General features: G+C 47.2%; 30 protein-coding genes and 3 long non-coding RNA genes across 85 annotated transcripts; 14 read left to right on the top strand and 19 right to left on the bottom strand.

Annotated features, from left to right (window-relative positions):
* Window positions 1–10,877: 10,877 nt before the first annotated feature.
* On the bottom strand, window positions 10,878–13,790 carry LOC311511318. 3 transcript variants are annotated; one of them, XR_014709254.1, is made up of 4 exons: window positions 12,869–13,790; window positions 12,190–12,334; window positions 11,586–11,672; window positions 10,878–11,399 (listed from the first exon to the last, which is right to left on the bottom strand). It is a non-coding gene; the product is annotated as an uncharacterized lncRNA (long non-coding RNA). The 3 variants fall into 3 exon arrangements; XR_014709255.1 differs by having other exon boundaries at window positions 11,578–11,672; window positions 12,195–12,334; window positions 12,869–13,789; XR_014709256.1 differs by having other exon boundaries at window positions 12,195–12,334; window positions 12,869–13,786.
* Window positions 13,791–25,684: 11,894 nt separating this feature from the next.
* Window positions 25,685–33,689, bottom strand: LOC311511224. 4 transcript variants are annotated; one of them, XR_014709228.1, is made up of 4 exons: window positions 32,102–33,689; window positions 31,182–31,310; window positions 30,749–30,861; window positions 25,685–27,027 (listed from the first exon to the last, which is right to left on the bottom strand). It is a non-coding gene; the product is annotated as an uncharacterized lncRNA (long non-coding RNA). The 4 variants fall into 4 exon arrangements; XR_014709231.1 differs by lacking the exon at window positions 25,685–27,027 and having other exon boundaries at window positions 30,557–30,861; window positions 32,102–32,187; window positions 32,299–33,688; XR_014709229.1 differs by lacking the exon at window positions 25,685–27,027 and having other exon boundaries at window positions 30,557–30,861; window positions 31,080–31,310.
* A 3,542-nt stretch (window positions 33,690–37,231) lies between these two features.
* LOC311511223 (uncharacterized protein) lies at window positions 37,232–50,463 on the bottom strand. Of its 7 annotated transcripts, none has more exons than XR_014709224.1 (7): window positions 49,840–50,463; window positions 46,847–49,428; window positions 44,401–44,518; window positions 43,957–44,092; window positions 43,146–43,199; window positions 41,522–41,655; window positions 38,829–40,841 (listed from the first exon to the last, which is right to left on the bottom strand). XR_014709224.1 is itself a non-coding variant. In XM_084611641.1 (2 exons), exon 2 carries the CDS (start codon window positions 48,919–48,921, stop codon window positions 48,208–48,210), a length of 714 nt encoding a protein of 237 aa, XP_084467767.1. In that variant the 5' UTR covers window positions 48,922–49,428; window positions 49,840–50,463; the 3' UTR covers window positions 46,684–48,207. The 7 variants fall into 7 exon arrangements, 1 of the variants encoding a protein (XP_084467767.1); XR_014709225.1 differs by having other exon boundaries at window positions 41,526–41,655; XR_014709222.1 differs by having other exon boundaries at window positions 37,232–41,655; window positions 48,156–49,428.
* A 16,934-nt stretch (window positions 50,464–67,397) lies between these two features.
* LOC311511225 lies at window positions 67,398–70,693 on the bottom strand. Of its 2 annotated transcripts, none has more exons than XR_014709232.1 (3): window positions 70,628–70,693; window positions 69,185–69,263; window positions 67,398–68,471 (listed from the first exon to the last, which is right to left on the bottom strand). It is a non-coding gene; the product is annotated as an uncharacterized lncRNA (long non-coding RNA). The 2 variants fall into 2 exon arrangements; XR_014709233.1 differs by having other exon boundaries at window positions 70,502–70,669.
* A 2,600-nt stretch (window positions 70,694–73,293) lies between these two features.
* C2CD2L (C2CD2 like) lies at window positions 73,294–121,310 on the bottom strand. 6 transcript variants are annotated; one of them, XM_084612009.1, is made up of 15 exons: window positions 121,187–121,310; window positions 114,445–114,789; window positions 101,284–101,379; window positions 100,625–100,744; window positions 98,798–98,908; window positions 97,692–97,808; window positions 91,732–91,846; window positions 91,398–91,521; window positions 90,879–90,943; window positions 90,088–90,215; window positions 89,244–89,415; window positions 87,892–87,993; window positions 82,574–82,707; window positions 81,530–81,812; window positions 73,294–78,451 (listed from the first exon to the last, which is right to left on the bottom strand). In XM_084612009.1, the coding sequence occupies exons 3-15, from the start codon at window positions 101,284–101,286 to the stop codon at window positions 78,228–78,230; spliced, it is 1,698 nt and encodes a 565-aa protein (XP_084468135.1). In that variant the 5' UTR covers window positions 101,287–101,379; window positions 114,445–114,789; window positions 121,187–121,310; the 3' UTR covers window positions 73,294–78,227. The 6 variants fall into 6 exon arrangements, with proteins under 6 accessions (XP_084468135.1, XP_084468131.1, XP_084468133.1 ...); XM_084612005.1 differs by lacking the exons at window positions 114,445–114,789; window positions 121,187–121,310 and adding an exon at window positions 108,170–108,894; XM_084612007.1 differs by lacking the exons at window positions 114,445–114,789; window positions 121,187–121,310 and adding an exon at window positions 108,170–108,894 and having other exon boundaries at window positions 89,244–89,376.
* Window positions 114,212–121,536, top strand: DPAGT1 (dolichyl-phosphate N-acetylglucosaminephosphotransferase 1). The gene is made up of 10 exons (XM_084612015.1): window positions 114,212–114,358; window positions 114,906–115,415; window positions 116,530–116,650; window positions 116,894–117,107; window positions 117,795–117,941; window positions 118,280–118,364; window positions 118,779–118,967; window positions 120,056–120,143; window positions 120,561–120,716; window positions 121,307–121,536. The coding sequence occupies exons 2-10, from the start codon at window positions 115,261–115,263 to the stop codon at window positions 121,370–121,372; spliced, it is 1,221 nt and encodes a 406-aa protein (XP_084468141.1). The 5' UTR covers window positions 114,212–114,358; window positions 114,906–115,260; the 3' UTR covers window positions 121,373–121,536.
* Window positions 121,537–122,169: 633 nt separating this feature from the next.
* Window positions 122,170–124,247, top strand: H2AX (H2A.X variant histone). Its single transcript, XM_084612016.1, has one exon. The coding sequence runs from the start codon at window positions 122,553–122,555 to the stop codon at window positions 122,982–122,984; it is 432 nt and encodes a 143-aa protein (XP_084468142.1). The 5' UTR covers window positions 122,170–122,552; the 3' UTR covers window positions 122,985–124,247.
* A 2,447-nt stretch (window positions 124,248–126,694) lies between these two features.
* HMBS (hydroxymethylbilane synthase) lies at window positions 126,695–156,450 on the bottom strand. 3 transcript variants are annotated; one of them, XM_084612002.1, is made up of 20 exons: window positions 156,237–156,450; window positions 154,827–154,975; window positions 154,489–154,624; window positions 151,908–152,071; window positions 151,532–151,779; window positions 149,831–150,032; window positions 144,272–144,328; window positions 143,306–143,359; window positions 140,560–140,632; window positions 139,360–139,409; window positions 139,217–139,272; window positions 137,921–137,998; window positions 137,011–137,088; window positions 135,188–135,263; window positions 133,963–134,076; window positions 133,330–133,368; window positions 132,714–132,833; window positions 132,370–132,423; window positions 128,110–128,196; window positions 126,695–127,060 (listed from the first exon to the last, which is right to left on the bottom strand). In XM_084612002.1, the coding sequence occupies exons 1-20, from the start codon at window positions 156,397–156,399 to the stop codon at window positions 126,887–126,889; spliced, it is 2,172 nt and encodes a 723-aa protein (XP_084468128.1). In that variant the 5' UTR covers window positions 156,400–156,450; the 3' UTR covers window positions 126,695–126,886. The 3 variants fall into 3 exon arrangements, with proteins under 3 accessions (XP_084468128.1, XP_084468129.1, XP_084468130.1); XM_084612003.1 differs by lacking the exon at window positions 144,272–144,328; XM_084612004.1 differs by lacking the exons at window positions 151,532–151,779; window positions 151,908–152,071; window positions 154,489–154,624; window positions 154,827–154,975; window positions 156,237–156,450 and having other exon boundaries at window positions 144,272–144,362; window positions 149,831–149,967.
* Window positions 156,451–159,035: 2,585 nt separating this feature from the next.
* VPS11 (VPS11 core subunit of CORVET and HOPS complexes) lies at window positions 159,036–181,881 on the bottom strand. The gene is made up of 16 exons (XM_084611801.1): window positions 181,666–181,881; window positions 180,256–180,404; window positions 179,918–180,053; window positions 177,337–177,500; window positions 176,961–177,208; window positions 175,258–175,459; window positions 173,151–173,302; window positions 168,428–168,614; window positions 167,810–167,953; window positions 167,149–167,337; window positions 164,192–164,353; window positions 163,535–163,674; window positions 162,990–163,192; window positions 162,237–162,408; window positions 161,754–161,976; window positions 159,036–159,971 (listed from the first exon to the last, which is right to left on the bottom strand). The coding sequence occupies exons 1-16, from the start codon at window positions 181,826–181,828 to the stop codon at window positions 159,807–159,809; spliced, it is 2,799 nt and encodes a 932-aa protein (XP_084467927.1). The 5' UTR covers window positions 181,829–181,881; the 3' UTR covers window positions 159,036–159,806.
* Window positions 181,882–183,562: 1,681 nt separating this feature from the next.
* HYOU1 (hypoxia up-regulated 1) lies at window positions 183,563–211,930 on the top strand. 3 transcript variants are annotated; one of them, XM_084611709.1, is made up of 25 exons: window positions 183,563–183,656; window positions 185,611–185,702; window positions 186,754–186,847; window positions 188,706–188,784; window positions 189,142–189,296; window positions 190,671–190,747; window positions 191,838–192,019; window positions 192,735–192,850; window positions 194,948–195,131; window positions 195,649–195,783; window positions 197,082–197,164; window positions 197,265–197,397; window positions 197,784–197,971; window positions 198,846–198,984; window positions 199,113–199,173; window positions 201,129–201,211; window positions 201,830–202,018; window positions 203,130–203,326; window positions 204,486–204,573; window positions 205,149–205,271; window positions 205,679–205,812; window positions 206,371–206,455; window positions 206,930–207,182; window positions 208,244–208,327; window positions 209,552–211,930. In XM_084611709.1, exons 1-25 carry the CDS (start codon window positions 183,607–183,609, stop codon window positions 209,608–209,610), a joined length of 3,063 nt encoding a protein of 1,020 aa, XP_084467835.1. In that variant the 5' UTR covers window positions 183,563–183,606; the 3' UTR covers window positions 209,611–211,930. The 3 variants fall into 3 exon arrangements, with proteins under 3 accessions (XP_084467835.1, XP_084467837.1, XP_084467836.1); XM_084611711.1 differs by having other exon boundaries at window positions 183,581–183,656; window positions 185,615–185,702; XM_084611710.1 differs by lacking the exon at window positions 183,563–183,656 and adding an exon at window positions 183,686–184,119.
* Window positions 211,931–215,550: 3,620 nt separating this feature from the next.
* Window positions 215,551–238,628, top strand: SLC37A4 (solute carrier family 37 member 4). Of its 5 annotated transcripts, none has more exons than XM_084611715.1 (10): window positions 215,551–215,664; window positions 219,858–220,024; window positions 220,124–220,368; window positions 222,357–222,589; window positions 224,521–224,764; window positions 226,255–226,413; window positions 227,206–227,291; window positions 231,235–231,348; window positions 233,930–234,068; window positions 235,523–238,628. In XM_084611715.1, exons 3-10 carry the CDS (start codon window positions 220,221–220,223, stop codon window positions 235,687–235,689), a joined length of 1,290 nt encoding a protein of 429 aa, XP_084467841.1. In that variant the 5' UTR covers window positions 215,551–215,664; window positions 219,858–220,024; window positions 220,124–220,220; the 3' UTR covers window positions 235,690–238,628. The 5 variants fall into 5 exon arrangements, with proteins under 5 accessions (XP_084467841.1, XP_084467842.1, XP_084467838.1 ...); XM_084611716.1 differs by having other exon boundaries at window positions 219,858–220,368; window positions 235,523–235,704; window positions 236,856–238,628; XM_084611712.1 differs by lacking the exon at window positions 215,551–215,664 and adding an exon at window positions 216,489–216,597 and having other exon boundaries at window positions 219,858–220,368.
* On the bottom strand, window positions 237,826–242,063 carry TRAPPC4 (trafficking protein particle complex subunit 4). Its single transcript, XM_084611717.1, has 5 exons — window positions 241,838–242,063; window positions 241,126–241,300; window positions 240,784–240,887; window positions 238,746–238,872; window positions 237,826–237,962 (listed from the first exon to the last, which is right to left on the bottom strand). The coding sequence occupies exons 1-5, from the start codon at window positions 242,010–242,012 to the stop codon at window positions 237,884–237,886; spliced, it is 660 nt and encodes a 219-aa protein (XP_084467843.1). The 5' UTR covers window positions 242,013–242,063; the 3' UTR covers window positions 237,826–237,883.
* A 75-nt stretch (window positions 242,064–242,138) lies between these two features.
* Window positions 242,139–246,819, top strand: RPS25 (ribosomal protein S25). The gene is made up of 5 exons (XM_084611720.1): window positions 242,139–242,279; window positions 242,630–242,725; window positions 244,286–244,469; window positions 246,148–246,246; window positions 246,764–246,819. The coding sequence occupies exons 1-4, from the start codon at window positions 242,175–242,177 to the stop codon at window positions 246,240–246,242; spliced, it is 480 nt and encodes a 159-aa protein (XP_084467846.1). The 5' UTR covers window positions 242,139–242,174; the 3' UTR covers window positions 246,243–246,246; window positions 246,764–246,819.
* A 148-nt stretch (window positions 246,820–246,967) lies between these two features.
* Window positions 246,968–255,193, bottom strand: CENATAC (centrosomal AT-AC splicing factor). The gene is made up of 11 exons (XM_084611718.1): window positions 254,977–255,193; window positions 253,436–253,602; window positions 251,813–251,911; window positions 251,159–251,225; window positions 251,004–251,066; window positions 249,909–249,973; window positions 249,234–249,342; window positions 248,630–248,660; window positions 248,096–248,185; window positions 247,608–247,740; window positions 246,968–247,142 (listed from the first exon to the last, which is right to left on the bottom strand). Exons 1-11 carry the CDS (start codon window positions 255,091–255,093, stop codon window positions 247,067–247,069), a joined length of 1,017 nt encoding a protein of 338 aa, XP_084467844.1. The 5' UTR covers window positions 255,094–255,193; the 3' UTR covers window positions 246,968–247,066.
* Window positions 255,194–255,236: 43 nt separating this feature from the next.
* On the top strand, window positions 255,237–427,371 carry BCL9L (BCL9 like). 4 transcript variants are annotated; one of them, XM_084611706.1, is made up of 11 exons: window positions 262,585–262,616; window positions 269,998–270,098; window positions 279,150–281,398; window positions 282,708–282,877; window positions 401,171–401,549; window positions 406,117–406,239; window positions 412,530–412,740; window positions 414,186–414,270; window positions 414,494–416,882; window positions 419,007–419,267; window positions 422,371–427,371. In XM_084611706.1, the coding sequence occupies exons 5-11, from the start codon at window positions 401,249–401,251 to the stop codon at window positions 423,525–423,527; spliced, it is 4,527 nt and encodes a 1,508-aa protein (XP_084467832.1). In that variant the 5' UTR covers window positions 262,585–262,616; window positions 269,998–270,098; window positions 279,150–281,398; window positions 282,708–282,877; window positions 401,171–401,248; the 3' UTR covers window positions 423,528–427,371. The 4 variants fall into 4 exon arrangements, 3 of the variants coding, with proteins under 3 accessions (XP_084467832.1, XP_084467833.1, XP_084467834.1); XM_084611707.1 differs by lacking the exons at window positions 262,585–262,616; window positions 269,998–270,098; window positions 279,150–281,398; window positions 282,708–282,877 and adding an exon at window positions 332,144–332,756; XM_084611708.1 differs by lacking the exons at window positions 262,585–262,616; window positions 269,998–270,098; window positions 279,150–281,398; window positions 282,708–282,877 and adding an exon at window positions 348,384–348,405.
* Window positions 269,955–274,234, bottom strand: FOXR1 (forkhead box R1; the record flags this gene model as incomplete). Its single annotated transcript, XM_084611659.1, has 5 exons — window positions 269,955–270,339; window positions 270,877–271,142; window positions 271,635–271,852; window positions 272,412–272,609; window positions 274,186–274,234. The coding sequence occupies 5 exons, from the start codon at window positions 274,232–274,234 to the stop codon at window positions 269,955–269,957; spliced, it is 1,116 nt and encodes a 371-aa protein (XP_084467785.1).
* A 5,493-nt stretch (window positions 427,372–432,864) lies between the features above and the next one.
* CXCR5 (C-X-C motif chemokine receptor 5) lies at window positions 432,865–464,289 on the bottom strand (the record flags this gene model as incomplete). Its single annotated transcript, XM_084611657.1, has 3 exons — window positions 432,865–434,915; window positions 461,772–461,822; window positions 463,924–464,289. 3 exons carry the CDS (start codon window positions 464,287–464,289, stop codon window positions 433,839–433,841), a joined length of 1,494 nt encoding a protein of 497 aa, XP_084467783.1. The 3' UTR covers window positions 432,865–433,838.
* Window positions 463,193–491,082, top strand: DDX6 (DEAD-box helicase 6). 3 transcript variants are annotated; one of them, XM_084611675.1, is made up of 14 exons: window positions 463,193–463,602; window positions 467,506–467,976; window positions 470,032–470,095; window positions 470,583–470,687; window positions 472,039–472,168; window positions 472,765–472,911; window positions 473,415–473,513; window positions 476,202–476,320; window positions 476,763–476,891; window positions 477,338–477,454; window positions 478,889–478,952; window positions 482,022–482,123; window positions 483,510–483,689; window positions 486,805–491,082. In XM_084611675.1, the coding sequence occupies exons 2-13, from the start codon at window positions 467,777–467,779 to the stop codon at window positions 483,683–483,685; spliced, it is 1,452 nt and encodes a 483-aa protein (XP_084467801.1). In that variant the 5' UTR covers window positions 463,193–463,602; window positions 467,506–467,776; the 3' UTR covers window positions 483,686–483,689; window positions 486,805–491,082. The 3 variants fall into 3 exon arrangements, with proteins under 3 accessions (XP_084467801.1, XP_084467800.1, XP_084467799.1); XM_084611674.1 differs by lacking the exon at window positions 463,193–463,602 and adding an exon at window positions 463,633–463,693; XM_084611673.1 differs by lacking the exon at window positions 463,193–463,602 and adding an exon at window positions 463,931–464,056.
* Window positions 491,083–495,864: 4,782 nt separating this feature from the next.
* Window positions 495,865–520,125, top strand: TREH (trehalase). 3 transcript variants are annotated; one of them, XM_084611784.1, is made up of 15 exons: window positions 495,865–495,999; window positions 511,249–511,349; window positions 511,672–511,819; window positions 512,513–512,600; window positions 512,768–512,868; window positions 513,274–513,366; window positions 513,718–513,834; window positions 514,624–514,746; window positions 515,597–515,646; window positions 516,448–516,648; window positions 517,291–517,508; window positions 517,948–518,059; window positions 518,759–518,871; window positions 519,433–519,486; window positions 519,708–520,125. In XM_084611784.1, the coding sequence occupies exons 2-15, from the start codon at window positions 511,328–511,330 to the stop codon at window positions 519,843–519,845; spliced, it is 1,578 nt and encodes a 525-aa protein (XP_084467910.1). In that variant the 5' UTR covers window positions 495,865–495,999; window positions 511,249–511,327; the 3' UTR covers window positions 519,846–520,125. The 3 variants fall into 3 exon arrangements, with proteins under 3 accessions (XP_084467910.1, XP_084467909.1, XP_084467911.1); XM_084611783.1 differs by lacking the exon at window positions 495,865–495,999 and adding an exon at window positions 500,391–500,517; XM_084611785.1 differs by lacking the exons at window positions 495,865–495,999; window positions 511,249–511,349; window positions 511,672–511,819; window positions 512,513–512,600 and adding an exon at window positions 512,155–512,294.
* Window positions 520,126–521,609: 1,484 nt separating this feature from the next.
* Window positions 521,610–644,324, bottom strand: PHLDB1 (pleckstrin homology like domain family B member 1). Of its 12 annotated transcripts, none has more exons than XM_084611770.1 (23): window positions 644,242–644,324; window positions 631,522–631,611; window positions 628,752–628,875; window positions 625,182–625,352; window positions 592,208–592,333; window positions 570,279–571,795; window positions 561,065–561,361; window positions 560,322–560,459; window positions 559,673–559,810; window positions 553,498–553,626; window positions 550,632–550,787; window positions 550,094–550,204; window positions 549,329–549,418; window positions 547,921–548,043; window positions 545,941–546,081; window positions 540,073–540,189; window positions 539,665–539,767; window positions 535,758–536,052; window positions 533,759–533,849; window positions 533,380–533,526; window positions 532,770–533,040; window positions 532,395–532,480; window positions 521,610–523,746 (listed from the first exon to the last, which is right to left on the bottom strand). In XM_084611770.1, the coding sequence occupies exons 2-23, from the start codon at window positions 631,579–631,581 to the stop codon at window positions 523,606–523,608; spliced, it is 4,572 nt and encodes a 1,523-aa protein (XP_084467896.1). In that variant the 5' UTR covers window positions 631,582–631,611; window positions 644,242–644,324; the 3' UTR covers window positions 521,610–523,605. The 12 variants fall into 12 exon arrangements, with proteins under 12 accessions (XP_084467896.1, XP_084467892.1, XP_084467898.1 ...); XM_084611766.1 differs by lacking the exon at window positions 644,242–644,324 and adding an exon at window positions 635,906–636,036; XM_084611772.1 differs by lacking the exon at window positions 644,242–644,324 and adding an exon at window positions 635,906–636,022 and having other exon boundaries at window positions 532,770–532,989.
* Window positions 644,325–658,466: 14,142 nt separating this feature from the next.
* Window positions 658,467–675,505, bottom strand: ARCN1 (archain 1). 2 transcript variants are annotated; one of them, XM_084611815.1, is made up of 10 exons: window positions 674,920–675,043; window positions 670,065–670,328; window positions 668,969–669,148; window positions 668,506–668,711; window positions 667,288–667,452; window positions 665,913–666,078; window positions 664,389–664,536; window positions 663,865–663,973; window positions 662,578–662,782; window positions 658,467–660,449 (listed from the first exon to the last, which is right to left on the bottom strand). In XM_084611815.1, exons 2-10 carry the CDS (start codon window positions 670,260–670,262, stop codon window positions 660,360–660,362), a joined length of 1,467 nt encoding a protein of 488 aa, XP_084467941.1. In that variant the 5' UTR covers window positions 670,263–670,328; window positions 674,920–675,043; the 3' UTR covers window positions 658,467–660,359. The 2 variants fall into 2 exon arrangements, with proteins under 2 accessions (XP_084467941.1, XP_084467940.1); XM_084611814.1 differs by lacking the exon at window positions 674,920–675,043 and adding an exon at window positions 675,360–675,505 and having other exon boundaries at window positions 658,468–660,449.
* Window positions 675,506–676,657: 1,152 nt separating this feature from the next.
* IFT46 (intraflagellar transport 46) lies at window positions 676,658–690,392 on the top strand. 3 transcript variants are annotated; one of them, XM_084611818.1, is made up of 12 exons: window positions 676,658–676,816; window positions 677,200–677,296; window positions 677,874–677,950; window positions 678,904–679,037; window positions 680,215–680,289; window positions 680,396–680,489; window positions 685,278–685,406; window positions 685,862–685,980; window positions 687,450–687,516; window positions 688,014–688,074; window positions 688,822–688,907; window positions 690,031–690,392. In XM_084611818.1, exons 1-12 carry the CDS (start codon window positions 676,799–676,801, stop codon window positions 690,124–690,126), a joined length of 1,053 nt encoding a protein of 350 aa, XP_084467944.1. In that variant the 5' UTR covers window positions 676,658–676,798; the 3' UTR covers window positions 690,127–690,392. The 3 variants fall into 3 exon arrangements, with proteins under 3 accessions (XP_084467944.1, XP_084467943.1, XP_084467945.1); XM_084611817.1 differs by having other exon boundaries at window positions 685,859–685,980; XM_084611819.1 differs by lacking the exon at window positions 688,014–688,074 and having other exon boundaries at window positions 685,859–685,980.
* Window positions 690,393–691,162: 770 nt separating this feature from the next.
* On the bottom strand, window positions 691,163–705,464 carry TMEM25 (transmembrane protein 25). The gene is made up of 9 exons (XM_084611816.1): window positions 705,325–705,464; window positions 704,757–704,885; window positions 703,987–704,298; window positions 702,610–702,900; window positions 700,267–700,398; window positions 700,058–700,088; window positions 699,206–699,306; window positions 698,794–698,880; window positions 691,163–693,253 (listed from the first exon to the last, which is right to left on the bottom strand). The coding sequence occupies exons 2-9, from the start codon at window positions 704,842–704,844 to the stop codon at window positions 693,180–693,182; spliced, it is 1,116 nt and encodes a 371-aa protein (XP_084467942.1). The 5' UTR covers window positions 704,845–704,885; window positions 705,325–705,464; the 3' UTR covers window positions 691,163–693,179.
* A 1,076-nt stretch (window positions 705,465–706,540) lies between these two features.
* TTC36 (tetratricopeptide repeat domain 36) lies at window positions 706,541–710,831 on the bottom strand. 2 transcript variants are annotated; one of them, XM_084611948.1, is made up of 4 exons: window positions 710,654–710,831; window positions 708,736–708,924; window positions 707,455–707,738; window positions 706,541–706,833 (listed from the first exon to the last, which is right to left on the bottom strand). In XM_084611948.1, the coding sequence occupies exons 1-3, from the start codon at window positions 710,766–710,768 to the stop codon at window positions 707,470–707,472; spliced, it is 573 nt and encodes a 190-aa protein (XP_084468074.1). In that variant the 5' UTR covers window positions 710,769–710,831; the 3' UTR covers window positions 706,541–706,833; window positions 707,455–707,469. The 2 variants fall into 2 exon arrangements, with proteins under 2 accessions (XP_084468074.1, XP_084468073.1); XM_084611947.1 differs by having other exon boundaries at window positions 706,541–707,738; window positions 710,654–710,830.
* Window positions 710,832–712,755: 1,924 nt separating this feature from the next.
* Window positions 712,756–801,078, bottom strand: KMT2A (lysine methyltransferase 2A). 2 transcript variants are annotated; one of them, XM_084611914.1, is made up of 36 exons: window positions 800,701–801,078; window positions 769,656–769,725; window positions 763,645–766,316; window positions 762,043–762,220; window positions 761,377–761,611; window positions 759,895–759,959; window positions 757,822–758,193; window positions 757,021–757,094; window positions 756,047–756,175; window positions 754,992–755,105; window positions 751,583–751,729; window positions 751,210–751,305; window positions 749,891–750,011; window positions 748,570–748,683; window positions 747,613–747,797; window positions 745,956–746,129; window positions 744,973–745,083; window positions 744,547–744,620; window positions 743,912–744,105; window positions 742,791–742,897; window positions 741,950–742,087; window positions 740,023–740,181; window positions 739,600–739,717; window positions 739,424–739,502; window positions 738,979–739,139; window positions 737,025–737,213; window positions 731,358–735,669; window positions 728,858–728,935; window positions 724,627–724,691; window positions 723,235–723,405; window positions 722,540–722,614; window positions 720,951–721,125; window positions 720,193–720,300; window positions 719,587–719,670; window positions 719,041–719,170; window positions 712,756–717,833 (listed from the first exon to the last, which is right to left on the bottom strand). In XM_084611914.1, exons 1-36 carry the CDS (start codon window positions 801,043–801,045, stop codon window positions 717,558–717,560), a joined length of 11,895 nt encoding a protein of 3,964 aa, XP_084468040.1. In that variant the 5' UTR covers window positions 801,046–801,078; the 3' UTR covers window positions 712,756–717,557. The 2 variants fall into 2 exon arrangements, with proteins under 2 accessions (XP_084468040.1, XP_084468039.1); XM_084611913.1 differs by having other exon boundaries at window positions 751,210–751,302; window positions 800,701–801,065.
* A 16,788-nt stretch (window positions 801,079–817,866) lies between these two features.
* Window positions 817,867–824,815, bottom strand: ATP5MG (ATP synthase membrane subunit g). Its single transcript, XM_084611886.1, has 3 exons — window positions 824,657–824,815; window positions 820,310–820,470; window positions 817,867–818,055 (listed from the first exon to the last, which is right to left on the bottom strand). The coding sequence occupies exons 1-3, from the start codon at window positions 824,718–824,720 to the stop codon at window positions 817,957–817,959; spliced, it is 324 nt and encodes a 107-aa protein (XP_084468012.1). The 5' UTR covers window positions 824,721–824,815; the 3' UTR covers window positions 817,867–817,956.
* A 1,336-nt stretch (window positions 824,816–826,151) lies between these two features.
* Window positions 826,152–856,931, bottom strand: UBE4A (ubiquitination factor E4A). Of its 4 annotated transcripts, none has more exons than XM_084611857.1 (20): window positions 856,850–856,931; window positions 853,158–853,319; window positions 851,477–851,653; window positions 846,924–847,036; window positions 845,547–845,699; window positions 845,237–845,396; window positions 843,660–843,862; window positions 842,863–843,054; window positions 841,423–841,756; window positions 841,021–841,147; window positions 839,336–839,643; window positions 838,180–838,312; window positions 835,950–836,137; window positions 834,156–834,256; window positions 833,916–834,029; window positions 831,976–832,150; window positions 831,662–831,842; window positions 830,607–830,754; window positions 828,413–828,570; window positions 826,152–827,404 (listed from the first exon to the last, which is right to left on the bottom strand). In XM_084611857.1, the coding sequence occupies exons 2-20, from the start codon at window positions 853,276–853,278 to the stop codon at window positions 827,266–827,268; spliced, it is 3,225 nt and encodes a 1,074-aa protein (XP_084467983.1). In that variant the 5' UTR covers window positions 853,279–853,319; window positions 856,850–856,931; the 3' UTR covers window positions 826,152–827,265. The 4 variants fall into 4 exon arrangements, with proteins under 4 accessions (XP_084467983.1, XP_084467986.1, XP_084467984.1 ...); XM_084611860.1 differs by having other exon boundaries at window positions 851,477–851,650; XM_084611858.1 differs by lacking the exon at window positions 856,850–856,931 and adding an exon at window positions 856,371–856,559.
* A 2,090-nt stretch (window positions 856,932–859,021) lies between these two features.
* On the top strand, window positions 859,022–868,892 carry LOC311511344 (T-cell surface glycoprotein CD3 gamma chain-like). Its single transcript, XM_084611861.1, has 5 exons — window positions 859,022–860,482; window positions 864,867–865,070; window positions 866,020–866,151; window positions 867,207–867,250; window positions 868,484–868,892. Exons 1-5 carry the CDS (start codon window positions 860,428–860,430, stop codon window positions 868,544–868,546), a joined length of 498 nt encoding a protein of 165 aa, XP_084467987.1. The 5' UTR covers window positions 859,022–860,427; the 3' UTR covers window positions 868,547–868,892.
* Window positions 868,893–873,300: 4,408 nt separating this feature from the next.
* Window positions 873,301–887,411, bottom strand: CD3E (CD3 epsilon subunit of T-cell receptor complex). Its single transcript, XM_084611922.1, has 7 exons — window positions 887,345–887,411; window positions 886,462–886,578; window positions 884,895–884,918; window positions 877,870–878,073; window positions 876,663–876,815; window positions 875,798–875,844; window positions 873,301–875,389 (listed from the first exon to the last, which is right to left on the bottom strand). The coding sequence occupies exons 2-7, from the start codon at window positions 886,508–886,510 to the stop codon at window positions 875,333–875,335; spliced, it is 534 nt and encodes a 177-aa protein (XP_084468048.1). The 5' UTR covers window positions 886,511–886,578; window positions 887,345–887,411; the 3' UTR covers window positions 873,301–875,332.
* A 10,380-nt stretch (window positions 887,412–897,791) lies between these two features.
* On the top strand, window positions 897,792–914,658 carry MPZL2 (myelin protein zero like 2). Its single transcript, XM_084612065.1, has 6 exons — window positions 897,792–898,088; window positions 902,931–903,097; window positions 904,092–904,302; window positions 904,566–904,710; window positions 911,152–911,244; window positions 911,801–914,658. The coding sequence occupies exons 1-5, from the start codon at window positions 898,016–898,018 to the stop codon at window positions 911,210–911,212; spliced, it is 657 nt and encodes a 218-aa protein (XP_084468191.1). The 5' UTR covers window positions 897,792–898,015; the 3' UTR covers window positions 911,213–911,244; window positions 911,801–914,658.
* Window positions 914,659–916,831: 2,173 nt separating this feature from the next.
* Window positions 916,832–927,872, top strand: LOC311511342 (myelin protein zero-like protein 3). The gene is made up of 6 exons (XM_084611856.1): window positions 916,832–917,021; window positions 919,163–919,329; window positions 921,081–921,291; window positions 922,445–922,610; window positions 923,334–923,397; window positions 925,543–927,872. Exons 1-6 carry the CDS (start codon window positions 916,967–916,969, stop codon window positions 925,567–925,569), a joined length of 690 nt encoding a protein of 229 aa, XP_084467982.1. The 5' UTR covers window positions 916,832–916,966; the 3' UTR covers window positions 925,570–927,872.
* A 17,576-nt stretch (window positions 927,873–945,448) lies between these two features.
* SCN2B (sodium voltage-gated channel beta subunit 2) lies at window positions 945,449–957,571 on the top strand. Its single transcript, XM_084611672.1, has 4 exons — window positions 945,449–945,669; window positions 950,323–950,489; window positions 951,872–952,082; window positions 952,874–957,571. Exons 1-4 carry the CDS (start codon window positions 945,600–945,602, stop codon window positions 953,071–953,073), a joined length of 648 nt encoding a protein of 215 aa, XP_084467798.1. The 5' UTR covers window positions 945,449–945,599; the 3' UTR covers window positions 953,074–957,571.
* A 19,285-nt stretch (window positions 957,572–976,856) lies between these two features.
* SCN4B (sodium voltage-gated channel beta subunit 4) lies at window positions 976,857–986,453 on the top strand. Of its 2 annotated transcripts, none has more exons than XM_084611676.1 (5): window positions 976,857–977,167; window positions 982,223–982,386; window positions 983,997–984,222; window positions 985,097–985,226; window positions 986,107–986,453. In XM_084611676.1, the coding sequence occupies exons 1-5, from the start codon at window positions 977,107–977,109 to the stop codon at window positions 986,198–986,200; spliced, it is 675 nt and encodes a 224-aa protein (XP_084467802.1). In that variant the 5' UTR covers window positions 976,857–977,106; the 3' UTR covers window positions 986,201–986,453. The 2 variants fall into 2 exon arrangements, with proteins under 2 accessions (XP_084467802.1, XP_084467803.1); XM_084611677.1 differs by lacking the exon at window positions 976,857–977,167 and adding an exon at window positions 979,963–980,022.
* Window positions 986,454–988,282: the final 1,829 nt, after the last annotated feature.

The raw sequence follows: 988,282 nt of genomic DNA, 5'->3' as shown, positions 1-988,282 counted from the left end.
CCTCTTGTTTGGGGGGGGGGGGCAGTATTCAGTACACACCCTTGTTTCCAGCAGGACTACGATTCATGACACACTCCTTGTTTCTGGATGGGGCAGTATTTAGGAGACACCTCTTACTTCCAGAGAACATAGTATTCAAGACACACTCCTTGTTTCCAGGGGACATTGTACTCATAATATATCTCTCCTTCCCAGAAGGAACGGTGTTCAGGACACACCTCTTGTTCCCGGGGGAGTACTATTGATGACACAACTCTTGTTTCCAGAGGGGACGGTATTGAGGACACACCTCTTGTTTCCACTAGGAGTACTAATGAGGACACACCCTTGTTCCCAGGAGTCAAGAGGCTAAACAACAGCTGAAGTTGGCTTGTTACCCGGTGTGCTACACCCAATAATTACAATGGGGTGGAGAAGCAGAAAAGTTTATTTGAAGCTTCAAAAATGTACAGGGAGATTTGAATCTCAAATCCTGTACACAGAGCAGGAAGTTACACAGGCTTTATACATCCTTTTTTTTAGCATACTTATTTAATAGCAAGCTGCCCCAAGTATTTATATAGCCAGCCAATTCAGTTCCCAGGTAGTTCCCTGATTCTTTGTATTATTTGTTAAACTATACATAAAGCTGCTTTATTTAGCATTGTTTTTCCATATTTGCCCTGTGTGGCCTTGCTTAGTTTCAGGCAATCTGACTTCACAGCATATTGTTGCAGATCCACAGCAGTTATGTTGTGTGTGCCTCCAGGCGGGGGGGCCAAGGACACTTGGGCCTAGTACACAGAGCTGCTGCGAGTGCCTTCAGGCGGGGGGGGGGGGGCAAGGACACCGGGGCCTAGTGCAAGGGGGCTTCATCGACACTCATGGTCTTCCATCCCCTCGAGTTACCTAGTGGCCATGCCCCAGTGTCCTCAACAACTCCCCCCTTTGAGAACACTCAACAACCTTGGCTCTGCGTTTTTTTACTTGGGCTACTTATTTTTTTACAATAGGACTTTGCATAAGCATTTTGTGATAGCCCTGAAGAGAACAACTTATTAACTTTTGCAAAAGGGCCTTAACACAATACTGCACAGCATAATACCGGTAATACAAGCAATACAGGAAAGAGAATTTTCAATAGCAGGCTAAATAAACCACCAAGCCAAGACGACAAACCCCAGCCTGAAAACAAGGTTTGCAACCAATTGTTCTCTGGGGCAGTATAGGCAACCTGTGCTCCGGCTCGGGCATGGGCCTCAGCCTGTACCACCTTTTTATAGATTTTATAACTGCTATTATTTACATATACATAATATTGGGGCCCGACGAGGGCACAAACCCCTTTTTGGGATGCCAAGAGATAGTCCAAAGCCAGCCTGTTTTGGAGGGAAAACGTTTTGAGCTGCTGTACCTTTTTATTTAATGTTTTTATTGCTGACCCTAAATTACTAACCAAGTTTTTTAACTTTAAGGCCACCTTTTTAAGTACCATTTGCAGCCTTATACTATAGCAGCCTATGCATGCCATGGCTGGCCCGGTAAACAGTGGCGCTATTCCCAGTACAGAGCACCCTACAAGCTTCTTGGTTGTGAGGGGATTTTTTATATTGCCCTTCAATGCCGTAGTCAGTTGCCGCAGGGTTTTTTTTTGTGACTTAACAGAGGTGTCTTGGGCATTTTTAATTTTTTTTTTTGGGCAGTGTGGCAGTTATTGACAGATGAGGAACTCCATGAGCTATATAACAGCTACTTGTCCAGTTGGCTGGCAGCACCTTGTAAGCCTTTTGGCCACATATAATATAGTGACCCTGTAGGGCCCAGTAAGGACTATTTTTAAGGGGATTTCTGGGATATTTAAGGCTGCTTTGGCTGCTTTTTTTAAACAATTTATATGCCCCTAAGGGGGCATCTTATTTTTTTTGATTGGGGACAAGTGGGGGCGTTTTTAATTGTGCCGTTTAAATTATACTTGCCATAGGGACCATTACAAACCCACCATTGGCTTGCTACATTGGAGATATTAACTGGACTGCAAGTTATATTTCCAAACCTTTTTTTTTTGTGGTAAGAGTATTTGTAAGAGTTTCTTTAAAAGGGGAGGAACCATTACACCCACACTGTTGGCCTCCCCTTTTGGTTTTTATTTAATACCCATCAGCCCACTGTGTAATAACACAGGAGCTTTTTCCCACAGGACGCTCATAGTGATTAGATTGGTTTTAGGTAAAACATAACACTTCCTTAGTGAGTACTGCAACTGAATACTTCTGGTCCTGATAGGTGGCTTGCTGTAAAGAGGTCTTATTCCAGAACGGCGAGTCCGTTCTTTTCTGCTTTTTGGTGGTGGCTAATTCTGCTAGGGTCAAGGGCAGCATGTCAAGGGGCATTCCTGTTTTTGGGGGACAGTGGAGTTGGAGCACATACCCAGCAATCAGTCTGGTTTGTTAAATTAGCAACATGGTGCACAAGCGAAACAAAGGAGTTATGCTCCCGATATGCACACTTTGGAAATACCAATACAGAGAATAACAATGTTACCCAATTAATTATTACCAGAGTCTTCCCAACCCAGGGTCTCCAGTACCTGGGTGGGCCCATTTTAGCATTAAGGTGCCCGCTATTTGTGTTTTTTAAACAGTAGCTTTAGCCCGAGATCGTCACTAGATGAGGAGTCAGCAGGTTGGATGGTCCACTGTTCTGCTGACGAGGGGGTGGGTACTGCCTTCAGACGAGAGTGATGGATCCGGTTCTTGTGTCCCTCGATTTTTGCCACTGTATGGGAGATCAGCAGGACGGTATAGGGTCCTTTCCACTTTTCCTGGAGAGGCTCGTTTTTCCAGGTGCGAACAAGCACAGGGTCACCGGGCTGTAAGGAGTGAATGGGAGAGTCCAAGGGGAGAGGCTGGGAATCCTTGGTATACCTGTGAAGAGACAAGAGAACAGCAGACAGGGAACACATATACTGTGACAAAAAACATTACCCAATTCCCATTCCCCTGACAGAACCGGGGTGCCATTCACAGGCCATGCCCTTTTAAACATCATTTTAAAGGGACTGAACCCTAATCTACCCTTTGGGAGAACGGGGATACGGAGTAGGACGAGGGGCAAAGCATCAGGCCATCGCAGTGAGGCTTCTTGGCACATTTCTGAGAGATGCCGTTTAAGGGTCTGATTGGTACGCTCCACTACCCCACTGGCTTGCGGTTTCCAGGGCGTATGGAGTTTCCAGGGGATCTGTAAGGCATGTGAGATGCTTTGAATGATTTCTGATGTGAAGTGTGTCCCGTTGTCAAATTTCATCCACAGGGGGAGTCCAAAGCGAGGAATGATCTTCTTAACAAACTTGAGGGCCACTGTTTTGGCAGTGCAATTACGGCATGGGAAGGCTTCTGGCCATCCGCTGAACCGATCCACTATAACTAGGAGATATTTGAACCCTTGGGTCCGGGGAAACTCAGTAAAGTCTATTTGCCACACTTGTCCGGGGCCCGGAGTGGGTTCTAGGGCAGCTGATGGCACAGGATGTCCCGGTCAGGGGTTATTCTTTTGGCAGACTAAGCAGTCCGCTTGTACCTGGGCAGCCAGGGGTCGGAGTCCGGAAGTGATAAAATATTTTCCCATTAGTTGGATAAGTGCTTCCCTGCCAGCATGAGTGGTTTGATGTAGTTTCTGCAGCACTGGCCGGATTAGGCCCTTTGGTAAGAGGACCTTCCCTTCTGGGGAATGGAGCCATCTCTCCTTTTCCCGGAGATTGAGTTTGTCAGTTAGCTGTCTCTCCTCCCCAGAGTACTGAGGGGTTGGAAGCTCCCCTACTGATGGGATAAGGGCATGCATATGGGCATTCTCAGTCTGAGGGGATGGCAGGGTGGCAGCATGCTTTGCCTCTCTATCTGCCCGGGCGTTACCTTTGGCCACATCTTGATTCTTCCTTTGATGGGCTTTACAATGTACCACCGCCACTTCCGAGGGGAGTTGTACGGCTTCTAGGAGCCGGAGGATTTGGGGCCCGTACTTGACTGGGGAGCCTTGGGCTGTCAGCATTCCCCTTTGCTTCCATAGGCCAGCATGAGCATGCAGCACACCAAAAGCATACTTTGAATTAGTAAAAATGTTGACCCGCTTTCCTTTTGACAGTTCAAGTGCACGGGTCAGGGCTATTAGTTCGGCAAGCTGGGCAGAGGTCCCAGCAGGCAAACCTTCAGCTTCCACGGTGTCATGGAGGGTCACAACAGTGTAACCCGCCCTCCTTTGCCCATCTATTACAGTACTGCTACCATCAGTGTACCACTCATAATCTGCATTTGGGAGGGGTACATCCTTTAAATCCGGACGGCTGAAGTACTGGACATCTATGATCTCTAAACAGTCATGTTTCTGTTCCTCTGTTTCTGGCAAGAGGGTGGCTGGGTTAAGGGAGGGGCAAGGCTGTAAGGTGACTTCAGAGTTCCCTAACAGCTTAGCCTGGTACCGAGCAATCCGAGCCTGGGTGAGCCAAAGCCCTCCCTTTGCATCCAATAAGGCTTGGACCATATGGGGAGTATAGATTTGCATAACCCTTTCCAATGTTAGCTTCTCGGCTTCCTCAAGCAATAGGGCAGTAGCTGCGACCGCCCGTAAACATGCCGGCCAACCCTTTGCAACCTGATCCAATTGCTTAGAAAAATAAGCCACGGGACGTCTCCATGCTCCTAACAGCTGTGTAAGCACTCCTAGGGCCACCCCCCTTCGTTCATGTACATACAACTGAAACGTCTTAGAGAGATCCGGCAGGTCCAGAGCTGGGGCGTCCATCAATTTTCTTTTCAGGATTTTAAATGCCCTGTCAGCCTCTGGGGTCCAATAGAAGGGGTCATGATACGCTCCTTTTACACAGTCGTACAGGGGTTTAGCCCACAGTCCAAACTCTGGGATCCATATCCTGCAAAAGCCTGCCATACCCGGAAATGCCCTGAGCCGCTTACAATTATTTGGAGAGGAACTTGACAGATAGATTCCTTTCTTCTTCTTCTTCTTCTTTTTTTTTTTTGCTTGAACACTGACGCTGACGCGTTCTTGCCTTAGCTATAACCTGATCCCTCTCCACCTCAGACAACAGGGTTCTCAGGAGGATATTACAGTCGTCTCAATCGGCTTGTGACTACTGAGGCACCCCTCAAAGACTGAAATAAACCTGCTTGCATTCGTTGAGAATTCCCCAGCCTGTGTTTTAAAAGCTGCTAAGTCTATTGGATTGAATGGCACATGGGCGTAAACTTGCCTGACGTCTGTCTGCCCCTGGGCAAGCCACAACAGTCTCGGTAAGCAAAGGATAGAGTACCATCGAGGGGGCAATCTCTGTAACCCCGAGGCATCCTACCCTTATACGGTAGGGGTGTGGGGGCCGAAGGGGACACCGGCTCTGCCATTACAGTGGGGGTGGGGGTCTGGGGACTAACATTAGCTACTACCGAACCAGTCGGAGTCAAATTACAACTTTGCAGAATTACAGCTCTGTTCTATTCCTTAAAACCATAAACGCTTGTGCATACAAATATTCATTCCATTTACCCATTCACTGACAAAACAAAACTAATTGGAGGATCGTGTTGTAATTAATTGACCCTCCTGGTGGCCACCACCCCTGGTCCTCTAGTTGATATTGAGGCCAGTCAACTGTACAGAATTGTTTTAATTGGCTCTTAGTCATTGGATTCGCACCAAATACCTTCTAGTTTGCTAGAATGCACTTTAGGGGCGTACACTGTGCCCTAACCCCTGAGCTCTGTCCCTGTCCCATACCTACAGGGTAACTCTGGGCGTCCCCAGGTTCCAACAGAGCATACAATCCGGATTTTAAAAGGTTCCTACCTTATCCAAGGGACCGGTTCTTCACCGTGGCCTGCAGCTGCTTCTCCCCCATGTCTAAGGGACCGGTTCTTCACCGCCGTAGACAACTGCTTCTCCACTATATGAGTGCCTTGCACCGTTGTGCCCTCTGGGGTCGATCAAATTGCGTCTCCTTCGAGGCCCCGATGAACTCACCGGTGCGCGCTGGGCGTCGGTTCTCGCTGCAATCCTCGACCTCCAGGAAGGGTCTGGGCAAGGCTAAATTGCAGCCTCGTCGCCCACCCAGGGACGCCAAAAGCTGTTGCCGGCACCCAGTGCCGAGAGGCTGAACAACAGCTTGAGTTGGTTCGTTACCCGGTGTGCTACACCCAATAATTACAACGGGGTAAAAAAGCAAAAAAGTTTATTTAAAGCTTCAAAAAGGCACAGGGAGATTTGAATCTCAAATCCTGTACACAGAGCAGGAAGTTACACAGGCTTTTATACATACTTTTTTTTAGCATACTTATTTAATAGCAAGCTGCTCCAAGTATTTATATAGCCAGCCAATTCAGTTCCCAGCTAGTTCCCTAATTCTTTGTATTATTTGTTAAACTATACATAAAGCTGCTTTATTTAGCATTGTTTTTCCATATTTGCCCTGTGTGGCCTTGCTTAGTTTCAGCCAGTCTAACTTCACAGCATATTGTTGCAGATCCTCAGCGTAACTGCTGTGTGTGCCTCCAGGCGGGGGGGCCAAGGACACTTGGGCCTAGTACGCAAAGCTGCTGCGAGTGCCTCCAGGCAGGAGGGGGGGCCAAGAACACCGGGGCCTAATGCGAGGGGGCTTCATCGACACTCGTGGTCTTCCATCCGCTCGACTTACCTAGTGGCCATGCCCCAGTGTCCCCAACGCTATTGATGACACACCTCTTGTTTCCAGAGGAGACAGTATTCATGGCACACTTCTTATTTCTGGAGGACACTGTACTCATAACACATCTCTTGCTGCTAGAAAGGACAGTATGCTGGACATAGCTCTCGTTCTCAGAAGAACTATTAATGACTTACCCCTTCTTTCTACAGGGGACTCTATTCGAAACTCACCCCTTCTTTCTGGAGGGGACACTATTCAGGATAAACCCCTTATTCCCAGAGGAGACTGTATTCAGAACACACCTCTCTAGAGGGAACAGTCTTCGGAACATACTTCTTGGTCCCGGTGGGGACAGGATTCGTGACACACCACTTGTTTTTAAGAGAAGTATTATTGATAAAACACCCCTTCTTTCTGTGAGAGGACAGTATTTGTTACACACCTCTCCTTTCCAGAGAGGACTGTATTCAGGACTCACCTCTTGTTCCCAGAGTGAGCACTATTGATGACACACTTCTTGTTTCTGGGGGGCACAATATTCAGGACACACCCCTTGTTCCCAGAGGAGACAGTATTCAGAACACACCTCTCGGTCCCACTGGGGACAGTAATTGTGACACACCTCTTTTTCCCAGGAGTACTATTGATGACACCCCTCTTGTTTCAGGGGGGACACTATTCAGAACACACTGCTTGTTTCTGCAGCGACTACAATTCACGACATGCCCTTTGTTTCCTGGGGGACTACAATTCATGACACACCCCTTGTTTCAGGGGGGAACGGTATTCACTGATCACACCTCGTTCCCAGAGCAGACAGTATTCATGACACACCCCTCATGTCCAGAGGGCAGGCTACCCATAGCACATCTTAACACGGCTGTTACTCTGAAACATGAAGAAAAGGAGTACTTGTGGCACCTTAGAGACTAACCAATTTATTAGAGCATAAGCTTTCGTGAGCTACAGCTCACTTCCTCAGATGCATATCGTGGAAACTGCAGCAGGCTTTATATATACACAGAGAATATGAAACAATACCTCCTCCTACCCCACTGTCCTGCTGGTAATAGCTTATCTAAAGTGATCATCAGGTAGGCCATTTCCAGCACAAATCCAGGTTTTCTCACCCTCCACCCCCCCACACAAATTCACTCTCCTGCTGGTGATAGCCCATCCAAAGTGACAACTCTTTACACAATGTGCATGACAATCAAGTTGGGCTATTTCCTCGATATGCATCTGAGGAAGTGAGCTGTAGCTCACGAAAGCTCATGCTCTAATAAATTGGTTAGTCTCTAAGGTGCCACAAGTACTCCTTTTCTTTTTGCGAATACAGACTAACACGGCTGTTACTCTGAAATCTGAAACATGAGTAATACGGTTAATGATAAAAAGAACAGGAGGACTTGTGGCACCTTAGAGACTAACAAATGTATTAGAGCATAAGCTTTCGTGAGCTGCGGCCAATTAAGTGAGCTCTGAAACCTGTCATTATTAATGATACACCCCTTCTTTCGGGAAGGGACACTCTTCTAGACACGTTTCAGAGTAACAGCCATGTTAGTCTGTAGTCGCAAAAAGAACAGAAGGACTTGTGGCACCTTAGAGACTAACCAATTTACTTGAGCATAAGCTTACGTGAGCTACAGCTCACTTCATCAGATGCATACTATGGAAAGTTTAGAAGATCTTATTATATACACACAAAGCATGAAAAAATACCTCCTCCCACCCCACTCTCCTGCTGGTAATAGCTTATCTAAAGTGATCACTCTCCTTACAATGTGTATGATAATCAAGTTGGGCCATTTCCAGCACAAATCCAGGTTCTTCCCCCCCCGTCTCCCCCATACACACAAACTCACTCTCCTGCTGGTAATAGCTTATCCAAAGTGACCACTCTCCTTACATTGTGTATGATAATCAAGGTGGGCCATTTCCAGCACAAATCCAGGATTTAACAAGAACGTTGGGGTGGGGGGTAGGAAAAAACAAGGGGAAATAGGCTACCTTGCATAATGACTAAGCCACTCCCAGTCTCTATTCAAGCCTAAGTTAATTGTATCCAATTTGCAAATGAATTCCAATTCTAGACACATCTCTTGTTCCCAGAGGGGACTGTGTTCAGCACACACCTCAAGGTCCCAGTGGGGACAGTCTGTGTGTCACATTTCTGGTTTCTGCAGGGTCAGTATACATGACACACCCCTTGTTTAATGGGAGAGGGGGACAGTATTCACGTCACACCTCTTGGTTCCACAGAGGACAGCATGCATATCACACCTCATTTCCAGGAGGAGTACTATTGGTAACACACCCTTTGTTTCTGGAAGGGAGAGTATTTGTCACACACATCTTCTTTCTGGAGGGCACAGTATTCGTGACACACCCCTTGTTCCTAGAGGAGACAGACTTTGTGTCACACTTCTTGTTTCCAGGAGAAGTACTATTGACGACGCACCCCTTGTTTTTGGAGGGGACAGTATTCCTGATTCACCCCCTTCTTTCCAGGTGGAATGCTATTGACAACATATCCCTGGGGTTCCCAAGCCTGCATGAGACATTTTTTCACTGAGGGAATGTGACCGAGAAGACATTGAACATATCTTCTCACAGGAAGAATTATATTGGGGAAAATTAAAATCACACCATCTGCAAAGCAGACTGCTACAGCAGGGAATTAAACTACTTCCTGTTTCTGAAGAAGACTAACAAAACACACCATATTTTGTATTATACATAAAATGTTACTGAGTAACCGTAGATTATTATTGGTTTCTGAGAGGACAGCAGGATACTATTTGAGTGTTGCTATTAATATTTACTCCAGAAACAAGATGGCTGGGGCTGTACCCCAATGCACAAAGTTTCTAATAGCTGCAGCCCTCGCACACATTTGAATCCTGCATGGAGAAACACACTCTCTAACTGATTGCCTCCCATACGTGCCCCTCCTGGACTAGGGCAACCTCTCAGATCTAGGTTTCAGAGTAGCAGCCATGTTAGTCTGTATTCAGAAAAAGAAAAGGAGTACTTGTGGCACCCTAGAGACTAACCAATTTATTTGAGCATAAGCTTTCGTGAGCTACAGCTCACTTCATCGGATGCATTCAGTGGAAAATACAGCGAGAGTTATATACACAGAGAACATGAAAAAATGGGTGTTATACACACTGTAAGGAGAGTGATCACTTAAGATGAGCTAATATCAGCAGGAGAGTGGGGGGGGAGGGCGGGGAAGAAAATCTTTTGTAGTGATAATCAAGGTGGGCCATTTCCAGCAGTTAACAGGAACAACTGAGGAACAGTGGGGGGTTGGGGGGAGAACTAAACATGGGGAAATAGTTTTACTTTGTGTAATGACCCACCCACTCCCAGTCTCTAGTCAAGCCTAAGTTAATTGTATCCAGTTGGCAAATTAATTCCAATTCAGCAGTCTCTCGTTGGAGTCTGTTTTTGAAGTCTTTTTTTGTAATATTGCGACTTTTAGGTCTATAATCGAGTGACCAGAGAGATTGAAGTATTCTCCGACTGGTTTTTGAATGTTATAATTCTTGACGTCTGATTTGTGTCCATTTATTCTTTTACGTAGAGACTGTCCAGTTTGGCCAATGTACATGGCAGAGGGGCATTGCTGGCACATGATGGCATATATCACATTGGTAGATGTGCAGGTGAACGAGCCTCTGATAGTGTGGCTGATGTGATTAGGCCCTATGATGGTGTCCCCTGAATAGATATGTGGACACAGTTGGCAACGGGCTTTGTTGCAAGGATAGGTTCCTGGGTTAGTGGTTCTGTTGTGTGGTTGCTGGTGAGTATTTGCTTCAGGTTGGGGGGCGGTGTCTGTAGGCAAGGACTGGCCTGTCTCCCAAGATTTGTGAGAGTGATGGGTCATCCTTCAGGATAGGTTGTAGATCCTTGATGATGCGTTGGAGAGGTTTTAGTTGGGGGCTGAAGGTGATGGCTAGTGGCGTTCTGATGTTTTCTTTGTTGGGCCTGTCCTGTCGTAGGTGACTTCTGGGTACTCTTCTGGCTCTGTCCATCTGTTTCTTCACTTCAGCAGGTGGGTATTGTAGTTGTAAGAATGCTTGATAAGAGATCCTGTAGGTGTTTGTCAGCCAAAAGGCTGACAAATTGGTAACGATGTCAGCCTTCTGGCTGTTTGACTGCACTGCACCATGGTTTCGAAATCACTGCAGTGATTTAAAACGCTATGACATGGATGACTAAATGAGTCATCTAACCGCAACCCAAGCTCTACGTTATGGTTCTACAAATAAAGCGTGCACAACGATACAGAAACAATTGACAAACGCTTCCGAATGCCCAAAACAATGATACAACCCCTAACGCTGTTCTCTTGTGACTTTCATGGCTAGAACGTTTCAAGTGGCAAACGACTGACTCCTTTCAAAAGAAAGTTACTTCTTGTGCAAGTAATTACAGGAACTGCTTCACACGAGTGACTGAACAAATAAACCCAATCTCTCCGACTGGGATTGCAAAAGTGACAATAATGCCATTTCATGATATTGGTAGTTCTGCTAGGTACCGGAACACAGTGACACCAGCCCCGCTGCTCTACTACATTCTAGCCATCAAACAGAGGACCCTTCTGATCACAACCCAAAAAATATATGATCTAACCCCGATTCTTCCAAACAAAGCACACCAGTCTTCTCCAGTGACACCGATATCTTCGGACCGCAGGGACAGAAATAGCTTCCTATGAGAAATCAAAAAAAGATTAGCATTTGTTCTACAGCCATTGAACGTGCCAAACATCTCAGTTTCTAAAACAAACACAACAAAATTCCCGTTGACGTGCACCCAGTGAAACGTATTTCCCATCTTCAACATAGAACGGACTGACAAGACTACCATGATCGATAACCATACTTAACTTGCGAACCTGACGTCAAATCCACTTCCATTTTGAGAAACAAGTACTTCCGCAGCTTGCCACAGCCCGTTCCCTCGGTTCTGGACTCGGATCCCCCTGTGGCACGCAAACAATAAATGCCACGTTATTGCTAAATGCCATAACGCCAAACTCACATTGCTAAACTGACATATTCGACAAGCCAAAAGAGCCCTGACACATTCCTACCCACAAAGAAGGAGCAACCAACTACTTCTATTCAGTTACAATGAACAAGCAACATACTCAAAATTTACACGATACTCATGGCCTTTTCCCACCCTGACTGGGGCCCATCGCTAACTGAGATGCTCGCATCCTCCTGAGGAAACAAGGTAGTGGTGACCAGTGATGCGAACCCAGTGCTGTGAGAGAGAGAAGAACGGAGAACTGAGCATCTCTAGTTACAGACAGCTCACTCTGCCAGCGATCGACTTTCCCTCAGGGGAAACGCACCCTTCCGCCGTACAACCATCTCCCGCCCACCCCTCACGTGTCCATTCAGACTGGGGAGAGAGTTTACAGGACTCCCACCCCTAAACAGGGAGCCTCAACGGCACATATACTTCTGACTATCGAACCCTTCGGCACAGACTTAACTTTGACAGCCGCTCCCGCTCTCAAGATCGTCTTGTCCTTTGTACACGGCCCTTCGCTCCCATACGCTGACGTGACGGTCAGACAGAAGTAGTCACGACCCTCCGCGGAACGACACCACACGGTACAGGATCTGGACGCGCCTGCAGAGACGAACAAAGCTTGACTGCAAACCGACTGGCAAAGCGCCCAACGACACGATCTGAAACATGACCTCCCCTGCATACTGCTTTCCGAACGGAAGGAACGCCTACCACACATTACACCCCCCCTCAGAGAACCGCCCACCCACCCCAAACACGCTCATCCACATACTGGTGGCCCCCCACGTGTCCCACCACAATTGGGACCCATCGCTAACTAGGATGCTCACATCCTCCTCGGAAACCACCACCACGAAGAGGAGAACGCAAGGTGGAAGCGGTGACCGGTGATGCGAACCCAGTGCCACGTACGAGAGAAGAATGGAGAACTGAGCATCTCTAGTTACAGACAGGTCACTCTGCCAGCGATCGACCTTCCCTCGGAGGAAACACACGCTCCCGCTGTACAACCATCTCCCGCCCACCCCTCACGTGCCCATTCAGACTGGGGAGAGAGTTTACAGGACTCCCGCCCCTAAACAGGGAGCCTCAAAGGCACAAATAGTTCTGACTATCGAATCCTTGGGCACCGACTTAATTTTGACAGCAGCTCCTGCTCTCAAGATCGTCTTGTCCTTTTTTACACGGGCCTTCGCTCCCGTACGTTGACAGCCGTATGGCGATGTCGTGACACGGTCACAGAGAACTAGTCACGACCTTCCACGGAACGACACGGTACCGGATCTGGACACTTTTGAAAATAAAAACAAAGCTTGACTGCAAACCTCAGTTATAAACTCTACTCACAAAGCTCCCGACACCACAATATGAAAGATGACCTCACCTGCATACCGTTTCCTTGAGAGGGAACAGCTACTATACCCGCCACATAGGACACTCTCATCCACACGGAAAATGGCTACGCTTCTAGATAGTGGCGGCTCTCCCCCTTTCCCTACACCGCAGGGACCCATCGCTAACTAGGATGCTCGCATCCTCCTCGGAAAACCACCACCGTGTAGAGGACCTGTCATCCCAAACCAGTGCTGCGTAAGAGAGAAGAACTGAGAAGGGAGCATCTTTAGTTACAGACAAGTCACTCTGCCAGCACGCTCGGGGGAAACGCACGCTCCCTCCGTACAGTGAGCTCCCGCCCACCCCTCAGGGTCCATTAAGAATGAGCAGAGTTTAGAGAACTTCCGTAACTAAAGAAACAGCCTCAACATCAGAAACGCTTCTGACCATCGAATGCTTTGGCGTATACTTTATCTTTGGAGATTGGACAGGTGCTCTCCCTCTCGAGATTTCCTTCGCCTCGGTAGACAGGCCTTCGCTCCCATATGTTGAAATTGCTTACAAAATACAGCAGCCCTGCGACGGACGAAGAGAAAAATATGCACAACCCTTCACTTCTCGATGCGACTCGTTACCGGATCTGGACGCAGCTGCGAATACAAAGAAAGCTTGACTACAAACGTGGTTTATAAACTCTACTCGCATGGTTTCAGGCAACCAAGTAGAAGAAAATACAGGAGGGGCAAGCAGCTGAGATTAAGAGAAGAAACTCGTACTAAATATTACGGTCTCCTCAGACCAGTCCCCACCTAACCCAGACAGAAAACTTCTTTGCTTCTACAACAGTCTGACACCATGGACGCTCTACCGATACCAGATGTCTGTTTAACAGAAGCTCTGTCGGAAACAACCCCTAATGTCTTTCCTCCTAATGAAAATACAAATGATAATAGGGTAATCAAACACGCTATGAGCAACCTGAAATGAAAGAAAACCACATTACACAAAAATAAGCACAGAAAAATAGCACATTAATCACAAATACATATCATCGTTACCTCGCATCGATACTCACCCTGACTATAAACACCCCTATAAGCGCCTATGCGCATCTCTTTGAACCAACACAAAGCCGAATGACTTATTGTGACAAGACCCCAGCTTATATACTGCCTAAGCTCCACCCCTCCGTTTCCCAGCATGCTTTAGAAGCCAAAGGCAGCTATAAATACAGACTCAGACGACACAGAAACCCTTTAGTTCATTCCTAGCTTAGCGGTGGTAAGTGCTGTTCGTCTTGATGTATTAATCGGCCTTCCTTCTTACAATACAAATTTGCAGAAGACTCAAACTCTATCACCGAGTAACACTATAATTACCGTGTTTCAGGTTCGTAAAAAGAAAATGCTACCTAGAGGGAAGAGGGGACTCCACGGTAGGTCCAGTTGGGGGCTGCCAAAAGAGGTACCTCAACGGTGCTGGGGCGGGGGGTTTGTACTGTGAGAGAGTATTTAGGGGGTAATGGAAAGATTACTTGGCTGACGCTTGAGGGCATACCACAGCCTCGAGTTCAAAATGGAGGATGGTGTCGATCCCTGACACGCCGCCCAGGCAGCTGCCATGGGCCAGAAAAACCGTACCATCCCCATGACCAACTTTAGGGAAAATGGCAACCTGTGCAAACTTGTACTTTGCCCTGGGCTGCATCCCCTGCACACCCCACTGCTTCCTCCGAGTGCTTAATTTACATGGACAAAGGTCACAGAGCACTGTATGGGCAGCTAGAGAGCACTGGCTGCTGGGTAGGTGTCCAGTTCTTAAGGCGACGCCACCACCCTCAGCAGAATCGCAGACATAAGAGTCGCATAGTGTATTGCCACCCTGACACCTCCGTTGCTGCTGCAGCTTGTGATGCCTGGCACTGGGCACATGGCTCAAGGTGGACTTCGTGCTGTCACGCAGGGGGCTGCATCTTGCTGGAGCCCACTCCCGGCTCACTGGAGGCGACTTTTCATATTTTTGTGGGGGAAGGCGATTTTAATCATGATTCCAGGGGCTATTTGAGCACCTGAAAACTCCAGGTTTCTTGTACATGATAACTTAGATATAGTACTCCTGTCAGCTAAATCCTAATTCTTACATATATACAAACTCCAACGAAAGCCACATTTTCAGTTTATATTTTTTTCTTTCTTTATATATATATATATATATATAAGTTCAGAACAATCAGGAGATTGTTCCCACTCCCAAGCCTGAAGGTGTCAGTTCTGGAGCTTTAACACAGATATCAGAAACACACGTTTGCTATTTTGTACATTATCTTTAGTACAGATATATACAAAGTCAGCAAATAAGCAGATTTTAAGCAGAGTTGATTTAACACACACTCTGCATTACTACCATTATCTAGTCAAAATTAAGTAAATGCTTTTTAGTGCAGTGAAAAAAACCATTCATTAAAATAAACATACATGATTAATGTAGTGTTTTCTCTTTTACTAAGAAAGGAAATTCATTTCTCTAAATATTTTTGCATTTATGTTTACCAATAGATCAAAATCATGTATGTGACTCACTAACGTTTGACAGGTTTCAGAGTAGCAGATGTTAGTCTGTATCCGTAGAAAGAAAAGGAGTACTCGTGGCATCTTAGAGACTAACAAATTTCTTTGAGCGTAAGCTTTCGTGAGCTACAGCTTACGCTCAAATAAATTTGTTAGTCTCTAAGGTGCCACGAGTACTCCTTTTCTTTTTACTAACATTTGAGTCCATCGTGGTTATTAGTATCATACATGGAACCACATTTATTTTCATACAAACATTAAGTTATTTTACAGATATCACTAAAAATATGATTTGAAAATAAGCGACCTTCAGCTGCGGTGTCTACAGTTGTGAGTAGAAGCAGAATTTATGTTCTAGCAGGATACTATTATTTGATTGTCTGACTTTTATCATATTGTGCTTCATAGTTGTTATTTTAAATAATGAATGTCAATTGAGCAATTACAATTACTGGCCCGGACAGGTTAGGCATTTTAGAACTCAGTTCTACCTTCAATTTCATTATTTGAGTAGTAAACTTACGAAATGCACACACCACATTAAAAAAATGAACAAACAGCATTGTAACCCTTAAACTTTGAAATGCATCATGCACATATTACTTCCTTTGAAAGAATAAAATTGCAGAGACTATAACAACAACAACAACAGTACAAGTGTGTATGTGAGAGAGAGGCTGTGTGTATCTGGAGAGTCAGCACACTCTTATTTTAAATGGAGACCTCACTCATCAGAAGGCTTGTTCAGTCCAGCAGCAGCACTCAGGACACAGAGGCAACATCACAGACTCCTCACCCCCACTACCCAAGCTCAGCAGAGACCAGGTACAAAGACGGGGGATTGTGACACCCCAGCATCAGCCTCTACACAGCAGACAAGAGGTTCCTGGGACCAGCTCGGCCGGGGATTGCTCCAAGTGTGGGGAGGGGGCGAGAACAGGGGCACTGAAACAGAGGGCACCAGGGAGCCATGCCCCATTGCTTTTAATATTATTTTCTACAAGCCATAAGGGGAAGAAACATCTGTGTTTCTCGACAGGACAGTATTCAGGGCACACCTCATGTTCCCATGAGGAATGCTATTGATGACACACCTCTTGTTTCCAGAGGGGACAGTATTCAGGACACACTCCTTGTTCCCAGGAGGAGTGCTATTGATGACGCACCTCTTGTTTCTGGTCGGGGGGGGGGGCGGTATTCATATCACACCTGTTGTTTCCAGAGGGGGCACTTTTCAGCACACACCCCTTGTTCCCAGGAGGAGTGCTATTGATGACACACCTCTTGTTTCCAGAGGGGACAGTATTCAGGACACACGCCTTGTTCCCAGGAGGAGTGCTATTGATGACACACCTCTTGTTTTCGGGGGGCAGTATTCAGTACACACCCTTGTTTCCAACAGGACTACAATTCATGACACATTCCTTGTTTCTGGATGGGGTAGTATTCAGGAGACACCTCTTATTTCTAGAGGACACAATATTCAAGACACACTCCTTGTTTCTAGAGAACATTGTACTCATAATTAATACATCTCTTCTTCCCAGAAGGAACGGTGTTCAGGACAGACCTCTTGTTCCCAGGGGGAGTACTATTGATGGCACAACTCTTGTTTCCAGAGGGGACGGTACTCAGGACACACCCCTTGTTTCTAGAAAGAAAAGGAGTACTTGTGGCACCTTAGAGACTAACCCACAAGTACTCCTTTTCTTTTTGCAAAGACAGACTAACACAGCTGTTACTCTGAAACTTGTTTCTAGAGGGGATGGTATTCGGGACACACCTCTCCTTTCCGGCGGGGAAGATATTGAGGACACACCTCTTGTTCCCACTAGGAGTACGAATGATGACACACCCCTTATTTCCAGGAGTACCACCAATGATGACACACCCCTCGTTCCTGGGAAGAGTACTATTGATGACACACCTGTTGTTTCCGGAGGAGACAGTATTCACGGCACGCTTCTTGTTTCTGGAGGACACTGTACTCCTAACGTATCTCTTGTTGCCAGAAAGGACAGTATGTCGCACATAGCTCTTGTTCTCAGGAGAACTATTAATGACTCACCCGCTTCTTTCTACAGGGGATGCTATTCGAGACTCACCCCTTCTTTCTGGAGGGGACACTGTTTGGGATAAACCCCTTGTGCCCAGAGGGGACTGTTTTCAAAACACACCTCTCCTCTCTGGAGGGAACAGTCTTCGGAACATACTTGGTCCCCGTGGGGACAGTATTCGTGACATACCACTTGTTTTTATGACGAGTAGTATTGATAAAACATCCCTTCTTTAAGGGGGCGGGGGGACAGTATTTGAAACACACTTCTCCCTTCCAGAAAGGACAGTATTCAGGACCCACCTCTTGTTCCCAGAGGGAGCACTATTGATGACATACTTCTTGTTTCTGGGGGGCACAATATTCGGGACACACAGCTTGTTCCCACTGAGGACAGTAATTGTGACTCACCTCTCGTTCCCACGAGTACTATTGATGAGAGCGCTCTTGTTTCCGGGGGGATGTTATTCGGGACTCACTTCTCGTTCCCAGGAGGAGTACTATTGATGACACCCCTCTTGTTTCGGGGGGATAGTATTCAGGACACACCGTTTGTTTCTGGGGGGGACTACAATTCACGACATGCCTTTGTTTCCAGGGGGACTACAATTCATGACACACCCCTTGTTTCGGTGGGAACGGTAGTCACCGGTCACATCTTGTTCCCAGAGCAGACGGTATTCATGACACACCCCTCCTGTCCAGAGGGCAGGGTACTCGTAGCACATCTCTTATTCCTAGAAAGGACAATATTCAGGACACACTTCTTGTTCTCACAAGGTGTACTATTAATGACACCTATAGTTTCCAGGAGCAATACTATTAATGATAAAAAGATAAGGAGTACTTGCAGCACCTTAGAGCCTAACAAATGTATTGGAGTGTAAGCTTTCGTGAGCTACGGCAGATGAAGCTCCTTTTCTTTTTACAGACACAGGCTTACACAGCTGCTACTCTGAAACCTGTCATTAGAATCATAGAATATCAGGGTTGGAAGGGACCCCAGAAGGTCATCTAGTCCAACCCCCTGCTCAAAGCAGGACCAATTCCCAGTTAAATCATCCCAGCCAGGGCTTTGTCAAGCCTGACCTTAAAAACCTCTAAGGAAGGAGATTCTACCACCTCCCTAGGTAACGCATTCCAGTGTTTCACCACCCTCTTAGTGAAAAAGTTTTTCCTAATATCCAATCTAAACCTCCCCCACTGCAACTTGAGACCATTACTCCTCGTTCTGTCATCTGCTACCATTGAGAACAGTCTAGAGCCATCCTCTTTGGAACCCCCTTTCAGGTAGTTGAATGCAGCTATCAAATCCCCCCTCATTCTTCTCTTCTGCAGGCTAAACAATCCCAGCTCCCTCAGCCTCTCCTCATAACTCATGTGTTCCAGTCCCCTAATCATTTTTGTTGCCCTTCGCTGGACTCTCTCCAATTTATCCACATCCTTCTTGAAGTGTGGGGCCCAAAACTGGACACAGTACTCCAGATGAGGCCTCACCAATGTCGAATAGAGGGGAACGATCACGTCCCTCGATCTGCTCGCTATGCCCCTACTTATACATCCCAAAATACCATTGGCCTTCTTGGCAACAAGGGCACACTGCTGACTCATATCCAGCTTCTCGTCCACTGTCACCCCTAGGTCCTTTTCCGCAGAACTGCTGCCTAGCCATTCGGTCCCTAGTCTGTAGCTGTGCATTGGGTTCTTCCGTCCTAAGTGCAGGACCCTGCACTTATCCTTATTGAACCTCATCAGATTCCTTTTGGCCCAATCTTCCAATTGGTCTAGGTCCTTCTGTATCCTATCCCTCCCCTCCAGTGTATCTACCACTCCTCCCAGTTTAGTATCATCCGCAAATTTGCTGAGAGTGCAATCCACACCATCCTCCAGATCATTTATGAAGATATTGAATAAAACCGGCCCCAGGACCGACCCTTGGGGCACTCCACTTGATACCGGCTGCCAACTAGACATGGAGCCATTGATAGCTACCCGTTGAGCCCGACAATTTAGCCAGCTTTCTACCCACCTTATAGTGCATTCATCCAGCCCATACTTCCTTAACTTGCTGACAAGAATACTATGGGAGACCGTGTCAAAAGCTTTGCTAAAGTCAAGAAACAATACATCCACTGCTTTCCCTTCATCCACAGAACCAGTAATCTCATCATAAAAGGCGATTAGATTAGTCAGGCATGACCTTCCCTTGGTGAATCCATGCTGGCTGTTCCTGATCACTTTCCTCTCATGCAAGTGCTTCAGGATTGATTCTTTGAGGACCTGCTCCATGATTTTTCCAGGGACTGAGGTGAGGCTGAGTGGCCTGTAGTTCCCAGGATCTTCCTTCTTCCCTTTTTTAAAGATTGGCACTACATTAGCCTTTTTCCAGTCATCCGGGACTTCCCCGGTTCGCCACGAGTTTTCAAAGATAATGGCCAGTGGCTCTGCAATCACAGCTGCCAATTCCTTCAGCACTCTCGGATGCAACTCGTCCGGCCCCATGGACTTGTGCACGTCCAGCTTTTCTAAATAGTCCCTAACCGCCTCTATCTCCACAGAGGGCTGGCCATCTCTTCCGCATTTTGTGATGCCCAGCGCAGCAGTCTGGGAGCTGACCTTGTTAGTGAAAACAGAGGCAAAAAAAACATTGAGTACATTAGCTTTTTCCACATCCTCTGTCACTAGGTTGCCTCCCTCATTCAGTAAGGGGCCCACACATTCCTTGGCTTTCTTCTTGTTGCCAACATACCTGAAGAAACCCTTCTTGTTACTCTTGACATCTCTGGCTAGCTGCAGCTCCAGGTGCGATTTGGCCCTCCTGATAACATTCCTACATGCCCGAGCAATATTTTTATACTCTTCCCTGGTCATATGTCCAACCTTCCACTTCTTGTAAGCTTCTTTTTTATGTTTAAGATCCGCTAGGATTTCACCATTAAGCCAAGCTGGTCGCCTGCCATATTTACTATTCTTTCGACTCATCGGGATGGTTTGTCCCTGTAACCTCAACAGGGATTCCTTGAAATACAGCCAGCTCTCCTGGACTCCTTTCCCCTTCAAGTTAGTCCCCCAGGGGATCCTGGCCATCCGTTCCCTGAGGGAGTCGAAGTCTGCTTTCCTGAAGTCCAGGGTCCGTATCCTGCTGCTTACCTTTGTTCCCTGCGTCAGGATCCTGAACTCAACCAACTCATGGTCACTGCCTCCCAGATTCCCATCCACTTTTGCTTCCCCCACTAATTCTACCCGGTTTGTGAGCAGCAGGTCAAGAAAAGCACCCCCCCTAGTTGGCTCCTCTAGCACTTGCGCCAGGAAATTGTCCCCTACGCTTTCCAAAAACTTCCTGTGTATTATTAATGATACACCCTTTCTTGTTTCCAGAGGGGACTGTATTCAGAACACACCTCGGGGGGCCAGTATTTGTGTCACGCTTCTGGTTTCTGCAGGGTCAGTATACATGACACACCCCTTGTTTAATGGGAGAGGGGGCCAGTATTCACGTCACACCTCTTGGTTCCAGAGAGGACAGCATGTGTACCACACCTCATTTCCAGGAGTACTATTGGTAACACACCCCTTATCATAGAATCATAGAATATCAGGGTTGGAAGGGACCCCTGAAGGTCATCTAGTCCAACCCCCTGCTCGAAGCAGGACCAATTCCCAGTTAAATCATCCCAGCCAGGGCTTTGTCAAGCCTGACCTTAAAAACTTCTAAGGAAGGAGATTCTACCACCTCCCTAGGTAACGCATTCCAGTGTTTCACCACCCTCTTAGTGAAAAAGTTTTTCCTAATATCCAATCTAAACTTCCCCCACTGCAACTTGAGACCATTACTCCTTGTTCTGTCATCTGCTACCATTGAGAACAGTCTAGAGCCATCCTCTTTAGAACCCCCTTTCAGGTAGTTGAAAGCAGCTAGCAAATCCCCCCTCATTCTTCTCTTCTGCAGGCTAAACAATCCCAGCTCCCTCAGCCTCTCCTCATAAGTCATGTGTTCTAGACCCCTAATCATTTTTATTGCCCTTCGCTGGACTCTCTCCAATTTATCCACATCCTTCTTTCTGGAGGGCACAGTATTCGTGACACATCTTTCTGGAGGGCACAGGATTCGTGACACACCCCTTGTTCCCCGAGGGGACAGTCGTTGTGTCACACCTCTTCTTTCCAGGAGAAGTACTATTGACGATGCACCCCTTCTTTTTGGAGGGAACAGTATTCCTGACTCACCCCCTTCTTTCCAGGTGGAATGCTATTGACAACAGATCCCTGGGGTTCCCGAGCACGGAATCGACCCTGCACAGGACATGTTTTCGCTGAGGGAATGTGGCCAAGAAGACATTGAACGCATCTTGTCACGGGAACGATGATATTGGGGAAAATTAGAATTGCACCATCTGCAAAGCAGACTGCTACAGCGGGGAATTAAACCACTTCCTGTTTCTGAAGAAGACTAACAAAACACGACATATTTTTTATTATACATAAAATGTTACTGACTAACCGTAGATCATTATTGGTTTCAAGAGGACAGCAGGATACTATTTAAATATTTGAGTGTTGCTATTAATATTTACTTCAGAAACAAGATGGCTGGAGCTGCACCCCAAAGCACAAAGTTTCTAATAGCTGCAGCCCTTGTGCACATTTGAATCCTGCATGGAGAAAAGTGCTCTCTGATTGCCTCCCATACGTGCCCCTCCTGGACTACGGCAACCTCTCAGATCTACCGTAGCGCTAGCTCTCTCACTTTCCCTAACCCAAACTCATTCCAAAGGAGCAGGAGGGGGGCGAGCTGTGAGCGCTCCTCTTTCCCCAACTCCCAAAGCCTTTGAACGAGCAGTTACAGGAAAAAAAACCCTCCTCCCCATCATGAGCTTGTGTGAAAAACTCATGTCCCCAAAAACTGTCTCCTTTGACTAGAAAATGTTCCTCATTCCATCGCTAGTGTTCCCTACCCACCCAATGAAAATGGTCTCTCTTCCATATAAACAGGAAGTAGCCCTCCTTCCATAACTAAATTTATCCCCAGCCTTTAAGTGGCATACATTCAATCAACAGTAACCTGTCTGAACATAAAATGCCCCAAGTCCCGTCAATGGTGTGTTCTGTGAAAAACAAGCAACACCCCAAATCCACTGTATACCGTCCCCCACAGAAACAAGAAATAGCCCACATACCAATCAAAGTGACCCCCAGTGACATTCCCCAGGGTAGAACCTGAACCGCTCAACTCCTGTCTCCCTTGAACTGTGCTTGGCTAGTGAAAAGCAGCTTCTCCACACTCTGCTCAAACACATACATGAACATGTACAGTCGCTCCCAGCCGCTCACGAACCATGTACAGGATGACATACACACATTTTCAGTCCTGGCCTTGGACCCCAGAAATGTGCATCTTTAACTGTCCAGCACACTATTGCACAGAACAAGCTCATTATTAGTCCATCACGTCATCCAAGGAAACGATTATGCCTGAGCCTTTGTTAACCTAACTAGAGATTCCCCAAATACATCGACTGCAACACGCTGCTTCGACGCAACAAGTCTATTAACTAGGAAAATATCACTTACAAGGATAAAATCACAAACCAATTCTGAATTTTATGGCCTTACACATTTTATTTCTTTTGTAACCAATTCCTAAACATCACCAAGCTAAATACCATTTCAAAGCCAAAAGATTTCTCACCCAACAGCTTACAACAGTTCATACTAACTGGAAAGACTTCCAGCCACAACCGCCCTCCCCACAGTTCAGTGATGCTCCAATTGTCTGTCAAGCGATCTTGTTGCCGTGAGTACAGACAGAGGAGGACAGCTAACGATGAGGTCACTGTCTCTTACTTTTGGGTCCTCCTTCTCTCTTTCACAAATATCCCCGACTGGGGTGCAGATGAACCATCACGGGCATAATTGAAATGAGTACTAGTTAGTAAAACTAAGACTGCTTTAAATAGTACAAGGACCTGTGATCTTGAGCAAACTGCAATAAATTCTTGCTGATCTTAAATACAAAAAAGAAGCTTACAAGAAGTGGAAGATTGGACAAATGACCAGGGATGAGTACAAAAATATTGCTCAGGCATGCAGGAGTGAAATCAGGAAGGCCAAATCACACCTGGAGTTGCAGCCAGCAAGAGATGTTAAGAGTAACAAGAAGGGTTTCTTCAGGTATGTTAGCAACAAGAAGAAAGTCAAGGAAAGTGTGGGCCCCTTACTGAATGAGGGAGGCAACCTAGTGACAGAGGATGTGGAAAAAGCTAATGTACTCAATGCTTTTTTTGCCTCTGTCTTCACGAACAAGGTCAGCTCCCAGACTGCTGTGCTGGGCAGCACAGCATGGGGAAGAGGTGACCAGCCCTCTGTGGAGAAACAAGTGGTTTGGGACTATTTAGAGAAGCTGGACGTGCACAAGTCCATGGGGCCAGCTGCGTTGCATCCAAGAGCGCTAAAGGAGTTGGCGGATGTGATTGCAGAGCCATTGGCCTTTATCTTTGAAAACTCATGGCGATCGGGGGAAGTCCCGCACGACTGGAAAAAGGCTAATGTAGTGCCCATCTTTAAAAAAGGAAAGGAGGATGATCCTGGGAACTACAGGCCGGTTAGCCTCACCTCAGTCCCTGGAAAAATCATGGAGCAGGTCCTCAAGGAATCAATTCTGAAGCACTTAGAGGAGAGGAAAGCGATCAGGAACAGTCAGCACGGATTCACCAAGGGCAAGTCATGCCTGACTAATCTAATTGCCTTCTATGACGAGATAACTGGTTCTGCGGATGAAGGGAAAGCAGTGGACGTGTTTTTCCTTGACTTTAGCAAAGCTTTTGACACTGTCTCCCACAGTAGTCTTGCCAGCTAAAGTTAAAGTTAAAGAAGTACGGGCTGGATGAATGGACGATAAGGCGGATAGAAAGCTGGCTAGATTGTCGGGCTCAATGGGTAGTGATCATTGACTCCATGTCTAGTTGGCAGCCGGTATCGAGCGGAGTGCCCAAAGGGCCGGTCCTGGGGCCGGTTTTGTTCATTATCTTCATAAATGATCTGGAGGATGGTGTGGATTGCACCCTCAGCAAGTTTGCAGATGACACTAAACGGGGAGGAGAGGTAGATACACTGGAGGGTAGGGATAGGATACAGAGGGCCCTAGACAAATTGGAGGATTGGGCCAAAAGAAATCTGACGAAGTTCAATAAGGACAAGTGCAAAGTCCTGCACTTAGGACGGAAGAATCCAATGCACCGCTACAGATTAGGGACCGAACGGCTAGGCAGCAGTTCTGCAGAAAAGGACCTAGGGGTTACAGTGGACGAGAAGCTGGATATGAGTCAAAGGTGTGCCCTTGTTGCCAAGAAGGCCAATGGCATTTGGGATATATAAGTAGGGGCATTGCCAGCAGATCGAGGGACGTGATCGTTCCCCTCTATTCCACATTGGTAAGGCCTCATCTGGAGTACTGTGTCCAGTTTTGGGCCCCGCACTGTGAGAAGGATGTGGAAAAATTGGAAAGAGTCCAGCGGAGGGCAACAAAAATGATTTGGGGACTGGAACGCATGACTTATGAGGAGAGGCTGAAGGAACTGGGGATGTTTAGTCTACGGAAGAGATGAATGAGGGGGGGATTTGATAGCTGCTTTCAACTACCTGAAAGGGGGTTCCAAAGAGGATGGCTCTAGACTGTTCTCAGTGGTAGTGGATGACAGAACGAGGAGTAATGGTCTCAAGTTGCAGTGGGGGAGGTTTAGGTTGGATATTAGGAAAAACTTTTTCACTAGGAGGGTGGTGAAACACTGGAATGCGTTACCTAGGGAGGTGGTGGAATCTCCTTCCTTAGAAGTTTTTAAGGTCAGGCTTGACAAAGCCCTGGCTGGGATGTTTTAATTGGGGATCGGTCCTGCTTTGAGCAGGGGGTTGGACTAGATGACCTCCTGAGGTCCCTTCCAACCCTGATATTCTATGATTCTAACTTATTAAAGCTTAGAACATAAAACTGTCTAAAATAATAACTGCACCGTTGTTGCAGTCATTCCAGAACAACGGTTTTGGCCTGTAGTTAAATTACAGCAAATTAGTAAACAAATGGTTTTTAAAAAACTGACAACTGTAAAGGTTATTTACTTACTTTTTAACAACATATTAAGCCGTTAGCCATGTAGTTAATAAATATGCAAAAAACATTTTACCTATGTGTGACATTCCACAGCGTACAATCTACACCAGCGAGTCCCAACTGCGGGTCTGTGAGCTCTGATGCCCCATGGGGTAGAAGACCTGGCATTGCGCAGGGCTAAAGCTGGGAGCCCCAAGCACCGGCCTCCCGTGGGACAGAAGCCCCCAGCCCTCCAATCTGGTGGCTGAAGCCTGGAGCCCACCACAGCCCCCCGCACAGTGGGGCAGAAGCCCTGATCTAGACTGTTGAACAGATGCGTCCCCTTAGTTCTCCAACCTGGAGTGCTTTTTACACTGCTTTGCTGTGAGAAGCACCACTAGCAGTCAGTTCGTACACAGCCTCCAGGCTGTGATTTACTCCCAGCTATACAGTGTGAATGCCGGCAACCAGCCACGTGCATGTTACGCTGCAGAAGAAGAGCAGCAAATTCCCAATCTCAGACTCCCCCCACCTCCAGCAATGTGCATCTTGTACTGCCCGGGACACGAGCGGACAGTGTGAGCTCATATAAAGGCTGTCGTTTTATTAATAGAAAATGATATGCACAAGCCATGTTATCTCAAGTGGAAGGTCCCAAATGCACTGCTTAGCAAACACAATTGTTTTATTGTTAATCTTTCTTTCTGTAGTTAAAAGTCAGCAGTTCTCCAACTGGGGGTCCTGATGGCAAGGTGGGGTTGCGGCATTGCCAGTCTACCATGTGCTCTGCCTTTAGAGCTGGGGGGGCTGGTGAGTGGGGTCTGCTGGCTGGGCACCCAGCTGCGAAGGCAGCACCGCTGCCAGCAGCAGTGCAGAAGTACGGGTGGCAGTACCATGCCATGCCAGGTCAGCGGCTGCTGCTCTCTGGCTGCCCAGCTCTGAAGGCAGCGCGTAAGTAAGGGTGGCACGGTATGGGGAGGGAGGTTGTCGCAGCCTGCAATATTTTCAAAAGGGGGTCCCGGCCAAAAAGTTTGAGATCCTCTGTTTTAAATGATTGCAAGTACTGAGGCATGAAAGCAAGAATTGGTTAAAAAGAAAATAAGATAAAACGCACAGCAATACCTAACTTAGCAAGTTGAATGGATTCAAAGCTAAGCTTTTTCTTACCGTATGCTCTTCACAGTCTGTACTATCTAGAGGCCTCCAGGCTAGGACCCGTCCACCAGTTGTGTTTCTTTAGGTGCTGTTGCTGCTATGAGTGGTGAAGAGCGGAGAAGAGAGGTGATTTTTCTTCTCTCCTTATACTTTTGACTCACTGTGATTTATGCAAGGGAAATTCATTTTTACTTTGCCCGCTTAACCTAGCTTTGATTTGTTTGGTTCCAAGCATGTGTGTTCCCTGCTCTCATTTCCACTGGCTGTATCTGTCTTATATCGGGTATATTGGAGGTATACATGACCATTACTAACAAATCTGTCCCACCTTCACCTTGTAAAATGCATGGTCTCTACAGATATCAAAGATGATACACAAATCAGATTCAACCTTTAAAGTTGTGCCAACCATATCTGGAGAGCCGTATGAGCAAGAACATAATATATGTAATAAAAATGTATTACACAAATTTTGCTTTTTTGTAGAAAAGAAAACATAATCTAATCATTATGGCTTTGAGTCACAATTTGTGATACAGTTCTCCAATCAGTGGGCTTCATTATAATTTAAGGTTTCAGAGTAACAGCCGGGTTAGTGTGTATTCGCAAAAAGAAAAGGACTAGTTGTGGCACCTTAGAGACTAACCAATTTATCTGAGCATGAGCTTTCGTGAGCTACAGCTTGCATCCAATGAAGTGAGCTGTAGCTCACGAAAGCTTATGCTCAAATAAATTGGTTAGTCTCTAAGGTGCCATAAGTACTCCTTTGCCTATTATAATTTAAGGCATGCAAAGCGCCTTTCTTTAAACTTTGACTTTCCAATTTTGATTTGACTAAATAGTAGAAAATTCCAAGAAACATTGTGGATTTGAGGTCATTAAGCCATCAAAGTGAAGACATAATTTATGTGTAGCTAAAAAGAAACTAAAAACTGATATTAAGTTGTAAGACTTTGGGCTGTAAACTGAAAATGGGTAAAGATCATCATTTGTTTCACTGCTTGCATATTTAAAGCTGCACATTCATACAGACTATTAACATGTTATGCACCAATGGCTAAACTTGCTTATTTGGCATCATAATTTATCCTTGTGGAATTTGAGTTTTGGTTTTTTTTAACCATCAGCAGTCAGCTGATGTTTTTGGGACCTCTTTTTGTAGTTACGAGCCATTTCCTACACCCAAAAGCAGTTAACAGGGAAAAAAGTGGAAAAAATAATAACAGCCCAATGCTTAAACAACAGTGCATGAAAGAAAAGTATCATTATGAAACCAACACACAGAAGTGTGGTTCTGTAACTATCCTTGTAGGTCATGTGACAAATTATAGGTAGCTAACAAAACAGTAGTGTGATAGCAGCTCTGATTTAAGCTAAGTTGAAAGCCATGTGGTTAAGCAAGTAAAGTTTGGGTTTTTAATGCTTTTGCAGAAACCTTAATCACATTTTAAAACACTTTAGGGTTACTAAGTTTTACCAGTTATAAAAATGACACACTGTAATATAAACAAAAGAAAAACAAGCAAGCGTTTAACATATGAAAAAATAATTATAAATGGTTAACCCTTCAATTTTTTTAAGCAAAAGCACTCTCACAATTGGCTTTCCAATTGTAGATTTAGCATGCCACGATTCACAAGTAAATGAAAGAACTAATTTTTTTCCACACCAAGAAAAAAGCGGTTGAGAGCATTAAAAACTGCAATCGATGTTGTCTTTTTGAAAAGGGGACTTTGAGTGGCTACACAACACAAACTTAACAACTATCTGTTTCAATTTCTGTGTTTTTTGGTTTGGATGCATTTTGTTTCTTTTGTATTTTTCAAGTAATTATTTCACGAAATTTGGATTGAACCCCTGCCCCTAACTGCCCCATCCCTCCAACCCCTATCTATACCCCTGCCCCTTGACCACCACCCTCAACTCCCCTGCCCTCTATCCAACCCCCTGGCTCCGTGCCTCCCGACCATGCTGCCTGGAGCGCCGGTGGCTGGCGGCGCGGCTGCACCAGGAGAGGCAGCCGCGCTGCACGGCACAGAGACCGGGTCAGGCCGGGCTCTACAGCTGCGCTGCCCCAGGAGCTCGCAGACCCCCAGCCCAGAGTGTTGCGCCAGCGGAGCAGTGAGCCGAGGCTGCGAGAGAGGGGCCGGGGGCGAGCGTCCCAGGCCAGGAGCTCAGGGGCTGGGCAGGACGGTCCCACGGGCCGTAGTTTGCCCACCTCTGTCCTAGATCCAAAGATGTGACTCATATTGAGTACAGGACGGGGGCTTGATTCTGTGGCAGCACAGGCTCAGTGTGTCTCTCAAAAATGGGAATGAGGCTACGAGACACCGCCTATTTTAGGTGAACTGAATTGACAAGGCACAGGGACCTTTCTTTGTTTGGGAGAAATGGTCGTAACACAATATGGTGGCCATCGTGATTTGAAAGCAGGGGATGCTATTGAACAGATGTTGCTGGTTTTGTGAGAGCGACACTAATAATGGGATGAGGGATTTACCATGGCTACCCATCCCTGGAACCAAGGCAGTGACGGAACGCAGAGTGTTTCATGTTTTACGGAGAACATTATTCACCAGGTCAGAGGCCAGAAGCTTCAAGTCAGAGCCAGGCAGGATGTGGCAACTGCCGCTCTAGGTGGTGCAATGATGCAGGCTGCCAAAACGTTCTCCCATCTTGTCCTTGTACCGGTTGGGGGTTCCAGGGCTGTGGCTGCTCCTCAGTTCCCTGCTGCCCTTCGACAACTCACAGACCTTAAGAGCCGCTCGGGTGCGGGTCCCGCTCCAGCTAGATTCAGAGGCCTTTCCTCAGGGGCCAACCCCATACTAACAAATTCTCTCCACCAACAAGAGTCATAGAATTATAGAATATCAGGGTTGGAAGGGACCCCTGAAGGTCATCTAGTCCAACCCCCTGCTCAAAGCAGGACCAATTCCCAGTTAAATCATCCCAGCCAGGGCTTTGTCAAGCCTGACCTTAAAAACCTCTAAGGAAGGAGATTCTACCACCTCCCTAGGTAACGCATTCCAGTGTTTCACCACCCTCCTAGTGAAAAAGTTTTTCCTAATATCCAATCTAAACCTCCTCCACTGCAACTTGAGACCATTACTCCTCGTTCTGTCATCTGCTACCATTGAGAACAGCCTAGAGCCATCCTCTTTGGAACCCCCTTTCAGGTAGTTGAAAGCAGCTATCAAATCCCCCCTCATTCTTCTCTTCTGCAGGCTAAACAATCCCAGCTCCCTCAGCCTCTCCTCATAACTCATGTGTTCCAGTCCCCTAATCATTTTTGTTGCCCTTCGCTGGACTCTCTCCAATTTATCCACATCCTTCTTGTAGTGTGGGGCCCAAAACTGGACACAGGACTCCAGATGAGGCCTCACCAATGTCGAATAGAGGGGGACGATCACATCCCTCGATCTGCTCACACTGCTGACTCATATCCAGCTTCTCGTCCACTGTCACCCCTAGGTCCTTTTCCGCAGAACTGCTGCCTAGCCATTCGGTCCCTAGTCTGTAGCTGTGCATTGGGTTCTTCCGTCCTAAGTGCAGGACCCTGCACTTATCCTTATTGAACCTCATCAGATTTCTTTTGGCCCAATCCTCCAATTTGTCTACGTCTTTCTGTATCCTATTCCTCCCCTCCAGCGTATCTACCACTCCTCCCAGTTTAGTATCATCCGCAAATTTGCTGAGAGTGCAATCCACACCATCCTCCAGATCATTTATGAAGATATTGAACAAAACCAGCCCCAGGACCGGAGTCTTTGCAGCCCTCCCTCAATACTTAACTGAAGCAAATTTCTATTTGCTCTTACTCTGCAGATCACTGTCTGGCTTCGATCCCTGGGGATGGGCTCAGGGTGGCTGCTCCTTCTTAGGTCTCTGCCACAGGTTGGCCATTCTCTCATCTACCCAATCTCATGAGGAACTGAAAAGAGAAAGAGAGAACACTTGTAAGCTAGGCTACCACTGGTGCATGGAAGACAGACAGACACACAGGTGTAACTAACTTCTGCTCATTGGAGCCCCGTTCTTTATTCCTCTCCAGCCCACCCAGGGCCTAAAATGCTCATCACTCCCAAGGAACTACAGCCCTCCAGGAAAGGGACAATCCCAGACAATTACCAGCCATGGGCAGAGCTGTACCTTCCCCAGGACACATCCCATGGAAATGAGAAGCATCTCTCTGTTCTCAAGGAAGCACCTCACTATGCAGATACTGGAGAGAGATATTTCACAAACAAACACCTGCTCCTCCAACATCACAAGAGACCTCCTCAGCTCCATTGGCAAGTGAAATGTCTAGATTGTGCAGGTCCACTTCCTCCACATGCTCCTCCTCTGTCTGGGGCTGCTGCACTGGCCTGGAGCATGCCTCTGCAAGAACAGCAAACCACCTATGGAAGAGCCATCGCTGCCAGAAAGGCTATAGGTGCATGAGATCTTCCAGTACCTGCCTCCCTCTCCCATCTGTACTACATCACCTCCATTGCAGTAAAAGACACGGACTAAACACTTGATGGGTCAAATGGCCTTTTACGCCCCCCTTCTGCCAGCTCTAACAGGCTTTCCTGCCCCCATCCTGCTGGCTCTTATATCCAAGACTGTGAGGACACACAAACAGCATCCATGCCCAATTTCTGTGAAGGGAGACAGTACCAGAAGAGGTAAGAAGAGGGAGCATGCACGTCTGTGTTGGCCACAGAAGACAGGGAGAGAGAGAGAGAGAAACATGGAAGGAAGAAAAGCATCTCAGTGGCTGGACTGACCTCCTGCTGGGGAGAACACTCCACTCCTGGTCAGAGAAAAAAGCAGCCCCTGAAAATAAGAGCCTTGTCTCCCTCTTAACCAGAGCTTGTCACGAACTTTTTCCTACACACTAAGCGCCAGCTAACAAAAAGTCCCAGCCTGGAGCCAGGTGGACTGTGAGTAGAGCCCTCACAGCTTGCCTTCGCTTTCCCTCACATGAGGGGAGTGGACTCTGACCCGCCACTTTTCCCTTGGTACTAAACCCAACACAAGGGAGGGTGGGGGGGAGACAGTAAAATTAGCATCTCAGTCAGCAACACTGCTCTTCTCGCATCTCCCACACACCAGGGTTCTGCCCTCAACCCCCGTTGCACTATGCCTTTATAACTACAAATAGAAAACACCTGTAGCAACAGCACCTGAAATAGTGACTCTGCAGAGGAGACTTGCTTCTTCCTCAGCCTTAATCCCATAAAGCCCCATGCCCAATGAGGAAGCTCACAGCCTGTGAAGAAAACTAGAGTGAGTACAGAATGAGGAATTCAAAGCACTGACCGCTTACTCACAGTCAGTTATGCGGAAGGCAGAAAGCGGAGGACTGTTAATCTTCGCTTACAAGAATGTCCAGGCTGGTCAGGTCAACCTCTGCCAGCTTCTCCTGCAGCTGCTGCTCGACGATTCCTCTGCAAGCACCACAATTAAGCCAAGCAGGAGCCATCACTCCACAAAACTCAATTGGTGCGCAAAACCTTGCCCTCATCCCTGCCTCCCTCTCCCATCCCATCTACATCGGCCCCACTTGATGAACAGAGACTCAGTCAACACTGACAGTGATGCTCCATTCTCGCGCGCGCTCCCCCGCGTGATTTTTGTCCCCTCCTACTTCTTCAAGGCTCCCGAGACCTAGCCAATGGGGATGCACGCCTGCCCATGTGCTATGAAGGGAGACCAAAGAAAGAGAAACAAGCACAGACAGACAAAGTGTGTCAGCCAATACACTAGAGTAGAGAAGAGAGAGAGAGAAACAGGGGAGGAAGGCAAGAAACTCACCAGCTACAGTCATCCTCCTGGATCCAACCTTTTGCTGCAGTGGACACACCTCTCCTGGCCAGACAGATGAGCAGCCCCTGATAATGGGGGCCTTGTCTCCCTCGTAGCCACAGCTAGTCAGGAACCTTTTCTTACAAACACAGACCTAGCTAATGGCACATCCCTGCCTGGAGCTAGGTGCACCGTGACCAGACTCCTCACCAAACCAGACACTTATCTCACTGACAGCGATGGCTGCTCTGCTTCCAGCTAGACGGCATCACCGTAGCCTGGCATCAACAATGCTCAGTGTCTCATGGCTCTTGTACGCTTTCCATCTCACAACAGGGGTGGGCTCTTACCCTTGACACGAAGCACAACGCAAGAGGGAAAAACAAAAGTTATCGTCAGAATCTGCAATGTTGTGTCAGTGGTTCTTCTCCCTCTCCCATTAGACCTTCATAGATACAATTAAAAAGCACACAACACACACTCAACCTGTGGAATTGCTGGCCAGAGAATACTGTGAAAGCCAAGACTATAATAGGGTTCAAAAAAGAACTAGGTAAATTCATGGAGAATAGGTCCATCAATGGTTATTAGTCAGGATGGGCAGGGATGGTGTCCTTATCCTCTGTTTGCCAGAAGCTGGGAATGGGCGACACAGGATGGATCACTTCTCGATTACCTGTTCTATTCATTCCCTCTGAAGCACCTGGCATTAGCCAGTCAGAAGACAGGATAGTGGGCTAGATGGACCTTTGGTCTGACCCCAAATTGCCATTCTTATGTTCATATGTTAAGCAGCCCTTTGCACCTGTATTCAAGAGAGTCACTGTGCAGAGAAGACTGTTGTCTCTTCCCCTGGTCGTAAACCCACACCTACTCACAAAATAGGGAAATTCACACACCCAGAACAAGGAAGAAAACTTTTATGAGAAATCAAGTCTCACTTAAAGGGAAGCAGTCGCCTGTACTCAGGCTCTACCATGCATTTATCTAAGCCCTGGTCTACACTGGGTCGGGGCGGGGGGGGGGGGGGGAATTGACCTAAGATATGCAACTTCAGCTACGAGAATAGTGTAGCTGAAGTCGACGTATCTTAGGTCAACTTACCTCGGCGTCTTCACAGCACTGGGTCGACTGCCACCGCTCCCCCGTCGACTCCGCTTGCGCCTCTCACGATGGATTTATCACGTCTAGACTAAAATTGACCCCCGATACATCCATCACTACCCGCTGATCCGGCGGGTAGTGTAGACATACCCTTAGGCTTCAGCCCTGCTGCTAAAAGCCGTGAAGTGTAGCCACTGTTTGTCATCTCTCCTGCCAACAAAAAACTCCCACTCCCAACGATCGGCATTTGTATTGCGAGCAGGAGAGCGCTCCTGCCAACAATGCGTGGTTCACACTGGTACTTGTCGTGGCAAAACTTTTACTTTCGGGGTCAAGGGATGGGGGAGGGGGTTAACACTTCTGAAAGAAAAAAGTTTTGTCCTTCAATGCCAGCATAGACATACCCTTACAGGCAACTCAGCCTGCAGCTTCCCTGGAACAACAGTAACACTATGTGGAAGGGCGGGGTTATGCACAGAGGATTTTCCCCATAGAGCAACAGTGACGCTGGGTGACCACGGAGTAATCCACAAAACATTTCCCTCAAGGAGAAACAGTGATACCGGATGGCCACTCGGGTTAATGCACACAGCATTTATCTCATGGAGCAACAGTAACACAGGGTGGCTAATCCAGGTAATGCACAAAGCATTTCCTTCGTGGAACAACTGTGGATTACCCTGAGTGACCACCCACTGTCATTGTTGCTCCATGAGGGAAATGCTGTGTGCATTACCTAGAGTGGCCACCTGGCGTCACTAAAATATTTCCCACATGGAGCAAGAGTGAAACCAGGTGGCCAATCCAGGTAATGCACAAACCATTTCCCTCACCAAGGAAGAGAGGCAACGAGGGGCCACTTGGGTTAATGCACAACCCATTTCCCTCATGAAGCAACAGTGACACTGGGTGACCAGTTTTCAGAGTAACAGCCGTGTTAGTCTGTATTCGCAAAAAGAAAAGGAGTACTTGTGGCACCTTAGAGACTAACCAATTTATTTGAGCATAAGCTTTCGTGAGCTACAGCTCACTTCATCGGATGCATACCGTGGAAACTGGGTGACCAGTTGCACAAATGCACAAAGCATTTCCCTTATGCAACAACAGTGACAATCATAGAATATCAGGGTTGGAAGAGACCTCGGGAAGTCATCTAGTCCAACCCCCTGCTCAAAGCAGGACCGATCCCCAATTGAATCATCCCAGCCAGGGCTTTGTCAAGCCTGACCTTAAAAACTTCTAAGGAAGGAGATTCTACCACCTCCCTAGGTAACGCATTCCAGTGTTTCACCACCCTCCGAGTGAAAAAGTTTTTCCTAATATCCAACCTAAACCTCCCCCACTGCAACTTGAGACCATTACTCCTCGTTCTGTCATCTGCTACCACTGAAAACAGTCTAGATCCATGCTCTTTGGAACCCCCTTTCAGGCAGTTGAAAACAGCTATCAAATCCCCCCTCACTCTTCTCTTCCGTAAACTAAACAATCCCAGTTCCCTCAGCCTCTCCTCATAACTCATGTGTTCCAGTCCCTTAATAATTTTTGTTGCCCTCCGCTGGACTCTCTCAAATTTTTCCACATCCTTCTTGAAGTGTGGGGCCCAAAACTGGACTCGGTACTCCAGATGAGGCCTCACCGCTGTCGAATAGAGAGGAACGATCACGTCCGTCGATCTGCTGGCAATGCCCCTGCTTATACATTCGAAAATGCCATTGGTCTTCTTGGCAACAAGGGCACACCGTTGACTCATATCCAGCTTTTCGTCCACTGTAACCCCTAGGTCCTTTTCTGCAGAACTGCTGCCTAGCCGTTCAGTCCCTAGTCTGTAGCGGTGCGTGGGATTCTTCCGTCCTAAGTGCACAACTCTGCACTTGTCCTTGTTGAACCTCATCAGATTTCTTTTGGCCCAATCCTCTAATTTGTCTAGGGCCCTCTGTATCCCTACCCTCCAGCGTATCTACCTCTCCTCCCAGTTTAGTGTCATCTGCAAACTTGCTGAGGGTGAAATCCACGCCATCCTCCAGATCATTAACGAAGATATTGAACAAAACCAGCCCCAGGACCGACCCTTGGGGCACTCCACTCGATACCGGCTGCCAACTAGACATGGAGACTTTGAGCCCGACGATCTAGCCAGCTTTCTATCCACCTTATAGTCCATTCATCCAGCCCATACGTCTTTGACTTGCTGGCAAGAAGAATACTGGGGGGGACCGTATCAAAAGCTTTGCTAAAGTCAAGGAACAACACATCTGCCGCTTTCCCCTCATCCACAGAGCCGGTTATCTAGTCATAGAAGGCAATTAGATTAGCCAGGCATGACTTGCCCTTGGTGAATCTATGCTGACAGTTCCGGATCGCTTTCCTCTCCTCTAAGTGCTTCAGAATTGATTCCTTGAGGACCTGCTCCATGATTTTTCCAGGGACTGAGGTGAGGCTGACCGGCCTGTAGTTCCCCAGATGCTCCTTCTTCCCTTTTTTAAAGATGGGCGCTACATTAACCTTTTTCCAATCATCCGGGACCTGTTAAGGAAAAGTTAGCATATGTGACTCCATTTTGGTTTGGGGCCCATCAGTGTCTAAAAGCAAGCACATCATGCACTAGGATGAGTGCTCCTTAGATATTGCATTCCTGTGAAAACCCTCCCTCTTTTTTCCAGCCTGTCTCGATTCCCGGTTTCTGTTCTTTGTCTGTTCCTAACTCCCTGCCTCCTGGCCTTGATGTGAGCCTCCCATCCCGATAAGAAAAGCTACTGGTGCATTGCTTTAGGACCATGTTGTGTAGTTGAAGTAATGGTCTACAATGGGCAATGTACCTAGCAGGGATAGGTAGTAGATAAGGGAAGGGTTTGTCTATTGGCTAAGGTTTCTGATGCACGAGGGCAATGTGCTTTGCTAAAAGGTATATAATCTCTGTATAACCTGCATTCGGGGTCCCCTCCTGACTAGCAGGGGGGCACCACGCTCGAGCGTAATAAACTTAGTATCTTTGGGATCTCTGCAGTTGTGGACTTTGTTCGTGTGCCTCAGCCTAGACTCGACCTGTGCGTGACCTATCGGGTATAATTCGCAGCAGTTCCTGTGCGTGACCTATTAGTTACAATCCGTAACAGGACCTCCCCCGATTGCCGTGAGTTTTCAAAGATAACGGCCAATGGCTCTGCAATCACATCCGCCATCTCCTTTGGTGCTCTCGGATGCAGCGCATCCGTCCCCACGGACTTGTGCTCGTCCAGCTTTTCTAATTGTCCCGAACCGGTTCTCTCTCTACAGAGGGCTGGTCACCTCTTCCCCAGACTGCTGCCCAGTGCAGCAGTCTGGGAGCTGACCTTGTTCATGAAGACAGAGGCAAAAAAAGCATTGAGTACATTAGCTTTTTCCACATCCTCTGTCACTAGGTTGCCTCCCTCATTCAGTAAGGGGCCCACACTTTCCTTGACTTTCTTCTTGTTGCTAACATACCTGGAGAAACCCTTCTTGTTACTCTTAATATCTCCTGCTAGCTGGAACTCCAGGTGTGATTTGGCCTTCCTGATTTCACTCCTGCATGCCCGAGCAATATTTTTATACTCTTCCCTGGTCATTTGTCCAATCTTCCACTTCTTGTAAGCTTCTTTTTTGTGTTTAAGATCAGCAAGGATTTCACTGTCAAGCCAAGCTGGTCGCCTGCCATATTGACTATTCTTTCTACACATCGGGATGGTTTGTTCCTGTAACCTCAATAAGGATTCTTTAAAATACAGCCAGCTCTCCTGGACTCCTTTCCCCCTCATGTTATTCTCCCAGGGGATCCTGCCCATGAGTTCCCTGAGGTTGTCAAAGTCTGCTTTTCTGAAGTCTAGGGTCCACATTCTGCCGCTCTCCTTTCTTCCTTGTGTCAGGATCCTGAACTCGATCATCTCATGGTCACTGCCTCCCAGGTTCCCATCCACTTTTGCTTCCCCTACTAATTCTTCCCGGTTTGTGAGCAGCAGGTCAAGAAGAGCTCTGCCCCTAGTTGGTTGTTCCAGCACTTGCATCAGGAAATTGTCCCCTACGCTTCCTGGATTGTCTGTGCACCGCTGTATTGCTCTCCCAGCAGACATCAGGGTGATTGAAGTCTCCGATGAGAACCAGGGCCTCCGATCTAGTAACTTCCATTAGTGGCCGGAAGAAAGCCTCATCCACCTCATCCCCATGGTCCAGTGGTCTATAGCAGACTCCCACCACGACACCACCCTCGTTGCTCACGCTTCTAAACTTAATCCAGAGACTCTCACGTTTTTCTACAGTTTCATACTGGAGCTCTGAGCAGTCATACTGCTCTCTTACATACAATGCAACTCCCCGACCTTTTCTGCCCTGACTGTCCTTCCTGAACACTTTATATCCATCCATGACAGTACTCCAGTCACGTGAGTTATCCCACCAATGGGCGGCCTCTTGGGAGAATGCACACAGCATTTCCCTAATGGAGCAAGAGTGACACTGGGTGGCCACTTGGGGGATGCTCAAAGCATTTCCCACATTGAGAAGACTGACACCGTGTGGACACTCGGGGTAACGCACAGAGCATTTCCTTCATGGAGCAACTGTACATTACTCGAACAAAAAAAACTTCAGAAACAGACTTCAAAGAGAAACAGCAGAACTAAAATTCATTTGCAAATTTAACACCATTAATTTGGGCTTGAGTAGGGACTGGCTGGCTCACTACAAAAGCAGCTTTGCCTCTCCTGGAATTGACACCTCCTCATCAATTATTGGGAGTGGACTATATCCACCCTGATCGAATTGGCCCTGTCAACACTGGTTCTCCACTTGTGAGGTAACTCCCTTCTCTTCATGTGTCACAATATATTGCCTGCATCTGTAATTTTCACTCCATGCTTCTGAAGAAGTCGTTTTTTACCCACAAAAGCTTATGCCCAGATAAATCTGTTCGTCTTTAAGGTACCACTGGACTCCTTATTGTTTTTGTGGATACAGACTAACACGGCTACCCCCTGATACTGGACACCCAGTGTCACTGTTCCTCCACGAGGGAAATGCTGTGTGCATTACCCCGAGTGGCCATTTGGTAACACAAAGTATTTCCCTCATGGAGGAACAGTGACACCAGGTGGCCAGTTGGGGTAATGCACAAACCATTTTCCTTATGAAGGGACAGTGATAATGGGTGGCCACTCTGAGTCACGCACAAAGCATTTCCCTCAGAGCAACGGTGACCTGTCAGAGTAATTCACAAAGCCTTTTTCCCACTGCGTTACAATGACATCCACTGGCCAGCTGGGGTAACTTACAGGGAGAACCCTTGAGTAGCAGCAAGCGCAGGGGTTAGAACCCAGGAGCCTGAGCTGGAGCAAGTCAGTCCAGAGTGCTGTGCATAGCCCTGGACCCTCCACATGCCCTGGGTGGTGCAACCTGGTGAGTGGAGACACAGGCCGAGGGCTACTCTCAGACCCCTGCTCACATCCTCGACTGAATGTGGCCTGCTTCAGAGAGGAGGACTAGACTGGCATGACCAGGGAAGCTCACCCAGTGTACAGAAGGAAGATACCTGAGGACTAAGCATCTCTTGTTACAGTCAAGTTGCTCTCCACGAAGTTACCAGACTTCAGGAAGATTCCGTAGCACCTGACAACTCCTTGGAGGGCACAAAGGATTCCCCCCGCACTTATCGTGCCCCAGTTAGAAGCAGAGGTCTTTTCTCAGGGGCCCACCCTGTGACGGGTTTGACCCCCATTCTGGGATGCCACCTGATGTACTGGGATTTCTCTGAGCCTGCTGCTGCACTAGCCTGGTCTCCCTCTCCTTGTTTTGCTGACTTAGGCTCTCCAGCCTCTGGCAGCACACACACACACACACACACACACACGTAGGGACGCACCAGCTGTAGAATCGCACAGAGTCTGTCAACAGCTCTCTACGAGAAGACTCAGCTATGATATCTCCCAGCTCTCAAGTGCAGTTCCCCTCTGGAAAGTACACCCAAAATAATATTGTCTTGGGCCGTAGAGAAATCTATACAACATAAGCTCATAAATTCACCCCCTCCCTCAATGTGGAGGAAGATATACACAACTTTTGCCCCACCCCCGTTAGAAGTTGCACAAACTGGGTTTAATGAACTTGTTTTTGTTTATTATTAACTATAAGGGAAGAAGATTTTAAGTGATTGTAAGGGATAGCAAACAGAAGGCAGATTACTAAGCAAATAAAACAAACATGCAATACTAAGCCTAAGATCTTAAAGAGACTGGACTCAGGAAGTGATTTCTCACCCTAAACGTTGTTTTTAGGCAAGTTACAGGGTTTCTGTAGCTGAGATTTCCAGTTATTTCTCTTTACAGAGCAGACTGCTGTCTTAGTCCAGACTCAGCCCTGGACTTTCCCCCTGCTCGGTTCCTTTGTCCCTTCAGGTACTTTTAGCAGTCTTTCTGCTTCGACAGGAAGGCAACGGAGAAGAGACCTGTTTGCATTACTCCCCAGCCTTAAGTAAGATTTACATAAGGCGGGAATCTTTTGTTTCCCAGTCTTGACCTCCCCCTCCTTTTAGTGGAAAATTACTAGAAGTCCAACATAGCATTTAGTACCAGGTGACAGGACCACCTGACCTAGTAGCGTCACAGCTACATCCCAGGATGCGTCTCAGGAAGGAGAGAGATTAGTGTCTTCACAGTCTTATTGTTTCTTCCTAATGGCCCATCAAGGCTGATGGCGTGTTGTCTGGTGGGTGTTTCCCAAGTATACACCCGGTTGTAATTGTTACATAGTCAATATTTCCAACTTTAGATACAGAAATGATACATGCATCCAAATTGGATAATCACATGCAGTAAATTATAACCTTTCCAATGATACCTTAAAAGACTATCTCGCATAAAATATATCACTTATCTCACTGACAGTGGTGGCTGCTCCCCTCCCAAATGTATGGCTCCTGTCTCATTTCAACAAGGCTCACAGTCTCCCTGCTCTCGCTTGCTTTCCATCATACGAGTGGAGTAAACTCTGTCATTTGACTTCTTTCCCCTTGGTACCAAACCCAGCACAAGGGAGAAAAACAAAGAAGTTAGCATCTCAGACGGCAATGTGGCGTAAGCTCTTCTTCTTGCATCTAACACACCCCAGGGCTCTGCCCTCAAACCCCCTCCCATTACACCTTCAGGACTACAAGTAGAAGCACCCCAGCAATGACACCCGAAATAGTCACTCTGCACAGCAGACTCTGGTAAAAAATACCAAACCTGTGGGGAAAATGCAGAAATTGGGCTTGTTTTTCACTTAATTGGCTTGAGAGTTGCTTCTTGGCGAGTTTTTGGATGCTGGCTTGTTGCTTGTTTACCTTGCAGTTTGTTACTTCTTTTTTTTAAATTGGCTCCTGGCAAGCAAGGGCACAGGGCAAGGAGAGGCAAAGTGGGGGAGAGAATCAGGGGTGCACAGTGGGCCCACCACACTCCCAGACTGCACACCGGGGGGATCTAGTCACAGGGTGTTCGGGTTCTTACAGATTCCTTGTTTTGAAATGGGATTAGCTTCATTTTTGGTTTATTGTGAAAGTCGGGGTGCTTATTACCCCGTGAAAGATGGCAACTGTAAGTGTGATACCTTCCCCAGCCTTAAATACCAAAGAGCCCCATATTCAATAAGCAAGCACACTGCCTGTGACAAAAACAACTACAGAGGAGGAATTCCAATCACTGACTGCTTACATACAGCCAGTTATGCGGGAGGCAGAAAGGGGAGGACTGTTCATGTCTCCTTAGAAGGATGCCCAAGCTGCTCAGCTACACCTTTGCACCTTCTCCTCTGGCTGGGCTCCTGGACAATTCCTCTGCAAGAGCAGCTGCAAAAGCCAAGCATGAGCCATCAGTACACAAAGCTCTACCGGTGCTTGAAATCTTGCCCTCATCCCTGCCTCCCTCTCCAAACCCATCTACACTGGCCCCACTCGATGACCGAGTCAACACCGACTGCCACGCATGATTTTCATCTGCTCCAACTTCTCCAGGGCTCCCAAGACCTCACCAGGTTTGGATGCAAACCTAGTACCCCTGCCTGCATCCTAAGAAGGGAGACAGCACAAGGAGAGGAGAGGAGACAGAGAGCTGGCCAACACATTAGAGTAGAGAGAAAGAAAGAGAAAAACATTGGAGGAAGGCAAGCAACTCAACACATAAAGTCATCCTCCTAGATGCAACCTTCTGCTGCGGAGGACACACTGCTCCTGGCCAGAGAAATGAGCAGCCCCTGAAAATGGGGACCTTGTCTCCCTCATAACAACAGCTAGTCAGGAACCTTTCCTTACAAACCCAGCCTTAGCTAAAGGAGCGTCCATACCTGGAGCCAGGTGGGCCACGAGCAGAGCAATCACCAAAACAGTCACTTATCTCAGAGTGGCAGCAGTTCTGCTCCCAGTTGGACAGCTTTTGCGTGGCATCAACAATACTCGCGGTCTTATCACTGTCACTTGCTTTCCATCGCATGAGGGCAGTAGACCCTGGCATGCGACTTCTTTTCCCTTGGTACTAAACCCAGCACAAGGGAGAAAAACAAATCAGTTACCATCTCAGTCGGCAACATCTCGTTGGCCCTTCTTTTCCCCTCTCCTGCATGGCGGGGCTCTGCCCTCAACCCTCTTCCCATTACATCTTTAACATTACAACCAAAAAGCACCCCTTGCAATGGCACCCCACATGGTCACTCTGCACAGCAGACATGGCTCCTCCTCAGCCTTAATACCACAGAGCCCCATACCCAACAAGGAAGCGCACAGCCTGTGAAGAGTACTACAGCGAGTACAGATGAGGAATTGAAAGCACTGACCACTTACTCACAGCCAGTTAAGCAGGAGGCAGAAAGTGGAGGACTGTTCACGTCTGCTGAGAACAATGTCCAAGCTGCTCAGGTCCATCTCTGCCACTTTCTCCTCTGGCTAGGGCTCCTCAGCAATTCCTCTGCAAGAGCAGCAGCAGAAGCCATCGCTACACAAAGCTCTATTGGTGCCTGAGATCTTCCCCTCATTTCTGCCTCCCTCTTCCATTCCATCTACATTGGCCCCACTTGATGAACAGAGACCAAGTTAATACCGACAGTCACTGCTCCACTCTCGCACGCACTGCCCTGCATGATTATCATCCACTCCTACTTCTTCATGGCTCCTGAGACACAGCCTGTGGGGATGCACACCTAACATGCCTCCCAGTATCCTATGAAGGGAGAAGGCACTAGGAAAGGTAAGGACAGAAAGGTGGGGTGTGTGTTTGTGTTGGCCAACATACTAGAGAAGAGAGAGAGACAGAGAGAAAAAACATGGAAGGAAGGCAAGTGACTCACCACCTGGAGTCATCCTCCTGGATCAAACCTTCTGCTGCAGAGGACACACCGCTCCTGGTGTTAAGGAAAAGTTAGCATATGTGACTCCATTTTGGTTTGGGGCCCACCATTGTCTAAAAGCAAGCACTTCATGCACCAGGAGGAGTGTTTCTTAGATACTGCATTCCTGTGAAAATCCTCCCCCCGTTGTCTCCAGCCTGTCTCGACTCCTGGTTTCTGTTCTTTCTCTGTTCCTAACTCCCTGCCTCCTGGCCTTGATGTGGGCCTCCCATTCTGATAAGAAAAGTTACTGCTGCATTGCTTTAGGACCATGTTGTGTAGTTGAAGTAATGGTCTAGCACGGGGAATGTACCTAGCAGGGATAGGTGGTAGATAAGGGAAGGGTTTGTCTATTGGCTAAGGTTTCCGATGCACTAGGGCAACGTGCTTTGCAAAAAGGTATATAATCTCTGTATAACCTGCATGCGGGGTCCCCTGCTGATTAGCAGGGGGGCACCGCGCTCGAGCATAATAAACTTAGTATTTTGGGGAATTCTGCAGTTGTGAACTTTGTTTGTGTGCCTCAGCCTATACTCGAACTGTGCGTGACCTATCGGGTATAATTCGCGGCAGTTTGTGTGCATGACCTGTCAGGTATAATTTGTAACACTGGCCAGAGAAATGACCAGCCCCTGAAAATGGGGACCTTATCTCCCTCGTAACCACAGCTAGTCAAGAACATCTTCTTACAAACCCAGCCCCAGCTAAAGGGGCGTCCCTACCAGGAGCGAGGTGGGCCGTGAGCAAAGCAATCACCAAAATAGACACTTACCTCACTGAGGGTGGCAGCTCTTCCGCTCCCAGTTGGACGACTTTTCCGTGGCATCAACAACGCTCACGATCTTGTCGCTCTCTTTCCGTCGCATGAGGGCAGTAGACTCCGACGCTTGTCTTCTTTTCTTTTGGGACTAAACCCAGCAGAAGAGGGAACAAAAAAAAATTAGCATCTCCATCTGCAATGTCGCGTTGTCTCTTCATTTCATATCTCCCGTATCCCAGGGCTCCGCCCTTAACTCATCTCCCATTACTACTTTACAACTGCAACTGGAAGATACCCATTGTAACGGCACCCAAAATAGTCACTTTGCTCAGGAGACTCTTGTCCCTTCCCCAGCCTTAATCCCAGAGACTCGTAGCCAACGAGGAAGCACACGGCCTGTGAGGAAAACTACAGTGAGTACAGATGACGAATTCAAAGCACTGACTTCTTACTCACAGCCAGTTAAGCAGAAGGCAGAAACATGAGGACTATTCATGTCTCCTTAGAAGGATGGTCAGGTCCACTTCTGCCAGCGTCTCCTCCGACTAGGGCTTCTCAACGATTCCTCTGCAAACTAATAAAGCCAAGCAAGAAACCATCACTACACAGAGCTCTCTCGGTGTGTTTAATCTTGCCCTCATCCCTGCCTCCCTCTCCCATCTCTGCTTGGGACTGTGTTCCAGTCGTCCAATAAACTTTCTGTTTTACTGGCTGGCTGAGAGTCACGGTGAATCGCAGGAAGTGGGGGTGCAGGGCCCGGACTCCGCCACACTCCATGACACACTGCCACCAGGGCAAGAAGCTCACACAACTTTGACCTTCTTGGGTCTGACTTCGAAGCATTCAGCATCCCCTTCCACACCGTGGGCTTCCCGCAGCAAGTCTGCCCGGACGGGGCTTCTGGGGAAGCCAGAGGGCCCTGCCCCCCAGGCAGCGTGACTCTCAGCCAACCAGTAAAACAAAAGGTTTATTACTCGACAGGAACACGGTGTAGAACAGAACTCATTAGCACAGAAATCAGTGACTTTCAGCCAAGTCCACCTTAGGGAGTCAAGGGCCAGATGCCCTGAACTCCCCCTCTTCGGGTCCCCCCAAGCAGACTGCCAGCTTCCAGCGACCCAAAGTCAGACACCTCCATTGCTCCTCCTCCTTGTCTTTGTCTCGTTTCCTGGGTAAAGAGTCACCTGGTTGCATCCCATTTGTTACAAATTACACCCGATTGGTCACGCACACTCCAAGTCTAGGCTGAGGCACACGAACAAAGTCCACAACTGCAGAAAGAAAAGGAGTACTTGTGGCACCTTAGAGACTAACCAATTTATTTGAGCATGAGCTTTCGTGAATTACAGCTCACTTCATCGGATGCATACTGTGGAAACTGCAGACGACATTATATACACAGAGACCATGAAACAATACCTCCTCCCACCCCACACTCCTGCTGGTAATAGCTTATCTAAAGTGATCATCAAGTTGGGCCATTTCCAGCACAAATCCAGGTTCTCTCACCCTCCTGCTATTACCAGCAGGAGAGTGAGTTGTGGGGTGGGGGGGCAGAGGGTGAGAAAACCTGGATTTGTGCTGGAAATGGCCCAACTTGATGATCACTTTAGATAAGCTATTACCAGCAGGAGAGTGGGGTGGGAGGAGGTATTGTTTCATGGTCTCTGTGTATATAATGTCTTCTGCAGTTTCCACAGTATGCATCCGATGAAGTGAGCTGTAGCTCACGAAAGCTCATGCTCAAATAAATTGGTTAGTCTTTAAGTGCCACAAGTACTCCTTTTCTTTTTGCGAATACAGACTAACACGGCTGTTACTCTGAAACCTGTCACAACTGCAGAGTTCCCAAAGATACTAAGTTTATTATGCTCGAGCGTGGTGCCCCCCTGCTAGTCAGGAGGGGACCCCGAATGCAGGTTATACAGAGATTATATACCTTTTAGCAAAGCACGTTGCCCTAGTGCATCGGAAACCTTAGCCAATAGACAAACCCTTCCCTTATCTACCACCCATACATGCTAGGTACATTCCCCGTGCTAGACCATTACTTCAACTACACAACATGGTCCTAAAGCAATGCACCAGTAGCCTTTCTTATCGGGATGGGAGGCTCGCATCAAGGCCAGGAGGCAGGGAGTTAGGAACAGACAAAGAACAGAAACCGGGATTCGAGATGGGCTGGAAACAAGGGGGCGGGTTTCAAAGGAATGCAGTATCTAAGGAACACTCCTCCTGGTGCATGATGTGTTTACTTTTAGACAATGGTGGGCCCCAAACCAAAATGGAGTCACATACACACATATGCTAACTTTTCCTTAACACATTCCTGGGTCTCCGGTTACGAAAGGCACCGTGTGACGGGTTCAGTCACAGAGACCCCCATGGGACTGTCACCCAATGTGCTGAAAATACCTCTGAACCTGTTTTACCTGCCAGCTTGTGACTTCCAGAACCCTGTCTTGTTGAGCCAGACACACTAACCTGCTGCAACACAGACTCAGGGTCTGAACCACGCCCCCAAAGCTGCAGACTTTAAGTGAAAACAGCTCAGCAGCTTACTTGTCTCCAGCACCCAGATACCAAGTTCCCAATAGGATCCAAATCCCAAATAAATCTGTTTTACTCTGTATTAAGCTTATATAGAGTAAATTCATAAATTGTCCACCCTCTGTAACACTGATAAAGAGATATGCACCGCTGTTTGCTCCCTTTGGTATTAATCACTTACTCTAGATTTATTAATAAAGAAAAGTGATTTTATTAAGTATAAAAAGTAGGATTTAAGTGGTTTCAAGTAATAACACACAGAACAAAGTAAGTCACCCAGCAAAATAAAGCAAAAACACGCAAGTCTAAACCTAATACATTAAAAAAAAAAGGATTACAGGTAATATCTCACCCTCAGGGATGTTCCAATAAGCTTCTTTCACAGATTAGACTCCTTCCTAGTCTGGGCCCGATCCTTTCCCCAGGTAGTGTTAGTTCCAGCAGACATCTCAGGTGGTAAGCAGGGGATTTCTCATGACTGGCCCCCTTTGTCCTGCTCCACCCCCTTCTATAGCTTTGGCACAAGGCAGGAATCTTTTGTCTCTCTGGGTCCCCACCCTTCCTTCTAAATGGAAAAGTACCAGATTTAAGATGGATTTCATTATCAGGTGACATGGTCACATGTCACGGTAAGACCCCTAGTCTCCATTCCCCATGGGCTGGCCCACATGTACACAAGAAGGCTTTCAAGAAACTAAGGCCATTTACAACTGATTGTTTCTGGAGCACCCTTAATGGCCTCTACTTCATATGTTTACATCAGTGAAACAATTTTATAGCTAATTCTCCTAACTCCAGATATAGAAATAATACATACAAACAAATAGGATGAACACACTTAGTAGATTACAAGCTTTCCAATGACACGATACAAGGGGTATTTAGCGTGAAGCATATTCCAGTTATGTCATAAGCATATTTCCATAAAGCATATGGAGTGCAACGTCACACACCGGTCATGCAGGCAGCCTCACCAGCCCCAGAGGTCTCAGCCAAAGTCACACATCCCTATTCCCACCACCAAGGTATTGGTGCAGCACACAGGGAAACTGAGGCACCCGCCGTACTCATGAAAAACAGTAAGACTCACTTAAAACATAACAAGGAAAAATCCCCACTTTCTCACACCCTCTATCCCTGCTCCTTCTCTGTTATATTTACATGGAAAAAATGGTAAAAAGCCCAACTGCTATTCAGCAGAATCCAGTGCAACGTGGCAACAACTGGGAATGAGGCAATCTGTCCCTAGTGGGGGAACCTGGTGACTAACAATCACTTTGCAGAGGGAGAAAAAATTATAAACGTGATGCTCCAAATTTGGTTAGACTAGAAAAAGTGACGGAGCTTGTGTCCAGTGGTAAGGAAATTTGCTACGTTACCCTGGACGCTATATGGGCTATTTTCTTTCTTGAAAAAATAGTTGTGTTTTTATATCAGGATCGCGAACTCCATGGAAAACCCTAGTGGTGTCAAGGCCCAGATAGATTTAACCTCCATGTACCTAGTAGAGATCACTCCTGGTTCCCCCACCTGGGACTGATGGGCATTCCTGTTGGAGGGACGCACATTTCCATGACAGAGGACGAAGGAGTTGATGAAAAACACTGTGGGCTTCACTCCAAGGAAGGGTGAGCTGCAAAAGGGAAAAGCTGACAACTCACCTAAAGGAGCTGAGATGCCACAAATGCTGCCTTAAAGTACACTACTTGGGAATTAGGAAAAAACAATGTTTTCTGAACCCGAGAAAAGATTTTCATGGTGTTTATCTCCCTTGCAGCTTCTCTGGTGATAAATAAGAGAAGAGTTGTGATGGAAGAATTTTCCACATTCACAGCATTCATGGGGTTTCTGTCCTGTGCAGCTCCTCTGATGTGTAATAAGGCCTGAGCTCCGAGCGAAAGTTTTCCCGCACTCACAGCATTCATAGGGTTTCTCTCCTGTGTGGCTCCTCTGATGCGTAATAAGGTTTGAGCTCTGAGTGAAGGTTTTCCCACACTCACAGCATTCATAGGGTTTCTCCTCTGTGTGGATTCTCTGATGATGAATAAGGGTTGAGCACTCAGTGAAAGTTTTCCCACACCCACAGCATTTATAGGGTTTCTCTCCTGTGTGGATCCTCCGATGTTTTATAAGGGCTAAATGCCAAGAGAAGGTTTTCTCACACTCAAAGCATTTACAGGGTTTCTCCCCTGTGTGACTCCTCTGATGTGCAATAAGATGTGAGTGCTGAGTGAAGGTTTTCCCACACTCGCAGCACTCGTAGGGGCGCTGGCCTTTGTGGATTCTCTGATGGCAAATAAGGTGTGAGCGCTCAGAGAAGGTTTTCCCGCACTCACAGCATCCATAGGGTTTCTCCCGTGTGGATCCTCTGAGTGCGAATAAGGTGTGAGCACTCAGTGAACATTTTCCCACACTCACAGCATTCATAGGCTTTTGCCCTTGTGTGGATCCTCTGATGTTTTATAAGGGCTGAGTGCCAAAAGGTTTTCCCACACTCACAGCATTCATGGGGTTTCTTCCCTGTGTGGATCCTCTGATAGCAAATGCTGAGTGAAGGTTTTCCCGCACTCACAGCATCCATAGGGTCTCACTCTGGTGTGGATTCTCTGGTGGGTAATGAGGTGTGAGCGCCTCCTGAACTTTTTCCCACACTCAAAGCCCGTGTTATTTCTCTCTCCCGTCAGGATTCTCTGCTGGGCTGTGATTTCCTTGAGGCCTTTGTGAGTTCCCCGATAATTAATAGATATTCCAACTTTCTGTGCTGGCTGGTTTCCCTGCCGCTTCTCTGGCCTGTGCTGCCCCTGAGAGCCTTTTCCCTGCTCACAACTCCTGGACACACTCCCTTTGCATCCTTGCAACAACGCCCCATGTGGTTCCACTTGCTCATCTTCCTGCTGAGGATTCTGCTCCACGGTCTCTCTCACCATCCCATCACTTCCTGGGACAGAGAAAGAAAAACCTTAGAAACCAGAGGGAAAAGGGGAGAAGAAACCAAGAGAATAGCTGAAGATGGAAAAAAATCAGAGACTGAATTTCCCCCAACTCTTCCCCAAAGGGGCGAGAGGAGGGAATCAATTCTGCATTCAGCTCCCATCCAAACACTCAGGGAGATGGCAGTTTGGGGAGGGAACTACTGCCAGGAGTTAGTCAAGATGGGTACCAGAGTAGCAGCCGTGTTAGTCTCTAAGGTGCCACATGTACTCGTTTTCTCTTTTCAGGATGGGTAGGAAGCCATAAACAGTATTTGCCCAGAGGATATGACACCTGCTGGGGACCATCCTGAACCCAGAGACCTCACAAGGTCTTTGCTGGGAATCCCAGCTGTCTCCTTAAATGATCCGTCACCCATGCAGCTGCCTCTCAGGATCTCTTTTTCCTCTGAGCCCTGGAGATCTGGGGCCCACGGCTCTTCCCCTCGTTCCAGCTGGGAGATGACATCGGGTTTGGAAACTGGAAACCCTGCTTAGGGGAAAGAAGACCAGTGAGATCAGGTAACAAGAAAAGAAGAAATTACACAACTTGTGTATTAACGATGGTTCTCGTTAGGATATAGATATTCAGGCCTGTCTGCAAAGGCCTGTACTTTAAGAATTTAGGTGTATTCTTATCACTTGGCTAGTTAGAGGTATAAAAGAAAGAATTAAAATCACTGTCTGCCAGTGTAAGGTCCTTCTCTTACTGTGACAGTCTGAGTCCCTGTTCTTAGGCTAAGACCTTTGACGAAGCAACAGAGGCAGCCATAAGCTGGGAAGTGACCAGTCACATCCTCACATTCCAAACTAGTCACATTGAAATAAGGTGCTATTGGGCTGTTAGGAATACACTCCTGTCCTGATAGTGCCTATCATCTCCAGAGAAAGGGAAGTGCCTAGAAGATGTGAAACGAAACTTAGTTTGATAGCATCCTGTCTGGCAAGAACTCACTTATCAATAGCTGGGGTGTGAAATCCAGACTCCAGCGAGAAACTGCTGAATTGGAATTCATTTGCAAATTGGATACTATTAATTTAGGCTTAAATAGAGACTTGGAGTGGCTAAGTCATTATGCAAGGTAGCCTGTTTCCTCTTGTTTTTTCCTACCCCCCCCCCCCAGATGTTCTGGTTTAACTTGGATTTTAACTTGAAGAGTGGTCAGTTTGGATGAGCTATTACCAGCAGGAGAGTGAGTTTGTGTGTGTATGGGGGTGGGGGGGATGTGAGAACCTGGATTTATGCAGGAAATAGCCCAGCTTGATTGTCATGCACATTGTGTAAAGAGTTGTCACTTTGGATGGGCTATCACCAGCAGGAGAGTGAATTTGTGTGGGGGGGTGGAGGGTGAGAAAACCTGGATTTGTGCTGGAAATCACTTTAGATAAGCTATTACCAGCAGGACAGTGGGGTGGGAATAGGTATTGTTTCATATTCTCTGTGTATATATAAAGCCTGCTGCAGTTTCCACGATATGCATCTGAGGAAGTGAGCTGTAGCTCACGAAAGCTTATGCTCTAATAAATTGGTTAGTCTCTAAGGTGCCACAAGTCCTCCTTTTCTTTTTGCGAATACAGACTAACACGGCTGCTACTCTGAAACCTGTCATTATGCAAGGCACTGCATTTAGCCGTATGGAATGGAAATCTATCAACTGCATGAAAAAACTTGTACAGATACAGACAGACATCATCTTCCTTTCCAAATGCAAACAGATGGACATCGTACCAAAAGGACTGAAGGTAAAAAATCCATTACAATCTACATACCACACAGACTATGCTGACAGCTTGTGCCACACGCTCTCAAAGAAACTGCGGAATCACCTGATCAACATCCTCTACAGCAAACAGGGAAAGATTAAGAATGAGCTCTCAAAAATGGATACTCTCATAAAAAACCAACCTTCCACACAAACTTCCTCGTGGCTGGATTTTACTAAAACTAGACAAGCCATTTACAACGCACATTTTGCTTCTCTACAAAAGAAAAAGGACACTAAACTTTCTAAACTACTACATGCTACAAGGGGCCACAGCAATGGTTCCCTCAACCCACCTAGCAATATTGTTAACCTATCCAACTATACTCTCAGCCCAGCAGAAGCAGCTGTTCTATCTCGGGGCCTCTCCTTCTGCCCCTCCACCCCCATGAACATGATACAGTTCTGTGGTGACCTAGAATCCTATTTTCGACGTCTCCGACTCAAGGAATATTTCCAAAATACCTCTGAACAGCATACTAATCCACAGAGGTCTCCCTACCAACACTACAGAAAGAGGGATTCTAGGTGGACTCCTCCTGAAGGTCGAAACAGCAGACTGGACTTCTACATAGAGTGCTTCCGCCGACGTGCACGGGCTGAAATTGTGGAAAAGCAGCATCACTTGCCCCATAACCTCAGCCATGCGGAACGCAATGCCATCCACAGCCTCAGAAACAACTCTGACATCATAATCAAAAAGGCTGACAAAGGAGGTGCTGTTGTCGTCATGAATAGGTCGGAATATGAACAAGAGGCTGCTCGGCAGCTCTCCAACACGAGTTTCTACAAGCCATTACCCTCTGATCCCACTGAGAGTTACCAAAAGCAACTACAGCATTTGCTCAAGAAACTTCCTGAAAAAGCACAAGATCAAATCCGCACAGACACACCCCTGGAACCCCGACCTGGGATATTCTATCTACTACCCAAGATCCATAAACCTGGAAATCCTGGGCGCCCCATCATCTCAGGCATTGGCACCCTGACAGCAGGATTGTCTGGCTATGTAGACTCCCTCCTCAGGCCCTACGCTACCAGCACTCCCAGCTACCTTCGAGACACCACTGACTTCCTGAGGAAACTACAATCCATCGGTGATCTTCCTGATAACACCATCCTGGCCACTATGGATGTAGAAGCCCTCTACACCAACATTCCACACAAAGATGGACTACAAGCCGTCAAGAACACTATCCCCGATAATGTCACGGCTAACCTGGTGGCTGAACTTTGTGACTTTGTCCTTACCCATAACTACTTCACATTTGGGGACAATGTATACCTTCAGATCAGCGGCACTGCTATGGGTACCCGCATGGCCCCACAGTATGCCAACATTTTTATGGCTGATTTAGAACAACGCTTCCTCAGCTCTCGTCCCCTAAAGCCCCTACTCTACTTGCGCTATATTGATGACATCTTCATCATCTGGACCCATGGAAAAGAAGCCCTTGAGGAATTCCACCATGATTTCAACAATTTCCATCCCACCACCAACCTCAGCCTGGTCCAGTCCACACAAGAGATCCACTTCCTGGACACTACAGTGCTAATAAACAATGGTCACATAAACACCACCCTATACCGGAAACCTACTGACCGCTATTCCTACCTGCATGCCTCCAGCTTTCACCCTGACCACACCACACGATCCATCGTCTACAGCCAAGCTCTGCGATACAACCGCATTTGCTCCAACCCCTCAGACAGAGACAAACACCTACAAGATCTCTGTCAAGCTTTCTTACAACTACAATACCCACCTGCAGAAGTAAAGAAACAGATTGATAGAGCCAGAAGAGTTCCCAGAAGTTACCTACTACAGGACAGGCCTAACAAAGAAAATAACAGAACGCCACTAGCCGTCACCTTCAGCCCCCAACTAAAACCCCTCCAACGCATTATTAAGGATCTACAACCTATCCTAAAGGATGACCCAACACTCTCACAAATCTTGGGAGACAGGCCAGTCCTTGCCTACAGACAGCCCCGCAACCTGAAGCAAATACTCACCAACAACCACATACCACACAACAGAACCACTAACCCAGGAACTTATCCTTGCAACAAAGCCCGTTGCCAACTGTGCCCACATATCTATTCAGGGGACACCATCACAGGGCCTAATAACATCAGCCACACTATCAGAGGCTCGTTCACCTGCACATCCACCAATGTGATATATGCCATCATGTGCCAGCAATGCCCCTCTGCCATGTACATTGGTCAAACTGGACAGTCTCTACGTAAAAGAATAAATGGACACAAATCAGATGTCAAGAATTGTAACATTCATAAACCAGTCGGAGAACACTTCAATCTCTCTGGTCACGCGATCACAGACATGAAGGTCGCTATCTTAAAACAAAAAAACTTCAAATCCAGACTCCAGCGAGAAACTGCTGAATTGGAATTCATTTGCAAATTGGATACTATTAATTTAGGCTTAAATAGAGACTTGGAGTGGCTAAGTCATTATGCAAGGTAGCCTGTTTCCTCTTGTTTTTTCCTACCCCCCCCCCCCCAGATGTTCTGGTTTAACTTGGATTTTAACTTGAAGAGTGGTCAGTTTGGATGAGCTATTACCAGCAGGAGAGTGAGTTTGTGTGTGTATGGGGGTGGGGGGGATGTGAGAACCTGGATTTATGCAGGAAATAGCCCAGCTTGATTGTCATGCACATTGTGTAAAGAGTTGTCACTTTGGATGGGCTATCACCAGCAGGAGAGTGAATTTGTGTGGGGGGGTGGAGGGTGAGAAAACCTGGATTTGTGCTGGAAATCACTTTAGATAAGCTATTACCAGCAGGACAGTGGGGTGGGAATAGGTATTGTTTCATATTCTCTGTGTATATATAAAGCCTGCTGCAGTTTCCACGATATGCATCTGAGGAAGTGAGCTGTAGCTCACGAAAGCTTATGCTCTAATAAATTGGTTAGTCTCTAAGGTGCCACAAGTCCTCCTTTTCTTTTTGTATTGTTTTGTCATTATAGTTCCCACTTCGTTGTTGTTTGTCTGTATAATCTCTGTCTGGTTCTGTGATTGTTTCTGTCTGCTGTATAATTAATTTTGCTGGGTGTAAACTAATTAAGGTGGTGGGATATTATTGGTTACATAATCATGTTACAATATGTTAGGATTGGTTAGTTAAATTTCAGGAAAATGATTGGTTAACGTATAGCTAAGCAGAACTCAAGTTTTACTATATAGTCTGCAGTCAATCAGGAAGTGAGTGGGTGGGTGTGGGGAGGGGAAATGGGAACAGGGAATGGGGCTGGGGAAATTGGAATCATGTTTGGCTAAGGGCAGGAATGGGAACAAGGACACAGGTGTAAGGCTCTGTGGTGTCAGAGCTGGGAAGGGGGACACTAAGGAAGGAAACTGGAATCATGCTTGCTGGAAGTTCACCCCAATAAACATCAAAAGCACCTTTGGACTTCGGATATTGTTGCTCTCTGTTCATGTGAGAAGGACCAGGGAAGTAAGTGGGTGAAGGAATAAGCCCCCTAACAGTTCTTTGAGATGTGTCTCCCTATAGGTGCTCCACTGTTGGTGCTAGCCATTAAAAATAGCTGTGTAGACTGGTGGCTTTCCACACTACTGTGCCCCTTTCAGGAGTCTGATTTGTCTTGCGTACCTCTGAGTTACGCCCCATTTAAAAACTACTTGCTTATAAAATCAGACATAAAAATAACAAAGCGTCACCTATCAGGGGGTAGCCGTCTTAGTCTGTATCCACAAAAACAACAAGGAGTCCGGTGGCACCTTAAAGACTAACAGATTTATTTGGGCATAGAATTCAAGGTAACATTTACAAATTGGAGAAGTGAGCTGAATGAATGAGATGAAATTCAATAAAGACGAGTGCAAAGTACTAGACTTAGGGAAGGAAAACCAAATGCACAAACGACCAAGTGGGAAATAGCTGGTTACGAGGTAGTACTACTGAAAACGATCGGGAGTTATAGTGGATCACAAATTGAATCTGAGTCAACCACGTGACTCAATTGTGAAAAAAAAGTAATTAAGCACTGGAATAGATTAGCAAGAGAGGTGGTGGAATCCCCATCATTAGAGGTTTTCAAGGTCAGGTTGGACAAACACCTCAGTGCTGTGGGCTGGACTAGATGCCCTCTCATGGTTCATTCCAGCCCTACCGTTCTACGATTCTATGCTGGGGAAATGTTTGGTCACTAGATTACAGCACTGACTGGTCCCTCCCACTAGCACTAAACCAGCGAGACATTTTGAAACCCTCCCAGTAACAAAGACTGGGAACTGAATGGGAGAGAAGAGCAGAACAAAAGGAGTGATATTGGGGGATTCCCCCTGACATTGTCCCCAAGGCAGCAAACTCCTACAGGAGTGTGAGAGAGAAAAAATGGTAGGACAGCAAGCAACTCACCTCCTGGAGTCATCCTCCTACATGAAACCTTCTGCTGTGGATGCGACACCGGTGCTGACCAGAGAAATGAGCAGCCTCTGAAAATGGGGGCCACCTTTCCTCCCTCGTAACCACAGTTAATCAGGAACTTTTCCTTACAAACCCAGCCCTACCTTATGGAGCTTCCCTACCTGGACTCAGGTGGGGCGTGAGCAGACCCCTCACCAAACCAGACACTTATGTCACCGACAGTGGCGTCTCCTCAGCTCCCAGATGGACAGCTCTTGCCTGGCATCAACAATGGTCACAGCCTCGCTGCTCTCACTCACTTTCCATCGCACGAGGGCAGTAGACTCTGACTCTTCACTTCTTTTTCCTTGGTACTAAACCCAGCCGGGGGGGGGTGGGGGGGAGATGGGGAAGAAAAAATATTAGCATCTCCATCTGCAGTGTCACATAGTCTCTTCATTTCACATCTCCCGTATCCCATGGCTCTGCCATGAACCCATCTCACGTTCCTACTTTACAACTGCAACTAGAAGGCGCCCATTGTAATGGCACCAAAAATAGTCACTTTTCTCAGGAGACTCTGGTCCCTTCCCCAGCCTTAATCCCAGAGTCTCGTACCTAACGAGAAAGCCCACGGCCCGTGAAGAGTACTACAGCGAGAACAGACGAGGACTTGAAAGCACTGACCTCACAGCCAGTTATGCAGAAGGCAGAAACATGAGGACTATTCATGTCTCCTTTGAAGGATGTCCAGGCTGCTCAGGTCCACTTCTGCCATATTCTCATCCGGCTAGGGCTCCTGGACAATTCCTCTGCAAGAGCAGCTGCAAATGCCAAGCATGAACGATCATTACACAAAGTTCTAATGGTGCATTTAATCTTGCCCTCATCCCTGCTTCCCCCTCCCATTCCATCTGCATGAGACCCACTCAATAAACAGAGACTGAGTCAACACCGACAGTCACCGCTCCACTCTACTATTCACTGCCCTGCATGATTTTTGTCCCCTCCTCCTTCTTTATGGCTCCCGAGAACAAGCCTATGGGGATGCACACCTAGCACACCTTCCCGTGTCTTATGAAGGGAGACAGCACAAGAAGAGGAAAGGAGAGAGAGAGTCCATGGTGCTGATTGATGGAGAAGTTCTGAGGAGGACTGAGGCTGAGGGGCAATAGGGGAGCAGGTGGGGGATAAGCACAGGGATTGGGGCCCCTGGCAGTTGTGGGATGTTGAGTTGTGGCTCCACCCGTTTGGGTTGAAGTGGGGGCATGTTGCTTTAGGACCTGCTCAGGGGGCATGGGAATGGGCAGGAGCAGGAGGGCAGGGCATACGGGAGAATAGGAGATTTTGGATGTGGAGGGTTAGGGTGCAGGTCCGCCAGGGGGAGAGAATGAGAGGGTATTAAAGAGGACTTTATCTAGGTGAGTGGTGGACGGTGTGAGTTCCTGGAAGGATAGGAGCAGGAGATGAAGTGGTTTCAGAGGAGGAAACTGAGGCACACAAGCCAAGGAGGGAAAGCAAAGTTGATGGGGGGTGGATGGCAAAGGGTGCCCCACTGTAACCTACTGTCCCCAGTCATGGGAGGGGTCACCTATGCCCCTCACTGTGAGGTTGGCTGCTCCCACTGGCAGCACAGCTCAGGGATGCTCCCTCTGTGACTCGCTGTTGGACATATAGAAGGCACTTCTCATAGCAGCTTGTGCTTCTCACCATGCCCTGGCAGCTACAAGTTTCTGGCTCCTCACTTCATGGTGGGAGAAAGCACAAGACACTCCATCTATCTTTTTCTCCTCGATCCAACCCCCTGCTTAGTGCCTTGCCTCTGCTGTGACATCTCAATACAGAGATGGGGCAAAAGGGTACCTGCAAAACTCCTGGGCTATCTCCCCTCCAGCACGGTACATGTGGTTCAGAGTGAAGGGGAAAAGGGAGTAGCCTGTCCTCTCTTCCCATATGTTTAGTCATTTATGATGTAAAAAAACCTGCTGTAATGATACAAATGGAGAAACAGATCTTACTATACACTATAACAGAGTTTAAGTGGTAGTTATACAAAGGTGCGTTAAAATTAGAGCTGCTAGAGCATAGTCCCCCACCACACATTGTTATTTAAAAAAACTACTACCAACCTATCAGAATACATCCTTATTCCTTAGAGTAGGCTGCCAGCGGATAAGCATGACTGAGATACTAAAGAACTCAGAGTTATATGTAGTTAAAATTTTCTGTATGTTTCGCAGTGTGACTGTTCAGCCTCAGTCGTGCTTGTTTCCCCATCTGTAGAAGGTTAAGGATTACATCCTCCTCCTCCCAGCCAGAATCTAGTGTCTAAAGCTGATTTCAAGGCAGTAGTAGACCTTTAGGATCACCGCTTTGTTGTAGGTTTAAAATTAGAATTTTGAAATAAGTAAAAGAATGGAATAATTGTTTTATCCTGCATTGTAGTTTGGTGTTCCTGTTCAAATAGTCTGTGTAAATCAATCCTGCTTTGTACATCAATGAGGAATGTGTGTGTTAGAAGAAAAGCATTAAGGCCATCACCGGACCAGATGTTCTAGGGAGGACAGACATAAAGGCGTGTAGCCAGACAGACAGCCCCCCTCTCAGACCAGCATTGCTGGGAACACAAGGGAGCCAAAACAACAGGGCACTTAACATCAATTCCAGCACAGCCTCTGAAGCTGTGAGAAGCACAAGTGTGCTGCTACAATGTGCCTCTGGGAACATATACAACGATTAGGCTCACAGCAGATAAAGAAGCTGTGACAGACATGGCTCTTAGCCCCTACTAAATAGCGTGATGCACACACCCCAACATCCTAGGTGGGAAAATATTTACCCTAATAAAAGGAATGTCCAGTAGTCAAAACTTATTGTTTCTCTCCCTTGCAAGTGTAAACTACTCTTGCGAGAGCTGGCCTCACCCAGACAGACCAGCCCCAATTTGGCATAAGAAAGGAGAAAGAGAATAAAGGAGTACAGAGGTATAAGTATGGGACCTACAGCACCATGATTTTTGAGTGCTTTTCACTATCAATCTGCTGGTCAGATAAGTGACAGCCTCCCAAGGCTTCTGCAGCTAAGAGGGTCCCTAAGCCTTGTCCCTTATTCGTCTTTCTGCGGAATTGAGTGACCGATCCTGGCTTGGCACCACTGGAATCGAGAGATGCAAGGAGGGTAAGAAGCACCCACACCTGATCTCCTATCTTTAGTGTACACATATTTTGAAATAGAGCTCTATACTTTGTTTTCTTTCTTTGGGATTGTGGCTTCAGTTTTGTAACTTGTTTGTGTGTGTAACATCTCTAAATTTAAATAAGTAGGCACTAGCAATTTTGTAACCACATGATTAGAATCTAGTTTAATAAATTTTGGTAACCATTTGTGCATAAGCCTGACTTGTTTCTCTGGTTTACTGTAAAGCAGCCAACACAATTAAAGAACCTCAGCTGTTTTGGCTATAAAGCCTGGCCATTAGGTGAGAGTACTAAGAGCCTAGCGTTGAGTTGTGCCGCCTCCACGGGGCAAACTCTTGGGGCGCCTGTCAGTCAATCCTGACTGCCCACTGCGAAGGAGCTCTGAGCTCTAGCAGTTAAAGTCACGGGTGTTTAGGACCTTGGGGCATCCATCAGCCTAGCCCGGGCTGCCCAACGCAAAGGGACAGTGTGTCCTAGCGGTTAAAGTCACGGATGGTATAAAACGGGCATAGCTGGCACCTCACCAAACATCCTTGGCCATCGGCCAACAAGGCGCCAGGAGATTGCAACACGCCCCTATTGAGATATCAAAGTTGGGCACATTGATGACTGAAAAATAAGGCAAGCACCTACCAATTGTGACAAGATAGCTGTGATCAAAACCAGCATGGGGTAACTCCCCAAGAGACTGATGAAGGAATAAAATAAAAAAAATAAGAACAATTTAAGAAAACAAGCACTTGTCAAACGGCAATTCATTACAGCATGATGATGCAAAACTCATTGGTCCCAATGAAGGAAGTTCACTATATAAACATGGTGCTTTGCCATGAAGTTTTGGGTTCGTCCTGCCAAGACTTCCCCAGAGCATTGTGTCGTGACTGACAGAACCTGGTTCCTCCCTACCCGTGATCAACCTAGCTGGCCACTCGGTTGCTCTGAACTCTGGACTGGTAACACAACATAGACTGGCGGGACAATGTGTGTGTGATTGAATGCATATGCTAATTGTTGTATCTCCAATAAACGCAGCATATTGCCTTTTCCCCTGAAAAAGATCCCATGAGCTTCTCATAAGCATACCACAGTAGGGGTGGGACAGTGGAAGAAACGGGAATGGGGGCATTCTGGGGAATAAATTTTCAGTGCCCAAGTGGATCTTTGCAAACTTGTCTATATGATGAATTTATGTATTTTTAATCACACCTCCAGCTGCACCAAGTAGCACATAGGGCACCACATTCTGCAAACAAAGGTAAGAGACTACAATTCCTTTGCTGCATCAAGGCACACTGCACTAGAAGCACACATGAGAAGCAGCAGCAGCTTTAAGTCCTTGTCCTGTTCTCCCCCTCCCCCCACGCGCACGCACACACACACACACACACACACACAGTAGATCTGCACACAGAGCTACAGCCATCTCTGTCTCACTCACCACGGGACACATGCAGGTGAACATATCTATAAAGGGAGGCTGTTGACCAACAGGCAAGGAGAGCGAGCATGTTGGCCAACATTTTAGAGACAAGTCATGAAGGAAGAACAAACATCAGAGTGGTAGGCGTGTTAGTCCGTATCAGTAAAAAAGAGGAGTCCTTGTGGCACCCTGGAGACTAACAAATTTATTTGGAAATGCCCAAATAAATTTGTTAGTCTCTAAGGTGCCACAAGGATTCCTCATTTCAGCACCTGTAGTCACCTTCCTGGTTCCAGGCTTCTCCTCAGGAGGACATGCTCCCCCCTGCCCTGGGAGATCAGCTACTCCCAAAATGGGGAAATTCTCCTCCTTCACCCAGAACGAGCAGGAAACCTTTTATTAGAAACCAAGCCACAGGTAGAGGGAAGCAGGAGTCTGTACTCAGCCTTTACCACACATTTATCTTCAAGGCCAGTCAGGGTAATGCACTGGTGGTGTTCCCAGGAGCAACAGTGACACCCGGTGGGTGGGCAATCAGGATAATGCACGGACTGCTTCTGCCCTGGAGCAACAGCGACACCCAGTGGCAACTCAGACTGTTTACTCAGGAGCAGCAGTGACACCGATGGCTAGTCAGGGGTAATGCATGTACTCTCTCTTCTATGGAGCAGTGGTGACACCCAGTGGCCAGTCAAAGTAATGCACAGAGTGTTTCTCAGAAAAACCAGTAACACCCTGTGGCCAGCAGTGGGCAGTACCAGCCTCTTCTGGTTGTTGGGGAGGGGTGGGGACAGAAAATTGTGACAGCAGCAACCCGCCTTGCCCTGCCCTGCCCCTCCCTGTGGCTCTACCTCCTGCTCCTCCTCAGTGAAGTGCCAGCCCCGCCTCCTCTCCTCCAAGGCCTTGGCCCATGGCAATGTCAGAGGCCAGAAGCCAGAGTCGGGTAGGGTGAAGCAGTTGCTGCACTAGCTACTGCCATCTTGTAGGCAGCCACAGTACTTCCCCATCTTGTCCTTCTGCTGCTTCGGGCACCGGGGCTGTGGCTGCTCCTCAGTTCCCTACTGCCCTTTGACTGCTCACAGCCTATAAGAGCGTCCCTGGTGTGGGGTCCCGCTACGGGACCAGCATAGCCCTCAGGGAGCAGGACCCAGGAGCAGGACCCAGGGCCAGAGCACATCAGTCTGGGATGCTGTACTGAGCTGTGGACCCTCCACCTGCCCTGGGTGGTGCACCCTTGTGAGCGGACGCACAGGACAAAGGCTACTCTCGGTCCCCCCTGCTCATGTCTTCTGAAGCAAGCCAGAGTCAGTAGGGAGGAGGACTAGGAGTGGCGTCACCAGGGAAGCTCACTCAGTGATGTAGAAGGAAGAGAGTTAAGGACTGAGCATCTCTGGTTACAGGCAAGTTGCTCTCCACATAGTTACCATACTTCAAGAAGACTCCATAGCACCAGGCAAGTCCTTGAGAGGGGACCAACGACTCCCCCAAGCTTATTGTGCCTCACATAGATGCAAAGGCCTTTTCTCAAAGAGCCACTCCATGCTAAGAAGAGTCTTTGCAGCCCTCCCTCATTACTGAGCAAATTTCTATTTGCTCTTACTCCACAGATCACTGTCTGGTTTCCATCCCCCAGGATGGCCTCAGGGTGGGTGCTCCTTTTGGTCTCTGCCACAGGCTGGCCATTCTCTCATCTACCCAAAGTCAACAGGAACTGAAAAGAGAAAGAGAACACTTATAAGCTAGGCCACCACTGCTGCGTGCACACAGACAGATGTACTAGCTGGCTGCTGCTCACTGGAGCCCCCTTCTCTATTCTTCTCCAGCCTATCCAGGGCCTAAAATGCTCATTACTCATAAGGAACTGCAGCCCTCCAGATCTCTGCACACCCTCAGCCAATGACACCCATGCCTGCCCAGGATGGTTCTCTGAAGAAAGAAATGGTTGAGTAGGGAACTGGAGAACAATGTGGTCTCCAGCGACTCACACCAGATCACATGGAAAGACAGAGCAGAAACTACAAAGCATCTCTACTTGCTCGCAGGTCACCCTCCTTCACATTTCGTTAGGGGGAGGAAGGGGACACTCCCAGACAATTACCAGCCTATCAGAGTGTGATGAAGCGGGACTGTTCTTAATGTTTCCTCTGAATATTGTGGGGATGCCTCAGTTTCCCCTATGCAGCTCTTAAGTATCTAGGTGGTGGGATAAGGGTGTGTGATCGTTGCAGAGTCCTAGAGTGTGCAGGGGTCTGGACACAGAGAGTGGCCCACACCCTGTTTCCTGGCAACTGATGGCCTGGCCCCTTCCCCCCTGCAAGGTGAGAGCTAAAGGGTTGGAGAACAAAGGAATCAGGTGACTTCCTGGCCTGGGAAAGGGACAAAGCTCAGAGGAGGAGGAACGGGAGAGAGTCACTTTGAGGCTGGCTGGGGACATGGAGTGAAGTGCAGACGTGGTTGTCTGGCTCACTGCCCCCCAAAAATGGAGCCAGCTGAGGGGTCCTGGTCTCTGCATCTACAAGCTCTGTTTTAGATCATGTTCCTGTCGTCTAATAAACCTTCTGTTTTACTGGCTGGCTGAGAGTCACGTCTGACTGCAAAGTTGGGGTGCTGGACCTTCTGGCTTCCCCAGGAGCCCGCCTGGGCGGACTTGCTGTGGGAAGTGCACGGAGGGGCAGAGGATGCTGAATGCTCCGAGGTCAGACCCAGGAAGCTGGAAGTTGTGTGAGCTGTATGTCCTGAAGACAGTCTGCTCACAGAAAAGAGACTTCCCCAGAGTCCTGACTGGCTTCGTAGGGAGCAGTTCCAGAGCATCACCCAGGGACTCTGTGACAAGTGGTGGTAGCAGTGGGATGTACTGCACCCCGTGGGTGACGCTTCCTGCAGTAAATGACTGGAGAGCAGTAAAACGAAGGGGGATTGATGAGGACCAGGTGTGCTAAAGGCTCAGAGAGGAGCTGTTTTGGGGGCAATTAACCCCTGGGAGTGTGTGACCAACAAGAAGGACTGTGCAGTAATGGGGTCCCCCTGGGGACTGTGGTGAGCAGTCTCGGGGCAGATGAGCCTGCGGCTTGGTCCTGGGAGAGAGAGAAGGACTTTTGCCGTAACAGGGTCCCCCTGGGGATTGCAGCAAGCAGTCCTAGGGGCGGAGGAGTCTGCAGCTCGACCCTGGCAAAGAGGTGGTGACCTCGAGAAGGGCTGGCACACTAGGGGTTCTCCCTGGAAACCGTGGGGAGCTAAGAGCACAGGGGCCTGTGAGTCCACAACAACTTGGCAACAGCGGAGAGACGGCCTGTCACCGTCTCCTTAAGAAGGACATTGTAACCCTGTGCAAAAAGAGAGGGTTGAGCTGTGGAAAGTTCACCAAAGCAGAGTTAATCGTGCAGCAAGCGGGCGGACCTGTGAACACCGACGGGCCCTGCGGCTTTTCGCCAAGCAGGACGGCAGCGCCCGCTGCTGTGCTCTCCGCTCCTCCGCCCAAGCAGCCGGAATCAGCGCCGCTCGGCCCCAAGCTACTTCCCGCGGGCGTCCGCTGAGCTCCGACTGCACAAGGCCATCATGTCTCCGCCCCACATTGCTCTCAGAAAACGTCACTTGGTGACAGCCCAATGGGAGATTAGCTCCGTCAGAAAACGCCACTTAGTGAGGACCCTATGGGAGATCATCTTTCAGGAAAACGTCACCTCACTAGGCCCAATGGGAGATCAGCTGTCAGAAAATGCCGGGCAGGCCGGCAGCGCTGCTCTTCTCAAAAATCGCGAGACAGCGAGCGCCCCGCCCCCGTCCCGTAGCGGCTCTTTCCGAGATCTCCCGCAGACACTAACCGTTTTCCAACCTCGGAACTGCCGCGTGCCCCAACCGCTGCCCGCGCGCTTCTGTTCCAGGGCCGCCGTCACGACAGCGCACATAGGACGCGGGCAATTACACCCCTCACCAGACTCCATCGGCGGCGCATTGAAGAGAGAAAAGAAAAGCGACGCAGCCACTAACCCCCCCAGACAGAATTTTAAAATACCACCCAGCTCCCGCCAGCTCGTCTCTCTGAAGCACCTGGAGCGCTCAGCGCGCCTTCCCCAGTCGGGCAACGGGCTTCCCAGTCAGGGTGACCACACTCCCAGCCGGGGCGGGCTCTGCCCAGGCGCGCTTCCAATACCTTACACTAAAAAATATGGGTCCCAACCGCAAAACTTACTCAAATTTTACCCCAGTGTCCCCAAACTGCCGGCTTTTATTATGCAAATAAGATCCTGCCGCGCTCAATCAACTCTCCGTGTTCTCCAGGGGGAGCCCGCCGCCAGAGACCCACGTTAATATTTAAAATTAGCTCGTGCCTCGCTCCGTCAGTTCTCTCAGCTCTCCAGCAGCTGACGTCGGAGAGCTCCGAGCTCGCTCCCTTCACCTTTCTCGCGTCAGCTTCAGGCCCCAGGTTCACAAATGCATCACCCGGGCGGGATTCTAGCAGAAGAATATCACTTACTCACTTGGTTAGCCGTTGAGGAATGCGGTGCTGCTCTGAGGGGACGTACTTGCATACTTGGGATATTATTGCAAAGATACCATTAGAATTTCTGTTAGACCATTTTAAAGGCAATTTATATTTGGTAAAACCCGTTTTTAGTGAAAGAAATGCTGTCCTGACAGCACGGTTACTGCGGCTACAGAACACTTTCCCTCCTGGGTGAAACAAGAAGTTAGAATTCGAAAATTACATAGTTTGTTGCAATGTTGGTATAGGTTTAATTTCGCTTATGTGCAGGTTTGTTTAAGACTGACTGCTTTGGTTTATTGTTTTGGTAGGGTTACCATATTTGAACATTCAAAAAAAGAGGACACTCCACAGGTGGCGGTATTTGCTCTTGCCCCCTTCCCCACCCCCATTCCAACCCCTTCCCCAAAGTCCCCATCCCAACTCTGCCCCCACTCTGCCCCATTGGTCCCCTTCCCCAAATTCCCCCCAGGCCCTGCTTCCTCCCCAAGTGCTCCCCCTCCTCCCCCATCCCTCCCAGCCATGTGAAACAGCTGTTTCACAGCGCAAGTGGTGGCAGCTTGCCCGGAGGGGGGGGGGAAAGCAGGCACTCTCTCAAGTGATCAACATTCACTTTCTTTCTTGAATGATCAACTCTTCTTTGGGGAAAATAATGGCTAATCCTGGACATTTAAAAATATTTAAAAATTCCTCCCAGACGGTGATTTAAGAACCAAAAAGCCAGGCATGTCTGGGAAAATAGGATGTATGGTAACCCTAGTTTTGGTTTGTTTGTTTTTTTTTAGTTGAAGTGGAGTTTTTAATTGACGTTTACGGGACTGGAATGTCTGCCATGCAATACCAGTATTGCAGTATTCAACTATTGCAGTACCAGTATTTTGGCCAGTATTCAACTATTCAATTGCTTTATAGGTGGTTTTAATAGTAGGACTTATTTATGTTATGTTATTTTATTTTATCATCCTGCTATAGCACACTTCTTTGATAATTTATAGCATGTGTTGTTTTTTTTAAACAAAATAGCTTTTCTTAATGTTTGGGTTTTAAATTAAGCATTGTTTGCAGTTTCAAATGTTGCTTTAGATTTTTGGTTTCTGATGGGATATTTAAGAGGATTTCGGATTTAATCCTAAAATTTGGACAGATTTAGATTATTTAGATGGACTTGGAGTAAATCCTGTTTACTATTTTATTTTAATAAAGGTTATATTGCTGTAAACCCTGGCCAAGGGGGAGAGGAGATGAGCTGGCCTTTAACAAGGAGCAGAGGCCTGGCCACCATGAGGAGTGGAGCCAGGTGATGAAGGGGGCACAGCTCCCCAATTTTTTTTCTCTAGCCCACCTCACCCACCACCCGTCCACCAAACGGCAAGAGACTGATGCACACCTGCTGGCCATTCTGCTTTACCCCGACAGGCCACTGGGTGTCACTGCTCCTCCCAGGGAACCACCTTCTGTGCATCATCCCGACTGGTCACTGGGTGTCACTGCTGGTCCAAGGGAACCACCTTCTGTGCATTTGACCACAGGATGTCATTGCTGCTCCAAAGAAATGTGATCCGTGCATTACCCTGACTGACCACTGGCTGTCACTGTTGCTGCAACGGAAACACACTCTGTGCATTACCCCAACTGGCCACCTAGTGTCACTGCTACTCCATGGACAACACCACGCTCTGTGCAGTACCTTGACTGGCCGCCGGGTGTCACTGCTCCTCCATGGGAGACCCACAGTTTTCATTCGCCGAACCGGATAGCTCTCTGGCCACCCAGCTCTGACGACAGTGCCACCACCAGCAGCATCGCGGAAGTCCCCACACACTCGTATGCGCCGCCCAGAGCAGACAGAGGGCTCAGGGTGCCCCACGGCAACCCAAACAGACCCACTCCGCCCCAGGCTCCTGGGCCCTGCCGTCCATGGTTGATGCTCCCCGAGGGCTCTGTGAGAGCCAGGTTACCCTACCAGGGCAGCTCTTGGGGGATGCAAGCAGTCGAAGGGTGGCAGGAAGCTGAGGGGCAGCCCCAGCCCCAGGGCGAAGAGCAGCAGCAGCAGGAGGAGACAGGGGACCACCCCAGTTGCCCAAACCATGGCACCAGCCAGCACCTCAGTCACCCCCCACTGGCCAGGAGGAGGGAAATGCAGGGGGTGGGGGAGGAGGCAGGGCTGGCACTTAAGAGGAGCAGGGAGCGGAGCCATAGAGATGGGTGGGGCCATGTGGCAAGGGGGGGTGCAGCCCCCCCAATTTTCTGTCTAGCCTACCTCCGCCCCCCACTGCAAAGAGGATGGTGCCACCCACTGAGGGGGAAAATTAGGGTTTGAGGGTTTAGGGTTGGGATTACAGAGTCAGGGTCTAGGGGCTGGATTAGGGTGAGGGTAAGGGGGAGTTAGGTTTAGGGTGTGGATTAGGTTTGGAAAGGGTTAGGGGTTGAGAGGGAGAGTTGGATTAGGGGGAGGGGAGGATTAGGGTTCTGGGAGGCAAGACTGAGGGCTAGAGGGTTGTGTTTAACATGAGGGTTAGGATTAGCTTTAGGGATTAGGTTGAGTAAGAGTTTGGGTTCAAAGGTGGGTTAGAGTTAAGGGGTTAGGGTTATGGTCAGGGTGGGGATTATGATGTAATAGGGTGATGGTTGGAGATCAGGGTTAGTTGAAGGGTTAGGATGCAGGGGTCAGGGTTGGGTTGCCTAGGGTGAAGGGAGGGGTCAGGGTTTAGGGTTGGGTTGTGGTGTGGGATAGGGATGGGGTCAAAGGTTAGGGGGAGGAGTTGGGTTAGAGTATTGGGGAACAGGAATTAGGGTTTGGGATTAGGGTTAGCAGGTGAGGGCTCAGGGTTTGTCTTTTTTGCTGTTCTAATTGCTTGAATTGACCATTCTGTATCATAATTTCCTGTAAATGTAGTTTAATTCCTTTTATTGACTTTTCAAAAACATTAGTTTCATTATTATTATAACATCACCTATGTTTTTATTGTGACGCAGTAAATTACAGGTTTTAATACTCAAGGTTTTTTGTTTTTTAATGTCAGGCTATTATTTGTGATCCTATCACTTCAATGCTGCCGGATTTCCTTGGTTGCCTCAGCCCTGGTCCAGAAATAGCAATTTGTGACGGATGGTATCTGCCCTGTCACAGTTTCCTACCCCATGAAATCTCTATATTAAATTTGGACCTCAATAAAACAAATGTTTTCTAACTTAGAAAAATGTATTCAATTAGAAAACTCATTTCATGAGTGTCCCAAGTTCAAATAGATATTTCCCAGAAGTAGCACATTGTGAGAAGGCATACCCATCTGTCACAATTTGCTACTCCTAGACCCAGGGCTGGTGAATTGTGGGAGTGGCAAATTGCATCAGGGCAGCAAAAACTTGTTATGTAACCGCAACTGGTAGGAAATTGGGACAGGGAGCAGTTTGTAATAGTATGTCCTGACACTAAAGAGGAGATGCTGGGATGTCTCCCCCCACCAGACATCAGGCTCTCCACATTAGGGACAGTGGCTGCCAGGCCAGCTGGGCCCTGGGCTGGGGCTCCAGCTGGGGGCTGGTCTTGGTCTCTGTGGTGAGCAGGCTACTCTGGGAGCAGGAGAGGGTGAGATCTGGGGCAGGCACTGGAGCAGGTTGTTCAGCAGCCAGGAGCCCACGTGCTTGACCGTCCCTGAGCAGCTGAGGAGCACAGTGTGCAGCTGGTCCATGCACCTGATGTAGCCACTGCTGTAGTGCTGCTCTGTGGCCACGCTCTGCTTGGTGGTGGCTGCAAGAGATGGATCAGTGTCAGAAACAGCTCAGCAAATGGGGGGCCAGGAGCTGTTGTGGCAATCAGCTACAAGCCAAACCCACAAACCTGCCAGCCTGCAGCATCACCATCTGTCCTCCATATGCCACTCACATCTCTCCATCCCTCCTCTGTATGCCAGAGATGCTCATCTATCCATCTCCATACACATCTCTGTTTCTCTCTGATTTTCCATGCAGTGCTCAACACAATTAGGCCCAGACCTGAGTGAGGCTTTTGGATGCAGCAGTACTGGAGCTGTAGGGTGACAGTGCATCTCTGGGCATCTCTAGTCTCAGCCCCTTTTCTCTTGAGCCCGAAGCCATGACTCTGAGTTCACACCTCTGGGGCCCAGACCCCATAGCCCTGAAGACACCCAACCAGCCACTTTTGCTCTGGGATCCCATTATAGCAACAAGAATCTTCCCAAAGTCCCCATGAAGATTGTGGGGGAGTGACACCTTGAGCCTGGCAGGCAGCATAAACTCTCCTCAGCATGGCATGGACCATCCCTGGGGCAGACAGATCCTATATGACCCATTGGAGACTACGGGGGGCAAGAGAGTGCATCCCACTGAGCCTGATAGGAGGTGTGGATCCTCCCTCTGGGTGGCATTGGGGCAGACAGACCCTCCCCCAAGATTGATCCTCACCAGTCCATGGGAGACTACAGGGTGCTAGGGAGTCATTACCCAGGATGTTGCTCTGTTGCAGGCTCCCCATGTGCTACACTGTGATCTCCAGCACGTCCGCTTTCTCCGGCTTGGATTGCTGCAAGGTGTGGAGGGAGGCACCATTAACAAGTGATAGCAGGTACAAGGATTTGGGGACTCAAGGTGTTGGGGTGTCACAGGTGGGACAGTGCCATGTGTGTTTCCATCCATTTCCCCCCCCCCATTTGGGCAGTGACCCCTAGTTGCTATTTCACACTTTAAGAAAAGAACCAGATGCCACTGTTTGTCACACGGTAATTTTATTTAACATAGAGCATTCTTCATCAGAAATTTACAACCCCCACCTTGCCAAGCACCTGCCCAAGCCGGCACAGTCTCACTGATGACAGCAAACATCCCAGTATAGGGGTGCGCAAACGTTTTGGCCCAAAGGCCACAGCTGGGTGGGGAAATTGCATGCAGGGCCATGAATGTAGGGCTAGGGCTAGGGCAGGGGGTTTGGGTGCAGGAGGGAGTGCAGGGTGTGGGAAGGGGGACAGGAAGGGGCTCAGGGCAAGGGGCTGGGGCAGAGGAGGAGTGCAGGGTGTACAAGGGGGCTCAGGGCAGGGGTGCAGAGTGTGTGAGCGGGTTCAGGGCAGGGGTGCAGGGAGGAGTGCAGGAGGGGTCTGGCAGGGGGTTGGGGTGCAGGAGGGGTGAGGCAAGGGGCTAGGGTGCGGCAGGGGGTTGGGGTGCAGGGGGGCAGAGTGCAGCAGAGATGAGGCAGGGGGCTAGGGTGCAGGGGGTTGGGGTGCAGCAGGGGGTTGGGGTGCGGCAGGGGGCTCAGGGCAGGAGGGGTATGGGGGGCAGGGTCAGGCCCAGCGCCGCTTACCTGGAGCAGCTCTGGGGTGGCAGCGGCACACACTGGGGCCAAGGCAGGTTCCCTGCCTCCCTGCCCTGGCCCCGCGCTGCTCCCAGAAGCGGCCGGCACCACGTCCCTGCGGCCCCTGGGGGATGAGGGGGACAGAGAGCTCCTGCGCTGCCCTCGCCTGCAGGCAACTCCCCCGAAGTTCCCATTGGTCGCGGTTCCCCATGGTGGGTGGCGAGGGCAGCACGTGGAGCCCTCTGTCCCCCTCCTCCCCCATTGGCCGCAGGGACGTGGTGCCGGCCGCTTCTGGGAGTGGCACGTGGCCTGTGGTGCCACAGGGGTGGAAATCCCACGGGACAGATTTGGCCCGCAGGCTGTAGTTTGCCCACCCCTGCTCTATAGAGCACTGAAGTTTCCCCCTAGCCAGGGTATTATCAGTCCCCAAATAGGCCACCCCACTCTGCCACTCCCACGGAGGCTTATAAGGGAACCTGGGCCAGACTTCTGCACGGGGCTCCAGACCAGGGCCCCTCAACACGGCATCTCAGGTCTTCAATCTCCCAACCCCTAACTGCTCCTTCCCCAGATGGCTTCCTATACCGCCCGCTGCCTCCGACCTTCTCCCGATGGCGGCACAGCCTGACCTCTTGCGGCCTCGCAAGGGCACCGCCCCGGAAAGGGGGGGCTCTGCAATGACCAATGGGAGCTAGAGGCCAGAGGACCCTATGTCTCCCATGGTGCCCTAGGGCCCGCCGTGGCTGATGGGAGACATAGGCCGACAGTCATTGATTACGCTGCTTAATTCTCACAGGTCATTCTCACTTCTCTGGGTTTTGGCTGCACGTGTTTATTTAGCAAAACTTGGTCCTAGAGTCCAGTTTATAAATTGTACTTTTCTCTCACTTTAAGGAACATGGAATGTTTAAGTTAGCTTTAATTTTAAAATATTTTTAAAAGGGACACTTTTGATTGTGCAATGATAGCTTCAAAAAATATCCTCCAGGTCAGTTCTATTCATGTCAGTACATTTCTTTCAAAATCTGAAAAAAGTGTGTTATGTGTTTGTGTTCTATTCAGATCTTAGCCTGAGTGAAATTGAAGCACAGGGTTCAATCCGGATTGATTTAGTAGCAATGATAAAACCATTTTTCACATAATTTGGCTGCTCTCACATGCCTAAGAATGGTATTCTCCAATCTCCCTCCCCTCCTCAGAAAACCAACCCAACCCAACCACACATTCTCTCTCTCACCACATCCCTGTCAGATATCCTAATCAGCTCCCCACTCTATTAACCTTTCCTGTATGCACCACTAATTACTTTGCATCTTTCCCCTACAACAGGCCCCTGGGGTGTTACTCCAATCACCTTTCCATATGATCCTCCCTCCAAACCTAAACACATCCCCTTTGTGCGTCCTTTACTATAACCATTTGCGCATATTCCTTGAAACTACACCTCTGCACATCCAGAGTCTCCCACGTGCATTCCCCCCAAAACTACACGCTTGCCTTCTCCCCATCTCTGATTGCATCCCTAACACCAACCATACATATTCTTGTCCCAGTGGGTTACTGCAAACTCCAAACTTCTACCTGTCTGCTCACCCAAAAGCAAGTCCCTGCTGAGTACTTTTGCAAACTTCTCCCCCTTACAAGTCTCTGTCAGCACCCTATATTCATCCCTGCATGCTCCCCCTAAAAAGTCCCCCTTCAAGCCCTCCCTAACTAAGTCTCCCTCATGTACTCCTGCTGAACCTTTTTAAAGTGTCTCCACATACATATCCAAGTGCCCTCTTCCCTTCATCTGCTGTACCAGATAGCTCCCTCCTGCACCACTAATGTTCCTGAGCTCATATCCCAAAATAGGAACTGAGGGATTCCCTTAATCATTTTCCTATGTGCTACTGTCAACTCATCTTAGCCATCTCCATTTGCAACCTTCTCCACTCTGCCACCGTACCTGCTCTTGCAAATATCTCTAGGTGTGTGTGTGTGTCTCCTTAACACTCTCCTTGTGCTCCCCCCATAGACAGCTCCTTAGATGTTCTAAACAATCCCCCATTCCCTTCAGTTGTTCATGAATGCTCCCACCCCAGACATCCTTCCTCTTTCCTCTCTCCATGTTCCAGGGGATAATAATATTACTTTTTATACAGCACTTTTTTCCTATCTATTCATACATTCAGTAGTCAGTTAAAAGATAATGGGCCACTGGATGAGGCTCAAGAATATGTAGCATTGTTCATAGGTTTTCTAGGACCAATTTGTTGTTGCATGGTGTGCAAGTGGCTTTTGCTATATCGCCATCACTCTATAAGACATTTTTACATAAAGGTCACACAGCTGCTGGTGGCCGGCTTACCCTACAGGAGGCTAGTTTTCTATTTTTTTCACAGCAGTGAAGGGCAGATATGTGGAAAACAATCATACAAAGATTAAGAGTACCATTTATTATGTATAATAACCATAACCATGCTAGAAGTGTAGGATTCTTTACCTTAGTATTAGTGCAGGGGTTCAGCACCCCGCAGAGGGTTCTGAGATGGTTACATAGGGGGTCACGAGCTATCAACCTCCACCCCAAACCCTGCTTTGCTTCCAGCATTTATAATGGTGTTAAATATATTTTAAAAAGTGTTTTTAATTTATAAAGGGGGGGGTGTTGCCCTCAAAGGCTTGCTGTGTGAAAGGGGTCACCAGTAAAAAAGTTTGAGCGCCATGGTATTAGTGGAATCAAGGACACAATGTATCCTATATAGACTTGATACAGGATATGGGACACTTGATTAGAAATAAGACATGTCTCAGTATAGGCTACATCCTATTTCAAGCAGAATTAAGTTTCCATACAGGGAGGTCTAATGAGTTGCATCACGTAACAGGTTAAAATGTCTACCAAAGCTGTTGCAGAGGCAGGTGGAAAGGAGGAGCCAACAGCACAAGGTATACAGCAGAGAAAGTAAAGAAGGAACAGAGCTAACTATTTCACGGAGGCAACTAATGCTGCTGGAGTGTTACATCACCCACACCACAAACTTGTATGGGTGCATTCCCCCCCACCGCTTGCTTCTCTGAAAAGTGGTATATTGCAGAAGAGATGGACTGATAGGACTAGTCTAGTCACACAGCAACTGCTGAAGGCTTCATCTCTCATTAACTATTATTCCAGTACTACAGTATATTGCAAATTCCATAAGCTGTTAAATTTAACAATTGGGGTTGTTTGTTTTTTGATTTCTGGCTATTCAAACCTTTTCAACAAACTGCAAGACATGTGAGGTGAGGACACAAGATACTGTTTATAACTCCCATTTAGTTTAATAAGTTAACAAGTTCAGGCCATTACACAGCAATGGAACTCTTCTTAAACATTTACAAAGGTGCAGAATTTCATTAGTTTAATCTTTAAATAAATCATTGTACTTGACTCTCTTAAATAGCTAAACAGTTCCTATTTTTCTTTGCATTGAAATCTGGGGTTAAAATAATCCACCCACAAAGAAGGCATCAAAGTACAAAAGAGCACAAATGTGGGGCACTAGCTCAGGCTCAATGTGGGTGTTTGCTCCAGAACCTGTACAAGTGAGCAAAGCAAGCAGATACCTGTGAAAGGAGTCCTGGGTTGAGGGGCACTCATGTAAAGGGAGCTACAATATCACAGGGGACACACCAGCTTTTTATTTTATTTTTAAATCAGGGGTTTCACTGAATCTCTGCTACCAAGGATAGGACACTTTCACTGTATATTTGTTATGTACAGGAAGGGAAGAAAAAAAAACACAGCTGAAAGGAACAAATAAGGTCTAAGTTACAGCTGCTGTCCCATCTGGGATCAGATTGGCTTACTAGTTGCCCACAAGCCCCCAGCTCTATGGATTTGAAATCTAACCCAAAGAAAGATGTTTTCACAGGAAACAAGTCCCTAAGTAATGATTAACTCAGAGGAAATAGAAGAAAACCTCCATATATACACACACACACACACACACATGAATATGCTGTATATATGTACATGCATAGTCTAAAGTAGTAATTAACTTAGCTGAATAAAGAGTGAACAATTTGCAGAGGTTTGTATAAAACTTTTCACTACCCACATCTTCACCACACTTTTTTGTCCCATTCTCTGCCTGGATGTAGTCCCCCTTCCATTACCTCTACTCATCTGACTGTGAATTCAACAGATATTTGTAAGAAGCACAGTTTTCTCCCTCTCTCTCTTTTTTAAACATACCACATTACAAGAAATGCCTATGGGAATGGGGAGGATTGCCAGTATGGAACACCACAAAGTCTGTAAAGGGCAGTAATCAGACCTACTGATTATACCTCTCCTTTTCAATCAGTTCATATCATAGCCCCCTCCCCTACACACACACACACACACACAGAACTTGGTTGCATTAACATGCAGCTTTTTGAAATAGCCTTCGAAAGAGAGATCTCCATAACACAGCCTGTTGTATTTAAGCCTGTATGTGTGTGTCCCTTAACATTTAAAGCTGCACAGCATTCCTTATCTATGCATGCAGTTTCTATTGACATGAGATGGGACTGCCTGTAGACTGAGGACAGAAAATGGACTTTAAATTTTTCATCTGTAGGCTTAAAAACAGCCCTGCCAGCCAATTAGAAAAGGATATTCAAATTAAAAGCTATTTTTAAAATGTATTTAATTTGCTGTGTGTTATTACCATCACATTAGACACTGACATTCATTTGCATTGTGTATTTTTTTGCACTAGTTTCAGGCTAGACAATAACACTGCAGTTTCATTTTGTTTAGAATCACTTTCACTTTTTGGTTCTCAAATGGCCAGCAGAAAGTTGCACTATATGCACAGCAGATGTGCCAAAAGAGTACAATTCTTCCAAAAGAAAAAAGAAAAAAAGCAAACCCTAAAACGTTACATTCAGTTTTCCTCCCACACACATCAAAACACTGATATCTGGTAAAGAACCAGTTTTTATTAAATGTAAGTGTTTGACCCCAGTGACCCTTTAAGGAGATGCTCTGCAGCTTTAATCTAAAAAGTGCAAAATAATCTTCATCCTCGTGGATCCTGGTGGTTATACCACAATTACTGTGATAGCACCAAGATGAGCAGTCAAGTGGTTGAGGGAATAAACAATCCATTGAGGGTACTGCAGCCTCTGTGAAAGATAGTTTACACAGCCAACATTCAAAGCAATAAGTACAAGTAGAGAAAGAAGAAGTTAGATCTTTTAAGACTTAAGGATCAGTTTTGAAAATAAAATCCTGTAGGACCTGCTTCTTAAACGCATCAAATTCTAGAAGTGTTTGGATGCAAAAGACATACATGGCCTCTTTCACCTGTAAGTATGCTAAAAGTAGATCAGTTACTTGACCTAATTCCACCTAATTGTGAGGCTGAAGCATCACCATTCCTCATATATCAAGTAACCAGAAGTACACAAAAGGCATGGGCAAAAGTCCCACAATCTATGGCTCATGCATGGTAGCAGCTATACATGAAAAATTACTGAGTACAAATGTGAAGATGCAGAAAGGAGCAGAATGTGTCATTTAACCAAGACCATAAAACGGAGCAACCCTGCTCTAAGAATATGATCACCCAATTATCAGATACTTTAAATAAAAGTTCATAAGAAAGTAAAGACGAGACTCCTAGTTTAACCCTACTAAGGAGATATCCACCATGCCCTGGAGCCATCTGCAAGGGACTGTCTGGGTGTACTGAAGTGTCTGGATTTTTACATTTGAAGAAGTATATAATGAGCTGCACTGGCATTTTCACAGCCAGGTACTCTCCAGCAGAGACAGCCCATTCCATTTGTTGTTTAAGAAGAATTTAAGCTCAAATCAAACTTATGAAACAGTTAAGTTGCAGCTCAGAAGTTGCTTGTTTCTGTTATTCAAAGTCATGTTCAGCTCATAGTTTATGTTCAGTCTAACCTCAAACATGGGTATTTTACTATCTTCAGCCTTCCAGGGAAGCTGCTATAGCATCCCTGGAAGGGTTTCACAGGTAGCTACTGGAGAAATATTGATGTTGTCTGACCTCAGAACGTTAACCACTTTTAGTCTCAAACTACCTCCCAAAAGTTGAGAGAAATAAAAACAAACAAAACTAAGAATGAGGCAGGTGGAGGATTTCCAGTCAGGTAAGCCTACAGCTTTGAGACCACAGAGGAAGGTGAGCTGTGACAGAAAAGTGGGTTATACGTCTTTCTAGGAGTCCTCCAAAACTGCCAACATGCCCCAATTGAGATCTTGGCACAGTCTCCATCAAGGAGCTCATGTTTCAGTGACAGACAGCAGGTGCTGTGGGCCGATAATGTGTGGGAAGGAGTGGCATAAGCATGATGGTTTCTCAGCAAGGAAGGAAAAGGGAGAAAAATAGAAAGGATGTTGAGACTGAACAGACTGTTCAGGACCAAAAGCTGGGGAAAGAGGAGGCTACTGGTCAGGCAACTGGACCAGTTGTTTTATACTGTGCACACCCTAGTCTAGCTGAGGTGAGCGGGACAATGCTAAAGAGCACCTCTAACTTAGGTGCCCCACTCATTAGCTTTCAAATCATAGCTGTGTACTCTGGATCCTACCCAGAACCTAGTGCTGCCCTGAGCCCAGAAACATGAATAGTTCCTGGCCCTAAACTCTTCACAGTTATATACTGCTAACCCCCTCCTAGTCTTTTGATGTGCCCCACGATCACTGTTCAAGGATTTTCCTATAGACGGGACTTCATCTGTAATTTTTACAAAACTTAATTGTCGTCCTCCTGCAATCACCCAGGAGTAATTTTTTCCACATACAAGCTCCCCCCCCCCCCTTTTTTTTTTAATGAAAAGTAAATTCTGAAACTTCTAACCCCTGCCACATTCAGGGCAAAGCGTCTGCCTGTCTACTTGATTCTCTTCCATGCAATGAAGTTGAAGGCCTCTGCATTTCTTAGCATCATTTCCTCTGCCAATACAAGACAAATTGAGGACATTCATACTACTTGAAAGAAAGATACGTAGTCAGAATCAGATTTGCAGGAGGAGTCGTCGTCAGTGCCATCAGGAGCCACTAGGGAAAGATCCATTTTAACAAGTCAAATCTTTTCTGTGGAGGACTTTACCTTTATTCTTTCGACTAAAGAATGGGGCATGTGGGCCACTAAAATAAACTTCAAGCTACATAGCAAACACTCCTCCAGCACAAATCTATCCCTCATTTTCTGAGCATCATGTTTGTCTTCAGAGTAGAGCACCCATGGACCACAACAGCTGTGCACAGTGCAAGGACCTTGCATTCTACAAGACCAAATAACATCTGCTCCTCCAGTGTCCCCAGCCATCTCTGTAGGAAAAGGAGACCATATGTACAAAAACTAGCTGCTGGTCCAGACAGCTAAATGTGGTGCACACCACATTTGGGGGAGCTACATCTATAGATCAGTTCATCTTTCTATAACACCCTGGCAATAGAGGGAGCCTCATGGCTGGCTAGCAGCTGCTGCAGTAGTGATAATAAGATGACTTTTGCAAGGACCCAGTTGTCTTGCAGAGTCTCACCTAGTGTTCCCTTCTTCTGGTAAGTCCTTTCCCTTAAAAGAAAAATCCCCAACATTCTCTACAAAACAGAGGGGCACTGTTCAAATAGCGTAACTAGTTTATGGAGTTACTCTTTTCCCTGCAGCGAACGGGTATCACTCCTCAGTCAGACCATGAACTTTGCACCATGCAGAAGTACAGTGGAGGAGCCCTGATCTTCCATAGATTAACCCCTTTTCCCCAAAAAAGTTAATCAAGGGTTTCTTTTGTCACACAGTTAAAGATTTCAGGAACTAAGGAGTTAAGTCTTAACCCTGGAGCAGACACCTCGGAGGCCCCATCCCCTTTCTAAGAGGTCATTTGGAGAAGTCAAAGGTGCAAGGCAATCAGGAGGACATGGAGTCATTCCACCAGTGCCTGGAGCAGTCAGAATGACTGCTTAGCAAGCTATCAGGGCTTCTGCAAGCACAAATGGGTCATGATATCCGGAAGAGGCAGAAACAGGGTGGCTAATCAACCTAAGTTTTGGGTTCATAACTCCCTTACCTCCTCAACCAATATAAAGGACCAGGGGAGGTGAAGTATCCACCTCAGCTGAAGGAGGAAGGAGTTGGATTGTAGTTCGCAGATACCTGGGGTGGGAAAGACACAGAGACAAAGGGGGCTTCAATGCAATCTTTCATCCCACCCTTAGTTCTCGCCCATTGATGTTGTGCTGCCGTTGGCCTTGGGTTTTGATTTAGACGTAAAGGAGAAGCGCTTGATGAGGCGCCGGGAGAAGCTGCTGGCTTTCTTCCTGGTGGCAGAGCTGGTGCTGGCATTGGACAGGTCATCATGCGACTGGCTCAGGCCTGCTTCCTTCTGCTTGTTCTTCCTCCGGAAGATAAGCTTGGTGCCGCTCCGGAGAAAGCTGACTGGAGAAAGAGACAAAATGAAGAGGAAGACAGACATAACGATGCCCTGTCTCTTTAAGGCACTCACTCACTGGGAAGCCTGGTTCAGACCTCAGACCCAACAGCTCTCTCCTGTTCCGTGTCCTCAGCCAGGCTGTCCCCTCTCCCCTTCTCTGAGGAGATAGGGTACGGGGGTGGAAGGGACACCCTGACATCAGCACCGCCCTCACTTCCCGCTCTGCACAGCCAGCAGGAGGGTCCCAAGAGCAGCTGCAGGAGCAATATGGTGAGGGGCACTTGAACACACATCGCCAGATGTGCACGGCTGTGCTAATCAAGTGCATGGCCTCTGAATCACTCCTGGACGGCCACCCAACCGCGCAGCCTAGAGGGAACACAAGTTGTGACCCTTCATGGGGTCATGAGGTTATTCTGTGGGGGTTGCGAGCCGTCAGCCTCCACCTCCAAACCCCACTTTGCTTCCAGCATTTATAATATAGTGTTAAATATATATAAAAAAATGTTTTTAATTTATAAGTAGGGGGGTCACTCATAGGCTTGCCATGTGAAAGGAGTCACCAACATAGGCGCTGGAGCACCCAGGGAGAAAAATTGGTGGGTGCTCTGCACCCACCGGCAGCTCCCCACCTGGTCCCAGCTCACCTCTGCCTCCACTCTGCCTCCTCCCCTGAGAGCGCCGCTGGGTCCTGCTTCTCACCCCTCCCTCCCAGCGCTTGTGCCGCGAAACAGCTGTTTCGCATGGCAAGCCTAGGAGGGAGGGGGGAGGAGGAACACGGCGCACTTGGGGGAGAAGGTGGCGGGGCCGGGGTGGGGATTTGGGGAGGGATCCAATAGAGGCGGGGAGGGGCGGAGTTGGGGAGGGGCTGGAGCCAGGGCTTGAGCACCCACTGGCCCTGACAAAAGTTGGTGCCTATGGTCACCAATTCAAAGGTTTGAGAACCACTGCTCTAGAGGCTGCTGCTCCTTTCTCTGCTGGAGACCGTCTGACTTGGGTATCACTACATCAGTTACATTCAGTTCACATTTTCAAGTTTTTCTTAACAACCACAAGGGCTAGAAACAGCTTTCATTTAAAAATGAAATGCATCAAAATCTCATGATAGACCACAGGCCCTCGGTATGTGTCGATTGTGCTTATACCTTAATCCAGTTCCAAGGTTGTTTTCAAACCTAATTTAAAGGGGAATCAGGCCCAAGAGGACCAGCAGAGTACATGTGATTGTACTGTATTTTGACCATCTATACAATAGAAATTGAGCGGCATCTCAAGTGGATAGAACTTGCCTTGTGTCTGCAGCCTGGGAGAGTACCACCACTTGGTTTCCAGTCTGAGCTCTGGGGATACAATAGCCTAGGGGTTCTCAACTTTTTTCTCTCTGGCCCCCTCCCAACATGCTATAAAAACTCCACAGCCCACCTGTGCCACAACAACAATTTTTTTGCATATAAAAGCCAGGGCCAGCATTAGAGGTAGCAAGTAGAGCAGTTGCCCAGGGCCACACACCACAGGGGGCTCCCGCAAAGCTAAGTTGCTCAGGCTTCATCTTCAGCCTAAGGTGGCAGTGTTCAGGGCCTCTGGCTTCAGCCCCATGCGGTGGGGCTTTGGCTTTCTGCCCTGGGCTCCAGAAAGTCTAACATAGGCCCTGCTTGGTGGATGCCCTGAAACCTTCTCGCGGCCCTCCAGGGGGCCCCGAACCCCTGGTTGAGAATCTTTCCACTAGCCTACCTCCAAGCAAGGGGGAGTGGGCAAGAGATCAGCTCAATGATTTAGCACGCCATTTCTTCCTTATCTTTTTCACCCTTCTGTCTCCATTTCCTTATTGGTGATCACTGAAGCTAGCTCTTTGCTAGTGACCACAATGCAATCCTGCACCTTTATCTCTCAGGCTCATCGATATGGGGGCAAGAGTCTCTCCTAATAAAAAAAAACCAAAAAAACTTTTCCATGGTTCATATTTTGCTGAATTTCAGCTCATTAGTTTTACATACATGACAATGGGTCTCGGGAAGTTAGGGATGAGTTCAGGACCATTTTCTTATGTTTAAACTGGGGCTCCAGCGCAATTTTCCTGCCTCATTTGCAGGCCACCAATCAATATTTAGCCTAGGCAGAAGTGTTTGGTTCCTTTACCTTAACTACAGCAGAACCTCCATCCCATAATTCACACACATACACCTAACACCAGCTCCAACTCTCATCAAAGCTTGAAAAGACACTATAGCAGGGGTGGCCAACCTGAGCCTGAGAAGGAGCCAGAATTTACAAATGTACATTGCCAAAGAGCCGCAGTAATGTGTCAGCAGCTTCCCCATCAGCTCCCCCACCCCAGTCCCAGCACCTCCTGCCCACCGGCAGCCCAGCTGATGAATGCCTCCCCACACCTCCTGATCAGCTGTTTGGTGGCATGCAGGAGGTTTGGAGGAGCGAGGGCACGGCAGGCTCAGGGGAGGGGGCAGGAAGGGGTGGAGGGGGGGCAGGGCCTGTGGCAGAGCCAGGGGCTGAGCAGTGAGCCCCCCCGGCACACTGGAATGTTGGCCCCTGTAGCTCCAGCCCCGAGTCGGTGCCTAGACAAGGAGCCGCATATTAACCTCTGAAGAGCCGCATGTGGCTCCGGAGCCACAGGTTAGTCACCCCTGTGCTATAGCAAGGTCCCCCATGAGAGAGTCATTGTAACTTATGAGCTATACCTGCAGAATACTTACTAGTGAGTTAGTCTTAAAAATTACACTATACTTTTCTGGTGTTTTGTAATATATCCTGCTCACTTACTCAGTTGAGTAATTAGCAAGATCTCCTAGCTAGCAGCGTGAATTACAGTACACAGTTCACCTTGATTTGCTCACAAGAAGTGACTGCCTTAAAAAAAACCCCAAAACCCTTATGGAAGTAGCCACAACTACTCATTCAGAACATTTCCCTCCCGCTCCCCATTACAAAAGCGGTAACACAGAATACGAGTGAAATTGATGTGACCCACATGTCGGACGCTAGAAGAAAGATGTTGCACTGCCAAAGTGTGAGACTATCATGTCATCCCCCTGGCCCTGCTGTGCTGAACATTGCTCACTCAGCCTCACCTTTATGATCTTTTAAGCTCCTGGTTTCGAGGGCTCCTGTGGAGCCAGTTTCAGATTCCACGTCCTCCACCGAAGGTCTCTCAGAGATGTCTGATCGTGTTGTCTCATCCAGCTCCTGACTAGCTCTCTGTCCTGAGAATGATGCTTCCAGCAGCTGAGATGGCTCAGTGGAGCTCTGGGGGTGGTCGCACATGTCTGCCATTATGGAATATCCATGCATGGTGGCCTCCATAGATGCAGCATAACCAAGAGAAAGTGCCATTTCATCTTGGGCAATTGGTACCTGGAGGGGATGCAAAGGTCAAAACAGAAGTTGAGAGTTAAAGTTCACAAATTACCTTAGTCTCCATTGGGCCATCTCCTCCCCTCCTTAAAAATAAAGAGCCCAAGCCATTCTTACTAATTCTCCCATCTAGGAGGAAAATTAGCTTCTCGGGCCTGGATGGAGAGGAGAAGCTACAGAGTTCTATTTCAAAACACTAAACTGCCCCATGAGAGGAACATCAGGTGGGACTCTGAGGCTCAGGACGGATGGGCTTTGCGCATGTTCTCAAGCGCTGTGAAACCCCATGTTTTGATGCTCAAGCCTTCAAGTTCTGTTTCCTCAGAGGAGCCAATGCCCTAGTGTACTGCTAGGAGAACGTATGTTTGTATAGTTGCCATTATTTGGCGAGAGATATTTGAAGTGTGTGGATCTCATAACACAGCATGGTTCTCCTCCTCCTCCAGCCAGGGACATCTGATGAAATCCCATTCCCCCTCTCTAAATCCCCCATGAAGATTCAACTGGACACTGCATCATCTTCACTAACTTCCTATCCTACTGCTGTGACCTATTGAACACCCAAAGACAGGTGCATTTCAGTGATGGCAATGTGCTTTGAGATCCTTTGTGGAGTGATACTACATGATTGCAGGTCATTATTCAGCACAGATTCCTTTGTATAGGAGATCCCCTGCAGGACCAAGCATCATGACACCCATACCCCTATTAACAACCCTCAGTACACAACTTCAGGGGAGAGGTCCCAGATCACCAGTTACCTTGGAAACTCCCGAGATGATAAGTGTGCTGCGTTTTGTCGGGGTCTTCTTGGCAGATTTGTTATTCGTTTCAGTCAACTGCCTGATTGCTGTCTCGGCCACAGGATCCAAGCCATTGGACATGTGACTGTCCCCTGAACACAAAAGAGGAAACAACCCCCGGACATGATGGCAGCACTCCTGAGCACAGATAAGTCACCTCCAGACTGAGATGCATTACCAGTGGTCCAAGTGAGTGAGTGAGAGTGAATGTGAGTGAGTGTGTGAAACAGGCCCAAGAAGAGAAGTTACCACAGCCTTTCCTGAATGACCTGCATGATGCTGGAGAAGGAAGTCTTGGAAGAGTAGATAGCTGAACTAAAAAACTTAAAAATTCAGAGTTCCAGCCACTCATGGGCATTGAAGTTCCCCTAGAACTTTTTATAAATTATTAGGAGTTTGGTTGCTTGTGTCCTGGCACAAACTACTGACTCTGACAATTGCACTTTGCCTCCTTAAATCCACCATGCAGTTTCAAATGGGTATGAGATTCTGCTTCACCTCCTGTCCTAAACTGTCGTGAAGATTTGTTTTATACTATTAAACAGCTGGTGTGTTTTATCTCAGAGATAAGAAGCAATGCATGTGTATACAACCCGTGAAGCACTTTGGGATGAGATGCCTTACAGACATACAAGATTGATGAGACAGTGTCTGGAAGGAAATTAGGGAGTGTAGTAGAAATAGAGCCTGAGACATGAGGCCTGTATGAGGGGCTTGCTGTAAGGTCTAAAAAACAGTTACCTACCTATCGTAACTTTGGATCTGCGAGATGTGTTGCTCATGTTCATTCCCACTAGGTGTGTGCGCGCCGTGTGCATGGTCACTGGAAGGTTTTTCTCCTAGCGGTGCCCGTCAGGTCAGCTGTGGAGCCCCCTGGAGTGGCACCATTATGGCAGTGAATATAAGTCCCTGATAACCTGCCACCTCTTCAATTCTTTCTTGCCAACAAAGGGGAGGCAAGTGGATCTTGGAATGGACATGTTCTTAGAGAAAATTCTTAGGAACCGGCGACTGTCTCGCCGAGCCTTGGCCCTGGGTAATGGAGGACTGCGGAAGCCTTCTCCTGTTACTCCTACCCCGCCTCTTGTGATAGTCTTTCCTCGGCTGAGAGGGGCAGAGGCTTGAAATGCTTTCTTTGTGGGGCTGGCCTATGAAACCCCAAGGACTTTAAAGTTCCTCTAGAGCAGGGGTGGGCAAACTACGTCCCCTGGGTTGGATCCGGCCCGCCAGCCATTTTAAGCCGGTTCTTGAGTTCCCTCTGGGGAGTGGGGTCTGGGGCTTGCCCCCCTCTGGTGCTGTGGCGCTCCAGCTGGGGAGCAGAGTCAGGGGCTGGGGAGCAGAGTCAGGGGCTGTTCCACGTGGCTCCCAGAAGCACCTGCATTGGCCCTGCTCCGCTGCTCCAGCTAGGAAGGAGGGTCAGGGGCCGCTCCACGCGGCTTCCAGAAGCAGCGGCATGGCCCCGCTCCAGCTCCTATGCGTAGGGGCAGCTAGGGGGCTCCGCTCTGCACGCTGCCGCCGTTCACACAGCTCCCATTGGCCGGGAACTGTGGCCAACTGGAGCTGCAGGGGTGGCGCCTGAAGACAGTGCAGTGCACAGCGGTTTTGCATAGGAGTCGGAGTGGGGACACCGCAGCTGCTTCTGGGAGCTGCTCGAGGTAAGCATGGCCTGGAGCCTGCACCCCCCATAGCCTCTCCCCGTGCCCCAAACCCCTACCCCAAATCCTGCCCTCCAAACTCCTTGATCCTAGCCCGGAGCACCATCCTGCACCCCAAACCCCTCATCCTTAGCCCCACCCCAGAGAGACTGCACCCCCAGCCGGAGCCCTCATCCCTCCTCTCCCCTCCCCCACCCACACCATACTCCTCCACCCGGAGCCCCTTCCCACACCCTGAACTCCTCATTGCTGGCCCCACCCCAGAGCCCTCACCCACCCCCCACCGCACCCAAACCCCAATTTGTGAGCGTTCATGGCCCGCAATACAATTTCTATTTCCAGATGTGGCCCTCGGGCCAAAATGTTTGCCCACCCCTGCTCTAGAGTCCTTGTGTCTATGGAGCTTAGAGTCTGTCTGCTCAGTGAAGAGACCCACACCATCAAAGGGCAGGTCCTGTATAGTCAGTAGGACCTCCAGGGGGAGGCCCGAGACTTGTAGCCACGAGCTGCACCACATGACAATGGCTATGGACATTGTACGGGTGGCCGAGTCTGCTGAATTTAATGCAGCCTGCAAGGAAGTCCTTGCCTTCCTCCAGGACCTCCCCAAAGTCAGATCGGGCATCAGACGAAAGTAGCTCCTTAAACTTGGACAGGGAGTTCCAAGCCAGGTCCTCCTGCCCCTGCCCGTGGAGGCCTGGGGCCCCAGGCTGCTCTGTTCCCCTGGCTCCCAGGCATGGGGGTGAGGGGAAACCACCCCCCAAGAGTTAAAACTATAGCAGCTAAGAACCGCCTGCTCATTAGTTGTTTGAAGCTAGAGCCCCCCGCTGGAATAGACCTTATGGCCAAAGAGATCCAGCTTCTTTGCCTCTTTAGGCTTTGGAGTGGGGCCCTGGTGACCCTGCCTTTCCCTGGCATTGGCCACATCCACGACCAGTGTGCCCAGCTGAGGGTGGGTAAAAAGGTACTTGTACCCTTTAGAGGGTACAAAGTACTTCCTCTTCACCCCTTTAGCTGTGGGAGGAATGGAAACAGGAGTGTGCAAGAGGGTCTTGGTAGTATTGTGGATAGTCTTGATCAATGGCAAGGCCACCCTGGAAGGACCTTCTGGCATCAGAATGTCCGCCATAAGGTCCATTTCTTCTGACGCCTCCTCCGCTTGCAGCTCAAGATTTTGGGTTACTCTTCTGAGCAACTCCTGATGGGCTCTATTGGCCAAAGCCGGTAAGGAGGCAGAAGAGCCCGTTAGTGCCTTGTCCGGGAAGGAGGATGAAGAAGCCCTCATCGGCATCCTAACCTTCCAACTCTCAGAGGTATTCTTGTGCAGGTATTTAATGCGCAGTGGCAGATGCGATTCCGGACGCAAACTTGGTGCCAAATTTGGTGCTGGGCTGGGCGCTGGTCTCGGAACCCCTTGCAGGCTCCCTCACCATGGCGGCAGATGGAGGTCCGTCTGTCTGAGGCAATCGAAAGAGACCTGGAGCTCGGCCCCTGGGCTTGATGATACACCCATGAGGTCCAGAATGGCCACTGAGTGGGTGCCTGCCACTGTGGTGGCCAGGGCATCATTGGAAGTTGCCACATCTCGTTATGCCTGGAGCAACAAGACCGGTGCCAGCTGCATCTGGAAACATATGACTCCGGCTCAGAGTCTGATCTCAGGCTCCATGGCAGTGCCATGTGGGACAGTGCCAGTGATCGATGCTGAGGCAAGGATGACTGGCTCTGCTGGCGCCAGGGAGTGCTGGGTTGCCACCTCTACGAGGTCCCTGGCGGCCTCAAGTGCCTCAGAAGTGGACGGCATGTCCAACTCCCTGATTTGGCTCTCCCGTCCCAGAGAGTCCAACGGAAACAGACTCCATGGTTCCGCCTGGGTGGCCGGAGTCAATGGTACCGGCTGCCCCGAGCAGGAGCAGAGTGTCTCAACGTGGGATGCACTCTGCAGGCATCCTCGCGCTCCCTTGCTCAGATTGTCGGCAAGGGCCCCCTTTCGGCTCTTCTCTGCTTCTTATGCGGCACTGGCAAGTGAGATCGGTGCTGAGAATTTGCCAAACTTGTCTTCGGTGCCGGAGAGCGTCAGTACCACGGGTATCTGGACCGGTCCTCTTCACAACGAAGCACTGGGCTTGGATCCCAAAGCGGTCTGAGCCAGCTGGGGATGGAGAGCCGACTGCCTAAGTAGATGCTTAAGTCTGAAGTCTCTCTCCTTCTCAGTCCCTGGGGGGAAGCTCCTGAAGATCCTCCACTTTTAAGCCTGGTGGGCTTCCCCCAAGCACTTTAAGAAGGAGTTGTGAAGCTCTCTCCTGGGCATAGGCTTCTGGCAAGACCCGCAGGATCTGAAGCCTCGAGACTGAGGCATACCTCAGTCCCTGGAGGAGAGTAGGAAAATAGGGGGTGGAGGGTAACCCCCAACAGAAACTTATCTATGAACTAATTATATAGGATACAAGAACAACTGTTTGCTAGGAGAACAGCTTGCCCAAGGCAAGAGAACAAAGCAGCTCCAACAATGACACTGGCAGTAAGAAGGAACTTAAGAGGCGGCAGGGACCTATATTCACCTCCATAAGAGTGCCGCTCCACAGAGCTCCAGAGTTGTTTTGATGGCTCCCACTAGGGGAAAAACCTTCAGACTATGTGTGCGCGCCACGTGCACACACTACTTGTAACTGACATGAGCAATCACTTGAAGAAAACCAAGTTTGCAAGAGTCAAGCTATGAGCAGAAGTCAGGCGCTGTTACAAAACATGCCTATTTGCAAGTTCACAGAACCTGGCAGAAATAGGACTGGTATTTCAAAAAACCACAAGCACTTCTTGGCACTAAGTATTCATGTAAACATATTCTAGAAGGTTAGTGCCAGAACACCCTAATACCAAGATATGGTGGAAACACATTCCATGAAGATGGTACAGGGACACACTGGCCCTCTTAAAGGTAAGGTCAGGACGACAGCCGTGATGGACAGAGAGGGTTTGATCTACCAACATGTACAAAGTAAAGGGTGGTAACTAACCATGTCAGAAGGGCAATAGGTAACTTGTTTGTATCAGTGTATAAAGAGGGGGTCTTTGTCTGGCTGAGGAGAGGGAATGGCAAGTCCCAGTCCTGCCATTCACTGAGCTAGTCCATTGTAACGGGCATACATGCATTAGTGGTCCTGTAGAGTCTTTGGGATACTAGGACTGTGCTTCGACAACAATAAACCTGGCTGAACGTCTTTGCTACAGAACAGAGTCTGTGTCTTTTTGGGCAGTTCGATCGAGGTCTGCTGTGTCAGCTATCTGCACAGAGCTGGGACAGTATACACTGAGAGCACGCACACACAAAGCTAACAATTGAGAACAAGGAGTAGAGGGTTGGGTTTTTAACTAACCCATTCTTCCCCTTAGAGTGACTCAGGAAATTTGCTTCAATGATCATGAAGAATTCTAGGTTTGGAATGTAAAACCATATGGAACATTCTAATCCAAGAGGCTCCTCCTGCAGTGGGGCCATGAGGATGAGCTGCATTTGGCCACTGCTGATGAGTCTCACCAACTCAATCCCCAGCTTTTCACTGTGAAGGAGGAGAGAGCGCCTTTGCTCCAGATTAGGATCTCAGTTTCCTGTGCACTTACAGCTGTTGCTGGGTGAGGCACTGCTGGGACAGCTGCTCTCTGAAAGCCTTGTTGTCGTCTTCTCTGTCACTTCCACTTTGGATGGGGACCTCGAGGGTGAATCTAGACTCAAAAAAGGAAAGAGGCACAAAATTAAGAAGAGCCAGGCCTCAGCTGAGGTCACCTGCCTTTTGAGGAGGATGAAATTAACTCACCATTTCCCCATACAGACACAGGGAGGTGAACTCTTTGGGGGACTCCACTGGACCCCTTACATCCAGAAGGACTTGTTTACAAAACACACACTGAGAGGAGTGATCGCCATCAGAGATGGGGCAAATGTATTGTGTAGCAGCCCAGACACTAGACCTAGCATACCCAGATGGCTCAGCGGTTTGAGCATTAGCCTGCTAAACCCATGGTTATGAGTTTAATCCTTGAGGGGGCCATTTAAGGATCTGGGGCAAAAATTGGGGGATTGGTCCTGCTTTGAGCAGCAGGTTGGACTAGATGACCGCTCACGGTCCCTTCCAACCCTGATATTCTATGATTCCCCACCCCATCCCAGGAAATATATATATATTAAAACAGTGACACCAGGGGAGCAAACTGCAAATCTCCTCTTCATCTGAAAAATGTGCCACAGCAGGGTGGAAGGGGATTTGGGTCTATCAAATAATATGTAATGCTCTGTGCTGACAAATTAACATCCCAAAACACATGCGTTCAGTATTATCCCCATTTTATTGATAAGGAAATTGAAAGAGAGAGGGGGAAGTGATTTGACCAAAGTCATATCAAAAGCCAAAAACAGTCCACGAATTAAAACCCACATCTCCAGACTGTCTCTATTAAGCGTGGTTGAAGAGGCTTATCATTTTACATTTATCTCCCCACGGTTAGCAAAGTGCCAACAGCATCCTCCAAGGGTACAGCGAGATTCCCCAAGCGTCCCTAGCCTCCGTTTGCCAGAAGCTGGGAATAGGAGACTGGGGATGGATCACTTGATGATTACCCGTTCTGTTCATTTCCTGTGGAGCACCTGGCATTGGCTGCTGTCAGAAGACAGGATACTGGGCGAGATGGACCTGTGGTCTGACCCAGTATGGCCGTTCCTACGTTCTTAAGTAGCTCGTAGGAAGTGAAATAGCAATGGTACCACCACCATCTCCACTCGCAGTGCCGACAGTAACCCTTCTTCCCCACTGCAAAAGGAGCGCATTGAAGGGATTGCTGGATCTGACTGCTACAAAATTTAGCTATGTACCACAGAGCTAGGCCTGACAAGGTAAGAGTTAACTTCATATTGCTAAAGCAGCCACCAGCAAAGTCTTAGACACCTGCCCCTGTATGAAGTCCTAATCAGTCCTTACCCAGCTTACAGTCCACCTTGGGCCTTGACTGGACGGTGGTGACAGTGGTCACAATGGTGCCATCAGGCATGATGGTACGGTCCATCTCGATTTTTTTGGTGGGCGTGATGCTGGTGCGCAGTGATGTGGCATACTGGGGATTCGGGGACAAAGGAGACTCATGGTAGAGCAGCTTAAAAGAGAACAGGATGCAAATAAGTCAGAGAGAGTCTACGTCTGGTGACACCCCAGGCAAGGTAAAGGCCTGACTTCCACTCAGAGCTCACGTGGTAAGAGGATTAAGCATGTGAGCTTGCACAGAGCAGCAATCTATGACCCCAGAGCTTTAGGTTGCTCTTGGGTTACTAACTGAGAGGCACAGCCCACTATCCCTTTCCCACCCACACCGCCCTCCAGAAGTGGCATATTTTCCTTCATCCCCAGTCACACAAGCAGCTTACAGGCCTCGTCTTTTATCTGCTAAGCCTACAGTGTCAAAATCTGAGAGCGTGAGCCTGGATCCCATTGCTGTGCACTGAAGGCCCTAACATACATCACTATCAGTGAAGTGATAGCTGCATAAGCAGTTTCATCAGGCCAGGAAGACGTATGCCCCTTGTTAGATCACACTGTCCTCGAACCAGGAAGGCCAACCATCCGCCATCCATTACCACTCCTTCAGTCAGCTGTAGGGAAGCTAGAGAGTAAGGGGGAAGACAATACCATTCTTCACTCTAGAAGCTTCGTTTGCTGGCACTGTATCATTCCCAGATCCTGAATTCCAGTTCCCTGTGGAGTGGCCTGTCATCTAGACGACACTTCCCTGGCAGAACACTTCACAGCTCTTCATAGGTCATATGTTTACCTCCAGTATAAGGGTAGCCGCAGGTGCGAGCAGCTGCCCAGCTCCTGGAGTCAGGGAATAGACCATCCTCCCAGATGGTTGTTTGCTGCAGGAGTCAAGTGAAACAGCAGTATGTCCCAGAAGCACATCTGTGAGAGGAAGAACAAACTCAGCCCAGACACCCCCCAAAAGCCCCTTTTTGCCTTTGGGGACTTAACTCCATGACCCCACGAGGCAGCCTCAGAGTTGCAGGAGGGTTCAGTGGGACTTTATGCTCGTACTTCACCACAAACCAATTGAGAGAGTCTCCTCGTCCTGTGAAAATAAGGTGGAGTTTTGCAAGTTCCTTCAAACTCAGGTCCTGCAACTAGTGCAACTGAACCGAAATCCAACTGCTCTCTGTAATGCTCATCTGGCATCGAGTAGCATACTCCCCTCCTCCTTTCAGCCAGATCATGCAATGGCTTGGTGGTTTCTAGGCATCAGAAGGGTGAAAAGGAAAGCCTCTGGCCCAAAATCTAAGTTTGAAGATGTCAAACCTGAGAACTATAGTAAGTGTTTTTCATTAAATCAGAAGTCCAGTCTGGGTGGGTATGTGAACATTCCCTGGGGAATTTGCAGCCCAAACACTGTGGCTTGCACTGAGACACTCAGTTTTCAATGTGTGGGTCTTGTGAACTGGCCAGCCTTTTTCCGAGGAGAAGATTTTCACTTGTAAAGATCTCAGGGGCTGTTGTAACACCAGGAATGACTCTCTTGAATCCTGTGATTTTGAGCCTTACTGGTTACTGTTTATGGCTGATCATACTCACTCTCCCCACCACTGCTCTTCTCCAGTACTCTCAGCTTCAACTCTTTACTTCGTGGCCCCAGCTCCCTGTCAAGACAGAAACAGGAGGATTGGTGCCCGGCACATGTCAAAAGACTTCCACCCAAGAACTCCTTTCCTCTGACTGACCCTATTCCTCACCCACCTGCACCTTTTCACAAGAATTTACCGCACCCTTTTTTTGGTGGGGGGTGATAGAAGAAGGCTCCTGCTCCAAATGTGAGGTGCACTTGCACAGCTGCAAAGAACGTAAGGGGAGGTGGAGCAGCAGTGCTACAAATCAGAAGTGAAATTATTATCTGGATTGGGGTGCACTAGAAAAACTACATGGGTACTCAGGATGGGAACAGCAGGGATATGAACACTAACTTCTGCCAATACAAAGGAATTTACATCTAGGATAGTTGGCATCGGAAATATACCCATCCCTAATGTACCCCAGAGACCTGGCACACTGGCTGCAACCCTCCCTTAGCTGAAAAAGCAAACACCTGCTCCTTACAGCATGAGCTCCTCATTCCACTCCACTGCTGCTGCAGTGCTGGAAATGCTTGCTCTCGCTGGCTTTGTCCACTTCTGCTGCAGAGGACTGTCTAGCTCGGCTACACAGCATAGCTTCCCACCTCCTGGGATAGAGAACACGGCTCAGGGGAAATGGAAATGAGGATGAGAGGATCAGAGTTCTACAGAGTGAATTATTAGGATATTGCTCAGCATGCTGGCATCCCTCCAGCCCACACCCTGAAGACCATCAGAGCAAAGTGTCTTTTCATCCTCTGAAGTCAAACACACTTACACCCCCTCCCCCGAAGGGAGACTGGTTTCTCCCTTCTTACCTCCTTCCTCCTCACAGCTCAAGTTGAGCACCTGCATATGCCGGAGAAGCAACTTGGACACCGTCGGGGCCACTATATTAGATGGGGACTCTCGGGACAGTTTTTCACAGGACATCTGAGGAATAAAATAGGAGGTAGACAGATCAACGATGCCTAACTGAAACACCCCCACTAATCCCTTTCTCCAACCAACAGATTGGAGTAAAAGGACCACAGTAGGCCAGATGGGAACATTAAAAGAGAAGACATAGCTCAGTGAGAAGGAGGCTGAATAACCTCAATCAACAAAATGCAGTACTGACTGTTATGCTATGCATCCCTGATTGTCCTATGGCAACTCATGGTATCCAGCATGAATACAGCAGAGAAGCCATTCATGAACTTGAGCTGGTCCCAGAGCAGCCCACAGCCTATTAATCTGTGGAGGAGCCTGTGCAGGGAAGGGACTATGAGAGCACCATTGCTTAAGACAACAAAGCAAACAGAGGAACTGACTATAGGGAACAAGTCTGCACTGCCTATGGAGGATAGGTGAAATAAGTCATACATTCTATTAGCTGGTTAATTACCGTTTCTGGGTGGTCTCCTCTGCACTCACCTGCACATCCAGTCCCCACTCTTCAGCCCAGATTCCATTTCCTCTGTTCCTTTAACACTCTAATACAGGTGTGGGCAAACTTTTTGACCCAAGGGACACATCCGCATATGGAAATCGTATGGCGGGCCACGAATGCTCACAAAATGGGGGTTGGGGTGCAGGAGGGGGTGAGGGCTCTGGCTGGGGGTGCAGGCTTTGGGGTGGGAAGCTCATAGAAGGAAGGTAATATGGATGGGGGGTGTTCAGCTGTTGTGACCTGTACTGGATGTGCTATGTTTGTCTTTCTTCCATAGGACAGAAGCGACTTTGTCTGTACAAAGTGCAAGCTGGTCTCCATATTGGAAGAGAAGGTTCAAGGTCTGGAGCAACAGGTATTGACTCTGCGTTGCATAAGAGAAACTGAAGATTTCCTGGACAGACGTCAGGATATGCTTCTACGGGCACAAGGTTCTGAAGATTCAGAGCAGACTGCACATCGGGGACAGGAGGACGGTGAAGAAATTTGGCATCATGTGACCTCCAGAAGAAAAAGGGGAACGTCCATCTACCAGCAACGCAGATACAGATAAGTAACCGTTTTCATGTTCTCTCCACAGGTACTAATGCGGAGAGTGGACCAAATGATACGTCTGATGGAAGGGAGCAGAAGGAGACTCCGCCGATTGGAAGGCATGACATGCACTGTCCTAGGGTTGTGGGTTCCACGACCACCGCTCCCAAGAGAAGGAGGCGGGTGGTAGGGGTCGGGGACTCTCTCCTCAGGGGGACTGAGTCATCTATCTGCCGCCCCAACCGGGAAAACCGAGAAGTCTGCTGCTTGCCAGGAGCTAAGATTCGCGATGTGATGGAGAGACTGCCGAGACTCATCAAGCCCTTGGATTGCTACCCCTTCCTGCTTCTCCAATGATACTGCCAAGAATGACCTTGAGCGGATCACTGCAGACTACGTGGCTCTGGGAAGAACGATAAAGGAGTTTGAGGCGCAAGTGGTGTTCTCGTCCATCCTCCCCGTGGAAGGAAAAGGCCTGGGTAGAGACCGTCGAATCGTGGAAATCAACGAATGGCTACGCAGGTGGTGTCAGAGAGAAGGCTTTGGATTCTTTGACCATGGGATGGTGTTCCAAGAAGGAGGAATGCTAGGCAGAGATGGGCTCCACCTAACAAAGAGAGGGAAGAGCATCTTCGCAAGCAGGCTGGCTAACCTAGTGAGGAGGGCTTTAAACTAGGTTCACCGGGGAAGGAGACCAAAGCCCTGAGGTAAGTGGGGAAGTGGGATTCCGGGAGGAAGCACGAGCAGGAGCACGTGAGAGGGGAGGGCTCCTGCCTCATACTGAGAAAGAGGGGCGATCAGCGGGTTATCTCAAGTGCCTATACACAAATGCACGAAGCCTGGGAAACAAGCAGGGAGAACTGGAAGTCCTGGCAAAGTCAAGGAATTATGATGTGATTGAAATAACAGACTTGGTGGGATAACTCACCTGACTGGAGTACTGTCATGGATGGATATAAGCTGTTGAGGAAGGACAGAAAAGGTGGGGGAGTTGCACTGTATGTAAGAGAGCAGTATGACTGCTCAGAGCTAAAGTATGAAACTGCAGAAAAACCTGAGAGTCTCTGGATTAAGTTTAGAAGTGTGAGCAACAAGGGTGATGTCGTGGTGGGAGTTTACTATAGACCACTGGACCAGGTGGATGAGGTGGACGAGGCTTTCTTCCAGCAACTCGCACAAGTTACTAGATCGCACGCCCTGGTTCTCATGGGAGACTTCAGTCATCCTGATATCTGCTGGGAGAGCAATACAGCGGTGCACAGACAATCCAGGAAATTTTTGGAAAATGTAGGGGACAATTTCCTGGTGCAAGTGCTGGGGGAACCAACTAGGGGCAGAGCTCTTCTTGATCTGCTGCTCACAAACCAGAAAGAATTAGTAGGGGAAGCAAAAGTGGATGGGAACCTGGGAGGCAGTGACCATGAGATGGTCGAGTTCAGGATCCTGACACAAGGAAGAAAGGAAAGCAGCAGAATACGGACCCTGGACTTCAGAAAAGCAGACTTTGACTCCCTCAGGAAACAAGATGGGCAAGATCCCCTGGGAGAATAACATGAGGGGGAAAGGAGTCCAGGAGAGCTGGCTGTATTTTAAAGAACCCTTATCGAGGTTACAGGGACAAACCATCCCGATGTGTAGAAAGAATAGTAAATATGGCAGGCGACCAGCTTAGCTTAACAGTGAAATCCTTGCTGATTTTAAATACAAAAAAGAAGCTTACAAGGAGTGGAAGATTGGACAAATGACCAGGGATGAGTATAAAAATATTGCTCGGGTATGCAGGAGTGAAATCAGGAAGGCCGAATCACACCTGGAGGTGCAGCTAGCAAGAGATGTTAAGAGTAACAAGAAGGGTTTCTTCAGGTATGTTAGCAACAAGAAGAAAGTCAAGGGAAGTGTGGGCCCCTTACTGAATGAGGGAGGCAACCTAGTGACAGAGGATGTGGAAAAAGCTAATGTACTCAATGCTTTTTTTGCCTCTGTCTTCACAAAAAAGGTCAGCTCCCAGACTGCTGCACTGGGCAGCACAGCATGGGGAGGAGGTGACCAGCCCTCTGTGGAGAAAGAAGTGGTTTGGGACAATTTAGAGAAGCTGGAAGTGCACAAGTCCATGGGGCCGGATGCATTGCATCCGAGAGTGCTAAAGGAGTTGGCGGATGTGATTGCAGAGCCATTGGCCATTATCTTTGAAAACTCATGGCGATCGGGAGAAGTCCTGGACGACTGGAAAAAAGCTAATGTAGTGCCCATCATTAAAAAAGGGAAGAAAGAGGATCCTGGGAACTACAGGCCAGTCAGCCTCACCTCAGTCCCTGGAAAAATCATGGAGCAGGTCCTCAAGGAATCAATTCTGAAACACTTAGAGGAGAGGAAAGCGATCAGGAACAGTCAGCATGGATTCACCAAGGGCAAGTTATGCCTGACTAATCTAATTGCCTTCAATGACGAGATAACTGGTTCTGTGGATGAAGGGAAAACAATGGACATGTTGTTCCTTGACTTTAGCAAAGCTTTTGACACGGTCTCCCACAGTATTCTTACCAGCAAGTTAAAGAAGTATGGGCTGGATGAATGGACTATACGGTGGACAGAAAGCTGGCTAGATCGTCGGGCTCAACGGGTAGCGATCAATTGCTCCATGTCTACTTGGCAGCCGGTATCAAGTGGAGTGCCCCAAGGGTTGGTCCTGGGGCCGGTTTTGTTCAATATCTTCATAAATGATCTGAAGGATGGTGTGGATTGCACCCTCAGCAAGTTTGCAGATGACACTAAACTGGGAGGAGAGGTAGATACGCTGGAGGGTAGGGATAGGATACAGAGGGCCCTAGACAAATTAGAGGATTGGGCCAAAAGAAATCTGATGAGGTTCAACAAGGACAAGTGCAGAGTCCTGCACTTGGGACAGACCAATCCAATGCACCGCTACAGACTAGACAGCAGTTCTGCAGAAAAGGACCTAGGGGTTACAGTGAACGAGAAGCTGGATATGAGTCAACAGTGTGCCCTGGTTGCCAAGAAGGCCAACGGCATTTTGGGATGTATAAGTAGGGGCATTGCCAGCAGATGGAGGGCCGTGATCGTTCCCCTCTATTCGACACTGGTGAGGCCTCATCTGGAGTCCTGTCTCCAGTTTTGGGCCCCACACTACAAGAAGGATGTGGAAAAATTGGAAAGAGTCCAGCGGAGGACAACAAAAATAATTAGGGGACTGGAACACGTTTGAGTTATGAGGAGAGGCTGAGGGAACTGGGGATGTTTAGTCTACGGAAGAGAAGAATGAGGGGCGATTTGATAGCTGCTTTCAACTACCTGAAAGGGGGTTCCAAAGAGGATGGATCTAGACTGTTCTCAGTGGTAGCAGATGACAGAACGAGGAGTAATGGTCTCAAGTTGCAGTGGGGGAGATTTAGGTTGGATATTAGGAAAAACTTTTTCACTAGGAGGGTGGTGAAACACTGGAATGCGTTACGTAGGGAGGTGGTGGAATCTCCTTCCTTAGAAGTTTTTAAGGTCAGGCTTGACAAAGCCCTAGCTGGGATGATTTAATTGGGGATCGGTCCTGCTTTGAGCAGGGGGTTGGACTAGATGACCTCCTGAGGTCCCTTCCAACCCTGATATTCTACGATTCTATGTGGGGCCAGAAATGAGGAGTTCAGGGTGCAGGAGAGGGCTCCGGGATGTGGTGTGGGGGGTGAGGGTTCTGGCTGCGGATGTGGGTGGGACTGGGAGATGAGGGGTTTGGGGTGCAGGAGGGTGCTCCAGGCAGGGACCGAGGGGTTCAGAGGGCAGGAGGGGGATCAGGGCTGGGACAGGGGGTTGGGGCATGGGTGGTGGGGGCGGTGAGGATTCCGGCTGGGAGTGCAGGCTCTGGGGCGAGGCTGGGGACGAGAGGTTGGGGTGTAGGAGGGTGCTCTGGGCTGCGATTGAGGGGTTTGGATAGGGGGCACGGGAGGGTGGCTTGGGGGTGCAGGCTCCGGGCGGTGCTTACCTCAAGTGGCTCCCGGAAACAGCGGCATGTCCCCGCTCCGGCTCCTACGCAGAGGCGCAGCCAGGCAGCTCTGCTGTGCGCTGCCCCATCCACAGGCACCGCCCCCACAGTTCCCACTGGCCATGGTTCCAGCCAACAGGAACTGTGTGGGTAGTGCATGGGGAAGGGGCAGCATGTGGAGCAGAGCCCCCTGGCTGCCCCAACGCATAGGAGCTGGAGAGGCGGGGGGGGACATGCTGCTGCTTCCAGAAGCCGTGCAGAGTGGCCCCCGACCCTGCTCCTCAGCTGGAGTGCCAGAGCAGGGCAAGCCCCAGACCCTGTTCCCCAGCAGGAGCTAATGGGCCGGATTAAAATGACTAGCAGGCCGGATGTGGCCCACAGGCCGTAGTTTGCCCACCCCTCCTCTAATAGATATCAGCCAGCCAGCCAGCGATCTTCCCCAATCCCCACTGCTTTCAAGGCATACGGGGAAGGAAAAGAGGATTACCAGACATCAAACCAATGTTCTTATCTAGTCTGGTTTCCCCATCTCAAAGTGGCCAGCACCCACTATTCCAGAAAAAGGTAGAAAAAGCCTATAATAGACAGTTATGGATTTAACCCATAGGGGAAGTTTCTTCCTAATTCCTGGCAGTTAATAGCCATTTTATGACCTAAAAAATGAGTTAACAGCCATGTAGTTTTAATCCCAGCAGTATAATGGAGAGTATTAACCTCCCCAAACACATCTAACGCTTTTTGATTCATGCCATGCTCTTAACCTTGGTAATCTTGTTGCAGTGACTTCCACAGGCTAATTAGGCTGAAAATTAGGAGAGGCTTACCACATTACTACCAGCAGTGCATGCCTTCAGATTCACCATCATGGCAGGCTGGGTGCTGACAACTGAGTCCTCAATCAGGTCCTTTATGGTGGACAGATCCACTTTCACATCATTCTTCTTCCCAGCAAACCAAAATGAAAAAGACCCCCCCAAAAAAACCAAAACAAGCCAAGTTACCGGAACAGTTTCCTCCTTAGAAGATAATTTGCTTTCCTGATTTCTTATCAAAGCCATTAAGACGGCCCCAGTCCACCTCCCACAGGGTCATACTCAGCCCATGCCATTTGTCTATATTGCATTCCCTCTAGGGTTCCTAAAAAGGGGTAAACCAGGTGTGTCACTCACAGCTTATGTACATAGTACAGCTTATATATACACACGGTGTACATGCACATACATCCATACTCTCACAGTGTTTCAAAGCAAATGGGTTAAGGCCAAGTGCCTGCAATTTCCCCAAGAGCTGCATTCACTCCAAATCATGACAATAGTCATTAGAGCTCCCCAAACTATCACAAGCGTGTGAGACGGATGAGTGACGAACCTGCTGCACTTTGGAGACAGCAGCTGGATTGCTACACTGAGTCAGAAAGAAGAAGCCGGGGGAAGCCAGATTCTCAGTACACACATACCACACAATTAAGACTTATGGGATTGGAGGGACTAAACAGGAAATGCTGTAGGGGGCACAAGTGCACCAGTGTCCACTTCGTTAAGCGGTTGATATTGTGGGTTGTGCTGCACTAACTTTTTTGAGGAACTCTCCTCCTGTAGCAGCTCCACCACTGGCAGCAATGCTGGGAGAACTTGTGCACACAAGCATCTCGCCCTGCTCGGAGAGCGTAGCTAGAACAGCTGTAGCTGCTGGCACCTTGTCTACACTCGTGCTTCAACTGGTGGTGCTGCACCAACGCTAGTTCAAGAGTGGAAGATCCCACTCCTCGCCCTTTAATCAAACAATCAAAAGATACTAATATAGACAAGGGTATAGAGAGGAAAGGCTGCCAGCTCCTTGCCTTTCCCAAGTTACAGCCCAGTACTGGGTTCAGTCCACCATGCCTGTTCTCAGCCCCAGCCCCACTTCCTTGCTCCTCCAGTTTGCTCACTTCACGAGGCTGAAGTTTCGGAACAACTGAAAGGTTCAAGTCTGGTCGGTCCTTGAATGTCCATGACACCAGCAGGCCCTCATTCTTCATCTCCTCCAAACGGATCTCCACCTGGCTCAGGTCAAAAGAGGACCATTAGGAATCAACTTGTTATTAGATGCCCTGTTCATTGATTTGGGATTAAATCACCAACAGGGCCTCATGTAACCTAGTACGGTGAAAGGCAAAGAGAACCATCACAAACCAATCTGTGCCAAATAGTTTGTAAACAGAGGGCTTGCTTATGGTATGCCATGCTTATGGTATGCCAGCATGATATTCAGAGTCCAGAGAGGTAAGAACCATCCCAGAAAACCTCACTGACTCAAAGAAAGATCAGTAATAGCCATCCTGATTTCTCACCTCTATGTGAAGCACAGAGATTGGTGAGAGGAGAATAAGACTATAATATGTCTCATTATTTCACAGATTGAACAGAAAGCCTGGAAGGTGACACGATGAAGAACAAATTGGCTATTAATACAGGACCTCCGCTGAGACCAATCAACCAACCATTTCCAGTTCTGAGCACGGACATTTACAGTAATGACAATTTTTGGGGGGAACTGGATTGAGAACCAACTGGGCCACCAAATAGCCTGGAAATGGGCAAATACAACCTGGGCTGGATTTGAATCTGTAACTTCAATGCAGAAGGCTCCACTGCTCCATTCCCCAATCCCACTGAGCAACACAGTCTCAGTAAAAATGCATTTCCAACAATGCTTTCTTCAGAAGGAGCCCAGACCTTGGAGGCTTTCAAGAAGGATCTTACAAACAACTCAGCAGGAAGCTATTGGGAGTTATTTTTCTTTTAAATTAATTTGGGATTAAAAGGGCTGTTCTCTGGGAAAAGTTTGGAGATACCCAATAAATGAAACGGTCAAAAGGGAGAAAACTTCTTATGAGTGAGGTAAGGAACCCTGGATCAACAGAGCTAAACACAGAGTTTCCCAATTATGGATTTATTTTCCCGCAGACAAGAAAAATCCTTTGTTTATAACACAGATGGGTCACAGAGCTCTTTCACATTTTGCAGTAGAGCCTGACTATGTGGACTCCATGCTTCCTGTCCAGCCTGGCAAGAAACAGCATGTTACAAAAACACAAATAGGCCATTACCATGCCTCAGAAATCCAGTCACTGGATTTTGTTATGCCTACATAGACAGGGTCTATAGCAGGGGTGGTCAACTTGTGGCTCCGGAGCCACATGCGGCTTTTCAGAAGTTAACATGCGGCTCCTTATAAAGGCACTAACTCCGGGGCTGGAGCTACAGGCGCCAACTTTCCAATGTGCGGGATGGTGCTCACTGCTCAACCCCTGGGTCTGCCACAGGCCCTGCCGCCATTCCACTCCTTCCTGCCCTCTCCCCTGAAGCTGCTATGTATGCCCTTGCTTCTCCCCCTCCGAGCCTCCTACACACCACAAAACAGCTGATCAGGAGGTGTGGGAAGAGAGGGGGAGGCGCTGATCATCGGGACGCACTGGGAGGAGCTTATGGGGGCTCTTACATATTACTGTGGCTCTCTGGCAACGTACATTCGTAAATTCTGGCTCCTTCTCAGGCTCAGGTTGGCCGCTCCTGGTCTATAGTAAGTTTTATATCATGATTCTCAGAAAGCAGCTCCCTGAACGCACAGCTCAGGGAAATCCTGCTAACCCCACAGTTTTGACAGGAGGATTGTTATCGTGACTCATGCCAGCTCTTCCCTCCTGCAGACTTGTAGAACAGTTAGGGGACAGGGAAAGAGGAAGTCTTTAACCCAGCAATTTAGCATTCATTACCTGGGCCTGCAGCAGAGCTAAGGTGACATGATAGGTATCCACGGAAACAGCAGCTGGAGACTGCTGAGTGACAGAGACTGGGAACTTCACAGCATCAGCTGACAGATGACAGTGCAACACCTGGACAGAAGAGAGAGGAGAGTCTGCAGCAGCCTCCCTGAGAGAATTGGGTTGAAGGGGAAACAGACAGAAGCTAGGGGAATGCAAATGACTGGAGAGGACTGTCAAGGGGTGCTCATGGTGTGACCACAGTTACCTCAAGAATTTGTTGCTTAAATCTTTGATGTACTCTTACTGAATCACCTCTGTTTTACAGGGTCCCCTCTGTTTTGAATTGTAAGGCTGTGATGTTGAGAGTCCAACAGCACTGGTCAGAGCCAAGAATAGTGCAAGATGCAAGCACTGTGTCAATTTCCCCAGCCAGCTCAGTCAACTCCTGACCTGCACCCCCACTACTATCCTAGACTGGAGCTTGCCCCTACAGCTATTCCAATATCGAGTGGCCCCCTCCTCATAGCTCTGACATCTCAACCCTGGCCTGCAGCCCCATTCCTGCATCCATTGTCCCAGTCTTAAAGGCCAAGTATATTGTAGAATATACACTAGCACTCAGTGAAAAGATACAGAGCACAGCAAAATGGAGAACGGCAGTGCCTTACCATACTGTGGTCTGCCTGGTCTGTGCAGGTCACGTGACTTATATTCACCGCTGGTGGTTGCTGAAGACTCTCTTCAAATGTGATTTGGACTGAACTCTGGGGTGAGAGAATCTAGTTAGTCCCCAAACAAGGTCAATTTATCTAAAAGCCATTTCAAGGAATGTTAGCAACTCCAACAAGAGGCTTCCAGAAATGTTATATGGCAGTCACGTGAGAACAGCGTGAGCGCAGAGCAGCATCCATACAAGAGGACAAGTGGGTGACAGTGAGAGTAGGCACATTCAGAATGAATAAGAGGAAAGACTTCCTTGCATGGCATGGAGTTGGCTTGTGAAATTCCCAGCCTGAGGAGGCCCTGGGAGATTTAAACAAGGGCTGGAGGATTCCATGACAAATAATATCTGTAGCTATGACAGCATCATGCTGAGGGGTACAAGTTCACCACTGGAGGCTCAGATAGAAATCAGTACCCAGCCGCGCACACAGCATAGGGAGAGGAACTCTTCCTTGCCAACGCTCCATAGCTCAAAGGCTTTGTTTATGAATAGCTCCTTATGCATTCAGCCCTAGGATATTACAAAAAGGTATCACTCAGGAGGTATCCGTTAAACACAGATTTCAGCATGGATGGAAATTATAGCAACCCATGATATCTGAACCCAAGCATCCATGGCTGCTGCATCCCCAAAACCAATATTTCAGAATAGAGTCTGGCAACCCAGTCGCAGCTACAAAGTTACCCCACATAGTTCTCCTTGGGGCCAGAGACACTTCAGAATCCCAAACCCCCTCACATGGCAACGTGGCTTTCAAGAAATAGCATCAACAAGAGCATCTGCTCAGTTCTTTGCTTGTTACCCATGAACTCACTAAGGGCAGCAGCAAAGATTTTTTAGGGAGAGAGAGCGGGGAAAGAGAAACAAGAAACAGACAGGAGCTGCAGTCACACTAGGAGGGTTTTGGTGAATACATAAATCACGTGAAAGAACACTGTGTCAAAGGCAGAGGGACTGCAGTGACAGAGATGGCAATGTCAGATCACATGGGGGGTTGTGGCTGATGCCAATCTGCTTTAACAATTTGTTTTTGGGGCCAAATTATTTCAAGCTGGGTTTGATTCTACCTGCCCCCCGCATCAATTCCAGTTTAGTTGCCGGTCTCCAGATTTGGAAAAGTTTTTTTTTTTTTTAAAAAAAGGCCTTGATAAAGCTTTAAGTTCATGAACCCAGCTCATGTAATGTAGACGACACTCCAACCACAGGGGAAAACTGTGCGAAATATGGAGGAGTACACAAGTGGTGGTGGGGTCTGCTACTGAGATAACAAAATGGACAACACTCCCAGAGCTTTTGCCTCCAGGTAGCAGTAGGCAAGTACCTCCCTCTCCACAGCTGCAATCTGCTTCTGGGAAGCATGCTGTCACATAAGCGCAGCGGCTAGACCTGTATTTGCATTTTGCAGTATACCCTCAGGATGTCTGACATCTCACCGCATTGAGTAAATATGGCAGCCACCACCTTCAAGTTCTGCTTCCCTTCTCCCCAGAGAATCAACATCCCACTATTTCAGCGCCTCAAGCTATGGCGCCCCCAGCTTGTTGCTGAAGAGAGGACTCCAGATCTTAATTTCTGTCCTCTCCGGAGGAATCTGAGCATCCCTGTCCTTGCATTTGTTTTTGCCACTCAGAAAGATGCCTCACTTTGACTTCCATCCACAGCCAATCTGGGGGTGAGCTGCTCTGTTCTTTTGGAGTGATTCCCCTCTGGGCCTGCAGAGATGACGAGGGTTTAGGAGAGGACAGAGAGAAAGCAAGATGCCTAGAGCTGTGCTTCTATTTCACAGCACAGCAGATAAAACACTGGGTATTACAGTGTCATGGGAGCTCACCTGCTGGGAGGCAGGTTCAGATGTTGCTCCTTATTAGAGGTCAGCATGAGGCTGGACATGTCCCCCCCCCATAAGGAGAATGAAAAACCTGGAGAGAGTACAAGAGCCAAACTGCAGCTTTTCCTGCAGCTTCAGAAAAAAAAAAAAGATTCCAGCTGCAGCTACCTAATCATGATGCAACCTTCACACTCAAAAGAGTCTCGCTAGTTATAAAGGTACCTGAGCATAAACCAAATGCTCCCTGAGCTCCAATCTGCAGACCGTCTGCTACAACAGTCCTGGGATCTCAGGCAAAAATTCTGCCAATGTTCCTCCATCCTGACCCAGAGTCCTGCTGCTCTTTCAGTGATGGGCTCCTGGCACACTAGTCTGCTGACATCTCTGTCCTAACCTGCAGCTGCCCTACAATTCCAGCTCTGAGTTCATCCAAACAAGAGCCATAGCTGTGATGCAAATGGCTGATCCGAAACATGAACAAGTGTTTAAGACAAGAAGTGAAAAAGTAATTTTTGCTTGAGACCTAATTTTGAACCGAGGCGTCCTGAGGTGAAAAGCTGGTGCTTTAACCCTTTTGCACCATGGAGGCCTTTTTGTGTCCCCTCTTCCACGCTTTGTCTCTGTTTAGCTAATCCACCCTCCCATCAAAACACAGGGTAGTCCATCCCCTTAAACGCAGTAGGGTCTAGAGGCATCCCACTCCTGTCCCATGGGTGTGGCCTCTTTAGATGGGGTACCTAAGGATCTAGGAAAGTCACAAAGGCAGATATGGGGAGAGAGGAAGTGGTCCTGAGAAATAGTCTGTGTTTGGAGAAAACGTGCTAGTATTCTTCTAAGGAGCAGGAGTCTTGTAGAGTTAGTCTGGGAACGAGAGCTGTATATATTCTGTCTCTTCCCTCAGGGCATTCACACATTAACAGGAGAAGGCTGCCTCCCTGCTGACCCCTCAGAGCCCGGGACTAATTGGAGAAGCACACCTGCTGGAGGAGAAGCTGGCTGAAATCCACAAGAGGAGCCCTGGGCCTCTGCACCAAAGGAGGGAGCAGCTTGACAGACAATCCCCAGCCCAAGAGGAAGGGCTGGAAAGACCCCTAAACCTAAAGAGAGGAGGCCAGGCACTTTTCCTTACATTTCTACAGGTATTTTACAAGATTAAAACCAGCGCTGAAGACATTGAAACGTACAGTTCCCCTGACAGATTATATCTTCTCTCTCACCCTTTGGATATAGTATCGTTGGGGGAGGGATAGCTCAGTGGTTTGAGCATTGGCCTGCTAAACCCAGGGTTGTAAACTCAATCCTTGAGGGGGCCATTTAGGGATCTGGGGCAAAAATTGGGGATTAGTCCTGCTTTGAGCAGGGGGTTGGACTAGATGACCTCCTGAGGTCCCTTCCAACCCTGATATTCTATGATATGACAGGCCATGCAACCACATCAGGAACCCACAACACAGCAACAGAATGGCAAAAAGAAAAGGAGTACTTGTGGCACCTTAGAGACTAACCAATTTATCTGAGCATGAGCTTTCGTGAGCTACAGCTCACTTCATCGGATGCATGCCGTGGAAACTGCAGCAGACTTTATATACACAGAGAATATGAAAAAATACCTCCTCCCCCCCCACTGTCCTGCTGGTAATAGCTTATCTAAAGTGATTATCAGGTGGGCCATTTCCAGCACAAATCCAGGTTTTCTCACCCTCCACCCCCCCCACACAAATTCACTCTCCTGCTGGTGATAGCCCATCCAAAGTGACAACTCTTTACACAATGTGCATGATAATAAAGTTGGGCCATTTCCTGCACAAATCCAGGTTCTCTCACCCCCTCACCCAAAAACCACACACACAAACTCACTCTCCTGCTGGTAATAACTCATCCAAAGTGACCATTCTCCCTACAATGTGCATAATTAAGGTGGGCCATTTCCAGCACAAATCCAGGTTTTCTCACATCCCCCCCACCCCCATACACACACAAACTCACTCTCCTGCTGCAACAGAATGGGTAGCCACACCAGGTACTTGCATCCTTTGTGATGCAGAGTCCATATCCACAGTAGGGCACTTAATGGGCTGGAACACACTGCTTTAAGAAAAGGAGTACTTGTGGCACCTTAATGACAGGTTTCAGAGTAACAGTCGTGTTAGTCTGTATTCGCAAAAAGAAAAGGAGTACTTGTGGCACCTTAGAGACTAACCAATTTATTAGAGCATAAGCTTTCGTGAGCTACAGCTCACTTCCTCAGATGCATATCGTGGAAACTGCAGCAGACTTTATATATACACAGAGAATATGAACCAATACCTCCTCCCACCCCACTGTCCTGCTGGTAATAGCTTATCTAAAGTGATCATCAGGTGGGCCATTTCCAGCACAAATCCAGGTTTTCTCACCCTCCACCCCCCCACACAAATTCACTCTCCTGCTGGTGATAGCCCATCCGAAAGCTCATGCTCAAATAAATTGGTTAGTCTCTAAGGTGCTGCAAGTACTCCTTTTCTTTTTGCTTTAAGACTGTTAACCTTTATAAAATGCTTTTTACCATCTCTTCTGGTGCACGGCTGGGTTAAATATATTTTTAACTAGTAACACGTGAGATTATTAAAACAAAGAATTTAGTCATGCTGCTTGTTTAGGTTGTGGGTTTCTTTCAGCTTGGACAAGGCAAGCAGGAGTAGTAGTTGCTAGTGAGTTTTCCTTGCCAGTGGTTGCGCATTACTGCACTAAAAAGTGCAATGTTTAGATTGAAAAAAAACATCAGAAAATATTCAACACACTTTCAATGGAATTATTTTTTTAAATGTTTCTATTCAATTTAGCATTTGTGAAAGTTAGACTTCACGAACCCTGAATTTTGATAGCAACTTTGACAATATCTCGTGTGGTAAAGCTGAGAGAGACTTATGTGGTCTGAACTTTCATCATACTCCTTATTTCATAACATTGCTTTCTTATTTATTCCATTCTGCTTCTTGGCCAGGTTAAAACCTATTTTAGCAACATAAACTGTGGAAGGCAGTCAGTACTGAGTTTGGGAGCCCTATTAGGCTAACTGTTACTATCTGGACAACAAAGTCATTTTAATCACTTCCTGTAACATTTCCTACATGAAACAATATGCCACATTTGTATAGCCCTCTGATATACTGTATACATAAATAATAAGCTAAAACATATACAAAGTCTACAGTCAGCCTCATTATCCTATCAGGAGATTGTCTTTCTGAACACTGAATTTCTGTGTTTCACTTTGCATTTGAAAAATCAATGGTATATTACTGTAATTTTATATGCAAATGAGAGATTACAAGACAAGTGTTTCTTCCTGTGCTGTACAGGATTTGCTACATTCAATATTACTGACTAACTTGCTGACATACACAAAACAGACTTGGGGGAAGGCAAGTTAATCACCTGAGATCTACATTGAAGCAAGTGAATTAACAACAGAATTACAGGGGAAAGTTACTTGGCTTTATGCTGTGGAAGACAATTATGGAAATGAGAGTTTAGGCCTCAAGGCTCCACTGATCAGGCTATACTTCCACACAGCTTTGTTATGCACTATCATTTCAAATGCAATCCGCAACAACATGGGGCTTTCCCCTTGGATAAAACATTCCCTCCCTCCCCAAAAATACACACAAATTTTATATCCATTTTCTTCTCTCATTGAGGCAGCAAAGTCCTGGATGTGACAAAGATAATAAACTTGTTAATCTCCTTTTTTGGTGTGAACATGACTTCGAACTAGCCTTCAGGGACTTTTGTCTCAGACTTTTAGAAGCCTATAGCAACCTCTTAACACTCTAGAAAGGCCAGGACGTCCACAAACCTTTCCACCACAGCAGGCAACCTCAAATACTGGACCCACTATACCTGTACTCTCTTTGGGTCCAGAATGAAAGTCATCACCTTGCAGGCACTGTGGGATGCTACATTTGTTTCCATGAGGAATCAATTAGGAATGTTCTTTTTTAGGAAATTCAATACTAAAACCTACGATAATGCAATAGTAAGGCTTAGAGATTAAAGTGAACATTGGCCAGGAAATTCAGAAGTTAAGATTACTGTGGAAGCCTTTTACTGGCAATGTCAGATAGTTTTACATTACTTAGAGTTGTGCGCTAGAAAATAGTTTTACAAAATTTACTGTTAAAACAGAAATCTCAGTATCTTTTAGAACAAAAATAGTTCATATTTAAAGTATTCTTAAAATACTTGTAGTGCTTACAACCGCAACATAGTATTAGGCTAGTGCATGAAAGGCAGAAAATAAAATTATCTAGTCTATTATCATTGTTCCAAATGAGCAAAAGGTAGAACTTAAAACCAGAAATGTTAAGGATAAAAAGTCTCATTTTAAAGTATGCTCAGGTTTAGTAATTATGGGCATTAGTGGGAAAGTAACTATTGTATGATAACACAAAAAAGTTCATTTATGCAAGTGGTCAGATGTCCCACAAGGAAGAGACTTGGCACAATGTGGGGATTTTCTGAAAGGTCTTTTCCATCTCTAACTTCCATTACCGTGATTGTGAAAACTTTACTTTCCATTTCTGGTTTCAGTGCACTTGAATTCTCATTATTAACACTGCATGACTAAGGACAAGCCAAGACCCCAGTTCCCAATGTCCCACTCTACTTGGGCTACAGAAGAGTCCCCCCCCCTTTATCCATTCAAAGATTATTTGGACAGGAGTCAGGGAAATCCACAGCAATTTCTGTTTTCCAGAGCACTTTAAGGTTAATCTGAGGAGGGATGAAAGCCCCTCCCTTTCATGCCACTTGCCACTTTATAGGCAACCCCGATTTTGTTCTTTGGAGGCCTATTTCACACGAGCTGGGGGAGACAGAGAATGGGGTTAACAGCAGCTATTCAAGTGACATTTCTGTGAGGTGTACAAACACCCGATCCCCTAAACGCTGACCCCATAATCCAGTTGGAGTTACTGCCCCATGCCCGGCTCCGGCCCAGCACCTCCTCCCTGCCTCTTACCCCGTGCCTGCAGGCCTGCTCGTTGAGGGCTCGCACCCAAGCTCGCTGCCAGTTCTCCCGGAAGGATCTGAAGGCGAAGAGCGAAGCAAGGAGCCCTCTGGCCCCCGCTACCGCCTCCTCGGGAGCTCCGTCCGGGGCCACCCGCAGTCTCAGTAAGGACTTCCAGATGCCTGCTTCCCTTAGAGCTCCTCCCGAGGTCTCCGGCTTTCCCCGGCCGCTCCACACGCCCCGGGAATACTGCAACAGCCAGGCCGAGACGGTGAGCAGGGAGGCGGCGAAGAGCAGCACCAGAGCCGCCCAGCCTAGCTCCAGCTCCATGGTGCTCTCTGCTCAGCAACTTCGGGGAGGCTAGTAAGGGTTTCACGGGGGTCCGGGAGGCATGATTGGGGGAGGGGAGCCGCCCAGGGCCTCACCCCGATCTCCGGCAGTTGTACGGGAGCATCTCAAGGGCCGGGGCCTGCCCAAATCTCAGTCACTACTCCCGGGAGAAACACGGATTTCCAGGGAAAAGGGAGGAGGGAAGGACGCTACCGGTCTCCCTTATGATAGGCGAGGGTGGTGGCTCCCGGTCTCTCCCCAGCTCATCCACTTGCTACATTGTATCTGCTCCGCGTTCCATGCTGGCCGAGCCGCTGTTGGGCGGCTCCATATACGCTCCTTAGTTGCACTCTCCCTGAGGCTGGTTCAGGCGGAACCGAGCTTCTACCGGGGCTGCACCAACCGGGGCTGCGTGCGCAGAGCTAATGCTGACAAGGGAGCTAGGGCGCCCCGCCTCCTGCTGGGCGGACTCCTTCAAGGCGCCGCTCCGCCTCCTCCAGAGGAAATGAGAGTGCCTTGGTTTCTGCGCTCTCTCAATGACCCCACAGCGCCACAAGCCACGGAGAGCACGGATCCGGCCTCTGCTGCTGCAATAGCAGCGGGGTTTGTTTTTGTTGTTGCAAAACTGTAAACGCAGCCACTCATTCACCCTGAGGCCAAATGAGAAAGAAGCCTCGTCCCTAGCAGGCTCTTGCAGTCCCTCCAGCACGGGAAAGGCAAAGAAGGGCGGATGGGTGTCACTGTCTCAGCTGATGTGTTCGAATAATCAGGGGTTAGTACATGTAGAAGTAGATAGGCAAGGAGACGGTCCCTTCCCTCTGGGAGATTCAGATACTGGCGTGTTGGATTGCTGTAGTCATACTTGATTATCCCTGTGTTATACAGGTGGGGAAATTGAAGTGCAGAGATGGGGAACTGCTCAAATTCATACAGGTAGTGAGTGGTACTGTGGTAGTGAGAGAAATAAGATTTTATATTTATATAGTGGCTTCTATACAACAGCTCTTTAGAGTCTGATTCTCCCAAGCCTTGCATTTTGTATAGTCATTTACTGTGGATGTAAGATGCTATTGCGATGTGAGTGGAGAATTGTGATTGGGAGGCATTTTACACCCAATCAGCCATAAGTGCTTTCAGAAGATACCCGAGCGAAGATAAGCAGGACGAATATAAAGACAGCGCCACTGAAGTGCAATCACATCTGTGCTGGGTGTCATTTATCTAACATGCAAGTACAACGGGAGGAGAAATTCTGGAAAATGGCAAAACCCTGTTCTTAAAAAAGGAGACACAGGCACTGAATGTACAAGTATGTATGTGCTCAGTTTCAAGTATGGTGAGAAGCCTAAATAACTGGGGATTAGTAAATGGGATTGATTACTCATGTAATTTGAATTAAGCACATACATAAGGATAGTACATAAGGCAGTTTCCACAGTATGCATCCGATGAAGTGAGCTGTAGCTCACGCTCAAATAAATTGGTTAGTCTCTAAGGTGCCACAAGTACTCCTTTTCTTTATACATAAGGATGTGCTGGGTCAGGCTCACAGGGATAGTTTCATGGTTAGAACAGAAGGCTGAGAGTCACACCTCTGAGTTCTAATACCAATTCTACCATTGTTCACTGTGTGACCTTGGGCAAATAATTTCACTTCTCTGCACTAAGTTTCTCCATCTGTGAAACAAATTATTCTGACTTTCTTCATGGGGAGAAGAGGTGAAGGGTGAGGCTTGAATGAGTTATGTATGTTAAGCCTTTCAGATCCTCAAATAAAAGGAGTTACATAAGTACAAAGTATTATTATGTACAATATCTTCAGTGGTCTTCCAGAACAGACAAATCCTCAGGCCCAGATCCAGGTTTCCTTCTTTTCTTTATGTTTCCCACGTTGGGGGGATAGTTTGGGGAAGACTCAACCTACAAAGAATGGTTCAGGTGTGGGACTCTCCATCACATCCTCTGCAGTGATGACTAATGCAAAGATTTCATTGAGCTTCTCCTTAATGGCCTCATCTTCCTTGAGTGCTCCTTTAGTCCATCACTCATCCAAGTAGCCCCAGTGATTGTTTGGCAACGTTCCTGCTTCTGGTGTACTTAAAATATTTTTTTGCTGTTAGCTTTTGTGTCTTTTGCTAGTTGCTCTTAATTCTTTTTAGGCCTGCCTGCCTAATTACACTTGACTTGCTGGAGTTTATGCTTTCTATTTTCCTCAATAGGATCTGACTTTCAGTTTTGAAAGGGTATCTTTTTGCCTCTGTTTCTTTTACTCTTATGCTCTAATAAATTTGTTAGTCTCTATGGTGCTACAAGTACTCCTGTTCTTTTATGTAGCCATTATGGCATTTTGGGACTGCTTACTATTCATTTGAATTTGGGGTATACATTTAGTTTGAGCCTCTATTATCGTGTTTTTTTTTTTAACGTTTCCATGCACCTTGCAGGCATCTCACTCTTGTGACTGTTCCTTTTAACTTCTGGTTAACTAGCTTCCTCATTTTTGTATAGTTCCCCTTTCTGAAGTTCAATGCTACTGCAGTGGGCTTCTTTGGTATTTCCCCCCTATAATGATGTTAAATTTAATTAGATAATGGTCTAGTCAGCTATATTCATCTCTTGGTCCAGATCCTGAGCTCCCCCTAGGACTAAATCAATAATTACCTCTCCCCTTGTGGGTGCCAGGACCAGCTGCTCCAAGAATGGTGTCTAGAAACTTTATTTCTGAATCCCTTCTAGGGTGACATGAACCCAGTCAATATGGGGATAGTTGAAATCCCCCATTATTATTGAGTTTTCTACTTTTAGAGCCTCTCTGATCTCCCTGAGCATTTTACAATGACCATCATCACCATCCTGGTGAGGTGGTCGGTAGTGTATTCCTACTGCTATACTCTTATTATTCAAACATGGAATTTCTATCCAGAGAGATTCTATGGTACGGTTTGATTCATTTAAGATTTTTACTATATTTGATTCTATGATTTCTTTCACATATAGTGCCACTCCCCCACCAGTATGACCTATTCTGTCATTCCCGTGTATTTTGTATCCTGGTGTTAGTGTCTCGTCGATTGTCATTATTCCACCAAGTTTCTGTGATGCATATGATATCAATATCCCCATTTAATACCAGGCACTCAAGTTCACCCATTTTAGTATTTAGACTTCTAGCATTTGTATGCAAGCACTTATAAAATCTCTCACTTTTTAGTTGCCTGCCTTCATGTGATAGAATTGAATGGGACTCTTTTTCATTTGACTGTTTCTCTTGAGTTCCTACCAGTACTTTATCAACTTCTATCCTCTCCTCTTCACTAGGATATAGAAAATCCCTGTTAACTTATCCTCCTCTGTGGGATGTCTCTGTCCGAACCGTGTGCCCCTCTACACCTGTCTCCTTTCCCTCAGCCCTTAGTTTAAAAACTTCTCTATGACCTTTTTAATTTTACATGCCAGCAATCCGGTTCTGTTTTGGTTTGGGTGGAGCACATCATTCCTGCATAGGCTCCTCCTTTCCCAAAAGATTCCCCACTTCCTAATAAACCTAATACCCTCCTACCTACTCTGTCATCTCATCCATGCATTGAGACCCTGCAGTTCTGCCTGTCTAACTGGCCCTGCACATGGATCTCTCTATCTTTTCCTATGTCACTGGTACCTACATGTACCACGATCACTGGCTCCTCCCCATCATTGTACATAAGTCTATCTAGATGTCTCAAGAGATCCGTTACCTTTGTACTTAGCAGGCAATTCACCATCCTGTTCTCCCTGTCATCACAAATCCACCTAGCTATATTTCTAATGATCGACTCCCCCGTTACTATTACCTGTTTCTTCCTAATAACTGGGATTCTTTCCCCCATCATCTGGAAGGAGGGTCCCAACTATGGGATTGTTTCCCTCTGCTCCAGTTTGATGTTCTCTTTCCCTGAAACTTTCAGCCTCCTCAGCAACACATAGGCTGTCAGACTGGGATGGTACCACTATACTGTGTCCCGGAAAGTCTCATCTATGTACCTTTTTCTCTCCCTTAGCTCCTCCAGTTCAGCCAATCAGGTCTCCAGAGATTCAGTAGCCACAAATTCCCACTTAGGAGATGCACCCAAATCATAACTGTCATTCCAGTTCAGATACTGAGAGGTGGAAAGACTGCCTTTCACCCAGCTCATAGTTGGGGTTTTTTTGGGCAGAAAGCGGTAAGCCTGTCAAATGCCCAAACCTAAATCTCTGGATTTGTGCAGTGTGTCAATATCAAATTCAGCCTCTATTACTCTTTACTACACTGAACGTTGCCTTGCCCCTGCTGCAGCTGGCTCAGTAATTCTGACAATTGCTAGAATCACAAACAAAATCCTGGAGTGTGGTCACATTGGTTGTTTTATTATTTATCCTAGTACCTAGCAGGCCTAGTCATGAACTGGGACACCACTGTGCTAGGTACTGTACAAATAAAGAAGATGCTATACGTTTTTATACACTGTCCTATAATAGGAGAAAAGGGGTCATTCAGTGACAAGAATAGTAGGTACATTTTAAACCAATGAAGGAAATACTTAATCACAAAACACGTAGTGATCCTGGTCCATTTCCCTATAATAGGGAGTTTAATGTTACCAGAACAATCCCATGTCCCATTTGCAGGAATTTCTTGGTCCTGAAGTCATTTCTGGGACTTAATGCATGATGCACTGTCAGCGTCTCTTGAAGTTTTAATACAAAGTCATCACACAATGCTGATGTAATTGTGATGCATCATGGTCTCTTAAGGGAATGGCTTATTCTGGTGGAATGAACTCAAAGGTGGTAACTCCTAGACAGGAGTTGAAAGAATTAGCGGAGAACTGAAAATAAGTACTATATGCAATAATTTTTACTAGGGTTTTCAAAGGAGGAAGCTTTAACTCTTAGTATATTTGAAAATACCATCTTTAGTTGTCAGCATATTTATGGATTTAAAAACTTCATGATAAAAGCATAGTGTAGTTTATATAAAACACACCCCAGACTAACTACAGAATAAATTAGAGAGGAAAAAGGAATATACTAATGGGTCTTAAAGATAATACCCCACAAGTTCGTAATCCTAAACAACTTTACCCATCCAACCCTCATTTGACATATCTCCCCTATCAATCACCATCTCTCTTCTCAGGAAAGGACTAAGAAAACAGACCTATCTTGCAGAGAAACAGGTGGGTCTAAGAAAAGCTCTCCAGTTAGGCAGACAATAGGTAATACTGACTGGCAGCATGACAATAATTAAATACAAATACACTGCTGATCTCTTGCAAAAAAAACATAATTAAATATTTCTACAGTAGCTATAATAATTACTCTAGTTACCCTCTGCAGCACTACAGGATTACCCTAGCTGTTGCAATAAGAGGAAGCAACTCCTCATAATGCTACAGTACAGCAAAGAGCCACTTCATTGACTCCCACAGAGTGATCATGAAAGTCTCTTAAAAACAAACCCCTTTGGAGAAAACTAGGGACAGCTCATAAAAATGGGATTCACAAAAAGAAAAGGAGTACTTGTGGCACCTTAGAGACTAACCAATTTATTTGAGCATGAGCTTTTGTGAGCTACAGACTAATTGGTTAGGGTTAGTCTCTAAGGTGCCACAAGTACTCCTTTTCTTTTTGCGAATACAGACTAACAGGGCTGTTACTCTGAAAAATGGGATTGAAGATCAACCCCTGTAATACTGCACCTAGCGGAGCAGAACCCTCCTCTGTATTTCATCAGCACGTCACTGACACTGAATTACCACTGGGGTCGGTGCACCTAGACTGGGTCCAATCAGAAGATGACGCGTAGTTAAAAGCAGGAGCAAGACCAAGCCAGGCACCATATGACACTGGCAGGTAACCATCTTTGATCTGGGTAATGGGAGTCCGGGCAGCCATTAGATTGCAATTAATTCACATTAACCCCCAAATTTGGCACTTACCTCGTGAAGCTGTTCTCACTGTAAACCCCAATCCAGCTGCATCCGGAGAGGCCCTGATGAACTAACTCCCAGAGCTGAGGGGGGACATTTGGATTCACCCCTTGCCCTAGATTAGGCCGAGCCAGTCTCAGCCCCCGAATGTCTACGACGGCTGAGGCAGTTCGGGTGCAGATCCACAGCTGCGCTACTCAGAATCCTAAAGTGGCGTTTAGTCGCCCTTGCCAGTATCAAAGATGGCGGTCAGGTACTCGGCCGGTTCTCTGCGAGAGCGCGTAGTGACAGGGCAGTGGTTGGTGCCATGTTCTATAGAGTCCGACTGGAAACATCTTCAGGGCAGTGAAGATTCTGAGAGGAAAAAGCTTCCGGATTTGTTGTTTTTTTAAAGCCAGCCGGGTAAGGGAAGAAGCTCAGTATTTTAATGTGATTTTATTTTGTGGTTTTTTATTTGTATATTTTATCAGAAAGCAAAGAACTTGGATTATCCCAACCTGAAGGAGAAGATCCACCCACACCCTCCTCGGGGAAGCGCCGCACTCCTGAAGCGGGGGAGGCAATTTTTATTTACATTTTTTTTAAAGCTATGAGGATCAGTAGTCAAATTCAGAATCAGACTTGAAAGCAGCTGATCCTGGAGCTGTACACCCACATACAAACATTGGAACGTATATCTAGACACACGTACTGTAACCAGTATATAAACACATGTACACAGCGTGAGTACATTAACTTTAGCAACTGAGTGACTCTTGTGGTCAGCTTTGCTGCTGCTTCCCCGCCCCAAAAAAAGTCCTCTTGTTCCTCGAGGGTGTCTCTGATATGTGGGGGTTACCAGTGATCCCTTTGCTGATTAACTTTTGTGGTGCTCTCCTGGGGTTTGTGGCTACCCTGACACTGATCCCAGCTTTCAAGGATCATTTCATTGCTGCCAAGCTCTTCGGGATAGACTTGAACAAAACTTCTAAACAGCCCATGTAAGTAACAGCTACTGATTCGTTAAGTTTTATTGTGTGGTAATAATCATGGTAGTTACAAATTACTTGACATTTAAAAATGACAAACGCATAATCTACTGATTAAAGCATGGAAAAGGGACTTGAGCTTGATGTATGATCTTACACACATCTCTGCCTCTGTCTCTCCTTCCATTTAACTAGGATATTTCTGTACCTCATAGTGTTGTTGTGAGACCTAAGTAATTCAGTTTTAAACAATAAATTACCTTGAAATTATTTGCTGGAAGGTGCCAGAGCAATCCAAACTACGCATATTATTTATTAAGTGGTATTTGGGTCCCTCGGTTTTCTAGTAACAACATTCAGACCTGTCAGAAGTAGGTCCTCCTTTGTAAAGGATACCTCTCTCAAATCTAGCAACTGATCTCATACCACTGTGTGAAATCCTCTGCTTTATATTCAGTAGCTGGTGTGATTGTCTTATGTTTCTGTGTTGATTAATCACTTCTATCTTCCCTTTAATTTTTCTGTAAACATAAACCAATCCAGGCACCACACTGGGCTTGTGTACTCATAAACCACTACAGCGTCACACCTGCTGCTGCACAGCTGTAGTGCTTTGGTGAAGACCTACCTATGCCAATGGATTCTCTTGCTCTGGACCTCTGACCTTCCTCATATATTGTGAGAGTTAGGATCTGAAATTCTGGTTCAACCCAATCTCTGTTTATAATCTTATTTGTTTTACTGTCACTTACAAGCTGCTTGGCTAAGCAGCAGCATAGGCACTGGCATTTACCAAGAGAATTTATATTCTAATCAATAGGAGAGATTTAGTAAAAGCAGATGTATGCTATCTTGTTGGGTATGGGCTTACCTTCATTCTGGACTACTATATAATGAATTTTAAGAGGCTAAAAATGTGTTGTGAGGTTTAACAGCTTTGTTGCTGTTGGATATCAGGAGTACTGGGCTCAAAACATTGCACCGTTATAGCTGGCTATTCCCTGTGTTACGACATTCCAGTGGAGAAGCAGTGAGAATACAGGACTAGCTGTGAAGTTCTCAATACTTGGGTATAGTGATTGTTGTTTTAAACCTCTTTCTCTTCCCCCCCCCCTATGTGTTTCAGTCCTGAATCCCAAGGTGTGATCAGTGGGGCTGTGTTCTTGATCATCCTTTTCTGCTTTATTCCTGTGCCGTTTCTGAGCTGTTTTGTAGAGGAGCAGTGCAAGGCATTTCCACACCATGAGGTAAGTGTCTCCCTCCATGATGCTCTTTAAAGCCTGTATTGCTCTCCACCAAGAGGTCCTGCAAGTCTCAGTGAGGATAGCTTGTGTGTAGTTAAGACTTGGAGTGAAATACTCGTATTTTGTTGGGGGTCTTCAAATGTATCATATTTCAAAGCCAAATGTGATGTCCTGTGGCATATGAAAAGGAGGACTGGGTGGCTATGTATCTAATAACCATGGTCATGTCCCCACTCTGTTTTTCAGTTTGTGGAGTTCATTGGCTCCCTTCTTGCCATCTGCTGCATGATCTTCCTGGGCTTTGCGGATGATGTTCTGAACCTGCGCTGGCGGCACAAGCTGCTACTTCCTACCATGGCCTCCCTTCCTCTGCTTATGGTTTACTTCACTAACTTTGGGAACACAACTATTGTGGTACCCAAGCCCTTCCGGGTGGTGTTGGGGATGCACTTGGACCTGGGTGAGTGACGGAGCACAAGAAGATCATCAGCTTAACACTAGCCACAAGGATGAAGTGAGCTGTAGCTCACAAAAGCTTATGCTCAAATAAATTTGTTAGTCTCTAAGGTGCCACAAGTCCTCCTTTTCTTTTTAAGGGTAAAAAGGCGATCCAAAGCCAAAGTTCCTGAGGGTGGCAGGTGGCAATATGTGCACAGTTGTGGGTTTCCTCTCAATGCAGATCATTATTTGGAACATAGATTTTGATACCAGAGAACAGGGTTGATAGTCTTATCAAGTTATTAGTTCAGCAATTTATCATATTCTCAGCTTTGCCCAGAGAAGCACTCAACACTTTTACAGGATCAGGCCCTAAATTCATGGAGTGCCAAATGCTGTTGGTGCTTAAATGTGAATGGCAAATTGATTGAAGTGCAGAACTAGGAATCTGAAGGCGTGGATTCTGTTCCCAGTGTTGTCACTGACTTGTTTTTGTGACCTCTGCCCCATCCTCTGTCTTTTTCCATATCTGTGCTTGGTGCGTGTGTGTGTGTGTATGTAATACCAACTTCTTGTGAGCAGGAGATGTTTATTAAACTGTTGTGAAATGTGCTGTGATCATTCATTAAGGCAAAGAGGTACATACTACTAAATTGAATCTAGGACCCCCCCCTTTAAAACTTGGCCCTTCTCTCTGTCTCATCTGCAGGTATCCTGTACTATGTGTACATGGGCATGCTAGCAGTGTTTTGCACCAACGCCATCAATATTCTTGCTGGAATTAATGGGCTTGAGGCAGGACAGTCTCTGGTGATAGCTGCTTCCATCATCACATTCAATGTTGTTGAATTAAATGGTAAGGAAAATGTATGCGTCTTTTGGGGGTTCTGAATCAGGGAAAAGATCCAAGGGAGCTAGGTGCCTGTACTTGGAAATGTTTGATGTCTAGAAAGATGAGCAGATCTTCAGATGAGGATAATGCTTATGTACCAAGTGGGGCCATGACACCCATTTTGTATCTGGTCCAGTGTATTAGTGTAACCCTCTTGAAGACTCTCGTGAGATACCTTCTTAACAGGCACTGTATACAAATCTAAAATGGACAGATCCACACTCTGGACATACTTCTGGACCACTGTGGCTGATGCTACATTGTCAGTAATTTTGTTCTCTCTCTCTCTCTCTTTTCTACAGGAGATTATAGAGATGACCACATTTTTTCTCTCTACTTCATGATTCCCTTTTTCTTTACTACTCTGGGGCTGCTTTACCACAACTGGTAAGAGACTACATGGAATAAAGAAATGTTCATAGTATTATAAGGCTCCCTCCCCCTTATACTTAGAGGAGACAAGTAATTTAACAATTCACAAGCTCTCAGAAATAGAACAATGGACTGCTGATCTCTATATTCTGGCTGGAGCACAAAGATTCTGGTGCGTTGATCCATTGGAAGACTTTGACTGCACCAGAGAACTGCACAATAACAGGGACTTCTGACTCGAGGTTCTATGGTTTGATCACAAGACTATCTGTCCTCCAATCCCCTACACACTAATAATCTCTCCAGCAAATAGCTCAGGCACTAGATTTAAAATCTTGCAGTAAGATTGTGAATGCCAGACTTTCCTACACTTGATCTTTAACACTAATACTATGCCCCATCCCCATTTTTTATGTCTGTGGGTTGCAGGTATCCATCCAGCGTGTTTGTAGGTGACACCTTCTGCTATTTTGCTGGTATGACGTTTGCTGTGGTGGGGATCCTTGGGCACTTCAGTAAGACAATGCTTCTCTTCTTCATCCCACAAGTGCTCAACTTCCTCTACTCTTTGCCTCAGCTCTTCCACATCATTCCTTGTCCCCGTCATCGGCTGCCCAGGTAAGAAGTGTGTAAGTGACTGTGAGATGCAATGTATTTGGAACAAGGAGATGCCTTTGGCTCTGGCTTGTTTTGGGTCTGAAGTGGGGGTGGGGATGTCTGCAGATTTCCCTAAAGGATAAAATATATGCCTCATCTGCTGTGGCTGAAGGAGGGAATGAGAAGTGAAATGTAGACCTTATTCATCACCTAGGGACAAGGGCATTTAACAGGACTGTGTGGGGAATTTCACTTGGTAACAACTACCCTCTTCTTGCCCAAGGACAAGAGAAAACTGTGGACCTAGAACGATTATGGATGCTATGATTTTATGGTTTCCAGTGTTTTTCCACAACATTTAAACTTAACAAAAAATTCTAACCTTTCCTGTTGCAAACAGCTGGGTGTAAAGAGAGGAGCTGCTACCCTGTAAATTCAGCCCAGCAGAAAACTGCCTCCTGCCAAACAGCAATAGTAATGTCCTTCCTACTGGTTCCCAGAAGGTAGAAACTGCAGAGTCCTGATGGGGCACTGTAGTACTAGCATGGCTTAATGCGGACCAAGTTTATGTCTGTGATGCAAAATCAACGTTGCTGGAGGATCTAGTTTAAATGCACCGGTCCCTAATAGCTTGGGTAAAGGTTTGTAGACTGAGTTATCACCATGTTAACAAATAATCTTGTTAACCCTGTAAAGACCAGAGCTGTAATGCTGTTCCTTAACAATGTTACAAAATGGTTGTTCCTAACCGCACAGGTCACATTGAAGTGTTTATACCATCCCTGAGGTGCTGTTATCAGAAGATCCTGAGGGTTCGAGGGGGGGTGGGGCGGAAGAGAGTGTGTGGGTGTGTTTCTACTTTGAGAATGTTGTGGCAATTGAAATACAACCAACTAACCCCCCCTTACCACCACCCCAAAAATTCTCCTGCCCCTGCCTTCTTTGAGTGGCTACACACCTGAGACTCCTAACATTACTGGGACTATTACATGCATAGGATTACTCCAGCTGTTTCCACCATTCACTTTTTAAACAACCTCGTCTCTTTTATAGAGAGATTAAGCTGCCTCTTTGCTGCAATTGGACTAATATTTCAGTGTTCTTTTCAGGCTCAATCCTGATACAGGGAAGCTGGAGATGAGCTACTCCAAATTCAGAACCAAAAGTCTTTCAGCACTGGGAAAGTATATTCTAAAGGTAACCTGAGAAAGACAAGTAAAATTTGTCTTCCGCTAGCAGCCATACACTTGGGAATTGGTGGCAGTGCAAAACTCCCTCCCCACCCCATGCCTCTGGGCACCTGGAGTCAAGTCCTGAGTAAAAGGAAACAAGTTCAGTATACTCTCATCCCAATCTCTGGTGGACACTTGTCCACATTACTAAAACCTTGCAAAACGAAGCATGACTAGCAGTGATTGCCAGGGGCCTGATCTGTCTTTCCATTGATTTCACTGAGTTTTGGATCAGAACCTAGGAGTGGAACAACAGAGGGCATTGTTGGCAAGGTGTTGTGGAAGAAACTTTCAATACATCTTCGTGCACCATACAAAGCTCTAAGCAGTAAACAACTAATGCATCTAATTAAATGGTGCTTAACACACTTCTCTTCCCCAGGTATCAGAGACCTTACATATAGTGGATGTGAGACAGGAATTGGATGAAGATGAAGAATACACAGAGTGCAATAACATGACACTCATTAACTTTGTTATAAAGCTTATTGGACCAGCTCCAGAGCAAACGCTCACTGTCCTGCTGCTGCTTATCCAGGTCAGGCAAACACTCCCTCAGGGAGGAGGACATACTCCGCAGTGGATAGATCCACACTAAAATTCTCAGGCGTTGGGAACATTTGATTCCACTCCTGTACTTATCTTTACTTCTTCCCTTCTATCACACCAACTAGCTTGCTATTGCCTGGGTTGATCCTCACCTCCCTAGGGAAGCCAAGGCTCTGCTATAAAGAACTATACTGCTAGAGAGGTGGTGGAATCTCCATTCTTAGAGGTTTTTAAGGCCCAGCTTGATAAAACTCTGGCTGGGATGATTTAGTTGGGGTTGGTCCTGCTTTGACCAGGGGGTTGGATTACATGACATCCTGAGGTCTCTTCCAAACCCTAATCTTCTATGATTCTATCCTCCTCAGAGAGAATAATCTTGCCCAGTCTTCTCATTTCCACCCCACCTCCCTTGTAAGTAAAGACATGGAAATATTTTAAATTAACTTCTGTGTTACTTACGAAGGATGGTCATATGCAGAAGTACCAGTAAGCTGATACAGGGACCTCGTCTTCATACCACTCGGTAAAGCGTTTAGCACAGCTGGATTCCAATTCTCTTCCTTGTTTTTCCCTCTGTAGGTAGGGGGCAGTACCATTGCATTTTTGATCCGGTACCAGCTAGTACGCTTGTTCTATGATGTTTGACTGAGCTGCCGGGGTAAGGGAAATGCCAGCACCTCCTGATGATCCACCTTTTACTTTCTGTGGTTCCCCTCCAAATGGCTGCAGTGATCCCGCTTTGTCTCTGTGAATCACAAGACCCCTTTCCAGATGTGAGTAAAGACTCTTACACTGGCCTCTCTGCTGAATTTTTTTTGTCCTGTGCTTTGGTTGCGCACAGAAGTAATTTGTCTGATACTCGTGTTAATGTCCCATGAGCATCAGGGGCCTGTAGACATATTAGCATTACTGGGAATAACCAGCGCAAGGAAGATTTGCAAATATGACTTGAATCTTTTGTCTAGGGAGCTGGGAAAGGAGCCGGGGAGGAAGGCACCCCTGCCCTCCCTTGCCCCTAATATATTTTTGTTTTCTCATTCAAATGATTTATTATTGAGATACAGTATGTTTCCCCTAGCATCCTGCTTTACATAATTACTGTCTCTCCATTGCCATCACTTTGCTCGCAGGGCAGGTACACCAACAGTTCCAGCCACTGACCACTCTGCAGGCTCTGAGGGGAAGGCTGAATGGGGGAATGAATTTACCAGCTGGCATTCAAGCCCTGGTCTCACTGTCCCTGCTGCCCAAGCTCTGCCTTTAGCTAGGAGCAGGGGCAAGGGGGGGGGGGGGGCTGTTCACAGGGCAGACAAAGAGCGTGGGCGTGTCCACCCTGGGGGAAGGCTGGTCTCCGCACCGGGCACTTCAACAGAGAAGGGCTAAGGCTGCTACTACCCAGCCTGGGGAGAAAGGGCTGGGGAAGCAACGAGAAAGAGGCTCCTGTGTTCCGTTATTGGCGCTTTAGCCTCTGTGCCTCTTTTGAATTTGGCGCCCTGCCTTCTGATTGGCTTATTTTAGCAGCCAATAAACGCGTAAAACTTTGCCGGCTCGTGAGGCTAACCAATCCAGGGGAGCCATTCGTCTGGGCTGCCCACCAATGGCAGAGCGCAGCGTCACTGGGCAGGGGGCTGGGTCTGGCTCTCCGCCGAAGACTATAGACACATATATCTTTTTGTAATAGAAAGCGAGTGGGTGAAGGGTCGGCTCAAGAGGAGCGCGCTTCGCCTCGCCACCAGGCAGCAGTTCCGGCTCTGGCGCTAGAGCCTGGGCGTAGCTCTGTGAGCGGGCCGCTGAGCCGCGTGCTTCGCTCCCACTTTCACGCGCCATGTCCGGCCGCGGTAAGAGCGGCGGCAAGGCCCGGGCTAAGGCTAAATCTCGCTCGTCCCGCGCGGGCCTGCAGTTCCCCGTGGGGCGCGTGCACCGGCTGCTGCGGCGCGGTCACTACGCGGAGCGGGTGGGCGCGGGCGCCCCGGTGTACCTGGCCGCCGTGCTCGAGTACCTGACGGCGGAGATCCTAGAGTTGGCGGGCAACGCGGCGCGGGATAACAAGAAGACGCGCATTATCCCGCGGCACCTGCAGCTCGCGGTGCGCAACGACGAAGAGCTCAACAAGCTGCTGGGCGGAGTCACCATCGCGCAGGGCGGGGTCCTGCCCAACATCCAGGCCGTGCTGCTGCCCAAGAAGGCGGGCGGCGGCGGAGCCGGGCCGGCCAAGAGCGGCAAGAAGGGCAGCAGCCAGCAGTCCCAGGAGTACTAGGGCCGGCCACGCGCCGCCGGCGGAGACTCACCCCCCCACCCCCCAAGGCCCTTTTCAGGGCCGCCCCCAGGGCTCAGCCGTAGGAGCTGCGGATCCGTAGGCTGCTCGAGCCCTCAGCGGGCTCCTGGGCGGGGAGAGCGCGAGCCCCCCCGCGCCTCAAGCGGGGTTGAAGGAGTCAGGCTTTCCCGCCCTCGCACGGCGCTGGGGGGTGGGGGGGAGGAGAATTAGAGGCGTAACAGCCGCGGCGTGGAAGACTCCCTTGGGTGCGAGTGGGGAAGCTGCGTGGGGGCCTCCCGCCCGGCGGCCCCTTGTACGAATCGCGAGGAGCCCCGGCTTAGGCTCCCTACCGCTGCGCACGTGCCTGGGGCAGCGCATAGCTCCAGCTTTAACAGTAAACTCAGCTGCTACCCCGAACCCCATTGTTCTGCCCCTTCCGGTGAAGCTGCTGTGTGCAAAGCCCTAGTGGCAGAGGAGGCTGCCGCGGGGTCTCTTTTGCTCTGCAAAGGCATGGTCCACCCCTGATACCCATTTGACTCCTGCCTACCTGAGCTGTTTCAACATTAGCAATGCAAAGACTCGTGCAAGCGGTATCCACGTTTACAGGTTGAAGTGTTGCCCCCTGAGCTTTGCTGCTCCTGGATCCTTTAAGTAACTTCATATGGTACCGACAGAGGACTGGGAAAAAAAAACATCAGAATGCAGCTGTAGAACTAACTGCACCACTGTATGAATTGCCTGAAAAGTGTTTTTTTTTAGGAGTTCCTTTTTGCTGTTTAATTACCTGTTTTAACTGCTCTGAAAAATTGTATATCTACATATCTTGTTTTTAAGACAGAGGGCATCTTTTGCATCAGATCATGCACAACAATCCAAAACATTGTAAACTAACAAGCTCTCAGCCTCTTGAGTGGAAGAAGGCTGTCACTTATATCAGCAGTTGTGTGACTTTATTGATGTGCTGTACAATTTTGTCTGCAATGTTACAACTATTTACTAGTTTGATTCTGCAGTGACACTATACTTTGTTTGACCTGTTTCAATAGACAGCATCTGCAACCAGAAGCTCAGTACAGCCACTGCAGGATCAAACCAGAGAAAATTCTAGGCTTTGTACAAACTTGTAGTTAACGAAACAGCAACCATTTCTCTTTCAGCTGTGTCCTTTCACTGGACACTGCTAAATCTGTTGTAGTAGCCTTTGTAACTTCCTGTACATCCCAGAAAATGTAGAAATTGTGTAATAAAATACGGGGTGACCTGCTATTTCTGTAGCATATTCTATGCACGGGTGGTTCAGTGGTCAGAAATTGTGTTAATATGTACATGCCTAAAGAAAAATAAGGCTTTAAATGGGTATGGAAACAATTCCTTTCATAAGTGAAGTACAGTTAATGGATGTTGCATACATACTGAAACAACCTGTTGTTTCATTTACAAAACACCATATTTGCATTTTACAATTTAAAAGATTTCTAGAAGACACTAGTAGTGGCTTGTAAGATGAAGGAGATGAATCACTAGTTGAAATGCATATTCTACTAATGTAAAAGGAACAGGCTATTGAGTTTGAAAGGATTAGAGTGTAAGGGCAAGGGTGGGTGAACTTCAGGCCTGCTGGCTGTTTTAATTCAGCCCTCCAGCTCTTGCTGGGGAGCAGGGCCTGGGGCAGAGGTGGGCAAACTATGGCCCACAAACCACATCCAGCCCCTGAGACTGTCCTGCCCAGCCTTTAAGCTCCTCACTGGGGAGGCTAGCCCCCAACCCCTCCCCTGCTGTCCCACCCTTCCCCTGCAGCCTCAGCTTGCTGTGTCACCAGTGCTGTGGGTGACAGGGCTGTGAGCCATGGGCCTGCCCTGGTGCTCTAGATGGTGTGGCTGGCTCTGGCTGGGCAGTGCAGGTGCCAGTCCTGGTGCTCTGAGTGGCATGGTAAGGGGGAGTGGAGGGGTTGGATAAGGGGCAATCAGGGAGCAGAGAGTGGTTGGATGGGGCAGAAGTGGGGGGAGGGTCCACAGAACAGAAAGGGGGGGGGGCTGGATGAGCATAGGGGGCCTGTCAGGGTGTGGGAGGCACAACCTACCCTACCTGGCCCTCCATACAGTTTCAGAACCCCTGATGTAGCCCTCAGGCCAAAAAGTTTGCCCATGCCTGGTGTGGGGCTTGCCCTGTGCTGGTGTTCAAGCAGGGGCAAAGGGGGTTCTGCTGTGCACTGCCCTGTCCAGAGGTGCTGCCCCTGCAGCTCCCCATTGGCCAGGAACTGTGTCCAATGGGAGCTGCAGGGGCAGTGCCTGTGGACAGGGCAGTGCACAGCAGAACTGCCTGGCCACACTTCTACGTTGGAGCTGGAGTGGGGACATACTACTGCTTCAAGGAGCTGCTTGAGGTAAGTACTGCCTGAAGCGTGCACACCTGAGCCAAGCCCCTGCCCCAACCCTGATCCCCTTCCCACCTTACAAATCCCTCAGTCCCAGCCCAGAGCACCCTACTACACCCAAACTCCCTCATCCCCAACCCAGAGCTCTCCTCCACTCCGTCCCCAGCACTCCAGCCCCTTCCCACACCCTGAACTCATTTCTGACCACAACCCTAGGCAGAGCCTTCACACCCCCACCCTAATTTTGTGAGCATTCATGGCCTGCCATACAATTTCCATTACCCATATGTGGCCCTCAGGCCAAAAAGTTTGCCCACCCCCCTGTAAGGGAACAGGTCTTATTTCAAACCTATTTTAAAAAGTCTAAGTTGATACTAACGAACTTTCCTTACACTATGTTGCACCTGTAGACACCTGTGCCTGGTTATGGTTAATTCAATCTGGCAATGAATATGCTAATGGTTTTTTAAATAAGTTCAATTAGTATTGATTTATATGGCAGTGAATAAACATTTGTCCAAGCATCATCCATAACAGATGCCTTACGAGCAGAAACATTGGTGGTTCTGTTTAAATATAAGTACAATGGTGGTCATCAAGGGCCTTATTTGGCACCTAGTAATCAGTTGCCAGTTATTGAAAGGCTCAGGATGAAGCCCAAAGGAGGTATGTGTACGATGGACTACACTCCAGGAGGAGATCGATCTAAGTTACACAGCTTCAGCTACATGAATAATGTAGCTGAAGTTGACGTGCTTGGATCTACTTACCACCGGGTCCACACTGTGCTAGGTCTCCTGTTAACTCCCCTTGCACTTCTCATTCAGGTGGAGTACAGGAGTTGAGCAATCTGAAGTTAATGTAGTGGGTCTTCACTAGACCCGCTAAATTGATGACAAATGCACTGATTACCACACACTGATCCCTGGTAAGTATAGGACAAGCCCTCAGATAAAGGGCACCCTATGTCCCTTACCATTTTAGCATTATTTCTTGTATTGAATATCAGAGGGTAGCCATGTTCATCTGTAACCACAAAAACGAGTCCAGTAGCACCTTAAAGACTTAACAGATTTAATAATAAAATAATGCCTGCATCTGTAATTTTCACTCCATGCATCTGAAGAAGTGGGTTTTTTACCCATGAAAGCTTATGCACAAATAAATCTGTTAGTCTGTAAAGTGCCACCAGACTCCTTGTTGTTTCTTGTATTGAATTATTCTTGTTACTGTATTCAAAATAGCTTGCTTATAGTTTTGGGGTAAACAAGTTGCTGAAACAAACCACCCAACTGCAAACTGGACTGTATCCTCTGAACAGGCATAACTACTCAAAATACAGAGTTTAATATTTTAAGTTTTATTTTCAGATCCACAAGTAAAGGAAAATGGGATGTAAGTGTAAAATAAGAGACTCCGCCTAAGGAAGGATGACAGTGCAGCAGCCAAGTCCATGTTTTTTTCTGTCAAACTTCTGACCATGCAGGAATCATCCAACTGCAAGAGCTGCTGCTGCGTGGGAATGATGTGTCTATCGGGCATCATTGAGCTGCCTTGCAACACTGAGGATACGCTTAGCACCCTTGCTCAGCAGTAAGCTGGCTAGTTCGACACCCAGGTTTTCTGCAGCCTCTTGAGCATGACGAGGAATCTTCTTGGCTGTGATGCCAACATACTGTGTATCATCATTGGGTCCTTCTTGATTCTAAAAATTAAAAAAAAGGTACTGAATGTGAAACAGCAGGGAAACCTGGGTGTTAAACAGTAGGTTTCCATATACATTTTTGTAAGCCTTATCAGAGAACATTGTAAAGAAGATGTCATAAAAATAAAGGGAAGGCTAACCACCTTCCTGTATACAGTGCTATAAAATCCCTCCTGGCCAGAGACAAAACCCTTTCACCTGTAAAGGGTTAAGAAGCTAAGATAACCTTGCTGCAAAATGACCAATGAGGAGACAAGATACTTTCAAGTCGGGAGGGGGGGGATACAAACCATCTGTCTGTCTGGGTAATGCTTTTGCCGGGAACAGATCAGGAATTCAGTCTCAGAACTTCTTTTAGTTAGTAAGTAATCTAGCTAGAAATGTGTTAGATTTCCTTTTGCTTAATGGCTGGTAAAATAAGCTGTGCTGGATGGAATGTATATTCCTGTTTGTGTGTCTTTTTGTAACTTAAGGTTTTGCCGAGAGGGATTCTCTATGTTTTGAATCTGATTACCCTGTAAGATATTTACCATCCTGATTTTACAGAGGTGATTCTTTTTTTTTCTTTAATTAAAATTCTTTTAAGAAGCTGATTGATTTTTCATTGTTCTTAAGATCCAAGTATTTGGGTCTGTGTTCATCTGTACAAATTGGTGAGGATTTTTATCAAGCCTTCCGCAGGATAGGGAGTGTAGGGCTTGGGGCGATATTTTGGGGGAAGACGTCTCTCAAGTGGGCTCTTTCCCTGTATTTGTTTAAAACACGCTTGGTGGTGGCAGCATAGGGTTCAACGCAAAGACAAGGCAAAGTTTGTACCTTGGGGAAGTTTTTAACCTAAGCTGGTAAGAATAAGCTTACAGAGTCTTTCATACAGGTCCCCACATCTGTACCCTAGAGTTCAGAGTGGGGAAGGAACCTTGACAGAAGACTAAAGATTTTAAGGACTGGACTGAAGGAAATATGTTAAAAGGCTTGTTTTTGTCTTTTTCATTTGACTTGAAATTTGAAGGTTAAAACCAACTGAAATTAAGAGGCATTTATTTATTTACCTGCTGTGGATAGTTAACACCAGTCTGCATAGTGTCCTTCAGGCTATCTGATCCATCCAAGCTGTAAACAGCTCCTGTCAAATACAACTGGGCAAAACACAATAAAGGTATATGGCATCTCTGATGACCAACCCAACCATCCCCTTTTTAAAAATTAAGATTTCTGGTCTGAGGAGGAAACTAATAAGAATTGGGGAAACCATTCTGCCATTGACTCCCATGTGCCGTTGGACAAATTGCATCCTTTCTGGCTCAGTATAGGCTTACAGGTGTAGTTTGAGGCTTACCAAGATCCTATGATTAAAGGGGCTAGTCATGTCACATTATTGATCATCATGGGAGAGCAATCTGTGTGCTTTAGGAAAGGTATAGGCACAAGCATGGATGTAACCCAACTGTTACATTCCTTAATGGGCCGAAAAGGGTTGCTGTTCTGTCATGGGAAGCTTGCAAGCATGTTGCCTCCACAACCCTCCTTGCCCAAGAGGTAGGAGACAAGGACCATTTGTTTGAAACCACGGTTTCTTCTTAGAGTGCTTGTTCATGGAGATTCCAGTCAGGTGTGTGTGCATGCACATGCACAGTAGCTGGAAGATTCTTCCCTAGCAGCAGCCGACGGGTCAGCCTGGGAGCCCCCGGCGTCGCGCTTTCATGGCACCCAACATAGAGCCCTGCCGACCCGCCACCCCCTCAGTTCCTTCTTACGGCCAGTCACAGTAACTGTAACTTCCCTTGCTCTTGCTCCGGCAAGTGACCTAGCAGTTCGATTCCTGTTGTACTCACCTTGTTTATTCAGATACTGTGGTGTAGTTTCGTATAGTTAGTTGTAAGTTTCATTTATGGGGGTTCCCCCCCCACCCCACCCATTTCCCTCCTTTATTTGTTGCCTCTGGGGCATGCTGCGATCCCCAGGCTTCAAGACCTGCAAGGACTGCATGAAGTGCATGCCAAAAAGTGACTCCCACACCTCCTGTTTACAGTATTTGGGCGAGAGTCTCCACAAAGACTGCTCTAAAATCTGTCAGGAATTCTGACCAAAAACCCTGAAAGAAAGAGAGCAGCAGCTTAAAATCCTCTTCATGGAGGCAGCTTTTCGACTGCAGTTGGACCCCAGTGCCGGGGATCCCACCACCAGCACATCATCTTCAGCACAAAGCGCGCCGGCGCCCTCTTCAAGAGACCAGGTGCTGAAGAAAGACACGGCCAAGGACTCTAGGCACCGTCATGGAGCGTCTTGGGAACGCTCCAGCCTTTGGCACCGGTCCCAATCGCCGGTGCAGAAGAAGAGGAGGATCAAAAGCAGCCAACCTCCTTTCCCTAGATCCAGAGACCAGCCATCAGTGGCACCAAATGCAATGAACAGCGGTACTTTGTTCCCTCCAAGGGCTACGAACATCTACACACTCACTCACAACCTGACTCTGGTGGTGGACGCTGCTAACCAGCAAGAGAGGCAGAGTTTCCAGGGCCCTTCCCCCAAGAATAGGGATGCAAAAAACTGACCCATTCAGCCAGAAGATTTATGCCACAGGGGGACTGCAACTCCACATTTCCAACCAACAGGCCATTGTCAGCAGGTACGCCTACAATACTTGCTCAATGACGGCTAAGTTTAGGGTTACCTCCCTTGGACTCCTGAGCTGAATTCTCAGCTTTGGTTGAGGAAGGGAGATTGATCTCCAGGGCAGAGTTGGGGCATTCCCCAGATAGACCTATTCTTCATGCAACACAACAGGAAGTGCCAGCAGTTCTGCTTCTTCCAGAACCACAACCCAGGCTCCAGAGCGGACATGTTCCTCCTCCACTGGGGATGTTGTCTCCTGTATGCCTTTCCGCCTATACCACTGGGTCACAGGGTGCTCCTTAAGATCTGGAGGGAACAAGCTCAGGTTATATTGATGGCTCCAGTATGGGACCAACAGCACTGATACACATCTCTCCTAGACATGTCCGTGGAAGCTCTGATCACCCTGCCGCTCTTCCCGGACCTTCTGCCACAAGATCACGGCCGTCTTCAACATCCGAGCCTCGACTCGCTTCACCTCACAGCATGGAAGCTCTATGTTTGAACCCAATGGAGCTTTCCTGTTCCGACCAGGTTAGACAAGTCCTCCTTGGCAGTAGAAAACCCTCTACGAGAGCCACCTACCTTGCCAAGTGGAAGAGATTTTTAATCTGATCGGCACAGCGCCATTCGTCTCCGACGCTGGCCCCAGTGCCGCTTATTCTGGACTGCCTCCTCCATCTGAAGCAGCAGGGGCTTCCGTTGTCATCGATAAGAGTGCACTTAGCCACCATCTCAGCCTTTCACCCGAACAAGGAGGGCCGCTCTGTGTTTGCTAACCCTATGGTCAGCTGCGTTTTAAAAGGGCTCAACAGGCTATACCCTAACATCCGACAGCCTGTCCCTACCTAGGACCCCAACCTGGTCCTTTCTAGGCTAATGGGACCGCCCTTTGAGCCCTTGGCAACGTGCTCCCTCCTCTCTCTCTCTCTCACACAAGGTGGCATTCCTGGTGGCTAGGAGGGTGTCTGAACTCAGAGCCCTAACCTCAGAGCCCCCTTATACCGTGTTCTATAAGGAAAAGGTGTAGCTCAGACCTCATCCTGGTTTCCTCCCAAACACTGTGTTACAGTTTCACATCAACCAGGACATCTTTCTCCCAGTATTCTACCCTGAGCCACATTCCAGCAGCAGGGAGCAGAGACTACACACTCTGGATGTCCGCAGCATGCTAGCCTTTTACATAGAGAGAATGAAAGCATCCAGAAAATCGGTTTAGTTATTTGTGGCAGTGGCGGATAAAATGAAAGGACTGCCTGTATCTTCACAACGCATTTTGTCATGGATAGCGTCCTGTATTCATGATTGCTACAACTTGAGAGGGGTTCCTGCACCCCCAATCAGTGTGCACTCCACCAGGGCACAGGCTTCATCAATAGCATTCCTGGTGAAGGTCCCCACTCAGGAAATATGCAGAGCAGCGACATGGTCCTCTATCTACACTTCCACCACACACTATGTGATTTCTCAGTAGGCCAGAGACTATGCGGTCTTTGGACGAGCAGTGCTCCAATCAGTGGACGACTCCAACCTCGCCTCCTGAACTTGGGCTTGAGAGCCACCTGATTGGAATCAACATGAACAAGCATTCAAAAAAGAAGAAAAAAAGAGTTACTCACTTTCTCGTAACTGTTGTTCTTCGAGATGTGTTGTTCATGTCCATTCCAATACCCACCCTCCTTCCCCTCTGTCAGAGTAGCTGGCAAGGAGGAACTGAGGGGGTGGCAGGTCGGCAGGGTTCTATATTGGGCACCATGAAGGCGCAACTCCAGGGGGTGCCCTGGCTGACCCTACAATTGCTGCTAGGGGAAAATCTTCCGGCTACCGTGCACGCATACACCTGGTTGGAATGGACATGAACAACACATCTCGAGAAACAACAGTTACGAGAAGGTGAGTAAACTTTTTTCCTGCATGACAGCAACCTGTATTTCAGTCAGGCTTCCTTTCTGCAGGGTAGTGTTTATATTTAATCTTGGGGAAGTTTTATCAATTATTTATCAAAGGAATAGGCTTTCTAGCCCCAGAGAAAGGCTTATCTACAGAATGGATGACAATCACCACTCATAATTATTGAGGGTAAATTAGAAGACTGCTAAGCCCTGTCCACAAAGTTCCATCATGTTTTCCCTGACACAGGGATTTTTTTCTTCTTCTTAGCTGTGTTACTGCTACACTTACATAAGAACGGCCATACTGGGTCAGACCAAAGGTCCACCCAGCCCAGTATCCTGTCTGCCGACAGTGGCCAATGCCAGGTGCCCCAGAAGGAGTGAACCTAACAGGTAATGATCAAGTGATCTCTCTCTCCTGCCATCCATCTCCACCCTCTGATAAACAGAGACTAGGGACACCATTCCTTAGCCATCCTGCCTAATAGCCATTAATGGACTTAACCTCCATGAATTTATTTAGTTCTCTTTTAAACCCTGTTATAGCCCTAGCCATCACAACCTCCTCAGGCAAGGAGTTCCACAGGTTGACTGTGCGCTGTGTGAAGAACAACTTGTGTCGGCCTCGGTTATTTGACACCGCCCTACACAATGTTGTTTTGGTGGACTCAGCGTGGAGATGGCAAGGCTGTCCTCAGCTGCCAAGTATGCTTGCTGGAACTATTTTCAGGTGGCAGGGAAAAAGTGCATGTTGGAAAAATGTTCAGTGATGAACTCAAATAAAATACATTAAGTTCTTCTTACCTGGGAGTCTTTCAGCATGGTACTGACTGCTACAGGAACGCTACATCCACCCTCCTGAAACAGAAAGCACAGCAAACAGGTAAAAGTTGATGTCAAGGTTCCTATGTGACCCACCATGTCAGGACCTTTTGAAAAGCCTGTAGAACACAGACTCAGCTGTCATTCAGCCATGTACAGAAGAATAACCAGTGAACAGACACTTGAATCTAGTCTGTATTTAGCAGTTGTGGTAATGAAAACTAGGAGGTTTCTGATACCATGGTGTTGATTTAACAATACTACATGAGCATTTACTACTTCTCCTAGGGAGGAATTGGACAGAAAAGTGATGGTACCAAACCTACCAAGTGTCTCATAAAGGCTCTCTCGGCAATGCAGCACAGCACCGTTTCCGCATCATGCAAGGCGGATACCATATCCAATATCTCTTCGTCTCTAGCTCGGACCTCTACTGCTAAGGCACCCTGAAGGAAGAGAGAAACACTGTCCCCAGTCTTCATGCATCTCTAGTCTGCACTCTATTCGTCCCAAACCAATGAACCTGCATGACTTAGAGGCATTTCCACTGTCGTGCTCTACCCCCTACACACACACAAATGTCATTGCTATAACATATGCATATATACATGGCAACAAGATGAGACCAGAAAGAAAAAGCTGAACATTACTAAACAAGTGAACTGCAGGATCACAGCTTCAGACTGATTCTTATCAGCTTGTTCTATATAGATGCTGACTCCTAATTGCATTAGTATGCTCTTGAAAGGCCATGTCTCAAGAGTAGAATGATCACTTATAACAGTGATGAGGTGCTAGCCTTTAATTAACAACTGCAGTACACTTCCCAAATGTAGCATGCATATAGAACAGCAGCCAGAAAAGGTGCAGAGTTGAAAACACAGTTGAAATGTTTGGTTGTTACACAGCAATCGGCTACTCAGCTGGCTTTTCATAGCATACCTGCCCAACAGCATAAAGGCAATCTTCAGGGTTTAATATCTGGAGAAAAAGCAAAGATTAGTTAATATGTTGTAATGCTAAACCCAAGATTATGCAAAATTTTTATTTAAAAAGCTCCAAAGAGCAGCAATTTAGGATGAGACTGAAATTATTTTCCATAAAGGAAGTGCAGTACAATGGTTATAGCAAGGAACTGGGAAGTAACAACTCCTGGGTTCTATTCCCAACTCTATACTACCTAGGGATGGTCATGCCCCAGCCCTGTGCCTCAATTTTCCCATCCATAAAATGGGTATAATGGTACTTATTTCATTGGAGGTTGTAATGTTTTATCAGAATTATCGATGTTTTTAAAGTGCCTGTTCATGAAGGATTTGGGCACTATAAAGGGCTCTGAAGTTTTCAGATGGACAAATGTTATTGACACGTGGAAAGAAGTGTGCTGAATGTGTCTTTGGAAGGGAACTGCAGTGAGTGGAACCTTCACTCCAATGCAGCCTAATCTCAAGATAATGCATATATGGATTCAGAGCAGATGTTATGCTCGTCCATGATGGGGCAGCTAAGGTTCCTGAAGGGGAATGGGTTAAGGGTCTGGAAGTGAATGGAATTTCCCACTATGCTTCTCCTCACCTGACCAATACGATTCTCCCAGCCCATCCTCCTCAGTCCAGCAGCAGCCAGAATTATGGCACTGAAGTTGTCCTTTTCATCCAGCTTTTTCAAGCGGGTGTTTAAATTTCCTCTCTACATAAAGGGTTAAGTGAGAAGCACAGAAACAACAATCTCCAAATTGAAAAGGAGTATCTGTGGCACCTCAGAGACTAACCAATTTATTTGAGCGTAAGCTTTTGTGAGCTACAGCTCACTTCATCGGATGCAAGCTCACGAAAGCTTACGCTCAAATAAATTGGTTAGTCTCTAAGGTGCCACAAGTACTCCTTTTCTTTTTGCAAATACAGACCAACACGGCTGCTACTCTGAAATCTCCAAATTGGGACACTTTGCTTGCAAATCTTAACTCAGCCACTGGAGGCTGCTACTGCTGTAATCACCAAGGACTGTCACTCCTGCAGCTCGTCAGCCTGCTCCCTTCCTCTCTGCTTGGGCCTTTCCTTCCTTATCTCTTGTCCCAGAGCAACAGCAGTTACTCCCCATAGGGGATGGGGTATGCAGCGTCATACACAAGCAGGTCAGACTTCTGGATCAAACATAGATCAACTACAGAACTTCCTTCTCTGAGGCTGTCTACACTACCGTGGTAAGTCGACCTATGCTACGCAACTCCAGCTATGTGTCTCTTGCATAACTGAGTTGAGGAACTATCCTGGAAAACTTGTTCAGATGGTGGCAACCATTACTGTAAGAAAAGAATGGAATTTTGCTGTGAGTTGTAAAGTAATCATTTGGACACTGGCTCTTTGGGGCTGGGACTGTGGACATGTCTCATGTAGCACTAAACATGTCAGCAGCTGACAAATAATTGTGCCTAATTAAAAAATAAGTTAAAGGGACAGAGACTGGGACAACAGAGCCTTTCACTGCTGGTCTGAATCCCACCCAAGCCATTAGTGACTGAATTGGAATGAGTTGTGTGTCTTATGCCAATTCCTCTTGTGAAGTGTATCTGCCTCTCAGATGATAGACTAATATTGGGCCCTTTCTCAGCAGAAAATACAGGGATTGAATGGGCCAGGGAGAGTAAACTCCTCTCTCACAGTAGTTTAGGAAGGCAGCATGAAGTTAGTTTGAGCAGAGGACAGGAAGCCTGGGTTCTAATCATAGCACCAAAGTGCTAGAGAAAAGCCAACTGTTATTCATTGAGATACCACTCCCGCACTCTGCCAGGAAAGGATACAATATCCCTGAATTCCAGCTGAGGGAACCGCCGTTTGAGCTGAGCTGCTCGCCGAAGTGAACTGGTTCCAATCACGCTTCAGAGGAAGCAAAGAAACAATGAAACAATTAGATTCATTCACTCACCTTTAGCTGGGGACAGGTTAGGAGCTTCCAGGGAAACACACACTACCTTTTTAAACTAGTCACAGAGCATTTGGGGATCTATCCAACATTCATAATGGCAGAAGGAAAAACTGAGAGATTTAACATGAGGCCTGACTAAATCTAGATGTAACCAGACTACCTGGTCTGCGAAACACAGTCTCTGTGGTAGGTTGTTAAGCCTTTGCAAAGCAGCCATTATGCCTTGTTAAGGATCTCTGAATCCTCAGTGGGCCACCATCTACAGAATGTAGCAATCCCCAAGCCTTATTTTCTCTTCAGATAAATGGAATAAAATGGTTTGGAAAGCAGGGACATCAGTCCTGGATCACAGAACACATGCCTGGGTGTGCAAGGTGAGGTCTGATAAACAAGTCCTGGAGAGTGCAGTGGGAGAGTTCTCTGGACAGCAAGGGGGACTGCCAGTCTGACCAGAGAGAAGACTATTTTCAAGGGATGTATGCTACTCACTTTTCTTTTTATCCCATAAAAAAGATGACAAGCCATCTCTACTTGAGGTTGTGAGAAGTGCAAATATACATCTGTGAAGCAAACAATTTCTTTTGTTTTATTTCTATTTTCTGTGTTTTAATTAAGATTACTGTCATCTGGGTAATTTCAACACAGACATCCCCAAAGAGAAAGGAGAGGGACTGAAAGTAAGTAATTTCTGGAACTTGCCCCCCCATCTCAGGGCTCATACACACTAGTGCTTATATTGGTTTAACTTAAGTCACTCAGGGCTGTGAAAAGGCCACCCTACTGAGCGATGTGAGTTACAGCAACCTAAGCACCGGCGTGGACAGCGCTGTGTCAATGGGAGACACTCTCCCACCGACATAACCACTGCCGCTTGGGAAAGTGGAGTAATCATGCCGACGGGAGAGCTCTCTCCCGTCGGCATAGACTATCTGCACTAGGAGCGCTACCGTGGCACAGCTACGTCGGTAGACCTACACTGCAGTAGCGATTCTAGAGTAGACTAGTCCTTAGTCTGAGTCATGAAGTGTGGACAGAAAAGTCTGCTCCTGCTGAATTGTGTTACCATCAGAGTGGATTAAGTGAATGCAACAGGAAAAGCCACAAGACCAAGGAGGAGAGGGAGTTGGCTGTGGTGTGGGTCACAAAAACACTGGGCCAAGTTCATCCCTGCTTTAAGTCCCTTGAACTCGGTGGAGATAGAATAAAGCTGAATGGCCGCTGTGTCAGTCAGGAAAGGGAGGAGGATTTTAGTGTGCACGGTGCTTTGAAGATATTTAGCGCTAAGAATTCATTTTGGGGCTTGTGGAGGATTTAGAAAATGTCAGATCTCAAAGGATGACTGGAGAGATGAGAGGTCATGTCTCGCTCATTTATTCAACAGCAGTAATTCTTTCCCAGGCCATAGTGATAATTATGGTTCTGGGATTCTTATTAAGTTTTTATTCCTTTATTGCTAATTCCTACAAATGGTTCACTTTAACTTAAATGAAAAAAAACACACCACCACCACCACCACACTGAAAACACCTCTTCATCTGTGCAAAGGGCAAGGGACAGATCAGAGTCTGGATGTTAAATGTATTAACACAGGGAGTTCACAAAGAATAATGAAGAGCAAGCGGTTTTGGTGTTGAGAAGTCTAAGCCTATCCCTTTTCATCACTCCATTTGTTCAACAACACCTCTCCCATCCACTCACCTCTTTTCAGGAAGGCTGTTGAGAGTTTTCCCATAGTTCTTGGGATGAAAAACGACAGCATCATGGGGATTTTCCCTTCTGCAAAGGGATACAGTGTAGACAAGACATTATTCCATAGGATGTGGCTAAATGGAAACAGTTCTGCTCATGGTCCTTAGTGGAGGTGCCTCTAACTTCCTTATCTTTAATCCACTACAAGGAGCAGGTTTCAGAGTAACAGCCGTGTTAGTCTGTATTCGCAAAAAGAAAAGGAGTACTTGTGGCACCTTAGAGACTAACCAATTTATTTGAGCATGAGCTTTTGTGAGCTACAGCTCACTTCATCGGATGCAAGTGAGCTGTAGCTCACGAAAGCTCATGCTCAAATAAATTGGTTAGTCTCTAAGTGAGCTGTAGCTCACAAAAGCTCATGCTCAAATAAATTGGTTAGTCTCTAAGGTGCCACAAGTACTCCTTTTCTTTTTACAAGGAGCACTTTCTTTTCCTTTTTCCATTTTTCCTTCTAATTAATCTAGAGCTGGTGAAGGTGCTGGTTTGACAATTCTGGACAGTCAGTTATCTACTCATCCACAGAGTAGGCACAGCACAGGCAGCGGAAGGGCAAGCTTCCCACAGGCACCACCTTCTGTCGACATGATTAAATCTGACCTGGAGCCCACCCAACCCTTCTTTAAGGAAGGGAGAGAGGGGTTCAGCCTTCATAGCCCATGGAATTTGGGCTCTCTCTCTCTCTTCTGAGGCAGGAAACAAGATGACAAGCACAGTGGCAAATTGTGCAGTACAGTTACCTACACAATGGGAAATAGATTGAGACTGACCAAACTCATCACACAGGATGCCAACAGTAAAAATGGTCCCTCTGGGGATTTTAAAACCCCTCAGGAAGTCAGGCCTCTCAAGGCACTCTTACTTGCAGATGGCCCCAATGGTGAAGCCAGGCGGGAGCGAAGTTGGCAGGTCCTTCAAGGAGTGAACAACCAGGTCAACTCTACAAGTTAGAGGAGAGAAAAGTCAGAGCATGGTGTGAGTGAAGGAGCCCATGGGGCACCTGCAGATGATCTGAGAAATAAAATTTCCACACTGGGCTTTAGTGTAGAAAGGGGGGCTGGAAATCAGGAATCTTGGGTTCTATTCCCAGTTCTTCTACTGATTCACTGTGCAACTTTAGACAAGTCTCTTCATCTCTCTGTGCCTCAGTTTTTCCATCTGTAACATTATGATATATATCTCCCGGGGCTGCTACATCATAAATATTTGCAAAATGATTTGAAGAGCCTGGTGTGGGTGCTGAAGACCTATACGCACATTGCACAGACACCCATCAACCTTGCAGTACACAGAGCTCAGTGGGATCAGATATCCCAGTCAGATTTAAATAACTATTTTTCAGTAGGCAGCAACCCAGAGCTCAAGCTGCCTGCATCACTTCATTCCACTGACATGGCCATCAAAAAAGGGCTTGAATCCTTGCAGCCTGAACTCACTGGGAGTCTTTCCACTGACTTCAGTGAGAGTTAGATCAGGCCCTTAGATGACAAGGACTCAAAGGGGAATCTTTAATTTTAATCCAAATTGAGACAAGTCCCTCGATCCATGTGCATCCCATACCCTAGCTGTAACATGAGGTAAAAAACAGCAATCTCCCTCAGTCACAACTGACATCTGAACCAAGGTTTCCCACAGAAATAAGTTACCCCAAAAAGAGCCTTAATCCTAATGCTTCCAGTTCTCCTGCACTGTTGGCAGTGAGTACAATTAACAGGCGGGAGGCTTTGGAGACTGTTTAATGCCCAGCTCTGAATCTGAGGCATCTACTGAAATTTCTGTATTCAAACTGTATGTGACCACTCAACGATGTGTATGTAACAAATAATACTGTTGCTCTAAAAATACCACAGGTTGCAGGGCATTGGTTCAACCAACTGATTGACGTGACCCATGACTTGTCATGTCATTACTGATTGACATGACATTTTTTCTTTCAGCCACGTAAGCGCAACTAAAACAGTCAGGGAAGGAGACAGACTATGGATAGCACATTTCACAAGCCTATCATTCTCCAAAATGTTCTAAAAGAAGTTTGAATTACAAACAAGCCACTAGGGTGTGAATGTTTGTCTTGATTTCAGATGCAGACAGAATCTGCAGCACTGCCTGGGCCATTCCATGGCCTGCGGTAAGCAAGAGAAAGGATCAGAGCTCTTACTCATTTCTTTCCAGTGCATTTTCCAACTCCTTGGTAAAGAGGCTCTTCTCTCCAATCTAAATAGGGAGGGAGGAACATGAAGCATATTACCAACGTAGTCACATATAGTCTCACTCAATTCAAAGGAGGAAGAGGTCATTTACCTTGGAAAGAGCCGTGTCCAGGATCTTGTCTCCAGTTGTTGACATGGCAACTGTTCAAAGAGAGAGCTTTTTAAGAGCAGCAATACAGAGAGATCAGATAGGCCCAGACTCTGTAAGTCTCTGCGTGGTATGCAGCAAAAGGGTACATGGCTGCTGCATTGTAGTGCAGGTGTGAATGCAGGCTCCATGTAGCAGGAATATTCTAGGAGTACTCTGCACTAAGCAGGAGTAAAGATTAGGTCTCCTGGAAGTGTGCTGCCTTATTCCCAAGAGCACAGAGTAAGAAAAGGGAAGGCCATGAGAGTGTATCTAAGGACAGTAGTTTTAAGCAGGATCCTCATCACACTAACAAGACACTTTGCTTTGAGCACCTTCTCTGGCCTCACTCCTGCTATTAGGCAGGTGCTCAGCAGCCGTCCAACCAATGTAGCATTGGGGTCCTGACTGCGCCCTGTCTGGTTGATATAATTTTTTACTTATGCACTTGAACATGGACATATGGTGCATCTGGCTTGGAGCTAGACTAATACATGGTTACTCTATGGAGTGACAGTATCATAATCTGTATAGAAACTCAGGAACTCAATGCTCAGCGGTACATGGAATCCATCCTCTCCTTGCTCTGCAGACATTAGCATCTCTTGCTCAGTCACGTGAGCCTAACTGGATGGAACTGATCTGGATTCTCCACTTATGCAAACGCTGCAATCTCTCTTCCTTGGGCCAAGGGCTTCTTGCATAACAGATTTAATAATTTTATTAAGATGATGTTAAAATAAAAAGAAAACGGTACAGAGTTTAAGCATAGAAGTTTCTGGTTATCAGGGAATAAGGTACAGATTATCAAGGGGTGTGAAATTCGGTTTAGGATTGGGTGGCGTAAGGAATACATAATCTGCAATATGCCCGATTGGGGGTAAAAGGTTAACGGGTCAAAGTACAGACATTGAGATATGGGGGTATGTTGTTCATATAATGGCTATGTTCAGGTGTGGAGTATAATGAGTGGATACGATGATGAGGACGGATTTACCCTCATTTGGTGAGATTTAATGTTCAGTGAGTTTATGGTTCTAGTTCATATGGTCCAATGGGAAAAGTCTCTCGGTCCCTTTCTCATAGCTGATGCAGGATGTCGTTACGCATCAAACCATCCCACTCCAGCTGCTCCTTGCCTCTGAGCAGCATTTGAACACTTACCAATCTCAAAATGAAGGCTGAGGTATCGCTTGCGAAGCATTTCCACTACACTGTCTGTCTGAATCCGGGCCAGCTGCAGTTTAAAAACAGAAGGCAAAGTCCATTGTGAGATGGCATGCGTTCAGTACATCAGCCAAAAGAAGCTTTTCTATTCTTAGACATTGTCAAATGCACCCACCAAAGCTTCCAAAACACAAGCATTAATGGAAATAAATAGAAGTCTTAGCATAGTGCTACAGAAAAACAAACCCTACCCCTGCATAATGATCACAACACCCAGCTGAAGAAAGTATTACCATCCCTGCTTTACAGATGGAGAAACAAAAACAGAGTTGGAGTGACCTGCCCTCTGGTCAGAAAGTGAGTCAGTGGTAGGGTCAGAATTAGAGCACTGTAAAGACATAGCAGACAAAATGTCTTCAGTTAGAAGTAGTGGTTTAAACAGGGGACTGGAAGTTCTATTTTCAGCTCTCCCACTGACCTGCTATGTTCTGTGGCCAGTCATTTCAGCTCTTTGTGCCTCAGTGACATTATCTTTAAAGTGGAGACAGTACTTACCCACCTATCTGTGAAGTGCCATCACTGGGTGAATGGAACTAAAGAAACACAATGATGTGCCTTTGTAATTTTTAAAGTGAGTCAGACTGAGCATTGTGCACAGTGCTAGAGAATAGGTCTTGCAGTAAGGGGCACCCATTGTTATAAGAAAGCAGACTAAATAGCCTGGTGATTCCCACCTCAATGAGTGATGAGCTAAAATGCAGCATATCTGCTGTGTGCTTTTTATGAATGCTAAACTTTAGCATTGCTGCGTGATTCTGCAAGGAGCCAAGATTAAGATTTGTCTGCAGGAATTGTGATCTATATGAGCAGAGGTATGTCCGAAAGTTGTGCAAAAGGAGAACAGACAGAGCAAACCGCAGGGTTTGGAGGCTGCAAAAGGCCCTGGTACCTGTAGATGGGACACATTTAATTTACACTCTGGAAGGGGGAGGATCACATAAAATAGTCCAGTCCACCACCACTATCCTACTCAAGCAGAAGGCAGAGGATCCCTCCATAGATCCTGACCTTGTGAGAGGCAATGTAGTCTAGTAGTCACAGCTGAAGATGAACCAGGAAGCCTAGTTTCTAATCTTTCTCTGCTACTGATGCTCTGAGTGGCCCTGGGCAAGTCATGGGTTTCCACATGCGTAAAATGAGTCCAACAAACTTCCCCTTTGTAACGTGCTGTGAGATTCTGGGTGAAAGGCACAGGTGCTATAAGTGCAAAGTGTTGATAATGATAATTCTTAACAATAGATTAGGAGATCACACACGGAGGAGAAATGCAACGTCCCACCCTTCAATGCCCATCTGTGTCATCTTCTAGCCTCCCGCAAAGTACAGAGCCATGCCTGCGCCTAACTTCCAGAGTAGGCAAGATTATCTCAAAACAAAGGCCCAAGACACATTTATCTCTCTTTGCAAACTTGCTCTTCCCAGCTGCAGCTAGATAGCAAGAAAGACCCAATGTATTTCCTATATCCTCCCTCCCAGGCCTTTGTGAGCATCAACGCACCCGAAGTTTTGCCTCCATATAAGATATTTGGTTATTGGATATAGCAAAATGAAGACACAAAGGGATTCTACTGAAAGAGGAGTGCAATCACCTCCTTGTTTCTTGAGCTACTCCATGAGCTTGGTGCTGATGGAATGTGCCAACTGACAGCCATTGGGACTAAAGTTCTGTTTATTCAAAATAGATACAGTCCAGGTGGCATCAAGGCAAGCTTGTCCCACATAGCTGTAAAAACCATGCCTCAGCCCCAACATGGAGGGATCCCCTGTAGGAGAGCTCAGTCTCACGGCCCATTGAATCTCGGGCCTTCCTATGGGGACTGCCAACAAGGAGGCCTATTACAGTGCAACTCTGATGACAGAATAGTTATTTCTAATTCATAGAAGTCACTCTTTGGCAAAGATATCGTTACTCCAGTCTAGGGTCTGAGGAGGACTTGGGCTTTTGGTTTGAGAAAGATAGCTCATCTGCATAAACAAATATAAGTAAATTTATTTCCATCTAATAATACTTTGTGCTTAATACAAGGATCTTAAGGTGCTTTACTAATATGAATGAATGAAGCCTCATGCCCCAGACTTTCTGTGAAGTATCCACAAATTGTCCCCATTTTACAGATGAGAAAATGGCAGCACAGTTAAATAAAGAGCTAAATTTTCAAGAGCGTCCACTACTTTGGGTGCCCAAACTTGAAACATCTGGATCCCAATTTCCATCTGCACCTTCTAGTGACTTGAGGTAAGAAAACTCAGCACCTCTGAAAATCAGGTGCTCGGTACGTAAGACCTGGGCACCCAAAATCTAGAAGCCACTTTTTTGAAGATGTGGCCCTAAGAGACTTGCCATAAATCACACCGTGTCAGTGGTAGAGACGGAAACAGAACAAGGGAATACTGATTCCTAGTCTTTCACTCTGACCACTAGACAACACTTCCCTATTGAACAGGAAACCTGATAGATGCTGGACTTCATTTGGGTTTAATCTATAAATAACAGAGATACACACTTATTTCCAGAGGGTAACTGCTGTACATCATATTTTTAAAGTTAAAATCAGCCACCCAGATTTTCTGCTTTTAGGAGATGCAGCTATAGGGTTCTCAAGTCACAACTGTCCCCATTGAACAGAGACTCAGCAATATGGCCATACCAGAAAAGAAGCTAATACAATAAGCAAAAACTCACCTGACTCTTCCTGGTGCCCACTCGGATAACTCTGTTTTTCAGGCCATTTTCATCCTATGAACAATGTGTTTCACATATTTTAAAAATTAAAGCAAATCCCCCAAATCCATAATTGTGCAGGTTTTCTTTCCAGTGCTGTCTGCCAACTGAAAGCTCATTCCACCGCAGCTAAATGTGTTCCCCAAGTGGCAACCGCATCTTCCTAAACTGAGCAAAATATCAAATATTTAAACTAACACACGAGAAGGTTTGCAAAGAGTATAAACTCCTGTTGGGAAATGTGCAGCACTCCCAGAAGGCACTCACTGTCTTGCAGTATTGGACCCTAGAGCTCAATTCTGTGAGCACTAGCAGACATAGCACACACTACTGTGAACAGTCCTATTGACTTTTGTAGTAAGCGTTTGCAGGATTGGAAATCATATGTGTTGTATTATTAAGTTCATAAATGTTCAGCTATTCACAAAAAGTCATTAAGAAAAACACTTAGTCCTTATATAGAACTTTTCACTTTCAAAATGCTGTGCAAACATTAACTTATATCTGCATATTTATGGAAGTCTTTACAAAATGATCAAACTTTTAACTTAATTAATACCCAGCTAGGACTGATCTATTCAGTAAATGGCAGAATTAGAGGGATAAGTGGTATAATCCCTTTACTCTCTCACCCTCTCCTTTTGATTTAAGCACTATATTTCAACTAAGACAAACAGTGCAGAGACCACAACCTTAGGTACCTTTTACTTGTAATTGTTTTCTAAAAATGGGAAAGTAATATTGTTTGATTTTTGTTTTCTCCCACCCCCTTAAAACTGTAAAGGGAAGGTGAGTAGATTTTAAGCCTGACCTATTAAATTATCCCGACAGATTTGCAGAGCTGAGATATACACATTATTTTATTACGAGATATACAATTACCATGAACAATCTAAGCCCTGACGAATGCAAAGTCTGTTCCTTTACCTGAGTGCTCCTCAGTGTCTTGTTCTCCATTGCTATGGACTTTTCCAACCCCAATGCCTGTTATGTGAAAGAGAAGAAGACGCTCCTTGAACTGGGAAAGAGGAGAGGAGGGACGTTATTGCCTCAGCTGCCTAGCACAATGTGTGCCAGACCATGTGCTAGAGAGAAGGGCTGTTCCTTTTGTGACCCAGACCCTTCTGGCGTAGCATGGACACACAGATAAGAGGTGACAGGCATGCTACAGTATGTGCTGCACTACGATATTGGGAAGGAAAGGCCTTCAGAAAGCAGGGATGGGTGTGACCAGCACTTAGGAATGGAGGTTACCAGTTCTGCAGAGAACGAAATTCAGCTGCAGGAGCTGCCTCAGCAGAGCTGTCCAGCTTCTGTACGGAAAAAAAAATTGTGCTGAATCACTAGGAAGAAAGGATGGCAGAAGGAAACCGTCTCTCCCTCAGTGACACCCGCTCAAGCCCTTTGCTACCTGTTATACCCCCAGATCTGTGTATGGCAGCTAATGCATTACCCAACAGAACAGTCACAATGATCATTTTCACCAAGATATTCTTTCGTGGGAGAGGGACACACCATGTGGCTTCGTACAAAGCAGAGACTCCAGCTCTATCACCCATCCTCAAGGCAATGGAGCACAATTTCTTTACAACTACCACAAGCTATGTGAATTGACAAAGGGCAGCGAGCCAAGAGACCTAGGTTTTATCCAGAACTTGGCCCTCGATTTGCCTTGTAACTTTGAACAATAATTTAACCACTCTTCTTCAGTTTCCCTTTCTATAAAACAGCTCCTTGTAAAGTACATTTGATTTTTTTAATTAGACTGATATTAAATAAGGCCTCATGTACTAATGGGCAGGGTTAAACGCTCATTCTTATCTCTAAGCTCAGAAGCGGTCTCAGCCCAGTGGAAAACCACTTGTGTTGAAATCTTTGACTGACAGCAGGGTTAATAAAAATACTCAACCCTTACACAAAACCGTACCTTCAGAGCATTAACTAATTTGGTTTCAACGTCAATCATTTGGGACCTATTGCTACCTTAATCTAGGATTCTGAAGAGTCATATGTTCACAGATTACAATTATTAAAATACGTACAATCTTTAGTTTTCATAGTTGGCTCGCTTTACTCCCAAGTACCATGAACAGTGTTCATTTTAGCAGGTGTATGGTTATACACCTGAAGAGAAACAGTCAATAGAAAAAGATTCCCATTTGATCACATCACATGAAGACAGACAAGTAAACACTGACAAATGTTATAGGTGCTTGTGTACAAATGCAAAAAGCGTAAACGCTAAGATGGGTGAACTTGGTGCCTGTTGTTAAGTGAGAATATTGATGTAACAGGCATCACAGAAACTTGGTGGAATGATGACAATCAATGGGACAGTAACATCAGGATACAAAACACATGGGAATGACAGAGTAGGTTGTGCTGGTGGGGTAGTGGCACTATATATAAAAGAAAGCACAGAATCAAATATAGTAAAAACCTTAAATGAACCAAACTGTACCACAGAATCTCTATGGATAGAAATGCCATGCTGGAATAAGAGTGCAACAGTAGGAATGTACTACTGACCACCTGACCAGAATGTTGACAACGGTAACTGTGAAATGCTCAGGGAGATTAGAGAGGCTATAAAAATAGAAAACTCAATAATAATGGGGGGTTTCAAATATTCCCATATTGACTGGGTGCATGTCACCCCAGAAGGGATGCAGAAATAAAGTTTCTAGACACCATTAGTGACTGCTTCTTGAGGCAGCTAGTCCTGGCACCTACAAGGTAAAGAGGTAATTCTTGGCTTAGTCCTAAGCGGAGCATAGGATCTGGTTCAAGAGGTGAATATAACTGAACCACTCAGTAATAGTGACCATAGTGTAAATAAATTTAACATCCTTGTAGGGAGGAAATACAAAAGAAGCCCACCACAGTAGCATTTAACTTCAAAAAGGGGAACTACACAAAAATGAGGAAGCTAGTTAAATGGAAGTTAAAAGGAACAATCACAAGAGTGAAAAGCCTGCGAGTGCACAGAAACTTTTTAAAAACCACCATATTAGACATTCAAACTAAATGTATATCCCAAAGGAAAAAATAAACCAGTAACAGGAGCAAATAAATGCCACCATGACTGAACAGAATGAAAAAGGCAGTTAGAGACAAAAAGGAATCCTTCAAAAATTGGAAGTCAAATCCTACTGAGGAAAACAGAAAAGAACAAACTCTGGCAAATCCAGTATAAAAGTATAATTTGGCAGGCCTAATTAGCAGCTAGCAAGAGACACAAAACTAACAGTCAATTTTTTTAAAGTACATCAGAAGCAGGAAGCCTGCCAAACCACCAGTGAGGCCCCTGAATGAATAAGGTGCTAAAGGAACACTTGAAGAAGACAAAGCCATTGAGGAGGAGATCAGTGAATTCTTCGCATCCCTCTTCACTGCAGAGGGCCACACATGAGCCACACAAATATGAGGAACTGGCCCAGATTGTGGTGTCAGTGGACAAGGGTTTGGAACAAACTGATAAATTAAACAGTAATAAATTGTCAGGTCCAGATGGTATTCATCCAAGAGTTCTACAGGAATTCAAATATGAAATTTCAGAACTCCTAAGTGTAGTATGTAATCTATTGCTTAAATCAGCCTCTGTACCAGATGACTGGAAGGTAGCTAATATAATGCAGATTTTTAAAAAAAAGGCTCTAGAGGTGATTAGGGATGTAAAAGGTTAAATGGTTAACCGGTAAGCGGCAGCCAGCCTGCAGGAGCCCCAGCCAGGCAGCCCCAAAGACCCCAGCTCCTCTCCCTTTCATCCCGACATAATTTCAATACTTTAAATTATTAGAGTAAATGTTTTAAACTGTATTTACATCCCTAGAGGTGATCCTGGCAATTACAGGCCGGTAAGCCTAACTTCAATATTAGGTAAATTGGGTGAAACCGTAGTAAACAAAAGGATTATCTGATACGCACATGAACACAATTTGTTGGAAAAGAGTTAACACTGCTTTTGTAAAGAGCAATCACGTTTGACCAATCTATTAGAATTCTTTGTAGGGGTCGACAAATATGTGGACACGGGTGATTGAGTGGATACAGTGTACTTGGACTTTGAGAAAGCCTTTGACCATGTCCCTCACCAAAGGCTTTTAGCAGTGTAGGCAGTCATGGGATAAGAGGGAAGGTCCTCTTGTGGATCAGTAACTGATGAAAGAACAGAAAACAAAGGTGAGGAATAAATGGTTCGTTTTCACAGCAGAAAAAGGTAAATGGTGGGTTACATCAAGGATCTGTATTGGAACCTATACTGTTCCACATATTCATAAGGCCATGAACAGTGAGGTGGCAAAGTTTGCTGATGGTATAAAGTTACTCAAGACAGTTAAGTCCAGAGCTGACACTGAAGAGTTACAAAGGGATCTCTCAAAACTGGGTGACTGGGCAACAAAATGGCAGATGAAATTCAATGCCAATAAATGCAAAATAATGCACACTGGAAAACATATCTCAACTACACATACAAAATGATGGGTCTAAATTAGCTGTTACCACTCAAGATAGATCTCGGAATCATCATGGAAAGTTTTCTGAAAACATCCATTGCAGCAGTCGTCAAAATGGCTAACAGAATGTAAGGAACCATTTGGAAAGGGATACATAATAAGAGAAAATACCATAATGACACGATAAATCCATGGTATGCCCACATCTTGAATACTGCATACAGTTCTGGTTGCCACATCTCAAAAAAGATATATTAGAACTCAAAAAAATACAGAGAAGGGGAACAACGATTAGGGGAATGCAACAGCTTTAATATGAGTAGAGATTAAAAAGACTGGGACTGTCATTCAACGTAGAAAGTAAATGATGAAGTGGGGATATGCTGAGGTCTATAAAATCATGAATGGTGTCGAGAGAGTAAATAAGGAAGATTTATTTACCACTTCACATAACACAAGACCCAGGGGTCACCCGATGAAATTAACAGGCAACAGATTTAAAAGAAAGGTAAATACTTCCTCAAAAACTGCATAGTTTACCTGTGGAACTCGTAAACGTGTCAGGGGATGCAGTCAAGGCCAAAACAACAAATGGTTTCTAATAGGAATTAGATAAGTTCATGGAGGATAAGTCCATCAATGGCTATTGGCCAAGATGGTCAGGGATGCGACATTGTATGTCCCTAAACATCTAACTGCAAGAAGCTGGGACTGGATGACAGGGGTTGAATCATTCAGTAACTGCCCTAATCTGTTCATTCCCTCTGACGCATCTACCACTGGCCACTGTCAGAAGACAGGATAATGCACCTGATGGACCACTGGTCTCACCCAGTATGGTCACTCTTATGTTTAACCCTCTCTGTCCCTGTGCCTCCTTTCCCTACACCACATACGGCCGTCTCCTCAAGACTCACAAACCAGAAAAGTTAAATCTCTGGAAGGAGATGTCAAATTCATTCTGTGGCAAGGCCCAAATTTAATTTTCAATTACAGTCCACAGGCCAAAGAACGTGTTCAGGACAACACGCTCTCCTCGATGCACAGACCTTCTACTGAGATCAATGGCAGGTTACCACAGAGATCAGTAGTAGAATCTGGCTTTTAATAACAGAACTGTCAGTAATTATTTGTTCAGTCCCTTATTATCACATTCAGACTCATGCAACAGGAAAATCTGCTTCCCTTCAGGTACACCGTTATTTCTGCCCTTTGTTTCTCTTCCCGCCTTATCCTCCTTTCTCTGTTTCCGTCCCTCAACTCGGTCTTCAGATATTTCCTCCTCTCTTCCCTCTGCATTTCCTTCTTAGCAGCAATTCCCATCTCCTTCCCCATACCACTCACCAACTGGTCATCAATTACATAATTAATGCTTACATTCAAGTGTCCATTATAAGGCTTAAAAATGAATACTCCATTGAGATTAATGAGAGAGTTCACACCTCTCAAAGCTACTGTGTCTCAGACTGTCTGCAGATTCAGGAAGATTATGAACTGAGGCATTCTTGTTGATTCACATTTGAAGAAGTTTCCTTCACAGCCACAAGGACTAGATTTTTTTTTTTTTTTTTAAATAAAAATCTTAGATTCTGCCACATCTGAAAATAAATCCATCACAGGGAACAAGGTGTTTGACCCTCTGCTCTAGACAGTGACATATTTCACTTGCTACGCTCCTCATCAGGTAAATGTCATAAGTGCCCGCAAGGCTAGGTGTTCCTTCCACTCAATGCTGTCGAAAGCCCTCTACAGATCTGCATAAGAGACTAAGTTGTCTACAATGACTTGGCTGTGCAGAGAAGCTGTTAGCTCATCTGATATATAACTCACTTACAGACAAGGTCAGTGAAGTCGCATCTTCTACTGGTCCCTCACCCACCTTCTCTCGCCAATATTCTGGGAGCAACAAGGCAACAACGACACTGCCGACATATAACTCACTTGTCCAAAGTGCTGTCTTCTCAACCTCTCATCTGTGGAGCTTTTACAATTCTGAAGCCATAAAACGCAGATTAAGAAGGTGGCTTGCCTCAAGTTTGGTCTGCGTATCCCTCTCCTGAAGCGCATGGATCTTCCCATCTCTAGTCAGCACGTAGAGAGACCCCCACTCTGCTAAGACATCCACCACGTCATCGAAGACCGAGCTGTACGCGATGAACTTGTTACATAGGTCGTAGACATTCAAGATTTGCTTGTCGGAGTTCTGCGGGTCGCTCCCAGCAAACTCTGATCTGGATACCAGAAGAAAGAGCAAGAGTTTAACACACATGCTCTTGGATTTCTGAGTCACATTCTCAATAGCGTCTCCTTAACACACTTAGAGCCGGGATACAAACCCCTGAACAACCATGCGAGTATGTCGTACGTTGTTAGTCCACATACTAGATGGGAGAAATCATATCTGAGTTATAAAAGGGTGGTGACAGATCCCACTGGCTCTGGAGGGTGGTGCATACCGCTATCCCAGGAGCAATGACTGGATTCTGTAGATTCAGATCAATCCATAGCAGCTTTTGCCAGAGCTCTAATACTAATCACATGCCACAGTAATGTCAGTCAACACCTGGGACGATTCTCGGGGTGCCCAGGACTGAGTCACCTTGTTACCCACTCAGCCTCCAGCTAGAGAGAGACTTGCTGCTGCTTAACTGGGTGTCAGCTCCCTGACACTTCCAGCCTGTTAGCCCCCAAACCATCTCCTCTGGGCTATGTCACCCCTTACTTTGCCTTGCAGGTTAACGACAGGTGCACTCCAGTTCCGAAATCCCTTTGAAGCCTTCCCCTGTAGCGTTCAGCTCCTTAATCACTGAACACTCACAGTAATAAGAGGTTTGCTGTCCCCTAAGGCAACAGCGTACACATCATCTTGAATGATTCTGCTCAGGAGCAGCATCCCGTACAATACTACAGCACTGAGTTCCACTTAGAGTGAAAACAATCATAAGTTTATCATCAAAGATCAAGATTTATGAGATAGTGAGTAAGGATAATGGAAACAGAAGGGTTACCTATCAAACAAAATTGTAACACCATTCCTAGACACTAACCTGAACTGTCTGACCTTCTGTCCAAATAAGATTATCTTACCCAAAGCCTTTTTGCAGGGTTTTCAGCCAAACCTGATTGAGACCCTATTTTCATGAATGTAATCGCACCACCCGATTACCTCCTAGGCAGAGGAATTCAGGATGGTTTCCTTGTCCCCAGATACAGTCTAGTAAATCGCTGAAGTGCATCCCTGGAAAAGGTTCTGAGCCCCTTGCTGTTCTGCTCTTCCTGTTAAATCTCACAATTCTTCCTCTGCATTTAGCTCAGACTGGGGATGGCGAATGAGACAATACGTGTCAACAGACGGACGGACAGATCTCTTTGTTCTGGCAGGAAATCAGTTCTTCACCGCTGCTGGGGATTAACACCTTGATACAAACTATCAGAACACATTTCCAGTGGATATACACATAACTCCTTACACAGCAGCCGTACCTACATTTACGAGGATAATCATAACCATTTAAAACCCGCAACTGGTACTCTTTCCGAATGAATACTATGAAAGCGACAGGCCTGTTAGGAGTTGCTGTTACAGACCAGCGAGCCCTCTGCCAGCTGAGAGCAATGGGGATCTGTGTCACAACAGCCTTGCACAACAAAGCGCCAGGAGAGCTGCAAAGAACAAAAACTGCACAGTGAATACATGTAAAATGGTCTCATCTGCTTCCCGGAGTCTTACTTTGGAGAGCTCTTCCGGTCCTTGGAAAGGATGACGAGGTATCCCCGATACCAGTGAACGATCAACTTCTGTCCCTCAAAGGCAAAGCAGGGGCCACGCTCATCTGGCTGGTACAGATACACACATTCGTTTCCTGCCACAATGAACTGGAGGTCCTGGGAGGGGTCGCTGAGCGTGGAGCAGCGTAAACCGCAACCATGCGTGTCCAGCTCCAGACGAGGATAATCTTTCACCGACAGCATATAGGACTGTGAAGGAAATATGATTTTTTAGAGATTACATCGAACGGCAGATTGGTGATAAATAACCAGGCGCCGTTACAATCAGTGGGCCAGAGTCTGACCTCCATTACAGCTTTGTCAAGCCAATATCTTACCTGGATGTTCTCCGTGGTGACAACAAAAAGGTGGGTGATTTTCCCAGACTGGCGGAAGGCAAGGCCAGTGACTGGGTAATTGCCTTCATGTAAGATCTGGGTCTTACTGTGTCGGTCTCGTGTGATGTCCCCTTTTGTAAGCACAACGCTTCCATCTGCAAAGCCTGTTGAAGGAAAAGGACTAAACTGTTTATGTCTATGGCACTTTCCAAACATTGACTAGTATTAAGTCCAAGGCAGCTGCAGTCAGCTGGATCCTCCTTGTTGTTTCCCAGACAGATATGCGTACCGGGGCGGTCCCACGGTCTTCTCACTTCACGGACACATGTATCAAACTCCTTTCCTGAGTAGGGTCTACCAGGACTTCTTCACGGCCATCTCCTGGCCCAGTGCAAAGCTCTCCTGTTTGAGAAAGTCCGTTTCTTACACGGACGCTTTCTTTATGGTTTATTTTCTCCTATTGCTCTTTTTTGTTTTGCTTTGCTACAACAGATGCCTGACTCGCTGGAACCAGTTTTGTGTAACAGTTGTTTTAAAGCACACAGTGCGCCTCATGTGCATAATTAGCACTATAAAAGTCAACATTGTAAAACGGAAGGAAACCAGTTGGTCAAAAGTCACATTTTTAGAACAAGTCTCTGGACAAGTTACTGATCCACGAGAAGACCTTCTCTCTTATCCCATGACTATTTAGCCTGCATAAGAGCCTTTGGTGATGGACCTCGTCAAAGGCTTCCTGAAAGTCCTAGTACGCTATATCCACTGGATCACCTTTGTCCAAGTGATTGTTGACACCCTCAAAGAATCCAAATAAGTTGGTGAGGCGCGACTTTCCTTTACAAAAAGCCGTGCTGATTCTTCCCCCAACAAATCGTGCTCATCTGCCCCTTGTGGGTTCCAGAACTAGCTGCTCCAAGAAGCAGTCACTCATGCCGTCTCAAAATTTTATCTCTGCGTCACGCCACAACGTGACATTCACCCAGTCGTCATAAGGCAAGCTGAAATCACCCATTATAACTGCGCTTTCTGCTTCTAGAGCCTCTCTCCAGCCAACCTTATCATTTCAGAATCGCTGTCACCATCCCGGTCAGGTGGTTGGTAACCTATGCCTACTGCTATACCTTTTTTTAGTCAAGCATGCAACCGGGACCGGATTTCCAATTAGGCACAGTAGGCACGTGCCTAGGGGCACTGGCGTTCTAGGGTCATGTAAAAGTTAAAGGTGGGTTAAAAGTTAAAAAGTTTGTACATATGTGGTTAAAAGTGGTTAGCGTAAGCTTATTTTAAAAATGATAGACAACCCAATGATACAGTAGAACCTCAGCGTTACGGACACCTCGGGAACGGAGGTTGTCCGTAACTCTGAACAAGACCGTACAGACTTCAGACACCGAGTGGGGTTGGGACTGCAGGTAGGGGGGAGTCAGGGCTCTGGGGGTATCAGGGCTTCTGACCCTTGGGAGCACCAGGGCTCAGGCCTTTAGATCTCAGGGGAGTGCTGGGGCTTCAGCCCCAAGGCTCCATTCCCACCTTCTGCCTGGGGGGCGGGGGCGCCAGAGCTCGTACAGCCCCGCTCCCAGTTTCAGCAGGGGAGGGTCACGCTGGGGCTGAAACCAGCGCTCCCCTCGTAGCTAAAGCCCCAAGCCCCAGCACCCTGCCCTCCGGGGCTGAAGCCGGGAAAAGAACTGCGGGGTTTCAGCCCCAGCACTCCCTCCGGGTCTAAAGCCCTTAGCCTGGTGCTCCCGAGGGTCAGAAGCCTGGACCCTTTTAACTACTGAAGGATAACTTTTAAAAAGATATGGACTGTGAGGCTATCACTAGCGCGTTTGCGAAGCAAAAGTCAAGGAAGGAAACATGTGCAGTAAAGTAGCACTTACCTGCTACCAATGTGATTGTTTTAATCACATTTATTCAATACAATAACAAAAAAATACATATTTAAAATTACAAAAAACACAAACATCAGCTGTAGGCGGGGGTGAGGAGAGGACGGCGGCGCTGAAGATGCTGTGCCGTAGGGCGCGGAAGGTATAAATCCGGCCGAGCATGCAATTTCTATCCATAGTGAGTCTATGGTACAGTTTGTTTCATTTCAGATTGGCACCTTATTTGACTACGGTTTCTTTAACATACAATGCAACTCCCCCACCAGTGTTACGTTCTTTATCTTTCCTATATATTTTATAGCCTGGTATTACCATATTGCAAAACCCATTCTCCTCCGCCTGAACAAAATCTCAATTTGGGGTCAAAATTACCCGAGTGTCCTTTTTGTTTCTGTTCTTTCCTTTCTTGCAATATAGAAAAAGAGTATGTACCTAACTTTTAAACCTCAATAGAACATTAAATCTTGTTTTATGGTAAAAATTATGGTAAAAATCAAGATTTGCCAAACTTTTGCAAGTAATTACTGGCATTCTCAACTAGCGTCAGGTTCATTCTCTTTAGGGTGAAAAGCATGTGACGTGAAAATGTCAGAACGCTCTACGCTGCCTTCTGTAGGACCAATCCATTTTCATTCCATCATATTAACTTCAGAGTTTGTTCGGCACCTTCAGGAGGCGTTTGGCTTTTCACTTACCGATAGCCATGAAGTTAAGAGTCTCATGGACAGTTATGCAGGACACAACTGTAGGTTTGTTACCCGGTATTGCTGGGAAAATCCTTGTGCAAAGAGGATTCCCACCATCTCGTTTCTCTAAGTTCCAGACTTTAACCTGCAAACAACACAGACAGAATGTGAGTAGATATGGTCTTAAGGTATATTGGGGCCACAACCTGGTCCCTTTTAAGCCCATAGGGTGAGAATTTAACACACTGTTTTTACACCAAAGACATTCCCAAACTAATCCCAATACATTGTTCTTCCTCAGAAAAGCACACAAGATGAGCTCATGTCCTCTTTGTCATTTCACTTACCAGCGGGTTAATGCCTTCTTCATCTTCACCAACAGAAGCCAAGATGCTGTGCTGCTTCAGCTGGTACAGGTGAGTCACCCTCAGCTTGTAAGCCTGGAAACTGCTCAGCTGAAGGGAGCGTGGCAAGAACCAGATCTGACCTTCCATATGTAGAGGATAGTCAAGGTACTCAGAGAAAACAAAATGAAACCACACATATCACAACCAAACCCTTCTTAAGCTACCCTTATTTATTGACAGCTGGCCAAATATACTTATACTAGCTATTGTTCCAGTCACTGAAGCGATCGCAGGGCAACAAAACATTTAGTGAACATTTTAACGTGCAGGTGACCTGGAGTTGGAAGAGGCAGACGTTTTCTATATGCCAAAGGGCAACTGAAAAACAAAACAACAGCTCGGCGCACACCTAACAGACGTCCTACTTTAGTTTAGGGCCCAATGCTGCGAGGTACTAAACACTTTTGACGACTCCCAATGAGAAGCGCCTCACGGGAGGCTTTCAGAACCTTCCTATATAGAACCCATAGCGTATTTCAAGATGAGGGTGGTCACCTTGTTTCTAGTACATAGATGAAATAGAGTACACTAAGCAAAACTTTCTAGTTCTTACCAGCAGTGATTCTCAGCCACGCAGAACACATTCACAAGTGTCTTCACGTGCATCATGCAACAAAGAAAATGGACCACACTTCCTAAAGCCTGAGCGATTCCAAAAACACACAATATGTCAGCAAAACCACACCTTGCGGTTTCAGTGAGTGCTTACCATACCCCAGTTAACTACCCAAAACTCTCTTTCTATAAAGGAGAAATATTCTGAAGTTTGACTGCATTATACATCACTCACACACTTTCCATTTCATTTCCTCACAAAACAGGCAACGCACAGGTGGTGGGAGAGCAAGTTTCTTCCACTCCACACCATCAGTGTGTCTCAGTCCCACTCAGAAGCCCTCTCCTCTAGGAGTAAGTGGGAGTTCAGGCCACACAGCTCACCCAGCCCTGGACCCGTGGGCTGAGATTAGTGGGGGACAATTTAGTGACGTGAAGCAGACATGCAAATATTTGAACATTACACCACCAGCCAGGCACGGGGAGCAACCTTGTCACGAAGCTGCCGACCCTGGATGGCGCGATCTCACTGGCCTTCCCCATCGGTTGGCAGCAGCGGCAGGTGGCTCAATCTGTGCATTTCCCTCTGACGCCCAAAAGGGAAAGGCCTTGGCCACTCCTAAATCTCATCCCGCCGCACTGGCGCCCAAAGAGGGGGAAAGGCGCCCAACCTCTCTCCTACCCGCTAGCATTAAAAGGGGGCGGGGGAATCCCTGCTTCACTGCCCGCGCTAACCTCCAAGGTGGGGGAGGTCGCCAGACGGCGTCCTCCTGAGGGAGCCCCGGGCAAGGATATCCCCAAAAACCAGGCTGCCTCTGCCCGAGTCGCAGACGGTGATGCCCGGCGGAAGGGCGAAGGGCTTCGCTCCGCCGGCTCCGCCCCCGTCGGGCCCGGCCGGCTCCTTCACCGTCTCCCTGTCAAAGAACACGAAGCGGCGCCACTGCAGGTAAGCAGCCATCTTGCCGACCAGAGCTGGACCGGGCAGGGGTCAGGTGACCGGGCCGCCGAGAACCGCCTCTCCTTGCGCACGTGACGGACGGCGGCCGGAGACCGTGTCACGTGGGACGCCGGGCAGGCGCCGTCCGCCGAGCCGCTGCTGGGAGCTGTAGTTTTCCGGCGTGCGCGGGCGCCCCCTTGCGCCTGCGGCCCTGCAAACTCCCGTGGCCTGCGGCACAACCGTCTGGCCACGCAGCATGTTTGCAGCACGTTTACAATAACCCCTACCCAGCCTCAGGCGAGGTACTTATTGATAGGCCTTGTGCTCGATGGACAGCGGAGTGATTGTCAACACTGAAATAATGTAGGAGGAACAGGGTTCGATAACGCTCATTAGACGTTCACAGGGGGCCTGGCTTACCGATGCATAATGCTTCCATGTAGCAACATTGCTTTTTTTATGTTATTGTACATACTGCCTCAAACCAATCTCCAGGAAGGGCCCGCCAGAGGACAGCAGGCCAAACGCTAGAGCTAACCATTTTAAATACCTAAAATCATAGATTCCCTAGGGTAGTTTGATGGATCCTGTTAAGGTTACAATAATGCAGACAAGGTAACAAGTAACAAAAAACAAGTATTTCACACAAAAACTACACAACACTTTTTTGTTTTAACCTAAAACCGCTTAAGTTCTCCCACTCTAGCAGTGAGTTTTCTTTGCCTGCTTTTGCCTCATTAGCCCCACTGGGCATACACACAAGGATCTTTATGGTCTGCGTTGATATATTAAAGCAGGGAGCGTGCGTGCATACAGGAGTCTTCACAGGGTGTATGCATGAAGCTTCCATACATCTCTCCACCTTAGGGGTATGCAGTGGCTCCTCACTCACCACCTGCCTCCCGACCTCTGGTGCATTCTTCCAGGGTTGCCTTAGGAGGGGAGGGCCACGCCTGGCCCATGTGAGCCAATCGAGCTGACGGGTCTCACGTGCCTCATTCTGGCTCTTCTGAACAGGGCCCAAATGGGGCTCGTGGCATCTGTGGCCCGGATTGGCTCCTCTCCTGAGCTTGTGCTGCATCCAGGCCGCAGGCTGTGTAAGATGCTGCAGCTGCTGCTGCTAATGGAACAACTGGTGGCGGACATTGCACAGCTGGAATCGACTTGGGAGGCAGGAGCCCTCAGAACAGCCCTGCAGCACTAGCTACCCCCAGGGAGTATAGGAAAGCAAAGTCACTAGTAGCTGTATGTAAACATACATAAAACAGCAGCAGGAAATAGTGTTATGTTGCTTGAACAGCGATTTCCACATATAGAGCAAAACATTAAGCACAGAAGGTCAAAGTCATCCCTGCTGAAGCAGTGGTCTCACTGCAATTACATCAGAGATGAATTTGGGCCAGTATGCTCAGTTGCACAAAAACACGAAAAGCCCATCTGAGCTTCCTAAACACCAGGGCTCTCAGAAAACCAATGTATTTGCATTAAGAACAGCCCAAAGGCCCATATTCTAGTTGAACAGGAGGCAGTTCCACTTCATCCGTTGTGTTATGTAAAAAGCAAGGGTTTAAACAAAGTTAAGTAAGGCCCTAAATTTCTGCACAGGGAGGGATGGGAGGGTTGCTGATCCATGGGTTCTGCCAGTGGGCGAGAGGTGCTAGGAGTGAGCTAATAGGGGGGCTGCCGACGGGTGCTCAGCACCCACCATTTTTTCCCCCGTGTATGCTCCAGCCCCAGAGCACCCACGGAGTCGGCGCCTATGCTACTAAATATGCATTAGGCGTAGTGTTGTCAGAATAACATATTGTATCCCTGCCTGTGTTCTGGAGGAGAGCTGTAGCCTTGGGAGGTGTCAGATGATGGCCACTGGTGATGAGGAAGATAACTAACATTTTAGCAAAAAGAAAAGGAGTACTTGTGGCACCTCAGAAACTAACCAGTTTATTTGTTAACGTTTTAGGTTATTCTGTAAGGGATGGCGAGTATAGGGCCGTTCAGATGTACGTTCTGTATTATCTCTATCTTGTAGGGTTAGAGCGTATGTGACTTTGCTAAATGTATTAATAAAACTATTACAAATACAGTAAGGTTCCTAAAGTGTGAGTTTTACAACAGCATGCATCGAGGTTCCCAACTCAACAGTAATTTTAATAATACTGGGCCTGATCTTGGGACAAGAACATGTCAAACCTCAGCGTGATAACTGGGAATTCTTAAGTGATCAATATAATCAATACACAATCCATAGCTCAGCAACACAGTACTACAGAAATAGAGACGATTTTCTGACTATTGCTTATGTGCAGCTAGTGGGACCAGGATTTGCTTTTGGGGCAGAATGAGGGACTGGAAGTTATTTTATATGTAGATAAGATTAATGTGCAGTGTGTAAAACATTTTTTGCATTTCTATAAGAGAAAACCCTACATTTTAACTTGTTATGAAGAAGTGTATTTTCTTCTCTTTTCAGATACATAACTTGTAGCTCCAGGGCAGATTATATCCCTAAATCATCACAGTCAGTTCACATTAAAAAAAGCCCATGTTCACATTTCTGAGCTACAAAACATGCATAAATTCAAAGTATGTAGATAAGAAATTTCTTATAGTAAGCAATTCAAACCTTTAAATGGAAAGACAGTTACAGCACAACTGAATTTGTGTGAGGTCACTTTTAATACAGGTGAAACATGGGTTGAGCAGCTGAAACGAGAAATTCTGAACTCACATTTGAGTTGAATTTCTATCTACGTGCCTCTTAGGCCATTCTTCATTACATAAAATAATCTCAGAGCAACCAAATGAAGCAATTACACCCCTAAAAGACCATCTGGCCCCAAACTCTGATTTTCCATCAGTGATAACCAGACTTCATCTCTGGTCTACAAGCAACTAAATTAAAAAACAAACCAACAAAAAACCCAACACAAGCACACTACATAACACTTGATCATTGGGCAAGAAACCCAGTTATTTTCATAGCCTTCAGTTCTGTCAAGCTAGTATAGTGTAATTAGCTGCAACGCTGGCTGACCCAACCTACAGGACAATCAGTTACTGCCCAGCGGAAACCTGCTGCAAAAGGCTTTGTGCTGGGCAAATGTGACACCAGAGATTGCCCTGTAGCATTGCAGACAGGTTGGTGTGCCCAGGGCTTAAGGCACTGTGAGGCTGTAAGAAGGGTGCTATGCACCCTGACCTGGACTCAAACCCTCCCAGAAAGTACACAGTTCTTTGCATCATACATATTCCAACAACACGAGATTTACAGCCACTTAGCTCACGCCCTCTTTTTAGATCCTCTCCAGTCAAGTTCCATCCCGGTTCATTGGAGAGGTTGAAAAATCAAGAAGCAACTAATTTACAGAGTCTTCAAGATAAGTATAGTACAAGATCCACAAGGGAGGCGTCCCAGGGAAGGCATGGCTCTAGGTGCTGCGTTTTGTGTGTATGAGGAGCTCCCTCTGCAGGCCAGCGTCAATAGTTGTGGCTGATTTGCCTGGGGGCAGATCCGTAATGAGAGTGAGCTTGTTGAAAACCCCACGACCAAAGTAATCAGCAACAACAGAGAAGCCATCATTAGAGCACTTGAGCTGTCAAAGACAAAAAGAAGCCTCATTAAGAGAGGGTTCGGTCCTGATCCAAAAGCACTCATGTGCCATCTGCTGCAATCTCAACCATATTTGGTCACTTGATTTTGGAGCATTTGTGTTGCACAAGCAAAGGAGCATTGTGACCCCTGGTGGAAGTTCTTGTACTAACACACACCTCAAGAAAGGTTTTCTGTAGTTAGGATATTCAGCCTTCCTAATTATCCACATGTTCACCCAAATATTCAGTTCATCTCCATTTAAATCATGTGCCGTCAAATCAAGTTGAACCCTAGGCTTTTTAACACCACCAACTTAACATATGTTAAAGTACACACTGCCTTATCTACATTAGATTTTTCAAATGTGTTTGTTGGAATACATTAGCTACAAATTCTAACATAACACTTTTAAATCCTTGCTTAGAAAAGGTCTGAAAAGAGAGAGACTACCTTTACAGTCTTAAACCTGCCTCGGCCAACTTGGTGCAAATTCCAACTTGACAAACTACTTTCTACCTCCTTCAATTTCACTATAGTTTCAGGTCAAACTGTTGTGCAGTGTTATTGTATGCTATTGCGCAGCTGTCATGTTCCACCCTACAGGTGGATGCCTTTCAGTGACAGCTGAAGGGAAATTACCTCTAGCTACCTCCATTTGTAAAGCACAAAAGAATCCTTTGGTATGGAAGGCACCTCAGACGTAAGTCATTCAGCTATCAATGCTCCAGAAATCAGGTTCAAGAAGGACATGTTTGCAAAGTAGCTTCATCCTTTCCTGTTCTCAACAAGTCTCTCAAACAGCACAGGAGCCTGAACTCCTGTATACATTAAGGCATACTGTCCACAGCAGCATGGGCAGCAAGTTCTATGGGCCCGTGGTGCCTGGGCACCAGAAATATTCCTGGCCCTGAGCCCAGCTCCAGCAATGTTTGAGGCCAGGTCTCTCCCTCAGCCCTGCCTTCCACCCCCAGGCGCTCCCACCTGGGCCATTTAAAATGGCCTGGGGCCCGCACCCACCAATGGCAGCACAGCGGAGCTGAGTGGCTTCCTGCCTGCTCGTTCCACATGGCTGCCAGCCCCTCCCTGCAGCCCCATGGTGGGGTGGGTCTGTGTCTGTGTCTACGCGTGCTGCTCCCGTCCCAAGCACCCCTGCAGCCTACAGGAAGCGGCGGGGGCAGTGCCTGGGGGTAGCAGCACGTGAAGGTCCCCCAGCCCTCCCTGCCTAGGAGCCCCAGATAAGCGCCACACCCTCCCACCTCCTCCCAGAGCCTGCACCCCCCACCCCTTTTCCACACCTGCCCCCAAACTCCCTCCCAGAGCCTGCACCCCCACCCCCAGCCCAGAGCCTGCACCCAAACTCCAGTCCAGAGGCTGCATCCCTCACCCCCTCCTACATCCCCACCCCTTGCCCCAGCCCAGAGCCTACACCCAAACTCTGTTCCAGAGCCTGCACCCTCTCCCATCCCCAAACTCCACCCCAGAGCCTGCACCCCAGACCCCCTCCCCCACCCAAACTCCCTCCCAGAGCCCAACCTCTCACCCCTTCTGCACCCAAACTCCCTCCCAGAGCCTCCAGCCTGTACCCTAATCCCCTGCCCCAGCCCAGGGCCTGCACCCCAGACCTCCTTCCCCAACCCAAACTCCATCTCAGAGCCTTAGGCAGGTGGGGGGCTCTGGGCGTTCTGGGCACCAACAAAATTTCTACAAACCTGCTGCCCCTGCACAGCAGAGGTTTAAACCCAGCAGGTATAAGGGGAAAGGGCAGTGATGGTGATACCCCTACCTGATGCTGAAACTGATCATGCAGATCTCTCTTCTGCTCTTGGGCTCGGATCATATCTGTGACCTTTCGGTTCTCTGGCATGCAGGTGGGACATTCTGAATCGCTCTCTGAGTAGCTCTCAAAGCAGTGCTGGTGAAAGGAATGACCACACAGGAAGTGGACTGAAGGCAGCTCCAGGGCACTTGTACAGATGCTGCACTTTGTCTTCTGGAAGATCTTGGGACTGAGACAATTTGGGTGTGGGGAGGGGGGGAGACAGAAAGAAAATGAAAAAAAGAGGACTACCCAACGTAAGACACCCCAGAGTCAGTGCACCTGAGCAGCTGCTGAATACAGGATTTTCCCTCTAGGTCTCCAAAACTATATCAAGCACACTCAACCACCAGCAACAGAACAAGAGGAGATCTTGGGGATGGACACTATAGTATGCTCAAACTAGATTTTTATATAGATAGGGAGAGAGAGAGACAGTGTCTCCTGCACCTGGTTTTGAGCTCTTCAATCTCCTGGCGGATCCTTGTGGTCTCTTCACGATATTTCTGAATCCTCTGCTCATCCTGCTCAATCTGGCGGCTTTGCTTCTGCAGCTTGTTGACAAGATAATCTTTAATCACAGACAGCGTGGCCGTGGAGTTATGAGCCAGAGTCTGCACAACTGAGAATAACCAGCACATTAATACAGAAACAAACCAAGAGCTGGAACAGCTATGCTGGTCTTATCTGGACTGCTCTTTTCTGAAATGCCATCCAAAGGCCTAAGGGGTCAGGGTTTTACTGAATTACAAAACTCTTGAATAAAACTCTAAACTTTAGAAGGTATTAGACAGGGAAACTGGGGGTTCTAGCAACCAATGTGCTTAGGGGATTCCAGAAAGAGGACAGGGAGGTGTTTAGGTGGTCAGAGCTGGGCACTGGGAGTCAAGAGACCTGGATTCTATTCCAGTTTTGTTACCAGTTCACTGTCTGTCTTGGGCAAGACACTTAACCAAAGGGGAAAACCAAGGCACAGAGACTGAATGGGGATACTGCTTAGCCACAGGCAGGTTGTGAGGCTTGATTAGAATTAGTAAGCCGCCCCGCTCAATCAGGGATCACTGGTATGTGCCCTCCCTACAGTGCAGACTGCTAGTGGACTAGCTACATCTCAAGCTGCATTGACTATTGCATTCCTCCAAACTCTCTGTCCAGAGAGAGCTCATTCTAGCCCTATTTCCTTGCTATAGGTCTTGTCATTACCGAGCAGTGGAGGCATGAGGTTCTTGTTTTCAATATGCTTCAGTACTGCTGTGATGTATTCCTTGCAGTCCTCTTCTTTCCGGGCAAAATAGCTGAGGGCCTGTTCCCAGAGACAGGTCTCTTGGTCTCCATACAACTCGCACACCTCAATCACCTTCCTGTACTGCTCATTCTGCATGTGATAATGCATGATCTGTTGAAAACTGAAAAAAGGGGAGCTAGGGTGAGAACAGGTCAGTTGGTCAGCCCACCTCTCCCCTACTCACTCCTGCAGGGACCCCAGCCTGTCACCTGGCCACATAATTCCCCTGCACTACTGCAAAGACCCAGGTCAGCCAGGCCCTCCTACATTACATTACACCACCCCTCTGCAAAAACAGCAGCAGAGACACAGGTTAGTTTTTCAGCTTGGCAACTGACCTAGGTCCCTGCATTGAGACCATCAGAGGATCTTCACCCTTCCCTTCCTCTAGTAGTACATAAAGGGTTGTGGTCCAGTGCCTGAACCAATAAGGCTCAGTCCCTGGAAGGGAAGCAGCACTCACAGTTTGCCCTGTTCATAAAGGTAGAGGACACCATCCTTGAAGTTGTGCATCTGACACAGGACCAAAGCCTTATGGAAAACTGTTCTGAACCTTCCACTCTTCAGCAGGGTGATGGCTTCGCTGTGCAGCTTCTCTTTGATCTGCAAAGGAGACAAAACCAAACAGAGTGTTTAGCTCCAGGAGCGTGGCAAATTCCACTCCAAGGATCAGACACCTACACTGCAGCTCTCCTGGGGCTGGGGGGGGGGGGGGGGGAGTTCCCTCTGCTCTTCTCCTTTCCCTATTAAAAGAACAGGAGGAATTCTCCTTGGCCTTGATTAGCAAAGAAATACTCAGCGATCAAGAGGATTGCTGGGAGCCAGCTTTCAGAACAGAAAGGGTGCAGGCGAGTGAGACAAGGCACTTTCCCAAAGGGTCATAATTCTCCAGTACCCACAATCAGTGAGACCCCTAGGGACAGAGTCCAGCCAAACCTAATAGAAATTTAATAGATGGACTGTGCTGGTTTGTCCATTCGTCTGTCCAGCACAGCATGCTTGGGTCATCCTGTATTAACACCACATATGAGCAGAGCTTAGAGGTTGAAAAATGATGCAAATAGAAATGGTGGGCCCACCGAAGCCCCTTCTCTAGCTACAGGGTGAAAGGAGCTCAAACCTGCAGATCCTGTTCATGTGCCCAGTTCTGGAGTCGAAGTTCCAGCAGTGTGTCATAGACGCCTTGGGGAGAGTCAGACTGCACCTCTGTCATGTGCTCCAGAAAAGCTTTGAGCTCCCGGGAGTTGTTTGCAAAGACTGGAATGAACTCCTCAGAATTAGCCTTTAACACAAGCCAGAAAGAAAGTCAGACACACTGTCCAATACCAAGTGCATGTCTCTCTATGGCACTCAGCATCCCAAAGCACCCCATATTTCCCCATGGTGATGAAATTATTATATGATTTGTACAAACTATGCATTGTGAGATATTTTAAAAGTCTTGATCTGCTAAAAATTAATAACTTGTTGGACTGTATGTGCTATCATCATATGTGAAGTTATGAAATCTTGCTATGTGGGAGTTACTAAAGTATGATGTGAGGCTGGAAGCACCCACTGCTAGTCTTTCAGGTACAACAATAAAGAAGCTAGGCAGTGCTAATGGCCCATCAACAAGGACAATAGCCATGGAAAAGGCTTGTCCTCACCTGTGGACTCTTCAGCCAGCCTATGGATAATGAAAAGGAGGACTTGTGGCACCTTAGAGACTAACCAATTTATTAGAGCATAATGGATAATGGCTGCTATGACTCGTCAGGAGAATGCAAGGGCTTGTGATCAGATCACATGATACTGAACTCCATTTTGGTACTTTAATTTTTCCACAAATTGGGCTGGGAACTTAGCTTGGAACAAAGAGGTTCCAGCCACACGGAAAAAGCTATACAAGGGGGAAGTGACATCACCACGGGACCTCACTCCCCACACAAGAGAACACCTGAGGAACAAAGACTGAACTGGGGGAAGTGCTGGTCCCAGGCTAATGGGATTTCTAGCCTGTGTATGGAAACTTGGTGAACTGCTTGTACTATCTAACTGCGTGAGACACTGTTTGATTCAAATCCTATCTAGCATATTAGGCTTAGATTGCATTTTTGTTCATTTGCTAGGTAATCTGCCTTGATCTGTTTATAATTTATCACTTAAAATCTTTCTGTAGTTAATAAACTTGTTTTGTTTTATCTTAACCAGTATGTTTTTGAGTGAAGCGTTTGGGAAAATCTCAGTTCAGTTAACAAAGGCTTGGTGCATATCTTCCCCACATTGAGGGGGAAGCAGACTAATTTAATGAGCTTGCATGTACAGATCCCTGTGAAGTGCAAGACAGTATACTTCTGGGTTTATACTCCAGTAGGGGTGCAAGGCTGGGCAATTGGCTGGTGCCTCCATTGTGGGTCCATGAGTGGCTTAGGTAAAGCACTCAGTTAGGTATGTGGTGCCACCTGCTGTGGTATTGGGTGATAACAGGGCTCAGAGGGGGCTAGCGGGGTGTTCTCAGCAAAAGCAGTGTGGGAAGCCAACCCAGCTGAACGGTTTGGGGGAACGGTGGTTCCAACGGCTTCCAGGCGTCACCCTGGGAGTACACTCCCCACCTAGTCTAAGATGAATCTCTCTCAACAACCAGCAGATCTAAACACTGGAAATTCAAACTTCTACCTTCCAGATCCAGGGAAACTTCCTTTCACGTGATCTTGGTGGAATTAGAACAGCTCAGTGCAGAACAATGATTTTTCAGAACTTCCCAGTTGTCTATTGCTATTAAATATTTTATTACAGATATACCCATGGATCCCAATGAGGGTCAGGGCACCATTGTGCACAGCAGTGTACAAATACATAAGATGATGCAGTCTCTGCCCCAAAGACCTTACAACCTAAACAGCCAAGGCAAACAGTGATGGACAGGCAAACATAAACAGGGCATCAAAATCACAAATCTTAGTTGTAGCGTTTTTTTTTAAAATCAACTTTCTCCCCAACTCAGCCCCTCCCCATTCCCTACAATATCTTCCTCTATTACAGACCCAATGGGCCCTTCTCCCATCCTTCCTACCACTCAGAAGTGGTTCCACTTTATTATTAGCCTGTCTGGTTATGCTTAGAGCCACTATTTTTGCTTATTCAGTGCCTGTTGTCTCACTTTCCTTTCCACCCCAATTAGCACCCAACCCCCACACCACTTTCTTGCACTTTCAAAGTTCAGTTCACAATGCTGCTGATGTCAGAGGACATGAAAGGGACCAAGGACTCTGAAGGAGAGTGCTCCCTTGCCCTGCTGCCAACTGTCCCCAATTCTTTCAGAGAAGCAGAGGCCTTGTGAGCCATCTCTAAGGGGGGGAAGTTGATGGACCCTCCCCAACGTTTCTAGGAAACAGAAGCCACATGGACCCTTGTGTCCCATTGTCTAGGATGCACTAGTGGGGAACTAGAGGGTGCTGGTGGGACCTACAGGCCCAAGCAATTCAGTTCCCTTGCTCCAAAGCCTCTGCCAACACATCACCAACTCCCCTTATGGTGGTGATGGGAGGCTGGGCTCTGCTCATATGTTCCAGTGCAGAGGTTTGGGAACAGAGGGAGAGGAACTAGTGAAGAGAGTTGCCTAGCGCTTAAAGCAGAGCCTTGGGAGCTACTGCTCCTGTGTTCTAGTCGCAGCTCTGCCACTGATTGTGCAGGTCACTTCACCATTGCTGCTGTTTACCCAGAGAGGAGAGGAGAGATCACTCTGGGATCAGACCCGAGGTCTCCAGCTTCTTGTTCACTCAAGAAACAATTATACAGGTAGAGGTAGTAAAGATGCCACCTCACCCATGGTCCAAAGGTGTCAGTATTTTCCCAATACAATGCATGAGTCCTCAGACCTGCCTAATACCAGAGGGTGCTCACCCTGGACTGTTAAGTCTTCAATAGCAATGGAACAAAGCACAAGGTTTCTTATGGCATCCGTGACCCCACATCTCCATGGGAAACTTCCCTTAACTGCAACACTCTCTCGTCGTATTTTGTCAGCTATGAAATCATCACATTAGCTACATCTCCACACTCAAGGGCACACTGGTTCAGTTACACAGATCTTACTTTTTTCCCCTCCAGCATCCCAGAGCCTTCACGGTCTCCTGTGGGCCGGTAGTCTGTGCATAGGATCTTCAGCAATTCTGTGGTCTCACTGGGGACATGGTGCATCAGGATTTTGCCATACCGCTTCATGTTACTTTCTGCCTGGTCAAATGGCAGCTTGCCAATGTACTGCAAGGCCTCCTGGTAATTCTGCAAGGAAGAGCTAGTGAAAGCTGGCACATGGTACCACCCTCTGTACTTCAGATACAAAAGCCAAAGCCCTCTCTGCACAGTAGCCAACATGCAGAGAAACAATGCAGTATTTTATTTAAATAAATAAATAAAAGGGTATCCCAAATGATAACTTTGTCCGCCACTGAAATGCGGCCATCTATGGGCTGAAATGGTGGCAGCCAGATGGACAACTGGCACTGATCCAGGACAAAACAGCTATCGCAGTAGCAGCACCTGAAGCAAGAGGACATTTAAGCCCTGTGTAATTACTTATATGCTTCAGAGGCAAGACTGACTATTGCACAATGCTAGCAGTTGTTTGTACTGCTAGCACAATTGTCCCATAAGCAGCTTAGACTCCCATGCTGCATGGAGGAGCATTCCTAACAAAGAGAGGCTTTCCTACCATATAGGGATCAAACAGAAATGTTTAAAGGTATCTTCTCACCTTGATGTCCTCCAGCTGGATTTTGAGGAACCATTCATGGTGTGCATGCTTCTCTGCCAGGTACACAGCATGGGAAAAGTAACCTGCTTGACGGAGCACCTTGATTGCTGTCTCCACATCAAAGTGGACCTCACTCTCACTGGTCTACAAGGAGGAAATGATGGGGCATTACTGGGGGGAGAGGGAGAGAGATAGACCTGATATGGATTTGCAGACATCTGGCCTATCAGCAAGAATCCTCTAGGCTGTTGGCAGATACAGATCAGCTTCCATGCATGAGGACCCAAAGAGTGACCGTTAAATTACTCTCATGCAAGACAAGCATTGCATGTGCAGATGACCATTGTTCTAGTTAGATTTCTAAGACTGAATCACACTAGGAACACAAACAATCTTCCACGCTCAAAGCTTAAGATGGCAAGTCAAATGAATGCTGCAGTGGTGCTGGAAGCTTAGAGATATGTGCACAAGTGCATGAGGATGCTGAGGACTAATCCAGCAGTCCTTATGTGGGCAAAGCTACTACTGGAATCAGTCAACAATTTTGCTATTACCCTTTTTCTAATCACTGTACTAACCTGATGGTTTTGCATAACTACTTTTACCTTCCCCCATTACCTTGATGAACTCCTCCAGTTTGGAGCTGTCTTTGAGTTTGGTGTAGCAGTTTAGCAGCAGGGTGGTGTGGTCTGCGTTAGCAAGGGACTGCAGGTGGAGTGTCTGCAAGTACGCAGTCAGGTTGTGTATACGCTGAGCATCTAAGAACTTCCGGATCACATAAGATGGCTCTAGCTTCCCAATGGTTCTTGGGAGAAAAGTGACATAAGATTGCTACTTCCAATAAGCCAGAGATAAAGGAATTGACAGCACAGCAATAAAGCTCTGGACACCAATAGGAACCCACCCACTAGGGATCCAGCTATGTTTCAGAAATAATGACTGGTCAGACCAGGATACCATCCATCCTCACATGTAGTGAAGCAAACTTAATACTCTGCCCCAGAGGCTTGGATTAAGGTTGGGGTGAAAACACATGATGACTTAACATCCTATTTTAAGGGGAAGGTGTGGTTTTGACACACAACTGAGTTAAGACCACCTCAAAAAGGGTTTAAAAACAAGGTTTCCTGAGCCCCACAGTCAGAGCTCTTTTCCCCACTTCAACATCTTAGCCACTATTATCCTGCTATTTCACTGTTGTGATCACAACTCGATAGTAAAATTTATGTCAACACTACATAAACCCCAAGAATCCCAGAGACAGAAATATGGGTTCTAAATAAGACACATAGTTCTAAGCAAGAACTCCTGCCTCTTACCCATACTCCTTTTTATGAAACTTGAAAAGGCCACTTATCAAGTTACTTTAGGCCCAAAAATGCAGGTTTTGTTAAAGTTGTATAAACCCTGGTATAAAAAGAAATGTATGAGATTTTTTTTAAAAAAGATATTTCACTGAATGTAGTTTTATTTTTTTTAAACATCCCCCAGGTGTTACATACGAATTACCAGATGGATCAGATCTGTGATTCATCTAGTCCAGTATCCTGCCTATGGTAATGGATAGCACCAAGTACTTCAGACGAAGGTGCAAGAAACCCACAGTAGGCAGATTTGGAATAATCAGTCCCCCCGTGAAGACCTCATCCCAAAAAATTAGATTGGCTACTTGAAGCAATTTTTGTCTGCATTAACTATTGTATCACTAAGGCCTGGTCTACACTACAAACTTAGGTCGACGTGTTAATCTATTAATGTATGTCTCTACACTACCGAGTCCCTTCCACTGACCTACGTCGCTTGTAAAGGCAACTTCTTTACTCCACCTCCGCGAGAGGCGTAGCACTTGATTCGACATCCACGGATCAACGGTGGCTAGTGTAGACACTGCGTTGTGTAATTCAAATGAATTGGCCTCCAGGAGGTGTCCCACAGTGCTCTGCTGTGACCACTCTGGAGAGCGCTTTCAACTCCACTGCGTGGCCATGGACAGGGAGGACAGGAGAGCTTGCAGGGAACAAGAGCGTGCCACGCATGATGAGATGTTGCAGATTATGAAGGAGCAATCAGACATGTTGAGGCATCTAGTTGAGCTTCAAGAAAGGCTGCTGGATGCTAGACTCTCTCAGTAGCACTGCCTGCCATCATCGCCTCCTCCCCAAAATGTCCTATGATGTGTGGGGGAGAAGGGGGAAGGAGTCTATATCCCTTCCACTCAGCACCAGGAGGCGATACAAGGAACAGAAGGCACCCATTCCCAGACCTTTGATTGTTATTGCAGTGCATCTGTAAACAAACTTTCCTTGTTTCTCCTCTCACACTATTATCAGCCCTTTTGCCCAAGGTTATCTTACTTTTCTTTGCTTTTCTCTGTGTTTGTGTGCATAATAAAACAAAATGGATTGAGGAAAAAAGGGTCTTTATTCATTCCACACATGGTGGCTGGTGGGGGTGAAGTTTACAGGGGAGAAAATGCAACGGAGGGAATAGTTTGGTAAGGAACAACACAGATAAGCGTCACATTACTCTGGCTCATTACTGAAATTGGGTTTTAAGGTCTCACGAAGACGCAGAGCCCCTCAGTGGGCTCTTATTGCCCTGGTATCTGGCTGCTCAATATTGACTGCTAAGCGATCTGCCTCAACCCCCCACCCCGGCAGAAACTTTTCTCCCTTTATTTCACAGATATTATGGAGCACGCAGCGGGCAGCGATAACAATGGGGATACTGCTTTCACTGAGGTCTAACCTAGTAAGCAAACAGTGCCAGCGACCTTTTAAACATCCAAAGGCACATTCCACCATCATTCTGTACTTGTTCAGCCTATGGTTGAATCGGCACTTACTGTTGTCCAGGCGGCCGGTATATTGCTTCGTGAGCCAGGGGAGCAAGGCATAGGCTGGGTCTCCCAAGATCATGATTGGCATGTCAACCTCATCAATGGTTATTTTGCAGTCTGGAAAGAAAGTCCCTGCTTGCAGCTTTCTGAACAGACCTGTGTTTCTAAATATGCGCGCCATGCACCTTTCTTGACCATCCCATGTTGATGTCGGTGAAACAGCCCGTGATCCACCAGTTCTTGCAACACCACTAAAGTATCCCTTTCAGTTTATGTACACTTTGGCAAGGTGGTCTGGTGCCAAGATAGGAATATGCGTGCCATCTATCACCCCACCGCAGATAGGGAACCGCATCCTGGCAAAACCATCCACTATGTCCTGCACATTGCACAGAGTCACTACCCTTCTTAGCAGAAGCCTGTTAATGGCCCTGCAAACTTGGATCACGATAGATCGCATGGTAGATTTATCCACTCCAAACTGACATCCCACTAACTGGTTGCAGTCTGGCATTGCAAGCTTCCACAGAGCGATAGCCACTCACTTCTCCATTGTCAGAGCAGCTCTCGTTTTAGTATTGCTGCGTTTCAGGGCTGGGGAAATCTCTGCACACAGTTTCTGGAAAGTGGCCTTATGCATTCACACAGCTGAATAACGATCCGGTCCCACCAGTCACTGCTTGTTTCCCAGAACCAGAAACGGCGCTCAACCGTGTTCAGCTGATGCATGACTGTCACCAGCAACCGTGAATTGCTTTGTTCTATGGCTTCCAGCAGGGCTGCTTGCGTGACATCACATTGTTCCATGCAGCAAGTCCTGTGTAAATACTGCTGGATGAGGTGCGAGGTGATTGTAATGCTCACAACAAGAGAGTGCAGCTGAGCGGCGTCCATGCTTATCGTGATATAGTGTCTGTGCAGCTAACCCAGGCTTTCACAAAAAAGGTGTGAAAAAGGCTTGTTTGTTTGCCATTGATTTCAGGGAGGAAGGTACGTGCATCATGGGAGGCTAACACCATGTTCCCATAACCACCCATGCCAATATTTTGGTCCCATGAGGCATTGCAAGCCCTACCCAAAATACCATTTGGCTACAGGCACTGTGATATAGCTACCCACAGCGCAGTGCTCAGTGTGCCGATGCAAGCGCTGCTAGTGAGGACGCACTCCACCGACACAATGAGCGTGGTGTGGACACACCAGATCAACTTGCTTAAATCAGAGGCTCGATGTCTACTTAAATAGTTGACAACTTTGTAGTGCAGACATGACCTAAGAGACAAAGTAATAACTTTTATTGGACCAACTTCCATTGGTGAAAAAGGACAAACTTTCGGGCTACATAGACCTGAAAAAGAGCTCTGTGTAGCTGGAAAGCTTGTCTCTTTTACCAACAGAACTAGGTCTAATAAAAGATATTACCTCACGAATAATTCATGGAGGATAGGTCCATCAATAGCAATTAGCCAGGATGGGCAGGAATGGCATCCCTAGCCTCTGTTTGTCAGAAGCTGGGAATGAGCGACAGGGGATGGATCACTTGATGATTACCTGTTCTGTTCATGCCCTCTGGGGCACCTGGCAGTGGCTACCGTGGAAGATAGGGTACTGGGCTAGATGGACCTTTGGTCTGACCCAGTAGGGACATTCTTATGTTCTCATCCACCTTGTCTCTCTAATATCCTGGGACCAACGTGGCTACCACAACACTGCAAACAACATATTATATCTCTGGATATTCATGTTATCCATAATAAGTGTCCAATCCCTCTTTGAATATTGCTAAATTCTTGACCGCAATGACATTCTGTGACAATACATTCCACAGTCTAAATGTGCACTATCTGAAAAAGTATTTCCTTTTATCAAGTTTTGAACCTGTCACCTTTCAATCTCACCAAACATACTTTTGTTTCGCGTGTTACGAGACAGAGAGAATAGAAGTTCCTGATCTACTTTCTCTGGGGCATTCATTATTTTATATACCTATATGACATCACCTCCTGTTTATCTCCTTTCTAAGGTAACAATCCCAATCTTTTCATTCTTAACAGGAGAGGTTTTCCAAACCCAACTACCGTTACTCTTTTATAAACTGCCCCTAATTCTGTAATATCCTTTTTGAGACGGGATAACCAGTACTGCCCACAGAATTCAAAATGAAGGCAAGCCACTGTTTATATGATGACACTATAATATTTTTTTGTTTAGTCTCGATCCTGTTCCTTATGTATCCGAACACCTTGTCGCTCGATATATAGCTGTGGTAAAAAAGCAGGAGTTCTTCATTGAGCTGTACACAGTGATGCTCAGGTTCCTTTCCCAAGGTGATGCTGTTAATTTAGAACCCTGTAAGGCTGATTGACAGACCCTTTATTACCACTACAACTCGTTACATTAGGTTTGACTTGTGTCTTTTACCCAGGGTCTAGCTAAATGCAAGGCCTCAGCAGCCCTGTATACTTTCATTATATTCCCCTGGCTTTTCACGGCCCTTCCTACCGTATATACTGCTGAATGGCTCCATCATGGTTCCCTTTGTTGTATAGATGATCTCCATATTGCCTGAAAATCTCTGATAAGCCATCGCTATCCAAGTGGTGACTCTTGGCCAGGTTAATAGCCATTTCAAACAGATTCTTTTTGAACAGCATCTATGAAATGTGAAGAGAAGATGGCAGTATGAGGGCAAGAGCTTCTCTCGCCTTCTTAACGCAGAGGTCAGGCAATTTCCCTGCCTTTAATCCCAAAGGAAACCAAGACATGCCACAAACTTATAATTTCCACCTCAGACCAGAGCGACTTGGGCTTCTCACTACTATAGAACAGAGATGAAGGCAGCAGAGGTAGAAGACAGGGGCAGAGCCTTGAAGGTGGGGTGGATAAGGAGAATGAACTCTTTATGGGGAATGAGAGAGAAGAAACTCCAGTGCAGAGATCTGAGAATGTAGGGGACTTAATCAGTAAAATCAGATTATGCGTACTGCAGAGAAGCAACATATTGACTAACACGTATCCACCTCCCAACTCCTGTCCTGACTCCTTGAGGCTCCCACACATAAGGTCACAAGTATGTGCCCTTTAATAGGCAGCAGGTTTAAGACAAACATAAGGAAGTATTTCTTCACACAACACATAGTCAACCTGTGGAACTCATTGCAAGGGGACGTTCTGAGAGCCAAAGCTATTGTTGGGTTCAAGCAGGAATCAGATACATTCATGGAGGATAGGTCCATCAATGGCCATTGGTCAGGGATACCTGCAACCCCATGGTCTGGGTGTCCCTAAACCAGAAGTTGGGAGTGGACAGGGGATGAATCACTCAGTAATTGCCCTATTCTGTCAGTCCTTCTGAAGCATCAACCACCGTCAGAAGACAGGATAATGCACCTGATGGACCACTGGTCTCACCCAGTATGCTCACTCTTACGTTTAACCCTCTTTGTCCCTGTGCCTCCTTTCCCTACACCACATACGGCCGTCTCCTCAAGACTCACAAACCAGAAAAGTTAAATCCCTGGAAGGAGATGTCAAATTCATTCTGTGGCAAGGCCCAAATTTAATTTTCAATTACAGTCCACAGGCCAAAGAACGTGTTCAGGACAACACGCTCTCCTCGATGCACAGACCTTCTACTGAGATCAATGGCAGGTTACCACAGAGATCAGTAGTAGAATCTGGCTTTTAATAACAGAACTGTCAGTAATTATTTGTTCAGTCCCTTATTATCACATTCAGACTCATGCAACAGGAAAATCTGCTCCCCTTCAGGTACACCGTTATTTCTGCCCTTTGTTTCTCTTCCCGCCTTATCCTCCTTTCTCTGTTTCCGTCCCTCAACTCGGTCTTCAGATATTTCCTCCTCACTTCCCTCTGCATTTCCTTCTTAGCAGCAATTCCCATCTCCTTCCCCATACCACTCACCAACTGGTCATCAATTACATAATTAATGCTTACATTCAAGTGTCCATTATAAGGCTTAAAAATGAATACTCCATTGAGATTAATGGGAGAGTTCACACCTCTCAAAGCTACTGTGTCTCAGACTGTCTGCAGATTCAGGAAGATTATGAACTGAGGCATTCTTGTTGATTCACATTTGAAGAAGTTTCCTTCACAGCCACAAGGACTAGATTTTTTTTTTTTTTTTTAAATAAAAATCTTAGATTCTGCCACATCTGAAAATAAATCCATCACAGGGAACAAGGTGTTTGACCCTCTGCTCTAGACAGTGACATATTTCACTTGCTACGCTCCTCATCAGGTAAATGTCATAAGTGCCCGCAAGGCTAGGTGTTCCTTCCACTCAATGCTGTCGAAAGCCCTCTACAGGTCTGCATAAGAAACTAAGTTGTCTACAATGACTTGGCTGTGCAGAGAAGCTGTTAGCTCATCTGATATATAACTCACTTACAGACAAGGTCAGTGAAGTCGCATCTTCTACTGGTCCCTCACCCACCTTCTCTCGCCAATATTCTGGGAGCAACAAGGCAACAACGACACTGCCGACATATAACTCACTTGTCCAAAGTGCTGTCTTCTCAACCTCTCATCTGTGGAGTTTTTACAATTCTGAAGCCATAAAACGCAGATTAAGAAGGTGGCTTGCCTCAAGTTTGGTCTGCGTATCCCTCTCCTGAAGCGCATGGATCTTCCCATCTCTAGTCAGCACGTAGAGAGACCCCCACTCTGCTAAGACATCCACCACGTCATCGAAGACCGAGCTGTACGCGATGAACTTGTTACATAGGTCGTAGACATTCAAGATTTGCTTGTCGGAGTTCTGCGGGTCGCTCCCAGCAAACTCTGATCTGGATACCAGAAGAAAGAGCAAGAGTTTAACACACATGCTCTTGGATTTCTGAGTCACATTCTCAATAGCGTCTCCTTAACACACTTAGAGCCGGGATACAAACCCCTGAACAACCATGCGAGTATGTCGTACGTTGTTAGTCCACATACTAGATGGGAGAAATCATATCTGAGTTATAAAAGGGTGGTGACAGATCCCACTGGCTCTGGAGGGTGGTGCATACCGCTATCCCAGGAGCAATGACTGGATTCTGTAGATTCAGATCAATCCATAGCAGCTTTTGCCAGAGCTCTAATACTAATCACATGCCACAGTAATGTCAGTCAACACCTGGGACGATTCTCGGGGTGCCCAGGACTGAGAGTCACCTTGTTACCCACTCAGCCTCCAGCTAGAGAGAGACTTGCTGCTGCTTAACTGGGTGTCAGCTCCCTGACACTTCCAGCCTGTTAGCCCCCAAACCATCTCCTCTGGGCTATGTCACCCCTTACTTTGCCTTGCAGGTTAACGACAGGTGCACTCCAGTTCCGAAATCCCTTTGAAGCCTTCCCCTGTAGCGTTCAGCTCCTTAATCACTGAACACTCACAGTAATAAGAGGTTTGCTGTCCCCTAAGGCAACAGCGTACACATCATCTTGAATGATTCTGCTCAGGAGCAGCATCCCGTACAATACTACAGCACTGAGTTCCACTTAGAGTGAAAACAATCATAAGTTTATCATCAAAGATCAAGATTTATGAGATAGTGAGTAAGGATAATGGAAACAGAAGGGTTACCTATCAAACAAAATTGTAACACCATTCCTAGACACTAACCTGAACTGTCTGACCTTCTGTCCAAATAAGATTATCTTACCCAAAGCCTTTTTGCAGGGTTTTCAGCCAAACCTGATTGAGACCCTATTTTCATGAATGTAATCGCACCACCCGATTACCTCCTAGGCAGAGGAATTCAGGATGGTTTCCTTGTCCCCAGATACAGTCTAGTAAATCGCTGAAGTGCATCCCTGGAAAAGGTTCTGAGCCCCTTGCTGTTCTGCTCTTCCTGTTAAATCTCACAATTCTTCCTCTGCATTTAGCTCAGACTGGGGATGGCGAATGAGACAATACGTGTCAACAGACGGACGGACAGATCTCTTTGTTCTGGCAGGAAATCAGTTCTTCACCGCTGCTGGGGATTAACACCTTGATACAAACTATCAGAACACATTTCCAGTGGATATACACATAACTCCTTACACAGCAGCCGTACCTACATTTACGAGGATAATCATAACCATTTAAAACCCGCAACTGGTACTCTTTCCGAATGAATACTATGAAAGCGACAGGCCTGTTAGGAGTTGCTGTTACAGACCAGCGAGCCCTCTGCCAGCTGAGAGCAATGGGGATCTGTGTCACAACAGCCTTGCACAACAAAGCGCCAGGAGAGCTGCAAAGAACAAAAACTGCACAGTGAATACATGTAAAATGGTCTCATCTGCTTCCCGGAGTCTTACTTTGGAGAGCTCTTCCGGTCCTTGGAAAGGATGACGAGGTATCCCCGATACCAGTGAACGATCAACTTCTGTCCCTCAAAGGCAAAGCAGGGGCCACGCTCATCTGGCTGGTACAGATACACACATTCGTTTCCTGCCACAATGAACTGGAGGTCCTGGGAGGGGTCGCTGAGCGTGGAGCAGCGTAAACCGCAACCATGCGTGTCCAGCTCCAGACGAGGATAATCTTTCACCGACAGCATATAGGACTGTGAAGGAAATATGATTTTTTAGAGATTACATCGAACGGCAGATTGGTGATAAATAACCAGGCGCCGTTACAATCAGTGGGCCAGAGTCTGACCTCCATTACAGCTTTGTCAAGCCAATATCTTACCTGGATGTTCTCCGTGGTGACAACAAAAAGGTGGGTGATTTTCCCAGACTGGCGGAAGGCAAGGCCAGTGACTGGGTAATTGCCTTCATGTAAGATCTGGGTCTTACTGTGTCGGTCTCGTGTGATGTCCCCTTTTGTAAGCACAACGCTTCCATCTGCAAAGCCTGTTGAAGGAAAAGGACTAAACTGTTTATGTCTATGGCACTTTCCAAACATTGACTAGTATTAAGTCCAAGGCAGCTGCAGTCAGCTGGATCCTCCTTGTTGTTTCCCAGACAGATATGCGTACCGGGGCGGTCCCACGGTCTTCTCACTTCACGGACACATGTATCAAACTCCTTTCCTGAGTAGGGTCTACCAGGACTTCTTCACGGCCATCTCCTGGCCCAGTGCAAAGCTCTCCTGTTTGAGAAAGTCCGTTTCTTACACGGACGCTTTCTTTATGGTTTATTTTCTCCTATTGCTCTTTTTTGTTTTGCTTTGCTACAACAGATGCCTGACTCGCTGGAACCAGTTTTGTGTAACAGTTGTTTTAAAGCACACAGTGCGCCTCATGTGCATAATTAGCACTATAAAAGTCAACATTGTAAAACGGAAGGAAACCAGTTGGTCAAAAGTCACATTTTTAGAACAAGTCTCTGGACAAGTTACTGATCCACGAGAAGACCTTCTCTCTTATCCCATGACTATTTAGCCTGCATAAGAGCCTTTGGTGATGGACCTCGTCAAAGGCTTCCTGAAAGTCCTAGTACGCTATATCCACTGGATCACCTTTGTCCAAGTGATTGTTGACACCCTCAAAGAATCCAAATAAGTTGGTGAGGCGCGACTTTCCTTTACAAAAAGCCGTGCTGATTCTTCCCCCAACAAATCGTGCTCATCTGCCCCTTGTGGGTTCCAGAACTAGCTGCTCCAAGAAGCAGTCACTCATGCCGTCTCAAAATTTTATCTCTGCGTCACGCCACAACGTGACATTCACCCAGTCGTCATAAGGCAAGCTGAAATCACCCATTATAACTGCGCTTTCTGCTTCTAGAGCCTCTCTCCAGCCAACCTTATCATTTCAGAATCGCTGTCACCATCCCGGTCAGGTGGTTGGTAACCTATGCCTACTGCTATACCTTTTTTTAGTCAAGCATGCAACCGGGACCGGATTTCCAATTAGGCACAGTAGGCACGTGCCTAGGGGCACTGGCGTTCTAGGGTCATGTAAAAGTTAAAGGTGGGTTAAAAGTTAAAAAGTTTGTACATATGTGGTTAAAAGTGGTTAGCGTAAGCTTATTTTAAAAATGATAGACAACCCAATGATACAGTAGAACCTCAGCGTTACGGACACCTCGGGAACGGAGGTTGTCCGTAACTCTGAACAAGACCGTACAGACTTCAGACACCGAGTGGGGTTGGGACTGCAGGTAGGGGGGAGTCAGGGCTCTGGGGGTATCAGGGCTTCTGACCCTTGGGAGCACCAGGGCTCAGGCCTTTAGATCTCAGGGGAGTGCTGGGGCTTCAGCCCCAAGGCTCCATTCCCACCTTCTGCCTGGGGGGCGGGGGCGCCAGAGCTCGTACAGCCCCGCTCCCAGTTTCAGCAGGGGAGGGTCACGCCGGGGCTGAAACCAGCGCTCCCCTCGTAGCTAAAGCCCCAAGCCCCAGCACCCTGCCCTCCGGGGCTGAAGCCGGGAAAAGAACTGCGGGGTTTCAGCCCCAGCACTCCCTCCGGGTCTAAAGCCCTTAGCCTGGTGCTCCCGAGGGTCAGAAGCCTGGACCCTTTTAACTACTGAAGGATAACTTTTAAAAAGATATGGACTGTGAGGCTATCACTAGCGCGTTTGCGAAGCAAAAGTCAAGGAAGGAAACATGTGCAGTAAAGTAGCACTTACCTGCTACCAATGTGATTGTTTTAATCACATTTATTCAATACAATAACAAAAAAATACATATTTAAAATTACAAAAAACACAAACATCAGCTGTAGGCGGGGGTGAGGAGAGGACGGCGGCGCTGAAGATGCTGTGCCGTAGGGCGCGGAAGGTATAAATCCGGCCGAGCATGCAATTTCTATCCATAGTGAGTCTATGGTACAGTTTGTTTCATTTCAGATTGGCACCTTATTTGACTACGGTTTCTTTAACATACAATGCAACTCCCCCACCAGTGTTACGTTCTTTATCTTTCCTATATATTTTATAGCCTGGTATTACCATATTGCAAAACCCATTCTCCTCCGCCTGAACAAAATCTCAATTTGGGGTCAAAATTACCCGAGTGTCCTTTTTGTTTCTGTTCTTTCCTTTCTTGCAATATAGAAAAAGAGTATGTACCTAACTTTTAAACCTCAATAGAACATTAAATCTTGTTTTATGGTAAAAATTATGGTAAAAATCAAGATTTGCCAAACTTTTGCAAGTAATTACTGGCATTCTCAACTAGCGTCAGGTTCATTCTCTTTAGGGTGAAAAGCATGTGACGTGAAAATGTCAGAACGCTCTACGCTGCCTTCTATAGGACCAATCCATTTTCATTCCATCATATTAACTTCAGAGTTTGTTCGGCACCTTCAGGAGGCGTTTGGCTTTTCACTTACCGATAGCCATGAAGTTAAGAGTCTCATGGACAGTTATGCAGGACACAACTGTAGGTTTGTTACCCGGTATTGCTGGGAAAATCCTTGTGCAAAGAGGATTCCCACCATCTCGTTTCTCTAAGTTCCAGACTTTAACCTGCAAACAACACAGACAGAATGTGAGTAGATATGGTCTTAAGGTATATTGGGGCCACAACCTGGTCCCTTTTAAGCCCATAGGGTGAGAATTTAACACACTGTTTTTACACCAAAGACATTCCCAAACTAATCCCAATACATTGTTCTTCCTCAGAAAAGCACACAAGATGAGCTCATGTCCTCTTTGTCATTTCACTTACCAGCGGGTTAATGCCTTCTTCATCTTCACCAACAGAAGCCAAGATGCTGTGCTGCTTCAGCTGGTACAGGTGAGTCACCCTCAGCTTGTAAGCCTGGAAACTGCTCAGCTGAAGGGAGCGTGGCAAGAACCAGATCTGACCTTCCATATGTAGAGGATAGTCAAGGTACTCAGAGAAAACAAAATGAAACCACACATATCACAACCAAACCCTTCTTAAGCTACCCTTATTTATTGACAGCTGGCCAAATATACTTATACTAGCTATTGTTCCAGTCACTGAAGCGATCGCAGGGCAACAAAACATTTAGTGAACATTTTAACGTGCAGGTGACCTGGAGTTGGAAGAGGCAGACGTTTTCTATATGCCAAAGGGCAACTGAAAAACAAAACAACAGCTCGGCGCACACCTAACAGACGTCCTACTTTAGTTTAGGGCCCAGTGCTGCGAGGTACTAAACACTTTTGACGACTCCCAATGAGAAGCGCCTCACGGGAGGCTTTCAGAACCTTCCTATATAGAACCCATAGCGTATTTCAAGATGAGGGTGGTCACCTTGTTTCTAGTACATAGATGAAATAGAGTACACTAAGCAAAACTTTCTAGTTCTTACCAGCAGTGATTCTCAGCCACGCAGAACACATTCACAAGTGTCTTCACGTGCATCATGCAACAAAGAAAATGGACCACACTTCCTAAAGCCTGAGCGATTCCAAAAACACACAATATGTCAGCAAAACCACACCTTGCGGTTTCAGTGAGTGCTTACCATACCCCAGTTAACTACCCAAAACTCTCTTTCTATAAAGGAGAAATATTCTGAAGTTTGACTGCATTATACATCACTCACACACTTTCCATTTCATTTCTTCACAAAACAGGCAACGCACAGGTGGTGGGAGAGCAAGTTTCTTCCACTCCACACCATCAGTGTGTCTCAGCCCCACTCAGAAGCCCTCTCCTCTAGGAGTAAGTGGGAGTTCAGGCCACACAGCTCACCCAGCCCTGGACCCGTGGGCTGAGATTAGTGGGGGACAATTTAGTGACGTGAAGCAGACATGCAAATATTTGAACATTACACCACCAGCCAGGCACGGGGAGCAACCTTGTCACGAAGCTGCCGACCCTGGATGGCGCGATCTCACTGGCCTTCCCCATCGGTTGGCAGCAGCGGCAGGTGGCTCAATCTGTGCATTTCCCTCTGACGCCCAAAGGGGAAAGGCCTTGGCCACTCCTAAATCTCATCCCGCCGCACTGGCGCCCAAAGAGGGGGAAAGGCGCCCAACCTCTCTCCTACCCGCTAGCATTAAAAGGGGGCGGGGGAATCCCTGCTTCACTGCCCGCGCTAACCTCCAAGGTGGGGGAGGTCGCCAGACGGCGTCCTCCTGAGGGAGCCCCGGGCAAGGATATCCCCAAAAACCAGGCTGCCTCTGCCCGAGTCGCAGACGGTGATGCCCGGCGGAAGGGCGAAGGGCTTCGCTCCGCCGGCTCCGCCCCCGTCGGGCCCGGCCGGCTCCTTCACCGTCTCCCTGTCAAAGAACACGAAGCGGCGCCACTGCAGGTAAGCAGCCATCTTGCCGACCAGAGCTGGACCGGGCAGGGGTCAGGTGACCGGGCCGCCGAGAACCGCCTCTCCTTGCGCACGTGACGGACGGCGGCCGGAGACCGTGTCACGTGGGACGCCGGGCAGGCGCCGTCCGCCGAGCCGCTGCTGGGAGCTGTAGTTTTCCGGCGTGCGCGGGCGCCCCCTTGCGCCTGCGGCCCTGCAAACTCCCGTGGCCTGCGGCACAACCGTCTGGCCACGCAGCATGTTTGCAGCACGTTTACAATAACCCCTACCCAGCCTCAGGCGAGGTACTTATTGATAGGCCTTGTGCTCGATGGACAGCGGAGTGATTGTCAACACTGAAATAATGTAGGAGGAACAGGGTTCGATAACGCTCATTAGACGTTCACAGGGGGCCTGGCTTACCGATGCATAATGCTTCCATGTAGCAACATTGCTTTTTTTATGTTATTGTACATACTGCCTCAAACCAATCTCCAGGAAGGGCCCGCCAGAGGACAGCAGGCCAAACGCTAGAGCTAACCATTTTAAATACCTAAAATCATAGATTCCCTAGGGTAGTTTGATGGATCCTGTTAAGGTTACAATAATGCAGACAAGGTAACAAGTAACAAAAAACAAGTATTTCACACAAAAACTACACAACACTTTTTTGTTTTAACCTAAAACCGCTTAAGTTCTCCCACTCTAGCAGTGAGTTACTTCATGAGACTAGCTATTACCAGCAGGACAGTGGGGTGGGAATAGATATTGTTTCATATTCTCTGTGTATATATAAAGCCTGCTGCAGTTTCCACGATATGCATCTGAGGAAGTGAGCTGTAGCTCACGAAAGCTTATGCTCTAATAAATTGGTTAGTCTCTAAGGTGCCACAAGTCCTCCTTTTCTTTTCATGAGACTAGAATACATTATAAAATAATAACGTTTCTGATAGTTGTAGTTTTTTCTTGCTTTCTCATTTTGCAAATGTTCGATTTCAAATTGACGGTTTCTTTATTGGAGGTTTACTAAGAAGCAAAAGCCTCTCTCTTCTACTGCATGGCAGACTCTAGGGCCGGATGACTTCCTGGTTTTGAGATGGGGAAAGAAAGGCTGCTTTTTGTTGTTAGTGTTTTACCAGTGAAACCAAAAAGAAAAGGAGTACTTGTGAAACCAGGAATTACAACACACCTCCCCATGCCTCATTAACACGTAAGAATCTTTGTTCATGTGTTGTGATGCCTGTGTGTGACGGTTACATAGAACCCAGGGCCTCACACTACCAGGCCACGGAGAAGGTATACAGACCTCGTCCCCTGAGCATGCACATGTACAGAAGACTTCATATGAAAACCTAAGTGTTTTCAGTGAGAGGATGCATAGAGTTTTCTTTGCCTGCTTTTGCCTCATTAGCCCCACTGGGCATACACACAAGGATCTTTACGGTCTGCGTTGACATATTAAAGCAGGGAGCGTGCGTGCATACAGGAGTCTTCACAGGGTGTATGCATGAAGCTTCCATACATCTCCCCACCTTAGGGGCATGCAGTGGCTCCTCACTCTCCACCTGCCTCCGGTGCATTCCTCCAGGGTTGCCTTAGGAGGGGAGGGCCACCCCTGGCCCACGTGCGCCAATGGAGTTGGAGCGTTCCACGTGCCTCCTTCCGGCTCTTCTGAACGTGGCCCAATCGGGCTCGTCGGCTACCCGGATTGGCTCGCTGCGCCCGGCTCCGTTTGTCGCTCCAATGAGCTCGCGCCGCGTCCGGGCCAGAGGTTGCGCGAGACGCCGGGGCCGCTACCGCTGATGGAGCAAGCGGCGGAGGAGCTCGCGCAGCCTGTGCGGCTCAGTCGGAGGTGAGGGGGGGTGGGCGCGGAGCCGCCGGCTGTGGGGCTCGGGAAGAAAGCTAGCCTGGGGCTCTCTGTGACCCGAGGGTGGGGATGCGGCCTCCCCCCGCAAGCGGCACGGAGACATAAAGAGCCCCAGGCTCCGAGGGGGCTTCCGAGCCCTGCTGCAGGCCGTTCTGTCGGGGGGAGCTGCGTGTTGCGGGCGCGGCGGCTCGATAGTGCGCCCTCCGCCCCGGGAATGCGGGGAGCAGCGTCCTCCCCGTGAGAGACCTACAGAGGTCTGATCCGCGGTGCGAGGGAGGGAGCGGGGCTTTTTCACAGAGCCCATCGCCCACGGCCCCTCGTTCCCTTACCCCGCTGGGCACCGACTGAATGATTCATCTCTCCCCCCCCCCCCGTCTAAAAGTCTGTGCTGTCGCGTAAAGCCAGTGTGTGAAGGAGAGCGTCAAGGGTTGTTTTTCTGTGTTGCACGGTAAGCTGTGCGTTCATGTGCGCAGGGCCTAGTGGTTACTTGAGTTCTTGCTCTGTGGGCCGGGTGTGATTCTGTTGCTAGATGTGTGTGTCTCATCCATCCGCGTGGAAGATGGTGTGTCTACATAACCAAATTTATTTTCAAATTTCAGGTTGGGTTGGTGGCTGTGTAGTGACTTGAGCATTTGCCTTTACCCAGCCCAGAAGCTACTCTCGAGAAGGCCAACTTTAATAGAGAGAGGGGGCATTGGCCCCCTGTAATATTTTTGTACTAGCTGCAGGGCTGATGGGTGCAGGAATGCTTCTGTAAGCTACGAATGTGTGATGTCAGGGTTAGTACTGCTTTGCTGAAGCAGTGCTGTGTGTGAAGAAGTGAAGGCAAATAAATAAGTAGATAGTGTGTATACTAGTGCTTCAGGGCTATCTAGAAGAATTGACCTGTCTCTCCTGCCTTCAGGCTGGGATGATAAGTGTTGGGTGTCATTTCTTTAAGGTGGTGGCTGCTTTCTGTGGTGTGACAGGATTCATTGCCACACCTGCCCAGAAAATCTGCATTGGAGTTACTTAAAAGGTCTGGTGGGGAATATTAGTACATTTGTAGGTTCCTTTTGACAGATGCATGAGCACAAGATATAGTGGAGTGGGATTTTAAAGAGCAGTTGTCGCTACAGTGGATATTTGTTTCCAAGTTAGATGCAGTTCTCTCAACAACATTTCCAAAAATTCCAAAAGGCTGTGATTAACATGGATTTAAGTCCATTGTGATAGTGTCTCACAAAATCTCATGCAATATTTTTAGATTAACCTTTTTAAAAGCAGTAGGTCCTTTCTACTAAATTGAGGCACTTAAGAAAAGTGCAGTTAAATGTTTCTAATTTAAACATTCCACACAGGTATCCATGTCAGATGTTTTATATTGCCCTCTTTGAAATTTTTGGCGATGAAATAATTTCACTCATCTTCAGCCAAAGGGCCACTTAATCTGTTACTGAAATGAAAAAACTTTCTGACAGTGCCCAAAAACTGCATAGAAGTTTTACAGGAAGTGCAGACTATCATACCAATTTAAACTGCAATTTAAGGAAGGAGATGTTAAGATGGGTTTTGCTAACAAAGTATGTGCATGTTTTGGAGAAACCTACCTGGGCACTATGGTTGGCTACTCTTGTAAGCAAGAAAATTAATATTTTGTTAAACTATTGTAAAACCAAAACTTAATATTCCAGACAGTTTTTTAATTTAACTTTTTTCTAAGAATGAACTATATTTGTAAATTGGAGATAGATATGAACTATAATCCTGGATCCAAACTCTCTGAATTTGGGTTGTGGGTAAGGCCAGATAAGAACTTTATATCTCAGGTTTATCTTTACTGTAAATATTTAATATGTGGTTTTATTTATTAGTTGTTGGCATAAAGGAGAAAAGTCCCACCACAAGCTGAGAATTTTCCTGCCAGGTTGGGGAATTAATTTTTGCTGCTTATTTTCAGCAAGATATTAACAGTTTCAATGGCCAGGATGACACAAGTGCCCTTGTGGTCTCTGACCTTCCTCCTGCTGGCCTATCTTCCATCAGAAACAGGTATGTGCACACTTTTCAGATTTTTACAACCTGATCAGTGTTTGAGGGAAGTTTTAAAAAATCTGCACATTAGGGACTAGCTGGTTCTGGGAACTGCCAGTGGGATATGCCTCCAAGATCGTGACTTGACGTCCATCCTGAAAATTATAACTATCCAGCTGCTGTTTGGGGATTTTTGTGAAATGAGTTGGTAGGTTTCGGTCCTGTTCTCAGCGAACAAATGTTACATCGCAAAAAAGCAGTTAGTATTATTGGTCCCTCATTTGCAACTCAGCAGAGAAGTTAAGCATTGACTGGGTCAAGGAGACTGTATCAAGGATCCACTCCCTCCTCACCACTTGAGGAGGTCTCTGCTGGGTTGTGGGGAGGTACATCAGCAGCTGGTGCAGGGGGAGAGCTTGGGGATAGAGGATTTCTGTCTCCACAGCTCTCATTCTAATAACCTTTCACCAGCATGAAATTCACAATATTGTCTCAGGCTTCTAGTTTAAGAGAAAGAAGCATATAAAAATAAGCAATTGAACTGCAATTTACTCAGAACTGGGGGATAAAATTAAATGGCAAACAAAATACAGAGGTGCAAGATCAAGAGATGAAGCTGACAGTCCTTGATGTAATTCTGACATGTTAGTCCTAACATTTACTGAAAATGTACGGCTTAGCACTGGTGAAGCCCAGGGAGGCATGGAACTGCCCATACCTCAGAATGTTTGCAGTGTTGTTCTAGCCATGTTGGTCCCAGGATATACGAGAGACAAGGTGGTGAGGTCATATTTTTTTTTATTGGACCAACTTCTGAAAAAGAGCTCTATGTAGCTCAAATTGTCTCTTTCTCCAACAGAAGTTGGTCTAATAAACTATATTACCTCACCCCCCTCTTGTCTTTTTCATACCTCAGAATGGTATTTCCTCACCTTCCTATGGATTCAATACTTAAGGATGACCCCACTCTTCTCCCTTTCCCAAGAGTTTGCCAAGAGAACTGGCTAACTGAGAGCAGTTTCTCATGGAAAAAGTACAGCTTCTCACATCTATTCCTTTTGCGTTGCAGACGCTCTGGCTGTCATGTCCGTGGACCTGGGCAGTGAGTCAATGAAGATAGCAATCGTAAAACCTGGGGTGCCCATGGAAATCGTTTTAAACAAGTAAACTATAATTCTTCTTCTTGGTCTGGCATGTTCCCATATCAGCAAGCCTGTGAGGAGATACAGCTTATGATGGAAACTCCTATCTCTGCACCTTCTGTAAAGGCCTTCTAGACTCATTTTATTTCAGGGCTTGAAACAGCCTTTCACTACAAGGAAACTTTTCCCAGGGAATGGAGGAGCCTATGCTGTCACTATTTGCAGGATATAATCATTGATTTAGAAGAAGTATCTAGCCCTTATGATTAAGAAAACCTTCCAATTGTGACCCACATTCAAAAGATGCAGTGTCATCTTCCTGCATCTACAGTGCCTTTACTGCTTCTCAGCTTTGCCAAACGGCCCAAAGTAATGCTAAAACTGGTTGGTTGTACTGTAACTATTCAGAAACTTGTGGGCAGTAGTGAAACAGAAAAGAATCACCTGTTTCTCTCTGCTGTTGTTGACACTGGAGCTGTTCACTCGCTTAGATGATGGGAAGGGGGGGAAAAAAGCAGAGACTGGGAGAGGGGTAGAATAGCAGAGAAACCTCCATCTTGTAGCAGTCAGCAGTCTGAAAAAGGAAGATGAGTGGATTCCCTTCCTGCTCCCCAAAGGTCAAGTGTCTGTTGGTGGGAAGAAGGAGCTCCTTCACTCCCATAGGCAGAAGGTGAGAGACTTAAGGAGTATCCGGCTTTGGAGAGGGTTCAGAGAAGAGCCAAGAGAATGACCAAAGGATTAGAAAATGTCTCATAGTGATAAACTCAAGGCGCTCAATCTATTTAGCGTAACAAAGAGAAGGTTCAGGGATGATTTCATTACAGTCTAGAAGTACCTACATTAGGAGCAAATATTTGATAATGGATTCTTTAATTTGGTAGAGAAAGGTTTACTCTAACAGGATCTAATGGCTAGAAGTTGAATCTTGACAAATTCAGATTGAAATAAGGCATATTTTAACAGTGATGGTAATTAACCATTGGAACAATTTACCAAGGGTCATGCTGGATTCTTTGTCACTACCAATTTTTAAATCTAATTGGCTATTTTTTTAAATAAGATCTGTTCTAGTTCAAACAGGAATTATCTGGGGGATGTTCTATGGCCTGTATTGTATAAAACTAGATCACAATAGTCCCTTCTGGCCTTGCAATCCACAACTCTGCTAGCCAAAGGCTGATGGGAAAGATGGCTTCCCCAATGAGGTTGCAGAGAATGCTTGCAAGAGAATTGCCTCTGAACCTCACTTGTTGGGGGTGAGTTAATCTTTTGTTTGTCTCAGGCTAGCATGTGTCAGGTAACTTTTCCAAGTTCTGACATTGCTATTCAATTACAGCCCTTCCTTGTCATGCAGTTGTCTCTTACCATCCTTCTGGAGTTAGGAGTAGAGTGTGGGGGGGAAGCTGGGTATGGTAATAGGTCATGAAGGTACTGAGAAATCAGAAGCACACTGAGGTTACTTTAGAGTGGCCTTCAGCTCTGAGCCATTTGTTAGAAATTCAGGGAAGTGCTGCCTCTGGCATTCTAACGCTTTAGTTACCGTCTTCCAAGCTTCCCAGCAGTATGGAAGCAGGGATAAATCATAGATGCCTTTCAAATAGACAGGTAGAGCTACTGTAGGTGACATTGCACTGAACTGTGCAGCATCTCATTCTTGGAGAATGATCAGTTAGCACAGCAGCCCTGGAAGAAGATGCTGCTATTGAAAAACTTCAGACTAATTAATGATGAGCTATCTCTAGCACGTAGCCTCTGTTCTTGGTGGCATCTGAGTATCCTTCCTGAGTTCCTCTGCATTAAACAGTCTCAGCCTCGTCAGTGGGGGTTGTTTGCAATGAATGTCTACCTGTCGTATTTTTAATCCTTTTTTCTTGCTTAGAGAGTCACATAGGAAAACGCCAGTGACTGTAGCTCTGAAAGAAAATGAGCGTCTCTTTGGCGATAGCGCGGTGGGAATGGTAAGACAACAAACCAACTCACATAAATTCCAGCTGCATGTGTTGTGTATATATATCTGTATACAAAACCCACATTCCATGTGTATTCTCTACACTAGTCCCTTGGAGATGGATTTCTGCGTGCCCAAGTTAAGAAATTTTACCCCCTCACCTTGTATTATTTGTCCTATGGGAACCCTAGTTACATGTGGTTTTGTCTCTGCTTTTTACCAGCCTGTAAATCTTGGCTCTCATAGCAAATATTCTTTCCCAAATATACGCACACCGTGTGAGGCTGGTTGGGAGGGGTTAAGTGAAAGTTCCCTGAGAGTCAGGACTGAGTTTTATAATTTCGGGTGACTTGCTTTCTTTCTGCAGTCCATAAAGAACCCGAAGATAGCACTCAGATATTTTCAGGACCTGCTGGGTAAACACATAGATAACCCCCAAGTGACACTGTACCGTTGGCGCTTCCCACAACACGAGCTGGTAAAGGATGAGAGGAGACAGACGGTTATCTTCAAACTTTCCCAGTGAGTGACCGACTCCAACTGCCTTCTGAGACTTTCGCTGCTGTGCTGTTGCTTATGAAACTTGCAGGGAAATGTCTCCTCTAGCATGTTGGCAGCTGACTCTCACCACTAGAGAGAGAGGCGAAATGCTGGTTTTAGCTTTCTCTGTAGCATGGCCAAGCAAGGAAAGCTTGTGCTATGTATCATTCTAGGAGAGCTGCTCCAGACAGCTACAGATGGAGGTATAAAATCTCTCTGGGAAGGAGTGGCCATTTTAAAGGCCCAGTTATTGGATTTGGAACCTGTCAGTTCAAATTCTGCCCAGGTCAGTAGTGAAAACAGTGAAGTGAGCTTGGGAGGAGAGAGGTGTCATTACAGTTCCCAGTCAGCAGGGACTGACATCCCAAATACTGCTGCAATTGGCCATTTGCCAGTCTCAGAACAGAGACCGTTAAGATTATGGTCGCTGATGCCCCAAAGGCATCAGTCCAGCTCCAAGTAAAGCACTTCGGTAGAGGATAGCGTGGGGAAAGGAGGGAAGCTTTCCCTGCCACTGCCTGCGCTGTGCTTATTCTCTGGATAAATTAAGCACTTTGGATTCCAGGACTGTCAGCCCAGGAGGAGGGAGATGGATGGCAGATTCTCTGCATCTGAAAGGCCTTTTTCTGGTCCCCTGACCATTCGTGCATCTCTGCAGAGTTTCTCTGAATGACATCCCCCAATTTTTGGGGCAGGGATGTTGTCCAGGGTTCTCTGCACAGTGTCCTGCTTAGATCCCTTGTTTTGACCCTGTGACTTGTAACCCATCCCTGTTTGTTTGTTCCTTCTTTCTTTTCTTTTCTCTCTCTCTTCACCCCCCATCTCATCTGTGATCTGTTGATTTCTGGGTTTTATGGCACCACCTCACCACCTGAGAGTATGCGCCTCTACTTCCTTTGGTGAGCAGAGCTCACCAATCCCAATGGGTTGAATTATAACCTTCTGAAATAATAATGTTCCCACTTCATATTTATGGACGCAGGTGGTGTCTGTTTCTCACGTGGTCCCTGCTGGACTTTACATTGATGGCTTATTTTTACCATTTGGTGTGTTTAAAAGTGGAGCTTTGGGCCACATTGTCCTTGTTGAGGAGAGGGGAATACTCTCCTCTCCAAGAGCCTTGTTGCCAGTTCTATCACCTTTTTTACTCTCTGGGGGGAAAAGCTTTTCCATATTTTTTCCCTGGATCCGATAATTCCTCAGGCTTATGTGATTTTTTGGGCTGTCATGTTGGTGCTTCATCCCGTACTGCCCAGTGTTTTGTGAGAATTGCTAGAGAAGCTTTGGCTTTACAGTTGAATATAACTTTTGGTACCTGTCTGATGGAGGGTTTTATATTCTTGCCTTGTGTTGCAGTGAAATGCAGTATTCTCCAGAAGAGATACTGGGCATGGTCCTGAACTATTCACGTGGTCTGGCTGAGGAATTTGCAGGTTGGGATAATTGTTGCTTTTTTACAGTATTCATACATTGTTCAGTTTATTTTGTTTAATTTCAGAGGATGTGGAATTTACAGGGAAACTGGAGGGGACTGGGTTTGAAGGTCTCAAATGGGATGTCTTGGGGAATCAGAAACAGGATGTTGAATCATTTAACCTTTGAAGTCATAACTTTAAATCAAGCTTAAGCTGCTAATTATCCACAGTTTCTAGCTGATGGCTGTTTGGTGATGTCTTAGCCCAGTTCCTTGTGGACAAGTACCCATGTGTTTATATATTTTAAAAAAAGTGCAAAAATCTGGTGGTTTTTTTTTTAACTAGCCCTCATATTGGCATCCTCTAAAGATATTAAATATAGAGACTGAAGACTTCTTTCATCTCTAGAGCTGGTTAGGGCTTGAGGCATGGTGATAGGAATTTGGCGGGAGAGCTGCAAACTTGCCGTGCTGCCATCCACCTTATACCTGCTCTGTTGATAGATGGTTCCTTTCACCAGTGCTAATTTTTTTTTTTTTAAACATATGAGTTTACCTTGGGGAATATTAATTAATAAAAGCAACTAAACCATGGACTTCTCACCGCTGTATTGTTAATCAGAAATGCCAGCAGCAATGGAAACTGCAGAAGAATTGGCTGGATCTGTTCTTACTGCTGTATTACAGGACTGTAGTTAACATACTTACAATTCAGGCAGTTGTACTAAAGGGAGTTCAAACAAGATTTTACCCCAGAGAGAATTCAGTCATCTACAGGCTGGGGTTTTGGGATCCTGGAAGACTAGACTAATTGCTGAAGTCTGAATAGATTGAACATGTTCCTTTCGCAGAAGATACTGGGAGTATGACCATCTCACAAGATGCTGTGAAGCCTGGTGGATTTGAGGTGGAAACATTGAAACAAATTCAACTCCATTGATGACTTCTTTCAGTTTCACCTGGGCTGAAATGGACCTATAGTCTCTCTCTGCGGCGTTGACTTTGCTGTCACAATCTCCATAGTTACTTGCATGTTGATAGCTGTATTATGGAGGAGTTTTTGCACTTGCCTCTCCCATGGAAAACCTCTTCTCTTCCATGCTTTGCAGAACAACCTGTAAAGGATGCAGTGATCACCGTCCCTGTATACTTCAATCAGGCGGAGAGGAGGGCAGTCCTGCATGCAGCTCAGATGGCAGATCTGAAGGTCCTGCAGCTGATAAATGACAACACTGCTGTGGCTCTGAACTATGGGGTCTTCAGGAGGAAGGACATCAATGCCACAGCACAGGTATATGCAGCTGGTGCTGAGGTGGGGGTGCTACTGAATTCCATTTGAGTGAGGGGAAATTTAAAAGTGATGAACTGTAAGGATGTGCTCATGCTGGTTGAGTGCTTGTCTTGGTTGCTTGCTTTTACAGACCTGTCTAAGTATAGACTAAGTACAGAGCATGTGTATAAAGTAGCAAGTACATTCCTAACTGTTGCGCTTTCTGATAAGATATGGAAAGCAAAGAGGCAGTTTGTAGGGCAGAGAGTGGGGAACTGGGAGTTGGGACTCCTGGGTTCTAGTCAGCTTCACCACACTCTCTTGACTTGTTTTCCCACCACCTCCCACCCCCTTGTAAAATGGGGCAATGATACTGACCTACCTCACTGGGGACTGGGAGGTTGTTTGTAAAATACTTGGGAGTTCCTCAGATTGAAGGAACTCCTGGTGAGAAAAGCATTCATTCTGTTTTCTACTTTATAAAATAGAAGTGTGGGAGAAATAAGGACGCACTCGGTAGGTCCGTTATTACAGGCTTCCAGTCCTCATGGCTATTGCTGCAAGTCTAATGTTGAGTAACTGCTTTGCTGTCTCTCAGTGGACTGGAGCAAATTTACTGAATGATCAGTGCCTGTCCCATTCCAAGCTGTGTGATCTCCAAGATCTTCTCTCCTTCCCATTCAGGGACAAAATACCCCGGAACCTTACTTCGCCTTCTCTGGTTTCTTCTTTACAGAATATCATGTTTTATGACATGGGAGCAGGAAGCACCGTATGTACGATAGTGACTTATCAGACAGTGAAAACCAAGGACTCAGGGACCCAGCCTCAGCTGCAGATTCGGGGGGTCGGGTAAGAATTTCTCTTGGGTCCCATACTTAAAAGAAAATATTTACTTTGCTGGCTCTTCTAAACACAGAATGGGCTGCATTTCGAAACTAGTTTCAAACATGAGTGTTCAGACAAAAGCTGGAGTCGGGCAGGGTGCCTTGGGTGGGAGGATTCAGTCAAAAAGTAACTTGGGTGACTTCACTTCATGCAAAGGATAGTTGGAATGTGGACATGTTGCCAAACTTTTATGTGTATCTGATAGCGACCCTTGTGTGTATAGAATACCGAACACTTTCTATTATAAAAGGTTCTTGTGACTCTTTTTTTGAGAATTATTTTTGACAGGTCTTTGAAATTTGACATGGACAAAAGCCTGGGGGTAGAGCTGTGCCTCTCCTTTATTCCATGAAATTCTGTTCAGGTTTTAGCTGAGTTAATAATTTTAAAAAATAAATAATTTCCCTTCTTTTGCTTCTGTTCCTCGGGGCCTACGCTGCTAACAAAGCAGCAGCAGCAGCACATGCTGTAATGTAAGAACACCTGGATGCTGCCAGGGCATCTGTAGCTGCGGGGGGAAGTGGGATAGCTGGGCTGAGCTGGGCTTCCCCCGATCCAGAATGTGTCCCATCATTCACTCTGGGAGTGCCACGTGGAGCAGGAGAGACCACCTCCTGGGTTTTTGATTGGGAGGGGATAAAGCTAGCTAGGCTCCCTACAACCACCTACTAGACTCATAGGGTATAAGCATCCCATCCCCCTTCTGGGAAAACAACTTTCTCCTGCTGTCAGATAATGTAGTTAGTACAGTAGCTCAAGTGGCAACAGTCTGTGCTGTAGTGCTGAAGGTATATGATTGCTATGATATGGTGGTCACACTTATACACAAGTCTCTCTCTCTCTCTTTTTTTTTTTTTTTACCAAAAAAAAAATAAAAACCCCTTACAAATTATATTTTTTTTAAAAAACTGCATTAAAATATATTTAGTATTAAAATAAAGCACTCAAAGGTTAGGAAATGCCATATGTATAGTTGCCCATGCAATCTTAATTCAGTCTCTTTGTCCAACCCATGTACAGTACCGAATGAGGCAGGGGTTCTAGGGCTGTAGGGATAGACAGTATGTGTAATTAAAGACGGTCTCATAATGTGTATGCACAAGATTCCACAGGCAACTAAGTCTGGCGTTTGCTAGCTGGATTTACAGTTGTAAACCTAAATAACACTTTTAGCATAGTTTACTTGTATGTGAGATAGTAGAAGTTGGCTCATTGGGCTGAGGAAGTTTGACATCCTTTTGGGGAGGAGATAATACAAGGCTTGGTAGGAGCGGAAGGATGACCATGCTATGGAGGTTGAGGGTGTCTAGCGGCTGAACATAAAAGACCACAGTGTCTTCCCGCCCATAATGTTTAAAGAACTAGTTGTAAGGAAATAACTTCGGGATCTGAGTTAGACAGAGCCTGACTTTTCAGGAGCTCATCACCTCAGGCACTTTTAGTGTGTCTGTTATGAAGCCCCTCTGCTCGAAGGCTGTTGGGGTGGTGAATTCATCTCGTTCAAATGGTGCATTTGTTCCTCTGAGCAGACACGATATCCATTCATAGTCACTCCTAGCTGAGTGTGTTGCAGTACTATTGCCTTGTGCTCAGTTTTCCATGGCTGATTGAAACCGGCTGAAAACAAGGTCTTAAATGTGTAGGGTTTAAAACTTATTGGGGGATAGACACCTTTAGAATTCCATGTGATGATGTAAAGAGAAATATCAGGAACAACTAGCCTCATACAGCTGTGAGGGCTCGAGTTTTTTGATCAGTGACATTAAAAGCCAAACTTTTATGTTTAAAGCCACGTTGTTGTTTATAAAGCAAAGCCATGCACTGGAACTTCGTGTGGAGAGAATTGTGTAGCATTCAGGATTGCATGCAATCCCTCTTTGCAGCATATTGTTCTTGTTATAAATGGTTTGCAGTTGAGAGAATTCTTGCATGCTCTTGTAAAATCCAGGCCAGCTCTGGAACTCTCTTCTGGGTGGGGAAGGTACTTGTAACTCCAAGTTCCATTACTGACTTAATCCATCCAGGCTAAGTGTCTGCTTCTGGTTCCTATTCTCTGCTCAGATTCGACCGCACCCTAGGGGGATTGGAGATGGAGCACCGGCTCCGGGATTACCTGGTGAAACTCTTCAACAAGCAGCAGCCTTCAAAAGATGTTCGGCAGAATCTCCGGGCCATGGCTAAGCTGCTAAAGGAGGCCAACCGCCTGAAAACTATCCTGAGTGCTAATGTTGACCATGTGGCCCAGGTATGTCCCTGTGCTGCAGGAAATCCCCCTCCCTCAGGAACCGGGATGACTTGGGTTAAGAGTGAGCCTGGGAGAGCTCTGTCTCTCTGCTTTATGTAATCTTTACACTACAATGTTCTCTCCCTCCACCCTTGCCCAGGAGACTCCAATGCTGGTGGCTTTTCTAAACTGATTTCGCTTAACAAGCAGCAAAATCCAGGTTCTCACCAGTTTAAGTCCATCATGTTACTAGTTTTGAGAAATGTTTAGACCTTTGCAGGAGATTAGAAGAAGTCTGTCCCTAAATGGCTACCAGGAGCATGAGATTTAGACAGCTGTTACATCCAAGGCACCATGTCTTGTGTCCCTCCAGCACCGGGAGAGGGATGGGGATATAAAAGGATAGGCTGCATTCTTAAGGTGCAGTGGAGTGTCTGGAACACATAAGCTAACCCAGTAGGAGTCGGAAAAATGTTAGCTTGGAGAATGCTGTGTGATGTGAAGCTGATGGCTTTTTCCTCTCTGACTTCCTGGACAGATTGAGGGACTATTGGATGACGTGGACTTCAAGGCCAAGGTCTCCAGGCAAGAGTTTGAGAACTTGTGCTCCGACTTATTCCAGCGGGTTCCAGGGCCTGTGCTACAGGCACTGAGCAGCGCAGAGATGAACCTGGTAGGTCCAGGGATACTTTGATAAATGTGGGGTCCTCTGATGCTGAGCTGCTGTTGCATCACAACCTTTGCTGTTTGAGAGGGGTCTGGTTTGGGAAGGTAACTCACCCTGCTGAGAAGTGCAGGCTTCTGTCTTCCTGAGGGCAGAGGTGGCAGTGCAGAAGTTACCACATTGCCATGTGTAATGGGGGTTTACCCCCATCACCAGCAAGGCAAGGGAAAAGACCCCCCCCCTCCCCCGTTAGTCATGCTCCGTACTGTGGGGGAGGGGGAGAGCGTTTAACTAATTACCCCCTGGACAGAGGAGGCAGAGCTAAGCTTTATAAGTAGCTTGAAGGAACTCAGTTTGGGGGACATGGAGAGGAGACAGGTCTCTCTGAAGGAGAGGAGTCCTGAGCTAGGGCCTACAAGATTCAAGAAATTGAAGTCAGGTGAAATATATTTTGTTTAAAGCTGAACCCCAGAAGGGGATTGGACTGTTGAATGACATGGACAGAGGGCTGCGTCACAGAAGACTCTCTGAAGGAGTCCAGGGAAGAGACAGGTTGGGCATGGTCCACAAGGCTGAGAAATTTGAGGGGGTTGAGGGCATGCACTTACACCATGTCACAGGTTTCCGTGATTGCCATGTGGACTGGTTGCCTATGAGCTAGGGATTCAGATCAGGGTTTTACTGACTATTAAAAAGCCCTTAATTTTGAGGACTTCAGAATCTGTCTCCCCCACATCTCTTGGAGGCATCTGAGGTTGGCTTAACTTTCACCATAGATCAGGAATCTCATCTCTGGATGTCTCTCCAGAGGGCACATGCCTGACTGGTTATGGCCAGATGTGACCATCTTCAGAGAGACATTTCATTTCATTTGTTTGATGCTTAGCTTCTAAGGTGGCAGGTGCCTTAGCCTCTTTGCTTCAGCACTTTTCATGGCTGTGGTTTCTATCTCCTCTTCTCTGGACCACTGTTTCAATAACTGGCTCCTCTGGTATGGAGCCTGATCTGGGTTTGATTTTTGTTAAATAAAGTGTGGCGTCCCAGATGCTGGAGACAGCTGCTCTGTAAATCACTCATGTCTGTTGGGCCTGATCTTGAAGTACTCACTCAGGCACAACTACTTTGGGAATTTACTGAAATAAGGACTTAAGATTTTTGGACCCCAGTCTTGTGTTGGAGAGCAGGGTTGGTAGTGGACTCCTTGCAGAGCACTAAACAGTGGATGGTGGGGGGATACTGAAGCAGTGAACTTGGCTTTTCCAAAAATACATTCTCAAGGCAGAACCTGATTGTCTGTGAACTCCTAGGATGAAATTGACCAGGTGATTCTAGTGGGAGGTGCCACCCGAGTCCCCAAAGTGCAGGAGATTTTGCTGAAAGCTGTGGGCAAGTAAGTAAATGAGGCCTCTCTGCCACGTGCCTTTTCTCAACAACCTTGTGTTTGTACTAGTGATAGAGAAGCTTGCATATCCCTCCCCCTTGCTTTGCAGAGATGAACTGGGGAAGAACATCAATGCAGACGAGGCTGCTGCTATGGGTGCAGTCTACCAGGCGGCTGCTCTGAGCAAAGCCTTTAAGGTCAAGCCCTTCATTGTTCGGGATGCAGCTATCTTCCCCATCCAGGTGAGCTTCCCCTGTTGTCTCTTTTCGGGGAGGAGGGTATAGTGTGGGGTGGCATTGGGAGAAGTGATTATAAATAAACAATGGGACCTTGAGGCACTGGAATGGCATTAGGGAAACCTACAGGTTTTAGTGCTGAAGGGGAAATGGTGCTCAGTCTGGAATCGTATGTGGAGCCACTGGAAGGAATGATGCTAAAGTATTCACCCTGGGTGCATTGGGCAAGTCTCTCACTTCTTTATCTGGTAGCATGGGGTAATGCTTACAGTCCCCATAAGGTGGGTAAAGATTGTCTACCAAGTGCTTTGGAATCCAGTGATCAAAGATACAAGGTAGGGCAAAATCTTCCTGTTAGTGTCTGATTGTCTGCCTTTGCTCACATGATGCAGGTGGAGTTCACCCGCGAAGTTGAGGAGGAGGATAAATCCAAGAGCTTGAAGCACAACAAGCGAATTTTGTTCCAGCGCATGGCACCATATCCACAGCGCAAGGTCATCACCTTCAACCGCTACACAGATGACTTTGAATTCTATGTCAACTACGGAGACTTGGCTTTCCTGAGCCAGGATGACCTGCGGTGAGTGGTGATAGGCATTTGCACAGACTTGCCTCCAGGCTGATAGGTGCTTCGCTGGAGAAGTTTGCATGCAGATGGATGGCCAAAGATGCACAATTTCAGAATCTTTGCTGCAATCCTTATATAATTGAGAAAGCCAAGTAGTTATCTAACATCGCAGTAGTGAGAAGTTTCCTCTCCGCTCTAACTGGTCCCTAGCTGGCATTTTCACTAGAAGGGCCAAGGGTTAAAGGACCTGTTGCTACTGCGGTAGTACTGTGGAGACTCAACTCCCCTCTCATTCTAGAGCTAGTACTTCCAGGTCAGGCCTATTGGGGGAGGGCAGTATGGGGAAAGCTCACACTTCCACTGCCTCAGGGCTGCTTGTTCTGTGGACGGATGATTCTAGTCCCCAAGACAGTTCTGACACCTTTTGCCAGCACTAACTTCTCTTTTGTATGTGTGCAGACTCCCTCTCTGGCTATCCCAGCTCTGGTTCTTGGGCTCACTTGTTGAGTCTGTGACCTTCCCATCAGAAACAACTGATTACCATAGGGCATTGGTGTGAAGAAGTACCCTGCTTTCTGTTGCCTGTTCAGACACTTTGCCAGTGAGTGGCATTGGAACGGTTGCAATATGGCAGATGGGGTGGGGGGGTCCCAATTTGTGTGTGTAACTGACGCTAAGTGTGTGAACCAATATGAATGACACCAGAAATGGCAGCCTGTTCAGTGTCTGGAATTTGGCTGAAGCTCCAAAGTGGGGCAGAGCTGGGAGTATATTGGGGACAATGCTGAAGTAAAGTTGGGGAAGAGGGATGGCTGCCCACTTTGCAGTTTAGGCTTCTTTGGTTGGTGTCTGTTCATTCTCTCAATCTTGCCTTGGTTCCCCCCAGAGCCTTTGGGTCCTTGAATCTCACCATTGTGAGGCTGAGAGGAGTTGGGGATAGTTTCAGGAAGCACTCAGATTATGAGTCCAAAGGCATCAAAGCTCACTTCAATATGGATGAGAGTGGAGTGCTTAGCCTTGACCGGGTAAGTGCCAGCCAGCTAGTGCCATCTATGTTCTCCTCCCTTCCTTGTGCAGTCTCCCTATCCTATCTCTACAGGTGCTGCTAAGAGACCTTTTTTTAAATATATTCTCTCATTGTGTCTACTTCCAGGTGGAGTCTGTATTTGAAACTGTAGTGGAGGACAAACCAGAGGAGGAGTCAACATTAACAAGTAAATACACTGTACTGTTCACGTTTTGTATTCAGACCAGCTGTTGCTTTGAAATCATCATAACTCCGACAGTTAACTGCACCACATTTCCCTGAAAGAGACAGGTCTGGCATCTGGGGACAAGTGACCAATTAAGTGAAGTACTCTGACGCTCCCCACAGGTACCCAGGGTTGTGAGGCACTTCACAATTACTTGCCCTTAGTGTGAAGCAGTCTTATCTATGCATGTTGTAACTCAGCTTCCTGAAACCAACAGCCTCTGGCAACACAAGCACTATAGGCACCACCCGCCCCCCACCCGCCCCCCAAGTCCTCAGAGCATTTCCTGTGGTGCCCAGCCGTTAACCATTGGCTGCTCACAGAAATTATCTGGTTTGCTATCTCTAAGGGAACAAAATAAACACAGCCCGAGTGTTACAACTTGGGATCAGGTGCTTCGTAACACCATAGCACAGAGATATATTTATAATGAAAACAATCATAAGTTGTTGAAAACTGAGATTGAAGAAGTAGCAAGAATAATAATGGAAACAGAAATGTTTCCATGTAAAACAAAAAGTATAACACGCTTGGTAGAACCTAAACTTAACTTACTTACTTAATTAAGTTCCTCATCCCTCAACGTCTCTAGCCAACCTGGCTGAGATTCCTCTATAATGAATGCAAAAAGCATTGTTTTTGCTTCCTCGCTGAGGGATAATGGGATCCTTTTCCTTATATCACACCAAAAATCCATTGTTTGTCCCCTGAGTCAGGATTACCCCGGGGCTTACTCCCTGGTGTGCTGACTTCATATCTCATGTTGATTTCATATGCAAATAGACCTTCTGTTGTGTTGGCTCACAGTGTTTAATGTACATGTGAACTGAGGCAGACAGGTGAATAGACTCCTTTTTGTCTGTCAAAAACCTGTCTGTCAAACTTACTTTGATTCAGACTTAAAATGTGTATTTTCAAGCCTATATGCGCATAACTCCTTACATAGCTACAGTGCATATGTTTTGCAATTTTATATAACTGACCAGTGAGATCCTGGTTTTCATTTAAGATCTTACATGACGTTCTTTATAGATAAATACTACAAAAGTAGTATGCTAGGTGTGTAGTGAGGTTGACAGGCCTGATGGGATTTGTTAAAGAACAGTGAATTCTTTTGGCACTGAGGAATCCTTAGGGTCGCAAGTACCTGCCTATTATGTTAGCAGATCCAAAATAACTTAATGGCCCTGAGCATGTGCTTCTAGGTGAGGGGGCAAGTCTCCCTGAAAGCGTCATGCACGCTCCTAAGGTGCCCATCAGTACAACATCTGGGTATGCACCACATGCATGAGTAATACAAGGAGCTGCATTTTCACCTTCCTCAGTGAAGGGGTGTATTTAGAAGGAAACAAATCCCTTTACTTTTGTCTTGAGGGCAGCAGTGGAAGTCTTGCACATCTGGTGCTTCGCACTCTCCCTCCTCGTTGGTTGGGCCGTGATGCCACTGACTGGAAGCTTTCCATTGTCCTGCTTTGAGGGCAAGTGCAGAGACTTATAGCTGGTGTGTAGGAAGGAGGGATGAGAGTGCATATGGGTGGAGGTTTCCTAGGGAAGTGAACAGTGGAAAACTCTATCACCGTTTGGAGAGGCAGATTCCAGGTTATGCTTTTGCAGAGATGAGGGCCCAGTAGTTTGTATACAGGAGGATGTGCAGGGAGGGAAAGAGCTAGCAATGGTAGTGCAAGAGTTTTTACAGCAAATATTGTCAGGATCCCAGGCTGCCCATGGATTACTGTTGGACCTTGGAGAGGCACTTATACAGAATTCATGATTTTAAAGTCAAGAAAATTGAGTTACCAAACCCCTGACTGATGCATGTCACTCCCTCCTGCTGTTGCTGTTCTTCCTCCTCCTCTCACACTGTCCTCCAGACTGCTTCAAAGACTGACATTTTGAGTTATTTTTTTCTCCTGCAGAACTTGGAAACACAATCTCTAGCCTGTTTGGAGGAGGAGGTCCTACACTGGAAACGGGAGAGAACCTGACAGAGACTGTTCAGGTGAGGTGCTGGCTTTGATGGGAAGATGGGACTCCGACTGGATGCAGTCCTGGCTGCAAAATAGAGGAGGCAGTAATTAAACACAAACAAAATCAGGGTGACCAGCAGGACACCAAGATTAAAAACTACACATTGTAGAAGTTTGTACATGTCTCAAAGTCTAATGCTGCGTTAAAAATAAACATACAGGCCTTCTGGTGGCAGTCACTTGGGCAAATGCTGCCAAGGCTGCTTCCCTGATGAAGTCTCTTTCTCTGTCATTCCGGTCTCCTTTCTGGATCCTCTCTGGGTAGTGCTGTGTAGGCTACACTCTCCTGCATCTCATCGTTATAGGCTCTTGGCAGGTTCTCCTGCTACACAGAACACTTGGCCCTGGCTGCTCCTGTGTTGCCAATAGGAGTCTGTTTTCTTTCCCAGGAATAGAAAAGGGTTGTGGTTCCAAGGTGATATAGTGACTTTCTTAAAGTCATCACTGGCCTGCCCACTCCCTGTTCTTCTCTTGTAGCCTTTGTGCCATGTTGAATGCCAAGCTTCCGGTATGAGCCTGCCCTGTCTGTGTGACACATCTGCATGGGATTTCCATTAAAAAACTGTGGCACTTTCCTCCCTGCTGCCCAGGAGGAAGAGGAGAGCCAGGCAGAAACAGGAAAAGAACAGGGGGAGAAACCAGACCAGAAGGAGGGAGAAGGGACAGTGAGCGAGGAGCAAGGGGAAGAGAAGCAGCAGCCATCTTCAATGCAGGATAAAGCAGAAGCTGTCCCTCCAGAAGCAGAGAGACAGGAGGAAGGAGAAAAAACAGCATCTCAGGTGAGCAGCTGACTCTGCAAAGGGAGACTGCCTAAAATGGTGACATTATGTGCTGTTGTACCTCAGGACTGGGATCTAACTGGAAATAATAGGGGAGGGTGTGAGAGATTCTACCCCATGTGTGCAGGCTGAGCACCACAGCTTTGTTCCTGCTCACTATCTCTGAAAATAAACCCTTAACCGACAAGCCACTGAAATAAATCCTTGCTCCTTAGGGGCAGAAGTGGGGAGTGACCTTCACTCAGGGTCTGAAGCTGAGTGTTGGGAGACCCCTTGCCAAAGTTCACTTGAGTTGTTGGAGTTTTCCCTGCAGAGAACCCTTTCCCTTGACATTTGCCTCATCCTCAGAAGGATGTGTTCAGTATTGCTTCCCGTTGCCCTTCGGATTTATACCAATCCACTCTCTCCTTCCAAGGCCACTTTACATTTGATCCTTATCTTGCTGTGTTGTACCTACAGTGCCATTCTGAGCTGGTAAGTGCAAAGCTGTTGTGTGTGAAAGTCTATGAGAGGCAGTCATGCACTGTTCTGAATAAAAATATGGCCTGCTGTTTGGAGCTCGGGACTGGGAGCTGAGACTTCTGGGTCTAGTCTGAAATCCCCATGTAATCTTGGGCATTTGGTTCATTTTTGTTCCTTGGCTTCCCTGTCTGGGAAGCACTAAGGCCCTGCCTTAACAGTGAAAAAAGGTACGTTGAAGGGTTTTTTTTGTTTGTTTTTTTGTTTTTTTTTTAATTCCTTAACTACTTGGAAGTAAAATCCTAGAAAAGACAGGACAGTTTGTAATTCTCACACAAGCAAGCAGGTAGAGTTAAAGACAAAGGAGAAGCCTTGTCTCCTCTAGGATTTTAGCACTATTTAACTAACTTGAGTTAAGAATATACCTTTTTCACAGTGGAAACAAGGCCTCTCGGCCTGTGAAGCATTAAGGCACTGCAGATGTGCAAATCTATTTTTATAGATGTAGAACACTAGCCTATTTACTTAACCCTGGGAGCTCAAATCTCCCTTATCGTGTTCTTGTGTGCCACTCTTCAAAATATTTGTTGCAAGTGAAATGGTACTGCAAATTGGTCTTTTTATTTATCCTGGAGTTCCTTCTCTGACACAGGATCCCAAAGAAAAGGAAGAATCCGGGAAAGAGGAAGAAATGTCCAAAAGTCCTGGTGACAGCACAGCCACCAAAGTGGAAGAGAAAAAACCCAAAGCTTCCAAGAAGCAGAAACTTGTGGACGAGATCAGTGTGGAGTTAGGTGTCAGTGATGTGCTTGACCTGCTGGAGGAGGAGTTGAAGAGCTCAGTGAAGAAGTAAGTTTGAGAAGAGCATGCTGAAGTGAAGGGAGTAGGCTATGGGAGCAGACTGGGCTGAGGCACAGGGACCAGAGTGAGCAACAGATTCTAAGGTGCATGTCTTATTGAGTTCAGGTCATGCTCAGATGACACTACCTTCTCCCACTCCCAGAATGAATCTGACTGTAGTAAACATTGCAAGACTTTGCTCACCCCCACTGCCTCTATTGACCCTTCTCTTGTCACCATCCTTCTTTCAGCAGCCCCTTCAAACAAACTAGGGGTAAATGTCCCAAAAGGTGGCAAGGCCAGAAACTCTGAATGGCAAAGGGAGGAACTGGGATGAATGTGCACAAGAAAAGGGTCAGTTCTGAGACTAGAAAATGACAAGAGCTGGAAGCGGAGGCAGCGCTGGCTCTGTGTGTGTGTGGACAGAAGGTTAGATCTGCAGTGAGTGGCTGGGAATCCCAGATGGTCTCTCTATGCCCAGTGAGGTTGGAGGGAAGCTCAGCCTGACGAGTTAACATTGCTGTAGCCAATAATTTTAATCTTTTCCATCTTCGACTCTGGTCCTGTGAGCTCCCTATGGAGTGGCACCCTAACTGCGTGAGACATTACTTAAAGATCTGTCCCTGTTGCATTTGTAACCATGCTAGTGATGACAGTGTTTACATGGTCCCCTCTCCTCCACAGTATGGACAGGGGTTCTTCCCCCACCCCCTTTGGTGATCATAGTAGCCAAGCCATGCTATCAGTGCCCAATGAGTCTAACACAGCTCTTGGGTAGGAGGAGAATGAACAGTGTTCGGAGCGGTACTATAACTGTTATCGTCTCTCTTGTCATAGTGCAGATGGACTTTTAGGGGAGGCCTTTGGTTTAAAGGGGGTTAGGGAGAAAGTTTTAGCCAGTCAGTACTCGAGGAGAAACATCCTGAGCACTGTGAATCTGAACGCTGAAACTGGGAGAGAACTCCTGACTTCCCACCTTTTGGATTTGACCCTAAGACATCTAAGTGTATCCTGTAACTGGCGTGGCCTGGGTGCTGATGGGTTAGTTAATGGTGTCTGAGTGACAGGTACTGCTGCCTACACAGATCCCTGTCTGCAAAGAGAACATCACCCGCTCTTACAGGTGCTGATGATATTTTTACTTATTTCTGGCCTCCTTGCACTTTAGACTTCAGGATCTGACAGTCAGAGACTTAGAGAAGCAGGAGAGGGAAAAGTCAGCCAATAGCCTGGAGGCATTCATCTTTGAGACCAAGGTAAGAGCGGTGAAAAGGGTTGAAAGCTCCTGAAAAGCAGGAGGGAGATGTTGTATACTGGCAGGGCTGAGCTGGCTGCCGAGGGTTGTATCTGTTTCAAGCTGGGGAGCGGTTGCTTTGAGGAGTTCATCTGTTGTCATTTTGAGTGTTCCCTGTCCCACATGGCATAGGGAGGCTTCAAGACAAGTGGGACCAGATTAGGGTTTAGGCAGCATACCAAGTCAAATCTCTACCTGCATAAAAGCTTTGTATATGCTATCCCCTCCTCTGCATGTCTCAGCATCCCCACGCTCTAGCTGGGAAGAAACACCAATTGGTGAGGGCAAGAGGAAAGCTCTTATCCTACATGTGAGGACTTGTGCAGCTTTCCTGTCCCACTCTCAGCTGATTGAAGGAGCAAGAGGACAAATCTGGGGGTTGAACTTCCACTCAGTAGCATGGAGGAGCCCAGGAGTCGTGCAGTTGGTTGCAGTTGCATTCTGTCGGGGGAGGGGGGAATTTGAGACAGATTCCTTTGCTGTTTGTGCCTTCTCATTAATCAGCAGATAAGCTGAAGTGACCTTTACTCCTCTCAGGACAAGCTTTACCAGGAGGAATATCAGTTTGTCTCAACAGAGGAGCAGAGAGAGGAAATCTCAAGAAAGCTGAGCGAAGCCTCCAACTGGATGGAGGAGGAGGGCTATAGAGCCACGACCAAGGTACTACTGCATGGAAATAGGGTGTCAGTTTGCACTGAATTGCCAATAGGTGGCAAATTGACCTAGGCTTCCTTGGTTGCTTTGATTCACTTTGGCCCTTTTGAATGCTCTGGCACTTGGAAACCCTCTTGTTAAGTTGCCCAGGACTGAATTGCACAAGAACTAGCTCTTCCCATCTGTTGCTCAACCTCTTGGAGCACATAAAGCAGTTAACTTCCCATTCTGTATACACTGTGTCTAGTGCCGCAACTCCTGTTCGCACACGAGATTTGTGCATCTGATGGGGACAGCAGGCAAAACTCCTGCAGCTCAAGCTTCTGGGATTCACAATATTTCTGGAATTAAAAGTTTGGAGCAGTTTTAGATATCTGATCAATTCAATCCTGTCTGTTTTCTCCCACTTTCAGGAACTGAAAGAGAAGCTCTCGGAGCTGAAGAAACTCTGCAGGAGCCTTTTCTTCCGTGTGGAAGAAAGAAGGAAATGGCCAGACCGCCTGAATGCCCTCGAAAATCTGCTCAATCACTCCAGCATCTTCCTCAAGTAAGAGTGAGACCCTGAGGAGAAGATTTGAAGTTGTGGGTGGTGGAAAAGTGTTGCATGTGTTTGACCCACTAATTAAAATGGAATCTGGTCTGCTAGCATGTGAAGCTAGTATGTGGCGGCTCCTAGAGCATTTTAGGGAATGTGTTAATAGAAACACTCAAAGCCCATAAATTACTCTTCAGAACAAAGAGTATGACATCCCATGTATACTGCAAAGCGCACCCATTTTCAGGAGGGTCAGGACTGCTCCCCCACCCCGCCCACACACACACAACCCTGGGCTTCCTCCTTCCTCGCAAACCCACTCGTGGGCCAATCCCATGGTAAATCACTAAATGTGATTGAGGGTTTTATATTCCATTCCCAATCACCTGAAATACCCTGGTCTTCTAGCATTCACTTTCCTTGAACAGAAGTTACATGTATGTGTGAAAAGCAGTAAGGTCCAAAAACATGAGTCAGTTTGTGCAATGACTTATAGAAATTTCAAATGCCATTGATGCAGATGTTAACCCTGAACAACAATTGGAGCAAAAATAAATTTTTATCTTTCAGGGGAGCACGAATGCTTCCAGAGGCCGATCAGATATTCACAGAGGTGGAACTGAGTACCCTAGAGAAAGCAATCAATGAAACTGTGGTAAGTGAAGGGGCTGCGGAGCCAATTCAGGATGTGGTGTTGGATAATGTGATCAATGCCACAGCTAATGCGTTTACTTTCACTTAGGGATAGGGAGCAGAGGATGTACATCCTCTCCACGCATTAGGAAAACCTTTCTCTATTTTAATACTCCCTACTACCAAACTCGATTGCATATTGCTTTGGGAAGACATAGCAACTGGAGATACAGATGGTTCATGTGCAATATGGGAGGGCTAGTGCCTTCCCAGTAATTAGGATTTGTATGGTTTTAAGAGCAGCCACTGGCACTCTTGTTCTCTGGTCTTGTGGAGCTAAGGCTGGAGGATGTGGGCATGGAAGCCTTGTTGACCACAGGCAATTGGAATGCCCAGGTGCTGTGTCTGGGATTGTGTATTTAAAAACAGTAACTCATGTAACCAAAAAATAGCAGCATATTCATGGGGAGAGATTGACCCTGGGATTTCCTTGCAGATTTGGAAAAATGAGACACTGGCAGAACAGAATAAACTTCCTCCCACTGAGAAGCCCACCCTGCTGTCCAAGGACATAGAGCTGAAGATAGCAGCCCTGGACAGGGAGGTGCAGTATCTACTGAACAAGGCTAAGTTTGCAAAACCCAGACCCAAGAAGGAAAAGAACACCACAAAAACTGATTCAGGCAAGAATGCCACAGCTCCCCCTGACAGCGAGAAGGTTATCCCTCCCAAGGAGGAGAAAGGAGAAGGTAAGGCACACTCAGCACAGGCAGGTGCTCCTATGAGCATCTGATACTATTGAACCACCAGGTGTAATGTTCTCTCAAAGCTGTCTGCACTGAGCAAAAGGAGATTGTAATGACAGAAATCTTTGATAAAAGTGGAAAAGCTGCTGATCCTCCTAATCAGGAATTACTGGACACAAAGCTTGGTGAAATATAGCATGCTCCAAGTGCTACTTCTGTCTTCTTTCATTGACATTTGTTTGAGAAGGTGTCCAGGTTTTCTAAAGTTCATGGGACGGAAAGCATCTGCCATTGTGGCTTATGTAGAGACTGGAGAGGAGACCACCCTCAGCACCAGTTTAGTCTCTGCTACCCACTGTGAGGCACAGCCTTCTAAGAGATGACACCTTGCTCTGCATACCTGCTGATTGTCTCTGCTTCCTGAGTGATAGCCAGCTGATTTCAGAGATTTCCTAGGTCACATCATTAGGGACACTAGGATTTACAGCTCTCCTAGCTCTCAAGATAGATGAGTTCTTGAGTGCCCGGTCCCTTTATAAAGATCAAACCACTCTCTGTGGACAAAGCTCCCCTATGGTAGCCCTGGTTCCTTTAGCAGGATATCTTAGTCAGGCCCCAGCCCGTGGGATGGCCTTCCTGCACAACTCCCAGGCCTCAGCCTGGGGCTCATCTTCTTCCAGTGGCCGTTGGCAAGCTCAGCACCAATACCACTCCCCTCCCCACACTATTCTGACTGCTCCAGAGTTGCCCCTGGTTGCTCTTGATCCCTGCTGGACTCTTCCATTATTGCTTGCTGCCTGATGCTTCCTCTGCTTGCTGGGGTACTTATGTTTTCTCAAAGTGCTTCTATTGACCATCCCTTTGGCTTTCCCAGGATCAATGATGAGAAATCAGTAATCTTCTAGTGATGGGCTGCAATTGGTTCACTTACAATCCACATTGGCAATTTTTTTTCCTGTCCAGTGTCATCTCTACATTTGATCTTGTATACCAGAGCTAGAGGAGGTGTTGGACTTGACATACTTGTATGACCACTTGTTGCACATCTCTCCCCCATAATACAGATAAACCTGAAGATGTCAGTCCAGTCAGGGAACCTCCCATAGTCGAGGAAGCAACACTAGGTGATCAGTCTGGACCAGACACAGGTAGGGATTAATTTGTGTAAGAAAATGGAACTCAGTGACTGTGGATGTCTGTAGCCCACTGTTTGCAAATCTCTTAATTTCTGTTGCCCTGCAAATGAACCACAGGGTGAGAAGGAGCCTCTGGCTGCTGAGAAGGTGTCAGTGTTTCAAACTTTACAACTGAGAGGGCCAGCTACAGAAAAATGTGTGGGATGGAATGGTAGCTGTGGCCCCAATAACACTAATGCCAGAACTGAGGAAGGGGAACTGGTTGTAACCCTGTTCACTTGCAGTATAGACCCACCAAAGGGGTCACTAACTGATTTAAAACCCCGAACTCTCGTCTTAGGGCTATTATGAAGACATGGTTACATCTGCTTTAGTACTCTTGGCGTGTTCCAGCCACTCTTGGAAATGGGACATTTGCTTGATTTGATGTCGCAATGATGTTCCTGTGCAGTGAGGCTGAAGGACGCTATTGTACCTAACTAGGGGACTATTATAGCTGTAGTGGGTCCCTGGAAAGATCAAAACCAAACTTCTACAGCCTAACCAATTGAAATGTTCTCTTGACAGCTTTTACATTCTAGTGGAAAGTTATAGGGGACTTTTAAAGCAATCGTTCCCTGCAGCATTTGGAAGTCAAACACTGCAGTCCTGTGCTAGTGTGCGAGAACCTGCAAGTGACGATAAACAAGGAAACTAATATGTTTCATTATCCAAACTGAATTAAATGTATACTTTAAGCAAATAGTATAGAGCGTAAAAAGTAAATTAAACTCTTAGTAATTGTTTAGCTCGAATAATCAAGGGTTTGTCAGTAACATGGGCAAGAAACGTATTTTCCAAAAGCAACTTTTAACCTGACAGTGTGACTCTAAATAATATCCATGTGGCAAGATATTTGGCCGTGCTGGTTTATCCCCCTCTCCTTAAGAAGGTCTCCTTTTTAACTCCCACAGCATGGGTGAATCTCTACCTCACCTTGGTATGTCTGCAACTGGCTATTTTTGTTCCTGTCCTCACCAGGGCCACCACCTATCAGATAGAATTTCTGGGCTACTCAAGGGCCTGATTCTGCAAACACTTCCACAACTCTCCAATCCCCTGTTGTCTGAGAAGTGTGTTGAAGTAGTTGAATATTTGTATTATAGTAGCATGCAAAAACCACATTGTACAGCATGCCTATCACTTTATAATCGTATTTATAATTTCACTTTATTTTTGTTTCTGTTTATTACATAGAACCTGAGAGTGAGAAGCCAGATGCTAGAGAAGAGAGCAGGACGAACGATGAGTTATAACATCCCTTGAAATTTCTTCTAGCATCACATCTATTTATTTAACAGGTTTTTTTATAATGGACCCATTTAGTTTCATGTTAAATGGAACATGACAAACAGGCTGACAACAAAATGCAATAGAGATGTACATTTTTTTTTTTTCCTCCTGGGAATTTCACTGTTAATTTTAGTGAGTTATTTTTGTCTTTTCATGTGTTTAAAGATGCCATGTGCTCACTGAAGACTCTGAGTTCCAGTACAGTCCAATTGAAGTCACCAGAAGTGACTTTTTTGTAGATTGAAAGAGTACCCAAAAAAAAGGCCCATAAGATTTAGGAAGTAATTTGGCACGAACACTCTGGAGCCGTGCCTCATCTAGTGAGGATGAAGGTGTTACAGTATCCCAGAAACATGTCACGGAGTTGTTTGCGAGAGGTACTGAATTAAGGAAACAGGATGCTGTGGCCAACAGGAAATACATTCTCATTTTGATGCATGGGGAAGTGAAATGGAATTTGGTGGGGAGGGATGCTCCATGCCTTAGGGTGAGGATTTCTGTTCATTTTTCATTAGACTAGGGCTGCTAAAGCCATCTATTTGCCCTTAGTTCTGTCAGGCAGAATTTAACATCAGGGAATAGGGACCTAAACTTTGGTTCAAAGTTTAAATATAAAATAAAAGGACCATAAATTGGTATTTGGGACACGAAAGAGATGCAAGGAGAGTATTTGATGGTGAATCTCTGACTGCAACCAGAACAGCACATGGGAATAGGTTTTAGATGAGGAGGCACAGAATGATGAAAACTGGAAAATATATTCTTGGTAACCTCCTCCCCCAGTGTCTTGTGAAATCAGACTGGCTTTGTTGTGAAACCTCATCCTCAGTGATGGTCTCATATCTTTTTTTGAAAACATTCATGCTGCTAAAACACACCAGTGAGATCCTGACCTACTTCATATGCAAACCTTTGTGAATGTGCATCTGACATTGGTTTCCATGGGCCTATTCAACCAAAATAAAAAATACTCTTCCTGACAATCTCTTTAAAATGCTTTTGTCTGTTTTGGAAGGTGGCTTTGGGAATTCCTTAAACTTTCTCTGACTTTTTTACATTACAGTTCAGAGCTCTAGTCCCTCCCAGCAGCTATATGTTTTTGAAAATCACTGTGCTATCAGTGAATCGTCAGGGCGCCTTTCTCAGTAATGCTGCCTTTCCAAGCCCAAACAGAACTTCCATTAACCATGCAGATTTATGGATTCTTAGTGTAGCTTTTCATCTTTTATGGTGCAATCTTGCACTCAGGAGCAGATAAGCCGAGGAAACACATTGTCTCAAGGGTTTTGCACCCCACTACTGATATTGCAAATCAGCTTGAACAGGCTTCCTCCTGAGTCTTGTCTTACGCATCTAGACAGCAGGAAGTACAGATACCTGTACCTTCCAATGCTCCCTGCCCAGGGCCACTCTCAGGCTGAACTCTGTTCTTATAAGTCCTTCTCCCAATCAACCAGGCTCCTCTCAAAAGCTAGGACCCACTTAACTTTTCTTATAGGAACTGCATCTTTCCCATCCTCCTACCTTAAACTGTCATACTTCTCTTCTACCCAGGAGAGGTCTCCCTGCCATCACCAATACCATCTTTCACAACATCTACACAGCAAGCTACTGTGTGGAAACAAAACTCCTCCAACTTCTTGGTGCACCAGAGAGAGAGAGAGAGAGCTCAGAAACTTCTCCATAACTGAGATCTGTGGAGTTCAGACACCACTAGGGGACAGCCTTTTAGCATATCCCTTCCATTTCTGATCATGCACTCTCTTGGCTCCCAGTAACGTGCTGCATTCAGTTCCATCTCATAACTTGGCTCCCCAAAAATGTCACTGCACGCAGGAGACTGCTGCAGTGGGAAGTTGAAATTAATTATATGTTGGTTAATAGCTCTTGAATACTAAAGTTTTCCTTTCAAAAAGCAGAAGAGCAATCATGCTGCAGTTGAATAGAAATAAGTGTACCTAGGGTGTGGTTATGGATGTTTGTGGCCCTTCTGTGGTCCTTGCACTGAAGTGAAGACATCAAATCTTCCTTTGGATGGAATCTCATCTCATCAAGCTGCATATATAATGACCTCTGCAGTCTGATCCTTGGTGACAGGCTTCTAGTCTCATCATTAATATGGGCCTGCAGTGGTGGTGGTAGGGAAGTATTGGGGATACTATTCTGAATTGCTGGAAGTCCATGTGTATTAGCATTGTCTGCAAATGTCTTCGGACAGTCTTTCACCCTGTGCCTGGAGTCAGCCCTTCATAACAGGGATGAATAAACCAACTGCTCTGGGTGCCCATTGCAATGTAATATTATTTTTAGCCTTGGCATTGCATTTCTCTGTTATTTCTCAACTGTTTACATTTGTGTGGGGATTGTCAAAAATGTGTCGTTTGTAAAGATGATAGCTGAGCTTTCTGCTTCTGCCATTGAGCTGTATAAAATGACAACAGACCTCCTATTTAATTTTTCAGAACAACTATGGCCCAAGAGTAGGTTAAATTCACCTTTTGGGAGCAGGGAGTGGAGCTGTGGTGGGATTTGCAGCGCATTTTACAAGTCGGTTATGATCAGCAGACTTGAGCTGCAGGATTCATAATGCTGTGCCTGCAGCAGTGTGTACTCACTCAGTGATCAGGGATAACAGCAGGATAGTTACAATGTAACAGGGCAGAAGAGTAATCTGATGGAAAGGTGCCTTTTGGGTGAAAAGATGACAGTATGGGCCACAGAAGGTCATGTTCTTCCCTCAGATACACGTTTGCCTGAGAAGAATGTGACCCTCAGTGGTACAACTTGTTTGCCCATCTTCTAACCCTGACTTTCTAAGAACAGTTAAACAGAAACATCAAGTGAAGTAAAAACTATGATGGATTCACATGCTCAATGCTGCAGTCCTTATGAAGTTAAATCTCCTGTGGGGTGACGCATGTATAGGCTGCAAGACCAGAAATCTTGTTTGGATGGGAGAAAAGACCGTTTAGAAAAATCTCTTTAATTAAAAATGGTTTAATCTCATCACCCTCTTCTTCCTCCGCTAGAATTGCATACACTGTAGACATGATTAGGGCACCAATTTTTTGCATGCTTGGTCTTGTCTTTGTTAAATTGTGTGTTGTATTGATTGAAACTTTTTTAGATGTGCAGAATTGAAAAGATTAAACACAAACAAGACATTTAGTTTTGCAAATCTCGGTGTTGACCAGAATGTGCATTCTACTGTGACGCTTGAAAAACCAGCCTGAATCAAATGCAATGTTTTAAGTCTTCAGCATTCCTGGAAACTTTTTTTTTTAAGGTGTTCCCCTCCTCAAATGTATGTGGGTTGGTGGCTGGTCTTAGCCCTGATTCCTCTCTTTTTGGGAGTGAAAATTAGGTCTCGTTTTCCACCTTCGCTGTTGTGAACTGCCTAAAACAGAACCAAGCCCAATCCAGGTGATATTTTGGGTTTATATCAAGTACTGATACACCATACCCCCATCTGTTCAAAGATTTTCAGTGCTGTGTATGTGTGGATTTTTTTTTCCTTTGCCACTTTGGTGGACACTCAGCCATAAAGTCCTAATTCTTTTTCCTTTTCATTAGCATTTCAGGTACTTGTCTGTACTGAAGTTTTGGTCAGTTTTATTTCCTCTTTTTTTTTAACATGAGAGGAAAAGGGCAAACTAATTCAGTTGAAATGTACTTGCTCCATTGTTAAGAAATTGTTTCAATAAAAGATTTTCTTTTCTACAATCTTTTTACATCTCTTAAGTTGAAAACAGTATGAACTCTGAGTATATCATTTGAATCCATATTGCCAATTGCTGTCTGTTGGGAATCTCTGAATCCATTCTGTTGCTGGCTAGCACTGTGTTTTATTTGCTACTGAACTTCTGTGCTCCAGCATGGTGTGCCATACTGCCAGAGTTGCAACCTTTTGGCTAAGACATGACTGGGTTCCACCATCTGTAGCTGCCAAAGGTCTCATAACACTTTTTTTTTTTTTTTTTGAGTTAGAATTTAATCCTGACCTCCGGTCAAATCCTAGCATGGGTGACTGATCTCCCTCTATTCTTTCTGCAATATCAGTTGGATACATTCTGTATGTGGTCCTAATTATATCTGATCAAGTGTAGCTGAAAGTGCTGTTAAGGATGAGTGACTCCTACCATACAAATCAGAGCATATGAGCTAGGGCTCTTGGATACTGTGATGAGAGGCACACTAGAATTTCATGGGTGCAGTGATAGTCCATTTAAACTATACTGCTTTTGGGATACAGGAGTCTGATGGCTGTCACCATTATAGCGTTAAAGGCTAGGATAGCTGTACTTAATTTAGTTAAGTGCAAAATCCTGTGTGGACACTTGGTTAGAAATCTAATTATTCTTTGAATTAAAATAAAACTGGATAAGAATTAGATTTAAACCTGTGTTCTATCCATTTAAGGGTGTTCACATAGGGTTTCACACGAGGTGAAATGAGTTTAAAAATCACAGTTTAAACTAGTGCTATTTTGCATATAAACAAAGCTTGATGCACGCATGCACACACACACCTGTTACCCAAATCTAATTTGATTCATAGGCTCATAGCCTCTACTAGCCTAAAACTGTTCAGAATATGGTGCACTGGGGCGTGATGTGACAAGTTAAACAGGTGCTTTACAGAAATACTTTTGTGGTTGATCTGATTTCTGCACCAAGTTTTGCTTTTACACTCTTTTGTGGTTAGGGTGTCAAACCAGTGCTTGGTCCTGTTTGTTGTTCAGGTTTGCCATAGAATTCCAGTGTGAGCTTGAGCATGTTATTTACTCTGTGCTTCAGTTTACCATCTGTTAAATGGGGATAATGCTTCCTTACCCCACGTGGTATTGAGGATAAATTAATCTGGGTGAAGCCCTGGGCTACTCCTGTGATGGGGCCTACATAAATACAGGTGTATACAGGCCTTGATACAAAGATCAATTCCTGTTGCAGGAGTGTAAAAATGTATAGTCAGTTGATGCCTATCCCCACTCCCCAAATATTCCACACTTTCCCTCATCCTATTACTTGCAAATTAGAATCTTTGAGTGTTAAGTTTGTTATTCCTGCAGCAATTTTCTTCCTGAGATAACCCTGGTTCATTTTCACAGAGCTTGCTTTTCTCCTTGAGTAGGAAAATGCACTCTTCGCCAAGATTACCAAATACTTGTCTGCGTCAGAAGGGCAGTGACAGAAAGAGTAGGGGATGAGGGTAGCAGTAGACCCAGCCCTACGTCTAAGGTGACCAGACAGCCGCCCTGAGAAATCGGGACGGGGGTAACAGGCACCTAGCTAAGACAAAGCCCCAACTATTGGGGCTGTCCCTATAAAATCGGGACATCGGGTCACCGTACCTCCATCAATGGTGGAAAGAAGCTGCTTCAAAAGTCAGGTTTGTACATGGTTCTTCGGCCCGCGCTCGCTTCCCCTCCGTGCGCTGGTCGCTGCATGGTCCCTTACTGCAGAAAGGCCAGCGCCCTGCCCGGGGCCGAGGCGCAACGCTCTCGGCCGGACCCCTCGTCCTCCCCCGGCTTCTCCACCCAGGGCAGGGATCAGCCCTTCGCGGCGGCGCGGAACTCCAGGGGCGGGACGGGTCTTCGCGCAAAGCGTGTCCCAGAGCGCGCCCTGACCCGACAAACTGCAGCGGGCGGGCCCGGGCCCGGGCCCGGGCCCGGCTGCCGCGCTGGGGCCTCCCTCTTCCTTCCCCGGCGCGGGGCGGGTCCCTGCGGCTGCGCTCCGGGGACAGCGGCCCTGTGAAGATCCTGCAGAGGGACTGGCGGGAAGAGGTAGCGGCTACGCGCCGCGGGCCTGAAGCGGCCCCAGGCGCTGTGCCGCATACCCGCCCCCGGCGGCGATTCGACGAATGGGGAGGTGTGGGCGTCCCCTGGAGCCCTATTGCCGGTTATGATTGGCAGAACCGGTGACGTACAGGGTTCCTGCCCAATAGAAGACAGCGGTGTGTGGCTGGCGGGACGAGGTGGGACTTCCGGGCGGAAGCGGCCAAGCGAAGGGGTCTAAGAGGTACTGTGTGGGGGTTCAGGCCCCGAGCTCTTCCTCGTGCTTCTCACCCCAGGGGCTCTGCCAGGCAGCCCTTGGCTGTAATGTGTTGACTCCCCCTGCTGGGGTGCTGCGCTCCCGACAACAGACACGTTCTCCGATCGGCCCCCCTGGACTCCCAGTCATGTACCCCCCCCGACAAGCCCCCAGCCTTGTGGCCTCCCGCAGACATTTACACTGACTGGCCCCCTTCAGGCTCATAACCTCCATGTGCTCCCCAGCCATATAAACACCTGTCCCCCATGGGTCCCCCAGCCACATAACCTCACTCCAGACAGACCCCCGTGGACACCACAGCCATGTAATCCCCCTTCCCACAGACACACACCAAGACCCCCTCCCTTCAGGCACACAGCCCCTCCCTCCCCCCGCCATGTAACCCCTTCCCTCATGGACCTCTCAACCGCGTAATCCCTCCACAGTCCCCCAGCCATCATACCGCCCCATGGACGTCCTACCCATGTAACCCACAGTACAGACACATACCGACCAACTCCCTCAGACATATAACCCCACACCTACCCACCCCTCAGACATACACAGACTGCCTTCCTGGGGCTGGCATGTAAGCCCCTGCCCCTACAAGTCCCCCTCCCCAATTAAAGCCGGTAGCCCTTGGCCCATGTTGCCCTTCTCCTGAGCTCAGCAGGAGTGTTATTGCTTTCTGACATTTTGATTGGTATCCATTTCCTGGGTGAGCTTTCACCTCAAGGATGAGCAGCTGAAGAGACTTCTATATTTAGTTCATGCCCCCTTCCAACCCCAGTCCCTTATCTGTATCGGTGCAGCTCCAGTTACAGTGGTTCAAGCTGCCCTGACCCCACCATTCATCTACTCCTCCTTTGGACTCTAAGCTAACTCAGTGCTTGCTCTGAACCTCACACTTTCCATACTCAGGTAGGGAAATGCTCTTGTTACCATCGATAAGAGTAATGTCTCTGTTAGAGTAAATTCCTGGTGTCAGGAACTTGTGTCTTTTTAAAGTGCCTGGTACACTTTCTGATGTTGTATATGTAATGATATCAGACTTGGGCATCATAACATGTTGTATCCCATCTTAGTTAAACAGGATGTCTTAATGTTTTAAATACTATGGATGGATTGTTAAAAGGATTGGGTGAGTTAATGAACCATTATAGGGATCCCCTTCTTCAAGGAAACATTTGTTCACAAGAGCGGTCTGGAAGGAACATCCCCCAATCCTCATTCCTATTTGTATGGCATTGAAGGGGTCATTGGGTGTGTTGTGGGGTTGCTCAACTTCTTTGGAAGCATCAGGTTTGGCTGCTGCTGGAGGCGAGATAGTGGAGATGAAAGAGGAAGACTTTTAGACTTTTTAGGGTATGGACTGTTTCTTTCTGAAGTGCCTAGCATGATGAGGCCCTGGTCATAGTTAGGCCTCTAGGTGCTATTGTAATACAAATAGTAACATGGGCTGATAGCCTTAGCTGTTGATATGATTCATTTTACATTGTATCAGTGTGGTAGCTTTGAGTACTGCTCATTTTTTGTGAATCAAACCATATCACAAAAAGAAAAGGAGTACTTGTGGCACCTTAGAGACTAACCAATTTATTAGATTTGTGCAGGAAATAGCCCAACTTGATTGTCATGCACATTGTGTAAAGAGTTGTCACTTTGGATGGGCTATCACCAGCAGGAGAGTGAATTTGTGTGGGGGGGTGGAGGGTGAGAAAACCTGGATTTGTGCTGGAAATGGCCCACCTGATGATCACTTTAGATAAGCTATTACCAGCAGGACAGTGAGGTGGGAGGAGGTATTGTTTCATATTCTCTGTGTATATATAAAGTCTGCTGCAGTTTCCACGATATGCATCTGATGAAGTGAGCTGTAGCTCACGAAAGCTTATGCTCTAATAAATTGGTTAGTCTCTAAGGTGCCACAAGTACTCCTTTTCTTTTTGCGAATACAGACTAACACGGCTGTTACTCTGAAACCATATCACATGCACCATGTAGCCCTACATACTTTTTGCTGATGGCTGTTACATACTTAATAATGCCTAGAAACCACAATGATAGGAAAAATGCGTAGCTAGAGAGAATTGAGTGGCTCTTCTTTTCCGTGTGTGGGCTGATTTTGAAGCAGGCACGGTTGTCAAGCTGTAATTATAGATGTAATGAAATCCAGTTTTAAATGTCTAATTGAAAAACACAGCAAAGCCCATCAAAAGAGCCAGATGTTTGTAAAACTGTCTGAAAATTTGAGGGAGTCTTCCCTTGCTGGGTTCTTACATTTTGAATCAGGTTTCTAGTTTTAGTTTAAAACCAAGTAAACCCTAATGAGGAAAATATGTGAGAAGTGTTTTTAAATATACGCAAAATGTTCCTCATTCCTCATGTTTGAAGAGGGGACTGCTGCTCCTTACAGACTTTCCATGCTCGCTGGGAGCTTATCTGTGGAAGTGCCAGTCTTCAGACAAGACCAACTTTTTAATCTAATTCAAAGGAGAACAATTTTTTAAAAAATGATTTAAAAGCCTATGTACGTGCACGTGTGTGTGTGTATCTATCTTCTGCACTTTTGCCGTATCCCATTAGTTGGGGTCAGTGGCACTTATTCTTTGTCTCCAAGGGTTTCCGTCAAGTGCATCTTCCAGTCTGACACAGACCTTTGTCACGTCCTCCTTCAGTATCTTGAACCACCTTTTACTGGGTTTTAGCTGTATGCATCTAGAACGTGGTAGCCTTTGCCCATTTTCCACAGCCATCAAGCAAGGTGGTTGCACGTTGCTGCCGGGGATGCTCTAGCACTGTACTGATGTACTCTTGAAGACGAAGACCCACAGAACATATATAATTGGCCCAACTTTTACAAACTGGCTGGCCAGGCCTGACGTTCTTGGTATGAAATCAGACCTTTTCTTCTCCTAGGAGGCCCACCTTTCTCATCTCCACTTGCAGTTAAGAACACTTTTGCCAAGAGAAGGTAAGTCATAGGAGTTCAACAGTCAGAGACAATGCCAACTTTTGAATATAACTCAAAGGAGAACAGTTTTAAAAACCTGATTAAAAGCCGTGTGTGTGTGTAAAAAAACAAAATACTCATAATTTGCCTAAAAATAAACACTGGAAACCCCATAAATGAATGAATTGTTGTTTGTTGTTTTTGTTATTATTTTACTATATGTTTGGTACCGACTTGGTGCTCTGTACTGTACAGTACATAAATTGAGATATTGCCCCTTTCAAAGGAATTTATATTCTCAGCACTATGTTTATAAAGTACTTTGAAGATGAGTAACTCCATATGAATGTTAAAAATTATTTTTCATAGTTCATAAGATTTTCTTTCTATGCTGCTGCTCAGGTTTTATCCCCACACTGTCAGGGCATCTTTTCTTTTTGGTTTCTTTTGAAGTATTGATTGCTCTCAAAATGCAGAATGAGCTTGAATGCAGTTTCCTTGTTCAAAAAGAGTGCAATTGCTTATGGGCTGAAGACTTGCAGAAGAACTCCATGCTTGACTACTTTTCATTGTTTTGCACATCCCTTTGCTCTCTGATTTTCTGCATTCATTATTTCTCAAGCCTCATTATGTAGTCGTAGGCAATTAGTGACCCAATTATCCTTCTGTCTCTACTAATGAGTCCTTATTCAAAATTTAATCTTAGTGTAATTCTGTTTACTTCAGTGGTTTTACACCTGGGATAAATGTCCAGTTCTTTGCTTTTTGTCTTGAATCAAGTCTTCTGTCCTGTTGCATCTGTCTCTCTTTTGCACTCCCTTCCCCAAAGTTTTTTCAGTTTCTTTGCTTTTCCAGATACAAGAATATGTTGCTCAGCTCTAGTTGCAGCACTTTCCTGGAGTCTTCCACAGATCTAGCTCTGTAATACTGAACCAGCTAAAAGCAGAGAAGGTCACAGCTGTATAATACCTGTGGAGTCACTGAAAAGGAAATCAGAAACTAAATGCAGACTGCCTGTTGAAGCTGTAGGATTTTAATCCACCCTGTCTTTTCCTTGTAGTGAATCTAGTTTAAGATTGTTTCTGGGAAAGGGATTGATTGTTTTCAGTTTGTCCTGTTTGAGTTCAGAGGTCAGAAGAGAGTTACTGAGCAAGGCTCCTCTAATCTTTCCACTTTGCGTACAGTACAGCTTATCACAAGCTAACTTTACTTTTTTCTTTTTCTGTAGGTTAATGGTTTTGTCCTATATGACAAGTTCCGTAAGTTAATCATTCTCTAGAAAGCAGCTGTAAACAAAACTGAGAAGAAAAGAGAACATCAACAAAGCTGTAGCTCTGCAAAAATATCCCAGGATGTGAATTCTGAAGAGAGTCCAGCTTCCAGTTCAGACACCCTGTTAGTTGCTGTTTTTCTTTTCCTCATTCAAAACTGCTCTTTTGTTCCAACTTTTTGTTCCAACAGCAATTGCTATTTTTTTAAAATCTTTTATTACAGCTATTCACTACAGCTGTGAGCTGAATTTTTTTGAAGCAGGACAAATCCTCCTATCAACAGGATTTTTCTTTCTTGGAGATATTACTTTGATTGTACCATGGTGGATAAGGGTTACAGTTACTACCGAACAGTGATATTCACTGCCATGTTTGTTGGCTACACACTGTACTATTTCAATAGAAAAACATTTTCATTTGTAATGCCCTCAATCATGGAAGAAATAGAATTGGACAAAGATGACTTGGGTAAGAACTTTCTTTGTGATAGAGTTTGTGCATGTTTTCTCTTGGTATATATCTGGTTATGTTGTGTTACCAGAATCTATACATTAAATGTATTTTCTATCCATCTGAAGAAGTGGAGTGAGAAATCACATACTGTAGAATTTTGATTAATTTCTTCCTAAAAACTCCATCTTTAAAATCTAGGGCCAAATCTGTATATCTTTATTCATGCAAATGCCTATAGTGCTACTGACTTCAATAAGACTGTTCAGGTGAGTAAGGCAAGTTGAATTTGGTCTATATGTTGTAGTCAAAAAATTTGAAATGGTAGTACATGCTTTGTGTGCCTGAGTTATGATATCTAAAAAGGACACTGCCCAGTTAAAAATCCATATAATTTTAAAAAGATTTCCTTCCTTGGTTACGCCACTTACATTATTTAAATTAAAGAGAAGTTTTAAAATTAACAGTTGCCATTGGAGCTGTTTCATTTGTTGCATTTTTACTCAGCTTGATCATTCAAACTAATTAATTTCACTTTGTGTGTAGTTAATTTCCCTTTGTAAATCTGAGGCACTAAGAAAATGCTACAGTGTTTGTTTAAAAAACGAACACATACAAACCTTGTTTTTGTAGGAATTTTTACAAATCCAAAGGGAGACTTCTGTTGAGCTTGAATTTTTTTTAGTAGGGTGTTTTCTTTTGGTTTGGGTTTTTTTAAACAGAATCTATATTTTGGCCCTAATTGACATGAAAGTGTCCCCTTTAATTGTTCAGAATGTTCATTTCAAAAAGTCACTTCTTAATCAACAAGAGTTGCAGAAATAGAAAATGGAAGAGGCCTATGAAGTCATTTTGTCTATTTCTCTGATATTGTAGACTTGATCTCACATGTTGGAAGCTTTTGTTATGTCAAAATAGTCTCAGAACCAAGCAATACCTACAATTCAAAGCAATCTCTCTTTGATTCATTAAGCTGGATGGACTCTTTCAAAAAATGAGTAGTGAAAAAAACACACTAACCCCAGTTACAGCTTAATGAAACAAATGTAGAGCCCTTGTTGAAATATGATCAGGGATGCCATTTGTGTTTGGGGTAAAGAAGACTGTAGCTTGAGAGAGATTTGCTAGGCAAAATGTCTCAAACATGGTCTTGTTTGAAAAATTCAGTTGTTTCCTCTCGTTTTGGTAAACCACTATAAACCTTTAATGCCTAAAAAACCTTTAAATCTGTTCAGTTTGGCACTTTATTGTGTCCTTCATGTGTCAGTGCTGGGCATGGAAAGTAAGATTAAGCTGAGGATCTGTTATGCTGATTATCAGAATTTATTGACCTAAGGTGAATATTTGAGACAAAATGTTAGCAGTGCAGGTTGATCTAAATGGGAGTTCAATTAATAAGCACGCAGTCATACATGGATTAACCCCTGGGGCGGAATAAAACTGTCAGAAGGACAACCAGTGTGGAATAGCTATTCCACGCTAGCTGTTCCGGACTTTTTCCCCATGTAGACAGGTCCTTAGTCCTGTAAACTGGCACATTTGCCTAAAAAGATTGGGAAACACTTTCTTTGGAGATGCCTGTTGGTAGCACTAATGCCTCCTCTTTTATATATCCTTCTTTGTGCTCAATGCTTTATTGTTTACAGACAGCACGGGATGGTTGGGTCTTTAGTTTAGTGAAACTATAAACCTACAGTCTCCACAACTATGGTAGAGTTAAAGAAGTCTCAATGTGCTTTGAAGAGAAAAAAAAATACTGCTTTCCATAGTCTTATGTATATCTCAGTTCAGGTACTAATCATATTAAAGTCTGTATCCTGCTTACAGGAATACTTTTCTGGAAACCAACCAAATAGAACGCTCTTGTCATTCTAATAGCTAGTGGAACTGATTTGTGCCTGAATGACAACTCCTTTGAATGTGCTCCAGTAGGAACCTGGCTGAATTAACCATCTTATTACAAAATGTGTTACTAGAGTATGCCTTTGGTTTCTAACTTATTGCAGGTCTCATCACTAGCAGCCAGTCTGCAGCCTATGCTATCAGTAAATTTATCAGTGGAGTCCTCTCTGATCAAATGAGTGCCCGCTGGCTCTTCTCATCTGGCCTTCTACTGGTGGGCGTAGTCAATGTTGTCTTTTCTTGGAGCTCTACAGTTACAGTCTTTTCAGGACTGTGGTTCCTGAATGGGCTGGCTCAAGGACTGGGGTGGCCACCGTGTGGGAAGGTACTGCGCAAAGTAAGTATACTTTGAAAAACTTTTTTTTTTTCTTTCTGGCAGGGGTGCAGTCCCAGATTTGAACACCAAGAGTAGTGCTTAATTAGTGCCAGAGCTAGGCTTGGCAGTTCATATCCCCAGCACTTCTGAGCTTGTTGCGTCAGTTATGAAAGTAAAATATTGCTTGAACCCTGGCATCTCTTTCATTACAAATTAAGCGCTGAGCAGGAGACACTGAATAGAGCATGATACAGGAAAGATTGCTTTGTGTGAAGTTCGTAGCAACACTTGTCCTAACTTCTTCCAGAATAGGTACTGTATGGAGAACACTGCAGGGGTCCTTGTGCTGGGACCATAGGTGAATTCACAGTTGTTCCAACTCCTAGCAGGAAGTGAAGTATCGGTATGGCTCCAGGCGTGCTGTCTGTGGGAGAACACTCCTAGCTGTTCTATCCCCTGCCCTTCTTGGAATAAGAGTCTCATATGCCTCCTGCTGCTTAGTTAAGCCAAGAATACTCAAGTTGGAGAGTTATTTACTCCATTCGTTTGTTTTAAGCACGAAGCTTTGGTTGTTGATTATAGTTTAATTTGTTAAATTTCCCTAGCCGCAGAATTTGTAATCATGAAAAACCCCAGTTGCTGGATTCCAGCCCCTGAGTTGTGAAGACAGAGGCACCATAGCCTCTTTGCTCTAGTAGTTGTCCACTGCAGAGAGAAGGAATGATAAGTAAAGTTTGGTTTGACCTGGCGGTGGGCTCATGAGTTATAAATCACAAGCCAGATCATGTTGCATTTCAGGATATTTTGGGAGAATGATAGGTACCCCTTCTGCCCCTGAGAAAGAAAATCCAGTCTGCCTATACAAAATATCAAGTGACATATAGAATACTGTGAGCAGGGCCCCTGCTGAATGGTGTGTTTGTTTAGACAGCCACAAAAGGATAATTTAGCAGTGTGAAGAAATAAAGCTTGATGTTATGAAGCTAAGGGCTGGTAACTGTGGTTCCCTGTAGAAATGGTCAAATGACTTAGCCTAAGGCAGGGACAAAGAAGGCACTGCCATGGAGAAGGTCACGCCCTTCCTTCCATACTAACATTAGTAGGAACCTCCCTCTAAACCAATAGTCCTATTTCTGTCTCTGTGCAAGACTAGTCCTGGCAATGGGATATGTAAAAATGAGGAGGACAGGTGCATGTGAGAGATGGAGGACTGAACAACTAATCACCTGGATACAAGGCTTCTCTCTCTCTCTCTCCATGAAGCCTTCTTGCTTCCTCTGCTCTATACTGTGGGCAATGAATGGAGCCGGGAGGAAAATGCCTTTCACATAGGGCTGTTTCTACTCAGAGGGGAAAGATCACTGAAAATGAAGACAAAATACCAAGTAACACTTCCAGAAGATTGTCAACAAAGTATTTGAATTAGATGGGACCTGCTCCTACTCCCTTTGGCATTAATGGAAGTTGTACCATTGACTCCATTAGAAGTAGGACTGAGTCACAGCAATCATTCTGTCAGCAAGGGCCCAATTTGTGCTGAGCTCCCACAACATCCACTGCAGTAAGGATCAGGGTCCTAAAGTTACAAGCTGAAAAGCTTTGTTTATCCCCTTACTTGGTACAAAGCAGGCAGACCTTTGATGACAGCATCATAAATCAGTTAGAGAACTTCCTGTACCTCCATTTCCTCCTCTGTAAATGGGAATAATATTGACCTACTTCACAAGGTAGGGGTCTGTGAGGCGTACATCATTAATGTTTGCAAAAAGCTCTGAGTTTCTTGGATGGAAGGGGATAGAAGAGTAAAATATTTTTCTATCTAGTTTTATAAACCTCTGTCTGCTAGGATCTGATCTGGCCACCAAGGGACTTAATTACAGGTTTTTGGAGCTGAGTCTAATTCCCACTCCATGGCACTTTGCTCACACTCTCTTTCTTTCCCTGTTGCACAGTGGTTTGAGCCTTCCCAGTTTGGAACATGGTGGGCAATTCTCTCCACCAGCATGAATCTGGCTGGTGGCTTCGGCCCTATTGTTGCTGCTCTGATGGCTCTGAGCTACGACTGGCGCACAACTCTGTCCGTCTCCGGCTTCATCTGCATGGTTGCCTCCTTTGTTTGTCTTGTCCTGATTAAAAATGAGCCCTCAGACGTTGGGCTACCAAACATTGGACCAGGAACCATGAAAGGGAAAAAAGGTGAGCATTAGACTCCTCATCTTACAATTAAGGCATGCAGGCAGCAGGAGGAGCAAGAGGAGATGGGACATGTTCTACCAAAATTTGATAGTCTGAGTGTCCCTCCAGTTCCTTGGTGCTGGAACAAGCCCTTCCCATTTCCTGAACTTGGTGCTTATCAGCATTTAACTCCAGATCTGCTTGCAGTCATATGCTGTGAGAACACCTGAGGTATCCTGGTTAAGGAATACGTTTTGTGTGTCATGTGTGTCTCGCAGTGTGAAAGTATTGGTGCCCTCGATTGTGCAAAGGACAGTCATCTAATGGAGTCTCGTAGGGCAGGGAAAGATCCTAACCCGCTTTCACATCTACTCCCAGCTATGCCACTGACTCTGTGGGACCCTCAACAAGTTGCTTCAGCTCTATGTGCCATAGTCTCCCCATCTATAAAATGTTTATGTTAATATTCTTCTATTTCCCTTGGGGTCTTAAATTATTTATGTCATGATCTGAGATCCTCCATGCCAGAGAGGGGCAAAGTAGAGCCTTGTGCAGGACTATTTTTAATCTTGCTCCCAACCACTCCTGCTATTATGGCAGCAGGTCCTGTGGGATCCATGGGATCCCAATCCCGCTGCAGGGCTCCACTAATCCCACGCAGGGCTCCACTGTAAAGCATTATTATTTGTTTCTTACTGAGCAGCAGAGAGAAGAGCTGCCTTTGGCATGTCTCCAATAAACAGAGAATTCTGCCTCCTGTTTTGTTGAACCCTAGTTTGAGTGGACTCTGCTCAACATTTGGTGTCCTGAACTAGGACATCTAGTTAATAAATGTTGGGTCATGTCCAATGAATTGAACCTTCTCTTGAGAGCAAAAGGGCTGGAGGGTTGTTGTGACACAGGGACTGTCACTGGATTTAAAAGCCTACAAAAACCGTATTTAAAGTAGTGACTTCTGTATCACCCTGTAAATCTTTTGCTGCTGGAATTGGCATTTGATAATTGTCATGGGAACATAATTGCTACCACAACGTATTTTTGGGATATGAGTGTTAGCAGACATAACTGTCGGGTTCATGTAAGAACTGAGCAGCTAGCTTAAATGCAATGTCCTTTGTGGGATGTACACAGCTTCTTTCACGGACTAGTGAAGAGGACTAGAAACAAAATCTGGAAGAGCAGACAGTATGTTCTCCAACATCTTCTGTCGGAAGTGTTCACTGGGAACCATAAGAGAGCAGAGTTATGGGGAGTAAAATGTAGCTTATTGATGTCTGCTTTTTAATTAAGTGGGATAAATACCATGGACAGGTTTCTTTGTACACAGCAAATGGGTGGTAGCAATGGCCGACCATTGCTAGTTCTACATTTAGAAAAGCCTTACTGTTACAAGGCTGCTCCCACTGCACACAGAATCTGCTCACAGATCATCCTACCCCCCAGCTGGGTTGATTGTGTCCTATTGCTGTGTCCAAGCGGTGTAATGGTGTTTCTACTAATTCTCCTTTCAGGCTCATCCAGAGATGACAGCACCCTGGCAGAGCTGCTACTCTCGCCCTACCTGTGGGTACTCTCAACTGGCTACCTGGTTGTCTTCGGAGTGAAGACATGCTGTACAGATTGGGGTCAGCTCTTCCTGATTCAGGAGAGAGGACAGTCTGCTCTTGTGGGTAAGACACAACAGACTCATTTTAAAGCTTAAGGCTGAGATTTTCAAAGGTGCCTTAAGGAGCAAGGTGTCCAGTTCCCATTTTAATGGGATCTGAGTGCCTTTGAAAATACCAGTCCAGATTATTCGGGTTACTGAGTGGCACAGGGGAATGATCAAGAAATACATGCACTTCCTCATTAGGTCACAAGTTTAAATTCAGCCCAGGCTTGTAGTAACCAATAGTGCTCATCGGTGGCTATTTGATGGCATATATGAAATGAGTTTGTGTATCTGACCGGTTCCTAATGACCAGGTGTCCATGGCCAAGAAACCCCAGTACAAAGGGCACAAATTGGCTCCTTTGTAGAGACTCCAGGGACTGACTAAGTCATGGTGATTGAACAGTCTTCTTACCTCACCCCAACGGATCCTCATAGATCAATGTGGGGGCACACTGGAAGGGAGACAATGTGTGGGAGAAGTCTGCCATGCTGCTGCCTGGTTTGCACCTGCTCTGTGGACAGAGAATTTCAGTCTCCTGGGCTGTTGGGGTGGCACTACCCACCAGCTCTTAATTCAAACACTATTTAACTAAAAACAACAAACAATATCAGATGCTCTGAGAAGAACTGGGGAAACTGAGAGACAACGCAAAGTGTAAGCATTTTAGGGCTAGTTACTCCATTCTCCCTGATACTGCCTTTATATTGAACTGATCCCTGTGCACAAACATAAACTGTTAATAAGAAATTGTTTTGGTGTTTCCTCCCTGGACCTGATTGCCTAACCACCCCCTTATCCTATGTTCTAGGCAGTTCTTACATGAGTGCCTTAGAAATCGGGGGCCTGGTAGGAAGCATTGCAGCTGGGTACCTTTCTGACAGAGCAGTAGCACGGGTAAGCAGCCTGGAACGTTGTCCACTCCATTATTCTCAGTAGGAAAGCTGGTAGATCTCAGTGCAATAACTGGAATGTCTGGTAACTCTGAACTTGGAAGTACCAGGGGTGAGAGAACTGCAAAGGTGAGAGGTTGTTGTGCTGAGGATGTAAAATGCAACCTTCCTGGGTTGCCAAGGGATGCTGATGCAGATTCACTGACACTTTAAAATTAGTTTATTTTTTCTTTCTAAACACTTCAGAAGATACAAAATCTTTTCTTTCTAACAGCTGGGATTTTTCAACAGACTGATGGAAGTTAAGTGCCTATCTCATTTAGGCTTCTTTGAAAATCCCATTTCACATGCTTTGTGCCCAGTGGTGGGGGTAGGGAGTATGGGCCCACCCCATACCAGAGGTGATCATTCTCAAAATTACTTTCTGTTCCCTGCCTCCCCCAAACTTCTGATGTTTCTCTAAAACCATATCTGATCTGCTGTGGTTTTGCAAAATCCAAACCAGGGTCTGCCCCATACAAAGAGTTGGGGTAGGTGGACATAGGTCCAGTCCATTAAAATGTTTGATAATTTCCAGATCAACTAGTCAACAAGCATATGGAAACTTGGCCTGATGGGTGTCATCAGAGGCCTAGGACTGCTATGCTGGAGTCCTGTACTAGTGAAGGTAATCTGGGATTTACTGCTGTCAGTAGTGGCACCATCTAGCATTCACTTGGTGTAGGGGAGGCATAACATATATTGTGTTGTGGCAAAGCTCCTGCTGGGGCCCTTTTCTAAATAATGGAAATAATAAACATTACCTTAAAGCAGAGCAGGACAAAAATGGGTCTAAACTGTGAAAGTCACTAGCTGAGACTTTCCAGTGTCACCTTGGTCTTGTGTGATTAGTAGACACTTCTGCAAAGAGATAAAGCTACTTATGAGAAATACATTAATTCACATGATAATACAGAGACCAATATACACTAATCTAGAGCTCATTGGTTTCATTCACAGAGTTTTGTACAACCCCACTTCCCCAGTTCACTTCTTTTGGGTATGCACCTCTTCACTTTTGCTCTCAGATTCTCATTCAAACAAACCCCAGAACACAAAGTGAAACCTCACCTGAAATTGTTAGAACAAACAAGCAATTTCCACCCAAAATAGTAGTTCACCTGACTCAAAACTCAGCTAGGGTAGTCAAAGGCTTGCAGGTCTGGATTGAGTTTTTTAATTAAATTGAAAACCAGGTGAATTTTGCCTGGTTTTGTTACAAGTTTATCACAGCCCTATAATTAAATCATGCCTCTGGTGTCCATAAGAGAGAAGCTTTGAGGAGATTTATATAGGTCACTCAAGACAAATTAGATTATATCATCTTGTAATGTTACCATTTTATTCCTGGGGGAATTCAATTCATCTGTCTCGCATAATTTTTAATTTTCCCGCCTAAAGAACATTTTGCCCAAAGAGGTGCTGCAGTTCCACCTTTTGCCCATCAGAGGCCGCTGTGGCGCCAGAAGAGCCTGCTGCGTTCTAGCGCCACAAAAGCCCCTGATGGGCAAAAGGCAAAACTGCAGCACTTCTGAGGTCAAATGTATTTTACGCAGGAAAATACAAAAGTCTATGCCCAGTGCGGTTGAATTCCCCCAGGAGTACAGATCATCACAACATGCTGCCCGCGGAGCCAGGTTAGGACAGAGTGGGGCACACAGGGCTGCTGTGGGGTCACAGTCAGTTTCAGAATGGCTAGTGGTGGGGACAGGTGGCGCATGGGCTCAAGAGCTAGTGGGGTGCCAGCGTTGAGCCTGGGGATGGGGGAGTGGGGCTGTAGAGACCATGGGGATGGGGGACAGGGCAGATGTGCCTGACTGAATGGGAGAGGCTTGGGGTCAGCCGGGGTCTGCATGGGGGAGGCTTCCCAACACCCTAACAATCCCATCCCCCCACCCATCCTCAACACCCTCCAGGTTCACTCCCAGGCTCCTTCCCTCTCCCTCAGCTCTTCTGTTACCCCTGACTCCGCCAAGCCTTTGCACTGCTTCTGACAGATGCAGGAAATACAGTTGTGTACTGTAATTTAAAAGAATTACACAAAGTTCTGTACTAATATGCCTAGTAAGGAATCTGTCAAAAAAAATTATCAGAATCTTTTTTTGCTCTGTATTGTTACAGACATACTTGCTGACAGATGTTTTGAAATAAATTCCAAAATAATTGTAACTGGCATGATTATATTGTGTTATTTTGACAAATAAAATATGCAGAATTTTCAAATATTGTGTGCAGAATTTTTAACTTTTTGGTACAGAATTTAAAAAAAAAAATGGAGCAGAATTCCCCCAGGAGAACTATTTGCAGCATTGGACTGCAAAACACAAGGCCATAAAAGCTTATTAATTATACAGATAGCAAGTATCCACAGGTTGTAAAGCAGTAAAAACGGGGTTATGTGATTCATTGTGTGGATTCAGGGATGGGAGGTAAAATTACAGGTTGTTATAAATCCTGTATATTTACAGCCACATTCCCTGACCTCCACCCATGTACAGAAAAGTCAAGATGAGAGAAATTCACTCCAGTTCTGTAACGATGGGCACTACCTGTGTCGCCCATCAAGTTTCCAAGGGAGATCTCCAGCTGATGAGATTACAGATATGGTTGATAGAGTAACTGGGTGGTATAATATACCTAGACTTCTGAAGGCAGTTGACTTTGTGCTTCACAATATTCTGATTTAAAAATAAACTTAGAACTATCCAAAATTAATGTAGCCAATATTAAATGGATTAAAAACTGGTGACCTGATAAATTGTACATGGGGAATCATCATGCAATGAGGTTGCTTCCCACAGATTCTATTCTTGGCCGAGTTTTATTGAATTTCTATCAAAGATCTGAAAGAATATATAAAATCATAGCTGGAAAAAATGTGCAGATGACACCAAGAATTGGTGGAGTGGCAAATAATGATAAATACAGGCTAGATTGCTTGATGATGTGGGCTCATTTGAAAAACATGCTAAATGTAGGGTCACATAACAAAGAATGTAGGTTACCCAAGATGGGGGACCATATCCTGGAAAACGGTGATGACACTGAAAAAAAATTTGTGGTCATGGTAGATAACCAACTGAACATGAGCTCCCACCTTACTGCTGTAACTAAGAGGCTAATGTGTAATCCTTGGATGTGTAAGCAGGGAAATCACAAGTAAAAGTTAGGGAGTGGTTACTTTACCTCTGAATGTGGCATTAGTGTGACCATTACCATTATAACTGGGAATTGGTCCTGCTTCGAGCAGGGGGTTGGACTAGATGACCTTCAGGGGTCCCTTCCAACCCTGATATTCTATGATTCTGTGATTCATTACTGGATTACTTTGTCCATTTCTGGTGTCCACACTTCAAAAAGGGTGTTGAAAAATTGGAAAGGATTTAGAAAAGTGCTACAAGAATTATTAGAGATCTGGAAAACATGCCTTAGTGAGAAATTTAAGAAGCTCAATCTATTTAGTTTATCCAAAAGAATGTTAAGAGGTGGCTTGATCATGGTCTACAAGTACTGTTACCTAAGTTGGGGAGATTTCTGATAGAAGAAGGCTCTTTTAATCTAACAGAAAAAAGCATAATGAAATAGAGTGGTTGGGAGCTGAAGCTAGACAAATCAACTAAAAGTAAGGTCAGAGAGGATAATTAACCACTGGTACAGTTGACCTTGGAACATGATGGATTCTACATCATTTGGAGTATTTTGGAAAGACATCAGTCTTGATTTATAGATATACTCTATCTCAAACAGAAGTTATGAGCCTGAAGCAGAAATTACTGGGTGATGTGATGTTATGCAGGTTATCTAGTCCCTTTTGGCCCTAACTTCTGTGAATCAGTTGGCATTAGTAACTCACATTTTCTGTGTGTGTTCTCTCTCTCTCTCTCTCTCTGTTCCAATATGTATTACAGGTGGGTCTGTCAAGTTATGGGAATCCTCGGCATGTGCTCCTGCTTTCCATGATGGCGGGAATGTCTGCTTCAATGTACCTTTTCCGGGTCACAGTCACAAGTGACTCTCCTAAGGTAACCCATGCACAAGGAGTTTGTTCTCATGCAGCATGTGGTGTGACAGAAGCATTCATCAGCTTCATTTAGATGGTGGTGAATGTTCTTGCACTCAGGCACTGACTAGCACAGGTTACAGGACGGGATTCCTGTGTTGTGGCATTGGAAGTTCTGCATAAAAATTGTAGAAGTTTGATGCCATGTTATTTTTTTATTTGAGTACTTACAGTATGCTCAGTGCTGCTCAAATAAAGGAAGAACCAAACCCACCTGAAGGAGTTCTATCTATCAGCAAAGCGTGCTTAAACTCTAATAATTACTTCTGGGACTCTGTTGAAACCTGTAGCTCTTCCTCTGACTTCATAATCCTTTTTGTAAATGACTGTACAAAATTCCAGGGCATCCTCTTTGACAGATTTATAAAATGGATTGTAGTATAGCTTTCTGGAGCCCTGTTTCAGAACCACCATGTCTGGTCTGGAAGTTAGGGGTTTTATCTGCAGCTGAGAAATTTTAAAGCAGCATTGACAGCCTGAAATCTAGTCAGTTTCACTAACTAGACTAAAAATAGCTTCAGGGTCCTAGGCTTGCCCCAGAGTCCTTACCCAATTTGGGCGATTTTATTTTCACAATTAGTTTTTTTTTCCCTTCTCCCTTCTGCTGTGTGAAACTCCCACAGATGAGGAGAGACTGCTTCCAGTGCAGAGTCAAACTGATTATATATAGTGCTGCCAAATGTCCAAAGTAAACAAACTGAAATAGAGAAAATGTCTCCTCTGCTCTCTTTCAGTTATCTGATGTGTTTTGTGTAATAGTGTAACAAGGCGGCAGGGATAAGGGCTCTTCTGCTGAGCCACCCTGTTGACAGGAATTAGAACCTTGCAAAAAACTGCTGAGTACGTACTGCTGCTTGTTAGCTCCAATAGGATATAAGGGAGGTGGAACCAGCTGTCAGGAGAAAGGGAATTGGGGTCTGAGACAGAGCTGTCTCTGCAGGGAAACTATAGGAACAGTCATGACAGGGAGAAAGTTTAGTTTGAGGTTTATGTTATGGTGGTGGTTCAACTTCCAATAAAGTCAAACCCCAAAGAGGTGATAAGTTTGAACTCTGACTCTGCAGGGCGGTGTGGGAACTCCACCTGTTTCGGTAGCTAAAGCGTTATCGGGCAGAAGAGTGTTTAAGCTGATGGTATCCCTTTTAATGGTGAGGATTTTGTTAGCAGCAAGTTTGGCAGTTCTCTGCACTAACTCCTGATATTTGTGTGTTCTGTCTCTCTTTCCCTGGTGGTTGCCAAACAAATGGAATTTCACTTCTACCCTTTTTAATGTTTCCTCACTTCTTCCTCAGGAAAACGACTTCTGGATTGTAGCCTTGCATCCTCTCGCTGCCCTCACAGGCTTAACAGAACAGGAGGTTTCTGCCTTGTCTTTCTCTCTCCCCTTCTGCCTGTTTCTACTTTTACTGACTCTTTCCTACTCTGAAAGGTTGGTTAGTTCAACAGGATTTATAACCAGGGCATTATGAAGAGTGCTGTAAGTTTTCTGAAAGAAGCTTCATAATTTCATATTACTAAACTAACAATCTAATAAAACCAGTACTAAAACACTGATAGGTTCTGGGGATGTTTACTCTTTAGATGAGATAATCAGTCTGGAGAACTATTAATAGAAGTCTTATGGCTAAGGCACAGGACTTGGGATTCCAGACCTGGCTTCTATTCCTGCCTCTGCCATTTACTTCCTGTTTGACTTTAGGCAAGTCACTTCCCGTCCTCCTTTTTGCCTCAGTTTCCCAAACAGTAAGATGGAGATAACACTTTATGCCCAATAGGGATGTTGACGCTTAATTCATTAATAGTTATACAGCATTTTGCAATCCCCAGATGGAAAGCGTTAAGATGGGCAAAGAATTATAAACCCTTTATGGGCCTGAGATTGGTGCCATTGTTCACATACTTTTCAATATCAATTTTTGTTAGCATAAATTCCAACCTTGGAGTCCATGTTCAGGCAGACTACCTTGTAATATAACATTGCAGGATTTTCAGCTGACAAAATAATGGGAATGCCTCAAAACAGGTATAAATGCATTGACCAACATATGTCTGAAACTATAATGCCCTTTAACCAAGACTCTTCAGAATGATTTTTTAAAAGATTACTATGCAGTAAACACCTTCTCTGTGTCATTTCACTGTAACCTAAAGCTCATTAAATAGAACTTTAAGAAAACACAGCAACTACACGTCTTCCTATTGAGGGAGTTTCATATTGAGACCTGGCTATGTGACAGTTCAGATGGTTATTCAGAACCATAGAGAAAAACAAAGTTCTTGCTTGGAAGCGGATAATGTGCTGGCCAATGCAGTCAGGGATGCATTCGATTATAAACCATCTTAAAAACATGTGGCAGAGCAGACTCTGTTTCACATGGTTAGACTTTTTATATCCACTGGCCAGGGAAGCAGTGTCAGCCGGAACAACATTTAGTTTGAAATATATTGTAGACAGGGCCTTACACACTTAGCCAATGTCTAACCAATAGCAGGGGTCAAATTTAGGGATCCTATTTCTGATTACTCTTTGCTTGTGTTGATAGCTGTGGATACTGATTCTAGGAGCCATCTTTGGGTTTTCTTCTTATGGACCAATTGCATTGTTTGGAGTGATAGCAAATGAGAGCGCACCTTCCAACCTGTGTGGCACCTCCCATGCTATTGTTGCACTAATGGCCAATGGTGAGTGATACACCCTCCCCCTCACACAAACCTCAGAACCTTTATTCTGTAGCCGCAAGAAGCCCCAGTTCCTGATGATCTTAGTCTGGCAAGATGAGATTTCAAATTGGTTCTACAAAAAGAAAAGGAGGACTTGTGGCACCTTAGAGACTAACAAATTCATTTATGATTAATTGCTACTTAGTGATATGAAAGGTTGTGTCTCAAGCAGCACAGCTGAGAGAATGGGAAGCGAATGGCTGTGCAACTGAATCTGTTTATTCAACAAATTAAGTGGGTCTCTGAAAACCTAAGACTCTCACTGAGGAACTTCCCTAATCTCATGCTTGATTCTCAAAATGTTTCATTCTGCAGCCCACCATGTAGGGCTCTGTGGGCCACGTTGAAGACTGCAGTCCATACAAAACCTTTGGAGAGTTCAGATATCCATATTCTTAACGGTTTGGATTTGGAGATGGATAAGATGGACAAATGTGAAGTGCATCTTTTGTGTTGGGCCTTCTGGGACCCTGGTCCTCATACGTCACCTTTAAAGACTTCTTTTAAAAAGTCCTTGACACTGAAACCTGGGCCTTTACCAGTCCAGTGAAGATTTAAAGATAAAAGTCCAGAGTGCAGAGGGTTAACTTATTAGGGAAACAGTCCATGCACATTGATATTCCCTTTAAGATCTTTCTTGTCTTAAAAAAACCCCCAAACAAACAAAAGAAACCCCAAAGTCAGTAATCCAGGAGTTACCACCAACATTCTGAGATCTGGACCAGGCCTGAATCCCTATAACATCTGGGTCACAATGAGAGAAGGTCCAGTTGAAGTTTGGATCCAGACTTCCCCAAAACACAGCAGTGTTTAACTCTGCAGTTTTGGATCAAACGTATTTCTGGTCACAAGTGAAAACGCTGCACTGTTTAGTTGTCTGTCCCTCTTATTCATATATATACAAATTTTGGTAAGTTTTGCCTGAGCAGAAAGTCTGTAGCAGGTAAGGGCTCATGTGTCTATCAGCTGCTTGCGCCATGACAAGCTATGACTTGTTCCTTGCTTTCATAATAAACATTTGTAAATAAAGATAATTGCAACCACAACATTTGTATCTTCTCTGATAGCTGAAGATGAATAATTTGCTCCCCTGAGTTTTCTGGCAGTGCAAATCTCCAGTTTGGAGGAAAGCGTGGCCATAGCCCATTCACTGAGGAACCCTGAAGGAGTGACCCCAAGAAAAGAGTTTGGAGCTACTGAGTGACTAGCTCGGTTTCCCCAGGCAGGGCAGAATTGCTCTCTACTGCATGTCACAGTGCTTTGTCCACTGTTTAAAATATCTCAAGCTATCTGGCTTGAAGCATTTTTATAAATGCAGGGACCAGCACAAAGAACAGTGTCAGTAGGAGAAACTGTAAAGTTCTGCTGCTATTAGGGACTCTAACTCTGCTCTCTTCTCCCCATTATCCTTGCAGTTGGTGGTTTCCTGGCTGGATTGCCTTTCAGTACTATAGCCAAGCACTACAGTTGGGCCACAGCCTTCTGGGTAGCTGAAATAACATGTGTCATCAGCACCATAGCCTTTTTCTTATTACGGAACATCCGCACCAAGATGGGTCGGGTACCCAAGAAGATTGACTAAAGATGAGCAGCAAAGGTACTAAGGATGCTCCAGATGATATCTAAGGATGGCAAGTGACTACTCGCTGGCCTGGTACTGAGTTTCCTATCAATGCAGCCTAGATCAGAATATTTATCAAAACTTCATTTTATTTTAATCATATTCCTGTTTAGAAAGGCACAAGATCTTCAGTAGCTGTTACGTTTTAATGCCTACAGAATTTTTGGTCACTGTTATAGTTTACATCTCATGACCTCACTTTACCTCTTACTTAAAGTACTGTTAGTGAACTGAGCAGAGACTTTGCAGTCTTGCTTGCTAAACTAGAAGTACTGCAGAAGACCCGTATCTCGTACCTGCCTAGCCTTCTTGCTGCTGGCCTCAGATGTAGTGTTGCTCTCAATTCACCCTCATTGCTTACAGAAATATTAGAGTTAGCCAGCACTGAGCCTACTTTCATTTACCTCCCTTGCTGTTGTCGGTGCAGCTGTGACCCAGCTTACTCTGTCATGAGCTACCTTCTGTGTCTCCCTCCCCAGAAGCAGCGACCACTTTCTTATTACTAAAGAAAAACGCTGGTCGCCCAGCTATTGTCAGAGACTGAACAGTTACTGGTCCACCTATTACTACAGATCCCTGCCATTGCAGCAAAACAGCTCCCTTTTCAGTAACAGCAAATGAGTAAAGTTCTTGGAACTCCATTCAAGAGATGGAAGCACTGTACAACAGTTACTTTTTGCTGTTAAATTAGTCACCATGGCTAGCCTCAGAGTATTAGTGAATTGCAAAACAGATGGTTAACACTGAATAGAATAGTATTTCCTGGAGTACCAAGGAAATTGGTTCAAGAGTGTAAGCAGTAACAGCATTAGACACATACACACCTTGTATAGCTCCTCTCTTTCTGCATTATCTAGAAAAGTCTTTAAGAGATTTTTATCATTAGGTTGTAATGATTATTTCTGTAAGTAACATAATCAAGGATATTGTCAGGTGAAAGCATAAATTTCTAATGTCTCCAGTTCCAGTGAACTCAACCAGCTACAGCATTTTTAGGTTAAACTACAACATAGGGTCTGCTTACTATTACGAATGCTTGTTAGCAGGAGCATTGCCCCTTGGTAGTATGTTAGTATGTCATATGTTAAGACTTTTCTTATCAGGATTCTTGTTTGTGTTCTCTGCAGAGTTTTAGTTATTTAGAATGCCTGTAGGTAAGCAAGAAGCTCCGTGGCCACCACCGCAAAGCTACCTTGACATAACAGATTGCTCTGCCAGTCCTAACGAAATGGCTAACTATCGTACAGAAGTAAACTACCTTTGATACTTAAGCATGAGTATTAAGAAATACTGTTTACCAACTGTGAAATAAAAATGTAGCACTGCACTGGCAGCATGAGACTTCTTGTGCAAAGGGACCAAGAAAAAAGGGGAAGCTCTTGCCCAGAGGCCAGTCCTAGATACAGGACATTCCTCTTTCTACAGTGAGCAGCCTTAGTCAGAAGCAGTCATTTTATGTTGCCCTTCCTGCTGCTATTCCTCAGAACTTATTTTTTCAGTTTATTCCTTATTCATTTCACCCACCTCCCCTGCTTGAAATCCATTATTCCCGTTTACACCGAGGTAAGCTGAAGTGTTGCCTTCCAATGGGGTTCTGGGCACAGTAAAGGACATCTCAAGCTAGAATGGTTTCAGATGGTAAAACAGAACACCAGCGTGATAATAACCAGGGTGCATTTTTACCCTAGTTCAGACTAGCTCTAGCAGAAGCAAATGTATCTAGTCCAAGAAATAATCTATCCACACTTTAAGGGAATGTTTATTACTTGTACATCCAAAGTAACCGTTTGTCTGAGCCATAAATTAAAGCTGCAGAGAAAAACTAATATATATATATACACACACACTTAAGAGTGAAAAAGGGGAGTATAACTGAGGTTTTACCATCATGCTGTGTCTTATCTTCCTCTGTGTTACAGTGACAGCATTAGAGCTGCAATCATAGCTTCAGCCACATATGCCCATTCTTAGCTATAATAATATTCACTGTTAGGCAAAGGTGGATTCCACACCCATGGAATAAAGCAGCATTTCTGGAGATGACAAAAGCAATTTGGGACCTCATGACCTCCTCTCTCGCTGCTGTAGCCAGAGACAGGATTCTGGAAAAGCTATCTCGTGAGGAGAGAGGCTCACTATTGACACTGGAAAAGTCCTATGATCCTGGTCCAAATGGTCCAGCTTTTTCTGCTACCTCCAAAGCAAGTTTCAAGTTCTGATCGAACAGCTCACACCTGAAATATTCACAGAAATACAGGCATGAGGATCAGAAGAGGGTGACAAAAATCTCCATCTACAACCCAAAACATATTGGTGTTTTTAATCGGAGAACTGTTAGCTCCAAGACAGCCCCAGACCTGCACTAGCTTCTCTTTCATTCCAGACTCTGCTAATGGCAACTTTTTTAATCAAAAGACTGATTAACAAAGCAGCTTGAGTTCAGCTTTCCTATTTGACATGCCAAAACCATTTCAAAAACAAAGCTTAATTGCCACTTTGACAGGGGTTAAAAGTGCAATAGGGGCCCTGCCCAGAGAGAGCATGTCATGTTGTTCAACTGGAACTCCAGAGGAAGTTTCCTCCAGCCTTTTCTAGAGAACAGGATTCAGACTGGTGTCCTTGGAAGACCTTCTCCAAGAACTTGACAGCACTGAACCTCCTTATGGAATTTAGTTTAATCATGCAAAAAGTTAGATTTTTGATTGTGCCTTAAACAAAACTAGTGTATGCGTCTAAGTAGTCAGGTGTACTACCAGAGCTCCCATCAGCAGCCCCGGTCAAAAGAGAACCCAACAATCTTAGGTTTATTTTTAGTGGATGGACTCTGGAAACGGGCGCTAAAAACATGGGGTCTGCTTCCAATTCTGTCATTGACCAAATAAACTCAGACAGTAAAATCACATGTCTTCTCTTCTTCAAAGGGGGTTGTATTAATGGTTGTACGGTGCTCTCAAAGTGGAGAGCTGAGCAAGCGCTCAGTATCTTGTTATTCTACACATCGTCTGCCTACTCCCTACCTGATTGGCATCTCCAGTGAGTAGAAAGGATTTTTCAGAGCAAAGTCAGAATAAATCTCATAGATCTTGCGCAGAAGGGACTCTATCCCAGCTTGCCGTGGATCAGCGAGCACCACAAATTTGATCCCTGGAGCCATAATGAAAGAAGCATTAGCATTGACTACATGCAAGCTGCAAAGGTAATAATACTATGAAATACATTCCCAAATATAATTGAAAAGGCCTCATTTACAGGAAGGACGGGAGAGCAGCTGACACTATCTGAAGAATATTTAAAACTTGCCTTGTTTTGTTTAAGATATATAGAGAAAGATTAATGATTGAGTAGTGTATTTTAGCAAGCTAACATTCAGGATGTGATTTTACTTTCAGGTGCACAGAGCATATTTTGTAACATTGCTAACGTGGCTATACACTTGAGCACCTCTAGGGGAATCCTACATTTCAAGCACAGGCTGGGTTTTATTTGCAATTCCTCAGCTAGATTCCAGACTTTTAAAGACATGTTGGCCAACTGAGGCAAGACAAGACGAGCTAGTTTCCCTTTCTGTAAAGGGGATAATTCCTGGGTGGTGAGTAAGAAGTTGAGGGTTAATTCATATTTGTGAGGTACTTTGTCAGTTTCTCTGCATAGAGGCCCATCAGCTCTTTGTAAATCCTTTTGTATACTTCTGGTGCTCTCTAACTGGATATTGAAATAATCATCTTTTGCCTTTTCTAGTGCCTTTCATCTTAAAATGGCAATCTAATTCAGAGAAATACCATATGAATAAAGATCAAGCACAAAAGCAGTACTTTTGCAGCAATATACAAGTCTAATAAATATTCCCAAGGGCATTCTGTGCCAAAAAAATTAAAAATTCTGTGCACAATATTTTGAAATTAATAAATAATGAAATAAATGCAGAGGCTCCAGCGTGGCAGTGAGGAGCACCCTGCAGCCTCCCCACCCTGGGGACATGGACTCAGTGGTGAGGCTGCACCCGACGCTAACACAGCACAAAGCCTGGGCCTGCCCCAGAAATACCCTAGAGCCCTGCCCCCCTGTGCCAGGCACATAAAGTGTGGGGCAGGCAGGCTCAAACAGCCAGGATCCAAATGTGGAGGGACTCACTGCAGGGGGATCCAAGTGTGGGATGAGAGGATTCTGTGTGGGTCAATCTGGGTGCAGACAGCCCAGTGGGAGGTCTAGGTGTGGGGGGATCTGGATGCACAGAGGCTCATTGGAGCGGGGGGAGGGATTTCCCAGATGTAGGGGCAATGGGACTCTGCAGGGGCTTCCAGGTGAATATGGTTGGGGCTCAGTGGAGGGGTCTGGGGTTTGGAGGGAGTCTGGAGGCAGCTAATTGGGGATCACTGGCATGGGGATTGGATGTGGGGGCTTAGGGTGGTGCAGGGGGGTGGGGCTTGTCAGGGTAGGGGGTCTGAGTTCAGGGAACTCAGTGCGGGGTGGTCTGGGTGCAGGGGGCTCCAGATTCAGGGGCTAATGTTCAATGGGGTGTGGTTTGGATATGGAGGACTAGGGGGGTTCTCAGTGTATGGGGCAAGGCTTGGTGGGGGTGTCTAGCTATGGGAGGTCCAGATGCACAGGGGTTGGTTGGATGGGGGAGCAGCTTCCTGTACAGTGACCCCTCTCCCCTCAGCTGAGGAGTTATGGGGGCAGGAAGCAGGGGAGGATGCTGAGCATCCTGCAGCTGGGGGAGATTTCTGGGCGTGGGTCTGACAGCCCCAGCCACTCCTTGCAGGGGAAGAGGAAGTCCTGTCTTCTCCAGCCCAGCCAGGACTAGCAGCTGATCCCGGCTCAGGGTAGGAGCCACTGGCTGGGGTGTCCCCAGCCCAGTGGTGATTTCCTCTCCGCTGGCTGTCCGGAAGTCATTTTTCTTCAGGGAAGCAAAGAAATCTGCAGGTGGCATTAATTCTGCGCATCCACAGAATCCCTGCAGCAGTAAATAAAGCAGTTTGTACTTGTCTTTTCAGAGTGAGGGAGAAACAGCCCCAAAACTGAACTAACAGGGATAACATGAGCAGTAAGTCTTACCTGTTAGGGTCTGAAAACAGTGTAGTTTAAATGTGTCTGTTTCTAACATCTCAATACCGGAACTCCCCAGCTCAGGAGACAACTGGGACCCAATTGCAAACAACCTTCACAAACAAAGGGAAATTACTTAAGTCTAACACAAAAGATTCCTCTTCAAGTTACTAGAGATATGATAGTGTATATCCACCCTCCATTTGTCTTTGTGAAGTGTATCTTCTTCGGGGCAAGGAATGTGTCTTCCTCTGGGTTTGGCCAGTGCCTCACAGATGGTGGGCATTACTATCATCATTAGTGCCATGGTAGCCAGGGCACAGAGAGCTAGACTTTCCAGTGCAAACTCACGAGTGGAACATGGAGGCCAGCATGAGCTTCTCATTGGAGGAGAGGCGAGGCCGGCCAAAACGGATGGACACGGGATAGTTGGTAGGATTGCCAAGGTACTCCAGTACCTCCTTCCCGTCAGCAGTGTATTTCCCATTCACATCAATGCCATTGATGGAAAGCACAGCATGTCCAACTGAAAGAAGCAAAGGGAAAAGTCAGAGCTGAGGCCCATTTGCTTTCAAATGAGCGTTGGAACTAGGAACTCCAATAGCTGACCTGACCACTGGCCTCCCTAGACGTGTCTTTAGGAGGAATTTATGGTTTAGCACAGCCACTGTTAAAGCGTAAATGCTCTGATGACACTACTGCCCGCCCAGCAAGCACAGCCACGGTGCCCCAGTATCTCCCAGGAGCACAAGCACTACGACGCCTCTCCAAAAAGAGGACAGGAGGACTTGTGGCGCCTTACAGACTAATACATTTATTTGAGCCTAAGCTTTCGTGGCCAGTACCAGCGCCCCAGCCCCCTGACAGGCATCGTCCTCCCCCTCCGGCACCCCAGTCCCTCCAGTGCCCCCATCAGGCGGTACCAGCCCCACAATCGCCCCAGGGGGCGCTACTAGGCCCCTAACGGCCGTAGCAGCCCTCCAGCGGGCGGTACCGGTTCCACAGGCCTCGCTGGATCCCCAGTGTTTCCCAGCCTCCCTGGCGCCTCCAGTCGGACGCCCACCGCGGATGCTGTCCCGCTGCCCGAACGCCACCACCACGCGCTCGTCGTGCAGCTTAAGCACCAGGTCCAACGGGAAGCTGAAAGTTTTCTCAGTCTCGGAGCGCGGCGCGTAGTGATCCAGCTGGTAGATGAGGCCTCCGGCCTTGTTCACAACGTACACGCTGAAGATGGCCATGTCGGCTCCCGTCAGCTTAGGGCACTTTGGGAGATGTAGTTCTACGAGCGGCGATACGTGCCAGCGCAGTGCATTGTGGGAAAGAGAATTGTTTCCGATTTTGGAGCGTTGTATTATGGGAATTGTATTTCTTTCTCTTTGACCCAGAAGCGGTGTTGCTGTATGCTCCGGAAGTGCAGTGAAAGCACGGGGTTTCCCAGGCTCCTTGAGCAGACTCTTTCCTTTCTCATCCGACATCTTGAAGCAGCAGGAGCAGGCGCCGCCATGGTGAGCCGGCCCCAGGGCCTAGCCCCTCGGCTTGGCCGTGGACAGGGTTCTCTGTGAGGCAGCTGGAGCAAGTGGGTGCCGGCTCCCTCGAGGAGGCCTAGCCCTGGACTCTCCCCCCGTTGGGAGGCGCCCGGGTGGGGAAGGCTCATGTTTGGGCCGCGTGGCCCGACCCCACTTGTGCTGCGTGGAAGCTGGGGAGGGGGCTCTATTGTGGACGCTTTTTCCCGCGCACTCGACGGGTCTGCGCCTGGCGGTGTCGGGTGGAGGCGGATTGTCCCAGGGCGGGCGCCTGCTTTCATTTTTCTTTTCTCTTCTCCCCCCGCTCCTCCGGGCTCTTTTTTTTTCTACAGCCCCCCAAGGATGATAAGAAGAAAAAGGATGCGGGGAAGTCCGCTAAGAAAGACAAGGACCCAGTGAACAAATCTGGGGGTAAAGCCAAAAAAAAGGTAGGAGTCTGCACTGTGGTGCGTGGGTCCATTGGGCTCAGGTGTGTGTGCTCGGCAGTAGGGTCTGACAGAGCAGTTTTGTCACTAATTATTCTTTGCATGCCCTCTGTAAGATGAGTCCGTATCATCTCCTTTGTAGCTCACGAAAGCTTATGCTCAAATAAATTTGTTAGTCTGTAAGGTGCCACAAGTCCTCCTTTTCTTTTTGGGGAGCTAGGGGACAGAGAGCAGTAGCTATGTGGTCAGTTTTCCTGTGTAGCTGAGCCCTAAACTGTGCTTAAGGTCACACGGTGAGATATTGTATTGTTCTATAATAATCTCTATTTTCTTTAATCATACTGGTAAATTGCATTTAGGAACTATATAGGAGGGTTTCTGCATTTGATATTCAACAGTAGTTGTGACTACAGACTAACTCCTTGGTGACTGGGAGTGAGGCTTCCAAACTCTTGTCACTAACTCCCTTGGGCAAGTTATTCTGTTTTAATATTTTATTTGTAAAATGGGATGTTTCCCTGTGTCATAGAGCTCTTTAAATGTTTTTTAAGGCTTGAAGTGCTTTCAAAAAAAATTATATTGCTAATTGGCAACTGTATGTCTTAGATCCCATGTAGATCATGAAAATAAGCTGATTAAAATGTTAGCAGGTTATTATAAACCCTATGGTCCTTTAGAGTTTAACTTGATATAATTATTTAAGAGGGAATGCCATGTGACTATTGAAATTAGGATTATCTCTTCAAACCTTTATACTTTTGAGTTGCAAGGGGGCAAATTGCAGCCCCTGCCCCTCTAGTATAATGGTGATCTAAAAGACTTTTCAACACTGAAGGAAGTTTCACTTCCTTGGTAAGTATAACATCCTAATCTTAAAAAGAAAAGGAGTACTTGTGGCACCTTAGAGACTAACCAATTTATTTGAGCATAAGCTTTCGTGAGCTACAGACTAATTGGTTAGGGTTAGTCTCTAAGGTGCCACAAGTACTCCTTTTCTTTTTGCGAATACAGACTAACATGGCTGTTACTCTGAATCCTAATCTTACTAATTTTGGGATGTCCCATATTGTTACACCGTAGCTAAATCCTGAATTTTTAAATGTGAAAATTGAGCTGGTGGGGTGGGAACTTTGTGATCTATAAAGGACTAAAGAAGCAAATGTCATTTTCAAGTTACACTTTGCCACTTGTGGGGATGATTTACTGGTGCAGCACTGATAGCACTGAGCAGACTGTCAAGTGGCTTAACATCCCATGATTGAATAATAGTGGTAAAAATGCCTGGTTGCTGTCTGCTCTGAAATTTTCATTTTGCGGTAGTGTAGAAAAGGCCCCTTGTGCATGTTAGAGTGTGGTGTTAATGCGTCAGTGCTGATAACATAGTGAATAGGTGTCGTCTCTCTATAATTGGTGCTCATCTGAGCAACAAGCTTGCATTAGGTGGTCATGGAGGAAATGCTATGTGACCCAATGACGCAGTTCTTGAAATTACGGCAAAGCTTTCATTGGGGTATTTGTGTTGCTGCTTTGGTGGTGATGTTCCCCTTCTTTTTATTCTTGCAGAAGTGGTCCAAAGGGAAAGTAAGAGACAAGCTGAACAACCTTGTTTTGTTTGATAAGGCTACTTATGATAAACTGTGCAAAGAAGTGCCCAACTACAAGCTCATCACGCCAGCTGTAGTCTCCGAAAGGTTGAAGATTCGAGGATCTTTAGCAAGGGCTGCCCTCCAAGAACTGCTCAGCAAAGGTAAAAACACACTGAACTGTGGATTGGGAGACCTCAAACCAGATTTATTATTTTATCTCCCTTACTTGTTGGTGATTGATTTTTGATACAAATCTATTTGCAGGTAGCTTGTATACAAAGTTCAATAATGAGCATTTTAAGTTTTTAAATATCTCAAATCACCTTTCTTTTTGTATCAGTCTAATACAGTGGTCCCCAACCTTTCTGTGGGAATAGCACATTCGTATTCCCAACAGACTGTGGCAGGCAGCAGCAGAAAGAAGCCTTGCTGCTGAGAAACGGCAATGCTCCTCAGCGGCATTTTGGTGGTGGTGTGTCCTGCGGGCACACACAACTGCCCTGGTGGGTGCCATTGTGCCCGCGGGCACCATGTTGAGGACCCCTGGTCTAATACATTAAAATGCCAAGTAAAATATCTATCTCTGTAAGACCATATCAGAATTGATATAATCTGTTCCTACACAAGTTACTTGTGTTCATAATATTTTTAAATATAATGCAAAAAATTGATGCGTGACATCCATAGTATCTGGTTGTGAACAGTAAAGATCCTACCTAGTGTAGAAAATAGTGTTAGGAGAAAACTATGTAACCAGGTCTGCTGACAACCTCAGTTCCCTCTAAGCTGCACCGGCTGCCCAGCCTGCTATAAAGTGCTATGCATGTCAGGTGCCCTTCTTGCCATCTACTGTGGAGCTCCTCCCCAGAGCCTCCTGCTTGCTATGCAGAGCTGAGGGAGGAGGGAACACTGATATCAGGGTGTCTGTCCATCCTATCCCTATCCCTCTGCCCCTGTATCCCGTTTCTGCAGAGCAGAGTGGGGGGATGTGACGGGACTCAGGAGTGGGATGGAGGGAGCTTGCTGGTGGCTGCTGCTGTGCTGATCTGCTTAAAGGGGCAACGTGTGTGTCTCACTCTCACCTCCCAACACATACTTCCGTTGTGATACTTCCTGCAATGCACATAATTCTCTAATTTAATTCTTTCAACGTGCTATTATTTGAATTTTTTGACTGGTCTCTGCATTTCATTATTTTTTCTTTCTCTTAAATTTAATTCTTTAAGTAGTGAGTTGTCTAGGCTTGAAGTAATCATCGCTATGGTACCTTTTAAAAATATATATATATATATATTATATCTAGGTTTGTGTCTACTGGTGGTGCACATTACCTTAATAATTTGGTGCACATGAATGGAAAAAATTTAGAGGCAACATTGCTGACAACAGAATGTTTTGCAATGATAACTGTTCCTGGATCATACTGAAGTCCTGCTATCCTACAAAACATTTAGTGTTAGGACTACTGTGTTCTAGACAGGACCTTTGACTCTGGTTGCTTCAAGAGGAATTCATTTGTGTTCCCACTGTAGAAGGCACAGTGGAACTGTTCTTAATATGCTGTCTTGAAACAACAGGTTATTAGCCCTCTGTCTGAAGCTCTCAATGTAGATGCAGCTGATGAAGTGAGCTGTAGCTCACGAAAGCTTATGCTCAAATAAATTAGTCTCTAAGGTGCCACAAGTCCTCCTTTTCTTTTGGCGAATACAGACTAACATGACTGCTACTCTGAAATGTAGAGCTGTTAGCCTTCAGAAGTGTGGGCCTCCCCAGGTTATGTTAACACTGTTTAAAGATTCTGCACATTTTTTTCATAAATGTTTCCTGCTTCCTTTGTAGGTTTGATCAAACTTGTGTCCAAGCACCGAGCCCAAGTGATTTACACCAGAAACACGAAGGGGGGAGATGCACCTGCTGGTGGGGAGGATGCTTAAAAAAGTGAGGTGCTATTTAAATTCTAGAGTTGCTGGTATCCCTTCCCCTCTGATGTACATGTGGTTAATAGAACTGCTAGCCAAAATCCTAATGTGAATTCCTCATGGTGGACTTCTCCAGGGCCTTGTGAAATCCCTGATAGGAATCTACTTCTGAACAGCGTAAAAACAAACAGCCATATAGTGCTGGAAGCACTAAAACTGAATTATTGCCTGCCCATGAGTGGAAGAAGGAAATAGAGGTTGTGCTATTAAATAGTAACGGATATCTGACACAAGATAGGGTAGATCATTTCTGCCAGGCTCACTCCATGCTTGCCTTAGGCCCCTGGTTGCCTTTTTATTAAGGCTTCTGGAACTTGCTCTGTAGTCAATAGCAACCAACCATCTAAACTCTCTTCATAAAAAGAGGCAGGAGTGGAGGACTTTTTTCACATTAGAAATGTTGCAGTAGGACAAACTTTATTAAACAATGAGTTCCACACAACTGATTGACTAACTCAGTATTTTTTGCTTTGCAGGTTTTCCAGTCACCTCTGCAATATTTCTTATGTATACAATAAAATTGTTCAATTAACTTTGTGTCTTCTTAAGGGGGTGAGATGGAGTAAAAAAAACTCAAGCATCTTGATGATATTATGTGATAGCTCTGGCCAAAGATGCCTTGGCCTTTTCATCTACACTGTAGGGCAGTACAGTGAAGTCCCATTTAAGCATAATTAGTTTGAGTTCATGTCTTCTATATAGCTGGATATACAGTAACTATAACAGCATTAACAACATTATACACTTTGTATACTAAATACGAGGTGGTGCGTGCTTTTTCATTGAACCTCAGATTTTGGTCTTTTTCGGGTCTTCCTTCCTTTTTCTTTACCTGATTCAGCTTTGAACTGATGTCTTAAAAAAAAAAAATCCATGAAAAAGTCAGCTTGGAGAATGCAGCATGCTAGGAAACATACTATAATCAGCAATACTTATGTGCACTTTCAGGGGGGAGTGTTATCACAGTCTAAATATTTCATAAGGATGTTTCTACTCTTCAGGTAGCTATGGCAAACAGCACCCCCTGTAATTCAGTAGCGTTCACAAATCTAAATCTGTACTTAGTTTTGTACTCAGTATTTCTGCAGTAGAGACATGATTGTTTAAAAGGTGGCATGTGAGATATTTCAGCACTAGAATTTGACAGCTCCAAGGCTTCACACATGGAACATTAACTCCTCTTACTACTTTCAGCAATACATGTTACTACTTCTGTTGATCATTTGAGAAATTCCTTTCCTACAAATTGCCAACAGTGTATATGTACAAGGAACCTCACCTCTTGAATTTAATGTCAGCCCATCATATGTATATGCTTACCTGGATTGCCACCTTCTGCCATGATTCCAGACCCGCCCAAAGGAGGGAAGCCAGCCTTCACCTGTCTCAGAGGTGTGATCAAAGTTGGCACCAACACGATCTGTTGGAAGTTTTTTCAGCTTCTGCTTCTCCTCTAAGAATCATTAGTTCAGAGAGAGTGAAGAGGTTCTATCAAACATTTTAGGTAAACTTACAGAAAAAGTGGTTGGGAGAATACTGGTCTCTTTCTGAAGAGGATTTTTTTATTTTTTTTTCCTCTTTCCCCTAACTAGAGTCTAACTGGAATTCATCTCCAGGATTATCAGAAAATCATCATTACCTAGCCTCCATGCAGAGTTTAATGTATCTCATCTACCCTGCACCACTTAGTCTTATACGCATATTTGTCAGACTTCATAGCAGACCATTCTATGTATAGTGATTTTCTTTTTAAATAAAACTAGACCTCACCTCAATATATTCAAGTAGTAATATCCAAAGCCACTCACGTTCTTTGAGAAATTCCTCATATGAAGGTCCAATCTGGTGTTTACTTCCAAATTCCTCTTCATCCTGCATCAGCCAAGGAGGTTTGGCACCTAGGAGGTAATAGGGAAGGTGCTGGGCTACTGAAATAACCCTAAATACAGACCTAGGGGGAGAGGATAGGAGAAGTACCCCCAAATTTCTGCATACAGAGTTTCCCTAACAAATCAGTGGTGAAATGGCTTTCTCCTGGAAGTACTATACTGTTTGCTTCCTCCTTTGTGGAAAAAATAAAGGACTAAGCATCTCAATTTTGACAGCTAAGAACCATGACAGTTCATACTTTGCAACCATACAGTTACAGTTTCAAAGGAGTTTCCATTACAAGCCTGATTTTGCTCCACCCAATTCTAATATCTAAAGTCAGTTAACAGTTCTCAGACTCCTGCCACAATTTTATGTTTTTAAGTTACTTTGCAGTCTTCTGTTGGATTCAGCCCAGAAACATTTGATAAGGTCGTAAAAGTGAAAAACCCTGGCAACAATTAAACATGTACCTGTGTGAATATTTCCCTTCCCTTCAGATTCCTGTTTTCAAAAAATTAAGAAAATCCCAATTAGAATTGGAGGATTTAAAAAAAAGCAACTTTTATTGTAACTTTGTACTATCACAGGAGAGAGACACTAAAAAACAGTATCAATTAATAAACTATTGGATTGCATAGATCTTCAAGTATGGACAAATAGACAAGGGGAACCTGATCATGAAAATAAGCAGCTCATGGGATTATGCATTCCATTTGAAATTCCCTCCCCTAATGAAACTTTGAAATACAGATAAACAAAGAATAAGTGTCTTTTTCTCTATCACCATCTAATAGATAGCGTGTACTAGGGATCTTTCATTTTCAGTGCATTTCTTTTAGGAAACATTCAGTTAGTGAAACAGAAGTTCCATGTTTCAGGGCGAAGAGTTTCACCCACTCAGTTGCTGAAATCCATTGGGTTGCTTTCGCAGTAGCTATGCCACTCGGGAAGCCTACAAACCATAATTCTGTTTCTTACCAAATGCTAAAAGTATGAATTCCATTCGCTATGATCTGAAATACCAGTACTCATGAAAAAAGGAAAGTGACTCTGTAAGCCCCTCTCCAACCTTACCTGGTGGCCAATAAAAGTCAGAGCATGGTTTTCTTCCATCCAATCTAAATCAGGTGTTATCTGAATCACACTTGGATCAAGGTGCTCTTCCGTGATGATGGTGAAGTCACTAGAACACAGGAGCCAAAATACCCTCTGACAGGAGGCATTTGGTATCCAGACAACAGCAAATGTTTTTCAACCTACACCATGAAATTGTTAAATACATTTTCTGGGAAACAGGTGAGGCATAAATACTTCAGTGTGTTCAAGTTTGGAGATTTTTAATGGGGACGAGGAGAGGAAATTCAGCAGCAAACAATAATTAGCATTTATAAACCACTCCGACAGTCTAGTTCTTTGCAAAGTTTAGTCCTGAAAACCCCGTTTTGGAGGCAGGACATTATCCACCTTTTCAGAAAGGGTAAAATTAATTGTTTGTTCTAGGATACTGAAGGAAAGATTAATTTGCCCACTAGGGGTTTGCAGACGGCTGAAGGTGCCTGCTGCTGCTCTTGAGAACTGTGTTAACTCAGAGAAATGGTACAGTGATAGCAATAGTCATCAATGTCCTAACTATACTGACCAGGGAAACAGTGTTAGTAACTCTCGATAAATGCTACTCAGCATTTCACCAAATTCAAAACTCCTAAGCAGAAGAGACACACACGATGATATAAAAGGCAGATTTCTTACCTTTTATGCCCTCCAGGTGTACTGAAGGCAGAGGATTCATCACAAAATTCTGTCTCGGTTTGAGGCTGAGTTTGATTCAGGAAAAATAAACATTTTTTCTGGTATTCAACAGTAAGGCCCTTCCTGTTTTATGAAACACCTCATATTGCAATCATACATTCAATGTTTGTGATCTGGAGGCAAGGAATTTTCAGCGTAGATACTAACTTTTTTTTTTTGTTTGCCCTGGCTCTGCAGTGCTAGCAAGAGAAAACAAATAGAGAGAGGGAGCTCTTTTCAATGGCTTGTGAATCACCAACAGAACTGTAAGCTAGGTTCAAATTGCAGAATATTTATTGCTGAGGACGACGGAGCCAGACTTACTTGAGAATGCCAGGGTGCTTGCAGCACCTACAGTTATAAAGTGCAATCTTTTTTATCTGTAAATGGAGCAATTTGAACTGGAGTCATTGAGTGAATCTACAACATCACAATGCCCTTTCTATGGAGTCAGACAATTTTTGCCCTTTTTAAAAAGATAAAAGGGCCAATAACTTTACCTAGTCTGTTTGAGTATAGTCAAAAAGGCCAAACAGATTCCATCCCCTGTAAGTGAAAGACTGAATTCCCAGCAAGAGGATATATCTGGTTCCAGGTGCTTCTTTAGAGAATGCAATGCATGAAGGTAACATACATACTAGTATCTTATAAACAAGGGTATTTAAGTGTCTAGTTTTCCCCCAGTGCTGGTATAATAGTACATTTTATTCCAGATTCCTTCTCTGTCACCCACATCCAACCCTATCCTAGAAGGACTAGCAAGGATAAGAAGATTTCAGTCACCACGATCACTCAAACATAAGCACTGCACTATTTGTGAGACGGATAACCACACCTGAATGAAGCCAGAGATTTGCAACCACAGAGCAGCAGTCCTATCAATTGTCACATCAGAATCTCCCGACTGGTCAGTGAGAGAACAAGTTATTAGAAATAAATTGTATGTACTTTCAACTTAAGAATCAATGCAGAAAATAGCCATTTATAAGAACTCAGAGGGCTTGTGGAAACAATCATTTGCTGGATACTGCTCAGGTGCATCCTGGGAAAACAAACCTCTAAGACAGCATGTACCATTTCCTGTCTGCTCTGCTCCACTTCTCGGATATGGGATGCCATCTGGAATCGAACAAAGCAAAAAACAGAATGAGGACAAAAGGCAAAGCAAACAGGTAAGTCAGGCACAGCACACCTAGGACATCTCTGTTCACCTCTTTAATGACCTCATCCTCTTTTTCTTCAAAAGCATCCAGAGCTTTGACAAGTGATGATTTGAACCTGAAAGAGTATTTGAGAGATCAGTCACTTTTGTGGCCTGAGTTAGACTGACAGCTGAACTGCTGGGAACACCTGAATTTCTACCTCAACCTCTGACATTGAATCTCTGTGCCTTAGTTTCCCTATTTGTAAGACAGGGATAAGGTGGCTTACATTTGCAGGGACCCTGCAAGGATTAATTAGTTACTGGTTGTAAAGCCCGTGGAAGATAAGCTATGATGAATGATAACATTTTGCAATGTATATATGACTAGATGAAACACATGGCTGGATAATATTATGACTCAGCTTTTTTTTTTAATAATGATGCTAATAGAAGGTGAGCTAATCTTATGCTCGACAAAGTGAGGTGATCACTTGGGGCAAGTCAGAAAATCATCTCTAGCACAATGTAACTAGCCAGGTGCAGGGGATGATGGTATCAGATACTGGTTGCTGCTCAAAGCAGGAGTCTCGGCTATTTATTTATACACCACAAATACACACACTAAAACATCTCTGTTCCAAAGACTTTTGAATCAACAGTTGGATCTAATGTAGCAAATCCTATACCCCTAAGCAAAGAAACAGACAAGGTGCCTACATACCGTTCATACTCCTCAGAGGAAATCAGAAACTGCTGCTTTAATTTGGCTTCTGCTTTGTTCTCCCACCAGAACTTGTTGGCTTCTTTTTTATGCTCCAGGCTTTAAAAGAAAAAAAGAAAAAAGAATAAAACCAAGTTTGATTAAATCACTTAAAGCCTGAACTCCCAATCTTAATTAAGTAGAGAGCACATGATTAATAACTGGCATAGATGTCTAACAGCTTATCTCAAACAGATATATTTATTAACTTACACTGATAGAGCAGCTTCCTGGGTTGCCCATGGTTATGTGACAAAAAATAGAGAGGTAGGGATACCAAGAGAAACGGATATTGGAAGAAGGTAAGATATGCTGTAACACTACAGGTATTAGAGTAACAGCCGTGTTAGTCTGTATTCGCAAAAAGAAAAGGAGTACTTGTGGCACCTTAGAGACTAACCAATTTATTAGAGCATAAGCTCACGAAAGCTTATGCTCTAATAAATTGGTTAGTCTCTAAGGTGCCACAAGTACTCCTTTTCTTCTTACTACAGGTATTGGTTTTCATTGCTCATTAAAGCAACATGAAAAAGCAAAGTATAGAATAAAAATTTTGCATTCAACAGGCGTGTTTGGGTGCCACACACCACTAAAATCTGGTGTTTGGTTCATGCCCTTCTCCGATGTAGAATTTTGGCTGAATCACAGAAGCCTTGAAAGAAGCAGAGAGCACGTCTGTTTCCCTGGATAGTTGTATCATGGTCATCACTGTAGTTCTAGAGTGTTGAGCATTTCTTCTTCCTATATCTCACAAATAAGTCCACACAAAAGCTAATGAAAGCTGTCTCTGAGCAAACACACTTTAATAAGGAAAGATTTATGGAACAGCAAAGTGTTATCTCACTACAGCTATACAAAGCTTGCATCTCATTTCAGTAAGTTTTTTTTAGAAGTACAATATTATACAGACCTACCATTAAAATATTATTTGTGGATAACTATACTGGAAGAGTTAGGAGTCATTTAAGTTACTAGTTTAATGTTGTTAAGGTAATTGGATTTTAAGCAGTGGGTTTTCTTTAAGATCAACACTTCCATATCTGAATTGTCATCATGTGCTCCCTAGGAGACACTTAATATAGATTCTGTATGTAAATAAGGTTGAGCACATTTTAGAAATATAAACTGAAGACCATCTTGGATGTGTTTTCTTTACTTATTCACTTCTGGAGTGGACAAATTAAGAAAGCTGCACATGTTAAGCAACTTGCATCAAACACTTTACAATTAGTTCTCACAACCTCCACATAAGATCATGGAGGTAAACAGAAGGGAAGTGACTTGCCCAAAATCACATAGCAAGTCAGTGGCAAGGGAGGAATAAAGACTAAGGGCTGTCAGAAACTTCAGCAGAACCGGAATTATGTTAACTTCTTGTCCTACACAAGCATATCAAATTGGTTACAGCAGGAATCTAGTTACTAACTCCTTGGTTTTAGTCTCAGCTCCGCCACTGATTCACTATATGGTTTGAAGCATGTCACTTCATCTCTGTGCCTCAGAGTTAAGGAGCTATGCACATACAAAGTATTATTAAACCATGTAACATCCCCCGGGATGCAGACAGGGCTGTGGACACCATACCTGGCCATGTGCTGCAGAAGTCCCCCATGCAGCACTGTCAGGCTCCCATGGCTCAGGTGCCTTTTCACCTCCTGCTTGCAGCAGAGACACCAGAAGAGTTGTTCATGCTCCCCTGCGTCATACTTCACGACCACTGCATTTTTAATCATCTTCCGAGCCAACTGCACCTGATTGAAGGAGGGAAGAGAAGTGAATTAGCTGGTGTTTACCAAATTTTTGAAAGCGGAGCCTCTTTACAAAAATTGAACGAATCATGGCCCTTACACTCCCATCGTCTGCTTGAAAAGGGCTATGCCTTTTAATGTATACATCTTTGTCTCATGCTCCTCCACCCAGCTAGTCCTCTGAACTCTCATCTCCCCTTCCCCCATACACTTTAATAAACACCAGTGCAGATTTTTGTAATATTAATTGTCCTCTCCTTTCCCACATGCTTTCATGAGTAGTAAAATAGTTAATGTTGATGTTTAGGCTTTGTCTTCACGGCAGAAAAAGATGTTGTTTACATGGCGATAGCTAAGGTGAGATACTTATCTCTATGTAAACAAGTGGTGACAAGGCCCAAGTAGATTTTACATCAATGTCAACCTTATATCCGCCATGTGGGATTTACATCAACTAGCTACATCCAGGTAAAAACTACTGATGACTCTAACAGACTTTTATATCAACATAGCTATCTCAACATAAAAACACACTTTTTCCCCCGCAATGAAGTCTAAGGCTCTGTCTACACCACACAGTTTTTCACAACCTGGCTGTGTCGCTACAGCCATGCCGCTAAAAGTCGCACAGTATAGCTGCTGTTTGTCGGTTTTCCTGCCGACAAAGTGCTGTTCACACTGGTGCTTGTCGTTGACAAAACTTTGTCCTTCGAGAGGAGTGTTTTCTTAACACCTCAAAGACAAAAGTTTTGTGGTTCAACTGCCAGTGGCATAGCTTTAGCCTTTGACTGACATTGGCATAAGTAGCCACTGAAATGAAGAGGGCTGGTCACACCTCAGAATTAGTGGTTTGGGTGGCCAAACTCTGTTGGACATCTCTGCATCATTTACACTCACTTCACATTTTGGATCTTTTCTTCACAATCAAAAAAGTTAGAAACTTACTTTAAAAAAAACCCTCAGAAAGGTGGGCTAAGGGAGAATGGCAGTGTCTGGTTACACCCTTGTGGCGCGTCTCCCACCCCTGGAGGCCCACAGTCCATGCTCTGGGAAATGCTGACTTAGTTGCCACCAAAGAGAAGTTCAAGCACCTCTATTATTTCACATTTAGCGTGCCTGACAGATCCGCAATGTTTGAGCCTCATATTTCCGGATGGGGAAGCAGAGACACAGGGAAGAGACGTGCCGCACTCCAGGTCAAACTGTGAGCTGGGGACAGAACCCAGGCGTCCTGGCTCCCCGCCCCCTCCCGCTCGACGGCGCGGCTCCACACCCCAAGCTCCCTTGTATCCCAGCAGGCAGCCCCCAAGCGCGGGCAGCAGCTCCCTGCCCAGCTACTGGAGAGGCAGCGGGAGTGCGGTGGCTCCCGGCTCTCACCTTGGCCTGCAGGCGGCCGAGCGCCTCCCGGAGCCGTCGCTGGTGGCTAGCGCTGTAGAGGTGGCGCCGACCCACAAAGGCGGTGAGGTGGCAAAGGGGACAGTAAAATACCCCCATGGCTGAGCTAGGAGCCCGGCCCGGCGACCGCCGCCATCTTAAGGCGCCTGCCTCGACCGACGACTCTGTGCGTAGCGATCGTAGAGGAGGGAGCAGCGAGCACGCGCGCCCACCCACCCCATCGTCTGGTTCCCGCCCACACTGCGCCACCGGACGCCAGTCCACACCGACTCCTTACGCAGGCCCACGGCCCGGCCGGGCGTCGACCTTCCCGCCTCAGGGGCTGCGCTGAGGCTTGGAGCGTGAGGCCGGCTTCCAGGCTGGGTGCCAGGATGGGAGTGTGTGAGGGAAATCCCACAGGTTACCACTCATAGAGTCAGGGAGTCTCTCGTCAGTTAATGGAGGCTGAGCTCACATGGAATTTCACCCAGGAATTCCCGCCTCCAGCCTATACAAATTGTGCTTGAACTAGAACATATTTTTAAAGAGACATCAGCCTTGATCCACCACATCTCTTGGTAAGTTGATTCCTGAGATCTTCTCCCTCCTCTGCTTGTGGCCTTGGTCAGATCACTTCTTTCTGCACTGCACTGTAGAATGGATAATGCTGTTCCCCTACCGCTCATGGAGGTTGGGAGGCTTCATTCAGTGATGTGACTAAAGCCTCATCTGCACACAGAAGTCGGCTGCATAGATTTAAACTGATTTACTCACATCAGTCCAAAGCCTGAGGTGGACCCTCCTAACCTCGTATAAGAGTGGCGTATTTTGGATTAGTTCAAACCTAGTCTAGTTGACTGAAGCTAACCCGAAATACGTCTGGTAAAATGAATCCACGTAGCCTTTTGCAGTAGTTTAACTAAACTGGTCCACAAATCACACCTTTAGTTAAACCAGTGCCACTTTCTCATGCAGGCATTTTTGAAACTCTTGGACAGAAGGCACTACAGAGGGGCAAAGCATTATTTTATTTATTCATTTCCACCAAATGTGCTCTCAGCACTTGCACACGCTTTATTAGTTTACTAGAAAACACAAAGAAAAAAATATTTTCCATTTTAAATGACTTGCTTCTCTATAGCTTATTTTTCTCAGTGTGGTTTGACTGTGCAGCACTATTGTATTCATTGCTCTTGTTTGTAGTGTTTTCCTACCCTTTGTAAAGCAAAGTGGTTTATATTTCAGGCCCAGATCCTGGAAATTATCCTGCATGAAAGGACACTGGTACCCACACAGAGCCCTGTTGAAGTCATTGGGGCTCTGCATGGTGTAACCTGCAGGATCGTGGCCTTAGTCAGGAAATCAATATAAGACAGCATTCCTGAGATCTTAAGTAAAATTTTCAAACATGCATAAGTGACATAGGCACATAGGAGCCTAAGTCCCATTGACCTGAAAGTCAGTTTTAAAAATTGGACATAGGCCGAGTCTACAGCAGAAAAGTTTTGCTCGTATAGCTACACTGGCCAAATCCTCCTAGGGTAGATGCAGGTTATACCACCAGAAAAGTGCTTTTGCTGGTATAACTTACATTAATTAGGTGAGCAAATTAAGGCCTTGTCTACACTATGAAAGGATTGCCAGTATAGTTACATCAGTACAGTTCGTTATACCAGCAAACCCTCCTAGTTTACACACAGCTTATACCAGTTTCCCAATCAATATAAGCTATACCAGGGTTCAAAAACGAACCAGATAACTTTGGAGGATAGGTCCATCAATGGCTATTAGCCAGGATGGTCAGGGATGCAACCCCATGCTCTGCATGTCCCTGGCCTCTGAGTGCAAGAAGCTGGGAGTGGATGACGGGGGACGGATTACTTGATGATTGCCTGTTCTGTTCATTCCCTCTGAAGCACCTGGCATTGACAGGATACTGGTCTACATGGACCATTGGTCTGACCCAGTATAGCTGTTCTGACACTGGCAAAAGCATTGTTTTCTGATAAAAGTGCATCTTCTCTAGGGTTTATATTGGCATAGATATGTCAGTAAAAAAATCACACCGCTAACTGATATCACTTTGTCAGGAAAAGTTTGTCGTGTAGACCTTACCTAAGCTGTACTGGCAAAAGCACTTTTTTGCTGGTATACCAATGTCTACACAAGGGACAAGTCTATACTACAAACTTTTGCCAACATAGCTGTGTTGGTTAAGGGTGTGATGAGGTGTGGTCTACAGTTGACATAGTTGTGCCAAGAAAAGCCGCTAGTGAAGATGCTTTTTCTGGTATAGCTTATTTTGGGATGCGGGGGAGGGACAATGAAGAGGTGGCTGACATGGCTATACCAACAAAAGCACAGTTTTTCCAGTAAAAACTAGCTGGAATTTTCAGTGGATCAAGAAGTTGGGGGAAAAAAAATTATTTCAGGTCTAACAATACGTTTAATTTCGGGGTATTCCCCCCCCCCCTTTTTTTTTTAAATAAAAGCAAAGGAAATGACATTTGGAACAAAGGGCTAGATTCACAAGTGGACTTCCATTCACAAAACCCCAGAAGAAAAGGTAATGGTGGTGGTGTACTATTTATACCCAATGGGTAAGCTACTCACCTGGATAGGAGAGACCCAAGTTTGATTCTCTGGGCTGAGCAAGGACTTAAACCTAGGTCTTTTCCCATTCCAGGTGAGCGTCCTAACCACAAGGCTTTTGAGTACTGGGGAAGGGGGACCTCTAATTTTCTCCTGTTGAAGCTGTTCCACTTTGTATTAAATATTCATTGAGCCAGAGAGAGAAAAGGCAGGAGAATGACTCTAGCCTCCTGGCTAGGGCACTCACACTGTAATATTCTCTATGGGTGCTGCTTTGTATAAAATAATGTTATTGATTTAAATAAATAAGGTCTTGATCCTGCACACACTGAAGTAGTTGAGTAAATTTACATGTGAGTAGTCTCAGTTAATTTATGGAGAGTGACTACTCATCTGTGTAAAGTTACTTACATACTTAAGTACTTGCAGGCTTGGGACCTAAGGCCTGGTCTACACTAGGAAATTAGGCTGGTATAATAGGTTGCTCAGCGCTGTGAAAAATCCACACACCTGAGCAATGCAGTTATAGCAACCTAGCCCCCCAGTGTAGATAGCACAAAGTTGATGGGGGGAGTTCTGTCAACCAAGCTACTGCTTCTCAGGGAGATGGTTTATCTTCACCAACAGGAGAACCCCTCCTACCCACGTAGGCAGCATCTTCACTGAGGCGGTGCAGTTGTAGTGGCTTATATGTAGACAAGTCTCACAACCAGTCTGTGACGTAGGTAAGTAGTTTCCTGGACCCGATTCTCAAAGGCCTAATTTCTGGAAATTAGGCACCTAAATACCTTTGAGGATCTGGGCTAGAGAGCTTGTATATTTGCTACATAGTTACTTACATCTGCCAAGTAGAGGTTTACATATATTAATAAATGTGGAGGCTTAATTAATTTGATACTTCTGTAACTCTTTGAAATCTCTGGGTGAGACACTATAGTCAACAATACAATGCTATCTTTCTCTATTAATTCCTTTCACATATCTTTATAATTTCTAGATCAGCAAAAAAGGGAACATGTCTAATCTGAGGGGTTCTCAGCCTTGGAAAAAATGGGAATCCCTGCTGTAAGCAGTCATTTTTCAAAGTAACTTTAACAAGCCTGCTAATTGGTATTTAAAGGTGCCAATGAGAGGGGAGTCAATCGCTGCCTTACTAGCTACTTTCCCATATAAAAAGGATCAAAATGATGATGATGAACGATGGAGAGAATTCAGGATAACAGCTTTCCTTTGTCTGTAGTCATGTGCTCTTTATTTTTCAAAAGCTGTTGATTTTATTTGTTCCCTTAATGAAAAATGTATTTAAACTTCAAAAACAAAAAGGCTTGGGAAAACCTTCATTTAAAAAGTGGCCTTGAGAATTGGAATATGGCTCAGGAACTTGAACTGGCTACTACCACTGATCAAGTTGATGAAGGTAGGAAACAAATGCTCAGCATCTCATTTATGTAACTATAGTTTGCATTTTTTTATATGATGTTTCTTATACTCAAAGAATAAGATAACTAGCTATTGTTACTTCAGGGACTATTCAAGCCAGTAAATATAGCTGTTACATGAATCAAGAGTAGTTCTGGACTTTCTCATTAGAACCTGTCATATGAGATGCTGGGCATCTGTGAATTATTGGGGATCATGGGTGCAGTTTGTTTTCTTCACTTGCCTGGAGTCATCTACAAAAGTTTAATTAAAAAAAAAAAAGTTGCTAGAAATAAAGTTATTTGAATGAATTTAATGTTAATTGTAATTAAGTTAACTTATTTTAAGGAAGATCATTAATACTATAGCTTAGGGTTTTTTATTAGCATTTTGTAAAATCTCTTATGTTGTCTCATGACTCTCTTCATATTTATATATAAATAACTATAAACCTTCCTATGCAACTTGTGCAGGAAAATCAATAAGGAGACTGGTTACCCTATCTTTATTATCCCATTTGTACAGAGATATGGGTAACCAAGCAACATACAGCCTGTAGAGGAAATATAACTTTACATGCTACCAGGTAGCAACAAATTTTATTCCTTGAACTTGGATGAATAAGAAAAGAAAATACTTAACAGGACAACAATCCTCTAAATCTGTTAGCTAACTGAAGTTCCTACAGACAGAGGAGAAAACCTCAGGACTAAATATTATTACCACAGGAGCCAGGACTTTCCAGTCCTTTCTCAACACTCAGTGATTTGCTGTATCGCCTTGGGCAGATCATTTCAACTGTCATGTGCCTCTGTTTCCCCACTGTGAAACAGAGATGATATTTAATTTTCACAACCCATATGAAAGACATCTAATGATTGTACAGAATTTTTATGATTAAAATAACATAAGCAGTAAGCTACAAAATCCTTTTTCTAGAATTAATCTTCTCTGAACAGAAACTGTACTGCAGCCTTAACTGTGGAGTAGCTCCTGCTCCTCCATAAAACGGACACACACAGCTGAAGTCTAGTCTGTTACCTATCACTGTAACAATGACCTTTAGAACACAGCTTAACTTCACTAGACTTTGGGAATCTCTACCAGTTGCACTGCTATGGATATAGCTCCTTTTGTAGGAGCATTCGCGTAGATATGGCATAAGCAGCTGCTGGCACTTTACCACCATGTATTGTATAGGCCTCCTTGCAGCAGGATTAGACAACAAGACACTGGTGTGGGGGTTTGGTTTGGTTTGGTTTATTTGGGCGGATGTATGGGTGGTTTGTTTTTTTGGATTTTAAACATTTTATTCCAGCATGTGTCTAAACAGGTGTTTCCACCATTGCTCCTAATAGTGGAGCTGTTGCCCAAAAGTCTGGTGTAAGCATTTTTCATAAGCTTCTTTTCCATTTTGCTCACATGCACCCCCTGAAAAAATACCTGCTAATCTGATGGCCTATCTTAATATGACTTTGTCTTGTGAGGTAAAAGGCTTTTCAGTATCTAAGCTTGGTTAGCTCCCTCCTGTCTAACCCAGGAGTGGCCAACTTGTGGCTCCAGAGCCACGTGCGGCTCTTCAGAAGTTAATATGTGGCTCCTTGTTTAGGCACCGACCCCTGAGCTGGAGCTACGGGCACCAACCTTCCAATGTGCCGGGGGTGCTCCCTGCTCAACCCCTGGCTCTGCCACAGGCCCTTCCCTCCCCCTCCCTCTCCCTCTCCCCTGAGCCTGCAGTACCCACTCTCCTGCACCACCACCACCACCCCCTGCCCCGCATGCCATCGGGAGGGAGGGGGAGGCGCTGATCAGTGGGGCTGCCGGTGGGCTGGAGGTGCTGGGAGTGGGGGCGGGGGGTGCTGATGAGGGTGCTGCTGACCTATTACTGTGGCTCTTTGGCAATGTACATTGTTAAATTCTGGCTCCTTTTCAGGCTCAGGTTGTCCACGCCTGGTCTAACCAGTGGCAACCTAGAATTCTCTGTCAGAATTGGTAGGCTGACTCCAGGTGGTGCTTCAGCAGAGCTAGTGAGGCTAAGGCATCAGGCAGGTGCAAGTTTGATTGATAGGTGTGATATGTTCTTAATTTTAGGGGCTTTTTTTGGTTTGTTTTTTTGTCTTTGCCTGTGGACCAGGTACGGAAAAGGATCTCGGCGAATACTTTCTACATGAGCCGTACAAGCATCGTTGGAGCAACTCTGTCATAAGAGAAGCAGTCCAGCCCCCTCTAGCCAAGGAGCAAGATGGCAAGTGATGACTATGGGTTGTGTAGAGTAGGAATATTGGCAGGGTTTCCTACACAGCATGGCTCATGTGGTTGGGTTGGCAATGTTAATGAGGGTGGGCAGGGTAGAAGGATACTGTGGAGTCATGCACTAGCTAGTGCACTGATGCTCAGACTGAGGCTTGGGAGCTGCAAATGTCTCTTTAATGTGTCTCTTGGAGCTCTTTGCAGCACGTGATCTTAAAACACTGATTTAATTATTAACCAATCACGATGCTTTTACTGTTAACCAGTTATAGAATTCTTGGTCATTTTGCTGTGAGAAAATCTACTATAATTAAAAATAGTAAATAAAACAATGAATTCACACTACTGTGGCTCTTTTCGGTTATGCTGATTGCTCATTTGGGTCCTGAACCACTGAAATCTGAGTATCACAGAGCTAGTGCATATGTACACCATGCTTCCTAGTGCACGGGGAATGTCAGATTTGATTAAGTGTGTGACAGTTGCCTTCTGGTGGCGACACCCTGTTGAGTCAAAGTCCCAGTACTCTAGCTCACAGGGAGTCTCCTCTAGTTCGTGATAGGACTGTAGTTTTGGATTTGGAGATACTGTTGCCTAATGAGCTGTCCAAAGGAGCTAAGCAGCTTACAAAGGGGAGGAGGGGGGAACCCCACACAACTAACTTCAACAAAAGCACAGCTTCGCTGGAGTGATCGGTCATCTTTGTTTCCACAGAATCTGATGTGCAGCCACACTTGTGGATGTGGGTGAACCCCAACCTGGTTTGCTCCATAACAGGATACCCCAATAAGGGAATCCCAGGAAAACCGGTGCATTCAGTAGCTCCTGCACCCAAGGCGGCTGTTAGAAAACCTACTTCAGTAAAACCAAGGCCCCAAGTAGCTGCTGCCCTACAGACTTCCTCTGGACAATGTGTTTCAGTGTCCTCAGTAACTGCTGCACCCAAGGTCTCCGCTAGAAAATATAGTTCAGTAAAGGCAGTGACCCTCGTCACTGCCCTGGAGACTTCTCCTGTTGCCTCTGTTTCCAAGCCCCCATTGGCGGCTGCTGGTGCTGTGATCCTGCAGGCTTCCACAGTCAAGAAAGTTCCCAGAAAACTAGTGTTCCCTGTATTATTGGCAACTGTTGCACCCAAGGCTTCTACTCCAGTAAAACCAGTACCTCCAGTAGCTGCTGCACACAAGGCTTCTAATAGAAAACATGCTTCAGTAAAGACAGTGCCCCCAGTAGCTGACACCATGCAGATTTGCACACACACACCGGAAAAAACCATGTCCCTGGAAGCTGCAGCACTTGAGGACTCCTATCAGAAACCAGTCTTAATTGACTCCAAGCAACTCTGTCCCAAGGAGGAGATGCTACTGTGCTCCAGCAAAGCAAAGGTATGTTACATGGGCTTCATGTGCACTGAACTTCCAGAACTGTGTGGTCTACTGTTATTTTGGAGGCTGCTGGCTCCTGGTCTTCTCACTAGCAGCAGCATCAGAGGAGCTAGTGGTAGGTGCAATTGAGAGGGAGCAAACAATAGGAGACCAAGCTCCTGCAGTAAGACTCTCCTGCTCTTAAAGGTCAGTCTTATTCCAGTGTTGCAGCAGGCTGTCTTAACTTATTTGTGTCACTGTAGGTGCAGCTGCAGAGAATCACACAGTTATTGAGTGAGGAGGAGATCTCTTCTACTTGTAACTATTTCTGAAACTTGTCAGAGTGCTGAGAGCAGAAGATAGGTGCTCTCTTCTGTGGTGCGGGTGTATCAATAGATAAAGGTGCAAATGGAACTCAGGCACTAGTCATTGTGATCAAACCCCCAGCCAGCCCTCTACCTGGGAATTGAAGGAGTATGCCAAGAACTGTACAAAGCTCCTAACTCACTGGTCTCCTATCTCATAGACCTAGGGCTTGCTATAGTGAACTCATCCTTTGGGTTTAGTTTGAGTCTGACAGCCCCCTGCTCTAACAAAACTAGCTAGCAGTGCAAGTACCCTTTTTGGAGGGGAAGAGGTCTAGAGAGGAAATTCTTTCCTGATCCCCATAGCAATCTTATCTCCTGAAACAGGTGTTGGTTACATCTTTCTCATGATATTTGAAAGGCACTTACTGACCTTATAGGGCCCAGAGTTGGATGGATGGTGAAGTGTGGGCAAGAAATCAGGGAGGGCTCTGCACTTCCTGCAGCTTTCAGAAGGGAGAGGGTAAATGACTGGTAGACTCAGATTCTGATACTTTATCCCAAGCTTGGAAGGTGTACATGTTTTTGACCTCCACCATTTCATTACTGAGAAATCTCAAATTTAAATGATCATGTGGAAACTGAGGGAAGGGGAGGGACATGTGAGGAACCTTCTGTTAGTAGTTCAAGGGACACAAGCAGCCAATATCTCTCCCTGTACTGTAGCTGCAGGGTGACATCACTGATCAACTGCAGGTGTCTATGGTTGGTGAGCTCCTGCCAGCCAACAAGCGGTGTCCAGCTGTCAGTCAGAACAAAGCATCAGCAACGTACAGTCAGAGCATTTATTTTTGTTATCTTATCCTTCAACTTGCAGCCAGGGTACAGCCATTAGATTCTTGGCCAAAGGGCTGCATTGGAAACTTGCCTTGTCTTCACTGGCCTCTTCTCCTCTTGCGCCCCCACCCCCATATCCCATTAAAACTTTCCATTTGCTAACATAAGTGCAGATGCTAGAGTTGCAGCTCTAGTGTGCCCCACCTTACAGGGAAACTAACCAGCTTGGTGTCTTTATATTCTTGATACTTCCATTCTGGCTATGATGGACAATAAAACCTGATCTTCTTGGGTTCAGTCTCACCACAAAACTACCCCCTCTTCCTCTTACTTTTGCAGCGCTGAGATTGATATGACCTGTGACTCCCACAGCCCCAGTGACCTGGATGACTTGACACCTGCCCTTCATCTCTTCTTTTGGCTAAATGATGCTGACTTCAAAATGACCTTTGCCAGCAAGAGGCTACTGAAGATGGGCTTTGTGTGGAAAGCAACCCAACCTTCTTCTCACTCTCATATGGAGAACAAGTCAAATGCCACTTGAGTGCAGCCATATTATGCCCCCGTTTCCACAGAAATTCTGGGCTCCTGCTGACTTCAATGGGTGTGGGTGGTGCTTGACACCTGTTTCAGACTGTGTTTGAGGGCAGGTCTGAATAGTTTTGGTTTTGTTAAATCTGTGCCAATTTAGTTAAAAGGGTTCAATACCCTATTCATTTTGACCTAGCTTGCAGTAGTAAAACTTCTAAATTGTGCTGTCAACACTAGGGTGTTGAACTGATCTAACCTGTTTCTTTTTTCCCTGCAACGTGATCTAGTTAAATTGGTGCCAAAACTGATGTAGACAAGCCCCAGGTAGTCCTTCTACCTGTCCTCTCTTAGGGAGGAAAGCTGCCACTGTGCTGGCTGGCACTACAAGTAGGGATCCCCTTGCTAGGGATCAAATAAAGCTACTTTTTTTTTTAAAGTCACTTTAGAATAAAGCTTAAGTCTGTATCAGCAATGAGCTTGCCAGGCATCTATTAAAACTTCAGTTTCCTTTTAATGCTGTATTTCTAATTCTTTAAGCGATCCTTTCTGTAGCCTCTGTTCTTGTATCCTGCTCTGGCTCCTTCCAACCAAACTCAAAGTGCTTTTGTTACAAATGTCAAGTCTTTCACCTCTGGCATAAGAACAGAGTCACCTCTGTGCCTTATCTGTAAGCTGGAGTAAAAGTAACTTGTCTGACATCATGCATTATGTCTGTGGCAGAGCTAGAAATAGAACCCAAGTGTCCAGATATTTAGTCCTGTGCTTAGCCAACAGGTTCTTGCTCTACCTCTTGAAGGGTAGTTGCTTGTGAGGTTGTCAGGCACTAGATCCAATTTAGGCCTGCAGTTTCATGAATAGCTAAACAAATCAAACCTCTAGCATCAGCAAAAATGGTCACTGCCAAGGACATGAAATCCCCACCCCAGGTAAAGCATTGTACAGCTACCAGCTGCATGATCAGAATAGGGGAGTTAGGATATAGGAATAGATGGTATATTGGTTTATTTTATAGTAAATTCTAAATTTTTCCTAGGGGAAAGAGGATCAACCTCTACCTACTGGCACTCAGAGTAACATTAGCCACTTTCTGCTAAGCAAGCATTTTTGTGAGAGAAGGGTGCTAAAGGAAGGGAAGAGCTTTTCAACAAATCCTCCCCTCTGACTTCTGCTCTTCCTCTTGCATGGATCTTTGCTGACTACTCTTAATCAGGAATATGTGCAACAGCTCCCGCTGCATCTGACTGGGGTAGAAACCACCCCTCCTGTAGAGACTGCTTGCTAAGTTTGCCCGCAACTCTTGTGCAGATTTAAGAGGCAAAACATTACTTTTGAATGGGCTTTCAAGGTCCTGCTGTACTAGAGCATTGGTCAAGCTCATTCTTATGGCTCAGTCAACTGAAAAATCAGCTTGAGCACTCTCCCTTGTGGTATGGGTGTGATTTGCTCATGTTCCTCTCTCTTTTTGTGAGGTCTGCCTGACTGTTGAAACAGTCACTTGTTTATGTAACAGCCAGTTTCAGCTGTACCAGTAAACTTCTTGCTTGCAAGACTACAGTAGGGAATAAGAGGGGCCTATCCTAGACTAACAACAGTTCACCTTTGCTGTCACGTGCTCACTGGGGACTGAAAGCATGATCCTCTCTAGGGACTGGCAGTTAAGTGCTCACTAGACTCCTAAAAGATGAGTGGTGGCAGTGGGAGAACAGAAATCATTGTCAGATTATACAAGAAGAGGATTAAGCCTACCATAAAACTGCTTCTGTTGGAAAGGGAATTCATCTGTGGGGCACTAGGAAGTGCAAGTGTTTTAGTTGCATGGGAGGCCTTGCTCCTGATGCCTTAAACCTCTCTAAAAAACAGGCTCTGTGCAGTACCCCTCCCTACCTCTCGCACCAAATTTTTTATATATAGATTAAATCACACTTTAAGGTTCCATTTACAACTCACTGACTCCAAATTTTAGCATGTTACAGATAGCATCTGATGTTAGCCTAACCCTATTAGTAGGTATTACAGGTAAACAACCTAGACACCTGTTGGACTCTGAACAATTTATTAAAATACCTTATAAATGAAATAGTCAAATAAGTGACAAGTTTTCTCTAGTTTAAGTGGCTGCTGTCTGATTAAAAAAAAAATAGTTCTTGCTGTGTTACTTTAACAACTGAGATCAAACTAAGCCAGTCTTGTCATCTTGTTTGGTTTCTGCCTTTCTTAATGCAGGCATTTAGCACCAACTGTTTCTAGGCAGTGCCAGTATGTAGACTGGATATATTGCAGAGGGCTAGGGTTTTATGATCCATTCTGCCTGTGTTAGAGGAAGCAGCAGTTGTGATGTTAAATAAGACAAAAGCTGCTGTATTGACAATGTAAAGAATCAGAGCTGCCAGAGGGGTTTAGTTTAAAAAAACAAATGTTTTTACTGCTTTATAATGAAGGCCTGTTTGTGTGTTTGTTTTTTTTAAGCTTTAGAAATACCAGGAATGGAATGTCTGGTTCCATTCTGGCTCCCTGATTAAAGTAAAGGTGTGTGGCAGGCAATCTGTTTTAGAGCAATCATCTTGTGGATTGGGGGAGAGACTTTAACAAAGACCTCATTTCTCCTCAGCATTCAGTAGGCTTTAGTATTAAATAACTAAACAAGTAAGCTCCCTTTCCCCTCAATTGCTACAGCTTTTTTGCTCATGTCACATCATTGGTTCCCTGTCTGAGATACGATCTATGTTTAAATAACAGAATTCAGCCTCTCTTGTTAAGAGGCAGGAGAACAATAACACAGTTTTCACCTTATCCCCTCCCACCCCATTTAGGGTCATTTTTGTGTCTCCTAGCACTAGAATTGAAAAGAAGTTTTGGTGTGGTCTTGTTTTGTGTGCATATTTAAAAAAAAAAAAAAAAAAAAAAAGACTCTGGGGCTAGTCAGCTGGAACTTCAGCAAAATAAAATGACAGTGTCTTTGGGATCTTTAAGTGGCTGCAGTGGAATGTCTGAACTCTGCTCTAGCTCTTACGGTCTGCTTCATGTTTCATGTTTCATGGTGTTTGGGATTTTTTTAATAGTTCAACTACCCTTAGTGCTTTTTACCTTTAGCATACTTTACACAACATTAAGTGCAGAATGAGAATAAGGAATTTAAAAGATAGACTTTACCCCAGTCTTCTTGTACAGGGGAAAGAACATTTTGCACAGAAGCAGCTGAGAAATTGCTGTTAGAGTAAAAGCCCTGAGATTCCCAAGATTATACTAAAGCTTCCTGTAATCTTCCCTCAAACATAACCAACTCTGACCAGCGGCAGCGAGTGGATCATGGACAGGATAGCCACTCAAACTGCTGAAAGGGGGAAAACATAGAAGTCAAGAGGACCAGATTTTCCTACTACCCCATACTCTCTAGTGAAAATCCTTTAGCTGAGGCTCCCTCTTAAAGTATTTGAGAGACAAAGCCTGCCCAGACCAAGCCATTGTGTATGTGTGTGGGGGGGGGGGGGGGGGGAGAGGAGGAGGAGGCAGCAGGTCTGACCCAGCTCTTTCTGATTAGAGGTCTGAGTTCCTAGAGTTTCCATTCACATCTAGGGCTCCCTTCTGAGATTGCTTGGAAGCTGACTGTAGTAACTCGGGAGGAAATAAGCTGCTTGGGAACCACATGGTCCTTATCTCGGGGGCAGCAGGGATCAGAGACTGAACAAAGATTGCATCTGTTCTGCAACAAGAGAGAAAGAAGGTGGTTTGATGGCTGAGCCTGGGCCATGAACCAGGTTCTGGCTCTGCAGCATAAGAGGGTTAAGCAGCATTCCACCACCATTGCTATCTGTGTCCTGATCTCAGGATCACTCAGCCACCAATGAGAGCTTGTCCCAACAATTTAATACTTCCATTCTGATTTTCATTGGCCAAGTGTGTTATTTAGTATCAGGTAGAGGATAGATTTCTTAAGCAGCCAGGAGAATAACCCTGCTCATAGTTGAATCTCTCAAGTACTTATCTTTTTTTTCAAATGTGCCTCTAGGCTCCTAAGCTTGTCCCCCCACAGCCATGTGTAGATCTTAGGCATCCACATTAAAATTGGCTGGCCAGAGCTATAAGGATAGCACCACTTAATACCATCTGGGTCTCTTAGTCTAAGGCATGGGAATGGTCCCTGGCACTGTTCTGCAGCGATTCCTTTCACTGGCCTAAGCACCTGCAGTCCTGGTCTCCAAAGTGCAACCCCACTCCATCATCCTCAGCAACCAGTAACACCCTCAGCAGCTTGTGAAGTACCTCATTCAGTGCTGGAAATAACTCAGCTATGAGCTTACTAATCTTTCCATGAACAAAGTTTCAAGGGCGGGGAGAGAGAGAGGAATAATTTTCAGAGAGGAGTGACCAGGAGCATTTCTATAATTCAAAAGGGAAAAATCTTACCCCTCTTCTCCTCTGGCCTAGGTTACAGCTAAATGAGGCACAGAGCCACCCATACTTGTAAGGGCTCCGCCCTAGAAGATCCATCATCTTCAGTCATCCAGTCTAGACCTCTGTATTTTCTCCTTCCCCTGGTCTGTCCACACATATACTCAGGGGTGAGCTGGAGCCGGTTCACAACGGTTCACTAGAACCGGTTGTTAAATTTAGAAGCCCTTATAGAACCGGTTGTTCCATGAGGGACAACCGGTTCTAAAAGGGCTTCTAAATTTAACCGGCCCAAAGTGGCACCTTAGGCGCCGACTCCACGGGTGCTCCAGGGTTGGAGCACCCAAGGGGAAAATTTGGTGGGTACAGAGCACCCACCGGCAGCTCCCCACCCCACTCACCAGCCCCAGCTCACCTCTGCTCCGCCTCCTCCCCTGAACGTGCCACCCCACTCTGCTTCTCCGCCCCCCCCACCCAGGCTTCCCATGAATCAGCTGTTTGCACGGGAAGCCGGGGCAGGCTGAGAAGCAAGCGGCAGCTTCCCGCTCAGGCCCAGGGAGGCTGAGGTGAGCTTGAGTGGTGGGGGGAGGGGTGCAAGGAGGGTTGCCCGTGTCGCAGCAGGTAACCCGGCGGGGGGGAGGGAGCGTGCAGGGGAACCGCTCCCCACCCCAGCTCACCTCCGCCACCCTCTGGCTGAGCAGGAAGCTGCGGCCTGCTTCTCAGCCCTCCCCGGCTTCCCGCCAAACAGCTGATTTGCAGGAACGGGGGCGCAGAGAAGCAGAGCGGGGTTGTGCATTCAGGGGAGGAGGCGGAGCGGAGGTGATCTGGGCCCGGACAGGGAGCTGCCGGTGGGTGCTCTGCACCCACCAATTTTCCCTGTGGGTGCTCCAGCCCCAGAATACCCAGGGAGTCGGCGCCTGAGGCACCACTTTTGATGTGATCAGTGGGGGAGCAGCTGCTCCCTCTGCTCCCCACCAGCTACGCTCCCCTGCCCCTAGGAGCCAGAGGGACCTGCCAGATGCTTCCTGGGAGCTGCCCCAGGTAAGCACCACCGGGACTCCCCACCTCGCCCCCTGGCAGGTGCCTCTGGCTCTTAGGGGCAGGGCATGGTGGGCACCCACTACGGTGGCCCACGAGACCCTCCTGCCCGGTTCTGGGGGCAGTCAGGGGACAGGGGAGGGGGTGGATGGGGCAGGGGTCCTGGGGGGGCGTCAAGGAACGCGGGGGAGTTGGATGGGGCAGGAGTCCCGGGGGGGGGGTGGGCAACGACCCCCTCGTGGGGTGAGGAGGGAACCCGTTAAGATTTTGACAGCTCATCACTGCATATACTCCCTCTACAGCTCTCTTCTAGTGTAACCTCACAATAAAGTCTTGGGAGAGCCTGCTTTCCAGCACCACTCGTCCTGGACTCCAAAGCCTCAGTGGGGGCTACTGCCTCTTGGTATGTACCTGGTTTGCTCAAGCTCTGGCTCACTAAGTCGAGGGCCTCCTCAGATAGAGCCCATACCTCTTCCTGGAACTTTCTGCAGCCTTCTGGTGTCAGCTTCCACAGGCGGGACTTGCGGTTGCCCTCGTTGCACACAAAGTGGGTGGTTTTTTCAAAGCTGCTACTGAAGCACAGATTGTGACGAATGGTGTTTTTCCAGCCATCTGGGGCTGTCTGGAAAAAGGGAAAGTGCTGCCTGCAGAGAGAGAGAGAGAGAAGAAGGGCACAGAGCTGGGTTCACAAGCCGGGCAAGCCCAGAGCACAGGATTGGCTACGCTAGTCACAAGGTCAATGTTTCTTGCCACAACCAGAGTGCACCTGATCATTTGTGGAACATATGTGGATATAAGAGGATGAGAGATTCCTCCCAAGCCCCTGTACCATTAGGTTACACCCTCAAACATTAGGTTTGGCTGGACCAATTGAACAGAGTACTGTTAAATAGCAACAGGCCAGAACTAAAACTCTAAGTCTGAATACTCCTGAACTTGGGCATTTAAATAAAAATCCATGTAGTCTCTAATGGGAACAGAAAGGAAGTGACTTGCCTAATGTCTCATGGTGAGTCAGTAGTAGAGCTGAGAATAGAACCATAGAACCCGGGAGTCCTGACTTCCAGTCACCTGCCCTAGCCATACTTCCTCCCTAGCAAAAGCTAGGACAATTTTGTACCCATGCCCCCTTTAAACTCCCGCTATCCCAGCATGGGGGGAGTTAGGAGGGCTGTGGGTACCGTGTGAATTGGTAGATTTGCTGCACAGTCAGGCTGCCTTCTGCACTGTTACGCAGGGCCAGGGTGATGAGGATGCAGTAATTAAGGGGGGGCCGGGGCCAGCCCCCTTTGAGTTTGGTGCTCGCCTGCAGGATGTACTTGAGCTTCTTGCTCTGAGATCTGGGGACCTTTGGTTTCCGGGGTGCCAGAGCAGCCTTAGATTTGGGAGTCTCCATTTTCTGAGAGAGTGAGATGTCCACCGATGAGACATCTTCATCCTCAGTGAACTAGGGAGAAAAAGAGGGGTGGAAGAAATGGGTTAGGCCTGCATGGAGTCAGTGAGTAGACATGATGTGTGGGAAGTTGCACATCAGTGGCCTGCATGTAATGAGTTTGGGCCTTAGTCCAGTTCCCAGTGGTGATGTGTACCCTTCACAAATGGGTACTAACTGATCCATTTCTATCTGTTTCAGCAGAAGGGTCATGTACTGAGTGGGTAATGGTAAATGAGCTCCTCCCCACATGACATGCCTGAGGTATATGCTGCTACCTGGGCTATTCCTGTTCTGTGGATAGGAAGGACTCCAGTTTCCAATCCAGCATCTTGTACCTTCTGCCAGCCATAATTTGGGCTGAATCTATGCATTCACTTCTGCTGCTCATAAAACAGGGCATGAGTAAGCTTAGTCCTATCTTGGGATGCATCAGTCACAGAGACCAAGCAACTCAAAGCATGTAATGCCTAGCACTGTCCACACAGCTTCCCCTCTGTCACATACCTTCTCTGCCTCACTGGATGACGACAGCAGATCCTCCTCAGAACAGTCAAGGTTGGAGCAATTCAAGGAAGGGTTTGGAGGAGAAAACCCTGGAGCAGCAGCTGCTGAGAATGCTGGGCTACTGGGTCCTGGCATGTCCACACTGGGACAGCTGGCAATGGGGCAAACCAGATTGGGGTTCATCCACATCCACAAATGGGGCTGCACATAAGATTCTGCTGAGAGAGAAGAAGCCAAATCACTCTAGTGACGCCATCTGAGGGCCTCTGCAACAGACAGGACTCCTGCCTCCTGGAAACAGGACTGTGCTAAGGCTAAATAGGATGTAGATCCAAAATCTCAGGGCTCTCATAACCCTAAGACTCCATGGTGTTTTACCACCCACCACCCCTGCATAGCATTTATCTCCATATGTCACAAGAAATGGATTTTTTTTCCCTCCTGTCCTGTGGCCCCTCACACCACCAGGCCGTGTCCCTTGCTCACCCTGGGAGTTTTAACCTCCCTTCCCCTGCGAGCAGCACCAGAGTTGCCTGCACTCTCACTACCCAGGAATCACCCTGAGCTACTGGTCTGGCAGCATCCAATGGAGGAAGGAGTACATAATACTCCCATTAGTGCTGACCGAAACACCTCTGACCCTTGGAGAAGATCAGACCCAGATGTGCACTCTGTTGCTGACCATCCCTCTGTAACAGGACAAATGAATGCTCCTTTACATACGCATCTGCTAATGGCATCCCTTTGCCCCAGGACAATACCCTGCTCATGGCTCACCAGGCCGTATGGATGGGAGGGTGTCGGACGGTTCCCTGGGGAGTGAGTTCCTGCGCACCTGTCGCTCACACTGCCACTTCAGCATGTGATGGTTCTGTTTTTCATCTGCAGCTGGTGGGAAATGGAAGATCAGAGACAATGTGGTGAATTGACAGCACTGACACCCATCTCCTTCCTCTTCTCCACCCCCTTTCTCTTCTGAGCATCAAGGCATTGAGACGCATCCTTAGTCTAATTTGGGTTGGGGAAAAAAGGCCCTTTTCTGCAGCATGATGGGTCACCTAGATTGGGCTACACCAGTTGCTCTCAACCTTTCCAGACTACTGTACCCCTTTCAGAAGTTTGATTTGCCTTGTGTACCCCCCAGGTTTCACCTTACTTAAAAATGACTTGCTTACAAAATCAGACACAAGAATACAAAAGCGTCACAGTACACTGTTACTGAACAATTGCTTACTTTCTCATTTTTACCACATAATTGTAAATCAGTTGGAATATGAACATTGTACTTAATTTCAGGGTATAGTATATAGAGCAGTATAAACAAGTTATTGTCCATATGAAATTTTATTTGTACTGACTTCACTAGTGCTTAAACCAAAACACCTGGTCAAAAAGGGACCCTCCCCAGCCCAGTGAAAATGAGTAAGTGAGGGTGGGGGAGAGTGAGCGAGTGACAGAGCAGAGGGGGAATGGAGTGAGCGGGGTGGGGTCTTGGAGAAGGGTTGGGGCAAGGGTGTTCAGTTTTGTGCAATTAGAAAGTTGGCAACCCTATAGCCTGTTGTAAAACTAGGGAAATAGCTAAATGAGTTGATGTACCCCCTGGAAGACCTCTGCATATTCCCAGAGGTACCCCTGGTTGAGACCCACTTGGCTACACCCATCAAAACCCTCATCCTGCAGTTGGACTCCTGCAGAATGGGGACCCATGTGGGCCTAAGGGTCAGTTTCCAGGCCTAGAGCCTAAGATTGTGACTATAAGGTTTTTAGGGAGATGCCAGTCCCAGCATTTCCCTAGCATGGTCCGGAGCCCTACAATCCATGTACTAAAGTATCATAAGAATTCTTTGAGACTGGCACATCACTGGAGAGATTCAGAATTAGACTGGCCAAAGCAGCAAATCATAGCAACAATGGTGGAGCTGGACATGAACTAGACATGACATACTAGAGATGTTCGGTTTCAGCTTTTTCTATTCATAGAGTCAAAGGCCAGAGGGGGCACTGTAATCATTTAATCTCACCTGCATAACTTAGGCCATTGAACTTCCCCCAAATTATTCCTGTTTAAACTAGATTATGTCTTTTAGCAAAACATTTTCTGTGATAGTTTCACAATGTTGAACTAGAATCATGAACAATCACATGTATCCAGCATTGGCATCTCCTCTAGCCCAGTCAGTGCTGCTACTTCTATCATATGCCAATATGTTTTCTGGAGTGCTCTCTGGAGATTTTTATTTCATTGAGCCAGTCTCGTCAGCTCTCTTTAGAATCCCCCCCGATGTCAGAGTACTTGTCAGTTATTTACAGTTTAATCTCCAGGTTCTCCTAAATTTGCATAATTTTGAAGTTCATAAAAGAGAAAATTCTAATTTAACAGCATTTAAATTCTTTGATAGCAAGACAAGATATGATTTTTAATGAATTTCCAGGCTAGATCAGATTTCTATCTCCAGCCATCAGAGTGTCTTCTTTTCACCTGGAAGTTTCACAGCCAAGAACATACACATAACCAAACCATCCAGAACCCAAGACACTCAGAACTCCTTACCTTGAGGAAACTGATCAGTGGTGGTGGTTAGCTTGAGCTCCTCCTCCATGTCCCAGTCCTCAAGGCCACTTTTTAGATGCAGGCTTTCCCAAAATGTTTTGTTTTGAAAATTCAAATACATTTTCTTATAATCTGCAAAATAACCCACAACTGCTGCATACCCTGAATGTTGGAGGGAGAACACAGAGCAAGCCACAGAGAGTTAACCACTGCTAACTTTTAACTCTCCAATTCTGCTCCAAAAGATTTGATCTCACATTTTAAAAAAAAAAAGAGAGAGCAAGAGCATAAGAGAGATTTGACCAGGTGAATTAAAGGGTGGCCTTTGATTCACTTTTAAATACCCATTAAAGACCTTTCTAGGGACTGGATGATTAGTATTAATGAAACAAGCAATCTATTTGAGAATAAAAGAGGTACCACCTGGTGGGCTTTTTTGTCTGTCCCTTTAACCTAAATTCTTGATAAGTGTTCAGCTCCTTAGTTAGGTTAGCAGAGCTTTATCCTAACATTTCTGGAAGAATAAGAGTAAAGGAATAGATTTGCAACTGTTCTGTAATACAGAATCATCCCTGGGTTTGCAGCCTTTATGGTCTGAGAAGCTCAAATACTTTTTGGAGGACATATAGGGACTTTGAGGTGAGTCAGCTCAGCAGACACAGAGAAGCTCTGCCTCTCCTCCTTTTTGGATAGTTTAATTTCTTCTCTCCTTTCCCCCACCTCTTGTTCTTTTTCATTCTCTTTTTCTCTTCAGTCCCAATTTCTTCTCTTTTCCATTTCCCTCCCAGTCTCTTATTCTTAACCCAGATCCTTCCCTTGCAACAACTTGCTACTCTGCTCCCCCGCTGCTTCTCTCCACAGCTCCAAGATAAACTCAACAGACTTACTTGTAACCTCATTTTGCTGCCAGCCCACCAGCAGATGGAGCACAGCTAGAGAATGAAACTGAGCAGGCTCTTGTCCTGTTCACTTTGCTGCTCTGCTCCATGCCTGAGCTAGGCAAGAGCTGTGGTACATGTCAATGTGTGGAAGATTCTCCTATTGGCCTCACTTTGCTACAAATTTCTTTCTAGATGAGCAGAGCAAGACATAAGCAGACTAAGCAATTACTTAGGGCCCCAAGCAGCTCAAAGGAGCCCCCTGTTAATTATGAGTATCTGTTGTGTGAGTAGGGGCAAAAATATTCCTGCTTAGGGGCCCCCAGTGAGCTAGCACCAGTACGGAATTGAGGAGGGTGAGAGAGGAATAATAATGCTGCGTATTTATACATACCTCTACATCTTCAAAGCTCTGCCCAAGAATTAAGGTTCAGATTCTCAAAAGTATTTAGGTACCTAACTCTAATTGAAATTCTGGAACTTTTGAGAATCTGTGCCTAATACACTAATTTCCTTCAGATCCTGTCATCACCGAGTGGGGTCACTACAGAGTGAGGGGAGTCTTTGTACCCTGTTTATTGTAAGGTTGCTCTTGGCATCTGCACCCTGTTTGCTGTTGTAGGGTTGCTCTTGGTCCTCCAGGGCAGCACTACAAGAGCAGGAGATGTAAAATTACAGTCTAGCTTCATTAGTGAAGAATTGCACAGACTCTGATTGGGCACATGGGGACCCTTTCTAGTGCCTCTTTGACATGGAGTTTGGATAATATTTTTTTAAAATCTCCCTAACTGGTCATGTGATGTGATGGTTCTGTGTGCCAGCAGAGGTCAATGGACAGAGGTGGGAACTGGTTTTGGTGTTACATTGGAAATGTTGAAATGTTATTTGTTAGGAGGGATCAGCATAACCAAGTTATCAAGGGAGTCCCAGAAAGTAACAACATCGGCACAAAAGGTCCTGCTAAAGAAGACCCGGATGTGCTTATTGTGTATCTTTTCCAAACTGCCACCAAAAAGTGAAGGATACACTTGAAGCTTCATTCGCTCCTTTTGTTCCTTGTAATCGTATCACATATACCTGGCTCTTCACCCAATCTGTGGTGTAAACTATGCAATTCAGATGTTCAACTTGGTTTAATTTAATCCTGCCCCCACCCACAGTGGCCTTGATGATCAGGAAGGGAGAGATTTATCTCACAGGTGAAGACCCAACAGGGGAAAGTCCAGCATGCAGTTAGTTTCCAGGCACACTACACATGTTGATGGTGGTGTAAGCAATTTCCCTGACTCAAGGCTTGTCTACACTGGCACTTTACAGTGCTGTAACTTTCTCGCTCAGGGGTGTGAAAAAACAGCCACCAGAGTGCTGCAAGTTTCAGTGCTGTAAAGTGCCAGTGTAGACAGCAGCGCTGGGAGCTATTCCTCTTGTGGAGGTGATCGATTGATGTTTATAGTGCCTGGAGACCTCTCTCCCAGCACTATGCCACGACTACACAAGCCACGTTAAAGCGCTGCCGTGGCAGCACTTTAACGTTGCAAGTGAAGACGTGCCCTTAGTTACAGCTGCAGTTTGGAGGGAGGTTCACCCAGCCCACAGCTAAGTGATGGGACTAAATTGATTATTTGGGGCAATTTAAAAAAAAATGTGCCCTGATATTGGGACAGTCTCAGGTTGAAAGCAAGTCTCCAACTAAACTTTTGTGAAGCACAACAGATACTCAGCTCATGTTCAGGCTTTCCTTTGTGGTGTAGGTTTGGGATGTGTTTTACAGGTATATACCATTTAAAGCAGGGTCCATAGGTCAAACACCCCTGTCATGTCTGTCAAGGCAACATGTTCTCCACCGGGGAGCACTGGAACCTTTTGAAACAAAATGCTGCAGCATGAGGCAGAAACCAAAGCAGACCAACTGAGGAGTTCTTTTAAGGAGAAACTTCACATTTTATTGACATATTGTCAACCTTGCAGGATAAAGGAAAGAGAAGCCCCTTGCAGAGGATGAAGTCTTTGGGTTATACAAAAATGATCTATTGATGACCAGGGGAGAGCATTTAAACAGAGAAAAAGATAGAGAAGAGGAAAAGCCCCAAGAAAACCCAATCTACAAACAGAGTCCACTCACATGCATGCCCAGAAAGGAGCAGTGAAAGGCCTCCTGGCTCCTCCAGGACCCCATTATAAGAGCAGGAGATGTAACATTACAATTTAGCTTCCTATATGGGAGCCCATCACTAGGATCTGAGCATCATAAAGACAAAAGGCCCCAACATAAACTAGGGCATGTAAATTAATAACAATCCTTGAAGGCACTGGAGGGAACAGGCAGCTCCAAATCCTCCAGAAGTAAACTCAGAAGATCCACTCCATCCTGGATCCTGAACCAACAGGAACTTTAGCTTCTAGCACAACCACCTCCCCCACTTATCACGCTCAATGTGAGACTGTGGCAAGAATCCTTGTAGAATGGGAAATGAAAGAAGTGGGTGGGGCATCCATCATCACCAATCTCCTTGTGAGTGTTTTCCCCCCTGACTGCACATGATAGGTCTATGATCTTGGAAACTAAATGGATTCTGAGTTCTGAGACCAAGTGCACACCAGAATCCAAGCCAGTTCACTGTGGCTACACTGGCATCTGGCAGTGAGAGGATTCCCTTAATCTGCTAGGAATAAAGTAGAGGAGATCTTGAACATGTGGGGAAGGTGAGGAGAAAGTAGATACAGCCCATGGCATCTACATTTCATTGTTATGCTCAATAAGATGAGGACAGAACACATGTTCTTCAGGAAGTGAATGATACAAGGGAAATCCCATACATCCTGTGGCTTCAAGCACCACAAGGGTTAACTTTGGGAGTTGCAGAGGATGAATAACATTTAGAACTAGGAATTAAACTGCCTATAGCTGGCACACTAGATCAAACCTATCTGGCCTGGAGTCCTGGCCAGTGACAATAGCTTCAGAGGAAAGAATTCCCCTTAATGTGTCTGACAACGGAGAAGCTAGATATCATGCAGTGCTATCCAATGATGTCTGGGAAGAGGGAATTTTTTTTACATCCTAGCTGGTTAGAATGTCATGCCTGGAAGTGCATGGACTGATCACTCTTGTAGCTTTGGTAGCAAATATAACATGAAGCAAATTAAACTGGCGTCTCGGACAGGGCGCGGGAAAAGTTCAGGAGGAGCAAAGCCATGAATTAAACTGAGGTTACCATATTAAAGTGACCTGCAAGGAGGGAGGGGGAAGAAAAGTGGATTTGTGCCCTTGGTTTTGATTCTTTAAGATTCATAAAGTAGGCATGAAAATTTTTAGGGTTTTGATTTTTAATTCTGCTTGGTTTCATTGTTAGGAATCTCAGGAATGTCAAGCCAGTTAGTCCCTGTTTTTGCTGGAGATCTCTTTGGAAGAGTCAGAGATTTGGCCTGACAGCTATCTCCGCCTTTCACCGAAGGGGTTTAGGGGCTGAAACTTTAACAAAGGCACTTTTTCTCCCAGGTGTCTGAGGCTAAACAGGTGTTAAGAAAAACAAAAACTGGAGTTTGAATGAGTCTGAATCGAATCCCTTCCCCCCAAATTGAAATCCCTTGACATGTGGTTAAGGCCTTGTCTACACAGACAAGTTGTGTTGCTTTAAATATATCAGAGTAGATAAAGTTGTACAAGGCTTCTTCCAAGTTTCACCAGCTGGGGTCCAGCTGGGATGCGCTTATACCATTACAGCTTACTCTTATACGGGAGGGGGAACCAGTGTAAGGTACCTTTATACTGGTGAAACTTCATCCATCTGGGGGCTTGTACCAGTATAACTATTTTAGTTAAAAACCCTAACTGAATAGTTATACCATTATAAGGTGTAGACGAGGTATCACAATCCTTCTTGATCTGCAGTCATTCGCAGAGTCCTCCAGGACAAACAGGGCAGCCAAGACCTGAGCTTCTAATGTAAAAGGAAGAAGGAAAAACTATGTGGGGGGAACTGTCCAGGCCTTTTCTTTCCATCAGAAAGAACCCAAAAAATAAAAAAGGGCCCAGCCTTTTGTATTAATTTGCATGTCACTGACAGTGTGGTACTGTCTCCACAGGGGAAACGACTGTCTGTGGGTTTCTGGGCACCATCCGGCTTCACTTGCGGCCTGTGATTGCCAGCACAGCAATGAGGCCTGCGGAGAGCAGAACCGTGATCACCACCATGACCCCACTGCATGAGATGTCCACAGCTGTGTTCCTGTAATCCACTCCTGAGGAGGAGAATTCATCAGACACCCATGAGTCCAAGGGAAATAGAGCAGACCTTTCCCCACCACCATCCCCCTTATTCAGTATGGACCCAGAACACCGGTCCGCCTCTTCTACTGAAGCTCCAGCTCTGGAGAGTGTGAAACTGTGGAATAGACAATGGAGCGATGTAGTCTGAGGCTGTGCCATGGCTCATGTATATACAGGTACAAATGAAGACCCTTGTGTCTGAGTAGGAGAAGGCCTATGGCTCTGCTCTGGGTGTGCTAGAATCCATTACCACATTCTTCCCTTTGATGCAAGGCAGCTGCCTGTCCATCCCTTTCTTAGTAACTCAGCCCAGATAAAGGCAGGAGTCTTCAGTGTGCTAGACAAAGTGGCATCACTTACGCTCCAGAGTGACCATGGTGACAGTGTTGCTTGTGGATCTAGAAGGGTCCTTTTTGGGGGTGGAGTAAGAAATGCTGCAGAAGAAGAAAATGCAGTTGAGAGACCCAGGATCACTCCACACCTGCAAACACCTCTCCAGTTGGCCTCCTGGATTTTTACCTAAGAGCCAAAGAGCCAGTGAGGACTAGGTTTGTGACCTGATAAGCATCCAGTCTTGTCAATGTGAACCCACCATTGCTGTCCATTAGGTTGACCAGGTCATGCCTGCCGCAGCATGGGGGCACAGTGAAGTGCCTGATATCTGGTGTGGGGAGGGAAGGAGCGTTTAGAACCCAGGGATTTCCTTGTGGGCCTGGGAGGAGGCCAAACCCCTGTAGAGCTGGTGTGCAGATTTTTGGCACAGATTCAGAATGGCCTGGCTTCCTGGTCCTCCGGAGCTCACCAAAGCTGCTTAGTGGGTATCTGTGTAGGGCCTGGTTCCCCACCCCTGTCAAAGCTCCTCAGCAGCCCTTTCAGAAGGTCTTTCCCCTCATAGGGAGAAGGATCCAGGGGTTCCCCATAAATGGAAATCCTATGACAGACAGCAGAAAAGCCACAAGATCACACTGGAGCCAGGCCTGCTGCAAACGTTGTGGGATTCAAATATGCAGCCTCTGGGCTCAGAGCAATGACACTCCCATCACAAAGTCACCTTTGGTTACCCTTCATTCTCTCACCTTGCTTTGGGGTATCCTGCAGTCAGGCCTGCTTGGGCTGTGAGATCTCATATGCTAAGCAGGGATGCAGTTGAGCAGTACTTGGCTGGGAGACCACCATTGAAAACCCCATTCACCATCTTGGGCAGAAGTCTCATTAGTTCATCCCCATCAAAACCAGAAAATAGGCACCACCCAGTTTGGATTTAACCCCAAACAGAACCACAGGGGTAGGCTCCAACCTGGGAATCTGAATCTGGAACTATGAAATCTGAAGGGGTTTGAACTCAAGATTTCACCCCCTCTAATTAAAATTACTAAGGTTATGCAGTGACTCAGTGGTAGGGGTGGGAACAGAACAAAGGAGCTCTGATTCCCTGCCCACACTGCTTTCACTGCTAGACTAATTCCCCTGCCAATGCTGGGCAAGAACCCAGAAATCCTGACTCCTTACTTTAACCACTAATCCTGGCTGCTAAAACTACAGCAAAAACTCCAGTTGCTGTGTGTAAACCTATGGCTGCCTGTGCTGGGGAGCTCGGGACAATTGATGGGGAGAAGGCATCTCACTGACCTGTGGTTCCGTTGAGATGTGTGATATGGATGCTGGCATGTGCCCCAGTGAACTGGCACAGGGGCACTGCCATCAAGAAGCTCTCAGCAAATGCTGGAAAGAGCACACTGGAAAAGCTGGAGATGTTGAAATCTGAAAGCACTACAGATGAAACTCTGGATGGATAAGAACCTTCAGCTCCCCACAGTAGACCTGCCTATTGGCCCCCTACTCCCTCCCCACCCCCAGCCAGGCTCCCGTGTCTGGCCCCAATCAGTTCTTCATGCTCACCCAAGACAAACCAGATGTCTCCTCTCCTTTTAGTCTAGGGCCTCTTCCAAAGTGCCAGGCCATGTTCATAGAACATCCAGATGCGAGAGCTGTGAAGCTCAGCTTGGATTTTGGATCCCCAGCATTTTCTCTACAGCTTGAGGTTTGGATCCAGCCCATCTCTGAGGTGTGTTTTCTCATAAGTTCCCTCAAATGCTTTGTCGGTGTTGTCCCTGGTGAGGGAGTGGCAACCAGAGCTACACGGAGAGGGTAACCAAGGGTGCTTAGCCTGGCTACTAGGCCATGCAAGCTGGAGCTTGGGCTCTTCCAGGTGGGAGAGCTTCTCCTGTTGGCATAGCTACTGCTGCTTGTGGAGATGGTTTGATTATATCGACAGGAGAGCTCTCTCCCATCAGCATAGAGTAGCCCCAAATCTTCAAGACACACAAAGGACCTCCAGCAGTTGCATTGATTGGGACTGGAATATAAAGGGTTAATAGCTGCAGTACTGATGTGAGGCCAACCATCTGCAGGTGTGTAGATCAGTGGGTGCTGAGTATCAGGTGGCCATAAATAGGAAGGGGAGGGAGGGGAAGTTTTAGGGCTGAAACGGCAAGAGTAGGTAAACTTACCTTTTCTGCGCAGTAAGAATGCGAGTACTTTGTCGCTGTAGGAGGAGGCCTCTCCTCTGAGGTGCTTCAGGCACTTTAAAGATGCTAAGTGAGAGTGCCCCCTCCCAGCACTGCTGGGTGTTGGCAGGATCTCCATTGTATAAATGGGAAAAGCAAGGCACTGAGAGGAGTACCTGACCTGTGCAGAGTCAACACAATGAGACAGTAGCAGAAATGGGAACAGAGCCCAGAAGTCCTAGCTTCAGTTGCCTGCTCTATTTGCATTATGGTACTGAGCTGAAATTTCAGAGCTGTCTCAGGGAATAGCTCTTCTTATTTGTTACCTTCTGAACACCTATGAACATGTTAGAAACAGTTGTAATAATTTTCCCCCCTTGATCTTAGGGGCTAATGCGTTTCAAGTTCCCTTGGAGAATTTCTGAGGTTCTGTCCATTGTGTCTGTGATTTTTGCACTCCTTCTGGGGCCCTCCACTGATGTGCCCTTACCCCTATGGCCAAGGAGAATCCCTTAGGATATCCACCCGGACTCACATTGACAAGGAGCTGGTTCCAGAACTCATTCCATACCCTGAGCAGCATCTCCCTACTCCATGATCTCTCAGCCCATTACAGTTTTGCCCAGCCAGGTCAGGATCCTCAACTATCATGTACACATGGGGACATTGAGGCACCAGAGGGGTTGGGACTTGGTCAGGGTCACACTTGAGTCCGTGACCATGTTAGTCCTGATTCCCAGTGTAAACCACAAGTTTATCCGTCCTCCCTGCAGCCATGTGTTTCCTTCTGGCCACCCTGTAGTTCCAATGTTAGAAACCTCAAGGAACCAAGCAGCAGCAACAAATGCTTTGGACATCACATTTCAGAGAAAACAGAGGGAGAAAGAGAAAACCTGCTGCTTTGGTCCTCCCGAAGAACATGCAGACAGTCAGAAAGGTCAGCAGTTGCACTGTGAGTGAAGATGAGAGCATACAGAGGTGACGGTAATGATCTGGAGGCTGCCTGGTATCTGAATGGCTGGAATCTTCACAGCCAGGTGAGTTTTACCTGCTCAGGAGACCGCCAAGGGGAGCAGCTTTGCTGAAAACTCTGACCAGATGCCCTTCCCTCACCACGCCCCCCCTGACATTGAGTCACCCATATAATCCACACCCTGGGAATCCAGAGAGGCTTTATCAGGCTGCAACTCAGAGGGATGGGGGCTTCTCCCCCAGCAAGTGGACTTCCCCCTGTTTCGCCCCATGCAGGCAGCAGGGATATGGGCTTTCAGTACAGTTGGGAAGGGATCCCTAGATTTGACAGTGAAACTCTAATTTCTGTGCAACTGCAGGTCTTTGCAAAGGCTTCCAGGCCCCTGCAAGCAGAGGCAGTGTTTGCATGCAGGAGGAGAAGAGGGAGATGGGCAGCAGCAATTGTTGATCTCAGGTGTGTCACAGATGCTGGATTCTGCCAGGTTGTGGGGAGGAGATGAGATGGAATTCTGCCTGCACTGCAGTTCAGCTGGTAGTGAGAGAATGGGAGGGAGGCACTGTGATCTGAGATCTGACATAGAGACTAAGGGGTCAAGTCCATCCCTGGAGTATAGGTGGTTGCAGGTCCAAGGGCTGAGTTTGGTCCAAGGACTCCTCTGGGCATGATTCCCCTCAATCCCAGAGCCCCAGAGGGATAGGTCAAAACTAGTTGATCTGCTCCCTCCACTCCTGGTTCTATGAGATAGAGAAGACTTGACACAGCAGCAGAGGATATAGTTAAATCATAGCATTTGTTACTGCAAATTTATCCAAACAGATCCAGACACAGTCCCTGCCCCAGAAAACTCACAATCTCAGTTGGGCAGTGGGTGCCCCTTGAGGGGGCATAGCCCAGCAGCTAGTCCTTCTCTCTCAGGTTTGAAGTCCTTCCGGACGTTTTAGACTCTGTGACCCCGCCCTCCCCCCTCTTCTTATTTTATGGTGCATTAGACAAAGTAAAACTTCTGGGATGCAAAAAATTCAACAAAAATGTATGTAGATTCCAAGCATTACTTTCTGTGTGATCAACTGCTTGTGAGTGTGTGTGTGTGTGTGTGTGTGTGTTCATATCCATGCACATCTCTGTATCCACACATCTGTAGGAGCATATCCACACTGTGTGAATTACTCCGGGAAAGCTGAGCAAGAGAAACAAGATTTGCATTTGAAACTGATCCATTTGCATTTGATCCATGGTCCTTCTTCTCTCTGGCCTAGTGAGCTCCATAGCCCAGGACCAGCTTCCATCTATGGTCTGTCTCATGAGCCTCCCTCAATGGTTGCTGGTTTCATTGTTTGGGGGAATGTTGCTGTCATGGCTGTGGAGAGAGCTGTCTTCCAGGTAGCCAGTACTAATCCCCTGGAGGGCTTGGAATAAACTGGACTCTGTTCCATGGGCATAGTTCAGAGAGCAGAGGACTGGGGTGATGTCTTCAGGGGTCTGAGTCACTGAGCAGGTGGGCTGCTGCCTCTTTTGCAAGTAATGGCTATTTCAAGGAATGTGGCTTCCATTTAAGATATGAGTTGCAGCGGCTAAGCCGGGAGATAATGAATACATGGATCAGTACAGGCATGTCCGTGTCTGGCCAACATATTGTGCACCATTCTGTCAATCATAGATGTAAGGGGCCTATTGGTGGCATCCAATAGCAGTAAAGAGTCCAAAAAGAGATTCTGGGGCTGCTGACTGACCTGGTGATTTGAAGGTAACGGTCCTTGACAGTAAGCAATGTTATAGAGGAGGGTGGGAAGTTCACCCCTCTTCCTACCAGTATCAGCTTCATCTCGGTGCTAATTTTGTCCCAGCTTTGAGAGAGCTGGAAGATGGCGCTGTGTATGTTCAGTGCTACTGCTGGCACTGCAGCCCTTGGTGCTTTGCCAGCTTTCCCAAAAGCCTAGTATAGAGGACAGAGCCTTGTGGGGCTCTGTGGGTAAAGGTCTTGGAGATAGAGGAAATAGCCCTGAGGATCATCTGGGCAAAGTCTAAGAAGAAGGAGCGTAGCCATTTCAGGGCATTTCCATGCTTCCTACAGCCTCTGAGAGGCAGCACGGTGATATCTAGTGATCAGTGGTGTCAGATGATACAGGATGTGTGCGAATGGGGTCCCCGTGAGAGATGAATTGGCTCACTGAGTGGGATCAAGATCCTGGAAGGTGGTGTTGGAGGCTCTTTTTTTGCTGTCTGCTTGATTAGTTCACAGAGCCAAGATGCTGGGTGCCCTTCAGATCATTGCCAGCTTTAGATTCCTTTCATCACAGGTCCCCTGGCTAGCAGTGGTCCCATGTGTACTCTTCTCTCTACTTATCCAGAATGAACAGGGGCCAGCATCTCAGGGGTGGCCCTGATCTCTGCCTCTGCTTCCACAGCTCCTGCTTGTGTGTGTGGCAGGAGGGCAATGTGCTCTTATCCTGGATGTGAGTGATTCTTTTGGTGTGCATCTCCTAGTGGGTGGGAAACAGGAGTCAAATCCCCTTTTCCTCGATTACACAATGTCAGGCCTCCCATGATGACTGTGACTGGAATTTTGCATCCACACTGCCACAGGAGTCAGGGGATCAGAAGTGGGAGGTGATGGGCCCAGTGCCTCTCCTCATGCCATCTTGGAACAAAGATCTCTTTTTGGCATTGCAGTTGCCTTCCATGAGGAGACATGGAGCCTGGTGCTGAGCTGGCCCAGCAACTTCTGTGTGAGGGGAGTTACTAGACAAATCCAGCAGAAAGGACAATTTCTCTGCTTGCCACCTTCAGTGCTGCTGATCAGCTCTCCCCTTACCAGCCCCTCCATTCCCCGTCTGTCACTTTTTCTCCTCTCTCCAGGTATCCTTGCCTATGTTTTTGTCTTGCTGTGATTTCTGCAAGTATGGGGTATGGTGAGCAGAGACAGGGGTCAAGCAGGTGCTAGGGCTTGTCTATACTTAAAATGCTGCCGCAGCACAGCTGCACTGCTGTAGTGCTTCAGTGTACACACTACCTAAACCGATGGGAGAGGCAGTAATTAGATCGACAGAAGAATTCTTCTGTTGACCTAGCACTGTCTACACAAGGATTTAGGTTGGCTTAACTGTGCTGCTCTGGGATGTGGATTTTTCACACTCCTGACCAACATAGTTAAACTGACCTAATTTTCTAGCGTAAACTGGGCCTAAGAGTAGCAGCTCAGCTTACTTCCAAGTTGCTCAGACGTTTGGAGATATTGGGGGAGGGTAGGAGGCCCCTCATTTTACACTCCTCCCCAACTTTCCCCCGCCGCCCCATGTGTCCAGGACTCCAGTCTCCACACTGATTGTGCTGCTCCATAATTTCAAACAAAGAGGATGTGATATGCTCTGGAGGGAAGGGAAGGTCTAACAAATTTGTGTGCTGCAGGAAGGAGACCCACTCAATAAATCACACATGTACCCTGTCAGGATTGGAGCCCAACTCCCAAAACATAGGCCTCTACCGCCTAAGCTAAACAGGATCTTCCTTAGCTGGCACTAACAGTAGGGCCGCAGTCATGCACACAAAGCTAAGAGCCTCATCCTGGCTGTGACTTATTGTGGTTTAAATGAGGCAGAGCTGCGCATTAAAACTGAGTTTTGATTCAGTTATGCTCCTCTCCAGACCTGGTTCTGTTTTGTACAGGATGGCCTAGCTGTGTTCTGTAACCAGTCTTGGACAGACCCAGTAAAGGTCGTGCCTACATTACATGTTGAGATGTGGTTACCACTGGCTCTCTTGACTCTTGTCACTGTAACGCGGTCAGCCTCAAAGACTACTGCAGTCTGCAGAGAAGGAGTCTGTCAGTGCTGCTCCTGGGCCTGTGAATTCCTGTTGGGCCTGCTTTGGTTATTGCTTGTGTTAGAGCCCCCCCCAAAAAAAGTAGTCTACTTCCTTGGCAAAGGAGGGAGTGGTCTTGCCCACATTGTTCTCGTGCATGTTACACCACAGCTGACTGGCCTGGTTGCAGGGTCATCTCCTGGTTGCCAACAGTCCCTTATTACGTGGGACATCCCTTATTTTTTCATCTCTGTACAAGATCTGGAGTTCCTGAGTGCTGTAAAAAGAAGCAAGAGATACTCCTGGTTAATATAAGTGAGTACTGCTTATTATTATTATTGATGATGATGATGATGATGATATTGGGAGGAGGGGTGGGGCAGGGCAGAGGTGCTAAAAAAACAGTCCATTATCTTTGAAATACAATGTTGGCAACTCTACCTCCTGCTCTCATTGGCACTCCCTCAGACACGCTGTGCTGCAGCAGGTGTTTGAGGCTGTGGCTCAGGTGCAGCGCTAGCTCCCAGGCTTTGTGTCTGTCCTGAAGGCAGGATCCCTGATCTGTGTGACAGTTAAGAACAGCCCTGGTGGTTAGGTTACTCAGAAATGGCTCCCTCTTCCTGATTAAACAAAGGGAGAGGGCGTGTTCAGATGAGCAGAGGCAAACTGAGAAAGAAAGAGACCATGAGGCAGCGAGGAAACCAAGAAATCAGAGAGATGCTGTGGTCCTGTCAGCACCACAACTGCAGCTACGTCGGGCACCTGGTTAAACCTGTCGGTACCTGGGCATGGCTGATATTTGCAGTGCAGATGGATTCTAATCATTGTAACTATCCAGGGCTTTACCATGACTTGAGGGCACAATGAAAACCTGGATAATGTCAAATTCATTGGTCTTCTCCATTTGTAAAGTGGAGGTTAATGACCTTGCCTTAGAGCAAGGCTGGCAGCAGATCTGGGAATAGAATGCCTGAGTCCTAACTCCATAATGCTTAAGGTCCTGTTTCTAGTGGAAATTGAAACCATGCTTTCAGTGGAACATGAGGATAGCCCTGTTTAAGTAGGTCCCTTGACAGGAGTTCTTGTTGCAGCATAGGTAGGACCTGTGTGTGCAAGTCCATGCCTATCTGAACAGCTCTGCAGAAGCGCAGCTGTACCAATACGGGTGCACCACTGCAGCACATCTGGTGAAGATGTTCTATGCTGACAGGAGAGAGCTCTCCCATTGGCATAAGAAAACCACCTCCACGAGCGGTATAAGCTATCTCAGCAGGAGAAGCTCTCCCGCTGACAGTGCTGTGCACAGAAGTGCTTATGTCTGTGTAACTTATATCGCTCGGGTGGTGGAATATTCACACCCATGAGTGATGTAAGTTTTGCCGACATAGGTTGTCTACTCTATAGCCAGACAGTGTGTAAGGGGGTAGGTGGGAGGGTGAGTGAAACACACACACATTGTGTGTGTGAGAGAGCCAAGCAATAGCCAGTTCATTGCACAGTAGCTGCACAAATTCCTAGAATAATCAGTTTTCCTCAGCTTTATGTCCTGACTTGGAGGTGTCTCGAGTACAGAAACTTTATTTTTCGGGTGGGGGAAGAGCAAATTTGCACCCCCTATGTCCTTAAACTCTGTGAACTTGCAGCAGAAGAGCTGATCTCAGATCTCTGCCCCTCCTCCAAGATTTTCAAAACTACTTCAAAGTCAAGTTGACAAGAGTATTTGGTAGTTCTGGGTTTGCTGCTCACCTTTTGCGCTGCTACCCCACTGAACAAAGCATGGCGTTTCCCTTTGATTTCCATGTTTGATAGCAATAGGAGAAAGAGTTTGAAATGTTCTGCAATCTTTATAAAAAAAAAAAGAAAGGAAGAAATGTGCTCTGATACCTTTCCAGAGTGCTGGTCTCTGATGAGGGAGGATCAGAGAGAGGCTGACTGACAATAGGACGGTGGTTTGAGGTAGCCAGGGAAAAGACCTTAATCACAGGGAAATTAGCTCAGTGACAGGCTGATACTTGGACGGAGGCTTCAAACAGCAGAGATGGCAAATATCTTAACATTTTATCTCTCCTCTTATAAAGGGAATAGCAGGTGGACTGCTTAGCAGGACTGAGGGGCTTTGGCAGAGCTGCAAGAGGAGCCCATGACTGAACTAGCATTGGGTCTGCAGGTTGGGACTGAGGGTCATTCGCAGCCTGAGGATAAGTGGAATGCAGGACTAGAAGGGAAGTTCAGTCCACATGGAAACAGAGCAGGATTGAGTGGAATACAAGGAAGCAAGATGCACCTGCACTATCTCTAGCGGTGCCTGGCACATGCAGAATTAAAATCCTAAAAAAGGCATAAAATTCTGTTCCCATGACGGGGAAGTTGTGTTATTGTTTTTAAATTTCCTTGTTCCAATAATTCTGATAATCTTGGAGCCACATGTCATCTCTGGATGCTGCAGCAAGCCTCCCTCCTCACCTTTGCTGCCACTAATGGGTTTTTTGTGTCACTGAGGAGGAAAATTGCATTTTATAAGGAAATAACAGAATACCACAAGCAAAGCAGGTGGTGGGGAAATGGTGAGTCCCCCTACCCTGGCCTAGCTGGGACACACTGGAAAAGCATATCCCCTCCTGCTCTGAGTCCCTGTTGCCAATGCCCCTCAATCCTGACCCACAGTATGCCCTGCTATCCCACTCACAGTCATCCGCCCACAGTTGTGCTAATGCCCTTCATGACCACAATGATAGAGCCTGCTGCTGCATTTCCCTTTGAATACAAAGTTGCCAGGTGTGACCTGCGAAGAGAAGGGAGAAGTCCTCTGCCTAGGAGAGAAACAAAGACTTCCCTCTCACTGGTGCGCCTGGCATCCAGGAGGGGAATGATTTCGCGACTGGCGTTGCCTGCCCACCAGAGGGCGCTGCCGGTTGCCTATCGGGAGCCCAGCCAGCTCGATCTGGTTACGTACAGTATGTAAATATGCAGGAGAAGCGCTGGGCCGTTGGCAGCAGTGTCTCACGGTCGCCCAATTAGGGCTCAGCTGTGCGGAGCACTGCACTATAGTAACCACTAATTAAATATGTGAATGGCCGGGGGAACAGGCGGCAGCCAGTGCTGGTGAGTGTTTAAAGTGACAGCACCTCCCACATGGCGTAATTGTGCCTGGTTTGGTCACAGAAGAATTACACTAAATTTGATGCTGGTTGATGGTCCCTGAGATTCTCTGAGACCTCCTGAGCCAGGCACTGCCTGCCTGAGCAATAGCAGAAGACGCTTTCCCAGACTGCCGGGGAAGAGGGACAATCCAGCTGCATGCACACCAAGCCCAGTACTTGTTTAAATGACATCACTGCTTCTGGCCGTTCAGCCTTTGTGCTCACTGCTGAGGCTGCCAGAGAAGGGGGCCAACTAGTGTCAGCTGTGCTGATTGCTTTTGTGATGTGGGCACCTCTCCTGGACCAAGACCAAATCATGCGACTGAAGATGTGAAACTGACTCGAACAATTCTCTGAAGAGGGACATATATAGAGGGACTGTAAACCCCCCTTCATAACCAGGGAGTTGGGTGGGATGGGTTCTAATCTCTGTGGAATGAATATATTCTGGTAAATCTACTATAGTAAATCCACCGGAGAAGGTGCCATATATTCCCTAGCCATTGCCCTTCTGCTCTGCTTTGTTCTGCAAAAATAATAGCATGAGCACTGAGATGGATTCAGACAGCCTTGTATAAAGGGGTGACTCTCAGGCCTCAGAGTATGACCTAGTGCACTGCATGGTGTCCCTACAAGAAAGGGAATGATAAATACTGCTCCTGTCAACTAAGCCTTGTAGCTTGCATCCAGCACCATGTGGATTTATTATGAGGGCAAGTAAATTATCACAATAGGCATGAAAACACATTCTCCAGAGTTTTCAAGAATTCATGGCTTTGACCAGGCCAAGTGTTGCAGATGGGGCTTTCCAGGACCCAAACCAGTCTGACTGCTCCATGCCAAAGTGCACTCGCGGTATGCCCTTATTTGATAACACCTATCTGTGGGAAAAGCCTATTCTGTAATCAGACTGTCCTCTGTTTTGGATCCCTTTTGTCAAGAAGATGGAGCACATCCATGCCATCAGCCTTCTCTCAGAGGGGAAAGGGAAAAGCTGGATGATGATTCTCTGTGCTGCAGCAAATGCCAAGGCACTACAGCATGTTGCCATGTAGTCTAGGATGGATAGTCCTCCTGTGGCAAGTGGAAGGGATGGATGAGGTGAGGGAGACGTTGAGAGCTGGCCATGGCTTTGTGATTTAAGTTTATGTAGAACCTAGCATGCCAGTGAAGCCTGTGATATTTTAAAAGCTTTATGTGCAGAGACGACCTCACTCTCCGCTGAAATGGAGCCACTTCTGAGGTGAAACAAATCAGTGGTTGGCCTTGAAAATCCTTGACATCACTACACAAGAGTTTAGGGCAGGAAATGAAGAAAAATTCCATATCCAAGTGAAACTTCATAGGGAATTTAGGGAGGCCGAATAGAATAATCAGAATTGGAATTGGGCCAGAACATTGGGGTTAAACACCCCTGGTCTTACAGAAGTATACCTTACATCCCTTAATGACCACAAGTGGCCAGGACCTAAGTTTTACAATATAGTGCCTTCAGCACCATAGTGGAACATTGGGTCAGTGAGAAGAACCGTCTACTGAATCATCAGCACTTCCTGCAGAACCCTAGAGGTCTCATATCTAAGTATTGACCAGGCCTGGCTTTGCTTTAACTTATTCGAGATGACAAGATCACAGCCTGAAGTGATACAGCTGCACTCTCAGCTTGTGGAGTGTTGTGTGGGAGGAGATAGGCAGGCCATGGCTGTAATACAGTGTGAAGACATCTGGGACTGGCATAGTATAGGACGTAGTCAGAAACTGGCACTGGTAGTGATACACTGGGAGTGTAGGGTGTTAAACAAGTGCTACCTTCATTTGCCATTATTATCATGATGGATTTAGGCATAGATTCTAAGGCCAGAAGGGACCATTGTGATCATCGTAAATATATTCCATCAACACTATTACCTTTATCAACCAAACTTGTAATCTCATCCAAAAAATAAATCTGAACTCAACTTTCACTGATGCACAATTGGTGGCATTTTCGTATATGTTACAGAACTAGAGGATCTGGATGAAATCACCTCTTGTCCTTTGTTTCAGCAGCACTGAGCTGGATGCCTCTTATCCCGATCCCTAAGAGGCAACATTCAACATCTAGATTTATAGATTCTGAGGCTAGAAGGGACCATTGTGATTATCTAGTCCAACCTCCTGTATAACCAGCATTTCTCAAATGTGGCCACCGTGGCTGCATGTGGCCACCAGGGACTTTTCTTGCAGCCACAGCCTCCTGGGCCATGAGTGTGTGTGTGTGGCAAAACAGCGGTCCCCTCCCCCAGGGCTGCCAGCAGTGGGTGAGCCCTGCCCACCTCTGAAAAGACAAAAGCTGGAGGAGCAGGCAGCCAGTGAGTTCCTTACCAGGGCTGATGGTGTCAAACTTCAGACCTTGAGTGGCGGGTGGTAGGCTCCAGCCGTGGGGCTTCAGGCTCTGTTCCCTGGCTGTACAGTGGCGGGCTCCGGCCCCAAGGTCACCACCACTCACATACTCCTGGCTGTCGCTGCCTACTCCAGTGCCCCTGGCTCCTGCTGCCTCCATATCAGCCTCCCCATCCAGGGCCTAATTTGTCTTCAGGCTTGCCAGGACTGAGTAAGTTTGCTGTGAAAAGTAATATTTGTATGTTTGTTAAAATAATTTTTCACAGCAGACTTAATAACTAGCAAGTCTGGAAAAAAAAAAAAGTACCCCCCAAAAAAGCAAAAGACATGACAAGAATGTGCAAAGCACCTTATTTGTGCTTCTATTCTGTTTAGGTCCAGTAAAGAATAGAGACAACTGTACATTATTTTGATTATTGAGACTGCAAAAAATAAATCCTACATAAATAAATTATAATAATTTGGACATGTGTATGTGTATATTTATTGGTTTTTCCTAAAGTTAATTAAGTATTTTAGGAACAAATTGTCAGAGTAGCCACCAGCAGGAGTTGGTGCCCTCTGAGGCCACCAAAAAATTTGTTGTGAGAGCCCTTGCCCTAGAACTTCCCCAGAATAATTCGAAGTGCATATGTTTTAGAAAAACATCCAATCTTAATTTTAAAATTCTCAGTGGTGAAGAATCCACCACAACCCTTGGCAGATTGTTCCAATGTTTAATTACTGTCTGACTTTGCCTAGTTTCAACTTCCAGCCATTGGATCATGTTAGACCTCTCTCTGCTAGATTGAAGAGCCCATTATTAAATATTTGTTCCCCATGTAGATACTTATAGACTGTAATCAAGTCACCCCTTAAACTTCTCTTTGTTAAGCAAAACAGATTGAGTTCTTTGGGTCTATCATCAAAAGGTATGGTTTCCAATCCTTTAATCATTTGCGTGGCTTTTCTCTGAATCCCCTCCAATTTATTAACATCTTTCTTGAATTGTGGGCACCATAACTGGACACAGTATTCCGGCAGTGGTTGCATCAGTTGTAAATACAGAGGTAAAATAATATCTCTCTACTCCCACTCGAGATTCCCCTGTTTATGCATCCAGGATCTCATTAGCTCTTTTGGTCACAGCATCACATTAGTAGGTCATGTTCAGCTGATAATCCACCACAACCTCCAAGTGTTTTTCAGAGTCACTGCTTCCCAGGCTAGAGTCCCCCATCCTGTTAATATGGCCTATATTCTTTGTTCTTAGGTGTATACATTTACATTTAGCTGTATTAAAATGCATATTGTTTGATTTGGCCCAGTTTACCAAGCAATCCAAATTTCTCTGAATCAATGACATTTCCTCTTAATTATGTACCACTCCCCCAATTGTTATGTCATCTGCAAACTTTATTAGTGATGATTTTGTGTTTTCTTCCAGGTCATTGCTAAAAATGTTAAACTGTGTAGGCCCAAGAACTGATCCCTGCAGGACCCCACTGGAAACACACTCGCTTGATGACAATTCCTGTTTACAATTACATTTTGAGACCTATCCATTATCCAGTTTAGTAATCCATTTAATACATGCTATATTAATTGTATATCATTCAAGATTTTTAATCAAAATGTTGTGTGACACCAAGTCAAACACCTTACAGAAGTCTTAAGGATATTATGCTAACAGTGTTACCTTTATCAACCAAACTTGTAATATCATCAAAAAAAATATCAAGTTAGTTTGACAGGATCTATTTTCCAAAATCCCATGTTGATTTTCATTAATTAGATTCCTCTGCTTTAATTCTTTATTAACTGAGTCCCATATCAGCCTCTCCATTATCTTTCCCCGGATCGATGTCAGGCTGACAAGCCTATAATTACCCAGGTCATCCTGTTTACCCTTTTTAAAAACTGGCACAACATTAGCTTTCTTCCAGTCTTTTGGAACTTCCCCAGTGCTCCAAGATTTACTGAAAATCAACATTAATGGTCCAGCAATCTCCTCCTCTTAAATTCAAGTTAACTGGACCTGCTGATGTAAAAATGTCTGATTTTAGTAGCTTCTGTTGAACATCCTCCAGAGATACTAGTAAAATGGAAAGAGTGTTATCACCATATGATGAAATTATAGCTGTTTTTTCACCTAACACAGAACAGAAATATTTATTGAATAGTTCTGCCTTTTCTGCATTATTATTGTTGATAATTCTACCATGTCTATCTAGTAATGGACCAAAACCATTGTCAGGATTCTTTTTGCTCCTAATATCCTTAAAAATACTCCTTATTGTCTTTAACTCTGTTGGCCATAGATTTCTTCTTGCGTCCTTTTGCTCCCCTTAGCAATTTTCTATATTGCTAACTTTTGATTTATATCCATTCCTATTAACTTACCCTTTCTTCCATTTGTTATATATATTATTTTTCATAGCTGCCTTCACTTTCCCCTCTAAATCAGGTCAGTTTTTTAACCAGTATGGCCTTCTTCCTTGATTGCGGCGTTTGGGGCATCTAGTAAGATATTTTTAAGTGATTCATGATCATCATTCACATTTTTCTGATTTAATTCTTCCTCTCAACTGATTTGGCTCGTAATTGTTCTGAGCTTTATGAAATTGGTCCTATTAAAGTACCAAGTATATATATATTACAGGTCTGAACTTCATTCCTCACCTAAATGTATTAGTTTGTGGATTCACGTCCCAGCCCCTGTATCCAAGCACTGGAGCCAGAATTCACACTCTGAGCCTTTGAGTACAGTAGGATCCACACATCAGGGCATTAGTGTCAGGATTCAAAGCCTTCGGGTGAGGTAGACAGTATCATACAGATGCACAGCTCCTGCTCCAAGCTGAGGGCTGTCACTCAATGGGGAGTCACTGAGATGTGTGGAATGTGTCATTTAAAGCATCACTTGAAAAATCACATTCCTTTTTATGAAAGAGACAAGGTGGGTAAGGTAATATTTTTTTATTGGACCAACTTCTGTTGATGAAAAAAGACAAACTCTTGAGCTACACTGACCTGAAGAAGAGCTCTGTGTAGCTTGAAAGCTTGTCTTTCACCAACAGAAGTTGGTCGAATAAAAGATATTGCATCGCCCCCCGTCCTTGTCTTTCTAATGTCCTAGGACCAACATGGCTGCAACAACACTGTAAACAGCAACAGAAGATATTCCTTTTACTATAACTTGAAACAGGGATATTGTGTCTTTAAGGCACCCCCTTCCCATTTTCCCTAATACCTCAAGGCCTCTGAGTGTTTCTGGAGGAGCGGATCAGTGCGAGAGTTTAAGGCATCTCTCCCAGCCCTGCTGCACTGCTCACTTACTGCTCTGAAGGCTGTGCTTTGCCATTTCCATGGAAACCATTAGTTGCTAAGCAACTGGAGCATCATCTGAGCTGAGCCCTCGCATCTAATTATCCCATCACTGTAGCTAAGAGGGGTTTAGGGGGGAGTGGGGGGATTAACTCTTCTAACATGGCAGATCCATTCACAACATTTAAAGGTACAGTGTCTACCTTTCACAGTGTGTATTGATAGGCACCTGATCAGGTGTGATTGTTTGGTTATCATGTATAATCTCAGCGTGAGAAAGTGGACAGGCTTAGGTGAGCTGCAGATACACCCTCATGTTCCTTACCCCTGTTAGGAGCCCTCAGTACCTCTGTCTACTTAAATTGTGTGTGCTGTCCTTAGATGTATGTGGACATTTGTATGTTGTGGACTCTGCCACATTTCTCATGTAGCTGCTTTCATAGAAATGTAGGGCTGGAAGAGAACTCAAGAGGTCATCTAGTCCATCCCCGTGTGCTGAAACATTATTAAGTAAACTTAGATCATACTTGACATATGTTTGTCAAACGTGTTTTTACAAACCTCCAAGGATGAGGATTCCACAACCTCTCCAGATGAGCTGTTCCATTACATGCCTTCTTGCTGTCTGTGTTGTGGTCTGCTTGACATTGGGGCACAGACACTGACATGGAAACAAACTCCCCATGATGTCATCTCTGCTAGGTAGAGTATTGTTAATTCTTCAGTCTTCAGGCATCCTCATCCTGTTTGCTTTTAGAGATGGATGGAGCAAAGCTGTCACAATACACTACAGGAAAAACACGTTATTGAGCCATTGTGAACCAGCCCAACTGAACTTCTGACCCACAGACTTTGGTCATTCAAATAAAACAGGAGCTGGATGGCACCTGCCTGTGTTCTGGTGTGTGCAAATCTAGAGACAGATTGAGGTTTTACAAAACTAATTTTAGTCCTCAGTATTGCCAGCCTGCATTTGCTTCCCATTGACATGCTCTGAGTCAGTGGCAGGGTGACCAACCCCCGGAATGATGGGTTTCCACCACCTTGATTGATGACCTTCCTGAAAGTCATGCTGCACCAAGTGCTTGTGTAAATGACATCACTTCTTCCAGTCGCACTGACTGTCAGCCAGAGTGACATCAGTATGGAGAATGTTACCTTTCAGAGCCATGGGAACAAGGGGACCTGCCAGGTAGGCAGCAGTCATGTATGTGCATGTGCAGAAACAGTCCTTACCAATCTGAACTCTCCAGATGGTTTTTCTATCTCCCTACTTTTTCCCCGTTCCTCCCCCACCTCCCTGCCAATCAAACTCCTCTAGCAGCTTTTGTCTGTGTATGGAGTGTCTTTCAAAGTCTGTAATAAATACTAGCCTAGAGGAAATGGAAACCTCATGCTCCTTAGCACAAGAACAAAGATCATAGAGTAGCACAGAGTCAAAACAGTCACAGGGGAAGGCAATGAAAGTGTTGACCAGAGTCTTCAGCTATCAGTGATGTCAGCAAGCAGCCCATAACAATATACTCCATTACATACTGTAATGAATACAGAACATGCCTTGTAGCAGGTGCTTCTGCACAGCTGCTGCTCAGCCCCACCTGCCTGTTCATAGTGTCTGTGCAAGAAGATGGCACTTTTCAGAGAACTCCTTTCCTGCTCTCCTCTGGTTAGCCAGATACTGAGGAATTGCTGCTACTTCTCCTGAGAGAAGAGCTCTTCTCTGGCTGCTGCTTGGTGGCTGGATCCTTGGCGACCTGGAGGTCTGCAAGGGAGCCTCCCAGCTGTTAGCATTGTTGCATGGAGACCATGACCAGCTCAGTGTTACTACAGAGTCTTTGGGTGGTGGTGGGTGCAGCATCTCAGGATGTAGGTGCCTGGGGATGGGATATCTTCCGTAGGAGAGCAACATGGTATAGTGGGAAACTTTTTGGGAGTCCCCATAATCCTTACACTGAATAGAGGGGAATCCCACCATATTCCCTGCCATTCACTGCACCTTTGCCCATCTTTGAACCCAGACTTCTGTCATGACTATGGCCTGCAGGCTCCATCAAGCCCAAGCGATATGCTGTGCCAATCTGTTACCTGTGTTTCCCCTCCCTTTTCCCTGGCACGATTCCAGGCCTTGGAGCTCTCTGAGGAATGAGTGATTTGGGATTAGGTGGGAGGCGGCTGCTTGGGAAGGTAGATCAGATATCTCCCCCCCTTGCCCTCAGGATGGGGAGGTTGTTATTAGAGCTCTATAATGATTGTGTGGGGGGGGCAGACAGAGGAGAGAGAGAGAAATATTTTGTCATGAAAACAGGAAATGTAATTAAAGCCTACATGGTAATTAAGAGCTGAGGATAAGGGGGTAGTTTTTGGATTTCTGGCTGGAATCTCAATGGCATTGGTAATTAGGCACCTTGCATAACGCTAATAAATAAGGAAGAATAACTGGAGGGAAGGAGGGCATGGAGTGAGCCTTCAGCAGAGGAGGGAACAGAAGTGCAGAAGTTCCTGGAGTTTGAGGGAAAAGTGTTTAATGTAATGGAAGGTTCTGCTCTTATGGCTGAGGCTGGGAGAGGGGACTAGGAATGTGGTGCCCACCTTTTCTTCTCCAGGCCTTCGGTCTAACTCAGCCAGATCGATAACAACGGGAAGCTGTTCCTGTCCAATGTCCTTGTCTTGCAAACCTGCAGCTCAATTGCCCCAGACTCAGCAGAGGGGCAAGGGCTGAATGAGTCATGGAGAATGAATTACCTTCTTGCCCTGAACCCCCACAGCTTGCAGCAATGCTGCCCATGCAGTTGCTGTCCTGTGGGTAGAGGGTTTAATTCTCCGCAGCTTTAGGCTGGTAGCTTTTTACACTTTAAAAAAAAATTGGATAAAACTTCTAAACTTCCGTCAGCTCATTGCATCCATGCAGGGGAGATCTTGGCTAGCTGCAGTCCTCAGAAGACAGTTAATGGGCAGGGCAGCTGCTACCATAGCTCATTTTGCTGACCAGGGCACCTGAAATCCTGCTAATCTCCCTCTTTTGGAAATGCGTGAAAATGCTTAATCAGGTTCAGGCCCCCAGTGGCTGCAGCTGCCTTTATTAAGGAATTTAATGCTTAGGGCTCGTTTAGACTACCACTTTTGTTGGTAAAAAGAAAAGGAGTACTTGTGGCACCTTAGAGACTAACCAATTTATTTGAGCATGAGCTTTCGTGAGCTACAGCTCACTTCATTAGACGCATACCGTGGAAACTGCAGAAGACATTATATACACACAGAGACCATGAAACAATACCTCCTCACACCCCACTGTCCTGATGGTAATAGCTTATCTAAAGTGATCATCAAGTTGGGCCATTTCCAGCACAAATCCAGGTTTTCTCACCCTCCGCCCCCCCCCCCCCACAAACTCACTCTCCTGCTGGTAATAGCCCATCCATGTATGCATCCGATGAAGTGAGCTGTAGCTCACGAAAGCTCATGCTCAAATAAATTGGTTAGTCTCTAAGGTGCCACAAGTACTCCTTTTCTTTTTGCGAATACAGACTAACACAGCTGTTACTCTGAAACTTTTGTTGGTATAATTTATGTTGCTCAAGGGATGTGAAAAAACACCTTCCCCTCCCACAAGTGATATAAGTTGCACCCAGAGAAGCACTGATGTGGACAGCGCTCTGTTAGTGGGAGAGCTCTTCCCACTGACATAGCTTCCGTGGCTTGTGGAGGTGATTTTATTATGTCAATGGGAGCGCTCTCTCCCGTCAGCATAGAGCAGCTACATGAGGGATTTTACAGCGGCACAGCTGCATTGGTACAGCTGACTGTAATAAACATGACTGTAATTAGCAATGATGACACACTCATGTGTGCAGGAGAATGAAGTGAAGTGAATGTGCAAGGGAGGAGGGGCTGCTGGGGGGGGGCATGTACACAGGAAAATTGGGTGCAGTGAGGGAGTGGGGGCAGCCCTATGGGGGTTTGCGTGCAGGAGAATTGGGTGAGGTGAATGTGCAAGGGAGGAGGGGCTGCCCTGTGGGGGTGTACACTGGAAGAGTGGGTAAAGTAGCACAGACTGCCCCATGTGTGCTCCTGTGTGCCCAAGTACATGTAACTGGTACATGAGGGCCCTGAGTCGGGAAGTGGGTAATTTAGAAGGCTGCTTGTGCTGTGTGTTGAATGCTAATGATGCTGCACAGCTTTCAGATAGAGGTGCTGCAGCTCCAGCTCCTGTCACTGAGTTTTACTGCTAGCGAGGCTGAGTCCCTGAGAGAAAGGAGTGGGGATGGGAATGGCAGAATGTGCCTGATGCCGGCATTCCTCAGGTCAGGAGAGCTGGATAGAGTAACTAGCCAGCCCTTCCATACTAGGGAGGCTGTGCAAAAATCTCCCCATTGCTGCTCTGGATTTCTGAGCGCAGGAAGCCCTCATGCAGAGCACCGACAAGGGCTCCCCATGTTGCCATGGCTGTTGGTGTTGGACCAGAGTTAACCTGTAGGGGAACTATTGGCACTATCTCCCTTGTGTGAACAAAGCTTCTACGCCTTATAGGTGAGGAGCACTTGTGTGACAGACATTGCTGTGGAAATGTGAAAAACCTGAGCATGCAAATGGTAGTTCTTTTCATCCAAGGGTCCCAAAGAGCTCAACAAGCTTCACTTACAGAGTTGTTTTCACCCACCCCTTAAATACACCTACCTCTGAGGTGGCACACTGCAACCGCTTACGCACAGAAACTGCAGGGGGAATTTAGGGAGGCAGAATGTAGCTACTCAAGTTGGAATTTGTCCAAGACGCTTGGGCTAACAACCTGACTCCCGCAAAAAAATGTCACAGGAGTTGTAGTGGCCAGGTCCAAGACCTTGGCTATAGTCTTATCTGAAAGATGTGAAGTGGGCCTTCAGAGTATCTCACACACCACTGATTCAGTGGCAGACTTGTTAACAATCGAATTGCCAGCATTACTTTTCTTAGCACCTATATGAACCCCCATCCAATTACTACCTAAAGCCAAAACTGCTTAGCTTGTGACATCTGACAGCTTCCCAACCCCTGGTGACATGGCTGTAGAGAGCAGTGCTCAGATGAGAACATGTCTGACTACACACATTCACTCCTCCTTTAACTATAGAAATGACGGGACGGTTACTCTCAACAGACAAAACACTGTCCAAATATTAACCAGGTCTCCCAACACTTAATGGTGAGTGTCATCCCCATTTCCCAGAGGGAAGTGACTTTCCCAGAGGGAAGTGACTTACCCAGGGGGTCTCAGATCTGGGACTGGAACCCAGTTCTTGGCTCCTGTGCCATGCTGCATCCAACAGACCGCATTGTCTCTCTGTTTTTTCTTTTTGGCATGTTGGTGCTTTAAAAAGTCTTTCTGTAAGGAACCAATGTTAGGAGAGCAGCAGTCAATGGAACATTGTCAAATTCTCTCTTTCTCTCTTGGTTTGACAGTGCTGCTCGAAAGCAGATGGTCACTAATTAAAGGGAGTCGAGTGAGGAGTTTGCATTGGCCTCTGCATTCTTATTCCAAAGGAGAAAAACTCTAGTAGCCTTGGATGAACATCCTCTCCTCCTCCCTTGTATCTGCAGTGTGCAGTGATCTCAGTGGTGTCTGCTGGGGATCACTGTGGAGAATCCATCCTGCTCTGGAAATGGAATATCTAAAAAAGCAGACTCAGAATGTTTGCTAAGAGCCCAGTCTTACTGCCACTGAAGCCAGAGGAAAACATCTCATTAGGACTAGCCCTAGACTTGTGATGTGAGAATACAGGACATTAACATAAGGATCTTCCAGCTGCAAAGTTGGATGGAAGTGAACGAAATTGCAGGAGAGGGGCTTGAAAAACCATGAGGAGCCTTCATCCCCCACAGAAGCTAAAACTAAGAGCTTCCCCTTCCAGTGTGGAGAACAGAATTAAGCCTTTGGGGCACTTTATATCTCACTGATCTGTAGATTCAAGCTGAGCCGTCCCCTGCTTGGCACTCAGAACCCTTTTGTGTTCATTAAAACGTTACATCTTCCTTACAAGAGTGTACTTCAATCGCAGCCATCATCGGACTTTCTGTATACTGTCTGGGTTACTTCTCCAAACCCATGTGGCTTTTTCTAATGGTACTGAGAGCTAGATGGCTGGGGTAGCAAAGGGCAACCGAAGTGTGTTTCTATCTCTTTACTGTCAAGAATACTTGGTTCCTAGAGCCAGTCGTAACAGATGCACTTTCAATACTTAATGATCCCACCTCATGTGGAAAAGATGCATATGGGGAAAAAAGTATCGGCAGCAGTATATACCTTCTTCTCAACATCCAAGAAATGTGTAGTAGCTGTACCTCAATTAACATCTAGGATCCTGGTCCTCTGTGGGTTCCCTTTGTTGAAGTCCTGATCATTCTTCCTATCAATGCTATTGCTGAAGAGCTGGATTTCCTGGGGTTTGGACCAGCCCCCAGGTCAGTGAAGCTGAGGGATAGTCATTAGCCTATCCTGTCCCCAGTCACACTGCACTGCTGTTAAGGAGGACCTTCAGGAACAGCATATTGCCCTTTTGGGTCAATGGTGCGCAGCTGAATTCTTCCACTCCCACTGCAGTGGGTGCTTTCTCATTCCCCACCTAAGTCCAGCTTGGGTAGGCCATAGGGAGATTGTTCCAGCTTTGCTGTGGTCTTTCAGTGTGATCCTTTCCCAGGTGCTGACACCAGCTGTAGTGCTGCATGAGCAACAAACATGGCAACTGCCAAAAAGAGATTTATGTGCCCCTCTGAATTGTAGAGTGACTTTACATTTGTACAGTGCCTTTCACCCAATGGAACTCAAAGCACCTTATTAACTGGGCAAATTATATAGACAGTACAGGGACCAACTCATCTGCTGCTGAAATGCAGCTGTCTTTGAGGTGGAATACAACAGCTGTTGATAGTGCACATTAGCAGTACTGATTTAAGACAGTGCACAAGGTGCCTTTGCTCCAGCCAGATTGCATCCTGCCATGAAGCATACTGCTCATAAGGGTTTTTCTCTCTGCCTTCCCATCACCCCACAGTGCTCCATTCTGGGTGAGCATAAAAGAACAGGCCTCTGCTTTGTCCCCAACTGCCCATCTCTCTGCACGTTTGTATCCTCACTTGTAGATCTGGCTCTCAACCGCAGGGGAGAGAGGTGATTCCTCTGAGTGCCTCACATATACCCAAGCAATGACCCCAAAGGCTGGAGCTATGGGATGCCTGCCTAGCCAACACCCCCTTCTTTGCTAGGTCTCTACTTGATGTGCAGATCAGATGCCTTTCCAAATCTGGGATTTGTAGAGGGGAGGGGCAGGATCATCTCTGCTGCTTGCTCCATGATAACGGGCTGTTCCAGCTCATCTGTGAAATACTGCTGGACGGACAGATCTCCACATTAGGAAATACCAATGTGCTGTACACTCACATCTACCCATGCATGCACACCCACATGCCTCTCATGCACGTGGCAAGTTGCTCATGAATCCTTGGGACCAAATTCAGCCCTTGTGTCCATTGCTCTGCCCAGATGCCCATTGTGCTGCTGTTTATTCTCCCCAGCTCCCCGGATGGATACCACTGGCCCCCATGCTGCCCGTGCCAGCTTTTTGGGGATTCCTGGATGGGGAAAGTGTATGTAAAAATAGAAAAGGACCAAAACAAGAACCTCAAATCCAACTCACCTTTTGAATTTGAGAGATTGAGTTGTATCACTGGATCTTAGCCTGCCTGCATAGTTTGGGCCTAGGTCAGATCCAGTACCATCAGGAACCTATGGTCTGGTTCCAGTTTGGTTCTCATGGATTTCCACTATTTCAGACCTAATCTGATGTGATTTTGGCGCTATCTAGCATGACGTAGCCTGATTTGACCCCTAGTTTAGCACTGAACTGGAGCACCTAATATTAAATTAGTTTGAATCCTGACATCCTCAGCCTCTAAAGGAAAATTTATTATCTGGTACTGCTGTGGCCACACTGGACACACCACCTGTCCCCTCTTTTGTAATGGAATCAGAGGACTGCAAGTTTGAGAGTGACATTTGTTTCTGTTTTCATGTCCTATCTTGGAGCCAATTAAATTTGCTGGCAGAAAGCTATCAGCTGTATGGGACTGTACTGCACCCTGGGTTGTTTTTTTTTTGTTTGTTTGTTTGTTTTTTTGCTGTGACATGTCACAAGTTGCAGGGTAAAATACTGGTAGATTTTGGCAGGAGTGACTCTAGGCACCTGTGAATCCTCCTAGTGCAGAAGCTTGGGGCAGATGCAGGTGGGTGTAGCTCTGTTCACCTTATATAGGGCCCCTGCATTTAGTGTTTTCAGGGCTCTTTATATAGGCCCAAGGAGCCTGGTTTGAGGTCTACTATGGCGAGAGCGGGAAACCCCAGTCCCTGTGTGTTCCTGACACGCACAGATCCATGCCTGCTTGGCCTCACTGAAGCATCAATCTCCTTGTCATGAAATATTCATGACTGTTTCCGAATGGGCTCCGGCAAAGCAAATCTACATGTTCCTCCCCTCCCCCTGCCCCCATGTGCATCCTACCCCTCTGCACACAGACACAGAGGCACAGCGTCTGCTGCAGTGAGGGTGTCTGCAGGCTTTGCTGTGAGTTCAAACCAGATTCAGGCAGCTGATCTCTATGTCTTTGAGGAAATAAAATAGAGCAGAAAAAAAGCAGCAAAAGCCCCAGGAGATGGTTGAGAGAATTAACCCTTTCGAGGTCAGGGAGCATCAAGGGAAAATCCAGAGTGCACCAGGCAGTCTGAACGGGGAAAGGGAGAATAAGATCTGGGGAATGGAACAGATTATGCAGGACTCGCCTAGGCTGGAGGGTGACTCTGAACTTTGGGAATCCTGCTGAAGTGCAGATCTGGCAGCACTGAGGCTAGGAATGCATCTCTTCACACCAGTGCCCTGGATCTTTATAAATGATCTGGAGGATGGTGTGGATTGCACTCTCAGCAAATTTGCGGATGATACTAAACTGGGAGGAGTGGTAGATACGCTGGAGGGGAGGGATAGGATACAGAAGGACCTAGACCAATTGGAAGATTGGGCCAAAAGGAATCTGATGAGGTTCAATAAGGATAAGTGCAGGGTCCTGCACTTAGGACGGAAGAACCCAATGCACAGCTACAGACTAGGGACCGAATGGCTAGGCAGCAGTTCTGCGGAAAAGGACCTAGGGGTGACAGTGGACGAGAAGCTGGATATGAGTCAGCAGTGTGCCCTTGTTGCCAAGAAGGCCAATGGCATTTTGGGATGTATAAGTAGGGGCATAGCGAGCAGATCGAGGGACGTGATCGTTCCCCTCTATTCGACATTGGTGAGGCCTCATCTGGAGTACTGTGTCCAGTTTTGGGCCCCACACTTCAAGAAGGATGTGGATAAATTGGAGAGAGTCCAGCGAAGGGCAACAAAAATGATTAGGGGACTGGAACACATGAGTTATGAGGAGAGGCTGAGGGAGCTGGGATTGTTTAGCCTGCAGAAGAGAAGAATGAGGGGGGATTTGATAGCTGCTTTCAACTACCTGAAAGGGGGTTCCAAAGAGGATGGCTCTAGACTGTTCTCAATGGTAGCAGATGACAGAACGAGGAGTAATGGTCTCAAGTTGCAGTGGGGGAGGTTTAGATTGGATATTAGGAAAAACTTTTTCACTAAGAGGGTGGTGAAACACTGGAATGCGTTACCTAGGGAGGTGGTAGAATCTCCTTCCTTAGAGGTTTTTAAGGTCAGGCTTGACAAAGCCCTGGCTGGGATGATTTAACTGGGAATTGGTCCTGCTTTGAGCAGGGGGTTGGACTAGATGACCTTCTGGGGTCCCTTCCAACCCTGATATTCTATGATTCTATGATTCTATGATCATGCATCCCGCTGCACTCAGAAGCACTGGGCCACAAGAATGGCCACACTGGGTCAGAGTGGTCCTTCTAGCCCAGTATTCTCTTTCAATAGATGCTTCAGAGGAAGTAAATAGAGCAGGGCAATTTATCAACTGCTTGTCCTTCAGGTCCAGCTTCTGGCAGTCAGAGGCTTAGGGACACCCAGAGCAGGGAGTTATGTCCCTGACGAAAGGCTAATTGCCATCGAAGGACCTATCCTCCATGAACTTAGCTAATTCTTTTTTGAACCCACCCAGTTATACTTTTGGCCTGGCAATGAGTTCTTTGTGTGAAGAAGTGCTTCCTTTTTTAATTTTAAACCTGCTGCCTAATAATTTAATCAGGTGACCCCTGGCTCTTGTGTGGTGTGAAGGGGTAAATAACGCTTCCTTATTGACTTTCTCCACCCCATTCATGATTTTATAGGCCTCTATCATATCCCCACATCAGTCGTCTCTTTTCCAAGCTGAACAGTTCCAATCTTTTCAATCTCTCCTCATATGGAAACTATTCCATACTCATTATTATTTTTGTTACCTTTTTCTGTACTTTTTCCAATGTTTTTTTTTCCCCCGATGGGGTGACCAGAACTGCATGCAGTATTCAAGGTGTGGGCATACCATGGATTTAAACAGTGCCATTATGATATTTTATCTCATTATCTAATTATCTATCCTAGTGGTTCTCAACCTATTTATCATTGTGGGCCGCATATGCACACATAGATGTACTACTTGTGTGGCCCTGAAGATGTCATATGGCCTGCTGCTCTGTGCTTTTTGGGCTGCAAGCAGCCCGTGCGTTGAGAATCACTGATCTATCCCTTTCTTAATAAAAAGAAAAGGAATACCAGTGGCACCTTAGAGACTAACCAATTTATTTGAGCATAAGCTTTCGTGAGCTACAGCTCACTTAATCGGATACATTCAGTGGAAAATACAGTGAGGAGATTTATATACACACAGAACATGAAAAAATGGGTGTTATCATACACACTGTAAGGAGAGTGATCATTTAAGATGAGCTTCAGAATAACAGCCATGTTAGTCTGTATTCGCAAAAAGAAAAGGAGTACGTGTGGCACCTTAGAGACTAACCAATTTATTTGAGCATAAGCTTTCGTGAGCTACAGCTCACTTCATCGGATGCATGATCCGATGAAGTGAGCTGTAGCTCACGAAAGCTTATGCTCAAATAAATTGGTTAGTCTCTAAGGTGCCACACGTACTCCTTTTCTTTTTAAGATGAGCTATTACCAGCAGGAGAGCGGGGCGGGGGGAGGGGGAAGAAAACCTTTTGTAGTGATAATCAAGGTGGGCCATTTCCAGCAGTTAACAGGAACGTCTGAGGAACAGTGGGGGATGGCGGCGGGGGGGGGGGGAATAAACATAGGGAAATAGTTTTAAATTTGTGTAATGACACATCCACTCCCAGTCTCTATTCAAGCCTAAGTTAATTGTATCCAGTTGGCAAATTAATTCCAATTCAGCAGTCTCTCGTTGGAGTCTGGTTTTGAAGTCTTTTTGTTGTAATATTGCGACCTTTAGGTCTGTAATCAAGTGAGCAGAGAGATTGAAGTGTTCTCCGACTGGTTTATGAATGTTATAATTCTTGACATCTGATTTGTGTCCATTTATTCTTTTACGTAGAGACTGTCCAGTTTGACCAATGTACATGGCAGAGGGGCATTGCTGGCACATGATGGCATAGATCACATTGGTAGATGTGCAGGTGAACAACCCTCTGATAGTGTGGCTGATGTGATTAGGCCCTATGATGGTGTCCTCTGAATAGATATGTGGACACAGTTGGCAACGGGCTTTGTTGCAAGGATAGGTTCCTGGCTTAGTGGTTCTGTTGTGTGGTGTGTGGTTGCTGGTGAGTATTTGCTTCAAGTTGGGGGGCTGTCTGTAGGCAAGGACTGGCCTGTCTCCCAAGATTTGTGAGAGTGATGGGTCGTCCTTCAGGATAGGTTGTAGATCCTTGATGATGCGTTGGAGAGGTTTTAGTTGGGGTTTGAAGGTGACAGCTAGTGGCATTCTGTTATTTTCTTTGTTGGGCCTGTCCTGTAGTAGGTGACTTCTGGGTACTCTTCTGGCTCTGTCAATTTGTTTCTTCACTTCCGCAGGTGGGTATTGTAGTTGTAAGAATGCTTGATAGAGATCTTGTAGGTGATTGTCTCTGTCTGAGGGGTTGGAGCAAATGCGGTTGTATCGTAGAGCTTGGCTGTAGACAATGGATCGTGTGATGTGGTTTGGGTGAAAGCTGGAGGCATGTAGGTAGGAATAGCGGTCAGTAGGTTTCCGGTATAGGGTGGTGTTTATGTGACCATCATTTATTAGCACCGTAGTGTCCAGGAAGTGGATCTCTTGTGTGGACTGGTCCAGGCTGAGGTTGATGGTGGGATTGAAATTGTTGAAATCATGGTGGAATTCCTCAAGGGCTTCTTTTCTATGGGTCCAGATGATGATGATGTCGTCAATATAGCGCAAGTAGAGTAGGGGCATTAGGGGACGAGAGCTGAGGAAGTGTTGTTCTAAGTCATCCATAAAAATGTTGGCATACTGTGGGGCCATGCGGGTACCCATAGCAGTGCCGCTGATTTGAAGGTATGCATTGTCCCCAAATGTGAAATAGTTATGGGTGAGGGCAAAGTCACAAAGTTCAGCCACCAGGTTTCCCGTGACATTGTCGGGGATACTGTTCCTGACGCCTTGTAGTCCATTTTTGTGTGGAATGTTGGTGTAGAGGGCTTCTACATCCATAGTGGCCAGGATGGTGTTTTCAGGAAGATCACTGATGGATTGTAGTTTCCTCAGGAAGTCAGTGGTGTCTCGAAGATAGCTGGGAGTGCTGGTAGCGTAGGGCCTGAGGAGGGAGTCTACATAACCAGACAATCCTGCTGTCAGGGTGCCAATGCCTGAGATGATGGGGCGTCCAGGATTTCCAGGTTTATGGATCTTGGGTAGCAGATCACTCTCCTTACAGTGTGTATGATAACGCCCATTTTTTCATGTTCTGTGTGTATATAAATCTCCTCACTGTATTTTCCACTGAATGCATCCGATGAAGTGAGCTGTAGCTCACGAAAGCTTATGGGTTAATAAATGGGTTAGTCTCTAAGGTGCCACTAGTACTCCTTTTCTTTTTGCCAATACAGACTAACACGGCTGCTACTCTGGAACCCTTTCTTAATGGTTCCTAGCATTCTGTTAGATCTTTTTGACTGCCGCTGCACATTGAGCAGGTGTTTTCAGAGAACTATCCACAACTCTAAGATCTCTTTCTTGAATGGTAACAGCCAATTTAGACCCCATCATTTTGTGTGTATAGCTGGGATAATGTTTTTCAATGTACATTACTTTGCATTTATCAACATTAAATTTCATCTGCCATTTTGTTGCCTAGTCACTCAGTTTTGTGAGATCTCTTTGTAATTGTAACTCTTTGCAGTCAGCTTGGACTTAACTATCTTGAGTAATTAGTACCATCTGCAAACTTTGCCACCTCACTGTTTACTCCTTTTTATAGATTATTTATGAATGTGTTGAACAGCACAGGTCCCAGTACACATCTTTGGGGAACCCACTATTTACCTCTCTCCACTGTGAAAACTGACAGTTTATTCATATGCTTTGTTTCCTGTCTTTTAACCAATTACTGATCTATGAGAGGACTTTCCCTCTTATCCCAAGTCTGCTCACTTTGCTTAAGAGCCTTCGGTGAGGGACCTAGTCAAAGGCTTTCTGAAAGTCCAAGTACACTGTATTGACTGGATCTCCCTTGTCCATGTGTTTGAGACCCTCAAAGAATTCTAATAGATTGGTGAGGCATGATTTCCCTTTACAGAAGCCATCTAGACTCTTTCCCAATATATCGTGTTCATCTAGGTGTCCAATAATTCTGTTGTTTACTATAGTTTCACCCAGTTTACTTGGTACTGAAGTTAGGCTTACTGGCCTGTAATTGCCAGGATCACCTCTGGAGCCTTTTTTAAAAAGTCCACCTCAGATTAGCTATTCTCCAGTCTTCTGATACAGAAGCTGATATAAGCAATAGTTTACATACCATTGTTGTTAGTTCTGCAATTTCACATTTGAGTTATTTCAGAACTTTTGGGTGACTACCGTCTTGTCCTAGTGAGTTATTACAATTTAATTTATCAATTTGTTCCACATCCTCCTCTGCTGACACCTCAATCTGGGACAATTCCTCAGATTTGTCACCTAAAAAGAATGGCTCAGGTGTGGGAATCTCCCTGACGTTCTCCACAGTGAAGACCATTCAAAGAATTCATTTAGCTTCTCTGCAACAGCCTTATCTTTCTTGAGTGCTCCTTTAGCACCTCAATCAGCTAGAGGTCCCACTGATTGTTTGGCAGGCATTCTGCTTGTGATGTACTTAAAAGTATTTTTGCTGTTAGTTTTTGTGTCTTTTGCTAGTTTCTCTTCAAATTCATTTTTGGTCTGCGTACTTATTCTTTTGTACTACATTTGCAGAGGTTATGTTCCTTTCCATTTTTCTCAGTAGGATTTGACTTCCAATTTTTAAAGGATGTCTTTTTGTCTCAAACTGCCTTATTTACTCTGTTGTTTAGCCATAGAGGTGGGTTTTTTTTATCCTTTTATTGTTTTTTTAAATTTGGGATATGCATCTAGTTTGAGCCTCTAATATGGTGTTTTTAAAAAGTTTCCATGCAGCTTGCAGGCATTTTACTTTGTGACTGTTCCTTTTAATTTCCATTTAACTAGCTTCCTCATTTTTGTGTAGCTTCCTTTTTGAAGTTAAATGGTACTGCAGTGGGCTTCTTTGGTATTCCCCCCCTACAAGGATGTTAAATTTAATTATATTATGGTCACTATTACTGAGTGGTTCAGCTGTATTCACCTCTTGGTCCACATCCTATGCTCCGCCTAAGACTAAATCAAGACTTGCCTCTCCCCTTGTGGGTGCCAGGACTCTGCTCCAAGAAGCATCCTATCCTGAGGTGACATGTACCCAATCAATATGGGGATAGTTAACATTTCCAATTATTATTGGGTTTTCTGTTTTTGTAGCCTCTCTAATCTCCCTGAGCATTTCACAGTCACCATCACTATCCTGATTGGGTGGTCGGTATTATGTTTCTACGGCTATTCTCTTATTATTCAAGCATGGAATTTCTATCCATAGAGATTCAATGTACAGTTTGATTCATTTAAAGTTTTTACCATATTTGACTCAATGCTTTCACATATAGCGCAATTCCTCCACAAGCACAACCTATTTGGTCATTTCTGTATATTTTGTACCCTGGTATTATAGTGTCCCATTAATTATCATTGTTCCATCAAGTTTTTGTGATGCCTATTATATCAATATGCTTATTTAATGCCAAGCACTCAAGTTCACACTATAGACTTCTTGCATTTGTATACAAGCACTCATAAAGTTTGTCAGTATTTAGTTGTCTGCCTTCATGTGATGTAATTGAATGGGACTCTTTTTCCTTTGTTTTTTTTCTCTTCAGTTCCTACCTGTACTTTATATCAACTTCTGTCCTCTTCTCTTTACTAGGATATAGAGTATCCCCTTTAATAAGTCCTCCCCTAAAGGATATCTCTGTCCCAACCATGTGCTCTTGCACACTTTCGGCTTTCCTCCAGCCCTCAGTTTAAAAACTCCTCTTATGGCCTTTTTCATTTTACATGCTAGCAATCTGGCTCCATTTTGGTTTAGGTGGAGCCCATCCTTCCTGTATAGGATCCTCCTTTCCCAAAAGGTTCTCCAGTTCCTAATAAACCTAAAACCCTCCTCCAAACACCATCATCTCATCCATGAATTGAGACCCTGCAGTTCTTCCTGTCTGACTGGCCTGGCGCATGACACTGGAAGCATTTCAGAAAATGCTACCATGGAGGTCCTGGACTTTAATCTCTTTCCTAGAAGCCTAAATTTGGTCTCCAGGACCTCTCTCCTACCTTTCCTTCTGTCATTGGCACCTACATGTACCATAACTACCAGCTCCTCCCCAGCTCTGCATATAAGTCTATTTAAATGTCTCAAGAGGTCCACAACCTTTGTGCTTGGCAAGCAATTCACCATGCTGTTCTTCCAGTCATCACAAACCCAATTACTATTTATATTTCTAATAAGCGAATCCCCCCATTACTATTACCTGTCTTTTCCTAATAACTGAGGTTCCCAAATTCATCTATTGTGTAAATGTGTCCATCTCCCATTGGCTTTGAGGGGAACTCTGCTTGCTTACACTGGGCTGCATTTGGTCTGCGAAGTGAGAGTCCTGGTTCTAGGACAGTGAGGTTTGGATGCTGCTCACTTGAGTGGGAGTGTATGAATTCTGGCTCTAGCGTTTTGTTACTTCCCTGGGATTTTTTAAGCTCAAGATGTTTTCAAACCTCCCTCTGGATTATAATTAATAATGCCAGGCAGCAAGGATTATATGTTGCCCCAATTAAATAGAAATCTTTCAAGTCAAAGAGAGGAAGGATAGTTTTGTGTCTTAAGTAGTGGGCTGGAAGTCAGGACTCCCAGGGTTCTTTTCCTGGCTGTGCCAAAGACTCCCTGTGTGACCTTGGACAAGTCCTGTCCCTTCTCTGTGCCTCAGTTTTCCCTCAGTGCAGTGAGTACAGTGATGTTTGCCTCAGTGGGAGATGTAGGGCTAAATGAATTGATGTGTGTAAAGGACTCTGAGCTTTGGCTGGCAGGCACCAGGATGGGCAGGAGGCAGCTCCATGGTGGGATTCCACTTGTTTGCAGCGCAGGTGGGCCATTGTGCAAGTGGGCTGGTGTGGCTGCTGGGTGCAGATGGCTCATCCCTCCCCATTTGTCCCCTTAATAATGCAATTTACATTCCCCTTTTCTTCCTCTGGATCCTGCTGTTACCATGGGAACTATGTTCTCAGTTGCATTTCATTGGCTTCCCAGAGAAACCCTTTTCTTTTCTTAACTTAATTTCAAGGCTTAGAGATGGGGCTGTGGCTGTGTGTTTGTTGCAGGGAGAGGGAGCTCTTGGCCACATGTGGGGGCTCTGGGGAACTGGGGAGAATGGGGTCCTCTGGCCCTGGGAGCAAGGCAAATGGCTGATGTCCCCATTGAGTGGCCAGCTGTAGTTCAGGTACCATTGTCAGGAGAAAGTGCAGGCTGGTGATGAGTCCCATAGGGTGCATGGGGCGGAGGCAGGGACTCCTAGGTAGGAATTTTCCTGCTTCATTCTGTGGCCTCCAGGTGAGAAATGGGGTTCTGGGTGGTCAGTGTCCTAACAGCTGCCTCTTTGCCCCAAGGCATGTCCTGGCCTCATGATGATTCCCACTCTGAACTGGAACTAGAGAGCCAAGGCCAGGCCTCTGCAGCATGTACCATGACCCACCCTGCCTTGGCTGTGGCTTTCTCAGCCCTGACTCTGCCAACGTCAGGCTGGTGCCCTGGCTGCTGGTGTTATGAGAGTGATGGTAGGGCAAGCAGCTCCAGGGCCCTGCACTGTCACTGTCTGCTTCCCTCGACCCAGGCAAAGGAGAGATGTTGCGGTCTGGGGATTAACAAACATATTAACTCACATCCGATGAAGTGAGCTGTAGCTCACGAAAGCTCATGCTCAAATAAATTGGTTAGTCTCTAAGGTGCCACAAGTACTCCTTTTCTTTTTGCGAATACAGACTAACACGGCTGTTACTCTGAAACCTGTCATATTAACTTGATGTAATTTATATTTCTCAAGCTGCCAGAGAGAAATCGGGGATGGGGAGGGGTAGATGGGTCTGAGCTGAGAGGGAGTTTGTTCCTCTGCTGGGTGAACAGGGGGCTACTCCTTCCCTTACCTCTTTCTGTCTCATTTATGGGAGAGGAGAAGGGTGCCTAGAGGTAAGACTATGGCACCCTCTCTCTATCTGGCCCTGCCTCCTGCACTCTTACTCCCCTCATGTCTATTCACAATGGTGCTGCTAAGATTATCTTCTCAGCTTGCCCGCATTGACCACATCAGCCCCTTGAGTCCCTCTGCTAGCTCCCACTTCATCTGCATATCAAATAAAAGCTTCTTGTCTTTACCCCTAAGAACCTTCATAATGTAGCCCCACCCCACCTGGTGGCTTAATTACTGATCGTAATGTTGACCCCTGTGTTCGCTCTGCCAGAGTTCCCAGCTTTCAGTGCCCATCAGGCAGCTTCTCCTTCAGACACCTCCATACTGCCTTCATGGCTTAGGAAAATTCCCACTGGTATTGCCTTATCTTCTTCAGGACACCAGTCTGCTGTGAAGCCTGCAGAACCAGCCAGAAGGCATGGCCAACCAAGTGACTATCTGACCCTGTTCCTTGTCCCCTTCTTTGCTTTCCCTCTGCTTGAAACTAGCCATCCACCATCTGTGTAACTGACCCAGCTGAGTCCAATTCCTTACCAGGTTAGCTGGTTTCTCTGTGTTTTTGCAGTCCCCTGCACCATGGGGCCACAATCCTGACTGGAGCCTTTGGATGCTACCAGAATATAAATATTTAATAGGCACATGGGACAGGGAGTCAAGACTCCTGAATTCCATTCCCAGCTCTGCCACTGACTTGCTGCATGGCCTTGGGCAAGTCACTCCTCCTCAGTGCCCCTCGTGTAAAGTGGGAATAATACCCACCTAGTAGGGAGTTCTGAAGTGCTTTGAGATCCCTGTACTGTAGATGCTGGAGAAGGGCAATGCCTTATATTTTTCTGTCTCAGGATGTCTGTGCCAGAAGGGATGGTTTAATGGTCTAAGCACCAGATTTAAAGCATTTGCACTTTCTAGAACTGAGGGTTCAAACTCTAACAGTATGCATCCGATGAAGTGAGCTGTAGCTCATGAAAGCTTATGCTCAAATAAATTGGTTAGTCTCTAAAGTGCCACAAGTACTCCTTTTCTTTTTGAGGATCAGCACAGTCCTCCACCTCCTGATGTAGGAAAATGGAGTGAGGATCTATCAGATCCCTCTGTGATCCAGCTGATCTCTTCACTGCCTGAACATTAAAGTTCAGATGGGGCATTTTTCCAGAGAGCCAAGATTTCTCTTGTTACCCCTGGCTAGAGCCTCAGTTCCTTGAGCAGTGTGCTGTGCCCTGGCTGCCATGCTTTGCCTCAAAGGTAGCTGCATCTCCATCATTCTGCCTGGGATGGAAGGTTGTGTGTGGTAGGGATGAGGATTATTATATCTCTGGTTCTTTCCTTTCTCTAGCTCTGCTATTGTTTCTCTGCTTACATCCCTATTAATCCACCTCTGCAAAAAGAAAGCGCACCTGTGTTATTGATGGATATGTCAGGAAGGGGAAGGAGCTGTGTGACTCAGCAAGGAGGAGGTAAGGTACCACAATAAACCCGCTCCTTGTCCTAAGTCTGCATCCTCTGTCTCTTCCTTGATGAGGCCAGGGCTGACCAGCACCAGAAGGATGGGGCTGGTTTGGTACAACAGGCTGATGCAGCAATTAGAGGGTCTTTGTCAGGTTTGACACCTGGGAAGAGCTCACCGCAGGGGACTAAACCTCATCCCCCCTGGGTATGTCCTGGAAATGGGGTGCTGCAGAGGAGTAAGGGGTATCAGGGCAGTGAAGTGTGTGTGTGTGAGTGACACCTCACCCCCGCCCCCAACCCTCTACACTCCTGTATCGGACTCTGCTCGCTTTGTGTCACTTTGCTGACACCTGTCAAAATCAAGAAGGGGCCAGTTGACTCATTTGGTTACGTAGAGATGAAGGATCTGAACTGCACAGAGTAGCACTGGGGGGCTGAACTAGCTCCCCAGCTCCCTGTGCCCTGAGTCTCATGGCTTCAGTGGGCCCTTGAATCAAAATGTCGCTGGGAGATTAATCCCACCCAGCCCTGTGTGGGCAGGACTTTGCCGAGCAGCTTGGGGTCTCCCCTCTTGGTCCCAGTCCCTAATTTCCAAAGGCTGTTAGTTTTATTTCCTGGGAGTCATCTCTGTCCCTAGGTTCCCCCGCTGCCCCACCCCAGTTGGGAAGGCCATCCATGCCCCCTTCTGCTCCACACTGGGGAAGACGGGAGCTATATCTGCCTCTCCCGACCCTTACATCCCACTCTGAAATGGCTGCCTCATCTCTCGGACCCCCCCAGTCCTGTCCTGCCAATGCTGTTTTTGGCCTGTTAAGTGAAACATTCCATTCCTGGATGCCTCAGTGGATTCTTTCCATCCCACATAAGCCACTGCTTTCCAGAGATGCTGCCAGCAGGCCTTGTGGCAGCTCCAGCGGGGGATAAACACATCTTTGCATTTTGCTTTCATAGGGATGGACTCCAAGCCCCCAGGCTGTCTGTACCAGGGACAGGGTTGCCTCCCAGTTTGCTGCATGAGCTTTGGTGATGGGCCAGGGCCTGCTGTGGGGGGGAAGTCTTTTTCTCTGCAGACGGGATGATGGATCCTTTACCAAATATGACCATCCTTGGAATCACTCACCTTTCTGCTATCTGGAGTCTGAGTCCTCTGTCTCTTCCTCTGACTGGTAATGACTCAAGGGCCCTCTCCCTTCACAGCTGCCAGTCTGAATCCAGATCAGGTTACCAGAGACCCATCTGATGGCTGTGCAGTGGCACCCTGGATGAGATTACTTTGGTGGGTCTCATTTCAGTTCTCAGGGAACCAATGCCCACATCACAAAATGTGGTGGAGACCAAGAACTGGTGCCAGTACTCCCGTCTCACTCCTAAGTTCTGCATCCCAGGGAGGGCTGAGGCACACTGATGGGGGAAAACATTCTGTCCCTGCTCTGCAGAAGCAGAAGGGCATCTGTCTCCAGGGATTCATGGATATTAGACAGTAAAATAACCAGGATGCAGGATTCTGGCAGCTGGAAGAAAACTACAGCAACAGAGAGAACTTGTTCGTCTCCACTCACCAACAAGAGCAGTGCCCAGTGTGTGCCTTGCCAAGGGAACCTTGGGAGCAGAGATATCATCCCCATCTGGGGAGCAGAGCTGCTCTCTGCCACCTAGTAATTGCCTCCAACCTTAGGGTGGCACCTGAGCTTGTGTTTACAGTGGAAACAGGACTGAGCCACAGAGTTTGGCTTCAGAGAAGACTCTGTGCGCCCCAAAGGTTGTCTCCTTGCAGAGATGAGGCTGGGCCACTGAGGTCAAAACTGGACCACGTGTGTCCCTGAGGATGACTCTAATTTGCATATTTTAGCTACAGAAGTTCTCAAAACAAAATAGGAAAGAAATAAAAGTCCTTAATTCCCAGGCCTGGTGCCCCCTTTCCCAGGCTGCCAGGAGCTGGCCGAAGGGCAAAAATGCTCAGTCCTTAGGGAGGTGCAGGGTAGGGGAAAGTGCCTTACATTGCTTTCCTTTGCCTCCTTAGCTAATTAAAACAATTCATTAAGGGGCTCTCATGAAAACTTGACATGGATGGAGAGATGGTGCCTGTCTTGGGGATGGGGAATGAATGGATAGCCCCTCCCTCCAGCTTGGCTGGAGGTGTGAGTCTGTATGTCCGTAGGCTGGTGCAGGGTGATGTGATTTATCCAGGGCCTACTCGTAGTTTTCAGCAATGGATCTTTAACAGGATTAGGAGTGGCTTTGTGGCAGGATTAACCTCCCTGACAAGCTGATTCCAGCATCTCCCCCTCCCAGTTCTCTGACCTGGAAGCTCACTGGAGCTTCCCATTCCCTCAGTATGCAATATGGGAATGTCCGGAGGAGCTCTTCTGGCAGAATGGGGTATCCAGCATGTTGTGACCCCTGCACTGACCACCATGGCAGAATTTGTGCTACAAATCATTCGCCCTCCCATCCTATCTCTGACCCTTGCCTTTCCTGCAGCCAGGGGACTAGAGATGTGACCAGAAGCCTTGACAGGTGACATTGCTGCTAATCCATTCTAGCCCACCAGATGGCACCCCCTTTTCTCCTGTACAGCCTTGCAGCTCACTTTTGCCACACCTTGTTCACATCAAACACTAGTCTCCTCAGGGTAGGGTGTCCTGTTTTTATCGGGACCGTCCTGTTTTTTGGGACTTTTTCTTATATAGGTGCCTATTACCCCCCACCTCTGTCCCGTTTTTTCATAGTTGCTATCTGATCGCCCTACCTCAGGGGAATCCAGATGATTCTTCTCTAGCAGTCAGATGGCAGCCTGTGAAGTCCCAGCTCCTACGGAGAAGTCAAACTGGGAAGGCCCACGGGCTCCATTCTCCCCACTTGATCTCATTTAGCAGTCTTCCCATCTTCAACTCCTGGGACAAATCCAACCTCAGAGCTGTAACTCCTACTAAAGCTAATGGCCCCAAATACCTTTGGCAGGAGGCCAGGCAGACAGCACCCTACATGACATGGAGGACACTTTTGGCCAAAGACATAGGAATAAGCCCCCCTTTGCTTCCCACTTGCCTCAACGGAATCTGTTGCAAGGTTTGGGAAAGTTTCACAAACTCACAGATGCTGCCTGATTTTTGTGAGCTGGGCCTAGAAGCCAAAGGTTAAAACTCCCATGTGAGGAGCTGTTTTGGGGCAGCCCTAGTCTGAGTAGAAGCAGGAAATACCAGAAATTACCTGGGTGAGCCCAAACTTTGGAGGCTTCAAGGCCAGCTCTGCAAACCCCATTGGTTCAGAGAGTTCAGTACCGGGCAACCCTGCAAGCCCATCATGTGTAGATCCAAGGTCAATGGGAGTTCTTGCAGGGGGCAGTTCTACAAATTGTTTGTTCCACCTTGACAAAGAGGTGCAGGAGAGAGATCAATTTCTTCTGCCCACCACGGACTGAAACACACCAACCTACTAGTGTCCCAGTGCATCTCTGCGGAGAGAGGGTAGAACAGAAGTATGTGAGGGAGCAGAAGCAGATGAAGTAAGCATGGGAGGGGTGGATGAAAGGAACAGGGGAGATGGAGGAGAGAAAGGGAAAAAATGGAGCTTGAGAGGAGAAGATGAGAGAGAGAGAGAGAGGAGTAAACCAGGTGGTGAAAGAAGAGGAGAATCCAGATGAGGAGAGTGGGAGGGGAGACTGGTGCAGGGAGGATGCTGAGGACAGCTCATCTTCTCCATCGAAGATGTGAGCCCCAGGGCTGGGGACCATAGGTCAATGGGTCAGTATACGAAGGGCTATGCACCCTCTGCCTCCCCAGCCTGGTGCTCCTAAAATGCTGCTTCTCGGTCTTTCCCTAAAGGCTTCACAGATGCAGAGATACTGAGTTTAAACAGGGCAGGGGCCAAAGAAAAGGTGAAAGCTGAGTGCATGGGGCGGGGCTGAGAACAACAGAAAGGAAGCGTGGCCCTTTGCTAGCTCCAAATGTCTCCAAGCGGTTCTCCGATGGTAAGGAATTTGGCTGCTCAGCACCCTCCTGGGGCACGAAAGTCTCGTTATTCCCAGTGTACAGATGGGGAAGCTAAGGCACAGAGTGGGAGAGGGACTGACCTAAAGCCACAGTGGCAGAACTGGGAACAGAACCCAGAATCCCTGATGTCCAGTCCCCTGCTCTAAACACGAGTCAGATAAGCCTTCCTCATAGCATGCAGGGGAGCTGGCACCATCTGGGCAGCAGGGCCAGGTTGGGACCCCTTTTAGCTTCAGTGAAGTGCTGTATTCCTTGCTTTGTCTTAGAGTCCCTGCCTGGCGCACAGAACTAATCTCATGCAGGGCCAGGACCTTCTCGCAGCTGGTGACTGTGGCCACATTATTAAGATGTTGTAGATAGTTGAGTAAATGACTATCTTGGAACCTGGGCCAGATAAGTCCACTGGGCCCTGGGCACAAGCAGCACTCAGAGCTTAGACCACTGATGGGTGGCCTAGCAATGCCTGAGAGAGTGAGAGCAGGAAGTCAATTGCCTGCAATGTCCAAGCCTCAGAACTCCACTAATGGTGAAGAAATAGGGACTGTAAGTGTGTGTAAAGGAGGAAGGGGATTTGGAGTCAGGCCTTCTCTGTGACCTTGGGTAAGTTCCATAATTGACTGTTGGTGTCCCCATCAGTACAATCGGGTTAATTAAACCAACCCACCTCTCCAGAGTTCATTATTCTTACTAAAGCACTTTATGATCCTCAAATAAAAGGCACAACAGAAGCGCAACACTGTTTGTCATGTATGTCTGAGTACACAGGATGCATGTCTTCATCCATGCCCTATGTATGTATTATACTTTCTGTGTGCAGTAGAACATGTGTATGTATGTATGTACTGTGTGCGTCTATTACACCCTGTGTGTTTAGTTACACGTTCAGGTATGTATTTACCAACATACCGTGTGTATGTTTGGGGTGCTCTCCCTATCAGGTTTGTTGTCAGAGGAGTTTCAGAGGTGCAGAGTGCTTGGAGGAGCAGAGCCAGGTGCTTGTGCAGGAGGGGGAGCTCAGGAATGCAATAGCAGCCAGCCAACAGCAGAGCCAACCACCTATCTGTGTGTACTAACCTGAAATCCCCTGCAGCCTGTGCAGGGCCTGTTCACACCTGCGCAGCCAACCAGGAATGTCATAGGAAAACCTCACTCCTGGGGGGTGGAATGGTGTCTTTCTCCATCCATCCACCCCAAGATCTGTCTGTCTCTCCCCCACCCCCAAACGTGCACAGCCCTTGCCCCATGGCCTGTAGCATCCACTGAAGCGAGCAGGGTGCATGGGTGTAAGCAAGGCAGGATGCACGTCTGCCTGTCCCTGGCCCACATCAGCCCCTAACTCTCCTTTATTTCAGAGGGGAGATGTGGCTGGCTTTGTGTCACTGAGGCGCTGGGATTTCAGAGCCAGCCCTGCCTGCTCAGTGTTTCCAAACCCTCACTAGGAAGGAAGGAGCCGTATCAGGATAAGAGTCCTCCCAACCCACCTCTTTCACTGCCACCTTCCCTACTCCCCAGCCAGCCCTAGCCCTAGGTGGCGGTGGGAGGGCTGTCTCTGCTGATTGCTACATTTATCACACTGGTGGTCTTGCTAAATGGTTTAACCCTTTGGTCCCTGCCATCCTCATTGCACTGTGTGGCGATCTGTGCTGACGGCAGACGAGGACGTTAGTTCTGCTGGTGACTGCTCCAGCAGCCTCCCTTGCTGCACTAGGATCCAGGTCTTACTCTTCAGGCTACTCTTTTAGCCTCTGGCTCCCAATGGTGCATTTGCTGTCCGCCTAGGATGGGAGATATCGTAGCTGTGTTTGTCCCCAGATATTAGAGAGACAAGCTGGATGAGGTAATATCTGTTATTGGACCAACTTCTGTTGGTGAAAGAGACAAACTTTCGAGCTACACAGAGCTCTTCTTCAGATCTGGACAGCTCTGAAGCTCTGTGTGGCTTGAAAGCTTGTCTCTTTTACCAACAGAAGCTAGTCCAATAAAAGATGTTAGCTCACCCACCTTGTGTCTGTGATGGGAGTGCCAGCTCCCACCCTTAGCTGGCTCCAGAACTACACCAGCTCTCTCCTGACTTGGAGCACAGGGATCCCAAGATTCCAGATGGCTGGTTTGTGTTTGCCCATGTCTTGGGCTGCCACCCAGACACCACATTGGACATCACCAGTGTGACAAGTCTATTGGCAGCAAAGCAGAGGTCTGTGTGGGGCCTTGTGCAACAAACACACCAGCCCTGGGACCAACGGAATAGGAACCTTTAATAGGAACCACTTGGCCCCACCCCTCTTTGACAGAAAGATCAGAGCGAGAGGCAGCTGGTAGCCTGATTTCCAAACAAATTCTCTCCTTCCAGCATTTGGCTGCCCCAGGACAGGCCTGAATTGCTGCATGAGTCATGCATGTTACTACAGACAAAGCACATAGCAAGGGCCTTGACCTCAGATTTGCCAAGGAGCCTCCCCTTGGTCAGTCCGGTAGGAGCTGTACTGATCTCCCTGGCCAGGGGATGTCCAGGTTCACAGCAGTGCCAGGGCTTTGCAGACAGCATGATGGATCTGGGTTTAGGGCATCCTCTGAGAAGCAGTAGGCATGTAAGATTGCAACAACACTGGGACTGCGCAGGCATACAGTGAGCACGGGAATGACAGTGCTAGGGCAGTGCAGGTAGGATTGCAGCAGCACTGGGGCTGCACAGGTATGCAGGGTACATCTGGTATTGCAGGGATACTGAGGCTACACAAGCATCGAGAAACATGGCAACCCAGTAATGCTTCTGGAATTGTGGCAGCCCTAGATCTCTGCAGGAAAGTGGTGCAGTAGCTGCACTGTGACTGTAGTATGTATGTTACTTGGGGGTGGGGGAAGACCTGCTTAGCTGGATGGGGCTCTCCTCTCTGCCACCCCAAACCAGGCCCAGACCTGTGCCTTTACAACTGCAGTATACATGAAGCTCTCAAGAACCCAGACTTGGCAGTTAGAGCAGGAGGCTGGGAGTCAGGACTCCTGAGATTTATGCGCAGCTTTGGGAGGCAAACATTGAGCAAGAGCCTGGAATTCCCAAGCCCATTCCTAGGTCATACATTAAATCACTGGGTGGTCTTCACCAGGACACTGCTTTGTGCCTCAGTTTCCCCTCAGTGCAGTGGGGCAATGATGGTTAATGAGTTAGGGTTTGTGAAGCAGACTGAGGTCCTACTATGAAAGGCGCTATAGAAGTGAAGAGGAGATCCTCATCATGGCCCTCTTCAGATCCGTCCGACCAATGAGCACATGCTGCCCAGGCAGCTGCAGAGGTGGAATAGGTAGTGCCGCTGCCTTGCTGGTCAGACTCTAATGAGCTTGCGATAAGGGAACTCATTCTTCCCTAGTCAGCCTGGAGACTGCTGCGCTGGGCACAGACCTACCTTTATTTGGATCCCAGGTTGTTGGGTGGGTTTTTTTGTTTTTTATATTTTTGACACAGCACCTTGTCGTACCATTTAAAAAAAACAAAACAAAACAAAAACCCACAGAAATGAGACTGAGACCCCAAAGAGCTGGGGAGCATGGGAGGCTGGCAAGATCTGAGGGGAGAGTCAGGAGAAGCTGGCAGGCAAAACAGCTTCATGGTGGTAGTGGAATCATCTGCCCTTCCCAGCATGGGTGCAGCCTTCATCCCTTCTCCCTTTCTGGCTTATGCCTTCTGTGCAGCAGTTTCCAGTGAGGGTAGGACATGAATGAGTCCAGCCCCACCTGTACCAGAGTGTAGCCCAAATGCCAGAGCCACGTGTGCTGCATGTATGGGAGCAGGAGGATCCAGCACCTGAGCACACAAAGCCACCCTGGGCTGGATCCTCGCAGCTGATGTCCTCGCGGCAGAGCAAAGGGCCTTCTCTTTCCTGCTTGACCCTAGTGTAGTCTGTGGAGCTGATTTCCACAGGGACTGGTGGGGCAATGCTCTGCACTGTGTGTCCTCATGTACGCAGTGTGAGTGAGTGCAGAGCAGTGCCAAGTCAGAATGGGCACATTTCACAGCACTTGCCTGCAGGGGCTGCAGTACAAGGCAGGGACTTACCCTCACCACACCACACCTGCTCTGTTCTCCAGTGGCTCTGCTGCATAGTGCTGGAATGAGAGACAAGCTGAGGAAACGCTTCACTGAGACATAGCTCCAGCTAACTGTGAGTCATGGAATTAACTCTGGTATGGTTAATTGGTCCTAATTCATGGATGTAATGAAGGGCTTTGCCCACATGGGTCTCCCTGCGTATGTTTACACTGCAATTAAAAACCCATGGCTGGCCTATGCCAGATGACTTGGGCTAAGGGGCTGTTTAATTGCTGCATAGACATTTGGGACCTTCCCACCTGTCAGGGTCCAAAAGCCCAGGCTCCAGCCCGAGCCCAAATGTCTGCACAGCAACTGAACAGCCCCGTAGCCCAAGTCACCTGGCACAGGCCAGTCATGGAGTTTTAATTGCAGCGTAGACATACCCCTGGTCACTGCATCAGGCTGGGGCTGGTGTGGAGGGGCAAAGGGGCTCAGCAGGGATGAGCAGACTCAAGACTGATTGGGATCTAGGTCCTATTTATCCCAAACTCCACCAACCTGTTGGGATCAGGATGGAGCCCATTACAGGGTTCTGGCTTCCTCCAGCATCATCCCAGGTGTCTGCAGCCCTTCTGTTCCTGCCTAGGGCTTCTCAGGGGGCTTAGTGTGAGTTCTTCAGCTTGGTTACTATATAATGAATCACAAGGCACCTGCTTGGTTTCCTTAACAAAATGCCAAGGTATAAATTGGCCTGCAACAAACCTGGTCCAGACGACAACTCTGGTTGGGAAGGTTCCAAATCTGCACCTGAATTTTGTACGCTGGGCCTATCTCTAACTCTTATCAAACGTAGAAAAGAGATTCTAAAGAACTGAGGATTGAATACCACCATTTACCTGAGATGGAAGCCAGTCCTCTGTTCTCAATGAGCTGTGTAGCACACCTGTGTCTCTGGACTAACCCATTAAACACAGGTGTGGGCTAGAACATTAGTTGCAACAGTGCATCACTTTTAAAAACTATTCTCTGGCACAATTAGCCAACAAGAAGATGGCATCTCACAGTGAGTACAGCTTAGTTCATGCTAAAACAATTAACCACTTTTTTGGTGAATTAAACCCTGTGCCAATACATATGCAACAGAAACCAGCCTGTCCCACTGTCTATCTCCATTGCAGACTAGCTCATGAAGTTTCTTTAGGGCATTTGCTTACCACCTGTCAGTCAACAGAAAATGGTAGGAAGCAACAGCTACACAGGCTGATGGGTTAGGGTCAGGCCAGGACAGTAAGAGACAATCACTCCCTGATCCTTGGAGGTTGCAGCTCCAAACAGGGTCCTTTCTTATGAGGTGAGGAGATAGGTATTGAAGCGAAGTTCTTTTCCTTCCCAGCTTTCTGCAGTGAGTTGGGCCAGTTTGTATCACAGCCTCCCTGTACAGTGGGGAAAGCAATATTCCTCCCTTCCCAACAGAGAGGAAAGGAGCTGCTGTTTGGAGCACTGGGGGAGGGACACCCCAGCATTGACTTGTCCAGCAGAGCACTTGCCTCCTCTTCCTTTATCCTGCTCCCCATCCCAGCACACATGCTGTAATGGGGACCCTTCTCTGCAAGGGAAATAACAGTGGAGCCAAACAGTCGGTGGTACAGAAACCTATGGTGAAATGTAATTTCAGACTCAGGAGATGAGGAAGGGAGTGGGGTATGGAGCCTCTAGGGTGCTGGTTCCAATCCACCCCCAGGCAGTAGTGAGTGACAGTTGTACCTGCTGATTGCTGGTCATTGGCCTGTTGGGGATGGGTTTGGTAGGTCTCTGGTGTGGTGGGTTTCTAGAGCATGGATGTATACAATTTAACAGTCCTTTTCCTGCCAGCAAAGGGCCAAGGGCTGGTTGGGCCAGGGAGCCTGAAATCTCCAAGTGCCTGGAGGGGTCCACTGAGGGCAATGGAGTGGCACATTGTTGGGGCAGCGTGGAGGAGCCTGCCCTGCCGTTGTGTGTGCTGGCGATGGAGAGAGGGCTTCGATCTACCATGCTGTCAAAACAGCACCTTTTGCTAATGCTGAATTTACTGAAAAGAAATTACAAGAGGAAAAAACCCAAATGGCCCAAAGTCAGGAAAGCTCCGTGTGTGGCAGAAGCAGGTAGCAGCCGGTCTGGGCTGCTCAGCCTTGGACTCATTAACATGCTGATGTACCAGGCAGCTCCTGGAATCAGCTGCTGGGATTTTGTTGTTTTTGGCATAGGGAGGCTGTGAGGAGCTCCAGGGACTCTGCTTCCCCCATCGCCTTGCCGTCCTGTCTCTCCTGGTGTGGGCATAATGACAGAGGAGGGGAAGGGGAGATGGGGAGTAAGAGTCAAGTGTAGGGAGGATGGCTTGCTCAGCAGATGTTAATTAAAGGCAAAGGCTCAGCAGTGAGCCAGTAGCGCCTGGTCCTCCTGCTGACCTTTCCCAGTTTCACTCTATCGCTTTCATGCGCACAGCCTGGGAGAGATGTGAGCCCAGGAGGCCAAGGAAAAAGAAAAAGAGGACAAGGGAAAGGTGGCTGGAGGGCCTGGCGAACAGGGGGCTTGGTATGCTCCATCTGGATCGGAGGCAGCTGGAGAAAGGTGCTGCCAGCATCTATACCCCTTCCACATGAGTGTTGGGTGCCACTATGCCAGACAGCAGCAGTCAGGTGCTTTTATTAAACCTCTGTGTGCCGTGGTCGGCTGCACTCATAGGGCATTAGATATATTAATGACTTTACATTGCTATGGGGAGAGAAGGAAGGGTAAAGCCGTGAAAATCCCCAGCCCCATGCAGACTGGGGGTACAGATCAGAATCCAGAGTGCTAGGGAAGTTTAGATCTAGAAGGTGCCCAGCAGGGCAGAGCATTGGGGGGAGGGATAGCTCAGTGGTTTGAGCATTGGCCTGCTAAACCCAGGGTTGTGAGTTCAATCCTTGAGGGGACCATTTAGGGATCTGGGCCAAAAATTGGGGATTGGTCCTGCTTTGAGCAGGGGTTGGACTAGATGACCTCCTGAGGTCCCTTCCAACCTTGATATTCTATGATTGCATTATCTCACCACTTGCCGGTCACGTGGGGCCATGATGTGAGAGTAGGGCTAGGCAACCTGCTGGAGGCCGAGTGAGAATGCCTGCCCCATAAGCTTTGAAAACATTTGGGTCTGACCCACATGCAGGACCCTAGGGCAGGTGCTCAGATATACTTCAGAGAAGCATCCGAAACAGGTTGTGCTGTTCCAGGGTGTGGCCCATTCAGAGCAGGGACCTTTGTGAGGCTCCCACATCTTCAGGAATTTCATAGACAAACGCTGGGCATGCTGGAGACTTGCCTGGTGTTCTGAGACAATAGTGAGAGCCAGTGTGGTCTAGGGGTGAGAGCAGAGAGTGAGGAGTGTAAAGACCTGGAACCTGCCATGCATTCGTTATGGGAGCTTGGGCTTCACCTCTCTGTGCCTTTGTTTCCCTGCCTGTAAGAAGGAGGGTTCATGTGTGGCTGTGTGAAGCAAGCTGAGATCCTCCTCCAAGGAAGGGCCACTGTTATACAGGGGTGAATAGAGATATCTGTATTATTTTGGCACTGTGGCCAGATTGTCCCCGTTCTCTACTCCAGCCTGTTTGCTGCTCTCCTCAGGTGCAAAGCCGCTCAGTGCCTTGGGGAAAATACCTTCAAAAGAGAATTTGGATCCCTTCTCTCTGGGTTTTGGGAACAGTGAGTGTCTCTCTCTTCCCTTGGGTGTCTCTTGGCGGCAATATCTGAAGTTTACTTTGGTAAATTCTGCAGAATTTCATGCATATTGTGTTCATTCATGCCACTCCAGCTTGCTCTGTACCCAAAATGCAAACAACCAAAGGAACAACGTGGCCTCAATAAGTATGATTGTCAAATGAATTACATCATTTCCTGCTCCTGTCTGGGGAGCACAGGCTGTGGTTTGCTCACCTGTTAGAGTACAGCATGAATGTTAGCGATGCCACCACCCTGTTCCCACACATTCACACGGATTCTCTTTGTCTTAGTTTATTATTTTATAGTCCAAATTAAAAACAACACCGTAGCTGTAGGAAGAGAGTGGGGTCTAGTGATGAGATTGGGGACTGGGGATCCAGGACTCATGGGTTCTTTTCCCAGCTCTGTCTGTAACTCACTTTCCCTTCCAGTGCCTCAGTTTCCCAGGCTATAAAGTAAGCTTAATACTGGCATCTACTTCATGGGAGTCTTCATTACTAACATCCCAAAATACCCTGAGATTTTTCACATGCCAGGTGCTAAAAAAGAGGAAAAGCATCATTACTGGTAGACGCAGCTGTTCCATCCTGAGATCCCAAGCTGGGTGCAAAGCCAGGGGGGCTGGAACAATTTGTTTGTATAGTGGGGGTGCTGAGAGCCATTGAACCAACCTGTAAACCCTGTATATAATGGAAACCACTTCAAGCCAGGGGATGTGGCAGCACCCCTAGTTTCAGCATGTATGTGCAAAGCCTACTGGGAAGGCAACATTGCCCTTGTTTCCACTCTTTCCTTAGCAGATTCGATTCGCTAACCTGTGACATGTAGGACTTGAGGTTACCTGTGTGACTGACGCACACTTCAGGCAGGGAAAGATGTTTCCTCAAGTAGAGGCAATGACATTCCGACTGCCTGCCTGGCACCTCTTCAGCCAAGCAGAGAGAGCTGTTGGGAATCAGCAGTTTAGGCACACTCCACAAGGGGGCAGTGGTGCACAAACCCTCAGCTGCAGTTCCTGTGAGTCAGTCGGCAGAGTGCCAGGTCTGTCCCAGTGCAGGCTGGGGGACAGAGAGAGCCTGCAGCTCAGAGTGCTTTGCACACATGAGCCTCCCAACCCCTGCCAGGTCAGAAAACAATCATGCCACTCACTGTTCTTAGCCCCAAGCCTCCAAAAATCATGTCAGGCTGCCAAAAAAAAAAAAAAAAATCACAAGATTTACGATCTGAAAAAGTTGAGGGTCATTTTATTTGCTTTCTGGTTTCTGAGACTTTGGAGTGTGCTTGGGCCACCATTCATTGCTAATTCCTACTGGGGATCTCAGAGGGAGTGCTGTCTCCCCTTCTAAAGCTGCCCACCTTGCCTGCTCTCAGGTGGTGGAAGAGGGAGGGTTGCTGAGGAATCCTATGGATAAGGCTACTGCATGCTGCACTTCTACGTCTTCACAAAAGATGGCACCTCCTGCAACACTGTACCCTGTAGCATCAGGCTGGGACACGGGTGAGTGCTAACTTGGTGGAAGAGCATGCCCTGCTGTGTTACCCACATACTTCCCTGTAGCGTAGCAATGACTTTGTGGGGAGTGTCCCCAAGTAAGCTGTCCACAGTGCTCCCTGCAATACAGTGCTCCAGTGCCTTGCTTTCACATTGGTTCTGTATGACTGAAAGCAAAGAACAGTGTCTACCTAAGATACCAGCTCCCTGAAGCTCCCTGAAGCTCTTGGGTATTCCTTTGAGGTCTATCAAATATTTTTTGACCTAGGCCATACCTGCTTAGCTCGTGAGATCTGAAAGATCATAGACCTTGACACAACAAATGCAAGGCTAGACCTGACTCCTGGATCTTTGCTTGCCAGAGGCCACATTTGCTTTCTTGCTGTGACATTCCTCCCTGCTGGCCATGGGAGGGTTAATAATATAGGGTGTCTCTCTCTCTGGCTGTGGCCACTCATGTATGCACGTGGAGCAGGAGGGAATGGTGTATTTTCATTTCCAATTAGGGCTGCTGCTTCCCATCGGCTGAGATTGGTTGTTTGTCCCTGGATCCCCTTTAGCTTTGCAATGCTTTAAGAGGCTGCCAAGTGGTCCCTGCCTCCAGCCTTCTCCACTCTCCCCAACCCACCCCTGAACAGTTAGTGTGCTGCAGACAGGAAGGTGACACATCCTGGTTAGGATGCTGCTGGCATCAGCCAAAAGTGGGTGGACTGGTTTAATAGCCTAATGTGTGCGTGTTGTACAGCTCCCTTCTGCTTGCAGGAGGCAGAGCAGGGGCCTGCAAAGAGCCCTGGCAGCCAGCTGGTCCTTTCTCAGCTGTATCTGTCATGCCTTTACCAACAGCAGGCTCCCACTTGGAATACATTTCCTGAGGTGCATGCCATCCACTGCTTGGAAGTCTCTATTCCTGGCCACCCAGCCAAAGGAAATTGTGCATTTGAAATAGATGTTATTTCCATCTGAGCATATGCCAAACTGTATCTAAGCCCCTTTGCCCCCTCCATTCCTCTGCTCCTTTTGCTGCTAGCCTGACCGTCTCCTCTCCCAGGTTCAAGCCTGCAGAGAGACTCCTTCTGTGCCGGGGTGCTGCAATTTTCAATTAGATGTTGGAAAATCTCACTTATACTTTTCTGAACTCTTCCTTGTTCAAACTGTCCCAGCTTGACAACCCTGCAGGGTTGTTCCTGAACTTATTAGGAAAATGGGCAAGGATGCACTGTTTAGATTTTGGGTGAGAGGCACTCTAAAATACCTCCACTAGATCCTGTATACAGTGTAGTTGTAGCCATTTTGGTCCCAGGATATTAGAGACACATGGTGCGTGAGGTAGTATCTCTTATTGGGCCAACTTCTGTGTGCTTTGAAAGCTTGTCTCTCTCACCAACAAAAGTTGGTCCGACTCACCCACCCTGTCACTCCCCTAGATCTTGTTAGATGAGTGGAAGAGGGGGGTCAACCCCATGGAGGGACCTGCCAGTGAGGAGGGGGATTTTATACTGGTTTCTGGAAGGGACAGGAAGCCAAGGTGATTTCAGTGGAAGGGGGTAGCTGCGTGGCCGCAGTTCTAGGTGCAAGAGAAGGGAGATGCTGCTTCATGCGTGAAGAGAAGGGGCTCAAGGCAGTCAGGTTGGTGGTTGGGAGTTGTCCAGATGAGAAGAGGTGAAGACTCAATGACCAATCTCGGCAGAAGTTGTGGGCCCAGGGGAAGGAGGAAGAAGAAAGTGGAATGCCTGGGTTCCTCATGGGAGTGAGGACCAGCAGACTTGGGTTCTGGAGAGAGATGCAAGTGGTAAGGGATTTGGATTGAATATGCGGTTTAGTGGAGTTTCATTCAGAGATGAAGCCTGGACAGTTTGGGGTGAGGATGGAGCAGAGGGGGCTGGAATTTGGGCTGAGAAGCTTCTTCTTGCCACTTAGCAGGACATCAGTCTGGGATTTGTTAAGCTGAATTAAATGGTGTTGGAGCCAGGCCCTAGTGGTGCAGAGATGCTTAGTGACTAAAGGACAGAAGCTGTGACAAGGGTATAGTCTGGGGTGCACGCAGGTACACTCCGCTCCCACACGTGTGTATGTTCACAAACATGTATGTGCAAAATAGAGACTAAACGTTAGTGATACTGGTGTTGGCTAAACATTGACCACAGCATGTATGTAAACAGACTCCTGAGTCACACACACTTCTTGCATAGCCACATGCCTGAAAAGCCACTTGCAAGGGTGCGTGACCATAGTTCGTATGTAGGCTCTGCCATTCCCTTACAGGGTGTGAACTCCCAATGCAATCATGCATGATTTTAAACTGAGCAGCAAGTGACGACCAGGGTTGACTGCCAGAAGCTGGGACTGGACGACAGGGGATGGACCACTTGATAATTGCCCTGTTCTGTTTATTCCCCCTGAAACATCTGGCATTGGCCATTGTTGGAAGATAAATTTGTTAGTCTCTAAGGTGCCACAGGTACTCCTTTTCTTTTTGCAGATACAGACTAACACGGCTGCTACTCTGAAACCTGAGCTAGATGGACCCAGGATGGCTGTTCTTAGGTTGTTCTCTGATCTTCCCGCATACTGAAGGGAGAAAGACCAGTGGAGATGTGGGTGCTCAGAACAGCAGCTTCTGACATACCTGCTAGTTTTAGGTAAAGTACTCAATAATCCCATTAGTTCTAATAGCCAGTAATTTGCCACTTCCCTCCCCCTCCCCCCATACACACACAGAGTTTACTAAGTTCCCATGATGGAGCTGGATGGTCAGACAGATTACCCAGCCCTCTTATTAACTGTACAGCACTCAGCTCACCCTGCATCTGCTTGGGTGTATGGCAAAGCCTAGTTCATGAGTATTAGCATAGCATGAGTGAGTGTATGGAGCTTGAAACTGTGAGGCCTTTGTTTTGTGTGTACTGTACCTTTACAGTTCTGCTACCTCTCCCAGACTGCAAAGACAGCCACCATTCTCTTCTGAGGTGCTGTGCCTGTTGTTGAGATAACACCTGCTGCACTCTCTCCTGGAAACTTTACTTTTGTTCTTGGCATTTTCCTCATTCTAAAATTAGTGGCTTTAGGCTGAACATTTCTGTTTTGCTGCTACTGCATGGAAATGTAACTCTTGTTTGCATAGTTACAGCCCCCTTAGTGAAGCAACGCTGTACCTTTCCATGCAGCAGCAGGATCTCTCAGGCCAAAAGCATCATAGAGCCAGAGCACTGGATGACCCAGTAGGTACAGTCCTTTAAGAACCTTCCTTTGCTGAAAAATCAAAGTCAAGAACATTTCCTCCTTGTTGAGAAAAGTGCTGGCATTTGGTGACACCTATGAGCCATGTGGAAAGGACTGTGAATGTGTAAACTGGAATAGGCCACAATCTGCTAGAATTCATACCAGGCGGGAACAATTCTGCCTTGGTGGGGAGATGGACCTGAATAAGGATTTTGGTGACCCCACTGTAATAAAACACTCAGAAAAGGAAAGACTTAAGCTTTTCACAGCCAACAGTTCAAAAGCAAATAAAGGATTTAGGGCCTGATCCTGAGACGTGCTGAGTACCCCAGTCTCCACTAAAGTCAGTGGCAGGATTGGTCTTTTAACCAAAGTAGGGATCCTGCCCTCTACTCGAATCCTGTGGAGAGTTTTCATATGATCTGATCATTAGTGAGTCAGATCCACAACAGCAACAAGGAACCTCCCTCTTCATTGTCAGAGTTTAATTCACTCCCAAGCGAGGAGTTGGTAGGGGCTTGGGCTCTCTAGGGGCTGCTTTTAATTACTGTGCCAACCAAGCAGGAGACTCAGGTGCAGATGTTTAGCTGATTTGCTAAGTTTGCCTACGTGGGGGCTGCCTGTCCTCTGTCATTAGCTTGGGCAGCTTTCCTCATATTTGAAAAAAAACCTCATTTCTCTTCTTTTACTCCTAGGAACAAGCAAGAGCACCAGTCCTGAGTGTATAACTTTGTAAGATTTGCTCTTTCAGAGTTTCCTTGATTTAAAAAAAATATATATATTTTTAAGGCTCCTCATCAATGTCCTTCGAAAACTTTGCCTCTCCTGCCATTATTTCTCTGGGCCATAAGTGCAGGTGAGGCATTTAGCAATGGGGGTTAATTGTTTCCCATCATCTCTTTTTGCAAGGTGTTCCTCTCAATCAGACCACTGGGAGGCCAGAGGAGGAGACCTAGATTAGGAAGCAGTTAATCAGTAGAAGAGGCAAACTGGGGCTTTTATTTTGACAGGGCACTGCTTGGCTTCTTGTATGAAGGCAAAGTGAATGATCCTGTTTCTCCAAATGATTATTCAGACTAAGGAAGAGAAAGAGGGAGAGAAAGGAGCACTCCATACACAGAGCTTTGCCCACTTTATAACAGCATCCTCTCAAAAATACAGAGATTCTTAGCTGGAGGGATCTAACAGACAGTTAAACAATAATAAGGATCAAGAGTGGGGAAAAAGAAAATTGTGGAGAAGGTTCCTGTAACTTCAGGGTGGCAAGAGGGAAGTTGCTGCTAAATATCAGGCAACCAGCAGCCTCCCCCACCAGAAACTGAGTCTGAATTGTCCTCAAGTGAAAGTGAAACAACTGAAGGAGTGAAAGTGTGTGCGAGAGGCAGAGTGTTTGCAATGTGTGTGTGTGCTGTGCATGTAGGTGAGACTCCAGTGTGTGTGGAAAGAGCATGATCCACTCCCCAGAGCCCCCTGCAGCTGGCTGGAAGGCTGTTGGTGAAGAAGACCATGAGCCCTGACTGCATGGCTGTCCCCCAGCAGCTTCCAGATCCTCAGCTCCCCTCTAACAAGCTTCACCGAGGAGACAGCTGCTGAAAAGCCCAAAGGAGAAAAAAAAGGACAGAATCACTATGGGAAATACCTCTGGCCTTTCTTGAGACCCGGAGCAAGAGAAAGGTAAGTAGTTTCCCAACCACTTTCTTTCAATGCCTGAGTGTTTTGAAATGAGAGAACTGTCCTACAGGCAGGTCCATTTTGTATGGTGTAGTGATAAGTCTGGGGCTGGGCGGGGGGGGGGGGGTATTTTTTCCACCATGCTGCAGACTTCCTAGGTGTTTTTCTTAAAAGATTGGTCAGAGTCCTAATCTTTATTTTCCCCAGGAGACTGCAAGGGAGGGCCCTTGTGGGAAACTCCAGTTTTGTTTTCCTCTTAGATTTGGGAGGAATGTGGTGTGCCTTATGCTTAGGATTCCTGGTAGCAAATGAAGACCTGTAGTTGCAAATGTTTAATTGTTTTGAGTTTAAAATTAAAGGTCGTCTTGCTTTTTTGTTCTTGTTTGTGAGGAAGTAAGTGCCCTCCCCTGCTGCCTGTTGGTATGCAGGGCTGCTCTGGGAGCTCAGCTTGGGCTGCTGACTTGGAGTACAATTCTATGTGTCTGTGTGTTATTTTTGTGAGAAATTGACAGTTTCTTTTGAACATCACCTCAAAGCCCAGATCTTTGATTATGGCTGTCATTTTCAGTCAGCCTAGCTGGCAATAGGCACGGGGTGATGGACAGCACAGGCATCCAGTGACTGGGTAGAAGTCACTGAATTGAATCAAAGTACAGCCAGTGTGAAGAGAGCAGGCAGGCCCTTTGGCAACTGAAGGTTGGCTGCGTGGCCCCAAAGGCTTCTGGTAGCTGTAGTCTTTTTCCTTTCTCTTGTTTGTCTGGCTGCTCAAGCAGAAGTCTTTGCTTTTCTCTTCATTTTTTTCATGTGCTCAGAAATCATGGTGGGCTGCAGGCTGCTGTGCATAGAGACTGAACACAGGCCAGTCTAAAAATGTAGCATGCCAAAGTAATTAGCGCCTGCATCTGGCTTTACAGAGGAGTAATCAGACATTGTACTACAACTCCCATGGGGCTGTTTGTTTTTAGGGGGTAGAGGTGGCAGAATTGAGAGGTTCCTATACAGAGGTGACAAGAACTTCTTGTGGAAAGGGCACTGGCCTCAGAGGAGTCTGGATGTATTAGGTCGTTTTCCCAGTATCTCATTTCTGTCCCTTCTGCTCAGTTTGCAATATGCACTTGTCTACAGCTCTGGAGCAATGATGCAGGGGATCTAGCCTTCTAAATATTCCTGTTCCCTCCTCACTGCATGAAGAGTTTTCTGACTTGGGGATGTGTGGGACATGTGCCTCCCTTTCTCTGGGCACATGATAAGCCTCATCTCCATTCTCTTTGGCCCTTGGTGCTTAGTTTTTATGTTTGGAGACTCATTCTCTTAGGCTGCAGTGCTTCCCCTTTGCAAGGGCACTGTCATTGGCAGCAGTTCCAAGAGTATTCTCATTGATGGCTCTGCTACAGGTGTGACAGGCTTACCTGCCGTGCATCCAGCCTTCCCCATGTGCTTCAGACCTGGCTTGCTCTGTCTGGGACAGATCTGGGTTTCATAAGTCTTCGCCAGTTTGGACCCTGGGGTGGCTTGGAACTGTGGCCCATTTTATCTGGAACTATCGAAGTTCAGGTAGAGTCTGGATAAATGGGTCCAATTTTGGCCAGTCTCTTATCCGTGAACTAGACAACAGGGAAAAGCTCTCCCCATTCCCTGGAATATCATACCAGGGTCTGCTCACTGTTCTCACTTGGGAAGGAAGGATACCTGGTCAGTTTGCAAAGAGCAAAACTCCTTTTTTTCTTCCGCATTAACCTTCCCTCCCCCATCCAAATCCACATTAATGTGCCCTTCACTGTTTTGTGTTGAGGAGGTGCTGAAGTTGCCCCAGCACTGCTTTGTGCTAGCAGCCACTTGCTGGGGTAGAAACATGAGAGGGCTGCATTTCTGTACATGTAAGTCATGCTACATGACAGGGCATGCTGTTGTGGTGTAGTATGCAGCGTCTGTATGCCTTAGGGAAGTGCTACATGACATGGTGTTCCGCTGTGGTGTCCTACACCTGTGTCCTGGGCACGTAAGGCAGAGCATTGCCAACACTGAAGGCACAAACAACTGCACACCTAGGACTGCGTTGCTGCCTTTGCAGAATGGAATATGAGGGTTTTAGCTGCTTACTCTTGACCTGTGGCCTAGTCTCCTGTGAACACAGCCCTGATTTCTTGCCACCCTTTCCAAATCCTGCTTCACACCAAGCAGGAAATAATGACATGCCATCAATCGCAAAGTTCTTTGCAAAGGCGGGTGTGCATTGTTCTCCCTACTTTTATAGAGTGAGGGAGAATGAAACTGAGGCACAGAAAGGGGAAGTGGTTTGCCCAAGGTCACATGGTGAGTCTGTCAAAACTGAGCATCCAAACCCTTAATACTATACAAATCTTTTTTTTACATCTAATCTACCATTTCTGCTGGACATAAATATCCTGTGATGCCCTCTCCTTCCTCTCTCGTTGTATTGCATAGTGAACTGAGGAGAAATCTATCATGTTTTTCACAGTTTTCGTGCCTTAATCATGTTTCAGTTCTCTCTAAATCCAAAACCAGAACTTAATCTTTTTTTGGGTGAGGATTTTTTGAAAGAATATCAAAAATATACTTAAAAGAATACAGGCTTAAAACCAAGGTTTTGTTTTGTTTTGTTTGTTTGTTAACCCTGTACCAGGAGGCTAATAATGATGTATACTCATAGACTTTAAGCCCAAAAGGGACCATCATCTAGTCGGACCCCATGCACATTGCACAAAATATTACTTTAAAGCTTTCTACCTATTAACTCATCTCCTATAAGATGGGTCCTATTGCCCCATTTTACAGATGGGGGAGGAAAGTGAGGCCCAGTATTTGAAGTGACTTACCCAAAATCACACAAGGCAGTGTCAGAGCTGAGATTAAAACTCAGGCATTACCGAGGGTGCTTGAATAATTTGTAATAGTGAAGATTCTGAGAGCCATTGAACCAAAATGTAAACCCTGTATATGATGGAAGCCACTTCAAGCCAGGGAGTGCGGCAGCACGCCTAGTTCCAGCACCTATGCGAGTTCGTAGCTCGCAGTCCTGTGCTCTAATAGCTAGGCAATGCTGTCTCAGTGTAGCTGCTGACTGCATAGAATGCATTGGGGCTAAACTCTGCTTTGGTTCCGCTGGTGTAAATCTGGAGTAACTCTTGACTGGGCCTGGGGCCACGCAGTGGACTTGTACTTGTTTGGGACCTCTAAGACTTCGTCAGCTCTGTCTGTCTCTTTTGCGAACAATTCAACCCAGTTTGCACAAGCTTCTCAAAGTTTGGTATTCTGGGAAGGGATCTTTGCCTTCTCTTCCCCCCCGGGAGTCCACCTTCCTGCCAGCAACCCCTGGGTTCTCACCCTTCCAGCTCTACTTCCTGAGTGAGGAGGCCTGAGGGGGTTATTCCCCTTTTATCACAGCTGCTGCTCACCTAGACAGAAAGCTCTCCCTTACCTCACCAAGGTACCTCAGCTGCATTCCTGGCCCATGCAGCCTGGAGGCCAAGGGATTTTTCTGCAGTTATTTTGTCTGGGCTTAACCCACCCCCACCCACCCACCCCCTGGCCTGATGCATCTTCCCCCGTCAGGTACCACAGCTGCAAAGTCCAAGTCACTGCCAGTCTCATCAGCATTTCTTGTGCCTGGTATTTTACTTATGGCCAATACCATGACATGTTTCCCTTTGCTGCCTTAGCTGGTGGATTCAGGCTCATCTGCTCTGGTGAGTGAGGCTTTACCCATCCCTGTGCTGTTGTCTGCTTGTTTGCTGTCTAAGTGGCTGTCCTTGTGGGGATCTAGAAGTAGAAATGAACTGTACAGGTGGGGGACTGGTTGGACCCATCCCTAGTGGGCAAGGCAGACTGGCTTCCGGCTCTCCATTCCCGTGATGTCTGTCCATTTCAGCTTTGAATGTCTTGAGTAATGGACACCTAGTCCCTTAGAGAAATGATTCTTCCATGGAATGAGTCTTCTGACAGAATCTTCCCCTCCTTTGCTTGTGCTCTTGGACCTGTCCAAGAATCACAGCCTTGTGGGCAGCAATTGTATTCCACTACCAGTCATCTGGTGGCCAGGGCAGAAAAACATAGCTCTCTTTGGCTCTTTGCTGCTGACTAACCATTTCCAGACCCTTCACTGTCACTGTTGCTCTTCTGTAAAAACATTTTCCAGTTTGGCACAAGTTGGGGCTCATTTTCTACCCATCCCACATGCTGTGGGGACCATGTGTGGCTTTGCTCATCCATTCTCCCACTCCTTTGTTCAGGTAATTCTAAGATCACAGAGCCGTGATGGCATAAGATGGCCATGTTGGTCATCTTGGATGTCTGCCCAGAAATACCCACAGCCCCCAGTTTCAACTGAACAGGACCCTGGAGGTTGCCCTACAGCTGTGGTTTTCCACATGGTGGTGGTGGTCTGGCAAAGACCCAGAGTTATATCAGCCACTGCATCCTCTCCCCAAGGTGCTGGACCCTGCCCTTGCAGGGGTAGAGACTCAAGACAGGTCTGTAATTAAAGCTGTTGCTGGGATAGTAATCTCTGTTAGGAGTGTGTGTGGTGGGGGGTTAAAGACATTTTTATACCAGCAAAAGCTCTAGTATAGATGCAGTGATGGGGGAGATATGCTTTTGCAGATATAGCTTAGTTTGTTTGGGAAAGTGGGGTAAGCTATACTGGCAAACACACTCTTTTCTGGCATAGACTAGGCCTTGGTCCCCACCAGTTTTCATCCTACTACAACCTGATTTCTTTCCCTCCTGTGGAAGGTGCTGACTGTTCAGTGCAAGTTCTGTGAGCTGTTTGTGTCTCACTTCTCCACAGGGTTGAACTTGTGAATCTGTGGTTAAAAATGACCCCAGAAGTCACTGGTTCACACACATCTCAGAGTAAAGAACCTAGGAGTTTGGCTGATGCTTTTCCTTCTCCATTTCTGATAGTAACCATAAGATCTATTGGTGTGGGCTGGGGATGAGGAGGGGGGAAGCAGGGAAGGCTGAAAATCAGGATTCCTAGAACCAAAAATTGAATCCATCTATGAGGTGCTGGTGTGACCCTTGGACAGGTCATTCCTGCTCTGGGTGCCTCAGTTTTCCATCTGTGTATACCTCCTAGGGAGTTGTGCATGTAAAATGCCTTGCGTTCCTGTCTGAGAAATGCTGGAGGAGGGCAGGGTGTCAGTCTCTGTTCTGATCTCTATTGTCCTTGCCCTGCCTTCCCTTGTGAACCAGAGCTGGCCAAGTCACATGGGCCTTGTTGGAGACTCTCTCCCAGATGGTATGTTTCCACAGGACAATCTCCAGGACACCTGCTTGGCACCAGGCAGCTCCCGTGGATATCCATTTCTTTCCTGTCCTCTGTCAGACCCAGTTACCAATTGTGGGTTTGGGTACTGAATTACCTCTATCTGGGGTCACCTCCTTGTGGAGCCTGTACTGCTGCAGGGCTATTCCGTGTCAGGAGTTGGCGCAGAGGAAGCAGTTAATGTCACTGGCACCTGCTTTTGATTTAAGGGGGAGCCACGTAATCAAGGGGCGGATTGCCAGGAACCGTGCACGTATCCAACTTCCTTGGAAAGCAGGGTTGTGTCTGTGAGTGCAGCAGGCATTCTGTTCTCCAGTGCAGAAGGAGAAGGGAGCTTGTGCAATGCCAGCCAGGCTTTGTCATGACTAACCAAGACCTGTGCCGATTCCCAGAGATCAGGATAGTGAGATTCCATCTTCCCACCAGGTCCAAGTAGGGCTCCCTGCTCCCCCTCTGCTTGGCATCCAGCTCCCTACTTTGTATGGGTGGGAGTAGAGCATTGTTGAGACCTGCCACGTATGTGCTGGTGCCTGGGTTATGATGTGGGCTGTGAAACACCCTTGGGACTTGAGTAGTTATGAGAGTCCCCCCAGCCAGTACTCCCGCCCTGCTTCCTACAGCAGGCCCTGCTGGGAGAGGCCAACATTGGAGACTCCTTTGGGAAGGGGCCACAGCCATGGCCAGTGGGGTTCTTCAGTGCTAGTGTCAATTACAAGGAAGCAAGGCAGAGGAGAGACAAGTGAGTCCTGTGTAGAGCAGGGAGGAAGTGACATCCCATTCTTTTCACAGCAAGGAGCTGGTCACTGGAGGTGTGAAAGTCTGTTGAGGCTTCTCAGACTGTGAGTGGTGGGCGACGGGGTGCCTCCTTGATATACTTAGCTGTTGCCTCCTTCTGGAGGGGGGTGGGGGGGCTTTTCCTCCTCAGCTGTTAGGGTCTTGATGTGGATAATTGAATGGCTCCTCTCTGAGCCCTGATTTACCCCCCCACACGCACAAATCCAATGGAACCATCCAGGGTGCTGTAAATTGGGGAGACTGCCTCCCTCTGTATCAGGCCTGCTGTTGGAGGGGAAGGGTGTTCTCTTGGGGAATCTGCTCCCCTCTGCCCTTCCTGGCAGAGTGGGAGGGCAGGCCAGGCTGTGGTTCCAGCAACTCTGGTTCTGCTGCTGTTGAATGGGAGCAGAGTGGGGAGGACCTGTGAGGGGGGGTGGTTTGGGGTGGCACACAGTGAGAATGGCCCATGCATCCTGCAGCACTGGTACTTGTGAGCAATGAGACGTGGTAGCCATGCCCAGGAGGCAGTGGTATTGGCTGTAGCTATAAAAGTCTGAGCAGGATCTCTGTGGTAGGGATGGGGCTCTGTCTGTTAGGAACTGTTAGTCCCTCCTGTGGCTCATTCCCTTCCTCTAACACCCCCCCCCCCCCCCACACACACACACACTTCCCTGGGGACAGACATCTCAGCCCTGGCTGTTCGGCTCCATCTGGCTTCTTTCCTTCTGCAGTCTCTGAGATGCTCAGGCCTCTGTCTGGGCCATGGGATCTGCTCCATGCTAAATCTATCAGGGCTGGGAGAAGTGAGTCTGTTCCTCAGTATATGAGGTTCCAGAAGACAGTGCTGGGACCTGCTTGTCTTCATGCTGAACAATAACAACACTCAGTTCTTCGGAAGCACCTCTCAGTTGTGGAGCTCCAAGTACTTCATAAACCTGAATTCTCCCAGCACCCCTGGGAAGGGAGCAGCCGTGCTCCCTCAGTCTTCCAGGTGGGAAAATCAGAAGTACTGAGAGTAGAGAGAGATTATTCAGGCTCACACAGAGTCAGCGACAGAGCAGGGATCAGAACACAAGAGCCTCAGCTCAATCCCCAGCTCCTCCCCCTAACTCCCATGGCCTCCCAGAACGGGGGATAGAACCCAGGAGTTGGGGCTCCCTGGCTCTTACTGCTAGATCCCACTTCCTCTCAGAGCAGAAATAGAGTCAAGGCCTCCTAATCACCAAGGTGTCTTGAACCCCAGTATGCATTCCTGAAAGTTAGGGGGCAATGAGGAGCCTCCTCTTGGGTTTTCGGCTCTGGGGCTGTGGCTGATGCTCCCCAAGGTGATAAGCAGCTCCAGGAATTGGCTGCATTTTGTACCTGGGGACGGGGTGTCTCCCTGGTTGATGAGAAGCTTCACTGGAGCCGAACCCTGGGCCAAGAGCCAGGTTGGCGTCCTGTGCCAGAGAGAGGGCGAGACTTGGAAAGTGGAGCCAAACTCCTCCTGTGTGAGAGATGGCCTGAAATACCAAGTGAAACCACAGAGTGCTCCTTGTTCTGCCTCTGCCTGCTGGTCTTCCCTTGGCCTGAGGAGTGTGGGAGGTCACAGCACTTGGCTGCTGAGGAGCAAGCAGAGCCCAGCAGAACATATGCGCCTTTCTGCTGTCTCCCAACTCTCAAAGGTGCTTGTTGGGGTGTTTTTGTTTTTAACCTTGTTACTCCTGTCTCTCTGTCCCTTGCTACTACTAGTGCAAGAGCCTTCTCCTCTGTATCTCCTTCTGTCTGAAACAACCCATGCGGAGTTGCTCTCTTACAGCTCAGCTGAAAACCTGTCCTCTTACTTGCCTCTGCCTCTTTAAATAATGAAACAGAGGGAGAGGAATTAGCTGGGAAGTGTCTTGAAGACATAGTTTGTATAAAGCTGCTGCACAAAATATTGAATGTTTACAGACTTTATGCTCCTTAAAATGTAAGCAAAGGAAATGCCAGGTTTTGCTTGGGTTTGTGTGAGTACACTGTAGCTTCCTATGTTACTGGGCTTCCAGAGACTGGCAGTGTTAACATTCGGCATTGTCATGATCCAGCAGAGAATCTTGAGTAAGCTACAGAAGTAGGCAAGGGTAGTCTCTGTTTTACAGATGGGAAACTGAGGCAAGAAGAGAGGAAATGACATCGCCAAGGCCATAGAGTAAGTGGTAAAGTTGGGGATAGGCCTTAGGAGTCCTAGCTCCTGATTTCTCTGCAGTGCTGCTTCCCACCCACTTTCCTTCCTATATGTCCCTCAGGGTCTGAAATAGCCACTTGTAACCAGGGGTAGAGTAGGGGTCTCATTGCCAGCTCTCTGAGTGTTTCAGCCCAATGATTTCTTTTGGGAAATGTCGCAGTTGCTGTGAGGCCGTCTGGCAGATCTCTGCCCTTGAGGGCTGGAGTCCTGCTGTGTGCAGTGTGGACCTTGGTCTGCAAAACCAGCTGTGGTGCTGCTGCAAGGGAGTGCTCATTAACTGTGTTCCCTATTGGCAGCAAAAAGCTTTCAGTTCTCCCCAGGGTGTATGCAGAGGTTTCCACATCCCATATGCGGCAGGCAGGGACTTGGCTACTTTGGCTCAGGGGATCGCAGTGCCTTTGGTAAGGAAGGGAAATACGAGATCCTGACTGAAGAGCTCACCAGGAGTACTGGTGCAGCAGGGTGTTCTGTTCAGTTAGGCTTAATAACCGTGGATTCTGGGATCCAAATACCTAGGTGTGTTCAAAGCATCCCAGCGGATGGCTTTGCTTGATAAGTGGTTTGCCATGTGTAAGAATTGGGTAGTATGTCTTGAAATAGTTGAGACTAACTAATTAGCTCACGAAAGCTCATGCTCAAATAAATTGGTTAGTCTCTAAGATGCCCCAAGTACTCCTTTTCTTTTTGCGAATACAGACTAACACGGCTGTTACTCTGAAACTTGAAATAGTTTATGAGCCTTCTCATGGTGCTCTGTGTTTAGCACCCTGTCAGGGAAGCAGTATGTGTGTGTGGCTAGGACCTGCATGTTGTGTATAGTTAGTAAGCAGTGATTTGGACCTCCCTGTGCCTATGTGATTTCTTCATGTTACATTTGTTGTCCATGGAGCCAAAGACACAAGAGAGTGTTTGTTGCACTGCATTCTCCTGCTGCAGAGAGGGCTGGGCATGCTCCAGCAAAATGCCAATCCCTGTCTCCAAATAAGGCTGCATCCTTGTTTGGGGGAGGAAGCTGAGTGGCTGGACTTTGCCCCAGAGCATGGTGTTTGTGGATCTGAATGTTGGCAAGCTTGTCAACTGAGCGCCATCCTCATATCTGTGTTGAGTTCCTGCTGACTTCACCCACAGGTCCAGTCATTGCATTTTTGGTGCTTTCTCATGTGAACATAACACCAGTGAAAGGCTCCAAACCCAGTCTTAGAGATTGGTGTCTTCTCTATCCGTGCAGAGCAGGAGCAGCCTGGGCAGAGGCAGGGCAAGTTTCCCCCACACTACCCCTGTCAATATAACTCATCCCAACCTGCCAGTGACATGATGTTTCCTCTAGAATCTTCCTGATCTATCAAGCTTCAACCCCTAGAGCCAAATTCAGTCCTTTTGTAAAGGGGTGTAACTCCACTGAAGCCAATGGAGGCTGCACTGCCCGCAGTCACGATGTATGTGGCCTGTCCTGGCTGTGGTAGATGCCCATGTGGTGGATTCCCCCACCTCACTTATATCCAGGAGTGATAACTGCCCTGCCAGGCCTGTGTCAATCAGCACATCATACAGATAAAGACTTGACTGAGCATTTCAGTCTTCTTTAAAAGCAAATACTGGTTTAACTTGCTCAGTGGATACAATGATCTCCTTCTCTTTCTGACCTAAATGATTGTGTGGTGTTTTTATGCAATGGTAAACAGCTGTCATAGTCCATGCCAGAGATGGCTGCATTTCAATAGTGGGTTAAGTGATCTCTGCCTCATGCAGTTGGGTACTGAAGTGTTCTAGGCTCCTTAGGGATGATATAATGTGAGGCTCTTGTCATTAGTGGGCTTGGGATTTTGAACTTGGACTAGGCAGGGCACTAAATATGCATAGTTTGAGGCTTTGGGAGACCCAAATGTCTGAGTGTTCTGAGAGCATAACTGGCTGGGATGGGGAGGAATTGTTTGGGGTGCTCCAAGGGAGAATGGCTAGGAGCCAGGGGATGAAACTCCAGGTGACTTTCTGACATGAACAGTGTAATGCCCTGTAGTGTAGCTGCCTTCATTCCTTCCCTTGGTAGGAGACCATCCTGCATTGGTCCCGAGTGGAGATTGGGTCAGACGAGACATAAGTGGAGCTAGTCTGGCCACAGCTTAGGCTCAAGCATGGGTGGTTAGACTGAGCTGAAAGCTGCTTGTGTCCAGTGTCTGCACAGCCATGTTTGAACTTCTCCCTGGCAAGGAGAGAGAGAAACTGGGGAGAGAAACAGGGCTGGATTGAGCAAGTTTCTTCTGCCCCCCCTGTCCCTTGGACATAAACAGGGCAGCAGCTCCGAACTCCAGAACTGTCACTGAGGACAGCTTGGGGGCCAGCTCGGTGCTGGTGGTTGTTCAAAAAATAAGTTTTGCCTCCAGAACTCTCTGCCTCTCAGGCTGTGATGTTTTTGAGAGGGGTGAAGCTGTGGTTTAGAATGAGCCCTCTGGATGGCAAGAAAATTGCTGAGTAGCTAGTTTCCAGGCTGCCGAGGACCAAGCCAGGGCCCAGCTTGGCTGCCAGAAGCAACAGGCTTGGAATTTCCTCTGCCTGGTGCCAGGTCCTCTCAGGCTGGCCACTGCACTTCTGATAGGGCCAAGGCTCTTCCAGAGCCCCACGGAGGGGTGTGCTCCCAGAGCAGGGTGGGTTACACTTAGAGCTCAGAACCTCCTCCCCATTTTTGGTGCCTGAGAGAACCTCCCTGCATTCTTGGGGCCTGGTTTCTATTTTCTTTTCCAGGGTCCAAGCTGTTTTGAATTATGCAGCCTGCACCTCCCGCGGGGCTCCCGGAGCAGCCGCTTAATGAGCTGAGCTCCTGACAAACTTCACTCTGGCTCTGGCTGCGCTCGGAAAATTTTACAGCCTTTTCAGAGAAAGGAAATGCCAGTAACGTCTGTCTCTTCTTATTTTTATGAGGGGGTCCCAGTTGAGTGGGGGATGGGAGGCTTGGAAAAGAAGACAGGAAGGATTTTGTATAGCACTTATGGCCGTAACCCGCTGCCCCCCTCAACCAATGTGCATTGGAGTGGGGATGCTAGTGATTGGTGCATGGTAGAGTGAAACTGTCATGGCTGCACCCTTTCAGAGCTGTGTACAATATGGGGTAAGACCTGTAAAGGGCCATGGGGGTGGGGAACATGGTGGAGCAAAGGAGATTTCAGAGACTTGTGCAGTGGGAACAGGAAGTACCCACTAAGCAGTGACAGGCCCTGGGGAGGCAGGAGTGTGAATGATAGTGGCGTGGGACCAGGCCACCAGCCTGGATTTCATGAAATACTGAGCCCCTGTGTACCTGAGCCTCTGGCTTTCTAGTGGGAAATAGTTCTGTGGGGACAGGCCCAACAGCTCCCCTTGTCCCCTGCAGCGCACAAACCACCTGTCATCTGTTGCTGTGTGCTTAGCAGAGCTGGAAGGAACAGTGGAAGTTCGCCCCCAGCTGGCATACTGCTGACTCAGTGGGAGGGAAGGAGAGGGGAGGAAAGTCTCAGGTACTAGGAATTGGGAGCCACATATGGGTGGATAATTTTGCATTGATGCGTGAACTTGTCCAAATGCTCCTCACACAGACAGTGGGGAACTCTGCTACTGGCTGCCAGGATAGTTACTAGTCATTTAATCTTTGCTAATTATGTGTTTAAATGAAATATAAAAACCAGAGTTTTATTATTTCTACTGTGGCAGCATCCAGAGGCCCCACCCTGCAGAGTCAATTAGACAGTCCCTCCCCAGAATGCATTAGTGACATAGTGCCAGGCAATAATCTCATGGGGAGAAAGGGGTTAGGAGCAGCACGGCCCTTCTTGACGCAAGGAAGTCCAGGAGCCTGGTCTGTTCACAGATTGAATCTGCTCCCCAGGTGGCTCAAAGTCACTCCAGAACCCGGGGGTGATTAGGATAGAGCATGTCTGAGTGCACTGGTGGTGAAAGGTACCAGAATACTATCTCTGGAGACTGACATCCTCTCTATTCTCAGAACATGCACAGATCAGGCTGCCCTGTGTTGTCCTTGTCCCCTTGTTATGGAGTGGTCTCAACTAGAATGAAAGGGGAATGCAGACTCTCTGGGACCTCTGTTGAGACTGCCAGCAAGGGATCAGTTGTGGCATGGTCACTATCTCCTGGAAGCCACCAGTTTGCTTATAGGTAATCATTCAACAGCTGCCGGCTGGTCACATTGGTGTTGTGGTGGGCTGGGTTGGAGGTGGCAGCCTGGAGTTGAAAGTCTCCTGTTAAGGAGGCAGACCTTGTGAACTCACCCACTCCTCTGTGAGGGGCCCTTTGGACTAGGATTTAGCATGGCCAGAGTGTCTGGGCAGGGGGTTGCCCACGTGTCCATGCCTTGTGATCAGGCTCCTACCCTCGCTGTGTAGCGGCCTGACATGCAGCTTCTACCTTGTGTGCATTCATGGTGTCGCCGGTTCCTTTCTCATGGCCCATAGGGATCTGTAGGGAGGGGATGGGGTGGAATTTATAAAAATGCAGCTGCCTGGGGAGATGCACAGCCCCTTCTCTGGGTGAAGAGGTGTTTCTGCATGATCTGTAGGTATCAGCTGTTGCCGGTCAGAGTGAATGAGCATCAGATGTGGGCAGTGCATTGCCCTGGGTGGATGAAGTCTTGTGTTGGTCCCGCTCTGAGGGCTTTGTTTGTTATTCGTGTCAGGAGCGTTGCTCTGGGTGGCTATTTGATGTGGCAGCTTCAGCAAGCCTGGCAGCCCCCAAAGCAAGTTGAGGAGTGGGGAGCAGGCACCAGAATTGTGCCCCATTCCTTCCTCTTTCAGCTGCACAGGGACTGGAGGGTATATCTCCCCAGGGCAGTGAGTGATGGGCCACCTCCCCTCCCCAACCTGGGAAGTGAGCAACAGCCTCCCACTTTCTCTAACAGATTTTATGGGTGGAATCTGGATTTTATTGGGCTAAAGCTTGGAGACTGGGTGCTCTCAAATCGCCCCTCCCTCCCCCAGCTGCAGAGTATGAATCCAGCCATCTCAATGTTTCCTCGCTGAGAACCAGCACTGGACCTCCCCCTTCAAACTTGCAGCTGCCACTGGTGTCTGGTTTCAGGGGAATAGCAGGGTGGGATGGGAGCAGCACGGGGTCCCAGGTGCTCCTGGGATGTGACGTGTTTGTTATTCTGCAATGTACCATTTTACATCAGAACTAACATGGTCTGGGGCCTGATTCTAGGGGCAGCTAAGTACCTGTAGCCCCTGTTGATGTCTGCACTTCCAGAACTAAGGCCCAAGTGACTCTCAGGTCATGCCCGGGTTTGGGCTGAGGCTCAGTACCTTTCAGTGCCACTTGGTGAAGGAATATTGAGTCTGTACTGGGTTATCTTCACATCAGAGTGACAGGGCTGATAGCGGGGGAGTGGAAAAGTTTGGGTCTGAAAAATGAGGGAAGCAGCCATTCTCTCGGCAATGTAGGTGCTTTGCTATAAAGCACAGAACTGGAGGTGTGTTTGAGGGTACTCTGTGTATGTGAACACGTGGGCGGGGGGAAGTTTCTGGATGCAAGTACATACAGTCAGGGTTGGGTTTTTTGTGTCTTTGGTTTTTTGGGGTTTTTTTTTGCATGCCATGTTGGCTTCTGGCAGTCTCTGGAAGCGCAGTCTAAATGACCTCCATTAAAGCCCAGAGTCGGAGACGGACCCTATCTGCTCTCTTGGGCAGAGCTGTGTTCACTAGGGCTCTGCTGGTTTCAGGATTCCCTTGAACATGGTGCACAGGAGTTGGTTTTTGGCCAGGAAAAGGATGGGTTAGTCTGTATCCTGGTCTTCATGGAGAAATCCTCCCTCTGCACCACCAAAAATCCAAGACTGATGACCTCCACTGTGTACATAACCAAATTCTGAACCCTGTTCTACAGGGCCTGTTGTAGAAAAGGCCTTGGAGGGGTTTAAATGACTCTCTCATTGTCTGTTACTTATAGAACAAAATCTGCCACCTGAGTTGGTTGCTGCTGGGTTTACAGAAAAGAGGAAACTCCTCACTTTCCCCCACATTGGCCTGCTTCTAGCTTTCACTCCTTGGGCAGCTACCACTGAACGTGTGAAGGGAGCTGCTAGGGCTGTGAGCCACCAGACTTCTTCCAGAATGGAAGCCTTGGTGGGATGGCACAGCATTGGGGTGGTTGGGCATGAAATGGCTGTTGGCGTGTGTACCCCAGGCCTCAAGAACATACAGACCATGTGGTTTCAAATGGCTGTATCTGTGTGCTACAGTGTCAGTAACTGCCCTGGAGACTGGGAGTTGAGACTTCTCCAGGTTGACAAATATCATGCTTTCAAACAAACAAACTAAAAATTTCAGCAGATTTTTTTATTTGCATGATGCCAGCAGTGGCTTCCCATTTTATAGTCTTAAATTGCTGAAGTGGATGTTTTGTACTTATTTCTTAGTTTCCTAATTGTTAGAAGAGTTTCAGTTTTTACACAGCATTTTTTTTCTACTAAGAAGTTTCATATTTAAAATTCTTTTTTATGCTGAAAAAGATAAGTCCAGGCCTTTCATTAGCATCCTTGCTGTGAGAACAACACAAACTCAAATGCAAAACAGATAAGCAAATAGCTTGTGCTATATTTACAGCTGATAACACTTTCTGATGTATTGAACTTCCACAAGTCAGTAAAGTGGCAGTGCTTTGACCAGGCTTTGCTCCTCCATCGGCATTTGCGTGCTAACATCAATGGGAGCTCCTATGTCACTTCAGGTGCTTTTGAAAATCTCAAGGTACCGTAGGTACCTAAATATGGAGTTAGAAACCAATTTTTGAAAATTTGGGCCTGTGTATAAGAAAAGTCACAATCATTTTGTTAATGTATTGAAAGTCCAAACTTTTCTTTGATAACACTGAAGCTGTTTTGTTTTGAAGTAACAAAGATTTTATGCCACTAAGAGAAGTCTCTAATAAAAATAAAATTTTAGCTCTTGATTGCTGCTAATGCTTACGCATGACAGTCACTGGGACTCTTCCTCAGAGTAGTTTCTACTTAAATGTTTGCAGGGTCAGGATCTTAAGTTTCAATATTTTGTTTAGCCAGTTTTGTAAAATTAAAATAAAAGCCCCTGTGAGCTGTGGCATTTAAAATCCCAGCATAAATCATTCAGTTTATTAGAAATTTTAATCTAAAGTTGCAGTAGCACAATTTTTAGATTAATTTCAGAAAGCCTCAACCACATTTGAACAAATCTACTCTGGGACTTCTGGGTTCTCTTGCGGGCTGTCACTACCTTGCTATGAGCCCTCTCTGTGCACCAGTTTCCCCATCTGTCAAAGGGGAGAATACTTGCCCCTCTCATGTGTTTGCAGGTCCTGGAAGGTGTTGTTGTGACACTGCAGCGTCTATACTGCACTCTGTATCCATCTCACCAAAACCAGCTGGAACAGTAAGTTGCCTTATGTGGTATCTGGCTGTGATTGGGGCGTGGATGAAGGTGGGCTGAGGTTCAAATTGGGTAGGGCTGCAGTGATGATTGGTTGCTTGGAAGCAGCAGGAAGTGGTGGCAGGGGTAATATCAGCCCTCCCCCTGTCTAGGGAATTTCCACCTCTTGCTGCTTAGGTTTGCAACCTAAGGCCGTTGTTGGCTGGGGCCCAGTGGGATGGCTGGGTCTGTAGTTGCTATTTGTAGCTGTATTTGTGACTGTTGTCAGGGCACTCAGTGACTCGTATTTTCCTTCTTGTATGAAGTGGAAGAAGAATTAAGCTAATAAACACACCTGGAAAATGATCTGGAGGTGCCTGTTGCTCTTATTGTTTCTTCTACCCTTCCATCACTTTATGGACAACAGGCCTTTGCCTCCTCACGCGCGCATCAGCTGGCTATGGTATCTGACTTGTTAAACTCAGCATTCAGCTCAAAGTCTTGTTTTTCATCCGTCCCAACATGAGGGTCAGATGGATATGACCATGGCCCTGCCCTGCTCCCACAGCAGAATTATGGTTGTCCAAACTCTGTTTTGCGTCTTGGTCTTATATCAGTGGGAACACTTCAGTTCACAAGGCTAGTTCCAAATATATGTCTCTTGAGTCGAGGTCTGAGGAGGAGAGAGATTGGGATCATAGCTCAGAGCAGGGGGAGCCCATGCTTTGCCCCTGACCCCAAAGGTACCCTGGCAACTTGCTAGGAATCACAAGCCCCAATTTAATTTTGCATATAATTAACTTTATATTGAGAATCCACACCTGCCCTGATACTTGCTGATGCCTCCATCTGCCCTAGGAAAAGACCAGGAATTGTTTGATATGAACAGCAGTGGAAACAAGCTGAGGGAGACCACACAATCAGTGATTGGGAAATGGGTCTGGGAGTCCAGACTCCTGGGTTTCATTTCAGGTTTTACTATGGAGTCCACCGTGTGGCCTTGGCCAAGTCTTCCCATCTGTAAATGGAGGGCAGCTATACTTGTACTCAGGGTTTTAAGGTCCTTGGGAATAATACAAGCCATGAGAGGGGAATCTGGCCTTTTTGGGCTGTTTAGTCTCTGCATCTATGGGGGCACATGGGCTAGGTTCAGGATTTCCATCACTAATGGGGGCTCTGGTGCCATGGAGTAGGCTCTCTTCCCTGGTGCTATCTCTGCTCCTTATCCCCTCTCCATACTCTCTTCTCCTGGGACTCTTCATCCCAGGTGGCACAAAACAGAGTCGAAAGGTAAAGTGGGGGCTGAGATCTAGAAGCTTCTCTCTGCCACTGTGCCCAGCAGGATGCGTTACTAGGGAGAACCTCAGTGCAAAGCTTCCCCAGGCTGCCTCATACTGCAGCAAGGGAGCAAACCTTCTCTACCCAGAAACAGGAAACCAGAACCACGTGGGCTGCCTTAGAGCCCAGCTGATACCTCACGTCTGCAGAGAAGGGACTTGGCTTGGTCTAGATTCTCTGGCTTCCTGCCAAGGAGCTGACTGCTGCATTCTGTATCATCTGTTTGAAAAATGGAGGGGGAAAACACAGGCCTTCACTCCCAAGTGTATGTGGGAGGGGTGAAATTGTAAACCTGAATAGTCCCTGACAGGGGTTAGAATTGTCTAGTGCTTAAAGTTGGGGACTGGGAGTCAGGACTCCTGGGGTCTTTTCCTGTTTCTCCTAGTGACATACTGTCACTATGTCTGGCATCTATGCCACACGACTGTGAGGTGGGGAGGGGTTTCAGTAACTGTCTGTTGGTTACGTTGAGATGGGGCAGAGTATTATCTACTAGGTCTGGGGGGGCTCAGGCCCAAGTGCAGCCCTGGCACAAGGGCCTGCAGCTCCACCGAATACACTGAGAGAGCCACTTGTGCTGTGTCTGCCTGTGATTCCTGGTGCAGGACTGCTGGGTTTTATTGTGGAGCTCTTCCCTCCTTGGATCTAGGTTCTCCAATCACTGTCCTGATCTCTTTCTCTGACCCTGAGTTCAGGGTCCTGGGATTTCTGCTTCACATCTCGCACAGCAGTGGTTATTGGAGGAAAAAGGCAACTTAAGCTTTCTCAGTACAAACTGTCATGTTTGTTCAATTACAGTGCAGCAGCAGTGGCACAAGCCCCTGCCTCCTTCCTATTGCTGGGCTGGAGCAGGGTGGGCCTTTGGCAGACATCTGCTGCCTCCTCCCCCAACCACCTCTTGGTAGGCAGGCCACAATGGCTTCCCACTGAACTGAGTTGCTCTTTACATCACTCCCCCACCCCAGCCAAAGCTTCCGTCCGCTCTGATGGGCTCCTTCACTGGACCTTGAAATGGTGGTTTCCCTGGAGCTGGCTAATATCCAAGCAGCTTTCCCTCTCATTGAATGATAGGTTAAAAATCTAGGGAGGAGGATGGAGGCGAAAGGCTTCAGGGAGCCTGGGTGTCACTTGCTCCAGTCTGGCTTGTGACAGGCAAACCTCCTCCAGGCTAGTCTCCAGTTGGAGCCCGGGGCCCCAGACATACGTGGTCTGGGACATTTGGAGCTTGGATTGGTTTGGCTGGAGTAGATACAGGTGGGGGTCAGATGTGAACTTAAGGCCACATACCAGAGTCTGGTGTCTGGCTCAAATGTATCCCGTGGAGGGTGGGGTTGCCAATACAGTGTGTTGCTGCGGCTGCGCAACCAGTCCCTTTCCCCAAGAATGAGTGTCTGTTTCCTCCTACTGTGTCTAACTGGGGCAAGAAACTCTCTCATATTCCCCCCTCTGCCTCCCGGTGGTCTCGAGAAAAGCAGTTAATGGATCTCTTCCCCTGTGACAGTGACCTGGAGACTCAGTGCCTACACAAGTCACAGAAGCAACTCCAGTCCCCCAGCCTTGGAGTGCTTTTGATTATTATTATTTTGGCCTCTTGCTGCGCTGGGTCCCTGTGTGCAAACATACAGACGCTCCAGAATGGTGGCATTCTGTGAGTATGTACATGGGGCACCAAAGGAGGGGAAGATGGTGGTAGTCTGAAGTCCAACTTTTGCCTTCTCCCCAACCTTCTCATTCCTTGATGCACATTCTCTGAGGCTCCTTAGCTATAGGGTTTGTGCTTCTAGCCTCAAAGCTCCTCTGGAGATGGGTATGTGCCTGTTGGGGTGTGGCCTACGATGCCATCCCATGTGCAGCTACAACAGAGACAAAACGTGGTGGAGAAATGGAAAATCTCTTGAGAATTCAAGTTCCCATCTCCCTGCAGGAATTTTAATGACAGGTGGGAGGAGGGGGAGTATGACCTGGAGCACTGTCACTAATCACCATTATGTAACTCCTCCTCCCAAGAGAGGGTAGGGAAGAGCAAATAACAACATAAAGGGGCAGCTGGCCTGTGAGCTTTGGGACAGCCCAGGGGTGAGATGCATGGATTGTTACTCAGAAGAAATGGTAGAGGATAAAAGAGGGTGCAGCAGTGGTGACTGTAAAGGTAGGTTTGGAAAGAAGGAGCTAGAGGGATTGCAGGTGGGCAGAAACATGAGAGTTTGGAAATGAGGAGTGAATGGATGTGGTGGGGGATTTGCTGCTTTGTGGAGGGAGTAGCATGATGTGTGTAAGAGAAAGAGCTTCAACAGGGCTTTTACAAGAAGACACAAGTCTCCAGGTGGAGGGAGATGGAGTTGATTTTGCTCATAGTTACCATCGTCTTTTCAGTTGGTGCAAGGAGGTGGAAAAGCCCAACAAAAGCCCCTCCAAGCTCAGAGAATCCACTGCTGACATACCGAATAAAGTAACCGCACCTGGCACATGAGTTATCAATGACATGTCACACAATGCCCCTCAGTTTGTCTAGCAAAAAGCCTGTGTGCGGGAACAGTGCCACCCCTTGCCAGCACTGGGCACCGGGCAGTAGCGGAGGGTGCACTTAGAGGCACAAGTGAATAGTTAAATCATACAGGAACATACTTAGCTTGGCATTAGAATGAGACCAATGGGTGGGACCATTTGGGGGAACAAGGAAGTGATGAGGTAATTAGATCCATGGCATTGACCTAAGCAACAGCTAGGGTCTCAGTGTGAGAGAAGGGGGTGTTTCTGGGCTGGCAGCAGAGGCTTTTCAAGGGAAGGGCCATCTTCAGACATGTTGCTGGGCCATGGCACTTAATTACCAGGCACCAACAATGAGTGTGGTCATGTACAAAACCAAGAAGGAGGTGCTGCCCTAAAGAGCCTTTGTTTCATTTTGACAGGGACTAGCAGGGCAAGGATGGGGCTTGGGGGAGGGGGAAGACATCTGGGCAGTTGGTGGGGCCAGGGCCTGGAGGGATCTCTTTGCAGCTGGCCAGGGCACTGCAGGGAGTCCCATGCAGCTGGCAGGATGGGAGCAGGTTGAGGTGTATTTTTATATTAACTAAGGTGCTGAACTGCAATGATTGGGATCAGCCCTATTGCATTAAGGAGGAAGTGAGTGGGCCACGGTCACACAGGAAGAGCTGGGATTAGAACCAGCCCATCCTTCTTGATGGCACAACAAGCCATGTAAGGAAGATGAGGTGAGTGAAAGAGCCTGAGGCCCCTAGGAGATGGGTCTGTGTGTGAGTTCATGTGACACGTGAGGGATGCTTCTGAAAACCATAACGGAACTCTCTGCCTCATTGTTTGCTGGCAGATACTTGGCTAAGCTGGGGGCCAGAAATGTGCACACATGTCCCTAGGAAAGGAAGTCGAAAGGCTTCATGAAGCCAGGCTCTTGCCTGAACAGGTGATCCAGGACTATAGCATTGGAGGAGTGAGATGGCAAAGCCCTTCCCACACTCAGTCAGCTGAGCTCTGTCCCAGAACCTGGAAGGAAGGGACTAAAGAGATAAGGGAACCTAGGCAGATGGTGTTTAAAACCTCCCCTTGGAAATGGGAGCGGCGTCAGCAGCCTGAGGAGAGGCTAACACACTTGTGTTTACCTGAGATGCTGGGGAGAATCAGAAAGTCCATGTAAAGGCCTGTTGCTGGTCCAAAGGGGAGCACAATGGAGCAGAGAAAAAGCCATCTTGGATATTGAAGTCACTGTGGGGGAAAGATGGCTGGTGTGGAGACACCAGGGTTAGTGCCAAGATGGCTGCTGATGTTGGCATCCTTATCTCCAAGCTGGAGGAAAGAGGGCTTGAAAGCTAGAAGCCAGGACTCCTGGGTTCTCTCTCCGGCTCTGCCTGTGCCTCCTTGGCCCATTTGAGATGCAGTAGTAGGATTACATGGGAGTTATGATTCTAAAGGTCTTTGAGATCTGGGCTAGAAGGCACTGGACAGAGCAGAGCATTGTTCATACTGATGTTAGGAACCCACTGCAGGAGGGAAGATCAGTGAGTGCACAGAGTGTGGCTGAGCTCGGAGTCTCGGGACATCAAGGGCCAGAGGCCTGTAAGAGAGTGACTGGGGTAAATTGGGGACCTGTGGGAAGAGGACTGTAACTTTCAGCATATTATCTGCAGTGGGAGAGGGAAGGCTCTGTGTCAAGGCCTAGGGGAAACAAACTGGGAACCAAGCTTTTCCCAAAAGGCTGGTCACTTAGCTGTGTTCCTGGGAAGGGAAGCATAGGCCACCATTTCCAAGGGGGACTGAAACTATTTGAGCTGGTGTGCAACGGGGGTGAAGGAGGTGCCAGCTCAAGTCCTAGGAGAAAGGACCATGCGTGGCAGGGATTTCCTTATGCAGGAGCATAGGACAATCCTCCGTGAGCGACAGGGAGGAAGCACTGTCTCTAGGGATTACACTGCAGGGTTCTGTGCTGTGCTGGAACAATGGGTCCTGACCCAGATGGGGTCTCCAGGTGCTGCTGTGATTTTAATGTGTGGGAGGTGGGGGTTTCAGGGAGCGCCAGACCCATTGGGCTGCCTTGTTCTTCTTCGAGTTGATGCAGCCATGTATTCTACTCAGCCAGTGCACCAGAGCCAGAGAATTTTCCTGGAAGTACCTGTGAGAGACAGTGCTTGCACCTCATCTCGTAGCACGTACGCAGCACTGCCTTGACCGTCCTCAGTTTCTTCTTACCGTCTGTGGCTGGAGTCAGAGCTCTGACTGGTTCCTAACTTCACAACCTCTCTCTTCCTTGGTAATTTTTTTCTAATTGTATTTAGTTAAGTAGTACTCTTAGTATAGTTTTAGTTAGACTTAGCACTAGTTAGATTTAGTTTAAATATTTCACCAGTGATGCCCTCACCAGGGTTTAAACATTGTCCGTCATATGGGGGAATGATACCCAATAACAGTCCCCACACACGATACTTGCTGTGTTTTGGCAAAGCCCACACCAAGGAGTAGGGTTCAATTTGCAAATCATTCATGATTTGTCTAAATCTTTGTCTAAAGAACTACCTGGTGAAACAAGCCATGTGACCTGCTTTGGCACCAAGGCCCTCATCAGAGTGGAGGTCACCCTAGGGTTCATAGAATCATAGAATATCAGGGTTGGAAGGGACCTCAGGAGGTCATGTAGTCCAACCCCCTGCTCAAAGCAGGACCAATCCCCAACTTTTGCCCCAACCTCTCCCTTGGTCCAATACTTTGCAAGGGCTGTGTCATTTATAGCCCCATTGGCTGAATGGGCTGCTAAACCTGTCTGTCTGCACCACACCCTGATGTGTCCCTTCCACAATTAGTGGAAGTGGGGCTGGTGCCGGGCTCTGCACAAGGAATCTCTGCACAAGGAACTTTCTCAGCACCCTTGCTGTCGGCGCTGCTGATGTTACTATGGCAGGACTCACCACCCTCTACTTCAGCAGCGTTGGCCTCCTCATTGCTGACTTCAGGGTGGACACTACTTCTGACACCAGAAACAACGGATGTGTACTCAGTGCCAGCAGTACTGTTTCCACCGTCGGTGCTAGTTCTCTCTTCGTTCTGGGCTACAGATGATCAGTCTGATTGCTCACATGCTTAGGGCTAGCTCCACCTTTGTCTCCTCAAGTTAGGGATTCCTCAGCATCCAGGTCGGGATCATCCTCCTCCTTCTCTCCATTGCTTGACCTGTATAGGCTGTTCATGCAGCATTATGAGTACTAGGATTGGTGCTTGTGTTGTGGTCTGGACAGGGACCCCTTGCCTGTGTCCTACTGGCCACCAATGTCCTATCCATGCCAGGAGCCTCCACGGAATCCATGGGATGCTCCTTGGTTGTGGAGGGCCCACTCCTCAACAAGCTCTAAGGAGAGATCATCAAGTATGTCTATGGCAATGACTATCAACACCCACTGCAGGCCCAGGCACTGGTGAACCTTCCCCTCAGTGAGCCTCCAGAATCATCCTTCCAAGTCAGTCAGTCCTGGAACAGAGTCTGGGGGTGGCACAGCTAAATGGTTTTTCTTCATCCCTGGATGATTCTACTGTGCCTGGCTTTTCCTCTCATTTGACACCAGAGGATTTCAAGGCATACCAGGACCTTTTGCAGCATGTGACTGCTTTCCTGGGTATTTAAGCAGAGTTTCTGCAGAAGAATACCCATACTTGGATATCCTGCAGCCATCTGCCTGTGGCGTGTCACCCGCCCTATTAATGATGCACTAATGGAGCCTGCTACAGTTCTTTGGAGAATGTCTGCTTCAGTACCGCCTACGGCAAAGAGCTTGGAGAAACGCTGTTTTGTCCTGGTGCAAGGATTTGAGGGATTTTACTCTCACCCAGCCCCAAATTCCCTGGTCGCAACCACAGTGAACAATAGAAGTCAGCAGGGCAAATTTAAGGCCACTCCCAAGGATAAGAACTCTAAATGAATGGACTTGATGGGTAGGAAGACTTATACCTTCTCTTCCTTGCAGATGTGCACTGCTAACTAGCAGGCATTGCTGTCCAAATATGACTTTGTGAACTGGATGGCTATGTCTAATTTTGCAGACCAGCTGCCCAAAGCCTCCAGGGAGGAATTTCGGGCACTTATCTCTTAAGGCTGTTTGATAGCTAAGACTTCATTGCGGTCTATGCTGGATGTCGCAGATACTTTGGGCAGAGTGATGGCCTTGGTGATGACCATGAGAACGGCATCCTGGCTGCAGAATTTGGGCATTGATCCCGATGTGCAGCAGGCTGTAGAGGATTTGCCCTTTGACAGCCAAGAGCTTTTTTTGGACAAGACTGAATTCCTTCGAGGACTCCAGAGCTACCCTACAGTCCTTGGGGGTGTACATCCCAACAGTGCGGAGGCGCCGCTACAGTGATCAGCAGAAGCAACAGCAGCAGTATCATCTGCAGCACATATCTGGGCAGACTGTCCCTCCCTCGAGAGGGCAGGACTACCCCAGAAAGAGGCATAGGTCCCAAAGGAGGAGGCATTCAGGTCTGGAGTTTGGCCAATCAACAAGCTTTCCCCTGGTGCCCCCAAAGCACCCATTTTGACTCCTTGGTCCAGAGCAGTTGTCTAGCCATTGCTCCCTTTTCCCTAGTTCTTCCATCTGGGGAAAAGACTGGCTTGCTTTCACAATGCTTGGGGCTCGATCACCACTGACAGCTGGGTCCTAAGCACTGTCAGATTGGACTATGCCATCCAGTTCCTTTCCAACCCTCCCACCCATCCTCCTTCCGAGTCCCTCTTCACAGACTCCTCTCATTTGATTTATCTTGGCAGAGTGCCATTTTCAGTACATGGTGCTTCCTTTCAGCCTCTCTTCTGCCCCTCAAGTTTTTAGCACATGCATGGTTGTGGTGATGACACACCACAGGAAGAAAGGAATCCACATCTTTCTGTAACTGGATGACTGGTTACTGAGGAGCTTGTCCAGAGAGGAAGACTTTTCTCACAACAACACTACACTGCACTTACTTGACTGCCTGGGTCTCATCCTAAACACTGGGAAGTCAACTCTAGTTCCTGCTCAGAAAATCGAGTTCATTGGGCCCCAACAGACTCTACGAGTTTGAGAGCTCTTTTGGCAACTGACTGTTTTCAGGTGATTTACCACCTTTGCCTCAGTCTGCAGTCTCTGCCTTCCATGACAGTTCGGATGTGCCTGGGGTTCTTGGGCCACATGCACACTTCCATGCAGGTGGTACAGTTTCCAAGGTTGGTTTTTTGCCCTCTTCGAATGTGGCACAGGACAGTTTCCTGTCTGACTGTTCACTCGTTGGACAGATTGGTTTGTCTCCCTCCACTGGTCCTGGACTCCTTCCAGTGATGGATGGTTCTGGAGAATTTTTGTCAGGGCATTCTCTTCATCTGGCCCTTACCAACCAGGTCCCTTGTCACCGACACTTCCATGATGAGCTGGGGAGCACATCTGGGGTTGCTGAAAGTTCAGGATCTATGGTCTGAGCAGGAGGTGTCACTGCATATCAACATGCTGGAGCTTCAGGCTGTCTACGATGCCTGTCACATTTTTCTGGACCATATCAGGAGCTCAGTGGTTCACATACTTAAGGTTAGGAGTACTTCTGGCACCTTAGAGACTCCTGTTGTGCCACAAGTACTCCTGTTCTTTTTGCGGATACAGACTAACGCGGCTGCTACTCTGAAACCATACTTGAAGTTGTATTAAGTTCTGTATTAAGGAGAGTGTCACTCCCATAACTTATCACTTGCCCAGGGTCCAGAATCATCTTGCAGACCATCTAATCAGGAATTTTTTCCCTGAGTCACAAGTGGTCCCTGAAAAAAAGTGTCCTCCTGGTCATCTTCGCAGCCTTGGGCATTCCAGTGATTAACCTGTTTGCTACAAAGGACAAGAAGAAATGTCTGTTCTGCTCTCGAGGGGCCCTCAGTCTGGGCTCCCTTCTTCTTTCATGCAGCTGGTGTAGAGCAGCAACTACAATTTCACCTGAAGTTGATTGAGCCAAATGGCTACATCAGGAGTAGCAGAATTTATTGCAGTGATGCGTCCTTCATATTTATAAATTGGGCAATAGGTAGTGATATGGTCGATGGTCTGTTGTGGGCAACCACGCTTGCGTGCCAGGGAGTCCTTGATTTTCCATTTGTGCATTAGATGTCCACATCTACTATGGTTGGTTCGGATTCGGTTCAGAGTTGACCAAGATGACCATGGAAGGTCAAACCCAGGAACCTTCTGCATGGGATGTGGCACAAGATGCTTATTTTTTAAGTCTTGTTTAGCCCAATCTGCTTTCCAAGCCTCTTCCTGATTGTAGCTTGATTTCATGAAGCTAAATGAATGTTCCCAAAAAGTCTTGCAGGACTTAAGACATTGTGGGGGGCATTGTCAAGATCTTGGTGGACAGGAAGACATCTGTTTTTCCTGGATTTGCTGAGCTTCGTGGAACGTCACTGCAGTTCGGCGTATTGGCGGGGGAGCGATGTTAGACAGAACAGGTAGTCATGGTGTTGGAGTTGACTGTTCCCGTAATGCAGTGCATTACTATATTAATCTGAGTGTCCAATGCCAAGGTAGCAAGATTCTGAAAAGGGCCCCTTCATCTCCATCCTTTGGTCTGAGGGCTGGTTCCTCTGTGGGACCTTAACGTGATCGTAGTGGCTTTGATGGGACCTCCGTTTGAGCCCCGACATCTTGTCCCTTTCTGCTTTTGTGTCAGAAGACGGTGTTCCTGGTAGCGATGACATCAGCAAAGAGTGTGAGTGGCAGGCTCTGTTGCCAGAGCCTCCTTATACACAATTCTCCAAGGACAAAGTGACTTAACTACCGCACCCCAAATTTTTATCTAAAGTGGTTTCTCTGTTTCGTTTGAACCAGGCAGTTTATTTACTTGGGTTCTTTCTGCATTCGTTGATAGAGGAGCAATGTCTCCGTGCAATAGCTGTCAGTCAATGTCTAGCCTTCTGTCTGAACAGACTAAACTGTTTCATCCTTGACCTTGTCTGTTTGTGTCATATGCAGATCGTATGAAGGGACAAGGGGTTTCCTCACAGATGACCTCTAAATGGATGACGTTCTGTATCAAGACTGTATATGAAATAGCTTCAGTTACACCCCTCAGCAGGTGCGAGCTCATTCTACAAGAGCTCAAGCAATGTCAATAGCATTCCTCAGTGACGTCTCCATATTGGACATTTGCAGACTGCTACGTGGTCGTAGACGCGTATTATTTACGAACTATTATGCCATTGCCACATCATCAACCGCAGACGCAAGTTTTGGTAGGGCAGTCCTGCAATTCTTTTTTAGGTAGACTCTGAGCCCCACCTCCTGGGGTTGGTACTATTTGTGAGTCACCTAAGTGGAATACATGGCTGCAACTACTCGAAGAAGAAGAAGAAATGGTTGCTTATTGTAATGATGGTTCTTCAAGATGTGATGCAGATGTGTATTCCACGACCCACCCTCCATCCGCCCTACATTGGAGTCTGGTCTCTGGGCATTTGGTGCAAAGGAACTGAGGGGGTTCAAGGTGCTGCCACCTCATGTAGCCAGAGGAGGGGCTAGGTGCGGATACTGCTAGGAAAAATTCTCATGCTCTGCTGCACTAAGTACAGAATACACATCTGCGTCACATCTCAAAGAGCCAGTTACAGTCAGTAACGGTTTCTTCTTTCACATCCTAAAATGGACTATGTCTCCTGTGGTCTATAATTGTCATTCTCTCCCATCCCTAGTGCTTGCACCTGAGCGTGACTAGTGCTGGGATAGGGCTAGGTTCTGGGTACAGCTTGATCTCTCACTACAAAGCAGATCGCTCTGGCTGTTCTCTGCTCCAGTCTTTCCCCAGCTTGGTGCTGGGCACTGCAGCCCTAACATGTCAGGCGCTCTTGGCGCCTCTGATCCTTGCCGGTAGTTATGGTTGTTGGTGAGCTGGGAAACAGTTGAGATTTATATGCTGGTGTTCTGACTCCAGGCCATGGGTGCAACTGACGCACTGGCTCCCACAGCTGGGGAGGTGCACCTCTGCTCCTGTTCTGCTGATGTCTGCTTCTGAGCTATCTCCCCTATCCGCAGGCTAGGGCCTGACTGAAATGCAAGCCAAGCAAGCAGCTGTTTGGGGTCCCCTACCACCTCCTCCACAAGGGGGAGAAAACAACTCATTGCTAGTCCCCCTCCATCTCCTCTCTTCTCCTCCCCCCCCCCCCATCAAGGGAAAGAACTCTTAGACGATTCCCCACCACCTTCCTGGTGTTTTGAGGGGAGCATATTCTAAGGCTTCCCCAGCTGAGGATCATCCTCCACCACCACTCCATTTTTTTTTTATCCCAGCGGGCAGCGTTGTGCTTACTGGGACAGACACAGCGGAGCCGTTGCCATGCAAAGGGTTAATTCTGTGCAGCAGCTTGCTGTGTGCTGCAGGAGTGGTGTTTAGCAGCTTGCTCCAGTTGGCTTCTTTCCCAGAATGCTTTGGAAAAGCACTGACCTCTGACCCCCAGTACAAACTGAGCCCAGCACGTGGGAGGGAGAAATTACTCCCAGACCTTCAGGCTCCAGAGTTAACAAGCTGCGTGCAATAAAGCAGCCATTTTTTTCCGACAGTCACTAAATCTCCCGTTTTAGTTCTACTGCTAACCCCAGCTCCCTGCCCCTCCCTGCCTCCCCCCCAATTCTTTTTCCTGGAACAACTTCTCCAAAGGTGACACCAATCCAGTAGCCCAAGGGCTTGTAGCTCTGCAGATCTTCAGGGCTGCTGGTTCTAAGCTCTGAACCAGGGATCTCATTGTGGAAGACGTTGTTAGACTTGGCGGTCAGTCAGCCTCTTGTTGACTGGTCCGGCTGCTTTCTGTATAGTGCTGTGAGCACTGGGAAGCCTGCATGCCTTGTCAGGGCCTCTCCAGAATGATTCTTCCAGGGAGTCTCTGCACCTGCCAGTTTTCTCCTCGACCCCCTGCCCAGCGTGTGCACATGTGGAATTCTGTGCCTGCTCTATGGACTGATTTCAGAGTAGCAGCCGTGTTAGTCTGTATTCGCAAAAAGAAAAGGAGGACTTGTGGCACCTTAGAGACTAACCAATTTATTAGAGCATAAGCTTTCGTGAGCTACAGCTCACTTCCTCAGATGCATATCGTGGAAACTGCAGCAGGCTTTATATATACACAGAGAATATGAAACAATACCTATTCCCACCCCACTGTCCTGCTGGTAATAGCTTATCTAAAGTGATTTCCAGCACAAATCCAGGTTTTCTCACCCTCCACCCCCCCACACAAATTCACTCTCCTGCTGGTGATAGCCCATCCAAAGTGACAACTCTTTACACAATGTGCATGACAATCAAGCTGGGCTATTTCCTGCATAAATCCAGGTTCTCACATCCCCCCCACCCCCATACACACACAAACTCACTCTCCTGCTGGTAATAGCTCATCCAAACTGACCACTCTTCAAGTTAAAATCCAAGTTAAACCAGAACATCTGGGGGGGGGGGGGTAGGAAAAAACAAGAGGAAACAGGCTACCTTGCATAATGACTTAGCCACTCCAAGTCTCTATTTAAGCCTAAATTAATAGTATCCAATTTGCAAATGAATTCCAATTCAGCAGTTTCTCGCTGGAGTCTGGATTTGAAGTTTTTTTGTTTTAAGATAGCGACCTTCATGTCTGTGATCGCGTGACCAGAGAGATTGAAGTGTTCTCCGACTGGTTTATGAATGTTACAATTCTTGACATCTGATTTGTGTCCATTTATTCTTTTACGTAGAGACTGTCCAGTTTGACCAATGTACATGGCAGAGGGGCATTGCTGGCACATGATGGCTTATATCACATTGGTGGATGTGCAGGTGAATGAGCCTCTGATAGCGTGGCTGATGTTATTAGGCCCTGTGATGGTGTCCCCTGAATAGATATGTGGGCACAGTTGGCAACGGGCTTTGTTGCAAGGATAAGTTCCTGGGTTAGTGGTTCTGTTGTGTGGTATGTGGTTGTTGGTGAGTATTTGCTTCAGGTTGCGGGGCTGTCTGTAGGCAAGGACTGGCCTGTCTCCCAAGATTTGTGAGAGTGTTGGGTCATCCTTTAGGATAGGTTGTAGATCCTTAATAATGCGTTGGAGGGGTTTTAGTTGGGGGCTGAAGGTGACGGCTAGTGGCGTTCTGTTATTTTCTTTGTTAGGCCTGTCCTGTAGTAGGTAACTTCTGGGAACTCTTCTGGCTCTATCAATCTGTTTCTTTACTTCTGCAGGTGGGTATTGTAGTTGTAAGAAAGCTTGACAGAGATCTTGTAGGTGTTTGTCTCTGTCTGAGGGGTTGGAGCAAATGCGGTTGTATCGCAGAGCTTGGCTGTAGACGATGGATCGTGTGGTGTGGTCAGGGTGAAAGCTGGAGGCATGCAGGTAGGAATAGCGGTCAGTAGGTTTCCGGTATAGGGTGGTGTTTATGTGACCATTGTTTATTAGCACTGTAGTGTCCAGGAAGTGGATCTCTTGTGTGGACTGGACCAGGCTGAGGTTGGTGGTGGGATGGAAATTGTTGAAATCATGGTGGAATTCCTCAAGGGCTTCTTTTCCATGGGTCCAGATGATGAAGATGTCATCAATATAGCGCAAGTAGAGTAGGGGCTTTAGGGGACGAGAGCTGAGGAAGCGTTGTTCTAAATCAGCCATAAAAATGTTGGCATACTGTGGGGCCATGCGGGTACCCATAGCAGTGCCGCTGATCTGAAGGTATACATTGTCCCCAAATGTGAAGTAGTTATGGGTAAGGACAAAGTCACAAAGTTCAGCCACCAGGTTAGCCGTGACATTATCGGGGATAGTGTTCTTGACGGCTTGTAGTCCATCTTTGTGTGGAATGTTGGTGTAGAGGGCTTCTACATCCATAGTGGCCAGGATGGTGTTATCAGGAAGATCACCGATGGATTGTAGTTTCCTCAGGAAGTCAGTGGTGTCTCGAAGGTAGCTGGGAGTGCTGGTAGCATAGGGCCTGAGGAGGGAGTCTACATAGCCAGACAATCCTGCTGTCAGGGTGCCAATGCCTGAGATGATGGGGCGCCCAGGATTTCCAGGTTTATGGATCTTGGGTAGTAGATAGAATATCCCAGGTCGGGGTTCCAGGGGTGTGTCTGTGCGGATTTGATCTTGTGCTTTTTCAGGAAGTTTCTTGAGCAAATGCTGTAGTTGCTTTTGGTAACTCTCAGTGGGATCAGAGGGTAATGGCTTGTAGAAACTCGTGTTGGAGAGCTGCCGAGCAGCCTCTTGTTCATATTCCGACCTATTCATGACGACAACAGCACCTCCTTTGTCAGCCTTTTTGATTATGATGTCAGAGTTGTTTCTGAGGCTGTGGATGGCATTGCGTTCCGCATGGCTGAGGTTATGGGGCAAGTGATGCTGCTTTTCCACAATTTCAGCCCGTGCACGTCGGCGGAAGCACTCTATGTAGAAGTCCAGTCTGCTGTTTCGACCTTCAGGAGGAGTCCACCTAGAATCCCTCTTTCTGTAGTGTTGGTAGGGAGACCTCTGTGGATTAGTATGCTGTTCAGAGGTATTTTGGAAATATTCCTTGAGTCGGAGACGTCGAAAATAGGATTCTAGGTCACCACAGAACTGTATCATGTTCGTGGGGGTGGAGGGGCAGAAGGAGAGGCCCCGAGATAGAACAGCTGCTTCTGCTGGGCTGAGAGTATAGTTGGATAGGTTAACAATATTGCTAGGTGGGTTGAGGGAACCATTGCTGTGGCCCCTTGTAGCATGTAGTAGTTTAGAAAGTTTAGTGTCCTTTTTCTTTTGTAGAGAAGCAAAGTGTGCGTTGTAAATGGCTTGTCTAGTTTTAGTAAAATCCAGCCACGAGGAAGTTTGTGTGGAAGGTTGGTTTTTTATGAGAGTATCCATTTTTGAGAGCTCATTCTTAATCTTTCCCTGTTTGCTGTAGAGGATGTTGATCAGGTGATTCCGCAGTTTCTTTGAGAGCGTGTGGCACAAGCTGTCAGCATAGTCTGTGTGGTATGTAGATTGTAATGGATTTTTTACCTTCAGTCCTTTTGGTACGATGTCCATCTGTTTGCATTTGGAAAGGAAGATGATGTCTGTCTGTATCTGTACAAGTTTTTTCATGCAGTTGATAGATTTCCACTCCATACGGCTAAATGCAGTGCCTTGCATAATGACAGGTTTCAGAGTAGCAGCCGTGTTAGTCTGTATTCGCAAAAAGAAAAGGAGGACTTGTGGCACCTTAGAGACTAACCAATTTATTAGAGCATAAGCTTTCGTGAGCTACAGCTCACTTCCTCAGATGCTGTGTGGGGGGGTGGAGGGTGAGAAAACCTGGATTTGTGCTGGAAATCACTTTAGATAAGCTATTACCAGCAGGACAGTGGGGTGGGAATAGGTATTGTTTCATATTCTCTGTGTATATATAAAGCCTGCTGCAGTTTCCACGATATGCATCTGAGGAAGTGAGCTGTAGCTCACGAAAGCTTATGCTCTAATAAATTGGTTAGTCTCTAAGGTGCCACAAGTCCTCCTTTTCTTTCTATGGACTGAGACGCCTCACAAAACTTGGAGGTGTGGGGATTGGTACTTGTGTTGCCGATAGAGAGGAGTATTGTCTACAACGGTCCACAAAATGCCAATTGAAAGGGCTGGATTACAGTAGCTCATGGAGTGACAATATTGTTTTAGTGGTAATATCAGGAAATAGGGAGTCAGGACTCCTAGGTTCCATTCCTGGATCTGCCACTGGCTTGTGCAATTCCTTAGCTTCTCTGTGCCTCAATTTCATCATCTACAAATGGGAATAAATATACAGTGGCCACCTTAACTCTTTCCAATTCCTTAGGTAATTAATTTCCCTCCACATTCTCTGCAGTGAGTCTAGAATTAATTCTAGCCGAGCTGGCCACTTTCTGTGAGTGATTGCTGTGCGGGAGATGCAGGAGACTTCACCAACTAGTACTTGTAAAGCATGCAATCTGTGCACCAGAAATCAGAGAGGTGCCAGCTGGTGCTCTTTCCCTTATGACTTCACTGATAGCTCCAGGTGAGACTGTAAGCTGTGTGTGTCTGGTACTGCGCTGAATACATCGGTGCTTAGCATTGCCGTACAGGTAGTTCCTGCAGCAGAGGGTGTGGGGAGTTATTCATGTTCGAACGGCACTTGGAGAACAGTGTGCACTCATTATGAAAGGCTGCCGTGCCATGGGCACTACAGGATCCAGATAAATAAAATAGGAGTCAACATTTAAAAACAATTACTTCCCTGCTCCTACTGCTTATATGCAGATTCCTCAGATGGAACTGTGGGTCTCCCTGAAGGTGGAGAAACACCCGCAGTGTGCAAGCTTTGGATCCACAGACCCGGGACCTGTGGATCATTGCACTGGCAAGAAAGAAACCAAGTCATTCTCACTTCTAGACACATGCACAAAGCCAAACACGCTTCTCAGGAATAGCTCTCCCACTGCATATTGCTTTGACTTGGCTATTTTTCCACTGTAAGATAGACATTACCAAGATTAGGGGAGCACGTATCAAACAAGTAGTACTTTCTCTCAAGCTCTTTCAAGATCTTGAGGGATCTGCAGGGGGAGCAGATGTTAGTTTAGCCTTGGGCTTTTATTTTCTTATTTTCAAACCAAGGCGTTTTCAGAGGGTAGTATGGTGGCCAGAGACCTGTGCTGTGTTTCCCGAGACCATACTGACAAAGTGTGATAGAGAAACCATTTTTCCAAATACATGTTGGGCTGGTCTACAATCCATTTGCAGTCAACAAAAAAGCACATTCATCTGAATCCCCTGCTCTCCCCTCTCTGAGAGCTGGGTTTTGTTTTTAAATCTATATGGCAGGAGACCAAACTGGCTGAGTCAGTCGGCTGGCTGGCCACCAGAAATAAAAATGTGGTTTCTGTCCCCTCCCTCCTTCTGCCATCGGTATTTTTTTTCTTCTTCACTTAGCGACAGTTTCATGTATTCATAACAAACCTCTTGCTGCCTCACTCTTTCTCAGGACCAGGACAAATGGAAGCTGGTTTTTGTTCTGAGAATCAGTCTAAAAGGAAAAGGTGCTGTGAGGCAGCTTGTTTTTGTGTCGCTCTCTCTAACCCACAGTGATGGAGTTTCTGAAAGGGTGGGAGGCTGCGTGCTGAACTCCTGGCCCCAAAGGGACTCTGGACATTTCAAATTCTAAAGCTAATGCTCTGCACTTTTCTAGAACCTTATCTGCCAGTCTTCAAGTGTGCAGCTGGTGGTGCCTCCCCACACCCATGATTACCCCCATTTTACTGACAGTTAATGGAGGCACAGAGAAGTTGCCTGAGGCCACACTAGCTAGTTGGTGTTAATCCCTTTCTTCCTGTTGTACCACAGGAGGCCCCCTGGCATGGGGTTGCTGCACCAGCCACAGGGCAGGTGTTTGGGGAATGAGAGAAGGTGAGAGGTGAAAACTGTGATTTCTAAATGTTTACAGTGCAAGTAGCCGGAATGGCACAGAACTGGGGAGGCTGTTTGAAAAGAAACTTGGAGTCAATGTTCACTCTTGAGTGTCCAAAATTAGCAGCCTAAATACAGGAGGCCTGATTTTCAGAGGTCCTGCATACCTACCCCTAGTTCCAAGTGGCTGAATGGCAGTCGTGAAAATCAGCCATTTGCTTCTGGAGGTGCCTGGCTTTGGGCACTTTAGTGTGAAACTCTTCTAGCCTTGGTGTCCCTGTGCCTGGCTTTTCCCCCAGTGCTGGGCTTCGCATCTGGATGGTAGAGGGGAGAGTTCATGTGCCAGTGGCTGGGGCTCGGTGGCGGTGCTTGTTTCTATGCCTACCCATCCTTGAGGTGCTGCGAGGAGCCATTAGTTAATGTTTGTGCACTGGAAAGCACTCCGAATGCTAAGCATTATTACCGTCTCCAACAGAGGTGAGATTGCATCACTCCCTCCCAGGCCATCGTGCCAACTCCCAGGGCAAAGTACATGAGTCTGAGACGTGCACACACACCCAACATGCCGGGGTGGGGGTGGTGTCTTGGGTTGTATATGAACAGCAGCAGGAGGGTTTAAGAGCCTCTCCCTGCTATTGACCGCATTCATAGGTCTCCCCTGGGGTCTGCTAATTCCCAGGGGAGAGCACCCAGCCTTGGAAGTGCGGCTTTTCCCCAGGGCTTTCAGAAAGGCTGCCAGCCTCTGCACTTGTTGCATACCCCCATGTTCCCTCAGAGGAGCATTCCTGCCCAAAAGGTTGTTGCTCTAGCAGGAATGGCTCTAGGCCTCAGGCTGGTTGGGTCAGAACTGCACAGCCTGCTGATGGCTTGGAGGGAGCTACCTCCTATGGGTCCCAAAATCCCACATGTGTCTCCTGCTTTTCTGACACCCTAGGGGAAAGATCCCACCTTTGGCTCACTTTAGGGAGGAATAGTAACATTCAGGATGGGGCTCTAGAGCAGTGGTGGGCAACCCACAGGCTGCATGCGGCCCATCAGGGTAAGCTGATTGTGGGCTGCGAGACATTTTGCGATGTTGACTGTCCATGGCCACGGCCCCCCGCAGCTCCCAGTGGCCATGGTTCACCTTTCCCGCCCAATGGGAGCTGCGGGAAGCGGCGGCCAGTACGTCCCTGGGGCATCCAGATCTTAGCTGCTTTGGGTACTTCTAAAGCCTGCAGCTCTATATCAGACACAGCCACTGCATGGTTCTGTAGCTGGCTAACCATAGATGACTCACCGCGTGGAACATCCAGGGCTATGGCATGTTAGATAGCTCTAGATTTGGCTGCTCTACATTGGGTGGTGAGCTAATTGTGTTTGTTTGAGTCTTTACCTTTGCTGCTCGTACTGCCAAGGTCCTTGCTCTGGACAGGTCTTTTCAGGAATCCCTTGTGGATGAGTGGTATGTGCTTTCTGTCAGCCCTGCACAGAGTGTGATTATCACTAAAGGGAATGTTGTAAAGACCTGCCTGTGATGCGGTTGTGCAGGGATTCCAGAACACATGCTCTGCTGGAAAGTTCAGTAAGTTGCTTTGCCAGCAATGGCACCTGGGATCCACAGATTTGGCTGCATTCTCTCTGCTTCTCTTGTCTCCAGCAATGAAGAACTTGCCCTGGGAGCAGAGCTGGCCATCCAGTGGAAAGCCGAATGGGCTGCAGCTCGCTATCCGCTGCCATGCTGGATCCAAAGGAGGAAGAAAACTCTGGGTGCCGGTGTGGTCTCTGGGTCCTGGCTGCTGGTGCAGGGATCTGGTCTGTGGAGCAAGTAAAGGGCTGTTCTTCTAGAGCATGTGAGGCACTGACTGGGCTGCAAACATGGGCCCTCAGCAAAGCAGGAGGTTTGGAGCCCTATCACCCTTCCTGGGCCATCACTGCAGTGTCATTATAGATGAGGTATCCGACTTACAACCCAGGGCAAGACAGTTGGGGAGGTTCAGGGCCACCTCCCTATTGCTTGTCACACCAGAGTCTCTCCCCCATCAGGCCATGAGGCAAGTTTATCTCTATGGCCCAGTCAGTCCTTAGTGCCGCTTCTGAGATGGGCAAGGGGGCCAGTTAGTACCAGTGACTGCTGATGTGGAACCCTGAAGACTGGGAGCAGATGCAGCAAACTCAGCCCTGCAAGATGATTGGGGGGGTTTCTAGTGACTATCTCAAAATACAGCTTGACTTGTCTCTGTGCTGTAGCTTCATCTAAGAGGATCATCCCAGCTGGAGCATAGACTCCATTATTAGGATTTATTTGTATTCTGGTAGCACCTAGGGTCTGACTTAGAAGGGGGTCCCATTGTGCTTTTTGCTGTGCAGGGTAGTAGATCTTGTTGCTCTCTGAGCAGCCACCGGATGCCTGGATGGGGTGCTGGAAGGCAGTGCTTTGCCCCTCTGTAGCTTGCAGGGACAGGGTGCTGTTACTTGGAATGGATGATAAGGTCCTGTCCTCAATGACCGAGTCACTAACCCACCCAAACTGGAGATGCCCTTTGAAAATAACAAGGCAGCTCCTGGATGCTCTCTGATTGCAATGGAGTGTTGGGTTTAATGCTGGCACTTGACCACTCTTGTGTGGCTCTGTTGGGGAGGCTCCCTCTGCTGGGTAACTAGGCAGGATTTTTCCGATTACTTTGGAAATTTCTTAACAGGCCACAGTCCCTTCTCCTTTCTGTGTGTCCTGCAGGAGGAGGTGCCAGCCAGGCCCATGTGCCAACATGAGGTGTGCATGTGCAGTGGCATGTGGCAAATGGGAATGCAGAAGCACTCTCTAGTGGTCTGAGTGTCCACGTGGAGTGAACAATTGCAGCAGGGAGGGGAGTGTGATTTCCTTTTCAGAACTGGGAGCCAGGACAGTCTCTCGCCCTGGGCGGCCACGCTCTGGCCATGGAAATATTCCTACCCTCACCACCCAGCTACATCTAGATGTGGGGAAAGCAGGGTGCATGTGAGGGAGGGAGCATTTGGTTCCTTGTGGGCTGTGGTTTGGATGTTGCTGGTTTGGCTGTTGCCTGTCTAACTTCAATAGTGCTTCTGTGGGCAGCCCAGTGACATGTTCCGGGGGAGTGGGGAGACAGTGGGTGGCATTGAAGCAGGTGACTGACATCTCTTGTTGCTGCCAAGTCAGCTCCTTGCTGCACTGAGTGTTCATGGCTGCCCTATGTCTCCATTTTTCACCGTGTGCTGTATCAAGAGCGGTGTTACATGCAATCAGACTCCCATTGGGGTGCACAGGAATTGCGGTGCACAGCACCTCACAGTAGCAGCGCTTATTTAACAAGCCAAGGAGACTCCTTGGGGTGTGATTAATTTTCGAATGCAAATTGGCCAGTCGGTTTCTGAGGCAGATTTTCTTCATTTGTGTGTTTGGATTTTATTATTACAAATGCACAAATGCTGGCAAATGCTTCAGCCTTACTCTGGCTTCTGTGTGCTTGAGCGAGGGGCCTGCATAAATGCAAGGAGCCGGTTGGCTGCTGTTAGCCATGCGGGTATTTGAGCATATTCATACTGGTCTGAACTAGTTTGCTGCTTTCTCACATAATATATCACCACTCAGTTGCAATCCGTACTTCCAAGGCAAGGAAGGAGAGAAATTGATTTACTGTTTTTATTTTAGCAGAAGAGGATGTGATGGGCTAAGAAATGGAAAAGGGGAAATAAATCCTCTTGTAAAGAGAATGGACTGTAGTATATTTCACTCCATTGAAATGAAGTGAACTTAAGATGTATAAAGAAGGTTGGGAATGCAATGAAGAGAAGTTGCTGGGGCTTCTCGTGGGTCTAAGCCGTAGGTTTCACCTCAGCCCCCTGTGCTGCACAAGGGAAGCTAGACACTAGGGAAATGGCTCTCCTCGTCCCTGAAGGTGTCTGTTCACATATTAAACCATTTTCCTGTTTTGATTCGATGGCCCTGGCCCTGTGCACACTACGCAATGTTCTTCTTTGAGTGGTGGTTCTTATCAATTCCAATCAGGTGTGTGCGTGCGCACGTGCACGGTAGCCGGAAAATTTTTTCCCATAGCAGAATCTATCGGGTTCATCCGGGTGCCCCCTGGAGTCACACCTTCATGGCGCTCACGACTCTACAGCGGTCTCTGTCACTAATGACGGACGCATCAGACTTGGGCTGGGGAGCACATCTGGGAGACCGCAGGACTCAAGGCCTCTGGTCTCAGGCAGACCTGGGTCTCCACATAAATGTCAGAGAGCTCAGAGTGGTGCGCCTAGCATGCCAGACCTTCCAGGCATACTTAATGGGCAAGCATCAGTCATGGCGGACAATACAACAGTAGTGTTCTATATTAACAAACAGGGGTGTACACTCCTCTCTCCTGTGCCAGGAAGTCCTCATGCTGTGGGGCTTCTGCGTAGAACATTCAATACATCTGCAAGTGTTGTACCTCCCTCGGTGCAGAATGAGCTGGTGGACCACCTCAGCAGGTCGTTTCACAGCCACGAATGGTCCCTTTGCCCAGACGTCGCGATTTCAATCTTCCAGAGGTAGGGCTTTCCCTAGATAGACCTATTCGCCACGTGACGCAACAGGAAGTGCCAGCAGTTCTGCTCCTTCCAAAATCACAGCCCAGGCTCTCACGCGGACGCATTCCTCCTCCACTGGGGAGGTTGTCTCCTATTCGCCTTTCCGCCAATACTGCTTGGTCACAAGGTGGTACTCGAGATCTGGAGGGAACGAGCTCAGGTCCTATCGATAGGGCCAGGCTGGTGCTATTGGCACTGATACACATCTCTCCTAGACATGTCCGTGGAATCCCCAATCACCCTGCCGCTCTTCCCGGACCTTCTGGCACAAGTTCATGGCCGACTTCAACATCTGAACCTCGAGTCGCTTCACTTCATGGCATGGAAGCTCCATGGTTGAACCCAGTGGAGGTTTCCTGTTCAGACCAGGTTAGACAGGTCCTCCTTGGCAGCAGAAAACCCTCTACGAGAGCCACATACCTTGCCAAGTGGAAGAGATTTTCAGTCTGGTCAGCACAGCGCCATTCGTCCCTGACACCAGCCTCAGTGCCACTTACTCTGGACTGCCTCCTCCATCTGAAGCAGCAGGGGCTTTCATGGCCATCAATAAGATTGCACTTGGCCACCCTCTCGGCCTTCCACCCTGGCGCGGAGGGCCGCTCTGTTTGCTAACCCTATGGTCTGTCGGTTTTTAAAAGGGCTTGACAGGCTGTACCCTAACGTCCATCAGCCTGTTCCTGCCTGGGACCCCAAGCTGGTCCTTTCTAGGCTTGTGGGACCCCCCTTTGAACTGTTATCAACATGCTCCCTGCTCTACCTCTCTTACAAGGTGGCGTTCCTGGTAGCGATAACCTTGGCCAGGAGGGTGTCTGAACTCAGGGCCCCAACATAAGAGCCTCCCTACACTGTGTTCTATAAGGACAAGATTTAGCTGAGGCCTCACCCTGCTTTTCTCCCAAGGGTTGTGTCGCAGTTTCACATCAACCAGGACATCTTTCTCCCAGTCCTACCCTAATCCTCATTCCAGCGGCAGTGAGCAGAGACTACACTCCCTGGATGTCCGCAGGGCGCTGGCCTTTTACGTCGAGAGAATGAAGCCGTTCAGAAAATCAGTTATTCGTGTCAGTGGCGACCAGAATGAAAGGACTGTCTGTGTCGTCACAAGGCATTTCGTCATGGATAGTGTCCTGTATTTGTGAGTGCTACAACCTAGCAGGTGTTCCTGCACCTCCAATCGCTGCACACTCCACCAGGGCGCCGGCTTCATCAACAGTGTTGCTGGCATAGTGTTGCTGGCACTCAGGAAATCTGCAGGGTGGCACCGTGGTCCTCCATCCATGCTTTCGCCACGCACTATGTGGCCTTCGGACGAGCAATGCTCCAATCAATGGACAACTCCAACCTGGCCTCCTGAAGTTGGGTTTGTGAGTCACCGGATTGGAATTGACATGAACAAGCACTCAAAGAAAAAACGGTTACTCCCCTTCTTGTAACTGTTGTTCTTTGAGATGTGGTGTTCATCTCCATTGCAATACCCACACTCCTACCCCTCTGTCAGAGTAGCCGGCTCTATTATGAGCACCATAAAGGCGCGACTCCAGGGGGCGGCTGGACCAACCCGGTGGATGCTGCTATGGGAAAAATCTTCCAGCTACTGTGCACATGGGCGTGCACACACCTGGTTGGAATGGACATGAATAACACATCTCGAAGAACAAGAGTTATGAGAAGTTGAGTAACTTTTTTTTTTTTTTTTTTTTTTTTTTTTACTATGTCTGAGCATAGCTGTGAACATGTTGTAGTGTAGGCAAGGCCAAAGTTTGCTCAGGAACTGGGATAACCTGGTGGGGATGAGGAGTGGAGGAGGCGGGAGGGCAAATGATGCAGGTGACACCTGGAATGTGTTGTCAGAGCTTTGTGGAGACTCTAGATCTGGAATCACACAGCGTAGTGGAGATCAAGAGTGAGGAGTATTGGCAGAGCTGTGGAGGGCCTGGATCCTGGAGCTGGGACAGTAGGAGGTGCTCCAGGGTTAGGATGAGAGTCCACTAGCACAGCTGCCTGGGGAAATATATATACTGCACCTGCTTGTGCCTAGCCCTAGGCCTCTGCTATCTTCTATTCTGTTTTCAGTCTCTAAGACCCAGTTCTCCCGGCTTCGGAAGGCGTAGGGAGAAAGAAGGGTTACTGCCTGTGGCTGTATGTCTCTGATCATAAAGCCCAGTCCTGTCTAGCGCCAGATTTCCTTAAACATATTTAATGGTCTTAAAATAATTTTCCTTTTTATCAGTACCTGAAAAGGCCCCCATAGCAGAGTGTGGCTAATCTGCTAATCTGATACATTCTGCAACCAATGAGATGAATTGATCTTCTCTCCAAGGTGTTATGACTGCTGGCCCAAAATGCATTGGCAGAGCTGTGGGGTGTAGGACCTGTCTGTACTATGCCTGGCAATGCTCAGTGCCTTTAGTTTCTTGTTTTCATAAGCACCAAAGTCCCCCAACGAACACAATTTGGGACTTTTTTTTTTCCCCCTCCATCTGGCTGCAGTGTTCCAGTAGTGACTCGCTGAGCTCACATCAGTAGAGCCTGGTGGAGAAGGTGAACGGGGGGGGGGGGGCCAGGAGCCCTGTTAAGGACTGGAGGAGGAGACATTAATTAGGTCAGAATGACCTGCAAGCTGCTCAGATGCATCACAGTGCTTTAGAAGTGTAGACCAACAGTTCCAGCCCTGGGCACCTAACGCTGCTGACTTCAGTGGGAGCTGTGTGTATTCAGAAGCTCTGAGAACTGGCATCTTTATCTGGGTGCTTAATAGGAGGCACCCCAGTGTGAAAACTGCAGTCTGCTGGCTTTGGTGCAAACGTGAGCTTGGCCAGTCACAGCGCTGAGAATGCATGTTCAACATGATAATTACAGTAATTACTGACGTTGGCAGTAACCCTAGAGATTGTTCTGAAAACCAGCTTCCTCCTCACTATTCCTGTGTTTTGCTTTTTGCCATTCTCTTGGAAGATTGGTTAGTTCCATGATTTTCTGGTCAGTTTCCCTTTCTGGCTCTCCTGTCCTAGCCTAGCGCTGCAATGGTTGGGTTACAAATGCTGCAGAAATCTTTAAATCCCAGTCATTCTTCCTGAAATGAAGGAAAAGAACCATGAACACGGATTTGTTACTGGCAGGGTTGTTTAAATCCCTCCACCCAAACCTCCTCTCCTGCTCCCAACCAAACTGAAATCCCTTCTAAACTTCATGGCAATCAGTCTCCCTTTGACATTTTGCACTGTAAGCGGTTGTTGCACTGCCTGATCCACTCTTTCCCACGGGGCACACACTGCTTTGTGGCCCACACTACAGCTGTTCGTGGTGTTCTTCCATCCTAGCAATTGTTTTTAATGGTGAAGGAGTGGAAGGAGGGAAGCGTCCCTGAGGGACTATTTAACTTCCACACCTGCCTTTATGTTTCTCCCCAGGCAGGTGACCGGAGCTTGGCACAGCCTGTTTCTAACATAATCACCAGGAAAGATGTTTGTAACAAGGTCTGACCCATGGGCAAACTTTAAAACAAACACAAACAAACTCCTGCATCCAATCGATACTTGGATCAATGGATTATTTTTTTCTCTCTCAGGGAAGATGCTAGGGCTGTGTTGACTCGGTCTGTCGAGGTGGCTGTGCTTGTGTGGCTGTCTACTGGCATATCCCCCTGCCAGAAGGCTGAAACTTAAGGGCCAGAATTTCAAATGCTTAGTGCCCACTATTGGGGCCAGATTTTGGGTGCATGTTGGGTGCTAGGTACTTGGGGAAAATCTGGTCTGTAATGTCCATTGCTGGATCCCATGTTTAACTGGTCCTGTCTTGGGCATATAAAATACTTGAAGGTGGGTGAGACCACTCAGTTTAGAAGCTAGAGGAGTCCTTTCATGGGGCGGGAAATGGGAAGATGTGTGGGAGGGTTCCTGAGCTTTTGGGCAGCCTGTAGATTTGATTCTGTAAGGCCAAATAACATATTAGCGCAATGGCTGTTCAGCCAGTGAAGCATCTGGTAAATCCAATGGGAAGCTGTGGGATAATGTATTTTCTACTATTTGGCCATCCCTGGCAGTCATTTTGTCTCTTAAAACGTATCAAATGGAAAGCTGATTGACAGCATGTTATAGTGAAATGCAGTGCCCCCAGGCTGGAGGGGTGGCAGCATCCACCATAGCTAGTAAGTTTAGTCCTGTTACATCTTGTTAATAAACAGCTAGAAAAGGTTCCTCCAGGTTCTTTAACCCAGCACACTTCCCAGACACCACAACTGTGTGTCTGAAAGGCAGATCCAGTCCCACATGTGCTGTGCTTCAGAGTAGCAGCCGTGTTAGTCTGTATTAGCAAAAGGAAAAGGAGTACTTGTGCTGTGGCTGATCCAGTCCATGGTGCTACTTGTGCTACTTGTGACCAAGGTTGCTATCCTGGAGATCCCTTCTGGGGCCATAATCTGAATAAAAGTGGAACCCTCAGGCCCCGTGACCTGATCCCCAGCCCTGCTGCTTTTGTAGTTTTACTGTATATGACCCCAGTCAAATTGTTGGGGGAGACATCTTCATCCTGGAGATGGCTGGAAGCAAAATCTGAGTATTTGCTAATCCTTGATTAGCCTTCACTATGAAGAAATGGGTGCCTGCTGATGAGCCTTCATTGTTCCCTTCAGTGCTTTGTGGCCAAGTGCTCTATGTTTTTATCCTGGGGTATTGGGTTAGCTAAGGGCAGGGCATGGCATAGTCTTGTGATGGTCCCTTAATGTGAATTCTGGTCAGGGTGGGTTTTTTTTAACCTGGACATTTAAAGTTGTTTGTCCGTCACCTTTCCAGTCAGGTTCTGATGTCCAAGGCTGATTCTGTTGAGTTTACAGGGCTTGGCAGCCAGGAGACAGAATACCCCAGATACCCCATCCTCCACCCCCATTTTGGTGACTGGAACCCCCATGTACTCACTGCCTGCACTCATTGTCTGGGTGGGCCCTTGTTAGGGCTTGGGGACAGTGAGGCGGTATAGGGCTCTCACAGAAGTATCCAGGTAGTGCTCAAAATGAACAGTGTCTGAGTACCTGCCCGCCACGGCAGTGTAGCTTCAACAGGAGGGAAAGTGACACAAAGAAGGCTTCAGCTTGGGTCTCTGGTTTCTACCATGCCTCCCCTTGCCACCAGAGAATTCAGCATGGCAAGAGTTACACATTCCCCATGGGCCTCTTCTGCACACAGACAGATATCCTTATGTGGGCACATTCACGTCTACACACGGTGTGGGCACGCTCACACATGCACATTCATGTGCATGCAAATAGACTCCCCCTGGCATGGGCATGCTTGTACAGGTTCACACAGATATGCTTGAGCAGGCATTCCCATGCATACAGACTTCCGTTGACATGGGTACGCTTGCTCACTAACATGCTTGAGTGGTCTTTGTCACATGCACATGGATGCAAGCTCACGCTGGTGCAGGCACACCCACACTGACACACTCAGACACGCAGCAGAGCTAAGCCACAGTTCTGGTCTATTTTTGGGAGGACTCCTAAGAGTTTGGAAGGTATTTCAGATGTTACAGTCTTAGAGGGGGGAACGCAAGAACAGATGGCTGGAGGGTTCAGAGCAGCAGCCCTGCTGGGTACTGATATTTATAGGTGGATTTAACTCCTGTGTGGTCTTTGGAACCACCTTTAAAGCACAGGCACAGAATCTCTGTTCCAGAAGTGAGCTGCGAGGACGCACACAACAGAACCAAATCCAAATATGGGTGGTCCTTTCCCTTCTGTCTCTCCGAGTCACACGGCTATCCAGATCAATTAGTGATCCAGTTTGGAAATCCAGAGTAACATGCTCCTCCTGATTCCTTGAGTGTGGGGGACGTGACTTTCTCTGCACTGTCAGCCTGGGCTGTTGGCTTAGCTGTGCTCATTTTTCTGTTTGTCTTGTTTAAATTGGGGCCAGTCTGTCTCTTCTGAGCTGCCTCCAGGAGTTAGGGCTATGAGTCCTCGGATGAGCCTACAGTTGCTGGGTTAGCAGGATTAGAGATATCCAAACAAAGGCAGGGCTAGCTTCCTTGCCCTATTTATGGCAATGGGCACCCAGACTCTTGCCTGGTCTTCTGAGGCGGGAGACATTGCAGCCTAGAGAAATATTTGCTTCTGGGCAGACTCCCCTGTGAAGGTGCTTGAGCATCTCCATAAAAAAAATCCTTTTATCTGACCTCCTCTTGTGGCCTGTGCCTGATGATTTAGATGAAGAACATACTAAGTTAGCTGAGCAAAGCTGGTCATGGAGCATGGAATACAACCTGTCAGTGCTTTGCCAGAGGCTGCAGACTCATCCCTAACCCTTCCCCTAAGAGCAGTGAGCTCCCCATTTGGGACCTGAAGTTATACTGTACTATTTATCTTGTATAGTGCATCTTATGCAGGATCCCAAGGGGCTTTTCTGAGATGTATAACTTCAGAGGAAGAGAGCAGTTAAGAGGCAAGGGAGGAAAGTGATGTCTTTACCTGAGATTTGGCGTGACAGAGGAGCTGCAGTGGAGAAGGCTCTTGGTCCAACAGGTGAAAAGTGGGGAGGGGAGGCAGGGCTGTGAGATGCTGGGCAGATCTACTTAGGCTGCTAAACATAAGAAATCGAATAATCAACTTTGGTCTGGAAATGAATGGGAAGCCAGCAGAGCTCCTGAGCCAGAGCAGGAGGCTGATACCCAAAGGGGTATCTGAGCTGGTCCGAGTGAAGGGACAGTGGAGACACTGGCCACACTTGCAAAGTTAGTGCTGCCAGATTAGTGGGTGGCACTGGACTGTAGCTGCTGATGGGAGAGGGCCTGGTCATTTAGCCTGTGTGAGAGATGAAGAGGGGAGGCCCAGGCTTGAGGTGGAGATGGACATGCATCACAATGTCTAGCTACCCATTAACCCACTAGGCTTTCTACTGCACTGTAGCCAGAATGGTGCAGGTTGGGGTCCTGGGGTGTTACTGTCTGTACTCTGAGCCACACAGGGCTGTGGTTGTGTCTCCTGTCTACACTGCATGAAACCTCCATAATGACTCGGGGAGGCCAACCCCAGCACATTTCAGTGATATGGACCAATGCAGGGTCTGGGAATCAGGACTCCTGGGTTCTATTCCTAGCTCAGCTGCTGACTCACTGTGTAACCATGGGCAAGTCACTTCCCCTTTCCGTGTGTCCGTCTGAAACCTGGGGATGTGCTCTTCTGCCCTCGCTGAAGGGATTGAGAGGGAGGGTTAATGTTGGTAAGGACTTGGTCATGCAGGGGACAGAGTGCCATTGGCTCCTAAAATCCTCACTCACCCCAGAGGGGACTTTCCACCATATGAACTTAAAGGGCACGAGCTGCTCCCTGGACCCTGCCCTGCTCCTTTTCTTTCCTGTCTGAGATTGAGATTTGTGTCCTTGGAGCTTGCATGTGTGCTGTTTGGCAATTCCCAGCACTTTCCTGGAGCCTTGGCTGGGCTGCTGGAAGCTCTAATGTACTTGAGGCAACAAAGTTGTGGTTTCTAAGGCCTGGCTCGCCCCTTTTCATTGTCCCCATCTTTCTGCCATCTCAGTCTTTCTTCTCCTCCCTCCTTTCCAGTTCAGCAGCAGTAATAAATTTAACTGACATCTCCTCTACTAAATGCCTGGTAATTGCTGCTATGTGTCCCTCACTGTTTAACATGATGATTGTCTCCTCTTCCCCCCCCTCCCCCCCCCCCCAATCTGTGCTGCTTTATCTTTCTCCTAATTATGCAGTAGCTCCTATACTGGCCAAGGTGGCAGCCGAATTTTTTCTCTTACAGTTATGCCCTGCTGGTAGCATTGAGTTTGTGAGAGGGGGAGTGAGAGTTTTTTGCCTTCTGTGGCCAACTACCTTTGCCCCACGTTTGGAATCCTGCCTTGGAATATGCCTGTGGGGTGAAGGGAGAGCCTTGTACCTCCTGTCACCAATCCCCCTGACTTCAGAATAGCTCCAATTGTGTTGCTAACCATGCTCTGCAGCTAGCAGGCAGTGGCTTAGAGAATATAGCAAGGAACCATCCTGCTGCACTCTAGAAGCTTTGAATGCATCTGTCTCTATTCAGATGTGACACTGGCTCCCTTAATAAATGATCGTTGAGGCAGTAGAAACCAGGTTGCTCGGCAGCACAATGCATCTTCTGGGGATGTTTGGGCCACCTTTGGCAGCGGATTGCTGCATTCTGTGTGGGTCTGACTACATCTAGATCTGTGTGCAGGGCCGGGGAGATGTACTCACTCTCTTTCTGTACCTGACCATGGAGGAGGAGAGTGCATGGCAGGAGCAATACACCCATTTGATAACTCCCAGTCCCAGAAATCTGTCCACACTTGCCGGCCCTCCCACAATAGCCCCATTGTTCCTGCCACCAGCAAGGAGACTTCCTGCAGTTCCCTGGGCATTGTTAACCCTCTGGTTACGAGCTGCAGAACCAGCAGTGTGCTCCTGGACAAGTGCAGAGTGGAAGGTATAGGGGGCAAATGGGGAGAGCTTCTGTTGCCCTTGCCACAAACTTCTGTTGGTCCCATTTCAGAAGATGGGTAGTAGATGTCTTTGTTTAAAATACCATCCCAGCATCCTCCGAGGAGTACTGTATCTGCAGGGATGTAAGCTGGGAGAAAGGGGTCCAGCTGAGCTCCTACATCCTCTCCCCAAATGAGAGCAGGGGGAGAATATTCTGCATATTTCTAGGGTGCTGCTTCCTGTGGTATCTAGCCAAGGTGACTTGCTATGCTGGGGGCAGTCCCAGCCTGTACCTCTGCACACAAAGAAAGATCCAGGTCATCTATCCCCTGTTACTCTGGCACTGTGTCTGGGACAGGAAGTGCCTCTGGGTGTGGGGAGATATATTTGGGATGTTGGGGTGCTAATTCCAGTGGCTTAGATATCTGCATGGAAACCATTTAAAGCAATCCCAGCTTGATCAAAGTGCCCTCTTCCTTCCTGTGCTGTAATGTGATCGTGAGCCCAGGAGCTGCTCTTGGCCTTCTCTGGTTTCTGACTTCTGTGGATTTAAAGACCGCTCTGGAAGGAACAGACGTGCTTTGCCGCAGATACAGGCATGCTGTCTGAAGCGGGACATGGATAGAAACGGGGTGTGTGTGTGTGTGTGTGTGGAGTATAATGGATAGTGAATGTAAGGCAGTGCTGCCGAGTAGTGGGCTGTGGAAACTCAGAATCCTGGGTTTTGTTCCCTGTTATGGCTGTATCTACGCCGGCCATCTTCCCACTGCCAGAGACAGTCTGCACTACTGCCCCTACCATCACTATAATGGGGTTGCTTGTGGTGATAGAGAGCAGGGCTCAGCAGCCCTTGGGGCTCACTTCCAGGTTACATCTTATGTTCCTAAAATCTCATGCTTCAGGGTTTCAGCTGGCCACCTGCAGGGGTCAAGACGGGATCTCCCCCACCCCCACAATGTATTCTGGGTTTTGTTTTAATTTTTTAATCTCCTTATGCAGAAGCATCCAGGATGTCTGTGGCTGGATATAGGAGGGGTAGGCCAGGGCTCTGAGTGGCACTGAGCATTCTCTATCTCAGGTGCTTGGCTGACAGGTTCTTGCTCACATGCACGTGGTCTACCTGATTGCCATATTTGGGGTTGGGAGGGAATTTTCCCCTAGGCCAGGGTGGCAGGGACCTTGTTGAGGGGTTTTTCAGCTTCCTCTTCAGTGTGTGGGTGTAGGTCACTTACTAGGATTATCTGGGTGTATCTCAATCATTTCCCTGCCATTGTGGGGGGCCTCCTGCACTGGTGCACTTCAGTCTCTCCTATTCGCTGCCTGTGGCTTGTAATAGTCTAGTTTCTTGAGGCTGTAATACCTTGGTCTCATTTCAGTTGTTGGGTTCAGTGTGCAGGTGCTGGATGGTGCTGGTGGACTGTGACGTACAGGAGGTCAGACTAGATGTTCTGGTGGTCCCTTCTGACTCTTTGTCTCAGGGAGGAACGGTCGGTGCTTGCACCCCTACCACACACACACACACACACGTTTTCTGTGCCTCAGCGTTACCATTTGTAAAATGAGGTTCATTCCCTGGCCTGTCCTTTGGGGTTGTGTCCCTGGAGGGAAGGGGCGAGGGGGGCTGCTCGAGGTGTTGCTGTTGTGTGTGTTAGCACAGAGTTTAGTTGTTGTTGTTTTTTTTCTCCCATGCATGTTGATTTATTGTGACTCCTCTGTGAAGACTCTGTAGCTAAGGGTCTGGCTGAGCTTCAATTATAAACATTGTAAATCCATTCAGAGTTGAAGCTTGGCACAAACTCTCAGGCCCAGAGGTGACTATTTTCCCCCTTCCAACTGCAGAGACTCAGCCCAGCTGAGGTGGGGGCTCAAGCTGCAGTCAGCTCTTTGGAACAAGCTGATACCCTCAATTCTGCATAGATCCAATCTCTGTCCTTGCCCACTCAATGCCAACTTGTGATGCATTACAACAGGACCTTTCTCAGGGTCACATGAAGGCAGAGCCCTGTAGAGTTGCCACAGCATTTCTTCTGTTACAGAATTATGCTTCAGAATGGTGAGGGTTGGGGAGAGGAAGGGGAAGGAGGTGCTGCACTAGTTGTTCCAGAATCCTTGCAGGAGTCTCTCCAACTCTGAGTTGTGAAGCCCTTAAAATGTGGAGTCTCTTCTGAAACAACAGCTCTGAGAAGTGTGAATTGGCCCATTTCTCCAAACAGGCTGTGAACTTTGAAACTTACTGAACACAATATAAATATTAATGTCATTAACGATTTCACTGACTATCATTTAACTAATGTGTTTATTTCGCAGTGACTGTCAGTAAGCTGCCATCCCACTGCCAGATGCTCCAATTCCCCCTGTGCACCTACCATACAATGTCTAGCTTCCTCCCCGCAACACATTTGCAGTGCAATAACAGGTCACTGTGAAAATCAGCCACATGTTGAATACAGAATGTATTAGGCAGAGTAAAATAAATGGAAATGACCATCCTAGTGATCAGCCCCGACCTTTGTCTGAGTGTGGTTAACTCCTGGAGTTACTGCACTAAACATAACTGAAGCTGCCACAGAATTTTTGTCTGGCTGCACCATAGCTGCAGAATCCAAGCACCTGGCCACATAGCACAGGGTTTGTTGGCTGCAGGAGTCGCTGCATACCTTGAAATGGGCCCCCAATGAGCCCTAAACACTTGGGGCTAGGTACTTCTGTGGTTGGAAAGCCATGGGGTATCTGTATGCAGCCTGCCCCCTGCTGCCTGTCTGCTGCGTCTTGACAACCCTGCCTGCAATCCCTACACACAGGGGAATGATCTGTGATCCTAATGACTCTTTCCATTCTGTGACCTGGCTGAAGTGGTGACACTGAAATGACAATAACCCCTGTTATTTGGAGCACCTTGCTTCATGCCTGTGGGGTCCAGACACTCTGCTATCACCTGGCCTCTCTGGTCTTTTCTTCTCTTTGTGAGGTGAGTGTCCAGGTAGCTTCTTGTGGCACCGTAGAGACTAACAAATTTATTTGGGCATAAGCTTTCGTGGGCTAGAACCCACTTCATCAGATGCATGGAGTGGAAAATACAGGAGCAGGTATAAATACATGAAAGGTTGGCAGTTGCCTACCAAGTGTGAGGTCAGTCTAATGAGACAATTCACTTAACAGCAGGATACCAAGGGAGGAAAAATAACTTTTGAAGTGGTAATGAGAGTGGCCCATTTCAGACAGTTGACAAGAAGGTGTGAGTAACAGTAGGGGCAAATTAGTATTGGGGAAATTAGGTTTAGGTTTTGTAATGACCCAACCACTCCCAGTCTTTATTCAGGCCTAATCTCATGGTGTCCAGTTTGAAAATTAATTCCAGTTCTGCAGTTTCACATTGGAGTCTGTTTTTGAAGTTTTTGTTATTGAAGAATTGCCATTTTTAGGTCTGTTATTGAGTGACCAGAGAGACTGAAGTGTTCTCCTACTGGTTTTTGAATGTTATGATTCCTGATGTCAGATTTGTGTCCATTTATTCTTTGCGTAGAGACTGTCCGGTTTGGCCAGTGTACATGGCAGAGGGGCATTGCTGACACATGGTGGAATGCTGATACTGACTAACACAGCTACCACTCTGAAACAGGTAGCTTTTGTCAGGCTGACTGACTCAGCAGCCCCACCTGCATCACCCACTGACTCCCAAGACTGAACTGCTGTGCTGCTCCTGAGAGACTGGCTTAGTGGTAAAATAGACGACCCCTCTTCCCTCCCCCCCCCCCCCCCCGCCACACACACACACACACAGTGTTGTCAGTGAAGGACTGGAAAGGGTTTAAGAATATTCATACCTAGGGTTGCCAACTCTCCAGGATTCTCCTGGAGGATCCAGGAATTAAAGATTAATCTTGAATTAGCTATTGTCATGGGACGAAACCTCCAGGAATACATCCAACCAAACTTGGCAACCCTACTCATATGCCCAAAAAACACACTCACTCACACACCCTCTCTCACACTGAGTCAGCAGTGTGCCCTTGTTGCCAAGAAGGCCAATGGCATTTTGGGATGTATAAGTAGGGGCATAGCGAGCAGATCGAGGGACGTGATCGTTCCCCTCTATTCGACATTGGTGAGGCCTCATCTGGAGTACTGTGTCCAGTTTTGGGCCCCACACTTCAAGAAGGATGTGGATAAATTGGAGAGAGTCCAGCGAAGGGCAACAAAAATGATTAGGGGACTGGAACACATGAGTTATGAGGAGAGGCTGAGGGAGCTGGGATTGTTTAGCCTGCAGAAGAGAAGAATGAGGGGGGATTTGATAGCTGCTTTCAACTACCTGAAAGGGGGTTCCAAAGAGGATGGCTCTAGACTGTTCTCAATGGTAGCAGATGACAGAACGAGGAGTAATGGTCTCAAGTTGCAGTGGGGGAGGTTTAGATTGGATATTAGGAAAAACTTTTTCACTAAGAGGGTGGTGAAACACTGGAATGCGTTACCTAGGGAGGTGGTAGAATCTCCTTCCTTAGAGGTTTTTAAGGTCAGGCTTGACAAAGCCCTGGCTGGGATGATTTAGTTGGGGATTGGTCCTGCTTTGAGCAGGGGGTTGGACTAGATGACCTTCTGGGGTCCCTTCCAACCCTGATATTCTATGATTCTATGATTCTCTCACCTCCTTGCCAGCTTTGTGGATATTCTGAATTAACAAGGCATCTTTCCCTTCTGTTCAGAAGGAGTCTCTGTAGGGACCATTAGGAAAAGTTGTTTGTTGGGCCTGCCCCCTAAAAAGTAAGATGTTATGTGGCACCACTGTGCTGCTGTTAAATTTCTGCCATGTCTTACCCGAGCAGGGCTGCATTTCAGTGCTGGGTGAGCGATTCCTGTCCTTAGTCTGCTGTACCTTGTAGGGTGATTGGAGAATTAGAAAAGTAGGGCACCTAAAGGGCTTGGAGACACTGGTATGATGTGCTATAGAAAAGCAGAATAACCTGAGACTTGGGCCAGCACTGTGGAGTGTGTCTCACTTATGTGCACCCACCAGAATGGGAAAGCCTGAGAAACTTCGCGTGAAGGTGGGAGGAAGGCTTCTGGGACAGGAAGAACAGGGGAGCTGGTGAAGCTGATGCCCTTTCAGGATGCTAGGTGGGGAAACCCGCAGTGGTGTCCAACCCACCCTCCCAGCAGTGCAAAACCCAAACTCTGATACAGTGATGGAAGGGGGAGTGCTCTGTGCCTGCTCATCTGTCTTTGGGCCTTTCTTTCCCCTTCCCCTGTCTCCCCCACCCCCAATCCAGAGGCCCCTGTGCTGAAGTTTCAATGCTCTCAGACAGTCCCTGCTCCTTCCGCTCTGGCAATTTCTTACAGGCAGCTGCCACTGCTTTGCTAGCAGGATTCTAGCTGCCTGCTCTGACGCTGCACAGTAAAAGGTGAAAGGTCACCCAGGGTGGAATTTCCTGCCAGGCAGATGCATGGCTATTTCCCCTTTAACCTTAAACCCCAATGCGCCTTAGTCATGTTTGCATGCAAATAAGAGCAAACGGGGGTGGGGGGAGCTGCCGGGAAAAGGAAGCGACCTCAGTCAAGGTTTAAATATAGAGCCAAGGCTTTTCACTGCATGCCGGGCCTGTTGTTTATAATCTTGGAGGAGTGTTTGGTGACTTCTCATGTCTCATTTGCAGCCCATGCTCATTCGAGGCAGCACAGTTCAAAAGTGCTTTCTGTGCAGAGTGAGAGCAGTACAGGGCAACCACCCTGCACTCCCAACTGTCTCCATCATTTCCCTGCGTGCCAGTGCCTCCCACTGGTGGTAGTGTTGTATACACGTATGTCTCTGTGATTTAAGCTGCTCACTAGTGTGGAAGGGGTCCAGCCTGCGTCCCCTCACGCTACTCAGAGATGATCCTGTCCTTTGTGCAAAGCCCGAGGGGCTCAGAAGTGGGCCATCAGTCATGTTGCAAGCTGGGACCTGTAGTCCAAACATCCGCATCTCCATATCGAAGAGCAGGGTAGCTGCTGCGTTCATTCTGCTTTATTAGTGACCAGCAAAGGTTTGGCTCCGAGGAGCCTTACATGGCGGTGAACAAGACTAATTTTAACCCAAGGGCAGGGGGAATTGGAATTATGTACATGTGCTCTGGCCCTTCTCTACATACCACACACATCAGCTGAAGCCCTGACTTTCCTGGGTAGCCTCTAAAATGTTCCTGTTTGGGAAAGATTTAGGTTCCCCTGCTCTGATGTGTATGGTATGTAGAGAAGGGCCAGAGCACACGTACATAAGTCAAATTCCCCCTGCCCTTGGGTTAAAATTAGTCTTGTTCACTGCCCTATAAGGCTCCTCGGAGCCAAACCTTTGCTGGTCACTAATAAAGCAGAATGAAGGCAGCAGCTACCCTGCTCTTCAATATGGAGATACGGACTGTTTGGACTACAGGTCCCAGCTTGCAACATGACTAGTTTACCTGGATCTGGCTGGAGCATTGCATGATGGGAGTTGTAGTCCACATGGGCTGCACCCCTGTTCAAAGCAGGAGGTGATGGCGGTTTGCATGGCTTAAAGCCTCTGTTTCTGGGAGGATTTTGTGCAGGTTGTTGGGGAGCCTTCAGCTACTCTAGGATGGGGGACTGCTTTGAGATTTCCCTGGCAATTCACAGCGGAATTCTCCATGCACTGTTTATCTGAGCTGGCATCAGCTGGGTTCCTGCCAGTGGCGCATCAGGGCTACATGGCTCTACTCGCCCATGCCGTCTACAGCACTTGCAGAAACTGCTCCTTGGAATGCTGCTGTTCCCACATTCAGGACTTGGGGCCAAGGGAAAGGGTCCAAATTGCAGGTAAATCCACTGCTGTGCTGTGTCAGGTTGTCTGCCTTGCTGGAGGTGAGTGAGTTTGCCAGTTCTCAGTGCCAGCTGTTGTAAGGCCTGGGAGTTTAGTTGAATCCCCTGGGCAGCGGTGACACCTAGTGGCACAAGATCAGAGTCCATGGGCCAGGTTTAGAGACCGACTACTTGCCAAGACGCCACTGAAAATCTCCTCAATGCAATCTGAGACGTGCTGAGGTTGGGCTGAGCTGGCCGATTGCTCCTCCATGTTGGGAGCTGAAGGAGAATTCCCTCCATTTGCTCCAAGTTTCTGGAGTTGCCTGTGGGTTTAATCCTAGGAGGCACTGACCATCCCCACGCAGGCAGATCCAAGAAGACAGGGTAGGCAACTGGTGAGGATTAACTCTGTGTGAGCGCCTTGCTGGCATGGAATGTACCTTGCAGGCAGATAGGGATTGTGAGTGGCCTGTCTGATCCCTTGGGCACAGGGTTCCCACTGGAATCGTATGTCACACCTGCGAAGGGAGAGTTTAGTCTAAGGGCAGGAGCCCCCTGGGCTTTGCTGCTCGCTGAGGCCTGACCTGCATTCTCTGACACTGTGCAGACACTGTAATGCCCCGTGTGTGAGCCCTGGGAGAACTGAGCTTAGTAGCCTGCTCTGAGGCTGCTGACCTTTGGGAGGTGGGACTGTTGTGGGAGAGACTGGCCTTATTTTTAGAGCAGGGAGGGGCTCAGGAAAGGGAGTCAGGACTCCTGGGTATTACAGGCCTGGCACTGACTTAAGCCCTTCTCTCTCCAAAGGGGATGATAGCTGCTTCCCTCATGAGTGCAGCACCGTGAGACTCTCTCTGCTGAAAAGGAGCTACAAAAATGTAAACTGTGATTGTTCCCTTCCCTTCTTGGGGCTGAGGGAAGTATTGTATGTGCCCTTTAAGAGTCTGTGCCCTGTGTGGGAGCCCTGCCCTGCCCTGCCCCAGGCACACTGGGCTGGAGGCTAGGTGCTGGGAGCTCTGCATTTTATGTTACTAGGTAATACCTGAGCTAGTCTTTATCCCCCTACCCCCAGGGGATGAGGCTGAGTCTCCGGTGAGTCACTGGCACTTCCTGAACCCCTCTGATTCTCAGGTGACGGAGTGATGGCAGCTAGCAGTGCTGTAGGCCCAGTGGAGCCCTCTGCACCCAGGCTGCCTGCAGGAGAGGGGTGTGGAGAGGAGGAATGTTTAGAAGGAGACACTGCGGAAGCAAGAAGAAAAGGAATACTTGTGGCACCTTAGAGACTAACCAATTTATTTGAGCATAAGGTTTTGTGAGCTACAGCTCATTTCGTGCATCCGATGAAGTGAGCTGTAGCTCACAAAACCTTATGCTCAAATAAATTGGTTAGTCTCTAAGGTGCCACAAGTACTCCTTTTCTTTTTGCGGATACAAACTAATACAGCTGCTACTCTGAAACCTGAGGAAGCAAGTTCACTTATAAAGCAGATGACCCACCCCATTGGCTGCTGCTGGTGATTCAGTCAGAGCTGCCTCTAGGAGAATCTAGAGAGACCAGGTGGGTGAGGTATTATCTTTTATTGGGCCAACTTCTATTGGTGAGAGAGACAAGCTTCTGAGCTCACACAGAGCTCTTAGAATCATAGAATATCAGGGTTGGAAGGGACCCCAGAAGGTCATCTAGTCTCTTCTTCAGGTCTGAGAGACGAGAGTGTCATAGCAAATTACAAAATGGAACAGATTGTTTAGCATAAGTAGTTAACACACATTTCAAGGGACCATTCAAGGTGAAGTGTGTAGACTGGTTCCTCCCTGACCTCCCAAATCAGGTGAGCAGCCTGGGCTAAAATCGCATTCACCCTTGAGCTGCTGGCACTAAGAGATAGCTGTGGTGCCTGTGATACAGGCTGTTGGTGTTGTATTGTACAGAGGCCTGCTGTCTGAGATACCCAGGGACTCCTTTGGAAAGCCACGTGGCTATGTAGGGCCTGCAGGGCATGGTGCCGGGTACCGGATGTTTGTTTGTTCAGCCTTTGGCATGGGGAGTGAAGTACTGGATGGAGCTCCTCTTGAATAGGGAGCCAGGTGTGATCTTGTGGGGAGAGGGGAATTGGGAGGGGGTGGATTTGCTGAGGGCAGGAGCCTTCTGGGATGATGGGGAGGCCAGCACTCCCTTCTCATGCAGTGCAGACACCTGCTGGGCACCACAGGCCTACACTGTCTTGGCAACACCTGGCCTGGCCGAACCTCGAGCAGCTGGACTGGGAGGGCCTCTCCATTGCCATCTTTCTCATCCCATCCTTGGCAGTGCATAGCCTTGTCACAAAATGCCCAGGCTTTTCCCCATTCCTTGCCTGGTACTGGGGGGCCTGCAGGTGAGGGATGTGGAGAGGAGGAACTTCCTCTGCCCTCAACAGGCCCCCTTTAGGACTCAGAGCACCGTGGCACATTCAGTCATTGCCATCTCTGCTGAAAAGGATCAGTTAGTGCCAAGTGCTGTGTGACAAAGTCCACTCACCGGAGCGGCGCCTCCTGCTGTCTGTTACAGGGATTAGCTCCTCCAGCCAGTGTGCCCTCTCCAGGTGGTGCCTCTCCCATCGTTGTCTCCACTTGCAAACCAGGCTCAGTCCAATTACCGAAGCATTCTCTTCATGATTCGGCCCTCCAGCTGTATCACCATCTGTTTCTTCACACTTCCGGGGTTGGGACCGTGGGAGGGAGGGAGAAGTATCTTAGTTCAACAGTCCAGCCACTTCCCCAGTGGCAGGTGAGGGGGGTGACCCAAGCCCATTCAGTACTCTGGGTCCCAACCCAGGGACCTTGTAGATAGCAGCCTCCTGCTGCCTCACTCAATGTTGCTTCTATTCCCTGGGCCACTTCCCTGTGCCACCAGCACCTTCTTCACCCTCTCCTCAGGGCTTTCAGACAGCCAGACGCTCCCTCAGTCCCTGCCAGCAACTGCTCTGTCCAAGGTGCTACCCTTCCTGCAGCCCACTAGGAACACAGTTCTTACTCCTTAGGCTCCCTGCAGCAGCTGACTGTCTCTGTCCCTGCAGCTCTCTTTTATGTGAGCCCACTGGGCATTGATTGACTGCTCTCTGCAGCCTCTCTCCGATTGGCTGATCCCTGCACTGCTTCCCTATGCTGCTTTTAACCCCTTCCTTTCTGGTGTGGGGTGAACAACCCATCACATGGTATGTTTGAACAGAGGGCACCAGATAGCTAGGAGATGGTAATGGCTTCCATTCTCCTACTGGGTTTAGATCTAGAGGCTCCACACCCCAGGACCTGCTCTTCGCAGCTGCCTTTCCTGCTCTCTAGCTGGAATTTCTTCCCCCAAAGACTAATCCTTTGGCCTGCCCAGCTGCAGCTGGTAAATGTGTGTAAAAGCACCTGTGGTGCTCCCTTTCAGGATGGGAGCACTCATGCTTTCAAGGGCCAGTGCACAATAGGCATGTAGAAAGAACATTGCTGCCACACAAAGGGACAGTGGTTAAGGTGTTAAAGCAACAGGTAGGGAGTTGGCAGTATTAGTGGCCTACCAGCATCCAGGCCTGGATCCTGATCCTGGTAAAAATATGGGTCTGCAGACTGCTCCTGATGCCCACCCTCTGCATGGGAATCTGCCCTGCCTTCTCCTGCCTGTGGCCCCTCTCACTGGCCACTCCATGGAGTCCCAGGATCATAGTATTTTGTTTAATTCTGAAGGATCCCAAAATGTTTCATAAACTCTATATGCGGCCTGCTGAAACACACTCCACCCCAGAGGTGGGTGCATCAGGCATGTGCATGGCACACAGACGAAGCCCAGCCTTGGCTCTCACATAGCACCCATGGGAGAGCAGTGATGAGCTGGGGTTTCAAGGTCTTGCCCAAGAGCACTGCACCCTTGAGATGGTTAAGAGTGGAGGGGGGGCAGAGGTCCACACCCAGAGCAAAAGCCAGAGGCTGCAGAATTCCACAGCAGGTCACTGCTCCAGTGGCAGCAAAGACATCAGTACACAAGCATGGTGAGAATTGCATAAGGGGACCCTGTTATCTTATGTAGTGGCTGGGCAAAGGGGGGCTGGACTGCAGGGCTGCGCCAGGGCTGGCAACGTCACATGGGAGAGTGGTTCAAATAGGGAATCTGCAGCTTTCCCCTTACATGCTGTAGTCCAGGTCTCATCAGTGCTCTTGCCCCCACTAAGGAGCTGCATGTCATGGCGACACAGGGGGTCCCGTGGAATTGTCTAAGTAACAGAGAATGAGGAGTAGGCTGAGGTTCTGGGATTTTTTGGGTAGCAGAATAGGGTGCTGGGGGAAGGATGAGGTCTCAGGAGATTCTGAGTAACAGGATCTGGGGCTGGGAATGTTCATTGGGCACTTTGCGGGGGGGCGGGGGTGGAAAGGTGGTTAATGTTCATGAGTATTTCCCCTACCAGGACCTGCTCTGCCTGAGCCCAGCCATGCTGGTGCTCTGTTCTCTGCGAGGCCCAGCGCTGACTGAGCAGTGCCAGTACCTCCCCTTGCAACCTAAGAGCTCTGAGATGTTTACCAGATGCTGGGAATGGGCAGCTGGCTCCCAACAGCAGCTTGTGACTCTGGCCTGTTCCGACACAGTGCGGGAGAGCTCCTGCCTCAAAGGAAATCAAAGCTCCCCAGGCCTGAATAGCCAGCAAGTGCCTTAGATATTCATGGCTTTTTTGCCTGAGCTCCCTATCACTGCATGCCTGTAGTGCTGGGAAGTGGGTAGCTGCAGCATCTCATACATGGGACAACGGGACCACTACAACTTTCTTACTGGCTTCTCCTTCCTTTTGGGAATCAGGTTGTCTGATCTCTGCATGACCGCCTGCAAAAGTCCCATTGAATAGCTGGGCAATGTGTGTGAGAACAGCATGGAGCACTGACTCTTCCCTATACATCTTACATGTGTGAGGTGGCTAGGGAGGATTTGCCAAATGGGCTGAGACCCCAAGGCAATGAGCAAACCAGGTAACTGATTTCGGGAATCACTAGGAAGGGGAGCTGCCTGCCTGGCGGTCAGAGCCATGCTCTAGCTCGGAAGTAGCATTTCCTATAGTCAGAGAACCACAGAGGGGAAGCTTCCTTTGCTGACTGGCCATTGCTGGGGGCAGATGGCATGAGCAACCTGCAGTGAAATGGGGAAGGTGCAAAGCAATATTTAGGGGAGGTTCTGTCCCTTCTCTGTCCTGATTCCCTCTGTTCTTAGACAGATCTGTCAGTTTGTCTGGGCCTTGGTTTCCAAATCTATAATGTGGGGGATATGTATCCCTAGGCAGGGAATGGAAGAGGAAGTTTGAGTGTTCATCCCTTTTAAAATGGTTTGAGATCCTTGGCCAAATAACACTGTGGAAAAGTAAAGTATTGTTCCTGCCCTTTGAAAAAGCCCTGATGGGTGTAATAGGATTCTGTCAAAATTACTCTTAAAAACCTGTAGGATCCAACAGAACATTAAGTTCTTTCTGAAGGGCTGTTTAAATCCTGCTATAGAGCTTGTGAGTCCAATACACTTCATTATTCCGTCAGATTTAAGAATGAATGGATAGTGAAGGAAGGTCAGTCTCTTCTATTCCCCTTGCCTTGTGATATAGGAATGAAGGACATCAGTGATATTGATAAGGTAGTACATTTAAAATGGATGCACTTTTTTACACAGCACACAATCAGTCTGTGGAACTCTCTGAATAAATCTGTTAGTCTTTAAGGTGCCACCGGGACTCCTTGTTATCTCTCCATGTGTGCACTCATTGGGCATTGTCATTCTGTGGGGCATGACAGCACAGCACATAGAGAGCCCAATTCTGGTTTCACCTGTGCCCATGTAACTCCGGATTTACTTTGGCCTGTTATGAGTTCTTGACCAAGTGTCTCCTTGCTGACAGGTAGAGAGGTGTCACTGACATGGTCAATCTCCTTCCTTCTCTAATTGTCTTGATTCTGGTTTTCCCTGCTTCCTTTCTCGCTGTTGCTCTGTCAGTGTGCCGTGCACTCCCCTCTTGCTGGCTGGTGTGACTGAAGGATTGCACTGCAGTGTTGTCAGTCTGCACTCAAATGTGGAAGTAGCAGGGCAGGCGGATTGGCTGCTGGGTGGCTTCCCTGCTCCTTCTGGAGGCAGGGGGTAGGGGAGCCTCTGCGTTCTTGTGGCTGCGTCAGGAATCTGTGTGTTATCATCCTTTCAGTTTGAGCAGGAGCATGATTCACCAGAAACTCCTCCGAGAATGCACCAGGGTTTCAAGTTGCTTGAAATATCAGCTAGCAATTCCGGGACTGTGACTGTGTCAGGTTCACTCCTCAGCCTGGAGTTTCTTCCTCCTCCATCGATCAGACTGAGACTGCAGGAGACTTATTGAAACCAGCTTCTTCTTTTTTTCCTGTCTAAAGGTCTTTTGATTTAAATCTGCGGCTTGTTGAATGTGCAGAGCACCAAATACTTGCCTGCAATGTTTTGCATTTAGCATCTCAAAAGGCTGTAGAGGCATTTATTAAGCTTCACTTATCCCTTAGCACACTAGGTTATCATCTCCATTTACTGATGGCGACACCGAGGCACATAGACGTGAAGTGTCTTAGTCAAGGTCACTCAACGAGACAGTGGCAGAGCAAGGAATAGAACCCAGGAGTCCTGGCTCCTTGCTTTAACAACTAGGAATGAAAAGTTGCTGATGTCTTTAAAGCTGCCAGGTAGGGGTAAGGTGTCTGCTAAACCTGCTGTCTTGTCACTAGTTGTCAAGGGAGCCACATTTCTATGCAGGCTCGTTCTTTGATGTGTGCTCTCTAGGAATATTTTGGGTCATTTGTCACCCTGGGTCCATGTAGGCACTTCTCAATGGATCTTCCATGGCCCGGATTTTGACATGTCTTCTGGACAATTTTCCTAAGCTTCTCATCTGCCCCTTCACCAAGAAGTCCATCATCTCACTGCAGAGAGACTGATGGGGGAAGGGGCTTATCTCTCTATGTATCTTCAACAGGATGCAACTGTTGCTACTGCCTAAGGCACTGTAAAAACTTGCAAGCAGTCACTTCTGGCTGCAATTCTGTTGGATCTCTCAAACTAAGAGAGGCCAGATTTAGTTAGAATGTAAGTAGGAGAACCTCCCCAGAGAAACCCTGGATTATCAGGGGGGCTTGAGTCAGGATTGGCAGTGTTGAGGGAAGGAGGAGCCAGGGGCTGAAATAACAGGGTTTGCTGATTGGTATTGAGGGGCACTGACAGAGTGGTGTGTGGGGAGCCCAGGGCTGGAATTGGTAGGGGGGCTGCTGTTCAGGATTGAGGAGGCGACAGAGAGCTGTGTGGCTATCTGTACTGTGTTTGGCTGAGGGAGATGGTAATAACCTTTCATGAGCACCAAACTCACCTGATTCTGTAACTAAGAGGGAGAGAACTGAGACAAATGCCTGATCTAAAGAGAAATCTTCTGAAGCTATGGCTTGACTAGGCAAATAGGGGCAGCTCACTGGCAATGGTGGTCACTAGCCCCCCCCCAGGGTTGTTCCAGCCTAGTCTACACTAATGTTAACATGTTAGCTAACCTGTTTCTAAATATGACCTATTTTCCAAGTTTAGGCATGGCCCGGAAGGGGCTTTGCTAATTGCCCTAGAATGGAGCTAGGCTGGGAGGAACCAGGATTCTGCTCTGGAGAAATCTTATTTACAGGGCACTTCATATCCAAAGGCCTCTCGATGCCAGTGAGATCAGAGAGAACCCAGCCCCAAAGGCAGCATGGCCTAATAAACAGCAGAAAACAGAGTCTTCTCTAACTCCTCTGCCAAACACGGCAGATAGGTCCCCTCCAAGCACACAGTCCAAGTTGTGGGAGACTCGGAAGGAAACCATGGCTACTGCTTAGACAATTTCTGTGTCTTAGTACGGTATGACAGGTTTCAGAGTAACAGCTGTGTTAGTCTGTATTCGCAAAAAGAAAAGGAGTACTTGTGGCACCTTAGAGACTAACCAATTTATTTGAGCATGAGCTTTCGTGAGCTACAGCTCACTTCATCAGATGCATATCGTGGAAACTGCAGCAGACTTTATATACACACAGAGATCATAAAACAATACCTCCTCCCACCCCACTGTCCTGCTGGTAATAGCTTATCTAAAGTGATCATCAAGTTGGGCCATTTCCAGCACAAATCCAGGTTTTCTCACCCTCCCCCCCCCACAAACTCACTCATTGGTCAAACTGGACAGTCTCTACGTAAAAGAATAAATGGACACAAATCAGATGTCAAGAATTATAACATTCATAAACCAGTCGGAGAACACTTCAATCTCTCTGGTCACGCAATCACAGACATGAAGGTCGCTATCTTAAAACAAAAAAACTTCAAATCCAGACTCCAGCAAGAAACTGCTGAATTGGAATTCATTTGCAAATTGGATACTATTAATTTAGGCTTAAATAGAGACTGGGAGTGGCTAAGTCATTATGCAAGGTAGCCTATTTCCCCTTGTTTTTTCCTATCCCCCCCCCCCCCCGATGTTCTGGTTAAACTTGGATTTAAACTTGGAGAGTGATCAGTTTGGATGAGCTATTGCCAGCAGGAGAGTGAGTTTGTGTATATGTGTGTGTGTGTCCCCGGAAAAAAAGGGGTGTGTGTGTGAGAGAGCCTGGATTTGTGCTGGACATGGCCCACCTTGATTACCATGCACATTGTAGGGAGAGTGGTCACTTTGGATGAGCTGTTACCAGCAGGAGAGTGAGTTTGTGTGTGGGGGGGTGGAGGGTGAGAAAACCTGGATTTGTGCTGGAAATGGCCCAACTTGATGATCACTTTAGATAGGCTATTACCAGCAGGACAGTGGGGTGGGAGGAGGTATGGTTTTATGATCTCTGTGTGTATATAAAGTCTGCTGCAGTTTCCACGGTATGCATCCGATGAAGTGAGCTGTAGCTCACGAAAGCTCATGCTCAAATAAATTGGTTAGTCTCTAAGGTGCCACAAGTACTCCTTTTCTTAGTGCGGTATGGACACTGTCTGTGGGGAATGTCTTTGTCTGTGCCTGGCTGGAGTGCCTCTACGGGGGAGAGGGGGGCATGATATGTGGATCTCTGTTGTGCATACAGGATGTAAACAGTTTTTGTTAACTTTTTCATTTAAACATTACTTTTCCCCTTCACTATGTTAATGATTTATTATTGCTAAAAGTGCTGTCTGTATGGCAGGGTCACTGCATCGCCCACAGAAGCCCTGTAACCACTGTGATGGTGCTGATATAGTTGTGCTGTGTCTCTATTCTTTGCAAGCGGCTCTGTCCACCTTTTTTCTGTGCTTGGCAGAGATGACTCTTGTCCAGATCACGAGTGCACTGTCCTGGTGCTGTGCAGTTCATAGGGGCAGCCAGAGGGTTAATGACTGCAGTGAGAACAGTGGGCATTTTTCTAGCCAGCTGTGCCCTTGGGCTGGCAGCACAGGCCCCAGCCCCTGTGGAGCCTGTCAGCAGAATCCATAGCGATCAAGTCAGTCTGCTCACTGATTTTGTCACCCATGGACAATGGAAATGTTCCAAGCATTGGGACTTTTATGAGAGAATCTCCCAGTTTGATGTGTCCCTTGTCTTGTCTCTAGGGACTTTCAAGCCTGCCTGGATGGGATGGTTGGTGGGTCTCAAGCACCTAGACTCTCTAGAACTCATGGGTTTGGGTTCTGGCAAGGCTGACTCAGACCCCAAGTACAAGTAAAGTACAAGCGGTTTAGCTGATGGATGTGATTTGTGTACTCAGCCTTAAACCCAAGGGCCTCTTGTCTGCCCTGGATGGTCATTAACTGTCCCCTAGCCTAGGCACATTTCCTAGGAGTAGGAGTTTACACTCCAGTCCTTGGCCACGATTCCCCCATCACTGACACATACAGTACTGGGAGTGGCTAAGTCATTATGCAAGGTAGCCTATTTCCTCTTGTTTTTTCCTACCCCCCCCACCCCGATGTTCTGGTTTAACTTGGATTTAAACTTGGAGAGTGGTCAGTTTGGATGAGCTATTACCAGCAGGAGAGTGAGTTTGTGTGTGTATGGGGGTGGGGGGGATGTGAGAGAACCTGGATTTGTGCTAGAAATGGCCCACCTTAATTATGCACATTGTAGGGAGAATGGTCACTTTGGATGAGCTATTACCAGCAGGATAGTGAGTTTGTGTGTGTGGTTTTTGGGAGGGGGGTGAGGGGGTGAGAGAACCTGGATTTGTGCAGGAAATGGCCCAACTTTATTATCATGCACATTGTGTAAAGAGTTGTCACTTTGGATGGGCTATCACCAGCAGGAGAGTGAATTTGTGTGCGGGGGTGGAGGGTGAGAAAACCTGGATTTGTGCTGGAAATGGCCCAACTTGATGATCACTTTAGATAAGCTATTACCAGCAGGAGTGTGGGGTGGGAGGAGGTATTGTTTCATGGTCTCTGTGTATATAATGTCTTCTGCAGTTTCCACAGTATGCATCCGATGAAGTGAGCTGTAATTCACGAAAGCTCATGCTCAAATAAATTGGTTAGTCTCTAAGGTGCCACAAGTACTCCTTTTCTTTTTGCGAATACAGACTAACACGGCTGTTACTCTGAAACATACAGTACTGTGCTCTCCCACCTCCCTGAACTGGCAGCATCCTGGTGCTGCTGGGAGTGTACTTGGTGAAGCACTTTGAGATCCATTTCAATGAGGTGCTGTGTCTATGTGAAACTTCGGACACCCTGCTGATCTCAAAGCATCCTGCATACTGTGCACGAGGGGATGGCTACTGAGAGGAAGGATGGCATCATCTCTCTGCCTGCCAGTGGAGCCCCAGCCTCAAGTCAAGTGTGTGACCCTCAGGACCGTAGTGCAATGTGCTGCATAGACTGCTGGCTTCTCTGGGATCTCACAGCAGCAGGCAAAGGCTCCAGGCCACCAGCAGCAGGAACTGCTGCAGGGCTTGCTTTCTGGAATGCCGTCTGGCAACAACAGCAGCTTCCAGAGGGGCTGAGGGGTCCCTGCAGGCAGCCTGTGTGCTTAATGCTGCAGTTTGCACCATATGGACCTTCTCCTCCTCTTCGCTCATCCTCCCAGTGTCTCCTTCCCTGTTCTGCTCCCCTCCCCCTGGAAGCAGTTAGATAGAGCAATTGGCCAGGCACTGGGACAGCAGCACTGACATAAATCTCTCCTGGTGTGGAATGAGGGGTATAAATATCCAGAGAGTGATGTGATCTTTCCAGCTGCTATTAATAGGTCCCTAGAGAGAGAGAGAGAGAGAGAGAGCAAGCAAGCGAGACTGGCTGACACTTAAAGGGCTAGCTACTCCCTTATGTGCTGTGAAAATTAATCAGCACCATGGCTCACCATCTTCCTCTAGGCTAAAGCAGAGCCCTCTGCTAGGTGTGTGGGGATAAGGAGGAGGAGGGAGCCACTAATGACTTGCTAGTTAGGAAGCAGTGATAGGCCTAGTGGTGCAGGAGGGATCCCACTTCACTAACTAGAAATGCTTGGGTGGGTTGTGTGCACTTGCAGGCCTCTCTCTGCTGTGTGCCGAGTCCCATCTGGCTTGGTCTGACACCCACTGGCGAGGCAGGTGCTATGATCCCACATTTTACAGATGGGGAAACTGAGGCACAACACTGTGACGGGACTTGCAGGGATTATGGGGAAACTGGTGCAGGTTGCCTGAGTTCGGGTCCTGGCTGACCTGACCCTGAGGCTGTTGCTGTCTCTTGGACAGCACAGATCTGCAGCAGGCAGACTGGCTGCTCTGTTGCATCTTGTTCAAGGTCCAACATCCTGCTGCAGTGGAGTGGGACTTGGCTTTTCCCCATTGCGTGTCCCCAGGTCCACTCTGAGCAGGTCAGAAAGGGCATCCATCCCACTGCTGAGCTGACTCAGTTCTATTTAGAGCCCTGGGGTTTGGGTTGGTGCCCAGCGCTTCTGGTCCCTGGCCGGCAGAAATAGCTGTGTTCAGTGTATGGATAGGTCGGTTTGGCATCATGCAGCAGAGCCCAGGCAGAAGGGCTGGTACCCTGGGTGTGGTGGGATGATCTCTTTGCCTATGTGCGGAAGGAAGCTCCTTTGTAGGCAGGGTGGTATCTGTAAGGTAGAGAGTTTAACAAAGCTGAACATGCAGAGAACAACACAGCAGCTTCCACAAACAGCTGGCTGGAGGGTCCCCCCAGGAAGTAAAAAGGGAGTGAAGGGGAGTGTCTGTATCTTTAGGGCCAACACAGCAGAGGGACATGGGGTATGTCTCTGGAAGATCCTGGCACAGCATGCAGGGTACTTCTCATGGAGAGTTTGGACACACTTTGACCTGTTCCTTTCTCAAGTGCAGGAGCCATCTCACACTGCTGGTGGTTTGTCAGGAGCACAGGGCAGGGGAAGACACCGCTCCCCTACGCTTGCTTCCCCTGCCTCTGCCCAGGTGACTCTGAGTGCACCTGCCTTTTCCTCTCCTCCCATTGTGGTACTGCATTTATGCTGGGATGGCTGGTGTGCCTCATTGGGGTTATTGGTCCCTGCTAAAGTGAGCTGCTGTTTGTTGCATGCAGGGAACAGTGACAAGCCATGAGGGATGCAGGCTGCAGCTGCCCAGGCAGCCCATTGAATTGTGAGTGGTGCTCGGTGGCTCCCCAGAGCAGATAATGGACCCAGCAAATAGCTGGCATCTCATTCCAGTCACCACAAGACTCTTTATCCCAGGGCAGAGACACAGGAGAGCCCCAGCGAAGGGGTGAGGGTGTGTGTGGGGGGGAAGAATCCTCTGTTAAGTCAAATAGATGCTGCTGAAAGGCTGAATCTGCATTTCTGGAACAAACATCCCTCCCACACACACACCGCTTCCCAGCCTTCCATATGTGCCCTTTGCTCCCGTCTTCCCTCTGAGCATCCTGTGGGGCTATCTAGAGAACTGTGCCCAAGGTCTGGTTTGGTGAAGACCTCACCCCATTATCCCTGGCAGCCCCATGCTGCACCACAACATCCAGCTGGAAGTTCTGGCTGGTATGGAGCTTTCCCCATCCATCAAGCATCCCTGTCTCAGGCCATTGTAGCAGGTGCTAAAGCTACTCCTTTGCCCCCTACAAGAGCAGTGACTGTTGCTTGGCTGGCTGGTTCCCCTGCCTGCTCTCACTTCTGCCTGTCTCTCACCTCTCTGCCCCCCATTCCTCCATCCATCCCACTGCCTCCATCCCCTCCTTCCCTCAGCCTTGTTCATTATTTCCTGCTCAGAACAGCCCCCTCTCACCTCCTGCTCCCACTGCATCCCTCCCCTCAGTGGGCTGGGTTGTCACACCTTGTCCATCAGGTTGAACCACATGCTGACTGGTAGGCACCATGTCTCATGTGTTTTGCAAAGCACCGGAAAGGCTCTTTCAGTACTAGCAACAGCTGGGACTGGCTGAGAAATGGGCAGTAGAATTTGGGATGCTAAGGCCCTGACGGCTCTGTATTTCTGTTCACTGTACAAAGTTGTTCTGTACTCTGGGAAACACGTGCAAAATCTTAGAAATGCAGGACTGAAAGGGACCTCGATAGGTCGTCTAGTCCAGTTCCCTGCACTGAGGCAGGACTAAGTATTATCTAGACCATCCCTGACAGGTGTTTGTCTAACCTGCTCTTAAAAACCTCCAATGATGGAGAATGCACAGCCTCCCTAGGTAACTTGTTACAGTGCTTAACTACCCTGACAGAAAGTTTTTCCTAATGTCTAACCTAAATCTCCCTTGGTGCAATTTAAACCCATTGCTTCTTGTCCTGTCCTCAGTGGTTTGTCCTGTCCTCAGTGGTTAAGGAGAGCAATTTATCACCCTGATCTTTATAACAACCTGTTACCTACTTGAAGACTCTAATCATGTCCCTTCTCAGTCGTCTCTTTTCCAAACTAAATAAAGCTCTCTCTCCCCCCGCCACCCCAATCCTTCCTTGTAGGGCATGTTTTCTAGAAACCTTTAATCATTTTTGTTGCTCTCCTCTGGACTTTCTCTAATTTGTCCACATCTGTCTGAAAGTGTGGAAGAATTGTGCTGGGTGTCCTTCCATTCAAGAGAGGACAAGCTTTGAGTGAAAATAGCCCCATTTTATTCATAACATACTGAATTGGTGTGTATATGTACATCCCTCTACTTGGTGGAATTGTTTTTCTGTGTATCATAGATCTTATACTGCTTCTAGCAAAGGAAGTTTCTCCTTTAGCTCAAGGGGTCAGGGCCTGATTTTTGCCTTTGAGAAGTCTGGTTCTATCCTACCACCTTGAAGTTCCACACAGCCAGATATGCAGCACAGTGACAGCTGTGATCTCCTGGGTCCCCAATGTAACATTTAAATATGCAACTTAGAAAATATTACCGTGAATCTCATTAGTCCTGGCAAAAAGGCCTTCAAAACTTATTTTTGGGGGGTGAAGAGGTGGTGTCATGGGATGACCCAGAATGTAGAATTTTGTGTCCAGTCTCCCCCATTTGTCCATCCCTATGCTGGGCTTTGCTAATTGTTAGAACCCTGCAAATCTGCAGGGATGTGGATACCCATGGACCATGTTTGCGGATTGCAGATCAGATATGGATACAAACTTTGTATCCGCACATGGCTTTACTCATCGTGGTAGGTGTGGGTGCAGGCACTTTCCGTCAGGGTTGGGGACAGGCGCAAGGGGTGCAAGCACCCTCAATAGAAGGAGGGGAGGAGGCACTTGGGCTGTGAGCACCCTGGATGGCTTGCGGGGAGGCCCACGGGTACTTGTGGTGGGGGAGGCATGTGGGGCACAGAGGTTTATTGGTTGCTTTCTCTTTTTGCAGGTGTTTTGACCAAAGGGAAGCAGCAGCAGGGACTTAGAGCTCCCTCCACTGTCGCTGCCAGAAGTTTTAGCCAATCAAATGCACCCTGACAATAAACTGACCAATCATGGAAAGACAGGTAACAGCAGCACCCAGTCTCAGCACCATAATGTGAGCCAAGGACCCACCTGCAACCTGGGGTCTAAGGGCGTAGGGGCGGGAAATCATGGCAGCAAAGCCAATCAGATTTCTCCTGGCAACTCTGGACTGAAAAACAGCCAGAACGCTGTCCCAAACTTTGGGTCTTTGAAGGGCAAAGTGAAACGGGAACGAAGCATCTCAGTGGACTCAGGAGAGCAGCGGGAAGCCAGCACCCCCTCACTGGACACGGAATCGAAAGGTAATGCTCAAAAACCTTTGCCTTGGAAAGATTTTCTCTGAACTGCCCCTCGCATCCTAGTGGGAACTGGGTGTGGAGCAGCTAAGAACCTTTCCTGCAGCCTGTGATCCTGCAGTGGCCCTGGTGGGCTAGCTAGGAGCTCCCCTACTTAGCCTGTGTTCCTGCACCATTGGGCTGCTCTCTCCTTTCAGGTGGACTAGAATAATGGTGAGCTCACTCATGGCCTGTATTCCTACACTACTCCTCACAGCACCTTCTGCTGGGGAATGCTTGGATTGCACTGTTTGGCAGCCTCACCCCAGACACCCTACATACCCCATACTGGGCTCCGTTTTGCACTAGCTTCTGAGGCCCCAGTGAGCTGCAGCATGTCATCAGGAGTTGTGGTGAAAATCCCGATAGTGCAGTTTCCAAGCACAGAACTGAGACAGGTTTTGTTAATTGTCTAATTGCTGTTGCCAAAGATCTGACTATTTGTGATGCCCTTGCAGCTGTCTTGTTTCTGTCCAGCCGTGGTTAGAGGGAGTTGGTGTGAGGGTCGTTTGTTGGAGAGTTAGTGGTTTTGTTTGCAATGGATGACTTCTGAGTTAAATCACATGGTTTCTGGAAAAGGGCCTAGTCAGCACTTCCTGACCATTGGCTTCCCTGTTCTAACCAGCCTCTCACAGCCTGTTGGGCCCTACAGATCACTGTGCCAAAGGGCTGCATGTGGCATTCACTACAGCAGACATGGGGGCATTTTGCCTGTGAGTTGCAAAGTGAGAACCTCCGGCAGTATCTTTGGTTCTTCTTAGGGGCCATCTTTACACCTGGTAGCCTGGAGTTGCTCTTCCCAGGAGTAGCACTGCTGCCCTGGCCCATATTCCAGCACGTCTCATGATCAAAGATCTGTTTCGTTTTCTACAGGAACATAGAAGCTGGCAGGATGGCTTGGACCAGAGCTGCATCCAGCCCAGTGTCTTGTCCCTGACCATAGCCAGTGCCAGCTGCTTCAGAGGAAGGTGCAAGAAACACCATTGTAGACTATGTCCTGCCTAAAAGGAAGGTTTCTTCCTCAGTGACAGTGGGAGGTTGGCTAATACCCTGGAATGTGAGAGTTCATAGCCCTGGCTAATGGGATGGGGATGTTCTCATTATCCATGTAAATGTTCAATCCTTTATTGAATCCAACTATGCTTTTGGCTCAGTATATTGTAGCATTGAGTTTAACAGGTGAATTATTAAAATAACTCAGTCTAGAATGCCTAAATCTCCTATGTAAATTCTTTGGCCTCCCAATTCAGCTACAGCTCACTGATGTCTGTTTTGAATCTGGTCTCTAAACACTGTTCTGTGTAAGAGGCTCAGTGAAGGAGTGATGTCTTGGGGGTTACAGCAGAGGACTGGAAGTCACCACTCCTGTGTTCTATTCCTGGCTCTGACACTGACACCCTGTGTGACTTTAGGCAAGTCTTTCCCCCCTCTCTGAGCCTCGGTCTATCCCTCTGGGTAATGGGGACAATAGCCAGTCTTGCAAAGTGCTTTGAGATCCTCAGGTGACAAATGTCATAAAATGGCAGGGTATTATGACACCAATCCCACAAAGGGCCCTAAACCTCCCTTCCATTTTCACCCCTGGAAATCTCTGCCCCGCGACCTTGGGCTTAGTGCCAAAGCCTTCCCTCACTCGCAGCAGGAGCCAAGTAGCATTTGAGTATATGTAGGGCCCTACCAAATTCACAGTCCATTTTGGTCAATTTCACGGTCATAGGATTTTAAAATCATAAATTTTATTATTTCAGCTATTAAATTTGAAATGTTAGAGTGTTGTAATTTAGGGTCCTGACCCAAAAAGGAGTTGGGGGGGGGGTCGCAAGATTATTGTAGGGGGCTGTGGTTCTGCTGCCTTTACTTCTGCGCTGTTGCTGGTGGCGGTGCTGCCTTCAGAGCTGAGTTGGAGAGCGGCGGCAGCTGACTGGGAGCCCACTCTGAAGGGAGCGCAACCACCAGCAACGGCGCAGAAGTAAGCATGGTAAGGTATTGCCACCCTTACTTCTGCACTGCTGCCTGCAGAGCAGGGGCCTCAGTCAGCAGCTGCTGCTCTCCGGCCACCCAGCTCTGAAGGCGGCAGCACGGAAGTCCGAGTTGCATAGTAGGGTGTTGCCACCCTTACTTCTGCCCTGCTGCTGGTGGGGCGCTGCCTTCAGAGCTGGGCACCCGGCCAACAGCTGCCGCACTCTGGCCACCCATCTCTGAAGGCAGCGCAGAAGTAAGGGTGGCAATACTGCGACCCTCCTGCAACTCCTTTTTAGGTCAGACCCTCAGCTGGAGAAACGTTGGTCTTCCCTGTGAAATCTGTATAGTGTAGGGTAAAAGCACACAAAAGACCAGATTTGATGGGGGGGAGACCAGATTTTGCGGTCCATGACGTGTTTTTCATGGCTGTGAATTTCGTGAGGCCCTTGGTATATGGAGTCCTTTCAAATAATAATGAAGTATCTCTTATTCCAAGCTGCTTGTGTTTATAGAGCTGCAGCCTGAGATTCATCCTGAGGCAATTGGCGAGGATGCTTACTAGCAAAGATATGTGCAGACCTCTCTCTCTCCAGGTCACATGCCATGGATACAAGGCTCCCCACCCCGCAAAAAACCCAACAACACAAAAAACATGGATGCTGGGTTGGCCATGCTGATCCTTGCTGTATGTTACTCTTCTCTCCTGCATGCTGGGTGGTCCTGGACACCTGTGGAACTGATTTCCAGGGATGTTGTGAAGGCCAAAAGCATAACTGGGTTCAAAAAAGAATTAGATACGTTCATGGAGAATAGGTCCAAAACTGGCTATTAGCCAAGATGGTCAGGGTCACAACCCCACGCTCTGGGTATCCCTAACCCTTTGATTCCCAGAAGCTGGGACCGGATGACAAGGGGATGGATCATTTGATAATTGCCTATTCTGTTCATTCTGTGCCTCTGAAGCACCTGGCACTAGCCATTGTCAGATTACAGGATACTGGGCTAGATGGACTTGGTCTGACCCAGTATGGCTGTTCTTATGTTCTGATGATGGTGGGACAGAACAGGCCAGGTTCTGAACATGACAAAGCCCTGGGAGGGGGACACACTGCTCTCCTGCCTGTTGCCTTGTTGAGAGACCATTGAATTCATTGGGCAGGAAGCCATCTCTGGGGCAAAAGCTTCATTCCTGCCCCAGTGCAGCATGTGCCTGTTGCTTTGGCCTAGCTGCGCTTCTACGGTTGTTTCTTTGCAGTCATGTCCCTAGGGGGCCCCCCCCCGCGCCTTCTCCTTTAATTCTTCTCTGATTGGAACTAGTTGCCATTTTCTGGGGGCAGGAAGGGGTGGTTAGTAATTTTTCTTGTATGAAAACCAGTGGTGCATCTCTCCCTGCCAGTCACCATCCACAGCTGCAGATTCAGGCCTCTGGGGAGAGTCTAAATGCTGAGACCAAGATGTCAAGGGAGAGCGCTCATTGTGACTGGCTGGGAGGAGAGCTGAGGAATGTGAACCCCATACAGGGAGGGGAGTTAGTGCAGGAGCAATGAGGGAGAAGAACTTGGCTGAGACTGAGAGGGGAAAATTTGGGCTGGATGCCAGGAAAGCTGCCCGGCAGTGTGATGGCTCAGGCTGGGGAATCGCCTCCCAAAGGGAGGGTAGGAGCCCCATTGCTTGGCACATTTCCGCTACTGGGCAAACCTCTGGGTGGAACCCTGTTGGGAACAATCCTGCTGCAGCCAGCAGGGAGATGGGAGTTGACAGGCCTCTAATGAGCTCCCATGTCAGTCTGTTGCACCAGACTGAGCTCTTGTGAATGGCAGAGACGGCTGGTATTGACTGAGCTTTCCCGCTCAGTGCTCCAGCAGGAGCTTTGCCTCCCCTGGCTAACGTCTGGGTCGCAGCTCTAGGACGGTTCTGGGGCTCCAGCAAAAGCTTCTGGATCTCTGACAAACAATTTCACGCTGTTGTAAACAGTTCCTTGGTGGCTGTTTGGACCCAGCTCAGGCTGTGATCCCATCCCCCCATAGGTGAGGAATGACTGCATTGGAGAAGGGGTCCTGGAGCAGGCTCCCAGCCTGGGCTCTGACTGCTAAATGCTTCTTTGCAAAGACATGCTAGCAGGGCCTCACCCACAGCACAACCAGGGCTTTGCTGCAGGCACATCACAGTTCAGCCAGTGGTCTCGGAGCAGAGATGGAAATGCTGCTTCCAAGTTGTGCACTACAGGAGGGAGACTCGGTGCAGGTCCTGCGCTATTTGGGGATAGCAGGGCTTCTGACCCACAGTCAGGCTGTTCGGCCATTGGGCAGGAGTCCACATAGCTCCGTGCTGGGTGGGATTGCTGTGGTTTAGTGCAGGAAGCAGACTGAGGCTGGCTGTCAAGGCCAGGGTGAGGCCTATCACAGGGAGCTGAACCCTTGTACATCTTCCCCTCTGTTCTTTGGACTCTCCTGGCTGGTTTTGCGAGCATGACCCTAAGTGCCAGGAGGTGGTGGGGCGGAGCCCCAGCCTACTCAGTCCATGGCTGTGCTGTGGCACTCCCTGCTTTCTGACAGGTACTTTCCCACTGCAGGTGAGGTGGCTCCCCGCAGCAAGCGTCGGTGTGTGCTGGAGAGGAAACAGCCATACAGTGGGGACGAATGGTGCTCAGGCCCGGACAGCGAGGAGGACGACAAACCCATCAGCAGCACACACAGTGAGTATCCCCTCCCCAAACAGCCCCGAGATCACTGCATGCCCAGTTCCTGCTCTGGAGTCCGTCAGAGAAGGCAGCGATGGCAACCAAAGGCTCCCAAAAGAAGCTGTCTGCTGGCTTAATAGGGCAGTTGGTGAGGCGTGTGTTGATGCTGCAAGGTTGTGGTATTGCACACACTGTGTGTGTATTGTGAGGGAGGTGTGGTGTGGTGCTCTGCAGGTGGATTTTGTGCAGTATGGTTTAGGCGGTGGAGTGCTGGAGGATTGTTGAATGCAGTGTGCAGTAGGAGGAGTCGATGTGTGATATGGGACTTGTATCAGTCCCCCAGCCCTCTTGGACCCATCTCCATGAGGGGACATTCCCCCCCCACCAACCCACATGACAGGTGGGCTGGCCACGGTGGGCTCTTGTGCATGGCTGGCACTGACTTGGCTTCAGTGCTGTTTTGCAGGCCAGTGGGCATGCACAGAGTTCATCATGTTTCGTGAGCGCTGTGCTGCAGAGAGTGCATCCTGCATAGATTTAGATCCCTGTTCACACTGTACTGTTGGACCATCCACTCTGGAGTCACTACAACCCTGTCTGGAGGCGGTTGTGCTCTGGCATCAAGGGAAATGCTCAGGGCCTGCCAAGAATCTGGACAGGGCTGAGTTAACCAGAGTGCACTGCACACTGACTTAATTTCTGATCAAGGCTTTAAATCAAGTTAAAAGCTTGCTCTGAGGCCCTGATGGTTTTTATTGTAAGTCTCTGGGGGATGGTGACGTTTTATCAATAGGTTTCATGTGACTCTTAAGCCTCTGCTCCCTCTTTCCCCCATCTTGGTCCTCCCTCCCCACCCATTGGAATCTCATATGTTAAAAGAGTGTCACTTTGTGTTTAGCTGGAAGCTGAGGCACTTCTCTCAGCCTAATAAATAGCACAGTGATCTGACATGTCTGTCTGAGGGGTGGGTTGTAAACAAACTGATGGTCCCTCCTGCATTCCAGAAACAGCAAAATCCTTTGATTTGTTGCATCTTGAATTCAACTATTTTCAAACTGTGGAAGTGAAAATATTTTTGAGGTAGCTAGGTCAGGTCCATTTGGGTCCATCTTTCACATTCTCATTCCTCTTCATCCTGCCAATGGCTTTCCCAACAGACAAGTTCCCCAGCTACTGGAAGAAAAAGCTAGATTTGTTTCCCTGGATCTTTCCATTTGCTTCCCTTTTTCTCCAGAGTTGTGTTTTTAAAATTCTGCTCACAGCAAATGGAACATGGTAAAGTCATTAAGAAAAGTGTGAAGCTAAGAGTTTGTGAATCAGAGCAATTGCCCCTAAAATGACAGATTTCAGAGTAACAGCCGTGTTAGTCTGTATTCGCAAAAAGAAAAGGAGTACTTGTGGCACCTTAGAGACTAACCAATTTATTAGAGCATAAGCTTTCGTGAGCTACAGCTCACTTCATCAGATGCATATCGTGGAAACTGCAGCAGACTTTATATATACAGAGAGAATATGAACCAATACCTCCTCCCACCCCACTGTCCTGCTGGTAATAGCTTATCTAAAGTGATCATCAGGTGGGCCATTTCCAGCACAAATCCAGGTTTTCTCACCCTCCACCCCCCCCCCCAAATTCTGGATTTGTGCAGGAAATAGCCCAACTTGATTGTCATGCACATTGTGTAAAGAGTTGTCACTTTGGATGGGCTATCACCAGCAGGAGAGTGAATTTGTGTGGGGGGGTGGAGGGTGAGAAAACCTGGATTTGTGCTGGAAATGGCCCACCTGATGATCACTTTAGATAAGCTATTACCAGCAGGACAGTGGGGTGGGAGGAGGTATTGGTTCATATTCTCTCTGTATATATAAAGTCTGCTGCAGTTTCCACGATATGCATCTGAGGAAGTGAGCTGTAGCTCACGAAAGCTTATGCTCTAATAAATTGGTTAGTCTCTAAGGTGCCACAAGTACTCCTTTTCTTTTTGTAAAATGACAGAGGAGCTTTTTCTAGATCAATATTCATGATGGTTTGTATTTCTTAAAACTCCAAACACTTTTTTAGACATGAACACCTCCCCCACACCCTTTCCAACCAACGCTCCCAATTTGACATAAGGGACTCATGTTGTTATCTTCTCCATCCACATAGCTGCAACCCTAGCTTTCGGTAAAAAGACGGCACAGGATAAAGACTGGTTTGCCACATACTCTGAAGTATGCTTCCAGTTATTGAAGCAAAATGCATGCCATATATCCACTACAACATGAACCCCTCTCCTGAAATATGTGCTCACCTCAGAATGGCCAAGAGCACATTATAACAAACAATAAGGCAACGTGCTCAATCGTACTGGCTCTATCTCTGCGAAAAGATACAAATGTCCTTTGAGAATGGAGGTCTAAGGGGATGATGGAATCAAGAAAGCAATAGTATCTTCAGCCAGGAAGACTGCCCCACTCAAATCTCTTAATGGAGACATCATCCCTTGCGGGGAGGGATAGCTTAGTGGTTTGAGCATTGGCCTGCTAAACCCAGGGTTGTGAGTTCAATCCTTGAGGGGGCCATTTAGGGATCTGGGGCAAAAATTGGGGATTGGTCCTGCTTTGAGCAGGGGATTGGAGTAGATGACCTCCTGAGGTCCCTTCCAACCCTGAGATTCTATGATTCTGTGTTCATCAACAGAAGCAAATAGATGCAGTATCACAAGCTTTAGTCACATGAAACCAGTCTTTCTGAAGCAGCGCTAAATGCAGTCCCCAGGCTTCAGACTGTCAAAGAGTTTGATATAGAACCATTTATAAATGAGCTTGAAAAGGCAATCACCTCCCTAGCACCAGGAAGGGCTACAGGAAAAGAAGGAATTCCAGCTGAAGTACTGGAATAAGACTTAAACATCTGCCCAATGTCTTGTTTGCCTGGGAAGGAGGGGTATTGCAAGATATGAATGATGCCAACATCATAATGCTGTATAAAAACAAAGGAGAATGGAGTGATTGCAACAACTACAGAGGAATCTCTTTCCGTAGGATTGCTGGTAAGGTATTAACAAAGGTCAGCCTCAAAAGACTCCAAGTTCTTGTTGAATGTATATATTCAGAGAGTCGCTGTATCTTCCATGTCAGTAGATCAACTATTCACATAGTCTTCACTAAGGCAGCTACAAGAAAAGTGTCAAGAACAAGGAAAACCTCTCTACATGGCCTTCATAGATCTTACAAAGACTGTTGACCAGGTCATCAGAATGGGTCTTTTCCAATTGCAAGATAATTTGTTGCATCTCCCCCCGCTGTCCCCAGTCCTCGTCAGTCTAATTCAATCCTTCCACAATGGCATGAAGGCCACAGTCCAATATGATGATGATCAAGCTGACTGCTTTGTAATCCACAGTGGTATCACAGGGATGTGTTTTGGCACTAACACTTTTCAATATATTCTTCTGTCTGCTGCTTTGTCATGCTTTCTCATCTAGCACTGAGGGTGTATGGAAAACACTTCAACACTGCACATATAAGAGCTAACAGCAAAGTCAAATACCTGCTAATAAGGGAACTTTTTTGTGCTGATGGCGCACTGTTGCACACAGTGAAGAGGGCCTTTAGCATCTTGATAGTAGCTTTGCACTAGCTTGTGACAAATTTGGACTAATCATTGGTCTAAAGAAGACCATGATTATGGTACACATGTGTGGACTGCACCAGAAGTTTTAATAGCTAGTACCATGCTAGAATTTGTCACAATCTCTGCTATCTAGGACCAACTGTTCTGGATAATCTACCTCTAGATGTTGAGCTTAATTCTCACATTGGAAAGGCAGCCACCAGACCCACACCAAGGTATGGGTCTACCAGCTGTGCACTTTGATTACACTGCTGTATAGTGGCAAGATTTGGACCACCTACAGTGGACATGAGTAGGCTAAACACTTTTCACACCCATTGTCTTCATCATATTCTAAATATCAAGTGAGAAACCAAAGTATCTGAGAAAGCAAAACTGCCAAGTCTAATCACTATTCTTAAACACAGTTGCTGGCTTCGTCATCTGCAATGGATAGGTGATGGACGCATTCTGAAGGATCTCCTGTATGGAGAATTTGTGGATGCTCCAAGGCCACTGTGCCAACCTAGGCTCAGTTTCAAGGATGTTTCCAGGAGTGACTTCAAAACTTTTAATATAGACACTACAGGGTGGGACGATGCAATTAACAGGCCACATTGGTGGGCTTCCCTGCACCAGGGAGTCAAAGAGGCTGAAGAGATGTGGTTGAGGGAGAGAAAAGTGAAGACAGCAAAGCACAGCAGGCCTCAAAGACTTAGTAGTGCCCTAGCTTCCTCTTCTGGCCTTGTGCCTTCTCCCTGCATTATTTATGGCAAAGACTGTTCAAGAATTGGATGTTTTAGCCACTTGCAATGTTGCAGCACAACACACAGTAACTGAACTTATTTGGCTGTTTCACTGTCCTCTTTCAAGGCTTCCATTCCATGTTAATGCTTCATAAAGTTGTGTGGGAGTCTGGCTGTCTTTGTTGCAGGGAAGTTGCCAGTTGGAAATGTGCATTTCTGCATCACCCTAGAGAGAGGATCCTCCCCTCTGCTGTGCAGGCCTCCAGCTGGGTGCAGAGCAAGGAAGGCAGGCAGTATAAAGAAAATGGACAAGCATACAAGGAGCTGTAGAGTTGCCCTTGCATCTGACTCAGTGCAGTGCAAACAGACAAGGGCTTACAGCAAGTTGTTGTTCAAGGCTCCTCCCTTTAGATCACTGGGGTTTGAGGCAGGATAGCCCAGGGCACTAGGCTGGGAGTCAGGACTACTGGGTTCTCTTCTTGGCTCTGCCACAGATTCACTGGGTGGAATCTTTGACATGTCACTTCTCCTCTGTGTCTCAATAGAAAGGGATAATACTGCCCTGCCCTTTACAAAACACTCTGTGATCCATGGGTGAAAGGTGATGGTAAGACCAACTGTTATTTCTGAGGCTGGCTATGAGCAGATTGTCAGGATGCTGCCATGTGTGACAAGAGAGCATCCAGCTGGAGAACAAATGGCCATTTTCCTGTTTAAAATGGCTGGATTTTAACAGTTCTGCATAGTTTTACCAACTCAGGCACCATGATCCCCAAAACTTGGCGAGGAGTGAGCCTTCCTCAGACTGCCCCCATGACAGAGACAAGAGCCCGATTCCCCTCCCAGCCCGGAGACTCTAGGGAGTCTTGCTTAGAGACACACAGTCCGGACAGTGCGCAGAGGAAGCCCTGGGTGAATCCTGGCCTTGCCCCCATTCCGGCCTTGTCCTGTATTTAATGCCAGAGCCTCGTAGTTCACATGAAAGCGCAGTAGCTTCGCACTCCCAGTCAAGTTCAGGGCTGGGGGGGGCGAATGTGTGTGGCTCTGGCTTCAAGGGTGCTTTCTGTAGGTGGAAGTGCTAATGCAGAATATCTACTAACTACCCTCCAGCTGTCCATAGGGCGCTGTGCAAATGCAAAGCACTAAGTGGTATTGTTAATTACAATTGTTATTAATATTAAGTAGGAGTATTAAATAATTGATAGTGATTAATTATTATTGCTCCAGTGTGCAGTGTTCCCTGAGTGTGTCTGTGGAAATGGCCCTGGAAGGGGAAGGCTAGGGGTGTTTGGGGCAATCACTCACCAGGAGGGAAAATGAAGGGGCGGAACTAAGCCCTCCCTGCTCCTCACATCTCTCTGGGAGGCTGTAGCCATCCAGGCCCAGAAAAATCCCTGCTGTGTGCTGCCATCTGCTGGAAGTTGGGGGAATGCATAGCCCTGCCTTGCTGGAGGGAAGATGCAGGAGAGATGCACTGCTCCCCAACACGTGTGATTTTTGTTCTTTCCTGTGATTTGTAAGGGGATAAACTCCAGGGTAGAATGTGTGGGCTAAAGACACTGAACCCTCTCCTCACACGCCCTCTGGCACTGCCCCACAATCCTGACTGTTAGACTCCCTGCTGCTTCAGTCTTGGGCCTCCCTGACACACACAGCTCTGCCAGTGCCTCTCATTCCCAGTGTGCAGATCCCACTATCCCAGCCCCAGGCTCCCCCACACCATAGGCAGCTTTGCCAGTTCCCCTCAATCCTGACCCCCCAGACTCCTGTTATTCCAGCCCTGAACTCCTCTGTTACACCAACCCAAGAACTCCTCTGTTATATCCACCGTAGTCTGTAATTGCCCTTAGTCCAGACATTCAGTGTGTGCTGTTTAGCTCTGGCATTCTGCACGGTGCTTCCCAGCAGTCTGTGTTACGCTGATTGTTGGTAACAGCTGCTCTCTCCTGTGTCCTCTGCAGACTGTAATGTAGCAGATCCTGCAATGTCCACAGCCCCGCAGCTTGGTCCTGGGTCCAACCCGCTGCCGAGCCTGAATGAGACCAGTTCTTCCAATGCACCACATGGCGCTGCTCCTGGCCTGCGGCCCGATGCTGGGGGCAGTGGAGGTGGTGGCACCGGAAAGCAGCCTTCCCAGTTTGTTTATGTCTTCACCACTCACCTTGCTAACACGTAAGCGGTAAACCCCTGTGTCTTCCCCAGTCCTCCCCATTGGCTCTGGCCACTTGGGGTGGTCTACCACAGCTGCCTCTTACAGTTAGCACTGCAGCCTCTGGAGAAGGTGAGGACTGGAGGTTTCCTGGGTTGCCCCTAGCATGACCTTCCCCCCACCCCATCCGCATTCTCCCTAGCATAGTTGTCAGGTGCTGGTGGAGAGAGTTCATCTTAAATGCGAGCTGCCTCCTGGTAGTGCCCTAGTGCTGCCAGCTGCAACAGGAGCCACGGAGTGTGTTTGGCCAGATGTATAATAAAGGGTCACAGGAACACTGAAACGTGTTGGCTGCTGCCAGAGGCAGGATACTTGGTTAGATGGATTTAGTGGTGTGATCTGGAAGGGCCCTGGGAGAATAGATTGCAGTGGGAGGCACTGGGTGCTAACAGTCCAGATTATTGAGTGCCCTCAACTTGCTCCCTTCATTCTTTTGCAGTATCTCAGCTGCTGATTCTCGGGGAACATACAGCTTTAGAGTGCCTACTTAAGTCATAGCTAGAGTCCTAGGAAAATTTTTTTATTTTTTATAATTTTTTGTTTTATTTTTTGGGAACTTTGTGCTGTTTTATCCATGTGGGAGGGGGCCAGGTCTTGCCCCCAGGGGAAGTGGGAGGCCCTGAGGGAGCAAAGAGGGAGCCTGACCCCACACTCACGCCATTGCAGCAGCTTAGGGTTAGGGTGAGACCTGGCACACACAGTCACAGCGCTGCTCAGGTTTGGCCTGGCTGCCCCTCCATCATGAGGACCGGGGCGTGGCTGGGCCAAATGTGAGTGAGTGGTGCTGCAACACCATCTGCTAGGTCACAATGCTACTCACTCAGATTTGGCCCGTCTGCACTCCTCCATCCCTTCCTGTTATGATGGCAGAGGGATCGCCAGGCTAAACCTGAGCAGCATGGTGACCTTGTGCGCCAGGTCACAAAGTCCAGTGCAAGGAGCTGAGTGTAGCCCCCTGCGGGATGGGAGCCACTGCTGTACAGTGAGTTTTCATTTTATAGTTTTTGCTTTTATTTTGTGTTATTTCACATTTGCAAAGAATATGGGGTTCTAGTCCTAGCATATCCCAAAGTGTCTCCCTCCCATGCTATATCCCTCTGGGGCAGCACACAGCAACCAGTGAAGAGCCCAGCACAGTGCACAATACTGGAGGTGGGGAAGGGGAAATCGCAAGGCAGATGTTTTCCTGTCAGACAGATGCCCTGAGATCTGTGCAGAACAGGTGGAAGTTCAGTGCCAGCTCTCCTGTGAGAGTCCCACGATGAGCCCAGGGGGCTTGGGCATTCCCCTAGGGGGCCAACGGGCAGAGGTAGCCTTGCTGGGAGTTCTGAACCTATGGACCCAGGGAATTGCTAAGTATTTCTGGCTTGACACTTTGCTGTTCTTGACTGGCTGCTCTCTTTCTTAGTGCCGCAGAAGCCGTCTTGCAGGGGCGAGCAGACTCCATCCTGACCTATCATCAGCAGAATGTTCCCCGAGCAAAGCTAGACCAGGTATGGCTGGGTGTGAGCCAGACAGTCCTGTCTGTGCATGCTGCTGGGTAATGTCCTCAGGGCTAGTCACAACTGGACCCTGTTTGCAGCTCACATTCTTTCAAGGGAGATGGGCTCAGTTGGCTCTTGTGTGGATTCAGGGCTCGAAGCCCACACAAGGTCTGGGGCTACACACCTGCCTTATGTGTTTCTTGCTGACTTTGGCTTCCCCTTTCTCTCCCAGGCTCCAGCTCCCAAGATGCTGGGAGTCGCTGAGCAACTGCCAATTAACCCACCTGCCTCCAGCACTCCGCAGTCCCAGCCCCCAGCATCACAGGGCAACCAGGCACAGCCTCAGCCCCCCCCAACACAGCCCCCTCCACCCCAGAGCATCAGTCAGCAAGCTCTGCCTGCACCAAGCACCCTACCCCAGGAGGGGACGGGAGAGGACGTTCGGCGGGACCTGACTCCCAACTCTGTGGGAAATAGCAGCGGCAGCACCCAGCCAGGGAGCAACCACCCCAACACACCCAACGCCTCCACCAACCCGATGCAGCCCGGGCAGGTGGACTCTTCTAGTGCTTCCAGCTCTAACTTACTGGGGGATGGTGCCAGCGCTGGGGCAGCTGGAAATGGGCAGGTAGGGCTGGGCCCCAGGAACCCCATGAACTCGGAGGGGCTCTCTAAGGAGCAGCTGGAGCACCGGGAACGCTCCTTGCAGACCCTGCGGGACATTGAGCGCCTGCTGCTGCGCAGCAGTGAGGCTGAGCCCTTCCTGAAGTCCAACCAAAGTGCTGGTGAGGGTGGCCCTGCTCCCCAGTCGCAACCCCCACCCACCCAGGCACCCCTCCCGTCTGTGGGCATGAAGAAGTACGAAGAGCCCCTGCAGTCCATGATTTCACAGACGCAGAATCTGGGGGGCCCCAACTTGGAGCACGAGGTTTCCCACCATCAAGGTTCTGACATGGGGCAGCAGATGAATATCATGATGCAGCGGCTGAACCAGGACAGCCTGACGCCAGAGCAAGTGGCCTGGAGGAAGCTGCAGGAGGAGTATTATGAGGAAAAGCGGCGGAAGGAGGAGCAGATCAGCATCCATGGTCGACCTATGCAGGAGATGCTGATCCCCCAGTCCATGGGTGGCATGATGATCCGGGGGCCACCACCGCCCTATCACAGCAAACCTGGGGAGCCGTGGCCTCCAGGCATGGGCAACCAGCTAAGGGGACCCATAGAGGTCCAGGACCCCATGCAGCTGAGGGGAGCACCCCCGTTCCCGGGGCCAAGGTTCCCTGGAAATCAGATGCAGAGGGTCACTGGCTTTGGGGGGATGCAGAATGTGCCCATGGATGCCCTTGGGCCCATGAATGCTATGCAGCGGCCAGTCAGGCCTGGCATGGGATGGAATGATGATATGCCTCCAATAGGAGGCCCAGGGAACTTTCCACAAGGGAGCCTGCCCTACCCTTCGGGGCAAGGGGACCCTGAGCGGTTCATGAACCCCCGAGCCAGGGAGGAGATCCTGAGGCACCAGCTGATGGAGAAGCGCCCGGTGGTGATGCAGAGGCCCATGGGGATGTCTGGCAGCTCCATGAGCCAAGGTTTGGAAATGGAGAGGATGATACAGGCTCACAGGCAGATCGACCCATCCATGTTCCCTGGACAGATGCCAGGAGAGAGCCTAGGTGGCGCACCCATAGGTATGGACTTCACGGGTACCAGGGGGATGTTGAGCCCACCCATGAGCCAGTCGAGTCTCCGAGACATGGATGCACCTATGGGACCTGGGAACCTCAACATGAACATGAATGTCAACATGAACATGAACATGAACCTCAATGTCCAGATGACCCCACAGCAGCAGATGATGATGTCGCAGAAAATGAGGGGTCCTGACATGATAGGCCACCAGGGCATCAGCCCTGAGGATCTGGCCAGGGTGAGGGCTCAGAATGGCAGTGGTGGCACAATGATGGGGGGGCCACAGAAGATGATGATCCCCTCACAGTTCCCCAGCCAAGGGCAGCAAGGCTTCTCAGGCACGCAGGGCCCCTATCCCAGCATGCCCCAGGAGATGGGCAGTGCCCCAGACATGTTCAGCCCTGAACAGGGTGCCATGTCCATTGGGAACATCGGCGGCACCACCAGGCTCAGCCACATCCCTTTGCCTCCAGCTTCCAATCCCCCTCCCACCCAAGGGGGCAACCTAGCCAACATGCACCCGGCACCCTCACGGGGCCTGGGCCGCAGGCCCTCTGACCTCACCATCAACATCACCCAGATGAACTCCCCTGGCATGGCCCACCTCAAGTCCCCGACGCTCAGCCAGGTGCACTCACCGCTTGTCCCCTCCCCATCTGCCAACTTGAAGTCCCCACAGACGCCCTCTCAGATGGTCAGCATGCCACCTTCCAACCAGTCTGGGCCCCTGAAGTCGCCCCAGGTGATGAGCTCCTCCCTCAATGTCAGGTCTCCCACCAGCTCACCAAGCCGCCTGAAGTCCCCTTCCATGGCCGTTCCTTCGCCCGGGTGGGTGCCATCTCCCAAAACCACCTTGCCAAGTCCAGGAGTCAGCCAGAGCAAGCAGCCTATCGGCATGAATTCGTCAGCTTCCATGGGAGGGCTGGATCAGGGTAAGCTGTTACACGGTGTGGATGTGTGAGTGGGATAGGGCCATAGAATTAAAGCCTGGTGCTCTGAAGAGCTCTGCACATAGCTGGTCACTCTCCTGGAGCCCAATAATTCTGTGGCTTCCAGACCCATATTTTCCATATACTCAGACTAGTAGTGATTACGTGGGTATTTCCCTGCAGGGCAGTGGTGGGAATCTGCCTGCCCATAGCCAGCTCTCCCTGTGATGGGATTTGGGGTTGGCGAGTGGGCATCTAGGGCCCAGCACTGAAAGTGCTGTAATAGCAGCCCAGTTCCTTTTCCAAAGGGATAGAATACACCATCTGCCTTCCTGTGCCATGCACCAGGCCTAAGGGCAATGTGTCTCAGCATCGGGAAGAAGGGAGCAAGAGCCTAGATTAGGGGAAATGCATACAGCCTGGAGAGGGACTGCTATTTCCTGGTGAGCTGAATGAGCTTGGCCTGCCCGATACATACAAGCCTGCACTCGCTTCTTCTGGGGATTAATGCCAGTGATTTGCTGTGTCCCACCCCACCCCCTGATGCTGTGCTCTCTTATTCACAAGGAGGAAAACAGTAGGCAGCCTAACATGCACTGTAGAGGTTTGGAGGGAGACACTGGACCAAATTAGAAATGGGGAGCCAGGATACCAGCATTCCCAAATTCCTCTGCTGAACGGCTCATGCTCTTCGGGGTTGGGTAGGGATGGAAAAATGGATTGATGGGAGACACAGTCCTTAAACATGTGTCCTGACTTGGAGAAGTGCCTGAAAGGAGGGGACAGTGGGGCTGTGTGTGTCACTGAGCAAACCTGTCTCGGTGCATTCCAGGGGCTGGGGAGATTGCAAGATGTGTCTGGCCAATGCCCAGCTCCCTGCATTTCCTTGTGTTTCTTTTCTCAGGCCCCAGGTCCTGTTGTCTGGGGAGACTTTTTGCAGGTAGATCAAAATTTAGTCCATTTATTTATGCAGGCAGCATTGTCTAATGGTCAAACCAGAGTCTGAGAGTCAGGACTCCAGAACTCTAAGCCTTGCCCTGTCTCCTTGGGCAAGTCCCTTCACCTCTCGGTGCTTCAGTTTCCCCTGGCCCTGACTTGAGTCTTTCATTGTCCCTCTGGTGTTGACAAGGATTCCCCATCCCCACTTTCTTTCTTCTACACCCACTCATATAGGGGTAACAGGATGGGCTAGAAAGCCAGAGTTCCTTCCTAGGTACTAGGAAGCTGGTTCACCTCTGCCCCCGTGCCTTCTAGCAAGGTTAACATCCCTCCCCAGCTAACTCCCACCCCATTCCCCTGTACAAATAGGCTGTTCCCATCCATGCCTGCTTGGCTGAGGAGGCCTTGAGTGAATGCAGAGCCATTGCCCACCAGAGTAATTTGCATCTTCACAAGTCACACTGGATGCTAGAAACCTGCCTACAGCTATATCCAGGGAAGGGATGTCAGGGTGAGGCCCCTGAGGTATCTAGTGCTGGAAGAACAGTTCCAGGTAGCCCTGCATGGTGCAGGCAGCATGCGCTCAGAGCTACTTAGCGCCGTGGTGTATCAGTCCCATCTCATACTCCTATCCAGAGCGGATTGTCAGCCAGGCCAGGCCACCAATCGCTGCATTTTTCTTACTCTCACTCAGCCCCCATGCACTTGACATGCACACGCGTGCCCCAGGTTTCCAGTCTCTGATTCTCTGTGTTAGCTCTTGAAGTTGGTGTCTATTTTGCCCCCAGGCATCCAGCAGGGACTTTAAAAAAAAAAAGCAAGTAGGGGAAAGGGGCAAAGTTTTCTGAATCTAGGTCTAGAAAAAGGCCTCCAACTCAGTGCCTTCCCCTCAGCATCCACCCTTCCCCTTCTTCAGTTCATGAGGGATGGGCCAGAGCTCGGAAGTTGGGACTAGATCAGATCTAACTCCCCCATAGTTTGGGGTGTCTGGCTCCAGTGCCAACCACAGCAGGTGGTCCCAGCACAGAACTTCCCCAGAGTCCATAGAGGGTTTTCGTTGGGGGCCAGCCTGGTTTGGGTCTATCGCTGTTCCAAGCGGAGAATTGGGGATGCTGCCCGATGGGAGCAGGCTGCAGCTTGCAGGGAGCACTAAGCTGGTCTCTCTCTCTCTCTCTCTCTTGCTTGCAGGTTCACTCCCTCCTGGGCCTAGGAGCAATTCCTCCGCGCCAGTCAGTAATCCCTCTAGCACCATGAATCCCAACATACCTTTTACTTCCTCTCCAGATCCATCCCCCTCTCAGAACCCCCTCTCGCTGATGATGTCACAGATGTCCAAGTATGCCATGCCCAGCTCCACACCACTCTACCACAATGCCATCAAAACCATCGCCACCTCTGATGATGAGCTGCTCCCAGACAGGCCTATGCTCCCACCAGGAAGCATACCAGGTACGTTCTTCTGGGACTGTCTGCACCAGTAGGGAGAGCAAGCTGGAGCTGGGCTTTATAGGGGTAAGACTGGTCTTGTGGTTCACACACAGGCCTGGGAGGCAGGACACCTGGGTGTGGTTCTGATGCTCAGAATGGGGGTCAGGAATTCTGTTCCCAGCTCTGTCACTGACTTCTTCTGTGGATTTGGACAAGTCACTTAACTTGTCTGTTCCTGTTTCCCTATCCCTCCCTGCCTCTGTTGGAGCATGGGGCTCAGTGCACTGATGACTAGAAAGTACCTGGGAGGCATGGCTGGGGGCGTGTTGTAGAAAAGTGCGCTAATTGAGCACAGGAATAGGAGCAGACCTATTTGGAGTTGCAAAGCAAGGACAAACAAAAGGGTTAATTGAGTCAGATGAGAGCATTTATCCTGTGGAGAAGAGAAGAGTTTGTTCCAGGCACGGAGAAGCCTGGGGAAGAAGTTGGACAAGGGAGAAGACTCAGTGAACCCTCTGCAGGGACAGGACAGGGTGTAATCCTTGTTGTGGACCATGCTGTGGAAGGATCACTCCTTTCCAAATGTATGACTTAATATAGTAGAGACTCCATGGCTGTATCCTTGTTGTGACCTCTCAGAAAGCCATAGAGGCAGCAGGTTAGAACCCAGGATCGCCCACTCCAAAAGCATTGGCCTGACCAACTGAGCTCAAGGAAAATTATCATCTGTTAGCAGTATGTGGCCTTGACACACAGCAAGCAATTCTGATTCCAGCCAGCAAAGGGCAACAATGCCATATACACACCAGCCAGTTGATTGCAGTATAATACAGTTGGGTTATTAATGGTAACTGTAGTCACTGTAAGTCCCACCAGCATGCGAGGGGTACAGGTTATTACAAGGGTTACATCTCCTGAGGTGAGACATAGAGATGTCAGGTCTAAGGCGTGGGTGTCTTAGTCTGTCCTGAGTGTCTTGGGCTCCCAGTGTTCTCACTAGCACAAGTAAAAGCAATGGAGCCCGTTCAGCTGTCCTGCATTCAGGTGTAACCAAAGGCCTTGGGGAAACTCTAGCTCCCTGGATACCGTTGACTAAACTCCTTAAATGGAACAGCTGTGCTGGCATCCCAGGCTGGTTTCCCAGCTTGCCGCAGCTTTGCAAAGGCATTGGGTGCTTCCAGAACCTGCGCGAAGCTGGCAGTTGTTTGTTTGCTTGCAGTTGGCAGGTGCGGTGCTGTTCTGCCATCTGCTTCTTACTGACTGGCCAGGGCCAGCTGCTGCCTTCTCCATGTGCCATTGATCTGTCTGGCAAACACAGCGAGCCCAGGAGACACTAGAGTTTCTAGCCCAGCACACAGCCAGGATCAGCTGGGGGTAAAACAGATTATGGTAGATGCAGCATGCATGTGGGTTACATGTACATCCCCATGCCCGGTGGGAATGATGTGACAACCCATAGATCTTACTTACGTCTCCATCCTCTTTGTCATCTCCTCTCTGCCTCCACATGCCTGGTGTTCCTCCCTCAACCATCTGCCTGAGTGTTGTCTCTGGGATAGCAGGGCCATGTTCTATTATTTGGCCACTCCCCTTGTTTTAGTCCTAGAGCTAGGTTTCCAGGAACCATGTTTGCCCTGCATGGAGGAGGGAGGGGGCTGTGACCTTTGGGGTGCCCTTGAATTTTCCACTCCCACCAGAGATGTCCACTATCTCCAGCACAGAGCTCTGCTGTGTAGGAAACCTTAGATGGTCTCAGCACGGTATGTCCCAGCAGAATGGGAAAGCCTGAGCGGGGACTGGGCTATCCAGTCCATGCAGGGTCCCAATCTGCACAGTCAGAGCTGTGAGAGAGGGGCATAATCTGAGAACTCCTTAGTTCCGATTTCAGAAAGTCTTTCTGACCTCCACAGCGAGGGGCCACACCTCCCTCCCATGCTGGCTGTGAGCATTGTGTAAGCCAGGCAGGGCTGTGCGCTAGGTGGTAGCTGTGCTGTCCTTCTCAGTATCCACCACTGGGTGGCACGTTGGAGCTGCACAGAGGTTGCCAACTAATGGCTGTTGAGGGTGTTTATTTGGCAATCCTTCCTTGTGCTCAACGCAGTAGAGAGGTTGCTGTGCTGTACTGTCCCAGCCTGTGTAGCAACAGAGCGGCACAGGATTGGCTGAGCTGGTAAGAGCCACAAGCCCCATGTATGGCCAATGACCGACTGAGTCTTGTGGTGACATCCCTTGAACCCCAACTATTCCCTGCCTGCACCAGGCAACCTCTGAGGTCTGGAGCAGCTCTCACCAGCAGAAGTAGAAGCACCTACCAGCTGGCCCTCTTACGGCATGTCTACACTGCATCTGGGAGTGAGCCTTGCAGCCCAGGTTCACAGACTCAGGCTAGCACTCTAAAAATAGCTGTGTAGACGTTACAGCTCGGGCTAGAGCTCAGGCTCTGGTGCCTGGGGTGGGCTTGAGAGCCCACGCTCCAGCCACAGCTGCAACTTCTAAGCACCATCTACACCGCTATTTTTAGGATGCTAGCACAAGTCTGTGGCCCCGGGCCAGAGCCTGGCTCCCACATGCCGTGCTGACGTGCCTTTACTGTCTTGGTGAGAGAGGGAGGGGCTGGACTCCCAAGGATGTGGCTCTGTGGTGCTCACCTCTCCCCTGTGCAGCCTAGCACCTGGCTGGTACAGGGCAGGGTGTGATGCTGCCATGGCAATGAAGTGCTGGGTGAGGGTACTGAGCAGGTATCAGGTTTGACAGCAGCCTGAGAGCAGAGTCCCCTGGGCTTAGGGTGGATTAGATCACTGGACTGGTCCCTGCCTGCTTGCTGCAGTGCTCTCCCCTTCTGTGCTGCTGCCAGGCTTGGCGATCATAGGCTGTGATGGGGTCATCTGTCTTTTGCTGACCTTACTGCCCTGGTGGACCCTCCATGGCAGACCTGCTCCATGGGTCTAGCAGTGAGAGCAGAGCTGAGCCAGGTTTGAACACTCCAGGGAATCTGGCTGGAGCTGATCTCTGCTTAGATGCTGATTTCAATGGAGAGAGCTGCTAGCACCAGGGGCATACTCTCTGCATGTGGTGGGAGGAGGTGCATGGGCATTGAGTTAACTCTCCTTCTCCCCTTCATTAGGTATCACAGGAAATCAGCCAAATCAACTGCACTTGAACTCAGTGGGGCCTGCATCCTCACAGAGTCCCATGGGGATGAACTTGCCTGGTCAGCAGCCACTCTCCCACGAACCCCCCACTTCCATGATGTCCTCGCCGAATCCCCTGGGCTCCAACATTCCAATGCACCCTGGTGCGCAGGGGGCGGGTGTGCCCCCCCAAAACCCCATGATGCTGCCTCCAGGACCCCAGGACTCCTTGAACCAGCCCTGTGGCCCTCTGCCAAACAATTCTCAGATGATCCCTTCCAACCAGCTGGTGTTCCCCCGCATGCAGCAGCCCCACAATGCCATGCAGTCTCCAGCTGCGGGTATGCCTATGACACCAGGAGGTGGGGGAGGGGCTGGGATGCAGCAACATTACCCGCCAGGGATGCCCTTGCCACCAGAGGACCTTCCCTCCCAGCAGCCTGGCCAGATGGCCCCCCAGCAGCACATGATGGGCAAGAACATCCCTCCTCGGATTGGAGATCCCTACCCCAGTGTGCTTCCAGGTGTGGCTTCAGTGCTGAATGACCCTGAGCTCAGTGAGGTCATCCGCCCTACACCCACGGGCATCCCTGAGTTTGACCTCTCCAGGATCATCCCCTCAGAGAAGCCGAGCAGCACCTTGCAGTATTTCCCCAAGAGTGACAACCAAGCACCGAAATCACAGCCTTCCAACCTCCATCTCATGAACCTGCAGAACATGATGGCTGAGCAGCCACCCACACGGCCAGGCATGAGCGCCCCCAGCCTTCCAGGGCAGCAAGGCGTGCAGCGGGGACTCAACATCTCTATGTGTCACCCTGGACAGGTGTCCATGCTGGGCAGGACAGGTATGCCACCCCAGCAAGCCATGATGGGGAACAGCATGCACCAGGGCATGATGTCCCCCCAGCAGAGTCTGATGGCCCAGCAGAATTTCATGCTGATGCAGGCTAAGCAGAGGAGCATGTCTGTGTCAGGAGAAATGTACGCCCAGACGGGACATATGATGTCGCCTCAGGGCTCCCTCATGGGGCCCCCACCTCAGCAGAACCTTATGGTCACACACCAGATGAGGCAGAGGAGTGTTTCACTGGACAGCCAAATGAGCTACATCTCTGGGCCTGGAAACATGGCGAACCTGCCTTTCTAATCATGTCCTGAGGGGCTGGGGCCGATTGTAGAAACTTTTTTTTAAACCTTTATTTGGGTTAGGGTCGGGAGGCTGGGGCCTGTGGGGGTGTGGAGGGGGGATGTTTTTCATATTTGATTTGCCTCTATAAGGAAAACCAGATGTGCAGTAAAATTGATGTGAATCCTTTTTGGGAGGCGGGGGTATTACTATTTTTGAAACCCAAGTGGTGACCGGGGGCTTCCAGACCCTCCGGCAGTTTGTAAAATCTTCCTTTATTTTTTCCTCGTAGTATGGGTTTTCTTTATTTTTTGTTTTGTTTTAAAGAACAACCAAAATTTACAAGATTTTGAATGAACTGTAAATAGGGCTGGGAAAGGCAGAAACTTGTGCTGGTTTTAAATTGTTCTGTATTTCTGTGTTTTAATAGAAGCCTCAATTTTCTGTTTTAAAACAACAAAACTTTAAAAAAAAATCGGTGTACAAGGGTTTAAAACTCTTGCACAGGGGGTTCTAGGGCAGCGGGAGGAGGTGTGAGTGGGCATTGAGAGCCCTCTGCAAAAGAGCCTCTTTGCCAGCCCCACATCATTCATGCATCAGAACAGTTGTGTGCGGGAATGGGTGGTTTCAAAGAGAGACTATGTACACATCTTAGATCCTGATTCTGCAGTCAGACCCTCTGGGCCTGTACTGGGTTCAGGGGTGCACCCAGTCACGTGGATCCACCTGCAGGATTGGAGCTGCTGAGATGTATCTAAAACAGTGTGGGTTGTGGGAGTCGCTGTTTGGTTGTAGGGATTGATAGTGGTCTCTTGTCTGTCTCTGCTACATGGTGAAACTGTTGGCAGCATGAGCCAGGAGAGTGCCCAGTTGTTTAGTTTAGGGAAGGGTGGGGGTGTGATCCCAACCTGCAAGTAACAAGTAACTGGACCATGAGGCCTCCACCCAATCATGTCACTCCCTGCTCCCCTCTTCACCCCCAGATGCTCTGCGTGATGTGTGCATGACACTCTGGAGTGGAGATAGCAGAATGAACGCTGGGATTTCTGACTGGCTGATTCAGTCTTGTGCTTCCTTGGTGTGTTGTGCAGAGGCCAGGAGGGAACTCAAGACACACACCCCACAGAGCATCTCCTACCCCTTGTTGGCTCTGCTCCCGCTTACCCCCTACATGAGTTCACACATCTCACCCTGCCACACTATGCCCCTTGCCTTCTTTACACTCCTTTGCCTCCTAAGTGCGCACATTTCTGTGGGAGAGCTAGCCTGATGCATAAAAACAGGCATTTTATGGTAAAGACACTCCATTTTCTCGATCTAAGAATCCCAGACTCCTCCATGAAAGGCACTATAGGCAGTTGGCCAACAGTTGTAAGGCTACCTTTATACCCTGAAACCACCTGCAGCAGCCCTGCTCTCTACTATGGATGTGCAGCCTGTAGAGACATCAGGTCCTTGCATGCAATACTCCATCTGGATACAAGAGGTCTCCTGCTCTGACTGAGCTGATGTTTTTCTAAATGAAGCTCTAGTTCAAAGAGTAATTTATTCAGGGAAGTTCCATGGCTTGTGTTATGCAGGAAGCCAGACTAGATGATCACAATGGTCTCATCTGGCCTTAGAATCTATGCTGGGAGATGTCTCCTCCACAGGTCGTTCCATGTTACTCATAGGAGCAGCTGGGACTTCATTTCCGCCACCACTCTAGGCTGCTTAAAGCATGCACTGCAAGCACAAGTTTAATGTGTGTGTGGGGGGGGGTGCCCATGTCTGGCACCCCCTTCCTGCAGAGAGTTCTCCTTGCAGTGTGCTATGACAGCTTTTTGGAGGAAGGTTGGAGATAATCCATGTGTGCATGCAGTCTCTGTGGATTGCAGGAAAATATTCTAAAGAGAGGGTGCCCCATGGTCATTTGGATCCAAACCTACCACCAATTTGAGGATTATCTCAGAAAAGCCAGCCTTTTTGTTGCCCCTCTCATAGCAAATGGGCCCCTTCCCTAAGCACCACAATGGAGGAGAAATAAAGCTTCTGCACCGCTGACCGAGAAGTTGTGAAGCACTGCATGAAAGGTGAACCTTCTCTTTGTGGTTCCAATAGTGAATCTGTTAGCAAAGGCTGCTGAACTCCACCAGCCCAACAGTCTCTTGGGCCAGATCCCAATGGGCTGGAACCAAAAAGTTTAGACAGAAACATTCCCAAGTTTGAGCATGTTTTGTTGGGAGTGGGGCTCGCTGGGAAGTCTGGATCCAAACTAGGTACAGGTGTTGATCTCTGGTCTCTTGCTTTGGGCCTGTTTCTAGGGACCCTGAGTGTGGCTCTCAGAACAGCAATGAGCTAAAACCAGAGCCACTTTTCCAGCTCTGTCCCATTTGGTAAAATGGGAACAACCCATTACTTTGCCCATCTCTGTCTGGGACAGTGCCCTGTCGAAGGGCCAAGGAGGATCCCCTCAACCTCCCACTCTCAGTAAGTGCACTCAGGCACCTTGCTTTTTAACTGGGGTGGTTGTTTACCCATTTCAGAGCCTGGAAGGGTAAAACAAATCTTCCCTATTTCTGCCTGAACTGTCTGAAAGGCCACATCCATGTTGCCCCCTGGCAATGCTTTAGGGGGTGACGCCTGCTAGCATTTCCCTTGTAAACACTATTGGGAGTTGCTCAGGACCAGCACAAGCACCATGCACCACAAAAGCCCCTGGCCCCATACGCTCGGGTATTTCACCCCCCACCATCAAGTTTGTCTATTTAAAGCCATAATATTCTTTAAAATAAAATTCATCTTTGTCTCCAGGCAGCCACAGTTTTGGCCTGAGTGATTAAAAGCTCCAGTGTGTAGACCTCCCATACCTCTACCCACCTGGTCTAGCTGAGAAATGTCCTGAGGTGTTGGGTCTCTATTCTGTCAGCATTGTCCCCACATGAGTCAGAGCCTGCAAGTTGCAATATGTCTGCGTGAGGAAAGCCAATGCGACTGTCTAGAAAAGCGAGAGACGGCTTGCAGATGCAGGTGGGAGTGATGGCACTCCAGGTAACAGAAAGGGAAGGTGACAGCAATGATGTTATTTATTCCACATTAGATTGCATGGCAGTTTGGAAAGAGCAAGGCCTACAGCCCAACTGCCCTAAATACAAAAGGGAAATTCTGGTACTTTGCAAGGCTGTTGGCCCTCCTGGGGCACTTTTTGTTGGTCTTCAGAGCAGCCAACTGGGATGTCATAATCAACCCCCACTGCCCTAGCAGCCAGTCTTCATGATTTCTGAATCTGGAGGCCGGCAATGCTGAGTGGTGCCTTTTTTTGCTTCGGGTACCATCTCCCAAACAGGTCTAGTTCATCAGCAATATGGTGGGAGCCTTTCAGAGGTGAATGGCAGCCACCCCTTGTTAGGCCTCAGCAGAGCGTTTGCTCTCAGTCACCCTCTGCTGTGCACTGGTCTCGTCTTGTGGTTTATTGCTTGATTTATTGGCTTGAGTTTTGTGTGCTGACTTCTACCCTATCATGGTTACGGATGCCCCCGTGTTTCTAACTATGATATGTCAATGTTTTTTCCTGCTCCAAACAAAGGAAAACATGTCTTTCCAATGCAATTTTAAGCAATCACATGTCCAGAATTAGCTTTCATGTCAAGGTAACAGTGACTGACCCCCTTTCTCTGTCATCCCATGGAGAAACTTCCCCAGTCATTTTGTACCATTATATAAATATATATATAAAAATATAAATATATAAATACAATATGTGAAGACATCTTATTGGTTTTTATTTTGAAACAATTTTTAGGCTTGTTTTTTGGGTATCTGTGCTGCCTGTAATGTATTGACCTGTTTTATAGGTGCCTTTTTATTAAAAAGAAATTTCAAAACCCGATCCTTGGAGCCTGTCTTCACTGGGCTGAGTTTCTTCAACATTAGCTAGTGTGGCCCATTGTAGCTGGAGGCTCATATCAAATCACATATAGCTGCTAGTTGCTGTTTGGTAGAGCCCCAGTGAAGAACTGGCTTGGACACCTGCTTTTCTTCTGGTTGTTTTCTCCAAATTATGTTTGTTGATCATAGGTGCCACTACAGCATCAGCTCCTGCTAGGAGCAGAAAACTGCTGTTGAGGTCATTGGAAAGGATTGCAGTTAAAAGCTCAGATTTGACTTGTAGTTTGGATAATCTGGGCATTAACAACATCTCTGCCCTTCACATGGCAACAACTCTCCTCATTCCTTAAACATAATCTGGAGCTCAACAAACATAATTTGGAGAAAACAACCAGAAGAAAAGCATGTGTCCAAGCCAGTTCTTCGCTGGGGCTCTACCAAACAGCAACTAGCAGCTATATGTCTGAGTCCTGCTGAGCTGGGCCACTGGCTAACCCTCTGTTGCTGCTTTTTGGGTAGTTCATCCTCTCCATTCACTTTGAAACAGCTACCATGAGGCAATAAAAGAGCCCATTACCGCCCTGGCCTGCTGTCAGCCTAGCTCTCTGCACCATAAATCATGTGTGTCTAAGCTCTCTGCTCTCTCAGAACTGCAGAGAGCCATGGATGTTCCTGAGCCAGTCTCCCTCATACTCCTGCTGGGCAGAAGCAGTGAAGGAAAGGAGCAGTGTTGGCTTTATTCTCTGGCTGCTACATTGGAGCTAGTAGTCAAAGGCTACAAAATAATCTTCACTCTCTGATTGCAAATGATGTCAGTTGGCATACGTGTGTGTGTGTCCTTTCCATGTGCTGTCCCAACTCTGCACACAGAGCTAGTGCAGCAGACTTCAATATATTGAGACACAAGTTATGCATTACATTCCTGGCTAAGAACATAGGAGTTGCTGATTCAAACCCCCTTTCTGCTTGCTGAGCTGGGATTTGAACTTTATTCTCTTAGCTCCAGTGAATGGCTTAAGTGCCAGAGTGGGAGGTGTTTTGATGTGGGAGCTCCCTTGGTCTTTCCTGGTGAAGCTGGTCCCGTAACCACTAAATAATTGGGTCAAACTCAGGCTGTGAATCCTTTGATAGTCCAGTGGTTTTGGTATGTGCTCCAGAATGGGTGAGTTCCTGGTTCAAATCCCTTTTGTGCTTGTTGAGATGGAATTTGAAACAGACTCTCTTACTTCTCACGTGAAGGACCTAAGTGCTGGACTGGGAGGTATTCTGAGATGGGGTTTCCTTAGTCTTTTCTATTGACACTAGTCAACTTTAACTACATAATTACTGGGCCAAAGTCTGCCTCCACAGTTCTTGATGGTATAGCAGTTAGAGCACTTCTCTGGGATGTTAGTGACCCTGGTTCAAATCCCCCCCTCCGCCTCAGTGGAGGGGATGTGGTGCCTGAGGTGCAGGCAATATTGACTCTGAACTAAACAGAGCAGGTCCTGCTGGTTTAATTAATGAGAAAATACCTAAATAACTTTTATCCCCAGGGGCTAGGATATACAGCCAGGCTGTGGCAGACCCTAGGTGACTCCCCTTCTCTGCTGAGCGGTGTGAACTGGGGGCTCCCACCTTCCAGGGAGAGTCAGAGGTGGGCAAGCCCTGTCCAAATCCTCTCCCTGTCCCAAGGTGGGAATGGCCTCCTGAGAAAGGGAGGGGGTTCAGACAAGGATGTCCCACTGCAAAGGGCAATCACCTGGGAGGGAGGAAATTCAATCCCCGGCCGAACAGGCAGAATGGAGATTTGAACCAGGATCTCCACCAACCCAGCTGTGAATACCCTAAATACCAGACTATAGCGTAATTCTGACTTTTGGCCTGGCCTGAAGAATTGTTAAATCAATTGGAATAGCTTCAGAAGGCAAGAGTGAGGGAGTCCCTTATCACTATCCTTCAAAGCCCAGGCCACACACCATGGCTGCAGGAGAACCCTCTTCAAACTGCTTCTCCACAGGCCCAGGGATAATTTGAACCAGCATCTCCCACAGGCCAGGCATGTAACCTAACCACCAGGTTGCAGAGGGAGTCTTGCCCACGGGCTAGCCCAAAGAATAGTTAATTCAAGTGGAACGGCTTCAAGGGGTAACAATGAGGAACAACCTCATCATGATAGCCTAAAGTTTAGGGTGCAGACGTGGGCTACAGGAAAGGGTTAGTCAAGCCTTCTCTTAACAGACCTGTGTGGGTGTTCTGACCCAGCATTTCCCACAATCTACAGGAGTCACTGGACTGGCCTAGAGAAGGAGTCTCACCCACTCACTGGCCCCTAGAATAGTTAAGTCAAGTGAAACAACATGAGGAAACCCCCTGCCCCCTTTCTGTGGGTGTAATGGGGTGGACTAGGCCCAGAGGCCCCTTGTTGGTGGCCTCAGGGGCCTGCCACACTCATCCCAGCTGAGGAGCAGTGGAGCAGTCCCCCAAGCAGGCTAGAGTGGCTGCAGGGGAAGCAGCCACCCAGGGCCCAGGAGGGCCATATAAAAAAAGCTGCAGACCAGCGCAGCAGTTAGTTGCTGCTGGAAGCTGGAGAAGAAAGGACTGCATGCCTGTCTAGCTGAGGGATCTACAGCACAATGGACAGCAAAGTGGGGGCAGGGAATGGGGGAGCGAGAGGCTCCTGGCTGGCTGCTAGGACTGAGCCAAAGACAGTTTGCTAGCAGGGCCTGGTGGCTCAATGAAGGAGCTCCAGCCTGGCTGCGGACACCGAGTAGGGACTGAGCCTGGGAAGGGCCACAGGAAGATAGTGTCTCCAGGGAGGAAGCCCTGGGGAATACAGCCCAACATCAGGGCTGGACTGGTTTAAAGACCACTGACACACCCAACCAGAGGGCAGGTGCCCACCCTGTTACAGGGGCCCATGGTATTATCAGTTGGCATGCAGAAAGAAGTTACTCACCTTGTGCAGTAATGCTCGGTCTTCAAGATACATGTCCTAGGGGGTGCTCTGCTGTATGTACACTTGTGTCCCTGTGCTGTTGACTGGCAAACTTTGGTAACAGTGCCCTTTTGAAAGCTGCCAATCAATGTGTGCTGCCAGGTTGAGCCTTGGATTCTATCTGGGAAAAGACCCAGAGGCCCATCTATCCCAGTTGTTCAGGTATGGGCTAGGGGCAGGTCCAGCTCTCAGTCTCGAGAAGCTATTTCTTACATGATCACTGCTCCTCTGCCCTGTTTGGAGCTGCTCAGAGATTCGGGCATGTAACAGACTCTCAGCTGTTACAGACTTCGCTGCATTCGATGTCCAGCTTCCTGTGTGTTTTGGTGAAGCCCAGGGGTTAAATTCTCAAAGATTATTTCCTGGAGCACCCCACCCCATTAGGGGCTCCAGGCTTTAGCCTGGTGGTGGTGGGGAGGAGAAGGGGCACCAGGGCTTGGGGCTTTAGCCCTGGTGCCTCTGCAGGTTTGAAAATATTTATCAGAGCTCCACGCTGGGGGCTCCAGCTGAATTTAAGCCCTGGTGAAGCCCCTCTTTCTTTGTCTCACTCTTTCCTTGATCTGAGTTGTCACAAGATAGCCATGGGTCTGCAAGACTGGGCTGCAGTGCGGTGCATTATCCCTATTTTGGAGATGGTCAACAAAGGCAGAAAGGCTATGTGACATGACCAAGGCCACCAGACCGCTCTTATAGCGATTATGGAAACCTGGGAGCACCAACTCTCCCTGGGCCTAATACACTGTGAGCACTTTAATAAGACCTCTCCTATGAAACAACCTCCAGTTTTTTTTTCTTAATTAATTAAAGCAGCTGAGCTTTGAGTCTAACTCTGCTATGAGTTGGCAGATCTGAAACTTGAATAAAGTAGATTATGGTAACCTATTAAGGTTAGCTGATGTCTCAGTACTGTGGTGATGGGTGCTCTAGGCAGGCCTTGTTAAAAAAACTGAGCTAAACCTGGATCTTACACATGCCCTAAAATAAGAGAGCCTTCTGCAGCACTAGTGAAAAGAACAAATTCCAGTGAGCCTCATAAGCAACACATGAAAGGCTCCTTTTATCTCCATGCAGAACTTGTCAGAAAGACATCTGACCAGCCAGCAGCTATTAATTGGTCTCTCTGATCTGTCTGTGTTTCAGAATATTGAAAACTGCAGCTGACTTTCTGCAGAAGCATGAGACATGCAACGTGGAAAAAGTACTTTATTTAATTAATCATTATAGTTCATTTAAAAAAAAGCAGACAATTTATGGTGAGTTTATAGGGACACAAGATATAAGCAATCATAAAAAAAAATAAAGCCTCTCAAAATATCCCCTTTCAGTTATGAACACTGAAATAATGTATGAACTCTAGCTAGACTTTGCCCCAGGAGCACAATTTAAACAAACTTTTCGGCATTTCGCCCTGCTTGGACAATAAGAACAACCTCATCAGCTTCACTGGGGTCCTCAATGGCTGTGCTGTGAACACTGCAGGGAATGTTTGATTGTTTTTTATTTTTGTTAAAGTTACATCCCTTGGAATTTAAAAAAAACACCATCTAAACCTTGGACTTTTCCTGTTGGGTTTAGAGTTAGTAAAAGGCTTCACTGATCCTCCATTTTGGGCTGAATTTAGCCCAGAAGTGATCCTTTAAATATGGATCATTCCCCTACAGATTCTTCTTCTGACAGATCATTTTTCTGGAAAGGGGTGAGTGAACTGAAGTTGGTCTCTTTGTTATTGGGTGACTGCTATTAGTGACCCTAGCACAAAGCTCAACCATCCACCCTGCCACATGGGCAGTTTGACAACACTGAAATTAATACTGATCAGCAGAAACAGTTTTAGTTTTGCCTAGCAAAGCAGGTTAATTTTGGAGCAGATTTTTACCAATGTATTTGTGGTTAGGTTGTGCCTGGGATGAATGGTGGCCAGTGGCTCTTTAGACAGAACTATAACATACATTTCAAGCCAAAGTAACACTTTACCTATTAAGAAAAACAAAGAAAGCAGCAGCATTGCCTACACATTAGCTGTTATCACATCTACAGGGACAGAGTCCCTTATGGCTGCTCTACACACAGACTTGCACTGAAATAACCCCAGCTGTGGGTTAAAGCTGTTGCTGTTAGTTTGGTGCATGTCTGTGTGGAGTAGGCCTGATCCTGAGAGCTGCTGGGTACCCACAACTCTGGTATGAAGTCAAAGTTCAGATCTTTTCTCCCTAAAATCTAATAAGCGAAATTTTTAAAAACACGGTCGATGCAGGTAGAGCTAGAATGCCTGAAAGCACAGTACAAAGCATAGCAAAAAAAACTTTCCCTTGTCTGCCCCTGAAAAAACACCCCACAAACCCTCCCCCCGCCCCCCAACAACTCTTCTCCTTCCATGTTCTGTTTTACTCTGGAATAACGGGAATTCTTGCTCTCAACACCCAAGAGATACAGCAACTGAACCACAAAGCAAATCAGTAACACATTCAGCCTTCTTTCCCTCCCCCCCTCCCACTAGTAATCAAAGTAGGAGAGGTCTGTGCCACCATTCAGTTACAAGGCTGGACAGGGCCTGCTCAGAGAATATTCACCCTCAAAGGAAATCAATTAGTTCCAGTAAGTCAGTAATTAGAATTATTAATAGCAATAAAATGGATTGAAAGTGAGAGAGAAAATGTGCAGCTTATGGGCAGGAAAGAAATTCCTGACAGTAAAGTCTTTGGGCCTATGGAAGAGTCTCCCAATGTGAGTCGCAGAAACACCACCATGTGGGATCAAGGCACCCAACCTGCCCAAAGTCCCAACAGGAGACAACCCCACGTTTGCTGGAGGAGATGGGCTGGCTGCCTCACAGGCCTCTTCTACTTCCAGATTCTGTGATGCAGTCAGAAAAACAGTGTCCAGACCTTTGTATTGACCAGAATGGTGAGTAACATGCAGCTATGTGCCCAAGTAACTGAAACATACTCTAAACTTCTTCATATTTTACATAACTTTCATTAAACATAGAACTGTTTCTAATTAAAAGCAATAATTGGGCTATATCACTTTCTTCTGAGCACCTTAATAAGCAGCACAGACTCTTCCATTTCTCTGATAAAAATCTCTCCATCATCTGGAATTTCCTGTTTGTCGCTTTCTAAGGGCCCAATTCTGTGGTTGGCTCTGCACACTGGGGCTCCTCCAGTGGGGAGGATGCAGTATCAGAGCTAACTTGCTAGGGTCCCAGCCAGCCCCTTTGCAGTAGTTGCTATGTAAAGTCAGTATTTGCCAAGGGCTACCACAAACCATTTCTCCACATATTTAGCACAGGAAGTAAATATGTGGTAACGGCTGGCAAGTATTTGCTGTTTTAATGGTGCCCTTTAGACCTCAGTTTCTTGTGGAAAGGAGAGAAGTGGTAGGGATGATACTGAGGCGCAGAGCTGAGTCCTGTTCCAAGGGCATTACATGCTCTGCTGGCCAGGAACACCAAGGTCTATCTCAGCCCGTGCCCAGTTCTTTCCTCACTAGAAAGTGCTGACAGAAGTGATGGTGTCCGACTCAATCCCACTGCTCTTCCTCGTCACATCAAGGATCTCCTGCAGGGTCTCTTGGCTTATGCAGCCCAGGTCACGGAGAATCCGGAAGAAGTCGTTGCGGAACTTGACTCCGACAAAGGCATAGAGGATGGGGTTGAGACAGCAGTGTGTGAAGCCAATCACCTCTGTCACCATGATGCTGGTGGCCAGCTGGTCCGCCAAGGCACAATCGCTCGGTAAGGTTTCTAGCTTGTCTAGCGTGTCCAAAAAGATGACCATGTGGTAAGGGCTCCAACAGAGTAAGAACACCCCTGTGACCAGGATGGCTACTCTCACGGCCTTCTGCCTCTGCAGCCGCTGGGACTGGCACAGGGTCCTCACAATGGCTGTATAGCAGTAGCACATGACCAGCAGGGGCACGAAGAAACCCACAATGTGATACAGGAAGCGGGTTGCCAGCCACATGTTGCTGCCATGAATCCCAACTTGCTGGAAATTGCAGACACTGTGGTTGCTCTTGTCTGACCAGACCTCCATGAGCACTAGATCGGGCAAGGTCAGCACCAGGGAGATGAACCAAATGGCCAGGCAAGTGAGATGGATGGACCTGACTCTGCGCTTCCTGTAGGTGTGGATAGCATACACTATGGCCAGGTAGCGATCCACACTGATGCAGCCTAGAAGCATGCTGCTGCAGTAGAAGTTGATCTTATGAACAGCACTGAGGACTTTGCAGAGGAAAGTGCCGAAGATCCAGCCAGTCAAGCTCTCGGCCACACCAAAAGGCAAGGTGAGCACTAGCACCAGATTGGCCAGGGCCAGATGAAAGAGGAAGTTCTCGGTGGTAGTGCGGGCACGCTTGTAGCGCTCCAGGATGATCAACACCAGGGCATTGCCCAAGGTCCCCAGAAGAAATATCAGAAGGTAGACTAAGGGCACAAAGATCTTCTTGAAAGGATGTGTGGGATCGCCAGCTGGAGACAAGACTGTATCTGGACAAAAGTAGTCCTCATAGGATCTTGTGGTGTTGTCATTGTCATAGTCACTGAATTCCCCCAGCAAATTCTGCAGAACAGGAGGAGAATCCCATTACAGGCTGCAGTTTCTGTACAGCCATTTCCCAGGAGAAAGCCCAACCATTACATAGGAAATGCCAGACGAGATTAGACCCTAGTCTGGAGGAGGATATCTTGTTGGTTTACATAGAGGCATTAGAATATTCTCCATATTATTCTCCACCCTATTCCTTGTTGACATTCACAGGTTGTTTGCTTTCTGACCACTGCTGCACACTGGGCAGAGCCCTCCATCGAGCTGGCCACCCTCACGCCCTTTCCTGAGTTGATGCAGTTAATTCAGAACCCTGTACCGTCTATGAATAGTACATTTTCCCCTCCTATGTGCATTACTTTGTACTTATCAACACTGAACTTTAGTCACCATTGTGTTGCCCATTTCACCTGGCTTGGTTGTGTCCCTCTAATTAATTTTTCTGTCATTTTCTACCATGTTAATTCCATATTCTGTTCCCAAAACTACCTTCACACACTGGCCCCAGGCAAGGACTTTCTTTGATTTGTCTGTAGAGCTATTACAAAGCATGCTGCGTCTTGAGACGGAGGGTGTATTGCCACTCCTCTGGACTCAGTAGTGTCCTGCAGTGTGACTGTCTGAGCCCCTTGGGCTGAACTCCTGCTGGGAGTTTGTGATATCAGGTCCACGCCCAATATGCAGGCTCTGATGCTGCCACACAAAGTGAGATTTGCACTGGGAACAATGCAGCAGCTGGCCAGTGGAGCGAGCTATACGTAGGCACTGGAGATGGGAGGGCCATTGCCTCCTACTTTTTAAGAACCTGGCTGAGAGGGAGCACACTGTGCCTGGCTAGCAGCAGCTGGGTTCTGCTCTGCCTTGTGGCACGTGCAGCAGCTGGTCAGGTCCTGCTGTGTGTTGTCTTGCATGCCTGCAGCTGGCCCCTCACCTGTTGGTGGCTGAAACCACAGCAGTGGCTTCTAGGGGCCGGGGCCTAGCCAGGTTTGGGAAGCAGGACAGACCCACTACCCAAAGGCCTCGGGCTTGCCAGCAAGGAGGGTAAGGAGTGAGGGAGGGCAGGGACTTAAAGAAGATCCTGCAGGTGGGGGGGCTTGCCCTCCTTGCTTTTATAGTCCTTTTGGCACCCACGGAGCTGTATCACACACCAAGTTTTTTATTCAAAGCAGAAATCAAATCAAAACCTTAGCACTAGAAAGCTGGCAGCTCTGGCAAAGCCCACCATCACCGTGGAGCATATGCTCCGACCGTCCTGTGCTGCTCCAGGCAGGCAATGGACAGAGCCTAATGCTTGCCAAAACAAGGGTGCTCAGAAAAAGAGGAGAAAAGGGGAGGGTAGAAATCAATGAGGAGAAGAGGAACAAAGGGCAGAGCAAAGGCTCATGGCAAAAATGTCAGACAGCTCAACAAATACTAACTAGAAGATGGTAAGGGTTCCCCTGCAGTCACACTGAGCGCTCTACCCCTCCCAAACACCTACTCTGGAGACTCTTGCATTGACCACAGCGGAAGTTTCTGCTCGCTGTTTTCATACCTTTCACTGCCAGCTGTAGCTGCCTGCACCTGCTGCACCTTCCCCCATTCGCTAAATACTAGTGCTGCTTGAGCTGTTTTCAGAGCTATTTTTTCTTTTTTTGGTTGCTTTTTTTTAAAGAAACATCTCAACTGTCCTGTGAAATACAGTGAGTGTGAATCCCCCCAGTCATGAGACCCAAGGCCATATGGCAGAGGCAGAAAGCTCCCTGATTGGGGACACCCCCCTGAAACACACACAAGCTATCTCTGGCTGTAGCAAGTGAAGGCCTCACTTAAGGCAATGACATGTTGTTAGCTTCTCACCCGTAGAGAGCAACCCATGGGACGTTGCACTGTGGCAGAGAGCTGTAGCTGCTGTGCACTCACACGAATCTTTAAAGTGCAGTTTTGGAAAATAGCAGGGTACTGGTGCTGCGTTACTCTCGTCTCCCCAGTGCCTCCTCTTGGGAGATGCTAATAGGCCGAAAGGTCAGGAAAGAAACCACAAACACCCCCAATCCTGTCCACACAATTGGTTGGGTTTTCTGCCTTCATCTAAAGCTACAGCAGGGCACCAGCCTGGAGGGACCAACACTCACCTCCACTAACTAAAACTCTGCAAAACCAATAGCTGTGAAGGAGGAGATATGGCAAAGGGAGTCTTTAAACTACCCTCAATTTCAACTTTTTCTGTTCCTAAAAATATGTCCTAGCAATTGCCCATCCGGCGTACATACCAGGAGTTAATGATGCCCATGGAACTTGTGCTTATAGCACTGACTATGGCAAGGGTCAATGCCCAAGAGCTAACCCAATGCTGGGGTGGTTATATGACCTCCTGCCTGACAAATACATCATTAAGGGGTTCTTGTTTCAAAGGGCCCTCAGGATCTATGCCATCTGCAGCCCACCAGCTGCTGTACTATTAACAGGTTTCAGAGTAGCAGCCGTGTTAGGCTGTATTCACAAAAAGGAGTACTTGTGGCACCTTAGAGACTAACAAATTTATTTGAGCATACGCTTTTGTGAGCTACAGCTCACTTCATCAGATCTGATGATGTGGCTCACGAAAGCGTATGCTCAAATAAATTTGTTAGTCTTTAAGGTGCCACAAGTACTCCTTTTCTTTGTACTATTAACGTGGACTGTGAATGTGCACAGCATCTCATTAAATGCATACAAGGTTCCTTCTCTAAAAAGTTAGATTTTCCCTTAGCAAAAGAAAACAGGCTCCCCAAGAACCAGGAAAGGGTTGGAGGGGTTCCAAGCATCAGAGGGAGGAGGAGATGCGCAGAACAATTTGGGAATGCAGGGTTAATCACAAGAGCGCAGCATGGTGTCAAAACAAAAGGATAGCAACCCTTCAAAACATGGGCAGTGACTGTGCAGTGCTAAACTGTTTTAACTGCAGCGAGTGGCTGTCAGTATCACCTTGCGTTTACAACAGAAGACGCTGCACTCGAGCACCACTATCTGCCACCATCTCATCTCTGATAAGGTGACAGGTAGGGTATTGTTTGTTTTTTACTGTAAGCCACTCGCCTTTGGCTTGGGAAATGTGCACAGTGCAGTGACTGAGCCGTCCTCTCATGTACATCTCAGGCTGGGAGAGAGTAGCGAGTGTGGGTGGAAGCACACAGAGATGAGTCAAAGAGACAAAGCATTTAGGTATTGCTAATCCAAGCTGAAGCAGAAAGGGGTTGGAGCGCAGCTACAAGAGTTGCATAGAGTGTGACACACTAGGGCTATTAGAACAAAGATGTGAGGTACCTTACAGCTTTCAATATGATAGGGGCAGAGATTAGTCCCCATGACTCATAGTGCCAATATGCTCTCTCCAACTCCTGCCGCTTGGCCAGGGACTCAAAATTTTGCTTTAAGGACGGATTTGCTGGGAAAACGTGTGCACACACAGAAGCCTGTACTACAGGAGTTCTCAAACTGGGGGTCGGGACCCCTCAGGGGGTCACAAGGTTATTACATGAGGGGGGGGGTTTGCAAGCTGTCAGCCTCTACCTCAAACTCCACTTTGCCTCCAGTATTTATAATGGTGTTAAATATATAAAAAAGTGGTTTTAATTTATAAGGGGGGGGGGGAGTCACGCTGTGTGAAAGGGGTCCCCAGTACAAAAGTTTGAGAACCACTGCTCTAGTAGAGGAAAAAAGGGACCTAAAAATAAGGAAGGAGGAAGGAATAGAACAGGAGGATTATGTAATATTTTCTGTTTGTCACTGCTGTGGGTATTTGTGTGTAATGATGGGGAATTACATGTAAAATAAAACAGAACGGGCAAGCCCAACATGGCATATTGTGTGTGTGTGTGTGTATCTTCCCTTGCAGGAAGATAGATAGATTACATTTATTTAATGCAATCCCTCAGGCTTTCTGCTTAAGAGGCTCCTAGAAAATAGAGATGGAAAAAACATCCCCCTATTAGTTCATCAAGTTCAGCCTCCCTCAACTCCTAGGAGGACATTAAACTAATTCTACTCTACCTCACAACTGCCCATCTCTTCAGTCCCAAAGTCATCCATGTTCCACACAGATCTGGTGTTCCCCTCACAGTTGAATATCATTTACAGCTGAGATAAAGTCATGGAGCTGAAGTTCTGGAAAGTTATTCACAACCAAGGAACAAATCCCACAGCACTTTAATTTCCTTGCAAGAATAATTTTGTGTCTGTTTCAGACTACATCCCCTATCTGGACCTGGGCAGGTTAAGCAGTAAGGACACGACACCAATCTTAGCTGTTTTTCTGCCAATAGGATAATTTATACATCAGGCATATAACTGGGAGGAGAGTGAAAAAAAAAAACAATCAGAATTGGTCTAAGATTCCACTAAGAGTTGTTCTGCAGAGCTTCCCCACTGGATTCTGTACCTTGACCACCGCCCCCCGGGCTTTGCCCCTGCACTCAGCCAGTGCTGCTGCAGTGGAGATGCTGCTCCCACTTTTCACTTTTTTCATTAGGGAGTGAGCTCTGCTTTACCCCCAGCTAAACTCTACCACCACAATTCTCCTGCTTGAGCCTTTCATTTCAAAGGAGAGGTCAGGGTGATCAAAGAATGGGAAGTATCGTTTGCCAAAAAATTGTGACAAAAATAATGGTTCATTTTGTTTTAAAGTTTTCACAGGATTTTTCAACTAAACAAATCAAAAATTGTTCTGGGGTTTGTTGTTTTTTGGGGGGAGGTGAGGGCTGCTTTTCTCACTATCCCCCCAAAGGAAACAAGGGAGAAAAAGGTAAGGAGAAAAATTAAACCTAAATGGAATTAATATGTTTTGATTTGAACAGAAACAAAACAATTTCCTTCGAAAAGTCATCTTTAAATTAAAAAAAAAAAGGTTGAAAAACTTCTGAGTCACTCTATTTAAAAGCCAGGCTTTGTGGCAAATCTGATGTGAGCTTTCCTTAGCATGGAACAATCATCTTTTCAAAGATATTATTGTTTTCAATTTACAAGGCTAATTAGAGGGTGGAATATACTGTGTCATAATTCAAACCTAGGATATTTGTAGTATAGCTTCTCTCCCAGTAAAAAAACGCTAATATAAATATGCTACAGAACTGCCCTCAGGCAGGCTCTGCAAGCCGACCCACACATAGGAAAGGATAAAATGCAGGCAGGGATGTGAGTATACAATTGTTATTGTGGGATGTAGGTCTTCCATGTTTCCCAGTGTTATTGTAGATTATCCAGTTACTCCTGTTTGTTAAAGTTAGTGGGTTTGATTTCCTATGGAACGGCACTTTGTGCACTCATTTACACCAGTGCACGGTGGTGTAAAATGCTGTCAAGTCAGAATACGTGTTTTAAACCCACTCTCTGCTTGTTTAAATGACTACACAAGGTGGGCTTCTCTCTAAGCAAGTTAACCTAGGAAGGAGACACATCTGATTCCTACCATCTCAGAATGAGCCTTTCGGCCACAAGAACAGAGGCTGCAATCCCAGCACCCACAGCAAAAGAATTATAGAGCCAACCACTGAAGAAAACAATTTAAAGATATGGCATCAGTAATCACAGCATGTGAGAAGGGCTAGCATTCTCGTCTGCACCTCCTGCAGCTGACAAAAACATCCCTAAATAGGTGCTTTGGAGTCCAACTACAATGGTTTAAAATTTTAGCTTGAGACCAAATGTATCTTAACGAAAGGGAGAAAGTATGTGTTTGCGGGTGGGAGAGATTAAAAGCCAAGCTCCTCAGCCCAGATATAAGATCTGCCACCCCCCCAGAATCCTCATCCTAAACACGTGGACATTGCAAAAACAAAGAGTCGTGCATGACTTACCATGTCATAGCTCTTCATAGAGATGCTGTAGGGCCCCATTATTTGGGAGGCACTGTTTGTCTCCTCCAGTGGTTTGGGTAGAGGCTCTGACAGAGAATATCAACCAACTTCCCTTTCTGATGAGAGCTTAATAATTTAACTGAGTGGGGCGGGGAATCTAGTTCTCATCAACAAAGTATTGAGCTTTTCAGCTTTGCAAGGCAAATGAGCTCAAAGCTCAGAATGACGTATTTGAGCGTCAGATTAGAATCTTGCTCTATCATCTTGGCTTTAAACTGTTTTTTAAAGTATGGTTTTGAATAATCAAAAGCTCCCATAATCTGCAACAGAGCAAAGCCCCCAAGTCCCTTCCCAAATCCTTAATCCAGTACAGAGGCTTTTATAGAAGACACTGCACTGGGTTTGGGCAATGTACAAAAAATATCTAAGATTTTAAGACATGTTCTACTCATGGGAAAAATTTATTTCTAACCCCAAAAATGCCCTGGATTAAGACATGGCCCTCTAACTCTAATAGCACCAGCTGCTTTAAGCCCTCAGTTTTTCTCTTCTTCCCTCTGTTTCAGCTCTCACCATTATCCAAAGTAACCGAACAGTGTGCTCCAGAAGGACATTGGCAGAATGGCTGGAGCAGGAATGGGGGAACAGATAATTAATTAATTAATATTTGTACAACACTCTGTGTAAAGTAAGAGTCCATTTGATTATACAGTCCCCTTGTAGGTACTGCATTACTCAAATTCCCATTGAGAAGGATGTCGTCTCTGCTGGTGTGCAGGGGTTGTCTGTTGCCTTGTCCAAAAATGTTGCAGTGTCAGTGGGAGAGGGAAGGGCAAATTCATGGTGCCCAAACCCAACCATTAGCTCAGCAGGACAGAGCAACATGGTATCCTGGCCTTCTTTTCTTCATCCTTGTTTTGACAGATACCATAGTGCAGAGGTGTGAAGCTCTGTCCAGGGTAATGCCTGATCTCTGCAAGGCAGAGTGCATTGGCACTGAGGCCGCCATGCTGGAGAGGATGTCTGAATGGCAGTCATGCAGAGGAAGTGGGGGGCACAATCCTTGCTTTCACTGGCCTTTATGCCATTCATCATAGGAGCAGCGAACCACTGCACTGGCTTCAGTCAGTCTGCATCCCCTTGCCTGTAAGACAATCAGCTTGAAGAAAAGCAGGCAGCTGTGATGAGAAGCACCTCTGCCCCTAAGATGCTGCATTCAGTTCTGGACACATGGCTGGTCCTACGGAAAGTATTATACTGTTCTTCCGCACCCACCCTGCCACTTCCTGCCTGCCAAAGTGGAGACAGCCAGCCAACCAGAGAAGTTGCTCCAATAAAAGATATTACCTTACCCACCCTGTCTGACAGAGACAGACAGACACACACACACCCTTGTGGCCTGTGTGGACTCGCCTTCATGCCCCAGGAGGTAAGGCTGAAAAACAGCTATCCAAACAAGAGGCGGAGAGTTCACACTCTGCTAGGGCATGCTGTTGCCAGGGGAATAGGACATAGCACTTTGGGTGGTACACTGACAGCGCAAGGCCCTATGTAGACTCATGAGCACCAGAATGCAATTGCCTGGGACACTGCAGTACCAGAGCCATGTAGTACGGTACTGGGAAGAGCAACACGCAGTATTTAGAGGCTGGAAGGACTGAGAGCTAAAGAATCAAATTTGGCTAAACGCCCACAGGAGGGCGGATAGCTACAGGTATTTGAAGGACATAAGTGTTAAGAAAGAGAGGGGCATTATTTAGAGAGGCAGGGTAGCCCCCTAGACTGTGATTCTGTAGACCGGGGTTCTATTCCCAGCTCTGTCACTGACCAGGTGGGTGACCACGGGCAAGTCACAGCCCCTCCCTATACCTCAGTTTCCTCATCAGCAAAATGGGGATAATGATACTAACGACCTTAGTGAAGTGCTTTGAAATCTACAGATGAAAAGTTCTACCAAGGAGCACACTATTATTATGGTACATTGGGTGTAACTAGAAGCAAATGGGATGAAACGGGGCAGTAGGAACTGTAGGCTGGAGACATCTTCCAAGGGTGTGAACTATGGGCCAGTCTGCCCAGAAACCCTGCATGTATCTGGTATAACCCTTCTAGGCATGAGCCTTACAAAGCAGAAATGGGCGGGTCATGCAGTCCACAGGCAAAACAATAGGTGGGCAACTCACAAAAGTGACTGGATCCCCAGACAAGCTGTGAGGGTAATCTAGCCTCTGACTTCCTGGGTGTTTTAAGCTTCTCTGGGTCTCATCAGGCTGCAGAACTTTGTCCTCCCTGGTGTCTCTGGCACATTGTCTGGGCATTGGCTCTCAGTTTGTTATCCCTTCACAGAAATGGAGCTCTTCAGCCCACCTGCCCTAGGCCCCCAGGACAAGTGCTGACACCCAAGATAGCCCAGTTGCTTAAAACACACCCTCTCCCTCCTTCATACTGCAAAAGGTGTGAAGCTTCTGGTTATGGTTTAATTGTCTCTGGAGACACAGTAACTGTGAAGCACGTAGCACACATACAGAGACACACTGCACAGAGACAAACACCTTAATGCTCTTCAAACGAAGCAGAGTACAGATCATACCAAACAATAAACCTCTTAAACTGCAATATCCGTCACTAGCTCTTCCTTTGAGAGTCCTTGGGGGGGGGGGGGGGAACGGACGGACCATTTGCGGCCAGGAAGGCAGGCAGAATGACCCCTGCCTCATGTAGAATTTTTACCTGTTGTGTGGTTTCTCCCTCATGAAGTCGTTGCCCAGCTTGCATGACCACCTTACTCTTTCCTACCCCTACACTTCCTCTTCCTGTCTGGTTCCTCTGTTCCTATGTGTTTATTAAACCTCTCCTGGACACTTGGCCATTTTTTGGTCTGCTCCTCTCTTTCCCTACTCCCTTCAGAGGGGAAAATAAAACTGGTCTCCCAAGGATGCAGCTAGTTTTTACTTTCTAGAATAATATTGTGACCAAAGTATTGTCATTAACTTTAAGTATTTCCTACTGTCCTCAGTAGGAGGAAGACATGCTGTCATGCTGGTAAGACATGATGGATACACATACATCTAGGCATTCATGATACAGCATCTTTCATAGTAACAATTAAAAATATCATCCAGAATTCATAAATTTGTACTGACAGATTCCCAAATTGTCACATCTGTACATCCCATTTGCACTCTGAATTATCCACTGAAGTTCTCACAATTAAGTTAATCAATACCCCAGCTACCAGCCTCCACCAGACATCTACTACAGGGTTAGCCTTTTGGCCTGCAGGACCTCAGTAAAAAGAAAAAAAAAAGGTTAAGCGATATTTTCACCTTCTTGTTCCATCACCAGAGACTGGCTGGTGTAACAGCGAGTTTCCGGACTCACCAACCCCTCTGTCAGGGGGAAAGGCTGAGATGGCCTGTCAATTCTGGAGTCGGCAGAGAACACACTATTATTATGGTACATGGGGTGTAACTAGAAGCAAATGGGATGAAACTGGGCAGTGGGAACCGTAAGCTAGAAACATCATCCAAGGGTGTGAACTATGGGCCAGTCTGCCCAGAAATCCTGCATGTATCTGGTATAACCCTGCTAGGCATGAGCCTTACAAATACAGAGACACACGAGGGAGTAACAAGATGCCTCTATTTAGGAACAGGCTTCTAACCTTTAAGCTTTCTGCAGCAAAGCATGGAGGTAGAATTACCTCCAAACAGGTCCAGCAACTCTCTGCTATTGCACGGAGCTGCGTAATGACAGCCTGCCCCTTGTAGTAAGAGGACGCCCTGAAACATAAAACCTTGTATCAGAGGCCTGGTATGAGGCCTAAACTAAAGAAATGGTCAAGACTTTGTTAACATAAAGCAAAATTAAACTGTGAGCCAGAGGCAGGCCCTGCTCACAGAAGCTGGCAAGGAAAGGGCTGATGTTGCAAAAATACACATACCTAAAAGGTACTGGACACTAAAGATATAAACGTGCCAGGATGGTACCAAGAACACTCCGATACTTGCACATTCCACACATAACAAGGAACAGGCTGACCCATCCTAAAGACAGGCAGAAGGATAATATGATGGCTTGAGCTGTTTTGTTTGAACCAACATGTACAAGAAGAGAGGCGGGACCTTACTACATAGACGGGTTGTACCTCAATACATCAGGAGTGACGTGTAATGTGTTTGTACCTGCGTATAAGGATGCATCCGAGTGGTTGTCTTTGTCTGGCCTAGGGGGCAGTGGTAAATACTGCCACTGACTGAGCCAGTCCAGTGTCAGGGAGCACATATGTACTAGCAGAACTGTAGACCTCTGATCCGGGGAGCTAGAGACTGTGTTTAGTTTGGCAATAAACCTGGCCGGGTGCCTTCATACCTTATCGGAGTCCGGGGCCATTGGGTTTTTCCTCATGACATCTGCTGTGCCAGCTATCTGCAGAGCCGGGGCAGCACACAGAGGGAACACACACACACATGCAGCCGACTGTTATCATCATTGAACAGAGCAGAGCACCACACTGGTGACGTCTGATGACACCCCGATAGTGTCCCACTCTTCCTTTCCCAGACTCTCAAGCAGAGTTTGCTGGGAGCCTGAAGAAACTGATGCATCCAGCCAGTTAAGATAAACCAGGATCCCCCCCAACCCCCTTATTATTTAGTGACTGAACGTCTTTGCACGCTCCCAGGCACTGTACAAAATTACAAAGGAGATAGGCTGAGAGAGGCCTTCCCTACAGCCACTGCCAAAACGCTGCGTCTCTCTCAGGAGGAAATGCATCAAGTAGAGTTGGGGACAAAAGAGTAGACCTCAAAAACTGCAGCACCGCCAATCTATTGGGGATTCCACGGATACCACGGCACACCGGCCTTTTCAGACACTGTGCCAAAAGTTCAAACGCAAGGGTTGTAGGTACTTCAAAGGCTGGACTGTAACACCGTGAGTCCCCAGCATGCACGTGCGCACACACACATACAGCTAACAGGAAAAGACTATCTGATATGGCTGGCTGGCTAAAAGGAAAGGAAGCAGATACCCTAGGGGCAAAACCTGTGCCGGTGAAAAGTTAACTCTGCCTTTCAGGGCTGGGCAATAGCAGGGGAAAGGCTAACGTGTCATGGTTTATCAAGCATCTTCAACGCTATTCTTTCCCGGGAGGACAAATCAGTTCCTAGGGCTTGCAAGACAGGGCCTGGCCCTGGTGGTGGTATTGGTCTCATGGGACACCGTTTGCATCATCTCCCTATTGGCAGGTACATGTTCTCTGCTCAACAGTCTTCAGCTTTGGGCATCACAATGCAAAGTCCCTTCTCAGACTTATCTTGTCCTCCTCTCCTGTACACACTGGCTCAGTTCTCCATTTATCATGTGTTACTCTGCTGTAGTAGGTAGCTGCACCCCTACTGGTCTCACTCTGAACCCCACTCCTCTCCCCTAAAGCAAGCATTTTCCGAGAGAGCAGGTTTGTAATGCTGCGTCTGGCTCAGCATGCAACAGCTTCCTTACACCTATCCCTTCCCTGGGGAGACTTCCCCTCAGCCTAGCTGCGTCCTCTTTCCACAACAGCTAATGGACTGCCCCTTCCATTCCTGGTTCACACTGCATCTGTGGGCTGCCTGTCAGTTTGATCTGCCAATGCCCATGCTCCCTGGCAGCTTTCACACCTGTTGCAAGCCAGCTTCGCCTTAATATTCTGAGACCCTGGAGCAGCTTCTCCTGGGCCCACTCTGCTCCCTGGCTCCTACTTTTCCCATGAAGCTGCATATCTCCATGGCAGATTCCTACTGGGCTGTCTCTTCCCAGCCTCTATCTTGCCAGGCCACTGGACTGCTACAGCCTCTCACCTCCAACCCTTTGTATGGCTACCTTTCAGGTGGGTGCTGCTGGCCTCCTTCCCCAGGAACTACATGCAACAGCCACTCTCCTTAGTGCTTAATTGCCCTGGGGCACTATAGCCATCTCCTGCCCTAGACCTAGGCCATGCCTTCCAGGGGATGAAGGGAAGAAGAGAGACAGAGCTGATCTATCTTCTGCTCTTCTTCCTGCCTCAGCTATTATAGTCTCTTTGTGACCAAGTTCTTTCAGAACATCCCAGATGTCCAACACCTACAAACTTACTGGCTTTAGGTGAATAACCATACCTTATAAAATTAAAGCAAGAGCTGACAGTAGGCAGCATGCACTTGCCCAGACTTAGCCTGGTCAAGACACTCGGGGTAATATCCTTACTTTTGCAAAGAGGGCCATGGATCTTTAATTATTTGCAAGAGAATTCAAAGGGTCCAGTGCCAAGGTTTTTGCCCAACAGTCCTTCTAAGGAGACAGCACTACTACAGAGTAAAACCATGACACTGTCATGAGACCAAATGTCACTGTTGCACGGCTTAGGAAGTGCTCACTATCTCATAGAAGTAGGTCCATATTGTGCCTTTCAGATTATTTTGAATAATTAATGAAGCCTCACGTGGGTAGGTCAGTAACATCATCTCAGTATTACAGATAAGTACAGAGAAGCACAGAGAAATGAAGTGACTCATTCCTCAGAGTTAGAAAGTGAGTCAGTGGTAGAGTTGGAAATAAAATCCTGACTCCCAGTCCCCTACTTAACTGCAGGACCACCTAGCAAATATAATCTTTGTTCTATCATCCATGATTAATAGAAATTCTGATTCATCAGGCCAAGCCAAGCTGCTCTTCTCCTGTGAGGAAGAGCTGAGAAACCTGACCCTGCAGCAGCTCGAGTGAAGGGAGATTCCTGGTAATTCTGACATTAGGAAAAGCTTCCCTCCCCTAGGGAATTTCAGTCTGTCATTGGAGCCACGTGACTATCTGGGTAGTTCTGGTGGAGAGTTAATGGTGAAGAGGTGGCAGGATGACGACATTTGGGGTATTCCCTTGAAAGGAGACTTTATGAATCTTTGCATCAAAACAAGAACTGAAAGTGGAATAGAGACAGATGCAAAACAGAGACGACTTTCAGTCTGAATAGCTTTTAAAAGGACCAGCCTGAAGGAAATTAAAAATTAGTAAGTAGACCCTAAGATGAACTGCTTGCAACCATAAGGCCAGCACAGCCTGTACACTCCTAAACCACCTGTCCAGACACTAGCCCCAATGCCATTTAGCTTGTTTTGCTAGGCCATGGCAGAAAGTAAAACTCCTAAGGGACAGATTTTTTAAAAAAGAGCCAGGCACCCAATGGTTCTTACTGACTGCATTAGAAACTACTGCATGCTGGGCTCTTTTGAAAATCTGGTCACACCTGTCCACTACTCTCCATTGCTCAGATCAACTCCAATCCAGGGAAGGAGGATTACGAGAGGTCTCACAAATGTGAAGGAGGGTTTGCCACAGTGTGGTGGCACAGTTCGAGTTTTGCAGGCAGGTAAGAGATGGCTAGAGTGGGTGAGGTGGGTAGATAGGTAAATGGTGGGAGTAGGATGAGGCTTGTATGTAGGGAAAAATCAGAAAATCTAAGGCATAAAATGCATTACACCTAGCAAGGGACATCAAAGGCAATAAAAAGGGATTCTTCATACATTAGGAGCAAGAGAAAGATGAAGGGAAGTGTAGGTCCTCTGCTTAGTGGGGAAGGGGAGCTAAGAACTGATGACACCAAGAGGGCTGAGGTGTTTAATGCCTATTTTGCTTCAGTAACACTAAAAACGTTAATGGTGACTGTCACTCAACACAACTAATATTAGCAACAAGGGGGAAGGAAAACAAGCCATAATAGGGAAAGAATTGGTTAAAGAATCTTTAGATAAGTTAGATGTATTCAAGTTGGCAGGGCCTGATGAAATTCATCTTAGGGTACTTAAGGAACTAGCTGAAGCCATCTAAGAACTGTAAGCAATTATCTTTGAGAATTCATGGAGGATGGGTGAGTTCCAGAGGACTAGAAAAGGGCGAAAGTTAGTAGCTATCTTTAAAAAGGGGAACAAAGAGTACCCAGGGAATTACAGATCAGTCAGCCTAACCTTTGATACCTGGAAAGATATGGAACAAATTATTAAACAATCAATTTGTAAGTACCTAGAGGATATCAGGGTTATAAGGAATAAAATCAAATCATGCCAAACCAACCTAATTTCCTTCTTTGATAGGGTTATTGACTAGTGGATGGGGGGGGGAACAAGAAGAAGTGCAGAGTACTACTGTCACGGTTCCTCCCCCACTCTGAACTCTAGGGTACAGATGTGGGGACCTGCATGAAAAACCTCCTAAGCTTATCTTTACCAGCTTAGGTCAAAACTTCCCCAAGGTACAAAATATTACACCTCAGACTGGCCGCTACCACCACCAAACTAATACTGGTTACTGGGGAAGAGCTGTTTGGACACGTCCTTCCCCCCAAAATACTTCCCAAAACCTTGCACCCCACTTCCTGGACAAGGTTTGGTAAAAAGCCTCACCAATTTGCCTAGGTGACTACAGACCCAGACCCTTGGATCTTAAGAACACTGAACAATCCTCCCAACACTTGCACCCCCCCTTTCCTGGGAAATGTTGGATAAAAAGCCTCACCAATTTGCATAGGTGACCACAGACCCAAACCCTTGGATCTGAGAACAATGAAAAAGCATTCAGTGTTTTACAAGAAGACTTTTAATAAAACATAGAAGTAAACAGAAATAAAGAAATCCCCCCTGTAAAATCAGGATGGTAGATATCTTACAGGGTAATTAGATTCAAAAACATAGAGAACCCCTCTAGGCAAAACCTTAAGTTACAAAAAAGATACACAGACAGAAATAGTTATTCTATTCAGCACAATTCTTTTCTCAGCCATTTAAAGAAATCATAATCTAACACATACCTAGCTAGATTACTTACTAAAAGTTCTAAGACTCCATTCCTGTTCTGTCCCTGGCCAAGACGACTACAGACAGACACAGACCCTTTGTTTCTCTCCCTCCTCCCAGCTTTTGAAAGTATCTTGTCTCCTCATTGGTCATTTTGGTCAGGTGCCAGCGAGGTTACCTTTAGCTTCTTAACCCTTTACAGGTGAGAGGAGCTTTCCCCTGGCCAGGAGGGATTTCAAAGGGGTTTACCCTTCCCTTTATATTTATGACACGCCCCCCAAATCTCAGCTAGGGATTTCTGAAACACTGGCTGGGATTTCTTCCTGGAGCTCTAGGAAAACAGAGTTAATAAGACACATGCATCTCTAAATATACTACCAAGTACATAAAGACTAACAATATTTTCCACATCTCAAGGACGATTTTAACCAGTTGATTCTGGGAAACTTTCACGGGAGAGTGCATCAGCCACTTTGTTAGAAGCTCCTGAGATGTGTTGGATGTCGAAATCAAAATCTTGGAGAGCTAAACTCCACCGAAGAAGTTTTTTGTTAGTTTCTTTGACGGTGTGAAGCCACTTTAGTGCAGCATGGTCGGTTTGCAGGTGGAAACGCCGTCCCCAAACATATGGGCGTAGCTTTTCCAGAGCGTAGACAATGGCATAACATTCTTTTTCAGTGACTGACCAGTTGCTTTCCCTCTCAGACAGTTTTTTGCTGAGAAACACTACAGGGTGGAATTCTTGATCAGGTCCTTTCTGCATTAAAACTGCTCCCACACCACGCTCGGATGCATCTGTGGTTACTAGGAACGGTTTGTCAAAGTCTGGGGCCCTTAGTACAGGGTCAGACATGAGTGTCGCTTTAAGCTTGTTAAAGGCCTTCTGACACTTTCCGGTCCACTGAACAGCATTTGGCTGTTTCTTTTTGGTTAGGTCTGTCAGTGGGGCAGCGATTTGGCTGTAGTGCGGTACAAATCGTCTGTAATAACCGGCCAAGCCTAAGAAGGATTGAACCTGTTTCTTTGACTTTGGGACAGGCCACTTTTGGATAGCATCCACTTTGGCCTGTAGGGGGCTGATAGTTCCTTGACCCACCTGGTGTCCAAGGTAAGTCACTCTGTTTAGGCCTATTTGACACTTCTTAGCCTTAACAGTTAGTCCTGCCTCCCTTATGCGCTCAAGGACTCTTTGTAGATGTTGCAGGTGGTCTGCCCAGGAATCCGAAAATATGGCCACATCGTCAAGGTAGGCGACTGCATATTCTCCTAATCCCGCTAGGAGACCATCTACAAGTCTTTGGAAAGTGGCGGGTGCATTTCGCAGCCCGAAAGGGAGTACATTAAATTCATACAGCCCGAGATGTGTGATGAAGGCTGACCTTTCCTTGGCAGATTCATCTAGCAGTACCTGCCAGTACCCCTTGGTTAAGTCCAAGGTAGAGATGAACTGGGCCCGTCCCAGTTTCTCTAATAGTTCATCAGTGCGTGGCATTGGATAGTTGTCTAGGCGAGTTACAGCATTTAGCTTACGGTAGTCCACGCAAAAACGTATTTCCCCATCTGGTTTGGGAACTAGAACCACTGGAGATGCCCATGCACTTTCAGAGGGGCGGATTACACCCATCTGTAACATATCCTGGATCTCCCGTTCTATAGCAGTTTTAGCTTGAGGAGACACCCGGTAAGGTTGGACCCTAATTGGGTGAGCATTACCTGTGTCAATGGAGTGGTATGCCCGTTCAGTCAGTCCTGGGGTGGCTGAGAACGTTGGCGCGTAGCTAGTGCACAGCTCCTGGATCTGCTGTCGCTGCATACGCCCAAGGGTCATGGAGAGGTTCACCTCTTCCACACCACCACCACATTTCCCTTCGTAATAGACACCTTCAGGCCACTCAGCGTCGTCTCCTCCCTGGGCTGTAAACTGACAAACCTTTAATTCTCTGGAATAAAAGGGCTTTAGAGAATTAATATGATACACCTTAGGCTTTCGGTTGGAGGTGGGGAATGCTATGAGATAATTAACAGCTCCCAGGCGCTCCTGGACCACGAATGGCCCTTCCCACGATGCTTCCATTTTATGGGCCTGGAGCGCCTTTAAGACCATGACCTGGTCTCCTACTTTGAAGGAACGCTCTCTGGCATGTTTATCATACCAGGCTTTTTGCTCTTTTTGAGCATCCTGTAAGTTTTCTCTAGCAAGGGCTAAAGAGGTTCGGAGGGTGTTTTGTAGGTTGGTTACAAAGTCCAGAATGTTAGTTCCTGGAGAAGGTGTAAATCCCTCCCATTGCTGCTTCACCAACTGCAATGGCCCCTTAACCTCACGGCCATATACAAGTTCAAATGGGGAAAACCCTAAACTGGGATGTGGTACAGCTCTGTAGGCAAAGAGCAACTGCTGCAATACTAGGTCCCAATCATTGGAGTGCTCATTTACGAATTTACGTATCATGGCCCCCAAAGTTCCATTAAACTTCTCCACCATGCCATTTGTTTGATGATGGTAAGGAGTGGCAACCAAGTGATTTACCCCATGAGCTTCCCAAAGGTTTTTCATAGTTCCTGCCAGGAAATTAGTCCCTGCATCTGTGAGGATGTCGGAGGGCCAACCTACCCTGGCAAAAATGTCTGCTAGTGCCTGGCACACACTTTTAGCCCTGGTGTTGCTTAGAGCTACTGCTTCCGGCCATCGGGTGGCAAAATCCATGAAAGTCAGTATGTACTGCTTTCCTCTGGGTGTCTTTTTCGGAAAAGGACCCAGAATATCCACAGCTACTTGCTGAAATGGAACTTCAATGATGGGGAGTGGCTGGAGAGGGGCTTTGACCTGGTCTTGGGGTTTTCCCACTCTTTGGCACACCTCACAAGACTGGACATAGGTAGAAACATCCTTGCCCATTCCCTCCCAGTGGAATGACCCCCCCAAACGGTCTTTGGTCCTGTTCACCCCAGCATGGCCACTAGGGTGATCGTGGGCTAAGCTCAAGAGCTTGGCCCGGTATTTAGTTGGAACTACCAACTGTCTCTGAGGATGCCAGTCTTCCTGGTGTCCACCAGAAAGAGTTTCCTTGTATAAAAGTCCTCTTTCTACAACAAACCTGGATCGATTAGAAGAGCTGAGAGGCGGTGGGTTGCTCCGTGCCGCCGTCCAAGCTCTCTGGAGGCTTTCATCTGCTTCCTGTTCAGTCTGGAACTGTTCCCTTGATGCTGGAGACATCAGTTCCTCATTGGATTGTGGACCTAGGCTTGGTCCCTCTGGAAGCGATATAGAGGATGGAGCTGCTTCTGTTGACTGTGAACCGCTCTCCGCTGGTGCACTATGTTGGGATTCAGGCTCCGGCTGAGCCTCTTGGGTAGGGTTATCGGCTGCTGCCAGTTCAGGTTCAGTGGGGCCCTCTGGTGTTGAGGTTGCAAGTACTGGATTCAGTGCTGACACGGGGTCTGGTGTTGGTTGTTCGGCTGGTTCCGGTTCTGGGACTGGTTCCGTCTGGGTCTCTGGGACTGGATCCACTACTGCTGTTGCAGACATTGGCCTGGGGTCCGGGTCCATCACCTCTGACCGGGTTCTGATAGAAGTTTCCGGAACAGAGCTAGGCCTCACGGCTTGTTTAGCCTGGCTGCGGGTGACTGTTCCCACCCTCTTGGCCTGCTTCACGTGATTGGCCAAGTCTTCCCCCAACAGCATGGGGATGGGATAATCATCATAGACTGCAAAAGTCCACATTCCTGACCAGCCCTTGTACTGGACAGGCAACTTGGCTGTAGGCAAATTGAAAGAGTTGGACTTGAAGGGTTGAATCGTCACTTGGATCTCTGGGTTGATTAAATTGGGGTCCACTAAGGAAGCATGGATAGCTGACACTTGTGCTCCGGTGTCCCTCCACGCGGTGACCTTCTTCCCGCCCACACTCACAGTTTCCCTCCGCTCCAAGGGTATCTGGGAGGTATCTGGGCCGGTGGACCTCTGGTGTGATTCCGGTGCAATGAACTGTAATCTGTTGGGGTTCTGGGGGCAGTTGGCCTTTACATGCCCCAGCTTGTTACATTTAAAACATCGTCCAGCTGACGGGTCACCGGGGCGAGGTGGGTTGCTGGAGAACGGGGTGGTGGGACGATAAGGGGTCTGGAGGGTTCTTTGGGAGGTAGGTGGGGCTTTGGGCGGCCCCCGGTAATAGGGTGTGGTCTGGGGTGGTCCCTTCTGGTCTCCGCTCCAACTGCGACCAGTTTTCTTCTTCTCTGCCACCTCCACCCATCTGGCTCCAATCTCTCCTGCCTCGATTACAGTTTTGGGTTTCCCATCTAGGATGTATCTTTCTATTTCCTCAGGAACACCCTCTAAGAATTGTTCCATTTGCATTAGGAAGGGCAAATTTACTGGAGATTCAACACTTGCTCCTGATATCCAGGCATCCCAATGTTTCACAATGTGGTAGGCATGTCGGGTAAATGACATGTCTGGTTTCCACCTTAGGGCTCGGAACCTCCGACGAGACTGCTCGGGTGTTATCCCCATTCTGACTCTCGCCTTGGATTTAAACAGTTCATACTTGTTCATATGTTCTTTAGGCATTTCAGCTGCCACCTCAGCTAAGGGTCCACTGAGCTGCGGCCTCAGCTCTACCATGTATTGGTCAGTAGAGATGTTGTACCCAAGGCAGGCCCTTTCGAAGTTTTCTAAGAAGGCCTCAGTATCATCACCTGCCTTGTAGGTGGGGAACTTTCTGGGATGGGAAGTGGTACCTGGAGAAGGATTGCTAGGGTTTGTTGGTATATTCTGCTGGGCCTTTATCCTCTCCATCTCCTCCACATGCTTCCTTGCCTCCATTTCCCTCTTGTGGGCAGCCTCCTGTACCTCGTTCTCCAGCCGCATGAGTTCTATCTGTCTTTCATGTTCCCTTTGTTTTTCCTCAGCCTGAAATTTGGCTAATTCCAGCTGTAGTCGAGCCGAGGATTTGGCCATTCTAACCTCTCTGTTTTTAACTAACTTTACACCCGAGGTTTAGAACTAAACAAACAAAACTTGGCTGTAAAATTTTGCTGTGCTGGAATAGAATACCTATTCTCTGATAGTGATTGTCAGCCTACAGAAAAAGACAATTCCCTTGTCTCTGCTCTGGGCCCAAATTAAAGCAAAAAACCTCCAACTACTTGGAAACCTGCTTACCCAGCCCAAAGAAAAAAAAAATTTCTTTTCAAACCTGTGCTCCTTGTAAAACAAAAAAAAATCAAAATCCTAAAAAAAACCCTGCCACTTTTGTCTCCAGGCAAATGGGTAGAGCACACACCCCCTATTTACTTTTAGGAAGAAAAGAAAAAAAAAAAACCTCTGGGTTGGAAGACTGTGAATTTCCCTGCAGGAGTTAAGTACCCTGCCTCCAGGCAAAGAAAACCTGCAATTCACAAGATAATCCCCTTTTGTCTCTGCTTGGCCACAAAGCAGAGAGAAACCAAGCTGCTTTCAGTTTCAAAGCTGCTTCCTGGACTTCCTAAAAATTCCTTTTTAAAATCTGTATTTCTAGTTCAAAAAACCTCAACTGGATCTCAAAATGATTTCAGGTTAATCCCACCACTGTGCCACCATGTCACGGTTCCTCCCCCACTCTGAACTCTAGGGTACAGATGTGGGGACCTGCATGAAAAACCTCCTAAGCTTATCTTTACCAGCTTAGGTCAAAACTTCCCCAAGGTACAAAATATTACACCTCAGACTGGCCGCTACCACCACCAAACTAATACTGGTTACTGGGGAAGAGCTGTTTGGACGCGTCCTTCCCCCCAAAATACTTCCCAAAACCTTGCACCCCACTTCCTGGACAAGGTTTGGTAAAAAGCCTCACCAATTTGCCTAGGTGACTACAGACCCAGACCCTTGGATCTTAAGAACACTGAACAATCCTCCCAACACTTGCACCCCCCTTTCCTGGGAAATGTTGGATAAAAAGCCTCACCAATTTGCATAGGTGACCACAGACCCAAACCCTTGGATCTGAGAACAATGAAAAAGCATTCAGTGTTTTACAAGAAGACTTTTAATAAAACATAGAAGTAAACAGAAATAAAGAAATCCCCCCTGTAAAATCAGGATGGTAGATATCTTACAGGGTAATTAGATTCAAAAACATAGAGAACCCCTCTAGGCAAAACCTTAAGTTACAAAAAAGATACACAGACAGAAATAGTTATTCTATTCAGCACAATTCTTTTCTCAGCCATTTAAAGAAATCATAATCTAACACATACCTAGCTAGATTACTTACTAAAAGTTCTAAGACTCCATTCCTGTTCTGTCCCTGGCCAAGACGACTACAGACAGACACAGACCCTTTGTTTCTCTCCCTCCTCCCAGCTTTTGAAAGTATCTTGTCTCCTCATTGGTCATTTTGGTCAGGTGCCAGCGAGGTTACCTTTAGCTTCTTAACCCTTTACAGGTGAGAGGAGCTTTCCCCTGGCCAGGAGGGATTTCAAAGGGGTTTACCCTTCCCTTTATATTTATGACAACTACACTTGTGCATTTGATTTTTCCTTCCTAACTACAAAATGGGGAATAGTTGGCTAGATGGTAGTACTGCTGAAAAGGATCTGAGGGTTATAGTGGATCACAAATTTAATATGAGTCAACAATGTGATGAAGTTGCAAAAAAGGCTAATATTCTGGGGGAGAGTAACAGGACCATTGTACGTAAGACAGAGAAGGTAATTGTCTCACTCTACTCAACACTGATGAGGCCTCAGCTGGAGTACTGTGTCCAATTCTAGAAACCACACTTTAGGAAAGATGTGGACAAATTAGAGAGTGTCCAGAGGAGAGCAACAAAAAAGATAAAAGGTTTAGAAAACCTGACCTATAAGGAAAGGTTAAAACAACTAAACATGCTTAGTCTTGAGAAAAGACGACTGAGGGGGAACCTGATCATCTTCGGATATGTTAAGGTCTGTTAAAAAGAGGACAGGGATTAATTGTTCTCCATGTCCACTGGAGGTAGGACAAGAAATAAAGGGCTTAATCTGCAGCAAGGAAGACTTAGAAAGTTTTTCCTAATATCTAACCTAACTCTGTAATTAAGCTATGGAACAGGCTTCCAAGGGAGGTTGTGGAATCCCCATCATTGGAGGTTTTTAAGAACAGATTAAACAAACTGTCAGAGATGATCTAGGTCTAGGTTTACTTGGTTCTGTCTCAGCACAGCAAGCTCAATTTGATGACCTCTCAAGATCCCTTCCAGCCCTACATTTCTATGAATATATATATTTGTTATTTTGCATCAGACCTAACAAAATCATGACAATGCAAATTAAACAGCTTCCCTTTTCTTCACTGGGACAGAGCACTGCAGTATTTGATACATTTGGGAAACCTCCTAATATAGAGTCTAAAGAGAGATGTTTGTTCAAGATTATAATATAGAGAGGCTCACTCATAAGGGACAGTATTATGAAGATAAGAATTTTGAGATATGCTCTGGAAACAGGGGGACTGAGAACACAGTGTAGATGTATACAGCCCCTCACCACAGATATCCTCTATTATTTAAATGAAAGTTGTGTTTATTTCTCATACACTGGTTTGTTATTTAATAACCCAGTATCATTACATGGTGTCAGAAGTGCAGAATGAAAAGGAGGCTGCAGTTGCAACAAACAGAGGCGAACAAAAGCGTGTGTGTGTGTGTGCGCGCGCGCACAATAGTAGCTTGGCTGGCTTTAGAAGGAAAAAAGCCAAAAATGAACGTGTTGCAACCTCCATCCAGTCTGCAACTGTCAGGCAATGTTGCAGAGAATTGGAAAAAATTCCAACAGAGATTTTAATTGTATTTAGTAGCCACAGGGGCAAACGAGCAAAATGATTAAGTGAAATCATCAATCTTTTTGCATGTTGCTGGGGAGGAAGCACTGGATATATAGAAGAACTTTAAGTTTGCTGAAGGTGAATGTATGAAGGTAAGTAAAATACTGACTAAATTTGAGGACCATTGCATGACAAACAGGAATGAGACCTTTAAGAGAGACAATTTTTCTACATTCATGCAATAAACTGATGACACCATAGAGCAATGTGTCACGGAATTAAGAAACCACAGTAAAACCTGTAACTTTGGTGAGCTGACAGATTCTCTGGTCAGAGACAGAATAATCTGTGGCATTAAAGACAATATGTTAAGAAATAGACTACTCCATGAAGGAGATTTAAATTTAGAAAAAACTTTCCAGATATGCAGGGCAGAAGAACCTGTGAAAGCACAAGCCAAAGAGCTGACTTCACCAGCAGGGATTATACATGTACTAAAAACAACAACAACAACAAAAAGAGTATAGCCAGAAAAGGTCAAATCAAAAAGTGGAACCACACACTATGAAAACCACTACTGCAGGTAGAGTGGGTACAGACAGCTATGTGGAAGGTGTGGATTGCAGCATGGCCCAAAAAAGAGCGTTGTGCCTTTGGGAAACTGTTATAAATGTGCAGAAAAAAAATATTTTTTTTTTTGCAAAATGCTGTAGATCCCAAAGGCAGAAAAGTCAAATGCATGCAGTTGAAAACAAGCTGGTTGAGGAGTTTTATGTAGATGTGCTGGGATCAAGCAAAACTGATGAGAGGGACTGCATATTACCAGTGAAAGGGGATGAAATAATTATTCCACTCAAACTGGACACAGAAGCACAGATTAATAAGAAAACTGAAACAGAGACCAACAAAAATAAAAGTAACTGGTTATTCTGCAACAAATATACCAGTGAAGGAGATATGCATCGCTAGCATCTAATATAAGACCATGTACAGGCTCCTTCCTGTTCATTATAGTACCAAAGGAGGTGACACAAATTTTGGCAGCTTGTGAAAATCTGGTAAAATAGGTGTTCTGACTACAAGATCATACTAAACCTGACTATGAGGCACTCATTTGGGAGTATCATGATCTGTTTCAAGAGTTCAGTTGCTTGCAGGGTGAACATACAATCCAGAAAAAACAAGCAAGTCCCTTCAGGTATCCATCCATGTAGAAAGGAAACTCCTAGAAAGTAAAAATTAATGGTACTGGTGTGCAGAACAGGAGGAATCATGGGAAAGTTTCATACCAAAACTGATACAAAAGCCAGTTGAAGTAGTACGCACCAAACAGGCATATTAAAATTTTCAGCAGATGCTTCACAATCTGGGTTAGGTACAGTGATTTTACAGAAACACAATGATTGCTGGCAACCAGTAGAATATACATCCAAACCACTGACTGATGCAGAAACCAGATATGCACAGACATAGAATGATAATGTGCTGAAATCTCATGACAATGAAATCATACAGGAGATGAAAGAAAATCAGAAGTGGAAGCAGAAATAATATTTTGACAATATTTATGTAATCCAGATCTCCCATCTCTTAGCCCAGATGATAGAGTGTGCCTGAGGAGTCACACCTCTAATACTTGGGGCTAAAGGGATACTGTTAAAGAACAGCTGCACCCAAGAATTTATGTAATCCAGAAAGACCAAAGGCACAAATACTGGCATCACTGAAGGGATCTAAGAGTAATCCCAGAAAGTTAAAAAACATTGACAGGAGATATGGACTCTGGCATTTACCAACCTACTGATTATTATGAATGGACAAAGGAGAAACAACCAACAAGAGAACTCAGACTCTAATGAAAGGGTGAGATACTGAAGATCAGAGAGGGAGATTAAATGTCCTGAAAGACTAGCCTGCCTAGAGAAGGGGTATTTGAGAAATGTGAGTGTTAAAGACTTACTCCACAGTGATGTGCTGGTAGCTTCTCTCTTGGTAGCGGATACATTGGGTATATGGATCATAGTTTATGGAAATGTACTAGTTGGGTTGAGAATTCAATGGATGTGTTATTAAATAGTTGTTAGCTGCTTATATAAGAGGGTTTTGTTTTTGTTTTTTAAAGGTAGTTCCCCAGTTTATTCTGCTTTGTGTGGCTTGTTTGGCAGAAGAAATTTACCTAATGAGATCAGATGGCATACCGAGGTGACCGTGACCGATGTAATGCAGGCAATGTAGGATGCAAAGCAGAGATGGGCGGGTCATGTAGTCCACAGGCAAGACAATAGGTGGGCAACTCACAAAAGTGACTGGATCCCCAGACAAGCTGTGAGGGTAATCTAGCCTCTGACTTCCTGGGTGTTTTAAGCTTCTCTGGGTCTCATCAGGCTGCAGAACTTTGTCCTCCCTGGTGTCTCTGGCACATTGTCTGGGCATTGGCTCTCAGTTTGTTATCCCTTCACAGAAATGGAGCTCTTCAGCCCACCTGCCCTAGGCCCCCAGGACAAGTGCTGACACCCAAGATAGCCCAGTTGCTTAAAACACACCCTCTCCCTCCTTCATACTGCAAAAGGTGTGAAGCTTCTGGTTATGGTTTAATTGTCTCTGGAGACACAGTAACTGTGAAGCACGTAGCACACATACAGAGACACACTGCACAGAGACAAACACCTTAATGCTCTTCAAACGAAGCAGAGTACAGATCATACCAAACAATAAACCTCTTAAACTGCAATATCCGTCACTAGCTCTTCCTTTGAGAGTCCTTGGGGGGGGGGGGGAACGGACGGACCATTTGCGGCCAGGAAGAATGACCCCTGCCTCATGTAGAATTTTTACCTGTTGTGTGGTTTCTCCCTCATGAAGTCGTTGCCCAGCTTGCATGACCACCTTACTCTTTCCTACCCCTACACTTCCTCTTCCTGTCTGGTTCCTCTGTTCCTATGTGTTTATTAAACCTCTCCTGGACACTTGGCCATTTTTTGGTCTGCTCCTCTCTTTCCCTACTCCCTTCAGAGGGGAAAATAAAACTGGTCTCCCAAGGATGCAGCTAGTTTTTACTTTCTAGAATAATATTGTGACCAAAGTATTGTCATTAACTTTAAGTATTTCCTACTGTCCTCAGTAGGAGGAAGACATGCTGTCATGCTGGTAAGACATGATGGATACACATACATCTAGGCATTCATGATACAGCATCTTTCATAGTAACAATTAAAAATATCATCCAGGATTCATAAATTTGTACTGACAGATTCCCAAATTGTCACATCTGTACATCCCATTTGCACTCTGAATTATCCACTGAAGTTCTCACAGTTAAGTTAATCAATACCCCAGCTACCAGCCTCCACCAGACATCTACTACAGGGTTAGCCTTTTGGCCTGCAGGACCTCAGTAAAAAGAAAAAAAAAAGGTTAAGCGATATTTTCACCTTCTTGTTCCATCACCAGAGACTGGCTGGTGTAACAGTGAGTTTCCGGACTCACCAACCCCTCTGCCAGGGGGAAAGGCTGAGATGGCCAGTCAATTTTGGAGTCAGCAGAGAACATTATACTACCGATTATTTTAACAAGGGATTCCCATATTTTTTTCCACATGTACCAGGATGAGCCAATGGACAGACTTGGTGAATCCATTTATATTCTCATTTAAATAAAGCTGATGAAGAAGGCAGGACTACTGGGCATCAAATGTGTATGAAGTGCATTTAGCTAGAAACATATTCTCTTTCTGAAAAAACATACTATGTTGATTAGCAGAACACAATACATGGAAATAAATAATCCCTGGAAGGGATACGTTAGCAGTATCCAGAGAGGGGATGACTCCCTCCGAGGCAGGAAAAATCAACTCTCCATGCACTTTGGCATCAGAATAATAGAAAGAGGTCCCAAGAGTTTCCTCCAGCACATCACTGGCATAGAACTGCAAGGCCCTCCAGCACCTACCGTACTTATGCCTGAGATCATCCCTTATCAAATACAAGGCTCTGTGGGTGAAAGTTTCAGATATAGTACTCATGGTCAGCCCTTGACCAAATGGTGCCCAGGCAAGGAATGTCTCCAGCGCCCTCCCCCCAACTCCATTTGTTAAACTTTTGAATACCTTATTTTTTATTGCATTTGTAGCCCATTTCAGGAGTTTGATGGATGATTTATACTCCCTGTCATATAAAATTGAGCAGTGATGCCCCGCCCCTTATATACCCACGAAGGCATGGCTGACAACATTCTAGGAGGTTCAGGGAAAAGGTAGTTCTCTGAAAGTCTAGAAGGGTCGACAAGATTCTACAAAGGTCCAGAACATTCTAGGAGGTTAGTGAAAAATGAATCTACCTACAGAATACCTGACACATTTTACTTCTAGCATTCTATTTTCCCTTTTGTCACTAACAACAAAAACATCACTCCAAGCCTGGCACCCCAGCAGTCACCTGGGTCACCTGCCCCTAAATTTGGCCCTGATAGAATTTACAAATCTGCTTTTCCTGTGTTCCCTGATGTCTTCAGAGGTTTCTTCCTGGTCCTGCCATAGAAAATTAAACATTTGTCATTTGAATGTTAATTTTTTGGTACTTAATTGACTAATGATGTGATGGTGTCTTAGTAACTAATGGTTTAAAAGCCACAGTGCAGCAAAGTAATTAAAGTGCTAATTGGTTAAGTGGGAGAGCATAAAAAGAAGGCATAAGGCATTAATAAAAAGTTTGTGCTGGTGCTGACTGATGTAAGAATAAATAAAGATAACCTTGAATTCTAAAGTGCTTTGTTGCAATAGTTATAACAAATTAAGCAGTGAGAGTGATGGACATATAAACTTGTGTACTAAATTTAAATACTTTAGGAATATATCCAAAATATTTTGCTTAATAAATTACTGTTTCCTTTCTATTTTGCAACTAAGTTTTGCAACTATTAAGACAAGTTTTCCTTTTAAATAACCTAATTTTTAAAAGAGATTTTTTTTCCTTCATGTTCAACAGTCAACTTTAGTTGTCTAATTATTTTTTTTCATTAGCATTCGATATTTTTTCCAGTTGAGATTAAATAGACTGTGTATATTGCGGGGGCAGCAAAGCTGAAATATTTTTGTCCTTTGTAAAATATAGGAGACTTGTTCATTTCTAATTAAAGGATGAAAGGAAAGTCTTGGTCAGCTGATCCTTATAACTGAGAAAATAACTTACTATACTATTAATTTGAGTAGTCTCAACCAATGTCACCAATGGTTTTGCTGTCTGACTCTTACTTCAATTTGACTCACTTTAAAGTTACCTTAACAGAATTATTTCATGCTGGCCAGGAATAGTTTCACAATCTCCTAATTACTATTGGTGTAGAAATGAGACTTAAATTTTTAAAGTCGCTAATTTTAAAACCGTATCACCGGGGAGGAAACAACTATACTATATCTGACTCTAAATCTGTTGGAATAGTGCCAGTAGTTCGGATTTAGATGACAAGATTATTTAAAAAAAGCATTGTTCTATTTCTGCACATGTAATTAAAGTAAAATTAATGAAGAGGGGGAAGCTTAACTGAGAAGATGTACCACGTCACCGTCTCACCTGGAGGGCCACTCGCTCCCTCGTCTTGGATTCATGTCAAGGCAGCTGTTTAAAGTCTCAGTCTCTCTCTCTCTTTCAGGACTGATTTTAATGTGGGTTTCACAGGGATGTTGACATCTCCTTCAGTGAATCGCTGATGGAAGGAGGAGGGCCGTGGAGACTCCTTTAAAGCAGCTGTTTAATGCTACTTCATTTATTTTTTAATGCAACAGAAGGAGGCTGGCTGGGCCGTACAGTCTCGCTTCCCTCGTTGTAAAACTCCCTCTCACTCCGCTTCACTCACGCTCGGTGTGAGGCGGTTTTTCACCCGCCCACGTGAGCGCGGGCCCAGCCCTCGCCAGGGCGGGAAAGCGGCTGCTGCTCCGCGGCCGCGTTTCGCAGCGGCCCTGGGGCGCCTCAGGGACACGCGAAGCCTCGTTTCACGCCGATTAGAAACCGCGCGCCCAGCCTCGCGGCTGGAGAGATGGCGGCGCGTGTGCGCGAAGAAACCGCGCACAACCCAGCCCGCTCCCCGCCGCGCGGTCCAGCCGCGGCTCCGGCCCGCGAGGCAGGCAGGGAGCCCAGGCTGTCCAGGGCAGGGGAGGCTTAAGTGACGCGAGGAGGAGGAGCTGGCGGGGCTCGGGCAGGCCTGGAGGGAGCAGTAGATGCCGAACGCAGACTGTGACTGTCCCCTTTAAAAGAAGCGCGGATGAGCCTGGCGTGGAAATGGCCGAGGCTGAGCTGAGGCGGGAGGGTGAGGTGGGTAAAAGCCTGACTGAGGCGGGCGTCCCCGGCGGAAAGGGACACGCGGCTTGTCGCGGAGTCCGAGCCTGGAAGCGCCGAACAGCAGGTGACGGCGGGTTCCGGGTGGGCTCCGCGTGGGGCGCTGGCAGCGGCGTGGGAGCTGGGGTGGCTGGGGCTGGGGGCGGGGCTGGCGCCGCGGGGCTGCTGCCGCCTGTGGGGTACCGGTGCGAAGAGCCGGCGTGTGCTGCGGGGGCGCACCGGCTCCGCCAGGAGGCCGCTTCGAGGCTAGCGCTGAGGTAACGGAGGCGGGCCGAGGGGCTGGGCCTGCCTGCTTACCAGGCCAGGAGGGGGAGGGCACACGGGAGGAAGAAGGAAGCCGCCATCTTGGAGCGTCGAATCGCCATAACAAGGCACCAAGCGGGCGAGTGCGAGGACTTTTATACTCGGGGGAGCGCAGCCGGCGGCGGCGGTGAGCAGCTTGCCGGGGATGCGGCTTTCGGGGCTGGGCATGGGGGCGCGCGGGCATCGGCTACCTGTACTTTGGTGAGGCCTGCGGCCTGCCCTGGAGAAGGGCTTGGGCTGGGCCGGGCCTAGCGGGCGGCCACTTCGGACTGGGGGTGGGGGAGCGCTGCGGAGGGACTTGGCGGGTCTCGTCTCGCCCGCCCGCTTGGGGTCGGTGTCCCAAGGGGGGGCTGCAGGCATGTTAGGGCACCGGGGGTGGGAGCAAGCGGTTCGCGAGGGGGCGGCGCTGCGGGGTGGGTGGCTGGTGGTGGAGGAGTGGGGCGGGAGGCCGTGAAGTGGGGGAAGACGTGTATCTGGTAGTCTGACCTTGAGGGGTGCGGGGGCGCTTGGTGTTTCTGGTGGGGGACCCTACACTGGCCTGCGGGGTTGGTGTATCTGGGGAGCACCGCCCCCTCGGTGCCTGGGTCCCGGAGGGGGCGGGAATGATCTTTTGTTTCCCCGACGGATGTTGCCGGAGTCGGGTGCCCGCTGATGTTGCGCAGATAAATTTTTAGGGTTGTGCCTGTTCCTCCAGGCTGCTCCAGTCTGGCCGCAAATAAACGCGGCTTATGTACGTTTGTTGTTAAACCGGGGCGCCCCTCGGCTGTGGGGGAGCCGGGCTGCTCCTGTTTTTGCCTGGTGAAATCGCCCCCTTCCCCAAGCTTTGCACAGACTTCTCCGGACACTCAAACTAGAGCTCCTGTCAGTCCCAGGCAGAGGCCCATGGCGATGTGGGAGTGAATCAATAAAAAGTGCTTAAGTTGCTGCGCTCCATTGTTTTTCTGAAAATGAAACGTTCCGTTATTTTTTTGTGGGGAGAAGGATGAGCATATGGTTGAAATTTCTAAACTGATTGAAGCTGCAGTGAGGTCCTTACATTAGAGGAAATATAGGTCGGTTCTGGAGCAGCTCACCTCGGCCTCAGGATTCTGTAGGACTGTTTGCTTGAACCCTAGCAAACAATGGAAGACGTGGTTCCTGGGGTCACTTAAAAAGCACCCCCCAATTTTGTGTTTCTTCATGTAGCATTGTGTGCTCTTTTTAGGCAAAAATCAAAGTTCCTCAGGGAAAGGAGGATGTTTACTGCAAAAGGGCAGTGGAAATGTGTAGTGGCAGCGGCTTCCATAGTCTGCATACGTGGTCAAAATCAAGAAAGGAAATGCTTAGACTGGGGGTGGTGAGCTTTGCTAGTAGAGGGCACTAGCTTTCAAAATGGTGGTGTTGCTTGTCCCTGAAATTTTAGGTTTGTTCAGATTTATTAAATATCGTTTTACTTTCTTACATGTTATACTTTAAAGTTTTGGGATCCTACTGTGGGTGTGGGTTAAGATATTTAAAGGCACTTTGCCAGGTAAAATAAAAAGGAAAGTGGGTTACTAACAACACATTATTAAAAAAGTTTAAAGTTGAGTTTACCTCTTGCTGTATCTCTCTGCTGTTTATCTTTTTTGTTCTACTGTCCTAGCTATATGCTTGATATTTGAGTTGTAACACAAAAGGGAAATGTCTAAATCCAAATAGTGTTTCCCTTGAGTTCTTAAAAATAAAAATATTTTTACTATGACAGTGTCCCTGTAAATTAAAGGTACTTGAAAATGACATCCATCCGAAAATATTTCACCTACTCATAACAAGAGTACCATCTAAAATGACTGACTGACAGAGATTGGAAGAAAGTATTTTTTTAAGATTGCTTTGTGCAGTTGGCAGTACTTCATATACTAATTGTTTCCCTTCCATAGTAAGTCATTTTCTCTGTCTTTACTTTGAAACACAAATAAATAAATAAAGGAAAAGGGAATGTTTGAAAAAAAATAAAAACTTGATTGTAAAACCATAAAAGTTGGCAGAAATATTCAGAATCTGGTTGTAGTACCTGAAACTAGTTTTAACTGTTTTTAAAGTGATTAGATATTGGTGTCCCTTTAAGGAATGTTAATATTTGAATTCTCTGGGTGGATTTTACCTGGGTATGGGGAGGTATTTTATAAACAACATTTGTGTAAGAGTGCAGTAATCAACCAGTGCTGCCTTTGTTTTACATTTATTGTGTAAAATGCAGCTGCTTTGAGATAATGATACTTACTATATGTCAAGCCTGTAAATCCTTTTTTGAAACTGCTATTGATAGGCCTGTAGACTTTACTTGTTAGTAACAATTCTAGGGTTACTTCAAACAAATTAATCTTACAATTTTGTACTTTGGTTACTTTCTATGAAGAGTATAGGTCGTGTGTGTGTGTGTGTTTGATATCTTGTTAGCCAAACAGTCAGCTATAGTTACTTTTCCAATACTCCTGCCACTAACTTTAAATTTGTTCTGTATGTATCTGTTTTCTGAGAGCACCAGGCGGGTTTTCCAGTGACAAACTTATTTTGAACGTAACTCAAAGGGTGTTAGCTCAATTAAAAAATTAAGAGGGAAATCTCTAATGATACATTTGTATCTGAATTGCTATCTCTAATTAGAAAACTTAACCACTGTGAGCATTTTTTGTTTTGATTTGTGAATGTAATAAAACAGGAAGCTGTTTTGATTCACTGAGAGTGAAGGACTTGGTTTCGCTATTTGAAATTAAAGTTTTATTGTTCTTTAAATTGTAGTTTACCCATTAAACCAGCTGTTAAAATAAACCTCTCCTTAAACAGAAATAGAATTTATTGCTTTCGGATTTCCAGTGTTTTTCTGATTACTTCAGATGATTTTCATCTTACTTATCATATTAGAAAGCCCACCCACACTCTCTCTCCCCTACTCCTCCAATTGAGATATTAAAGTAATTGCATAGTGTGCCCACCCCCAATTCTCCCTATAATTTAGATAATTTTTTCACTTCAAGGTCCAAGAGACACAGGCAAGGTTTTCATCTCAAGGCCAAAAGACCAAAAACATCAAGATACTTGATCACGGCCTTGGATAGGCCAAGAGACTACTTACACTTGATCTTAGCTCATAGAGAGCCGAGATAACAGTCCTATTCTTCATCTCCTGTCCTTAATTCATGTGCACCATTGCTTTGTGGTGGTAAACAGCTGCTGTGTTCTGCCCCTTGGCTGCACTTCAAGCTTGGGTGAAATAATCTCTATGACTCATACCTATGTTCCTGGGGTGTAGTTAATATTTGTAAAGCATTTCATCACATAAAAGATGTCAAGAGTGCACATTTTCACAGAGTTCCACATGATGCCATAAAACGATAGTTGTGTATTCAGTTTTAAGTAGGGAAGTTAACTTTTGGTTTATTCGTGACACTTGATCTTCTGGGTGCCTTTGTTTAAAGTACTGAGGATTTGGATGCTTGTTCAGGTGATGCTTCAGTTAAAGTATCAAAATAGTTTGTAATGATCATAGTAATGTGATATATTTTTACACCCTAAATCCATGTATTAATTGTTTTTTTTCTGCATCTTTTTCAGACTGAAGTGAGTGAATTCAGATATAATTCAACTTTGTTAGAGGGCTTTTTTTAAAAAAAAAAAAAAAGTTGTTCCACGGTGCATCAGAGCAAGTTACTACTTTACTGTTGAGTGACTTACAGGTGCTTGCCTGCATTGCAATAAAGGACTCATATATTGAGCAAGACTTATTTATCTCTTCATTTTGGAGAGTCTAATAAACTGTTATTACAGTTTCTGTACTGACTTTCAAAGTTTTGAAGTCTAAAAAGACATCTTTACAAATAAAAACATGAGCACGGCCAGAACAGAGAACCCTGTTATAATGGGTCTATCCAGTCAGAATGGGCAGCTGAGAGGCCCTGTAAAACCAAGTGGGGGCCCAGGAGGTGGGGGGACACAGACTCAACAACAGATGAATCAGCTGAAAAACACCAACACAATCAATAATGGCACTCAACAGCAAGCACAGAGTATGACCACCGCTATTAAGTAAGTATTTGCATAAATGTTAAGCAGCATCTGAAACACTTGTTTGAGCTACCAGGCGTTGGAGAGAATTTAAGATTCTTGTGTTGATATTTAAGTTTTATGTCCTATTGTTACTTTAAAATTCAGTGTAGGCTGTCAAATGAGGAATATGAAGTACTGATAATTGAGAAAATAAATGTGAAATTAATAGACTTTCTCTGACAGATCCTGGTTATTTATCAGTTGTGAGAATTAATAGTTAAGGCATTTTGTCAAGTTGTATACTATTGAAAAGCAAAGGTGGTTGGCCTATCTTAATTCCTTTTCTTCTTTTCTTGATAGCTCTTCCCCAGAAACGTATTCTCATCCTGATCCCTTGTTCAGGATTGATGCTGGGGTGAGGGGAAGATGTGGAGTCTATTGTAGTTTAATATGAATGTGTATGATTATAGGTTTTAATACAGGTGGCAAGTTGTGACATAATGGACCTTAAAGTTACTTTGTTCAGAGAACTGTCTTGTGTCCCTGTCCCCCACGCCACTCATATATACACACACACATAGGTCAATTACATGACATTTAGTAGATATTTTTCATTAAATGCTAGAACTAGAGCTAAATATTTTAAAACTGGGAATGCCAGTTTTTCATTGACCTTAAACCACTCATTTTCTTTCCTGATTGATTTGCAAAACATGATTTAAAAAATGTCTGATCCCCCAGTTTAACACTTTTTTTATACCAGTACAGGTTTGAATAAAGTGTACCTGGAACAAGTGCAACACTAAACCCCTCCCCCATTCCCCCTTCCCAATTTAGGAATTTCTGAAAATGCATTATAAAATGTGGATTTGGGAGTTGGAAATTGGAGTAAAGAACTGTTCCAGATCCAGTTTCAAGTTTTGGTCTGTATAAGAACTAGAGACTTGTGTATGGATAATTATTTTTCTTCCGTAGTGCATGAATGAAAATTATAAACATCTTTATGCTTTTAACTGCTTTAGTAATTTTGAAGAAACTGCCTGCCAGATGAAGAGAATGCAATTCACAAAAGTGGTCCAACATATAGTTTTGGTTTAAATAGTAAAAAATCTTATGAGTTGCTGATAATCAGCTCACCATGTCCTGTTAGCCCATCAGCTGGGGATGGGAAGAGAACTTTTTCTCCTTTCCCCCCCTCATGGTTTAGCATTGTGCAAATTAGATAAATAAATTATGGGTTCTTAATGTCTTTCAAGACATTAGATATGAGCACTTGACGCTGTTTGGAGCAGATACAGGTTATGATGGACCAGTACTGTGTTGTCATAGGATTATAAGAACTGTCATATCTTTTTCCAAAGATATGGTTGGCTAATATTAAGGAAACTAACCTTTTCCATTATGACAGGTTTCAGAGTAGCAGCTGTGTTAGTCTATATTCGCAAAAAGAAAAGGAGTACTTGTGGCACCTTAGAGACTAACCAATTTATTTGAGCATAAGCTTTCGTGAGCTACAGCTCCCTTCATCGAATGAAGTCAGCTGTAGCTCACGAAAGCTTATGCTCAAATAAATTTGTTAGTCTCTAAGGTGCCACAAGTACTCCTTTTCTTTTCCAGTATGTTACTTGTCGTGTTTGGCTCTGAAATAGTGAGGGGAACTTGATGAGGTGAACAGTTGTTGATCATATTTGCTAATGGTTATAAGAGCGAGTAGATAATCTGTGCTTGAGAGTCTCTTCTCTTAAAATTGTCTAAGATAAGAGCAGCATTTCTGGGTGACATAATTATGCCAGGTTCTTTGGTGCATTTACTACATTGCACCATTTAAGTGGATGCTGTTTAGAGGGAAGTATAATGCTCTGGGTTTGGGACTTGAATTCAGGGACTTCTGAGTTCTAATTCTTGTTTTGCCATGGTGGTCCTTGCCTTGGGTAAACAGTTTAATCTCTGTACTTCAGTTTCCACATTTGTAAAACTGGGGAAATAATTACCTCACAGGCATGTTGAGGTTTTGTTAGTTTGTGCAAAGTACTAATTGTTACTAAAATAGAATAGAATTATTTAGGGTTATTAACTAGTGCTTTCACATTGCAGACCTGGTGATGACTGGAAGAAGACTTTAAAACTCCCTCCAAAAGATCTGAGAATCAAAACTTCGGTAAGGATGTTTTAAAGGTCACTACAAGCAATGGGTTGTGAGTGTGAGATAAATTGCAGTGACAGTGTGCTAGCAGTGAGAAAATTCATTTGATCTGTTTTTAAAACTTAATTAAAAGGAGATAGTAATATACATTCGTAGAGATACTTGACAAATATGTTGAAACTCAGGATATATTTTTACTTTAAGAATACTACAGGATGAAGTCTATTAGTGCTTTTGCTTCAAAACGGATATGTTTTAAGTGTGTATGCAGATTACTTTGCTTGGTTCCCCAGTAATCAATATTACCTAATTATCCATGGTTGCACTACACAGATTTTTGTGAACTACTGTATGATGATGGAGGGTGGGAAAGGGCTTGTTACTGCATTTTGCCTTGTCTTTGTCCTGGTTTTATAATCTGTGTAAATTAATTCAGTCAGACCAATTTATGGGGATAATTTGTATGAACTGGTGTTACCGTTCTACTTTCTTAATTGCTCAGGATGTGACCTCCACAAAAGGAAATGAGTTTGAAGATTACTGTCTGAAACGGGAGTTGCTGATGGGAATTTTTGAAATGGGCTGGGAAAAGCCATCTCCTATTCAGGTTAGTACAGAACAGATTCTTTGTGCCACATGCGGATTGTTTCATCTTAGATATCTCCTAGTCAGTTATTGAAAGCTTTTGGGCATACTTGAGGTTTTGACACTAAGGCTTTGACCGTATAATTTCTGAAAAACTTACTTCATACCAAACTAAAAAATACCTAGTAACATAGAAATTTGGCTTTTTTACTTTTTGAAGGCTTGACATATGATTCTGTTTATCGTAGAGAGGTTAGGGGGTTGTAGGCCCCAATTTGCGAAGATGCTTCAAATGTGTAAGTAGTCCTGTGGACATCAACAATCTTTGTTCTTTTTTTATGGACAAACTTAATAGCTCTGAGTTGATCTGAGCACCACAGAGGTAGTCATCACAAAAAATCTCTGTAGAATCTTACCGCAGTTCATCTCACCCCTTAGCGCTGTGCCAGTCTAATCGCAAACCTCTCAGCAGAGGTGGGGCAAAAGGTGACTGAGATGTACTTCGATGGAAGCTAGTACAACCCCCCATAAAGTCCTCTCACTCTCTTGTTCTGATGTTTCTCTTGTTTTGTGATCTGCAAATTATTTTTAGTGGGTGGGGTGTGTGTGTGTGGTGGCTTTTTAACTGAGCACTGGAGAAGAATTAAAGTACACACAACTAGTCCATTTCACTTCATCAGTGGAGAATATGATACAAGGCATTCTGAACACTTATCTTAACTTGGGCTCTGTTATCTCTGTTACTTTGTCTAAGTGTTAAAGAATGGTTTTATACTTTTTACTGAACGGCAGAAAGAAAAATACTTCTAGTCTTTGAGTCTGGAGCTGGCTCCATAAAGGATGTCTTAAATTTCAAAAGCTAATAAGCCCTCTGTTTTCATGATGTAATGGTAAAATATATATATGATCTTGAAGTCACACAGGCAGTTTTCCCTACTACTTTTCCTGGCCTAATCGGTGTCTGGAATGGGGGTTATGGTGGAGAGCCTTTCTCTCCCCATGGTATAGTTTGAGAGCACCTCTCCCCCATCTCCTTTGTTGTACTTAATATGTATGTACTCTGCATATTAGAATCATTCCTGTGGTAGCTAGTCCATTCACTCTGCCTATGACCAGGCTAGAGTAGTAGGGCATTGATAAATGGGATACTGGGAGCAGTTTTCTCACAAGTGGGATGCTGAAATGCTCTTTCTTGATCACTTTGTTGTCTTTGTGATGAGGTTGGTGTACTTTCATGTATAGGTCTTGTAACTCAGTGTTGCACTGGAAAATTCTCCTGTCCCTTATCAGGGTCAGTGTTAAACAGGGCCTATTTTTTTAAAGTTGTAGTTGAGGTTATTTTACTGTTGCATTGCCCTGTGCTTGCTTTTCAGGAGGAGAGTATTCCCATTGCTTTATCTGGTAGGGATATTTTGGCTAGAGCTAAAAATGGAACGGGCAAGAGCGGAGCCTACCTCATTCCCTTACTTGAACGGCTAGACTTAAAGAAGGACAATATACAAGGTGAGTTGAAGACAGGTTTACATAAAGCTCCATCTAGGAACTAACATGAGTAGCCCGGTTGCTGCACACCAGTATTGGCGGGATGGGACATTAGAAGATTGTAGGTATCAGTGTAGCTTGATGGCCTGCAGATTTTTCCTAAAATTGGTGGCTGAATTTTTCAAAGCAACCTGGGGATTTGGACGCACTTTCAATTAAAATTAATCCCCAAGACTGCTTTGAAAATCTCAGCTATTACAGATTTCTCATCATCCTTGCTTATATGCCCTGAAAAAGAAGTGTGGCGTACAGGTGGCTGGGGGTATAAGTTGTGTCTGGCACTATTTAATCCTACACAAGGAATGCCAGTTAACTTACAGTGCTTCAACACAGTGGTATTTCCTTGTCATGAAGAATACCCATGTCGTTTCCATGACGAGTCATTAACGGGTTTAAGAAGGTTTATGAAAATTCTTAAAGTTTACTCATTATAGAGTTTGAGTACACGTGTTCATAAGGATGTCATTCTTTAGTGCCTTTTTGAACTGGGAGGAAGGCAGTATTAAAAGATAAAATGCATCCTTTGTGCTGAGGATTTTGTGCATCTTCTCTTTCAGCAATGGTGATCGTTCCCACTCGAGAACTAGCATTGCAGGTCAGTCAGATCTGTATCCAGGTTAGCAAACACATGGGAGGTGCCAAAGTGATGGCAACAACAGGAGGAACCAATCTGCGTGATGACATAATGAGGCTTGATGATACAGGTAAGGACACTTCCCAGTTAAGGTTGCTGCTCCTTAGTGGCTTGCACAGTACTGCAAAACACAGCATTAAAATATCTCCCTTTCAGCTACTGTTATACTAGCATTGGCCTTTTATGAGCCAGGATGAGGTTTTATGCATCCCTTCTATATTCATCTCTAAGGACTGGTCTGTGCAAGCGTCTAGTTTGCAGGAAACTGGGGTGTGAATATGTCATGTGCCAACTGTCCAGGTGGACACTACTTCAGTGCACTGTAAGTTCTGTAGTGCACTTCGATCTATACCGCTTTGAAACCGGAATACCTCCGAGCATACTACATAACTTATAGCATGTGAGAACGGGGTTCACGTAGATGATTAGTGTATGTCAGGCTACCTTGAGGTAGATTTTACACCCCAATTTTCCACAAACTGTTGGTACAAACAGGCCCTTAAAGTTGATTTAATGTAATTGTCGTATCCAAGCAAAAATTCACCCTAATGTGTATTCTTATAAAATTTACAGTGCATGTGGTGATAGCTACCCCTGGAAGAATTTTGGATCTCATCAAGAAAGGAGTAGCAAAAGTTGAACATGTCCAGATGATAGTATTGGATGAGGCAAGTCGCTGTCTTAAATATCTTTCAATGTTTCGCAAATCATTAACAGGAAGTTAAAACAATGACACATCTCGGCAGGCCTGCTCATTGAGCATTGCTGGCCAGTAAAATTTTCAGACTTTCTGTTGATGACATAAAGCTGAGATTGATCCATTTCTGCATTCTTTTCGGGGTGGGGAAGTAGCCTGTGGGGAAGAGTTTTCAGGATGTACTTGTCTCAGAGACTGTTAAAAGCAAACTGATAGGGAAAGTTTGCTTTCCCCTTACTTTGTTAACCTAACGCTCAGTGGTCCTACAATCTCTCTTCTGAAATGGGTAGCTCTTACTCTTCCATTTAAAAAGACTGTTTGTTGTAATACAAACCTTTCAGTATAAATTGATATACAAAGATCCAGTAGATTCATAGATTCCAAGGTGTCTGACCTCCTGTACAACATATGCCATAGAACTTCCCCAAAATAATTCCTAGAGCGTATCTTTTTTAAAAACATCTGATCTTGATTTAAAAAATCCACCACGACCTTTGGTAAACTGTTCAAATGGCTAATTATTCTCACCATTAAAAAAATATATGCATAATTTCCAGTCTGAATTTGTCTATCTTCAGCTTCTAGCCATTGGATCATGTTCTGGCGTTTTCTGCTAGATTGAAGAGTGTGTTACTAAATATTTGTTCTCCAGTAGAGTAAAAGCAACGTTCCTTCTAGCTTCTCTTGAAACAACTGAATCTGAGTCGGAGGCTGGGAGAGTGGGGATGTGAGAAATAGTTTGCTACATCCAATAGACATTGGGTTCGTACTGGATAATTGGCTGAACTTGATGTCCTAGTGTGATGCTGTGGCCAAAAAGGCTAATGCTATCCTTGGATACATAAACAGGGGAATCTTGAGTAGAAGTAGAGGTTATTTTCTTTGTTTGGCACTGGTGTGGCTGCTGCTGGAAAAGTTTGTCCTGTTCTGGGGTCTCCAGTTCAAGAAAGATGTTGAAAACTTGGAGAGGGTTCAGAGAAGAGCCATGAGAATTATTAAAGGGTTAGAAAACCTGCCTTATGATGATAGACTCAAGGAGCTTAATGTGTTTCACTTACAAATAGCTGACTGCGAAGAGTTGCAAAGAGATCTCACAAAATTGGGTGACCGGGCAATAAAACGGCAGATGGACGTAATAACGTCGAATTTCGAAGTAATGCACATTGGGAAAACGTAATCCCAACTATACAGACAAAATATGGTCTAAATTAGCTGTTACCACTCAAGAAAGCGACCTTGGAGTTATTGTGGAGATATCTCTGAAAACATCTACCCAATTTACAGTGGCAGTCAAAAAACCTGGCAATGTTAAGACCCATTAGGAAGGGGATAGATAATAAAAGATAAAAATCATAATGTCAGTATATACATTTGATGGTACGCCCACACCTTGTATACTGCATGCAGTTCTGGTTGTTCCATCTCAAAAAAGATACATTAGAATTGGAATAGATGCAGAGAAGGGCAACAAAAATTATTAGGAGTGTGGAACAGCTTCTGTATGAGAAGATAGTAAGACTGGGACTGATCACTTTAGAAAAGAGATGACTGGGGGGGGAATGTGATAGAGCTCTATAAAATCATGAATGGTGTGGAGAAGGGGAATAGGACAACATTATTTACCCGAAGGGTAATGTGTAACACAAGATCAAACTCCTAGACAGCATGTTTAAAACAAAAAGTAGTATTTCACACCGTCAACCTGTGTAACTTGTTGCTGTGGGATGTTGTGAAGGCCAAAAGTATAACTGGATTCAGAAAGGAATTAAATAAGTTCATGGGGGGGGGGGGGGAGATAAGTCTATCAGTGGCTGTTAGACAAGATCCTCAAGGTCACAACCCTGTGCTCCATGTGTCCCTAGACCTCCCAACTGTGTGAAGCTGGGACTGGACAATAGGGTTGAAATTGCCCTCTGAAGTATCTGGTACTGGCTGCTGCCAGACAGACAGACAATACTAAGCTAGATAGATCAGTCATCTGACCTAGTATGGCTGCTCTTCTGTTAAGGTGGGGAATTGATCAGTCTGTAAGTATGTACATGGGGAACAAATATTAAATAATGGTCTCTTCATTCTAGCTGAGAGAGGTGTAACATGATCCAGTGGATGGAAGCTGAAGCAAGTCCGATTCAGATTAGGAATATGGTGTACGTTTTAAACATTGAGCAATTAACCATTGGAACAATTTACCAAGGGTGCTGGTAGATTCTCTATCACTGACCATTTTTAAATCAAGATCAGATGTTTTCTGAAAGATATATAGAATCTAGGAATTATTTTGTGTAAGTTCTATGACCTGAGTTGCGGTCTGACTAGATGATCACAAGGGTCCCTTCTGGCTTTAGAATCTATCAATTCCAGTTAAGGAATGGGAAATCTCTTCTACTCTTCCTTCCTCAGTCTGGTATGGCTCTTAAATTGGAAGAGTTGGAAGTGAGGCAGCATAAATTGCATTTCTCTGTATCTCTGCAGTCGAAGTAAAGCTTTTTCCTAGTAGGTAAATAAAGCTGTCCATGAAGCAGTATACTCCAAAGCAAGCTTTCTACCTTACAAGTTGAGGAGAACATTAGTTATATTTCATGTTCTTCTAACTTAACATTAATAAAAAAAATCCAGAATTTGCAGGACTGGTATATATATTTTTTTCTTCTCATCACAGGCAGATAAATTGCTATCTCAGGATTTTGTTCAAATAATGGAGGACATTATTCTTACGCTACCTAAAAACAGGCAGATTTTGCTCTACTCAGCCACTTTCCCACTTAGTGTACAGAAGTTCATGGTAAGTGGCCTCTTGATGTCCGTTTGGGTATGGAGTGCATGGATGTCTGGAGACTTTGCCCTCATGCACATAAGTAAATGTGCATCATGTAAACAGGGTGGTGGTGGTTTTTTTTTTTTCTTGATGTGATTTATGCATGGGTATTCTAAGTTGCATTCTGGATTTAGTTTTGTATCCTAAAAAAACATTAAATGGGAATATTAAATAAACATCCATTGTACATAGCCAGTATTAATAAGAAAAAACTATCTGTGCAACTGCAGTCTTGGGATGCACACTCCTGTTTGGCTTTATCTGTCAGGGTTGTGCTAGCATAACTGTTGACAGGTGATGCATCTCAAATGGTAGGATAGTAGGTTAGGTAAGAAAATACTCAATTTTTGTGAGTAGACAGGCATGTCTTTTCTACCTTAATTTAATTTGAAATGCCTCTTTATTTCAGAATTCCCATTTGCAGAAACCCTATGAGATTAACTTGATGGAGGAATTGACCTTGAAGGGAGTTACCCAGTACTATGCCTATGTAACTGAGCGGCAGAAAGTACACTGCCTCAATACGCTATTCTCCAGGGTAAGTATATTACTGGACAGTGTGATGCAACTAGAACACCAGTCTGAACCACTTCATTTATCCTTCAGAACATAACTAATGGCAAAGATATGCATCCTAGCAAGAAAGGAGATTTTTCTTAACCTAGTGTTTTTATTGTTTAAAAAATGGCTTTCTTTAAATGAACAGTGATATCTTGGACTATTTACTTTGATGCTATAGCTTTGAAATTTGAAGCCCAGGATCTTTTCTGAAAATGCATATTCTCTTGCTGTACTATTAAACTGCAGTCCTCTCGATAGGAGAACTGTCATTATCTTCTCTTTGCAGCCAGAAGAGTGAGTGACTTCTTATAGCTGGAATCCCGGATACATGTTTTGCAGTTCTGAAAGGGATGCATTCTCCTCAGATTTCAAAGCTTTGTAAGTAAAATGCTGCTGCTGTTTAACGCCTCTCTCTCTGTTCAGCTCCAGATTAACCAGTCAATCATTTTCTGCAACTCCTCACAACGGGTTGAACTGCTAGCCAAGAAGATCTCCCAGCTGGGCTATTCCTGCTTCTATATCCATGCTAAAATGAGGCAGGTGAGTGTGAAGCTATACCAGTTAGTATGAAAGCAACTGATAAAAACTTAATACAGGTGTGAATTAGAATTGTAATATTTAGTCCTTCAAGAACTGTAACTCAGAAGTGTTTGTACTGCTTAATTAAAGAAATTGTGATCCTATTTCTTAGCACAGCAACTCAGTCACATGATCAAAAGCACCTTAATTAAAACCAGTTTTGATACACATTTCATGTCTTACATTTTAGTTGTCTTATGTGATTCCATTGATATGTTTCACAATTTTAGGTCAGTTCTCATCATGGGTTAGCACCAGACTTCAATACTGATCTTGTCTCCGCAAACTAGCAAACATTGGTGGTAGGCTCAGATGCCGTTTGTAACCAAATTTCATTTTAAAACCTTTTGATTCGCATTTGTTTTTTATAAATGGATGTTAGAACTTTTCAGCTGCTACTCACTGGTAAGACGACTAATCCAAATACTCCCCAGGCGGAAAACAAACTTTAATGTGTTTTCTGGCTGCTCTCAATATTGACTGTTCATTGATGTCTGAATAAAAAGTTGTTTTTTAGTGGCACAAATCAGACTTCCAACTAGCTGATCTTCACAGCACAATGCAGTGCATATTTGTTTATGCATCTCAGGCGTATCATTTATTTAAACTGGTTGATTAAGATTGATACTGCTTGAATTTTTTCAGTGCTGCCAAGATGGGGCCATGGTTATTGATATGTAAAAATACATACACTACAAATAAAATGAGTAGTGAGTGAAGACTTGAGTTAGCAGAAAGAGACTGACTTGTCGTGCATGGATTTATAACATAAATTACGAATAGATCTCTAAGCAATAAAGTAAATTGAATATTTTTACTCAACAAATAACACAATGTCTTGAAAAAGACTTGATAGTCAAAATATCTGGAATGAAAATAAGTAACTTTTTAAATTTTAGATTTTCTTTAGGACAGCTGTAATCCAAGTGTACTACTAGGAGACCTGATTTCTAATCCCAGTTGATTTATTGTGACTTCTGGCAAATCACTTAATTTGTCTGCTTCAGGCCTTCTCTAAATAAAATTTTGTGTAGCTTTTCAGTACAGAAGCTGATGTAGTTAAATTCATACAAGCCCTTTGGATAGACGCTCTTCAGTTAGAGCACTTTAAATTTGTGTACTTTAAGAGGCACTCTTAAACAGATTGTCCATCCACGGGAATTGCTTCAGTTTCTGACTAGTTTAAATATCTATACTCAAAAGTTGTACCAAAAGCCTCTTTTGTTGAAGCACTTTGTAAAATGGATGAAAGCACAAGAAGTGCTCAGTATTATTCTTAAAGAGTGTGTTCAGTTTTCATTTTTCCAGTGTTTATTCCAGCTCATGGGGGAGAGAAGTAGTAGGACCCATGTTTCAATTTGTAAAAGCTGCTGCTATTTTTTTCTGCTTTCCCAGGAACACCGTAATCGTGTGTTCCACGATTTCCGAAATGGCTTATGCCGGAATCTTGTTTGCACTGGTAAGTGTTTCCTTTCTTTAATCCTTTTTCAGTTTTAGTAGCAAACACAGATCATTTGACTCTACAGGTTGCAACTGGAACCAGACTATAGATGCAATCAGTTCACCTGCTTTTTATCATAATGAAGAAAACTATACTAACCTTCGGTGATCAGAATCTTTCAAGACTATAAGAAATGTCAGGCTGGAAAGGACCTTGAGGGGTCATGTAGTCCAGCCCCTGAGTGCTGAGTCAGGACCAAGTAAACCTAGACCATCTGACAGGTGTTTCTCAAGCCTTCTCAAAACCTTCAATGAACGGAATGCCAGAGTCTGTTCCCAGAGCTTAACTTCCCTTATAGTTAGAACGTTTTTCCTGATCCCTAACCTAAATCTCCCTTGCTGCAGATTAAGCCTATTACTACTTGTCCTGCCTTCAGTGGATGTGGGGAACAGTTGATCACTGTCCTCTTTATAACAGCCTTTAACATAGTTCAAGACAGTTGTTAAGTCCTCACTCAGTCTTCTTTTATCAAGACTAAACACATTTAGTTGTTTTAATCTTTCCTTAAAGGTCAGTTTTTCTAAACCTTTCATCGCTTTTGTTGCTGTTGTCTGGACTCTGTTCAGTTTGTCCACATCACAGTTTGTCTCTCCTAAAGTTTGGTCTCCAGAATTGGACACTGGTCTCCAGCTGTGGCCTCACCAGTGCCAAGCAGAGCAGGACAGTTGCCTCCTATGTCTTAATATGGGGCTCCCCGTTAACACACTCCAGATTAGCCTTTTTCACAGCCTTTTTCACAACTGCATTGACTCATTCAATTTGTGATCCACTATAACTCCCAGATTATCTTCAGCAGTACTACCACCTACCCAGTTATTCCCTATTTTGTCATTATGTATTTGATATTTCTTTCCTAAATGTACTACTTCACATTTATCTTTATTGAATTGACTCTTCCTGATTTCAGACCAATTCTCCCATTTGTCAAGATCATGTTGAATTCTAATCCTGTTCTCCAGAGTGCTTGCAACCCCTCCAAGCTTGACGTCCTCTGCAAATTTTATGTTTACTCTCCTTGCCATTACCCAAATTTTTAATGAAACTATTGAACAGTACCGGGCCTAGGACTGACCCCCCGTTGGGATCCCACTAGATTGTCCAAGTTTGACAGTGAACCGTTGAACTACTCTTTGCGTACAATCTTTCAGCCAGTTGTGCACGCCCTCATAGTAATTCAATTTAGACCATGTTTCCTTAATCTGTTTATGAGAATCATGTGGAACTGTATCAAAAGCATTATTAAAATCAAGGCCAGTAATCCAGACAAAGAATTAAATTTGACATGATTTGTTGACCAATCCATGCTGGCTATTTCTTATAACACTGTTTTATTCTCCTAGGTGCTTAGTTTAACAAATTATTAAACAATCAATTTGTATCTCTGTTATGTAACATTACTGTTTAAATGTTACAGTAAGATTGTGCAAGAACGCCTAAGGTGAGATTTCAGGCATATATATGCAGACTAGGGCTAAATAAGGACAAAAGGCAAATGTTAAATTCTCCTGCCCTCCTCCCCCAACACTGACTTGGAATGTTTTTGAGGCATTCATTATTTGCATATTATCGTGAACCATGTAGCATCCTTCCTGTTATGCTGAGTTTTATTCATGTCCCACCTAAACGATTGTATAAGAGTAATTTATAAAACTGCCCTTTAATTAGTCTTGCATTTGACACATGGACTGCTTTTAAGACATACTTCTTTATATAGGATAATTTTAGAAGCAGCTGAAATATAACAGAAAAAACTGTTTTCCACTGAATGCAGCCGATGAAGTGAGCTGTAGCTCACAAAAGCTTATGCTCAAATAAATTGGTTAGTCTCTAAGGTGCCACTAGTACTCCTTTTCTTTTTGTGAATACAGACTAACACGGCTGCTACTCTGAAACCAGAAAAAACTTGTTTAACCTTTTTAATAACTGTAGCATCTTCCTTTGGGGCCTCTTACTTTATCTGTTACATAGTCTGGCCAAGCTCCTAGTGTCCTGCAGAGCATCCCCATATGTTGTAGGTAGCAGTCATTACCTTACTTCATCATAAATTGGTGTTTAGTTTTTGAAAGGATAACAACTACCAGAGTGCATGAGTCATGACTAACTTAAAGTAATTTCTACATAGAGAGGTATAGCTTACTTTTGCACATTATTGTGTCAACTATTGAGGATCAAACTTGCCTATGAATCCTCCTTGTAATTTAGCCTTTGCCACAACCTTAGTATTTTTAACATTTATACAAGTAAAATATTAATTAGTTGAAAAAGTATGTAGGTACTCTATCTGCACTAATTTTGTTCTGTTACATTTTTGTGGGGGGTTTTAGATAACAAAATTAAGGTGTATTGCTGATTTCTTATTTTGAAAAAAAGTTTTTAAAGTGTTCTGTTTTAATCTCACACTTAGAGAACTGTGTGAAACTGCAGTCCTGCCTTCATTCAGCCTGTTGTCAGGATTCCACACTGCAGTAGTTGCTGACGAGTGGCGTTGCTGACTTCATCAATTCAGTACCTGATTGGAAGCTTGTATTCTAAGAATAGTAACCTCTCCAAAATGCATCAGAAGAAAGGCAAAATAGTTAAATTAGCTGGAAAACAAGTTGTATAAGCCTTTAGAGACTCAATTGAAAATGGTGTATTTTCCCTTTAAGGGAAAAGGGTGTTGTGAAATGGATGCTCAGACGTAGGCAAAATGTTAGAGGAGTTGTTCCTCATATGAAGGATCCTCAATACCAAGTCTGGAAAGCTCGTGTCTTGATGGTTCTTCACAATGTTATCCAGGCCCAAAATGGGTGAGGGGAAGATTTTTGAACAAAACTTAAATACAAAATAAGCAGCTCTCACAGGAGAGATTCACCATCCAGTTTCTTAAACATACTAACCATGTTTTAAGGGTATTTTATCATGCTCAAGTAACCTCTCCATCCTAGGTAGCCTTTTCCCCTAGCTCCTGTTGTACCCTCCCATTCCAGCTAGTGTAGTGGTTTTTGGTGAAATAAAATCCATTAATTAAATGGAATTCTGTTTCAGATCTGTTTACCCGAGGTATTGATATCCAAGCTGTGAATGTGGTGATAAACTTTGATTTTCCAAAGCTGGCAGAGACGTATCTCCATCGTATTGGCAGATCAGGTGAGGGAAGGGAAGTGTTCTTCAGGAAAGCTGTGCAAATAAATAAGTATAATTTGCTACTGCTCAGATTTACTTCTGCTTTTTATTCTGAAGTATTGTGGGTATCTCTCAAATGGCTTGAAGCGAGTTGGTGGGTTGTTTAATTTAATTAAAATGGCCTGTACAAAGATAAACTTCATTCCTTTTTCACCAAGGAAAAGCTGTGTAAAGACCTTCTCTTTTAAGGTGTGTTGTAACATTATACAAAACAGGATTAAATGGTTAGGTTATTGAAATTGGCCCAAATATCTGTTAATTTTTAAATATTTTAATCAAAATATACTTTCAGCCTCCTAAGACAGGTTCCTTCTGTTGGCAATCTAAGAAAACTACTCAAATAGCTGTGTGCATGTGCATTTTAAACACACGCTTTTCTGCGGGGAGGGAGAGAGAAGATTTTTGTTGATACTTGGGGTCATTAACAATAAGACATTACAATTAATGTCTTGACACATGTATGTGTATGTAAATCTTAATACAGGATCAACAATAGCAATATATTGTAAATTAACATTTCCCTTTTTTCAAAATAGTTCAAACACAACCATAACTTAGTATAATAGTTATACAGACATACCAACTTTTTTGTTTTTTTGAGGAGAAGCTGAATGTTTTTGGGGATTGTGGTGTGAAGGAAGTTTCAAGAGAATAGAAAGAAAGGAAAGTCAAGGGGGGAGAGGAAGGATGATGTAGTTCAGTTATTAACCGCTGGTAAACACACATTTGTAACACACACTTGTAACCATGACACTTTTTTCTTCTGTGTATACTCCAAAAATTTTTGTCAGATTTCTGAATGTCAGTGGATTGAAACTTAAAATTATTCATTCCTAGCTAGCAAAGGCACATCAGAGAGGACTCAATCTGTAAAGTATGAATTCAGTTGTGTTTGAGTTATCAGGGTGAGGGAGAATAAAAAACACTGAATTTTGCGTGCTTGCCCCACCCCCCCTTTTTTTTTTAAACAAAAACCTCTGCACACAATTATTGGCTTAACTTTTCAATAAAATTTTGTCATTGGGCAGACATCAGACAGGATAATAGCCTGAAAGGAGACTGTTCAGAAATCTGTAGAGTTTAATTGGTGTATTTTAATATGGTTCTTCTCCTTTGAGGAGCAGAAATGTCACTTTTTTCTTTTCTGAAGCAATACTAAAAAATACAGCAATAAATGGGGATGTGAAACTTGAAATAGCTACAGTACTGATGTGCTTGAGGGTTTGGATTGGTCAGTCTTGTTTGAAACTACCTTTTTATTACTGCATGATCACGTGTAAGCTGGTCATGTGACAACCTACAGACTTGTGTGATAAAACTGTTACTACTTTAGCCTTTCTTTTTGTGAAGGTCGCTTTGGTCACCTGGGCCTGGCCATCAACTTGATCACCTATGATGATCGATTCAACCTGAAAAGTATTGAGGAGCAGTTGGGAACTGAAATTAAACCCATCCCAAGCAACATTGACAAGAGCCTGTATGTGGCAGAATACCATACTGAACCTGTAGATGATGAGAAACCTTAACCATGTGCGTATATGATTGCTCAGAAAGCCACTGAACTGAAGGCTGGGTGCGTGGCAGTGGGGAAAGAAATTGAGGCAGATAGAATAAGTTGATTGTATGGATCACTTCACTTCACTTCACTTTTCTTACCTTTCCTTCCCCTTTGATTTGTCCATTCCACTCTGCATGGTGAGCTGCACTAAATAAGGAGGTAGCCTTCAGACTAGCTGTTTTGATCTAATCCAGTATCTGAACTCTATCATTCTCCTGCATACCCTCTTGTTCAGTAATGTTGTGCCAAAATGCATGAATAGGTGTTGTGAACTCAATGGATAAACTAATTAATGAATGGGCATAGCATGCTTACGATTTATTAATGTATGAAGCAGCCTTTTCCTCACTTGAGTTGCTGACTTTTGTGTGTGTTTTTGAGATAAGATAAGAGTTTATTGCCTGGCCACAAGAAACTCTGAGAAGGGAAGAGGCAATAAACGTGGCTCTCTGCTGAATTTTGGACTCTTATCCTCATTGATTTATTAGTATTGGTAACACCCAGAGGCCCTGATCAAGACACCATTGTATTAGGCTTTGTACAGGCCACTTCTTTTTTTTTTTTTTTTTTTTTTTTTTTTAATTTCAGAATTTTGAATGGAGGTGCAGACCCCTTTGGAAATCTTAGATCTAGTCTGCAAACCCCCAGGTGTCTGTGGACTACAGGTTGAAAACCACTGGTATAGGCAATACAGTAAGAGAGTCTCTGCTCCAAAGAGCTAACAAGGGAGTGGGACACAAGGGATGAGGGGATGAAAGTAAATACACCTGATTGCATAGACTAGCTATTGCAGAAAATGTATGGGTCTTGATTTCAGTTTCTTTTTAGAAACTGGCTCTTCCCAACAGAAAGAGCTGCTATTGGTTAACTGTCTTCTCACAAGCATTACAGCAGAGGTGGGTGATGAGGGAGCTGGTAATGGCCTTATGGATCAATTTGGGGAGGCTGTTGCATGCATGAGGTTCAGCAAGAAAGAAAGTGCAGAAATGGCTGTGGGAGAATCTGAGAAACAAGTGGATGAGGCTAGCATTACTGGAGTGGAGAAAGTTGAAAGGCAGATGCAATAAGGCTATTTAAATGAGTAGGGAGGGGCAGAGTTGTGAAGGGCCTTGAGTGTGAGGACAAAATTTTAACTTTGTATGAAATGGAGTACTAACACAAGGGCTCAAAGGGAGTGTGATGGGTAAGAAAAATGTCTGAGTAGCTGTTTTGAATGGATTTGTGAGGGGCAATGGGTGTATTAATTAGGGGTGTAAAAGGTTAACCGGTAAGAATTAGACTTACCGTTAACCGACCTTAACCGTTAACCTGGTGGCCCCGTGCCAGCTGGAGGAACCCCAGCACTGAGCTGGTGGGAAGGACCTCCACCATGCTGGCAAGGCCCCTGGCACTGGCTGGGCCGGAGCAACCTTGGTTAACTAGTTAAGTTATATAATTTAAATAGTTAAACCGGTTCACTTTTTTAACTGATATTTACATTGCTAGTATTAATGAGGTCAAATAGGAGGAGGTTAGAGTAGGCAAGATGGAAAAGGAGGGCCTGAACTAGAGTTTTAGCAACGTTATGAATGAAGAAATGGAAGGACTTGGATGTTGTCTGGGATGTATTAGGCAAGGGAGAGAGAGATGCCAAAGATGATCCTTGGGTTATGGAGTAATAGGAATATAGGAAGGATGGGCTGATGTCTGCAATGAGAAAGTGGGGAGTGCGGAGGAAAGATGCATTCTGTTAGGGAAACAGTAAGCCAAGCATTTCACCTATTGAAATGAACAGATTCAGACATCCAGGAGCCTACAGTCTTTCCCATTTCCTGATCTGTTGGAGATGCAGTATTTGCTTTTGTAGGCTCCTTGAAGGAGAGAGAAGCTGTGTATGTTAAGGATGGTTTATTTCTGTAATTCACTTTGGTTGCCACTAGAGGTCTCTCTGAAATGGCTTTTAAAAAAAAAAAAATCCAAAACGCTAGTCTCACTTCCCAGCACCACAGAGTGGGAGTCTCCTGCTTCTGCTTCAGCCTACCCAGCAAAAATGTTTGCAGTTGATGAGGTAAATCCCTCATGTTTGTTGTTTGGAATTGTAGTGCTAGTTAACGTACCCTGAGGTTATAATTTAGCAACATAGACCTTCAGAGACTGTGGATACTTGATTCCACCTCCTCAGTCATTGTACTATGTTTCCTATAGATGATAAAAAAGAGAGTCAATTCTTTTGTTTCTGGAAGCAGGAACCAAAACATTGATCAGGAATTTTAATGGATCTCTGAAACAATGCATAATCTGTTTGTTCTAGAAAGAGCTGCACCCTGAAACTAGATATAGGAGGAGACTATTTAACTTCATTAAACTACGCCAAGGAAAAATTAACCATTTGTTTCCTCACTGGAAATATTGAAGGGGAAACTAATAATTCTAATCAAGCCAGGCTAACTTGTACCCACTGTGTGGCTGGCAGAGCAGACTCCTTTTTGAAGGAAAAAGTTGGTGGCTAATGGTAATATTGTAACTTAGAGATTTAGCGTACAGGAATTGGTTAATTTTAGAATGCCTTCAGAAGAGAGTGTGGTGCTAGCATACCTCGTAGAGCTGCCATTGAGAGCCACTGACTGCGGAAAGTGTGTGTTGTGGGTAGTCTGAGGCATGGAAGTGTAGCCTGCACTTGTGATTTGGGTGCTTGAGATACAGGAGGCTTTCAGAGTTGTAAATAAATTATTCTGAAATCTTTGATTAAAGAGCTTAGCCACTTAACCAAACGATGGCTTCCTATTTTTTTAAAGGAAAGTTCCTTTTTTCCATGCATTCATCTTTTGGGCTGTTCCCTTTCCATCACCCAGTATGAGTGGCAGCTTCCTGTTTTGTTACTTTATTCGACACTTAGGTTTGCTATAAAAGCAGTCATCAACATATATGCTATAGCCTTTCATTTAGTAGGGAATGTTCGGCTTGTATAACTTTCAAGCAAAGTGAACAGAACTTCAGTTAGCTTTAAAAGCTGCTAAATCATAAAACTGAATTACTTTTCTGTATTTTCTTCCTAGCTTTTTTAAAACAATTTTAGAGAAAACTAACTGCAGGATCTTTGGTTTTTAGGCTTTGATTACAAACACCAGAAGCTGAAGCCCCTTGATCCAGATCTGTGACACATCGTTTCTTTGGGGATATCCTTCTCTTTTTGGGTTTTTCGTCTTCTTTTCATTTTGGAACTATGAAGACTAAAGAGCTCAGACATATTTTCTTTTCTTTTTAAATTTGGCAACAAGGAAGAAAGAAGATAAAAGAAGGAATACTTTTGTTTTTTCACTTGTTTGCACTGTGTGCTGATTGAACATTAGTTGCACTAAACTGCTGGTTTTAAAAATTTTTCTTTTGGGGGGGGGGGGCGCAGGGGCAGCGGCAGCAAGGGAAGAAGAGAAACCCTGAAAAGAGAAGAAACTTGATGAACAGAAGTTTGTCTGCAATTTCAAATTCTCCAACAGCTGACTGAGTGCATTTCAACTTCTCCCTGGTTACTCATCCGTTTTTAAGCTAAACAGCTTGTTACTTATTCGTGCAAAGTGCCTTATGCTATGAGACCATTCAGAATATCACCTTTCAGATACAGCCCGTGGAATCAACAGCTTTTTTTCTTTCCAGGTCAAAAGTTCCCAACCCGTCTCTTGCCCTCCCCCCACAATAGTCAAGCCCAGGGTTGCGAGATGAAACTATCAGTAATGTAACACTTTTTTTGTTTAACTTTTTGTTAAATTGGAGGAGTTGATATGCAACTGCAGTTCACCCACACTGTAAATACATGTATTTAAAACAAAAACCGCTAAAAATCTGGGCTGATTAGGTGCAACATCATAGCTCTAGAAGGAAAGAGCAGCCTATCATCTTTTGCAGGAGCCATATGAAAAGCTCGTATGCTCTAGCAGAACACTAAAGACTGGTTTCCATAAGTCTCCATTAGTAGTTATAGCACTTGATATGTAGACTTATTTCAGAACCGTGGCCCTCTTTCCTCTGGCACAGTGTCCCATTGAAAATTGGATGTGTATACTTGTATAAACTTGTAAATACGTTTTTTCTGTTTTGGGTTCATATATAACTTTTTTTTTTTAATGAAAGTTGCTGGGGCTAAAGGGATTAGACTGATTATGGGAGCAGCTAAAGGTGAGAGGGGCTCAGTTTTCTGCAACACTAAACATCTGAAAAGTGCTCTGACCGCTATGAAGAGCAGGCCTAGACAAGTGTCCCTTGTCAGGGTGGGTTTGCTCTGGTGCTTGCAATATTGTCTTGTGCCACTCTTTTTGGAAAAGATTACTTGTTGGGTTGGAAAAGCCTCAAACACTATAGCTTAACTTGTTTGAGGTACTCTTTGATTTCCCTCTTAAAATTCCAGGAACTTTACAAGCTCTGAGGGCAAAGACCTGTGTTCCACCTTGGCATGAGGGAAATCCAGTAGCTATTAGTGTAGCTGAGCAGAACATTGGTGTGAATTTGGGTTTAAAAGAAACAATACAAAACCAACTTACATACATAAACTGACAGTTCTGGAGCTTTCTTGGGTGTTTCACCTCCTGCAGCATTGTGCATACTCTGCCCAGAACAACCTTTATATAGATTTGAGCAGGAAAAAGCAAATCCTTTAACTTGTTAACTTTGAAGGCACAGAAAGCTGCTTGCCATCTTCTGTTTTTTGGCATGAACTGCTGTCTGTCATTCTGCGTTGTATATTACTGGAGAATGCTTTATGGTCAAGTAGTGTTGCTTTAAATTGTGCCCCTCCCAACATGCTTGATGTTTGGCCTGATCTACAGGCAAAAGGAGTGAGACAAATCAAAACCAGTAAACTTTTTTTTTTAATTTCCTTTTGGCCTGTTCAACTACAGTTTGTCAGGAGGCACCTGGATGAAAGCAATCCCTTTTGGTCAGTTGTACTTTGCATATACCGATGCTGTACTCACACTGTGCTTGTTTACCTGAATATGGATATGGGAATTAATAATTTCTCTCCATTTTGACTATAAAAAGTGAAATTGCTTTTTGTTGGGTTTTTTTGGGGGGGTGGGGGGGCCAGATTTATCCATCCAACTCCTTGAGGATCAGAAATAGAGCCAGGTGCCTCCTGGTGACAACTTTCAAGGTGAAAAGTGTGGGGGTTTTTTTTTCCCCCTAATCTACAGTGACTCTGTAATAACTGTAGCAAAAGCTGCACTAAAGTACAAACTCGAGCTTGGTCACAGGCACTCTGTGAGCCACTTATTAAGTTGGTAGGTACCAAATGTAAACAAGTAGTTTTGGGGTGCTTTTTAGCGGAGGGAGGGAGTTTGTGGGTGATAAATTTTGACCAAAAGTAAAATCTTGCTCTTGTACTGCAGCCAGTGTATGATTTTTTTTCTTTCAGTGAGACAGAAGAGGGATCATTTTAGTGAAACAAATATAAAAAGAAAAGTGTAAATAAAAATTATCTTATGACAGAGCATGCACATGCAACGAGAAAAGGATAGCCGTGCTGAGAGTCAAAAGTGCGTGCTCTGCCTGGATTTGTGGTAGGTTAGCCTGGTGCCATGTTCTGATGGTCCCTCTTGAAGCACAGAATTTTTAAATTGAAAGTATTAAAGTCTGCCTCTGAGGATTGGCACTTACCTAGACTATCAGGGGCACCATTTTTAGGTGGCTTTCTCTAGAGGAAGGAAGCAGTCTGATTCTGGTGCTAATAGGCTATCTCTAAAATGTATATGAACTTGCAAAAGGAAAGATGCTCCAAATGACTAGGCAAATCCTAGTCTTTATTTCTCCCTCATGAAGGAGTGTGTAAAACTTGACCGTCGGGTTTCTTCTGGCTTCTTATTTTTACAGACTACTTGCCAACATTTCCATGTATTCATTATTTCAGAGCAAATACCTGCTTTTAATAATCCCCAGGTCAAACATTTGTTCTGTGATCAAGTTCTTAATGGGATATTGAGAATTTTACATGCTTTTCCATATTTTTTTCCCCCAAGAAGGCAAAAAAATACATTAACCTATAAATCTGATATTAGATTCTGTATCTTAAATCCCACAAGTGGAAGGAGGTGGTAGTGAAATGGCACAAGTCTGTAGCCAGTTGAATTGTGACTAAAAATCTAGACTGGCTTTTCAAAGTGTGTTGTACAAATGCACTGCTGTAGCTGGAGGGTTTCGCCAAGGGGAGCGGGGGTGGGTTGGTCTTAAATATTTTCATTTCCAGAATGAGATGGGAGCATCTTTCCTTTGCCTTCTGCTTTGTGTCTTTATATGGAGCAGGGTGAGAACATGAAAGCTTGACACAAAGACCTTACATATGTTGGCATCAAATCATCTCATTCTGACTAACTTTGTTCTTTATTTTAGTGTTGGGGAGGGTGTCTGCACCAAGGATTTAGAAATGTTTCAGATGGTCGTATTCCATCAGTGACTGACATAATGCTGCCATGAAGAGACCATCATTCAGCCTTTGTGTTAAAAGCGCTGTTCTAGTTAGTTTTTTTACAAACATATGAACTTCTGTCTCTTAATGCTAGGAGTCTGATTCTATTGGTGTACTATCCATTGCCGGCAATGGACTTGATAATGCTGCCAGTGCCAAGGAGCTTATTGGTTCATGGGAACAGAGTGAACTCTGGTCTCAGGGACTAGAATAGTGTTGCTGCCACGGCAAAAGTTTGGTAAAATTAGTCCAAGCCAAGAACATTTGGATGCCATGACCGTTTTAGTCCAATTTTAAACCAAGACTTCTCTTTACAACAAATACATGGTCTCTGGAGTGAAAAGTATGTCAGACCGATGAAAAATCGGTACATGAGTAGGGTAGTATGCCTTGTAGCTTTGCTCCCGTCACTGTTCTGCAGCTTAAAGTGTTCCCCTATTTGAAGCATTGTTAAATTCTTGTGTAGACAGAAATGGGGATGGGAGTGGGGAGGGATAGGGTATACTAAGATACAGGCTTGCTGTATTTTAACCATTAATTGTGGGGAAGGGGTGTCTGGAGAAAAATAGTCACTGTTCCCTTTATTGAAACAAACTGGAACTTATTTAAAATAAAAGTTTTTTGTTTGCAATTCAAATAAGTTTATAATCCATTGGTCCCCTGTTAAAAGGGCTGTGTTCCACTGATAAGTGAACAGGGTGGACTAGAACTTGGAACATTCAAGGGAGGGAGGGGAAAAATTGGCTTTTTGTTTAATTGGCAAACTGTCCAGTGGAGCTGAGTTTTCCTTGGGAATGTGTATATCTGTATGTACATGCGTGTGATGGAAGGCTGTGACTATGTGAAAATCTTCACTGAGTTCAGAGTACAGAAAAGATGAATGGTAAAATCCTGATTTTGTTGATTAAGCTCAATAAATGCTCACTGGAACTCCAGATTTGTCTTGGTGTCTGTTTCCTGTTGCTTTTGTCCTTCAGACAAGTTTTCTGCACTACTGTGCAGAAGTTTCATTCCTGTTTTCTTCCTCCATCCAAATTCTGCATACATGTTGTTGCTGTGAGTGTGCACGCTTCAGGCTGGCCTGAGAAATAAAGCAATGATCGCAGAAGGGAGCGTCAATCTTTCTGTATAGCAGAAGAATTCTACAAGCTCAGCAGCAGTATTACAGCTGAAGCAAATAGCAGAATAGTGACACCTGCAAGATAATTTCTTACCTGTTAGCAGGGCTGTCTTGTGTACAAACTAACTTCTATTGAAGGGGCTAGGCTGGATGGCAATAGCACTTACTGTGCAGGACACCTACCCCGAACGAATTGCCCATCGGAGATATGTGTAGATTTTTTTTATTTTATTTTTTTTTAATGGGCCAGTAGTTTTAATAATGGTCTTGGACTACAAATTTTAACTAGCCTTCTGAAACCACTGGAAATGTGCTAGTGACACATTCAGTTACTACAGTGCCTGTTCAGTGAAAACCTGTGTTTCTGTTTAGCTTAAATCAGAGTAAAAAGTCTTGTCTCTGCACAGCTCTGTGTTTTTGTGCATATCGCAAAACCACTTTACAATTGACAGGATGCTTAGGAGAGGCATAGGGCTCGGACAGCATTGGCTGTTGCAAGTCAGGATTTTAGGGTATTGACAGCCATGTGAGGAGGAAATAAAGGACTCCACATAATACCAGTCCTCAGCAGGAGGGTACATTAGCTTGCAAAGCACCTGCCCACAGACCTGGCTAACCAGTACAATTTTTGCAAATACAAATTTGATTTGAACAATTGATTCATTGTTAATGAATTATCATGCCACCTTTGTTTTCAGGCTGGCCATACCATACTTACCACAGTTGAGTGTTTGCTGAAGCATTTATCAAATGGATATTCTCTACTGTGATTATACTAATTGAGTAATTAGAGGGAGGGTATATAATAAGCCCTAGCTCTTACATAGAGCTTTTATCAGTAGATTTCAAAATCCTTTACAAAGGAGATCAGAGGTGAAATAACTTGCCCAAGGTCACCCAGCAGGCTACTGGCTAATTGGGAATAGAAACCAGAGCTGTCCACTAGGCAACACTACCTCTTTAGCTGGAAATGTTCTGTGTGTGAAATAAGTCCATAAGTCTGACTAGTGTCTTCTGTAAAAAGAATAGTTCTTTCCATTATAATATGGAAGCTCTATAGATTGGTATTGCTGTGTCCACCTTGGTACAGAAGAGCAGTGTTTTGGGGCCATCTTTTCAAATAACACTTTGCCTTTACCACTCTTCTGTTTTGCTGTAATACTGTACCTATTTTTTGTTTTAAGCATCTTTCTAGCAATATAAATGTGACCACTGCCTTGCATAGCATTTGGTAAGAACTTTTTAATTGTGAATTGTGGGTGAAGCTACTGTAGATTAGTAATGTTGGGAACTGTTTGGTTAAAAGTAAAATAGCCAACAGGAGTGTCTTCTCAAAGAGCAGGACACCTCTCTTTAAGGGATATGAGCACCTGGTTTATCAAGGCCACAGAAGCTAGGCCAGGAATCTTTTATCACCCCTTTCTCCAGAAAGACACTTCAGTTTTAACCTTGCACAAAGAATGCTAGACATACTCTAGTTGAAAGGTGGTTTTTTTATATATATATATATAGGCACTCTAAACTCTGTTTAATGTTAAGGAAATGCATAAAAGTGGGAATTATGTTGATTACTTCTACATGTTTCCACTATAGTGGCGAGAACCTTTCTAATTCCTTAAATGCCTAAGGTGGTATAAGTTCCTTTTGTGATGGTCATTTGCAAACACTTTGTATCTATACGCAAATATATGATGCAGTAACTTTCTTATAGTACTGTTACATAACATCTCACTATTCATGTACGAATATAAAATCAAGTGACCTTGTTATAACTGGTTACTACTACAAGAAGCTATTTGACTATAGAATGTTTATATTAATTGGGGAATTAATTAGGTATCTGGTAGTGCTTAAGAAACTTTCTTACCAATGTCTGAAAAAAGAACCACATCTTCAAGTATTTAGACTACACTGCCTTTGACTCGGTTTAAGAATTACCAAAATTTAAAATGACTACTTAAAAGCAGAGCAAATTTTAAATAGAAATGTGTTTTGGAGTAATTTGAAATAAATTCAGGTATTAAACCTTGATGAATAAATATCTCCAAATGAACTAAATAGTTGACTGTAAATGGCACTGTTTTCCATCAGAGAGACCAGCAATATGACCAGGATATTGAAGATTTATAACTTTGTATGTATTAGCAGGTTGCATATTCATGAACTGAAGATGCTACTAGGACCATCCTATAAAGGTGTTGAGCCAGTAAAAGTAACAGCAGCTGATATTTGGATCCTGTCAAGCCCCTGAAAGAGAGACTAAAGAGAGACTCCACCTTCAGTGAGACTATGGAAGAAGAGTATAAATATTTCTGAATTCAGATACCAACTTACCACACTCCATCTCATCTCCAAACAAACAAAAGGTAAACATCAAGAAGAACCAACTTGTTGTTCCAGCACTGCTTCTGCAATGCAATACCACCAAGACTTCAGCATCATTGGTGAGATGTTTGCAAAAGCACTCCCAGGGGATTAAACTGTTCTTGTAATAATTGTAATGGCATATTGAAATTGTATGTTTTAACTTAACTAATAACTTCAGTTAACACTAGATTGTTCAGACTGAAAGTAAGCTAATTGTGGAAAACAACTAATGGGACTTACTTTGAATTTAAGATTCCTAATGTTAATTAATTTGCTTGTCTAAGGAGTGGTCCTGAAAGTGGTGATGTGGGTTTATAAGAAACATTATTTCAGTTGAGTAACTTTTAAAAGGCTTCTTCTAAGTAATTGAATTAAGTACATATTTCAGTTTCATAGGACTTAGTTAAGATCACTTAGCTCTACCTGTTTAGAAATGATTTTGTGATCCATGATATACCAAACAGAATCTACCAATCCTTAGATGAAAGTCATTTGCCCATCTATAAACTGTTTTAGTTATCTCATACATGAAGACAGGGGAAATAATATACTTTGGTCTTAAGTTACCAAGAGAAGAGAAGCCTGACCTAGGGAGGAATCACTCTCTAGACATTTACCAAAAAGACCCCCATTTACTGCTTGCTGTACAGGAAAAGGAAAAACTCAAAACATTTAGTTACAACTTCTTGCTTGTCTTTGATCATGGTATCCCCAATTTATGATAAAAATCTCAGGTGCCTAAAATAGTGTGTGGGGGGGAGGTTCCCACCCCTAGATCCTACCCCTGGATTGGCATTGGGTCAAATTTTAGTCATATCTTTTCTTACATTTCTCTAGACTTTTTTTGTTGTAATTTTAGGGATTAAGTTATTTGGCACTTAACTCTATAACACCTTTTCTATCTCATAAACTAGCTGCTACACCTTACCAATGTGCCGTACTTAATTATGAAACTTGATCAACTACAGTAGGGGTGGTGTTAGCCTTCTGAAACAGGTACAGGTTTCTGGCAATCTGGAATAGAAAATCTTATGTCATATCAACTGTCTGAAGTGGTTTGATAGCAATCAGTGATGTGTTACTAAAAAAAAAAAAAAAAGCACATCAACTTTGTCTCTCCTGAACTTGGGTATTGATGTGTCTGACATGGCAGTCTTACAGTACAGCAGTCTAATACTTATCTAAATGTCTTGAGTTTTGGTACAGCTGCATGTTCTGTTTTTATGGGTATTCTATAACACTGCAGTTATACTTGCAAATTTAGGACCCATGCTGCTACCACTAGCAATGGCAGAAGTTGTAGCATGGACAGGACTTGTGTTTATTTTTGTGTGCTGTACCAGTAGTGGAGAGTGAGGAAAAAGCACAATAGCACCTGAAAGTTCACTGTACCAAATCTTCTGTCTCATCTGAAATCTAAAGAATGGGGTTAGTTCACCTTCAAAACCACACTGACTGATGGGAAAATTTGCTTGGTAACCTTTCACTTTTTTCTTCTCTCTCTCTTACACCACAACTTCCTTGCACTGAGTGAATTTTATGAAAAGGAAGTGATGAAATAGTATCATTCAGTTTGCTATCCCCTCTCGTACCCTTCTGGGATGTGGGCACCTATAAACTTGTTTGTGTAAGCAAAGTACTTTGAGGTTTCCAGGTCTAGTTATAAGCATGATGAATGCATAGACAATGCTGCTTTGTGGTGGCCAGTTCTGTGCCTATTCTCACTCTTCTCTAAGGCAGGCATCTTTCTGTTCCCTAGCTATCACAATATGGTCTCTTAGTCTCATGAGGCCTTTGGTAATAGAAGTAAGATTGCTGCTAATCTACAGGCAGACCCTAGAAAGCATTTGTGGGACTCTGTGGGTTGAGCAGGATCTGCCAGCCTAACGACCGGAGCAAAGAAGTAAATGCTGACTGCATGGCAGCCAGCGTGTTGGAGGTGGACAAGGGCGGAGGCTCCAGCTTCGGGCCAGCCTGTCTGTTGGGACAGAGGGAAGGGCTTGTCTGTCGTGCAGGGAGAGGGTGACTGTCCAGCGGCAGCAGGCCCCGAGAGCACGGGCCTGCCCGCGACCAGGCCTCGCGGGAGTGAGCGCCCTCTGATTGGCCGGCTGCCCCTGGGAGAATAACCAATCAAAGCTACGCAAGGTGGAGCGCGCTCTCGTTCTCTCGCCCCTCAGCAACGCAGGCCGCCGCTGAGGGGGAGAAGCGGGGCCTGTCTTGCGCTCACCTCCGAGCAACCGCGAGAAGATGGCGGATCTGCTCCTTCCCGCCTCGCTGCCGCAGCCGGCCTGGGCAGCGCCCGAGGCTCGCGAGGAGCCCCTGGGGCCGCCCCGGAGGCCGAGGAAGAGCTGCAGAAGGAGCGGAGGTGAGGCGGAGCGCGGCTTCCCTGCGGGCTGCTGAGCTCCCGGGGGGCGGGGCTGAGGCTCTTTGGGGCGAGGGGGCGAATTTGCTTTAATTGCTGGGCCGGCGGATGGGGGCCGAGAGCTCCTGCCGCCGGGCCCAGAGTCCCCTCGCCAGGGTGCCTGGGGGAGCCCAGTTCCGTGTCTCCCTCTTACCTGCACTGGGGGTGGGCAAGGGGAGTTCAAACATCAAAAGGTAGACCAAACCCCCACCCTCGTGTGTGTAAAAGCAAAAAACCCCTCTGTGTGTGTGTGTGTAAAAGCAAAAAAAATCCCTCTGTGTGTGTGTGTGTGTGTGTGTGTGTGTGTGTAAAAGCAAAAAAAATCCCTCTGTGTGGGGGTGTGTGTGTGTGAGAAAAACCTCAGACTTGTTGGTGCCCAACTCATGGTTTAGGTCTCTTGAGGCTGGGAAGACTCGGTATGTTTCGGCATCTGCAGAGATAGCTCTGATTGAAGTGTAGCTATACCCAAAGTCTTGTCTAGAGCAACTGGACACATGGGGTGCTAAACTTGCTGGAGTATTTTAGAGGTTTGCGAAGAGGATGTTCTTTGCATTCAAGCATTTCCTGAATACTGCAAGGCATGGGTCATTGTTTTTACTGCCTGTTATGTGTGTTTGTATCATTCTGAAGAGGACTCTCAATAGCAGCCTGCCCTAAAATAACTTGATGCAGAGTATTCCACTCAGTTTAAAAAAATCTCAGTGCAGCATAGGGTTAAAAGAAACATCCCCCATTCTATTGAAATGCACGTCCCCCTCTACAAGTAGCTGCCAGAATTTGTGGGGCGGACCAGAAGGGAAGTGGCTTTTGTCTTCATATAACTAGCCCTGATATAAAATCTGTCCTGACTGTTAGTGAAATAAAATGAAGCAGCAGTTATCTTAAAATGCCATTCTAAATGTAGGGTGGGAGGGGAAAGGATAGGGATCACTACTTGCCAAATGGAAAATGTCAAGAGGGAGGGAGTGAGATTTGTATCTTCCAGTGATATTGGCGAAAACGATGATTTAAAATAATGATGGACTTAATGGGCTTGAGAGTTTGGGGGTGGGGCAGACACACCAGCACTGGAGTCTTTGTTGCCAAAATCTAGGGCAAGGATGTTAAGGACCAAAAGTTGTCCCCATCTTATGCTGTTTGGTAGCTTTTATTAAACAAATTGGTAGGTCTCAATCAAGTTGCTAGCAGACAGGTCTCCATTTTGTTCCTCTTACACTAACTGGGTCCTTGTGAGGGCAATGCCTAGCTGGGTCTAGGACAGGGGCGGGCAAACTTTTTGCCCTGAGGGCCACATGGGGTTTCTGAAATTGTATGGAGGGCCGGTTAGGGGAGGCTGTGCCTCCCCAAACAGCCAGGCGTGGCCCACCCCCAGCTAACATCCCCCCACTCTTCTCACCCTCTGATCCCCCCCTCTCCCCCGGGACTCTCGCCCTATCCAACCCCGTCTGTTCCCTGCCCCATCCACCCCTCCCTGACCGCCCCCAGACCTCCCACCGCCCCATCCAACCCCCACTCTTTCCTGACTGCCCCCCCCCGGACCCCTGCCTCCATTCAACCCCCCTGTTCCCCACCCTCTGACCGCCCCAACCCATATCCACACCCACCCCCTGACCACCACCCCGAACTCCACTGCCCTCTATCCAACCCCCCCCCTTACCATGCTGCCACAGCTGTGCCGCCGAGAGCCCCTGGCTCTGCAGCTGCGCTGCCTGGTAAGACCTCACAGCCCTGTCGCCCGGAGCATTGTGCCAGTGGCGCAGTGAGCTGAGGCTGCCGAGGGGGGGGGACAACAGGAGAGGGGCCAGGCAGGAGGGTCCCGTAGGCTGGATGTGGCCCATGGGCTGTAGTTTGCCCACCTCTGGTCTAGGAGATGGAACTCCCTTATTGGGGCTTCCTCCAGGTCAAGCTGGAGGCATGCTGGCAGTGCATCGGGTGGAAGCCTGCCTTACTGCCCCTGCTGTGTGGAGTGGGTGAATAGTAAAGTCAGTCTCCAGCGTTGGTAAGCTGGCATCTTTCATCAGCGCGAAACTCAGAGCTTTAAAACAAACCAGACTCTTTCAGGAGCTTGTTGCAAAGTGAAGTTGCCCCCTGCATATTCACGGAATCTCAGGGGAAATGCGAGAGGCCCACATGGTAAAAGGACTGAGTTCTGTTGTTGCCTGGGCCATGGACAACACTGATGGTTCTTGGGGTACCCAGGGCTGAGAATCACCTTGTTACTCTCCTGGCTCTAGCATGAGGGACATTTGCTTGTGCTTAACTGATTGTAAGCTCCCTGATACCGCTAGTCTATTAGCCACCCAAGCACACACCTCTGGGCTATGCCAACCATTACTTTGCCTTGCAGGTTAGCAATAGGTGCACCCCAGTCCTTGAGCCCCTTTGAAGCATTCCCTGCAGTGTCAAGCCCCTTATCCACTGAAGACTCACAGAAATACCAGGTCTGCTATCCTCAATGGAACAGTGTACACGCTAGCCTGTGTGAGTCAACTTAGGATCAGCACCTGACATATCACGGCACTTGTATATCTTTATAGTGAAAACAAGAATAAGTTTATTATTAAGGATTACAGATTCAGGAGACAGTAAAGATATTGGGAACAAAAGGTTACATATAAATCAAAATTACATGATTTCTAGAGACTAAACTTAAGTAATAAGTTAACCTGGAGTCTAAAGAAGTTTTTCACACAAAGACTTTTGCAGCATCTTCAGCCAAGGTTGATTGAGAATCCGTAAATGGACTTCCTGTTTCCTTCCTAGGTGCAGGGTAAGGGAGGCATAACCATCCCATGGATTGTTTTTCAAGTGTGCTGCAGCCTTGTTGACTTCACATTTCTTTAAACCTTTGTATGTAAAGGGGCATCATTGTGTTAGTTTACAATGCTTAATTTACATCCAACAGAGAGAGACTGATAAACATCTTTTGTCTGAAAGAAAACTTGTCTCTCTCCCTCTGCTGGTGACTTCTGAATTCTTAGATCATGTATCAAGGTATTCCCAGTATATATACATAACTCCATATATGGTATCTGTACATACATTTCACAATGATATTAATGATCAGTGTGACCCTGGCTTTATGTAAGATTTCACATGACATTCTTTGGTGAATCAGAATTAGGACATTTCTATAACCTCCTTGCCAGTTGGCTTTAAGAGGTTCTTGGGCCTTGTCCTTCCCTTCTCACATTTATCTCCAGACTTCTCCTTGTCCAGATCTGTTCTGCCCCCAACAATCTTCTGTTCATTGAACGTTTTGAAACTTTGCACTTTTAGAGAGAAGTAAGGGATTTACTCTGTGTACACAATTTTGCAGAGGGACAATAGGATTGAGATCCGTTATTTCTCCCCTCTCTATATTATTTATTTTAAAACATTTTTGCTGTTAAAAAGCATGTTATCTCTGGAGACACAAATCCACAGTTTGAGAACTGCAAAACTAAGCATCTCTGATGGTATCTTCTAGACTGAGCACTGAGTCCCACTGGGTAGATAGAAAGATTAACCTAAATAATCTATACAGAAGCCCCGAGAACCCCATAAAATTGGGTCCCTAATCCGTGAACTATTGGAATTCCTTTACAAAACTTTTCTTAAACATTACATGAATATATTGTCTCATACTATAGAATTGGAATTTAAAATCTCTATTCCATGATGAGATATCTTTGAGCTATAATGCATCTTAATTATAGCTATCTTTAGATAGATTTTTTCCTCAAAAAGCATTTTATCAAAAAAATCCAATTTAAATTTTAAAAAGTATTAAAAAAAAAACAATTTTTTTTTAATCATTGATTTTTATTTACCCTGGTTCCTTCGGTTTCCTCTATCCATCCATGGGTCCCTCCTCACTCACTCACTCCTCTTTTCTTTTTCTGGCCTCCTCTGCCCTCATGAGGTGCCTGATGTTGGGGCTTGGAGTAAAAGTCCCTTAACACAGGCCTTTTTCTGTAGTGTACAGTGTACTTGGACGTGTTTGTTCTGTTGCTGAACTCCCTTCCTTTCCCCCCCTCCTCACCCCATGATGGGGTGCACTACTGCCATATGGTGCCATAAGAGCTCCTGGAGCTACCCCACCCTGTGCTAGAGACTTGGACTGTTATTAATGGGTTAGTATCAAGAAAGACCGAATTTTCAGGCTGTGTCTCTGAGAGATAAAGCTACTGCAAATAGTTCCAAATAATTTTCTTTGCCAAGGATTGAAGAAGCAGCCACACCTTTTGAAATCTAATGCTAGCCCCCCTTAATGCATGCAGTTTATCTCAGACTTTGCTTCACAGACCTTTGCACAGGTGGGTGGAATCTGGTGCAACTAACTTAATGATTCAGCAGAACAGCAAACACTTCATTCTTCTCCTCTCAAATGGCTTGCTCTGCAAGGATTTTGGTGACAGCCTGGTGCTTTTTTGTCGGCATCTCTGTTTCTGTGCTAGGGTGGCAAGGACTGGTCTATGGGCTCCCACCTCCTTGTGAGAGGTAACTACTTCCTGGGTCCCTGAGGGGTTGGTGGGTCTCCTGGTGACTGATCTTGGGGCAGGGACATAGTCTAATTTTCTAATAAATTGTCCTGGACTGTGCTATACAAATAAGAGTTGTTTAGACGCACAGTGCTGGTAGAAGATTGGGGGATCAATAAGACTATGCTGAGAGCGGCATATAAGATGTGTGTGTGTGTACACTCTCTAAGATCTTTACTCTTTTCCTTTCCCCTCCCCAACCCTCCTATGGGCCCTTCTCCTCCTCCTTCGAGTGCTTGCTCATATCCATTCCAATGAGGTGTGCGTGCACCGCGTGCACGATTGTCAGAGTATTTTTACCCTAGCAATACCCGGTGGGTCGGCTGTGGAGCCCCCTGGAGCGGCACCTTCATGGCGCTAGATATATACCCTAGCCGACCCAGCGCCCCCTCAGTTCCTTCTTACTGCCCGTGACTGTCGTTGGAACTGTGGAGCTCGGCTTTGCGGCTCTCCACTCTCCCTAGTGTCAGAGAAAAACACAGTTCTCGCTCTCAGGTTGGGTGCAGCAAATCAGATACACTTTATTACCTCAAGCAATTGCACAGAGGGAGAGAGTGCACTAGGACACAGGGTTTCCCCCACCTAGGCAGGTCTCTCCCAGATAAACAATTTGAGTAAGTATTTATACCTTTATTACAGACAATAATAAGCAACAACTGCATATTGTTTATACATATTCCTTCATGATATTTTATTTTTCTTACCATTTCTCTTATAGTCTGCATTCTATTCTTATCTAGTACAAGGTCACAACAGCCTCTTTCACAGTTGTTTTCCACTCGCTTCGCACTATCCCCGCTTCTACAAATCTCGCGTTATTAAAGCTAGTGTGAGCCTGACTCCTGCTCATTTCAGAGGCCTGCATTCAAATTCCCTTTATCTACTTCCACACTAGCGATACTGTCTTCATAGTTTGTTAATTGTTATAGTTGTTGTAGTTTTAATATAGTTATAGTAGTGGGTTAGAAGGGGTCTCCTCCCCGCCTGCCGCTTGGGCTCATGCCCAAGGCTCTGGGCTTTAAACCTTGTTCATCTTGTGCTAAGCCCATGCCTACGGGAGACCCCCCACGACTCCTGCCTGAAGTGTCTGGGGAAATCCCACCAGGCAGACAAGTGCAAAATTTGCAAGGGATTTTGGCCCCGGACCGAGAAGGAGTGGGACTTTAGATTAAAACAGCTCCTGATGGAGGCGGCTCTTCGCCCAGATCCACCAGCAGCAAGCCGAGACCCGGTGCCGACCGCCTCGGTGCGCAGTAGCCCGGCGGCAGCAGTAGGTACTGCACCGCAGTTGGACTCTGACAGAGACCCGCGGCACCGAAGTTCCCCGGCACCGCAACCGGTGCAGTCAGTCTGGCACTGTTCTCATTCGCCTGGTCAAAAGCAGCACCGCAGGCCAGAGACAGCTGCTCCACCTCAGCAGTCGCCAGCGCCCCGGGACTGCCCTCGGAGTTGCATCTGGTAGTGGAGCAACCGAGGGTTCAAGCGCCGACATTGGCGCCTCTGACTCTGGCACCGAGGGAAGAGCCATTGAGTCCGGCGCACACGGGCTCCCTGACTCGTAGCGTGATCGAGCCCCAGCTCCTATCAACGCTGGATACCTTTGCAGCGGCAAGAGACCTCATTGCGATGACAGAGTCGACATCACCGCAAACCATGGCACTGGATCCTGTTCGTGCAGTACCATCCCGGGGCAAACCATCCCTGATCCGGCCATCGGCTCCTCATTTGGAACTACGGCATCGGTCCCGTTCTTGGATCCGTTCCTGCTCCCAACATCGTTCTCAGTCCCTGTGACGCTCACAGTCCTGACGCCGCTCCCTCTCGCGGCGCCGGTCGTACTCGCAATGCCAGTCGTACTCATGGCACCGATCTGACTCGCAGGGCTGGTCAGACTCCCGGCACTGCTCTACACATTGGTCACCGTCCCGGAGCAGGTCTTGGTGCCACTCTCGGAGACTATCATCATCAAGATCCAGATCGCGGCACCGGTCCAGACCTCGGCACCGGTCTCGGTCTCGGCACTGCACCCCAGCTTTGTAGCGCTGCTCCCCGCAGTCGTGGCACCAATCCCTGGGCACCCGGTACCAGTTTCCACCGTGTCCGGGTGACTTGACACAGACACGTTCGGCACTGCCTTGGCCTTCGCGATCTGCCTCACATTCATCGCAGTCTGATGCGGGCTCATGACCCGGCCACACAGCTCATAGCCTCGGCAAGGGTGATGCTGCCCGTTGGCAAGAGGAAGACCATGATCCCGTCCAAGGGTCTGCCCAGTGGCCCTTTTGGGCACTGTGGGCTTACCACCAAGCCCAGGGCACCCCATCCGGGGCCTCCCGCTCAGCCCACTCAGAGCTTCAGGTGCCAGAGGCAACCATAAGCCATCCTGCTCCGGGGGGCATGGAAACCACAGCCTCAACTCCGGGGCAGGGTCCAGACTCCGGAGTTGTGGACCCCGGACTACAAGACCCGACCCAGCAGGAAACACCACTGGACCCCCTGGCTCCCGTGGCGTCGTCCTCATGCTCCCCAGACAAGGCGGTGGCTGGGACAACGGTCTCGGGTCCCCTTCCAATAGACCTCCATGCCCACCAGGACCTCCTGCGTAGGGTGGCACGGAACGTGAACCTCCAAGTGGAGGAGGTGGTGGATTTGGAGGACCAGGTGGTGGACATCTTGTCAGCGGAGGCCCCGTCTCGAGTGGCTTTACCACTCATTCGCACCATACAGACCATGGCCAGAACAATCTGCCAAACGTCTGCATCCATCTCTCCAACTGCTAAAGGGGTGGAGAGGAAATATTTTGTCCCCTCCAAAGATTGTGAGTACCTCTATGCTCACCCTCAGCCATGTTCGCTAGTGGTGGCCTTGATGAATGAGAGGGAGCAGCACGGGCAACAGGCTCCAGCGCCCAAGTCAAAAGACACCAGGTGTCTCGATTTTGTTCGGGCGCAAGATCTATTCCTCAGGGGGGCTGCAGCTCAGGGTCGTGAACCAGCAGGTGCTCCTGAGCCGCTATGACTACAATTCGTGGAACTCTGTTAAAATTCAAGGAGCTAGTACCTCCGGAGTCCAGAGATGAGTTTGGGGCCCTGGTAGAGGACGGCAAAAAGTGGCCAGGACCTCCTTATAGGCCTCATTAGATGCCACGGACTCCGTTGCCCGGACCCTTGAGTCGGGAATAGCCATGCAGCGCATATCCTGGCTGCAGGTGTCTGGCCTGCCGCCAGAACTGCAGCAAACCCTACAGGACCTTCCCTTTGAAGGACAAGGCCTGTTTTCGGATAAGACTGATTCCAGGCTCCAAAGCCTTAAAGATTCTAGGGCCATAATGCGCTCCCTGGGGTTGCACACACTGGTCACACAACGGAGGCCCTTAAAACCCCAGCCTCAACGATCCTATCCCCCTCCTCAGCCAAGGCAGGACTTTTGTAGGAGATGTGGTGTAAGAAGTACACCAACCACCAGCCAGGGCAGAACCAAGGCCCAGCTAAACCTCCGGCGGGGCCCAAACAAAACTTTTGAAGGCGCGCCCGAGGATGGTGTACCGGACATCAGTCAGGATCCTTCCCCACTGTTCCGGAATTGTTTATCCCGTTTCACTGTGCATTGTCCCTCATAACTACAGACCGTTGGGTTCTTTGCACGATGGAAAAGGGATATTCTGTCCAATTTTCTTTCTCCCCACCCTCCCTTCCCGTCCCTCTTCAGGGACCCTTCTCACAAGCAACTCCTTATGCAGGAAGAACAGACGCTCCTAACCATGGGCGTGATCGAGGAGGTTCCAAGGGAGTTAAGGGGCAGGGGTTTTTACTCCTGTTACTTCCTAATCCCCAAAGCAAAGAGTGGGCTTCGGCCTATTCTGGACCTGCACGGACTCAACAAATTCATGGTAAAGTTGAGGTTCCACATGGTGTCCTTGGGGACCATCATACCTTTCCTGGAGACTGGTATGCTGCCCTTGACATGAAGGACACGTATTTCCACATAGTGATTCATTCAGCGCACAGACGTTTCCTTTGCTTTGTGGTCAACTGCGAACACTATCAGTTCACGGTCCTTCCATTCAGTCTTTCTGCAGCCCCCCAGGTATTTACCAAATGTATAGCTGTCGTGGCAGCTTCCCTCCATTGGCAACGAATCCAAGTATTCCCGTATCTCGACGTTTGGCTTATCTGAGGTCGCACCAGGGAACAGGTGCAGTCCCACATCCAAGCGACCATGGCCATGTTTCGTCTATTAGGCCTTCTCCTCAACGTGGAAAAGTCAACTCTGGATCCAACCCAGAGAATAGAGTTCACTGGGGCAATCTTAGATTCCAGACTTGCCCGAGCTCTTCTACCGGACGCCCACTTCCAGTCTTTGGCAAGTCTCATTCGGAGCCTCCAAAGTTTTCCTACCTCAACGGCAAGGACGTGCTTAAGCCTTCTGGGGCACGTGGCCTCCTGCACGTACTTGACCAGGCATGCCAGACTGTGGCCTCGCCCACTTCAGGCCTGGCTGACAACAGTCTATCCCCTAAGTCGAGACAGCCTAAACATGGTGGTCACCGTCCCGGAAACGGTGTTAGCCTCTCTTCGCTGGTGGTTAGACCCCAGGGCAGTATGCGAAGGAGTCCCATTCCATACACCCTCATTGTCTCTAGTCACAGACGCATCATCCATTGGATGGGGCACCCATCTCGGGGATGGCCAGACGCAGGGTCTATGGACCACAGCCGAACTCTCTCTACGCATCAACGTACGGGAGCTGATGGCGGTGCGCCTGGCGTGTCAAGCATTCCGGGAGCATATACATGGCCGTCGCTTGGCGATCCTCACAGACAACACCACGGGCATGTTCTACATCAACAAGCAAGAGGGAGCTCACTCGTCCCCCTTTTGTTGGGAAGCCATTTGTCTGTGGGAGTTTTGTATAGCCCACTCCATCCACCTGATGGCGTCCTTTCTCCCAGGGGTCCAGAACACATCGGTGGACCACCTCAGCAGGTCCTTCCAGTCCCACAAGTGGTCGATCTGTCCTGGTGTCATTCACTCCATCTTCCTGAGGTGGGGGTTTCCCCAGGTCGACCTGTTTGCCTTGCGCAGCAATCGGAAGTGCCAGATATTTTGCGCTCTCCAGGGACGCTCCCTGGGTTCTCTCACAGATGCCTTCCTACTCCCGTGGAAGGGCTAATTGTTCTACACCTTCCCTCCGTTCCCTCTGGTTCACAAAGTCCTACTCAAGGTGTGCAGGGACAGAACATGTCTGATCCTGGTCGCCCAGGCAGCACTAGAACACCACGCTATTGGAGATATAAGTAGATGCCCCGATTCCACTCCCGCTTTGGCCGGACCCGATCTCACAAGACCATGGCCGCCTCTGTCACCCCGACCTGCAATCCCTCCACCTTACGGCGTGGATGCTGCATGGCTAACTCACTCGGAGCGTCTCTGCTCCCATTCGGTGCAGCAGGTCCTGCTAGGTAGCAGGAAGCCCTCCACTCGAGCCACGTACCTGGCCAAATGGAAGCGTTTCTCCTGCTGGTGTGCTCAACGCGGCACGCCCCCCCCTGCAAACGTCCATGCCTCTCATCTTGGACTAAAAAGAAAAGGAGTACTTGTGACACCTTGGAGACTAACCAATTTATTTGAGCATGAGCTTTCGTGAGGTACAGCTCACTTCATCGGATGTATACTGTGGAAACTGCAACAGACATTATATACACACAGAGATCATGAAACAATACCTCCTCCCACCCCACTGTCCTGCTGGTAATAGCTTATCTAAAGTGATCATCAAGTTGGGCCATTTCCAGCACAAATCCAGGTTTTCTCACCCTCCACCCCCCCACACACAAACTTACTCTCCTGCTGGTAATAGCCCATCCAAAGTGACAACTCTCTTCACAATATGTATGATGATCAAGGTGGGCCATTTCCTGCACAAATCCAGGTTCTCACCCCCCTCCAAAAACCACACACACAAACTCACTCTCCTGCTGGTAATAGCTCATCCAAAGTGACCACTCTCCCTACAATGTGCATGGTAATCAAGGTGGGCCATGTCCAGCACAAATCCAGGCTTTCTCACCCCCCGCCCCCTTTCCCGAGGACACACACACACACACAAACTCACTCTCCTGCTGGCAGTAGCTCATCCAAACTGACCACTCTCCAAGTTTAAATACAAGTTTAACCAGAACGTCTGGGGGGGGGGGGGTAGGAAAAAACAAGGGGAAATAGACTACCTTGCATAATGACTTAGCCACTCCCAGCCTCTATTTAAGCCTAAATTAATAGTATCCAATTTGCAAATGAATTCCAATTCAGCAGTTTCTTGCTGGAGTCTGGATTTGAAGTTTTTTTGTTTTAAGATAGCGACCTTCATGTCTGTGATTGCGTGACCAGAGAGATTGAAGTGTCCTCCGACTGGTTTATGAATGTTATAATTCTTGACATCTGATTTGTGTCCATTGATTCTTTTACGTAGAGACTGTCCAGTTTGACCAATGTAAATGGCAGAGGGGCATTGCTGGCACATGATGGCATATATCACATTGGTGGATGTGCAGGTGAACGAGCCTCTGATAGTGTGGCTGATGTTATTAGGCCCTGTGATGGTGTCCCCTGAATAGATATGTGGACACAGTTGGCAACCGGCTTTGTTGCAAGGATAAGTTCCTGGGTTAGTGGTTCTGTTGTGTGGTATGTGGTTGTTGGTGAGTATTTGCTTCAGGTTGCGGGGCTGTCTGTAGGCAAGGACTGGCCTGTCTCCCAAGATTTGTGAGAGTGATGGTTCGTCCTTCAGGATAGGTTGTAGATCCTTAATAATGCGTTGGAGGGGTTTTAGTTGGGGGCTGAAGGTGACGGCTAGTGGCGTTCTGTTATTTTCTTTGTTAGGCCTGTCCTGTAGTAGGTGACTTCTGGGAACTCTTCTGACTCTATCAATCTGTTTCTTCACTTCCGCAGGTGGGTATTGTAGTTGTAAGAAAGCTTGACAGAGATCTTGTAGGTGTTTGTCTCTGTCTGAGGGGTTGGAGCAAATGCGGTTGTATCTTAGAGCTTGGCTGTAGATGATGGATCGTGTGGTGTGTCAGGGTGAAAGCTGGAGGCATGTAGGTAGGAATAGCGGTCGGTAGGTTTCCGGTATAGGGTGGTGTTTATGTGACCATTGTTTATTAGCACTGTAGTGTCCAGGAAGTGGATCTCTTGTGTGGACTGGGTCAGGCTGAGGTTGATGGTGGGATGGAAGTTGTTGAAATCATGGTGGAATTCCTCAAGGGCTTCTTTTCCATGGGTCCAGATGATGAAGATGTCATCAATATAGTACAAGTAGAGTAGGTGGCTTTAGGGGACGAGAGCTGAGGAAGCGTTGTTCTAAGTCATCCATAAAAATGTTGGCATACTGTGGGGCCATGCGGGTACCCATAGCAGTGCCGCTGATCTGAAGGTATACGTTGTCCCCAAATGTAAAATAGTTATGGGTAAGGACAAAGTCACAAAGTTCAGCCACCAGGTTAGCCGTGACATTATCGGGGATAGTGTTCTTGACGGCTTGTAGTCCATCTTTGTGTGGAATGTTGGTGTAGAGGGCTTCTACATCCATAGTGGCCAGGATGGTGTTATCAGGAAGATCACCGATGGATTGAAGTTTCCTCAGGAAGTCAGTGGTGTCTCAAAGGTAGCTGGGAGTGCTGGTAGCGTAGGGCCTGAGGAGGGAGTCTACATAGCCAGACAATCCTGCTGTCAGGGTGCCAATGCCTGAGATGATGGAGCGCCCAGGATTTCCAGGTTTATGGATCTTGGGTAGTAGATAGAATATCCCAGGTCGGGGTTCCAGGGGTGTGTCTGTGCGGATTTGATCTTGTGCTTTTTCAGGAAGTTTCTTGAGCAAATGCTGTAGTTGCTTTTGGTAACTCTCAGTGGGATCATAGGGTAATGGCTTGTAGAAAGTGGTGTTGGAGAGCTGCCGAGCAGCCTCTTGTTCATATTCCGACCTATTCATGATGACAACAGCACCTCCTTTGTCAGCCTTTTTGATTATGATGTCAGAGTTGTTTCTGAGGCTGTGGATGGCATTGTGTTCCGCATGGCTGAGGTTATGGGGCAAGTGATGCTGCTTTTCCACAATTTCAGCCCGTGCACGTCGGCGGAAGCACTCTATGTAGAAGTCCAGTCTGCTGTTTCGACCTTCAGGAGGAGTCCACCTAGAATCCTTCTTTTTGTAGTGTTGGTAGGGAGGCCTCTGTGGATTAGTATGTTGTTCAGAGGTATTTTGGAAATATTCCTTGAGTCGGAGACGTCGACATCTTGGACTATCTCCTGTCCCTAAAACGGCAAGGTCTGGCAATATCATCTGTTAGAGTGCACATGGCAGCCAACTCGGCTTTCCACCCAGGAGAAAGTGGACGTTCTGTTTTCTCCAACCTTAATGGTCAGTAGGTTTCTTAAGGGCCTGAACCATCTCCATCCGCAGGTACGGCAACCGGTCCCCACGTGGGATCTTAACTTGGTCCTCTTCAGACTTAAAGGGGCCCCGTTGGAGCCGACGGCCACCTGCTCACTTCTGTACCTCTCTTGGAAGACAGCCTTCCTCGTGACTATCACTTCAGCGAGGCGCGTACCTGAGATCAGAGCCCTCACTTCGGAACCACCATACATGATCTTTCCATAAGGACAAGGTGCAGCTACGCCCCCACTCAGCTTCCCTTCCCAAGGTGGTATCAACTTTTCACGTCAGCCAGAACATTTTCCTCCCGGTCTTCTATCATGCTACTAGGCAAGAGCAATGGCTGCACCTTCTCGACGTTTGTATGGCCCTTGCCTTCTATAGTGAGCATACAAAGGCGTTCAGGAAAACGACCCAGCTCTTCGTCGCCGTGGCCAACCGGATGAAAGGCTTCCCGGTCTCTTCACAGCGCATCTCTGCTTGGATCACGTCCTGTATCCGTGCTTGCTATGACCTGGCCGGCATCCCTGCCAAGCCCCTCACTGCCCATTCCACAAGGCCTCAAGGTTCGTCGGCAGCTTTCCTGGCACAGGTTCCAATATAGGAGATCTGTAGAGCTTCCACTTGGTCTTCCGTGCATACTTTTGCCTCTCACTATGCAATAGTCCAGCAATCCAGAGACGATGCGGCATTTGGTTCAGCGGTGCTGCACTCAGCGATATCTCACTCTCTGACCCCACCGCCTAGGTAAGGCTTGGGAGTCACCTAATTGGAATCGATATGAGCAAGCACTCAAAGAAGAAAAGATGGTTACTCACCTTTGTAACTGTTGTTCTTTGAGATGTGTTGCTCATATCTATTCCAAACCTGCCCTCCTTCCCCTGTGTCGGAGTAGCTGGCAAGAAGGAACCGAGGGGGTGCTGGGTCGGCTAGGGTATATATCTCGCGCCGTGAAGGCACCACTCCAGGGGGCTCCACAGCCAACCCACTGGGTGTTGCTAGGGTAAAAATTCTCCGACGATGGTGCACATGGCACACGCACACCTAATTGGAATCGATATGAGCAACACATCTTGAAGAACAACAGTTACAAAGGTGAGTAACCGTCTTTTATATCATTAGGCCTTTTTGTTTAGATTAGTTCAGTCAGTCTCCCTTCCATACCTTTTCCCATAAACATTTGTTCCAGGTTAATGTGACACTTCATGAACTTTCACATACTTTTTACTGTTGAGCTCAGAATTAGAATAAATTTGTAGGCCCGATCATCACATTAAGGTCATGCTTTCTGTGGCTGTTCAGGCTGCATCTAGCTTTCTGCTACTTCTGTGTGTCTCTTGTGTCTGTGTGGGAGAGAAACACACTACTCTACCAAACAATCCCCAGCAAAGCCCCCTGCCCACACTGAATGGTGACACGAGTCTGTTTTTTAATTTGAGGCCCCTGTTTCTTAGGCTTATTTTGAACGACGTTTACACTCACCAGTTTCAAAGTAGTTTAACCCAACCTATAACAATATTCTTCTCTCATTTCAGTGTGATTACTCTGTGCAGAGTCTTTCAGCTTCCTGTACTGTTTGCATAGGTTTAAAAAAAACGGAAAATGTGATAGAACAATCCCAGAGAGTGGCAGGGAGTCAAAGGCAGGATATGGAAGTACTTTAAACCCTAATTAACATTGTTAGAGTTCCACGTTGGCAATGTCCCTTCAGACACAGCTGGGGTAGTGCCTGGCTGGTGCATATGGCCTGCTCTGCATGTGTCAGAGTCATGCTCTAGCCAGGCACTTTTACAGGTCTGTTATGTGGTTCTGTAAATGGTTGTAACATGTTTTTGGTTCTGTTTGGCAGGTGAGACCAAGTCATAATTGATTTTGCAGTGTAAATGGTCTCTTAGGCACCATCCATGCTGGGGGTTCAAACAGAGTTAAGGGACCACATTTAAACTCCTATAGATAAGTGGGTTTAACAGGCCTTGGCTGGCTGACTGTATAACTGGTTACTTGCCCCTTTCTTCCCCCTCGTTGAACACAGCTTGGAGCTGTAGGTGTGTGGATTGGCCCCTGCCTTAAGGCTCCAGCATGTCTGGGTTGCTGTCCATACTAACAAGCCTGTATCATTCTGCAATTAATGAAGCAGGTTGTATCTAGCAGAAATAAGCTGGTTGCTTCCTGAGGAATTGGCTAGACCGCATGGGTTAGGACATGCCTGGATGTGTCTGAATTTCACTCCCCCCCTTTTTTTCCTCTCTTTCTCTCTCCTCAGCCAGATTTACTGCACTGGGGACCTCCTGAAGCAGGTCCAGCTGGCCAGGCTCTTCTCTGATGACAAACACTTTGTTGACATGCCGTTGCGGGAGTCTCCAGGTCAGCAATGGAGTATGGCCAGGGACACGGAGCTGTTTACCCTTTTCCCTCCTGCCAGACACCTGCAGTCTAACCCCACACATGCCTGTTGGTGCCAGCTGGGCCCTGTGCCCATCCTACCACACTCGTACAGGATGATTAGGAATTCTGATACTAATGCACAGGTGTGTGCTGTGCCCCAGGGGATTAGTGGGAATAGTGGCACTGTGCCCTGGTACATACTACACCAAGTAGTCACTATGCCTTCACCACTCATGGTCTTCGTGTTGGCAGAACCTCAGCCAAGGCAGTAGATAAGTGATTGCTCTTTTATTTTCCCCAGAACTAGTTCTGAAGAAGTTTCAGCAGCTGGTGAATGTGACTCCAGGGGGGATATTGTCCAAAGAGCAGCTACAGCAGTTTGTGAGCTCATCCTTCAGTGACCCTGGACAGGAGTTTGAGCAATGGGAACCTCAGGACTGGACGAGCAGGTACAAAATGGAACACAAAGGGGCCCCTGCAAGAGTGAGTGTGGAGATGAGCCTCAGGGAATTCTCTTAACAGTTCCATGGGCTGCACTCTGCCCTGGTGATGGGAGTAAGGGAGCCAGACTGCACTGTGCTGGGCTCTGTCCCACTCTGGAGACGGGGGCTGACTACAGCTGTCTTTTTTGTTTTTAGTACTTGGGGGATGTGGTAGCTGTAATCAGTGCAAGGTGTAATCAGTGTTCCCCATTCACAGTTCTGCCAATGCACCTCACCCTGACCTGCAGCCTCCCGGCTGTTTCATCTCTGCCAATGCCCCTCCATCCTGACCTGCAGACCTTGCTGATGGTCCAGTCTTCGGTTTGGCTTGGCTTGAGCAGAGACTACCAGTTGTGATGAAATGGACTAGAACATGAGATTGTTTTTTCAGGCTAACACCCTCATGCCTCCAAATCCAGCTGTGATCTACTGAGGATTGAAGGTTAGGTCTCTAGAGCTAAATTGCTGATTTAGCCACATTCTGACCTATGCATTGCGGGGAGTGGGAGCCAAGAAGGGTGCTGTGACCCATAGATTGCTGCATTATGTCAGGCAGAGTATGTCACATGCAGTTTCTGGAAGCAACCGTTGCCTGTGGTGACTAGGTGCTTGGTTGTAGCTGTCTCCTCTCTTGAGTGTGTTTTCTTCTTTATCTTCCAGCCCCCAGATTTTAGCCAAGATTTCTGACCAGAAACTCCAGGCATGGGCATCAGATCTGAATGCCAGGTGGAAATCCCTGGGGAGAAAGGTAGAGAGATGCTGGTGGGGGGTGACCATGTTTCTGTGCACTGTGTTTGAAAAGAGTGCAGTGAAGATTCGGCCCAGGCTCGCTGTGGGGGCTGGAGGAGGGGCAACTGGCTTAGGGAGCTGGGGGTTGTGGGGAGTGGTGACCAACTTGGATCATCTCTTTTTCAGATCAAAGATGATGTAAGGACTCACCCGATGTTTTACTCTCAGATTTATGTGCCGCACCCTCTGATGGTGCCCGGTGGCAGGTTCATTGAATATTACTACTGGTGAGTAACAGCTGGTGTGTTGGAGCCTTGTCCTGGTTACACCTCGAACTGACTTAGCTGCAGCCACAGCTGGAACCCTGGCTCTGACCCATGCCAGTTGAGCTGGTGAGTTTTGCTAGGCTTGGCTGTCACTGGTACTGTTCACCTGGCCAGTATGCATGGGGGTTGTTTCAAATAATTGTACTTGCTGAAATCATGTGACAAGCTGTCCTGTCGCACAGTAAGTGCGGCCATGACTGTAAGGCGTGGGTGCAGACAGACTGTCCTCAGCCCCGGCCTGAAGCCCATGCCTCGGGAGGGTATTGGGTGTGAGCATGGACTATTACAGCTTACATTTGGTTCCTGCAGGGCCACAAGCCCAAAGCATCTGGTATCGCTCATGCAGCTGCTGCTTTTGTGCTGCAGGGATTCCTACTGGGTGATTGAAGGGCTGCTCCTCTCTGAAATGGCAGTCACAGCCAAGGGGATGATACAGAACTTCCTGTACCTGGTGGAAAGGTGAGACCCTGACCTAAGGCAGGTAGAGAGAGGAGGCTGGCTGGCAGCTTGCTACCTTCCTCCCTCAGCTCTGAGCCACTCCATCCCTGTCCAAGCATGAGGAGCTGACCAAGTGACACAGCCCTAGCTCTGCCAGTGCCCTATGCTGACAGGGCGTCACTTTGAGGATGCTTGGGTGGGGACAGTTGTCATGAGGGGCATACGTCATCTTGTCCTCCCAACTTTTGCCATCTCATCACAGTTGCAGGGCCCTGCTCAGAGTGCAGTGTGGGAAGTGGGGCGGCTTCTGCAGGGCCCTTCATCTTCCTCCCCAGGGGCTGTGTAACACACGGTCTCTCCCCTGATGAGCAGGTATGGGCACATCCCGAATGGAGGTCGAGTCTATTACCTGCGCCGGAGCCAGCCACCTTTCCTCACACTGATGATGGATGCCTACCTGGCCCACGCCAATGACACAGAGTTTCTCAGGTGGGCATGAAGTTCTTCTAGGCGTCACCAGTACCCTGCATGTACCAGGGGGCAGGGGTAGATTCTCCTTACCTCTTCCTCCCTCCCTCCCTCCCCCATGGCTGGTGCCGATCCCTTGGGCTCCCCCTCAGGATCAGGTCCAGATGGCTGCAGAGGACATGAGTTGGCACCCTGTAACCTAAGATAGTAAAGCTCCCCCATCTCCTATGGCACCAATAAGGATCTTGCATAGCATTGAGGGTGGGGACTGGCTGCAAATGCGCGGACAGGGTGGGACCTGGAGTGACCATGAGCCTGTCCATTGGGTGCTCCATATTCCAGGTGTCTGTGACTCTTACCCTTGTCCCCCTTTCACAATTGGCAGAGCCCCCTCTCTGGGTGCACACATGCCCCTGCCTGTGCCCTCTCCTCCTCTGAGATTTCCAAGCATACCCAAGGCCCCTATGAGCCTGGCTAGTCTCAGCAAGAGCCCATCGCTGTAATATTGGGTACAGCATTGCCATATGCACCATCTACTGACTGGTCCCAGGTACAGCGTGGTCTGCACTCTGCTTGGCCAACGGTTTGGAGGCAGGGGGAGCATTGCTCCAGGTATTGTCTGTGCTGTGTATGCCCTTCAAAGTATACACTGAGCAACACCCACTGGGAAGTTCCCTGGAGCGGTTCATTCCCTACTGGGCTTTCTGTCCCCCCAGTTCCTGGGCAGACCCATGACTGGGTGATTTGTTCCTCATGGAAAGAGACTGCTCCGTGAGGAGGCACTGACCATGCCTGTGGTCTGATTCCCAGGGAGAATATCCATCTGCTGGAGGTGGAGTACGAGTTCTGGCAGAGGAATCGCTCTGTGAGCCTCACAGTTGGGGACAGGAATCACACTCTGAACTACTACAGCGTTCAGATTGGGGAGCCCAGGTACCATCCCAACAAGCACCATCTAATGGAGTTACACTAGAGGGGGAGTCAGGACTCCTGGGTTCTATTCCCAGCTCTGCCACTGACTCACTGTGTGGCTTTGGGCAAGTGACTCACCCGTCCCTCCCATGCCTCAGTTTCCCCAGCAACAGCGGGGGATAATCCTCCTGCCCCCCTCTTTTGGGGGCTATTGCACATGCAGGTCTCTAGAAAAGCTCTACAGTGGCACTGAGTATGTTCCACAGACAACTCCCCGTCCCGTGATGGAGACAGGTGCCGATGGGCATGGCTGTGTTGTTGTCTCTTCCGAATCCTGTCCTGTGATAGGACATTGACGTCACAGTGCAGAGTGGGCTGTCCTTCTCCAGCCCCTGCAGAAAACAAGCTGCTTCACAGAGCTGCGCCTGTCCCAGAGCATGCACAGGCAAGATCTGCAGCGGCAGGCAAAGATATCATGGCCTCTTGTTACCCTGAGGAATGTGTCCCTTGGAGACTTGAAGGTCCACTGTGCAGACAGCTTGAGGAGGCGCTTTCCAGCCCAGCAGCTGGGTTGCTGGTTGAGATCTGGAACTGCTGAGGGTGGAGCAGTGCTTTATGGGGTTCGTGCTGCCCTCAATGTCCGACAGGGTCATCATGCTGCAGTGCCTGGCAACTGGTCCTTTGTAGGACCACTGATAGGATTTCACCCACAAGCTCAGCTTCTGGCTTCCCTTGTGCAAAGCCACTGCGAGATCTGGCTCTGCATGCCAGGCATCCCAGCCTTTGCCTGCTTAGGGCCAGGAAATTACTAAGAACGGGACTGACCTGGTGATCTCTCTGCCTCCCATCCCCTGTCCACCCTCCCCTGCAGACCAGAGTCCTACAGCAAAGACTGGGAGTTGGTAACTGACTTAAATGAAGGTAAAGAGATATTTATGTGATGTGACAGATGTTGTCCCTCTAATGCCCACTAGAACAGAACAGCCTGTGCTGCTTTTCACTGACTGCACCTAAATGTGGGCACCCATGTACCAGGGGGAGGCAGAACAGCTGGGTGGGAGGCAGGGAGAGATTCCTGAGAGTTGGGAAGGGGCTTGGATATGGAATTCCCATATGTGGGAGGTGAGGCCATGGCACAGATGTGGTGGCGTTGGGGGTTAAGCTCCTTTTAGCCATGGATTCTTGTGATCACTGCTGGAGCTCTCTGCACAGAATCCTGGTGTCCTTCTTGGGAAGCTGGGTGGTGTGATCGTGCCCACCAGATGGTTTCACTCTCCTTGGACTGCATGGGTTCAGACTCCTACGTGTTCCCATGATTCAGCCAGGGAAACATCATGTGTCAATTCTGCAGGACAGGATTTGTTGGGGCTCCCCAGCATTTGTGCTCTAACAGTTCCTTCTCTCTAAGGAGCCTTGGGATGGAGCTAAGAAAGTGTGATAGAAGCTGCTTAACCCCTGCTCCAGCTGAACCAGCATAGCCCTTATGTCTGTCTGTGCTTGGGGGTCAGTGCTCAGGCCTAGGGTCCTTGCTCTAACACATGGTTCTATCCTCATTGCCCCAGTCTGGGGACCTGGTTCCAGCTGCACTGACTCACATCCCATCAGAACCTGTGTTCCCTTCTCTGCTGTTTCCTGCCAGTGGTCACCCTGGGCAGAGGTACTAAATCTTCTGCCACAGGGGACATTGAGTAGTATCTGTTCCAATCTGTGTGTGTCTTGTAGATGCCAGGCAGGAGCTCTGGGCAGAGCTAAAATCTGCAGCAGAGTCAGGCTGGGACTTTTCCTCTCGCTGGTTCCTCTCCTGGCCTCCCCCACTCCCTGCGAAACTGAAGGATACCAAAGCCAGGGCTGTAGTGCCAGTGGATCTGAATGCCTTTCTGTGCAAGACCGAGCACCTGCTGGCTTCATTCTACAGGATATTGGGTAAAGAGACTGTTGGGAAGTGCCTCCCTTGGAGATACTGATGCTTGTTGAATCTCTTCCCCCTCCACGAGCTAGGGACACAAGATGTAGTTATTGGGGCAACATCCCCTGTGTGGGGAAAGGGCCCAGCATCCAGTAGCATTGCTACCCGCAGAGCAGCTTGTGTAAACAGCAGTGCAGCCCAGTGGTATCTTCCTGCAAGTGGGAGCAGGAAGCAGTTTAACTTTTCTCTGCCCCAGGTAAAGCCACTTTGCTGCTCACTTCATTTATTTCTGTGTTTATTTAATTCTCAGGGTGCTGGGAGCCTAGGGAGGGCATCAGGTGTATAGGGGATGGGCATTGTAATGATCAGTCTTGTCTAGGGCACCTGCCTTTCCCCATCTTGGGCTGTGTCAGCAAATCGAAGCTGGAAGACTGCAGCTGACTCTGCCTGAGCTGGAGTGGGTTTCAGCTTCCTCCTCTCGAATACTGAGCAGTGGCCACAGGCCATGCTGCTCGGAGTGCATTGGGACTGTAGAGTCTGCAGTGAGCACTGCCGTGGACCACAGCAAACATTGAGGCTGGGCTGTAGTTAATCTGTGGATGCTTCGCAAGCCCCTCACTAGTGTAATCAGCCATTCTCACTCTCTCTCTCGCTCGAAGGAGACACTACCAAGGCTGCCCAGTTCCAGGCTGCTCTGGAGCGCAGGCTCGAGTCTGTCCAAGCTGTCTTCTGGAATGACGCTGCTGGAGTCTGGCTGGACTTCAACCTCCTGAAGAAGCAGCCAAACCCAGCCTTCTACCCCTCCAACCTGGCACCCCTGTGGACTGACTGCTTCTCAGACCAGGCTGCAGCTGAGAGGGCAGTGCAGTACTTAGAGGTGAGCTGGGTTCATGTGGGTAAGAGTCCGCACCTCAACAGACCAGTCAGTCTCCATTAGCCCATGACGTGGAGAGTGTTCCTTGCAGATAGTGGTGGATACCACATACCTTCCTACTGAGCCTGGCATGTGCTGTCTGCACAGAGCAGAGCAAGGTGGAGCTGGAGCCCAGTTCTCATGTAGCCCCATCCCAAGTGTTTGCCAGGAGATTCCCAGGAGTTGCTCCTCCAGCTCAACCCACTAGTGACTCCTAGAGCCCGCTTCCTGCACTGGGCCATACCTGTTCCCATCTCAGGAGCTTGGCTGGGCTAGGAGTAGCTGACCAGGTTAGCCAACAAAGTCCTCTCTCCCTAGATCCCCTCTGCAGCCTTCTGTCTCCTGGATGGTGACTCGCTGGGGACCCCAGTACCCCCACTCAATATGCTGTCTACATTTGCAGGGGAGCACAGTGCTGTCCTACAAGAATGGGCTCCCTACCTCACTTGCCAGGACTGGGGAGCAGTGGGACCTGCCCAATGCCTGGCCTCCACTGCAGCATATGGTGATTGCAGGTAAGGATGTTGCTGTGCTCATACCTAGTTTGCAGGACAGGAAGCCCATTGGAGAATTTGCTGTTTGGTACCAGACCTCCAAATTGTTTTAGGACCTGCCCCTCGTTTCCCTGCCCCTTGTTTCTTTGCACCTTGTCCCAGCCATGCTCCCGCTCTAGGTATTGCATTATGCCTCTCTCAATCCCTGTCCTCCACGCTGATGCTGCTTTGTAGCCTTGTTGATTGATTCTGTTTCTGTGGGTTTGGTTCCTGACTGTGCAGCAGCTGCAGGCCAGGCTGTGAGCCCACGTGTCACAGTGCCATCTTGGTTTGGGGGAGACTCTCCCACCTGGGCCTTTCCCAAACTGCTGCTACAGCGGGCCATCCAACCACTGACACTGCTCAGTGGAAAAGCCAGGTGGCTCCAGTAACCTTCCCCACAGCTGCTTGAGAGTCCATAAGCCCTGAGGGCCTTGATCTGTGACCTTCACTTGAGCAAAACCCACATGGTTTGGTCCCAACCTGTGGAAGCCTGCTTTTGGAGGAGGGGGTGGAAGAATTGTACAAAGCCCCTGCCACTGCCTGGCTCCCTGGGGTGGCCTTGAGCTCCAGTGAGGACTCTATTGTCACCTCTTGCAGGGATGGAAAGGCTAGTGTTTGCAGGAGCTCTAGCATCTGCTGTGACCAGGTCCCTGACCTGGCATTTATCTGTGTTCATAGGTTTGGCCAAGTCTAGCTCCTCGAGAGCCAAAGAAATTGCCTTTGCCTTGGCCCAGAACTGGATCAGAACCAACTTTGCCTTATATAAGAAGTACCAGGCCATGTTTGAGAAGGTAAAGCCATTGGTGGTCCCGGACAGCCAGGCTGCAGCCCCTGTGGGTAGGAGTTTTTCAAGTGGAATTCATGCACACATCCTCCCCTGTGATCCTGGGCAGCTGGTGGTGATTACCTCAGAGTGCCTAGTGCCTGCATGGAAAGAGACAGGGCTGCTACCCTAAAGGACCCTCGGTTTTAACCCTTTCATTGTCAGTTTGTATTCAGTGTGGGGTGCCATGTGTAGAGACACCAGATCCTATCTCAGACAGTTCATCTGAGCGGACTTGACCATTGCAGATGTGTCCAATGTGGGGGTAGGGGTGGCTGGTCAGCCATAGGTCTTCTCTATTGTGCTGGCTGGTCTTTGTCATTCTGTCTCTTCCCCCCTCTTCCAGTGCTGCTTTCTGCCCCTGCCTGATATACAGCTTCCTCTGCCTTAAGCACCTGTGCTTGTGAACACAAGAGCTGGATTCTGCGCCTGCCCCTCCCCCTCCTTCCCTGGACTCTTGGGGGGGGGGGGTGGAACACTCTAGCCCCCACTCTAATGGGGCTTTCTGAATAATCATCTTTCTCCCCAGTACAATGTCGATGGAGATGGGAAGCCAGGGACAGGAGGAGAGTACCAAGTCCAGGTAGGAGCATGTACTGAAATGCTTCAATGCCTACAGGGTCGGGATGTGTGCTTACAATCTCTCACTAGGCAGGGAGGATGTGCTTTCCTTATGTGGGGAGGCCCCCTGTTCTGCCTTCAGACAAATTGCTGGGCTGGAAGCTGATGCTGCAGCCATGTGTAAGCTCTTGCCCTGGATAACAGGAGCATGTGCCTTGCTAATGCTGCATTCTCCCCTGTCAGGAGGGATTTGGCTGGACCAATGGTGTAGTCCTGCAGCTCTTGGATCTCTATGGTGACCGTCTGACCTCTGGCTCCCCCTCCAACCCCTTCGGGGCCTGGATTGTTGCTGCTTGCATCTTCCTCCTTAACCTGAAATGAGAGGGGAAGTGGTTTGGGCTCCCGGCAGCAGGGCCAGAGGAGACAAGCCCATGTGTACGGAACAGTGCCCTGGCTTCATAGCCAGTTAGGGAAGGGGGGTGCGCTCATCAGGGGCAGCCACCTCTTTCTATACCTGCTGGGACAGCAAAGCAGCCACAGGTGAACAATAGTTGTGACTAAAGCCCTGTGCATGCAGCCTTGCTGAGCCCCCTACCTGCAATTCTCATGCTCTTGCTGTTTCATTAGTGCATAAGCTTTCGTGAGCTACAGCTCACTTCCTCAGATGCATATCGTGGAGACTGCAGCAGGCTTTATAAAGCCTGCTGCAGTCTCCACGATATGCATCTGAGGAAGTGAGCTGTAGCTCACGAAAGCTTATGCTCTAATAAATTGGTTAGTCTCTAAGGTGCCACAAGTCCTCCTTTTCTTTTTGCGAATACAGACTAACACGGCTGCTACTCTGAAACATGTTTCATTAGTGTTTATCAAACTGGTCTCTGCTGCCATGCCTGCCTTGGTGGCTACTGGGACAAGTAGAGCCCTGATTCTTGTGGAGGTCTGTGCTAAGACATCTCAGCCCCTATAGATAGACTCTGCCCTGAGAGTAATGGTCCCTGGTGTTGATGGCTAGTGCACAGGTGAGATCCCTGAGGGAGTGTGTTATGTATCCCTCCTCCATAGAGGATGAGTTGTTACAGCTTCAGTACCTTGGCTCTAAGTTGTAACAGTTCATGCTTTTATCTTTGGAGGACCTTAGATCAGGCTCCACTGTGGCTATTACACGTGCATCTGCTACAAGCAAGGGAACATGCTGTTACCTTGAAGCATGTTGCTGCTCTCTGGGTCCCTTTCCCTGTCAGTGTTCCCACTGCAGCATGCAGCCCTCATTATCAAAAAGTGAACCTGTTCTTGTTTGCGCTTCTTGTGCCTTTGACGCCCAACCACAGCTCGTACAATGCCTTTTCCAAACTGTGACGTGACCCCAGGGCCTGGGCTGTAGGCTCCCATCATGCCCCTGCATCTCAGTTCAGTGTGTCTGTGCAGCACCTGGCACAGTGACTGGAGCTCCCCTGTACATGAGGAAAACAGTAGTGCTGTATTGCACCTACCAGTCCCCTGCTGCTCTTCCACTGCCTGATGGGTTTTTGCATCACTTACGGTACAGATTCTGCACCTCAATTCTCCCAGCCACAGCAGAACAGGAGCAACACGGCCACGGGCACAGAGGGGAAATATGACTAGTAGAATGGGCTGCTACTGCTAGCAAACTCTTAAGGGGCTATGGGACACAGTGGTTTCATTCAAAGTCATCAACTGCATGCTGAGTGACCCCATATGCTAAGGCCCAGCTAGAACTAGTCAGAAACTTGCATTTCCAGGTGGGAGGAAATTCCATAATTTTGAAAGGTGGGGTTATTTTTAGTCAAAATTGGAATGGAATGAAAGATAAACATGTTGTAATAAGAGGGTCATAGTTTACTGCTGGGAGCCCAGCTCATTTCCTACCACAGATCCTTTTATCCCTTCATTCTCACCAAGCTCCCTCTGTGCCACCCTTCCACATCCCCCTCATTCAGAGAGATGTGTAAATAGTTAAACTTGTGGAGTTTGTTGAATTATTTCTTTTGTCTGGACAGTCACTGAGGCTGTCACCATTCCAAACTTCATAGGGGTAGGGCAGTGCACTATCAAAGGCAGGTGTCTTCCCAGCACAGTGCCTACTGAGAACCCTTTGGCTCAAGAGCAGGAAAGGTGGAAATAATCTCAAGTCTGTTACTCAAAAGGCTTTATTGTTTGCAGTCTGTCTACAACTACTGAAAAAGGAGAGAGGCTGGATTGGCTGCTGCCTACCCCCAGCCTAGGTCAGCAGAGGGAGGTACAAACTGGACAAAAGGAGAGCTAGGCCTAACAGCAGTGGCACTTTAGGAATTCAGATACCTAGGGTTAAAAAAGATATTTAGAAAATAAGGATTTCAAGGTTATAAAAGCAAGGTGGGATTTAAATACTCTTGTTCTTTCAAGGGATTTTCAGCTGTGTGAAACTTAACTCTTCACTAAGGCCAAGAGGAAGGCTGTGGAAATTCCTAGCTCTCAGCTGGATTTTGCTAATGGGGGTAGGTATAGTTAGCCACTTTAAAGGGGCACAAGATGGCAAGGGGCCCAATTCTTTAGCCAGTCAGCAGAGCACTTGAGTGCTGTCACTTCCACTTCTACAGCTGGAGCAGCTTCAGGCTTGGATAGTATGGGCCGAATGCTACAACAGGCTGAGCACCCTCAGCTCTCTGGGATGTTGAGGGGGCTCAGCACCTCACACCATCTGGCCTTTAGAAGTGAATTTAGGCTCTGACACCCCATGAGGCATGTGCAGACAGTTAACTGTAGGCTTTGCATTCTTCTTACCTTGCTCTCCTGGTATCTCCTTTGGGCGAGGCACTTTTTAAAGCTCACAGTGTCAGCAGAACAAGCCATTTGTTCCATTAGACTACACCTCTGTGCCTAGTGCATGAGAGAGATCACAAGCCCTGGCAGACATAAATATTCCCCCTCATTCCACAACATTTGCACACATGGCACAACTACTTCCACCTTTACACCACACCATAACCCATCAGAACCTTCCAGCCAGGCACCTTGCCTGGGCTGATGCACAGATTCTCAGACGTGGTCAAGGCACAGGAGAGCAGAGAGATGTCTGACACAGACAGACCCCTCACTGTTACAGGCAGCTGCAGTAAATCTGGCCGGACTGTCATGGTGCACATGCTGGCACCTGCAGCAACCTTGGCACTGGTGAGAATGGCACAAGAAAAGGAAACAAGTCAAGCAGACAGTGGGGCAAACTGGGGTCTGGTCACAGGTGCTGGTAGGATACGCCAGATGCATCTGTGATGCTGTTGTCATGGTGATGCCCAACAATCTCCAATTTTAAAAAGTGGCAGCATTTAGATAGCTTAGTTCCTTAATCCAAAAGCTTCAGGCCTAGTTTGCACTGGTACCGGTGGGATGGTCTTTGGCAGCTCTTCTGCTTTGTACCTTTTAGCCCATTGATGCTTCCATTGAAAAATAAAAAAGCCTGTTCTGTACTGTTTTTTATATATATAAAAAACCCTCTTGGCTGGGCCTCTGTGCCAGCCTTGCTTAACACCTCTATTCCATGTGAGAACAATTACACCACACCTGTGCACTAGCTAGGCCCGTGCCTTCACTCTTATCACCTACACTGTGTTTAATAGAAAGCACAGGGCATTTGGTGCAGGCAGAAGGGGAAACGCCACAGCGATTCCACTATTCCACAAAGAATGGCTACAATATGAAAAAATAAGGATTTTGTAACAAAAAAATCCTGGCTTTACACGGCTGATTTTTCCTGCTTTTTTTTTTTTTTTTTTAACATCCCCCCCACTGGAAAATCAACCACCCCACATTTATTCAAACATCCCAAAGCTCTCTTGGGAAAATGGCAAGATGGTACGAGTGCTGGGCCTGGAGCCAGGCCCCTCTAGTCAGCAGGGAGGTTTAACCAACCAGGGCCCAAAGGGCATGATACAGCCAACATCTGCATGTTTAACCAACCCTTATATTCAAGATCTTCTTGCTGTGGGATAAACACCCCAGGTGGCAGGAGATGGAAATGGCTGTCTGCTGTACCAGGTGGTGGTGGGGCCTCTAGGTTATCTTTGACTGTCAATGGCAAATCCATCTGGGAGAAGAGGAGAAGGCAGGTCTGGAACAGCTCCACCTTAAGCACTCCTGGTCCCCATCAATTCATGAACTGGGTGTAGCCTTCTGCTCCAGTCACAATGACATCCATCCAGATCCTCATGGCCTCAGCTGATGGTGCCACCATGTAATAGAGGCGGTCGTGGGTCTTGACGCAGAAGGTAAGAGCTGGGTTGGGACTCTGCAGAGGTGAAAGAAAAACATGAGGAGCTTGTTCTTGCAGTAACTAGGGAGCCAGCTCTTCCCTCAGTGATAGAACCCATTCCACCTAAGGGCTGCTGAGGACTTTTCTAACTACAGCTAGTGCTCCAGCAGAGGCTCAAGGCTGTACAGCTGCCTGTCATGCTGTTGCCCAGCTCCACCAATCTTAGAGAGAGGAACACTGTCTGCTGGGCAGAGGGGGAGTGGGGGGGGGAGAGCCCCTAGTGCCAACCTGCCTGAGGCTCCTCTGCCTTTGATATGTCCACCTCCTGGGGCAGGCCCTTGTGTAAGGGATATGTCAGACACTGAGTGTGCTTCTACCCGTAAAGACAAATCCTAGTCACAGTGAAGTCAATGAAAGCTTTGCCTAATAGAAGTAGGATTTGGCCTGAAGAATGAGGCAGCAGCTTGAATGAATGGAGAAGGGGAAGATGAAGTATAGGATGCCCTGAGATGATGGAAATCCAGGCACTTGAGATCTGTAGACACAACACTGGAGGAGGAATGGCTGAAACAGGATAGAGACCTCTCAGCACATGGAGAGAAACCCAAAAGCTGAAGCTACTGTACTGACTCATCATTCCAATCCAATGTTGTCAGACCAGAACAGCACTGGGGACACCAGGGTTGTGGAGGACGGAGCCTACACAGAATTAAAGGTTCCACTACTGCGTCTAACAACCAGCCAATCTGAGAGCCACTGTGACCTTACTGAATAGAGTCAGGACCCTGGGGGGTCTATCTCTGGCTCTACTAGTGCAAACATGGCCATAGCCAAGTCAGATCAGCTCTGTGCCGTGACGTCTCATCTGATAATACATTCTTCCTACAAATCTGGTAAGTAAGCCATCCACTCAGGCAGGGTGGTGCTGCTAGAATCAGACCAATCACACAGCACATTCCTGAGCAGCCAATCAGCACGCACAGATTAACCCCCAGCCAGGCTGAGGCCAGCACAGAATGGCAGTATAAAAGAGGCTCAGACCTTGGCATATGAACCTTACTGAGGGCAGAAAGGAGCTGCAGGTCTGGCTTCCGTGCAATGGCAGATTCTGTGGCCAGCATTAGGCAACTCTCATAGGATACAAATAAATACCCAGGGCATACTCTGAGTCATGCTAGATAGGGGCAGAGTTTACATGTGGTACTAACTGGAATTGGCAGCTGAATGCTAGAAACAGCCGTATTCATTGATCTCAGCCCTGGAGCTACCCCAACAATTTAATGGGGATGTTACATTCACAGCTCTCAGCCTGTTGCAGAGGCTGCTCAGAGTCAAGGCTACCACTTGTTTGGGGAGACCACATGCTGAGCAGAGTCTGATCACACAAACTCCTCATTCCATGCATGCATGCCTCAGATACCTTGAGGATATTCCTCAACACCCTACTGCTTAAGGAAAATCCAACCCGCCCTCAGTTCCACCCAAGCTGCTGCCATTTGGGAAAGATACTTGAGAAGCTGGGTGGGTGCAGAGGTAGAGCGTTAGTCTTGAAGCCTGCTGCGGGGGTCTCAGTTGTCCCTGGAGTCAGTAGTAGACAGATATGTGGCATTTTGCTAGACCTGGTCAAAGGAGGTGGTGATACCTCCTACTCTGCCCTATCTCTGCAACCCAGAGTCCAGCCACCTAAAATGCTCTCCCCATTTTGTTCAGCACAGCCCCCAAGTGCTTGTGGTTCCAACCCACACTTTGATCTCTCCTGCATGAAACCCCAATGGCAAATGCAAGGGATGCTCATTCACCCTAGTCACTATTTTTTCACAGTACCTGATGCTGCTCCTATCAAAGTTGAAGGGAAAACTTCCTCTCTCTCTCCTGGGAGCAGGCCCAAAGCACTCTAGGGCGAGACTGTATTGGCCATGCACACCATACACCCAGTCAATCTTGTAAAGGAACCCCCACCCCATTGCAGAGAGAGGGTGAGGCTCAGAGGAGCCTTAGGCTACTGGTCCAGAAACACCAAGAGCAATACAGAAATAGAGCCCATTGCAGAGTGTATTCCTAGTGAAACTGCCTTTTGTGCAGGGAGGTCAGAGACTGCTGGGTTGAGCAAGACTCTGCATTGCCAGTTAAAAACAAATGAGCACACAGACTGCTACAAACAGGCTGGGGACCCAACCAGTCAGGCAAGGTCACACCACCCCACAAAACAAGAGGAAAGAGCGAGAGGCAAAGAGACAAGTGCACTGAGACAAACCTCTCTTCGGAAGTGAATGGGGAGAATATCTGCTAGTTGCTAGAAGAAAATAAAGACAAATGCAGTTAGAACAGTTCTGTAGCCTTGCTCCCATTGGAGCATCTGTTGCAGTGACTGAAACCCTCTCCCCATGTTAATTATGCACCCTGGGAAGCATTCAGAAAATCAGTTGGCTCCATTAGGGCAAGGAAAACACTCTGTTAGGCAAAAGTATTAAGAGGTAAACGGTTCAAATGCTAAGTGTATGGCCTAAGTGCAGGACAGGTGGTATTCCAATGGAGGAAGGAGGACCTTCATTCTTCCCTATTGAAGCTGGTCCCCCTTCATTAAATAACTCAATAGTAGGGCTGTCAAGTAATTAAAAAAAATTAATCACAGTTAATTGTGCTGTTAAACAATAATAGAATACCATTTATTTTAATTATCTTTGGATGTTTACTACATTCTCAGGTATATTAATTTCAATTACAACACAGAATACAAAGTGTACAACACAGAATACAAAGTGTACAGTGCTTACTTTATATTTATTTTTTATTACAAATATTTGCACTGTAAAACAAAAAAATGTATTTTTCAATGCACCTCATACAAGTACTGTAGTGCAATCTTTTTATCATGAAAGTTGAACTTACAAATGTAGAATTATGTAAAAAAAACCAAACTCAATTAAAAAATAAAATGTAAAATTTTAGAGCCTGCAAGTCCACTCAGTCTTACGTCTTGGTCAGCCAATCACTCAAACAAGGTTGGTTACAATTTGCAGGAGATAATGCTGCCTGCTTCTTGTTTACAATGTCACCTGAAAGTGAGAACAGGTGTTTGCATGGCACTGTTGTAGCTGGTGTTGCAAGATATTTACGTGCCAGATGCACAGAAGATTGATATGGTCCTTCATGCTTCAACCACCATTCCAGAGGACATGCTTCTGTGCTAATGATGGGTTCTGCTTAATAACAATGCAAAGCAGTGCAGACCGACGCATGTTCATTTTCATCATCTGAGTCAGATGCCACAAGCAGATTTTCTTTTTTGGTGGTTTGGGTTCTGTAGTATCCACATCAGAGTGTTGCTCTTTTATGACTTCTAAAGCATGCTCCACACCTTGTCCCTCTCAGATTTTGGATGGTACTTCAGATTTTTAAATCTTGGGTCGAGTGCTGTAGCTTTTTTTAGAAATCTCACATCTGTATCTTCTTTGTGTTTTGTCAAATCTGCTGTGAAAGTGTTCTTAAAATGAACATGTGCTGGGTCATCATCCGAGACTGCTATAACATGAAATATATGCAGAATGCGGGTAAAACAGAGCAGGAGAGATACAATTCTCCCCTCAAGGAGTTCAGTGACAAATTTAATTGACGCATTATTTTTTTAACGAGCATCAACAGCATGTAAGCATGTCCTCTGGAATGGTGGCCGAAGCTTGAAGGGACATACAAATGTTTAGCATATCTGGCATGTAAATACCTTGCAATGCCGGCTACAAAAGTGCCATGCGAACACCTGTTCTCACTTTCTGGTGACACTGTAAATAAAAAGCAGGCAGCATTATCTCCCGTCAATGTAAACAAACTTGTTTGTCTTCCCGATTTGGCAGAATAAGAAGTAGGACTGAGTGGACTTGTAGGCTCTAAAGTTTTACACTGTTTTGGTTTTGAGTGCAGTTATGTAACAAAACAAAAAAACCTGCATTTGTAAATTACACTTTCACAATAAAGAGATTGCACTTCAGTACTTGTATGAGGTGAATTGAAAAATACTTTTTAAAATCATTTTTACAGTACATATATTTGTAATCTATAATAATAATATAAAGTGAGCCCTGTGCACTTTGTATTGTTTTGTAATTGAAATCAATACTGAAAATGTAGGAAAAACATCCAAAAATATTTAATAAATTTCAATTTGTTATAAGTGCAATTAATCACAATTAATTTTTTTGAATTGAGTAGGACAGCCCTACTCAATAGTAATTTGGCTAGAACCTACGTTGAATCCTGCTGTAATCCAGTGGTTGGATTCTTCCCCCAACAGGGTGGTGAATTGCTGGTTCAAATCCCTTTTCTGCTGGTTGAGATGGGATTTGAAGCAGGCTCCCTTATCTCTCAAGTGAAGGGCCTAAATGCTGGACATTCTGACATAGGGTTCCCTCAGTCTTTTCTATTGACACTGGTCCACTTTACATAATAACTGGGCCAAAGTCTACCTCCACAGTTCTTGATGGTATGGGGGTTAGAGCACTTCTCTGGGATGTGAGTGACTCTGGTTCAAATTTCCCCTCTGCCTCAGTGGAGGGGATGTGGTGCCTGAGGTGCAGGGCCTTGTAAATTGACTGGACTATACAGAGCAGCTCTTAGCTGGTTTAATGAGTAATTGTGGCCATACAAAAGACTCAAATCACTCTTGTCCCCAGCAGCTAGGATACACACCCAGGCTGTGGCAGACCCAGGTCACTCCCCTTCGCTGCTGAGGGGTGTGAACAGGGAGCTCCCACCTCCCAGGGAGAGTCAGAGATGGGCAAGCCCTGTCCAAATCCCCTTCCTGTCCCAAAGTAGGAATGGCTTCCTGAGAAAGGGTGGGGGTTCAGACATGGATGTTCCACCCTAAAGGGCAATCACCGAGGAAGCAGGAAATCCCTGTACAAACTCCTGCTAAACATTTGAACCAGGCTCTCCAAGACCCAAGCTTGTACCGTAACTACTGGACTATAGAGTAACTCTGGCTTTTGGCCTGGCCAGAAGAATAGTCAAATCAAGTGGAACAACTTCAAGAGGCAGGAATGAGGAAGCCCATGAGCACTACATACACCAAAGACCAGGGCCCATATCTGGGCTACTGGAGAGCTCTCTCCAAACTGCTTCTCCACAGGGAGTGGGGGAGGACTTGAACCAGCAATTCCCACACACCAGGCACAGAGGTTAATCACCAGTCTTTCCCATAGGCTGGCCCAAAGAATAGTTAAGCCAAGCAGAACAGCTTCAAGAGGCAAGCATGAGGGAGGTCCCCCCATTTCTGTGGCCCATAGCTTAGAGCACTCATCTGGGCAGTCAAGATCCCTCTTCACATCCCTTCAACTAACCAGGCAGAGGGGGATATTGAAGCAGGGTGCCCCACATCACAGATGAGCATGGTAACCGCTGGATAAAGGGGTCACAGATCCATAGGATCAGTGCTATGGCCTCACCTTTAGAATGGACTCTAGGAGGAACCCCTTCAGTGTGCCAGGCTCACTCTCCTGCTAGGGTAAGCCACACAGTTTCACCACCTCCTTAGGCTGGACCTGTGGGCCTGCAGCACTCCTGCCTCACCACGTGAGCTCTGTTCAGTGAGCCCACCCAAGGCAGAGCCTTGCCAGAGACTCATAGGCTCCTCAGGGATGAATGTACCTCGTGGTACCTCGCCAAGCATTTGCACTGACACTCCCACAGCGTTGTCCAAACTGTTGGCTTAATTAGTCAGCTGGAACTCCACCTAGGCAGCCCTGAAGGCCATACAGAGACCTGAAGCACAGCCCATTCTGGTAAGCCCTGAGCCTAGGCAGGCTGTAGTGAACTCTGGGTTCAAACTCTTGTCTCCCTCCATTTGACTTCCTTCCTTGGGCTCCAGGTAAGAGCCCCGCCTCCTTCCACCAGCCAGTTCTTATTGCCACCTCCCTAGTCCTGTCTTCTCCAGCTGGGGAAATGCTGTTCAGGCTCCACAGGGAGAAGCAGGGACGTCCATATTCCTCTGGGTTGTTGCCATAGCAGTTCCTTGCCACCATGCTCTCCTCAGACATGGCTTTGCTGTCTTCTGGGCTCATCCCTGCCCTGATTCCCCTTGTTCTCTGCAATGAGGCAGAGATAAGAAGGCAGAAACCGTAGGCATGATGTTTGCAGATGTAGGTCCAGGCAGAATGGAATGGTTCTTGGGCTTCAAGATCTCATCCAAGACACACACTCCCATAGAGTGACCTGCATGGAACTCAGAAGAATGAAGACCTGGAGCCAGTCCTGTGGGATTTCAAAGTCTGAGTGTTTCACAGCGATGCAAGGGCCTGATACATGATGGTTGTCCCTCAGGCTTGGATGTGATTCTTCTGTGACCCCAGGCTTGAGTATCTGAACCCTGCTCCACTACACCAGGGGTCTGAAAAGTCACTCTCATTTCATTCAGAAAGCTGTCAACATCAGCCAGACACTCCCACTGCAGCTATAGGCAGCCTCAGGGAAGATAGTGCTGGAAAGGGTTCCCCCCCCATGATGCCAGCATGGAATTACAGTGCAAGTAAAGAGACGTTCCCCTTCTGCAGCATATGGGACTCTCCAGCTCTGTCAAAGGCCAACAAGACTTTTCAATCAATTCCACTGGCAGGCAGCTCAGGGCCTAGTCATGCCTGCTCCTGGAGTCACACTGCTCTCCCTTCAGCCCAACAGCAGTGGCAGCTTCTTGACCTTCAAGGGGTCACATGCTGGTTCCAGCAGCAGGCTGCATTATCTTCAGATAAAATCGTGCTGGCTCGTGCTACTGCCCCTCCGCGACGTGCTCCCAGATACTTTAGATCCGTTTTCCGCATTTCCCCGTAGCAGATTCCAGCTGAAATTTCTCCTTTGGTGCCATATGAAGGCTGCTGGGATTCAGAGGTGTACACTGGTAGCTATTTTTCCACACTTGTTATTAATTTTAAAGCCAGCCAGCAAAACTGTAATGTTTGGGTTGAACACCTGCTGTCTCCTGGCTGCACAGAGAGAGCAGTGCAGCCCTGCTTCATCACTGTGCCATTAGCAGCATTCAAAACCTTGGTTTTAAACTGAGAAATTTCTCCCCTCGGGTAAAAGTCACATGTTAAAAATACACTGAGTTTGGCCCTTGCTCGTCCAGTGACTGGGGGCCCCAGAGCTCAGCTATGTTTATGGCAAGAGGGGACCAGGCACCTCATGCGCTGGGGCCTTGCAGCTTGTTCAGTGCTGATGGAGCATTGCTAGCTGCTGCAAGGTTCCAGGAATGGAAAGGGCCTTCACCCCTGCAAAGCCTGCATCATCACTCCCCAGGGACTCCAAGGGCACTTGCAACTTCAGCTACTTTATTGCCTCAAGGCACCCATCCCCCAGGAAGAGGGGTTTTGGGATAGGAATGAGGGAAGGGGGGCTGGTGTGGTTAGGTTAGAGAGACAGGTGGCTGAGCGCACCCCGCTTTCTGAAGGAACAAGGCTGGTTCTGGCTGCACCTGAACCCCAGGGTCCCCTGGTCCCAGGACTGGCAGCCTGAGAGTTCTGCTGTTAGTACCAACACAAAGCAGGTTAGAGCACTCCTGGCAGCAAAGGGTTAATGGGAACCCGTTGTGAAAGCAGGGTTAGTGCTTGGCACAGCAGAGCCCAGAGGGCGGGATACATACATTTGCTAGGCTGAGGTTGAAAAGTCCTTTCTGAATAGGAAGGAGGAGGGGGAAAAAAGAGAGAGAAATAGACAAAGAGCTCAGCCTGCCCTGGGTTCAGATACTGTTACGCTTGTCCAGCTGTCCATGCAGTATGATTTGTGAGCACAGGCCTATGCATGCAGAGGTCTCCAGTCAGTAGTATTGCTCTGGGGAAAGCTGCAGGAAATGAGGTCCCAGAGGTAGTTCGGCCTGTCTCCCACTCATTCCTGTAGGGCCAAGACTGTGACGTCCAGGGACATGCTAGTGGCCCAAGTGCTGGCATCATACTGTCTGCCCCCCCGACATGCTGGATTTGTATCTCCCAGCAGACAGACAGTGAGTGAGTGCTTGCTGGAGTTCCCCCTGCAGATATGAGGGAGGTGGCTCAGGCTGTACTACAGGATTCAGCGCACAGTGCTGGGCAAGCTGCCCCAGTGTCGCCCTCCAGGTGCCTGGAGATAACACCCCTTCCCTTCCCAGCCACATCCACCCCCATGCCAATTGAACCTCTGGCAGAGTCACAGTCACCCACCCCTGGGTGGAGAGCACAGCAGTGACCTGGACAATGGGCAGCACTAAGGCCATTTCTGGCATCTGGGCCACTGGCCACAACCTGATTTGGACTCCAGGAAGCCTTGGCAGTAACTAATCCCACCCATCCCTTGGGGTGGGAGAGAGGCTCTATAGCACAGGCCCTGCATTGTCCTATTGGCCCAGAATGGCACACTTTCTGGTGCCAAGGGCCTGGGCCCTGCTGGCTACAATGGGGCAATTCTGGAGTTTGTGGGACATCTGTGGCTCCCAGGGGCCCATGACACATCACAGTGCTGCAACTTGTCACTGGGGTGGGCATAGTGATGCAAATGGGCTTCTTCATGAAGCCCTGCTTCCCCAGAATGTTGCTTCTTGCAGCCCGGTGCTGTAAGGCTGTGCTTGCACCATTGCACTTGAGGACCCCCCCTATCCTCCCAGGAACAGCATTAACCAGCCAGCCCTTCCCCTTCCCCAGCCCACACCCAGGGCAGGGCCCAGGCCTCACCTTAGCAGCACTGCGGAGATGGTCATAATAAACCTCCTCTATGGCTTGGAAATAGATCACTCCCTTGAGCTTTGTCTCATGTTTATCTGCATGAGAGAGAAAGGCAAGGCACTGTCAGCACCAGGCTTCACAGAGAAGGAGGCAGCAAGACAAGAGCATGGAGGCTGGCTCCCAGCTGGAACTGAGCCAGACTCCACATGGGTTAGCTAGAGCCAGGGATTCTGGCAGCCACAGCAGGAGAGACATCCCTGAGACACCATCAGTGACATGGATATGATGAGTCCTCCTGAGGGTTAAATACACCTTTGGTGGCAGTTGGGTGGGGTATTTGTACAGAGACTGGGGGAAAGTAGGGCAACAGTGGGGTGCTCTTACCAACATAGTAGGAGACTGTGCGTTTCATACGGTCGAAGACGAACCAACGCTTCTTCCAGGACTTGATCTTGCCACCCATCTTGACCAGGTACCCCTTGCACATCTTCTCGGTCAGGATGACATGACAGCAGGTGTCCACATTGTGGCCTGAGGACTCAATATGTGTCTTCAAGTCGAAATCCTCCTTGCGGATGGGGAGATACCTGGTCAATGGCCGTGCCTGGAGAAGCAACGCAGCCTCGTCAGTGCCACCCCAATGGCAGTCGCCGCCCTTGAGAGTAAAGGAAGTGGGAGAGTTGAGCACTTAGGAGGGTGACACAACTGGTGGCAGTATCTTGGATGCTAAGAGTGCCATGGGGCCTGTGCTGGCTAAGTCTCAAAAGGGGACAAGAGACCCTGACCCTTTCCCTACCCTTCAGCCCCAGATGCTCCAACATCAGACCAAGAGAACTGCATGCCAGGTGGCACCTTCCATGCATGCATGGATGGATGCTAGGTCTATGGCTGAAACGGCACTATGCAGCCTCCTTAACACCAGAGGCAGATGGAAAAGGACTGCCCCCTGATCCCCTGCTCTGCCCTCCTCTCTGCTCCACATCCCTCCCCTCACCTGGGAGAAGTGCTTCTCTCGCATCTTGACCTCCTTCTCTATCAGCTTCTGCCGATGAGCCGTCTCATCCTGCAGCCTCCGCTCCAGCTGCTCCCGTCGCCTGCGCTCGTCCTCCAGGGCCTGTCGCCGCAGCTCCATCTCACGCTCCTGCCAAGTAAAGGACATGGCAAGATCCCCTCTCTGCCCTGCCTACCCCATGCCTGGCATTAGCTACCACAGGCTCTACTCAATGACGCAGGACTTGTGGGTGTGACAGTGGATGGCTGGCAACCCTGGAGACTGGATCCCCTCTCCATGCAAGTTTCCTCGTCCCCATAAACAGAGGGTGAGAATGCTCCTGAGTGTAGCTCCCTAGCATTGGCATACAGACCCAACTCACCCGTGACTCCATCAGGCGAGATTTCTCTGCATGGGCCTCTTTCAGCATCTTCTCCATCTCCTCAATCTTCACTGCCTCCACCCCACTGGCACTGCAAGACAAAGCTGATACCATCACAGCCTGCAATCCCCGCTTGGGCCAGGAACCTGGCTGCTCCACACAGGTGGAGAGTGTGTCCGGAAAGGATAGCAGTTAGGGAACTGGGAGTTTGCTTGGCCCTGCTGCCTAACTAGTGTCCAGGGGTGGGCGAGCATGGGATTCCTGAGAGTTCAGGGTCAAGACTAGTGAGCCAGACCTCGGTGAGGGAATGGTTTTTCACAGAAAGGGCTCTTAGGGATTAACTGGCAGTGGCATCTACTCTGTGGAGGAGGTATGATGAGTCCCTCTGCACTTGGGACACTGCACCCCCCTCTCTGTCTCAGCCCAGCAGGGGTCCACAAACACATTTTGGGAGCATGTGTCCCCCTCAGGGAGACACCCACACATGGATCGTTCACTTGAGATCCAGGGAAATCTGTATGAGTGTATTGTGGTGCTGCCTGAAGGAAGACAACTCCTGTCCCAAAGGGCTAGAATATAAAGGCCCTGGAACAGCTAAGGGAAATTCTCCCTTCGCTTGAGGGGAGGGACCTGGATCTGGGATGCAGAACACTGTAGGTCCAAGCCATGATGCCAACCATGGGTTTTATTGGGATCTGTTTGCAGTCAGGGATTCATTGTAGAGGCAAAAAGAAAAGGAGTACTTGTGGCACCTTAGAGACTAACCAATTTAAGGTGCTACAAGTACTCCTTTTCTTTTTGCGAATACAGACTAACACGGCTGTTACTCTGAAACCTGTCATTGTAGAGGGTAACCTGGAGAATCAAATGGGGCCACACAGCCTGCTCTGCCCCAGCCCAATGCCTCTCATACATCTAGAGCTGCCTCTAACACTGCATCTGCCACAGGATTGCCTCACACCACCAATCACCACAGACACCAACAGAATTAACATGAACAAGTTTTATGGGCTTTTTTTTCTGCCAACACCCTGCTGCAGCGCAGACAGAGCCAGGATGGACCTCCAGACAGACAGAATTCATGATTTTACTGACACGCCTGAGCTCTGAATTCCTTCCCAAAGAGCATACACAAGCCAGTAAATCCCCAACTTGCATGGCTGCTGTGCACAGCCCAGCCCAGTAACTTCCCAACACCCTGCGCTTAGAGCCTGACAGTCAGGCTCTCATGTTGGGCAGAGCAAGGGGAGCCAGCCTCAAGCTTCACCAGATTCATCCAACCCTCCCACAATCAGCTGGGGGTGGGGGCTGTTATTGCCCAAGGATTCTGAGACGAGTGCTGAGGAGTTTGGGGAGTCTCAGAGAAGGGGAGCGGGGCTGGGGTGTGTGGGATGGATGATGGAAGGTGGCTGCAATGAAGTTGTCAGAAATGCTCACAAATGTCTCATCTGTCAACCCAGTGAAACTCTGTAGGCCCCTGCACTTATTAACTAGCCCTCCCTCCTGCTAGTGACCAGGTCCCTCTCCCCCTGCCCTGAATGACCAGGCTCCTGCCCTCAGCTGTGGGGGCAGGGTGATTCTCAGCTCATGTAGATGCACCTGTGCTAACTCTCATCTAGCAAGTTTGCTAAAAATAGTGTTGCCACGGCCGTGTGAGCTGTGGCAGATGCTGCCCGGAGTAAACGCCCATCAGAGACCTCAGGCACCTTAGGTTCACTGAGCCCCTCCCAGTTCACCTCATACAGAGACCAGTGGACATGCTTTGCTCATTACCAACCTGGCGGCCCTCTGGTGAAAGGCTTTCTGTCCCAAACCAGCTGGCTGCTCCCTTAGGCCAGGCCAGGCATCTGGAATGTGCTCTCCTGAACGGGTCGGATTCTCTCCACATCACCTGTTGTCAGGACAGGGACCAGCCCGTGTGCACCCCTCCCCTCCGCAGGCTGCCCAGAGGGCAGGTATTACCCTGCCCATGGAGGCTTGGAGCAGGCGCCCGGATTACCTGGACATGTTATCAGGCGAGCAGGCTGAGTTGCCACCAGTGGAGATACTGGTTTCCATGCTGTCTGAGCTCTCCAGGCTGAGTGTGTCATAGGCGTGGTCCATGTCCTCGGCCCGGTGCCCGATGCCATGGGAAGGATGATGATGGAGAATGGAGTGATGCATGAGCGGAGGGTAGGAAGAAGGGGGGTAGTGAGGCTGCCCGTGCAGGGCTTCCCACTGGGACTGCGCCTCAGCAGCTGCTTTCTGCTTCAGCTCCGCCAGGCGCCGCTTCTGCTCCTCAATCACCTGCTGCCCTGTACCCCAGGGAAGAAGAACAGAGGGCAGATCACCAGGGGTAAGGAGGGGGCCTGACTGGCTACTGTAGCTACGGCCTGGGCACTGGCAGGCAGCCTTCAAGCAGCCTGCACTCTGTGCCCAGCGCCATGACTGCCTGGGGCTCATGGCTCACACAGAGCTTCTACTACTGTGCCATCTCTAGCCAGGAAGGCATGAGTCTGAATTGCCCAGTGCATCCAGCTATCATGGACTAAGTCCACATAGTGCGTGATTGGACTTACAAGTATGTGGCTGTCTAAGTGTCCATAAATACGTCTACACCTATCAGAGCATTAATGACGGTGAGCAGAGACTTTCCTATGATATCCATGCAAGTGCGAGAATACCCACCCTGCTAAACACTGTGCATGCCCATCCATTTCCCAGGACAAACATGGCCCTGTCTCCTCATGTCTGCCTGTTCAGCCAAAGGGAAAGCAGCACACTAAGTCTTCAGAGAACTCCATCACCCATGGCCAAACCTCTTTACAGCTCCTGTGGCAGCCCCTATCCAGCACTGTGGGAATGCAGAGTAAGTGGAATAGAGATAAATGTGGATTCGAACCACAGCTGTGACTGAGTCTGAAGGCAAAGGGAATTCCCTGCTGTGCATGTGAGGAGCCAGGGATAAGCCTGGTCTCTGGGCAGGATGCACATTGCTGCCATGCAGCAGCCAAGAAACCAGGACTTCCCTGAAAAGTCACTCACCCTGAGGAGTTGGAGCCACTGCCACTACTGTGCAGCTGCAGCAGCCCTGCCGCATGGCGACTTTACCCAGCTCTAATTCCCATCTGGGAGCTGGCAGTGAGACAGGAATCAGGCAGGTCTGACCCAAACTGCCTGGATGATACTGGCCACTGACGGCACACCCCACTGTCATGCTGTGTTCTTGGATCACTGGGTGGATGCACTGGAAGCTCCCAATGTGGCTCCATAAGGGGCTCCTCACCTTTTCCAGACCCATTTAGATCAGTTACCCCCACTCCTCCCTCCTGCCAAAAATGCACATAACCAGATCCAACCTTCAAGGTTCCCAGCTTGCATGGACCATTCCAGCTGGGTCTCTATTTTCCCCTGGCCTCCAGCCCATCCCCTCAGACACTCAGAGCAGACAGCAAGGGGAGGGCGCATGCTTCATTCTGGCAGGGCTGGGCAAAGCATTCATAGACTAGGCAGCCTGATACTAGGTTTGCGTGCTCAGTGGGGCTCTGGGGGGTGTAGCAGGGAGAGGGGGGATGCAGAGAGGCAGAAGGACTAGGCAGCAGGTTCCTGAAGGAGCTCCAGCTTTCGGCACTTTGCTTGGCAGGCACAGGCACCGAAAGGCGCAAACTGAGCTGCTGTCACTGGAGATGCTGCTGTGCAGGAAGAGGGGGCAGGCAGGGTCCTGCAGAGCTCATTTGACCAAAGTAGGAAAGGTGTTGGCTGACATGGCCTATGGGGGAGAAAAATGCTCAGGGCTTCCCTCCAGGCTGTGCTCTCTGATCCAGGGAAAACCTGAGCTGGTCAGGAACAAGCCATCTGCGTCAGTCAGCACCAGCCCCTAATGCCAGGGGAAAACAAGCTGGTTCCCAAGTGCAAGCTGGAGATGCTCTTAGGGGAAGATGCCCCGGAAGCATCTGGCCAATTTGTCCAGCACTGCAAGCAGACGGACTCACAGACACACTGACACCTTGGCCTTGGGTCTGTACCTCCTCCCCACCCTTGGCAGATGGCATCAGGTGTCTTCTTGAACCACACAGCCATGCTGCTGCCTAGGAGTCCTAGCCTTTCCAAGTCCTAGGGCTGATCTAGGAGTCCTAGCCTTTCCTACTCTCTAACTGAGACATCGCCTGGCTGCAATGGCTCTCTTGGGAGTGTAACAGCTGGAGATGCACTGTGTGGAGCTGGGAGTGAGGGGAAAAGCAAGAGACCATGAGAGAGCCATAATGTCTGTGTCAGAGCCAAACCAAACCTGGTAGGCTCCTGGCTTCTTCCTCTTCCTCTGGGCATTGCCTTCTCCCTGCGGCTGCTGCTGGGAAGGGTGCCCTTGTGCAGGGTTAGCTAAGGTTTTAGTCTCATCTACAGTGTTCGATCAGCCATGCTGCAGCCCAGCATGGTTACTGTGGGCAGATGGGACCTGCCACATTTCATTGTGTTGCAGGACCATGCTATTGTCTTGCCAAAGAACAGATCTCACAAGGGTCAGAGGGATTGCAACCGAGTCGCAAGATGAAATCTGTTGGGAGCACTGCTGGGTCTATCACTGATGGGAGTTCTTCCTCCGAGAATCCTGCCAAACTGCTAAAGGCCTAGCTGGGCTCTCCGGCAAGACAGCCTTGCACACATGGGTCACAGCAACTGCTAGCAACAGCCACACTGGAGCATGACCAGGGCCAAGCATGGAGAGAGCCTGGGAATTGCCAGCTGAGCTGAGCGCTTGGGCCCAGACAGGCCAATGCTGCTCACGTGCAGCAAAGCAGCATGTGACAACTCAGTGATGACATCCCCCCACCCACCTGCGAGAGTCCTGACCTCTCCCCTTCCCATGATCCTCGTGGTCTACTCCAGCTGACTTGACCAGTCATATTAAAGTCAAAAGACTGTCAAAAGGATCCTTACTCCTTCATTTCCTCTCCCCCATTAGAAGAGACCACCTCATGGTGGGCATGTTTATGGCTCCAGTGGATGGCCTCAGGGGCCAAGCATCAGCTAAGACACCCTGACTCCCGGGTAATGGATTCAAATCCCAGTTGGGTCATCTCAGCCCTTCACCCTTCGGAAGACAGGCCCAGCTACTGCTCCAGACTCCAAAGCCAGTGGCATAGGCAGCAGCCTGACACACCCCTTGGAGTGAGAGGGGCTTATAGCAACCTAGATGGTTGTTCTGTTTCAATTGTGGCCCCCCAGGTATTCTCAGGCCCCCCTCCTAACACAAACAGTTACCGATCCCCCAGCACCTGGGAGGCAGGTGCAGTACATGAGGAGAAACCATAGGCTCAGCTCAGCCCAAGTTGCAGAGGCTTGGGCATCTTTCCCCAGTGGATTTGGATTTCCCCAACCTGGGCTGGGTACTTGCTGAGTTTCTGGTAACTCCAGCCCAGGGAGCAAGAGACCCAGGACCATTCTCACAAAGAGATAATTTCTCTTCAAGCCAACCCTCCCTCCACAGGCAGATCGGTGGTAACCCTTCTTCCCTGTCTCTCAATTGTGAGCATCACCAGAGCCTCATGTGTTTGTGACGCACAGCCAGACTAGAGCATGGTCTGGGCCTGCATCATTCAGGAGGGCAGAGTAGTAAAAGCTCCAGGCAAAGAGACTGTTTGCCGCCAGCTTAGGAAGTGGGTGTTTCTCCTCCTACCACTGCATGAGAAAGGCACTGGGAGTTCCCCAGGCGGGATGTCTAATGAACCACAGCCAGCAGTAACACATAATGAGCAGAGATATTTGTGCAGGACACATGGCACAAGCAAGGGCAGTAACATCCTGGGAGGGGCAGAGCAACCCCAGCTCCCAGAGAAACCACTCAGCGCATTTTGGAGCATCTCCTTTATCGCTCCCTGGGCAGACTGAATCCCACCCCGCTGTGGGATGCCCTTGGAGCAGGCACTTACCCTTCTGCTGCAGGGCCAGCTGGCGTTTGGTCTCGATGTCCTGTAGTGTGGCTGCCAGGTTCCGTGGCAGGCTACCTGTGCCATTCTGTGGGTGCAGGGGACCCTAGGGATGTGAAAAAACAAGGATGAGGAAGCCCCCGTGGGATGCCAAGTCCCTGGCTCATGGGCTCAAACTGCAGTAAAGGGCCTTAGTTATACACAGTCTGGCTGATGGAGATATTAATAGATCTACCTGCTGTACTGCTGTGAAAGGGCATCAAGTCAGGGTTCCAGGCTGTGCCCCCCAACTATCTTCCTGCAGACCAAGAGCCCCAGAGCCCAGGCACCCCAAGGTCAATGGATTGGAACAAGCCCCTCCTTTGGGAAGTGAGTGACAATGCTGGTACTGCAGCCCCCCTCAGCACATACCTTTGGGGAGGAGCTGCGTCCCAGCGTGGCCACACTGAGCTGTGAGGATGATGCAGACCCGCTCTTTGTGCGTGGGAGGCTGCTGCCAGGGTCGCTGTCCATCTTAGCACGATAGACCTGGACACAAACCCAGACATGACTAAGAAGGGCAGATGAAGGCCACAGCACAGGACCCTGTGGACTGGCTGAGGCTTAGGGAGAGTTGATGGTTATCAGAGCCATCAGCACCCGTAACAGAGATTCATGGGATTTGAACCACTCCAACCCCAAAAGAGGCAGAGAGAGGGGAAAGGAGCCTAGGTAGCAACAGGAGAATAAACTGGGATTCTGATACGATGGCAACCTGGATCTACCTGAAGGATCTGCATCTTTTCAACATATAAGACACATGCGCAGACAGCAGCTGCCTGAGAGCCCAGCTTGTTAACAGCAGCAGAGGTAATGCTAATCTCAGTTACGTCCCTCCTTCAGCCCCAGTCCTTCAGCACAGGCTCCTTCCCTACAGGATATTCCCCATAGCTTTGCTCCATCTTGTCTGAATGTGCCCCATGCTGGCCAGCTGCTCCACAGGGTACAAAATGCCCAGGAACGTGCCCTCTCTGAGCAAACACCTGCCCTTCTGAAAACCAACTCCCATTGTTAAATTGAGAAGAGACCTTGTTACAGTGAGATTGTGTTTCATTCCAGATGCAGTGTCTGTGACTCACACTTGCTTTCAAGGGCTTAGACAGTGAGAGCAAACTGGCCTCTAGGTTGCCTTACACTCTATTCCAATAGCAGAGCCTTTACCCCTGGTGAGGAGATGGGTCCCAACCTGGAGAAAAAGCAACTTTTGGACTCAGCAGCTGAGCTCCTGTGAGCTGGACTCATCCTGTGAGCTGGAGAGTAAGCATAGAGCCCATAAGGTTGTGCTGAGTCACCTCTACAAACTTCAGTACAACCTCCACGAAGATGGAATGGCACATGCACTGGTACAGATTGAGGGCTCAGACCTTCCCACTGCTGCTGCTCTGGTTCCTCTGAAGAGCCCCAGGCACTAAAGAAGCTTGCTGCTGCATGCAGCGGACTTGGACATGAGAGGGTTAGCTCTTACTTCCTGGGGTTTGGTGCCTGGGACTTGTGGTATACTGAGGGGGCCTTTTACTGCGGGTACTTCTCTCCTCTCTATACTCATTAATGTCATTCAACAGGTTATTGTTCCTCAGCTGAGATCAAGGGCTGGTCTGGAACCCAATTAACGAAAGGGGCTGTAACCTGAACCATCAGCTCCCCAACGGAAAATCTGCATGAGCAGCTATTGCAACAGGTCTTACACTGATAAATAATCTATTTAATTCATTCTCACTTGGCACTGGGGCTCACAGACTTGCAGTGGAGTAACTAAAAGTGAACTACAAATCATTTTATTACTTTGATTCTGTGTTCTGTGGAGACGAACCCTAAATTACACAAGACAGGGCAAGTCTTAGTTATACACAGTCTTTAATGTGTCTGTTGAGCACCGTGTGCTGGCATGACATGGCATAAATTATAATAAATACTTCCCTGAGCGAATAATTCCCCCCCCAAATCGCCAGTTGCAACATTGTGAGAGTAACGGACCCAGCCAGGCAGTGGGAAATCAAAGCAACAACCAAATTCTGGGTCAAATCTACTGAGGGAGCAAATTGGCTCCATTGATTCATGGGAGCGGAGTCAATTGACACTAACTGGCAATCTGGGTCACACTACCTCTGTCTTCCCTCCATCCCAGCTGGCTTTGGGAAGGGACTCAGAACATCCCTAGCTCGGAAACTCCCTCATTGGGTGACCAGTCTCACTAATCTAACTAGCTGAGTCCAGCTGCAGCTGGCCTTGCTGCCAAGAGCCCCCTCCCTAGGCATCTCTGTGATCCCAACCCTGCAGCCTGTGAGCACCCAAAAGGCCAAAACTGTCCACCCCTGCAGGGCCTGGAGATGGGGAGTGGGTGGGGCAATTACCTGGAACAGCTTTCGAGAAGAGTGAGCTTTAGCAGGAAGAGGAGGAGGGGAAGAGTGAGGAGAGGCAGGGGAGGAGGCCTCGAAGCCAGCCATGTACCACTTCTCTAAATCCAGGGCAGAAAGCTGCACTGGGCCCCCCTGAAGCTGCTTCTCCATCTAAAGAGAGAGGGTGTGAGAGACAGGAGGGGAGAGATGGAGGATGAAACAGTAAGAGAAACCCTGCACCATCCCTGCATGCTCACACCAGGGACCTGGATGTGGGGAGAGGGAAACAGAACCCAGTGCTCCCTGCAGCCCACCAGGGGCCCAAACTGGCGCCATCCCTTTCTTCCTGGGAATTAAAACATGGGACCCTTCATCTGCAGCCAAATCCCAGCATTGTGCTGACAACAGGTCCAGGATCTTCCACCCACAACGCCATCATCAAGGAGCCAGAGCAGCAGGCGCTCCCGCGAGCACTGGAAAGCCACAGACACTCAACCGCAGTCTGCATGGCTTAGAGCAAAACCAACTGGATGTGGCACGGAAGCCCTGTAGGAGCATTGTGAGTCCTCACAGAGGGGCTGAGATAAATGAAAGGCAGCAGAGGACACAGGCAGGGAGGGGGGACATAGGCACTAACACTTGCAATGGGAGCTGTGCAGACAGCTACTCCTGCTTCACCCTGGAGCTGCAGCAAAGCGGGACAACAGTGCAGCAGGGTCGAGGTCGGGCTGGCTGGGACGGAGACTCTGTGTTCTCAAACCCCTTTTGAACCCAGGAGTGTTGGGACAGATTGTTCTGAGTAGATGCCCATGGCTTGGGGCTCAAAAGGGTGTCATTCCTTCCCCCTCCACCTATGGTATGCCGCAAGGCTCACAAGGGACCCTGCACACACAGGAAGATGTCAGACATCCCTGGCATAAACTCAGTCCTAGGCCATGAACTCTTACCACTTACCACTTGCTGGGTCTGCTCCCCTTTGCTGCCAGTCCTAGCTCCTCCTCCAGCTGAGTGTTGTCATGAGGGCACTGGGCAGGGGAGCAGCACACAACTCTGCTTTGCAGTGAGAGAGGGAACCTGGGGATCCCAGCCCATCTCCCTCACCCTGTGGGCTGACATGGCAGTGCGGGATGCTTGGCCCCTAGCGCAGACAGCCCTGAACTCCAGGGCTCTGTGGAAATTCAGCTCTGAATTCTGGAACACAGGTCCCACCGCAGACTCCAAAGATGGACCCTCCCAGGGCCAGGTGGACACCCCTTTCTTGGGAAACAAGCTCCCCTCAAGGCTGCATGGCAGTGCCCAGCAAAGGGCGCTCATTCAGACAGTTCAGCGGACCGAGCAGTACAAGAGTCCCTGGCAAAAGGATTCAGCCCCTAGAGCAGCTGCACATCTGGATCCAGAGCAAACAAAATTCCCTACTTGCTTGTGGGTCATAGGCCCCAGAGCCCCACATCTGCCTTCCCTTCTGTGGCCGGACACACCCACACAGGGCACCTTGCCCCAGGGGTGAGCCATGCTGCTCCCTCATCACAGCCAAATGAGAGCTCAACATTAAATCAGTCTGGAGGCTTTAGAGCTGGCAAGAGGAGCTGGTGTGGCACTGTGGAGGGATCATGCAGCAGGACCAGCTCTTCCTCTGCCCCATGTGGGTGTTCTGCACTGCGAGGAATCAGCCTCCATTGATGATTCAGTGTTGCCAAAGTCGCCAAGGCAAGCTAACGTGCTGATGATGCTAGTGGTGTCTGTGCTGGGCATGCCTACCTGCTAGGATTCAGACTGCATCCCAGGCCAGAAGGGATCCCTATTGCCTGGTAGCCTCTCTCTGGGACCCATCCCAAGCACATGGTGTGGGGGTGCTGATGCCCAGCTTGGGACCTCTGAGGTTTTACAAGCCCTCCCTCCAGCTAGCCACTAGTGTTCCCCTGGAAAGTGCAAAGGGTGGCAAGAGGAAAATGCAATGGACACAAACCTCAGCAGAGATGAAGGAAGAGGAGAGAGGTGGCACAGGAGAAGGAAGGCAGCCTGCAGACGAAGCAGCTTGAGGGGCGAAACCTGAAGTGGGATGGCCCCATGGGGAAGCAGGAGGGGCTAGCCCTAGGTCAGCTCTGACATTGCCCAGAATCCCTGAGAGCTGGTCAACAGTCACGTACTGGGGCAGAGAGAAGCAGCAGAGTGAAAAGCGGAAACAGGACCACAGCAATGAGAGCCAGACAGGCAGAGAGGTGAAAAGGCAAGGACCTCAGCAGCCTGAAAGCCCATCCCAGGGGAGATCATTACAACAGGAGAGTTTAACTTCCTGACAAGCTGCAAAGGTTTTTGGCTCAGCTCCACAAAGCAGCACCAGGAACAGCTGCTATTTGCATTGAGCCCAGCTGTCACCCACTTGCCCGAAGGTCTTGCAGCACATCAGAAGTGGCATCTGCATAAGCTCTGCAGGGGAATTCACTTTACTTTTTAATTTTTGTGGGAACTATTATTGCTCCTGGGACTGATAAGCACCCACTTGAGCCAGAGAGAGGCCAGGCTGGTAGCCTGTCAGGTTCTCCATGCTGCTCTGCCAAGTCACCTCCATCCTTAGTTACCTGAGTGTCGGGCTCCCCCCACACAGCTATGCCGATGCCCCTCAATCCTGACCTGCAGCCCCAAAGCTACTGCAGCCTTTCAGCTGAGACTGTCTATGCCAAGCTGAATGGCAGTTTTGTAACAAAGTTCTAATTCAACCTAAAGCTGATCCCACATATCTCACTTGCAGACCCCAGCAGCCAAATTCTCTTTAAGGGAATTCCACTGAGAACAGGGAGGGACCTTGCCCAGGTAGCCAACTTCAGAGGACTAAAGAATTAACTCATTCACCCCACCCCCAGCAATGTTCCCTCTAATTTTTTACATCCATGTGCGGAATTAACTTTGTTATGTGCACCAATATGGAGGTGAGGTGTGGTGAGGGGCTGAGCAGGTTTGGAGGGAGGGGGCTCAGCCCTGGGGCAGAGGGTTGGGATGCAGAGGGGTGCGGGCTCTGGCTGGGGGTGCGGGCTCTTGGGTGGGGCTGAGGGGATTGGGATGCGGGAGGGGGCTCCAGGCCAGAAGGTTGTTGTGTGTGGGGGGGGGTGAGGGCTCTCGCTGGGGGTGCAGGCTCTGGGGTGGGGTCGGGGATAAGGCGTTTGGGGTGCAGGAGGGGACTCGGGGCCAGAGGGCTGGGGTGTGTGGGGGTGAGGGCTCTGGCTGGGGGTACGGGCTCTGGGCCGGGGATGAGGGGCTTGGGGTGCTGGAGGGGGCTCAGGGTTGGGGCAGAGGGGTTTGGGGTGCAGGGGAAGAGGGCTCTAGCTGAGGCTGCAGGCTCTGGGGTGGGGCCAGGAATGCGAGGTTTGGGGTGCAGGCTGTCTCAGGGCTGTGGCGGTGAGAGAGGACTCTCCCCAGCCCTCTCTCAGCGCAGCAGCCCAGGATGAGGGGAGAGGCGCCTCTCCCCAGCAGCTCCGAGACTGGGGCTGGGGAAGAGGCACCTCTCCCTACCTGCATCGCCCTTGATAGCCTGCTGTGCAGCCACTCAGCTTAGAAGGAACTTAGCCCACCAGTGCTGTCTACGAGTCTAAAGCTCTCTATTTTACAGCACAAGGGAGAGAGATCCCTAGTCACGAGAAATGACCATTTCAGCCTCTCTCACCAGTCAGCATGAATTCACTGCCTGATCAGCTGCAGGCCAGGGGGCTGCACCAAGCCAAAACCAACCTGCTCCAGGAAGGCGCATTGAGGGAACCGGTGATGGTAAGGTGGCCCCATCCCTTGCACCAGCCTGACCCATCTTGAGCAATAAGGCAACCTTGCTCTCGGTGTCAGCTACTAGAGTACAGATTTTACTACCCAGCCAGAAACACTGTAAGCAAAACTCAGCGTGCTCAGGAGCAGGTACCTCATTGGTTGCAGGAGGTACAGCAGGCAAGCAAGAGAGTGGAGCAGCAGCAGCAGGGGCAGCAGCAGAAGCTTTAGTGTCCTGGCCAGGGCCGTACACATTGCAGTAGAATCTGAAAACGTCAGACAGCCTCATGTATTCCTAGAAATCCACGATGAAGAAGGAGGAGAATTAGACTCATGCACCGGTCCCATGGCACAGACCACAACACAGCAGTAAAGCTCCACAGTGCTGCCTGGGCTCCATAGTGCAGCTGGCTGATCTCTTTTACATACCGACTTCCTCTTCCATAGAGAGGTGCAGCCTGTGGGGACTACAAGTCCTAGCATGGAACACTTCATCCTGAAGAAAAGGAGTACTTGTGGCACCTTAGAGACTAACCAATTTATTTGAGCTACAGCTCACTTCATCGGATGTTGCTTATGCTGAAATAAATTGGTTAGTCTCTAAGGTGCCACAAGTCCTCCTTTTCTTTTTGCGAATACAGACTAACACGGCTGTTACTCTGAAATCTTTCATCCTGAAGGAGGAGCACTGCAGGGCAGGACTTGTCATCCCAGGTGTGCCACTTGGACGGGGACAGAGCATGCTGGGACTTGTAGTCTCTGAAGGTTACACGACTGTGTAATTGGCTTTATCTTAGGTGGTCTGGCTGTCCATGGAATAGGACATCACCATGGCACACACAGCCATTCACCTTTAGGCTGCTGTTCTATTTCCACTGGCCTAGAGCTTGAGGATTCCTAGTGTCACCCGTTGGTCGCCAGCCCTCCTGTTCTCTCTCTCCTGGAACTTGGAGGCCTGGGCCAACCGCAGCTTGGCTGCATTTACTGCCACCTGGTTGCAATATACACACCTGAGACAGTTTGAGACAGGGAATCTGGACCTCCTTTGGCATCTGAATTAGGGTCTGATCCAGAGGGATCGATAGATGGAAATGGATTCAGCTGGCCTGCTTCAGAACATGTGGTAGGCGGGTGGGAGAAGGGACCGCATGCTGCTGCAGTACTCAGCCTCTAATGGAGCTTTACTGCACACACCACACAAAACATCCAGTGCAATCCCACCATCAGAAGAGCCCAACATGCTCCATTCCAGCACCAAGGGGAGATAGCAGCAATAGGAAACACAGCACGTTGGATACTGGCCCAAGGAAAGCAACTAAATTAAGAGCAATTGATGGATAGGAATTGGCATGTGGTATTGGAACAAGCTCCCCCTTTACCAAGTAACACAGCAAAGGGGGTAGGTGGGTCAGGGCAGACCCCGAGACCCATCCATACTGCCCCCTGCTGTCGCCAGCCAGACATCACAGCATCTGGCATCTGTTGCCAAGCATCATTAATAGAAATGTTTGTTAAAGCCCCAAACTGTTTAGACACTGGCAGCAACGTGCAATTAAGAATCCCAGCCTCTCCTGCCAGTTGGTTTGGAACTGGTTCTCAGCTCTCTCACTATTTCTAAATCAAAGATTTTGATGCTATTTAAAAAAAATAGAAAACAAACAGGCAAACAGAAGAAATTAAAGGGATGTTGTTGGGGAGCTTTAAGCTTGCAGTCTGTGAAATGGGAGGGAAAAACACATTCAAGGCATTTTGTTGGGATTTAAGCCACACTGCAATATGGTGCCAATGCAAGTGAACCAGGAAGCTAAACTGGCTAGAAACGAGAGCTGTGCAGCTGAATGAAGTTCAAAGAGCATCAAGTGTGAGGAGTGTTAATCCCAGGTGTTTCAAAGGTGCGTGAGAAATATGTGATTGTTAATCTGATGGTGCCCTGTTAGTGAGCCTTTTCAATGCCTATCTGAGAGGGCCTAAGTCATTGATGGTAACACAAGCCCATTTAAGAGCTGCTGGCCTGCCTGTCGACTGAATTATTTACAAGACCCTGATAAGACGGCTGCACATAGCAGTCTGGCCCCACTCTGGGCAGAGGAGCAGAAGCAGTAAGCAAGCGAACACATGCAGTTAGTCCCGTTACCTCTTGCATCTTGGGGTAAGAGTGGGCGGAGAAAGGACCTAAGGAAGCACTTGCCCCTGGCAGGGGTTTCTGGGGCTTAGTTTCCTCTAACAGGTCACAAGGCTCTGAGATATGAAGTGTTTCCTGTTGGAGGGTAAAGGTCAGAAGGGCAAAGCAGGCACAGAAACAGGGAGATCAAAACAGCACAGAGGAATCCCTTCCCAACTGAACAGCCTCAGGCATAAAGCAGGGACATCGCCTAATGGAGCCTCCAGCCAGCCAGTCCCGGCTGACAGCACTGCAGCTTCATGGCACAGCCTTAGGGAAGATTTCACCTTGCAGACCATCTCAGTAACAGGACTGAAGGCACCAGGCATCACATATCCCATGGCTGGATTGTCACAGCTCTGCCCTTGGGAGTTCTAACCACAGGAGGGAAGAAAAGGGTCTGTGCCCTCCAGTGTAGAGCCAACCCTCCCTGGAGATGCTCCTAGTCTCCACATCAACACACTCACATCTTATGCCCACCTGGCTGCCAATTCCAATCACGCACCCAATATGGCGGAGCCTGTGGAAGGGCCAGCTGGCCACTAGCTCACTTTGCCCCTCCCCAGAATAAAGGTACTTAATAACGCTGGTGGGGGAGGGGGTAACGGGCTAATCCCCTCCTCCCATGCTGAACACCTTGGTATGTATGATCTGCACAGAGCCAGTGCCATGCTCTTCTCCTGGCACATGGAACAAGGATTCCAGCCCTAGCTGATGCAGCTGGTGCTTGCAGTCCCCACTGAGCAATGGGACGTACTGAGAAATGCTCCCGCAGCCATGCAAGATTTCCATTAGAACCCCCATCCTCACACATGCCATGCACTCTTGGGCTACAGGATGCTAGTCAGACCCTAACAGCATGGACTGGTCTGGGGGCTGGGGTGGGTTAGCCAAGGCCACCCCCCTTTCAGGTGTCCAAAGCAACACATACCCAGGGAATGATGCTCTGCTCCCAAGGTTGGATCAGGTTCCTTTCCCTGTCAGTGTTTGGGGCCAACCAGGTAAGAACCTGTCTCTAAGCTCCATGCTGCATGGCATGACTAGGACACCCAGCTAACGGCAAACCCATGTGTGGAAGTTAAACTCTGGTTCCATGGTGTTGGTGGCTCTGCCCCCAGGAGGGTTTGTCAAAGGGATACAGGATCCCCGCTGCAATGAGAGAGAGAGAGAGCCCTCTCCAGCTGAGAGGCATTTTCATTGTCAGGGCACTGGGACTTTCAGGCATTTGTGCCAAAAATCACACAAATCTGAGCACTGTTTACACCTCTTGGGGTCCAGAGGCAGGGGCCCAGCCATCAAGGTAGCCGGAGTCCCAGGAAAGCATGGCACTGTGGAGGGAGGGCAGTTCTAGTGACTAATCATCCCTCTTCCCCCTAGTTACCTCTCTGAGTGCAGATGATGTTTTGGGGAAGCTCCTGCCGCCGGTAACAAGATGGTACCGTCTCTCCAGGGAGACAAGCTTCTCTTTCTCCTGAGCGCACAGCAACAAGGAGAAAAAGGGGGAGAGCAAGAGAGTTAGTGACTGTCCTGAAAAGCATCCCAAAGTGAGGCCAACACCAGGGCAGCCACAGAAACGTCTTGGGCCCTTCCTGCCAGCACCCACATTGACAGAGACCATGTCATTGAGGTTCCTGCTCAGATCCGTTCTTCTCCCAGCCACAAGCAGAGGCAGCTAGTGACAGTCACACGAGTGGTATTAGCCCAGCCTCAGGCAAAGGGGTTCTCAGCCCTTTTCCTATCACTAGGTGAGCCTGAGTCAGGGTGTACAGCTGGGCTCCCAACTGGAACCTCTCCCCAGGACAGGGGGAGCAGTGTTTGGATATAGGCCAGCTGAAAAGTCTGGGCTCAGTACCAGGTCTATCTCCATCAAGGTGGGAGAGACATGACAAGCCGAGCCAGGACAGCGCAGCCTGTACAGTTGCCCTCTCTATTTCCAACAGGCAATGTGTAACATGACCCCATTGCTGGAGAGCAGAGCACATATGCTACATGGACTCATTTGGACTTGAAGGACATAGCAGTGCAGAGACAGGGTCCAGTCCCCCAAGGTAGTGCACTCTGTATTACTAAGCGTGCCTGGCCTGGCACACACTACCCCAGTGAACCCCTTTCCCCATCTCCATCCAGCATGATTCCAGGATGTTACCTTCTGCAGCAGCTGGAGCACGATATTCTTCTCCTTGGCAAGGCGCTCAGACTCCTGGGCAGCCTGGAGCCGGATGTGATTGGCCTGGCTTTCCAATGCAGCCACCCGCTCCTTAAAGAAAATAAGGCAAGGGTGAGCTGGCACCAGGCCCTGCAGGACAGCTTGGGAAGAAGTAGCTGGCTGGGAGGGAGGAAGAAGCCTTACCAGTCTGGGCAGGTATTTGGAGCCCTTCCATCCACTCCCAGAACAGGCATACGGCTGGCTTGGGGCAGAGAGAGAACTGTAGGAGGGGATGGTGCTTGGGAGCCAAAGGGCTGTTGTGAGCACAGGGACACCACAGGGCCGAGGGCATTACAGAAAGGGGCTAGGAGAGGAGATTAGACCAGAGCAAAGCTGGGCTGGGGAGTCCTAGGCTAAGGTGGGCTAGGAGGGGATTACAGAGGAGTCAGTTTCCCCCTCACTGCAGTGGACACTTCTGGGACAAGGGAGAGCCCAGGCTCCACAATCTTTGCCCAGGGGTCCAGGATCCTCTCCCCACCTTCCTCTTGGCGATACTGCGGTGGCACTCAGCCTTGCTCTGCAGGAGCTGCTGGCTCACGGTCTCACGCTCCTCCTCCAGGCGACTCTCCTTTTCCAGCTGCTGGAACTCCAAGTCCTCAAACAGCTTGGTTTCCGTCTCCAGGGCCTCTGCCTCCTTCAAACACACAAACATGGTTGCTCAGCTCCCTCTGAAACAGAGATGCCTCCCCTCTGCCCCCATGGCACACAGATGTACCAGGCAGGGACTGCTCTGACAGGAGAGCAGGTCACTGAGAAAGCAAGGGGCAAAGCTCCATTTGCTGCAGCAGGGGGGAAGCTCTACACGTCCCTGTTGCTTATTGGGAGGCACGGGGCAGTGCATAGCTGGTGGCTCTGACTGTGTGAGACATGGACCTCCTGCTCAACAGGGACCTGCAATCATGCCCAGCCGAGGGACCTACCCAGGCAAGGTCTCCTGCTCCACACGCACTAACTCTAGACAAGAAATGCACTCTCCCCACCAGTCTCACTGGCCTGACCCATCCTCCCACAGTGCTGCAAACCTATGTGATGCTCACAGATCAGCAGAGAGAGGTCCAGCCCAGAGAGTTCCCTGCCAACTACAGCAGAGAAAAAGAGATAATAGCTTGGGGTAGGGGATGATGTGCACCATAGGACAATGGGGACTTGTGATCTGCTAGAAAGAGGGTCAGGGCAAAGCAGTCTTGGCGGGGGCTCTGCACAGCCCACCAATCCTTGGCAGCAGAGATTCAAACAGCAGATTTGTTCCCTTACTTCTTTTTTTTTTTCCTTAAAAGTTACTTCTATGAAAGATGCCAGCTGGGCACTCTGTGGGCTTAGGTTAGTGGGGCTGTCGAGCTGGGGTCACATGAAGGTCTTTCGCCAATATAATTAGTATGGCCAAGCCAACATGTTAGTGTGCTCCAGGAATGTGACCACATAGCCCAGAGATGGATGAGACTCCCAGGGTTTGAGCTAGATCACCTCCTGGACAGTGCAGGACTGAGCTTGGTGTAAAAAACATTTGTTTTATTTAGTTTTAAATATTGATGGCATCTCTTGGGCAAGTGTGGATAAAATTCAGGGTTTGTAAATTCTACACTAACAGCAAGAGCCTTTAGTCATGTATTTTTATTTAGTTATTAATGTATTTTGTATTAATTAAACAAGATTTTGTTTGCATGTAAACATCCCTCTGCAACTCTTGCAAATCCAACAGGAGCTGGAGCATAGGAACTCAAAAAAGAAACTGACCAGGCTAGCTTTGCTGTGTAGGAAGCAAGAGGCAAACACTGCCTTGCGGGAACAGTGCATCTGATGTTTTAAATGCTTTACATTCCAGTCACTCTGTCGGTTAGTAACAAGCTGCAGAAGTTAGGGTTAGGTTTTAGCTTGCTTGGGATTTTTGCATTTTATTTAAAATACATATTTTTCAGCCTGACTATTTCAGTGAAGAATTTTTCCATGCAAACCGTTTAGCATCTATTTAGTAGAAACGTGCTTGTTCAGTGTCAATGGGGAGACACTGTTTTCCTGCTCTACATATCTCTACATGTCACTCAATGCATTAGACATCTGTTGAGTTCCATTTTAAACTGGACATAGGTTTTCAGGCTGGGATTAGCTGTGACTCCTGCGGGGACCAGGAAAAATGCTTTAATTTATTGCACTAAAAGAATTGGACATAATAAAAGGATGATATTCCATTCCCAGACGCTCCTGGAAAATCCCAGCTAATGGGAAAAAATGCTGCAGCACTGCGATATTGACATTATCTGGCCTGGATTGTATACATACATGTCCACAGGAAACAGCAGAAAACTGATATAGAGTTTAGTCCCTTGAGGCTTGCCGGCCTCTCGTTTCACAGAAGCTGGATTAAGGCTAAAGTTGTGTCCAGTATCAGTACAGCACCCAGAGGCTGGCTGCACCTGCATTTTCAATAGGCCTCTTCCATCTCTACCAATGCCGAGTATCCTTGCTGCACTGCAGTTCAAGGGGCAGAGCGCAAGAGTTTCACTTGGCAGGTCCAATCTAAGTAATCAGGCCTGGGGTCTCTGAATTAGACATTCATTCCTTTGCACCCTGGTGCAGACTCCTCTACAAAAACTGCCTGAACAGAAACCCCACCTTACATCTCTTGGCCTCCAGCCACACAGGAGTTGTCCCTGGCAGAGGCAGGTGCTTAGGAGCAGCACCTAGGTGGAGGATTTAGCTCAAGGAGACAAGTGTTGCAGGGTTGCCCATTTTCCATGCTTGACGGGAGTCTGTAGTCAAAATCAGAGCTGGCCAAGCAGCCAAATTGCTCGTTTCTGTTGGTGGGTGGGGGGAGAGTGGGACTGAATTCACATCTGGGGACAGGGGGATTTGTACTACATTGCTCCAGTGCTCAGAATTCCCCCTCCAGGCACTAATACAAGGGGGGGGGCAGGAAGGGAGCTTGCAGCACTTGCTACATTAGCACCCCCCAGAGAACAGTAGCAGTGACCAGAGAAGCGGCCGATGGAAAAGGAGGAGAGCACTAGGGAAAGAAACCTGCCCCCTCCTCACTTGCTGCCAAGAGGAGAGGCTGCTATGAGGTGTTATGGCATTCGGAGACAGGGACATGTGGAACTGGAGCTGCTTACAGTATCAACAGCAGCGGAGAGTCGCTCTGCAATCTGCTGGTGCACCAGCCAGGCTACATCCTGGGTGGTAAACTTACCAATACCATGGCACCTGGATGCCAGCCTCCTCCAGCCCTTGGTGTACTGCATTCAGTTTGGCACATGGCACCAGTGGAGTGCTGGCTCAGGCTGGAACTGTGGGCATGGAGGTGAGGGGGAGTGGGCAGTGATCCAGGAGGGTGGGGGTTAAACACTGACCCTTCTCATCTGGTCCTGTAACTGCTCCCGCATTGACTCAGGGCAGTTATCAAGCTGGCTCTTCGACTCATTGTAAAGCGCCTGGAGTTTCTCTAGCTCCTTCCTTTCAGCATCAACCTTTGCCCTTTCCTGAATCAGGGAAAAAACAACAAAACAAAACAAAAAAACAAAAGAGAGAAAACACACTTCTCAAATCCGCGCCATGCAGAAGCTGGAGAATTAGACAGTGGCTCAAGCCAGAGAGAGAAGGGGCACAGGGGAGGGGCATGTCAAAGAGGCATTTTCAAAAAGACTTAAAAAGCAAAAGCAGTTGGCATCCAGGGCTGGATTGGATTAGAACAGTTATTGCTCAGGACTGGACCTCAGTCTCATGTCTCAAGACAAAGGCTTTACAGAAAGCACATACCAGGCCACCTCTAGGTCTCGAGCAGATTAATGTTAACACGCCTTCAATCATCAGGGATGATGTTAGCACAGCACTGGGAATGGCGTTGTCAATTAGGTGTTCTGCACAATCGGTTATCAGAGGCATTTTCGTAGGCCCTACATTTTATTTTAAGTAAGTCTCAGGAACATCATTTTATAACAGATATTTCAAATCCAGGACACCATCAAATAATTGTAAAGCAGGTCAAATGCGGAGACTACACTACCAGTCAAACGTCCTGTTCCATAGACAGGGATATCCTGGCGTTCTGGTTTCCTTATGGACAACATGAAAAACAAGAGACTAAGATCCAATCTCTGCTCAGTTAATACAGGTTAACTCCCTGGGTCCTCAGGAACATTTCAGGTTTTATTTAAGTGAGTTAGTGATGGAGAGGATATAAAGAAAACACTTGTTCCTAGTCTAAAGAGAGAAAGAAATAGGTTCACCACCCCACTCTCCGACCCAGTTGAAATATGTAGTTGGCTTCAGTCCTGCATCAACATGCTGCATTTTCAGAGGAGCTGAGCCCCCTGCAGTTCCTAGGGTTCTTTTGGGGGTTCTGCCAGCATAAAAATTTATGATAAAACCCACTGTTCATGTGTCCAGGAACCCTGGATTAACAAAGCAATGCATTGCAACCAAAGAAAGCAACACTTTGGTCTCAAGACGTCCAGGGGATTTTATACTTATTTTACAGGTGGGGAAACTGAGGCAGACAGACAGCAAGTGATTTGCTTAATGTAACACAGTGAGACATTTGGAGAACCAGGACACTCTCGACTCCCTTTCCCTAGCAATAGCCCCATGACAATCCTTCCTCCCATCCTGCCCATTTTACCTCCACCTACAGGAATAAGTAACTAACTGAATGGGAGAAACCCCAGACTGGATTACCCCTAATTTGGGGTAAATCTGCATCAAAACCCTCTAACGTGAGACTCTCTCTCATACCAACCCAGAATGATGAGACCAGTTAGTGCAAATTAGAAAGAGGAAATAGGCATATTCCCTCCAATCCCTGCGTTGTTTTCAAATCCCCTGGGAGTCGCTGAGAAGTTTGCGACTGAATGAGATAACAACAGTGGCAGTAATTGGCTTGGACAAGGCACAAGTGTCTTTATTTACAGGGTGGCACCAGCAGGGCAGTACGGAATATGTTACAAATGGTTTGAACCATTAAGTTTGGACCCAAGTTTGGATCTAAACTGCTGAGAAGTTTGGGATGTTCAGATTATTGCAGTATATTATATCATATGAGTATTGGGCTCAGTACAGCAGTAACTGGATAAAATTATCAGGCTTGTATTATATAGGAGGTCAGACTAGATGATTTAATGGTCCTTTCTGGTCTTAAAATCTATGAATGAAAGATCTGGGGACTAGTTTGGGCTCAGCTCTAGAATTTATTATTTCTGGTTTTCAGCACTGAGTGCTGGCTACCTGGGCAATTGTTTTTTAAAAGAAGTATGAACCTGTGACCACAAGCATTTACAACATCTACTTACATATGGCACAATGTTCTGTGGCTTCTAGGAATCTCTTATCTGAAGAGTCAGAAACAGAAGCTGATTACCCCTACCAACACTTTAGTGAGGGGAAGTGTTATGAAACCCACTTTATGGCTAGGTAAGCTGAGGCACTAACAAGTAAAGTGACTTGTTTCAGAACACAAAGGAAGTCAGTGGTTGAGCCATGAATAGAACTCAGCAGTCCAGACTCCCTGACCCATACTCTAAGCACCAGAAAGCAATCCCTCAGAGTATCAGCACCTTATAACTTGAGTGCCACCCCTCCATACAGTAACATGGGCACAGGCCTTGGAAGGCTGTAGGCTGTCTCCAAAACAAGAGATTCATGCTCTCCCCATCACACTCAGAGGCTGCTAAATGGAGGATTTGGACTCATCCAAACAAACTCCTGCAGTTTTCTAGGAAATCTTTAACCACTAATGTTATGCTTTTGGGGTCCAAATTTCCAGTGCCAAACATCGCCAGATGTCCTGCACTACTAGACTGATGTGAGTAAGGTTCATGACCACCCAGCATTTCAGACAACACTATAATACCTATCTACACATGCGCATGGATGAGATCACACAATTCATTTCTAACAGAATAGAATTTGCCATACAAGCTCAGCTAGTTACATCCACTAAAGTCAGTTGCTTTTCAGTGACAACAGAATTCCTGGGCAGAGCTGCATCAAGTACCCTGCCACCTCCTCATCCCTGCAGTAGTCTGCTGCCTTTTAGCAATCCGCAAGCATGCCAGCATCCTCATGCCAGATGGCTTGTTTAACTTGACAAAGTGCTGCGGAGTGAGTCACGTCTCCAGACTGGCAAGAAACCCCCATGCACTCAAGGTGTCTCATGCACTCAAGGTGTCTACTGCACTTCAGTGTGAAAGCCAGGAGGCTCGCTTTAATCAGAGATGCCTCATTGCTCTGCACTGCAAGCTGGGGCAGACTCACCCCCCATTGCAAGAAAAGTCACCACATCAAAGCCACAGGCAAAATCCTCCTTAGAATTAAGGAGCTCCCAGGAAACATTACATATGCAGCTCCCAGTATGAAGTGGGGCATACCGGGTGCAGGGCACAGGGGCATCTCCACAGAACAGACAGACCATAATGAATGCTCCTGCAGTAGCCAGAGGGGAGGGAGGTGGTGACCTAGAGAGTTCCAGGCCTGACTCTCCCCTCACTCACACAGGTTTTACATCACTGTCACCCCAAATTTACACCAGGTCTGACAGAATGGAACTATGTCCTGCCCTTCATCTCTATACCTTGTGGCTACCAACAAGCCTCTTGGCAGCAAATCCATCCCTGCTCCCCAAGGTGCTCAGCCTCCAACTAGCTCTCCATGCTGAAGCCAGCATCACCCCAGTTAGTCCCATGAAAGAACCCAAGAATACCTGCAAAGCCAGAATGCCACACAGGATATTTCCTTCACCTTGGGGTGGTGGTTAAACCATCAGAATCACAATGCAAAAAAACGTAGGAGTAACATCTTCCGAGGAGCTAACCCAATCCCCCTCTCCCTCTGCCAACTCCTAGCAAGAGGCCAGGAAACACTCCACTGTAACCAAAAGAGTCAGAGCACGAGACCCTATCAACATGAGAATCCACTCTCTCTGTGCATGTCAGTGCCCCACAGGGTAGGCTACTAGATACACCAGGAACCCATCTACACTACAATCAGAAGTGGGTCATAGGAGCTGGTTACAGCAAGGCTAGAATGGGCAACTGTGTCCCCAAATTAACCTGGATCCAGGGATGTTATGCCACTAACAATTGGTAAGCAGTCACATAGCTGTCACAGAGAGGGTCTAATTGGTCAGAGGAGCAGCCAAATTGATTTTCATGCTGCTCACTCAGACCAGGGTGAATAAAGATCATGTAAGAAAGCTTGAATTCTCAACCCAAGTCAAATATCAAAGTCTATTAGCTTTGATTTTTCATCATATTTTGTGTAAAGCAAACAATATTCCCAGAGGCACATGTCCAGCTGCGGTTACTCTGACTGTCCCTAATATGCCCCCTGCACCCCCTCCTCTGTCTGCACCATGTGGTTAAATGTTGGGAAGGAAATTTAAAAACCAGGAACATTACAAACAGTGATCCATGTCTCTCTCTCTCACATGCTCCCACAGGGTTAATGGAGATCTGAATTTATACTAACAGGTGGATTTAGGTGCTAGTCCAGAAGCACCAGTTCCTGTCCCAGGGCAGCTCAGAGTACGTGTCTCAAGGAACCAGCACTGCTAAAGAACAGCTGCCCAAGTTAGGCCCAGGTGTTTGGAGTGTGCACAAGTGCTAGAGGTTATGGGGGCCCCATAGCATGCAGAGGCATGAGGGATTAGAGACACATTTCGGAGTGGGCGCCGTTAGAGAGAGTTAGTGCTGACTGATTAGGAAAGCGAAGGGTTAAGATGGCAGAGACTTTGGGAGTGTGGTTTCTTTTAGTCCCTCTCCTGACTCCATATGGAGATGGTTGTTTCACTAGGCATGGTTTGTAAAAGGGCTGTAAAATTTAAAAAAAAAAACAATCCCAGCACATTGCATCTGTGCAGGAGGGGCTGCCTGCATCCTGCCACTCACAGGCTTCACCTCGTCCAGCCTCAGAAATAGTCACCAATGAAATGAATCAGGACCTGGTGCATTTCTAGCCTTGGTGCCAGCATGGCTACACCCCACTGGGTTGCCATGGAGAGGGCAAGGACCGCAAAAACATCCATTCACTGTGTGGGACAGTATGGAATCCCTGGAGGGACAAGGGCAAAGGTTCTAAGAGAGCTGGACGAGAGTGAAAGTTGATCTCACTGTTGGGAATGTGCTCAGCTCCCACTGATCCTTGCTCCACAGAGTGATGCATTCCGGGCAAGCCTGGGACTGCACTCCAGTGCAGTCAGTTACCTTCCTGCATGGGAATGGATCGTCTCCAACAAGACTCCTTGAGATAGGTCCCTGTGTGGATATGCAGTTCTGAGGGGGCACCAGCAGAGGGTTCTGTTGCTGTGAAGGGCAGAAATCATCAGCAGGAAGGGCGGTTTTGGTGCAGTTTCTGATGGGAATGGGGGTACAGTTTGTCCTGCAGAGGTTATTGCAGGGGACATTCAGGGTTGAGTGTTGGAAGGTTGCAATGGGTACCACAGAGGAAGCTGCATTCAGATGTCTTTCTGGAGTTGTGCGCGTTTCTGCATGGGTGTGGAGGTGTTGTTTCCCCTGTTAAGAAGCATACAGCAAGCAAGACCCCAGAACTGGAAGGGAGGCTGAGATAATGGTCTTTGGAAGGTGCATTCTGGCTCTTGTCCCCCTCCTCTCCAGCATTCTGGGAACCACGTCTCAGGCAACAAGCTGGGAAATTAATGACCTCTTGGTGGCATCATGGTCAAAGCTGAATGATGCTTTAAATGGAGTGACACGAGAGTCTCCAGCAAGCTAAGCACTGCAGCTGTCATCACCACTTGCACACAAGCACCTGGAGCTGTCGATTGGTGGGACATATAGAGAACTGACAAACTCACTGCAAAACCTTATACACCAAGGCCAGTGTAGGAAGCAAGGGGGCATGACTGACAAGTAACCCATGTGCTGCCCAGGTGAAGGCTGAGGCCAACAGAGAAAGCTCCAGAAATTGGCATCTTGTGGAAAGGTTCAATGAGTGCAAAGGTGACTCCCAAAGTGCACCCCAAGCACCGAAAGGAGCTGCCCTCCCCCACCAGAGCCCCAAGAATGGACAGTTCCAACCCCAAACAGGCTGACAAAGCTCCCAAGCCAGTGGCCAGTCCGCACCAGGATACCAGACAATGGCAGAGAGAAGGGAAATGCTCTGAGTAGAGGAAGTGCTTTCTCAAGCTGGCTGCAATAAATCCAGCACCTCCTATCTGGGGGTGAACATGCCTGGGGCAGCCCCCTCCTCATGGAAATGGCACTTTAGATGCCCACCAGGTGATGGCAAATCCTTTGAGAAGGGGGGCCCAGAGGCAGATGACACAGGCTTTCTTGGGGACGGATGGCCAGTGTGTGCAGTGCACAGAACCTATGCCATTCTCCCCCAAGATCAGCAGATGACCAGATAGGTCAGTCTCTTTGGCATCGGAGCCAGAAGTATGTGCGCAGGAACAACACTTTCCAGCAGGGAAGAGACCTGGGATTCAGCAGCCCCTTGGGGGGTCTCTGGGCGTGCACCCTGCACCCATTGCTCCAAGGCACAGACAGGAGAACTCTCAGCTCTGGGGTTTACCTTGTCCCGCTCCTTCTGGATGCTGGAGTCCAGCTCGCATAGTTTCTCTTGCAGCTGCTGCACGATCTTCTGTTCCTGCTGCAGCTGTATCACTTCCGACTCCTGCTCCCCTTGCAGCAGTGCCCGCTCCATCTCCGCCTAGGCAGACACAGCCATGTCACAGCAGTGCTGTCCCCGCCAGCCCTCATCTCCCAACCTCATTGCAGGACCCCCAGAGGCACAGCAACGCCTGGGTGGGACATGGCTCTGCTGGCAGAGATAAGCCAAGGAGGGCAACTGGTTTTGGGTCAGGCCCAGATGGAGGTCAGCGCTGAGGCTAATGGCTCAGGTTCAATGGTTCTCAGACCTCACATGCTCTCCCCATGAGATCTCGGCTCCATCAAACATGGGAATTAGAGACAGGCCCCATGAAGCCTCAAGTCAGAGCCAGATCCAACCTGTCAGGGTTAGTTCTGACCCTCCATTCTTCTCTCCCCCACCAAACAAACAAAACTTTGAAGGGGTCAGATTTAAGGCTCTGGTCCGGGTTCCCTTCCCTGCCTTCCCCAGTCTAAGGGGAATGGAGCCCAGCCGGGCTCCACCTTGGCCCCCAGTGAGTGTCCTGCACTCTTCCCCCACCCCAGGAGCAGTAGAAAGGGTTTCGCTCCACCTCATGGGACGACTCCTGCAGCTGCTGCTCCAGCTCCTTGACATGGCTCTTGAGCTCATCCACATGGCCCAGCACCCGCACCCACTCCTCCTCCAGCAGGGCAGCCTCCTTGGTCTTGGAGCCCGTTGAGTCCTCGTGCTGCTTGGGAGAAACAGCGACATCACTGGGGGACTGCTTATTTGCTATTCACAGAGTAGGGAGTGCACACAACACTTCAGCAAAAAGAGGGTCCTGCCCCAGAGCTCACAGCCACTCCCAATCCCCGTCAGCCCACCAGCGACAGCCCTCCTAGGTAGGGCAGAGATGGGGGTGCATCAGGCACAATGTGTGACTCTCAATGCACAGCCCCCTCCACCCAGCGCCTGCTACCAGTGCCCCCATGGGATTCTGCTGTACCACTAGTCAACCTTGCAGTCTCATACATGGGGTTTTGTGTTGATACACCCAGAAACCCACCACTGCCCATGCCCAGATCGGGTCATAAGCACATCTGAGTCCAGCAGCAGTAGGGTCCCCTGCAGGACATCCCCCCCCCAAAAAAGAACCAACAACCTCCACCCTCCCACCTCAGGGCAGGTGCTTTCTTGTGCTGTGGACCCCGCCCACACGCACCTTGTGGTGTGTGCTCTGCGCTATGTGGGGACCCCCCATCTCATGGTGGGTGCTCTCCATGCTGGGGAGGCCCTGACCCCCCATCCCTCATGGTGGGTGCTCTCCATGCACTGGGCCCTGTCTCCCCTCACCTCGTGGTGTGTGCTCTCCGTGCTGCTACTTTCCTCCTTCAGATTCTCCTCATCTGATTTCTCCAGGCTCTCCCTCTGCTGGGGCCCTGTGGCCTCTCCAGTTTCCACTATGGCCTTGCCAAGGCCCAAGGCAGCCAAGCTGGCAGAGCCCCTGGAGTGCCTCCTGGCTGTCAGGATGTTGGTGGTGGCATCTCCGTCACTTGGGAAGTGCTGGTGCGAGTTGCCTGTCTCTGTGATGCCATCAGTTCTGGTGTATTCCGCACACAGGTTCAGGATGGTCTCCAGGCGCTGGCGCTCCTGGGCAAGGGTTACAGGGAGGAAGGGGTGGGTGGGTTGCCTGGTGGGATGGATCCTCACACAGATATGGGGGGCCAAGCAAGCAGGAACTGGAAGGCATGTGAACCCAGGCCCCACTGCCCTAGGCTTTCCCCCTTGTACTCCATCCCTGCATCACCCTGTGACATCAAACTCCCTGAAGTGACACTTGTGTTGGACTAAAACACTGATCCCCCACCCCTTGCTCCCCCGCATACTGGCCTTGTTCTTTTGGGCCTGACAGATGGGATTGAGTCCTGGGGGGAAGAAACAGGGGATACAGACACCTGCTTGGACCAAGCTTTAATACAGCTCTCCCAGTAAAGTGCCCAGACATCATGAACATTCATCTCTCCCATCTCCTGCTGCCATGTCATTTCTAGCATGCATAACCGGGCCTGGATCACATGGCAGTGAGCCAGATAAGGAAGGGAAGCTCGTTCCAAAGCCTCCCCATCTCTAACCTGGCCAACATGGGGAAAGTGTATTCCCATGCATTCTCAGGGGATCCTCAACACAGAGGCATCCAGCTGCATCTCGCTAACAGGGCTTCACCCAGGGAGTCTGGGATCCTCCAGGATGCATGTGCAGTCCCACTGAATTGCAGCCGCCTTTGGGGCAGATGACATTAACCAGCCCACAAATGATGGGAGGAGAAATTCTGGCTCAGGTGCGTGTGGATGAACCTCTCTTGCTGCCAGTTGTGCTGAGGGGATCTGTAATGTCCATGGAGAGCAGACAGGAGGTTGGGTTTAAAAACCGTGGCTGAAAGACCCACTGAGTACATGTACACAGCAATTAAACTTGGGCTCACGGGTCTCAGGCTGCAGGGCTATAAAACTGCTGCCTAGATGTCCAGGCTCAGGCTGGAGCCCGAGCTCTGGGACTCTGCAAGGTGGGAGAGTTCCAGGGCCAGACTCCCGCCTGAGCCTGAACATCTGCACAGTAATGTTTAGCCCAAGCCCCACATGCCCAGATTAGCTGATCAGGCCCAGCTGCAGCTGTGCCACAGGTCTCTTACTCCAGTGTAGATGTATGTTGTGTAGCTGCAGGCTGGTACCTAGGAGGATGAGGAACTCAGTGGACTCTGCAACTCCAGGAGCTCCCTCTCCATGCCTGATGCTCAGACCATTAGACCACACAGAAGGGAGTGCCCAGCTGCAGACAAACAGGCAGGGTGCACCAAGACACCCTAACCCCCTGGGCTTAGGCAGCTCGGTGCTGCATTCACAGACTGCTGAACTGCTGGCTTGAGGAGTCACCCTGACTATGCTCAGGACCAGAGACAAGGGGCCCCAGCATAAGGGAATGGCTTGGAACAAACCTCCCCAGGCTCCTGCAAGGGCATGGGGCAGAGTCTGGACATACATGAGAAAGTGGTACTGGGTTAGCTTAAATTGTTTGTTAAACTCATTTAGTTGAACTGGAGCAGGCCAGTGTGGATGCTCTGACTGCCATTTAGCTTAAATTGATTCCTAAGCAACTAAAGCTAAACAGAACTAAGTTTGGTTTAAAGCCAAAATAAGACTAAAGCACTTCTTCAGTTGAACCAGGGACCTGAGACAATTGCCTGTTGGTGCCAGGGGCTGTTTCAAGAGCAGGGCTTCTCCCAGGACTTGGATTTGTATCAAGGCATTGCTGGCCAGAAGGGCACCTGGAGATGTTGGATGAGCTGTGAAGCTCAATCTGAGCTTCATGCCTTGGCCACTGAGACAGCTCAGCAGCACAGCTCCACATAGCCCAGAGGGAAGCACCTAGAGTCCTCCTCTCCACTGGATGGGTGTGGAGCCAGACTGCCTATCCCTGGAGTGGGGACTGAAAGAGATAGGAGCAGCCTACACTGCTTTCAGTGGAGCCCATCCAGCTGCTCCAGGACATTTGAGGAGGGAAAAGGAAAACAAGGGAACCCCAACAAATGTCTCATCCTCTTCAAATCCCACCAGCAAATCAACCCCGACACAGCATCCCACATGCTTCTGGGGCAGCTGCTTCTGCAACAACCAGAGGAAGGGTTTGCTTCTGCCAGCTCCCTCCAGAATCACTGATTCCACAGCACTCTCCCTCCCATGATCTGAGCCCCCAGGGTCTGGCAGCATTTGCTTCCCACCGGGGTAGGAAACCAAGCAGAAGCTGGTGCCGTATTATTAAGGGGATGTTCTTAGGACAAAAGTCATACTCACACAGCAGGGATTTATCTACATTGCTAGTCACCCTGGGGAGCAGAATGCATGGACCCATCCCCTTCCCCACCTCTCTATCAGTGTCCAAGGTCACCTACAGCGTCTCAAGCTCCAGTACACTGCTGCAAATCACACCCCAGATGGGACCCCCTGTTTACAAAAGGCAAGCAATCCCCTCCCCCCAAAGGAGAAGCAGCACAGAGACAAAACAGACGTGCCAAGACCAGTCATTTCCTAATCATAGTGAAGTGTTCAACTCCTGGTAGATCATGAGGGGCAGGACTGTGCCTCTCCAAGGCCCCACGAATCCCCACCTGGTGCCAAGGGACTTGGTTCTCATTCATTAACACACTCCTGGGAGGTGAGTGGACACACGTGTCTATCTAAAAGCCTGCAGAGCTCCCCAGGTTTACCTGGGTGAACAAGTGGTCCCCGTCACTCATTAGTTACACAGTGTGCACACAACACAACCTGTCCTAACACATTCCTGGCCCCGCCCATGCCCTCTGCCAGATGTTGCTCACTGACACTCCTGACTCTGGGCCAGAGTACAGTGCTATTACTCACTCCAGTGTACAGGAAGGGGAGGGACGAGGAAGGGTTTGTTTGAACCACTTGTTTCATACAGGTTAACATGGCCACACACCAGGTCCAAGGAAAATCTGGGAGATGATCCCAGAACTCCAGGTTCTAAGTGCTCTGCTGTAACCACTAATCCGTGTTCTCTCCCTAACTGATACCCATCCCCACTGCAAGGAACCACCAGCCACACAGCACTTGTCTGGTATGCAGGGGACCAGGCTACCCCTTGAGTTGCTTTCCCAAGCAGCCCTACCCAACCAAAAGTGCCTGCAACCCCTTGTTACCACTCCCCAAGGCCTGACAATCCCAATCCCAGGAATTTATTCCAAAAAGTTTTCAGCCTCTACTCCTTCCCAACAGGCTGCTCCCATCACCTGCCTGGGCGCATGAGTGACCACCAGCTTTGCAGATGCCAGTGCTGTCCTGTGAATCAGTGGCAGGAGACTGCTAAGGAAGCAAGAATAGCTGTGTGCACACACACACATGCAGATACAAACTCACAACCCTTACCAGCTCAGTCTCACAGCCAATCTCAACTGGTCTGGGAAGCCAGTGGCTTGATGGACCCACAGAGATTCGGGTCACATGCCACAAAGAGTGCTGCCAACAATTAAACAGCTCTGCAAGTTGAGATGAAGAATCTGAAGAGCCCAGATGGCAGACACTGGGCCTTGACAGCTTTTGGGAAAGGGATGAAAATCGGGGACTGATTGTACAGCAGCAGGCACCACACATAGCATCAGAGGGACAATGAAGACCGACTCCGTCCCACAGCTCTGCCAGCGCCCTCAGTACAAACCTGCAGCCCCCAGCTATTCCAGTCCTGGGCCACTGTTGAACAATGACTCACAGGCCACAGAGCAGAGAGAGTTTAGTTTTGAAATAGCACAGCCGCGCAAGCACCCACTCCGCTCCAGGTGCATTCCCAGCCCAGGTAGAGCGAGGGAGGAGAACGGGGCAAAGGTCTGGGAGGGAAACAAAGGAAACGGGGCAATGAAAGGGAGGGAAACAAAGGAAAGCCTGGGATAGTGGTGCACAAAAAGCCTTGCAGCAGCCTTTCCAACCTGCACTGACCCTGGCTAGAGACTGAGGGGGTGAACTGCAGCAGCCACAAAAGAAGTGCTCCCCATGGCTCAAAGGGATGGATTCAGCACCCAGCTCACAGCTGCTCCTGCTAGCCCCACCCCCACATAACTTCCTCCCCCCAGGTCCACATACTCACAGAGGGATCCAGCCCCACTTTCATGGTCCGTCAGATGTTCCTCCAGGGAAGCAATTCACTTTCACCCTCTCGCCCACCTGGATTCAGCACCACCCCATGCAGGGTGCCAACCCGCTGCCCCGCGGGAGACACGTGACCGGCTGGGAGTCAGAGGTAGACTAATTACATAGGCTACAGCCCCAGGCTGGAGAGCCGCATGGCTCTCCACGCACACTACACAGCGCTATTTCTGGACGGTGAATCAGGCAGTCTGAGTGCAAACTGCAGCTCCAACCTGAGTCAGTTCTGAGTAAACAGGACTCCCTCCCCCACCCCAGCCAGATGCAGCCTGGGAGAAAGGATCCCCCATCCTCCTCTGAGCCTGGGTGAGGAGAATTATGGTCTTGTGGTTATAACACAGAACAGAGTCAGGACACCTGGGTTCTATTCCCAGCTGTGCCACTGACACGCTGCATGACCTTTGGCAAGATATACACCCTCCCTGTGCCTCCGTCTCCCCATGGGTGCAATGGCGGTTGATGATCCTGACCTGACTGGGCTGGGAGAGGCTGAGACAGGCTGGGAGACCCAGGGGGCAAGCACTGCAGGGGGCAAAGGACATTCAAGAGAGGGGTGAGTGTGGGCTCCACCTGTGGGCCAGGTCAGCTCCCTGTTGGGTGAACAGAAGGGATGGCCTCAGACAGAAAGGCCCTGGATAAAAGAGGGGGATAGTCACCTCAGGAACCTAGTGCCTGGCTGCCCCCTCCATAGCCTTACCCTGGGAAGCCCGCACCAGGCACCTCATGGCCCCTTGCACTGCGCTGGCCACCAGAAGGATTCACAAGGGGGGGCAAGGGCAGCCTGCCAGGCTCTGACACCTAGCTCAGCAGCCCCCATTCTTGCTTAGTCCTGAGGGATTACTATAGCAAAGATGATTAATAATATTGGGGGTGGATGTCCAGGCCCAAGGACAGCCTGGCCTTTGGCTCAGGCAGAGCCCCAACCAAGCTGGACTGCCCCAGACATTCCTGTGTTCCGCTGCTGTGGATTCACAGAGCTGTAGGTGCTTTCAGAACCATCTCCCTCTCATTCTGGGGACCAGACTGCCAGGGGCAAGGGCACAACATCAGCTTCCCGCTCAGCCAAGAGACACAGAAGGGGCTGGGTTGGGAAGCCAGGCCCCATGTGTGGAGTGGGTTAAATCTGAATAGTCTAAGAAAATGGGGTGCATCCCTCTGACACTGGTCCCACAGCAAATTCCCAGCACCCACCTGGCCCTCTTCCCCCTCGGCCCAGCTGTCTGTGGAATCCCAGACTCCCAATCCAGCCTTGCTCGGGGTGGAAAGTGTCTCCCTATAGCTGGGGCAGACAAAGTGCCCATAGGCTCTCGCTCTCCTGCTAGAAGGGACAGGGATATGCAGGAGCAACCTTCCCATCCTGTCTGTGAGGTGCCTGTCTCACCCCTTATGCCTCCTCCCACAACTTGATGCCTCCAGCCACTGCCTGAGGGTTTATGTACTCCCCAGCCCTACAGTGACCATCAACCCACAGGTCCAGAGAGAACAGGCGGGAGAGTCAGGCTCTCTCCAATGTCAACTCTGAACAGAGCAAGACAGCACATTAACAAGGGCGCTATAAACCTCCAGCTGGCACCGTGCTGCAGTGTTCACTATCCCCAAAGCAGGGGCACCCGTAGGCTGCTGAGCTGTGGCGTAAGCCTCTCCTGGGCTGGCATAATGAGGTACTGGGGGATGGAAGGACCATTCTCAGGGGTGAGTTTTTAGGGCTGGAATGGGCCCCTAGCATGGAAGGGAGGGGAAATCGGGGTCTCACTGCAGTGCACAGGATAGAGAGGGTGATGATACCCTGCACCAACCCAGGAAGCTGACACCCACCCTATTCCTTCCATGTTGGGTGTGGAGAGACTCTCTTACACTCCACGCCATAGCTCTGGGAGCACCTAGGAAAGGGACTGACTGCCACTTGCCAAAGCACAACAGCCTGAGCCAGACATTAAGGAGTAGAACTACTCCCTGGCCATCCCCCAGCCTTGGGCGCAGCCAGACAGCAAGCCTGGATCATGCACAGCATGCAGCCCAGTCAGAGTCATGCTAGTCAGGGACAGCTAACACTTTGACCCCAGACCCAGGCCCTCTGCCTCATATACTTGTCCCAATTCTGAAGGCAGACCTGTCTGCAAACCCTACGCTCCTCTGGGAACCCTTTGCCTTAGTCAAATCCTACCCTTGCAGTCTGAGGCCATGGACAGGGAGGTGAGCTGTGCTCCCCTGTCCCCAAGCACATGGCTGGGTGCTGGACAGCCTCCTGGGAAAACAGACCAGACACTCCATGAGCTCTCACAAAGGACAGCTCAACAGCCATCTTCGGTGGTTTTGGCTCTGGCTGCAGCAGTGACCCCCTAAGGTAAGCAGTGCAGTCAATAGGTGCCTCCCTGATCCCATTACCTGTGCAGAGACTTCTGCCCAGCAACTACCATCTGGCTTGCCCCAGCACACCACCTGGTAGCAAGGGGAGGGGTTTTGCTACACAATCTCTTTGAATCACCCTGGACTGGTCCCCTTTATTGGCGACACACAGACAAAGGAAGAGACAGATGCACTAGGCAAACTCCACCCTTCTCCCAAGCCAGGCAGCTGCCTAGTCTATAAAAACTCTATCCCATGGCCTAAATATGGGGCCTAAGTGCCCGCAAGACCTCCCATCTGCCAGGACCCTTGGAACATTATCTGCACAATACATGCAATTCAATTAAAAGGGCCCAGGCAGCTAACTACTTTGGCAGGAAGCTGGAGTACCAGTCTGGCATCCCCCAGAGAGCATACGGTCAAATCCTGAGGGCCTACATTTAGAGAAGAGGCCTCAAAGTCTTATACACACAGGCCAGACTCTGCCAGTCAATACCCTGTAGGCTCACACCCCACCCTGTACATGGAGACTCAATAATACAACCCACAGGCTCTGCAGATTTACAGTTCACCCCATATAAATGCACATCACTTAGCTACATAACCTGCCAGCACTGTCCTGACTTGAATCCATTAGGTTCCCTGTCCTATTATGATGGTTAATTGCATATTGGCTTCTGCATAATCCAGTTATCTGTATTCAGAAGGGAGGCTCAAGTGCTGCTCCTTGTGGTAATCTCTCCAGATAAGCAAGGAGTCCAGATACTCAGAGGCCTATGCACATTATTGGTATGCAGCTGCTAGTACCTGCAGCAAAATGCACAGCAGTTTGAAAACAGTAAAATTCCAAAGCCCTTTGCAAGAATACACAAGCCCTTATTCCAACTGCCTGGCTCCCTGGTATCTGGGTGCAGGTCTGGGCTTCGAAAGAGTTAAACTCAAAACATCACCGAGGGTATAAAAAATCCCAGGTCACTGTGACAGCAAGAACGTATAGTGCCAGTGAGGTGAGTGGAGAGACTAGAGAGCTCTCCAATGATGTATACACCTTCCAGTGCCGTGTGCTCTGCGTACCAGTATGTGGCACAGCAGGGTCAGGCCCACAGCAGTGTGTGCAAGCACAAGGCAGAGTCAGACTAAGGGGAGGGCTTGGCAACTGCTCCAGAACAAGGAGGATCCCAGACCCTATGCATCCTGGAGACTGTGCAAGGCCAAAGCAACCCAGTAGCCAATGCCACAAGCCCCTCGGTCATCAGCAGAGCCGCTCTCTCCCCTATCTGAGGGATAGGCTGGGCCTGTGGAGGGCACTGTGGTTGGCTTCCTGCCTCCCCTTCACAAATCCCTGCTAGGCATTTGAGGGTGTCAGGGGGCCTGTAGGTCATGTACACAAGGCAAGAGCTTTCCAGGCTCTGTAGCAAGCTACAAGCCTGGGGCTCACCAGTAAGTACCTTACTATGACCACTAATTATGCCCCCTGCCACGGATGCGTAATGGGCGTTATAGCAAGAATTGCAGTGCTATTGCTCCTATAAAGCAGCATGCCAGCTGGAACAGAGGGGGAGGGAAAAGGGGTCACTGCAGCCAGTGTCTCACTCTCAGCAAACACCGCTCTGACAGGGAACAAGGGCGACAGCAGCCCCCCAGGGCTCCAGCGAACTTGCCAGACATGATCTGAAACTGGAGGGGCCCAGGATACAGTCAGCAGATGATAGCATCTGAGCTTACAGCTGTGAGGAATGAAGGTCAGAGATGCAGCACATTAACTCCTCAGCTGAGGATGCTGTGCTGAGGGAAGCAGGCAAGGATCACATGCAGAGTCTCACCCAGCTGCTCAGCAGACTAATGAGTGGGGCAGCTCCTACCACTGCTGCCCCAGCTGTGGGACGATGCAGCCACTTGTATACAGCATGTGAATCTGAAGTGGGCAGGGCAGAAAGGACCCAGGAATCAAATCCCACAGGGAATGGATTGACCAGCACAGCTCAGGCCACGTACCCAGGTAGTTTGGTGTCCTGCCTCCCATGGTGCACAGAGGGGAGGCAAAACAGCCCAGCATGCAGCCGGCCAACAGTACCACGTGGGATGGCGGCTCCTTTCTGACCCTCTCAATGACCAACTGATGCCCTGAGACCTGATCAACCTTGGTCTAAGTCAAAGCAACCTAGCCAGCATCACAGCAACCAGTTCCAGCAACATCAAGAGCCTCTTCCCAGCTGCTGCAAGGGTCTTGGATAAACCAGATATTCCTAAACATCCAGTGCTTTACCCACTGTGGCGCTACCTGTGCTCTTCAGAATGGGCAACAGTATCAACGAGCGTGGACTAAAGAAGACCTCACTTCTCCCTCAACATCCAGTGCTCCCCCTTGCCCTAGAACTCCACATCTATCTGTAGTGCTTCCCCAGCTATGCCCTATCTCCAACTCCTTACCAGGCTCCATTTCCGTGCCATGCCCTACCCCTCACCACGCCCCGTCCCATCCTGTCCCCATGGCATGCCATGCCTCTCACCAGGCGTTCCATCTCCTGCTCACGCAGCCGCTCCTCGCGCTGGCGTCGGTGATACTCTAGCAGGTCATCCTCATTGTCACTGATCTCAGTGATGCTGTTTTTGCGCTCCCTCGTACTCACAGACAGCCGCAGATCTCCTGACAGCTTCCTCTGTGCCCGGGGGCTCTGACGGGGTGAGGGCATGACCAGCGACCCCAGGCTGTATGCAGGGCTGAGGGTGATGCCGAAGCTGGGCTTATGCTGGGAAGTAAGTTCTGACTGGAAGATGGGTGAGGGGCTCCTGGTTCTCAAATTCTTTCCCGTCAAGGAGGAGGAGGAGGAGAAGTCTTCATGCCTCTCCAGGGGCCTGGCTGCCTTGCGCCGGATGCGAGGGCTCTCAGGAACCTCCTTGGCCAGCTTGGTCTGTTGAGAGGGACTTTCTTGGGGGGTCCTTGCTTGGGGAGACAAGGCAGAGGGCAGCGGTGCTGCCCGGCGAGACAGGGAAGGGCTGAGGGGAGGCAAGTCCCTCATGCTCTCCACGCTCCTTCTGCTCATTCTGGGACTCTCAGGGGGCTGCAGAGAGCGGCTGTCCTGATTGATGTGGATGAAACCCGCAGCCTCCAGGGGCTGGAAGACTCTTGCCAACACCTGCCGGGAGGGGCTGGAGGCCAGGTGCCTGTCAATGCCAGGGGGCTCCCTGCCCTCCCTAAAGGGGCTGGGTGGGCGCTCTTGAAGAGCTACCATTTTCAACCTCTGAGCAGATGGTGACTGAAATTTGGGTGCCAGCTGGGGGCTGCTGGTAGGCTGAGCCTGGGGGCTCCCTGTTACATAGTCGCTCAGGCTTACAGACACCGGGGGCATGTGCTGGTTAGGATGGCCCAGCTGTGCGCTCTCAACAGCTCTCCGGGTACTGGAAAAGGCTGAAAGCCCAGGGCCTTCAGGGTGCAGGGCTCTCTGGCCAGGCGTGGGGCTCAGGGGAATGCCATGCCCTGCCCTCCTCTGCATCTTGGGACTCTCTGCAAGTTGTGTCTCACTTGTGTCCATGGTGCTGTTCCTCAAGTCCAGGCTGGAGCCCCCACATGGAGGTGGAAGTGGCCGCTGCTGTGGGGGCTGCATTGCATGGTTGTAGCTGGAAGATCGCACTGGCACCACTGGGGGGATGGGCGGTCCGTGCTCCTGGCTACTGGGAGAGTGACTAGTGTAGCTGCCACTGCTGGCTGGGGATGAAAGCGGGGAGAAGGGTGGTGATGCGTTGTCATAGCTGGAGCCCACAGACATGGCCCCAGGGCTCAAGGGTGGGGACAAGAAGTAGTGCCTGCCACCATTCACCACTGAGGACACAGGGGACTGGACATTGGCAGAGAGCTTTTTTCTGGAAGAGCTCGAGTCCTCCATCACCAAAGAGTCCATGATGTCTTGCAGGTCCTTCTCGATGGAGCTGACCAGGGAGCTGTGGCTGGGCCGGGGCCTCACTCCCTGCCCCTTATGGATATCATTCAGAGACAGCTGGTGGTTGCCATTCACTAGACTCTCCGATTCTGCCAGAGGGAGAGACAGGAGCACATGTTAGCCAAGGAGACAGCACCATTAACCTCACAGCCCAACCCATGCCAAACCCCTCCACTCAACCAGGCCATGTGGGCAGAGACAGGCCAGAACCAACAGATGCCAGGGAGCAAACATTCAACCCCTGCTCCACATGAGGCAAACGGCCCGTTTCTAAGGCAGGACGGCCCAAGCACTGTCCCACAAAACCCCAGCTGCAAGTCAGTTCTGGAGACTCTAGGGGAAAGACGACAACGCAGGGCCTGCTCTCCAAAAGGCTGGCGATGGAGGAACCAATGGCCACCAAAGCCTGGTGGATCAGTCTGGCCTCGGTCTCTGGACCTACCTACCTCTCCTCTATATAACAGAATCATAGAATATCAGGGTTGGAAGGGACCTCAGGAGGTCATCTAGTCCAACCCCCTGCTCAAAGCAGAACCAGTCCCCAACTAAATCATCCCAGCCAGGTCTTTGTCAAGCCTGACCTTAAAAACCTCTAAGGAAGGAGATTCCATCACCTCCCTAGGTAACCCATTCCAGTGCTTCACAACCCTTCTAGTGAAATAGTGTTTCCTAATATCCAACCTAAACCTCCCCCACTGCAACTTGACACCATTGCTCCTCGTTCTGTCATCTGTTACCACGGAGAACAGTCTAGATCCAACCTCTTTGGAACCCCCTTTTGGGTAGTTGAAAGCAGCTATCAAATCCCGCCTCATTCTTCTCTTCTGCAAACTAAACAATCCCAGTTCCCTCAGCCTCTCCTCATAAGTCATTTGCTCCAGCCCCATGATCATTTTTGTTGCCCTCCGAAGGACGCGTTCCAATTTTTCCACATCCTTCTTGTAGTGTGGAGCCCAAACCTGGACACAGGACTCCAGATGAGGCCTCACCAATGTCAAATAGAGGGGAACGATCACGTCCCTCCATCTGCTGGCAGTGCTCCTACTTATACAGCCCAAAATGCCGTTAGCCTTCTTGGCAACAAGGGCACACTGTTGACTCATATCCAGCTTCTCGTCCACTGTAACCCCTAGGTCCGTTTCTGCAGAACTGCTGCCTAGTCATTCGGTCCCTAGTCTGTAGAGGTGCATGGGATTCTTCTGTCCTAAGTGCAGGACTCTGCACTTGTCTTTGTTGAACCTCATCAGATTTCTTTTGGCGAATCCTCTAATTTGTCTAGGTCCCTCTGTATCCTATCCCTACCCTCCATCGTATCTACCTCTCCTCCCAGTTTAGGGTCATCTGCAAACTTGCCGAAGGTTCAGTCCACGCCATCCTCCAGATCATTAATGAAGATATTGAACAAAACCGGCCCCAGGACCAACCCTTGGGGCACTCCGCTTGATACGGGCTGCCAACTAGACATGGAGCCATTGATAGGGAACCGCTATTTACTGCTACCACAGCCAACCTCACCACAGGGAAGGGACAGGAGCCAGTGTCAAATCACTGTCCTCTCCCACAGGAAACATTCCAGCAGGAAGCTGCCAGTAGGAGGTGCCCATACAAGAGATTTCCACCTCCCAATCCTCCTCCTCCTCTCCTCACTTCCCACATTACAGGATACCCCTTGGCAGTTCTAATTGCTCGGCACTAGCACTTTGCATTCTGGAGGAGGCCGGAGCCACGCTGCAGGTGTGTGCTGCATATGCATGCTGGCTGGAATGCTAGGCATTGTAGGAAGTGGTGCCAGCAATGCAAAGGGGAACACCCACGGCTCCATTAGACAGGATAAGGGAAAGTAACCCTTCAGTTTCTAAGCATGAGGACTAGGTTTCAGAAGACATTTTCCTATAGCCAGGCTATTCCATACTTAGCCATTAGAGGGATGCATGCACTGCGGCAGCTGGGACTGGCCTCTTTGGGAGGGGAGAGGAGAGGAAGCACTAGAACAGTGAGTCTCTAACTTTTGTACTGGTGACCCCTTTCACATAGGAAGCTTCCAAGTGCGACCCCCCTTATAAATTAAAAACACTTTTTTTTATATATTTAACACCATTATAAATGCTGGAGGCAAAGTGGGGTTTGGGGTGGAGGCTAACAGCTAGCGACCCCCCACATAATAACCTCACAACCCCCTGAGGGGTCCTGACCCTCAGTTTGAGAACCCCTGCACTAGAAAGATACACAGTCTGAGCCAGCCTGGCAATGTCCATGCTCCTGTGAGTGCTCTTCTCCAAGCCAGTGCCTCAGCGTGGGCTGGGGCTGTGCATGTGCCATCTTCTGGATGTGACCCAAGCAGAGGCCCTGACTACCTGGGGCCAGTAGGAGACCAGGACACATCTCAGAAGAAAAGGAATATTAACAACTGACCTAGCTAAATTCCACTTCCTTAAATTCCTCCTGCAGCTTCAGTCAGATACAAGAGTCTTTTTCATCTCCTGCCTGGAGCTACTTTGTACAGAACAGCTGCTTTAGTAACCGGTCCTGGACCCTCTACTGGAGCTTTTCATTTGTGAAACTCAAGCACACAGGGCTGGCCCTGTGCTGAACTGTCCTCCCCACCCTGCCCTACTCCCCCTGGGGTTCAGGTTAAGCCCTGCCCTTATGAAGCGTTGTGATCTTCCATGCTGATCATCTCCTTGGAGCTCAGGTGCGTGGGGATTATATTCCAGTAACTATCCGGGGGTCCCACTAGCCCTATTGCCCAGGCAAGTGACTTTTGATAGCTCTTTCCAGCACACAGGCTGCAAAGCCCTGTGATGCTAATGCATCCTCTTTCTGGCTCTGCCTGTGGGCAGGGAGCAGCTGCACATACCTCACCTCCTCCTACAGAGATGGAACTGGCTGTTGTGTCTTCCCTGTTCACATAATAATCAGTCCCTGGGGCTGCCTGTCTTTTCCTCTGGAGTCTTGTAGACAAAACTGAACCCGCAGTGCAGGAAGGGGAGGGAGATGCAGCAAATGAGAGCCAACTCTAGATCTGTTATGTGGTTGAGCATCTGCCTCCCACTCCCACTACAGCAGCAGCCAGGGTGCAGAGCACTTCCAGTTTCACTCTCCCAGCTAAAATGTCACTATCCCCTGCTTCTCTGAGGCCCAGTGTCAACACTCCCTTTCCTTCCCCAGCTGCAATCAGGGACAGGGGAAGGAAGAACATGTAAGATCTGCAAAATCAGAAATCAGGCAGACCGGAGGGAGGGGCAGCTGCTCCCTGGGTGGGATTTGGGGATGGGGCCTCTGGGGGCTTGTCTTGGGGATTTAAAGAGTTTCAGGGACAATAAGGGGGGGAAGGGGAAGATAATTATATTATTTGATTGAATGTCCCTTAGAAACAATTTAACTAACCAGCATGGAGCCAGCTGCTGCCATAACGTTTGCCCGGGCTCTAGAGTTTGAACTATACAACACATCTCTAAACAGGGACAAGCAGGCTGAGCTGGGGGAGGGACCATGTGTCAGCCATAAACCAGACCAGGACACTCACTTGCCTCAGGACATGGGGGATAAATGCAAAGTGGCTCCCCCACAGTTCCTGCCGCTTGGATCTGAACTAACACCCCCCCCAAAACCCCTGAAGCTGAAGTTGTGTTGGCCCCCAATGCCTCAGGACCCTAGGGATCTCAGCAGGTGGCAAATGGCCAATTCCTTTGCTAAACAGGTGTGTGGTTATCAGCTCCTTGCTCAATAAACTGCAAGGTGGATTGAAGCTTCTGGCTCCCATTAAACTGGCCCCGTACGCCAAGCAAGAACTATCCATGGCACAGTATCTCAAGGTCCCAAATGTTGACCTCATAGAACCCACGCTCCCCACAGCTACACAGGCTCTGAGAAGCAATACACTCAATTAACCCTTTAAGCTCATCCCCAGGATAGACCCGCATCAGCAGGTGAGTTTAGACGTCTTCCCTCCTTTTGAGCAAACACTGCACATGTGAGCTGGTCAAAAGCTGCCAAGTGCCTCTGCACCTCCTGAGTACCAGCTCCCCCTTCCCATACACACTTTTCTGGGGTTGGGGTGAGCCACGTCTGGAGGCAGCTCCCTCCAAGGGCAGAGCCACCTCCAAAAGCAGCAGCAGCACCATCACTCTTTGCTGCTATACCCTTCCTCAGAGCATCTCCAAACACTTTGCAAACACCAATTAATTAAGCCACAACCTCAGGGCACCTTTCCAACTCTAACGCTCCCAGCAGCAACCAGCAACCACAGCAGAGGGAAACAAACAGCCAACTAGGTCACAAGCTTCTAGGGTGCATCCCCTCTAAACACACAAGCCATAGACTGCCTGCTGATACCCAAATGATGGGCAGACCAACCTTCCTGTCTCCACCCGACTTCTACAGGGCCAATAACAGCTACTCGAGTCATTCTAGCTGTGGAGACAACAAGGTCAAGTGGTTAGATCAGGATGCCTGACTCAAGTGCTCCTAGGTTCTATTCCTGGCTCTGCCACTCACCTACTGTGTGACCTTGAGCTAATCCCTTCCCCTTGTAGTGCCACATCATCCCAGGCTCTACAGAGGGGGGTGACGGCACTCACCTGCGGGGTGCCAATTTCTGCTTGCAGAGCTAGCTGGGCCCCCTGGATGGCCAATGCCCAACTACTTGTCTGAGCTGGCAGAAGGCAGCTGACTGGCTTCCTGGAGAAAGTATTGCTCTTGTTTGAAGCCACATAAATGTCAAGCTGAAACCAGACTGCTCTGGCCTGCAGCATTTGTCAGACACGGTTAGATCCCAGCCGGGATTGAGAGTGGCTGGGTTTTTTCCCCTTTAATAAATGAAAAGAATCATGAAGGGGAAGGACGGAGAAGCAGTAATAATACTGCCAGAGCAATAACCCAATCAGGGGCACTTATTGTCTGGCTTTCTGGAAGACTAGACAGACTCCCGGCACGAGTGGCTCACAGTGAGTGCTGAATTAATGGGCAAAGCCATGGTCTCATGGCCAGTTACTGTAAGAGAAGAGATTGATTGGCAGGTTAATCTGCTCATCAGTTCCAGGCAGACCAAAGCTCAATTTATTTCCATTAAATCAGCTCTTCCGCAGATACAAGATTCCTGACCACATCTGCCTGCGGAATTATTTCATAGGAGTAAATTGGTTATTATAATAACAATTGGTTTCAGAGTAGCAGCCGTGTTAGTCTGTATTTGCAAAAAGAAAAGGAGTACCTGTGGCACCTTAGAGACTAATCAATTTATTTGAGCATAAGTTTTCGTGAGCTTGTAGCTAAGTCTCTAAGGTGCCACAGGTACTCCTTTTCTTTTTATAATAACAATGTGCACTTGGTCTGAAGATCCCTATGTGCACTTGGTCTGAAGATTTGCCAACACTTATACAGCCTGTCGTGCCAATAAAACACTTATACAGCCTGTCCTGCCAATAAAAGCTCATTGAATAAAATTGTGTCTCAGACTCACAGATATTAAGGTCAGAAGGGACCATTATGATAATCTAGTCTGACCTCCTGCACAATGCAGGCCACAGAATCTCGCCCACCCACTCCTGCAATAAACCTGTCACCTATGTCTGAGCCATTGAAGTCCTCAAATCATGGTTTAAAGACTTCAAGGTGCAGAGATTCCTCCAGCAAGTGACCCGTGCCCCATGCTACAGAGGAAGGCAAAAAACCCCCAGGGCCTCTTCCAGTCTGCCCTGGAGGAAAATTCCTTCCCAACCCCAAATATGGCGATCAGCTGAACCCTGAGCATGTGGGCAAGATTCACCAGCCAGATACCCAGGAAAGAATTCTCTGTAGTAATTCAGATCCCACCCCATCTAACATCCCACCACAAGCCATTGGGCCTATTTACTATGAATAGTTATAGATCAATTAATTGCCAAAATCATACTATCCCATCATACCATCTCCTCCATAAACCTATTCCAGAACTTCACTCCTCTGATGGTTAGAAACCTTCGTCTAATTTCAAATCTAAACTTCCCGATGGCCAGTTTATATCCATTTGTTCTTGTGTCCACATTGGTACTGAGCTTAAATAATTTCTCTCCCTCTCCGGTATTTATCCCTCTGGTATATTTACAGAGAGCAATCCTATCTCCCCTCAGCCTTCTTTTGGTTAGGCTAAACGAGCCAAGCTCCTTGAGTCTCCTCTCGTAAGACAGGTTTTCCATTCCTCGGATCATCCTAGTAGCCCTTCTCTGTACCTGTTCCAGTTTGAATTCATCCTTCTTAAACATGGGAGACCAGAACTGCACACAGTATTCCAGGTGAGGTCTCACCAGTGCCTTGTATAACGGTACTAACACCTCCTTATCTCTACTGGAAATACCTCGCCTGATGCATCCCAAGACCACATTAGCTTTTTTCACGGCCATATCACATTGGCGGCTCATAGTCATCCTGTGGTCAACCAATATTCCAAGGTCCTTCTCCTCCTCCGTTACTTCTAATTGATGCGTCCCCAGCTTGTAACTAAAATTCTTGTTATTAATCCCTAAATGCATGACCTTACACTTCTCACTATTAAATTTCATCCTATTACTATTACTCCAGTTTACAAGGTCATCCAGATCCTCCTGTATGATATCCCGGTCCTTCTCTAAATTGGCAATACCTCCCAGCTTTGTATCATCCACAAACTTTATTAGCACACTCCCACTTTTTGTGCCAAGGTCAGTAATAAAAAGATTAAATAAGATTGGTCCCAAAACCGATCCCTGAGGAACTCCACTGATAACCTCCCTCCAGTCTGACAGTTCACCTTTCAGTATGACCTGCTGTAGTCTCCCTTTTAAACAATTCCTTATCCACCTTTCCATTTTCATATTGATCCCCATCTTTTCCAATTTAACTAATAATTCCCCATGTGGCATGGTATCAAACGCCTTACTGAAATCTAGGTAAATTAGATCCACTGCATTTCCTTTGTCTAAAAAATCTGTTACTTTCTCAAAGAACGAGATCAGGTTGGTTTGGCACAATCTACCTTTTGTAAAAGCATATTGTATTTTGTCCCATTTACCATTGACCTTAATGTCCTTAACTACTTTCTCCTTCAAAATTTTTTCCAAGACCTTGCATACTACAGATGTCAAACTAACAGATCTGTAGTTACCCGGATCACCTTTTTTCCCTTTCTTAAAAATAGGAACTATGTTAGCAATTCTCCAGTCATATGGTACAACCCCTGAGTTTACAGAGTCATTAAAAATTCTTGCTAATGGGCTTGCAATTTCATATGCCAATTCCTTTAATATTCTTGAATGAAGATTATCTGGGGCCCCCAATTTAGTCCCATTAAGCTGTTCGAGTTTCGCTTCTACCTCAGATATGGTAATATCTACCTCCATATCCTCATTCCCATTTGTCATGCTACCATTATTCCTAAGATCCTCATGAGCCTTATTAAAGACTGAGGCAAAGTATTTGTTTAAATATTAGGCCATGCCTAGATTATCCTTAACCTCCACTCCATCCTCAGTGTTTAGCGGTCCCACTTCTTCTTTCTTTGTTTTCTTCTTATTTATATGGCTATAGAACCTTTTACTATTGATTTTAATTCCCTTTGCAAGGTCCAACTCTACTTGATTTTTAGCCTCTCTCACCATATCCCTACATGTTCTGACCTCAATAAGGTAGCTTTCCTTGCTGATCCCTCCCATCTTCCACTCCCTATATGCTTTCTGCTTTTTCTTAATCACCTCTCTGAGACGCTTGCTCATCCAGCTTGGTCTACAACTCCTGCCTATGAATTTTTTCCCCTTTCTTGGGATGCAGGCTTCTGATAGCTTCTGCAGCTATGACATGAAGTAATCCCAGGCCTCCTCTGCCTTTAGATCCATAAATTCTTCAGTCCAATCCACTTCCCTAACTAATTTCCTTAATTTTTGAAAGTCAGCCCTTTTGAAATCAAAAACCCTAGTTGCAGATTTATATTTGTTTATCCTGCTGTTCAGTTTGAACTGAATTAGCTCATGATCACGTGAACCAAGGTCGTCCCCTACAACCATTTCTTCTATGAGGTCCTCACTACTCACCAAAACCAAATCTAAAATGGCATCCCCTCTAGTAGGTTCAGCAACTACTTGATGAAGGAATCCATCAGTTATCGCATCTAGGAAAATCTGAGCCCTATTATTATTACTAGCACTTGTCCTCCAGTCTATATCTGGGAAGTTAAAGTCTCCCATGATCACGCAGTTTCCATTAGCATTTACTTCATTAAAAACATTAAAGAGGGCTCTATTCTTAACCAAATTAGATCCCGGCGGTCTATAGCACACCCCAAGTACTATCACAGGGGAGGCTCTAGTAGTTTTCTTCCCCAATGTGATTTTTGCCAAGACAGACTCTGTCTTATCCATTCCATCGCTTCTTATTTCTTTACATTCTACCTCATCATTGATATACAGTACTACTCTACCACCTTTACCCTTAGTTCTGTCTTTACTAAACAGCACATACCCTTCCGTAGCTGTAGTCCAGTCATGACGACTATTCCACCCTGTTTCTGTTGTCCCTAGAATATCTGGTTTCACTTCCTGCACCAGTAGCTCTAGTTCCTCCACTTTGTTACCTAGGCTCCTCGCATTGGTGTACAAACATCTTAATTTTTGCTGTTTGGCCTCGCTCACATTCTTTACCTGATCAGGCACGGACATTCTACAGCCAGTATGACCTATTAGACTGTCAATTCCTTCCTCCAACTGTACATATGGCCTTGGCTCCACTGTTATTTAGCTATGGGTGGCAGGGAAGGAAGTGCTGGGGCTGATGGGTCACAGAATTTCTGAGTCTGCACCACATGCTCAGCCTACAATAAGCAGCATCACAGGTTTGGCCGAATGATGGCTGGGCAGTCAGCAAAGGCCAACACCTCTGAATCAGAATCGTTCCTGGTGGCAAAGTGGCTGGATTGTCCTAAGAGTGAAAGCCCTTAAGAGCCCTGCCCGCTACTGATCTCGAGACAGCAAATTCTCAGCATACCCCATCTCCAAGGGCACTGGATGCAGGAAGAGGTGAGCAGGGTGTCTGGGTCAGAACAAGACATTCTCTGAAGCACAGGGGCGGCCCAAGAATCTCCCAGTTTCCCCCAAGAGGGGCCTGGCATCGATACCCACAGGTTATGCAGGACATAAAAGACCCAGCAGGGTGGATTGATTTAAACCAAAGTGATTTAAATCACCAATTTTAATCATGATTTAAATCAGCATGCAGGAAACCTTGATTTGAATAACTGATTTTAATCTTGCTTTGCTTTTGTACTTTAGTTACTTTCATAAAGAGATGTTGATTCTCATTGTTGGTAAACATTAAAATATGTTGATTTGCAACTAAATACAGCCTGTACACTGAAATCTGTTGCTTCTTTTTGCTAACCAGGAGGATATTCTATATCTATACACATTTATTTAAGCAGTCATATAGCTTAAACATTTATTCAGATTCTTACTTTTTAAATTTTTATTAACCAGATGATGATTAATTTTTTACTTGTGATTTGGTACAATTTGGATGGAAATTCAAATTCAGTAAAAAATGCACAAAAGCAGCTTTTTAATTTTGTTTTTATTAATTAAAAACTACCTTAAATGTGCTGGATATAAAATAAAAAAAAAGATTTACAGAATATGTTTTGCATTTAAAATTAACTTATTAAACAAAAGTAGTAGTTAGGGAATTGAACCGATTTTTCTGGTCTTCAAGATTTTAGAATTAGTAGATCTCAGCCCTCTCATACCTGGTTTTTATTAATAGATTGAAGGAGGAAAACAAGTTTTTCTGCTTTTTCAACTCCTACTGGTTTTTGAACTTTGACTGAACTAGTTATTGAACTGAAATAGTTGAATAAACTGAAAAAAATATTTTCTTTGCTCCTGCAGAAAAGATACTGTTGTTGAAAGCTGGTTTAGCACTTCAGTAAACTCTGGTTCCAGGTGCTTAGCCAGTGACTTCCAGTTCTTCAAAACTTCACAGCAAATATGTACTGCTTAATATATTTTTATTCAACTGAAATTATTTTAATAGATTACAGTAAGTTTAGACCTTAACGTAGATTGGTCATAATTTCACATTTACATTTAAATAGTTTTATTTTTAAAAATAAACCTGTTTCTAATTTAAATGCAAAAATCTCATTTTTTTGGATAAAAAATTAAGCAACCAATTTTTATCCAAGCCCTCCTCTTTATACAACCCATTCTGCCCCTATGTCTCCCCAGTGCCCAGCACCATCAACAGTCATCAGTAATACAAACACATGCTAGCAAAGGACATTGCAGAGCCCTCTCTTCAAAACATCAGGGCAGAGTTGGCTACAGGATAGGTGAGGACCAGCCTTCAGATTGGAGACCATTTTCAGAGGTGAATCAGACCAGCTGGACTAGCTCCCTTTGAAAAGCATCTCCAGGTGTTGAAACCACAGCAAGCCAGAATCCAGACGGCCCCCTGGCTGACTGCAGTGCTGGGACCTGCCCCCTCAGAACCAGCACTCACTGCAGAGGCAGTCATAGGCAATAAAGGGACAGAAATCAAATTACTTAAGAAAAGTGAATTCAGTTCTGCCTGGAGCCCTCGGCTGACATCGAACAGGGCTCTGCTGGATGTATCCAATGGGAACCAGTGACAATTCCCCACTCTCATCCTAGGCTGACTTCTGTGTATGCAGGGAATGGATACTTCTATGCCACAGACCAAAATGCCGTAGTGAAAAGTCTTGAGGCTGTCCAAGAAAAGTGTAAGACCTCTCCTCTCCAATTTCTACCCAGGCATGGTTCCTGGCCCTCCTGGTGGGGGGAGGGGGGGGTTTCTGGGGTTCCAGAAGCTCTGACACACTAATTGGCTCCACATGCTCCCTTCCCTCACATGCTGCTCTAACAGGTTAACAGCAGCATGTGGTCCCTCACACACACTAGTGGGTATCAAGCTACCCCAGGCAGTAATCTCCCAGGCTTGTGACACAGGCTCTCTCCTCTCCTTGTGCATCATCCTAGCTAGTTTGATACAGCCAATGCAGGCCCAGACAGCAGTCAGGGCCCGAGATGCTGCAGCTGTGCATTCCTCCATGCAAACAGCTAATGCCTTCTGTTCTACAGTCCCAGACAAACACAACCCTGATGCAACAGAGAAAGAGCTTACTTCCATTGGGACTGCTAATAGTCTGCAAAGGGGAAGATGTTATTCTGAATTAAGCTCCCGTCCCCTGACACCTGGGGTTTAGGGGCTGTGTGTGACTGCACAGCATGAGGAATCTGAGGTCCCTGCAATACTTCATTCATAGGGAGTAGAACCCAAGCCTCTCCTGATGGGAGTGGGTCGCAAAGGACAGGTATGGTGGGCAGAGGGAAAAGAAGCCCTTCTCTTGTGAGCTTTGGTAAAGAGTGTGGGCCAAATTCTGTCCTGGCTTTGCAGGGACAGCAGGGGAGAAGGGCAAAGAAGGCTTTGCCCTACCTGTGTGCTTCCTCTTCCTGGGAGCTATGTCTGAAGACTGCCTATAGCCCCAAGGGGCCATTCTGGCAACCAGGAATAGCCAGAGCACAGCAACATCCTGGCCACGACACCATGCCAGGAGCTGCAGGGGAGGTATGGAGTGGCGCTGGAAGCTCTGCACAGCCTGAGAAGGTGTGTGGAAACAGCACACTGGCCTGGATAAAAGCAAGGCCCATCTAGCCCAGTCTCCCATCAATAGCCAGTGGGAGAGGGGGAGAACAGCCACAGAAAGTGAAGGAGACTTGCACTCCATAGAGAAACACTAAATAAAATAAGTTGCAAGTAACAATGAACCCCTGGGCTGAAGAAGCAGCCTTTGAATCTCGCATTTATTCGCCCTTACAGACAAGCGCTGCCTGCAGCTCCCCAACCCAGCTCCAGACACATCAGATGAGGCTCATGACCTTGTGTTTTATGCTGTTCTGAGGGCTAGAAGGTCTCTGGAACCTGCCCTGTGACCAGGAGAGCTGGTGTGAAATGCCAGCCAGGTTGTGTGTTCAGCCAAGGGTTCAGCTCAGGAGCTGCTACAATTAAACTCTTTGGAGACAACTATTAATAATTAACAAACAGAAGTGCAGTTGCTGAGCTGAGTCAACAGTGGGTGCAGGAACGGAAAGGCCACAAACCAGAGTAAATGCTATTCGTATTCATGCAAATAGCAGGCATCTCTTAGCAAGCAGAGAGATCATTTTAGAAACATTTCAGTCCCCAACCCTGGGATTTTTTTCACCAGCTGGAAACACAAAGCTCCTAACAGCTCCTCTATCAGGGTCCAGTGTCCCAATGGCCCTCGGCAGGAGTGGGGACGCTGGTATGTCTAAACTGAGAGATCCAATTAACGCAGGGCTTTTCTCAAGATGGCCCTGTATCTGTGCTGGGTGACATCTGCATTCAGTGTAATGGAGTTTTTAACCGAAACTTCAATAACGATCATTTATGTAATGAGCAAATAGCAGCTTTACCTGCCAAACTGCCTGTGTGTTTCATTTATTAAAGTGGAGTGAACTGGGGCAGCTGGCACTCAGCCACATAAGCACTGCTCCCTCATGAGCAGTGGGGGCTAGCATCCCAGACAGTACTGCTTAACAAGACACCGCATGGTCAGGTTCCGTGGTTACAATGTTGAGAAACAAAAAACGCAGGAGGGAGGGAGAGCCAGCAGTGCTTCACCACAGCCAGCATTTCTTACATAGAACATGCCTCCTACCCCACACATCTTCACATGGGACTCGCACCAGGCTCCCAACTGTGTCCCAACACCAAGTCCTGGGGTGAAATCCTGGCCCCACTTACATCAGCAAGGGCTCTGCTAGCAATCTCAATGGGACCAAGAATACACTCCTAGGGTTTCTCAGTGCCTCATCAATGTACTTTGCCCATGATGGGTGCTTGGGAGGAGGGATGCACTCTGCTATAAACTGCTGGTACAGGATTCCAGCTTGACCTCCCCCTTACTGCCAACCACTCAGCTCTTCAAAGTGCTTTCCAAACAGTAAGGAGTTAAGTCTCACAAGGAGGCAAGGTCACGGGCCCTATCATCGGGTTAGCATCCTTTAATGGGGCCTGGTCCCAGCCCCGAAGGTGGAGTAGCTGCTGAAGGGTCAGGTGACTAAATTAGAGAGCACCTGGTGCTCATAAAAAGTCAGGAGATGCTCAGTTGGGGGAGAGGGGAATCTGGAAGGAGGCTCCCACAGAAACCCCTGGGTTAGAGGCTCCAGGGAGAGCTGCCTCAAGAGTCAGGGCTCTATAAAATAGTGATGGAAACTGAGCAGAGCCCAGGAGGGCTTAGGAGCTGAGCCCACAGGGGATAGAGGATTGTTTTGGTTTTGTGTTTGTTTGGAGTTTACTGCCCAGGAAGGGGTGGACTCTGATGTGACTCAGCCTTGGTCTACACTAGGAGTTGAGGTCGAATTTAGCAGCATTAAATCATTTTAACCCTGCACTTGTCCACACGACGAAGCCCTTTTTTTTGACTTAAAGGGCTCTTAAAATAGATTTCCTTACTCCACCCCCGACAAGGGGATTAGCGCTGAAATTGGCCTTGCTGGGTCGAATTTGGGGTACTGTGGACGCAATTAGACAGTATTGGCCTCCGGGAGCTATCCCAGAGTGCTCCACTGTGACCACTCTGGACAGGACTCTCAACTCAGATGCACTGGCCAGGTAGACAGGAAAAGGCCTGCGAACTTTTGAATTTCAATTTCCTGTTTGGCCAGCGTGGCAAGCTGCAGGTGACCATGCAGAGCTCATCAGCAGAGTGATCATGATGGAGTCCCAGAATCGCAAAAGAGCTCCAGCATGGACCGAACGGGAGGTACAGGATCTGATCGCTGTATGGGGAGAGGAATCCGTGCTATCAGAACTCCATTCCAGTTTTTGAAATGCCAAAACATTTGTCAAAATCTCCCAGGGCATGAAGGACAGAGGCAGTGCTGCGTGAAACTTAAGGAGCTGAGGCAAGCCTACCAGAAAACCAGAGAGGCGAACGGCCGCTCCGGGTTCGAGCCCCAAACATGCCGCTTCTATGATGAGCTGCATGCCATTTTAGGGGGTTCAGCCACCACTACCCCAGCCATGTTGTTTGACTCCTTCAATGGAGATGGAGGCAACACGGAAGCAGGTTTTGGGGACGAGGAAAATGATGATGATGATGAGGTTGTAGATAGCTCACAGCAAGCAAGTGGAGAAACCATTTTTCCCGACAGCCAGGAACTGTTTCTCACCCTGGACCTGGAATGTATGTTTGCTGGGGTTCAAACAATATCCGTTCTTTATCTCTCTGTGTTATCCTCAGGAGAGTGATATCATTCATGGTCACCTGGTTGAAATAGGGTGCTTTTCTTAAGGGGACACTCAGAGGTGCCCATTCCTGCTGGGCTGTTTGCCCATTGCTGAACAGAAATGTTCCCCGCTGTTAGCCACGGGGAGGGGGAAGGGGCTAGCCACGCGCTTGGGGGAGGCAAAATGCGACCTTGTAACGAAAGCACATGTGCTATGTATGTAATGTTAACAGCAAGGTTTACCGTGAAAGAGTGTACCCATTGTTCTATAAAATATGTCTTTTTAAACACCACTGTCCCTTTTTTTTTTTCTCCACCAGCTGCATGTGTTTTAAGGATCACAGGATCTTCTCCTTCTCAGAGGCTTGCGAAGATTAGAAGGTGAAAAAAACGCACTCGTGATGAAATGTTCTCTGAGCTCATGCTGCCCTCCCACACTGACAGAGCACAGACGAATGCGTGGAGGCAGACAATGTCAGAGTGCAGGAAAGCACAAAATGACCGGGAGGAGAGGTGGTGAACTGAAGAGAGTAAGTGGCGGGCTGAAGAGAGGGCTGAAGCTGAAAGGTGGCGGCAGCGTGATGAGAGGAGGCAGGATTCAATGCTGAGGCTGCTGGAGGATCAAACCAGTGTATGGTTGAGCTGCAGGAAAGGCAGCAGGAGCACAGACTGCCACTACAGCCCCTGTATAACCAACTGCCCTCCTCCCCAAGTTCCATAGCTTCCTCACCCAGACGCCCAAGTACGCGGTAGGGGGGCCTCCGGCCACCCAGCCACTCCACCCCAGAGGATTGCCCAAGCAACAGAAGGCTGGCATTCAATAAGTTTTAAAGTTTTAAACTTTTAAAGTGCTGTGTGACCTTGTCCTTCCCTCCTCCACCACCCCTCCTGGTGCTTCTCTCCTTCACCACCCCTCACAGAATCATAGAATATCAGGGTTGGAAGGGACCTCAGGAGGTCATCTAGTCCAACCACCTGCTCAAAGCAGGACCAATCCCCAATTAAATCATCCCAGCCAGGGCTTTGTCAAGCCTGACCTTAAAAACTTCTAAGGAAGGAAATTCCACCACCTCCCTAGGTAACGCATTCCAGTGTTTCACCACCCTCCTAGTGAAAAAGTTTTTCCTAATATCCAACCTAAACCTCCCCCACTGCAACTTGAGACCATTACTCCTTGTCCTGTCCTCTTCTACCACTGAGAATAGTCTAGAACCATCCTCTCTGGAACCACCTCTCAGGTAGTTGAAAGCAGTTATCAAATCCCCCCTCATTCTTCTCTTCTGCAGACTAAACAATCCCAGTTCCCTCAGCCTCTCCTCATAACTCACGTGTTCCAGACCCCTATTCATTTTTGTTGCCCTTCGCTGGACTCTCTCCAATTTATCCACATCCTTCTTGTAGTGTGGGGCCCAAAACTGGACATAGTCCTCCAGATGAGGCCTCACCAATGTCGAATAGAGGGGGACGATCACGTCCCTCGATCTGCTCGCTATGCCCCTACTCATACATCCCAAAATGCCATTGGCCTTCTTGGCAACAAGGGCACGCTGCTGACTCATATCCAGCTTCTCGTCCACTGTCACCCCTAGGTCCTTTTCCGCAGAACTGCTGCTGAGCCATTCGGTCCCTAGTCTGTAGCGGTGCATTGGGTTCTTCCGTCCTAAGTGCAGGACCCTGCACTTATCCTTATTGAACCTCATCAGATTTCTTTTGGCCCAATCCTCCAATTTGTCTAGGTCCCTCTGTATCCTATCCCAGCCCTCCAGCGTATCTACCACTCCTCCCAGTTTAGTATCAGCCGCAAATTTGCTGAGAGTGCAATCCACACCATCCTCCTGATCATTTATGAAGATATTGAACAAAACCGGCCCCAGGACCGACCCCTGGGGTACTCCACTTGACACCGGCTGCCAACTAGACATGGAGCCATTGATCACTACCCGTTGAGCCCGACAATCTAGCCAACTTTCTACCCACCTTATAGTGCATTCATCCAGCCCATACTTCTTTAACTTGCTGACAAGAATACTGTGGGAGACTGTGTCGAAAGCTTTGCTAAAGTCAAGAAACAATACATCCACAGAACCAGTAATCTCATCATAGAACCAGTAATCTCATCAATCTCATCCCTCCTGGACTACCTTGGTAGATATCCCCCTATTTGTGTGATGAATGCATGAATGTGAAGCAACAATGACTTTATTGCCTCTGCAAGTGGTGATCGAAGGGAGGTGGGGAGGGTGGTTAGCTTACAGGGAAGTAGAGTGAACCAAGGGGCGGGGGGTTTCCATCAAGGAGAAACAAACAGAACTTTCACACCGTAGCCTGTCCAGTCATGAAACTGGCTTGCAAAGCTTCTCTGATGCACACCGCGCCCTCCTGTGCTCTTCTAACCGCCCTGGTGTCTGGCTGTGCGTAACCAGCAGCCAGGCAATTTGCCTCAACCTCCCACCCCACCATAAACGTCTCCCCCCTTACTCTCACAGATATTGTGGAGCGCACAGCAAGCAGTAATAACAGTGGGAATATTGGTTTCGCTGAGGTGTAACCGAGTCAGTAAACTGCGCCAGTGTGCTTTTAAACGTCCAAATGCACATTCTACCACCATTCTTCACTCGCTCAGCCTGTAGATGAACAGCTCCTGACTGCTGTCCAGGCTGCCTGTGTATGGCTTCATGAGCCATGGCATTAAGGGGTAGGCTGGGTCCCCAAGGATAACTATAGGCATTTCAACATCCCCAAAGGTTATTTTCTGGTTTGGGAATAAAGTCCCTTCCTGCAGCTTTTGAAACAGACCAGAGTTCCTGAAGATGCGAGCGTCATGTACCTTTCCCGGCCATCCCACGTTGATGTTGGTGAAACGTCCCTCGTGATCCACCAGTGCTTGCAGCACTATTGAAAAGTACCCCTTGCGGTTTATGTACTCGCCAGCTTGGTGCTCCAGTGCCAAGATAGGGATATGGGTTCCGTCTATGGCCCCACGACAGTTAGGAAATCCCTTTGCAGCAAAGCCATCCACTATGACCTGCACATTTCCCAGGGTCACTACCCTTGATATCAGCAGATCTTTGACTGCGCTGGCTACTTGCATCACAGCAGCCCCCACAGTAGATTTGCCCACTCCAAATTGATTCCCGACTGACCAGTAGCTGTCTGGCGTTGCAAGTTCCGACAGGGCTATTGCCACTCGCTTCTCAACTGTGAGGGCTGCTCTCATCTTGGTATTCTTGCACCTCAGGGCAGGGGAAAGCAAGTCACAAAGTTCCATGAAAGTGCCCTTACGCATGCGAAAGTTTCGCAGCCACTGGAAATCGTCCCAGACCTGCAACACTATGTGGTCCCACCAGTCTGTGCTTGTTTCCCAAGCCCAGAATCGGCGTTCCACCGCATGAACCTGCCCCGTTAGCACCATGATGCCCACATTGCCAGGGCCTGTGCTTTGAGAGAAATCTGTGTCCATGTCCTCATCACTCACGTCATCGCGCTGACGTCACCTACTCGCCCGGGATCGCTTTGCCAGATTCTGGTGCTGCATATACTGCTGGATAATGCGTGTGGTGTTTAATGTGCTCCTAATTGCCAAAGTGATCTGAGTGGGCTCCATGCTTGCCGCGGTATGGCGTCTACGCAGAAAAAAGGCGATGAACGATTGTCTGCCGTTGCCCTGATGGAGGGAGGGGCAACTGACGACATGGCTTATAGGGTTGGCTTACAGGGAATTAAAATCAACAAACGGGGTGGCTTTGCGAGAAACTGAATGGCCCCCTCAAGGATAGAACTCAAAACTGGGTTTAGCAGGCTGTTGATTTCACAGAGGAAGGGAGAGAGGAGAAAATGAATACAAAACAAATCTGATCTATTTCTTGTTTTGAGCCACTTCATCTATCTTTATACATCTTGCTGGCAGCAGACTGTGCAGTATGACTGCTAGCCATCGTCAACACCTGGGTGCTCGGCAGAAGACAGTGCAGTATGACTACTGGCCATCATCTTCTGCTAGCTGCAGATTAAAAGACAGTGCGGGATTGAATCGCCATGAGATGAAACAAGGGAAATGACCTGGCTGAGTCACTCCCATGTTTGCCCAGGCACTCGGTTAAAAGAGCAACCAGGACTACATTGATGATGGCTACCAGTCATACTGCACTGTCTGCTGCCAAAAGGCAATAAACTGCTGCTGTGTAGCAATGCAGTACCACGTCTGCCAGCATCCAGGAGACATACGGTGACGGTTAGCTGAGCAGGGTCCATGCTTGCTGTGGTATGGCGTCTGTACAGGTAACTCAAGAAAAAAGGCACAAAACGATTGTCTGCCCTTGCTTTCACAGAGGGAGGGAGGGAGGGAATGGAGGCCTGATGATATGTACCCAGAACCACCCGCGACAATGTTTTAGCCCCATCAGGCACTGGGAATTCTACCCAGAATTCAAATAGGCGGTGGAGAGTGCGGGAACTGTGGGATAGCCACCCACAGTGCAACGCTCCAGAAGTCGACGGTTGCCTTGGTACTGTGGACACACTCCGCCGACTACATGCACTTAGAGCATTTCTGTGGGGACACACACAATCAACTGTATAAAAACACTTTCTACAAAACTGACTTCTAGAAATTCAACCTAATTTCATAGTGTAGACATACCCTAAGTCACTGCAGCAACTGGATGTGCTGAAAGCTATGTAGGTTGTGCAGTAGCGTGCCATGCCACAAAGTGGTGTGCTCAGAGACTGCCCCAATACAAGCCCCATTGTACAGCTAGAGGAATGCAAGCAGGAAAGGACTAGCTGTCAACAGCCAGACTCCCTTATTGGAAAGCCTCTGTGAACTCCCTCCTCTGCTCCCTCTCTATCTCCCAGGCTGGTTCCCAGTATCGCTGTGCTGCTAGCACAGACTCTCACTGAATGCTTCCCACAGTAGGCATCAAGTCAGCAAGTCTGTATCAAGTGGCCATTAAGGAGAACAACATTTAGTCTGCATCAGCCAGACCGCCTCACTGCCCATCCCCCAAGAAGGGTCAAGCGGGTATCTTGGTGAGGGTGCTCTGATAACAGCACATGAAGGGTTAAACCAAACAGTGCTACAGGGACTAGAAAGCTCAGCACTTGAGAGACATTAAATCCTAGGTTGTGCAGGCCACCCTGTAGCTTCTCTGGGCTGGGTCATATGGCGAACCATAACTCCAACGTGTGGCTGTACAACCATGTTAGGCGCATGCTCTCACAGGAATGGACTTACTGAGCTATCATACCTCACCTGCTTCCCCCAGTCACTCACTGCCAGCCCTAATGGCATCAGCTTTGACTCAGCCTAAACAAAGGTCAGTCATGGCTGCAACTGGAAGTAGGAGACTGGGCTTGATGGACACATCTGCAAATCCAATAGACCAGTTCTGCCATCACACCAAATAGAAAGGCTTTGGCCCAGCTCTGCAGCCCTTGCTCAAGGCAAAATTCCCACTGAAGCAAACTGGAGTGCTGCCTGAGTAAGGACTGCAGACCTGGGCCACGGCATTTCCATTTGGTGTGATGGCAGAACTGGCCTATAGGAGCAGACATGTCAATCAAACCCAATCTCCCACTTCCATCAGCAGCCTCCACCTGATCCTTCAGAAGCAAATGAGTTCCTTTCTCCCCTTCCTTTACTGGTGAGAGAGGGAGAGATTCCTGCCTGACATTGCTGCCACTCTGACTCTGGACAGGCACCAAACCCAGCACTGGTGACTCACAGTAGCTCAGAGAGCGCAGCAACAACCTGGCAGAGAGTAGGAGTAGCTACAGAAGAAAAGACCACAGCACTGGACAGAAATGCCAATCTGAGCCCTGGCAGTGCCTCCTCCTCAAACTTCTCTCTCCAAGGCCCAGGGTTTGACCTTTGCCCCACTGAATATCTGGGCTCTGTTGAGCTCATTACACTGAGGCTTTGTCTACACTGGTACTTTGTGGGCAAAATGTTTGTTGTTCAGGGGTGTTAAAACAACACACCCCCTCCCCCCAAATGACAGAAGTTTTACTGATGAAAAGCTCCGGTGTGAACAGCACTTTGTTGGCAGGAACACTCTCCTGCCGACAAAGCTGCTGCTGCTTGGGGGTGGGGTGGATTATTATCCCCACATTAGAGGTGGGGAAACAAGCACAGAGAGGGGAAACTGACTTGCCTGAGTCAGCAGCAGAGTCAAGAACAGAACACAGGTGTACTCACTCCCAGGCCCTGAGCATGGAGGCTTCACCTACCTGCCATGAGTCCATATGGGGCCCCAGGACTCCTTTCTCCAGCTGGGATCATGCTTTTCATCCACTTGGCCTCAGCAGGGTGATTAAACCGGAGGAAGGTCGACTGCCCCAGGCAGATCATGCACCCTTGGGGAAAGAGAGTGAGATGGAGCAGGTTATAGCATACAGTGAACATGGCCACCCCAGTCCTTGAGGGTCTCTCTGTCCACAATGCACCCCCAAGGGATTCATCTACTGTACACACCCCAACAGTTGGGAAACTCTGGTCATGGCCAGGGAACTGGCAGGTTCTCTGTTCCAAATGTACCAGCTAGCTGTCCAGCTGCCCTGAGACAGTAGGCACATTGATGGAATCATTCTTTGTATCACCATAGCACCAGGATCCTGAGTCATGGCGCAGGAGCCCACTGAGCTAGGCACAGAATCACTGCCATTACACTTCCCTTCCTGAAGGACCACAAGGAGCTTTACGGAAGTCCCACCAGGATTTACACAGAGCCAAAGCTAAACTCCACCCTTGGACACATGAAGTGATCCCACTGCCCACACTGGAGCTGCACACATGGCTCCTGATTAAAGAGCCAGGCCTGAGGAGCCTCTGGTGGCAGAGAGACACCAACAGAACTCTTAGCCCACCCCTTTATGCCTGGCAGCGTAGCGTAAGCGAGGAGGACACGAATGCCAGGTACAGAGGGGTTGAGGGTGGGGCCTGGTGGGTTTCAGGCACATTGGAGATTTGTTGTCAGGTCACAGGGCTGATGTGGAACTCACAGAAGCTGGCGTGTCACTTTGCTCAGTGGGTATTGCAGATACTATGTGCTGTAGGGGTGCACTAGAACAAGAGCCTATGGTACAGGACCATAGCCTGTCAAGAGGTGTGAGACTATGAATGAATATCCCCTGCACAAGCCTACTGGGGGTGGTTGAGGGGAAGCCCCTCAAACCTACTTGCTAACTAGACATCTGACCCTCCCCACTGAGCCATTCGCTTCCCCTGTTAGACATTCTGTGATTGGTTATTGCTGCGCTCATCTGTGCCTCCCAAGAATGAGCGGAGGGAGCCTTGCAAAGAGGTGGCAGCTTGAAAAAGAAGAGTCTTGTGCATCTTAAAGAGAGGAGCGCAGCTGTGCTCCAGACTCAGACAATTGCTCTCTATTGTACACCCTCCTCTCTCCTGCCTGGGCTGAGACAGGAGTGTCCATCCACCCACCCAGCTTCAAGTCCAAGGGCAGCGAGGGAGATAAGAGCCAGTTTGCACAGAGACATGATGCAAATACCGTAAGACTGAAGGATCACTGGGAGGCTATTGTGCTGGGACCACCAATTATGGGTGCAGTCACTGACTCACCATACCCAAGACTTCCTACATCACCAGATCCTCCTTTCCTTTCCTAAGGCAGGTTGGGATACATGCAGCCCAGCTGTAGCACTCCTTAGACATGAGCTGGCAGCAAGACTGCATCAGTCCTAGCCAAATATTGCCCAGTGTCAAACCTCCCTTTCCTGAGCAAGCTCATCTAACTGAACCCAGCAATCTAGACCTGGCAGAATCTGCATTCAGGACAGGATGTGGAACTGAAACTGCTTTGTGGCACTGATGGATATCCATTCTCATCCTCCTGCACCCCTCTGCAGTGTTTAACATTGCTGAGCACAAGATACTGCTGTCTCACCTGAGAGAGGTGGCAGGAGTCCAGAGGAATGCACTAAAATGGTTTGGGTCCTTCCCGCAGTTTGCATCCAAAGATGGGAAACTGCACCTACACCACTACCCCTTGCTGATGGGGTTCCACGAGGATCAATTCTCTCTCTGATCTTTTTCTACATTTATATCCAACCAGTAGGTGAACTGGTCAGATCACAGGGACTCAAGTGCCAGCAATATACAGATGACACAGCTCTATCTATCCTTCACCACATACGACCATGCCACTACCAACAAGATTTCCCAGTGCTTGGATGAGATCAGCTCATGGATGAAGAGCAGTTGGTTGAATCTGAACCCAAGCAAATTCTCAACAATAGGAGTAAAGCTGGTTTGTGAAGGAGACAGAACCTTCTCGGAGGGCAGTCCAAGACTGTGTTATGAACTCGCAAGAACTAAGGACCATCATAAACCTCACCACTTTCCACTCCAAGAGCAAGGCACATTTCTTTGACTTTGTCTTGTCTAATATAAACACATAGCAACAGGTATATTTATTTAAACAAACAAACAAAAAACCCTACCAAAACAAGACACTCTTTTACATATGCTTCTCCCTCTGTGCAGAGGATGAGAGAACAAACGTGTGACAGACATGTACTCATGTTGTTTAATGCATTAGTGGAAGGTGCTCAGATGTTACAGTAATAAGCGTGATATAAAAACCTACACAGAAAAGAATAGACTCAGCCTCTGCTATTCCACACTGAGACCAGGCCTTTGCTCTTCACTTGTGTGTTGTTTTCCACCTTCCACTCATGACAGAAAGCAAAGACACAGAGAGAAAGTGTTGGAAAGAGGTAGGATGGAGCCAGAAACAGCTGGGCTTCAAGGTACGGCGCAGCCCAGAGGGCTCTTCCTAGGGACAGGCTGTTCTGCCATCTTCAGAGACCAAGGAGAGAGGCTGGAATCTAGGGTATATCTCCTCCCCGCCATTCCCTCCCCCCAAAGCATCATGGAAATGAGGGAGTAGACAGCATCTTGAGCAAGAGGGTGGGGAAACAAGTATGGATAGGGAGCATGGTTCCAGGGGAAAATGTGATTGTGTGCAGGAGGCCAAACAGCGGATTCACATTTTACTGGAAGTCAGCAACACCCCAGGGATGCCACAGCTGGCAGTCTGCACTGCAGACAAGACAGCTCCTGTCTGCATGAGCAGATCATCTTTTTTGGCCAAAACCAACTGCCTTCTCTGGAGAAAGCTGGTGATGAGCCATGAGTGTGGAATGTGGCTTGGGGGATGTGCAAACAGGCATATAAACACAGGCCCTGCACATACACACATCAGCACCAAATGTCAAACCTGTGTCACCTGCCGCCCACCAGCACACATGATTGTCATCACTCCCTAGGAGAGGGAAAGGCACTCATGGCTGATGCATGTGCACGGAGACTGCAGGGGTAAAAAGACCATCACTAAAGACTAGGAGCCTGATTTTCAAATGATCTGGGCCCGCTGACCTCAATGACAGCTGCAGGTCAGCTTCTCTGAAATCAGGACCCAAGATGAGTTCTATAAATGGATGAGGATCTAAGAGTGACTCTGCCCCTGGGCTGGATGGAATGCACTCAGAATCAGCCATCCAGAGAAGACCAGGTCCCAGCACTGTGTTTCCACGTGGAAAGTGAATTACTACCTTATTAAAAAGGGAGTATGCCTTTCCTGGAGTCCCTTGACTAGCCATGTGGCCAGTGCATTCAGCTTCATGGAGCCAGCAAACCAGGAACTAGCCCTGACCCAAGACATCAGTGCAGGCACTGGGGCACTTTTTTGGGACAGGTAAGGTGTTACAGGGTTTTGGTAACTGCTCCCTTCCAGTATTTGCTGAAAGCTCTCACTCCACTTCCCCAGGCAATCTCACACTTCCTGTTGTCGATCAAAGGGGAATTGGGGAGAGGAGAGAATTTTTCCCTACAAAGCAATAGGGCTCCTAACATGTTATTATTGGTAGCTTTCTGTTCTTATACCACTTTACTTTCTGTCTCAGGCTGTTCCCCAGTCTCCTCCCATTCCTTAACAGAGGGAGCACTGTATAGCTGCAAGAGAAGAAGATGGGTGTTTGCAACTCCCAGGTTCTATTCCTGGCCTTGCCACAAATTCACTGTAAGCTGGGTAAGTTACTGCTTTGTGCTCAGTTGCCCCATGTACAAATACAGGGGCCTCATCCAGCTAAATTAATGTTTATAGAAGTATATATTCAATGCCAAAAAACTATGTTAACCTAGAGTTAAGGTTGCTTGGTGGTACACTAGAACCTCAGAGTTATGAACTGATCAGTCAACCACACACCTCATTTGGAACAGGAAAAATGGAATCAAGCAGCAGCAGTACAGAGAGAAAAAAGAGAAGCCAATACAGTACTGTACTGTGTTAAACGTAAAACTACTAAAAAAATAAAGGGAAAGTTTAAAAAAAGATTTGACAATGTACGGAAACTGTTTCTGTGCTTGTTTCATTTAAACTAAGATGGTTAAAAACATTTTTCTTTTGCATAGTAAAGTTTCAAAACTGTATTAAGTCAATGTTCAGTTGTAAATTTTTGAAAGACCAACCATAATGCTTTGTTGAGTTATGAACATTTCAGAGTTATGAACAACCTCCATTCCAGTATTGTTCGTAACTACTGTATGTCATCCCCTTCCAGACCACCAAATTGAGTAAAACTCAAACTTATGAAAACCCGGAAATATACAGTTAAGGTTGCCCATGCAACCTTAATTCTGCCCTCTTTCAGCATTGCCCCAATACACCCCATTAACACATATAGCTTTACTCTGCCAACCCCACAATTGCTGAAATGTACAAGCTCTTTATCTCCTTTTACAATCCGTTCCTCTCACCCACTGGATTCCACCTAACACTATTAAAAGACAAAAGGGGGGGGGGAGGGGACTCAGGATTAAAGCATATAAAATGTCTGGAATGGAAACCCTTTAGCCATTTTTCTGTACTGGTGCATGGGCAGTGTAACAAGTGCACATTTTCTTCAATACTGTTCTCAGTTTCAGTCCCCCGAAAATGTAGGCCATGTCTACACAGGCACTTCCGTTGTTAAAATTTTTGTTGCTCAGGGACGTGAAGAAACACCCTCCTGAACAACCAAAGTTCTGAAGAAAAGCACCTGTGTGGACAGTGCTTCATTGGCAGGAGCTAAGCTCCTACCGATGAAGCTACTGTCCCTCGTTGGAAGTGGTTTTATTTTGTCGCTAGGAGAGCTCTCTCCTGGCAATAAAGAGCAGCTACATAGTGCACCTTACAATGGTACTGCTGCCCGTTGTAAGGTATGCAGTGTAGACACAGTCCTAGTGCGTGCCACACATTACCTTAGGTAAAACTTTAGTTTGAAACCAGGTTGACCTGCACAACTTCAATAGTTTGGTCTTTAGTGCTGGGCAAAACCAAAAACCTCATACCTAGAAGCTTTTTTTAATACAGCTGGGTTGGGAGGGGGAGAGGGGAGGAACTTATATCTCTGGAACCCGTGGCTCAAATGACTCCAAATATGGGTCACTAATCCAACCCCACACCCTCCTCAGGCACACCACATTTCACAGAAATCTGATAAAGCATGTCAATTTTAGAGTACTTTGAAAGATGAACCGTTAAATAGATGTTGTGACAGAACCTTAACGACAGTGGTGCTGCTGCACCACTACAATAAAGTTTAATTGACAGAGAGGATTTTGAGCTGTGGCCAGGGCTGCTGGAAAGGGGATTGCAAATCACCATCTTTGCTCAAGTCCCAAGCAGCGAATAGCAACTGCCCCTCACACTCATGAGGAGTGGAGACCTTTGTCACATTGAAGGCTGTGAGAACACTCTGGCTAGAACTGTCACCTGCAGTTCTAAGGTGAGCCGAGGCTGGGGAGGGCACACTCCACCACAGAGCAAGTTGGCCCTGCCAGAATCCATCCCCTCTAATCTAGAGCCGCTGCTCTCCTTGCTCTAACATGGACAGGTCTCTGTGAGCAGCAGGGCTACAACAATGGTGTCACTGCCCACTTTTTTCCAGTTACAATTCAAATGCCCAACAATCTCTGTACAATTTCATTTAATAATTCAATATACACACGAATCTCTCAACACACGACAATTATGGCAGTGGATAATATAGTAAAGGGAGGGAGGCTTGTTGGTATATTGCTCACTTCAGGACTCCTTAGGTCTATAGGCTGGGTTGCATCAGCTCTGCTACAAATTCATTGTGTGACACAGGGCAAGTCACTTCAGATCTGTCTCAGTTTCTCCAGCAGTAAAATGGGGTCAGTATCACCTTGGAAGTGGGTTGTGAAACTCAGTGTTAGAAAAGCCCATGGAGAGCCTAATCCAAAAATAAATAGAACATCTTTAAAACAAGGAGCCTAGAGTCCAGCACCTACATCCATATCAGGCACCCAAATAAGTGGTTGAATTTCAGAGGTGCTGAGCACCCACAGTTCACATCATATGCAGCAAACATGCTCAGCCCCTCAGAGTCCAGAAATAGGTGCTTAATGCTAGGTTTGAAAGTGCTGGTCACAGAGAATAGGCAGATAATTCTGCTGGCTGTAGCTGTTCCTGTTAGCTCCCTCCTGACCACGCCCCACGTAAGAAGTCATGGCTTTAAATATCTTTATGACAAGTTTTGAGTGGACAGAGAAGAAGGTGAGGGTGGCGAGTTCCTTCCTATTCAGTAGGGGCTGGTTGGGCCTCTCTGATGGTATCCACATGTCTTCTTTCACAGAAGCTGCTACATTATGCACCATCAGCCAAAGACAGGCAAGATGCGGTCTCAGCAAAGCTGCAGAGACCTTATAGTCAAGAGCATGGATCATTCTTGTAAGGGGGATGAAGGGCAGTGTGGTACTTGGATACTCATCCCAGGGGTGTTTTAGACTGACACCAGGACAGCTGACACAATGACTGTCCAGGGAGGTGGCATGGGGCAGTGAATCAGATACAGGTCTGGGGCTCAGGAGAATGGGGTTGTCACGCACTCAGTGTGGGCACACTGCCTCTCTCTGGTGGGTCAAGGGCAGGGCTCACAGGGAGCAGGCTATTTACCCACCTGTGTAAAGTGTTTCAAGGGCGACATATGAACAGGACACATACATGGCAATTATAATTAGCCACTGTTGCTATGCCCAGCCCAGCCTGTTACAGAAGCTAGTCCCTGTCCCTTCGTTCCAGGAACCTAAACAGCCTTTTCAGACCGTGGGGAAGGAGAAGACATAAATTTGTACAAGCAAATCCATAAGCATGCCAGACTGCAACATCCAGCTCTTGCTATACACCTCTGGTCTGTGAATCGCTAATACAAGAGTAGCACCTTCCTGCTCCAGCATCTCTTTCTTTCCTGACTGTTCCTGAGATGAGAAGAATCCCACATCTGTAAGCTGATCCCAGGGGACTCAGGATGTGCCGTACCAGATCAGACCATTTTCAGCAATTCCAGTTCCTAGCCTAACATGGAGGCTTCAGCAGGCAGCAGAAGAGACCACAGAGCACCTGGGACAATGCTGCACCTGGGTGGGAGGTTATTCTTCCTGACCCTCTTCAGGAACCAGCACATGCTCTGAAGCACGAGCCCCAACTACAGGCATAAATGCCAATATCAGTCAGGGTCAGAAAGGCCCAGCAGTGTTTGACTCTGTCCCTGGTGTGGCACTCCGCACATTGCACAAAGAAGGGTTTTTTTCCTACCTGCTGCTCACATCATCCAGCAACCCCCTTGCTTTCGCCACCTTGCACAGGAAGAGGAGGAGGGGACTGATCTCTCTTCTTGCCAGGCTCAGCAAAGCTGGGGGCTGAAATCTCTCCTGGAGGGTGGCAAGGCTCAGAGACTGTGGGGAATTTCTTCTGGGCTCTGGCCTGATCACAGGCAGGACCATTCCTACTCCAATTGCCTGGCATAGTCTCCCCGGCTGACCCACATGCTGAGTGTTTGTTCATGCCCTGTTGAGTGCAAAGGAGTGAGCAACCATGCTTGCCATCTAGCTCTGCTTCTGTTGCTATCAACATGTCTGACCAAGTCCCAGAGCAGTGCCAACAAGTCACACGTTAGAGGCAAGGATCTCAACCCAGAAAAGGCCAGAGCCGCTCCTAAGCAGAGTCCCACTGCTAACGCTGACTCAGTTACCAGAATAAAGAGCTGCAAAAGGGGAGCAGAAGGCAGAGCTAATGGAAAGTAGAAATAAGAAGCACAGTCCCTTCCTGGCTGCAGAGGACAGAATAGTGTCTATAGCACAGAGATCTCAAACTTGCAACCTGGCGAAGAGAGTGTGTTGTTATATATCCAACCAGCAAGAAAGAAGAGGGTGAATTGCTTCCCCTGGCTGGGGAGGAACTGAACATTCAGAGTTTGGAGGGAGAGTCAGACGTTGCAAAGGGTTTGGTATGCTGACAAATGCTGATCTATGTCCTGGTCTGATTCTCCTCCTGTTGGGGAAGTTCCCCGACGTCTGTGTAATGGCACTAGAATAAGTGAGGGAAGAACCAGGTCATGTTCTAGCTTAGACAGAGGGCGAACACAGAAAATTAGACTCATTTAACCCTTTGCCCTCCTCCTACCATCAGATGATCCCAAAGCATTTTACAAACCTTCACAAACAAGCCCCTCTCTTCCCCCCCGCCCCCCTCCCCAGTTCCCCTATGACTTACCGAACCCTGCTAGGCCCACCGGGCAGATGTTAAGCTCAGGCACAGAAAGAGGAAGGGACCAACGGCAAGAGGTGCTGGGGATCCACATCTGCCATTGACTCCACTCAGCAAGGGGTGCTCAGCAACTGATAGCCAGGATATCAGTGACTTGTGTAAGGTAACAGGGTGTAGTGATTCAGGAAGAGAACTCAGGAGTCCTGCTGCTAATTCCTGTGCTCCACCCCCACAAACTGCAGGAAAAAGTTAAGGTTGAAACTTAAAGCCAAATAGCAGGAAACCCGGTGCCCAGGTCAGCTCTCTGCCCATAGGCATGGCTCTCAGAGATGTTGTTCCAGCGCTACAGACCCAGGCTAGCACTGAGCACCAGACAGAATGCTGCCACATGGTACCCTAAAGTCATAGGCCGGCAAGCAATGCACCACCATGTGTGACCCCATCCCAGAGCACTGACGGGGGCGGCATTCCTAGGATCAGCTTCTCTCCCCTTTTCTGTGTTGAGCAAGAAACACATTGCAGAACATGTCTGTGTGACCTGCAGTGGGAGGGGAAGGAGCTGGAATGCTACTCAGACACGCCTAGCTTTGAAGCACTTTGCCAATCCCCTGGGGAACCTTGCTCTTCAGCTTCAGCCAGGGCTGAAAATACCTCCCTCCAGGGGATGGTTCTTCATTCATATAGGAGGGAAGGAACTTCTATCTTGGGGGAGTGCGATGTGCAAGGGGAGCGAGATGTGCAGGAAAAAACAATCATAGGAGAAGGAGGGGGTCTGGGATGCTCCCCTTTTCCCCCCAGTGGGTGCTGTGGGCCTGAGCAGCAGGGTTAGAACAGACACTCAATACCGCGAAGGGAAGGGAGGAAGCTCTACAGAGCACCTAGCTATTCATGTTCAGGCTATCATCGCGCACAGAACATGCCAGTGGAAGAATTCGCACCAAGGCTTGGGGCAGAGAGGAGCCCAAGCAGGAACCTCTACCTATCTGTGGCACTGGCATGGAGCCAGTATAGATGTTAACTAATCCCTTATAAGATTTGGGGTTGGTCTGAAAGCCCAGATCAAAACACCTCTGGGTCCTCCAACCCAAGCACACCAAATGAGAGAGGGCAAAATCAGCTTTCTGCCAGGAAAGTCCAGGCCAGCTTGCCGGCCTGGACTGTAGAGGGAGCTATCTCTGCAGAGCACACAAGACTTGACTGAGACTTGGTTGGACACACTGCTATGGGAGGCCAAGGGCACTGCACCCTAGTCAGAGGAGGCAGTGAATGCACCATGGGTGCCTGTCATAAATATAAAGGGAAGGGTAAACACCTTTAAATCCCTCCTGGCCAGAGGAAAAACCCTTTCACCTGTAAAGGGTTAAGAAGCTAAAATAAGCTCGCTGGCACCTGACCAAAATGACCAATGAGGAGACAAAATACTTTCAAAGCTGGAGCGGGAGGAAACAAAGGGTTCTCTCTGTCTGTGTGATGCTTTTGCCGGGACCAGAGCAGGAATGCAGGTCAGAACTCCTGTAAAGAGTTAGTAAGCAATCTAGTTAGATAAGCGTTAGATTCTGTTTTGTTTAAATGGCTGATAAAATAAGTTGTGCTGAAGGGAATGTATATTCCTGTTTTTGTGTCTTTTTTAACTTAAGGTTTTGCCTCAAGGGATTCTCTATGTTTTGAATCTGATTACCCTGTAAGGTATTTACCATCCATACCATTAAAATTCTCTTTTAAGAACCTGATTGCTTTTTCATTGTTCTTAAGATCCAAGGGTTTGGGTCTGTGTTCACCTATGCAAATTGGTGAGGATTTTTATCAAGCCTTCCCTAGGAAAGGGGGTGTAGTGCTTGGGGGAATATTTCGCGGGGGGAGACATTTCCAAGTGGGCACTTCCCCTGTTCTTTGTGTAACACTTTGGTGGTGGCAGCATTTAACCTAAGCTGGTAAGAATAAGCTTAGGGGGTCTTTCATGCAGGTCCCCACATCTGTACCCTAGAGTTCAGAGTGGAGAAGGAACCTTGACAGTGCCAAACTGCCGAACTCAGCAGCAATTACATCAGACGGACAGGCCTCTTAACGCTTCAGGAGATCCCAGTTGTGCTTTGAACCAACCCCCGATATCAGACACTAATGAGTGGGTCTCTGAAGAGGGTTGGGGAGAGAGGGTGAGAAGGTGGTGAACTGGATGGAACAGCCTATAGAAATCACCTCCAGCATCCATCTGTCCAAAGTAATGAGCTCCCAGGAAGACAGACAATGGGAGAGACGATACCTGTAAGGGTGGAAGGGGGAATAGGTGCGATGTGGGATCCAGAGAGGAAAACAGTTCGTGGCCTTCAACTAATGGGTCAAAATGGTTGTTTTGAGGATGTTGCCAACTGCAGTGTCACTGTGGAGGACGGCTCCTTTTCAGTGAATCTGGGCTTCTTCCTGTAGGGTTGTCAGTCTCGTGAGCTGGCAGTAGACTAGATGAGACCACTGAGCTGTCTATGATCTACTATATTTTTAATTTGTCACAAGTATATAAATGCCCAGTTATTGTGGTATCACCTGGGCATCTTCAGGAGAATGAAGGGACCCACCCCTGGCGCTGCTGCACAACTTAGGTCCTTCAAAGGTAAGGTCCTTGATGCATTTTGTACCTTATGGCGGAGACTGCAGCCAAGATGCACCACACACAACTACTGCCATAGCCATGGAACTTGCAGCTGTATTGGCAGCATTAAGAAAGGCCTGGAGAGAAGCCTTGATGATTTTATGGCTTTCTTTTATGAGGAGCTGAAATTGTTCCCTCTTGTTCTGTGGCAGATATTCAACAAAAGATGAAAAATTTGAATAATTCGTAAAATCATATTTTGCCCTCAGGGTTTGGCAACTGGCTCCTCTGAACTGCAATGAGGCCAAGGAGTAGCTTTTGCAGCCAAGGAGATCTAGCCATTTCAGTTCCCTGTCAGATGGTGTTAAGCGGCAACAATGTTGTCCGTTTCATTCATTAACCACCTCAACACCCAGAGAGTTAGGCGTCTGGTGAGGAGGCAGATTTATCGGAAGGAGGCACTTATTCTTCCCCAGCTGGCTCTTGCTCCTCTGTAAGCAACTCCTGCAGAAAAGGACCTGGGCTTGGTGCTCTTGGCATGACCTCTTACACAATGGAACCCTGTAGAAGAGCTTGCCATAAGGGGCCCCCTGGTTCCAAAATCCCCACTGTGGTGGGGCATAAGGGAAGGGGGTTGGACCTGAAAAGTTATTCTTGCCAGTATTGCTGGGTACACTTCCTGCTGGGAGTTTCTTCCTCAGGGTGCACTTCAAGGAGGGGTGGCTGAAATGAAAAGGTAGAGAAGCCTTGTATAGACACCTCAGAATCAGATGAGGTGTTCTCACCCATGACCATCAGGGGAGGAGGAGAAAACGGTGCCGGTAACAGTATTTGTGCTGGTAACATGATGAGTCCTGCAACTGCATCAGTACTGAGGGCTGAGGTGTTGGCTGCTAAGGGAATTCCAGATAATACGTCAGTACTAACTGGAAGACCCTCTCAGTACCCTCAAAAGGTTGGTGTGGAACCAGTGGCTGTATCAGCACCAAAGGATGAGTCGTCGATGCAGATGGAAGCGTCGACTCCAGGATGTAAGTCAGTACCAGCTGGGAATGTCATTCGGTACCGCTCAGCAATGGTAACTCACATTCCTTATGGAAGAGGACCCTGGACAGTACTGGGTACTCTGGAATCAGTACATCAGGAGATATTGAAGATAGTACCAAAGTGTAGTCCATGCGTTCTCCAAGACATTGTAACTGATGATTTCAGTTTGGGTTTAGAAGAGTCCTTGTGTTTTGAAGGCACTGAGTCCAGTACTGATACTGGTACTGCTCCAGGCTGTTTACTGGATGGGATTCTCAGTACATGGTGTAATCTTTTTATCCAGTGCCAAGATCTCAGTACCAGAGGAAATCATAATCATAGAATATCAGGGTTGGAAGGGACCTCAGGAGGTCATCTAGTCCAACCCCCTGCTCAAAGCAGGACCAATCCCCAACTAAATCATCCCAGCCAGGGCTTTGTCAAGCCTGACCTTAAAAACCTCGAATAAAGGAGATTCTACCACCACCCTAGGTAACACATTCCAGTGTTTCACCACTCTCCCAGTGAAAAAGTTTTTCGTAATATCCAACCTAAATCTCCCCCACTGCAACTTGACATAATTGCTCCTCGTTCTGTCATCTGCTACCACGGAGAACAGTCTAGAGCCATCCTCTTTGGAACCCCCTTTCAGGTAGTTGAAAGCAGCTATCAAATCCCGCCTCATTCTTCTCTTCTGCAGACTAAACAATCCCAGTTCCCTCAGCCTCTCCTCAAAAGTCATGTGTTCCAGTCCCCTAATCATTTGTGTTGCCCTCCGCTGGACTCTCTCCAATTTGTCCACATCCCTCTTGTAGTGTGGGGCCCAAACCTGGACACAGGACTCCAGATGAGGCCTCACCAGTGTCGAATAGAGGGGAACGATCGCGTCCCTCAATCTGCTGGCAATGCCCCTACTTATACATCCCAAAATGCCATTGGCCTTCTTGGCAACAAGGGCACACTGTTGACTCATATCCAGCTTCTCGTCCACTGTAACCCCTAGGTCCTTTTCTGCAGAACTGCTGCCGAGCCATTCGGTCCCTAGTCTGTAACGGTGCGTTGGGTTCTTCCGTCCTAAGTGCAGGACTCTGCACTTGTCCTTGTTGAACCTCATCATATTTCTTTTGGCTCAATCCTTTAATTTGTCTGGGTCCCTCTGTATCCTATCCCTACCCTCCAGCATATCTACCTCTCCTCCCAGTTTAGTGTCATCTGAAAACTTGCTGAGGGTGCAATCCACACCAACCTCCAGATCATTAATGAAGATACTGGACCAACCCTTGGGGCGCTCCACTTGATCCCGGCTGCCAACTAGACATGGAGCCATTGATCGCTACCCGTTGAGCCCAACGATCTAGCCATCTTTCTATCCACCTTATAGTCCATTCATCCAGCCCATACCTCTTTAACTTGCTGGCAAGAATACTGTGGGAGACCATGTCAAAAGCTTTGCTAAAGTCAAGGAACAACACGTCCACTGCTTTCCCCTCATCCACAGAGCCAGTTATCTCGTCATAGAAGGCAATTAGATTAGTCAGGCATGACTTGCCCTTGGTGAATCCATGCTGACTGTTCCTGATCACTTTCCTCTCCTCTAAGTGCTTCAGAATTGATTCCTTGAGGACCTGCTCCATGATTTTTCCAGGGACTGAGGTGAGGCTGACTGGCCTGTAGTTCCCAGGATCCTCCTCCTTCCCTTTTTTAAAGATGGGCACTATATTAGCCTTTTTCCAATCATCCGGGACTTCCCCCGATCACCATGAGTTTTCAAAGATAACGGCCAATGGCTCTGCAATCACATCCGCCAACTCCTTTAGCACTCTTGGATGCAGCGCATCCAGCCCCATGGGCTTGTGCTCGTCCAGCTTTTCTAAATAGTCCTGATCCACTTCTTTCTCCACAGAGGGCTGGTCACCTCCTCCCCATGCTGTGCTGCCCAGTGCAGTAGTCTGGGAGCTGACCTTGTTCGTGAAGACAGAGGCAAAAAAAGCATTGAGTACATTAGCTTTTTCCACATCCTCTGTCACTAGATTGCCTCCCTCATTCAGTAAGGGGCCCACGCTTCCCTTGACTTTCTTCTTGTTGCTAACATACCTGAAGAAACCCTTCTTGTTACTCTTAACATCCCTTGCTAGCTGCACCTCCAAGTGTGATTTGGCCTTCTTGATTTCACTTCTGCATGCCTGAGCAATATTTTTATACTCTTCCTTGGTCATCTGTCCAATCTTCCACTCCTTCTAAGCTTCTTTTTTGTGTTTAAGATCAGCAAGGATTTCACTGTGAAGCCAAGCTGGTCGCCTGCCATATTGACTATTCTTTCTACACATCGGGATGGTTTGTCCCTGTAACCTCAATAAGGATTCTTTAAAATACAGCCAGCTCTCCTGGACTCCTTTCCCCCTCATGTTATCCTCCCAGGGGATCCTGCCCATCAGTTCCCTGAGGGAGTCAAAGTCTACTTTTCTGAAGTCCACGGTCCGTATTGTGCTGCTTTCCTTTCTTCCTTGTGTCAGGATCCTGAACTCTACCATCTCATGGTCACTGCCTCCCAGGTTCCCATCCACTTTTGCTTCCCCTACTAATTCTTCCCGGTTTGTGAGCAGCAGGTCAAGAAAAGCTCCCCCCCAGTTGGCTCCTCTAGCACTTGCACCAGGATATTGTCCCCTAACGCTTTCCAAAAACTTCCTGGATTGTCTATGCACTGCTGTACTGCTCTCCCAGCAGATATCAGGAAAATTAAAGTCACCCATGAGAACCAGGGCATGCGATCTAGTAGCTTCCGCGAGCTGCCGGAAGAAAGCCTCATCCACCTCATCCCCCGGTCAGGTGGTCTATAGCAGTCTCAGAGAATGCTCCATCAGTAGCAAGTTCATCCTGTTCTCCCTAAGCTTTCAAGATCTGCTTTTAAAACTTGAACAGACCTTACATTTGGAGGGCACATGAGTCACCCCAAGGCAGCAGAGGCAGTTTTAATGTCCATTGCTTCAGGGCAAAGAGCTGTGTCAGGTCAGGCATGGTTTGAAGCCTGGGGTTTTTGGTATAACCTGTACCTGAGGTCATGGTTTGAAGCTAGAAAAAACAAAGGCTCAGATCGGGCAAACAAAGAAGGAAAAGGGGGAAAGCCCCCAAAGCACAAAGATTGTGTTAAAAAAACCCCAGGAAAAATAAAAGGAACAGAAAAATAAATATTAAGAAACAAAATGGTGCGGGGAGGGTAGCAAGCTGTGTGCCAGTAACCTAGAGCTGCACCTGAGGATTCCTGCCTTCTCTCCAGTGCTCAGACAGTCATAGCTTTTATATTAGTGTCCAGATGTGGGGAAATAGTAGCTAGGACTACAGCAGCATTGACACATTGTCTGGATTAACCACAGCATAGGGATAGAGCTCCCAGGTCTACAGTGCATACAGCACTTCCTCTCCCCACCTCCGCCCCCCAATGCTGGAATACTTGGGGAGCTCCCCACTATAATATCTGATCTTCCTCTTGGAAAATGCAGCTGTTCTGCTATATTACAATGCAGTGCCAAGCTGCATCCACCACAGACACAACTATTGCAATGCTGCTCAGGAGCCCCCCTCCCCTTCCCCTGCATGGTGTAAGAAAGACAGTTGCACCAGCACTATCTATGCAGAAAACTGGAGATGAGAAAATAAGACACTGCTCTTCCCCACAATCATTACACACATATGGCAACATGTCCCCCCACCGAGCCCTGGCAAATAGAGCTCACAGATAGTGCCCCATGCCTCCGACCCAGTGACTTTAATAATCCTATTACTCCAGGTCTATTCTACTTGGGAAATACGCACTCCTCCTTTTAACGACCATAATGAGAGAACCGTTTCCACATCCATAGTGCTTGGCAGAGGGTCCCAACACACTTTATGGGCATAAACTGAGATGTGGTCACCTTCACAGGGATAGGACCGAAATAGCACGTGGCAGTGGGGGAGGGAAAATGTTGGACAAAAACTTTTCAGAAAGTGCCATGGGACCTTTACTGTCCATGCAGGGCTGATCAGGCCTTGCTATTTAAGGTCTAGCGTGTTTCACACACAGCAGGCTGCATGGAACTTGATTTATCCAAATCAGGAAGACAGGCTGAGCTAGCCCTGCAGGGATTTGTGGCTTTAGGGAATCCATTTATTCCAGACCTGATGATTAGACCCTAAAACCAATTCATGCCTTAATTAAGCAAGAGCACAGATAGGCTAAGTATAAAATGGCCCAAGGGACACACAGTCAATGGCAGAGCTGGAGTCTTAACTTCTAATTTACTTGCTAGACTACTAGACTCCAGTCACTCCCTAAGTAGCGAAGCATTTCTAACACAACTATCAGCATGGTCTCTATAGCTCATGATCAGTTCAACTTGCTGCTCTGCAGTTGTCTCTGGGAGGAAGTTTGGGGTTTTTCTACCTACAAGGATGGAGCAGAAAGTCATGGTCACACCTATGTGAACAGATGAAAAGCAGCCTCTGCCCTGTCACCAGGCAGCATCTCACACAGCCTGGGTGTGAGTTTTACACTTTCTCCAATGAAGTCTCTTGGGAACAGCTAACCCTGCCTTCCCATCCACTCTCAGTAGACCCTGAAGCTCTCTCCCACCACCATTCGCATATAAGCCTCTCTGCTGCTGGTGACCAAGAAAGCAACAGCTTCCCATAATCTACTGCCCTTGGAGGGTTTAGTAAACTAACAGACAACACCAGTCCATTTTATTAAAAGTTTTATAAGGATCCTCAAATCTACTCCTGAACATATGGCTCCCACCATTCCAAGATGCACGGAGAGAAAGACATCTTCTGCAGAACTCCAACTTATAGACACACTAATCAAAGCCCCATCCCTTCCACTGGAGTCACAAGCTTATCTGATCTCTAACAACAGGCTAGAAGAAGGGGGAAGTGTCAGGGGAAGAACCACAGGAGGTGAGCAAGAAGCCTTTTCTCCAACCTGCCTCAATCCAGCCACATTAGACACAGAAAAGCGGAAACAGGGGCAGAAAGTCAGGGACAAGGAGCTTTAAAGAAACAGGTGGTTCCTACAGCAGAGAGTGGAGTTTGGGGAAATCACTTCTGAACACAGACTCCAACAAGCTTTCAATGCTCCTTGGCTTTTTAACAAAAAAAAAGTCTCATGTAGAAATCCTGGGATTGTATAAACCCTGACAGCTGGGTTTACAGATCATTTGGAGACTCAGAATTACATGCCTGGCTCTTTACTAAAAGCTCCCCAGTATGTAATCAGTGCTGTACTTGGGAGGGGGTGGGCAAATCCCGCTCTTAAAACAATCTGTTCCCTGGTTCTAAACATTCAAGGACTAGCCTGCAGTCCCCTGCCTCCCTATTCCCTGGGATTTGGATTATCATTCATGGTGTCTCCCTCCATGCTCTAGCCCCAGCCCTTTGTGTGACTTCCTCCACTCCAGGAAATTCAAAGATAAATCACCACCTTACAGAACTCTGATTTCTGGCTCCAATGCAATCCAACACCAAGAAAGATAAAAGTGGTGGGGAGTGGAGAAGGGGTAACAAAATATAGCTAGTGCCAACACTTTAGTTGTGATGATCACATTTCCTCACTTTAATTTCCAAGAACACTGGAAAAGGAGCATAGAATCATAGAATATCAGGGTTGGAAGGGACCCCAGAAGGTCATCTAGTCCAACCCCCTGCTCGAAGCAGGACCAATTCCCAGTTAAATCATCCCAGCCAGGGCTTTGTCAAGCCTGACCTTAAAAACCTCTAAGGAAGGAGATTCTACCACCTCCCTAGGTAACGCATTCCAGTGTTTCACCACCCTCATAGTGAAAAAGTTTTTCCTAATATCCAATCTAAACCTCCCCTACTGCAACTTAAGACAACAACAATCCAGACCTCCCCCAAAACATTAATGGGACACATTCCCTTTACCCCACGGTCCTGCTCATGTGGACACAAGTGTGTTTTTTGTACAACCCAGAGGCACTAAGATTCCAGCTCTCACAGCCAGGAATACAATACAGATCTTACTTTCACTTTGTTTAGAGGGGTATCATCAAATTGAAATCAAGTCAGCTAAAAAAAAAAAAAAAAAAAAAAAAAAGCCACTCAAGTTTTTTCAGGTCCCATACCTGCTCTCACAGCCACAAAATAAACAAACCTGAAAGAGAAAAAAAAAAAACCCTATGATTCTATGATAGCAAAGTGAAGGTCGCGAACAGTACTGTGTGGCAACCACTTATGAACCCAGTTTATAACGGCACTGTGATATACCATTGCTTCCCCCCAAACACAGAACAGTAGCCCAAAATAAACATTGGAATTTCCCAATATCTGATCCACAAAGCAAGGAAAACAAAGTCAATGGGGAGGTGTGTCACATTCAGGATTTGACTATTCCCAGGAGTGATGTATGCATGTCACATCAATGCATCATTTTAGGGACAGAGACCATTAAAGTGTACCACTGTGTTTAGAGGAAAATGTTTATGGGCCAAAGAAGTACAACTCTACTTCAACAAAGTTTTAAGCCACTAAACCAGAGCTGAATTTAGTACTATGTCTTTAGCAGCTCTCTGTTGTGATATGAATAGCACTGATGGCTGGGAGGGCAACTAACTTTCTATTTTCATTCATTTGGGATGACCATGTGCAACTAGCACATGAAAATAAGTGCAATTAATTCCCCTCAAGCACACATTCACGACATGTATGTGTATATATAATACACAGGGGAATATTTAGCTAGTATTTCATGCTATATGTAGCTTTTTTTCAAGTCAGTTTCAGCTGCACAGCTGTCCAGGTCTCAAGGAAAAATGCCAACACAACAGAGGGGAAATAAATTTCACCCCCCAGTGCAAACAAGACCAATTATTTTCAAACAAAGTGGCCTAAGAAAACATCCTTTTAAAAAGTCACATGCAAATACATACATCACAGATATGTAGGTACTGGTACACGAGTGAATGCACACACACACACCTGCACACAGAGATGCCATCAAGACACAACTCTGGCTAGTTTATAGCCAGGTGGGAGGAGACTTGTACCATCTGCCACGCTCCAGCGCCCAAAGCTAATTCTGGTACCACATTCTAACCTCCCAAAATAGCGGGGAGGAGGAGTTATAATTAAAGTCTAACGGCGCAAGGACCAGCCCGCGATACAGAGGCGAGCCCTGGCCTCCCTGTTGGCTGGCACGGAGCGCCGGGCTCCTTTCTCGCCGTGCGCCCAGCGCAGGCTGGGTACTACACAAGGCGAAAGCCCCACCGACTGCGGACGCGAGCTAGGGACCCAGCAAGTGCTGCCGTGAGCCCCTAGTCCCGGCCCTCCTGGCTACGTCCCTCGTCACGCTAAGCACCCAGGGCGGAGAGGGTCCGAGGGACCATGGCCGGGCCAGACACCCCAGCCCGTGCGCTCCGCTTACATGTATCCTCCAGTCCAGCCTATTTCGTCCCGTCACCAGCGCCCCCTTCTCCCGCGGCAGCCAGACTGGGGCTCGCAGCAGTAGGAAGCAGCCGAGCCTGCTGGGCCCCTCGGCTCCCTGTGCTCAGGGCCGGGGCGGGGGGTCCAGTCCCCCAGCCATATCCCTGGGCAGCCCGCCGGGCCGGGGGAGAAGGAGACTGCTCATGCACCCTACCCGAGCTGCGCCGCCAGACCCTGCTCGGTACCCGGGTAGGGGCACTAACCATGAGCGCGGGACCGGACTGGAAGTACGCGCTACGAGCCGAGCTCCGCGCCGCTGCCGAGCGTCCCGGTGCCCGCCCCGGAGTGGAAGGGTCTATTCAGGGGGCGGCTCCTCCCCGCAGACAGAGCGGCTGCGGCTCCAATGGAGGGGAGCGCACCGCCCCCGGCAGGGGAGGGGACAGCGAGGAGAGCTGGAGGGGGGAAGAGGATAAAGGGGGTGGGGGGCGCCAGAACAGGGAGGGGAAGGAGACACTGGAGCGGATTTGGCCGGGCGAGGGGCCGGGCCAGGGCAGAGAAGGGGGCTGCAGGAGGAAGCTGCGCTTAAGGTAGTTTACAGCTTCTCTCTGTTTCTCAGTATGGATGTAGCAGGCACTGCCCCTGTCCCCTAGCAGAACGGGAAAATGCCTGCCTGCTTCTATCTTCCCGTCCATCCACTGTATCCCACCTACCACGCCCATGCCTGCTGTCTGTCTCCCTTATCCCAGCCTGGCGGTGCCTGGATTTGTGCCCTGGGTAGGCCCTGTTCTCAGAGATCCACTCTATGCCCACCCCTGGTGTCCCAAACTGACATAACTCTCATCCCCCCTCTTCTATTGTCCCTTCTGGCCTTTCCTTCTCCCTCTATCTCTGCCTCCTTCTTTCCATTTATGCTATGGGGAGCAAAGGTTGCTGTAGCCCCAAAGTGTGCCCACCACGCAAGTAGTGCAGAGTGCAACAAGCTAAGCCACTACGACTCCTCGCAGGTCCCAGCACTGGGCCTCCACTCAGAACAGCCCGTGTAGGCTCCTATGGTGGCCCACACTTTCTATTTCAAAGGGAACACGCTGAAGATAAAAATAATACAGGCCCAGATCCTGCAATCCGGTCCACACTGGCAGCCCCACAGGGCTCTGCACACACGCATCAGACTGAAGGGTTGGGGACCCCTGCTCTAACAAATGTTCAGCCATTCAGAACTTCAGAGCAACACCAGGACACAACCCAGTGCTTCCCATTCCCAAAGCATGAACCCCTGCCACCCAAGCCAGAAAAATCCTGTTTTATACATTAGCCCTACAGGGCATTTGGCATGTAGCAGAGCAGTTCTGATTGCAGCCAGTAGAGGGCAGTCATGCCATTTACTACAATGTATATATAGTATCCGGGGGTAGCCCTGTTAGTCTGTATCCACAAAAACAACAAAGTCCGGTTAGTTTTTAAGGTGCCACTGGACTCCTTGTTGTTACAATGTATATAGTTACTCCTGGGGACATTCTACACCAAAAAATTCTGCGCACAATATTTTAAAATTCTGCAAATTTTATTTGTCAAAACAACACCACCTAATCACACTAGTTTCAATTATTCTGGTAATTTTTTTTAAAATACCTGTCAGCAAGTATGTCTGTAACAATACAGAGACACACACAAACATTCCCCCAGGAGTAAAATTTAAGAAACCCCTATGACAACCCAGTTCCTATTGCTCTGCCCCATTCCCACTCCCAGAGCCCAGCCAGGGCGCCAGACACCCACAACTCCTCCCCCCAAGTCCAGCCACAGTGCCCACCCAGCCTGGATACCTGCACCCCACTCCACCTCAAGCCCAGTAGCAGGGCCCCCCTGGCCCAGATACTCACACCCCCTCCACAGCCCAGCCGCAGGCCCCCCTTGCCCAGATACCTACATTCCCTCCCCTGAGAGCCCAGCCACAGGACCCCCCCTTGCCCAGAAACCCACACTCCCCCCCCCCAGCCCAGATACCCACCCCCCCTCCCCCGAGATCCAGAGGGAGAAACAGCCTGATGCGCAGTCCCAGGCTTGCATGGAGTTTCCTGCACGCAGCCCTCTCCTTCCCTCAGGGCATGATGGCAACTGCAGCTGCCAGGAACCTTCTAGCTCCCTCCCCCTCTCCTGGGCAGTGTCTTCTTCTATATGCAAACTGGGCTTTGCCAGGTCCAAAGGCCCCTAATGGTGGGCAGCAGCACTGCAGCCCATTTCTGTGGGGGAAAGGAAATTCTGCGCACACGTTAATTTCTGCAAAATTCTGCATTGCACAGTGGTACAAAATTCCCCCAGGAGTAATATAGTTAATGTCTCTTGCTTGAAGCTCATAAAGCAGTGAATTCTGAAAAGTTTACTTCCTACTGCTTCTGCAGATAGTTGTTTTACATCCTGCACTTTATGCCCAGATTGGACAATAAAATTAGCATGGTCAGTTCAGCCTTGGCTTGCAGTGAATTCCAGTGGTCTACTGCAGTTGGGGGAAGGGTTCACAGCACCACCTGGAGCAGATGGAAACCCATTAGGATTCCAAGTGAAAAAACATTTAAAACTTAGCACAAAAGCAGCATCTCTGTTTGCATATGAAACCTCACAATGAGGGCATGGGGCTGAGTACTGTAACTCCCTAGAAAGTGAGGAAGCTCAACACCTCACAGGATCAGCAAGACCATTTCTGCGGAAAAGGACCTAGGGGTGACAGTGGACGAGAAGCTGGATATGAGTCAGCAGTGTGCCCTTGTTGCCAACAAGGCCAATGGCATTTTGGGATGTATAAGTAGGGGCATAGCGAGCAGATCGAGGGACATGATCGTTCCCCTCTATTCGACATTGGTGAGGCCTCATCTGGAGTACTGTGTCCAGTTTTGGGCCCCACACTACAAGAAGGATGTGGATAAATTGGAGAGAGTCCAGCGAAGGGCAACAAAAATTATTAGGGGACTGGAACACATGAGTTATGAGGAGAGGCTGAGGGAGCTGGGATTGTTTAGCCTGCAGAAGAGAAGAATGAGTGGGGATTTGATAGCTGCTTTCAACTACCTGAAAGGGGGTTCCAAAGAGGATGGCTCTAGACTGTTCTCAATGGTAGCAGATGACAGAACGAGGAGTAATGGTCTCAAGTTGCAGTGGGGGAGGTTTAGGTTGGATATTAGGAAAAACTTTTTCACTAAGAGGGTGGTAAAACACTGGAATGCGTTACCTAGGGAGGTGGTAGAATCTCCTTCCTTAGAGGTTTTTATGGTCAGGCTTGACAAAGCCCTGGCTGGGATGATTTAACTGGGAATTGGTCCTGCTTCGAGCAGGGGGTTGGACTAGATGACCTTCAGGGGTCCCTTCCAACCCTGATATTCTATGATTCTATGAATGGAACAGTAGTGCTCAGAATTCTGTGGCTGAGTCCCATTTCCAACCATTGCATCTCTCCCCCATCCCCAGCAATATGGTGGTGTCTGTGTCTCATTGTCATGACCGTTCAGCAGGGGCTTTTCCTTAGTTTGATTTTTTCTGATTCATTCTTTATTGGCAATTTACTCCCTGAATAGCCTGACCCAGACCTAAACTCTCCTGAGTCACCTTGCTATAAGGTGACACCTAAAAGCAGCATGAAACAGGCCCCTACCCTGCAGGGTACTAGCACCCAGGCAGGGACCATAGGTGCCAGCATACCAAGGAGATCAGCACAGGTTATGAGCCTATCGTTCTGAATCCACAAGACAGCTTTGAAAAACAATTTTGCAAACAGGCTGAAGAGCCATGGTCGAATGCTGCTAGAGAGGTTTAATCTCAAGTGCAGCTCTGTGGAGCAGAGGGTAGCCTGAGAACGGAAAATCAGACTCTAGGGGGTTTGTACAACCACGTTACCATATATAATACACAGCTCTACCAAAGTAGATCGTAGAAAAGACACTCCTCCCATACATGCAATACAATTCTGGTAAATAAATTACAAAATGGGATAGTTTGTGTATATAGCTGCTCTAGTCTGAGAACCTATCCTCTTTACAGAGGGAAGGGAAATATTAACAGTCCTATTTTACAAATGCAGAAACTGACGCACAGAGTGCCAAATTCATCCCTCATGTAACTCCATAGTTTTAAAAGGAGTTATACTAGAGACAAAATTGGCTCAAAGTTTAAATAATTTAACTCACTCACTCTATGAGCTACAGTGACAGTGTTGGGAATAGAACCCAGGAGCCCTCACTCCATCCGAGCCCACTGCTCTAATTGCTAGTTTAATTAGGTTAGCATAAAAAGCATCCAGAAATACAAGATCCTACTTTGCCTTGGAGCGCAGCTCACACGTTGCAAAGCGCATTCAAGCAAGGTTATGGATGAGATTTAACTTGATGCACTGATGGAGCATCAATCACTGGGAGTAATGTCATTTTTGGAAGCAGTTTAACTTTGTGCCAGTGTAGACAGGGAAAACATTGTGCTCAGGATCCATAGTGGCAGGAATAAATAGTGCGGCCATTTTCTCCCTCTTTCCCCACAGAACTGGAAAGCACTATTGATCAGCAATGTTTTATTGGCAGGAGGGGAGTATGTGTGTGTGTGAACCTGCTAAGAAGAATTCCAATGTTACCAAATATTTCCCAGAGTTAGAGGCAATCTACGCTACACTAGAAGTCTGGTGGTGACAGTGGTGAAAATTTCCGTGTGACTCAGTAATGGAGAAAAATATCTACATTATTTTCCATTAAAATCCCTGTTAACACCCCAGGGAAGGCTTCCAGACTGTAAAAGAAAAATTAAAAAATGTTTTTGTTTTTTTTTAAGAGTATGATCAGAAAATGTGATTCAACTGGAAAACTAAAGCAACTGTGGAAAATATGACACCATCTTTGCACAAAGATATTGACTGTGGTAGTGTGAAAAGCATTACTGAAGGACAGGGTAGGAAAATAAGCCCCTTTGTCCTTGTGAAACCTGGAAGTGTTCTGAGGTGTTTTTTTCTTGTTGTTCAGGGCCTGTGCTCACCCACGGCTGCTAAATCAACATAGCACTGCTGTCCCCCCCAACCCCCACCAAGAGTGAAGTCAGCTCCTGGGATGTCCATGGGAAATTCCCATTTTGTAACCAAACAGAAGCCAGTATAAATTCGTCACAGAAACATGCTCCTCAGTAAGGCAGCTACAACCTAGAAGGTGTAAGATGTAATGCTCCAGCATGTGTGGTCCAAAGTCTGTGTTCTGTTACAGCAACAAAACTCCAGTGAAGTCAGTGGAGTGACTCCAGATTGAGGAAGAGAGAACATGCACACACGTGTGTGTGTGTGTACACGTACATTGTATGGCGCTGCCAGGGCTGAATACAATAAAACACTTTAACCATGTTTCTAAGATAAGCATAGAGTATGGGCTGGTTGGTCTTCAGTCCCTGTGTCTTCGCCTAATTAGTTTTTGCTTTCTAACAGGCCTAAGTGATGGGCCTCAGATGCTCCAGCGTTAGAGTTGCTTATAGCGTGTAATTTTCTATTCTAATGTGAGTTTTCACACATCTGGTTCAAAGTTTCCAGAGTAATGTGGAAAATATACATAATTATCAGAGGAAATGGCTGAATTCTGATCAGGAATTCTGAACAGCTTAGCTTCCATGCTGATGACCCTGCTAGCATTACTGTTGCTACATCCAGAAAATGCATTGTAATTTCCATCACAAGAGTACAGGTATAGCAGGGGGCAACGCCCCTCACAGCACAACTTGGGCAACCTGACGGGGAGGAGAATGAAAAGAATATCTTAAATGCTGTACAAAATAAGACAGCACGGAATGAGCCAGGACAGTAGATCCTTGGCCAGCAACACTGGTACACAGCACAGGGGCAGGGGATGCTTGTTAGAGCAGCATAGATAAAACAGTTTCTGCTGTCCTTGTAGACAAACTTGCTCCAAAGGAGACCCATTTCCCAGGCATGGTGCAGGAGAACCTCACACAGAAACCCCATGGGCTCACGATAGGCATGGTCTCATTCCTGTTCAGCAGCCAGATTCTGATCTCTGTCACACCAAGATCAATTTAGAACAGCTAATGAGTCTGACTTCAGGGGAGTGTCTCCAGATTTACACTAATATGAGACAGCTGAATCAAGTCTTTGGGGGGTGAAGACATAGAAGGGTGCTGGGTCCAAATCTGGGATGTCCCAGAATAACAGAGTGCAGGATTGACTCCTCTGTCTTGATTACATTGAGTACTTACAAAGGGTTTTCCAGCCAATGGCTCTCAAAGCCATTTATCATCCCCATTTTACAGATAGGCAAACAGTGAGGTTAAGTGACTCGTCTGAGGTTGCACAGCAAATCCGTGACAGAGCCAGGAATAGACTTCTAGTCTGATATCTTGTGCACTAGGTCACAGTGCCTCCCAGGGCTGAATAATTCACGCAAATGCTCCTAACTGCCTGATATGGCAAGAAGTGCAGCAGGCAGAGAGGGGGAAAGAGTGAAAACAGAAAAGAAGGGCACAATGAAGTCCCCAGCCTCCCCCAGTTCCCCTTTTCCCATGGAAATGGCGTTAAATACCTCCTGTGACAGGAGCTGGAGGGAGGATCTGGCACCCAAGGAAGCTTGTTATTGCCAGTTTCATCAAATAGAGCAGACTGCAAGTGGCAGCAGGATTTGCTGGGATGGTGTCCACCTCCAGCATCCTGAGTTCCCCCACCCCGAGGGCCCAGCCTGCCCTTATTTCTCCACTGATTGGATCCATCCAGATACAAAGCTGATGTCAAAAGCAAAATGATGAGCGATATTACCTCTCACCACGATAGATGGCTTCCAGGGCAACACACTCATGAGAATGTTCTGAACAAGGCCAGATCCATCACCTGCCTCACCTGTCTCCGTTCAAGAGCTTCTCCCTTCAGAAATCTCCCCAAGTGTGAAGGTTCTGGAAAGGTAACGTATCGGAGGCCAACAGCCTACCAGCCAGCCTTACACAGGAGCATCTGGGAGAGGCTGCCAGGCACTGCCAGGAGTGGGGAAGGAGGAGTTGCAGGAAGCGGCAGTGGGATTTAGGGGGAAGGGTCAGGTCTGGAGAAATTCTCCTCCACCACGCTCGAAGGTCTGTACCAGAGTCTGTGTCTACTGCGCTATCATTAACTGAATTGCTCCCTTCCCCTGGATACCATGTTGCAAAATGACAACACCTTAATAACAGCCCACGGTGCCTCTGCACAGATCATGTTTTGGGCTTCACTTACAGCAATCAGCACATACTGGGATCAGGTCCCAGCTCTGCTATGAGATACAACCCAAAGAAATGCAGCTCCAATGCTAACAATGGGCATAGGTGGGAGTCACACATGCGTGTGTCCACATGTGTCTGTCTGCATCTGTCTAGACTGCCTGTGGGCCAGTGCACTGTGGTATGTGTGTTTATTGTGCTATCTGCCCATGGGCAGAGAGTGTGAGGATGCATTGGGCCTCGGGATCTCACTCTCTACACGTTGCATGAACTTCCCAGACAGGCACAGAGAAGGAGCAGTGGGGTCTGGGAACAAGTCTGTTTATAATGATTGTAGTGGGAGGAAGCCTCAATTTAGAGAGAGTAAATTAGGGACAAATCTGATTCAGCCTGCCTCTATCTCTGGGATTTCATTAGCAAGGCAAAGGAACTTTCACTGACCGTGCTCCCTGGGAGCAGTCAGGCTATGTTCAGATGCTCTGCATAAGTCAGATTCCTGCAAATAAAAACTTCAGGAACCAGCATAGTGAGGAGTGGATCTGCGTGCAGAGTGCTGCCAATGACTACTAAGACATGCAAGAGGGAAAACCCTGAGATAGGTTACAGTATTGATTCTCAAACTTTTGTATTGGTGACCCCTTTCACACAGCAAGTCTCTGAGTGCGACCTCCCTTATAAATTAAAAACACATTTTTTATATTTAACACTATTATAAATGCTGGAGGTGAAGCAGGGTTTGGGGTGGGGGGTCACGAGCTGTGAGTCTCCAAAGGGATCACGACCCCCAGTTTGAGAACCCCTGGGTTAGACAAGACACAGTGCAGGCTTCCCTCACCCAGCTCTGCTAATGTTCCTCTATCCCAACTCACAGCTCCCTGCTATTCCTCTTCTGGGCTCCCTCCCTCATCACCTCTGGACAGTGCCTCTCAATTCCAATCTACAGCCCCACTGCTATCCCAGCCCTGGGATTCCCCCCACCCCCAGCTCTGCCAATGCCCTTCTATCCCAACCCACAGGTGCACTGTTATCTCAGCCATGGGCTCCCCACCTCACACAGTTCTGCCGGTGCCCCTCAGTCCTGATTTATTATACGCCCTACCATTCCTATCCTAAAATAGAATCATAAGCCTGTCCAGTGTTCAGAGTCCATAATCTAGTCCAGTCCCCTGCACTCATGGCAGGGGTAAGTATTATCTAGACCATTCCTGACATGTGTTCGTCTAACCTGCTCTTAAAAATCTCCAATGATGGAGATTCCACAACCTCCCTAGGCAATTTATTCCAGTGCTTAACCACTCTGACAGTTAGGAAGTTTTTCCTAATGTCCAACCTAAACATCCCTGGCTGCAATTTAAGACCATTGCTTCTTGTCCTATCCTCAGAGGTTAAGAAGAACAATTCTTCTCCCTCCTCCTTGTAACAACCTTTTATGTACCTGAAAACTGTTATGTCCCCTCTCAGTCTCCTCTTTTCCAGACTAAACAAACCCAATTTTTTCAATCTTCCCTCATAGGTCATGTTTTCTAGACCGTTAATCATTTTTGTTGCTCTTCTCTGGACTTTCTCCAATTTGTCCACATCTTTCCCCAAATGTGGTGCCCAGAACTGGCCACAATGCCCCAGCTGAGATCTAATCAGCATGGAGTAGAGCGGAAGAATTACTTCTCCTGTTTTACTTACAACACTCCTGCTAATACATCCCAGAATGATGATCACTTTTTTTTGCAACAGTGTTACAGTGTTGACTCATATTTAGCTTATGGTCCACTACGATCCCCAGATCCCTTTTCGCCATACTCCTTCCTAGGCAGTCATTTCCTATTTTGTATGTGTTCAGCTGATTGTTCCTTCCTAAATGGAGTACTTTGCATTTGTCCTTATTGAATTTCATCCTATTTACTTCAGATCATTTCTCCAGTTTGTCCAGTTCATTTTGAATCTTAATCCTATCCTCCAAAGCATGTGCATGGGTGATTGTAATGAATTACACTTGTCCTATGGCAGAAATATCAATTAGGAACCAAACAGGTCACCAAACCTGTAAAAAATGCAAGTGTACTAAGAAACATTTAAGCAAAAAACAAGCACAAAAATTCCCTGTGGCCCCCATCTCTCCCCCCCCCGCAGCTCTATGCAGCTGCTTTATCATAAATAGAAACATTGTAACTGTTACAAGCTGTAACTATGCTGACTCCTATGGTAACACCAGGGCCAGTGCTGTAAAAGATGTTATTCAGCCATGAAGTATTAAGGCTGACTGTGTCATTTACAGCTAAATTGGGGGTTTATTTATGAGGCATAGCATGAGCTAAATCTCCAACAGGGCAGCCTGTACAGAAAGGCAGAGTCCCCTGCAAATATTTTAGGGCCTACTATCGCCCATAGGAAATCTGAGTGTGTAAGGATTACCATTTCATCCCAGTTTGAGCTCAGCAATAGCCAGCCCTCAGTACCTTTAAAGCCTGGTGCAGATATCAACTGGCTCAGCCTCCCTTCCCCTATGAGGCTGGGAGCTGGTATCTCCATTTCACAGACACAAATCAGGGTACAGAGAGGGCAAGCCAAGAGCACCAATAGCAGAGCCAGGAACAAAAGAACCCAGGAGTCCTTACTCCCACTCCCCTGCTCCTTCCACTGAACAAAGAGGTCATGTGAAACTGTGGGCTTGCACAGCCAGTGCCTTGGGGCATCTCTGATAACTAACAGTAGCATTTCTGCCAGGGTCTCAAAGCACTTTACAAAGCAGGGCCAATGTCGTTGCACCCTTTTCTAAGTGGGGTAACTGAGGCACAGAGAGGGCCCAAGACAGTGAGTCAGCAACAGAGTCAGGTGTAGAACCCAGGATTCCTGGTTCCCCATTCCCTGTGACAACTACTAGAAAAAGTAACATACAATCTGCTTTGCACCCTGTATTGTGCTACAAATCAAGGTAAATGGGTACAAAGCACCACGTCAGCGAGATGGGAGCCTGTGGTGTTTCCATCTGGGACAACAGGCCCAACTGGGGGCACAGACCTTGCTCCTTCCCTGATGGATACACACAGCAGACGGTTTAACAAAGGAGCTTACATCACAGACAGTGTTGCTAGCTGGGTGAGGATTATGTTCCCAGTTGTACTGAGAGGAAGAGGAGGAGCCTGACAGGATGCTGGCCAGCTGTGCCATGTGTCACAGTGCCAGCCCACGCTGGAGCACACGGGGAGTAGGTACACTACAGCTAAGCAAACCCTGCTAGCAGAGAGGTGTGTTGCCCCACACGCTGCCTCACAAAACACCTTACTGGAGACACAGGTCTGAGGTGGTTGTCAACTCAGACCATCCCTCACACTAGGCCGGGGCAGCAGCTCCACCTCACAGCCCAGTGGCCATTGGCATTATCAGACAGGAACAGAACTGTGGTCTGTCTAGTCCAGTATCCCTGTCTCCAGCAGCATGTTGAGCTGAGCCAAGGTCTCACACCCCACACGCAGCTCAGCACAACTGGCCAGGCATCTGATAGGATGTTTAAGCCTCCTCTGAAGCACTGGACACTGCATGAGGATCCAGGACCCCCGGCCATATGGTCTGATCTAGTGTGGCAGGCAGAAGAATCAGGGCTAGCTCAGATTTGTCCTGGCAAATGCTGCGCTCCTCTTTTAAGAGCATTTGGGAGAAAGAAGGTCTGGCTCTGAGCTATCCCATAACACTTATGGTGCCTGCAACTCCAGAGGCCACACTGCATCATCCCTCTAGGCTGGGATTTTCTCCAGGTGGAGCAAGGCTCATGCCTCTTTGTTCCTCTTCACAGTCTTCAGAGCCCCCTCCCGGAGCACAGCCACCAGCTGGCCATAACAGTTACAAGCCTGCAGCTCATTGCTATGGCAACTCAAGCTCTAGAGAGATGTCATTGCAGCACATTACCCTGGCAATTAAAGTTCTAGAATGACCCCAACAAGAAGGCCTGTTAATATTGAGGATCCCCCCCCCCACCAAATTCTGTAAAGGGCCAAGCAGAGAGACAGGGACCCTGCCTCAAAGAGCTTTAAGTCTAAGCCAGGCAAATCTCAGCCATGGGACAAATGGAAAGGGCAGGGAAATGAGGGAGCCTGGTTATGGCAAATGAAACCAACAGGAAGTACATCAGAGAGGGAGTGACTCAGGCACACTGAGATTTTTAAGGATAGATGGGGAAGGGGACAGCCTGGGAAATGGCCCAGGAAAGCTGAACCCTAGAAGCTGAAATAATTACATGAAAAGGAGGCATCTGGATTAAAAAGCCTTGTTTGTTTGTCAGCTGGTTGGTTCTTTTAAAACAATCAGCTTTAAATTCCCCTCTTTCTGCCTCAAACAAGCCCAACCATTATTAGAGGCTCTAATAAATTCCTGGCAGCTGATCCCGCCTCTGCTTTCTGCAGCTGTCAGACGATGGCTCAGGATGCACCTTTGATATTTGACAGTGTAAACTCTCCATCAGAGAGGGGGAGCTGGATTCTGTGTTTTGTGCCAGAGACCTTAATACCAGATTACCCAGCAAAGCGCATGGCAGCTCCCCTAAAGCAGCATGCTTCTCCATGGGCTAGCAAGAAACTGGGGCACAGGTTAGCAGAGAGCCATTTCCAGTGCAATTGATGAACTGGTGCAAAGAAGTTCAGCAAGCATCTCTTTTTAAGAGCCATGCATGACAGCATTGTGTGGCAATGGGCCAATAGGGCTAGTCCATGCCAGGCTTCCAGCTACTAGGGATTCTAGCCCAAACCTGCTCCTAGTAGACAAACTGAGGATGCAGGATGGGTCACACCTGTCCCCATCTACCCCTCATCTTAGTCCCAAATTTGCCTTCCCCCCAAGACAGTCTAGCACTCTCTCCTCTTTACAGCCCTCCTTTAGACACCAGAAAGACTGACCTCTCAAACGATGATAGCCCCCTGCATGAGCCTGTAGCAGGGTTTGAACCCAAGGATCTTCAGCACCCTGACCACATAAACTAAAGGAGTAATCCCATTAGCTGGTAGCAGTAATAGGCTGTTACCCTTTAGTGCAACTGCCAATAGAAGGGGACACAACACAAGCTTGACCAGTGAGTCACACTGAGGTTCTAGAAAGGATTATTATTGCTAAAGAAATTCCCATCATCAGAGCTGCCTGTGCTGTCCTTGCCCTCTTTGTCCTCCATGGAGCTCTGGAAGGCTGAGAGGATGTGGCGGCAGGCTGGGAGTCTTGCATTTCCACAATGGCCAACCTTCCTTGCTCTGGATCTGCACACACCCATGCTAGCAAGGCAAAAGGGACCAGAAACTTCTTCAGAAATACAACAAGCCTGGACAATTCCAATTAACACTGGCAAGAAGGGCCTGTAGCATCGTCCCCCTGGAAAGAGCACATGTGCCCAGGGGAAGAGACAATCAGATGTTAAGGAGAACTGGCCCTCATCAAGGTAACAGGGAGTATGTCTACACAGCAAAGAAAAACCCGCAGCTGGCCCATGCCAGTCGACTCAGGGTCGCAAGGCTTGGGGCTTTTTCATTGGTGGGTAGACTTTCGGGCTCAGACCCTCTCACCTCACAGGGTCCTAGAGCCCAGGCTCCAGCCCGAGCCCAGAAGTCTACACAGCAAGGAAACAGCCCCACAGTCCAAACCCAGTGAGCTCAAGTCAGCTGGCATGGGCCAGTCGTGGATTTTTATTTGCTATGTAGACATAACCAGGGAGGCAAACGCAGATCCCTACAGCTGAGTCAGAGCACTCAATGGCTAAAATATAAAGGAGACTCCAAACCTACAGCAATTGTTGGGGGCACCTTCAGGAAGGAGGATGGGGAATCTCTGTTCAGCCAGGACTCAAATGAAGCTGTGCAGTCAGAACATGCCACCTGCACACTAACCAAGCCAGGTTCTGTTCCTGGTGGGACATCCCCACTAACCCAGCACCCCAACAGGATAGTTACTGGAACTGGGCTTCACCTAATTAGCAGTCACCACTGGCTCTGGACCTGCACCCGCACCCAGGGCTGGGGTTTTAGTTCCACTGAAAGCAGTGACTCGCTGAAAACACAAGCCAAGTTCACCCTGAAGCCGATCCCAGCTCAACAAAGCTTCCGTAAAACGGTGAGGCTGGGCTAAGTTGCACTGGGCTCAACTCTCTCAAGCCTAGTTACCCTCACCTGCTCTCAGGAGAACTATGATTCACCCAGCTCCAAGGCAAAGATGTACCCTAGCTGCAGAGCGGAAGCTGGCTCCAAACATATCCAAAGTCAGAGGAAGTCAGGACCCACCTTACAAAGCTAGGAAAGTCAGAACCTGACCCAAACATCACCAATCTTTGGGGACTGAGGGGCCCAGGCCTGGAGCTAGCTGAGCGGTCAGGAGTGTCCTCTTATGCATTGCCCCCACCACAGCCAGTATTGATGCCCAAGGGTAGGCACCTTACCTTGTGTCAGGCGAGTGGGCTGCTTAACCTGCAGGCCATCAATGGCACAGACATTCCCGCAGGGGTGCAGGGTGAGGGTCCCACACACATTCTCGATGTAGCAGTGCTCAGAGGCCAACCCAGTCCCCTGAAGAACAATGTCCTTAGCAGCCGAGCCGATCATGGTCCTCCCTGCAAGGAGAAACATCTGCTTAATGCTCCTTGGGTCATAACAAGGAGATCCAGTGCTTGGGAAGGGAGGCCAAAGCAGGTCAAGCACCCTCATTTACAGAGGCTGAGAGGTGACCACTCACCCTGTATTATTGGTGATAAAACCCCACTTGGTGTGCACCCCACCCTGCGTGGAAACCATGTGATAGGAAGGTGGGGGCTGGGCAGGAAGCATCCTCTGTAGTTTTTGCTAAGAGGAGCTCCTGAACTGGAAAGTGGGGAGGGGGGACACGTAACCAGCACTTCAATTGTGTGGAATAACGGGACTGCAGCCAGGGCTGAGGGCAGCTCCTGTCCTGATGCTGCAGAGCAAGTGCAGGCCTGGACATCAAGCCACCAAGTTTTAGACACTGGTGGGTCCCCTAGAGAGACTGAAACAGCCTCTCCCCGCTCCTGTAACCATCACCATCACCTGTAACCATCACCAGCACACAAACACAAACAAACCACGAACAGCCACTGATTCCCACACACACCACCTCAGAAAATGGAGGTACAAGCCCCTCATATAGGGGCATGACATAGGATCCAGAAGTCCTGTGCTCATTCCTCTAGGCCAGGCTGACTCTTAAAGCTCCAAAGGCAAGGCAGTCTGCACCCACAGGGCTGTGTGGTAGTGCTGATTTGTCCCTCCTGCCCCAGCACTCTGCAGCGCTTGGAGGAACAGGGCTGCTTCGTACTTCAGAGGAGAGGGGAGTCCTTCCACGGAGAAGATCTGGACAGCGTTGCAGGGCCCAGCACAGCGCTGCTCTCTCCTTGGCTGCAGAGATTAGCACTGGGCTCCTGTCTGTGGCCCAGACTGCAAAGGCCAGGCCAGAGAGTTGGGACCTTGCAGGTCCTCAGGTCAGAGCCTATGCTCCTTGGGGCTTTTATCAGGGCTGCTATTGATCACGCTGTTTCCTGGGCAGCACTGGCTCCCTGACAGGAATTCACCCTACAGGGTCTCAGCATATTAGCTGCTGGAAAGAAATGGGGCCACTTGGGGACAGACAACAGAGAGCTAAATGTAGGTGGTCAGAGACACCCAAAGAGCGACCCACACATCCCAGTCTTGTCCCTTGTAGGAACATGAACTCAAGCAGAGATGCAGCAGAAGAGGCAGGAGGAGGCTAGCGATAAAGAATCCTGTTTCATACTAACCACTGTGCCCCCAGGTTCCTCCTCCTGCTCCTATCTCCTTCCCTCTCTCTGATCAGACAGGCAAATTCCCATGGCCCCTCCACCTCTTCTTCCTCCCACCCCACTGCAACCCCAATCTCCAGCTGCCTCCTTGGGCAGGCAACTCCCACTCTCCTTTGATCCAGTTATCTCTAGCAGCTTCCTCTGTTGACTCTGTGCCACAAGCTCTTGGCTAAGCCCTCCCCCACCCCCCTTGGCTCCCTCCCATTTCACACTCTCAGGCCCCCGCTGACTAACATTAGACTGTGAGTTGTGTGCTCAAATAAATTGGTTAGTCTCTAAGGTGCCACAAGTACTCCTTTTCTTTTTGTCCAAAAGAAAGGCTCACTAAGTAACAAATGCATGGCCCAAGAAGAAGCTCGGCTCTGCTCCCCTTTCCTGTCTGAGGTGCAGGGGGCTCGGTAGGGTCTGTGGTTTGGGCTGGCGTGTGGGCATGTCACACATGCACAGGCGAATCCTTCCCAGTGAGATCTTGGATGTCTCCACAGGGAGCAGATCTGGCAGCTCCCTGCTTCTCAGGCCAAGGATGCAGACAGGTTGCTAACGGCAATGTCTCCAGGGAGAGCTTGGCTCTTGCTTCTCTCCGGTTTTTAATCTGATGCTGCACTGTGGCCTCAATAACAATTATTGGACACAGATGCATGCCTAAGGCCTCGCTTCCTAACACCAACTGCTGGAGAAGGGCTGACATTTGGAGGGGTTGAGCCATGAAGGAGCTGGAGTCTCTGATCCTAAACTGAGAGGCAGGGGGCAAGTGGCTCAGGGATGGGGAGGCACAGCTCGGTTCTGATCATCATGTGCTTGTCCCTGTAGCAGGGCCATTCACAGGGGCTGCCAGGTAGGGGTGTTATTGGGGATTGAAACTTTTCAGGAGCTAGCCACCCACTGTCTGGAGGGGAGGAACAGATGCCCTATGTGCCTCTCCCGCCCTCCATTCTTGGGAGCCACGGCTGGATCTGAAACACAATTGCCAACCCATCTTTAACTGGGATGTTGGTTCCATCTGGCTCTGGGCTGCTGAGCTCACATAAACCAGGAACATCGGTGCGATGTTAACCCAAGTCCCTGCAAGACGAGAGGGTGTGGCAGCACCAGCTCCCACCGATGGGGCTACAGAAGGGTGGGACTTAGTGCCTGCCCCAGGGGCTAAGGGTAGCCCAGCCAGATCCAGACTGTGCCTCCCCACCCCAATTTTCAGTGGGACTAACCCAGGTTCCGGATCCCACATTCAGTTTCTAGATGTGGCTACTTTAATGGGGCTCTCTCAGCACCCTGCAGGAAGTTACAGCCACACAAAGCGGATCACAGCAAAGCCCACACACCTGGAGGGGAAGGGGGGGAGGGGGCAAGGGCATGGGTGGCAGCAGCAGTCAGGCCAACACTGACAGTAGTCAGCAAGAGCAGAGGGAATCCCACAGGTCAAACACTGCCGTCAGTCTGTGCCTCGACTGTGGCAGAAGGCAAGTGCAGTGCAGCAGCATCTTGCGTGCCAGGCCATCAACTGCCCTGTCTTTTACTGTGCCCCTCTCATCTGGGCTCCAAAAGCACCATGTAATCTTCCACTAACTATACCCTACAATCCATGCAGGCAGAAGGTCCATATCAGATACTGGGGTGGGGCAGGAATATTAGCTCCATTTAGCAACAGGGATGGAGGGGGGCAGGCTAAGATTCTCAGAAGTGGTCACTAATTTGGGGAGCCCAACTGGAGACCCCTACGGGATGACTTTCAGGGGTGCTGAGCACCCACAACTCTAGCTGACATGACTGGAAGCGTGCGTGTGCTCAGCTCCCCTGAAAGTCAGGCCCTATCGTTTCCAGTTGGACACCACCAAATTAATGACCACTTCTTAGAATCAGGCCCAAGGTTCCTAAAATGGGCCATTCAAAATTAATGGCTAGTTTGAAAATTGGGGTGTAGGAGACTTGCCCAAGGCCTCAGAGCGAGTCTATAACACAGCTGGAAATGGAACCCCTAGGCCTCCTGTTCTACCCATTACAAACACACCCTCTCCACAGTCTGGTTTTCCCATGGTGTGATGGTTGGTCTCCACCCAGTGTAAGTTACACAGTGGGTGTCAGCCACAGGAGGGCAGGAAAAGTGACACCCCTTCCTCCAGGTAAGCTCCAAACCCCTATCAGCCTCGGCCCATCGTCACAGCACAAGCAAGGGGAACTTACCCTCTTCTAGGGGCAGGAGAGTGATGGCGGTGCTAAGCCTGCCACTGCCCAAGCTCACCAGATGTGGCTGATCGGTCTGGACCTTCAGCCCCTTGCCCATGTCTATTAGGTCCAGAGGGCTGTTCTGTAGGGAAGGATAAAGCAGAACCCCTGGTTAGAACGTGCTCATCCCTGAACTCAGGGGAGAGGTCACTGGCCTGAGCCCTTCCTAGATGCGAACAGAGAAGTTTTCCAACTGGCAGGAAATGCAGTGAGTTTGGTGAGTCACAGTCAATTCCTGGTTTCAGAGTAACAGCCGTGTTAGTCTGTATTCGCAAAAAGAAAAGGAGGACTTGTGGCACCTTAGAGACTAACCAATTTATTTGAGCATAAGCTTTCGTGAGCTACAGCTCACTTCATCGGATGCATACTGTGGAACCGATGAAGTGAGCTGTAGCTCACGAAAGCTTATGCTCAAATAAATTGGTTAGTCTCTAAGGTGCCACAAGTACTCCTTTTCTTTTAGTCAATTCCTGGTGGACCAGCATCCACAGTACAAACCCCCCCTCCCCAGTCAGTCCCTTACTGGCAGCGTCAGCAAAAAGGTGAAGGGCTGAACAGGCCATTGGGACTGCCCTCTCTTCTCACCCCTCCAGCGCAGGCCAGGTTGTGGATGCTGACCTTGTCACTGACCATTTTGGAGGTAAGCAGAGGGCTCCACAGCTGTCAGTCCGGCATCAGGACATACATATAGGGAGGCAGATATGGCACCAGCTGCTGCAGAGGAGGTGGCTCTTGCACTGGCAGCACCCCACATGTGGGAAAAGGAAGAGAGGAAGCAGGGATGGAAGGAGCCCAGATCCACAGGGACAAGGCTGATACATGTCTGGGGAACAGGTAGGGGTGTGCAAACAAGACCCCTGAAATGAGGAGCAAGGCCAGTGGGGCTTCTGAAAGGCAGGGATGGGGTATGTTCCAAGGACTTGCTCATCCATGGGTGGCTTAGTCCCTAGGGCTTGAGTGCAGGTGGAGCCAGCATTGGTGGGGGAATTCCCAATCCAGATCATACCACACTGGAGTGCTCCAGAGAAAACTCACCGGCCAAACCTTCCCCTGCTTGGAGAAGCAGGAAGTGGAAGTGGGGATACACAACACGCCAGCCATAATCCCCCTGCATCCTTGCAGGTTCTGGGCCATGCCTAACCATGACAAGGAGGCATCCACCCCTGACCCCCATTTGCTGAGGCCTCCAACTGGGAGATGCTCTCCAGGTTCCTTTGCTGCAGTGGAGCCGCTTTAGCCCCTGAAACATGCCAGTAAATGGATGGATGGACAGGGAGACAGACAGGGTCTGTGCTGTGGGTTGGCTCCTACCCAGCAGTCTGTCCACAATCAGTGATTCAGATAGGTTTTATAGCTGTTCCCACTTTGCACAGCAAAGATCGATCATAAATATTTATAAGCTCCTTATCTTTCTGCTCTATATGACACGGCAGAGCATAAGTGGAGGTCTCACAGGATGGCTGGCTGCAGCGAGCAGGGCAGGGCTCTCCCCTCTGCCCTGGGCCCCTGAACCTATTGCAGGTAAACCAGAATCCAACCAGGCTTCACTTAGACCCACCAGCTACATGTACATGCATGCAGACATGGATGCAAGCACACACAAACATGAACCCACACAAACCCACAAGCACAGACTGCTGGGCCCCTGGCTCCACATTCTGAGGGTGTCTCCCTCAGCCCTTTTTCCAGAGCACAGAGAGTGCCTTGTGTAGGCTCCAGACAGCAGGCTAGCAAGCTGAGGAGTGGACTCCTCAGATGTGGAGTCCAAGGGTTGTAAGCCTTCCCCACGTCTCCAGATCTCAGGACAGGCCGGTTGTGATCTTTGCTCTGTGCTGCAGGCTTAGGGAAGAGACTAGAAGGATGAAAAGTGAAAACAGCCCAGCCCTAGGGCAAGGGGGATTCCATGGGCTCAGGTTCTTTTTAATAGGATCCAAGGTACTAGCCATTTAGCCCAACTGGATTTACAGCCAATCCCATAATAGGATTGGGAGGAAAGACCCAATGGCACTTGGCAGAGGGCAGCACCAGCCACCCACACCCTAGTCCTGGGGTTATTTAGGATACCAAGATCCCTTCAGAGTTGAACTCGGGGAGGGAGTAGAGGGTGGGAGATGTGGCACAGAGCCATGCCATTCTTCAGCTCTGGGGTGGGGGATCATGCCTCATTGACTATAAATCATCAACAGCCTCTTAGCGTGATGGGGCCACAATTCCTCACTGGCAAGCTGTCCCCATGTCCCTTCTCCAAAAGATCCCCCAGGAGCCTTTAGGGCCAGCTGGGCCAAAGTGCAAGGACATGGATGCTGAACTGCCCAACCTCGAACCAGTGCCCCCAACCCCCATCTGGAACTGGGGTTTGGCTCATAACCGAAGCAGGGTCATGTATGAAGCCTGACTCAGGCCTGGGAGAGGGAATAAACTCTCTCTATGCTCTCAGGGGATTGCCAGGCCCATCCGCCAGCACTTGGGGCTGCTCTCTCTTGGGTTTTCGGGATGCCCTGATTTCCTGCTGGCCCCATCACTATGGGGACCTAAGCAGCCTGTATAGCCAGCATCGCCCCTGAATCCCTCTCTAGGACCAATAACCTTTGCTCATTTGTGACCCCAGTGCCAGTCTCTGGTGATGGAAGGACAGGGCATTAGCCCCCAAAGCTATCTCAGTCTGCCCTCCCCAGCACAAGGTGGCAGTGGTGATGCACTGGCTGGAGGAGGTGACCCTGGCACACACCTGGATGATTGCTTGGACTTTGCGGGTCGGGCTGGTAACATTCCTGTTTGAAGCTTCCATGGCAACTTCATCAATGTGCCTGGCACTCTCCTGGGAAGGAACCAGAAACACAGAGGGGGTGTTAGGACTTGAGAGAGCACTCCAGTAACAGGAATACAACGACAGAACCAAATCAGCACTGTACACGGGGCTATGCGGCAGAGACGCGCCTCTCCCTCCCCAACAGGGGATGCAGAAGGTTGGATCAATGAGACACATGAGATCACAGGCTGAGAGTAAAGTTCAAAACAGCCCAGCAAGCACAGGTGAGTGATCAAGAGGCCCCATTATCTAGGCCTGATCAATGAAAGGAGAGAGTGGTTTAGTGATTATAGCAGGGGATGGACAATCAGGATGTCGGTGTTCTATTCCAAGCTTGACCTTTGGCAAGTAATTTCACTGCTCTGTGCCTCAGTTTCCCTATCTGTACAGTGAGGTCCACACCCACCTATCCACACAGGCTGTCAGAGCTCATACTGCTTGTAACCAGTACTTGGATGAAGAGTTCCAAAGAAAAGCAACATGTCATCAGCAGTACACATTCTGCATCATACTGCTCCCCCTATCCCATAGACACAAGCAGCTTTCAGGCTTTCACCCAGCTTCTGCATTGGCATTATTTTCTTCTAGAAACAGGTGCGGTGTATGAATCCCAGGACTAAAGAGACACTGCATTAGGAGAGATTGATGGCTGCAGCACTGAGAGCTGAACACCAGGGGGCACGATTTATGGCCTTATAACCTTCTTTTACCAGCGGGGCTATGCGTGACTGAGTCCCTGATCCTCATTTGCTCTCTGCTGGCTCCTGCTCAAGTCAATGGAGAAATGACCACAGGGGCATGTGGCTTGGACCCCAGCTGAACTGGGTAATTCTGCACACAGGGTCTCCGCTGATGCGAAATGACAGTGAGTGGTACAAACGCCCAAAAAGCACAGTAACTTAGAGCACCTATGTACAGAATTCTACAGAACATGTGCAGAGCATGGGATACATGGCCCTGTTTCCCCATTCACCTAAGGATCTCCCAGGATCTCTTTACAAACATGAACTACGTTAGCATCATAAACCCTGCACAAGGCTGGTCAGGGGAGGTGTACAGGAACAGGCCAGCCAGCTCTCCAGCACAGCAGCTCTTTAACGGCACTCAGACTGGCAGGACAGGAAAAAGAATCTTCTCTCCCAGTGAAGGCTGGTGTAAATACCCCAAGTGAGGGAGCCACCACTCCTTCCCCAAGGAGCTGCAGACAAATCACTCAGATGGAAGAGTATTGTGCTGAAATATTCAGAGCTGGAAAGATGCACTGGACTACTGACTCCCCCACCAATGCAGGGCTCAAACAGGACTACAGAGAGAGGGTCTGCGGGGATTAGAGTTGCTTGTCGCATTTGTCTGGGGAAGAGGAAGCCCTGCCCCTCCTTCCCCGACCAGGCCTCTGCTCTTTGTAAAACGTTATTTTGCTGGTATTAAGGCAGAACTAGGTCACATATGGCTCATTAAAAGCATGCTAAGCTGTGTGACACCAGTGCACCATCTACAGGCTAAGCCTGCATTGCAGGTGATAGCATGGACTCAGCCTTCTCCTATCATTGTCAATGGAAGACAATGTTCACGAATTCAGCCACTGACACTCCCAAGAGCCCCAGCCTGCTTTCAGGAAAACACACTGAACTCTCCTCTGTTACCCCCAGGAAGCTTCCCTGGCCCTGCTTCACCCACCCCCGGTCAGCATTGGCCCCAACAGGATTTGAGAGAACAGGATGGGCTTGGGTAACTTGATCATATATATATATATATAGCTCATCTTAAGTGATCACTCTCCTTACAGTGTGCATGATAAACATCCATTTTTTCATGTTGTGTGTATATAAATCTCCTCACTGTATTTTCCACTGAATGCATCCGATGAAGTGAGCTGTAGCTCACAAAAGCTTATGTTCAAATAAATTGGTTAGTCTCTAAGGTGCCACAAGTCCTCCTTTTCTTTTTGATTGTAACACATGCAAAAGTCCCACCACGGGTCAGTGGCGATTCCTGACCTCCCAACACTGCAGTAGCTCCCTGCTGTTCTCCACTGGCTCGGCATTTCTTGTGCCTTTTCCTGCCAAGGGCTGGGGCCACTCCGAGTTCATGGAAAGATTGTTTAGTCTCTGCTCCCACAAATCCAGCAGCCCACCCATTGCAGACACAGCCAGAACAGGGTTGCGCTGCTCCTGGGTCACATTAAAGGGACCCAGATCTCACAGATGCTTGTGTCTAATGCATCGCAAGGGCCTATAGGGCCCTGGGGATTGAAATCTGGCTCACCATGCCTGACATGCATATTCAGTCCCCAGGCCTTTTCTTTCAGTTGGCCAGTAGGGAGTATGATGCTCCGGAGGCAGACCCTGAAGAGGGGAATAATTCCCATAGCACTTTTCACCTAGAAGGATCCCACAATGCTCGACAGAAACATCACTCCCCCAGGACTGACATACAACCACCTCTGGGGTGAAACATGGCAGCTGCCACACACCAGCACAGTGACAGGTTAGGGCAGACAGGGAATAACAACCTATATTCAACTGAAACTGCTCGGGGCAGGATTGGCGGAGTGTAATTACCCAAGACGGGCTTTGGCCAGGACACTGGAGTCAATGCCCTGGCTTGTGGAAAGTGTCTTGGGAACTTTATTGCTCCCAAATGACCAGGACTTCAGTCCACATCCCATCCAGAAGACAGGCCATTTGTGGGAGATGGGTTAGTAGAGTGTGAGGGCCTAGACAAGGCCCTAGTGAAGCCTGGGATCACTGCACCTCATGGGCTTCACAAAGACCCAGTGCTGCCTTCACCTATCAGAGCACCCAGGACAGTGGAAAATACCAGTGCTAGCCCAGCATGCAATGCTTCTCTGGTTCCAGCTGAAGGCAGCTGTGATTTGCTCTGCTGTACAGCATATGTATAACCCATGGCTGGGCTCTGAGAAAAATGCCAGCGCAGCCCCCTCAGATGGGCAAAGTCTGGGCTTTTCCTACTGTCCCTAGAGATAGAGCTATCTACAGGCTGCCCTGGCAATGCTAGCCCACCAGATCCTCAGGCTTCGACCAGTGCAGCAAGCAGAGATCCTCTCCCTACTTTGTCAAAGCAAGCATGGTCTGTGGTTACCACAAACCATACCCAGAGCGAGAGCACACAGCCCAGCCAGGAAGAGTGGGAACTAGTGGGTAGCTATTACACACTGCGGAAAAAATGAAAGGCTGGAAAAAGACAGCGTTGACTCCAGGGCTGGGAAAGAACAAAAACAACCATCAGCTCACAGTAAAGGCCCTGGCTCCCTCCGGAACAGGCAGCTGAAAGAGGACAGCATCTGGGAGTAAGACCAGACAGAATTCAAGCTGAAGTGCCTAGACTGGCATTCAGGGCCAATTTCCATAGCAGCCCCCACTGACACCAAGGAAAGCCAGGCTTCCCCCCTAGGGGGGCCTTGGGGATGGAGCAGAGGAGCCTAGTTGGAAATATAATTTGTAAAAGAAGCACACTGGACGTGAGGCTGAGTGATAGCTCTGGGGTTAGAGCCAGGAGAATTTATGTGGATCTGGCTGTCAGAGGGGCTGAGCTCCTGCCACTGCAAGCTGCCAGTGATCAGCACATCTGAACCTCATCTCACGATCTGGACAGTAACGCAGGGCCATTTCCCTTCACTCCCTGATTCTCATACGCAAGCCTACAGCTACTGAGGGGCAGGATTATCCCTTGCTGCATAGAGGGCCAGTGTGTGTTTTTGTGAACAAGTTAGAGAAGGGGCACTAGCTCATTACCACCAGGACTTCTCTCCATTTGCTGCCACTTTCCTATGGCTGCAGAAGGAGTTCCAACCTGCTACATGAGATTTCCTGAGTGGGCTGTGCAGCCAGGGCCTTTCCTGTGGGGTGTGGCACTGGGGGCGAGAAAGGGGGTAGAGGAAAGATGTGGCACTGGGATCGGGGGTGGTCGTGGCAGAGTAGGAGACACAGTAATGGGGTTGTGCAGGGGGAAACACAGCTTCCACACAGCATATTAATGGAGCGGTTTGGAACTCTCTAGGACCTGCTCCCCTGCCTGCTCAGACAACATTTGCTACCATGCAGCTGAGCCTGTGCCAGCCACCTACTGGACCAGAGCCACCCCTGATGTTTAGAGGAGCCCCCCCTTGGCCTGGGCTCCAGCTCCTTCAAGTCAGGGTCTGAGCCCGGATGCTGGCAGGACAAGGAGCCCATTGGACCCATGAGCACTGGGAAGGGCTAGCCTTAGAGTTTGTGATCCCCCTGCTCCAGTCCACACACGCCACACCCCTAGCCACAGTGTGGTTTTGAGGTCCGCATCTTACCTGCCCTTGGATCCTCACCCTGGCACTGGGCCAAGCACCGACCACCAGCTTCAGTGGAGGGGATTCATGTTCCTATGCTCTGCTCATCCCGTGGCCTTGGGGTGCGGCCTACCCCAGCTGCAGAAGAAGTCGTAGAGAACAGTCTGCACTGCCAGCTCCCTGCGGAGGTGACAGGTGCATCAAGGCAGGAGACCCCAGTGGGGAGAGCCAGGCCAGCAGGGCCCACAGCCCTAACCTCTCCCCAACCCCTGCACCTTCTCCCCAAAAGCAGCTGCAGCCAGCTGCTAGCTCTTGGCTGCTGCTAGGCCAGAGGAAAGGCAGGCAGGGGGCCGGACTCTTAAATAGGAAGAGAGAGGAGGCCAGGATGGAATCATGCTTGGAGATTAACCCCTTCCCACCACAGCAGGCCACAGGATCGCAGTCATATCCACAGAGTCAGTGGGAGGTGAGGGGCAAGTGTCACACTGGGCCATGCTCTGGCACCTTCCATCGATCTGGGCATGGCAGCACCAAACCCACCCAGCTCCCATGAGCCAGGTACCCCCTTCACAAATGGGGGAACTCCAGCACTGAGAGGGAAAGTCACCACAGCAGTGCAGGGCAGGGGATAGAACTCAGGAGTCCTGTCTCCCAGACTTGCCACCCCAGCTCTAACCATTAGGTGCCTGCCTCTCCTATCCCAGAGCCAGGACTAGAACCCAGGAGTCCTGACTCTCAGATTCTCCATACACATCCTTCAGCTTTAATCACTAGACTCCTCTCCCCTCCTCAAGCCAGGAATAGAATCCAGGAGTCCTGATTCCTCTCCCACCCCATTCTAACTACAAGACAAGTCCAGGTTTCCCACTCTCACACTAGCCTAGCAGGCCACCTCATCCGACCCATAACCATGGAGATGCTATAATCCTTATAAGGGATTTTACTGCTTTCCAGAGGAGGGGGATGTTGATTCCCCAGACCTCTCCACAAAGATTTGATACCATCTCCCCCATCCCAGTGCCCCAGTTGGAACTCTTGTGGGAGCCAGTGGCCGCTCCAAGGACCTGGCTATCTCTAAGGCTCTCCAAAGGGAACGCCCCAGTGCAAGAAGATAAGGAATTGGGGAGTCCCCCTCGGGGCATATTTCATGCTTCCTCCATGCCCCCCATCCCAGCCTCTCACCTCACCTCCTGGGAAGCCCCAGCACGAAGGGTGATTGCTGCCCTTCACAAGCAGACTCTGTTCTAGGAATGCTAGCGAAGGAGTGAGGCCCAGCCCAGCCGGGTGCCCCACCTCTGGCAGCAACAAGGCAGCCTTTCTTCTCTCACAGCAGCCTGCAAAACACTTCACTTGTTCCTGCCACGAAAAGAGGCGCAGGCTTCAAATGCCAAAGGGTCGGGCTCAGCTACCATGAAATAGCAACGGTCAACAGAAAAGCAGCCCCAGAGCCTTCACATACAGCAGAGACCATGCTCACCCCTCACACTCCCCCATGAGATCACTCCCCCCTGCTTGCTCCCTCCTTGGCATCCACGGGGCTCATGTCTCCAGTTCCCACAGAAATCCCAACATAAAATGATTTAAAAAGTTAAGAAAAAGACCTCTGTTCTTTCCAGGAAGGGAAGAGGTGAGCATGGGAGGGGAAGCGCGGAGGAGGACCTTACCTCAACGTAAGGAGAATGGGTGCACAGAGGCCACCCACAAAAATGAATTTCAGTCTTGCTCAGCTGGTGCCACTCAATCCTGACTCACAGCACCCCTGCTGTTCCACCCCTGGGCTTCCTCCTCCACAGCTCTGCCAATGCCCCTCAATTCCATCTCATAACCCCCCATACTGTTCCAGCACTGGACCTCCCCCTCCCCGCACACCCCACAACTCTGCCAAAGTCCCTCAATTTCAACTCATAGCCCCCCTACTGTTCTAGCACTGGGATCCTACACCCAGCTCTGCCAAAGCCCCTCATTTGGACATGAAAATTACAAATATTTGACAACTCAGGCTGGAGCTTGCACTCAAATGTCAGCTGCTGCTGTCGGATTCTTGTTGAGCTGAGCAGTCTCTGTAGCCTGGTCACAATACAGGGATGGGACAGTGAGCTGAAGCATCAGGTGGGACCAACTGGCCTTGTGGCTGAATCTCTCCTGCCCCTTTCTCTTGGGCTGGGGCTATCAGTGGCAACACTCTGAAATGCAGTGGTAGGGCTGGGAGCCTAGTTTGGCTTCAGGAGGGTTGGGGAAGGAGGATTTTTACTCCTGGGTGTCTCATTAATCCTTAGAGGTCATTCCATCCTTAGAGGTTTTTAAGGCCCGGCTTGACAAAGCCCTGGCTGGGATGATTTAGTTGGTGTTGGTCCTGCTTTGAGCAGGGGATTGGACTAGTACCTCCTGAGGTCTCTTCCAAACCTAATCTTCTATGATCAAGTTTGTTTCCCTTTGAGATCCAGCTGGTCCATTCGACTTAGATGTTGCCTTCCAAAGTGCTCACCTTCCCTTCTTCTTGTGTATCACTGCACGAGCCTCCAAATGGGGTCCCTTTGAGACACTATAGTAACTGCAGCTTTGTATAACTGTAACCCACCCCCAACCAAACAGAGGGGGATGCATATCACACCTCCAGCAGTCACACGTGGCCAAATCATTTCCCCGCTTTGTACCTGAGTTTTCTTATGGAGATAATAACCCTGCCCTGCCTCCAAGGGCACTGTGAGCCTGGGTTAATTTATTTTTATAAAGCACCTTGTAGATGGTACCTGCTGTTATCTTACTTAAAACCAAAAAAACACAAGGGGAAGGAGCACCCATCTGTGCCCCATTTAGTTGTATCTGCAGCTACAGAGGGAAGGTCGGAATCAGTCTGCAAATACACCGAGAGTATGGAAGCCTGGGTGTGCCCAAGAACAGTATTTGGCCATGTGTACATCTATACACACCATATGGAAGCTGGACAATGTCTATCATCCTCTCTAACGGCTGAATGCAGGTGTGGCAGAAGGAATGCGTAAGAGAAGGGGACTTGGGTAACCCACAAGGAGTTGCAGCACCCGATGTTACATGCCCTGAAATATAGCATCCCTGGCCTCTTTCTTCCCCCTACCCCCCATTCTCTTCAATGAGTCACTTGGAAGCAGTCAGAGCAGCTGAGTTAACAGGTACACCACACAGCATCCAGGCCCTGCATTCAACTTGGCTGTACATTCACTCCACATCTGTTAATGAGTTTAAGGCACCAAAGCTGCCACCCCATCCCAGTGAGCAATGGGCTGTTCTGCTTCCAGCCTGGGAATGTCGGAGGCGGGAGCATTGTCTTGGAGACAAACGTGGGTGGGAAGGGGACTTGCGCCAGGCAGCCCACAGTAACTAAATTGCAGCAAGGGCCCAGATTGTCGAGAGCTAATATGGAGCTGGTGTCACACTGTCTGAAACACCCCATCAGGCCCAGTCCCTGTTAATAGGCTAAACTCAGCCTGCACTTATCTCTACAACAAGCTGAAACAGTCTGGTGCTCAGGAAAGCTTGGACCCAGTGTGACCCAGTGACCCAGGCTCCCCACTCCACATTTCAGCATGTTGAGATGAGAGGGTTGGGAGGGCAGTTTGGCCTCAAAGCCTGGATTTGAATCCGCTGTTTGGGTCTGATCTCATCTCAAAGGCCATGCTCCCCATTGCTGGGACTCCAGCTACAGTATTTGTTCTGATCCCCTCTTGGCAAACGACCAGCCATGTCACCACAGGTGCAAGGCCCAGTAGAGAGGCCAGCCTGCCCCAGAGGCTCCTTCCCCTCATTCTTTTCTCCAATTGCTCCTTCTAGGCGGAAACACCCCATACACTCTCCATCCCGAAGACTACACACAGTGGAGCACTGGTCACATGTTGCTAAGGCAACACAACACGCCTGGCAATAACAGTAACATAAATTAGCTCCAAGATAGTTACATTGGGAGACAGAATTCTCTGCCCCACCCACTGATCTCAGCTCCCCAGAGGAAATGAGCTCCCCTACTGGGGTCATTAAAGTGTGCACAGCTGCCAGCTCCAGCCCTGAGCATTTCCTCAACTCCTCTTGCCATACTCCATACAGAGCAGTCAACCCCTCCTGCCCCCCAGCCCCACACAAATTCCATTTTGCCTGCCACCACCAGGTATTGCTAGCCAGGGAGATTTGGAGTCAAAATAGGGACCTGCTTTTTAACACTATGGAAATATAAAGGACACAAAGGCAAACGGAGGCATCCAGAGGGGCAGAAAGAAACCATAAAGCAAGCGCTGCCTCCCCCATCACCCACTAGGGGCAGGTCTGGAAGGGTTTATTCAAACAGACTGGGCTCAGATGTTCAATTAAATAGGGTACCTAATACATGAAGAATCCTCAGCTAAGACAGCTAACACCTTACCACAACAGAACTTCCTGTCAAAGTAATGCTTAGGAACAAGACTGCAGTCTGCAAAGAATTAACTAGATAAATCTCTATTCTGCCTCTTTGCACCATGGAAGGCTTTGAATTTAGGCAACCCAATACATCTCAGTCCCAATTCACAGCGCTCCTGCTATCTCTGCCCTATAGTCCCCCATGTTCATACAGCTCTGCTCCTGCCCCCAAATTCTGACCTGTAGCCCGCTGCTGGTATCCCAGTCCGGAGCCATGCCCTCACCCCCAGATCAGCAGATGACCTCAATCCCAACCTACAGTCCCCCATGGTTCCCCACACGTGCACACAACCCTGACTCCTAGCTCCCTGCTATCCCAGCTCTGCCTATGCCCCTCAATCCAAACTACAGCATCCCACCCCACTCCCTTTCCCAGATAAAAGAAAACAAGGCTGAGGTTACTGATCTGTATTTTACAACAAATCTCAAGGAGCAGATATGACACACCAGTACGCCCAAGGCAGCTCTGACCTGAACATCATTTATAAAGGTTGTTTGAATTCATTATATAGGAACAGGACAGTGCCCAGGTCCAATAAGAGAAGAGCAGCAGGGTGTTCTTCTACTGCCACCCACAGACACTCTGAGGAATCCCACCAAGCCAGAGCAGCAGCGCTCACTTGCACCAGCCAAAACACCAGGGCATGAGGGGACACACACTACATGAGAGTCCAACCACAGATATTTCCAGGTGTCACTGTTTTAAAGCTCAACAAACAGACATAACAAGGGAATTGAGACTATTTGCTGACCTGCCAAGCATTAGGCACCTGGTGACTCTCTCACTCTTGGCAGCATTGTCACACATCTTAGGTAAAGTATCACAAGGCAGGAAGAAGAAATTCCCCCAGGAAATGCTCTTAGGCCTCACAGAAGGTGCACTGGGCTGGAGCCAGGAGACCAGAGCTTCTGGTCCTGCCTCTTTTGGTGAGGGGTGTAAATATTACTGGCAGTTCACACCCCTCACTTCTGACAAAGAACGTGCCCGAGTTTTAAAAAGAGAAGTGCTGGAAACCCAGCACACGGAACAGCTGAAATCCAGGCCCATTCAGCCATCTCAGCATTTTTACATGAGGATGGATGAAAAAGCAAGTGGACGTTTAAGAAGAAAATCCTCACACACAGCACAGAGCAGCTGGGCAGTTTCCTCTGGGGCAGACTGGCCATCGGGCTCAGGAACCCTCAAGGAGGAGGTGAACAGGGCAGAAAGAACATATCTGGCCATAGAGGAACCTCCCAGGCATGAGCATGGAAGATCAGGATTCCTATTGGTTGGTGTGGGCTTACCCATCAGCCATCACTCCCTGCCACAGAGGGTACAGCCAAGTTGAGACCTACCAGTACCAAATCAAAGGGAACCCCAGGATTGTGCATAGACATAGACAAGGATAAGGGGCAAAATATATAATCCCCACTTCACAGGGTCCCAGCCATCATAGAATCATAGAAGATTAGGGTTGGAAGAGACCTCAGGAGATCATCTACCCCATTCTCTGCTCAAAGCAGGACCAACACCAACTAAATCATCCCAGCCAGGCCTTTGTCAAGCTGGGCCTTAAAAATCTCTAAGGATGGAGATTCCACCATCTCCCTAGGTAACCTATTCCAGTGCTTCACCACCCTCCTAGTGAAATAGTTTTTCTTAATATCCAACCTAGACCTCCCCCACTGCAACTTGAGACCATTGCTCCTTGTTCTGTCATCTGCCACCGAGTACAGCCGAGCCCCTCCTCTTTGGAACCCCCCTTCAGGTAGTTGAAGGCTGCTATCAAATCCCCCCTCACTCTTCTCTTCTGCAGACTAAACGAGCCCAGTACTCTCAGCCTCTCCTCGTAAGTCGTGCTCCAGCCCCCTGATCATTTTTGTTGCCCTCTGCTGGTCTCTCTCCAATTTATCCACATCCTTTCTGTAGTGGGGGGCCCAAAACTGGACGCAATATACCAGATATGGCCTCACCAGAGCCCAATAGAGGGGAATAATCACTTCCCTCGATTTGCTGGCAATGCTCCTACTAATGCAGCCCAATATGCCGTTAGCCTTCTTGGCAACAAGGACACACTGCTGACTCATATCCAGCTTCTCATCCACTGTAATCTCCAGGTCCTTTTCTGCAGAACTGCTGCTTAGTCAGTCAGTCCTCAGCCTGTAGCGGTGCATGGGATTCTCCCGTCCTAAGTGCAGGACTCTGCACATGTCCTTGTTGAACCTCATCAGATTTCTTTTGGCCCAATCCTCCAATTTGTCTAGGTCACTCTGTACCCTATCCCTATCCTCCAGTGTTTCTACCTCTACTTAGTGTCATCTGCGAATTTGCTGAGGATGCAATCAATCACATCATCCAGATCATTAATAAAGAACTTGAACAAAACCGCCCCAGGACCGACCCCTGGGACACTCCGCTTGATACCAGCTGTCAACTAGACATCGAGCCGTTGAGCACCTGTTGAGCCCGACAATCTAGCCAGCTTTCTATCCACCTTATAGTCCATTCATCCAATCCATAGCTTTTTAACTTGCTGGCAAGAATACTGTAGGATACCATATCAAAAGCTTTGCTAAGGTCAAGATATATCACATCCACTACTTTTCCCATATCCACAGAGCCAGTTATCTCATCATAGAAGGCAATCAGGTTGGTCAGCATGACTTGCCTTTCGTGAATCCATGTTGACTGTTCCTGATCACTGTCCTCTCCTCCAGGTGCGTTCCATGCTCAAGTCATTCCTTCACTTGACTTGCCAATGGCTAAATAACCACAAGGACAGCAGCAGCTGGCAACAGTGGCCCACACAAGAGCCCTCCTGCCACACTCACACAGAAGTGACCATTCCCAAAGCACAGACACTAAGCCTAGTTAGGGTTCAGAGTAGCAGCTGTGTTAGTCTGTATCCGCAAAAAGAAAAGGAGTACTTGTGCCACCTTAGAGACTAACAAATTTATTTGAGCATAAGCTTTCATGAGCTACAGCTCACTTCATCGGATGCCTAGTTAGTTAGCATCTCTCCATTTCACAGGCACAGAGAGAGGTGAAGCAAGTCAACACCAAAGCTGGGATTCCTGGCTCCTAACCCCTAGCCATTGGTCCATTCAACCAAGATGCCTCCCCTTGTGTGTAGCTGGACTCTGAATAGCCATCTGCACTAAGCTGCCCAGGGACTCTAACCCAACTCTCAGAGAAGTGGGGAGGCTACAGATCTGTAAGGACTCCCCTTCACTTTGGCTTCGCAACCCTGAGCTCCCTCCGCTTCCCGGGGAGAGGAGGCTGCATGCCAAAGATTTGTTGTTACAGATTATGGGAGAAAATGTCAGAAATGCAAGGAATTCTGCCAAAGCCATTTCCCTGGGACAGCACGAGCCCTGACTCGGGTAGGGGACAGAGCTCGGGTTGTTTGCAACAGCCCCTTTGGCACGCTCCCATTTAACCCGAGCACCCACCCGGGGGTAGGGGCATCTCACCAGTCCCGCGCTCCTGTCGCCCCAGCTCAGAAAAGGGCTCCAGATTTACAGGGGACATTTAGCCCGGTCACCCGCTGGGCTCTCAGTCCCAGCACCTGGGCTGTCCGCTCCCCAGCGGGCCAAACAGGGTCAGACAACGGTCACCTGGCCCAGCCCCCGCTCGGGCAGAGCCAGCGCCGGGGCAGCGCCAACCCCCCGCCACCCGCGGAGCACACACGCCACCTGCCCGGCCGCCGGGCCCCGCTCCCCCGGGCCCCGCCCTGCCCTGCCCTGCCCTGGGGGCCGGGCCCCGCGGGGAGCGGAGCCCGGCCCGGCTCACACACAGCCCCCGGCGCCGACCCGAGGCGCAGCCGGCCGAGCAGGGCACCCGCCGCCGGCCGCCCTCGGGCAACGCGCTCCGCCCCCGCCCCCGCCCCGCCGGGGCCCTGGGTGCCCGGCTCTCGGAGGGACGGAGCCCGCCCCCGGGCGCCCCTCACCTGGCCGGGCCGCGCTCCCCTCAGAGCAGCCGCTGGGCGCGCGCCGGCGAAGCTCGGTCACCGCCCACCGCGCGCGCGGGCCGCAGCACCCCGGCGGGCGGGCGCGCGCGCGCGCGGGCGGGCGGGACGCCGACGGGAGGGAGCAGGAGGCTGGGGCAGCGCGGGGACCCCGGGCAGCGGAGGTGCGCTGCCGCCTTGCCCCGCCCCCGCCGGCCCTGGCGAAAGGGGACAAAGGAACTGGCGGCGTTCACCCCACCTCCCCGCCAAGTCGCTTCACGTCCTCTGCAGAAACCAAGGAGCTAAGCCTCGCACGCCGCTGCTGCTGGGGAAACTGAGGCAGGGCGAGGGGCGTGGACTTGCCTCAGGTCAGACGAGAGCGAGCCCCACGCCAGCACAGAACGCAGGGTTCCTGCCTCCCACAGCGGTGCCACCCAAGCCCCGTTCCTTCCTCCCCCCGGTTAAAAATACTCCGTGGTCTGCACAAGCCTGGAACTGCGGGCTTCACCCAGCAATTGGGGCTGGCGCCTGTAGCTTGGTGTAGTCAGTACTGTGGAGAGAACAAATCTGTGCATTTCGAGAGCACTTCCCAGCACAGGGACTCCAAGGAACTTTGCAAACATCAGCGCCTCCCCGTGATGCTTCCAGGAGGAAAAAAACAGATTTAAAATTTTTATTAAACCTAATGTTAAAAAAATTACATAATACATCCGTTAAGAAAAAAGAGTGTCTGTACATTTGGGTATAGTGCTTAGATTATCCACCAATACAAAGTTTGTTTTTAAAGTCATACAATACATATAGTGCATAATTAGCAATAACCCAAATTTAGCTGAATAGATTTAACAATACAGTTTAGATATTAGAATCCCAATGCTCAGGTACACAGCACTCATGAAAAGTTGTACAGAAATTTGGTTGTGGAAAGCAAAACATATCAAGGAGTGGCGATTGTCCCTCAATAATTGAGAATTAGGTGGTTGTCCATTACTACACAGAGAGCAGAAGAGACTTACCATAAAGATCCAGAGACTTGATTCAGGTTCCTATCTCATCCTCAGAAGTTACTAGTTCTGAGCACTTAGAATCATAGAATATCAGGGTTGGAAGGGACCTCAGGAGGTCATCTAATCCAACCCCCTGCTCAAAGCGGGACCAATCCCCAACTAAATCATCCCAGCCAGGGCTTTGTCAAGCCTGACCTTAAAAACTTCTAAGGAAGGAGATTCCACCACCTCCCTAGGTAACGCATTTCAGCACTTCACCATCCTCCTAGTGAAAAATTTTTTCCTAATATCCAACCTAAATCTCCCCCACTGCAACCTGAGACCATTACTCCTTGCTCTGTCATCTGCTACCACGGAGAACAGTCTAGAGCCATCTTCTCTGGAACCCCTCTTCAGGTAGTTGAAAGCAGCTATCAAATCCCCCCTCATTCTTCTCTTCCGTAGACTAAACATCCCCAGTTCCCTCAGCCTCTCCTCATAACTCATGTGTTCCAGGCCCCTGATCATTTTTGTCACCTCCGCTGGACTCTTTCCAATTTTTCCACATCCTTCTTGTAGTGTGGGACACAAAACTGGACACAGGACTCCAGATGAGGCCTCAACAGTGTCGAATAGAGGGGAACGATCACGGCCCTCCATCTGCTGGCAATGCCCCTACTTATACATCCCAAAATGCCATTGGCCTTCTTGGCAACAAGGGCACACTGTTGACTCATATCCAGCTTCTCGTCCACTGTAACCCCTAGGTCCTTTTCTGCAAAACTGCTGCTGAGCCATTCGGTCCCTAGTCTGTAGCGGTGCATGGGATTCTTCCGTCCTAAGTGCAGGACTCTGCACTTGTCCTTGTTGAACTTCATCAGATTTCTTTTGGCCCAATCCTCTAATTTGTCTAGGTCCCTCTGTATCCTATCCCTACCCTCCAGCGTATTTACCTCTCCTCCCAGTTTAGTGTCATCTGCAAACTTGCTGAGGGTGCAATCCACACCATCCTCCACATCATTTATGAAGATATTGAACAAAACCGGCCCCAGGACCGACCCTTGGGGCACTCCACTTGATCCCGGCTGCCAACTAGACATGGAGGCATTGATCGCTACCTGTTGAGCCCGACAATCTAGCCAGCTTTCTATCCACCTTATAGTCCATTCATCCAGCCCATACTTCTTTAACTTGCTGGCAAGAATACTGTGGGAGACCGTGTCAAAAGCTTTGCTAAAGTCAAGGAACAACACTTCCACCGCTTTCCCTTCATCCACAGAGCCAGTTCTCTCGTCACAGAAGGCAATTAGATTAGTTAGGCATGACTTGCCCTTGGTGAATCCATGCTGACTGTTCCTGATCACTTTCCTCTCCTCTAAGTGCTTCAGAAATGATTCCTTGAGGACCTGCTCCATGATTTTTCCAGGGACTGAGGTGAGGCTGACTGGCCTGTAGTTCCCAGGATCCTCCTCCTTCCTTTTTTTAAAGATGGGCACTACATTAGCCTTTTTCCAATCGTCCGGGACCTCCCCCAATCGCCATGAGTTTTCAAAGATAATGGCCAATGGCTCTGCAATCACATCCGCCAACTCCTTTAGCACTCTTGGATGCAGCACATCCAGCCCCATGGACTTGTGCTCGTCCAGCTTTTCTAAATAGTCCTGATCCACTTCTTTCTCCACAGAGGGCTGGTCACCTCCTCCCCATGCTGTGCTGCCCAGTGCAGTAGTCTGGGAGCTGACCTTGTTCGTGAAGACAGAGGCAAAAAAAGCATTGAGTATATTAGCTTTTTCCACATCCTCTGTCACTAGGTTGCCTCCCTCATTCAGTAAGGGGCCCACGCTTCCCTTGACTTTCTTCTTGTTGCTAACATACCTGAAGAAACCCTTCTTGTTACTCTTAATGTCTCTTGCTAGCTGCAACTCCAGGTGTGATTTGGCCTTCCTGATTTCACTCCTGCAAGCCCGAGCAATATTTTTATACTCATCCCTGGTCATTTGTCCAATCTTCCACTTCTTGTAAGCTTCTTTTTTGTATTTAAGATCAGCAAGGATTTCACTGTTAAGCCAAGCCAGTCACCTGCCATATTGACTATTCTTTCTACACATCGGGATGGTTTGTCCCTGTAACCTCAATAAGGATTCTTTAAAATACAGCCAGCTCTCCTGGATTCCTTTCCCCCTCATGTTATTCTCCCAGGGGATCTTGCCCATCAGCTCCCTGAGGGAGTCAAAGTCTGCTTTTCTGAAGTCCAGGGTCAGTATTCTGCTGCTTTCCTTTCTTCCTTGTGTCAGGATCCTGAACTTGACCAACTCATGGTCACTGCCTCCCAGGTTCCCATCCACTTTTGCTTCCCCTACTAATTCTTCCCGGTTTGTGAGCAGCAGGTCAAGAAAAGCTCCCCCCCAGTTGGCTCCTCTAGCACTTGCACCAGGATATTGTCCCCTAACGCTTTCCAAAAACTTCCTGGATTGTCTGTGCACCGCTGTATTGCTCTCCCAGCAGATATCAGGGTGATTGAAGTCTCCCATGAGAACCAGGGCCTGCGATCTAGTAACTTCCGTGAGTTGCTGGAAGAAAGCCTCGTTCACCTCATCCCCCGGGTCCGGTGGTCTATAGTAGACTCCCACCACGACATCACCCTTGTTGCTCACACTTCGAAAGTTAAGCCAGAGACCCTCAGGTTTTTCTGCAGTTTCATACTTGAGCTCTGAGCAGTCATACTGCTCTCTTACATACAGTGCAACTCCCCCACCTTTTCTGCCCTGCCTGTCCTTCCTGAACAGCTTATATCCATCCATGACAGTACTCCAGTCATGTGAGTTATCCCACCAAGTCTCTGTTATTCCAATCACATCATAATTCCTTGACTTTGCCAGGACTTCCAGTTCTCCCTGCTTGTTTCCCAGGCTTCGTGCATTTGTGTATAGGCACTTGAGATAACCCGCTAATCGCCCCTCTTTCTCAGTACGAGGCAGGAGCCCTCCCCTCTCACATGCTCCTGCTCGTGCTTCCTCCCGGTATCCCACTTCCCCACTTACCTCAGGGCTTTGGTCTCCTTCCCCCGGTGAACCTAGTTTAAAGCCCTCCTCACTAGGTTAGCCAGCCTGCTTGCCAAGATGCTCTTCCCTCTCTTCGTTAGGTGGAGCCCGTCTCTGCCCAGCACTCCTCCTTCTTGGAACACCAACCCATGGTCTAAGAATCCAAAGCCTTCTCTCTGACACCACCTGCGTAGCCATTCGTTGACTTCCACGATTCGACGATCTCTACCCAGGCCTTTTCCTTCCACGGGGAGGATGGACGAGAACACCACTTGTGCCTCAAACTCCTTTATCCTTCTTCCCAGAGCCACGTAGTCTGCAGTGATCCGCTCAAGGTCATTTTTGGCAGTATCACTGGCGCCCACGTGGAGAAGCAGGAATGCAGTAAGGAACATCTGTCACACAACCTGCGATGTGTTCTTCCATCCTCTTCAGGGGAGAATTGTGAGGAGTGTGTAGTGGTTTGATAGGGTGTACAGCTGTGGGTACATGCATATGCTGGTGTGTGTTTATAGAGATGTTTATCCTCTTGGAAGAGAATCAGAGTCTGGCTCCTACTTCACCCCCTCATACTTCTCCAACCCTTTCCTTTTAATGATAAAAAGGCAGATGGCAAAGAGCGTGAGGAGCTCTCCTACTGTTGCTGACCTAGACCTAGTTCCAAGAACAGACCTTACTTTCCTGGCAGCAAACTCCCTAGCTGAGCACTGCCACGAAGACCCTCACTCACACAGGGTAGAGGGGGCATGTGGTAGTGATTTGCCTGGCCCATTCACAGACCAATCCGGGACAGGTTTGTGAAGGCGTCTCTGAAAAGCCAGGAAGGGCGGGCAAAGGGAAAAGAGAAAAATCAAGGCACAGATTCCCACAATCTTGAGACAAACGCCCTTGAAATGCTCCTGGCCCTGCTTTCTCCTCTGAGTCACTGACAGGGGAGCTGGGCCTTTGAGCCCTACCAAAGCTGTGCAGAGGGGAAACTTAGCCTGACTAGATACAGAGCACTAAATCACTGCAGCCCAACAGGTCTTTAAGCTCAGCAGCTATTTCAGTGTCTAAAGACTGGAAGCTATGGAGTGAGCAAGACACAGCACTGTGCAGGAGCAGCTCAGGACAGGAAGAACTTCCAGGCATCCTAGTCAGATTCAGTCTGACAAATGACATGATGAAAGCACAATGCAATGCAGCCTGTAGCCTTAACTTCCAGTTCCCACAGTCACTGCGTAAACTGGACAATGCCACAGGACAACATCTGCAATCTATCAAGCCCTGCATTTTTAGTTATGCAACAGACTGTACAGCTGAGACGCCCAAGAGCTGGGGGATGAGAACAGGAAGGATGAGAACAGGCATGAGGGCAGATCTTTCAGCCACTCCAGAGTTTCCTACAAGGGAGAGAAGTGGGCAGGGATACACCAGGACACACACTTGGGCCCTACCTGACACTGGGCTTTGGAAGCAGCATGAACCTGCAGTTCCAGCTAAATCAGTTCCAAACACATTTGGGCTGAACAGTATAAACTTGGTCAAACTAGTAGTTATTTTCAAAACCCACCAAGGGGACATACTGTGCATGGGGGCTGGTGAGGTTTTAGCTCTTCACATCTATCTCTAGACCTAGAGCCCTCAACCATGTCAGAGCTCCAGCGTATTAGCACTAAACAAATGCATGGTAAATAACAGTCCCTATTCCCCACTGAGCTAACAATCTAGACATAATTGCTGGGTTAAAAAACAAAAACAAAAAAACAGAGGATGTGGTAACAAACAGACTAGCTATACTCACAGTTCATAGGAGAGTTAAGCTAAATTACCCTGCTGCAGATAGCAGCAAAGCCAGCTGCTGTCCAAGAGGAGGGATAAACAGTCAGGGACTCTCTCCAAACACACTTCAAATTAAAACCAAATTCACTAAAAAAATAAATAGATCCATTTATCGTTTAAATTACATCAGCTCTTGGCCACCCAAACCCCTCTCCATTATAATGAAGCACCGTGACCTGGGAGCTCAGGAAATGTTTGGAACAGGACAGCTGAAATGTCAATGTTCAGTACAAGACCTCCCACTTTGTTAAATTTGCTCATCATTTTTTGCTTCCTGGTCCAGCACAAACACAGTTAGTTCAAGGGCCCAGGTGTGTTCATGGAACTGGACAGGAAATGATTTTCAGAAATAGCAAGCTGGTGCCCATCTTCTTTAGAACTCTCTAAACAGGGTCAATGTAGGAGTTGAACTGGGCAGTGTCTGCAGAGACACATTTTGCTGAATGCTCAGCAATTAGTCAGTGGTTGTCTAGTCTTCTGTAGCCACATTCCAGGACACATGAAGCTAGGGATGTGTCTATATAAAGAACCAATGTCTTCCTACTAATCCAATGCGCAGAAATGAGGAAGGACTATGGGATAAAAATAAAAGCAGCTTTTTCTTACAAAACAGTTTTGTACACTCTATAAAGCTACCTTTGGCAGCAAAACTGTTCTGTTTCACTGACAAAATAAAACCACCTTGATGAGACGCATAGAGCTTTTTGTGGCAGAGTTAAAGCAACAAAAGGGTCAGTGTAGGTGCTGCTGTTTGTTATGTCGACATAACTGGCCTCCCCCAGTATCTCACAATGCCCACTCTGTTCACTGTTTTGAAGTTGTCTACCCTGCATCTAGCTACGCAGGCACATGCCCCTCCCCTTTCACATCTCTGGGAAGTTCTGACATTTCTCAGCATGGAGTGCTCACAGAGCTGCTGAGGAGGCTATGGGAGAACTGAGAGGGAATCACAGAGCCATTAATGTAGAATGGGGGGGCTGATATGGGTGGAGGGCATCCCCCTCCCTCAGGATTGGTTGCTCAGGCAGCTGTGTCAATTTAAGAGACACCATGCAAACACTCTTCCCCCCTCCTTCCCCCAAAACACACAGTCTCTCTCACATATCTATTCCCCACACACACAATCTCTCACTCACTTCCCCAGTCTGTCTCTCCCACCTCACACACACACGCCCTGTCACACACTCTCCCTTCCCCCTTCTCCCCACCCCACTTTAGTTGAAAAGCAGCTGGCAATCTCATAGGATGCCCATGGCGCGATGGGATTGAGAAATCTACATCATAGGATGCTGTACCCGGCCCATGAGGCATTGCAAACCCTTCCCAAAGTACCCTATGCCCAGTTAGATAACTGTGTCAATGCAAGAGCTGCTAGTGTGGATGTGCTCTGCTAGAGCATAATGTAGACATGCAACAGTGGTTTAATGAAAGTGGCATAACTTTTGTTGACAAAACTCTGTAGTGTAGACAAAGCCTTAAAAGAGACACTTATTCTGGTATAAGAGTGTCTCCATACCAGAGGTGGCAACAACACTGTCAGTTTAAATTCACACCTTAGTTCATACAGAAAACACCTTTCCCATGTAAAGAGTGCCTGAGTTAACAGTAGGATTGGGATTGTGGGGGCACCAAAGCAACACTACGGCAGTCTACAGGCTAGGAGTTTGATTTATATCAGCTGAAGTTTTCCCATATCAGGATGTAAATAGCTGCCAGTAACTTCAGGGAAAATTACCGTACACTGCATCTGAAGACTAGAGCTGCAAGGCAGCAACTATGCTGCTGATAGTAAAGAGCCATCCCTAGCAGTGCAGAGACATCAGCTGGCATAGGCTTACCACACCATGGAACAGGTAAAGGAGAAGAGAAGGCTAGAAGCGACCCACAAAGTATTAAAAAGAAGGATGTACCATTTTTTACGGTGTTCTCTTGCATGATTTATTACCTTGGCAAAAAACAGGAATGTGAAGTCTGCTGGGGGTCTCAGAAATGGGTACTTTGAGCACTCACATCTGAACTGAAGGGACGAAGTTGTGTAGCTTAAAGAGACATCTTTTCTCCGAAGTGCAGTAAAAGAAACGTCAACAAAATACAAAGTGATTATAATGATTAAAAATCACTTCCCCTCAATCGCTGCAGCTTTCAATGTGGTCTCTGTCACAATTTCACTCATTCTCTAGTCACCACAGAATCTCCCAAGATAGACAAGATCTGAAGCACTAATCTAAAAGAAGAAGCAGAAAACACTGACAAAAACCTTTCAGCAACAAGCAGCAAAAAAAGACAAGCCTGATTCCTTCCCATCTCCCCAAGTCCTTTTTAAAGAGCAGTACCAGGAGCCAAGAAACCTAGGTTCCATTCCAAGGTCTTCCTGTGTCAGTTTCCCCATCTGTAAATTGGGATAATGCTTCCCTGTGGCAGAGGAGCATGGTGAAATGTAATTCATTACTATTAGTGAAGAAGAGCTTTGAGATGGGAACGGAAGGGGCTAGGAGAATGACAACACGTTCTCTGGGCTAGAGCTCTGCACGAGACTAGCATAGAGACCTGCAGTAGGGCTGGGATCTCGCAATAGTGGGAGCAGGTGGGAGTAGGATTAAAAAACAATCCAGCGTACGGTTCCACTCAGGGCAACTTCATCTTTTATCAGAGTTTGTTCTTTAACACACTTTCAAAATTCTAATTTATTCTCCACCTCACCGTTCCAGACTACTCTGCCATATTACCCACTCTTCACATAATACACCAGGGTGAGAGTGAGGGAGAGGGAAGAGACAGTAGCATTCACCCTTGGACTATTTTACTTATCTTTCTTTTAAGGACTCTAGATAACATGTATCAGAGTAACAGCCGTGTTAGTCTGTATTCGCAAAAAGAAAAGGAGTACTTGTGGCACCTTAAAGACTAACCAATTTATTTGAGCATGAGCTTTCGTGAGCTACAGCTCACTTCATCGGATGCATACCGTTTCCACGGTATGCATCCGATGAAGTGAGCTGTAGCTCACGAAAGCTCATGCTCAAATAAATTGGTTAGTCTCTAAGGTGCCACAAGTACTCCTTTTCTTTTTAGATAACATGTAGAGACCTGTAGCAGATTCCAGTAAGGCAAGTACTCCTCATTGGTCATGTGCTGCCTGTGTTACTGGAGACTAGGGAGACACTACGTTTTAAAAATATTCAGCTACAGGTTTTTAGGGGAGCGGGTCTCCATGTCTATAGGGGACCAAGGCTTAGCTGAAAGGGAATGTAACTGTTGCTAGAGCTGTTAGGCACCTGCTAGAGGGTCTCCATATCCGCTTAACCCAACATTAAAACACCCAAGTCCTCTTAATTTATTTGAATCATACTTTAAATGTATTCACTTGTGAAAGAAAATAAATTTGTTTTTAGGTTGGAATGCAACAAAATTAGAGACAGCTTTATTTTAGGCAATTGCCAGGGAAGAAATATAGCTGACAGAGTATTTTTGCTTCAGTTTTTTTAAAGTATAAACAATAAGCTATTAACATTTATATTTTTTATGGAATGCATTCATTAAAAAACATTTGCAATTTATGTTATGTTTTGCTTATTTTTGTTTTTATAAAATTTGTAAGATTAGGTTACATTGATTTTGTTTTTTATTTGCTATAGACACAGTTTGCTTTTTTAAGTTTTGCATTATGAGATTTTAGAGTTAGCTTGACTGTGCTTTGTTTTGATATAACTGAGGGGCTTATAGTTACATTTTTTAATTTTTGTTTTTATTTTTTTTTGTGCAGTCCTCAGCACAACTAACATTTTAAAGTTTTTAATTGCATTATGCTTTGCATTTTTGTTTTTAGTTTAAAAGGGTTAGGACTATTTTTATAAATTTTAGCTGGATATAATGATAATGCATGATTAGTATGAATATGAAAGGCATTTTTGTTATTACTTTTTTTATAACAACATTTTTATACTAAACAAAAGCAAGATAAGCATTACTGCTTTTATTGTAACAATATGCTGGTGTTGATTTATTGCTTTAGTTATATAGCACATTACATTATAACTAATACATAAAGTAGACACTTTATAGGCTGTGTGAAAAGCATGTTTTTTAATTTGATATATGTTTTGTAGCAAATGGATTCGACCCTGTAAACTAGAAATTTTTTGAACTTTTAGTAGGAGTGAAGGCAAATTTTGGAATTGATTGGGTATTAAACTGGTTTAAATAAAAGAAATTTGAAAACTAAGATTTAATTGAAGGGTTTTATTTTGCTGGCTAATATATAAAGTGATGTTCCATGGTCACGGTGAGGTTAAAATGCATGTTTAGCAAAGTAGTGGCCTTTACATACACACAGATATTATTAACTTGGAATAGTAACTGTTTTGTTAGGGTGGTTTTTTGTTTTATACCTTTTTAACAAACCTTGTTAAACGCTGTGACAACTTTTTTTTGCTTTAATTTTTTTACACATTGAAGCTGCAGGGGTTTTAAAGGCTAAAATGTTTATTGATTTTAATTTAAATATTGGGTGTTATTTTAGGAGCACTAACAATAAAATGGCTAGGCACATTAGGTGGTCTAATTTTTTAGATATTATGGTGAATATTTTAGTTTTATATGCATTTTTTTATGGACCCGGCAGGATTTGGTATGTGGGAGCCCATACCTCTTTAACCGGCCCATAGACTTGGAAGGAGCACCGTGAGTACTTGCACATTTATTTTGAAAATTTTTAAGTGTGTTTTTATGGCCACAAATTAGATGGTACTTTTGAAGCACTAGTAAGGGCAGTGGGCCAAGCCTGATGTTTAAGATTATTTTGAATGGCCATTAGCTGGTTATTTAGCAAATACTGAATTTCCGAACATGCTAGATTTTATTGCAATTTTTAATAGGGGTTATTTGGTGGAGAAAAGGTAGGCGCATCAGGGTTTGGGAAAGGGGGTGGGTGATTCTGAGGAAGTTGGTTTGGGCGTTTATTTTTTTAATGCTTTACCTGGCCACAGTAGTGGCACACAGTATTGGAGGAGGGGGGGGAAATATGGGGGACCTTTTTTGTTGTTGTTGTGTTTTTGCCCACTTTTTATTACCCCACGATCTTTGGATTGGTAAGTTTGTAGCTGCAAAGCTAAAAGTTTTGTTTTTGTGTTTTTTGCTTTAGACAAGCTGTACAGTGGTTGGCAACCGTTATTAATTTAGAAAGAGGTTTTGTTTGCCAGCTAATACAAATAGTTTTAGCTGCTGCTGAACCTTTGGCAAAAGTCCCTGAACAAAAGCAGCTCTAACTGCTTCCTTGGCATTGTTAACGGGCCGGGCTATTCCCAAATGCTGTTTAAACACCTTAGTTAGCCTATTTAAGTAATTAGCAGGGGACTTGCCCTTATTTTGTTTACAGCTGTCAATTTTTGTTTGTTTTTTGGGGACAAATTTCCGGAATGGCAGTTACTAAACTTTTTTTTAGCTTGAGTTAGGTTAGCTTTTTGTTCGGGATTAGCAGGGGGCCACTGGGCTTTAGCAAGTAGTTGTTGTTGCACTTTAGAGGGTATAACTGCTTGCAAAAGTTGGTTGATGTTAGCCCATGATAGATTATAACATTGAATTACCGTTTGGAGGTGGTTGTTTTTTAAAAAATGTTTGGATTTTTTTTGTATATTAGGGAATTTTTTAACCAGATTTTTAGGTGTCCAAAGGACATGCACTGTAACCAAATTGTTTTTATTTTTAGGCAGTTGTTTTAAGGGAGCCTGGAATAGTGCTGACTACTTTAATTAATTTTTGGTACAGTTGGCGATTGAGTTTAGTGAGATACCGGTGGAATCGGGAACAGCCCCCAACCCATCAAGGCTGGGCAGTACAGCAGGAGACTTCCCTTCCCTCCCCCCCCCCCCCCCCGAAAGAACGGCTGGCGAAGCCGGTGCTTGTATTAGCACTGAAGATGCTGAATTTTGAACTGATGATGAGGAAATAACTTGTAGGGGAGAAGCAGGAGGCGATGGCTGCCTTTGTAAAACACTACTGCCTGTTTGTAAATTATTAGGCTGCAAAACATGCTGCAGGGGAAGAAGGCGCTACCGGCTGCCAAACAGCACTAAAAAAATTCATAATATTTTTGGCTGGGTTTTTTTTTGCTTTTAGATTTAATTAATTGGGGATACAAGGGAGCTGAGGCAGTTGAAGTTGCTGCTCGGGCTGGGAAACAGCCAGATGCTTTACACCTGGTTTTTAACTTTTGCCTTTGTGTTTTTAATTTTTTTGGGGAGTCTTTTAGACTCTGCACCCGAGATTCATGGAGTCTCTTTGTAGCTTTTTTTTTTTTTAAACTAATAAACAAACTGTTTTTACTGCGCATGTGGGATTTTTGGTGACACAAGAGCGCCTTTGAGGCGGACAATTTTAATTAAATTGAAGGTACCTTTTAGTGGGAATTGTTTAGATGAATTATTACACGTGTAAAAAATTTCATTTCTGTAAGTACTTATAAGTTTTAGGACTATAATGCACAAACATTGAATAAGCAGGTGTACTTTTTGGTGGAGCAGGGACAGTTTTTTACCTATTTTTTTAAAAAAAGTTTGCCCTGCCCGCTGCAATGGCTTAAACTAAAAAAAAACCACCATACTATTTAAAAAATTCTTCCTATAAAAATAAAGATGTTTACAAACCTTTTACATCTTTTTTTGGCAGAGAGTTGGCTAGTTGCCGCTTACTTTTAATCGCTTTTAGTGAGATGTCATACCAGTCAGTGGCTCATAATCGTGGGAGAAAGGGACAAGAAGGATAAAGGCACACAACCCTAGATCCAGGCAGGGTGCTTGACAGGCAATGCCATGCAGAGACAACCCCCTTAGTTAGGATTTTTTACCGATTTACTGAGGTGCGGTCCACCGGGCTTGCATTAGAGACGGCCCTGATCACGAGCTTGTGGGTTTTGCAGGGTGCTTTGGGCGTCTTTTGGTGACCCTTACTTACACTGATACACACACCCCCCCCCCAAGGCCTATTTATTTAATTTATACTACGATGCGTTAATTTTTTATACTTGAGAGGTTACCACAGTTTGAGGGCGTTACCACAACACCTTTAATATTTTTGGCCGGACTGAACACACCTGTGTTCTTACTTGAGGGGTCACTACAACCCCCCCAACCCAAAATAGGTTTGACTTAAGTTATATATTGGCTTACCCTGGGGCAACAATTTAAAAAAATACTGTATCAGTCACCTTTCTGGGTTTAATATTTCTTGAGTGGAATAACAGGTCCAAGACCTACACAGAGTAATTGCCATGGCCTCTCACAAGTCATCCAGGTCATACCTACATAGTAGAGCTAGCAGACATTGCTGGATGTGATTCTGCACATAACATATGGCAAGAAACAGTCTGGAAAGTGTTTGTTACAGGGAAGTAGTCATCCAATTCCGCTCACCAAAATGCAACCTGGAAAGATTCAATGAGAGCAAAAATCCTTCATGAAGTTTCAGTCATTTTTTACTGTTTTTTTTTTTTTTTTTTAAAGGAAATAAGACAGAACTCTGAGATTCACAGATACTAAGGTCAGAAGGGACCATTATGATCATCTAGTCTGACCTCCTGCACAACGCAGGCCACAGAATTTCACCCACCACTCCTGCGAAAAACCTCTCACCTATGTCTGAGCTATTGAAGTCCTCAAATCGTGGTTTAAAGACTTCAAGGAGCAGAGAATCCTCCAGCAAGTGACCCGTGCCCCATGCTACAGAGGAAGGCGAAAAACCTCCAGGGCCTCTTCCAATCTGCCCTGGAGGAAAATTCCTTCCCGACCCCAAATAAGGCAATCAGCTAAACCCTGAGCATATGGGCAAGATTCACCAGCCAGATTCCCAGGAAAGAATTTTCTGTAGTAACTCAGATCCCACCCCATCTAACATCCCATCACAGGCCATTAGGCCTATTTACCATGAATATTTAAAGATCAATTAATTACCAAAATCATGTTATCCCATCATACCATCTCCTCCATAAACTTACTGAGTTCAATCTTAAAGACAGATAGATCTTTTGCCCCCACTGCTTCCCTTGGAAGGCTATTCCAAAACTTCACTCCTCTGATGGTTAGAAACCTTCATCTAAACTTCCCGATGGCCAGTTTATATCCATTTATTCTTATGTCCACATTGGTACTGAGCTTAAATAATTCCTCTCCGGTATTTATCCCTCTGATAAATTTATCACTCTTGCCCAGGAGCTGTCCCAATCCTGATTATTCCAATGAATTCCATGGAGCTGTGGTCACTTTTTTTTGATATTACTGGCTCCCCCTATCTCCCAGGGTGTGTTGTGAACAAATCAAAGCCGACCATTCCAGCACATGAATAGGCCAAAGCCTCGGCTGATTGCTTTTTATAATACTCTTTATTTGATTAAAGGATTTGTATTCTTTGTGTACACTGGAATGTGTTCTATTCCCTAGGTCATTATTATACAGGGTTACAAAACTTTTTTTTTTTTTTAAATATTACCCCCAAAGTAATTTAAGAAAAATGCTCCTTTGATGTTTGAAACTAAACTTGACTCCATTTTAAAATCATACAGACAAGCAACTCTTGAACACAACTGAATTAAGATTCATAGTCTACTTAACTACAGGACAGGATTTGCTTCCCCTCTCTCAGAACACATCACCCTCACATGGAAAGAACTGGAGTTATGTTTCCTCACTGATGCAATTAAGATAACACGGGAGAGACAGCTAACTTCTTTGGCAGACGACCCTACAAGCATTGGTGTGCACTTAGTCTGAAACAGATGTTCTCGTGCTGGAGCACAGTGCACGAGTTTCTAGGACTTCCATGAGCAAGAAACTTCATTTCCTGTCACCCACAAACCAGCGAAATAGTTATGTTTGGATAGAACCATGAGGCCTTGCTACAATGGTGGTTAGCAAGGTTCCTTGTTGAAGTTGTGCGATCAGCCAGGCACAGCTCAGATGCAGTCAGGCTGAGACCACCTCCCAATATCATCAAAAATGGTTCTAAAGAAAGTAGGTGAGAAATGTTTTAAGTGAGGACGGGGTAGACAATGCTATTCCAGCTAGTCAGAGAGGAAACACCTTTTCTATGGTGCAAGGGAGTGTGGCTGTGTGCAGCCCTCGCACCACAGGGCAAACTTAAAGCACTACAGTACATTTGACTTTTACCTAAAATCTCTGTGCTGCAACCAAGGGTTCCCTTCTCCTACTCCATCAGTAAGTGCCAACAGGATAAATCTCCTTGGCTCTTACGTGGGCCCAAGCAGACTTACCCAAGCATGAATATGTCAGAGTAATTCAGACCTGTTTATCGGGTTGAACAAGGCAGGCTCCATACCCTTTTACAAGCTGTGTCTAGGAAGGGCTAAGATGCATACTGGCAGGTATGGGGGCTCAATTTACTGGGGAAGATTCAAATGGATCAAGAAAGGCAACAAAGATTGTTCACTTAAACCAGGCAAAATTATTTCAAGCATCTGGCCTAGGGGCTACACCAAACAGTGACAGGAAATTCCAGCAAAAGTGAGTAGTTCCAGGTGCCCCCCGCTTCTGCAGTTTGAACCAGTCAATTCAGAAGCTGCATGCTCTCTGCCAGCTGGAAGACAACTCTGCTCTAACTCACACCAAAGGCACATGGGCTCACTGTGGGAGCTGGCCCAAGTGCAGGTCCATCACCAAGAAGCAGAGCTGAACAGGCAGCAAGTCAGGAGTACAGGTAAAGGGAAGGAACAGGTTTACTACAACCACCCAAAACCTCAGCTTTAAAACTGAGGCCTAGTCTGATCAGCTTATCCCATTCCCAAGAGAAAGGGATCCAGCAGGCATAATGCCCATGTATAGAATATTTTAATGCATATTTGAATCCATGGAAACAAGTGCTGGAGGCAGGGGATAAGTTAAAATTGCAACAATCATAACAAAAGAAACAGAACTCTTGATATACTAAAAAGGAAGAGAATGAGGTGTAGTTTCATTCTGGCATTGAGCTAAGTAGCCAGCTTTGTGGGAGAGAGGAAGGGGAGGTATCAAAGCCAGGATTTCTCAATGGAGATCCTGCTTTACTGATGGCCAGTACAATCTGCCAAAGAAATTAGCAGCCTTTCCCCCATACGATCATGTCAATTCTCTGCCAAAGAATGCCCGTGACCCAGGAACACTGCAGTTGGGCAGACAGAGCCGTGTGTCCTAGCAGAGAGAGGGCTGCGGCGTTCCAGACATTCAGAATAAACTTCAGCCTTTTTTTCTTTTAATTTAAAAAATTCATTTGTTATTCCCTGCTGCTGGTGTTACAGGATTTCGTATTTGTCCACCAAGAAGGTGGTCTCCGTGGAAAACCTTACAGGGCTGTTCCCATCTACCTGGGTCACTTTGGTAACCTGTGGAGATAACACACACAGTTAGTTCAGCACTTGATATTCTACCTCCAAAACACAATTAAGCAGAGATTTTTCAGTTCACACCAGGACAACAAAGGGGTTGGGGTGGCTGGGCACATCATCTCTGAACCACAATGTCAACTTCAGCTTGAGATCCTAAGTAAGAAGAGTGTGGTTCTCAGCTGTCCTTAGAGGACAAGGATCCGGACAGTTACCTCATTTATGATAACAACTAAGTCTCTGCTCAGAGCACCCTGGACAGAACTGAACTGAATTGTGGCTTCTGGTTAAGGGTCAAGGAGGAGAAAGGTCACACTGCAGCTGCTCATTTTGACCAAGCAGGTAGATAATTAGCCTTCAGTTCCCCATCCTGTGACTGTTTACCCCACCCAAACAAGCCTTGACATTAAGACAAAGGGAATTTTCATTTGTTTCAGGTGATCTATCATCCTTCGCTTTCCACCCCAGAACACTTCTCAAACACTTTGATAAATGGATTGCTTTAGCCACCATCTCATGAGGACAAGCGTGACTAATGCTTAGGAGAGGCACTGAGGAAGAAATCCAGATCCAACTGAAATTGCAGGGCAAGTTTTAGAAAAGCTGAGTGGAATTATCTGAGATGGAATTTGGCCAGGATACCAGCACTAATGCCCTAGCTCATGAAAAATATCTTTAACACGGGTGCCTAGGAACTGTCTCTCTTATGAAGGAGATGGCAGCATAACGTCCCTAACATCGGGCTGTGTGCACTTACAGAGGGCTGGTCTACACTACTGCAGTAAATAGATCTAACTTACACAACTTAGAATGGATATAGAATGGCTTCCGTATGAGGAGAGGTTAATAAGACTGGGACTTTTCAGCTTGGAAAAGAGGCGACTAAGGGGGGATATGATAGAGGTCTATAAAATCATGAGTGGTATAGAGAAAGTAAATAAGTGTTATTTATTCCTTCTCATAATACAAGAACAAGGGGCCACCAAATGAAATTAATAGGTCGCAAGTTTAACAAACACAGGAAGGTGTTTTTTCACGCAACGCACTATCAACCTCTGGAACTCCTTGCCAGAGGGTGTTGTGAAGGCCAAAACTATAACAAGGTTCAAAAGGGAGCTAGACAGATTCATGGAAGATAGCCACTGATGGACCTATTAGCCAGGAATGGTGTCCCTAGCCTTTGTTTGCCAGACTCTAGGATTGGGTGACAGGGCATGGATCACTTGATGATAACCTGTCTGTTCATTCCCTTTGGGGCACCTGCCATTGGCCACTGTCAGAGGACAGGATACTGGGCTTGATGGACCTCTGGTCTGACCCAGTATGGCCGTTCTTATGTTCTTAACTTCAGGTACGTGAATAACGTAACTGAAGCGGACGTAGTTAGATCCACTTACCGCTGCACTGTGTCGATGGGAGAGCATCTCCCATCAACTTCCCTTACGTACACTAATCGATGGGAGAGTGCTCCCCCCTCAATTAAGCGTGTCTTCACCAGACCTGCTAAATCAACACTTGCTGCATCGATTGGAGCAGTGCAAACGGGGCAAATATGCCCTGATTCACCACAACCACCTCAGGTAGCACTTAACCATTTCGTGGAAGATTCCCATTTAGTGCTAACCTAGCCCCACCTCCCTAACTTGAGAGATCTGAGAAACCACAGCACAAGCCATCCTCATTACTGCTGCCTATCTTTCAGCAGTGCCAGGTGGGAATAATGTACTGGGCTGAAGGAAGAGTAGCCTCCATTCAACTCGCAAGGGCTGAAAAGCAGTGAGTGGGAACTGCAGCAATATAAAATGAAGAAGCTGCTCTTGGGGAAGATCCAGCAGAAAAAGATTAAGAAGAGAATCTGTCTGAGAAGAGAATGGTGCAACAGGGTGTGTGGCAGAGCAGCCAGCAAAGGGAAGCAAGGGCTGGACGGTATCAGTATCAGGACAGCTCCAGGAGTATCAGTGACACAGGTGAGTGGGTGCTACGAACGCAGAGCCAAACACCTGTCCACAAAACAATTAGTGTGGCACTGCGACTGTTCATTCTGAGGACTGCAGTGCATTGGGCTTCTAGGCAGAGCCTCCCAAGCTCTGCACCAGAAGGACACATAAGAAGTTGAGGGTGGCCATACCTGTATGTTGCAGTAATTCTTTTTGGAGATGAAGGAGACTTGCACTGGGAAGAAGTCATTGGGCTGCCCGGCTATGCTGAACTCCAGGCTGCCACTCTTGTTTTTGGCATCTATCATTGGTAGGCACCATTCAAGGAGATTCCTCCTGCTGTCATGGCGATACTCCCCATCAATCTCTCCAATCACTGGGGCGCCAACACTGGACCTATAGCAGGGCAATAAGGAGCTGCTCATTTGCACACAGGTTAAAGACACACTTGTAACAGCCCCAAAGGGGACAGCTCAACTCCTAAAAGCTCTCCAAGAGCCATGGGAAGGGCCCCACCAAATTCACCGCCATGAAAAATGCATCACGGACCATGAAATGTGATAATTGTCTTGTGTGCGCTTTTACCCTATACTATAGCGATTTCAAGGGGGAGACCAGTGTTTCTCAAATTGGGGGTCCTGACCAAAAGGGGAGTCCACAAGGTTGTCTTAGGGGGTCACAGTATTGCCACCCTTACTTCAGAGCTGACTTCAGAGCTGGGTGGCTACAGAGAGGCAGCTGTTGGCCAGGTGCCCAGCTCTGAAGGCAGTGCCTCTTCCAGCAGCACAGAAGTAAAGGTGGCAACACCACACCACGCCAGCCTTACTTCTGTGCTGCTGCCTTCAGAGCCAGGTGGCTGGAGAGCGGCAGCTGCTGACTGAGGGCCCAGCTCTGCAGGCAGCAGCGCAGAAGTAAGTGTGGCAATACCAGACCGTGCCACTCTTAATTCTGTGCTGCTGCTGGCGGTGGCTCTGCCTTCAGAGCTGGGCTCCCGGCCGGCAGCCGCCGCTCTGCAGCTGCCCAGCTCTGAAGGCAGCGCTGCCGCCAGCAGCAGCACAAAAATAAGGGCGGCTGTACTGCAGCCCCGCTATAACCACCTTGCAACACCTGGAACGCCTTTTTAGGTCAGGATCCCTACAATTACAACACTGACTTTTCAGATTTAAATAGCTGACATCATGACATTTACAATTTTAAAAATCCTATGACTGTGAAATTGACCAAAATGAACCGTGAATTTGGTAGGGCCCCAACCATGGGTGAGGGAGGGAGAACAGTCAGTCCGCAAAGGGTAAGAGAGGCAGTCACAGCTCCTCAGATGGGGGAACAAGACAGCACAGGATTTACAGCAGACACATGCATTTCATATGAATGCCATCCCCTCCTATGCTACCCCCATGATTGCTGGAAAGGGAAAGAACCTACAGGATATTTACAGGTACTTGCTGACTCCAGCCCCATCCCCAAATCCTACTTACGGCAATGGGATTGTGATGACCACATCATTCAGTTCTAGGCTCTCCTCTTGCAGCTCATATTCAATGTTAACGTCACAACCATTCCCACTTTCTGACGGCCAGCAGTTAACTAAGGGTACAAAAGCGCACACTGGATCATGTGACATTGTTCTATAGGAACAGGCCTCTAGAGAAAGACACACTTAGAAAAATGCAGGACAGCACTGAATGAAGGAGGAATAGTCATCAATACCAATCACACTCAAGAGCTGCCAGCCCACTTGACTGAGTTGCAGAGCAAGAAACTCAGTATCATCTAGCATTACTGAAAATGGCTGTTGACTGGCTAAAGTGATTGTTACAGAGGGAAGAGGCACTAAAATCATGTCTTCCCTTGGATAATATCAAAGAGTAAAACATTCTGCTGAAGGCAGAGCCTGCTGTAGCAGATGAGTTATCATTTCCTATCCAAGGCCAATCACAGCTTCTTCAGCCCAGGCTCCAGTATCCTACCTTAAGAATGCCACATGCATGCTTTCACTCACTTGTCAGTGGAATGAAAGACTCTTCTGTGGTCTGCAACCTCCATTTCAGCACCCCCACATCACTGTTAATGGGGAATGATTTCTCTGGGTTCTTCAAGCCAATCAGAGATTCAGCAGTAAAAAGTTTCTTGTCCACATTTGGGTGAGTCTGAAATGAAGGAGATGGGAACACACAGACTGGGTAAACTGTTCATTGTTTTAGTTTTAACTCAATGGAGAGCACAAATTTGTCCAGGTAATATTGTTTCTTGTGAGGTGCTCCTGACCACACATGAATTCCTTTGCCAGGGAAAAATGCCGACTTCGAAGTATTACAGGATCTCGGTTGCTCGGCAATCCAGAGTTCACTCCAAGAAACAGAGGGCCAGTTTACCAAAAAGTTTCATTTAGCCTATTTCTCCAATGCTTTCCTTTTAAAGGGGATTCTAGCAGATAAACTGGGGCTGACATTTAGGTTTTTATAAAATAAGTTTTAATGAAGCTTGAGATCATCAGGAATATTTCCACTTAAAAATAAATTCAAACTGAAACTTATTTTTTAAACAAAAGAACAGCCCCCTGCCTTCTGCAACTCGGTGGAACAGACTAGACACTAGTGAAACTCTTTTCCTTGACCAAATTCAGATAAATGCAAAAGTTAAACCATCTAAATAGGGAAAATTAACACTTGGATTATAAAAAACAAGTTTATTATACTATAGCAATAGATGTGTGCAGCTATTTCAGCAAAGCCACTTTTTGGTGATTAGCATCTAAGTTATATTGGGAGGAGAGAAGCTGTCACTGCCACCTGACTCTTCCTGGAGCAGCAGGTGCTGGAGTGTTGAGGAAGAATTCTCAGCCCCCTGGGAAAGTCCATCACTGAACACAAGACCCTCTGACCAATTAAGCAGAAGCACTACCGAGTTTGTAGAAGTTCTAATGATGGCCATGACACAGGGCATATGAAGCGGGGAAAGCTTCAGGGCTCTGCAAGCACATGGAACCACGTGGAGAGAGGAAAGGTTGAACATGTGACAGTCTCCTGAGTTTACAATACTGACTGTAGCCCAAAAGCTGTGGTTCTAGAGACCGTCTCTGATATTAAGAGCAATGACAACAGCAAAAGTAACTGGGAGAATAAGCAGTCTTCTGATTGATTAAATCATTTTTCATTGGCTGAGAGTAACTTGATACAAACATTCTCTTCCTTACAAAGGAAGCTCTCATGATATAACTAGTGTCAAGCAACACACGGGGACTGTTGCAAAGTCCAAGTGAAATCAAGTGTGCGTCAATATACATCACAGGATAGATAAGGCTGTGGGAGCATGATAAGTGTAAGGAACTGTAGTTTTCAAGTTAACTTGAGTCTTTTGAGCATGAGATTTAGCTGTTTATTTGTGCTGCACTTATATTTACTGTAACTGTGTGCTATTTTCCACTGTATCTATTGGGAGAACTTGGATAAAAATATACAATACAGTGCTGCTACCATCCACGACAGAAGCATGTACGGAAGCCAGGACCATCAGCCAGCCTTACCTGTAGCTGTACCCCCTTCTTGTCTTCATTTTCTACATGGAGGCGAATCCGGGCAAACTTTTCATCTAAGATCCTCAGCATGATCATGCCATGCAGCTCCATGTTCTGTAACCCGCCATCACGGCCACAAGTCAAGGAAATCTTCTCCTCTATTTTCATATGCACGCTGCACAGAAAAGAAAGCCCAATACACACCAAATGCCCTGGTTTGGCAGGCAAGATGGTTATTTCCTCCCTTTAAGATCTGACAGGGACAAACTAAGTTTTTAAAAGGGTGTCCAAGAAGATGATGTCATAAAAAGAATGACCCAGAGCAGAGTGGTGCAGAACAGAATTATGGAAACATGCTCTTCTGCTCTAAACAGATTCACACAGAAGACACTAGAATCAACTGAGTGTGGTATAAGTCTCGAACAGATGAGAGCCTAAATACAGAACCCTGGCTCTTCTTCTGCAGAAAGCTCAGGCAGTTTTCAAAAGAAAAAGCTAGACACTGGGAGGAATTCTACATTTTACCTTAAAAACAAAGGGACACCTTTGGTGCTTCAAAAGACACTAAGCGAGTTTATGTACTGCACTGCCAAGCTATTCTATTCAGAACAGAACAGAAAACATGTAGGCAATATGAAACTTGTCTAGAAAGGAGGGCAGCCCTGGTCATGTTTCACTTAATCTCATAAAACTGGTATGTCATCTCTAATGGGAGCAGATGGCTCTGTGCTCCAACATGGAAACTAGAAATGTGCATACATGTACTCTAACTGGCAATTAGTCAGGAACTCTTCAAGACTCCACCAACACTCAGAGCAGGGAAAGCAGATTTCTGATCCAGCCACCTCGATACTTGGTATCTGCTGACAAACTGAGAAGTCCCAGACAAAAGCAACAAAAATAGTTAAGGAGTCAGAGGAATGGAAGTATGAAGAACTATTACAAACTCTGTATAGTTTAGCTAACAGCAGATGGGGGAGGTGGGAAGACAGCTGTCTCAAAGTATCTGAAGGATACAGACACCAGGAAATGAGAGTATTGGGAGAAAGGGAAAAATTAGGCTGGATATTTGAAACGAAAATTCAAAAGGGTAACATTTCCAAATCACCTAACTGACTTAAGAGCATGAGTCCCAATAGCTTTCAATGAGATTTATGCTCCTAACCACCTAAGTCACTTTTGAAAATGGGACTTTGCCTAAATGAATTCAGAGCCTCTTGAAAATTTTACACAAGAGCTAAAGGTCAGCATGTAAGAACCGAATGGTGGGAAGAAATCTATTTTATAAAATAAAGTGAAGAGCTTTGACAGATCTAGAAGCCATCACTGGAGCCTGCAGTCACACTGAAAAGAGCATCCTCTTACAGCCCAGGACAATACCTACCTCTCCATGTTAATAGGTGGAGCGAGAACCTTGGCTGCCTCTGAGGAACGCTTGCCTACAGAAGAGGTCATGATATTTTCTCCTTCTGATTTCAGCTTGTCCACAAAGTTGTCCACCTCTTTCCCTTTAGCTCCAAGCTTCAAAGCCTTACTGGGACCTGATGGTCTAAACAACAAAAATAAGATGTAAGCATCTATCCAACAATTATGGTAGCAGATACAAACTTTCCACAATTTTTTCACATCATTACAATTGGACCATTCCATCATCGCAGCTTTTACTTTTTGAACCCTTTTCAAGACACGTTAAGAATAGAAAGGATAGTCTTGTGGGTAAGGTACTGAACTGGGACTTAGGAAATCTGGATTCTGTTCCCAGCACTGCCAATTGCTCTGTGACCTTAGGCAAGTCATTTAATCCATACCTCAGTTCCTCATCTGTAAAATGGGGATAGATCTGTGAGGTAGGACAGTATAATTTTATCTGTCAGGTTAGATTCGTTAATGTTATGAGGCACTTGGAAACGGTCATGGTGAGTGCCACAAAAACTCCTATACATAAAAAGGGCAGTCTAGAGAGCATGTGATGGCTGCGACAGGCATGGGCAGCAATTTAGGCTGTTAGAAGAACAAGTACAGATCCACCCAAGGTCAGAAGAGAGGTTTCTGCTTTATGAAAATTCTCAATACTGCTTTAAAACAACCCAGTGGGAATATCCAGCATCTTTATTCCACTCAGCAGCCGCATGCATAGAAGCACCATGATTACTAGAAAGCTGCAAACATGCAGAATCATGAGGTAAAGTCAAAGCTCAAAACATCCAAAATACATGTTAGCTGGTAGAAAAACTCAAACTTAGCTAGAAGAAACTGACATATGCACAAAGTAGTAGAGAGCACTAGCGCACACCCACTGTCCATGGGTACCTCCCTCACTTACATATTGTGCATTTTTTAACATCCCTCTAGATCATTTAATTTCAGTTTTGTCTAGCAAAGCAGTTAATCAGCAGGACAACCTAAAACTGGACTCTCATTTTCACAGTCCACAATATCTTTTCTCTTGTTGATTGATGCACTCTCTCTTAGAGCCCTGCACCGGACCATTTTAATCCGGCTCCCACTATTACAGCAACAGATCCTGCGGGACCCCAATCCTGATGTAGGAATCTACACTAGTCCCAGGTAGGGCTCTAGTCTACCTGAACCAGTTTCATACCTGGCTGGTGCTGGTGCTACTTTGGGCTTCTCTGTTTCAATAATGGTCTCTGTGATCATGGCTGCAGTCGTGCCCCCAGACACAGCCGAGCTGCCAAATCCACCGAAGCCTGGAGCTTTTTTGCCCTGTCTCTCTGCATCCCTTCGGGCCTGCTGCAACTCCTTGGCTTTACGGCGCATTTCAGCCTTTGCCTCACGCTCTTGAGTCTAGAGGAAAAAGATCAGAGACTGACTAGACCTTTAAGACTTTGCTCTATTCCATGCATTAATCAATAAAAGAAAGAGGAGATGAAGGCAGGACAAATTTATTTTAACATTTTGTAAACAATTTGATCTGAAGAATTAAGGGTTATGATCAAACCTGGAACAAACAGCAACTTCACAGTACAAAAAGCAGTAATTCCTGGACACATGACAGACTATTTCATTTCAAACAACTAAGACATGGAATGGCTCTGCCCCACCTCTCTGACTGCTCGGAACACCTTCTCTTCATGTGAGTCCATCTCTGTGAAGGTCCGAATTTGTGCCAGGTTTACGTTCTCACGGTAGCCCAGGGCAACAATTTCATCAAAGGCAAAAATCAGGTCAAAGCAGTGCTCAGAGATCTCGTTCTCCTCCAGAGCTCGGCAATATTCAGGAATCTGGTTAGGGAGAATAATTAAAGAAGAGTCTCCACAGAGGAAGAGAAGATGACTACCTCAGCAAACCCTCCTACCACATGTACAGGGTGAATTCATCCCTGTGCAGAGATTTAGCAGAAGGCCTATGCACTACTTACATTCTATTTTTATGGTGTGAGACTTAAGAGGTGCTGCGGCTTCGTGTAGGATCTGCACTGGGGTTAATTTCAACCAAAGGCATCACTTCTGTAACCCTCCCCGCCTCACCTGGCCCCAAAATGCCACCCCAACACTGTCTATTTAAAGCCATTAACCAGTCATTGCTTTTTTACACTGCTTAATAGGCAGATTGAATGTCACTATTAAAGCATGCACTTTTAAGACTAACTTTAAATATAATATTCTATTTGAGCTACATTTTAACAGAAGCCTGAACAGGCAGCAGATACTAAGCTGTGATTTCCAAGAGTTCCCCTGGCTGTATCTGGCTGACAAACAAAGCTTTATACAGACAATACTATGCAGATAGATTTTTGCAGTAGGAGTACTACTATAGCAATTGCATACAGTAAATTAAATCCACTCTACTTATTTATTTTGTACAACTGGTACAAAAGTTTTGTTTACAGCACTACATACTTGTTAACAAATACTTAATTTACTGAAGGATTGGGCTGTTTTGGTTTAAATCTCATTGATTAACTCAAAGCCAGAGACTTCCTCCACATGTGTCTCAGTCAAGGAATAGTGCAGAAGCTTATGGGATCACACTCAATGATTACTTCCGGGTCACTAATGGACCATAGGAGATCAGATTCTATTATGAGGCAGTAGATACAGTAGTAATAGCTCTCCAATACAGCACTCTGTAACATCATTGCTTCAATACAAAATTCAGATGATCTTGTCCTAAGTAAGCTTGGAATAAAGTCCTTACCACTCTAGAGAAGAGCCGGAGTGTTTCTAGATCTTCCAGGATATTGCTGTTTTTGGTGGTGATCAATACCATATACAGCTTCTCCATTGGCTGATATACATATCGCACACTCTCTGTCTCCACAAACGTGTGTTGTTTCCCAGTGTTCATAAGTTTGGGGAAGGCTGCCAGCAGCCCCTCAATGCGGGTTCGAGTCATCTCCACGAACTGCCGAGAAACTATGGCCTTCCCTGCCTTTGTGCAGACGGCTGCCGCCAAGAGCACCTATGGGGAATACAAGCAGTGGTTAGTTTAATTCATCAAGCAAACAGATTTTCTGAGACTAGACAGTCTCACAAAACCTTTGAGATAACGTTAATTGTCTATGTAGGTGAAACTCTGGTCAGAGACCATATATTCACGCTCATCTGTATAGTGCCTAGCATACTTAGTGATAAACAAAAAACATTTTCATGAACATGTATATTTTTCATCCATGCTTCCTCTTAGCATGGCGAACAGAATTTTTCAAGGGGGAGACCCACTTCTGTTTTTGGTGCTCCTCCCATTCCCACGTTCAGAGCTGACATAGCTAAGCTAATTCACAGACTAGTTTTAACACAGAGGTAGGGTACAGTAAAATCGCAAAAGTGTTCTGAACACTTAATAATGCACAAGCACACAAAAAAGGATCTCAAATGCTACTTGCTAGAGTAGCAAAGTAAGTTATACATTCCATTAACATTGTCTTCAGTGAGGCTACTAATAGTTCAATCACACCAAAAGATCACTTGCCAATGGGAAGGGCAAGTGTCAGAACACAGCTACGAAAACATTAACCGCCTGCAACGCCTTCAAAGTGCTTTGGCCATTATTAAAATGATGCTACCTTTTCCATAGATAAGCTTGTTTAAAAGGGACATTTATGAAGTTTAGGCCCAAAATGTAGCCTTTGAGGAAAAATATAATATTTTTACCACATCTACTATCAACAGAAAGGATTTAATGAGATTTCTTTTAAAGGTTCTTTTCACCAAACTTGATTTTCTTAAATGATATTCCCAGGTGGTACTGGAAACCCACACTGGAACATCCTGTAGTTGTAGTAGAACAAACACAGAGCTCTGAATGTTATCATGAAACTGACAAGCCAAGTTTTATTGGCCAAACTGAGTAACGCGCAAAAAGTAATCCAAACGCAAAGATACTGAAAAGTAAGGTAGAATTGTTTTAAATTCTATTTTAATATAAACATTAAGAACAAATGAGGGAATGCTTTTAAATTTAATTTTTCTTTTCACATTATCCCTTTAAAAAGTCAATTGATAACACATTTATGCTAATAAAATATTAAACATATTAATTACTGTTCACTGAGCATCTCTTGGGCTTTTCATAGATGTTATCACATTAATGAAATTCAAAAGTAGTGAGACGGATGCCAATTTATCTCTTATAGTTCTATCAGTCTCCTGCAGCTTCCTATCAAATAATTTCTCTCTAATGGAAAAAGATTACCATAACTTCTCAATTGAATTGTTTAGCCATACAAGGCAGATTCTGTTGAAGTCTCACAAAGATGTTGCTTCTTTATTTTGAGCTCTTTGTTAGTTAAGCAAATAGTGCAATTATCAAATATAGACAAATTTAAGACCCTTTGCCAAAATATGCTCATAACCACACATTGCACAAGCTACTCATAGCTGGACATAATGCTTGGATGCCTTGATGAAACTGATTAAATCCCATCCAGACAGCAATGTCCTTACATTAAGCCAACAACTCAGAGAGTAATGCAAGTCCATGGTATGGACAGGTTAGAAGTGAGCCTCAGGCTCCCACCATTGCCTAGTAGGGACTCAGAGCATGGTGCTGGACAGTCCAAATGCACCAAGCATACTTACTGCATCACTCACAATTAATGCCCCCCTTTAAAGGGGCACTTCTGTATGAGGGACTGGCAGCCTTTTTGGAGATGGGATCTCCCATCAGATGAAGCAAAGGATTGTGAATGGAAAGCAAGGACAGGACTGAAAAGTTTACAGCCTTCAACTTTCCTAGGATGGCTGAGTCTGACCTACTATCACTTGAATGAGACAGTAAACACACACACAAAAGAACATGAGGCTACACTAAAGACGACAGCCTTAATATTCTTAAAAGGCCTTTAAACTGTACAGGCAGTTTACCTAGGGGAGTAATCACAGGTTATTGTATGCTTATAAGGTACCACAGATCCTGTAATTGACACTATGCCTCTGATTCAAGAGCTACCACTTTGGAAGCAAAGACTGATTATGTGTCATTGCTTCATCCCAATCACTGACAACCCAAACAGAACAGCTTATAGGACTGTAAAAAGGGCATGTGTGTCAGGTTTGAGCATATTCCACTGTTCAGTCACACCATGTGGTTTTGGACATTGACCTGTTAGTGTTTATTCGATGTACATAGTACTTCAATAACCATGTCAAGAGAGGAGATTCAGAAAAGTTAACAGCATCCTCAGTCTTTACTCTGCAAGGATCCAGAGTATGAAAATACTGTTTTACCATATTAAATGTCCCAGTGATCTGAGTAATCTAAGACTACTAGATCAAATATTTCAAGAAATTCCTATGCTGAACTATTATATGGCAAATCTTGTTTGTAACTTAAAGACAGAATACGTTAGCAAATACCAGTTTCAGTTGTTTGGATTTCTTTAATTAGACATAACTAATACTACAAACGTGCCACTTGAATATTCAACTAGTTTTTAAAAGGATGGCTTTATTTATTAATCGACAATTTTGTTACTGGGAGGACAGTATCTTCTGGGCGGAGAGAGCACATTACACACACACCACATATAAAAAAAAAGATAAATTTTCAACCTGCCATAACAATTCTTTTCAGACTACTAATTTGTGAAAGCAAGGGATAAGTCTTTTTAAAGGTACTTAAAATCCGTATTCTGCTATGCAAACAATTAACTCCTTTGGACAGAGGACAAAAGTTAAATTGGGTATTCTTGGTTTGGAACTTGTTTTAGAAGTACATTGTTCTTAGCTTCCCTAAATTAAGTAAAGCATTTTCCCAGCAATAAAAGGTTATAGCAAAGCAATTCCTTGTAGAAGGAGCCGTGAAATGTGAATAGTGAAAAATTATATCAAACTAATACTCAATCACTACCCGATATTTGAGTAGAAAGGATTTGAAATGATCTATGAACCTGAAACAGGGATTAAGTTATACAGCACTTGATTTTGATGCATTACACATTTTGCTTACTAAGAAAAGGTTCAAATTACTTCAATTTTTTTTCCCATTAGTACAAATATTTTTTCCCATTAAATTCAAAGATCACAAAAATAGCTTGAGGGAAGAACAATTATTCAAAGGAGCAATCCCAAAAGTTAATGTCCTTTTAAATTAAGCTGTCCTTTTGTGTATATTATCTCATGCTGCACTTTGCTTGCTAGATTGTCATGACTTGTTAAATGAACTAGAGGAAAATTTGACAGGTTGTAATTAAAAATCTTTTCTCTGATCAAATCCAAGTTGTTTCACCACCTTCAACAGGGTACGAAGCTGTTTTAAATCCATTTACTAATTTATTGAGCAATGTAAGCAAATTACACACTGTCTTTGGTCACAAAAACCACACGCTTGAAACTGTGTACAAGCCATGCTACTACAAAGGAAGGAGAGTGAAATATAATTTACTGCAATTAGGAGCCAAGCTAGCCTCTTTACAATACAAATAGCTACTATACCTGAGTTCATAAAAAGAGAAAATAAAATAATTGCGTACCAGTTTCAAATCCCCTGCATGAAGCAAGTTCAAATACAGATCACATAGCTCTTCTAATATGTTTGTACAAACTCTGGATTAATATTAAACTATGGGACTAGTAATTCTGCATGCCCAACTTGCCATGCCTTAAAGGAACCTGATTTTCAGAAAGTGCAAAATAACCATTCTCTGAAAATAAGGTACCTTCAGTTGAGCGCTCAAAGTCCATGTTTAGTTTTGAAAACGTTGGCCATGGACTATATAAAGAAACCAACGTAAGTGCATTTTCTATAAGGACAGGGATCTGAGGTCACAACAGGATTGTAAGGACAACTGAATTCTTTCCCCAGACCTGTCATTGATTCATGTGATTTTGTGCAAACCACTTAACTGCTCTGTACCTCAAGTTTTACCAACCTAAAATTGAGATAATATCTACATCACAGGGTTGCTATTGCCTGTAAAGTACTGTAAAAAACCATGTATGATAATACTGTAATTCAAACAGCCAATTTTAATCAACTGTATATATAGTCATGATATTATATATGCATATATACACACGGTCCATTTGTCTCATGTATGGCAGGAAAAAATACTAATATTTTGCATTTCTATAGCACTTTTCATCTGTGAAATCTAACTGCTCTACTCAATATTCAATACTCTCACATCAATATAATTATATTGGTATACGTGGGGAAACAAATATACAGAGACAAAATAGCATGCCCAACGTTCACTCTGAGGGACAGCAATAGGAAGAAGACTACAAGAGTCCTGACTACAAACCCTGTGCTCCAACCAGAAGTTTTCAAACTCCGGGCCGCAGAGCACTTGCTGGTCACCGGTCCTCCTTGTTTTCAGCTGTCAAATTAGATTGAGAACCAAACCATACTAGTCTCTTTTTCCTTGTAAGCAGCTGCTGTCGTTGCTGCAGAGACCTTATGTGATCAAGAATGGGAGTGGAGGTCTGCACAATGCGGAACGGGAGGCAAAGTGCCCCCAAGACACCCCCTCTGTTACACGGGGGCTGGCTCCAGGAAGCTCTGGGAACCCTGCCGGAGAAGGCTGCTTTGCGAGGGGGCATAGGCGTACCTCAGAGGACCAGTCCCAGGTGCAGGCATGGCGGCCTGTCCCGGGTCCGTGCACGGAAGACGTAGGGGATCTCCGGCTGTAGCGGGGAAAGGCACGCACCGCTGCTGGGGTGCAGGGGGGCAGCCAGAGAGGCAGGTCCCACGCGAGGGTCTGAGAACTACGGCTGCAGCGACAACGAGACACAAGCCGGTGGGGAGCCCCGGGGCCTGAGACTCCTTGGCTGAGGGGACCAGTCTGTTTCCACGGAGCGGCCTCTGCGACAAGGCGCTAGGAAGGGGCACGAAGAGGCCTGGTACCCCCTTATTTCAGGGCTGGGCCCAGCTCCTCGCCCCCACCCCGTGCCCCACGGCCCAGCCTTCCGCGACCGGCTCAGGCCGGCCCAGCCACTCCGAGTACCCGCTACCCAGGAGGCCAGGCTGGGGATGCGGCCTGGTCCTTACCATGGCGGCGGAGCGTGTGTGCGGCCCGGCGCGCTCAGTCTCTCGCGGCCTCAGCAGCGGCCGCCGCGTCTCCCTCCAGCGGCCCCACAAGATGGCGGCGCCGAGCCACGTCCCCAGCCGGAAGCGCCGCCACGCAAGGGGGCGGGAGCGTCCTGCTCTACCCCCGCCCCGGTAGGGGGCGCCGGTCTCGGGCCTTCCGCCTTGGCCCCCGTGGAGCGCTGGGTCGCGATGCGGGGAGGGTCGCGCCGCCTTCCCCGGCGTGGGGCCCTGCCTCTGAGCCGCCTGCCGTCCCCCGTGCCTGGGGGGTTGCTGCGCCAGGGCCGCTCTCGGGTCTGCTTCCCACCCACTTCTAGAGCCAACTGCTCTAGACCAGCCCCCGCCCCAGGCCTCTCCGGCAGATGCCCCACAGCAGGCGAGCTGACCCCGTAGGGAGCGCTGGGCATGGCCAAACCTGGAGCGAGGGCTTGTCCATGCAACCAGCGTGAAGCTGAGGGGAGTTTGTTCTAGACGGATCTAGGGCACAGGCTAGTCCGGGCCTTGTCCACCTGAAGACCTCATGGTGAGAGAGGGTCTGCCAATCCCGCCCCTGCTTTCTCCATCCATGGACCTCAGATTGAAAACTCCTGATGTAGCGCAAACCTAACCCCTGCCGCCTTTGCCCTCCCAGAGGGGCAAGGGGGGTGAGGTAACATTTTTTTTATTGGACCAAACTTCCATTGGTGAGAGAGACAAACTCGGGAGCTTGAGGCACTGGCCCACAGAAGTTAGTCCAATAAAAGATGTTCCCGCCCCACCCTGTCTTTCTAACACCCTGCCACTCGCACCGCTGCAACACTTTTCTTCTCAGACAGGCTGACGGAGGCTTTGACGTGCGCTCGGCAAGTTATGACGGATTAGAAAGCGCCCCTTGCCTTGTAGCCCGAGAGGCGTTAGAAGGATTTGCTTTGCTCGGAGTCAGTCTCGTCCATTTTAGAACACTGCAGTCCCTTTCCCATCCTTCCCGCCTTAAAACGATGGGAGTTTGCAGTGCTGTAAACCAATCTAGCTCGAACTAGAACAGCTCGGAGCGTTTCTTCCTGCACTGGGCGGGGTGATAGTGCGCTAGACCAAGCCAACCCGATCTAGAGTAAGGCCAGCCTGAGTTGGAGCTGTGCATGGGGCTGGCGAACCAAAACCCGACGCGCCGTCCACTCTTTTCTTGCCGTGAAGCTGTTCGACCACTAGGGGCCGCTGCTCAAAGCTTTCCCATAACCATAGACACTAGGGGGAGGAGACTTCCACGTGATCCTGGGTGAGGCGAGCTGGTCGCCGGAAAGTCGTAGAGCTGGGGCTGCAAATTATCGCGAGAGTTGCTCTCCAATCGCTATGGTGACGGTACAGAGGCTGGGCCCGGCGGGGATGGAGTCCAGGCGGCGAGCAGGGCCCTGAAAGGCCGGGACATGGCGGAGGCCCTGCAGGTGACCGAGCGCCAGCCTGGGGGAGGGAGCCCGGCGCGAGGTGCCCGGGGGCGGGACCCGAGTGTCCCGCAGGGGCGCCCGTGGGGAGTAAAACAGTCGCCGGGGGCGTTCGGTGGGATGCCAGCCCCGGGCCTGGGGGCACTGGCCATGCGGGGCTTCTGGGTCCCTAACTGCCCGACGGCCCGCGGAGCGCCCACGTGCCGAACTGGGTCCCTCCGTGAGGCACCCCCAGGGGCAGATGGGACCTTTCACATGAGCAGATTAAAGAGGTTTTTCATCTTCAAAGTGCTTTGCGGTCATGAACTAGGGCGAGCCCATAATACCATGAAAGGGAAAGTGCGGCCCTATAAACGTCATCCGAAAGTGTTTGTGTTTATTATTAGACCAAAATAGTTGAAAACCAGCCCTATGATGAGAGTCTAGAGATTAACGACTCAGAAGAGGTTGCCAGTATCTACACACCAACTCCGCAGCAGCAAGGTAGGGAAAGCCTAATTTCACATCCTGCTTCTGTCTGTCTTACTAAAACCGTTTGTCTCTTTCCTTAAAACTAACACGCTGACCAACCTCAGGTATGCTATTGGCAGCTTGATCTTGGTTATTATATCTTCTTAAAAATATTCTGATGGGATTTAAGTCTTCTCCATAAAATTGGGAGAGTGATCAGATTCACTGGGATTTGCTCATGAGCATATTACTATGAGGCGGTAAAATAGAATACATTCACACATTTTTATTAATGAAATGTGCTCATTGCAACAAAGCTAGTGAGATCAGATGTGGTAATGGCAATTGTCACTGAAATCTAGGTCTGCATCTAGGACATGGTTGGTTTAACATGGATTTGGGCTTCACCACCATGGCTAGCCCCTGCATTATATTCTAGTTCAGCCAAAGCAAGTTGAAAATGTGAATAAGCATGATTGTTAAACTTGGGTGTAAGGCCTGTGTAGATAGGGCTTCATTCGTAAGTGCCTCAATGTAACAATCTATGTCGCAATCCCACAACCCAAACTTGGGTAGCATACGGAAACCTTCTTGGTGATCTCTTCAACAGGTCCGAGGTCCACACGCCCACAGCTCAAAAACATGGCTGATAACAGCAGTGATGAGTATGATGAAGAAATAAACAAGGTATGAGGTTGCCCATGTTCTCTGCTGTTATGCTTGATCACAGCATTTTGTAGCCCCATCTACTGGGGCCTTGTTATCTGCATGTTGAGTCCTACTGGGGAAATTGCAGGAAAACAGCTTGGAAAGTTCTGTGATTTTTGACACATTTAGAGTAGAAAGAAATGTAGTTGAAGTATCTTTTGGCAAGGCACGTTATTTATACTAGGGTGAAGGTAAGAAGGGTCAGATTGCTCTTTCCTTCAGTTAGAACAGATGGAACAATTTAAGTGTATTAGGAAGAATAGATCTGGAAGGAGATTTTCACATCATGGCAGCTGACACCATCCAGTGTGGATATAATGAATACCAGGCCCATTGTCAGGCAGTGGCTGAAGTGGGATAAAAAGAGGGATGGGAAAAACAAGGGCTTACACCCACATTTGGCTGTAAAGGTAGGGAGTGTTTTTTAAAGGTTAGAGAAGATAAGATGACTCTGGGTCAGGACTCCTGGGTTCTGTTTCCATCTCTGCCACCAATCAGTGGAATGACTTTGGGCGAGCCAGTTCCCCCCCATCAGTATTTCAGTTTCTCTAGCTGTAAAGTGGGGTCATACTACCAGCTACCTTGCAGGGACTTGGAGAGGGCGGAGTAATGATTGCAAATCATTTTGAGATCCTCTAGGAGAAAGACAAATTATTATTTATTAGAACTGAACATTCCCCCCACCACCACTGAAAACCATTCATTCGAGTCAGACTGAGAGCAGTGGCAACCTTAGATTAAATGTCTGTGCTGGCATTCCTTTTCCATGCTATTAGAGGAAGTTGTTTTTTCTTACACAGCTGTGCCCCACCCATTTGTGGCAGTTTTGGACAGAGGGTGTTTTCTGTTTAGAATGAAAGATGATAGAGCTGGAAAATGGGGCTGGTGGAAATGTATGTTGCACCATAACTCTGGTTTTAACATTGACCTAGGAGAAGAAGTTAGCCCAGTTGGCCCCGCAGCGAGTATTTAGTGAGAATGAGGATGGGGAGGATGAGGACGACTCGTCTGAAACTGACTCGGATGATGACGATGATGAAGAGGAGCATGGAGCCCCTCTGGAGGGGTATGAGGGATTATTAATTCCTAATAACAGTGAGAGTAGCCATGTGAATTAAAGTCAAGGTCTCCATTCTGAGAGAAGACTCCTAACAACCCAGTTGAATAATGTTACAGTCTAACAATACTGTGCAGATATGTCTTTAGGTTAGCTATTGTGGGAATGAGGGGTTTAAAAGCTGAGGTAGATAATGTGTAGGTGCAAGTATCCCCAAACAGCTCAGTGGTACTATGGTTGGAGTGCTGCAATGGGAACTGTAAGTCTGAATCCAAGGTTTGGAGAGCTGTTTTCAGAGTATCAGCCCTGAAAATGAAGATACAAGGATATAGTTATATTAAGTGGGGAGGAGGAGGAGGAATTCCATTGACCATGTGAACAGAAAGAGTGTCACTGGGGTTTAAAAAGCATCAGAAAAGACGCACTGTTCATATAATAGAACTGTTCTTAGACAGCTTGAAAATTGGATTGTTTATTGACACAGATGGGATTCTTAAATTTCAAATACAGCTGCCCAGTTTTCTTCCTGCAAATACCTACTCATGAACTTTATAACCAATGCAATCAGCCTCTTGGAGGTAGTGTAGGGGGTACCCAGGAGCCTGGCATAAACTGACACTTAGTATAATAAACTAGCACTAATAGAGGGCACGGTACATTAGGGGGCCCATTAATATGCTCAATGCATTGTGCTGCACAAAGACAAAGAGTACATTTATTGCCTTTTTGCAGACAATTCATCTGCATACAGATGTCTAGCATGCAAGCCAGCCTGGCCCATGGGAAATAATTGTTTTATCATTACACTTATTGTAATATAACTTTTCTGAAAGTCTGGTCTGCTGCCCATCACCATGGTATTATTAATTAAACTCAAATCAAAAAAAGGGAGTATCTGGTAAAAGGGGGTGTCAGTGTTGTGAGTGGTGTTCTTATGGTGGAAACACGTCTTCAAAGAGGAAGAGTTTGCAGCATTTCCTAAAGATGTCAGAGACTGGATTCTCTTGATCTCTTCTGTAAATTTATTCTGTAGCCAGATCCACCCCTCCGCATAGGTGTGCTAAACTGGGGAAAGCATCCAAGGCCCTCTCTTCCTCTAACACATCCACAGAGAATCAGATATAAGTACCCAATAAAGTTAATCTGCATGAATCTGTTGGTCTTGAATATCTCTTCTTTTCTCTAGTGCCTACAACCCTGCAGATTACGAGTATCTACCAGTGTCTGCAGAGATTAAAGAGCTCTTCCAGTATATAAGGAGGTGAGTAGAAGGAGAACTAGTCTGCATTGGGATGTTGTGGGGGGTGAAATGTTTACAGAAGGAAATGCTTCTTTCCTGGATGATAATTTCCCCATGTAATTCTCAGGTACACTCCACAAATGATAGAGCTTGAACACAAACTGCAGCCTTTCATTCCAGACTTCATTCCAGCTGTTGGGGACATTGATGCCTTCTTAAAGGTACCCAGCTTTCAGACCTTCCCCTGTAACTCCTGTTGTGCAGGATCAAACAGTGCTCTCTCCCATGAAAACAATATTAATTTAGTGAGAGAAGCAGCATTTGCTTTTCTCTTTGTTGGAAGAGCAGCAGTTTCAGCACACAGGGTGCCAGACTAAGGGCTCAAACCCACTTATGGGGACTTGGCCTCCTCGGCCCATAGTGTGGGGTTAACCCCTGCTGGACCAGTGTGGGGTTGGTGCACCCTGTCACAGTATCAGGAGATAAGTTTTTTTTTTTTTGTTTGTTTGTTTTATCTAGTTCTTCCACAGACCCATAGAATAGCCTTTGCTAAAGGATTTGTATAAATATCTGGATTTTTTTTATTAATCCTTGGTAGCCTAGCAATATTTACACAGCCACAGTTTTCTTTTTCAGTAAAGACCCAGTGTGTGACTGGATTAGAATGCTCCCAATCTGCTACTATTTTGAGCTGGCTGGCTTGACAGTACCTTGTAATATTTGAAACAGCTAGTCCAACCCATTTAATGGGTCTGAGTGAAGTATCTGCACTCACTCTCTCTTTTCATATTCCATATAAAATCTAACATCCTCCTTTGTATTCCTGCTAGGATTTTTATCTGGGGTGGTTACAAAAAATTTTGAAACAAGAAAGATATCCATGGCATGTTAACTGTGGCTCTTCTTCCCAACCAAGAAAAGGAAAATTTACCCCAGCACTCCAGATCTTTTCATTTGCTGACATTTGATGGTTTGACATTTTAATTATATAACTCTTCTAGGTTGTTTGAGATTTGAATTCCTAGCTACCCTATAGAATTTGTTGCCCATTTGTACCCAAATGTTTTCTGGGGGAATGACTTATCAGAGTCCAGCAAATTCATAGCTAACATTTCAGAATTGTCAAAATTTTGTTAAATTTAGATACTTTCCAAAGTCACGGATTTTTTTTTTTAGATACTGATTTTAGGAAAATGTTTGGGTTAGATAAAAAAAAAATAATATCAGCAGCATGAAAAACTATTTTCTGTTGTGTTCCTGCAAGTTTTATTTCTGTGCTCAATTCATTATTCCTTATCCTCAATGCAAAGGCACCATGGCCAATGCAAAAAGTAAGAGACAATGGACATCCCAGCCTAGTCCCTCTGTATAATTCAAACATGGGAGATTAAGCACCATTAATTCACGCAGCTGCTTTTAGGTTCATGTAAAGAGCATTTATCCAATTAAGGAACCGTGGGCCAGTGTTGTATGGGACAGGACTTGAAATAGCAAGTTCTGCCCTATTCTATCAAAAGTTTTCTCTGGGTCAAGTGATAACAAAATTAATTGATTATTTTTAAACTGGCATTATGAATGATTGAGTACTCTCCAAATATTGTCTGACTTTGTCTATCCTTAATGAGTAGAGTTTGATCTGGGTTTATATAAACTGAGAGCATGGATGGCAGTTGGCTAACTAGTATTTTTGTTTAAAATCTTCGCTGTGATTCATCAGTGATATAAGCCTATAGGAGCTGCATAAAGTAAAGTCTTTTCCAACTTTCAGGAGACCAGCAGTAGCTTCTTTCATAGGTTGTGGAAGTCCCTCCCATAGCAGAATGGCAATGAAGATACCCTTCAGGGACCCACTAATAACTCCTTAACTACTATGTGAAATTTAGCTGCAAAACCATCAGGTGCTAGTGTTGTTTCTCTATCCTTGCTCTTGCCTTTGAGATTTCTTCTTCTTCTTTTTCTTTATCTAAAGTTTCTTTATCAATTTTGTTTATCTTTGGCAAGCCTGCTAATTCCAAATATTTTTGAATTACCTCAGATAGGTCAAACTCTGAAGTTTAGGGTTTTTTATAATAAGGAACAAAAGTAGCATATATTTCACTGCATTGTGTAACTATTTTTTGCTGATGGTTTTTTAATTGGTGGAATAATCTATTCCTCTCTAATTTTTGTGTCACTATCTTATCACTTTTATTTCCTCTTTCATAAAACATCTGCTTTTATACCTAAGGGTTTTTTTCAGTGGCATCTGCCATCAGCACATTCAGTTTCCCCTGATATTAGTTATTTGTTTATATACTTTTTTGAACCTGTGTTGTTATGAATGTCACAACATTTTTATCTGCAATTCTGGTTTTATTTTTCTTAAGTGCTGCTTTCTTTTTTCTATTTAGAGGCTCTGCTTATCAACTGGCCCCTAAATACTGCTTTACCTGCCTCCCAGAGAAGACCTTTTTATATTGTCTTATTATTTATTTTAAAGTATAGAACAATGTCCTTTTTAGTTATTGCAACCTCATTTTTGTCCTGCAGAAGCAAGCAGTTCATTTTCCAAAAAAGTGATCTTAGGATGATGCTAACAAATATTACTTCCAGTGAGGCATGACCTGACCATGTAATGGTGCCAATTTCCATAGCACTAGTCTGCTTCACTAAGGATTTAGTGATTAACATTAAATCTAGTCTAGTATATATATTATGAGGGTATGAATTAAAATGTGTGAATTTGTTCCCCAGTGTTCAATTCTCTCCAGCAATCAGAGAAATCAATGCTGCACCTGCTTCCCTGTCCACCTTGTCTCTTTTATCCAATCCGTACCAGTAAGGAATATGTGTGCATTTGAAGTCTCCTCCAAGTATAATTTCCCAGTCTCCAAAATGTTGCAGTATTTGGGTATAAACTGGCCATGCACAAAATTAAGGTTGGAAATTAGAAGAAGGTTTCTAACCATCAGAGGGGTGAGGTTCTGGAACAGAAGTTGTGGTGGCAAACAACTCAATTAGTTTCAGAGAGAGCTGGACAATTTTATGAGTCTGATTGTGTGTCAAGGTTGGTTGTGATGGTAGGGGGCAAGGCTCAGCAATCCTGGGACTCACTTCCAGTTCATCTTATGTTCCTAAAAGCTCATCCTTCAGTGTTTCTTTTGACCATCAGCCAGGGTCAGAAAGGGATGCTCCCCCATCTACTCCGTTTTTGTTTTGTTTTGTTTTTTATCTCCTTCCTCTCAAGCATCAGGGGTGGCCACAGCTGGAGCTGGGGACATTGGACAGGGAAACCCACAGCTCTTGAGTGGCACCAAGCATCCTTTCTCTCAGGTGCTTGGCTGGCTGATTCTCGCTCACATGCTCAGGGGTCTAACTGATTGCCACATGTGGGATCATGAGAATGGCTTATGGAAAAACTTGAAATTATTATGATGCTTTAGCTGTTTGAAGGCATGAATCCTTGTGTGGACATTCTCTCTCTCATTTCTAATTACAGTGTATTCACAATTGTGTGCCTGAATATGGCTTGATTTCGGTTTGTGAACTTCCATAGTATTTTTTGTATTAATTCCCCACTGCCTCCCTGGTTCCTCCCCTCTCCTGCATTCTTCTTCTTTTAAATCCAAAAATAAAATACCAACATGGTGTATAAATCAGTCCCCAAAACAAATGTCCTTTGCTGAACCCTAAACCTTTGTACTCTCCCTATGAACTCTTTGATTGCTTCTCTTGCAATCCAAAGGTGGTATATTCTTCTCTTATGGGATCTTAATCCTCTATCACAGGGATAGATTACCATCTGGTCATTTGAGTTACATGGGGGGGATTAATACAGGACCCCTATGGGCTCCTCCCCATCTGCTCTAAGTTTGCTCCAATCTCTTCTGTCCATGCCCCCCTATGTAGTCCCCCTATTGTCCTTTATTTTGTCTACTTGTTAAAATACAGAACACAGTTATCAGAGTTATGATCACCACAATTAAAGCAAATTTAGTACTGTTCTTCTTACAACATTAACATAGTTACTCTTCACATGTCCCTCAGGGATCCAAGTCCTCTTGTTCAGCTTCACTTCTGCTATTTCAGTCTTTTGTCTTGTATTTTCCTATCCTTCTTTTCTTGGATTTCACCATCTACCAAGGTTTTTTTCAGAATTTCATCCTTAGTTTTACCTCTGGATTATCCTCCAGTATGTCTGAGATTTGGATTTCTAACCCGAGTGACTGGAGTGTATTGGTTTCTCTTATTTACAGTCTCTTACTGTATCATACTACTGATTTTGGAAGCTGTATGAGAGTGTAAATGGGATCCCCGTCTGTAGTGGATATCTGGCCTCCTGAGTGCTCCTGTAATTTCCTCCAGCTCTCTTCTCTCTTTTAAAGTAAGGGCACAGAGGTTATGGAAAAACTGAGGCCTTTAAGTAAAAGCTCTGACTGCTCTCTGTTTTTTTAAAATTAAATCTTTCTGCTGATGATGATGAAATTTCACAATCAGATCTCTGAGTCTATTATGAGACCTAAGTGGACAGAGCAGAGCTTTTTTTGCTCTCTCCACTTTCACCTCTTCCGGTGAGCTCAGCTTTAACAACTTTACCATGTACATCCTCCTTCAGTGGTTTCAGGTAGTCGTTTAATTCTGATGTTCCTTCTTGCTCTGTTTTCTGTAGCATCCCATTTAAGCTGCAGCTCTTTTTCTGCTCCAGAATTGCCATACAGCTCTACAACTCTCTCCCTCTGTCACCTCTTTCTCTAAGGCCAGTCTGTTTCTTTTGATCTTCCAAAAAGAAAAGGAGGACTTGTGGCACCTTAGAGACTAACCAATTTATTTGAGCATAAGCTTTCGTGTGGTTAGTCTCTAAGGTGCCACAAGTGCTCCTTTTCTTTTTGCGAATACAGACTAACACGGCTGTTACTCTGAAAATTGATCTCCCAAGTCTATAACTTAGAGAAGCTCATTTTAAACAGCCTTTAAACTCTAGTTTTGAATTTAGAAGAAAAAAAATTCAGTTCCTCTTTGTTTATCTGCAGGTTCCATGTCCCAATGGGAAGCCAGATAACCTTGGCCTGTTGGTACTGGATGAGCCATCCACAAAACAGTCAGATTCCACGGTGCTCTCTCTCTGGTTAACGGAAAACTCCAAACAGCACAATGTTGCAGTAAGTTATGAAGGAAAAAGAGCTGGTTACCCCACACTAAGCTTGGTAGAAAGATGGAGTCTTGTTCTAACCTGTGTGGCTGTACCACTACCATGGTTACAGCACAGTGAGGATTTGACTAAGTTCTCATGAACAGGAAAACATCTTTCCCACCCACGCCTTTAGACTACAGTGTGTCTGCTCTCATTCACACACACGTCTTCATAAACAGACTTTGGATCCATTTGTTTCCTTGGGTTAGAGCTTCATTCCCCTGTGGTTGTTGCTGTCTGGTTTGGGTCACTGTGTTCTTTCCCAGTTGCTCTTCTGCTCCAATATGCAGACACTGGATAGTATAGCGCAGCTGGGAAAGAGACCAAAACCACACAATCCAGCCAGGAATGAAGCATAGGGTTTGCAGGGACCCACCAGCCTTGGAAAGTCTGTCTCCAGATTCTCATTTCTGTTCTCAGCAGCAAATAAAAGTGAAGAGCTTGGAGAATGCAGAGAAGAATCCCAAAGCTATTGATAACTGGATCGAGAGCATCAGCGAGTTACATCGCTTCAAACCTCCTGCTACTGTGCACTACACCAGGTGAGCTCTCTGTACCCTCCCGCATTTGTATTTTACTCGGCTTACTCCTTACCACTTGTCTTACATGCAGAGATGCAGTTTGAGTATCCTTTAATGGATGGAATTTCTCTCCTGCTGACTTTGTGTAATTCGGATAGCTCTAGTTTGCCCTTGTAGAAAGGGTGCATGTGTAAGTAGCTTGAGTGGGGAGACTAAGAGTCGGGACTCCTGGGTTCTATTTTCCCCCTGCCACTGACCTGTTTGATGTTGGACAAGTCACTTACCTTGTATTTCAGTTTCCTCACCTGTCATATGAGGATAGTAATACTGACTTACCTGAGAGTAGGACTGAGGGGCTTCTCTAATGTTTGTGAAGTGCTTAGATACCCTGAGATGAAAGGCTCTGCATGACAGCAAAGAACTATAATTAACTCTTTTCAAAATGCAGAGTCAGGAGAGAGGAGGAACTTTGTTGACCTACAGTATGTTGCACTGCAGTGAAAGGGGTTTTAGAAATGCAGATACAGAGTTAGACTAATGATTTATTTAGAGAAGATAAAAACATCACCTCATCAGAATTATTCTTGCCATGACTGTGAAGAAGGAATTGATCTCTCATCAGATACTTGGTAAATGGTTACAGCTATGGATTGTGTGTACAAGTCAAAATCTCTGACACAGGCAAGAGTTAAGAATGAATGTGTGCATTCTCTCCATGTTACCTTTACTTGGCTCATCCACTCTTAACTGAAATTCCTATGGATTCATAACTCCTCAGCAAAACTCTCCCTTGATTTTGAAACATACAGCTGTTTGTGTTTGTGTCTTTAACTTTGCAAGTGAGTTTGGTCCCCCTCTAAATCCTGAGCACCTTTGCAAAGTGCTTTGAGGAAGGTATTATTATTTATTAGAAAAGCTCTCACCCTGCTTTGCCAGTATCCCCAATCCTGACTTGCATACTCCCCGCTTTTCCAGGCCTGAGCTCACCACACACCTCTGCCAAAACTCCTCAGTCCCAGCCAGCAAGCCCCACTGCTGTCCCATAAGCCTCTCGTGTGAAGAGATTTGTAGCATATATAGATTGTGATGTCCAGATGTGTGGATTAATCTGAGACCATCAAACTCATTTTCCCATGTGATCCAAATCAGACTTGATCCCAGACCTCTAGAGGTGTAGTACGGTAACTCTCATTCTATAGCAGGTGTAGTGAAATCTGTGGATGACTTGCTCTTGTCTCTTGCAATATGGAGTTGGCACCTTGTTTTGACTACTGTGAAAGCTACTTAATCAGTACCACACTTGTGTGTGCTTATAGGCGCGAATGTGTGTCTGTTTTCTTTCTCTGTGAGGACAAGAGTGCTGTTGCTGTCACACTCTCGCCATTCACACCAGTCTGTTGTCAGTGCACTGTCAGGAAGCCCCACATCCAGCAAAATTAATCCTGGCATACTGTGTGTTTACGTGCAGGGTTGTTTTTCTCCCCTTGCAGGCCAATGCCTGATATCGAGACTCTGATGCAAGAATGGTCCCCAGAATTTGAGGAGCTCTTGGGAAAGGTATGTTGTCAGCCTGTCTAACAGCTACCCCAGCTGTGTATTACAGGCATAATCTAGGCTTTTGTTTCACTTTGGCCTGTTTGCCTACTCTGTGTTATCCCTCATTAACGCAGGCTGGCTCAGAGTTGTTTGGGTTTCTTGTATTAATATAATGGAAAACCACCTTGCAACCAATGACCAGGCTAATTTGGTATGTTCTAGCTCATCAACTCAAGCCAGCCAGGTCAGTCAGTGGTGCTTGAGAGCTGCCACCCTATGATGCCTGTTCAGTGGCCTGTGTGAAATGAGTGAGTTTCAGCTCAATTCCTAGTGAATGGGCATCCACGTGTTGGTAAAGACACCAAGCGAAGAATGGGCCCCAGAGGCTTCCCTCCATATAAAGCAGGCTGTGCCTGCTCTGTGCTGGGGTAACACTAGTACGTATTCTTGCTGTATGGGAACTGAACAAGAGCTGGATCATGAGTCACTCTTTCCATGTCTTACCATGTCCTGCCTAGGTAAGCCTTCCAACTGCGGACATCAACTGTGGCCTGGCTGAGTATATTGACATGATATGTGGTAAGCAAAGGACCCGTATGTGTCACTCTCATCTTCTTCTCAGAGGCAGTGGAGTGCCAGCTCCTCGCCATCCTCCAAGCACCACCATGCACAAACTAAAGTGTTATGTGCCTAGAGGGGTGCCTGAGCAGGCAGCGCTTCCTCCCGACAGCAGTGCTCTCAGGCTGTTTGGAGGAGGTATTGCAGGTGAATTAGTTGCATTCCCCTCCCATTCAAGCTTAGTCTTTTATGTCATCATGCCCCAGGTGTGGGAGAGAGCCTGCCCCCGGTGGGCAGGCTGATAGGAGGTCCCTTGAGAACCTCTAGCAGTTCCACACTGCATCAAGGTGAATAACCCTGACCCAGAGCTTTCATTCCAAAAATTGTTTTTCCTGGAGATGGGTGTTGTGCTCCCAGTATCATGTCCTTGTGCAAAGAAACAGATGGGTCCCATATTTCTAAATATGTCTGTTCTCTCTGGATATTCGGTTCAGGCTTTGTCCTATTCACCATTCACTGCTAACCTCCTGACTGCACTGTAGCCTAGTAGCACTAGAGATGGAAAGACAGTTAGGAAATGTAAGACACCTGCAGTTAAGTTCAGCCCTGACCTAAGCTGATGCATCTCCTGGTGACTGCAGTTGGGAGAAAGAACTAAATGTGTAAAGCCCCAAACACTGGGGCTGCTCAGAGGATACTGCTACTCGGAGGGGGCCAATATCCAGGCAGCAGGGTTGTGCTCAGTATCCTTATGTTATTTTGTCCTAGCTATTCTGGACATTCCTGTCTATAAGAGTCGGGTCCAGTCCCTGCATGTCCTCTTCTCGCTGTATTCAGAGTTCAAGAACTCACAGGTAGGTGACTCCAGCCCTGTCCGCCACCTTCCAGGCTATCACTGTTAGAATGCTCAAGGGGTGGGGGCACGCAGGGAGAAAGAGAGGCAGTGTTAAGTCACTTGTCCTGAAATTCACAATAGCTCCCCTGCACTGCTGAAGAGCCCAGGACAACAGTGCCTGTCCAAGCCAAAGAACATCACTTTCTGAAGTGTTACCGTTATTTCCTAATAATCTTAGCTGTCATGCATTTTTGACCTTGCACACATCCCATGCCCATGACTCACAAGGATTCATTCCTTCATACAACACTTGCATATAGTGACCCTCTTCCAGCAAACTCCAACCAACTTCCCCCTTTGTCAATACATGCTATTCTATCTCTGATGTAGAACACTGACTTGAGTTACTTTTTCTAGTACCAGAATTTCCCATACCTCTTGATCTCTGTCACTGGTTTTAGAGTCACTACTCTTCCACCAAATGCTGTGGTACTTCTACTAGCAGCTGGAGAATGAATGATTGATTCTTTTGGGCTCTTATAAAAAGCAGTTTGCAGGACAATTCAATAAAATACTGACGCCCTGTTATTTCCCTTCTCGAGTCTCCAAGGATTTTCCAAAATGTCTTTATTTTTTGGACAAATATGCTATATATGGAGAAATCCTCCTTACGTTCTCTCCAGTATTTGCCCATCCCTGTACAATAAATTCACTTATTTCTAAGGGGACTTAGGTTCCACTGATGAATGTGAATGTACTTTTCATTTTTTATTAATGTATTTATGGAGGTGTGGGGTATGCCCCGTGTTTCCCCTTTCCTCCTCCATCAATGTTCTCTTTTTATCAATGTAGTTTCTTCCTCTAAATAACAGATTATTTTGTGTAGAGTGGAAAGGAAGCCATTATGTTTCATAAATGTAGTTGAGTAGCTTTTCAAATTGCATCAATTTCTGCTTAGAGGTGTACCTTTTTGTGGGGGTGAGTTGAAAGAATGCCTCACGCTTACAATATTGTCGTAGTGGAATTTGATGGTTTTTTGGGAGTTGGTGGTCTAAATATTTTATCTCTAAACAGCTGATTGTGTGTGTCGTCAAGTGACGAGAGCAAGTAACTACACTAATGCAGTCTCCTTTCCCCCACAGCATTTCAAAGCCCTGGCTGAAGGGAGAAAGGTAGGGAGTCCTCCATCGAATCCACCCTCACAAGCAGGAGAGACAGAAGTGTTAAGCTTCAGCTGAGAAAAAGACCCTTTCTTCATGAGCTGGGACCTGCACCTAGGAGTAGAGCCTTGGCCTAAGCCAATCAGCAGAGCAAGGCAAAGCATGACTGAAACCTCAGTCTTTCTGTGTGTACTGGCAGATGGACAGCGTACGACTCCGATGAATTAGCAGAGGTCAGAATTTAGCTCATTGTGTTTAATTGTAAATGCTGCATGACCCTTTTCCTTTGGCTCATTCCCAGAGGATTCAGCATTAAACAAGTGCTTGTGAGTGGGAGCACCTCAGCAAGGGTAACGGTGTCTTTGATACTTGAAATCAGCTTGGGCAGAGCATCTCCTTAAGGACATAACCCTCCCTCTGCCCATGCAGATGTTTGGACTCCTTTTGTAGCCATTCCCTAGACTCTGAACCTTGTGGCTCTGCAGCCTGCTGAGCTTCAGAGTTGGTTCTAATGATTGGGAACTTGACTCTCTCTCCCCCACACAAATATTTAAAAGAATTTAGCCCAGAGACCCAGCCTGCATTGCTGGGGAACCAGGACTTCACTGCAGGAATGGGCTTTGAATTGCTTCTCTGCAGCAGTCTCCATTTTGAGATGAGTATAAGATTCAGCCACTAAATGGAGAGATGAACAGCACTAAGGCCACAAACATGTCATTCACCTGGAGGTGGGCTCAGCCATTTCTAATAGTGATCTGTTCACCACGCTTCATGTGCTTGTGTAAACCTGTGCTGCAAGGGGGAAGAGCTGTCACTGGAAGCAATTGAAGGGGAGAACGTGGTGTTGTGGATGGACCTCTGCTCTGTAGCAGGAGCCCAGTAGTAGCCACTCAAGGGAGAAAATTAAGGGGATGGACAGGAGGCAGAGGGTGGTACTACCTTCATATTAAGGCAGAGTGGAGTCTGTTTCCCCCTTGTTTCCTGTAGGTAGCATCAGTTAACACATGAAATGTCCCCTTTATCAGCCTCTGGGTAGAGATGAGGGCACTACCTCTGAGCCATGTCCTGCATTTTGGGAGAAGAGGACGGATCACCAGAAACAACCAGTCATTGCTACAGACAATTATTTGGTTTATTGCTGTTGGAAGAATTTTCCAGACACTGTTGGGTCAGTGCTCTGAAAGAGATCATTGGGGCGAAGACCACTTAAGGCTCCCTCAGGGGAGTCAGCCATTAAAGCAGCTAAGCCAAGGTAGGTTCCTCCATCCCATCAACTCCTGCCAGAGGCAGAGCATCAGTCAATTCAGAAGCAGCTCTGTATTACACTTTGATTATAGCATTTTATTCTTAAAGTGCCTAAGTTACATAAAAACATGCCTCAGCTAACAATGCAGCATTTTAAAACAAGTAACTGAGCTAACAGCTGCTAGATAATTTGATGCATAGCTTAATGTTTTACTCAGAGGCTGGTCAGCCTGTATGGCCATGTGTATTTATTTCCACCAGCACCTCTATTTGTGCTTATTCACTGGCACCCAGGCCAAGCCGACTTCTTGGCATGAGAGAGAGGTCACAAATAGGAGTCTCCCAGGAAAGAGTTGCCCTTTCCAGATGCACGTTCACCGAGAGAGACGGTCGCCATAGCAAGACACTAACAAAGCAAAGGCTAAAAACCTCAGTGCCATCCTAGTGATCAGGTGCTGCAGCAACTCTGGACTGTAGGAATTACACACCAGTTATTGCAATGGAGGGTTAGGGTTCCACAGTGGTTTTTCACATAGAAGTGTCCTCTGTGCTGCAGTGCCTAGCTTCAGAGGGGTGAAGAATTAGAGTGATAACTACCCTCAGGCACACCCATACCTGTCCAGTGTCCACAGGGGAATTGCATGAGTGTAAATGAGGGCAGAGCAGGGACACCTCTCTCATAAATGTTCTTTTCAAAGATTAAGGACTTCCCTTTTTATTACTCTAGTTCTTCTCCAGGAGACAGCTGTGGGCTCCAAGCAGAAACTACCCCATGTTTTTTCTCACAAAGAGGTTGATTATAGGATACCCAGAAGCAGACCATCACTGCTCTCCCAATACAGGGCTGGAGTTAACTGGAGGCTGAGAAGCACCAGGGGGTACTCGCACTCTTTTTGCTGTTTCGTCCCAAACTGGTGAGGTTTACTTTTCCGGAGCAGAGTGAGTACACAGAACTAGAGCAGCTGACAAATAACAGCCTCACTGCTTGCTATTTCAGGTTTTAGCACTATACCATTCCTGGAGTGCTTCTCCCCTCCCAGCCCCATGGGGAGGTAAGTCTGTTCCATCTCCCACTGTATGATACTCAACATACACAGGGGACAGGCCACGTTTTCTAAAGTAGTCTTGGAACCTCTAGATCCCGATCTTCTGGGTTTCCTACTCTCTCTCCCCTCCGAGCAGCAGGCACCAGCCCCAGGAGTCAGACTGGACACCAACATCAGGAGCCACTGGACTGAGATACTTGGCCAGGCCTGAGAGGGAATGTATGACTGACTGAGATTGGAGTTTGAGTGAGGCAGGTTTACTGCCCATCCCCCTCTACTCATTTACTTCCCTAAGATGCTGATATTACCTCCCCCTCTTCCACTCCCACCAGTTTCAGACTCCTCACAGGAGCTCCAGAACGTAGCCCTGATCCATTCAGAGATGGACATAGCTGGGTGCTCCCAGGGCTGAGTGGAAATGAAATGACCATGGCTGTTGCATGCATGAATTCCTCTTGCTGCTGGGCAGGAGCACAGGCCATTCCTATTCTTGGTGCTCCACCTGTCTCCCCGCACACGGGAGAGTTCTTAAAAATCAGACTCCATGATGTTTTAGGTGAGACTAGCTAACCTATTCAAGTGCGAGAGCTGAAGAACCCAGAGATCCTTGGGGCAGGATGGTGTGGAAGACCTGCAGTCACAAGAAGTTAGTGACGTTGCACTTTTCTCACCTGGAGCTCTGGAGGTGGTTACACGGAGAACTTGTTCTGAGCTGGCTCTGTTGTCTGGGATCCTGGGGGAGCCTCTGGGGAGAATGGCAGCTCCTGGATGGGTCTGCAGTGCTGATGGATCAGTGGACTCATCCCAGGAGACTGAGGGATACCCTGGACCCCGCAGCAGTCACAGCCATATCTCATCACTGCTCATGCTGGACACTTTGTAAATGTGCCCAACCATCGGGAACTGGACGAAACCTGAAGGACAAAAGAAATCCCATTACAAGGGCCTACTGCACAGTCAGCCCAGGTTGTGGGTCAGGGAATGCAGCTGTATTAAGCTGATGGGGCAGGTGCTACACTGTTCCCAGGCTCGCTAAAGTCCCAACACTCAGGCCATTTCAAAGCATATCCATGCCAGTTGCCTGTCAGTCCCTCCACTTTCAGCCCATTTAAAGTTAAATAGGTTTGAAATAATGACAACCTCTGCTAAGGTCTAAACATGTAAAGTTAATATTAAGAGCATCAGAACAGCCACACAGCACCAACACTGTGCATGTTCTGAGGCTGGAGACCCCCAGAAAAAAGATAGTGGGTGCTCAGGACACACCTGCAGCCCCAGATCAGCTCCCCCCCAGCACCTGCTGATCACTGGCAGGTGGGAGAGCAGGGCATCCTAGGTGGAGAAGGCAGAACAGGGGTCCTTCTAGCCCAGTATCCTGTCTGCAGACAGGTTTCAGAGTAGCAGCCGTGTTAGTCTGTATTCGCAAAAAGAAAAGGAAGACTTGTGGCACCTTAGAGACTAACCAATTTATTAGAGCATAAGCTTTCGTGAGCTACAGCTCACTTCCTCAGATGCATATCGTGGAAACTGCAGCAGGCTTTATATATACACAGAGAATATGAAACAATACCTATTCCCACCCCACTGTCCTGCTGGTAATAGCTTATCTAAAGTGATTTCCAGCACAAATCCAGGTTTTCTCACCCTCCACCCCCCCACACAAATTCACTCTCCTGCTGGTGATAGCCCATCCAAAGTGACAACTCTTTACACAATGTGCATGACAATCAAGCTGGGCTATTTCCTGCATAAATCCAGGTTCTCACATCCCCCCACCCCCATACACACACAAACTCACTCTCCTGCTGGTAATAGCTCATCCAAACTGACCACTCTTCAAGTTAAAATCCAAGTTAAACCAGAACATCTGGGGAGGGGGGGGGGGTAGGAAAAAACAAGAGGAAACAGGCTACCTTGCATAATGACTTAGCCACTCCAAGTCTCTATTTAAGCCTAAATTAATAGTATCCAATTTGCAAATGAATTCCAATTCAGCAGTTTCTCGCTGGAGTCTGGATTTGAAGTTTTTTTGTTTTAAGATAGCGACCTTCATGTCTGTGATCGCGTGACCAGAGAGATTGAAGTGTTCTCCGACTGGTTTATGAATGTTACAATTTTTGACATCTGATTTGTGTCCATTTATTCTTACCCATAACTACTTCACATTTGGGGACAATGTATACCTTCAGATCAGCGGCACTGCTATGGGTACCCGCATGGCCCCACAGTATGCCAACATTTTTATGGCTGATTTAGAACAACGCTTCCTCAGCTCTCGTCCCCTAAAGCCCCTACTCTACTTGCGCTATATTGATGACATCTTCATCATCTGGACCCATGGAAAAGAAGCCCTTGAGGAATTCCACCATGATTTCAACAATTTCCATCCCACCACCAACCTCAGCCTGGTCCAGTCCACACAAGAGATCCACTTCCTGGACACTACAGTGCTAATAAACAATGGTCACATAAACACCACCCTATACCGGAAACCTACTGACCGCTATTCCTACCTGCATGCCTCCAGCTTTCACCCTGACCACACCACACGATCCATCGTCTACAGCCAAGCTCTGTGATACAACCGCATTTGCTCCAACCCCTCAGACAGAGACAAACACCTACAAGATCTCTGTCAAGCTTTCTTACAACTACAATACCCACCTGCAGAAGTAAAGAAACAGATTGATAGAGCCAGAAGAGTTCCCAGAAGTTACCTACTACAGGACAGGCCTAACAAAGAAAATAACAGAACGCCACTAGCCGTCACCTTCAGCCCCCAACTAAAACCCCTCCAACGCATTATTAAGGATCTACAACCTATCCTAAAGGATGACCCAACACTCTCACAAATCTTGGGAGACAGGCCAGTCCTTGCCTACAGACAGCCCCGCAACCTGAAGCAAATACTCACCAACAACCACATACCACACAACAGAACCACTAACCCAGGAACTTATCCTTGCAACAAAGCCCGTTGCCAACTGTGCCCACATATCTATTCAGGGGACACCATCACAGGGCCTAATAACATCAGCCACACTATCAGAGGCTCGTTCACCTGCACATCCACCAATGTGATATATGCCATCATGTGCCAGCAATGCCCCTCTGCCATGTACATTGGTCAAACTGGACAGTCTCTACGTAAAAGAATAAATGGACACAAATCAGATGTCAAGAATTGTAACATTCATAAACCAGTCGGAGAACACTTCAATCTCTCTGGTCACGCGATCACAGACATGAAGGTCGCTATCTTAAAACAAAAAAACTTCAAATCCAGACTCCAGCGAGAAACTGCTGAATTGGAATTCATTTGCAAATTGGATACTATTAATTTAGGCTTAAATAGAGACTTGGAGTGGCTAAGTCATTATGCAAGGTAGCCTGTTTCCTCTTGTTTTTTCCTACCCCCCCCCCCCTCCCCAGATGTTCTGGTTTAACTTGGATTTTAACTTGAAGAGTGGTCAGTTTGGATGAGCTATTACCAGCAGGAGAGTGAGTTTGTGTGTGTATGGGGGTGGGGGGATGTGAGAACCTGGATTTATGCAGGAAATAGCCCAGCTTGATTGTCATGCACATTGTGTAAAGAGTTGTCACTTTGGATGGGCTATCACCAGCAGGAGAGTGAATTTGTGTGGGGGGGTGGAGGGTGAGAAAACCTGGATTTGTGCTGGAAATCACTTTAGATAAGCTATTACCAGCAGGACAGTGGGGTGGGAATAGGTATTGTTTCATATTCTCTGTGTATATATAAAGCCTGCTGCAGTTTCCACGATATGCATCTGAGGAAGTGAGCTGTAGCTCACGAAAGCTTATGCTCTAATAAATTGGTTAGTCTCTAAGGTGCCACAAGTCCTCCTTTTCTGTCTGCAGACAGTGGTCAATGCCAGGTGCCCCAGAGGGAATGAACAGAACAGGGAATCATCAAGTGACCCATTCCCAGCTTCTGACAAACAGAGGCTAGAGACACCATCCCTGCCCAACCTGGCTAATAGCCACCTATCCTCAGTGAACTTATCTAGTTCTTTTTTGAACCCTGGTAGTCTTGGCCTTCACAACATCCTCTGGCAGAGTTCCACAGGTTGACTGCTTTGTGTGAAGAAATACTTCCTTTTGTTTGTTTTAAACCTGCTATTAATTTCATTTGGTGACCCCTAGTTCTTGCGTAATAGAATCACAGAACTAGAAGGGAACTCGAGAGGTCATCTAGTCCAGTCTCCTGCACTCAAGGCAGGACTAAGTATTATCTAGACCATTCCTGACATGTGTTCGTCTAACCTGCTCTTAAAAATCTCCAATGATGGAGATTCCACAACCTCCCTAGGCAATTTATTCCAGTGCTTAACCACTCTGACAGTTAGGAAGTTTTTCCTAATGTCCAACCTAAACATCCCTGGCTGCAATTTAAGACCATTGCTTCTTGTCCTATCCTCAGAGGTTAAGAAGAATAATTCTTCTCCCTCCTCCTTGTAACAACCTTTTATGTACCTGAAAACTGTTATGTCCCCTCTCAGTCTCCTCTTTTCCAGACTAAACAAACCCAATTTTTTCAGTCTTCCCTCATAGGTCATGTTTTCAAGACCGTTAATCATTTTTGTTGCTCTTCTCTGGATTTTCTCCAATTTGTCCACATCTTTTCTCAAATGTGGTGCCCAGAACTGGCCACAATACCCCAGTTGAGATCTAATCAGCATGGAGTAGAGCGGAAGAATTACTTCTCCTGTTTTACTTACAACACTCCTGCTAATACATCCCAGAATGATGTTCACTTTTTTTTGCAACAGTGTTACACTGTTGACTCATATTTAGCTTGTGATCCACTAAGATCCCGAGATCCCTTTCCGCCATACTCCTTCCTAGGTAGTCATTTCCCATTTTCTATGTGTGCAACTGATTGTTCCTTCCTAAGTGGAGTACTTTGCATTTGTCCTTATTGAATTTCATCCTATCTACTTCAGACCGTTTTTCAGGTTTGTCCAGATCATTTTTAATTTTAATCCTATCCTCCAAAGCACTTGCAACCCCTCCCAGCTTGGTATCATCCGCAAACTTTATAAGTGTGCTATCTATGCCATTATCTAAATCACTGATGAAGATATTGAACAGAACCGGACCCAGAACTGATCCCTGCAGGACCCCACTCGTTATGCCCCACTCATTATGAGAAGGAGTAAATAACACTTTATTTACTTTCTCCACACCAGTCATGATTTGCTAGACCTCTAAGGGGGTGGGATATGATAGTCGTCTCTTTTCCAAGCTGAAAAGTCCCAATCTTATTAATCTCTCTTCATATGGAAGCTGTTCCATACCCATAATCATTTTTGTTGCCCTTTTCTGAACTTTTTTCCAATTCCCATATATCTTTTTTGAGATGGGGCGACGACATCTGCACGCAGTATTAAAGATGTAGGCGTACCATGGTCTTATATAGAGGCAATAATAAGACAGAAAATATCATATCTATCCTTTTCTTAATGATTCCCAACTTTCTGTTCACTTTTTTGACTGCCGCTGTACATTGAGTGGATGTTTTCAGAGAACTATCCACAATGACTCCAAGATCTCTTTGTTGAGTGGTAACAGCCAATTTAGACCCCATCATTTTATATATATAGTTGGGATGTTTTCCAATATACATTACTTTGCATTTATCAATACTGAATTTCATTGCCATTTTGTTGCCCAGTCACCCAGTTTTGTGAGATCATGTTTTGTAGCTCTTCACCGTATGCTTTGGACTTAACTATCTCGAGCAGTTTTGTATCATCTACAAATTTTGCCACCTCACTGTTTACCCCTTTTTCCAGCTCATTTATGAATATGTTGAATAGTACTGGTCCCAGAGCAGACCCCTGGGGGACACCACTATTTACCTCTCTCCATTCTGAAAACTGACCATTTATTCCTACCCTTTGTTTCCTATCTTTTAACCAGTTACCGATCCATGAGAGGATCTTTCTTATCCCAGGACAACTTACTTTGCTTAAGAGTCTTTGGTGAGGGACCTTGTCAAAGGCTTTCTGAAAATCTAAGTTCACTATACCCCTTGCCCACACGCTTGTTGACCTCCTTATGTTTGCTACAAAGTTTTAAAGAAAGTTGAACCACAGCGTGGGCAATTAGGTTCAGTGAGGGATCCTGCTCAAAGAGGTAGGCGTACGTTGCTGTTTATCTAATACTTGCCTGTAGGGCCATATTAGCACTGACCCAAAGCAAGAGGTTCCCATGGTTTAGAGCCGGCAGTATGGCCCTTCTGAGCCCCCACACTGTCATCCCCACGCAGCAGCTGCCCTCCCACTTTATACGTGATCTCCCCACTCTTCCAGTGCAGAGCTGCTGCCGACACTGCACCCAGTAGTGAGCCATTTGCACTAGTCTATCACAGGATGGAACCACCTCTCCCAGATCCACTCCCTGCCCCTACAGGGCCACCCAGACTTGCTACCTCTATTACCAAGGCCCAGGCTGTTCTCTGCCTCCGATAGGGCATCGTCCTTCCGCTTGGTCTGGAGTCCCGCATCTCCATGGCTGGCTGTCAGGGGAAGGACATGTTTGGAGTGAGGAGGAATCACACACATTGTGTCACATATCTATACTTCCCCCATCAGAGCTGGAACTCCCCTACCTCGGGATACTGGCCCAGTCCCAACCCCCCTCCAAATGCAGCAGGGACCTAGCCCAGTGCTCAGAGCTACAATCAAAGGAGAAGCCACTGCCCCAGACAGAGGCAGGAGAGGAGTCCTGGGGAAAGGCTCACACTGGGTCAATGAGAAATCTCACCCTATATGCTATGGGCAGCTGGGCCCAGCTCAGAAGGGACATCCCTCTAAACTGCCTGGCTCTGGTAAGGAACGCACCTTTGGCCTCCTGCGTGAGGTCATTGAGCTGCAGGTTGGACGGGAGGGACATGTTCTCTCGGGGCAGTCGCACGCTGTTCAACTTCAGGTTGTTGGAATCGCTGCAGCAAGAACAAAGACTGAATGGCTGCAAGAGCCCCTCCTGTGGCACAGCAGATACTGCAGCGCAGGCCCCCCCCCCAGCCCAGAGGCCCGGCCCCCAGCTCATGCCTAGGTGTCAGCGGATTTGGCTCATTCCGGGCTGGGTTGGCCCTCAGCCCCTGCTGCTACATCTGTGTCCCATGGAACCAGCACTGATCGAGGGGGGAGGTCTGGATAGGAAGCCCTGCCCAGCCTGGTAGGGACAGGACACTCTCCCCACGCAGCAGCTGGGGCCCCTCTCTGAAGTAAGTTGGCAGGAGTCAGTCTAGCTCCCAAGGGCCCAAATTACAGTCAGCCCCAGCTGGCCCTACACTCTGGACTCTCCCCTTGCCCCTACACAGGGTCTCTCCAGGCAGGGCAGGGCAGGGCTTGGGTGCCCAGGCTGCCCCTGCTCTGGGGATAGAGGACTCCAATCTCCAGTACTGTGAACCTGGCACCTTGCAACAATGTCAAACTTATCCCAGCCCCAGGGTATCCCACCACATGGAGCTCAGCCATCCCCATGTGCTCCTAGTGGCCCCAGACCGTCCCCAAAAACTGCACATGCCAAAGCAGTGAAGGGGTTAAAGAGGCTGGCACTGGTGCATGGGGGGAGGGGAGGTGCAGGCTTCAGGCTGTTCGGTGGGGGAGGGCGGATAATAAGGCACTTTTACCCCTCCACCAAGTCCTATCAGGACAGACACCCCGCAGCGAGGGGCAGGGGTGGGTTACCTTGGAGGCAGCAGCATAGGTCCAGAGAGCCCTAGCGAAGAAGAGAGTGTGTTAGGGGCAAAGTTGGCATCCTGGCCTTTACACAGAGCTGGGCACAGCAGGGGCACAGGGGCCCGTGACCCAAGGGGTTGTGGGAAGGAGCGCTCCCAGGCCCAAAGAAAAGTCCTGGTGTCCAGGGCACCAGCAGTGCAAGGACACATCCCTCTCACCTGACGCCTTCTTCCCCTTCCTGCAGATGACACAGATGATGAGGGTGTTGAGACAGAGGAGAGTCCCCAGTGCCAAGGCTCCTCCAACAATGATGGCCAGTAGGGGCAGCTCCACACGGGTATCCAGGAGACCTGCACCAGAGCCAGCCACCTCCATTAGAGACCTCTAGACGCAGCACGCACAGGCCTACACCACCCTACAGGCTGTGCTCACTGGCCATTCCCCTACAGCACCAGAGGCTGTCTGGCATCTACAGCTCCCCCATCACAGGTTCATAGATTCCAAGGCCAGGAGGGCCCACTGTGATCATCTAGTCTGAACTTATAACACAGGTCAGGGAACTTGCCCCAAAATTCCCAGAGCAGTGATGGAGAATCCGCCATGACCCCTGCTAAATTGTTCCAGTGCTTAATTACTCTCATTGTTAAAAATGTACATCTTTTTTCCAGTCTGAATTTGTCTAGCTTCAATTTCCAGCCCTTGGATCTTGTTCTACCCGTCTCTGCTCCCCATGTACATATTCATAGACTGTAATTGAGTTGCCATCTCTTTGTTAAGCTAAATAAATTGTGTTCCTTGAGTCTATCACTATAAAGCACATTTTCTAATCCTTTAATCATTCTGATGGCTTTTCTCTAACCCCTCTCCAATTTATCAACACTCCCCTTGAATTGTAGACACTAGAACGGGACACAGGATTCCAGCAGCAGTCGCACCAGTGCCAAATAGAGAGGTTAAATGATCTCTACTCCTACTCAAGATTCCCCTATTTATGCATGCCAAGATCTCATTAGCATTTTTGGCCACAGCATCACAGTAGTAGCTCATGTTCAGCTGACTCCCACCACGACTCCCAAGTGTTTCAGAGTCACTGCTTCCCAGGCTAGAGTCCCTCATCCTGTAAGTATGGCCTGCACTCTTTGCTCCTAGATGGATACATTTACATTTAACCAGTTTTTAATCCATTTACTGTGTGCCATGTTAATTTTATATTATTCTACTTCTTTAAATCAAAATGTCATGCAGTACCAAGTCAAATGCCTTACAGAAATCTATTTCATCATACTATTACATTTATCAACCAAATTTGTAATCGCATAAAAAAAAGATATCAAGTTATTTGACAGGATCTATTTTCTATATATCCATGTTGATTTGCATTAATTACATCCTTCTTTAATTCTTTATTAATCAAGTCCTGTATCAGCCACTCCATTGTCCTGCTCGGGATCGATGTCAGGTTGACAGGCCTACAATCACCTGGATTGTCCCATTTAATCTTTTTAAAAATCGGTACATGAGCTTTCTCCTAGTCTTCTGGAACTTCCCCAGTGCTCCAACCCTTATTGGAAATTAACATAAATGGTTCGGTGAGCTCCTCAGCCAACTTTTTAAAAACTTTTGGATGCAAGTTATCTGGACCTGATGATTTAAAAATGTCTAGCTTCTGTTTAACATCCTCCAGCGATAGTAGCGAAATGGAAAGAGTGTTATCATCACTATGTGATGAGACTGTATCATCTGTTTTTCCCCAAAATATAGAACAGAAATATTTATTGAACACTTCTGCCTTATCTGCATTATTACTGATAATTTTACCATTTCCATCTAGCAGTGGACTGGTACAATTGTTAGGATTCCTTTTATTCCTAATATATTTTTAAAAGTCCCTATTGTCTTTAACTCTGCTGGCCACAGATTTCTCCTTATGTCCTTTTGCTTCTCTTATTAATTTTCTACAATTCTTAACTTCTGATTTATATTCATTATTAACAACTTCCCCTTTCTTCCATTTGTTTTATATATGTGCCTAAAAGCCCACAAGGAAGAATTATGATTTGGCTCATAATTGCTTTCAGCTCTGGGATGTTGCGCTTCAGAAGGATAACATGGGTCTCTACATTCACTACCCAGTTCCCCCAAAGTGAAGCAGGGAGCGTGAAACACAGCTGGGCTCCTCTGTAAAACTGTTCTCACAAAACAGATGCTTTCTGGGGGGGAATGGGATACAGGGCCTTTCCCCTCCAGGAGGCGCCAGCTCTGATCCTGCCCCAGGGCAGGGGTGTGTATATTGGGGAGACAAAGGAGGTATCAGCTCCTCTACAGGGCAGTAACAGGAAAGAAGTGTCCATCCCCACAAGCTCTCAGAACATCTGGATTCCCCATGGACATCCCCTCACTCAGGCACTTGCCCCCACAGCCCTGCTTGCACTGGCTGCAGCCTCTCCCACCATTGCCGGATTTGTGGATCACCCCAGACCAAGATGAAATGTGGGGGAAGGGCCCTGATTCTGCAACACTCTCCAGTCCCAGTGCCCAACTCCCAGAGGGGTCCCACCTACCTGGTGGCAGGATGGAGGAGTTGGTGATGCCCACATTGTTGGCTGCGGTGAAAGAGAAGTTCTTGGCCACACTGCTGAGCTGCACCTGCACGGTGTGGTTGGTCAGCCAGGGGTAGCTCTTGGTGTCCAGGATGAGGAAGTCAGATGTATTCACCATCACATGCCCGTCCTGGTCTATCCAGGTGATGCTGGCTGGGGGATTGGCCCGCACCAGGACAAAGAGAACCATGAAGAGACCTGGGTCTTTGGCCTCCTGGTACTTGGCATTCATCGTCATGATCTCCGGTTTAACTGGGCAAGAAGGGACACAAACCAATGTGTATAAAACAAAGCTGGCCCCTGGTCTTGAACCTAGTGAACACTGGAGAGGCAGCAGGGTCTAGTAGTTAGAGCTGGGGAACAAGGAGCGGGGTCTAGTGGTTAGAGCAGGAATCTGGGGGTCAGGGCTGATGGCTGTGTGCTGGGAGCAGGGGCTTGTGAGCTGAGGGGCAGGGTTCCTCTGCCAGGGTTGAATTTGGCCTCCTGTCTCAGCGGTGGGAGGGAAAAGTCATAATTTCATGTTTGTGCAGCACTTTAATGAGGAGGCTTCGTTGTTATTAGTGATGGATTCAGATCAGTGTCCTGTGTTCTCTGCACATCTGACCATGAGATGCGGGGCTCAAACCCCTGAGGTGCTGGCAGCACAGAGCTCCTGAGGGCCCCAATTAGCTGCTAATGAGAATAATGATGACAGCCTCCCTGCAACTGGCCAGGGCATCCAGGACACTCCACAACTAACCCCTTCCAGTCCAGCCCCTGCTCTGGCTGCTTCCTTGGTCCAGACACACAACCATGGGTGGGAAGGAAGCCTCTGCCATTCCATTGTGTCTAACTGCCTAGGGCTTGGCTGGAGAAAGTGCAGGAGGGGTCTTGTTAGCCTCTCTGTTCAGGGGAGCTGGGTCCAACCCTTCCTCAGATCTCCAGAGAAATATATCTGGTGGAGCCCAGGGTACTGTGTCCACCTCAGAGCTCTGTATGACCAGCCACCTCTGCTTGGGGTGCGAGCCAGGACTGAGCAGCAGCAGCAAAGCTGGGGGCAAAATTGGAAGGGCTGGAATAGTGGGGTCAGGATTGAGGGGCAGGATTGAGAGCTTGGGAGGAGAGCAGGGGCCAGGCTGGAATAGCCAGGGGCCATGGCTTGGAATCAAGGGGTATTATCAGAGCTGTAGAGGGAGAGAGGGGGCACGGCTGGAATAGCAGAGGGGATGCAAAATGGGATTAAGGTGTGTGTTGTGGGGAGGGGTGCCCCTTGGTCTCTCCCCTAATGACTTCTCCGGACGAGGGACCTGGCCTGTACAGAGCAGGAGCCCTGGCAAAGCCCAAGGGGCCAGCCCTTACACTGCACGTTGAGAAGCACCGAGGCGTTGGAGGTCTTGCCAGAGGCTGGGTCTGTCAGTGAGCAGTTCAGTTCCCTGTCTGCGCGCTGCGCCGTGACTGTGAAAGTGCTGGAGCTTTGCTCAAAGGCCTCAGCCAAGGTGGCCAACACTGTGGAACCATTGGTCTCTTGCTTCTTGCCATTCAGGTACCAGGTAAGCATGGGCACGGCCTGCCAGCTGTCCACCTGGCAGGTGAAGTCCCGGCTCTCATCCTCCTGCATGGTGCTCACCAACAGTGACTGCCCATTGATCTTGGGATCTGGTTCCCCCAGCCCTGCCAGGGAATCAGGAGGGAAAAGCCAACAAAGCAGCACACTTGAGCCAGGAGCTCATCCTATGCCCTGCTCCCACTCCATACACACCAGGGATCCATTTCACCAACATAGAAACAGGCCCTAGGCGGCTGGAACAAGTCCCTGGAGGCTCTGAATCTAAGTGGGGCTGCTCTGAGCTGGCTAAGACACCAGCTGGGGAGCCAGGGCACAGGACACTGCGGCAGACCAGGTAAGGGAGTCTTGGTAGGCATGGCCTCCAGGAGCCTCCTGCCTCACAGCCAACGCAGAGGGCCAGGTTCGGCGCCTGTTCACTCAGTTTCAGGGGGCCCCCCACAAGCTGGCATGGAGGCAGGGGGCAAGTCCAGTCCGAGAACTGCATGGACTGTCCATGCACAGGGCCCAGGCCTGCCCAGCTCCCCACAGGGCACGGGGACTCCCCTCCAGGCAAGGGCCTTACCTGACTGCACCAGTGCCCCAATGTGGAGCAGCAGCAGTGCAGGGGAGAGGATGGCACCGCAGCCGGCCAGGTTCCTGGTGAGCCCCATGTGTGCTCCGGTCGGGTCCCCAGTTTCACCAGCGCCCAGCACTAGGAGGGAGTCAGACAGGACCTGAGTGCATGGGGAGGGCGGAGCAGGGATGCTGCTCCCCTGACCTGGGGTCCGCCGCCTGCGCGGCCAAGCGAGGGGCGATCACTGCGGCGGCTGTTAGCCAGGTGACCGTGCCTGCCCACAGCGGCCCCACCACCCCGGGAGACCCCCAGGGGCCAGCTCCCAGCGGTCACCACGGCCCCCGCCAGGCCTCCGCACGGGGGGCTCACACCGACCCCCGCACAGCGCGCGCACTCGCCCGTCCCCATGGTGTGCCCTCACGGGGCACGCGCACGGGCACGCGGGGCACACGCGGGGCACGCGGCGCGAGGAGCCCGGGGCGGCGCGCGGGCTGGGCCGATGCCCCGCGCCCCCCAGAGGCTCCCCCCGGGCGGCGGCCCCCAGCGCTGCTGGCCAGCGAGCCCCAAGGCCGGTTACCTGGGATCACTGCGGCGGCCTCATCAGCAGCTGCGCCCGCCGAGCCCCGCCGGCCCCGCGAGCGCTCAGGCCCGCGGGGGCGCTGCAGGGGCCCGCGGGCAGCGGCCCGCCCATCCCGGCAGGGCGCTGCAGAGCGCGCGGCCCGGCCCGGCGCGGCCCGGCCCGGCCCGGCGCGGCCCCGGCGGCAGCGGGCGCAGCGGCCCTGGCTCTGCGCCCGCCCGCTGCAGTCCCGGCCTCGCGGGGGGCGGGGCTCGCGCGGCCCTGCGGCTGGGCTGCAAACCCCATTGGCTGGCAGGGTGGGGCCAAAGGGCTCGGCCGGAGCACCAATCCGAACCCACTCCGTTCTCCAGGAGCCGCTGGCTCGTGTGAACGCTCAGGTCGGATTAACTGGGTCTACTGCTTTTCACCGCATACGGTTCCTCTGTAAAATGCCCTTTGAGCAACCCGAGGACAGGGCTGCCTGATGGAGCAGAGCCAGCTGGAGCAGCAGAGGCAGGCCCAGCCCACACAGCTGGAGCTGATGCTGCCCCAGCTTAGACCTAGAAGTTACATTCTGGAAACAAAATGAAAAGAGGGTTAAAAACCCCACTGCCAAGAGGGATGTTTGCAATGATTTCAGATGAGAAATGTTGGAGGTTAGACAGGCCCATAGTGTCAGTACTGGAGAACTAAACACAACAGCACCATGCTGAGCACCAAAAGGGAGTGCAAATGAAGGTACAGAGTGTGCCTAAGCCACTTCCGGCACTAGGAAAGCAATCAAAACACAAACCACAGGAGCATAGAGAGGCTCCAGTCAAGATCAAGGGCCCATTGTGCTAAGTATTGAACATGCACATTGAGAGCGTCCCTGCCTCAAAACGCCAACAGTTAAAAAAGACAAGCCCCACCAACAAAGGAACCGAGGCAGAAAGACTTAAGTGACTTGCCCGTGATCCCACAGTGAGACCGGGGCAGAGCAGGAAATTGAATCCTGTTTCCAAAGACCCAGTGCAGTGTGCTGTCGAGTAGGCTACCATTACTGAGCATAGGCAAGTCTAGTTCCAGCCCCCAGCTGAGTGACATGTGAACAAGGACCTGGGGACCTGAAGAACCCAATGGCTACATTTGCTAGGGACATAGGAAGGGGCTGGGTTTTTTCAGAGCACTCTTTTATTACTACTTACATCTAAAAGTGAAAAGAACATTAATTACACCCAGACAACTGGAACCCAGCACCAGTCAAACTAGAGAGTTTATTTGTGATAGGGAAGACCAATGCCCAAGCTGAAGCAGGGTCAGCTCTTCTCTGGAGCAGGCAAGTGTGAGAAACAGCCGCAGGGGAGGCTTGTCCAGAACATGGCGCGATTCCAATTCAGCCGATCCACTCATGAGGTTCGAAAGCTTTACGAGAAACGACAAATGCTTCTGGGGAGGAAGTGGCTTGTGTTGGTTTGTACAAAGTAGCCCACTCCTGGCAAGTTCCTGCCAAGTGGCTCACCTGCCTGGGGGCCTCATCTGGGAACCTGCCTGTGACAAAGACACTGCAGATCATGCCTTGTGCCAGGCCAGGGGAGGTGGCCAGGATTGAGATGCCTCAGGCTCTGCAAAAGACAAACTTCCCCACAAACATCCGGCCGTTGCTCAGGATGCACCAATCTAAACCAGTGGTTCTTAACCAGGGGGCTGCAAGCAGGCTTTAGGGGGTCGACCAAGCATGGCTGGCATTAGAATTTCTAGGGCCCAGGGCAAAAAAACAAAGCCCTGCCACACAGGACTGCAGCCCAGGGTCCCGAGCCCCACCACCTGGGGCTGAAGCCGAAGCCTGAGCAACTTAGCTTTGCAGGGCCCCCTGTGGTACAGGGCCCCAGGCAATTGCCCTGTTTGCTACCTACGAACACCGGCCCTGGCTTTTATATGCAGAAAAAGTTGTTGAGGCATAGCTGGACCGTGGAGTTTTTATAGCATGTTGGGGGCGGGGGGGGAGGCTCAGAAAGAAAATGGTTGAGACCCCTGATCTCAGCTGCCCTTGCCTCAGTGGAGAGTTCAGGATTCTATGTGGGGCACGTGGAAGGCATCCTGTCTGCCGGGCCCAGCAGAATGATTCAGCGGCAACCCTCTCCCCTGGAACAATCTCAGCTGACCCCTTGCCTGGACAGATGGGCTCTAGTTGCTTCCCTGGATGTCTGGGTTCTGCAGCTTCCTCATCATCTCCAACAGCATCTGGTTGCAGAGCGCTGAATAGGGGTTCATCAGGACCAGCTGGTGCTGAGCGAAGGCGCTACCCAGTCTGGCTCCCTGCTCAAAATCCTGCCTGGCATTATCCTCATGGCCCTGCAGCACATTGATGAGACCTCGCTGCACGAAGCACTGGCATGCCACACGGCCTGTGCCCCTGCTGAGGCGCAGGGCTGTGTCCAGGTCCTGCAGCGCACCTGTTTGGAGACAGAAAGGAAGAAGGGTGAACTCTGCCTGGCCTTGGTCAGTATAATGTGCTGGGACTCAGCTGTAGGCTCCTAGGGGTTCAGATCCATGATTAGCATGCACAGCACTGGGTACTTTCTATTGCCTTCTGTTGGAAGAGCTAAGTATTATCCCTCTTGTACAGACGGGGCACATCTCAGAGGATGGCTTTGGTCACTGCCATGTGCCCCGTCTGTACAAGAGGGATAATACTTAGCTCTTCCAACAGAAGGCAATAGAAAGTACCCAGTGCTGTGCATGCTAATCATGGATCTGAACCCCTAGGAGCCTACAGCTGAGATGCTGTAACAACATTTTCAAAATAAAAACATAGGGTCCTTTTGTGAGGACTTGTTTTAGGGTTATTAAATGTTCATTCAATAGACAAAAGTGCCTATTTTCTATGCTGTGCACCAGCTTCTGACCCATCCACAACATGGGCAGGTTCTCAGAGGGGAGAGTTTTTCCATAGTAACTTGTTCTGAATTTATCTATTGCGGAACACGGACCAAGAATCATGAACGTCGACTGTGAGCCCCAGCACCTCTCCAGTAGTGTCTCCACTCCTCCTATTCCACCCCAAACCCCGTTTATCACCCTGAAAGCGTGTTCCTGGTAAATACAGAGCAAATTCTACACAGTGTTGCTACACATTGGAACAAACAATAGGACTGAAAAAACAGGGACATTTCAGGACCCACAAAGGAAAGTCCTGGGTCACAGGGACATCACATGGAAAATTGGGTCACAAGTCAGGATTGAACCTAGGAGTTCCTGGCTCCCAGTGCTGAGCTTAGAACCTGCTTCTCTATTGTGTGCAATTCACGTACCTTGTGCTGTGACTGCACTGCTGCCCATCAGCCCCACGCCTGGCCCCGTCACTCCTAGAACCAGACCACCTGTTTGCAGCCTTCCCCAATGGCAACTGCTAACCCAGGGGTGATGGGCATGACCCCCCTCCTCATTTACCTGCCACATCCCCTTTGAGACGAAGGGCCTGGGCACGGTTGTTGTAGCACGAGGCTCGCTCCGGAAGGAGCCAAATGGCCTGGCTGAAGCTCTCAAGGGCCATGTTCACATTTCCCGATTCAGCTGCCAAAACTCCCTGTAGCTCCAGGTCTTTGACTTGCTCCAGCAGCTCCGAGGTGAAAGCTCCATCTGTGACATGCATAAAAGAAAAACTTAATTTATGCAGCGCTCTGGGCAGACACCCAGCTTGGGGGGGGGTGATCCCCTGTGCCAGACCAGGGCACAGTGAGGGGAGAGTCTCAAAACCACCAGGCATGGGACAGGAGCCCACCGGACCAAGGGTTAATATGGGGGCTCGGAACTAGTCTTGGGCTCTGCTTTCCTGATCCACCAAGGGTTGAGAGCAGTGCCCAGGCGTGTCATGGGTTGCTGTGACAGCAGATCCCTATTGGTCACCTTTACTCAGGCAGGTATGCAGACTGGGCAGCAGGCTGCATTTAAATCCAACTTGCAGTTTAATTCCCACACATTCAGATTCACATAAACCTGCTGCCCCAAAGAGAGACCAGGAACCTCACTGCAAAGTGCCTGGGTCCTGGCCCCAATGCCATAGTGTCCAAGCTGCTCCCCAGTGAATTAGAAGAGGAACTCTCCAGTCTCCTGTGTGATTCCTTTCCAAAGGGCTGCCTGGCCCAGGGGTGGGTCCAGTGGGATGCAGTCAGCACCCTGATCCAGGCCAGACTCCTTGGTTATTTGTAACAATTTTGCGAGTTTGGGGGAAAGCGACGTTGCCCTGAGATGCCTCTCAAACCGACTGCATTGGTGCTCATGGCAGGACAGTCTGACAGGCCAAAAGATGCTTCAGTAGCTGGCCGAATGTAGAAGGCAGGCTGAGCTGATCAGGCAGGTATTTGCTACCACACTTCCACCTTCTGTAATTATGGCCCTGCTCTGTGGGCCCTCCCCCAATTCCCAGCGGCACCACTATCTGGTAAGGAGTAACAGATGCAGGGACCTGCCGTTCTCTTCTCATCTAAGGCCTTGTCTACACTACGAAATTAGGTCAAATTTATATACGTCGGTTTTGGAGAAAGCGTTTTTATACAGTTGATTGTGTGTGTCCCCACACAAATGCTCTAAGTGCATGTAGTCGGCGGAGTGTCTACCGAGGCTAGAGTTGCCTTCCGGAGCGTTGCACTGTGGGTGGCTATCCCACAGGTCCCGCAGTCTCCACCGCCCATTTGATTTCTGGGTAGAAATCCTAGTGCCTGATGGGGCTAAAACATTGTCGTGGGTGCTTCTGGGTACATATCATCAGGCCCCCGTTCCCTCCCTCCCTCCGTGAAAGCAAGGGCAGACAATCGTTTTGCGCCTTTTTTCTTGAGTTACCCATGCAGACGCCATACCACGGCAAGCATGGAGCCCGCTCAGCTAAGTGACAGACAGCAAGCAGGCAGCTCTCTTGCATCACTTTCTCTGCATTGTAGAGATTTTCCCCTCCAGGGCTGAGAAGAGCTTTCAGGTGCTAACTAGTGAGGGCCCCAGTCCCATCAGGGTCCAGTTAGTCCAACTGGCATATCTTTCTAGAGATCAGCATGCTTTCCTTCCAGCTCTTAGTGAGCTCTGCCCTAGCTTCCAAGCCCCCATCAGTCACTGCCAGGGGAACACTGGATCATTCCACAACATCCATGCGACTAGTTCTTCCCTGGTGTAACTCCACTGACTTCTCTCGGATTACAGCAGTGCCATTGTTCACAATGAAGACAGTTCTTCCCATCATCAGCCAGTGCCAGCACACACCTCCTCAGTGGCAAAGTCCACCACCGGGAAGGGGAAATCACAGCCGCTGCACAGACATTTAGTTACCAGCAAGAATCTAAGCCCCCAGAGGTACAACTGCTGCTGAATCAAACCTCACCTTCCCCTTGGATTGCCTCTGCCTCCTCTCCCGCATCTGAGGCGGGGATGTCCCCAAAAGGAGCACTGGGGTTAAAGATGGTTTGAAGAACCGCCCTGTCCTGGGCTGTAGCCATGTTTGACAGCACACAGAGAGAGGCAGGAAAAGGCACCTCTAGCAAGCCAGGAATGGTGTCTGGAGACACAAGTGGGGGGCTGGCCTAAAAGCAGCCAATAGGAGTGGGGGAGGAGATGGGGGCACCGAACTGCAGAGCAGCAGGGGAGGTTAATGTTCACATGGCCTTTTAGCATTCTGTCCCTGGCCAGAGGCAGATAAAGCCTCCAGAGGGCCTGCTGGCTGTTAATTGCAGGCAAGGACAGCAGTAGAATTGCAGGGTCCAGACATTCAAAATGTCAAATGTGAGCGGAACTCACTAAAACCATTGCGGGTGTTGAGGTAAGTAACAGGATGTGTGTGGGAGAGGGTAGGGAAAGGGATTCTAGCCCCACCCAAAGCACTACCAGTTTCTATTGCACAGACATGGAAATAAACTGGATGCACATCAGGCCATTGCTAAATCTTGACATTTTTCTTACACGTCTCCTCTGGCATCAGCCTTTCCCCCCTGTATACCCAGCCAGAATTGTTGTCCAAGCCCGGATCCCTGAATGTCTTGGCTACAGAATCCTCTCCTTGTCTGGCCTGGACTCCTGCACCCTTTCTCCCCTTGTGTCTTCATCATGCTTCTGCCAAGATCTTATTCTCGGAGTTCTGACGTCAGGCCCTGAGTCCCTCTGCCAGCTTCTCCTTCACCTGTGTATCAAATAAAAGCTACTTGTCTTTACCTTCAAGGCAGTTCATAATGTTGCCCCACTCCACTTGGTGACCTACTTACCTATGGTGATGTCAACCTGTGTTCGCTCTGCCAGTGTTCCCAGTCTTCACTGCCCACAAGGCAGTTTCTCTCTGACACCTCTGTGCTGCCTTCATGCCTGAGGAAAACCCCTGATAAAATCCCCACTGCCATTGCCTTGTCCGTCTCAGGATGCCCCCTCTGGATGGTTCTCCAGGCACCACAGCAGAGGTCATTGCTGGGCAGGTGACAAGTGGGGCCTGTTGTTCTTCCCCTTCTTTCCTTTGCCCTCAACTGAAACCAGCCATCCACCATCCATGAAACTAACCCAGGAGGGCCAATTCCTCCCCAGAGTCGTTGGATTGTTTGTTGTATCCATATTCCCCCAGTGTATCTGTGGCTGTTGGCTGGCTGGCTGTTTGTACAGTGCCCTGCAATGCGGCCCCAACTGAGGCCTAAGGGCTCTACCAGCATATAGACCACTTGGATAGCAAACTCTTCTTCCAGTGGGTTGAGTTTCATAACGCTTTGAACGAATTCTGTATCACAGGCCAAGATGCTAGGGAGATGCTGAATATATGTGAATGTTTGTTTCCCTAAGAGCTTAGAACATGGATGCCCAATGCCACAGAAAATCCCACACACAAGTCACAAGGTACACACACACACAGGGTCTGCTTAACACCTGGGTGACTTTTACAAATGGTGTTTCACTTGTTCTGTGACGATGCGGGATCAAGGACTTGGGAGGGACGAGGCCTTCTTCCTTACCCTTCCATAGGTCACTTTTCTTTCATGACATCACTGCATGCCCTTATGTTTCAAGGTTACCTGTCAAGAACCATCCCCGTTTGAGACAGGGACTCGTCTCTTTTGCAGCGCACCAGTCCCATCTCTGGCACAACAACACAATAGTAATAACGGAGCCACGTGATAGCGATGTGCCTTTTCTGAAGACAGGGGACTCGCATGATGAGGCTGAGCGACCGTGGCACTGGAACACCTCCTCTCCAGCTTTTTAAAAAATAAAGTAAATCAAGAGTCACCCTCTGCAGCAATAAACTTGACATGTTTATTAATTAAACTATCACTTAAATAAAAAAAAGTGCATAGAAAATAAACATGTTTAAAAACTCCTTTTTGTTTTTTACAACTATATACACTTTTATTTTTACATTCAGTCTTTCGCAGAGCTTTCAGCATTGTTTTTAACTATTAAAGTATTTCCTTCATCCCTGTGACAGGGAGTTAACACTGATGTACTTTAGACATTTCCTTTTTTCTTTTTTTTTTTCTTTTTTTTTTTTTAAACCAGAAGCTTGGAAGAACACAAGAAAAAAAGAAATAAAAAGATCCGTTACACATGATAAGTTGTCGAGAAATGTATTATTTCTAGAACATGACCTTGCCATTGTAGAGCTTTTTTTTTTTTGAACAATTATTCACCTACCTGTATTTACTAAAGAGACTGTTAAGTTTAATAAAAGAAACACCACAAGTATAGTTCTTGGTTGATAGACAAAGCTACAGTACCTTGTTAAAAAGATACCAGGAAAGCACAGAACACATTTTTCCCTATATGCAGGTGGTACCCCAACATTCATAACCAAAAAAAAAAAAAAATCCAAAAACAAAACAAAGAAACAAGTTGTACAAGTACTGACTGGTAACATTGAAGGTCAGAAAAATCCTCAAGCAGGGAAACGACGGGCTAAGTATTTCATTTCTGCAGGAAGCTACACTCTTCAGGCTGAGGTGTTCTAGAGCCAAGCAAGCCCCCTTCAGTTTACATTTGTTAACCCAGAAGTACACAGCTTGATTATTTTTCCTGCCTTTGTTAGCAACTGTAACACAATCCTTATCTATAGTGTTAAGAGAATTAAAAGCCATGGACCGATACTGAACTAGGCTTCATTACATGGTGCATCACTATATTAGTTCCTATATATATATCATATTTATAGTTATAAAAAAAACTCGCAAGTGTGTTGAGTATGGACCAGTAGTATGGGTTTGAATGGCATGATTCTGCACAAAGACCATCTTGCTGAAGAACCTGGTATTGCTTGGAAATGAAAGAAAATGAAATAAAAAGATTATACCCAGCCCTTTGCAATGACCCGCTTTTCCTTTAAAAAAATTGGTTTGTACAAATAAAAATAAATGCCTTAAGGTTTGACTTTTAGTATTTTCAGATATCATGATCTATGTCAGTCCTTATAAAATATACATTCATATATGAGGAAGCTGCATTGTGCTCACTGTTAGCCTGGGCAGAACAGGGTTAAAGGGCATATAGGCCTGTGTCTTACACATGAATCATTGAAAACTTAAATACTAGCTGCCAAGGCTTCTCCCCACCTTCCTTTTATTTATTTAAAACTGTAAGTGACTGAAAACCTCTGTGCTGGAGACAGACTGGTGAGAACAATGGAAGTGGGGAGCCAAGGGGACCCCTGGCCCAGCCTGTAGGTCAGCACAATTCAGCTTCTCTGGTTTACAGACAGTTTCACTGGCCACAGTGGCTGCTCGTTAAGGCAGCCACGACAGGTATAGCAGCAAAGCATTCAGTGAGCTGGATCTTCCACCAAATTCTAGCCTGATCCATTTGCGCTCTCAGTCCTCACGGTAGAGGAAATTTCTAGTGCCTGGTTCTCAGAGAGACTCAGGTGATATCTCTCGTCTGTTTTCTCCTTCACTTATTTTTTCCCCCTCTTCTTGTGTTTTTTCCCCTAACTAAGGGGTTTTGTGGGAGCAGTGTGTCCTGATCAGAACTTGCTCTTAGTGTGGATTTCTGGTGAGGACTCAATTTTGCTGATCAAATAGCTGATAGCTACACAGATTTTTGGCAAGAGAAAAGAATGGGATTGTTGTCAGCTGCAGAGGCTGATTCTCTGCCAGATAAAGGGATATCAGCAGGAGGGAGAAGGGGGGGCGGGGGGTAAATGATTGAACTAGACCATTCTGAAGGTAAAATTCACTGGTGTGTCCAGCACTGGAACTGTTCCCCAGCACTGCTGCGAAGAGCTGTGTCTAGGGATGCTGAGCTGAGATTTCCCCAGACATGGTTTCTGGCCTCTCAGTGTGTGTGCATTCCCAAACTGTCAGTGCATCAAATCATTTCAGTAACACAGGCAGCTTTGACTTTGATTTTTCCTTTAAAAAAAAGTTTTACAAAATAATAATCACACAGTGCAATAAAAAAGGAAACAGCAATTCCTGACCCTTCTGCGTGCTGCATTTCATTCTCAGGTCAGAGGAAGAGGTCTTGGGGGTTGAATGACACAGATACATAGTGCTAAGCTGTGAGCGCTAAGGAGTTATTAGTCAATGCTGTCCAATTTCCATAGGCAGCTGCTGATGCTGTTTCATAGCAGCCTTTCAATTTGCTAATTCAGCAAATTGTAGATGGCCTGTCCACAGGGACAGAGGAGAGGAGTGGGTGTGCATTATAATTTTACTGTTCAAAGGAAAAATTCATGTTTCCAAGTGAGAGGCACTCGGGGCTGTGAAGTGCATTTGTGGGTACAAATCCCACACCTGTTCCTAACAATGATGGTGAACAAAGGCAGGGCTGGGGTTCTATTGCTTTGCTCAATTTCCACAGGACCAAGTTTCTCTGGTTGAAGAGTTGAGAATTTTCCAAGAATGAAAACCCACTCTGTCTCTTTATCCAGTGAAGCTGCTTTAGAAACACAACAGTTGAGTGATGGGAAGTTGGCTTTCCCTGCTACCAATCACAGTCCTGGGCTTAAGTTTAAGTGATCTCTCCAGAGATGTAGGGACCACTCACTCTCAGTAAGTATCCTGGCAGAATCAGTGAGTTACTGAGGAGGACACGTCTGCTCTGCAGGATTGAAGTGGAAAGAGCAGGGTGGAAAAATTCATATTTCCTGCCATATTCCTAATTCTGAGCTCTGAACAAACTAATGGAAAAGTGAAGATAGCAATTCTTACCCCCTCTCCTTTACCTTTCTATAAATAGAACAGTGGCACGTGTCAAGGCAGAATCATGCCTCTTTCTGCCCAGCGGTAGGAAAACTGTACCAAAAATGTTAACACAGACGTTCAAATAAAGTTCCACTGAGTCAAACTCCTCCTGAGTTGGGTGATTGTTCCCCATGCCCTCCCCCTTCACAAATTAATATAATTAAGGTCCAGCCAAAGCTTCCAGGAAACAGCTACTTAAGTCAACAAGGCAGAACAAGATTAAAAGTAAAATAAAAATAAAAGTATCCCTCTCTCTGGAGGAAGGATCAGACTATGTCCAGCCAGATATTTCCAATAACCATCCTATGAAAATAAAAAATTATTAAAAACAGATTATCTTAAATTAGGATAATACCACTGTTTAAAAATAGCCTTGTCATAAGTGCTTTTCCCTATGAAGTGCTTCTCATAGAAAAATATACAAAATATATTTACATTTATAAAACCTTAAATACTACACTGTAAACAGAACAGAGTAAAATCCAATCACTTAATTTAACAGGCTTGGGGCTTTCTTTTCTTTTGGATCCAAAGGTGGGGGGGGGGGGGGGGGGAAGAGTTATCCCACATGAACCAGGACTAGTGTCATTCTGTTTTGCTTTTTAAATGAATTTACTCTTTCACTCAGGTGGGTTTAATTGTGGCAGTTGCAAACTGGTTTCCTAAACACATTTTTAAATGCTACAAGGAGTATGCTCAGACTGTTAGTGTTTGGCTTTGCATTTCTACTGAGCTTTTATATCCCCTTTTGGTGCCTATTCCTATGTCTTACAAGGAAGATTGAAGTAACCATAACCTAGAAATGGATCTAGAGAGAGGGATGTGCTTAGAGAAATCACTCATTTGCTTGATTCGTTTATCCTACTACATTATTTAAACCATCTGAGCAGAGCCTCTCCTGCTGAAACCTCTGCAAATCACCCTTGCTAGTTTCTGTTTGGGAGTACTGGCTAGCTAATAGAACTGGTCTCCATTTCTGACAGTTGCGGGTCCTCCTACTCTGCTCATGGATTTCCATTGCTTGGACAGGCTCAGAGGCAGGGAGGCAGATCTCTGTGTGGCTGGAAAACCCTTCAGCTCCCTAGACCAAAGAAGAGTGCCCATTTCTGATGGCAGAAACATAGGAGAAGAGTTGTTCCTACTCTACAGAGGACTTCATTACTGAAACAAGGCCTTTGCTGACAAGGATTTCCACTTTGGGCTGTAAATCCTGAAGAGTGAATCACTTTAATCAGTTGGCAAACCCAATACAGCCCCTTCCTTTACTAGAGACAGCTAGAAATTCTCTTATACAAAAACAGAAATTTCAGAGGAAAATCCTACTGAAACCCTTTTCAGTTCACTTACAGGCTGCTGTAGGTTACCCTAGCCTTATTTACTCTTTCCAGGCCCCAATAAAAGACAGACCAACCAAGAGAAATGCACTGGGTCACCTATGGCTGCTCTAAGAAGTCTGATAAAACCCAGCCTGCTCACAAATAGTGTTTTGGAAATGCATGGTGGAAGGAACCACAGACACTCAATGTCCTTCATGGAGCTGGCTGATGGGATACCATCTCTCTCCAGTGGAAAAGCTCAGTCACATACTGTGCTTCTTTTAATTATGACACAGCAAGCGAAGGAAACTGAAAACCCCACATTGCCATTCCTGGCAAAGCTGGTCATGGAGTCCCGACAAACCAGAAACAACAAAGGAGGACAAAAATCTGAGGCCTCTACCCATATATGAGTTTTGGTCTGTTCTGCCTCATCCATCCACCTTCCCCCTCTCCCACTCACTATCCCACAATGACGGACAAATACTGGAGGGGGGGAAAAAAGGGCAGTGGAAAAAGCATAACAATCATACTGAGGATCTTCTCTGATCGTCTGTGTCTTTCACAAGGATAACTGTGCGCACGTGAGACATGAAGATGTGGACTCTGACGGAGAAGCGCAGCCATCACTTACGTCCCCGAGCCCCAGTCAATCTTCATTTCTGTCTCTGTCTTCCCCTCTCCCTCCCAAATGGCAGGAAAGAAATGCACTGTAACTTTGGTTCGCCCCAGGCCCTTCAGGGCTCACTCACAGCTCATGAAAGTTTTAGTTTAAGAATTTCCTGCACTTCTTGGCGCCGCAGTTACAAGGCAGTTTGTTGCTGGCGTCTTCAATGGGGAATTTGTAGTCATAAGTGAGTTCCTCCCCACGGTAGATTTTGCGCATGGCGAAGATGACGATGTGTTTCTGGCCATCAATGTTGATTACGCGGGAGTAACAGTTGGGCTCACATGAGTGGTTGATGAAGCGGGCTGCATTCCCGTGCATAGTGGCATCTACCACTTCGGAGTCATCAATGCGGAACATGTAGCAGCCAATCCCCTGGGCATGGAGGAAAGAAAGGCATTTAGAGTTCAGGGAAGCCAAGAGTCCCTCTCCCCTGCCTGGAGTTTCAGGAGATTGTTTATTACCATAACTAAACAAGAGAAATCAACATGTAGTCGGTGTGGAACCATGATCTCCTTAGAATCCTGTAGCCACTCTTCAGTTATAAGGTACTTGCTTGAGCCATTTTATCCTCATACCCTTTGAATCCGCAGTGTTGATGCAGGGCTCAAATATTTCCTAAGCACTTGGAGGAAGCAAAGGAAGTGCTCCTAGAGCTCCAGTCAGTGCTGGAAAAACTGGGAAGTCTAGAACCCCAGACCACAGAGTTCAAGTGCAGTTTGCCCGCCTATTAAAGTTTGCACTGTACATATACTTGACTCCCTTTAACCCACCCTTGAACCCAGACAGACATATTTAAGCCCCATGCAATCCTCACAGACCAAGTCTGGCCAGGATCTGGGCCCATTCTCTACAAACTGCTGCTGGAGGTCATAACACTGAATTGCAACTGGAAGTCACTAGTTTTAAAGTCACCACAAACACATCTTGGCTCTGTCAGAAAGCACTTGGAAGGTCACAAATGTGAAACTTCCTTCTTTTTCATAATTATTTTCAGTTCAACATTTTTCTGCAAATGTCTACGTCAACACAAACAGAAAAGAGAGTCTCCAAGAAGAAATTGCTGATATGTATAGGAGAAATTGCCAACAATGGGCATTTTATTCGGGCCTTGTCCAAAGCAAACACATCAGAATGTAAAATTTGCTTGGCCTTTACAATTTATGTGGTCAGATGCATTATCTAGTGGTCTGAGCACAGGAATGGCACCCAGAAACTCTTCTGTACTAACGTTCGCTATGACACCAATCCCCTCTCTGAACTGGGGCTAAGAGCTTAGCTCCTCTGCCTTTGTTTCCCCATCTATACTCCTTACCCCACAGAGGGTTGTGAGGATCAGCTGTTTGTACAGTACACTGAAGATTAGGAGTACTATGTAAGTGCTAATATTTTATAGGATTCCCACACATTAGGGCATATATTTTTCCATAGTTACACAGGGTTTCAGTTCCATAACCCCTGCGAAAGACAATTATCAGTTTCCTCTTGGGAATGCTCCCTTCAGCTCGCCAACCGGAGAAAAGTGCTGTGAATGAGTTTAATTGTGCCTTTTACAAATGTTGATGAAAGCCACAGAACTCACCTTGCTGTCATAGTACTTCTCTCGTTTGTCAGTGAGGATGGAGCGAATGACATTGCCTGAATATTCAATCACCATCTCACCTGCATCAATGTTCCTTTTGCAGAATAGGCCCCGGCCATGGATGGGAGACCTAGTGAAAAGAAACAAGGTAAGAGAATATATCAACCAATGCAACTGGACCATGCTGTTTCAACTGAAGATCAGAAAACCTTAGCACACAGGCTAACTCTTCATCAAAGGGATGAAGGGTTTGACTCTCCTCACTGTGTTTTTACCATATGCAAGTAATCAAAACATTTTTAGCTTCCCTTCCCACCCCAAAAATAAATGCCTGAGCTATCACCAAGGTGAGCTGGCAGGAATAAGTGGTTTGTACTGAGGATCAGCTTTTTAAAGATTTGACCTGAAAACAAAGAAAGGGAAGAGACGAAGGGAGAGAGAGAGAACTCTTTCCCTTCAACATTCCTGTTGGACTTTAGAAAGGGTTTTCAATTTTTAATCTCCTTCTGCCCTAGACAGAGTTAAAGCACCAGAGTAAAACCATACCTGTAGACACCAACTGCCTCCTTGGAGGTCTTCTTCAAGTGTCGGAATCGCATAGGCATTGGCAGATCCATACTAGTTGCCCTCCTAGAACAAAGAGACACTGCTAAGTGATCACCTTTATTCGAGAGCCCATGCCAAGCATTAGTCGGTATAGTTTCAAAAATATTAACATTTAGTCACTGTGAGACTGCAGCCCAATGCCCACTCAGAAAGCAACCAAAATTACTACAATGTATTTTTCTATAAATATTATATTATAAAGCTGTTCTTAATTCAACATCTGATCTCAGACAAACTCCTTACTGCTAACCAGCTCTCCTCTTCTGCAAATTTAATATAAGTAATCTTTTTTGCCTTATTCTCCCAGAATTCTTATCAGAACATCCTGCAGTAGCATGAAAACAGATCTGAGAGAGGTTGGCCATGTTCAGTAGCCAGCTCCCCTGCTAATGCAGGATTGTCCTCTACAAGCTATTTTCTAGTGTTTTGTACATTTAAAGTTGTAACACCACACCTCCAGGTGCAATAGACAAGACCAAAATATTTGGCTTTTCTTCTTAGTACCCTCCCCTTTTCCCTTTTGGGGACATAAATCCAGTTGCATACCGAGCAGACTTCAGCTGCACTTCCTCCTCTTCCTCATCATTGGGGTTGTATTCTGGTGGCTGGCGGTGTTTAGAAGCCAGGAAATTGAACATATCAAATGCTGACTTCCTGGAGGGCAAAGAACATGTGTATTACTGGCAAAGTTAGTTTTCAACAATATCTTGGCTGCTGCAAGGGCTATGTGTGTCTGGTACTCTATCACTTCTCTGGCCTAACTTTCATTTCCTTCTCAAAAAGGAAAGGAGTACCAGTGGCACCTTAGAGACTAACCAATTTATTTGAGCATAAGCTTTCGTGAGCTACAGCTCACTTCAGAAGTACAGCTTACTTCACTGGTACTCCTTTTCTTTTTGCGAATACAGACTAATACAGCTGCTACTCTGAAACATCTCCTTCTCAGTGATTCATGCTCACCTCAGGTGCTGATCAAAGCTCTGTAAGGCAGCAACACCAAATAAACATAATCTTTAGGATTGTGAATGGAAATGGTAAAGTGGGAAGTCTTATTAATTTCAATTTCCTACTGCTTGGCAAAAAGCTAAGAGCAACAGAAGTTCTAGAGCTGCATGTAGACTCAGGAATATACAGACCATCAGTTTACATTTGGAAGATACCATTAAACCTATAATTTAGTTTTTAGTTTAAAGATTAAATTCTGCAGAAGTTTACAGTTTATGCCTCTCACTTGCCAGGGGAAAAGTCTCTTACTCTGGCTAGTAGACTGGTCAAGTCCCACCCATTAGAAAGCTCACGCTTACCTGAGGTGGACTTCAGCCCTAGCAGAGCCATGTGGATTCAATGGGGGTTCATTGGTCTCCTCTGGTTTGTGGAATCTAAATTTGTAATTGTGGCAATGCTTTGCTCCATAAAGCTGCTCAATCAGGAACACAACAGCATCATGGATAATCCCCAGCATCCTCAAACCATTCACACCTAGAACAAGGACAAAAGGAAAGGGTAAGAAACCAGGCGTCAGTGAAAACAGGCAGTCTGGAAAATAAACCAGCCCATTAGAAACCAGTGGAAGCTCCTGCCAGAGCCCTGCATTAGCTACATTGTTTGATTTCTAATGAGAACTTAAAATAAAAATTCTTTTGTTTCAGTCTCTGCATCAAGACATATCCCCAGTTCAGCAACTAGCAGATGAACTACAGCCATCTAGGACAGTGGCTTTTAGATAGTGATTAAGTTGGTCAGAATGCTAACTCCTATAGCAGGCTTATAAACTATGCCTAACTAATAAAAAACCACACACTGGAGCTTATAGGGTAACTCTGGACATTCCACTTGTATACTATGTAGTTACACTAGTGTTTCATAGACTTTAAGGTCTGATGGGACTATCGTGATCTAGTCTGACTTCCTGCACACTGCAAGCCACAGAACCTCACTCACCCACTCCTATAATAGACCCCCTAACCTCTGGCTGAGTTACTGAAGCCCTCAAATCATGGCTTAAAGACTTGAAGTTACAGAAAATCCAACATTTACACTAGTTTAAATCTGCAAGTGACCGGTGCTCCATGCTGCAGAGGAAGGCGAAACCCCCCCAGGATCTCCGCCAATCTGACTCAGGGGAAAATTCCTTCCTGACCCCAAATATGGGGATCATATAGACCCTGAGCATGTGGGCAAGACCCACCAGCCAGACACCTGGGAAAGAATTCTCTGAAGTAACTCAGAGCCCTCCCCATCTAGTGTCCCATCGCTGGCCATCAGAGGTATTTGCTGCTAGCATCGCAGATCTGCTACATGCCATTGTAGGCCGTCTGACCTGAAGCGAGGAGATTTCTGATCATACCATGCTGCTAAACAACTTCACAGCAGAACTCCAGGACACATCTAAACTAGTGTTATCTGTGCAGCTCAAACACAGAATAAAAAGGTTAAATAGGCTCAGGTGGCCAGCCACCATACATTAAGAGAAGTAGCATAATTTTCTCATTTGAAAAAGTAGCAAAATTGCCATAAGCTTTGTTCAATAAAAGTCCAACATTTCACAGCAAATGTAGCTTGCTCAGTGGATCAGACACAAACCCTGACACAAAGTAATGAATCAGGTAATAAGAGAAAATCCCCGCCCCGATCATTCTCATATAAACGTTATTGTTGCTGCAACGTTGGAGCTTTTTATTTATGCAAACCTTGAGGAGCTTTGCCCGGCTTAAATCAAAATATTTACGACCAAAAATGTTTCTCCTTCAAAGAAGTGAGCTGTCTATAAGCAACTGACCTTTTTCTTCTGAAGACTCTACTCTTGTTTGACAATTTCCTCATGACATTGGTTTATCTGCTTTTAAAATACACTTGCTGACAAAGAGGAAACAACCTCAGTGCTTGGTATTACCTGCAAACGATAGCTGCTTCAGACGGGCATTGGAACGAGCTTCTTGAACTTTATCAGTCAGTGATTTCCAGGCATCTACGATTAGAAAATGGAAGACAAAACAATAAAAGAAGCTTTGCATCTATCAGACATCAGGAGTAACCGGAACAGCTGCTCGGCATGTCTCTTGATTGTCTTCTCATTCAGTCAGGTCTGCAGTGATGCAGCCAAGTCCAGCGGGTGTGAGTGCACGCACGCACACGCACACAGTACCAGCCATGTGGCAAATATAAAGAGAAGCGCAATCAGTGGCCATAAACTCATTATTTCTCCTGTAGTTATACAGTTTTCACCCTCTTCAAAAAAACTTAATGGTGCACAGGCAAATAAGTTGCTTTAGCAATGACTTTTGAAACAAAATTTAGATGACCTAATGCCTGGTCTGTGTTCATTATTTGCTTTGTCCCACCACTACTTTATATACCAACACCACTATTGGTCAATGATTTCAAGACAAAGAGGAACACTGCAGACATTTAACACAAACCAGGCACTCTGGCATAGGATTTTGTTCCAAAGCTTTATCTCTAAGAGAAGACAAGTCTATTCTGGAGACGCTTGATACAGAGATCACAATTTCTCAAAAAGCATCTTTTGTTTTTAACCTCTGGGAACAAAGCTTAGAGAAAGTTGCAACCAGAAATCACTGTCCTCACCTTCAATACTTTCTGCACAGATCTGAAAACCGTCATCACTTGAGATCTCGAAAACTAGTCCTTTCTTTGGCTTCTTCTCACCAAGGCTTTCTTTCCTCTTTTGTTCTTGCTGCAGCCAAAACATAAGTGGGGAGCTGAAAGTGCCTTCCTCCTCTTCAGAAGCTTTGGATCCTGGAAGACAGACAGACCGATATGAAGATACAGTTGGGCAGAATGAAGTTTTATTGTACCTCCCACCACCAAACAAACAGATACCTAATGGTGAAAAGAATTTGTCCCTGATTTGAACAATGGATGATTATTTCTAAGAAGCCACCAAAACGTAAGTATCGTTCTTGAGCTGCCTCCCTTATCAGTGTGCCTGGATTACTCCCTAGCTTTGAGATCCTTTTCATGCAAACCAACTCCTGGTTGCTTTAAAGCAGGGATCCCGAACGCAGTGCCTGTGGGTGCCATGGCGCCCACTGGAGCACTTTTGTGCACCCGCAGGACACCCCAACGCTGAAATGCCGCCGAGAATCGTTGCGTTCTCGGCAGCATTTCAGTGGCGGGGTGTTTGGCGCCCGCCACAGTCTTCTGGGAATAGCAATATTCTAGTCCCACGAGAAAGGTTGGGGACCACTGCTTTAGAGGTTAATACAATCTGTAGAATCTGTAATGCAATTTAACATCTACCTCTGCATGGAGAACAGCATACACTATAGTAGTCAGCTGTACAGTTTCAGCAGAATCCACGTCCACATGCAGGCATGTGGACTCAGCCAGAACAATTCTGCTAATGGTATTAAGTGACTTGTTAAAGTTCCACAATAATGGATTACCTACTGAACCATCACCAGTGGCAATGGGAATGATAAAAGGGGAAAACAAAGACAGGTCTTTCCATGAATCATACTCCAGGGGAGCTACTACAGGAATATCAATTTCTGGTGATGATGAACAGAAAGAAAACTGCAGTTAATGGGACAACAGCTTTACCACAACAATTTTAATTCCGTTCTCTGTATACGGGCACGAGGGTGATGAGCAGACTTTAAACTCAACTCCCAAACAAAGTCTAGAATAGGACTTTCTAAAGTTTAGAACTGTTCTGGAGCTCTCATTTCCTGATCAAGAACTGAGGTCCTGAGCATGGATTTACATCCATTTAGAAAGTGAAATCCAGATTACACCACAACGTGAAAACATAAAAATCAAAGTTGCAAATTTCTACAACTACAACCACACATGCAATTCACATTTCTGTGACTGGAACGTAACTGCCTCCAAAACTAGCAGAAAACCATACAGTGGCTACTAAGAGTTCTTTAAAGTGGTCAAACATGAAAAGACTCTATATAGTTCAACATCAAAGGCTGCCAAGAAACTGTATTTTTGGAAGAAGCAACATACCTGTATTTTCTTGCTCATTTGCTGTGTTCTGCACTGACTGTGGCTCTGTAAGAATTGCCATTTGCCTTGGGGAAAGGGAGAAAATGAAATATAATGCTTGGCAATAAACCCCCCCTCAGAAGGCAGCTCCTGTTTTTTTCTTTGGCTGATCCATCTAACCAGTTGGGGTGGTTTGTGTTTCACAGAGACAATGTCAACTTGAACATTTTTAAATTGATTACATATAAAAATTTCCAGTTTCTAACAGAACACAGTTTAAATAATACTCTTATTCCAAATATGTTTATAAGAGTTTTTCAGTTCTCTGGTAGATTTTTATAAGGATCCTTTCAGAAAGGAAGAAACTGACTGTGCAAGAGAACAGTGAACCAAACTGCATGCCTGTGACTGAAAGTACCTCTGTATTCACACCCTACACATTTCCGTAATAATCTTTGTACAAAATATGCCTTGAGAGTTATATTGGAAAACTAATAACTCACTGGTCAATGATATCATGGTGAAATGTATGTAATCCATAAACCACGAACCACACTGCCCTAACTAGACAAAAGTTGATTGCACCCCAGAACTTCACAATGCCTTATACTGACAGACTCAAGGAGCTCAAAGGCAAGTTTAAGGAGTGACTTGATTACAGTCTATAAGTACCACATGGGAAATAAATACTTAATAATGGGATCTTCAATCTAAAAGAGAAAGGTATAACATGAGCCAATGGCTGGAAGCTGAAGGTAGACAAATTCAGACTGGAAATAAGGTGTACATTTTTAACAGTGAGAATAATTAACAACTGGAACAATTTAGCAGCGGACGTGGTGGATTCTCCATCACTGAGAATTTTTAAATCAAGATTGGATTTTTTTTTAAAAAGATCTGCTCTAGGACTTATTTTGGGGGCGTTCTATGGCCTGTATTATATAGGAAGTCACACAGTAGTCTCTTCTGGCCTTGAAATCTATAGGCTTGTCTACACTACATAGCTTTTAGCCGTTAAAAATCGCACAGTGTAGCCACTGTTTGTCGGCTCTCCTGCCGACAAAATCTTCCACTGCCAACGAGCGGCGTTAGCTTTGTCGGCAGAAGCGCTCTCCTTCACACAGGCACTTGTCGTGGCAAAACGTGTGTCTTTCAGGGGGCGAGGGGGTGAATGTTAACACCTCTGAAAGACAAAAGTTTTGTCATTCTATTGACAGTGTAGACATAGCCTATGAATCCATGCACAAAGGATACAAGCTGGAAAAGGAAAAAAACTAGTTTTTAGATTTCAGTACAGAAATTTTCGTGTTACCTGTGACTACAGTAGGTACAAGGGGCCTGATTCACCGTTGCATAATTTCAGCTTTATGCTGTTATAACACTTAGCATGCATTCACACTACAGAATTAACTTGATTCACCCTCGTTATTTCCACCGTGTACGCATTTCACAACGGTGAGCGGCCTCGCTACAGAACAGCCACCAAGCTTGGGGGAGCAGAGGGGCTGTAGTGGCCTTTATCCACACCGGCACTCTATTCACTTGTGTGTAGCACTAAGACTTCCTGGGACCTGGGACACATCTCATGGTTCATAGCATCACCGTGCAATTCTATGAATGTTTTCGGTGTACTGAGAGAGAACCTATCCGTGCCTTTTGGGGATCCTGGGCAGAAGTGGTATGAACCTGACATTCATTGATTGATTCAGTTGATTAAAGTAAATCAGTTCTGGCTTGGTGCACTCAAAATTTCTGTCCATTTCCTTCATTCCAACTTGGAGGCAAGGCCTGGATCTAACTCAGAAAAACAATCTATAGCAGGTGTTGGCACTAGTGCAACTCTCATTTTGGCAAAAATAGGAAGAAGCAGGGCATATGGCATGGTGGGCAGCAGCCTGTCACCATGCAGAAGTGATGGTATGCTTTCTCAAGGAGAGCAAAAAGCTTCATGCAGAGCAACTGATTGGCAGTTCCGGATCAGGCCCTCAAGCACTGAGTGATGAGACTACATCACCAAGCAGCCATGAGACAACTAAGAGTGGGCCACACTCCCGGAGTTGTGTGAGAAGCTCCTTCCAAGCAACTGGCAGAACACTGAGAGGCCTCTTCTTCGAGGCCATTCTAAAAAAAACTTGAGCTTTATGCCAAAGATAGATCAGTGCAGTTGCTGGTACTGGCAGCTGAGTGTGACTGTGAAGAACAAAGGCTCAGCAGGCCTAGATGTCGTGGCATGGGACTCCTGGTCAGGAAATAGACAGCAAGAAAAGGCCATAGGGTAGTAGCCCCAAAGGATTGTGGGCAGGTACTGGAGGACTAATAACCCTCAGAGGGTTGCCAACTTTCTATTTGCAGAAAACCGAACACCCTTGCTCCCCGCCGCCTCACCCCTTCTCTGAGGCCACGCCCCCTGCTCACTCCATCCTCCTCCCTCTGTCATTTGCTCTCCCTCCACCCTCACTCACTCACTCATTTTCACCAGGCTGGGGTGCGAGAGGTGGGTGAGGGTTCTGGCTGCGGGTTCTGGGGTAGGGATGGAGATGAAGGGTTTGGGGTGCTGGAGAGGGCTCCGGGCTGGGGCAGAGGGTTGGGATGTGGGACGGGGTGAGAGTTCCGCCTGAGGGTGCAGCTCTGGGGTGGAGCCAGGAGTGAGTGATTTGGGTGCAGGAGGGGACTCTGGGCTGGGGGTACGAGAGGGGGTTAGGGCTCTGGCTGGGGGTGCAGACTCTGGAGTGGAGCTGGGGTTTGGGGTGCAGGAGGGGTCTCAGGGCAGGGGGTTGGGGCGCAGGCGGGCGTGTGGGCTCCGGGCGGCGCTTACCTCAGGCAGCTCCCGAGAAGCAGCGACATCTCCCTCTGGCTCCTAGGTGGAAGCGCGACCACGTGGATCTCGGCACTGCCCGCATGCGCTGCCCCCTCAGCTCCCACTGGCCACGTGGGAGCTGCTGAGCTGGCACTGGAGGGGGGAGCAGCGCTCAGAACCCCTGTGGTCATCCCTCCACCGAGGACCCAGAAGGAGATGCCAGCAGCTTCCCAGGAGTCATGCGGAGCCAGGTAGGAAGCCTGCCTGCGCCGACAACCAGACTTTTAATGGCCTGGTCAGCACTGCTGACCTGAGCCACCAGGGTCCCTTTTCGACCAGGCGTTCCAGTTGAAAACCAGACACCTGGCAACCCTAGGCCCTCAACTGTTGTGTTATGACACTGGCCTGTGGCCACGTTATAGACAGGTGGAGTTAGTGGCTCTTGAGGGAAGCTCAAGATCTGTCCCATTACCTCAAGTCATGACAGCTAACTTGTTTTACTGCCTACACCACACACAGGTCATCACATGAGTGACAGGTGGGTGGGGCTGTTTCTGTGGGTAGGTGGGTGTGCATAAGTGGTTTGAGTTATTACGACCACCTCATGTTAACTTGCTAGTGAAGACAACCCCTTATGCTGATTTAAATCTGGAATAACAGCAACAATTAATCAGGCCCCAAAGTTTTCAGACAGAAATGTGGTTTTCAACTTGACAGTGTCCAGTTAAGTAGATCTATTTTTGAAGATTAGTATTGTTCTTTAATATTGCAGTTTAAGTGTCTTCCTTTAAGACTCAATCACAACCAGGACACTGACAACTATCAAACGTTTCCACTAAAGAACTGAGAGTAGATTTTTAAAAAGAGGTAGTCAGTCCCCAGGGGAAACAATCCACCTGACAAAATCCATCACAAACTGGCCCCTGGATGACAGTCTTGAACTCATCTCTAGAATGAAGCAAAGCAATCAACTGAAGAAAACTGGGGAAAGCTTGCACTACTGTATCCATTCTGTGGATATCAGATTTTGACCTGTAGGGTTGCTAATCTGGTAGTTTTTACCAGCCCTAAAAAAAGAATTACAAACAACATTTAAAAGCCACAAGTCTGCAACTATTTCTAAGCATTTACTCCTGAATCAAGTATTCAAAAATCAGCTGGTTTCAACTGAAAATGAAAAAATTCTTATATATTAACGTTTATTTCTGTGATATTTATCACTGTAACATGTGCTCTGATTATGTTATTACAATGAATCTTGTTCTACTAGATTAAACAAGGATTTAATATTGTGGCTAACAAGTGACATACATTCCAGACTGAAAGCTACCGGGGTATTTTAATTTACAACAACAGCAACAAGTACAAGGAGGAAGAACAGAGTTTTATTTTGTTTATAAGGTACTGAATATAAACCAGCAAAACCTAATGGGAAAGGTTTGTTTTAATACTTACCCTGCAGGCTGCCCAGATGGCTTTTGTGGTAGCTGATCTATACTTGTATCTTGAATGTCTGCCTTCACTGCAGGAGTCCTGGAACAGAAAGATTTGGGATAATTCAAAAGACTATACAAATAAGAATTTACTGTAACCAAGAAATAATGGATCTAGTGGGACCTGCCATAAGTGATTCACCATTTCAGCAAACTACAAAAATAGGAACAAATGCTACTGTGAAGCCAGAGGACAGAAAGTAGATCAAATTGCTAGTGCTTTAGGTCAGATTCAAGACTTGAACTTTAAAGGGATGGAGTACTCTAGGATCTTTACAAGGATGTTTTTGCATAACCATAAGCATGGAACCATGGGTCACTCCATAAAGGATGGTATGCTGGCAAAAAAAATAGCCTAAAATATTTACAAATAGAAGACCAATTATGTCTAAAAGACTGTGGATCAATTGCTTTTCAAAACAGACTTACAGCACTGAGTTAAAAACATCAAAGAACTGTAGAACTGAGTCATCTGACCGGAGTCATATGACCCAACTAACCGGAGTTAAAGGTCAAGGGACCTGCCCAGTACTTTTGGGCAGGTCCCTTGACCTCCAGGAACTGCAGTGGATTGCTGGGTTGCCCTTGGTCAAATCCCTTATCATATGGACTGCTGGCAATGTCACACAGAGAGGATACTTGGGGACTTTCTGAAGAAAAACCTTAAGTGTCACATTCAGCACCCAGGTCCACAGTCCTTATTCTCCCTTCTTCCTACAGATCTGCACCTCAAGTAAAATCACCAAGACACATGCTACTTCAATTCAAAGACTGGAAAGAAATTGCCATACAGTGAGACACTTGAGCTCAGTCTGTTTAGCTTATCAAAACAAATCACAGAATTATATAAATATAGGACTGGAAAGGACCTAAGAAGATTGAGAGTTGGCTTGATTACAGTGTATAAGTATCTCCACTGAGAGAATATACCAAGTAATAAACTGCTCTTTAAAATAGGTTTAAATTCTATAAACTGACATTAACTGGCAGTTGTGAAAACATCCCAGAACCTGGTGGCTAAGTCATGTGCTGTTCCTGAAGACCAAAAACCATTGGCTGGAAGTTAAAACCAGACAAATTCAAGTTAGAAAACAAATATTTAAAAAGTGGGGGCATTTAACCATCAAAACAAGCTACCAAGGAAAGTGGTAAACTCTCTTCAAATGCAGACTGATTGCTTTTAATGAAGATGTTTTAGTCAAACACAAGCTATTGGGCTCAGTACAGGAGTAATGGGGTGAAATTATTTGGCCTGTAATATATATGATCTGACTAAATTATCTAATTAGTTCTTTGGCCTTAAATTCTATAAACATTCCCTATAACTTGTGATTCCTCTTTCCAAAGGAAAGAGAGAAAACTCAGTTGCATGATGAAAATGAAGTGTGATTACTGACATTAACTGGCATACAGCTTTAACCCTTTAATTAATTAAACAACTAAAAAGACATCTGTCCAAGGCTCTAGAAGCATTAACACACAATTAACCATATAATTAAATCTCAGCAGCATTAACATACTATTAACAATATTTAATGGGGAGTATTCTACTCCCGTGACATTTTAAAATTGGACCATGGCATTCAAGAAAGAGAAACGAAAGGGCAAAATATAGGGCAGAATTAATTCAAAACAATTTACAAACTATATGTAGGGATACCACTTCACCAGCCACTAAAATATAGACATTTCTAAAAGTGAAACAGGACACAGCAATACCACACAACAATTAGGGTGTGCAGAATCCCATTGCCACTTGAAATAGCAGGGGAATGTGGGAAGGCAGACTGTAATAATCCAATTAGAAATTTGGCTAGGATGTTAGGGACCAACTCTCCTCTTGCAAAAAGTACCATGGGATCTTCAAGTGATTACAACTGGTCAGTGGCTCAGTTTTAAGTTCTACCTAAAAAGCTGGTATCGCAAGCAGCATAGTACTTCTGTAGGAACATACCAGAGCAGTCTCTTGGTACTGGCTTGGAAGACTGCAACCTCCTCAGACCACCACCATTTCCTATAACCACCATGTCTTCCTTGCAGAGTTTCAATCCAAGTTCTAATCAGGCCAAATGCTGCCAGATTTTAGGATTAAAAGTATATATCGATAGATCCAAAGCACCTATCAACATGATAGCTAACCACTAACTAAATTATAGCACTGCTAGAGGTACCATGTTCGCAAACAACTTTGCTCCCCCAAATAAATGGTTACCAAAAATCTGTCAGGGCTGTCCATCATGAATTAAGGCAAAGACTGTGTGTTGATTTCTTTAGAAATCTGCTTTCCCTGTCCAGATGTCCATTGATGGCAGTGAATGCTACTCTAGAATTTACTACTAAAGGATTCACTATGAGAAGATAAAAAGGAAATTTGATGTGGGGACCAGTGCAACAAGAGCCAGTTTTTTACCACGGTAACAAAACCTCAAGCATACACAAAAGCAAACACATGTTTCTCTTACCCTGCAGTTGAGACTGGGGATACAGCATTGGCCCCTCTGTCTGGAATGTGTACTTCAGGGGGACTGGTCCACGTGTGAGGAGTTTTATGCTTCTTTCCATTCCCTTTGTCTAAAGGCGGTTGAATTCGTTTAATTTTTGGCTTCATTTTTGTGGGACCAAGCACTGAGCTACTTGCAGACTGTTGGCCAGATGATGGGGAGCCTCCAGGCGAAGCTGAACTGGCATGCATTACAGTTGAGGAAACCTTGCTTTGCTCGAGTCCTGTGTTGTTAGGAATGTCCACTAGCTGTGGAAAGCTTGACAACTGAGGTGCTGAAGCAGTGGCAAGATCCAGCTGAGAAGAAGCATTTTTGATGGCTAAAAGTTGTGTCATATGCTGAAGCTGATAAGGACCTTCTGGGTCAGTGGATGATTGAGCAACTGTCATGCCCATAGTCTGTGCTGAAGGCAATACACATATGCTTGATGCAGCTGTCATTGCTGCTGTAGCTGGAGTTTGTGACGTCCCCAGTTGTGAAAACATCCCAGAACCTGGTGGCAAAGTCATGTGCTGTTCCTGAAGACCAAGACTTTGCTGACTGGCTTTGATCAAAAGATTGCTTATTGAGCCAAGGTCTCCCAACAATCCAGGGCTAGTTAATGTTACAGAACCCTGTCCCAAAACATGGCCAGGTACTGACCCACCAGTGCTAGGTGCTGCTGTGGCCTGCATGGACACAACATTCAGCACTGATGAATTTGATGCTAGTCCCGGCACTGGCCCTGTCGTGAGGTGGCCGGCCTCTGGTCCAATAATGCTGGGTGAAGTGCCAACTGCCGCAGCAGGGGCTGCTCCCACACCTTGGGGCAGCAAAGACGCTTGCTCAAAATACATGACTCCAGACTTAGACCTTTTAATAATATTGGGAACAGTTCTATGGGGTGCCGAATTTCCAAGGGTCCCCAAATCTAATGGGCTGTTGGAAAGTTGGGAGGGAGCAAAATTAATCAAAGTCATGTTGGAAACCATCTCAGAAGGCGCTATGGCAGAAGGGGTTCCAGACGGAGCTAGCTTTTTATTCTTTCGGGACTGCAGTCGGGATATTGGCCTTTTCTTCCCAAGGCCAGAGGTCGGAGTGGTAACTGTAGTGCCAAGGTCTGTCCTCTGGCTTGCTTCAGACACTAAAAGCTGAGGATCAGGAGGTGGCTGTACACCAATAAGGAGACCTGATGCAGGACTGCCAATATTTGGTGGGAAACCACTCTGAGTAGCTGTGGGAAAGGTATGCAAATGCTGGTGATGGGACATAGGCAGCAGTCCTTTGCTAGTAGGGGGGAATAAAGACTGAGATGATGGCAGGCTTGGATTTAATTCCGTAGTCAATGTAAGTGCACTTCCCATGGGCCCTAGCACTGAAGTATTGGTCTCCATTACGCTCTGTGTGGAACTACCAGAAGGAGTCAGCTGTATTTTTTGTGTAACACCATTGGGAAGAGTCTGGAGGACATACAGAGGCTGCATATTTTGATTGACTACCAGAAGTTTTTCAGTGGCCGGTTTTAGGTGGGGTGGGGTTGTCTGTACTGCAGCATTAGAGATCTGAGATGGACCAGGACCGTCAGTGGAGTTTGGAACGTATTTTTGGTTTTGAAGAGGAACGGTAGGAGAGACTGGCACTTGGAGCCCAGGAGTACCGCTGTTCCTAGTTAAATCCTGGTTGCTGCCATGTCCTTGCTCTACTGGGGCGCAAGGTGGGCTGGCTATGTGCTCTGCATCTATGTGACCTTGGATGAAATGATCAGGAGTCATATGTCCTTCAGGGCTTGGGTCTACCCCTGGGCTTAAAAGAGTTGCATCCCCTTCACCAGAGGCAGATTTTTCTGTGACTGTAACTCTCTTCTCTCCAGATTCTGTGGAAGGTAAAGCCAATATAGACCTCTCTCCCGAAGATGAGAGTGCAGACTCTGAAATTACAGCAAGCCTGTTGCGGTTTTGGCTGGGCACAGTAGGACTACGAGTAGTTAGAACGGAGAGATCTGATGGAAGTTCTAAAGGCAGCTCAAACTGCTCCTCTGCTGATATAGAGGAAGAAACACTACTATCCACTGGTTCAGCAGTTGGCAGCTGTTGAGAAAACACTTCAAACAAACCCATGTCCTTGCCACGATTACTATCAAGACCTAGCCCTTCCCCCAGTGTTAGAAGTTCAGATGAAGATGACTCCGGGCTTTCTCCTAAAGCCTGCATCGATGGTGTATTCTTTAGTACAAAGTCCATGATGTCCGAAGGGAGAATGTTTCCACAGTCATCGCTATTGTTATTGTCAGAGTCTGATTTTAGCAGTTCTGTGTTAAAAGTATCCAATAAGTTCTTATCTGAGGGTGTGCTAGCATGAGCTCTACGGCCTGTGTCCAAGGAACTCAGCTGAGCTTCCAAGGAATCCTGACCCTGTGTTTTAACCCTGCTTACAGCATGGCAATTATCAATCTTTGGGTCAGTTTTATGGCCAGTAGAGCTCTTGGTGACCTGTACTTTCTCTCCAGCTTCTTCAGCTCGATCAAGCTTTAAGTTTTCAGTCCCATTTTCTTTGCCACTTCTTTTGGTTACCTGATTTACTTTTCTTGTTGTTGCTGTAACACTTGTATCACTTTCTGTTCCATCATCCACACCATCTAGCTGGGAGATTTTTGGAAGATTGCACTGTTCCTCCTCCTTGAATAAATTATGGGATCCAAGCCTCTCTTCTGCACTTGAGGAAACCACTGTCCTAGTGAAATTGTAGTAGTACAAATCATCTTCATCAGAAGTACTTAAGTCATCTGCACCATCTACTTGTCCTTCTGCAGACCTCTTTCCTCGCTTCTTCCCAGCTGAGTTGCTGTAGAATGGAATGTCTTCCTCTCCATAAGATCTCACACCATACAAAGGAGTTAATCCAAAGAACATGTTAGATCTTGCCCGAGCACTTCGCCGGGGATATCTCCGCTTGTAGGAACCATCTTCCTGAGCTTTAGTTCCATCCTGAAGCATCAAGTTTCTGTCTTCAACGGGCAGATTCGGATAAGAATTATTTTGAGATTCCTGGGTAGGAGTATCACTTGGACTTCCCTGAACAACATCTCCTTGGCTTCCAGAAGTTGAAGACAGTTCTGTCACAGCAGTTGGTTCTGCACCCTTACTCTGCGATTCGGCATCACTTTCTTTCTGTGCATTTTTAGATTGGCTTTCACTTTCCATCTTGAGAGGAGTCAGGGTTACTTTAACTGTGCGTTTTCTAGGAGCCTGCACTTCCTTGGAGGCCACTTCAACTTGCACCAATGGAGCTTTAGATGCCCCTTGTGCAGGTGGAGACTTATCCCCAGTTTTCTCAGCAGAAACATTACTACACAACCTCTGACTAATCTGTTCAGTTGCCAAAACCTGATTGATAAATTCTGGTTTTAAGCTTCCTTCATCACTGGCTGTCACTTGATTTGAGTCTGTAAAAGTTTTTACAGAATGTTTGTCTTTGAAAGTGTCTTTTGTTAACTTTTTTCCTTTCTGTCGTCTGTCTCTGCAAGCGGAAACCACATGCTCACTTGATGCAGAAGACCTGCTACTTATTCCAGCAGGCTTTAAGTTCTTTCCATCTATGTCTTCAACAGAAGAGATTTTTTCTGGTTGTATGAGGTCCATATGTAGGTCTCTATCTTTCCTTGGGCCTCTCTGATGAAAAGATGGAAAGGGCATTGTATCTTTGGAAGAAAGTGTTGCAGAAGAAGGTTCTTGAAAAGTTCCCTTTTTATTAATGTTTAATTCTATGCCTGATGTACTAAGCACTTGGGTGGACATTTTAGTATTCCCAGGTGAAGCAAAAATATGAGCTGAAGAATCTGAGTCCTTTGAACTCGACAATTTTGTCTTCTCTCCCTTTGAAGATGTGCTTTTGGACATCAACTCTGAACTGGTAGAGTGTTTTATTTCTAAAGACTGAGATCCACCCAAATGACACGTTTTACTTCCACTTGTAGCTAGCATTCTTGGAGAGCTTGAAGAGTTAGGGCTATTTTGAGCTAATGCACTTGAAGCGCTTAAATTCACTGACCCTTTGAAGCTGTCTATATTTTTTGCGCTTGATTCATGTTCTGATGAGGATCCGATACTAGATACGCCAGGCACAGTGTGTCTGGAGTAAGTGTTCCCAACTCTGGTGGGAAAAACCATTCGGAGTTTTGACTGCTGTTGTGACAAAGAGGAGGTACTCTGTCTCCTAGAGCCAATGCTTCTAAGTCCAGATGATAATAAAGGGTCTCCCACTGTTACTATTTCATGGGTCATTGGCGTAGGACTTCCTGAAGAGGACAAGCAGGGAAAAAAATACAGTGAAACAATATAGGTATCACATAGCCAACACATACATGCAATTTGATTATACAAACGATGCACATACCTAAGAAATTCAACAAACAAAACATTTTAGAAATACTGTCAAATAAAAAATAAGGCTGAAGATATGTATTCCCCAAAAACCAGACTCTTTGTAAACATCCAATATTGTCAGCTATGCATCTTTTGAAGCTAACGTTGATAATTTCTGAATTATACCCTATAGGGTTTGATGCTATACAATTTCAAGTCTGGAATTCAAGAACTAATTATGATTTACAAAGACACCACAAAAGTTAAACAAATGACTCCAAAATAACTCAGAAGTGTTATTTTACCTGCTACCCCTCACTGCTGGCAACATTACACATGTTAATAGCATGTCAGAGCATACTAGCTTCAGGACAACTGAAGAGGATTACTATTTTGTCTTTAAAACTAAATTTGAACTGATGTTTAATGTAGGTTTTCAAAACACTTTGGAAAGAATTCAGTAAGTATGCCCCCTCTTTTTGACTAAAACTACACTTCTATAGATCTTTCATCCAAAGGATTTCAAAGCTTTTTATAAACTTTAGTCCTCAACTTTGTAAAGGAAAACTTTCTAACCATTTTAGAGAAGACAAAGACCGAGGCACGAAGAAATGGTGAAGTGACTTGGTCTTGGTGGCAAAACTCAGAATAAAATCTTGGAGAGTTCCGAGTTCCAATCTCCTGCTCCAAAATCACTAGGCAACATTCCCTCCTCTAAGATTTCTAAACAGTCTGCTTTATGTAGACTTCTCTGAATGTTTTAGTTTAAAAAATAAATAAATAAATTGTGACTCAATATTTGACCTCTTTTTAGAGTATATTCTACTTGAATAGATCTGTTTGGAATTAATCTAATCCGGGGTAAGAATTTCAGAAAGATTCCTGCCACAGAGGCAGCTATGCTTTCCACTGTAAAAAGCATTTGTAGAATCTAAAGAACACATGGTCACCACACAAAAATAGTAGATCACCCAAGACATTGCAATTCTGAGTCTCGCTAAAAAGTGCCATTTAAAGTTTTTGGGACCTTAATAAGCCAGAACTATGATCCCTGGTGAGAGCTATTACAATTCTAGAGCCTTTTCCTGGGCAGATTTTTGTTTTGAGTATGCAGTTCTTGAAAAATAATCTCTCCTGCACATCCCCCAGAATCTCTCTTCTTCCCTCATGTCCCATTTTGCATTATCATCTCCACAACAAGCAAACTGAGCATCTAAAGTGAGCAGAACTTCTGAGAAACAAAGCACGAGACAGACAAACAAACAACAAAAGAAAAGCAGCACAATACCTGCAGAGGGCAAAGGCCTAGACCCGGGAGACCGCTGTGTTAGGGGATAGATTGGTGTCCTGACCCTGGGACCTTTTGCGATCAGAGAATAGTAACAGGAACTGGAGGTCTGAGAATGCAGGGGACGATCTGGAGATGGAGGGTTTACCATTTCTGGTGTATTTTGACTCTCTTTGGATAGAGTTTCTGCTGCAGAGTAAGAGTAATAAAAATTCAGACATTAAGAACTAAAACCCTGGAGCATCTGTTGCTGTCAAGTTTCACTCAGAGAAGTCAAGATACATTTTTTAAACAAAACATAAAACCACTGACATCTTGTATTAGATCCTCAAGAAGTAATAGTCTAATTTCTCTCTCCTAAATACGTTTTTTCAGCTGAAACACTTACGACAAAAAACACACAACATAAAACTAATTTATGACCCACCCATGTGGCAGCTTCACTAATACTTTGTCCTGGGGCAACGACCTTGTTTTTTTACATGTCAATAAAGACCCAGGAACACCTTTGCCACTATAGTAATAAGAAAGCCTCCTGACTCCCAAGCCTTGGCTCTAACCACCTACTTAGGTATTCAGTGAAGCAATGCGTACCAGAGGGGTATATATTCTGGTGTGCCCCAACTGCCCCATGTAGACCCTACTGACATACTCGAAAAGGTATCCAGTGCCCGCTGACGTAGTTCTTTCTGAAACAGTACTAACATGCACTAGGAACCTTTTAGAAAGCATTAGCTGTGTCTACACAGGGCAGTTAGAGAGCAATGCTTTGGATCATCCTGCAATTTACACCAGTCTAGTGCACACTGCCACAGTGTGTAGACAAACCCTTACTGTCTCCTTCTGTCCATAGACTTGCACTACAGTCAAAGTCCCCATGGTATTCTTTAGCAAGACTGATTTCAATTCCACAGCAAGGCTCAAAGGGTTCTGTTGCAGCAGTCTGGGGGCAGAAAACTTGAAATTCTGTGGCAACTGTATTTAAATGAAGGATGTATATAATTTGTTTTTGATCTAAATGGCCTAGGACCTGCCTACCTGAAAAACAGTCTCTTCTTCGGCAATATTGCCACAGTTGTGATTAAGAGAGACTTGAACTGGAGCCCCAAGGTGATAGAATATTTTCAGAGAGATTCATTGTTTTGGGAGCTATCCTCACTCTAGGTCAGAACAACTAGGTTCAGTTGATCTTCAAGGTGCAATACAAGGCTTATCTGAATACTCAGGCTTTTGGGGATGTACGGCTTGAAGAGGAGAGGAATTTTATTGGAGATTGTTGGTGCATTTAGCTGTTTCAGGTTGTTTTTTATTTTTGTCAGAGGTGCCTAAAATAATAAGACAGACGCCCTTTTGTGTATGTTTTTAATATACTGCAGGTTTTTGTACTGACAACGCATAACTGCATTGTAGAAGTTGTCTGGAAGTGAAGCTGGAGGTTTTGACAGCTTGGAAGGAGGTAACTGAGGCTGTCAGCATCTGTGGAAGAGTAGGAAGCAGTCTGGAATTATGGAACAGGCATAGCAGTTAGGTGATTTTGCTAAAACTAACAGCAGTGAAATATTTACCAATATTGACATTTAAAGCATAATTTCGGTTTCAGAGTTAACACCTCTGTGACAAATGGGTCAGTTCACAACTCCCAGAGCTATTGTTTCAGGCTATCTGAAGACTGGAAGGCAATGCTGCATCAGCTTGGGTTCACGTTTCCAAGATTACCTATGCAACCATGAGTCCGAGAAACAATTTTTTAAAATAAAATCATAAGATACTGGAGCACACTTCTGCAGCACAGAGTGCATTCTGTGTCAAGTTCTATGTCCAAGAACGCACAGGACAAAAAATTCACTTTTTGGAATATCCCTCACCTGCTTACTAAAAATCATGAGCCATGCGGTTGAAGAAAAAAAAAATATACAGAGGATTTGCCGCTAGAAAAGTATCTTAAGAAACTTGCCTGTTGGGGGTGCTGGACTATGAGCAATGGTCCTGTTCTCATCATGCTCTACAGTGCTATTGATATCTGGCTCTATGACAGGAGGTCGACATTCCATGATCTTACAAGTATAAACACAGCGCTTCCGAGCATCTGTTGTGCTCCAGTACACCCTGGAACACCTGGAAAATATTTAGAAAATAAAATAAATATTGTCACTAATGTAGAGAGAGACCTCCACATTCCTGTCTTCAGTTTTCATCTTCTCAAAACTCCGGAGGCTATATGCTTCCTGTACTATTTGGAGTCATTCCAGCCAAACCCCAAGGTTCTTGAGCAGTTTTTGCTTAAGCAAGCTACCATAAGCTTCAATGGAAATTTCCCTGAATAAAGACCTATGGATCTAGCCCTTTACTGATAAGAAGTACAGTAAGATCTACTCAATGATGAAACAGTTTGTACTTACTGATAACCAATGGGGAACAGCTTGTCTTCACAGTCTGACAGATCATTCAGAATTCCTAAGCAGTCTATAGTCATTGAACCTAAACCAGAAAGAGAACAAGAAGAGTTCTAGAAGAGAGAGGAGATCAGATTCCAGCACCAAAAGACAGAACAAATGCCAAGAGACACAGGCCTTACCAATCATCATGTGGATGTTTTCTGGCTCCAGGCCACTAAGAAATTTTCTTCTCAAACTGATCCCTTCGAAGTCCACAAAAACTCTTCTAAGAACTTCAAACCCATTCTCCGGTACCACCTAGAGCAAGAAACCCCCCCCAAGCAACATATTAATTTTAAAGGAAACATTATGCATGTTTCACACAGTCTCGCTCAATGGATACGTGATTTGGTCTCTCAGATGGAGCTGTGTGGAGATTTATACAGCACTTGCCCCACCTGTTCAGAGCGCTTAGTCACATCACTAACCTCTCTTCCCCACTAGTGTGTCAGGTCCTTACTCTCATGAAGGACACATTCACCTAAACCTTTTAAGAAATAAAAATGCTGATTGCTAGTTCTCCCAAGCCTTAGACAAAAAGGGGTGTGAGTGTGTGATCTCACCTCTCCTTTGATCAAGTCGCGATGCCGCTGGCAGTACACTTTCTTATCGTCCAGAAAGACACAGTTCTTGGCTCGGGAGCACATGAAGTGATAGTTGCTTGTGCAGGAAGTGAGGCAGCAGCCTACTGTGGCGCCCGACTTTTGGCAGAACTCGCATCTCTACAAAGCCGAAGCGTGGAACAATGACAAAGACGCATTTCTGAACAAATCATCACGTCGCTATCACTTGTTTCTTTCACAGACCGAAAAAGGGGTTTAGACTTTGAATGAGCTTGTGTTAATGAAAGTCAAAAATTATACAATGAGCTATTTTGCATAGGCTCACACCCACAAACCCATCCACAGGAGACAGAGCACACATGTGCAGGCGGGTGGAGGGGGAAACGGGGTGGGGGTGTTGTGTTTGCAGGGGAGAAAAGAAAATTCCCTGAAGAACATATTAATTTCCACCTAAACTCTGGGTCCCTCAAAATCCACAGAGATGCCATCTTGCTTACCCTTCAAGACAAGAACCACACAGGTATTCTTGAATGAAGCCTGCACAACTAAGTTGTTCATGGGCACCCCTGACCTAGAAATGGCAACTACTCTCTCCTGTGGGGCTTGCTGCTGACCAAAATACAAGCACAATTTATCACTATTTTTGAAGCTTTAATATGAAAACCATTGTTTAGGGAGAAATGATGCAATACCAAGATTTGGCCAAATTACTTCAATTGGATTTATGCAATTGCCTTCAGCCCCATTTCCTTTCTTCTAGAAAGAAAGCAGCCACTGTGTCACAATAAGAAGGTTACTCCATTTTCCAAGTCTGGTCAGAATTTAGAAAAACCTTTTGCAGAGTTTATTATGATGGCTCTCTCTGTACGTGAGAGCTCTAAAAAGTAACCAACCTACACTGGATTTTATGAATATCCTCAAATGGCAAGCAGCCATTTCGGCTTAGTCAAAAACTTATTTTGAACTAACACCCTTCAGCCCAGTTATCCTGGAATTTTGATCTAGGAATAGCATTTTTCTCTTACCCAAGCCTCACTAGAATCAAGGCAAATGGAGACAGAGATGAACCAGAAAGTCCTAACTATATATAGCCGCAGTTCTCAAACTGTGGTTCAGGTTGCAAACCCATTTTAATGGGGTTGCCAGGGCTGGTGTTAGACTTGCTGGGGCCTGGGGCTCAGGCCCAAGCCCTGTGGCTGAAGCCCAAGCCCAGGTTGTGGGGGTCAAGCTTTGGCCCCTCCGCCTGGAGCATTGGGGCTTGGCTGGGGTCAGCCTTCAATCCCCCTTTCTGCGGTCATGTAGTAATGTTTGTTGTCAGAAGGGAGTTGCAGTGCAATAAAGTTTCAGAACCCCTGATATATAGCATGCATCCGATGAAGTGAGCTGTAGCTCACGAAAGCTCATGCTCAAATAAATTGGTTAGTCTCTAAGGTGCCACAAGTACTCCTTTTCTTTTTGCGAATACAGACTAACACGGCTGTTACTCTGAAGCATGTAGTTATATATTTCATATTTTAGTGCAACATTTAGCCGTGCAATTGACATCCCTCGTCGCTGCTATTTATTTTAAAATAAAAGCCATGGTTCTAAAGTGCTGAACTCACAAAGAATTTGTTCATGGGAGATTCCCCTGAAAAATTCTGAGTCCATAAAGTGTTGCCCTCCTATTACAAGCAAATTAACCCTTTGGTCTCCAACATTTTTCCACACCAGGAGCTCACACTGCATCAGGAGGAAAAGTAGGTTTTCAAATGCCAGCCAGCCTAAGGACTAGCTGGGGAACATACTCTATGTTACAGACAGTGATAAAACTTAAAATCAGAAATCAGATTAATAATAGGAAGGGAGAGGAGGGAAAAACCCCACAAGAATTCTTTAGATGGACTCCAGTCTCAACCTTAACCAAGCCACATTTGCTTATACTCACCAACTGCTTCCCTCTGATCACAGCCATGTGTACATTTTTCAGAGACCCATCATCATCCTCAAACACTTCTGCTGACCATAAAGCACAGTTTACATGTGTCCATTCATTCTGGCCAATGTACAGGAGACGTCCAGCATCCTAAAGAAAAACATGTAATAAGTAGTTTTTCAAAGATTCCTTAGGACAGTGGTTTTTCATCTTTTCAATCTTTTTTCATTTGCAGACCCCTAAAAATTTTGACGGGATGTGTGCACTCCTTTCAAAATCTTAGACATTTCAACGAAGGTTGAAAACCACTATCCTAAGGTACAGCAATGCACAAAGGATCTCAGCAGATTTCCACTTGTACTGGATTTCAATCCACCCAAAAAGGAAGTTTAGCAAATTAGCACTAATCTCAATTTAAAAAAAGGACAGCCTAAATAGTAGTTAAGCTCCAATTTTAACCTGTTACATGCTCCATAGTTCTCAATGTGGTATTGGAAGCTGAAAAATTAAACTTTTATATCTACAGGTTTTCTTTCTGCGTCCCAGAATCAGAAATATCATCGGAAATGAGTGCAGCTCATAATTTCCCTCCATGCATTATTTGGTGAACTCATATCAAAAGGGTGACTCTTAAAATGCCAAAAAAAAAAAAATTAAAATCTGGAATGAAAACCAAACCACTCTTGATCAGAACAAACCAGGCTTAAAGAGAAAGGCAAGCAATAATACTTTAATATTAAACTATGAACAGAGAAATCAGTCAGCATCTATCCTGTTATCAGTGGCAGCTCAAAAGTACATCCATTGTCACAGTCTGTCACTATTATAGAGAGAAAGCTGTGTAGGTACTTACGTTAGCACTGTCATCGCCATATTTCAGACAGAGTGCACACTGCCTGTTGTCTTCTACATCAGGAGGTGGATTAAGTTCAGGGCTATCCTCCCGGCTTCTATCAGAGCCTTACAGCAAAAAGAAAAAATGTTTATTGCTGGCAACTGGTTCTTAAAGAGAGAGTGGGGGAGGGAAATACTTATTTAGAAAACTTCTCAGTTTAAGAGTTTTAAGTGCACAAATGTAGAAGAGTCAAATAGCACCATATGCAGCGTTCATTACCAGCCTGAGTGTTTTAAACCAAAGAGCAGGGTCAGTAAGGCAGACCTCAGGGGCTGCATGGCTACTTTCTGGGGAGAAATGAAAATGATAGTGGCCATGGCTCAGCAGAGGAATCCCAGACAACTGTTCAGGTTAAGTTATTTTAAGGTGTTCCTTCACAGCCTCCTTTCAGGCCAGGCACTTCTATGTATTTGTCTCTTCCTGGCCCAGAAGAGGCAGGTAGAGGGACCAGTAGAATGTCAGGTCTCACACCTAGTCCCCTAATCCTCCTCATGGGCAGGGAGAGAAAAGAAGATGAAAAAAAGACAGCCACCACCCCAACGGCTGAGGCTTCCTGTGCAACAGTACCATGCTATAGGGCTGCTCCCATTACCAACTGGAACCTCCTTTGATCTTGCTTGTGGTGTCTATCCTTGCAGCTCCTGGTGTCTTTAATGGAGCCACTCTTCTTCTGCCTTTGGCACTGCTCTGCAACTTCAGGTTGCCTTCTGTATCATGTCCCTGCCACTCTCCTCCCTGCCTCCCACCCCAGCCGCCTATGTCCTGCTGCCCTCTTCTCCTCTCCCTACAGTCGGCCCGTGTGCCCAGTTTATTTGAGTGGAGCTGCCAGGATCCTGGAAGTGCCTCAATCAGCTCTGGCAAAACAGCAAATATGCTGATTGCTTGATAAGGTTTGAACTTGCAAGAGATCATGAAACCATTCACAGATTGTTCAAATACACCCAAGAGTTCTCTAAAAGAATGAACATGTACAAGTCCCTATGTGGAGCTAATGCAGTCTGCCCCTTGGCTCTCAAGATTTTGAAGAAGGATGGGCACACCAGGGTTTGGGCCATCTGTCCAGGGATCTGGTTTCTTACTAGAGATAGGTGGTGTCGGCGGATGCAGCGGTGTTGGTGAATCTGGTTCTCCAGGCCCTTTGGGTTTTGGAGCTGGAATGATTTTCTTCATCAAAGGGGGCTGTTCAGTGTGGTTATTCTCTTCACGCTCCTGCCACTGAGCATAATTATGGTCAAGTGAAGGGGGCAGCACTGCATTCGGCAACATCCCACTGCTGAAAACGTAAAGAGGAGTCAACTGTCAGACCTGGCTCTACCAAGTGACCAGGACACTGTAAACAACCTATAGTCTGTATCCAGTTACAGTTCCCTTCAATACTTAAAACGTGTATATGCTCTCAACTAAAATCACTACTACCAATCAGTTACATTTCAACATTTGTGTTGCTGTCGTCTGTTTCCTTCAGGGATGATATAAACACAGAATGAAGGCTATGCTAGACAGAGGGCAGCTCACACCACATCAGCACACACTAAACCAGGCTCTATATCATGCTTTTAGTCTCTCAGTTTCAGAAGCACAAAATGCATCCAATAAACCCATCTGGGAATCTGATTGTTTTTTTACTATTAAGTAACAGCATGTTTTGTTCTTTTTTGCTTTGACAGCTGACAAACTGCAGGGTGCTGATCCTGGATGCAGAACAGTTACTTACTTGCTTGTTACTTTATTTGGCTCCCAAAACCTGGATTTTTTTACACTGAACCATGGAAAAACACGCTCCATTTGCTGAAATAAAAAAATGCTAGATTAGAATATAAGAAAATATTAATGAAAAGATCCAAGAAATTCATCCAAGATCCACAGGAAATGTGCAGATCTCAGGTTAGTCAAGAAGACTTCATTAAAGTTGAGAACTCTGCCAAGGTACTACTTAGTTCCCAAGGACAGCCAACCAAAAGCTTAACCAGAAAGAAGCTAAGTACACAGAATGTGATGAACTCTTTGAATTCCAGTGGCAGCACAAACAGCTAATCTGGAAGTTTGGGAATCAATGGACAATTATTTTTTTTTATTATTTATTTTTAAAAACAGATCATTACATAGAAAGCAGCATTTAAAAATAAACTATATTCCTCACCCGAATAAAGAAGGACTTGACCATGCTATTAGCTTTTTTAACTTCTGGCTGCCCTCCATCTGAATTAATGGCTGCTTGAATAATCTTCACAATATCGTCACTAAATTCCAACTACAAGAAAACACACAGTTCATATCAGCATGTTACCCTCTTCTGCACACCTGCGACATCTCCAAATCCTTAGTCCACACGGTAAGCCCGCACTGAATGGGATGCTGCTCCTCAAAAGGTCAGATCCTGCCCCCTTTACACCTCAAGTCGCACACTGATTTGAGAACTGACTGGTGAGGTTGCTTCTAAGTGATGCGGAACATTCCCTCACCCAACACCGAGAGAAGCAAAATCAAAGTGTTTTATACAGTGTCTTCGTCAAGTTTTGCGGTTATTTTAAAGACACACAGCATGTGGTTGCAGTGGAAATAGAACATACGTTCAAAGGCAAGACTATCTTAAAATGAAAAAGCTTCTGAAAAAAATAAAATTGGTAAGATTAACACATTATTCAATGCTGGTTCCCTACAGAGCAAGCTGATTCAGTTACATTATCATTTGTACATATACTGCTCCCAAAACTTTCTTCTTTCCAGATATGAATAATTAATTTCCAGAGAACTCAGGTGAAAGCAAAATCAATGAAGTCACTGGACTACATATATTTAGTTAGAAGTAACACACAAAGGTATCCTCTCCTGTTTTCTTGGCTATAGATTTTTCCACCAGCAACTGTAACAATTGTAACCAAATGCCTTCTCAGTGTAAAAGAACATGTAACAAAATGGTGTAAATTTAATATTTTAAAGGCTTCCCTTTAATATTATTTAATATTTAATATTTTTTAAAGTTCCCTTGTTCAATAAAGATAGGACTTAGGCATTCTATGAGCTACTTCACAACAGATGGTGTTATCGTCACCAGAAAAGGGTATTTATTATAACTGAGCAATTGTAACAAGAAGGAGATGTTACCCCCTAACTTTGACATACCACGGAAGCGTAACCTCCTTGATCCATTTTTCTTTTCACTCCTTCCAGGTCCAGAGGCTGCTGCTCCTCCTGCTTGCTGACCTCTGTTAGAACAGGAGGATCTGGACCTTCAGGAGAACTTCTGGATGGGATACTCTCTTCTGTCTCAGGATTTAAATCAGGTGGCTTGGCTGCCTGTTAACATTAAAAGGAAAAGGTCAAACATTCTATATTCAGCGTTATATTGAGTGTAAGTCACACTTAAACACGCTAACTTTTTCTTGCAGAAATAAAGATAGGGTGACAAAACAGTCACATGTTAGTAGTAAGATCAGTAGGCTCAAATGGACAAAGCTCTGCGTCCCCCTCAAAAAAATAAATGGGGAAAATGTCTCTTTTTAAACTGATTCCTTCTGCTGACTTCTACCCTTACTCCTCATTCAGACATGGTCACCAAATTCTATAAAACAATTCACCGAAGAACTAAAATGTTGTGCAATCTACAATAATAATTCCCTTTGCTATTTCACGGTCAATCTTTATTCTTGCCCCTCGCTCACACCCTCCTGTTTATTATCTCTTTCTGTTTTGTGTCTAATTTAGACTCCTTCTTAAGGCATTAACCTATCATTTTTATCCAAAATAACATGCTCACCTATTGTGCTGTACAAAATAACTTTCTGGCAAGCTGCCAAAGTTTTGGACCAATTTTCAGACCATTCAGAAATGCAGCCACACAAATACATGCCTGCGGAACACCACTGCCTTCACATAATACTTTGTACTTGTACAGTGCTGTTCCTCAAAGTGATTTATAAACATTAATTAAGCCTATCGTCATCCTGTGTGGTAAGTAAACATACTCCATTTTACAGAAGGATAAAATGAGGCAGAATGGAGAAGGCACTTATCCTGGGTTGCACAGTGGCAGAGTAGGGAATACAAAACAAGAGACCTAAACTCCCACTGCCCTATAATGTAGTTCCACAGTGTCACTTCACCAGGAAATGATAAGCATATGTGGGAAGTTTTGATATTTTATTATCCCATTATTGCAGTTCAACTGTAATGGGCACGAAAGGGAGACTATCCCAGAACTGTGGCAAAAAAACACGCACACATGATGATGTCTGGACAGGAAAGCAAAATCATTCAGCAGCAGAGCTTAAAATGAATACATTCCAATATTTCACTGCTGAATTTAAGCAGCAACAAGCCCCAATTCATAAAAGCCAGCTTTGTGAACTACACAGGGGTAATTCTCCTGCACGTCTGCAAGCATTTTTACAATTTATTACACTTCCTAGCATGGGCGCAAGTAGCAGCTTGTTCACATGCAAAGGGGGGTGATCAGCGGTGGGAACACAAATTCATTTCCCCAAGTCTGACAACTTCTTACAAGCATAAAGTCTCCACCCTCAGTGAGAGGCATTGTTGCTGCTGAAGTCCCAAATTCCCCCTCTCCCTAAAACACCACTTGTCCTACACTAATTTAAAGATTACATATCCTTCATGTCTACCTATGTAGATTACCATATAAAATAAAAACGTTATTACATATACTGTGGTTTATCAAGTATAATGAATCAACTTCCCAAAGAAGACATGTAGCAACAGTAGAACCCAATCCAAAGATGGGCAACTCATAAAATTGTGCTCCACACAGAGGTGAACCCACCTGTCTGTAACGTAGTAAGTGACTGGTAGTCCTGGAATTTAACAAGGCTGTTAAAACCTGCTTCAAAGAAACTTGCAGCTCCTTTTCCAGTGCCAGCCGCCATTCGGCAGGGTGCTGCTCTGTGCAGTTAATGCAGGTGTATGCCACACTCTCAGGAAGATTAGAGAGGATTTCATACATCTCATCTGGAGACAAAAAAAATATAACAAACATAACCCGAGCTGCGTAACTAGAGGAGGGGTAAAGGGAGAGGCCAATATATATATATATAAATAAAGGACCCACTCTATATACCACACTTACTTTGTCTAGACATACCCCAGTCTTTCCCATCAACAATCAATGGAGCTAGGCTGTTCTCAGTGGTAGCAGATGACAGAACAAGGAGCAATGGTCTCAAGTTGCAGTGGGGGAGGTCTAGGTTGGACATTAGGAAAAACTATTTCACTAGGAGGGTGGTGAAGCATTGGAATGGGTTACCTAGGGAGGTGGTGAAATCTCCATCCTTAGAGGTTTTTAAGGCCCGGCTTGACAAAGGCATAGCTGGGATGATTTAGTTGGGGTTGGTCCTGCTTTGAGCAGGGGGTTGGACTACTAGATGACCTTCTGAGGTCTCTTCCAACCTTAATATTCTATGATCTTTGCACAGAGGGTAACTGTGAAACTCAGCTATGGTGCTAATACGTTAGGTAGCTTGTGAAGCAGGATATCAAAATTTGCGGAAAACTGTCAGTATCAAACATGGGTTCAACTGTAGGAAGATCAGTATTTTTCTTAAAATACTGCCCACAAGACACAGTGGCTTAATTCAACAGACACTCCAGTAGTGACAAATGTCTAAAATTTGATCCCTTTAGTCTAGTGGCAACACCCATGCATTAAAAGTTTCCATATATCCATATTACTTGCCCAGGGACCAAGGGAAGCCTGCTGAGTAGTGAAGACAGTTTGCCTCACCTGAAAGATTTTCACATTTGGAGTGGACCCAGCGATCACACTTCCCACACTGCATCATCTTACTCTCATAGTCATCGTCATCATAGCACTTGTCACAGAGTGGGCAGAAGTTTCCTGTAAATAAGCCAGGACCTTCAATCATCATTCCAGCTGCTGCATACACATCACAAAGGCTGGCTGGCTACTTACTATATTGCTGAGAAGCAAACCCACTGAAACCTCCCGCCCAAATGCAAACTGCTGCTACTTCTACCCTTACAACACACAGAAAAAATAAGAATGCCTACAAAAATAAACTACAATCCATGTGGGTCTTACAATTCCACTATAAGGAGGCACTTCATTTTTACCTTTATTGTAAGACTTGTAACAAAATAAAAGACTGACCAGATAGCTTTGTAGGGAAAAGTGAGAATGAGAAAAAGATATACTTCTACAGGCAAAATAAAACAGAAAAACCTATCCTGCTAATCTGGAGAGTGGGATAAACTCAATTTCCCACCAGGGGTCTAGTCATTTACCCCTCCCCATATCATCCATACCCCTTAGATTCAGATCCTGAACTAACACGGGAGACTGAGGAGGAGGAGGAGGTCACCTAACCCAAAGTATTTGTTTTTTAGGCTATGTCTACACTGCAGCCCATGCCAGCAAAACTTATGTTGCTCAGAGGTGTGAATATGACATCCCCATGAGCGACATAAATTACACCAGCATAAGCACTCATGTGCACAGCACTATGCTGGCAGGAGAGCGTCTCCTGCTGACATAGCTTATGCCGCTCGTGGAGGTAGTTTTTTTTTATGACAACGGGAGAGCTCTCTTCCATCGGCATAGAGCATCTTCACCGCATGCGTTGCCCTGGCACAGCTGTACCAGTTCCGCTGCACCTATGCAGTGCTGTACGTAGGGTCACGGCCTGATTTATTTGTACCCTCTTCTCCACTCCTGTAAGGATCTTTAGTTTAGACAACAGTTCTGAAATAAACCTTGCAACAATTTATAGTGCTTATTATATGGAAGTCCCAAACTCGGTCACTAAGAGGCAGTGTTGACTTTTCTTTGCTAACCACTGGAAAAAGCAACCCTGCTTTCCCTGATTTCCCACACCAAAAGCTTCCTTGGTTTATGATTTCACGGATTCTTGGCCATGACACTGGGGTGGCACACTACAGCTTGGAATCAGCAACACTGCTCAGCTGCCTCATAGGCCATCACTTCGTTCTGTGATAACGTTTCCCTACAATGGTTGTGATCCCCTTGAGAATAGCTTCAAACTATAGTCACCGTAAACAATGTTGCAACCTCAGCCGTTCTGTACCTTTAGCAAAGAGTTTGGCACAATCATGACACAGTGAGAAGTCATGAGACCACTGTGCATCCCATCCTTTGCCTGGAGTTGTTGAACCACAGCTCTTGCAGCGAACACATTTGGTACAGATCTGTAAGAGGGGACACAGAGATTTGACAGGAGTTAGCATCTTTGCTATCTTTTGACGGTTCTAAAGATCCATTTCGCAATTTTTATTATTTAACAGCGGGGGGATGTGTGTATAAAATCCCATATATATGCATCTTTGGGTCCATGTTCTATGGCTAGGCATTTCCCTCACTTCAGACAACTTCGGTAGCAGAGAAGATGCTTCCCTCCTTATGGTAAAATGCTGACCATGCAACAGAAAATATGCTTCAGTCTAGCACTTTTGCCATTAGAAATTGTGGTACAATTAATCTCAAACCTCTCTTTAATTTGAAAAAAAAAAAAAAAAAAAAAAACAAAAACCATGGTTTTGGCAAGTACAAAATTCTTAAGACATTCTGTACAACCTCTTGTTTTAGATGAGGGGCTAATGTAGAAAGTTGACAAAGCCATAGGTATAGCAGCATAAAACACTTTTATTTATATTACAGTAGTATCCAAAATGTGCTAGCCACTGTACAGAGGAATATAGTCCCTTCCCCAAAGAGCTAACAACCTGAAATACAAGAAACAGTCTAGCACATTAATCCCATTCACACCCATCACCATACCAGTGTCCACTGACAGTAACGTCAGAATGGAAACTTATGTGTTTACTTACTAATATAAGGGAATTCCCTGGCCCCTGTGCACTCATTATGAATCCTCTCGAGCAAACTAAGGCTAAAAGACAGGTGTCTCCTACAAAAGGTTTTTTCCTCACCTTACCTGATCACTCTCGTTACAGTGCGTATGGTAACACCCATTGTTTCATGTTCTCTGTGTATATAAATCTCTCCACTGTATTTTCCACTGAATGCATCTGATGAAGTGAGCTGTAGCTCACGAAAGCTTATGCTCATATAAATTGGTTAGTCTCTAAGGTGCCACAAGTCCTCCTTTTCTTTTTGTGTCTCCTCTTGTATCCCTGCCCTTCTTCATTCACACAGTGCTAGAGAGTTCATTCACCATGAGAGCATTCAAAAGCCAGCCTTTAATAATAAAACTTTTTCCAAATTTACCTTCTAAAACAGTAAGCATCCTTTAATAGGATATACATAGAATTTGTAATTCTGTCATAGTGTAAGAAACCCTGTCATGTATAAAAGATCTGCAGATTGAATAGCTTGAGCTTTGGCTGGTAGTTCCTAAGGAACATAAGTCAAGCAGAGCAAACTCACCCAAACTTTCTTTTTCTTGGTGGGTTTTGTTGGGTAGTTTGGTCCCAGGCACTCAGGGTGATAGCTGTTTCGGCACTTATTACACTCCAACAACTGCTACAGAAATGCAAAAATCCATTTTACACTAGATTCAATATTCAGTGTTCCAGGAATAGGTCATATGTAAGTTAGTCAATCTGAATTCACCAGAATGACAATACTATACTATCACATGCACTGAAAGGTTCTTTATCCCAATACTAAGCCCACAAAACATCCAGTCCTATGCTAAATGATTTAGATAAATTAAGCTAAACAGAGTTCCTGGAAGTAGTGAACTGATTGGCAAAGAAAACAGCACTCTCAAAATGGTCACATTTGTTATTCTTAGTACCTTTGTGGCCTGGTGCTGTCTCCCACATACATGACAGAACTTGCAACGACGACAGCACCAGTTTTCCAACTGGTCCTCCAGAGGGCGCTCACTCTCTTCTAAACAGAACTTGTGGAAAGGCTCACAACAGACCTGACAATACACAAACTACAAGGGGGAAAAACATCAGCATGTCAAGCGCTTTGTTGACTTCTCAACCAAACCCAACTGCTCCCTATTCTGTTTCTAATTCTGGTTTAGAATTCACAGAACAAGTATTTGCATTGAAATATTTTACACTGGAATTCACACACATAAACCACTTTATGACAGGTTTCAGAGTAACAGCCGTGTTAGTCTGTATTCGCAAAAAGAAAAGGAGTACTTGTGGCACCTTAGAGACTAACCAATTTATTTGAGCATGAGCTTTCGTGAGCTACAGCTCACTTCATAAATTGGTTAGTCTCTAAGGTGCCACAAGTACTCCTTTTCTTTTTATAAACCACTTTAAGCACCCATGTCGCAGTTGTAATGGCACTGTTAAACAGAATACCAATTGAAATTTATTAAATATTTTGGATGTTTTTCTATATTTTCATATATATTGTATTCTGTGTTGTAACTGAAATCAAAGTGTATATTTTTTATTATAAATATTTGTATAAAAAGAAATAGTATTTTTCAATTCACCTCATACAAGTTGATACTAAACTGGGAGGAGTGGTAGATACGCTGGAGGGGAGGGATAGGATACAGAAGGACCTTGACAAATTGGAGGATTGGGCCAAAAGAAATCTGATGAGGTTCAATAAGGATAAGTGCAGGGTCCTGCACTTAGGACGGAAGAACCCAATGCACAGCTACAGACTAGGGACCGAATGGCTAGGCAGCAGTTCTGCAGAAAAGGACCTGGGGTGACAGTGGACGAGAAGCTGGATATGAGTCAGCAGTGTGCCCTTGTTGCCAAGAAGGCCAATGGCATTTTGGGATGTATAAGTAGGGGCATAGCGAGCAGATCGAGGGACGTGATCGTTCCCCTCTATTCGACATTGGTGAGGCCTCATCTGGAGTCCTGTGTCCAGTTTTGGGCCCCACACTACAAGAAGGATGTGGATAAATTGGAGAGAGGCCAGCGAAGGGCAACAAAAATGATTAGGGGTCTGGAACACATGACTTATGAGGAGAGGCTGAGGGAGCTGGGATTGTTTAGCCTGCAGAAGAGAAGAACGAGGGGAGATTTGATAGCTGCTTTCAACTACCTGAAAGGGGGTTCCAAAGAGGATGGCTCTAGACTGTTCTCAATGGTAGCAGATGACAGAACGAGGAGTAATGGTCTCAAGTTGCAGTGGGGGAGGTTTAGATTGGATATTAGGAAAAACTTTTTCACTAAGAGGGTGGTGAAACACTGGAATGCGTTACCTAGGGAGGTGGTAGAATCTCCTTCCTTAGAGGTTTTTAAGGTCAGGCTTGACAAAGCCCTGGCTGGGATGATTTAACTGGGAATTGGTCCTGCTTCGAGCAGGGGGTTGGACTAGATGACCTTCTGGGGTCCCTTCCAACCCTGATATTCTATGATTCTATGATTCTAACTACTGTAGTGCAATTTCTTTGTCAGGAAACTGCAACTTACAAATGTAGTTTGTTTGTTTGTTTTTTTTTGTTAAAAACTTCAGAGCCTACAAGTCCACTCAGTCCTACTTCTTGTTCAGCCAATCACTAATACAAATAAGTTTGTTTACATTTGCAGGAGATAATGCTGCCCTCTTCTGATTTACAGTGTCACCAGAAAATGGAGAATAGGCATTTGCAAGGCACTTTTGTAGCTGGCATTGCAAGGTATTTACGTGCCAGATATGCTAAACATTTGTATGCCCCTTCATGCTTTGGCCACCATTCCAGAGGACATGTTTCCGTGCTGATGATGCTCGTTAAACAAATAATGCATTAATTAGATTTGTGACTGAACTCCTTGGGGGAGAATTGTATGTCCCCTGCTCTGTTTTACCCGCTTCTGCGTATATTTCATGTTACAGCAGTCTCAAATGATGACCCAGCACATGTTCATTTTAAGAACACTTTCACTGCAGATTTGACAAAAGGCAAAGAAGGTACCAAAGTGAAATTTCTAAAGATAGCTACAGCACTCGACCCAAGGTTTAAGAATCTGAAGTGCCTTCCAAAATCTGAGAGGGACGAGGGGTGGAGCATGCTTTCAAAAGTCTGAAAAGACCAACACTCCAATGAGGAAACTACAGAACCCAAACCAGCAAAAAAGAAAATCAACCTTCTACTGGTGGCATCTGACTCAAATAATGAAAATGAACATGCATCGGTCCACACTGCTTTGAATTGTTATCAAGCAGAACCCATGATCAGCATGGACAGATGTCCCCTGGAATGATGGTTGAAGCATGAAGGGACATATGAATCTTTACCACATCTGGCACGTAAATATCTTGCAACGCCAGCTACAAGAGTGCCATCTGAACGCTTGTTCTCACTTTCAGATGACATTGTAAACAGGAAGCAGGTAGCATTATCTCCTGCAAATGTAAACTAACTTGTTTGTCTGAGCAATTGGCTGAACAAGAAGTAGGACTGCGTGGACTTGCAGGCTCTAAAATTTTACATTGCAGAAAAAAAAACTGCATTCAAAAATAAAACAGTTTTAATTCTACATTTGTAAGTTCAACTTTCATGATGAAGAGATTGCACTACAGTACTTGTATGAGGTGAACTGAAAAATACTATTTTTTTTTTACAGTGAAAATATTTGTAATCGAAAATAAATATAAAGTGAGCACTGTACACTTTGTATTCTGTGTTGTAACTGAAGTCAATACATTTGAAAATGTAGAAAACATTTAAAAATACTTAAATAAATGGTATTCTATTATTGTTGTTTAACAGCGCAAGTTATTGCACGATTAATTTTTGTTGTCGTTTGACAGCCCTACTCAGAAGTTTCAACTGGTGCCCTGTTGTGTCTAGGTGGTCACAAAGCACGACAGGCATTTTTTCAGGGACAAACATATCCCCTACTGCATGCAACCTTGAACAGGCTGAGATACCTGTGAGGCAAAATTTTCAAAAGCATCTAAGTCTCACTGACTTTCAATGAGATTTGTGTTCCTAAGCCATGTTTGAAAACGGGACTTAGGTGTTTTTAAAAACGTTACCCTAATACCTAACATAGATCAGATCACTTCTTTTGGAGGACTACAGAACTCTTCAAACAGTAGCTGATTTTGTATACCCTGTGTTTAGATACTGTGGGACACAACGGGGTTAGCAAAGGATGGAGTTACAGCTTCTAGCCTGAATTTCCTCATTTTACATGATTTCACAAAAAAGGAAATGCATACACAATTGCTGAATACTTTGGTGCCTGTAAACATTCTAAGATCAACAGCAGAACAAGATGCTTTACCTCCACGTGTCCACTGCTGGCACAGAGAAAGCAGACCACTCTGGGAGTGATAGGTACCGAGGTCAGAATGCCTAACCCACCCATCTCCCAAACGTTCTCCACTTCACAATCCTCCTGAAAGCACAAAAGGGTACATCAAGCACAAAAGAAAAATGCACCAATAGGAAAAAAGTATAGCACAACATTTGCACAACTGCTGTTAGTCAGCGTACCTAAGCAGCTTCAGTTTCAAAACATTTAAAAACTTATACCTTAGGTCCAAGTAATATAACATAAATTAAAAACAGAAATCACATCTTACTAATTCTTGCTAATGAGTGGACCCACTGTAACTGACAGATTTGTGTATTAGTAAGTGAATATAAGAACAACATATCACAAGGTGTACTTTATACACTAATATTCACAATTCTGTTTTAATTAATCTGACCATACTTCACAGTTTACTGTAATATATTTTATAAAAGTATGAAGTCTAAGTAATATAAAAGACCTCAGTACACCCTCTGCTTTTAAAACTTTTCTTGAGGGGCTTGAGAAGAGAGACCACCACTCCCAGGGTGGATTAGGAAAGTGATGATTATGTTATATAAGTGACTAATGTAAAAAAAAGATGCAAAATTCAACTGTTAAACTCCCAAACATATCCCAGTGCTGCTGTGAATAACACAGGATTAACAGAATATCCAAATTCTCTTGACTCAAGTAGCTGTCGTGGTTTTACAGTTCCACCTTGATGAAATTACTTCCTTGACAATGTTACTCCTGTCCATCCATTCTTGCTCTCAGATTGAGAATTACTGTTTAAAGTTCTAATACTCTCTTCATCCAACACTGATGTTGTAATAAAGAAGATGGAAAAATTTCCAACAGCAGAAAAACTTTTCAGAGAGATACTGAGGTTCCTATTGATACCATCTTAGGATAGAGCATACCACAGTACATCACTAACTTAAAAAGTCAAGAATAGTATTCCTGAGGGAAAAAACAGCTCCAATGTTTATTTTACAGCCAATTACACTCAAAATATTTCTATAATAATTTGACCCCTTTACCTTGAAGTCCACTCTGATCCTGTGGACTCCATCCGTAGGTGCCTTTTGCTTGGAACTGCTTCCATTTGACAGAGTACTGAGCAAATTTAGTGTGCTGTTCTCTGGCTTGTTGACTGGAGGAGGTTTTTCCTAAAGATGAAAGAAAAGACATTTGCATTTATTCCAACCCAAAATAACTATTTTAAGAAAGGACTGACCAGAGTAAACAAATCTTTGATAATTCTTATACAAAGAGACTGAGTGCATCTCAGAACTAAGGTTCTTACAGAAAGTGGAAGCAGATGATCAGTTTTGCAAACCCTTTTTAGAGCACTTTATACCCAGAATTATGCTTGTTGTAATGCTGATATTTAACTTACTATGGTGTGGCAGCTCTGTGGGTAATCAATGTCTACACAAATTTTTCCATTTTTTTTTTTTAAATGGAATTAAAAAATGGGCAGTTTCGTTTGTTTTTCAAAGGAAACATCACGCTTGTTTTTAAAAATTAAAATTGTTCATATTTTGTTAGTTAAAATGGAACTCATTTTTGCAGTTACTTAGATTTCTTAGTCAAACAAGTTGACATGCAACAATTATGTCTTAAATGCATGTCATGTCTTTTGCGGACTTCATACGATGGAGGTAGGAGGAGCCTTTTACATCTGTAAGGCTTGTCTGGAGGGTAAGAAGCCGCAAACTCTGCCCTTGGGACACGTAATGGAAACTTCTTCCTTTAAAAGTGTCTAAAAGGATCCAGAAACATGATAGCAATCAAATTGAAGTCTGTTTTAGATTGACATTCCAGGGGTAAGAAACTGAATTTAATTCTGGTTGGGTTTAATTCTAAAAATGCTGTTCACAGTAATAACTTTACCTAATCATGAAAAGCCCACAACAAGGTAAGTTAGGGTTGCACACCGGTATTTGACAATAGAAAATAAGTTTGAAATTCTTGTAATTTGCTGAATATGTAGTAAAAAAAATAATCTCACCTTTTCTTTTGGTTTCTGTTTCACAGGGAAACTTGGACGGGGAGTAACTTTCTTCTGTTTGCTTTGCTCTATGCCTAGGGAAGGAAAGAAAAATGACATATTTAGATCTTGGAATGAATAACCACTTCCAGGAAACAGAAGAGAAATAATGCACTTGAAGAAAAGATATTTTAGGTCTTGCTCCCTGATCTGCCCAATCTTTACTCCCAACTGCTCCCTTATCTCTTTTTAGTGACTAGACACCACCATTTATGCTTTAAGCAGCCTCCTAAACAACACAGCAAACATGCACTCCCCACAAAACACTCCTGAAAACCCACCTGATTCCCCAGAGCATAACATATGCAATGCTGACACACTGCCCCAAAACTGCCCATATAGTAACAGTCCATATCTGTTAGACTACACTTTTTCAGGTAGGGATTCTCTTCTTTGTTTAGCACATTCACTCTACTGTGATGTGCCACTTATGGATAATAACAAAAGTTTAACTAAACACTATAAAACTCTGTTTTAAGGTTACCAGGGTTTGAATGGGAAACTCAAACATAAAGATAAGACATCCTTATCCCTTCCTACACACATATTAAGTTTAATGTAAAGAAATTCAATTTAAATAACAAACATCTCCCAAAACATTTTAGAGTGATACCACCAGTATATAAAATATTTTCCAGTTTTATACTGTTCAATGATGTTTAATATTCAATATACAAGACTCTCAGTTGTTACAAAATAATCTAGTTTTTAGTTTGTTTTTGAACAAGTGACTGATTATTTTCATTACATTTGTTCATTTACCTAATTCTGGTTGGGGTGTCTGTTTTTTCTTGGGCTCGCTAGGGATGGTTTTAGGTACTTCTTTTTTCAGTGGTCCTGAGCTAGGCGGCTGACAAAGGGGAACTTGCAATGGCTGGGGTGCCTGTTTGCCAGTTTTTCTGGCACCAGAAGCAGTGACCTGTTTGGACTCCAACACTGGGACAGATGTATTTCCCTCTTCATTCTTCTCCTCACTTGGCTTTCGGGCAGGTTCACTGCTCTTCTTCAAGGCATTATCTTCTTTTGCTAAAACAGTCTGAGGAGCTGGTTTCTGTCCAGAATCCACTTGGTTCTTCCCAGAATGGCTCTCTTTCTTTTCACTGGTCTTGGATTTCTTCTCTTTCTTTTTCACAACTATGAAACAAAAGGTAGGAAGTAAATTATCAGTTTTCACAATGGAGAGAAGTAAACAGCAGGATCCCTGAAGGATTTGTACTGGGACCTGTCGGGTTCAACATATTCATTAATGGTCTGGAAAAGGGGGTGAATGGTGATTTGACAAAATTTGTAGGCTATAAAAAATTATTAAAGATTGTTAAGTCCAAAGCTGATTGTGAGGAATTACAGAGGGATCTCACAAAACTGGGTAACAAACTGTCAAATTAAATTCAACATTGATAAGTGCAACGTAATGCACGTTGGAAAAAATTATCCCAAAAATACATATACAATGAGGAGTTCTAAATTAGCTGTTACAAGCCATGAAAGATCTTGGAGTCACTGTGGATAGTTCTTTGAGAACAGCTCAATGTGCAGCAGCAATCAAAAAGGCTAATGCTATGTTAGGAACTATTAGGAAAGGGACAGAAAATAAATGAAAATATTATAATGACACTGTATAAATCCATGATGTGCCCACATTTCAAACAGTGTCCAGTTCTGGTCACCTGATCTCAAAAAAAGACACAGTTGGACTGGAAAAGGTTCAGAGAAGAGCAACAAAGATGATCAAGGGCGTGTAACAGCTTTCATATGAGGAGAGACTAAAATGATTAGAGCTGTTCATCTTAGAAAACAGATTACTAAAGGGGTGGAGGGATCTGATAGAGGTCTATAAAATTATTAATGGAACGAAAAGAATGAACAGAGAGGTGTTATTTACACCCTTTCCTATAATACAAAAAACAGAGGTCACCTGAAGAAATTAATAGGCAGCAGGTTTAATACAAAGAAGAGGAAGTACTTGTTCACATAGCTTATTGTAAGGAATGTTGTGATGGCCAAAAGTATGACTAGATTCAAAAAAAGAACTGGATAAAGTTCCCATAGGGTAGGTCCATCAATGGCTATTAGCCAAGATGGTCATGGATGCAAATCCACACTGAGGGTGACCCTAAACCTCTGACTGACAGAAGACAGGAATGGATCACTCCAGAATTGCCCTGTTCTGTATCCTCCCCTGAAGCGCTGGTATGGGCCACTGTCAGAGACAGGATACTGGGCTGTATCCTGCCCAGATACTGACCCAATATGGCAGCTATGTTCCTATGAAGAAAAGGCACAAATAAAATAAAAGTCAGATGCAATTATGTGATTTCAAGCCACCCATCTCATTTTACAATTATATACAAACAAGGAACAAAACGTATTCTGTTCTCGGAACTCTCATATTGGAGTTCCTTGGCATAAAAAGTGGCTCAGTGCTCTAAAAGGAATGCATATAGGCAGTCAAATGGACATGTTCAATATCCTATGCTACAACCACTGTTCTAGTAAGTTGGTTCTGTATTCAATCTTTCTGTAGCATGACATGGATCCTTCTTACCTTAACTGTACGAAAAAAAGGAAATTTTGCACAGCAAGTTCAAAGAGTTCAGCAACTTAGCCTGAGAAGCTTACAGTGGCCAAGACACTCACTTTTAAGAGTTCAGTGTTTAGCATGCAGGGAGTTAAAAACGGAGTGCAGAGGAAATGTATCAAAAGTTTCATTATAACAGCCAAAAATCACAAAAAGGAAGGCAATCTAGAGATTTGGAGAATGAAAATGCTATATAGCACCATGATTCTAGAAGTTGTGGCCTGCCAAAAGGATGGTCCATTATACACACTGCATACCTTTAGCTTGCTTCTGGAGATAGGCCTTTGAAGGCATCCATTGCAGATTCTGGCATTTCCTCATCCTGAGATGAAAGGGATACGTTGGAACAATCAGAAACTGATATAGGACGGCAGCACCCTTCAGCAGGGTTTTCTGCTGAAAAAGCCTTTTCTCCAGTCAATATTCCCATTACCATTTTTGAACCATTCATTTTTTCTTCAAAAGTGTTAAGGCTAAGGAATCCTAGAGTTTCTGTTTGGCTCATAATAACTACAATCATCCAATGCAAAGGTATGTGAATAGTGCCACAAGAAATGGAGTGGCTCTGTCCCCATCATGGTGATATCTCTATCAGTTCCCTTTCTCATATACTAGGATTTGAGAGGCATAGAAGTCCCATGATACATTTAAAAGATCTGGAAAACAATGTCAAATCCATCAACTGCAAGTTCTCTGAATTTTGATTAAGGCTAATTAGGGTGGGTCCAACCATTTGGTGACTTAATTTGGACTTGGTTCATAAGAAAGGAATCCTTCCCACATGGGAACTGCTCCTTCATTTATACAGAGTGGCATGAGACAAGGTCATCAAGTTGTTATTTTGCCATAACTTAAATTCCTAGATTTCATGTAAAATTAAGAATACAATATCTGTTGTCTACTCAGTTAACGTTTGTTTCTCCTTTAGCTCTTGCAGCAGGACCCCGGGTTTTGAAATCTTGTCCAGGGCCAGGGCAAACCTGCTTGGAGACAGACTACTTACAGATTGTACTCTGCAGACTGTTTTCACACAGATGCATGCTATGCAGCAATTCTCACAGCTATACTTTATAAATAGCCTTTATATCACAACAATCTTTACTTCTGCCACTTCACTTGCTGCCTTCTCAAACAAACAGACTATCCAGGCTGGTAAAACCAGTCTAATGCAGAGACTATAGAAAGGAGGAAGGAAAATTCCAAATCCAGGGATGTTTGTACACAAAAATGTTTAGATAAACTGATCAAAAGGATCAAGAAAAAAAAGTTACATTTTCAGCCAGTGTCCAGAGTTTCCTTCACTGCATGTTAAAGACACACTGGAGAAACATCATATGCAGCGAGAAATCCACTTCTCTACATATTATCTGAGAAAATACATTTCAATCTTGCCTGCAATTATTGTACAGGTGTTGCCTGCAATTATTATCAGTGCATTTTCCTATATCACATGCCTTACAATCCTCTTTCAAGTTTTTTGGGGGGTGGAGTAGGGCAGGGGGAGCTGTAGAGAAGAAGGGGTGTCCACAATTCAGAGCAAAAATACTCCAGCAATTTTACTTTCTTTTGTCCTTTACCTACCTCTACCCAACACCAGCCAAGACTAAACAAAAGGGATTCCCTTCAAAGCCTGTCAACTCTGCTTCTAAACAGTGAATGAGAAAATCTCCACCTATAATCCCAGGGCTTCCTCTCTCAACGCAAGGGTTAGCTAAACAGCTTGTCAAATAGACACTTACTTGCAGCACTGTTTCTTTATGTTGCGTCCACCAAACTTCGGTTTGTCTAGACAGTTAGTACAGACACCACAGTCCTCTGGGACCTGGCAGCCTGGGCACTGCCCACAGCGCCTTGAGCGCCGACCTTTCTTCACTGGAGGCTCTTGGGGTGCCTTGTTTCTGGTAACTGGCTTAATTGGTTTGATAGGTGGAGCAAGGGGTTCAGCCTCTTCTGAGCCAGCTATTGATGACTTATCTGTGGGGAAAAAAAAAAACCTGCTGTGAATTCAGCAGCCACCAACACCATTTCAGAAGTCTCAAGTTTACTCAGAAATCATCCATCCCATCAAAAGTTTAAGGTCATCCTCAGAGTCATACAAATTGAGTGTTTTTTTGTTTAAGATTTTAGATGAGAAAAACTTATAAAACTTTTGCGCCATGAAATACCAAATGAACACAGGTCAACAGATTAGTGAATTACCTTTTAGACCAGAAGTTTATTCAAAATATCTGAAATCTGTTTAACTCCCCTTCCCCTGTATAATCTTATGCAGCATGTTGTCCATTCTATAGAAACATATATTCAACCATATAAGTATTGCCCCACAAGAAACTAAACTAATGGGCAACAGCATCAAAAATTTTGTATGAACCCACAGACCCCACGATGAAAAATCTTGAACTTACCATCATTCCCCATGGAAGACAATATCTTCTCTCGTTCTTCCCATGGTAAGGCACTCAGAGTAGGCATGTCATCAGGAAACACTGCCCGCTTACGGCCTAGTGCTACAGCTGCCCTCCTGCAGACATGTTTTATTCGTGGTCCTCGCACTGAAGTCTCTGATGAATCACTCTCTTGACCCTAAGTTTCAGGTGTGCAAGAACATATGCATTTCTGAAGAAGGCATTCTGAGTGTACTTGGAAAATACAACAAGCACACTTAAAGAAAAAGACAGTGGTTCAAACCAGATGTTCAAACTGCAGGTCACATAAGAATTTGAGAGTCAGCCATAGTTTTCACAGCCTCCTTCCTAGTGAAGATGTACTTTAGAGAACAGTAAAGCAGAACACTTATTATTTTTACTAAAGTTCCATAACCAATTTTAACCTCTTACTTCAAGGACCTGAATTCCTTAATACTATATACTCATGTAAAATCCATCAGTACCGAAACATCAGAGCTGGCATGTATAATTAGGATAAAAGAGGCTAAATCATCCTAACAGTCTAATTACCCTGACAGAGAAGTGAATCAGGCTGTTTGAAAGCCTTGTAGTCAGTGGGACATATGAAAATAAGGCTGTATTCCCCCTTATAAGGTTCTAGAAATTACAGCACAACCAGCCTCTAATCCCTGCTGTTAAAAGAAATCGAGTAATTTAATTTTTTTCCCCAGGATTCGCCCCCCAAAGATTCAGGGGTATTTCTGATGAACAAATGTACTCCCACAAAGCTGAATTTTAGGGACAAGTCGTTTTTCCCTTATGTGAAACTGGCCAACAATGCATGGAGTGGTACAGAGTAGACAAGTGGGAGGGTGCAGAACTTGATGGCAGGGAGAAAAACTTTGGAGGTTTTCTACTGAAAAATCTATTTTCCACAATTCCTGAATATTACCACTGACAGCAAGCCAAATTCTGATTTAAGCCAAAAATAGGAACCATTACCTGAAAATGCATCTGTATGATGTCTACTTTTTTAGTAGCCAAAATGGACTACAGTGAGAGCATGTGAAAGAACACTGGGGGCCAAGAAGGAGAGATGTGTGAGGTCCCATTCCTTTAGATGCAAAATCTCATGGGATCTCACTTCCATCCCACAAGACAGAGATCATGGCAATACGCACCTTAAACAAAAATCAGATCAGGACCACTGTCATTTTTGGATGCCAGCTTTGTAAGCAAGTGGGGTACCAGAAACATACATCCAGGGGCAAGAGATCACTATATGATTCACCATAGCCTTGCCTTTATAAGCTCAAAATACACTTGAAGAACATCTCCATCAGACTTAGCCAGAAAAATCTACTAAGCAATTACACTGCACTGTTCTCAGAAAATGTGTGCAGCTCCATCCTGAACTGACTCCAGCAGCTTTATCTCCCCCTCAACTTCTGCCCAGTGCTTCTCATTTTCAAATTAGTTACCATCTGTTGCTCTAACCATTATTCAAATTAATATGCTATTTGTTCTCTTTCAGTGTCTGAATGACATTAACAATTTTCAATCCAAGTACAAAACAAAATGCACTATAAAGCCCTCTCATAAATAAGTCTGAAAGAATACCTGTGCTTTTGGCTGATCTGCTTGTTTGAGGGATTTGCTCTTCTCAATCTTGTACAGCTGGGCTTTAGCCTTTTTTAGGAGACTAGCCACCCTCTTATCAGTCATTGGAAGTTTGTCCGCTTGAGCCAACATAGAGCTGATGGAGGAAGTGGAATGTTTAACAGTGCTTGACGAAGGAGCAGAGAGGCATAGGGCTTTGTCTTTCTCCAGGGGCGGAACAGTGGGGCTTAGGTTTAGATCTGATTTTTCTACGCCCCCTCTACCTTTCTTAGGCATTTTGGTTTTGCCAGCTGTCATATCTACAAGAGCCACAGCGGAAGCATCCGCCACAGGATCTACTGCTGAAGACTTCTTCCGCCCCGCAGCTTTTTTAACTGAAGATGCTGCTGCAACATCTTCATTAACAACTTTTTCTTTGGACACTCTACCTACAGGAAACAAAGCAGAGCTACTTTGAATTTCTAACCCTTTTTTCCTTTTCTCTTTTCTCGATTCGCGTTTGTTCTCTTTTTCTCTTTCTCTGTCTTTCTCTCTGCTCTTGTCCTTTTCCACACTTTTGTCAACATCTTTATCTTTGGACAGTTCCTCTGTAGCCCTGTCTTTATTTCTCCCTCTCTCTGTTTGGGGACTTGGTGTGAACCAGGGAAAGAGAGGAGTAGGATTAGTGGATGAGAAAGTCTCAGTTGGAGTGCTGATCTGCTTCCTTGGTCTCTGGCTTCTCTCTGCTGATTCCCCAGACTGGGTCAGGGGATGGGAAGAAAAAGTAAAAGTTGAGTTTAAGGCACTAGTGGCAAGAGAACTAACAGACATGTTAGTTAGTGAGGAAGAGACAGAAGATTGAGGGGTGAGAGTTGTCAGGTCAGAGGTACTAAGTCTTCCACTTCTTGTCCTCATGGAGTGTGAAGGAGACCTGGGTTCTGATCGGATCGGGCTAAACACTCTTCTCTTTCGTTTCCTAGAAGATATGCCTGTCACAGAAGTTCCTGCAGTGGTTCGACTAACAGAGGAAGGCAAGGTTACAGATTCAAAAATTCTGGAGTGGGCCTCACTTGGAGTGAATCTTGGAGCTCGAAGCAGAGGACTTCTTTTGTGCATATCAAATCTTGTTCCAGAATGAAGAGCAGAAAACAAGCGAGCTGGAGCCGTAGCACCAGATGTTGAAAAACCAGATGCAAAGCCAACATCCTCTGGAGTCAGTGGTGGAGGTCTAAAGTTATCAAATACTGGTTTACGGATGAGACCTTCTTTGGCATACTTTGCTGAGGAAAAGTACTGTGGTTCTGACCTAGAATGCTTCAGAGAGGTCCACCTGAATGTTGGTTCTCGTAGAATTGATTTCCGTTTCTCTTGCATGGGTGCAGCAGAGGTGGGCAGAAAAGGTGAAGCCAATGGTATTGTTGGAGGCATAAGCCAAGGTGTGTGGTCTGAGATGCCAGTAGCAGGCTGTAATGGTGGGGGAGGAGTGAGCAGAGGTGGAGGAGGAGAGGAAGAGGACTGCTGCTGGGACACACTTTGCAAGGTTGACAGTTTTTTAGCTGCCCTTTGACCGAAACTCCTTTCTGACATTGAAAACCTCCTGCTTCTCCTATCACCGTTATCATTTTCTGGAGACTGAGAAATAGGTAAAGGGGTATGAGCTTCTGGAGTATTGCTGCGTTCTTCGGAAAGTGCCTGCATCTCCTCGGACGCCTGAGAGTCGGTAGATGTATCTACACTAGGACTACTAGATCGTGAGGAATCTGAAGACATCTGAGATGAGTGCTGAGAAGCCGCACTTGATTTTTCACTGGACCCACAAGATGTAGCACTAAACCTGCTGTTCGGTGTGGATTCGAGGCGAGCTATTTTTATAGGAGGATCATAGTCTTCATCTTCAATGAATCGCTTGGGTGTTTTAATGATCCGCGAGGAGATAGCACTCACAACTGGCATGATGAACTGCCGGATGTTTTTGAGCTGAGTCCTTCCCTTTCTACCCTGCAGTTTAGCTGCTTCTTTCTCAATCTTCTTTTGTGCCCCCTTTTTAGCCCTCTGCAAGAGTTGCTTAGCAATTGTTGCATCTGTCCTCTTGGTCGAAGGAATAATCCTAACAGGCTTAATCCTGCGCGGGCTCTGTCTGACAGCAGTCTTTTCTTCTTTTGTGAGTGGTGGCGTGCCATCTTTCTCCTTACGTACCCTCTGGGGTTTCTCCAGCTGTGAATTAATGATTAGTGGTGAGGCAGTCTTTAAACGTTCTGAAGAGGGTGGCCTTCCTCTCCTGCGCACAATCTGAACCGCTTTCCTCCCAATCTGAAGTTTCCCCCCAGTCTTGAATTTAGACTTCAGTGGGGAGAGTTTACCAGTTCGTAACTTCTTGATTTTTGCAGCATGCTGAAATGTAGTGGATGGTGCCCTTTTTATTTTCTTTAGATTCTCTTTTGCTTCTTTGCTCCCCTTATGAATATCTGAGATGTCCTTTACTTGTGATAACTTGAACTTCACACTACTAAGTGTTGGAGGTCTTCCTCGTTTCTTTTCCCCACTTTTAATTTCCTTCTTCTTTAACTTTTCCATGGACATGGTTTCAGACTTGCTCAGGGGGGAACACACTGATGAAGAGTCTGAGTGTGCAGCTGAACTTCGATCGGGACTGCTTCTGGGTCTCCTACGAGGTTTTCGTGGACTAGATTTCACTGAGAGGGAAGTAGAGAATGCAGAGCACGTTAGGCTTTTCTGTACGCTGTTACAACACTATCCAGGTCACATCTGACTTTACTCATCACAAGTCACATTACATACACAGAACAAGCTACCATAATTTTGATCCACCTATGAATACAACTTATTAATAAGAACTGTACATAACAAGAACAGGAGTACTTATGGCACCTTAGAGACTAACAAATTTATTAGAGCATAAGCTTTCGTGGGCTACAGCATCTTCTATGCATCCGATGAAGTGGGCTGTAGCCCACGAAAGCTTATGCTCTAATAAATTTGTTAGTCTCTAAGGTGCCACAAGTACTTCTGTCCTTTTTGCGGATACAGACTAACACAGCTGCTACTCTGAAACCTGTACATAAAAAGGTTCCATCACAGACAAATAAAACACTTCCCTTATAATAAGGAGCTTATTTTCCAAAACATATTTTAAGTACAAATATCTTTCCACCAAAATAACTTTTACATTTATAAAAACAAATACCAAAAATAACTTTTTGAAGGGAACAGTAACTCCGATGAAGTGAGCTGTAGCTCACGAAAGCTTATGCTCAAATAAATTGGTTAGTCTCCAAGGTGCCACTAGTACTCCTTTTCTTTTTCCCCAAAATTAACTTTCTTGAAACATCATATACAAAGAATGAAAAAAGTTCAAAACTAGTTCATTTAAAAGAAAATTTTTTTCTTGGTTATCATCCACCCCCACTGCTAATACAAAGGCCACCACACCAAGAATAGTGTTTGGGAAAAGCATGAATCAAAACTGATATTTTACTAATTCAAGATTTTGTTTTGCTTTAATTTTGGAGTAAATTTAGTGCTTGTGACTACACTCAGAAGTGGTGTCGGGCATGAGTTGTGCAAGATTTCATTATCCACCTCTGCCAATGCACCTTAATCTCAACCTATAGTCCCCACACAGCTCTGCCAATGCATGTCAGCCATTACCTGAGACATTCACATGATTGCAGTACAAAGTCTCTCCTTAGCAGACATTGTTGTCTGGGCCAAGCTGTGTAGAATATTGTAATGGGTACATTTATCCATTAAAGTCTAGGTTAAGATGATCAAACTCATTCACTTGCAACCAAATCAAAATCTGAGCCTAGGGCTCCAGAGCTGAAAGGAAGTATAATAAGCTATTGCACCTTTCCTCCCAAGACCCTCCATCTTTGTTTGGTTTCACACAAATTCAACTGTTGAATAGTTTCCTATCAAGGATGTACCATTGGCTCACGAAATCAGATCAGAGACACTAAACAAAATGGAGTTAAAAACCCCAGGTTAGCCAGTGTTGATTGCATGTCAGAAGGGTTACCTTATAAAGACTTACTTTTGTGTCAGTATTTCAGAGAAATACATCATATCTTCATGTGCAAGTTATGTTCCTCCATCTCTCCCTTTGGCTACTTAAGCCTACCATAGGGTTGAACACTCTCATGAAACTAGACCATCATTAGCAAAAGACACCTCACCACGCCACACCTTCAGTTAAGGCATAAATTTACTCCCGTTTATTTGTTAGTCTCCCTTCAAATGTTAGTCTCACCTTTTAATATCAGTTTCACACACTCTTTCCCACAAAATTTCCCTGCTCCATGATAGATCAGAAAGATAGACCATGATAGAGCCATTTCTAAACAGTTGCCGACTTGAATCAAAAGACTGGATTTGGGTTTTATTTTGTTGTTCCACAAACACATACAACTTTTAGGTAAGATGGAATTGTCTCTAGGTCTCCAGAAGAAAGCATGTCATATTATCAAAGTAGCATTGGAATGGGGAATACAAGGAACTACAGTGAATCCATTACTTAATTCCATTAGAAAGGGACTCCCAGCCAAAAAACACGTATAGGATTTGTCATCTTCATAGTGGACTTGAACCTGACCAATTTTCATGGCTTCTCTGGTTCCAAGTGAAATCTCCTGTTAAACTAAAATTCAAAAATTCTTCAAAACATCCTCCTGATGGAAAAGGAAGCTCACTTAAGGTTTTTTTAGAAATGAACTGAAACCTACGTATGCCAGGCTGGTACTTGGAAAAAGCAATTGTAGACTTCTTTAAATTACATCTTGATGACACTACTAGGATAGTTTAAAGAGCACTGTGTACATGCTCAATCGTATGATTTCAGGGCCATTCTCTTAAAAAAAAAAATGTAATGTAACGAGAGGGGAGGAAAAAAGGTTACAACTGTTTTTTAGGGCAACTGCTGCTACATACAACTGAGCAGCAACAGCACGTTTGCAGAGGGGTTTCCACAATATTCTGTTAGTACCATCGTTAGTACCAGGATCAACGGGCTGTTAAGATTGTCCACAATAGAACTAATACCAGACAGAGAATGTGATATACAATCAGCTGGAATAGGTTGAGTACTAGTGTATTAGAGATCCTGTGAAATTTCTGCAGATGTCTATCTCCTTCCCCCACACTTCCACCCACTGCCACATACCCAGCATGGAGAACTGGAATTGAGGCAGAATGGGAGCTCCCCACGATCCTCACTTAGTATTCCCGGGAATAAATAGATTGTTGCCATTTTCTAAGATAATACTTAGTCCTACCATGAGTTCAGGGGACTGGACTAGATGACTTCTCAAGATCTCTCACAGTTCTATGAGTCTATGATGTTTCAAGATCAACAGAGAAAGCTACCCAAGCTCACTTTAATTTAGAGGTTTTTTTGTGAAAGTAAATTTAATAAAGACTGCCCAATGTAATTTAGTATCTTCAGTAAGACTCCAACCATTACATTTCAGAAGACAAAGTGAAAAGATACAACAATGTTGTAACAAATAGGAAGATTAAGCAGGTCTAATTTTAGTTCGTCTGTTTCCATTTTTGCTTGGTTTATCATTGCTCACCACCTCCTCTCATTAATAAAAAAAGACCAGTGTGTTAAAAGTCTCCTCTCACTTTAATTACACTCACTGGAGAGTGAAGAGCAAGTGAAGGATTCCAAATCCACATCAAAAGATCAGGAGGTCAGCCTTATTTCTATTCAAAATTTCTTGACATATCTCCTACTGTACTATGAAGAAACACTAAGAAGCGCTTTATATTGTGACCCTGCCAAAGAGCAGCTCCTAAAGTAGGACAGCCTGGGCTAGATATGGATAAAGCACAGCCTCTCAGGAACAGCAGTTCTCTAAGTGGTCCACTCAGAGTGGGACAAAAAGACCTACAATTGTTTTCCAGCAAGCTCTCAATAAAATAAGCTATTGCAATGTGAACAGGGAGAGGCATGAGTAAACCATGCAAAGTGACAACATGTCACAACTTCCAATCCTATGAGCTGAACATACCTGTGGGAGATCTGGTGGGACTTCGTACTTTGACCTCTTCATCTGAGCCAAAACCTAGGAACTGCTCATCCTGCAATGAAAGTGATTTTTAAAGTTAAAGACATGGGCATGAACTTTAAAAAATTTAACTACCATCAAAAAATTCCAGGAAATAAAATCTATTCTGTAGTAAAGCTTGTTCCTTCAGCAAACTGTGGCTAAAAAGGAAATAATATCTAGTCATGGGTGATAGCCACAGAATGCTCAAAAGAGTTGAGAAGGGAACAAACAGCACATTCAGATGAGAACGTACCTTGTACTATACAATACACTCTTCTCCACAAACTAGAGATAAAGACCTAACCCGTAGGAACTACACAGTTTACCCTAAGGCAGGAGTGGGCAAACTGTGGCCCAGGGGCCACATCCAGCCCTCTGGACGTTTTAAGCTGGCCCTCGAGTTCTCACCGGGGAGCGGGGTCTGGGACTTGCCCCGCTCCAGCCGGGGAGCGGGGTCGGCTACTTGCCCCACTCCGCGCGGCTCCTGGAAGCAGCAGCATGTGCCCGCTCCAGCTCCTACATGTAGGGGCAGCCAGGGGGCGCCACATGCTGCCCCCACTCCAAGCACCACCCCTGCAGCTCCAATTGGCTGGGAACTGCAGCCAGTTGGAGCTGCAGGGGCGGCACCTGCAAACGGGGCAGTGCGCAGAGCTGCCTGGTCACGCCTCCGCATACGAGGCGAAAGGGGGACATGCTGCTGCTTCTGGGAGCTGCTTGAGGTAAGCGCTGCCCAGAGCGCCCTCCTGCACCCCCAACCCCTCATCCCCGGCCCCACCCCAGAGGCCACACCCACAGTCAGAGCCCTCACCCCCTCCTGCACCCCAACCCCCAATTTCATGAGCATTCATGGCCCGCCATACATTTCCATACCCAGATGTGGCCCTGTGGCCAAAAAGTTTGCCCACCCCAGCCCTAAGGGCTTATTGGCACTGGAATGTAAGTTTTTCTACTACAATTATACCAGTATAACTATACTGTATGTGTCCACACCACATTTTTATGCCAACTTAAACTACTTCCCTTCAGAATCACTGTGCCCACACAGCTCTGTGCTTTTGAAAAATAACCACACAGCATTCTGGGCAAATAACCCATGGTGTAATGTTCTGCTGCAAGACCCTACACATTCTGGGATTTTTGTCATGCTGCACTGTGGAAGGTCCACTGGAACCTACTGAAATTCTGGCACATGGGCTCAAACTAAAGTCCCAGGATTCCTCTCCTGTCATCCCATAATTTCAACTGTTTTTTGCAAGCCAGCACTATTTTCAAACTGCAGTCGAGGAAACACTACTGAATACCGCAATCCTGAGAATCATTAACAGAAACAAACTGCTCCACCAAATGTTTCATCATTCATAATACTGAACGGCTTTGGATGGGTTGGGAGACAGACACAGTGAGATGGCTAGATGAGGAGAAGGATGAAAAAACTGAGCTGATACTTTGGCAGGGCGTTTTCCTGGAACAGCTTCACTTGATAAAATACCATTTCTGGGTGTGGCCTTCCAGCACTGACTGGTGGGACAGGACAGTGCTGCAGAACTGGGATGACCAGAAACGGTAGCACAACTTCACGATGCAGACAGTTACTGTCCCTAAGATCTGTGCAGAGCTCAGCACACAGGGACAATAAAAGAACACCAACATGAGAGTTCACCTCATCAGGGAGAAGCACATGGACACGGCCATCTTGAAGCTCGCCACCCCCAATTGCTGCTGCTCAGTAGCTTACCAGCTTGGTGTTGCTAGACCCAACTGTCAAGACTGTTGTCATGCTATTGAGAGTGTGCTGCTACCCCCGGGTCATAAGGCTTGCCAGCGCACAGAAGTTTATTAATGGATTGGCATGGTTGGAATTTCCAAGTTATATTGGGGCCATTGACAGGACCCATGCCAGGGTGGATTGATTTCAATCACAGTGATTTAAATCACTGATTTTACTTATGATTTAACTCAGCAAACAGGAAACCTTGACTTACATAATTGATCTTCATCTTGTTTGGCATTTTACCTTAGTTATTTTCCTACACAAAGGTTCATTCTCACTGGCTGTTTATACTAAACATTAAAATATGTTCATTTGCAACCAAATATACCCATTAACAAAAAGGTACCAAATTTAGTGCACCACTATAGCTATACATTTATTTAAGCAGTTATATAGCTTGAAATACATTTATTCAGAGTCTTAATTTTTACTTTTTTTTTTTATTATGCAAGAAAGTGATTAATGACATTTATTAGATTTTTTTTAAATTTGGAAACTGTGTCAAGCTGCATTTGGATGGAAAATAGAATTCAATTAAAAATGTACAAAAAGAACATTTTAAAACTGTTTTTTACTAGTTAAATAAAGCCTCCTTAAATGTGCTGGATACATAAGCAAAAAAAGTTTTCATTTAAAACTAAAAGATTTATTAAACAAAAGAAGTCATAACTGTAGTTAGTGAATTGACGGACTGAAGTCAATGGGAATTAGGCACCTAATTGGTATAGGCATTTTTGAAGATCACCACAAGGCACCTACTTGCATCTTTAAGTGCCTGAATAACCTTGAAAAGCTTGTCTATGTCCTTCAAGTTTTCCGAATTAGTAGATCCCATCCCCTCCTCTCCCACCTGTTTTTTATTCATAGATTTAAAGAGGAAAATAAGTTTTCTAGCTTTTTCAAACTTCCTGTTTCTGAACTTAGAATATTTTCTTCATTTGGACTAGTTAATTTATTCTGAATCTGCTTGCTAAATTGAATCCAAAAGTAACTAAGGCAAAAGCTTTCCTGCACAACAAAAACTGAAAATACTTACACATTTGGAAAAATATGAACACCAGCATTTGCTCCACTGTAAGACTGAAAATAACAAATACTTAATGCAGTACATGACATTGTGAAGTATTTATAAAGCATGAGTTGACTTCAAAAGTTAAAGATGTTTTCCCCCCTAATTCTGTATATAACTGCACCCTTCAAGTCATTCAAATTTGAGGAGGGTTCACACACTATTTAAATAATTTTAATAAATAAGAAGCTTAGGCCTTAACATAGGTTGACATAATTTCAGATTTATTTTTAAACAGTTTATTTTTAAAAAGAAAAATTCCAATTTAAATACAAAAATCTGTATTTATTTTTTAAAAATCATCAATTTTTAAGCACCCTAACCCACATTCTCTGCCCCCCCCACACCAGGCCTCAGAATTTGTCAACAGAAAGGGGTATTTCTCCATGGTGCAAGCCCTGGTTGATCCTCGTGCAAGGTTTACTAATATTAACGTGGGATGGTTAGGAAAGATCCATGATGCCAGGCTATTTAAAACCTCTGCCCTGAAAAAGGGAATTTTTTCTCCCAGGTCTACAGACATTAATGGTGCTGTGATTCCTCTTGTCATCTTGGGAGACGCAGCTAACCCTCTGGTTCCCTGACTTATGAAGCCTTATACCGGACATGAGACAGAAGTTGTTGACTATATTTGAGGAGCTGCTGAATGACAGTGGAAGGTGCATTTGAAAGACTGAAGGGAAGGTAGAGGTGCTTCATACCAAGGCTGGATGTTTCTGAACAATCTTTGCCTATTGGGATAAGTGCTTTTTGCTCTGTTTTGCTCATCATCTGAGAAAGCAAGCAAGAGATCCTCACCAGTGGGTGGGAGAACGAGGTGGAGAGATTTCTGTACATTATGAACAGCCAAAAAGGCTGCCTTTCCACAAGGTGCTCCAACTAGTCAGGGAAACAGGGTAAAGGGTGTGTTTTGGTCCAACTTTCAGGCCAGAGTGTACTGGTGGAAAAGTAGTGTACTGTAACCAAGAAAATGAATGAAAGGTGTTTGTGTAAAGATATTATTAGGGAGAAGCAATACCTCAATTAAATTTTTCAGTGGAGTTTTACATATTAAAAACCTTTATTGATTCATCATTATACTACAAACTTAAAACCAGTGGAACTGTGGCAGAACCATGACTAAAGTGCCAGGTGCACACAAGTTTGTGCTTAAGGGCCCACAAAAAAGCAAAAGGTAGAAGAGTAGGAACTGTTCGCTGTTCTGGGATGGAATGGTGTGGGAAGGCCCTGTCATTTGGAGAAGTGAAAAGGGGCTCCCCAGTATCCTGTGTTCTCCTCAGTGATCAGGACCAGGCTAGGCTGGGCTGGTGGCTGTGAACACAGCAACACAATGTTCTCAAGCAGAGCTGTTTGCCTCTCCTTTAGGTCCAGCATCCCTCCTCTTGAACGTCCTTGTCCATGCAGTTTGTTCAGAGCCTCCAAGACTGCTGCAGGAAATCTTCCCTCCCCTCTTCTGCTTTTATGGCCCTCTGATAGAATGCAGTCATGAGGTCAGTGAACCTGTCCTTCCTTGCCCTCTTTCACTTCCTTCAGAGGTATGCCAGGCATTCAGCAGCTGATAAGATCCCTGTCTGTGAGGGCCAGAGCATTTCAGGCACTAGAAGAACAGAGAAACAGCACAAGTAGTTATTGTCCTAATACAAAATGATAAAATGTTGCTTTTTCACAATTTTAGAATGTTATTCCCAACTGCTCTGTCCAGTCTGGTGTGAGTTTGGAGATAAGATGTTTTCTACCTTACTTCCCCCTTATATAGGGCCCCTGTACCAATGGGGGTGGGGGGGTTGGCTGGGGGAGCAAAAGGGAGCAGGTTAGTAATTACACATGCACCTCTGGAGGCTATGCTTACTATGGGGGATGCTACCCAAAGGTGTGTTCCCAAGAGGCAGAGAAGGATCATGTTCAAAAAGAAAATGAGCAAACCAGGAAGATATGCAGCACTGCTGTTTACCAAATTGATGCCCCCATAGCTGATACAAGAATTGAAAGGAAGCACACCACCAATATGAGCAGCACCAAGAAGGCTGCATTGTCTTGCGATATATATACCAAATAGCACACTCTCTTTGCTTTAACTTCTGTTTTATAACAACTGAAGAGGAGCACAGAGAGCACTGCAAAACAAACACTCATGCAGTAACTGGTTTGAACCCAAAGGGTTAACAATGCTGAATGAAAAATAAAAATGACTACTCATTTTGAAATGCCCCTGTAGCCTAATTTTGGCAATTTACCTCATACAATGTAAAGGTGGCTAGAAGCACAAGGCCTTGATCAAACTGTGAGCCAAAGAACCTAGTCTATTACTTTTTCTCTTTCTATATCTGCTCTTACATTGTTTGGGAGACATGTTTATTGTATTTGATGTTTTAACCCCAAAAGTGCTTCCATCTTGAACGGAGGAAGAGGTTCCCCATGAGGGACAGGGAGAATCAAACAGCATGGAAAGGGGTTTAGAGAGGCAACCTATTTGACTAGTGGTTGTGTGAGTTGATAGTTAAGGGACATAAACCCTTCTGAGCTTGAAATCTCCAGTACAGATGCCATTTTGAGCACACAGAGAGAAGAAGGGGAGCTGAGCAGGCAGGGAAGCACATAATGTCCTCCCAACACGGTGATGGTCAGCGTGGACTTGGAACAAAGTTGTTTAAATCCCCCTCTACAGTTGTATTGCAACACAGGACATAATACTTACTGGTACAACTCCATTCCTCAACAGTTTCAGGCTGGGGCCCCATTTGAGATTCAGGTGGCATCTTTGGTTCCTGGGCCTCTGGCTCAGGGTTGGGTGTGCCAAAGAGACCCTGGCTGTCTGGGAGAATCTTTTTCTGGTCGCTTGGATGCCTTCCGTGATCAACTCCAAACTGTCCAAAACTCCAGAGATGTTCTCCTTTGCAAAAATCCAGTCCAGCTCCTCTTTGTACAGGCAACTATTGGGAGCATTACAAGCAGTCCTGTTTTAGTCCATTGCATTCTTGTAGCTTTGTCGGAGGCTTCTTTGCTTTGACACAGCACTGGGCTGTGTCCCCATAGAACCGCTTTTTCCTGCATTTGTTCTGGCAGCCTCTAGTAGATCTTGGCATTCTAGTGATTCCTGCTCAGATGGGCATGGATGTGCTCGTCTCCCCAAAAGTCAAGAAAGTCCAGGGCCTCCTGATGGGATCACCCAGAAGCATGGCTGCTATAATGGGTATGTGACTTGGTTTGTTAACTTGCCATGAGCTGGAATTACAAAGGGGCACACCTGGCTGCATGCCAATATTTAAATAGAAAAAGGTAACATCCAGTCAAGATGACCCCAGAGCTGTAGAGGTCCACAGGCAAACAAACAGGCCATTCCAGGTGTGAAACAATGTAGTGTGGGATAGCAATTGGAGGAAGCAGTATAATTAATCCAAAACAGGGTTGCAGTCACACAAATGTTATACCTGTAATACCTCATTCTGGGACAGAGTTATGTCACTTCCTAAGCAGATTACTTAAAGCAGGTTAAGACACAAGAAAAAAAACGTGTGTGTGTGTGGACACAAGGCAGTTTATACTGAAAAAATAAAGTTATATAAAAACTTTCCTGTGTAGTCAAGGTCTAAGTTTTCAGACCAAAGGAGGACTGAATCAGAGCTGAGCTCCCACACAGAGTGAAACCTTTCCAATACAGATTTTCTGCTCTATCAGCTCCATGAATTAATAGACTTATGTTCCCTTATATTACCAGTGCCTTAAACTAGGTAATTTATAAAGTTCATGTATAAGTTTATTTGGGTAACAAGAAATGTCCTGAAGCCATGCAAATCTGACCCAGACACTTCTTGGTTAGTAAAAGACGCTCAGGCCACGTCTATACTACCCGCCGGATTGGCGGGTAGTGATCGATCTATTGGGGATCCATTTATCGTGTCTAGTGTAGACGCGATAAATCAATCCCCAATCGCTCTGCCGTCAACTCCGGAACTCTACCACGGCGAGAGGCGGAAGCAGAGTCGATGGGGGAGTGGCAGCCGTCGATCCCACGCCACAAGGACGCAAAGTAAGTGATTCTAAGTTGATCTAAGATACGTCGACTTCAGCTACGCTATTCTTGTAGCTGAAGTTGCGTATTTTAGATCGATCCCCCCACCCCCCCGTGTAGACCAGGCCTTAGGTTTGTCCAAGTCTCCTCCTGACAACTACCCACCCCTATGAAAATGGAACTTACCACATCCCCTAAAGTGAACAAGGAAGCAAACACTGATCCTTATGAACATTGCAAGTTATCATCCAGTATCCAACTGAGAAAACTAAATTGGAAAAAAAAAAAAAACACGCAAAAAGCCATCTTTGATATACCCTCCCACTGCCAAGATCCTGGACCCATTCCAACCATGTTTCAGGCCAGGACATGAAACAGAAGTGGCATTAGTCATGCTTATGTATGATCTTTTGTCCCATGACAGAAGAGGGTATCTATGCTTATATTATCAGATCTTTGAGTTCCTTGTCACTGTGCACCACAGTGTACTACTAACCCACCCTGAAGAGGTATATGGGGTTACTAGGAAAACAGTGAGTTATCAGTAATCCCTTCTTACAGATCACACTTGGAGGGTGGTGATGGACAACTTATCCTCCCTTATCAGAGTGCTCGCCTACAGAGTCCGTCAGACCTGTACATTAGTACCCAATCTATTCAAAAACTTCATTAACCTTATTTGGGAAAATCATGACTTAAACATCAATACATAGATGACACCCAGGTCTTTTACTCATTGACATGGTTAGCCCTATCACCCAACTATTCCCATCACTGTTTGAGATCACCAAATGGAAGAAAAGCAGCTGGTGGAAACTAAATTCAACAATCAGAAGTGGGAAGTCTTAAATATTCTGAAGAGCTAGCTACTATACACCTTCCCATTCTTGAGCAAGCATGGACACAAATAGGCAACTCAGTCCACAGCCTCAAAGTTCTTCTGGATTCATCCCTGTTTCTCGACATTCAAATAACTACAGCTGCTGAAATCATCTTTCACCAAGAAGATCGTAGTACCCTGTTGTCAGAAAAAATTCTGGCTATAGCAATCCACCCCTTTGTGACTCCCAGACTGGATTACTGCAATTTACTTACTCAGAAATGAGTGCTGCAGCTCAAATACCAGGCCACCTGCGGGATATCAGCCATGGAAACGCACATCACTCTTGTGCTCCACTCAGATTGCTTTATCGTAAGGCAGTGGTTCTTAACCCACAGCGCAATCAGCACACAGCTGCGGCCCATGTAACATCCTCAGGGCCATACAGGTAATATATATATTGTGTGGATACAACCCACTTAACACACAGAGAGCTGTATATACGGCCCACAATGGTAAATAGATTGAGAATCACTGTCGTAAGGCATCGAGTTACAGGACAGCAGTCCTCATCTTTAAGGTCCTCCATAGCAATGGACCAAGTTACCTACAGAAGCACATCCGATGAAGTGAGCTGTAGCTCACGAAAGCTCATGCTCAAATAAATTGGTTAGTCTCTAAGGTGCCACAAGTACTCCTTTTCTTTTTACCACTTGCTAAGCGATCAAGATCTCTATCAACAGCTACACTTCAAAGAAACTGTCAACCTAAAGCATAATATATCTGAAAACTAAGGACAGAGCTTTCTCAGCAACTGGCCCAAAATTACAGAACTTTTTTCCAGAGATGCTTTTGTTTTAGTATTTTTCTTGAAAAAAAAATTTTTTTTTTAAAAGAATGACCACAACTCTCACTGCCTTCAGAATAAAATGCATGACTTATTTCTTCAGCCTAGCCTTTCTACAACTGCAGCAGAAAAAAGATAGGAGAAAAAAGGAGGGGAGGGGCAACTGATTAAAACACAAGCGAACCAGAGTTGGGCTAAATCTATGTTTGGATGGGAGACAACTAAGCAACACCTAGATGCTGAAACAAAGGCTGTCAGTGATTCAGTAGATGGTACTCCTTTTTGAAAAGTGCAAAAACAATACTCCAACATGGCTTGGGGCACTGTGCTGCTAAGGCAGACTTTTTGGACAACATATTAAACAAAAGCCCTATTCACTTGGGGTAATTAAAGATTTCATGGTACATTTCATAAGCGTAGCATGTTGATCCAGATGTCCTAGCCAAATTTCAACTTGGGCAATTACATTTCCCTCCCTAAAGTTCCTCTACAGTTTAAAATGATGTGGCATTCTCTACTTCCTGTCTTAAACTATTATGTATTGTTGTATGGTGTAATATTACACCTCAGAGATGGCTGTCATGACCCTCAATGTACAGTTTCTATAACAGTTTAAGTTTGTAAAGAGCTCTGAGATTCTTCTGGGTAAGAGGTACTACAAAAATGTAAGTGATTAAAAATAAAAGGTAGCAACTCCAATCAATCACAGAAAAGAAAAATTCTAACCATGCCAGTACAGTACCCGACAGGCCAGTCACTGAATTAGCTTGGGCTACCTCTTAATTTTCAACTTTGCTTGATCAGGAAGACAAGATGAACCAACAGCAAAGCTTTTTTCTTGTGTCTATGGTGCAATATTTTGCCTGAAAACAACACAAAACCTTTGTAAGTTTGTGCCTTACATATGAAGGAAACACATCCTCACACATGCCTTACATATGAAGGAAACGCATCCATTTTTTGCAGCGTAGGCAACAAAACCCAGTTGCAACCACTGAAGCATCAGTGCCTATGAGTTTTTGCTGAAAGGCTGTCAAACCAGTTGCTTACAGCTACCGTATGCTACTAACCTGCTTAACTGTTATTCTCAGTAGGAAATATTTGAAAAAAAATCTGTATAAACTGATTGCTGAATGTGATCAATACATACTAACCTATGTTCTTAGGGCCAAATTTTGCCCTTGGACACAAGCATATAATGTTAAATGACTTGAATGTGAGATGCATACATATCTGAGGTCAGAAATTGGCCCAACATGCATGCTTTTACTCCAAGAGGCAGACTCCAGATTATATCTATTTGACACAGAAATGGGACAGGGTGAATTAAGGCACTCCAGGGCTCTAGGCACAACATGACACAGAGCTCCCCATGGCTTTGCCACACCCCACTAAAAGTGGTGGTGGCAGGGTCCCCACTTCTAGAGAGGCAGAAGCACAGGGCTCCCTTCTCTCATCAGGAGTCCCCTCTTCCCCCTGGAGAGGTAGAGGTGGCAGCCACAACTCCATATTTAGCCCAGAATATGGCATGTACCTACTTGAGATGGGTTGACTGGGCCTGCTGCACTTTTCTCCTGCCATATACAAGTCCTACAGTTCCATGGTGGTGTTGGCCTGGCCTCCCACAAAGTGCATCTGAGAGTTAAGACCATACTGAGATGCATGTAGCACGTCACACATCCCAGTTACTCTCTCAGGCTGTGTGCAAACATCACTAGATCCGTTGCACTTAGTTCATGTTAACAAGCTTCTACTTACAACCATAAGAGCTAGAGATTTTGTTTTTTCTTCTTCAAATGAAAGTTGAGTCTGATGTCATCACATAATTCCAGGAGCTGAAGTCATGGGCTTTATGCTATAGGCTCTTGATGGGTATTTTAAGAAACTCTTCTGCACTAAACATAGTCAGCCTAGAAGATCTTTAATCCCTCAAAATCTTCTGTAAAAAGCTAAATCAGTGTGAAAGCTTAAGTGATCTCTGTATTCTGTCTACAGTCACCAGGAATTACATTTTTAAGTTGCCATTTATTACCCAGTTACAGAGTTTGCAATGGGAAAAGTCTCCCTACATGTCTTCACACAAGTTAGGACATGAAAGGCATGTGGGGGTTAACTCGATAAAATATTTCTGGAGTCTGTGTGTTTTAACTCCTTCAGTAGCTGAAACATCCTTCAGCAAGACAAAGAAAGGTCCAACTAAAGGCCATCTCATAATAATGTAGTAAAGAACTGGACAGTTTACAGAATACTACGCAATTTTCTGAACAAAAGCCCGTTCAAAATTTCGAACCAAAATGTGTTCCATTGAGTTGTCTCTTTAAAAATAATTATGCAAATTAATATAATTTGTATAAATTCTTACTACTGGCTACTCTAAGAATAAATTAAGATTTAAATGAATATTTAAAGGTAAAGAAATTCTTTCCTGCCTGGCAAAAATTGCCTCTGGTTTTCAATGCTCTAATTAAATACAAAAAAAGTCACTGCATTCTGCTTTCTGTGTTGTTCTCATGGAATAAGGTGGCAATCTATGCATTTCACAGACCTCTGGGGATTTACCAATAAATATACAGGGGCACATTGGTAAATCCATGAACTGCAATACTAATATGAGCTGCAAAGACGGGTAAATAATGCAAATTATATCCAGAAAGAGAAGGCCCAACACAAAATTTAGATTTCTTAGTTTCAAAAATCTGTTATATCTAAACATGGACTCAATGCTAGAAAGATATATTTAGCTCTGATTATGCTGACATTCGAATTTATTTATAACATCTGTATAGGCCCCAAAGTAGCACTGGAATACCAGACTGCCACATAGAAATACAATTCTCTGTATTTTATGTTAAAGCACACACACACACACACAGAGTATGGTTGGGGGGAAAGGGAAGACAAGAGAAATTGCTAGTTTTTCACCACTACACAATCTCTTTCCAGTGCTGTGGCGCTGATGCCAGGGGAAAGGGAAAAGGAAAAACACTGGGGGAAAAAAACCCACAAAGCTCAACCACTTTCTTCTATAAATACACATCAAATACATTGTCAAAAATATAAAGACAAAATTTATTTAAAGATCTAGTTACTGTTTTACCGAAAGAGAAAAAACAGGGGTTTTATGCCTAAATTTAAGGTAGATTTTAGATTAATAGAATTAAACTGAAATCCAAGCAGAGCGGTGAAAGGAATGCTGCAGAAGTGCATCACTCAGGGGCTCATATTTTGCACACAGCACTGCAATGAGCAATAGCCTTGTCATGTCTCTTCTGCCACTCCCCTTGAACACGTGGGGCTCACTGCAAGATGTAAACAATGTTACACAGAACTGACTTAGAAAGGATTAATACTTGCAGTGGGGGGAGGGAGGGGAGGGAAGTGTTCTACAAAACTGACAAAAGGAGTGGGTGTTGAAAATCTACATATTCAACTCCATCAAATATTTTAGCATGTGTTTATGCTCTCCAAACGGGGGGAGAGAGAGAGAGAGAGAGAGCGCGAGCGCAAGCACAGAAAAATCACAAGCTACATATGATCAGTTACATTCCAAAACCTATCCCAAAGAGCCATTTGTCCCAAATACATTTTCCCTGATTTAAGGCTGCCAAGAACATAGATACACAGCATTTTCAAACAAACTGTAACCTAGTACTAAGTGCAGGCAAGAAACCACTGATGCTTATTCTTTACAGACCAGAGCTCCCAAATCCTTGAAGTATTTACAGAGTCCTTTAGATCGAAGTTGTTGACAAACATGAAGGCAGATAGGCAAGTAATACATCCATTTTACAGATAGGCGAAGTGTGGCATCATGATGGTAAGGGACATGCTCAAGATGAAAATAAGTTTCTGCCAGATCCAAGAATAGAACCCAAGAGTCCAGACTCCCAACCTTTCCTCTGAACACTAGTCTATATTCCTTTCCAATTTCAGATAAGAGCCCTAGTCCTCCAGAACAGCAATGTTTCCACAATTCCCTTCCTTCTTTCCCTTCCTATGTCAATTTAGTTTCACTTTCTACCTCAAGATCCCCATTAACCCTCTTCCCCTGCAGTTGCCTCAGTTCCTTTCCCTGGAGGCTAGTTTAGCAACGACTCCCAACAGCAATGGTCCACTACTTCCCCCATCCCCAATATTCCCTGCCCACAAAGCTTTGATCCAGTACTACTTTATGTCATTTCTGGCCTCCCACTCACCTCAGCAATCCAAATTGTGTCCTATTTGTCCCCACTTTTTCCACCCCAGCCACCTACAGTAGAACACTTCCTCCTGTAAAGTACCACCACAACAAACTATGGATTGAAGGCACAGAGGCTGCGTCTTGGAACTGACGGTGCACAGCTACAAGTTGCTGGGTGGGAAAGAATTTCTTATCCGATAGCAATAGGTTGTACAGCTAGGATGAAGAAAAAGAATGAGAATGGAACAACAATGGACCAAATCTCTGAGGAAAGGAGACTGGGCAGGTTTCAATAGGTGGAGAACTCTATGCCATGCAGAACCCTGTCATAACAGTAGTTTAATGGAAGTGGAGCTCTCCAAATATTTGATCCTGAGGACCACTTTTTAAGACTTTTTTAAAAAAGCAAACAAACCAGCTCACTTGGCAGTCTCTCAGCCTCCCCACTGACTGGTTCTCAATATTTTATTCTGCAATGTACCTGGAAGGACTATGAACACAACAGTTCATGGCCTACAGTTCAAGAACCATTGATATAGAAACAGTAGAACTGGACAAAAACATAGTCCTTGCTAGCACAGTTTCAACCATACAGTGAACAGAGCTAAAGATAACTATTTTAAGACTGATGAGAATAGCTATACTTCAAGGACTCAACTTTCAACGAGCTATTTTAAAACTGAGGGGGAAAAAAACACAGAAAGGAGGTCCTACTGACTTTTGTTCTGATACAATCCAGTGTGGTTTGCCCATCAAGAAACTATGCAAGAAGCATACCACAATACAAAACACAATGTAAATGCACAAAAGTATTTGCAGAAAAAAAGCAATAAGTACAAAGATTTATTTATATTATTCAACAGAAGACTATGCCCAACCACAAAGGCAAATAAATTCAGTTTAAGCTAAAATACCAACTTATACCAAACCCAAACTGCCTGGCAATTGTAGCATATATGGCATGTAAAGTCATTCTCTGTTGGTAAACCATTACAAGTCCCAAACAGGGTGAGACACCTAATAGCATTAAATACTGTGTTATTTGAACACTCTTAATTTAAGAACATAAGAGCGGCCATACTGGATCAGACCAAAGGTTCACCCAGCCCAGTATCCTGTCTACCAACAGTGGCCAATGCCAGGTGCCCCAGAGGGAGTGAACCGACCAGGTAATGATCTCTCTCCTGCCATCCATCTCCACCCTCTGACAAACAGAGGCTAGGGACACCATTCCTTACCCATCCTGGCTAATAACCATTAATAGACTTAACCTCCTTGAATTTATCCAGTTCTCTTTTAAACCCTGTTATAGGCCTAGCCTTCACAACCTCCTCAGGCAAGGAGTTCCACAGGTTGACTGTGCACTGAGTGAAGAAGAACTTCCTTTTATTTGTTTTAAACCTGCTACCCATTAATTGCATTTGGTGGCCCCTAGTTCTTATATTATGGGAACAAGTAAATAACTTTTCCTTATTCACTTTCTCCACGCCACTCATGATTTTATATACCTCTATCATATCCCCCCCTTAGTCTCCTCTTTTCCAAGCTGAAAAATCCTAGCCTCTTTAATCTCTCCTCGTATGGGGCCCGTTCCAAACCCCTAATCATTTTAGTTGCCCTTTTTTGAACCTTTTCTAATGCCAGTATATCTTTTTTGAGATGAGGGGACCACATCTGTACGCAATATTCAAGATGTGGGTGTACCATGGATTTATATAAGGGCAATAAGATATTTTCCGTCTTATTCTCTCTCTCTTTTTTAATGATTCCTAACATCCTGTTTGCTTTTTTGACTGCTGCTGCACACTGCGTGGACGTCTTAAGAGAACTATCCACGATGACTCCAAGATCTTTCTCCTGATTAGTTGTAGCTAAATTAACCCCCATCATATTGTATGTATAGTTGGGGTTATTTTTTCCAATGTGCATTACTTTACATTTATCCCCATTAAATTTCATTTGCCATTTTATTGCCCAATCACTTAGTTTTGTGAGATCTTTTTGAAGTTTTTCACAGTCTGCTTTGGTCTTAACTATCTTGAGCAGTTTAGTATCATCTGCAAACTTTGCCACCTCACTGTTTACCCCTTTCTCCAGATAGTTTATGAATAGGTTGAATATGATTGGGGGGAGGGATAGCTCAGTGGTTTGAGCATTGGCCTGCTAAACCCAGGGTTGTGAGTTCAATCCTTGAGGGGGCCATTTAGGGATCTGGGGCAACTATGGGGGATTAGTCCTGCTTTGAGCAGGGGGTTGGACTAGATGACCTCCTGAGGCCCCTTCCAACCCTGATATTCTATGATTGGTCCTAGGACTGACCCTTGGGGAACATCACTAGTTACCCCTCTCCATTCTGAAAATTTACCATTTATTCCTACCCTTTGTTCCCTGTCTTTTAACCAGTTCTCAATCCATGAAAGGATCTTCCCTCTTATCCCATGACAACTTAATTTACATAAGAGCCTTTGGTGAGGGACCTTGTCAAAGGCTTTCTGGAAATCTAAGTACACTATGTCCACTGGATCCCCCTTGTCCATGTTTGTTGACCCCTTCAAAGAACTCTAATAGATTAGTAAGACATGATCTCCCTTTACAGAAACCATGTTGACTTTTGCGCAACAATTTATGTTCTTCTATGTGTCTGACAATTTTATTCTTTACTATTGTTTCAACTAATTTGCCCGGTACTGATGTTAGATTTACCAGTCTGTAATTGCCAGGATCACCTCTAGACCCCTTCTTAAATATTGGTGTTACATTAGCTATCTTCCAGTCATTGGGTACAGTAGCTGATTTAAAGGATAGGTTACAAACCATAGTTAGTAGTTCCGCAATTTCACATTTGAGTTCTTTCAGAACCCTTGGGTGAATGCCATCTGGTCCCGGTGACTTGTTACTGTTAAGTTTCTCAATTAATTCCAAAACCTCCTCTAGTGTCACTTCAATCTGTGACAATTCCTCAGATTTGTCACCTACAAAAGATGGCTCAGGTTTGGGAATCTCCCTAACATCCTCAGCCGCGAAGACTGAAGCAAAGAATTCATTAAGTTTCTCCACGATGACTTTATCGTCTATAAGTGCTCCTTTTGTATCTCGATCGTCCAGGGGCCCCACTGGTTGTTTAGCAGGCTTCCTGCTTCTGATGTACTTAAAAAACATTTTGTTATTACCTTTTGAGTTTTTGGCTAGCTGTTCTTCAAACTCCTTTTTTGCTTTTCTTATTACATTTTTACATTTAATTTGGCAGTGTTTATCCTCCTTTCTATTTACCTCACTAGGATTCGACTTCCACTTTTTAAAAGATGACTTTTTATCTCTCACTGCTTCTTTTACATGGTTGTTAAGCCATGGTCGCTCTTTTTTAGTTCTTTTACGGTGTTTTTAAATTTGGGGTATACATTTAAGTTGAGCCTCTACTATGGTGTCTTTGAAAAGTGTCCATGCAGCTTGCAGGGATTTCACGCTAGTCACTGTACCTTTTAATTTCTGTTTAACTAACCGACTCATTTTTGCATAGTTCCCCTTTGTATGTTGTTTTTAAACAACATTAAAAATCAAATCATAAACATATGAAACACTCCTGTAACGTTCTGAGAAGGAAAAAGCCAAAACTGTACAAATCCAGCCTCCATGAAAATATACAAGACCCAGCCTGTCAAGAAGTGCTGAAGGACACAACTCATAACTTTATAAGAGCTCCTTTTGTTTCAGTGGTGTTTCTGTGCACTAAAAGTCCTTGCAAAATTCCATCCTTGATGGAAACATCCTTAATACTAACTTTTATTTAAAGCTCTCACTCCTGTGATTGGAAATAATTCATAAAAATCACTAAGGGGCAAGATGTAATCTAACACAACACACTGCTCTGGAGTAAATGCTTTCACCCACCTAGTGCTGAACTACATGAATGGTTCATACCTTTTCTTATGTTCTGATTCAGAAAAGGTGAGAGCTGTTGATTTCTAATTTCATATAATAAATCCCATAAAAACTGCCTTTGAAACAGATTTTGCATGTATCTCTTCTTAAAACAGCCACTTTCAAGGTGATAAAGTCAGATTTTCCAGCCTCCATTTTGGTTCAGAGACCTATTTAGCCATTTGCTTAACTGGCTCCTTCCTTGAAAGTGGGACAAGTATCACATCTTGTAAGAATCCAGCATACATGTTACAGGCCAACCATAAAGCCAATATGGCTTTGTTCTGTGTTCTGATGTAGATGGTAAGTCACTAAGACGACAAAGAATTTTAATACTTTTTCAGCACTCACCTCAAAGGGCAGAATTTTGTGCATCTGCTAATGACCTTAAGCTGAGATTTCAGACTACATAACCTAAACTGTATTAAAGACTAATGAACATGCAATTGGGAGAAGACACCAAAGAAAAGCCCAAAAGCTATAGGAAATGCTGTAGTGACTCAATACGCAGCCCTCTTCTCAGGGTCGGTACTGTAATGGTGCCCTCACTAGGATGCTGTATGGCATGCTACTTGGCCAAATCCAACTCTCATTTTTATACTCTGCCTATCGAAGTTTCCCTAGTAGAGATTTAATGGATACATTACTCTTCACTTCCCCTCCCCCCTTTAAAAGTTATTGTGCAGTATGACTACCATAAAGTGGCTACTATATTTATATTTCAACTGAGGATGAAGCGGTCCTTAGGCTCATATAAATACTTTGTAATCCTTAACAAACATAACTTTTTTGGGGGGTGAGCAGGAATGACCAATTCTGGCTTATTAAACTGTCCTTTTACCAGCTATAATTCCATAATTATCACCCTTTTGCTGAATTCCTAAGCCTGGCCATTAAAAATAAGTAATTTCAACTCATTTTCAGAAGACCAACCAGACCCCTTAAATCATTTAATTCCTGCTAGAAAACTACTCTGAGAAAGAAGGGAGATGTTGCAATAATACAACCCAGAAAGTACAATCATCAAAATATACTGACATTCAAATCTGCTTTTTGTTTCTCAATTCCTTGTTGTAGGTGTTGTTTATGAGTTGGTGTCATCTTCCCTGTCAACAGAAAGAAGCCAGAAAGAACAAAGAAATGCTGTACTGATCTAAAAGCCAGAACTACTAAGAACAGTATTAAGAAACATCCATGGGTATCCTGTGCATCACAATACGAACACAATAATTCTCTGCCTTGAAGAATTTATTCTTCAACTCAAAAGATCACAGTTGCAGGCACATTTCTTTGCAAGATCACTTCTACTGTGTGTATATTGGAAATCTTTGAAGGTGGGGCTTCAGAGAAAAGAGGAGACGAACTATAAATGCCTGTTAAAACACCTGAGTTTCCTTCTTTCTGGTAGAGAAAAAGGTCAACATAAATGTTTAAGGATATTTATCCACAGACCAAGATTCAGAGGGCCCACAACGTAGTTTAATAATAATATCAGGCAACTTACCTTCATGAGAGAAAGACTAGTTTTCAGAAGGCAATCCTTTACATTATATGCAAAGTTTGAAAGGAAACCAAACAAGAAAAAAAAAAAAGCAGAATTCCTGGATTAAAAAATAATTTGCATATTTACTTGCACATTGTGGGTGTATTTGTTTAGAGTCTTGAAAGTCATTTCCAATAATATTCACCTTAAAGTTTTTTTATGGATAAAGATATGGTTGCAGACACATATTAGAGCCTTGAGTACATAGTACCTATTCGCAAAAAGAAAAGGAGTACTTGTGGCACCTTAGAGACTAACCAATTTATTTGAGCATGAGCTTTCGTGAGCTACAGCTCACCTCATCGGATGCTTCATCAGATGCTGGATACTGTAGCTCACGAAAGCTCATGCTCAAATAAATTGGTTAGTCTCTAAGGTGCCACAAGTACTCCTTTTCTTTTTGCGAATACAGACTAACACGGCTGTTACTCTGAAACCTGTCATAGTACCTATTATGAATTTTAGCTAACAAAACCCCTCTAATGTTAGAAACCAGCAAATGCAGAGTTAAGGCTGCACTTCTCAAACAAGAGAAACAAACTACTTTAACTGCCTCTGTGGAAAACCAGCCTAGCATATTCCCTTCTTTGCATGTAGAGTATCAAAAACATACACCAGAGCAAACTGATTTTATAATTTATTTTTTTTAAATTGGAAACAGGTTTCCAATACTAAGGTGATGATTTGTCCCCATACTAACATTTGTTCTTTTCACTTAAGAGTTCTAATGGGATGATCTAGACATATAATATTTACATATGGAGACATGCTAGCTCTATGTCTAATGATACTTGGATAACTGGCTGGCACATAAAATCATAGAACCAAATCTTGTGAGGCAATGAATGCACTCAGGACCTTACAGGATCAAGGTCCTTAATGAAAAAGGATTGCCTTCAGCATCTGTGCTGTCTACACAAAAAGATACCGTAAAATTCTTGTATGAATGATGAAAAAAGCCATAAGCAATCCAACCACCATACAATTAAAATTAAGGTATTACAGGTATTTTTAAATCAAAGAAAAAATAAAAACGTTATAGATGAATAAAATATATTTCTTGCTTTTTTTTTTTTTCTCCAGAGCATTGTTTCTGGGGCTCAGTTAAGGACTTATCTGAGAAATGCAACTCCTCCTCATTTCATGAGTTTCTAATGTATGAAGGTTCCACCCACCCTAAAGTTTTTGAAAGGCAACTTGTATTCAAACCCATGACCCACATGCACAACTTTTGCTTCACCTTAAAGGTAGAGGGGGGTGTGTGTATAAATTTCCTTAATTCCCTACTAGTCTAAACATAGGATTTAGCAGAGAATTCAGATGAGGAAAGGGAGAAGCTTCTCCCAACGCCTTCCCTCAGTTCTGCAGAAGGGGAGTCCAGCTCCTGCAACCTTTAAGAGTTGGGCTTCACCTGGGTAAATACATCAACTCCCTAGTAAGTCTGATGAGGCTCATCAAGGGCTCCCACACAATTACTCTGCACACTGCGAGACACCGCCACCCCCAACCTTATGCTTGTGCAGCATCTCATAACACCTAAAAGCTTGAGGGGTATTTGGGGAAGATGGGCCATAAGGTGCCCGAGGGAGGCTGGGCTTTTGATGAAGTCTGCAAGAAGCAGAGAGGATTAGGTAAAGGAGCTGAGAACCTCCTGGGGCTCATCAAAAGGAAGTCCTGATGCTACAAACCAGAGAAGGCACACTGAGTGGAATAGGGAGGAAAATTTTAATGCTTTCCCTTGTCTTCTTAAGATCCTTCCTTAAGATCCTAACACATCTCTCTCCACCACCAGTCACTGAGTCTCTGGTTCAAAAGGGCATGAGGTAGAGGGGATGGAGGGAAAGGGAGCCTTGCTGGAGAATACTGGAATTAAGCGAGGAAGATAGTGGTTCAAATGAGGAAGCAGAGTTGAGGAATTCAGAGTGTAGCAGAAGACAAATGGCTCCTAGAACTCCCCCCCTCAATTTGCCTCCCTATGGTCTGCAACAGAAGCAAATCTCCTATGAGTCATTAGAAGGGACCCCAACTGCTGCAGTCCACATAAAGTCTGTCAGGTGGAAAAGGGAGAGAAGCATTAAATATTCCCTCTATGTTCTCTTCCTGAACACTTCCCCCTCACTTTGTGTTTCTAATAGAGAGGTGCAGGGAGAGGAGCAGATGCCTCGGTAAAGAAAATGAGGAGACAACTAGGAATAGAGCTGTCACAGTGAGGAGAAAGCACTGTATTTTCCACTGAATGCATCCGATGAAGTGAGCTGTAGCTCACGAAAGCTTATGCTCAAATAAATTGGTTAGTCTCCAAGGTGCCACAAGTACTCCTTTTCTTTTTGCGAATAAAGACTAACACGGCTGCTACTCTGAAACCACTCAGAAATGTAGCAAGAAAAGACAGGGCAGGAGGAAAGAACTAATGTTTTCTACCTTCTCCATCTGAGAAATTTCCTGTCGGTTTTTAAAGGGTATTCCTTTCTCTGGGCTACAGAAGACTATTAGAGCATCTATCTCAGGAAAGGGGGAAACTAAGTGAGAACCTGGCTGACAGAGGGGGAGGTGATTGAGGGGCATTATTATTTACAATTTGTATTTCAAATGAATTCTGCCTAGGCAAGGAAAGCAGGTGGAAGTGGTTTTTTACATGAAAGCATAGGTTTCAAGCAGTCATCTGACATACTATACCAATACCAACAGAGTCTATGATCGCTAACAATGGTTCCAATTTTTTTTAAGTTGGATATTAATTAATAAGACCGTGTTGCTGTGCACTAGATCTGAGCCAGTGGAATATTATAATAGCATCTAGTTCTTATATAGCACTTTTCATCAGAAGATCTCAAAGCATTTTACAAGGTGGATATGTATCACTATCCAGTTTTACAGATGGAGAACTGAGGCACGGAGGGACTGTGACTTTCCCAAGGTCAACCAGAAGACCAGAAACAGAGTCAGGAATACAACTCAGGTCTCCTGAGACCAAGTGCAGTGCGCTACCTACTAGGTTTTATATTATATACATTTTACTTCAAACTGACAGCTTTTTGAACTCTGGTGAACATCTCTGGTTCTAGGATGCCATTTCTCAGGAACTCATCCAATTTACTTCATATTTAGTAGCAATCATTTTGAAGCAGTTGTGACGGTTCTGAGGGTATGGGGGGGGACGGGGACTGACAAAAAAATTCTAACAGAAAAGACAGTTAACTTTTCTGTAACTGGTGTTCTTCGAGATGTGTTGCTCATGTCTATTCCACACCTTGCCCTCCTTCCCCTCTATCAGAGTTGTCTGGCAACAAGGAACTGAGGGTAGGGGGAGTGCGCAGATCCCCTTATACCACGCCAGGCAGGTGCCACTCGAGGGGTTGCGGGGGGCACTCCTCCCCTACGGGTACTGCTAGGGGAAAAACTTCCGACACCGGTGCACGTGGCGAGCATGCACACCTATTGTGGAATACACATGAGCAATCACTCGAAGAAGAAACTCAGTTGCAACCTTAACTATGGAATGACTTTGTCTCTCCATAATTCAGTTAACTTTGACTATTCATAATGTTTTATTCATTCTGTTAACAGACATTCTATGATGATTTTGTAATCTGCAGGTCATAAATCAACAAACTGGAACAATTCCTACAATTGTGCACCCTAGTCAATTCAGAATTGGGATTCAGACTATTTTTAAGTTGAGAGCTCTGTTAACCCAGTTCTCCAAAAGGATGAACTAATTCTGGATTTGACCCAATATCCTAGAGATTATTATTTCTTTCTTATTTCATACCAGGCAGTTACTAGAACTGCCTGCTGGAGTACCTTCAATAAAAAGGCTGTTTTCTTCACAAATAATTCTTTCTGCTTCATTTGCACTTGAAAGAGGTGTGGCCACACCTGTCAATCATGCTTGTAAGTGGCCTGTTCATGACAATACCACCACTGATGGCCAAGAAGTAATAATGATCTATCCAGGTAGTCTGGTAACTAATCAGAGATGAAAGTACCAAGGCAGCTGTTGAAATCCCAAAATGCATGTGGAAGGCTGGAATGCTGAATCAGTTAAAGATACGACAGGTATCGACATTTCATTCTGAGTAGACTGAAGCATGAACACAATCTCTCTAGTTATCTTAATGTAAGTTACCATAAAGCATAACAGGGTGATTAAAAACATGATGATTTTAAACATGACCTCATTTACCTGAGAAAGCATAATGCAACACAAAAACGTCACTTGGGAAAATAAAAAAAAGGAGAACAGGCTAGTCCCTCCAGTATGACAAGGAAGCAAAAAGCCCAATGGCACAGACAGGGTGCAGCATCCCCTAAATCTAGAGGGCAGAAATACATTGAAACTCTCCTATCAAAATATTACAGACTATCTAGACGGTTCATAGGTTAAAGTTCTTACTCAATGGACAAAATCTTTTTCACTACAACCAGTGTAATCCAACCACAGAAAATCATATTCAAATCTTTATGATGATGAATTAGCAGACCACTTTAGTAAGACTTTGGAGCAACATTACAGCATTTTCCAAAGTTGTTCTATCTAAAGATTTAATAAGGAATTCTGATTTTTAAAATGGGTTTCGACTGGAAAGTTCTCCTAAAGATACTGATTCCAGTGGTGTCTCAGTTTTGGAGCATGATATGGATTCTTAGAGGCAAACGGAATTATTGTTGTCATCAAAACTGACAGGCAGAAGCACTAGAAATAAGAATGCAACTTTCCAGGCAGCACTTGGGGGAAGGGGACATATTTAATTTAAAGATGAGTATTTCAACAATGATTTACTTTACTTCATCTCCTACACCCTAGTTTTTGGTTCATTCTTTAAAAGTCAACCAGTTCTATAGTATCTTATCTCCTTAGAAAGACAAGCGAGAGGCCATCTTCAGAAGCTAACTCTGCAGACTGTCCAGTAGTTACTGGCACAACATCTAATGCACTCCCATCATATTGAAAAGAAGACAAAGCAAAAAATTACCATGTCAGCATCAAGCTAGATGTTCATGTGCACCTTCTGATCAAAAATAACTGGATACTTAAGCTAGCCCAATAAGTACATCCCTGAATTTCTGAAGTACTACTATGAGCTGCATTGTCATTTACAAGCACCAGAGCAGTTGGAGTTCTTGTTATATCCAGCCTAGCAAAGTGAGGACTCATTTGACTTCCATATTCTTATAAGTGAATGCCTGTCCAGAAACTGAGAAAGAATGTCACATCTGTTGGCACTTAGTCTAGAAATAGAGGTACTAAGCAAAATCAGTTTGTAAGACCTCTCAGAAAGCACAGCAGAATTATTCACTGTGTTGCCTCCACATAAGACAAGCTCTAACGTGGAACAACAGGAATAGAAGAAATTCTGCTTCAAATTGAACGCTACATTTTTAACTGGCTCCCCATATTCTTAGCAATTATAAGTTACAGGAAGAGCAGCATAAACACAATCAGAACTCCAGCTTCCAGAGTCTCCATTGACAACTAATTTTAGAATTAGAAAATCAAACTGATCATGATGCCTATTCTCACAAAGTTACTACAGTGCACATTCTAGGAGCATTAGTAGTATATGGCTCAGTCTGGTCTGTTAAAGCAGATACTATTTGTTAGGTGTAACTCAGAAAAAATCCAATGCTATTACAGAGTTAAGATGAATGCAAAGATCACCCCCATGAACTAAATCCCAAGCAGCAGCCACAAAGACAACTTTCAGACTTAAAACACAACACTCCAACAAAATATATCATCAGTCCAAGGTTTTCCAGGTAGTTGATGGTGTACCTCTAGTTGTGTTCTATCAACCCTGCCCATGCTCTCATTACTCCATATGAATAATCTCTCATCACAACTTTCACCCTGAGTGAACAAGAAATGCTTTCTGCAATGTGAATCACCTGAAACAGTTTCATTCTGATGGCAACATCCTTTCAGTAAGGCCTGTGAAGCAGAGGGTCACCCAAAGTGTTATAAAGAAACTGTACATCACTTCAGTATCCTGCACTCAGTGAGTGAAAAGTGAAACAGATGGAATTTGGGAAACTGATCAGTCCTGTCAATGCATCACTTTTGCTAAGTTAGCTCTTCCCCTGTCAGTTTCTTAAGTGGAACATTTAGAAAGCAATACTTAGGATAAACTGAGACAACTGAGAATAGATAAAATATTGTAGATTTTTTTAATCATTCATGTCCATTTTATGTTTAAGAGTCAAAGATGCCCAGACACATCAAAGCAGAATAGTGAAACAATTCAGATACTTCCAGACATAAATATACTTTTACTCTAAAGATGCTGTACCAATCTGGAAAGAAAGTCCTGGGGAAGCGGCTAACTGCATCTTTCAATAACCTCATAAGAGAGATCTCCAGACCCTCTTTGTATCCTGACAAGCATTTTAATGGCTTTGACAGCAGGAATCAGAGGCAAGGGTTCAGCAATGATACCACTGTCTGTCTCATATTGATGAACCATCAACAAAGCCATTTGGCTAAGTTCTAGCCAAGCTTTTAATAGGATGAATTGAAAAGGGAATAAAAATACTGGGATTTTTGCATGTTCCTTCCATACCAATGCAACATAGTCCCTCTCACTGAAATACCCACCTTAAAGCAAGGTAATATTTTTCTCTTCATATGAATATGAACTTTCCCAAAACAACACTCCAGCAAAATGCCTTCTTGCCTCAGCATTTATGTACCTAAACCAATGAGAATTCTTTCAACAGATTTAAAGATCAGGGGCATATTCGCTACCACCCTTACATGCAGCTAGAATTTGGGTAAACTTTCAAAGATATGTGGGTCCATAGCTGTAGTCTCCTTGGATGGAAGCTCCCAGGCTATTGCTTTCACAAAGTTGCAATGCCTATGATCACCCCTCTACAACATTTGTCTGGCTGTTTAGAGTGGTGGAAACAGGCAAGTAAAGGATCTGGCTAAGAATCAATTTAGAAATATACTCTAAACTAGTAATAAAAGTTTGCAAGATACATTTTCAAAACCAAATCTCAAAAAATTATGTGGTGGGGACAAACATCTTCTGACTGACTTAAATGCTGACTGAATGGCCCCTAATCTAATCTTTCCTAATCTTAACTCTGTTGCATACCCTATTCCTCCTCTCAGCCATGCCCCAAAACCATCTTGTTATGACTTCAAATAAAATAAGAGGGAACAGCAGAACAAGACATACATCAAAAGGTCCTTGAAATGCCAATTCATTAGCTATAGGCAGTACTCAAAGGGTTAAGTGGTAATAAATGGAGCAGATGGCAGGCTTTTGCACCTATGTCTGTAAATCCTGTATGCATATCCATCACAAACAGTTTCAAAGGGGAAAAGAGAGGGCAGTGCTTTTGCACCTCGTAACAAGTGATTGTGGAACACATATGGCAAAATATTGTGTTTGTGTGTAACACATGCAACAGTATGGGAGTAAAGGCAACCCTAACGATGAAGAGAGATGAAAACCCAACTCCCAAAACCTCTTTATACCCTCTCCCCCAAATTAACAATGGCAGAAAAATTAACTGCTACCTCAAGGAGGTAACAGGTTACTCAACTGTCCCCACCCACTCTGATTCCTTGGACTGAATCTGATGTGGTATGATAATATCCACAGTTAAATAATTTGACTCCTCCACTGGAAAACTGGGGGGAGTGGGTGGGGGGGAACACAATGTTAATTCAATAAAACATTGTAAGGATTGTGTTGTGAGTAGCATAGCTGAGAGAACCATGATGCCAAAGAGTTCTGATGCTCATAGTGTTAACATGCCAAGACACAGTAAGAGACAACACCATCACCCCTAACCTAACAGTACATTATAAATCATTGCCTTCTTTGAAAAGTTGGACATAAAACATTCCATCAGAAAGAATCTACTTTCTCAGAATCTACAACCCAGAACACTTGTATTCTGAGAGCTGCATATAACCAGCATTCAGCAAAGTAAGGAAACATTGAGAAAAACCTAAAAGGACCCTGGTTTAGTATGGTTATTATTTATACTTGAATTTTAATATTTCTTATGAAGGAGCCTAGAACAGTTCAGAAAGACCAGGTGTGGGGAAAAAAAGGAATGTTCAATATCTCTGGTTACAACATGCATTTAATCGGTCAGGATTTGCTTTACATAAATATCTAATAATAGTCTAAATCTCTCCATCCACACATACTTAATAAGCTACCACTAATAGGCAGAGCTCTGTAACTGTACTTCAGAAATTAAACACACACACACAGTTTTATAATGACCCTTTAACATAAAATTAGGAGAGGAAGTTCTGAGATACAAAATTTTAATGCAAGTGCAGGAAAGAAATCATCTGTGCTATTCAGCTCAGGCATGACTACGGCAGTAATAGAAAGTCACTCCTCCCAACACATGTATCTAGTGCAATTTCAAAACAAGTCAGCCATTAGTAACCCTTTAAAGCTCTGATGTTTGCCTCAGAGAAGATTATGATCCATTTACAATTACAACAACACTACCAGTGCCACGACAATCACTGTTACGATCTGACTTTCATTTTAAATGCCTTTTCCAGGGATCTGTAACTGTTTTAACTTGCTTAGCTTCAATTAAACATAAAGCTTCAATTAAACATTATTTTAAACAACATAATGGGCCGACATTTAACTCTGATAAAGAGCAGTTGTACATAAGCACTTTTCTTGGTTTCTACTATACAAAAATTCCATATTATAGTCTGGAGAATAAGTAAACAAATACTATCCAAAATCCTCCTGATTATTAAACTCAAGGTAACGATCAAGTAGAAAGGATTCCACTCAGATCAAGTAGAAAGGATTTGATGTGAACAAGAATTTTTCAATCTGTTTTGGTTCTACTATGTGAAAACTCTCCCTAACTATTGCAAAGTCAAAGCCTAACATTTTAGTATTTCATTCTACAGATTAAATAAAAAAAAAAAAAAAGGATAATGCAGCTCAGTGAAAGAAACTGAACTGTACTAGAAGCAATGGATTTGCACAAAATCAACATTGGCAGGGGACTGGAGGAGATCCATTGGCTTTCCTCGCCCCTTACATTATTATTGAGTAACAAAGAAAATTAAAACAACTATGTTAATAATGTTAAAGTTTCACTGAATGGACAGAAACAAGAAATCATCTCTGAAGGAGCTGCTCTGTTTTTCTTTGGCTCTTTTGTGCCCAGGATTTGCAGCACATGCAGCATAATAAGTAAAATTAACTGTGTTCTGGACGATGGCACAATGGGCTAAGTGAAAGTTTGAGTGCCACACTTAACTGAGTTTTTTCTGATTTTGTTGCATTAAATTAGAATCAGTGTTAACACCACATTTTTGATAGTTATATAAAAAAGACCAGACCAGAGTAACAGCTGCTTAAAAAACAGTACCAACCATAACACAAATGTGCACAATAATACAACAATTTCTTACATGCTATTTTGATCTCCAAGGATTCCTGGACATTACATCTAGCTCCATTCAGACTTATAAAATATTACATAATCACTAAGATTTCAACTCAGGATGAGTCGTTTTAGAGCAGGTAAGCAGCAGGTTTTGATCAGCTTAGTTCAGGAAAAATCCTTGACTTCATGGAAATCATGAACAATGTAGATGTTATGCAACTCTTCACAGGACACTACTTAAGTACAATGAGTCCTAGGTAAAAGGAGACTGGATTCTTGGAGGTAAGGATGATAAAGAAGCTCTGCCCCCAAATTCCTGTCACAATCAGGGGCTAGAACCCTATTAGCCAGATATTAAACCTAATACTACTCCATCCCATTCAACAGGGAACAGAGACAAACTTTTGAGCTGGATTTTGAGTAATATGCTGCATTACTTCAGATTAGTGTAATCTTTATGATGAACATGCCCCGAACCTTCTGACCTCCATATTCAAAGATCATCTGTTAAAATAACCAAGTCCCTGGAAAGCAACAGACTAACAGCTAGTCTGATCTTAAGGAAACACTACCTACTGAAAACACAGGAGGGAGCAATGTGTTTCTACCAGTTATGAGAAAAAATACTGAATCTATTCAAGTTGCCTTCCACTTTTAGTGTGTATGGGTATCTGCCTTACTACTGTGGAGTCTCAGCATACCATTAACAATGTAGTTTTAAATAAATTTGAACAGGTATTATTCCATACTGGTCCATATGATGTCACTTGAAATTCAACTAATGCTTCCTCACAGGCTATAACCAATAAGCTATCAGGGAAACTATATTTTTTTCCCCATTCCATAACACTATAAGGCAGGAGTTTTTCAGCAGCTTAATAAAAATTAAAAGGTCATTTGTCATAGCCCAATAGATAAACCCTTCTTGCAAGCAAACAAAGCGCTTCCTCATACAGAGTTGTAATTAGATGTTGTCAATTACCACAAAATACTGCTCTTCTGCTTATCTTCAAAAAGTCATTGCTAGCTGAACATTTAGTAAACGCATTTATCTAGAAGACAAGAAATATTTTCTTCATTAACAGTAAAGGACAGGTTTGTCCTCACTGCTTTCTTTATATGATGTCCTTAGATTCAAACGCACAAATATTTTCTAATACATATTAGAATTGTCTCTAAATTCCAAAATACACATGGGGATGAAAGGACAAAAATCCACTGCCATATGTAATCCTCTTTTCTTTATAACCCCTACCTCCTATGGCTCAAAATAATAACTCTATGAACAGTAGGCTGACTGTTCAGATTTCATTTTTTACCAGACAATTCATATTTATAAGATACTAACTTCCTTCAAGTTGATACAGTAACTTCAGGTTAACCTAATCTTTTAATCATTATATCCAGCCAAAGGGAGTTTGTGTTATTAAGTAAAGGGATGTTTTCACCTGCGTAATTTGAGTGGTTTAAAACAAATATTTATTTTTTGTTAAAATTTTCAGGTAACATTAAAAGGAATGTTTTCATGAAATTGTTTTTATAGTTTGTTTGTAATTAAACATCCCCTTGCAATGCAATGCAATTCATATACTGTAGGATTCTGCTAGTGGTAAGCTAACTGCCCCAGAAAGTGAAAATTACTATAAACAACATTTGAAACTGACCAGCCTGGTTTTACTTTACCAGATGAGGACAATACAAAAAGTAAACAGTAAAAATTATGATAAGTAAATTAGCTTTCTATAATTATTTCATTTTTAATAACTTTGGATATTATTAACATAAGAAAGCGATCCTGTTGGTTTTTAAGAGTGTGATTTTGAGATTTTTCCTTTAAATCAAGATATGGAATTGGCCCTTCAAAAGTAAATATGTTCCTGATATGTTGCCTGAAAACAGTCCATCTTTGGAAGGCTGTGAATGGTGGTACTTCAAAAAGGAGAGAAACAAGAAAAGGGGATGCTGCAGCTAGTAGTAAGTAACACGCCCCCATCATGTCTTCCCAGCACTGTCAAAAGGCGGGTTGTTGTCAGACTCCTGATCTGGCTGCCTTAGAAACGCTTTGAAAAAAATTAAGGCAGGAAGATGAACAACTCTACAAAAATGCCAACCTTCCTTTTTACAATTAAGCTGCTTTATCCCCCATCCTTTCTGCCCCGGGGTCTCCCTCCAAGCCCAGGTGCAGCTGGGGGCGGTGAAAGGGAGAAGGGTTGAACAGGATTTGTGTGAGCGCGCTTGTGGCACCAACAGCAGGGCACACAGGAGGCGGCTGGTTGTTGACATCTTTCCCTTTCTGTTTCAGTCAAGCGCACTTCAGAGCATCCTTCCCGCCCCCTCCCCAGCCCCCAGCAGCTGTTGTTCACGTTCCCCAATCCTACCTATTTAAATCCCTTTGCTCATTCAATCCTAAAGAAAACAAATGTAGAAACTCTAACGTCTAGACATATCAGAAGAGGCATTTATCTGAAAAGCTGTCTTTTTAGAAGGAAAGGAATAAAGATTCAGCATCAGACATGGACCTCCATCGCCTACTGTTTATAAAGGGGGACGGGGCAAGTTCCTTTTTACCCATCCTCTCCTGATCAAGGGAAGGGAAAGAGCAGATGTGGTCCCCCCCCCCCCCTCACTTTCTCACAACACAGAAGGAAGAGTAAATGTCATTTATCAGCCCTACCTGCTCATGATGGGGGGAAGCTTTTTACCCACATCCTTCTGCGGCTACTGATGGTGGGGAGCACACGCTCTTCACCCACCCTCACCCCTCCCTCCTATCCTTCCTCCCCTGAGAGGCAGTTGCTAGGGCGCCTTCCTCCTCCAGAAGGATGATGGAGAAAGAACCGAGGAAGAGGATCAATAACAAAATGTCTGAGTTGGGGGGAAGCAATCTCTCCGCGGGGGAGGCGGGCTGCTCTTTGCCCCCGAGTAGGGCCGGTGGGGAGTGTCTGCTCAGCCTGGGGACGGGATGGGAGCATATCTCCTTCTCTACCAAACGCTGCTGCGGCTGCTGCCACATCCCCTCCATCTCCCCCCTCCACCTCAGGGGAGCAGGGCCTGTCCCCGGCTGCGGAGGGGGGCCAGTGCCGGCCGAGGAGGATGCGTGGGGGGGCGGCTCACCTGCGCCGTGGCTGCGCTGTGCGCCACGCGCGGGGCGGAGGGCGGGCTGCCCCCCGGCGGGCAGAGGGGCCGTGCCCGCCGGCAGCGGGGCAGCAGCAGGCCGGACCCCACGGGGTGCGGTGCGGTGCCCGGGGAAGCGGCTCGCGGGCCGGGGCCGGGGCCGGGGCCGCGGCCGCTCCGCCCGCTGGGTGTGCGCACGGAAGGGGTGTGCCCTCCGGCCCAGGGCGGAGCGGGAGATGCTCTCCGGGGCCGGCAGCCCCTGGCTCAGCCTCCCGGAGCCCAGCGCGGGGCTCCGCCGGGCGCGAGGCCGGGCTCTCCCCTGCCCCGGCCCGTCCTTACCTCTCCGCTGCCCGCCTCGGACCCGCAGGCCGCCCGGAACCGCCGCAGGTTGATGCCGATGGCGGCCGAGACCTGCAGCGCCGCATCGAAGCCGGGTCCGACGCCGGCCGCGGGGCCCCCGGGGCCGCCGGAGCCCGGCACTGCCCCGCCTCCCCCGCTTCCCGCCGCCCCGCCGGAGCCCGGGCCCCCCAGCTCCGCATCGCCCGCCCCGGCCTGAGGCGGCGGCTCCGGGGCCCGTAGGTTCCGCACGGCCGGGACGCGGAGGCGGGACCCCCCCAGCCCCCGGCGGCCCCAGCCGCCGCTGCCGGGCCGGGCAGGGAAGCGCCACCGACCGCTGTGCGCCATCTTTACTGTGAGGCGACGAGCCAGAGAGCGGGGCCGGGCTGAGCCCTGGGGCCTGGATACCCCGCGCGCGCCGGTAGGGGCGCTGCATGCAGCCGCGGCAATACAGGGTGCGGGGCTCCGCCGTGGCGTGGCCCGGGCAGCTGGATAATTCATACGCCGCCCATCGACACCCAGCATAAGGCGAGCCGGCAGCCAGGGCACGGGCGACCCCAGAGCGCGGCGCCGGGGCCTGGATGCGGCGGAACGCTGCCATAGCGGCGCCGTCCAACTCCCCGCCCCGCGCGGGCCCGGCAGCGGGGCCCGGGGCCCTGCCTGCTGCATAACCCGGCGGCGGGGCCGTGCAGCACCGGGGCCAACCCTGGGGCGGAGGGGCCCGGGACTCGGCCTGGCCCCGGCACGCACGGAGCGCGGCGAGAGGGCCCCCCCTTCCCGGCCGGAGCCCCCGCGCCGAGACCCCCACCACAGCCCTTTAGGCTGGACCCCCCTCAACCGCCAGCCCCCTGGCCGGAGCCCCCGCGCCGAGACCCCCCCCGCCCTGCCAGGCTGGACCCCCCTCAACCGCCAGCCCCCCGGCCAGAGACCCCCCGCCCGAGACCCCCCCCCGCCCTGCCAGGCTGGACCCCCGTCTACTGCTAGCCCCCCGGCCAGAGACCCCCCGCCCGAGACCCCCACCACCGCCCTGCTAGGCTGGACCCCCCTCAACCGCCAGCCCCCCGGCCGGAGCCCCCGCCCGAGACCCCCCCCCGCCCTGCCAGGCTGGACCCCCGTCTACTGCTAGCCCCCCGGCCAGAGACCCCCCGCCCGAGACCCCCACCACCGCCCTGCTAGGCTGGACCCCCCTCAACCGCCAGCCCCCCGGCCGGAGCCCCCGCCCGAGACCCCCCACCGCCCTGCCAGGCTGGACCCCCGTCTACTGCTAGCCCCCCGGCCAGAGCCCCCCACCACCGCCCTGCCAGGCTGGACCCCCCTCAACCGCCAGCCCCCCGGCCAGAGACCCCCTGCCCGAGACCCCCCACCGCCCTGCCAGGCTGGACCCCCCTCAACCGCCAGCCCCCCGGCCGGAGCCCCCGCGCCCGAGACCCCCCACCGCCCTGCCAGGCTGGACCCCCGTCTACTGCTAGCCCCCCCGCCCGAGACCCCCACCACCGCCCTGCCAGGCTGGACCCCCCTCAACCGCCAGCCCCCCGGCCAGAGACCCCCCGCCCGAGACCCCCCACCGCCCTGCCAGGCTGGACCCCCGTCTACTGCTAGCCCCCCCGCCCAGAGCCCCCCACCACCACCCTGCTAGGCTGGACCCCCCTCAACCGCCAGCCCCCCGGCCAGAGACCCCCCGCCCAGAGCCCCCCACCACCACTCTGCTAGGCTGGACCCCCCTCTACTGCCAGCCCCCTGCCCAAGACCCCCCACCACCCTGGCAGGCTGGACCCCCCTCTACCGCCACCCCCCCACCACCCTGCCAGTCTGGACCCCCCGGCTAGAGGCCCCCTACCCTGCCAGCCCCCAGGGCAAAACATAGAATCATAGAATAGAATCATAGAATATCAGGGTTGGAAGGGACCCCAGAAGGTCATCTAGTCCAACCCCCTGCTCAAAGCAGGACCAATTCCCAGTTAAATCATCCCAGCCAGGGCTTTGTCAAGCCTGACCTTAAAAACCTCTAAGGAAGGAGATTCTACCACCTCCCTAGGTAACGCATTCCAGTGTTTCACCACCCTCTTAGTGAAAAAGTTTTTCCTAATATCCAATCTAAACCTCCCCCACTGCAACTTGAGACCATTACTCCTCGTTCTGTCATCTGCTACCATTGAGAACAGTCTAGAGCCATCCTCTTTGGAACCCCCTTTCAGGTAGTTGAAAGCAGCTATCAAATCCCCCCTCATTCTTCTCTTCTGCAGGCTAAACAATCCCAGCTCCCTCAGCCTCTCCTCATAACTCATGTGTTCCAGTCCCCTAATCATTTTTGTTGCCCTTCGCTGGACTCTCTCCAATTTATCCACATCCTTCTTGAAGTGTGGGGCCCAAAACTGGACACAGTACTCCAGATGAGGCCTCACCAATGTCGAATAGAGGGGAACGATCACGTCCCTCGATCTGCTCGCTATGCCCCTACTTATACATCCCAAAATGCCATTGGCCTTCTTGGCAACAAGGGCACACTGCTGACTCATATCCAGCTTCTCGTCCACTGTCACCCCTAGGTCCTTTTCTGCAGAACTGCTGCCTAGCCATTCGGTCCCTAGTCTGTAGCTGTGCATTGGGTTCTTCCGTCCTAAGTGCAGGACCCTGCACTTATCCTTATTGAACCTCATCAGATTCCTTTTGGCCCAATCTTCCAATTGGTCTAGGTCCTTCTGTATCCTATCCCTCCCCTCCAGCGTATCTACCACTCCTCCCAGTTTAGTATCATCCGCAAATTTGCTGAGAGTGCAATCCACACCATCCTCCAGATCATTTATGAAGATATTGAATAAAACCGGCCCCAGGACCGACCCTTGGGGCACTCCACTTGATACCGGCTGCCAACTAGACATGGAGCCATTGATCACTACCCGTTGAGCCCGACAATTTAGCCAGCTTTCTACCCACCTTATAGTGCATTCATCCAGCCCATACTTCCTTAACTTGCTGACAAGAATACTATGGGAGACCGTGTCAAAAGCTTTGCTAAAGTCAAGAAACAATACATCCACTGCTTTCCCTTCATCCACAGAACCAGTAATCTCATCATAAAAGGCGATTAGATTAGTCAGGCATGACCTTCCCTTGGTGAATCCATGCTGGCTGTTCCTGATCACTTTCCTCTCATGCAAGTGCTTCAGGATTGATTCTTTGAGGACCTGCTCCATGATTTTTCCAGGGACTGAGGTGAGGCTGACTGGCCTGTAGTTCCCAGGATCTTCCTTCTTCCCTTTTTTAAAGATTGGCACTACATTAGCCTTTTTCCAGTCATCCGGGACTTCCCCGGTTTGCCACGAGTTTTCAAAGATAATGGCCAGTGGCTCTGCAATCACAGCTGCCAATTCCTTCAGCACTCCCTCCCGGCCAGAGCTCCCTCTGTCTGGCCAGGCTGGACCCACCCCACCCCTTTACCGCCAGCCCTCCCAGCCAGGGCGCCCCTGCAAGCCCAGACTCCCCTGTACTGCCAGCCCTCCCAGCCAGGACCCCCCTCACCCTCTACCTGTCCTGCCAGCCCCCCTTGCCAGAGCCCCCTGCCAGTCCACCAGTTCTGCCAGCCTGGCTCCCCCCACCCAGCCAGCTCCCTTAGCCAGAGTCCCCCGCCTGAAGCCCCCCCCTTACCCTGCTAAGCTGGACCCCTCCTCTACTGCCAGCCCCCCAGGCAGAGGCCCCCCCTGAAAGCCCAGTCCCCCCTGTACTGACAGCCCCCTCCAGCCAGGACCCCCCATACACTGACAGCCCCCCAGCCAGAGCCCCCTGCCAGCCCAGAACCCCCCTGTACTGACAGCCCCCACAGCCAGCCCCCTCCCCATACACTGACATCCCCCACAGCCAAGACCCTCAGGCACTGCCAGCTCTCCCAGTCAGGACTGCTCCTCCAGATAGCACCCCCCCTTCACTGTCAGCCCCCCAAATACACTGACAACCCTCCCTTCAGTGACAGGCCTCCTCCTCTTACATAGGACCCCCAATACACTGACACTTCCCCCCATAAAAGGACAGCTCCCCAATACACTGTCAGCTCCTGTACAGTCAGGAACCCCAAATAAACTACCAGCTCCTCAGCCAGGATCCACACACACCTAGCCATAGCTGGATCACATATCCCATACACACCCAGCACTTCTCTGTCCCGTCCCATCCCTGCCAAGCACCAGCAGGCCCCCACCCCAAGCCCCGTAACTGGAATGGCCCCCCCAGTCTCCCCTCCCTGACTGCTCTATTTGGCGTAGGGAGCAACTGCCTGGTGACAGAGTCACAATTCCATTCCCTTCTACACAAAGACACAGAGAAAGTTAACTCAATACAATTCTTTTAGTGCATCCACTTCAGAAAAAAGGAATACAGGCATCCTACTGATGAGATCCCCAGGCAGCAAAGGCTTCCCAGATGGACAGAGAGAGATGCACACAATCTGATGGGGATGGAGCTCACAAGAGTCATCATCTTGGGAGACTTCAAAGTCCACATGGACCACAACTCTGATACAACAATCCTAAGCCTCCTTACCCAGACCTTTTCCCTTCAAGTTCTCACAGGGAATCTCTCCAGACCAACCCACGCAGCCAGCCACACCCTGGATTGGAGCATCCAGCTGGCTGTCAATATCAGACTCATTCTGGGCAGAACTTTCCTCCTACAGGTGGCTTCCTTCCTACTGGAAGCCAAGAAGAAACCACCACCATGGAGCAAGCCTGAAAACTTGCAGCAACTGACAAATTCTAAAACCTACTTACAGAAAATTCTACCCAACCAAGATGAACAAGAATTAATGAAACACCACAACCCTGCCCTGACTACTGCAATGTGCCTGTCTCCCACACAGATCACATGTGTGAGACACAGAGAACTTCCATAGGAGCTGGACCCAGACCATGCAACTCAATCCCCCAAGAACCCACATGGGCCTCACCATGTCCAGAGCTAAATACAGAATGAACACACGTGCCTTTTTTTTTTTCCTAATGAAAATTGAGATTCTGGAGCATGTCAGCTTCCAAAACAAATGTACTGGTTCAGTGAACCTCTGGGACACTTAGATTCCTCCCCTGTTCTTCACTGGCTGAAACCTTCTCTCTCATACTTCTCAAATGCCCCTTATTTTAGAGAACATCACTAATTTTAGTCCCCAAGTTGCCTGTACTTCACATACATTTAGCATCCCCTTCAGACATAAAGAATCCTGAAACTGAGGCTACAGAAAATGTCACACTAAAGGAAGGCATCTTGCAGTATGTTCTATTTCACGAATGAATAATCTTTCTCTCTCTTATTTTGAGTTTTTGTCATGCACTGCATTCCACAGATGGACATCAGCAGGTGGGGAAGTAACCTCCTTTTCTGTGCCCTCCACAGCTGCTTATGTCTGTGCTGCTTCTATCCCAGTATCTTGTCTTTTAACAGTGGCCAGTGCCAGATGCTTCGGGGTAATGAACAGAACAGGGCAATTATTGAGCGATCTGTCATCCTGCCCAGCTTCTGGCAGTCAGAGGTTAGGGACACCCAAAGCATGGGGTTGCGTCCCTGACCATCCTGAAACTGATGGGAAGCTTCCCACCAAATCTGTTTTTGCCCCTGTTCACAGCATTCACTCCAAGAGTTCCTTTTCCACCCAGTAATACCCCATCTATTTTGCTCTACCTGTGTAGCCCCCTCCGCCATGTTCTGATTTACCCATTGGAAATCCCTAAGTCAGATTTTTAACCTCCTGTCCCCCACATCTGTTTGCCCCATGTGGACCCCTGGCCTGTTCAGCTCCCTGGTGCCCACCAATCCATTTCCCCCAGTCTGTTTTGTCCCCTTATGCTTCCATGGTATATTTTAATGCCCCCTGCCCCTTTCAGTCCTCTTCTCTCCGACTTCAGGTGCCGCAGCAGCTGCCCTCCTCTTAGCTCAGGCTCAACTGCCAGCAGAATCCGTTGTCTTCACTCCCTCCACCCTGCCCCAGTGAGCTGTCTGAGGCCAAGCCAAGCCCACATCCCAGTATCCCTCCTCTTGCTGAAATGCCAGCTCCCAGAGCAAAGGGAAGCAGGGCAGGGGTAGTTGCAAAAACTGTGAACTGCTCCAGTCTTTACAAACTCAATATGGCCATGAAGGGAACATTCCCAGTCTTTGGAGGGAAGATCCCTGAGCAGGTTACAAGACAACTTTGGTGCTACTTGGAATCTGTTGTGTCGTCGTCCCCCCTCCCCCCCACCGACGCCCCTTCAACCGAGGGGAGCAGGGCCTGCCTGCACAGCCAGGTCTCTGGAGAGCAGCAATTGATGACTGCATCCCCAGCCGCGCTGCACCACTCCCTGCCCATCTGCTGCTGCCCACGCACCTGTTTTTCCTCCTGGTGTGCTTTCCTTTCTCTTTACAACCCTCCCAGCGCCGAGGTCCCAGAGCCCCACCTCCTAAGCCCTCACTGGACGCTGCATTTTCAGCTCGAAGGGAAAGCAGCCATAAGAACCACGCATGACATTGCCGCTGGCCCCCACAGGTGGGCAGAGGGTGAGCCTGAGGGTCAGCTCTGGCTCCCAGGGTAGGGGAGTTCAGCCATAATATTTATTACCAATGTGGGGTTTTCACTCTGGACAGGCTTGCAGTTGAAACATAAATCAATTGCCCATGTCTCCTGCTCCTTACCATGTGGCTGCACTGAGAGGAAGTATGATCTGGTGGCTAAGGCACTAGAATGGAACTCAGGATATTGGGGGGGAAAGAGGGGTTCAATTCCGAGCTCTGCCACTGACTCCCTGGGTGACCTTGGGCAAATTCATTAATATGTGTCTCTGTTCCCCATCTGTAAAATAAGGATACTTCTATCAAACACCTCCATTAAAACATTGAGAATGCAAAGTCAAGCTGTGGATCTAAAGGTCCAAACCCTGTTGATGACTCAAGTTGTGGGTCAATATTGTTCCACATGAGAGAATTTATTATTTTTGAGTTTGTTTTTTAAAATTGGTAAGTTACATCCAAAACTCCAAGTTAAAAGAATGCTAAGGTTGTAAAGTCAAGCACTTAGAAGTTAGGAAAAGCCAAGGTACAACCTTAATTCAGCCCCTTTATGTGTATGCCTCATGATACAGTCTTAACCATGAGACCGCCCTTTCTCTTCTTGCAATCCCCTGCTTCATTCACTACATACCTTCCAACTTCTGCAACACATGAGGCAGCAGTCCTAGTATAGACAACAGTCTCCTTCACTACATAACCCTGATTCATCCTCCAAAGCAGAACCAACCTGTGCATTGAACGAGGCAGGAATCCTATGGAAAAATAGAACGTGATCATACAATTAAAAACTGTTAAGAAATTCTAACAAGTGGAAATATATTGACCTCCAACTCAGGTGATCAGCAGGGTTCACACCTTTATATCCACAGCACAGACCTCCACTACGTTAGCCAATGCAGTAAGGATAGCATGTGTACAGTTATCCATGTGGACCGGCCACTAAAGGGTGATGAGACACACTTTGCCAGTAGGTTTCATAGCTATCTACTAACAGAAAATAAAAGTAGAGATTCAGGATGCTTGACTTCAATTCCCGGTTTTGGAGGGAGTGTTCTCTGTTGGATATAGACCTTTCTGACCCTGTGCACCCATTAACTATCTAATTCACTTGGCACCAATTGTGCTGTTTGTTTACTTTTTATACTTAATTCAACTTGAACAATTAAAATAGCCTAGACTCTGATCAGTTTCTCTTTCTGTTCTCTTGCACTAGCACAGAACTCTCTGGTTGCAAATTCTGCAGAGGAAGTCTGGCTAAAGTAGCAAGAACTTTATTCTTGGAAGAAAAACAAACAACAAAAAACAGTAAGTAACCAATCAAAAGTACTTTGACCTGACTGAAGAACAGTCATTCTAAGATTTCACTCCCAAAAATCACAGTCTACCTGCTGCCAACTCGCAGTTTATCTGTCATGGAAGAATTGGTTTGATATCCAATTCAGATGTCCTATCGGGACATGTTTCCTCAAAAATACAGTACAACACCTGATGTAACATATTCTCAGTAACGAGCTCCCTCTCTGAGCCTTGGCTTCTGATCTGAGAAGCACACTTTGTTTTAGGAATGCTGCAGGAGATGGTTTTAATTAATTAAAACAGCAATTTGTTGGGATTTAAACTATTAGAGATACCATTAATATTAATTTTAAAAAGAAAACCTAAAGTCTGAACATAATGTACTGTGTTTCCCTAAAGCATCATTGTCAAATCAAGGAGAAGGTGGATGAGAAGGGAGAAAAGTCATTAACCAAACACTAATATCTGCAGTGGTAGCAAAGAGAACACAGAATAGCTGGCCCAGCCCATTTTGAGTTTGTAGGCATGTCATCCATTTATTTCACACTTGTCATGCTGCAGGAGTCCTGCTTTGGGAGCATTATTAGGATGGTTTTTCATTAAAACTTTTTTATACAGACTTTTTTTTTTTTAAGTCCATTAAAATAGATTGCACCCTGAATGGGGTGGAATGCTGCCAGGTCCTCTCAGCCACTTCACTAGTCAAGTCTAATCTCCTGTCCTAAAATGAAGTGAGTTTGGCAGCCTCTGCAACATGGCATTTATGTGCTATTTACGTCACAAACCCTGTTTGTGTCAAACTTGTCTGAGCCTGAGTAACTTCTCATCCATGGACAGAGCAGTAAATGGAGGTGGGGATTAACAGCATAGATAGGTCAACTACAGTGGAAGCCTGAGTTAATTATAACAAGAGGTTTGGTGATTTACCTTCAGGAAGTAGCTCTTTTACCCCACGGCTAGTGCACTTGTTTTGGAAGTCAAGATCACAATTGTAATCCCAAACAGGACTTCTTTCTCTAATTAATTAGTGGTGCTGCAGCCCATCATTAAGTAGTCTGACAATTTCCCTTCACAGATAGGTACTGTGTGACAAGGGAGATACATAATTGCTAGAGATATCTTCCTGTTCTAGGGTACCTATACTGCCACTCAAAGGAGAAAGAGGGTCAATTCCTTCCCACAATATAATAATAGTATCAAACATTCATCAAGGATCTTTCATACCAATTAACTTCAAAGCACTTTGCAAACTCATTCTACACAACCATATACAGGATTCACCTGGTTCTCAAGTGACATAGTCTTACCTGGTAGGATGTTTAACAGCACATGGCAATGCTACAGAACAGTGTAGGATAGGAAGCAAAATAATAATAAAAAAAATCCTTGTATCCAAATTAAGTTGCACGTTTCCCCATCAAGTCTGAATTCAGTAGAACAAGTTTTCCAAACCCCCATTCTTGGATTACCTGGAGGAATTGGAATAGAATGGGAGGATCTGCAGCCTCATGCTTGGATGTTGACTCATCCCATTAACAAAGAAGTTAGAGTGCTGAGTAAAGCTGCTGGTACAGCATGGTTAACTACATTAGGCCACTGGAAATGCAGGAGTGAATCTCTGGTCAGATAGAACTGGAGCAAAGACAAGAAGACCCTTCAGGAAAGCCTATGAACAGCCAAGCTTGGGGTGAGATTTGTATTCTGTTGCTGTTGAACCAATGAAGCCAAACCCCAGGAACTTACACTTGACCCTATGCAGCCTGCACAGGCTTTATTGTGGAGGGGGAAGAACAGTACTTACTGAGACCTACACTAAACAGAGCATCATACTTCAATGCTGTCTCAAATTAGATGCCTCCCTTTGTGAAAAGGGCCATCTCCTCAGCAGGCAGAGGGAAAAATAGAACAGGCACTTATTAGCAAGGGAAGAGGGAGGTGCAGTCAACAACTGCCAGCTACAAAATGGTTACTTTGGTCAACATCTGCTTGGCGTTGCCAGATTTAAAGGGCCAACTCCGAGCCGGACATGCTGGGAGAAAAGTTCATATAAAAGAGCAAGTGTGTGTGTGGAAGAGAGTTAGTAGATTCTAGATAGCCTCTAAAGAAAGTACTGTATGTGCAGGTCACAGCTATATTATGGTCTTCTGAAGAAAGTTTGGAGCTTAGTAGATGTATAATTTGGTGTCACTGCCTCTTGTTCATAATGAGGTTAGTCTCTCTGTGTAGTAATTGGAAGCGGAATGGGGGAACAGATCATAGATCTATTACCAATTGCTTGCTAAACTCAGAGCAGAGGATACTGAGGGCTAGTATTAGGTTAGATGCAAATGTCTGGCTTTAAAAATACACTAACTTTAATGTCTCTCATTAAAGACTGGGGGTGAGGCCCTGACTTACTTTCCTGCTTGTCACAAACTTGGGAAAGTCATTCAATCTCTCTTTGCCTCTGTTTCCCCAGCTATAAAATGGAGGTGACTGACCTACCTTGCAAGGGGGTTGGGAGGCTCAATTACTTAGCATTCATGAAAGGCAGAGAGTACCCACTTGATTTCTGTGACACGCTGTGTTCTCGGGGGTCAGTTGCCAAAGGGGGAGTTTGCCTAGAAAATGGTGGACATTGACACTTGTGATGGCCCTTCTCTCCATTTGCTTATGCCAGGCTGCATTTGAGGCTTGTGGCTGGATCTACTGTTCATTTTGTGCAGAGAATTTATTTAAAAAAAGGCACAATTACTTTCAAACAAAATCCAGGTTGAAAGCGATTGAGAAGAGCACGTCTTTCTTTGTGTGAGTTTGACTAGTTACCTTTTATGTTCTTATGGAGGCAAATCTACCTGCCTTGCCTCCTGCAAGGGCCCTATTTGTTAGGGGATACCGAAGCCAAGCTGCTGAGGGACATCATGACCTACCAAAGGCTGACAAAACAGTAAGTGTTCTAAGCACGACTTCTCCAAGAGACAAACCCACTGGCACTGTAAGGGGCAGGTAGGAAGTATGCCCTCTAGTGGTAGCTCTCAGCTTCATGCTTGTACAACTGAATTCATTTTAGAGACTAACAAATTTATTTGGGCATAAGCTTTCGTGGGCTAGAACCCATTTCATCAGACAAAGTGGGTTCTAGCCCACGAAAGCTTATGCCCAAATAAATTTGTTAGTCTCTAAGGTGCCACGAGGACTCCTCGTTGTTTTTGCTGATACAGACTAACATGGCTGCTGCTCTGAAACCTGAATTCATTTTGAGAACTAAACATAAACAGGGACCAGATATTCTCTCTCATGTATATTTCAATTGCCCAGGCAGTTTGTGCCAACAAGATTTTCCTTTCCGGCAGCTGCATCCCCAAGGGCCTCTGCTTCATATATAAACATCTGGGGATTTATTTTGTATAGAAAATGCTTCACAATGAAGTTGTATCAAATACAAATAAATTGAAATAGGAAGCCAACTGAGCATGGCACAGTGCATGGGGAGATGATCCCTTTAAAGCCCTTGAATAGAACCAGTGAGGAAAAGGCTGGAAGGGTCCCTGTTAAAAGGAGGAAGAATAGCAGCATCCTGCATATAGAAAATGACATTAGCAAAGGTATTCAGCTAGGAAGCTCTAGAGAAAAATATAGCATTAATAATAGAGACATTTCTCATAGTACCCTCACGCTGAGAGTGTGTTGCAAAAGTAAGCTACAAACAGAGACCATTTCCTCCCACCACTGAAATGCAACCACCTCTGGGGTGGAATCAATCAGCTGTTTAGCAGTGCCCAACAACTCTCTACACCAGCTCTAGTGCAAGAAGTAGAGTCTTGTATTCACTTAAACTTGGAGGGAGGCAGTGTGTAATTCTATGAATTAAAATTTAGCCAGGATAACAACCCTCTGCTTGCAAAAGAAATACTGGGATCTTTAATAACCACAAACTGCCAAGATCTCAGCTTAATTCTTATCTATAAGACAGCACTTCCAGTAGCACAGCATGCCAACACCAAGCTGAAGCATAAACTTCAACACTGTCAAGAAAGAGCCCCCCTTCTGAGTCACTTATCCCACTTCTCACAGCACAGCTTGTATGTATCCCACCCAAATAGCAATGGAGCCTAATGCTTCTTAACTTGTGTTGGGCCCTGTCACATTTCACAAATTGGTATAGGCGTGCTGTGGAAGAAAAGATTAATGCCTTCTCTTTCCAGATGAAATGCCTCATAGTTGAAATTAGAGAGACAAAATGGGTGAGGTAATATCTTTTATTGGAACAACTTCTGTTGGAGAGAGAGGCAGGCTTTCCAGCCACACAGAGCTCTTCTTTAAGTCTAGTGTCATTGTTAACTATTATCAGTGTGCACTTAACACTGGTTTCAGCTGCAGCTCTCATGCTGACTCAATGCCCTCTTTCTGTCCCTGATTCTGTTAAACAGCCTGGATAAAGGACTTTGCCCTAAAATGTGGGCAGGCATTTGTACTTCACTCCCCCTTTAAAGTCATTTCAGAAAAGTGGGAATAGCTATAAACCTCTGCTGCCATGTGCACTGCAGAGCTAGGGCTGCTGTTTCCTTGTGGGAGGCAGGGAAGGGGATGACATCAGGCAGCAGCAGAAATGCAGGGTCTGTTGGGAAACGAGTAAGGATTTTAATATGCAGGGAACAGTTCAAAGCTGTGCTCAGGTGTTTTAATTAACCATGAATGCTATGGCAGAGGAGGCAGTAGAAGCCAGCAGCATCTCATTCATTGGTTTGGTTAAAAGTCAGAAGCTAACGTTTCTCAAAGATCCATCTAAGGTAGCCTAGGAAAAATCTGAGCAGAAAATGATGCGACACTACACTAACCACAGCTTATCTGCAGGCTCCAGCCATCCAGCACAGACCCTGCCCTCTAGCCCAAGGTTATACAGCAACAAACTTCTCCACTCCTAGAAGCAGGGACGAGGATACCAGAGGTGGCTCAGGATTTTCCATCCATGCTTAGTCTGTCTCCCATTCTGCAGATGGTGCACAGCAGTCTCCTTGCTTGCTGGGAGGGTGGGTTATTGCTCTTATCAGCCATGAAAGCCACTCTGAGTCAGCTACTGAGAGACATTGGGGGTGACGTAATTCCACACACTGTCATTCTCCAGACAGCTGGGAACTGAGTCCCTAAGCCTCTCTGCAGCCCAAACTCCTCCCATAGGAGTCTACTGCTAGACTTGCCCATCACTGGTCCCAGTTGTGAATGATTGGTTCAACAGCTTTTGGGGTGTCTTACAGAAGCCGCCTAGCCTTCAGAGAGGAGAAATGCTCCTGGGTCCTAGTGCAGATGGAGTTCCCTACTGGCACTTCTTGTCTATTCCCTCCAGTGCAACCATACAGAAGGCTATTCTCAGAGTCCTGGCTAGGACTGCCTGTGAGGATGGCAGTAACACTCTTAAATCTACACAGCTGTTAAAAAGGCTCTCAATAGCTTATATAAAATAATCACTTAATCTTTCTCTGGCTCACTTTCCTTTTCCCCTCTGTAACATGGGGATACTGCTACTTCCTCTCTTACCCATTTAGATTGTGAACTTTGGTCAGGGACTGTCTCTTACTCAGTGTTTGTACAGCACACAGCACAATGGGCTTTAATCAGGTGGGGTAATATAAATTAATATCTGTCACTGAGATACACAGCACACCCAATAGTTTGGGCCAGGAAGCAAAAAATTACTTCAAATAAGGAAAATTAGGCAGAAGAGACAGATTCTATGCTGCAACCTTCAGGAGGCACAAACCAGGAGCTGGGCCAAAGGTGACTAAGTCACCTTTATGCCACCCATAACCTGATCTTGAGAGGCCAACTTGTTCCCCAGTGTAATTTAGAGTATCTTACCCCCAACTGCCAGCTGCTCTAAGCCACTGAAAAGATTAATGGTCAAGCACTCCATCCACACAGCAGGAATGGCACAAAGCCACATGCAGCAACTTGTCTACATCCCTAGAGCAGCATGAAGGGCACTTAATAGGGGACTGAATCGGTCCCAGAATTTTCAGCAGAACCCCGGGGTTAAAAAAACAAGCACATCTTTTTAGTGTGTGATGCCTAGCATAGAGGCCCAGTCTCCATTTGGGCCTCTAGTTGCTACAGCAATACTATTAATACATTTTTAATGGCCACAGCTAATTAGGGTCACAGTTGTATCTGTCATCAGAAAGTGGCAGCAGACTCTGCTTGTGCCCCAACCCAGTAATCCATCAGAAGGAAGAGCACCACCAGGATGCAGCTGGCGTTAGTTCTCCACAAAAGCTTATGCTCAAATAAATAAAGCTATTACCAGCAGGAGAGTGGGGTGGGGGGAGAGAAAACCTTCTGTAGTGGTAAACACCTATTTTTTCATGGTTTGTATGTATTACATCTTCTGTATTTTCCACCGTGTGCATCCGATGAAGTGAGCTGTAGCTCACGAAAGCTTATGCTCAAATAAATTGGTTAGTCTCTAAGGTGCCACAAGTCCTCCTTTGCTTAGTTCTTCAAAGATTACTCCAAGATTGCCCAAGGAAGCGGTGACAAAAGCACTCCATTGTTTTACCTACTCTTGTTTTGAAAGCAGTGCCCAAGGTCAGCCAGACACCAGTAAAGATTCGTTAACTGTGGCTTATGAGCAAGACATTTTTGCTCCATAAGAAAACGTCAGCATCTCTCCTGCTTAGTACTTGGTAGGGTTGCCTGTTCCATAATCAGAGCTGTATATGGTGAGCCTGCTATTTGTATTATGCTTTCCAAGTGTGAAAGGCACACTTCTGAAGTCCTGGCATGTGATGAATAAAGCTTTCAATGGCTCATGTTACAGAGAATAACAGAATGCTCTCTCTTGCTGGTGTCTCAGCTTATTCCATCAAGCCTGAACTGCACCAGATGGTGAGGTATCCTACCTTTTGGCTCAGGAATTCTTCATGTTAATATGAATGCATTTAATGTGAGGCTTACTCAGTAGTTACAGACATAAAGGTGCCTGGGCCCCATGCGCCCATCTCTAGAGAACAGGGGCAGGAATAGTGTAAGAGCAGCCTTGGTAAGGAGTCTGGTATTGGTATCCCCTCTGAAGCAAGTTAGTTACCGGAAATGCAAAATATCAAATCAAAAGTGGAATGTGTGGTGGGTAAGTAGTGGCTACTACATCTTTGTGAAGGGGATCTGCTGAGATTGTCATTCACTGACTGGCAAATGTTAGACCACCTACTAGATACAAACTGGCTATTAGTATAAGAATAGCGTGGAGTACTTTGCTGTCAGTGTGGCAGAGCCGTCTCCATCCTCCTCCCCCTTCACCAGTAGCGAACCAGTGGCAAAAAAGTTGCTTCCTAGAACGGTCAAGACCCAGACCACTTCTGGTCATTTAAGATACCAAGGGACTTAAGACAAGGCTTGTTACCAGTGGTGTCCTGGCCTAATTCCAACACTTCCTGTTTCAAATGGATGTTGTCCCTTTCATCCAAAATGTTGATACAATAGAACAGCAGCAACTACACCCCATAACTGGCTACAGTTCAGGGGCAGGTGAAGTTAGGTATCGATTCAGAAAGCACAGTGAGGATGTTACACAATAAAGTGATAAGTGCAAGACTTCCCACTGAAAAAAGTTTTTTGACAAAGGCCTATGCTATTGCTCCAAAGACAAGAGTAATCTATGTATTAGCCTAGTATGCCAAGAGATTTCTAATGTCACACAGAGTAGCCGAGCCCAGAGTACCGGAAGCTCACCAAGCAGCTGAAAGCAAGACTCAGAAGATCACAGGGCAAGCCAAGAGAGGATTGTAGCAGATCATAATTCCCTATCAAAATAGCTAGCATAGATGTTTGACTCCAACTCACTAGCTTTTACTAGCTATGAAACAGCTAGCTTCCAGTACGTGTAATACCAAGTTTCACGGCAAGTATAGTGTTGTTGGATGCAGAGAAGAGAGCCCCTACTTTGTTTTCTTTAGCGATGAAGTAGTGGAAATTACATGCCCATTTCAGCAGAAGTTTGTTGGAAATTCAGTGCTTGTTCCCTCTGTCCTTGCTAATGAACTTTTGTGCTCATGGAGTTATTAGCAGTGTAAGCCAATATCTTCTATTTATGCACAGGTCAGGTGCTAAGCTCTAGAGCCAGCAAACTTAAGATGAATCATGTTTTTCTACCAATACTGTAACCTCACAGCCTAGAGATCCTGCTAAGGAACAGAAGCTATGCTTTGTTCTATATCTTTACTTTGGAGGAGGCTGGATTTTGTCCAGTGAAGCCATGTATTAAATGAAGTTCTGATGGAGAGAAACACTTGTCACCATTAAGAAAAGGAGTACTAGTGGCCACTAGTACTAGGAGTACTAGAGCTGTAGCTCACGAAAGCTTATGTTCAGATAAATCGGTTAGTCTCTAAGGTGCCACCAGTCCTCCTTTTCTTTTTGTGAATACAGACTAACACGGCTGCTACTCTGAAACTTGTCACCATTCTATCTGACTAGCAGTCATGCCTGGTTGCAGAAGGCTTAACAGGTGATTTTAAGTTGAGCCACTACTAGTCTTGCTAAAAGAAGGAAAAGCAGCTGATTTGTTTTTTTAATAGAAACTCTATTTTCTATGGCAATATAAATAGTAAAGAATAAGTCCCATCAAACAGATAGTGCCGTTATCAAGCATTCTGCCTGATTTTAAAACAAGTAGGGAAAGGTACAGTTTGTAGAATTAACCATATGGGTTAGATCACACAGTGAGGAAGTTTTTGTACTTGTATCTCAGAAAGCCTCTCAGATGAACAGAGCAAGACTATTGATTATTGGATGACTTGTACCTATCGGGTTGTGAGGTAAGATTTCAGAGGCCTATTCGGATTACCATCTTTTTCCAGCTCTTTACGTATACCTGACATATTTTAACTTAGCCTGGTAGAATTAAAGAAAATGCTTTATACTGTTTGATAAATCTGGGGTGCCAAGTTGCTGTCTCATGGTTTAAAGCACTGGCTTCTACTGTTTCTGTAACATCTGCTGCTAAAACTGTCAGCATCAAAATAAAAAATGCAGCTTGTGTGATACAGATCTGAGGATCACAATCCCCAGCTATAAACACTTTAGCAGACCAAACAAAAGGGTTTCATAGCCAGTAGACATTCCCAAGCACTAGTCCTAAATGACCAGAAAAAAAAAGTTTCAATCCAAGTTAACCTGGTATGGTAAAAGATGCACATTTTCAAGTGTTATGAAAGCAGCACAGGGGTATAACTATTTCCTTGTGTGTGGTAATGCTTGAAGAGGGATGGCCTCCACGCAGCTAGATACTAACTGATCCTTTCTGCACAGCTGGCAATGCTAACAGGATGGGGACAAGCTCACACTGTAAACACCACTAACAGAGACCACCACAACTCCACATCATTTCCTGGTTTTATTTTGTCAAATACTGTTACAGACTTAGGAGACAAAAAAGTGAAACATAAGACTACTAAAGATTAGTCTTCAAACATTGTATCCAATCAGGCTGCCTCTGCCTATGATCTCACCGATGTAAAACCACATCAGCACCTCTGTGGCCACCAAACCGTTCCTCAGAGCTTCCTGAAAGAAAGAAAGCCACAATTTAGAATGTTTGCTATTGCAGTAACGTCTCCCTTTGCTTTGTTAACCATACACAAAGTTTGGTTGTGATGGCAAGAAAGCCACCCATGTTAATGAGGTAGCATCTTTAGCTAAAGCAAAGAATGCTATTAACAATTTACTCTCCCCCACCCAAGCAATCATAGTACATACTAAAGTGTGCTCAAGTCTTATAGCTTAGCTGTCAGAGCCCTTCAAAGAGAATACTGTAAAGCATAAATACTGAAAAGACCATCCAAGTTTTAGTGCCAAGCAATACACTAGACCTATGAAATAGCTGTTCAGTACTGGTGGGCAGATCTGGTACCTATTGACATTTGAGTCACGTGAATGGATGTCGAAGAAAAGCCGGCTGCCAAAAAAACATCTATGCTCTACTAGAAGTGGTAGGATTAAGAAATGAAAAACTGTTACATTAAAAATGCTATTCAACACTTAACCTACAAATTCTCCAAGTGTTTCACTCCTTAATGACAACAGCTCTATTGGTTTTTAAGCTAGGATGCCAGTGGTTCAATAAGTTCCTGGAAAATATTACCCTGTACACAAAATACCTGCAGCTCTTAAACTGTATCTGCCAGACTCCAGAGAAACATGCAGCAGACATGCGATGCTTCAGGATCATAAGATCAGACCTCTGCTTTTTAGCTAATTCTGAAGCAGAGACGACCCATTTTTATTTAAAAAGTTATTTTGAAGACTGACACTATATAAATGAACAAGGTTTTCAAAATGCTGGAGGTAACTTCAGGAAGAGAGATTTAAATGTGAAGCGTTAAAGGGGCATCCATCAGAAGACCTGGACTCAGCAATTAAAGAACCAGATCAGCAGGTAATAAGTTCAGAGAACTAGTCTTCATTTTGCACTCCCATTCCTAAGGGAAAGAAGTCTATTACTGAATGACTTTACAGATCAAGAAGGGGGTATTCTAGTTGGAAAAGGGGCCTAGAAATTACTGGTTTGTTGGACCTTGCTTTATTATTTATATTGTAGAAGCGCCTGGAGGCTAACCCCATTATGCAATACAAGAACAAGGGGACATTCAATGAAACTGAAAAGCAGCAAGTTAAAAAACTAATTGAGACAGAGCTATTTACATGGGTGACATGAATATTCAAATTTGTAACAGATATTTGCAAGAGTTGGGAAGGGAATAAGGCGCTATCTAAAAACTAAGAGTTAGAAGGCAACTTTCCATGGGACAGGTTATCACATAGCTACCCAACTCTAGGTTTTTGCACCTTCCTCTTAAGTATCTAGTACTTGTCGCCATCAGTGACAGGATCCTGGACTAGGAGAACTACTGGTCTGATCCAGCCTGTCAATGCCCACATTCCTATTAAGGACAGAATATTTTAGGGGGAAAAAAATGGATCTATGAGCCAAACCCAAAAGAGAGTTACAGCCCTTAGCACAGGGATTCTCAAACTGGGGGTCGGGACCCCTTAGGGGGTCACGAGGTTATTACATGGGGGGGTCGCGCGCTGTCAGCTTCCACCCCAAATCCTGCTTTGCCTCCAGCATTTATAACGGTGTTAGATATATAAACAAGTGTTTTTAATTTATAAGGGGGGGTCCACACTCAGAGGCTTACTATGTGAAAGGGGTCACCAGTACAATAGTTTGAGAACCACTGCCTTAGCAGGAACAGAACATAGCCCCACCCCTCCTCTTTGCACTGTAGAAGGTAGCAGTGTTTTAAAACTAGCCTTAAGCTTTTGGTTGTTATTGCAAAGGTCAAGCAGCAATTCCAAACTAGTCAATTATCCAATATCCCTTCATACCACACTACATGCTGGGCTGGCTATGTTGATATTTCTATTAGAAGTGTGACAGTGCATTCAGAAGTCCCTTTGACAATAAGGCAGCTGCCCACACCAAATGGAAAGATCAACAGCTGGCCATACTAAAATGTGTATAAAAACTCACTAGGGAAAAAGCCACCATGAGGCAGAAGTGATGTTTGTCCAGTCAAACTTCTTTTTTGTCACAGAATGAGCTCACTGAGAGCACAGGTTCAGCCTGGCTTTATCAACAACTTGTCTACCAAATTAACTGTTCTGTCCAAATAGCAAGCACAAGTCACTTTCTGGGCTGCTTTTTATGCTGCTAGATGTAGCCCAGCTAAAAATGTGTTAACCAGCATGGCTGGAGAAACCCCAGGGGAAACATGCTTCTGTTATTCACATCCGTTCTTATTTAGCCTGCAGTTACCTTGACTGTGAGCTGTGCGAGGTGACCAGACTGAAAGCTTTTGACCATAGCTTTCATGCTGTCAATGGCCTTGGGGATCTCAGCGGGGGTTGGAGGAACCAGCTCAACCCTGGCATAGTGCCAAAATGTGGCCAAACGAGGCCTGGAGTAAGTCACAGCAGCTGGAAGAGAAAAATACCAGGATGAATCCACTGGAGGCTAAAAGAAACAGATGTGTGGGCTGGACACAAATATTTATTCATGCATCACATTCATTTCCTGCTTTCACCAAACATGCACCCAGTCTCAAGAGTCAGAGCTGCTCCTTGGTAATGAGCATTTATTTAATTTTTTAAAATACAGCTCTAACCAACCATCCTGTGCTCTGGCTGCCTATTCCATTAATTAATTAATTAAAAGTCACAATATGAACATGAAGGACTGCCCATAAATATATCCACCACTGCCCAAACCCTCAAACTTAGAAAGGTGAAATAAGTGGATTTAGCAGCAGGCTCAGAAGGTTAACAGATCTGGACTCTGGCCAACCAGGTGTGGGATGATGATTTCAAATATCAAAGACTCCTCACAGAATACCCTGCCAGAAGCTCACTCATTTATACTGAGGAAGCTCCAGCTCAAGCACCTCTTCTGATCTCAACTGTGGCAGCACCTCACAAGGAGAGAGGCAGTCTCACAAGTAACCAGGTCCCAAACCTTTAAGGGTTTTTAGGTGAAAATGAACACCTGGCATTCCACTCCAAAGCTTACTGAAGCCAGGGGAGATTATTGGTCTAATGTGCTCTCAACATCCAAATCCACTTAAGCAGGCTGTATACAACATTAAAGGTACAGAACATGTGTATCACTAGGAACTCAGCCATTCAAGGAAGCCTGTATGAAAAAGTTTATCATGTGATGAACCCAGGTCAGTACCTAGTTCTACCAGCTGGTTGTGAATTGTCAGTCAATTAGCTACAAATTTAAGTTGCCAGATAATGATTAGAAAAAGAAGATAAATATCATCACTGTTCTTTGCCAGCAGAGTGTGTTATGGACTTTAACTAATAAAAATCTTCTAAGGGAACATTTTAGTTGCTCCTATTCTTAAGATGTCATGCCTCAACATTGGAAGCATGAATAATTAGATGTTAGAATTAAACTAGTCAAACCATTTTAATAAGAACGGCCATATCAGGTCACACCAATGGGCCATCTGGCCCCGTATCCTGTCTCCCGACAGTAACTAATGCCAAGTGCTTCAGAAGGAAAGAACTGAATAGGCAATCATCAAGTGATCCCTGTTGTCTACTCCCAGCTTCTGGCACTCAGAGGCCAGGGACACCCAGAGCATGAGGTTGCATCCCTGACCATCTTGGCTAACAGCCATTGATGGGCTTGTTGAAACAGGTTTTATTAAGCTTTTCCTAGTTAGGCAGCACAACTACCTCTCCCCAAAAGTTGCAGAAGTGGTAATATGAAAACAATGTTATTGTTTCAATCAATCAGAACTCCTGCAGCATTCTACACCTAAGACAATATCCCTGCATAGGCTGAGAGCATTTAAACACAAAAGAGTTTAACTACTGACAATTATGCTCTATATGGTGCAAAAGAATTAAAACATTAGGTAAACTTCAATCTATGTGGCCTGCAAACTACATCTCTCATACATGTCTCAGTACACACCCTCTCTCTCTACTATTAGAGTAATTAACACTGTGGTGGAAATTCTCCAGTCTCCATAATCACAGCTGAATGAAGTCTTTGCTCATGAAGGTAGATTCCATCTTTTGTTTTAGAATAAATGACCTTCAATTCAGCATATGTTTGATAAAATCAATATTTTTAAATTTACAAAAGCATTCTGAGTGCAATTGGATGCTTGTACATTAGTAATTCAAAGGGGGAAACCCACCCTCCAAATTAAACCCAGCATAAAGTGAAATTTTCAGAAAAAGAGACAGACACTCTGCACTGCACCCAAAAGACCAAAAATTCAGTCTGTTAGACCAACTGAGAAAGTGAATTCCAAAGTCAAGGGCCTTTGCTCCACTGAAAGCCCTTACACCAAATCCCATGCTTTCTTCAACTGCCAGGATAGTTGTTTTGCAGCACAATTTAGAGTATAGCCAAGGTCTTCAAACCTCAAAAGATGTTCAACCTAGAGTCTAGCCTATATAGTCTATGCCCTTTACCCTTCAACAGTTGAGGCATTTTCAGTTGTGGATATTGTGAAGTAGTTTGATACTACGCCAACAGAACCACTTATTTTAAACTCACAGAAGTAAAAGAAGTTTTGTTAATGACAACCTCATATTTAATACCCTTAATATTTCTTGGCCCTCAATAGGTCATGCCTTGTCTATTTTTGATTCTTCTTCAAGACACTTCATTTTGCTCTTAGAGATACTCTCCCCAGCTGGACAGGCAGATTGCAGTATTTTTAAATGAAAACCTATTACAGAGTAGACCATATATTTCATATGGAAAAGAATCCCAGATAATATAGGCAAAGCTGCATTGTAATTACAAAGCTCTCACTGGCTGAGATAGCTACAAGTGGAAAGACCCAAAAGTACAAGATAAAGTTGGTATCAAGACTAGCACAGAACAAAAAACAAGAGGAGGAACAGGCAGAATTCTTAAGAGCTGATACAGCTTGTTAGCAAAAACAAAGTTTATATATTTGCTATTAGCAACTCACTATCCTGATTCCCTATTTCATAGCTATCTGTCACATCCATTACGCTCACAGTCCACCACATCCTGCACCACACAGCATTTCCCTTATCACTACATCCTAACATCAAATATCGGAACCAAAGTTAGTGCACCCTGTACATCTCAATCTTTGTCTTTAAAGATACAGGTGTAGGAGCAGGGGAACAGCAGTTCTAATTTTGTTTTATACTGCTGCTCATCACCACAGTATCTGTGCACCTTACATGTAAAGCTGGTAATAGCAAAATCCATAGTAGACTTAATGGAATCACTGCCATGTCCCCCCCTTTTTTGGGGGAGGGGATTCTGATTTATTTTTAATTTTTTTTTGTTGTTAATTTACTGTTTTGGTTAAAATTGGTTTATTTCAGGTGGTTTGGGATTGGTTGGTTTCTTTTGGGTAGAAGGAGGATGTTGTGAGGATCCATCTTATGGTGGAAAGGCCTGATTTCAGAAAGTATTAAGCACTCACTCCTCTCAGACTTCAGTGAGATTTACAGGTGCTCAGTATATCTGGAAATATGGCTATTAAGCATCTGATCAATTGCCTCTAACCCCTTTCCCCATTACAACTGGAATGCCTTGACAGACATGGGCCTTACATTTAAAAGGCTCATAATAAGCTCGTTTTCTCTCCACCATTTTTGTTTACTTGCCCATGTGATAAAGTATTGAACTGGAAAAGGATACATGGACTCTACTGCATGACCTTTGAAAGTCACTTCATATCTGTACCTCAGTTTTATATCACTAAAATAGGAAAAATACCTTACTTTATAAAGCCCTCTGAGAAGTATTAATCTGAAGAGGAGTTATACTTAAAAAAAATTCTCTTTATCATAGATATAAACTGAAATTGGTCTATGGTTATTCTTCCCCACCCCTTAGCATTTAGTAACTACTTATTGCAAACTCAGATTTTGTCATCAATAAAATCCTGCAAAATCTTGTAATAGCCAAGTTTCTCGGTTGTTTAGTTTTCCCTTTTCACTGACACTGAACAACAGTATGACATAGCCTTTCGCTGTAGCTCACGAAAGCTTGCGCTCAAATACATTGGTTAGTCTCTAAGGTGCCACAAGTCCTCCTGTTCTTTTAGCTACTTAGTGTTCACTTTAAGCTTTTCTTTTTTCTTAAGCTAAAAATATGCGGCTACAAGGTACAGAGAGAGAGTCACTTGGACAATGACAAAAACCCATTTCTTGCAACCGAAGAAAGTACAAGGAAGTAGAGGCCTCGACCCTCTGACACGGGTGGACCGATCCAGGGACAAAGGCCGTCCAGCCAAGCCTCCCACGGAGCCAACACCTGGCGATGCGCTCACAACTTAGACCGGGGTCGTGAATTATTTTGCCAAGTCCCAAATTTCTTGGCCAAGGTCCAGACCTCAGATAAACCGACCACAAAAGAAGATCATAATACGCACACGAGGTTTCAGAGACCGCCTGGCGGCCTGGCCCGGGCTCCCGCCCGCCGAGCTAGGCCGCTCCCCGCGCCCCGCGCCGAGGCCACACCGGGTCCCCCCGCGCTGGGCGCGGCGGCCGCGTTCACACCGGACTAACCGGAGCAGCGAGCGCTCCCCGCGCGGAAGGGGCAGGGCAGGGCTGGCCAGGCCGCTGCCGCCCGGCCCCGGCCCGCTCTCACCGCTCGCTAGCTGCGGGCCCTTGGTGACGACGCGCTGGATCAGCCTCTGGGCGGCCTGGGCCATGGCGGAACCGGCGGCAGCGGCCGAAGAAGGAGCCGGAGCCTGAATGTCACCTACAGCAGGACCCCCCAAGGCCCCCTGCGTCAGGGCTGCCCGGGCAGCGCCTAACGTCGCCGCCACTCGCTACGCCCCCAGACGGCCCGTACGCACTCCCAGCCCTGCGGGGAGGGGCGGCGGGGGGGGGGGGGGCAATCGTCATTTTCTTCCCCGTTCAGAGTCAACATTTTGATCAGGCGCCCGCCAAGGCCACCTATCGGCCATGAACGGCTGCTCACGCGCAACGTAAAGCTGGTCTCTTCGAGGGAGCCAAAGCGGCGCAGGCGCAGAAGCCTCCTGCAGAAGCTCCTGTGTCCCTGCCCACGTGCTGGCCCTAGCAGCCCTCTCGCTGCAGCCAGCAGGGTTTGGGCTGCCGGCCAGGCCAGCGAGCTAACGCCTGCGGCACGCGGTGCCCTTGGGGCAGCCCCCCCAGGCCGTGTTGCCAGCAGCGAGAAACCCCATGGAGAGGTTCGCACCGTTTGCAAGAAGCAAGTCATGCTGGTTACAGTTTTGGGATTAGCCTCCAAAACGCCAGGTTTCAGAGTAACAGCCGTGTTAGTCTGTATTCCAAAACGCTTGCCCCCTCTCAAGGGTACTTGAAAAATTTAAGATTAAATCCTACCACTTTCATGATTTAGCACTCTCAGACTCCCCCATTTCTTCCCATTTGTGTTCTCAATGGCTCTAAGGCATTTGTAATGAACCTATCACTGCCTGAGCTAGGTAAACACTACACCATGTTTTGGTTTAGGAAAGAACAATTATAGCAAGTCTCAGTGACCATCTTGGTGAAGTCCTCTGAACTAGAAACCTGTTGCTGGGCTGGAGATAGAAAAATAAGGAATGATTTTTGTGGAGGCTGCCTTGTGCCTGTTGCCCTGGATAGCCATCCCTGTAGTACTCCCTCCCTCCCAGCAGAAAACCCCCTCTTCCCACAAGCTGAGTAGTAAGCCTACCTCATGCATAAATATAACTAACCAACACACACCTGCCCCTCAAGAATAAAACGTATATATTAAACTATTTATTTAGCCTCAAATTCTGGTAATCCTAGGTTTGCATGAGTGCATATACATATGACCCTCAGGGAAGGATCCTTATGTTTTAAGGTCTTATCTAGTAGGCTCATTTTAACTGATTCTTTAAGGTAACCTGCACAGTAAGCCCAAGCTTCACTCTTAGTTTTCATTATAAAAATTTCAGCTGTTTCTGCATTTCTTGTTGCAGACATGTCCCCAGTAGAAGGGTATGGTTATGACCAGCTAGGGAAAAATCAGCTTAATAGTTGTATACAACAGCAGAGATAAGGTGTCACTTGAGTGAGAGGAGTTACACCTGCCCCAGATCCCCCATTCAGAACAAGCTCATCTTAAGACCAAATATGCACTTCAAAGAAACTTGAAGCTTGACATTTTTATTGATAAAGCATGTGTCTAAGTATATATACACACTGGGTACATATTAACATGCACAAAGTACAGTATAAATGTAGGCAGGATTTATAGTGTACTTGTATGAATATGTATACAGTCTATGCACAGACAGTGCCGTTTTCAACAGGCTCTCAAACCTAGCAGATGGTCATTACTAATTAAGGTTAATTTAAATGATGTGGAGACTCAAGGAACCCTAATTAGAGAACAGCTTGTCCTGTGTGTCTGGATAGGTCAAGTTCCTGCATGGTTGCCCCTTGAGCAAAACAGCAGGTAACAGATTAGCTGTCCCCGACAGCCAAGTGAGAAGCTTTTCTAAAACCAGTATCATGTTTTTCCAGCACGACCTCCCTCATCCCAGTGAGAGTTTTGTTATAGCAGCGGCTACATCATCCAACTATCCCTAAGAGATTCACATCCAACTTTTATATAATGTTCTAAATGTTTTGATTTCAGTGCTGCCCCACTGCCATGTACCATGCTGAACACAAACCCTTGTACACAACCAATATTTACAGACAAAATTGCATAAGAGAACCTCTTCCATCCTCACAAGCCTCTAATTTAAGAGCTGCTGTGAACAAAGGTTTTTTTTTCACATTAATCATCATATGATAGAACATTACATAGTTTAAACAAGTCTGGAGCTAAAGCAGCAGTAACAGAGAGGAAACAGTCACAAGGAAGAGATTGTTGGTGGTGGCTGACAGCCGCATAGATGTGTGACATGACAGTCATTAAGAACAGTGAACACTGTGAAGAACAAACAGAAGAAAATTAACCAGTGGCCAACAGAGCAAGAAGGGACTTAGGATTCTTGGGCTGAGAAACTGTAGTGCAGTTGAGGTTTCTGATATTATTGAGACGTCTTAATGGAAAGAAACAAAAAATAGAAGGGGATAAAAGGAAGGGCCTAAACAAGAGGCTCCTGGTCTAGTGGCAATGCACTAAATGCAATCTTGGGGACAGAGTGCTGATTCACAGGTTCTCTGAAGCACCAGCCATTGTCTCTGCAAGGGGACTTCACTCTCTTGCAAACAAATTATTGTTCATTTGTGTCAGGATGTTTTTTCGTTTGTTCATTTCAGTGTGTCCTCCAGCTGCTCCTTCTGCTTTTTCCTCTCTGCAAGCCACTGCTGGATCTTCTCTTTCAGTTCTGTGTTTGGTCTGATCTGGTCCATAGTGAGGGGGCTCCGATTAAAAGGATCTGTCTGGTCACTATAAGAAAGAGAGGAAAAGTCAAGGAGACTCATTCTCTGACAGTACTGTCCTATGATTAAAAACTAATGTTATGAAGCCAAGAAACAAGGACCAGAGACTGGCACAGCCCCTGTTCCTTCAAGTGAATCAGACCTGCCTGTGGACAATGAGCCACTAGGTATAACCATTAGGCTTCACCCAAACATCCCCCAGAAGACTGATCCTTCAGAAATGACACCATCATTCACATTCTCAGTGGTACACTTGGGGCTTAAAATTTCAAGGAAAGCAGAACAGGTTCACGGTAAGCACAAGTACCAGAGTATACAACAGTGCTTTAGAGAAAACTTAAACCACAACCCAGATCAGTTAGCAAACCTCTGACTCTTAACACACAGAAGATAATTACTTAGAGACAGACTGAAATGTGCTACTATTTGGATGAAAAAAGCAATCTCATGCTTTATTGGAAGACATTTCTGGATTTTATCTGTACTCACTAAGCTGTCCAACCTATCCACTGACTTTTTAACAAACCAGGGTGAAGAAACACCTGCAGTTTCCCCAATGTTGAAATCACCTTTAAATAAAAGAAAAAGTATTAATCTCCTCCCCCCCCCCCCCACAAACACACACACACACACTTCAGTCTGTAGGCCTGAGCACCTCTCATGTGCTTTATTCCATCAAAAAACATGAGTCTGGTCTGCGCAAATCTGGACATGGATGCAACTTGTAAGTTTGAGAAAGCTGAATTCCACAGGGTCCAGGACACAAAAATTGCACACAGCTAGATAAATGGTTAGCTTTTGAGAGAAAGATGGATTACAAAGCCAGTTCCAAATATAACAAAGCTAAGAGCCTAGACTCTTGAAATTTGGAAAGGAGACTATATGCATACATGGGGGATGTCCACTCGGTCTTGCCTGAATCTCTGAGAGCAAAAACACTTACCAACCCCTCCCCAGCAAACCCTTAGTGAATCACTAACTCCTCACTCAGACACCATTAACTCTTCTCGAATACCTGAGGAGATGCCTGGCTATAGTTGACCTATCCACGGTGACTCGGGAAGATGGCAGCAGCACAGGGTCAGACATTAAAGTGCTCATGATAGGATCAAGGAATTCATCACATGCATCTGCATAAGTCTCCTCTTCCTGCTGCTGTCGGTCTGCAAGAGACTGGTAGATAGATGCACAGCTATTAACACTAGGTTTTGTGAAGCTTTGTTAAGCAGCTCAAGTTTGCACATTCGCAAAGGAGTAGAGCCTAGCAATGCAGAAAGTCTGGCACGACTTCTCACTTGCGAAGTACTTGGCAGAATGTGTCCATGAACATAACTGGATGCTCTACCAAACCTTTTGGTTTATATCCAGAGCTCAGATATCAGCATGGCTAAAACTGCAGGAACCCAGAAGACACAACACAGCTGTGGCATGCAAATAAACACTGGGCACACAGCTTTGCTTCGCAAACTCCTGAAGTCTAATGGTTCTTTAATTTGCATAGTTACAGTTGTTAAAGTATTATCAAAATGTAAATCAGTTCCTGGTTTCAGTTTCAGACACAGCAAAAGCATCAAGAATATAACTATCTATTGGAAGACAGGAGTTACCAGCTTTCCCTTAGCTGGACAGAAGCCTTTCAGGGCAAAATCGGGGGTGGAAGCTTTTAGAAGGAGCGCAGCCATTGCTACTGACCAGCATCATAGTTGGAAGAGCATGGCTATCACTACTGAGCAGCATCATGGTTGTAACTTTCCACCAAAACCTGCACTGATGCGAGACTGACTAGCTCTGAGGGGGTTTCCAGAAACTGTTACAGCATACTGTCTTGTCTAGGTAGACTAACCTCTTTGCATCAGGGATCATCTTTTATTGGCTTGTAAAACACCATGCATGTTTACAAAGCTACGTACACGTATTACAAGCAGGGATGGTATTCTTAACCTATTGTTCAAGTTGCCCAACACTTCACATAGTAAGACCCTGTTTACATTGTTTATAACTTTGCCTATCTTGAACTGTTTGGGCTGGAATTTTACATGGCAGGTGTCTGTCTCAGGCTTAATTTTTTTGGAGAATTTCAGCCAAAATGGCTCAGCCATCTCCAAGGATGAGGCTAGAAAAATAAGTTGTTATGCCCCTGTTCAAATATTCTGGCGAGCTTTTCTTTGAAAACCTCTAGCACTAGAACACTTTGGAGATGGGACTTGAAATCTGGCAGGGGCTGGCCTGTGTATCAGCGAGATGCCTTTTGCCATCCCTGTGAGCGAGAATCTGCTCACGTTTGACCTTGGGGAAAAATTGCAGTTTACATATGCTCATTAGAGACTTCTTAGATATTAACACCTAAATTCCCAGAAGATTTTCTGTCTGCACTGGACATGCTACAGCCTGGATCTGAGCAGGAATTTACCCAAAACTGGGGCTAAAAATTGTTGTGTAGACATTGAGGCTCAGGCTGGAGCCCAAGCTTTGGGACCCTCCCACTCGCCAGGTCCCAGAGCTTGGGCTCCAGCCCGAGCCCGAAAGTCTGCACAATGATTTTTCAGCTCTGCGAGCCTAAGTCTGCTGACCCCAGCCAGATGTGTGCCTTTTATCCCTGTGTAGACATAGTCTCAATGACCCTGCTGCTACTGCCGCCCAGGCAGTGAGTAAGAGGAAGCTGCTTAGCCTGCATGCAGAGGGGGACAAGAGACAGACCCTGTAGAGGTGGGGGAAGCAGACTGGCACAAGGAGGATGGGGAGACAGATTGGAGGGGAGAGGGAAGCTGGGAGTCAGAGTGTGGGAGGAGACAAGGACTGGCTGAGCAAGGGGACTGGAAACCAATGGATGGGGGAACAGGAGATAAATCTGACAAGAAGCCAGGATGCACCATGGTGGGGGAGAAGTGGGACTGCCAGGGCAAAGAAACTGGGAAATGGAGTCCTGGGACAGAACGACACTGGGAATGGATGAGGAGCCCAGGGAGGTATACTGGGACTGGGAGCCAGAGTGAGACTGAAGAATGTGAGTAGGTGTTGGGGGGTGGGGGTGGGGGGAGAACAACAATTGAAGGCCACGGGAGAAAGAAAGAGATAAATCAGATAAGGAGCTGAGGAACAAATTCAAGAACTTTCATAGTAAAATATTAATAGAGAACTCTGCTTAGAGGGACCATCGATAAATGGATGAAATCACCAACACTGTCCTCCTCCCCTCTTACTCCTCTCACCTTGATCCGCTCAGCCAGGTTACTGAAAGCCACTATCATGTTGCCAGGCTTATTGATTTTCTTTAGGACTCTGACCGTCTGAGCGAACAGTGTAGGCGAATAGGAGCGCCCATCCTTGGGCACTGTGGCACAGAAATTCTCTTCATCGCTGAAGCACAATTGCAAAAAGAAAGAGAACGTAAGAGTTGACATTTGTGAAAAAGGAGTGATTTGCTAGGCTACAGAAACATCAACCCGCACAACAACTGAATTACTTCAGTAAACATATACAGGAGATGGCAAAGTGAAAGAAAGACTCCTCTCCATAACAGCTAAGTCTTTTCTTCTAGCTGGTCTCCACACTGGGATAGGTTTTACAATAGCTACAACAATATTTAAACTCTGCTACTGCTGCCAGGGTTGTAGGTGTTTTCCCTTGCTAGCATGGATCATTTGGGAGTGGGTGTTTTAAAACCCTATTAAAAAATGTGTTATATCCTACCAGGGACAAGAAGCCAGTGTATAGCATAGCTTGGCTACCATGATTTTCAAAAAAAAAAAAAAAAAAAGACATACATACATTTTCACAACATACAAAACCACCGCACAACACACTGGCCAGGAGATTGTGAGAGAACTCTGCTAACCACCACCATGTTTAAACACGATCACAGCTTGCAGAGTTCAGCTCCCAATGTAAACAGAACTACATATATCACATGAAATGGCATTATACCTGCCAGATTTCCTACAGAAAAGTCTGCTATACTTAATATACAGACTCTCCATTATTTGGAGTCCCTCTTTAAAGCCTTAAACATTTATTTGATCAGATGAGGGGTGATGGTTTAAAAACAAGTTTTAGAACCCAAAATAATTTCCGGTTGGATTTATGCTGACTGCAGTCAACTCAGGATAGAATTTGGCCCTCTGCAGCGTCCTGCTAATGGAATTACCAGGATAAATACCCAGAAATAATTTTTCTTTGCCACCCCACAACATGAATCCATTCTGTAACAGGGGTCCTATTTCTCCAGGACTGCTGCCCCCCTGCAGCTTCTCACACCCTCACATACCCAAGGTTTAAGTAGATGTTGCAGATGTCAGAAACGAGCTGCTGAGGTTTGAAGTCAAACTCGCTGAAATCCTTGACTTTTAACGCTCCCATTTTAGGACCAACCAGGTGCTGCAGGAAGTAGTTCAGCATGGAGATGATGCGCTCAGCAAGGAAAGGGTGCACAAACAAGGACTTAATCTCTGGAACAGAAGCCAACAACTCTCTGAGCATCAGAATAAATCAACCCTTCTGCATCAACCCCTTAAACCAGGCAAAGCTCCCCCAACCACTGCCACTCTCTGATTCCCAGCCAGAAAGATTTGCTGTCCATACCTGAGGTCAGAAAGGCCAGGGTTCCGATGGTTTCATTGGACATTATGTTGTGGAAGCGAGCCAGCTGACCAAACATTTGCAGACTGGACTCCTTCTCCCGACGAGCCTCCTGGGACAGGTTGTCCCACTCACCACGGTCCTTTTCTATCTGCTGAACTTTTATTTTACTAAGGTACTGTAAAGATAAAGCAGAGGAAGTGAGCTATGGTCTGCTTAGTAAACCTGGCAAGCTCAGAATGCTTTCATCTCCTCTCAGATGGGAAATCATTCCATGAGTTCAGTAGGTCTCGGGAAGTCTCCTAGAAGGCAGACATGCACATCAGAGAAACATCACTACAAAATTAGCAACCCCAGGAAAGAGGACCTGGGTTGAATTGGACCATGGAGGCACTCCTCTCTTTCCTTGAGGGTAGGCTGAAGCCCCTTGACAGAGCAGTTTGGGGGAAGCCTTAACTACTGCTGCCTGTGATCAATGTGGTTTGTAGATAAACAGAGGGTTTAAGTCTCTGGTACTTTCAGTTGGGTATTTGTCACCAACACCAATTACACAAATAAATCAAAATCAAGAAAGGAAATAAATTAGCTCAGGGTATCAGTTGAAGTTCTGGGTGCCAGGCACAACAGAACTCAAACTTCCAGACTGGGCCTTTCCTTTGCCAGGTCAGCACAAGTTCTCACGTGCTTCCTACTACCAGCAGAAGTGCTGACTGATAGATTCCAAAGAGAGTTTAGTTCACTGTGGCTGAACAAGACAGCAGCAACAATTACATGGGGCCTCAAAAAGGATCAGGGAAACTAGGAGAGAAAAACTGGTAGGTGGGCGGAGAAGGACTGAGTAAAGAGTGAAGCAGATTAATCAAGGATTTCATTTTTTGGGGTTAAATAAGATTCAGCCATAACATGGAAGTAACTTTTAAGTTTCTTCGCAGCTGTGGATCTCTTTGTATTCCCAGTGATGTAGTGAACCTCACACAGCAGGGTTCCAGGTCACAACAAGTCCCACAGCGAGCCAACTCTGCAATGACAGGAGCTCTTCTCTCTTAGTTTACACAAGGCTCCCATGGCCACATACGTTTAACAAACGAAAACACAGAACATTCATTTAAACCACAAGCAACATTAGGAAGAACCTATAAACATTCAAACAGGCCTACGCTGCCTGACTCATCTGCTAATCCCCAGGCCCACACTTCCACCACGGGACATACAGCTGAACTCTCCAAACAAAGGGTCCTTTTTATAGTAGCAAGAAGCAGCTCCAAAAGGTGTGGTTAGAAAATAATCACACGCTGGGGACAAAGAAGTTCATCTGGGTCTGATGCCTTGTAAGCCCAAAGGACAAGGCTGTCTTGAGACAGCAGCACCTGTTAAGATAATAAGGCTTTTGCAAAGGAAGCCAGAAGGATTTGGTAATCACAAACTGCTTATGCTCAAATAAATTTGTTAGTCTCTAAGGTGCCACAAGTACTCCTTTTCTTTTTGCAAACTGCAAGAAGACTCACATGAGCCAGTTATAGTTCAGATAAGCAAAAGGCAGACTTCCTCACGACTGTGCCAATATACTTCAGTCCTGACCTGAAAAACCTTCTTTTGCTTTGGCTTCCTCCCTCTCTCCAGCCTCACCAACCCAATACTGATCTTGGTCTGCAAGAGCCCTGGGGTTCTAGTCCCAGGTCCCAACACCGTTCTCCAAATGTCCTTCGATCATGCCCTCCAGCACCTCTCACTATTCCACCTCTTGGCTTCTCCTGAGCAGATGATCAATGTAGCTGAACTCTGCCAAACTGCTTGGAGAGCATCTGATGTAGACAGACATCACTAGGAGCTAGGATGAGCCTAATTTCACTTGTGATATAGGTCTGGTATTTTAATCAGCCATCTCAAATACAAGAGCTGTGCCTGCTTCCGGTGTCACAGCTAGAGCGCCTTCCAAGCCCTACCTGTATGGCTTCATCCAACAGGAAAATGGCATCGTTCATGAGCAAGTTAAGGAAGCGTAGGAAGAGAGGAGGGTTCATTGCCTCTAGGTTTTCCGAGGCATAATCAGCCAGACCCTACAAGTCACACACAGAAATGATGAGTTAATGCTCCACCACAGTTCAAACTTAAGGACACAACTCAAGACTTAAAACAGCATTGTACAAACCAAACAAACTACTGATGTGTTTATCTTAGCTTACCTTTATACTTTGCCGGTATGAATCTGTCCCCCACATGTATCTGAGAATGGGATACATGGGTCGACGATAGTTAAACTTCTGCTCAAACTGATGGGGATCCCCTAAAAAAAAAGCAAAAGGGAGAGGAAGTTTCAATTCAGCAGCAAGCATTGGCACTGTATTTTTAACCTCTCTACAGTTCACACTTAGCATCAGGCCACCGGAGAGCAACACTTGCTCACTTCCTTGAGAAAACTCAAAAGTTGACTTCACAGTGCACTGTGCTCAGCATGGAATGACTTTCACAGCAAGGTCCTGAAACACAGCCAAAGTCAGGAAGCAAAAGCCAATTAAATGCTACTTTCAAATTTAAACTTGCCATCATCACTGGACTCATTGTTGCCTAATCTTTTCTTGCTATGCAGCTCCAATATTGTATAAGCTTCACAGAGCCCAGGGACTTTATTTTATACAGACTTTACATGCACTTAGAGAGTTTTACCCAACTAAGGCAACCAGTCTGGCTCAGTCTGGGGAAGATGACAGGACTCTGTGACATCTGAGAGGTTCCTGTACTATTTTAAAGGAATTGTTAAACTCCAGGGGAGATAAACGGCCCTGATTTTCAGGCCTGTTTACCTCAAAGAAACAGGAAAGAGGCCAACGCTAGTGCTTTTGAAAGTAAGACAGACTTTTAAAAAGTGACTGATACATCAGATGCTTTTGCTCCATTTTCCCTTAGAATAAGCATCCCAGTTATTCTAGCGTATGCTGTAAGCCCATGAAAGCTTATGTTCAAATAAATTTGTTAGTCTCTAAGGTGCCACAAGTACTCCTGTTTTTCATCCCAGTTAATAACAGCTTGGGAGTTCACTGTGTTTGTGTTGTAGAAACCACTTCCCTGGCAATGGTTTGCAACAGCACAGGTGCTGACTGTCAGCTCACAGGAAGCAACCAAGTTGAAGCACTCAGCATCAATCATCCCCCAGCAGACAAAGGGCTCGATCCTGTTCCAATGGACATCAGTGGCAAGGCTATCACTGATTTCACTAGGAGCTGGATTAACCATTAAGCATGTAAGGCAAGCAGTGCTGATTCACCCTACTGAGCTGCTGGATACCTCTTAGGGATGAGGACTCTGAATAAATGATAATTCCGTTAGAGCACAATGTCAGGGTATACAATTAGCGTGCAAGGGCCAGTGGAATACAGAGTCCCAGGTCCAGGAAGCAGGAGCCAGAAATGCTGTGGAGACAGCATACTTAGACTCTGGTTGTGAGAGGAAGGGGGAGCACCTCTCCTTGCACCCTAGTGACTCTCCCTCTCTGATGGAAGTGATCGAGCAGGAGAAGAGAATCCTGGCTAGGACGGTGGCTGGGATGTAGGGCAGTCAGAATACAAATGTGTCTAGGAGGGGCCTCTGAGAAAAGCCACCTATGGATGGTCTGTGAGCATGGATATGTGCTTGTTTCCCCCTCAGCTGAACAGGCTCATGCTGAAACCAGTGTGAGTTTTGCTGTCTTCAATAGGAGCAGGGTGGAACACCTAGTGGGCACAGCTAGATAAGTATGTTAATAGACCTGATTAGACCATGAAATGTAGCTTTCCAGAGTATCTACTTTCCTGATATGTTGCAGTTTTGCATGTATCAGCAATCCAAAATAGCTGCATTTTTGCTAAAATGCCATCTGTCTAATGGATTTGACCAAGCCTGAATAGATTAGGTTTGGTGCACCACTGTCAATAGAACAAGGTATGTCAAAGCCTGCAGACATCCTCCCACAGATTCTTCTCACCCTCCCCTTCCCTGTTTACCTGTAAACTCAATATCCACAAAGACCTTGATGAGTGCGTCTGCAAGATGGGCAGCGTGCTGGTAGGAGCAGAACACTCGCTCGCGATGGAACATGCTGGAGACAAGTGGGTTCTGGACTTGATCTAAGTGAGGCATGACTGCTTCCAGCACTTCTGCCAGCTTGGCTCGCAGGTGAGGATTCTTCATCCTGGAAAAGAAAAACAGATATAATAGGGCAGTTTAGAGCAAAAGGGGACTTTGACTGACCAAAGAGAATCCCAAAGATTGTGGCCATCCACATGGGGCAGGACTGGCTAACACCACTACACTTGTGCAGCCAAACTTCTGACATAACTGAAAGCATCTGACCTATCACTTGCATTCCTAACAGCATGCCATGGTCGTTCTCAGTAACTAGGGGTTAAACCTCAGACAGAAAGATTACAAAGGGAGTGAAGGTTGAAGCTTTTGGCCTCATCCCTCCTAGAACATTCTCTCAGTGATGCATACAACTGCACGTTTGTGCTTGCTCATCTGTTGTGGCTCTTCTGCCCTAGCCCAAATGTATTTTGGTGGCAAACATTCTGCTATATCAGCTATGTGCTGAACCTGTCTAATGCCTCTGTCTCCTATTTATATAACAGCAGAAGTACTTTGAACTTACAGAGTGCTCTTACGAATATATCTGAGAGCATTCAGCAAGGGTGGGTAAGCATTATTGTCCCCATTATAGAGGTGGGGCACAGGGGTTTAGTGACCTGTCCAAAACTGCAGAGTGAGTCAGGGAAAGAAGTGGGAACAGACCCCAGGTCTCCCAACTCCCATGCTGGGCAGTTGCAAATAGCATCCCAAGGAGAAGATGGAGTTTACCTGCTCCTGTTGTTCCCATGAAAAAATTATGCACACACAAATATTAACAAATGAATAGCATGAACACAGTGTACACAATGACACCTTACCACAAGGATCAATAATGCTGGTCATAATTTTGTTCAGTGCTAAGGCAACAAGCACCAAGGCAACAGATGTTTCAGAAACAACTAAGATAGACCAATCTAGACAACCCCTGTTTTGATCATTAGCAAAACATCCAATTGCATAAAACAGGAAATTTCCCAAATCAGACATGAACATAAAGCAAAATCTCCTTTTTTGAAAGACAGCACAAGTTCTACTGGATACGTGGGGCCTGGTTTTCAAAGGTGCCGAGCACCTGCAGCTCCCAGTGACTTAACCTGGAATTGCAAGTGCTCATTTCTGAACATCTGTCCCCTAGTGCCCCAGCAGGTCACTAAGGTTATAACTCTAACTGGCCTGGCCCTTAGTTGCAACATTCTTTACCTGCAGCTGAACAGCAACAAAAAGGTGCAAAATTATTTCCTGTCTTTGGAAATAAAAGTCTGGTTTGAAATTTCTTTCAGTGTAACCCTTATAATCAAAAGGCCCAGTGATCAGTGTAAATGAGGGGCAAACCCATTAGCACCAATGGATTCTAGAAAATAATTTTTGATCCATAGCCAAACAATCACAAGTGGTGCTCACTAAGACCAAGTTCCACTTTACACACACAATACCCATTTGTTTCCTTGTCTGAGGCACCATGGTAGTAGTAGAATAACAAAAGGAAGTATTTTTCAGGTGCTTTTCCGATAGACGAGGTCAGCACATCTCCATCTGTTACATGTAAACACACTATTGTACACACACTCACTTGCTTCTGCAGCAGTGATAAACCAGACTACCCCTCCTGATGCCCCACCACTCTTCCCTACAACTGTAAATGCTGTCAAAATCCCTTTCTTTTTTTTGACACAAATATTCAAAACCCGGTTGTGAAAACAATTTTGGGGGACGCACTTCAGCTTCCTCCTTCAGGGGACACATGAGGAAGACTGGGGAATAACATTTAATGGAAATGCAAGTGCCAGGCATTCCATTGTTACTTGAAGTTCACTAACAACCAGTTGTAACTAGCTAGGCTCCCAACATTACAGTTATTTGACTTTAACAAGGAACTAGATGCTGAACTCCCATTTGTGTCTTACATGAAGTCCAAGTGCTTTGGGGTAAACTTCTTTGCTTATTGTGCCTCTCATGGGTGGAATTCTTGGCTATCCCCCGGTAGATCAGCTGAGTCATTAATGTTTACATCAAACCCCAAGACACCCCTTATGATTTTTACTTGTTTGTCTCTCTCTCTGGATGCTCTGCAGTAAGTGTAAAAGGACAAAGGGCTGGAAACTTATCTACCTCTCTACATCACCCATGAAAACAGTAACAAAGTGAAAGACGTGCTCCAGAGAGTCTGCAGAAGTCTCCAAGATGTCATCAGCAAAACGCCGCAGGAAAATGAAGAAATCACCCAAATTATCAGCAAAGAATTCTGTGAACAGAAGTCATAAGTATTAGTGTCTCCTTCGGAAGTTCCTTCATGCACTCTTTTCTATCCTTCCCTGTACGATTTTTCCCAGGGCTTCTAATGGTGATTAAAATTAACATGGCTATTTAATGCCAATGAACAAATGAAGCAATTATTGAGGGTGCCAGCACAGCCTGTAAAAACTGTATCCCTAGACCTAACAGGAACAGCTTGCATTGACCAAAAAATACAATTCTAAAGAATCCTCAAACTGATACAATTTACTGTACATGGAGATCACTTCATCCCACCATGAAGGTAAGTTACCTTTGGGGGTGAAACTTGGCAGCTATTTAGCAGTACATAACAATAAACCACATCTGAAGGATCCATATCCAATTGAAATTGCAGGGGGAATGTTAGATGAGTAATTACATTCTGCCTAAATTGGAACTTGGCAGGACATTGGGAATGGACACTTCAGTTCCTACAGAAAGCGCCTGATACTTTTAAAAGGGGCCAGGACCTCAGTTTGTTTCATCTGAAAGACAGCACTTCCACCAGTGCAGAGACTCCTGTCAACAAACATGGGTGTTGGCTCAGAGCTGACACAGAACAGTGCTCTCTACTGGATCACCAATGTAACATCACTTCCTGGAAAATTCAGAATTTCCATGGACAACTCCCATGCCAGCACACATCCAGCCCCAACCTGGCTTAGCTTGCACCATCTGTTCAGAATCACAAGTTTATACTCTCAGTCATTTCTCTGATGCTTATCAATTTGTCAGCTGTGCTCTTGAAATTTTGGAGCAGAATTTCACATTGTTTCTGTACAGCTCCTACAGCCCTGATTTTGCAAGGTGTTGAGTTCCTGCAAAATGCAGGTGCTCAGCACCTCTGAAAGAGTCAGGCCATACACTGTATACATAATGCAAACTGAAAAGGATACTAAAGTAATTTTAAGGTGAGAAGTTGCTTGGCCCTCTGCCTTGAAAGGTGCGTTTGTCTTAATGAAAAGCAGTGATCCCGAGTGATCTCATTCACCTGGTACGTAAGCCAGTGCACTGTGCTCCACCTCTGACAAAGGGAAAGTCAGGTCTATAAGCTCAGTCCCTCGATTTCCTACAGCCAGCTGGACCAGGAGAACTGCCATGGACACCTGCAAATTCAGGCAGTTCTGTAGCATTTGTGGCTCAGTCACGGATGTTTTGGTGGAGAGATAGACAGTCATCAGGCGTTCAAACTGCTCCCGCAGACTGTCTGTTGCAGGGCTAGAACTTTGTTGAGCCTCTCGCCAGGCTACTTGCAGCCGGTGAAGGCTTTGGTTTATCTTTACCATCTGATCATGCAACCTGCCCACAAAACAAAAATGAGAATACCAAAGACTAGATGAAAATCTATTTAGTACAGACTGCCCACATAAATGTGCACCCACTTTTACCCTGCTTGTGTAATACTGAGTGATGTTGTGCAGCTGGCAGAAGCAGCTGAGAGGGCAGGAAAAAGCAGGGCACAGTACCAGCTTTAGAAACTGCTCCATTCCATCTGAATAAGCAGAAAGAAGGTTGTAACTGAGTGAGCATTATTTTAATCCACCGTCCTCAAATTATCCCCCATGAAAAATCCTGTCTGGTGGTCTGCCGAATGGAATACTATCAGAATCACACAGTAAGAGATTGGGAGGGTTCAGTTCCAGAAAAGGGGCTCTCTTACAATCTGGTCTGCAGAATGAAAAATCTGGTGATCCACCAGTGGGCTAGCTTGGCCTATGCAGTTGTAAATCCACAGGATTACCAAAATCAGGGATTTTCTAGGTAATGTGGTGATGTTGCCTTGCATACATTTTCAATTTCCCAGCAACAAAGCTATTTGCATAACTTTTTCGGCTATTTCTATATTTAGAAAATAAACCACACAGAAGGTGAGTATGCTTGGATCATTAGTGACCTCACAGTATCCCAGCAACAATTCACAGAGGGAGGCTAAGGGAATAGTACATTTTAGTGTCCAGAAGACCGCTTCCTGAGAAGAGCAGCCAGTTATCTTCCTAATCTGCTTAAAATGAAACCCACTCATTATGGCAGTTCAAATATACTACAGAGTACAAGTATCCTGAGACTGTGACAATGTCCAGGACAGGAGACATGGGCCTTTTCTCTTCTAGGGAAAGATCAGCAGCTAAATGAAAACCACAGTGAAAGGTAACAAGCCCATGAACCAGACATTATCAAAGTCAAACCAGGGGTCCAACTCTTCAGTCGTCCCAAAGATAATGCCTGGTTCATGGGCTTGTTAGCCTGTATTTGAGCACAGGTGAAATAAAACCCTGATTTTTTATCTGAATTTTTATTTATCATCTGGAGCTCAGGTGTCATCAGCACAGTCAGAAGAACAGGCATAACAGCACTGGGCCTCTGAGATACTGGGAGGATACTCCCTGTTCAGGAGTATTTCTGACTGGTGACTTTATTTATTTATTTATTAAATAGTGAATGGATACAAGTGGTACTAAAACCACACATTTCCCTTATGATTTTAGCATTCTTCTGTTATTTGAGAACACCAGATCTTACCTGAGCCTAGGCAAAACAATCTCTCCCACAAGCCTGCAGACACCCCGGTTTAAGATATAATCCATAAGAAATAAAGCTTTGGGTGGCACTTTCCCTGTTATCAACGCTGTTTATAACCACCGCTTCCTGGACTTATACGGCTAGTAGTGGAGTTACCTGTGAAACCCTAAATGGAGCGTATACTGTGTCAGGACTAAGTTCTCGGTCACCAGATTGTAGCTGTGGGCAAACTCTGGCTCCTTCTCAGTCACAGCTGGAATCAAACATGTTTCTTTTTCCAAGCCTTAAAGAAATTAAAAGCACCAGTGAGTTAACCCTGCCCCGCTGGGTCTGGGAAGGGGACTTCAGCACAGTCAGAAAGACCTGACTTGGTGTGGGTGATATTTTAACTTTTTTCAGCTTCTCCTTTACTCCTTCCCCACTGCCCAGCTAATCTGTTGCCTCCTTTTCCTCCTGGAGAGGCATGAGGTATAGTGTTGTAGGGAAGACTGAGTGCTCGTGAGTCCAGATGGAAGCAAATGCAACACAAGGCGAGCATAACATTTCTAGCATACCTACCTTTCATATGCACATTCTTACTTCTCCTCTCCTCTTCATTCAGCTCTTTCAGGGCACAGTAGGTGGGATCGAAGGTGAGAAGTCTAGGAGATCTGGGTTTACAGAATGGCTGGCACAGTTTCAGGAGGGCAGCTCCTAGATTCATAAAGAAGGCATCTGAGGCATACATCTGGAAGAAGATCTCTGGCATCTGGTTAGCCCAGATTTTTGTACGGCCTGCATTGGCATGGAGACAGTTTCCAAGCCAGGAAAGAATCCTGTGTTTGGTCTCTGGAGACAGCTGTAACAGGTTCTTCAGCATCTGGTAGATTTTCTCATGGAACTGAGCCATAAACTGTTACAAAAAAATAAAAATAAAATAAAATAAACCCAATCCATCACTGAAGGCATTTTTGAAAAAGGCCCATTTCACTTGCACTTTCCAAGGCTGGTCTGAGAGTCCACAGGTCATCCTAATCTTCTGGAAAGTCACTTAGGGTCTGCTTACCCTGCCTCTGGGAGCTAGCCTCCCAGCCTGGCTAGACAGACTCATGGGAACTCTGCTCCAGCTAGCAGGCTAAAAATATCAGTGTGGGACATGGCTGCCTGGGCAGTGACGTGGACTAGCAGCCCAAGTCCAAACCTGCCTGCCCCCTGGGTCCGAGCTCAGGTGGCTAGCCTAAGTTGTGGGTTCACATGACTATTTTTAGTGTACTAGCTCCAGGGGAGTTAGTGCGAATCTGCTGACCCCACGCTGGGAAGCATACTCCCAGCTGGAGTGTAGACATACCCATAGGTGCTTAGGTATAGCTCCCACGTCCCCTTACCAGTGTCTCCTGTCAGAAACAACATATGATGAACAGAGCAACCCTGAAGCCAACAGCAAAAAGGAAGGATGACACTTTAAGAGATATAATGAATTGTTTCAATGGGAAGTAAAACCAAAATTCTTCACAGGTCACTGGGTGGAAAAATGGTCTTGTGGTAGGGCACGTGACTGGGAGCCAGGTGATCTGGGTTCTGCTCCTGGATCTGCCAGGCTCTCGATGAGGAACCTTTGTGATTGAGTTTTCTCACCTGCAGAATGGGGATTACAGCTATCTTCCAGGGTTTGTGATGCTTCATTCATAAATGTCTAGAAAGTTCTTTAAGATTTTGCACTTCTGCAGCACCTTCCATCTGAGCAATCCAAAGCATTTTACCCACATCTATGGAGTTATTCTCCCAACACCCCGTGAGGCCTGTGCTATCCTCATTGTACAGGTGGGAAACAGCATCACAGCACACAGAGGTGGAGTGACTTGCCACGGTCATACAGCCACCCTGTGGCAGAGCCTGGAATAGAACCCAGATCTTCTGAGCACAAGTCATACCCTGTAACCCATTACAAGGCTTCCTTTCCTTAGGAACACACACTGCGGTTCAGTATTAGATAGTGGCACTGATACACTTCAGCTTGACCTGATGAATGTTGGACTCCTGCACTTTGATCTCTTGTGGACTGGATCGGGATGGATTCAGAAAGTATCCATGATTCTCCACTACGCCTGGGGTCTTTAGCAAGCAGGAGATGCTCAAGATGACTCCTAGCAGGGTCTTCTGATACATCTGCCCATTGGTGGGGTCCTTTGGTTGAATGTAGTCTACAAAAACCTAAAGAGACAGAAAATGTGCATGCTATTGTTCATAAAAGTACGAAGAGAACCTGTTGATTTGGGAGTGGTCAGAGAACAGTAGGAGTAGCTTGTTAGAGAAGGAATGTGGGAACAAATTATTTCACTCTCTTTTTTTATCAGAGGATAAAGACGAATACATAATTTGTGACTCAGGTAGCATGCTGCATGCAGCCAATACACAATCCCTTTACTACAGCTGGAATGCATGGATCATAGCAACACACTTTACTGAGAGTGCACATTCACCAGAGCAGAATGTGAGCCTGGCACATATCCAGCCTGTCATTTAGTAACAAAGCCAAAACAAAAGCCATTAGCCATTGCACAGGAAGGTACATCTATATCAGACCCAGCAGCCTGTGGACGTATTCAGTTGCTCTCCTTGTTGGCAAGCTCATCAGCAAGGCTAAGGGTCAAAGTGCCACAGAAAGTGAATTACTCTCTTATGTAGAAGTAGTCTTTCTGGGTAATGGCAGAGGCATATTAGTGGGATAGTGTAGACGGAATTTGCCCTGCTGCTGCCTATGGAGCACTTTTCCAGTGGACAGCTGGCACTGTTCAACAGCACTAACACACACTTACCTGTGCTATATTTTTCTGTCTGGTGAAATAGAGGAGCATATCCAGATATGTGTACAGCAGGATTTGACAAAGGTCCAGATCTTTGATTCTGCCCAACAGAATATCAAACACAGGAACCATGACCTCCCCAAATGACCGTACTTCCTCATCCATCATCAAGGCTTCTATGACCTCCTCAAGAAACTCAGTCACATCTTCAAAGTCTAATAAAAGAAGTAAAGGGTGGGGGTAGAAAAACATTTAACAGAAATATTCAAAGTATTTTTAGTGGCTTCAGCCCATTAACACTTCAGGCTCATCTCATTATATAATCCCTCACCATCAGCCAATTAGGTAACACCACATTGTCAAATACCAGCCATAGCAGGATGGCAGGTCATGCGTACAGCAAGTTGTGGGGGGCTGCATGGGTTAGCTCATGCTTTAGCAAATCCATATCTAGAGACTCCTGAGATACTGACTACTTAGCCATACATTAAATCAAGAGACAAGTTTTGCCAACACATTTTAAGTTGGACCAATTGTGCTTGACAAGAACATTAGAAACATTCTTATCACTAGACACATTTTCCTCCTGCCAAGTGGACATAGTTGTGTTTTCACATGGGATAAGGACACTAAATAGAAGTACTTGAACTTCCCGATAGATTTTAAAGAGGGGGTCTCAGTATTTTATTCTGCAGAATACTCTGTTAGAGAGGGAGAGACTCTCATAGACCAGTTCTCCTCCCAGCACCAATCCCATAAATATTCAGTGGAGCCCAGGATGGGCCCTGTGTGACTGGTATCCATGGACTGCACTTTGGCCCAAAGTGTTAACTTCTCTAGTGACACAGAAAACCAAGAAAGCAGACAGCAATTTCCCCTACACTTTGTGTTGAAAAGAACTGAGCTGTTCACAGGCTCCATCCCATTTCTGGCTCTACTCCCTCCCGTTCAAAAGTTATTATAAACTCTAGGGATTGACCTATTAGTTAAGGTTCCTGACATGGTCAGATGCTCCTCTTCCAAGTTGTCGAAAGAGCTTATTCTTATTTCTTGCCCCTTAGGTAACTTATAAGTTTGGATTTTAATTTGTACATTATATCAGATCTGTTATTTACAGTAGGTGAAATCCTGGCCCCATTCAAGTCAATAGCTAAACTCCCTTCGATTTCAAGGGCACCAGAATTTTACCCATTATGTTTATGAAAATATACAAGACAAAGAGTTAACAAAATGTCCAGATCCTCAAAGGGTAAAATACGGTTCAGTCAGCTTTGCACTCACCACAGTCTTCTATTAGTGGGGCTAGTTTGTCTTGCTAGCATCAACTGGTTTACTTTCACCTTTACACAAGACCTTGAGTTTTCCTAAGGCCACCAAACTTGCCCTATTACTTTAGGCATTTCTCTAAGACTATCTACTGCTTACATGGCTCATTTGATTCTGAATGTCAAGCTTGGACCTTAAATAGAGTAGTTGGGTTTGAGGGTTTGATGTTCTTGTTATAAAGTGGAAAGAAAAAGCAATAATATTTGGTCATCTGAGGATAACTACTAACCCACCAGGAGAAAGGGGCATAGTTATAAACTTACATGCTCCTCTCAGTGCCTCCAGCATCAGGTCCACCAGCTGCTCATAGACATTCTGGTTCACATAGATCTCGGAGGTGAGGAGAACAGTGCGAGTGTTCGACACAGTCAGATTCCTGCAGCGAACCGCAAAGGGCAGCAGGTTCTCTGGCACTTTGGTTATCTGCATGGAAAGAGAAATTGAGACAGAAGGAATGATGTCCCCTGAAGCGTACTGGTATATGTGTATAATCTGCCAACTTGCTCATTTCAGGTCAGTAATCGGACCGCATATGATGCTACTTCCCCTTCCCAAGGCTGCCTGCCTACCTACCTCTTCCTTTGCTCTCTGGAAACAGGCATATAAGTAGCGAAGAATCTGTTTCTCTCCAGCATCTCTATCTGCTGAAAGATTCTGTGTGCTGACAGAGGTCATGTAAATCAGGTGACTTCCTGGTTCCTGGAGCAACAAGCGGGTGAAGAGTGCCTACACACACAATTAAACATATACTGAAAATAAACACACAATCCCAATGTTTAAAGTCACAACCGTCCTCCTTCCCCCCATAAAAAAATACCTCACACCAAATCATGGCTCCTTTTTGCACATTAGGCTTTCCTTCCCTACTGAAAAATAAAAAGAGTTCAGTGCTAGCCCAGGGGTTCTCAGACTTTTTCCAGTCTGCTAGGCCAACAGCTTCTCCATCCACCTTCAAAATTTACAGCAGTTTTACTAATAGGCATCTGTAACCCTTGCCTTTGAAAACAAACCTGACAAGCATTAGCATGACACTCCGGTTAGAGGAGTGGCTCTCTTTACAATTTTTTGATGAGGTGGATGGTGGCAGAGCTGAGTACTGGAGCACCGACTCCCACTATCCACTGTTATAAGCAAAGGCATTCTTACTTTCCACAAGGCAGACAACAAATTAAACTGGAGGAGTGGGAGAGGCCTTGGGATTTTATCCATTCCTTAACCATACTCCTAATCTGTATCTTCCCATTCAGACTCCCACATTGGCAGCAGATCTCTGCAGCCACTAGGAGGAGCTAGTATTAGGTAACCCTATAAGCACTCCAGCCACATAAGCCTGAAGTCACTTCCAGCCCAGTTGTCATAGGCAGCAGCACATTAGACCATGAGTGAACAAGTCTGCACTCGAGGGTAAACTCTAATATGCTGTGCAGGGAAGGAGCAGAGTTCAAGTTCTGTTAGTAGCTGAGACCCAGATTTTTTGTGCACTGTAAGAACTAAACCGTCCCCATCAGTAAAACTCAATTTCACCTAACAAAACTCATGAATAGAAATGAATGACACCTTCTCCATTTGGCGAGGAATAACCACTTATACACTAACCCACAGTGCCTTCCCAGTGCCCAGAATGCAGCCAGTTTGGCTCTGCGCAGTGGCTGCTTCCCAAAGCAGACTACCAAAAGAAGGTCTATTGTTAGCCTAGTCTAAAAACAAAAAAAGAGTGGAGCACACTGGTTTCTTAGTAACATGTGCACAAGTTAAGCTCTCCTCCCAGATCATTAATGTTTTATGCAGATCTGATCTTTAAACAGGAGTCATTAAATACCCATTTGGGACTGGACTTTTGGGGAGATACTCTGCAATCAGGTACCTGCTTATTAATTGCTGCACCTTCTTTCACTCAGGACTGCCGGACACCAACCTGAAAGAGACAAGTTGACAGAGAAGTGGTGATACCTGTTCAATGTTTTCCATGTCAAGCCAGTCTTGTTCATCCAGTTCTGCAGCCATTTCCTCCAGGTACACACAGCGAGCAGGAATTCCATTGCCGCTCTTCATGCTGGGATCACCTGGAGAAAATCAAATTCCCTTAAACAAACCACCACAAATATGTGCCTACCGACAGAGCGTTCAGCACTGTGGACCTTGCCTGCTATAGGGAACTAACTGCTGTAAACAACTATCAAATATTCCCATCCTCCGGCCACAAGGTTTCCTGTAGCTTTTAACTTAAGGTTCAACAGAATTCTCTCTCCTCTGAGCAAGTAGTTTTTGTATGATTGCTTAAAAACAGGTTTCACTCTAGAACATGATATACCAATTATCCTTTTAAAAGGTACACAAATGACAATACAACATTCACTGCACAACACACAGGTATACACCAGAATCCTGTTGAAGAATCAGCTTGGGAAAAATCCATTTTAATTGTAATATCCCAATGTTCCCTAAAGTCAGCCCCGTAAGAGAGCGAGCTTCCCAATTCACATATACATACAGAAGCTCACTTGCAAGAACAAAGTGTGCTCTACTAGTTATTTTAATGCCAGGCTAGTCAATCAACCTATGATTGGTTTCCACTGGGATTATCACATTCTTCACCACAGCCAAATGACACCAAGAAAGGTGCAAAATTCTTTCCTGCCTTTGGGAACAACTTTTTGTTTCAGAAAGTGGAAGTAATAAGCAGAGGGACAGCCATTTTAGACTTGATTCTGACCAACAGGAAGGAATTGGCTGCAAATCTGAAGGTGGAAGACCATTTGGGTGAAAATAATCATGAAATGATAGATGTCATGATTCTAAGGAAAGGAAGAAGTGAGAGAAGCAGAATAAGGACTTCAAAAAAGCAATCTTTAACAAACTCAGAGAACTGGTAGATAAGGTCCCATTGGAAGAAAATCTAAGGAATAAAGTAGTTTAGGAGAGTTTGCAGTTTCTCAAGGAGACAATATTAAAGGCACAATTGCAACTCTTCCAATGCGAAGGAAAGACAGGAGGAATAGAAAGAGGACAATATGGCTCCATCAGGAGCTCTTTAATGGGCTGAAAATCCAAAAGAATCCTACACAAAGTGGAAACATGGACAAATTGCTAAGGAGGCATACAAAAGAATAGGACAAGCACGAAGAGACAAAAATCAGAAAGGCTAAGGCACAAAATGAGTTACACCTAGCAAGGGACATGCAAGGCAATAAGAAGTTATTTAAATACATAAGGAGCGAGAGAGAGATGAGACGAAACCGTAGGTCCTCATCTTAATGGGGAAGGAGAGCTAATAACTGATGACATCAAGAAGGCTGAGGTGTTGAATGCCTATTTTGCTTCAGACTTCACTGAAAAGGTTAATGGTGATCAGTTGCTCAATGCAATGTTAACAACTTAGGGAAAGAAAAGGTTAAAGAATATATACATAAGTTAGATGTACTCAAGTGAGCAGGTCCTGATGAAATTCCTCCTAGGGTACTTAAGGAATTAACTGAAGCAATCTTCGCACCATTAGTTATCTTCAAGAACTTGTGGAGGATGGGTGATGTCCCCCCAGAGGACTGGAGAAGGGCAAACATACCTATCTTTAAAAAGGGGAACAAAGAGGACCTGGGGAATTATAGACCAGACAGCCTAACCTTTGACACCTAGAAATATACTGGATCAAATTAACAACCAATTAGTGTCATCCTCAAGGTGCTTACAGTTATAAGGAATACCCAGCATGCTGAATCCATGAGCCTCTATCAAAAACTTTGAGTTAAAGGCTGTTTTTCTATATAAAGATAGATCCACCCCCAATTGCCATTCTAACTTTGGATGCCAAGCTTTATAAATATGGCAAAATAGGTCATGTACTGTATTAAGGGCTTGATCCTGTGGGGGACTTGGGCTATGCTACTGGGTGTAAAAGACTGGCAAAGTTGTCACAGTCTTTGGGACCTGGCCTCTGACTCTAGCAGACACCATCACGTTTCTCATCAGGAATCATCCACAAAAACAAATCACACCAAGCCAACCTAATTTCCTTCTTTGCCTGGGTTTCTGGCCTAGTGGATTGGGGAGGGAGAGGGGGGGTGATTATTTTGATTTTAGTAAGGCTTTTGACAAAATCCAACATACCATTCTGATAAGTAAACTATGGAAATGAGGTCTAGAGATGAAATTGTTATAAGATGGGTGCACAAGTGGTTCAAAGACTGTAGTTCATTGTCAAACTGGGGCAGCATATCTAGTGGGGGCCCACAGTGGTCAGTCCTGGGTTTGGTATTATTCAATATTTTAATTAAGGAGTTAGATAATGGAGTGGTGAGCATGCATATAAAATCTGCAGATGACACCAAGACAGGTGGAGTTGCAAGCACTTTGGAGGCAGGATTAGAATTCAAAATGAGCTTGAGAAATGGGAGAATTCATCTGAAATCAAGATGAAATTCAATAAAGACAAATGTAAAATACTTCACTTGGGAAGGAAAAAATCAGATACAACTACAAAATGGGGAACAGTGGTACAGCTGAAAAGGATCTGTGGGTTATAGTGGATCACAAACTGAATATGAATCAATAATGTGATGCAGTTGCAAAAAAAGCTAATATCATTCTGGGGTGCATTAACTGGAGCATCCAGTTAAGATGCAAGATACGGAGATAATTGTCCCACTGTATTCAGAACAGGCCTCAACTGAAGTACTGTGTCCCCTTCTAGGAGTCACACTTGAGGAAAAATGTGGACAAATGGGAGAGCCCAGAGGAGAGCAACAAAATGATAAAAGATTTAGAAAACCTGAGCTCTGGGGAAAGGTTAAAAAAACGGGGCATGTTTAGTTTCAAGAAAAAAAATGACTAAGGAGGGACCTGATGACAGTCTTCAAATATGTGAAGGGCTGTTATAAAAGGGACAGCCGATCAATTGTTCTCCATGTCCACTGCAGGTAGGAGAAATAGTACTGGGCTTAATCTGCAGCATGAGAAATTTAGGTTAAATATTAAGACAAACTTTCTAACTATAGGGGTAGTTAAGAATAGGTTGGACAATCATCTGTGAGGGATGGTCTAGATTTATTTGGTCCTGCCACAGTACAGGGGGCTGGACTTGATGACTTCTCAAGGTCCTTTCCAGTCCTATATTTCTATGAAACATCAAATAAATCACCCTGATGATCAAGTAAATCACTTCCCATCCAATCCCTACAAGTGAACTTTACAAGTAAGGGGCAAACACATCAGCACCGACTGGGGCTTTAGGAAAGCAAGATGTGAACTGTATCCTAGCTGCATGGTCATGCCAAGTGGGGATGACACAAACTCAGTTTTAGCGCTTTACATTTATTCCAGGCTGGAATGATTTAAATCACCAAGTGGAAAATCTCAATTTAAATGATCTATTTTAATCAAACTTTTCCATTTGTAGTTCAGTTATTTTCTAAAGAAAGGTGCATTCTCATTGGCTTGTATAACCATTAAAACATGTTGATTTACAACTAAATAGAGCCTTTACACTAGATTTGTTACATCTTTTTGCTACCTAGGAGGGTACACTATAACTATATGCATATACTTAAGCAATTATATAGCTGAATATTTTCAGATTCTAATTATACATTTTTAGTATGTTAGAAAATGAAGAATGATGGGAAGAATCATAAATATTCATAATTTGAGCATATTCAGTCAGCTCTCAGGTAGAGAGAAGCTATGCAACACAAGTCTGAGACCACCAAGGTGGGCTCAGTGGATGATTCCTGATGAGAAACGTGATGGTGTCTGCTAGAGTCAGAGGCCAGGTCCCAAAGACTGTGACAACTTTGCCAGTCTTTTACACCCAGTAGCATAGCCCAAGTCCCCCACAGGATCAAGCCCTTAATACAGTACATGACCTATTTTGCCATATTTATAAAGCTTGGCATCCAAAGTTAGAATGGCAATTGGGGGTGGATCTATCTTTATATAGAAAAACAGCCTTTAACTCAAAGTTTTTGATAGAGGCTCATGGATTCAGCATATTTATCTTTTATTTAAATGTTTTAAAAGCTTATAATAAATGTAGACCTTAACATATTTGTATTAAATTCAGATTTTAAATGGGTTGATTTTTAAAGGAAAACTTAATTAATTTTTAAACCAGTTATTTAAAAAAAAATATATTGATTTTTATCCACCCTGTTTTATTCAGATTTTTTCACAACATTGCAAAACAAACAACAGAAATTAACATTAGGTTCTAAACTCTTCAGGACAGAGACCGTGTCTGCCTGTGTGTTTGCATAGAGGCTAGCAAAACAGAGCCCTGGTCCTGATTAGTGTCTGGGTGCTACTGTAATACAAATAATAAATAATCATGACTGCAGTCACACACATCTGACATGAGTCTTCAGACTTAATCTCAACCCCCAGGAGCCAAGATTGCCTCAGACTCTAACACACTCTCATAACTACTCCCATGGCTAAGCTATCGTGCTTGTAAATCTTGTAACCCTGAGAGTCTGGTGGGTAACACAAGTCTTCAGTGTATGTCCACTCACTGTTGTCGAGGGTGATGAGGAAGATCCTCTGGATCATGTGATTGATGTTGAGCTGTTCACACAGCTCCTGCTGGGAGCGGAAGGAGCGGCTGATCTCAGCCACAGAGTAGTCGCAGTCATCCAGACTCTCTGATACACTGTTATCCGAGTCATCTTGGCTGGCTGAGGTTTCATCTGCTGGAAAAGAGAAGATAGTAAATGAACATGTCTATGGCCATGGAAGAAATTAACACTGTGGCATGAAGGGCAAGCAGTGCATCTCTGGGAACAAAAAGGGCTGAACTAACCCAAGGGAGCACTATCAGTGACATGCACAAGGCTTTCCCATCTTTGTGCTGCCACTGATTTCAAGCACCTACGCTTAGGTTTCTACATACAAAATAATGAACTATTCATTATCTTGCAAGCAGAGCAGCAAGCACACTATGGCTGTAGTGCAGTTCTGCTGAAGGCAGTGATGGTACAGGCTGGGATGCACAGCCTTTCTTTATAACCCTGCTCAGACCAGGGTTGGACAACAAGTTGATAAACCCTGTGTCCTGTCTACACACTATATTCATTGATTGCCAATGCCACTGCCGTGGAGAAGAGTTACAGGCCAATACACTGTTTGCACACCACGCTGAAGAATTAAGGAAGCAATGGCATTTTGTTTTATAGAATACAAAGTGCCATTTAAAAATATTTATCTGTGAAAAGACTGTCTGAACATAGGCACCTGCCAAACAGTGCAAGTCTTAGAACAAGAAACTTAAGCCTTTCACGTCAGATAAATTGCTACTGAAAAGCAAAGTAGACCTACCGTCACAACAAAATAAAATAGACTACTACTCTCTCTGGGGAAGAAACAAGTCACCCTGCCCATTCAGATTGGTTGGTGAATGGTCAAGGGGAGACATCCACACCCTTTCCCAAGCATTCTCCCCTCTTCTACAACTTGTCTTCTGCAATGGTGCATGGCCCAGTTCCTTCCTTGTCTTCCAAAAGACTCCCATATGGATGTGGTAAGACAAGAGTATTGCTTTAAATGATAATATTTAGACCTAATACACTAATGTCCATCTTTAGAACATTAATTCTTAAAGACTTCCTGTGACATAGTTGATATCATTATTCCCAAAATGGAGGCAGCAAAATTGATGCCAAGCACCCACAGCTCCCTGTGCTCAGCACCTCGCAGGGAGGGGGGGGGGGGGGCGGGAAATCAAGGCACAAGTGACCTGGTCAAAGCAAGAGTCAGTGTTCAGTCTGGGATCAGAACTCAGGTGTTTCTGGCTCCCAGTCCTGAATTCAGACCAGACTTCTCCCCAAAGATGATTTTCTAGTGGAATACAAAAATGTTGTCTCAACAATTTAGGGCCTGATCCAAAGTCACTGAAGTCAACTGCAAGACTCCCAGTAAACTCAATGGGCTTTGGATCAGGCCTCAAGTGCACAAAGTAAGATGCTATATTGACATACAAATAATACTGTGGCCACCTGACAATTCTGACTCCTGGCTCCTATACTACAAGTGTCCAGACCTGAAAAATATTTCTGTTTTTGGATGGTCCCAAACCAGCCCAGGGTACTGAACCTGAATAGTAAACGCATACCAGAGTATGATAACCTTACAGATATGTTGTTAGGGAAAACCCTCTGCAACTAGAGCTGCATTGTTTGGTCTCATTTCTCCTCTTACCAGTGAGCTGCCTCAGCTGCTGTTTTTGGATCGCTGCAAACTGCTTGGCATCAGCTAAAGAGCTGAAGAGGGCTGCAAAAGGGTTACTGGAGATGCTGTTGTTATTTTCTTGGTCTGTCATTTCACTTTAAAGTGTGCTCCATCCAGACGTGGGGAGAGGGGCTGAAGAAAGAACAGGTACGACAATTACAATGCAGAAGTTAACAGCAGCAGCTACAATTCTTAGTTTAAAAATAAAACCAGAAGTGCCTTAGTGGGGAGGATTTTTTCAACTAGGAATCCAAGATTTAAGACAATTTAACAACAACATCCAAGAACCCACTATTAAAAATAGCATGCTTGCTTTCACAGCTTTTAAAATTGAAGGAGTACACAAGCACTCTACCTTGATACATTTTTTAAATGTTTAAGGATATATTTTAACTCACTAACATTAAGCATTGAACTGAAACTGAAAAGAGCAAGGGAATTCAGTTGTACCTTACAAAATTCATTTCTTGTTAAGGTAACTTAGCACCTATTACAGTGAGTGATCTTACATGGAAACAGTCCTACAGTATTGCAGACAAAGGCCATGCCTACACTAGCATTAATTGGGAGACCACATCCATGGTGGGAATACTAATGGAGACAGGACACAGATGTTTTTACAGCAATGTTGTCTAGATCTGCTGTCACTGGTAAGAATGCTGGGATCTGGTCTATGCTAGCACTCCTACCATTTCAGCACTACAGGAGCTGTACCATGGAGAGAGATTCTGTAAAGAAAACTCAGGGCAGAAATACCCAAAGATGTCAGCTAATGGTGGAAAGGAAACCCAGTCCATTTGTTGATCCTTACTATTTCTTCTAAAAGTTATTTATTCCTCATCAGAGCATAAAAATAATCAGATGCAACACTCAGCAAACCACTCCACCTGTCCTTCCCTACAGAAATACAGGCAGTATAGAAAGCAACATAGCTTAATTTTAAGCCTAGAGTTTTGCTGGTTTACCATGGAATAACTTCCTAATCTGTAACACACGCAGCCAGATTTGGTTTTTAACGGAGGCAGTATTTCATTTATTAGGAACAGCCAAGGAACTAGCCTTGGCTGTTCCTATACTGGACTACAACATCCCTGTCAGACTGAAAGAGCAATTTATATTTATCCCCTTCTAGACATTTCAAGAGACCACGAATCGCAGCTTGTGGAATACTGCTGGGCACAAGTCAATCTAGTGCAAAGCCAAAGGACAAATTTACTCAGCCTGTTTACACAGCTGATACTTGCAGAAAAATTCAAGGACTCAAAGTCACAATAGCAGTAAGTACATTCCTTCTTTCCCCTCAATGGAGACAGAGTTCTGCATCAAATCACATTAATCAAGCTAGTGAAAAAATTTTAGCATTTAGGTTTATATGTATAAAAGTACTTGCTAATGTTTTATTTATTATATAGTGAAATGTCATTTAAATGACTGCTCTAACAGATATTCCCACACCCACTTTGTTGCTCTAAACATAGGTGGGCAAACTACAGCCCGTGGGCCGTCCTGCCCAGCCCCTGAGTTCCCGGCCGGGGAGGCTAGCCCCCCAGCCCCTCCCCTGCAGCCTCACCTCGCCGTACCACCAGTACTCTGGCCCACCACTCCTGTGGGGCAGCGCGGCAGCACGGCTGGCTCCAGCATGGTAAGGGGGCGGGGAGTGGGGGGGTTGGATAAGGGGCAGTCGGGGACAGTTGGATGGGGCGGAGGTCCGGGGCAGGGGGAGTTGGATAGGGAGTGGGGTCCCGGGGGGGGGGGCGGTGTGGATAGGGATCGTGGCAGTCAGGGGACAGGGAGTGGGGTGGGGGTTGGTTAGGGGGTGGGTCCTCAGGGGCGGTTAGGGTCAGGGGGTCCTGGGAGGGGGCAGTCAGGGGTCAAGGAGCAGGAAGGGGGGTGGTGGATGGGGGCAGGGGCCAGGCTGTCTGGGGAGGCACAGCCTTCCCTACCTGGCTCTCCATACAGTTGCACAATCCCAATGTGGCCCTTGGGCCAAAAAGTTTGCCCACCCCTGCTCTAACAGCTCTAATTCAAGCCAAAAAGTAGCTAATGTGCCACAACTTGCAGACAGAGCAAATGCAAGAAAACCCTAGAAGCACAATATTGTATAGAAGGGACTCCCAACATTCTTCCGGTGAAAACCCCCTTGAAAGAGATTGACATGCCCTCCCCATGTCTCCTCATGCCATGCATCACAGGTAGCTGCATCTTCCTTCTGACCATTCTCTCTCTCCTGCCCATATCTACCTCAGTGCTCTCTGTCCATTTCCTCTTTGCTTTCTAACTGTTGGGCTTTCTTGTTTTTGTTCTTATTCTGTAGCTCCCTCCTCCTTGTTTCCTCCAGGTTAGCATATCCATTGGTACTGGCTCCAGAGTGTTGGCGGACATATACTTCTGCTAAACTGCAGAGTGCCATAGGAGCACAGGAAGGAAACTTGAGTTAACCGTCTTTGAGAGCTGCTCCTGTGGTCAGCTTTGTTAGGCAAGGCAGAGCCACTGTGACAGCAGGGACACAAAGCAGGTGAAATTCAAGGCTCTATCACTGCTTTACCCACATCCACAAAAACGCATTTGGTTTGGTGGGGGTCATGCAACTTTCTCCACCTGCAGTGTTCTTCTCCTCTTCCTCATGCTCTCCCCCCTCACACACACACACTTTTCCTCCCTCCGCATCGCACACACAATTCAAAGAACCTGAGGATGGGAAACTTGTGCATGATAAACTGTTCCCATCATGCACCCAAAAAACATAACACCAGCACTTCCAGTCAGTATTTGCATGTGATGAGCAACTGATATCCTTTGTAAGGCCCTCTGAGATCTGATGAAAATCACCACATAAGAGCTAAGCGTTAGTAGGTGTAAACTTTAGCTCCCCAAAACTTTCGCTCTAAGCAAGTGAGCTCATACGCACAATGAGCGGTACAGCCAGTCTGTACGCCCCGTGTAGCCCTAAAATGAGCCAGGGCTCCCACTCGTAAGAGCAGCTCCATAGGGTCAGACCAATGAGCCTCCGAGCCCAGGAGCCCGTCTTCCAGCAGTGGGCAGTGCCAGAAGCCTCAGAGGAACCAGACCGTTATGAAGCGATCTAGCCCGTTGTCGGAGACTTAGGGTCGCTCAGACCCCCGGGGCGCATCCCTGGCTATCCTGGCTACCAGCCGACGAAGGACCTGGCCTCCATGAACTTACCCGCTTCTTCTTCAAACCCCGCTATGCCCCTGGCCTCGGGCAGCCCCTGGCCTCGGGCAGCGGCTCACAGGCGAGCAGGGACCTCAGCAGGCTCGGGGCCGAGCCCCGCCGACTCGGCCCGCGGCTCCCTTGCGGGGCCGGAGAGGGGAGCTGGGGCGCCGCCGCCGCCCGGAAGGGGCCCGGGCCCGGCCCGGCCCGGCAGCCCACCAGGCTCCCCGCGCCGCAGGCCGCTCCGCAGGCCCGGGGCGGCGCTTCCCTTGCGGGGCCGGAGACGGGAGCTGAGCCCCGAGCGGCCGCCGCCGCGGGAGGGAACCGAGGCCCGGCCTGGCAGCCCCCGCGCCGGGGCAGGGGGAGCAGGGGCTCCGCGGCGGGTCCCGGGCCGGCTCCGGCCCCCGCGGGCCAGCTCCGGCCGCCCCGCCCCGCCCCGCCCCCCACGGGCCGCCCGCCACAGGGGCGGGGGCGGAGCAGCCGCTTCTTACCGGGGCCGGGCGCTTCCGCTTCTCACTCAGCCTCAGGCTGGCAACCGCCGACGTCACCGCGCCGCGCCGCGCGTCACCCCGCAGCGCCGGAAGCGCCGGGAGGCCGGGAGCACGTGGGTAGGCGCCACGTGTTGGGCGGGGCGGAGGGACCAAGCGCTCGTTTCTCACCCCCTCCCGCCCCGTAGCGGGGGTGGCTCTCGCGCGCCCCGGCCCCGGCCGTGCGGGACGGGGCCGGCGGAGCCGCGCAGTCCCGGGCTGGCGGCACCTCCCCGGGAGGCGCCCTCACAGCAGGCGCGCAGCGACGGGGGCCATCAGCGGGCGCCAGAGCTGTCCCAGGCCGTTGCCACGCCAGGCCTGATGCAGTCCCGGGCCGGGCTTCTGGGCACGCCCGAGCAGAGCCGAGGTCAGGGAGGGGTTTTCCTCCGCGGAGCATCAGTGCACAATTCTCCAGGGCTTGGTCTACGCTTAATACCTGGGCTTAGCTACCAGAGTCGGGTGTGGAAAAACACCCGCCTGAGCGACACAGGCGTGCTGACAAAACCCTTCTGTCCACACAGCTGCATCGGGGGAGAGAGCCGTGTCCGCATGGCACGGGTTGTTGGGGGAGGCGGTGTTCCGACAGTGACAGAAACATTCCTGAAGAAGAGCTCTGTGAATCTCGAAAGCTTGTATCTCTCGCCAACAGAAGCTGGTCTAACAAAAAAACATTACCTCACCCACCTTGACTCTAGAAAAATTCCTGTGGGTGTAGGCTGCCTGCAGGAGGAGGCTAGGTTGGTATAGCTATGCTGTTGTAGGCTCCATAGTGTAGACATACCCTAGGACTTGGGCTACACTTAAACGTTTGGTTGAAATAGCTATACTGTTTAAGGATGTGGAAAAACACTCCCTTGATTGACATAGCTTTGTCAACCTAAGGGAGATGCAGTTGTGTTGATGGAAGAGTGCTGTTGCTGTGCGGGGTGCTGCCTTCAGAGCTGGGCGCCCGGACAACTGCCGCTGCTCTCTGGCCACCCAGCTCTGAAGGTATGCACAAATGAGGGTGGCAATACCATGATGCCCCCCCCAAAATAACCTCCTACAACGCCCTTTGGGGTCAGGACCCCCAATTTGAGAAACGCTGGTCTCCCCTGTGAAATCTGTATAGTATAGGGTAAAAGCACACAAAAGACCAGATTTCGCGGTCTGTGATGCATTTTTCATGGCCGTGAATTTGGTAGGGCCCTATTTAGAGATCACTTTTCATCCAAAGGGCTTTGTGAACTCTGTATATCTGTCTGGCTATGGATCCCCTTATACACACCATTAGGCATCCTGAATTGTAATTCGACAAGGACACCAGTTACTGTTACAGTGTGGCAAGGTATCGTTAATAATCTCAAGTGGTAAGGCCCTTATCACTTAGGGCTAGATTTTTAAAGGTATTCAGGCAGCCATTGGAAATCAGGTGCCTAGGCACTTTTGAAAATCCTACCAGGTCCCTAGCTGCATCTTTAGGTGCCTAAATACCTTTGAAAATCTGGTCCTTTAGTTTTTACATTTCACCCGAATTAAGAAACTCAGCCCATCATCTCCTAGTACTGTGGTGGATCAGTGGGTTCTCTATTAACTCAGGGACCACATACAGAGCTAATCAGAAATTGGATTTTCTGTAGTGCGTGGGTTTTCCTTAAACAGACTTGCTTCAAAGTACTGACCCCACCCAGATCATTTTTGCTCATCAAAGCTGAGATCACCCGCACAAACTGATTAGGTTATTTTAATAATTGTGTAGCAGCTGAAAAGGAACAGAGGGAAAGTCCTGTACAATGTTTTCACAGAGTTCTCACTCTGGTTTAAAAATGATTCCCCACGAGGTGGAACTGTTTCAACACAAATCATTTCTAATAAAACACTGGCTTGGTTTGCAAATAAGTAGGTATTTTGCTCATTTGCAGGCACAGACATGACTGCCAGGAATCACAGGAGCACAGTGAGAAGAACCTGGACTTCAATATTGTGTGTTTCTACTGGGGTCCCGCAGGGATCGTTTCTTATCAGTGACCTGAGCGAAAACATAAAATCACCGATAAAGTTTGCAGATGACACAACAATGGGGGAGTGGTAAATAATGAAGAGGACAGGTCACTGATACATGGTAATTGTGATCTCTTGGTAAGCTAGTCACAAACAGTATTTTCTCTGTATTTGGCACTGGTGTTGTGGCCACTGGTGGAGTACTGTGTCCAGTTCAGGTGTCAACAATTCAAGAAGGATGTTGATAAATTGGAGAGCGTTCAGAAACAAACCACGGGAATGATGAAAAGATTAGAAAATATACCTTATATTAATGGATAGAGCTCAGTTTATTCATTTTAACAAAGAGAAGGTTAAGGGGTGACTTGCTCACAGACTGGAAGTACCTACATGGGGAACAAATATTTATAATGGGCTGTTCGATCTAGGAGACAAAATTATAACAAGATCCAGCAGTTGGAAGTTGAAGCCAGACAAATTCAGACTGGAAATAACATGTAAATTTTTAATAGTAAAGGTAATTAACCATTAGAGCAACTTACCAAGGATCGTGGTGGATTCTCCATCACTGGCCATTTTAAAATCGAGACTGGATATTTTTCTGAAAGATATTCTAGTTCAAACAGTCATTATTTTGTGGGAAGTTCTCTGGCCTGTTACACATGAGGTCAGAGTAGATGATCACAGTGATCCCATTTGGGCTATGAATCTATGGATATTGCTGCAAAGGGCTTTCTTGGGAATCACTGCTGAACACAAAAGTGGGCAACAATAATATTAAAGCAAACACATTTGGTGGGAAATGGCTGCACTAATCCTAAAGTCAAAGAACTAAGTTAATTGTGCTTAGATACCACCAGAATATTGTATGAGCTAGCTAGTGTGCATATGCACTATTCTCATGTGCTGGATAGAGTAGGAACTGCTTCATGTGTCACAGCTTATACCTCTGCTTATACCTCTAACAGCAGTTCTCCTTGAGCTCCCTTCTAGCCTATGCTTCTGGAGCAGCAGGACCTGAACTCTATCCCTGCTGCAGCTGAGAAAGTTGGAGTGGCAGGGCTGTGTGTTAACCCTGAAGTCCGAGGTGGCCACAGATATTTTTACAGTACGCTTGTGTAATTCAGCTCATCCTATACCTGAGAAAATGCCCATTGGGTATGATTGGACCTAAAGAAGGTAGCTGCACTATGGCTACTTTGTGGAGATGCCCAAGTTAGGCGCAATTTTCCTTCTTTGTTTTTAGTGGGAGAATCTTTTATTTGCAACTGAATACTGTGCCCTGATCTGCGTTGGTAGCAACTTTGGTGACCGCGAAACAACTTCGGTAACAACCCTGACGTCTTTAAGCTGACGTTCTTAGGGGAAAGAAGACAGAGGCTTCCACCCCTAGGCTTCCTGTTGCCAACATCTGAGAAGGCTCTTGATACTGGTTTCACATCTCTCTGCCGTTTAGAAAAGATACCTTTGATTGAATTAGATTTTTAAACCGGGTGAAGTAATTTTTCCTAAACTAGTGAGGAAATAACCGCAGTTGCATTTTAGTGTTAAGGAGAAGGACCATGGGGAGACATGGGTATCTGGTCAGTGTAATAATGGTCGGATTTATCATCAAAGGTAAGATCTTCAATCCTGCATTATTAATAATTAATTACTATTTTACTACCATAATGCCCCAAATGTGTTCAGTATTGTAAAGACATTGTAAGAAGACAGTCCCTGCCGTGAAGAGCTAACAATCTGTAAGACTGAACACAGACAAATAAATGGAGGGGGAAGGTGTACAGCCAGATAGATGGATAGGCAAGCAAAGCTGTGAGAGTTAGGGCTGGCACACAACTTGTTAGCTGCTTTTTAAGAAATACATTCTTATCTGTATTATATAGATTTGGTTTTGGAGGTTGTTTTTTGGCTGGGAGATGGACTCAACAAGACCTAATGGGCCTTTTCCATCTCTGCTGTTTGTGCTTTCCGTGAACATTAAGCTCACTCACAAAGTTTAAGGGGGGGAAAGACCATGTGGTGATATAGTTTGGCAAGTAACTAAAAGATGATCATTTTAAATACTCTGTGAGACAAACTCAAATATTGTGACCAAGGATAATTGTAGCAGCCTTGTACCATACTGAGTTGTATCATTTTAGGCAAATAAGCCATACAATGTTTTAATCTCTTTTAATATTATATAGTGTGTAAAGTTTGTGGAGTTCACTGGAAAGTGCATACATATAACAAAGGGAAGCAATCCCTTTTTCCCCAAGTGTTTTTTTGCCTAATGCAGCCTCACTTCTCTTCAGATGTAGTCAGTAGGTTTGTGATGTGTTTTGTTGGTGTTAGTGGAACTTTGGGCCACATTGTGCCCTAAGTTACACACTATTTCAATCAGAGGAATTGCACAGAGTATGCGTTGGGTATGTTTTGCCCCTTTGTGTTATCCGTTCTTGTTCATGGCTCTAAACGTGGGACGTGATTGCTGAACACATCCCAAATGATGGTGAAATTTTAACATTTAGCACCTCTGCTGAGTGCAGGTAAAGATTAAAGGTTATTTTAAATTAATTAGATTAGATTAATATTTGTATCTTTGATTTGTGCAAAATGTGTTTATATGTTTGAGTTTGAAGAGACATCTGCATTTTATTTCATCTGACTTATAGAATACATATGTTTGACAGGCTCTAAGTGCACATACAAAGGTTAAAAACAAATAGTTCCTTATTGCCATGTAAATAGATTTCCCCTACTCCAAAAAACCTTGGCATGCTCCCTTCAGTCAATCCAGCCCTGGAAAAAAGTTTGAGTGGATCGCTGAGCCGTAAGCCACAACGATGAAGGAGTTGGTCTCCAATGCGCCGATTGGGTAGCGAGTTCTAGAATCACTAAAGCCTACATTTTAAAACATGGCCAATGCATTTGGGTGACTCAATTTTTGGGTGCCCAGTTTCAGCCAACCTGGGCCTGATTTAGTATCCACAGCTCTCATTAATTTCAGTTGGAAGTGTGGGTACTCAGCGCTGCTAAAAATCAGGCCCCGGAGAGCTCAAACCAGACACTGAAAATCAGTGGCCACTTTTGAAGATGTTGGTCTTTATAACTAAATGGAATCAGGAACATAGGAATTGCCAGGCCTGGTCTGAGCAGGGGCCCAGATAGCCCTGTATCCTCTCGCTGAGACTGGCCGGTTTCTTCCTATGTCCTGTCGTTATTTCCTGAAGCAGGAAGGTTTGTGACACTTCTAAATTACATTTTTTCTTTTTCCCCTCAGGTGTGGTCACACAAGAGACTTCAGGTAAAAAAACGTACAGAACTCATTTAAAGCCCTTTTTGATCAGGGTTGGATGGAGGAAACATTTTGTTCTTGAAAGTCACAGAGGGTGGCTATTTCACAGATAACCGTGGCATCCAGGACTCTGCATCCCATGTTTGTATTAGAGCTCATTGGGGAGGGAGGGGGACTTGGAGGGGGCACAGGTGGTCATTATTTATGCCCTGCTTGCTCTGGGGATAAACACAAGGCTTCAGTCTCTAGGGCGGTCAGTGTCATACCTTTCACCTGTGCAGCATGCTCACTTCTGTAGTAATCATTCTGAATAGCAGGGCATCGATTCATGTCCCAAGGAAAGAAAGCACATTACAAGAGACATATATAATAAGGTAAGCCCATGATGGTGACTTACTAGCTTGTATAGTGCCTGTTACAAGCCCAGTCTGCCTTACAGTAGGACAGACTGCACCCTGATTCACATTAGGCCCTATCCTGCCCCCACTGCAGTTGATGGCATCACTCCTATTGACGTCGCTGGAAGCAGGATTGGGCCCACGCCTCTCAGAACTGCCTTCCTGAGCGTGGGTGCGGAGCAATACTAGGCAGCAGCTTAGAGCAGGAAAAGCGAATAACGGAAAAGAGCCAGTTCCTCACTCATGGGATATGAGGCCTCAGAATCCAGTCCAGCATGTGAATTGTCACCATAAGGGCTGATGGACAAATCGCTCTCAGTCCTGTCCAGTGGGGAAACCAAGAACTGACAATTGTCCAAACTGGTCCAACAATGAATGTAAAGGTCTCGCTTCTGATCCCTGATCACCCCAGTGTGGATCAGTAACAGCCCCACTGAAGTCAGCAAAGTTACTCCAGGGCAAAACTGATGCAAGTGAAGTCCGAATCAAGCCCAACATTGTGGTAATCAGTGCAATTAATGGGGAAAAGCACAAGCCTACAGAATGAAGCTGTTTGGGCCAGTTCTGCCCCTGTTGCCACGTGAAAGACTCATGAAGAGGAGAAACAGACTATTAAGACCCCGACCCTGCAGTGAGTGCACTACGTTCACACAGGACCTCATTGACTTAAAACACTGCAAACTCAAAAACAGAGAGAGAAAACATCTTTTTATCTTCTCCAGCTGCAGTCATCTGACGTGAATAAAGCTCCACAGAGAAGTGAGATTTTTGAGTTGGGAGCTGTCTCTTTAACTGAATGTCTAGTTTGCAGTTACCTTTTGATATTGCTTTGTTCGTAGCAATGTATTTAATTATTATTATTCAATATTTGTTTGTGTAGTTCCTCAAAGCCTCTTTCTGAGCTCTTTTAAAAATGAAATTATGATTATTGTTTTTAAGCATGGCACAGAAAAGGGAGTGAACAAAGTCCCCACTCCAGGCAGTTTAATATCCATTAAGCTATTGATTAATAATTATTTTAGCAATAAAATGTATTTATCTCATAATAATTTAGAATATAATTGCAATCTGAATATAAGCAATTAATAATACATATATAAATATAGGGACAGACCTCAAGCCAGCCTATCTTTGTGCAGTCAAAGATTTTGAACCTCCAAATAATTATGGCTGCGTTTTTGAACTGGTGACAATTGAGTGTGCAAGTAGCAGACACAGAACTACCTGATTTACAAACACAAACAAGCACAGGAATTAGACTCCTCGACTGGAGGTGACTGAAAAATGGTGTGTGTGTGTGTTGGAGGGGGTGTAATCCAAATTCTCAGCTGTTTCTGTGTTGCCGCGGCCCTTGCAGTATGCGCTGCACTGCTCTCATTGTCAGTGCTCAAACAACAACAATCCTAGTAACTTTATTTTGTGTTCTGAAGGCTGGGGTGTAATCCCCATGGGCTCGACCCTGCCCCCACAGAAGACACATTTTGTGAATCTTACACTGTTTTCATTGTAATCAGTTTTCAGTTAAAGAGCTGACCACAGAACTATCTTTTGCGAACCGGTTTGGCTGATCTCTGCACCATTTTTACTTTAAAAACTTGTTAAAAAATTCCGGCTGCCATCACTAATTATTAATAGCCCGGAATCTGCAAACCCTTTCACTTACCATTCAGCCTGTGTTTAAGGGTGTGCAGGATCAGGGCCTCACATCCACACCCAGAATTTACTGCAGGTCAAAGGATGCTGGGCCAAATTATTTTGTGCCTGAGTGAAAATCTCCCTGATAAAATGTCAGTTGCAATATTATATTAATAAGTACTGCATAATGATATTAGATGCTGCTAATTAAGGACCTGATCCTACAAACACTTCTTATGGATGTACAGCTTACTCCGACCATCACTAGTTCCATAGGGGCGAGTAGGACTACTCCCAACAGTAGGCACTGTCCCAGGAGTTGTGTTGGCAGAATCGGGCCCAGAGTTGTTATTTATTGCGAATAATTGACACAATATAACAACATGATTGATTTATTAATATAATCAATGGTTTTATATATCTATATCTATGTAGCTATAAACTGAATTGTATACCTAAATTATAACTGACTGTTATAGCTATCACTGCATTATCAGGGATATTTTCTCAGTTTGAACACCTTTATTCAGGGGTTTCTATGAGACGCCATCTCTGTCTCACTGGGAAATGGCTCCTTTCTAAGTGCTTGTATAAGAGACCTCTGTTCTGAACCTCGGTTACCGATGACAACTCAGCCCCTAGGCTGCTTTGTACCTATCACTTCCCAGCCTTCGTTTTTGTTTTACAGCAAAAATAAAGGTGGAAAGGCGTGGCCGTGACGCGGTCCTGAAGTGTGAGGGGGCTCCAGGCCTGAAATCCAATATAACCTGGTGGAAAGATGGAACTCAAATAGAGAGAATGGGAGAAGAGTTGAATTTGGGCGCGGAAGCAAATGACCCGAGAGGAGTTTATGTGTGTCATAATTCCAGTCCTCTACAAGTGTATTTCCGAAGTACGTTCACCAGTCTAAAAAACTAGAGCTGGCTGGAATTTTTAACTCCAAACTTTTTTTTTTTTTTTTGGGATGAAGAATGGCCTTGTTCTGGAAACTAAAGTTTTCAAAATTTTCTGTGAAACACACCTGCCATGTCTCTATTAGCTCTCTGTAAGGCTGCAGCAGTGGCAGATGTGTGTGTTTCTCTGTCCCCAAATTTCCCCCCAGGCTGTGTGTCTTGGAAGGAACCATCCTGCATTGGCCCAGTAGGGGAGGGAGGAGACTGGATAATCTGCTTGGGCTCTTCCACCTCTGAACTCTAACTTTCAGTGCTCAGCCAGAAATCTCAGCACTTCTCAGACTGGGCCTTGTGGGGGCCTGGGGCCCCAGTGTTCAAAACTGGCCTCTGGGCAGCAGGCACTAAGATGTGCACTTGTGCCTGGGCAGGTGCCTGTTTGCGTGGGTGGTTCCTGGGTCGCCATGCACACTGCATGATTGCTGAGCTGATTCACTCCACGCCCATTCTGCAGCTCGTTCTGGACCGGCCCTGTGGCTCAGGTGGAGCTAGTGCTCTGCCTGACACACCAGAAACCCTGCTCCCTTCCCTATCCCAACCTTGCTCTCCCACTGCTGGCTGCGAGCCCTGCCTTGGTCAGAGAATGGGAGTTGCTGAGCAGTGACTGTTCTGTTTGGTCAGCATTGTGCTGGTAGGCTCCCTCGGAGGTCCTGTCCAGTCACCTTTGGCTGAGTGGGGCTTAGAGGTGGGAGAGCAGAGGAATGTGTGTGTGTTAGGGGGGTTCTCTTTCTAACTGGGCAGCAGAGAGGCCTTGTAGGGGGAACAGAGAAATCCTCCGGGGCTCTCCTGCTGGCTTGCTCCCTGTGCTGCTGTGCAGGTGACGGGTGGGTGTGGGGCATGGAGAGTTGTGCCCGGTTCTCAGTACTCTGTGTTGTGTCTGTGGCTTTGCAGTGTGCCAGAATTGCATCGAGTTGGATGCAGCCACCATCTCAGGGATCGTGGTAGCTGATATCATCGCCACGGTCTTCCTGGCAATCGCCGTGTACTGCATCACCGGCCAAGACAGTGGCCGTCTCTTACGAGGTGAGATGGGGGGGGTCCCTCTGTCCAGCTCGGGGGAGGGGTGTTTCTGCTGCCCAGCGCAGGAACAGGGAGTGTCTGGTCATCTCCACTAACACCAGGGTGAAGGATGGCTGGTCGGACAGGACTCGCTGTGCAGTATCCCTGGGGTCTTTCCATCACACTCAACGCACATGATGCTGGCTTGGTGCCTGGAGCTCCTACATGACACCGACATGCATGACTCAAGGACTGCATGTCAGCCTGTGGGGAGGGAGTGTGAGGGTGTCTGCGCGTGTAATTGTGTGTCTGCATGTTGCTATGGGAGACTGTCATCTGTGCGTGTGCGTATCTGCCTGAGCCAGGGGGTAGCAGCAGGAGACACTGTATTTTGCAGGTTTCAGAGTACTTCACAAACTGTGTAGTCAGCATGTGGGAATGCAGCCATACCTGGCATGGAGGGCAGCAGCCAACACAGAGCACAGTTGGGGAGAGGTGAAATTTTGGGCAGACACATTAGGGTAAACCTCAAGGGAATGCCTACATTTGGCTTTTGTGCAATAGTTTCCCACCTTTGCTACTGCTAGCTTACCTCTCCCAACAGACAGGACAGTGGGAATCCTAGTGTAGATAGGGCTCCTGTAGCTCTCAGCATTGTAAGCACCATGTTATTGACCCAGTGACACCAGTAGATGTTGGCTGCTTCTTGACAACAGCGCCACACTGGCGGAGCTGAACTAGTGGGAGCAATAAGTGAAATTTTAGCAGAACAGGCGTAGTGTGAACAAAACTCTATGCTTAGCAAAAGCAACGTGTTCCCAGCTGTCCATGGAGAGCAGAGAGGGGTCCTGGGCCCGCTGCCCTGCACCTGGTGTCGCTGTTACCATCCATGCACAGGAAGTGTGGGATGGGTATGAAATGCCCCTGAGTCAGACTGGTGGCGTTGGACCCCGTGCTGTGCAGGTGTGAGTGGTGGGTACAAGATGCAGAGTGGGGGAGAGAAAATCACCACTTGGGGTCATTTGAAAATGCTGCCCTCCCCTGGAGCTTCCCACTGACCTTTGCTTGATTTATTTTAGCTTCTGACCGACAGAACCTGATCGCCAATGAGCAGCTCTACCAGGTGAGCGATGAGGGGTTGCTGGGCCAGCCTTTCACGTCCCTTAGTGCTCGGAAATCCGGACTGGTGTATGGAGGGATCGCTTAGGGCCTGGAGAGGCCCCGGGCCTTGCTTGTGATTTAGATTTCTACAGAGCAGGTGTAGAATGCTCCCACCAGGGTGAATGGAAGTGAGGGAGGGTCTGACTTGGTCGTGATGCACCCCCTCTTTGCCAGGTGTAAATGATCATCCTGGAGCAGCTGGCCCCAGTGCACACACTGCTGCTGGGACGCCCTTTGGCTGTGCCCCTTCCCACTTCCTGCCCTGCGGCTGGAACAGGGCGCCGGAGGCGTTGGAACAGTTTTTACAGTGCGGGTGCTGAGAGCAATTGAATCAAACTGTGAACCCTGCGTGTGAGGGAAACCCCATCAAGCCGCGGGTGCTGCTGCACCCCTGGTTCCAGCACCCCTGCAGAGTGCTGGCTGCTTAAGCTCAGGGAGTGCCTAGCTGGCTGCTTAAGCCAATTGTACCACCCCTTTGCCCTTGCACAGTGACAACCTCCTGAGGGTTGAGCCCCAGGTGCCCCTCCCTGCCTCTCATACTTTCAGGCTGAGATTAAATACCTGCCTTCTCACTGAAGCAGGCTGAGCTGTGCAGAGCGCCTGCAGTAGTGGGGGCAGGAAGGGCTAAAGCAGCAGTGCGCTCCCAAGTACCTGTCTGGGAGATCACAGACACATCCAGGCACAGGCTCCCCCCAGACATATGTTAGGCACAGATACCCAGATGTGCACAGGCTGATTCATTTGCTTGTATCATTTTTTTTGCTCCCCCACCACCTGAAACTGGTGCCAGCTACTTTGCCCCAGCATTGCAGGAGAGGGCAGGGAAAGGCCAGCAACAGTAAGATGAACTAGCATATGGAGAAGTGAGCTGACCAGGTACTGGTGGGAAATCAGCACTGGCTGGCCTCCTCCTCCCAGCTGGTTCTGAGATAAGTAACTCTGCTCACTGGGAACTCAGGGACTGGGCTGTGATATGTGGGTGCAGGCAACATCTCCTCTGTTCTGAGGCTGCCTGTTTCCTACTGAAGCTTTGAATGCAGAGGATATGGGAGGTGCTGTCTGTGCCCATTTATCCTATCAGAATCCCAAGCTCCCAACTCGTGGGGTCAAATACCATGGTGGTGGGTGCAGTGTAAGACTCTGAATAGCAGAGAAACACTTTAAAAAGCAGCCTTACCTTCTCCTTTCCTCCTAGCCCCTTGGTGAGCGGGACAATGAGCAGTACAGCCGACTAGGAGTTACCAGGACTCGCAAATGAGAAGGGAGAGCACCTGGGGGCTCATCAACTGTGACCCTTGGCCCTTTATCCTGTCTCTTTTCCACATGGGAGCCAACAATATTGGGGAATCCTGCTGCCTTCGATGCGGCCAACAAAGCCTTCACTCTGCAGCTCGGTGACCAGAAACCATGGTGATGGGTGTCTCACTAATGTGTCTAAGAAATAGATGATCTCTGCTCGCAGGTGATCCTGGGCCTTGCTTGTCTGAAATCCCTCTGGCTCCCTGCAGTGCAGAGGGGGCTCGTAGAGCTCTCTGCTTTTTGTGATGCTTTTGCTTTGGCAATAAAGAGGCTTTGCCCGGGCTGGTGAGAGGAGCAGAATCCTACCTAGCTGTCCTCATTCCAAGTTTGCCATTGCAGGCAGGCCTGCAGCTGATGGAGTGTCCTGTCTGACAGGACCCCATCTGAACAGTAATGGGCCCTTCCCGAGTGCAACAAGCCGAACTGGTGGGGGGCTTCTGCCTGGGTGTGGAGACTGGTTGTGCTGGGCTAGCAGTTGGTGGTTGTTAACATGGTGTGGGAGAAAAACACTGAGGCTGGGGAGCGGGGGCAGGGGAGAGACACCAAGCAACTATAAACTGTCTGCGAGTGCCTGTGGCAGGAAGGGGGGGTGTTGTGGCTCATTGAAGGCTGGGAGCCAGGGCCCAGGTTCCCATTCCTAGTGCTGGGAGACCATGGACAAGTCACTTACCCTTCGTTTCTGCGCCTCAATCCACTCCCTGTACCTGGGGGCTGGGGATATTGGCCCACCTTGTGGGGGTTTCATCTTTATAAATCCTTGGGGAGGGGAGAATCGCTCTGAGTGGGGAGAATATCGTCACCCCCCTGGCACGAACTGCACCGCAGCAGCTTGATCCACACTGCTCCCCTAATGGTGCACCTAGACCTACTTGTGCCCTGGCACAGTTCTTGAGAGTGTCAGTAAGACCGGGCCCTCCTGCAGCGTCTTCCATCAGAGGGCTGCAAAGTGCAGGACAGCCCCTCCGCCCCCTGTGATCTGGCTGGGGCTGGGGGGAGTTGTTTGTACCAAAATAAGTTTGGTTTTACGTGTGCAAGTTTCCACTTCCGACTGAAGCCGTCAAGGCCCCGACGGCCAGTGCCTTCCCCCAGCACACACCCAGGCTGCGAGCTGGCCTGATCGCTTGGTGGCAAACCATCAGCACTAAACCTGTGGGTGCTCTGAGCTGGGTGTGCTGCTGCTGGAGAAGGGGCTGATACAGGCTCCCCGCAAGATCAGATATGGGTGTGCTGTGGCCGAGGAGGAAACGGAAACAGCAAGAGCTCAGAGCAAAACAAGCTGCAGAGGAGCTGCTCACGCACGACGGGGGCAGGGCAGAGCACTCTCCGTCAACAGGCAGGGATGATGGTGCAAAACGAGCCAAGTCTGCTCAGCCCCCCTCCACCTTAGGGGGCTCTGGGGATGCCGCTGGTCAGCCTGCTCCTCCCATTGCCCACAGAGGGTAACTTCTAGCCCTTTTGTTTCTGTGGCTAGAGGGGACACTGCTAAAGAGACAAGCCACAAAGCAGACTAAAGGTCTTAGGGCATGGTGTTGCCCCACTCCAACCCTGCCTCTCAGGGTGATTACAATTGGTGGCCCAGTTGTCAGTCTGGGATGGGGGATTTCTTCCGAGCTGGGGCCCAGCTCTGCCCTCTGTGACCCTAAATAATAGTGTAGTGTTTCAGGTGGGCAAGGGATGGAAGCCCCATTCTACGGATGGGGAAACTGAGGGGTAGAGAGGGGCAGGGTCTTCACCAAGGCCAGGTGGTGTGTCAGAGCAGAAGTCAGGTGTTTGTCTTCCCTGTGTCAGTCACAGGGAAATCCCTGCCCAGCATCTGCCCAGGGCCCTGTCTAGTTGAGCAGAGGCCTGTTTCCTGCACTCTGGCCCGACGTTCTTTGTGGGCTGTGGTGAAGGGGCAGAATTGGCTGGGGTTTCTCTGGTCAGCGAGGGGAGGCGAATGATGGGCTGGTCAGGGCAGCACGAACCCACCGCAGCGTGTCCTCGGAGCAGGAGACAAGCAGGGTTGGCCTCAGGCCAGGTACGAGTGAGTCCAAGTGTCCTGTGTGTGCATTGTTAGATCCACCCCCTGGCTGGTTTGTATCCTCACCCAGCACCCTCTGGGGACCCAGCTGTAGGTGGCAGTTAGGTTCCTGAGCAGCATGCCCCCGTAAGAGCTCTCCTGCCAGGTTGGAGCCAGTCGGAGTCCTGGGGATTTCTCTAGGATCCCAGGAGCAGTTGTTTAACCCCTTGGTTGCTTGTTCTTGGGGAAAGTTCTTTGCTCTTGTGATACATGATTACAGCTGCCTGGCCAAGCGTCGAGAGCCTGAGGCTAGAGAACAAGAGGGACTGAGTGACGGAGCAAAAAGCAGCCGAGTCCCAGCACCTGCACTGCCTCGATGTCTGTAAGTGTTGGCCTTTGGAAAGCAGCCTGGAACATACAGGCCTCATGTTAGCAGGGCCTCTTTAGCCATCAGGGCACACAGTTCCTGTCCCACATGCCACACCTACAGTGTGGAAAGGACATGTGCAGGGGAGGGAATCATGCTGCCTGGTCAGGGAAACACTACGGGATCATAAGTGCCTTTCTCCTCCTTCCCAAAAGCACCCAATGGGGTGTGAAGCAGGGATAGACAGATTCCTTGGCCCTCCTAGGAAAGTCTGGGAGGCCTGTGTCTCAGGATCTGACTGCAGGGCTCCTTAATGTCACAGAGGTTAGTTTTCTGCATGCCCGTAGAACACAGTGTCTGGATTGACAAACATGCCTCCGCCATGTGATGCATTAGATGTAACCTATGAAGCCTTTTCCATCTCTCCTATTGGCTACAGCTGCTGGAACACAGCTGCTCAGCAACAGCTTTGACTGCTCCAGTGCTTCGCGGTCCTCTCCATCCAAAGGTCCCCACTCCTCCCTGCCCTTGAATAGAACCGCCTGTTTACAGGTTATTACAGTTCTCACTGTTGGGCGGAATGGGAGGCAAGTAACAGATGGGAACAGCAAGCAGTTAAAAACCTCAGAAACCAGGTCACCCTCCCTGTGCGGGTCGCAGACACCTGTGGGTCGTGATCTCCTCCTGGCTTTCTAAGCATTTGGGTGACACATTTTAGTGAGCACCAGAGAGCTGCCAGCTGTGTTAACATGGAGGAAATGCCCCTGTATTAATTCAGCTGTTCTAGGGTCATGTAATTACCTGGCACCACATAGTGATAGGTGGGTAATTATATGGAGACACTAGAGCTAGTGTAGGAGACAAACATGAGACCAAAATGCCAGGAGTGAAGTGCTATTACTGTGGGGCAAGTAGATGTAATTTACTAATAAGTGGCAGGATTCAAATGTTATTGGTCCCTAAGTTGGGGGGCCACATTCGGCCACCCCGCTTGTGCCAGAGAAGCAGCAACCATGGGCCAGGCAAAATCACAGCTTTTGAGACCATCCTTTGCTTTGGGAAGAGACTTTGGTCACCCATTGCAGACCTGCTCTGTGTCTATAACTCCATCCAGGAGTGAGCCTGCTACTGCAGGGCATAGAGAAACTGTGCAAATCTGAAAGGGTCAGTTCCCTTATTCGCCTCTTTCCTTTATGTGGCGCTGGGGTTTTCTCTGTGCAATTCTGGCCTAAGGAGGCATGATGCTGACAGCGTTTGTAGGTACAACTGCAGCCAAGCGAGAAGACGGAGACGGGTCAGTTTGTAGGCTGCTGTGTAGAGACACTGCAGTGAGATGACAAGTGGGGAAGATGATGGTTACTCATGCCGGCAGCCCTGTGGAAGGCAGTTTGATCACAAGGGTGTGGCTGGGAGCAGGATCTGACCCACTGCACATCCAGAGCAGCTGTTCCTGTCTGGGCTGTGAAATGAATCACATCCCTGTTCTGACCCCAGCCATGGCAATGCAGCTGCACCAGGGGGCCGCGGTCAATAACTTCACCACTGTCTTGACTTCAGTAGAGTGACATCCATTTACACCAGTGGCGAACCTGGCCCGGGGGGTTTTCAGGACTGCGGGGTGGGGGTGGGGGTTCTGTTTGGCTCTTGCTTGCAAACTCTCTCCTCTCGACATGTAGGGCTTGCAATGTAAACCCAACTGCACCTGCCTCTGTAACCACATCCTCCAGGCCAAGCACACTGATTCGAGGCTCGAAGCTGGCTGGGTGCTCACTCCTCGCTGTGCCGAGACACCAGGGCTAAACCACAGCCCACCCCAGTTACTGCTCTCCAGAGCGATGTCTCCCCTCTGAGCAATAGAAAACTGACTCTGCTCAGCCCTGGGCTAAGCCAGACACTGATGTCTGTTCCCAGCCACCCATGTGGCTCTCGGGAAAAGGACACAAGTCTGAATCCCACTCCCCACATCTGTCCTGCCACCTTCATGAAACTGGATCATTTTAACTCAACTGGCTTTTGAAAATTGTTTGTTAAATTGAGTGTAAGTGACCACAACCTTGTTTATGTTGCCCCAGGCCTGACCTGCAGCCCCCAGCTATTCCAGCCCTACCCCCAGCTCTGCTGATGACATCCCTCCTCTAGCCTGGCTATTGCACTCCCCTGTTTGCTGTCTACCCCTCATCGCACTGCCTAGCCCTGGGTGCCTTTGTACACTGCTGCCAGTGCACCTCAGGGGTGACCCCAGCAGCTTTTGCAGTCCCGGGTCTTTCCTGCGCAGAGGCCTCTGAGCAACAGTTGTGTTGTTAAAGAATGAATTGGAAACACCCTTCCATGCAGATCCAGGGGCAGAGCTCTGCCAGTTTATTGACTGCATAATGCACTTTTAGAAATACTTGCATCATAAATGTTCAAACAGGCCTTTCTCAATACAGACAAACTCGCCATCTTGGTAACAGACACCATTGAGCCAGGACGCAGCCTGAGAGCCAGAGCTGAAACAGAAGAGGGAGGAGGCAGCAAGGAAGGGGGTTGGAGCAAGGTGAGCCAGAGGAGACTCACTCAGAACACGGGGTTTGTACAGCCCTGCCGGGAAAGTCCTCACACAGTTACTAGAAAATGCTCCTATTTCTAGATGTGGTTTTGGCCCACGCTATAGAACTGAAACAGGAATGGGGGTCCCTGCTATAGAATTCCACAGGCTGAGTAAAAATAAAAACCTATGGAAAGGGTCTCATTCTGTCTGGAGTTCTCTATGGTTTGGGCTAATTTCTACACAGCCCTATGGGTTTTGCTGCTCTTAAATTCTATAGGACTTCTCCAGAGGGAAAACGTCCTGTGGTTAAGGTACTGGGGGTCAGGAGCCCTGAGGTCAGTTCCTCTGGAACTGGAAAACGGTGCCAGTCCTCTCTCACGCGTCTCGTCCCCCTGAGACAGTGATGGCTCTGGGGAGGGACAACGCTCCTCGGCAGAACCCAGCCCGGTGGGGCCCAGATCTTGACTGGGGCTTCCAAGTGCTACTGTAATTTACTAATAAGGGTTAAAGACTCAATCAGCCACTTAAGCACCCTACTGAGGGGCCTACAGATGACCTGCTTTGTGACAACGTTTAGAGGAGGCTGGGGGGAGAAGGGGCATGTGCTGAAGGGTCCACACGCCTTCTATTTAGGCCCCATACATGGCACCTTCCTGAGAGAACCACCAGGTCCTCCAGCAAAACCAGGCGGTGCCAGGTGTCCACTGCTGATGATTAAATCCCCTCCTTCCAGGCTGACTTTATCCATCCCAGAGATGCCAGGAAGGGCTCAAGCCCTGTTTCCCCCTAGGCAGGTCTCCGGAAAGGGGTGTTGGGGCTGTCTGTGACCCCACAGCAAGGACAGGCATGCTGAGCATGACTGGAAAGGGCAGCCAGAGCTGTGTTTTCAATGAACTGCTCTGTCGCTGCTGAGACAGGCCCAGGTGAGCATGACTGACAGACTCCACCTGGGCCCAAGGATCGCAGCACAGGGACTTACATCCCGAATGCTAGCGGTGGCCAGAAGAACACTGCAAAGCACAAGCTAGATGGGGACAGGACTGAAGGAGGAATATGGTGGATGTGCACACGGCCACTTCTACGCCTTATGGCCCATAGTGACCATTGCATCTCCCTTTCGAGCCCCAGGGAATGTGGTGACAGCATCGTTACTATCCTGGGAAGGGAAATGGGAACTAATGTAAAACCAGAGGACCAGGAGAGAGCCAGCCAAGCCCCAGGACTCCGAGAGGGTCTACATGCACTACTTAACGCATCTCTGGGAAGCGGGTGAGTCTCTGCCCAAGTGATACAGATGGGGAAGCTGAGGGGGAGGGACTTAGCCACAATCACAGAGAGACTCAGTGTCAGAGCTGGGGTCAGAGCTCAGGTGTTCCTGGCTCCTGGGCTGGTGCTCAGAACACTGGACCGTGTCCCTCTTTGCCCTGGGCAGGAAAGAGGCCATCCAAGTGTCAGGATGAGATCAAGGCGCAGGGTGCTGGAGAGAAAAATCAAAGCATGTGACTGAAATAAATAAAACTGAAGAGTGAAAGGGTTTCCCCAGCAGTTTGGAAAGGGTGATCAGGAGAGCCCAGCAGTCCCAGGAGAAGCCCAAAGAGGAGAAAGCTACGGTTATTTAATGGGGAAAACCTCTTCTTCTTGTTTCTTTAGTCAGCGTCTGTTCCCTGGGGTCAAATCGAAGGCAGAAAGGAGGGTGTCCAAGGAGCGGCAGCGTCTCCCATTGTAGCTGCTGGGCTGGTCCCCAGAATGCACGGCTGCCCAGCACGGACTGCAGAGAATCTGTATCACATGGGACAGAAGCTGGGGGCCCCTTAGCTGCTCTTGTCCAACCTGCCATCTGCAGGGCAATTCAGAAGCCCCTGGACTGCAGCCCGGCATACACTTCCCGCTGACCCTTCCTGATGGGCTGTGGGAACAGGAGCAGATGTGAGCAACAGGCTCTTGTGTTAACATAGCACAGTGACAGCACCTTCTACAACTGGGCTCTGTGCCAGGGCTGGGGCTCCTCAGTGCTACCACCAGGTGTGACTTGGGTGCAGGGAGCATGCAGCTCTTGGTATGCACACTGTACCCTGCATGCTGTGATGATCCTTCTGTTGATGACTCCTTGTCGTACGGATAAATAACTACCCTTAGGAAGACACATGGCCCTGCTCTCAGTCACGCCTTCCCCTCCACCCAGGTAAAGCCTGGAGCTGGACCAATGCTGTAATTTCTCAGCTGTCATCATCCACCAAGAAGGCTGTGACCCCAATCCCAACAGTTCTGGAAAGGCCAAGAGCAGAGAAGGACCCCACCCTTTAGTTTCCATTACCTCATAGTCCGGGTTTGGCACAGGCGGGGGGCGCACCATCTTCTGGCCTGGAAGGCAAAGCAGGGAGAACATTCAGGTGGAAAACTACTGATTCTTAGTGCAGACACAGAGCTTCGCAGGCGTGACTCATCCCCGCGGCTCCGTGGGTGTTTCAGGAACAGGGCACAAAATGGCCACCGATTTTGGGGGCCCAATTGAGACACCTCAGCCCTGAGCACCTGGCCTTTGTCACACCCAGAACGCAGGACTGTCCTCCAAGACACAGGCCTCCAGCCCCTGAATCAAAGGACGCTTTGCCCGGGGTGCAAAATGCAGCGCCGCCAGCTCTTGGGTGTGCCGATGACTTGTGGTGTACGTCTTAGTGCCCCCACTGTGGGAATCAAGAGACTGCACAAGAATCTCAGCTTCCGTTTTAAAACAAGGCAGTTTCTAGCCCTCCTGGTTGCAGAGAGAGGCCTAAAAATGTGACCCCACCGATGGGCGCAGAGACAACCCCCCCACATTTCTCATTTAAATAAAATCTCGTGGTTTTTAAGCCAACTCCCTGAGATTAGGGCCTGAGTCGTGGTGTGAATGCTTGAGGGTGCTGTGCCATGATACTGCCAGGGAGGCGGCTAGAGCAGGCCAGCCCTTCCAGCCTGCCCTACCCTCCCTTTGCCTCTCTCATGGCGGCTTCACCACACCCTGTGCAACGGGTCCTGTGGCTGGGGCACTTTCAGCACAAAATGGCAGATGCACCATCCCCACACGAAGGGCAGCCTGTGGTGTGGTGAGCAGCAGGAGGAGCCTGAGGTGGGCTTGACCCCAGCCCAGTTGAGGGTGCTCACGCGACTGATTCACAGGAGAGATTCGAACCAGCTCTTACCTCTTGGATGAACTCCGGCACTGCTACCGACTCGCCCCTTCCGGTTTTTGCTGAAGTAATAGACCAGGATCAGCACCCCGAGGGTGATGAGGAGATCTGCGATGATGACCCCGGCCACTGTCAAGACATCCAGCTCCTCACAGTTCTCGCAGACTGCGGTGGGAAGGGACAGATCAGGGGCTCAGCGAGAGGGAGAAGGGCAGAGCAAGGGGACCGCAGGAGGTGGGAGTCACAAGTCCCAGCCCAGAGACACTGCCGGGTAAATGCCCCATGTTTGGCCGGCCCAGACCTCACCCACTTGCTTTGCGTGGATGGAGACCACGCACGTCACAAAGGGAGCAAGAACAGTAAGCGGAGAAGTGAAGGGGGAAGTGAGAGACCTTTCTGTTCCCCCCTACACACGCCTCACCCTGCCAACACCTCTGGGGTGGCTGGAGCGGTCAGTGACTGAAATGTCCCCTCGTTTTTCTGCATGGCCCCTGGCAGCAGGGTGCAAACATCCCCGGGTTGTAACAGCTCATTCCATGCTCCCCCCACCCCCAGCCCTTTCTGTCTGTGCCGGAAAGAGCGCAGGGATTCTCGGGTTCCCTGAGCAGCTCCTCAGACACCCGAGACAGCGCATGGGCTGCAAGAAGCTTTGTCAGAATGGAGGAGAATTGATTCAGTTTCCAAGGGGGCCTGGGGAAACCGAACTGTGCCCTCTCCAAGCCTCCAGACCTGGAGTCTCCTGCCAAGATCCTGAAGGTTCAGGATTCTCTGAAGCCCATGAAAGGTCACTGGTCTTGGGGAGAGATAATAGTTTCACATTTATACAGCCTCTCCCATCCCAAAGCAGCTCCCAAGCTAGGCGTGTAAAGCGCCTTTGAAATGCAGCCACCTCTGGGATGGAGGACACAGCAAGGGCAAAGCACACCACACAACAGTGCAGAGAGCGGTAACTTAGCCACACATCCCATGGCAAACACATACTCTTTTGAACAGTGCCCCATGGAATTGCAGTGTTCATGGGGGGCCGCCTGGACCTCAGAGCAGCTGAGTGTCGAAGTCAGTCCCAGCAGCGCCTCTGAAAATCAGGCCTCTGAGTACGTTATGGCATGTGAATCTTTCAGGCAATAAGGTCACAGAGTTAATCGCTAGCCTCTGTAGCGTCCCATGACATCTCATGTGCCTGCTTATTCGCATGGAAGAGGTGCTCTCTCCCATTTACCTTTGGCCTTCAGGTGAAGAAGTTTGGTGGGTTCGTTGTTGGCCTCACATGCATACTCCCCGTCGTGCTTGGAACTCTCGTACTCCTCAATCTCATAGATAGGATGTGCATTGTTTAGCTTCTGTCCCTCTTTTTTCCATATTACACCTTCTTCAAAGGGGCAAGTGAGAGTCACCTTGGTCTTAGAGATCACCACCGTGATTGCTGCAAAAGGGGAAGAAAGAACAACAGAAACACAGAGGTATTCAGTAAAACCAGTGCTTAAAATGGGCAGGACAAGGGGGTCCCAGACGCAGCAAAAATATAATTAACAATGGAGCTGTGTCACTGAGGGCTCACTTTGAGCACTGCCTTGTCTCTCGGAGGGACTTTGGGAATGGGATCGTTGGGTTAAATGGAAAACCTCTCACCTAGTTATTAGTTCGGGGGAAGTAGTAGTGCATAACACTCTTCGCATTCACAAGCAATGGCTTCATGAGCTAACTGATCACCATTATTATGTAATCAGTGGACTCACAAAGTTGAACTGGGAATTGTCTCTCTTGCGCACGAACGCTGATTTTGTCTGGGATTGTGATAGATGCCCCAATCTTTTCTCAGACCACTTTAAGCACTGAATAAACCTTGCTGGAATCAGCTTCTGTACCAAATGACTGGAGGAGGAGAGCTCATGTAACACCAATTTTTAAAAAGGGCTCCAGAGATGACCATGGCAATTACAGGCCTGTAAGCCTGACTTCAGAACTGAGAAAACTGGCTGAAACTACAGTAAAGAACAAAATTGTCAGACACATAGATGAACATAACCAAACTGTACTATAGAATCTTTATGGATAGTAATTCCATGCTCAAATAATAAGAATATAGCAGTAGGGATATATTACAGACCACCTGACCAGGATGGTAATAGTGACTGAAATGCTCAGGAAGATTAGAAAAGCTATTAAAATAAAAAACTAAATAATAATAGAGGATTTCAACTATCCCCATATTGACTGGGTACTCTGATACAGAAGAGCCAGAGAGCAGCGGTAGAGGGGAAATATATAAGCCTTAGGCTAATTAAGGTGTGCTTCCCTGTAGACTAGGGAGGGTTGCTACAGGTTCATTGGAGTACCTGTAGTCAATTAAGCCCTGTCAGGAACCTAATAAAACTCCCTGCTTCAGGTAGTCATGGGAGGAGGAGGAAGGAGAATAGAGGGGAGTGATTGGAAAACAAAAACAACTGAAGTAAGGCAGACCCTGCCCCAGTAGGGGAGGGAGACTTCATCTCCCAACATCTAAGGGCCAAAGGTTCCCACCCAAGGGGGAAGAGGGTAAGAACCGGCTGGGGCTCAGGCTCAGAGTGAGGAGCAAACCCAGATCCCTCCCCTGCTTCCCTCCTCTACCACCTTCCTGGGCCACTATCAGGGACCTCAGTGGCCCAAGGGCAAGGGGTGGTATCTTAGCCCCTCTGCCAAGAAAAGCGCAGGACCCATCATATTAACATTGGTGATCTTGCCACAGTACATACAATCTCAGAATGGATCAAGAGAGAGTTTCTTGACACCTTAAATGACTGCTTCTTGGAGCAGCTAGTCCTGGAACTCACAAGGGAGAGGCAATTTTTTATTTAGTCCTAAGTGGAGCACAGGATCAGGTCCAAGAGGTGAATATAGCTGGACCACTTGGTGATAGTGACCACAATATAATTAAATTTAACATCCCTGTGGCTGGGGAAACACCACAGTGGCCCAACGCTGTAGTATTTAATTTCAGAAAGGGGAGCTACACAAAAATGAGGAGATTAGTTAAAGAGAAATTACACAAACTAAAAACTACTTCCCCATGCTAATTTTTCACCTACTGTTACTCACACCTTCTTGTCAACAGTTTGAAATGGGCCACCCTGACTATCACTACAAAAGTTTTTTTTCTCCTGCTGATAATAGCCCTCCTTAATTGATTAGTCTCGTTAGAGTTGGTACGGCAACCCCCATTTTTTCATGTTCTCTGTGTGTGTGTGTGTATATATATAGATAGATAGATATCTATCTCCACACACATATATATATCTTCCTACTGTATTTTCCACTGTGTGCATCTGATGAAGTGGATTTTAGCCCATGAAAGCTTATGCCCAAATAAATTTGTTAGCCTCTAAGGTGCCACAGGGACTCCTTGTTCTTTTTGCTGATACAGACTAACATGGCTACCACTCTGAAAGAAATTAAAAGGTACAGCACCAAAAGTACAATCCCTGCAAGCTGCATGGAAACTTTTTAAAAAGACACCATAAGAGAGGCTCAACTTAAATGTATACCCCAAATTAAAAAACATAGAGAACCAAAAAAGAGCCACTATGGCTAAACAACAAAGCAAAAGAAGCAGTGAGAGGCAGAAAGGCATCCTTTTAAAAAGTGGAAGTTAAATCCTAGTGAGGAAAATAGAAAGGAGCATAAACTCTGTCAAATGAAGTGTAAAAATATAATTAGGAAGGCCAAAAAAGAATTTAAAGAACAGGTAGCCAAAGACTCAAAAAGTAATAGCAAACAAAATTCTAAGTACATCAGAAGCAGGAAGCCTGCTAAACAACCTGTGGGGCCACTGGATGATCGAGATGCTAAAGGAGCACTCAGGGATGATAAGGTCATTGCAGAGAAACTAAATTAATTCTTTTAATTGGCCTTCACGGTTGAGGATGTGAAGAAGATTCCTAAACCTGAGCCATTCTTTTTAGGGGAAAAATCTGAGGAACTGTCCCAAATTGAGGTGTATTAGAGGAACAAATTGATTAACACTAATAAGTCACCAGGACCAGATGGTATTCACCCAAGAGTTCTGAAGGAACTCAAAGGTGAAATTGCAGGACTACTAACTCTCATCTGTAGCCTATCATTTAAATCAGCTTCTGTACCAAATGACTGGAGGATAGCTAATATGATGCTGATTTTTAAAAAGGGCTCCAGAGGTGACCCTGGCAATTACAGGCTGGTAAGCTTAACTTCAGTACTGGGCAAACTGGTTGAAACTACACTAAAGAACAAAATTGTCAGACACATAGATGAACATAATTTGTTGGGCAATAGTCAACATGGCTTTTGTAAAGGGAAACCATGCCTCACTAATCTACTAGAATTGTTTGAGGGGGTCAACAAGCATGTGGACAAGGGGATCTCTCAAAACTGGGTGACTGGGCAACAAAATGGCTGATGAAATTCAAGGCTGATAAATGAAAAGTAATGAACACTGGAAAACATAATCCCAACTATATGCATAAAATGATGGGGTCTAAATTAGCTGTTACCACTCAAGAAAGAGATCTAGGAGTCATTGTGGATAGTTCTCTGAAAACATTCACTCAATGCACAGTGGCAGTCAAAAAAGCAAACAGAACATTGGGAATCATTAAGAAAGGGATAGATAAGACAGAAAATCTCATGTTGCCTCTATATAAATCCATGGTATGCCCGCATCTTGAATACTGTGTGCAGATGTGGTCGCTGTATCTCACAAAAAGATATATTGGAATTGTAAAAAGGTTCAGAAAAGGGCAACAAAAATGATTATGGATATGGAACAGCTTCTGTATGAAGAGAGATTAAAAAGACTGGGACTCTTCAGTTTCGAAAAAAGATGACTAAGGGAGGATATGATAGAGGTCTATATAATCATGACTGGTGTGGAGAAAGTAAATAAGGAAGTGTGATTTACTCCTTCTCATAACACAAGAACTAAGGGTCACCAAATGAAACAAAGAGGCAGCAAGTTTAAAACAAACAACAGGAAGTATTTTTTTCACACAATGCACAGTCAACCTGTGGAACTCCTTGCCAGAGGATGTTATGAAGGCCAAGACTATAACAGGGTTCAAAAAGAGAGCTAGATAAGTTCATGGAGGATAGGTCCATCAATGGCTATTAGCCAGGATGGGAAGGAATAGTATCCTGAGCCTCTCTTTGCCAGAAGTTGGGAGTGGGCGACAGGGGATGGATCGCTTGATAATTGCCCTGTTCTGTTAATTCCCTTTGAAGCACCTGGCATTGGCCACTGTTGGAAGACAGGACGCTGGGCTAGATGGATCTTTGGTCTGACCCAGTATGGCCATTCTTATGTAAACCTTCTCAATCCCAGAAACCACCTTTTCCAGCTCACTGGCCAATCGGAATGTAGATTTCAGAAGCATGCACACTGCGTGGAATAGCTCTGATTAGTGAAAATGGACTGTGGGCGGGGCACAGGTAAATGGGGCTGGGGAGAGATTGTTTGCCCGTGGACCGGAATTAGATGGAGAAAAATTAAAGTTGGAAAGAGAGTGAGTGCGACTGCTGCCCCAGGGGAAAAATGCAAATGGAAAAAGGGGAAATAATTCACCCCATTGTCTACCCATCTGAGTCAGCTGTGACACTGTTCTTAGACTGTGAGCTAGTCAGGGCAGAGACTGGTGTCCTATGCGTATGTGCTGAGCACAGCCCAAGAGGGTTCTGCTCCTAAATACGACCTGGGTGCCACCCCAGTGCCACTATTATATAATATAATACTTAGCTCTTTCCTCTGTAGCTCTCAAAGTGCTTTACGCAGATCAGAATCAGTATCCCCATGTTACAGGTGGGGAAATTCAGTAACTGTTGTTAATAATAAGACACCCCGACTGACTGCAAAGGAGCCAGGTGGAACCCAGTATGCAGGTATAGTTTTCTGGATCTGTATTTTTAAAAAGAAGAAGTAAAGACATTCTCTATGATCCGACACACAGAGAGACAGACACACAGGTAGGGGCTGGCTCAGGGCCCATTGGAATCAATGGAAAGACTCCCCTTGACTTCAGTGGCTTCTGGGTTAGGCCCAGACCACACTTGCATGCTCACACTCATACGGGCGCTTAGATAAATGGGCATATGCTTTTAGTGGTTAAAGACGCCCCATTCCTTAGATTCTCGCTGAGCGGTTAGAAATGGGAGGGTCAATATTAGCAGCAGCACTTTTGAGATGTTTATTATGGCTAAAAACATTGATGGTAAAATCAACTTATGGTTCTTCCACACCACGGTGTCAGCTGCAAAAGGAAAACAACAAACGCTATTAGCAAATCTGCCTCTCTCCTTGGTTCATCTCTTTAAAAATATCCTTTCCCTTATTAGTAACAATCTGCCTCTAAGAAGTAAACACAAAACACTAATCAATAATAATGCTGCTTTGAAAGCCAAACTCCTGGGTGCCATGCAGACATTGGAAAACAGTCCCAACAGCATTCATGTTTTAAATCCATGTTATCAAACTTCCCAATCCTAGAAACACAGACAAAGATGGGATGGGGATGAAGGCAGGAAATAGTGTTGGAGGCTAAAAAACCCAAGGAGCTACTTAGAAGACTGGGCACTTGCTCTAATCCCCCCACCACTGCTTCCAGGTCTGTAATTCCTTCTGTCCTTTGCTGCCCCCCCAGTCTTTGATTTTGTAACAAAAACGGAAACTTTCTCTCTTTGGTTCCTACACTGTTCCCTTTGTACCACAAATCACAGTGTCAGAACACCAGTGTGGCACCGTTTATTTTAGCTGGCCATACACCAGTGATCAATCCTGTTTCTCCATGTGCCTCTCTGGTCTCTGCAGGCGCGTGATCCTGCTTGGATGGCACTAAAAATGATTACTTAACCATTAATTTTAGCTGATTTTTCAAGTCAGTGTAAACAGCACCAATGAACTGATAGGGGATATTTCCGGTCCTATAACAGTCACCAAACTGAAATGCGTCTCCTTGCAGTTTAGCCCTCCCTTGGGAGAGGTTTTGAATTGCACCACGCTTGTGGGATGCTTTAGAAATGCGGAGGTGGCTAAAGCAGATTAGTGAGGCAACGTTATTTTAAACCAAAGCTGCGTCCCCCCGGCTGCCCTTTTCAAAGTGGAAAGCGGAAATGAGGTGCCTGGTTGCTGTGAAAAGAAATGATCTGGTTAATTGCAAGGTGTACATGCAATGACACAGCGACGGTGCAGCACGGAGACAGAGGCTCCTGGGGGTCTGGGCCCCGAGCCTGCAATGAGAACTGCAGGGCTCTGCGTGGTTGCATGGGTTTGCCTGCTGCAGGATCAGGGCCTCAGGTTAGAAATGGTTTTGTTTAACTCTGTAGAGCAATTTGTGAGTGTGAGGAACTCCACTGAAATCCTGAAGCTACAGCCACGTTAAAACAGTGCTAGGGAGCGGGTCAGAATCAGACCCACAGTGTGTACCAGAGACACTAGACAAAAGAAAGGTGCATAAGCCAATAAAAGAAAGATCCGTGTTCCCATCGGTGATTACCCTGTCCTCGTGTATGGTTTTAGCCAGCACTTGCTTTACAGAGGCTGGGAGCTCACTCTCACTAAAGCTACAGAGATGAAATCCCACAGACAAAACCATTGATTAGAGGCGAAGGTGATCGGCTGCTTTATCCCCCCACAGAACGTTGTTTTAGAGAAGGGGAATAAATACAGGGGCAGTAACACAAACCGATTGCGACCCTGCTCCTAAATACGGCCTGGGTGCCACCCAAATGCCACTATTATATAATATAATACCTTGCTTTTTCCTCTGTAGCTCTCAAAGTGCTTTACGCAGATCAGAATCAGTATCCCCATGTTACAGGTGGGGAAACTCAGTAACTATTGTTAATAATAAGACACCCCGACTGACTGCAAAGGAGCCAGGTGGAACCCAGTATGCAGGTATAGTTTTCTGGATCTGTATCTTTAAAAAGAAGAAGTAAAGACATTCTCTATGATCCGACACACAGAGAGACAGACACACAGGTAGGGGCTGGCTCAGGGCCCATTGGAATCAATGGAAAGACTCCCCTTGACTTCAGTGGGTTCTGGGTTAGGCCCAGACCACACTTGCATGCTCACACTCATACGGGCGCTTAGATAAATGGGCATATGCTTTTAGTGGTTAAAGACGCCCCATTCCTTAGATTCTCGCTGAGCGGTTAGAAATGGGAGGGTCAATATTAGCAGCAGCACTTTTGAGATGTTTATTATGGCTAAAAACATTGATGGTAAAATCAACTTACGGTTCTTCCACACCACGGTGTCAGCTGCAAAAGGAAAACAACAAACGCTATTAGCAAATCTGCCTCTCTCCTTGGTTCATCTCTTTAAAAATATCCTTTCCCTTATTAGTAACAATCTGCCTCTAAGAAGTAAACACAAAACACTAATCAATAATAATGCTGCTTTGAAAGCCAAACTCCTGGGTTCCATGCAGGCATTGGAAAACAGTCCCAACAGCATTCATGTTTTAAATCCATGTTATCAAACTTCCCAATCCTAGAAACACAGACAAAGATGGGATGGGGATGAAGGCAGGAAATAGTGTTGGAGGCTAAAAAACCCTTCAAAACCCAAGGAGCTACTTAGAAGACTGGGCACTTGCTCTAATCCCCCCACCCCTGCCTCCAGGTCTGTAATTCCTTCTGTCCTTTGCTGCCCCCCAGTCTTTGATTTTGTAACAAAAATAGAAACTTTCTCTCTTTCCCCTAATGTCAGTTGGTTCCTACACTGTTCCCTTTGTACTACAAATCAGTGTCAGAACACCAGTGTGGCACCGTTTATTTTAGCTGGCCATACACCAGTGATCAATCCTGTTTCTCCATGTGCCTCTCTGGTCTCTGCAGGCGCACGATCCTGCTTGGATGGCACTAAAAATGGTTACTTGACAATTAATTTTAGCTGATTTTTCAAGCCAGTGTAAACAGCACCAATGAATTCATAGGGGATATTTCCAGTCCTGTAACAGTCCTCAGGGTGATCAGCTGCTTTATCCCCACACAGAACTTTGTTTTAGACAGACGGAATAAATACAGGTGCAGTAACACAAACTGATCATGGCCAAAGAGAACCCGAACTCTTTCAGTTTACATCAAAGCCAGCAACTGGCATTTGCCGCTCACAGGCAGAGTGGCTCCAGAGTTTATTTTTAAATTTCTTTTGCCCATTTCCCAATGAGCATATTGATCTAGTGATAACACTTACACATGCTTTGTCTTTCATCTGGTTACCTCAACACACACTAATCAGTTAACCCTGACAATATTCAGGGGATACTATTATCCCTGCTTTACCCATTGTGAAGCTGAGATCTAGAGAGTGAAGCGACGGGCCCAAGAGCACACGGCGATTTAATATAACAGCAAGCAGTAGGACAGGGGAGTCCAGATTCCAGAGCACCCTGCTGCCCAAAGCACTGCCCTTCCCGTACCCTTCACCAGCCTGTTCAGACCATTGGTGAGGGCTTGGGAGTTTATTGAATTTGCTGATAAATAACGAGGATCTTCTCAGCAACTGACTTCTCTTTTAAAAAAGAATATAGAATGAAGTGCCTCAATTCCCTCTCTCTCGACTGCTCTGATTCTGCAGGGTGTGATTCCTTGCTCCATTGCCCCTCACGTCACTGCTAGTGGGGGTACATTTCTCATCAGCAAATGGCAACTTCAGTTTTACTGTGAGTCTTTGTGGCTGTGTAAGAACACCTAGTTGCTGGTGCTCCGCGATGTCCATCGGCACGCCAATACCCTCCTTGCCTGAGCCCTTGGGGGTCACTTTTCTGATACCTGGTGGTCTCTAGACATCTGTACTCACCCACACAGAGCAGAAGCCCCAAAACAGGCAGAGCAAGCTCTAGCTTCATCCTGGCGTTCCCCGCACTCCCTCTCTTTTCTGTCCTTTCCAATCAGATTGGCATCACCCAGTCTGGCTCTGCAAAAAGTAAGAACACAGGAGCTTTCAAGTTTCTGTTTATGAGAAAGAGGCCTGGGATTGTTTCCCAGAATTGGATCTAACAATCAGTTCAGCGGCGCACGGAGGAGACTCACTGTTTCCAGCATAACATGCAAGCAGCTCAGAGAGACAGCAGATGTCTATGATAAAAAAAAAAAACCTGCCAGGAAGTGCGGAGGCTCGAGATGCCTACATTTCCGAGTGTCACTGAGAACACGAGGGGGCTGCTGGTGCTGCAAGCACCTCGGTGACTCTCAGGCCAGCCCAGAGAGTGTTCTGGAGAAAGGAGCACACACAACCTGGCCCCAACAGATTTGCTTTCAGAGTCTCCCACCATTTTTAAACAATATTTTCTGAGTTAAGTTCAAAATGTTACAGTTAATTTAGCAAAGTGACTGCAACAAACATAACCACTAGACAGGCTGCAAGAAATGCAACAGCCAGCGGCAGACAAACACACCTTGTGCAACGAGCATAAAATAGCCTGTAAGCTCTTCAGGGCAGGGGCTGCCTCTGCCTAAGCTATGGGTTTGTACGGTGCCTAGCACTTTGATTCCTGCCCCTTGGTGCTATTGCAAAAAAACCACACCAACAATGGTGACAATAATACAAAGAAACAGGTGTTCAAGTGCTGTGGTGACAAGTGGGGTACGGAACTGCAGAGAGAAACCTCAGTAAAGGGGAGCTGAATAACATGCCTGGAACCAAGAAACAGATCAGAACAAAATTAAATGGAGTAACTCACTAATTCTGAGGCTTTGGTGCTGGATTTACTCTGCTCGAGGCCCCTCTGCCAGCCTGGGTGCCAGCTGTGACGGTGTTTTTGTGGTAGGGAAGCCACTAGGGACTGGATTGCACCTACCAATTTTATTTCTCACCAGACACCAAGGAGCCATGTGGTGGTGTTCAGTCACTGCAGGCCTGGTTTGGAACCATCTTTGTCTCACGGCCTGCGTCAGCTTCTCACCCGGACATCTCTGGGCTTCCTGCCACGCTGTCCCTGTGGGTAGAACGTTCTCCCTGTCTGCACTGGAGAGGCCACTTACCCTCCACGCTATTTGCTGCTAGAGCTGGAGGAATTACCTGAGACCACCGTAACCATATATACACCTTCCCAAGGCCTGTCTATTGGCCGGTCTGTCTTTAGACAGACACGCTCCTTGGAGCAAGGTTTCCGCCTCTAAAGAACCCCGTGTATGGTGGCCTGTGCCAGAAGTAAATAAATAGTTAGTTATAATGCTGAGCTGTGATGTGGTGGGGCAGGGCTCTGTGTCCATTTCCCCAGCTCCTGGCCTGCCGGCTGATTACAGAATGAGAAGATGTACCTTGTTCGTCACACCGGAAAGTTCAGCATGAGCTGGGGATAGCGGCTCTTCTCCCTCTAGGGGTGGAGTTCGTGACTAACAGAGCGGCAGCTCCTGGCTGGGAGCAGAAAAGCAACAAACTTGGGCCCTGGTCATGCATGGGGGTGTAGATAAGTTTTGTATTTTGAGGCTAGAGTTAAAAAATAATATACTAATAGCTCTTGAATAGCGCTCCAATGAGCAGTTTTGTACCAGATTAAATTTGTTCATTTTTAACAAAGTGAGATAAAGAAACTTCTGTTCCAAACACAGTGTTTCCTTTATTTACTAATGCAACCCCGAAATAGATTTTGGTTTTTAGCTCCCTCAATTCCCTGTTGTCTATGCATATGATTCAGCTGGATCTCCTAGTGACAGCCCTATGGTGCCTGAGGCAGGGCAGGGGAAGGGGATAAACATCGAATCTAGGGTTGCCAACCATCCAGAATTGTCTGGGAGTCTCCAGGAATTAAAGATTAATCTTTGATTAAAGATCATGTCAGGTGATGAAACCTCCAGGAATACATTCAACCAAACTTGGCAACCCAAATCAGATCAGACCCTCAGTGACTCCTCACTCCAGCTGCCAATAACCCTGTCCATGGAAGCAGGGACCGCCCCCGCTTCCAAAAGAAGGGAGACTGGAGAACACGGTTGAGCCAGCTACAAGTGAAATGTCCTGGCTGATGCTTTAAATGAAGCTTCCCCAAAGTGCATCCATATATCTGGTGCTGATAAAATGATCATTGATGAACGAGCACACAGAGGGGGAGGAGAACGCTGCATCCAGTAGACATTGTCCCTAGTGCAGGATTCAGGGGCTCAGCCTCAGGAAAGAATTCCAGTGGGTTATTTAACATGCATCAGTTATTTTTCTAACTGTAAAGAGAAAAGGAGTACTAGTGGCACCTTAGAGACTAACCAATTTATTTGAGCATAAGCTTTCGTGAGCTACAGCTCACTTCATCGGATGCATTCAGTGGAAAATACAGTGAGGAGATTTATATACACACAGAACATGAAAAAATGGGTGTTATCATACACGCTGTAAAGAGAGTGATCACTTAAGATGAGCTATTACCAGCAGAAAAGGGGAGGAGAAAACCTTTTGTAGTGATAATCAAGGTGGGCCATTTCCAGGAGTTAACAGGAACGTCCGAGGAGCAGTGGGGGAGTGGGGGTGAGAAAAATAAACATGGGGAAATAGTTTTACTTTGTGTAATGACACATCCACTCCCAGTCTCTATTCAAGCCTAAGTTAATTGTATCCATATGCGACAGCTCTGACTTTGGTCCCTGTGACAGTCTAGGACTCAGGAGTGTCAAGGCTGGAACTGCCAATCTACTCCAAACAGGAAATTGTTTGACTGTTTTGTTCATTGTCTCACTTTCACTCAAGTAGCCCAGTGTGGGATTTCAAAGCAAGCCTATACTGTATTTTCATTTGGTATTTATACTTCTGTTGCAAACCTGAATTTATATTTGCCCATTTCCAGTAACATTCATTTTTCATGTATACAGGGCCAAACAGCACCCAGCGCCAGAAAGGGGGTGTTGGGATAAACCCCTTCTCCTGTAAAAGCTGCCAAGGGCAGCTGGGACCTTAGTTTGTAAAATCATGTCCAAAAGACCCCCACACATTAAAGAGTTTGGAAGCTAGTTTATGGTCTGCCTGGGAGGGATAGAGCCAAGCAAACAAAGCCAGCATTGGAAGCTGTGGTTTTGGGGAAGTTGAGATGTCTATGTGCAGGTGGGTGGATGGCTTGAATTGTCTTTTGAAAAAAATCCCTATAGGTGGAAGCTGCATTTAAACAGATATACTGGGTTTTATCATCCATGTAAGAGCCACACAATTCCACCAGGGGGAGGGCGCCTACCTCTTCAACATCCTCTCTTCTCCTCTGTAGCATGCTAGGGCCCAGGGAACTCACTTTCTTTCCAAATTTGGACATCGCACGGGAGCAGAGTTCTCCTCCTCCAAGGGTTGGGGAGAGGCCAATCCTCAGGGTATGCAACACTACAACAGCAGTGTAGACGCTTCCTGCAGCGAAGGAGGGGGTTTCTCCGTCACTCTGGTAAATCCACTGTAGCTAGATCGACTGAAGAATTCTTTCTTTGACTGAGCTGTGACTATAGTGGCGGGTAGGTTGAAATTGTTCACAGCTCTGAGTGATGTGGCTAGGTTGGCCTAAGTTGTAGGTGAAGCCCAGGCCTTCGACGCTGACCTTGTCACCCTGACATTTCCCCTCCTTGCTAACACTGGCGCAGCTACACCTTTGGGGGTGTTACTGGGGGCAAGGTGCCAACATCTTTAGCTGTCGCCGGGGCCTGCCCCAAACAGAGTTACGTGGTACGGGCTTCAAACATTAGCGCGCTCTCTGGCTCCCCCTGGTGGCGCTGCATGGGTGCTGTGAGTGTTCAAGGAGATTGTAAGGAAAAGGCTAGGGTAGACACACCTCTAATGGTGACAGAAGCCAGACCTGGGGATGTATCAGTTCATAATCTCCTCTCACAGCCCGTTCCTGTATCTGGTTTTGCTCCTCCTCCCAGCAGACATGCCCAGCCTCCAGCCCCAGCTGGCTGGGGGAATCCAGCTCAGGTTATTCTTTTTTCCTGGAAATTCATTATTTAAAGGCTTCAGGTAACTATGACTATATTGGGCTTGCATTACATGTAATGAGATGCTATTTGTGGCTAGTGGAAATTTTATTTATGCCATCTTCTTTCAAAAGAGCACTCAGGGCTTCTCTTTAACCAGCGGTGCCTGGGGCGTGATCCTGCTCAGACATGCCGAGCCAGCAAAGGAGACATTGTAGATTAAGAATGGACTCTTCCCATAATCCTCCAGCCAGGCCCAGCCGCCCCCATTGGCCCAGGATGGCTGTCCATGATATTAACACTGTGAATTGCCTTTATTGTGAGTACAGGCAGGTAAGCTAAACTCCTGGCTTTCAGCTCCACAGGACACTGTGCAGGCTGCTGGAGGTTAATAAAAGTATTGCAAGCGTCATGGAGTTTAGGGCCAGAGGGACCACCAGATCATCTAGTCTGACCTCCTGTACGTCACAGGCCACCAGCACCATCCAGCACCTGCACACTGAACCCAACAACAGAAATGAGACCAAGGCATTACAGCCCCCAGGAAACTAGACTATTACATGCCACAGGCAGAGAACAGGAGGGACTGAAGTGCACCAGTGCCCAAGGTCTCTGCAATGGCAGGGAAGTGGGATACACACAGATAATCCTGGCAAGTGACCCGCATCCACGCTCTGCAGAGGAAGGTGAAACCTCCCCAAGGTGCTTGCCAATCTGACCCAGGGGGAAATTCCTTCCTGACCCCTGCTATGGGGATCAGTTAGACCCTGAGCATGTGAGCAGGAACCAGCCAGCTGAGTGCCTGACAGAGGATGCTCAATGCCACCTCAGAGTCGGGGCCCTCCCTGTTCTATATCCTATCTCCAGCCATGGCCATCCCTGATGCTTCAGAGGAAGGAGATAAATCAAACAACAATATCCAGAATATAGTGTGGGTAGGGAGAAATCCTTTCCTGACCCTTGCAGGTGGCCAGCTAAAGCCCTGAAGCATGAGCTTTTAGGCACATGAGACATAAACTGGAAGTGAGCCACAGGACTGCTGAGCCCCACCTCTACCATCACAAGCAAACCTGTCATACAATCACACTCATAAATTTGTCCAGCTCTTTCTTAAAACTAATCCGTTGTTTGCCCCCAACAACTCCTATTGGGAGGCAGTCCAGAACCTCACCTCTCTGATGGTAAGAAACCTTATAATTTCCAGCCTGAGTTTGTTCGTGGCCAGTTTATATCCATTTGTTTCTGTACCAGCACTGTCCTTTAGCTTAAATAGCTCTCAGTCTCTCTGGTATTTACGTCCCTGATGTATTTATAGAGAGCAATCAGATCCCCTTTGAGCCTTCTTTTTTCGAGGCTAAACAGGCCAAGCTCTTCCAGGCTCCTCTTATAAGACAGGCCCTCCATTCCCCTCATCATCCTTGTAGCTCTTCTTCACACCTATTCCTGTTTAAATTCTTCTTTTTTGAGCATGGGTGATGAGAACTGTGTGCAGGACTCCAGATGAGGTCACACCAGTCCTTGTGCAATGGTATGAATACTTTTCTAGCTCTACTGGAAATGCCTCACCTGATACTGCCTAGCATAGCATTTGCCTTTTTCACAGCCCCATCACACTAGTGGCTCATAGTCATCCTGGGATTGACCCTGTGATGGGGTGTGTACCCCACACAAGCCCTGAAGGGGTTACTGTGGGCCTGAGAGGCTAATTAACATACCTGATTGGAGAGAGCAGTTAATTGATGTGAAGCCCAGCTGGGGAGGGGCTGGGTCATAGTCATTATAAAGCCAGGACCTTTGCAATAGGAAGGAGCTGTGTGATGAGGCTGTTGCAGCAAAAATCAGCCAAAGATAAAAAGAAAGGGTCTGTAGTCACTCTGTGGGGAGCAAAAGAGGTGGGAGGCACCAAGGAGTCAGAGGGAGGAGACTTTAACTGCCAGCTACTGGGTCCCTGGGCTGGACCCCAGCATAGAGGGAGGGCCTGAGTTCCCCTGATAGCCCATGAGGAATGTGGGGTGAAACCCGTGGTGGTATGGGGTGTGAGAACCGTGGAGCTCAGAGACTGAGGCAGGACTTGCTGTAAGGTCATTGGACTGTAGCTTGCTTGGACCCTGTTATACTGAAGTGTGATCTAGCCAAAGGGCCAAGTTGTGGGAAGAGAGACCACTGCCATGATGGCGTGACCGTCAGCAGGGAGAGCTATACAGTGAGGTAGCAGCTATGCTGTGCCTGGTCCCAAGGAGATGCTCTGGTGGTGAGTGAGCCTCTGTATGCCCACACCCCGCTTCTATCACTTCCAGCTGATGAGCCCCCAGCTTGTAGCAGCGATTCTTAGTTAGGCCTGAAGTGCCTGACCTTGTGCTTTGTACTACTGAATTGCATCCTGTTTCTGCCACCCCAGGCCCTCCAGACTTTCCAGTGTAATATTCTGATCCTCCCACCTTGGTCTGATCAGCAAACTTTGTTAGCACGTGCCTACTTCTTGTGCTGGGGTCATTAATACAAATATTGAATCAGCTTGATCCCCTACACAGTTCCTTGAGGAGCTGCCCTATTAACCCCCCTCCAGTCTGATCATTCACCTTTCAGCACAACCCACGGTTCTTGTACTGATGGTCTCTGACAGACAGGGATGGGCTGGGTGTGTTTGTCAGCTGATGGGATCAAAGGCTGGCAGTGAGAGGACATACTACTGTCAATCATTAGGCCCAGGTTGTCAGAAAGGTCACTGATTCTTGGGAGCCCAGCTTGAGACCTCCTTGGGCTTGACTGTCAGAGGGGCTGAGTACCCACAGCTCCCATTAATCTTAGCTGGAGCTATGGGTGCTCAGCACCTCTGACTGGTGGCACCCCAAACCAGGGGCTGCTTTGGAATATGGAAAGAGCTATATGGATGCCATCTATTAAGGTATAATGAGCCCTGTTGAACTCGGGGGGGGGGGGGCAACTCACAGTAGAACGAGGAAGAGAACCCCAGTGTCCTGCTTTACAATTCCTTGCTTTCATCACAAGACCCTGCTCCCATTTGAAAATGATTCATGTGGCTGAGCCCATGTGGAGTTCTTGGGACCTGCTCTTGCTAAGTGAGCAAAGAGACCGACACCAGCACTGCAAATGTATGGCTGAGTCTTACCCGCCTCTCAGAAAATGCAGGAAGAGCAGGGCTTTGGCTTTCATGGTCTGCAGAAAAGGTTGGTTAATGTTGGGGCTTTTGTGCTTCTTCCTTCAAAGTGTGAATTAAAGACTTCGGGGCTGCCCAATGCGGGCTTCTGCCCAGGAACAGAAGCTGAGAGGGGGGTGAGGAGTGGGTTAATCATCTGCCATTGCCCAGCCTTCTCTGAAGGCTCTTTGTTGGTTTGAAATTCAGTCTCTTGACAAGTCATTGTCTCCTAATCTGCCTTGCACTCTTTATCTGTGGGACATGCCCTGCTTGCTGGAGACCTGCCTGGACACAGTGCCAGGATTTCCATACTCTGTTTTAAATGACTTTTAATGTTGCAGTCAAAGGCAGTGGAGTCCAGTTTCTTGAAGGAGCAGGGAGCCAGGAATGAGGATTCCTGGGCTCTGTTCCCAGCTGTGGGAGGGCAGTCAGGCTGAATTGTTTGAGCAGGAGCTGATTGGTTGTCTGCATGGACATTAAAGATCCCACTGGGCAGTTTTCATAAGAAGAGAAGGGGTCTTGCTCCAGGATCCTAGGTCTATACATCCCATCCTTCCCACTGCTGTGTTCCTAGTTGCTATGCTACACCCCAGAGGTGGCTGCATTTCTGTGATGCTGTCTTCACAGGGTTTGTAAAGTGCTTGGGTGTAAGGTGTTATACAAATATTGACCCATCCTTATAATCAAGACACTAGTATGTTTTTCTTTCTCTGGGAACAACTAGAGAAAGCTACATTTCCAGGGACATAGTGCAAAAGCATCAATTCCCAAAGGAGTGTGGCTTCTAAGAGGGGTCACCGATTATCTCATGCTGTCCACACCATGGTTCTGTTCATGCCCTGCCCAGTGCTCCTCCCTGCCTATGTGAGCCCAAACATCTACTCTGAAACCACTACCCTGTGATTCCCCCCTCAAAAGGGGAAGCAAGACTGTGGAATGGGAGCGGACTGCCTGCTTCTGCCTGGCAAAAGTGAAGGGTTAAAAACAGAAGCCTGTTGCCAAAGTGCTGCAAGTTCAGGCCTGACTTCAAGCCACGTTCCTCTGCCCAGTAATTCTAGACTGACCTGCAGCTGCGTTAGGAGCCGAGGTTCTGTGGCTCTGCAGAACAGACATGAAGGATAACGACTGGCCCCCTCCGGCCCGTCCTATCCCCTGAGGTGTCCCTGCACATAATCAGCTCACCCACTCGACAGGTTGCTCCAGGTTGGGGCATGGCAGCAGCTGTGTTCAGTTTCCCCTGCTGCTGCCTAGGCTGTGAATTGATGACTTGAGTCTGCAAGAACAAACTTGCATGCATGTGGGTAAAGCTGGGCCTCTTCCTCTTCCCTGGCGCACACTTCCGCACACCAGCAAGGGCTATGCAACACCTATCAAATTCCATCCTTTGGCACAACACCCTGGGCACACCTGGGAGGCCCTGCATGGCATGGTTGCTGAGGAGAGCCATATATGTACTTTAGACGGACACAGGCCTGGAAGGGCTCCTTGGGACTGCACCTCAAACAGTAGATGGGGCACAGCCTGCCCTCCCTGACCCAGTAGTGAGTGGAGCATGTTTAGGATCATAAATAACCTTTGGCACTAATATAGCATCTTTCCTCCCAGGGATCTCCAAGCATTTCACAAATAGTAATCAACTCCCACAATCCTCAGAGGCAAGTCAACAGGATCTTCCATTTTAGAGGGGAAACTGAGGCACAGAGAAGGGGAGTGACTTCCCAAGTTCATACTCTCAGCTGCAGTGCAGGGAATAGAACCCAGGAGTTCTCGTGCCTGGTCCCTTGCTCTAAGCAGTAGATGTGCTCTCCATAGTACATTAGAGCTAGGGAAAGGGTTTCCCCTTTGCTGGTTGTCCTCTTTCCTGCTCTGTTTCCACTCATGCTCATTTTCATTTCACCTTCTCCAAGGCCTTGCAGAAACTTTTCCCAAGCTTTGCAGCTCATTATAAAATCACTACTCTGTACTTCACTTGGGCTCCCTCTCCACTTCCTACGGCAAACAGGAGCCAGGCCATTTTCACGTGCCCTGTTCCTTCCAGCTTGCTTCTGCACAAAACACTCCTGTGTGCTCTGTCCCCGGACTTGACTCATAGCTCTTGTGTGCATGATGCACCTATTCAGCCACAAACCATCTTCAGCACATTTTCTGAGAGTGACTTAAACTAAGAGTAAAAAGAACAGGAGGACTTGTGGCACCTTAGAGACTAACAAATTTATTTGAGCATAAGCTTTCGTGAGCTACAGCTCACTTCATCGGATGCAATCAGTGTTTTCCACAAAAGCTTATGCTCAAATAAATTTGTCATTCTCTAAGGTGCCACAAGTACTCCTTTTCTTTTTGCGAATATAGATTAACATGGCTGCTACTCTGAAACCTAAACTAAGAGTGTTTGCACTGCAACAAGGATGGTGGCAGGAAACAAATGTCCCATCATGCAAACAAACAAAAAAACCCAACAATAAATGTGGTTTGTAGACGTGAAAGAAGTGGAGAGACTATTCTCAGAATAGCAACTGAGGGGAAGTCTGGTGACATGCAGTGCAGAGTGGACTGGACAGGGACAGGTTACTCTTTGAACTAGAAATGTACAGTGCTTTGGGGGAGGTAAAGGACGGCAGCCCTCTAGACCAGCTATGCTGTTGGTTTGCAGAGGGTGGGCTGGGCACATGGTGCTGGGATTCTCTCTTTGTTTCCAGATGTTCAGTTGCATAAAAGTTTCAGTCATTTCCAGCCAGGATGCTAGAAGATGGTGATGAGGAGGTGGGGGTGTCCCCGGGAGAACCTCTTTATGAGGATGTGGTTCCTACTATGGAAAAATCTGAGAGCCCCTGCTCCAGTCCTCTCATTATCAACCTGCCTAGTCTCCTGGCTCTTGTCTCTTGTTCTGTCTTTTCGGGGAATGAGTACATTATGGCACAGGTGCCAGACAGGCAAGGTTTCCCTCGTGCTGCCTCTGGCGATGTGCCTGAGCACTGAGCTAAAGGGGCTCCCCCTTGGAGTGAGAGGGGAGTTTGGTCTCAAGGTCCATTCAGTCCTGTGCCTGTCAGCAAGTCAGTGCCAGTCGTAACTGAGATTTCTGCCCGCCGTATGGATGATTGTGCACTAGGAACTGGACTGAGACATCCAAATGTTTTCACACTGGCTGTAGAACATCATCGAAAATTAGGGTTGGAAGGGACCTCAGGAGGTCATCTAGCCCAACCCCCTGCTCAAAGCAGGACCAACCCCAACTAAATAATAATAATACCATATATAATAATCAGACAGTAACAACTTCTGGTCCCAACCACTGTGAGTTGGAAAGTGATTTACGTTCCTCTAATACTAACAAGAGGGGAATTAGAGTGTGTGTTTCTGTCATGCTTCCTTGGGATGTTGCTGGGGGGGAAAATCTCTTCCTGTTACCTTGTGGTGTTTGTTGAGCACCAGGAAGGATTCCAGAGCCCTGTCCATGTGAGCCCTGTCCATGCAAGCCCTGGGCTCAGGTGGTTTGGAAAATGGTGTAATCTCTGGTTTAATGAGAACACTTTTGGCTAAGGATCTCAAAGCACTTCACCAACATTAATGAGCTCAGCTTGACAGCCCCTAGTACAAAAGTTTGAGAACGACAGCCCTAGTGGGATGGCTACATGTAGACCCGTTTGTAGAGGGACACGATCCCTCTGAGCAAAGGGAACAGTGGCAGGTCTTGCTGGGCTCTGTATTGTGGCTATGAAGACTGCACCCTGTACATTGTGTACATATACCCCACCCCTGTATACAGCTCTGCTTTGCCAGGGACACGCTATCCTGCTCTATGCTGTATGTAAATACACTGGGGCAGACTTTTTTCTAGGAGCAAATCTCCCTGCGAACTTGGGCTTTGTCGCTTTATTTATTCAGAATCTATCCGGCATGTTTAAACAGGACACAAGCATGAGACAGTGGCGATAAAGATCATGCGCTGCTTTAAAGAAACAAAAAGCGAACTTCCAAAAACTAAAGCTCTTTTAACGTGGGGAAAAGAACACCAGAACCCCCGAGAGCCGGTTCCCAGCGGGAGGAGGAGGGAAGCTGGGCGGAGTGGTGATTGCTACACAGAGGGGACAGGCAAATCCACCTGGGCTGTGCACAGACCTGAGCTGGCTGCGCGGCTGGTTCCCAAGCTGGGCCGCTCTGGGCGTGACTCGGGCAGCAGCAGCCGACTCCGTGCTGCCCTGGCAGGGAGGGGGGCCAGGTGTTCTGGCTATAGGGGCGCGTGTGGCGGTAGGACTCCGGGGAGCTCCCTTCTCCCCCAGTTCGGAGAAGTTCCCTTATCTCCCTGCTCGGTCTCTGGACTATGGACTTGCCTCCCGCCGTGCATGGCCCCAGCTGGATGGGGGCTGTGCTCGTCCTGGGGGGACAGCTCCTAGGTAAGGAATTATTCGGGCGTTTCCCCCCTTGGCCTCAGCTGCCTCCTTTTTTTACCCTCCTGTTCTTCCAGTTCCCTCCCTCCTAAAGTCGTGCCCTGGGATTCTGGCATGTCTTTCCGTGGTGGAGAGTCTTCTTGGTCTGATTGTGCTGCGAGCTGCCTGGCGTGACTGTGCGTGTGGACACAAGTCTTGGACAAACAGGTTCAGGTGTGCTCCAGCTAGACACTGAGGCCTGAGCATTCGGAGGTCGGGTTACACGCTATTTCCTCTCCTCTGGCCTCTCAGTCCCTGCTCCGGCCAGGACGGAGGGCTTTACTCTTTGAACTGCCCTGCTATTAAAGAGACAGGTCAGGTTTCAGATCCATTGCAGCAATGTAAATCTGGAATAAATACTCCAATTTCAGTGGAATTTTACAGGGTTTACATTCGCAGAAGAGATCCAGAATTTGGTCCATAGACCCCATGTGGTTTTAGGATGCTTGGGTCACTTCACTTCCGGCACCTGTGCGTGAACACACAGGCTTTTCTAAAAAAGAAAAGGAGGACTTGTGGCACCTTAGAGACTGTGAGCTACAGCTGAGCTGAAAGCTTATGCTCAAATAAATTGGTTAGTCTCTAAGGTGGCACAAGTCCTCCTTTTCTTTTTGTGAATACAGACTAACACAGTTGCTACTCTGAAACCTGTCATTATGCAGGCTTTTCTGTGATTTGTTGTGAAAAACATTTACAGTTACAGCCCAAGTTTGCGCTAAGTGTTTTTTCAAAATGGTGGTTTTCACTTTGATGCAAAAGTTGATCTTTGCCAAAAAGAGATTTTCAAATGCAAAACTATGAAAAAATATTTGAGGTGTTTTCTCTTTTGCATGAGGTCCTGGTTTCAAGAAGATGAACGTATCTGTGAAATGACATGGGTTTTTTTTAGAAAATTGAGTGAGGAGGATGCCAAGAGCAGAGATTCCAGGGTTTTGAATTACATTTTGGATATATCAGAGCCCCACCAGATACTGCCAAATACTGTAACATAGAGGGTAATAGGAAATAAAGCCCATAAGGCAAGGTGAGTCTGGGTGATCAGCTGGTAGGTTGACTAGACAGCAAGTGAGAAAAATCGGGACAAGAGGTGGGGGGTAATAGGAGTCTATATAAGAAAAAGACCCAAATTTATAGGGACAGTCCTGATTTTTGGGACTTCTGGTCACCCTATCAGCTGGACGCTACATGGGTTTTGCAGCTAGCGAAGGCAAAGGCAGTTGCTGTGTGAAGTCTGTACTTCGGCAAGTACTGTATGGGCAATCCAGATGAGTAACACCTCTTTCCCTCAGATGAGACTAGAGCCCTCCTCGAGCCATCTCCCATCTCTGGGCATTTTCCCATGCTGCCCACTTTGTGGGGAAGAGTCCCACTGTCCCTCCACAAGCCACTGTCTGCCCTCCCTCAAACCCTCTTCTTCCAAGGTGCCCACAACAAAAGTTTATAATTGTTACGAAAAGTAAAATCAAGCCCCCCCCCCCAAAAAAAATCTGGATTCCCCAGTATGTCACATCATTGCCAACCACATGCGTGTCAGGCCTTAGGGAGAACGGTAAGATGTAAAGATCAGAAGTTTGGGGTGCTTTTACCTGCCTTCTCATGCTGGGGCAGAAGGGATCATGTTTGACAAGCTTCTCTCTGAAACCACAAGGGCTGGGAACTTTTCTCTTGTCAATGAAAGCTGAGATTTTCAGGTAATAACCTGATTCCAGCAGTTGGGCCTTTTCCAGAAAAAAACACTTATAATGAGCCTTGAAATAACATTTCAAGAATTGGCAGCACTGTGTCCTGCCTGCTCAGGGTCTGTTCGTTGTGCCCTGTGCCGCGCAGAGCATAGTGTTGGCACAAGGGAGTAACAGCAATGGCTGAACAGTTCTCTCACATTTCCCCCAACGCTGTGTGTGTCCAAGAGCGATGGGATAAATCGGGGTGGGTGGGTGGGGTTGTTGATGTCAGCCTTAACACAGAGTTTCCTGATTGGTTTCATTGGTGCCACCCTGCTGTCAGGGAGGTGTATTTAGGGAAGGGGTCTATAACAGGAGTGGGTGGACGAGGTTCACGGCCTGCAATATGCAGGAGGTGTCCGAGTGACCAGTTATTAAAGCCCTCTCTCCATGGGCCAAAAAAAGGTGGGTTTTTGCTTTTTCAATTGTTAGCTCAATTGGGTTACCTTAACTCAAGTGAAATCTCCCTTAACACCTCTATTGACATAGCTTTACCCTTTTAGCTTGATTCTAGCAACTAACTTGATTAGATTCTGATGTCACACTGGTGTAAATTAGAAGTAATGTCATTTAGGCCTGGTCTACGCTTAAAGGTTAGGTCAACATAGCTCCAGTGCTCCAGGATTCCTGAGCATTGTGCTATACAGACCTAACCCCGGTGTAGATGTGGCTAGGTCATGAATGGGGTGGAGAAAGTGAATAGGAAAGTGTTCTTTAGCCCTTCACATAACACAAGAACCAGCGGTTATGCTATGAAATTAATAAGCAGGAGGCTGAAAACAAACATAAGGAAGTACTACTTCACACAATGCACAGTCAACCTGTGGAACTCCTTGCTGTGGGATGTTGTGAAGGCCAAAAATATAACTGGGTTCAAAAAAAATTTCATAATATCATGGAGGATAGTTTTATCAATGTCTGTTAGCCAAAATGGTCAGGGTCACAGCCCCACACTCCAGGTGTCCCTAAGCCTCTGACTGCCAGAAGCTGGGGCTGGACAACAGGGGTTGGATCACTCAATAATTGCCCTGTTCTGTTCATTCCCTTTGAAGCATCTGACACTGGCCACTGTTGGAAGACCAGATAATAGGATAAATGGACCATTGGTCAGATCCAATATGGCCATTCTTATGTTCTTAGGTAAGCAGAAGGATTCTTCCGTTAACTTAGCTACTGCTGCTTGGATAGGGGGATATCCTAGAATGATGGAAAACCCTTCTGTCATTGTAGGAGGTGCCTCCTACAATGTCACTGTAGCTATGGGGCTGTAGCACATGTGTAGTGTAGACATGGCCTCTATCATTGCAGTTACAGTAGTGTGAGCAAGAGCAGAATCAGGATTCCAAAGCTGAAAGGCCTCCCTACAAGTTAACCTTTTCATCTTCTCTCTCTGCTCTCTTTCCAGTCCTCTTTTCTCTCTCTTTCCTGGTAGTTCTAGTAGACTTATCCTGTTTTCATAAACTGCAGCCGGGGTGGTTTGGTTAACTGTGGATGTTTCTTTGACATACCCTTACAAAGGGGGGAGAGATAGTTCAGTGGTTTGAGCATTGCCCTGCTAAACCCAGGGTTGTGAGTTCAATCCTTGAGGGGGCCATTTAGGGATGTGGGGCAAAAATTGGGGATTGGCCCTGCTTTTGAGCAGGGGGTTGGACTAGATGACCTCCTGAGGTCCCTTCCAACCCTGAGATTCTATGACAACAAAGGTTACCTTTCATCCTGAATGAGATACAGAACCTACCCCAAAAACCACCACCAAGCAGCTGGGCAATAACTGTGGAACAATATTAGCAGGGGCCGTGCATGCTCCCATCCAGGGACACCTTGCATTCATTGAGCACTGTTCGTCCTGCAGTGCATGAAATGCTTAATGTAATAATACAAACTGTGTAAAGAAGTGATTTCATCCACCCTGTCTGGAGTAGGACATACAGCACTTAGCAGTGCTACGCAAGAGAGAAGGAATATTCTTTCCAACTGGAACTGCATGGGGAACTGAGAGAAGCAGAATATAATCACTCCAGCTGGAATGTGTCCAGGATACTGAGGCTGTGTCTACACCACAAACATTACAGTGGCACAGCTGCTGTAGTGTAGACACTTGCTACAGCAACAGAAGGAGTTTTCTGTCACGGTACTAAAACAATGAGGAATCCTTGTGGTATCTTAGTGACTAACAAATTTATTTGGGCATAAGCTTTCATGGGATAAAACCCACTTCATCAGACGCATGGAGTGAAAAATACAGGAGGCAGGTGTGTATATATATTACAGCACATGAAAAGATGGGAGTTGCCTTACCAAGTGGGGGGTCAGTGCTAACGAGGCCAATTCAATCAAGGTGGAAGTGGCCTATTCCCAACAGTTGACAAGAAGGGGTGAATATCAACAGAGGGAAAATTACTTTGAGTAGGTAGGTCAATGGAAGAATTCTTCTGTAGACCTTCTTCTGACATGTCTGTCATGGAATTGCCGTGCTGTATATTGCTGTTCTGCAAACAGATGCTATGCGATTCGTGGTGTAATTTATTAACAGGAGCTGATAGGGCAGGCACCAGTCCAGATGGAGTGGATAGGGCTTCTGATTTTTGGTTTTAACTGATAAACTTTGATAAAAGACTCCTGACACACAAAGAATGAAATTGGTGTTTATTCACAAACATGGAAATACACTGGAAATGGTTACTTGTATCTAAGGGCTCGTCTACACAATAGGGTAGTGCACTCTACACAGGTGTGCTTTCCAAAGAATGTTAATGTGTTGCACGTCAGTTGGTCTGTGTAGACCCTGCCAGGGCTCAGTGCGCTTTAATTTAATACAGTTACAAACAGCACTTCATTAAAGTGCACTAGGGAACATTACAAAGATTACTCATTGTACTATATACACACACTATAGAGAGAGAGAGCCCTGAAACCCCCCCCCACAATTTTTGGACATCTACATAAAACTCAAATTGCTAAAAATACCCCCCAATGAAATTAATAAACCCCCCAAAACAGAAGCCCTAAGTGTAGACAAAAAAGGGTGAGGTGCTTCCTTCTAGACTGCAGCTTCTTTTTTTATTTCCATCCCCTGTTTTCCCTGCAGCACTCTGGCCTGTGGCAGCTGTGGAAGTTCACACTTCCAGGGAAGTAGAGGCTCTGAATGGGACCAGTGTACGCTTAAAATGCACCTTTTCCAGCTCCAGCCCTGTTGGCCAGCGTCTGACGGTGACCTGGAACTTCCGGCCCCAGGGAATTAACTCTGCTGAGTCTGTAAGTGGTAATAAAGTGGGACCTTTCTGCTCCATTTCCGCGATAAGGTATTGCTCATACAAGCCTCTCCTGCTGTGTCGAAGTTGCTGCAATGGGAGTGTAACTAACAATAGAGGGTGTGAGTGTGGGTGGGGACCACAGATTAGCAGAGGCATATCTGGTAGGTGACTCTGTGACTTTAATTGATTAAAAGATTCAGCTGACTAATCCCCTCTGCAGTGAGTTTTGGATTCAGGTCCTGTCTTTGCTGGCCATCGAACCTGGCTAGAGGAACCATTTTTTGGTAGTTCCCGCGTGTATGGTTAAATGCTGGGGGCCAAATGCAGCTGCACCTGCTTACATCGCAGCCTAATTTGGTCCTGTGTCCCTGCTGAAGCCACAGCTCTGGCCTGTGACTTTGCCTGGCCCACAGTGGGAGGGGAAGTACGTCAACAAGGGCCATGGTTGGCCAGCCCGAACCTGACGTGCCCCAGGAGGGATCCCCACCGAGGGGTCAGATGGTCTCTGAGTTCTGCTGCAAGAGGCTGACGCAGCACAGCTCCTGCCTGCCCTAGCCATTCACCTTCTCCAGCCTGTGCTATCTTGGGGCCTTGCTGGCTCCCTACAGGCCCCGGGTGGATGTGAAGTTGCAGCTGCTTTCAGAGGTGAGAAAATGGGGTCAGGAGTTGGGGTGCAGGGCACCTGCAGCCACTGTGAAGGAGACATCAACAGGGGAGAGAGAATTTGAAGGGGACATGTCCCCTCAATCCCATCCCACCGTGCTTGTCTAGGCTCCTTTGCATGTCTGCTTTCCATCCATGCTGCCTCTCTTGCCTCTGGCCCCCAACCTGAGATGGAGACACTGGGATCTCTGTCCTGCCTGTTTTATAAATGCTTTGAATGTTTGCAGAATGGGCTTGAGCACAAATTCCAGACAGGCAGGTTCCTCCTCCACAGGGCAGAGCACAGTCACACACTGCACAGTAGTGATGAAGCTTCCTCTCTGACCATCTAGATGCTCTACTACTATGAGAAGCCCTATCCCCCAACCAGTGGGCGGTTTAAAGAGCGAGCTACTTGGGATGGGAACATTGACCGGAACGATGCTTCCATCGTCGTCTGGAACTTGAATCCCACCGACAATGGGACGTTCACTTGCCAGGTGAAGAACCCACCAGATGTTGATGGCACAATTGGCGAAATCCAACTCCGTGTTGTGCAGCGAGGTATGTGGCTCGTGGCACTGTCTTGGTCAATATGAAGTTAGCTGGTACAGGGAACTGGCACAAGTGGATGATCTCCTACCATGTGTAGGGGAATGCATGAAGGGAAAGGGATTACCAAGGGGAGGTATCAGGAAAATAAATGAATGCAATAATGATGTGGGTGAGGAAGGACTGAACCCGGGAGTTCTGGACTCCCAGTCCTCCGCTAAGTCCCCTCCCAACCAAGCCGCCCTCTCTTATTCACCTGTTTCTCTTCTGTGCAGTGCATTTCTCGGAAATCCACATCCTGTCTCTGGTCATAGGCTCTGCCTGTGCTGCGATGATCATTGTGGTGATAGTGGTAGTTGTCTGGCGACACTATCGGAACAGACGGCAAGAGACGAGCATTGAGATGGCGGAGACAGAACCGTAAGGACAGAGGCTTCTGGGAAACCTCAAAATGTCTCCATCGGGGTTTAGCCAGTGCCTAGCACACGGCAGCCAAGAGTTGATAGTGCAAAACCTACCATCAACTGGCAGTAATTGGCCCTTTTGTTGGTAGCTACACCAGGGAGCTCACAGCGTGAATGAGCTCCTCCTCTGACCCCTGGAGGGGGTCCATCAAGTCAGGGTAGAAGCCAACTGTGGAGGTGTCTGTGTGGGGGAAGCTTGCTCTGCCTGTTCTAAGGATAAACACAGCACCATGGAGTAGTGGCTGATACAGAAGATATGTCCTGTGTGATTAGGAGAAACACTAGCTTTTTTAAACCCCTTGTTTGCTAAACTAAGGGGTACATCAAATACTCATTACTTTCTGATCAAGTGTAACTACAGCTCTGAATGATGTAACTAGCTTCTTTGCTAGAAGGGAGCAGGAAAGCTTTACAACAACTTAAAACAGAACATCTACAGGTTGGTGGGAAGAGTCAGTATCAGAACGCTGTAAAAAGGAGCTGGTGGCCACAGCATTTGCTTGTCTCATGGCTATCAAGATACGCTGTAGTTAAAGATTTCAGAGTGGTAGCCGTGTTAGTCTGTATCAGCAAAAACAACGAGGAGTCCTTTTCATGTGCTATAATATATATTCTACTTACTGTATTTTTCCCTTCACACATCTGGTGAAGTGGGTTTTATCCCACGAAAGTTTATGCCCAAATAAATTTGTTAGTCTCTAAGGTGCCACAAGGACTCCTTGTTGTTTCTGTAGTTAAAGGCATTGCAGCTCAGTGATGTGTTGGGGTTTAGTGAGCAGTTTGCAAGGGCATCAGAGTGAAGGCTGAATGCAGAACAGGCAATGTTATGGGCTGTGGCATTAAAAGACTTGATCACAATGGAGCCATTGTCCGAAAGGTTTAGATGGTGAAAGTGGGGCAGTGATTGGTGTTGGGGGGCTTATTCCTTCACCCACTTACTTCCCTGGTCCTTCTCGTATGAACAGAGAGCAACAATACTTGAAGTCCAAAGGTGCAAACAATTCAATGTTTATTGGGTTGAACTTCCAGCAAGCATGATTCCAGTTTCCTTCCTTTAGTGTCCCACTTCCCAGCTCTGACACCACAGAGCCTTACCTGTGTCCCTGTTCCCATTCCCCCCCTTAGCAAAACATGATTCCAATTCCCCACCCCCATTCCCTGTTCCCATTTTCCCCCCTTACTTCCTGATTGACTGCAGACTATATAGTAAAACTTGAGTTCAGTTTAGCTATACCTTAACCAATCATTATCCTGAAATTTAACTAACCAATCCTAACATATTGTAACATGATTATGTAACCAATTATATCCCACCACCCTAATTAGTTTACACCCAGCAAAATTAATCATACAGCAGACAGAAACAATCACAGAACCAGACAGAGACCATGCAAATAAACAATAGCAAAGTGGGAACTATAACGACAAAACAATACAGAAGTGAGGATTTCACATCCCAGCTATTGATAAGTGAGTTCTTGCCAGACAGGATGCTATCAAACTAAGTTTCCTTTTACATCTTCTAGGCACTTCCCTTTCTCTGGAGGCGATAGGAATTATCAGGACAGGATTGTATTCCTAACAGCCCAATAGCACCTGATTTCAATGTGACTAGTTTGGAATGTGAGGATGTGACCGTTCGCTTCCCAGCTTATGGCTGCCTCCGCTGCTTAGCCAAAGGCCTTAGCCTAAGAACAGGGCCTCAGACTGTCACAGTAAGAGAAGGCCCTTACACTGGCGGACAGTGATTTTGATTGTTTCTTTTATACCTCTAGAACTAGCCAAGTGATAAGAATGCACCTAAATGCTTATAGTCTAGGCCTTTGCAGACAGGCCTGAATATCTATATCCTAACAATTGGGACCATGTCTAACCAGCTGTGATTGAGCTACTGTGTAATTTGCAGGAACATACAGCTATGCTGTAGCCTAAACACATGTAACCAACTAATTTAATGAATTTGCCATGCAAATAAAGGAACCTACAGGATACCATGTCTTCTAGTGTATAGAGTTACTGTACCCCATGTGCTTCCCGGCTGGCTCGCCAGCCGGTGCACCTGGGGAGATGTGTTGGGAACAAATTTGGGGCACCAGTAGAGATTAGTGCTGTTCTGGATCTCCAGGTGGTGTTGATTCCATCCCCGCTATTCACTCCATCCCTCTGGACCTTTGGGTGGGTCATGTAGTGATATGACTGGTATTTTCTTTTTCAGTCAAACACAAGCTGGTGTTTAGCAGAGTGTGAATGGGTCAAGGATACATCAAGGGGGCTGCTGTGCTGACTGTGGACTGGGGGATGGGTCACCTATGCAGGGATACCTCTGGGGAAGGGAAAGGAGGACTTGTGGCACCTTAGAGACTAACCAATTTATTAGAGCATAAGCTTTCGTGAGCTACAGCTCACTTCCTCAGATGCATATCGTGGAGACTGCAGCAGGCTTTATATATACACAGAGAATATGAAACAATACCTATTCCCACCCCACTGTCCTGCTGGTAATAGCTTATCTAAAGTGATTTCCAGCACAAATCCAGGTTTTCTCACCCTCCACCCCCCCACACAAATTCACTCTCCTGCTGGTGATAGCCCATCCAAAGTGACAACTCTTTACACAGTGTGCATGACAATCAAGCTGGGCTATTTCCTGCATAAATCCAGGTTCTCACATCCCCCCACCCCCATACACACACAAACTCACTCTCCTGCTGGTAATAGCTCATCCAAACTGACCACTCTTCAAGTTAAAATCCAAGTTAAACCAGAACATCTGGGGGGGGGGTAGGAAAAAACAAGAGGAAACAGGCTACCTTGCATAATGACTTAGCCACTCCAAGTCTCTATTTAAGCCTAAATTAATAGTATCCAATTTGCAAATGAATTCCAATTCAGCAGTTTCTCGCTGGAGTCTGGATTTGAAGTTTTTTTGTTTTAAGATAGCGACCTTCATGTCTGTGATCGCGTGACCAGAGAGATTGAAGTGTTCTCCGACTGGTTTATGAATGTTACAATTCTTGACATCTGATTTGTGTCCATTTATTCTTTTACGTAGAGACTGTCCAGTTTGACCAATGTACATGGCAGAGGGGCATTGCTGGCACATGATGGCATATATCACATTGGTGGATGTGCAGGTGAACGAGCCTCTGATAGTGTGGCTGATGTTATTAGGCCCTGTGATGGTGTCCCCTGAATAGATATGTGGGCACAGTTGGCAACGGGCTTTGTTGCAAGGATAAGTTCCTGGGTTAGTGGTTCTGTTGTGTGGTATGTGGTTGTTGGTGAGTATTTGCTTCAGGTTGCGGGGCTGTCTGTAGGCAAGGACTGGCCTGTCTCCCAAGATTTGTGAGAGTGTTGGGTCATCCTTTAGGATAGGTTGTAGATCCTTAATAATGCGTTGGAGGGGTTTTAGTTGGGGGCTGAAGGTGACGGCTAGTGGCGTTCTGTTATTTTCTTTGTTAGGCCTGTCCTGTAGTAGGTAACTTCTGGGAAATCTTCTGGCTCTATCAATCTGTTTCTTTACTTCTGCAGGTGGGTATTGTAGTTGTAAGAAAGCTTGACAGAGATCTTGTAGGTGTTTGTCTCTGTCTGAGGGGTTGGAGCAAATGCGGTTGTATCGCAGAGCTTGGCTGTAGACGATGGATCGTGTGGTGTGGTCAGGGTGAAAGCTGGAGGCATGCAGGTAGGAATAGCGGTCAGTAGGTTTCCGGTATAGGGTGGTGTTTATGTGACCATTGTTTATTAGCACTGTAGTGTTCAGGAAGTGGATCTCTTGTGTGGACTGGACCAGGCTGAGGTTGGTGGTGGGATGGAAATTGTTGAAATCATGGTGGAATTCCTCAAGGGCTTCTTTTCCATGGGTCCAGATGATGAAGATGTCATCAATATAGCGCAAGTAGAGTAGGGGCTTTAGGGGACGAGAGCTGAGGAAGCGTTGTTCTAAATCAGCCATAAAAATGTTGGCATACTGTGGGGCCATGCGGGTACCCATAGCAGTGCCGCTGATCTGAAGGTATACATTGTCCCCAAATGTGAAGTAGTTATGGGTAAGGACAAAGTCACAAAGTTCAGCCACCAGGTTAGCCGTGACATTATCGGGGATAGTGTTCTTGACGGCTTGTAGTCCATCTTTGTGTGGAATGTTGGTGTAGAGGGCTTCTACATCCATAGTGGCCAGGATGGTGTTATCAGGAAGATCACCGATGGATTGTAGTTTCCTCAGGAAGTCAGTGGTGTCTCGAAGGTAGCTGGGAGTGCTGGTAGCGTAGGGCCTGAGGAGGGAGTCTACATAGCCAGACAATCCTGCTGTCAGGGTGCCAATGCCTGAGATGATGGGGCGCCCAGGATTTCCAGGTTTATGGATCTTGGGTAGTAGATAGAATATCCCAGGTCGGGGTTCCAGGGGTGTGTCTGTGCGGATTTGATCTTGTGCTTTTTCAGGAAGTTTCTTGAGCAAATGCTGTAGTTGCTTTTGGTAACTCTCAGTGGGATCAGAGGGTAATGGCTTGTAGAAACTCGTGTTGGAGAGCTGCCGAGCAGCCTCTTGTTCATATTCCGACCTATTCATGACGACAACAGCACCTCCTTTGTCAGCCTTTTTGATTATGATGTCAGAGTTGTTTCTGAGGCTGTGGATGGCATTGCGGTCCGCATGGCTGAGGTTATGGGGCAAGTGATGCTGCTTTTCCACAATTTCAGCCCGTGCACGTCGGCGGAAGCACTCTATGTAGAAGTCCAGTCTGCTGTTTCGACCTTCAGGAGGAGTCCACCTAGAATCCCTCTTTCTGTAGTGTTGGTAGGGAGACCTCTGTGGATTAGTATGCTGTTCAGAGGTATTTTGGAAATATTCCTTGAGTCGGAGACGTCGAAAATAGGATTCTAGGTCACCACAGAACTGTATCATGTTCGTGGGGGTGGAGGGGCAGAAGGAGAGGCCCCGAGATAGAACAGCTGCTTCTGCTGGGCTGAGAGTATAGTTGGATAGGTTAACAATATTGCTAGGTGGGTTGAGGGAACCATTGCTGTGGCCCCTTGTAGCATGTAGTAGTTTAGAAAGTTTAGTGTCCTTTTTCTTTTGTAGAGAAGCAAAATGTGCGTTGTAAATGGCTTGTCTAGTTTTAGTAAAATCCAGCCACGAGGAAGTTTGTGTGGAAGGTCTCTACGTAAAAGAATAAATGGACACAAATCAGATGTCAAGAATTGTAACATTCATAAACCAGTCGGAGAACACTTCAATCTCTCTGGTCACGCGATCACAGACATGAAGGTCGCTATCTTAAAACAAAAAAACTTCAAATCCAGACTCCAGCGAGAAACTGCTGAATTGGAATTCATTTGCAAATTGGATACTATTAATTTAGGCTTAAATAGAGACTTGGAGTGGCTAAGTCATTATGCAAGGTAGCCTGTTTCCTCTTGTTTTTTCCTACCCCCCCCCCCCCAGATGTTCTGGTTTAACTTGGATTTTAACTTGAAGAGTGGTCAGTTTGGATGAGCTATTACCAGCAGGAGAGTGAGTTTGTGTGTGTATGGGGGTGGGGGGATGTGAGAACCTGGATTTATGCAGGAAATAGCCCAGCTTGATTGTCATGCACATTGTGTAAAGAGTTGTCACTTTGGATGGGCTATCACCAGCAGGAGAGTGAATTTGTGTGGGGGGGTGGAGGGTGAGAAAACCTGGATTTGTGCTGGAAATCACTTTAGATAAGCTATTACCAGCAGGACAGTGGGGTGGGAATAGGTATTGTTTCATATTCTCTGTGTATATATAAAGCCTGCTGCAGTCTCCACGATATGCATCTGAGGAAGTGAGCTGTAGCTCACGAAAGCTTATGCTCTAATAAATTGGTTAGTCTCTAAGGTGCCACAAGTCCTCCTTTTCTTTTTGCGAATACAGACTAACACGGCTGCTACTCTGAAACCTCTGGGGAAGGGGTCACAGCCAATTAAAATCCGAATGATAGATTCTCCTTTCCTCCCTAGTGCAGACCCCACAAGCTGTCTGTGTACCTTTCGCTTAACAGGCTTATGGCCAGGGAGCCTAGTTTTCAGTGATAAACCCCCCAAAATTTTCCTATTTAAAAAAAATATAAAAATCCATGTTTTTCTGTGCTTAAAATGAAACACCCTGGGCGGCGTGGCTCCCACTGTCACTTACTGAATAAGTGACACTGGTACTTAACACTAAAATGTAGGTAATAGGTTTTATTTTTTTCAAATAATGTAAAAACTAAAGATTGTTTAAAAAAACAACAACCCCAATCTCTCCCTCCTCCCCCCCAATTTCATGTTTTTCCAAGGCAAACAGATTTCTGGAATCCCTGCTTGTTACCTCCTTATGACTCAGAACCCAGGCCAGTTGGGCAGGGGGTCTGATGGCTGCTTTTGGCTTTTCTAGAACAGAAAAGGAGAAGCTGAAGAGTACAGAAGAGAAGGTAGCTGTCCTATTAGAAGACTAAAGTTCTCTGATTAAAGGGTACATACAGTGCAGGTAAGTGCTTTCCAACAGCTTTCTGACCCGCTGCAGGTTTTGAAGAGTGTTTTTTACATGGCTGTTCCATGACCTGTGTGAAATGAGTGGGTAGGTCTCGGGTAAGTTCCTAATGGACAGGTCATGGTATCCACATTACAAAAACTGCTCCTGCCATAGTCACCATTAATACTGACTGGCTTCCTCATTGGCAGCCCTCAGAGACAGAACAAGGACTGAATGGGCCATAGAGACAGAACTTCCCTCTCGACCCTACAGGAGGTGTCTCCAGGTCAGGGTTGATTCTCATTTGTAGGGAAGCTTGAACAGTTGCTACCCAGTATATAGCTGTTTTGTGGATAAATAAGAGTGCCATTTTCATCTCCACTTTTAGAGTCGCTTTGCGTTCCTTGTTTTAAGGCCGTTACAGGACGAACATTCCTGCTGCTACTAATAGGCTCTGGTGGTGCATTTACACATCATTTTACCTTCCCACTTTTTGATATCATCAGCTGCCTTTGTTATTTTAAGTTCAAGAATGTTGTAGTAATATGTTGTCTTTTTTTCCTTCCTGTAGCTTCTCCCCTGCAGAAGTTTCAGAAGCAGGTGGCTAATCCTTCTGATTTCAAATGTTAGAACAAAGCTGAATTACAGATGTCTGATGCCGCAACTGTGGTACCCTTGTTCCCCTTAAAATTTGTGCCACGGCAAGACAATGGGATTAAAATAATGTGTGAGATCTTATTTCCTTCCATTGAAACAACGCAGGGGAAACTTGTCCTATCAACAGTGAAGTTGTCTTTGGTCATCAGTCCAGCTGTAGCCATTTGGAGAAGTATATGTCCTTTGCAGAATTGCATTTGATTCACTCTGTTGAAGAGAAAAAAATCCCAAGAGAACTATAAGAAATTCAAAGATTCAGGAACAGATTTTTCAAAATTCTCATCTTGGCCTGTGGAAGAATTTTGGAAAAATGCCTTTTAATTTTTTTAAAACTTTTTTTCCCTGTTTTTCCCTCCCTCCCTCCCCACAAAACAACATCCCCACCCCCTGCCATATGTGTAAAAAAGAAAATGGGGGGAAAAGAATGATCGTCACTCTGAATGAAAACGGGCAATGGTTAACCCATTCCCATTGCAAACTGTCTGTGCATGCCACGCTCTTATTAGTTCTCGCTTTAATTCTTAAATTTGGTTTGAACTATTTTTCCTCTCACAAAGAAGCTCTTTAAATGTTTCTAAAAAGAATGATGAGACAGTTTGATCACAGGGACAGCTTATTGAAAGAACAGGGTTTTGATCCCATTGTTACATGAAGTGGAAAAGTGTTACAGTTTTGGACTGTGTGCTGTTTCTTTGGCTGGGATGGTAGTTAGAAGTGGATGCATATTTCAGTTTTGACTTTTGTTTTACATTTTAGGTGACTCAGTGTGTCTGCAAGTGACAGACTGAGAACCCTGCCTATTACTATGGCGGTCTCTGCCCATTCCTATTCTACTGATGCACCAAAATCCTGACTTCCCTCTGCTGTTCCAGACCTGGTTCCCCCCCACTCATTTCTATTGATTCACCTCAGTCCTGACCTGCAGCACCCCTTGTTGTTTCCCAGGACCTATGCACAGTTTGCAGGTGCCCTCCAACTTTGGCTTGCAACAGCCACTTCTGTTCCAACCTAGAGTCTCTCTCCTAAATAAACACTACCAGTTGTGCCTAATCACAGTAAAGTTTTATTTCATATCAAAGTTCAATGGCTTGGTTCCATTGTATCAAGATTCTGGGAGGTCCTCTCAGTGATGCAAGCAGCTCCCTTTTAGATATGCACATTGTTGCACAAGGAATTTGTCTCAATGCTAATTACTGCTCCAGGTTACTAGTAGCACATCTTATTACTAAATATGTGGTGAGCACAACAGATTCAGTGCTGCTGCAGATCTCAGTTTAAAATAAAAAACACAAATAATCAACACCTCAGAGCTGTTTCTGTATTTAATTGGCATTAAATCAAAATATGAGCTTGTTTGCTTAACAAGTATTTTTGTTTTTATGGCCCTGCCTGTGAAATGCTTGCTATATTATCTCAATTCATTTGTTTTCTTTTCCTATCAGGGGTATCATAAATAAATTTGTTTTGTGGACAGTCAGATGCTATGACAGTGTAACTACCACAATGTAAGCCTAGGGAAACTCTCAGTGATACTGCAAACCATCCTGTTCTCAACAGAGTTTTTGTTTTTGAGACAATGGAATAGATGCCCCCACATCATGACAATGAGTGATTATTTGGATAAAAGAGGAGTTTTAACACACACCCCTAAGTGACTGAATGATAACATTTTGTTGCAATGTAAGTACGATTGTATGCAGCACAATGCTGGGGCACTGGAATGCATATAAGGAGCATCAACCAATGCAGAAATGAATTGCCAACAGCTTCTTTCTGCTGTAGCTACTGCTCTTCTCTCAGATCTTATGCCCTTTCAGGTGCAGACACACATGCCCTCATCGAACAGCTCTAACTTTGGAACTGGGATTCGCATACAATTGCAGCAGGATTCCAAGGAGGAACATTCCAAACCAGGGGCTAAAAGGGTTCCAGTCCTGCAAAGCTCCCATTGACTTCAATTAAAGAAGGACTGGAGCAGTTAGTTGGGGAAGGAGCATATTTGTACAGTGTCCAGTCTCACTTCAAACTAAAAACAAAACATTGAATGCAAGACATTAATATAGGTAAGGTGCCACAAGTACTCCTTTTCTTTTTGCTAATATAGGTAAACCCATTTTATCCAAACTCTCCAAATTTCACTTGACCCAAAATTTGTTTCTGTCCTCCAAGTCCCAAAATCATATAGAGGGTCTAGTGCAAGTCACAGCCATGGAATCTGTACTGTTATTATTTTGGATCTTCAAATGGACTGACTGCAGATTAAATTAAATTATCAGACTGCTGTGCTGTGGAAACGCACATCCTATGGTTTAACATACCATCTGTATTCAGCTACCCATTTTAGTAGCAGTTTTTAGAGCAGTATTACGTTCCTTCTGTGTTTCATAGTTTCTCTACTTCCTCTTCTGCAAACATAATTGTCTAATTCTGCTTGTCAATTTCAAGGCCCTGATTCTGCTTGGGCAGACCCCTTCAATAGAGAAGAGACCCATGTACTTCAACAGGGCTCTGGTTGGGTGCAGGGGTCTGCTCACATGGAACAACTTGTAGGATCAAGACTCATGGGCAGTATCTAGATGATGTGCATGTGCATTTTTATATTACTCAAACAGCTGCTTAGTTCTAGACAACTTTGATATTTTCATTTTTTTTGCTGTAAAACTTGTTTCAGCACAGAGAAACTACAGTAAGGGGCTGTGTCCATCTGTGTAGACAGATACTCTTTTGTACTGTAACTTATTTTAAATGAGCTTTTCAAGTCATTGTATGTAAATAAACCATTTTTAGTATTAAAGCATGTCCTACTTGCCTGTTTTTAATTGAAAAACTAGACGGTTTACTGCACAAGTTCATTATGGTAAGAAAACAATGGATGTCACAGTACAGAGTAGAGAGACAAGGTAGGTCAGATAAATATATTTTATTGGACCAACTTCTGTTTGTGAGAGAGACGAGTCCAATAAAAGATATTACCTCACCCACTTTGTCTCTCTAATATCCTGGAACCAACACGCTACAACTACACTGCATAGTGCATATGTTTAGTATGAACTTTCCACAATGCCCGAAGAGTTTTTACACGACCTTACCATAAATATAACTTAAAATTATTTTCTTTGGGAGACTGGACTAGTTAACTGTGCAGAGCACTGAGTTGCTTGCTTGTGGGAGGCAAAAATGCATTCATTTCCTTTGGAAGGGAACACTTTGCTTTGCTCAGTAATGATCCCTTTCTTAAGTAGTGATTGTGATAGTCATCTGGTGCCACCATACCAGACAGGGCAGTTCCCGTATAGTAATTTTCCAGAGCTCCGTTGAAAGTTGGTGGCCAAGGGTCTTTGAACATCTCTCAGCTACTTCCTGTGTCTATTCCCATGTGCTGACATGCATGGTGCCTCCTATATCAGGACCAGCTTCTTATCCACAAAGTAACCTTCCTCAGATCCCTTTGTATAATACACTTATTTCGCAGGGCCTTGCTGCTGATATCCAGTCCTGCCAGAGTGCACTCAGGTCTTCCTGCAATTGATGGGCTGAAAAAGGCACAAACTAAGACTCTTGGACTGGGCTCTAGAACAAGTGTATAACAGGATGGTTCTGAAGGAAGGGTGGCTTGAGGCATGAGATTAGAAAGCTACTGACCCATAAATACTTAAATAAATTGAACTCCCAAGGAAAGGTGGTGCAGGTCTAGGGCAAACAGGTCTTCAAAATAGTATTGAAATGCCTAGGCAAATTAAGTGATTATCAATATGTGTAGAATCTATCTACCTACCTTGCTTAATCTCAGAATCCATTTAGTGCTATTTTATTTGCGGAGTGGGGAAGGTAGATGATACAGATACAACATTTCTCCTTATCTTCCCTCCCTACTCATATGCCCTGCCTCCTGGCAACTCTTCCTCTAGAATCTATCAATCAAGCTTCAATGTTTGCAAAGATTAGGTTACTTGAGAGGGATACCTGAGCGCATTCATTTTGCTGCCAGTGACTGCCATCTCATGGAAGTAAGTAAATCCAGAGTCATCTTTAAAGAAATACTGTTTGCCTTTCATCTCACTGTGTCCATTTCAATCCAACATTCCTTTACTTTCCTACCCACCTTGCCAGTTGCATTACAAACTGGTTTATCCTAGATCCTCTCTCATTTGAATCATAGCTACACCTTTTCCAGCATATAATAATTTCCTCTGCTGAGGACCCAAACTAATTTACAGCTTTATGTCCCTAGTTTTGAGAACACCAGCTACACCTCAGAATATATTTCTGCACAGGGAAAAGCACTGTTTATTGTACACGGTTGCCACTTGTCTTGTGCTTGTGAGGGGCTCAAAAATCAGCGTTGGAGGCCTATAAAAACACATCATATTGTGACACTACATTGCCAGATGATGACATTTTGACACAATGGGTTGACATTTTGATGCAGTGATCTCATTTAATGAAACTATGCAATGAGGTTTTTGACACCATGCTGTCAAGCCCCCACCTCGTGACGGTGAGAAAGCGTTTGAATAAAAGAAGAGTATTTGACACACTAATAACCTAAGTCACTGAACGACAAGCTTTCGTTGCAACAGAATAATTGTGTACAGCACAATGACGGCAGGGGGTGGTGATTTAACGTCATCTCACTGGACAATGATGTGCTCTGTCTGGCGAGGGGTCCTGAACCAGAACGCAAGGTCCACCACCCCCCCTCGGCGTTCAGGCTATTTGGCTGGAGGCAGCTGGCCCCGGGGACTAGACCAGAACCCTGGGTGCTCAGGGCACATTCCTGGTGCTCTGAGGGGGGAGGATGTCATGGTGTGGTGGAGGAGCCCATGGCCAGGACTGTGGGGGGCTTGTACGTGGGTCGTGCTGCTGCCCCCTACGCAAAGAGCCAGTGCAGGGAAAGGACACTGCAGGGCTGGGGCTAGGCCCCGTTGCCATGGAAACATCCCGGGCGGCCATCTTGGGCCTGCACGCCCGGCCCTTAGGGGCGCCGAACTTCCGGTCTGGCCTCACCTGGGCCTTGCCCTGCCTTCCGCCAGGTAGGCCCGTGCTGGCTGCGCCCTAAACACAGCGAGCGGCTGCCGGGATGCGGGGCTGGGCGGCTGGCGGCCTCCTCCGGCTGGGGCTCCTGCTTCTGTACGGTGAGCGTGGGCCGGGGCCGGGGTCGGGGTCGGGATCGGGATCGGGATCGGGGCCGGGGCCCTCCGCTTCCGGCTGGGGGTGTGGGCGGGGGATTGGAGGAGCGGGGCTGGGGCCCGGGTGGGGGCCCAGGGGAACTGGGGGTGATGGGGTGGGATTGGGGAGGTCTGTAGGGCTGGGGGTTGTGGATGGAGGGCCCTGGCGACCTGTGGGGTTGGGGGGGTGTCTGGTGGTCCCGGTTGGAGGTGGAAAGAGCAGACAGGGGGGCAGGGGCTGGACTGGTGGGACAGAGGAAGAAGGGGGTTTGGCTGAGGGATGCAGGAATTTGGGAGGGGTGTGTCTGTGGGATTAATTGAAAAAGGATTACGCGTGGGGTGGGCAGCCTGATGGAGGGTATGTCTGTGGTTTGTACGTTTAAGGGAGCTGTTTTAGGGGGTTCTGTTTTGGTGGAGGGTGTGACTAGACCCCTCCCCCCAATGTTTTAGGGGCAGAGGGGGTTGGGGGCAGTTAAAGAGAAGAGAGAGATGTTTGGGGTGGGGAGCGTATGTAGTTTCAGATGGGGTGTCCCAGAAGTGATTAACCGTGACCCAGCTGCACCCCGGCAAGCTTTTCTGAGTCACCCGACCACACCAGTTCCCAGTTTGGATCCATCAGCAGTAGGTGGGGGCGAATGAGGGCCTTGCAGTTGGAGCAGCTGTAGCATTTGAAATGGTGCATAAGTGCCGTTAAAATTTCCAGGCTTTGTCTAGGGAGCAGAGCCTCCCCGATGTCTGTGTTTGGGCCCTGGCTCTAGACACTCCATCATTTAGAGGTACTTGTAGCAATAGAAATGGATATGGGGTCAGGGAGCACTAGAATGGGAGTCAGGCCATTTGGGTTCAATCCTTGGCTCTGTCAATGACTTGTTTGAGCAAATCACTTCACCTGTCTGGGCCTCAGTTTCCTCATCTGTAAGCTGTGCAGAGTGATTCCCACTCACCTTTGTAAAGCTCTTAGAGATGTATGCGTGAAAAGTGCTATATGGTCTAAGTGTTAATTTTTAGTGTCTTCTGATGACTTGTTACTTCACACAACAAACAGTTAACATGTGGAACTCATTGCTGGGAATGTTGTGAAGGCCAAAGGTATACAGGGGTTAAAAAAAGAACTAGATAAATTCATGGAGGATAGGTCCATCGATGGCTATTAGCCTGGATGGTCAGGGATGCAACCCCATGCTCTGAGTGTCCCTAGCCTCTGAATGCCAGAAGCTGGGAGTGGACGATGGGATGGATTACTTGATGATTGCCTGTTCTGTTCATTCCCTCTGAAGTACTTGGCATTGGCCACTGTCAGAAGACAGGATACTGGGCTGCATGGACCATCGATCTGAGCCAGTATGGCCATTCTTATCATCTTACTATGTTTTTATGATGATGAAACAAATCCCTTTTTGAAGTCCTTTGATAAACTAACTTGCCAGTGGTTTCTCCCCATCATACTTTCTGAGACCCTGGCTACAATTTGTGACAGTTGACTTTTTCCCACCTCCCTTTGCTTCCTTCGCTCTACAGTGCAGGCAGTTGCACTAAGACGTCCTTACATTTGTGGAAAAAATAATTTGTTTTCAAGTCTCCGTATTTTGTATTTATTACTGCACAACACTTCTGTAATGCCATAAACATACACAGTGCTTCACAAACTTAAAAAGAAGTGTGTGTTCAGCACCAAAGAGCTTACAAAGTAAAGAAGACCGGCATGAGCAAATGCAGAACAGAACTTCAGGAGAGGGATTGTATGTTGATTTATTAATGAGAAGAAGGGCCCTGAAGTTGGCACTTTGCACCTTCTCTCTGGTCCAGTTGTGTTTGATTACCTACTCTTTGACTAGTTTATCCCCATAACTGGGTACATGGAGGGCTTTGGCAGTGACCTCCAAACAAATACCCTGTTTGTTGGCTGAGCATGAAACAGTGCTGAATTCCTGCCACCATTAGAGGAATTCCCTGCATTTCTCGGGACTGGGTGGGTGCCAGGGGATGGGATAGAGGTATGTGTAGTTTCAGACAGCCATCTGTTCTTCACTGCAGTGGCTTTGCTATCTCACTTGTGTCCTTTACAAAAATTCCCATCTAATCTTTTTCTTTGGGGCTTGTTTCATCAGGTGTCAGCAATGTTCTTTCATTGGAAATTAAAGTGGATCCTGAAGTACAAGCTTTTGTTGATGAACAGGTGACCCTGAAATGCTCATTCAGATCCTTCTCTCCCATAACTCAGAAGCTGACTGTAGACTGGACTTACCAGCCTCTCACAGGTGGTCATATGGAGACAGTAAGTGCTTGCAGATGAGTGTCCCAAAGAATCTTTCTTGCAGCTGGGCAGAACTCTGTGGGAAGGTTGAAGATCCCACGGCATTTTGTGTAAAAAGTCAGTGTTCGTCTCAGTGTGCTTCTCCACTGCTGTGTGGTGGGCTCTTTGGCTGTCATCCTCCACTCCAGAGGTGGCTGCATTTCAGTGCTGCTGTATATACATAGGTTGAATTTCTTTAAAATCCTTTGGGCTGAATGGTACCATGTAAATGCAAAGTATTATAACCTTAAGAGATGACTGTCCCATTGCAAACTAGGCATCCATATAAATACACTGGGGATCACGTGGTCCGGAAAGTCTCCCATGCAGAACATACCATGGCAGCTTTGCCATGTGGCAGAATGCAGGTATAACTTATCTTGGAGTGGCAGCGGTGTGTGGGCAGAGCCACTCTGCAGGTACTGATGATGACAGGTGGTCCTAAAGGATTTATGGGCTCTTACCAGTTATTGTTGTCAGTGGTATGAAATCCAGTCACAGGTGCATAGATGTAAAATCCATTCATAAATGTCTCATTCTCTGTGTAAATCATCAGTGATTTCCTCTGCTCAGCTGAGGTTAAGCTCTTGGGAATGGTACGTTGCAGCTGGAAGGATGTGGTGATGTCTGTGTAAAGTAGGCTCTGGTAAGTCCCCTGTTGCCAGCCAGCAGGAGTGAATTGAAGGGGAGTTAGCACTATTTTTTGTGAACTAAAATCAGATCTGCAGAGTTGCAGCATTCAGTCATGCCATGCCTGTGACAGGGTTCCAGTGCTTTACAAGGAGCTGGGGAGGGAGCACTACAATTCCAGACTGGCACTGCCAGATGACCAAGGAACTGATTGCATGTGGTGTAGTTGTAGCCGTGACCTGAAGAAGAGCTTTGTGTCTCTCGAAAGCTTGTCTCTCTCACCAACGACAGTTGACTGAGTAAAAGATTACCTCACCCCCCTTGTTGCTTTAAGTAACTGATTATCTTGAAAAGCTGTCTGTCTAAGGTATTACCATAGTGTCTCAGAATCTTAATGTATTTATCCCCACAACACCCCCTGGGAGGTAGTGATGTGTTGTTATCCCTACTTGACAGATGGGAAACTGAGGCAGAGAATAACTAAGTGACTTGCCCGTGGTCACATAGAAAATGTTTGGTAGACCAGGGAATTGACCCTGAGTCTCCTAAATCGCAGGATAGCACCCTAACCTCCAGAGCAGTGGTTCTCAATCTATTTGCTACTGTGGGCCGCATATGCAGCTTTCTGTGTGTTATGTGGGCCACATCCACACAAAATGTATATTACTTGTATGGCCCTGAGGAGGTCACATTGGCCACAGCTGTGTGCTGATTGGGCTATAAGTGGGCCACAGGTTGAGAACCACTGCACCAGAGCATCCTCTTCCATCTTAGATCCTCCATGGCCAGAAAGATGACAGTGACTCTGATGCGAGCCCTGGAGACTGGTAGGCAAGGAGGGAGATCCTCGGGGCTGTATCATGGATATGGAAGACCCTGACATGCATTTCCAACCTCTTCTCCCTTGGTAAAAATGTAAAAAAGATCTGAAAAGCTGGTGCAATGGTGCCCAGCGTTGTGGTTTGTGAGCCCCTGGTGTATCTGAGGTGGGATGCCTGTGAAAGGGTTGTTCTTTTTGACCCTGTATTCTCCGAAAGGAGTTTTTTTTCTCTCTCCTTTTTGGAGAATGACTTGTTGGAACAATGATTGTCTTCCCTCTTCAGATTTTTCATTATCAGTCTGTTGCATACCCAGCTGCAGTGGGAACATTCAGAGACAGGATTTTATGGGTTGGGAACATTGCCAAGGGTGATGCCTCCATTGCTATCCGAAATCTGACGATGAATGACAATGGGACGTTCACCTGCGCCGTGAAGAATCCCCCGGATGTGCACCACAACATCCCTCAGACCAAGCTGACGGTCACACACAGAGGTAAGTCTGTAGCATGGCAATATTCTCCCTATTTATTTCTCATGAGTGCATTCCTGTTTTGCCAGAAATCTTTGGAGTCTAAGTACCAGATCTGGTGTCTAGCTTCCCTGGAACTACAGGTTTAAATGCCACCAGGGCATCAGCTCAGCCCCTCTCCTTTCCGGATAGATAATTTGAGATCCATGCAGTTTGGTGTGTGTTCTTTTGGTGAAAACTTAAGGTTGTGTCTGTCCTGTATGGAGACAGAAGATGCCAGCAGCATTTTCCTAAGAGTAGGCATCTACCTCAGTGTCTGTCTTGGGAGTTTAGATCATTCCAAACTTCACTGGGGGTCAGCGCATGTACAGTGGAACAGGAGGTGGTAGTGGAGGTGATGGGTGTCCCTCAGCAGAGGCTGAGTACACAAGATTGGCAGTCCAGGATTCCCACCTAAGAGGGCACAGAATTAATCAGGTAGCATTGCTGAGAGCTGATGTCTTAACAATGACTTGACATTTCACAAACATTAATGAATAGCTGCCTTAGGCAAATGCCTCATCTACCCTGTATGGGAGAGCTGTCCCTGGCTTGCAGATTGGGTGTGTCCATCAGTTTGATGTGACTCTCCTCTCACTTGGCTTTGAATGTGCTGCTCTCAGGCTATGTCTACACTACGCAGCTTTTAGCTGTAGCAACACAGCTGTGTCACTGTACTGCTAGAAATCGTGCTGTGTAGCCACTGTTTGTTGGCTCTCCTGCCGAGAAAAAACTTCTAACCCCAACGAGCGGGTTAGCTTTGTTGGCAGGAGAGTGCTCCTGCCAACAAAGCGCTGTTCACACTGGTGCTTGTCGGCAAAACTTTTGTCTTTCATGGGTGTGTTGTTTTTTTTTTAACACCTCTGAAAGACACAAGTTTTGTGTTCAGTTGCCAGTGTAGACATAGCTTAAGTTGTGCTCCTTCACTGCAGCCAGATAGATTTAATCTTTGTCCTCCCCTCCATGGGAGGAGTCTAGTTCTGAATTTGAGATCACTGACAGGACTTTGTCACAAGTTCCTTTAACCCCAGCAAGCCCTGTGCTTTTTATAAAAAAGGCCAGGATGCTGTGTGGGATTAATATTTGCCATAGAGATGAAACAAAGGCATATTTTACTGCTATTTTCTCTCTCCTGCAGGCTTTTCTTTCCAGCTAACTTCAGCAGTGTTGCTATCCATCTTAGTGTTCCTCCCCTCTGCCATTGTGGTCATTCTGCTGCTGGTGAGGATGGGAAGGAAATTTGGAGTCCTAAAGCATAGAAAAAAATCTGGCTACAAGAAATCATCCATCGAAGTCTCTGATGAGTAAGTTTTACATTGAACCTAATCCCCATTTCCCCTCTGGCCTGGGGTTGTGGGTGGGTTTTTTCTGTCATCCTACATCTCATAACCCACAACATCTGGGGTTCTGCCAGTGAGACTTCGTTGTCCACGGGCACAAGTCAGCTGGTAGTCAGAGTCTCTGAAAACACCTTGTGGAAATGTAACTGAGTGAAATGTGTGCTGTGCATCCTCTTTGTGGGGCAGCTGAGCTAAACTGTTGTTGAGATGCAGAACCTTTCACCTTCATCACCAGACTTAATCCAGTCCAGATCAGTAAGCTGTGTGGAGGGTCTCAGTCCAAATGTCTGTATCACAAAAACCCACTACTGTAATGCTAACTGGCTCCCTTGTAAATGCACCACTTTGTTCTTCTGGGGTGTCAAGTCAGAATTAAATTCACAATCTTTTTAACTATATTATTTTGGTTAATGGCAGCTGAAACTTTCCAGCCAAACAGCAGTTTCTGTGGTTAATAGTGTGATTGCATGGCAAACCTAAATCGAATGGCCAAACCTTTGAAATAAGAAGCCTAACATTCTGGCCTTCTGCTTTGCTTGTTAAAATATAATTACAGAGCAGGCATTTCTGATGAATTAGTCAAAAGGACTGGGAAAGTGACCTATGTGTTAAAAAACAATCCGTCTCAGGGCTGCATTGGGGTGTGAGCAGAAGACACATTGACCTAACACTGTGCTCTTTCTGCAGGCCTGAGCGCACTGAGCAGGGCACCTGCCTGGGGAGGATGGGGACATGGTGTTTGCAGTGTGTGGTAAGTGCAAGTAAATGTTCTTGTAATTGTTAGTATCATTGTTAGCTCTCATAAGAGTGAGGGCTGAGAGCAGTAGCTAGAGCCAGGGATAGTGCCCGAGAGCTTGGCTTGAGCTCCTCACACAGCTCAGCTGATGCCTCTCAGTGCTTTCCATGTCTGGTCTTTTTTGGGTAGAAAGTGCTGCATTATTGGGTCCGTGTGATTAGCTTGAGACCCACCAAATTCATTTCACATGAGACTTAATCCAGATCAAACTGCATGTTTCCGGTGGTGAAAACCCAGTGCTTTAACCTCTTAACTCACTCTGCTGCCCTTTTCCTGCAGAGACTGTGGTGAGTCTCTTTATTCCATAGGTGGAGTAGGGCTATTAGGCTGTGACTGCTGGGTAAGCAGTGCGGAGATGGAGAGGCTGGAGGCAGAAACGCATACATGCATTTTACTTTCTTCCAAAGGTGGTAGCATTGCAGACTTGGCTTAGCTTGGGTCTTTTTGACTAGAAATCTTCATACTCAAGCTGTTCTGGTCACAACAGAACCCTGTTTAAACTGTCTGATTTTTGTGCTTTTCTTGCTGTTCACCCGCTATCACCCCGTCACCAACCTCTTCTAGCACCTGCAGTGACTTTGGTGTCAAACTTATTGTACTGGAACTTCTAAACTCTCTTTCCACTCTCTGCACTTGCCTTTTTGGAAAGCATATCCAAGCTTTCCGTGCTGCATTGAACAACCCCAGCCAAAGGCATGTTATATCCCAGTACATGCTCCCTGATGTGCATTATTAGAGGGAGCATTCTCATCGTGTCCTTCCCTACAGGGCTGGGGAATAAGCCTACAACCCTCACTGCCATGTCTCTGTCTCATGTAGTCGCCTAATCTGCTCCATTTACCATAGGTCAGACGAGGGGCACATGGGGATAAAGCAGAAAGTTTTTGGTTTTGAAAAAAGCTGGTGTTGATGTGGGAGATGGAGGCTATTGCAGAGGATGGGTGAAGCAGTAGAGAAGGTTCCCTTGCACACAGTGGTGAGATTGTGTTTAGGGACAGGACTGACACAGGTGGTATTTGCTGGAGGCAGCAGGAAAAGGAATGGAGACAGATGGAATCAGTGAGAGAGGCTTGATCAAATGTGTGGAGTTTTAAAACAAGGAGGGATTAATCTGATAGTTTCCTCTGACCTCTCGGTAAAGTTTAGTTTAGTTTTGATTTAATCCTGTAAAAATTTCATGTTGAATGTTTCATCAGTCATTTGAGAGGTTGTTCTTAGCTGACAATAGAATATTTAGCACTCTAGGAGTCTCCTTGTCTCAGTGATGCTGATGTAGCAGCATGGGGTGCTGCTGTGACATGTTTTTCTGTTAATCTTTAATACATTATAAAAATATTTTCAATTGTAAAATCAGTCACACGCAGCAAAACCAAGGAACCTGCTTGCACTTGGATCATGAAAGGGGTGGGAAACCAGTGGAGGTGTTTTCCAATAAGGCAGGTACGATTGCGCATCCTGTTGTGTCAGAGCAATGACCTGAGGTCAGCATGAAGCGAGAAAGCACCAGATTATCACGGTCACTAACATAAAATGTTGGGGATCTGAAGGCATGGGGTTGCTAGGAGCAGAGGCAGACTTTAGCAGTAGGATTTAGACACATTAACAGTGCTGTGTGGCTGCCACAAGCCTGTTTGCACACACTCTGAGTGCATGTGCTTTTCTTTTAAAGCATCAGGCTGGGGGCTCTCCAGTCTTAGGTGGAGATTTTGCAGGAAGGAAATGGCTGCTCGAGCTGTTCTGGATCAGCTCTCCGTAGGGAGTGGTGATGCTTTCAAAGGAAGCTAGTGTTTGGGGGTTGGTATGGCAGTGCCTTGTGCTTGAGGTTTGGCTGTTGCTCCTCTTAAACCTGCTCCACGTGAATTTCTTGCAGTGCCAGTTTAACTGGGCTCCTCAGTGACGTGCCAGAAGGATTTGACTGCAGACTTGTATAGAGACACTAGGCCTAAGGTTTTTGCGGGAATGCTGGCTTTTTCAAAATGAACAGCTTCTGGGAAACACTTAATCTCTTGTCTGAACTGGCCCAACTCATGTCTATGCTGAACTTCTGAATTGTTTCATGTCTTCGTGACTAATCTTGCGCTCTCAATACTTTCTGTCCAGGACACAGATGAGGAGGAACCATACTGATGGAAGGCCAAAGCTGCAGATGAAGGGAGAATGTGCAGTATTGAAAATCCCCATCCAGAAGGCCACTAGGACTCTTGGATACCCAGTGACTCTTGGCACGTTGGGAGAAGAATTCTGAGATGGGAGAATCCAACTTTTATTCAGTCATAGGAATGATGATTTTAAAATCTTGTTATTTATTGAAAAAAGTAAATCTTTTGTAGTCAAAACCCACTTGGCAATATCTTAAGGCAGAGGCAGATAAACCTAAAATATAGCTTTCAATTTAAAGAAACTACAATGCTTCCAATTAAACAAGCTCATTCTCTCCTAACAATCTGACTCAGCACATTCTCTGGTGTAGAGTTTGTCTGTCAGATTGTTCCCTATATCACATGACTGTCTGTCTTCCAGTTTCCTTAAGTTGAAATTGCCTAAAGCACAGGCTACTTAGGAGTGAGAGGTAGTGACTTAAGCAGGTGGTCTTGAGACACATCTAGCGAAAGTGTCTTGTGTTACAATGGTGCATCCTTGCTGAAGTGTTACAGCAGCATGACTGAAGGCCGGATTTGGCCCATTGGGCAAAGGACATATCTGAGTGTGGGCTGAAAGGAGCTTGCTGCTTTTTCATTGCTTCCTGATGTCATCTGCCTTATAATGATGGGGTAACCATCTTATGCCTCCCATCCTTTCAGCTAAGGTTTTAAAAAGTTGTCAGCTGCGTTGTAATGAAACCCTGGTATTCTTTGCTTTGAATCTTCATTACCCAGCAATCTGCAGCACCAGATAACTTCATTCTAAGCACAGAATTATTTGTAAAAAATGAAGTGTGACTAATTTGCAGCTATTTTCCCTCTAATAATGGCAAATGGTGGCTAGGTGCCCCCAGCTCCGTCCGTCTGGGCCATTATCTCAGGGCAATGTCTAAGATAAGAACCCTTTGGGCTCTATTGTAAAAACCACCATACTCCTCCCCTTTTCATAGGCTCAGACGATGAGAAAGCAGCTGAACAAACTTCTGCTGAGTGGGCTTCAAAATGGCAAAAGTGACCATTAATAATGCTGTGACCAATAAAATAAACGTGACCATTAATAATGGTGCAGTGGCTGACTCTGCTGTGCTGAGCAGGGCAGTCAGCATCTGCATGAACTGAACATTGATGGACACGGTTAGCTGTCACATTTGTCACATTTCATTTTCTCTTCTACAAGTGCTATGGTGCTGAGAGTAGGGGAGAACGGTGCAGAGAGCTTACCTGGTCCATAAAGTGAATTGCCTCCATATGTAGCTGCCTTCATCATAGACAGGCTGGGAGGTGTTTAGTGAGTCGTGTGAAATTCATGGGCGGATAGAGGAAATGGAGAAAATTCTCCTGACTTTTCTTCCACCCCCAGCTCCAGCAATAAGTATTGTGAGGACAGAGGTGCTATGCTCAGAGTATTGTCTCCTGTTTTAGTGCTGATCTGTCTCTGTAGTGAGTCCTGCAAGACAAGGAGCAGTGGGGATAACATATGAGGTGCTGTATTCTTATGTTTCTAGGACAAGCTAAGCAATACTTACCACTTATTGCCATCTCAGGAAGTCCATTTTATAGCTTCCATCCATTGAGGGCTGCATGGGATTCCCAGTACAGCTCCCAGACTGACCAACAGAGGCAGAAGTCTTCCTGCGTGCTTCCCCTCTGCAGGGACTGCACCTGGGAACACAACTCTGATGTTGCCTGTGGAATTCTTGGGTTTCTGTGCAAGTCTGGGAGTGTTACCATTGAATTAGATGGGTTGTATCTTGGGGTTGTATCTTGTCCTAGCCCTTTCTTTGCTGTTCAACTGGGAAGTGCCCTGCCTCATTCTGGCAGGCCGCCTGTGCCTCTGATTGCCTGTAAGCCTAAGCACTTGGTGCCTGCATTTACACAACAGCAGGCAGGTTTAAAGATCCCAGTCTCTCCTTAAATGAGAGTATTGTAAAGAGCCGTGTCCCACTTGCTATGACCTGTTGGGCTGTGGCCTGGCAGAGTTGACATAATCCTCTGCCGCTCAAAGCTTGCTTTAACTCCAGGAGTGAGTTTGAACTTTTACATGTGCAAGTGTTGAATGAAGAATTATGAAGCTACCAGAAGGCTGGGCACCTAACTGCTGCCCCATGGTGAGCAAGGGGTGGAGAATCTTCTTTCACCAACCCTGCCCAGTAAGAAGTAGAGAGGACAGGGGAAGCAGTGACCTTCATCTCCGCTATCTCACTTGCTTTCTCTATGTGGCATTAGCTGGATGATCGCTTTTGCTGTAGATGCACTGCTGTGTCATGGCCAATAAATCATTTTGTTTTATTCCAGGCCACGTTTTTCTTTATTTGGCTAGAAATAGGCCGACACATGGCTGAGTTTGAAGAGTTTCAGAGTAACAGCCGTGTTAGTCTGTATTCGCAAAAAGAAAGGAGTACTTGTGGCACCTTAGAGACTAACCAATTTATTTGAGCATAAGCTTTCGTGAGCTACAGCTCACTTCATCAGATGCATCCGATGAAGTGAGCTGTAGCTCACGAAAGCTTATGCTCAAATAAATTGGTTAGTCTCTAAGGTGCCACAAGTACTCCTTTTCTTTTTGAGTTTGAAGAGGCGCTTGTGAAGCTATCCGGCCTGACTGATCGCTGTGAGCTTAAGAAAGAGTCATGGTGATGATGGGAAATATGCTTAGGAGCAGATTTAAATAGAAGAGAGACCACATACTCCAATCCCTAGCCACAAACTCTGGCATGGGTGTCTCATTGTCAGTGTGGTGCTATGTATCCCATCAATGGGGTGTAAGCTGTCGTGCCATATGAATCTGACTGTCTAGTCCAGAGGCTGTCTCTCTAAGTAGAATAGCAACATGGTATTCAGGGCCAGCAGCTGGTAGCTGCCTTGACCACAACGCACAATGATAAGAATTTTCCCCTTCCACAGCTAAAGCGTTTTTATAAGTTTGAACTTACTGGTGATGCAGTGACTGTCCAAACCAAAAGTTACTGGCAGGCTAGAGGGAGCTGATTTTACGATCTGGGCAGTAGCTAACTGCTCAGTGCTTTGCAGAAATAACCTCACGTTTCTACGGAACTTTTCTGTCCAAAGGAGGCCAAAGCATTTACAAACAATGGCCAAATCCTGCGCTCAATTACGCTGGTACAAAGTGATACTAACTTCCTGAAGCTTGTGGCTTTGCTCTGAATTTAGAATGTGTGTGAGAGCAAAATTTGGCTCTTACTTTGTCAGCTATATGGAAATCCAGCTCTGGATGGATCACACCAGCAGTGGAACAGCACCTGTGTAGGAAAAGAAGTGAAGCAGGATATATACTTGTGACGCATGGCCAGAAAGGGTTAAACATCCCGCAAAATAAATAACCCTCAAAAGACATGTGGGGAGATAATGTTTGTGTTTTTGTGTATTTACATATGTAAGAGTAGGGTGAAGATGTAATCAACAGTCCCTGTCTAGGCTGTATTCTGATAGTTCAGAGGTCAAAAGAACATCCTATTATTTAAATAAATTGTAAACACAGGATATCTCTGTATTCATCTCTCTTTGAAATGTATAGAAAATAATCCGTGAATGGTGGAGGAACAAGCAAATGGTCTTATGTTAATTCTACAGCTAAGTACTGGTGATGGACTTCCTTCAAACTCATGCTAATTACCTTTTGAACTCCATCTTGTCAAAAGACATGAAATTGTATAAAAGATCTTTGGGTCCTGATTTTGTCATCTCGGATCTGCTTAGGCTTCATCAGGGGAAGTTTGAGTCACAAGACTGAGGTCCCAGTTATGCTGGTATGCCCTGAATATGATATTTGGACATTGGACTATAACCTGTGAACTATTTCTGAAAGACCTCTTTGCAACTACAAAGCTCACCATCTCTGCTATGAATCTGAACCTCAATGAATTGAACTCATGTCTGTATGCATATTGAACTTTTAACCAGACTCTCTCTCTTGTTTTTTAATAAAGTTTAGTTTAATTAATAAGAATAGGCTGTAGCATGTATTTGGGTAAGTTCTGGACTATTCATTAACCTGAGAGGTAATGTGTCTGATCCTTTGGGATTGGTAGAACGCTTTTTTAATATGAGGAAATAAGATTTACAGAAATGGTCATCATATTTGATGTGGGTACCTGGATGGAGGCCTGAGGGAACTGTGTTGTTTGAACTTCTGAGTAACCAGTAAGGTAATAAGCTGTTTTGTGCTGGCGTGGTGAATCTAAGTATTGGAATATCCACCGGCTTTATGGGGATTGTCTGCACCATTCTTTGCAGGTCACCCTAATTGAGTGACCATCGTTGGCTCCCCGCTAGGACCCCGATCACAATGCTGTTGAAATTGGGAGTTAGGGTGGAGAAGGTAATTGTCAACAGAGCAGATAACTGTGTATGCCAAGTATCCTGCCTTTCCATTCAGAATCTAAACAGTAAAGCTAGTGGCATGACATCAAACACATGACTTCCTAAAGTTACCATTTAAATAGCGGCTTCTTGGCACAAAGACACAAGCTGGGCTATACTACTCATACGGCAACCGTATGCATTGGGGTTCCAAGCCTCCTCCCTCCTTGAGCTGGTTATTTTATAACTTCCTTTGTCCCAGGAGCTCAGGCTAAGAGTAAGGGGAGGCCAGGGAGCTGAATTTTGAGAATCTGTGGCCCCATTTAGGAGGACATGTTGTATAGTAGATTTGATTGGAGCTGTCTGCTGTGATTAAAAGTTTGGGGTTCAGGCACATTCTAAGTCTGTGGATAGCCACTTTTCCCCTGGTAATGTGAGTGCTGTGTGTATCTACAAGCATCTGTCTACAACCCTCTTCCCCTTCGATCACCAAAACCCTTTCTGCATTCTGACTATCAGCACCTTCCCCTTTTAACTTAAAAGCGACCATCTCCCTGCAAATGGGACAAACAAGAGATCTGAAACCGAGCTACGGCACGTGCAACCTCAAGCATCTGATTCACTTAGGCCATCGTAGAGGCTCTGGTAGGTCTCTGAATTAGTCAGTGGAGAACACTTCGCGTGAGAAGCTGGAGGTCTGCTACAAACTCTCTGGTGAGTATCTGAATAATTTTTATTCATTTTCTTTCTGAGAGCAGAGCTCGGGAATGTTTAAATGTTCTGAACTCAGCTACCTAGCAGCTGAAAGCTCCCAATGCTCAATAGCAGGAGAACAGAAGGGCACTGTTGGTTCCAAATCCATTGTGTTAGTTCCAAATCCATTGTGTTAAGGTTCTCTCGAGGGACAGTTATCACATGGAAGGACTGTGATATCTTAGTGTCATAATGTACTTGACAGAACCCCAATGAGCTAACTCCATTGTCAGCTGCAACACACAGAGCACCTGCTGCCAGATTTGCTGTGCAGAAATACTTAAACTGAGTCAGTGATGGGATTCTGAGTAATAAGGTAATAAATAGATGGAGGATTTGGTGATGCTAAGAGTCAGATTCTCCAATGATTAATGGTTAGGGGCCTTTTAAGTGCTGAGATGTTTTGAAACTCTGGCCATAAGCGTCACTATAGGGGCAGCTGGATAGTGAGCACTTCTGGAATCTTGTCCCCTATTTAAGTGCCTCACTGGAGATGCTGTTAGGACAACCTAGCCCCACATGAAAATTAGGAGGAGTGTGACCAACCTGCACTGGGAATGCTGCAGCCAGGGATTTTGGAGCTGTGTGCATGGAGCTTTGCTTTGTTTATTGTACGTACGAACAACACATGCTCCAAGCAAGCCCTGACTGCAGGATAGACCTCTCAGGGCAGAACTGTAATGGGCAGATTCTAAATACTTAATTCTTTTTACAAACATTTCTTTACTGAGAGGCACAAGCAAGGAGAATTACAGAGGTCCTTGATACTGCTAGCTGGACTTTGATTCTACAAACACACAGAGGGCAGTGGAAGGTAGGGTCCGTTTTATACCATTGTATTTAGCCAAGCACTTAAACAGCTTGGAAAGTCTTAATTTCTCAATCTCAAAAGCAGTTCTGCATCCATGGCAGCTGGTGATGGCTCTGGATTCCATTCCAGGAGCTGCAGCGGCTTTACCAATTTCCAAGGGGCTGTGCAACTACAATTGAATGAGGAAAAGAAATCTGCAGCGATGTCTGTCTGAGAAGAGGTGAAATCCTTCGTAGTGAGGATCCCCAGATTTGGTGTAGAATTTTCCTCTCCCGATTGGTTTTGTACTATCCCAGCATTTTATCATTTCAGACCATTCCAGAGCACATGCATAGAGCCAGCGCACTCTGTCTTAAAATCCCCAGGTGTGTGCCATTCATTTTCACTGGTTACTGTTGTTTGGGTGTTCAGCTTAAAGGAGACTCTGCCTCGTGGAGTTTGCCATCTAAATACCCCAGACTTGTCACTCATGGCTTCCCACTGCGCCAGTGCTGAAGGCAATGATCTTTATTCTCTGAGAACGATCGGAATACGACTTTACTTTAAACCAACTACATGAGGCAGGTTTACTCTAGCTCCTTTCCGTTAGCATCCCTGATTCTTGGGGATTGATAAACCCCATCTCAAAATTGCATTGAAATTTGTTTTAGGGGCACTGGCTTGTCCAGGGCTGCAGGAATGAGAGACAGACAGAAGGGGAGAAGATTTTCAAAATAAAAAACAGGCTGATTTAGTGGTGCTTTTTAGAGAGACAAAATTCTCATACGAGAGACTGTGCATGTGTTGTGTGTGTATAATTTGCTACTCTTGGTACTGCCAGCTTTGGATTTAACTGTGATACTCGTGTGTGTTTCCCAAGAACTTCTTGTTCTGAAAGAGATGATCATCAGATGCTGAGCAAAAGCACAGCTCTGAGAGTGCCTGTATTCATTCGTTTTTTCTCTTCGCTTGGAACACAAAGTGTCACGCTGAATGCTTCTTCCACTGATTTGTTCCTGTAAACACAGAGCTAATTCTGTCTGGTGCAGAAATGCCGCTGGAACAAACTTTCAGTGGTTATTAACATTTTTTTATTCATTTAGTAAAAAATGGGACATTTCAGGTGTCCCAAAAGAAGCTCTCCTTATAGAGGTTTCCACTGTTTGAAATCCAGCACTTTGTTGCTAGTGACTAAAGGTGTTACTGTGTGATCTGACCTCATTGAGAGGGGCTCAGACTTTTCCAGAGCACTCTAACAGGGAGATTGTCTGAAGATTAATGCATCTGGATTGTTAGTATCAGCATAAACACTTCCTATCACCTGCCATAGCATCTGCGAACAAACCCAACCTAACCACCTCCCATTTCTGCAGAAACTTTAGGCCTCAAGCCAAGCTGAAAATTCATTGCACAAAAGGAAATTTTAAAACCAGACCATAAGTTCTCGTCAACTTCCCCTTCACGTAGCTCAAAGTTGTCTCAAACAAGAAACGTATCTGACAGTTGCCTCATGGTTTTCAAAGAGTGTTGTAATGGCGGGACTTGGTGGATTCATTAAACTAAATCCCTGAGACTCTGAGGATGAGTGGGGGGTGCGGGGGGTATAGGTCAAATCCATCTCAGTGAAAGCAAAGGAAGTGTCAGTCCAGCAACCCCGTCCATCTCTGAATCACCTCGATAGAATGGGATGTGGCTGCGATACAATCACTAGACAGAGATGGAGGGAACTGCTCCCTGAAGGTTGGAGCTCTGCTCTTTGGGGTTGACTCCAACCTTGCCTGTTACCTGAAGGGAGTTTGTACCAACTCAATAGCACGGTCTCCCTCTGTCATCACTCAAACTGCCAGAAAGTCCCCTGCCACTTGGCCCCTGTTTTGCCATGGTTTGGGTGTGCGTCTTGTTAAAGCAATGGAGGGAGCTTGGGCCAAGGCTCAAGGCTTAGGTGCTGTGCATCCCCTGGAGAGAACAGGGGCCCATGCAGCCTGTGTTAACTTGTCTCTCCCCTTTTCAGAGTGAAATGAGAATGGTACCTGCCCTCACTCTCGTGCGGATACTGCTGTCACTGGGTAAGCAGAGATCCTGCTTTTGCCCCCCTTGCCTTCACCTCTGGAAACACTGCCTGCTTTCCCTGCCCTTGCCTTTGCTTAGAGATCCACCATAACTTCCGCACAAGACGTTACTGAAGTGTTCGCTCATGACCGTGAATTTCAGAGCCCAGGCCATCCACTGTGAGGGAGCTCATGGGGCTGGGAGCCTGGAACTCTTTCTTCCAGGCCTGCTGCTGAGTCAGTGTGGCCTGGCCCTGGGGCAAGTCACGTACCTCTCCTGTGCCTCAGGTCTCCAGCAGGGAAGCTAATAAGCTGCTTGCATGGTGCTTTGAAGGCATACAGGGGCATGAGCTGAGCATCCTCCTTAACGCTCATGATTTCTCTGATCTCTGAACGCTGGGCACTCTAGCATGGCTCCCATGCACTGGCCTCCGCTTGCAGCAGTACCATTGACCTGGGATCTGCACTTGCTCAGCCAAGCCCCAGCAATAAAGCAGGGTGGGAAGGAAGAGAAGGGCTGAATGCAAGTTTCAGCTGCAGGGAAGTATCTCCGAGCTATTGATTTTTGGAGCTGCAGAGGCAGCTGGGTGCCTTGAGCTCCTCCTTTGCCCAGTGTTCTTCACTGAAACTCCCCAGCCAGCCACAGAGGAGGCCTGTTTGCAAAACAGCAGCTATAAGAGCAGCACTTTGCATTTCTTATTTACAGAGTACCAGCTGTGCACCTTGTGCTCCGCAAGGGCTCTGCCCTGACGCAGCTCCCCCCACAACTCGGGAGCAGGGCTAACGCGTCAGGAAAGCCAGGAGTCCATGCTGCATGATCAGATCGGCTTTGATTTAACGCCTTCAGCTGAAGATCCCCAGTATTTAAGGAGCATGAATGGGAGAATCAGCCCCCTGCCTTCTGAGATCTGTTAATGCTCATTTTGACCCTGCCCATAATTTCCCTGTGGTTTCCCTCCCCTGGGAATTTCCTGTTGCTTCCCACCTTACCCCTGCCCTCTGCGCGGCTCACCCAGCCACCTCCCTCTGTCATCACTCAAACTGCACAGCCTCTGGGGCACTGAGAGTTTGGCTGCTGCTGATTCTGGGGCCTTTTCTGCCCCCTAGTGTCCTTTCCTTGCCCCCATTCTCTAGCCCCTGCCCTGCAGAACTTGCGCTTTGTGCCAGTGAAGGCTAGGACAGTTTGACGCGGCTCTGTTTGTTTCCTCTGCCATGGCTCTTCAGCAGCCTCCTGAGCAATAGCTGTGTCACTGCGTGTGCAAACAAGCCGAGGACACAGCCAGCTGGGTTTGAGAGCTTCAGGGCCATGGATGGGGAAGCAAAGAGGGAAGGGCTGAGAGAACTGACATTCACACACTAAATGCAGCCCGTGCACCAGTGCTATGCCAGGCTGAGGGTGCTGGAATGACCCTTGCCACAAGGATGCAAGGCCAGTCCCGTGGTCAGAGAACTAGTTTAAGACTTGGGGACCTGGGTTCAAATCCCTGCTCTGCCACAGACTTCCTGGGTGACCTTGGGCCAGTCACTTAGTCTCTGTGTCAGTTTCCCATCTGCACAACGGAGATTATAACCCTGCCCTGCCTCCCAGGGGTGCTGGGAGGGCATCTACGTTAGACTGTGCGTGCTCCGATACTCTGGTGATAGGCAGTGGTACACGAGAACAGTTCATGAGGAGCCACAGCCCTCTGCTTCAAAAGAGCAACATGGCTGGGGCTCGTGCGTGGAGCGCTCTCCCACTTCCTGTTCCGTGCCTCTGCCGACAGGAAGTGAGGCCGGGATTCCCCTGCGGGGAGAACCGGCACCGTGGGGCTGCAATGCCCGGCTTAGCCGGAGTGTCTGGACTGGCAGCACTAAGGCTGCTGCTGTGGAGAAGAGCAAAGCGGCCTAGTCCTGTCACAGTTTGCACCAGCGTAGTGTGAATCCTGGGGTGCAATTTTTGACAACCCCTCCACCCCTAAGACTTGGTAAAAGGGATCTTCCCAGGACATGGTGCCAGGGCAGCAGTGCTGGGGGCTCGCTGCAATGACCCTGTCCTGAGGAATGGCTGGGCCAGAAGCATTTAGTTTGTGTCTTGGCTGCACCACGGGCCTCTGCCCTGGAGGGTATGAGGCGTGAATAGGAAGCATGGCCCTAGGGGAGGCTGTGCCCATAAGTGGGGGCAATAGCAGACCTAGCACTTCATCCTCAGCTCTGCCCACCTCCCAGAGGCCAGGTTAGCAGCAGCCCATCACGGCATCACCCTGGCTTCAGACTGCGGAGAGACAAGGCCTCAGCCTGGGCGTAACAAGCTGAGACATGTGCAAAGCAGTTGGCCTGCATGTGGCGTTGCTTCCAGTCTTTTCAAATGCCCTCACCTCCACTGACCCGGTCAGAGGGCTCCCTCTCCGGTGCTGCTGGGAGGGCAGAGAAGGAAAGACCATTCTGCTGGCTCTGGTGTCACGGTCACGAGGCTCTAGGACTCTGCCAGCAGCCTGGGGCTACTTGGCCCCAGGGCTGGTTCCGGCAGTGAAACAGCTGCATGGACCCTCCCTCTGGCGGAAAGGCGCTGCCCTGGCTCCCCATGTCTGGTGATGTTTTGTGAAGGAGCTGGTTCAGGGGGTGCAGCATTTTGTGCAGTCAGAGAGTGGGGGAGGACTCTGCCTGCGTGAAGGGAGCAGGGTCTGCCAGGCTGGGTGCAGGGAGGGTCTTGGTCTCTTTGGGTTGGAAGGGATGTTTCGAGGGTGAGCAGGCACCTGGCAGGCCCAGGCTGATCTAGGTAGCACTACTGTTCTCTGCACCATGCTGCATTCTGCCGTTCGGGGCTCATCCCTCTTCCTTCCTTGGTGCCTGCAGGGAATGGGGGGGTGTTGGCTGGCCTGGTCATCACTCGCCCCAAGCTGGAGGCTGGCTTAGGGGACTCTGTCCTGCTGGAATGTTTCTTCCAAAGTCTGGTGCCAGGGGACTGGAACGTGATCAAAGTGGACTGGCTACATGTGCCAGAAAACAATACTCAGGCGGTGAGTCCAATTGCCAGGAAGGGCCCAGGGTAGCACCACAGGTCCAGGGAGAACGGGACGCCTGGTCACAGAGCATAGCAGGGCCCCAGGGGGGTGGGCAGAGATACTGTTCAGCACCCCCAGCTCAGAGAGAGCAGCAATTTCTAAGGGGGATGGAACTCCAACTCCACCCGGGGGGAGAGGCTGTTCCTAGCTGACAGCTGTTCTGAGGTCACTGGGTGAGGCGATTTGGAGGCACCTCATCCCAGTTCCTAGGTGCTCAAGTCACAGAATCCACCATATCAACTCGGACTGACTGACCCCTTGTTGGGCCTTTCAACAGAGAGCCAGTGGGGTGTAGGCTGCAATACTGCTCCCCTCGGAAGAGCGACCTGCCAGGGCAGGAAGAGGCGTGCAGTGGGGGTGCGGGGAGGAGCAGCAGCTGGGGGGGATATTCAGAGGAACTAAGTTCACACTTGGGAGTATATTGGCATCCAGTCACATGACGAGCCATATCCCCTTGCAGGAGGAGATGGTCTTCTACTACTACAGTAACCACAGCATTCCTGTGGGACGCTTCCAGCACCGAGTGCAGTGGTTGGGCGATGTGGCCCGCAAGGACGGCTCTGTGAGGATGCTGGATGTACAGGTGGACGACAGTGGGACGTACACCTGCGAGATCCGGGTGTTTGGGCGGAGCAGCATCTTCAAAAACTACACCGTGCTGCATGTGGCCTCTGCCGGACGGAGATGTACGCGCCCTCCATTGCTCGCTTATGCCTCCCCTTGGCTACTGGTCAATTTCACAGCAGCCTCATCGGCTCACCCTTTCGCTGAGGGCAGTCTCCCCTTCCCCTGAGCCAAGTGCCTCCCTTCAGGATGGGGCTGTGTTGGCTTAAGGGCCCCCTGGGTCACGCTGTCTGCAGCCCTATGCAGTCACAGTGATGTGCAAGCACGAGTGTGGTGCTGGCAGGTTTGCCACCAAGTGTGAGAACTGGGGCAGAAATCCCCAGGTTTGTGCAGCCCCCAGGCTCCATGCTGTGCTCCCTGGAGATGGATCTCTGCCCCAGTCCTGTGGGAACCAACCAATCTGTTACCAAGGGGAGGAGACAGCCACGTCTCCTGGATGCCTTTGGGGTGATGTGCCCCTCCCCAGGTCTTGGGCATCCACCAGCATGGGCTGGGCAGAGACTGACTCCTGATGGCTAGTGTGCTGGAGCAGAGACATTGCTAACCCTGCTGCCTGTCTCTCTCACCCCCAAGGGTCCGGATTTGCAGTGGCCCAGGACTCCAAGAGCCCCAGTAGCAGTGGCTGGGGGGCCATCCTGGGTTACGTCTGTGCGACCGCCTTCCTGGCCCTCTTGTTGGGATATGGGCTGAAGAAGTTTCTCCAGAGGCAGAGGTAACAGGCCCTGGCTCCCACAGCTGCAGGGTGGGTGTGGCATCATCCTGCCTGGTGGTTACCTCCTGCCACAGGCCAGCACGGGAGAGGGGGACGCTGGTGGGATGCAGGTGAATTTCAGCACCTGGGGAATCCCGGCCTGTGACAGCTCAAGGTGACCGCACACACTATGCTCCTCTGCCCCCTGGTGGCTCAATTCTGTCTGCCCTGCCCTGCCCTCTCCTCTCTCGTCAGTGCAGGGGCTGCTCCTTGGGTTCCACATGTGCTCCTTTCCCTGTCCCTGCTGAACCTGCCTGTTCTGGGAGCTCTCCTCCTCGCAGGGAGGGTAGGGGACGTCCTCTTCTTGACATGCCTGATCCCCCACTGCCCTGGTTCGACAGACAGATCTCTTGTCTGGTAGGGAGGGGAGGCAGAGTGCTGGGGTCCCAAAATATCCTGGCCCATGTGCCCCTGCACTGGATGGGGAAGAGCTGCATCCCTGGCTGTAGCAATTGCATATAGGGCTGGAGCCCTCTTGTGCACAGCAGGTTGCAGCGAGGCCAAGGCGTATGGGGTAGGTGCAAGGCCAGTCATTAAGAGAGAGGGTCCCTCCACACCTGAGTATGGGCAGAGAGGCCCAGACTCACTGGTATGAAATGGCTGAGCAGCGGACTTGGCCTTTCCTTGCTCCTTTCTGTCGCCAGGGGTTCCTGACCAACAGGAAGGCCAGAGTGTCGGGGAGAAATGCAGACAGAGCCAGGCACTAGTTCTGGAATTAACCCACTGAAGTGTGGAGGGGATGGGTGGAGATGACTGCTCCTGTGGGAGTCAGCTTCATGCAATTGATGTTCCTTCCAGACATACGGAGAACGGGCCCCTGTCGAGAAGTCGGGATGGTGGCAGTCGGGATGAAGCAGAGGTGAGAACTCAGTCTCTGCTTACCAAGCTGAGTGGGGCTAATGTTGCCAGACCCTGTAACAGGGAAACACCAGAATCCAGGGGATAGTTCCTGGAATAAAAGGAGGATTTGGGACAGCCGAGCTGCTATCCAGCCTGCCCCAGGCACTGAATGCGCGTGTTCACGCATGCCTAGGGCCAGTAAGGAAAGCCTGGTATTTGTTTTGCTGTATCATTGGCCATTAGTGTAGGAGGTGATTGGAATTAACCCCAGATAATTCCATCCTGCCTGACTCCTAATTAGGAGATAATGTCAGTGGAGCAGAGTGAGCTAACGGGCTCCTGCTGCTACCTAAATGCCCAGGCAGAGACTAGATCTTTATGTTCAAAGCAGGAGGTGTGGGGCCTGTGACAATGTTCTGTCCCAGCCACTTTGTTGCTGTTGCAGCCCAGGACTGATGTAGGATTTATCATATCAGAGGGATGTGGGACAAGAGCTGCTACGTTCCAGAACAGACGGATTGTGTGCAGTATAACTAACCGAAGGGCAGTGCAGGGAGTGTAAGCTTGTGGTTAGGCCGGGGCAATGGGAACCAGGGCTCTTGGATTCTAGTTCCACGTTAGCCACCTTGGCAAGTCACTTCACTTCTGTGCCTCAGTTTCCCTGTCTTCAAAATGGGGATCATGATCCTGCCTTAACATGCATGGGGCTTCATTAATGAATGTCTGCAAAGTGCTTTGATGTCCTCAGATGACAAGCATAAGAGAAGGGTAAAGTGTTGTTGTGGCCTTAAAGGTACAGAGGCCCTGAACATTCACAGTGAATAGACTTCAGTGGGAAGTGGGGGCTTCGCATTCCCAGGATTTGTGGGGATCTGTTGTCCCATTAGGAATAAACAGGCCCTTTACTTTGTCTAACACTGTATCTATTTGTTCAGCTTTTATCAGAGGATGCAAGGGTCTTTTTCACACTAGGTACTATGAAGGCAGGGAGTTTAGTATGAGTCCCATCCAGCACAAGAGTCGCCTCTGCAGTGACACTAGCTAGGATAAGCTGATCAATGCGCTCAATCCTCATGCTTCAGGGCACGAGCTCCTCACCAGGGTCAGGAAGGTGTCTCCTCACACAGCAGAGGACTGCCCCATTGGATGTGTTAAGGGGGCTTTACACACCTCTCTCTGCAGCATCTGGTGTTGGTGACTGCCACCAGTTAGTGGGCGTCAGACTGCCCAGGCTGGGGACTCTGCTGGCCAGCATGCACTTTACTTACTGTAATGCAGGTTACCCTGGTGGTTGCTTTGATACAGCTGTGTTGGTAAGTGACCCCCCCCCCGCCTCGCCCAGCATACCTGAGTGGGTCGGGAGGGGAGCAGACCAAGGAGTTTGGAGCAGAGCTGGGCCCTCCGGTGAGCTATTCAGCATTTGTCTATCATCCTGCCCACCAGATGCTGGGAACTCTCAAAACAGAGGCTGCCTGGTCCTGCTCTGGAGAGTCACCAGCTGAAATGAGCCTCTGGAAATACCCTCTGGAACGGGCATGTCACAGGCCACACAGGGCCTGAGTCTCTTTCTGATCTTCCTGGCAGGAAGGCATTTACTCCCTCATACCCTGTGCGGAGATGCTCAAGGCTGGGCAGGAGGCAGAGCTGTGGAGCAAAAAGGACATGACCTACATGACCATGGTGAGCTCTGTGTCAGGAGATCCAAGCAGCTGGGGCAGGAGAGGAGACCAGCCCCCCCCCCCCACCAAAACACAGGGCCTGCCATGCACTGGCATGACCCCACTGATATCAACTGAGGGCACAGGGTGGGCAGTTTGCCTCCAGGCGAGCTGTGGGGTTCTAGCCCATTTATTTGGCGGTGATGTGGAATTGGGGATGTAATACCAAGGGTGGCTTCTGGATGCAAACTCTATAGAACTCTCTGTGTAAGGCAGGATCTGTTCTCTCTGCAGGGCAAAGCAAATGGGGACCTGACTGACGTAGTTGGGTTGATCCAACTTTTTAGTATAGCTCAGGCCTAACACAGCCCCCTGGCTCTGACAGCGCTGATGGCTTTGCACTTTGTCCCCTGCAGCACCCCTCTGCCGCTTTCTCTGGGGCGGACACTGCACCACTGGAGAACAACGTGTACGTCCAGCTGCAGAGGAAGAAGATCCCAGTGGAATGGCTGGATGAGGGGAGACTGGGCAATGAAGGAGCCCAAGAAAGCAAGAAAACCTGTGAAAAGTCCAGCTGTCCAGAGGAGGAATTCCCTTGCCCCCTGGATTGGGGGAAAGCACCTCTGAGCCCAGCCTGGCACGACGGCCAGGGACATTGACCTCTCCCAGGGACAAACTCTACCCACTCCGTCAGCATGCTGCAGGGCTGCTTTGTCTGTACAGGGTATGGGCCGTATCGCTCTAGCTGTCCAGGTTATAATCTATTTGTGCTGTGACAGCACCTGCCAGCCCCAGCCAGGATCGGGCCCCATGGTGCCCAGCACTGTGTGGACTTGCTGCTCCTTGAGGATGTTTTCGAAAGGGTGACTCCATGCTCTGATGGGGCTGCTGCTGTTTTTGCGACTGTGCCGTGAGCCCAGCACGGCCTGGCCTGCACACAGGGCAGTGGGAGGGCACTTCTTGCTATCTGGGGCAGGCCAGGAGTGGGGCACAGGAGGGTGATGAAGATAAATGGACTTTGCTCTGGTTTCACCCTCATTCTGCGGGCGGGACAGTGCCCTGGGGCAGAGCTTCCACTCTCCAGCTGGGATATTGGTCAATGCTGTCAAAACCCAGCGAGAGAGAACTCCAGGGAGAGTCCCACCTCCAGACGAGGAGGCGGTGATCGGCCATTGGGTGCCCTGCAGCTGCCTGAGCTGACCTGCTTCCTGGGCACCTAGCGGGCTCTGAACTGCCAGCCTGGCACCTTCCACCAGAGCCACATGGGAAACAAGCAAACCGACGTCCGGGGGAAAAAGTTCAGTTGAACTGTAGCAAACCCAGTGCTCTGTGTGTGTAAATAGATGTGCACCACCACCCCCTACGCGTGTTTGTGTCTCCATTTATACACTTGCAATAACTAGGAATATTCTTCACTCTGTTCTACCTGGACAAAATCTGCATGTGAGGTTCCAAGTTGCTGGTGAACAATGGGACTGGTTCAGCCCCTTATTTCTGAGTGGGTCAGCTCTGCTCCCTGCCCTGTCCTGGTCTCTTCCCTTGCACGGGGGGGGGGGGGTTAGAACCCTGCCCCAGTGCACTGCCCGAGGCCTCTGGCTCTCCCTCCAGGCTCCTTCGATAGATGTTTGACACCCCCACGTGCAGTGACCTGAGAGGGGCTCGCTCCATTCCTGGAGAGAAAGGGGGACCACTCGCTGTGCTTAGCGTGGGCTCTGGCACGTGGGCCAATGCAGCAAAAGTTACTGTATGCTGCAGTCATTTGTTTCACATTGCCACCCCACTCGTTTTCTGTTGGTGAGGCAGAATAACCGGAGCGAGGGGCTTAAATATGCCAACAAATTTTTATTGAAGTTGAAACAAATATAAGGCTGTAAGTAATGACTAAGGGCCTGTTATGTCAGAGCTAACGGTGCCCCAGACAGGAATGCCTGGGGTTATTCAGTGTAGTTGGGAGACTTCATGCTACACAAGCAATCGATCTACTTCGTGATTTAGTATATAATAATCCTGTACTTCAATGAATAATCTGATACTTCAGGTGCATTCTCTCTGGCAGGGTCACGAGGCACTTTACAAACTATACACGGTGTTCAGCCCCCCACCTTGTGTGTGTGTGCACACGTGCACACTTCCCTGTTCATGTCTCACCGTTTTGCTAACCTGATTTCAGGGTGAGTCTCATGCTATTTGGCGTTTGTCTTGAAGCCCCGGCGCTGGGAGTCCTGTCACTACATGAGACTCTCAGCTCTCGTTTAACAAGAGAGAGCTTCTAGCCTTCATGGTTGCAAAGAAAAGCTTGAAAATGTGACCCAAGTGCAACCTAAAGGCTTAGACACTTGAAGGCAAAGAAAACAAAACCCAACCCCAAATCTCACAACTTTTAAGCCAATCTCATGATTTTGGGGGCCCGATTTGTGACTTTTGACTGCGTGGGCCTGGCATCGCTGTCCGATGTTGCCAGCATGTCAGTTCATGGCCATTTCCCTGCCTGCCGCGCTGAGCAATGGACTGTTTCCAGCATAAGGGCAAGGAAGGAGGTACTGAGCAAAGCTGGGAGCCTGATCCTGCACGAGTGCTGCTGTCCACCGAGTCCTGCCTGGCAGAAGGGAACAGGGAGCTGTGCACCTCGTTAGCCTGACAGGAGCCTGCTCCTCAGACACATGTGCTCCCTGTCTTCTTTATTCCTGAGCTCCTGTGGTTTGACCTCTCCCCTGCTCAGTGAAGGTGGACTCTGTTCAGATGGCCTTAACCTGTTCCCCTTGTTGACACAATATGGTTCAGGAGGTGGCTTTGATCTCTGTGTAGTAGGGAACACATGGATAAGGGATCACCCTCCCACATCCTGGGGACCAGGACCTCTGTGCTCCCCATCATCAATTCCCTCCCCATCTGTACTCATTTGCCCTTGGGTGTTAGATTAGATCCCATTCCCTCATCCCGCTCAACAGTGAATTCAGTGCTGGTGAAAAACCGAGGGGCTGGCAGGGTGGGCTAGTTCCAGGTATGATGGGAGCAGATGCTGGGTGAATGTCCCTATGCTGCTCCCTACCAAGGGAGCAAATGTCTCAGTGGAGCATCAAGACTCTGGAGAGCCCGTCAGCCTGGCTGAGGTTGAGGTGCAGGGTCAGTCTGGGACATGCCGCTGGGAACACCTTGCAGCCATTTAGGTTGGATGCTCGCCCTGTTCCTGAGCCCTTACTACCTGCCCCTTCTGCACGGGCTGGGAAGAACAGCAGTGAGTGTCATGCTGTCTGGGATGGGGGAAGTGAGCGCACATCCTTTGCTGCAGCCAAAGCCATTCTCAGAGGCCACGCGGCACTGTGAATTACCTCTGTCTGGGCTGAGCCTGGTCTCAGCACTGCCCGGAGTCTGCTGCATGCGGAGAGCCAGAGCAGGCTGTGCTCTGCCGGAGAGAAAGGCCAGAGGTGGGCAAGCTCCATCCACGCTGGCTGGAGGAGAATTCTGCCCCCCGAGCCTAGGAGAGGGACTCATTGCTGCATGGCCTGTCAGTGAGGCAGCCCCAGACGGGTGTAGCTGATGGTCCCCGGGGTGGGTGATGAACAGAGTTCAGATGTGGGCTTGGGCCACAGGAAGTGTGATGGAGGTGGCATGAACCTAACTGATCCGTTAGAGCAGGAGCCCTACACAGGTGAGGCCCAGGACTGTAATAGGAAGGGCGGTGCTAGTCAGCACTGGGGCATGGGCAGAGCAGCGTGTGGCGAGCTTGCGTGGTGATGGCAGCTTCGTTTCTCTGGCCGGGCTGCGTTTTCCCCAGTGCTCTGCAGAACAGGGCTCTGAGTCCCACGCTGGGTCCTGGCTGCGGGAGAGCTGAGTTCCACGTGTGCTTCAGTCTCCACTAGGCGGTGAGAGATTTACCTGGCAGGTCTTCATGCCAGTGGGTGGCGATCGCGGCGCTCAAGTTCCTCTCCAGTCCTTAGTGAAGGGAACTGCATTAGCCGCACAACTTTCTTCCAGGAAAGCTTCCCCTGCCCCTGCCTCTGCCCACACCAGGGAAACTCCCCTGGGCCTCCCACTCTTAGTAAGAGCCCATCCCATGGCTCTGCTCCGGAGATGGCTGCATTGCCTTTGCTGGCCGCTAGGGCCTGTGTCCAGTGGTTTATTGGCTCCTGGGATGGGAGTGCCCAGGGAGTTAGCAGCTGAGTGTGGAAATGGTAATGACGGTGGGAGCTCATTTGGTGGTTTGCAGCCTAGGGCCTGGATGTCACAGCCTTATAATGGGGAAGGGGAGCCGCTGGCTCAGCAAAGAGCACGTTTCCTTCTCCAGCTTTTAGCCAAAACTTTTGTGAGAAAACAAAGAAGGGAAACCCTAGCCTGGCCCTGACCCAGGCCCGTCAGAGGTTTGCCCTACCAAGGGTCTTCTTCTCACCCCACTGCCAAGCAGCTGTTATTCCAGAGCTCCGGGGTTCCCCTGGAAAGTGTGATTGGCAATCAGTCCCTTGCCGCTCTCCTGCCTCCAACCCAACACACCTGCACGAGGTCTGGCAGGAAGTAACTCTCTGCTGTAGGGAAGCCAAGCAGGGCTTGGGAAGCTGCGAGATAACACCTGAAGGTAACTGAGAGCCCACACAACATAAGGAATAGAGGGCAGGCCCGCTGGGGGTTAAACTGAGCCCGAACACAGGCTGCATCGCTCAGGTATGTGCTTTGCTAACATGTGATAGTCCCCAGAGCACCCCGGGAGTCTCTGTAGGAGAAATAAACCCTGCGTATTACTTAGTCCAGAAGGTGAAGAGAGACTAACAGTCTGCAATAATACAGCCCTTCCTGCCCTCATCACAGGCACTAACTGGCTCAAGAGGAAACCCACTCCGCTCTTTGATAAGGTGGCAATTTTAAACAGGATCAGGCACCAGACCCCCATCCCAGAGTGCAGAGCAGGAGAGAAGCTGAGAGCATGTTTCTTTGCTTCTGAGGAAATTTTGAGGCCCTCCCATGTCCTTTGATGAAATCCACCAACCATAAAATTTACTGCCTTTTTTTTTTTTTTTTTTTTTTGATAGCAGCACCCCTCCAGCCGGCCATATTGGAGGTTGGGAAATAAAGCAGCTCTAAAATGATGTGGGTCTTGGAAGTAACCCAGTGCACCTGAAAAAGACAAAGCCAAACAACAGCAACAAAAACCAGCCACAATAAACACCAAAATCTTCGCCATACACAAAGGTGCTTGAAAATGAGCAAGGAGCCTTGGGTTCTCCGGCCCACCTTGTGCCTCACTGGGCTCAGCTTGCTTGTCTCTCTGGGTAAGTTTCTACTGCCCATCTTGCATGCAGGCATCCGACAGGGACCCAGCAGCCCACAGCTGGGGAGCACCATCCTCATTAATGCAGCTTCATCACCCCCCAGCATAATCCTGGGGAAGGGACGTGGTGGGAGCGTGAGGGACGGCGGGTCTGGCTGCTGCTGATGTGGGAACTGGGGACAGAGAGTGGCTAATGTGCAGTTTTTGTTGATGTTACAGATGAGACAGTGACCTGTCTGCAAAGTCGGCTCCGGGCTTGCGTCTGCATCTCTAAGCTAGCCCGTGTAGCTTTCTGCAGTCTCTCCAAGCGCACCTGCTGCAGGCGCGATAGTGTCTGGCACAGGTGGAATGGCTGGGGTTGTTGCTCCTTTGCTCAGATCCGGCAGATTGAGAAGCAAAGTGTCTAACGTGTGTGGTGTGTGTTTCAATGCATTCGAGGGGCTGCCCTCATTTTGTTGGATGCTGGTGGGGAGCAGGGTGTGTGGCGTGCTGGGCTGTTGGTCTCCGTTGCTTGCCTTTCTGCCCTGCCATGGAGCCAGGAATGTGTGTCAGCAGCTTTTTGTTTGTATTGATTCCCTGCAAGCAGGAGACTGTCAGATTAAAACATAAGTAGTGTTCTGGGGGGCAGGGGCGTTGCTCTCAGACAGACTGGGAAATGGAGGAGAAAAATGACAGCAACTCCCCATCTTCAACGACTAGGAATCCTGCCTGTCGTTTGCTTTGGAGAGGATGCGTGTAATGCCGCCTCCCAAGACTGGGGGAAAGGGGTGTAAGGGGACAGGGCATATGGGACAGTGTGGAGATCCGGGAAGGAAGCAGTCCAAAGCTATCAGCAGCAGGGAATCAATGGACTCCGCATTAGCAGGGCTTCCGGCAGTGCCCACCAGCTCTGGGGAAGAAGCCTATGTTCCACGCTCTGATGTGTGCATGGGGAGGAATACAAGCGTTTACACTGAGGAGCTGAATGTGCCACGTGTGTCGTCCCCTGTGTCCTCTCCCAGGAGCCCTTAGCTGTGACACTGTCAGACCTCAGCCAGGTGACTAGCGCGGCTGTCACAGCCCCCTCTGCTGACTTCACCGAGAAAGCCCCAAAGGAGACTCGGTATGGTGTCCTCTCTCCCCCGGTCCTGGGGGGTGGGGGGGTCATTGGAGGTCGTGCCTCTGAGAACCCCGTGGCCTGACGTGCCCAGAGACCTGTGGAGCAAAGCATGGGACAGGGCTCCATGTCCCAGCAGGGCAGGTTGCCCTCAGAGTTATCGGACGGGGAAAGGCAGTCTCAGTTTAGGATTCTCATCCCCATCGCTGAGTGACGGTGTTCACAGGCTGGTTAGGGCGTCAGGCTGGGCCCACATGTGCTGAGTCTGCAGCCGTGGCCTGGCCAGAGCCTACAGCGCTGAATGCACCTGGCAAGGTTTTTTCTGACTGGGCCTAAGCTCACGTTGCAACACTGCCCAAGCCCCTGGGCAGGTCAGCTCACGGCGCCCCATAGAGCTGAGTTGGGAAGACGCCTGTCTGACAACTGCTGGAGTGGCTGCTGGAGTAGCTGGAGCAGTGCAGGATGCTCTGTGCTCAGGTGCTGTACTTACCATCTCCAGCTTCCCCCTCCCAGTCAACATGGATCCCCTGGGCCTCGTGCGAGGGATTTTTTCCTCCCTCCCTCTCCAAGAGGCTGGGCTGAGGCTCTTCCCACAGCCTGGCAATCAGCCAGCAGGAATCACTCCCCAGGGCATATTTCCTGCCCGGGCTGGCTTTCCCCAGCACTCACCATGGTGTTCTCTGAGCATCCCTCTGGCAGCACGGCTTGTCGCAGCAGCCCTGACTTGGACTGGCCCGGGCTGGGTTTGTACGTGGTGTGTGCTGTAGGGTATTTAGCTACGGAACTGCTATGGCTTCAATTTTTGCATACGGCACCTTTAAATCTTTAAAAGCGCCATCTGCAGAAGCAGGAACCATTTCCAAAGGCACTGGCTCAGAGGAGACTGCCTGCCCCATGGCGCTCAGCTCTTTCAGATCTCCCTTTCGCTGCAGTCCATCAGCTCTAGGTCTTCTCTTCACATGTGGGATTGAGGTGCCAGGGCTCAGGTTTGGATCTCGCTTTTCTAAACTCCGTTCGAAGGAGCTTCTCAGCCTTCCCCAGAGCAGTAACCTGGAAGGATGCTACAGGGCTGCCGATTTGGTATCTCATAGTGATCAAATGTGCTCATTTTACAAGACAAAAGGTTTTCTAGCTGCCACTGCTGCAAAACCCAGCTGTGCACCTGCCTCTCCCCCCAGCACCAGAAACTAACTGGAAGGGAACAAATTAGCTGGCTCAGCTACAACAGTATCTCGGTCAGCAAGTTCCCACCACACGGTGTCATTGTGAGAGTTCAGCGACAGCAACGTTTAGCACAGCAGTCGAAGCCGGGATGGTCCCGCATTGTCAGAAAGGCCCTGCTCAGCCTAGGCAAGCCAGCTGTCTGCTACCCACATGCAGCCCGCTTCCATGAACCCTGGCCTGTTTCTGGGTTCCAAAGACGACTCTTAGTGATGCTGCCCTGGCCCCGTGTGAGGTCAGGTGGGGCCCCCAGCCCTGTGGGCCGTGGCAGCCCGTGGGGGGTGTTGATGGGGGAGGCTGCAGAAACCCAGCTTTTTGTGTGGCTGAGCTGGGCACCCCCCTGCTGAGCACAGTCCAGGGGGGCCAAGGCGCCTTGGCAGACACGCCTGGCAAAAGCCTGAAGCTGCAGGTGCTGAGTGGCTCCTGTCCTGCACCAGCCAGAAATGCCGTAAGTCAGACCCTCCTGCTGGGGCTATGTCCTGGGGGAAGGGGCCCCTGCTTCTTCTTGCACAGGGTCTCCAACTCCCCAGCTGTGATGGAGTGCTGATGCGGCTGCCTCAAGCATTGCAAATGCGGGGGGGGGGGGGGCATATGAATCTGGTGCTGGCTCGGCCGTGCTTGCATGTCAGTCTCCATAGAGCAGGTCTCTGCTGCAGTCGGGAAGGGGAGCTTGAGCCTGGTGGCCCGTTCAGCCCTGGGCCTCTGCTAAGTGGGTTGGGGGGGTGTTTCTGTGACCCAGATGCTGAACCACAACCCACCTGCTCATTACACCAAACCCCGCCCATTGTGCACTGCCCTGGGGTGTGCTGCCCAGTGGGAAAGGCCCATGCCCTCCCCCACATTTTAGCTCCTTGGCCCCTTTCCTGCAGCCTCTTACCCTCTGCTTAACTTCTCAGTGTTCATGTAGCTTATCCTGGTGGGAACGCTGCCAGCTGGGCTCTGCCCCACAGCATAGCCGGGCTCGCTCCCCAACCAGAGCTGAGAGCAGAGAGAGGGGGATCCACCTGGTCCCAGAGCCATCAGATGGCATCAGCCCCTGGTTGCTCCCAGCACAGCCTTGGACCTGCAGGCGTTCTGGGGAATTCAGTGGGGATCCTGCCCTTACAGGCCTGGCAGGGGGAGCCTTAGAGCAGGACGGGCAGGGAGAGTCAGAAAGGAGGAGTGAGTGAGCAGAGGGGAGACACGCAGATCTGGCCCTGCTGTGAGCAGCATGAGCCACTGTGGTCTCTGCTCTCCCCAGTCCTGGATTTGGCCAACAGAGTGGGTGGGACTCTGTCCAGGTGGGGCTTGGCAAGGCGATGGGGTGGGGGGCGCAGGGAGAGGGGGAGGTGTAAGGGTGTAGGGAGCAGGAGGCAGAGGGAGCTCCATGCCATGCTGCCCCAGGGCTAGTTTTCTGCCCCCTGAGCTGTGTGTGTTAATCTCTCCATTTCTGCACTGCAGCGTGGGCTCCATGGCAGAAACCAGCTCTGTCCCCTCTTTGCCTGCAGGAACATCTGGCAGCTCGGCCTCTTTACTGCCAGCCTGAGAGTGTTGCTCAAACACCAGCTAAGGGGGGAAATGAAGTGAATCTGCATTTTCCCCACAGCCCCCAGAGGCCAGCGCTGGCAGGGCTGGTCACTCGTCCAGTGCGTCCTGCCTGGAATGAAATCTGATGAGCGTAGCCATAAATTTCCTCAGCGGATGTGGCACTGAGCCCTGCATAACTGATGCTGCATCCAGGCCTCTGCATAGCTCATTCAGGCCTCTGCATCACAAACCTGATTTAAGTGGCCGTGAAAAGAGTTCACCTGAAGTCAGTGCTGAGTGGGGAAGGGCCAGGAGAGATCACAACGCCTGCAGTGCAGTTGGAGGGCAGCAGGGCAATGGCGCATGGGGCTGAGACAGGTTGCTAAACCAGGCAAGAGGCTCGGATTCAAATCCCATGTAGGTGGGTTATCCCACTATCCCATACACACAGCCTCTCTCTAGCCAAGGACTAAGGCAGGTCCTTTCAGGTCAGCTCTCCCTATGGGGCAGACAGGCCAGTCTGGGATCAAGCTGTGTCTGTCCTTTGTGTCCGAGTCATCGGGTCCGTTGTTACCCTGCCACTGGCGAGGGGAGAGCTGAGAGGTCAGTGCAATGCTGTGGGCTGATTAGCGTCCCTTGGAAAAGCCCCTTTTCCTATGACTGTGTGTTCTGGGTACCTGCCGGTCTCTCCGCCCCCCGGGCAGTTCTGCCAGCAGGCCAGGCCCACAGCACCCAAGGGGTGGGACAGACTTTAGTGCTTGCAATTTTCAGTGTTTGTTCACTTCTTCCTTTCCTCTCCTCCCTCCTGTTTCGTTCCTGTCTTCTGCCCAGCACCCTGTGGGCTGGGCATGGAGATCACGGCACAATCTACCGTCAGTGCCTTGAATGGCACATCCGTGCGTCTCCCCTGCACCTTCAACTCCTGCTACAAAGTGGAGAACAAACAGTTCTCCCTGAACTGGACATACCAGAGATGTGAGAAGTGCAGCGAGCAGCTGGTAAGTACCTCCTGCAGGGGGTTGTGGGCCCAGCCCTGAACCGTCAAACATCATGAGCCAGGCCCCTCAAAATCATGACATTGGCTTAAAATCATCAGATTTACCAAAGTACTAACTTGGGGCTCTCATCTGCTTTCGGAGCCGGCAGGGTCTCGTTTTCAAACTTTTCTCTGTACCAGGTGGGCTGGGAACTTCCTGCCTTAAAAAAAGAGAAAGAAAGCTGAGATTCTCCTGCCCTGGCGACTCCAGGAGCTGGGCTTTAAGGAAAACCCCAAATGTCACTTGGCTTGCTATAAAATTTCAAGAGCTGGCGACACAGATTCAAGTCCCACAACCCTGTTTGTGGGTCCCACTGCTGACTGGGGCCCACTCTGAGGCCATGTTCAGTGTGTGCTCGGGGGAAGCTCCAGTGACTTTGCAGGTAAAACGCTGCAGCTCTGTCCTGTGTAGATGCTGTCTGCGCTGACAGGAGGTGTTCTCCCTGAGAGGCAGCAGCCAGGTTGATGGAAGAATTCTTCTGTTGCCCTCGCGCTGTCTACACCAGGGTCAGGTCGATGTAGCTACGTCTCTCTTGGGGGGAGGGGTGGAGATTTTCACACCACTTAGAGACGTGGCTATGCTGATGTCAGTTCCTAGTGTAGTCCAGGTCTGAGTAAGGACTGAGTAGAAAGAGAGCAAGGCCCCAGGCTTTGGTCCTGAGCGCGTTCCCGGGGGATAAAGGGGAAGGAGGGACACACTGAGTGGGGGAAGGTGTGGGAGGACGGGGATTGCTGATCCAGTACTGGGTCTATCCAGGTACCCAGATCCCACTCCCGTATGAATATTAAAGCCCTCTGTGTCTGGAGGGAATGTCCCATTTCCTGGGAGGTGGCCACTGCTCAGCCCAGCCACATGTAAGTGGGAGTGGGAGGGACTAGCTGGAAACGAGGCAGAAGAGGGCAGAGATGAAGGACTCTGTCCAGGTGCTGAGTGGCTGGCTGGACCCTTGGTTTGCTTAAACTTTCCTGCTATGGCTGAGGCAAAGCCCAGGCAGAAAACAGCCATGAGTGACCAATGCCCTGGCCCCAGCTGGCAGCCTTGCTCCCAGTGCCCTGACCCAGGGTGGCCACTCTCAGCCCGTGATACCAAAGGAATCCCTCCTGTTCCCGCTGGCAGGCCCAGGACCCTGTAGCTCTCGGGGGAGCTGTGTGATTGTCCCAGGGCAGGGTGATCCCAGTGACGCCAGGGGAGCCATGCTCTGTGTGGCGTGTGCCTCGGGGAAAGGAGGAGAGGTACTGTGGTCTCCGACTGGCCCCCCAGGTCTGGCCAGCTGAGCTCTGTGGGCACCAGCATGGGTGTAGCACCCCCTGCGTTCTCACTGCCCTGTCCCCGTCTCTGCCCAGTTCCTGCAGTTCCGGATGAAGATTGTGCACTGGCGGCTGGATCGCTTCGGGAATAGGGTGGAGTTCACCGGAAACCCCAGCAAGAACGACGTGTCCTTCACCCTCCACCAGGTGCAGCTGGAGGACGAGGGCACCTACAACTGCTACGTGATGAACCTGCCTGACAGGCACCGGGGCCATGCCCGCATCTTCCTCAAGGTCATCACCGAAGGTGGGTGCGCAGCTGGCCTTGGCCCGGCTCGACAGGAGAGGGCCGCTGGGGGGGGGGGGGCTGCTGTTTTATATTGAACAATGGTGGAGACAGCAGAGGCCAGAGCTGGCACAGTGTAAGCAGCTGCCCTGCCCCTCCGTCCCAGCCCGCATCCCACAGTGGCTCCAGCTCGCCAGACTGATGGGAAGTTTCAGTGGGGACTCGGGCTCGTTTGGCTGGTGACTGTCCCCAGGGTGGCCAGGAAGTGAACCCCAGCGCTGTCCCTCCTCAGACAGGTTTCAGAGTAGCAGCCGTGTTAGTCTGTATTCGCAAAAAGAAAAGGAGGGCTGGTGGCACCTTAGAGACTAACCAATTTATTTGAGCCTAAGCTTTCGTGAGCTACAGCTGATGCACTCCTCAGACAGTTACTTCAGGGTCTCCAATCAAGGAAACCACCCAACGCCCCCATCCTAGCATCAGCTGGCTGTGGGGCTGGTCCCAGTGTGCCCTCCCCTCACAGGCCGTAGGCAGTGCCAGCCATGGCCCGTGTGATTAATGTGGCTACATAGGGGCTTGCTCCTCCTAGCTCCAGGCCATGCTTCTCAGCACATCCCTGATTCCCACCCATGGCCTGTCTGTGTGTGGGGCCCTGCACAAGTTTCCTCCCATCAGACCCCACATAAGGTAGGACAGGGCCTGGATTTGCCAACGTGGTCCCATTGGTGCTGGCAGGAGCTGCCTGGTTTCCCTGCTGCTCAGACTCCCTCGTCCCCCCGGCCTCTCTCCTCATCTGCCCCTTTCTGTCTCTGCAGTGCCCCCAGAGCGCGACTCCACGGTGGCTGTTATCGTGGGGGCCTCAGTGGGGGGCTTCCTGGCCGTGGTGATCCTGGTGCTGGTAATCGTCAAGTGCGTGCGGAGGAAAAAGCAGCAGAAACTGAACACAGATGACCAGAAAACAGAGGAGGAAGGGAAGACAGATGGTGAAGGGAACCCTGAGGAGGGCACCAAGTAATGGCCCCCTTTCCTTTCCCCCTGTACAGTGTGACCCCTCGTGTGCTTCTCCAGAGCACGGATTTCAGACTCCCCAGAATTACTGAGCATCCCTCATCTACGTAACCAGCCCCGACCCCCAGGAATCCAGGCTTCAGTGGGGCCTGGGGAGAAGACTGCTGCACGCCTGGCCTGGGCTAGGGCTGGGTGGAGGTGGGTGAATCACCTGAGCCTAATGCACCTGTCTCCTGCACCAGGCTGCCGCCTGCTCCCACCCACCTCTCCCTATGAGCCAGGAAGAGCCCTGAGTGCCAGGGCGCTGCCCAGGGCGGGGGCTGGAGCAATCCAGAGGCTGTGGCTGAGAGGGAGGGAGATGGAGCTAGGGGAGAGGGAGGCAGGACCTCCCCGGAGAACTGTGCAGGCGGGGAGTGAGCAGTGGCTTTGGCGAGGGAGAGAGGGCTGCAGCCTCTCAGCGTGATGGGCAATGGAGCTGGGGAGGGGGGTCCAGCAAGCCCTTCTGCCCTAGGCTCTGGCACTGGTCTGAGACATTAGTGTGCTGGCCAGGGGGGAGACTCCTATGAAGGCCAGAGGGTTCTCCTGTGCCTCCTATTCATGGCAGAGCCTCGAGCACAGGGGACCCTTTGCTATGTCAAGTAATCTGATCGATCTCCCTGGAACCCCTCGAGCTCCGTCACCACGGGCCAGTCTCCTCCCCAGGCCCTTCTGACCTGCTCCCATCCACAAAGGCAGCCGGCTCCTATCCAAACTTTGTAATGGGCATTAACAGGGCACCAGCGTTACGGGAAGGCAGTGGGGGCAGGGACACGGGGCAGAGGGCGTAGCACCAATGTTGGGCAGGGGGATCGGGGGTGGTGGGCGTAGCACCTCTGTCGGGAGGGAGGGTGGTGGGTGCCTCTGTCGGGCAGGGGGACGGGACGTTGACAATTCAGTGGAGGCGCCTGTGTTTTCTAGCTGGTTATTTTCTCATCCTTGGCGGGGATTGACACAGTCTAATTTGTTGCCTCGTCTCCATCCTGGCCAAGCCATGTAAAGGAGAGCAGGGAAGTGTGGGCGTGGGACAGTTCGGCATGTGGTACTGCAGGCTGGTCCCAGGCACCTCTTGCTAACTGCCATGAGGCTTTGGCATTGGGACAGTCCTGTCCCCCAGGGACTCCTTGCCGCCTCCTCCTTTTAGCCAGCAACTCCCTCTTGGAAGCAAATGAGCAACTCTGGGCAAATGCCAGCTCTGATTCTTGTGCCCCAGGAAATGAATTCTGAGCAAGACTTGCCTTCAGTGCCCTGCGCTGGTGGGCGAAGAGCCATTGCCAAGAATATAGTAACTGCAGAAGCCCCCTGCAGAGAGATCGTTCCACTGCTAAACAGAGCCATGGAAGCATTACAGACAGGGACGTCTGGGGGGCGGGGGGGATGTCCATTTTTTTTCTCCTCCGCTCTCCCTCTCCCCCGAATTGCAAATGTAAGCCTGCTCCTGGCTTCCCTCGTAGGTGAACAGAGAGTCTGGGCTGCCCCCAGGGAGGGAGTGGGATTGCGCTAGGGGTGTGATTGGAGACTAGTGTCCCCAGGCTGTGCACTGGCAGGGGGTTCGTGTTTTAAACATTCACGTGATAGGCAGGGGAGGGCCTGGCTTGGGTCCCTCAGGCTGTGAGTGCCAGAGCTGGCCACAGGGGGCTTACCCCAGGGATACAGACCTGACTACCTGGAGCCCCAGTGAAGTCTCTTTATGCGCAGACCCTTCTGAGCACAGTGGCTCTGCAGCATGCTGGCCTGGGGCTGTTTCTGGTAGAGGGAGAGAGGCAACCATGCCAGGGTCCACAGGGCAGCTGGGTTAACATTTGGCCTTGGAGAAGAGGGGAGCCGTATCTTTGTCTGCGTTCATGCTTGTTACCAGCCCTTCACAGACTATCCAGCATTCCAGGGCCGGCCCCTGAGCCTGCAACTGATTTTCCATGGGCCGGATCCCAAGGGCCTGATTCTCTGCCTGCGCAAGGACTGGAAACGATGCTGTCGGGCTCTGGGTTTATGTTTCCCAGGCAGAAATACTGACCCATTTTGTTTGCAGTCAGTGCGTGGAGAGGACTCTGCAGGGGTTGGCATGGGCTGAGCATGGGCCAGGGAGCCTGGAACTCTGGCATGGCAACCCTGGCTCTGGCAGATGCCCTCTGTAGCCCTGGGGCAGGCGTTACTTCCCCTCTCTCTCCCTCAGCTTCCCTGTCTGTTACAATGGGGTAACAGCCCTGCCTCCCCGGGGGCTGTGGGGCCCAGTCACCACTCCCTGCTGCGAAGCGGGGAACGCGGGGCTCACACTGTCGACACATTTACTCCTCTTGTTAATGTCACCTGAACACGCTGCCATGGACTGTGCCTTTGCCTTGCCTTCTCCTGCAGGGAGACACAGTGCGAGAAGCAGAGGCTTTCTGGGAGGTGGCCCTGAGCTGCAGTAGCTATGGGGCTGTGTTGTCCCCAGTCATTGCTAGCTAGATGATGCCAATCAGCCCGTGCACTGGTGCTGAACGCTGCTGCTTTGGAGTGGCTTGCTGCAAGGCCTGCTCAGCATGGTGGTGGAAGTGTGTAGCCATGTGTGTCCGAGTCCATATTTGGGCCCAGGCAGCTGAGCCAAAGTTGCTGGCTTTGTTACATTTCCCGGGGTGGGTACTTGTGATGGAAAATCTCATGCTGATGCCTGTAAAATTGAACTTGCTGAGTGGGGTGGGGGCAGGGGGACTCTGTGGGCTGCTGTTGGGAAGGTTTCCGGGGCAACAGTGGGGCCAGGGTGGGGCTGGCCTCTGCTTTCCTTGAGCAACAATGTGATGTAAAACCTGCCTCTTCCAAACTTCCTTAGGAGCAAAGGACAACGTGCTACTGCCAAGTCAATACACTGCCAGTCAGCCCAGCGGGGCGGCATCCTTGCAGGTCCCTTGGGAACCTGCCCTGCTCTGCTTTCCCTGCCTACTTCTGCAAGTGGGGGGTGCTTGGTCTCAGCCCCCAGGATTTCTACGGCTTGCTGGGATGGAGCCTGTTCCTCTTCCCTGCGCTGTGCACAGGGGCTCCACAGCAGCCCAGCCCAGCTAGGGGAGTTTGCTGGGGGGCTGTTTGTTTATTAAAGACCTTACGTACCCACTGGCCAGGATAGCATGGGTGCTGTGAATGGGCAGATTCACTTCCACAGGGGGCTCTGGCTGGGTCCCAACCTTCTGTGCACCATTCTAAGTGCATTGGATTGCAGGAGGTAATGTGGGCTAGAGCAGGGGCTGAGGGGGACCACAACTCCTGGGCTCTGTGTCTGGCTCTGCCGCTCTCCCGGGTACCGTGGGTCTCAAAGGGGGATTAGGAGGCCTGCCTCACAGGGGTAGTTGGGGGCTGCATCCTGATTGTGTGCGAAGCTCCTGGGACCCCTCGATGAGAGGGGCTAGAGAACGGCAGCGTTGGAGCAGTTGTCTGAGGATAACAATGGAACCAGGAGACCATGGGGGGACCTGTCTTTTCATTTGAGGGGCCCCTTCTCCTTGCCCACCCAAGTTTATTCCCCTTTAGCTGCCAGTCTCCATCATGCACGCTTGCTCCCTGCCAGGGCGGTAGCAATGCATGGAACCCCCTGGGGCCGCTGCTGCACGAACGGAGACCCACGCTTCCCTGGGGCAGGGGCTGGAGGGAGCTCAGAGCTCCTCTAGGGGGCTCTGCAGTGCCACCCACATAGCCCTTGGCCTCAACTCTTTGCCCTCCGCCAGTGTTCCTGGCACCCCCATCTCTGGAGCCTGGACTTGGCCACAGCGGGTGCTGTATTCGTGCTGCAGGAGATGCTGTTGCACCCAGGAAATGAAGGGACAGAGATGTATTTGCAGTGGGGAAGCCACCTCCTAAAAGCCTGTGTCCATTTCCTGGCTCTGAACCCTCATGGCTTTCCAGCGGGGATTTTGCATTTCCTCCCTCTGTCCCCGTGCTCTGCCTTGCTATGCATTATCATCAGCTGTGTACAGTCTGAATGCGCTATTTATCTCCAGACTGTTGTGTGGCTTCCCAATCTCTGTGGGGCTTCCACTGCCACACAACCACCCAAGTCTCATAATCTCTCATCCAGTTAAAAAGGCACACAGAGGAGAGCCAGCTGGATGGCAGGTTCTCTTAGGACCGGCGCCTGCTCCAAATTTGGGACGAGAGGCTCCTCCTGGGCCAGAGAGTGACTCTTTTGTGGCCAAAGATCTTTGACTTTGGAAGACATCTCACTACTGACCTTGTTTCTGCCTTTTATTTCCTGCACACATTGTCCTTGGATTGCAATTTGCCAGTGAGTTTGTACAGAATACACAGTGTAGGTCTATCTCTGTATAAATATATACTCATGAAGGCATTGTTACAGGTAGTGTGTCTTTCATTTTGGTTTTGTATCTTCTGATCTAGTTGGCCAGATCTGATGATGTTCTCACCAAAGCCTGCGTGCAGAACGTTTCTGTTGCTCTTTGTACATTTCAAAGCAAAATAAACTCCACCCCACAAATATCAGACTCTGCCCTGAACATTTTTGGCTGCTGTTTGTTGGGGGCTGGGGGTGTGTGTTTTCCACTGTCTCTGATGCTGCTTTGACCCAGATGAGCCGGCTCAGCCTGAGCCTTCAACATTACTGTCTGGCTACAGGAATAAAAACAAAATACACACTTGTCTCCTGACAGTGTGTGGCTGGTCTCCTTCTGTGGGATGTGGGTTGCCAAGGGAAGAGAGAGGCCTGGGTAGTTCATATGTCTACACTTGGGAGTTCCTTAACAACAAGGCCCAGAGACATGATGGAGAGGGACGTATGTAGGGAGTTGCTTGCACCATCTGACAGTCACATGTTGGGGTTTAAATGGCATTTCACTGGTGCCTAGGCCTGTGGCTGCCCCTCTGCATGATGGGTGAACCTCATCCTAAGCCCCAAAGTCTTGTCCCTGGAGGCACAAGGGCCTCAGTTCAGCAAAGTGCTTAAGCACATGCCTAACGTTAAGCATGTGCTTAGGTCCATCACTATTCAGCAAAGCGTGAGCTCATATGCTTGCCTTTAAGCATGTCCTTGAATCTCATCGACATCAGTGGGAATTAGGAAGGTGCTTAAAGTAAGTATGGGCTTATGTGCTTTGCTGAGTCAGGGCCTAGACCCAGCAGGTGCAGCGGAGGGACAGAACGAGATGAATTGCCCTCCCTGGCTAGGCCAGGGCAAGCTCTGCTGACTCTCCAAGTCAGCTGGGGGGCCGAAGCTGGAACGCAGGGGACAGGAAGGGAGGCTGCCAGGGCCTGCTGGCTGGTAGCTGTCCCGCTCGTCCCCCCCCCCGTTCTACTCCTGGGGGGCCAGCCTGGGGGGGTGCAGGAACAGGGACGTATTTCATCTGGGGTTTGCCGAGTGCCAGAGCTGAGACCGAGACGCCGGGAGACCCCGAGGAGCTCAGCTGCTTGGGGGGAAGCCAGGTGGGACAGGACATCTCTGGGACCTGGCTCCAATGCGGGAATCCCAGTTTGGGGGGGGTCTCAACTCCTCCTGTCCTGCCCTACTCGTGGGGTGGGGGGGTCCCTGGCCCGGTGGGGGACAGAGGGAAGGTCCTGGAGGCGCTGGATCCCACTGGCTCCGGTCAGCACTAGCAAAGCTTGTCTGCAATCGACCAGGTGTGGAGACACGCTGAAGAGGCGCATGGGCCTGTGGTCTGGCTTCAGTGCTGACAGAGGGCTTGTAAGAATCCCACCAGCCCCCTCCTGCTTTTGCCTCCTCCCCTTTGGAAAGGAAACACGGCCCCTGGGCTTTGCTGAGCAGGGTTACTGGTAAGGAGAGGCAGGACGTGACCACACAGAGCCCTGATACCACCAGCTGCTTTGCTCTCCTCGCAGTGGGCCCAAACCTGAGTGGTGCTGCACACCCCGCCGCAGCAAGAGCTACCGTTTTACAGTGGGTCACTTGTTTTTTAACCCTCACGTAGTGCCGTCGGGTGAGTTGGGTGGTGGGTCACCCCCAAACTGGGCTGGGGCAGGAAGGGGCATTTGCAAAAGGGCACTAGCCCACCCGCTGGTGCGCTGCTGGGAAGGGCAGACCCTCCCTTTGGAATGGAGACAGGCAGCCTCTGCCGGGCCTTACAATACATTAATCGATAAAAGTGCAGCGACAGGCAGAGCCACAGGGCGGGACAGTGCCACCGAAGGAAGAAGAATGTCGCATGCTATTCTGGTCTCAGGAATCAATCTGTTCCTCTCTGCGCCCTTCTCCAGGGTCAGCCAGTGCAGCCGCACCGGGCTTGTTAGCACTTGGGCAGGAGGTGTCAGGCAAAGCCTGTGCCTCGCACACCAACACGCTTGTGTGTCTGCAGCCCGTGAGTGGGCCTGGGTAGACGTGCACGTGCGCCTAGATGTGTATGTAGGGTAGAGTGTGTGTGTGTGACACTGTGCGGTTGTATGATGGTATGTACATGCATGAATTTGGGTGTGTGTTCATTTGTACATGATATGTGTGTGGGTACGATAGGGCGTGTGCATACACACGATAGGGTGCACATCATGGAGTGGGGTTTGTAGCTAATGCGTGAAGTTGGCATGATACAAACCCTTCCCAAATGCCCTGATTTCAGCCTCTCATGCAGCGAGGGGGCAGGGGATTTATATGCTCACAGTCCAGAGGCATTAGAGCACAGGCCTGTGACCAGCCAGGCCTGTGTGCATGCCATGCTCCCCTGTGCTATCTCTGCCTGACACAGTTTCCTCCACCACAGAGCCACACTGCCAGGATGCTCCCAGCTCCTGCTGTCCCACCGGCCAGGGAGTGAGCTGACAGGGCCTGGGCGCTCCCCGGCCATGCAGGAGGCCATCCGGTTGTGCTACCGCAGGGAGGGGACGCTGCACGGTGGCTGGGCTGCACTGTGGGGAGCAGGGCGGGCGCCTGCATATGGGCTGGGGGACCCAAAGGGCACAGTCACCTGGGGTGGATTCCCTGCGTCACAGCAGCAGTTTCTCAAGAGCTCACCTCCAAAGCCCTCACGTTACCCTGCAGGACAGCAACACGCTCCCTGGCCCTTGTCTGGCTGGATGCAGCATCCAGCCGGCTCAGACACAGCAGCGCTGTCCCTGCTCCCCCCCACCGCTGCTGGGCCAGGCTTTGCTGCAGAATGGCTGCTGCCTGCCCGCCGAGATAGCCATTGCCTATGAAGTGTGCTGGGCGGACACTAAGGAGTTCCCTGTTCCCTTGTGCAGGCAGTGCCCAGTGAGGGCTGCTCCATGGGGTGTGACCCTCCCTGGCTCCCAGGGGAGCTCCTCACACGCTGTGGGGCCAGGCGTTGCCAGTGAGTGGTTCTACGCAGGCTGCTCCCGTGCCCAGCCTAGGCCCCTTTGCGAGGCGGTTGCTGGCTGCGCTAGGCTCCCCCTGAGTGGTGAGGGCCCGGGCTGTCCCCGTGGTTACCTGTGTCGGATCCCACCTGGTACGGATCCCACTGTCAGGCTTCCCATGGCACTGTCCGTCCCTGTCCCTGCCACCCTCTCCATGGTTCAACACCCCTCAAAGGTGCTGGGCTTTAGGATCCCTGCCAGTTCGTGGCTTGTGGTTTGAAATGGCCCCTGGTGTGGCAGGGCCGGGGGTAGCCGGGGGTTAGTTGTTATGATCTTGATAGCGGAGATGAGGAAAAACAATCAGAACAATGTGAATGGAATCAGCCTCCCTCAGAGCTGGAGCCAGAGCCTGGCCCAAAAAACCCTGCTTCAAGCCAGGCAGGGCAAGCCTGTGGGACCCCAGGGCACACACACGCACCAGGCTGGCTATGTGCTCGGCATGCAGGGAGTGCCAGGCTGGGTCATACGAGGGGGTCATCCTGGCCAGGAGCTTCCCTCTAACAGCGGCCAAATGCCTCTGCGGGCAGCACAGAAAGCTGAGCTGAAAGCAGTCCCTGATGGAGAGCGTATGTCGTGCCAGACTATCCGTCATGCCCTCTAGCCTTGGCCATCACTTTTCTCCCTGGTCTCTGACGTTCCTCACCAATTATCCAAGGAGCAGCTTTTCTCTCAGCTGCTGAATCAGCATCAGCAAGATGCTGAGACAGGATGCAGCCCAAGGAGCAGATCTGCTTCTGCCATGCTGCCTGCCTCCGGTGGGCTCAGGGACTCCCTGCTGCCTCCATGCCCTGGTGGCCTGCAGCCACCCAGCAAAGCCCAGGCCAGAGACATGTGGTTTCTTGTGAGTGCATTGTCCCTGTGGCCCACAGAGCCCCCCAGCAGGGAGGCCAGGCTCCATAAGACGCAGGGAATTGTCAAAGCTGCAGCCATGAACCTGGCTAGCAGCAGAGAGAGAAGTGTTGACTAGACACTTTGCTAAAGGCCCCTTGCTCATTTTGGCAGCTTTGAGAGCAGGTGCATTGCTGTTTGTGCAGATGGCATGCCAGTCACTGCAGCTGCTCCTTGCCTCCCCCTAGCTCCCTCCTTCCCTTTCCTGTCCATTTGTGACCTTGAGAACCAGTCTTTGCAATTATAGGAGGAGAAAGGCAAACGGAGAGACAGAGACGAGGAAACAGGAGCGCTGCTCTCTGCATTACAGCTAGAGATTCAGGCCTGATTAAATTCAGAGGATGGGAGTACAGTGGGGCTCCAACCCCAGGTTCAGGTAATTCATGTCCCTCAGCAGAGAATTAACTGGTTATTATTTAAACTGGAAACCTCCATTATTATCTGGGGCAGAATTAAAGGGTCATCCCATGTTCTGGCTACAAAAGCAAGTTGTAAGAGCGTAGATGTCCCAGAATGACTGGCTCCTTTAAGAGGGAGCAGGGTTCACTGCACCTGTGACTGATTACCTGCTACCCAGCTGGGCCTGAAGGGAAGACACCTGGGCCCTATGCTGGGGCAGCAGGAGAGGAGAAAGGTGCTTACTGACTTTCTGTAGCCTGGAGAGATGAGGATGCTGTAGAAAACAAGGAGACCCTGAGTAACCAGTAGAAGACTGGTAAACAGAGCAGGGGAAGGATGTTTACATGTAGACCTCCACTCAGGGAAGTGAACAAAAGAATTACACAGAGATGCTTAAATGAAGGAAGCAGCTAGGAGCCCAGAAATGCAGGTCCTAGGAGAGAAGGGCTGTGCACCCCCTTGAACCGAAGGGGAGAGGCTGGGGGCCAGAGACTTTATTTCAACTCTTTTTTGGACTTAATGAAGTAGAAATCCAGAAGTGGGATTTTCTTGTTGCCTCTGCACTGTGTGTTCTTAAGCGTTCCTGCAAGTAGGGAACGTGAGGCAGAGTGCTGCAGAGCCATCCGTAGCCAGCTGGGGGTTCCTTTGGATAGTGGGATTGACTAGGTGGGATCTGATCTGTGGTCCCTCTGGGCCTGGCCCCCTTCCTGTGTCCCCACAATGATCTGGCCAGGCTGGGGAATGCAGTAGGGTGGAAGAGTGGATTCCCTCTTGACCCCTGCAGTCAGTAGTTAGCTTGTGCCCTGAAGCATGAGGCCTGATTATTTTAGTATAACTATGCAATTTATTAGTATTGGTCACAAAATTACACAACTCCTCAGTTCCAGCTATATCAGTAACTTGCATGTCTATAGCACCTTTCATCCGCTAGGGTCCCAAACAACATAGATCTCGGGCTTACTTCACCTGCCACTGAAATGCAGCGGCCCCCAGGGCAGAACATGGCAGCTGGAATGACAACGCCACAGGCTGGGGCAGGAAGAGAAGGGAATGCTGTATCTGGGTGACACTGCTGAGGGAGTTTAATTAGGCTGAGGGTAATTCTCTGAGCTGGAATTTGTCTAGGACAGCGGGTTCTGGGAAATGGGAAATCTCTTGGGATCTTTCATGACGATGTAGGGCTGAGGGCTGAAGTTTTACATCTCACACCGTAGGTGGGACCTCTTGCAGTAACATGGCCTCTAGCACCAGCAGGAGGCATTGGGTCGCCAGTCTGGAGCATCGCTGGGTTCTGCCTCCGGGGGAAGATCACGAACAATCCACAGAATCTGGTTTCCCTTGGCGACCTCCCACCAAACCCCACTGAGCTTAGAGGAGCAGGGAACGTCACGCTGCGCTGTGTGCAACTGCAACCCACCTGGGGCTCGCCGACCACGTTTTGGAACCCCACGTTCCCCAGCACAGAGCAGAGAGCCTGCATTAACTCTTCCCCCCACCACCTTCCCCACTGCTAGCGTGGGCTGGCTCCCACATGACAAACCAAGGTCTGTGATCAGGGGTGGAAGGTTTGTAGAAATTTTGGTGGTGCCCAGAACCCGTGCCCCCAAACTCTGCCCCCCACCTGCCTAAGGCTCTGGGAGGGAATTTGGGTTGGGGGAGGAGGTCTGGGGTACAGGCCCTGGGCTGGGACAGGGGATTGGGGGGCAGGCTCTGGGAGAGAGTTTGGGTGCAAAAGGGGTGAGAGGTTGGGCTCTGGAAGTTTGAGTGGGGGATGGGGTCTGGGCTGCAGGCTCTGGGATGGAGTTTGGGTGTTGGGTGCAGGCTCCGGGCTGGGGCAGGGAGTGGAGGTGCAGGAGGGGGTGAGGGTGCAGGCTCCAGGATGGAGTTTGGGTGCAGGCTCTGGGAGGGAGTTTGGGTGCAGGGGTGGGGGTGGGGGTGTAGGAGGGGGTGAGGGGTGCAGGCTCTGGGAGGGAGTTTGGGTGCAGGGGTGGGGGTGGGGGTGGAAGGGGGGGTGAGGGGTACAGGCTCTGGGAGGGAGTTTGGGTGCGGGGGTGGGGGTGGGGGTGGAAGAGGGGGTGAGGGGTGCAGGCTCTGGGAGGGAGTTTGGGTGCAGGGGTGGGGGTGGGGGTGTAGGAGGGGGTGAGGGGTGCAGGCTCTGGGAGGGAGTTTGGGTGCAGGGGTGGGGGTGGGGGTGTAGGAGGGGGTGAGGGGTGCAGGCTCTGGGAGGGAGTTTGGGTGCAGGGGTGGGGGTGGGGGTGTAGGAGGGGGTGAGGGGTGCAGGCTCTGGGAGGGAGTTTGGGTGCAGGGGTGGGGGTGGGGGTGTAGGAGGGGGTGAGGGGTGCAGGCTCTGGGAGGGAGTTTGGGTGCAGGGGTGGGGGTGGGGGTGGAAGGGGGGGTGAGGGGTGCAGGCTCTGGGAGGCAGTTTGGGTGCAGGGTGGGGGTGGGGGTGGAAGGGGGGGTGAGGGGTGCAGGCTCTGGGAGGGAGTTTGGGTGCAGGGGTGGGGGTGGAAGGGGGGGTGAGGGGTGCAGGCTCTGGGAGGGAGTTTGGGTGCAGGGGTGGGGGTGGGGGTGGAAGGGGGGTGAGGGGTGCAGGCTCTGGGAGGGAGTTTGGGGATGGGAGGAGGGTGGGGGTGGAAGGGGGGGTGAGGGGTGCAGGCTCTGGGAGGGAGTTTGGGTGCAGGGGTGGGGGTGGAAGGGGGGTGAGGGGTGCAGGCTCTGGGAGGGAGTTTGGGTGCAGGGGTGGGGGTGGGGGTGTAGGAGGCGGTGAGGAGTGCAGGCTCTGGGAGGGAGTTTGGGGATGGGAGGGGGTGCGGAGGGCAGGAGCAAGTGCTTTTACTCACCCAGTGGCGCTCTGGGTCTTCGGCGGCACCTCGGCGGCGGGACCTTCCGTGCCGCCGAAGACACCCGGAGCGAGTGAGGCCCGGGTGCAGGCTCCGCAGCGGGTGCCGGGGTGAGGGCGGTGGGGTGTGGCTGGGGATCAGGGGTTTGGGAGGGGGCTCAGGGCTAGGGCAGAGGGTTGGGGTGTGGGGGGGGTGCGGGCTCTGGCTGGGGGTGCAGGCTCTGGGATAGGGCGGGACTGGGGATGAGGAGTTTGGGGTGCAGGCAGGCTGCCCCAGGGCTGAGGGCAGAGAGGAGGACTCCCCCCAGCCCTCTCCCCGCCGGCAGCAGTGAGCTCTGGGGGAGGGGCCCCCCTCTCCGCCCCCGGGAGCACACTCACCCCGCACCCCTGTCACTGCACGTGCTCCTAGGGCCCCTCTCAGGTCCTGTTGCCTGCCCTGTGGCGGGTGCCGGGGGGCTGCCATCTCATGTGCTCCTCCTCCCCTGCTGCTGCTGCCCCGCACGAGGGGCGAGGGATGGCGCTGCCCCTTGCCCAGCGTGGGGCAGGAGTGGTGACGGGGGGCAGGGGTCCCTGTGCTGGTGGAAGGTCCTGCCGGAAAATGTCAGGCTCCGCGGTGGCAGGGCAGGGTCAGGGCAGCCCCTGCCAGTAGTGAGCGGATGGAGGCACTAGGACCCAGCGGCGGCAGTTGATGCTGGGAGCAGGCAGCGTGGAGCTGCAGGGGAGAGGCAGGGACACTCTGGGGCCCGGGGCGGCAAGTGGGTGCTGGGGGGGACACTCGAGGGCGGGGGTGGGAGGCAGGGCTGGGGGAGAGACCCGGCCCTAAACATTGGTGGAGCCGGGCCCTGAATATTGCTGGAGCCCGGGCACCACGGGCCCATACAACTCGCTGCCCCGGCTGTGATAGTTTGCAGTGTGTGCAGAGGGGGATGACTGACCCGCTGACATGCAGGGTTTGTGGCGGATCAGTCCGCTTGTGTCTGGACAGGTGTGTGCAAACCAGGCTGCAGAGTCTGGTTCCATGTGTGCAGTCGGCCCATTTCTGTCGATGTTCACCTCATGCTAACCGGCCGAGGGACAGCTTTCCTGACTCAGTGCATTGCTGTGTAAAGGCAAATTGCCCTTGGAAACATTTACACCGTCCAGTCCCCATGAAACGGGGGAAGGTGATCACATTGCTACAATATACCCGTGGAAACTACACATTCCAGGGAGTAAAACTGGCCCTACTCCATACTCTGTCCGCTGCCTGGCTGCCCTGCTTCACACCTCTTATTGGTACCTAGTGCCAATAACAACAGCATATAGCACTGTCACACAGTCCTGGCCCTTTAAACTACCTCTGGTCTAGTCTAGTTCCATTCTTATACGGCAGCCAAAGCTGTGGTATCTGAGTACGTGCATGATTCATTCCATTCACCGATTCCAAAGCCAGAAGGGACTACTGTGATCATCTCATCTGACCCCTAAATCGCACGGGCCAGAGACTGGCCCCAGAATCATTCCCAGAGCAGAGCGTGTAGAAAAAACATCCAATCTGGATTTCAAAACTGAATCCACCACAAGTCAGGGTCAATTGTTCCAGTGGATAATTACTCCACGTGCCTTATTTCCTGTCTGCTTTTGTCTAGCTTCAACAACCAGCCCTTGGATCATGTAACCTCTCTGCTAGACTGAAGGGCCGATTATTAAATATTTGTTCCCCACACAGGTACCAATAGGCTGTAATTGAGTCACCCCTTAACCTTCTCTTTGTTAAGCTAAATAAATCAAGCTCTTTGAGTCAATCACTATAAACCGTCTTTTCTAGTCCTTTAATCCAGTTTTATCCCTTTCCTAATGGTTCCTAACTTTGTTAGCTTTTTTGAGCTCCGCTGCATATTGAGTGGATGTTCTCAGAGAACTGTCCATAATCTCTTTCCTGAGTGATAACAGCTAATGTAGACCCATCATTTTATATGTATAGTTGGGATTATGTTTTCCAATGTGCCTCACTTTGTATTTATCAATACTGGGAATTTCATCTGCCATTGTGTTGCCCTGTCACCCAGTTTTGTGAGATCCCTTTGTAACTCTCTGCAGTCAGCTTTGGACTTAACTGTCTTGAGTAATTTTGTATCATTTGCAAATTTTGCCACCGGAGTATTTGCTCCCTTTTTTCAGATATTTTCTGAATATGTTGAACAACACCGGTTCCAGTACAGATCCTTGGGGGACACCGCTAGCTACCTCTCTCCCTTGTGAAAATTGACCATTTATTCCAACCCTTTGTTTCCTGTATTTTAACCAGGTTTCAGAGTAACAGCCGTGTTAGTCTGTATTTGCAAAAAGAAAAGGAGTACTTGTGGCACCTTAGAGACTAATCAATTTATTTGAGCATAAGCTTTCGTGAGCTACAGCTCACTTCATCGGATGCATACTGTGGAAAGTGTAGAAGATCTTTATATATACACACAAAGCATGAAAAAATACCTCCTCCCACCCCACCCTCCTGCTGGTAATAGCTTATCTAAAGTGATCACTCTCCTTACAATGTGTATGATAATCAAGTTGGGCCATTTCCAGCACAAATCCAGGGTTTAACAAGAACATCTGAGGGGGCGGGGGTGGTAGGAAAAAACAAGGGGAAATAGGTTACCTTGCACAATGACTAAGCCACTCCCAGTCTCTATTCAAGCCTAAGTTAATTGTATCCAATTTGCAAATGAATTCCAATTCAACAGTTTCTCACTGGAGTCTGGATTTGAAGTTTTTTTGTTGTAATATAGCAACTTTCATGTCTGTAATCGCGTGACCAGAGAGATTGAAGTGTTCTCCAACTGGTTTATGAATGTTATAATTCTTGACATCTGATTTGTGTCCATTTATTCTTTTACGTAGAGACTGTCCAGTTTGACCAATGTACATGGCAGAGGGGCATTGCTGGCACATGATGGCATAGATCACATTGGTGGATGTGCAGGTGAACGAGCCTCTGATAGTGTGGCTGATGTGATTAGGCCCTGTGATGGTGTCCCCTGAATAGATATGTGGGCACAGTTGGCAACGGGCTTTGTTCCAAGGATAGGTTCCTGGGTTAGTGGTTCTGTTGTGTGGTATGTGGTTGCTGGTGACTATTTGTTGCAAGTGAGTATTGTCTGTAGGCAAGGACTGGCCTGTCTCCCAAGATTTGTGAGAGTGTTGGGTCATCCTTCAGGATAGGTTGTAGATCCTTAATAATGCGTTGGAGGGGTTTTAGTTGGGGGCTGAAGGTGACGGCTAGTGGCGTTCTATTATTTTCTTTGTTAGGCCTGTCCTGTAGTAGGTGACTTCTGGGAACTCTTCTGGCTCTATCAATCTGTTTCTTCACTTCTGCAGGTGGGTATTGTAGTTGTAAGAAAGCTTGATAGAGATCTTGTAGGTGTTTGTCTCTGTCTGAGGGGTTGGAGCAAATGCGGTTGTATCTTAGAGCTTGGCTGTAGACGATGGATCGTGTGGTGCGGTCAGGGTGAAAGCTGGAGGCATGTAGGTAGGAATAGCGGTCAGTAGGTTTCCGGTATAGGGTGGTGTTTATGTGACCATCGTTTATTAGCACTGTAGTGTCCAGGAAGTGGATCTCTTGTGTGGACTGGACCAGGCTGAGGTTGATGGTGGGATGGAAATTGTTGAAATCATGGTGGAATTCCTCAAGGGCTTCTTTTCCATGGGTCCAGATGATGAAGATGTCATCGATATAGTGCAAGTAGAGTAGGGGCATTAGGGGACGAGGGCTGAGGAAGCATTGTTCTAAGTCAGCCATAAAAATGTTGGCATACTGTGGGGCCATGCGGGTACCCATAGCAGTGCCACTGATTTGAAGGTATACATTGTGCCCAAATGTGAAATAGTTATGGGTAAGGACAAAGTCACAAAGTTCAGCCACCAGGTTTGCCGTGACATTATCGGGGATAGTGTTCTTGACGGCTTGTAGTCCATCTTTGTGTGGAATGTTGGTGTAGAGGGCTTCTACATCCATAGTGGCCAGGATGGTGTTATCAGGAAGATCATCGATGGATTGTAGTTTCCTCAGGAAGTCAGTGGTGTCTCGAAGGTAGCTGGGAGTGCTGGTAGTGTAGGGCCTGAGGAGGGAGTCTACATAGACAGACAATCCTGCTGTCATAACTATATGTCATAACCCATAACTATTTCACATTTGGGGACAATGAAAGTTACTATATTACAACAAAAAAACTTCAAATCCAGACTCCAGTGAGAAACTGTTGAACTGGAATTCATTTGCAAATTGGATACAATTAACTTAGGTTACCTTGCATAATGACAGGTTTCAGAGTAGCAGCCGTGTTAGTCTGTATTCGCAAAAAGAAAAGGAGGACTTGTGGCACCTTAGAGACTAACCAATTTATTAGAGCATAAGCTTTTGTGAGCTACAGCTCACTTCCTCAGATGCATCTGAGGAAGTGAGCTGTAGCTCACGAAAGCTTATGCTCTAATAAATTGGTTAGTCTCTAAGGTGCCACAAGTCCTCCTTTTCTTCTTGCATAATGACTTAGCCACTCCCAGTCTCTATTCAAGCCTATTTCCCCTTGTTTTTTCCTACCACCCCCGCCCCCTCAGACATTCTTGTTAAACCCTGGATTTGTGCTGGAAATGGCCCACCTTGATTATCATACACATTGTAAGGAGAGTGATCACTTTAGATAAGCTATTACCAGCAGGAGAGTGGGGTTGGAGGAGGTATTTTTTTCATGCTTTGTGTGTATATAAAAAGATCTTCTACACTTTCCACAGTATGCATCCGATGAAGTGAGCTGTAGCTCACGAAAGCTTATGCTCAAATAAATTGGTTAGTCTCTAAGGTGCCACAAGTACTCCTTTTCTTTTTGTATTTTAACCAGTTACTGATCCAGGAGAGGACCTTCCCTCTCAATCCATGACTGCTTACTTTGCTTAAGAGCCTTTGGCCTGAGGCCAAGAGCTCAGCAAGAATCAAAGAAGAGATGAGGCATTTCTGTGAGTACTAAGAATAGCCAGAAGTATAATAGTAAATACAGTAAACTAACCAAGAGTTTGGGAAGGGCTGTAAATCCTCCTGCTTCAGAGGATGAGCCAACTGGTAACTACTGGGGGTCAGGAAGGAACTTTCCCTGGGGGCAGATTATCCCATAACTGGTGCAGCTGCTGAATGTCTTGCACCTTCCTCCGGAACAGCTGTCTCTGGACTCTGATAGGACAGGACCCTGGACTGGACTGACCCAGAAAGGCAACCCCCATATTCCAAAGAGGTTTAAGGGGCCAACTTCTATGGTCCTGTGGCATTACTGCTGGAGGAGAACAGCGGGATTTGATGGCAAAGGACTTTCCTAGGACTAAGGAGTGACAAATCCTTGCCCTGAGCAGGAAGGAAGGCAGCAGAAGCAGAAGGACACTGCGAGGAAGGGAGGAAAGGAAAGGGTTAGAATGGGAAAGGCTGCCAAGCACTCACCGCAGTCTGCTGCATTCGGTCCTTGTTCAGGTTTCTAGGTGCCCGGTCTGTCTGTGTCTCTCTCTCATTTGGGACTGCCCTGCAGAGCATCTGATCAGAGAGTTTGTTCTCTCCCTGCCACCTCCTGCTCGCTGTCTGACAGGCTTGAATTGCAAGGTCATATTGACAGGACCTTGCAGGAACTATACTGTGCTGCGGGGAAGTTATATTTCAGCATCTCGTCTCCCCCCCGCAGGGGAGTTCTGACTTTCCCAGCAAAGTACTCTGTGGCTCTGGTGCCCCAGCTCCATCTGCCTCCAGAGGGATTAGGGGTGCTGGGACATGCCCAGCTCAGGGGGAGAAGTGATGGGAAGGGGAGGAGAGCAGGGTGGTTACCTAGCTGGTCTGCTCCTGGCACCTGTGTTACAGAGAGGGAGTATGGGGGAGCTGGGCACTGACTCAGGAGGATCCACAGGGATCGGCCTGCTCTGCTTAGTGCAAGCCTGCTTTATTACCCAAATGGCAGCGGGATGGGAATGTGTTGGTACAGCCTAGGCTTGGGAACCCTTCTGTGCTTCAGGGACGTAGCAACTTGATTGCAGCCTCCTCACCCATGTGCCTCGTGTGGGGAAGGCGTGGCCTGTGGCTGGGGGGAATGCCAGGCATGAGTAGAGGGCCAAATAAGGTGGGGAGCAGGGGCCACAGAGGCCTGGTCTGTGGGACACAGGGGCATGGAGGCAGAGGAGGTGGGAGGTACAGTGGGTACAAGGGGGGATGGCTGGGTGGAAATAGGGGCAGATTGTGTGTTATCTGCTAGTAAATGACGAACTGTATTGCCAGAAGCACAGGGAGGCCTCTGAATTTGGACACAGACTCAGGGCATGGGCTACCACTGCCAGCACCCGCGAGCTGTGCCCGCAGCACTTTGTGTGATGAAGCTACCATGGGAGTTGAAAAATCCAACATTTCTTGGAAACTGCTGGGGTTTCCCTAGATCTGCATGAACCCCTGGGAAAGGGTAGAACAATCGAGTCTGGATCCACCGAGCCCCTCCGGAGACAAGAGGCCAAACCTCACTCACGCAGACATGGGTTGACCTTGCCCCATGCACGCATTAGAACTGTACCTCAGTCATGGGAGATTCATAGATTCATAGATATTTAGGTCAGAAGGGACCATTACGATCATCTAGTCTGACCTCCTGCACAATGCAGGCCACAGAATCTCGCCCACCCACTGCTGCAATAAACCTCTCACCTATGTCTGAGCCATTGAAGTCCTCAAATTGTGGTTTAAAGACTTCAAGGAGCAGAGACTCCTCCAGCAAGTGACCCATGCCCCACGCTGCAGAGGAGATGCTCTGGCACTCAGCTCTGCAGTACCAAGGTGAGACTCCAGACAGACAGACCCCACTGGCACAGGCAGGCAGTGGGATATTCTCCCCAGTGACAAGGGGAAGGTGGGTGGAAGATAAGATCCCTGAGCAACTGGGAGTGCAGTCCGCATGCATTGGCTGGGGGGGGGGTGGGTGAAAGCTGCAGGCCAGTTCTGCTCTCACTGATCTTTCAAAGAGGCTGAAGACCTAGATGTGAAAGAACATAACTTATCCCTGCTGCCAGGACCAGGAGAGGGGAACAGGGATATGGGAGCAAGCCTGTAATAATCATGAGTGAAACACCTGCCTGCCACCACTGGGAATCGGGGCTCCTGCAAAGAATAATCCTGGGAATGGGGAAACCAGAACCCGGAGGGGTTTAGCGCCAAGAAACTGGGGGGCCTGCAGAAATGAGTGGGAGAGAAGAGGCCTGGGGCAAATGGGGAGCGGATGTGCAGGGGGCTACGTAACACACATGAGGGCGGAAGAGAAGGGGCAGATGGACAGGCTTGTTTGTGCGTCAAGGCTATGTCTGTTCGGAGGCTGTTGGCTCAGTCTCCATCCTTCTCTCAGAATAACTCTAAAGCCCTCGAAATATAAGTATCCCTCTTCCCCCTGGGCAGGTTTCCCTGAGACTAAGTGTTTGCACATGCCAGCTGGAAGGAGCCCTTGAGCTCTCTCTCCTTGCCATGCTGAGAAGGTGACACCGTCCAGTCTAGGGCTACTTGGCTTTTCCTGTAATCAGACACAACTATTTGTGCTAGACTCTGCAGAAAAGGGACCTGGCTAGGCAGCAGGCGAGATTCTTCCAGGTCTCAACACCCCTTGGGTCACTTTTGCAAGGCTGGAAGGGGACCCAGGTTACACAAATGGGACCAAAGCAAGGAGACACCTGCTGCTGTGTGGCACCCCCTGCTCTACCCCCAACAGCATAGGCAAATGGGGTGTGAACAGCTCATGCTCTTCTGGAGACAATGGTACAACTCCGCATGTGGTGGGACAGTCCTTTTGGAATGCTCTCAGAACCTGGACGGGGCCCCTGGCTGTTTGGGAAGGTCAGCAAAACTGGCCACTGGCTTATGTTCTCATCTGCACCTGTGCAAAGTGGGCACCTGGTGTGAGTGGGGGCAGGAATCTGAATGGGTAGTGGTGCTACACCCGCGTGGGCCAGGTGCAATGGCAAGAAGTACAGGGCAGAATGCCACAGAACAGAGGGGTGGGAGGAGAAGTGGGAGCCGGCGTCTGTGGATGATGAGGCCATTCCAGGAGGAAGAGGAGTTCTCTGAACCTCTGGGGCCTGCTGCACTGGCCTGGATGTCTTTGGGGAGATTTGACCGAGTTGCCAACTGTCAGGATTGGATCAGGAGTCTTGTGACAGTTGATGTTTTACTTAAAGCCTGAGTTCCTGGAGGCCTGTAATTGCAAGAGAATTTCAGCTGTCGTGAAAAGGGGAGTTCCCAGCTCTCCTGGCTGCAGAGAAATGCTGGAAAATGCAACCCCCACAGGCTCTGAAACAAGAGGAAAAAGACCAAAGTTATTTGTGTTTAAATCTTGTGGTTTTAATGCCAGTCTCATGGTTTTTGACCACCAGGTAGGCAGTGCTGGATTCTGGCACTTCCTTTTTCCTGCTGGAAGCACAAATAATGGAAACACAAGAGGAGATCAAACATTTCTGAATTCTAGAAAAGGTTCTGTTCAGGGGATATCCTAGTCCACACAAACCGTTTCTGCCATGCCCAAGCACTTGCCACAGCTGCTGTCCCTTCGGACTCCATACACTGGCCTCTGGACAGGATCCTTTTCTCACTTCAGAAAGCTGCTAGATACCAAACACCCACATTCAGACCTCAGTGCAGCCCCTCCCACAAGGCTGTCATACCCCCATCCCTTTGGGGTGACATTTCTGCCTCTCTTCCCCCATGCTCCTTTTCTATGTCTTCCCTCTCCTGAACAGCTGGTCTCCTGGCACATGTTCTCAGGCTCATTCAGTGTCTATTTTAACCCTCAGCAACAGATCACATGGCTGCGTATAGAGCACACCTGCGCTGGTGTCCCCTGCCTTCCACTGCACTTGGGCTGGACCATGTAGCAACCTCCCCTCCCCACCTTTTCTCTTCCTGTGCAAATTAATTTCCAAGAATAGTTAAGTAAGTACAGCCTGGTGATGTGCAGAATCATGGTGCCTGCTCCCTGCAGAATGTCTCCCAGTATCTGCCTCCACCTCCGGGGTGGTGCAATCCTACTCCACTCTTCAGGTGAACAGTGTGGCCTTGGTGAGAGTTTAACCATGTTAGCATGTCAAATCTCTAAAATCCTGCTCACTTGGGCCCCGAGAATCAGCTTCAGCCTTATTTATCACTCCTGCTCTGTTTTCTGAGATGAGGCCCAGCAGAGCCGCTGACTGTGTTCACTGTTCAACAAACTGCATCAAACAGCAATTGTGCTATTGCAAGTCTCTTCCCTCCCTCCCTCCCTCCGTTTGTGCAGAGCTGTGACGCAGAATTTTCTGAGATCCTAATTAATGCATCTCTGGCCAGTATACAGCTCCTCCTTACTTCACAAACCATTCCCTGATGCATGTTCTCTGCCTGTCCTGGAGGTTTTAGAGGATCATCTGTGACTCACCTCACCTAACTACCTTCACTGTCCTCAGCTTGCATCCAAACTGCCTTCTGCTGCCTCAGCAGAACAAACCGAAGATGCTAGTGAACATATGAATGGTTGCCCCTCCCCAGCCTACAGGGATGGGTCAACCCCTCAAATCTTCCAGGCTGGGGGCCCAGTACAGCAGCTGAATCATGCATACCCGAGTCCTCCCACTGAAGGGGTAATTCACACAACTACAGAGTCAGCCTGGAGCTCTATATTCAGTGAGCTATTAATGAGCTATGGTCTTTCCAAGCTCCCCAGTGAATTTGGGTTAGAGCCTGAGCATGTAGCTTAGGAACTCTCCATCCTGTATCCCAGGAATAATCACTGTTCTGTTACTGCGCCTCCAATGGCCTTGGTATTTCCAAAAATCTCCTCTCTCTTCCCACCAAGGCTTTCCACAGGAGCCAAGCAAGTTTTAAGCTCCAAAGAAGCAGTGCCCTGAAAAGGAGATGTGATTCTCTAATGCAGTTGAGAGGAAAGGTAATGCACCAAAATAGCACAATTGCATTATCAGAGGCCCCCATCAAGAAAGTTCCTCCTTGCTCTGGCTTGGATGTGGTCCACAGAAGGTTAGGGCTAATGGATGCAGCTATTAGGAAGAGGTTGTTGATGTATAGAGTGCATGGTCAGCCAATTATCCTGAAATAAATGCTCAGGGTGTGAATGTAGGTGCCAAAGTTTTCTCTTTGGCTTCTCTAACACCCCTTCTTTATTCTCCCGCATGCAGTCTGGGCCTCTACAGCCATGTGTTGCTATTTGTGGTTTCAGAGACTGGAAGGAAATATTTGCTGCCTGGAGCACTGGATGGATGCCTCCCAGTCATACACCAGAGAGATTTGCTTTGTTCATCCTGCCAATGTGCATTCAGGTATGGAGAGATCTGGGATTGCAATAGCCCGTTGTCACGGTCATCTGCACGGACATGGGGGACTTCCTGGCTTGCTTCCAATGCTCTCAGGCTACGGAGCTCTGCTGATAACCAATTAGGAGCTTAAATTCTGGGCTGGATTTTGACCCCATGGTTTTCTACTAGCTGCATAAAACATGTGAATGGCTTCTCCCATTTGCTAGGTCTCCTGTTCCCTACAGGGTCCTGTCCTGCAAGGTGCTGAGGGAGGACACCAGTGCACCACCAGAGGTGCTCAGCACCTTGCAGGGTCAGGCATTCTGTTACTGGATGCCACAGGGACAGGCATGCTAGAAAGAGCTGGTTTAGCTAGACTGAAGCCTTCCCTACCTAGAGGTTTTCATTCCATGAACCAGTTGTTCCTTTATCAGCCTTCATGCCCATTTATCGCTGGTTTTACAGCCAGAAGGGTGTCTCAGCTCCTCTTGTCGAATGTCATCCAGGTACCAGGCCCTGCCCTGAGAACTTCTGCTTGACTAAAGCATCTTTGCCAGAAAGGCAGCACTCTCCCCTTGAGGACAGCAGGAGCCTGAGAAGCCACCACTTCCCCAGCTAGTCTGTTTCAGTAGTTATGTTCTTCAGGAGGGTGATTGTAGCCAGTTAAAATCGGTTGATGCCCATCACCTCTCCGAATGAGAGCTGAGGTGTCAGGCTGGGCCCTCCAAAACGGAGACACCCCCACCCACTTTTGAACATTGTGGCCTCGGTGCATATATGGGCAGGTGCCATTCTTGGTTCCAGATGTGGATTTTCTACTCAAATTAACAGCACGTCACTCCAGGTGAATATTAACGGTCCTTGCAATTACACAACCCCTATACACCTCTTGCCAGGATCTCTGTGCTAGAGATCCTGTCATCCACCAAGGCTTGTGTAAGCAAACATAAACTCATTGAGAATGCACAGTGGATTATAAAAGGCTCTAGTCAATTGCAATTTGAGTCTATCTGATGATGCATTGTGACTGGAGAAAACCCAAGAATCTCTTTCATGGCAATCACAACTTTGCCAATAAAATTATGTCGCTATGCCTTTAAAAAACCCCAACACTATGGTTTTAATTAACTTGACAGAGAAACAAAGCACAGTATCAGTGAAGGGGAATCTGAGGAAACCAGACTAGAAGTAAAAGTATACACAATAATTAAAAAGGCACACAAGGAACCTCACCAAAAGCCTAGAAGGGGGAGTGTAGTCTAGTGGTTACAGCAGGGCGCTTTACCCAGCTACAGACACTTCTATTTAGCTCCTACCAGTGGTGTGAGAATGACCCGGTGTTAACTGCTTTACTATTTTAAGATGAAAGAGGCTCTAGAAACACAAATTATTTCATTGCAGAGAAAAAAAGAGCAGTGAGTGTCCCAGGGGGTCGCTACCCCAAAAGCCTCAAAGCTGCAGCCAAAGTAACTGTGTAACTCAGTGACCAGTGGTTGTGTGGCTCAGCTGTGTGTCATATACTCTATGCTGCTGCTAGGTAAGGGAGAGTCTCTTTGAGCTGAAGGGGCAGGATTTTGAAGCCAGGGGAGGGGAGGGGAGGCGAGGCAGCAGGCCCGTTTCTGGCACCCCAGGAGGGATAAACCAGGAGCAGCAGGAGAAGGGGGCTAGGTGGGTGCCCTGGCTCTGCCGGGTGGGGCCACGGACAGACGCTGGGGGGTGCGGGCCGGTGAAGCCCGCTAGGCTCCTGAGCCCGAGCCCGCCCCTGGGAGGGCCGCAGGAGGCGGGAGCGGGTCAGGGGCTCCTGCCTGCAGCCGGGGAGCCACGTGTCCCCCTGGCCCAGCGCGCACCGCAGAGCTGCAGCGCCGCAAACCCAGCCCCGCCTCGCAGCAGCGCGGTCCCTGCCCCGCCCCGCCCGCAGCCGGGCCGGTTTGTGCTGCGGGATGCCCGGCAGGCGGCTCCCCGGCTAGTCTGGCCGAGCCCCCCGGCCCTGGCCGACGCCTCTCCGGCTGCAGCGCCCCCCCGCTCCCCGCAGCATCCTCAGCTGGCCCCTGGCAGCGCGCCCTGCCTCGCCCTCCGCCTGTCCTGCCCGGCTGCGGGCGCCGCGTCCCTCCGACTTGGCTGCGCGGAGCCCCGACTGGATGCTGCGGCTGCTGCGGGGACCAGCCGGACTTTGGCTCGAGCCTTGTCCCCCTGCCCCTTGCGCCAGCTTGCCCCGACCCTGCCCCGCCTTCGGCGGCTGCGGGGGCTCCCCGAGGTGCCCTGGCACAGAGGATGGCGGCGGACGGGAGCAGCGCCCGGCTCTGCCGGAGCTGGCTGGCGGCGGCTCTGCTGGGTAAGGGGGTGCGAGGGGAGGGGGCTGCCGCGCCCCGCAGAGCGGCCGGGGCCGGGGCGCCCTGGTGCGGCGAGGGGACCCGGGCGCGGAGCCGGTGCGCTCTGCCTCGGGCCGCTGGGAGCGCGTCCGCTTTGCTGCCCCGCGGAGCGGCGAGACACCTCGGGCCGGAGGGCTCCGCTTTTCGGGGCTCAGCCCCCACGGCACAGAGCGCGTCTTCTGCGCGGACCCGCTTCGGGACTGACATGGGGACCAAGGGCTCTTCTGCGCTGCTTCAGTGCCCTGGGGCCAGGCAGGGCTTAGCTCTTGGGGCCTCTCCAAACCGGTAACTACGGGGTGACGGGACGTTTATTATCCGTTTATTAAGTGCCAGCCATGTCCTCTCGCCAGTCCCCGGAGTTTCTTCATTGCTCTCAGCTGGAGCCTCAGACAGCACAAGGCCAAAATCTGCTCTCCTGGGCCAAAGGAGGCTGCTGGAGTCCAGTGAAGGCAGCAGGGTGACTCTGGACTTGCACCATGTCAGTGAGGGTGCCCTGGGCTGAGGGGTGGGGAAGGAACTTGCTGTTGGTAACTGCTCCAAGGGAGTTGTGTCTGGAGGCTGGAGCGCAGGCTGGCTGTCAGGGCTTGGAGCCGGGCACCAAGCTGGAGCAGTGGTTCACAGCATCGCCAATGCCAAGGGCTCAAAAATCAGGAGTCAGGCCCCCCAAATCAGGAGACGTTTACAAAATACTAAAGGTTGGGCTCTTTCTTTGCTGGCTGGTTTCTCAGCCTTTAGGGAGCTCTCAGGCCACGTGTTCAGGCTTTTCTCTGCAATCAGGAGGGCTGGAACTTACTTTTGTTCTAAAGGAAACCTGAGAGTCTCATGTAATCACATGACTCCAGGAGCTGGTGCTTTAGGAAGAACGTCAACTGTAACAAGGCTCCCAAATAAATAGCGAGAGTTGGCAAAAGAGAGTTAATTAATTCTGGACAGTTTGCACTATCCCACCCACTGTTGTCATGACATGGTCCTGTATGACAGTGCGTATCTTTCTACACACTAGACCCCTCTGAGTCTCTGTTTGTATGTTACTGTAACTTAGGAGCTTTAACCATTTCTAAAAGTCCCATAAACACTGAAGTTATTGTTTCTTCCTCCTTGAAAAATATTTACATTTTAAAAGCAAACTCTACATTTCCATGAGGAAAGATCAACCCACAGCAAACAGCTTGTTTTGATTTCCACTGCTCTGTAGCAAGTCCTAGATATTTGGCACTTGCACTTTCATCCATAATCTCCAAGTGCTTCACTCAGGGCTGGGGAGGATGATCTCCATTTTGCAGCTGTACAATCTGAGGCATTGAGGATAAGTGACTTGCCAAGGTCGCTCCAGGAATAGAGCCCTGGCTCCCAGGCCTTTGCCCTCCCTGCATCAATTACTAATATACGCGCAATGGTCTCTCCTGGGTGTCTTCTCTCACAGGCTCCAGCATTCTCACTTTGCAGACCTGCTAGTGGGGAGTACAACTAGCTGACTGCTAAAATTAAAGGGGGAAAATATGTGTCAGGGACCAGAGGAAACAACTGTAGGTGTTTAATGCAGCTGAGAATATTAATAGTTACGGATTTAAAAATATTTGTCATACCTTCCTTCCCAGCAGAGGAAAGAAACGCATTTCCGGGGCCCTGCTTGGAGCATAACACCCAAATATGAGCTGGCGGGAGGTTTTATAAAGTGTCCTGGCTACACCCAGGGGCTAGGAGCCGAAACATGCTGTGACAGCTGTTTTCTCCGCCCCAGCAGGCCCCACCCATGGCTGGATGAGAGCTTCCTGTACCTGCCGAGTGTGCTGTTATCTGCTGGGCAGTTGCCCTAGTCTGTAGGGGGTTGTTCTTTGAACAGAGAATCTGAAAAACAAGAATTTAATTGAATTTTCAGGTTTCAGAGTGACAGCCGTGTTAGTCTGTATTCGCAAAAAGAAAAGGAGGACTTGTGGCACCTTAGAGACGAACCCATTTATTTGAGCACAGTACTTAAAACCCACTGCTTGTTGGAAAACTCCAGTGAGGGGCTTCCGGTAGGGCCAGGAGCTGTTGGTTCTCAAGATAATTTTAAATGAGCTGGAGAAATTAGAGAGAGAGGGACTGGGATTTCAAAGGATCTTGATTCCAGTGAGATTTAGGTGCCTAATTCCCTTAGGTGTCTTTGAAACTCCCAGCTCAGATAACCCAAGGGCAGCCTCGTTTTAAGAAGGAAAAACTGGCCATGTGTTGTCATAGTTAGAACAGAGGCTCAGACATTTTAAGCTGGAGTCATCTTGAGTTCTAAGACCAGGTGCTGGTTCTTCTGATCTCAGGAAGGAAATCGGACCCATTTGTACCTCAGGCAACTCAGCCAGGCTTAAACAAAAAAGGTGTGTGGGGGGGAGGAATCTCATTGCAAATTGTCTGCAGCTGAGTAATTTAATTCTGCTCTTCAGTGACTGAAGCTTTGAGGCTCGTTGCACGGTCTGGTGAGCCAGAGCCACCAGCAAGCAGGACTCTGGGGCAGAGAAGGAGTGGTCCCTCGATATTACAACAAGGGAAGTGCTAACAGCTCTGCCCTCCTTCAGGGACCCTCACAGACTGTCCAACTCCTATACCTCAAAGGGGTGGTTGTGGCCGTACGCCCCAGCACGCCGAGGTGCCTAGGAAAGGGCTGAAGTGTAAAGGTTCTTTTAAGATGGCAAAGCTGGATTCCGCTCCAAGCGGACTGTGAGCTCTTCCCTCGTGGGTGCTGTGTGGGAGGGGTTGGGGAGGAGGAGCCCATCTAGCCCGGGGAAGTGGTTTTGTCCCCAGTGAGCTGTCTGCAGGGGCCAGGTTGATCGTTGTTAGTGATGTAAGTGCTCTTCTTCTGCAGCCCTTTTGTAAAACAACAGAGGCCTCCAGTGGCTATTTAGGTGAATCCCAGCCGCCCATGCACTAGGCCTCCAGGGCAGGTTTCTGCCTCACAGTGGGACGCTGGCTGCTTCAATCGATTACAGGTGCTGTCCTGACGTGCCCCATGGCTGGTGGGGTGGTTTCAGGTGCAGTGTGCTCTGGCAAGCCCAGTGCAATGAGGATGGGGTTACGTGAGGGTTGTTTTCAGTGATTAGAGCGGGCCAGGGAATGAGGAGTCAGGGCTCCTGCCTGGGTTCTATTCCCAGTTCTACCTCTGACTCTGTGGAACCCCCATGGGAACTCAGCCAAGCTGCAGGGTGCTGGGACGTTTAATGTTAGCAAAGGGCTTTGAGAGTTTTGTATGATGGTGCTGTAGCTGGGCATTGTTATTCCATGGGAACGTGTCAGCTCTTTCCTCCCCAGGCCAGTCCAATGGTATGGACCGGTGGCTCCCTGTGGAGAAGAAATGGTACAAGGCTGCTAAACCCTCGCCACTCCTGCCTTAGTGTTTCCTGCTGCCCTGCTCAGGGTGTGGGGGTTGGTCTCACTCATGCCCGGGTGGGCAGAGGATTTAAAATGCTGTCAGCGGCCAGACCGAGCGGAGAATTCAGCTTTGTTAATGTTTTAAGCCTGCTCCGCGGGGGTGGGAATAAGCACTGTCCCCCCAGGGCAGAGCAGTGGGGATTGGGCCCTGCTGCACGTCTGTACAACACTGCTGATGTCTCAAGCAGCCACCCTAGATCTTGGCACCATGGGGCAACTCAAATTTCTTGATCTCAGAGCAGCAAAGAGAAGTCTGCTAAAGCTGCTGCATTAGCAACGGAGGTGGGGCGGAAAGGACACACGTCTACACAGGCCTCCTCTGTTTTGGTGCCTTTGACTGCTTGCTGCCAGGGGACTTAGCAAAGAGCAGGGTGGTGTCACTCAGCATGTGTCACAATGTAGGATTTTTTACCTTGGTTTTAAAATGTGTTTTGTGTTTGCTCCAGTTTGCTTTGCTTGGAGGGCTCGGGCTCAGGGACGTTTTTGGAAGAAACCAGTGACAGCTATAGCAAACATTCACGAATTTCTGTCTGGACAGAGTTCTTACAGACCTTGCGAAGCAGCCCTGTCCTACCCTTTCCCTCAGGAAGGGGGGGCCCAGCTGCCCTGGGTGAGAATGTGGGGCTGAGGGCGGTGGCTCCTCTGGAGGGAGTGTCTCTGGTCAGGTGCCCCACCCAACCCCTGTGCCTACTTGGGGGGCGCAGGCAGCACTGGACAATTCTGCACTGAGGGTGAGGAGTTGACTGAGGACCCCAGGGGAGCCTGTCCCTCCTGGAGCCTGATGGGCCAGCAATCCTGTTCCCCAGCAGCGATGGGTGGCCGGGGGGGGGTTGGTGAGAAGGGGCAGATTTAACCAGGCAGACCCTCTTCCACAGGGAAATCCTGCCCCGGAGAGTCGAACTCCTCGCAAATATTCCCTGGTGCTGCCACTCTCCTTAGGCTCCTCTGGGCCTGGTGGGCTCAGACCCATCCAGGGAGCGCCTAACCCCTGGGCTGCTCCCCAGTGTTAAATGTGAAAGCAGCTTCACCCTGGTGTCATTTATCAAAGGTCCCGTAATTCCTCTGTCGGGCTAGAGGGTGGGGTTGGCCTCACGACTAACGTCTCCTTCCTCACCCTCCAGAACAGCTTCCCCTTGCTGCCCTGCCCTGGTCTGGGCCATGGCCCAGATGCCAGGACCCATCCAGCCTGGATTATGGGGGTGGTGCTTGGCTTGTAGACTCCTGAGCAGGACCGAGAGCTCCAGAGTGTGGTTGCCAGGGGCCTGGGAATGAAAGACCAGTGCTGGGAGATGCTCCCTTCCCTGCTGAATGGTGATGCTGCTGCTGGCCAGGCTACTTGCAGTTGCCTTTTCCCAGTGCATGTTCCTGAGGCTCTGTCCTGCTCTGTGTCCTCTAGGAAGGAAGAGGGGGACTGGCTAGGTTAGTCTGAAGCATGCATGTGGTGCCTCCAGGGAGCCCAGTTAATGGACCAGCAATCTTATCTTGTTACCAGGTGGCTGCATGGTTGTGTAGCCTCTGGGCATGCCCCAGGAGATGCTGTCTCTGAAGGGGAATCGGGTATCGGGCACTGCCCCTGTGGAAACTGATGTGTCTTTGTTCTCTCTTTCCCCTGGCAGGTTTACATCTCTTCTCCATGGCTGTCACCTTGGAGGTCTCAGTGGGGAAAAACAACCTTGTGATGGCTCTGAACGGCTCAGAAGTGCAGCTGCCCTGCATCTTCACCACCTGCATAGGATTCAAGGACCTTGACTTCACTTGGTACTACAACAGCATTGACCTGGTGCGTTGTGCGTTCTGCTCCTCGCTGGGTTTGATTGCCAGTTCTCCTGGGTCCCCCCAGCACAGACTGGCTGCTAGTGCTTTAAACAGTGATTTGGATCCCATTTCTCCTGATTTAGGACACCCTGCCAGCCATGAGGGATCTGGTTTTGCAATTGCCCCCTCAGAGCCCACTGCACCTTATTGTCTGGCATCATAACTGCCCATTGGAGACACCGCTGGGTGGAGCAGTGTGGAACGGAGAAAATTACTTCCACTCGGTTTGGCCGCAGCAACGTCACCATTTCGTTTCCTGTAGTCATGTCTGTGAGCTTCGGCAGCAGCAAGTGGCAAATCCCTGGGTTAAATACATCCCTTTTGCTCAGAAATGTCCCATTTCACTGAGGAGTAGGTCAGCACTTTGAGCAAAACACAGTGAATTTTCCAGCTAAACAGGCCCCTTCTCGTGCTCACCATGAGATGCCAAAGGGCCGTTGGTTCTGAGCAGCATCACCTTTCGCCCCTCTGCTTGCTAGTGTGAGGCAATGACTTTCTCCTGTCAGCCCAGCTGCCCTGCAGCCCTCCCAGCCTTGGCCAGCTGGAAGAGGACCTTGGAGCTTGCCTCTCTGGCCGGGTATGCACAGCACTCGCTGCTGGAATGCACAGCTCCTTTGCATTGGCCTTGACATGGTCGTGTCCGCTCCTGAGACAGGCACGCTTGCCGCTGACTGCAGCTCATGGATTCCTAGGGCAGAAGGTGAATTCCAGCCAATGCAGCCACATGGCAAGTGAGACAGGCCGGCTGCTTTCATGGTGGCCTGTTGACTGGACTGCCCCATTCTTTGCCCCAAGCATTCAGCTGCTTCTCCCTTTCATGTGGGAGGCAGGAGGTGGTGGGTATATGTGTGCGTGTGCAGAAATGAGGGAGGGGAAGAGTTCTGGGGCCCAACAGGCACGAAACAAAGTTGTCATTTCATACGAACGTGGCTTAATAAGGAGATGAGCCCCCTCCCCCCCCAGCATTTGGCCAGATGTAGGCGAGGAGCTGTGGAGTTGGCCTCGTGCTGAAAAGTCAGGAAGGGGCAGCATGCATGGAGTATGGTTCTGCTCTGCCTCCATTAAAAGACCCCCCTCCACTCTGCTCAGCCCCTTGAGTTTCCCTGTTGATGACTGTTGCATTTCACTGGTGCATACCTAGTATGCAGGAGACATCTCGGGGGTGGGGAAGGGATGTGCTGAGAGGAATAACTGGCTTTGGGATCCCTGGGCAAAAGCCAAGCATTTAGATTCTACCCCTAGTCTGGAGGAGACAAAATCCTCAGAAAGCAAGGGAGGGATGGAAAGAGAATTTCTTGTCCACTTGTAAGCCACATCTACACTACAGCTGTTGCTGAGCCATGGCACTGTTACAGCATGCTTGTCCCTGACCTGGATGCAACATGGTTGCAAACCGTCATGTAGACGGGCCCCAACCCTCAGCCTTGGTAGGTCTGTGTCTGTACCACCCCTGTGTGGTGTCCAACTCAGCCGGAAGAGCTCTCCAGGCCTTCCCTAGTCTGGGGCTTCCTGAGTTTGCGGCCTGGCTGTGCTGTTTGCTCGCTCAGCGTCCTGCTGCATTCCCTCCCCCTGCAGATCTATCACGGGAATATAAAGAACAAAGCATCAGAGCCAACGGTGCTATTCGCAGACCCTCGGGTTCGGTTAATTGGCACAACCACTGGGAAGGAAAACAACATCTCCATCTCCATGGGGTCCGTGGACTTCGATGATGCTGGGAAGTACACCTGTCATGTCAGGAACCCAAAGGAAATGAATGCTGAACACAATGCCACCATCATCCTCAAGGTGGTCCAGGAGAGTAAGTGTCTGCCAGGAGGAGCCCTCCCCACCCCACTCACTCTGCTGGTGCTGATAGACAAAGGTTCCCCTGAGTGACGAGCAGGATCGGGCAAAGCTAAACCAAGATATGCTGCTAGTGGTCGTAGCAGGGGACTGGACTCAGGACTGCTGGGTTCTGTTGGGCTTCCATCAGTGTAAAGGAAAGTAGAATCTGCTCCCAGGAGTTCTAGTCTGGCTCTGGTGACCAGTGTATATTCTAGGTAGTCTTCAGCGAATGGCTGTCCACCCCAGAAAAGAGCCCCAGGAGAGGCCTCTGTTTAGGAGAGGATCATGGCTGGATTGGCCGAGGGGCATTGGCAGAATTGGGGGCCTTTCACTTCACACCCCTCCTCCTGCCAAGAAGTAAGGCCGACCTCTCAGAGTGGGCTCTGGCTTTTAGCTCCCTTGATCTATTTTGGGTGCCCAACTTGAGACCCCTCACGCTGAGCACCCACAGCCTGAGGCACCTACAGTCTCTCCAGGAGACGATGGCTAAGATAAAGATATGGGCCATCCTCTGTGGGCCCTGCTATAGGCCAGTAGCCAGCAGCACATGGAGGGCATTCATGGGGTAAACTCCCTCCGTGGCTTACGGTCAAGTTGAACCATGAGCCGTGCAGTTGTCGGAGAAGGCTTGGGGGGGCAGCAGAGACGAGAGGGTGACGCCCATGGCTATTCGACTTTAAAGACCTGAACTGTTCTGTGGAGCAGAGGCAGCTGCGTGGCCCCTGCAGCTCCGGTGATGGCCGAGGAATGGGTGCCTGTCTCCTGCTGCTCAGGGCCAGAGGCTCTGTGCTGGTGGGACTCTTCTGGCTGGCACCCACTAACATCTCCTCTGGCGCTCTCTCCTGCAGTGGTACCGGTGGACAACACGCTGACGCGCATTATCCTGGGAGCCGTGGGCGGGCTCGTCGGCCTCCTCATCCTCATCCTTGTCATCAAGAAAATTGTCCTGCTTATCCTCAAAAAGTCTCAGGAGAAGAAGTGAGTACGGATGGGCGTCCCTTCTCCCAGCCCCCGCTGCGTCCGGCTGGGGTTGTGCTGGGCGCAGCGTCATGCGTACCACATGCATGGATGTTTGTGCTCTTTCTGACCCTCCTTCACAGCCTAGACACCGGATTGCATCACCGGGGTGTTTGCAAGGAGAGGGCAGGAGGGCAGCATGGCCCAGTGAACTGGGCCCAGGACTGGAAACTGGGCTCTTCTGAGTTCTGTTCCCAGCTCTGCCTCTAGCTGGCTTTTCACTTCCCCATTTCCCCATCTGTAAAACTGGGACAGGGACACTGAGCTAACAGGTCATGGGGCCGGCACGAGGATTTGTCTAACTGGTGCAGGCGTGCACGAAAGCCTGCTGCTGCCCTGTGGCAGGACAGTTCCCTGTGACCTGCCCTGCCCAGTCCTATTGTCAGTGCCTGAAGCATGGCTTCCCTTGGAGACTGTGGAACAAGCTGTTAGCTCTGTGTTGGGGTTGTAGTCCTGAGTCCTGTGCCCAGCATGGGGAAGGCCCAGCTCTTTGAAAGTGTGAGCCAGGAACTCCTAGAGTCTGCTGCCCGCTCCCTCTGTGCCCTGCAATGTGTCACTTGACCTGCCTGCCCCGTGGGAATGATTGTGCCTCTTGGGGAGCAGGAAGGATCCAGGCACTCGTGCCAGTCTAGTGTTTGGAGCCATGCCTGCACGTCTCTCCCGCCATGGCTGTGTGGGGAGTGAGCTTCCCCGCAGCTCGGAGTGCATACATCCCTTGGGCCTGGCCTCTGTGACAGGTGGGGAGCGGCAGTGATGCAGGCAGAAGGGGCCAGGTGCACATTCAGGCTGAGGGGGGCTTCAGGCGCCACCCACGTGCTGTAGATGCTGTTCTCTCTCCTAGGAAGGAGTGTCTCGTGAGCTCCTCAGGGATTGACAACACTGAGAACGGCCTGGCGGGCTCCAAGGCGGAACAGAAAGCTCCACCAAAGGCATGAAGCAAACTCAGTGTGACCCACCAGGCAGTAAAACGCTAATGGCCGGGGGAGGGGAAATCTATTTTATTTTGAAACTAACAATGCTTGAGACATCTCTGTATTATGCACATGCCTGCAATTTGCACCACGCTTCAGCCCAGACTTGGGACGCTGTGTGGCCTGGGAGCGACTTGTGCCCAGGCTGTGATCTCAGGAGGGGAAAGGGAGCAGGCCAGCTCCATTCTCTCTGGGAGGAGGTGGGAACTCCCTGAGCTGGAGCATGGGCTGGGGTGGGTGGGTGTTTTCATGTGGTGTGTGTGTGAGAGCAGCTGGGTCATCACACAGACTGGGTGTGAGGGCGCTGAGCAGAAATGGTGTCTTGCGAAGCTGAGAGCCGGGGGGGGGGGGGGGGGCATTGCCTGCCTGGCTCCCAAGGATGCTACACTGGGAGGAGGCCATGCACCAGGCAGAGGGCAGCTAGTTCCTGGAGCAGAGGCCTCTGGAGCACAAGGCTGCATGGAACGCTAGCAGTAGAGAAAGATGCTCCTGTCCCTGCCTGAGCGTGGGGCTGGCTCAAGGAGAAAGAGGGCTCTGCTGCCAAGCACACTTCTGAACCAAATGACTAGTGCCGCCTTTACCAAGCCTGGCTTTAATCTCTTTTCCTAACTGGTTAAGAAACGAGATTTGTCTGAACCGGTTAGGAAAAGAAATTAAGGGGCCCCTGCTGCTGCTCCTGGGACGAGCTCTCCCTCCCCTGCCATTTCCATTCCACTCCAGCAGGTGAGCTGCCCACTCTCAGTCTGGGCTTGTGCGGCTCTGTGGTATTGTCACCAGCTGCCGTGGGTGCCAAGGGTGGAATACACTGCGGCCAGGGGTCGCCGTAGTCACGGGGGGCTATGTCCGTTCGCTACCTACAGCAGCCATTCACCTGCTACCCTGTGGGATTGCTGTGGGCCTGGCTCTCCACTGCCCTGCCCCTTGTGTCCTTGCTTGCACTAGTGCAAGGGCAATGCAAAGTACTGCCAGTCCGACCCCCTTTGCTCATGGCAGCACAAGGTGCAGGGGTCCTGTGTCTGGCTGCCTGGCAAACCTGCCCAGTGAGCTCTGCGTAGAAAAGCTGGGTCAATAGTAAAGTGCTGGGGGGAGTCCGGGGAAGGTTCATTCCTCTGCCTGCACTTTGTCCCTGGCGCTCGCCTGGCTCCTGGTTTTGCTCTGTGGTGTTCCCTGTCCCACTGGCAGGAGCGCTGCTTCTGCGGGAAGGGCAGCTGGGACACTCACGTGAGATTCTTGTTCCCTCGTTCTGGAGGGTCTTTCTGACTCTGCCAAGACACCGCGGTGAAGGCGCGCACCTGGAAGGGGGCAGCTGGGGTGAAAAGCTTCAGGTTTCTGACTGTCCTCCTGGGGCAGAGGAAAAATTGACAAAGTGGGTCCAGCCCCCACAAGCTGAGGGCAGTGGCTGGTTACGTGTCCAGTGCTGACTGTGCTTATCTCGACTCCCCTGCTCCCCAAGCAGCATTCAGGGGAAAAGGAGTCCAGATCCCACGTCGGGCATTGGGTCCTAGCCGGGCTATGGAGCATGGCACTGCGATCCCCACCAGGCTGCATAAGCAATGTTCCCAAACAGCCAGGCCCACGTTCTGCCTTCTGTTACATGTGCCCAGACCCAGGGATGCCCGGGAGCTGCCAAGGCAGAATGTGCCCCTTGGAGTCCTCTTGCTGTCCCAGATTGACAGGTGGGGGTGAGGGTATTATCACCCTTCCCAGTCTGGTACCAACCCCCGGCACAGCCACTCCCTCTAGAGCACTGGAGCTTTCTGCAGCACTACTAGGTTGTCCTTTCTTCCTCCCTATGCTGGTTGGCTGTTGCCGCCCCATGCCCTCACTGGGTACGCTGGTGCAGAATTGGTGCCATGCTTGGTGACATCCGCCCCGGGAGGCTTTGTCTCCCACACGTGCCAGTGAGGTACCAAACACGTCCTCTCCCCGAGCTGTCTGACATTCCATACCAAACATGCATCCCAGTCCCAGCTGCACTGACAGTCCCTTTGGGGCTTAGCCATCTCCCAGAGCTCTGCCCTGTGATGCTGGTCACGTCTCCACCAA

Source organism: Lepidochelys olivacea, assembly GCF_965140295.1.
Source record: "Lepidochelys olivacea isolate rLepOli2 genome assembly, chromosome: 22".
NCBI classification, from domain to species: domain Eukaryota; kingdom Metazoa; phylum Chordata; order Testudines; family Cheloniidae; genus Lepidochelys; species Lepidochelys olivacea.
Note: the sequence above shows the minus strand (reverse complement) of the source record. Positions and strands in the feature narration are given on the sequence as shown.

Coding starts and splice junctions, on each gene's coding strand:
- LOC311511223 (XM_084611641.1), bottom strand. CDS start 48,921: ATGAATGCTGTGAGTGTGGGAAAATGTTCACTGAGTGCTCACACCTTA.
- C2CD2L (XM_084612005.1), bottom strand. CDS start 108,487: ATGGAGCTGGAGCTAGGCTGGGCGGCTCTGGTGCTGCTCTTCGCCGCC. Junction 91,522..91,731: donor GAGCTGTGAGGAGGAAGGAG/GTAAGAAGGGAG, acceptor TCTCTATCCCAG/GAGGTGGGAAGCTATGCTGT. Junction 89,416..90,087: donor CGGCTACCCTTATACTGGAG/GTAAACATATGA, acceptor TTCTCTTTTAAG/CTGCTCTACCATGAGTCTCC.
- DPAGT1 (XM_084612015.1), top strand. CDS start 115,261: ATGTGGGGGTTACCAGTGATCCCTTTGCTGATTAACTTTTGTGGTGCT. Junction 116,651..116,893: donor AGGCATTTCCACACCATGAG/GTAAGTGTCTCC, acceptor TCTGTTTTTCAG/TTTGTGGAGTTCATTGGCTC. Junction 117,108..117,794: donor GGGGATGCACTTGGACCTGG/GTGAGTGACGGA, acceptor TCTCATCTGCAG/GTATCCTGTACTATGTGTAC.
- H2AX (XM_084612016.1), top strand. CDS start 122,553: ATGTCCGGCCGCGGTAAGAGCGGCGGCAAGGCCCGGGCTAAGGCTAAA.
- HMBS (XM_084612002.1), bottom strand. CDS start 156,399: ATGGCTGCTTACCTGCAGTGGCGCCGCTTCGTGTTCTTTGACAGGGAG. Junction 139,410..140,559: donor CAGCCTTCATTTTGAGATTG/GTAAGTGTTCAA, acceptor CTCTTTGAACAG/TTGCCATGTCAACAACTGGA. Junction 132,424..132,713: donor GAGCCTTTATGAGACACTTG/GTAGGTTTGGTA, acceptor TTTCTGTTTCAG/GAGGGTGGATGTAGCGTTCC.
- VPS11 (XM_084611801.1), bottom strand. CDS start 181,828: ATGGCTGCTTACCTGCAGTGGCGCCGCTTCGTGTTCTTTGACAGGGAG. Junction 167,338..167,809: donor TCCAGCTGGAGGACATCAAG/GTGAGAAGATAC, acceptor TCTTCCTTGCAG/AATTACCAGGAGGCCTTGCA. Junction 163,675..164,191: donor CACATGAACAGGATCTGCAG/GTTTGAGCTCCT, acceptor TCTCCTTTGCAG/ATCAAAGAGAAGCTGCACAG.
- HYOU1 (XM_084611709.1), top strand. CDS start 183,607: ATGGAGCAAGCGGCGGAGGAGCTCGCGCAGCCTGTGCGGCTCAGTCGG. Junction 185,703..186,753: donor CTATCTTCCATCAGAAACAG/GTATGTGCACAC, acceptor TTTGCGTTGCAG/ACGCTCTGGCTGTCATGTCC. Junction 208,328..209,551: donor TCAGTCTGGACCAGACACAG/GTAGGGATTAAT, acceptor TTTATTACATAG/AACCTGAGAGTGAGAAGCCA.
- SLC37A4 (XM_084611715.1), top strand. CDS start 220,221: ATGGTGGATAAGGGTTACAGTTACTACCGAACAGTGATATTCACTGCC. Junction 227,292..231,234: donor CTGACAGAGCAGTAGCACGG/GTAAGCAGCCTG, acceptor TATGTATTACAG/GTGGGTCTGTCAAGTTATGG. Junction 234,069..235,522: donor TGTTGCACTAATGGCCAATG/GTGAGTGATACA, acceptor TTATCCTTGCAG/TTGGTGGTTTCCTGGCTGGA.
- TRAPPC4 (XM_084611717.1), bottom strand. CDS start 242,012: ATGGCCATCTTCAGCGTGTACGTTGTGAACAAGGCCGGAGGCCTCATC. Junction 241,301..241,837: donor GCAGCGGGACAGCATCCGCG/GTGGGCGTCCGA, acceptor TGCTTCTTTCAG/TTGGACATGCTGTGCTTTCC. Junction 238,873..240,783: donor CTGTTTTCAGACCCTAACAG/GTAAGACTTACT, acceptor TTATGGCTCCAG/GGATCAAATTTGTGGTGCTC.
- RPS25 (XM_084611720.1), top strand. CDS start 242,175: ATGCTCCGGAAGTGCAGTGAAAGCACGGGGTTTCCCAGGCTCCTTGAG. Junction 242,726..244,285: donor GGGGTAAAGCCAAAAAAAAG/GTAGGAGTCTGC, acceptor TTATTCTTGCAG/AAGTGGTCCAAAGGGAAAGT. Junction 244,470..246,147: donor CCAAGAACTGCTCAGCAAAG/GTAAAAACACAC, acceptor CTTCCTTTGTAG/GTTTGATCAAACTTGTGTCC.
- CENATAC (XM_084611718.1), bottom strand. CDS start 255,093: ATGGGGGTATTTTACTGTCCCCTTTGCCACCTCACCGCCTTTGTGGGT. Junction 251,912..253,435: donor CTTCTGCAGCACATGGCCAG/GTATGGTGTCCA, acceptor TTTCTTTTAAAG/CCTGGAGCATAAAAAAGAAG. Junction 248,186..248,629: donor GAAGGGAAATATTCACACAG/GTACATGTTTAA, acceptor ATTACCTCCTAG/GTGCCAAACCTCCTTGGCTG.
- BCL9L (XM_084611706.1), top strand. CDS start 401,249: ATGCACCCTGACAATAAACTGACCAATCATGGAAAGACAGGTAACAGC. Junction 416,883..419,006: donor CATGGGAGGGCTGGATCAGG/GTAAGCTGTTAC, acceptor TCTTGCTTGCAG/GTTCACTCCCTCCTGGGCCT. Junction 419,268..422,370: donor CCCACCAGGAAGCATACCAG/GTACGTTCTTCT, acceptor CCCCTTCATTAG/GTATCACAGGAAATCAGCCA.
- DDX6 (XM_084611675.1), top strand. CDS start 467,777: ATGAGCACGGCCAGAACAGAGAACCCTGTTATAATGGGTCTATCCAGT. Junction 467,977..470,031: donor AGTATGACCACCGCTATTAA/GTAAGTATTTGC, acceptor TTCACATTGCAG/ACCTGGTGATGACTGGAAGA. Junction 473,514..476,201: donor GATAGTATTGGATGAGGCAA/GTCGCTGTCTTA, acceptor CATCACAGGCAG/ATAAATTGCTATCTCAGGAT.
- TREH (XM_084611783.1), top strand. CDS start 500,405: ATGGCTTGCTCTGCAAGGATTTTGGTGACAGCCTGGTGCTTTTTTGTC. Junction 515,647..516,447: donor GGTAACTGACTTAAATGAAG/GTAAAGAGATAT, acceptor TGTGTCTTGTAG/ATGCCAGGCAGGAGCTCTGG. Junction 518,872..519,432: donor ACCAGGCCATGTTTGAGAAG/GTAAAGCCATTG, acceptor CTTTCTCCCCAG/TACAATGTCGATGGAGATGG.
- PHLDB1 (XM_084611770.1), bottom strand. CDS start 631,581: ATGGAAGCTTCAAACAGGAATGTTACCAGCCCGACCCGCAAAGTCCAA. Junction 628,876..631,521: donor AAGTCCAAGCAATCATCCAG/GTGTGTGCCAGG, acceptor CCTTCCCTACAG/AACAGCCCTCTGGACCTAAT. Junction 533,041..533,379: donor GAGAGAAGCACTTCTCCCAG/GTGAGGGGAGGG, acceptor TTTACTCTCAAG/GGCGGCGACTGCCATTGGGG.
- ARCN1 (XM_084611814.1), bottom strand. Junction 669,149..670,064: donor TCCGGCTCTTCTCTAGAGTG/GTAAGGACTTTA, acceptor CTCCCTAACCAG/ATTCCTGAATATTGCCGAGC. Junction 662,783..663,864: donor GTCATCACAATCCCATTGCC/GTAAGTAGGATT, acceptor GCCCTGCTATAG/GTCCAGTGTTGGCGCCCCAG.
- IFT46 (XM_084611817.1), top strand. Junction 677,951..678,903: donor ATGATGAAGAAATAAACAAG/GTATGAGGTTGC, acceptor ACATTGACCTAG/GAGAAGAAGTTAGCCCAGTT. Junction 688,908..690,030: donor CAGAGTTCAAGAACTCACAG/GTAGGTGACTCC, acceptor TTTCCCCCACAG/CATTTCAAAGCCCTGGCTGA.
- TMEM25 (XM_084611816.1), bottom strand. CDS start 704,844: ATGGGGCTCACCAGGAACCTGGCCGGCTGCGGTGCCATCCTCTCCCCT. Junction 700,399..702,609: donor CTCCTCCATCCTGCCACCAG/GTAGGTGGGACC, acceptor GCTCTGGTGCAG/GTCTCCTGGATACCCGTGTG. Junction 698,881..699,205: donor CCTCACGCAGGAGGCCAAAG/GTGCGTTCCTTA, acceptor TTCCCCTGACAG/CCAGCCATGGAGATGCGGGA.
- TTC36 (XM_084611948.1), bottom strand. CDS start 710,768: ATGGCTACAGCCCAGGACAGGGCGGTTCTTCAAACCATCTTTAACCCC. Junction 708,925..710,653: donor AGAGGCAATCCAAGGGGAAG/GTGAGGTTTGAT, acceptor TGCATGTCACAG/ATGGAGCTTTCACCTCGGAG. Junction 707,739..708,735: donor TCTCAAAGGGGATGTGGCAG/GTAAATGAGGAG, acceptor GTCTCCAAACAG/GTGCGCTGCAGGACCTGGAC.
- KMT2A (XM_084611914.1), bottom strand. CDS start 801,045: ATGGCGCACAGCGGTCGGTGGCGCTTCCCTGCCCGGCCCGGCAGCGGC. Junction 755,106..756,046: donor GGATCAGAGTGGACTTCAAG/GTAAAGGGGTCA, acceptor TTGTGCTTTCAG/GAGGATTGTGAAGTGGAGAA. Junction 748,684..749,890: donor TGCCAAACTCTTTGCTAAAG/GTACAGAACGGC, acceptor GCTTATTTACAG/GAAACTTCTGCCCACTCTGT.
- ATP5MG (XM_084611886.1), bottom strand. CDS start 824,720: ATGGCCCAGGCCGCCCAGAGGCTGATCCAGCGCGTCGTCACCAAGGGC. Junction 820,471..824,656: donor GGGCCCGCAGCTAGCGAGCG/GTGAGAGCGGGC, acceptor TTTCTCTTCCAG/CTGCTGTGACTTACTCCAGG. Junction 818,056..820,309: donor TCGCACAGCTCACAGTCAAG/GTAACTGCAGGC, acceptor TCTTTCTTTCAG/GAAGCTCTGAGGAACGGTTT.
- UBE4A (XM_084611857.1), bottom strand. CDS start 853,278: ATGACAGACCAAGAAAATAACAACAGCATCTCCAGTAACCCTTTTGCA. Junction 841,757..842,862: donor AGGAGTCCAACATTCATCAG/GTCAAGCTGAAG, acceptor TTTTTGTAACAG/TTTATGGCTCAGTTCCATGA. Junction 834,257..835,949: donor TGTGGATATTGAGTTTACAG/GTAAACAGGGAA, acceptor CTTTTTTTTTAG/GGGATCCCCATCAGTTTGAG.
- LOC311511344 (XM_084611861.1), top strand. CDS start 860,428: ATGGGGAGACATGGGTATCTGGTCAGTGTAATAATGGTCGGATTTATC. Junction 865,071..866,019: donor TCTACAAGTGTATTTCCGAA/GTACGTTCACCA, acceptor GTGGCTTTGCAG/TGTGCCAGAATTGCATCGAG. Junction 867,251..868,483: donor CCAATGAGCAGCTCTACCAG/GTGAGCGATGAG, acceptor CTTTCCTCCTAG/CCCCTTGGTGAGCGGGACAA.
- CD3E (XM_084611922.1), bottom strand. CDS start 886,510: ATGAAGCTAGAGCTTGCTCTGCCTGTTTTGGGGCTTCTGCTCTGTGTG. Junction 875,845..876,662: donor TGCCGGAGTTCATCCAAGAG/GTAAGAGCTGGT, acceptor TTTGCCTTCCAG/GCCAGAAGATGGTGCGCCCC. Junction 875,390..875,797: donor TGCCAAACCCGGACTATGAG/GTAATGGAAACT, acceptor CTGTTCCCACAG/CCCATCAGGAAGGGTCAGCG.
- MPZL2 (XM_084612065.1), top strand. CDS start 898,016: ATGGACTTGCCTCCCGCCGTGCATGGCCCCAGCTGGATGGGGGCTGTG. Junction 898,089..902,930: donor CCTGGGGGGACAGCTCCTAG/GTAAGGAATTAT, acceptor TTTTCCCTGCAG/CACTCTGGCCTGTGGCAGCT. Junction 903,098..904,091: donor GAATTAACTCTGCTGAGTCT/GTAAGTGGTAAT, acceptor CTGACCATCTAG/ATGCTCTACTACTATGAGAA.
- LOC311511342 (XM_084611856.1), top strand. CDS start 916,967: ATGCGGGGCTGGGCGGCTGGCGGCCTCCTCCGGCTGGGGCTCCTGCTT. Junction 922,611..923,333: donor TCCATCGAAGTCTCTGATGA/GTAAGTTTTACA, acceptor CTCTTTCTGCAG/GCCTGAGCGCACTGAGCAGG. Junction 923,398..925,542: donor CATGGTGTTTGCAGTGTGTG/GTAAGTGCAAGT, acceptor CTTTCTGTCCAG/GACACAGATGAGGAGGAACC.
- SCN2B (XM_084611672.1), top strand. CDS start 945,600: ATGAGCAAGGAGCCTTGGGTTCTCCGGCCCACCTTGTGCCTCACTGGG. Junction 950,490..951,871: donor AGAAGTGCAGCGAGCAGCTG/GTAAGTACCTCC, acceptor GTCTCTGCCCAG/TTCCTGCAGTTCCGGATGAA. Junction 952,083..952,873: donor CCTCAAGGTCATCACCGAAG/GTGGGTGCGCAG, acceptor CTGTCTCTGCAG/TGCCCCCAGAGCGCGACTCC.
- SCN4B (XM_084611676.1), top strand. CDS start 977,107: ATGGCGGCGGACGGGAGCAGCGCCCGGCTCTGCCGGAGCTGGCTGGCG. Junction 982,387..983,996: donor ACTACAACAGCATTGACCTG/GTGCGTTGTGCG, acceptor CTCCCCCTGCAG/ATCTATCACGGGAATATAAA. Junction 985,227..986,106: donor AAAAAGTCTCAGGAGAAGAA/GTGAGTACGGAT, acceptor TCTCTCTCCTAG/GAAGGAGTGTCTCGTGAGCT.